The 1,093,534-nt window shown below is 37.6% G+C and overlaps 9 protein-coding genes, 1 long non-coding RNA gene and 17 pseudogenes across 25 annotated transcripts; 15 read left to right on the plus strand and 12 right to left on the minus strand.

Annotated features, from left to right (window-relative positions):
- The first annotated feature begins 25,150 nt into the window (after nt 1-25,150).
- Nucleotides 25,151-34,560, plus strand: CA4 (carbonic anhydrase 4). Of its 2 annotated transcripts, none has more exons than XM_016143365.2 (8): nt 25,151-25,289; nt 29,985-30,035; nt 31,197-31,352; nt 32,047-32,192; nt 32,311-32,409; nt 32,702-32,765; nt 32,928-33,094; nt 34,027-34,560. In XM_016143365.2, the coding sequence occupies exons 1-8, from the start codon at nt 25,232-25,234 to the stop codon at nt 34,231-34,233; spliced, it is 948 nt and encodes a 315-aa protein (XP_015998851.2). In that variant the 5' UTR covers nt 25,151-25,231; the 3' UTR covers nt 34,234-34,560. The 2 variants fall into 2 exon arrangements, with proteins under 2 accessions (XP_015998851.2, XP_015998852.2); XM_016143366.2 differs by having other exon boundaries at nt 25,157-25,289; nt 33,989-34,556.
- A 13,541-nt stretch (nt 34,561-48,101) lies between these two features.
- Nucleotides 48,102-206,111, minus strand: USP32 (ubiquitin specific peptidase 32). Of its 2 annotated transcripts, none has more exons than XM_016143364.2 (34): nt 205,893-206,111; nt 162,720-162,847; nt 143,853-143,958; nt 141,384-141,502; nt 136,084-136,243; nt 116,523-116,654; nt 114,992-115,099; nt 113,379-113,494; nt 112,948-113,010; nt 110,256-110,339; nt 105,517-105,578; nt 93,426-93,528; nt 84,725-84,920; nt 83,138-83,313; nt 82,463-82,603; nt 79,233-79,350; nt 76,230-76,384; nt 74,699-74,780; nt 73,914-73,988; nt 73,366-73,504; nt 73,000-73,105; nt 71,673-71,846; nt 70,838-71,012; nt 70,245-70,396; nt 69,219-69,330; nt 67,772-67,983; nt 64,615-64,799; nt 60,690-60,776; nt 59,661-59,781; nt 55,410-55,601; nt 52,865-53,153; nt 51,337-51,761; nt 50,787-50,879; nt 48,102-50,307 (listed from the first exon to the last, which is right to left on the minus strand). In XM_016143364.2, exons 1-34 carry the CDS (start codon nt 205,948-205,950, stop codon nt 50,134-50,136), a joined length of 4,818 nt encoding a protein of 1,605 aa, XP_015998850.2. In that variant the 5' UTR covers nt 205,951-206,111; the 3' UTR covers nt 48,102-50,133. The 2 variants fall into 2 exon arrangements, with proteins under 2 accessions (XP_015998850.2, XP_015998849.2); XM_016143363.2 differs by having other exon boundaries at nt 79,191-79,350; nt 205,893-206,110.
- LOC118604232 lies at nt 57,612-57,727 on the plus strand (annotated as a pseudogene).
- On the plus strand, nt 119,930-120,048 carry LOC118604154 (annotated as a pseudogene).
- Nucleotides 127,813-136,075, minus strand: LOC107510121 (annotated as a pseudogene).
- Nucleotides 206,112-212,640: 6,529 nt separating the features above from the next.
- On the plus strand, nt 212,641-212,759 carry LOC118604628 (annotated as a pseudogene).
- A 10,134-nt stretch (nt 212,760-222,893) lies between these two features.
- CUNH17orf64 (chromosome unknown C17orf64 homolog) lies at nt 222,894-230,401 on the plus strand. Its single transcript, XM_016143329.2, has 6 exons — nt 222,894-223,085; nt 224,149-224,250; nt 224,532-224,707; nt 225,080-225,179; nt 227,402-227,597; nt 230,159-230,401. Exons 1-6 carry the CDS (start codon nt 223,035-223,037, stop codon nt 230,242-230,244), a joined length of 711 nt encoding a protein of 236 aa, XP_015998815.2. The 5' UTR covers nt 222,894-223,034; the 3' UTR covers nt 230,245-230,401.
- LOC118604817 lies at nt 229,617-229,735 on the minus strand (annotated as a pseudogene).
- A 6,095-nt stretch (nt 230,402-236,496) lies between the features above and the next one.
- On the minus strand, nt 236,497-281,503 carry APPBP2 (amyloid beta precursor protein binding protein 2). Its single transcript, XM_016143367.2, has 13 exons — nt 281,085-281,503; nt 266,928-267,016; nt 265,938-266,089; nt 262,893-263,016; nt 254,037-254,205; nt 251,112-251,201; nt 249,392-249,459; nt 249,208-249,313; nt 248,427-248,551; nt 245,763-245,848; nt 243,947-244,137; nt 242,951-243,116; nt 236,497-241,020 (listed from the first exon to the last, which is right to left on the minus strand). Exons 1-13 carry the CDS (start codon nt 281,220-281,222, stop codon nt 240,767-240,769), a joined length of 1,758 nt encoding a protein of 585 aa, XP_015998853.1. The 5' UTR covers nt 281,223-281,503; the 3' UTR covers nt 236,497-240,766.
- Nucleotides 281,504-284,849: 3,346 nt separating this feature from the next.
- Nucleotides 284,850-284,968, minus strand: LOC118604184 (annotated as a pseudogene).
- A 44,021-nt stretch (nt 284,969-328,989) lies between these two features.
- Nucleotides 328,990-373,751, plus strand: PPM1D (protein phosphatase, Mg2+/Mn2+ dependent 1D). Of its 3 annotated transcripts, none has more exons than XM_016143374.2 (6): nt 328,990-329,687; nt 346,485-346,713; nt 352,665-352,789; nt 363,035-363,225; nt 368,067-368,309; nt 372,014-373,751. In XM_016143374.2, the coding sequence occupies exons 1-6, from the start codon at nt 329,216-329,218 to the stop codon at nt 372,569-372,571; spliced, it is 1,818 nt and encodes a 605-aa protein (XP_015998860.1). In that variant the 5' UTR covers nt 328,990-329,215; the 3' UTR covers nt 372,572-373,751. The 3 variants fall into 3 exon arrangements, with proteins under 3 accessions (XP_015998860.1, XP_015998861.1, XP_015998862.1); XM_016143375.2 differs by having other exon boundaries at nt 329,056-329,687; nt 346,488-346,713; XM_016143376.2 differs by lacking the exon at nt 368,067-368,309 and having other exon boundaries at nt 329,057-329,687.
- Nucleotides 352,180-352,298, minus strand: LOC118604693 (annotated as a pseudogene).
- On the minus strand, nt 354,155-354,276 carry LOC118604164 (annotated as a pseudogene).
- Nucleotides 357,279-357,397, plus strand: LOC118604309 (annotated as a pseudogene).
- A 5,266-nt stretch (nt 373,752-379,017) lies between the features above and the next one.
- Nucleotides 379,018-380,895, minus strand: LOC107510128. Its single transcript, XR_001596733.2, has 2 exons — nt 380,419-380,895; nt 379,018-379,610 (listed from the first exon to the last, which is right to left on the minus strand). It is a non-coding gene; the product is annotated as an uncharacterized LOC107510128 (long non-coding RNA).
- On the plus strand, nt 380,645-888,835 carry BCAS3 (BCAS3 microtubule associated cell migration factor). Of its 10 annotated transcripts, none has more exons than XM_016143369.2 (27): nt 380,645-380,740; nt 382,669-382,756; nt 385,215-385,269; nt 389,211-389,286; nt 402,030-402,136; nt 424,018-424,099; nt 456,752-456,824; nt 488,800-488,907; nt 492,064-492,140; nt 505,826-505,902; nt 510,242-510,325; nt 517,505-517,675; nt 531,856-531,949; nt 551,894-552,027; nt 569,503-569,767; nt 593,227-593,377; nt 601,483-601,527; nt 608,962-609,086; nt 611,069-611,234; nt 613,186-613,286; nt 637,673-637,773; nt 640,151-640,347; nt 645,550-645,647; nt 866,599-866,766; nt 876,423-876,488; nt 884,681-884,771; nt 888,033-888,835. In XM_016143369.2, the coding sequence occupies exons 2-27, from the start codon at nt 382,686-382,688 to the stop codon at nt 888,067-888,069; spliced, it is 2,820 nt and encodes a 939-aa protein (XP_015998855.1). In that variant the 5' UTR covers nt 380,645-380,740; nt 382,669-382,685; the 3' UTR covers nt 888,070-888,835. The 10 variants fall into 10 exon arrangements, with proteins under 10 accessions (XP_015998855.1, XP_036078112.1, XP_015998854.1 ...); XM_016143368.2 differs by lacking the exon at nt 380,645-380,740 and adding an exon at nt 381,014-381,140; XM_036222219.1 differs by lacking the exon at nt 884,681-884,771 and having other exon boundaries at nt 380,721-380,740.
- On the plus strand, nt 429,368-429,486 carry LOC118604147 (annotated as a pseudogene).
- On the plus strand, nt 530,559-530,677 carry LOC118604344 (annotated as a pseudogene).
- On the plus strand, nt 544,774-544,891 carry LOC118604246 (annotated as a pseudogene).
- Nucleotides 628,148-628,266, minus strand: LOC118604695 (annotated as a pseudogene).
- LOC107510127 lies at nt 690,121-719,120 on the plus strand (annotated as a pseudogene).
- On the minus strand, nt 788,926-789,041 carry LOC118604081 (annotated as a pseudogene).
- Nucleotides 888,836-895,817: 6,982 nt separating the features above from the next.
- TBX2 (T-box transcription factor 2) lies at nt 895,818-905,239 on the plus strand. Of its 2 annotated transcripts, XM_016143377.2 has the most exons (7): nt 895,830-896,567; nt 897,658-897,925; nt 898,917-899,063; nt 900,259-900,335; nt 900,436-900,599; nt 901,036-901,670; nt 903,842-905,239. In XM_016143377.2, exons 1-7 carry the CDS (start codon nt 896,173-896,175, stop codon nt 904,292-904,294), a joined length of 2,139 nt encoding a protein of 712 aa, XP_015998863.2. In that variant the 5' UTR covers nt 895,830-896,172; the 3' UTR covers nt 904,295-905,239. The 2 variants fall into 2 exon arrangements, with proteins under 2 accessions (XP_036078113.1, XP_015998863.2); XM_036222220.1 differs by lacking the exon at nt 898,917-899,063 and having other exon boundaries at nt 895,818-896,567.
- Nucleotides 905,240-930,116: 24,877 nt separating this feature from the next.
- LOC107510106 (60S ribosomal protein L10a-like) lies at nt 930,117-930,775 on the plus strand. The gene is given in 2 exon segments (XM_036223347.1): nt 930,117-930,198; nt 930,201-930,775. Coding segments are annotated over 2 exon segments (657 nt in total).
- Nucleotides 930,776-931,744: 969 nt separating this feature from the next.
- Nucleotides 931,745-932,361, minus strand: LOC107510109 (annotated as a pseudogene).
- Nucleotides 932,362-940,944: 8,583 nt separating this feature from the next.
- On the plus strand, nt 940,945-972,699 carry TBX4 (T-box transcription factor 4). 2 transcript variants are annotated; one of them, XM_016143378.2, is made up of 9 exons: nt 940,945-941,121; nt 944,846-945,043; nt 945,862-945,956; nt 954,168-954,287; nt 955,496-955,643; nt 965,473-965,625; nt 966,614-966,702; nt 966,819-967,054; nt 969,901-972,699. In XM_016143378.2, exons 2-9 carry the CDS (start codon nt 944,849-944,851, stop codon nt 970,518-970,520), a joined length of 1,656 nt encoding a protein of 551 aa, XP_015998864.1. In that variant the 5' UTR covers nt 940,945-941,121; nt 944,846-944,848; the 3' UTR covers nt 970,521-972,699. The 2 variants fall into 2 exon arrangements, with proteins under 2 accessions (XP_015998864.1, XP_015998866.1); XM_016143380.2 differs by lacking the exon at nt 940,945-941,121 and having other exon boundaries at nt 943,400-945,043; nt 969,904-972,699.
- Nucleotides 972,700-1,018,325: 45,626 nt separating this feature from the next.
- LOC107510107 lies at nt 1,018,326-1,022,633 on the minus strand (annotated as a pseudogene).
- Between the last annotated feature and the right edge of the window lie 70,901 nt (nt 1,022,634-1,093,534).

Below are 1,093,534 nucleotides of genomic sequence, written 5' to 3' on the forward strand. Positions count from 1 at the left end.
GAACCTAGGACACATGAGACCCATAACGTGGGGTCCTTGTATTAGACCCTCCTTCACAAAAGTTAAGTTCTAAAGTCAGCACCGAAGTCAAAAATTACTTTAAAAAACAATCCTCAAACAGCACATAGCTTGGAGAAACACCTACATTTTTAAGACACAGAAGGAGCCAAGACTGTCTGAGGGCCCAGCTGAGCCTCACCTTCCATTTCAGGCTCGGTCCAGGACACCCGCTCAGGGAACAGAAGGGGGTCTGATATGCCTGCACCTTTGAAATTATTTCTCTTCTCCTTCTCCTTCTCCTTCTCCTTCTCCTTCTCCTTCTCCTTCTCCTTCTCCTTCTCCTTCTCCTTCTCCTTCTCCTTCTCCTTCTCCTTCTCCTTCTCCTTCTCCTTCTCCTTCTCCTTCTCCTTCTCCTTCTCCTTCTCCTTCTCTCTCTCTCTCCCCTTCTCCTTTATTTCACTTTAGTTTCTGAGCCCTCAGGTGAGGGTATCCACACCTCCTCCAGCTAGGAGCAAATAAGCACCACGGAGGACCACAGCCCCACCCTTCCCTAAGTCCCTGCCTTGCTGTGTGGCTTGGGTGATTCGCAGTCCCTCTGTGGGCCTGCAGCCCATCAGAACAGTGTATGAGAGGGAAGAAAGGGTGGCTTCTGGGACCAGCGTCCAGCATCCTGGCAGAGCCAGGTTCTCCCCTGTACTGGCTACTGCAGATTGGCGCCCTGGGCTGGGTCATGTGACACATGCCTCACAGCGCCACTGGTCTTGCCCCATGCAGGAACTTGCCCTCCAGCCCTGCTTTCCAGCCTGGGCCATCCTCGCTGAGGAAAGAAAGACGAAATGCATCCCCTGACATATAATTATGCAGCTGCTTTTACTGCGTGCCCCACACTGAGCAGGTACTGGGGCCATGGGGAGGAGCCAGTGCCCTTCCTGAGGGTGGAGGTGGGGAAACCGAGCCTGGCACAGACCAGTGACCTGCTGAGTGGCCTCTGCACTAAGGGAGTAAGGCCCAGAATTAGGGTCCCTGAACTGGGCAGACCCAGCCCAGGAGTTTCTAGGTCCAGGAGTCTTGGGACACGAAGTGGTCAGAGATAAGTCCTGACAGGCGGGTTGTGACCAGCCCTGAGTGGCCAGACCCAGGAGATGAGGTGTGACATATAGACCAAGTGGCATTTTAATAGACCTGTGTCTCATAACAGCCCCCAGAGAATACTTAGCAGGACCCCTGCTAAGTATTCTCCCTCTCACAGGGGCTTGCCCTCCCAGGGCCATAAGTCCCACAGTATTTAAATGCCTCCCTTTCTTTGTCCAGTCAGTCCCTGGGCTGCACAGACAAGGACACCCTGGCCCCTGAAGGCTCAAGGTCCACCCCAGAACACACACACACCCCACTCTCTGAGAAGTTCTGGCTGAGAGGTGAGGACAGTGGTCTCTGCAGGCTGCTGCAGGACTACCCTGAAGGAGCTGTCCAGCCTGTGAAGCTGAAGCAAAGCGTCCTGGGTCCTGCTGCCAGAGAAAAGCACACTCTCCACTTGGAGCTGCCATTTCCGCCATGGGGATTGTCCAGAAGGACCTAATAATCCACAAGGATGCTTGTCCACCCCAGCAGGTTTAAACTGGAATCACTTCGGATATCTGAGCTTCCCTGAGGCGGCTCAGGGAGGGCCAATGTTTGTCAGTGGCCATGCAGCTCAGGAAAGTGGACAATACTCAATTCCTGTATTCCATCCTGAGACCACTAGACATTCACACACTTTGGGCATCTCCACCGCCCCCTTCCAAGTTGTCCTCTGAGTTGTGTGGGGAGACTGGGGAGTGTCATTCACTTTGCAGGAACTCAGTTCTTCCCACCTCAGTTCTTCTGCTGCCCGAGGGGGCAAAGGTGGTGAGACAATCCCTAGAACCCAGACTTCCTTGGATGCCTATAACTGCTCCCCTGCAGTGCCCAGGCAGGCAGGGGAGGGCAGGTCTCCCCAGTGAAGGGATCTGCAATCTGGAGTCTAGAATCTTGCCCTTGAAGGAGTAAATGACATGGTTGCCCAGAGAGCTGACTATAACCGTGACGGTCATGTTGGGCAGCATGAAGAAGCTGGGTATAGAGCTCCTGGGGCAGAAACTTGTCCAGTAAAGAGGGGCCGGTACGACACCAGAAAGAGCATCCAGGTGGCTGCGCTGGTGCTCAGGACCAATTCCACACTGGACCTACCATGCTCCAGCTCACCGCAGAACTCCACGGGTGACCATCATGGCAGTGCAGGGCCCAGCTGTATCTGCCAATGCAGGGCATCAGCCAAGCCTCTGTTCAGACTGGGAGAGAGATGAGGTACCAGTCAAAGCAAAAGGATGCATAGTGAATCATGTTGCCTGCCGGTGCACCCTGGATGAGAGTCTGCAGATGGGCAATGCTGCTCAGCCTGTTAAAGGGACACACCTATGTGGGACCGGAGTGGGCAGTCCACCATGGGATGATGTCTAAACCCACCTGACCCCAACACATGAACCTCATACTGCAGCCCCCATGGCAATAGATTAATATAATAAAGTGTCACCCTGGGCATCATAGTCACCACAAGAGGCAAAGTGATATTAGTGCACCCATCAGGCAGATGAGAAGACAGAGGAACATGAAACCATGGGACAGTCACTAAAGCTCCAGAGAAAGTCCAAAGACCAACTTCTGGTGTTCAGCTCACTCCAACGACCTCCTTCCTATTTCCTGTTCTCTACTTCATCCATAAAGGATGGTGCTAATAGAGGTCCAACTGTCAGATCCAAACAGTTATGGTTACCATGGTAATTAACAAACAACCACTCCAGGTTCTCACCGACACAATCCTAGGGGAACAGGAGGAGAAGTCTTGTGCCGTTAGGGCTGACACAGCACCCTTGGCTGGGACATCAACAGCATATAAAGAAGAAAGGAAGCTGTTGGGCAGATAGATCCTGGGGAAATGTGGGGGGCCCGACGGAAGTGCAGATGCCTCCCACACATGCTGAGCCCTCAGGTGGGAAGCAAGAGTGCTTTGGCTTCACATTGCAGTTGTCGAGTCACAGCTGTGCCAAGCTGTTGTTGGGGAAGAATGTGAATCCAAACATGTCCAGGAGGCCCGGCAGAATGAAGGAATCTGAGGGGCCACTGTGGGGACCACCAGGGAAGGGTTTCCCCAAAGCCCAGCTTCACATTCATGTGGACTAGAAGAATTCCACAACCTGGATCACCTGGGGTGAGGTTGGGATCATCACGCTGGACAGAACACAGAGCAATAACACCTCCCACACACCCAGGGTGGTCACCATCCCCACTTCTGCCCCCTCTGTGAGCCCAGGACAGACAGAATTGGATGCTAAGGCAGAGAAAAATCTCTCAGAAAGTTAAAGAAAGAAATTATAAAATAGATTTTTTTAAAAGGTAAGAAATTTAGATGATTAACTTCATATTAGAAGTTCTAGGAAGAGAAAAGGGTGGGGAGGAAATTATTACGACTAATTTTTAATCCCCATAATGAAAGTGCATGAGGTGACAGGTCACAGGGATTCATATCACATATCCACACAAAGGACGAAAAACACCACACAAGGAACAGCACTGGCAATCTTAACACTTATGGATAAGGGACGATCGTAAAGCTTTCTGCCAAAAAAGTTGCCACACACTAGGGACTGGGGACTGCTTCAGAACACTGGAAAAATATAGAAGAAGAAAACTTCAAATATTGGAGGGGAAATTATGTATCCATGTAAAATATCGCCCAAATACAAGAAAGAAAGAAAGAAAGAAAGAAAGAAAGAAGGAAGGAAGGAAGGAAGGAAGGAAGGAAGGAAGGAAGGAAGGAAGGAAGGAAGGAAGGAAGGAAGGAAGGACGGACGGACAGAAAGAAAGAAAGAAAGAAAGAAGATATCATTAGATGTTCAAGGTCTCAGAAATTCACCTTCCAGGAAACTGCCAACGTGCTCCACGACGGACACAAGGAAATGAACTAAGACCGAGGAAGTAGTGGAATGCAGACACAGGGAATCTGTCACCGAGAGAGCTGGGAGATCCCTAGACGCAGAGGCAGAGATGTTCATGGGGGACAGTTCATGGCAGTAGCACTAGGCAGCTGCCAGTCAGTCCAAAAAGAAGCAGGAGGCCCGAGAGCTCCAGGATGTCTGTAGCAGAATAGGGGCCAAGGGGACGCAGTGTGACTGCCAGCACGATCCATGGATGTTTTGCAACTCTGGTGATCAGGCTGGAAATGAATTAATAGTAGGTATATAGAAACAGAATAGAGTGTCTAGAAATAGACCTACGGTATGTGGTCAATTGATTTTCAACAAATGTGCATCCCCAAATATGTACTCTAACCAAAACCTTACACCACATAGAAAAATTAATTCAAAATGGATCATAGACCTAAACATAGAGGTAGAACTATAAAATTCTAGAAGAAAACGTGGGAGTGGCAAAGGGTGTGGGAAAGAGTTTTTAAATAAGACATAAAATATATGAAAGATTAACTACAGAAAAAAAAACATTTTACAAAATAGAAATTCAGTCCTATTGCATTACAAGGTTCTGCTATGAACATTTACATGGCCATAATAATGCATATTAACTTAATTAGAAATTATAATAAAATAATATGGAGAGTGTGAGGGGAAGAAAATAAAGGCTCAATCCTCAGGAAATGAACAGATGTCTAAAATTAAAAACTTGATAAGTAACAATAGAAGTATATGATTTAAAGATAGGGACATAAATACTCCAAAAACTGAAGAACAGTTTGAAGTTAGCTGCCTCTGGAAGGCGTGAACTCGGGCGGGACATGTGTGACAAGAATGCTTTTTCCTGTTGTAAGCCTTATGGTACAATTTTTCTTTTCAATCACCTACCTGTATTCTTAGATACAAATAAATTAAGTTTAAAACCACAGCAGACACGGATGGACCTTGAGATAATCATGCTAAGCGAAATAAGCCAAGCAGAAAAAGGTGAAAACCACACGACATCCCTTATGTGTGGCATATAAACCTAAAAGCAACAAGTAAACAGAACAAACAAGCGGAGACTCATGGACATGGACAATAGACTAGTGGTTATCAGAGGGTAGGGGGAGATGGGGGAGGTAGATGGGGTAAAAGGGGTCAAATATGTGGCGACAGAAAGAGATCTAACTATGGGCGGTGAACGCACAGTGTAATGTATGTGTATGTCTTGCTGTTTAATTGTTCACCCGAAACTTACTGGATTTTGTTAACCAATGTAACTATAATAAAAATTTTTAAAAAATAGTCATGGAGACATAAAGTGTAGCAAAAGGAAAAGAGTCGACAACGTTGTAATAAATATGTAAGGAAGAAGAGGGTACTAGACTTAGTGGGGTGATCACAAGCTCTAATCACTAAGCTGTACAACTGAAACTAATATATTATTGTATGCCAACTATAATTGGAAAAAACTCATTGAATTGTACAATATAAATATTAGCAACTAATTGTCGATGATATTTCAATAAAGCTGGGAAAAATAAAGTAAAATAAAAGCAAAAAAAAAGGAAAATTAATTAATAAATTAATTAAAAACAAACAAACAAACCCACAGCAGAGGGCCACTGATAACTAGCTGTGCGGGCGTCAGGCCAAGTCCGGCCCCATCTGGTGAGCAGTCCTGGGAGGTGACCGCACCGCCCAGCTTCCCTGCGTTCTGCGGAAGTCAGGCTTTGTCCAGAAGCTGAGGCCTGGGCCACTTCATTGCCCAGTTCAAAGTAGGTCTCAGAAATACCCTCTCCTCTTAGCGGTGCTCAGCACGCCCTTACCCCTGTCCCCACCACCTTCGCCACTGCCCTCAGTCACAGCACTTCTCACCACCCTGTCCTTGTCTGTTTCCTTAACCGTCTCTTCCGGGGGACTGACAGCCCCCAGAAAGCCTGGAAGGGGCACCGTTCATTGCCCTCCCCGCCCTGCCACCTCCGGTGCCCGACACACACACTGCAAGCTCAACTCTTTTCGCATGGATGTTGGCAGCCGGGGTTCATGGACAAAGAAGGGCTCACGAAAGTCAAAGTGCTAGGCCGTGAGTGAGGGCCTGGCAGGTGGAACCCTCTGACTAGTTTGCCACTCCCCACGTGGCCCATATCTGTTCTTGTATCAGCCGTGACACTGCCGCCCAGAGGGCCCGCGGCCACCTCAGGACCCTCTGCCCTCCTGTGCTGGTATTTATCCCTGTCTCTGACCCTGTGGGAACAGATGAATGGGACGCCGATGAGGGGCAGGCAAGCTACCCCGGTAAACCCTTTCCTACAGGTAACCCAGTTAACTTCTAGGATGCTCTGAACGTGCGCCAGGCCTGGCACCTAGTGCTTTACATGCACCAGCTTTTTAACCTGCTCACAGGCCATTCTATAGAGAGGGCACTAACTGCTTGGTGCTTGGGGCGGGAAGGCCAGGTCTGTCTCCCACGTTATGCCTCGGGCCAAACCCAGGTGGTAACTCACAACCTCAAGTCAGAAACCTGTCCCTCACGGGCAGGGACCCCAGCATCTCCAGGAAAGAGCCCTTGCCTGACTCGGAAGGGGATGGTCAGATCTGTGTGGTCCCCACCACACAAGTCCAACAGGGTGCTGTTGTCCCTGGGGTTCTGGGTACATGGAAGGGTATTCCTGGCTCCCCAAGGCCTGGGAGTGGGAATGGGGAGCAGTGAGAGGAAGGTTTCGAGAAGAGGATATATGTAGACCAGGGAATGTAAGATTTGGATTCAGTTTTGCTTGGACTCGCACTGGACATGAGGAAGAAATATAAGAGAGTGAGGCCCTGCACTCCTGGTGCTAGGAGCTCAGGGAAAGGCCCAAAACGCACACCCCAAACAGAATTGCAGGGTCAGGGGTGTTCAGCAGAAGAGTATCAGCACCAGCCAGCAGGCAGGAGATTGGGAAAGGCTTCTGGGAGGAGGTGAGGTCTGACCTGAGTCTCACAAGATGAGTAGACTTTAACCAAAGAAGGGAAGGACAATCTAAGTGCAGGGAACAGAATGAGAGAAGGCACAGAGGTAGGCTGTGCAAGAGCATCTGGTGAGAGGCAGGAGTACCGAGAGGTGAGACTGGAGAGTAGGTACGTGGGGCCAGAGAGGTAAGCTTCTTTGTTGGGATTACTGATTTTATGGGGAAGGAAAGAGACCCTAGATAATGGACCCCAACCACATCTTTGAGTTACAGGAGAGACAGCTGAGGCCCAGACAGGCAGTGGCTCTCCTCAGTAGTTCTGAAGGGAGGGAACAGGGCTGGAATTTGAACCCTGGACTTCTGCCCCTCTTCCAGTATTCCTTCCACGCCATCCCCATGCCTTCTTCTCAATGGGAACCCTGGCCTCCTCTGAACTCTCTCCTTTGCATCTTCCTACAGGCAGCCCCTGATACCAATACTGGGAAGGGTCTGCAGAGAATCCAGGAGCCCCTCAGTGTCTGTTAAGGTTAATTCCAATACAAAATAAGGCTTAATCAATGGTCTGGACGCCTAGTCTGATCTCTGCAATGAAGAGCACAGACAGGAAAAGATCCCTTCTTGCCAGGCCTGAAAAAGCTGCAGCCCCTCTCCCTCCCCCTTCGCCCTTACCCTTCAAGTGTCCCATGGGCTATTGAGGAAATCCTGGGGGCGGAAGCAGAGTGAGGAATGGGTGGAGGTGGTCACTGAAATATGATGGGGTCTCCTTAGCAGAGCAGGTACGGAACTTTCTGTCTTTAAATATTCTGCAAAGCAACAGACAAAAGAAGCCAAAAAAAAAGCCCTGCAACACAGATGGCTTGTGTTCCCCTACGGCCCAGTGGCCACCACCTCCCAGGGCCCCAGGCACGGGAGCCCAGGCTCACATCAGCAGGAGGCTGGGACCACCGCTTCTGTGAACCTTCCGAGTGTGTTTACTCACATGCCTGTGGGTCCTGCTGAGGTTCCCAGTGTCCACTGAGGAAGAAGAGCAGACCCTGGCGTCCAGAACTGATTTGGTGTTCACAGTTAGACCTCAGTGTTGCTGTGAATTGGTCTGACACTCACAGCCAGCTCATTTTCTTCTACTGTTGGACAGAAACAATTACAGATTATCTACCTCAGATATGATTACTCTGAGATCATGATAAAATGAAACAAAAATGAGGTACTTTATAATTATGTCAAAGCATAGACAAAAACAAGGTCACTATGCTGCCATCCATAAAATAACATACACCCTCTTTGGCTAAAATGAGTGACTGCAATTTTTTAGCAGCTTTATTGAGGTATAATTTATTTACCATACAATCCATCCATTTGAAGTGTACAATTCGATGGCTTTAATTATATTCACACTGTGTAACTGCCACTGTGGCAAACTTATAATAGTTCCATTGCTCCGAAAAGGAAGCCTGCATCCTTAGTCACCTCCAAGTCCTCCCATTTCCCCCACCCTAGGCAACCACTAATCACTAACCACTAACCACTAATCTGTCTCTATAGATTTGCCTCTTCTGTACATTTCATATAAATGGAATCATATAACATGTGGTCCTTTGTAACTGTCTTCTTTCACTTATCATGTTTTCAAGGTTCATACATGTTGCAGCATGTATCAGTAATTCACTCCTGTGATGGCTAATTTTATATGTTAATTCGACTGGGATATATATATATATATATATATACACGCACACACACATATATTCTCCTATTGGTTCTGTGGCAGCCAAGAAACTTGCCCTTCAAAACTTTGACCCCAGTAATTCTAAGAATGAATTAATTCTACTACTATGAAAATAAGTAAATACTAAAAAAGTTATTTAGCATCATGTTCAAAGCAGCATCATTTAAAAAACTACAAAAATTAGAAACAATCCACATATCAAATATCAATATAATGACTAAATCATGGTACAGCCTACATTTGGTGTGTGGTTGTGTGTATATAAAGAAAAAATTCTGAAGGAAAATACACACAAAATACACATATCACGGTAGTGACGTTACACATGATTTTTAATTTTTAATTATCTACAAGTACAAATATATTTTATGTAATGCAAATAGCATTTTCTCCTTTTGACTTAAAAACAAACTGCTGAAAATACAAAAGTAGGAGTTACAAATCCTCAAACAAGGAACTAGAACCCTCATATAATGCCGGTAGGAATGTAAAATGGTACATACACCCTGAAAAGGGTTTGACGGCTTCTTAAAATGTTAAACATACACCTACCATATGATCCAGCCATTCCAGGCCTAGGTATTTGCACCCAGGGCACAATCGTTCATGGCAGCTTTATAGTTAACAGCCCCAAAGTTGAAACAACCCAAAGCTCTATCAGCAGACAAACAATTAAATCAGTTGTGGTACATCAGTCAGCAAAAAAAAAAAAACACCCAGAAAACCAAAAACATGAACTATTGATATACAAAAGATAGACGAGTCTCAAAATGATGATGAATGGAAAAGGCCAAAACAAAAAGGGAAGACATACTATTTGATGACATTTACATAAAACTCCAGAAAATGCACATTAATCAGTGATGACAGAAAGCTTATCATTGGTTCCTTGGAAACTTGGAATGGAAAAGGGACAAGGGGTAATTACAAAGGGCCACGAAGAAGGTTTGTAGGCGATGGATATAGATAGATAGATAGATAGATAGATAGATAGATAGATAGATATAGATATAGATATAGATATATATTCATTGCAGTAATGGTTTTCTGACATATATACATCAAAATTCATCAAATACACTTTAAATATGTGGTTTACTGTGTGTTCAGCTATGCCTGAATAAAACTGCTTTGAAAAAAATCCTCATTTGATATGCGTACCCTCCATAGGTCATTCCTTTTATTAGCATTTTCAATATGGTGGAGTTACATCATGGATAAATTCAACTAAGAATTTGCAAACAAAAAGTAAAACAGAAAGGGAAATCATTTCCAAATGTACAGGCAGTTCACTTTCCATTCCGGGACTTAGCCTGAGGTAGGAGGTGTGATTCTGCTGGGCCCTCAGCCAGTCTCAGCTTCCACTGCCTTTTAAAAGTGTAGCTCTTTCTCCAAGTTGAGGGAAATTTGAGGTGTTTTTTTAAAATAGCTTTTGCTATTTGTGCTGAACGCAGAATTTAACCTTTACGAAGAAGCATAATACAACCCTCATGGGAAAGAAAAATACATGTCAAACTTTTAAGCAAAGCTGGTCTCATGACAGCAACAGTGATCACTCTAATGACATTTTCATTTTTCTCCCTTTTAAATCTCAGTAGGAAAGTATCCCTGCTTAAGTAAGAAATACACCCAGAGGCTGCATGCAGAGGGTGAGTATCTGACCATCTGGCCTGCAGAGACAGGGAGGGCAATGAAGAGAGACTTTGGCATCAGACAGACCTCAGTTGGAACACGTTGCCTCTTCCACTGCTAGCTGGGTGGCTTCAGGCAGGTCACTGAACTTCTCTGAGCCTTGTACTTCTCATGTATAAAATGGAGTGATACCACAATGCAGGGTTATAAGAGTAAAGAAGTGACACTGGTAATACAGGACCAGTGCGGCCACACTGAGTTAAAGGACTCTAGCTGTTTGCAGACAGGTGCTGTAAAAATGTTAAAACAGACTTTCGGTTCCCATCTTGCAGGCTCCCCGTTCCCTGAGCATCTTGCCACTGCCCCCTGATGCACAACTGGCTCCTGGGAGCCAACAACAATCCACCTCTGATCTCTGAGACTGGTCCTGCTTCGTGCCCCCGTGAATATAAGGGGCTTTCAGAGAAACCTAGTGCTCCTGGCCTGCCTCCAGCTGCCCTCAGGCAACCTCAATGGTTACACTGTCCAGAGGGTACAACACAACTGAGCTAAGGTCACATCCATCAGAGCACTGTCCTGCCTACCACAGCTTTGACCCCACTTACCCCATGAAGAAGACAGGCAGCAAAGCCCAGGAGCCCACAGCAGGAGCAGGATGGAACTTGGGACAAGAGCCATCTTAACCCTGCTGAGTAAAGCACGAGCCTATACATCACGGCTTGAGGTTCGGAAATTTATATCTAAATAGCTAGGAATCTTCCTGAGCCCCTCTGCTTCTTTAAACCTACTAAGTGTTCTGGTGTCTCCTCTGAATTTTTAATTAATTTCACTCCCAGAGACGTGAGTATCATTTTTGTTGACAGTTTGTTCTCTCAAATGGCATTGAGTTTCGAGGTTTTTGTTGTTGTTGCTGCTGCTCAGATTTGTTTTCGTTCTTTAAAAATCTTATTAACTCTAATCTATCTTCCTTTCCAGCTGAAGAAATGGTGACCAGGTGAATCAAGGTTGCAAGGCCACCGCGTTTGTATATTATGGGCAACCCAGAAAGAATAGGAATGTGCTCAGGCAGCATGCAGAGTCCTAGAGTGTGGAGAGGTGTTCAGGAACCGGGCGCCCGGGACGTGTTTTCAGGGCCGCTTGCAAACGATTCCTGAACCACTGCTTCAAAGTCGAGACTGAAAGGGCAGTAAAAAGACGAATGAGAAGTTTTAACGAGAGAGTCACTAGAGCAGGAGGGAGGGCGCTAGATTGGAGAGTGACTTAAAAGGCGGACTTGACCAGACCGAAAACCAAGGGCTGTGAGCAGCGAGGAGACCCTCCCGCCTCCCGGCCCCTCTGGCTCTCACCGAGCACCCGCGGGCGGGACAGCGCTTTGGGGCCTTTAAGTACGTCGTGCAGACGACGACGCCGAGGCGGCGCGAGGCCCTCCCGCTCGCGCACCACATTCTCCTACCGCGCTCCCCTGCCGCGGACTTTTTCGCCCCCAACTTCGCAAACCAGAGCCCGTTAGCGCTCAGTAAAGCCTGGCAGGGAGACCAGTCGATTGGCCCTGTTTCGCACTCAAGACCTACGAGTAGATCATCGTGCACTCGATTGGCGGAATGTCCTGGGCGGGAGAGAGGGGCCCCGTGCTAAGTTGAAGGACCTTGCTCTGTGGTTTCCTCTCCAGGCGCTGAGAAATTGAGATTCCTTGGCGTGGAAGGAGGTTGTTCTCAAACCGTTCAGGTCCCAGAGGAGCACTAACCGTGGCCCTACCCCTACCTCACGGTGTGGTTTGGGGTAAGCCATTGAGAATGAAAAGCAGGCTGCGTTATAAACCTAGGTATGGGCGCAGTCTTCGCACCGCGGCCTCACTAATGAAACGATGTGGGTATCAACCCAGCCTCCCATAGGAAGAAGTACTTTTTCCAACACCGCCCGCTGGCATAACCAATAGATTGATCCTGCTCTTCTCAAGACCTCAGAAGTAATGAGTGGTGGCACTCGATCGACAGCCGGCCCAGGACTAGGAGGAGCCTAGGGCTAAGTTTGGGAGTTTGTTTTCTAGCTGTCTCCTGGGTCTCTAGAAGCCTGAGTTTTCAGGGAGTGGAAAGTGATTTTCCCCGATCTGTTCGCATCTTAGAAAAACTCTGGCATTGGCCCTCCCCTACCTCGCAGTGTGACTTGGAACAATCAGCCCCATCTCTGGACCTATAGCTCCACCTGTAAAATAAATCCAGAATTCCCCCGAGATTCTGAGGTTCTCCCCGCCATATAAATTTTATAACACTCCAATACATCCTGCAACTGGATAAACCTGGATTGGTGCCAGTGGCTGGGTCCTGGGACAGTCTTTTAACTGAGACCCTTCTGGGTGGTCCTGAGCCACAGGCCCATAGGAACCCCCCTTTACTCAGTCCAGGCCTCTCACGCTGAATAAAGCAAGACAAGATTTGTTCATTGACAAATATTTGTGGAGCTTCTACTGTGTAATATTGCTGAGGGAGAAGCCAAACTGGTTTCTGATCTGAGGAAGTTCAGAGCCTCAGTGTTGGGAGAAATTGACTGGAGCTGAGATGGGAGACTCACCAAGAGCAGGGAACCTAGGTCAAGGGCCTAAGCTAGGAAGACGCCACACCACTGGGGGTGCTGGGATCGGGACATTTCAGCACCAAGGGGAATACACAAGTTTGACTAGGAAGGGTGTTCCAGGTAGAGAGAATCAAAAATTTGAGAATGAAATAGCCAGGAGGTGGAACCCACAGGGGCTGCCTGTGGAGTGGACATGACAGAGATGATTTAAACAGTTGAAGGAATGACAGGCCTAGAATGTGAGCTCAGGAGTGAGCTCAGGAGATGAGCCGTTGTGTATAGATGGAGTCATTCGTGGTTAATAGGAGCCTAGGGTCTCATCTGGCCCCGGGTGAGGTGGGGAGTTGGGGGAGGACCTTTCCAGGGTTCCCGCACTACCTGAGTTCACCTTCCCAAAGACCAAAACTGACTCCCACCTCAAGTGCTCCGCCACTCCGCTTTTGTCTGCTCGGCCGCCCTCCCCCACAAAGGTTGCACTTTGACGGGAACGCAGCCCCACGACAGACCTCCAGATGTCCTGGGGATGGTGCGGTTGAAGGGAGGCCCTGTCTGAGAAGTAGCTCCGCTCCTGCGCGGCCTATAGTCTGAACCCTGCAAAGGGCCATTTACACGGTTCCTAGAACACATTCCTTAATTTCCCTCGCTGTTACCAGATCAGCGTAGCCAAACTGTTCTGCTCCCTCCCCTGAAATCTCCCTTTCACACCTCCATCTCCCCTCCGAGGTGCCCTTATTTCCTTTTTTAACCTGGGAGGAAGGTGGAAGCTGCAGCCTGGGCCTGCGGGTGCCTGATACCTGTTGCAAGGAGCACGGTAGTCAGCGTCTATCCTGGAATTTCAAGCTAACCTGTTGGTAGCTAAAGGGGCGTGACTAGAACTCTGCCTTCAGCCCCCAGCTCCACGGTGCTGCAAGAAACACCAGCCTCCCCAGGCTATAGCTCAACTACGTCTCCCTCCCTCCCCCACATCCCAGACTTCAAACTCGCGCCCGATCCCCCGAACACGGGCCCCGAGCCCCACCAAGCCTCTGGGGTTTGAGGCCCAACTCGGGAGCTCCGCCCGCCCTGCGCGCTCCTCCGCCTTGCTTCCCAGGTTAAAGCTCGAGGTGGAGGAGTGAGGCTGTCACTGTCCATACCGGGATTCCCCGGCACCTCAGGTGCTGTCCATCTCATAGTGCTGAAGATCAACTCGACCTCCGTCCCCGAAGATTAGTCGTGTCCCTCGCGCCGTCTGCAGCCTCCACTCAGGATCCAAATAGTCCAATAACCTGAATGGATCATCGTCTGACTCAACATTTCAGGCCATCGCTGCTTTGAGCTGAAAGCACTCAAGAGGTCAGAGGTTACCGGGGGTTCAGAGAATGTCCATGACTTGAACAGACCCAGGGGCTGTACTCTGTCCTGGTGCTGGTAGAAACTTATACATTATGGACATAGTCCCTGCCTATTCCAGACCTGTTCTATGAATTGTGTAGGGAGACTGGGAAGGTGTCCCCCATTTTCGAGGTGTCACTCAACCCCCTTGTGGCATCCAAGCTGTGCAGACACTGCTACCTGAGACGTAGGAGAGAAAAATTTCTGGAATTCCTCCCATGCACCTTTAACATGGTGAATATGCCCTCCTGTGGCTCTGGGGGACCCTTAGCTCATAAGGACATCCCCATTCGTGCCTCCCAAAGTTTTAGCAAGAAGTAGGGAGCCAGCCGTTCCCCATGTAGAGTAGAGCAATTCTGGGTCCAGATTTTTGTCCCTGAGGGTGTAGATGAAGAGACTGGCTAATGGATTGAGAGTGATTGTAATGGTGGTAACGCTGGCAAGCACGAAGAAGCCAGATATAGCTTATCGCAGCAGAGGCTAGTTCAGGAAAGAGGCCCATCGAACAGCAGGAAGGCCGCACTTGTGAACTCCACCGAGCCCTGGGAGGGCCTGACACACCTCATCTCCTGCTCTGCCCCTTACAATCTTCCAGGGTCACAGCCCAGGCCCCCTACCTTATCATCAGTCTGGGGCACAGTGTGAGACCCAGAGGGAGCTCAGACAGTAGAGGCAGACGTCTGTAGAGTAGGGCTGGCAAGTGCTGCCCAGTGTGGTCCAGGTGAGCCAAGCCTGCAGCAAGCGCCTAGTTGCCAGTGCCCAGCTCTGCCAAATAAAGGTTCAGGCCCAAGTTGACCCAGATAATAACAGTGCTTGGGCTGGACAGTGGCCCACGGGTGGAGGGTGTGTGTGTGCCCAGCAGTGTCTCATCATGTTTCAAGCATATGAGTATGGAGCATTTCCTACAAGAAAGAACAACCTGAGCTATCCCAGGGCTCCACAAGGAGCTGCTGGTCCATGGGTTGTTCTCCAGGCCGTTATTGCCCAGTTGCTTCTGGGCCAGTCCTGGGAGGGTGGACAGCTAGCCAGAAGATTGCACATCACCCACCTCAACCCCCAAAATAGAAATGCAGAGCCCCTTTTTCAAAATTTGATAAGCATTTCAAGACAGAGACACATTAAACCAAGTGCAGCCCCTCTGAGACTACACAAGTCCCACACCCATGAAGTCATCCCTGCTCCTACCCATTTTATATAGGTCTCATTAAACTTTACACTTCAGGGTTAAGTTTGAGGCTATTTACCGTGGCAGAGCCACCGGCCCCCACCACCATCCTCAATTGCCAGAATAAGGAAGAAGGTAGGGCAGATCGATCTAAACATCCCACAGGACCCTTATCAGAGGCCAAAAGCGAGCTATCTATGCAGCCTTGCTAAATCTCAGCTTCTATCTGCAGCTCTGACACCTCCATCCCTCCGCAGGGCATGGGGGAGCCAGGGCCACGCATGAAGGAACTAGCTAAGGGTGAGGTCTTTAGAGAAATTGATTTCTGACATATTCTCAATTGTTTGTTTCAGTTTCCCCTCCGATATCTAAGAGAGAGTAGTTCAGAGGTTAAATGAGGTTGCACGCAGTACTAGTATTGGGAAGTCTCTGGAAGAGGGTTAAGGTTCTGGGTATCAGGCATGGGGTGAACCTGAAGAGTTGTTTCTAAACTCTCTGAATACTATTTTATTGTCATTAAATGATGCCCTCCTCGCAACTAAAAAAGAAACACTAGGGAAGGACAGACAGGGGTAAGAGCATCCAAACTGTGAGAGGCCAAGTTGTTGGGAAAGCGGGGACAGCAGAGGGCGCCATTGCGCAAACACAAGTACAGGCGCTCATTTTTCTCACACCTTCTCTACCCTGCGAACACATACAGAAACATCTCCTTCATATCCCTCTCCCCCCCGCGCGCACACACACACACATTCTCTATTTTACAGGCACATCAGAGGTCGAAGAGTTAAAACTCCAGGCTCACATTCTCCGGCTGGTTTCTGAGGGTCCCTCACAAATATTTTGCCTTAACCTTTTTCCCACCTCCAAACTGTTTTCATAAATTGATCGTAGCTCTACTCAGTGAGGAACTGGGGAGAGAAACTGGGACCCCCGGTTTCCTTTCTCAGCCTGTGGCCCTGCCCCTCCAGTGGGAAGATGTTCTCTGTAGTGTTATTTACAATGGTAAGTAAGCTGATGACATGACTTGGTGTGAAAGGAAAAGAAAAGAAAAGAAAAGAAAAGAAAAGAAAAGAAAAAGAAAAGAAAAGAAAAGAAAAGAAAAGAAAAGAAAAGAAAAGAGGAAGAGGAAAGGAAAAGAAAGGAAAAGAACATGCCAAAATGGGGTCACTTTTGCCAAGATGTGTCATCAAACCGAAAATTAATAACTAACCTAACTGCAATTTCAGCCTCTCCCAGGAGTGGAATTTTAAACCAAATCAGCCTGGAATTTAATGACCATTCACTTATGAGATAATCTGCATAAGAACCTCAGCCTTAACTTCTGAGTCTCATCCTCTTTCTCCCTATAAAAACCTTCTGTTTTGTGCAACCCCTCAGAGAACCCTTTGAGTTGCTAGATGAGATGCTACCTAATTCATAAATCACTTAATTAAGCCAATTAGATCTTCAAATTTACTCACTTAACATGCCTAATTCAGGCCACAGAATAAGCCTCAATAAATTCAAGAAGACTGAAATCATATCAAGTATCTTTTCCAACCACAATGACATGAAACTAGAAATCAACTATAGGAAGAAATCTCGAAAAAAAAAATACAAATATGTGGAGGCTAAACAACATGCTACTAAACAATCAATTGATCAGAGAGGAAATCAAAATAAATGAAAATAAAAACACAACTTTTCAAACTTTATGGATGCAGCAAAAGCAGTTCAAAGAGGGATGTTCAAAGCTATACAAGGCTATCGCAAGAAACAAGAAAAATTTCAAATAAATAATCTAACTCTACTTGTAAAAGCACTAGAAAAAGAACAAACAAAATCCAAAGTAAACAGAAGGAAGGAAATAGTTAAGATTAGACCAAAAATAAGCTAAACAGAATTTTTTAAAATAGAAAAGTTCAATAAAACTAAAAGCTGGTTCTTTGAAAAGATAAATAAAATGGACAGACCTTTAACCAAATTCAAGAAAGAGAGAGAGAGAGCACCCAAATAAATAAAATTATAAATGAAAGGGAAGTTAGAACAGAAACCACAGAAATACAAAGAATCATTAAAGAATATTGTGAAGAATTATATCACAACAAATTTGACAACTTAAAAGAAATGGATAAATTTTTAGAAATGTATAATCTTTCAAGACTGATCAGGAAGATATAAAAAATCTAAATAGACCAATTACTAGCAATGACATTGATGCAGTAATCAAAAAATTCCCAACAAATTAAAGTCTAGGACCAGATGGCTTCACAGGTGAATTCTACCAAACATTCAAAGAAGAATTAGTACCTATTTTTCTTAAATTAGTTCCAAAAATTAAAGAGGAAGAAACACTTCCAAAGTCATTTTATGAAGCCAGCATTACTCTGATACCAAAACCAGATACAGACTTTACAAAAAGAAAAAGAAAATTACAGGCCAATATCCTTGATAAACATAGATGTAAAAATTCTCAACAAAGTATTAGTAAACTGGATTCAACAACACATTAAAAGATACATGACCAAGTGGGATTCATCCCAGGGATGCAAAGATGGTTGAACATTCATAAATCAATCAATGCAATACATCACATTAAGAGAATGAAGGATAAAAACCATATGACTATCTCAATAGATGGAGAAAAAGCATTTGACAAAATTCAACTTCCTTTCATTATAAAAACTCTCAACAAAGTGGTTATAGAAGGAACATATCTCAACATAACAAAAGCCATATATCACAAACCCCGCAGTTAATATCAAACTCAATGGAGAAAAGCTGAAAGCTTTTCCTCTAAGATAAGGAAGAAGACAAAGATATCCAGTTTCACCACTTTTATTCAACATAGTATTTAACACACACACACACACACACACACACACACACACACACACACACACAGAGTATTAGAAGTCCTAGTTGCAGTAATCAGGTAAGACAAAGAAAAAAAAAGGCATCCAAATTGGAAAGGAATAAGTAAAACTCTCATTATTTGCAAATGACATAATACTATATAGAGAAAACCCTAAAGACTCCACCAAAAAAAAATGTTAGAACTAACAAATGACTTTAGTAAAGTCGAAGGAGAATACTAAATCAATATACAGAAATCTGTTGCATTTCTATACACCAGCAGTGAACAGTCAGAAGAATAAATTAAGAAAACAATCACATTTACAATTGCATTAGAAAGTATAAAATACCTAGGCATAAATTTCACCAAAGAGGTGAAAGACCCAGGCTCTGAAAACTGTAAGACATTGAAGAAAGAAACTGAACAAGATACAAATAATTAGAAGAATGTATCTTGCTCATGGATTAGAAAGATTAATATTGTTAAAATTTCCTTACTACCTGAAGTAATATATAGATTCAGTGTAAACCCTATTAAATACCAATGGCATCTTTCTCAGAATTAGAACAACTAATCCTAAAATGTATATGAAACCACAAAAGGCCCCTAAATAACTGACAAAATTGTGAGAAAGACTAAAATGGGAGGTATCATGTTTCCTGATATCAAACTACACTACAAAGCTACAACAATCAAAAAATTATGGTACTGGCATAAAAACAGATATATAAATCAATGGAATAAAATAGAGAGCCCAGAAATAAATCCTTGCTTATATGGGCAGTTAATCTGTATCAAAGGAGGCAAGAATATACAATGGGGTAAAGACGGTCTCTTCAGAAACTGCTGTTGGCAAAACCGTACAGACATATGCAAAAAAAAAAAAAATGAAATTGGACCACTTCTTATGCCACGGACTAAAATAAACTCAAAATGGATTAAAGATTTAAATTATAAAACTCCTAGAAGAAAACATAGGTAATAAACTCTTTGACATCACTCTTACCGATATCTTTTTAGATCCATCTCCTTGAGCAAGGGAGACAAAAGAAAAAATAAACAAATGGGACTACATCAATCTAAAAAGTCTTTGTACAGCAAAGGAAACCACCAACAAAACAAAAAGACAGCCTACTGAATCAAAGAGGATATTCACAAACAATACATCTGATAAGGGGTTAATATCTACAATATATAAAGTACTCATACAATTGAACACAAACAATCCAATTTAAAAACGGGCAAAGGACCAGAATAAACACTTCTCCCAAGAGGACATACAGACTGTCAACAGACATATGAAAAGATACTCAACGTTACTAATCATCAGATAAATGCAAACTAAAACCACTATAGCACCTCATGTCTGTCAGAAAGGCTATCATCAATAAATCAACAAACAACAAGTGCTGGCCAGGATGTGGAGAAAAAGGAACCCTCACACACTGTTAGTGGGATTGTATACTGGTCTAGCCACTATGCAAAAAAGTATGCCGATTCTTCAAAAAAAAATTGAAAATAGAGCTACTGTACGACCCAGCGATTTAACTTCTGAGTTTTTATCAGAAAAAATCAAAAACACTAATTCAAAAAGATAAATGTATCCCTACGTTCACTGCAGCATTACTAGTAATAGCCAAGATAGAGAAGCAACCTAGATGAATGGATAGAAAAGATGCGATACACACACACACACACACACACACACACACTACATACAATGGAATACTATTCAGCAATTAAAAAAAGATGAAATCTTGCCATTTACGACAACACTGACGAACTTAGAGGGCATTATGCTAAGTAAAATAAGTCAGGCAGAGAGACAAATACCATATAACCTCACTTATAAGCGAAATCCATAAAAACAAAATAAATGAATAAACAAAACAGAAATAGACCCATTGATATAAAGAACAAGCTGATGGTTGCCAAAGGGGAGGGGATGGGGAACAGGAATTTTTTCTTTTTAATACGCAATTCATGAATTGCTTGATAAAGCCAATTAGATCTTCAAATTTACTCAGTTTAATTTTGTTTTATTAACACCAGGGACATTGTAGAACTGCAAAATGACAGTTGCAAAGGCTGTGAGATGACATGGACTCGTGTTTATACTGAAAAGTGAAGGTTAAGAAGCAGGACGCTAAGTTGTTCACTATATCAATGGTGTTTTGCATATAGATAAAGACTGAAGAGGAAGACAGAAAAATTAAACCAGTGGATTAAAGTGGGGTGGGTGATCATTTTCTTTAAAAGTTTTTTTTTTCTTAAAAATATGTCAAATTATAAAATTGTTGTCTTTGGGAGATAAGGTTATTAGTGACTTCGCTCTCCACCTCCCATTTCTTTCCAAATATTCTACATTGAATAGGTTAAACTGGATAATCAGAAAAAGAAGTTACAACACACACACACACACACACACACACACACACACACACACACACAGCCCTGAAAGAGGCAGTTCTCTTCACGCTGCCATAGCATTAATGAAGTAGGGAATAGTCCCTTATTCCCTTTTCCCCCAAGGCTGCCTGTGTGGCCCTTCCTCTTTTTCTCCCCACTTATATCCATCCTCATCACCCTCTTTAGAGGTTCTTCCACTGCAAAATCAGAATTTAAATGAACACACTTGGAAAACCCAAAGAAGCTCTGATCTCAGCCTCCTGCTGGTAAGAGCCTGGCTGAGGCACTGACACAGGAGGGGAGAGCCACGGGGGTTTCCTGAACTCTGCGGGGCAGGAACAGAACATATGCCATTTTCATTGCTGGATTATTTCACCCTTCTTAGTGCTGTCATTATTTCAAAATGTTCAGGCACAGATGTTTCCGCCCCTATCCAGCCTTCAGCTCTCTCTATGTACCCCTCTTTCTGTTCCCCCAAGATTCTCTCTACAGACCCGAGAGATAAGGTAGGTGTGAAGGCGAGGAAAGAGGGACTGCGGCCTCCAAGGATGCTGGCAGGGAAGGAGCTTTCTTATCTCTGCTGGAATGTGGCAGAGATCCAGGTTGGAGACTGGCGGAGCTGAGGCTATTGATTAAACTTTGTTCTGCATGTAAGTTTAATCTCAGTGTCTCTGCAAATTTACTCATCTAATCAGAGGAGGCTCTGCAGAAAGCAAGAGGAGCCTAGGGGTCCCAATGGAAGGGAGGTTCGTGTGTTGTGGGAGATGGATGAGAGGGCATAGAAAAAACACGGCGGGGGTGGAGTGGAGCAGGAGACCAGGGTTCAAATCCCAGCTCTGCTCTCTCCTTGCTGGGCAATTTGGGGGCGTCACCACCCTCTCTGAGCTTCAACTTCCTCTCCTGTAACTCAAAGAACTAGTTAAGGATCCCTGTCCCTTTCCAAGGCCAAGTGACCCTCTCTGAGGCTGTTTTCTAGCCTATAGAATCAGGATCTTGATATCTACCCCTCATCAACAAAAAGATTACTCCAACCTTCTACTCCCAACAAATAAATTAGTCCATCTGGTGCCAAATGGCTCTCCAGTTTCATCTCTCAGCATTCTCACCTCTCATTTGATGCTCCCATCCACCTCACTTCTATGCCTTTTCTCATTCTCTTTTCTCTGCCTGGATTTCTCTCTCCTTTTTGGATTAACATCTACTCGTCTTCTAATATTCAGCTCATCTCCTCCAGGAAGGCTTCCTCAATTCCCCATCCACTGGCTAGGTTAGGTTCACTCTTCTGGGCTCCTGTAATATCATAGGCATGTGCCATTATTGCCCTTAGCAGCTCGTAATCACAGCTGAGGTTTATTGAGCACTTACTTAGTGCCTGGCCCTCTTCCCAGCATCATCTCGTTGAATCCTGACCACACCATGGGAAGGAGGTGCTGTCTTTATACCTATTTTCCTTAGCCCGAGGAAGGTGAAGGTTAAGTTTGGGATTGGGATGTGAACCCAAGGTAGTGTTTTTCCAAAGTCTATTTGCTGCATACTCTGTCTGCTCACCTCACTGTCTGAACACAGGCATAATAATTTTCTGTTTAGGGATATATACTTACTCTCTCTATATAGGCCTTCCTCTGACCTATGAACCCCAGGAGTGCAATGTCTTGCTCCTTTGTGCCGCCACCCTACTCTGCCAGGCAGAGTCACAGGAAGAGCTGAATTCACATCTCACATTTTGGGGCCCATGCGGCTGGGGCTGTCCTCCTTGCCACTCAGCTTTCCTTACCCTTCCCGAGGTCTTGGGAGTCTAGGAAGAGCCTGGATATTCCAAGCCCCCTCGCCCCACCCCGTGGGCCTAGCCCAGTGTCCCTTGCCATCCAATGCCACAACCATACCTGCCTAGGGTCAGATTTAATCCAGGTAAATGGACCTCCACCTAGGGGTCATGGTCACATGTGCTAATGTGCCCAGCCTGGGCCAGCCCTCCTCAGGCTTTAGTTCACTGAATTCTCATGGTAACCTGTGAGGAAGATAGGGGTATGGGTTTCATCTTACAGATGAGGGAAACTGCGGCTGGGCTGACATCACAGAGCAAGTGGGTGCATCTGGAAGTGACCCCAGGGTGGTCTGACCTCCAGGCCTTTCCCCTTTCCTGCTGTTACCCTCTGTTCCCGGCAAGGCCCTGCAAGTGCAGATCCTCCAAGGATAAAAACTGTGATTCATCTTTGCATTTGCAATGGGTCACTGCAACACCCAGGCACCATTGAACTGGTTGTGAAAATCTGGGCTGGGCAAGCACTGTCTCGCAGCAAGCCCAATAACTGTTTATTGGCAGAAGTCAGCAGGGCAAGGATTACTATCCCCACCTAAGAGATGAGGAAGCTGCAATTAAAGAGTAGGAAAGTTGCCTAAGGTCATCATTGAGTCAGAGGAAGAGCAGGGACTTGAATTCAGGACACTCATAGACCTTGTTTAGAGTAAGAGGAAGGAGGCTGTGGCAGGGCTGGGGTTGTGGGACCTGGGCTGGCAGTTTCATGGGCCCCGTAAGTCACAGATTTGTCAGGGCCATCCCTGCTCTAATGAGGGCCTTGTTCCTTCCACTGGAGCTGGGCCTGGTATGGCCTGAACAGTGACAGGTGACTAGTTTATGGCAGTCCAGGCCAGGATCCCGGGCTGGGAGATAAGGCCGGGAGTGAGGGCCTCCTGCCTATCTAACGTTGGAATCAGAGAGGGTAGATGGAGCAGGAGCCACCCTCGCCTCCCACACTGCAAATGTGCAGCTTCTGTGGTGTCTGCGATTAAGAGGAATCAGTGAGAAGGTGTCCATCCTTAACCTCCTTCCCCACCCCATGCCTCAAGGGGAGCCCCCCACACTGGGGCCTGGTTCTTCTTTTCCATCTTGCTGGCCCCCAAACATACTAAGGGGTGTGCAGATGGGCCAAAAGTAGGATTACCTAGGTGGCAGTACCCCCTCCCATGCTTTCTCTCTTTGGGGGACCCAATGCAATGGACTTTGAAGTGGATCGAAAGTCACTGACCTAATAGCACATTAATCCCATCAAAAGTTTCCAAGTCTCCCCCCTGCTGGCCAGGGGGTTGCCCTGGGGACCCTCTGAAATGGACTTCGTGCCCAGGAATAATAGGCTTCCTCCACTCTTTCCCCATCTTTTCCCTGTGCTGAAAGATATATTTTATAACCCTGTGAACATAAATCCACACCCTAGAAAAGTCCCTCCAGTGTGGAATCCCTCCCCTGATTGTCGTAGTTCCAGGCTGATGATTAAAGTTTAAAACAGTACAGACAATAGGGCCCTACGCATGAGTGGATGCCCCGTCCCCTCCTGCCTCTCTGTAGGATCAAAGCTGCTCCTTCAGGCTGTGTGATCCTGGGCCAGGAGGTGGAGGGCGAAGGGGAGTTATCCAGGAGTCTAACCTAGGAGGAAGCCCTTCTGCCTGGGTAGTTCTGGGGAAGGCAATCCCTCTTCAGAGGTCCCTAGCTCTGGTTCAAAGGCCAGTGGGGGCTGAGAGGTTGGCAGCGGATGGGGAAGCAACTAGACGACCAGAAAAGCAGGGCTTCCTGTTGCTTGAGGGGACACAGGCCCACCACCCGGTTCCCAGTCCCTCTTCTCTATCCACATCCCAGCTTCCCAAACTCCCTAAATGCTAGGGCCTCCTTCAAAGAACGTTCCATTCCCTAAACTCATCTGAAAATCCTGACAAATGAGGAAACTAGGGGTCCATTCAGAGCCCTGTCTCTTCTCTTTCCTTCTCGTCTCAGGGGTGGAGTGGGGAGGCTCATCAGGACCCAGCCCCTCTCTTCTGACCCCATAAGTTTTTCTGTCACCGAGCCCCTTTGCAATCCATTTCTCAATTCTGCCCCCTCAACCCTCCCTGCTTTGGCCATCACATAAACACTCACACAGTAATTTAGGAGCATCTTCACTCTGTGTTGGAATGAGGGTCTTTGGTCTGTTTGGAAATTGAGTTTGAAGCAGCCTGGGAGGACAGAAAAATGGTAAGAATCAGCGGTCACTGGCTGAGAAAAGCAAACCCTCTTTCTGGGAAAACAGGATTCAACAAACATCATTCCACACCCTCAATTCCATCACTGACAGCCCTTCTAAAGCTATCTTAACCTTCCATCCCTAACCCAAGCTAACCCCAAAGTCCTGGCGGGCTGCCCCCTCAGCGAGAAGGCTGCACAGCGCCCTCGCCAAAACGAAGTCAGGAATCCTGGGTACCCAATCCTTGCGCGAATCAAGTACCTTGCGATGTTGCTACCCTGTTCCGAAAGCAGAGGCCAGGTGTGGATGGGGAGGAGCCGTTGGTGTGTGTGCGGGGAGGGGGGTGGTCCTCTGAGCGGAGAGGACGCAGAGCCCGCGAGGGGGCCTCGCGCATAGAGCGGGGTGGGGTGGGGAAATGGAGGATTTTAGATCAGGGACAGGACGCGGGAGGGGAGGCTCCGCCAGGGGGAGGAGCCGGTACCCGCGCCCCGCTGTAGGGGCTCCCTCCCGTCGCGGCTCCGCTATAAAACCCGGTCCCGCCTGCTCGCGGCATCCCCGGCGGCCTTCTCTGTGCGCGACCCCCAGCTTGGAAGCGTCTTTGCTCCTGCACAGGATGTGGCTGCTGCCGGCGCTCCTGGCCCTCGCCGCCTCTCGGCCCTTGGCCCGCGCAGGTGAATGCCTGGGCTTCGGCCCCGTGCCCCTCGGGTGGCCATCTAAGTCCCCAGCCCCGCGCCCCGGCTCGGGCTGCGGCGCGCGCGGCCAGTGCGCGCGGGCTGCGCGTCGGTCCCGAGTCGCGTGTGCGCCCTGAGCCGCAAGGCTGCGGGCAGACGGGGCCGAGCGGGCGGGCGCCTGTGCGCACACGAACGGCCTCGTGCGGTGCGGGCGGTGCGTGTGTATGTGTGTGCGCGGCGGCCCGCGGAGAGACCAGCGTGCGAGTCCGTGAGAAGGATGCTTCTCTAACCCACCGCGACACACGCCTCCGTTTCCTGCCCTTTCTGGCGTTTCACGCTGTTTCTGGTCCTTCTCAGTTTGTTCTTGGGTCACAGTCGGTCCCGCCGGAGATCATTGCTGGGTGCCTGACCCCCCCCCCAACCCCCACCCAGAGCGAGGGCAACATATTGAGTGTGGCGGGACCCTGGCATCACTGGTTCCCACCCCGGGTTCCTTATCCCCGGAGGCTGCCAGTAACCTTTACCTCCCTGGCCCCCAGTGCTGTATTGGGATCTTGGCTGGGGGCATCCGGAGACCCGAGGTCCCGGCCGAGCCGGTCTTTCCAGCCAGGGTGATTTTCGTTTAAAGATTAATGGTGAGACCGAGCTCTTAATTATTCGCCTAGGTAGGAGGTGGTAGGAGAGGCGTGTTAATATTTGATAAGGAACCGAAGGTGTTTCCAGCGGCTGGACACAGGGATCCGGGAGGCACCTTCTTTGCGATCCCACCGGGACCATCTCTTTTCTTCGCAAGAAGCCCTCACCTGCCAGTCCCTCGATGGTCTTTGGGGTCCATCTGGCCAAACCTCTTCTCCAACACTAGATGCTCCTCCCTTGGAGTTATGGAGTGTGGGGTGAGGATATCACAACAGCAGAGAAGGAGAGAAAGGTACCGATTGCAGGAGAGACTTAGTTGCCGTTTTGCGAGATGAGAGGCATCTCCCTAGGAGGGATAGAAAGAGAAAAGGCAGGGGAGGGGTTCAGAACAGGCCTCCCCAGGATGTGTCACTTTAGCATGTGAATTATTTTGAGCTGAAGGCAGTAGAGAAACTTTCAACTTTCCCTTAAAGAATTTAAATTGGGAACCTTGCTCATACTAAGAGTAATTACCAGAAATAACTTTTTATGACTTATCTATAGGGCAAACTTCTATTTACTGAACATCTGCTCTTATTGTTTTGTGATTGAACTTCCTCCCTCCGAAGCCCCAGAGTGCCTCACCTCGTCCTGAGTTCAGAATGCCGTATATACCTCGTTTTCCCTTTCTGTCTCTGACCCACTCCTGTACGTGGGGTTCTGACACATACATATCTAATTAAATTTGGTCATTTTCTCTCGTTAGTCTGTTTCATGTCTGTTTGATTATTAATTAGACCAGCCGAAAGAACCTAGAAGGATAGAGGAAAGTTTCTTCCTCCCCCCACAGTAGGATGTGACCATCTACATAAACAGCTGGGCTTAGTAGAAAAAGAAACACTTTGTAATTAATTTGGCTGCTTTGTAGTTGTGTGGCCTTAGGTAAGTCACTCAGCCTCAGTTTTCTCGTTTACAAAGCAGGGATAGTAATTCTAGCTTCAGGTGTTGTTTTAAGGATTCAGATAAAGATAAGTGCTTGGTGTGGTACCTATGTGGAAGGTGGGAGGCACTCCGTGTGTGACGCCCGCGAAGGCTCTGCCAGTGGCCTGTGGCCAGCTCGCCAAGAATTCATCTCAGCTGTCTCTTCGCCCAAGCTGTGCTCCTTTTGAGGCCTGAGGCTTTCTGACTGTGAACTGCCAGAGGACCTGCCTTCCTCCACCCATTTCATCCTTTAGGAAATGTGAGGCTAGAGAGCCACCGGGCTTCACATCTAAGTCCCCAGAGCATCTGCTATCGTGGAGAGAGGAAGAGAGAGGATATCGGGCCCCTTCAAAGTCACAGACTCCTGGCCAAAGTTGCTGAGACTTTGCACAGGACATACTTGGGTTTTGCTGAGCTGGTTTTCAGGATTCCTTCCTCCTTCTGGAGTGGGAGGGTGGGGTGAGCAAGGTCCATAGAGTTTCTTCAATCATCTCTAAAGAAGAGGGCGGTGGTGGGTAAGTCAAGGGTGGGGGGCAGTGGCTGGGTGATTGGCAATCGTTGTTAGGTCTCTCACGCCATCTCTGGTTAGGGCTGGTGGGTTAGTTGGAAACTACAGCTTGGAGCCAAGACCTGTGGGTAGCCCCTCTCCTTCCCACGCCCTCTGAGGTGGCCTGAGACAGCAGGTTATCATCCACAAGAGCAGCCCTCTCATGAACAAATTCAGAAACCCAAGCTGGTTTGTGACCCTGACACCTCAAGCCTGAAAGCCAACTCCCCACGCTCAGCCCACACAAATGGACCTGACCCTTGCCCTTGGCCTTGGCCTCATCAGCATTGTGTTTTCCTGTCTCCTGCCTCCTGAAGAGGATAGTTACAAGAGCATTCAGCCAAACAGGTCATAAGTCTCTACGATTAAAAGAGTGGACCAGAGGTTACAAACCTGTGAGCTGTAGCCAGAGGCAGGAAAAAGCAAATTCCTAAGAAAAGCTCAGCCTGGACCAGATGGACCCCAGGGAGGCCCAGAGAGGGCTCCACTGGAGTGGCAGTACCTTGGGCATCTGGTCCAGAGGAGGGGCCAGTCTGCCCTTGGAGGCCTCATCTATCTTCAGGACCTCTGAGAGGTGAAGACATAGGAGGATTATAAGAAGGAGGTTTTCGCGGGTGCAGATGACCTCCCATCCATCGTCTCCTCAGACACCAGCTCCTTCTGCCTAAGGAAGAGGGTTGGGCTCAGAAAAGTCAGTGAATTCTCTTGCAGAGATTAAGCAAGATGCAGAACTAGGACTAGAAGCCGGGTGAACAGGCTCCATCTTCAGAGTTCCTTCCACCTGCAGAGAGGGGCCTGAATGGGAAGTGGCCACTGCCCCTTGAAGAATTGACCCATTCAGGGGTTACCAGATGCAGCAGCTCCCAGGCGCAGCAAAGCCCTGTCCAGGACAGGGGATGAACTGTCATGGAGAAGACACTTAGGGACTGTCCATCTCTGAAAGAGGCTGTGCCAGCAGGATAGGTGAAGATTTGATCCAGAGCTGGGAAACTTAAAAACCCAAGGTGGCTCTGAGGGTCCCACGGTAAGAACGTGCCCAGTTTTTTTTGTGGGTACACACTCTTCTGGCCTCAAACTCTTCCTCTCACCCGCTACCAAGAACCTGACTTTCTCATGGCTCCCTCCCCATCCTGTCCCCATTCCAGGGACCCAGGGGAGGTGGAGTTGGATGAAGGCAGCCAGGGCAAGGTGGGAGGAGAGGGACGATTTCAGAGACCTCAGCTCAGGCTGAGTAGGAAGCTATGCTTTTCTTAGGAATTTCCTCATCCCTGAATTCTTTCCCACTTGGCTTTGGCCATCTGTGCACTGACAGAAGCCAAAGGGAAGGAGGCAAGGGAAAGGGAAGGGCTTTATCAGGCCCGTTACTAAGTCCCAGGCTACCTGGAATGCTCCTACCATCTCCCATCTAACCTTTCCCACAGCCCGATGAGTTGGGTAGTCTTAGTTCTGTTTTACAGATGATAAAACTGAGGCTTAGAGAGATTAGGTGACCTGTTCTTAAACCCACAGCTCTTAAGTGGCCCAGCCAGAATTCAAATGCTTTGCCCACTGCTGGCGCAATTCCACACCCTCCTTTTTTTTTTTTTTTTTTTTCAATCAATAGACTTTAAGCAGAGCAGGTTTAGGTTTAATGAAAAAATGAGCAGAAAGCACAGAGGGCTCCCATGTGCCCCCTCTGTCCCTGCGCAGGCTTCTGTATTGCTAACGTCTTACATCAGTGTCATATGTTTGTGGCACAGCTTTTTTTCAGAGATGCTGGTTCCACTGCCATGAGGCAAAGCCAGGATTGGAGCCTGAGTCTGTCTGGACGCAAACACCAGGGCCGTAGGGCGGTGGGACAGGGGGAAATGCATGGCTGTTTTCCTTGCTATGGGGCTGTGGAAGTTCAGCCAAAAATGGGTCTTAATAACACAAGAGGGTGTGTTCTGTTCTGGGGAGGGACTAGCCTAATCTGCATCATCCCCCTGATCAACTCTGGGGAGGCAGCCAGGCTCAACCTGGCTCTGTTGAGGGGAGGGGAGGCTGGGCCCTAATCCTCCCCTCCTGTCCCCGGAACCTCCCTTCTAGGTTTGGGGTGGAGGATGCAGGTGGGACAGGGAGGCTGATGAGCAACAAATGGAGAGGGTCGAGGCCAGGCCCCGGGGTGGCCTCAGAGGGGCCCCCTCAAGGGCTGGTGGCCATTCTGCCCTGCCCTCCCCTGCCCACGGAACAGTGCCCTGAGCAGATGACCAGTAGATCAGCCACAGGTCAGGTCAGGGACACCTGCAGCCTTGGCTATTTCTACTGGCTGCTTCTTAAGTCCCCTTTCCCTAGGTCCTCTGTCCCAGACCCCAGGAACACTCCATCCAGATCCAAGGGGGCCGCTGACTCCAGGGAGATTCCCAGCCTCTGACCTGCTGTGTTCACACACACACACACACACACACACACACACGCACATTCAATGTGGCTTGTGTGCACACAGTTCACGTGTGCTCATAGACACACATGCTCACACATACTGACTGACACACACAAGCATAGGCCTCACATCCTTCCTCTCTCTGCTCCAGATTCACATTGGTGCTACGAGATTCAAGCCAGGGTCTTCAACAACTGTCTGGGTAAGTACAGCAGGTCTTGGAGACAGGCCTTTCTGCGCGGTGGGGACCATCCAGGTCGAAACGGAGACCCAAGGAGGGTGGGAAAGATGAGCAGTAATGGTGCCCTCCCAGTCACATATCAGTTCAATACACACACAGACACACACACACAGACACACGCATGCATACACACAGATACACAGACACGCGTACACACAGACACACACATGCACACAGACACATGCATGCACACAGAAACACAGACACACACAGACACACAGACACAAACGCACACAGACACACATGCACACACCCCTGGTGCTCAGGGGACAGGGAATGTAAAGTGACCTGAGCATTCTCTGGCACCTCCCATCACTGTCGCCAAGAGGGTAAGTCCTTTATGAAATAAATCAGCAGCAGCGTCGCGTGGAGAATTTCATTTTGCTTTCTCATACTGAAGTGGAGAGTTAGTTCTGTTCCAGTGCCGGTGGACCTGGGAGGTCATCTTTGGCACTTTTTATTCAAACGTGGACCCATTTCCCTGCGGTCTGCTTTCTTCCTGCCTCTGCTGTGTTTGGTGGCTCGACAGTGCTGACCCCTCCTGGGCCCTGCCCAGCTGAGAGCTGGAGTCACCAGCGTGTGGGGAGCCAGGCTCCTCTATGGGCTACTTCTCCACCTCAGCCTCAGCCTTAGTGTTGAGTCAGGGGGTCTTTCCTAAGCAGCCTTCCGGGGGACTCCGCACTACACCTGCCATGTGCTCTCCTGTTCCCCTTCTGGGATCTTCATTACTCAGGCTGTGAGGTGGCCTGTCACTGCACTTCTCCCTTCACAGCCCAGCATCGTGAGGTTGTCCCCTACCTCAGAGCTCACAGCCCCCAACTGGCCACTCTGTTCCTGCCCTGTCCCCCACATCACTGCCAGATCTGCTGGCTTTGCATGTGAGTGTGTGTGCGTGTGTGTGAATGTGTGAGTGTGTATGTGCGTGCGTGCGTGTGTGTGTGTGTGTGTGCATGCGTGCGTGTGTGTATCTGAGGAGAAAGGCTCCTGCAACGCCGCCGGTCAGCCAACCCCAGACCTTGTCTCACATGAGCTGGGTACATGAGTCTGACCTCTGTGGAACAGAGGAGGCCACACCCTGGTGCCAGGTGCCTCTGACTCAGTCCGCCCTTTCTCCCTGCTCAGTGCCAGACCAGTGGGGTGAAGATTGCCAGAAGGACCGCCAGTCCCCCATCAATATTGTCACCAGCAAGGCAAAGGCGGACCAAAACCTGGGACCCTTCTCCTTCTCTGGCTATGACAAGAAGAAAAAGTGGACTGTTCAAAACAGTGGGCACTCAGGTGGGTCCCGGGAGGGCAGGATGGAGGCCCCGGGCAAGCATGGGCACCCAGTCCAGGGACCCCTGATTTCCCTGGGGACTAGGAGGGCATGCAGGCCTAGGCTCACCTCTGCTGAGGAGAAGCTGGAAAGCACAGCTGGGGGAGGGGAGGGGAAACAGGAAGGGCTTCCTTCAGCAGCATTTTCAATCCTTTCATCAGACCAGTCCGGGGTTGGGGTGGGGGAGGGAAACGTTCTAGGACGAAGGAACAACATGTGCCAAGGCGGAGGCGTGAAACAGCTTGGGGTGTTCAGGAAACTGCACGTGGCTCCGTGTGGATGGAGGACAAAGAGTGAAGCCGGGAGGGGCCGAGCCAGCCCAGGGTCGGCAGAGCTGGGCGCAGGTGCAGGTCACCCAGGGCTGTGGAGTTTGGACATTCCCCTGAGGACGCCAGGGCACTATCCAGGGGGTTACAGCGGGGCAGGGACTGACCAAGATTTCATGTTTAGGGCAGTGGGGGTGGTGCAGAGGGAGATGCAGGCAGGGAGGCCAGCGAGGGGCCAGGGAAAGACCTGAGGCGGTACCGCTGGACCCATCCCCCCCTCCAGGCCCATGAAGGGTGGGAGGCAGGAGGGAAAGGTCTCGCCTAGGTAGAGTGGCTGGGAGAGGCTGGCGGGGGTGGGTATGAGGACTCTGCTCCATCCTGTGCCCTTCAGTGATGGTGTTGCTGGGGGGTGAGGCCACGATTGCTGGAGGAGGACTGGCTTCCCGGTACCGGGCCAAGCAGCTGCACCTGCACTGGTCTGAGGTGCTGGACGCAGGCTCAGAGCACAGCCTTGATGGGGATCGCTTTGCCATGGAGGTGAGTGGCCCCCTGCTGGGTCGGTACCTTGGGTGGGCTCCGGATGTACCTGCCTTAGCCAAGAAGAGTGGTCCAGCCCCCCATAAATACTCTCTCTATCCCTCTCACCCACCACCAGATGCACATAGTACATGAGAAAGAGGAGGGGACGTCAAGGAACGAGAAAGAGGCCCAGTACTCCGAAGACGAGATTGCAGTGCTGGCCTTCCTGGTGGAGGTAGGACCCCCATCCCCCAGGGTCTGAGGGGCTGCTTCTTAAGATCCAGAGATCTGGGATTCCAGCAAGACAGGAGGAGCCTTGGGAGGCCCCAACTTCTGTTGTTTCTCAGGGACTTGTGCACCTCCAGGTGGGGAGCCCAGAGCCTCTCAGGACCTCAGTCTCAGAAACTGCCTGCCCTCCCTCCCTGCCTCCCCCTGCCCCCCGCCCCACCACCGACCAGGAGCACAAACTGGTGGTCACCACCGCCTCTCCACAAGACCCTCTCTATTCCCCTTCCCTCCTGTCTTAGGCTGGATCCAAGAACGAAGGCTTCCAGCCCCTGGTAGAGGCGCTGTCTGATGTCCCCAGACCTGGTGAGTTGGGATGACCACCAGCAGCAGCGGGCTGGGGGGTGAGGGAGGGAGGAGTTCTTTCTACGAAGCGGGGGCTGGGTTCTCAGAGGGAGGTATGAGAGGGGGCATCAGAGCCTCGGAAATCTCTTCCCTCTTCGACTGACAGTATCTTCTACCCACCAGAGATGAACACCACGATGAAAAAGAGCATCAGCCTGTCAGACCTGCTTCCCGAAGAGGACAAACTGGGGCGCTACTTCCGCTACCTGGGCTCACTCACCACACCAGGCTGTGAGGAGGAGGTGGTCTGGACTGTGTTTGAGGAGACTATTCAGCTCCAGAAGGAACAGGTACACAGGGCTCAGCCAAGGGTACAGACTCCCACTACCTAGTTCCCAAGAAATCGTCCCTCTCTGTCCCCCCAGAGGCCCCCTGGGCTGGGGTAGGGGTGGGGCACCCCAGGGAAGTGAGGGCCTGTTGGTTGAATCCACAGACAATTCCTGTAAGAGACAGATAAGGGGAGGCTGTGGCAGAAGCATTAGGCAAGCCTTCCAGGCTGCGTGCTAAAAAGTAGGTGAGAGTCAGCCAGCTGAGGGCAGGGGTCCTGTGTCCTATGGAGAGGCACCGGCATGCGAGGCTGGCCAGGAGCAGCTGCGAGAGGGTCAGTGTAGCCACAGAAAACAGTTCATTCATTCAGTAAATGGTACTCTAGTCCGTATGACACATTAGTCTCCAGGATACAGCAATGAGCCCAAAGGGCCCCAAACCCTGGCCCCATAGTGCTTTGGTCCCAGGACAACGGTTCTCAAAAGGTGGTCCCTGAACCAGTGGCATCACCATCATCTGGAAACTCGCTAGACATTCTCATTCTTGGGCCTCACACCAGGGGCCCAACAAGCCCCCCCAGGTGACATTACTGCCTCCTCGAGTTTGAGGACCATCATTGTTCTATAGGAACAGTGATAACAGTAGCTGTAGTCATATGCCCTCAAAACTGTGAGCTGCGGTTCCCCTCAGCTAAGGGAAGCTAATGAGAACTGAGCCCCCGCCAATGCCCAGTGCTTTATAGCCCTCATTCTTTCCATCTGCGAAGATACCTGAGAGGCGGGGATTCTGAGCCCCTTCACTAATGAGGGTTCAGAGAGGCCAGGTGACTGGCCTGAGGTCACACAGCGGGAGTGCAGCTCTACCTGCCTGCCCTACCCCCCAGTGAGCCCTGTCCCTCCCCACCCCCGCCCCTGCAGATCCTTGCATTCTCTGAGAAGCTGTACTACGACAACAGACAGACACTGAAAATGACAGACAACATCAGGCCCCTGCAGCGACGGGGCCAGCGCCAGGTGTTCAAGTCCCAGGCCCCAGGACAGCTGCTGCCTCTGCCGCTGCCCGCCCTGCTGGCCCCCACGCTCACCTGCCTGGTGGCTGGCTTCCTCCGGTGACGGCTCACGTCTGGACACTTGACCTCTCTCCTCAGCCCTTAGAGGGTTAGGGCCTCCCTTCTTCAGGCTTCTCAGGTTGGACTTCGATGATGATTAAAATATGTATATATTTTTAGAGAAACTTTTCTCTGGTCTGTTTTTAGTTCCTACCACTCCGCCCGCCCTGTTCCCCTCAGCCTACTCCTGTTCTAGGGTAGGAGCCTCAAGGCCTGGAGATTTCTACTGAACAGGGACCACGAGGCACCTGCCCCCACCTTGTGAATTCCTTGTCTACACCCCACTTGGAGAGATGCAGAGGGTACTTCGGAGCTCTAACAGAGCGACAGGAGAGAGGCTGGGTGGAGGCCAGACTATAGCAGAGCCGCCTGAGACCCCGGCCAGCGCTCCCTCCCCTGTAGTAGGGGTAGGTAGTGCAGGTTATGTGTGGGTACAGCTTAGGCGATGTGGGTGACAGAGGGTTCATTTATGTGCTGAAATATTTCTTGAGTGTCTGTATTCTAGACACTGGGGATATAACAGGAATGAGACAGACAAAAATGCCTGCCCTCCTGGAGTTCGCAGTCTAGTGGGAAGACACCATGTGTAAAACAGACACATTGTTCAATATAACAGAAGTGCTATGGAGAATGTAGGACAGTAAGTGCTGTGGGGAAAGCTCAGGCAGGAGGGGAAGGTGGGCAGGGAAGGCCTCAGCCGGGAAGGGCGTGAGGGACTGAGAGCCACCAGCGGGTCTTTGTGCTGTGGAGCAGGAATGCAGGGTGAGGAGCAGGGGGAGCAGTTAGGGGGCCGCTGCAGTGGTCCAGGAACTGATGGGTCAGAAATGGAATGTGAGAGGAAGAAGAGTCCCAGGCGAATCCAAGGGTCTCTGGCCCTTACACTTGGGAGTTGTCAGCCCAGGTCCCTGCCACCCCAACCACCCCCTCCCGCCCCGCGAATGTATCTAATGATTTTTCCTCTGGGACCCGAGGAAGGTGTGAGACTAGGAGAGAGTGGGTAAGAAGCAGAGGGTTGGAAAACCAAGGAAGAAGGCAATAAGGACCCCACTGGTGGGTCCCAAGCCAGGCAAGGCCCAGAGAGTGAGGGGCCTCAGGCTCTCAGAGCTCATCACCCAGGGCAAGGCAGGACTTCGGAGGAGCATGAGCCTTGAGAAGAAGGGAAGGGGACAAGAACAGGTCTTGCTGGGTGAAGAGGAGTCCCCAAGGACCAGGGCTAGGGGTGTGGGGACCACCTCTCTAATCGGCTCCACTGTCGGAGGTGGAGAGCCTCCCCACAGAGACGTGTGAGCTGGGCAGCACACAGGGATCCCATTGTCCAGCGTTAGAAGCCTTGGCTTGCTGCGGTCTCTGGAAGGGAGCTGGCTGGAGAAGGTGACCAGTAAGCCTTCTCCCGCTCCAATACCCTCAGAGTCTCTGACCACCTCCGGCTAAGCCTGGGAAGAGGGGGAAGGGCTTCTCCCTCCCTGTTCCCCTTCGTGACCAGGAATAAGCAGCCCACTCCCTTCACTGGTGACCACACAGCTGTGGGTGGTGGGGAGGGGAGGAGATTGGTATTGCTGTCACCATAGCAACAGCAGGCAGCCTTTGTCAGCAGGGGGTGTGTGGACACCAAACCTGTTCTCTTCGGTTCCCACGCAACCTGCAGGGAATCTAAGATCTAAGTTGCGCCCCTCCACCCCAGGCTCAGTGTTCTCAGAAGTCTGAACTGCTCCTCCCCTTCCCCATCAGCACCCCTACCCCCATGCCAGTCCCTGCCCTTAAGGCAGCATTCAGTAAATAACATGGCAGCAGAACCAGGAAGTTCGTTACAAGAGCCCAAGGGAGCTTGGCCTCTCCAACCCCAGGCAGAAGGCATAGGACCCTCCCCCATCCCCCTCACCCCACCATAATAAACCTGGCCTGTGGGGGCTAGCGTGGGCACAGCTCGTCCAGGGCCTGGGGCCGAGCCTCCTTCCTGCATTCCACCAGCCCTCCCTGCACCCGGAGGCTGGAGGCTGGAGCAGGTGCTGTCAGCACGCAGCTCGTAGCAAGGTCACTCCTGGCCAGTCACCCCAGGAGTGGGCAGCCAACCCCCTGGTTCTGGCCCCTGCACCCTGAGACCGATAGGCATTCCCCATGGCTTGCTGTGTGTGTTCTTGGGAGCCTCCTCTTCTGAGTAAATTCACCGCCTCTATGGCGTCCCACCACCTTCAGCAGACCCCCTCCGAGAAGGCACTGGAAGTTGTGCCCAGCCTGGCCTGTCTCCTGACACAGCTGTCTCTGACATGATAGGGAGCTACCAAGTGGCTCCCTTGTTCAGAAGAGGGGCCAGCTCACCCCTCGGCCCGACTTCCATTCGCCTTGGTGCCCCTTGAGTCAGTGCAATGGACGTGCAACGTGTACACACGCACTTGGCTGCAGCAGGCCAGCCCTGGGAAGGCCGACGGCTGATCGTAGTGGCTCCCACCTGACTGCTCTGAGGTCTCCGGCTCCCAGCACAGACCATCATGTATGTTTCTTGAATGCTCGTTGTGTGCTGGGTGTGGGCCTCACTACAGTCCTGTGAGGGTGATATTATGGATGCTGAGGTACAGAGAGGGGTTAGGAGACCTGCAAGAACCTGGGGTCGTTTCTCTGCACCTCCTTGGAAAGCTTTCTCCTTTGATGGTCATCTGAGGGAGACTGACCTCTGGACCAGGGGCAGGGTGGGGTCTTCAGCACCCTGTCCCACCCTGTCCCTGCTGGCTGCTCCTTGTCCCCGACAGGCCGTCTCTTTGGCCCCCTGTTTAGATTCGGCATCCGGGTGGGAGTCAGGGGCTAAAAATACTCCTCGTGTGTTTAAATGATTCTTGGAAAATAAACTTCCCCATCTTGGCTCTCGGTTTGCACACTTGCTGGCCCTGCTTCCTGTGGCTCTGATCTGACAGTGCAGGGACAGGGGAAGGGTGGGGACAGGGAGTGTATGAGGGTCTATAGAGGCCTAGAGTCATGACGGGGGCGGGGGGTGGTGGTGGTGGTGGTGGTGCGTGCGCTTGCACACATGTACCTGTAAAGGCTGCTGCGTCACGAAACTCCAGCAGGCACCGTTACAGAGACCGTATTGTGACTGGTGCCCCTGTGTGGTGTGATCCTGAGGCTCTGTGCTTATGTGTGGGTTATGGGTGAGCAGAAGCAGGGTGGCCTTGCATGCATGGAGGCTTGGCTTCACTGCCCTGGGCTTCAGTTTCTCTGCCTGAAAAATGAGCTAAGCTTGGCCCTTCCATCTAACTGTGTCTAGCTGTCCCCAGGCTCCTGCTGGTGCCCTTGGGAGGAAGGCCAGGCCTATCTCCACGGGTGGGGCGCTGCTCCTGCACCTTGCATGACACACTTCAGGCCGGTTCTGTTTGTTTATCTGAGTAGGGACAAAGGCATTATCTCCTCTAGAGTCCAAGGACTTGTCCCGGGGCCCAGGCACCTGGGGAGGGGTTTCCTTTGAAGGAGAGCTACAGGACAGACAAAGTCACAAGCCAGTTCCTTCCTCTGAGCTCTAGCCCTAGCTGAAACTGGACATGTGGAAGGCTTAGTCCAAGTTCCCTGACCCAGGCTGCTGCAAAGGCCTGGGACAGGGAGAGGGACAGGGGACAGGGAAGGAATCTGGGTACATTTTGGAAAATATTTGGTCTTTCAGCAATACACACTATTATTTCCTCTGTGCCAGGGACTGAGGATTCAGGGAGAAAAAACCCAGTCTGTGCTCTTCCTCCAAGACTCCCGATCGAAGGGCAGACATGGGGCACAGCGGTACTAGTTAAAAAGAGGGCCCCAGACACACCTGGAGCATGAGCCCCAGAGCCACCCAGACCTGGGTTTGAATCCCCTTCCATGGCCCACTAGCTAGGGATGTACCTTTGGTAATTTACTTCACCTGAGCCTTAGTTCCACATCTGTAAAATGGGGACAGTGATGACATTTACCTCATAGGGTTGTTGTAAAGATGAAACAAGATGCCTGGCGAAGGGGATGTATTCAATAATTGGTGGTGACCATATCCGTCAGCAAGAGCACTGAGGGATGGGTAGGACCTACAGATGGGGAGAAACTGGCCGCTTCCAGGAATGAGAGTAGGGAACACTGGGTAGAGGTTGGAATCCTGAGGAGTAATACACTGGGTTATCTCTGTGGTAAGTAGCAGAGACATGGTGGGGTGGCAGTCCCCCTGTGCGAAGAAGAAACGGCAAGACCCCTCATGGGGCCCACCTCTCCTCAGACATTCTCTCCAGCACCCCACCCCGCCCCCCACACACTGAGTGGTCCACTGAGGCAGGCCTCCCAGCCTGACCTTTGCCCACAGTTGCCTAAGGTCACCCAGAACAATAGGGGGAGTCACGGGGGCCGGCTGAGGCCCAGGCTGCTCTGCCGCTCTCCTGTCCCTGCCTTGTTGGGTGAGGTTCAGGGTTGTTGTCAGTCTGGGGCCCTTCCGCATTCCTGCTGCAGGAATTGTTTGGGCTGGGGACCAGGTTCTCATGTCCCTTTACTCCAGCCCTTCACCTTCCCTAGGAGCTGCAGGTTCACCCACTTGACCTCTAATGTGCTGCTCCACCACTAGCTCTGTCCCCGGCTGTCTGCCAGTAGACCCATTCTGTCTGGATTTGCTGCAGCCTTCTCCTAGCATATGGTCCGCACCCAGTTAGGGTTACGGATAAATTGGACTTTCGGATAAACAATTTTTTTAGTATACATATATCCCCCAAATTGCATGGAACATACTTATACTAAAACATTACTTGTTTATTTGAAATTGAAATTTAACTGGGTGTCCTGTATTTTTGTTTACTATGTCTGGTAACTCTACCCCATCCACCTACCTCAAGGCAGCAGACCGAGAGAGAAAGGCGAACAAAAGAAAGGCCAGGAGGCTGAGACTGTCACCACCATGTCCTCCTCTTGACAATCTTCCTCTCACTCCAGCTTGCCGCCCCGCCTTCCAGGAACAGAGAGTAAACTGGGCAATGGGTTTCCCCCCATAGAATGGGTGATTCCCCTGGCGGAAGGCAGCTGGGCACTCCTCAGAGAGGGTGTGGGAGCAGGCCTTTCTGCCTTTGGATTTCCACCCCAGTTTTCCAACAACCTGGAAGAGGCCGTTGCCAAGGAAATCTCTTATTCCCGCTCCTTGGGCAGGGCCTGACTCCTGCCTTACTAAGCTGAGGGGGCCAGCACTCCTTTCCTGCAGCCCGGCCCCACCCGTCATCCCAGCCACCTCTTGCGGAAAGGGAACCCTCAGACAGCGCCTGGCTGCCACCCCCTAGGTGGAATGAGAAAGCTCCTGGTGCCAGGGTTTTATTTACAGACTAAGATGAGACTTAAGAGGTGTAGGACCCACCCCACCCCCCGCTCAGGGGTGGAGTGCCTGTCCACATCACAGACTGCTGTGCCGGAAGAGCAGGATCCAGATCCCAGCAGGCGGCTGAGTACTCTGTCCAAATTAGACGCTCCTCCCCCAGTTCCTTTCACCGCATGATCTCCATGATGTGTTTTACTACCGTTAAGTTGTCACTGTTTGCACACCTACTCCGTCATGCCTTTGTAAGGTACTTTACACCGGTTAGCTCACACAATCCTGACAGCAACCTTTAGAATCTACGCTCTCAGAGCAACAGCCTCCTCAGGACAGCAGGGGTTTTCATCTGTTTTGTTTGCTGCTTGTGGTGGACACTGTGATGCTGAGCTCAGAGTCCCCTTCAAGGAACGGCTTGTCCCAGCCATGAGTGCTGCCAGAGTACAGACGCCTTCAGCTGGAGGGCCTCTCCGGGGAGAGGAAGCCTTTTCATTCAAGGTCATACTCCTTCCTGAAGAGGCCCCAGCCAATGACCGATCCATGTGGAGGTATAGAGAGCTAGCCTAGTTCGGGGCGACTCCAAAGGACCATCCCAGCTTCAGAGCTCTCTGCAGGGCCAAGTGAGGTTACCAATGGGCCTGCGTGGCATTTCCACTTCTCCCTCTTTCCTGCTTCCTTCCAGTCTTTTCCACAGGTGTTGGTCCTAGAGGCACTCCTTAATAAACATCCCGTGCAGTAGCCTCCGCCAGCTTCCCAGGGGGACGCCAATCTACAGGACTGAGACACATCAGTGCCCAGACAGCAGAGAGCATGTAGCAGGCTCTCAATCAGCACTGGATTGGAAGAACCCTGGGGCAGGCATTGCCCGTTCTGACTCTACACAAATGAGAGTGTAATAATAGCAGCTAATATTTACTCAGGTAAACCTATTTGACAAGCTTAATATCTCAATCCTTAGAACAAGCTTCTGAGATGGGTATCTCCATTCTCAATGAGGAAATAAAATACACGGGACTCATGGCTAGCAAGTAATATAGCAGTAGTAGGATTTGGACCCAGTTTGATGCTCAAGCCCACCTTCTGATCATCAGCATGCTCTGCCATTTTTCTGAAGGAAACGGGCTTAGAGAGGTCAAGGAACTTGCTCCTTCCCAGGTCTACGAATCATGCAGTCTTTGCTGCTTTTCTCAACCTGAGTGCTGCTGGCCTGGAAGTGTTTCTAGGAGTCCACACTTACAGGGGAGTGGGGCTGTGAAAATCTCTAAGCCAGCTGGAGATTCTGGGGACATATGCTGTGCCCTAGACCTGGAATGCTCTGCCTTGTCCTCACTGGCTTTGTGGTTCTTCTCACGAGGTCCACCATCTAAAACCCAGCTTAAAAGTGGCTCCTTTATGAAGGCTTCCTCAATCTCTGCTCCCTTCCCCCTCCTCCTCTAAGACCTTCCAAGGGAAGACTATAGGCTCACCTCTTAAATCATCAAGAATATGGAAGTGTCAGGCAGAGCTGGCTGCTCCCCCAGAGGGGAGCTGGCAGCAAATGTTTGCAGGAAGAATAAAAGGAAAATAAGAATAAAAAGGAAAAAAAGCAAAGCATGGAATTAGCAGGCGACATTCCAGGGCTGGAACTAAATATTTGTCTTGCTCATTGGGCAATCCTGAGAGAAAAGCCTGGTATCCCAAGTTCTATTTATGCTGTCAGTAACTGACACAATCAACCTGGCTTTGTTAGTTTAAACAGCTGTTTCCACATGTGGGGCCTGGGCATACAAGGTGCTTAATCCTTGGCTTCCGCTGTCTCCTAGCATCACGTGTCCTCTTTGGGGACTTGGCTTCCCACTCCTTGGGCCTGGCCACGATCTCCATGAAGCTGCAGGTCAAACTGGGATTTCACTCCGGTTTAAGCTGTGGCTTCATGTCTAGCCATGGGGTTGAGCTGTATCAGGAGGTGCTTGGAGCATAGTAGGGTAGACTTGCCTGGGCTATTGTCTGAGGGGCCTCCCGGGAGACAATTTTCTTAAGGGAAATGGTTGCATGTGACACATTGGGTCCAAGTGAAGCTTCCAAGTCATAGGGGAGGAGGGACTTGGAGTTTGGTGTGGCATCTATTAGTCGGCCTCTGGGATTACATTGGGACAGGAAGGGAAATGGCAGGGACACCTGAAAACAGAGCGATTTCACCCACTTACTTGGCACTGCTCCCAGGGAGCAAGCAGCTCTCCTTTGGAAAACACCCTGGTGGGATACAAGGGACTGGTGAGCAACGCCCACCCAGGCGCCCGGTCTGTGAGGGGATGCCTGCGGAAGGCAGTGGTGGTTTGCATGAGGGGTACCCAGAAAACTGAGTAGTCCACCACCTGGCAGCTGAAAGGACTAATTTAAGACACATTTGAGATACCCTCGGGAGGCTGTCATCGACATGTAGAGGGAGGGTGGGACTTTGTGGGGAGGTAAAAGATCCAATGAAGCCTGTGTCATCACAGTGAGTGACCTTTCATTGAGGCTGAGGCTACTGTGGCCAGACAAGCACAGATGGCACAGAAGCTGATTCATGAGATGCTGCTGTGTAGAATTCGGTGATGGTTCAAGTTCAGGGGCTAAGGTGAGGTTGGCCTGTGTTCCAGATGAGGAACGAGTTTCCTCAAATGAATTATCAATGCAAACAGGTGTAGTGTCATTGCTGCCACCTCCAGGGCATTACCTGGGCAGTGGAGCAGGCCCTTGACTTCAGCTTTTCTTTTAAAATCAGTTAGGGAGTTTAGGTTTCCCTCCAAATGTACCCTGGTTATTTCCCCAGAATCCAAATCGGGCAAGCTTTCTTTCTCCTTTCCTTTTCTCTCTTTCCCTTTCTCTTTTTTTCTTACTCTTTTTTGACACATATCGGTTTTGTACTGAGGCCTAGCATTTCCATTATCATCAAAGAGGAGAGGTGAGAACACCAAAATTGAGTTCATAAGCCCTGGAGAAAAAGACAATGGGCTGCCTCTGTGGGCCTCAGCACAGCCAGGAATGAATGGACGGCAGCTGAGGAGTCTGCCTGCTGTAATGGCCCTGTTGTGGTGGCCGGATGCACACGTGGTATTTGGTTTATAGCCCAGGCTTGTGGGTGCAAACACCTGGGTATAAACGGTCAGGCTCAATTGTTATCCCGCCCTTCCCAGAAAAGGCCAGGAAGGAAAAGGCCTCAGCTTAAGGGAGGAGGCAGGGTGGGTTAAACACCATCAGGTAGCCCAGTCTGGCAGGGGGCCAGCGAGCAGCAGAAGAATCTCACAGCTGCTGTGACTGGTGGTTGCCCTTCCAAGAACAGCTTATCAGTGCTTGTCTTTCTCATCCAGCCTCTGGAACTATCACATCCCTTTTAAAACCTGATAAGATACTATCAGATGCTTCAAAGTGCAATTTGGATCTAGAGGCCTTCACCTGATCCAGAGTCTTTTCTCTCTCCCTAGTCTCACTTCCCCTTCTATATACCCCTGCCTCCCTCTGTCCAGTTCCTAAGGTCCCTGGGCCACCAGAAGTAAAAAGAACAAACCCAGGATGCCAGTCTCCGTCAAGAGTCACAGCATGGCTATTTTGCTCCCAAGAGTTTTTCATCTCCAGGAAGAAGGCAAGGAGGCTGCTCTCAGGACACCCACCTCCTCTCCTTATGTAACAATACTTTGTATTATTTGCCTAAGTTATCAGCGGTAAAAGAGCTTCACCATTCACCTTCTCATTCAGTTGCTCATCATAACACTATAGTCAGGGGCATTATGACTCACTCTCATTCTTTGTCCAAGGCCACTGAGGTTCAGTGACAGACTGTCTTGCCAGGAGTTGCTAAGTTGTGGATTACGACTCCAGTTCACGGAGAAGTGGGGTGGTATAGAAGCAACCAGATTAACCAGGGTTTGAATTTTGGGCAAGAGACTTATCTTACTAAGTCTTAGTTTCTTCACCTATAAAAAAGATGATCATGCTGTAGCGAGCACTACATAATGCATGAAACATGCACAGCAACATTAGATATCCACTCAATGTCCAAGTGCCTCCTTCACTTCTGGCTCCAAGCCACAGTACCTACTATGTGGCTACATGCCGCATAGTAGGTACTGTGGATGAAAAAAGGGAACTATAATTAACCTAACTGAAAGTAACTTCATAGGGTGATCTGATCATAAATTCCTGACTGGTCAGGTTATGGTGGGTAGTCATACCCCAAGCCTATAATTCCTTTAGTAAAAGGTTTATCTTTGCCTTAAGCGAGCCCTGTCTACTGTCTTTGTGTATCTAGGTAAAACACCTTCGAAGTACCTCTTTCTCAGACCCTCTTAAACATAACCACCCTCAAGAAAGCATATAATCTTATTATCTTATAATCCAATCCTTGTCTTGGTTTTTTTCCCACCTTCATGTAATTTTTACATTCCCTCCTTAATTCCAAATATGTAAAAGAAACTGCAAACTGTTATTCTATGAAGATTTTTTCTCTGTCTGTTGGTCTTGCTTCCAGGCATATCTTCTGTCTGGCTCAAATAAACTCATAAAAATTTTCTATAACACACTTATTACCTCCAAAAAGTCTTTCTTAACTACCGACTCCCATGAAACCAGCAGCTCTTGTGAAACAGGTCCCTCTTCTTGCCCAGGTGCATAAACCGTGGAGCTTACTAGAAACGGGTAGTAAACGACATCTGGTTCTTTCTTCTTCTGGTTCAGACATTCTTATTGAATAAAAGACAGTAGTAAAAGAATGTTTGATGTATGAGTGATAAATTGCCTCTGTTTCCCATCCCTCCCAAAGTGAAAGGATGTTTATTTACAGCTCCGGGCAGCAGGGAGCTCTGCAAACAAGGAGTGGCAGTGTTCACTTTCTCCAGCTGGCACAATGAAAGGCCGCAGGACCTGAGTCTGGCTCCCTAGAAATGTCCACTTCCAGGTGCTCCAGGTACTACCTACCTGTGGTCTCTGAAGGGAGGGAGGTTGACTGGCGTTCACCTTCACTGGCTGGCTTTTCCTCCCTGCCCAGAGGTACTGAGAGTAGCGAAATGGCTTCAGAAATGCTTAGCCTGCTGCTGTCGTGATTCCAGCAGACCAAATAAGAATCTCTCCTGTTGCTAGGAACAATTCTCTCGGAGCGCCTTGGCGCTCTGGCAGCAAGACATTATCCGCTTTCTGAAGGCTTAGAGGTCAAAGGTGCCATAGTGGACATTTGATACAGACCCCTCACAGGTTGCTCAAGTGGCACCCTACCCTGCACCCTTATTTCAACCTGAGCACCTCCAACTCCATCTGCTTTAGGTATCCGCGCTTCAGATGAAATGACGTCCCAGTGTTGTTTCAAAACAAAAGCTGAACTAATGCAATCCTTTAATTATTCACGAAGAAATAAGTGACTTGATCAAGGTCATTCAATTCTGCAAGGAGTAGAGCAAACACTGCAGACTAGATTTCTAGTCCACTGCTTTCTGTGGTGTTCATGACTTGCCTTGAATTTGGAGCTACAGCAGACTCTGATGACCATAGGGATGCCCTGATCCATTCTGGGAGACTCCCTGCTTATCCCCAATATGAAAGTTCTATTCTTCCTACCCAAGCCCGGTGAACACTAAGGTTTAGCCATCAGCAGCAGAGGATCCTGCTGTGGAGAATTGAAGAAGCCCACCCTGAGTAGCTCCCAAGAGCCTTGGTCACCTCCGCCAGCCCACTCTCCTTTCTGGGCTCTCCTTTTCTGTTCTCTAGGCCACATTCAGCTATGACTGGCTCTCTCCAGCATGCTTTCTCCCTTTCCAAAGCCCTTCTAGTCTTTCTACCACCGCCTGCCTGATTCCCTTTTTTTCCCCTCCACTTACTTTGATCTTCTCGCAGTACCAACATTAAGCCTATTATGCATTTGTGTTCCTCTTGGGCTTGCGCTAAGATCTGACGTTCATTACCAAGAGAAATTTTTAGCAAAAGTGGATTGTGTATGAAAAAGTGTAAAATTACAGCAAACCAAATTTTGTTTATAATAAAATGGTGTCAAATAGATCAGTGTGTACTTACATAAACCATATAAAAATGTCTGCAAACATACCAAAATAATTGGCAATATAAAACATTTTTATTATAACTGGTCTGACCTTCAAAGCCCTTCACAACATGGTTTCTGCCTGCTTGCTATCTTCTACTCTGCTCCTTGTGCACCTTCAACTCCACTCAAACAGACCCGCACAGGCTCCACAATGTACCACCTCTGCTCCCTTGCCTGTCTAGACTGCTGGCCTGTTCTACATGATTCTGACAAAGAAATCTGACCTTCCTTCATGTGCAGCTCACTTCCCTTTACAATTTGCTTTTCCCTAAGTACTTTGTCAACAGCCTACTAATGTCCTCAGTCAGCACTTCATCAGCGACAATTATGTCTAGGGAGCTTTGGTTAATTACCTCGCTCCTCTTACATGTGTGCATATGCATATCACCTTTTCCTAATTAGACTAGAAATAACGATTCATTCCCTGGAGCAATGGTGTCCATAAATGCAAACTTACTGCCAGAGAATCTCTTCTGAGGACCTTATTAAAATGCAGATTCTTGGACTGCATGGGAAAATGATCTCATAAATCTAAGGGTAGATAGGCACAGAACACAAGTATATGACAATGATAGCTAGGACCCTGGAATCAGTACATTTAGCAAGCTCCTATATGATTTCAGTGATGCTGACGAATTGGCACGTTGCGAGCCAAGCACAAAGCTTTGTATCTATAACATGCTCACACGTTTCTATCTGCATGCCTCTGGACTGGTAATGAACTTTATCATAACAGTATTGTTATATCTATGTTCTCTTTCCCTAAGTGAGGAAGGAATACTATTGAGTACCTAATAGCTGTCAAGTACTGTGGCTATTTACATATATTATCTATTCCTTATAACCTTTTGAAGTAGTATTCTTATTGGGCATCAGAAATCTGACTCTAAGGAACTTGTTTTAGGTCACAGCTGTTGTAACAGCAGAGCTAGAATCTGACCTCTGACTGAATGTATTCAAAGTCTATGACCTTTCTACTTAACAGAGGGTATAAACTGGTGGTTTGTATCTGGCCTGCAGAAAGGTTTTATTTGGACAGTACAATGTTTAACCTTTAAAAAAAAATCAATTGCCAACATTTCTAAATATTTTGTATTAATATCGAAATCTGGCTTCTCTTTAGGGGCAAAAAAAAAAAAAAAAGGAAATACTGGGGCTCACTTTCCTATATGGCAACAATTAAATGCAGCCTTTAGACGCACGTGTGCTCTAGAACTCGCCATAGACCCCGCTGCCGCTCTTTCTCACCCATGGCTGGACCTGCCTCGCTTACGCTCTGTTCCCAACCTAGTCCCTATAGGCCTCTTAGTTTGCAATTCTTGCACTCTTATTATCTTGCTTCCCACTGTTCAGGAAGTTTGGTGACTCTAGAGGCAGCCTCTTTTTTATTCTGTCTCATATGGGTCTCTGATCATAGAGGTTTGTGTAATTTCTGTCTTTGTGATTTCAATACTAAGCAATCTGCTGGTATATCAGCAAAAAAACCTGGGATCTCTGTTCTCTAAGCTACATATTTTGGCTCTGGCCTAGTAAAATTCTATATTCCACCTTTAAAATAGTTGGGGGAAATGTGGCAATTCACCTACTTGCTCCAATTCCATGGTATTTGCCATTAAGGAATCCACAGTGAGCAATGCCACCAAGTGGTAGAGAGATTCCATGTAGAACTGCCACCCTCAGCCAGACAGACTGGGAAACTGAAGACTTCTCTCAATTTACAGGGCCATTCAGAAATGAGAAACAAAATGCTTACCCAACTCCATAAGCTGGTCCTTTTCAAGGCTGCCTTTTAAAAGCCAGAAGAGACAAATTGGCACTTTAGGAGCTCTGCTTCATTTCCAATGACTTTTTGGATCCTTTTTCTGTTTGTTCGTTTCCTTAAACAAACTACAGTTGCTGCTGATTCAATGTTCAGTTCTATACATTTTTAATGTGTACTCCTGTTTTTGGAGAATGTGAGCAAAGAACTATTAAATTCTTTTAGTATCAGTATAGCAAGGAAATAAAAAAACCTCTTTCAAAGCAGGATTGAATCTCATGGGGGTAGGATTTCACAGTCATTGAGCACATACCAAGAAACTAGAACAGGCATTTATATACTTTGTTTACTTAATATAAAAGCCTGAGAGGTAGGTATTCTAATTTTAAAATAAACAAACGAGTAGAGGATGAAGGATCCACATCTCTAAATCTTCGACTCAGGATCATTTCAAGGCATTATACAAATAAAAGGTCTTCCTCCTCTTCACTTCATCTCCTAATCGGCATGAAAAATATTATAAGACCTCCTTTATCAATTCTCAGTTCAAAATCTGTTCTCCATCTTTCTTCCCCATCCCCTTCAATGCCTTCCAAATAATTCCCTAACAGGTATATGTTTAAATCAATTCACCTGGTCAGTTCAGGTATTTTGTTCTACCTTCCACAGTTTCCACTCTCTCAGAGACGAAGCAGCCACTCTATAAGCCAGGTAGGTATTATTCAAGTAGGAAAATTAAAACAGGGTCACGGAGAGAAAGGCTGAAGAATTTGACTTTGTGTGTGTGTGTTTATGTGTATAGAGGAAAAATAGCACATAGATGCATCCACAGTATTTAATTTGTTTGGATAATAGTTACAGATAAACAGGTATACTCCATATACAATTACCGATACTTTTTTATACAGTTCATATTTCAGTACATCAACACTATTTTATTTACACTCTATGTACATTAACATCTTTCTAAAGTCAGTGCATTGTCAACAAGTTTTATACAGTAATTTACAAGGTGAATGTAGTTAATAGTTAATTTAATAAATTTTCTGCTAGTCATGAATTAAAAAAAATAATTACAACCAATATAACAAACACAGATCAAACAACATTAGTAGATTGTGCTACCTGCTTAAATAAAACATCTGTAAGGAAATTATTTAAAATCTTTCACTTTTTCATGGGACTTGTCCAGGTAGGAAGAGATTTTATATACTGAAAATCATGAAACTATAAAGTCTGCATTTTGTCTGACTTCATCACATTATACCATTTAGGCCACTCCTTCCTACTTGCAATTATAGTTTGCTTCTTCAACTTTTCAAATGCTCTGAGAAAAAATGGATAGTAACTGGCCTCGGATATCAGAACATGTTTGCCTAATTACATTGGTGCCTACTATCTATGAGGAAGGAAGGGTAATATAATCTGAATGCTTCCAGGGTCCAGATGAATAAAAAAAGACTGAAAAAAAAGTGAATATTTACTTTGAATATATATTTAAAAAAATACAAGAAAAAAAAGTTGCCTAAAATAAATAATATTTATATTTTTGTTCCAGTCATGAATTATCAGAGGAAAAAATAAAGTGAGCAAAGAAACATAGCTTTTGATGACCACTACTCTGAAATTATAAAAAGAAGACAAATACCAGAATAAAAAAGAAAATAAATGGACTTGCAAGTAAAAGTTTACTCCTAAAACTACCAATTTCATTAAAAATACTTATATACTATCAATGTTTGGGATGTGTTTTGTTTTTAAATTTAATATGCTGGGGGAAAATACCCCAATTCAAGTTAATTTATAGCCCTTACAGCCATCAAATATGAACGAGTTCGAGAAGTTCACATTTGTATGTATTCTCTCCTTTTTTAAAGTGCAAAACAAAGAAACAAAGAAAAAGAACCACCACCAATTGTGGAACACCATCTAGCTCTGATGCCACTTTCCTTCTCAGAAGCTCTTTGTGCAACATGTACATGTGAAGATGGTGCAAATATTGGCAACCACCCTAACCACACTCAGCAGTGGGGGTAGAAGACATTTTTGAGGACACTTGAAGTATCCTCCAAAGTATGATGCCTCCATCTGGAGGGTCATTTTAGCTGGATTTCCCAGTATGCTTTTTTTTTTTTTTTTTCTCTATAGGGTCTCCCAACCAAGGCCCTGGGTAGAAGGCACACAGCTCTTAAGAGAGCCTCCCTTTCAGATTGACCACTATATATGGCTCTGCCACCATGACTGGCTGTGTATTAAATACAAACATAATAAAAACAAAAAGCAAGGACATAGAGTGGGAAAATAGTTTCAAAAATAAATTGAAAAATCTGTGTCCATGCCATAAGAATCCTTTGCACATCATAATGATCTTGCTTTCTCTGTCTCATCAATATAATGGAATAAAACTTCAGGAAAAAGGAGGTAGCATATCATGTCGTCCCCAGACAACACTACAAGTTTTTTGTTTTATTTTGACTCCAAGGAAATCCTTAGTATTTTGTTATGATTACTGGTAAACTCTATACTCACTACGTATTTGTTCATATCTGGACAAGCACAATTTAGTTCTTATTTGGTCCCAGGTGGCTGGTGCCAAACCCTTTTGTTTACAGGCTAATGGTGGGCTCTGCCTGAAAGTTCTCTACCAGAGAGCTTGTGTGAGACACTTCCAAACAAAATTATTACTACTATTATGTTAACTGCTATTTTAATTAGGATTTTTATTTTGTGCTTCAGGGTCACAGCATAAAATAACTACATTTAGCTTGCCTTTCAGTGACGCTTTTGCCAAATGTCAGCTACAGGGAGTCATCTCCCTCACCACCAGCCTGTCTAGCAGCCAGAGTGGTAGCTTCACTGTAACACACAGTACTTTTTGTAATCGGACTCAAAGTCTTCGTCCATGCTGCTTGTGTCTGCCATCTTTTTGCCATCGATCTTTGGCAGAAATTGTGCATAGTCTATCCCCTGCTGCTCATAGAAAAGAATGTAGGCGGAGTCGGTATCAATTTCATCAGGGTGAAGTTCCTAAAGAGGCAAGAAAAGCCTTTAATAAAAAAGCCATCACTCTGCTGGCTCTTAGTCCTTGCCAGGGAAAAGAAGACTAACCCTCTTTAATTACTAAAACTGTCTGCTTCCAATCAGCTTAAAATAAGCCCCATTATTTTCAGTGTTTGCTTTAGGGAAAATATTCTGACCACAGATAAGACAAATGAATGACAAAAAAAAAACAAAAAAACAAAAGCAAAAACAACCCCCCCTCCAATCATTTTCGAACAGCTGAAAAGAACTTTTTCTCATCAACCAGTACTTCCCCCCCTTACTACTCATGTTTTCATTTCCTATTCTGCGTATCACTTTTGTTCCTTTAAAATGAAAGGCATCTATATACTGATTCTAAGAGAAATAATCTATTCCTATTTAGGAGAAAGTCCATTATTTCAATAAATGTCTCCCAGCTCTGTTGACATTTCTGTTTCTTTTATTCAAAGATTAGGGACATTTACCTTACAGCTGCTGTCATTGTAACAGTACCACTTGCTGTTTGGGTTTTTGGCATAAGTGACATAATGGCCCCCGCCCAGAATTCCTGAATGGCACTGTGAGAGAGAAGAAAGTGGAGGTATGTTAGTAGTTAATAGTACTCTGGCCAGGGCACAATACTAGGATCTGATCAGGAAAACACTTATCACTTAGGTGGTTAAGAAGGAATATTTTTTTTGGGGGGGGTTGGGAGGGGTGGGAGGGATATTTTGGAACCATCTAACCTTTTTCCAAAAACAAAACAAAAAAGCAAAATTTGAAATTCAAAAGCTCCAACTCTACATTTTTCCTTAGGAACACACAACTGTCAATAACTTGAACACGTGATTCCAGTTATAATGATTACATGACTATCTCCTGCAATACTCTGTGAGCATCTTGGATTCTATTCAGAAAGCCCAGATATCTATTGCTAATTTTGTCTATCACCAGGCTGGCCCTGAAAAAAATGATGAAAGATTGAAAATGAACGAACAAACCACTGAAAAATGCAGATCAAATATAGCAACTCACCGAAATTGCATATAGATTATAAATAGGCTTAATATGAATATCTTCTCTTTGGTCATCAGTGCTATCTTCTTCACTGTGATTTTCAAGCTGACCATTGCTGTAGCCATTGCCACATGCCTCATGTTCATAAAGAAACCCGTTGGCCAAAGCTACTTCGTGGTCCTGAGGAGTGACTAGCTCAGGTTGGCTGCCCCCCAGCACGTGCCCTCGGCTCAAGGCATCAGCCAGCTCACAAACTTGCCCAGCCCCATTCTCTTTGTTTACATCCAAATTCTCCTTACTACTTGACAGTTTATTTTTGCTGCCGATCTGGGGTAGCCGGAGCCTCCCTTTGCTTCTCCCTAAAGTCCGTGGACTGCTGTTAGGGCTGCTGTTTTTGCTGGAGGGACAGCTGGTTCCATTTTTTCTTGATGAAGAAGGTGAACCTGACAAAGGGAGAAGGAAAGATTCATAAATCCAAATGCCACAAGTTAAACCAGCCACTAAATGCTAACTTTAAAGCCAACCTCACAAATGTACATATAAAGGTAAAGTTGGGGGAGTCCTGACTGGCTACTCTTTAGTTCCTATTATGTAGCCAAGAAGTTACATTCTTATCTTCCTCACTGCAAAGCCCCTAAAGACAGCAATGTCCTGAAAAGGCAAATTGCCATATAAGAACTTAGAAAATAGCAGAAAAGTGATATATATCAGATTTAGTTTAAAGCAGTATTAATAGACTAAGGAGTTGTACAAATATATACTCTTTTCCTTTGTAAAATTAGATAAAAAATATGATCAATTATTAAGCACTTCCTATTGCTAGGCATGGTACTGGAAACCATTATCTCTACCTCTCACAGCAATCCTGTAAGGCCACAGGTCTTAAAAGTTTTTGGTCACAGCTCCCCCCGGCCCAAGCCCACTTCCTTATATATCCTTAAAAATTGTTGCGGACCTCTAGAACTTTTGTTTATATCGGTAATATCTACTAATATTTACTATATTAGAAATTAAAACTGAGGAATCTAAAAAACACAATGCATAAGCACATATTTCACTGGTGATATCATCACGTCATGCTGGTTCTGACTTCACTGTTCAATTGTGAGGGGATAAGAGTGAAAAGGCAAAAACTGTCTTATGAAAATAGTTCTGATCCCCCAGGCCCTCTGAAAGGGTCTCAGGGCCTCTGCAGGGGTTCCTGGACCACACTTTGACAATCTCCACAGTAAGGGAACAGGATGACAACCACCATTCATGTTCGCCATATGTCAGGCACCATGTAAAGTGCTTTACTCCTGATGTAGGAAATTCTCACAGTCTGTGAACTTGGTATTATCTCCATTTTATGAATGAGAAAATAGATTTAGGGAGGCTGTATCTCTTGCTAAAAGTCACATAGCTCAAATCTAGATGGGTCTGATTCCAGATAAGTTCCATCCACCTCACCAAGCTGTTGCTCTAGAATGAAAGACCGAGGAAAACGTGCAGCCTCCCTCGGGGTGGTGTCTGGGCTCCATGAGGTACTCCCCCCGGGCCTCGTTACCTTTAGGGCTACTGATGATATTTGTGCTGAGTGAGGATGGGCTCTTGCTCAGGACCACATCCTCTTCCCCAGCTGAGTTCTGGGCATCCACTTTCTTCACGTCTCCTGCCGGAACCCTGGGCTCAGAGAGCTCGTCCCCCTGGGGTGTGAGTGGTTTCCGCTGGCAGAGAGCTGGGTCTCTTGGTACTAAAAAAGCACTAGGGTCAAAACTTTCACGAGGAAATTTAACAATTTTCTGTGATTTTATCCATCGACCATTTACAAACTGAAATCGTTTGAGGTGAATAATCTGGAGAAGAGAAAGTAAAAAACACTTGGGGGGTTAAAGGGCTCTGAAGATACAAAATTTACATTTAAAAAAACCAAGTCTAATACATGTGAATATTCAAAACTATGTAATAACATTAACATCTTTTTTTCAAAAAATATATTTTATTACATAACATAGTTATCAGTAGGACCACTGCCCATTAGCTATATGGTTAACATGGTAATCTCCCTAATTTCATAGTCCGTGTATATCCAAAAGTATCCAAATTTCTTCGACATCCTAGGAGCCTATTTGCATGTACTCATCAGCTTTCTAGGCTTGTGATGTACCTGTCTCCCATGTCACAGAAGATGCATTCACAAATACTCTCATAGGAGACTATACTAAATGTTTTAAAGAAAAATGGAGTTGTTTTTTTCTTTAATAGATGAAACTTACCTCATCTCTATATCCTTTGGTGGCCACCAGGGGAGTTTCCCTAATGGAGTGGGGGTAGGGTGGGGTCCTAAAGAGCATAAGAATCTCCCTTCCTTTTCAGAAGGATGACTTCCTCTAGTCTTACATAACAGTGTTATTGTGCTCTCTATAGAGGGCACAGATCTTTACTGGTGACTTCTACTTTAAATGCTTAACAATTTACTGTTTATATAAGGAGAATCCCCTTCCTAAGAGGCATGCTGGCATGTGAAGCTAACAGAAGCCCACCAAACTCTCAACATAACATTTACTCATCATTAGTCTTTAAAGAGCTCAAAAACATAGTTTTTATAAATGTCTTTACTCCATGATGTTTTATGTGATTGTTACACGGGTATATGTAATTGTCAAAATATATCAAACTAGATATTTAAAATGTATGCATTTGATTTTATGTTAATTATACTTCAAGTAAAACAAACAAACAAAAAAACCGTCCTCCTCTCACCTACCTGTCTCCAAGCCTGCCCTCTTCTTCCCTTCCCTCAGTTCCCATTGAGTTAGCTAACCAGTGTTATTAATTTCTTGTGTTATCTTCCCTGGGAAGTTGTCCTGATCTAAGAAAAGAAAAACCTACATTCTCAGTTTTAGAGAGTAATAGGAAGAAGACATGAATAAAAACATACAAGGTCTGGTTAAAATATACCAGTGCCTTATAGTTACACTTATTATGATGCTTCCAGTCTTTTAAGGAAAAAGCTTTCCTTCTTTCCTTCCTTCCTCCCTCCTCCGACCCGCCCTTTTACTGTCCAAAGTATTTTTTAATTGTCCATTTATCAAGAGAAACTATTCCTTAGCCCAAATATTCATATTTCACAGTTTAGGAACACAGGTCAATAACAAAATTCCACGGAACTTGACTCAAAGAAATTCTTTCCATTCCGAAATCACTTTACACTCTGAAAGATACCAGCCTTCCTCATTGCCTCAAAATCTTTCATAGAATCATAATTTCTGTAGAAATCTGCATAAACCTCCTTTCTTGGTTCAGCCATAACAAATTTTTGGAAACCTGCAACCCCAGGGAAACAATGATCGCCCCAACAATATGAAATCACAGACATTTGGCCAGAAGGCCACGCTTCTGAGTTTTTGTCAAAGCACTGGAAGGCATGGTAGTTATATTCTCATATGTATGGGAACCCTGCTTACATGAGAGTCAGATTCTACATGCACCAGAGGTTCCAGAAAAAGCCTTCTTAAATGAATAGGAAGATTTGTCATTTCAAACTCTTCTGTCAAGCAACAGGAGAGTCTCCTTATCATGAAGAGAGAAGGAAGAAGTAAATAAAATCTAAAAGAACACCTAGCTCCAGTGCATTTGTGTGCTTGGGTACACACACTAAACTCAGCAGTGTGCCGTGACCATGTGACCAAGCATAGTGGAACTGGAGGCTTCAGGTTCATTTGTTCTTCTATAGTCCACCAAGGGTAAGTCTAAAGTTTCCTCTCTCCCTAGAGCCAAAAGTGCGTTCGCCTTCACTTTCTTCAGAAGTTCAAATTTACCAGGTTGTACCACTTGTGGCACTTCTCATATACCGTGCTGAACTGTAGTTACTGGTCTATATGACTTTTCTCTCTTGTTCTAGGCTGTATGCTCTTTAGAAACAGGAATCAGCACAATATCTGTAGAGCAATTAATCTCTGTGTGCAACATAAAAATCTTTCATAGTAAAAGTATTTTAAGCTCTGCTGCAGGGAGGATTTTATTCTCAAAAATAATGAATCTCCACTTATTCATGACTTCTTTCCCTTATGCCAAACTTTTGCTCTCTCAGAGGAAGGACCGTAACATACCAGGATGGGTGGAAGCCTCCAGAGATCCAGCTTCTTGGTTGCCAAGCAGTGGGTCTTACACTTGGAGCAGTAGTACATCTCATTTTCTCCTAGCTCCTCCTCACTGGTGAAAGCACGGAGACAGCTGTCCAAGTTGATGGGCTCAGCCTGTGCTCGCCGACTCTGTTCCACACTCTCGTGCTCATCTACAACCTGCAAATGGAGGGAAATGCAGAACGGGACAAGGGTGAGTGGGTGGGAGGGAGGGAGTTCAAAATGGTCACCTGGCTAACCACCATCCTCTAGGTGACTCACTCTCATTTTATTCTACATAAAGAAAAAGAAAATATAACCCAAGCTAGAGTCTTAGAGCAAATATAGCACATGTACATTTACTCACGAATATCGCATTAATACCACCTTAGATCAAATTTCTATTTATATGACCATAGCTCTTCTTGAAAAATTTCTGTATCCTTCAAAATGACAAAAACAAACAAAAAATTGCCTATTTATTTTGAAATTTTGAAATCCTACAACAGTTTACAGGTGAGCTGACCCTCAAGCTAGGGCTGTTGTGATTAGGTTATTTATTTTTTAACCAGAAAGATAGGACATTATTAGTACACTGCAGGCTTTACAGAGGCTAGGAGAAATAATGTCACTGGAACACAGATGCCAGATTTGAATTAACTAAGAAAAGTACAGAAAAGCTCACCATGAGAAGATAACACACCAGAGCATTAAACCCCACAGGACACAACTCATTTGCATATTGACACCATATAACATAGAGTTATCAGAATACGATGTGTATCATTATCATTATCTGTCTCCTGCCTCACAGGGGCCCTTTTATCTGAGACTACAATAAAAGAAATAGTAGGCTCAAAAGAGCCTGATTTTGTTGAGAAGGCCCCTAATACCTGCCTAAACCTCTGTGGTCCTATTAACCAGCATGGTAGGCTTTGGAGCAAGAAGATGGTAACCAAAGGAAAGGAGAGAGAGCAAAGGGGGTGGGAGGGGTAGATGTGTAAGGATGTGTGTTGGAGGTGGTGTGGGATCAGAAAGGAGAGAAGGAGGAACCTAGAATGCAACATAAAAGGAAGAATTTTTCCCTCTCTGATTCTTGGCTGTCAATAAAGCAACCAAGAACTAGGGCGAGTGGGGCATAGCTTCAGGACTATAAATGCTACTGTGAGACTTCACACATGGATCTTTTTATCCCAAGGAGCTCAGAATGCCTCCCTTTCTGGTAAAGGTCACACACATGTCCATCACCCCAGCTATTACTCCTCCCTTCCAAAGATGAATTGGTTCTCTTTGCATGAGGTGATTTCCCTCCGGTTTTCCTGGTTTCCCTTTACAAGGAGAACAGTGGGCTGCCTAGATTACAAACTAGGACATTCCATGACACTCAGTTTAAAACAGATTTGCAGGCGACGTTTTCCCTAAATGAGAGGATGGCTGAGTTCCAGGCTGTCAAATGCTTCTACTACTATAAACTATGACGGTTGAGGTTGATCATGCAATTAAAAATTTTAGCACTGTGTCATCATCCGTTTCAAAATAAACTCATTTAAAAAGGGAGAAAACCCTTCCTTTCAGAAAGGGAAAAACTGAATGTTTCAAAACAATTTTTTTTTTAAATTAAAAAAAACTCTTAAATGTTGTATCATGGTTGTTGAAATCAGAAAAGGGAAAGAATTACATCGTATATAGTAGCGTCTCTTTTCTCAGAGCCAGTTAAGCCAGTTGAACATTATCTCTATTTTCTCTAACAAAGGTGCTTTACAGGCAACCACAGATTCAGTATGCTAGTAAAGAATGTTGACTTTTATTGACTATATTTTCTATGAAACTCACAGGCTATAGAGTTATACGAGGACAGAAAGGAAAGCTAATAAGAAAAACATATTTGTGGACTTACAGTAACTTCCCTAAATGACAAAGATTTCCTGTACCTCTTGGAATCCATTCCCAGATCCTCTACTATTATTCGAAAAGTCTAAATTATTTACTGGTACCCTCCTCCTTTTTTTCTAAGTTGCTTAAAAGCTCATCCTTACTACAAAAGATAAGACATGAAATAAAAGCTTTCATACATTATAAGACAATTAGAAAAAAGGAGCTCCGGACATGGTTCCATAGTGTAGCGGTTAGCACGTCTGCTTTACACGCAGAAGGTTCTGGGTTTGTGCTCCAGTGGAGCCACAGTCCATGGTCTACGGCCATGCCACCCTAAACAAGCCCGATGCCTGATCTTGAAAGCTAAGCAGGGTTGGGCCTGGTTAGTACTTGGATGGAAGACCACCTAGGAAGACCAGGTGCTGCAGGCATAAATAATAACAATGAAAAAATAAAAAATAAAAAGGAAGCTCTAAGAAGTTACCTAGTTTAGTTTTCTATTGAGGAATATGAGGTCTAAAAAGGGAAAAAAATAAAACATTCACATAGAAATTTTGGAAAGCAGACAACAATGTAAAAAGGCATGGAACCTTTTATATTCTTAATACAAAGACAAATACTGTCAAAATATTAGCAGATTTTCTTCTGTTCTTTTCCTAAATAGTACTTTTTTATACTGAAGAGTTTTTCAGTATATTCAATTTTATATTTTGCTTTAAAAACACAGCATATCATAAGTATCTTCCCAAATGTCAATAAAAAACATCTGGTAATCATTTTCAATGACTGTATAATATTTTATCCAATGACCATACTACGCTTTATTTAACCATTCCTCTAATATGGGACAAATTAAGTTGTTTCTAATTTTTTACTATTTCCAATTTTACTATTTTACAAAAAATTGCTATGATGAAGTTTTTTTTTTTTTTTTTTTTAGCAAATTACACTGTATTTTCCCTAGGATAAAATCCTTGAAGAGAAATCATGAGAATAAAAAAATATATAAAATATATGGGCAATAATCTCAACTTTGAACCAAGGTATTTCCTTTGTCTACGTGACTCTCCAAACACATGCAGAAACCACATGTAGGAAAAAAAATTATGTGGAAAGAAATGAGTCATGTGGCCCCATATCCTAGCAAGGCAGAATCTCTCAATTGCAACTGAGTTTCCAATGTGTCCTGGGAGCATCACTGAAAGTGGAAGTGGGGTGAGATTTAACAGGTCACACAGGCCTTTCTTTCTATTAGCAGTATGTTCTCCAGAGCTTTTCAGATTGCACACTGGGCTTGTTAAAAAAGGAAAGAGATTTATAGAGCCAAATAATTTTTCGTTTTTTATGTCTTCCCTCTTCAAATGAAGCATGGCTGAGGTCATTGAATTACTTTGCTACAGTGAGCATGCTCTGTTAGATCTACTTCCCTTCAGCTTCCTTTAGACCATGTTCTTTCTTTCGGCAAGTATCCACAAATTACACTCATCCTAGGCTACTGAGAGCTGTCAGGAACCTCAGGGTATGTGGGGTATATTTAGGAATCCAAATAGGGAACTAGGTCTGGAATTGGCAGTTTCCCCACTCCTCAATAGCATTAAAAAAAAAAGTCAATTTTCATTACTAACTTATTTAAAGGGTACACTCTAAGAGCTACATTTATAAATGCAAAAGCCACTGCAACTCTTAATGTGACTAGAAAATTCCTTTGATTCCACTGCTTTTACTTCTCCATCAGATTCTTTTTATCTCTATCCATAAGCTATCTAGTCGATCTACCCTTCAAATGGCATTTGGCAAACATTTTTAGGTATGAAGTTAGTATTCTTTTTGAAGTAACATTTTAAAAATTTAAAAACTGTTCTGGCCAGAGAGTGGTAGTAGAGGAAAGTCAAGTGTGAAGAACAGCCATTGAGATGTACTCTTAGGTGCCAGTCTTGAAACATTCAATCCTTTCCCTAATTTTTCTTTTCACTGTGCCCATTAAAGGTAACAGCTATAGCCCTGGGATGCTTATCAAATGCTGCAGCTTTGATAATAATTAATAAACAGGCAGGGAGATATTTACTGAGATATGTCACGGCCAGAGAATATAACTTCTATAACTTTTTAATTATACCTGGAGTTTTGTTACAAAATTTACTTAGTGTTTTTGAAATTTAATGCCCCAATGAAATTATCTTTAGAATTGAGAAAACTGAAACATTTATGTCACCAAGTCAATTTATTAAATATCACAGAGAATGCCAATGAATGGTTTTCTGATTGTATTTAAATTGTCTAAAACAGTTTAATGGCATAATACAGTCAAAATAGGAAAAATTTACATATAAAAATCACCATGTTATGGTGGCCCTGAGTACTTACCCTTTCCTGTGATGTTTGATAGCGAAGGTGAAGGGCCGTGGGGTCCCAATCCACAGCAATATAGGCATTTCCAATGAAAGCTCTGTCTTCCCCACAATCAATTTTACAACCTCTGCAAAATCTACAGGGAGAAAAAAAATATACTGAGGAAGGAATAAGTACAAAGGAATCCAAATTTTATCAGAAATATTCTCCCTTTCTACTTCTCTACATCCTTCTTGGGCTTCACAATTTGTCATGGGCTTTTAACTTCAGTCTGATAAATGCACAAATATGTATAAATAATTATCAATATTTCAGAGAATCATTGCTTATCAATTCTCAAGTCTCTGGTTTTGCAAAGCACTTACTATCCATTTGTTAGTTTACATAAATATGTGAACTTCATGGCAAAGAAATAACATGGGAATTGGATATTTGAAATAATACATCTCTAAAGAAATTCTAAATTCATTTGTTTAATGATAATTTATTTGGTATAGCAATGCCTATTTCCTTGTTTGTAAAATGGCATGTTAAATAAATATATATAAAAATTTATGGGGTTGGGGAGGGACCATAAAAGAGTCATGGTTGCAATGCCTATTTTAAACTCAGTTTGCTAAGTCTATTATAGTTCTCTGAAGGATGACTTCAGGCATCCATTTCCAAGCTGAAATAGTACTGACCAATAAATCTCCATAATGACTCTTCTAAAAACCAAAACACACTTCCCACAAAGTCCAGTAAGTAGACTATGTTCTCCGGGGCTCAGAATTGCTAAACTGATTTATAATTAAGGATCAGAAGGCACATAATAATATATGCTGATCATAAACTATTAATCTGATGAGACTGTAGAGTTTATAAAACCAAGTATGTCTTAGGAGTAAAACTTAGCTATAGACATCACAAGGAAGAGATGAATGAATAATTCCCAAGTTTATTTCAAACTTCTCATTATTCACTATTATATCCATGGAAAAAGGTATAATAATACCTGGAGCTGTAATTCTACTAAAATTTTTCTTTTGCAGAAGGTCACTTTACCTGTACCATGGGCACCAAGCACAGGAGTTCCCATCTTTCTGCACAACTCGTAGAGTGAATGGATACTGATAACCCATACTGTCATCACTGAAACAGAACATAAATCAAAGAACATAAGAAACATTTCTGATAAGAGGTCTCAACTTTTCATTTTCTTTTGAAGTAACCCTAAGAAAGGGCATTTGTTGTGGCTGTATGCTCATGTTGACAGCCCTACTCTGCTTATTATAACCTATTAGCTGTAGCCCTGTGCCAACAACACTCAGGACTCCCATGCTGTATCCCTGCTCACAGAAGGGTAGACATGCTAGACTGCCAGATGTCTCTAAGAGGGTCCATGTGGTCCACGCAAATTTTACAAGATAAGCTAATTATAAAATCAAACACCAATTATTCTTCAGCCCTAATTCTATCAGAAGATTTAATTCACATTAAACTAAAATAATTAGACCTTTCCATGACAAGAACATTAACACACCACAGAAGGCTGAAAGGGCATAATGGTTTTCAGAGGAACTGACTGTATATTTAGAAGCTTTCTTTAATGAGAATCCCTAATGTGGTACATGCTGGGTACCCCTTTTCCTTACCGTAACCATTCAAAGCCATAAGCTACATAACATTTTTAAAGTAATGTATTTTGGCTGCAGGATAGCCTTGTGAGTTCCCCAACTGAAAAAAAAAAAAATTATGCATCTTTGCCTCAATAAATAATGTTAAGAGGAGTATACTTTATGGCTCATTTGGCAATTGACAGTGGCTACTACATGGCTGCTGAAGGTAATGAAACTAAGGACTCACTCACTATAAGGGCAAAAGGGAGTACCATGTCTGTCACAAGAGTTCCTGTCTTTCCACATAATTTGTTGAGTGAACCATTATTGATAATCCATGTTGTCCAGTATTATGTCCAAATTAGGTCAATGGTAAATAAGGAATCAAAAGAAAGATAAAGGGACAAAACGACCAGGCAGTACTCTAACAGAGAACTGTGCAGCACCTCTGTTCTGAACATTTTCTTTACCTTTTTGCTCTAACGGAAGCCTGGATTTCCTGAGGACTCTGCTTCCCCTACAGCCTCTTAAGTGCCGACTGTTTCTTCTCATACATCCCAGAACCTGGAGGTGAAATGGGTCTCCTCCTTACTCCTCTTTGCCACCTCTAGATTATTTCTCCTTTCTTCTCTTTCTACAAAAATTGTTGTTGTTGTTTTGTATCATGTGCTATTGAATTAGACCACCTGTGACTCACTCTTCGTTATTCACCAACGACTTTAGCACCTTTTTCACTGTTTTTCTCTTCATTACTTCTCCTGTTACTACTCTTGGTGACTTCAACATCAATGTAACTTATCCAACAACACCTAGACCTTCTCTCTTCCAAGAATAATTTCCTCTATCAAATGTGATATGCACCCCACAACAGTTATATCCTAGACCTTGTTATTTGGTAGTGGCTATTACATGGCTGCTGGAGGTAGTGAAATCATGATAAGGACTTTACCACCTCCAAAAATCTCAATTCCAAATATCCTGCATTGCCCAACCATTTCTTATCTTTTTGGATTACTTATTCAAATATCACTATGTTAATAATTCTTTGACCCAACAGAAACCTTCAATCACTCTCTTAAAGTCTCACTTTCTTCCTTACTTCCTGTACTTTAGAATAATCCTCTTTCGTATGGATCCTCAATTCCAGGAATTTGTCCATGTAATATGAATTTTCAAATTTATTGATACAAAGACATACAAATGTAGAGAACTATACAGTGAACCCCCATTTATTCATCACCCAATTACAATAATCATCAACTCTCAGCCACACTTATTTCATTATTACCCTTAATTAGTCCCACTAGAATCTTGTATTTAATTTTTGTGATAAATATACATAAAATTTACCATGTAACCATTTTGAAGTGTACAATTCTGTACTGTTAGTACTTTCACAATGTTGTGCAACCATCACCGCCATTCATTTCCAGAACTTTTTCCCTTTCCCAAACAGAAAATCTTCTCCATTAAGCAATAATAAACCCCTAACCCCCTCCAGACCCTGGTAACCTCTAATTTATTTTCTGTCTATGAATTTGCCTATTCGAGATATTTCATAAAAGTGGAATCATACAATATTTGTCCTTTTGTGTCTGGCTTATTTTCCTTGGTATAATGTTTTCAAGGTTCATCCATGTTGTAGTATGTACTAGAACTTCATTCCTTTTCATGGCTGAATAATACTTCATCATATGTACATACTACATTTTGTTTATTCATTCGTCTGTTGATGGACATTCAGGTTGTTTCCATTTTTTGGCTATTATGAACCACTAGATTCTTTTGAAAGAAATCAGAGGCATTTTATCATTTTCACCCATAAATATTTCAGTGTGTTATTGCTAAAAGAAGCTCTTGTTATCTTTTTAATGTTTGCAGGACCACTTTCTTTTTTACCTACTCCCACCTCCACGCCTTCATCTATACCACTTCACTAAAAGCTTTTGCAAAGGTCACCAAAGATTGCCATTTTATCAAATTCAGAGGTCAATTCTCATTCTTCTTCTTACTCGATTCCTTTGTAGCATCTGAAACTGATCAGTCCTCCCTTCAAACCCTTCCTTCACTTACTCACTCCTAGTTTTCTTCTTACATCACTGACTGCTCCTTCTCAATGTCCTTTGTTGCCTCTTCCTCCTCTTTCCAACCTCTAAATGTTGGAATGCATCAAGAATTAGAAGTTAGGCATCTTTTCTAACTTTTAGTCTCTAAAGGGTATCATCTGGTCTCAGGGTGTTAAAATACTAACTATTTGTTGATGACGCTTACATTTATATTTCCAGCAAAGGACACTTAAGTCTATTTCCTACTTGAAAATATTCCACACATCTTGAATTTAATTTGATTCCTGTTATCTCTTGCCAAAACCTGTTCTTTCTCCAGTCTTTCTCATTTCATTAAATGCTACCACCATTCACAAACAATTGCTCAAGCTGAAAACCTAGCCTGGATGCCTCCTTCCATCATGCTCCATTATCCAATTTCTTAGCAAGCCCTGGGGAAAAAATCCTCATCTAGAAACCCTTTAATCCAATCAGAATTCCACTTCAAATTTAACCATGCCCTATTGTCATTTTGACTAAAGGCAACATTCATCAAATAAACTGCTTACTTATTATTTGAAGTTTTCCTTTAAGATTTACCTTAAGCCTTATCTTAAAAATCAAAAGACCCCATACCATAACATATAACCTATCAGCAAAGAGAACTTTTTTATTCAATTCACAAAGAAGCAGAATTCTCACTTGCACCAAGATACCAAGAAAATGATCTGTAATCCAACTGATACAAATGGGGTAGGTACCACAACCTCAATGATTGTTAGATGTAAATATATTTAAGTAACTCAACAGAGCAGTGGTAGAAGGAATGGAAAGAAAACATAAGATGTTAATTTTCTTTAACTAGATTTATGAAACAATTCCATGTAAATATAACATGGTACAGAAACAATCCAACTGAATCATTTGTTATAGCATGAGACTTTTTCAGAGTTCACATACAGATATGCACACTATTGCTCCTATTCTGAATTTCAGAGGGTTGAGATGATACAATTTTCCTGGTGAATTCATACTCTCCACTTTTGTAATAATAAAAATTAAGGATATTACCTGAAATATTTAAAGCACTGACAGGAGGGATTTTGGCAAGAGATTAGTGAATAAAAGAATGATTAGACATTAGAATGTCTAGGTGATAAAAGGAAGCTATAAAGTCTTTCCTACTCAAAACATCAAACCAATGGCTGAATTATATGCTCTTTGGATGGTTCTTCAAACAGTGATGAACCGGACATGGATTAAGTCCTATACATCACACAGAATTCATGTAAATTCTTCTAAAGTACGCTGATCCCCTGAACTCACCAGTCCTGAGCATGGTTACTAGCTTCCTGAGGTGGAAGTGGGCTGGCTAATCGAGATACTTGAATCCAAACTGCATCATACAGGTCTTTCTTCCGGGTATGCACAGTACATGGAACAATCAGTGGCATTCCAAAGAGGCTAGGGCGATTCTTCTGAGATGATAGGAAGTACAGTTCTGTCCTCATCTATATGTACAAACAAGAGAAGAGAGAGCTAAGAAGACAGGCCTCTGATTCTTCCATTTTGTTCTTCTACAACACCAAATAAGAGGCATTACTACCATTTTCAAATGAGTCACTACTCTCTATTTATAGAACCATCTTTATTGATGAGAGAATTGTTAGTCATTCATTGGAAGGCTGATATTGCCAATTTCAGAGTTGCTATCCATCAAACTTGGATTTTTAGCATTTAATATTTTCAAACTAGTTTTCTCTGATAAACATTTCTTGCACACTAAATCCTACGTAAAAACTAGTAATAGTTTCTAGCTCAAGGCCTTTAAGCGTTAAATCCCTTTCTCTAGAAAGTATGCCAATAAACCAAAACTCCTTCAAAATGCAATTTTAAAGAATAAGCTGTTGATAGCTGCTGTTGTGGAAGCAATGCCCAAACATCCGGAGACTTGTGAAACCACTCATTTAATTTTGTAACAACTTATCCATCTTTCCAAAAAGCAGCTAAGTGACTTAAGCTTTTTAAAAATTTCTTAAACACATGATAAAGGTAAGATAAAATTTAAAATACATGATTTGAGTGTTTTAAGTTTTTTTGTGACATTCCTTAATATAGAGCCTTAATATAGAGCTATTGCACAATTAGCTTGGAAATGGTTGCTTAATAAAATATAAATTCAGTATAATAGGTTGGTGGGAGTTCAGGATTACTCATTTAATTCTTTAAGTTGGTCTTTATTTAGTACTTAGAGAAGCTAAATCAACAACTTATAAATGCATTAAGGGTAGCTAGTTTCTAAGTTAAAAAACTCTTATTTCAGATTCTCAAGCATTTTATTTTGTAGTTATTCAAATAAGTTTAGCTAAATACATGATTTTAAGACCCCATTTCATGTGTTGGTATTGTAAGACCCACAGACATGTGGACAGAGTTTACAACTATATTTTAAAATCTAAAAACTTAAGATTAGTTCTCTCCTCAAACATTTTTTTCCACTCCAGCTCTTAGTAGATGACTTATTTTACTAAATAAGTTTTATTTTATTTATATTTTTATTAAAAAAACTTTTACTAAATTTAAGTAACAATCTCTATCCTCTACTCCAGTGGCTCCCAACCTTTTTGGCACCAGAGACTGGTGGTCCTATGAGAATCTAATGCCTGGTGATATGAGGTGGAGGTGAGGCGGTGATGCTAGTGTTGCAGGAGCGGCTGTAAATACAAATGAAGCTTTGCTCTCTCACCTGCTCATCTATTGCTTACCTCCAGTTGTGTGGCACAGTTCCTAACAGGCCACGGATGGTACTGGTCTGTCGCCTGGGGGGACCCCTGGCTCTACTTTTCTCAGTGTATCTTTCTCTTTCCCTCCTTTCCTCTCTCTCTCCCCCACCCCTTTTTTTTAAATTGACTTGGCCATTAGTTGTGTCCATACACTGTTTTTCTTTTTCTCCCTTAATTCTCTGAATATTCTTGCCTACAGTGCCTTGACCTCTTTTTTTTTTTTTTACCTTGCAGAAGGAAATAAAAGAAAAATAAACTACTTTCAAATTAGTTCAACTATGATATCAAAGTGTTTAAAAGAAGGTGGCAATGAAAATGAAGAAAAAATAAATTCAAGTAGCATTTTGAAAGAAGGAATTAAAGAGCATAGTGATATATTAAATATAGGGTTTTAGAAGAAAAGGGGGAAAAAATCTAAGAATACTTCCAGCCTTTAGCCTTTAGCATGGAAAATGCTGTTGCCTTTCATAGAAATTAGGGGAAAAGGAAGTTGAATTGTGACAGACAGATGGTAAATCAATTTTAGGTATTTCGAAAAGCAGTTGGCTAGATGATAAAGGAAACTAGAAATAGAGGACTGGTTACAAGGTGAAAATGTAAAGGTGAGAATATCACTTTATGGTCCAATAATTACAAAAACCTGTACATAATGCTTTAGCACTTACCATGTACTTTATGTAACATATATATGACTGAAGAGTCGTTTTCTAAGAAAGATTTAAAACATTACACCAGAATTCTTAATATATGATCTGATAATGCTTGTTTGAAAAAAAAAAGACATAAAGAAATGCATGAATCACTCAATTAATTATTCTAGCTGATGGGACCAGTTGAAGCTGTCCTTAAAGACAATTCCAAGTCACAAATGTATCCCCTTAATTCTCTAGGCTGTCCACTCACACAACCCTGCCTAGAACATGGTCCACGGAACACTGTCCACATAGTCAGAAACTTAAATTTAAGTAACAATTAAAAATTTGTAACAATCTTGAGTTACTAATTTAAAAGAGGAGGGATGTACATTTAAAAGAATTAGCACAAAGCAAATAGCTGTGTAATCACCAGTCAGATCAACCAACAGAATATAGCCAGCACTCCAAAAGCCACCCTTTTTGCTTCCTCCCCATCACAAATTCTTCTTCCTCCTAAAAGAAATTGAAAACAGCAAAGAAGGATTCTACCCTAAAGCCTTTGAAGAGAGAACAGCCCTGCTGAGGCCTTCATTTCAGACTTCTGGCTTCTAGGGCTGTGAAAGAATAAATTTCTGTTTTTTAAGCAACCAAATATGTGGTAATTTGTCACAGCAGTCCTAGGAAACCACCTATCTTGCCCAAGAACATTTTTGTTTCTCCTCTCCAAAATAAATGAACAAACAAAACCGTGTACAAAGGCATCCACACTTAACATGGCAGAAAAGATGTGCCTATGTGAACACAGAGGAGACAAACTTTTTAAAGAAAATAGTATTCAGATGTACCAGCTATCCTGTTGCTGCTTAATACATTAGTGAGGAATCAAATTTCATACACATGCTGTCATGTGTGATACTAAATCCTGGCTTTGATCACTTACCACAGCTTACACACTGAAAGCAAACACAATGAAGATGTTGCAAAGACAAAAAAATGGCTATGTTTCACAAATGACACAAATGACACTGGCAAGACCAACAGTAACTTGCTTAACATTAAACTAACCATCTTTCGGTGGACTGCAATGATATAGCCTGTAAAGGGATTGTCAGGAAGAGCTGGCATATGACCATTCACCACTCCATTTGTGAAGTTCTTCTCAGTTCCACATGGCACAACAGTGTTTGGCATTCCATTGGGGATGAATATAGGTCGGGGCAGATCTCCATTGGTGGTTAAGGTTAACATTCCATTTGTAGATGGGGAAGAAGAGAAATCTACAAGTTCAAAAATAAGCACAGTATCATAAGCTTGTGGCATCTCCATCTTTGCTCTTTTCTCAAATATTGTAGGGACCTAGAGCACTGGTAGTGTAGTCTCTTTTTAAAAAGGATAGGGAGAAGTTTTAATGCAAATAATTCTAGTTGATTGGAAGATTTTTATTTCAGATTTTACTTTTATAACTCATACTTAAGACTAAATGACATCAAGAATAACTGCTGGAAACTGTAAGCAGAATTTTTGCAAAAACCTTTATTAGCACATTGTTAAGGTACACAAATAGTCCTACTACTTGTTTTCTTTCTCCTCTCCTCTAAAAATTCATTTCTCTATTCCTCTAAAACTGTTTTGTACAATATAGAAATCTCTAGCTAGATGTTGCTTTCGCTTTTAGAATCATTTTTTGAAATACTACTTTTTAGAGCAGTTTCAGATTCACAGAGGTACAGAGGTTTCTCAAGTACCCCCTGCCCCGCTTACACACATAGCTTCCTCCATTAACAAAAACCTTTACCAGTGATAATTTGTTACAATTAATGAAAGATGTTGCCTTTTTAAATTAAAATGAAAGTAAGTTAAAAATACATTTCCTCAGTCTCACTAGCAACATTTCAAGTACTCAACAGTTCATGTGACTAGTGGATACTACATTGGATGGTAAAGATTATAGAAAATTTCCATCACTGCAGAGAGTTCTATTACCAGTGATGATCTAAACAAAAAAAGCGATATTAAATCCCCACCAACCCACCATCGGTACCATGTATTAAGTGCCAATAAGTTTCTCTCTTTGAAACTGGAGAATGAACCCAGTTATCGATGGTCTAAAAAAGAATTGACAAACCATATTAATGGCCAAAAAGATTCACTGGATGACCATATTAAATCACATGCAATATTCCTTTAAGTTGTATTTATTACTTTGTTTTATTATAGTATACTCCTTTCATACTATCCTTTGCAATATTGGTAGTAAAGAGTAGAAAGAGATCTGAATTCCAGTGATAGATTTAGCTAATAATTATCTAACTTAGTCACTCAGGTTCTCTGAATTTCAGGTTCCTCATCATAAAATGAGCAAGTTGAGCCAAATCATCACCAAGGTTTCCTTCAGCTTTTAAAAAATCTTTTTCTCTAATATCCTTAGCCCAAATAAATATAAAAAAGATGACAACCCTTAGATCAGTATTTGAAGCTGAAATCACAAGAAGGTGCTCTAGTTGGACCTTACCTGTCTGTATTGGACTAGAAGCAGAAACTGGAGAGCCAGGAATGGGAATTTCAAATGCACACAAAAATCCACTCACTGAGAGTCGTACTTTTTGGTTGTCCTGAGGAAAATTCTATAGAAAAAGAGGCAAGGGGAAAAAGAGGAGGGGAAATGTTCCAGATAAAATAAAAAATAAACTCTCTGATATATTTGAAGCAAATATCCTAGATGCTTTCATCGCAAAACAAACAAGATAATTGAGTATTTTTTTCTCAAGTAACTAAAGAATAAAATCTTATTAAACTGAAAGCTTCACTGACAAAAGTTAACCCTTTCTAAAGAAAGTTACTATGTTATATATAATTTGTTTCTTAAGTTTTGTCTTTAACTTCAGGCATCAAAAACACTAAACACTCAGAGAAACCTCACCTTTGCATTGCATACAAAAAAAATCTCAGTGAGGTAGGAGTTTGTTCAGAAACCCCAAAGAAGAATATACATAATACCAATGGTAGAAGCTCAACTTAGGGTAGGCAAAATGTTTATTTAATTACTTGTTTCTCCAGCTGGTATGCAGAAGGGAGTGATCTGTCAATTTGTCTTTACTCTCTAACTTCGAAGTGTGTTGAAAGACCAGGTATATACATTCACAAATAAATACTAAAACCACACATTCATAAATATATAAAATACTTTAACCTAGGAAGAATTCTAGTGATAGTGGTAATACAGAAGAGCTGCTAAGTGTAGCAGCATCAGTCACTGGTGGTGAAGCTATACTGTAGTGATACAGCTAGATCACACCATATAGGTAGCTTTGAGCTTACATAGACCCTTCTTTTAAAAATCCCACCACATTTATTACTCCTTTATTCTGGTAGACAACTCTTTGACGTTCTTGGAATGGAAAATTTAACCATTTTTTTTGTTCAGTTGCTGTTGTGTTTTAGTATCTTCCTTGGTCACTTAACATCACAATTAACTGAGAAAACTGTACTCTTCAAAGGATGGAATCAAGGGTTTCCTAGAAAAAATAGTTAATATTACCTTTATATTGGAACCATGTACTTCTGCAAGAAGGATTTGTTCTGATTTAAGTCCACAGAGATCACTCAGCTGTTTTTTTAAACCTGTGTACTTTTCATCCATATTTAGTCTTAGTCCATAACGTACAGGGGTAGTACCATCCAACTTAATAACTAGTAAAGAGAAAAGATCTTTTATCAATAAAATGCAGATTCCACTGAAAGCTTTACACTACGTGTGTGTATGACTTGGAAAAAACAAACATTCCAGTCTAGAATTTTTATTTTATGTGTAAACACTACAATGAATGATACTTAAGGATAATATTGATTGGAATCATTTTTTTGTGTGTGTTCATCTGGTATAGAGAGGTGTGAGTGGCGTTGCAAGACTTTAAAGAGAGTTTCTGTCATGTTTGAAACAGAAATCAATATTCCACGTCCCAAGTCTTTCAAACCTCAAATCATACCTGAATATAGACTGTTAGATAGCATGCTGTCTATTAACTTTTATGAGAACGCATTATAAATGAATGACCATATTTTAAATTCAGGCTACTTGAGTAAGGCAAAAGACAACTGAGTTACATAATATTCCTATACTTTGTGACCTACCTGTTATTTCTAAGTGCATATAACTGTCCATTGGTAGTGGCAAAGACAAAAAATTGAATGGGTCAAATCGAACGCTTATATGACCACATGTCTTGCACTTGACTTGGGACCGTAGCTGCCCATGAAACAAATCCACAACAATTGATCTATTCCTTCTCAGATGGTTGTCCCAGGCCTACCAAGAAAAAAGATTAGAGAAAAAAAAAATTTTTTTTTTTTAAATTCAGAAGATAACTATTGCTACACAAATTCAAAGAACTGGTTAAATATATTGGATTTAAATGTCAAGAACACAATCCTTAACATTCACTTGAAATATAAAAGCTTTCTGCCTACCAATTTACAATTCGGTATGTAATTTAAAATGTATTGCCTACTGAGATAGTAGAGAAAACCAATTATTCAACAAAATGTGATTCTTTCTGCTCAATCTGTAAAATACTAAATTCATATGAAAAATTCTGTTTTTTTCCCTTTATTCTTAGCATGGTACAAATGATGACTATCATAGTTTTCTGTCCATTAAAAAGCAAATAAAATGTGCCTATTGGTACCTGTACACATTATTTAGCAATTATGGGGACTCTTGAAGTTCTAATGAATAATTATTTTTATATCCTCTCCCAGAAGTTTACAGTGTGAAAAGGTAACATTTTCCTATTTTCATTAAGAATGCTTTGTTTTGGCATTACTACACAAAAATTAAGCAAAAAAAATACAAATTCCTTTATTTTCACAGTAAAATTCTGATCACAGAATTTAAGCTGTGCAACACACATTTGTGGCCAGAACAGTTTATCTAACTGCTTACATTAGAAACTTAAAATTGACAAACCTCTGCAGCTACTTCCCAGTCTGGTCGGCCATCACTGTCCTTCAGTTCTACATACGGCTTCTCATGAACTCGGTTGAGATCTTCATGAAGACCATCCAAGAGAAAAGCCAAAAGTTCTTGGGAGTCTTGTTGCTGGAACCCATTAAACCTGGGAGCATACTTTGCTATGGTCCACTATAATTATAAGAGGAATCAAACTCATTATTTACTACTGAATACAAGTTGGAATGAACATGCTAATTTAATCAGAGGCATTATAAAAGAAAGTAAGTGGTGCAGTATTTAGTCTGTCTCTATTTAAGAAAAAACATTTTGGATAATCATGAAAGCTTGCTAATGTTAATCTCAAATAACAAAAATAAAAATAAAAATAAAAAAAGGAAAAGGAAAGTATTTTGGCCAATACTGTGTCCTAGTTCAGTATATCACATAAACAAACAGTTCTTTAGGTATATAGATGATTTAAGACAGACAAGACAGAAATATTAAAATAGTATTTGCTCACATTAAACGAGTTCCTATTATAATGTTTTCTTTTACAGGTAACTTTTCCTGTCTTTTTGTATCTTAACTTTTACTACTCGAGGCATAAAAGCTTCATATTTAACTGTGACAAATTACTAACTTACTTGTAATCTTGGGCAAGCTATTTAACTGCTCTGAGCCTTAGTCTCTTGAGCCATAAAATGGGGATAACATTGCTTTACAGTATAGGGAAATACGGAAGATTAAATGAGTTAATACATATGAAATAATTAGAATAGTACCTTGTAAGTGGTAAGTAGTCAAAATTTTAGCTATTATAATTATGACTATAATTTTCATCTAAAAAGATGCTACCTTGTTTTTAAATAAAGATGAAAAATAATCCTCACTTCACTAAAATGCACTACATAGGACATTAACATAAAATTTTATCCATCGATTATATTCCTTCTTTCTGATGCTTTAAAAAAATTCTACAAATAGAACTTAGTAACTTAAAAATATGTTGAATACCCTTCATTAGACTCAGAGGTCTATCTTGCAGTTAGAATACTGTTAACAGTAACGGACTAACAGAAAGGTTTACTATATATAGAAGATATTTGATTAGTAAATAAATGGCACATCAAATTTAAATTTTCCCTACCCACTCACTCCATCTATGGCATTATTTTGCATATATTTGAACAAGTAAAAGTATTTGACATCCAGTTTATGCTCAGTGAAGGATCCAAGAACATTAAACTAAAAAGTTAAACATAAAAAAAAAATGTAGAGGAAAAATAATTACTTAAATAACTGCTTAGGATTAAATACTTTCATATTATTTTAACCTGCTTACCCGAAGCTTTAATGGGGCGACATTCTTCTGAGTTCCACTCCAAAGTTCCTGTACTAAATCTCCGTAGCATTTAGCCATATGTCCCTTCATACCAATGGGATTTGTCCTAGAAGTTTGAGAGGAAAATTTATTGCCAAAGATTCTCATAAATCGCAATAACATGGGCACAGAAATGCCTAGCATCTGTTTTCGCACATTAAAATATCTATTTTTTTAAAAAAGAAGTATCCCCTGCCCCTTATTTCATTCTAAATAAGGCAAATAAGACTTTTCTCTCCCATGGTAAAGAAAGGGGAGTTTTAGGTGATATTGGTTTCATGTCAAAGTTATAAAAAGTTAAGAAGCCAATGACACAAGAAAGATTACCTGTTGAGTTCGTAAAGATGTCTCCCTGAGATAAAATACTGTGTCAGTGGCTGTGTGTTACTAACACATTGGATGCTTGAGTTCATGAAGCACGTATTTCCCAGGTTACTCAGACCTGTGGCTCCTTTTTCTGTGGGAACTGGAACAAACAATATGAGAACTGAAGCCTGGCTGTAGTAAGATGTCATAGACCAGTTACTTATATTTGAGATGCATTGTTTTTATAACTCTTTTAATCAGCTAAATGGAGCTAATATTTCCCTATCTCGTCTTGTAATACTAGAGGAGGTTTTTCATGGGATGTCACTGGCAATTATGATAATGCACACTCATCTGTAATCTAGAAGGAGCAATGATTCTCTTTAATTGCTATGAGTTTTTTAGAATTCAAACAATTCTCTTCTAGTGTTATATCTTTAAAAATATATTAATTGTTTAACTGCAAAGTTTGAAAGAAATTTGATGCTTCAGGTAAAAGAAAAATAAGAAGGGAAAATAAAGAATAATTTCAAGATAATCTCTTTAAAAATAATATAATGGACACTTACCTTTGTGTCTGTCTATTTTACTACTGTTTGCTATAAAGGACATTTCCTCAGGCCAGCTCATATCCTTGTTTCGAACTGAAAAGACAGAAGAGTGTTAATATTTTATCCATTGAAATCATATCCATTAAATTGTTTCTGTTAAAAAAAAAAGTTATTTCTAAATCAGGAACTAAAAGAAAAAAAATCAAGTTAGTTTTAGTAATTGACTCTGAAACCATTCTGATTATATTGGAGATTTTATAGTCACTTGGTTAGAATTAATTAGTAAGTTATTCCCTCAATTACCTATCTGAACTAAAGTTACACTCAACCACCTATAAAAGAAATTAAAGCTCTTAAAGTTAATAATTTCATTTTTAAATTGTGACAACTGTGAGAGTAATCTATTCATTTTAATACAAAGGTAGCTAGCGATGCTTCCATGATTCTTGATGGATAAAGACACGCTTTAAGTTTTCAATGGCATGTGCATGCCTTTTACATGTGTGTAAATCTGTGTGAATATACAAGTAAGCTCTGTTGATGAGGGTTTATAACTGAATTCACTTTTCACCTAGCATTTTCACCTTCACACACCATTTCTACACCTTGCCAGCAATATATTTATTTTAAAGCAAACTAAATGGTATGTAAAACTATGTAAGGGTTTAATGGGTTTTCTTTACCATTAAGAATAAAATGATCAAAAATAGTTGGAAAATTATTAAATGGATTATTAGTAAATAACAAAATCTTTAAATTCTTCCCCTAAAAACCTAATACAGATTCATGGTTCCATTCTGTACCTTCAATTACCAGGTGCTGCTCATCCTGGATTTTCAAATATTCCAACCTATGATCCTCATCGTCCAGAAGAGTGAGATAATTCTGTGTAGGGGGGAGGAAACATTTTTGTTAATTTGATTACTAAAATTGAAACAAATATGGAAATAAAAATAAATGACAATTAAAAATGTCCTTGTAACCTGAAACTAACATAATATTGTATGTTAGTTGTATTTTAATAAAAATCTTTAAAAAGTTAGTCACAGCGATGTAAAGTATAGCATAGAGAATATAGTCAATAACATTTTAAGAACTAAATATGGTATCAGATGGGTACTAGGCTTACTGGGGTGATGTATATAAATGCCTAATCACTATGTTGTACACAGGAAACTAAGATATTATGTGTCAATTGTAACTGAAAAATAAATTAAAAGAATATATAAAACGAAGTTAAAAAATATCTGTAGTTTCATAACTCATGTGACAGACATTACACATACTATAGTTGTTCAGAAATACTTAAAATTTGGGTGGTAAAATGAGGGGAAACAATGTATACTTCATAAACGTGTACTTAATGTCTCTAAAACAAAGTTATATAGAATTTTGGAGAGACCAGAAGATTCATCACACATCAAACCAAAAAATTCACTGAGATTTAGATTTTCTGAAGAGCTTACAGAAGAAATTTTATTTAGTACCTAGTATGAAATTCAGTACATGTGCTTATGACCAAGATAGAACTTGATCACTCACTAGAAACTGAAAAGTAAAATCAAATGTCACACAGTAGAATTAGACAGTTTTGTTTATGCTCACCCTGTCTCAAGTGCTCACACAATTAATTCATTTAATTCTTATGACTCCTCTAAGGGAGATATTATTATTCTCCCCAGTTACTCATGAGAAAACTGAGATAGAGAAATTGACTTGTCTTTGGTTATATACCTAACAAGCAGCAGGGCCAGGATTTAATTCCTGGAGTATGGCTCTAGGAGCTATGCTCTTATCTATTTTCCTATACTGCCTCTCAATGGTGACCAAAGTAGGATGTAAAAAAAGAGAAACTAGGGAACAGAGAACTGATTAAAACTACTTATGATCCAATTTTAGAATATAATCTGAAAACACATTGCATATTAAGCAATTAACAGAACTACCTCTGAGGAGAATAGAAGATAGGGGTCAGAGAATGGGAAGAATATTAACTATATACTTTTGTGTTATTTGAATTTTTTAACACGTGTATGTTACATTAAAATAAATCCCAAATAAACTCTATTTAGCTAAAAAAAAAAAAAAAAAAGATATTTGCTGTTACTTTATAACAATAATCTTCCTAAGATGGTTTTGTCCAGGATAATCATCAAGTGGTATTATGGATTTCAGGTGACAAATATTTATATGTATACATACAGTAATTTAAAATTTGAAGTTTTAGCTGAAAGTTTCACTTTCAGCATGATTATTGTAGACAATAACCCAAAACTCATGAGATAGGGATTTCGCACCTTATCCGGTACTCTTCATGACTGAGATGACTCTTACCTCACTGTTGTATAGCCACAGGCGCATATCTTCCTCTTTGATGCGTAGCCTCTGAGATAGATATTCATGAATTTCCTTGATGGTCTGCATTCGACTAAAACAGCCTGTATAGGCTAAGACCCGCTTTAATGGCGCATTCGGAGACGGTACATTTCCTATGACCATAGTAATTACAATAAGCAAAAGACGGATGTCAAAAAAAAAAAAAAATCCCTCAGTAATGCGGACCAAACTATTTTAATGAAATAATGATGAGAAAGGAGAGTTAGAGGCTTAATAATTTTATAAATAAGGAGGTTTAAAATAAAACTTTAAAATGAAGACAGGAGACCCAAGTATCTTAGAGTCAAAAGCCTTCACTTCGAAAGGAAGCAATAAAATCAAATAACTGGCACTACTTGGATCCCAGAAGAGTGGCAGATATAAACAATAGGCATTAGTATCTGGGCAGCCCTCAGCTGGGTCATACACAACAGCAAAAGCAAAAGATAAAGAGACTGGATTTGATAAAGAGACTGGGAAGATAAAATGAGACTGGATCTGAAGTCTACAGATAGGTAATTGGATTCATCTGATCCACTTTCTTAAAATAAACTGTCTTTGAATTAGTAATCCCATCACTCTCAGTCATTAAGTGGCCCAATTACCTGGCACACTGGTACAATTATACAAGGAAATTTTACTTAAAATTCTAAGTAAGCATAGATTCCATATAACCAAAAAGAACTTTAAAGTGAAGCTTTCCAAGAGCAAAAAAATTATCCTATTAAAAAGTAAAAGGGGGTAAAAATCATATGGCATGCATGCCCAGTAAGTTGACAGCAGGCATGACCTTGAATTCCTGAAAGGCTCAAGGTGGAAACAAAGAGAGTGCCAAGAAGAGGAAAGAGTGAAGAGTGAAGGAAGAGTATGTCAAGTCTAACCACATACTTCAATAGAGAAGGGGGATAAAATGACAAGAGAGTATGGAAATCAAAGATAGGTTGTTAAAAACAATCTGCTAAACCCTGGTTAACTATTCAGCCAAAAATCCCAGGCAAAAGGTCTGTCTTAAAATGGTCATCTTTGCCTATGGGAGGTTATAGTTTATTGAGCAACCCAAAACAAAAATAAAGTTAACATATAAATATAATCCATCTAGGTTACAATTATACATTTCAGGTAGTCTTCCACCCATTCCATGGTGACTGAGCTTTTTTCTTCTTATTAAATGCACTTTGAGTCTTCGCCTACTAAATAAGCAGATTAAAGTATGAGCATCATCTGTTTTTTTAGAGCTCCTAAAAAGAATTCACTCATCTAAAATCAGCTGAAAAATCATCTAAGAAACAATGACTTCTACAGCCTGTCAAAAAGGCTATGTTTCAGTCATTATCACTGTGGTAAGGTTTGTATACAAATAGAATAAAAGAGCCTACTAAACAGCTGTAATAAATCGAGTAATAAGAAAGATGAAAACTATGTTATGGCAGAACGAAAACCAACTGTGATCAATTTTAAACATATAGCAAAGCAAATCTTTTATTTTCAGCAAGCAAAGGATAATCCCTAAAGGAAAACAATAAAGCAAATATCTCTAATTATACATCAGAGGATTAGTTATAAGATTACAGCAAGAAAGCATATTTTTATAAACTTTGAAATGATTAATGATTGATTTCATAACTAATTAGTAAGGAATAAAATTTCAAATTAAGAACGAATTTGGAGCATAACAACTACCCAAGTGCTAGGATTCAGAAGCAATTACAAGAGTAGTGTCCAAGTCAATTTCCATTGTTCTAAGCCACATAAGAAATTTATTTGAATTTTAGACAGTTTTTATAGCATGGCTCATTAAGCAGGCAGCCACTTATACATAATTTTGTGCTTTGAATAGCATCAACAAATCTAGTGGAATTTACAGAGCAGCAAAAATCTAGGATCAGCACAAGAGTTGCAAAGAATACTTACTAAAAGTGCAACAAATCCTGCCTCTCATGTTACTTTTCAAAGAGAATTGAAAAAGAGATATGCTATGGGTGCCACAGAAGCAAGGTAAATACTTTTATTCAATGGAAAATTAAATCAAAATGTTTCATAAAGATTTTATTTCTCTGTTCCTTGATTTTGATGTTTTCCTCAAAGACAAAGTTTGGTTAGGCAAAGGCCACTGCTTTCCGAATATAACCTTTAGGGAAGAATAACCCTATTTGATTTCAAAGGAGGGATGGTACTCATAGGGTTGGTTTGAGTTCATAGGTAGTTCTTGTATACTATGTTATATTAATTATAATAACATTCTGAAATGGAAAAACTCAAATAATTTAAAATATTTGCATAGCAAAAAACATGAGCAAATCCTGCCCATCAATAAAATTTAATTTCATAGGGAAATCAAAGGGGACTTTTTTGCATGTAACACATTACAATGGGAACTTATTTGTCATTTTGATAGGTTTGATCTTTTTCAAAGCAAATGCATCACTTTCATTTTAAAAAATATATCTTTTGCTTTGTATTATCTGTCTCTTACGGAGGCTCATAAGACCTAGCATAAAGAACTTATCATGTTTTGTCAAAAAAAAAAACCAAACCCACAAGAGACACCAAAAACCAAATTAAAAAGGTCATATTGCCAATAAAATTACTTCTAAAAATTTGAGTGGGGTTAAAAAGACAAGTCACTGACTGACAGTCTCTAACTTGGGTCAAGCAAACAATTTACAATAGCTTGTCTTCAAAGAAATGAAGTATGTAAAATCTATTTCTATCTATTATCTTTGTATATTTACACACCAGAAAAGGAAATAATCCACAGTGCGCTGCTGAGATTTTGTCTCTATCCCATACAGTCTTGCGCATGACCATAGATCTAAGCCCCACAAGTGATTTACTGGTACAGTGGCACGAGACTTCGAGCAACTTCGTTTTTATTTTTTTAAGGAAATGCATGATATTCTTGCTGCATTCTTAAGTTACCTCTTGGTAAATGCTGAGGAAACATTCTCAGGCTCATCATACCCATATTCACCCAGATGTTAGACTGCTGTGTCCGAGTGGCAGGCTGCTGTCTCAGGAATAGAAGATATCGAGGAAATAATTCTAGTTCTGGGATTTCCGTCTTGCTATTCTTGATCACCTGTTGTTTTAAAAGATATAAAGTGATCGCTCTAAAAGGAGAAATAAAACTTTCCAATTTTATCTAACTTCTGGTTATTTTTAAACTAAAATGTTCAATAGATTCACACTCTATGTTTTAGTTAGATTTAAATTGCATGGGTTTAAATAGTCCTAGGTTTCTGCTCCTAAATTCACTTTCTAAGATTAGAATTCTCAGTATTTTCTCTCCTTTCATTTAAAAGTAGTAACGTCAATGAATACACTTATTTTTAATTTTCCAATAAAAGCAGCAACATCAAAATAATATTTAAAAAACTTAAATATTATCTACATTTAGTGTTTTAAGGGATGACAAGGCTCGAAACCAAACACACACCAAAGTAACTATTAATAAATCATGGTATCCTGTGCACGTGCAATTTTATCCTTAAAGGAGAAAGACCTGACATTCTTTAAAGAATTATACTGTTAAGGTGATTTTAAAAGATCCAAACCTTAGTAAGACAGGCATTGAAAAGAATAGGCAGGTCAATTTGAATTGTCCATCATTGGGGTGATGGACTTTTGGTACTACCCTCATGCCCTCTTTTCACTTTTATGTATTTCATGTATACATATTTTGCTTTTACATATTACACATTCACAAATTCTTCAGGCTGGAGTAACAAGTCAAAAAGTATGGAAGTATTCATGTCATTACAATATTCCCAGAAATGTATTATTCTCACAAAACCTTATCATCAAACATTTAAAAACACCCCATTGGCTTAACACATATAAAGAGTATTAAAATTTTATTTCTTGCATTAGTGAAGATAAAAGTTTCCATATAAATATTTACTATCTATGTTCTACTGTGTAATTGGTCTGTTCATGTTTTTGTCTATGATAAAAACTAAGTTGAATGTACAAAACTGGGATTCGCATTGTTGAAACAGGATTTTACAGTAACTCTTTCCAATTACTTGCTTGCCAGATCAAAGACACAGGAAAATATTACATTATGAAAATATTGCTTTAAGAGTTTTTTTTTTAAGGGCCAAAAGGAAAGTTTATTAGAAAAGAGGCCATATTCCACAGACAGAGCGTGGTCTCCTCTCAGAGGCAGTGAGTGAGAGAGCCTAAGAGAGACGACAGTGAGAGAGACAGAGTAGAGTACAGAGAGAAAGAATGAGAGGGACCAAGAGAAAGACATTGGGAATAAACGCAATGAGAGGGACCAAAAAAGACTGAGAGGGACCTGCTTTAAGAGTTGTAAGAGGAGTACGTTATTAATTTAGTATTCCAAACAGATAGCAGGATTAACACTGGAACTCTTTAAAACATAAATTCTTACAGAATTTTAATATAATAGTCTCAGTAGGTTTTGTTTTATTTCCTTTTGCCCTAGTAACTAATGTCTGGCAACAGAGCATTTTTTAATACCTATAGAGAACAGAAAATAATCCAATACAAACAATGGTACAAACCAAACCTGTAGGATTATTTTTTTAAAGTATTCTGCACATTCTGATATGCTATAGCATGGCAATCAAAAAGCTCCAACTGGGAGCTTTATAGACTCTTATTTAAATGAGAGCAGTAAGAGGTGCTCTCCCTGACACTCTCCTGTAAGGCCACTAGAAGAAAACTGACAACCATAATTACTTATGATTTCAGATTAAATGAGATTTTGGGGAAGATAATATTAGCAACAGTCAACATTTATTGGCCACTTACTATGAATCAGATGCTGTGCTAATCATAAGTATTATTTAATTATCAAAACAACTCTAATGAGCTGGATATTATTATCTCCATTTTACAGATGAGAAAATAAAATTTAGAGATTGCAAAACTGGTAATCTGGATTCAGGCAAGCTTTAAAACATCAAATTCTCTCTCTCTCTCTCTCTCTCTCTCTCTCTCTCTCTCTCTGTGTGTGTGTGTGTGTGTGTGTGTATCCACACACATAACACATAATTATCACAATGTTTCCTCTACAAATATATACTATTAAGAGAAGGAAAGTCCCAGAAATTAAGTGACTACTAACTCAAGGACTTCCCAACTCCTAATAAATAAAGAATATAATATATATGTATACATATCTATGTATGCTCATACTTATATGTATCTAAGAGTCCTAATGCGAAATACAATAGGAACCTGTTGGAGCCAACGATAATTGAATTAAATTATATCAAAATTATTAGGAATATCAAAATTATAGACTAAGGCTTTATACCAGAATTTTACTCTTTTTGGAAGTGATCTAACTTATTTTATCTCATCTATGCAAAACCTTCCTGGTATAAGAAAGTTCTAGCTTGGACATTATATATGCGACAGTGTTTCTTAATATACCAAAAGAATCTTCTTATAAAGTATTTTATTACATCAACAATATAATGAGTATTCAGGATGAGTCCTGCTGTTTACTGTATAAGCACAACAAATGACACGGCATAGTTAACTCACTGAAATTTGGTATTACATACTCTAAGTCCTTTAAATTATTTTAGAGCATTTTACTTATGCTCTCAATACTCATCCTAGTAATGGCAACAAACAGAATTCATTCACTAGGTTTGAATTCCTGTTATCTTATGTTGTGATCTTCCTTATATTCCTCCTTCAAAAAAACTAACCACAAAAATTCACCAAGAGCTACAAGATGAACCTGATCCCTCACTAGATGCCTGTGTGGTTAATGGAATAACAATTTCGGAAGTAAAATATGCACCACTTTCCCTACATTCACTAAAGTTTCTGACACTGTCTCTCAGACTCCTACTCTAGCCTAAGACCTGCATTATCCTAATGTCTGAGTTTATGTGGATGATTTATTTAATAGCCTAGCCTCATAATTTCCTGACTTTATGTAGTCTAGTGACTGTTCCCTCCACTCCATAAAAGCCACTCACTTCCACAGGCACATCATTGTACGGCCGGCATCTAATACAGCACTCAACAAATGTATGAATGAAGGAGAAAGAATGTAAAATTTGTTCAACTGAGCTGAGCAGGTACTGAGTACTCTGCTACCGTAAGTAAGAACTAATCTGTGGGTAGTGAGGTTCATATATCAACATAACAAAAGATCCCATCTATGACTGCTCCCTATATAAGGCACAATTGGCTATACTTACAGGTCTAGGAAGAGCCAGGTTTGCTCCATACCAATGATAAAGTGCTCTCCACACAGGTTCTGGGACCATTTCATAATCTCTTCCATGGATCAACTGTGGGGTTCGTTTCAATCGTCCTCCTTCTAGTGTTAATGATGTAGCCTTAGAAGGATGAAATGTAAATGTTGACTTAAATATTACAGTCTCTTGTATTTTAACAAAATATTGACACAGAAGAACATGTCACTACTCAGTTTTATGTTACTGGATAATAAATTAATTTTCTAAAAGATTTTTATTTTTAACTTTCAAAATAAACTAAGAAAGGGCGCTCAAGGCAAATCATTTGAAAAAAATCATCAGAACATTTGAAATAATAATAATAAGACTGATTTTTACAGATTTCTTTCGGACAACAGAAATTGTTGTTTTGGAAAAAAATTCCATATGCATCTGAAAGTACATCTTCACAGTAGCTGTTCTAAGACAGAGCTACATTTCCAAGGATCACTACACAGCTTCTATGCAAGTACTAAATCATAAAATATTCTTACAGAAATGTACTAAAAAAGATTTCCATCCATAATGGCTTAATTAAATGAACCACTAATGTTTTGCTATGTGCTAAAAATTCTAGAATGAAATTTATTAGCAACCTGAAAGAGAATGATTTTAAGTAGATGTCAAATAACCTACCTTTACTGGTTCTTGAGTTACTAGTGGCTGGTTATCAATAGCCCCTGGTTTCTGAGGATTGAGATGCAACAAAATATTCCCATTGGCTCCTAGCAAACACTGGTTGTTATTGTCAGAAGTGTTATGTTGCCGAGCAAAGCACATATCTGCCCCTGGTGTGGCAGAATACAGAAAGCCTGTAAGGAAAAGGAGGATGGAGTCTCTTTATTTTTAGTTATTATACATAAAGAGGCTTAAAGATATGAACTCAGTGTCCATATACTAGGTTAATGTTATTCTTCTGTTGGCATATCATTACTGTAGATTCCAATAAATCTATAGGAGATAGGAAATATTCCTTTCTGGACAATATCTAACATAGCACTAGGTAGAATAAAAGCTTTAAAAACTGCTACCAAATGAACTTTGGCCAGCCTCCTAGAATATCTGATAATTCATAATAAGACTTTTACATCCTCTGACAGGAAAGGAAGAAGTACGGCTAAGCAGTTGGGCTCTCACATAGTCTCCTACAATTCTCTTCTACCTGCAAAGACATTGCAAACATTCTTGGTAGATAAACCAGAGGGAAGGAGCTAAAACGAGAAGAGTGCTGGGTGGAAGAAAGACACTGTTCCCTAATAAATCTATTTGAAAGGAAGGCATAAATGTTACAATAGAAAAAACACACACACACACAAAATGATTAATGATGACTTAAGAGCTATAAATCTCAATGACATTTTAAGGCATTAACTCACAACTACATATTAATCTCAGGTAAACATTCTAGCCATCTATCACTTTGAACCTACTATCTGTCGCAATGCTCAGCCTATAGATAACACAGGTTATAGAGTGAGCACATATAAAAAAGAATATGTGAGGGTTAAGAAATAATGTTGGTGTTAAAGCCCATTAGAGAGAGTACTCCAAGGACTGCTTAAGTGATCTTTGTAATGTCATATGGGGAAGAAGAATCAGTAAATTCTACAAAGAGCTATCTAGCTCTGTCCAATTTGCCTACTACTTCAACAGCGAAGGAGAAAAGACCTCAAAGAAAAGATAAGAGTAAGATCAAGAGTCCTGCCACTATATCAGCAGAATAATAGGGATCAACTCAATTCAGCTGGGCCACAAAAACACAAGAGTATTTTCCCTATACGTGTAAGTTTTATGTAGGTACTAAGTTTTACATAGGTACCAAGGACTGAAGGGAATTATGGGAAGCATTATGAATTCTTCCTCAATATTAACAAAATAATCTTCAAATTCCAGGCTGATATGTCTGTAGAATCTGATATTAGGGTGCATTTAATCCAATGAAGGTGTGCTTATTGTTAGAGCGTCCTGAAAACAGAAATATTTTTTTTTCAAAAACTGAATCCCCAAATCTAAATTTATTTACAAAATTAATTAACAGCAATATGGAGAGATGTAGCTTAATCAGTAAAAATATTTCAAGAATCTTATAATTGACCATTTCATTCAAAACTTATTTCTTTGAATGGAAGCCTGATGCCCAATATTCTACCAAGCATACTCTTACAATTCACTCCTTTCAGAACTGACCCTAACTAAACCTCAGGGGAAACAAGTCATCCTTACCGCCACCAGAAGTTTCTGAGGCTTCAGAAGCGGTAGAAATGTTGTCTGAAAATTTCTCTTCTGTGGTGTTCACATGATTAAGGCTGCCTCCTCCAATTTTATCTTCACTCTGCTCTACAGAACGTATTGAGGTTCCAAATGAATATTTTCCTCCATTTAGAACAGATGATGGCTCGATTACAACGGGGCTGGCATCCTAAAAAGCATAAAGTTAGAGATTAGGAGGTACAATTTAATAACGTGACAACTTCAATATGAGTCCCCAAATTATCTATTGTTTTTAAGACTCCTGTGGTTGGCTACAACCATTTAAAACATTTTAATGTATAACTAAATTTTAATTTCTTCAAAAAGGAAGAGTGTATATAAATAAAATTGGTAAGGTAGACTTGGAACAGACTGCGAAGGGCTCTGTGCCATTAAAAGTAATTTAGACTTTGTTGTTGGTACATGCTGTTGAGTTGGCCTTGACTCCTGGGGACCCTATGAATGAGTATATCCACAACATTCTGTCCCAATAGCCTTACTCAGCTTCTACAGACTCATGGCTACGGCTTCTTTTATGGAGTCAATCTATATCATATTTGGTCTTCCTTTTTTCCTGCTGCCAGACTTCATTCTGCTAAAAACTGGAAATGATGGACGGCATTTTGTGATATTAAAAAGTTAAATAATATTTATTCTTTTTATTACTAAAGATTACATTTTCACTGTAGAAAATTTTTTAAAAATATGCAGAACTATATGACAAGTACACAGATCCCATTATGAAGCATTAACCATAGCTGACATTTTGATGTGTTTATTTTTTTGTGACTGAAAACACATGTGTATGTGTAAAAAATAAGTAAAATGGAGTATTATTTAGAATTAAGGGCAGGGTTCTAACTTATCAGCTATGTGACCATTCACAATAAGTAATATTCTAAGCCTGTTTCTTCATGGGTAAAATTAGGATAACATTAGAATCTACATCAGAGTTACTATGAAGACTGCATGAGTGTCACATATGAAGTGCCTGGCATTTAGGAAATATGAACTATCATTTTGGCTGTTGTTAAATAGATATAACATTTTAAGCATAGCATATTATTTCTTTTTTCTTTCACTTAGCATTATATTGACAGGATTTTTCTGTGAAAGGATTTTAAACAGTGGAATAGCATAATCCAATTTTTGCTTTAAAAATAAGTCTACTGTACAGAAAGTACAGGAGGCAGAAACTCAAAACTGATATATAAGTTAGAAGACTCCAATAATAATTCAGGTAAGAGATGATGAGGTACTAAACTATAAAGATAGATCCAGAAATAAGGAGATGGAGAGAAGAGCATGGATTTAGGAGATGTAGGAGGTGAAAAAAATTGACAACTAACTGTGTATAAAAGATGGGCAAAGATAATTCCAATGTATTAAGTGAGGTGCTAGCTTAGATGACTAGACAAGAGTTGACACCTTTTTAAAAGAAGGCAAGTGGTTTTGTTAACCAATGTCACCATAATAAAAAAATAAAATAATTAATAAAACAAGGTAAGTGGGTGAATGGAATTGTTTTGGGAATGAGCTTGTTTTGGGAAATTCTGGTTTGAGGTACCTGGAGAGTTGAGTCTAGTGTTCAGGACAGAGAAAGAGGTTGGATATAAAATCTGAGGCTCAAAAGACTTCCTAAAGCATAAGAATATAATAATATCTAGAATAAGGAGAGAACAATATTTACAGAATAGGTAGGGGAGGAATCTGGAAAGGAGACTTATTCTACTGATCACAGAAAGATCAAGAGATTGTGGGGTCCCTGAAGCAGAGACTGCGACCATAGAATCATTTTATATACAGTTTAAAGGTGAAAAAAAAAAACAGATAAGAATTGAAGGGAAGCAGGAAGTATGGTGCTATGAGAATGTGCATCTGTCAGTGTTTTAAAAAGATCAGGGTATTTGTAGCTGAGAGAGGGAAGACAAAGACTAGAGTGACTAACCATTGGAAAAAGATCCCATACGCATCTGATGGGATAGAAAATAATATGGATAAAAGAACTCAAGTGGTATTCAACAAACACTGACATGAATTTCCGTAGATAATACTCATCAATGAATATAGGTCCTGAAGGCACTGCTTATAATAAAGTAATTGAAATGCAAGAAAAACATCACATCAAATTTAAAATGCGAACTCTAGGTAACAGCATAGTAATAGCATAGTGGATGCTTCAGTTTCTTTTAATGCTATTGTAGCTCCCTAATTTTAGCCAAAACAGAGAGATAATGTATCAACATTTTACTAGATGTTTTCTGCTCTTTGATCTGGAAGCCAGGTGAATACTATCAATTTGTAGACCCTTCGGAAGTCATATCTGAAGAAACTCCAGTGCCTTTCATTAAAAAGAGTGGCAAGAAGAATGAGAAAAAAACCCAGGTTTCTTTCTACATACCAATTAATTAGATTAAAAATTTTAAATAGCAAGATAGCTTTATTGTTAAGATTTCAAACAATTCAGAAGCATACAGATTCACATTCATTACTACAGATCCAAATCTTAGCATCTCTGTCAATTACTTTCTCAAAGCATGGGAAAGGTACCAGATTATTTGGCACATTAAATAACCCTAGTTCATAGTGAAAAATCTATTCCCTATTCAATTTTCTTTCAATCCTCTGATTACTTCAAGGAAAGGGTCTCAGGTTGGTATTAATGTGCTAAAAATCTAATACTTGATATGCTAATCAAATCTTCAACAATTTCTCTTCTTAACAGAGAACAGGACTCAATATCAGTCTTCAAAAGGCAACACTATTTAGCTGAAATTTAATAATATATTTTATTTTCATTGAATTTATTTTTATTTTGACCTTCTAGTTCTGGAATGTGGCACTGATTTTCTATTTAAGACAGTGATATACAGTTTCCTTTTAAAATACATTTACTTATGTAAAATGGTAAAATTATTTATATAAACATATTAAGCAAATAACAGTATGGGCATTATATGGCAAAAAATGATGACCATAGTTCATAAAAGACTAAAAACTGGGATCTACATTAAAGATAGATTTGGGACCATCATTATTTTAAAGAAGTCAGAATTGTATGGATAATGGAACAATAAAACCAAACTGACCTATGGCCAAAAGAAGTCGAAATAATTCAGGCCTGAGTAGTTTATATTATTAATCATGCATGGACTTCAGTCTGTGGATTTCATATCAATTTCTTAGAGATAATATTGATCTTCTCACAGCTTTTCTGATATTGAGGCCATACCAACAAAAATGGCTTATTTAAATTAACTCAACCTTTTTCTTCAGTTATGCTTTCTGATTTATTTGGTCTAAAGTAGCATATTGGCATTTCTTTTTCTTTGTTTTTTAAATTTTATTTTAAAGCTCTCTATGTGTGATTCTATGAAGCCAGAATTCATAACCATTGCCCTAGAAAGGATTATAGTCCCGTATTTCTGTTTTCCTAATGTGTTCCAAATGCTGAGAGTATAGTAACTAATTTCTTATTAAATCTATTACTTGCTCTGGAACTTACTTTTTAGAAACAGATCCAGATTTTAATGAACCTTTGGGTCATTTGCTTTTTCCTATTAAGATGGAGTAAGACAGACAGCACAGCCATTTTGAAAGAATAACTTTCTGAAAAATTAAAGTCTTCCAGGTCACTTTGTTATTCTCCAGAAAAATCACTTTATTCTTGATATAAAAGTATTCTTGAACTTAAATGATGTCTGCATAATTATCATATGGATGACAGGTAACTCCTTTTTAAATTTGTATTTACTTCTGTTTCCATTTATATTGTTTATTTATGCACTATAAATTACTTCTTAAAAGTTTTGTAGTAATATATTTTGAGGAAGATTAGGTCTCCTTAATCTCACGTGGAAAAACAATTTTCTTCAAGTTTTCATTTGAATTTGGCATTTAACAAAATTTCAATTGGAAATATCTGGAATTATATTTGAAATGCTTTCATTGATTCGAAAATCTTATATGGAGCCTGCTTCTAAAGAAAATTTACATGAAACCATTCTTACAATACTTGTTATTCTGAACATTTTAGTCCACAGGATGAATCTACAGATAACACTGGCAAGAAAACAGGATGATAAAACTATTATATAGCATTAAACTTATTAGGTAGAGTTTTACAAAAATATAACAATAGAATGATTATAATAGATTATCAGAGGCTGTAATTTTTGTCCCCAGATTGCAGACAGTACCATATGCTTTTAACATGGCTCAGTAAATTACATACCCTTTAGACTTGGAGAATATGGATTTTTCTTCATTTCATTTCCAACGTTCTAAAACAGTGTGATCTGTCCTTTCACGGTCTTCGGTTTTCTTTTCTGTTCTAGGAATCTAATGCTCTCAGTGTCTGCCACTGCCTGAAAATGTCATCTCTACTCAGATTCATTCTTTTTTACCCTTCTCTGCTCTATTTTTCTTGTCATTGCTTCCACTCTTCTTGGCTTTCAGTGAAATTGTCAATCTTTCCAGTAAATTAATCTCATCACTACTTTCCTATTATATATCAAACAAACCAATAATGGTCATATACTGTAGTCAATGGCTCTTTTTCACTGTATTATTTCTAGTTGCTCTGGGAAATTTTTTTGCCCTAAACATCAAAGGTTCTTGTTTTTAATATTTCTTCGTCTGGAAGTATCAGAAACTATCCTAGAAGCCTGTGTTTTCAGGAACACAGGTCTCTAGGTAGGTAAAGTTTTATCCATGGTGAGAAATTTTTTCACTTTATCTGAGTCAATGATTCCTAAAAGGCCTACATGGCACTTTAATATTAAAGATAAATCTATTTTGAGAATTTTATGATTCCTTCTAAGTTGTATGAGTGGTTAATGATATTGCAAAATAAGGGTCAGGTTTCACTTTATTTTCTATCAGTGATGATGCTACTTATTTTATGCCTTATATATGAATATTACAAATATTAATGTTCTTAACTAATAGTTATGACTATTTTATAATTCATTAGTCTACACTGCTGCTTTGGGAAAAATGGAAGGTAGTATGGAGTAATGGAAAAAGGACTAAGGTAGGAATCAAGAGACCCGAACTCTAGAGATTTGGATCAGGTAATAATCTTCTACAACTTAAGGCAATTAAAAAACCTAAAGGGACTTCGGAGGCTTCATTTGTAAATTTAGAGAAGAGAGATGCTTAAAGTGCTTTTAGCTCTAAAGTTACATGATAACAAAATAGTAAAATCTGTACATAAGCAGTAATAGCTGCTCCCTCATAGTTCTCAAACAGGAGGAAAGATACGATGATGACAAAATATTTTACCATTTCTTCCTATTTACATTTTTACAAAAGGAAATTTTACTTAGAAAAACACTTGGCTCATTAGAGAGAACAAATCATCATGAACAGATTGAGCATTCGAGCTCAAGTGAATTACAGCAAATCTGAGATAAACTACTTCTGAGAAACGATTGCTTATTTTTCCTACTCCCTTGGTCTCTTTCCTTGGTCTCTTTCCATTTAGGCATGCCACTACCTGAAAGATAGTCTGCCCTCACAGACAATTAATAATTCACATAAGTGAATATGCCATTTTGTGAAGAGAAAACATTAAAGCTAATTGATGTCCTAGAGTAAGATCGAATTATCTAACACGTTAAAAACGTTTTGTTTGTTTGTTTTTAAAGCAAGGCATTTGTCAAAGTTGTCCTGTATACTGGAAAGGTAAATTTCAATCACTAATTAATTGGTACTTCTGCTCCTGCTGCTGCTATGACTACTGTTATTTCCTCTAACTCTCTATATAAGGTGTTTCTACTTGCTAGGCAGGCTCAGGGCTAAGTGCTTCACATATATTATTAACTCATTTAATCTTTATAACAACACTATTGAAATAGGTATTATTACTAATCCAGTTGTTTGTATGAGGAAACCAAGGTAGAAAAAGGATAAGTAACTTGTTTAAGATCATCCAGCAAGTAGCAAGACTAGGACTTCAACACAGGGAGTGCAAGCTCACTATATTATCCTGTATGATTTCTCATAATATTAGCTAATACTTATTGAGTACTTACTATGTGTTAGACACTGTTCTAAAACATTTAACATGTATCAACTCCTTTAATTGTCTTCTCATAACACCTCTCATTTTATAGATAAGGAAAACTAAGGTCCAGAATGTCACTCTTTTTTCAGGTTATTTGCATTTAAAAGGAAGTTACTGTCCAGACATTAGAAACATGGTGGAGTGAGAGATGTCTCCAGATTTCTCCCCTTGAACATCTAAAACTCAACAAAAAAACAACCAACCTGTACACAAACATGTCTGAGAGAAGGTTCTGCGAATAAGAGCTACCATACCAAAGGTCAGAACCCTGGGAGTTGGGTGGTAGACTGGGAGAAACAAAGAAGCTGCCTCTCGCAGCCAGAGCTCCCTACAGGAGCAGGTAGAGGAGGTGCAGGTGGGTTCCCTGAATAGCCCCTTCCTGAGAGAGCTGTCAGCTCCACAAAGCAGGGGTACCGAGGAACCAGAGCAGAAGCAGAAGAGTGGAGACAACAGTGAAGCAACAGTTCATTATTACCGGCCCTGGTTGCACATCGCCAAGGCTGAGCTGCAGTCTCCATCTCCCAATCCGGAGGGCACCTCCCTCCATATACTCCAAGACCAAATACCACTGAGCCCCAGGGGAATCTGAGCAAATACTACCAAAAATGTCACTAACAATGACAGGGACTGAGATTGAAGGTAGTGAGCGTGATTAAATATTTATAAGGAAAAAAAAGGCATTATTAAAACTTTACGTAAAGCAGGGATCCAAGAGGTTTTGATGCCACCTACTGGAAACTAAAAGAAAAACACCTTAGCAATAAGCCAAAGAGAGACCTTTACATAATAAATCTTTCTAGAAAAAAGCAGAATACATTTCCATTAATGCCCAGGCAGAGAAATAGTCCATTAAACACCATGAATCACCAAGGTGACAAGGCAGCTCAGAAAGAAAGAGAAAATTCTCCAGAAAGTAAGTTTAAAGACATAGAAATATGCAACTTAAATGACAGAAAATTCAGGATAGCACTTCTGAAAAAAAACTCAGTGAGATCCAAAATAATTCCTAGCAACAATTCCAGGAATAAAAAAACAACCAGATCAGCAGAATGAGTTTTTTAGCAAGAAGATTGAAACCCTTAAAGAGAACCAAAGAGAACTTCTGGAAATGAAGAACACACTTTAGAGATGAAGAATGAAATAGCAACCTTGGGAAAAAGAGTCAACCAAATGGAGGAAAGGATCAGTGATATCAAAGACAGAAATCTAACTTTCCCTCTATGCAAACTGGTAACAAACAATATAGAATGCCAGAGTGCGGAGAGGAACATGACACCTAAGTGCAGATTTCCCACTCTACATCTCTCCCTGATCACCCTCCACTAATTCTTTTAAGGTTATGGCAGGCAAAGGCAAACTGGGTTCATGTTTTCAATAGTGCACTTCTGTTTATAAGGGACGTGCTGCAAAGAGTAAGACCTTTATCATGTTCCAACAAAAAGTAATACTTCAAACACAAAACTAGGTTATTCTTTGAGTCTGTAGCCAGTAAGACTTTAATAACCATTCATTCTAAGGCCAAACTAAGAATATATAGACCAAAAGCATTTCAAAACAGACTGTGATGTGTTACCCCAATGTTCTCATTTTCTACTTACAATCACCATTATTATCTACTTACAAGGTCTTTGAAGTCATTTGCCTACTTTTACTCCTTCAGGACACCAGTCTACCTTTTCCAATTAATATATTTTACATACGAAAACAAACTACTAAACTCTAAAAGGGAAAAAGAACCAGGCAGAAGAATGAGGTAAATAAGGTAAGCAGTCTACTAATATTCTGTTAAACAATGACAGAAAAAAATATATAAGAACAGTATGAATAAAATCATTAGAATTTTATTAGTGATCATTTGGCAACTGACAATGAGTCTATATATCAACTGGCTCTCCAGGAATGGAGAAATCTGATTCCTGAAATTATTTTTTTCAGTTTTCTAATTCTGAAAAATATTCCTTCTATGTTTTAAATAAGACTAGAATATTCACTAATGAGAATTTCTTCTTTAACTATTTGGAACAATGGCAGATTATAATTTAGAAATTGAGTTCTGAAGTTAAAATCAACACTTCTTACCAAAGGGTTTTCAACTTTTTTGATGAAAAAGGTGAATAAATGAAAGACAATGTAAATGATGTGGTTGAGAGGCCACTGTATTTAAAGTTAGTCCTTAGGATTTTTTTTTTAAAAGATAAAAATTATTTTATTGCTCTTGAATTTAATTTATTTTACTGGTTAAGTAGTCAGGTTTGATCCCAGAACTTCTAATCTGAGCAAAATACTCAGGTTACCTTAATCTCAGCCTCACGTTCCTCACAAATCAAATGAGTACAATACCACCTTCCTCGCATATATAAGGTGCATATTACATGCACCTCCATGCCCAGTAATATCTTCCACATATAGTTGTTGTAAGGAAGAAATTTATGAGGAACTGTAAGCACAGAGCCTGGTCCATAGCAAGTTTTTTATGGGTAGTCATTTCTTCCCCCTTCAAATCTTTATCAAAGTTGGAGCATTTTATTACTAGTCAGTAGTCACACAAAGTCTGATGGAATTGAAAATCCTATGAAAAATGTAGAAAAAAGGAGTCTTACTCACATATTTGACATAGTCTTTCCACTGCTGCCACCACTGCATGGAGATGATAAACCAATTGTGTCCTGGTTGCAGACCATACCTGCTCTCTCGTTCTAACCACCCTCTGTACATACGAAATTCAAAACATCAAATGATGTGTGAAACAGATGATCACACACGCTCACAAGTTATCATTAGCAATTTTTACAAAGGAAAAACATGAAACAGATATACTCGAGAGACTGCTACAATTTCAATTAGTGAAACATTGATAAGCCAATTTCAGGAGTCATAATACCACTATCAAGCCTCATACTGATGCTTTTAAAAAAGCTTTACTGAGGAATATTTTACATAACATATAATATACCTGGATTAAGTTAAAAACTCAATGATTTTGCATCTATCACCACAATCCAATTTTAGAACATTTCAATTACCACCAAAACATACCCTGTGCCTGTTTTTAGTCAGTCCATGTTACTGCCCTTAGACCCAGCGAACCACTATTTTTTATTGCTTACAAATTTCCTTTTTCTGAACACTTCATATAAATGGAATGACATAACACATGATCTTTTACATTTAGCCTTCTATTTAGCAAAGTGCTTTGAGGTTCATCTATGTTGTAGCAGATATCCTTAGTTGGTGCTTTTTAAATTACTGAATAGCATTCCGAAGGTATATATGTACCACATTTTGTTTATCCATTAATATCTGATCATTTGAAACTGGCAAACTTTTTGCAACATGGCTGCACCATTTAACATTCCCATTAGTAATGTCTGAGGCTTCTGTTTCTACATATTCTTGTTGACATTTATTGTGTGTCTTTTCTATCATAAATGTTTGTGGGTGTAAAATGGTCTCATATTGTGATTTTTAAAACAATGCTTTTATTGAGGAGAAATTCACATAAGGTAGTGGTTGCACATTTTGAATGTAATATGTCCCTGAATTATATGCTTTCAAATGGAATATTTTGTTATGTAAGTCTCTCCAAAACATTTTCATATATCCCAAAGAAACAGTTACACATTAAGCTGTTTTCCCCTATTATTCTCTTCCCCAACATGCTGGCAATCACCAATGTGCTTTCTGAACCTACAGATTTACCTCTTCTGGACATGTCATATAAATGGGATCATACGGTACGTAACCTCTTGTGTCTGGTTTCTTTCACTTGTGAGGTTTCATCCATGTGGTAACATGTATCAGTATGTCATTCTGTTTTATGGCTGAATAACATTCCATAGTATGTATATACCACATTTTATTTATCCATTCATCCACTAATGGCTACTTGGTCTGTTTCAACCTTTTAGCTATTTTAAATAGTGCTGCTATGAACATCTGTGTACAAATATTTGATTTTGTTTTCAGTTGTTTTGAGTATATACCTAGAAATAGAATTGCTGGGTTATATGGTAATTCCATGTTGAGGAACTACCAAATTGTTTTCCACAATGGCTACACCATTTTACATTTCCACCAGCAATGTCTGAGGGTCCCAATTTTTCCACATCTTCACAAAATCTTTTTTCCATTTTTAAAAATTATAAACATCCTGGTAGGTGCAAAGTGGAATTTCACTGTGGTTTTGAGTTGCATTTCCTTAATGACTAATGAACACCTTTTCATGTTTTTGATGGCCATTTATATGTTATCTCTGGAGAAATGTATATTCAAGTCTGTTGCCTGTTTTTAATTGACTTTTTGTTTACAAGTTGTAGGAACTCTTTATATATTCTGGTTACTTGACCCTTAGCAGATCTATGATTTACAAATATTACCTCCCATTCTGTAGGCTGTCTTTTCATTTGACAATGGTCTTTGATGTACAGAAGTTTTTAATTTTGATGAAGTCGAATTCACCTATTTTTTCTTTGGTTACTCATGCTTTTGACATCACATATAAGAATTCATTTCAAAATCCAAATCATTCTTAAAATATTTTTGCTGGATGTAGAATTCTTGGTTATTTTTCTTCTTTAAGAACTTTAATAAAAATACCAGTACACTCACTTCTGAATTCCAAGGTCTCTGATGAGAAAACTATTACTCACATTGAGGATGCACTGTATGAGATGAGTAGCCTCTTTCTAGCTTTCAAAATTCTGTCCTTGGCTTCTGACAATTTTATTATAATATGTCTTGTGAATCTCTTATGAGTTTACCTTCTTGGAGTTCACTGAGCTTTTTGAATGTTTAGATTCATGTCCTTTTACCAAATCTGGGAAGTTTTGGGCCATTATTTCTTCAAATGGTCTGCTGCTTTTTCTCTCTTCTCTCCCTCTGGGATTCCCATCGTGTGTGTTGATATGCTTGCTGCTATTTCACAGGTGTCCTAAGCTCTATTCATTTTCCTCCACTCTATTCTTTCTACTCCTTGGGCTGGACAATTTCAATTAACTTAAGTTTACTGATTCTTTCTTTTACCTTCTCAAATCTGGCGGTGAACCCCTATAGTGAATTTTTCATTTTAGCTATTGTGCTTTTCAGCTCCAGAATCTGTGCCTTGGTTCCTTTTTATATGTTCTATCTCTTTATTCATATTACCTATTTGTTCAGACATCAGTCTCCTGGTTTACTTTACCTCTTTGCTCATGGTTTCTAGGAGCTCTTTGAACATATTTAAGAGATGGTAGATTGAAAATCCTTGTCTACTAAGTTCAATGACTGTTTCCTTGTGACAGTTTCTGTTCATTTCTTTTGTGAATGTGCAATACATTCTTGTTTCTTTGCATGTTTCATAATTTGTTGGAAACTAGAACTTTTAATATTATAATATGGTAACTCTGGAAATCAGATTTCTCTCCCCTCAGGGTTTGCTTTTGTTGCTTGCTGTAGTTTTTTATTTAATGGCTTTCTCAACTCTTTTTTTAAAATCTGTAGTTTTTGTTATGTGTGGTCTCTGAAGTCTCTCTTCATTTGTGTCCAGCTACTGTTTCAAAAGAATTTTTTGAATGGCAGGAGGAAGATGGGAGTGGGAGAGAGAATGAAAGGGGTGAGGGAGAGAGAGAAAAGAGAATAGGAAGCAGAGAGAAGAGGAGGAGGAGAAGAGAAAGAAGGAGAAGGAGGAGAGTGGGGGGCGGGACAGGAATAGAGACTGGATGAGGAGACAAAAATCACTCCTGTCTTTGCGGAAACACTGTCTGTGCCGGGAAACTCTTTAATCTTTAGCCAAGATGTTTACAGTGCTCTTAGCCTTCTTTTCTTGTATATGCTGAGTCTAGAAATTAGATAGAGGTAAAAGCACAGGAGTATTTTCAGGTTTACTGTGAGTGTGCACCTTGCCACGAGTATGCGCAAGGCTTTCTAAATTCTCTAGTAAAAAGTGTGCTTTTGAATGCTCTAATTTTCCAAGGGAACGCTCCATCTTTTCCGTCTAGATTTTTGGCACCCCATTGAATGGCTCAACTATAATCTTTTGCCCCAGGTGCTGCTGTTTACTCATTTGCCTTACAGTATTTTCAAGGACTACCCATCACTTTTCCAGCCTGATAAGTTCTCAGGTATACCAGAAATGAGCCCCTTGCATTGGTTCTTTAGGTAAACACAGACAGGTTAGAACAGATACACAATAGATAAAACATGAATTTTTGTGAATAAGGTTTGCATCATTCCATCTGAAAACAGGGACCAGTTGCCCAAACCAGAAACATGGGCTGCCATCTTCCAGACAGACACCAAACCAGGCAAGGGCAAATATAACTGCCAGAGAGTTTTCCTACTGGTTTTAAGTGGCGCCTTTTTTCATTCAGCATATGCTTGGTTGCTGTAAACCTTTGACTTTTTAAAGATGCCTAACACAGTCTGTTTTGATAGCTTTTCCTTCATTTTTCATTGTTTCCATGGAGAGACACAGAACCTTGAAACTACCCTACTATATCACCTTCACTGAGTCATTCCTCTCACTGTGCCTTTTTTAAATCTCACCCCCCCCCACCACCACCACTTCCACCTCTGACCTACGGATGTTGCCCTCTCCCTATGAGAACTGGATCTCTGAAGGCTGGGAGTCTCCCTCCATGCACGCGCAGCACACACCTGGGGCCTGGCACTCCTTCCTGACTGTGGCTCCACTGGGGTTTGAACCCAGGACCTACTGCGTGTAAAGCAGACTCTATGGAACTAACCTCTTCACTGTGCTTTTAACTTGCCTTCCTCAAAGATGCTGCTGGGCATTTTTTCACGAGCTTATTAACCATTCATTCATATACATTGGGTGGAATGTCTATTCCAGTTTTTTGCATGTTTTATTTTATTTCTTAAGCTGTAATAATCATTTATATAACCTGGAAAGACATCTTTTATCAGATACATGACTTGCAAATATTTTCTTCCAGTCTGTGGTTTTGTCTCATGAACCTCAAAATTTTTTAATTTTGACTATGACCAATCTATCAAAAATTTTTTTATTATGGATTGTGCTTTTGGTGTTGTATCTAAGAAATATTTAGCTAGCCCCAAATCACACAGGTTTTCCACTTTTATGTGTCATAGTTTGAGCTCATTATGTTTAGGTCTATGGGATCCATTTTCAGTACATTTTTGTATATAGCATGAGGTAAGGGCTTAAATTTTTTCACATGTATTTATCCCATTATCCCTGTACCATTTGTTAAGACGACCCTTTCTCCGCTGACTTTTCTTAGCCAATATTTAGAAAACCAGTTGCCCTAAGGGTTTATATAACTGTCAGTCCAGTCTGATTGATCTATATGTCTGTCCTTAATGCAGTATCACACAGTCTTGATTAATGCAGCTTTATAGTAAGTTTTGCATTCAGGAATTTATGTTTTCTAATTATGTTCTTCTTTGAAGTTGTTTAGGCTAGTCTGAGCTCTTTGTATTTCTATATAAAACTTAGGACTATCTTCTCAATTTCTACAAAAAAAGCTGGGATTCTGATTGGGATTATGTTGAATTTATAAGTCTCAATACTTCTTTGGACAAATTTGTTTCTAATGATTTTACTTATTTGGATTCTATTTTGAAAGGAACTACTGTCTTAGTTCTAATTTTACTTCCAAATTATTCAGTGCTAGTAAATAGCACGTCAATTGATTTTTTTATAGTCACAAGCTGCTTAGTGATGGGGATATATTCTGAGAACTGTGTCATTAGGTGATTCTGTCATTATGTGAACATTGTAGAGTGTACTTACACAAACCTAGATGGTACAGCCTACCACACACCTAGGTTATATGATATATAGCCTATTGTGCCTAGGTTACAAGCCTATAAAGCATATCACTGTCCATGACAACACAAGATTAAATCAAGCACAAAAGAAAATGATGTATTCAAGAGACACAGTAAACACAAGAGGTATAAGGCTGCTGCTGGCACAACTCGGCATACTGTTTTATAGTATGTTTTTTTTTTTTTAAATAAGTAGAATACACTCTAAAATAATGGTAAAAAGTATAGTATAAAAAATATAAGCTAATAGTCATTTATTATCAAGCATTATGTACTGTACATTATTATATGTGTTATACATTTATATGACTGGCAGAGCAGTAGGTTTGTATACACTAGCATCACCACAAACATGTGAGTAATGTGTTGTGCTATGACACTACAATGGCTACAATGTCACTAGGTGATAGCTACATTATAATCTTATGGGACCACCTTTGTATACGTAATCTTTATTGATCGAAACATCATTAGGTGGCATTTGATTGTACTGACCTAGTATCCTGCGACCTTGCTGAATTACTAATTCTAATAGTTTTTCTGTAAATGCTTTAGGGTTTTCCATATACAAAAGCACATCTGCAATTAGCGATAGTTTTACTTCTTCCTTTATGATCTGGGTGCCTTTTATTTATCTTGACTGATTTCACTGGCTAGACCCTCTAACGATGCAGTCAGATGTGGTAAGAGGAAGCATCCCTGCCCTTTTCCTAACTTTAAGGGAAAAGTTCCCAATGTCCACAATTAGGTATAATGTCAACTGTATGTTTTTCAAGAAGTTGTTATTAAGTTAAGGAATTTCTGTTCCCCAATGCCTTTTTTGAATGAGCGTGGTCAGGTTCCAATAAAACTTTATTATGCATACTGACTTGAATTTCATATAACTATAAGGTGTTATGAAAGATTAATCCCTTTTTGATGTTTTCGACAATTTAAAAATGTTAAAAAAACTTTTTTTTTTTTTTTTTTTAGCTTAAAAGGCTATATAAAATCAGGTAGTGGGCCTAAGTTAGCCAAAAGGCCACAGTCTGACAACCATGGCCTAGCAAATGGTCTGTCCTTGACAATACTGCAGGTGTACTTCAATATGTACTCTGTTGTTCTCGGGAGCAGTGTTTGATTACTAGGTACATACACATTTACAATTGTTATATCTTCTTAATTGAAACTTTTATCACAATAAAATATCTGTCTGTAGTAACATTTGTGCTAAAAGCCATATTTTCCTAATGTTAGTATAGCTATCCCAGCTCTCTTATGGTAACTATATGCATGGTTATGGTTATATCTTTTTAATTCTTTCACTTTCAATCCAGTTGTGTCTTTAAATCTTGAGTTGAATTAAAAAAATTTGGACTATCTTTAGCTTTTGATTAGAGTGTTTAATCTATTTATATTTAAGGTAATTATTGATATGGATTTATGTCTACCACATTATTTGTTTTCTATTTATATAAGTATTTTTATTTGTTCCTTTATTCCTTCTTTATTGCCTTTATTAAAAAAAATTTAAACAGACGTTTTATACAATTCATGAAGTAATCCCCCCCCCCCCAATTACTCTAGTACCCATCTGGCACTGCACACAACCATTACAATAATATCGACTATATACTCTATGCTATAGTCTAAATTCCCATGATTGTTTTGTAACTACTAATTTGTACTTCTTCATCTCACTTTCTTCTTCTCATTAGACATTTTCTACTATATCATTTAAATTTTTTACAAGGAACTCTATTTTGGGATTATTTTCTTAGTGGTTGCTCTACAGTTACAATATGGATCTTAACATATTCTACTTCAGATTAATACTAACTTATTCCAGAAAAATACAGAAATTTTGCTCAAATACAGCTCTACCTCCTACTCTCTCCTTTGTAGTAGTATTGTCAAACTTACCACATTTTTCTATGTTATAAAAATGTGAAAATGAAAAAGGAAAACTAAATAAAAACGAAGTCAGTAAGCCATGAAGGGAGGGCTCTCATGTGGGTATCACTTACCAACAGCTTGCAGATCCCAGCAGTAAGAAAGAGAATTTCCTTCTGAACTAGCAACAAGCTGCCCACAGCATGTAGCCAATAAAAAACCACCACGACTCTCCCCGATGATCTTTTTAAAACCTAAACACTGACCTTTCCTTTGTCTCTTTGCACTTGCCTATGGTTCAACATAGTTTGCTTGTACTGAACTGAAATTCCTCTGCCATTCTTGAATAAACTCATTTTTGCCAGCTAAAGACCTTGTTATTTCATTTTTAAGGTTGACAAGGAGAACACAGTTTTTAAATTATTGTTTTACAAATTTGTATTTTAAATCAGTAAAAAGAAGAAATGTAAAAAATATATTTATACTGTCCTTTATTATTAACTATGTAATTATGTTTACTGGTGCTCTACATTTCTTTGTGTGGATTCAAATTACTGTCTGGTATCACTTCCTTTCAGTTTGAAGAAGTTCTTTTGGTCTATTTTAACACCTTTATTAGGAACAAATTCTTTCACTGTTTACACAGGAATGTTTTAAACTTACCTTCACATTTGAATAGTTCTACTGAATAAAGAATTCTGGCTTAACAGTTTTTTCCCCTTTCAGCACTCTGAATGCCATCCCACTGCCCACTGACCTCCATTGTTTCTTAAAAAATAGATCAGCTATTACTCATATTGGGGGTACCTGCTATAGGAGGAGTCATTTTCCTCTTTTTGCTTTAAGATCTCTTTTTCTGTAGCTTTGAACAGTTTGACCGTGATATATCTAGATGTGGATCATTGTGTTTAATTACCCTATCGGCAGTTCATTGAGCTTCTTGGATTAATGAGTCCCAACAAATTTTGGAAGTTTCAGTCATTATCGTGCCAAGTATATTTTCTGCTCCTTTCTCTCTTTCCACTCCACTGGAATTTCCGTTATATGTATGTTGGTATACTTGCCTCTTGTTTTCTACATGTCTCTGAAGTTTTGTTCATTTTTATTTATACTTTCTGTTCTTCACATTTGAAAAATCTCTAATGATCTATATTCTATTTAGCTGGCTGTTTCTCTGTCAGCTCAAATCTGTTGCTGAGTACCTGTAGGGAATTTTTATTTCACATATTGTACTTTTCAACTCTAGAATTTCCATTCACTCTCTTTTAAAATGTCTATCTTTGATATCTTGTATTTGAAATGACATTGTCATTATACTTTTAACTCTTTAAACTAAGCTTCATTTAGCTCTTTGAAAACATTCATGATACTGCTTCGAAAGTCTTTGTGTGCTAAGTCTAGCATCTGGGGCTACTTCCGAAACGAAAACTATTATTTTTTTCCCCTGTGTATGCGTTACATTTTAAAATTTTGTTGCATGCCTTATAGTTTTTGTTATTGTAAACTGAACATATTTAATAATATTTCAGCAACTCTGAGTTCTGACGTCTCCGGTGTGTTTTGCCTTGTGACTTGCTAAACTAATTCTGTAGAGTCTGCCTTCCTTGCAGTATAAGGCTGGTCAATTTCTGTTCACTTTGCTTTATTGTTATTTCTTAAAGTTCTTTTTAAGCCTAATTTCCTTGGGGACAGCATAACTTACTGGTTAGCCAATGACTGGTGTGAGGCTGTGCTTAAACATCTTGAGCCAGTACCTTTTCCCTGATGTATCTGTGATGTATTTGTGATTTCCTGATGTATTTGTGAAATACATACAAAGTTCAGCCAGGCTGCAAATGTCCCTTGGCTTTTACTTTTAGCATAAAGGCCTCACCTTTAATCAGCAATGAATAGATAGCTAAGGCATTCTTCAGCTTCTCCTGAGCTTGCACGCAGCCTTATAAACACGAGTAGCCTTCTGGATCATTCGGGACATAGGGAAGCTTATTAATACTTACTATGGTTATCTCATTCTCTGGATCTCTTCATTAAAATTTCGACTGTTCTGTCACTCTGTTGCTTCCCTCAACCAGTATCTTGACCCCAAGTTAGTGGTGTTCCCTGATTTTAGCCACTATGATCTGTACTGTTTCTTACAATTCTCTTAGACAGGCATTCATCCCTGCTCTACCCCAAATCAAGTCAACCTTCTCTGGCTGACCCTGGTGAAATTATCATGTAGACCTGTTGGATGAGAAGGAATGGGAACGGTTCCAAGTAAAATTACTACAGATTACCATTATTCAGACTAAGGTTTAGTTGATTTTCTTGAATAAGCTTCTAAATTTGTTGAATACCTTGCATGAGTTTCCAGAGTCCTGAAATGGTTGGCTGACAATTTTGTCCAGTTTTATATTTTGTCAAGTTGTTTTTTGGGAAGAGGATTTGCTGAAATCTTTACTCAGCTATTCCAAAAATCATGATACTGATTTTTGAATGAAGTACTGATTATTTAAGTTAGAGACAAATACTTCTTTCACTTCATTGCATATATACCAACAACCTGACTATTCTGTAAAAATCATCACAGTCAAAAGAAATTTTAGAAGTGAAAATGGAAGCAAAAGAAAAATTCAACAACCTCAAATTAAATTAACCAATTTGGAATCTCGGATTTAAATTAAAATTTATTGGAAAATAAGGAATACAGAAAGCAGATAATTGTGTTTTTAATGAAAAAAGTCCGAGACTTAATTCTACTACTTCCGTGTAATTCTGGGTTTTGTAAATCTGTTTCATCTCTTATAAAATGAAATGATGACACTAATTTCATACAGTTATTCTGAGGACTATATGAAATAATGCAAGTGAAAGTATTTCTGCAAGGAATGAAGTTTTATAAAAACATAAGGTATATCAACATTTTTAAATAGGGATGCTATGAGCAGCTGCAAAATACCTACAGTTTACATAGTATTCTTAACATCTATGCTAAGTCATACTAACTTCAGAAGATTAGTATAACTTGAATTTAGATTGCAATATTTAAGAAAAAAAGCTGCTGCATCTACATAAAAGCCTTTTAGTATTTCCTTGTAATATCTCATTGGTACATATTGATGTATTTTTAAATTTTATTTTATGATAACTAAAAATTAAGTATAATCAAGAAAACACTGTCAACATCTGAAAACTATAAACAAGAATGAGTCAAGTATGAAAATTAAAAAGATGACAAAGACTAGAGTTTTTATGAAAACATTTTAAAAAATGGATTTTGCTTAACTTTCTTTAATATATAGCCATTTAAAAAGTCCATTTAAAAAAGTTAGAAAATATACTTGCTATTTCAACTAATCTGAATCTCAGTTGGCACTGCCTGTTTAAATGTTGACTATGTAATCCTCTCTTAGATATTCCGAACAACTCTATTTTAGTAAACTCCCTTATCCAGTAGTCCAAAGCCAGAAAGACTACTGAAAAATGTGCACACACTAGTTTTAAGAAATCAGTGACAAACTATATATTGAATTTATTCTAAAAGCAAAGTTTAGTGGTGATTCAGTCCTGTTTCTGAAACTTTCTATCAATTAACATTAATGGAATGGTAACCTTAAAACAATGATAGTCGAGATATTAAAAACTGAATTACAGCTATAAAAATGTGCAGGACTACCAACCCAGGTATTTTACCTCAAGTAGTTCCCTGACCAAAGACATACAGACTTTATTACTAAATTGTCCCAATATATTTAAAGAAAAATAGAGATAAACATAGAGTATGAATAGAATCTATTAGCTAATCATTTAAATTATAAGAAACTTTTATCGATATATAAAAGTATCATTTTATATGATCTATAGTGAAAATGGAAGCAGAAACTATAACAATATTTCAGAATATTCTCATTTTTGTAAAAAATTTACAAATTCTATCATAGGCATACACATATGTGAGTAATGTTAGTATAAAAAGTGTTAACAGTGCAACCATCAGCAAAATGAAAATGCAACCTATGGAATGGGAGAAAATATTGCAAACCATATTAGCTGTACTCCAATGTTCATTGCAGCATTATTCATAATAGCTAATGTATGTAAACAATCTAAGCATCTCTCTCTCTCTCTCTCTCTCTCACACACACACACACACACACACACACACACTGAAATATTATTCAGCTTTAAAAAAAAAAAAGAAAATTTTCTCATTTGCAACAACATGGATGAAGCTGGAGGGCATTATATGAGTGAAATAAACCAGGCAGAGAAAGACAACACCATACAGTATTACAAGTGTGGAATCTTAAAAAAATATATAATAATAATAATTCAGAAACAGAGTAGAAAAGTAGTTGCTGGGAGTTGGGGGGAATAGAAAGAGGTTAGTAAAAGGGTACAAACTTCACTGCAGGATGAGTAAGGTCTGTGGATATAATGTATAACATGGTGACTATAATTAATAACACTTATATAACTGAAATTTGCTAAGAGAGAACTTAAATGTTCTCACCAAAAAAAAAAAAAAGGTAAATATGGTAATGGATTTGTTAATAAACTCAATGGGGAAAATCCTTTCATAATGTATAAATATACTGAATCATTACAATATAAACTTTAAATATCTTACAATTTTAGTTGTCAATAAAAGCTGAAAAATGTCAATAGCAATTACCTGTAAATATAGAGATGATGGGCATTTTTTGCTTCTTTTTGCTTAGGTCAACTTTCTAATCTTTCTACAATAAATGTGAATTGTTTTGTAGTACGGAATAATCCTACCTTTTTATCTTATGTCTTTATAATTTCAAAAATTAAATTTAGTATTTAATGCAATTTTAATGTTAAATAGAATTTGATTTCTAAAGTAATCCAATTCCTTGGTTAAGAAGCTACTTAAAAATATTTCAATATGTAACTATTTTGGAGAAACGGTATCACTGTAATGATTACATTAAAATGAGACATGCTATTGCATAGTAACAATATATTTCAGGTGTTAGAAATTTCATCTATATAATGAAAAATACACAGACTAAAACTATAAACTTACCTTATAATTTGTCCTTCCTCTTCTGGAGTAGCTGGTCTTAACCCCAGAACTATGTGACATACCTAGAGGAAAAGGTGATAAATTAAACTCCACTGTCTGGTGCCAATGACTAAATAGTATAATATTTCACATTCTCTGCAGAGCTTTCAACTGATGAATTATCTAGTGATTCACTTGAGCAAATCTGAACTTTTAAACTTTAGTTGTTATTTTTTTAAAACAAACCATTTCAAGGGGGGCCAACTTCCAAATCTCTATGTGAGATAGGGAAGAGAAAGACAGAGGCAAAAGGGGAGGGAAGGGGGTGGAGGAGAGAAAGATAGGAGAAAAGAGAGAGGGAAGGAGGGAAAGAGGGAGAGAGAGAGGGAGTCAGAGAAAGAGGGAGGGAAGGAGGGAGGAAAAAGAAGAGAACCAACTACTTTTCAGAATGTTTCACTGATACTATATATTTTAATATATCTCATGCAGAGAATACTATTTTCTTTCCTGAAATCCAAAAGCATATCATGGCACTTGAGGACGAAGATGAAGGGGACATGAAGAGGATATGCGACATAAAAGATAAGGGTGGCATTTTAATTTGGACAGCTCTAAGAAAGAAATTATTGTCATTAATGCTTTTTTAGGTTTATTTCCTCTTCAATTTATTTGCCTTCGCTAAATGTTATCACAGAAGATGTGATTTTTTCAATGTTTTGTCATGAAAATTTTCAAATACACAGAAAAGTTGAAAATTCTATACTGAATATGTCAGACCCATTACCTAGATTCTAACATTAACATTTTATTATACTTGCATCTGTCTATCTTCCTCAATTCATCTGTCAATCTATCTTAATTTTTGGATGCATTTCAAAGTAAATTATAGACATTGGTACAGCTCTCTGTAAATACATTGGCATGCCTGCCTAACATTAACTAGAATTAAATATGTTTGTAATTTTGTTTACTTTTTGAGGTAACATTTAAACAACAACAAAATACACAAATTAGTTTTTTGAGATTCATCCATGTATCAATATTTTAATCTATTTTATTGCTGAGTAGTATTCCATTGCTTGAATATGACACCATTTGTTTATCCATTCTTGGGTTATTGATACCTGTATTTTGTAAGCAAATTTTTTAAAAATAGAAACATATACGCTGAAAAGTGAACAAATCTAAGTATACAGTTCAATGACTTTTCACAAAGTAAACACACCAATGAAACTGTCACCCAATCAAGACCTACACTGCTACCTTCCCCAAAGTTACACTTTGGGTTCCTTCTCAGACACTACTGCACCTCCTTTTGTATTCACTAATCTGAATTCTATAACCATGGATTGGCGTTGTCTGCTTTTGCATTTTTTGGTCCAGTGATTTTTCACCCAACATTACATAAGATTCAACCATGTTACTGTTTGTAGCACTAGTATATTAATTTTCATTGCTGTAACATACCACTGTATGTATGTGTCACAATATATTTATTATTTATGTACTTATTTGTTGTTGATAAACATTTGGGTCATTTTTGGGGGGGACTATCATGAATTATGATTATAAGAACTTAATTGTATGCCTTTTGGTGCTCGGATATATAAGTTTCTGTAAGGTAGACACATGGGGTAAACTTACTGGGTCACAGGGTATGTTCAACTTTCATGAATACTGCCAATCTCCCAAGTAGTTGTAACAATTTATATTCTCATTGGCAATGTGTGAGAGTTCAGCTGCTTGTTATCCTCATCAATACTTCACATCACTTAAAAATCAACAAGTCTGGTGGATGTCTAATGGTATTACATGTAGAGTTTTAATATGTATTTCCATGATGACAAAAGAAAAGAGGTTAGCCCTTTTCATAGTATTTATTAGCTGTTTGGATATTCACATTTGTGAATCACCTGTTCAAGGTTTTTGCATATTTTTATATTGAGGTTTTGCCTTTTCCTCACTGATTTTTGATCTCTGCATGCCCTAGATACAAGTCCATGGGATACAGGTACGGCAAATATCTTCTCTCACTGTGTTGCCTTGTGTTTCCACTTTCTTAATGGCATCTCTTAATAAAAAGAATTCTTAATTTTACTTAAGTCCAACCTAAAACTTTTCCTTTATGATTAGTGCCTTCTGTGTCCTGTTTAAGAATACTATGCCATAGCAAAGTCATTAAAATAATCTCCTACATTATTTTCTAGACGCTTTCTTTTTTGCTTTCCAAATTTATTAGATTTATAATCTACCAGGAATTAATTTTCATGTATGGTATGAAAAAGGAATTATGATGCTTTTTTCCCCCCATATGAACACCGACTGACTCAGTACCATTTATTGAAAAGACCACTCCTTCCCATCTGTGATGCAAAGTCTCCTTTCTTATAAATCAAGTAGTCACAAAAGTGTAGATCTGTTTTAGCACTCTCAATACTGTTCTATTAGTCTATTTACCTAACTTTAAGTAGATATCACATTGTCTTAATATCCTGTTTTAAAATAATTGCTAATATCTGATAATCAAAGTCTTCTAACACTGTTCTTTAATATTATTTTGGCATTTTTGGCCCTTTCCACTTCTGCATGTATTTGAATCCGCTTATCAAGTTCCACAAAAACAATGACAACAATAAATTTTTTAGGGTGTGATTGTGAGGGCACCAAATCTATTAAGCAATATAAGCAGAATTGACATTTTTAAAATATTGAGCCTTCATATTCATAAATATGGATCATCACCTTCTGTATTTTTTTTTCTGCTGTAATAAATTACCACAAATTGAGTCGCTTAAAACAACACAAATTAATTATCTTACAGTGGACAAAAGTCAGACACAGGTTCTCACTGGGCTAAAAATCAAGATGTCAGAAGGGCTTTAGTCCTTTTTGGTCAAAGGAAGAATATGCTTCTTCTTGCCTCTTCCAGTTTCTCCAGTTCACTGCATTCCTTTGCTCTTGGCCCCTTCTCTCTTTCTTCAAGGCTAGTAACTTTGCATTTCCCTAACCCTTCTTCTACCTTCCTCTCTCTCTGGCCCCAGCTGGGAAAGGTTCTCCACTATTAAAGACTCATGTGATTACATTGGGCCCATCTAGATAATCCAGGCTAATCAGCCCTCTCAGTATCCTTAACCTGCTACATCTTTAAAGTCTCTATTGCCATATAAGATAATATATTCACAGGTCCTAAGGATTAGGGCATGGATATTGATGGGGGGCACTATTGTGCCTACCACACTTTTTTTTTTCTTTCGCATCCTATCACACTCTTTAACATGATATTTCTTGACAAATGTGCAAGACAGACAATCCTGATTATGTTTAGCATGCCTCCTTTGCAAAATATTGAGCATTAGGATTACAAAAAGGATTGAAAATAGGAATGGTTTTTAAATTCTATTGACGGTTACAAAGTTGCAGTTAAATACTCAAAACACTCAACCAAGTGTAGGATTTTGGCAAATAAAATAGGAGCATAATTCAGGCTTTTATTGCTAACTCTACCAGCTAACTCTACCAATTTTAAGACATAGATAAATAAAACAATGTAGTATAACAGTCTGCTTACTCATATATTAATTGAACATATAGTTTTAAAATCATATTTGAATATGGGATAAAGTGTATTAATTGCATTTTTGACTTATATTTTCAACTTTCAATGGATTTAATGGGACATAAACCCACTAGAAGTCAAGCATTTGTAATTCATTATAAGATAGAGGATATTACATTAAATGAGATAAAAATATCTGATCAATTTTCATATTACCAAGTAAGTCATTTCTATTTATAGTAGTAATTTATATTATTTTGTACATCTTTATATTTTATAAAGCCATCAATCTAAATTCCTGCTGAAAATTATAACTGATAGTGGAAAAACTAATTAACTTAAATAGATATTACAGGCTTATCAGATTGTATATGTTTTAAATATACACTCATTAGTCATAAGCTGTCAGGAAGAGACCAATTTCCATTTACTCCAAAATGGCCATGTCACAGATAAGTTATATTTTTTTCAATGAAAGATCATAATAGATATAAAGATACCAAACCTGTCCAACCTTCACAGGAGTGTCTTTATAAAGAAAGAATAATAAAATAAGGAGAAACTAAAATATCACTATTTAATCAACTTAAATATTTATGAAGAACTATGAAAAATGAGAACCTAACAAATTACTTTCAAAAACTAGAGTAAGAGAACTAATTTAACTAGGAAAATCTGGCAAGTTCTATGACTTAATGTTCACTCCTGGCTGCTTTTCTTCCCAACTCCTCCTTCAATCTTTCTTAGACCTTCTAAAAAAATTTAAAAAAAAAAGAAAGAAAGAAAGAAATAGCTTTGTTGCTAAGATAATCTCCTAACTAAAGAGTGAAAAGTTTACAGTTGCCTATTTATGATCCATCTCTATGTTCACATGCCTAACTCATTAAGAAGGACCTTTAAAAAAGACAATAGAAGAAACATAGCAAATTATGATGGCTTTTGTGACTTCGATTATTCTCTATACCTACATGCTGCTCTGAGTTATAAGATAAATAAACATAATTACCTATATTCTGCTTCCTTATCTCTCACATCATGATTTTGAGAAGCTTTTGTAGGCCCTCACGCTCTGTCTTACCATCTTTCAGGTAGTGTGCAGGATAATGTAGTTCTATTGATAGTATGCAATTACTACCACATAATGAAAAAGATGCAGAATTACTGGTACTACTACCCTCGAACCTGTCATTTACCTTAAACATACCTGGAAAAGGAGATTCAAAAACTCATTGGCAAGAACATTTTTCACACTCCAGATCTGATAGTCTTCTAGAGTAAGATGGCCCATCTGAAAGAGAAATAATATTCAGAAAGATCTCATGTTAAGAATGTCCTCGTTCTTTAAAGCATTTGAATAAAATCTGGTTTACTAAACTGATATTGCTCATTTGTCTGAAAGCAAATCAATAATTTAAAGTAGATGCTATGTGTTCATCTGACAAGTAGGCCATCTAGGATAGGTTTTAAAGTAACAAAACTTAAGCAGTCAAAGGTAATGAGGACAATTTATCATCAACAATCTTCTTGGGAAGTAACTCATAATATCTTCTGCTTCTAGGGTTATCAATGGAAAACCACAAAAGGCCCTATGTGTAGGGAAAATGGAGTATTTATTAATTTTGAAAGTAAAAGACAGACTCTCTAGATTATGCCCTTTCACCCTAACCATTTTTAAAGAACTTCTTAAACATATCTAGCAATATTATCAGACTTCTTATAGGTTTAAAGGAACTTAACACATATCAAATATAAATACCTACATTACATTTCTCCAAAATACAATTTAACATTATGTTTTTTAAGTTGAGTAAAGCAACATTTTCGTGTTGCCAAAGTATACCAAAAATTACATTTATGTATAGAATGCCTATATATTTTTTCTTTTTAGGCAAAAATATAACCAAATATTTCTTCATGTATTCAGTAATTACCTAATATCCCTAGATGAATAATATTTTTAGCTTTTATTATTTAATGATATTGATATATTTTCTTTTTACTATATAATAAACATATCAAATAAAAAAAGATTTTAAAGCACTGTGATTATAATTGGTTGTCATGATATAAATTCTATTTAAGGATGTTAATATCAATCTAAAGGTACGAAATAATGGGTAATATTGGCACAATCTAATCACAAGCGAATATGGTTAATAGGTTTGGTTAACCATTTCGTTATCATGGTCCCATAGAAATGGAGCAGCTAAATTATCTTTTTAATGTTCACAGCAAAGCCAGAAGTAGGAACTCCGTCTTCTATAAAAATAGACAGTAAACATACCTACGTATTTATTTAACACTCGAAAAAGGGTGTTAGAAACTATCTCTACATAAGGCATTTTCTCCCAGAAACTCTTCCAGGTTTCTGTTCTTTTGCATACCAAATAGAAGTAGATACCTCAGTTTTTGGTAAAAGAGAGATGAATGAAGGCAGAGAGATGCCTCAAATGGCAAGCAAAGCTCAAGCTCTGTAATTTGTATTTTTATTTCTATTGAGCATCAGTTAAAATTATGATTCCTTCTAGAGTTGTGACTGAAGAAAAAAAAACTGATGTTACTTTTTTTCCTAAACTTCTATAACGCTACTGTGGTCCATATCCTACCAATCTGCTTCTTGGTACACGTCAATGTTTGAGTGGAAAGGATCAAATTAATTCAAATATGCCTCATAATGTGCGAGTTATTTTCAATCTCATAGAGACACAGAGACATCACAGTAATGCAAGCTACAGGAGTAAACCTATTTAATATTCTTACTAATAAATGTTGTCAAACTAAAAAATTCAAGAATTTATTCTTTGTAAATACATGCTTATTCCTGCTATTACATGCCTTTTACAGCTGCTATTAAAGAACTCAGGAGAGCTCTTTCCGTGCCACAATAATGGTGCACATGAATGTCCTGCCCTGGCTAATGCTCTTAAGCATCGACATTGCCAATGAGAGGCAAATGCCAGGCTGTTATTAGGCTGTGCTCCAAAGTCATTATCTGGTTTCCAACTGTGATAATGAAGCATGGTTACATTGGCAAACCTGAAATCACTGATGATCAGAGCGCTGGGGAAACTGTTATGAACCTCACGGGCAAGTTAAATAAGTGTGGAGTGATCAGCCCTAGATTCAAATCTATGCAACTCAAAGACCTAGAAAAATGACAGAACAACCTGCTCCTGTCCCATTAGTTTGATTTCACTGTACTGACAACCTCAGTGGGCACTGTGGACTATAAAGAACCAAGAAGAAAATATACAGGAGGGAAAATCCTGGGATTTTCTTTCTAAGGATGTAATACTTAATGTGCAAATAAAATGCCTCAATAGAAAAAAGAAAAAGAACTATGGAATAGTTCTTTACCAAAACTATTAAAAAAAAATTTTTTTGGAATATATACACTACCCATATTAAGATAAAAAAATCATTTCCATCATCGCAGATATCCCAGGTAATCCACCTATCTCCAAAATTACTATTCTAATGCGTATCACCATTTATTAGTTTTGCTTCCTGAACTTCATAAAAATGGAATCATACAGTATGTATTCTTTTTTGTGTGGCTTTTTTTGCTCAATATAAGGTTAGCTTTACCATAACTTACTGAAATGGAAGAAATACAAAATGATAAACTATAATAAAAAGGGCTGTGTTGATTTGATTTTTATAAAATGCCTAGCTTATAATAAATGTTTATATATTTAAAACACTTAATGCAGTTGTTTAAAGATGGAATGGGCTATCTTTAGAGAAAACATGGAGGTACTGTAACAACAGATCCAAATAAGTACTTGGTGGGATGAAGTAGAAAAGATTTAAATATGTATATAAGCTATATAATAACCCAAATCAGAGTGTGTGGTATTTTTAGAAAAGGATAAATTAATCCTAGTTAGACTCACCTTTGTGGTGTCATGTGCATTCAATATGCCTTCTACAATGTCAGATAGATCTGTATGTAATTCCTTTAAAAACAGAAATCCAAAGGAGTAATTAGAAAAGAGTAGATATCATTTTTATTACTCAGTGGCCAAAGTATACTATATTTTGTTCAACTATTTTTTAATTACCATAGATTCTTATATCTGCTTTAATAAAATTAAGACAATTTTCCTGTAGTTTCATTCTTATACAATAAGTTCAGTTTACTAAATATTCTAAGGTAAATTCTCTACCTAATTTTGCACCTTCAGCTATGAATATTTTGAGTAACACAATATAGCAACTAGAAGTAATAACAAATCCTTTTCGCTGCCTCTCTTTTTTCAAATTCTCCACTCCATTTTCCTGTTCAAAATTTATATGCAACGAGATGTATAAAATCAGAACTTACTGGGATATCATCGGTGCGGTTGTCCTTCCAAACCTCTAAGAGTGCAACCACCATGTCTCTCAGTTCAACCCTAGAGAGAACTCCATCACGGTCAACATCAAACACCTTGAAGCAAACTAAAACAAAACAAAACAAAACAAAACAAAACAAAAAACTCTTACAGAGAGAAATTCCTTTTATATTCTGAAGAACAATATATTTTACTAGAAGCTTCTCTAGTAAAATTACTCAGTTTCTCAAGCAAGCGTATGTAATTAAAGTCCTCTGAACTTGGAGGACTAACTGCACACACTTCATATATCTCTCTTGCTCTCAAAATCACTACCCAGGTTGGGGAGCCCTATCTTTCATCCAAATCTAGAGTTAAAGTCCTTGCAAACTGAAAAAAATGGTCAAGTCCTATATAATAAATATTATGAAACCTCACAGGGTTTGAGGAATAATTCAAGGCCTTAAAATAATTTCTAATATTTAAAACTCGTCATTGCAGTGTTGATTCTTCTAATGCTGAAAATATTTCACCTACATTAAGAATCAATAACAAGCTGAAATTAAGACAGTCTGCTTCCACTTTGCTTCTCCAATGAAACTAATGCACACTCAATTTTTTTGCCAAAGAACAATTTCAACTCTTCAAGAAAGTGTATATATGACATGCTAAGAATTAGAAATATCAGCACTTTGCTAATTAACTCCAAATAAATTACTCTAGTTTGTTAATTTCCATTAGCTCAACAGCAAAAAAGAATTAAAAAAAATTTTTTAGGCAATAAAGCTTAATTGAGAGGCAAAAATTTCAGCCTCCTTATAAGAACTTTAATGTCAAGAAATAATCTATCATAAATCAAGGTTGAAGTAATGGTATATCATCATGAAAGAAAAAAGAAATCTGAATTTTTAAGATTAAAGAATTATCTACTTCATATATATACTTCCATAATAATTATATTATTAAATCAACTGATAGAATCATAGCACAATATTACTAAAGGTCAAAATACCAAATAACATACCCAAATAGGCAAAATTTATGAGCTGTTTTAGAAAACACACAGAGATAATGACTCTAGTAAATATATTAGAATTAGGCACCAATTAAATGTAAACTTGCATTTTCTCAATTTGGTTAAGATTTAATAATGTAATATCTTCTGCTTATAAATTATGCTATAACATTTTATCTAGACTTAAAAGACTAAGTGTTTAAATAAAATTGTGTTTTGATCATAAATTTTATAGTGGTAATAAAATATTAATGTATACAAGTCACAGAAAATGAGCTATACTTCAAACTTTGCAAGGCACTAACTTTATAGAGACAATCAGAAATATTTTCTAAATGGATAACCTTTTGAAATACATCATGGTTAACGTAGTTCATTTATCACATACTACAAATTCACCAGGAAAATCAACCTCATTATTAATAACAAAGATGTCAAACTACTCCACAGTGAAAATGGTTGAATTCTTAGACTGTCTTCACTAAAACGTCAACTTGAGAAAGTGATGAAAATTTAAGCCTTAATTCACAGATGATTTGTCATGGATAAATGCTAATTTTTTTCCTCAGTATACTTTGCATATTTTATGACAATGTTTAACACACTTACATTTTTGTCTTTCAGCCAGGGGTCCCCTGCAACAGGCTGACAACCCACAGGATATCTCCTTAAAATCTATGTGATTGTCACGATTTTCGTCAAAAGCATTAAACAAACCTGTAAAATAGGAAGACACCATAAACCATAGTCAACAAACTTTATAATGTTGTAATGACATGTTTATGAAAAGAGGCATGATTCTTTCCCATAAATTGGTCAAATTAAAAAAAAAAAAAGCTCATCAGGAGTTCCCACTGTTCCAGGAAGTATTTGTTTTTCTTCTGGAATAATTATAACTAAAACCTAAGATCATAGCAGAAAAAACATTACTCTCAGTTAATGTTTGGTTATGTCTTCCTGTCTTTATCTCATCTCATATCAATTTTAATAGCTAAAAATAAGCATAATATGCAAAAAAAAATTAAAAAATTAAGAAGTACACCAAAATCAGAAATTAAAATTTAAAAAGAATGAGAAGAAAAAGGAAAAAAGAAGAAAAGTTTAACTATATACTCAAAGATATACCACGCTGCTATTAATAAGCTTCTATAAAGCACTTTCACAAAACAAAGAAAAACAACACCCTATATTACAAGAGAAAGAAATTCTGTACTAAAGTTTTATTTATACCGGTTAATCTTTCATAAATGATGATTTTAAAATTCAGAAATAAAAGGGTATAATCCAATCATGTGGTTTTCGAACATTTTGTAAAAAAGGAAATAAATGAAATGATTTATCAAACACAACTACACTGTTTAAGTAGGTAGATGCCCAGAGCTCTACCTGTTCTGGCTGCCCTAACAAGTACATACTACAAATTCTGTGCCCTCAATTTAAAGAGTAGAAAACTATAACTTAGAAGTGGGTTAAGTGATTTGTCAAAAAAAGGAAAAGTTTAAAAAGGTCAGAACAAGAAGCAGAACGCAAGTATTCAGATTCAAATTTTTTTTTGTGATATCACCCACAATTATCTTTGTATTCCTAACAACAAAAAGTCATAGCAAAGTTTAGAACTAGAGGGGATCTCAGAGATGGTCCAGTCCAGGGTTTCTTAATTTTGGTGGGGGAGGGAGGTACCAATAGAGCAGTGGAACTGTCTTATATATATTTAAAAAAAAAAAAAAAAAAAACAGGGGAGGTACTCTGCTGATGAAGAAGTGGGGCTATATGTGAAACTCTGGAGCTCTGCCCATTCAGTGGCCACTGCCTTAATTCCTGCACTGGCTGCTGAGGCACCTCACTGGAGTACAGTTTCATAATCACTGACTTGGTCAAACTTATTTTATATATGAGAATATTCAGGTGCAGAGAGCTAAACTAATTTATTGAAGGTTACATAGGTAGGTTAGGAAGCTCAAAACTACAATCTTTATTCCCATTTTTGTTTTATTCCACTGAACTATGCTATTTGCAAGAAACTTGAAAAACTGTATGTAACATTATGGTCTTTTAGGGTTAAGATGTATTAGTTGGAAGTAAGAGATGGACTCAGATGTGTTTACCAAATAAAATTAGTAGAAAATAGTATGATTCCTACCTTCACTTAGAGATGGACGAATAGGTGGTGAAACCAATGGGCCAAATGTCTCTAAATCAAATCGTCCAGTCCGAGATTGAGCCTTCAACAACCAGTAGCGCTTCTCCAGATCAATGATGTCCGATTCCTCCACTGAGAGTCAAATCAAACAAGGTTAAACAAATTATAAAATCTCAAGTCTTCTCTTCCAGGCAGTTAGTTCATCATAAAAATATAATTTTCAAGGATATATTTTAATTTCCCAATTCAACGCTAAAAATGTTACCTAAAACAAAATTCTAAAACACAAATACATTATATCTAAAATGGTATGAAAATATATTCAAATTAAAAGAGGCTTTAAAATATTTTTGCAATTTCCCATTAAGTAATTGCTTAAATTCAATATGCAGAATAAACAACTGAGATATTTCTTTTTGGCTTTCCACACCACTTTTATTTGTACCTATTTTTGATCACTTTTAATCTCAATCTTGATTCTACATACATATTCTCTCCCAGCTACACTGTATATATCCTAATAGCAGGATCCATGTCTGATTCATCTTGTCGATATGGTAACCACTTACAAATTCAATACTTACTAAATAGATAAAAAGAATATGATAAAAGATGTTATAAGAAACAAAGTCAATAAATGACAGAGTTAAGAATAGAATTTATGATGTGATAGGTAATAGGGGCATCATGAAAACATGAACATCTTTCTTCATTCATCAGAAGATATATTTTTAAAAATCACAGATAAGCTCCAACCAATGGTTAATTACATTTTATGTTTCCCCCACTCCCTTCAAGGTATTAAATTGAGATTTAGAAAGCAAACAAGATAAGTCCTTCCATTGGCCTGGCTTTCTGCCTGTAGTTGCTTTCTCAACCTTGGCAAAGTATGAGGAATTTAAGCAGTGAAGTTTCACTGAGTTCAGAAGAGAAGCTGTAGTTCAGGGAGGTTGAGATAACTGAAAATTTCAGGGCAGAGTTCTTATGCACAGAGAGAGCTCCAGAAATTTACACAGAAGCTTGCTGAGTTTTGGCAAAATACTAAGCTATGTATGCACAGAGTGAAATTCATTGAGGCTGGGCTAGGAGATGCTTAAAGTCTGACCAGCCAGAGTAAAGATACCTTGTTGAAAACTGGAAGTATTCATAGATTCAGAGGGTCACACTTAATAGTAGGGTAAAACCTAACACTAGAGTACAGGCTATTCCAGACTTGTCTCAACAAAGCTTTAAAAAAAAAAAAAAAAAATCCTTGAAAATATCAAGCTGATCTGCAAGTAACTTAAGCCTATCAAAACATTATCATCTGTTTTCTTCCTTGAAGGAAAACAATAGAATCCAATGAACCATACAACATGTGCTATGTCTAGCACTCTCCCCAAAATATATGAAACAGTAGGAAAAAGTAATCTAAAACCAGGATAGAAAAAGCAATAGAAATAACAGATGACAGAATTACCCAACAAGACTTTAAAACATCTATTATAAATATCTCAAGAATTTAAGGAAAACTATGACTATATTAGGAAAGAAATAAAAACTAGCACCAAATGGAACTACTAGAGATAATGGATATAATATTTAAAATTTTTTAAATTTACTGAAGAATTTAGCATCAGATTAAAAAACTACAGAGGAAAAATCAGTGAACTTGATGACCTAGCAACCATTCAATTGGAAGAATAAGAAAAAAGGCCAAAAAATTATTAGAAACTTAGTGACCTCTAAGACAATATCAAACAGTACAACATACATGCTGTTGGGAGTCCCAGAAAGGGTTGGGCAGAAAATATTTGAAACAATAATACTTGAAAATTTTCCAAATTTGATTAAAACTAATCCCACAGATCTAGAAATTCAATGATCCCTTTGCAAGAAAATTCAAAGAAAGTCAAACTCAGGCAAGTCACAATCGAACTGCTAATAAAATACAATAGACAAAGGAAATGAGATAAGCAATGATTTATCTTCAGAAACAAGGAGCCAAAAGACAGTGGGGTGGGGGATTAATGTTGAAAGGAAAAAACAAACACCTATTAATCTTGAATTCTATATTCTATGAAAAACTTCAAAAATAAAGGCAAAAGAAAGATTTCTATGGACAAACGAAAGCTGAATTAATCAGTAGAATTATACCAAAATATTTACTATCTGGCTTTTTAACCTATTTCCATTTAGAAAAAAGTACGGCTTGCTGCTAACATTAATTTAATTTTATATAAATATGCTCTTTGAGGCTGAAGCAAATCTGACTGGTTTTCAATGTAAAATTAAAATATAAAAACTGTTCTTGAAGTTATTTCTAAACAGAACTTGTCTTTAATCCTGATGTAACAGAAATGTATACATAAATCAGATTCATCGAATGAATCCAGCTAATAACTGTTAGAGAATGATGTTAACATCACACGTAGGAATGCAACATTTTCAGCAATCGAGAATTACTATATTTTGCAGACGTAAATATCACTACTAAAACAGAATACTATAAACAGAATGATGTCATTTGTTTCCAACGACTATTGATACTAAAGCGATGTGAAAATAATCATAAAAGCGAGCTATTTCATGGGAAACTTTATGGGTAAGGTTAGGGCTGTAATCCGTTAGTTATCTCTGGGTACTCTGCAGCCACAAGGGCATTCACAGGGCCAATGGGAAATGGGTTAAGGAAAAGTTTGTCAATCCCTATCTTAGACCTTGAAAGTGCATGACTGCAAGACTTCAAGACTATGAAACTTCACTGAATGACAGTACCATAGGACCATAGAGACATACAGCTGTGAGCCTTCAAGATTCTGAGACTTCACAATTGTGAGGCCTTGCAACTCTAGATCAACAGATCTCTTTCCACTTTTTAGCCTGCCCCTCAGCAAAATTTCCTCATGAGAATTACTGAGTGGAAAGGATTATCTTTGCATTTGCAGTTCCTTCATATTCAAATCTGAAACAGTATTCTCAAAAGTTTGGCTAGTTTCTCTTCATCCTAGCAAAGACTGTCCTCAGGCAAGATAATCCTTCTACCTCTGCCAGCCTTACCCCTAATCTCAGCATCTGGCCTCAGATATGAAAACACTTATATCCCTTGATCACCTAGGAAGGGTTTGTCTCTTTAGAGTTGATTTGTTTAATTTTTTTTTTTTTTTGCACTGATACGTTTTCAGCAGCTTTAAAGAAGAGTATGATTGTATGGTTTATGGGATGATTTCATGTTATTACAGTGAGAGTGAAGGTCTTTCATGTCCTTCTACTTTCAAAACTAAGAGAGAACCCTTCAATTATTATTTAATCTGATTCTGAAAATTCTCACCAATTCAATAAGATATAAATATGAAGTATAATGTTAAAAAAGAAACAAAGTTACTATATGCATAAAAGCAGAATGTGTATCAAAAAACTCAAAAATTGTCTACAGCCATGCCACCCTGAACAAGTCCCATCCTGTCTGATTTCAGAAGCTAAGCAGGGTCAGGCCTGGTTAGTACTTGGATGGGAGACCACCTAGGAGGATCAGGTGCTGTAGGCATAAAAAATAGAAAATAAGGGATTGTAAGCTAATAAGGTTCTTGCAACCTGTGAGGTCAACCAAGGGTTGCCTCACCTAAAAAAACAAAAACTGAAAAATTTACAAATTATAATTGAGTTAAAATATCTGTAGGAAAACAAATATTAAAAAATCAATGCTTTTCCTATATAACATTAATAACATGTAAGAAAATATAAAAAAGAAAAAATGTAATAATAGCAATTCCCCATAACAAATATCTAAAAATAAACTTTAAGAAATGAGATTTTTATGAAGAAAACGTTATAATATTAAAGATCTAAATAAATGAAAAGGCATATCATGGCTTTGAGACATACCACAGACTTAAACAGAGTAGTTATAGAAGATCATACTGTGAGGATGACATATAGGCAGAGGTCTAAAGGAAGCAAGAGAGCAAAAATCGCAGAGAAAAAATATTCCAGACAGAGGGAAGAAGGATAGAGGCCTCGAGATGAAAGTATGCCTTGCAAGCTCAAGGAAGAGAAAGGTGATCAGAGTGGCTGAAGTGGAGTTAGTGAAGGGAATAATAATATCAGGAATAGTATGAGATAAAGTCACAGAAAAAATGGGGGTCAGATTATACAGGCCAGTGTAAGGAATAGTTTTAAGTGAAATTGTGAACCATGAGAAATTCTGAAGCATAGGAGTGACATGATTTATCCTACAGAATTAATCTTGACTACTGAGTTGAAATAGCCTGGTAGACAGCAAGAACAGAAGTGAGACCTATTAGGTTTTTAATGCAGGGTTAAAATCATCAATATATGCAACTTAAAAGCATTAGGATTACAATAGATTAACAAATACGAGACAGACAATTCATAAAAAGAGGGGAAAAGTTTTATTTCATTAATAATAAAAAAAAAATTTCAAAGGAAAAATGTTAACAGAATCATGCTATTTCCTTGCTTCAAAATTTTCAATACTTTTCCCCCCAAGATATCTGCATGACTACTGCCACAAATCCTTCAGACCTTTACTCAAATGTCACATTCTCAGACTATCCAAACCGCACTATTGTCATAAGTAGTGACTAACGTAGTCAAGTGGTAAATAAATGAAAACATATATTCCACCAACTTCCATTAAATTTTAAAAAATTATGTTCCTTTTGCTTAACCTTCAAAAGTCCAGGGGCTCCCTGGACTTTAAGCTAATGTTTCTCTATCTTTCCTTCTTATCCCTTATTGTGCCTTGACACTCATTACATCTAAATCCTTTATGAGAGGTTTTACTTAAAGGACCTAGAAATGAAATTATTTGAAAGCACAATGTAAAAATTCAAAAAATCCTGCACTAAAAATATAAAATTTTGTGCACATTATCACACATGAGTAGATGAAAAATCTGAGATTTTCAGAAATACACTGTTTTAATTCGTTTTGAAGTAGAAAAAAAGTTCGTGGAAATATGACTGCACCTGCCATAGCTGAAAACAAAAAAGACTTTGAAATATGTACCCGGGGTCAAGCATACTGATTCTAACCAGTTCTCATTTTACAAAGAATGCTCTCATAGAAAGTTCTTAACCTGGCTATCCCTAGAATGGATCTCTTACTGATACACAAAACCTATGAAGAGGAATTCCAAGAGTGATAATGACGTTATCTACACTTTTGGCATTTAAAAGGAACTAATTACTTATTACTAAAAGTCATTATAAACAACTAAGTGACAGTATTATAACATATTTTAAGAAGTTAAAAAATGAAAATACTAATACTAGATTAATTTTTAAATTTGTATTATTTGTTTTATTATAATTTGTATTATTTGTATTATTTGTATTATTTGTTTTTATTAGACTAGCAATACATTTTGTTGCATGAAAAATATTAAAAATGTAGTTAATCAAAAAAAGGAAAAATAAAAATAAAAAATAATTGTATGTTTTCACATAACTGTATTTGTAGCAGTAGATTTATTTAATTGAATGTCACCTAGATTGTTTGGGAAGATTATTTCCAATACTTTCATTCTACCACTTATACTACTGTATGATTTCTCAGATTACACCAAATCATAATTCATAATTTTAAATAATCAATGAGCTAAATTCACTTTTTAAATTTTATAGAAAAATCATCAAGGGAGATTATGATACAAGAAAAATAAAATTTTTATACAGGAGTATATTTTTTTCTTTTAACCAAATTACTAAATACTACATTCATTACTACATTGTAACCTCCTGATGAATCACTTTGCAAAGGTCCAATTACTCTGGAATTGTAACTAATTTTTAAAATATACAGAACTTCTACATAAGCATGTAGCTTTCATCTTTTTAAATGTAAATATCTACTTCGAATACCCACATAATTTATTTAAAATAAGTACTTTAAAATTTTAGCAAAAGGGAGAATAATCATGAGTCTGATAAATTGAGATAGCATTACTGCCTCCTTTTCCTAAACAAGATGTATGTTCACTCCATTTATGATGTAAAAGAAAGAGAAAACTCTTCTATTCCCCGGAGAAAGAGTTTTCTTAAATCCTAGACTTTCTTTCAAGTGGTAGATCTGCATATAAAAAGTTCTGACCCTGAATCACAAGTAGGAAGACGGGAGCCTTGGCAGAAACAACAGTAGCCACTCTTCATGTACAGTTTTTCTTTCTTCAGTTTCAGTGACCTGAAGTCAACTGTGGTCCAAAAATATTGAATGAAAATATCATAAATAACCAATTCATAAGTTTAAATTGTGCACCATTCTGAGAAAAATGATAAAATCTCACACTATCCTGCTCCATCCCACGCAGACATGAATCATCCCTTTGTCCAGAGAATCCACGTTGTATATGCTACCTGCCTGTGAGTCACTTAGATCTATCTAGGCTATCAGATCAACTGTGGCAGTATGGGCATGGGCATGGGTATGGGCATGGGTATGGGTATCTCAGTGTTGTGTTCAAATTACACTTAATTTATTTAACAATGGCCCCAAAGCACAAAAGTAGTGATGTTGGCAATCTGCATATGCCAAAGAGAAGTTGTAAAGTTCTTTAAGTGAAAAGGTAAAAGTTCTGGAGTTAATAAAATTAAAAAATCATATGCTGAGGTAGCTAAGACCTACAGTAAGAAAAAAATATTCTATACATGCAATTGTGAAGAAGAAACAGAAATCTGTGCTAGTTTTGTTGTCATACCTCAATGCAAAAGTTATTGCCACAATGTATAAGTGCTTGGTTGAAATGGAAAAGATATTATGTGAAAGACGTGAACAGAAAATGTGTTCTAACTGACAACACAGTGTTGTGACAGAAAGCACTGAGCCTATATGAAGACTTCAGCGAGGGATCCCCTGAAATGAGTGACACCAAGTAAGGGATGGTTACACAGATTCAGGAATAGCTTTGGCATTTTATCTCATGTTGTCACAAAAAAAGGATGAGTACACTATAATAACATATTTTGAGAACAAGAGAGAGACTACATTCATATAACTTTTATTACAGTATACTGTTATAATTATTCTATTAGTTGTTACTCTCTTATTGTGCTAGATTTATAAATTAAAACTTTATCATAAGTATGTATAGGAAAAAATGCACACACAAGCACACACACACAGGGTTTGGTGCTATCTACAGTTTTAGGGATTCCCTGGGGGTCTTGTAACATGTCAATTACAGGTAAGGGGGAACTATTGTATGTTATTATTTCTATACTTTTAGGTACTGAGTATATAATGGGTGCTCAGTAAGTATTTCTGATAAATTGGTGTTCACATAACACACTGAGTTAGAACACAGAAAAATCACACCAACTGCCTCACAAATTTTTTACCTTTGAAGACTAAGTTTACTAACCTCCTTAAAAAACACAATTGGTTTGCTGAGGTGGAAATATGGAAAGATAAGTAGAACCTATTTAGAAGAAAAATAACCGATCAGATTGTTTATGGTCACCAGTTAAAAACCATGTTTTACAGCCCCTTTTTAAGTTTATGTGACCTGTTCAGTTTTGGTTACAGACTGCAATTCATTAATCGAATAATGTGCTAAATATAAATTATGATAAAATGCATATATTACTACTACCTAAACATTTTAAATGAATTGGCGGCTGAATTTCTGGGAAGAGGAAAAGGAACTAAAATAAGGGAACTAACCTTATTTTCACTTAAAGAATAAAGAGGTAGTAATTCCAGTAGTTGCTCTATTTTCAGTTCATAAGCCACTACTAAAACCTTATACTTTACTAGCTTAATAGGTGTAATTTTTTTCTGGTTCACAGTAACAGCATACCGTATTCCCAATATTCTAAATAGTTCTTGGCTTGCACTTTGGGCCATCCTAATCAAGTCCCACCTTACCGGAGGCTCCAGCTGCAGAAATTGCTCTTTAATGCCAGAATTGGATTCTCATTTAAAAAAAAAAAAAAAGTCAGGCAGAATATCCAAGTCAGTTGCACAGTTCTTTACCATTTTTAAGGAAGCAACCTTCTGCTCAAAAGCAATGACCTTCTGGGATCTACTTAAAATGGCTGTAAGCCTTACATCATTTACAACCAGATAAGAGGATAAGGAAGGATATGCAGATTTACTAGTGGCTTATAGTCTAAGAATCACCAACGTATTGTTTTCTTATTCAAGGTTTTAACACTGCAAACTAAAATGTGGCCAAGGAATATAATATTTTTAGTTGAGATAATAAATGCTAAAAGAGAAACTATAAATCTGAATTAGCTATGAAAAGAAAAATAATCAAAATTACTTCTATGGCCCTAAAATTACCTAAAAATACTACATTAATTACCTCAGAATCCAGATTCTATAAATAAATAAAATCTTTAACTAAAAGAAATCAGTGAGGTAACAGGCTTATTCACTCTGATGATACATTTTAGGAAAATCCCCAAAACTCTTTTTAGTATGTTTAAAAACATATTTATATTAAAAAAAAATAGGCACACATGTTTTCTTCCAAATAATATAACTACAATTTATGAAAATATAATCAATATTAATGAAAATGAACTCTCAATTAGTTCTTAAAACATACTTCTTAAAAATCATAGTTCTATTACCTATTTCACAATCATCTGATGATCTTGCCTGGATCTAATGAAGTACATTATTGAAAAGGAATAAAAATAACAATCATTTGTAAGTCTCCCAAGGGAAAAAAGGGAAATTGAAAAAGTGAATCGGCAAAATTGCCTGGAGTCTGAAGATGATGGTTCACCACAACCACAACTACCATGTGACCAATTCCTTTGATCTGCAACTACAAGCTACTCATAAATGATTAAGAATAAAATGATCAAGTGTCAATAAATTGTCTTCGAGTTCTAAAATGATAATAAGCATACACTCTGGGGTTCAAACATCCCAACTTCGGCACCTATTAACCATCTGATTTTGAGAATGTTTCTTTTTAAACCTGTTATAATCTTGGTTTTCTCATTTTTAGAATGGAGATGAAATGAACCTGAGAGATGGCACAAGGATTAAATGAGATAATGTACCCAGAGTATAGTGCCTCCTCTAGAAAGTGCTAAATCCGTACACAGTAAATTGGAACCTTTCACAGAGCCCAGTATTTTTTTTTTTTTGAGAAAAATGTACAAGAGTATAGTCAAAGATCATTTAATGTTCAGCAAACATTCAGTAAGAGCATATTTAATATATGTGCCTGACATAATGCTAAAACCTATAGATATGACTGTGAACAAAACAACTATGTTTAGATCCTAGTAGAAGTGAAAATTAGTCATTTTAATATAGGGTGGAAAGTGCAATGAAGGAGCAGACACAAAGTTTTCGGGGTGCACATAAGCAGCTAGGACTTGGAGGTCTTTAAGAGGCATGCGTAAAAAGTCTGTAGGCAAGACAGGCAGTGACAAGGCAAGAAAACAGAAACAAAAAACTGTTGTTTTATGCTATAATTCAAAAATAAGAAAAAGGATATCCTGTTGAAGGATACGTTATACGCTCAAGAAAAGAGACAAAAAAAACAAGAAAGAAGTTTACTCTCCAGTGAGTGACAAAGAGAGTGTTAAAGATTACAAGCAGTTCATCCTAGAACTAGTAGGCAGCCATGTTAGAATGCAGAAATTTCAAAGAGCCTTCAAACTCAAGCAGAAACAGCTGCCAGACAGTGTTAAGCTAGGACTATGCATGTACAATAGTAGGAGATAAACACACTGATCTAAATTTATAAAACAAATTACATTTTGAGTTTATAGTCTGTGTCTTCAAACTCCAACACTATGTGGTGCTAAATAACCACGAACAAATGGATATGGAAAGGGTATAACAAGAAAAAGCCAAATGACTAGGGTTTGGTCTTAGACTATTCTCTCAGAAGTCAAAAGAAAGAAAGAAAAGAAAGAAAAATGTAATAACACCTGTACCAACCTATTTCAAATGTTTAATTATAGAGAACATATTTATGTTCTCTATGCATGTTCTCTGACTCTGAACATCATCAATATGTTCAGCATCATTTTTGTCTGTGCTTCTCCAGACGAATGGTTTTAAAAATTGTCATTAAAAACATTATCTACGACAACATGGATGGACCTAAACGGTATTATATGCTAAGTGAAATAAGTCAGAGAGAGACAAATACCCATAATGTGATCTCACTTATATATGGAGTCTAAAGAACAAAATAAAAAAATAAACAAACAAAAACAGAAACAGACTCATAGATACAGAGAACAAAGTGATGGTTACCAGATAAGAGGGGGGCTAGAGAACTGGGTGAAAAAGGTGAAGGATTTAAGAAGTACAAATTGGTAGTTACAAAATGGTCATGGCGATGTAAAATGCAGCATAGGGAATACAGTCAATAATATTGTAATAACCATTTATAGAGCCAGGTGAGTACTAGATTAATCAAGGGAATCACTTCATAAATTATATAAATGTCTAACCACTACACCATACACCTGAAACTAATATAAAATAATATTAAAGATCAACATAATTTAAAGCATTTAATATATTTACATTTAAAGTGATTACTGATAGGTACATTGTTACTGTCATTTTATTATTCATATTAGTTATTTCTATTTTCTTTTTTACCCCTTCTCTTTTTACAGAAGACCCTTTAACATTTCTGTAATGCTGGCTTGTTGGTGATCAATTCCTTAAGTTTTTTTCTGTCTGGGAAGTTCTTTATCTTACCTTCCATTTTAATCAAAAGCCTTACTGGGTAGAATATCTGTGGTTGTAGATTCTTGTTTTTCATAACTTTGAATATTTCTTGCCAGCCCCTTCTGGCCTGCAAAGTTTCCATTGAAAAGTCAGCAGACATTCTTATGGGAGAGTATTCTTGTAAGTAACCGGCTTCCTTTCTCTTGCTGCTTTTAAGATTCTCTCTTTGTCTTTGACCTTTGGCATTTTAATTATGATGTGTCTTGGTGTAGGTCTGTTTGAATTCCTCTTGTTTGGCACTCTTTGTGCTTCCTAAATTTGTATGTCTAATTGCTTTTCCAGGTTAGGGAAGTTTTCTGTCATTATTTCTTCAAATAGATTCTCAATCCCTTGCTCTCTCTTTTCCTACGATTCAGATATTTTTATGCTTCATGTTGTCCCAGAGGTCTCTTAAACTATGTTCATTTTTTAAAATTCTTTTTCCTTTTTGTTGTTCTGATTGGATGTATTCAGCTACCTTGTCTTCCTATTCACTGATTCGATCTTCTGCTTCATCCAATCTACTGTTGAATCCTTCTTGTGTATTCTTCATTTCAGTTATTATATTCCTCATTTCTGTCTGGTTCTTTTATACAGTTTCTATGTCCTTTTTAATGCTTACTATCTCTCTGTTGAGGTTCTCATTGTGTTTATCCACTCTTCCCATAAGTTCATTGAGCATCCTTATAACTGTTATTCTGAACTCTAGTAGGTTGTTTGCCTCCATTTCATTTAGCTTATTTTCTGGAGTTTTCTCTTGTTGTTTCATTTGTGGCATGTTTCTTTGTTTTCTCATTTTATTAGCCTCTCTTGTGTTCGTTTCTGTGTGTGAAGAATATTTGTTTCATCTCTCAGCCCTGAACTGATGGCCTGATGTGTGGAAGGTGTCCTGTGTGGTCCGGCGCACTCTCCCCGATCCCTAGCTCCAGGAGCTCCGGTTGTGACCTTTGTGTGGGCTGTGTGTAATCTTCTTTAGTCGCCAAGCCTTTATTGTTGTTTGTAGATCAGTGAGTGGGATTAACATTCAGGCTGACTAATTGTGTGAATTGGCTGCACCCTCAGAATAAGAGTTGATTCCACTGAGTGGGATTTGCCCTAGCGGGCTTGTGTACTTGTTGCAATCACCTTTTGTGTGTATCACTACTGGAGCTAGTCAGGAGTTGCTCCATTGTGGTCTGGAGCCTGCCTCAAGATGCACTGGTTTTATGGCCCCTTGGGAGGGGCTCCCCTGTAGGCCAAGGTCAGCTGCTGCTTTTGAACGCTCAGGGCTACCTGGTGAGAACTGCAAAGCGATCTGCTGATGGATGTTGTCTATGTTGGATTGGCTTAGGTGGCTCCTTTATATTATCAGATGTAGGTGTTATGATCAGTTGGACTTCAGGTGATTCTTCACGTTGATTATTTTATAATTTGGCTGCAATTTCAATGTGGTCCTGGGAGGAGACGAACCCTACTTTCACCTAGTTTGTCATCTTCCCTCTCCCTCAAATGTCAACTTAATTTAAAAATAAATTAAACATAAAAACAAAAACACTGTTTATACTCAACCAAAATCTTTTTTTTTTCTTTTTTAGGAAATCAAATCTTAGGTATTTAAATAGCAAATTATGATAGAAAAATATTAAGAGTCTTGATAAAAATCTGGTTAAGATCTAATTAAGCATAAAAATTTGAACTTTGGGTTACAGTTCTAACTCAATTTCTTAAATTTAAATTAAAGGTAAGGTAACAATAGTTTGGAATTTGCAATTATGAAAAATGTACTTGCCATGACATCTAAAGTGTTGTATAAATCAAATCAGTTAATTATTCTATTGAATACAAATAGCTCTCCAGTTTCATCTGAGATTTACATAAAAGAGAACAAAATTTGATGAAATATAGCAGCATGTTCAACTTACTGTGACTTCAAATTTTACTTTATAGTTTGTATGTGAAGAAGTAATTAAAGCCATCTGCATTCTAACGTAGATGTTATTTACAAGTGGAAAACTAATTTTGTTTCCTAGATACCTTGGCTCATTACACAAATTTAAATATAGTCACTGATGCTTTAAAATAAATATTTTCTGTTTACTTATAAATCAGTTAATAATATTCTCTGTTTTTATCACAAGTTTCCACATTCCTAACACATTATTTGAAAAGAATGTAGCAAATATGCTTTGAGTATAAGAGCTTATCGAGAGGCCAACATTGAACCACATGGCCAGAAGCTGAGAATTTATAAATTATAAGTCAGTTATCAGAATGTATGCCTGCCTATGTTGGAATTTCTATAAGAAAGTTAGCAGGAAGGCCCACTTATAAAGTAGCTATTTGCTGAAGCCAGTGGCAATTGAGTTGTCTGTTGCACTAGTTTATTTTGGTTATTTTTATAAATTATAAAATAAAACAATTTAGTAAGAAAAACGCATTCTTCCCACAGATGTGGACGAGTTTTTGTTTTGTTTTGTTTTTTGGAGGTGCTGGTTCTTTATTGGCCAAGGAGACTACTTGAGTGGAATGAAGTGGGAGGAGTGGGTGGCCCCGACATCGAGCCGGCAGTGCTTCACCGGCTTGTAGGTGATGAAGAACTCGCACAGGTAGTGACCGATCATCTCGAGTTTGATCTCCACCTGGCTGAAGGTGTTGCCGTTGTAGACGCCCACCATGCCGTCCACCATCTCGGGCAGGATGATCACGCTCCACAGGGCATCTCTACCACCTCCGGCTTCTCCATGGGCAGTGCCTCCTTCTTGGCCTTGTGCAGACACTTCAGCAGTGAGTGTTGCTTCCTCCGCAGGCCCTAGTTCAGCTGCCGCCATTGCCCGGTGCTGTATAGCTGCATCAGCTGCTCGTAGGCCACATCCCACAGCTGGTCCAGGTCCACGCCACAGTAGGTCAATTTCCAGAAGATCCGCTTCTTCTTCTGTTCCACTTCCGTCATCTTGTCGGTTTTTCAGAAAGGACCACCCGCTCTGCGCCTGAGTTCATTTTTGTACTGATCTACAGCCCACTATTAGAAAACTGCTTGCTCCCCAAACAATTAACCTTTGGAGACAGTGGGTGAAGCTCATTGACATTCATAAGCTAAGTGTTCACTAATAAAAGAGAATGCATATTCACTGTAAAATACCTATTCTATACCAGGCACAGGGCTGAGTCCTTTTTAAAAAAGTATTATTTCATGTATTCCTGGAGCACATACATGCCAACCCAAATATGCCACTTTGGTACAACAATTATTTTGAGTCGAAGGCAACTGAGAAGCAGATACAAGAAAAGCACTCTGCCCTCCCTCTATGTGCCTAATTTGTAAAGGTATCTTCCCTGTCTCTCTACCAGAAAGGACAGAAGTTAATCACCAGAGACAACTCCTGATCCTTATTAACCTAGAGATAGCACCAGAAGAATGGATCTACATAACAAGCTTCATTACTAGCCTTATCTGCCATTAGCTTCTCCACAGTTGCCTTCCAACAATTTGACACTAACAGAAGTTCAAAGCCCTTCTCCTTTGTCCTGTCGCTTCTATACAAAATTATTGTTCTTTGTTAAGATGCTATGTAAGCTCAAGTTCTAACCGTTCCTTTGAGTTACTTATCACTGAATCCTCCCATGCACAATGTATTAAAACTTAGGTTTTTCTCTTATCTGTCTTTTATCAGTGTAATTGAAAGGGTCCCAGCTGATGAATCCAAGATGGGTAGAGGAAAAAATTTTTCCTCTTTTACACTCCTAACAACACACCTATGAGGTAAATTGTGTTATTATCCCCATTTCCCAGAAGAGGAAAAGAAGTTTAGAGGGATTAAATAAATTTCCCACAGATGCATGAATAGTAACTGGCAGGACCAGAGTGTCTAACCCAGAGTCTGAAGAACTCCCAAACATTGAATCTATATTTGTAGTTCATGGTCCCTCTTCATTAGAATTACCTTAAATGTCTGTTAACAGTACAGAGGGCTATGGCTCATTGAATAAAAATCTTTTGTAGAACCAGTAACCTGAATTTTTAATATCCAAGTAATTCTAATGCTTAATAATGGGTGGTAACTACTAATATACCATAGTGGGCTTCTAGTTGATTAACTTTTTATTTTGGGGTATTTCTTTAATAAGAAACAAGGATATGTATGACAAAATTCAACTAAGATGTCAAATTTAATAATTTAAAATTTAAATTTAAAGTTATAAATACCGAGAAAATTAAAAGCATGTTATTTCTTCAGGCTTTTACCACACACTACTACTTATTTCTATAGCCACCAGAGAAATCAATAGGCACATTATAGCAGTAGATAAAATAATTAGTTCAGTATTTAAAGTAAGCTGACCTTCCATGTACCTTAACTTAATGCTAATCAATTTTCTGTATCTCACATCATTGATCTAATCAAAAGTTTTAGAGGATCTTAGAACTAACTTTGCAACCTTTAACAGTTCCTTGAATTTATAAATATCATAATTAATTTTCACCCTAAAACATGGTATGTCTTTATATAAACCTTTATATACTATGAAGTTATTATATCTTATACAAACATGATAATTTATCTTGGTCCTTCTCCTTGGTATGGGTTTATAATCCTAAAACAACATATATTTTGTGCTCACTCCTAGAGAAATCAAATGTTTAAATCAGTGCTTAGAAATAAGACTTTTAGTGGCTGAAAATTTTTCAATATATTTCAGTCTAATAACATGCATTTAGTACATTGTACATAGAAAAATGCAATGATAAAAAAGACACGAGCCTTGTACTCAAGGGACTGACTTGTATCTTTTGGGGAGAAACAAAGCCATTTCCAACAGACTCCAAGGTAAAAGCAAAAGGCATACTAACAGCTTTAACTGAAATGTAAAGTGTACAGGAATGTAAATGGAAACGTAATTAATTCGAACAGAAGAAATACAAAGAAGGCATGACAAAAGAGACAGCATCTGAGTTGGGCTTTGATGATGAATTAGAATTTCAATTGTCAAGAGCTGAAAGATGGAATGCATTCTTAAATGAAAGACTATTAGGAATGATGGTCTATATGGTAGCTATAAAAGTTCATAGTATAGTTATGAAATATTGATCAGTGCTCTGCAGTTGAAGCAGATATGTGAGGAGAAATGGGTATAGAAATTTAAGAACAGGAAACTAGGAGACTTTAGAGCCACAGTGAGTTTAAACTTTGTAGAAAACGAAGAATCCTCAAAGGTTTCTGAGCAGGAAAATGAAAAGCGGTGTTTAAAAAAACGTAGACTAAAAAAAAGTGTTCTTAATTCTTTCCTATCATTAACATGTACACGGATAAAGAAAACTTACAATGATGGCAGCAAGAAAGATGAAAGAAATATGGCTGAGTTAAGATTGATAGGCTCTAATATGAAGCTTGATAAGGAAAAGTCAAAGGTAACCTCAAACTGGATAACTGGAATTCCAAATACTATTAACTAAGACAGAAATGATAGGAGGAAGAACATATTTGCTTCTTTTACATTTAAATAGGCTGAAACAAGGAAAGATGAATTTGGTTTCACATATGAGATTAAGATGTTAGAATATATATACAGGAGGCATTAATTCAAGTGAATATACACTTTGAAGGATACCTCAAGACCAGAAAACTTGATCTAGGTATCACCTACAAAGATATGAAGGATAAGTGAAGCAATGGAAATGGCTGTAATGAAGCAAAGCATGCATGTAATCCAAGAATAATGGAGCTAAAGGCTGATCAATGAGAAATAACTCACATTTCAAAACTAGATAGAAAAGAAGAGCAGTAAAGAAAACTCAAAATAAATTATTAAAAAGTAGGAAACTACAATGCTTCAAAAGCAAAAAGAGAACAGAATTTCAAGAAAACTGATTGGTCAATAGTGCTAAAATGCTGCGGAGATAGTAACAGTAGTATAATGACCCTAAGCAGAAAACATTCAGTTTAGAAATTAGGTCATTACTGCAGGTGAAACAATGCATCTACATTAATGTTTGTTTTAAATAATTCAAGATAAATATTTTTTAACATGGCAAAGGCACTATAATTTTTGGATACTATTAAAAATCCAAAAAGTCTTCCCAATAGATAAAAACTAAATAGAAAAGATCATTTTCAAATAAAAATGTGAGTCAGATAATGGGATATCATCTTGAAAATTATTTTGACTGATTAAATGTAAATATGCCTATAATCTTTAATAAGATACCACTTTCGAAAACAAGCAATGACAGCATTTGTATTTGCAAAGTGTGTCAGTATTTAACTTTAAGGAACTGACAGACTCTTTCCTTGACCAAACTTTAGGCCCACTCCTCTGAGCCTTCTTTTTAACTAGGCTTCCAACTTGGCCCCCATCCTGTCTTTGGCCCACTTAGCCCACTCTTATCATCCCCATAAGCTTGATCAAGTTCATTCCTCATACCCCATCTTTGATAAATAAGTCCTTGGCCTGCCTTTAGCAAGAATCTCCCTACCCCTAATGTCTCCTCCACTGACCCCCTCACCCTGCTCCTTGGCTATAAATCCCCAATTGTCCTTGTTACATTTGGAGTTAAGACCAGTCATTCTCCCCCATAGCATTTGCAGTAGCAATATGCTACTGTAAAAGTTTTGAATGAGCTCTTCCTTACCATTTTAACAAGTGTCGGAATAATTTTTTCTTTAATATAATTCATTAAAGGAAAAAAGTCACCTCTTGGCCAATATTAAGAGGAAAGTAATTCATCATGCAATCACAAATGAAAGCAAAAGTTCAGCAGACTATCCATAACTGACAACTTAAATATTAATGTAAGATAGTTTATAATGAGTATTTTAAAATTCCCTAATTTTTTTATGCATAATATTTTAAAAACACTTTCCTATGAAAAATAAAGAAAAGAACAGTGAAATCTAGTAGAATCAAGTTCATTGCCTATTCATGCCAGAATTTATCATTCTGAACTTCTGGTAACAATGGAATGAAATAGGTGGGAAAGTAGCTGGTGAGTAATTAGTTTCCAAATTATAAGTTATGTAAAGCAATAGATACAAATAGCAATTGACACTCAAGGTCTTCGATTCAGTCAACAAATACTTATTTTTAAGGCTTGGCACAGAGACAGAAGGAAAGAATAATACAGATCTCTATGATTTAAGAGAGATAATATATACGAATAGAATGCTATAAATAATTATAAGGGTAAAAAAGTGGTAATTTCATTCAAGAAGGGTACAAAAAAGGTGTTAAGAGTCCAGAGGAAGGAGAGATGATTTCCCATACATAGGAAGACAAGAAAAGGTTTCATGAAAATACAAGGGCATGTGATTTAAGTTTTTAAAGATGATGAGGATTTCTAGGGAGAAGGGAAAAGCATTCTAGATTTAACAAGTAACATAAACAAAAGCTTGATGTAAATAACTTTTCCGTAACCACAGAAAAAAACAGTAGAAGTTAATACTTAGATCTGTGTGGTGGTGGATTCAAAAGTATCCCTCAAAACTCATGATTACCTGGAACCTCAGAATGTCAACTTATTTGGAAATAGTAGGGTCTATGTGGACATACTGAGTTAAGGAGCTTGAGGTAAAATCATCCTGGATTTAGGGCGGGCCTGAAACCCAATAACTGTTGACCTTTCAAGAAGAGGAGAGGAGACATATACACACAGAAAGAAGGTCATGTGATGATAGAGGCAGAGACTGGAATTATGCTGCCACAAGCCAAGCAAAGCCTGAAGTCACCAGAAGTTAAGCGAGGCAAGGAAGGATTCTTCCCTAGGTCCTTCGGAAGGAACATGGCTCCCTGATTTCAGCTTCCAGAACTGTGAAAGAATAAATTCTATTGTTTCAGTTTATAAATTGTGATCATTTATTACAGTAGCCCTAGGAAACTAATACAGCTTGGTTAAGGACAATTAGAAGGCTATTGTGAAATAATGAAATTGGTTGCTGCCCCTGGTTCCTGCTAATATCTGGCCTTGGACCAAATCTTGTAGTTTCCTGAGTGATAGGAGTTTCTGACACAAAGCTCTTAAGTCCCGTGGAATTTCCTGGGAAATAGGAATCTTTGTTCTAATGCCTGCGGTGACTTTTCGTGGGCTCCTGGATGGGGGCGGATCACCAGAAAGACCAAGCCATAATTAGAAACTTATAACTTTCGGGCCCACACCTCAATCTATGGGAAAGAAGCTGGAAATTGAGTTAATAATTTATCATGCCTACATGATGAAACCTTCATAAAAATCCCCAAAATATGGGGTTCAGCGAGCTTCCTGAGTGAGGAACATATCCACAGGCCAGAAAGGACTGGTACATCCCAGCTCCACAGGACAGAAGCTCCTAGACTTGGGACCCTTCCAGATCTTGCCCTATGTATCTCTTCATCTGTATCCTTTAACATATCCTGTATCATACAATAAATCGGTAAACATATCTGAGTTCTGTGAGCTATTCTAGCAAATTACCGAACCCAAGGAGGGTGTCATAGGAACCTCTAATTTGTAGCTGGTTGGTCAGAAGCACAGGTGACAACTGGGACTTGTGATTGGCATCCAGAATGGGGGGGGGAGAGGAGCAGTCTTGTAAGACTGAGCCTTAAACCAGTGAGGTCTGTGTTAACCCTAGGTAGTATCAGAACTGCACTGAATAGTAGGACACCCAGCTGGTGTCTGTGGAACATTGGAGGATTGCTTGGTGTGGGGAAAAAACCCACACATTTAAAGTATAAAAGTATTCAGAGAATTTTCCTTTTCAGCTAAGCACTCAATGCTCCAGCATTTCATTTTATTTGCACTTTAGAAGAAAAAACTAATAACAATAAATTTCTCTTTTATAGGCATATTCTCATATTACCATGCAATTTGTATTAAAAAGTGAACAGAAAACAGTGAAATGCCATTACTTACAATGTGTGACTCCAGCCAGAGTTTGGTAGAAAGTGGGAGTATCGCTATCATCAGTGAGGGTAACATATACACCTCCAGACAACAGCCAACGAGAGAAGGTAAAAGCGTCTTTGTTTAGAAGAAGCCAATTTCTAAACTTTTCATAGTTTACCTTTTCACCCTAAAATTAAAACAAGAAAATATAGGTTTAGTAAAATTTTAAAGTATCTTACTTGGAATCCACACAACCTGAAATCTACACTTAGTTGACATTTACCCTTAAAGGAAGGATTATCTAAGGACTATTACAGGCTCTGTACTTGGAAATCAGTTGTTTTCAGGAGTAATTGTACTTAGAAGTCCTATTTGCATAAAATCTATGTTAATTGTAAATTATTTCATCAATTCATTAAAACAGTGCATTGGTACTAATAAGCCACATTTTATTTGCTAAGGTATACCCTACAATAAGTAAACTGCATTTCTTTTAATATTTAATAAATCCAGTTTTTCACTTGCGTTATCCTCCTTCTTTAGCACCTCAATCATAATTAGCATATTTTAATTACATATGTGTGGAATTTAAATTTCATTAGCCAATTAAAAACAACTATCCAGGAGCCATCATTCAGAAGGCATCAATGAATTATTCATAAGTCAACTATAATACAAAAAGAGACAAGAAGATTTCTACTTTTCTTTCTTTCCAAGTATTTGCCTTACTAAATCTCTGGAGAAAAACAGTGCCCAGGGTGAGAAAGACCATCACATGACTATGCAAGTCAATCTCTTTGGAAGACAAAAGGGCCTATATTGAGATGTTTCCATGGGAAAAAGGCTGAAGGGAAATACAAGGAAGGATGACAGCTTTAATCCTGACAGAGATACTGAGGAATACAGATAATTTATAACCTAAAAGGGATATGATAGAAATAATTTCTACATTTTTTTTTTTAGTAATATCCTATTAATTACAGCAATATGTTTAGGCTAGAAGTTTCCAAATATATAACAGTTCAATCTGAACATACAGGGCAGCGATGACAGTCCTGTTTTTTTGAATGGAAGAATATGGCATTCAGACTTGTTTTTAGGGACAAGTGAGAAGACTGCCAACATGTGTTAGAGATTAGGGATCATAACCATATTCTTTCTCTACCTCATGTTTAGTCTAGAAAGTGTTAGCAGTATAAATTCCACAAGATGATGTTTATTTTTATACATTAATATCTCTGACATTGGGATAAGCCTTAAAATCAATAGTATCCTTTATCACTGGCAGATATTTTCTTTCTTTATAATATATAAAAATGCATCTTATAATTGATGACATCTTAGATTCAGTGAAATATGATAGTTTTGATGGTTCTGTGAAGCTACAATTTGTTATATAAAATGCACCTTTATCTACCACTAAGGAAAAAAGCTGCCAAAAGGCACTATCGCTACCTTCATATATAGTTAATATTTACTGAGAACTTACAGGACTCTGAGCACCATTCTAAACATTTTCTATTAATTTAATCTCCAAAGCAACCCTCTATAGGCAATACTATTATGATTCCCATTTTACACTAGAGAAAACTGAAGCATCAAAAAGTTATATAATCTATCCAAGGTTTATACACAGTTTCTGTGCCTACGCTATACACCACAATGCCTGACTGACGTAGTGAAATATAAAGTAACCTCTGAAATCCACTTGCCCTTTGGGGTTAGTTACTCTGTATATCTGGTAGCACCAAAGTCTGATCTGTCAAACCTGAATTTTTATGTTTTTCAGTCATGGATCGCTTCTAAAAAGGAAAGCAAAAGGGAAGTATCGTTTTATAAATTGTTATAATAGTGGTCTAGAAAATTTTTCCAATGCTATAAAAGGCAATTAAAAATAAACAGAACCTGAAACCGATACACCTTTCGAAAACAATATAAAACATGAATTTCCCCTTTAAAAATTAACTACGAAAAAAAAACAGCAAGAAAAAAAAATACAACTCCTATGTGGATTTCCTTCATAACTTCATCTGTCAAGGCTAATAAAACCAAGGCAGAAAAGGCTCAGAACCATTCCATGTCACTTAAATCTAGGTGCTAGATCTGTATCTTTTAGCTAAAGTGCTTCTTTTTATGGTTTTAGGGGTTTTTTTTAGGAGTGCTAAAAGGAACACAAAGCATTGTTATAGAAGGTCCAAATAAGCCTATCTTAATATAAGTAAACTGATTAAAACATAGTAACTTGTAAAGCAGGGGTTTGGATACAATCAAACACATTACTCAAAAATTACAGCAGGTAAATATATCAAATAGTTGAATCAGATGAAATTTGCCCATTTACAGTATTGGGTTTTTACCATCCACTAAATATCCAATGATTTAAGCAGCCATCCATATTGATTAGTATTCTAAAACCTTGACCTGATTTCTTTGATCTTTCCTCTTCCAAAGACCTTGTCATTCATACACTACCCTAGCTATTTACTACCACAGTCTTATTATCTTTTTTCACTAACCATTCCCCTACCCATAAATGCAATTTTAAGCATTCCACTTTCCCCACTGCAATTTCCTCTTATGAGCACACTCCTTCTAGTATCCTGACTCCAGTGATTTTTGAACTCCACAGGACCTACACCAATGACCTACCCTCACAGTTGCTGAATCTTCTCAGTGATCAGAAGTCAACTCACTTGAACTTTCAGTTTATCTGACATTGTTAAACACTGCTTCCTCTTAAAACATTTTTCATCACTTGGCTTCCAGGAAACCATTCTCTTTCGATTCTCCTCGCATGTTATTTATTCCTTAGGCTCCTGTTTTCATTCCACTTCATCTTGCCAATCTCTAAACACTGGAATACAGGACTCAGTCTTCCAATTTGTCTTCTATCTAAATTCAGTCCTACATGATCTCATCCTCATCTATAAGTTGACAAATCCTTTCTCCTGAACTCTAACTTATTATGTCAAAAAGCATAGTTGACAACTCTACTTGAATGTCTAATATGGTTCTTAAGTTTAATTAATAATGAAATCCCAAATCTCCCTCTACAGTAGTCTCAGCTAACGGCAACTCATTTACTAAATAAGGCCAAACACCTTAGTCATCTCTTCTTTTTCTGTAACAGCCCATAATCAATACAAGAAAAGATCTTATCAATTCCATCTTCAAAGTAAACGCAGAATCTAGAAAGTTCTTACCACCTCACTGCTACACCATGATCTAAATGACCAGCATCTCTTACCTGGATTATGCAGATACCTCAGTGGAACTCTGTTCAGCCTATCCTCTACATAAAAGCCAAAATTATCATGCTTTGTGTGAAAACAAAAACAAAAACCTCATGTACTCATCTGCTCAAAATCCTGTAATAATTTCAATCAGGGTAAAGGTCAACCTCTGTAACTTCATTTTCTGCTACTTCCTCACTTACTCCATTCCAGCTAAGTTGGCCTCTTTGTTGTTCCTTAGTCATGTCAAGCACATTCCCACTTTGGGGCTTTTGCTATATTTCTCTCAAGGAAAGTGCTTAACCCTGATATCTGGTTTTCTCTCTCACTTCCTTTAAATTCTTTGTTTAAATGTCACTTTATCTGACAAGCCTCTCCTAACTATCATAAACAAAATACTGACACTCAGCCACCTCCTTCTATCACCACCTATCATCCTTATTCTACTTTATTTTTCCCCATAGCGCTAATTATTATCTAATATATGTACCTGCATTTGTGTCTAAATTTTAGAGAACCAGGTAGCTAATCACAGTAAATTCCTATCTATAAAATGGGAATGTCTACATAAACCTTGTTAAAATGAAAAAAAAATATACACATTTTTCCCACAAAATGAGCATAGTATTAATGCATTTGACATCTTTGTGGAAAATCCAACTAATTAGTCCTGAAAAGATTAGATTACCCTTTTTTCTGACCAGCAAATATTTCTTATCAGAGAAAAAAAAATACCACAGCATAGTCTGTCCTGGAAAATTAAAATACTATCACAGCAACTTTCAGTCAATAAGTCAGAACCAAAAATGCATGAGGCCAGTCCTTTTGCACCAAATTCATAGAAATGCCGAGTAAACAGAAATGCTAAATAACAAAATAACCACTACCAAAAACTGCACAGCCAAGCTCAGAAGCAAGAAAGATAAATTTCTGGGTGCTATCAACACCGAGAAAACTCAAAGTCAGAGTAGTGAAAAGCTGAAGCCAAAGAGTCCAAAGAGATATCAGAACCACATACATGCATATAGCTAAAGTACTGACCATCAATGTCTATACAGTTAGGAAGGTAACTAGACTAAACTGAATAAAAACTCCCTGAATAAAACCAAAAGCAGGTGATGGCTCCATAGTGTAATGGTTAGCAAGTATGCTTCACACACAGAAGGTCCTGGGTTCACACTCCAGGTGGAGCCATGCACCATGCCCCGGGTGTGCCAAGCCCAGGGTGCATCCCACAAACAGGTGGGAGGTGATGCCCCACCTTCAGAGATCCATTTCTTAAAGGGAAACAGCAACATCCACAGCTCAAGGGTGGAAATGGGGGAGAGAAGGAGGAATTAAAGAAGAGGGGGAGACCCAAGAGCAGTGAAGGACTGTCATATCTGTGAAACTAAAATGGGTCAAATAGTCATCCATAAGAAATTAAACAGCACTGAGTACTGCAGGGAAGAATCAGAAATTTGTGAAAGAGTTTACCTCTCCTGTCTCTGAGACTTTTCCCATATTAGCAGACCTCCAAAAAGAAAAAAAGAAATTTTCTCTGCTAAAGACACACTGTCTACTGTTTAACTTACATAAACGAAAATGTATTAATTATGAAAATATAAAATGACAAGTTTTTAAAACCTAAAAATTTCACAATGCAAATCAACTAAGTAAAATAAATGATAAAATAGGCCTTAATGGGTCATAGAGGTACCAGAATGGCTCAAGGCAAATAAGTGATATATCTATACGTTCATGATGAAAAGCAATGGCACTACAATGTGAGCAATGCTTGGGTTACTGCAGGATCACTTGTGTGTGCTTATGTATGTGTGTGTTGGTATGAGAGTGTGGGAGTGTTTCCTTATACCATAAGTATAGGCAGTTGCCTTTACAGTAGAACTGGGAACTTTTAGATTCACAAATATAGCAGTAACAACTGTCATGAACCTTTGAGTGCAGCACACAGTTGAAAAATCAACCATTAAATACAAAAACGTCAAGAACATGGTACGCATAAACATCTATTCATCAGGGCTAAACTCATTATACAACTAAGAGTCAATACTCTGTCAACGGGTAGGGTGAAACGTAAATCGTTAAATATACCTCTGAGAAACACTTCCTGAGTGTATCTGGGACTTTACCATCCACCACTTGGAGCATTCTTTCCATTTCTTCCCGTATAACATAGCTCCCAGATTCGCTTGCAAAAAGACTAAAGATGTCTAGGAGAAAGAAAGAATAAATTAATTTTATCATAGAGTACATATATCCTCATGAAAGTAGGGAGGGAAAAGTAACAATTATTGAGTGATTACTAGTGACAAGTACTTTATAAATATATAATTTAATTTATTCCTAAAACAAAGCCCAGCAATACAGATTAGAACAGCAATGTGAGTATCTTTTCGAACACAAACAAATTTGCAAAAATGTTTAGATGTGATATCACAAAGTGTAACAAAAATTGAAAAAAACAGAAATCCTTTACACTGTTAATGAGAATATGAATTATTACAACCACTTTGGAGAACAATTTGCCAAAATTTAGTGAAGGTAAATACGCATGCTAGAGATTCAAGTCCTAGGCAACTCTACTTCTACTCTTGAGAAACTCTCATACATGTGCATGTCCATGAATAACAATGTTCACTGGGGCAGTGTTTTTAACAGCAAAATTTGGGAGGGGGGAGTCTATCAACAAGCAAATAGGCAAACTGAGATATATACACACACACACAATGAAATACTATATAGCAGTCCCAATAAAGGAATTAAGTGTTTCAAGATAAATAAATACCAAAGAAAAAGCAAATTGCACAAATAGTATACCATTTATTAAAGAAATTTAAAATCTACAAACCAGGTGAAAACATGTGTAAGGATATATAAAAATGTCATAAATGTATAAATACCTGTATAAGGAATGAAAGATCACCAAAGCCATGAGAATAATATCTCTGTGAAGGGAAGAACAGGGATGGGACCATGGAAGAATACAAAGAGAGAGCCTCACCTTGGCTGTAATATTTTATTTCTTTAAAAACAAAACAAAAACAAAAACAAGATCTGGGACAAATATATGTTAAGGAATAATAAGGGTTAGTGGAGGTACATATTTTATATATGTTTGAATACTGCTGTTATGGGTTGAACTGCATTCCCCAATAAGATATGTTGAAATCTTAACCTCCAGGTACTTGTGAATATGACCTTATCTGGAAACATAGAAGGAAAGACAAAAGAGACATTCCAACCCTCTGAAGATTCAGCAGGTTCCACTGCCTATTCTTCCACAACTTGTTGCCGATACCCTTAGAGAGAGTATGTATTACTGGAGTGCTCTGACCATCTGTTATGGGTTGAGTTATATCCTCCCAAAAGATGTTCAAGTTCTGACTCCAATACCTGTGAATGTGACATTTGGAATGGGGTATTTGTGGATGCAATCGATTTAAGATGAGGTCATTAGGATGGGCCCTAATCCAATGTGACAGATTATAAGAAGAAAGGAAAGACACAGTCTGAAGAAAGCCATGTGATGAGCTAGGCAACCTCAGCTATAAATCAAGAAACAGCAGGATTTATGACTACCGCCAGAAGTTAGGAAAAAGGAATTCTTCCTTACAGGTTTCAGAGGAGCAAAGCCCTACTAACATCTTAATTTTGAACTTCTAGCCTCCGTAATTGTGAGATAATAAATTTCTGTTGTTTTAAGCCATCCAGTTTATGGTACTTCTGTTATACCACCTCTAAGAAACTAAAAAAATTATATAATAAAAATGAAATTTTAATAATATGTTTGTGTTTATGACCCACTAAAGCTGGTATTTTTAATTAATGGCTGCCTGGAGCCAGAGTATATGTTTGGTGGTAGAAGGATGCTATTGAAAAACTAGGGTCACAGGTAAATTCTAATACATAAAACTGAATTTATGGATATGTTCATTATCTTGATTGTGATAAATGGGTATATAAATGTCTCAAAATGTACACTTTATATATGTGCATTTTATTGAATGTAAATTATACTGCAATAAAACTATAAAAAAGAATATAAAAAATGAATATGTATCCCAGGAAACAGAGATGGATAATGATCAACTATGGTTATCATCTCTTTCACATTCAGGAGATAAATGATGTCCTCTCATTATAACATTTGCCTGGTTATGGGATTTAAAGGTCATGGATAAGGTACCGTCCTCTTTTGGGTTTAGATGATTCATCTAACAAAACTGCCAAACAGTTTTCCCAAGTGGCTGTATTATTTTCTACTCCCAACAACAATGTATGAGGACTGTAAGTTTCCCACATCCTCACCAACCCTAATTATCTTTCTTCCTTATTTTAGCTATCCCAGCTGGTGTGAAGTGGTTTCTCATTGTAATTTTAATTTATGTTTCCCTAATAACTAATTATGTTGAGCATTTTTTCAAGTGCTCATTGGCCACTTGTATATTCTTCTTTGGAGAAATGTCAATTCAAATCCTTTGCCTGACATCGGAATTTTAAGGTGTATCATTCTACAAACAGACGTAGTATTATCATTTTGAGATAATAAAAAATACTTACATTTTGCTTTCTCTTCATCTTTGCCTCTTGTAAGAAGAACAAGTCCAACTATTAAATTATTGAAGTGCAGTCCTTTTGATGTTCCACCAAAAGAACAGTAAATCACCTAGAAGAAAATGATAAAGCCTATCTTAAGTGTTTTAGTTGTTAAGGAATTTGAAGCAGATAACCCCTTTAATAAATCTTATCTTCATCTCTAAACAAGGTGCTGGTGAACGTCAGTGAAATGATGTTAAGTTTCTCCCTGTTCCTCTTTTATACCTTATTGCATGGGCCAAGAATATATTATACCCATTCTAAGGCACATGTATCACTGGCTCACACACTGAATAATTACTCTTTCTCTCTGGAGTCCTTAGCAAAGTCCAGGAAGATAACAGTCCCCCCTTTCAATAGCCCCAAAAATGTGATAAGGATTTTGTGCGATTACAGAACTTTCTTCAATCTCTACATAAACTATACGTAGCATTTTAATTTGAAAGACTGACATTTTCTAACTGAATGTTCAGAAATACAATGGCAATCACATTCTAATATATAAATGTATAAATTAATATGTATATTTTATTATCTATCTCTTCAAACTCCCAACAAAAATGTAAGTGCCATGAGGGATAGGATTTAATCTGATTGCTATATATTCAGCACTCACTATTCCTATTTATGTCAATATTTATATAAATAATAATATTAGGAAAAATAAATTTACAGATAACTATAAGACATCTGTTTACTCCTTAAGTCATTTTAGGTCAAATTTATACAGATATCATTTGATTTTTCTTCAAATGATTTTGAATCTAACATAGCAATCTTAATTAGCAAAATTAATTTTAGACTTGGATTAATCTTATGCTTCAGATTCTCCTCCAATGTTAAGAAAGACCTTTAGTTTTGGAAGAATAAGCAGTCTATGGAACTGGCAAAAGGTCAACTTGATAAACCCTGTGTTTTACCATAATATAGTAAATAATTATTTTCAAATGAATAAAACAATCTTTTTAATCATTGAATAAACCAATTTTTACAGTTTTCTTCTACTTTGACAAAGGGCTCAATTTGAACCTTTCTTGGGAAAAGGCTCTAAAGAAATGCCTATTAGACTTTTTAAAAAAAATCATAACTATTAAATATTTTCTGTATGTTTATATTTTTATTTTTTATAATTAGTTCTTAGAGCAAGTGACATTTTTTAAATACAATTTTAGGTAAATTAACAATAGTACAAAAACACTGAAGTTGTTTACACAAAGGACTGATTCTATAAACTGTTGCCCGAAGTAATAGGGTAATCATAAAACCGTGCTACCCACTGTGTGGTATGACACAGAAATATGAGTAATAATTCTTGTCTTTGAACATCTTACAACTGCCTTGAAAAGTTTCGGAAATACCTGATACAGAAAAGCCACACACGTGGTGCCCAGAGAGCATATACTCTATTGGCACCAGAGTAGAAGGGGAATGTTTTGCCACACAGTGATTAAAAATATGAATCAAATCAAAGAACCTTCAGTGATGCCAAGGGGAAACATCTGCACTATGTGGTAAAAAGGTAATAAAAGGTATGAGTATGTCTTTGCCATCTCTCTTCCCTCTCCTGGTTCCTCCTTGTGCCCACTGCTGAGATTATTCGGTGGACAAAAGTAAACTAAAGAAACAGAGTGAGCAACTGCTATAGGGGTAGGGGACATTATCAGGTCCCTACATCCCAAAAATGTCCCTGATAATGCATCTATCTAAAATCACATTCCCATAACCTGGACCTCCATTCCTCAAGCAGGGTAGTAACATTTTTGGCTATCTTTTGTTCATTCCTTCTTTTCCAGGAATCCAGTTTTGGTCAGAAGTAATAAGGCAATTGAGCATACAGTTCTCTTTCTGCAATATACACACTGGCTACTAGCAGCAATAAATCTGGAGGGACGTGAACAGTGAAACTAGGGAATGGTAGTGAAGTACTGTCATATGCAGATGCTGCCTTAGGGCTACCTTTACAAAGATTGTGGGCTCTAAAATGCTATTTCGAAGAATGGCTACTCTTCTACCCAAGACATTCTTCTCTTACTTGTTCCCTCAGTAACCAAAAATACACATTTAACAAATAGTAGCTTTCTGAGATATCTTATAATCAGGTAAATTTGAGAAACACCACACTAACCCAAAACACATACTCATTCTAGACAACAAAAGGAAAAATAAACAATTGGGCCTACGACAAACTAAAAAGCTTCTGCAAAGCAAAAGAAACCAACAAAACAAAAAGGATACCTATACATATATCCAAAATATATAAAGAACTCACACAACACAATAGCAAAATAAATAATCAATTAAATAAATAATTAATTTTTAGTTTTAAAAAGGTCAGGGGAACTGAATAGACATTTTCCCAAAGACTGGCAAATGATCTACAGGTACATGAAAAGGTACTCAACATTACTAATCCTTAGGGAAATGCAAATCAAAATCACAATGAGATATCACCTCACACCTTTAAAATGGCTATCATTACAAAAGCAAAGAGATACTGCTGTGTGATATATGGGAAAGTTGTTAAGAGTAAAATCTAAGAGTTCTCAACACACAAAAACATATTTTTCTTTTTTCTGTATCTACATGAAATGATGGGTGTTAAGCAAATTTATTGTGGTAACATTTCATAAAATATGTAAGTCAAATCATAATGCTGTACACCTTAATCTTATACAGTACTGTATGGAGAGAAAAGGAAACCCTTGTGCACTGTTGATGGGAATGCAAATTGGTGCAGCCACTATGGAAAATAGTATGGAGGTTCCTCAAAAAATTAAAAATTGAACTACCATATAATCTAGCAATCCCAAAGGAAAACAGGATATTGCAGATATATCTGCACTCCTATATTCACTGCAGCATTATTCCAAATAACCAAGATATGGAAACACCTTATGTGTTCATCAACAGATGAATGGGTAAAGAACACGTGGTACAAATACACAATGAAATATTATTCAGCCACAAGAAAGAGAGAAATCTTTCCATTTGCGGCAATGCAGAGGACCATGAGGGTATTATGCTATGTGAAATTAGCCAAGAAAAGAAAGACAAGTAAAAAAACAGTCTGTTAGATGTTAGAAACAGAGAGTAGAAAAGTTGCCAGGGGCTGGTGGGTGGGGAAAATAGGATAAGGTTCATAAAAGGGTACAAACTTTCAGCTGTAAGATAAATAAGGTCGAGGATATAGTGTAAAATGTAGTGATTACAGTTAATAACACTGCATTATATAATTAAAATTCATTGAAAGAGAACTTAGATGTTCTGAGGCGGTGGAAGAAGGAAGAAAAAGGAATCCCTAAGAGTTAGATACTATAAATTCCAGGGTAACAAAGTGTTTTAGAAACCTAAGGAAACTGCTACGAGGGCAATTTTTTAAATAATAGAGTAAGTATTCTAATTCATACTTATAAGATACATCTTAATAGACAGAGTACATCAAAACCTGGTAACATCTTTCCTTCAGGGAAAGGAAACTAAGTGGCTAGGGGACTAGGTAGAAAGATTTTTCACTGTTCTTTTTTTTTTTTTTTTTTAAACCTTTGAACCATGAGAATGTGTCATCTATTAAAAAATATAAAAAGAGAAAAAAGAAAGGAAAAAAGATATGTATTTCCCAATTGCCTTCACAAGCCATATCATATTGGCAAAGACCTAAGGCGAAAAAATGAAGTCACAGTCACCAGACAAAACAGTTGTCCAATTAACCAAGTAAGACAGTAATATACATTTTACATAAAAGTAAAAAAATCAACATGAAAAATCAATGTATGAGCATGCAATTGCAGGAGAGTTTTCAGTAAAACACAGTGGTTAACAACTGTGGAATCAAACAGACCTAGAGTCATATCTTAGCTCTTGTACTTAGGGGTTGTGTGGCCTTGAATAAATTTTAAAGCTTCAGCTAGAACATTTACACCTCACATGGTGTGGTAAGAATTAAATGAGATAAATTAATTATATAAAATGTTTATCATAGTGCCAGGCCCATGGTAAATAACTTCATAAATGTTAGTTATTATCATCATCGGTGGGAAGCAACATACAACAGTACCCAATATAGATTTGAATACACAGACTTGAATCCTGGATCTGCTCATTAATTTTCCTATTTTGACAAGTAACCTAACTTCAAGCCTCAGTATCTTTTCCTCATTCATAAAATGGTAATAATATCAGTATTTGCATCATGAAAAAATGTCAAATGACTTAAATCACATAATAAAATCATAGAATAAAAATTCCTGAATCAGTAGGAAAACACAATCTTAACCAAGTGTGCAAAGTTAAAATCCCCATTAATAGGATAAACCAGCCACATGTAGTTGTTCAAAGTACCAAATGATGTATTTGCAAAGAAGCTAATAATAAAGTAACTAGCATATATTAATAAACAACAACCAAAGTCCCTCACAGTAATATAGTATCTCTGAAGAAAAGGTTTAGTTTCAAATAAACAAATTGCTTTTATTTGGACCTCCCATAACATCTATAAACTATATAATTATCCACAGGATAATTTCATTGGCCCTTATGGCATGATGCTTTCAAACAACCTAATGAGAAACAGACTGATGATAATTAAAATGGTTCAGGCGGTATCTCTTTGGAGTTCAAGGATATTAAATAAATATTCTATTATCCTTCAAATAAATAGGCTGGTGTGGACTTAATGTGGTTTCCAGAGATTATTTTAAAAAATAATACTGACCCTAATGAGGGAGGAAAAAAAAGACAATGAAAATCAGTAATAGGGACTATTTTTCAATCCGATAAAATGTCACTACATAACTTTCAAAATACCAGTACAATTAAGCTGTTGATCCTTTTTCAGGACTGTACGGACAAACAAAAGAATTTTCAAACACACCTGGATGAGGGACTCAATACTCAGGAACAAAAAAAAAAAAAGAGTGACTCATACCAAACCCAATCAGAATCAGAAATCAAAGATAGTACTAAAAGATTAATGGACAACAGCAAACCATACTGCACACAGGTTCCATACTGTGATTTCTACCAACAGAAGACCTGTAACACCAGAAAATCCAAAGGTTATCCAACCATCAAGCTTTGGTGACTGTCCCACCTGTTCAGTATCTTGACTTGTGATGGTGAATACACAAACCCACAAGAGTTACAATAATGTATAGAATTTAACACACACCAAAATAAAACTGCAGAAAGCAGAAAAATATCAGTGGATAATATTAGTGTCAATATCCTGGTTGTGGTATTATGTATGCATTTCCAAAATGTTACCTTCAGGAGAAACTACCAAAGTATAAAAAAGACCTCTTTGTGTTCTTTCCTAATAACTGCATGTGCATCTGTATATCAATAAAAATTTCAATGAAAAAATTTAGAATGAACAGATCTTCAGAGTATTTGTGTAAATGTACCAAGAAAAGAATTTTTAGGAAAAATTTTATATTAAATGTATTTGAAATAATACATTCTCCCTACAACTAGCTTTAATAGCTAGTTTTTCTCATAAGGGCACAATAACCAAGGGAAATAATTCCACAAAGATAGACACATTTAAAATTTGGACTTATCTGAAAACAAGAAATAACATAACCTTTTCCCAATTAAAAAAAGGAAACAAACTATTCATAAAGCTAAATAAGTAATAAAAATTATACCTCACAGAATAAATATTTATTGTGCATCTATGTGCAAGGCATTGAATGGGGGTAAGGGACACACAGTGAAGAAGAAAAATAAAGAACTTAATCGTTACTTCTTGGCACAACATTTTGTAAAACCTTCATCAAAAAACAGGTATATACATCTTCCCATATATGTGCTTACTCTAAATCTTCCTCATCTCATTAATAAGTGTCTTGGTTTTGAAAGCTTATTTTCTTAGATTTTTAGAAGTCTTTTCAGATGGAGAAAATTTGGATCTAGGAATATTATCAATCCTATTTCTTAAAAGTAAAACTTTCAGTAAGCAAGGTGCTTCTGAGAGCTACCTTGACAGTTAAAAATTGTCTCACCTAGACCAGGAATGAGCAAACTATAGTAAAATACCACTATTAGCTTGACTTTACCTTCCAAACTAAGAGCCAGGCATTCTCAGGGCAAGCTCTTCCCAAATGTATGCCAGTTCATGCTCTTACCTACAACCACTGGTAGTTTACATTTACCTAAACACTGTACTACCCAACTATTAAGTAAATATTATATAACTGTAGAGAATGGGAAAATAAAAACTTAATTCAACTTATATGAGGGTGTGATATATACACTGTCAACATCTGGATTTTATTTTATTAAATCACAAGGGCAACTAGAACACATTATAAAACAAAAGAAGTTATAAATATCTTCAATATCATTAGAACAATATCACCCACACAATAAATTTTCAGAGTAATCACTATTGAAAATCTCAAACTGTAATTATACAAATCTATATCCAGTAGTGAAGGAAGGTTTCTCTAATAAAAATATTTTCAGATAGAGTATTAAGCAATAAACCTGGCATTTTAGAATATTTACTACCACAATTCCACAAACACATGCCACATGCAGCTTCCAAGGATCAGGATCTAGAGATCTGAGGGGCCATTATTCGGCCTATCACGCTCTCCAATCAGAGTAGTTAAGGTCCCAAGAAAGTGAGACAAATGCCATTGTTTTTTCCTTTCTCTGTTGTCCTACAGCTTGGCTCTGGACACAGGCACAATAACAGGAAGTGTGTGGCACAGCACGGTAACTAAAGCACCAGCTTTCTGATAAAGGACTGAAAATGGGAGCTCCAAGAAAAGGAAAAGTATTATGGATATTGAGAGGAAAAAGGAGCTCAGGAAAGTTGCTGGGTTCACCTCCTAACTGTGCCTCTTAACTGCACATACGTGATCTGACCCCTAAACAACATAACAAAGTGTGAGAATTAAAATTTAGGGTAGATCACTGTCCAAGTTCCAGACTGGCCACTAGGTAAGGAACATGTAGGAAAGATTCAAATAACACTGCAGTCTTTGAAAACTTAACTAACACTGGAACCACAATCAAAAGAACACTGGTTGGAACTTGCAGACTGAACTCATCAATATCAATGACCTGATAAAACAAATATATCAATGTCTCCATAGGATTTATAGAGACTCAGAATCTTGTAACAAATTTAAAATGTCTAGACTATAATCTAAAATTATTCAGCATATAAAAAACCAGGTAAGTCTTAATTCATTTATGAAAAGACAATCAACAGGCATCAACACTTACGTAAGATGGATACTGTACATACCAAAGACTTTGAAGGAGCCATTATAAAAATGCCCAAAGAAACGTGGGTAAATACTTTTGAATGGAAAGAAGGAAAGCCTCAGCATAGAAATGGAAGACATAACGAAAAATCAAATGGAAATTTTAGAACTGAAAATTACAATAACAAAACAAAAATACAACTTCCCTAAATTTAATAGTTGAAAATCTAGGAGAATAAGCTCTTTTGTTATGAAAGACAACTCCTTGTGATGGCATATTCTATTAATCATTAATATCTCAGTGTTAATTATTTTGATCAGATGGCTTTCTTCATAACCTTGGTGATACTACGTGAAAGGTACTGGATTTCAAGTTTGTCCTCAACTTTAGTCACTCTTTTCTGATAAAGTGCCTATCGCTAGCACTCAGCAACTATTGAATAAAGCTAATGAACAGAAATAAATAGTACCAAAGCATAAGTCCTTATGAGGTATAAAAAAATTTTTTTCTAAATGTGAGTACTAGGTACAAAACAGGTCCAATGCTGTACAAGATACGCTAAACAGATCTTGAGATTCAATATCCTGTTTCTTTTAAGTGAGTGCGGTAGATACCTCTGTATATCTAAATCATACTTTTAGAATGTTGTTCTTAGAGGGATAAATTTAATAAGTGTTACACTACAAACCAGAAAAATTTATGTTATATGTGACTTAAAATCCAATGGCATTTCACCTTGGTTCTCTAGGATGTCTATCATTAAAACACAGGTAACAAAGGTGGAAAGGATACAGAGAAACTGGAACCTCCACACATTGTTGGTGGTAATGTAAAATGGTGCGGCCATTTTGAAAAACAGTCTGGTAGTTCCTCAAATGGTTAAACACAAAGTTACCATATGACTCAGAAATCCCATCCAAGGCATATATATACCAAAAAATGAAAACATCTGTCTGAAGCATGTTCAAAGAATTATATTTTTAACAACCAAAAAATGGAAATAACCCAAATATCAACCAATGGATGCATGAATAAACAAAATCTGATGTATCCATACAATGGAATGTTAGTCACCAATGAAAAGGAATGGACTGATACATGCTGCAACATAGCATGTTTTCAAAATTCATCTATGTCAAAGGAGCCAGTCACACAGAAGACCATATAGTTTATGATTCCATTTATAAGAAATTCCAGAATAGGTAACTTTTTTTTTTATAGAGATGGAAAGTAGATCAGTACACTATTTAGCTTAGGGCTGGCAGGGGAAGATATGGAAAGAACAGAATGACAAAGGGTACAGTGTTTCTTTTTGGGGTGATGAAATTGATTGTGGTGATGGCTGCACAACTCTGTGAACAAACTAAAAGGCATTAGCTGTATACTTTAAATGGATGAATTAAATAGCATGTATTATATGTCAATAATTAGAAAACCATTAGAAAAAAATACTATTTCATTTAAAACAAAGAGATGGTACACATAACAAATTTTAACATACTTTTCTAAAGACTGTTCCTGCAAGATTTTTTTATTTCTCATTTCCAAATTTTATTTTTGAAAATCAAATGCAAGAAAGAATAAAGGTGGAAAAACAGTTCATAATTAATCTAAATATGAGGTAGAGGTATTATATGCCAGTACTATTTTCTATATAAAAGTCAAAATACTTCTATTGCTTCTTTCACTTGGAAATTAATGAAGAAATCATTCCTCAGAGCTGGTAAGATTGCCACCCATACATAAAATACCCTAAGCAAATTATTTTGCCTGCTACTAATTTCTATGAACAGTACCAGCTATAAACTGACTTTTTAAATAATAAACTATTTAAAAAGCTAAACAATAGTTAGAATCTGTCAAAAATTAAAACACATTTTCAGACATGGTACTAATTTTATTTTTAAAGGACTATCTTAGTTTCTTTCACATGAGGCAAGGGAAAAAAATATTCTTAAGCTTGATTTCTCCTTCCTCTGTGGTTAACTGCTTAGTACAGATGTAATTTTATATCTAGTATAGTCCCATTGTTTTTCTTAATGGTAATTTAACAACATGCAAATGATATGATTAAAATTCACCCTTAATTTACCTCCCATATTTTATCTTGATGTCCCACATTATTTCAAAAGTAAATAAAGAAAACTCATTAATTAAACCTTGCATCAGAACTTTTTAAATTCACAGTTGGGACAATGATGGCCAAAAAGCATAAACGTTCATAGAATAAAAAGGAAAGAAAGAAAGCCTAATATAGATAGACAGACATACGATATATATTCATATATCACAACTAAAATATTTAAGCTAAAAACTCATTTATAAGAAAAACTAACCTTTGTCTCATGAAAAATTATACTAAAAAAGCCATTTGAGGGTATGAGATAATTTAGCCCTATGTATGAAAACTAAGCAAACGAAAAAATAAGGCAATTGTTAAATCCAGGGGAAAAAAACAAGAAACCAAATAGGAAAAAAAACTAAATCATAATACATTATGTTGTAGGGAATATTTGCAGTAGTAATACTGTAAATAACTAATATTGATTTAACCAAAAATATTGATGTAATTGCACTGGGAAGAAGTGCAGAAGAATACATAAGAAAGCAACAAATCTTCTGCAATTGGAAAGCAAAGGATAAAATCTAAAATCAACTAAGAAATAGCAGTGAAGAACAGCATTAGAAGGTAAATGGAGGTATATACCAGAAGCTATTACTATAAAGTAGTTCCCTCTAGAACCCAGATAAGATCGAGGTAGGTGGAGACAAGAACTCTAGTTTTTCACTAGTTCTTTCTGATTCTGCTTTTATTATGCATATATCACAATGATAAAAATAATAATTTAAAAACTTTATTTACGAAACGGAAAGCTGGTTGCTGCTGAGGAAGGACCCTAATTAATGGAGATAAAATGGAGAAGGCTTACTCTTCACTAAAAATACTTCTATAAGTTTTAAAGGTGTACCATGAACACCATTACCTATTTCTTTTAAACCAATTAACAAATAATAGTTCACAGTACTATCAAACATGAAATAGAGGGTAAGTGAAAACAAAAGAGCAGTGTAATTCAATTTAGAAAATATAAATAAAACATTTATTATATTTTTAAAGGCAATTTTAGTAAATATAATTTTCATCTATACAGAAACACTGTCCCATCTATTTGAATAAATTCCTGTCTCTACTTACCCTAGATCATAACACAACTTACATTATACAGCTTGTGGCAGTAACATTCGCTGTTTATACCATATATATTTTTTTCTTTCTTCCTTAGTAATAGAACACCAATTTTTCTAAGCTTTTAATGTGCCTGTTTAAAATTATACTTTCCAGAGTCTCTTACAACTAGGGACAGCCAATGAGATGCAATGGGAAGTCAATGGGTGGACTTTCAGGAAAGGATCTTTGATTAAATAGGCCCTAGGTCCCTAATGACAAAGTGGAGCTGCCATTCAATTCCTGCAATGCCTAACTTTTAAATTCTTTTACACAAAGGAAAAATAAAACTTGTTTAGTCACTGAGGGTTTGGGGGGGAGGGGGGAGTGATATATTTCCCACAGATACATGGGTCAGTCATAAAGTCTGAATTTTAAATCATCTGCCTTGGTAACTTGATTTAGGGTCCATATTTGACAACGTGATTTATTTTTTCATTCTACTGGGATTTAACACTGTGGTTGTCACATGGAATTCTTGGACTCAGTATGAGAAACTCTGTAAGATACCTACCTACCTCTTTGAGGTTCTCCCAGAGAATCACCAAGGGAAAATTTATGCACATGGTTTAGAATAGTCTATAATGTAAGCCCTATCTCCCCTAAACAGACCTACCAAGTTTTATAAAAATAAGTCTGGTTATTCTCACAGGATGTTCTAAAAGATAGAAATTAATTTTATTTATATAGATTACTATCCTGTCAAGTTACTTTATTGTTAAAGAATCAGCTGTTAAATGGAAAATATTAAATTTTCAGAAAGAACTTAAACATGTTAATTGTTCCATATTCTTGGTATACCTTATTTTATTTGCCCTAAAAACCATTCTTTTTAAAACATAAGAATTATCCAGGGCTCCATAAGTCTGTGTTAGATATATATCCCACAGAACTGTTGACTATTACATGCTAGGCATGAGCCCATACGATGAGTCAGAGAGTAAGTTACTAATACTTTTCTTAAATTTAAATTTCTTAAATTTACTTCTCATCCTTAAGTCCAAAAGTAAACAAGTTTTCACTAAACAAAATATCCAAAATACCTCTGTACATTACCTACTTATATCTGACAGACTGTCAAACCAATAAACTAATCCCAGGATTGATTGGACAAATCAGATTACTATGTCTGTTTGCCTTCCTACTACCACCAAACGGATTGCAAATCCTGAGAGTCACAATCTTAACCTCTTTTTTTCGTCTCTGAAGATACCTTGTCTACTAAGTCGTTTCAAATACACAACCACAAGACACATTCAGAACATAAACTACAGTATCACTAGATATCAGTGAGGTAGGTAAATTATTAGTATACCCTCTCAATTAGCTTGGCATTGGTTGAAGATTCAGGTTGTAACTCTCCTACTTAATAGCTTTCTTTAAAGCAAACATTTGTCCCTTTTTGACTGCTTATTTATTTCCGTCCTAGGGCTTGAAAAAATCTGTTAAGGCTTCAGGTTCAACTACTATGTTTCAAGTTAAAATTGCTCTTGCTCTCCTTAGAGTTAGAACCTCTGAATTCTGCCTGTGGCGATCTCCTGGATCATTTTTTTCTTTGTTGTTCCACACCTAATCCATGATCCTAAGACTGGATCCTTGTCCTCACAACTGGCTCCCTTTGTCTGTTCTTATCTTGCTTTACTATCTGTACTTTTCTTGGAAACTAATTATCCTGGATCTTTTATTCTAAATGATCTCATTCTGAAATCTCCATGCTTTAATTTTGATTTTCTAAGTTTAATTTAACCCATAACTACAAATCAGGAGAGAAAAGGCAGAGTTCCAAATTAATCACTGGGAATTCCTTCCTTTCACTGACTGCCCTAACTTCCCCAACCTAAGCTAACCCACATCCTTCTCCCATCTACTTCAGGTGCATCTCAAAGTCAACAAGTAGAACATTACAATTTAAATGCACTTCTAACTCTTCCAATTACAGTCTAGCTGGTTATATACCTAAACTCCTACAATTCGGAAGAAAGGGTTAGAAGTTCTTTAGCTTCAGAACTTAAGTGACGAGGAAAAGATTATTAAGTAAAAAATAAATTTAGAACTAAAAGCTAAATATCCTAACAAAGACTGAAAGAAAAATGATATATTCTATCAATAGTCAATTTTTATACTTCAGGCTTATTTCTCCAGGCAGCGTTAAGTATCCTTCCTAAAAAACCCAAAAAGTAATTCTAATTAAATGTTTTACAAAGTTTTTGAGAAATAACTAAGGTATAACAGACTGTACACATTTAAATGTATAATGGATCAGTTTTGTCATGTTATATCATACTACTGAAATCATCACCACAATCCAGAAAACAAACATTTCTATCACCTCGGAAGTTTCCTCATATCCCATCTGACCTATCCCTTCCTCTTCTTCCTCCTGCACCAATACCAGCACCTCTGTCTTCAAGTAAGCTTCCTTTCTTGACAGATTACTTTGCATTTTCTAGCATTTTATATAATGGATTCATGAGCATATGCTCCATTTTTACTTGGATTCCTTTACTTAGCATAATAATTTCGAGATTCATTCATGTTGTTGCACATATCAAAAGATCTTCTGTTTTATAGAGGAATCATCAAATACAATTTTACAAAGTAGTAAGAGAAAATCCTCGTTGTGAAAAACATATTTATGATGAATAGATCTAACATTTTAAATGTTTCTATTTTAAAAGAAAGATTGTCAAAGAAAGACTGCTCAGTGAAGAAATATGTTATTAGTATCATCGCTTCTGAGGAAAAATAAAAATAAAAACTTCAGTTATCTAACATTAGCAACTAAAAATATAAAGCAGTATTTCTTTAAAACATATTCCTATGCATTAATTTTAAAATATATATTGTTGAGAAAACAATTATCGGTATGGGAGAAAATTAATTAATTAAATTTGAATGCCAAGTTAATTAATATGGGAGAAAATACACTGATAAGTTTTACTGTATGTGTTGTAACTCATTTATTGTATGCTATTATTGGGTGAGTTTATTTCAAAGAACTTTTATTCACAGACATTTTACAACAACTATCTAGTCTAAATAATGGGAATAAACAAAAAACTTACTAAAGAAAAATACTGTAAAAAAAAGAATGGACTATCATAAGGACTTCCTTTTTAGCTGTAATATATAAACATTTTCAATAAATAATTTTCTATCCTATACTAGTTTGTATGAATATAGGAGGATATATTGCTGTTTCTCCACGCCATTTATTTCCAGAGAATATGCCCGTGAAAATCTCAAAATTGACTGAAATATTTCTAAGTAACAAAATTAATCCTAAAAATCACAATATTTTATTATTAAGTGTTATATATTTATATTTGAACCTACAATATATGCAGTTACATTGCTAATGTATTATACATATATGTATTTAAACTGCAATGTATATAGCATATAACGTTTGCCATTACATAACTGTTTTTTAGAGTCCATCTTTTTCTATTTGTTTGTTTGTTTGTTTGTTTATCGTGACTTTTTATATATATATAAAGTCCATCATTTTAATACTAGCATATTTGGGACAACACCTCAAATTCCCAGAAAGGTAATTCAGAATGTTTTTATAACTTAAAGGAAAACTGGGAAAGAAAAATGTACCCTAAAGCTGTGAATATAAATGACTCTGAACATGAATTCTTTCCTCTTCATATTTCAATCAGCTACTCAGAAAAAATAAAGCATCAATTACATTTAGAAGCACATTAAGAAAAGATCCTGATATTTACCACTTAATGACAAAAACATGAAAATAAAGTTCAACTATATTTTACAACTCTTCTCCCTTTTTTATCTAAATACTGAATATAATAACTTATAGTAGTCAAAGATGATAGCCTTAAAATATAATAACTAGCCTATACACGGCAAACATAAAAATAGTTTCATTTCTGTTACAAGTAGAAATTTATTAGATAGGTACTCAATAAAATATAGCTATATTTATTCCACCTATGGGCATGATGAGAGAGGGAAAAAGGATAAGAAAGATGCCTCCGCTCTACATTCACTCAAGTTTAGCAAATGTTAGTTGCTTTCCCTACCATTTAGAATTCCTTTTATATAATTTTGTAACTTCTACAGTCAAACTTAGCTAAATTTTGGCAGAGTTTTTAATATTATCAGTTATAAATTAACTTACAATACCAATTAAGGAACATACTATTGGATTAAAAGTGTCTTATCAAGAATGACTTAATAGGATACCAATTGTTTTTATCATCTACTACACCTGTATATGAGCTCAGTTAATAGACCAAGGATTAAAAATAAGTGATTATGCATAAGTTATTTTCTATAAGAGTATTTTTAGTACCAATATAAGTGAATAACTTCTTTGATATCCAGCATACCACTTAGAACATTCATAATTTATGTAATGTACCTCATGTAATGTTTTATACAAGGAGCTCACTGATCCTTAATGACATGTCAACTCTTCTACTATAAACTGTTTTTCAATAGTTTATGAAGTTTTTAAAAATCACTGTAGGATAAAACTTGAGTTAATAATCATCTAGATGATAATGTACATTTTTTTAAAGTCATATGACATTTTACAAGAGAGTGATATATTCGGTTATTATCTTCATCTAATAGAACACTTGCAATCCTCTTTTGTCCAGTCTTATAAAGAAAAATACTGAAAAACTGAAATTTAAAATATTAGACTGTAAACAAAAAGTGATGCAGTTAAGATAAAGACTAGTGAATATTTAACAGATTCTAGTTACAGAAAAAGATTTTAAACCAGTATCCTATCAGCTATAATGTCAAGATCAGATGTACTGTTAACAAATGAAAACTTAGATTGCTTCTCCCTGGTTGATATACACACATTAGTTATTTTAATACATTACAACAGTCAATGATCAATAGCACCAAGAGCTGACAATCAAAGACTAGAGTTTTCAAGAAAATTGTTACCCAGGGTGCTAGTAAATCCAATACAAAGGGATGTAATCAATAAAACAGATCAACTCACATGAAAATAAAAAGCAAACAAATCATTATTCTATGGTCAAGAGTCCCCATAAACCTACACTATTATCACTAAAAGCATTTATATAATTTCTATTTGTGTTTAATACTGTTCTAGAGTTTATACCAAAAAAGTGTTAACTACAGTGAAACTGAAACTATCATTGTGGATTTTACAATTTAAAATTAAGATCATTCTTCTACAACAATTAATTATTGTATCCAGGGATGACTCTTAGAGATAGTCAAAAAAAAACAGAGATTCTTGAAATAATTTTGGGTTGAATAAAATTTATGAAATAGTCATATAAAAATAATACTGCAGCAAGTTCCACTTCCACCTGAGATATAGAAAGCCTGAAAGAATGCCACTCATAACTAAAAACAAAACAAAAAAACAAAAAAAAAACAAGAAAAAGCCAGATAAACTATATATAATATTACATTTCTTAGGCCCATCAGAAAGCTGAGATCACAGGGCACTAAGTAGTCTAAGATCCCAAGAAAGACAGATTACTCCCAAACACAAGATACACGGCCTGCCTCTCCAATAGCAGAGCATGGGGGGGAAGATGGAGCTGACATGCAAAAGAGTAAAGAAAAAAATCAGCTAAAATTTTAACAAAGTACCACTAATCTATTTTCTATCTCTGTAGACTTGTCTATTGAGGCCATTTCATATAAATAAAATTAAAAATATGCAGTCTTGTATTTGGCTTCTTTGATTTGGCATGTTTTGAAGGTTCAACCATGCACATCTAAAAACTTCATCCCATTTTGTTAACAAATAATATTATGCTGTATGGATACACTATATATTGTTCAGTTGACAGACATTTGACTTACACACTGAAAACTATAAAACATCATTGAAAGACATTAAAAACCAAAATAAACGAAAAAACATTTGTTTCATAAATCAGAAGACTTTAATATTGTTAAAATGGCAATACTCTTTAGATCAATCTACAGATTCAATGCAATCCCTATCTAATCCCAGCTGCTTTTTTTTCCCCCCAGAAACTGACAAACTAATCCTAAAATTCATATGTAAATGCAAGGGACCCAGAACAGACACAACTTGAAAACGGACAAAGCTGGAGAAATGACACTTTCCGATTTAAAACTTACTACGAAGCTAGAGTAATCAAAACAATGTGATACTGACATGAAGACAGACACAGAATTCAATGAAATAGACTAGAGAATCCAGAAATAAAACCTTATGCTATCGTCAACTGATTTGCAACAAGAATGACAAGAAAATTCCATGGGAAAGACTAGCCTTTTCGACAAATGGTCCTAGAACAACTGGAGAACTATCTGTAAAAGAACAAAGTTAGACACCTCATATCATACACAAAAATTAACATGAAATGGATGAGATGTCAATGTAAGAAATAAAACTCTTAGAGGAAAACAGAAAAGTGAATCTTTGTGACTTTGGGTTAGGCAATGATTTCTTAGATACAATACCAAAATCAAAAGTGATAAAGGGAAAAACAGGTAAACTGGACTTCATCCGAATTTAAATCTTGTGTTTCAGAGGGCACCAGGAAGAGACTGAAAAAGACAACCTATGGAATGGGAGAATACATTAGCAAATTATGTATCTGACTTGGATCAAACCAACTAAAAAATGGGCAAGGACCTGAATGCCTATCAGTTTAGAGGTGTAAAGATGTACATATGAAAATCTTTATAAATCATCCAAAGAGATGAGTCAGATATTCTCATGTAACTTTTTCCCAGCACCATAAATTACATTGAGTCTGACAGTTTTGACTTTAAAAAAAAAGAGATAAGGGGGAAAAAAAGCTGAAGTCAGCATATATGGGTATCACCCGATTTTTTAAAGTTCCCTTTATGCCACTTCACTTTTACAAAAGACCTACGTTAGTACCTGTTTTCACTAACTGAAAAAAATACAAAAAGGATTTTCGCATTTATTAAAAAAGGTGAAAGCAAAAACAGCATTCAGTGTTTATTTTACAGTGAATCATCACAGAGATAGTATATACCAGGAGCAGTGACAATAGCACTACCAAGCTCCTTCCCCAGGAACTACACTCAGCATCTCAACATCAAAATGCCATACTTTGAACTGGGTGAGCATCTGTACTTTACCTTGATTTATTTTGTGTATTCACTCTATGCCATTTAGGCTTACAAAAGGTTTCATTAGGAACGCTCTACTTTTTGTAGTGGGAAAAATCTGTATTTGAATTTGGAAGCATCTTGAATTAATTGATATGGACTCAGTTTAAATCCCTTCCTCTAACTGGCAACTTATATTATCTCATGAAATTGCTAGTTATGTCCTAAAATGAAAAATTCTAAATTCCAAATTTTTATGTTATACTATATAAATTTTTTTGGAAGATGTCTTTATTATGGAAAATACACGGAGTGAGTTTTTAAGTAAAGTTAGCTAGCACCGATGATATATTTACCTAGTATAAACTTGCTGGAACCATTGTTCTGTTTTTTTTTTTTTACAACATATTTTATTTCCTCCATCCCCCGCCAAGCTCTATTTATTTATTTATTTTTAAAGATTTTTATTAATTCTCTTATGTAAAATTATGTGCTTTTTTTGGTCATTATTTCAGATTTATGACAGGGTTAGCTTTTTCTCTAATATGACTTACTGGGTTCTCTGTTTGAGTATGAATTAATCCTCCTATTTTCTTATTATCTTTTTTCTTAAAAGCTAGTATAATATATCAAATAACTGTGGTATACACCTGAAACTAATATACTATTGTATGTTAGCTATATTTTAAAATTCCTATAATTTTCACTGTTTTATTAATTTTATTCTCATTTTGCATTTAGAATGACACAATAAATATCTGCATATTCCTATAATATAGTAAACACAGTATTTTTAGAAAGGGAATATTTGTGTCAACTTAGCACATTTTTTCTCTACCTAAAAATTTTAGAATTTAAATAAGCCTTTACAAGTTCCAATTAGCTAGTATTCCATTTATAATATTTAACTTTATACAATTAATTTAATTAGATTTTACTATTTGGAAAGATTTTCTTTAACACAAAATTTATAAAACATAGTCCCAATATAAAAATTATGTCAAAGAGATGAAGTTTATAAAAATAAGGCCAGTCACACAAATGATTTCATGATTATAATCAGTAGCTATTATTAAAGCTCAGAAGTACAAAAGAAGCAGAATTGTATCTCTACCACACTTCCACTTGGCCTCTAAGAACACAGCCACATTGACATCTAAAACAAGACCTATTTACCTACTCAGTAAGAAAACTGATAACTAATAACTGGGAGGAAGATTAAATTCGTTAAAACCAGGAGGCCCCTCAAGAAATCAGGCTGGTGGATAACTATCTCAAAATAAAACCTAGAATGTAAAGATTACCTCCGCAACTTTTGGAGGTACTCCATCCCCAAGCACTTCCCTGATGAAACAGTGCTGGCCCATGTAATATGAGAGTCCACAGGTCCTCTTGAAGGCATCTTTCAGTCGTTTCAGCTCTACATCTGTAACTATAATTCAGAAATAGAAGGCAGGTAAGAAAAGGTCTCTCAAAATCTTTATAATTTTTCAGCCCAGTTTCTAATAAAATTGGCAAATGTTACTTATTTTTCCAGGTAAGCAAAACAAACCTAAAGATATTTAGTCATAATTCTAATGTTTTCAAATCTAGTATAGGAAGCAAATATGAAAAGTCTTGACCCACTATCTTCAATCAGTAGAACATTATATCATGCATGCAAATTTCAGGCGGGGACAAGGAAGAGGCAACAAGTATTTCAAATTAGCAGGTAAGCTAAAGGGCATTAGATTCTGGCATTACTATGTTTCAGCAGCAATGCTCATCTTTCCTTTGAGATAATAATTATATTTGTACTCCTTGAGCACATATCTATCCATGAGGACAGCCCCCAGTTTAACTTAGATTTATAAAGAAAACAAACTGCATATAGATGATTCTAACAACCTAAAATTTTTAGACACATATTATCAAGAAAATTAATGAACCATTACTTTATTTTACACATTGAAGTGTTTTTTTTTCACTGAATAGAACAATCTCTGTATACAAGGACAGAAAAATAAACACTCTAATAGTATGCAGTCAGTACAATGAATACAATGGAGACATAGAAATGATACCTTTAGTCCATGCTGGAATAAAGAAAACTAGACAGAGAGGATGATTACATAAAATTTTAATTAAAGGCTAACCCAAGTAAAAGAAACAAGGGCATGCTAGGCAGAGATAAGTTTGTTTCAAAGTACAGTGATGTACAGAGCATTTGGATAATTATATATTACTAGAAAATAATAAACAAGGCAGGAAGTAGTAAATGATAAACCTAGAGAGGCAGTCATTGACATAGTAACAGAGATTCTGTTCTATCATAATAAGGAAGGGATACAGCCCAATATAATTCAGATACAAACTCTTGGCAGAAAGGAAACAAGACACAGTCAGATATGATTCAGAGGAGATGTTCAGGGTGGTGGATGGCCGCAGACTCAGATACAATTCAGATAGTTCATCCTACCAATATGTAGAGAACTGAAAAAACCTGGAAGCAAAAAGTAGACTCCTACTTTAAGAAGAAAAGGAGCTAAATCTGGGAAATATCTGGAAGGAAAAGTCAGTAGAACTTGGAGCTTGAAAACAGAAGCAATTTAGAATAATACCTAGGATTCTGTCCTGGGAAACTTGAAAGATAGTATTATCATATAGAAAGGAAATGTAAGAAAATGAATGTATGATGAAGAAAAGATGATAAATTCTGGTAAGAATGTACTGAATGTGAGGAAGCTTGGAGAGATCCATTATGTTTATACAATTACACATGTAAAGCTTAGGAAGGGTTTAATGGGAGTCATCAGCATATAGATGGCAATTAAAACCATGACTAAGAAACACAATGAGACAGAGACAAATCTGAAAGAGACCAATTCTTACAGTGAATGCAAAGGAAGAAATAATACTTAAAAGATGACTGATAAGAAATAGTTATAACAGGTAAAACAAGAGTGTGGTCCCCAAAGGATGTGAAAAGGGGACTAGTCTACAGTCTCAAGGCAAAAAAGGACTAGCAAGATAAAGACTGAAGAGTGCCTGGCACATATATATTATCATTCGATAAATGTTTGTGGTAGGGAGGGAAAGTCCATGGGTTCAATAATATGTCCTGCAATGAATGCTTAAATAAGTAGCTGAAGAAAAATGTGAAACTAGATGTTAATTTGTTAAAAACTGGACTCATAATATTAACATTCCCAATATACTAATATATTTTTTCCTTGTTAGAACACAAAAGTGAAAAACAACAAAGTTTATCTCATAAATTACAGTAATGGAGAAGAAATTACTTCAGCTAATGGAATATCTATTTCTTCAAGATGCTTAATTTTCATTAGTGGCTTTACTAACAAATTAGGATGCTCATAGTCTAGTGGAGGAGAAAAGAAAATCAATCACTGGGATATAAAATGACAATCACATACACTGTTGGTTACAGATTATTTAAAAAACTGGTAGTATGTTTAAGAAAATAGCAATCTTATGACTAATGAGTTCATTTATAACAAGAAAATGAACATACAAGCTTTTTAAAGCATTTATAAGAAGCAAACAATGTCCATGAACAGAAGACAAACTGAGTAAGTTATTACATATACTCAGAATATCAGACACCAAAATATTGCCACAATCCATATTTACTGAAAATAAACAGTATTTATTCAAAATAAACAAACTAACAATTGGTTAATCTATAAACAAGAAGTACATAAAAGTATTCATTGTACAAGCGAAACTTTGAAAACTTTAAACATAAAAATTAAGGCAAGATGGAAAAAGAATAGAATCAAGCCTAGTAAAAATTTAAGGTCAGAACATATTAAAGTAGTTTTTGAAAGAAAAAGCTATATCAGAAAAAAAAAAAAGGAAAATTAAATGTTTTTTAATCTCTTCTCTCCCCCTAGACACTTCACTAAAATTACAGAAAGAATAAAAAAGGATATAAATTCACAAGGATAGGAGAAAGGAGAACTGAGAACCTAAGTGACAATCAAATTTTTCTGATGAACAGAAACTAAAGCAAACTAAAGAAAGTTGAAACCTAAGCACTAGCAATCAAGAAATGTGAACAAGAAGCAAACTAATTTACCCTGACCAGAGCACCCAAAAAAGGCTCCGGAAATGACAGTACCAACTACCACAAAAGCAGGAGGGCAGGGGAGAGTGGAGGGAGCATATAAAAGGTGGAACTAAAGAGAGGTTGGCTGAAAGTCTATATGAGTGGTTATTAATACAAAGCAGTCAGGCACCAATCTACCACCTACCACACAGCTACCACTTTCACACCAATCTTCTATATGTAGGTATATATAAAAAGATCCCTGAAAAAACAGACGGAAATGCTCCATACATGGAAAACACCAGATATAGCTAAAAGTTACAGGAGGGATAATAAGGTATGAAAAAGTGTGAAGATTAAGTGAGCATTTGCATCTAGCCGCCCTCCCTTGATATTGAGTAAAAAACACAGGCTGATGGACTGAGCAAAGCTCTGCTGAGGCCCATGGCAGCCTTTTCCTCTGCACGCGAAGCTCAAAAACTAAAGTACCAAAAGTAAAAACAAACAAAAACTGAAATATTTACAGGGACCAGGAGGGTAATATAAATGATATGTGGGCCAGGAAGGGTCTGTGAAACCCTGGCAGAGCACATATCCCTTTTACAGGGTGTAGCTGCTACCTAAGTTTCAGGCATTTGCTGTAATATGGCAACAAGGAAACCAGGAATATGAATTTTTGTGAAATCTTTCTACTTTAAAATGTTGGCAACTAATTTTTTAAAAATGTTAAACATTCAGGCTCAAATGATTAAGGGCACAAAAAAAAATATGTTCAATCTAATACTGTCTCTTACTAGCTGTGAGAATATGAGCAAGTTACTTAATATCTCCATGCTTCCACTTACTCATTCATGTAAAATAACTATACCACCACCTAATTCCTGGCAGTATTATAAGGATTTAATGAGAGAATATAACATAATATAATATAATATATAGTATATTATATATACTATATAGTATAATAATATAATATATATAGTATATTATACATACTATATATATTATATTGTATTATATTGTATTATATTGTATTATATTATATTATATATTATATTGTATTATATTGTATTATATTGTATTATATTATATTATACTATTTATATTATATTATATTATATTATATTATATTATATTATATTATATATGACTTGACAAGACAGGAAGATAATGGATGCTAAATAAATGATAGTCCAGAAACAGGGGATTTCTAACAGTAATAAGGATGTTCCCTGTAATTTTTTACTCTTAACTCTGGAGGAAAGTCGTGTGCAAAAGGACCAGAGAAAGGAATGAAAAGCTCAACAACAAATTTTTCTGTCCCTATCCTCTTTCCTCTGCACTTCTTGACCAATATTACCATCCCAGCAGTACCAGCTGCCACCTAACACTGGAACAAGAGAGAAGGAAAAGGAAGAGAGCAGAAAAGGAAGTAAAGAAATATCAAGAAGGGGAAGGTAATTTCTGTAGCTCTGACAGACGAGGAAAGAATATTATCATTCACTATAAACAATGTACCCAAGTCACTGTATTAGGGTTGAGCATGAGAACTGTCTCACTCAAAGCCAAGTAAGTCACATTACTATAAGTATTCGTAAATACTTTAAAAGGTCGTTAACATTCCATAAAATTATAAACGAAATGAAATCTTCCTTCATAAAACCAATTTCGCTAATGTTACATAAAAGAAGCAACTCATGAGTCATTTGGTCTTAAGAGATCAGAAGTTCAATCTGGTAATTCTGCTGCATCTACGGGCTACAGGTTGGGCTAAATGTGATATTTACTCAAAGCATGGTTACATATATTTGCTATATTTCCTGTATTTATCTATAAACACTGCTAATCATAGTTGAACTAAAGTCACCAAGACTTCAACACATATTTTATGAAAACTACCTTGTAACAGATTAAAGAATGGGGCTTATTCTATTTAACTCAGGTCAAACACAAGACAGGTTTAGTGTTCACTAAATCCAAGACTTCCCTAGTAGATATTTTTTAAATTTGTTTTTAAAACAGAAACAAGAACAGAAAAATACATTTCACAGTTATGTTTGTCTAGCAGTTTCTAATTACACGGTAATCCAAGTATATTCTGAGTGGCCCATACAACTACATGAAATGTCATGAAAACTGAGGAGAGCTATGTATTTTGCCCAATTATACATACATACATACATACATACACACACACACGTATATATGTTTATATACACATACATCTGTGTGTGTGTGTGTGTGGGCGCGTGTGTAACCACTGGCAATTCTGTGTTGGGTGCTATGGGGGATACAAATATGAACGAAAAAGGGGTTATGTAATAAATCTGACAAATTTCAGTGAATGAAAGTAACCTCACAGGGTGATATGATCATAAATTCCTAACTGGGAAAGTCATAGTAGGTAATCAAGCCCCAGGACTATAAAATATTCATCTTTGCCTTAAGCAAGCCCTGCCCATTGTTTTTGTGCATCTAGGTTAACACATTTTGAAATGCCAGACAAATCATCTATTTTCAGACCCCACAGACCCTCATGGGATAACATAATTGTGTTAACTCTCCTGTAATCCAATCAGAGATTTCTCTTTCTCCCACTTTCATGTAATCCAAATGTGTAAAAGGAACTGCAAATGTTAATTCTCCAGAACATGAGATTTTGCTTCCCAGCATGTTGTCAGTTTGGCTCAAACGAACTTTTATAAAAATTCTCTACAGGTCTGGATGTTCTTATGTCAAAACAAAGATAAAGTATAGTCCTAAATTTTAAAAGCTTAAAATGCATCAACATATATTTGGGTGTTCATTACAGGCCAGGCACTGTTATATCTTTTATTCCATTAGTTCTTAACCCTGGAATCACCTGAGGAATATTTAAAGAATGCTGATGCCCAGGCTCTACCCCAAACCAATACATCTGAGTCTCTGGAAGTAGGGCCCAGGGATTCAAATGTTTGTTAAATAAATTAATGTATAATCTGCATAATGATAACAGAGTAGAATGTAATAACTAGCCTATGGGATATAAACAAGTACTATGGGAACGCAAAGAAGAAATTACAGGGGAGGAATATAGGAAAGTTTCATAAAGGGGGGGGCAGTTCTCATGATAGAAAAATAAGAATGAGTATAAGACAGAGAGCCATGAAGAACATGTCAGATATCAGGATGAGAGTAAGTAATAGCTCAGAGGTCAGAAGATGTTAGGAATGCCTGGGGGACAGTCTGAGAGGCTAGAATGCAAGAGAGGAAAATAAAGAAGAGAAACGAAAGGTATATTTAGGGTGATAAATATGCTAATGAGATTTTACTTTTTCAGGAGTTATTCTGGTGAGAGTGTGAAAGTATAAGGTGTAAAATTTTTAAATACAGAATTCAGACCAGGAAGCTACTGGAAAACTAAATCTGATTTAAGAGTTCCATTAACTGCTCAGTGTTCATATAGATGTAACATATTCCACACTGAAAAAGTTTCCATTTTGAAAAAGCAAGCATGGAAAGATATACATCAGCCCTCGTACAAACCCACTATTTAATTTCATTTTCTAATAATAGAGGAGAAGGAATATGGGCAACTGGATCTCAGTTTGAGATTGCCAGCATTATGGAAAAATATTTACCAAACTGCCCACCATCTGCTCCCTGGCCAAAGAAATAAATGTGTCCTAACAGAAAGAACACGATTGAGAAAAGGGAGAAAAATGGAATAAGAAAGTTAATGAAGAAAATTATTAGACTGAGAAATATTAGACAGAGAGGCAAAGGAAAACAACATACATTTCATTGGTATCCCTGATTTAAAAAAAACAAAAGTTGAAATAACAAGACTGTCACTTCTGGTGCAATAACAAGCTTGCCCAGATTCAATAAGAGAAACCATAAATTCCACTTCTCATGGAACATGGGAGAAGTGTAAAAGTCACAATTGTAAAAAACACGTGGGATAAAACTGTCATAACCATCTTTTGAAAATATCATCTTCCATATACACAAATACTAAGTGTTACATTTGTATTGTTTTTGTTTTTCCATAGGCACCTGAAGAATTCTATATCATAATCTCTTTTAAATATTTACACATCTCTGCAAGACAAATTAGAAACCTAAGTACTAAAGGAAATGGTAACAGCAAAAAAGTGCTACCAAAAAAGTTGGCCCTAAAATAGTCAACTATACAACTCTCCTTCAGGAATAATAAACTATTATAGATGATAACCTCTAGCCAAAGAAAGATCTAAACTAAAGATTTAAACTTCCAACCTAACATCTTAGAAAGGGAATGAAATCAACAGGGAGAAGACATAGAACAAAGCCATGTGAACTACTACCCCATTGGGAGAGAGAGAAATACCACCTGTACTACAACTAAAGGAATCATTTCAGAAACTGGGAGTAACCTAGCCTTAAAGAAAAAAAGAGGAGTACAGAGAGAAGAGACTGTGATCATGATCTATTCCTTTGTAAACAACTTTAGTAACTAAGATCTATCAAAAGAATAGTAAAAAAGACAGACAGACAGACAGAGAAAGGAGGGGAGGGGCGAGGAGAGGGGAGAGAAAGGAAAACACTCCAAAGCAAAAGAATAAAAAAACTAGGCTAGTTCTAAATGACTCCTTGATCTAAGAAAGGTCTCTATCTAGAGCCTTTCTTCCTGAAAGTTTAAATGAAAATTTTCTCTTTTCCCATAGTCAACCCGACTTCTATAATGAAATACAACTTAGCAAGGCAATGGACACACTGTCCCTGGGAAAGAAAATATAAAATGAAACAGAGCTAGAGCTATAACTATTTTGTCATAGATTTTTTTTAAAAGAAGAAAGAGAAGCATAATCTGGGGGGAGGGGGGGTACTTATTTATAAAAAAATTCATTTACAAAGCAGAGTTATCAAGACTAATTATTTAACTTTGTTTTAAACAAGAAATATCTTCAAATCAATCAACCAGAGATTTCGGTTAGCCTCTAATTCCATCATTTTAATGTTGTGGTCCTATACCTACATATTTATTATCTGTAGCCCTAGAGGGTTCCTAAATGCATGTGGTCTACAAGCATAACATTTCTCCTAGCTATTTTTAAGTACTTTTAGCTGATTTTTTTCTGACAATCATTAAATACCTATGATGTGTTAGGCACAGTCAAGATGAATAAGCCATAGTTCCTGCATTCTAATACTTTAAAATTTAGTAAGAAAGAGAGGGACATAACCAAAATAACTGTAATACCAGATAGGAAATGTTAAAGTGCAGGTATTAAAATGGAATCCTAAAATAGGGAGCACTTAATTCTGAGTTGATTAAGAAAGTCTTCCAGGTGAACACACAGTTTAAGTATATATATGCCTTACTGTTAAAATGTACAGCTGAAACTTACTGGATTTCATTAACCAATGTCCCCATACAATTTTTTTTTTAATTTTAAGTAAATAAATAAATAAAATAAGAAAGAATTCCTAGAGGTGGCGACCCTTGTATGGGTTCACCTGGCAAAAATGGGTAGAAGGGTATTCCATGCAAAGAAAACACATATAAGAATGAAGTAGCATAGATAATCAGGAAACTGAAAGCAGTTTTATATAAATGGAGTACGGGGTACAAGAAGCAGAGCTGTAGGAAATGAAGTTGAAATGATGACTGACAGATAAACAGAACCCTGGCTTTAGGTGATTATGTTCCCAGCTACAAGACTGTATTTTCCAAACTCCCTTGCAAATAGAAATGACCAACGAAATGTAGTAGAAATTGATAGGGAGAACATCTAAGAAAACTCCTTAAAAGCTTAAGATAGCTGGCAATATCCTTTTGCTTTTGTCTCTTCCCACCTGGAACTCAGAAGCAGTGTCTTCCCCTCCAGCAGCCAGTTTACACTATGAGTGAACCTAGAATTATAAACCAGATACTAAAGATAGTAAGGTTGAAAAGACAGAAAAGGCTTAGATAACCATGAAATAACCATACAAATACAACCTCTGTATATCCTACCTCCAGATTTGTGTGTAAGAAAAATAAACTTCTATATCTTACCTATTTTCTATTTAATATACATCCGAACTTAATCCTGATAGAGGTATTAGGTACAAGTGTACAGAAGGACACGCTACACTATTCTTGAGTTTTAAACAAAGAACTAACAATCAGATTTATGTTTATAATCATGTTAATGCATTATAAAAGATTGGGAAAAGGCCAGATAGGCCTCATAAAGACTGGCTGAGAGGCTGCTGCATTAGTTCAGACAAGAGATAATGGCCTAAACTAAAAAAGGAGGTAAAGTAAGGCAGATTTAAAAAATGCTGAAGTTGAATGAACAGGGTTCAATAGATAATTGGCTATAAAAAAAAAAAAAAAGAAAAAATGATCTACGATTATTTCTAGATGTCTGCTTGGTTCAAAAGTGCAGTCAGTGTCATTGATGAAGATAAACTCTATAGGAGAATTTGATTAACTCTCCTAAACCCCAGGGTGGCTACATTTGGAGTTATGAAGGAATTACTGTTAAATGAAGTTATAAGGGGCTAATAGGATTATGTCCATATATAAAAACACCAAGGAGCTTACATCCCCCATCCTTCCACATACACATTGAAGGTCATGTGAAGACGCAGACAGAAAGTAGCCATCTCTAAACCAAGAAGAGAGTCCTCACCAGAAACCAAACCCTGACAGAAACTTGATCCTGAACTTTTCAGCCTCCAGAACTGGGAGAAAACACATTTCTGTTGTTTAAGCCACCCAGTTTCTGGTATGGCAGCTCAAGCTAATACCAAATTTGATATTGAGAAGTGGGTGCAGCTGTAACAAATACCTAAAAATGTGGACATGGCCTTGGAACTGAGTAACAGTTAAAGATTGGAGGAGTTTTGAGGTGCATGCTAGGAAAGGCCTAGATCACTGTAAAGGGACTGTTAGTAGAAATATGGGCATCAAAGGACAATCTGAGGAGATCTCAGAAATGAGTAACATGTTATTGGAAACTGGAGGAGAGGAGATCCTTGTTAAAAAGTACAGAACTGGGCTGAATTATGTTGCGTTCTATGGAAGACAGAACCTTTGACTAATGAAATTGGATATTTAGCTGAAGAGATTTCTAAGCAAAGTGCCGAAGACTTGTTTTCTCTTTACTGACTGTAGTAAAATGCAAGAGGAAAGAGATATAAATTGAAGAACTATTAAGCAAAAAGGACCTAGAACTTGGACAATCTGAAAATTTTTCAGCCTATCCATACTGTAAAAACTGATAAAGCTTATTCTAAAGAGAATACTAAGGGAGTGTCTGAAAAACCATCTCATAAGGAGATTAGCCATAAATTTAATTAATCACCTCAGCAGAAGCCAGGAATAGACTGTATTACATCTGCAGAAAAACTGCCAGCTAGGACTAAAGGAAACAGAAAAAAAACAAGACAGAATAAAAGTAGGGTGTCAGACTTCTGGGATTCTACAGGATGGGTCAATAGAGTTATCTATCTACAAACAAGCTTTATCCTTTAAGGGAAGAATGACCCCAACGGTGAATCAGAGATGGAAGGGCTACCACTTGCACTAGAGGCCCAGACAGGGCTGGTTTCAAAAGGTGAGGCCTCCTTGGTTTGTAGATAGGGAGTTGGATGCTACCACCCACGTGCCTCAAGAGCCAAGTAATGGCCCAGTTTCTGGGAACATGGCAGCCCCACAGAGCAACAGAGGTGATGCTGCCGCCCCCGTGGGCCTGGAGGTCAGTGCACTGAACCTAATTCTTCAGCCTTAACATCTAATGGAATTTGCCATGCTAAGTTTTAGGCTAACTTGGGACCTGTCACCCTTTCTTCTTTCTGATTTCTCCTTTTCAGAATTAGAATGTGTATCCTCATCTGTCCCAGCATTATAATTTGGAAGCATATTAACTTGACTGGTTTCACAGGTTCACAGCTGGAGAGGAATTTTGCTTCAAGATGAATGTACCTCCTATCTCACCCATCTCTGGATTAAATAGTACTTAAATGAAACTATGGATTTCAGACTTTAGAGTTGATGCTGGAATGAGTTAAGACTTTGGGAGCTGTTCGGATGGAATGAATGTATTTTAGATGCAAAAAGGACATTAAGTTCGGGAGTCAGCATGTTATAGACTGAATATATACATCTCTCAAAATTCATATGTTGAGACCCCAACCCCCAGTGTGGCTGTATTCAGAGTTGAGAAGTAATTAAGGTTAAATGGGGTCATAAGGGTGGGGTCCTGATTAGATAAGACTAGCATCCTTATTATAAGGAGAGATACCAGAGAGCTTAAAAGCTTTCTCTCTTGCTCTCCCTTCAGGCACACGGAGGAAAGGCCACGTGAAGGTGCAGAGTTAAGATGGCTATCTGCAAGCCAGGAAGAGAACCATCACCAAAAATCAAATCCTGCCAGAACACTGATCTTAGACTTTTCAGCTTACAGAACTGTGAGAAAATTAATTTCTTTTTCTAAGCCACCCATCTATGGTATTGTGTCATGGTAGCCTAAGCAAACTAATATAATTTCTATAGTACAAATAATAAAGAGGCTAATTTAGACAGAAAAGTTATTTAAATGGCTTTTGCACAGTCATATAAAGAGATTAAAATTCACTGTTCTTGAAAGGAAAATAAAAGAACAGAATACTCAGGGAATACATTCCAAAACCTCCAGTGGATGTCTGAAACCATGTATAGTTCTAAACCCTATCCATATTGTTTTTTCCTATACATATCTATGATAAAACTTAATTTATAAATTAGGCACAGTAAGGTACTTAACAGTAACTAATAATAAAACAGAACAATTATAAAAATATATCAAATAAAAGCTATGTAAATGTGTACCTCCTGTCAAAAAAATCTTACTGTGACTGCACATACAGCATGGATAAGCTGGACAAAGGTTAACCTTTTTGTACGCCCAGGGCATGAACCCACCATGACCTGCTCAGTTTGGAATTTATGATCAAAATACCCTACGAGGGTACTTGCAGTCAGATTTATTGCAGAGTCCCTTTTTCATCCACTCTGAAACAGCCAAGGCAGTATCTAGAATTTTGCTTAAAAAAAAGTCATAGTTTAAACAGTTTGGTTCCAAAGGCATGAATGAAAATTTAACAACATCTGAATGAGAGGATAACCAGAGAGGTAAACAAACACTGGGAAATATACTTTTCACCGCCAAAGTAAGGTAAGAATTTCCAAAAACAGAAGCAAAGTGCTGAATGTAGCAAATAAATCGCAAATAATATTAATTTATAAATGTGCTAGGTACAGTCGATCTAAAGTGAATTTACCTACCAAAAGCAAAAGTTACTGCAAAGTCACTTCAGGTAGATAATAAAGGGCATCCTAGATGGAACACCTCAGACAAGAGGCACCCTACAACCAGCAAGGTTTTTTTTTTGTCATTACTGACCTTGTCAAGAACATAACTCCACCAGAGTTTCAGAAGGTATGTATTTAGGGCTAAATGGTGGCCTAAGAATTTTTTCCCCTGCTAAAAAGAGGAACCAAAGATGAAGGGTTAAAATCTCACACATACTCCTAATTTTTAATCGAGTGGCACAAAATCAGAAATTCTTAAATTGGCCTAATATTTGTTCTATAAACTAGAATCTTTCATTTTTCTTTAAAGTATGTATAGAAAAAGAGACCAACTGAAAGAAAGAAAAGACTTAAATGAACATTTCATAAGAGGAAACATTAGAAAATGTGTTCAATTTTATTAGTTATCAAGGAAATGCAAATTAAAACCTCGATGAGATACTACCACACAACTATTAAAGTGGCTAAAATTAAAAAGGCAAGAACACCAAATGTTGTCAAGGATATAGAGGAACTGAAACTCTTATTCACTGTTAGTGGGAATGTAAAATGATACATTTGCTTTGGGAAAAGGTTTAGCAGTTTCTTATTAAGTTAAACATATGCCTATTCTATAACCTAGCAATTTCACTCTTGGAAGGGGTTAAAAATAAATATGATCCCAAAAGACTTATATAAAATGTTCACAATAACTTCGCTGATAACAGCCAAAAACTAGAAATGACCCAAATGTCCATGTGCAAGTGAACAAAACTATTATGATACATTAATATTATAGAATACTATTCAGCAACAAAAAGGGAAAAGCTACTGATATACAATAACAAGGATGATGCTCGGATATTATACTGAGCAAAAGAAAGCTAATTTTAGAGTAGATGCTACTGATATGAAAAAATAATAAACCTATCCCAGATATATAGGAACAGTCCTATGATAGTACAAATATCTGCCTACTGACACCTCATCGGGTCCTTACAAATGGACAAAAATTTCCTAAAGATACTCTTATCCCTCTATATGACTAACCATAGTTGATAAACACTCTAAGGCTACATCTGAAAAGGATTTGCTGATCTAGCAGGGAAGGGTATTCTATATATTCAAACATCTGCATTTAGATATTTTTAAATGAATTTTCAATTTTATTGTTATCATGCTACATTTAGTAGTCCCGTAGTATTGTTTCTACTACCTTTTTTTTTATTGCAAATATACAGTATTTTCAGCTAATTGATGACTTAAATTTCTGTAAGCTGGCTCCCTATAAATCCAATCATCATTGTTTCTATAGAGAAATAAATTTTAAATTCCAAATAAAATTTTAAATTCCAAATAGGCTTACTTTCTTAAAAGAAAAAATCTTGTTCCAAGAGCTTGGTTAACCCAATGTTTCTCTAACCCCATTAAATAGTACTAATCCTATCTTTGACAGTGAACAAATCTACTGAAATTACATTTTCAAAAATCTCTTTCAGCATTCACAATATTTTGTTTTGACTCTAAACTGAAACCTAGAAATATAGCACTTTGAAGCCAAAAATAATCAGTCCTCCAAAGTTTCCAAAATATTTACTAGAAAAAGAATAGTAAAATATAACCAGTTAACCAAACATAGAAGGAGAATATAGAAGAAATTGCATGATAGAAACAAAGAAAAATCTACAAGTATGCACAGACAAGAAAATCACAAAAAGTAGGCTAGTGATGATTAAATTATGTTTGGCATGAGATTATAAAAAGAAGTACCACATACATTAATCTAACAGAAGAGAAATTCTCGATGAGATGTGGATATTTAATAAAGGAGAGTCTATAAAAGACAATTTGGCTACTTGAAATATATAAAAATATACAAGAGGCAATCAGAAAAAAAAAATTATAGGTCAATCCTCATAGCTGAAAAATAGTACTAGAAAAGTATAGGTAATGCAAAATACAGAGGAGAATAGCGGGAAAAAAAGGAAAGATTTAATAAAGGTAATGTTACTCTGTAGATCAAGAATATCAAAGACCACTCTGAAAACTGGAGCCCAAGCAAGAATTTTTACATCTAAAATTCGATTTAAAATGAAAGTAATTTTTACAGAAGTTTATTATAGATCGAATTTAGAGAAACTAGATAAGAAAAGGATATTGATGATGAGGATGCTCCCCAAGGCTTTTGATTCTACCTCATGGGGCATCAACAAAAACTAAGAAAATATAGCTTATACTAAGGTTGCAATGCCAGGATCAATGTTACTTGCCAAGACTTAAGAATCCTTGGCTTAAATAAAAAAGATCGAAAATGTTCTAACCCGCAACAGATGAAAATTTTAGATAGAAACCTTAGAACCAAAAGTAGAGATACCCACAAAGGCTTCAGTTATTCCAAACTACTTAACCATTCCCTAGACACATTACACTCACAGCCATCATCTTTGTAGTGTCCTCTGCCTTTTATCCCCAATTACACCAATTGGCCCAACATCCTTCAAAACTTGGCTTAATCTCTCTCTTTATTTCTTAGAAGCCTATTCCTAAAGTTAGGTGTCCCTCCTACAAAATGATATTTCTTATAACCACTTAAGTCTACACATCAAGCTTTCACTGCTTTAACTTTAAAATAACATAACATATACTGTGTATGTTAATTTAATTGTATCTCTCCTATCTCCTTGTTTGAGAATGGTCTTATCTGTATCCTAGTACCTATCAAAGAACCTTAAATATTATGACATTCAATAAATTTTTGGATATTTTTTTAATGATCAAATAAATGTCCTATCTATTCTATCATTCACAGCCTTCCACTTATTTCTGAACCACATTGTCTAGAATATCTGACTCACAGTAAGGGCTCAATAAAAATGCTTTTTTAGTATCCTGCACCTGATGTTTGTCATCACTAAATGTATCTCCTCCTCACACCTTAGCCTATGATTCAATTTGGAATCAGGTGCATCCATTAACCTGCTAAATGAAACCTAGTGTGAAATATGGTCTGGTAATTCTAAAAGTGCTGGAACAGGTATAATTTAGACATTTACCTGCCCAATGGCAGAAAATCAAATAATGACTTTCTGAAGCTCTCTTACCTTTAATTACTGCATCTTTTTCCTTATCACTAAAAACAGATATCCTGTGCTCAAAAATTATGTATTATACATTTATGTAGTACATTTTTGCTTCAATTGAGAAAAAGTGACAAATTTTAGAATCATATGCTATCAATCAAGGCAGATAAAATAAAAACTGTATACAACACAGTCTTATTCCAAAGCTCCTCCAAATTTTTTTTAGTTTTATCATTTACTCTCTGTCAGGCACTATTTGGTGTTTTACAAATATTATTTCATTTAATCCTTGTAACACCCGTACAGAGTAGGTTGTTATTCCCATTTTAGAGATGAGGAAGATGAAGCACAAAAGTCGAGTCACCTTTTAATGAGTGGCAGAGACAGGATTTGCACCCAAAGAGACCATACTCTTAATCTCTACATTATGCTTTAAAAATAAATTTGAATGGTGAGGTTGTGGTAAAGTTAGTGTACTTCACCACTACTGATAGCATGATACAGTGGACCCTTTTGTAAAGTAATATGGCAATATTTAAGAGTCAGAAATGTTCACATTCTTTGATCATGTGGTTCATTCATTCCTGGGAATTTCATTTAAAGAAATAATTTGACTATTATTAAAGATGGTAATGAAGGCTTCATAGGAACAAGCAAATATGTTTGTAATATAATAAATTAAAACTATATGAAACATAGACACAAATAAATTATAAGGTAGTACTTAGGAATAATTTTAATTAGTAATTAATTTATTACACAAGTAATAAGTAAATGCATTCTTCTTTTAAAGTCAAACAGTACACACAGATAAGGCTAAAGACATCACCACTACCAAATCCTAGTCTTCTCTTCCCTCTTCCTTAAAAGATAATCAATGTTTAGTCTCTCTCTTTTCAGATTTTCTTTTATGCTTTTATAAGTAACCATAGAAACTTATAATGCTATCATATATATCATAATGCAACTTAACTCTTATCACATATAAATCGGGCTCATTTCTTTATGTGTTACATAGTATTCCATTACATAACTATATACAGATTATCTAGCTATTCACTTATTGTTGGACATTTAGGCTGTTTCTCCTTTTTTCCTCCATACAACAGTTGCAATGAAAAATCATGTGCATGCCTCCTTGGAGGAAATAAAAAAATGTATATATATAAAGCATATATATGTGTGTGTCTGTGTATGTATACATATACATATATATGTGTGTGTGTATATATATATATAAGCATATCTAGTAAGTCCTACATCATCCACATTTTTTTGGTTTAATAAGTATTGCCAAACTTCCTTCCAAGTGGTTCTACCAATTTACATTTCCACAATTGTGTTTTTCTTAGCCTTTTATTCACTATTGTTTAGTCTCTGTAATTCAAACAAAAATTTCTAAAACAATCTAGCCTGTATAACCCACTTAAGGGTAACTGTTGAAATAATGGAGAAAATAAATCTCCACTTCTCTTGTTATTGAGAGAGTATAAATCTTGCCCTCCACTGTTACATTCTAGTTTATATCCCTGATCACATCATCTGTAATTCAAAGTAGAAAACAGTATGGCAATGTATACAATATTTGGCCTTAGTGCTCAAAGATACAGTGTTGACAGTATTGCTATGTGTGGGTATGTGCCTAAAGGTGGATCTAGTCATCTCTAAACTAAAGGTGGATCTAGTCATCTCTTCTATTATATCCAAAGTTGTTCTTGTCTTTGCCACAACACACATGGTTAGTGCAGGCAATAAAATAGATTATGGCTCCATATCTTCACTTCGCAGACTGCCACTGTCTGTAATCAAAATGAAACAACCTATCTTTGCAGAGCATCAGGTTGGACCATCTGCCACTGCTTCTGTTCCTCACCATCCCTGAGTTTTGTTGTACTGCATAAAAAATTAAAGTAGTCTAAGAGAAAGTTCTACTTCCTCCTTCCTATTAGTTTTTATCAGCAAGCATAAAATGTGAATAAAAAATAATATAGAATAGAACCTGTGTGCTGGACAACAAAACTACTTTGTTAATGACTAAACCAGTAACAACTTATAAACTTAGAGCACAAATGGAAAAATATGCAAGTTGTATCCTTTCTTCTAAGAGTAACAGCTCACATTCTGAAACATGCAGAACATAATTAACCACTTTAAATAATTTCTGAGAAGGTTTTTGAAAACTACCCATAAGCAAAAACATATTTTGTAAATTATATAACTGCCTAGTCCCTATGCTTTAAACCTGAAACTAATATAAAATAATATGGAATGTCAACTCTAATTGAAATATAATAATTAGAAAAAGAAAAAAGAACATAAATCAAAAAAGACACCACTTAGTTTATGGTCACAGGAAATCTGTTGTATACTTAAACAGTGCAAGAGGGTCTTAAACATGTCATGGAAAGAATGCCTTGAAGTGTTCATCAGCTTGTAACAAAATGACTATTTAACATATGTTGATGACAAGTTTTCCAGTTCATTCACTTGCTTCCAGCAGTTTCTCGAATTAGACACAAATTTATCATTCTCCTGGTTCATAAACTTCTGAGCTATTAGTAACATGACACTTAATCAGTTCAAATACATTAAAATATATGTTTCCAAGTATCCTCCTGGGGGTGGAGGGTGTCAGTAAAAAGACATCTAATAGCTCAAATCCCTTTGTAAATCTAACCAAAACGTTGTCATCAGTGCCTTTAACCTTAAACAAAATAAGGTTAATAATAATTGTATCCAACCTAGCATTTTACTTTTTAAATCATGAGATAAGAATAACATATATCTCTGTTGGTTCTTCTGTGTTTGGGAGGAGAAAGAGGGAGAAAGAGATGGAAAGGAAGGAAGGAGTCGGAATAGGAGGGGGAGGGAGGAAGGAAAAAGGAAGGAAGGAAGGAAGGAAGGAAGGAAGGAAGGAAGGAATGAAGGAAGGAAGGAAGGAAGGAAGGAAGGAAGGAAGGAAGGAACCTGGCCCACACCCAAGTACATAAACTTTCAGGTACCCTAAAGGAACTAGTGGTGTTTCTCTTTAACTACCACTCCCAATGATACTTAAACTTCATGAAATTAAAGAGCAGTCTTTTACAACATATCCTGAACCTCTCCTTTCCAGAAACTTTATTATTCACTAATATCTTTACAAAAGAAAGCCCAAAACTCCAATGATATTTATCTTCCATGTAAAAGTCAAATTTTATGTTTTAGGCTTCCATTTGTAAAGAAAGCCACAAATAACAACATAGACTTACAACTGCATCAAATGATTACAGAATTGAAAGTCAGATCATCCACATTCTGCTACTAACTAAACCCATAGTTCAAACTGAAAGTTATTTTCTTGTGTCTTTTAATTAAGAAATCACAAATTTTTCCTACAATGCTGAGAATTCACCTATGTGTCACTAAGATCCTTGCTGCAAGGCACTACAATAAAACCAACAGACAAGAGGACAAATAAATGAAATTTGGAACTGAAACTGTTCTGCTCTCCACACAGAGTGGAAATAGTTGGAATTTTTAAACATCCTTATAAGCAAACTGGTAAAAAAAAAAAAAAAAAAAGCATATACTGTCTCTATCCTCAATGCTGCTGTCATTTGGAAAGAAATACTGTTGAAAATAAACTGACATATTGGCAATCACTACACCTAACAAGTGACAGAAAAAACATTATTTTCAGTACTGTTAATAGGAACAACATATAACATCTGACAAACCTTCATATGTTATTCCTTCTAATATCAAAAGCAATTCTGAAAACAATATATAAATGGATAAGAGTCAGGTGTGAACAATTAGAATTCTTTAAAGAAATTCACACGTTTACAGTCAAATTGAGTTCTTGCTCTGTATTTTCTCGAGTGTTTATCAATACTTTATAATTAGAAGAAGGTGCACACCAAACTGGTAATGACAAATGTTTTCATCTGAAATTTTTAAATTAAAATTATAATAAACCTAAGAGCGTCAAATTTTTGTAGAAAGGATTCATGTACCATAGATAATTTTCACGAGTATTTTAGATATATCGTTCCTTACCAGCTCCCTGATCTCAGATTTTCTAATAGCAATAATATACATTCTTTCTATCCTAAATTCTCAATCACAACTTTCAGACTAGGATTCAACTGTAAAACTATTGGAATAGATGGCAACATACTAAGAGTTTACTCACCCACTTGGTAGACTGACAGACATTAGCATTACCAGTTTATTATTTGAAGAAAAAAGAAACTAAAAGTTATTTCAACAAATGAAAATTGTTTACATAAAGAAAATTTTCATTGTTTTCCAGTTTTCCTTATCAACCAATCTCTATGCAGTTAATCCAGTTTCACTATGAGTTTATTTCTTTAAAAATGACAGTGTTTTAAAGTCAAATTTAACTTTCAGGACAATTAACCTGTAACTAAAGAATTACCTTCCTGTAATCATTCACTTAATATTTCCCCAAGGAATTCTTGTCCTAGTTATACACAAAAATTTTATTACTTTTTTTTTTGTTACACTGCGACTTCATGGTAATGGTTATGAAGTTGTCAGGAAACAAATTACTAAAAAGATTCATTCAGAGAAGGCATTTTTACAAATAAAATTTTATATGTAATTGTATTAAAATATCAAAAATAATGTCACAAAATATAGAAGAGAAAAACTAGAACAAAGCTACCAAAAACAGTTAATCTGGAATCCAAACTTAGGCAAAGGGTAGGCTTCAAAATGACATAAGAAATTAACTCATATTTTTAATAGTTATAGTTCTAGTACTCTGACATTTAAAATAAATGAATATTTCACTGTACTTTTTTAGGAAAAATAATTTAGTTAGATTTGGTAAGAGTCTGCTTACTACTGAGTTAATTTTTATAATTCTAAAAATATTCTAATTTAAGTCTATTTTTGAAAATTGTGGTGCTGCTTTTCCCCCCAGAAACAGAAATACATTGCTATTATCAAAGTGGATAAAAATCTTAAGACTACTTTTTAAAAGAAACCCATGTACCTCAAAGAATCGTATAAACTAACAAGCAGTAAACAAATAAATAAAAAGAAAGCACAAGGGTTGACATTTAGTTTAGTTCACCTAACCAAATTCACCGTTTCATATGCTTCCTGCTACAAGAGAAATACAGTATTTAGAGAATATGAAGGACTTCATGCTGCACTGTAGTACTAAACAGTGTACCACCTGCTGCTTATTTAATGTAAATTTATTTTTTAAAAACTGAAGTTAACAAAGACTAGATTGCTTTTCATTCCAATGTGTAATTTTTTTACTTTATAGAGATCAAAGGGAAGGGGAGTTTTATTGCTTACAGTTATTACAGTTAATAAGTTATCCTGAAATAAAAACCTTAAGTAGTTTCTCTACTAGAGAAAAATCTTTTCACCAAAAGTCCTGGTCCAAAAGAAACAAGGCTGGTAGTTGCAGGGCCATTGTAAAATTAAAAAAAAAAAAAAAAAACTGAAAAGAAAATATATTTAAAAGTCCTAATTAAAAACAAAAACAAAACAAAACAAAGAATTGAACTATTGCACATAGTAAACACATAACTGTCAGCAATTCCTGACACCCATACTAGGTTTTATAAACAACCCTGATGGCAACATTCTGAAGTTTTATTACATAAAAGTAAAAGTGTACAAACACTTCCCAAACAACGAAAGCAGAACAAAATAATTTAAAATAAGGAAGTCAAGATTTCATGATGCAAGTTTCTCTGAGAAAACACGCAAGTTTCTGACGCAAGACTACATGGAAGAATAATCAAAATAGAATTTATGAGGCAAAATAGGCATGATTACACATATTCGACCATTTTTTAACATTTTTTTACAATTTAATTTAATTTTATTTTTTACACCTACAGCACCTTGTCTTCCTAGGTGGTCTCCCATTCAAGTACTAACCAGGCCCGATCATGCTTAGCTTCCAAGATCAGATGAGATGGGGCCTGTTCAGAGTGGCATGGTCATAGACCATATTGAACTTGTTAAAAAGAGGCTAAAAAATAAAAAAATAAAAATAAAATTTTGATCCTAACTTTACCACACTTTAAAATAAGTTTCAGGTAAATAAAAAATAAATAAATATTAAAAATATGAAGTCAGAAATTAGAATCAAGTATTTTTCAGACATATTAAATATATAAAACTTCAGTGGTAATAAAAAAACAGTAGCTGGCAGATTTAACTATATACAGATTTTAAACTCATGCACATTAAAAACAATAGTAAAAAACAGCAATACAATGGTAAGCCAATTGGAGAAAATATCTGTAGCAAAACTGTCAGATGGTTAACAATCACTTATAAATTCTACAAATTAATTTTTAAAATTTTAAGAACTAAAAATGTTGATAAACAAGAACAAAAGTCAAAAAGACAAATGAGGGAATACAACAACCAAAAATGTAGAAAAAGAGTCTACCTTGACAATGAATCCAAAAAATACAAATAAAACAAGCTGCCACTTTAAACTATTCAATTAACAAAGAATTTTCTGCAAATTATTATACTAAATTCTGATAAATGTTTAGTAAAATCAACACTCATATATCACCTTCAGAAAATAATGTGTGTCAAAAGATTGTCATTTCTAGAAACCTATTCTAAGGATATAATCCTAAAATTGGGGGACACTGAAATAAAGGAAGATGTTCACTTCAGCATAATATAGTAAGTGAAAAATTAGAAAAAACTTAGATACCTAGTAATAAGAAATAGTGAATTATGGAGATCAGGGCTATGGAGTATCAAGCAACCAAAAAAATTACAATTACTAAAACATAATAATTTGCCAAAAAAAAAAGAAATGATACACGATATAACAAAAAAGAAGTGTCGATACACTGGATTAAAACACATTTAATTTTATTTCCTTCTTAAAACCCACTAAAACTCAATAAAAGGATTGTTTTCTTTAAAGGCATAAACCCAAAGACAAATCAGAACGAACAATAAAATTAAGAAAATTTTGGAAGCTAGAAAGCAAATGAACACATATTAAAAGGATTTAGTAAATGTAATATAGTGGAATCCTAAAATGCCAACAGGAAAACGTGAGCTTTTTATGTGGCAGAATCTCATAAAGGCTCAGAATTTGTGGGACCAGGGTACTTCCAGAGGGTGTAGGAGGATAGGGGTAAAGAACATAGTTGCACTATCAGCTCAAAGCTATTTAATAAGCAGTGACATTCCAGAGATCCCCAGCCCCATTCCTCATAGCCTGCCTACCAAGCTTTCTCAACCATGGCAAAAGACTATAAGTTTGTCTGGAAGATATGAAACAATTCTCTGGGAATTGGAATATATCCTTGAAGTTAGCTAAGCCATTCTAAAAACAAAGTTATAAGGAGCGGCTCCATGTGTAGTGTTTAGCACATTTGCTTTGCACACAGAAGGTCCTGGGTTCAGAAGGTCCTGGGTTTGTGCCCCAGGTGAAGCCATGGACCCTACCCCGGGTGCCCTACCATCCCGCCCCAGTGCATCAGGAATGCCAGACCCAGGTGCAAGCTGTGAGCCTGTGGGAGGGGACGCCCCATCTTCAGAGATCCAGTTCTTAAGGGGAAACGGCAACATTCATGGGTGAGGGGTGAAAGTGGGGGGCCGGGAGAGAATTAAAGAGGAGGAAAAATAAAAAAATTAAAAAGTGATGAAATAAATATATGCATGGGAATACAGAGACATCTTCCCTCTTCTGTAAGCTTCCAGAGTCTGGAAGCCAGATCTTTACCCTCCAGACAGAAGACCTGAGGACACTTCTCTGAATACAGATACTGACTTGGTAGTGTGGGGGGTGGAGTTCCACAATGAATATGTTCAGCAACAAGCTCCACTAACACAGAACTTTTAATAAGTTTTATGAGCAAAGAAACAAGATTATTAGGCACCTATGAAAAGCCTTTAATACAAAAGAAGCAAAAAACAAACAGGAAAAAAATTTTTGAGGAAATAGTCTATGGGGGAGACTTTTAAAAATGTATTATTAATATCCTCAAAGAGATATGGTAAAGGTATGAGAAGGGTGAAACAAAACAAGATGCTATTAAACAAAATTCATAGGACAAAAAAAAGGGGCTCCTAAGACACAAATGGCCAGCATCCACAAGTAAAGGTGTTCAACATCATTAGTCATCAAAGAAATACAAATGAAAACCATAACGAGATACTACTTCCCACCAAACTGAAAGCTTAAAATTAAAAAGAGTCACAATATCAAGCAAGTGTTGGTGAAGAGGTGGAGCAGCTGAAACTGGTGGATGTGAAAAAAGTTATATAACCACTTTGGGAACTATTTGGTGGCTTCTAAGCAAGCTAAACATATATTTTATGACCTGATCATTCCACTCCACTGTTAGGTATGTAAGATACATGAGAGCATATGTCCAGAAAGACTTGTAGAAAATGTTTATAGCAGTTCTATTCATGATAGCCACAACCTGGAAAGTTAAGTGGCTAACTGAAGAACAGATAAATAATTGTCTTATATTCATATAGACTACTACTCAACAACATCATGAATATCACATCTCTCAGATATCATACTAAGCAAAAAAGCCAGACATAAAAGGACACATACTTTTTGAATCAATTTATATTAAGTACCAGAACAAATAAAGCTAACACATGGTAATAGAAATCATATCAGTGGATACCTCTGGTGGGTGGGGATACTGAGTGAAAATGAAAAGTCTTTCTGCAGAGAAAGAACTACTCTATAACTTGAATTTGGTGATAACATTAAGTGTAAAGCATTTGTCAAAATTCACTGAACTAATACTTAAGATCTATATCTTGACAGAAGGTTACATGCCTTGATAGGTAGGTTACAGGGGTAAATATATTTCTTAAACTCATTAAAGTATATGCTTAAGATTTGTGGTTTTTTATCACATGTAAAATTGTACCAAATGTAAATGTATCCCATGAAAATATTCAATAAAGAAAAAAATTAGGAGGTCTTAAATTTTTAATGAGTAGAAAGGCAAAGATCAATTTTAAAAATGGAAAGAAAGGTTTTTAAAAATCTCCCAAAAAGTGGTAAAAAGGCAAAGACGGAAAAAGGTAAGAAAATAAGAGGATCAGTCCAAGAGGTCCAATATCCAAATACAAGAGTTTCAAAAGAAAAAAAAAAAATCTAAGACAGGAAGTCATCTATGAGATAAAGAAAATTTCCCTGAAGAACATCGGCCTTCAGCTTAAAAGAGCCCATTTTTACTAGCAAATAGGTGTAAACAGAACTATACTAAAGTACATCACTGTGAAGTTTCAGAACACTGTGAAGAAAGATTCATAACCTTCCAGAAAAAGAAACAAATAAATGGCAGTGGATATCTCAACAGCAACACAGGAAGACAAGCTAAAAATAAAGCAATAATTTTTCAAAACTGTGAAGAAAAATGCTTTCTAACTTAGAATTCTAACTCAAACTTTCAGTCAAGTATGAGGAGATTTAAAATATTTTCATACTTACGAGTCTCGAATAATTTACCTCATAAACTTTTTCTCAAAAGTTCCTCAAGGAAATAATCCACCAAAACAAGAGAAAATGCAGAAAGCAGAAGATAAGGGATAGAGGTTACAAAAGATCTAATACAAGAGAATCCCCAAGAAAAGAGTGAAGGGAATTCCCAAGATCACAATTATACACTAGGTTCAGACAGTAACCAGTCCAGTTTGGAGCCTGTCCAAAGGCTACATGAAAACATTAAAAGAAACTGACATCTGAAAATCTTGAGAGGAGACTGGAGCAAATTGACAGTGTTGGATTAATTAGTGATAAATACTTTGAATACTAGACGAACACAAATAAAACCACAATTATTAGCTCTAGGTTAAACAGAAAATTGTACAGAAAAGTAATCATAGCTTACTACATAACTTCAGCTGTGAATCATATGTACATGGTCATATGGTAAACACTGAATATTATCTAAGTGAAATTAGCCACACACACAAAAAAAGCCTACATCTTGTAGCGGTTGAATGAAGTAATAGGGAGAGGGAAGGGGAAGTGGCTAAAGGGGAAGGAGGGGGAAAAAGCTAAATTCTCATGCTCAGAACTGAGAAGTCAACAGATAATGCCTAAAACTGAAAAATAAATACCAAATACCAAAGATCAACTAAAAGAGTATAAAGTGGTCTCTTCTGGGATGGAGAAAATGCCAAGGAAAATTAGATAACTGCCTTTTATTCAATAAATCTTATACAAACTATTTAACACTTTAAACTATATGCATGTATAACACTGATAAAAAGATATCTCAGAAAAAAAAATTGCATGTATGCTATGATTAAAACAATACAAACATTTGCTATTTCTCCAAAGAAGAAATAGATGGCCAATAGACATATAAAAAGATCCTCAAGGTGATTAATTATCAGAGAAATGCAAATTAAAACCACAATGAGATATCATCTCACACCTATTAGAATGGCTATCATCAATAAATCAAAACACAAGTGCTGGTTAGGATGCAGAGAAAAGGGAACCCTCACACCCTGTTGGTGGGACTACAAATTGGTATACCCACTATGAAAAACAGTCTAGAGGTTCCTCGGAAAATTAAAAATGGATCTACCTTTTGACCCAGCGATCACACTTTTGAGATTTATCCAAAAAAAAAAAAAAAAAAAACACGAAACAGTAATTCATAAAGATCTATGCATCCCTATGTTCATGGGAGCACTATTCACAATAACCAAGATATGGAAGCAATCTAAATTCCCATCATCAGACAACTGGATAAAGAAATTATGAATCACATATAACAACGAAATATTACTCAGCCATAAAAAAATGGAATCCTACCATTTGTACCAACATGGATGGACCTGGAGGCTATCATGCTGAGCAAAATAAGTTAGACAGAAAGATAAATACCATATGATTTCACTTATATGTGGAATCTAAGGAACAAAAAGAACAAACTAATCCACAACAGATTCACAAATATAGATGGCAATCTGGTGCCGGCCAGGGGGATTGGGTGCTGGGAGAAAGAGGTAAAGGGTTAAAGAAGTACAAATTAGTAGTTGATAGATAGTTATGGAGATAGGGAGCATGGCACAATAAATGTAGTGAGCAGTAATGTAATGGCTATGTGTAGAGCCAGAGTAATTGGGAGGATCATTTCATAAACTACATAAATGTCTAACCAATGTACTGTATACTTGAAATTAATAATAAAATAAAATGCTAAAAATATATATTTATTTGAAAAAAGACTAAAAACAAATAACTGTGTTAGGTGATGGATCATCAGTGGAATTTTCTCCCTTTTCCAATCTCTCAGTAATGTTATGTTGCTTTATAATTTTTAAACAAATTTTACAAAAGTGCTTTTGGTTTTTATTTGATATTGCCTTTACTTACAATGCTCCCTCCTTCTCTATGGATACTACCCTAATTCTTGCATTGCCATCTAATAACTAATCCTCTTTTAAAATATCTCCTTTCCTTTCATCCCGACTACTCTCTCCTTCATGACCCTGCTCTATCTTATATGGATAATAAGCTCTTTGAGAGTAGTATCATATCCTATTTGTTGGTATCCCTAGCACTAAGCAAAGAGCCTAGAACAGTATGTAGGCATTTAACAAATAAGTGACTAATCATTCAATTATTCTAATAATCATAAGAAATCTAAATGCTTTGTCAAATCAAAGTATAAACCATAAATTTTTAAAAAGAGGAAAGGCAAAAGGAACTAATAAATTATACACAAGAGACTTCTAAAAGGGAAAAATAATTTCTTATTATTAAATTTCATTTTTCTACTTCAACACTTTTAAAATAATCTAGCTATATCTTCTCTATATAACTCAGATTGGAAACATATTATTCAAATCTTTACTAGAAATTTATCTAGATCTCCTTAAGTACAAACTCAAAATGTCTTCAATTCTTCATAAGCAGAGAGTTATCAGACAGTTCTCTAAACTTTGAAGTTAAATAGAATGTCTTATTTTTTTTTCAATTTTATTGATCAATGAAGCCTAGAGCTCTTTATCTGATCATATTCTGTCAACACAAATACTTTTGATGGTGATGCCAACAAACAGCTCCAATTTTTCTGGCGCCCAAGAAACTTTAAAAAGGTATTAAAGGAAGGTATTAAAAGAGCTGTTGAAAGCTTCACAAAACGCAAATGTATTTTCAATAAATAAATGACTACAAAACACACAAAAATCATTTACAGATTAACCTCAAGTCAAAAACATTTTACAATGGGACTTAATCCCATTTGAATACCAAAAGAAATGGAAATCCTTATTACATCTAAATGTGAAAGAAACACTGATCTTTCATAAGGAGGCCTAAGAGATAATGTTTTCTTCATTTTTTTTTTCTACAATAAGAAAAATAGTTTTCAAACTATAATTATAATTTTTCTGAAAACACAGATGTACACTGAGAAAATAAAAAATCACCTTCAACTTCAAAACAAATAACTTGGTTGTTTTGCAATACATACTTCAAATTTGTTTTCCTGTAAGATCACAGGAAAAATGAGATCACAAATTATATTTCATTTTTTCCTCAATGTACGATACTGTAAACAGCTTCCCATGTTACTAAATATTCTTCTACAGTATCAGTTTTAATAGGTATTTGATATTCCTTGTATGTATATAACTATTTTACTAATCTGGTGAACACTTAGGCTGTTCAAGATTTTTCTTAAAACTATAAATGATCTAAAACATCACATATTGTCTATTTTAAAGGCAGTAGAATAACAGAATTTTATATGTGCAAGAAAACAACTTAGGTTATATAGGTAAGCTTCACATCCTTTTCTCTACAAACCACACACATTCCTTCCTTCCTGAGGAGGAATCAAATCCTGACCAAAATATGCATTTCATGAACAATTAAACTAAGGTGAATTCTTTGTAGTATAAAGGCAGTCCTTGCTTTGCATGGTTACCATGTGTATAAATTTCAGTTACTACAGTTTAGTTAAATAACACAAGTCTGTCCAAAACAGTTCAAATTTCGGTCACCACATTATATTAACTATGAAGAATTGCATAAAGCACAAACTTTGCTGCTAGCTCTTAAGTACATAAAATCCCTTTGGAAATAAAAGATGCACACCATGATCAGTGACCAATAAAGTCTGTAATTGGTCACTGAGCATCTGCTATTTAGTTCATATGAAGTGAGCAAAGGTGTAATAGTTGTGTGATAAATGTACATGATATTTTATGAAAATAGATAATCAAGAGAGAACTGGCCCACAAAGATAAAAATGCAGCAAGGAAATGAAAAGTGATAATGCTAAATTCGAAATGAACATAAATGGAGATTTAGAACAAATACCTGACCATAAAAATATTGACATTACTACCTTTCATGAGACACTAGATATGCATTCAGAGGAACTTAAAGGTAAATGAGGAAATGGCTTGTGATTAAAAGGATGAAGGAGTCCCAAAGGAAGCAATACCTGCAAAAAAAGAAGGAAAAAAAAACTTTTAAGGAACTCTCAGAGATACTTTCACAGCACTGAAAGCACTAAAGAGAAAATATTGGAAGCTAATCCAAATTTAGAAAGGAATATAATTCACCAAAGCATGGAATGATGCCCACTCGTATTTCAAGCTATATACCAAGAAGGCAAACTTCAAACTACTTTTGATAGATTTTTTTACAAAGAAATGAAACACTGATGTTTTAAATTACAGTATAGTATTCAGTATTTAAAGGAACATCTATAGTGCACCGTAAATTATATAATACGATGTCAAAATTTGTATTCTATGACCAAATATACACACACACACACACACACACACACACACACACACCCATGAAGTATAAAAATAAAACTTAGTAAATTAACTCTATGGTTAACCCTGTTTTTCTTTTCCCTATTTTAAATGTAGTAGAGCTGAGTATATTCTATGGATTAGGCCAGAGTTATGGTTATCTTTATCCCTTCAACTTTGGTAGAGATAATCTGACAGATAGCTACATAAATGTCTAACATGCTAATCAGAGTTCAGATGTGAATTCTAAGCACAAAATGACAGCAGGAGGAAAGTGAAAGAAGTAAACATTAAATCTGACATGTCGTTTTTAATTTTTTCAACAACTCTTTAATTTCCAAACTGATTTGGAAAGACAAGATAATTTGAATCTTTCAATTTTTGTAATCAGAACTAGTAAATCGGAATATGCATTACATTCTCACTATCACTCAATTATATTTTGATTTTACCAATTATACTTTGATTTTTTATTTTATGAAAAGTAACACCTAAAAGATGAAGAAAATTTAATTACTTCCTTGGAGTACCCTACTATAACTGCACTAAGCTACAATATGTCAATAGTAACATTAATGTTTAATACATTACAGCATTAATTATCTAAGAAACCAACTCAGCAAACATTCAAAATTTGGAAAAAAAATTTCCGTCTTGAGTAAAAGCTTCCTCCAAAACATAAAGTTAAAAAAAAAAAGTCACTGCCAAGAGATAAAAACTTCTGGAAGTAAGAATGATTACATGAATGGCTGACAACCTCTAATAAAAATGCAAGAAGAACACTTCTACAATAAAATTTTGGAATGTAAAGGACTACATCTGAGGGATTACATAGCTAAAAAGAAACCTCTAACAGCCAGTATTAATAACCCCCTCAAATTCGCATATTAATATATACATGCCCATTAAAATATGATAACTTTTGAGAACCAGCCTCCAGGCAGAAAGTTAAAGAAAACCTTTCTTTAAAATGATGCCTACAAAAACAAAAAATTTTAAAACATATGTCATTTTATCTCTAAGTAGCATCTTACCGATCAAATGGTCTCTATTGCAGTAGTACACATAACGCATAAGCCTTAGGCCTCTACCGCAATTAGGTTAACAAAGATTAAATTTTAAAATTCATGAAGACACATAGCATTATCACTCTTAGAGATGAAATGACCTGTTATCATTTGTGTACATGTTTGCGACGATAGAGGCTGACCTTTTTGATGTCTGCTAAATGAATGCTCTGATTTTCTACCCTAAGATCTGATAATAAAGTTGGCTCTCCTATGCTTTTATTACAGGCAGCACTGCTTTTACAGGTATTGTTTGCTTTTAATTTACCCACAGGCTATGTGGATTATTTGGAAAATAATTTCCAAAGGCTTCCCTTTATTTGGGGAAGCCTTTTGGATATAGGAAATAGGATTCTTTCTGCTCTGGTTTTCTACAGCTGTGGGGTTGATCTTTCAGGGTTTTGTGGTTATATCCTCTGCACAATCTAACATTATTTAAAACAAAATAGCTGATACTATCAAAATTAAAAACTTCTGAGCATCAACAAACACTATCAAGAACATGAAAAACGCTCTACAGAAAGGGAGAAAATTTTGCAAATCATATATCTGATAAAGAATTAATATCCAGAATAGATAAAGAACTACAACTCAACAATAAAAAAGAAAACAACCAGTTCAAAAATGGGCAAAGAAGATATACAAATGACATAATACAGGAAAAAATGCCCAACATCACTAGAAATTGGGCAATACAAATCAAAACTACATTGCCACTTCATACCCACCAGGATGATGAAATTAAGAAAGACAGACAATAATAAGTGTTGACAAGGATGTGGAAAAACTGTAACCCTCGTACACTGCTGGTGGGAGTATAAAATAGTGCAACCACTTTGGAAAACAGTTTGGCAGTTCCTCGAACTTTTGTTAAACATGAAGTTATCACATGACCAAGTAATTCCACTCCTAGGTATATACTCAAAAGATTAGAAAGCAGGGACTCAAATAGAGCTTTATACACCAATGTTTATAGCAGCATTATTCACAACAGCAAAAATGTAGAAAACACCAAAATGTTTATCAACAGATAAATGGATAAACAAAATGTGATATAAATATATACTATTCAATCATCAAAAGAAAATTCTGCTATATGCTACAACATGAACCTTGAAAATACAATGGTAAGTGAAAATAAGACCCTAAAGAATAACTGTTGCATGATTCCACCTATGTGAGGTACCTAGAACAGGCAAATTCAGAGAAAGTTGAACAGCAGTTACCAAGAACGGGGGAAGGGGTAGGAATGAGGAGTTATTATTTAATGATTACAGAGTTTTTATTTGAGATGATGAACAAATTCTGGAAATGAGTGTTGGTGATGCCTGCACAACATTATGAATGTACTTAACGCCACTAAATTATACATCTCAAAATGGTTCGAACAATAAATTTCATTATATATAGTTTATCACAATAATTGAAGCCAGAAAAAAAAAACTGTACATACCTGAGTTTGTGAAGATCAAACAAAAATTCACATAAAATAAGTCAGAAGCCCCTTACAATGATCCTAAGACATATAGTTGAAAATACAATACTAATCGTAAGGCTATATTTCTATTACAATAAGAAATCATAATTTAGTGCAATTTTTGCTTTCTTCTCACATATATGAGAAAATATATATATATTTATTTAATATTAGGAAATATATATAGCTTTTAGAAAGGGTTTTACAGAACTCCAAATGTCAAAATAGCTCTGGTATAAAAGTAAAGGAAAACAAAAATTTTTTTAACCATTAGGAGATAATTTTAAAGGACTTAATGTAAAAACTTTGAAAAACTGAAAAATCTACTTGTAGTGTTTTTACTCTCATAGGGAAATGCACAAACATCTATTATTCCAGGTATGGGGACTCAGGATAACAAGATAAACAGAAAAGCCTACCCTTTCAGGCTTAGGTTATTCCTGCCAGAATCACAAGTCATTGGTGAGAGGCAAATGTCCTGGGTGCATTTTCAAATCCTCAAACTGACACAAATACATAAAATGAGTAAGTCTTCTAGATTCCAGTGCAACCTACAATTGTCTATCTTTAGATAAATTCTTCTAATAAATATAGAACTGCCATGCGGTACAGTTCTTAGACCTATAATTGTTACTCTTCTGTCACATTCTTATTCACTTTCAAACTGGAAGTTTGAGATATGAGCCATATTATTTAAACGTTCAGGACACATGGAAATGAAAGTTAAAAGGTATATCTCAAAAGGAAACTAAATAAGAAGTAACTATTGATTTTGAAAAGCAACACATCACAATCACATAAATACACCAACAACTGTAACCATCTGGTTCTCTTCATCATCAAGCGTATGCTGAATACCTACCTATGCTTAAAATAGTAAAAAGTGGTTTTTAAATAAAAGATTCCTCCAGAAAATTGCAATCTAGTGGAGAGATTAAATTAATACACGCAACACATTATATATGTAAAAATATTTAAAATACCAAGAGTCACAGGTATTCAAAGGAAGTAAGTGCTGGATAATCCAGGAATAGTCCAGAGAAGAAAGTAAGATTTAGGCAAATCTTATAAGTCTAGAAAGATGGATACAATCAAATGAGAATGAACTCTTTTCATAATCTAGCTAGCTACATCTTTACTGTCCTGCACACTTAGTAAAATACAAAATTATTAGAACAGATGAAGACAGAGAAAAAGTCATCCTAGGTAAATCAAAGGAATATGAAATGAGAACAAACCAATTAGCCCACATAAATGCTTATTGTAAAGAGGTTAAAAATTTTAAGTAGAAGTATATGTCAAAATATGTAAGTTTTTCAAAATTATGTTATATGAAAAAGTTTCCAAAAATTTCATAGAATTGACATGATTTTCTCGTTTCCTATCCATGTCAGAAAGTACTTGCTATCTATGGGAAATGTATCTCAGAACCTATCAAATCAAGGCTCATCTGCAAAAAGTGGGCACTCAAACTTAATCAAAGATGGTAGTTATAACACAAATTAGAAATCCACTAGTATTTGCATAAGAGTTTGTGTTTCCTTTTTCCTTTGTATTTTCTACTGAGCACTTCATCGACTCAGATAATTTTAATTTAGAGTCAGTCAGGAGGCATTCTTTTTTAACCCAAATTTTAAGTGTTTGTATTCCTGGAACATTTGAATGTTTGCATAATGTCATGAAACTATAATTTATTCTGTAAAAATACAATTTACCAAATTATTTCTATTAGTTTTATTTGGTCAGCTTTCGCCTTTATTCAAGGGGCACTAAGTTTTTCCCAATCATTCAGTCAATATGTTAATAAGCCCTTCCAGGTACCTTCTAGGCCTCACAATTCTTATTCTCAAGGATTTTAGCACTCACATAAAGTAGAGGAGACAGCCAATTAAACTAGCAGCTGTAATGCAGTGGGATAACTACTACAATAGAAGTGTGTTACAGGAGAAGAAAGGGGGAAAGTCGGAGCTATATCAGGGAAGGCTTCTAAGAGGACTTGCTGTCTTGGCCTGGTCTGATGCATGGGGATCCTATGATGCAGACAGTTCAAGGAGAAAGATGCATGTCACTTCGTCAATGAGCATGTACTTCATGCTAGCCACCGTGCCACCTTCTGGAAACAAGACACTGGCCCAAACTTCAAGATATCAGTAATCTTTTCAGGAATTTGCTTCAAAGAGAAAAGGCTTAAAATTTGGTATTAAAAATACACATCTCAATTTTTTAAAAAATGAGTTCACCATGCACACACAAAAGGTAAATATTGTATGATTTTATTTACATGAAATTCAAAAATAGGCAAAACTAATCTATAGCGACAGAAGTCAGAACAGTGGTTACATCTGAGGACAGTATCAACTGAGAGAGGACAAGGGAAAGCCTATGAGGGTGCTGGAAATGTTCTATATCTTGCTTTTGCATGGTGGTTACTTGGGTACATGCCTAAAATTTCATCAAGCTAACAGGAAGATTTGTGCCCTTTACTGTAAGTAATAAAGGAGGGCTTTCCACGATCTAGGGAACAGCATCTGCAAAGGCACAGTGTTTTCGGGCAGGGGCCAAGTCACAGAAACTACCAGTTTGTGCCACACTAAAAAGACTGACTGAAAACCACAGACATAGTAGGTACCTTCCACTGAGGAAAAGTGGAGTACCAAATATGAAGTGGATACACTCCATAAAAGAATCCATAGGCATGAGTCTACAGGAGTTGGGCAGAGCTGCTGAGGATAGGACACTGCGGACAGCACTCATTCAGAGTCGCCATTAGTCGGAGCCAACTCAATGGCATGTAATACACACCTTTCCACTGAGGGACACCAGATTAAAATAACCAGATGTGCACTTCAGTAAGATTATTCTGGTAGAAATATAAAGAATGAATTGGAGAAGATTAATAGTCTAAGAAGCAGATAAAGGCCTTTTCTATGGCAATGACTTTACAGATAAAAAAAAAAAAAAAAAAGGAAGATAACAATAAGGTAGCACCAAGGAGACACTGTGATCAATGATAAGTGAACAGAGGAAAGAAAGGAAGAATCTCAACAGATAACCAGGTTTCTGGCTTGGATTCTTGGATGAATCACAAAGATATGAATATTTAAGCAGATCTATGGAAAAAGAAGTTGCGTTTAGTTTTGGACTCTACTGAAATAAGCATATTTCTTATATTATTTCACTCAAAATGGAACATGTTTCCATGAGACGTTATTTACTGCCAAGTGCTCATTCAGTTGATGTCCTATTTCTTTCATTATTTAAATACATCTGCTTGGCAATCTTGTCAAATTCAATGTGAATCTTTATGGTACCAGTGATGTGACAATATAAAATGCTTCCGCCATTAGATAATTGTTCCTTACTATACCTCTAATCCTATAAAGAATAAGCAAGTTTTTGTTCTTCCATAATCTGCAAGAAGTATTCTCAAGTTAGCATCTCTGGCAAAGAATAACTTCTGATCTACAAAACTCCACACAGTAAAAGATTTCATTTATGGATGCTTGCACAAACCAAAGAATCTCTAAACCAAATTTACTAATCAAACAACTGTTATAAACCCACCACAGCTACTCATCAACAGATTCCAAAACTAACTTTAAAGCAGAGCCCAACATGTTTAATACAATTAATCATTTTTTTAAAAAGCAAAAGATGTATTTAAATATACAGATATAAGTTTAAATATACAGATAAGAGTTTAAAGCCTCAGGGCTTGCATGCATGAGCACAGACACATAACCTTAACCAAGTTTCCTCTAAAAGTACAATCTACTTAGCTTTGATGTGCAATTCACTCATTCAACAAATATGTATTGAGTAGCTAATATATGGCACATACTGTGCAAGTGCTAGGGGATATAGCAGTAAATAAGACAGACACATCCCCACCCTCATGAAGTTTTACAGTCTAGTGGTACATGATCATGAAAACTGCATCCTAGGGCAATGTCTCCCTGCTATTCCAGTCTCAAACTGATCCCTGCAATGAATCTATCTGTCCTGTGGCTTAAATTAAGACCCATATGAACAGAAATCAAGTACAAGGATTATTAAAAAGTAATTTCAGAATAAACGCTTGCTAAAAACATGGAGCCTCTTGGAAACTAAAGAGTAGATAGAAGAGTAGACATAAGAAGTATTTTAAAGAAAGCACCAGCTCAAGAGTGAAGGTCTCAAAACTTTACCTCCCATGCACCTTCTCTCAGGAAGCTACCAGAGAATGAGCTCCACCAAAATGGAAGAGTTAATCAAGAAGGAAACAAAAGATACAGAAAACAGGGAATCCAACATAGGACAGTGAAGGGAATTTCCAGGATAATAGTGAAGGAAGATTGCAGGATTACAGCTAAGCTTTGAGTACAAGGGCAATAGGCACAGATAGAGTAGGCCAGATATGATGAACTGAATTAACATATGATGTATATAAACATATGGAATAGATTTAGTAATTGGTGAGAACTTTTGGGGTTGAATTATAGTAAAAAGAAACATAAGCCAATAAAAGGCAATTACGAAAGGGAATATGTAGGAGCAAATCATATTTATAGTAAAGGAAAAGTAATCCTGGTATATTAAATGGCTTAGCTGTGAACATCATTTATAAAGGCCTAATTATGTAAACATTGAACAATGATCTAACCAAAATTGTAACAGACATATACCAAGATAAGGAATTAGGACAGGAGGAGCACCTGTGTTTAGGAGACTGGTAGCATATAATAATGAGCTAAATCCTCATCTTTAATAATGGGAAGCCAATAAATACTCCTTAAATGGGAAAAAAAAAAGTAGCATATTATCAGCATATTATTTCAACATATAAAGGTAAAGACCAAATAAAGTGCTACAAGTGTTAGCAGAGGGGCAGAAAAAATCTGATGAGGGAGCATAACAATAGGACTACTGTTTTCATAACAAGCTCTGTAGAACCATTTGATTCTAAATTATGTGTATACATCACTGTGATAAAAATTAAAGCTAAAGAACTAAGAAAAGAAGGAGGTAATACGCATTAGCCATAGAATGTAAGAGAAAAAGAATCTTAGGCAAAAAAAAAAAAAGCTAAAAATATTCATAAAATTCAGTTTAAAATCACCCGGATTATTTAGAACTGATGACACAGCACTCTGTACGTTGATGTATATTTTATTCTCAGCCCAAAGTATCTATGTACAACACTTTAAGTTTCCAACTCTAACTCAAATATGGCAGTAGAATACTTGTTATCATGGATCGAAAATATATGAAGATCGTTGTATAAATTAATCATTTCATGAGCAAAATTATTAAGTGTTATATATTACCAAAATGCATTCTCAAGTTTTCATAAACACAACACTTACTGCCATACTAGTATCTCAATGACTACTCAGGAATTTACATTATAGACTTTAAATTAAACTAAGTCGAAATTGCATATTACATTCAAGGCTCTTAAATTTTTATCTATCGTTCAAAACCTTTAGCACAAATTTTTTCAAAGCTGATGAAAGGAAAAGAAATTTTGAGATGGTCATGTTATTTAGGATGCTTAAGTCCTATCAGCAGTCCATTCTTTACTCTCCCAGCCTTAAAAACATTATGCAAGTTCTCCAAATCTTCTAGCCATCTTTTACATATTTGTATATTCACCTACCCATCCAATATTTCCTAAGCACTTAAAATATACCAGGCACTGAACCTATCCTGGCAATCGAGGATTCAGCATTATGGCTGACAATAAACATGGTAATTACATATAATGATAAAGGCTATAAATGAACTCTACAGAATAGTGCAATACACATCATATAAGGCAGCAGTCCCCAAACTTTTTGGATCCAGGGACCAGTGCTCCTAAGAGAATCTAATGCCTGACCTGAGATGGAACTGAAGAGGTAATGCTTGTGCTAGGGAACAGCTGCAAATACAAATGAAGCTTCACTAGCTCACCTGCTGCCTACCTCCCGCTGTGCGATCCGGCTCCTAATAGGCCACAGACCGGTACTGGTCCACAGCTGGGGGTATGGAGACTGCTGATATAAGGTGATAAAAGAAGGCCTCACTGAAGCCATCAGAGTTGGGACTTCAGGCATGAAGAATAGATCAGACGTGTGAAAATTTGTAAATAGCCTTTCTATGCTAAGAGGAAAACAGGCTGAGAGAATTTTATTTTAAGATTACACTGGCTGCTGTGTGAAACTAAGAAATCAATGCACGGTATCTTAGCAAGAGATGGTGGCAGCTGGAACGAGAGTAGTGGCAGTGAATCGAAGAGAAGTTAACAGTCTGGAATGGATGCCAAACAGGACTATGTAACAGACCCAAACTGGAGACAAAAGAATAGGTCAGATGATGAAAGAAATGGAGGAAGCTGGAATAGTTGTGGCATCTACTTTCATGGGACAGACTAGGGGAAGCCTACCTTAATAGAAGGGTCCTTTCATAATGGAATTTTTCTAGACTTTTTTACAAATCATTAGAAAAAGGCAAGAAACCATAGCAAACCTTATAAAGCTTTTTCTGCAAGGGGTAAGATGCTGAGACAATCTAACTTCTTTATAGAAATGAAAGAGAAGCTACAGAACTTCCTCTGTATCACCTCATGTAAGCATAGCTTTGTTCTTAACGTAGTCCAGTATCAAGTACTCCAAGAACATGTAACAGCAAGGTTTCAAAATATCAATTTTCCTGAATCTTGTTCACAAGAGAGTGATAAACTTGGGATTTCCCTAAAATAAAAAACTTGATGTTAATTACTATTAAAACCCTAATAAAGATGGATGTGTAAAGGAAAGGCCTTCATCTTTGGATAGATAGGTCTTCTAGTGGTCCCCAAACTTTTTGGCAACAGGGACCAGTGCTCCTATGAGAATCTAACGCTTGATGATCTGAGGTGGAGCTGAGGTGGTGATGGGGAGCAGCTATGAATATATGTGAAGCTTCGCTCATTGGTGCACTGCTCACCTCCTGCTGTGTGAGTGGGTAGGAGGGTTGGGGACCTCTGTTCTAATAGATCTCTGATTATAACAGTAAATACCAAAAAGCTAATTTTAATCAGACTTTTCTGTCAGTAACTATCCACCTCTGGCCTCCAAGAACACCATTATTAGACAAGAGTAATGACAGAATTTATTGGCAAGCAAAATGAAGTGGAGTGGCTCAATTTAAACACAAATATCATGAGGCCTAAGATCAGAAACATAAACCAGCCTTGAAAAAAGAAGCCATACTTTGGATACAGTATGAAAAGAACTGTCAGTTCCATCTTAAGTCTTCTCAGTACCACTATCAAACCACCAACTCTTAATTAATAAAATCCCTCTACCCCTGCAGCTGTTTAACATTAAAGCTTCTAATCCATACCCTAGCATTAATCTCTAGTGCTCCAAAAACAGATTTTCTACAGTTATGGCAAGAATAACAATCACTACCCTAATTTTTCCTGTGACCTATCATATAACCAAGTGCCAAAAATCTTCTCTTTCTCCTAAGAAAACCCCTAACTATGGGTTGGTCACCACATTCCCCACTCTAGATTACTTACACATCTTTCTGGAAGGCTACTCTAAATGCTGTCACTGTGAAGTCTCACTAACCAAGCACAAAGACAAACAATAAACAAAAAACAGTTGTCCCATTTGTTACATGGGGAGGCTATTAACCATCAAGTGATGTCACCTCATTCTGCTCATCCCCCAATATTAGTATATTTACTAATATACTAATTAGTATATTTATCTCCTCTTTGTCACAAAGGTGAAGAACACCTTTGTAATTACTTAGGGGACTACATATAAGCAGACGAATTTAAAACTTCCCGTTTTCCTCCTTTACATATAATGACAGCTGGCTAGTTATATTTGCAAAAGGTTTGCCTAAAACCTGCAATTCCACACTAATGCTAGAGAGTTCACTGGTATATTTAATAAATTTAGATGAAGGCAAACAGGTACTTTAATAAGAGAATAGTGCATCCCAGAAGATATCAACTGTAAATTCAATTTTCATTTATATAATGATATATTATGCTAAACCAGCTAACATTCACATTGTCAGCGGTATAATACTAACAAAATTTTAATATTAATACTATGAAACTTTGGGAACAAATCTTGGTCAGGGAGTCAATGTTTTAGAACATATTAAGGATGATGGATAAGCAAAATGAAAAGTACTAGACTCTTCAGCTATTACATGCTTAACTATTCTGCTAGCAAACAAAAAAACCTTTAAGTGATTAAGAAAATAAATTCTTTAACACAATTATTGAACACATACTATGAAATGAGTAGTGTGAGCATACTTCCAGGCCCCAAAACATAACCACACATTCTGTATTCCTATAGCACTTTCTTCCATAGCACTGTCTCAGTTAATATACAATATGTTAATCATTTATAAATGACATATATTCCACTTTTGAAAAATATTATATACATTATCAAACATACATAAAATAGAACTTTAAACAGAAATTCTAAAATCTTATTCCCACACCACCATGGAGAGTCTTGCACCCTGAGGTAATAAGACATTTCAGCAGGATCACTGACCCAGGCTATATTCTCCTAGCAAGAGAAGAGGGCTTTAGTCATCTTTGTTGCCTGAGTTACAACCTTTGGTGCCTGAGTTACAGCCTGCTCTCAGTAAGAAACTGCTGAATGAACGAGCAAAAGGATATTCAAAAACGTGAATCCACAATGTAACTTTTTGACATGCTAGCTCATCACCCAGCTACTTAATCCAACATAAATGTCAAATTCTATGTAAAGAAAGGGATTAGAAGAAATTTTACTTGCTGTATTTTATTACCGCAATTTAAAAGCTAAGAACAATTTTAATTCGGCAATTCTTGTTTAAAAAAAAAAAAAAAGGCTTATAATTATCAGTTTCCAGAATGATGAAGAGAGAGAACAGTAGGAAAAAAGAAGAATTAAAGAGCTGGAGACGATTTTTAAAGTTTCTTGGAGTTCTGAAATGCTGTAAAACTGCAATTCATCTTTCATTCAATATTCTTCAATGCTATATTCCAAACTTTTATAATAATTTTCAGGAATTCACAAGTCACAAACTTAGATGCAGACTTAGAGAAGTGAAGAGATGAAGAATATAGCTGCCAGAAGTCTCAGTAACCATTAAGTACAGTAGATATACTTTAGAAAATACAGTCTAATTCAAGCCTTCAAAGGTCTTCAAGATATTCACAAAAAATAGATAAAAGGAAAAAATAAAAGCTACCACTAATATATCTCCATTAAAAAATGTTTAAGGTATACTTTCAGAAAACTATGAATGTTTATATAACTGACATACGATCTAACTAAAATAGTGGGCAAAACCAACCTTCCTAATTTCTAGAGCTTCTGAAATGTAAATAAGTCATTCAACTGCCCTTTCACTCGTCCAATAAGTGTTATCTGTCATTAACATAACACTCCATTTCCAAGGCTCCATTTGCAAGATAAACTCCCTGCAATTCTGTTTGCATGTGGCAATATATACTATACTATTTTTTAATACTACCTAATTATGGTTAGGCATTATTTAGTGCTCAATAATTTTAAATAAAGCCAATAATTTTAAGTATTTTAGTAGTTTTTCAAGCTTCTTTTTTACGTAATTCAATAATTCATATAACACACATTGTGTGTATCTGTCCAATCCACCCTCTTCACCTCCCTCTATTCACCTTATACAATATAAACAAGCAGATAAGACTAATGGATGGAGGTTTTAATACTTATTTAGATTATTCATGTGCCCCCTGGAAAGTTCTGAAACCATTTTTAGCTCTATCAAAAGTTTTATAAATTCTATAACCCTACTAAAAGAAATTCTATATTAGAGTCTGACATTTACTAAATAGTATCATGCTCAAAAGAATTACCCACTAAAAAGAAACTCCTGGTTTACTCTTAGAAATGTTATCAACTTGCTTCTCTCTTTTGCTTTAATTTTCCTCTGCAGCAAAACTGATAAAACACAAATTCAAATAAAGTCAACAAATATCTTACTACTTCTTCAAACATACGTTATAAAATTCAACAGGCAGACACTTCATAACAAATACCTTCAGACGAATCAGTTTAAAATGCACTATTAATTTTATTTATATTTACAAAGGTGCAATCCTAGTTTGATATGAGAGTAAGCAGGCTAGAGGTGGAGAAAAGTTTAATTTTAGAATTCCTAAATGCCAGCTATATCATCCTCAAACTTAAGAAACTAAACACTTGTGAACCCTGAAGCTGTAAATCAGTTTGACTGACGTCCTCTTTCATGCCATGTAAGCCATTGCCTAATTGAGGCCAGACCTGTCAGGCTCAACTGCATCCCGGAAATGACTAGCCTACTAGAGCTGGAAACATATCAAGAATTTGGAATATTTCTCATATTGAGGGGATGAAAAAAGTTCAAGCAAGACTGTCCATAATAACAATCATTATACTGTTCTGCAGGGGGGAAAAAAAAAACATAAAAAGCCTACTTTTGTTATTCTGGTCAGTCCACAATACCTCTAAATTCTGTAACTATTTTCAGGTGATGATGACCCACTGAACTCATCCCTTTTCTTCCTACATATTAACCAGAGTTCACATTCTCCTTGTGAATGCCTTTGAATCTAATTTTTATTTTATATCCTTAGCTGCTAAAACCATCACCTGGCCCATAGCTGGTTATTTGATTGGAAATCGGTTAACACCTAACCTGCTTGTTTTTTTCACTTCTTACCAAAAAAATTCATTAAATGTCGCAAAGAAATACAAGCACACATACACACACTCTCTCAAATCTCAGTCATAAAAAATTAAGCCACATCCCGGCCATACACTGTGCAACAGACACTTCCAGTTAGCGTGTGCTTTGGTGATCACGGACAGCAGTATCAGAGTAAGTGGTAGGGGGTTGGGGCTGTTAATATACTGTGCAGAGCCAATAAGCAGCAGGCTAGGGCTGGCAGCAAGGCCAGTCTCTACAGGGACCTATAACACAATATCAGAATGCTGGATTTGCGAATGCCATTTTATGGGGAGAAAGGGGGTGAGCACTGGGAATCAAGCGCAATAAAAGGCTCTGGCCAACGTCTGAGGAGATGAAACCTAAGACAAAGTCTTGTGGCAACACCAGCTGTCCAGTCTCGTCTCACCTCAAACACAACTTAATTACAGGTCGTTCTTAGCAAATTCAGCCGCTCAAAAGATGAAGGGGGTGTCAGGAGTGGATGGTGACAGCCCCCAAGAGACTGGCAAAGGCCCTCGGAAAAGGCAGAGACTCCACAATTGGAAGGGGCTTCTAGCAAAGAAGGCTTTGCAGCCGCCTCTCCTCTCCCTTCCTTCCAAGGCTGTTAGGTACGAGGTTAGGATGTTGTTGGTTTTTATGAAGGAGTGATGAGAAAATGGCAGTAGAAGATAAGGGGGGTTGGAAAGGCTGGTGCCACCCAAGAAAAGGAGAAAAGGACTTCCCTGACCACATACAGGATAACAACGCCACCATAGAGCACAGGCACTGCCCTGCCAGCGCCAGATACCCCTCTCCCCAGGAAAGCTTCGCCCCCTTCCATACAGTCCCAATGCCCCAACACTGCTCCCACCCGACCCTTCTCCCCCATAGTATTCCCCATTGCTGGCCTCCTTTCCCTTCCGCCTCAGGCGCCCCACGCCCTCAACCTCCCCTCCTCTTTCCCGGTCACCCACCCTCTGGGCAGCCCAACGCTGGCCTCCCAGGCAGCTCGCCCAGACCCCTCCCCCCTCACCTCTCCTCAGCGCCTCCTCGTAGCTGAGGAATCCGATCCGTGACTCCTTGGCGCCCATACTCCCCTCATCCCCTCGGCCGGGGGTCGGAGCCAGATCTCGCCCCCACCCCCACCCCGCCTTCTCCTTGGCGTCCCTGGGTGGCGGTGTCAGCGTCCCCCGGCCCCCACCTCCCCCCACACTAACAAGTGCGGCTTCGGCCCCTGCGGCTCCTCCCGGCCGCCGCCACCGCCTCCATGCCGAATCACGTGACCCACTCCCACCCCGCCCCCTTCCCCTCCCTCCTACTCCGCCTTTCTCTCTCCTCCCCTCCCTTCCCGTCCCTCGTCACGCCCACTTCCCTCCCCCTACCCCCTCCCGCCAGCCACGCCGAGGGTCACCTGACCCAAGGCCGATGACTGTTCCGGGTAATGGCCGCCAGGGGCCACACAGTGCGCCCCGCCCCACGCTAACTGCGCGCAGGGGCGTAAGGGCGGGGCCGGATCTCGTGCGTAACGCATCAGCCACACTTCTTCACCAATCCGAAGCTGCGAGGCCCAGGAGCCTCCGCCTTCCTGGGGGCGGTGACTTCCGGGGCGCTCGAGGTCCTCCCGCCCGCCCACAAGTTCTTAACGCTGGACGGGCGAGGCTGAAGCAGTTGACGGTTGGTCTGGCTTGGTCCTAGTTCCATCCAGGAAAATAAGTGGAATCTTAGGGAACTGGAGTCTGAGGGGTGTGGTTCGTGAGAGAAAGGAGTAGGCAAGCGAGGAACTCCTAAGGTTTAAAGAATTTTTTGACCGGTTGGGAGTTGTGAAAGGAAAGGAGATTTTCAAGGGTTTCCTGTGACGGAAGACTTCTTAAACCTGATGGGGCGATCCCTAAGGAAAGTGAACCTTGTGACAGTTGACTCTAGATTTCTTTTAACAACTACAGGCCCAACTGCTCTTCCTCCCACCTTTGGCGCTGAGCCTACCACATGTACAGATACTTTGGAAATTGCTCTGCAAAAGGCTTAGCTTAATTTTCTCCAAACTGGCTCCTCGCTGGAAATGTGACACAGCACAGTTCTTTGCTTTTTAAAAAATTATTTAATTGCAGTAAAATATACATAATCACTTTTAAATACCTCCTGAGTGGCATCACAGTATTTTTTCTTCTGCGTCTAGCTCATTTAATAACCTAGCCCTCAAAGTTCATCTATGTGTAAGAATTTACCAGATTTGCCATATGATCCAAAAGTCCACTTGAGTATATGCTCAAAAGAACTGAAAGGGACATAAATATTTATACACCCTAGTTTACAGATCGTTATTCACAATAGCCAAAAGGTAGAAGCAACCCAAGTGTAAATCAAAAGACAGGAAAATAAATAAAATGTATATAAATGCAAGGGAGTACTATTTAGTTCCTTGCTTTTGTTTGCTTTCGTTTCTCTTCACCCTGAAAGTCACAGTATAAAGCTTCTAGATAAGGAGACAACTTTGAAAAATAACCGTTTGGATTAGATTAGAGTCAGGTGCTAGGTAAGTAATTAAGTGCCAGCAAAAGGTTTTTAGTTCCTAAAGCCAACAGATTATAATATTCTGAAGGCAATAATACTCTTGTTTCTCTACTCACCTTTCCTGGCAGACCAGATTAACAGCATGACATTAGTCATAGTGCTGCCCTTTCCGGTTCACTGTGAGGCAGTTCATTTTAAGACCTCAGATTAATTTCAGTACTAAAAGGCCATGAATAAGGGGTTGGGGAGGTACTTCAAATCCTTTAATTTCCAGATCAGTAGTTTGGTGTAGACAGAAGTCTCCAGGCCAAACAACTCAGTCATTTTCAGCCTGCAGTTAGATTATAGTAATTAATGGGAAGTGAATCTTAAGGACTCAGCTGTGGGGGGAAAGGCTCTCGAGTTCACTTGCAACATACCTAGGCATTATTACTGTCCTTAATAATCAATAATACTGTCCTTAATAATCAGTACCTAAAGGTGAATTTGTTGTACAAAGCGTAGACCTGGGTGGTTATCTACCTACTTGATTTACAGTGGAACTGGAAGCAAATAGTTTTAGCTCTTTCTAGTACTTACCCTGTGTGAAAGGTGGGACCAGAGTTAGAATTAATATATCTAATAAATTATTACAAAATACTCAGGAAAGAATAGAATATAACGATAATGAAAGATTTAGAGCAGTATTAACACATTGGAACTTTTAAATTTCCTCCTTGGTTTCAGGCCCAGCTTCCCCTAGGGCCATAAAAATTTTCACCCTATCACAGAGTTTACCGTGGATTAAACAGTTCTCAAAATTGCAAGTTGAAATAGCAAGCTAAGAAATACTACATCTCCTTTGTCCGAGTTAAATTAACCGTATTATTGAAAGCAGTGAAGCAGATAGTTATGTCTGACAGGAATTTTAAATGGTAAACCAGGATTAAAACCAACCTTTTGGTTTATATTATACAGTATCAGGCAGTCAAATGTTAAACATCCTCCTATAACTTAGAATTGATACAGTACTTAAATTTGATGATGTAGAAAATCTTAAGTCTACTTGTCATGCTGAAAGGACTTCTAGCAATCATTTAGTTTGTTTAGTTTTATTATATTTCATTTAATCCACCGAAGAGTTGGCCAGCCACTTGACTTTAAGCATTAGATTGCACCTGGGGAACGATTGCTCTAACTATAATTACGTACCTGTGTAAGAGTTGTCCATAAGAAGAAGATTTAAAGTTATGGGAGACTGGTATGTAATTCCTACCTCCAATTGGGCAACCTAAATGACAGCGTTCCTTAGTTTGTACTCCCAGAGAAAAGACATAGAAATAGGACAGAGTCATTTTAGTACTTGCCAAAGCAGCTTAGATCATAGACAAGGAGGACACTACAATAAAGAAAGGGTGCTACAGCACCTGACACATATTACCAGATTGCAATGAAAGTAAGGCCGACAACATGTGAAGTGTGACTATACAATAAGAGAATTGATTTTCCAGCATAATGGACTTGTTACCTTATAGAGACATGATATGAGGATGTGATCATTTGTATTACATTTTTATTCACTCTAAAGCTATTTAAGTTATTTTTAATGAAAATAATACATATTCACTGTAAAAAGTTTTTTTTTCCATCAGCACAAAAGAGTATATAAAGTAAAAGAACACATATTTCTGCCTCACCCAGTCTCATTTCCTAGAGGTATATATCCTTCCAGTTTTCCATGACTACACCTGCTACACTTTCTATGCATATAACATGTACATCTATACTTCCTTTCTTTTTACATACCTTTTTCATAGTCTACATACTGATCTGCAGTTTCTTTTTTCACTCAATAGTATATCTCAGACTACTTTTCACCTCAGCATGTAGATCAACCTTATTCTTTTTAATAGATACATAGTATGCCAATTTGGTGTATTTAATATTTAATTAACCAATCATCTATTGATGAACATTAGATTGTTTCAAGTGTTTCAATATCACGAACATTGTTGCAATAAATATCCTAGTACTCTAGTACATATATCCTTCTTTACATACATGATTGGTCAATTTACATTTGAATCAAGAGTATCTGAGAAAGTTTCCTGTGACTCTTGCTAACATTAATATCAATTTAAGCTGATTTTTGTCATTACCTTTACCTATTACAAATCCTACCAACAAATAAATTGCATCCCTGCTTTTCTAGACATAAAATTCATTTTCATTTTAAATCTGGACAAAATATTTGAAAAATGACTAAAGAGATGTTATTCTCTAATCTTAAATTAAAGATATCTCTCATCTATGGCCATGCTACCCTGATCAATACAATCCCGTCTGATCTAGGAAGCTAAGCAGAGTCGAAACTGGTTAGTACTTGGATGGGGAGACCACGTAGGAAGACCAGGTGGTATAGGTGTAAAAATAAAAAATAAAATAAGAGATTGTAAACTGACAAGGTCCTTGCAATCTGTGAGGTCAATCAAGGGTTGCCTCGCCTAAAAATAAAAACAAAACAAAAAAAGATATTTCTCCCTTCTGTTTTTCATTCTTGAAAATGTGCTTAAATTGGCAGAATTTCAACGGGGCTCATCCTGTAAAGCTTCCGACTTACTAGATACCTAAGTTAAAACTAAGACTGGGAAAATCATTCAGAGTAAAACATTCTCAACTCCTCTTTTTTTATATGAATATTTTATATAAAACATTCAGAATGAGAGCCTTTAACTTAGACCTACTTTAGAAGTTTTTTTCTGTCTTAACCACAATCTATGCTTGGCAAACAAAATTACACTACCCGTTGAACGTATGGGTAAATGTTTACTCTTTGTAATACGCCTATATTGCCCTTCTCCACCCAACTGCAATGAAGTTGTATTTATGTCCCTTTCAAATTAATGGTTTACAAAGGTTACGGAATGGGTCTTATGGACTGTACCACCGGTGGCTGCTTTTCTTGTTAACAGCTTCTTTTTTGTTCTTCTCTAATCTTATTCCTTCTAATGTGGCAACTGCATTGTACTCTCTTCGGCCAGTCTTTTCCAGAAAAATAGAAACTACAAGTTCAAGAATAAGTACAGTAATTGAATTCTAATCAGCAATTAAAACATAAAATAATACAGAATTCAGCTCTGAAAAGATAGGATGTAACTTACTTCAGTTTCTAGGTTCTCAGTAGCTTTGTCAAGTCCCCTAAAGTCCAGTTTATTCTACTGGCTTTATTAGATATTTGAGAAATGCTAACTCTAGCTGTGTACCTTTGACTTTGATTTCTTCATCAAGTAGATGAGAGATTGAAACTCAATCAGGCTTTTACCAGTTCTTAAATTCTATCATCTTATTATCTTTTGAAATGTACATTCTCTTGCCAGCTCAAATCTGTTTTTATTTCTAGTTCAGACTGACTTTTTTTTTCTCACCTGGCTGTTAATACAATGTTTCTATTCTGTTCCCCACTTTTTCCTAAACTAGGAGTCTACCGTTTGTCTAAGTGTCCTCCTTTTCTTGACTCTAGACTTCCTTTTGATCAATAACTATTATTTTGATGGGGGAGGCTATGTATGTGTGGGGAGAAAGATGTATGTGAAATCCGCATACTTTCTGCTCAACTTTACTGTGAACCTAAAAATTCTCTAAAAAAGAAAGTCTAATAATCAAAAATCCTGATACAGAGATGTGTCTGCCTAAATATAGGTATTTAAAAGCTAGTAATTGTAGTATAATTGGAAACAGGATTTACAATGGGAATGAGGATGGGGTAAATCATTAGAGTCTTAGGAATTAGGAGGTGAAGCTAGATATACAGTATGTGATTGTGATTTGAGGTTTATACAAAACTTTGTGTTTGGTGGTACTGATCCAATAACTAACATTTTTAAAAATCCCAACAGTTTCTTCCAAAAGGATTTGAAAGCTATAAACTAGCATTTAGTGAAGTTTTTTTTAGCAATTATGTACAATTACTGGCCCTCTAGGGGGTAGGAGATGGGGGTGAAATTAAATTGGAATTTCTTTGAAAGAGGAAGGAAATTCATATAAAAAAGAGGAATTTGAGAAGTCCCTCACTCATGGCTATTTAACAGCTTCCCTCTGCCCCAACATTTGGTATAAATGTTGCAAATAGTTCATTTTAACATGTATTAAGCATTTTCTATATGTAAGAGACTGTGCTAAACCCTAGAGAATACAAAGATTAATTTTTTTTAAGCTTCTGGGAAGTACTATGATCAACGTAAAAATAGTATGGTATGGGAACTGAAGGTAGAAAGAGGTATTAGTCCAAACTGTAGGAGTTGGGGAGGGAGAGCAGCCTTGGGGGATGGGAGCCATTCACTTACTTCTTCAATAAATTCAAAGTGCCTACCATGTGGCAGGCATTGTCCTAGGCACCGAAGATACAGAATTGAAAAAAGAAAATTCTACTCTTATGAAATTTACATTTGACTGGGAAAAGACACGCAATAAACGAAATCGTAAATCAGTTGGTAACAAGTTTTATGGAGATAAATTGCAGAGAAGAGAGACAGGAATTACTGACATAAAGGTTGCAATTTAAAATAAGGTGATCAGACAGAAGTAAAGAAGTGATATTAAAGACAAAATCTGAAGGAGACGATAAAGCAAAATTTGTGGCTATTCAAGGAAAATTGTCCTAGGCACTGAGGCGAGAGCATCCTGGCAGGTATGAGGACTAGCAAGGAGCAAGTGTGACTGTAACATGAGGGAAGTGGACAGAAGCAGATTCTCCCTGAAGACTTTGGCTCTTACTCTTTGGAAAATGAGATGCCATTGCAAGTTTCTGAAAGGAGAAGAGATCTATCATACATTTTAAGAGGCTTTGACTGCTGTATTGAAAAGGGATCGGAGTGAGAGGAGAAATGAAAGGGTAAGCACAGGGAGACCAGTTAGGAGACTATTGCAGTTATCCAGGCAATGAGGTTGGGTCCTAAGTAATATTTTGAAGGAAGGGCCCACAGGATTTATTGATAGATTGGATTGGGATGTCTGAGAGAATATTCAAGGATGACTCCAAAGTTGGTGGCCTAAGTAAATGGAAGGATAGAACTGCTATTCGGTGAGATGAGGAAAACAATAGGAAGAATAGGTTTGTGGGGCAAGATCAGGAGCTCAGCTTTGAACCTGTTATGTTTGAGATGCCTATTAGACATTCAAGTGGAGATGTTGACTAGAGAGTTAAATATTTGTCTGTAGTTAGAAAATGTCCATGCTGAATATTTAATTGAGGAAGCATTGGGGATTTGTGGTGTTTAAAGTCAGGGGATTGCATCTATGGCCATCTCACCCTGAATGTGCCCGATCTCGTCTGTTCTTGGAAGCTAAGCAGGGTCGGGCCTGGTTAGTACTTGGATGAGAGACCATCTAGGAATATCAGGTGCTATAGACATTTAAAAAAATAAAATAAAGTCAGGGGACTGAATGAGGTCTCCTAGGACATCATTCACTCCCAATGGAATTGGGGCTTCCAACATTAAAAGTTCAGAGACGGGGGACTATCAAGAAGACGGAGAATGTGAAGCCATTGAGGTATGAAAGCAAAGAAGGGGAAAGGGCATGCCAAGAAAAAAGAAAAGTGTAAATAAAGGCACAGAGATATAAAGTAGAACTCAAAAGATAAGAAGTTCTGCCTCATCAGAAATGCCTTTTGTACCAATGAAATCAAAGCTAGCTACTAAAACAACTGAAATATCAAAATCCATTAACTAACAAGGTAATAGTTTTCACCTTTAACTCTTGGTAAGAATTATAAGCATTTGAGAACTGCTCTCAGGTAGGTTTTAAGACTAAGTTGTTTTTTGACAGATTTGTATTTTGCTGTGATCTCTTTGAGCTATCACTGAGCAATACTTAACAAGAGGTTCCGGGGACAATATACACCCTTAAAATTTGATTTTAAAGAATGAATTAGGCTATGGTATGATAATGGTTGAAAGTAGATCTCTATCTATATATGAATAGTGGTATCCTGAATGTCTCTCAGAAGAGATTGTTGAAGCCCATACTTTTATAGACGTTGGTAAATAATACTGACATACAAATGAATTCATGCAAAAATCTAAGGGAGTAGCCAATAGATACAAAGATTGTCACCAGAAAATCCATAGAGAAAGGGTTCAAATTTCCCCCAGTAAGACAAACTCTTAATTAGAAGCTCAGACCATGTACTCGATTCACAGGCAAACTTTACAAAAAAAAAAAAAAAAAAAAAGGTGCTAAATTAACCCAAATCTTTTAATTTCTGTGGCTATGGAACAGCAACAGGTGAATAGAATTAAATTCTAGTTAATAGGTTGCTGTGTGCATTTACTAAGTGCACCTGATCTTGCATTCAATAAACACTAATATGAGGGTTTTCCCCATCCTCAATAATCTATCCCTCATTGACCCTAAATTTACTTTTTCATTCTTCTGAAGTGCTAGAGCACTAAGTGAAATCACATTCTAGAACATAGATCTTTGTCAAGTGAATATACCTGTGGTACTGTATGTGATTCTGGTTATTATTGCTATACAAGAAATTATCCCCTCAAACAAGTAGGGTGAAACAAGGACAACATTTATTTTGCTCATGAGTCTGCAATTTGGGCAAGGTTCAGTGGGGACAACTAACCTCTGTTCCATTTAGTGTGAGCTGCACCAGCTTGAAGGGTAGGGACTGAAGCTCACATGTCTGGCAGTCGGTGAAGGTTGTTGGCTGAGACCTTAGTTAGAACTTTCGGCTTGGAATAACTACACATGTAATATGCTTCTTTTTTCCTCACAACATGTGGCCAGGTTCCAAAGGTTAGGGGAGAGAGAGGGAGGGAGAGAGAGAGTGAGAGAGAGAATTATCATTAAGGCTAGGTCATTAAGACCTAGCCTTAGGTGTGACACAGTGTCACTTCTGCTGCATTCTAATCATCGAAGTAGTCACAAAGTTCTTATCAGGTTCACGGAAGGGAAATAGTCTCCAGAAATACTGCTGTCTGCCTTCTAGTTACAACAATTTATATTCCTCCCATATACAATGTACAAGCATACCTCGGAGATATCGCAGGTTTGGTTCTAGATCACAATAAAACAAGTATCACAATAAAGTAAGTTGTAATCTTTTTGCTCATAGAGGATTTTGCCTTCCATTTGTAAAAACACAACATCTGTGAAGCTCAATAATGCAAAATGTGGTAAAATGAAGTATGTCTGTATATTCACCCCTTTCTCCAAAATCCCCATTATGACATCAGGTTCAAGCTTGTAGTCTAGGACCTCATCATCTAGATCAGGTCCACTCTTTAAAGGCAAACTACAAAATTCAGACACTCAACAATATAACATCCTAGCATCCAATAAGAAATCACCATATAGGCCAAGAAGTAGTAAAAAAAAAAAAAATAAGCAAAAGAAAAAATTGTCAACAGAAACAAACCCAGAAATGACAGAGATGATGGAATTAGCAGACAGGAATGATAAAACAGCTATTATAACTACATTTTGGGTATTTAAAGGAAAATAGAAACATAATAGGGAATGAAATAGAAGATATGAGTCAAATAAAACTTCTAGAGGTGAAAAATGCAATATCTGAAATGAAAAATTCAATGCAACAACTGGCTTCTCCAAGAGAAAGCAATCAGAGGGAAAAAATGGGAGCAAGAAAAAAGGATTTGCCTTTTATGACCATGGGTATTCACTTTCTGTTGCGGTAATAAATTGCCACGAACTTAGTGACTTAAAGAACACAAATTTATTATCGTATGGTTATGTAGGCTAGAAGTCTGACATGACTGTCATATTGTGAGGAGACTCAGGAAGCCTTATGAAGAAGTCTGGGCAGTGAGGAACTGAAGCCTCCTGCCAACAATCAGCACTAAGTTGCCAGGTGTGTGAGTGAGCCACTTAGAAGTGGAATCTCCAACCCCAGTCAAGTGTTCAGATGACTGCAGCCCTGGCCAACATCTTGACTGCAACTTCATAAGAAACATTAAGTCTGAATCACCAAGCTAAGCCACTGCTGGATTCCTGACCCACAGAAATTGCATAAGGTAAGTATTTATTGATTTAAGCCATTAAAAATTTAAAATAATTTGTTTTCCAGCAGTAACTAACTAATGCATTCTAGCAGAGTGGTTGGCACAATGTAAGCATTCAATATGTATTTGGTAAATGAATTCTCTACTTCATTCAAGTAATACAGATAAACACTGTAAATGCAAAGTCTTACTCTCACAAGTGAGATATTGCTTTCCTTGAAACCAGTGGGTATAACTATGCCCTTGAACACCTCACTCTCCATGCCCTTTGTAAGTGTTCCCTCTACCTTCCCTTCCTCTTCTCACTCCCATTCTCTAGCCCATAGCTCATCTTTAACTCATGTGACTCACTTCTCTATCTGGAGATGATTTCAGAGATGCTGCCATTGGCTTGAATGACTGCCTTCCTTGACATTCTCATCTCTTCTCTCTAATCTGTCTTCTCCAGTTCAGTCAAACTAATGTGATTCTTTTCCACTACACAATTCTTTATTTTTTTTAGCATCTCCATAACTTTGCCTATGTTATTCTTTCCACCAAAAAACATTAATCCATCTTTACCAATCTATTAAATTTTGCCTATCAATTATTTGTTTTAGGAAAACATCCCCACCTAACACTTGTCAACCTCTATGCTCTGCTTCTCACAAGCCCTTGGGATTCAACCTGATGCATGGGAACTTTGTACTTATGGAGATATCACCCACTTGATGGATTGTATGCAGCTATGATACTTTGCACTGATTATAAACTTCCAGATGGTACCTGTTTGCTCTTCCTCTTATATTCATTTTCTTTTCTTACATAACTACTCAGGACAGAGTTCTGTGCAGAGTTGCGCTCAATGTCAATATATTTCTGTTGCATAAATGAATCATCCATGGGCAATTCATCCCAAAGGGCAGACCTGGAAAGGAAGTCAGGTTTGCTTCTACCAAAACAGCTTAAGGGAGAATGTCTTTCTTGGGACCAGATTCCTGAATGAATCTCTTTTTTGTGGGCTAGCAGAACCTAAAGGTGTTATTATTTCTTCACTAACAGGGTTAAATAGAGATTCCTTGAAACATACTCTGCCAAGTGGTACAAATAGACCATATGATTATATTCCCTTAAACAGAAAACTTCAGAACATGAGAATATGTGGGTTCCCTGGGTTAGTCCAAAGGCCATACAGTGTAGGTTTAAAATATATATGTATATATTTTATTTGGAAATACATTTAGATTTACAGAAAAGTTGCAAAGATTGTGTAGAGTTCCTGTATGCTCCTTACTCAACTTCCACCATTGTTAACATCTTATATTACCATGTTACATTTGTCAAAGCTAAGAAATTGACATTGGTGTATTATTATTATTATCTAAACTCCAGGCTTTATTCAGATTTCACCAGTTTTTCCATTGATGTTTACTTTCTGTTCCAAGATCCAAGTCAGAGTACCACATTGCATTTAGTTGTCAGGTCTCCGTTGTCCTCCCTAGTCTGACAGTTTCTTGATCAGTCTTTCCTTGTTTTCTATGACCTTGACAATCTTGAGGATTACTGGCCAGATATCATGTGGAATGGCTTCCAATCTGAGTTTGATGTTTTTCTCATGATTAGACTGGGGGCCTGGGCTTTTTGAAAGAATACTGCCCTTCTAATCACACATCTTACCTAGCAGTACATGATACCCACATGGCATCATTGGTAGTACTAATTTTAATCATTAGGTTAATATAGTGTCTACCAGGCTTCCTCACTATAAAGTTACTACCATTCCCTTTTCCTATTCTATTATTTGGATAGCTTCTTTGGGGAGAACTTGCTGCAAATTTGGGGGTGGCATTTTTGTCTTTCCAAAATCCTTTCCAGTTCCAATACTCATTGACTATACAATTCTCTCCTACTCATCTTCTTGAACCCCATTTTAGAAAAGAACACCTTCCAGAAAAAGCCAAGTGGAAATTTCTAGGCCCAGCAATTTAACACAATTGCAAAAGCTTGGGTATCATTAGACTGGTTAGAAACCTGCTCTGAAGTTCTGAGGATGTCATTCTGCAGGTATTTTGATACTCTGACAAGATATTTTTAGAGCACATGAAGCCCAAATTGAAACATTATTACAAAAAAGTAAAATTAAACCAGAGCTCCATTAGATGGAAAACTACAGTAAATATCAGATAGGAACGAAGGAAAAAGTACCAAACACTTCAGAGAACTATTCTGATATGAGGGCAAATGAAGAGATACTCCTGACCAGCATGCAGAAATGTGTCTGTGTCCTGCCAACCCAGAAGGGAAAGGCCTCATGCCCGAAGGCCCTGTCCTGACCCCTTGGCATCAGTGCAGGAGAACTTCCTTCCAACTGGCGAGGGCTGGTTGTAGGCTGCTGATGTAGGCTACTTCAGTTTTACAACACATGGTCAAGGGTCTCACTACTTAGTGCTTCTGCTTAGTCCTGGAATATGGTTAGTTAGGGCTAAAATCCCTTTGCCTTCTTCCTCTATCCTGCTTTCCCCTAGACTAGCCTTGCTTCTGGCATTTCTCACAGTGTCTCTGTTTGAACGCTTCTGTAAGCTCAGATTTATGACCCATCTGAAAAGCCCCTACTGAAAAGGTCCATGCCCTTAGTTTAGACCTCTTCAATCACTGGTTCCTAATTTCTATAGGTATATAGACATCTCTAATTACCTGATGAAGTCTGTGGGTCCTCACATACAATTTTCTAGTTAGACTTTCAAAGGGTTCGTTGACTCTCTCAAGTCCAACAGTGGGTCCCACATACAATTTTCTAGTTAGACTTTCAAAGGGTTCGTTGACTCTCTCAAGTCCAACAGTGGGTCCACATTAAGAATCTCTGCCTTAGATAGTGACTCAGACCCTGGAGGCCTTGGAGAAGGAATGCTTTGGTCTTCTGCTAGGAACTGTCACACACCCTGCAGGTGAGGCACTCTAGCTATGAAAAGAATTTGAATGGTCCTCTTTTTCTTGAAGTCTTGATACAATTGGATAATTGGATAATTCAGAGCAAGGTCAAGAGGCTTCTTTTGGCAATGTTAAGATAACCCTGGATTTCTTATCAAAGGAAGGGATAGAGGAGAGTTCTTTTGGGGAATAAAAAGTCTCTGAGTTATTGTTTAACCCAAAGAGAGAGAGAGAAGGAAAGATTTTTCAAGTCTATGAGAAGAAGTGCTAAAAATGATTTTTCCGTATCCACCAAATTCAAGACATACGACAAAAATTTCATGAGCTCTATCATGTGCACCAAGGATTTGGGGTGAGACATAATGATTAAGAAACAAGTTTGTGGAAAGCAGATAAAAGAATACTCCTACCACCCTTCACTCCTACCTCCACCTGCCTAAAGCACATGTAGGGTTTTTTAAATTAAATATTGGGGAAATGACTCTGTTGAATGAGTTGACTTGCCCTATAGAGTCATTTTTTGCTGATCGATTAAATTTTGAAGAATGTCTCCCAAAGGCAATAGATTTTTTTTGTCTTAGTTTAAGTTGAGTGTTGGGCCATTATTCCTGGCTGCCGTTAGCTCTAATTGTCTCTTCAACCTATTCCCTGTAGTTGATAATAAAACCATATGGGAATAGAATAGGCGTCCAGAGTCTTGGACTTGCTGGAGGCTCTGAAAGCGAAAAAAGGAGTGGAGTGGGGTGAAGAAGCAGACAGAGACAGATTAGCTTTTTGAGTTTCTGACACTTATTTCCCCCTCCTGAATTATAGATATTATTTGGGGCAGAGGAAGGAAAACATACATAATATTTCTCTATCTATTCAATTCCTTATTTCTTTTTTTACTGTGTTTCTTCCAGTTTTGGTCCATATTCATGTCCACTTACCTAAGTTTGACTTATAATGCAATACTCTTTTGTGTTCTGTTTTTAAACTTTGCATTATATAACATTTTTAATGATGTTATTTATTCTTCATGAGTAGCTTTTAAAAACAGGCACAGCTCTCCTTTTTTATCTGACTGTAAATGTAAAGCATATTTGTTATTTTAAAAAATGCAGACAATATGCAAAGAAAGTGAAAAATCACACTTGATATTCTGAAGTGTATCTTTCAAGGCTTTTTTCTATGCATATATAAATACATACATTTAAAAATGGGATCATACGATACACGCTGTTTTAGTTTCTGTTATCCATGTCATTAAATATAAAATAGTAATTAAAATTTTAATTAGTATTATATAGAGAGTAGTATTTTAATACCTGATAGTATTTTAGTAGTGAAGTATTTTTAAAAATTAATTTTAACTTTAATATTTAATAGAGTAGTGTTTTTAAGTATGAGTGTACCACAGTTTATTTACTCTTTCCTGTTGATGACAGGGTTGGAATCCTGAACACAGTTTTTCAAGGACTGTAACATAGAAATAAAGAGAACTATTATGATAGTCAATGTAAGGAAATGGAAGAGAATAACAAAAAAGAAAAAATAAGAGATCTCTACCAGAAGTTTCAAGAAACAGAGGGAAATTCAAATCTAGATTAAGAATGCCAAATGACCAACAAGGAAGTATATTATCTGATGAGGAGAAAATTAAAAGAAGGTGGAAACAGGACACTGAAAATCCATACAGAAGAGACAAAAGAATGACAGATAATTTTGAAGAAGATTCTGTGAGAAAGAATCTGTAATTTCAGAAAGCTAAGTGAAAGCTGCCCTGAAAGTGTTGGAAAGAAATAAATTATCAAGGATAAACGGAATACCAATAGGATTATTTCAAGCCACAGAGACCAAATCTGTCAAAATACTAACAAGAATATATCAACAAATATGGAAAACAAAACAATGACCTTCAGACTGGAAATGTTCAACATGCATCCCAATCTTTAAGAAAGAGGATGCCAAAGAGTGCAGTAATTATAGGACCATTGCTCTAATTTCCAATCCAAAAACATTGATGCTCAAGGTAAAGCAACAAAATCTTCTACCTTATATGAAGCAAGAAATACCAGATGTTCGAACTGAATTCAGAAAAGGAAGAGGCACTTGAGATCAAATTGTAAGCATTTGTTGGATACTGGAGTGCCCCAAAAAATTTCAGAAGAAGGTTAGTCTATATTTTATAGACTACGGTAAATCTTTTACTGCATGGATCATGAAAAGTTATGGGTTACTCTAAAAGAAATAGGTGTGCCTGACCACTCTATTGCCCTGATATGTAACGTGTATTGTAGAAAGGAAGCCACTGTCAAGACAGGATATGGAGTAACAGAATGGTTTCCTATAGGCAAAGGTGTCAGATAAGGGCACATTTTATCTTCCTATTTTTTAATCGGTATGCAGGACATATATTAAAAACTTCAGAGGAAAGAGTGAAAATTGGTAGAAGAAATATCAGTAATCTGGGGTATGCAGATGACACCAATTTATAGGCAGAACATAGCCATGATTTGGAAAGGCTTCTGGTTAAAGTAAAAGAAGAAACTGCCAAAGCAAGACCGCATTTGAAGATCAATAAGACAAAAACCATGAATGCAGAAGAAATATACAACTTTAACATAGACAATGAAGACATTGAAATTGTTGAAGATTTTGTTTACCTCGATTGAGCATCAATCCAAATGGAGAGTGCAGCCAAGAAATCAAGAGAGGGCTGAGACTCTGAAGGGCAGCAATGGAAGAATTAGAAAAGATCATCAAGAACAAAGATGTGTCACTAGAGACCAAGACTAAGATCATTCACACTCTCATATTCCCAATTACTATGTGTGGACATGAAAGGCTGATAGGAAAAATGATTCATTTGGATTATGATGTTGGAAGAGAGCTCTATGGATACCTTGATGAAACAGAAAGATGAACAAGTGGGTCCTAGAGAAAATAAAGAGAAAATTAAGACTAAAATATAGCTGGAGGCAAAAATGACAAAAGTGAAGCTGTCCTTCCTGCACATCATTAGACGGCTGGGTTCTCTGGAAGACGATAATGCTGGGAAAAATAGAAGGCAGCAGGAAAAAGGAAGACCAAATATGAGATGGATAGACTCCATTAAAAAAGCCATAGGCCTGAGTCAACAGGAGTTGAGTAGGGCTGTTGAAGACAGGACATTGTGGACGTCACTCTTTCATAGAGTTGCCAGAAGCCAGAGCCAACTCAACGGCATGAACAGATGTCAATGACACTTCGGTTGTTTCTAAATTGTCTCCACTGTAACAGTCCTGATACATACATCTTCTCTCCTTAAGACTAGTTCATAGAAATAGAATTTGTGTGTTAAATGCACATTTAACAATTTGCATTACTACATATTGTTTACCAATTATCATTCCCAATAAATTATATGAGAGCCCCTTCCCCTCACTCTTGCCAATGTAACCATTCTTCTTAGTAGCTGCAAAATAATCGTAAATTAATGCTCAGAGAACAGACCTTCCAGTTTGGAAACAGCCACATTGTCCCCTAGATATGTCGAGCCACAATGCCCCTGTCATGTGAGGGTACAGCCGCCAGATGGCGAGGGAGAGGCCTTGAAGGACCAACCGGCAAGACCCAAAGCCCCGCTTTGGCTCCGAAGCCCAAGAAGAAAAAAGGCCGAACCGGGTAGAGAAAACGGGACCCCGTACCCAGAGGACACGAAGACGAGAGCCGTGAAATGGAGTTCAGCGTTCCAGGGAAGAGGATGCGGGTTAAGTGAGTTATCGGAGGCCGCAATGGCCTTAGCACCGTGCGAAACCCGCCGTGTGCGCTGATGACAGACGCGATGCGGCGCTGGTGCCGCGTTAGAGGCGAGGTCGCCGGTTGGACCCCGCGCCTCCCAGCGCCTCTGAGGACCTCGGGGACAAGCGGACCTGGGAGACGCCCTGACTCCGTCGGCGACGCTTACTCAGATCCCCAGAGGGAGGCGTCCGTGGAGAAAGTCAGAGCTGTTGGAATCCGACCGAAACGCCGGCACCCCATTCAGTGGCCGAGGACTTAAGGCAAGTTACGTCTCGGCTCCTCTTCTGTGAAATGAGATCACTGCTGGTACCTTATCCCAGAGAAGACAGTCGTGATGGTTAATTTACATGATACGTGATGGACAGTATTTTCGTACACGCCCTTACGCACGCACACACACACACACACACACACACACACACACACACACACACACACACAAACCTAACGCGATTGGCTTGTTAATTTTCCAGAGGCTAGCGGGGATGGAAGAGAAGATCTAGCTCAGTAGAGATTTACTGTGTTCCATTCTCTGAGGGCAGCCTCTGAGAAAGGAATGTTACAAACCCTTGTCCTCATGCTCAGGGATCCCAAGGTGTAACTGAGGAGGCGTGAATGGGACACACACAGGAAAGTTACTTCGAAAGCCTTACCAAGGTTCAAAATTTGACAGTTCTCTTGGGAGAAAGGGTGCCAGCCTCTCCTGGGCAGCTATGAGCTCTGACAAAGTACTGGAGCTTCCCAGCACATCTTGCTTATTTATCTCTGTAGTCCAATTCCCAGTTGAAGATGATGGCTGGTATCTACCCCTAGGAGTGAGGATGGGGGGATGGGCTCTGTGTTGGCAGTTGCCATGGTTTTGCTCCGGGTTCTGGAGCCTACCTGCCCACTCCCTGAGACACTCAGGTCACAGAAGCAATAGGTCAGAAGCCTGAGCATACGTGAGGAGTGCCACTCTAGAGCCCACCAGCACATCTGTTGAGATGGAGGCCTCAAATGGGCAAGAGGGTGAAGGGGACAAGCCACTAGAGAAGGTGAAGCCACTGGAGATGTGGGGGTGGGAGGAAAAGAGAGAAGGGAAATTGGCAAGGTACATGAGTTAGCAAGAGGTGAAACGTACAAAAAAAGGTTAATTCAAACAGATGTTTTTCAAGGACATATATTCTCAGCAAGATGATTGTTGGTTATGGAGAAACAAGGGCTTTCATGTGTGAGTGTGTGTATACATACATTATGGTCTGTATGTGTGGTTGTGTGGTATGTATGGTAGATTTTATAAAGCCGATCAGCCAGAATCTCCTCTCTCTGGGGCCTGGAGGAGCCTGTGTCCCATACCCTTTCCACCTACTTCCCTCCTTTTCCCTGGTTTCTCCCTTCAGTGGTCTGAGTCTGAATCTTCCTTGTTCCCCCTGAAAACAGGAAAGATTAATGCTCACTTTTCTAAAAGGCTTTTGAAAAGTTGGGTGCAAGTCCAGCCATGTCCATCTAATCTTGTGCTTTGACTCCAAGTATTATTTCACCCTTTGTCTTCATTAATTTTCAGCTTTCATGCCTCCCCTCCCCACACTTACCCATCAGAAAAGTCCTTCTCATCATTACCAATACCATCACACATTTTTCTGAGTGCCCATTAGCATGGCATAAATCTAAGGGCTAAGGATACAAAGAGGTGGGCCTGTAACTTAGGCATTCCATAAATATTTGCTGTAGGAGTGAGTAAACGAATCCTTGTTCCTTCCCTCAAGGAGTTACTTAAGTCTCTTGGTGCCTTAGTGTTCTCATCTCTGACCAGGAATAATATCTAAGCTCACAGAATTTGCGGGAGAATAAAATGAGTTTATCAAGTGCCTTGAAAAGTTGGCTAGTATACTATGCTATAATTATTGTAAAAGAAACACATTGGGCATTCTAGGTATTCTAAACAGGGCTTCTCAGAGATAGATTTCTTTGCCCAGGACTCACCCCCCTCAGCACTGGCTCAAGGAAGAGGTCATAGGGAAAAAGTTGGGCTTTGGCTGGCACTTGAGCCGGTGGTTGTCCAGAACTGCCCCTCAGGAGCAGTAGCCCAAACCCCTCAGCTGATCTGCCTCCTCCCAGGTGACAGATGTACCCTGCTTAGAGAGGACCCCCATCACCGTCCCCCCTGGAGACTCACTTGTACGCCATGCAAAGGGCCTGGACCAGGATACCTTCAAAATTGTGAGTAAGGGGCCAGCCCAAAACCCTGTCCCCTGTTCCCCACAGATCAGGAGACCTGAGTCAGAAATTGGCAGGCCTCATACCCAAAGCTCATTGCCCCACTTTTCACACTCTTGGGGGAAAAGTAAGATAAGAGGTTGACTGGAGCCTCTTCACTTAACACATGTAACCCTTTCTGGGCCACAAGGACTGCAGCTGGGCCAACCTGCTGGTTACGTGGGGCTGCCCATCTACCTCTTCTTTTCTCCTATGGCCCCTCACTTTACCTGTTGCCTCCTCAGTGTAAAGAATATCTAAGGCCACTGAAAAAGTTTCTGCGGAAGTTACACCTGCCCAAGGACCTTCCCCAGAAGAAGAGGCTGAAGTACATGAAGCAGAGCCTTGTGGTCCTAGGGGACCACATCAACACCTTTCTGCAGCACTGCTGCCGAACCTGGGAAATCAACCACTGGAAGAAGTAAGGCAGCCTCCTTGCCTTTCCCACTATGCCCACCCTTGTGTCACCCCCTCTAGATTCAGGGTCAAACCTCAGTCAAGATCCCCTAGACCTTTATGTGAAAGAGTCAGGATCCTGGAGTGAGCGTGGTGAAGATGGGGTGGAGAAAAGAGGGATCTCTGGTCACTCAGAGCAGCATTAATTCTCTGCAGCTGTATACACAGTAGACAAAGAACCCTCCTGGCCCTGAGAATGATCTCTCATTGAATAACTATTGTGTGGTGTGGGTCCTCCTTTCCAGGTTGGGGTAGTCAAGGTCTGGGCCACAAGACAAATGCTGGAGGGAGAAGGACTGAGCTCCATGTCCCTCACCCTCGGGTTTCCACCCTGCAGGATGCTCTGGAGATTTGTCTCCCTCTTCTCAGAGTTGGAGGCGAAGGAGCTGCGCAGGCTCTACAAGTACACCAAGAGCAATCAGAACGCCAAGCTCCTGGTGAGGCATGAGGGAAAGCCCCTCCTGGGCCCTGCTGGGGGATGGTTGGTGTGTTCTGGGGTTATGTGGGGAGGCCTGGGACTGATGGGCTCTCTGATACAACCAGTACCCCTCCAGTCCTTTCCACGGCTCAGCGCCTGAGGAAGACCCCACTGCCCTTACCTTTACCCCTGCAGTGGGCACAAAATGGGGCCGAAGAGGGCAGAGACTCAGCTTCGAGTTTTTGCTATGTCTTCAACTGCCACACTCACTTCCTGATGTTAGGCAGGATCAGGGACATGCTCGTGGAGCCATGGGTGGGGGTGGGTGAGGCCAGGCAGAAAGTCACAGCCAGCTTGAAAAAGGCTCTGGGGACAGTTGACAGAGCCTGACCTGGCTTTGTTCAAAACCACTAATTCTTTAACATTTTGGTCTCGGATCACTGCTACCCTCTTAAAAAAATGTCCCCAAAAGCATTTGTTTATGTAGGTTATATCTATTGAGATTTGCCCTATTAGAAATTAAAGCTAAAGAAAAAAAATCAAAATACGTATCCACTAATCCATTTAAAAATAAAAACGAGGAGCCCCTTACATGTTAACATAAGTAATCTTTATGAGAATTAACTTTATTTTCTGAAACAAAATAATTTAATGAGAAGAATGGCATTGTTTTACATTTTTGAACATCTCTTTAGTGTCTGTCTTAATAGAAGAGAGCTGGATTCTCATATCTGCCCCTGTGGTCAGTCTCTTATGACATACTGATTTGGTTGATGTACATGAAGAAAACCCAACCTTATACAGATATATAGTTGGAAAAAGAAGTATTTATTTAGCATTTTCGGATAACTGTGGATATTTTTTTTTTGATGCCACACCAAAAATCAACAAGTAGCAGTTACTTAGTTGCATTGTGAAATACAAAATCTTATCAATGAACTTTTTTAAATAGACTTTTTTTTTTTTTAGCATATTAAGTTTACAGAAAAATTGAAGGGAGAGTACAGAGAGTTCCCATCCACCCCCTCTTATTTCTCCCTATTTATTAGCATCTTACATTAAAGTGGTACATTTGTTATTATCAATGAGCCAATATTGATACATCATTAACTTATAATGTCCTTAGGTTACATTAGGGTGTGCACTTTGAGTTGTACATTTTACTAGTTTTGACAAATGTGTGATGATATGTATTCACCATTATAGTATCATACAGAATAGTTTTTCGCTGCCCTAAACGCCTCCACCCCACCCTGTGCTCCACCTATTCTCCATCCTTCCCGCCAAACTGCTGGCAACCATGGACCTTTTTACTGTCCCTGTAGAATGAATGCCTTTTAGTTGGAATCATACAGTATGTAGCCTTTTCAGATTTGTATTAATGAGATTTTCACATTAGATTACATGAAATTCCAGTGGTTTCTCTTACATTTTTCAGCGGACCCCACTTTTTAGGGATGTCTGTGAAGTCAGTATATCAGGGATCCTCAGGAGTTCACAGAGCACCCTGCTTTGAGAACCACCAATCCAAAATAATAATCATAGGTAACAGTTTCCGGTGTGCTAGGAACTTTATGTTCCCTCCTGTAATCTGCAAAAGTAAGTGGCAATTAGAATTATTGCCCACGGTGTGTATAGGAAGATTCCAAACGCAGGGCGGTAAAGTAACTCAGCCGAGACCGCATAGCGAACGAGAGAGAAGAGCCAGGTTCCAACATGATCTGGCTCAGAGGAAAGCCCTGCTCTTACCATTACCCTCCCACCCCAAGCTGTGCAGCTTTAACCAAATCACCTCCCTCTCTGGGTCTCCATTTCTTCCTCTGAACATGAATGGATAGGTCATTTTGGTGATGCTTCCTCTGAATAGGAGGAACTGCTGTTTTAGTGATTCCTGAATGTCAGCGGCCAGGAAAATTTCAAAAGATATTTTCAGGTTCTCAATTTTAATTTTGTAAAGGACTGTAAAACATTGTTTCATTATAAACACATAAGACACTATCACTCAAAAAAGAGACAGAGGACATATCTCAAAGTAAAGAACAATCCAAGAAGAGACAGTTGGCAGCCTGCACTCAATATCCTCATGATCCTTTCTCTCCTGCTTCTGTGACTCCATCTTTCTAGCTCGGCAGGTGTGAGGTGCAGCCAGACTGCAGCAGTTTCCTGACAAGGGTGGGGCTGGGGCTCTAGAACATGGTCCCCTTTCTCCACACTCTCCTCAACACTATGGCCCCGTTGCAGGTGGCATTCTGCCCCTTGGGCACTCCAGAGAGCTCCTTGCTGGCTGACCAGGAAGACAGTCTGCCCAAGCTCTGCAGCGCCTGGGGGCTGCACGGCAACATCAGCGGCATGAAGGAGAGGCTGTCCAAGATGCAGACCCCAGGCTGCGAGGCCTCCCTGCGGGGGGAGCCTAGATCCGGGGTCCAAGTCAGGCCAGGTGATGCCCGCTAGGAGTTGGGGGAGTGGGGCCTGGAGGAGAGCGCGCGGGCTCCAACCTGGGGCAGCCTTCCACGTGCCTCTTCCCTCCTTCCAACTTCTCCTCATCCCTGCATCCATTTTCCTTCCTCTTCTCCAATTTTTCTTTTCTCTCTTTTTGTCTCTCTCCCAGCAGATATGCTCATTATAGAAAGTTTGAGATGCAAAGATAAGTATAAAACTTAAGAGAGGAAAATCACCCGAGACCCAGAGATCGTGACTATTAATGTTGAATTTCCTTCAGTGTTCTGTGTAATTTCCCCTAGAGGTCTCATGATACATAGTTTTGAATCCCACATTTTTCAGTTAAAATTGACCTGAAGGCACTTTCCCGTATGACCAGAAGCAGAGCAGAGATTGTGTCTAGAGGCCAAGAGTGAGGACTCCAAGGAAATGGACAAGCAGCAGCAGGATGGCCACTCTGTGTTGGGTGGCATATGAGCTGAGGGAGGGATTCATTCCCACGGGGAGGAGAAGTGTAGCCAGATGGCCTGGGAAGGGCCTTTCTCTTCAATAACCGCACTGCCCGGCTCTCTGGGCAGAGGCTATGGGTATAGGGGCAGAAACTCTTCAATGTGAGGGGCCCCAGCCAAGGCTGGAACCTATAAAGGCCTCTCCTGTGCACTGAGGTACAGAGATATATTGCAGCCACATACCCCTCACGTTTCTGGAACTGGCCCCTGGGGCCATGATGAGCTGTTCTTGCTTAGCTACAGGGGAAAAAAGTGAAGGCAAATAGGGTGACCTAGAATCTCAGAGCATGGCCCTAACTTGGACCCAGATGTTCCTTTGAAGGCCCTGCTGGCTGGGCTAATGCAACCAGCAGCCCTCAGGGCCTCATTCAGCAGTCGCAGCTGGACAGAGTGGGAGACACGGGTTAGGCAGATACTGAGACCCAGAATCCTTCCTGGGCTCTGTGAGGGCACCTGGCCAGTGCCTACAGTTTAAATTGAGGAAGTATGCAGAGGTGAGAGGCACTGAGCAGACAGTTTAGGCTTGGATGTGAATGGAAGAACAGGTTGGAGAAATATAGCCAGGGAGGTAACAAGAAAAAGCCTTGGAAGGTGAATTAAGAAGTTTGGTTTTTATGCAATTCTTAAAATAACATTTTATTACTACAAACATAAGCATATCATAGAAAATTAGGTAATATGGAAAAGCAAAAGTAAGAAAATGTAAACATCATATTGTCATCACCACTGCCAGCATTTTTAGATGTATTTTTAGAAGTACGTTATTTTAGGCATATAAATACATGTATTTTAACCAAACTGAGATCAGGCTATGTATAAAATTTTGATTTGAACTTGCTTTCTTTCAGTTAATTATATCAAACTTCCATGTTAATGTTTTCATTTCATTTTATTCTTGGATTAAGTATTCTATATTCACATTTCCCACTTGTCAAAGATATCTTTTGCACTGCTTTCCCAAATCATGCATTTCATCTGATTGTCTCCTAAGTCTCTTTCACCCTAACAAAATCCCCTTTTTAATAATACCCTGACCTATTGAAGAAATCAGGCTATCATTAGGTAGAACGTTCTACTTTCCTCTTTTTCCTTGTTGCTTCCTTTTGGCATCTTTTAAGCTTGTTTCTCTATCTTTAAGTATGAAAAGTCTTCATAAATTCATGTTAAACATTTTTTTTTTCTGGCTGGAACCCCTTAAAGATAACTTTGTGTTTTTCACATTGTGTGTGTCACATGAGAAAACACACAATGTACCCCTGGTGGATTCACCATGAAGAGACTATAATCCCTGAGTTCCATCTGAGTTCCATTAATACCAACGTGGATGGTGTTTCTTTGACACTGTTCATAAGTCAGTTTATTTTTTACTTTTTATTTTTTATTATTTTTTTAGGCGAGGCAACCCTTGGTTGACCTCACAGATTGCAAGGACCTTGTGAGCTTACAATCCCTTTATTTATTTATTTATTTATTTATTTATTTATTTATTTATTTATTTTTATTTATTTCACCTGTAGCACCTGGTCTTCCTAGGTGGTCTCCCATCCAAGTACTAACCAGGCCTGATCCTGCTTAGCTTCCAAAATCAGATGGGATTGGGCTCATTCAGGGTGGCAAGGCTGTAGACACCTCCTAAATCAGTTCTTAAATAAAAAGATGGCAGTGGTGTTTGGAAACAGTCCAGGAGCAAAGTACTGTGAACTGGGGCAAGAAACCTAAGAGAGGGGTGGGGAGGAATCACAGTCTGAAGTCAGATCTCAAGAAACGTGGGTCTAGTCCCCACTGTGCCCCTAAGTTGTCTCAAGCTTTGAGCAGGCCATTTTCTTACTCTGTGCCTGGGGGAGGTCTTGTAAACTGGAGAGATATACTGTCTCTCTCCACACAAGGTATCTGTGAGATAAGAATAATGGACAGGTTGGATGGAAGATAAGATTTTGTCGTCCTTCCTATTGGTCCCTACCACCCTACCCCCTACTCCGAAATGTTACAGACTGAGAGTCTCCTATTATTCGTGATGTCATCAGGACTGTCTCTGACTTCCCTTTTTCAGATCCTCTAAGGAAACTTCCTCAACAACCAAAACTCAAGAGAAAGAGGGTTAAGGAAGCCCCAGAAACTCCAGAGACCTGCCCATAAGAAGACCTGGCTGGGATAGAGGGCCAGCTAGCCCTGGGTCCCAGAGCACTTGTCTGTCTTCAACACCTCTGCACCTGGGGATATGGGGACCCATGAGGAGAAAGAAGAAAACCGTCTTTATCAAAAAGAGACTCTGGTCTTAATTATGCATAAATGGGGTGGGAAATAAACATCCTTAAGACAGCTCTACTTGTCTAATAATCATCTTTCATTCATTTTTTCATTTATTTAAGAAACATTTGCCAGCTACCTTCTGAGTAGCAGGGGCCCCACACAGATGTACAGAGGTGGTTGCTTGTGTCAAGGACCATCACAGTCTAGTAGGGGAGACACATAAGTAGACATTACAATGGGTGAATACAGGTGCCTGGGGAAGGGCTCTGGGGAATAACAAAAGAGCTGATGTTCATTTGTCAGGGGAGAGCATAGAAGGAGTAAGGCAGGCCTGGAGTCAGAATAAGTCTGGCAGTTTGTCTAATTCATCTAGACTTGATCTTGTGGTAAACTTGGAGGTGGTGGAGGGAAAGCAGAGACAAGGGAGATGTCAAGTAGCGGAATGAGCTGCTGTGCCTTGGGTATTGGGGAGATGCTTTGGAGACAGAGAGAGCAGAGGCAGAACAAAGAAGAAACATCAAACAACATTAATAGTCTTAATAGGATGGTGGTTCAAACCGGCATTCAAAAATTGGCAGCCTGCATGCTAAATTCAGACCACTGATGTGTTTTATTTGCCACTTGTGGTTTTCCACTTGTTTAAAACATGTTTAGAAGAATAAATTGCCAATATTAACTCAGTACTTTCACATTAACAACAACAGCAACAACAACAACTTTCATTTTTCAGATCCCTGGCTTTTAAAAACTGCCCGAATGTTAACTGCCTTCCCACATGACAACACCTGGCTGGGGCTGAGACATAGTTGCTTAGGTTTCACTGATATTCCTTCCAGTTCACCACAGTCCCCACCACTCCCTGATGATTACAGACTGGTCTTCTTCACTCAGTTACCACCTGTTTGACCCTTTTAGCCTTTAGTATTTGCTGCCCTTGGGGAATATAAAGTCAATGAAGATGTGCATAACAGGGGTGAATTATATAAAGTAAAATTGAGTTTTTGGTAATAAATGTGGGAGATGAGAAAGGGAGGGAGGGAGAAAAGGAGGGAGAGGAGAAGTGATCATGGCATACTGTTTCTAGATAGAAAGCCCAGGTAGATGGAGATCAACTCCAGGAGAGGAAGCAGATGTAATCATTTTCCAAAAACATAGGAGCATCAAGGCTCTGCCTGAGGCAACAGCATACAGTACTGCAGTGCTGTCCTGGAATGGGTAGGAACAGAATAAATGTGTGTGATCCTTTCTTCTACCCTTCCCTTCCCCAACTTGTATTCAGGAGTGAATCTCATCAAAGATTTAAAAATAAAAAGTGAATATCAATCTAGACTTGAAGAACGAATACAAGGAAGCATTAATAGGGAAAGAAAGGGCAGCCCCAGCTCTCTCTTTGTTCCTTACACCCATTGCCTTCCGTAAGAGGCAAGATGAGACTGCTAAGGCGTGGGCTGGGGGCAGGCTTGCTTGGGTGGCCCCGGACAGTGCTGACGAAACAGGGAGCATTTGTGGGACAAGGGCAAGCAGGCTGGAGGTGTCCCTAATGATTGAGGGCTCTTCAATTTTCTCTGCACCTGAGAGATTTCATTGACAAGAATCCAGGGAAAGCGCAGGCTGTTCTGGGAAGAAAACAAAGCAACTGGTCCCTGTGTGTGAGTCAGCACTGCCACCTAGAGGAATTGTGGGACTTTATTCTTCCGACCAGGGCAGTGTGTGTGCAAAGAGATGGAGGAAACCAGGGAGCAGTGGGGGAGCTTCATATTTGCCTTGGGGGACAATCCAGAGACCTGAAGGCAAAACAAGCAACAGGTGAGGTTTGGTTTTGGAGCCCTATTAACTCCTCAAATTCAGTAAGATCTCAGACTTCCAAAAAGGCAGATCGTACGTTACTCCGCTCAAAACCCTGCAACAGCACTGGATTTTTAGGACAGAAAAATTTTCTGTGTGATATTAGAATAATGGGTACATGTCATTATACATTTGTTCAAACTCAATGTATGTCTGTCTAAGGTGGACTTGGGGACCCCAGAAGCAGGTGGTTGGAGGAGGCTATTTTGAGATGGGGTGCCTTTGCGGAAACCTCCAAATCACAACTTGGCCTATGGCGCCTTATGGGAAAATGTTTCGCTGATAGCCAGACCAGGCAGACCTAAAGCAGGGCCTCTCTCCTAGAGAATGACGGTTACTTTCCCTAAAGCCTTAAATGACCACAGATGTAATGGTTGACCACTGCCTAACGTACTCTCATCCTGGCCTCGGGGTCACTTGGTAGACTTCTCTGGATAATAACACTGCCACAATGCATGTAACTCAGGAGAGATGGCAAAGTGCTTTGCAGCCATCTCTTCAGATCTTGAGGTCATACTTGGGAGGGAGTTTTGTAAATTTAATTAAAAAAAAAAAAAGAAACCTTCAGAAGGAGACTCCTCTCCATCACAAAGAAAACAAAGGTTTAGAGGTTGACACAATTGAATTGAAATCTTGACTTCCCAGGTTTCCCAATTCCACACTCAGTGCTCCTGTGTTTTGACTTTATGATTTTTCTTTTGTATGCATAGATATTTTCTATTTTATGTAGTTAAATGATTAGTCCTTTCTTTTATGGCTACTATATGACTTTGAAAGTTCTTCCTCATTCAAAGGATATTTAAAATTCTTTTAGCAGTAGGATGTCAGTTTTTACATTTAAATCTTTGATTTATCTGAAATTAGCTTTGGTTGAAATTGTATAATAGGAATCCAATGTATTTTTCTTCAGATGGCTAAATGTCCTTGTACATGTGGGAGTGTATTTATAAAATATACCATGTAGAGAAAAATCCATCTTTTCTATATTGATTTGAAATGTTACCTTTATTACATATTAAATTCCTGATTTATTTGGGTCTATTTTCTGAACTTTCTGTTCTGGTCCATTGATCTTATATCCATGTAGGGTTGGGTTTTTATAAAAAAGGAGAAAAAGATAATAAAACAATAGCATAGGAAGAGAAGAAAGTTTCTGAAAGAACCAAATAGAACTTATAGGAGTGAAAAGTAGGTTAGGTTGAGAAAAGAGATCTCATAGTCTCCTCTTGGAACTTTCCCTAAAGTTCGTGTGAACTTCCTTTAACATTTTTTCTTATTCTTTGTTTCCCCACTTTGTGGTATAACTTCTGGTGTAGGCGGGTTGCTTCCTAAAAATCTCAAGTCGCTCTGGGAGTCTGCAGCCAGAGAGTCTCGTATCTATGGCTTTGAGATGATCAGAGGCGAGGATACTGCTGTACTGATCAGCTTGTCCTCCTGAAGTCACAGGTGCTTTCTCATTAATAAGTGGCAGATGTGGAATCCCAGTTTAATTTTAGTACCCTAAACCATATTAGAGATGTCTCTGGAATATGACAATCTATCCATCAGGGAGAAGTTAAAAAATGGATACGGGTGTCCTTAGAGGCAGAGAGATCTGTGAGGGCTTAGGGCAATCTCAGGCTTGAATAAGTCTGTGCATTACCATTCTGTTCTGGGTTGCGTTAGTCAGCTGCGAACTTCCCAGAAATGTATGGTTTTGACAAGCTCTCTTCCAATTTCTTTCTTTTGAGACTCCCCCTTTTTTTATTCTAAGTGGCTTCTTAGAACCAAGCTTCAAAAGGACATGATCTACCTAACTCTCCTCCTCCACAAACCTGACCTAAAATCAAAATGCTTAGCTCAGTCCTGCTTTTTATGAAAACCCCGAGTAACTGCTATGATGCTGGGTGACAACTGAGTCTTACAGGTGCCATCTTGCCAGTGGAATCATCATGCTAGGCATGCTCATTATCATGTATTCAGGGAAACTGGTTTTCAGTCTCCTCTTCCTTCTCCTCCATAATAACCCTCTAGCAAGGGAGGAGGAAGCCAGAAAGGAATTAACATATTCAGTGTCCATAATGATCCTAGTACTGACCCAGGCATTGTGTTCATCTGATCTTCATAATAATCCAACAGACAAGTAGTGTCTTCTTCAATTGACAGATGATGAGCCAAACCCAGAAATGGAGTATCTTGCCGAAGGCCCCAGCGCTGCTTAAAGGCAGTTCCTCTGGACTTATTCTCATATTAAGCACCCTGCCTTCTTAGAATTCTCACCTTCTGATAAAAGCTGCTGTTAGCTAATTCATATTTCTAAAAAGTTAAAGATTCGAGTGATCAAATATATACTGTTAACTTCATTCTAGTCAAAAAGCATCAAAGGTAGTTTTTAAATAACTCGTCTTTTTTTTTTCCTTGTGTAGAGAAATTTGATTACTCTGACACCAACATAACATATGCAGAATATGGACTGGCAGTGGATCACACCCAGCAGCAGGAAAGGAAAATACCCAAACTATGTAAGTAGCAGCAAGAATGAAAAACAAAGTCTGATTCTGTGCTGAGCAGAATTTTAAATGCAAATAAACTTTGACATGTTACGTCAACATTCTAATTCAGAAATAGTCATTCACGGATTTTCCACTTTGTATATCATGTCTAACTAACTGCTTATGCAAGTTGAAAGCCTTTGTCCTCAAATTTTTAAAAAACTGTACTAATTCAATATTTACCATCTTACTTTTAAGTGTACAGTTCAGTAGTGTTAACTATACTCATTGTTATATAACCAGATCTTCAGAAATATTTCATCTTACAAAACTAAAACTCTACTCATTAAGCAACCACTCTCCATTTTCTCCTCGGAGCTCTGACAAACCAGCATTCTACTTTGTTTCTGTAATTTTGACTATTTTATATACACCATGTAAGTGGAATCATACAGCATTTACTTTCCCCCCATTCCCTTTTGTGACTGGCTTACATCACTTAGCATAACGTCCTCAAAGTTCATCCGTATCATATCATGTTAGAACTTTATTCCTTTTTAAGGCTGAATATTTCATTGTATGTATACGTCGCATTTTATTTATCCATTTATCCCTCGATGGACATTTGAGCTCCTTCCACCTTTTGGCTATTATGAACAATGCTATGAACATGGGTGTATGAATACTGGTTCAAGGTCCTGCTTTCAATTCTTTTAGGTATGTACCTAGAAGAGAGATTGCTAGATCACATGGTAATTGTTTTTAATTTTTTGAGAAAACACCTCTTTTCCAAAGCACCAATAATACAGGTAATAGCCATCCTGCTGTTTGCCTTGAATTTTCAAACAATAAAGGTGTATAAAGTGGGTGTGGTTTGCTAATGCACCTAGAATAGTATGTTACAGTCAACTATGTAAATTTGTTAAATAAATGCACAAATCAACAAAGTTTATAAGCTCAAAATGGTCTTAATTTTGTAAGGTATATGATTATATGGTAATGGCCTTAACAAAGCTTTAAATAAAATGTTCCGTTAAGCACCAAGAGAACTCAGGCCTTACAGGAAATTTCCTTTGTCCATTGAGCTTGACAGATGCTTTAATGGAGGGAATGGCATTCCATATAAAAGAGGGAACAGTATGTTCAAAGTCATAGAGAAAAGGAAAAAAACCTTAAATTCAGTTATCATTGAAGGTAGCAGGTTTGAAGAAGCCAGTATTATTTATTCCAAGTGATATTGGGATTTTTTCTAAACGTTGATTAACATTCCTTATAATCTTTTCAAATTTGGTTTTATTTCCTGTAACTGTTTTGAGTGCTTAAGATTCATGCTGTTTCATGGTTGAATTTTTTAAAGGCTGAATTTGACCCCACCATTCATAGGAAATGAAACACAAAGAAGCTTATAACAAATCTCAAATTCTTCCTGTTCAGTGGCAGAGCTGGAACTGCCACCCAAACCCAGGGTTTTCTCCACTATAAAGGCCAGCAGAATTTCATCAGGTCTCATCACCTGTTTTGAGCCTTTGAGTTAGAAGATTGGGGAAAAGAATGAGGTAGTTATTTTTGTAAAGTTTGAAATCTCCCCTGCATTAATGTGTTTTGTCTTTTCCACAGTACTTTCATGGGCACCCTTTCTAAATGCCATTACCATGTGCCTCCTCTGTCATATATCTTACTTTTCTTGAACCAGAGCACTTCTCTTCTAGTTCCAACAGTTTCTCTCACACTGTTCTCTAATGAACACAGTTTGCAATGTTTAAGTAATCCCAAGTCCCAAACAAAAATGATCAAACTAAACTGGAAACATATACACTCTGAATGCAGGAACACTATATTTATTAAGTCAATAATTCATTTTTAGCAATACAAGTACAGAATATATCACAATGTTGGTTACAAACATACTTAGTATGGTTTAATGGTTTACAAATAATGGTGGGCACTACAAGTTTGTGATAAGGATAAGAAAAGGTCATTCTGACACAATGAAGAATTGTCTTAAAAAACCTATCAATAACCTTAGATATTTCTATAGAAATTATTGTGGCACTATTAGTGGGGATTTTCATGTAAAGAATTGTTAGTGACTTGCTTTTGTTTAAGACCTTTTTGAGTCTATTAAACTAATATCCCATTACTTAATAAAGTATAAAAATAGTACTGACCTGGTAATATTTAATAAAATGTAGCATTCATTCACATCATAAAAGTAGAACTAAATTGAAAAGTTTTAGTTACCATGGCAACATATCTTCCCATAAAAGGAATATACAGAAATGAGTAATGTTACACAAATTGTACCTGCAAGTTATTTAGTGATCCAACACTTAACTTGTGCACCACAAACCAAGTTTTCTAGATATCTATATATAGCATATATTTTTAATCTTAAATTTTACTTTTGAAAAAAATGTACACTTCAACAAACTCACTAAGGCCACTCATGCTATCAATACCTAGGATTGAGTAAAGAAGAGTATTATGTAATAAATCCTAAAGCACACTCCTTCAGATCACCAACAGGGTAAAACCAGTTTTCTGCCTAAAACATTCCTGAGATTTGTGGACAATACAACTACTAGTGTTCAAGCTATAGATTAATCCAAATGTCAGATTTTATAAAATGAATTTCCTAGCAAGATCTGAGGTCTTCCAAAGCCAAGAGGTAAAATGTTAATTTTTAAAGTAAAACTAAAACTCTTTTAAAAAAAAGTTTGCACTTGTCTTTTTCCAGTAGTGACTTTGCCATCCAGAAAAAGGAGTTTGGAAGTAGCAGGGCTACACATTCGGGGGGGGGGGGGGGTGTGTGAAAAAATCAACTAGCAGTTAAGTATACCTGCTACTTAGCAAACCGTTCTTTCAAAAGTATGGCCAAATCTTCAATCATGTTTTAGATACGTGTTTATTGTTTAGCATTCCGTTTGCACTAAACGGAGCAGCCAAGTGGCAACTCTTATTATTTATAAGATTGCAGCCTTTGTACTTAATTTTCACCATATTATGAACTCTTCCCAAACAGCCTAGGAACAAAAGTCTTTGTTAAATCTTTTATTTTCACAAGTGAAAGCATTCTGGGATTACTACACAAGAGTTACCACAAAGCAATATTGTTTGTTCTTGAGCAGAGGCAGAGACAGAGCTTTGATGGTAATGAGGGTCCAAATGCTTTGAGCAGTCAGCTTTGGTGATCCATAAACATTATGGTCTAAAAACTCAAATGGCTCCATTAAATTGAATGCAGGAGTGACACACCACCTGTGTGGTACAGATATTATAGAGCTCCCTGATGCACTCAACTGAGTAGCATCCAACTTTAGGAAAAAGAGTGGACAAGAGAGAAGAAATGAAGCCAGGGAGGACGAGACCAAAGACCCTTTATTTAACATTACTTTGCTGAACTTCCAGAAGAATCTTTAAGTTGGTGTAGGCTTCCTTACACACAACCCCACTATATGAGAAAAGTTTGTGGAAGGTATTAGCTACTGTGAGGTAAATTTTCTTCAAGACTTTTTTAAACTCTAGAAATGATGGTGACATTTACCTCTCTAACTTATCCTAAACATCCCTATTAAAAGGATAAATCCTACACTTTAAATTATTAGAGTTTTATTCTTCATTAGAACCAGAAATAATAGCATATTAAGTTATACGGCTAACAGAAATTGGAAATCTCTTTTCTTAACCTAGACTATTTGCATGAAATCAAAGGGCATGGATTTCCAAAAACTACATTATAGGAGTGGTAATAAGGGGAAACTACCAATACTAATTTTTTTTTTTTTTAAGAAAAAACTGGCTGCCAGTTAACATTATCACCCTGTGATCCTAGGCTTCTAAATAACATGTTGCTTTATCACTGAGAGTGAGCTAAGTTCAAACTGAATTAGAGAGGATAAGGCCTTAAGTAATTTGCTTGATTTTATCCTAGGAAATACTACATGTGCGCAAAACCAAAAAATATAGATTAAAAAAAAACTTCATATGGAAACATAAGTTTCAAAATATTTATTGAAAAACAATTTACCATGACAGTCCTATACCACAAACATACCACAGGACTCTAAATAACCAACAAAAGTATACAAAGTCTATCCTGAAAATGTCTTTGGAGGTATTAAATACATAGGCCTTTGAGGATAGAGCTGAGTAACTTAAAAATGTTAGTCCTTGGTCATACAGACTATTTGGTAATTAATAAAGAAGTGCCTCTTGACATTAGATTGCAATTAACTGGGAGGGGAGAGGTGCAGGTGTGCCAATGCACTCTTCAAAACTGAAAATAACTTGATTTCAGGAATAAACTCAGATTCTGAAATCACATAGTTATTATCTTAGGATCTGGACTTGCTTCATCTTTTTTAGGTACCTCCCCTGGTCAATCCCCTCCTGGGGACTTAAAAACACTGGCTCATAACTAACAAGCCTGCAAATAACAGTTTAAAACAAGGTTGTATATAGGAAGTTCAAAATCAAATTTATCTGGAATCTCCAATTAATTTTTCTGTATTCAATATGGTGTTTAGATTTTTTCCCCCTCTCACCCCAACGTGCATGTTGAAAGAAAACCAAAATTTGACACACATCCACTCATCCACTGACTGCTCCAAGCGTTAGCCAGGAGTAACATCTCTAATAGCCAAGTCATGAACCCCTGAAAATAGGGGGAAAACCCTGATTCTTAACTATAGAGGCACTAAACAGGCCACTATAATAAGAACTGAGGTAACAGCAAAAGATCTTTTAGTTTCTTGGATTGCTACATGTCACACTTCTCAAATTTGAATATTACCTCACCGTTAAATAACCCGACTGGCTTAAAAAAAAAAAAATCGAAACCCAATAACAGAAATACAAGTTAGTAAAATAGATATATCATTAGGGAATCTTTCCATATGACTTGAATTTCAAGTAAAATTATCTAGTTGTACTACTATTTATTATAAAAATGAAATATTCTAAGACTTGCTTATTTTGGGGCATTCATTTTTTCCATTAATCCCCATAAACTATAAAGTAACTAAAGTAAAATTCCCATCCGGACAAGAACTATTTCATTACTCTTAGCCAACATACTTGTTAACTGCATTGATTATTAGGGTAACTTTTAAAATGAGGGGGATGGTTGCAGCAGATATTTATAGACTTGCTTATGGCACTGCCATCTGTGTACCTCGACAAAAGAAATGGCCAGATATCCCTAGTTTGATGTTTATTACATGAATATAATTTTTGCATTATCACTTTTTATTATACATCTAAATGAAATTATTCTACTGATAAAAGTATAGGCAGGGGCTAAAATAATAATCTAAAGCCTCTGGTCCAAATAACCCCTTAACCCTTTCTACATTAGGCTGGTCCTTTTTAGATCCTCATGGTCCTGTTAGCAAATGCTATCGGAGTATCTTGCATTGTTGTACCAAAAGAAAAAAAAAATCGAAGAGTTAAAACTGCTGGTCTATCAGCTTTTCTATTACTCACAGATCAACAGTGGTCCAGGACAGATGAATATGACAGTCTTTCCTTTGTAACAGAGCTCTGGAGTGGTTGTATTCACTTCTCTGGGTCAGGTAGCCAAACCTAAGTCAGGATGTCCCTCTTCTATTAGTACTTGTGTTAACTTTTCTATACTGCATATAAAGATTCCCCCATAAAATTTCTTTATAGTACAGTATTGAATACCTTCACAAGGAAGAATTATATGTTAAAAAGTTGTTAAAATCATCCTTACATAATAAGAATGCAACTCTTTTAAACTCTTAAATAGTTTTATTTTGGGGTTCTTTTTTTCTTTCAGGCTTTCTGCAAAATGAATTATTTTTTAAAAAGAAAAAAAAGTTTCCTGTTGTTTGTTCTACTAAGTTGAAAATATGGGCCAGACTACTTATACATGCGGTACATGCTGAATAACTGAATATATGCTTATTCTTACAGACACTCTGCAAGATAGGGATCACCCAAATAGGGTCAATGGACTGGACCAGTGTTTCAATGCAAATTCCAGCCCCAGAAAACAACATGGTTTTGATTTCACAGTATGAATTCCCTGGAATCTGGGAAAAGGTAAATTGGTTAACTGAGGTTATTCCTCAGCAGCTCGGTCCCTCAACATTCTGAGAAATCAGGAAGGACTGCACCACTTCTTCAGTGGACTGGGGGCTGGTATTGACGTCTTCAAGAGCATCGGTCACTGAATACTGTCGATCTCGCAACCGGTTCCAGTTAGACAGAACATTGTGATATTCGAACACTTTCTCGTAATTTCCAATGGAGTTGTAAAGTTTAATGAGACCTCGATAATCATATTCTAGTCCACTATAGCCTTCACCAAAAAGTTTCTTCCCTGAAAGTAAAAAAAAGAAAGCTCAAGTAACAAAATAACAAGCAACTTCTACAAGACAAAAGACAACGCAAGTTCAATTCTTGTTCACTAAAATTATAAAATTTCATAGTTTGAAGGACCGATCTGAAGAGATTTAAAGTAAAAAAGAGTAGCACCTTCAATAACATAAAAATACAAATGCATGAGGTTAATCATTATAACATTTTTTATAATTGCAAAATATTAGAAACAAATAAAAACAGAAGAATGGTTCAAACATGTTACACCCACTCAATGGCATACTATGCATTGTACACACAAGAGGAAGCTCTCAGCTCCCTGTGAACTGACACAGAATGATTTACTGGGTATGCTGTTAAATTAAAAAAAATAATAAAGCAAAGTACAAAAATGTACATATAGTATGCTACCTTTTGTGTAAGAAAGGGAAAATAAAATATTTATGTATCTGAACACTTATGCAAAAAGATACACAGAAAGGATAAACTAGAAACTAATGTGATTAGTTACCCACGAGGGTAAAAGAAATTAGGGAAAATCAGACATCTATGTATGAGCATACCTTTCTACAGTTCTGACTTTAGAACATTAATATTTCACATACTTTAATAAAAGTAAAGATAGGGGAAATGTTATACAAACACAAACAAATGAACCTAACTATCTTTCCAAAGAATAACTACACTGATAAGATGGCAGGGGGAGACAGAAAAGAGAGTAAGAACCCAGGTAAATTTTGAACACAGTATTCTAAGTATATACTTTCAGACTAGAGACAAAAGAAAACTGTAAACAAAAACTGAACTCTGAGCAGTAGGTTTGTTTTTCACAGTACTATGGAGTAACAATTCTAAAACTACTTTATGTGTATTTTATGATCAAGCAAGTCAATATATTATGGGCAATGGGGAATCCATGTATGCATGGATACAAGACTTATGACACAGGTAGCATAGCAGAGGGGGAAAAAATAGTCTTTTGAAAAAACGGTCCCGCGTGAACTACATATATATGTGGGGAAAGAAAAAATCTGAACCCCACCTCACACCATAAACAAAAATCAATTTCAGTAAATCTGACTGGTAAAACAGTTCCCAGAAGATAATCTTCTAAAAGAATATCTTCAGGACTTTGGGGTAGGAAAGGTTTCTTAAACAGGATATAAAAAGTGCTACCATAAAAGATCAATACATTCGAATACATTAAAATTAAGTACTTTGAAAAGCACTATTAAGAAATAAGCAATAAAATGAGAGTTATCTACAATACATATAATTATCTAAAGGCTTGTTATATCTATATTATATAAAGATATAAAACAGGAAAATGACAGACCAATTCAATATAAAATGGGAAAGAATTTTAACAGGCACAACATTAGATGATGCCAACAGTATCTTATTTTATAATATATAAGCCTGAATTGGAAACAATCCAAATGTTCTGAATATCCAGTAACAGTAGAATGGATAATTAATGATATAGTAATCCAATAATATATTACATAGCATTGGAAATTAACAAGCAACAGTGATCTGGAACAAATGTATTTTACAATTCATGTCCATCCAAAGGAACCAGATACATAAAAAAATACATTGTATGTTTCCATTTACATCAGGTTCAAAAACAGGTAAACCTAATCTATGATGTTGAAGTTAGAAGAAGGGAGGGAGACAGTAATTATACAAATAGTTCAAAAAATAACTACTTTTGCCTATACCTGACACTGTCATATTGTTTATACTGGTTTCAACATCAATAAATCACATTTAGCAAAATGTCCTAGATGATTTTTGGGTGGTACTTAGAAATCCTTAATAGCTCTAAACTCATTAGAGTCTTAATAACAATACTTCCCTTATACAACACCTAAGACATTGACATGCTGATCTCTATTCAACTGACAAAGAAAACTTAAAAAACATACCAATTGCTATAGATCGCAAATAAAGTTTCTCAGCATTTTCATACTGATTCATGTCATAATTATATAAAGAAGCCAGATGTCCCACTGAAAGGGCTACTTCATAATCTTCTTGACCAAGAAGTTGCTCTTTAATCTGAATTGCTTTGATGTGCATTTCTTCAGCTTCCTGAAAAATGAAGCCATATTCATCATTAGATTGTACTTTTTCATGTCAATAATTCTTATCTAATGAGCAAGGTTCTTCTAAATGCCAAAAACATTTTATGGATGGCATAAGGTAATCAGATTAGAGAACATACTATATTCTTCCAAAAATTGTCTACGAGAAGCATTACTGGTTTGGGGAAGCTATGCACATAACCAAAATGTTCTATGCCAAAAATGGTAAGAGAAAACTTGTCTGGGTAATAAAAAGTTATTTGAAGAAATTAACATCAAGATATTCTAAAATAAAATTTCTTTCAATTAACATGCTCTAAAATTTAATTGAATCTTGTGAAGAAATTCCATACTACATAGTATGTTAATTTATATGAGTACACTTTTATTTTGTAATTTTGACAATTTCTATTCCAACAAACTTAACTCAGGTCATGGAATATGTAGATTCATTTCCGGGTAAAAATGAAAGTCTTAGGCAGCCATTCTCATCTTTATTGTGACCTTAAAATAGACGTTATTAAGAATTTATAACCCAAAGTTCTAAAAGAAACTAAATTCAGTAATGTTTCTCTCTACAATAACACTTGTAATATCTGATTTTCTTACATGCAAGGTTTTCTGCTAAATGTACTTAACCTAGCTAAGAGCTATGTTTTAAGTCTAACTAAAATAAGCATATTAGCCTTTATGGTTTGATATATTGCTTATTTTTCCATTGTCTGGATTTGTATAATAAATGTATACTTTATTTAAAATTACTGAAGATATATTATTTAAGATTGTACTTTATTACCTAAATTTATTTAGAGAGAAAAATATAGTAAAATATGCTACCTTAAATTTTCTCATTGACTGATAAAGTCTTCCAAGGTTCCCATAATGTTTTGCAGTCTGTACATTAAATTCCCCGAAAGCTTTTTTAGCTAGTTGAAGTGAAGACAGGTGCAAATCATGAGCTTCTTGAAGCAGTCTTTGTTCAGTTTCTTTATTATGACAGTCAATTGCAATCTCCTCTAAAATAAGTGCTGAATAAAAAAAAGCAATGAAATTAGTGTACTTCCAAAACCATCTAGCGAAGCTAATCAGAGCGTATAAAATTAAATTCTATAACTGTTTTTTGTATACATTTATGTGTGGTTATGGTTTAATACGGGTAGAGATGAAAGCATTCTACTTTAAAGAAAAAATACAGTTTGGGGGTTATTCAATTTTACATAGTATAATGAATTCTAAATTTAAGAAAAACAATGGTATAGATCAAATTCTTTTGCAGAATTAATTTATATTTTACTAGACTGTTAAACTTTGCTAATGTGAATGTTTTTTAAAGCAAATAGCAAAATTTTTTAAAGTTATGAAACTGGGTCAAGGAGTACCTAAGCACTGTTGAAAATTTTGAAACCACACTTTTATGAAACATAATCTTTAACCAAATAACAGCTAAAGAACTGGTTTCCTCCCACTCACTTGACCAACCAAATCAGGCAAGATGACAGTTCAATTTAAAAGTCACATTCAACACTTTCAAATTCCATTTAAAGTATTACAGATACATAGTCATTTACCAGGTAATTTTGTTTCTAGGAAAATTATCCATGTGCATAAAAGTAAAAGATTTATTTTGCTGTAGTATTTTTAAAGAACAAAAGGTTAAAAACAGTATTAAAATTCAACAATAAAAGTGAGGTTGAAAACATTAGAGAAAAGGATATATATTTACATGCACTAACACAGAATAATGATTATATTAAGTGAAAAAAAAAAAGATTATAAAACTAAAAAAAAAAAAAATGCATTCATTCATTTCATTTTTGGAAGAAAGAAAAAGCCTTAAAAAACTCACCAAAAATGTTGATTTTGGATTGCTGGGATTTCAGGTGACTTAATTTTTCTCTTTTCTATCTAACTTTTAATTTCTGACATTAATCATTTATTACATGTGTCCTTTAAAAATGCAAACCCCCATTCCAGAATTAAGGTAAAATTTATCCAACATGCATGGAATTACTATGAGGTTCACGATCCAATTATGTTGGCAAATTAAATGCCTTAAATAAAAGGGTCTTGGTGGAGATTAGAAGTTAAAATAAGAAAAGAAGGAGGTTAGGGTAAGAGAAAAAAAAAAAGAAAAAAAGAAGTGGTATTTAGTAAGAGCCTTGCAACATTAAGGGTAATGTAATATGAAAGTGAATTTCAGATTCCTATACTATAGAGCTGAAGGTGTGGAAAACCCATATTCAGTTTGCTATCCATGTTACTGTACAACAATTATTTGTGTTATTCTGCTATCCTCCCCTCAAAATAAATGAATGCATGTAAAGGGAGGAAGGGAGGATAGATATTCTAGCTTATTAACAATGTTATATGAGAGAAGCAAACAACCTTTCATTATGAACAACTGGAAATTCTTAAGTGGAATTGCAGGCAAATATTTTAAATCAGTGAATTGGCTATTTTAGTAATACGTGGATACAGTCTAATCCTAAGCATGACCCCTGAGGAAATAAACGAATACCCCTATTTTATACCATCTATCATAAATTAAAAAAATTTCAGATTAGACAACTATTACAATTGACAGCTAAAGACATCTAAAAAAGAAAAAAACATGTATATAGTTATATATTGGAGACTAGATTACAAAGGGTACCTTTCACCCTCTTTGAAGAAGCCAAAAGAAGATGATCTTCAGGTAGGATGTGGGTAATAATACCAATAGCTCTTTCTGCATGAAACCTGTAATACAGATAGAGATATATTCTGACATTTCTTCCCCCACTCTTCCTTCTCAGGCTTCTTTACTTCTCTCCCTCCCTCCCTCCAACACTGAATCATCACAATTAAACCTTCAGCTCACCATTTGGACAGAAATATGCAATATAAATAGATATATTCTGGTATCTTTACTTAGTTACAAATAACAAACATTTATAAACTGTGAAGTTGTTATTACAGCCTACAAAGCTCAACATGATCCTTTACTGGGATACCTCTCTGACCTCATCTATCAATTTCAGAAACCACCCTGTCTTTCCCCTCCAGTCACAGATAGGCCTAACAGTTTTCTGAACAAGCAAATCATGTTCTTACTTAGGACTCTCATACTTACTTTACTGTCTCTCTGGAATGCTCTTCCCCAGAATATTGACATAGCTCACTCCTCACTGAAAACCATTTCCAGATCAGCCAATACAAAACTTCCTAAATAATCTACCATCACTCTCTTAGCTTACTCTATTCTTCACAGCACACATCCTTACCTGACATGTTTGGTTACTTGTTTATGGCCCATCTAGCCAAAAAGACAGTAAGCCATTTGTCTATTTTATTTGCTAGTTCCTCTCAAACAACTCTGAGCCTTCTATACCCATCTTCCAAGTAATCATTATTTTTTCTCAGGTTTTCTAATTCACTAATTCTCTCTTTACTCACGTCTAATCTATTTAACTTGTCTACTGAGCTTTGATGTCAACTACTATTTTCCAAATTAGCTATTTTATTTTTTATAATAGTTCCTATTAAGATATAACTTATACCATAGTTCACCTATTTATAGTGTACAATTCAATGATTTTTAGTATATTCAGAGTTGCATATCCATTACCACAATCGATTTCAGAATATTTCCATCACCTCAAAAAGAAACTCTGTGCCCACTGGCAGTCACTCTACATTTTCTTCCAACCTCCCAGCCCTAGGCAACCACCTTTACTTTTTGTCTCTATGGATTTGCCTATTCTGAACATTTCATATAAACAGAACCATACAATATGTGGTCTTTTGGCTTCTTTTACTTAGTTTGTTTTCAAAATCTATCCATGTTGTAGCATGTATTGGATGTTTTATTTTTAAATCTGTCTTTTTAAATTTTCCCTACAGAATATTACTGATTCCTTCTTTTATATCAATGTCGGCAAATTTTTTCTGTAAAGGGCCAAACAGTCAATATTTTAGGTTGTCTGGGTCACACACTGTTCTAACTCTGCTGCTGTAGTGTGAAAGCAGCCAGATAAATACATGAGTGAATGGGTATTACAACATTTCAATAAACTTTATTTAACCTACAAGCCATAGTTTGGCAACCCATTTTATATTTTTAATCATTTAAGAATACCTATTTTATAGTATCGACCAAAAAGTTCTGTTACATCACATTCTTAGGGTACTAATCTTGTTCGTTGTATCTCTTGACTCTTACTCATAGAGGAAATGTTTGTTTTTATTTTTAATTGTTTAAATGGCAAGTTCACCTTAGATAAGAGCTAGCTAGATCTATGGGAAATCTGTATGGGTTGGGTTGAGGGTTAATTATTTCCAAGAGTTTTACATTTCCTCCTGAAAGGCATCCCAGTAGAACTAATAATCTCAAAATGCTTTTCAATGTTTTTCTCAATTTGGGAGTCCTTGCACGTATGATGCCTGAACAAAGGAGTGGTATATGTCTGTAGTTACAAATCCCCCGGTGAGGAATTTATGACAGGTTTCCTTGTCATCTCTCTTGCCAGTGGGCAAATTCATTTTTCCTAGTTTACCCTTTCCCTAAGGGTATAGCCTTGCTCTTGGCTTCATGTGAGAATTTCAGTTCGAACTCACAGTTTCCTGTGGGCTAGCCTTGTCTCTTAAACCCAGGAATGTTGTTCAACCAAGGTTACAGAAACTTCTAAGTTTTTCCACCACCCCAGAGCAGCTTTACGAAAGTTTAGATTTTAGTTCATTATTTATGCTTTTGTATTTTAGTCCATTATTGGCCCTTGGGGGATTTCCTCTCTCTTGAAAGTTCAGTTACACAATTAAAAAGACGATTGTTTCAGTATTTCTGTGTTTTGAGCAAGAAGTTTTTAGGTTAAGTCTGCCATTTAGCCAGAGGCTACTAAATTACTCAAATAAAAATTATAGAAGGAAATAGTCAAAGGAAGGCATATTCCATATGAAGATATATAAGACTCAATATTAAACCACATACAATCTAAATGAATGAGCTGTGTAAATTGGTATGATTTTAAGTAACTTCAAAAACATTTTTTGGTGACAAAAAAAGATTTGACTTTGGGTGGTAAACACACAATGCAATACAGGTGATGTATTACAGAACTGTACACTGGAAACCTGTATAATTTTATTAGCCAATGTCACCCCAATAAAATTAAAATAAATGAAAAAGTATAAAAAAAGAGAACATTTTAGGCATTGTTAAAACTCTAGGAAGACAAATTTAATCCCATAAAATACATTAAATACTACTGTATTAGGAAAAACAAAACAACACAAGAGCAACAGCATTTAATCTCTCACTGAAGAGAAATGTGGAACTTACAGTGCATTGTCAAATTTTCCAGAACTATACTGGTGAACATAAGAAGAATAAGCCAAGTCTTCGTGAGCTGTTGCTACATGGATATTTTTGCCACCAAATACTGACTGCCGAATGTCAAGGGCTGCCTAAAAGAGTCATGAAAACAAATGATAATACTGTAAATCCTTAGAAACCACCTCCCACTTAAATTAAGAATCCTAATTTAAGTGTATATGATATATACACAATCCTATCAATCTTGAAGAAAAGTTCTGAGGTATTTAAATCACAAGAGAACCTACAAGTCTCCTAAAAGGCTTGATTTTCTGAAGATTGAGTCCGCCTTAAAAGGTTTAATAACTGATTTATTAGTCTTGGGAATCACATCAGTGTTTTTCTCTATGTCCCTTCTTCAGAAGTGAACTATAAAATCAAGGATAGCTTGTCTACAGTGATGACATAACGCATCATTTACCTGACGATGACTACAATAAGGCTTAAAATAATTGCTATTTACCCTCCTTGCTATTATAAAGGCAGCTATAGTAATTTGTGCTAAATGAAAAATGTAAAAGTACTCAAATGTGAGCCCACACTCAACAACTCTTCTTAGATTATTCTCTTGAATTCTTAAAACATTAACTTTTAAGCTTTCTAGGTATTGTTTAGTAAAATAATGGTGTGTCATTTATGAGGAGGGGCTCAGAAAGCTATTTTTAGAGAGTGGGTTATACACCATAAACAAATACTGACCAGCAAGTCAATTTAGGTTGAAAGAAAAAAAGTGTAACTATTAACATACCTGATAAATTGCAACAGACTGACAGATATTATCTACATTGAGTAAGTAGAACCCATAATCTAGCAGTGTATCAGAATATTTTGGGTGTTTGGATCCAAAATGATCCCTAAAAAAAGACATAAAACTATTAGTATATAAAGTAGAGACACAATTTAAAATGATATATTTAATAACAATCACCTACCGTGCCAAATACACTGCATGTTTAATTAACTGTTCTGCCTTCTTAAATTCACGTTTTACAACGCAAGCCTAAAAATAAAGTAAAAAAATTGTTAAATAGCTCTCAGTGTATTAAAAGCAGTATAGTTTATATAATCAGACTATAATGGTCAAGGGAAAAAAAAAAGCATCTCCAAACATAAACAAAAGGGTAATATTTACAATACTTTCCTTCCAGATATTTGAAAATTCTATTATAAACAGATCCGTATATACCCTGGGAAATTATAAAACTTAAAATTTTGACAGCTATGCCCAATACAAATCTGTTATAACAAAGTTACCTTATAAAGTTGGTATACTTCCATCCTTCCATATTATTAAAATAAAACAGAGGTGGAAGGTACACCAAATTACTTTCTGAGGTACTTATTTTTACCCCAGTTCTAGAGTGTAATTTTGTAATTTTCATCTAAATATATACATGACTAAATAACTATATGTGTGTAAGATAGAAAACATTTTCAGGTACAGACAGAAAACATTTTCAAATACAAGTGACATTTAATATTATACATATTTTACATGTACAGCATAATGGTTAGACATTTATATAACTTGTGAAGTAATCCCCCTGATAAGACTAGGATCCCCCCAACACCATAGTTATTACAATATTATTGACTATACTCCCTATGCTACACTTCACATCCCTTACGACTCTTTTTTAACTGATAATTTGTACTTCTTAATCCCTTCACTTTTCACTCACTCCCAAACCCCCTCCCATCCACCTAACAATTACTTACACATAATTTTGAGTTTTCCTCTTCTGAAAATATTTTGATTTATGACAACAGCCTAAACTCTAAATATCATCAGCACATAGAAATATAACTCTTGCATATATTCATTTGTCTTTCTATTCACTACATATCCAATGTTTTAAAGACATTAATATTCCTCTTCTACCTCTGATAAACTGAATATTTATGCTATTTACTTGCTCTAAAATGACTTAAATAAATTTCACAGAAATTTTAGACTCTTCTCTAATTTTAGAATCTTTCTTCTAACTGAAATTTCCATAAGTAAAACCAACCAAAATAAAATATTCAAAACTGAAAGACCTCTGGGTAGAAAGAATATATTTAAAAAGCACACAATGCTTTTAAAGCCTCAGTGCACCAAAGCAGCAATTTTTAAGTATTACTAAATGGCCTCAAAGAGTTAATGCATTTATTTGCAAAATAAGAAAAACATTCAAGGAAAAATCAGATAAGTATTACCCACTAAGGTCAAGTACAAAAAGCTGTCATGTTGTCAGACGGTGATAGTATAACCAAAAGATTAAATATGAGGCTATCCTTTGGAAGAGTAACCAAAGCCCATACAACTGTGGCATAAGAAATTCAGGTTGTTGTAAAGGTTTAAAAACAAAAACAAATTCAAGACAGAATAGCACCAAAATACTACTCTGATCTTTACTTCAGTGAGTTGAATTATGAAAATGATTTTTTTCACAGGTTTTCTGGAAATAGGAAAATTTGCTAAAGTCTATATGCAAGACAGCTTAGCTTTAGAAACCAGAATTCTAAAACTGAATATATGAACTTAAAAAATAGATCTTGATAGTCCAGGGAGTATGCAACACATAATTTGTTAAATAATAGGTTAACTAAAACAAATTTAAAGCTTGCTAAATCCTATAACTCATTTAATAATTTTAACATTATACTCACCTTAGAAGCTTGTCTTAAAACATCTACCACAACTTTGACTGGTAAGCCTGCTGTGATTTCTTTCATTGCCTCAATGCACCATTTGTATGCCTTGAAAAAAAAAGTATACACACATATATAAGCAATAACTGTGATAAATAAAATTGACAGTATTTAATAAAATAACTGTGATTTTTTTTCCCTGCAAGCTTTCAAGTACTTAAGCAAGAACACACACAAAATATTTACGATTATAATTTTCTCTCCAAGCTTAAGTTTTCCTGAAAATATGTTTGCTACATTTTTCTTTGGATATGACACATATTCAGGAAATCAGAGGCATGTTCTCTCTTGCCAATAAGTCTTTGCACATACTGTTCCCTCTGCCTTAGAATATACATTCCTCCTTCCTCCAATCTCTTAACCCTCCAATCTCTTAACCCACCTAACTTGTCTCTCAGGTTTCAGCCTTAGACTAGGCTTCCTGTGCTTTCCTTCCCCTACCATAATGCTTATTATATCTTAATTGCGTGTTGAGCTGAATGCTTCCTTTGTGCTAAGTATTGTTCTACCCACTTTATGTGAATTAACAAATTTAACCAACAAAACAGCCCTATATGTACTATTATTATGGGAAACTGAGGTACAGAGAGATTAAGTGCCAGGCAATGTGCTAGCATCTAGGCACCTAATGAGTAACAAAACCATAAATTATTGATCTTCCTCTCTTAGTTTGTAGTGGGAGAAAGAAAAAAAAAACACACACACACACAAAATAAATGACTTTGGATAGTAAGAACACTTCGAAGAAACAAAACAATTTTGAGAGATCACAAAGAATGGAGGGAGAATAGAAAATATCAGAAAGGAAACATTTGTTTTTCTCTGCAAAAGAGAAAAACATTTGTTTTTCTCTTTGGGATTTAGGCCCCAAAACCTGGTTTGTTTATAAGAAAGTGAATAGGCTGATTTTGCTCTAGAGTAATAAGGTAAAATCTTTAGAACTGTGGTAGACTGTAACACTTCTTTAAAATATTTACTGCCCTACATTGGGGAAAAATATACTTTCCTCTCATATTAAAAATAAGAGCAGTCAAGTGATTCCCTTCAGCCAATTGAAATATTAATTAAAATATGAGCAAAAGAGAAATGTGCTGTTTCTAGGAGAAAGCTCTATGAACCAGTTGTACTTCCCCCATGATGTTACTGCCTCTGCTCCAAGGCTGGTGATATTTTAGATAGAAACTACTCCACCACATGGGGTTTTGATCGAAGTGAAGACATAATGTTAAGCAGAGTCAAAGAGATCCCCAGGACAGGATGCGGCATGAGCAATAAACTTTCATTGTTCTAAGCCACTGCTATTTTGAGGGTGGTATTATCTCAGAAGAAGCTAGCTTACCCTAACTAACATCAGAATATGGTGATAATTCATCAAACTATATCCTCAAGATTTGTGTACTTTTCTATAGATATGACAAATTTATTTATATTTAAAATAAACTACCAAAATTATCCAAAATACATGTATAGACTTAAACATTCCTCACGAATGTGCTAAAGTTGCAAACATAATGAATAAGGCACAGTATAAAATCCCAATCCAAATGTAGAAAGAAAAGAACTGTCAATTAAATAGTAAATGCCTAATAATGAAAGTGGAAACTGGTAAATAAAAGGTACTTTTGTTCCACTGAATACATTGATGGGTCTAGACATATTAAGATGGGCCTGGAGCTTAGTATGGGAGTAAAAAAAGGTAAAATATGAATCACTCTATGTAACAGAAAACAAGAGTGTAAAGGGTTCCAGAGCGCAGTATGAAAAACAGAGATGAGAAGAAACAATGTAAGAGGAACCAAAGATGGCTGAATGTCTTTGTAGAGCTATAAAAAGATAGTGGAGCACCTGAAGAACTTTCAAGATAGGCATTTCTAATGCTCAAACTGTTGCTGTTTATCTCAATCTCATTTCCAGTAAAGTGGCTATCCCCACAAAGGTCTTCTATGAATGGAATTTTTTTGGTTTTGGTGTACCAAAATCATAGAAAGGGGACAAGTTTTATATCTGGGTTGACAAGCTATGAACAGTCACTACACACAAGGGAAGCAAAACAATCCATCAACACAATTCAGTAAACAAAGGAATTCGGCATAAAAAATAACTGGAAGAACATACATATGGGCACATGAGAAATTGCAGGCATGCTGATAAGGATTTTAGATTTTTACACATGGGTTTGATATCTTCTTATATAAATATTTTAAAAAGGATAAACACTAGAGTTACATAACATCACTTAATTTTTCTAGAATTTTCTAGTTTCGATCTAATTATAATTTTCTTTTAAACACGGAATAGTTTATATTAATGAAGCAAAAATCGAGATAGAAATAATTTAAAATTTTGACAGCTAGCTGAAATAATTGATATTCTTCCATAAATGAAACCACCAAGTAAAATAGTTAAGCATACAAAGATCACTTCTCATCTACGTATTCATTACTACAAAAACATTAATTAAATAGTATAAAGCCAAGAGTGAAGCTGTCTTTCTCATAAGGAAGACGAAGGAGTAAAACAATACAATAAAGTATAAATGAAATCTAGCTTCCCAATGAAATGAATGCCTTCAAGTTATGAGAGTTCACCCAGGGCTACACATCCAATAAAGGTTTATTAAACAGAGCATGCTCATTGAAATAATTTAGGCATTGGTCAAATTAAAAACAAAAACAAAACAAGCCCTAAATCATACACATATGTTTAAAATCCATTGCATAAAATACTTCTTTTGGCTGATTTTAAAAATTTCATTACAAATATATACTGCTTTAAGTAAACCTAATGTGTGAAAATGAGATCTGTTAAGAGAAATATGAGAGTTAATGATTTATCCTGTTTCATACTTATTGGCCACAGTGAAACGCACTTCAAAATGCTCACCTCGTCATAGTGACTTTTTGCAAATAGGAGTGCACATAGTTCTCCATAAAGTGCAGCTTTGTTTGCTTGCTGGCCATGTTTTGCGAGTTTATCCATATATGTCTGAGCTAATTTAAACGTTTCTTCACCCAAATGATATTTGCAGTTTCCATTTCGCACATGAAGCAATCTGCAAAAACACAAATAACATTCCTCTATGTTTGATATTTTCAGCATGGCTGACCTGATAACCTCTTACAGATCATTATGTAGCGCCCAAATGAGTTAAAGTAACTAGATGCAAGAAATGATACCAACATTAGAAAATATCTGTCTGGCCCAAATTAGGATCGACTAATGCACATAAAAAAGTATATGCTCATCCCAGAAAGCTACCCAGGATTAATCTCATCCAACTTTGATTCCTTATCTTCTCTAAATATTTGTTTACTTTGTGCACTCAAGCATGTGCTACACTTCTAGCTACATCTAACACTTAACTCTTTGTGTTCCAAATCCAAAATAGTCTCGATATACAAAATTTGGAAAACGAAGAAAATTACAGTGGAAATACACAGAGTTCTTTACACAAAATAACTGTAAAACTATGCTGACTATCTAATGATATGCAAGAGTAGTAAAATGCTTCAGGTCAGACTGAGGTATAGATAGTAATAGGAGATACACAAGACAGGACAATAGTGTGAAGATTGGACATGTATTTGTTTCTATTATAATGCTGGTTATAACACTATGTCCACATATCATGCCAAAACAATTTTCTGAAAATGCTCAGTGCTGAGAGGGAACAACGTATAAAAATTGTTTTTTTAAAAAGCCAAGTATGGAAAAGTTAGAAAGCATTCTTTAGGAATATTAAAAAACCAGGTACTTAAATTTTATTTTTCTATCTATACCAAAGATATTAACATATCAATAACCCAAGATGAGAAACACTCTTAACAGTCTTCTAATCTCTATGAACTGTCAGGGAAAACAGAAAACTTCAAAAGAACCAGGATTATTCAATAAGATGGCAAATACTACCCAACAGCAGTTTGCATCCTCCCAACACTCACCATACAGTTATGTTTTAAGAAAAGCCTAAAATCTTCAAGCAAAACAATACACCAAGATTAATAAAAAATTCTGAATGATCTTTCATAACACCAAATTCTAACTTAATGCAGAAATAAATGTAATAATTTATCAAGCTACACTTGAATGGTGAGTTATTTTGATTTATATTTTTAAGTAGAAGTATCAAAATAGAAAAAATGTTTTGGTATACAGACTTTTCATGCTAAAATAAGTGTCATCATACAGAATAAGGAGACTGTCGCTTTGTCAAATTGCAGATCTAATGACTAGGTACTTTGCAATGACTACTGTCACAATGGAAATAATACACAGAAAAATAGAACTGAAATCTAGTAAAAGATTACAATAAAAATAAATATAATATGACTGCTAGATGAGAAGAGGTTTGGGGGGCTGGGTAAAAAAGGTGACAGGATTAAGAAGTACAAACTGGTAGTTACAAACCAGTCATGAGAATGTGAAATACAGCACAGGAAATATAGTCAATAATATTACAATAACTATGTATAGTGCCAGGTGGGTACTAGACTAATTGGGGCATCACTTTGTAAATTATATAAATGTCTAACCCCTATGCCGTATACCTGAAATTAGTATCGAAAACCAACTCTAATTGAAATATAAAAATAAGACAGTTTAGAAGATAAACTTTTGAGACTCTCATAGTCAAGTATAGACTGAGTATCTATTATGTGCCTGTCATTTTTTCTAGGGGCAAAGGATGTAGTGGTAAACTAGAGAAAGAGAATCCACGACCACATAAGTTTCATTCTAGTGAGAAAAAGTGGGTTAGAGCAGACAAACACCAATAAATAAGATTTTCATTGAAAGATAAATGCTATGAAGATGACAGAATAGGGCAGTATAATTAAGAGATTCATAAAGGAGATGCTTAGGGTAGACAGGGAAGAATTCTCTTAAGGAGCTAACATTTGAGTTGACACCTAATTCTCTTAAGGAGCTAACATTTGAGTTGACGGAGAGGCAATCATGTGAAGATCTGAGGGGAAACATATTCCCAACAGAAGGACAAATGCAAAGGCCTCGAGAAAGGGAAAAGAATTCTGGTATAATCAAAGAACAGAAATAAGGCTAATGTGTCTGGAGTCTTATGAATAAAGGATTATGTAAAGAGAGATGAGAAAACATAGATAAGGAAGATTTTATAGGGCCCTGCTGGCCACAGTAAAGAGTTCTAGCTGCAACAGTGAGAGATTATTTGACTTATGCTCTGGAACGGTGCTAACAGAACTTCCTGAAATGTTCTATACCTGCTCTGCTTAATGTAATAGCCAATAGTCACAAGTAGCTTCTGAAATCTGAAATGTGCCTAGTGTGTCTGAGGGCCAATTTAAATTTCTTTTAATTTTAATTAACTTAAATTTAAATTATCACACATGGTTGATGGCTACCATATTGGACAGTGCAACTCTAGAAAGACTGTTCTGGCTACACTGTGGAGAATGGATTATAGTAAAGCCAAGAGTGGAAGGCACCCAGGACAGAAGATATTACAACAGTTCAGAGGGGAAAAAAAATCCTTGGGAAAATAAAGGATTAGAATTAGAAATATGGATTCCATAGTATCTAAATGGTTGAATGAGTAAGTAACCCTGGGCATAGGCCATAAATACAGAGAATGAAAAGAACAGTGCTCACCTCTCACTGCTTCAATACTAAGAACTGTATTTCCAACAACTTTCACTGTAGGCACTGCCCCTTAAAAAAAGTTTCTAGGAATTATTTAAAAATTGACAATATGATGGGGGTAGCAAACTAAGTATTTCATGCCAGAAAAGCACAGCTTGGTATTTCCTCCAGTCCCTGCTGGCTGTTTATTGAAACAAAAGGGCAAAACAAACATACATATGGAAACTCTTCAGGGTCTTTGTGTCCATCTGGGCTGACACTGAGCAGGATGCAGGATCCAAGAAACTTTTGGTCCAACTGAGGATCTAATTTTGCTTCAACACTCAGCAGGTTCTCAAAGTTCTCCAAATGTGGCTCTACCATATAAGCATAGTATTTTCTTATTTTTTAAAAACTGATTTTTTAGAGTAGTTTCAGGTTCATAGTAAAACTGAGCAGACAGTACAAAGATTCCCCGTATATCCTCTGTCCTATAGTATTTTATTTTTATAACATAAAATCACTTGGACAATAGTTTTTGTCCAAAGCAATTACTATTTAATTGATCAATTAAACTATTGTTTGAAATGGAAACTATACTAAATTATAATCCACAGCACCTGCACAACTTTACATTACCATTAGCAATGCACAAGGATTCTAATTTCTCCACATTCTTGTTAGCACTTATTTATTTAAATTACAGCCATCCTGGGAGATATGAAGTGGTATTTCATTTGATTTGCATTTCTCTAATGACGAATGAGGCTGAACATCTTTTCATGTATTTATTGGACATTTACATATTTTCTCTAAAAAGAAAGTCCATTCAAGTCTTTTAACCATTTTTAATTGGGTTATTTATTGTTGCTGAGTTGTAGTTCTTGATATATTCTGGAAACTAGACCCTTATCAGAAATATGATTTACAAGTATTGCTCACATGTTGTCTTTTCACTTTCTTGTTAATGTCGTCTGATGTACAAGTTTTTAATTTTGATGAAGTCTATTTCACCTGTGAATAGAGATAGTTTTACTTCTTTCTAATATGGATGCCTTTTATTTCTTTTTCTTGTCTAACTGCCTTGGCTAGAACTTTCAGGACAATGTTGTATAGTAGTATGAAAGAGGGCATCTTTGTCGTCATATCTTAGGGGGAAAGCTTTCAGTCTTTCACCACTGAATATGATGCTAGCTGGGTTTTTCATAAATGCCCTTTACCATATTGAAAAAGTTCCGTTTTAGTCCTAGTTTTCTGAATGTTTCCATCTAGAAAAAGTGTTGAATTTTGTCAAATAATGTCTTTTGTGTCAGTTGAGATGACTTTTTTCCCCCTTTATTCTATTTATGTGATGTATTCATTGATTTTACTATGTTGAATCACCTTTGCATTTCTGGGATAAATCCCACTTAGTCATGGTGTATAATACTTTTATTCAATTTTATTTGTTAGCATTTTGTTGAGAATTTTTGCATTGTATTCATAGACATTATTATATTAGTCTGTACTTTTCTTGTGATGACATTTTTTTCTGCCTTGGTATGAGGTTAATGCTGGCCTCCTAGAAGGAGTTAGGAAATATTCCTTCCTCTGCAATTCTCTGGAAGACTGTGAGAAGGATTGGTGTTACTACGTCTTTAAATGTTTGGTAGAAATCACTAGTGAAGTCTTATGCTTCTTGACTTTTGTTGGAAGGTTTTTCATTATTGTGTCAATCTCTACTAGTTATAAGTTTGTTGAGATTTTCTATTTCTTCTGGGGTCAGTTTAGATAATTTGTGCAGGAATTTATCCATTGCGTCTACATTATCTAATTCGTTGGCATACAATTATTTATCGATTTTCTTATGATTCTATTTCCAGAAGGATGGTAGTAATGTCCTGACTCCTGTTTCTGATTTTAGTTGTTGGCATCTTCTCATTTTTCGTCAGTCTGATGTGGTTTTAATTTTAAGTGGGGGAAGCAAAGCATTGGGACATAGCGGGCACTGTTGGCTCCCTAACCAAGAGCCACTTCCCCACCTAATGCTTGTTGGCAGAACGCTAATTTTGTTCAGGAATTAACCCCTTTTTCATAGGACTCAGGAGTAACTTGTGATTAGTTTAAGCCAACTAATTGCTACACTGTGATTACTGCAGTGTAGTAATCCCACTCTGTTTCTAGGGACTGATTCAGAGGTCACCAAAAGACCTAGCTCTGGCTAATAAGACTCAAGGGCAGGTCAGTTGGGTGGTTTCTGAGAAAGGCTCCCTGTCATTAAAGGGAAGGGAGCCTACCTTCTGCCGGACAGTGTGGAATCTGCATGGAATATTTCAAACTGTGGCAGCATTCTTATAACTACCGGGAAGCTGGCCAAAGACAAAACCCAGCATAGAGGACACAAGAGCGGACAGATGGTCTATTGTCTTTTTCCATTATATAAGTCATTATATATCTATCCCTAGCACTGATAATGTTTGAACATTAATTAATGATAGCCACTCCTGTTATTCCTCCATTCACTACAATGAGATCTTTATAACACTTGTACTACTACACTTTCCCAAATGTCTATTTTAAAAACAGGCTATCAAATGTGCCCAATATAAAGCAACCTGAATATAATAATATGAGCCTCTATTTTCCATCTAAAAAGTTTTTTGGCCAGTTTGAATATATCAAGTTTTAGGAATACATATAACATTTTTAAACATAATATTTAAATCAGCTTGTCATATTATGAACACATATTTAAAATGTAAATCAAATTTTCAAGAATTGCCTTTCCTCCTTTTAATTTATGTAACAATTTTATCCAAGCTATTCACATGCATCTTAAAACATTTATCTTCGTCATCATCATAACTACTTTTTGAGACATCAAACAGTTTTTCAGAGTAAAACATTTTCTCTTGATATTCAGCACTTTTGAGTCCGGAATGATGTCACCAGAAATTTTATTAAAAGGTACCAGCAACCATTTGCAAACATTAGGATTGCTGGGTTGTTTCATTCCTCCTAAGGGAACTGGACATCCATAATCTCCACAACCAAACCACTTATTGCACCATTTCAAATATTTAAAAACCCAATTAATAAAGATAGCTAACATAAGTTTATGATCTCCATAATAATTCTAAATGTGTTAAATTCCATTACTTCCTTAAAAAGAAAATTCTGCCCAGTGTTCTCTATGAGCTTCCTGACACTGGCACTGGCTGAGTTTTCAGGCTAAAATTTCTTTCCTAAATATTACTTTGCTGTTCAAAATAACAGACTTGAAAAAAAATATCATATAACATGAAGGACTCTGTAAAGCAATGCTCTTTATTAAGGGATAATGTTGGGGGGCGGGACCCTTACCTTACATTGACTAGTATGTGGTAACTGAGAATTTTTGTTTTACATTATTTCTAAAATCTCTTTCACCTCTAGTTTGAAAAAAATCCTTAAGCTTTATTAAGAATTCCCAATTTGTTCTTCATTCTTTTTCTATTTCATTTACATGTAACTATATATTATATTTATTGTTTACCATTGTTCCTATACCATCTTCCCTTATCGTGAGATGTTATTGAACTTTTATTTGGTTAGAGAAATTCCTTGAGTATTCCACCCCCCCAATAAAGTACATGGAGGTATATATGGTCTCTGTATATTTGAAAATTCTTTATTTTGCCATGAAAGTTGGTAAAGTAGTATAGTATTTTCTCTCAATAATTGTGATACTGCTATTGTCTTCTGGCTTCTAATTTCTATTTATTTTTGTATTTCAGGAAATTAACTGCCCAGGGCTCAGGGCTCTTTTTCAATTTAGATTCCATTACCTCCCACTCCCAACCTTCCCCCAACCAGCTCCCTCCTCCCCAGTTCAGGGAGTTACTTTTTTCACTTAAAATTCCAAAATACACAAATATAATGGTGGTTATTTCTGGGCAGTAAGGTTATAAATAACATTAATTTTCTTCCTCATAGTTTTCCTTATTTTTAAAATTTGTTTAGCAATAGACACAAGCGTAAGCAGAAAAAACGAAGCTATTAAAAAGAAAATGAGTAAAGGGAAATGGGCAGAGTCTTCAAGAAATACAACAAGGACTGAAAAATGGTCCTGGATTTAACAAGAAGATTCAACGACATTTGCTCTACACTGCTTCCATGCCAGCCACAAATAAGAACTGGCTTTGTGATGTTAAAGAACATATTCTTAACTCTTGCAACCGGCTGAAAGCTCCCTGAGATTAGCCAAAGAATTTCATTATTATCTGTTCTGCAAAATACTTCTTTTTCAATTCAATTAAACACATGGTCAACTAATCCCCCAAATTTTTCTGCCTTAAAAAAAAAGCTAAGTAAAAAAAGACAGCCATGCCACGGGACTGACAGTTACCTGTCCAAGCTGCCCCTCCCCCGCCCGCTTCCTTAATGTAGACCTACGAGTTCATTCTGGGTAGCAAGCAATATGTACAAAAAAAAATGTTTTGCTCCTTTGACCACCTTACATGGGTTGGAGGATGTGCTAAATGGGTCTCAGTTTACCAGTTTCACAGAGAGTTAAACAAAGAGATAAGACTAGGCTTCTGGGAAAGCTATTTTTTCTGACTGAAAAAAAGAAGAAACAGAAAAAGCAGGCTCAGCTGGCATGAACCTTTTGCCCTTCTCCCTGCTTATAACACTTGCAAACATAATGATGTGAGCTACATACTAAAGATGACAAAACAGGAAGGAAAGAACGAACCTTGGTCCTGTGAGAAAACTAAATCTTTTGGTTACACAAAAGCAAAATTTTTATAGTCTTAAAATTAGACAGAAGAAACATTAGTTATTTGGGTGAAATAAATCCTCTGATTCTATGAAAAAAACAAACAACCAAGCACATACAAGAATAAAATGTTTAACTTTTGGGTCAAAAGACTGCTTTAAACAATGAAATCATACAAAATGGCATTTCTGTTCCAAACTAACTAGTTCATATACATAGAAACATTTAACTAAGCCCCTCAAACCCCATATGAGATAGTCTATTCTCCTAATCTTACAAAAATAAAATATAAAAAGGGGAAGAAAGGTAACACAGATTATTTTTTATCAGTACTACGAATTATAGGTCCAAATAACAATTCCTTTATAGTTTCTACACACAAATATTCTTATAATTTATCATACACTTCTAAAATATCTATGGGAAGTTATTATAGGCTTCTAAAATATTGCATATAATTAAGTTTGTACATTACTAAATTAACTTTAGGATTTGAATGTTTTCTAATGGTAAAAAACATGTGTAATGACAACCTCAAAAGACTGAACTCCATTGGTTTAAAAAAAAATTAGAGAACTTTACTCGATTTTAGCTTAAATCAATAATGGCTTTATATAAAATCTATATTCTAGCTCTGCACGGGTTCAGATTTAATTAATTCATCTCTAAGATATCAAGGATATATAATGCTTTATTCAATATTAAAAAATTCAGTAAATTGACCAGACTTTAGTTAACTTAGGGCAAGGAATTTGTTATTTTATTAAACTTTATTTTTATTTCTCTTCAGTTTTATTAAAAAATTATTTTTAAGAAAAGTCAAATCAAATTGGGACATAGAAAAAAAAACCTGTATGAAAATAGCTAAAACTAAATGTTACATGTACAGAAAAAATAAGGACAGTAAAAGCAAGAGTTAATTTTAGATTTGTTTGTCTTTGAGTACATCTGTTTAAAAAATATTTTTAAAGAAAATATAGTTATTTATAAATAAAATATTAATCTTGCTAAGCACAATTCTTGAAATGTAAACACAGTAGGGGCAAAAAAATAATAATGCCCTAGGAAAGAGTGTTATTTCTTTTCCTAGCATCCTGCCTAGCACAATTCTTGATACATATCGAGCATTCAATAAATATTTGTTGAATGAATGAACCAACAAGTTCTATGACAAAACGCAAAAATATATACATGATCTAGTTCATAATACTGAAATCTAAGCTAAACTAACTATAACAAGTTAACTATATTTTGAAAGTGAGAGATGGTAGAGGCCAGACTAGTGAAACTGTGACATAAATATAACCTAGAGGTTTATTCAAATGTTGAAGTACACTAAGAAGAGTTAAAACTATAAAAGGCACAAAGTATCATTATAGTATAAAATTGTAGGATCTGTTCCAACTTACCTCACACAACATTCTACTGCACGAAACCAATGGAGCATCTCATCATGTAGAGTACACAACTGAAGGCAGGACAGAAAAACTTTCTCAGCATCACTGTACCAGCCTGCATCAGAAAGAAAGCCACCTAAAGGACAAAAAAAACCAATAACTTTAGATAATTTAATAAATCACTTGAAAGCGAAAAGGACATGCTTCTAACGAATATTATCTAAAATGAAAAAAACCCTCACAATATTAAAGTCCTGTGTTTAGCCTTCAAAAAATATACTAATTGTAAAATTAAAAAAACAAAACAAACAAAAACTTTCAAACCAGAGGAAGTAAATTAAAGTTGAAACCTTGAATAAGGAGTCAAGAATATTAATCCTCTAAGAATACTCTATGGCCTAAGAGTTGATTTTTTCCAGTTAATTAGCCATATATTCTAATAATCCTAATATTTTCATCTTGCAGGGTAAACATAACTTTAAAATCTCTCCATATCCAATCCTGAAAAAGATAAAGAAATCTGAATAAATAATCTTCTTAGTAAAGTGGTATACCACTGAGGATACACAGATAAATCACTGTCCTCTAACAGTCCTAATGCATCTTTTCCTCAGGAGAGTATCCATCTCTTTAGAGGTTCCTAACCCCTCAAAATTGTTTAATACATTTTTAAGTGCCAAGTCTTAATAGCGTCAATAGTGTCTGAGTCAAGAAAATATATTCTGCTCAGACTAATGTTTTATGTTTAATTAAAACTGTATGTAACCGAATACCATTTTAATTGGAGAAAAGTATGCTTTAAAACATTTTAGAGCCCTCATCAAGTGACCGAATAATATGGTTATTATACATATTCATACAAAACAACCTTTTACTCATTATCCCAATGTACTATGTGTTGTGCTGGTTATTAGGCTATTGTTTCTCAGCTTCAAATCAAACTCTGTTTTGGCTAGGACTCTGCAAACCACATGTCACCTTTGCCAGTTGGCTCCCTGTACTCGCTGCCAAAAGGAGGCATGCATGCTTATGAGAGATAGAGAAAGGAGAGAAGAGATAACTCCTTCCCCTTTGCTTCCAGTTTCTGTCAGCAAAGCCCCTGCTGACAGTAATGCCCCGGGGTAATGCTCTTTACCCTGGCAGTGGAAATTCATTCCAGTAAGCAAATTCCAGTTGCGGTTTTCCAATACTTGCAGAACCAGATTCATAGACCACAGATCAGAGACACCAGCACCCATCAGCCAGGTGCTGCTCCTAGAGATCTAGGTTCTAGACTCATGGGGACCCTTCTCAGAGCTCTGAGGTACCTGTAGCCTAGGAGTAGCCAGCTCTGTGAGGCACTTCCTCAAGCTTCTGAATTTTATTAACTCCGACCCCATCTTTTGGTTCCCCTAGCCCGAGGTGTGCTAGTTGATTCTTACAGGTGCTGTGCCCATAATATTCAGGTATTTCCCCTTTTTTTTCAGTCCTTTAACACCTGTTTTAAAAATACTTACATTAAATTCTACCTCTACAATATGGATGGACCTTGAAAACATTATGCTAAATAAAAGCAGCCAGTCACAAAGATCATATATTTTAGGAGTCCATTTATATGGACTATCCATATAGAGACAGAGAGTAGTCTGATGGTTGCCTAGGGCTAGCGGTGTCAAGAAAGAAATGAAGAATGACTACTAATGCATATGGGTTTCTTTTTGGGGTGATGGCAATATTCTAAAACTTACTGTGGTGATCTTTTCATAACTCTGTGAATATACTAAAAATCTTTGAACTGAATTCTTTATATGGGTGAATTATTTATTTAAAACATGATTTTCTGGTACGAAATGTTTTCACTGCTCTGGTAATTTTAGGATTAAGACTGACAACATAACTGAGTTTGCTAGGACTTGGTTCTATCTCCAAGATATTTCTTCAACCTGGCTCATTTCAATGGCCAGACTGGTTTAAGTGTTTGTGGAGATGACAGAGGTGATAGAGGATCTCAATGAACACTAGCCATTTTGTCTTTTACCTTATTTGATACTAAATTTCTCCCATAGAGATTTACATGACCATCTAGGACTAAAGGGATGTCAACCTTAAAATACATCAAGATCACAAACACACTATTGTTATAGACATTCTTTGGTCACAATTCTGTTGTAATTTAAATTCCATAAGACTAACAAAGGATAAAGGCTGAGGGTTTTTTTCAAAAAACAATGTTCTGAAGTTCCTCCAGCAATCTATGACCAGAAACACATACACACACACGTAGACGTAAAAGCTGGTGAAAATTAAATAAGGCCTGCAGTCTAGTTAACAGTGCCAACCTCCTGGTTTTGATAATAGTGTCTGTGAATCTGCATTCATTTCAAAAAAAAATTTTTTAAGAAAAAAGGTAACTATAACTTTAATAACTGCCTGAAACACATTTATCTAGTTTTGATGAAAACCATATAAAATGTTATAAAAACATTAAACAATATTTTTATATATATAGGATACAAAATTCTCTCAGAATCCTTTTCTGTTTATGTTGTCAGTATTCTCATAACACCCCCATGAGAAAATACAGAATTACCCTCATTTTAGAAATGAAAAAAATGAGAGACCCCAAAGGATTAAGTTCCACATCACATTCGACAGTAAATTGGTAAAAGGACTTGGTGGTAGCATGACATGGCAGAAAGATGTGTGGCTTGAAATCATACAGAAATCATACAGGATTCTAAATTTAGCTCTACTACTAGCTATGTGACTTGAGCAAGTTACTTAACATTTTTGAGTCTGTTTCCTCATTTGTAAAATGCTATTAATACTAACACATCACTGAAACGTGATCAAGATTCAGAAAGATAGGATTTAAATGCCTAGCACAGTGATGCCTAGACAGTGCTTGGCACAAAGTTAATAGTCAATAAATCATACCTAGTTTATCTGATAGTTTTCTCAGTGCCTTCTTATGTAAACTTTGGAAATGTCCTGGAAGAATCCTTTATTGTTGGCAGCTTTAATTTTGAGTAATGTCACAGGACAAAACACTCCTCTATTTTACCATTACTTACTTACCTAAAACAAAGCCAACCTGAATGGCTTTTTCCTTTACTGCAGCATCTGATTCTGCTATATAAGAGCACCGTCTACTGAATGAGTAGGCCAAGACTGAAGCAACTTTCACACCGTGATCCATCAAAGCCTGGAAACAATGATGAAGCAAATGTCTGGAAGAAAAGAAAAAGAATATTTTATTAGTGTAATATATTTTGTCCTTTTAGAAGTGCTAGTTTGCTGTTTTAAAATAATGGTACCATTATTTACCAAGATGGAATAAGACAAAAAGCCTTTTGACTTATCAATTATGAGGCCATAAAAAATCACTATCTATCCTAGTATCTTTACTAGATCACTGAGTGATCCTGTATGTATAAACTGATGGCAACAAAGATAAAACTTTTAACATAAGTTTTAAAAATCAAATTGTCTTATAATTCAACAATAACTCAATTAAAAAATGGGCAATGGATTTGAACAGAGATTTCTCCAAAGAAAATATACAAGTAGCCAACAAGCAAAAGAAATGATGCTCAACATCATTAGTTATTAGGGAAATGCACATCAAAATCACAATGAGATACCACACCACATCCACTAGGGATGGCTACAAACTCAGTGAACTCTTGGGCATGAAATAACATGGCAATACTTATATTAGGGGTTAGCAGTATTTTGTAAAGTTATATCATTTTCCTAGAAATGTGGGTTAGAATAAAGAAATGGCATTTAAAGCAAATTTAGGGGAAAACACTGAAGAGACCAGGAAGTACAATCAAAGGCCAGGCTGCCTACAACTACATGTGGCTCCAGCTCCATGATAATAGCCACAATGGGGAAGATAAATTTGGTCTTGTTTTCTCCAACACAAAAAGCAATGGTGGTACTGATGGCTTCACAACAACGTGAATGTACTTAATGCCACTGAACTATACACTTAAAAATGGTTACGATGGTAAAATTTAGGTTATGTATAGTTTACCACTATTTAAAAAAAAACGAATTTACCTTTTATCCAAAGCTCTCAACACTTTAGCAAAAACTTCCAATTCACAAAATTCACTGCCCAGTTGACATAAGCGTCCCTGTTGGTAAAGCTGGAGAAAAAAAAAGATCATTAGAAATTCTCGATGTTTACCTTAATTATACTTATGAATAATTTGAATAACTTAATATTTGATGAATTTAATGAATACTATTCAAAGTATTCATAGTAATATCAGGAAACATACTTGTGCTAAGAGAAATGTAACATTAACAAATTTTTACAATTCATATAAAGCATTTTAATAGTTGTATATGAAATTAATATTTGTAACAGTATATGGTACGTGGTAAGTACTACAAAGTGTTAATTTATGTATTTGTTAAATAAACATAAAAGTCATATTCAAGAAACTTTCAAAATTAACTTTTTTCCTTAAACAAAACTGGATAGTTAACGTAAAGTTATCAAAATGATAGCACAGATAATGTCCAGAAGTCAGAACTGATCAATATGCCCAACTAAGAGCTCTTAAGATAAAGAATCCAGGATAGCAGTATTTTTAATCATTGCCGACCACTTATTTTGACTTTGTAGAACTTTTAAAATACTTTTATAAATGTTAAATGTTTATCACACATAATACATGTATAATAGTTAAAAGGAGACAAATACTACTGGCCCCTTTTTTCCTACTCGAGCGTCATCAAATGCTTTTGAATTTATATATGCTACATACAGTACCTTAGAAAAGGCAGGAATTTTGTTATATTAATTCACTTTATATTACAGGCACTTAACACTTAGCTCAGTTGATAAGAACAGGGTTTCAGAAAGAGGACAAGATCTAGAGTTCATTTGCCTAATGGGTCAGTTAATTTTGCGCAGGTAAAACATGCTACAAACTCAGTGAACTCTTGGGCATAAGTCACTAGTCACAATGGAGACAAGGCAAATTAGGTATATATATTAATACAAATCAATAATGACTACTGTGAAAAATCCATAAAATCAGGAAGGGAAGGCAGAAATGTTATCTTGACACAATGGTTGGATAGTCATATTAATAAACCTTCTAAGGAAAGGTTTGCTATTTTTAGAGATGATTATGTTTACCATTGTAAAAAAAGAGCTTCTAGGAATGTATACAGTAAAATTTACTACTATTAATCACTGTCACATTTATTTTGACTATCAACCAATAGAGAATAACTTAGGGAAAATAAAGCTCAATTTATGACCAAATTCCTCTTTTGGACTTAACAATGTGTAAATTTCTGATTTGGGACAGAAGAACAAATGCAGTTATCAAAATAAATATATACACATATTCCAAAAACAATATAAGACAAAAAAAATCTTAACTTCCTTTTAAAATAATTCATCATTAGCAAACTGAAGGCTTGGGATTTCTTTTTGAAGTAGAATGAAAACTAGTTTAACTTTTTTGCCTGTACTCACCAAATAAAGACAATTAAACTTTATCTGTTCTACAACTCACAGTATCTCATAATGACTAAAACTGATATCTCCTACTAAATGGGATTTGAAACTAAAAATTTAGGAAAGTAGCTACCCTAGGTACAACTGGAAAAATACTGTAAATGCACCCTATTAAAAAACAGAAAAAAATTTTTTTTCACTCGGCTGTTCAATTTTTCTTGCTAAAAGTGGATTCACATTTAAATTCTGGAGAGAGGATGATGATTTGTTTGAAATCACCTTCAAATAACCAAAAACACAAATTTATACATTTTACGAATGGAATTTTTGGATACTGATCCAGAATAAAAATAGTATCTAATTCTTACAGAGATTTTATATGTACCAGGCACTGTTCTAAGTACTTTTTCTAACTCATTCTTTCTACCAATGATAAAACTGAGGTATATAGTTAAATTACCTGCTCTAAAATCACACAATTAGGAAGTGGCAAACAAAGTAAGAATCTGGCCACAGGCAGTCCGTCCTTACATCTGTGTTCTTAATATCTTACACTACACTGCTTCTTGAAAATTACATATAATGGGAAATTTTTAACATTTTTATAGAAATAATAGAATTAAATATTAATCTCTATATATGCATACATCTTATGGAATAGAGCTTAGAGAAAAGAGACTCTAGGTTCCTTGGTAATGATTCTCATATAAGATTTTTAAAAATTTGTCTAAGTTCGTTATTACAGTATTTAATACTATATTCTGCATCTATTGAATAATGAGGCTATTATAGAACTGTATCAATTACTTTTAGTTATCGGTACCTTAAGGAAAGTAAGGAAAAATAAGTTTATTTTTGGAAATAGGTAAATTACTTCTCAACAGTATGAAAACAGACAATAAAAATACAATTGAAGCAATACTGTATAAGTATGAAGACATAACAATCAGCAGAAAAAAGTACAAAGTTCAAAAGAAGACTTGGGTACATGTAAAAGATTAACATATAATGAAAGAATCACTTTAAAACGGTGAAGAAAAAAGTTAATAAAGTGCATAAAAATAGGGAAACAAAAATGCTTCCTGATAAAATATAACATATAAATTCCACACTTACGGGTTTCAAAAGCTACCTGGTAACATTGCCTTTCTAAGCATTATATCAGGTGAAAATCATGAAGAAATAAGTGATTATGTAAGACTCTAAAATGTCCATAAATATAAAATACTATGAACAAAAAAGAACAAAACTAAAATATTAGTAACGCACTTGTGTAAGAGTTGATGTTTTTAACACACAAAGAGGTTACACTCCTGGTGATGTTTTAAAAGCAAGGGCTTTCAGAGGCTAAAGTAAAGATCCTACAGAAAACTGAAGGCAACTACTGCAAGGGAAATGCAAGATAGCCCCAAATCCAGAGAACTCTTCAGGAGATAAACATGAGGATGAAAGCCTTCCTGAACCCAAAGGATTTTAAACTGGCATCTGCTTTCCAAACCAATTCAAAATTACCACACGCTAAGAGTGAACATGAGTCTTAACATCAAATTAGCATACACATAATCTAGGGTAATTCCCTAAAACAAAAATTCAGAAATGTTTAGCAAAAGTTATTTTAAAAATCATGTCCAAAACTATGGTCTAAGAATAACAGAAGAGACACACATACAAATCTATGAAACTCCTGTAGCTCATTCACGTTCCGGAACTGTTAATCTCTTGTTGAGAGTCATTAAAGAGCAAAAATCTTCAGAAATGAAAAGGGTTGTTATCAAGGAAAAATTCCCATGATACGTAAAACAAGTTTCAGAAAGTTTAAGTAATATAATTCTACTTTTGTTGTTAAATTGTATATCTACCATTACATATGCATAAGTTTTTAAAAAATGTAGAATGATATTCGATAAAATGGTAGACCTGGACTCTATATTACCATTCTTGTGCCCCTGTGATTAACTGTCCACACATTCCTTCTTTAAAACCTATCAATGGCACCAGTGAGGTGAATTGAACATAATCCAAAATTTGGCCTCTAAAAGTCATTTGACTTGAGCCTATCTTTCAAATCTCATCTTTTAACTTTTCTCCTTATTCCCTAACATTCCTGCCACATTAGCTTTCTTTTAGCTCTATGGCACTTGACTTTTGCACACATATGCTGCTTGCTGCCTCTACGTGAAGCTCTAGTATCATGATTCTTCACCTGGTTAATTTATAACTCATCCTAATGGTCTTAACTAATACATCACTTGACTGCCCAATCTAAATTCTGTTCCCTGTTATACTTTCTCATGAGAACAAAAAAAAACGGTGTTCATGGATTTCACAATGAAGGCAGGCAGAGTGTTTTAGAAACACAAAATACCCACTCCAAGGATAAATTTCAGCTGAATTTTGAAGAGGAATGGGAGTAGCTTCTGGCAATATGGCAGATTACACTAACATATGTGAAAACCTTCCTTCCCCTTTCCAAATGCGGGGAAATGCTGGATAAAATAACTTTTGGGTTCATAGTTGAGTTTAAAACCAAGAGCACACACTCCACAGCTGCCAAAAATTAAGAAGACACAAACTTGAAAATGACAGGAAGAAAGGAAAACAATAGTTTTATCTCTCTTAATGGTTTTGGGCTAGAGTGCGAAGATCAGATAGGGAGAAGTCCAGATAGCAGATCCTTGCCTGCCTAAAGCCAGGAGTAAAACAGTCCAGAACATCTCCACAGCCTTAGCACAAAGTCTGCTGTGAAAAACTAAAACCTCCAGCCTAAGACACATGTGAGTATACAGTCCAAATTTATACCACATAGACAATTTACAGACCCCCGACCCCAGAACCTGGCATTAAAACCTGGCCTGAAACTAGTGAAACTAATGAAGTCCCCACAAAGACAAAGGCTAAAAACACCTAAAAGAGATAATGAAAATGTTTTATATTTTAACCACTGAAATCTACACTGCAGGAAACGCTGTAGCATCGACAAAGGATCTAGTTTCCTCAACAAATAAAATGCAAAGATATGAAAACAAATGGAAAGGGAAGCTATGATCAAGAGGGACTTGAGATATATCAACCAACAGCCAAGGTGTAGAACTTATCTGGATCTTAATTCAAACTGTTAAAATATATACATATCTGACAAGTGAAATAATTGAAAATTTAAACAATGGTTGGATATTTAATAACAGTAAGAAATTACTATTAACTTTTCTTAAGTGTTATAACAGTATGGTGGCTAAAAAAATATTTACAGATGACATTATATGTCTAGATTTGCTTCCAAATACCACAGATAAGGCGAATGTTGGTGGGAGAATAAATTTAGTATTGGCCAAGAACTGATAGCTGTTAAAGCTGGGCAATGGACATGTGGAGATCCATTATTCTGTCTACTTTTGTGTTTAATTTTTTCCATTAAAAAAGGTTTTTAAAAAAGAATGTATCATTTATCTCTAAACAAAAATATCATTTACCTTTAAAATACTTCATTTTGTTTAATTAATACACATGTGCTATCTTCACTTATACATTTATTCTCATTCTCAAATCTCAAGTCATCTGAAATGTAGCTTTGAAATAATTCACACTGGACTATAACTTGATATTCCTTTACTTTATTCTTATATTGTATATCATATGTAATGCTCTTTATCTGTTGTTTGATTGCACTGTGATTTCAGGTTATATTTATTGGATCAAGGCAAGTACCGTATCTTAAAGAGTAATGTAAAATAATGCTTAGGTAATTAGAAGACAAATGCTTTCTTCTGAAAGCCAACATTTAAATTTCTTGCTCATTAACATTAAAATTTCTCAGCTGCTCTTACTCACTTGTTCTATGTTACACATTAAAAAACAATACAACTGACCAACGTGATTACTTATATTTTGTAGAGCAAAGTGCTTTGCTTATTAGTAAGCCAAAAGGTTAAGTGAACATTTCCATTTTATTACAGTGCACAAAAAATTGAAAGTTAACACTTAAATGGGAGGATAACCCTATACTAAAGTTTAAATGTTTTGTCCACATACGAAGATAGTAGTAGGTCTACTATCCATTAAACAAATTTAAGAGATTTTTCTCCAACTGTTACAAGGATGAATTTACATCTAGCACCCAGATGATCTAACTCTATCCCTCACTTGATGGGTCAAAGGTATAATTTTCAAGATAGAATAATTGTGATAATGGTGAAAGACACTACCATGACACAAATGGAAAGTGAAAAAAATCTAGTTAAATGTAAGATCTAATCAACAATAACCAGCCATATATAACTCAAAATATATAAGTGACTTCTATATTTGGGTAAGTTTCTCAGCTTCTTAAAGTTTCACTACTAATCTACGGTGAAAATCCATGAGGCAATAGAGTGAGTAGTGTACTTATAAAAAAACACATTCCTTCTCTGTAAAAAAACTCATTCTGTATTCTAGTTAACAAACTTTAAAACATTTGTTTACTCTGAATTCTTAAGAATTACATACATGTTTTTAGAAAAATTAGAACATATAGAAAATAATTTATAAAGAAGAAAAACACTCAATTTTACCATCTAGAGAAAATCGCTGTGAATATAATGGTACATTTCTTTATTTTCAGTCCTCTATCTATTTGCAGTAGTTTCGAGTGTGTTTCATAAACTTTTATCCTCCATTACATAAGTTACAAACTTTTTTTCCCATTACGCATCTTTATTACTTTTTCCAAAATACTTTAGATTTTGTCTACATTGAATATATGTATTTAGAAGGAAATCATCTCTCTAAAACCCTGAATCTTCCAATCTAGGAACAAAATGTTTCTTTTACATTTATTGAAAACTTTTGGATTTCTGTACACCTTTTTGGATCTACTCTGTGGCATGTTTACTGTTATTTTGAGTAAGATATATACTTTCCTATACTGCATATAGAAAAATAATTGAATTTTTAATTACAAATATGTAATTACCCCTTTTACTGGATTATTTTATTGCTATAGTTTTCCAGTTGATTTTGCTAGCTTTTTCTTTATTCTAAGTGCATTGGTTAGCACTTCAAGAATGCTGAATATATTGTATACAGTTTCAGAAATGTCTGAAAGTCTTTACTTAAAAAGATTTAATGATACTGATAAAAGATACATCATAATCTTGATTTTAATCAGAATGCTTTAAGTGTTTTACCACTAAGTATTTTTGTTTAGGTATGTATATTACCTTTTGTTTAGGTATGTTTATAATGTTAATGTGTATCCTTACTATAAGTTTAATGGAAGAAATGTTAGATTTTTATATTATAACCGATAGTTATCCTTTGTCCTATTAATACTGTGAATTTATATGAACAGATTTGCATTTCCTATTTATTTTACCTAGAACTTTTGTCTCACAATACACAAAAGAGGTTTTCTAAAGACTTTCTTTTTGTTGCTATCTTAGGTTTAGGTATCAGTGTTATGTTAAGTATCAGCGTTGACCTTTAAAAAAATGTTTAACTGGAAAGCATTTGTTGGTTTGAAACAAGTTAAATGTCAGTAGCATCAACTGTTCTTTGAATATACCCAAGGAATATCTAAAGTTGGTGGGAGTTTTTGTTTGTACACTGAAGGTGGAGGTGATGGACAAAGGGAGAAGTATAATTTCTCAATTTCTTTCTCTTTTTTTTGGTCTATTAATTTATCTCTTTGGTCATTTGTATTTTCCTAAAAACATAACTTAAGTAATGCACAGAATACAAGCTATTCTACATTTGTATTTTCCTAAAAACATAACTTAAGTAATGCATAGAATACAAGCTATTCTACATTTAAAGGGCTATTTTCTCCCTTACTATTGTATCTATGGTTGATTTTTCTTTCTTATTCCTATTTTTGAGAATGAGCTTTCTCTGTTTCTTCATTTGGTTAGCTAGTGAATTAACTAATTAGCTGAAATTATTTCATTTTCTTTTTAAAAACCACTTGGACTTATTTCCCATTCGTATTGACAAATACTTTAGAATATCAGGTTTTAGGTTATTCCCCTCTTAATACAACTTTGTTTCCTAGATATTCTTAAGAATTCAAGTATACTTTTTTTATATATCAAAATATTATATAATCATAAAAATCCAAAAATTAAAGAGAATATATAAACAAAGTAAAAAATGATCGCAATCCTACCCCTTGAGTAAACACCATTAAAATTTTGTGTTCCTCTACAGTCTTTTTTTTAATGCAAACACAAATGTAGCACATACTCCTCCACTTAAAAAACCAATAAACAGGAGTATGCTATTCATACTGCTTTGTAACAAGCTTTTCACTCTCTCCACCTGATGTACTTTGGCATCTCCATGCCAGAGTACATAGTATATGCATTCTATATAATGAGAGTATATTATTCTACTCCTGAGTTATTAGCATATAGGTTTTCCAATTTTGGGCATCATAAACAACACTGTACTGTAGATTCCTGAATTGAATATTCGGCACACAACAAGAATTCCTGTAGAGAAAAAAAGACTTTAAATGATATTGTGGGTTAAAGGGTATGTTTTGAATCTTTAAACACTGACAATCTAATAAGATGCATGTTATTTTTTAAAACTTTTTATTGAAGTATAACATACATAGAGTGTACACTCATATTTAAAATGTAAAGCTCAAAAAAAATTTCAAAAGGGAACACACAGAGGTAACTAACATCCAAATATTATCAGAACCTCAGACTTCTCCCTTCGTATCCCTACATAGTCACTAACCTCCAGGGGTAACCTCTCCTGACTTCCAACACTTTTTATTAATTTGCCTGTTTTTGTGGAATCATACTCATGGTTTTCAAACTGCCTCAAGGTGCCCTGGGGCACTGCAAGATATTTTAAATTTGAGAAACAATATTTAATACCTGTATTACACCATGCCAACTACTGGATTGCTATATTCCTTTCATTGATGTTTTACCTTTGTGAAGCTACATTTGCAGTGGTTGCTATAAAAAGTAATGTACAAAATCAACATATAACAGAAAATGAAGGTGTTCAATATGATTGCCAGATTTGAGAAGTTATACTGTACCAAATAAATATGCATATCCCACTAGTAAATAACTGGGTAATTGTGGCTATTTAAGAATGAAGTAAAAATACTTTTTTCTTTCATTTTTTGTGCATTATTTTTAAATGGCTCATAAGTTGTTAGGACATAAGTATTATTAAGTTGTTTGTATCTAACTACTTAATAAACAAAACTATTAGTTATTTCTTTTTGTCCTAGGAGTGTCATGAATTAAGTGCTGTGAAGGGAGACAGTTCGGGGGCCTTTGGATTATAATCCTGTGACATTTGTGAAATTCAACCATATTGTTTCAAACAGGTACATTCATTCATTTTCAATGCATAATATTTCACTATGTGACTATTTCACAAAATATTTAATTCTCTTGATGGGCATTTGGACAGTTTCCATTTTTTGATTATTATGAATAGTGTTGCTATGAACATTCTTAAATGTATATATTTTGAAATGGAATTACTAGGTTATAAGGTATGTGTATATTCAGTTTTAGTATATAATGCTACTGGGTTATAGGGTATGTATATGTTCAGTTTTAGTAGATAATCCAAAATGGTTTATCAATTTACATTCCCACTAACAGTGTATAAGTTTTAACTGCAACATATTTTTATCAAGTTTTTCCTTTTTCATTTAGTCATTCTTAGGAATGTACAGTAGGACAACAATTTCCCTAAACACAAAATAAGGTTGAGCTCCTTTCCAAGTTTGACTGGTCCTTTGAATATCCTCTTTTTGGATGACTATTCAAGTTGTTTTCCCATTTAAAAAAAGGGAGGAGGTATTTTTCATTTTCTTATAGTTCTTGAGATGCAAGATGAGTCCTTTGCCAGATATATGCCCTTCAAGTATCTTCTACCACTCTACTTGACTTTTCACTCTTTGAATGGTATCTTTTGATGAACAGATATTCTCGATCATAGTATGGTCAATTTATCAAATTATGATATTTAGCCCATTTTGTATCCTATTTAATAACATCTTTTGCTGAGAGTGAAAACTTTTTTCCTAGAACACTTTTTCATATTTTAGATCAGCAACTCATCTCAAAATGATTACTGTGTACAATGTAAGATAATGTCATGATACTTTTTCCCTATATGGATACCTAATTGCCTAACACCATTTATATCATTTTTCTTTCCCTACTGTACCACTGTGTCACTTTTATCATAAACCAGGTGACAGTATTATGCATCAGTCTGGTTCTGGACTGTCCGTTTTGTTCTACTGACCCCTTCGTCTATCCGTGTGCCAATACCGTATTATCTTAATTCTCACAGCTTGATATTTGGTGGTGTAAGTCCTTCAGAGTTTCTTTCTTCTTCATGATTGCCTTGGCTTGATATTGCATTTTAATTTGCTCAGGTGAGCATCTTTTGATGTTTATTGGTTATTCATATCTTCCTCTTCTATGCGCTGGCTGTTCAGGTCTTCCGGATATGAGTTGGTTTTCCTTCATGTACTCATTAATATTAGATCCTTCTGTACTAGGAAATTCACCCCTTATCTGTCAAATGGTGTCATGCACACAGTTTTTAAAATGTGCTTACAATTTCCCCCCATTTTTTATGTACTGAAAAGTACTGATTTCTTTTTTTCCTTCTGGATTTTGGTTTCATGCTTAGAAAAAACTTCTCCATGCCAAGATGGCATTCCAGTGTTGGTAAGATGAGCAACAGCAGACTTCACCTTTTACTACATTATTTATTTTTATAATGTTTAGGGTTTTAAAAATTTGTAAACTTCCATAAAAATTTCTTTAAAGAAGAAATTTGTCATTTCCACTGCAAGATATTGACCCAATAATTTATTCTAACACTTTCATGATTTCATTTGCCTTATTTAAATCTCTAATTCACCTGGAATTCATTTTAATATGTGGTGTGAAGTAGAGGTCTAACTTTTACCCAACAGCCTGTTGCCCAAGGTATTTTTAGATGTTTCCTCCATTTACTTAAAGGATAGCACTGTCTCATAACTTTATCATATATTAAATTGTTAAATATGCTTTGGTTTCTATCTAGACTGTCTACTATGTTCTATAAATCAATTTTTCTTGTGCCAATGCTATACTATTTCAAAACATGTAGTTTTCTAATATAAGTGACTGTCTTATAATGCACATCTCTTCTAAGCATTGTGCATCTTCAAGACTTCCATGGCTTATTAAGTCTCATAATTAATTCCTATAGAGGAACTTATTTAATCAGTCTCCTATCAGTTTCCTTCATATTTAGTCGGAGAGTCTGACTCAAATTGTGATAAATTCACAGCTTAAAATGAGATGAACTGACATATTTATAACACATTACTGTCTCATCAAGATACAGTGGCAAGTTATTTATGTTCTTTTAAGCCACCCCCCCTAAAGTTTTCATTGTCAATTTATTAATCCTAAGAGTTCTTTATGTGAAAAGATGATTAACTCTTTGGCTGTCAAATATGATTAACTCTAACGCTAATTCAGCCATGAATTTATATAGTATTCAGCATGAGACTTACAATAATAGAAAAATCATTAAGTTTACATCTGAAAACAATAAATACCACACATTACTGAAACACTTCATCCAGCCAAAACTTAACTCTATCACAAATTTTTAATTGGAACAGAACACAAAATAGATCGCTTAGCAGTTAAAATAGAAAAAGATCATACACGTCATTCTTTAAAGAACCCAGCCCTTCCCTTTATTTACTTTCACTTGGTATATACTATATAATTCCTTCTATTCACCTTATCAACTTCTACATCTAAATGGTTGAGTGTCCTTAGATAAAAATAATTTAAATTCAAAGACATTATTTTATAGGGTACTGATTTTTATTGAAGCATCTATACCATCTGCCAATTTTTGAAAACAGATTTTTAGTAAACTTCCTTTCCCACATGTCTGTGGACATTTTCAACTTCAGTTTAACCTTCCTAAATAAAAGCCACCACTCCCACACTTACTAGCAGCACATGATCTTATTCATGACAACCATTCTTCGCAAATTCACCTACGTTGATACTTTATGTTCTTAACTCTATCTGTAAGTAAGGAAGTATTCTTTCCCAACTCCAACTGAAGACTGATACCTTAATGTATGCACAGTGAAGGAAGAGGCAAGACTCATTAATTAATGCTCCTGCTTAGGAACTGCTCCATAAGGTATTTCCCACCTCATTTGTATATTCAACTTCTCACTATTTTGGTTTATGCCATTCAGCCAATAAATATATTCCAATGTATTCCAGTCTTTTTTTTTAATCCCTTCACATTTTACCCTTTGTACATATAAACATCTCTCTCTCTCCCCTTCTCAGGGAGCAGTCGGCATGCCTACTTCTTTACCTCCCCTTCATTCCATACTCACACCTCCTAAAGCTTACTGATTGTACCAACACCTGAAGTTACTGACAAAAATTAACAGTGATAGTGGACTACACAAACCAAGAGGGACGAGGTAATTTTTGGTTCTACAAATATTATAATTTTGTCTATGACTATGCCTATTGATAAAAGTTCAGACTGCTGGAGGGATGAATTTATCCATGGCTCTAAATTGGAGAAAACTGTAAACTGTAAACAGTAAGCCCCTTAAAATTGTCATAAATTGGGCATAGGATGAATATCTTATATTACTATGGTATTAAATGCTTAAAAAGTTTCTTATGTGTTGATACAGTGTATAAAAACAAGAAAAGTTCCTTTTTATATTTAAAGACTGAAGTGGACATTCACTATACTTCTATAAAAGCTAGTTAAAAATTAGTTCTGTAATGTCTTTCATCAAAATAATCTACCATCTTAAGATGTAAAATCTTTCCAAGCAAGAAAGCAAGGACCACAGGAACTAAATACTAGGCATGAGATCTTAACTAAATTTACTTTCTCATCTCACACAGGGTTATACTCCACTTTACAGTTTAACTATGTGGATTAAACAATACAACATGTGTAAAAACAACACCATTCCAGGCACACATTAAATACCTTCTTTTACCTTGGCATTAAGTGCCTTACTCCCAACAGACATACGACTATTAATTAGTAAAAGTATACCAAAAAGAAGCAAAATTAAAACTTTGTAAACTATGTATAACAGAAAATGTGGCAAAAGTACCATCTGCTCATATTCACTAATATATCTTCGAACGAAACGCTTCAAGTAGAATCAAGATACTAGAAGAGATCCAAGCATTTTGAGGGAATTCAACTACTAATGTACTTTGATTAAATTTCCAATGATTTTCTCTAAAAAAGTGTATTGGATTACATATGATTTAATAAAATGGACACAGCACACACACAAAAGTTGCAGTTACCCAGTTTGAGAAAGACAGCTAACTCTATCGTTTCCTGGGAGGAATGAATCTTAAATACAAAAAATTTCCTTAGATACACACAAAAGTCAATGTTTCAAAGGGATTTGGAAAGGTTTCTTCTCTCTATTCCCCCCACCTGCAAATAATAAAATGAATGACCAAAATGAATCTTCTCTAAATATTTAGGGGAGGGGGTATATTTTAATTTTTAGAATTGGTGTAAAGAAGCTGGATTCAGTAGAATGCAAGTCAGCTGCTTTCTGAAAACTATTCTGGAGTGGAGAAAGCAGAAGCAATCTTCCCAGTACCACTGCCATAAAACACCATAAGTATATAAGAAAATATACATTTGTTAAATATCAGTTTACATTGTTACAGCCAATTTACAAATCAAGAGAAAATATTTAAGATCTAAAAAATAAATCCTATTCTAACTCTGGTCAAATTTTGTATGGGTGGCTACTGGAGAATAGGAGTCATCCACGCCAATTCAAGGCAAGAACTGAATAATAAATCCACTGTTCACATTCAAATGTGGGGGGGGGGGGGAGGAAAAGGGAGGGTCCAAGTCCATAAAGTTCTCCTCCCTCTCTAAACACTGCAAAAATTGTCCCCGTCTAAAGACTTACCCTTGAAACTCCTTGTAGAGTGACTTGATTTTTTTGTTCAGATTTTTGAGGGGGAGCGATTTAGGAATGCTGCAAGACTGCAACTTTCAAATACATGAACATAATTTAAATTCTAAAGCACCTTTTCCTTCAAGATTTTTCCCTTTCAACTAGTTTAGCACCACTCCAATATTAAGATCGTCGAGTCAACTCCAAGTATAAATGAAAACCAAAGCTATAAAGACTATGTGAATAAAGCACAGGACCATGTCCAATAATTCAATTCCTTCCCAAATAGGATGAGAAAACAGAAACCAAGGAACACGAAGCAGGAAAGAAATACTTGGGAAGGAGGGCAGCGAGAGTAGGAAGGGGGCGGGGAGGGAGTAAGAGGAGCAAAAAGTCCAGCCGATGCTGACATGATTGGGGAGAGAGGACAGAAAATATTCCAAAGACACACGCTAGAAGGGAAGAACTGAGTCGGACAGGCGCGCAAGAAAGACCACGCAAGGCCTACCCAAGGGGGCCACAGTGTAGAAGGGAACACCAAAACGGGGAAAGACTTAGGAGGTAGAGACACCAATCAGGGTCCAAGAGCTTGAGAGAGGATATGGAGATAGGGTGTTTCTACACTGGCAACCCGGAGATTGCACTGGCCGTCTGGGGAGGCGACCGTGCTACGAGGGGTGAGGGGTTAACCGCGGAGGTTTCGCAGACGTGGAAGGGGGTGCGGTCCCACGGGCTGCGGCAGGAGAGCGGAGAGCAGGCCCACGGTCCGTACCTTGTAGTAAACATCGAACTGGATGTTCTCCGGCAAGGAGCGGATGTCTCGGCGGGAGCGGATGTAGTTGTCCACGACAGCGGAGATGGCGGTGTTGTAGAGAGTCTCTGGGATCCACTCTAGTTCCACGGCCGCCATCTTCCTTCCCTCCTCCTCCGCCTCCTCCTCCGCCTCCTCCTCCCGAAGGCCCCCGCCTCCCTCCGTAGCGAACTCCTCTGCGGCTCCGGAGGATTCGGAGGGGCAGCGGCAGCCACGGGGGCACACGGCAGAAGGGCACGGCCGCCCTGGCGCCTCCGGGGCGAGATGTGGGACAGCGACAGCAGACGCAGGCCCGGGGAAAGAGCAGGATAGGGTGCAAGGGACAGCGGACCAAGGCCTCACATTCCGGGTTTGAGAGAAACCCGGGTTCCGTCCCAGCGCCGATCACCGCAGGGGCGGGACTGCGTGTGCGGCGTCATGACGTCAGTGCACGCCGACGCGCTGGAGGGAAGGAATGCGGCAGGCGGAAAACTTGGGAAGAGAAGTGATCCCTTCCTGAGAGAACGTACTTTCCTAGGGGCAGCAGTTGAGTGGCTTGGTAGACTTTTATACTGGGACGACTCTTTCCTGGATTTTTACCCTCCCGTTTCAAGTTACTCGGGCGCATTAGTCCCTTCAGCAAATCCTGCCTCGGGAGTTCTTAGGCACAGAGCCTTTCGAGGTTCAGGTAAAAGTTTGGATCCTCTTCTCACAAAAATGCAGAATTATGAATATATTGAACATTACGCGTGCAGGGAATTCACGTTACTCTAGAAACCCCTTCTTAGACTCCGGTCCTTAAGCCTAGTTAAGAACCTTCGGTCCAGGAACTAGGGGTCAAGAATGGAAAGGAGACGCGTTTCACTGTATAACCATTCTCACAGTTTGAAATTTATTTTTTACCGTATTTCTTTTTTCAAACAAAATTTACAGAAAAGAAAAGATGCATTGTTTTAGAAAGAATTTGGTAGGAGGGTTAGCCTGATTATGGATTTATAAATAGTGGTGAGAGAAAAAGGAATAAATGGTGGATGTGGAAGGACTTAGTGGTAGGATAGAAATGATTTCAGTTTTCTCTCACAGTTCTAGTCCAGGCCCCAGGGGATTGTTGAATAATTGAGACTACTTGTTTCAGCTCCCTTTCTTCCTCAGCCTGAACATCTACTATTTATATCACTTAATTTTTCACGCCTGTGATTTCAAGAACTTTATGCAGCATCTTTCTGCTCTAGGAATTTAACAGGGAAATTCCTGGCCATAATTGGTGACACTCAATCTCATAGTCACTCTGTAACAATGTAAAACCTAGATAATAATGATGATATTGTTCTGACAATTAACGTTAAAAGAATTGGAAATGGCTCTTCTAGTTCACCCTGGTATTTCAATTTTAGATGTTTAAATAATTTGGAAAAAAGAAACATTTAGGTCTCATCTATACCAGTTCCTACTCTAATCCATGAACCTAAAGGAGCTGTGATTAGACTTAAAGTTGTTGCCAGACTTAGCAAGTAAAAAATATAAATGCCCAGTTACATTTTAATTTCAGATAAATGATAGTTTTTTTTAATAAAAGTATGTTACATGCAATAGTTTTACCCACCCATTCTGAGTCACTCAAGGGCGTCAGTTCCTTCAGCAAATCAGGAGTTCTTAGACATAGACCTTTCGAGGCTGTTTGGACCTCTTCCCACAAAAATGCATAATTATCTATGCAAATATTCATTATTTATCTGAAATTCAAATTTAACTGGGCATATGTATTTTATCCAGCAACCTTTCCTCAAAGGATCCATGAATCCTCTGAATCGAATGCAGATGTGCTAGGAAATTTTGGCTGAATCAAAATCTGGGCTCAGGTCCTGTAAACAGGTTGTGTCAGAGCTGTTGATTGCTGTATGGACCTTAGATGCTGCTGGGCAGAGTTAAACAACCAAAAATGTATATAGAAAGTGAGGTCTCTGTGGATGAAAGGGCCTCTTGATATCATCTTCATTGTTTTGAGATTGAAAGTTATGAAAATATGTGTAATTGACTGAGAGGCCATAATGAAGGGCAAATAGACTACCCTAAAGGACAGGGCCCCCAAGACAATTTAACATGAGGCATGGAAGAATCCAGATCAATGGGCTGGCATCTTTACAGAAGACCAAAAGTGAGCATTGACTCCAGAACTAGAACCCATATGCAGGCTTGGAACCTCTAGAACTGGCTGAACGGAGAAACCAGTGGAAAGTAGGCCATTTTTATTGTGGACTATCCTCAGAGCTGGAACTACCAGCAGAGCTGGGATTTTGAACTCAATAATTATATAAATATTGGCTTTCATATATCGAATGATAGCATAGCATCTGAGATTTTAGTGGTCAGGGCCAGGTAATAAAGAGGCTTAAATGTGATGCCGATGGCCTTTATCTTAGAGATGATAGGGTTCCCCAACTCCTGGGCTGCGGACTGGTACTAGTCTGTGGCCTATTAGGAACTAGGCCACACAGCAGAAGGTGAGTGGTGGGCTAGCAAGCAAAGAAGCTTCATCTGTATTGCTCCCCAGCGCTAGCATCACTGCCTCAGCTCCACCTCAGATCAGCAGGCATTAGATTCTCATAGGAACATTGGTCCCTAGTGCCAAAAAGGTTGGGGACCACTGCCTTAAAGGATTGTAAGCAGGGAAATAAAAGGGTCAGATTTGCGTGTCAGAAGGAAAATAGCAGTCATCTATTACCGGCAGAGCTAGAAGGTCTAGAGTCATACATTGCCAGCTACAAAAGAATACAATAGGAAGATGCCTGCTAAACTGTCATGACCACCTATGCATTTTGGTGGACAGAGGTCCTTTGTACCACAGAGTTACCCCCACAGTCCACCAAATCCCCTTTAGACCTTGACTGCTGATGACCTCAAATTTAGCAGGAGGCCTTGCACCATACAGAGCTACATGAGACAAGAACCTGGTCCAAAAAGAATTCTAAGACTCCTAAGAGGTGATCTACATTGTGACCATTTTAAAACTGTAATTTCTCCCTTCATTGAGGTGCAGGGGTCTAAGTACCTTCCTCTTGAATCTGGTTGGATTGTGTCTGCTTCAACAAATAGAATACAGGAGAAGTGATGCTAGGTCAGAAAAGGCCATGCAGAGTCCACTGTGTTCTCTGGAATACTCACTCTTGGATTCCTGAGCCACCACTTAAAAAGATGAATTGCCCTGAGGCCACCACACTCTGGGAAAGCTGTTTGTAAGCACTCTGGTCAACAGTTCCAGCTGAGTATAGCTTTTGAATCATCTCGGCTCAGTTGTTTCAGTGAAGAAACCTCTAATGATTCCATCTCTAAGGCATCTGAGTCGCCTCAGCCGCTCCAGTGTTCCCAGATGAGGACCTAAGAATCATGGAACTGAGGCAAGCATCCCTGCTCTGCTTTGTCTAAATTCCTGGCCTATGGGAGCATAATACATAAATCTTTGTTTATATCATTAAGGTTGGGGTGATTTATTATGCACAGTAGATCACTGGAACACCCCATTCCAGTCCCCTATAGTTCCCATGAACCCATCACTTAAGATTCCATTTTAAACCTGTTCCCTCTCTGGGCTCCATATTTCTAAGCATATGAATTCATTCATGAAACATATAATTTATAACCTGTTCTGAACAATTTTCTTTGTTATGATGGCTCTGCTATACTAATAAGAGTAAACTGCCTAATCTTAGAGTATCAGGATAGAGACAATGATTTTTTTTTTCTTTTTTACACTTACAGCACCCAGTCTTCCTAGGCAATCTCCCATCCAAGTACTAACCAGGCCTGACCCTCCTTAGCTTCCGAGATCCAATGGGATCGGGCTTGCTCAGGGTGGCATGGCCATAGACAATGATTTTTATCCTAAATTGGAAGTCTTTTGCAGAGCCCTCCAAGTCTAAATCCACATATTCAATACCCATCAACCACAGACCAACAATCACATGGACCTAATATATAGCATCATCAAGGCTCACCTAAGGCACCACACCTTATATAGGAAAAATGACTGGGTCCTGAGTTCTGGGTGAGATGGTGGAGTAGGTAAATGCTGTGCCTCCCTCCTCCCATGACCATATTAAAATTACAACTAAATTATAGAACAGTCAACTTGGAGCTGAAGACTAGCTGAACAGAACTCATAGCTAAGGACATAAAGATAAAGCCACGTCAAGACCGTAATTGGAAAAAAAAAAAAAGATAAAGCAGAGAGATATAAACATACATTAAATAGAAAGCAGAATACATGAAAACAAACAAACAAAAAAGTAAAAAAGACTAGGTCCTGTAACTTGCAACCACCAAAGAGCAGAGCAAGGCTTTGCCAACAAATTCTTATCACTTGGGGAAGCAATCCAGATAGAAAATCCAGCCCAATTCTCATCCCTAAGTACCATTACCCATACTTGCAGAAAACTCAGGAGTTTCCTGAACATGTGCATAGTTACTGCTCCTCTTGTCTTGGCCCCCTTTAAATTCACCCTGCTTGCTACATGTAGCATTCTGTCTTCAAAATTAATCCAGACTGCTACATATAACAATGTTCCCCCTATTCTTGATCTCTGTTGTTTTTGTTACATAATACCCCCATTTGACCCTAGGAAGCACCAGACAAAATACCCTATCATTTGCCATTGCTTATTTTGAAGAAGCCCATTTGGAACCTGCCCTGCAGGCTGCCTATTTACCCTGACAATCAGAAGTGGAGAATCAACATAAAAGGTCTGGTGGTTTTTTATATGTGTTGCTAATGCTTGCCCAATGTATAGCATAAAAGTGTAAGGGTCATTCTGAAAAAATAGGAGGTAATCAATAACAATACAGTGTGAAATACACTTTAATAGAGTTTGCACAATATTTTATGGGAGTACTGAGGAGGAGATAATGAGTTGGTTTTGGATGTAATAATGCTATAACAGTTCCAATATAGGTCAGTTCTCAAAGTATTTTTAGTTGCAGTGAAGTTCATAGGAAAATAACGCTTGAACAGATTTACTTGAACAATTATAAGTGGGTTAATTTCACCTTGACATGACACCTCCAACTTCTGGGAAATTTTCTAATTATCAGAATGTAAAAAATACATGAAAAATTGTGAAATAAAGTTGTGGTTCTTTATTTGTAACAGTGAAAAGTTATGACTTTTTCAATGAGATAAAGAGTAGGAACAAGGTAAACTACATGCAAAGTGATATAGTCATATAGTAATAACTCTTGAGCCATCTGATAGAGATAAAAGTATCCTACGTGGACCCAATCAACCTCCAAATCCCCACCAAACATTTTAGTTAAAACATGCAAATGACACAGATTTTTAACTTAGAAGACAAAGTATATGGCAAGGCCATTTACTGAACTCAACAATACACTGAGGATTTTGGGTCCAGTTTTGGATTTTGAAGGATAATGTGCCTATCAGATACACCGGCAGACTTAGGAAAGATTTTAAAAATTGAAAAAAAACTTGATAATTGGTGATAGTTGAAGATGAGAGTATATCGAAAGAGGAAGAATGTGTAATTTAAGAGAAGAGAAAAAGTTAAGAAATCACATTATAATCTGCCCTGTAACATTCCTGTTAATGGTGTCTTATGTTATAATTTAATTATATTACGTGTGGATCCCTATCTTTGCAAAGCACCTGTAAGCATCTCGTGGACTGGACAATAAATATTGTGCATTTGAGATACCAAGCCTAGTACAGACATAGGGTAAAAATTCAGTAATTAAATTAATAAATTAATAAATTAATAGGCCTTCCTACCTCTTTTTAAGAGGAAAAGCACACAGTTTTGCTGCATCGCAAAATGTTTACCTCCTTTAAACAAATTTTCAAAAACACACCACTTTAAAATATTTTTTTCTTTAAAAAAATTGTGGTAAAATACAGATAACATAAAATTTACTATTTTAACCATTTTTAATGTATAATGCATTGGCAGTAAGTACATTAATGATGTTGTGTAACTCACTGCTGTCCATTTCCAGAACTTTTTCATCATCCAGAACAAAAACTCTGTACCCATTGAACAATACTCCATTTCTCCCCTCTTCCTAGCCCCTGGTAACCTCTAATGAGTTTGCCTATTCTAGTTACTTTGTGTAAGTGGAATTATACAATATTTATCTTTTTGTGTCTAGCTTTTTTCATTTAGCATGTTTTCTTTTTTTTTTTTTTCTGAAAGAAAGGGTGTATTGATTAATTTACTAGCTAGAAAAGGACAAGGTCCCGGAGCATGTAGTCTGAACCACCAGCAGCAGGGTTATTTGGGGATAATAACATGTCCGTTTAACATGTTTTCAATGTTCATCCATCTTGTATCATATATCAGAATTTAATTCCTTTTTAAGCCTGGATAATATTCTGTTGTGTGTATGTACCACATTTGTTTATCCATTCATCTCTTCATGGCCATTTGGGTTGTTTCCACCTTTTGGCAATTGTAAATAATGCTTCTGTGAACATAGATTTACAAACATCTGTTTGAGTGCTTGTTTTCAATTCTTTAGGTATATACCTAGGAGTAGAATTGCTGATCATAAGATAATTCTATATTTAAGTCTCTGAGGAACTGTAAAACTGTTTTCCACAGCAGCTGTACCATTTTATATTCCTACTAATCATACGCAAGGGTTTCAGTTTCTCCACATCTTCACTAACACTTATTCTTCATTTTCTTGATAATATCTTGATGGTATTAAAATATTTTTGTGTTTCACAAAAATTCACATCAGAGTGACGAGGTAGCCCATTAAGAAGAGAAAATAAAATGCATAGTCGAAGACACTAAAGTTATGTTGGAAAAAACGTTTAGACAATACATATCAACAGCCTTAAAAATATGCAAATTACAACTTAATTTATAGATGTTTCTTTGCATGTTCAAATAGACATATGTATAAGGATGTTTATATTTCTTGTTTATGGGGTAAGATAATCAGTTTTAAAATATGAGCAGCAACCCTTCCCCCATGTAGGCAGGCAGCAGATTGAATGGTTCTATGCCCATTTGTTTTAAGTGAGAAGACAAAAAAAAAAAAAAAAGTGGGAAACAAGGAGCCTTTTCTTTGCTTTTGCATTTCAAAGGTCTAGGCCCTGAAAAGAAACAGAAAGAACTTATGCATGGACAATACAATAGATTTGATGAATAGAGCTTCCTCATCCCTTACACCAGCCAGTTTCCCTGGAAAAGAGAAAGGAAGCAGGAAAAAAGCCCAAAGTAGAAAGTATAGGAATGTGATTTTAGGGGAAATGTCTTATACCCTGTTCTCTCGCTACCACTACCGCTCACTCCCACACCCTTGTATGGATCCCAGAGTAGTAATGAAAAAGGATTTGGGGGCATCTGACTACAGAGAATTTACTTTGACATGTAGAGTCCAAAAAGGTGGTAAGAATGAACAGTGGGAACAGCTGTGTGATAGGCACAGGCATATAGGTCTGAGACAATAACATGAGACTTCCCAGCTTGATATGGGGTAGTGGAATGACTCTTTAATTACCTGGGGGTAGCTAGCATCCATGTAGGGCATTGAGCAGCCCAAGAGTTGCTCAAAATAACAGAATCATTTCTATATGCCTAAGGACTTTAGACAGTCTCCTAGAATTGGCTACCAGCAACCTGTCACAGAAACACAATTGCATTGTACCAGAGAGTGCCTTTGAAGGAGGAGAGAGAAATCTGTCTTTCAAAACCCTCTTGAGATCCAAAAGGAGAACGAAATAACAATGATGTGTATGTACCAAATTTTTGGTCTTTGGATGACATGACTCGAGTTTCAGATTCCAGGGATAGAGAGTCTCATTGGCTAGGTTGGGTCACATGTCCACCTTTGGCCAGGGAAGGACAAAGCAATATAATTGATTATTCACCAAAATTATATCAAATAGGAAAGGGGTAGTTTACCTAAGGGGGAAAGAAAGTCAGGTGATCTTACCAAAAAATGAGGTCAAGGATGTCTGGTAAGCAAAACTACAGATGTCTGCCATAGATGAATTAACTAAGTATTTTCTGAGCCAAAGATAACAATACTTCCTAAAAAATAAACTATTTTCTATGGCCATGCCACCCTGAACAAGGCTGATCTCATCTGATCTTGGAAGCTAAGTATGGTCAGGCCTGGTTAGTACTTGCATGGGAAATCACCTAGGAATACCAGGTACTGTGTTAAAAAAAAAAAAAACAACTTAAAAAAAACTTTATTGAGACATAATTTGTGTACAATAAAGTTATACATTTTAAGTGTACAGGTTGATGACTTTTGACAACTGTACACACGTATGAAATCACCACCCTGATGACGTGTACATTTCCATCTCCTCAGACGTCTCCTGGAACCCCTTTGTAGTCAGTCTCCCCAGCTGCCCCACCCCAGGCAGCCACTGATATCATTTCTAGTATTACTGATTAGTTTTGTCTGCTTTAGAATTTCATGTGAATGGAATAATTAACGTTTTTTAATATTGCATTTTATTTCTTATTAGCTTCTTAGCTATACTTTCTGTTATTTTTTTCAGCATTTTCTCTAAGGCTAATAATATGTATTCTTAACTTATCAGTCTATTTAGAGTCAATTTGGTATCTCTTCATACCTCCCACTATCTACTTAACCTTTATCCTTACTTATCTGACACTTCTTGCTTCATAATGAAATAACTTTAGAGCAAATAAGAATTTACAAATAAAGTACCTGCCCTCTGGTACTTTATATCATTGTTGTCATATCTTTTCCTTCTACATTTATTATAAGCTCTTTTTTTTTTCTTATTTGTTTTAAATAGTCATTATCTTTTAAATAAATTATAGGGAAAAGAAAACAGTCTTTTATATTTTCCTGTTTATTTACTACTCCTGATGCTCTTATCTTCCTTCCTGTTGATCTATTTGGAAAGATATAATTATTTTTAGACCAAATTTCCTGCTAAGTATTTTATACTGTACTAATTTATATTTCCACCATTTTCATATATAAAAATCATAGTAAGATGTAAAGTACAGCATAAGAAATATAGTCGATAATATTGTAATAACCATGTATAGTGCCAGGTAGGTACTAGACTAATTGGGGGATCACTTTGTAATTTATATAAATATCTAACCATTATGCTGTATACCTGAAACTAATATAAAATAATATTGAATGTCAATGCTAATTGAAAAATAAAAATACAAAAATAAAATAAATAAATGCAATCCAGTTTTCAAAAAAAAAATCACAGGAAATATAATGGAAGGAACGATTATAAGAGCAATAAAAACATAAACTACTGAATAACAAAGTCAATAAGAAATGTGAAAGACCTATGTGAGAAAATCCTCAAACTAATAAATGAATGTAAAAGAGGCTTTTAATGAAAGAGAGGACATGCTTTGTTCCCAGAGAGAAAGACAGTTTTGTATAGATGTGATTTCTCCTTTATTCTCAACAATTCCATGTCATTTTGTACAGTCAATACAACATATAGCTGGAATTTTTCTTTTAAAAAATATATTAATATATTAATAACTAGTATATCTGATTTTGCTCCAGCCATCATGGTTTACATTTTCTATTTATTATATATTCTTGTTTCCTTTCTTTTCTCTATCCCTGACTTTGGCTAGATAATTTTTTAAAAAAATATGTTGCTTTTGACGTACTGCATCCTATTTTCATTCTTAAAGTGACAAATTTTACCTTTTATGAAATAATAGTTTTTGTTATTTTCTAATTATGAAAGTAATACATACCCATGAAAGGAAATTTGGAATAAATAGAAAATCAAGAAAAATGTTTTACTGTAATCTTATGAAGAGATAGTCACTGTTAATATCTTTAAATTTTTTGTGTCTTTAAAAGAAATTTTTCCATTAATGCACATTTCTTGTACCAATTTCAAATAATACAAAGGCACTACAGTGGACATCTTTTATTTTTGCTTGTCTGATATCTATTCCTTCTTCTTCTGGTAACAATATCTTGATTCGGGGAACTCTTTCTCCACCATTTTCGATCTATATGTTCCAGATGGGACTGACCCTACCCTTCAGTTCCAAACACCAACCACAAGCCTCAGATTTGGCCAGAGTGATAATGATCCAGGCAAGGTTAATGGGAAACAATTCTGGAACTTTGGTTGAAACTCTTCCTCTTCTGTGACTCACATCTAACAAATAGAATATGGTGGAAATGATGCTATGCGACTTCCAAGACATAGCTTCCACTTGACACTCCTTCTTGAATCATTCATTCTGGGAGAAGCCAGCCACCATGTTGTGAGGATACTTAAGCAGGCTTGTGGAAAGGACCCTGAAGAGAAGAACTGAGGTATCAACCATGTGAGGGAGCCATCTTGAAAGGGTATTCTCCAGTCTCGGTTGAGCTGTCGGAGGACTGCAGCTCCATCTGACATCCTGACTGAATCCTCACGAGAGATCTCAAGTCAGCACTTGTTCAGCTCAGCTGCTCCTGACACACAGAAACCTTGAGAGATAATAAATGTTTGTTGTTGTTTTAAGCCACCAAGTTTTAGGGTACTTTGTTATGTGGCAATAGATAACTAAAACAAGATTGGTTTAGGAATCCAGACCTAAGCCAATTAGAACATGGCATTCCCAGGTAAACGTTATTAGTTTAAGAATAGACATGTTCCTAAACTGTCGTTATTAGACCAAAGGGACAGACTTTTTAAAAAAACAGTTGCATGAGCAACTCTTTTCCACTATCCATAAATATGAAAACCTCTATATTATAACTGGCAGCCATTCTGTTATCATAAAGGAAGCTAACTTTAGGATGAATATGATAGTACAGATGGCAAATCAGATAAACCAAATAAATTGGGTCTTTGATGAAATAACCATAAATCTCATTTTTCAGTTATCAGCCAATGCATTTTCTCATCATTTTTGCCATATAAGCTTTCTTTTTGTTAGCATATGTTTTAGCCATGTTGTTTTAGATGTATCTTTAGCTGGTTTTTTTTCTCTTAAGATGACTTTGCCTTTAAATAGGAAAATGTACTATATTTACTTTTATAGTGCTTAATCATATATTCTTATTCTTGCTATTTTGGCTCATGCACTCTATATATTTTGCTGTCTTATTTTTCAGTAATTTTGAAGTCCCACATCAGAGGTTGCAAATTAGTAGTTTATATTCAACCCACAGATGTGGTTGAGGGTTTTTGTTTGTTTTGTTTTGTTTTTTGCCTCATAGGGTGTTTGAGCCAACATTTAGAAATCTGGATATTTTACATAGAAATTCAGATATTTATCTAGCTGCACTTGAAAAATCAGAACATCTGCAATACGGTGGTCCCCCATCTCACGTGGCAACAATTACTACAGTCCTCATTATTTTGTGTTCTTTCTCCAAAGTGGGGAGTGAATCTCAGTTTATATTTATATGTGCTAGTATTGTTTTTTTTTGTTTTGTTTTTATGGTAGAATATACCTCTGTTCCCATGGTACTATCACTTTTATTAAAGACCTGATTTGTGTGCCCTGCTCCCCAAATTCATGTTGAAGTCCTAACCCCCAGTGTGATAGTATTAGGACACGGGGTCTTTGGGAGATAATTAGGTTTAGATGAACTCATGAGGGTAAGGCTCTTAAGATGGAATCAGTTTTCTTGTAAGAGACACCAAAGGGCTTTGCTCTCTCTCTGCCATGTGAGTACACAGCCAGAAAGCAGTCATCTTCAAACCAGGAAGAGAGCTCCCACCAGAACCCAATTATACTGGCTCCCTGATCTCAGACTTCCAACCTCTAGAACTGTGAGAAAATACTTTTCTGTTGTTTAAGCCATCTGGTCTATGTTACTGTGTTATGGCAGCCTGAGTTGACTAACATAGCTGTGTTTCAAGAAAAGTAAGTAAGAATGCCTACTTCTACCTTACTTTTCTGTCCCCTATGGCCATTTGAGTTTGCAATCTCTGTTTAAATCTTTTTTCTCTTTTATTTGTGATTACTAATAAATTGTTAATAATTATAAATAGTATAAACAAACATTTTTTACGATCATCAAGGTACATCATCTATAATTTTGCTCCCCTACAGAAGATACTTTTAGAAAGTATTCTTCCTTGACTTATATTCCACTTCCACTTTTATTGTGATTCAATTCAAGATTATTATAACATTTTTTTGACTTTTATTTTAAGAATCTCTTCTGGAGAATTGCATTAAACTTCAAAATCACTTTATCAACAATTATTTTAACTGGTTCTTTGGTCATCACTGTTTCTTATATATCATGCTTCCCCTTTTTGCAGTTTTTTACTTTGATGCATTTTTTTTCTCATTTTGCTACAATACTTCCTTAAGGAAAAAAAATATTTTTTAGTTGGTTTGCATTCTCTCAGAACTTGTGTCGGTCACTGAGCTGTTCAGTTTCCCCTGAACTAGGCCTCCCACTTAAAGCCTGCAATATTCCGCTGGCAGTCTTTACCCTGGGTGTGATGAGTAGACATGGAACATGCCTATAAGCTAAGACCTTCCCCAGAGCAGGAAAACTAGGAAGGTGGTAGAGGCTTAAGGGATTTCATTGATGTTTGACTGTTGTGCCAATGCTTTTTTTTAAAAAAAATGTTTAATTCTACTTTCTTTCTGTTTGTCGTGATTGCCTAAAATTAGTTACATCTCAGCCAGCTAATCTCATTGTCATGGTAAATCACCACTTCAGTGAGAGCCAGATATAGCAGTGACCCTTTTCATTCAAAAGAGTAAATACTCTTCCATTGTCATTTTTCATCTACTGTTGCATATGAGAAAACAGAAAGTTATGAGTTTCTTTTTATCTTGGGAATATAGAAAAGTAACAAGGATTCACTTGGAATTATCATTGAGTCCATTCTTTCTCAAACCCCACATCCTACCCACCAGGAAATCTTATTGGTTCTACCTTCAAAATATATGTAGACTCTGATCACTTTGTACCATGTCTATTGCTACCATCCTGGTCTAAGCCACTATCATCTCCCAGCTAGATGATTGAGATAGTCTCCTAAAATGGTCTTAACTGCATTCATCCTTGTCACTTCTCTACTCAGAACCCTGCCAAGGTTCCCCATCTCACTCAAGTAAAAAGTCCTTCCAGTGGCCAACAAGACTCAACATGATTTGAAGTTCTACCACCCCTACATCATGTTCCTGACCCAATCTCCTTGTACTTTCTTCCTCGTTCTATTCATGTCCTAATCTGAACCATAAGACATGAGTTTCCAGACAGAAAGGGCCTATCAAATGCCTAGCAAAATGGATGAAAATGGACTTTCACCAAGGTTCATCATGAAATTTCAGAACACCAAGGGCAAAGAATTAATCCTTCCAAGTGGTCACCTTGCTCTTCTGTCCTCTCTATCTGAAGCACTCTTCCCACAGATTACTTCACTATAAACTTTCTCACCTTCTTCAAGTCTTTGGTCAAATTATGCCTTTCAAATGAGGCCTTCCCTGATCACCCAAAATAATTTTGTAATAGTTCTCCTTTCTCTCCTTTATTTTTTCCCATAGAATTTGCCATTTTCTAACATACCATATAAACTAGTAATTATGATATTTATTATTAATTGCCTCTCCTCTTGTTGGAATGTTCCACAAGAGTAGAGATGTTTGTCTGTTTTGTTCACTGGTCTATCTCCAGTGGCTAGAACAATATCCAGGTGCTCAATAAGTATTCGTTGAATTGAATGAATAAGATATATTTAGATGTGGCTCATCTTCAGTAACCTAACATAAAGACAATATCAGCTTATAGCTTTTTCCAAATAGAAATAATCTGTGGGAAATTCTCAATGCACAAGCCCTCTTTTTTATCCCTAATGAGATAATCTTAAACTTTAAAAACTTGTCTATATAGTTGTTTCTCTCCTCCAAACATTTCATCTGACTCAGCTCCTGGAAATTACTTGAAAACTAAGGTGCAAAAGGGATTCCTCTTTAGTTTCCAGAAAGAAGACAAAATTTTTCTTTTTACAATTCTTGAATCATTTCATCAGGAAATTGGAGAGATAGGAAGCATAATGTGTGTGATTTGTTCACCACCTTGGCCAATTCAACATCTGGGTTTTTTATTTTAATTTTTCAATTACAGTTGACATTTAATATTATATTAGTTTCAGGTTTACAGCATAGTGGTTAGACATTTATGTAGCTTACGAAGTGATCTCTACCTGACACCATACATAGTTATTACAGTGTTATTGACGATATTCCTTGTCGTTTCAACATCTGTTTTGCATTATTTTCTTTTTTACTAAATATTTAAAGTATTTCTGACTTCTAGTTAAAAAAGTAGTTTGAACAACTGTGCTTTTTGTCAAAAATGTTCCCTCTTACCAAAACTCCAATATAGCAACAGTAAAGGTATTAAAAAAGAAAGGGAGTGGTATAAACCAGCAAGAATAAAGAAATCAAGGATAGAGACAAACAGCAGCAATATTTTGGCAACTGGAATGTAGATGGATGGGTATTAATTGACCTAAGAGACCTAAGAAATCACAGTCTTAAGCCAGCAATGGAGAAAATAGAGAATCAATCTAATTTATATCAGAGAACTCATAAAAGGCTCAGGAATTGGTGGTACCAGGTACCTCTGAAATTGGGAGAAGGGAGGAGTTAAAAAAGAAAGATTGACTGAAAATCTGATTAGAAAATGTTATGCTCCCAAATGCCCATCTACACACATGCTAACATAAAATGCTACTTCTTCCATCCTGGCAGAAAAAAAATAGAAGCTCATTCTTTAGAAAGGGTAAAACATAGGGTCTTTGGTCTTGGGGATACCAGGTTCAGTTGAGGGTAGAAATGCTATACTAAAAACAAGTATGTTAAGTAAAATACTTCCCCTACCCCCTAGCCTTCTTCCTGCCTGCCTCAGCTCTGAGAATGCTGACGGCCAGGTCTGTACCCTCCGTGCTGGTGAAGAGGCTTCTCTAGAGAGTCTGATTAGCCCAAAAAAAACTAAAGAAAGTGACAGCAAAGGTACCTCAACAAAAAAGCTAAGCTAGATTACTATACAGTAAAGGCCAAAGCGAACAAGTCCCTCCCAGACGCATTGCCTAGAAGCAGCTCAGTTTTAAATATGAGCACTTAGCTATGCATCACCAGACATTAAAGGAAAGCATCTAGTAGAAAACACAGTAACCAAAACAAATAGAAAAATCTACTTGGAGGAAACCTATATGATATGGGAGAAGAAAACGAACAAACTGTTTCTCATAATTTCAGAGATATTTCATCTATAAATCAAGAATAATATGCAATTTTAAAAAGGACTTCAAACTCTAAATTTTAGAGAGCAAAAAGATCTGTTGGACCTTTTGAGCACAGAAGTAAAAATCTCAATAGTAATTTTGGAATTCAAAGTTGAGGAAATCTCCCAGAAAGTTGAAAAAAACTAAAAACTAAAAAATAGAGGGAGTAGAGGAGAAAAAAATAGAGAATCAGGCCAGGAGGAATGACATTTACAAATATTAGGAGGTCAAAAAAAAAAATGAGAGGAAAGTGGAGGGGGAGAAAGAGAGAGAGAGAAAAAAAATAGAGAATAGAGAAAAATAATGGAAAGGGATGAAAAAGAATTCAGACATAATTTAGGATTATTTCCCTGAACCACAGCCCATGAGTTTCCAGACAGAAAGGGCATACAAATGCTTAGCCAAGTGGATGAAAATGGACTTCCACCAGGGTTCATCATTGTGAAATTTCAGAACACCAAAGATGAAGAATAATTCCAGCAGGATTTTAAAAAACAGAATGACCAAACTTCTCAATAGCAATGCTGTTGTGAAAATATTAATGTATGGTCTCAGAAAATTCCTTTGAGGAAAAACTATTTCCAACTTAGAGTCCTCTACTCAGCCAAATTATCAATTAAGTGCAAAAGTAAAGTAAAAATATTTTAAGACATAGAACATCTCAAAAAATTTGCTCTCCATTTACCCTTTCTCAGAAACACCTAGGGAATACGTTGCACCAGAATGAAGGAATAAACAAGGAGGAAAAAATATAACAGAATTGAGGGCCCAACCAAAATAGAGCTAAAGTAAACCCCTAGAATGATGGTAAAGGCAGATACCAACAAGACGGTGGTACAGGCCTAGAGAGGAATGAGGGCTGACTAGAGCCCATCAGAAGGCTTTGGAAGTTATGTCTAAAAGAAGAATAAATTGATAAAATATTATTGCTAGAATACTAATGGTTTTGAATATGTCCAGAGCAGATTTATATAGCTAGAGGAAGTTTGGGTGGTTAATAAATAATTAGAAAGTTAAATAAATGAAAAACCAAATAACCCCACAAGAAAGAAGATGGAAAAAAACGTAAGCATAGTATAATAATAATTTTGATAAGAATAACATTTACATTGATATAAAGTAAATGCTGTATGTTGCTCTATCGAAACAATAATGTCGTATGAGAAGGATAAGGAAATAGTGCATATGTGACATATTAGTGGATGGCAAAAGAGTTCAACCCTCATTTGCCATGAAAGGAAAACTTAATCGATAATGCCTAGATGTGAAAAATAAGTTAGCAATGCATGTTATTTTAGAGACAGGTAAATTCTAAAAGAATCACCTATGATAGTGAAAATTGGTTGCCTCTTGGGAAAATATTTCATTAAAAGGGTAAATAATAACAAAAGCATCAGATATAACATGGTTGTTGGGAAGCTTAGTGTATGGGCTCTGTGAATGACCTTGAGGGAAAATTATTTCCAATCTAAAACAATCTGAGGACAGAAAATGGAAAGGCCTGATGTTTTACTTAACAAAATTTGTAGAACTATTTGACTCTTCAAATTATGTGACTGTATAACTTTGAAAAAAGTAATTACAAAATAGTTTATATAATTCCGTTTGGGTTACTGTATTAAAAATGAGGTCATAAGTACTAAATTAGCTGGTTATTATTCTCGTATATAAATTAAAAGCTCATTTTCTTACTTGATAAAGTACTTTACAAACAAGTTAAAGCATGGAGAAAATGTTTACTACTGAATGGATTCAATGAATTCCTTTGACCCACTTAAAGAACATGCCATTCATGAAGGGGTATCTTAAAAGCCTTTATAACAGCTGTTCTGTAGTTCTCCATTAATTTAGCTTTTTTTTTTTTCTTTTTTTTAACATGCCTGCATTATAAGAAAGAACTCTCAAGCCCAAAAAAAGGAAGCAAATTCTCTTGCCTTCAGGCTCTGTCCCTCCATGTGCTGAAGTAGTTGGAGTTTAGTGGGAGACAAGAAGGATTGGAAAGGTTTGTTTATCCAAAGGAATCTTTTCCACCTGGCTATCAAGATATCAGAAAATTCCTCTTATTAGAGACTCTTTAATGTGTGTACATTAGGGACTCCTGTTAAAATGAAAACAAGTTAACTGGGAGTGAATTTACCAAGTCATTATCACCTTATAAAATTTAGACAACCAGTTTATCTCTTAGCAAAATCCTGATGATAAAAGACACAAACAAGAAGCATTGAAGAGGACAGAAGAAAGAATCGTCTGAGTCAGTGTTGTCCAATAGAAATATAATATGAGTTACATACATTAATTTGAAACTTTCCAGCAACCAAAAAGTGAAAAGAAACATGAAATTATTTTAATATATTTTCTTTAATCCAATATGTCTAAATTATTTCAGCATAGAATCAAAAAAAATTACTTAGGCGATATTTTACATTCTTTTATTTGTATTAAGTCTTTAAAATTCGGTGTATAGAAAGCTAGGCAGGGTTGGGCCTAGTTAGTACTTGGATGGGAGACCACCTAGGAAGACCAGGTGCTGTAGGCATAAAAAATTTTAGAAAAGTAAGGAATTGTAAGCTGACAAGGTCCTTGCAATCTGTGAGGTCAACCAAGGGGGTTGCCTTGCCTATAAACAAACAAACAAACAAATAAATAAAATCTGGTGAATATTTCACACAGCACATCTTAATTTGAACTAGATATGGTTGAAGTATTTAATAGTTATATGTGGCTAGTGGCCATACTCTTGGACAGAGTGTGTCTAAATTAGTGGTTCTCAAAATGTGGTCCCTGGACCAGTATTTCAGCATCACCCTTCAACTTGTTAGAAATAGAAATTCTCAGTACCCACCCCAGAACTACTGAATCAGAAACTATGATGATGGGGCCCAGCAATCTGTGTCCTTTTAAGTCATTTTGATGCATGCTAAATTTGAGAACTACCACTCTAAATCATGGGGGACTTGTGGAAGAATTTTTTCCCCTTTATTCTGTTAAATAGGTAATACATTCAACAGAGTTCAAACCATCTATTCTCCTTTCCAGAAGCAATCAAAATGGTATGTTGGAAGCTCACCTCCAGGATGGCCTCCAGTAACCCCTGCCTTCTGGTATTTATTGCTCTGATATTGCGATATATATTTTAGTCTTTGTATTCAGCACCTGGTCAGAGCTCTTAAAACCTTTGTAATTTTCTAAATGATAAAGGTGCTTGGAGCATCTTTTGTTTAAATGTTTGGTCTTTGACATTGATTCTTGACACAGAGCTCCTAAATTCCATGGAATTTCCTGGGTAATAGGAACATCTTTTGTTCTAATGAGATGATTTTTGTTGTGCTTCTGGATAGCTTCAGGATGGGGGCTGATCACCATAAAGGCCAAGCCATGATTAGAAGCTTGGAACTTTTAGCTCCACACTTGCCCTGAGAAGGGCAGGTGGGCTAGAGATTGAGTTAATAATCAATCGTGCCTACCTAATGAAGCCTCCATAAAAATCCCTAAACTATAGGGTTCAGGAAGCCTCCAGTTTGGGAACACATCCACATGATGGGAGGGTGGCACATTCCAACTCCAAGGGGACAGAAGCTCCTGCAATTGAGACCCTTGCAGACCTTGCCCTACATAGCTCTTCATCTGGCTGTTCATCTGTATCCTTTTATCATATTCTTTATTACATTAAAAAAAAAAAAGGTAAACATAAGTAATTGTTACCCTGAGTTCTGTAAGCTATTCTAGGAAATTATTGAACCTGAGGATGGGGTCATGGGAAGCCCAAGTTATAGCTGGTCAGTCATCAGAGGTACAAATGACAGCCTGGGACTTGTGATTGGCATCTGAAATGGGGGCAGTCTTGTGAGACTGAATCACCACTTTATGGGATCCGATGCTAATTCCAGGTAGCTAGTGTTAGAACTGAATTGAATTGTAGGACACCCAGCTGATGTTGGAGTATTGGTCAGTGTGGGAAGAAAATCTCACATATTTGGTGACCAGAAGTAGAGTGTAAACAAAAACTCTCTTTTATAGTCCCCTCTCACACTGTACCACGATTAGTCTGTGTGACCAGTAGGATATTGCAGTAGTGATGGTTTATCTATTCTAAGTCTAGAATATGTGACATGGATTTTGCCATGCTCTCCCTTAGATCACTCACTGGGAGTCAGGGGGTAGGGCAGCTGCTATGTTGAGAAGATACTCAAGCAACCCTATAGAGAGGTTCATGTGGTGAGGAACTGTGGACGTCAGTCAATAGCCGGCAGGAAAATGAGTCCTCCTGCTGATGGCTACATGAGTGAACCATTTTGGCAGTGGATTTTCCAGCTCCAGTGAGTCTTAGAATGACTGTAGCCCCAACTGACATTGAATTGCAGTCTCATGACACATGCTAAGTCAGAACCACCCACCTAACCCCCTTCTGAATTTTGACCAACAAAAAGTGTAAAATAAGATGTCTTGTTATTTTAAGACACCGAATTTGGGGGGAGTATTCCATGCAATAATAGATAACTAATATACTAACTCTAGAATTTTGAAAGTTACTCGAGGTCTATACAAAGAGTAAAACTGGACCTAATGAGTCTAAACTGCTACACTAAGAATGTTATTCACACTAGTTTTTGTAAAAACAATTCTTAAAGTTTAAAGAATTATAAACATATGTGTCCTTGTCGCATACATACACTCAGTAAAGAATTATATGAAATAAATAGAATAATTCCATTCCTGATTATTCTTCAACTTTCCTTTCTTTTTATGAAATACAGTATATTTTTAGTATATTCTCATACCCCCCCCCCCCCAAAACCACCCAGAGTCTATTTCTCTGGCTTGCAATTAGAGGAACTGTAATAGTATAAAATGAATGTACTATAATGTAACCTGTCTTGTCCTTGAATATTTAAATTACTTCAAATTTTTAATGTTAATAATAATATTACAACAAACACTCCTTACGTCTTTGCATACATATGTGCTATCTTTATGATAAATAGAATATACAGATGTCAAATTATAGTGTACACCTAAAAATTATATAATTGTATTAACCAATGTTATCCCAATAAACTTAATTTGAAAAAAAGATAAAGTCCTAGAAATGAAATTGCTGAGTGGAAGAGTACATGCATTTAAACATTTGATAAATTTCCCTTTAAAAATGTTGTGCTAATGTACACTTCATGAACAGTATTATTGGAGATTTTGCGTGCTCCTTTCCCTATGTCCACTTCAATTCTGATTAATGAACAGCATGCACCTAAAAAAAAATTGGTCCAATGAGAATCCAAGTACAAGTCCATTAATATGGACAAGATCCTAGTATTCCAATGTTGAGCCATAGTTTAGCTTAGGTCTGAATCCAGATCTTATAACCACATACTCAGGGATTCTTGCAGAGAAATCAAAGTCAAAAAATGAAATTCCCTTCCTCTTATAAATTAAAGTCCCAAATTCTAGTCTGGTTTCCAACAGTAGTAGCTAAATCTCACCTCCGCCTCCACTGAAATGATGAAGGCCCTGTGAAGTATAGTACCTCCAAAGTGCAATTAATCCTCCTGGACACAAATGAAGGAGATAGTCTATTTGATTCATGACAAGAAAGGGCATGAGGAGAGATGGTCCTGAAGGATTCTTTTTTGTTGAGGAAGTGTGCTGGGGTCTGTTTCTCAGACTTGTTTTAAAAAAAATAATTGACCGGAGACTAGAAGGGCTCATCTCTGCTTTACTCTTGGTCCGTTGGTCCACTGGATGGAGGGAGAAGTAGAGACCTAATCCCTGGTGCCAGTGATTATATTAAGCTCTATTTCTTGGGGCAAGTAGCTGGAAAGGTGGGCTGTTGGTTTACTGTTACATAGTTATTGATGCCAGGGTAAATTTCTAAAGTATAAATATGTAGTTCTATTCTGATTAAAGACTGCTGGTGATTTATTGTTTTCCAAATCATAAAGTCTGTGTTTCCTAATTTGGCTTTTAAAGCTCTTCATAATCTAATCCAAACCTGAATTTCCGCCTCTTTTATTATTCTCACCCTATCTTCTACTTTACTCACTTCCCTATTTATTGAAATCTGATCTTCAACTAAGCCAAAAATATGGTCCATTGCTTCATCTGGCAATATATGATGACTCATGTTCCTTGTGCTCTTGACACATCTTAAAAAATTAAGAACATCTATTTACCCTAAATTAGTCAGAATATATTCTGCCTGGGTTGTCAGGTGGCTCAAGGTTAAATTTGATGCCTACTTACTGAACTCTTATTACTAACTCTTACTAGCCTAATTATCTTTTCTATTTCTTTGGACCAGATTTCTTCCTTATAGTTGATTTCACTTTTTTAAATTATAAAATCAATGGATTACATATCTGAACCAAGTTAAAAAAAATCAATGGAATATAGAAAAAAGAAAGTATTATAAAAATATTATAAAACTACTTTAAAAACAAGTACTTAAGTGTGTAAACAATACAGCCCTCCATTCTTCCCTCATCCCACTCCCCAGAAGTAGTTATTATTAAGGTTAATAAATATACTTAATACATATATAAGCAACTGAAATGCTCATGAATTGTTGGTGGGAACATAAATTAGCACAATCATTTGGAAAACTATTTGGCAGCATCAACTAAAACAATGTACACATAGAAACACAGTAGTTTTTCTTCTAGATATATGCCTAGCAGAAATGTAGACATGTGAACTAAAAAATATACAAAAGAAACATTCATAGAACATTATTCATAATAACCCCAAACTAGAGACAACTCGATTGTAGAAAGGATAAATAAACATTTATATATTCAATGAAAATACCATATGGCAACAGAAATTAACAAACTATAACAATATTCAATGTAAATATATCTCACAAACAACAATGATGACCAAAGAAGTCAGGCACAAAAGAAAATATATGTATGATTACATTTATATAAAGTTCAAAACAGACAAAACTAATCAATAGTGATAGAAATCAGGAAGTGGTTGCCTCTAGAAAGGATGTGTGACTAGGAGGGTACATGAGGGGGTCACCTGGGCTGTTAATGGGTATAATTGCTTTGTGATAATTTATTGAGCTGAACATTGATGCAGTAAAAAGATCTTGATCTCACTATTTTTAATGACTGCTACAGTCTTCCCTTAGATGAACGTTTACTATTTTATTTAACTATTTCCCTACTATTTGGATATTTATGTTGAACTTATGTTTTTACTCCTATTATAATGCTGCAGTGAACAGCCTTGTACATATATCTTTTTTCCATTTGCATGTTGGAAAAAAAGATAGATGTACAAGGTAGTAACATAAAATACATTTTAGCAGAAGAACCGGTGCTTGAAAAGGAATACACATTGTAAAGATGAATGGGCATTGTCATATAAACCTGCAAAAAAATAAAGGTACCAATTTGCATTTTTCACTAACAAGACATCATTGCTTAATTTCCATAACCTGGAAAATTACAGGATGGTATTGGTCTTTTACATTACTGTCTCTCTAGTAGGTAAAAACTTTTTCTCACTGCTGTATTTATTTGTACTTTTAAATTATTGGTGAAGTTGAAAAACTTTTCATGTTATTAGCATTTGTTTACTATTTTTTATGAGCTACTTATTTGTGATTTTCTCTTTTTTCCCCTCAAGGAAGTGGTTTACTTCTAATAATATGTAGTAAGAATACTAACCCTTTTCAAGTGGTGTGAAATATTTTTTCTGGTTTGTAAATTTGGAGTTTGTGTTCATTAATGGTGATTTTTGGCCTTAGAATGAGTAATTTAAATTTTTATGTGTTCTGTTTCATTTTCTAGTTTCCATTTTCCTTATTTTCTAGTATCTTGTCAGACTTGAAGTCCAGAGGCAAATTTTTCAGAATTTGTCTTGTGCTGACCATTTTGTATCATTTCTTTCTGGAACATTGCGTACCCTTTGGTTCTTCCAGGGAAGGAGATCAAGGTAATATCAGACAAGTCCTGCCCACACATCTGGGCTGGCCTCCCAGACACTGGTCTGGAGCAACTAAGACAAGCAGCGTAGTTCCTCAAGGTCTTTATGAATGCTTCTTTGATACTGGCCTCTGAAGCCTTTGATATGGGTCAAGGCAGAACGTTTACTTTTTATCAACAGCCAAATTATATACTACATGAGAAGTCACACCTCATTTCCTTCTCAATTATATTTTCAAATCTAGTTTATTGGATGACACCACTGAAATAATACTATGCCAACTATTTTTTTAAATCATAACATTTGAAATTTAACTGAATGATTCCTTTCTCTTATATTTTAAGAGAAATGGATACCTCCAAAATTAATCTCCTCTTTCTTACACCCAAAGAAGAATTAAAATCCCCAAATTTCCTCTTTGCCCATTCTTCTTATTCAGGGCTCTAGCTGGGGAGGTCTCATTTAGGTATTAGCTTATTGTCAGGGGTATTTCCTTGACACTGTAGCTCTGTCCATCTTCCACTAGACTGACCTACTATGGTTCTTCCAGCTCCTCTTAGAATGTTCCAACCTAATTTGGTACTTTTCTTGAATTCTAGAAGAACACACAAAAAACTTTCAGCATAATCCCCTTGTTCACAAAACATCATTTCCTAAGCAACAGTGATTTTCCATAATCTAAAGCAATCTAAATCCACAGGCTAGGTGCCAACGTAGTTGGATCTGCATTGTTGGGGCCATTGAGTATAGACAACAAGAAAGGGCTTCCTTGCTTTAGATTTGCTGTGAGTCTTATCAGTTCATTCCGCATACTCAGAGAGTACCACCATGGAATTAAAACTCAATTGGGAAAAAATCCACAATGAGAAATTGGGATACTAAGCTTCCCATGGCCTGAAAAGAAAACTCTAACTTGCATATAAACTTCCACTTTTCAGACAATAGCGTCTGAATTACTTTTATCTCTTTGCAAAAAGGAAAAAGAAACTTATTGAGTATTCCTAAGACCCAGACTAGTGAGCTTTTTTTTTTTTTTTTTTTTTTTCTGTGCATCATCCAACCTCTTTTATAGTGAGCAGTAGCAGCTCACTTCCCACTACAGAAACCAGAGAGACAAATCCCCCGCCACAGTTCCTCCCATCCCCTGCCTTCTTTCCACTTCCCAGCAGGCAGAAAGGCAAAACACAAAATCAAATAAATGCTGCTACTGGGGAATTTGAGTCTTGAGTGAGTGATGAAAAGATGAAATGATGGTCAGTTCATTCAGAAGAGGGGCTTCAGTGGCACTCTCTTTTCAGGGCAGGGACAATAAATACTTCTTGATAAAAGACAAATGCCTCTTGGGCCTGAGTTGTCTTGGCCTCTGTTCATTTTCTGAGCTAGATTCTCTAGTATTGCATTGATTCTGTAATTGTGAGCCAATTACAAGCTATAACAGGGAGGGATACCCCCAGTAAAGGAACCTAAAACAATGACAGATGAATCACTACATCTTCTTTCTGCTTTCTTTTGGTGTTTATCCTTTGTGTTTACAACCTATGCATTTCCATTTCATCTTTAGTCCCTGTATTCCTGGCACCCAAATCCCAAAGAGAATCTTAAGATGTGGCACTTTCTTTTAGGGATATGATTCTACACGCTTATAAAAAACATGTCTCCAAGCAAACTTTATAGTTTTGTATTCCCCACTGTTTCATCTTCACCGCTTCTGTGGCCCTTTGTTGTTTTGTGTACCCCAGTAGCTGTTGCTGCTACTACTTGCAGCTCCACAGTTCCTTGGAGTTGTATTTCCTGGTTCTAGGTGAGGTCCTACCATTGTGTGCATTCCTGGACCAGCTGAAAAATCTCTCCCCAACTTATTCATTGTTCAAAAAGCTAGCACAACTTTTAAAGATAAAATCTTCATGACCTTGCAGTTAACAAAGAGTTCTTAGAGAGTGCACAAAAATATTAACTACAAAAGAATAGGTGATAAATAAGTATTTGCCAAAATTAAAAACTTCAGTTATTTGAAAGACACCATCAAAAAAATGAAAAAGCGAGACACCGACTGGGAGAAAATATTCACCATGCATATAGCTGAAAAAAATTTGATTTACATATATAAATACATATGTATTACTACTCAGTATGAAGACAGGCATCTCAGTTTTTTAAATAGGCAAAAGATTTGGACAGATACTTCTCAAAAAAGTTATACAAGTGGCCAATAAGCACATAAAAAGATGCTCTACATCATTGGTCATCCAGGAGATGAAATTAAATCACGATGAGATACCACCACAATAAGATACCACTGTATACCCATTAGAATGACTGAGGTTAAAAAGATTGATAATACCAAGCGTTGATAAGGATATGGAGTAACTGGAATTCACATATATTGCTGGTCGGAATACAAAATGGTACAGCCACTTTAGAAAAACAGTTTGACTTTTTCTTCTAAAGTTAAACCTGCACTTATCATATAACCTAGCCATTTCTTTCCTAAATATTTACCCAAGACGAATGAAAGTGCATGTCTATATCAAAATATGTACTGAAATATTCTCAGCAGCTTTAATCAAAATAGCCAAACCTGGAAATAACCCACATATCCAAATGAATAAATAAATTGTGGTATACTCGTACAATGGAATACTACTCAGAAATTAAATGCAAACTGATACATTTTCAGCTGGTCCATGCAGCTACATGAGTGAATCTCAGAATTATTATAAAAAAAATTAGAGACACAAAAAGCTACATACTGTATGCTTGACCTTAATAGAACTATAGAAAAGGCAACTATAAGATACAGTGACAGAAAACACATCAGTGGATCCCTAGGGCAGTGGATGGGAGGATTGACTGCATAGGAAAATAAGGGAACTTTTGTAGGATGGTTGTAATAATGGTTACATGAAAGTATACATTTGTTTAAACATAGAAAACTGTGTACTTAATATGAGTATGCTTTATAGTATACACATTATATATCAATAAAGCTGAATTTTAAAAAATGCTAGCACTGAACCACTTATACATTTTCTCTACTTTCAGGTACCATTGAGGTTGAATTGTGTCCCCCCAAAAGATATGCTGAAGTTCTATCCCCTGGTACCTTAGAATGTGGTCTTATTTGGAAACAGGGTCTTTGCAAATATAATCAAGATGAGATCATACTAGATTAGAGTGGGCCCTAATCCATGATTGTTGTCATGATAAGAAGAGGAAATTTGGACAGAGACACACAGGGAGAATACCATGTAATAATGGAGGCAGAGATTGGAATTATGGGACTACAAACCAAGGAATACCAAGGATTGTCAACAATCACCAGAAGCTAGGAAGAAGAAAGGAAGAATTTTCCCCAACAGCCTTCAGAGAGATCGTGGCCCTGTTGACACCTTGATTTTGGACTTCTAGTCTCCAGAACTTTGAGAGAATAAATTTCTGTTGTTTAAGGATACCCAGTTTGTGGCAACTGGCTACAGTAGCTCTAGGAAACTAATACAGGAACTTAGAATTATTTTTATAACATACTCTTCCAACTACTGCTTTGTGGTGAGGTTCTAGAGTGAAATATGATGTCAATGAGCTTGAGGTCTGAAAACTTCCTCTTAACTCAGTACCTTCTTAGGGAACTAGTCTTCCATTGTCAGCCCAGCATCCAACCACCTTTTGTGGTACTGTCATGTGTGTTGCTGTCTGGCTTCTGTTTCAGAGATCTCAATGCCTGTGGTTTTCCCTCAGCTTCATATGCATTCCAAGCTCAGCTTCATATACATCCTAACCATGATGCTATTAGCATGTATATTTGTATGTGAGACGAACTATAGTATTTCAAATGTTAATGTCATTTCCCTACTCTCCAGACCTTTTTTGTTTCTTTCTTTTTTTTTTTTTTTGGCTTTTTCTAGAAGAGATTTTTTTCGCAACCTAGAATTAGTTCAAATTCTCCCAAATGGGGCTAGAGGGAGGCCACATCACTGTGGAATGTCAGGAACAAAAGTCAGTAAAATTTGATTTGTGAGTTCAAAAGCTGGACTTGTATTGTAAAGCCAAAAATATTAAAAAAAAAAAAAAAAAAAAAAAAGATTAAAAATAGCCAGAAGAGAGAAACGGACAGGTAGAGAATGAAGATTTGACAACTTCTTCTCACTTCTATCCCCACCCTCCCAGTCCTACCCTTGGGAGTTTAAACTCCAAAGTGAGAAAGGACCAAGTAGAAACAAATCCACATATACTATATTTTAAAAATGAATTTAGATATAATTGAATTTGACTGTTTGTCTTAAATTGGCAAGATTATTTTCTGCCTCAGGCAGGATGGGAATTATGATTGAATTGTAGAAAATAGTTTTATTTTTACACACCCTGCACTTGGAGGAGACTGAGAGAATGAGCACCTCCTTCACTGTTTACACTACGCACCTCACTCACCTCACCCTAGTATCAGCCCTGTTCTTTATTTGCTGCTTTTGGAGGGTGCATTTCAGCAACTTCCTGAACTTGGGCTTTTTTCTAAGGGAGATCCAGCTACTTCTGAAATTACTACTTGACTCCTCCATTGTTAAATAATTTGGGGTCTCAAACATCTTCCCTGAAACAGTAACAATTGATAGATCGCCTATTTTCCAAGACTGTTATATCTGAATAAAGGTTTTGTTTTTTTTTCCATATGTCTCCTTTATTTATGAGAGCAGTCTTTCTTTCTGATAGGCCCCTCTCCTGAAAACCCCTAGTCTGTCCTCTGCCAATTCCCTACAAAACTGCAATTTGTTTCTCTGTTTAAAATTTCCTGTGGTCACTTTCTTTTTTCCAGAAGCCCTTCTTACATCTCTCCCAATCTAACTCATAAAGCAGAGGATTCCCAGTAAAGATTCTCTTTAAATGACATTTCATAAGCCAAAAGGCCAAAAGTGTCACTCATTTTTCTATCACTTTTTTTCAGTTCCCATGGATTCTTCCATCTGTTGTTGAATGGACATTGTGGATCTCTGAAATCCACAAGTATAAGGGCTTATTTAATTACCAATAAGGATTTCTAATCAGCAAAGAATGGGGAGTAGTGATGATGTATCAGCTAAATTCTTTTGGATTTAAACATAGAAAATGACTGCTACATGATAAAAGGAAAAAAGATAAATTAGATGTTGAAGTAGCTCACAAATCTTGGAAAAAATAGTAGTAACTTTTTTTCCATTTTGACCATTTTTAAGCATACAATTCAGTGGCACTAATTATATTTAAAATATTGTACAGTTAGTTATCACTGCTATTTATTTCTAAAACCTTTATCACCCCAAACAAAAACTCTACACTCATTAAGCAATAGCTGCCCATTCTCCTATCCTCCTGGCCCCTGAAAATCTCTATTCTACTTTCGATTTCTATGAATTTGACAGCTCTAGGTATTTCATATAAGTGGAATCATACAATATTTTCCTTTTGTGTCTGGCTTATTTTACTTAGCATATTGTTTTCAAGGTTCATCCATGTTGTGGTATGTATCAGAACGCTATTGCTTTTTATAGCTAAGTGGAGTATATATATCCTGTACACACACACACACACACACACATACCCCACTTTTTTTTATTCTTTCTGTGGATGAACACTTGGGATATTTCAATATTTGGCTATTATGAATAATACTGCTATGTACGTGGGTATACAAATATCTGTTTGAGTCCTTATTTTCAATACCCAGAAGTGGACTTGCTGGATCATATGGCAATTCTATGTTTAATTTTTTGAGGAACCACAATACTGTTTTCAGTAAATTTAGTAAATTCATTTTTAAGTAACAGGCATTTTTTTACTGATTCCTTATGTGATTAGAAAATATTTCTTAATTGTGATCATATTGAAAAACTTAGAATGGATAAAATAATTTTGCCTTTTTCCATTTCTCCAGAAAAAACCCATTAGGATTTGGCTAGAGATTGCATTGAATTTGTAGGTAACTTTGAGTAGTGTTGACATCTTAGATCGGATGTCTTTCCATTTATTTAGGTCTTTAATTTCATTTAGGCTTGTTTTATAGTTTCTGTATACAAATCTTACACCTCTTTGGTTAAATTTATACCCAAGTATTTTATTCTTGTTGATGCCATTGCAAATGGAATTTTTTTTTCTCAAAGAGCTTACTATTTATTAAGAGGGAATATATACATGCGATCTTTTTTATTGAAGTATAATTGATATATAACATTATATTAGTTTCAAGTGTACAACATAATGACTTGATATTTGTATACATTGCAAAATGATCCCCACAACAAATCTAGTTACCATCTGTCACCATACATAATTACAAAAGATATATTTTTCCTATCATGCAGACTTTTAAGATTTAATCTCTTAATAACTTTCAAATATGCAGTACAATATTATTAGCTATAGTCACCATGCTGTCCATTACATCTCCATGACTTATTTGGAATTGTTTTTTTAATTTCCTTTTCACATCGTATATAGCTAATGGGTGGAAACAACTGATTTCTGTGTGTTCGTTTTGTATCCTGCAATTTTACTACGATCATTTATTAATTCTAACAGTTTTTTTGTGGGTTGTTTAGAGTGTTCTACATATAAGATTATACCATCTGAAAATAGAGAAAGTTTTACTTCTTCCTTTCCAAATTTGGTACCTTTCATTTTTTGTTCTTGTGTAATTGCTCTCCCTAGGCTGGAAGAATAAATACTAGAACAGCCCAGGTACCTCACAGAACTTCCCTTTAGAACATTTTCATAAGGCATCTTCATCCTAAATTATTTCTGTGTATTTCCATCACGACTGCAGTTCCTGGGGAATAGAATCTGCACATGCCATGACCACTGGTGGCCTAACCCCTGTTGGTGAGATCTTAGGAGTAGCTTAGTGTGGTCATATGCCTTCTGTCTAGAGGGCGAGTCTGCTACCTGAAGAAAGTGATGGCAAAATGCCAAGCAGCTAAAGGCAGTAAGTACTTTGGTACGTGAGGATTCCACAGACAAACCACACCTATTTAGTCTGCATAAGGTTTATTCAGTGTCTATTTTCTCGTTGATTTGCTAGAGATAAGTAAAAAAATTCAGTTTCTGTCCATTCAGGGTGGGTGAGTGTTTCTGTGAGGCAATAAGCAAATTTTTTGTTTTGAATCAAAGCATTAGACCTAATGTCCAAAGGAGAAGTGGGGAGCTCAGGTACTCATAACCAAAAAAAACCCTGCCTACTATCCTCTAAAAAATCAGGATCATCAAGTCTATTATGTACTAAGACCTGGAGCTCAGATGTCACTTGAGGATCTATAGCTTACTGTGGACTTGCAACAGAAATCTCTCTTGTATCCTGACAGTATGTAATGTATTTGTTTTCTACTAATAAATGTCCTCAAAGGGCCTGGTTTCTTCAGAAGGGGCACACCCCTTGAAAACTGGATCCCAACTTTATAACTTTGAATCATTCCCCAATTAAGCAGGAGTGAATCTTGCAACACAATTTTGTACTGTCTAGTTTAAAAATGCCCCCTGGTGGACAGAACTGGTATGGTTTACATTATAACAACCTGTCACAACAAAGTCGCTGGGATAAGCATAGAGAATGGAGGGGGTGGGAGGGGGTGGGGGGGATAAGGCGGGGTACAAACCCTCCACTTGGTTCCGCTTACCACACAAACCAACCAAAATGCCCTTTGATGACTCCACCACCTTTTCTCTTTTTTATTTCCCTCCAAATTAATCATGATACTGTTGCAGGAAGCGACATCCGATGGAGGAAATTGGACGCTCAGACAACTTTATTGGAGGGTGGAGAATTTATTAGCCAGTGGAGCACGTGGCACTTAACGGCACCAAAGCATGAGTTCTCTTTGGTTCGATTTCTTACAGTTTATATACCTCTGCAGTGTCCATGCAAGGGGCACGTGATTCCTTTGTCTGAGGTTCTCCATGAACCTCATGACTCAGGATGAGGAAGGGGAGTTTTGGATGGAGGCTGCAAGGGGGAAGAAATTCCCAGACCACTAGTCCTATCTATTTACAGATTATGTGTTTTGTAGGTGTGAGGAGTTTCCAGAAGGCCATTCAGAGATCTATAGGATGTGGTTCATCTATAACCAGCTGAATCAGTCATTTCTGCAAGCCCTTCCCTTTGCATTTTTCAGATGCCTCCTCTCTTCTCTTAATACAATTATTGAGAGGAAAATATTCGTTATTCCAATGCATGTTATTGTGCTGTCCAAGTTCCCATCATTGCCTAGCACTTGAACCTTTACTCCATATACTTTCCCAAATATCTTGCTAGCTATTGAGGCAGCAAGATATTTGGGAAAGTATATGAGTAAAGGTTCAAGTGCTAGGCAATGATGGGAAATTAGTCATTTGTATGTTTACTCTCTAACAGCATAGAATACTCAAGCCCAATAGGAAAATCACTAAACCCTAAATCCCATATGTCATGTGAGAATTCAATAGATGCCTTATTATTTGCACAAAAGTATAAATAAATCATGACTGTTTCTCCCCATCCATAAGAGTAGCAACTAAAAGCTCCGAAAAGGTGAGAAGCATCCCTTGACCTCAGACATGGAACACATATAGACAAGATCCTTGAAATCTCTTGAGAAATGTCAGAGTAAAACTGAAATCCAATTTCTGAATTTAGACAGAAAAATTACCTGAAATTTATACAAGAACTTGAAACTTCATATCATCTGTGACTCCGCTTTTACTGAGTCACATGGCAGCCCATTACAGTTCTTATCTTTCTTCCTTCCTGTTTAACTATCTTAGGTTTAGTGAAAGTATATTTCTCCTTCTCTGACAATCAGGAATTTCATATTTGAATTTCAGCCAGAAGAAGTGACACAAATAAACACCCGCTTCAAGTTACGTTATCAATAATGGTGACCCTTCCTTGTGTCCTTTCCCATAACCATGATCTCACAGGAGTCCCATTTCCCTGCAGGGATTTTTACTGTGTTATTGCTCATTGACCTGTCCATACTCATCTCTATGCTGTGAAGACCTTGAGGCCATTGTTCTCTACTCTTTATATCCTCCTGGACCTGATGCGACTCCTGGCATTAAAAAGGTCCTTAAAATTTTAATTAATATAATTTATTCTATTCAATTATGACCCTTCTTTTTCTAAAAAGGGTTTAAGGTGGCTGGCTATTAAAAACAGATAAAATACAGGGAAAAAATAGTGGTTTCTGGTGAGATAGTTTTAAAAATCAGGAGAGGAGCCTATCGCAGACCTGAGCTCCCACATTATATTTTCATGACCCATCTCTGCTTTCAGATGCAGCTTTGGTGGGTACAGTTCCATGTGAACTCATGTGACAGTTCCATGTGACAGTGCTCATGTGTACATAGAGTGCATATTGCATATTCTGCCCCAGGACATTCTCCAATGCCAAGGAGTCTTCTAGATCCATAGATAAGTGCATCTAGACAAACTCATTCAAAGGGAAATGGGAGTAAATGATGATTCAGCCTCCTGTGGACCATTCTGAGAGCCATTTTGTAGTTACTCAGGAGGCCCTGGCTAACTGAGGCCTCTGCTGCCCATAGCAACATCCTAGATAATAACCCTTATGTGATCTTTTCCTTCTTTTTTTTTTTTTTCGTTATCCTCAGGCCCTCCTATAATCATCTTCCAAATAAACTACCTTCATCTAATTTCTCAGTTTTCAGATGAACCCAATAGTTATCATTAGTATTGAGTTCTCTGAAAAGGGGCTTGGTCTTGGAACCTGGTCTATCTAGGGAAATAGGTCTGCGGACATGTAGGAACAAATCAATTGTTGGGAGTACGAGAGAGCACTGCAGAAAACAGAGACAGGTAAAAGTGGAGAGAAAAGAATGCAGACTTGGACAAGGCATAAGAGGAAGAGGTTTGACAGAATGAGGAGGAGATCCTGGGCCATCCAGAAGGGAGCATTCCTTCTAGGGAGGAGACTAGCTTAAGACCGTGCTGAAGCCATGATGACATACTGCCACCCTTTATAATTCTTTCCCTAATTATTATTCTGATAGCTCTAATGATTCTGTAAGCCCCAGACACATGCAGGAGCATGTAGCAGTGGCTATTGTCTTCCTTCCAGGGATGATATATGACAAATGTGAAAACTGGAAGGAGAGAACACAGTGCATGGTTCAGACATTATCCCCTAGTTCATTCCTATCGTTCCTTAGCTCTCTGTCTCCCTGCTTTGCTTGATATCTCGTTGGCCATAAGGTAGACTTTCACTATAGATTAGGGAAAGGAAAGACTACTGAGCTCTTTATTTTTACCCTGTATATTTGATTCTCAAGTTCGGGAGTTGTGGCTCAGCCTCAGTGCCAGGGTCACTTTAATACCCTCATAGGATCACACTATTGTGTCACTTTTCCCATTTCCTCCTCTAATTTATCCAGAAGAGTAATTCCCCTCTTATACTTCTTGGGAATGGGGTTCTCGATCCTGTCACTCATATCCTAAGCTTACAAAGAAAAATTAAAGTCCATTAGGAACAGGTGGTATCTTTTACTATTGATATCTTTATATCTTCCATCCTTTGCAAAGGGAATCTGTGCAAGAAGGTGTGGCTTCAGACTTATTAAAAAAAAAAAAGCTTCAAGACACCTTAGCTTTCACATTCTGCTTGCCAAGAGCCTTAAAGTCAGTCAGAAATTAGTGACTAGGACCTTCTGCATTCCCATGTCTCTCCTGGTGCCAGCCCGGTGCATTCCTGCAGCCTTTTAGAATACTGGAATACTGGAGCTTTTCAGAGGTAACTATGGTTATCTAGTTTTCAAGGAGGTACTTTTATTAAATTCCCAGCTTGCCTTCTCTTGCTAACTCCAACTGAAAGCACAACCTTAAGCAGCTGCAGTGTTGCCTGCAGATGGCTATTGTCTTGAAAATGTCCTGGGAATAGGGCTTTTTTCCCCCTGCTGTGCTGAAATCTGAGTCAAATCAAATAGCCACAACTCCTTAAGAATAGAGATTTTCCAAGGAGCTGCAAGATCAAACAAAAGATTGACTGTGCTCTGGGGATGTTGCTTTTAACTGAGTTCCACAGAGGTCAGTCCTCTCCATTGGGCCATGAGACTGCTGGCTTTTTGTGGCTTCCATGAAAAATGAGCTTGGGAGAGAGGGTGGGTGGGGGGTGGGAATAGCATCTCATCCACAAGTTAAAATATCACAGATCCCACTTTCTAACCAGTAGTTTCACTTGTATAGATGATTTTCAGTTTGTTCTGTAGCTTAGGTTAATTTCCAGAGTTCTAAAACGGTTGATTTTCATTGTCTTGCTAGTATTTTCATTGTTATTGTGGGAAAGTTAGTTCACTATGGTCCTCACTCTGCCATTCTGTAAGTTGATCTCTAGGCAAGCTCATTCCTAAACATGGTTCTTCTCATGTATCCTGCATCTCTGAAGCAAAGTCTTTAAAGTTTGTCCTGCTTCCATCAAACTCAAGGTCAGACTGTGAGTCTTCATCACAGTATGATTTAAATTTATTCTTATGTGGAATACCCCAGTTATCCTTAAGGTGTTTGGTTCTCTTAAATGAAATTTCCAGAGGTTATTGGGACATATTTCATTGAAAACATTCATTCCGCTAGCCTGCTGTGCAGTAGAAGACTGCTTTCTCATAACGGCACCTTGAACAGAAGATGATAACTTGAATACTGTCAGGTTCTCTGTACAAGTGCCCTGGCTGGAACAAATCCTAATCAGTTCTTATAGTTCTATTTTTTATCCATTCTGACATCCAAGATGTGTTCTTAATCCATTATTGCTACCTGTGGAAATGGGAAAAGCATCATGAGCCATTTTGGATGAGGTGCTAATCCTTTCTCCTTAGCTCTGGATCTTTCACCTGGCATGAGTGGAGCCAGTCCATAAGCCTGTTCTCCAGACTTCTCAGTCCCTGCCCTAACAGTTCACATTGTCTATGTGTCATTCATGACTTTACTGCTGTGCCTTTTTGGCGTCCTAGATGATAGTCTGACAAAAGTGTTCTGTCTTTAATGAGTTTTTATTATCCCACAATAATTGAGTGTGAGTAAAAGAAATATACACTTACTATTCTATCTCCGTGCAACTGACTTAAATAATCAAAGGAGAATTAACACCAATGATGAAATTACACATCAGTGATGAAATGATGCAAGGGAGATGCAGATGTATACCAAATCATAGAAGAATTTCTACTAGATAATGTTCACTTGGGACTTAATGTAAGACTAAAACCCACATATATCATTTCTAAGAGAATAATATTTTATCATGAAAACTAAGAGAAAATCTTGATGGATCCCTGCTAAAACCTACAAATCAGAGAAATAAAATCTAGAAAATGCTGGGTTTGTTTGTTTGTTTGTTTGTTTGTTTTTATGGATTGAGGCCATTACTGCTTGAAATCTCTTTTGATGCTATAGATCAATAGCCCTTGAAGGTAACTGCACAGAGTTTAGGAAAGAAAAGAAAGTCACAACCAGAGAAAAACCCATGAAGAGGTCTTTCCCTGACCATACATCTCATTATAGCAGGTAGCTCATCTCAACACTGGGAGAACTTTACTTATTTTTACAAGCGAATGACCCTATGAGGCAGCTACCCTCAAACTCAACCTATAAAATAACGAGGAAGGAAGCCGTACATCTGTACCTAAAGCAGGAGCCAGGTAAAACAAAATATTGGACACCAAAAACTGTTATATGGAACAGCAATGTGAACCGTGGGAAAAGGTCCACCAAGACAAACTTCTGGGTAAGTATCTTTCCTGTTGACATTTTAAAAAATGATCTCTCTTCATTATTTAAGAATAAATTATTCCCTTCAATCTTCAGCTTTTTCCTTCCATTCTCTCTCTTTCCATTCACAGACAATCTTCTTGAATGACTTGCCTATATGATTATCAGGGTCTCTATCATCGTTTCTTACTCACTCTTCAATCCATATCAGCCTAACTTTGGTCCCTACCACTCTGCTGGAACTTCTTGGGTTAAGGTAACAAGTAATCTTTTTATGGATAAATCCACTGGATGATTTTCAATCATAAACTCATTTGACCTCTTAAGAACATTTGACAGTACTGTCCATGTTTGCCTTCTTAAAATTCTCCTCTTTTGGCTTTTGAACAGGACAATTTTTTCTATCTTCCTCTACCTCTCTGACCCCTCATTATCAGTCTTTCTCTAGTATTTACCCCTCGTATACCCAGCCTGGGTGCTTCAGAGGAGTGGGCCTGCCTGTTCTAAAATAGTTTCCCAGTCTCCCCATTCTTGACATGTTAGGCTAGATAATTCTTTGTTGTAGGTGGGCGTCTTGTGCATGTATGATGTTTAGTAGTACCTCTAACCTCTACCCACTAGATGCCAGTGGCATCCCCCTCCCCTAGTTGTGACAACCAAAAATGTCTCCAAATATTGCCAAATGTCTCCTTAGGGGAAAAATTTCCTATGGTTTAGAACATTTGAACTGAAAATAATCCCACATGACCTAGTGCTGATAAACACTGAGAAGTTTGCTGAAGTATCTAGGAAAGTTCTTCATTTAAGAAAGAGCTATGGAAAGCCATTCTTTTTCTCTCATCACATGGGGGAAGCATGCAATGCTGATTGCTACCGGCAGCTCTCCTATAACTGTGGATGAAGAAAGAGTTGGGTCTCATGACATCACTGAATCACTGGATCAACCTGTCTGAAAGCTTGCCCTTTCTCTGGATTAAGTCTTACATAATACACCTTCCAACCTTGCTCGCTCATCTTGTTACCTCCTGTTGTCTCATTTCCTTGTACCTGATTTTTAAAAATCTCTCAGCCTGTTCCCTTCAGATAGACATTTTATTTGCACTGTTTGGTTTTCTACTTCAGTTTCCCAGCAGATACTATCTTTTATTTTCTTTCTCCATGCGTTGCATGGAGGCTGGCTATCTCACCACCCCCAGCTGAGACAACTCGCAGCTCCCAAGCCTCAGCCTGAAACTTCAGAAAAAACTGTTTACCAGTTGAGGGGCACCTGGAACACAGGAGTAAGAAAAGAGGTCTGGCTGAGCTCCAGAACCTTCTTTCACTATACCTGAGGCTCAATGGTGCCCTCTGTTGATACTAAGTCAGGAAGCTGAACAGCTCTATACTGAAACCAATTTTCTTTGGAGTTTTAAGACCTTCACTTAATCCTGCGGAAGAATTAATTAGAGCTGAGAAATAGAAACAGGAAATCTGAAAGTTATGGGTCCTTGAAATAGAAACAGAAAACCTGAAAATTATGAGTCCTTGAAATCGAAGAGAAATATAGACTTGAGGGGCTTAGATGAATGTTTTGGGGATATATGTTTTTGTCTGATTCCATTCTCTATCCCCAGTGACTGGAACAGTTCTAAACTGTGGTAAGTGTTCAGTAAATATTTGCTGAGTCAACGTGTGCTGATGAGTAAGCAAAGGGCTGGTCTACTAAGAAAGGCATAGTCAGGAACTTTATGCTCTTAGAAAGATAAAGAGAACAATTGCCTTTGTTCTTGATAAATCCCTATTCAAGGTCCCTTTCAGGCTTGTCCTCTGGTTCCATGAGATACTCCTATACAGTATTTGTATAACAAATTCTTTTTTACTTATGTTATCTTAAGGGGTTCGGCATAGATTGCCATAGAGTTTTCATCTGGTCCCATGGCTCATTCGGAAAAAGGTATTCATTTCCCAATCTTCCACAAGTTAGGTGTGGCCATATGAGTAAGATCTGGCTAATAGAATATAGGCAGAATTGTTCTGAGGCACTTCCACAAGACACAGATGCCTTAGACCACACTTGAGATACCTGAGCCTAGCTCAAGGACTGACCTGGGAAGCCTTGGTTCCGAAACAATGAAAAGATTGATAGCCAAACATTTCTAGAATGCCAGGGGTTTTATCTCAGAGACTATCCCTTTTATATATCTGACAAAGTCCTCATAGTGGCAGATTTTATTTCCTGACCCAATCCCCACTATACCAATTAATTTTCAATGTATCTACCTCCATGAATAGCTCATTCCCTTTAACAATTGCCTTCAGTTCAAATCCCAGATTTAGAAAGAGAGGAAACAAACCCTTTATTTAACCTTCAGTAGCCTAGCAAATAGCGAGCTCAGCAGAACTGAGCTGGTTGAGCAGGAAAGGATAAGACATTACTATCAGATAGCAGAACTGGTTTTTGAACAGCTTTAAATAACCATCCCACAGAATGTCCCTCTTGTATTCATGGCCATTCTTCAAACTAGAAAACTCTAGTTGGTTAATGTTCCCCATTCTTTCCCATTTCCCTGTGAATACATAGAACAGCTTGGGGCCAGTTTTTCTGTAGCACTAGTTGTAGAATGTTCAGCTGTGCCTGACCCAAGCTTGCCTCTCTTCAGGATAATGAGAGCTTGGGGGACTCCATGGGACAATGAGAGCTTAGGGGACTTGCCCTGCAATAAGCTTCATGTTGTGTCTGCATCATGTGTCTCTAGTATGCTTCTTACAACCCTATACCTGACAGAATCCTAGAGATTCTTCAAGAATCTTTAAGTCCACTGCCCACCAATCACTGAGATGGATGAACATGCTTATAATTTCAAATGAACACTCAAAAAATGCCCATGTTTCTACTGCAGACATTATGACAGATCCACCTTTATCACCACTATAGAATTCATGTTTAGCAAATTACTATACTCTTCTTGGCAGATTATCTTGTTCCATAGTAATTATGGTTTTTCAATTCTGCTACTTCTCTGCACCCTCAGGATCACTGAAATCTTCTCTAGAATCCCCATTCAGACCCTGGATAAACTACAGACAACCCAAGACAAATGACCTTCAAGATGGGCTATTCCCAGTTCCCTATTGAGGAAGAACAGGAGATTTCCTATTTTTGGCAGTGAAGGTTCTTTAAGTTGGAAGAAAAATCCAAGGCAAACTAGTTTAAGTAGAAAGGGAAACTGAAAAGACTTTGTAGTTTCCAGGGATAGTAATGACTTAATTCAAATGTCAAAGAATGTCACTAGGACCTATCTCTCAGATCTTCTTCCTCTGAGTGTTAGCTCGATTTTAAAGCTGGTTCACTTCCTGGTGGCAAAATGGCTGCATCAGTCCCAGCTTCACATTTGTAGACATGAAGCCCTGAGGCGAATTCTCTTCCAGTAGCTCTGTTATTAGGGAGAAGTTTTTATCTCCTACAAGCCCTAGCAGAGGTCTCTTCATATCTCACTGGCTTCTGATCAGTGAGTTCATTAATAAAACCATCACTAAGGCTATAAAGATGGAATACCTTGATTGGCATAACCCAGTCTGGGCCTTCTCCTAGGGCTGGGTTTGGGACCAGTGCTACACAAGTGATACAGCTTGACAATGAGGAGGGAGTGATTCCCCAGAAGAAAATCATTGTATCATTTTAGCAAAAGAAGGCTGAATGGATACTGGACAGGGAAAAACAAAATGTCCACTGGAGTATCAGAACATAGATTATTTCATTTTAGTTGTATGTAAATAGACAGATTAAGCTATAGTCTCATTATAAAAGTAATCATTTTGTATGAATTCTTTCACTTCACCTCATTTTTCATTAAAGCCCTTCCAAGAATAATTGCACAATAGAAACTCTTTCCACCATTCACCACTTAAATGATTTCTCTAATTGACCAGACACTGATGCCCAAAGCATGCTGAACCTTCGGGGCCAGACTTCAATTCTCTGAAACATCCACACACTGCTGCTCTCACATGTTGAGTCAATGCTGGTTTATAAACTGGTTTGTTTCAGTTCTTGTTTAATTACATATCTAATTAAATGTTGCATAACAACAAAATATGAAGGGAAGAAAAATAAGTTCTCTCTTTGAAAATTAGATTGAATGCTTTAGAAAAACTTAATGAAGGCAAATGATTAAAAAAAATTAAAAAAGACCCGCTGTAAATTAGATATGGGTGCGACTATTGTAAAAGATTGCTGGTGGGTTGGGCAAGTCTTCAAATGAAGAAAGATTCTGTTCTGCATTAAGGGCACTTAGTGTATGTTTTTAAGTTCTTGTTCCACTTTAAAGAAATCAAAACTGAAAGTCATAGATCATGCACTGTTGATGTGGTTTATGGAAAAAGGAAGAATGCTCAACTCCAACAGTGGACTCATATTCAAAGTAAATGTCTGGACCCTACTTCGAAAGAATGGCAAATGAATACATGTTAACGTAAGTTAAAATAAAATGTTTAAGGTGTATATGTATATGTGTGATGGAAGTTATAAATTAAGCAGAGAAATCGATGAGCAGGAGAATTAAAACTGAATTTAGTAATTAGGAGGTAAGAAGTAGATGGTTCAGGAAGATAAAGAGAGCGGAGGCCAGATTATAGGAGAGTAAGATGAAAAAAATAAAACTGCTGAAAAATTTAGTCAACAAGCTTGATAAAAATAAATAATAATGATAAGAGCTAACTTAATAAGTGCTTATTATATCCAGGCATTATCATGCACTATATATATATATATATATATATATATATTTTTTTTACAACAACTTAAGAGGTAGATACTAAGTACCTTGCGCTAAGTTAAACAGCTAGATAGTGTAATGGATTTTTCTGTTAAAGCACATGCTGGGAGAAAATTTCAGGATTTTTCTGATGAAGAGAATATCCTAGGAAAAATATTAAAGGATTAAGTCAAAAGCAGACTTAATAGTTATTAAGCATTCTTGCTACATGGCTGTTATTCATTTAAAAATACAAGCTTTCCCTCTTTAAATAGGCGATTTAATAGTTCACCTTTAAAAGTCAGTTTTGAATTTCAGTCAAGTCCCACAGACTGGAGGGAGGCAGAAAATTAAAAAAAAAAAAAAAATTATGTTATGCTTTACAGCTCAGCACAGAGGAAGCAGTAAGTGTTCTAAAATAATCTTTTCCTACCTTAGCTGAGAAACCAAAAATATCTTGTCAGCACCTAAAAACAAATTCAATGTTTAAATTTTATTAGTTTCTCTCTTAAAAGTGGCCTTTTTTGATTTTATCTCTAATTCTGAAGAGCATACTATTTGGGGCTTACAATCTTACCCAACACAAGCAAAGAAAACAATAAGGCCGAAGAAAACTAAAGCATACAGTAATTATTTAAAAGAAAACAAAAACAAAAAGATTTTTTCCAATTATTTAAACAAATAACTGTTGTTTAACCTTTCAAAAAATGAGAAAAATCAAACTTGTCTTCAAGGAAAAGTAATAAATTCAAGAGTAGGCCAGATCTCTTTAGAAAAATAAAAGACTAAGCTGAGAGTGTAAGTATCTGAAGAGAAAAGGTATAAATATTCTTCCCACATTAACGACTCTGAAACCAGTTATCTGCAGAAAACATGACAGATTGAATTTCCATGGCTAATTAAGAACACATGGAAGTTTGATACCTTTGGGACTCTGGCAGCAGTGATTCTAATTTTGTGTCTCCTACCAATTTACATTTCGAACACAATGAATGTGATAGTGGTAGCCAGATCAGAGTGATTATTTTGTTTGAATACTGAGTTGCAAAATCAACAGGGTCAAAGTTAAAGCAGCATTACAGAATTTAACCTCTTGAGACACATTATCGCAAAGTTCTAAATACACAGGGTGGCTCTAGTAGATGTACGATGGACTGCTACTTAGTAGAAGTTACTGACTTTTTCTAGCTAAAGGAAGAAACAATGGCAAATTAATTAGATTCTTACTTAGCTTCCAAAACTAATTCTTTTAGTGTATGTTTGAAGATTTTGAACTTGATAATTAAAAGCAAAATGTGACTCTTAACAAATCAGCGGATAAGAATAATTAACCCTGAAATAGATCCAAGGATATATAAAAACTTACTATCCAATAATGGGGGTGTTTCTAACAGACGAAAAATGAGTCATTTCACAAAAGACATTGGGAAACATACATATTTGAAAGAAATTCAAATTCGCATCATGGTAGATTAATTCCAGATAAACTTGAATGTAAAAATGCATTTTAATCATAAAAATGTTAGAAGAAAACATGATATTTAGCCCTGTTTAACTGATCTCAGAAATGAAAAAGACATTTAAAGCATAAAACCACTGGAAATATAAGGAAGGAAAGTTCGAGAGATTTTTTAGTATATTCTGTCCTATATTCTAATTTTTAAACAACTCGTTTACTATTATAATAGGCTGCTGCAAAAGTTATAGTATGTAGTAAATTTCTAGCAGTGGAATTTCTAGGTTAAAGGAGATACGTAGTTCAAATTTCAGTTGATACAGGCCGAAATAGAAACATGAAATTATATTCCCACTAAAATGAGACTACTTGTCTCCACACCTTTCCCAGCCCTACATATTATCGAACTTAAAAGGTTTTGCCAGTCTAATAGGTGAAAAAATATTATTGTTTCTTCTTGTATTTTTATATTTTTCCTTTGTGGATTTATTTTTTCGTTACTTTTTTCATTGAGGTATAATTGACTTACAACATTGTATTAGTTCCAAGTGTACAGGTAATGATTTGATATTTGTACATATTGCAAAATGATCACCATAATAGTTAACATACTAGATATAGTTACAGAATATTTTTTCTTGTGATGAGAACTTTTAAGATCTATTCTCTTAGCAACTTCCAAATACACATGCAATACAGTGTTATTAACCATAGTCACCATGCTGTACAATTTATGACTTACTTATTTTAAAACTGGAAATTTGTACCTTTCGACTCTGTTTACCCCTTTGGTCCTCCATCCCCCACCAATCTCTTCTTTGAGCTTGGTTGCTTTCTCCACGCCCCCCCTTTTTTAGATTCCACCTATAAGTAGGATCATCATACAGTATTTGTCTTTTTCTGATTTATTTCACATAGCATAATGCCCTTAAAGTTTACCCATGTTGTCACAAATGGCAAGATTTCTTGTTTTATGACTGAAGTACTATTCCTGTGTATGTTTATGTATCGCATTTTCTTTATTCACTCATCTGTTGATACACTTAGACTGTTACCATATCTTGGTAAATAATGCTGCAATGAACATGGCAGTGCATATATATCTTTTTGAGTTAGTATTTTTGTTTTTTTTCCAGATACACAGAAATGGATTGCTAGATCATATGGCAGTTCTACTTTTATTTTTTAGAAGAATCCTCAGTACCTATATATTTTTAACTTAATGTAGCTCTTTAATCTACTTGCCATTTTATTTTATTTTTAAATTAATTTTTATTATTTGTTTAAATTTTAAAGCTGGTATGAATTAAAGACTTCATCTTTTTTTCCTCCCTCAAGGATAGTAAATTGTCCCAATGAAGAATAGCTAGTGTTTTAACAGTGAATAATCAATCCTTTCCTCAATTATTTGAAATGCCACATCCATCACATACTTGTTCTCATATATACATCGATCTCTTTCTGGACTCTGTTCTATTCTGTTGATCCATTTGACCATTTCTCTGCCACTGCCAACTTTATAAAATATTCTGATATCTGCAGGGCAACTAACCATCTTAATATACTTCTTTTTCAATAACATCTTGGCTATTCTTATTCATTTTCTCTTCCAGATAAATTTTAAAATCTACTTGTCAAATTAAAAAAAATCCAGTTGGAATTTTGATTAAAAATTATAATAAATTTATAATTTGAGACAAATTATGTTTCCAGGAACATGGCAGCATTTTGCACTTATTCAGGGATTAAGTTTTTCCTATGGCAAAGTTTCATAGTTTTCTTCATATCGATTTTATACATTCTTGCTAATGAAATAATTAATCAATTCACTTAACTTTTGTCCTAGGCTCAGGGGATATAGTGTTGAATAAGATAAGTTCCCTGTTCTCATGGAGCCTATATTCTAATTGAGAGAGAGACAGTCAATAGACAAATAAACAGAAAAGATCTGATAGTGAGAAGTCCTTTACAGAATTAAAATAGGGTTGTATGATAGATATTGGGTGGCTACTTTTGACTGGATATGTAATATGTAATATGAAAACTGAGATCTGAATAACAAGAAGAATCTACCCTTGTAAAGCTGCTGGATGTGTGGGGTGGTGCTTAGGGGCTGGGGGGAGGGTGGTGAAGCCCTCTACGTAGAGGCAGCAGCTAATGTAAAAAGCCCTAAGTCTCCTAATAGATTGGCCTGTTCAAGGAACTGAAAGGCCGGTGAGGCAGGAGGGGGTGGAGAATGGGGAAACCATTATGAAATGATGTTAGATAAACATTTAGGAACCAAATAGATTATTTAGGCCTTCATAAAGAGTTTGTATACTATTTTAAATGTGATGGGAAGTCATGGAGTGTATTGAATAGGGGAATGACTTAATCTGATTTATAGATTTGAAAGAGCATGATAGTAGCTAGTAGAAAAGGATTGCAGAGGGTCAACAGTAAAAGAAAAGAGACTTGTGAGAAGGCTTATGTAGTGGTCCAAGTGAGAAGTAATGGTGGCTTGCACTGGGATGTAGTGGTAGAGGTAGTGAGAAGTGGTGGGTTCAGTATTGATTTCGAAGATTTAGTTAAAAGGATTTGATGATGAATTACAAGGATTGGAAATTGGTGGTGGTGGGGGGGGGTGTGGGGTGGAGAGGAGAGTAGAGGAAAGAGGAATAAAACTGTATTTTGGCTTGAATATCATGGTAAATGGTAATGGTGATATATGGGTAAGACTACAGAAGGAAAAAATATGGAGAAGAAATCAAGAGTTTGTTTTGCCCATATTAAGGTGAAATGCCCATTAGACATCTATGTGGAAATGGTATCACTTGTTTGTGCAGTTGCATATAGAGTCTGGGATTCAGGGTCAAGTTTAAGACTAGAGAGATAAATTTGGGAGTCATCCCCAGATAGTTTTTGGAGCTATGGTCTTAGATGTTGTTACCTAGTGAGAGTATGTTGGTAGAGGAAAGAGCCATTGACAAAGCACTGGGTACTCCCAACAATTTAAAGTCTAGCAGGGGAGTAATCAGCAAAGGAAAATGAGAAGGGGTTGTGAGTCCTAGAGGTTAGAAGAAACCCATTATAGTATGATGTCTTAAAATGAAAAGTTTCAGGAAGGGAGTAATGGTTTAACTTGCTACTAAGTTTCAAGACGAAACAATAGTTCTACTTTCTGCTTCGGTTGGGACAGAAGTCAATAAGAACAGGAAAGTTATCATTGGCTTTAGAAACAGATGTCTGGTTTTGTCATAAAAACAGACTTAGTGGCATGATGGGGATGGATGCTCTATTGGATGGGTTAAGGAGAACTTATGAGGTAGGAATTAGAAGTAGAATCAAGATAAAGACAACTCTTGCAAGGTTTTCCTGTGAAGGAGGGCAGAGGAATGGGGTAGTCTATGGAGTTGAAGTAGTTTTTTTTCTTGTTGTTAAAATAGACACCAGAATATCTATCATTGTACACAGATGGAAATGATCCAGTAGAAAAGGAGAAATTGATGAGCTAGGAGCAACAAGAGGATAATTGGTAGAGCAAGACTCCCAAGGAGAGAGGAGAAAGGATCTAGAAGAGGGGTCCCCAACCCTCGGGCGGTGGACTGGTACAGGTCCATGGCCTGTTAGGAACTGGGCTGCACAGCAGAAGATGAGCGGTGGGCCAGCAAGAGAAACTTCATCTGTATTTGCAGCCGCTCCCCAGTGCTAGCATCACCGGCTCAGCTTCACTACAGATCATCAGGTATTAGATTCTCATAGAAGCACAAGTCTGGTGCCAAAAAGCTTAGAGACCACTGATCTAGATCACAAATGAATGAACTGCCATTAATAGTAGCAAGGCCACTTCTCCATGAGAGGATGAGGAACTGAGAAGCTAGGGTGTTGGATAAAAAATGTGGATACAAATTTAGAAAATAAAGTGGCTGAAAACTGACAAGAATAGTGGAAGAAATGAAGACAGTGAGCCATGAATAAATGAAGGGGGAGTTACCAGGAATCAGTAGGCAGTAGCCTCTTGGTGTAGCAGTAGTTGGCATTAACTTTAAAAAGAGCTTGGCTTTCAATGAAGGAAGAAAAATCATTTGGAGGAAACATGAGCAGGTTCAAGGATAAGACTACCTGTGAGAAGAAAAATTATCTCGTCTATGTGAAAAGTTGCAAGGGAGTTAGTTTTGCCAGGTGAGAAACCAATTTTCAGTTGGAACAGGAAGTTGATGGAAACATTTAAAGAAGAGGTGAAAAATAAAGGAAATGGCTGTTAACAGACATTGAAATCTAAAGTGCAGAATGAAATTATTAGGATGGTTGGGATTATGAATCAGATTGCTGGAAGTAGAGGGTAGCATGGAGATGCTAATCTAAGTAATGATGGATGACCTGGAGGCTACAGGGTTGTGATTGAATGAAAAGGATTATAATGAAGGAATTATCTTCCTGTAACCTGTAGAGGAGGGAAGGTGGGTAAATAGTTTAAGAATAATATAGAACTATACAAACTGTTCTCTCTTGCAAGTCTGTGGTATGGAGGCTACTGAATTAAAATTGTATTTCCTTGAGTATTTTTGCATTTATAGTTATAATACATGGCCTATAGATTTCCTTCTAGTGTTTTGTTAGGTTTTGATAACAGGATTATGATATTCAAAACAAACTTGGATTTTTTTCCCAAGTATTTTTACACTCTGGAACTATCTGATCTTGTGTATTTTTTATTTAATTGATCTATTTAGATTTTCTACATTTTGAGCTGATTTTACTCATTTGTATTTTTATTGGCATAAGGATTTTTTCTATTTGTATTTCTTCTATCACTTGTTTGTATGAACATTTTCCCCATTCCCATTTCTGTACTAGTATCATTCCATGTGAAAATCTCAAAGGCTGTACAAGAAAGGGCACACAGGAGAGTTGATGAAGTGGCCAAAAAACTGAAAAAATGAACTTTAAACTGATTCACTAAAGGAACTTTGCTGCTGAGAACATACTAACCCGTCCGCTTATTTTAATTCTGTGTAAATCCGTGCAAATGTTTTACCGTTTAGATTGTAACCTACTGGAAGAAAAGGGGGAACACAAATTGTTAGAGCACTGGAACACTTAGCAGTTTTTCTAGGTTATTTTCAAGTGATAACTTGAAGTGATATTGGCAAAGGAGTAAAATGCTGTGTGCTGGGCTCGTTGGAAAACAATTAGTTAAAATCTAACCTTTTTAGGTCTCCGACATCCCAATTATGCGAAACGAGACAGTGCAGCCGATGGTGGAAACTTCCCGTTTTCTTAACAATGCAAACTGGATTGCCTCCCTCCTCAACTCCCAGTTGGATACACCCCACCCAAATCCAGTTCTAGAATGCCACACTTTTTCTAGCCTGTTCACAAATGACTTTTCGAATTGAGGTTTCCCGCCATTTCAATTCCAGGAATGGAAGGTCTTTCCCCTTAGATTCGTGGGAAGCCGGAGTCAACCCGGCTTTCCCCGCAAGGCAGGCAGCTGAAGGTCAAGGCCAGTAGGCTGCATTACTACTCAGGTCTGAGCAAAGAGGTAACAGACCACGTTGCCTGAATGAGCGTTCAGCTTGCACCGATAACCCGGAGGGCGAAATCCCCGACCGCAAAGGGGAAGCGAACGCGTAGAGCGCGGCCCCCGCGCCCGCGCTGCGGGTAGGGAACGCGGCCGTTGCAGGGAGGAGTGAGGGTTGGGGGCGGAGGGCGGGTTTGCCCCAGCTCCGTTCGGGATTGGTCGGGCTCAGAGAGCCGAGTGACGATAGCCCTGGAGGACGTCTGATTTGTGTGGTGGGCGCGGGCAGGCGGGGGAAACGCATTGCGCAGGCGCAGCTGCTCGGCTCCTCTTGCCCTAGCGCTCCGGCCCAGCTCTCGCGGACAAGTCCCGGCAACGCGCCCCCCCCTCCCTTTGGGACCGCCCCCTCCCCCTTCTCGGCGTCGTCGAAGGTAAACAATAGTTGGCCGGCGAGCGCCGAGTGCGTCTCCCGCCGCCGGATTCGGCGGGCTGTGTGGGACTGGCGGGATCCCGGCCAGCCGGCCATGGCGGGGCTGTACTCACTGGGAGTAAGCGTCTTCTCCGATCAGGGCGGGAGGAAGTACATGGAGGACGTTACTCAAATCGTGGTGGAGCCCGAGCCGACGGCTGAAGAAAAGCCCTTGCCGCGGCGATCGCTGTCTCAGTCATCGCCTCCGCAGCCGTCACCGCCGGCTCTTCCTGGCGGCGGAGTCCCGGGGAAAGGCCCAGCGGTGGCAGCCGGAGAAGCTCGCGACCCTCCCCCGGACGCCGGGGCCTCGCCGGCTCCTGGCCGCTGCTGTCGCCGCCGTTCCTCTGTGGCATTTTTCGCCGTGTGCGACGGGCACGGTGGGCGGGAAGCTGCACAGTTTGCCCGGGATCACTTATGGGGTTTCATCAAGAAGCAGAAGGGATTCACCTCATCCGAGCCGGCGAAGGTTTGCGCTGCCATCCGTAAGGGCTTCCTCGCTTGTCACCTCGCCATGTGGAAGAAATTGGGTAAGTTACCTGGCTTGTTTGGCGCCCGTCTCTTTTTCAAGCAGTTGAGGTTTTGTAGTACCAGCACCGCATGGGCTCCTGGCACCAAGAGCTCTATCAAAGTGTACATTGTTGGAAATCAACACTTCTTGGTCTAATAGCACTTTCCAGGGTGGAGGTCCGGAAAAACATAGTGGCTTTGGGAAAGATAGGATTGTTGCTCCCCTGCAGTCGTTCCTCGCTTTATTTCCACCCTTCCAGGATCAGTGTGAAGCCTCCCTCTTCTTCCGTGGCTTGAGTTTGGTGGCAGCGGGGGGAAAAAGTATTTTAAACATGGCGCCAGATTTTGGCCAAAAGGTGAATTGAAGACATGTTGCTCTTTGGGCCACGCGAAGGAACCGGGAGATAGCAAAAATTAGAGTGTTTCCTTAGACTCTGTTGTAATTTTGCTCTTGAAGGACTTGTTCCTATCGGTTGCCTCCTACCCCTGGTGTCAGTTCTCCAAATTGATCCCAGGTGGCTGGTAGTTGGACTGAACTGTAGGCTAATTTAGGAAGGCTAAAATGTAATCATTTGGTGACTTATAAAGTCTTGGAAGGAATTCAGTTGTTGTGATCATAAAATGTTTTCAGGATCATTATACTTGTACTGCTTATGAAAAGCAAAAAGCGCAGAATGCGTTGTTAGCCCTTAAACTGGCCGCGGCGTTAGGAATGCGTGTTAAATTCGGCCAGGGTTTTTAATAATACAGCACATGTTTTTTGGGGGTAGTTGGCCTTAGTTATTTGCTGTCAGATAGTTCTTAACAGTTCCGAATTAAGAGTACTTGATAGTTGTAACTGCCTGTCAAAGTAGCAAGAGATAAGGGGAATTTACTGATATGTTAAAAGGAAAGAGGCTTCAAAGTCTAAAAATTCGGTGTGGTTGTAGTTTCACCTAAGCTTTAGGAATAGTTTTCTAAAGCAATCTTTCTGTACCGAGCTTATGTTATATAGTTATAGTTGCATATCCGTTTCTGTAAATGAATGACATGAATCTGTTTTAGAGAAAAGGTAATACTTTTGTCATTAAAAAAAAAATCCACTTGTTTATGGTAGCATAATGTTGCTTTATTTTCAGTAGAGAGAATAGTGTAAAGATTGGTCAAATACAGAACATTTTTTAAAGGGTATTGTGGAGTTGTAAGCTGGCTTCTTTCAAAGTCTTTTTTATTTGCCTGGCTTTCTGCCAAGAATTACTTGATTGACTCGTAGAACAACCAGTCCGCCTTTTGGAGGCGTTTCCCATCCAATCCCAGAGGCCCCTATTATGGATTTGTTTTGTTTTTGTGTAGGCGGAGCAGAGCTGGAAGCACTGCAGTATATTCCAGAAATATGCCATTTCGTTGCCTGCAATTGAAGTAGGAGTGGACAGCAAGACAAAATAGAGGAAGATTAGACACAAAGAACTAGAGTCCTGTTTATTTTGCAGTACTCTTGGAGCAATGTGGATTTGCCATATGTTTAAACTAAAAGGATAATGTATAAACCCTGTTACTTGAGCATTTTTTAATGAAGCAGGGACTATGCTTTTAAATGTGAATATGTATTTTTTTTATATATACGTACTTTTTAAATCAAGCTTTCTCTCCTATGAGCATGGTTTAGCGCCTTATATACTAGACAAATGTAAAAGTTTGCTGTGTTCTACAGCCAAACCTGTACTCCATCCTCAAAACTTGAATAGAAAAGAATATGCTGAGTAAATGGAAGTCTTGACACAGGAGATGCAGAGTTTTTTGTTTTTTTTTTTTTAATTATACTTCAGTCCCAAATTCATGGATGGCTTCTCTTTCTATAGAATAAACAAACTATAGTTTATAATCTACAGGGCCAACCCATTCTCAGCCCAACTTTAGACTCCCTGTTCAATTTTATCTGTTACCCACATATCTATCACAAAAGTCTACTCATCTTTTTTCCTAGGGCACATTGAAACATTCCATTTTCTTGAATTCCTCCTCCTCTCTCATTAAAGAAAATTGAAAGATATACTCCTGGGTCCATAAGTCAGTATGTTTTCTTCTTTGAAGAGTTGATTCTTTTGGAATTAAACATCCTTTGTTTATAATTTTGTAGTATTCGTTGGGTTATAGCAGCTGTTCTCAGGAAATGTTTTGCTCTCCGAACCCGTAGTACTTTTAAATTATTAAGGACCACAAAGAACCTTTATGTGGGCTACATCTATCTTATTTACTATTTGAGAAATTAAAACTGAGCAATTAAAAAATTTATTGATCTATTAAAAATAAACTTGTTAATATATTTTTAAATTAAAAATCACTTTTTTCCAAAATAAATATTGAAATAAGTATTCTCACATCTGTTTCTGTGTTATGTCTGTTTGCTGTCTTGTCTTGTTGAATTATATAAAGACAAGGAAGTCTCACACATGTAGCAAGAAAATGAAGAATAGTTTGCCTCCTCAGGTAATTGTGGATATTCTGTACCAAAGTGGTGTCTTCTTAGAATGGAACCTTAAACCTTATGAATGAACCTTTTGTCATTTTATATTAAGATCCATTGGTCTGTCTTGCACTTTGAATGAATATTTTATCCATGTGTGATTTTATGACATGATGCATTGGTCATTGGAAAATAATGGTTCACTGAATTATGTATATCTTCTAAATATTCATGCATTTTATTATACGATTGCAAAACAAAACATTTGTTAATATCACTGATCTCATCAGACAAGTGTTAAAATTAGGAAGCTATCAAGTTCACTATAGTGGATCCACATTTTCCAAAATGTGAGTTTTTAAGCAGCAATTAGAAATTTATTATTGGCAACAGATACTCTCAGTTGTCTCTCTTGAAGTGGAAAGCTCACATGTTGATTTTGAAGAAAATGTATGCCAAATGCCCAAGTCTTATTAACACAGTTTATTAGTCTTTCAGGTGAAAATCATGGTGCATGGAAAATGTGACTAGTTCATTTCATGACTTACACAATCACAAGTACTTTTCCTCTAGACAGCTTGTTGTGCATACTTCCCTTTTTGCCATGTCGAATGTTAAAATACTTGTATTCATAAGTGGAGGTTTAATAACATTAATTTTTATTGTGTCATCAAGAACATTCTTAAGTGGAACTAGTTTGCCTTTTTTTTTTTTTTTTAAATTGTAAGTGGGTGGCTGTGGTGAAGACAATGACTACTAGTTCATTTTGATGCCACTGTCTTTGCTCCTGCACCAGCAGTTTTACTAACCACTGTTTTTGAGTTATCAGTGCAAATGTCAACACAGTGAAAAAGGTAATAAACTCTTAGAATTATTGTGAACATAGTTTCATTCTTGTAAAGTTCACACAGACCATTGTGAGATAGCCTGTATGTTTTATCTGTCATTCAGCTGAACCTTGAGGTCTTTGAGGACAAAGATTGCTTTACAACCCATCTTATTATCTCTTAGGGCTGACCAATTCCTTGCCCAAAGTAGCTGCTAATTTTTAGTTGAAATTTCTATAGGCGTAGCAATTAAATTTTGCTTCCTTAAATTTTTTTTTACATTAAAAAAATTTCCCCTCTTTTTAAAACTGTAAAATAACACTTAAGATTTACCACATTAGCTAATTTTAGGTTTACAATTCAGTGGCAGTAAGCATATTTACAATATTGTGCAGCCATCTCCACTGTCTATTTTCAGAACTTGTTCATCGTCCCAAACAGAAACTGTGCCCATTAAACAATAATTTCCTGTTACTCTCTTCTGCAGCTTCTGGTTACCTCTTTTTTACTTTCTGTTGCTATGAATTTGCCTATTCTAGGTGCTTTGTATAAGTGGAATCATAAAATGCTTATCCTTTTGTGTCTTATTTAACTTAGCGTAATGTCTCTGAGGGTCATCCAAATTGTAGCATGTATCAGAATTTTCTTCCTTTTTAAGGTTAATAGTCTATTGTATGTATAGATCACATTTGCTTTATTCATTCGTCTGTTTATGGACATTTGGGTTGTTTCCACATTTTGGCTTTTGTGAATAATGGGTGTTGTGACCATATGTGTACAAGTATCTGTTTGAGTCTCAGTTTTCAGTTCTTTTGGGTATAAAACCTAGAGGTGGAATTGCTGGATCACATGGTAATTCTATGTTTAACTTTTGAGGGATCGCCAAACATTTCAGAGAAGCTGCGTCATTTTACATTACCCCTAGCAATGCCACAAGGGTTCTAATTTCTCCACGTCCTTTCCAACACTTATTTCCTTTTTTAAAAAATTAGCCATACTGATGAATATGAAAGGCTTTCTTATATTTTTAAGGAATTCTTCCTCTTTCTAAGCCCTTCTTGGTTTAAACTTCTCTAGCATCTTTCCAGTGCTTTTTGTACCCTTTCCAAATTTACGAAGGAAAAATTATCTAGAAACTTTTGAATAGTTTATTTTTGTCTCCAGGCAGAGGGATTTGATAAATTCATCATGGAATGAGAGAGTATATGACTATATCCTTTTTTAAAAGTAATTTTTCTTCATATTTAAAATTTTTTCATTACTTCTTGATCTTAAGTTACAGTATGTGCCTCATTTATGTATAGTCACATATATGGATGTACTATTCTTGTGGTATGCTTGCCTTCTAAGAAATAATGTTTTAAAATTTGTATACTTTTTTAGGTTTATTCATTTGAAATAATGTTCTTATTACCTCTTTAGATAGTTCAAAGAAGATAATGAACAAAGTCCATCTGTTATTCCTATGTATTATAGTTCATTGCTGTATGTTATTAAGAGAGCCAATAGAAAGATGACACATACTATTGAAAGAAATGAAATGTGATCTCTGATGTGATTAAGGAAAATTTACCGCAGTATTTGTAAAGGAAGATGAAATAACAGTTTTGTTTACTTAGTTTGACTTAAGATCAGAGCATTTTACTTTAAAGAATATGACCAAAGGAATTATGAAGAAGCAGATCTTAACCTAAATTGTTGGGTCTGGGTTTGACAGATAGTTTTCATTACCTTTAATTTACAGACAGACATATGCAGAAGGAAAATGGGAGGAGGGATAGAGGGAAAGATGGAGGTAGAATGTGAGATAGAGCTAAATTAAAAAAAAAAACTTAAATTGTGGAATTTTAAACCTGTGTCTTTGTTTTAGTTTGGTATTTTTCAGTTTTTACTATCAAGGACCTTCACCCTCTTACACATTACATGATCTGGAAGAGTTTGCCATATTTATCAAGTACTAAGTTTTTCCATTTTTGTTAATCATTTATTACTTTTGATCAGTATAAGATAATTTTTGCTACGACGTTGTTGCATATATCAATAGTTCATTATTTTTTATTACCAGATCGTATTTCATTGTATAGGTAAACCACAATTTGTTTATCCATTCACCTATTGTTGGACTTTTGGGTTGTCTGAAGTTTTTGGCTATGATGAATAAAGCTGACATAAAGTGTTTATTTATAGTGGAAGTCTACTAATAAATGTAGAAGGAATGATAAAACTAGAAAAATCACATTTGGTAACCATCACAATGATTGATTCAGGTAAGAAACATCAATGAATGGTGAAATAGTGGGTGAAAATTTGAGGAACAGAGTTATATTAGCTTCCTAGAGGTGCTGTAACCAACTAGCATAAATTGGGTGGCTTAAAACAGCAGACATTGAGTGGTTTCTCATGGTTTTGGAGGCCAAAAATCTGAAATCAAGGTGTCACCAAGGCTGGTTCTTTTTTGGAGTTTCAGAGGGAGAATCTGTTCCATGCTGTCTCCTAGCTTCTGGTGGTCGCCAGCAATCCTTGGCATTTCTTGGCTTGTAGAGGCATCACCCATTCTCCACTGTCTTTATATCACTTCCTCTGTCTGTCTTCTTCCCTTCTATTCTCTTTTCAGGACACTTGTCTTTGCATTTAGGTCCCACTCTAATCCAGGATGATCTCTTCTTAAAATTTTAAACCCAATTACATCCATGAAGACCCCTTTGCCCAAATAAGGTCACATTCACAGGTTCTGGGTGGACATGTATTTTTTTGGGGAGGGGGTACCGTTAAACCCGCTATAAGGATATTTACATTGTTTCAGATTATCTTCCTATGAAATATTTATTGATTACATAAGGAAAAAGATCATAGTGGAGAAACATGATGAATATTACCTTAATCAAGTGATCAAAGTGATTATTTTTAATGGGACAAACTGAAATTGTACACTGCCTGCACTGAGATCATATTTAACATTTCTGTGATATTCCTGCCAAAATGTATAATCTGAATTACAAACATGAGGAAACTTGAAACAAACCCAAATTGAGAGACATTCTGAAAATGATTGGCCTAGTATTACTAAAACCCATCAAGGATACACTGAAAAATTATTCCAGATTGAAATAGACTAAATAGGTATAGGTAGATATAATAAAGGATTCTGAATTTTATTCTTTTATTATAAAGCGTATTATTAGGATAATTGAAATTTGAATGAGATTTGCGGATTAGATGGTAATGGTATCCATGTTAATTTCCTGATTTTGACGGTTGTTTCTGCTTATGTAGGAGAACACCTTTGTAGGAATTAGATACTATAATATTTGGGAGTGATGGGATATCTTATCAGCAGTTTACTTTCTGTTGGTTTAAGAAAAAGAAATTCTTTAAATTATTCATGCAAAAAGAAAAAGTAAACCTGAAGAAATTGGTCTCAGAAAGATCAGGAACCTCCGGGAACCTAGGTAGCAGTTTCATTGAGGCCCTGCTGCTGGATGCATACCAGGAAGCCAAGGCCGTATTTATTTATTTCAGTAAAGAGAATAAATCAGAATCAGCAGCTGCATTTGGAATCACCATTTACTTGATTATGATCCACTGTCATTTTCCAAGAGCTATTAGACTTTTGCAATGGTCAAACTATAGAATGGAATATATAGGATAGCACTCCTGCTTTCATGTTTAAATGGTGACATCAGTCTTTGTGATTCTTTAAGAAATGTGGTAATGCTTTTAATTTACTCTTTTGAAGAACAGTATCATTGGCGGAGTGCTCCAAAGTCTTGCACTTGGCCTTTTTTTTTTTTTTTTTTTTTTTTTTACCTTGATAGGCTTCTAGACCTATCAATTAAGAGCTATAAGGGGAAGCTATTAGTTGCTACGATTATTCAGGGACTAGACTAGCTGTTTAGTTTAGGTTTGAGATTTCACTGGGTTTGAGATGGGCTGGATTCAAAGTCCTATTTAGTACTTGACCTCCTTAGCTCTTGACTAATGAACTGTGGCTGTATTCTGTAGCCCCATAAATCTTATACTTGAGCCATTCATTCAATAGTTACTAAATATGGGTATTTCTCATTCTTTGGTGTACAGCTGCATATGAAAATGGCCACATATCACTTAGAAGAAGGTTAATAAATAGTTCTTTAAACTTGTAAGTTTTGTTTTGTTTTGTTTCTTGTTTTGTTTTTGGTTCTTTGAATCAAATACGTTCTTGTGAGCGAACGTTCTGGAAATTTAATTTTTCTTCTGCCTGATTTGTCAGTTAGGTAACCCTGCCAACTTTGCTTTTGGTAATTAACTCCTGATCTCTGCCACCTCAGGGTTCTTCCATCCCTACAGAGATCAGGGAACGCATTTTAGTTGCAGCATCTTATTAGTATTCCTTACCTAGAGGGAAGAGTCAATAAAATGTGTTTAAAAGATTTTGGTGTTTCTCTAATTGCTTCCTTAAGCATTAAAGTTGAAGAGAGAGTCTTCTGAGCCTTTCTTGGTTTGGATAAGTGGGATGCATATGCATATGATAGATTTAATCTAAGATCTCCCCAGGTCCTTGACTTGTTTCCTCTATATTATTGTGTTAGTTTTCTAGCTTGCCTTAATGCAGTGTCAAAAATTGTTTGGCTTAAAGTAAAACAATGGAAATTTGTCTCACAGTTCTAGAAGGCCAGAAATCTAAAATCGGGATGGTGGTAGGGCCATACCCTTTACTGTAAAATCTCTAAGGGGAATCCTTTGTCACCTCTTCTCATTTTTGGTATTTACTGGCAATAACCTGACATTCCTTGACTTGTAGATGTATCACTCCAGTCACATGGCTGTTTTCTCTCATGTGTCTTCATCGCATCTTCCTTTTGTTTATCCCTGTGTACAAATTTACTCTTTTCATAAGAACACCCCATTTCCAAATAAAGTCACATTCTCATTAGCTGGGTGTCAGGATTCCAACATAAATTTTTGAAGGGATAATTCATTCCATAACAATCATATTAATCTTCATTTCTCAGAATCATTGGTATCTTAGGCCAATATTGGGTCTATTTTTGCATTAGCTGACCTAGAACAGTTTTAACCATAGTTATAAGTTAGTATGCTGACTGCAGACTATCTGCTTACTTTTTTCTTTATTGATAAATTCACCCATGAACTGTTTGGTTACCATCTGTAATATGAACAAGAGTCCTGATGCCTTCTGCCCCTTATTGGTTCCATAACTGACTGACATTTTTCTGAGGACCAGTTGCCTGCAACCTACTCTGTGGTATTAGTTCTGCATGACAGTTCTTTGAAAATAACACATACTAACTCAGTCTGATGCAGGACAGGGGTGCATACCCTCCTTCCCCTAGTGGAGACTCAAGCCCTGCATTGAGAGTGGGAGAGTGAGGGTTCTTGACTGTGTGCAGGAAAGAATTCAAGCACATGCCAGAGTTAGAGACAAAATGAGTTTATTGGAGAAGGAATAATGCTCCATGAATGGCTGTTCATAGACAGAATGAGAGGCAGAGCCAAATTAAAGTTTATTAGAGAAGGAATATGCTGTATAGAAGAGCATGTTTTCCTCTCAGAGACAGAAAATGAGAGAAACAGGCCGTGAGTGTTGGAGGAATTCAGTTTATACGTCATTCTTAGTTTTTATGGATTAGTTTAAAGACTTTGTTTACATGTTTTCCTTTGATAGTATGGGTAATGCAACATGAAAGGCATACTAGCAACCTCAGCCTTTGTTCTATAGGTTCCCCATGGTTGGGCTGTAGGGAATGAAGGGTTGGGTTTATTTTGTAAACTGTATGACTTAAAGACTGTTTTCCTTTCATGGTGTGGCTAAATAGTTTGTTAGTAATCCCAGCAGGAATCTTTCTTTATTCTGTAGGCCTCTCTGTGTTCTGGCAGCAGCCCAGTTATAGGCTCTGGTTTAAAAGTAGTCAATTTATGTAGTTCTCATGCCTCTTCCCTGTATTAAGTCTACAGTAAGGAGAGAAAAGAACTTGGAAATTTATTGGAAGGACATTAGGTAGTTCACAGGTCTGAAAATAGACAATCAGGGTATCTCTGGGGCTCTAGGTGACAGGAACTAGTCGAAACTCATTGAAAGGTTTTAGCCTCTGGAGTAAATCAGCTCCAGTATTTTTCTGGCTTATGCTTTTCTAAGACTCAAATATCTGAAAGAGTTTGACTTAGTTTAGGTCATTTCTCTGCCATAGGCCAGGAGATAGCAAGTTTTGCAGTTCCAATAAGCACTGCTTGCAGTAGAGGGAGTCTGTGTGTACTCCATATCAAAATCAGGATGCTAGTACTGGAAAGGAGAAGTGGGTGCTGGACAAGTGTGCAGTATATATAGCACTATAAATAAGGGCTAAAATGAAAGCAACATAGCCTTTTCCTTCATTTGGATTATTTCCTAAGGGAGGAAAATTTCTCAAAGCTGAATTATTTGGTTAAAGAATATATCTTTTTAATGGTTGTTGATATACATTTTTAGATTGCTTTCCTGAAGGTTTTTACAGCACTACTTTGGCATTAGCATTCTGTGAGAACTCTTAGCATAGTGATTCAGTGTATGTTGTATTATCTGGAGTTTGAATCCCAGTTTCTCCACTTGCTACCTGTGTGACCTTGGGTAGAACCTCTGTGCTAGAGCATCCTCATTTCTAAAATAGAGAATGATAGTACCTCCCTCTTGAGAATTAATTGACTCAGTATATATTAATTGGTACATGGTAAGTACACAAATACCCCCAGTTTTAAATTTATCACAGAGAACATGCACATTCTATACTTAAATAGCCTTACTTTAGAAATTTTATATTTTTACGTTATAAAATTTATCAGTCTTTGTTTTAATGGCTCATGCAGTTTCTTGCTTAGAATACTTAAGTCAGTTCATATACTCTCTGATACTGTTTTTTTAAATTGCTCTTAGTTTTAAGTCATTTTTTTAAAAATTACAAGATTCAAGTGTAAAGTAGAAAACAAGGAAGACTAATTAAGGAAGAGAAAGTATAAAGATGTCAGTTCCTTACTATTTAAATTAACTGCAGTTTCAATCAGAAACTTAACAGGGTTTGTTTTTTAATTTTGCAAGTTGTTTATAAAATTCATCTGGAAAAAATTTAAGAGGATATTGAAAAAGAAGAATATTTAAGGAATACTTGAATTCCCAATTATTAAAAAGTACCATAAATAGATTAGTAGGATGAGTCCAGAAATAGATCTGAGGCAAAATGTAGCATATGATAAAAGGTGACATTTCAAATGAATAGGGAAAGCAGTCAATATTTTTAGATCATTGCAGAATATCTCTTTGTACATATTAATGCTTTTGACCTAAAATGTGATTCAAATAATGTTGATATTGTATCTTTGAATATCCTTTTATTTTTAGCTCTTTTTCTCCCTTTTTATTTTGCTTTAGGCGCATTTTGCAGATAGCCGAATTGCATGCTGTAGGTAAATTTTGTTTTTTATCTTAAGCACATCTTTCTAAATGAGCTTAAGAAGCTTCTTTCTGGAAGTTCACCTCATTCACCTTTATTGTGATAATAGTTTTTTTTTTTAGGTTCTTTGCTGCAGAAAACAATTTATTTTAGCCTGTTTAAAACGGTTTTAGCAAAAGCTGTAGTTAACCCACAAAATAATTGAAATGGCTAAAGAAACATGCAGTATACTCTAGGCTAAGCTTTTAGGAATGATGTCTGTAACCAAACTGCAAAACTGGATGGGCTAGGGAGCTGTCTTCTGTGATCTATGCCTGCAAAATTGATGCCTTCTTCCTTTTTTTAAAATCTTAACTTTAAAAAAAATTGGGAAATATAACATGGTGTATTCATTGAAAAGCCCATACAACATAAATGTACAATTTAATGAATAATAATAAAATCAACACCATTTGGTTAAGAAAGAGAACATTGCTTGCACTGCAGAAGGCCCTGTATGTCTTTTCTGATCTTATATTTCCATCTCCCCCAATGGATAACCACAATCCTGACTTTTGTGGTGATAGTTCTGTAGTGATTTACTTATTTTTCCTAGTAGTTTTACCACTTATGTGTAAGTATGATTGTTTGTTTTTATAGAAAATCATGCTAAATATATTTTATATCATGCTTCTAGTTATGTAATCTCTTGTCATGTTGAAAGACATTTGGGTTGTTGCTCATTTTTAGCTCATATGAACAGAACATTCATATGTATTGTGTGTACAAGTACATTAATTTTTGGTGTGTACCTAGGGTTGGGTAGAGAGTAGTCCAAGAGCATATGTCTTTCTGTGTAATAGATATGCCTAGATGTTTTCTGAAGTGATTGTACCAGTTTATACTCCCACCAGTAGTTGATGATAGAACATGTTGCTCTACATTTTTAACCACATGTACTTTTGTCAGACTTTAATTTATGCAATATGATGATTATATAGTAATATCTCATTGTGGTTTTAAACTTGTATTTCCCTGTTGATTGAAGAAGCTGAATACATTTGTATAGCTTTGTTTTTGCTTTTGACTGTTTGGGTTTCATCTTCTGTGAAAGACCTGTTCAATCAAGCCTTTTTCCATTTTTCTGTTGGGTAGTCTGATTGATTTGATTTGTAGGAGCATTTTATATGTTCTGGATACATTTCCTTTGGAGTGCACATGCATGTAAGTGTGTATGTGTTTGTGTGTGTGTATATATATGTATGTATGTGTATGTGTGTGTGTGTGTGTGTGTGTGTGTGTGTGTGTATGTAGGGGAGGAGAGAGGGGGAGAGAGAGAGAGAACGGAAACAAATATATCCTCTTCCATTCTGTGAGTTGTCTTTTCACTCTAGTAATAATGTCTTTTGATGAATAGAAATTCTTAATTTATTTTATTATTATTTTTTAACCCTAACCCTCAGAAATTCTTAATTTTGATGGTGGTACAACTTCACAATTATTTTCTTTAATTGCTAGTCCAGTCTTAATCTTTAGGAAATCCTTCCCAACCTTGAGATCATGAATATATCTTCCTATATATTTTCTGAGCATTTTAGCTTTGCTTTTCATGTTACGTCGTTAATGTTCGTAGAGTTGATATTTTGGGTTTGGCATCAGGGATCCAAAGATATTTTTTTGTTGTCCCGATTTTATTTATTGAATGTCTATCCTTTCTCTACTCTTCATATGTTAAGTTGTCTAAATATGCATGCGTTTGTTTCTGTACTCATTATTCTTTTCTATTGGTCCACTGGTTTACAGCTTTTCTATGAAGGTCTTGGTAGAGATTTGTTAGCATTGTTCCAAGATATACCTTTTGCTTCTATTGTGAATCGTATCACTTTTTTAAGTTGTATTTTGTAATTTTTCTTTACCTCTTTACAAAAATAGAATTGATGTGTTGTATAACAATATTTATATCCAATAACTTTATCAATCCCAATAATCTTTCGATAGATTCTTTTGATTTTTCCATAAATGTTTTCTTGGAGGGCCATTTTCTTTTTGCACATTCCTTGGTGTCTCTCACGCTGTTTGCTTTTCTTAAATAATGGTTGTAACAACAAAAATAACATTTATTGAGCACTTAGTATTGCAGGTGGTTTTACATAATGTATATATGTGTATGTATGTTTATATGAATTTCTCCTTTCATCAGTATTGGCGAAACATTCGTGAAGTTTATTTCATATACTGCAGGCAGCCCTCTGCTATGAGTAACAGGGCCTTCTGTAGGGTGGATTCCATCTGTGGAAATGGATGGGGAGATGTGCTGTAGGGTTCAAGAGATGTTTTTTTCAGTATATATAATATTGAAAAAGGCAAGATATATAGCAGTCTGAATATATTAGTGAAGCCTTGTGGCTATGAAAGTTGTGTGGCACCCTGTTCAGCTTTTTGGACCCATATTTCTTCTCATTTCCTCAACCCCTTTGGGACTCTGATGTTCCTATCAACAGATACACTACTTTCTTTAAGAGGGGTAGTATAGTTGGTAGCATCTTAGGAACTAAAATGTTTCATGTTTTACTGTGCAGAGACTTTAGGTACTGATCTAGCTCCTACCGTTTTAAGTTAACCTATCAAACTTCTACCATCCATTCCTGCCTTCAGCCTTTTCCACTGCCTCTGAGTTAGAGCTTTTCTGGGACTCTGTTAATGGGGAAAACTGATATAATGCTTTCTTTACTGATTATAAGTTTTCCATTCTGAATTTTTCCTCAATGTAATACCATTTGTTTAAACTTTCTAGAATTCCTCAGATTTGTTTATGATCCTTTTTTTTGTTTGATGACTGCTGTGGGCCTTTTCAAATATTTATATTCTGTCCTTTCAGTGGGAGGATCCTGTTCTTTCGAGGGGAGAATATGTCATTGTTTGGAGTTCGTCTGCTATCTTGAACTATAAGTTGTAGTTTAGTATTACAGAGTATTTCAGAATTTTTAAATGAATGAATTTAGTCAACATATGTTTTATAATTAAATATGGGGGGGGGTCTCTGCCACTTAAATATTTGGGTTATTGTGAACAAATTTTTTAACCATTCAAAGTATTGATTTCCTCATCTGCAAAATGAAAATAATGGGAATAATTTTACCTATCCCATGGTTTTGTTTCAAATATTACTTGAGATAATACACGTAAAGCTCTTATCACAGAATCTGGTACACAGTAAATATTCAATAAATGCTGTTTGTTAGGCTTGACTATTCAAAAGCTATTTCAAAAACAAATCACAAAAGGGGGAAAAATGGTGTAGTTGATAGAGGCTCTGTTCATCCCTCTGGCGACCAAATAAAAGTTGTGACAGAAACAAGGAGCAAACAGCAAGGAAAATTGCTTGGGATCTAGATGAACAAGCCATACAAGTAAGGAAAGAACTAAGAAGTCACCCTGCAATGACAGAAGATAGGATAGGGCAAGGACATGATGCTGCCAGTCCCAAGATGCTGAATGGTATCGAAGCTATGGTAAGTGGCAGCGGAAACTGCAGATCCCTCTTAAAGGGGCCGTGTCCACAAGCGGTGATGGACCTACTTGCTCTGAGCACCAGCGCTGGTTCAACTGCACAGGGGACACCAGGGACTTTCAGAGGAACACTTAGTTGTCGGAGTGAGGGCCAAGGCAAGACTCACTCTGTACAAGAAGTGCTAGCAATAACCATTGTTCCTCTGTTGAGCCCTCCCTCATTCCAGTACGCTGGACACAATGCTGCCGTGGTGGAAACATCATCAAACTGGATAACAAAGGTTGCTCTGCCCAGAGGATTCCCTGAAACTTCTCCTCCCCTAACTCACGGCCCTACCCAAGCCACATCCAAATGTATCCTCACTTTAGTAAGGTGCCTCTTGTTGAGCAGCACCTAGACTCACATTGGTGGGAGCTCGGTTTCTGGTGTGGCCTCTTGAGGCGACTATAAGCACAGCATCTCTGGATTGCTTGCTGAATCTTAGCAGGTGGTTCCTGGAGGGGCATAGGCTGTGGCTAAATTTGGCCTGCAGCTGAACCCCTCTCAGTACTGTGCTACTGGACACCTATTACACAAAGCCACACTAATAAGACTGAGAGACTTAAGAGCTTTGCTTAAGTACATAGAAACAAACAATGAAAGGCAGCCAAAATGGGAAGACAAAGAAGCAGAACTATATGAGAGAACGGAACAGAGAATCGGAGTAAAGCAGTCTAACAGATGCAGAGTTCAGAACACTGGTTATAACGATGTTCAGGGAACTTTATGGGAAGTGAACATGAATTCAGTGAGAACTTCAAAAAAGAGATAAAAAAGAAAACGTAAAAGTGGAAATGGAAATTATAAAAGTGAACCAGTCAGAAATGAAGAACACATTATCTGAGATGAGAAGTATATTAAATGGAATAAACAAAGTGAATAAAGAGGAGGATCAAATGACCTATATAGAGGATGAGAAAGCCAAGGACACTCAATCAGAATGGTAAGAAAAAAGAAGCCAAGACTATAATAATCATTTAAAGAGCCTATGGGACACTATTAAAGGTAAAAATATCCACTTCATAGGGGTACTGGAAAAAAAGGATGTTGAAGAGCTATTTGAAGAAATAACGATGGAAAACTTCCCTAACCTGGTGAGGGAAATAGACATAAAACCCCAGGATGCTCAGATAGTCCCAAAAACCAGGGTCCCAAAGAGGCTACACCAAGACACATCATAATTAAAATGCTGAGGGTTAAATACAAAGAGAGAATCTTAAAAGCAGCTAGAGAAAAACAGATAATTACTTATAAAGTAACACTCATAAGACTAGCAGCTGATTTCTCAAAAGAAACTATACAGGACAGAAGGGCTTGGCACAAAATATCCAACGTGATGAAGACCCAGGATCTACAACTAAGAATACTTTATCCAGCAAAGCTATCATTTAGAGTTGAAGGATAGATAAAGAGCTTCCTAGACAAAAATAAGCTAAAGGAATTTATCATCACCAAACCAGTATTACAGGAAATGTTGGAGGGACTTATTTAAGTAGAAAAAAATGTGTTAAAAACAGGAATAAAGAATGGTAATACCTACAGTTCTATCAACAAGTACCTCAAATGGAAAAGAATTAAGTGCTCTAACCAAAAGATAGAGTGGCCGAATGGATAAGAAAAGAAGATCCCTACATATGTTGCTTACAAGAGACTCATTTCAGGTTAAAAGACACAGGCTAAAAGGAAGAGAATGGAAAAAGTTATTGCCTTGATGGACTTAGAGGGTATTGCACTGATTGAAATGGGTTGGATAGAGAAAGACAAATTTCTCATGATTCCCCCTACATGTGGAATCTAAAGAACAAAATCAACAACAAAAACAGTGGAAATAAACTCATAGATACAGAGAATATTTTGAAGGATACTAGATGGGAGAGGGTTTGTGGAGGAGGGGGGAGAAGAGCTCAAAGGGATTAAGAGGTACAAATGGTTAGTTGCAGAATAGACGTAGATATGTAGAGTATAGCATGGGGAAGATGGTTAATAATGTAATAAATATGTAAGGGGGAAGAGGAGTACTATATTTAGTGGGGTGATGAGTTAATGTGGATCTCTGATTACTATGCTGTACAACTAAAACTGGTATATTATTGTATGCCAACTATAATTAAAAAACAACTCAAATTGTACAATGTAAATACAAAGAACTAGTTGTCTATTATATTCCAATAAAGATGGAAAAAAATCATATAGCTTTTTCTGAAAATCTTTTTGAAAAGAGATTCATAAATAGGTACTGGGCTACTGGCTCTACTTATGCTACATAAAAGTATCAAAACTCTTTAACACATCCTTGCCACTAAATGTAGTTAGGGCTAATACTTATGATGAACTAGTAAGTATAGCCATTAATATTTTTCTCCTAGGATTGGTTTGATGGTTGTAATGTAGTTGTATTATTTATAAAATTAATTTATCAATATATTCATGAAGAGATTAACCTAAGTCCTTTAATAGCTTTCAAAATATTTTTCTTAAAAATGTTCCAGTGTTAATTCAAATTTTAACATGTCAGTTCAGCACATGTTGCGATTTTTATTGTGATACTGTATTAGTATTAATACCTGGAAAAATAAAATTTTTATTTCTTATTACAGCAGAATGGCCAAAGACGATGACGGGTCTTCCCAGCACGTCAGGGACAACTGCCAGTGTGGTCATTATACGAGGCATGAAGATGTATGTAGCTCATGTGGGTGACTCAGGGGTGGTTCTTGGAATTCAGGATGACCCGAAAGACGATTTCATCAGAGCTGTGGAAGTAACACAGGACCATAAGCCAGAACTCCCCAAGGAAAGAGAACGAATTGAAGGACTTGGTGGGAGGTAATCATTGTGCTGTTCTGTCTTTCCTCTCTTGGTCTGGTTAGTCCTTTTCTGCTTTAATAAGGAGATGGACCTAATTCTCCTTCTTAATGAAGTGACTTTCTTGGTATCACAGGTTTTTAGTTTGCCTGATAAAGTACCCATGTGCATTTATATTTATCTCATTATATTGAATTGACTATTTCATTTCTGATAATGGCTCCAAAAGGAATAGCATTTTAGTAAGACTCAAGGAACAACACATAGAAGGATTTATTAAAAACCTTTTACATGAATACTGTTCAACATGACCTTTAGATTCTGAACAGAGCAGCCTTTAGAGTTTCAGAGTAGAACAGTTTGAATCTGGCTTTGGGAATAGAATTTTATTAGAATTGATCTTCAGCTTTTTTCTTTGATTTCTAGTCATATGTGCTGTATACCTTTCTTCTTTTCTTTGTGTCAACTTTATTATCTCAATATGTAGAGAGTTTAACTAAAATTGACTTCAGCATACTATTTTTATGATAAAAACTAAAATGTAAGATTGTTCTAAAAAATAAAGGAATGAATAATATGAGAATATTTAAAAATAATCCCAATACTAATTTGTAAAAATGGAATCTGAGACAAGGTAAATAGAATTCACTGTTTTCTAAATAATCATTCTAACTAAAGCCTTACCATGATATTATTACTTTCCTCTCTTTTATTGAATCGGAACTGTCTTTAACAGAAAAATAAGAAACTAGAGAAAAGAATTGATATTCTTAAACTATAAGGAGTTCAAATAAAATCACCAAGGAAAACACTAAAACATTGCCACCCTCACATAGAATAAAGGAGAGAAAGTTTGAAAAACAACAATAAAAGTGCAAAAGTAATAAACATGACAAAATGCTTAACATTATTGAAATGAAACTCTATGTTCTTCTATTGGGTTAGCAAAGATTAAAAACCAGAGAGGTAGTCTGGTTTTACTTTTTTTTGTTGAAATGGATATCCTGGTGGTAAGATTAAAAGTTGCTATGACCTGTATAGAATATAATACATACCAGTAGCTTTAAATGTTTATAGACTCAATAATTTCAAGAACCTAAAGAAGAAATCTGAAATATGGACCAGAATATCTGAAAAGTGTTATTGATTGCAGCAATGTTTAATGACTGTTAAAGGCTGGAAATAACTTGAAAGCCCAACAGCTGGAAGATGGTTAAGTATACTATAATACATGAATTCATAACATTAAATATGTTATAACCATTAAAATGATGTTTATAGATATATTTTTTAAAATCATAGTGTTACGTTTGAAAAGTTTCAAACGTAGGTAGAGTACTATAATGAACCCCCATATAATGGGGAATTTTTATAATAGGAGAATGCCTATTGGTCACAGAATAAGTAGGATATAAAATTATATTTATGGTCAATCTCAACTGTGTAGAGAAATAAGAACAAGATAGAAATACACCAAATGTTAACAATTTTCTGAGTAATGATTTTCTTATACATCTGCACATGCACACACTTTTTTAATGGTAGCTTTTGGCTAAAACTTAGCATAAGATAATTTGCTATAGAAGGTTTCTCAATTTCTGCTGTCCCACAGGGCCACCCAGTTCCTGCCTTGTTCTACTTGCACAGCCTTTCCCACTATCAACATCCTGTGCCAGAGTGGTACATTTGATACAATCTGTGACCCTACATTGACAGATCATTATCATCCAAAGTCTATAGTTTACATTAGGTTTGCTCTTGGTGTTGTACATTGTAGGGTTTTGACAAATGTCTAATGACATGTATTTACTGTTATGTCATCCATCATATAGAATAATTTCACTGTCCTAAATAAAATGCTCTGTGTTCTGCCTATTTATCCCTTTCCACCTTACTCCTGGCAACCACTGGTCTTGTTATTGTTTACATAGTTTTGCCTTTTCCAAAATGTCATTTAGTTGGAAATCATGTAGTATATAGTCTCATACATGATTTTGTGACATAGGCAATGGTCATTTGTAAAATGCTGGTTCGCTGAGTTATACAGATCATCCAAATATTAACATGTTTTATAATATACTGGCATATCAGATCATGTAACCTCTCAAAAACTCTACTGTATATACATAGTCTTATTATGAAAATAATTTTGACCTTGCAGACTCTGGGGGACTCCCAGAGGCTCCTGAACCATGTTTTGTGAGAACCATGTTTCTGTTACTTGTATGGTTTCATCTTTTACGTTTTAATCAGTCTCTGGAATTTTAAAATCCAAGCTATGTAGTAGGGATATAAGTTATTTTCTTCTTTTTCCTCAATGGCCACTAGTAACCACTTGAACAGTTATACATCTTTAATTACTAGGCATAAAATCTTTCACTGAGAAGATGACATTGAGTTTACCTTTTTCAAATACTGTTTTTCTGGTTAAGATAAATATGGAATGTCACCTCTGTTAAAAGGCAATATTGCTCATTGTAGAATGACCCTTGAGTGGAGCTGTATCTGGATAGGGAAGATTTCGAATGGACCATATTATAAATTTCGGTTGGGAAGCACAGACCTTAGCTGCCCTGTGTACATGCAGGTTGATTTGTACAGGGATCAGGAAGCCGGGGCTATTTATTACAAGACACTGATTCCTATGAAACTTACCTGTGGCATGTGATGCTTACTGGTGGTTGGGGGGAACTATAGCAAGGCTCCTAGATTTCTGTAAGGGTCACTGCCGAAGACAATACAATTGAAGCAGCCTGCTGGCATGCTGTGTTTCCTGTCCTGTATCCCTCAAAGTGAAACGAGCCTGGTTTCGTGCTACATATAGTATTTGACCCTACGAGTGTGCTGGTCAGTCTGTATCTGAGACTACTGCTGGTAGTAATGCAAAGTGGGCTTTGTAATTATAAACTGAACTCTTGGATATATTTTTTTTTTCTGGTCTTTTATTTTTTTATACTGTATGTTCATATACCAATACCATACTTTTTTTAATTGAGGCTTTATTATAATTTTTAACATTGGTAGGCCTCATCCCTTCTCATTAATCTTTTAAAAAATATTTTTTCTTGACTATTCTTGCTTTATTTTTCTATATGAAGTTTTAAATTATATATTGATTTTAATAACTTAAATAGAGTTTATGTTTTTTGTCTTATCTCTTAAAATACCATCTGGATAGTTGGACAGATGCTCTTTGCCATTTGGGAGCAGGTGTCTTTCTGCACAAATTGAGCTGTTTTATTATAAGTTATTTCCTCCTGTCCCTCTGTGTCACCCTAGGCAGTTGGCCAGTGCTCTGTTTTTCCAGCCTTCTGTTGCTGCTCAGTCAGCTTTCTGCATATCAGGCTGTTTCTTTGTGTATGCCTCTGTGCTTGCGTATGCCTTTTAATCATACAGGACAACAGCGAGGAGTGCAATAAAAGCAGCATTTTTTTTATAATATGGCTTTGTTTTTCTGATTCTGGATTTAAAACTTTGTTTTAACCAGTGCCTTATTTTTTCTTTTCCCCTCAAAAAAACATAGAAACCATAATGTTTTTTTAATATTAAGTATCAGGAGAGCTCCTAGTAGTTATATTGGAAGCAATTTGAGTAGCTTCTATAATTACTTAAGTATTAAATCTTATTTTTTTTAGGGAGCAGGTTTAAGAAAAGGACAATAGGGCTTAAGGTGTTATGAAGGCAGAATGTTGATGTCTCTTCCTGTAACTCTTATGTGTCATAGTTGCTTCTGAATAGTACTTTTAATCTTTATTCTCTAGTTTGCTTTTTGAGAGTCAGCATTGAAGAAAGCATAATATAGGACTGCCTTTGATATTTTTACTCTTGTTATGACCTAGAACAATGTCGAATTGCGAATTAAAGTGGTTCTTAAAAGGGATAGTAAATGAGCATCTCTCTTGAATTTCTCTTCTATGTTAACATTGACAGCATTTTCTTATAATTCTGTACTCACTTCATTCCTCCACTTGTGCTATCTGGTATAGTCACCACTAGCTACATATGGTTATTTAAATTTAAATATAAATAAACAATTAAAAATTCAATTTCTCATTTGCACTAGCCACATTTACAGTGCTCAGTAGCCACACATGGCTAGTGGCTACTGTATTGGACAACGCAGAGTAAACATTTTCATCATTGCAGGAAGTTTCATGAAATAGCTGCTGAAATATCCTGGCCTGCCTTCATGAGATGAGATTGTTTTCTACTTTAGAAAGAAGATTGAGGCTATTCTTCTCCTCCCATATTCATGGTTTTTTTGTTCCAATGAAGATTGGTCTTTTCTCATTTATAAGGTTTATGCCTTTATTTTGCTTCTCTTAGGATTTTTATTCCATTTGTTATTTCTTCTATTATCATCATTCCTTTGAGTTTGAGGAGAGATATAAAAGCCTTAGCTAGAGGTGAATCAGCTGGCTGTTGCTGAGGTGTACAGCATTTCATAGTGACATTCATTTGGAGGTAGTCACCATTATTTGTCTTGTCTTCAGTTTTCCATATCTTGAAGCCAGTTTAGTTTTAATGTTTATCAAGTTTAGTGGGATAGAGTCATGCTACTCAAATTCAAATAGCAAACTAATAAGAGACTCATGTGTCAGGACATTAGGTTGTCATAGTACTTGTTGATAATGAGAAAAGTAACCGACAAGAAGACCACATATTGTCAGCTGACTTGCTATAGATGAAATAAAATTTCAGATTATAATCAAAGGGTTTCTGGGTACACGTGGGACCTGAGTGAGAACACTTAGCTAGAATATCTTAATGCCATCTATCTTTGAGAGTCTTGGGAATTAACTTCTGTCTTACATGAATGTATCTGTCAGTTGGACCTGTTATCAGGTACACTAATATCATTTCTTGGAAATGCTCTTTTCCCTCTTTTTCCCTAAACTTTTCTAGCCTTCCAGAGGAACATTTTTCTTCTCTCCCTTTTTTTTTTTTAAAAGCAGGCAGATTATGACTAAATTGATTTAAGGTTCAGCTTCCCATTTCATACCAGGCACAGGTTGAGAAACAATTTCTTGTTTTTTGATTATTATTACTTTATTTCCTCCAAGACTTGACCGTATTTCTATGTTTTAGACAACCTAGAATATACTAACTCCTCTGTACTACTGACAGATTTCTGCTGCTCCTTTGCCAAATTTCTAGGACGGTTTTCTTAATCTGTTAACCCTTAAGCTTACATATTTACATTTGTTTCCAAAGTCTAATCTCGCACTTTTAATTACAGAAATACCTAAATACATAGATATTTCTATTGAAGCAGTGCCTATTAATTCCTCAAGTCAAAAATATTAAAACTGAAGTTCTGTTTTGAGTACTGTCAAATTCCTCAAAAACTTTATAATCTTTATCTATATTTATTTATTTATTATGTATTTATTTTAATTTTTTTTGCGAGGCAACCCTTGGTTGACCTCACAGATTGCAAGGACCTTGTCAGTTTACAATCCCTTATCTTTTTGTTTTCCTTTTCTACCCCTATAGCACCAGGTCTTCCTAGGTAGTCTCCCATCCAAGTGCTAACCAGGCCCAACCCTGCTTAGCTTCTGAGATCAGATGGGATCTGGCTTGTTCAGGGTGGCATTGCTGTAGACTACTTTTCAATTTTTTAAATCACTATTTAATCCCTCTCCATTTATAACCTCTTTCTTCTTCCTCCCCTCAATTTTTCCAGTTATAGTGTTTTTTTTTTTTGACATGATATCTACTCATTTTTCTTCCATTACTTCCATTTCATTCTTTCTAGCCTACATCAGTAATTTCCAAATTCTCATCTTAATATACCCTATTTTGTTTTTCCTCTCTGAACAGGAACTTTGGCTTATGCATCTTTGTATCTGAAGCAGATGTCATTATTTTGTGATAATATAATTTGATTTTATCAGTTATTTAACACATTGAGCTATGTTAGTTTTCATATGTTAGTCATTTAGAGTATTTATTTGAATTCTGTTTTTTAGTGTCATGAACAAGTCTGGAGTGAATCGTGTAGTTTGGAAACGACCTCGGCTTACTCATAATGGACCTATTAGAAGGAGCACAGTTATTGACCAGATTCCTTTTCTGGCAGTTGCAAGAGCACTTGGTAAGTACAACTTAAATTTGGTGAAATCATATTGATTTTTCTATAATATATGATGGTAAAATAAAAGAGGAGATTGAGAATTAAACCCTCATTTGGTATATAATGGGTGTGGAAATATGATGGTATTATATCAAGTGCTGTAAAACCTAATCGAGGGGAAGATTGGAGTATGGATTTCCATGCCAGTTGCTCTTTGATCATGAGTCACATTCAATGTTTTGCTTATTCCCATCTATACTTAGGGAAGTATGTGTATGCTTAGGCTTGATGTTACCCTTAAAACTATTTCTAAATGTCCTTCCCTACTTCATCCCTTTATATTTCTATTTCTCTTAAGAGTATCCAGGGAGGGGGAAAATAAAAAAATGTTAAAAAATTATGTATATATAGTATGAAAAAAATAATAAACTGGCATTAAAATACTTAAAAAAAAAAAAAAAGTCTCCAAAGCTTTTTTTTTAAGGTAGCAAAGTATATTGCCCATGACAAAATAAAAATACTTATTTCCTGGCCTTCCTGGTTTTGGAATGAAGGTTATAGCTATAGAAATATCTTACCTTGGATATGCTAGTTAAATTTTCTTCTAAAGAAAATTTATCTTAGAAAACACCAATTTTTTCCTTCTCTTCTTTCCTCTCACAGACACTTGGGTACTGACTTGGTTCCAGGCACTGTGTCAGGCTATGGCGAGATAATACAGATATACCCTGTCTGCCCTCATGGAGCAAGACTAGTTGGGGAGACAGGCAATAAAGAAGTAAGCTTGTAAATGAAATAATTACAGATTAGAAAATATCATGAAAGAAAGAAACAGGGTCCTGTGATAAAGAATAATTTAAAAGGGAAAAAACTAGTTTAGACAGTGAGATAGAAATGCTGCTTTAGGAAGGTCTTTTTTTTTTAGGTGAGATTTGATGGCTGAGAAGGAGCTTATTCTTGTGAAGGGTCTGTTGAGGAATAGTCCAGGCATGGATCCTGAATTGGGAAAGAGCTTGGCATAGTCTAGGAATTATCGAAAGGTTAGAGTTAATGAGGCAGACCTGGGCAACACCATGGCAGATCTTTTCATTCCAATCTAAGGGTAATGGGAAGCATTGAAGGATATTAAGCTAAGGGCTAACATCTGATTTGCATTTTCAAAAGACCATTCTACATACCGCTATCTCTTGTTCATCTTGGGTCATCAAATGCATATATTCCCAATCTATAATCTAGGAGAGGCAATAGGTAATAAGCAAACAAATGAGAATATTATTATTGTTGTTGTTATTATTATTATTATTATTTTAGGCAAGGCAACCCTTGGTTGACCTCACAGATTGCAAGGACGTTGTCAGTTTACAATTTCTTATTTTTCATTTTTTATGCGCACAGCACCTGGTCTTCCTACGTGGTCTCCCATCCAAGTACTAAACACCAGGCCTGACCCTGCTTAGCTTCCAAGATTAGATGGGATCGGGCTTGTTCAGGGTGGCATGGCTATAGACGAGAAAATTATTTTAAAAAGTGTCATGAAGGAATGAAATAACATGATGCGACAGGAGGAATAGTGGATGGCAGTGAAGGGCTACTTTAGAGAGGATGATCAAGGAATATTCTTTAAGAAGGTGTTATTTGAGTAAGACCTGAAGGAGGAGTAGAGGTAAGGAAAATAATAGTCAAAGCAGAGCCACAGCATTTGCAAAGGCCATTAAGCAGTTAAGGATATTTGATTACGGGGAGAGATTAGGAGGTGTACAGCATATACTCTCTTCCTACTGAATAACATTCTGATTTTCTTTTGGGAAATTATATCTCCCCTTCTGTGTGTGATTTTAGTTTAGACATTCCTATTCAGGGTCCCTTTGTAAAACATAAATGTCAGGTATACGACCCTACCTAGATCAGCCAGATTCTCTATTCTGGATTTTGAACTATGAATTTAGTAAGGATGAAGATTAAAAACAGAAAAAACTGGTCAGAATAAATTCATCCTAGTGATATTGACCTCTTTCATCAGTGTCCATTGCTGTGGTTTGGTTTTTCTGCCTACTTGCTTGGAAATGCCCTGTTTCTCTCCAGCTTCTTGTCTGTTGCATGAGCTACTTAATTTTCTTCTTGCCTCTTTGGTCTTTATTAATCTGAGCTAGAAATTGTTGTTTGCAAGCAAAGAGTCCAAATGCAGTAAGGAAAGGGCTTGTTTCTTTAAGGACTGGGAATGAAGCCAGTGTAAGAGAGGAGGTAGAGATAAAGCAGAGGTAGAGATGAAGATACTTAACCGATTAAGAAGGGCCTTGTAGGCTAAGGTAAGGAATTTGGTGAAGACATTACGGGTAGTAGGTAAGAACTAAATCTTATGAGGCTTTCAAGCCCATGGTAAGGAATTTTATTTTAAATATTTTTGGGAAGGGGTTAAAGAATAGAAATATATCATAGTAGTTAAGAGAGAGAGTCTTTGGAACCAAAATTCCTAGGTTCTAATCCCAGTGCTGTTACTTAATGTATAAACTTGGGCAAATTACTTAATATATTGTGACACAGTTTTTAGTTTAAAATAGTGCCTGTCACATAGTAAGTGTTCTATAAATGTTAGCTTTTATTATTGTTATTTATTGAAGTAGAGCAGTAACATTATCCAGTGTGTTTTTAAAGTATCATTTTGGCTACTATAATAACTGAAATTATAGGGTAATAAGATTGGAGGCAAAGATACCATTTAGGGGCCTGTAACAGCATTCAAGTCACTTTATATATTTTATCGATTTTTGTAAAACTAGAAGGCTATCAGAGTTATCCAGGTCTTTTACTCATAGTATTAAGTATATGATTCAATCGATCCTCCAATCAAGGAAAAAGAGGGGAGAAGGTGATAGTCAGCTGCTGTTTACATTTCAGGTAGTTGGTAAATTTGGGGTTGACTATTGCCATTTGTTAACATGAATGATCTTTGTTAGGAGGGCACGAGAAGCAAGTAATGAAGGGATTTTTTTTTTTTTTTTTTTTTTTAATAGGAAACAACTCATTTGACTGTGAGGGCAAGGTCTTACTTCAGGTTCAAAAGTAAGGTCAACCTTCAGTTTAAAAAAGTAGATGCCAAGTTATTTTGTATACATGAAGTATGTGTGCCAAGCATTTCAAGTAGGCTTTGAAAACCTTAAGTGATTGATTGTATAGAGGAAGAGAAGGAACAGATGAAGGACTAGCAGAAGGAGCAGTATTATTAGATACTGCTCTATTTCTTTCCAGTGATTTTGCCAAATTATTAAAATCCCACTGTATTAGAGTTCTGTTGCTCTCTAACAGAATACTCTAAAACTTAGCAGTTTAAAACATTTATTATCTCACATAGTTTCTGTGGTTCAGGAACTTGGGAGTGGCTCATCTAGGTGTTTCTGGCTCAGAGTCTCTCATGTGGTTGCAATCAAGATATCAATTATGGCTGTTGTGATCATATGAAAACTTGAATGAGGTTGGACATTTATTTCTAGGATAGCTTACTCGCACTGCTCTTGGCAGGAGGCCTCAGTTCCTTGCCCTATAGGCCTCTTGGTAAGGCTGCTTGATGTGTCTTCATGAGATGGCAGCTGGCTTATTCAGAATGAGTGATCCAAGGAAGAGTGAGATAATAGCCACAGTGTGTTTTTGTGATCGAGTGTCATAATGACACATCATCACTTCCTCCAGATTTTATTTGTTAGCACTGAGTCACTGAGTTTAGCCTAAACTTAAGTGGAGGGGAATTAAGCTCTACCTCTTAAAAAAAGTATATGAGAATTTGTACACATATTTTAAAACCACACACAGAGTTACTATTTCTTCATGATTGTTCACTCATTCATCAAATATTTATTAAATACCTGTTGTGTGTGAGGTACTGTTTCTAGTTTCTGGGGATTCTGTGATGAACAAAATAATCAAAAATTCCTAGACCTGTGGAACTTATCTCTATTTCTAGTAAAGGGTGGGGACATATGATAAACTAGGTAGGATGTATATTGTGTTGTTATTTTTGACTGAGCAGCTTGAAAGGTAGGCGTTGCCATTAACTGGTATATCAAAGATTGAAACATTGATTTTAAGGGGAGGTCAGGAGTTCAGTTTTGGACAACTTATCTTAGAGGTGCTTATTAGGCATTAAGTGGTGATGTCCATTTAGCTTCTGGTGTGGAACTGACTGTAGGTGAGGTCTTGGCTGGAGATGACAGTTGGGAGCTAGTAGCATAGAGATGGTGTTTAAAGGCTTGTGACTCAGTGAAGTCATCAAGAGATTGAGTATAGATAGAAAAGGGGAACCATCCAGTGACTAAACTCTGAGATACACTCACTGTTAAGAGATGGGGACATGAATGGAGAAAAAAGATAAAACAAGACCGAGAATAATAGCTGCAAGTAAAACACAAGGCAACGCAGAAGAGTATCCTGAAAACTAAGTGAAGAAAGTATTTCAAGACAGTATTTTGTTATACGTCAACTATACCTCAAATTTTTTTTTTTTTTTAAGGTAAGTTTAGTCTACGGCCATGCCACCCTGAACGATCCCAATCCTGTCTGATCTTGGAAGCTAAGTAGGGTCGGGCCTGGTTAGTACTTGGATGGGAGGCCACCTAGGAATAACAGGTGCTGTAGGCATAAAACATAAAATTAAAAAAATAATTAATTAAAATAAAAATAGAAAAAGGCTTATAGAATAAAGATATATATATATATTTTAAAAAGGTAAGTTTAAAATACTGTCGATAGTTCAGGTAAAAGGAAGACTGAGAAGTGACCATTGTGTTTAGCAATGTGGAGGCCATTGGTTACCATGGCAAAGTATCTTTTGGTGGGATAGTTAGACCACAGTCATTATTGGAATTGGTTCAAAAAAGAGCAAGAGAGGAAAATTTGATAGTTTAGGTGCTCTTCCTAGGTGTTTTAGTATAAAGCGAAGGAGAGAAGGAGGAATAATAGCAGTCGATGGGAAAGACCTACTAGAACAGTGAAAACTCCATGTAGAAGATAAAAGGTAGTTGTTTTAGTAATGTCCTACAACATTTTGACATAACTTTGTTAATAAATACATGGAAATAAATGAATTTTGATATAAAGAGATGTGAGAGAGGTGAAATTTAGTAATGAAAAAATAGCTTGTTTTTTCTTGATTTAAATAATTTCTTTAACATTTTTTCCACAAAAATACCTTTCAGATCTGAACATTTTTGCCAAAAAATATTTTATTACATTTTTTCGGTCCTTATTCTGTCACTCAGGGAAAACTTTAAAAAAAAATAATGGTTCTAGTTTTGTTTTTTAAGTTTAACTTGCACAATAATACTTACTGGCCCATGGTAAATTAAATGAAACTATTGAACACCATTATTATTTATGACCATTTTTCTTCTAGTTTTTTTTTGTGAAAGAAAGAAGTGTGCTTATAAAAATTGATACCATTTAGTTGCTGATGACCATAATTACATGAGTCCAGATGTAGCAAAAGTGCCTTCTAGTGGCTACCTGCTGGAATTGCGTTTGAGTCTGAAGACAAAAGGGAAATGGCCATTGAGCAGGCAACCAAAAAGGTCTGCCGCAGGCCTCTCTCATTCCTACTAATTTGATCTCAGGTGAACATGTAGATTACCTGAGCTGGTAGGATATGGGGATCTACATGGCTTTACTATATCATATGTTTCTAAGTCTGGCTATAGATAGGAATCATCTTGTGAGTTTGTTAAAAATTCAAATTCTTGGGCATTTTACTGGCAAATTGAAAGCAACTTGAGCATCAAAACAATAATAGTAGGTTTTCTGCCCTACCCAGAGAGGGGCCCATATGGCATTGATCTTAGTTCCCATGTAACTTAGAGGGAAACTTCCACAATGTCCGGAGCCCTTGAAGTTCTAAAAATGAAAGGAGGATGTCCTCAAATTCCTTGCAGCAGTAACCTACTTAGATGGCACCAACCTTGACTTCCAAATGGAACAGTACATCTACAAAAGGAAGAGTGGTGGCATCTACATTATAAATTTGAAGAGAACCTGGGAGAACCTTCTGCTGGCACCTCGTGCCATTGTTGCCATTGAAAACCCAGCTGATGTCAATGTTATATTATCCAGGAATACTGGCCAGTGAGCTGTGCTGAAATTTGCTCCTGCCACTGGAGCCACTCCTGTTGCTGGGCCAATTCACTCCTGGAACCTTCACTAACTATATCCAGGCAGCTTTATGTGAGCCAAGACTTCCAGTGGTTACTGATCACCAGCCTTTCACAGAGGCATCTTATGTTAACCTGCCTACCATCGTCCTGTGTCACACAGGCTCTCCTCTGCGCTATGTGGACATTGCCATCCCTCGCAGTAACAATGAAGCTCACTCAGTGGGTATGATGTGGTAGATACTGGCATGGGAAGTCTGTGCATGCCTGGTACCATCTCTCGTGAACGCCCGTGGGAAGTCATGCCTGATCTGTGCTTCTACAGAGATCCTGAAAAGACCAAAAAGGAATAGCAGGCTGCTGCTGAAAAGGCTGTGATGAAGGAGGAATTTCAGGGTGAATGGACTGCTCCAACACCTGAGTTCACTGCTGCTCAACCTGAAGTTGTAGACCGGTCTGAAGCCATTCAGGTGCCCTTTCTCTGTGCCTGTTCAGTTTCCTGCTGAAGACTGGAGTGCTCAGTCCACTGGGCTGCAGCCTCCACTGCTCAGTCTATTCAATGGGTAGGAACAACTACTGAGTGGTCTTACGCTTGATGGAAAATAGACCATTTCCAAAAGTTAAAAAAAAAATAACAGTAATAGGTTATAATGTTGAGAGAAAAAAGAATCCATGAGTCCATACTGATACTAAAAGGATTATAAAGAGAGGAAAAAGAAACTCTTCTTTAGAAAAGACAATAAATGTAGTTAGTATTCTAATTCTAATATCAGTTTACAACCATCACAATAACTATTGATTTGTGCAAGATGCTAAAATGTGGCACATTTGGGTGGAGAACAGGATATTTCACAGTCTCAAACTATCAGCATACAGATTACTTATCAATTACAAAAAGAAGGTCACCTTTACAGTGCTGGTAGACAGCACTTTAACCAAATGATTAAGCTTGGTATTTTTCTAATAATGACACATTGTGTCTCATCAAATGGTAAACTGAAGAGGACACAGCTTCAGCAATTTAGTGTTCCGCCCTCCCCCCCCCGCCCGCAAAAGTTTAACCTGAACACAAACTCTTATATCTAGCATGAGAACACGAGGAAACAAGTCTAAATAAAGGTTCATCCACTCTGCAAAACATCTATCCTGTATTCTTCACAATCGTCAATGTCATGAATGACAAAAACAACCTAGAGAATTATTCTGGGTTAAAAAACAATTTAAAAAATGTGACAACTAGATGCAATGAATAGTACTTAAGTGGATCCTGGATATTAAAAAAGCATTGGGACACCTGGGGAAGTTCGAATAGAGATTTTGTATTACACAGCACTAGATCAATATGAAATTTCCTGAATGTGGTTATGTAGAAGAACATTCTTATACATAGGAGATAAATGCTGAAATTTTAATATTTAGAGATGAAGTGTCTTTATGTCTGCAACCTAATCTCAAATGGTTCTGCAACTAAAACCATCTCTATGCACAAATGGCATCATTAAATAGAAAATCCCAGAGAACCTCCAAAAAGCTGCTAGAATTAGTAAGGTCACAAGATCCAAATTCAACATACATAGTCAATCATATTTTTATGTACTAGAAATGAAACAATTCAAAGTTGAAATTGAAAAACAATTTATGACTACCCAAAACAAGAATACGTATGTATAATTGTAATAAAATATGTTGATAATTTGTATAGTGAAAACTAAAACTGATGAAAGAAATCAAGGCCTAAAAAAAATAGAGATACACCATGTTCTTGGATTGTGAGATATATTATTCTTAAGATGACGTTTCTCTCCATACAGATCTATAGGTTCAGTGCAGTTCCAATCAAAACCCAGAGTTTCAGAATTTAAGCTAGATGAAATTCTGGAAATGTATTGAGGTTTAGTGAGAAAGAAAGAGAGATTGGCAAGATACTGAGGACTAATGATTTAAGAGTTGTCAGTTAAAGAGTAATTGTAAGCTCGAAAGGATGATTTTGCCAAAGCAGTGTATATACATACATACATACATATATATATATGTATGTATGTATATATGCTTATATGTATGTAGATATAGATATCTCTAGAAGGATATATAAGAATAATAGTTGTCTCCTGTATGGAGAACTGGGCAGGACAAGGATGAGAAAGGAGATTTTTCACTGTATGCTTTTTGTATCTTTTGGGTTTTGTACCATGTGAATGTATTACTACCTATTCAAGTAAACAACTTATTTTAAAATATTTTCAAATTTATGAAGATACTAATGTTAGCTTATATGTGAGAAACTGTAGTCTTTAAGGTCAAATAATCTGCATTAGATTGAAAGTCGGAAATTCTTTTTTCACCAAGATTTTAGTTTAGATGTAATAAGGATTCTAGTTTATATAAATTTGTGTTCCTCCTTGGAGTGGCAACTTTAATCCCAAATAGTAAGGAGAAACTGCTTTTGAAAGTTTTTATCATCATTTATGAACTCTGTAATTGCTACCATAGTATTTATCTTAACTATTTCCACGTTCATTTTTAAAATTTTGTCAACCAGGGAGCTTTGTTTTACTCATATAGAGGTAAATGTGTCTGAATGAGCTAACCTAGGGTATAACTGCCTTTTCGTGGTAACATGCGTTCTCTTTTGCTGCTCTGAAGGATCAATTGCACCTTTCAGGAGGACGGTTTAGCAGTGAATTTTGCCCTTTTAGAGTAGAATAATGGTTTGAATTATTCTTTCCTTAGACTCTAAGCATGTTTGAATTAGCCAGTATTTCTGATGGGAAGTAATGGAGAAGTTTAAATAAGGAAGGGAAAGGACAAAGAGCTTCATCTTGTTTAGGAAAAAGTCATACCCACTGAAAGGGGGTCACAGCTATTTACTCTCTTCTGCAAAAATCTTTGCTTTCAATTTAGATCTTTCTCCAAAGTACTTTACAACAAATAAAAAAGGAAATTTATGTATTCTCCTTTCTGTCTCCTCCTTCCCCAGTTTTTGGGAGCAAAAGAAAGGTTTATATTGTACTACTTACTTTGACTTATGTATCACAGAAGAGTAGATGGTTTCTGTAAATTGCTTTTTCTTTTTCAATTTTATTGATCTTTTTAATGGCCTGAGTCAACAAAAAGTATTCTGTTGAACTCTTTAAGGTTTATATCTAATAGGTCTAAACGGCAGAATTGTAGGCATTGTTTTATGTGGAGCTAATCAAGGAGGATAACTGTGTAAGAATTTTCTATTTTCTGGCTTACCGAAAGTGTGAACAGTCTTTAAAGGTATAGTAGGTTGTGTTTTGATGTAGGTACTTTCTTGGTCTATTAACACAAGGTTTTCAAATAGTCATTAAGACTCTGCAGAGCAAGTCATCCTGTCTTATCTTCACAGTGATCTTGGCCCTTTGTTCTTCCCTGTACAGTTTAGAATCAGCTTGTCAAATTCTACAAAAATCCTTTTGGGATATTGGTTTTAATTACATTGACTTTATAGGTTATTTTTGGAGGAATTAACATCTTTATAATATTAAGTCTTTCTATCTATGTATACAGTTTATTCCTTTATTCCTCCATTTAGACTTAAGCATTTTGGAATCTGATTGTATAATCTTGTCCATAAAAGATTTAGATACATTTTATTACATTTATTTCTAAGTACCTTACATTTGGTTACTGTAAATGGAATTGTTTAAAATTTTATAGTTTCTATTTCTTGCTATTGTATAAAAAATACAGATGACATATATATTGGGTTTGTATTTAACAACCTTGCTAGGTGTTTCCATTTTGATATTCTTTTTGGTTTCCCATGTAGAAATAAAATTATCTACAAATGATGATGGTTTTATTTTTTTTTCCTTTCCAATTCATATATCTGATTTATTTTTATTATCTTTCTGTGCTGGAAAGGACCCCCATTATAGTATTGGAAGAGAAGTGGTAATAAAAGGCATACTTTGTTCAGGTTAAGGAGTTACCTTTTATCTCTAGTTTTCTAGGAAGTTTTTTTTTTTTTTTTTAGTATCATGAATGGATTTTGAATGTCATCACATACTTTCTGTACCTATTGAACATGCAGATTTTTTCCTTTAATCTGTTGATGCGATACTGCTATGCTTGGAAATAATACTTCTTTCTTTTGCTTCCTTGCCCCTAGGTGATTTGTGGAGCTATGATTTTTTCAGTGGTGAGTTTGTTGTGTCACCTGAACCAGACACAAGTGTCCACACTCTTGATCCCCAGAAGCACAAGTATATTATCTTGGGGAGTGATGGACTTTGGAATATGATTCCACCTCAAGATGCCATCTCAATGTGCCAGGACCAAGAGGAGAAAAAGTACTTGATGGTGAGAAATGACTCAGTAATTTGACATTATTTGGTACTTTTGTTAGGGGCCTCGGATATGAACTAAGGATGTTCATCTTAAGTAAATTTTTGCATTTGCCTAACTCTTGAAGTAAATAAAACAAATTTAGCCGCTCATTAGGGGAATGAGACAGGAAATATATAAATGAAACTAGATAACAAAACATAACCACAGACTTTATTATGAACAGTCCTGACTTACTGGTCTGTGAAACCTCACCAGCCCTTTTAAAATTCACATACCATACAGTTTACCTTTTCATTTTATTTTATTTTTTATTTTATTTTTTAGGCGAGGCAACCCTTGGTTAACCTCACAGATTGCAAGGACCTTGTCAGCTTATAGCCCGTTAATTTTATTTATTTATTTTTTGCGGCTGCAGCACCTGGTCTTCCTAGGTGGTCTCTAAGTACTGACCAGGCCCGACCCTGCTTTTTTAGCTTCCGTGATGAGACGGGATTGGGCTTGTTCAGGGTGGCATGGCCATAGACCAGTTTCCTTTTTTAAAATATATAATTCAGTGGTTCTTAGTTTAGTCTCAAAGCTGTGTAACCATCACCACTATCTAATTTCAGAACATTTTCATCATACCTCCCAAACAAACCATATAATCATTAGCAGTCATTCACTAGCTCCCCATCCCCTGGCAATCACTAATCTTTCTGTCTCTATTTGCCTGTGTCGGATATTTCATATAAATGAGATCATACAATATGTGGTCTTTTGTTTCTGACTTCTTTCACTTGAGCATGTTTTCAAGGTTCATCTTATCTATACTTCTCTCTATACTCCTTTTTACGGCTGAATAATTTTCTCTTAATGGATATACAGCATTTTATTTATCCATTTATTTATCAGTTGATGGATACTTGACTTGTTTCCACTTTTAGCTGTTATGAATGACACTGCTGTGAACATTGATGTATAAGTTTCTGTGTGGACATGTTTTCAGTTCTCTTAGGTGTATATCTAGGAATGAAATTGTTGGGTCACAGGGTAACCAAGTCACTTATCTTGTTTTTAGTCAGTGTCAAACCTAGAAACAACTATCAATGAGAAAATCTTTTTCTTTCCTTCCTGACTTGCTTGAAAATTGATTTTCTCTTTATTCTGAGAAATGACGAAGTAAAGAGAATTAGAAGAGTGCAGCATTGTTGATGGCAAGGAAAGGGAGTTTTTTTGGTTCTTTTTGGAAAGAGAGTTTTGGAGTAGTAGTCAACAGTGTCAAATTCTGCAAAGAACTAGAGGCAGATGGATGAGAACAGTGTTTTGGGTTTTATAGTTAGGATCTTTTATTAGTGACCTTCAAGGATGAAGAGTTTCAGTTGATGTAATAAGGTCTCAAAAGGGATGTTTTAGTCTTAAGAGGAAGATTAACAGTACAGAGAAATAAGGGATATTGATAGAATGAAAGTTTAGAGCACATGGAAATAACTGGAATCAGTGGCTCAAGGGGATAGGCTATCCTTGGAAAGATGATCTTTCTCTAAGATGGGAAAAATGGTAAAGCTATATCTTGAGGTGAAAAGGAGGGAAAATGAAAGAACTTGTATTGCCTCCATTCACTCAGCTAATATTAAGTACTAAGTACAGGTAATACAAAGATAAAGAGAAGATGGTTCTTGCTCAGTATTTATTATATTATTACAAATAGGATATAAAAATAACTGTCAATATCATTTGACTGTCAGTTGTTTAAAGATAAGAGTTGTCTCGATTAATTTTTATAGCTTGGGGTTAGCATGTTGCATTGTTCAGTGACACCAGATGTAAAGAAAGATTAACTGAAATAAATACTTTTTTATCTGTTGGCTTTAGAATTCTTTATGATGATAGAGAAACAAACATTTCAGTGAAATGGGGAGCCCAAAAACCAATCTCTAGTGGATTGAGAGAACCTATTTATAAATGCCAAAGTGTTTTTGGAAGGAGTATTGAAGGAAGCATTCATGTAACAGTATTTAGAACATGTGTTATGAGCACTGAGAAGGAGAAGATAGGAAATTGGAGAAGAATCCATAAAGAAGTTTCATGGATGAGAGTGAAATTTGCATAAGTCTTAAAGGTGGGGTTGAATTTACCTGGTAATAAGAGGAGGAGAGAGAAACTTTCCAGGAAAAAGAATAGGGTATATAAAATCAAAGAGAAAAGACAAATATGACATATTAAAGTTTCATGTAACTTAAAAGGTTTAAAGTAGCTTGATGTAACTGGCAAAAAGGGTTTTGAATGGTTTGTCATAAAGTTAGGTCTTTATAATCAGGAAGTAGTTATTGAAAAGCTGCATTTTAGAAAGCTTACCCATTTGCAGGTTATAATATAAAATAGAGGGTAGCTGATAATGGATGTGAGGATTCTAATTATTTGGAGGTGTAGGAAAACCATCTAGCCCCTTAACAAAATTAAACTGATTCAGAGTTGGCGATAAAAAAGAATGGGTGGCAGTGTTGTATCATGAAGAAGCCCTAAGAAAAGGTGAATTTTGATGAATGGGGTCTTAGTTATAAGGTCTATCTCCACTTCTCTTAACATGTTGATTCTTATTGCCAGCATAACTGATTTGATTTTTAATAATGGATCTTCTAGACTTCCTCTTTGGAAGCTGCTGTTATATTCCAAATAAGACATTTTGCAAGCATGATCTCTGAAGTATGACAGCACTGATAAAAATTATGACAATATATACACACAAGAACAAAAATACATGAGTAGTAGACTTGACAGACACGGGTTTTTGAGGAGGAAGAATATGACACCCAAATTTCTTTCTTTTTTAGAGAATTGCGTTTATTAATGAAGTTTGGGCTATTCATTTAGAATCATCCAAAAGATTAAAATAATTTTGAAAGAAGCTAACAGTATAACAATAGAGACAGATTAATTACTAATCCATAGTGGAAACTATGATCCACAAATTCTTATTTCAAACTGAAGACATGATAAAATAATGGTAGATTAAAAAAATTATACATTAACCAATGACTAGATGGTCAAATGAAATAAAGATCCAGAATATCGTAATAGCCTCAGTAAGAAAATTCAGTATGTTGTTTGTAGGTTTTATCTATCTACCTATCTATGTATGTACGTACGTATGTACGTACTTATGTATTTATGTTTGACACCCGAATTTCTGACAGGTGCCTGGTAGCTATTACCAGGAAGAAACACTTTATTTAGGGGGAGAGGAGAGATAATTAGAGTTCCGATATGGGTATGTTGAATTGGAGGTAGCTGGGGTTCATCTAGATAGATATTTTGTTTGGTTGTTAGAAATAATTGAGAGAGAAGCCTGTACATATTAATTTGAGTGCTAATAGGAGTTAAGTAAAGCTGTGACAATTTATGAGATCACCTAGTGAGCCTTTATGGTGGAAGAAAAGGACATGATGTTAGGTGGCACAAATCAGCAGAAACTGAGCTGAGGGAGGGAAAATTTCAAGTAAGGTAGTGGAAATGACTTATATAGATTTATTTTCTATATGGCTTTTCTGAGAAAGGAAACAGGCACACCGAAAAAGTGAAAGATAAAGGAGTCCTTGAGTGAGTTCTCATTGAGCTGTTTGGAGAGTGATGAAAGATGTCCACTGGAGAATGTGATTTATGAATTAGAAATTAGTGCTGCCTTTCATCAATTGTGAGGTGCATGTTTTTTCACATGAGAAGGGGGAAATGATAGTGTTAAAAAAATCCCAAGTAATAATATCTTGGGAATGTAAGGATGACTTAATGTTAAGGTTTTAAACAAAGCAACTGAGGAGAGTTATTTGCAGTTTGCCATCATCAATGTGTTGGAATATGGTAGCATGCCTAAGATCAGACAACCCCAACAAAAGGTGATTCCCTATTTTTTCAAGGAAAGGATGGGAAAAAAAAGTTCTTTCTCCAATTTGAATATATACATTTCAGGGATATAGATGACAGCCAAATGACTTATAATACATTTTATTTATTTATATATATATATATATAATGCTTATTGTATATATAATACTGTGTAGTAGATTATATAGTACATTATACATTAATATTTTTATATTTAGAGTATGGTAATATATTTTATCACATTACATAAAATAACTAAATTTTTTTTCACTTGAAGTTCACTGTAGGTCATGATACATTTTTACATTTTTTTCCCCAACCATTTCCACTCTTTCTAGAGGTACTTTTAAAAACATGTTGCTCTGTTTTCTAGAGCACATTTTCATTTCTGTTCAACTGAAACTTAGCAATTACTGATTCCATGTGTGGTGCTGAAAGTTTTCTTCCAAGCCACATTTATTACACAACATGAGGTCATTGAAGTTTTTTTTTTTTTAACTCTTTCTATTGGTAGGTATTTTATCTCTCTATACCATAACTACTTATTGTGTTGCTTTTTTCCTCATATGAGTGACATTGACCATTTTTATATTAAAGAGTCATTTATATTTCCTTGTCTCTGAATTTTGTTCATGTCCTTTGACAATTTTTATTTTGGGTCATTGTCTTTAATTTGCAGAAGCTCTTATTTTAAGAGGAAATTGGCCCTTTGCAATGAGTTTTTTTTCCCCATGCTTGATTATCTCATTTGTGAAATTAAAAAATTTTTTTTTATCTATAAAAATGCAGATGAAATTAAACTACAGGCTAAGGCCTTGTATTATTTTTTAAAATTTAGAGTAATATTATTTTAACATAATTTTGGGCTCTGTGGATAATGTTGGAAATTTTGGACATTTAATTAATTTAGGCCATATGAACACCTAATTTTTAATTTGATAAAGGTGTAGTGGTGACATAATTTGAATTGTTACCTTTCTTCTTTTTAAATACAGGGTGAGTATGGACAATCTTGTGCCAAAATGCTTGTGAATCGGGCGTTAGGCCGCTGGAGGCAGCGTATGCTTCGAGCAGATAATACTAGTGCCATAGTAATCTGCATCTCTCCAGGAGTGGACAGTCAGGGAAATTTCACTGATGAAGATGAGCTCTATCTGAACCTGAGTGATAGCCCTTCCTATAACAGTCAAGAAACCTGCATGATGACTACTTCCCCAAGTTCTACACCACCAGTCAAGGTATATAGTTCTATAGTATTTAAGTTGTTTCAATAGATTTTCTTTGGTTAGTGATGCCTAAATACAGTTTTCAGATTCCTTATATAATAAGATTTTAGATTTGAACTAGGTTCAAGAAAGTGATGAATCTTTGTCACGTAATTATCATTGAGCCATCTTCACATTGGTCCGTACTCTTTTGAATCCCAGCTGTGTACAATATCTATTTAAGAGGTGACTAGATGTGGTCCCTGAAGAATATTAATAACATTTGAAACTTACTGATCCCCTTCTAACCCTATGAACATTTTAATCATTTAAAAGTTTGTGAAGCACTTTCATATATTTTTCATTTGAACCTTATAACCCAGAAAGGCAGATATTGCAGATGTTATTCCATTTTATAGATAATAAGATTCAGAGATTAGACAATTGGAATAAGATCATACAGCTTCAAAATCTAACTGGACCTTAGGATATTAAACCTTAGAATTGGTTGTCTCTTAAGGTAGACAAGAAACTTCATTACTATTTCTTGTCTATATTAACACTGAATGAATTTAAGATATGCTGTGAAATAAATGGTACCATATTTTCCTTTTTCTGATTTCACCCCATTTGTTTCCTACTAAAAATTAGTAGTATTAATAACTGCTTTGATATATCTGACCTTCTGAGAATGCTTTCAGAAGACTGATGATTAAAATGGGAAATATGACATGTGCTCAGGCAATTTTTTAAAGGTTTTCAAAGCTACACAGTACAAAGAATTTAATTAATTTTGAGTATTCCAGTCCTGTGTTCAGTATTTTGAAATTTACTGCCCTGTTTTTTTTTTTACTTCACATATATATATGGAAACTTAATTTTTCTTACATGGACTTTTCATTTAGAAATTGGTATATTAATATCTTATATCTTCTTAAAATAATTCCTCATCAAAGTTTTCTTTGAAAACCCTTGAATAATAATGCAAATTAATACCTTTTAAAGTCTCTTCATTCTCTGTTGAGAGTTGTGAAGGAGCTCTTATTCAATTGAGTATTTGCCTATTTCTGAATTTGAATTTATTCATTACTGTAATGTTCCCTAATGTATTCGTATTTGAATAACTGACTTTAAGGCAGACTAGAGAAGGAGGCACTGGGGTGGAGGTAAGGAGAGGGGACAGGATATTTTGATAGGAATAAATATTCTTAATATTGATCTCAAGTAAAAATTATTGCAGTCTGCTGATTGACATTAGTAAGATTGTACATGGATTGCACTTAGAATGTTTTAAAATTATTTCTAAAGTTCTGAGAAATAATGATATAATAGTACTAAAGTAAAGATAAGGAGATTTATGTGTGCAGTAATGTACATGTAGGCATGGTTGTTAAACAATTGGCTTCACACAAATATGGGAAAATAGTTAGAGCACTTCAGAATAATTAGTATTGTTGGCTTTGACCTAACAAGTAAATAAAGGCTAATTAATTCTGCTTAAGAAACTGTGTTTATATCTTAATTGACTTAACTGTGAGTACCCCAATTAGCTCTGATTTATTTCATTGTTATAGCAATCCCATGTTTAGTAACATCTAGATACATATAATGACATTTGGTTAATTTTGGATAGGTTTTAAGACTTACCCACATTTAAACTAGGCATTTGAGACTAGGTTTATCTGTCTATAGATTTGTCAGCTTCTGGTGAATCCTAATGTGAATCATAGTTAGACCTTTGTTTTGGAAAAGACGAAGTAGAAAATAACTGTTTAAAGTGATATTACTATGGCACACATTCTTTTTCTATCCTTTGCTTGGGGCAAGACTAAATTTAGCTGCTTTTTACAGGCCATGAGCTATAGGAACGAGGAATTAGGAAGAGATATCTTTCAGAAAATTAATACAGTTTCAGTTGTTACCTAGGCACAATTCGTAATTAGTTGTTTAATGTTGGATCAATAGATGGAGCAACAGAGTAGTGAAACTTCTAAAGTATGTACTTTTAGGAGATAATCTCTCAATATCACAAATGCTTTATGAACATATAAGAAGGCTTAGCAATACAAGTAATTAATCTGGGATGAATCTAAGAAACCCAAGCAGTTGCCTCTGCTAACAGATACAATATATTCCCACAGAATGCCAATAAAAAGAGAAGGAAAAGGAAAAGCTCAAGGAAAAAGTGGGGGGAAGAAAAGCCAGCGCACCTGTAGTGTCAGAATAATAATCTGTGAAGTTAAAAAGACACAGCACAACAGAAATTACAATAAATTGTGTTAACTCTGAAATCATCCCATTGTTTTTCTTTTATAAAAGAATTCCATCTAATGTCTAACTTTGTTATACAAACTAGAGCATTTTCCTATGAATGGCTTGATAAGTACCTTTTTCTTATTGTGCCTAAATTAGTGGCATGATTATTTGGTAGTATGAAGCCTTTTGTCTACAGAACTTAATCTGCTGCCTGGTCTTGTTGCAAATCCTTTTTATATATATTTTTAATGATACTCTTGGTCACCAATTACTTATGACTAGATGTAGTTTTCTGTGATCAGCCAGAACATGCTTGTGACCAGGGTGGGCACTGTAATCAACCTAATGCAGAGATAAACTCACATATGACTCTTGTTGATATTGTTGAAATCCATATGTAAATATTCTAGAACAGAGACTGTCCTGTTATCCTGTCTCAACACTGATACTTTGAAAGAAGGTAGCTGCCCACCATCTAGTCAGTATTAAAAGAGATAAGAATTGGGCTTTCAATAAACTATGCAGTGTAAACTAACTAAATAAACCAATGATCCCAGAAAGAGTATGTTCTTAGAAAAAAAAAAAAAGCAGCAGTCTATTTGAGGCAGTACCAAATTAGAAACCTAGGGTTTCTTATTTCTAGTCTTCATTGGGTCTAAGGTCAATATATTTTTTTCAATAAAGCGTGTTTGTGTTTATGGTTAGATTGAAATGCTTCAATTTCCCTTTTCTTTTTAATTCTAGGAACATTAAAGGAAACATATTAATATGCTTTTATATAGCACTTTTTGAAAGGTGTTTATTCCTAGAGGATTTTATATCAGAAGAAGACCAGATAATATGACCTATAAAAGGGTTTACTTAGCCTTTTTGGAATATATTTATATTTTAATAACTTATTAAAGTTAAGAAAAAATGATTGAGAGAAATGTTATATAGTTGGAGGAGAGTTACTATTTATGCTTAAACTCTGTCCTTGAGAAACTATTAAGACAATGATTTTATAAATTATTATTATTGTGGAAAATTGAGTTTGTAAGAATGTTCTTATCTGTCTGGAGATGGGAGGATATCCTTCCTGAGTGTGTAGATCTAGAGCACTACAGCTAAAGGAGTGGTGCATATCAGAACCACCTGTGAAGCTTTTTTAAAAAACAGTACTTGAAAGTTTCCATGTGATTTTAATTGATTTCCTTGAGAATTATCCAGCCATATTTAGTGGTTCTCATATATCCTGCTTTTCTCAAATCACAGAACAGTGTCTAGCAAAGCAACAGTCTGTTTCCTTATGGCATAGTTGCTGTAATATTGTACTTCACATTTTCCACACTACTAAATATTCAGAAATTAAATTATAGAAAATAGGAAATTTAAAAAACCCACAAAATTTGTCATTTAGTCTAATGAAACCCCACCTCCCCAATGTTTAAGCCGAATTTTTGGATAAATTATTTCTTACTTGGTTTATCTTCATTTTTCAGTTGCTGGAGGAGGACCCGTGGCCAAGGCTGAACTCTAAGGACCATATACCTGCCCTTGTTCGTAGTAATGCCTTCTCAGAGAATTATTTAGAAGTCCCAGCTGAGATAGCTCGAGGGAATGTCCAAGCTGCAATCATACCTTCAAAAGATCCAGAGCCACTCGAAGAAAATTGCACTAAAGCCCTGACTTTAAGGATACATGATTCTTTGAATAATAGCTTGCCAGTTGGGCTTGTGCCTACCAATTCAACAAACACCATCATGGACCAAAAAAATTTAAAGATTTCAACTCCAGGTCAAATGAAAGCCCAAGAAGTTGAAAGAACCCCTCCAGCAAACTTTAAAAGGACCTTAGAAGAATCCAACTCTGGCCCTCTTATGAAGAGGCATAGACGAAATGGTTTAAGTCGAAGTAGTAGTACTCAGCCGGCAAGCCTCCCCACAACCTCACAGCGAAAGAACTCTGTTAAACTTACCATGCGACGCAGACTTAGGGGCCAGAAGAAGATTGGAAATCCTTTACTTCACCAGCATAGAAAAACTGTTTGTGTTTGCTGAACTATATTTGGAAAATGTTCCCCCCTCCCCAAATTTAGGATATGAGGGCTTTTTGAAGTTGGTGCCGAAGTTGAAATTTTTTTAAAGGGACAAAATAAAAATAGTATAGTTTGACTTTTTAGGATTCAGCAGTTTTATCCTGGCCTTGTACTTCCTTGTATTATAATTGTGAATTTTATAGATGTTAGGGTATAAGTTGCTGTAAAATGTGTGTAAATTTGTATCCTTTACACAAACTCAGTCTCTGATACACAGTAAATGTAACAACAGGGCTAACGGTTAAAAAAAATCAAAAGACTATTAGATTTTAGAAATACTTTTAAGCTTTTAAAAATGCTTAAGAAATTTGTATAGTTACTTGTGATGAAAACTACACAACTTTTTAAATTATTAAGCAAACTGGAAAAGTGACGTATTTTCATAGTGAACTGTGTTCCACTTAATGTTTCTTAGAGACAACTAGTGTCTTTTAAAAATTATTTTTTATTTCTAATTTCATAATTCAGAACTAAATTTTTCATAGAAGCAGAAGTGTTGAGCCATGCTCAAGTAGCTGGGTATTTAGTCTCCTTGTCCTAATTAAAATACTATGCAGTGTCTGATTTCTGTAATAGTTTTCTAAACCATTAATCATCAGATATCCTCACCAAATCTTTGGAGTAGGAGGAGGTATATTTATCTAAAAAGATGCCCTTCTTAATCATCCCAGACATTCAGTGGCATTACTAGGTCTTAAAGTAGTTACTCCCTCCAGTGTTTGCATAAAATCTGTGAAGTTTTTCTTGCTATTTCAATAATGGATGGTGCTGCTAATTCCCAACATTTCTTAAATTATTTTATATATCATACAGTTTTCATTGATTATATGGGTATATGTTCATCTAATAAATCAGTGAACTGTTCATGACATTGCTGGTTTTTTATTGTTGGTTTTAATGATTTAAACTTGTGGCATGATCATGCTTTTATAGTAACAATTTAAAATACATGTAATGTTCATTTTTTCACTCTTGACACTTAATTTAGAATACATTGAAACAGGCGAAATATCTAAGTCTGTTATGGCTTATGAGTGTTTGATGAAATATTATGTAGTAATTGAAAATGAATAAAACTGTGTACTTTGGTAATATAGGCAAAAACTAAAAAGAACTAATACTAAAACGCTAAGAGTATGTCATTTTGGTGTGGTGAATTATTCTATGAGAAATTTTTAAAATTTATTAACTTATTAGAACAAGACTACTCATTGAGAGATCAAAGTGTTGATTCATACATTCAGCATTAATTATGCACCTATAAAACTAGGTACTACACAATTGGAAGCATCTAATTTTTCATAAGAGGATTTATTAAGAATCTGTGGTCTGGGTAAAACGTTAATTGTGGCTAGATTTTAAAGAGGATTTTAGGATACTGAGGAGTTTGTTTTTCAGATCTTTCCAAGATAGAGACATAGCAACTAGCAGACACTTTTGGAATCACTTTCTTGCGAAGAGTTTTTTCATCTTTCAGTCCTGTGATACCATGTTAGTTACACCAAATAGAGATTCAAATCTGAATAAATTAAAGAAAGGAAAATCCATTTAGCTACTTTTCATTTTTTTCTGCCAGTGGTTGTAAAGACAATAGCCCTATACATGCAGTTATAATTTCCTTTTCACTAGAGTAGATTAAGTAATCTCAATTTTTTCAATCACATTTTAATGCAAAAATGCCACAGCATCAATTCTTTCCTAGATCACATTTTTAGTGCAATAGAGGCCAACTGCATACCATACTAATAGTTATCTAATGCTGGAAACATTTTTGTTTTTGAAACATATAACTGTGAATGCTAAAATTAGCTCTTATCTGTATGTGTTCCCGGGGCTATGTTTAGGCCTGTTCTTTAAGAGAGTTGATGATATTACGCAATCACAAATGTTTTAATGTTTCTATTTTTATTTAAATTTTATTTGCTTTACGTAACAGATCAGTCATATAATAAGTGATGGAAAATTCATGATGTATAAATTGGAACATAATGAAAAACCCACCTCAGTCCCCAAGGCAGCCATTTTGAAATCCCCAATTTGTATGTTCCTTCAGTGATAATCTATGTATGGACGTGCAACTATACAGTATCTGTCTCAATATTAGATTTTGAAGATTTCTCCATATCAGTACATGACAGAGGCCCCTCATTCTTGAGTATTTTAGTCTGTGGATATAAGGTATTTAACTTTGCCATTACTTAACTATGTTCACTAAAAGGAAAACACTATTTCTTCCTTTACTCACACAATACTATAATGCCAGATGTGTGGGTTTTCCTACATCAAGCAATTCAGTTTTCTGAAGACACCAACTGGATGTCCTACAATTCAGTCATGACACTACCTGTAGTTATCAGATTTCACAAACTAAGGGCCCAGTCTCACAAGACTGCCCCATTTCAGACACCAATTGCAAGTCACAGATCGTCACACATATGTCTGACCAACTGGTGAAAAATCGGGGTTCCTACAATCCCCTCCACAGGTTTGATAATTTGCTAGAACAGCTCACAGAACTCAGAAAACATTTTTACTGGCTTACTATATAATAAAGGATATAGATGAAAAGATAAATCAAGCGAAGTCCAGAAGGGTCCTCGCTGCAGGAGCTTTTGTCCTCATAAATTTGGGGTGCATCACCCACTTGGCTTGGGAGTGTTTACCAACCTGAAAGTTCTCTGAACTCCATAGCTCAGGGATTTTTACGGAGGCTTCATAATGTAGGCACAAATTATTAACTCAATTTTCAGCCTCTTTTCCCCCAAGGAGGATGGTGGTGTGGCTAAAAGTTGTAGTAGTGGCTTGTTTTTTCTCCTAACCAGTCCCCATCCCAAAGCTATCCAGGAGCCCACCAAGAGTTGTTTCCTAAGAAAAGACTTATCAAGAAATTCCAAGGGATTTAGGAGCTCTGTGTCAGAAACAGGGGTCAATGACCAAAGACAAAAGATGCTTGGAACAAACGCCTTTAATAGCCAAGGAAATTACAAAGGTTTTAGGAGCTGTAGCCAAGAGCCTGAGACAAAGACCAAAATCTGTATTTCTTATAATGTCACTTCCACACACATTCCTTTCAATATTTTGGAAAGCAGCTATGGACACCACTATACCACCAACGCTCTTTTCAATATTTTGTAGAACGATAATTATTGATCTATTTATCTTGTGCTTCAAAGATTAAAACAGATATTATATATTGCTGTATAATAATACCTCAAAATTTAGCAGCTTAAAACAAACACCTCCAGTTTGTGTCAGGAATCGGATTGACTTAGCAAGGTTAGTCTTGTGGTTGTAGTCAAGATATCAATCAGGGCTACAGTCATCTGTAGGCTTCACTAGGGCTGGAGGACCTGCTTCCCACAACAATCACTTCAGTTTCTGGTCATATGTGTCCCACCCTAGGACTTCTCACAAAATGTAGGTTAACTTACACCCAGAGCAAATGATACCAGAAAAAAAAAGGCAGAAACCACAATGTCTTTTGTAACCTAACCTCAAAAGTACCATGTAATCAATTCTGCCGTATTTTATTAGTCACACAGACCATATCTGAAACAATAAAGGAGGCAACTACACAGGGCATGAATATTGGAGGTAGACATCATTATGGGCCATCTTGGAGGCAGTCCATCAAAATCTAGAAAGAATATAGGCTTTTTGGCATTACTTTCATAAACCATATACTAGGTTTGTTTTGGTAATGACAATAAACAGTGCTATTTTCATCATCTTCCAGATTTGAGAAGATCTGGAAGTGAGGTATTTTAATGCAGTGAGGTATTTTAAGTGTATTTTCCCCTAAATATATCATGTCACTAAGAAAAGTTGAAAACTTAAATTTTAATCTTTGAGGTAAAGTATTTTGGCAGTATGAATGGTTGCATTAGGGATTACATATACAAACTTATAGTCTACTCAAGATCAATATTTTACTACTTAAAGTAGAACATAGAACACCACAATATTACCCTATCCTATTTATGTTATAGTTGTTTTATATATTACATCTATATACTTTGAAACCCCTTTGGGCAATGTTACAATTTTTGCTATAATTTAAAATGAAACATTTTAAAGAACTCAAGAGACAGTCTATGATATTCACCTAGAATTTACCATTGCTACTGCTCGTCCTTCCTGATATTCTAAGTTTCCTTCTAGTAGGAAACTTAGCACTTTAGAAAATATCTCGCTTCCTCTGGCCTCTATAGTTTCTGATGAAAAATCTGTACACATTCAAATAGGCACTGCAGTTTTTCTCTGGAAACTTTCAAGATTTTTTGTCTTTAGTTTTCAGCAGTATAGTTATGATGCAGGAACAGGGTGGTGCGGGGGAGGGGGTAGGGGGTGGTGGGGAAAGACCAAGCCCTGCAGAGAGAGGAGTCAAGAGTGTAGAAAGAATTCAACACACGCACCAAAGTTAGAGTCAAAAGGAAAGTTTATTAGAAAAGGGATAACACTCCACAGACAAGAGTGTGGTCTGCTTTCAGAGGCAGAGAGTGAGAAAGACAAACAGTAAAGGCTCTGAGGGGGACCCTGAGTGTTCAGGGAATTGTTTATATGTCATTCTTTAGTTCTCATTTCCTTTGATATGGAGATACAGTGAGGAAGGGGAAGAGCATGTAGCTTGAAAAGGTAAGAATACTATGTAGAGTGAAAGGTCTGCTGGCAGTTCTCAGCCTTTAATCTGTATGTTCCCCATGGTTTTGGCCATAGGGAATGATTCTTGGTTGCTGTTTCCCTTTCATAGGTGTGGGGAATGGGTTGTTAGCAATCACAGCAGAAATCTTCCTTTGTTCTGAAGGTGTCCTGGTCTGGCTGCAGAGCTGATCAGCATATCGCAGTCTCTGAATGTAACTCGATTAATATTTTAATTCTCTTGCCTCCTCCCTACAGTAGTTATGATATGTCTACATATGGATTTCTTTGAGGTTTTCCTGCTTGAGGTTTGCTGAGTATCTTGAATCTGCAGGTTTATATCATTCACCAAACTTAGAAAAATTTCAGCCATTATATCTCAAAATATTTTTCCGGCATCGTTTTTCCTTCCTTTTTAAAAAAAATTGCTTTTCTTTTTCTTAGTATTTTTGTTACATTTTTGAGTTCTAAAATTTCCATAGTTTCTTCTTTATATATTCTCTTTGTTGAGATTTTCTATTTTTCCATTCACGTCAAGAGTGCTCACAATTGCTTGTGGGAGTATTTTTATAATATTGCTTTAAAGCGTTTGTCAGATAATCTGTATCATTTATGTGTTAGTATTTGCTGATTGTTTTTTCCATGTGAATTGAGATTTTCCTGGCTCTTTATATGCCAAGTAATTTTGGATTATATCCTAGACATTTCAATATTACGTTACAACACTCTGGGTCTTGTTTAGCTCTTATGGAGAAATGTTGATATTTTTGTTTTAATAGGCAATCAATCTGTTTAATTCATACTGCATGTTCTAACTCACCTTTTGTGGGCTGTGGTTCTAGTGTCAGTTCATTTCCAAAGACTCTGCCATGGTGCAGTTTGATCTGTCTCTTGAATGCATTACTTAGTGGCTAGTTGGGAACCTGGGCACTGACCTACCTGCCAGTTAAGTTCTCGAAATCTTCGATATGCTGATTAGGATCAGATCCATGCTTAATTTAAGCTAGAGGGTCACTTTCCTGAGTTTTTCCCTCTCTGCAGTCTCCATGGTACTTTCCCTTTCCTTGAGACTCCCCTTTTCAGTTCTCTGGGCAGAAAGTTGGGAATTTGGGAACCATGCATTTCCACCACTGTGCCTGCATTTGGGGCTAAATGGCTTAGCATCTTTGTGTGTTGATTCTCATTTGTAAAATGTAGATAGTAATACTACAATGACTGGCATATATAGCTCAATAAATGTTACATAATATTTTAATTAAATTTTTAGCTACTAAAAATTGTTGCTGCAGATTTTCTTTTCGGATTTTAAAGCAGTTCTTATCCAGGGTTAAATAGGGGAAGGTAATACATGGGGAAGGTAAATTATGCCTTGGGCATCACCCAAAATTGCTGAAACTAATTTTTAGTCTTTGTCAATAGTTTTACTTTGTCCTTCATTATAAATACCAGCTCCAGAGTCAAGATTAATTGCTCGGGTTCTGACATGTAATGTTTCCTGTTAGTAAATAGAGCATTATGGAGAACAAGAAAAAACCAAATAATTCCTTCTGTTAAAGAGCTTACATTTTAGCTAAATAGACAATAGAATTATGCATTAATTAGCTACAGAACTGCTACAAAATTAGCACTAATCTGTTAGATATAAAGGCCAACCATACTTCATGGTTCACCTAGGACAGTCCTACTTTACCTCTTTTTGTGTGTATATATAATTATTAATAGAACCTCATTTCAAGGTTTCCTGGTTGGGGTGATAAATTATGTGGCTACTTTTTTTTTTTTTAACTAAAAGGTTTTCCTTTGACTTGACTGAAAATTAAAATATTATTGTTCACCACAGTTCTAGGTAAAATCAGATTTCACCACTGCTTAAATGATGTGATTATTATCCAAGTGTTTTAGTGGCCAGGGTTAGAGAGGCAATGGTTTGCTTGAGGCTAAAAAAAAATCTTAATCCTACCAAAACACACATTAAAAAGTCAACTAACATTAAAAATTTGATTTGCATATGGATAGTTTCCTGACAATTCCCTAGGGACTTTTGTTTTTGATTTGCAGGACCATAGGAGAGGCAATTTTAGTCATTAGTAATTTATTATAATGGACACTGCAGCAACTGGAAGAACACAGAACTCTGACTCTTACAGTGAAGTCACACTTTCAAGGTGAAAATAAGTTTCTTAGCTGAGATTGCTCAGTTGAAAGAACAGATTGTTAAAAAGTTTCCCCTGGTCCCATTACTTTGAAAAGACTCATGAGATGGCAATATGCACTAAGCACTCATAAGTTACTTCCATTCAAAAACATAATTACCACAAATTTTCTCTCTATTTGAAGGCTCCTGAGAGAATCTCACACCATCTCTGTAAAGACAAAAATGGAGTAATTAGGACTAGTTGGTTAATTAATAATTACTAGTTGATTCGAAGAAATTTTTAACTGGTTCTGAGTATTTTAAATCTATTTATTCTTACAAAAATCCTATAAGGGTCACGATATTCTTTCTACAACTTACAAAGATAGAAACCAAGGCATAGAAATTCACCACCACTAAAAATGTGTAACTTCAGATTATTTCACTAGATTATTTCATTTTATCTGTAAATGTCATCACTCAGTTACTTGAGCCCCAAACAGGGCCATCGTCCTTGATTCGTTTTTTCCTTCTATCCTACATACAACACATGATCAAGTTCTTTCAATGATCTCTTCCAAAATATTCTGAAATTGATGATTTTTCACCTCTACTGCTTCACTTCTAGGTCCAGTTCCAGACCGCATCCCCTACCTGGTCTACTGAAATAACCTCTCTACTTGACCTACTGTTTCCACTCTTATCCCCTCCCTGACAACAATTTATTTTGTTTAATAGATAGAATGATCTTTTAGAAATATAAATATCATGACACTTCCTAGCTAAAAGTCTTCTGAATCCCACCCTAGATAAAAAGTGCAACCCCTTATAATTCTACGCAAGACCATAGTCCATCTGGCCACTGTTTACGTCTCCTAACTAGTTTGCTATCACTTTCTACTTAGCCACTTTGCTTAACCCTTACTGTTCTCATTCTTTCCCTTCTTAGAGGCTTTGTACTTACTGTTTGTTAGATAAATCAATAAATGTTATCATTACTATAATTTTACAAGGCGAGATCTTGATCTCTTCCTCACCGGAGATAGAAACGAGGAAGAAAGAAGTCAGGCGTGGTCCATAAACCTGGGTCAAATCGACAGGATTATCAGTCGCGCCTCTCATTCAATCAACACTCACTTGGCTCCAGGGGTCCCAAGAGCCTAAATCAGTTTAGGCTCCCGGAAGGTAAACACTCCAAAAGGGCGGGGCAGAAGGAGGGTTTGGTGTGGGTGAGTGGACAGCTAAAAGTGATTGGCAGCTGCCATGTCCACGTGCTTTGAGCTTCGAACCAGCTGTCGCGAGATTCGATGTAAACAGACCAGTCCTTGGGTCCTCCGAGTCCCAGCTTGAGACGCTCAGGTGAGGTGCACGGGAGTTTGGGACATGATACTCTTTTGACAAAGATAAGAAGGTGCTGTCTGCAAAGGAAAATATACATGTCCGTAACTCCTCCTCACCTGTCTGCGTTCGCAACCGAACCTGACACCTCGGCTTTACCCGAATTTACATACTGTTTTGTTTTTCCTTGAGCCCCAGCGGATTGGATAATATCAGGAGGCGGGTCCACCTTTTTTCTACTTGCTGGTTGGCGAAACTGACCTCTAGGGGCGGTGCTCGGCCCTAGCCAGTTTGCTTCTGGGATTGGCTAGAAAGGTAGTTCCGCTGAGGCGTGGTAGGAAGTGGTAGCCGTCAATCACGAGGGGAGACTCCAAACAGTGAGCCTTGAGCTGGAGAACAGCGTTTACCGGCGGGGCGGCCGGTGAGGAGGCTGGCGGGGCTGTGGCTTTGGGGAGGCTTGGAGAGGATGAGGGGCAAGCAGCATGAGGGGAGAGGACTTGACTGGCAGGAATTCGACGACGGAGCGCTGTCGAGATTGGAGGGGGAGGGGAGGAAGGGCAAGGGGCCAGAGGGCGGCCGGGGGCAGCGGTGGCTTAGCTTTGGAGGTTAAGTGGGTAGCGCGGTGCTAGTGGCTTTCAGGAGAGTGGGGCCTTAGGGATCGGTCAGGGGTCGTCCTCATGAGACAGGGCCCATATAAGACAGTTCTTGGTGGGTTGTGTTTTGGAAATAAAGGTTGGAATGGAAATGCGAGGGTTGAGGGGCTGGAGGTGAAGATACTCATTGAGGAAGGGGGTACCTGGGCAGGTTGGAGCAAAGGGTGTTTTGGTTGTAGCAGATGGGACTCATCAGTTTGAAAGTTGTCAAATAAGGTGATAGAAAATTTTCTACTTAGAAGTAAGGGTTGTAGGGGCTTTCAAGATTAGTTCCAGGCTGTGGGGTTTTCTGAGTGCCCTGTAAGAAATTTAATATTGCTGTCAATTTTCCTTTAAACTTTAACCAAGCACACTCTATGCTCTGAATACCTCTCCAGTGATTCTGATGCTCACTGGACATTCAGGAATCAGGATTCAGTGATGTGACAGGAAAGGATAAGGGCTTCTAATGTCATAAGTTATTTTATATTTAGACTCTGGTGATTAGGTTACAATAGCAAGGGGTTAACATGATTTTTAAAATTTTGCTAAATTATGACCAGGTAGTCTTTTTAATTTTTTTTTAAAGATATAATTGACGTATAACATATTAGTTTCAGTTGTACAGCATACTGATTTGATATTTGTGCATATTGCAAAAAGTTCAGCACAATAAATCTAGTTAACATCCATTACCACATAATTACAGCAAGCTTTCTTACTTACCTATTACCAAAAGTCTTAGTTGGAAGGTATTACTCTACTGTTTCATTTGGTCTTGAAATATTGTACCATGTGTGTTTTCACTATCACAACGTAAGGTTTCAGTAAATTCTTTAATTTTGGCTCACAAATGTAGCACGTTTGATTTTATAAAGTTATTCTATGCTAGACTTCCCGTCTATGATCTGGTTTTCTTACCATTCTAGCTTATGTTAACAGTAGGTCAAAGGGTCCAGCAAGAGTTAACTAATTTCGTGATTCTGAGGCTTGGTCCAAATTAAAATAATCTAGGTAATTTGAAATGTAAAAAATCTACTTCCTTTCCTGCCTTCACCCCTTTCCAGTGTAATAGGAATTGCTGGGAAATTTTCCTACATTTTAGGCATTTTTGACAAGGACTCTCTAGTGACAACTGTAAACCTCCTTGCCCCCAACAATAATAATCCTGTAATAATATATAATATTATTATTAGTAATAATATATATGTATGTGTGTATATATGTATGTGTGTATATATATATACATGCATACATACATACATATATATATAATTTTATATATATATAATTTTTTTTTTTTTTTTTTGGAAACAGGTTTTACGAATGAAGCTATGGCTACAGATTCCCCCAGAAGACCCAGTCGTTGTACTGGTGGGGTTGTGGTTCGCCCCCAGGCTGTCACGTAAGCAGATTTCAGATAAGCCTAATAGCTGAAGAAAAGATTACTAAGAATATTAACTAAAATTCAGGTTTCCTAAACAGTGCTTACTTTTGTAAGATCTGTTTAGTTTTGGCTTTATAGGATGGTAAATATTGCCAAGGCCTAAATAAAAGGAATAATTGGAGGGTCAAGTTGATGGATTTAGCACATTTACAGAGTATATGAAAAGCACTATACTAAATCCTAAAGAGTAATGTTTTTTCATATTTTAGTTTTAGCAGTTAATGGGTTATTAAATCAATTTAGTGGATTAGGACCATTTAAAAAAAATAAAATAGAATGTAATAGAAAATAAAATTGGGAGTTAGTATTGTTTTGTGTCACACACAGATATAGTCACATGTAAGTATATGTTTACTAGAACGTGATATAAATTGTATCTCTTACTCTAGGTCTTGGTCAGAAAGTTACAAAGTCAATTTCATAAAGTGTACATTTCTTTCTAGGAGCATATCAATCTAATGTGGTTTTAAGAGATATATGCTTGAAATCACTAGAATCAATTAAAAAGTTGTCAGCAAAACAGCATGAGAATTTAGAGGGAGGATTTTAGTGGGAGTGTTTTAGATCTGAAAAGGTTTCATTAAGTTAACATTTATAGTGTACTTTAAAGGCTGAGTAGTATTTGGGCGATTAGAATCAAGATTACATTTTATGCAAAGGGAATAGAGTCAGCAGATGTGGGAAAGGCAAGCTATTTTCATAAATGAAATATAGGGAAGCTGACCTATTTGAAGTAGACTGGGGTGGACAATTATGACCCTTCAATGCCTGGTTAAGAAGGTGAAACTTGTTTTCTGCTTTTCGAAATGTTCATAAGGGAATTATAGCATTTTGGATTATTTCCCAGGGAATTGTAGTATTTCGGATTATTTCCCTTGGGCAGTTTAGCATGTTACATAAAGATCGCCTTCTCAGACTAACAAAAGTATATGTGTAATAAGATATTTCACCACAATACTTCCTTTTTTTCCTCCTTCATTTGCCAGGGCTGTATGTTTTTGCTAATCATGGACCATGGCAATAAGTTTAGCATGTTATTAGCTATGAGCTAGATATTATTTTAGTCTTCATTTATAGGTGAGGAAACCAAAGCAGAGAGAAATAATTGTTCTTGATAACAGTCAAGAAGGGGAACCTGGATCAAACCTAGGCAGTTTGTCTCCAGAGTCTGTACACCTATGCAGTAGTCTATGCCTCACCACATAATATTCAACAATTATTGCCTTTTATTATGCAGTATATAACTTTAGTGGTTTTGAAAAAATATTAAATTCATTCAATTTTAACAATGCTTGAGCACCTACTTCATGCCTAAGTACTGGCTCATAGATTCTGGAGATGTAAATCAAATGTGAGAGATGGATTTCTTTCTGTAATCGAGTTTACATTCTAGTGGGGGAAACAGTAAATAAATAAAGTAGTTAGAGGCTCTGATCAATGTGCATGTGCTGATAGAAAATCATGGGCAATGGGCAATATGAGTTAAGGCTGTCAGGAAAGGCCTCTCCGAGGAAGTAATACTTTTAAGCTGGATATCTGAAAGGGAGAGAATCCAGGCAGAAAGAACACTACTGTAAAGGTCTTGATTTAAAGGAGAGCTTGGTATAATCTAGGTATTGAAGTTGCTTATGGATGAAGCAGAGTAAGTTAGGAGAGTGGCAGAAAAATGAGGTTGAAGGGGTAAGCTGAATCAAAACCAATTTTTTTTTGAGGCTTAATCAGTTTTTGTAGGTATCTAAAGTATATTTTAAAAATAGGATTTAGGAGAACTCGTTATTATTTTTTAAATGTAATTTTCATATCTCCGAATTTAATTCGATATGGTATTTCAAAGACATTTTTATTTTTCTACTTGTTGCTATCCATATACCTCCATTTAAAATATCTTAGGATCCTTATGCATTTTAATATTTTCCTGTGTCTTGTCTATGCCAAAAGTTCTGTGAGGACTTCCTAAATAATTCCTTCTAATGCCTGCATCTGCAGCAAAATACAGGTTCATTTTGCTATGTACAGGTAAGGGACTAGATTCATAATATACAGAGAAGGTTGCTCAATACTGAGTCATCTGCAACAGTTTGTTTTTGCTCTAACTAGGGCATTCTGCTCTGACTCGAGAGGAAAGTTCTGCCTTAGCCAAATCTGTCATCACTCCTTCAAATAGGAGTTAGAAGTTATCTATATCATATTAAGAGAGTATGACTTTTAAGAAGAGATAATGTTTAAAAACCTCATTTGGGTTTAATAACATACAGTGAAACCAGACAGCAGGTTAACAGAATTATCAATTGATGAGAGTTGGTCTTTCCTCCGCCTTTAAAAATATTATAAATTACTTTATTAGGGCTTATAGAAAGAACTTTTCTATGTTTTGTGTTCAGCTGTCATGATAAATATCTATTTCACTCCTTTTCAGGGAGCAGTCCTACATGGAAAGTGTTGTGACTTTTCTACAAGATGTTGTGCCACAGGTAAGTGTCTTTGTGGCTTCAGAAATAGTAGTTTTTACCAGGGAACTTCTGAAATGTTCTGTTTCCTAAATTTGATACTAGTATCATGAACTTTAGATGTTTTAGCATCCTGAACATCAGTGGGGAGGAAATATACTTGTCATTAGATGTGCCTTAAGTTTTGTGCTAACAGTGGCACAGTTGTTATTCCTCAGGACTTGCTCTCCTAAGAGGAATCAAACTGAGATGTTAGTTGAGAGATGGGACTTGAGCCTCTTCTAGTTGGGTTCCGTTCCCCAAATCTTTCTTTTGTCCTAGTTAAATGTTGCCTGTCTGAAGTAAGAAAAACAATATATGTGCTTTGCATTTCATTAACTAGATATTATATTAACTAAATACTGTACTGAGCACAGATCTACATCTCTTTCATATTGAGCAGTAATTCGATGGCCAGGTAGAGTATTCCTTGTTACTCTAACTTATAAGAGAGAGAGCCCCTTACCGTTTACTCTGTATAAATGTGAGGGTGGAGAATGAGAGCAGCCCTCCTGGGATCATCTCTAGTACACCGTTGCCCGGACTTAACATAAGTATCACTTGGCACACTTGTTAAAAATAATAACTTTCAGACCATTCTCCCTTGGAGTTTGACTCAATGTAGTTGGGGCGGCATCAGTAAATTGTGTCTGTAGTAAGAATCTCAGGTAATTCTTGTGAAATCATAGCTTTGGGAAGCACTGTTCAGTGGAACTACTGAAGGGAAAGGTTTCTGTATAATCTCCTCGTGGTGGTATCAGTGTTTCCTGACTGCCAAGGTATCTGTATCTGCACTGTTCAAAAAGGACATCCTTAGATCCAGTGTCCCGGCTTTATGAGAGGGTCCTAGAAAAGTCTAAAATCCAGATTTCAGTTATATCAAACAAGTCGTATTCATCAAATAAGGGAAACTACCAAGGAAGGTTGATGTTACCTTGTTTTATTTAGTCAACTTATATGAAAATAGGCCTTTCTTGAGGAACTTGGTTAATAAAGGATGTCATGTTGCTTGAAACAACCAGAGATAATAGCAACATTATCAGTAAGTGTTATACATATTAGTACATACTAAATACTTAATTGTCAAAGGGATGCATAGCAAAGAAAGCAAGAGAGTTAAGTTCCAGAGGAGAGTTGGAAGTAACATTAGTTGAAGTGCCTGGAAAGATTGGGTATTTGAGGTTCAAGGAAACTGGCTAGCTGGGTATGGTAGGCAACCGAGTTGCTGTGGCTGTAGAGCATCCTGTACTTTGCAAAGAACACCAGGTTTAGGTTTTCTATAAACTGCTTTCTCATAAGCCCTGAGCTCTGGCATGAGGCTAGTTCCAAGGAACAGGCATTTAAAACTTTTTGTAATTTGCTTGTCCTTAGAGTGCCTCTTTATCAAATTTTTACCAAGGCACCTTTCGTGCTAGTGGAAACCCTGCGGAGCAAGCAGTTTTTGTTGCCTGGGGGCGAGGCTGTGGTCAGAGACTTTGAGGGACTGGTTGGAGACTTTGCCAGAGAAACAAGAATACCAGATTAATAGATTGAAAATAGGGACTGCTGAAAGTGATGGGGTAAAAATGCTGGAAGGGAGCAGATTAATTTTATTTTTATGAACATACATTAGAAAGGGGATATTCTAGACAATTGACTGAGGATTTGGGTCAGAGTAGTAACTGTGGAAGTAAGGTAGGCATGGACCTAAGAATTAGCATATTCATTCAAGAAACATGTTATGCAAGTCATTCTAAGTACTGTGGAAATAAAGCAAAAATTCAGGCAGCAGACAATTACTTGAGCAGCGGGGTGGCGGGGTGGCGGGGTAGGAGTGAGGGGGTGGGAGGGCGCAGTGTCAGGCTCAGCATTACGCTGAGGGGAAACCTAGTACTTATCCTTAAGTCTTCATGCTCTAGTGCAGCAGTCTGCCGACTTTTTCTGCAAGGGGCTGGATGAGTTTTACAGTTCACAAGATCTGTGTCTCGGCTACTCAGCACTGCTTTTTATGTAGAGCAAAGGGAAGGATTGTGTTAAAATAAAACTTTATTTATGAACACAGGTGTCACTGGGTGAGTCTATGCCTCACTGAGAATAAAATATCTAAACACGGGCAAAGGATATCTATCATAAGTTGAGAGGCAAAATGACATGATGTCCTATGCTTTCCTGGTGTAAACCTACAGTAAGTCACATATGAAGTAGCATTCAGATGCTTCAGTCAGGTTCACAGAATTTTCTTAAAAATTATTAGTAAAGATAACCATGTTTTCTAAGGAGAGGAAAACAGCGAAAGTATACAAGCCTTGTAATGAAAGTCATTTTATCCTGGGGAAGAAAGAAAAGAAGTTCAGGAATCCCAGTACACTGAAGGGCTTCCTCCAACCTTGTTTTGTTCTGCATATTGCCGAGAAATCAAGGATGGTGGCTTGCAGATATTGTAAAGGAATTGGGAGAATGTTGAATAATGCTGCAAGTGATAAGCAGTCTTTTAATACATTTGCTAAACTGAAGAAAATGTTAAAAAAATGTTATTGCTTTACCAGATTAAAGGAGAACCTAACAAAGAGTGTATCTTAAATGTAATGTGGTATCCTAGATTGGATCCTGGAGCATAGAAAGGACATTAGTGGAAAAAAATTGGTGAAATCTAAATGAATTCGGGGGCTTAATTAATAGTAGCACACCAATTAGTTGTACAGTTTTGACAAACGTACCACAGTAAGATTTGATTAGACAGTTGACATTAGGAGAAACTGGCTGAGGGATGTATGAGAACTCTCTATAATGTTTTTAGTAATCTAAACACATCCCAAAATCAGAAGTTTATTTTTAAAAAAGTTTTCAAGGACAAAAAGAGCAAGACCAAGGAAGAAGAAGATGAGGATGCGATGGTTGAAGATTAAGTTGATTCTAATTCAGATTTTTCTCTTCTCCAAAGGAATTAACTGCCTTATATACATCTTACTTTTTTTTTTTTTTTAAAGACAATTTAAATCATAAAGATTTTTTAAAAATAGTAAACCTACTATTAAAGTAACTGTCTTTTAGTAGTACTTTCTTTGGCTATTAACCTTGTATGGTACAGTAAGGGGTTGTAAATTGGCATGGAAATTTAAAGTAGGCCATGTATATATAATGTATTGTATATGGGATGGTGGTTCTTGTGTGCTTTTTATACAATTTATATTATTTGTTCTGTGAACTGAGTACCACTTTATAATTGAAAACATTGCAGCCCTTTTGTTGACATTCTAAATGCTTGGAAGTGTATACAATCTTGAAAACATTTTAAATAAAAACATTTGCTTTACTGAGAGATGACTCCCTCTGAATATTGATAGTGGGTACCTTTGGCACTTCCTATGACTTCAGGGAACTTTATGTTTATTATGACTCTCGTAGGCTTGTAGGAACTAGCTAATAGGTTGGGTCTAGAAGCCAACAAGAGACTGAAAAAATAATACTTTTTTTCCCCGCCTCCAGTACTAGCCCATGCCCTCTAACTGTGTGGACAAGCACAGAATAATACCATTGAAAATTCTGAAAGAGTGTAATTGCCTGATCATAAATACTTGCGAACTAAATAGATACATGTACTTTTGTTTATTTCTTAAGCCTTTTTATTTGTTGACCAGAATAAGGGATGATTTAATTTTTTGAATACCTTTGAATTATAGTGATGCTTCCTAGTAGACTATGATCATTGTATTTTAGGTTTCTGTAGTTCTTTAACTGGTTAAAAAACTTTTTTTGACCAAGATTATCGGTCTCCTGGATAACTTTCCTTGGGAATAAAAATATTACAAAATATGCTAGTTCCCAAGATGTAGGATTGGTGAAGTTGTAGAGGGATGGGGTTAGCTTTAAGTTACTCTTTGTTTTGAATGTCAGTAATATTAGAGCAGTAAAATATTATTATTCAAACGTTTCTGTTTACCTTGCAGGCTTACAGTGGAACACCTGTAACAGAAGAAAAGGAGAAAATAGTCTGGGTCAGATTTGAAAATGCAGATTTAAATGGTATGGTTTTAACTTTTTGGGGACATAATGAATTAACTGTTTGAGGTTACCTGATTCCGGAAAGAGAACCCTTGAGTCAGATTACTTTCTCTTGGTTTTCAATGTAAATTAATTTAAAAAGTAACATAACCATACTACAGAAACTTCATTAGAACTAATATTGTATTATATAAGTCTGAAAGTAACTGTATTATATAGTGCCTAGCCTTAAATTTTAAGTCCAAGTGAGATAAAATTTTCTTAGAAAAAGAAGTTATTTTTAAATTCAAGTGTGATCAGTAGTATAGGATTTATAACTCCAAAATAATCATTAGTGTTGGGTTATTTATTTATTACTATTATTTCTAAAGTTTTAAAAAATTATTTTTTTATGGTGACATTGGTTAATGAAATCCAATAAGTTTCAGCTGTACATTTTAACAGTAAGGCATATATATATTTACACTGTGTATTCACCTCCCATAGTTAGATTTCTTTCTGTCACCACATATTTGACCCCCTTTACCCCGTCTACCTCCCCCTTCCCCATCCCCTACCCTCTAGTAATCACTCATCTATAGTTCATGTCCATGAGCCTCTGTCCTGTTCCGTTGTTGCTTTTAGGTTTATATCCCACATATAAGTGATATCATGTGGCTTTCAACCTTTTCTGTCTGGCTTATTTTGCTTACTGTGATTATCTCGAGGTCTATCCATGTTGCTGCAAATGGCAGTATTTCATCTCTTTTTATGGTTGAGTAATATTCCATTGTATGTATATATGTACCACAGCTTCTTTAGCCAGTCATCTATTATAGAACACTTTGGTTGCTTCCATGTCCTGGCCACTGTGAATAATGTTGCTATGAACATTGGTGTGCAATACCTTTTTGGATATGGGTTTTCAAATCTTTGGGGTAAATACCCAGTAGAGTGATTGCTGGATCATATGGTAGATCAATTCTTAGTTTTCTGAGGAACCTCCATACTGTTTTCCATAGTGGCTGTACCAGTTGCAGTCCCACCAGCAGTGTATGAGGGTTCCTTTTTCTCCGCATGCTCTCCAACATTTGTTATTACTTGTCTTGTTGATTACAGCTATTGAAACAGGCATGAGATGGTATCTCATTGTGGTTTTGATTTGCATTTCTCTAATAGCTATCGATGTTGAGCATCTTTTCAAATACTTGTTGGCCATTTGCATGTCCTTTAGGGAGAAGTGTCTGTTCAGATCCTCTGCCCATTTTTTGGATTAGATCACTTGTTTTTTTGTTATTATTGAGTCATTTGAGTTCTTTGTATATTTTGGATATTAGGCCCTTATTGGAAGCATTGCTTGCCAATATATTTTCTCATTTGGATGGTTGTCTCTTTACCTTGTTGATGATTTCTTTTGCTCAGCAGAAGCTTTTTAGTTTGATGTAGTCCCATTCATTTATTTTAGCTTTTCCTTCCCTTGCCTTTGAGGTCAAATTCATAAAATCCTCTTTATGTCCAAGGTCCTTGAGTTTAGTTCCTATGTTTTCTTCTATGCATTTCATTGTTTTAGGTCTCATATTCAGGTCCTTAATCCATTTTGAGTTAATTTTGGTGTGTGGTGATAGACAACAGTCTAGTTTCATTCTTTTGCAGATGGCTTTCCACTTTTCCAGCACCATTTATTGAAGAGGCTTTCCTTTCTCCACTGTATGTTTTTGGCTTTTTTTGTAGAAAATTATTTGCCCATCTAAATATGAGTTTACTTCGGGACTCTCAGTTCTGTTCCACTGTTCCATATGTCTCTTTTGCTGCCAATACCATGCTGTTTTAATTACTGTCACTTTGTAGTATGATCTGAAGTTGGGCAGAGTAATGCCTCCAGTCTTGTTCTTTTTTCTCAGGATAGCTTTGGCAGTTCGGGGCCTTTTGTGCTTCCATACAAATCTGATGATTTTTTTGTTCTATTTTAAAAAAAAATGCCGATGGAATTTTGATGGGGATTGCATTAAATTTGTGTAATACTTTAGATAATATGGTCATTTTAACTATGTTGATTCTTCCAATCCAAGAACATGGAAAAATTTTCCATTTAGTTGTATCTTTTTTTGATTTCTTTTAATAAGGTCTTATAGTTTTCATTATGTAGGTCGTTCACATGTTTTGTTAAATTCATTCCTAGGTATTTTATTTTTGTTGCAATTGCAAAAGAATTATTTTTTTCACTTCTTTTTCTGACACTTCATTATTAGAGTATAGAAATGCTACGGATTTTTGAACATCGATTTTGTATCCAGAAACTTTACTGTATTTGCTTATTGTTTCTAGTAGTGTTCTTGTGGAGTCTTTAGGGTTTTCTGTGTAGAGAATCATGTCATCTACAAATAGTGACAGTTGGACTTTGTTGTTTCCTATTTGGGTGTCTTTTATATCTTTCTCTTGCATGATTGCACTCACAAGGACCTCCAATGTTATATTGAATAAGGTGGCGATAGTGGACAGTCTTGTGTTGTTCCTGATCTTAGAGGGAAGGTTTTTAATTTTTCACCATTAAGTATAATATTGGCTGAGTGTTTGTCATATCTGGCCTTTATTATGTTAAGGTACTTTACTTCTATACCATTTTTGTTAAGTGTTTTGATTATAAGTGGATGCTGTATTTTTGAGATTTTTTAAGTCTTTAAAATTATTTTTCTTCTGAACAGAAGTTATGACAACTCAAGGCTTATTTGTTATAAACATCTATTTTATTGCTCTTTCCTGTTCTCTCTTGCAAGAGGGCTGCCCCGTGTCTGTGTCTTTGGCTACTACTTCTGTTTTCTGGCCTGGTTTGGGAGATACTGGCGAGATATTGAACATGATGAAGGGAGAGAGGAAAGAGTATTATTTCCTCTCCTCTCTGTCAGCGGCTGCATTTCCTCTGTGGTTCTGGCTTCCCCTGGGCAGCTCCACTGGTTGGCCAGTTTCTACCATGTGACCTCAGCATCCTGTACTACTCTGTGTCTTCCTAGCCTAGGGTGGTAATGACTTCCTGCTGTTGATAATCCAGCAGGTTGCCTCACAGTTCCATTTTTTTGGATTTTAAGCTATTCTACCACCTGTGTAACCAGTATTCTGCATTAAATTTTCAATCATAAATATACTGAGTTGTTTTAATTTCCTAGTTGCACCTTGACTGATATACTCTTGAGTCTTTGTCTCCTAGACTTTTAAATGTAATCCTGTATTTCCTTTAAAAGCCTACTTACTGGCCAGGATGAGAGATGCCAAGTGTCATTTATGTAAATTGGTTTCTTTCAAATTTTGGATTCTCAGCTGGATTATCCAAATAATGACAAATCGTTGGGCTCTTTTTGGGCAAATAAAACATTCATATGTATGAATGATTATTTATGATATATAATTTGTCCTACTATATTTCTTTTTGAAAGGTTATTATATTTTTAATTTTCTCTTTACTACTCAAATTTTCTTTAACTAGTATATTCTTCTTCCTTTCTTCCTTTCCCTTTTTTATTAATAACTATTTAACTGTTTGTCATATTTTGTTTTCTGTTACCTTTTCCTCTTGAACTCATACTCTTCTTTCCCTCCTGGAACTATGTTTTTGCTTTTTGTATGTCTGAATGTATTAGAGGATTTTCTTGATTTAATACCAAAATGTGGTCAGGGTCTTGAAAGTATTAATGCCAGGTAGTAGTAAAAGCTTGTTGTATAACATATTATAAAATATTACAGAAAACTACAACTAATTTTAGAAGCATAGGTTCATGTCAGCAGAAAAAAGGAAATGATTTTAATATCATAATTAACATTTAAAAAATGTCATTAAAATAATCTTCACTTAGGTATATATATATATTTTTAATTAATAGTGAGTAAGAATTTCTGGACTAATATTCCATAAAGTCTGCTTTATTGAAGTAAAATGCATCTGGAAATGTACATGGATCTTGCTTGAAAATTATTTTAGTACTCAATGTTCTGTTGAACTGATAGTGTTATCTTTAACTTAGTATTCCATATCCCAGTTGATTTATTAAACTTTTAAATTTATACATCTTCCTCTTTTATACTGTAGCATACATGTCCTTTGGTCTCTCCTTTCTATATCATTTTGATATTATAAGAAATTTAGGTTGGGATTTTTATGGATATACTTTTTATTATATCCGGCTCTAGGTGTATGTGTGTACACTTGTGTATGTTTTAAGGCAATAGTAAATACTACCAAGGTATTTTATTACCTTCTATAGCCTTTCTTCAATTTATATCTTTGTGTTCTTTATTCAAGAATGTTCTTACTTAGGTTTTTGTGTAGCAAACTTTCTGAGATATTTACAATTAAAAGAAAATTTGGTTTTGTCTTTCATGATGCTCTAAGGGATATTGATTATTAGGGGGATTTTTCTGATTGCAGCCATACTAGTTTAGCAGCCTGCTTCTTTGTAGAGATTGGAGATTGTATTAGGTATTCAGCCTTCTCTTCGCCAGACTTGGAGTTTTTCTGGCAAAACAGTTGAGAAGTCTATTAGCCATCTATAGATTTAAGTTATTTTATATTGTTAATGAAATTCTATTAGGTATTAATCAACTTAAAAGTTACAGTGTTTGAATTGAACTCTGCTCTGAGAGTTCTGCCTTTCTGCTTGAAATTATAAAGTGCTACCAGTTGGCCCCTTGCCTCCAGGCTAGAGCCCCTTTGATATGGCTTATCGTGGTTGGGGAAGAGTAGGTAACCACTAAGAGAAGATATTTCTAAGAGACCTGGCTTATTGGCATTCTCCAGTTTTGGATCCTCCTAGGTCTCTCCACTCCTAATCAATGTTCTAATTTTGGCTTGGTGTTAGGTAGAGACTACTACATTTGGAGCTCGTTAGAGAATGGGCTAAGGTCCTTTATATCATGATCACTGTTCTGTTTCTCAGCAGTCTGATTTATAGCTAAGCTTGTTTTTTTCTTAAGGTACTATACTTAAAAAGGTATAAGAAGTAGCCAAAGCAGTTTAATATCCTGACAGTTTTCATTTTTCTGAAGATGAGCATATAGCTTGAATCCCAAAACATATCAGGTTATCCTATCCACTTATTTGCTACAGTATAACAATAACTATGCACTCTCTAGTCTGACGGGAAATTCTTAGCACCTCCTAGCTCTTCTTGATTTGGTTAATTTTAATATCAAGTATAGTGCTATCCTTGGGCATCAGTTTTATAGTCAACTGCCTTTTTTTTTTTTCAGTTGCAAATGATTGATTTAAAGGAATCTAAAATTTTTTAAAAATTGTGGTAAAATGCACATAACAATGTCATTTTAATCATTTTTAAGTGTACAGTTAGTTTAGTAGTGTTAAGTACAGTTAATCCTCACTTAACATTGTCAATAGATTCTTGGAACTGTAGGAAAGAGGTGTAACAAAATCAATTTACCATAGGCTAATTGATATAAACAAGAGTTAAGTTCCTATGGTATCTCATCAACATTATAATGAAACGACAGAAGAAAACCGTTATTATTTGAAGACCTACTGTACATTCATTGTTATGCAGCCACTTTCTAGAACCTTTCATCTTGTAAAACTGAAACTCTGTCTCCATTAAACAACTCCACATTCTCTCCTTCCCACTAGCCCTTGGTAACCACCATTTTACTTTATATCTATGAATGTGACTACTCAAGGTACCTCATAAGTGGTATTATATAGTATCTGTCTCTGTCTGACTGGCTTGTTTCACTTAGTATAACATTCTCTATGTTCATCCATGTTTTGGCATGTGTTGGCATTTCTTTTATTTTTAAGGCTGTATAATATTCCATTGTATGTGTATACCAAATTTTGTTTTTCCATTCTTCATTCTATTATGGTTACTTGGGTTGCTTCTACCTTTTGGCTTTGTGAATGATGCTGCTAATCATGGGTGTACAGATATCTCTTCAACTACCTGCTTTCAATTCTTTTTTTTTTCTTGTTCCATTTTTTTTATTAGTCAAATGATACAAATCAACCTTCATTTTGTAAATACCCAAGCACCCAGCTAGTCCTCTCACTCCCAAGGTCATGCCCTCCTTATCCTGTCCCCCACCGTACTGTCTCCCTTCCCCTGCCCTAGCCCAAGAACAGTCCTGAGAGGAGGCTGGGGCAGAGCTGGAGGCTGGAAGGGATAGCACTGGACAGACAGCTAGTTTGGGCTGGAGAAGAAATTGGGAGAAGTAGGTTTTTAGAGATCTATTTTAATACCAAATATCTAGCCCTATCCCCAAGCCCTTTCAAATCATTTCCCATAGCCCTGCTCCTCTTTGCCCTGCCCCCAGTACCAAATGACCCGACTCTTAAACTATTCTGATCCCTCTGGCACCCCTCCACATCCATCCTTGGCCCCAGCGCACCCCCTGAGCCTTCTGTTGGTGAAGAGTCCTAGGCCGCTTGGCCTCATGGAGGTCCCAGGGATGAAGGGCAGAGACCCACCTGGAAGGGCCCTTATGATCCTGAACCTTGCAAAGGTGGACTGGTGCAGGCTGGGGAATAGTGTGGTGATGGTAGAGAAAGGAGTTTAATTTCCAGGCCTGCAGTCTCTAAGGTCCTCTATTCCCAACATCCCCCTAAGAATTCCAGGAGAAGGTTTTTAGCTCTCCAGGACGGGGCTCTCCAGCTTCACGCTCTTGACTGCTGCTCCATTCAGCTCCCAGAAACTTCCAAACTCCAGGTTAGAGTCGTCACAGCTGCCCAGTTTGGCAGTTCTCTCTTCCAGCCCACAGGTGCTCTCGCATTGGCTGACAGACACTGTCCCGTAGTGCCTGGTGTGCTTGGTCCTTTGGTGAGAGCTGTGTTGTCCTACAGCCCACCCAGGAGGAGCTAATGGCTCATGATCTGCCTGGTGGCAGCTGCTGAGACGGGACCCTTTCAGTTCTTTTTGAGTATATACTCATAAGCGGAATTGTTAGCTTTTATGGTAATTCCATTTTTAATTTATTGAGTCACTGCCATACTATATCATAGGGGATTTATTTTTTAACCTACTCAGATAGTTGGTGTCAATGTAAGAATCATGCAAAACTGCAGAGAACTTTTTTAAGAGTTTATTTTAGCTGAACTTATGATAATGTCAGGCAATGAGATCTCTAGTGCTCCAGAGAATAAGAGTTTTGCAGTATCTTTTATGCATTTGAAATTGAGAGAACATAAGGAAGTTTACAGGAAGGTGGGAATAAGCAAGGCAGAGATTAAAGGACATTTAAGGAGAGATCAGCTCTCTTGTAGGTGGTCACCTGTTAGAAGGAGGGATCTGAAAAGAGGCATTTCAAAGAGGCCTTAACTTAGATGCACAGAAACAATGGACAGGGATTGCTTAAGGCAAAGATAAGCCTTTTAGTAAAGAAATTGTATGCCTGGGGTGTGACTATGACCTGCCCAGTTAGGAATTTATGATGGGATCACCATGTGAGGTTATTTTCCAAAGAACTCCTTTGTCTGTCCACAGTGGGAAGGCTACTGGCTTGAACTTTCCAGTCTTCCACTGCTCGTCACTACTTCTCTTTGAATGCTTGCTTCTCTTCTTTGACTTCTAATGAGGTTAGGGCAGTGATTGCTCAAAGCTCTTTGTTCATATCTTCATGATCATACTATGATTAGAGAGGAAAAAGTATTCATCGGGCAACCCAAAATGCTCAGTCTGGATCACCTTCTGGTTGTTAGAATAGTTGCAGTGGCCAAGGATGTAGTACTAGAATTGGCTTAGCTGGTTGTGTGCTTATCTCTGTGCTTGATGTGGGTAAGATCAGTTACTGGTAAAAGGGGAGGCCTAGAATGGGAAATGTGTGAGCTGTACAGAGATAGTAGCTGCTGCAAGGCTCTGTTTTTCTGGTGTGCTTGGGTCCTCATTTCAACTATCTTGTAGACATCTTCAGTTAAATCTCATAAGTGCCTCAAAGACTTAGTCCTTTTCCCATCTAACTATGTCCCCTCACAAGCTATGCTGTAACCCCACTTGCTTTTCAGGTCATGAAAGGCATAGAACTTTTCATGCTTCAGAATCTTTGTACAGGGGATCTTCTGGCTGAAAAGTTCTTTTGCATTAATCCTCATTCATCTATTAGAATCTTCTAAAAATACTGCACAGTTTTTAGACTGGGTATTGGCAATATCTTGCTGCTATTAATATTCATCTGGAATACAGAAGAAGCTGGTTTGGGAGGAAAGATTTAATTTCACTTTTCACGTGGATTTTTTAAGGTGAGCAGAAAACCCAGTATTCCTCCCATTTTTTCTCAATTGCAAATGTTTCTCTGTGGGGGAAGTATACTGACTAGAGGGTCAGGGAGGTTTTGAAGGATATGCGAATCAGGAGAACATTGTAGTTGGCTAAAACCATTAAGGAATGCTTCAGGTCTGTATTGGAAAGGCTGTAAAGTCCATATTTGGGGGTGAAATAAAAAAGAAACCAGTAAAGATGATAAGGAGCAGTTATGGACAGAATAACCAATAATGATGGTATGATTGAGGATATAAAGTCAGAGAATAAGAATTACTTAAAGCCATGACATTTCCGAAGAATAGCAAAATTTTTACAAAATTAAAAATTTCAAACAAGAATAATGGAAGTCTGCTGTACCACCATCCAGAGAAAGAAAAATAGCACAAGTGACTAAACATGATCTAAATTAAGGGAAAGGAAATTTTGTTCATATAATGATCTCAGGGCTTTTATGTGTGGCCTTTGAGCCCTCCTAGAAGCAACAACCTTTGATCAAGGTGGTAGCTGTAGTGGAAACATGACCAGATTGTGTGTGTATCATGAGTCTGAGATTCCCTTTCAGCTGTGAGTAAATTGTACCTAACTCGTTCTTGTCAATGATAAAATGAAATTGGCTCTGGTTCTGCATATAAAACAGGACTGTTGTGTATATCAGATTAGATCATGTATATAAAACTGTAAAAGACCATTTAAATGTTAGATATAGAGTGAATTATACCCTAGGAAAATGTTCATAATTCAAACTTTTGCTAGATGTAGAATCATTTGCCATTAACTTTATGTCAGTGCATTCCTGTAAAAAAAAATCAGCATTAAAAAATTACTGATTATAAGCTATGTTAGAGATTTTGATCTTTATATTTGGGCAACAGGAAGTTGAGGATGAAGTTGAGGCAGAATGTCATTTGTGTTTTAGAAAGCGTTCTGACTATTGTGGAGTTTGGTGGGCATTGGTGGATACAGGAAGCTATCTATGCTTTTGGCATAGATGTATCTGGGACAGGGGTGGTGGTATAAGAAGAGAGCTGTTTAGGGAGACACAGGGATTGGTGATGGATTTATTGTTAGAGGGAAGGAAGAAGGTGGTTCTTGACATTGTTATTCACAACAATAGGGAACCCTGGAAGATCAGGTTTGAGGAGAAAAATCATGATTTCTGAGTGAAATTTGATCCTTTCTTGAGACACCCAAAACCCATGTTGAAGAAGCTACTAGCATACACTAACTGAAACAATGAATGAAGCAAGAAGATCATCTAGGGGATGGTATACTTTGAGAACAGGGAATTCAGGAATTAGCTTTGAAAAATAACTCCAGTGTTTAAAGAAAGAGATGCAGCAGAGGAAATGCTAAAGGAGTGACTAGAGAGACAGGAAGAAATCTAGGAGGTTATGCGTGGAAAACCGAGGAAAATTATTTTAGAGAGAAAATGATGAGCATTGGTTATAGCTGCTGAATAGTCTAGTAAGGTATGCTTAAAAAAAACACATATTGGAATCAACAATGTTAAAAAACAATTCAGCCAAGTAAATTGGAAGATCTAATTTCTTTATTAAGGGATTTATGAATCAGGCAACATCCCATTTAGCAACTAGAATGGAGCTTCAAAGGCTTGTACAAAATGGGAGGTGTTTATAGGAAGAAAGGTGGGGCAAGGGAACTATTGACCAGTGAAAGGATTATTTGTGGGCTGAACTTCTTTTTGTTTGGGTGGGAGAGAGATAGGGAAGTGTTTTTATTATGCAGATTGACTCTTTCTAAGGGTGGGGAGGGGGAGATGGAGAAGGCTCCTGAAACCGGTACCCTTATTGGTGCTTGATCAGAAAATTCCAGACTGATTACGTTTCTGGGGGAGGTCGAAACTGCAGTTAGATCAGGTATTAAATCTAGGTTTGGTATCATGGGTGTTGAGCACTGAGCGATGCCATTTTGGGCCTGTGGTTTTCTCTTTAACAACAATTTGGAGGTTGTTGGTGACTATAGCAAGAGTCACTTGTGAATAGTGCTGGGGGCAGAAAGCATTCTGAAAGGTATTTTGAGTGAATGAGAGTCAAAAAATAGATGACAGGTGTAAAACAACACAATCAAGAAATTTAGCTTCTTAGAGAGGAGAGTGATGACGTCAAAGGGAGAAGGATATTACTTTAATGTATGATTTTTAAAAATCTTTTTTATAGTGCAAATATATCATGGTAAATAACACAAAACAAAAGTATAGATTAATGAATGAATTTTTACAAATCTAACATTGGTGTAACTGTCACCTAAAGATTTTGAATTTCATATAGATAGAATTATTCAGCAAATAGTCTTTTGTGTCTGGCTTACTTTGCTTGTTATGCTTGCGAGATTCATCTACGTTATGGTGTATGGTAGTAGTTTATTCTTTTTCTGTGCTGAATAGCATTCTCTTGTATCAGTATAACACTGGTTGGCCATGCTGTTAGGTGGCTATTTGGATGGATTTCAGCTTTTGGCTCTTTTCACATAATCTTCTCAGATATTCTTGTCCTTGTCTCTTAGTGTATATGTATATGCTCGTGCTGCTAATGAATATATATATACCTACGGTGGAACTACCTGGTCAGAGAGTGTGGTATCTTCAACTTGAGTTTGTTGTCAAACTGTTTTCCAAAGGAGTTGTACTCATTTACATTCCCCGGCAGTGACTAAGCAACCCATTTGCTCAACATCCTCCCAACACTTGGTTTTTTAACTGTGGTTTTATTAGCATTCCCTTGATTACAGATGAGGTCAAGCCACTTTTCATATTTATTGATCATTTGAATATCCTCTTTTCGAAGTGCTTTTTCATGTCTCTTGCCTATTTTTCTAATGCCTTGTCTTCCATATTGATTTTTAATTGCTACTTGTGCAATGGGCATATAGTTGTTGCAAATTTCTTCTCCTGTGCTGTGGCTCACTTTTTTACTCTTCTGGTAAGAATGGCTCAGGATTAACAGAAGTGCTTCATTTTAATGTAAAAAATAAGGTAGTAGAATTTGCCAATTTTTTATGCTAAGAGTTTTTATTTTGTGTCCTGTTAAGAAGTCTTTCCCTATACTGTGATCATGAAATACTTTTTTATATTGTCTTCCAGAGTTTTATTAATTTTATCTGTCGTTAATAACTAAAATTCCCCGGTACTGATTTATTTAAAAAAATTTAAAGCATAGGACATCCTTCATTGTGTTTAAATGCACCTTGAAAATATCCAGTAGCATGGAAGGGATTGAAGATACTGGGAAGGAATGATTTGAAAAAGGCTCCTGAGAAGGTGGGGAAGGATGGGATCCAAAGCATAGATCGAAGGATTTACTTTAGACAGAAGGAAAGACAACTATTTGTTGTGGGATGGAAGGTGAAGAGGCTAGTATGGATGCACTAGGTGTTTGGCAACAGAAAGTTTCTAGTTTTCCTGCCTAGTGTGAGACAGATGATCTACTGAGTGAGGAGAGAGTGAGCGGAGTCAGTTTAAGACAAAGTTTAAGAAAGTCATGGAAGAAATTGTAGAATAAGTTCTAGGAAATAGAATGCATTTGTTGTGCTGTTTTGAAGTTTCAGTTGAGGTTTGTGGAGATAATTTACAGTGGTACCAATTCTGTCTCATTGCGTGATTTTTCTCTGGCACTACCTGGTTGCATAGAATATGCTGGGATAGTGGGTAGTTGGGTTCATCTAGGACTGAGGTTTTGCTAGCGGGTGCCATGCAAAGATCCTATGAAAAGAGATAAGAGAAAGTAGATTATTGAAAGAAGTTACTGAGATGATTGATGAAAATTTTTAAGATGGGAAGAGGGTCTAAGATGAGTCTAAAGGGAGAAGGCAAGGGTGTCAATGGATTGGAGGTCCTAACAAAGTCAAAGAATGAATCAGTGGAAGGAGCTGAGCAAACTTGATGGAAGATAAGATTGTGATCTGAGAACTGGATGTTTGAATTAGTGATTTTTGAGGTGCAATAGTTTTGTTCAATAGGGTTTCTTATAATACCAACTATCTAGCAGATGCTTAATATTCACTGATGTGAATTGGAAAAGTTGATTACACAAATACATATAATTCTTTTGTAGTAGACTATATGCCCAGTGTCTTCAGATATATCAGGATTTAATTCCTATACATAAAGGAATATAATTTTTCTTCCATTGTTGAATTTACAAATATTAGAAATTCTAGATGATTATACTTCATACTTATTTAATTTTGGTAAACTATTTCATTCTAATTTGTTATTTACTGATGGTTTGGTTTCTGATATTAATATTCCCTAGTTCTCTAGTGAGAGTTTGATTTTTAAAACCTTATTTGTGCTGATAATTATAGGTACTCTGTTTAAAAGAAACTACTGTTTTTATGTATTCAGCTTCTTGTCCTTTCTTCTTTTAAATTCTATCTCCTAAATACTTCTGTACTTATTTTGTATTGAGGAACAATTTAAGCAATTGTTACACCAATGGCATTAAAGAAGTATAGTTGTTTTCTTGATTGACATTGTGTCTTTTTAAATTTCTTCTTTGTTACTTAATTCTGATGCAGATACATCAAGAAATCTGGAATTTCATGAAATACACAGCACTGGGAATGAGCCGCCTTTGCTGATTATGATTGGCTATAGTGATGGAATGCAGGTCTGGAGCATTCCTGTAAGTATGAAGATGCTTGGTTCCCTAAAATATAACACTTTACAGCATTCTAGCTGATATGAAATCTGATGATACTTTCAGTAAGTTTTCATCTATTTTTTTCACAAGTAGTTGCTTAAGGATTGCTGTGTGTGTAACACCATACAGGCATGATAACGGGTAAGCAGGAAATCAAAGATGCTGTAAATGATTTGTAAAGTGGGCCAGAAATTGTGGGAATCACTTTACACGCAAGATTTCATTTTTCATCACAGTAATTCTATTACATAGGTATTATTATTATCTCCTCCCCATTTTACACATAACTAAACAGGCTTACAGAAGGCTTCTTTTAAAAATTAGCGATCATTAAAAAAATCAGTGTTTTGAATTAATATTCGTTAAAACGGTCACATGGTACAATATTCAGGAGATATAAAAGGGTAAAAAACTGCCCCCCACACTTGTTCCCCAATTCTCCTACCTTGAGGCAACCAGGATTTTAGTTTATCCTTGTAGCTATGTTCTGTTCAAATAAAAACATATTTAAATATATTTCTCCCACTCTGTTCTTCCCTAACAGATGGAAGCACATTATACAACTTCGTCCCTTTCCGTTTTTTTGTTTATTCATTTTTTGTTTTCTTTTTACTCATAAAGTCAGTATTCTGAGAGCTGCTTCATTGAATTTTATAGCTATATATCACTTATTATTTTGATTTTCTTAATTTATGTAACTTGTTCCCTGTCGTTGAAAAAAGTCTTTTTAAAAAATTAGCAATAGCGATGTGTAATACATGAACCTGAAAAAGGTTGTTTTATGTGTGTGTATATGTAGAGGATAAATCCCAATTTTGATAAATGTTTTAAATTGCCTAATATTGGCCCCAGTTTGCCTCTTAAATCCTACATGTTCCTCTTTGGGATGATCAAAAATAAAATGTCATAAAAGAGGAAGTGTCTTGGTAGGATCACAGCTCAGTGAAGTACAGTGGAGACTTCATACTTTGGCTTGTACTTAATTACATTCTGTTTTTGGCATGACCTAAATAGCGCATCTCTCCAGTATGTGGGGGATGGAGGGAGGGCTTCTATTGTGTGGTTCTTTTGCAGTTGGAGGCTTAGGGCCAATAGAATTATAAAATATTATTTGTTTTTTGATAAGTCACTTCTGATGAACTTTGGCCTTCTATCTAATCATATAATTATGTATCATATTAGGTTTTAGGATTTTGGGTTTCATATTGTTTTTAAATATTGACTTTATTTTGCAGAGAGAAAAGATTCTTACTGGTATGCCATGGAATTAGTTTCCTCTTTCACTTGCCTTTTGTAATGTGTAGTTGATATTTTTCAAGGCCCTGCAATGCTGTTTGTAGTTTAAGTACCATGCCAAAGGTATAGACAAAGAACTTAAAATCTTGTATTGTGTTTTTTTTTTTTTTTCTACCAAGAAAAATATTTCTGGGTTGTTACCAGAGGAAAGAATTTTGTAAATATAACTTTTTCTTATTAATGGAGACTTATATTTTGATGTTTGTTGACATACTTAAAGGCAAAGAGGAAGCTCGAGCTTTAACAAGGAGTTTGAACCTTGTGTGATCAGGGGTGTTGACTGGATTGAGCACATTCCCTTGGTGGTACTCAGGCTACCCACTTGTTTTGTTTATAATTAGAGGTATCACTTTTAATACCTTTCTAAAGGTAAGTTGTCTTTAGCTCTGAGTAATTAGGTCTTCTGAGTCATTTAAATTACTTCTTTAAAGTAGTTCTATGTCCAGATTTTATTTTGAGAGACTAGAATCAGATTTTCTTCATGGAGTTTTCATTGACTAGTTGTTTACTATTGTAGTTGTCTAGCTTCATGAGGGCTGTTTTGAAAATTAGGATGAAGTCTGGGAAAATCAGCTTCTGTTGTACTGATTGAGCTCTTACTGTATTCAAAGATCTTTATAGATACATTATCTCATCTATTGTATACTCTGAGGTAGAAGTTATCCCATTTTATAGGTGGTAAGGTCATACCACTTACAAGAGGTAGACTTGGCATTCAAACCTATGAATAAGAGCCATACTTTATTACATATCAAATGTGATAGTGGAAGATATGCCATGCAGGTAGTTTGGTAGTTTATTATTTTAGTTTTCATCGTAAAAGGTTATGTTATACCTTTAAATATTCATCTTTTATAGACTTCTGTGACTGTTACCTATTACTCTAACTAAACCTTTCTAAAACTTGTTTATCGTTAGGCAGTTACTCAGTAATCATTTAAGTGTTACCATGTGCTAGACAGTGGGGAGCTTATGCTGGTCAACCTAGAAATAATCCTGGCTCTTAGGGATCTTTGCGAGTCATAAATCATATTTGCTTTTGAGTAAGTGTAGGCGGGCAGGTCAATCCCTGTCCAAACCATAGCACAGTTTTGCTTTAATTTTGTGCACAGAGCTCCCTTCTGTTGATTTTATATAACTGTCCCACCTTAATATGTTTATTAAGAAAATAAACATATCGTGGTTAAACATTTTAAAGATTGTATATATATGAAGTACACAAATATGACCGAAGCTTACTTAGGTGATGTCCAGGAATATAGTTAAGTAGAGTTAGCTCTGAAGCAGAACTGTGCAGAAGTAGTTTTTCCACTGCTTAGTCCCCATCACTGTGTATGAGAATGCTGCAGGAAAACACATTTTCTTAGCGTTCTCAAGCTGTCAGGCCCCTTCTTTCAACACACCTGTTGTAAAGTAAGGAAGAATGATGATCATTTGTTATGCTGATATTCTGGCTAAATAGGCCATTTTCCCACCCATGCCTAATAATGTCATTGCCTCTTTTTGGTAATGTAAATATAGGCTCTTTTGCTTAAAATTCTTAATTTTTAAAAGAATCAAAATTATACATGTATATGGACTTAAAAACTAAATAGTTTTATGGAATTCATATGAAAAAACAGCAGTTCTGTACTATTCCTTCTTTATCTCCTTCATTTCTATTAGCTGTTTTTACTTAGTATTTATTTCAGTTATTTTAAAATATCATACGTACATTTTCGATGTTTTTTTCCTCCTAGTCTTACACATAGATTGATTTGGTGCCGTGAATGATGAGGACTTAAAAGGTATTCCTTTATTCAATACAGGACTGGGATAAAATGTGTATTTTGAGCAAAATAGATATTATCTTTGCTTTATTAGAGCTAATAGGAGAGATGGATTTAAACAAATATAAATTAACATATAGCTGAAGTTGTAATATGAAGAAAAGAATAAAATAGTAAGATTAGGAAGTAGCACAGAAGTTAATTAAGGTTTGGCCAGGGTAGGATTGAGACAGCAAACAGTAAAATCAGAGACTCTGAGGTGGAAATGTTCTTTTCTATATAGTTGGACATTGATTTAGATTTCTTAAGGTTTTTCTTCTTAAAGAATATTGAGATAAATATCTTTGTGATCATTTAATTTGGTGAGATCAATAAAAGTAGATATACTAGGGCTCTTGATAGGTTTGCCAAATTGCATTCTTGTTAAGCCATGTCATTTTTACTACCTCATTCGTTTATTAATTCATCCACGCAGCAAAAATTGGGTCACATGCCAGACCCTGTTCAAGGTGCTGGGAAAACAACAATGAACAAAGCAAAATCATTCCTTTTATGGACTTGCCATTCTATGTCGGAGGGTTGGTGAGCAGGGAAGAGAAACAAAAATGTACCGTGCTAGATGGTGATAAGTGTTATCGTGGAATGGTTAATGATGTCGTATTATACAGGGTGGTCTAGGAAATTCTCTCAAAGCAGGAGTGTGGACGAGTGAGCCTTATGGGTATTCCTTGGAGGAACATTCAAAACCACCACTCTGTGGTAGGATTATGTTTACCATATTCAAGAACAGCAAGGAGACAATTTAGCTGGAGCTGCATGGGCAAGGTGAAGAATGCTAAGAGGCAACGTCTGAGAAGTGGTGGTGGGCTAGAGCTTTGTCAGCCATTGTAAGGACATCAGAAATTTTAAGCAATATTGAATCAATTTTACAATGAAAAGACATATACTGACTATCTCAATTGTACCATTAAAGTTTTACTATACTTTACCTCATATCCATCTATTTATCTTATTTGACACATTTCAAAATAAATTACAAATATCGGCATACTTTCCCTTAACTACTTTTGTGTGCATATCATTAACTAGAGTTCAATATATTTTTGTTAAGTAAAATTTATACACATTTAAATACACAGATCTTAATTTGTAAATGTCCTAAGTGTTGACAAGTGCATATACCCAGGTGTAACCCCCAATCCCTGTCAAGATATAGAACATGATTATTTCTCAAGAAATTTCTCATAGGCCTGTTCTCAATTAATTTTCCTCCATCCCATCCAGAAGCAAACACTGTTCTCATTTTTTTCACTATAGATTAGTTTTCCCTGTTTTAGAACTTCCTGCATTAATATATGTTATGAACTTTTTTGTGTGTAAGGCTTCTTTTGCTCAGCATAATATTTATGAGATCGTGTTGTTTATTTCTTTTGATTACTGAATAGCATTCTAACGTATGAATATACCATAATTTATCCCTCTCTTAGTGATGGGTAGCTGGTCTATTTATAGCTTTGGCCTATTATAAATAAAGCTGCTATGAAGATTCTTCTTTAAGTCTTTTTGTAAACATGTATGTTCATTTCTCTTAGGTAAATCACCTACAAGTGGCACCACTGCTTCAAGTAGGGCAGCAGTGCGGTTAGTTTTATAACAAATTTCCAAACCTTTTCCAAGGTAGTTGTACCATTTTATGTTTACCCCAGCAATGTCTGAGTTGCTCCATATCCTCACCAACATGATGTTTCCCATCTTTTTAATTTTGGCCATTCCAGTGAGTGATACCTCATGGTTTTAATTAGCATTTTCCTGATGACTAATAATGTGAGCACTTTTCCATGTATTTGTTAGTCATTTGAAAATCTTTTAGGAATTTTCCGTATACTTTTTTTGCCCATTAGAAAAATTGAGTTGTAGAAGCTATTGGAGGACTTTGAACAGAGGTAGATGGCAATGCCTCCTGTAAAAATAGGAAAGGTCTGATAAGGAGCAGATTTGGGTAGAAAGTGAGTTTGGTTTTAAATTTGTGGACCATGGACTGGTGCTCGTCAGTGACACGTTTGTTACTATATGCAGCAAGGTAAGTACAGAAAATGAGTGTAAGCCTTTAGAAACCTATAGTGATTTGCCAGTTGCACATCATACAAACATGTATTTGTAATTTAACAGAAGTATCTGTTTGTATCAGAATTGAAATTAAAAAAATGAGTAAATTGGGCCTTCATAACATGGTTTGACAAGCACTATCAACAGGGCATACAGTTGGAAGAGGAGTTGTTTATAACAATGAGTATGTTTTAGGCATTGTGCAATCATGTATTATTTCATTTAACACAAATACTATCTCTGATTATTAACATTTATTTTAGTGGTTGTATTCTCTCTGAGGACATGAAATGAGATATAAAAATTTCAGGGAGGAGATTTGAAGTGCAGGGTGAGGAGTTGGAGATACATACATATATCTTTCAGCCGGCATGAACCCATAAAAATCTTTGAGTAACAGAGCTACATTCCCAAATCCATATGTAATAAAGATTGATCTTGCAATGGCAGCAGGATGAATAAGGAATAAGGGGAAGAGAAAAGATTATGAGGCCAGTTAGGAGTCAGTTTCAACATTGTCTAAATGTGAGATATTGAGAGCCTGAACTCTGTTGTTGTGGTGGTTGATAAGACATTGTGAAGAGTCAAAGATGTTTCCAGGTCTTGACCCAGGACTGGAGCTATCTGGTATGTAAGATGGCATCGTTTTAAAAGAAATAAAATTTAATGATTAGACTTAGACTTATGTTAGGTTAAAAATTACATAAATCTCTGAATCATTGTATGCCTTAAAAACAGTAATATTGTATCTCTGCTTTGTACTTTATTTTTGCATTGCTAATTGCTGAGTACAAGTTATAACAAAAAAATTAAGGGAAAAGTTGCACTGTGTAGTATAAGGAGTAAAGTGTTCTCATTTGAAATTTTCCATGGACAAGAAACCCGTGATGGTAATTTTGTAAAAGTCATGATAGTTTTTCATACATTTTTGCTCTTCCTTTAAATGGCTACTTAGTTTTCTCATCCTCTTGTGAAATGCTTACGATCTTAAAAAATCTTTAGTTTATTTATTACAGCACCTAGAAGATGAAAGTTGCGTTGTATGAAACAGTATATTTTTATTTTATTGAGTGTCAACTAGCTCTTTGTTTTTTTCTTAAAAAATTTTTTAAAATTACAGTTGACGTTCAGTATTATTTTATATCAGTTTCAGGTGTGTACAGCATAGTAGTTAGACATTTATATATATATTTACGAAGTAATCCCCTTGATTAGTACCTACCTGACACTGCACATAGTTATTACAATATTATTGACTATATTCCTTATGCTGTACTTTACATCCTCATGACTATTTCGTATCTACTAATTTGTACTTCTTAATCCCTTTACCTGAACCAGTGTATTTTAGGTTCAATAAGTTAACATTTGGAGTGTTTTCTTGCAACTTCGACATCAAAGTGGTACATCAAAGTTGTACCACTAGGTGTCGCTAATACATTAAGCTAAGAGAAGTGCAGCTGTTCCCTGAAAGAAAGTATTTGCCCTAAAGCTTTTAGTGTAGCTTTTACACTAAAAGCTTTAGAGAAAACATGCAAGGGCATATTTGAGGTAAATACCAATTAGTCTTATTATTTATTAAAGTTGGGTGCCAACAGACCTTGCCATGTTAAGATTGCTAGTCAGGAAACAATTTTTACGGGTTTCATTTGGAAACAGTATAAAGTCAGTGATTTGGGTAACGGGCAAGCAGAGAAAGTTTGAATATGAATCTCAGTGAAAAAATTGCCTTTGTTGAGGAGGGAGCCTTATTTTGTTTGGTCCAGTTTCTTATTACCGGAAGTAGAAGTAATGGATAGTTCTTTAGTCATCTGCAATGGGAGAATGTTGGGTGTCATAAAGTGAATAAAAGCAGAAATGAAGAATAATATTGAAATAACTCTGGAACCCACCCTATATTAGTGGAAGAAAATATTTTTTTCCTAGAGTATGTTTCTTAAGGTATCACTTTAGAGAAAGGAGTCTTGCACTTGAAATTTAATCTTAATTTATGTATTAATAATGACATTATGTGACTTGATTTAATACTGGCAATCCGCATTGAGTTTGAAATTTATTCTTGTAAATCAGAATCTTGTTTGAAATATTTTTGCTGTTTTTCTACTCTAGAACAGAAGATATCTTTGGACAGCTTACTTATGGATCTTTGGGAGACAACTAATTTTTTCTTTTGTTATAAATTCTTTAGTTATGAATTTTATTAAATATGTTGAGTGTAGTAAAGTATACAGAATTTAAGCATACAGATGGAATTTTTGTAAATGTACATAACCTTCTATACATCACTGAGATTAAGGTATATCCAGCAACTCAGAAGAATGCCTCATGACATTTCCCTGTCAATACTGTCCTCCTTGTACCTTCGAGTAATCATTCTGATTCCTATCACCAGGGATTAGTTTTTTTTGTTCTTGAACTTCATAAGGAAAATATGGTATCGGTAATACAGTCTATATTCTTTTGTGTCTGGTTTCCTTCTCTTAATAGTATGGCTATGAGATTCTTTTATGTTATTGTGTGTAGCTGTAATTTGTTCTTATTTTTGCCATTTATCATGAATAAAACACAATTAAAAAATCCATTATACAACTGATAGGCATTTTTTGTTGTTTCCATTTTTTGAGTATCATGAATAAAGCTACTTTGAACATTCTTGTATACGTTTCTTGGTGGACATTTGTACCCATTTCTCTTGCCTGTTAGACATAGGAGTAGATTTGTTATCATAATGTAGGTGTGTGTTTAACTCTAGTAGATATGGCTAAACAATTTTCCTAGTATGTACTCCTTCCAGCAATGTATGAAAATTTTGTTTGCTCCACATTCTCAGTTCTTTTGGTATTGTCAGTCTTTTAAATTTTAAGTATTCTGGAGGATATGTGTTGCTATCTCATTGTGGACCTTTAAAAATGCTTTTTATTTTGCAATAATTTTAAATGTCCTGAAAATTATATAACTAGTACAAGGAACTCCTGATACCTATTAACCAGATTTACCAATTGTGGAGATTTTGTCTCATTTGCTTTATCATTCTCTCCATTTTTCTATTTGTGTAGATTTTTTTTCCTGAACCATTTACAAGTTGGAGAAATCATATCCCCCCTTTCTATAAATAACACAGTGTATATTTCCTAAGAATAAGTACATTATCTTATACAACAATAACATTATTTTCAAAACCAGGACATTTAAATTTGATATAATACTATTTTGTAATCCACAGTCCATTTTCTGATTTCATCATTTGTCCTAATAGTCTCCTTTATAGGTATCCTTACAATTTCACTTTCTTTTTTTTTTTTTCTTGCAGAATTGAAGGCCAGGCTGAGTTTTCACTTTCTTAATGTTGTCTTTTGATGAAAGAAATGCATTAAGTGTTTTACTCTATTAATCCTTTTTGTATCTTTGTCTACTGTAAGGCTGTGAAGATATTTTCCTGTGTTTTTTGTTAGATGGTTGTTATTGTCTTAAGGTTAATGATCCATTTGAAATAATTATTTTTTTTATATGATATAAAATAGGGAATTATTAAAAAATTAATAAAGAAATACTTAACTGACTCAGCACCATTTCTGAAAAGACCATTTTTTCCCTGCTTAATTAGGAGAACATCGTGTATGTGAAGGGAATTTTTGCTGTCTTTGTGTTTGCTTTTCTTTTTTTGTCTATTTTTGAATTGATTTAAAATCTTAAATAATTTTAGACTATGGGAAGCTGCAGAATATTATTTAGAGGCCTATGTACCCTTCACTCAGTTTTCCTGAAGGTGACATCTTATAAAAACTATAGCACAATGTCAAAACCAGAAAATAGACATTTACATTGACTTAAAAAAATTTTGTAGTGTGTTTTTCTAATTTTATTTAGATATAATTTACTTACTATGTTTATTTTTAACACCATAAATTAATGATCATAATGTAGGTGTGTGTTTAACTCTAGTAGATATGGCTAAACAATTTTCCTAGTATGTACTCCTTCTAGTATGTATGCCTGTTTTGAACTTTATTTAAATAGATTCATAGAATATGAACCCAGTCAGGTTTTGACCTGCAGACATGATGATTAATCTTGAAGCTGAGTCCCATTTTTTTTTAAAAATTGGCCATTCTTTATGTGTATATTTCTGGTTTAAAATATATTGGTCAGCTTGATGTGAACTATCAGAGGTAATAAAAAAATTAAGAAATGATTGTTTTAAATGGCTAATACTATTTTAAATAGGAAATTAGCTATAATTATATTGTAAGGCATATAAATATGCAAATACATTATAGGATATGTAGTCTTATCTGTGGCCTATATCTACTAAATGCCCACAGCAACTCCCTTAATTGTGACAATGAAAATGTGTCTCGAGACATCGCCAAACATCCCCTGATTGAGAGCCTTCTTGGCTTGAGAACCACTGCTCTAGAGAAAATTCTGGTTGAAACTACTGGCTTAGATGTGTATAATTTGATGGGAAAAGTTGTTGTGCGTTGTTAAGATTATCAAAGACTTACAACGCATACATATGTAAATATATACTATGTATGTATATGTATACACACACACATACTTCAGTAAGAATTGTTTTTAGATGGGACTGAAATGTTATTTTTAAATATTAAAATTAAAGTGTTATTTTTATAAACCTATTCTTTCAATATTTATTCAAGTTTGTTGTTAATATTGTTAAATGAGACAACTGGTTAGTTCTCATTTTTCTGGGAAGAATGAGATTATAGGAAATACTAGTTTTCACGGGACTTTCAGCAGTATTTCTGTTTTCCAAATTTTGCTCATACTCATTTTAATGTTGAAATTTGGGGCATAGGACCAAGGGAATGAAATGGAGAATTTCTGATTTCCTAATTTTTGATTCACTTTGCTTATGAGTTCCAGGACTTTCTAGGAATCTTGAATTTTACATTAGCAGTTGGGAGAATTCTTTGTAAGCCTCCCTAGAACTGTAATCATGTCTTAATGGTCTTTGTATCTCTGGTGCCACTTACACTGTCTGGCAGGTAGTAGGATATATGTATATGCATATGCATGTTTACATATACTTCACATATATGTGTATATGCATATATGTGCAGGTATATATATGTTAAATAAATCTGTTTTAAGATTTCAACCTTTTGTTGAATATCATCATCTACATGTGCTAGAGACTCAATTTCGGAAAGATCCAAACTAAGCTTCATAATCTTTTGCTATTTGCTGTCATTCTATCCCATTTGTAATCTATCTCTTCTTCCTAAAACCTCTGTTTTTATTAATTAATACCACAATTTTTCCAGTCAGCCGCATTGAAACATTAGGGTCTATGGCAGGTGTTAGGAGACACAAATGTAATTTAAGACCTTGAGTAGATTGTATTCTACTTGTGCAAGATGTCACTATATAATTGCAGTCTTGTGTCAGTGCTTTCTAAATGGAAGTGATTTTGCCCCCAAGGAGACATTTAACTAGTTTGCAAACATTTTGTCATGATTGGAAGTCACTTCTTGCAACTAGTTAGTAAAAGACAGAAATGCTGCTAAACATCCTACAACATACAGGAAAAGGTCCCGTGACAAAGACTTGTCGAGTCTAAAAGTCAGTAGTGCTGAGGTTGAGAAACTCTGGCCTATAAAGTTAGTGTAACGATGCTGTTATGAATAGAGTGTTATAGAGCACTGAGAAGTGATAGGATGTCTGGGGGAGTTTTGACACTTATGCTGCCTAGTAAAGTTTCATAATATTAATATAAATAATATCTTTAATTTGAAAAATCAGAATGTAACACACATTTTAGGTAAATTGTTTTTTATTGTTAATTCTGTGCATTTTACTAGTTAGTGGCATTCCCATTTTACAGATGAAAAAATTAAAGCTTATGTTTAACTAGTTCAACTTCTTTGATAGATACCGTTTAAAAAAATAGAATTTAATTTTTAGAGCAGTTTTAGATTCATAGCACAATGGAGCAGAAAGTACAGAGTGTCCATATATCTCCTGCCTCCACAAACACAAAGCCTTCCTATTATTAACATTCCACATCATAGTGGTACGTTTGATATAATTAATGAACCTACACTGACACATTATCACTCAAAGTCCACGATTTACTTCAGGGTTCACTTTTGGTATTTTACTTTCTATGTACTTTGACAAATGAGTAATGACATGTATCCACCATTATAGTATCATAAAGAATAGTCTCACTGCTCTAAATATCCTTTTTGCTCTGCCTAGTCACTGATCTAAAAATCCTTTATATTTCCTTCCCCCAACCCTTGGCAAGCACTGATTTTTTCATTGTCCGTACAATTTTGGCTTTCCAGCATGTCATATAGTTGAAATCATACTGCGTAGCCATTTCAGATTGGCTTTTTTCACTTAGTAATATGCATTTAAGTTTACTCCATGTCTTTTTATGGCTTGATAGCTCATTTCTTTTTAGTGTTGAATAATATTCCATTATTTAGATGTATTAACAGTTTATGATATTTTTAAAAATTAAGATATAACATCACATACACAAATCTCAAGTCTATAGTTTGATGATTTTGTGCGTGCGTATGTATATACACACATAAACACATTTATATACATATGTACACATAGGTGTACAGAAATATAAACACGAGAAAATTTTTCTTACTCAGAGTTACCCAGTTAGTCCTCCTAAATCTAGGTAAGTTAATCACCATTCTGACTACAGATTAGTTTTGTTTCTATTGAGCTTCATGTGACTAGAGGTACACAGTATGTACTCCTTTGTCTTTTTTTTTTTTTTGCTCTATGTATATTTTAGATTTATCCATGTAGTTGCATGTTGCAATAGTTTGCATTTTTATTTTTGTTTTTATTACTATGTTTTATTCTACGAATTGAATAGATTATAGTCTGTTTAGTTATTCTTTCGATGGGCATTTATGTTTTCGGCTTTAGGCTGTGGTGAATACACCTTCTATGAACATAATAGTAGATGTGTGCACTATATTTTTGAGTGTGTACCTAGCAGTAGAATGACTGGGTTGTGGGTTAGGCATGTATTTAACTTTATTGGAAATAGTCTAGAGTTTTCCAGAGCAGTTGTACCATTATACACTTTCATCTGCAATATCTTAGAGTTCTAGTTGCTCCACTTTCTGCTACCATTGGTATTGTCAGTAATTTTTTGTGTCATCTTGTCAGTCTTACAAGTTAGTATATCTATTTTACATAAGAAAAACCTTAGGTTTCCATTTAATATAATCAGCTTTTCCTTGGTTAGAGAGCTATTGCAAAACTATCTTCAGTTTATAGATTGTATCAGGATAGGTTTACAATCTCAATAAAATATGACAGGCTCAGTCTTTTAAAAGTGGAAACAGGCTATAAGCCAAAATTGACTTATCTGTAGCACTGTTTTCTCTCTTTCTCTTTTCAACTGGACACATATTCAGCACAAAATAAAATAACGAGTTAAAGGGAATCCAGTTTGTGTGTCTGAGTGATTATGAAGTGTTTATGACAGCTGCTAGGCTGACACTTTCCATAATGGTGTTACATTGACTTCTGAACACCTTCCAGTCTGCCTCCAGGCGCGTGTGTCTGTGTAGTCTGAGTGGTTTTACATTAACATCTACCCTGAGTAAGATCTTTTGACTACAGAAGTGTTACTTGCAAATGGAAGATACCATTAGGGCTGCTTCAAAGCCCTGGAATGGTATTTGGATTGGTGGTGCTGAAGTAATGGCTGGTGTTTTGAAGTGTAATGTCTAAATCTGTGTTGCATAACTGTAGGACCGTGTGAGTTTAAACTGCTTTTCTTTGATCTTCCTTTCAAAATCAGGCTGAAGGGGAAAGGTTAAAGTTGACTTAAAATACTCCTTTCTGTGTGTGCAAAAGTTTGGAAGTATGAAACTGTGATTACAAGTTCCATTCATTATTTGTGTTCTGCACTTTTCATATTATTCATGAAACTCACTTCCATCTTGCCTCAAGTTTTGTATTTTGAATTTAGTGTCAAGACCAAAATATAGACTCAGTTGCCATCTGCTTTATGTGGTTAGCAAATATCTGTTCTATAAGTTGTTAGTCCTCACAAATATGTGTTTTAAGTGGTTTTTGTGGTTTGCCTTTTTTTTCTTAATGGCATACAAGTAGGTTATAGAGATACTGATGCTCTGACATTAACTGAATCATTTGTGGTGAAGTAGGCAAAAATAAAACAAAAAACTTGTCCCTTTCTTCCTTTTAATTTTAGGAGCTTTCAGGAGAATTACTTTTTACTGTTAGGAATACTTCGACAAACTGTGCTATCTTAAGATTTTGAAATTGTTGGAGCTGAGCTGTAACATGGAAAATAAACCCCCTGGCAGTGACTTCTTAGAGAAAAAAATGCCTGAGTTTAAAAACTGTTTTGAATACAGTGAATTAATAGGAGATTCTGATGCCTCTTTGGTCTGGTCTTTTTGGGAATATTTTTCTTTGTTTCCTTATGTCTAAAATGAAATTATATCACCAAATTGGCTCACAGGGTGACTCTAGAGAGAGACTATTGACTCTTAGTGATTGCTTGGTGTAGTTACAGTAGCCATTCATGTAGCTGGGTGAGGTCCTTTTGTTGCTTAATAACTAAATACCTTAGTATAAGATGATACCTACCACTTTTCTCCCCAGCTCTCTTTATACTTTTACCTTTTCTCCCTAATTAAAAAAATTATTGTTGTGACTTTTTAAGTTAAAAAAAAGTAATGAAAACATCTGTTTCAGGAACTTCATCAGTTCACTTGCGTTGTTGTCTGTATAATTAGTGCATGTGAAACAATTAGCAAAGTGATAACTGTCAACTTGTATATTTAAATAGGCTAAGAGGTTTTTTTTGTTGCTTTAGTAACTGGATTCCTTAGCCTCAGACCTCATTTTCCCCATCTCTCTATATTTTTACCTTTTATTCCTATTTCTTGGAGGGGGGTATCAGGATGGCTTAAAATTTATATATATATATAATATATGTAACATATACATTATATATGTAACACTTTATATCTATCTATCTATCTATCTATCTATCTATCTATCTATCTATCTATCTATCTATAGAGAGAGAGAAAGAGAGAGGGGCAGTTTTAGGTTTGCATAAAAATTGAGTGGAAATTATAGAGAATTCCCATGTATCCCCCATTTTACCCTATTAACATCTTACATTAGTGAGGTAAATGTGTTAAAATTGATGAACAAATTTTGACACATTATTAGCAACTAAAGTCCATAGTTGACATTTTTCTCCTTAATGAAAAATTTTTTATTTGATGATACTTTTAAATTTTAAAATAAATGGAACAATTCTCTTTTTAAGTAACTTTATTTCAATTGGGTGCGTACACATGGTTAGGACATATGAAACAATTACAAAAGATTGGATAACTCTTCATTTGTTTATTTAAATGAACCATTTTTATATCACTGTTGGTAAGAAAACCTGTTGCAGGTAAGACACATAAAGGTTAGAATGGGATATTTGCCAGAGAGGGTGGGGACTACCTTGATCTCTAGCAGAAGTGTGAAGATTAGTGTCATAAAAATTTGCCATACAGATGAGGTTTTGCTTACCATCTTGGTAGTCCTTTCCCCAAGAGCTATATAGCATAGGAAGTTATATATTGGTGGGTTCAAGAATGAGTTGTACCAAAGTGTATTTTATGATCTTGTATTATAACATTTTTAGGTATTAAATATTAATATGCTTTGAGAACAGTGTGACAAAGACAAATTATGCTAAATACCATTAAGATGGAATAAGGAGGCCAATATAGATCTGGTCAGTTAACAGTTCATTCCTTTAACAAGCATCTTCTTGATTTAACTTTTGAGTGCCAACTATGTGTTCTGTACTTTAACTACACAATTTGACACAATTGCCTTGTTAGATAGATGTGTCATCACCCTTATTTTAAAGCCAAACTTAGATTTAGCAAATTTATATAGTTAATAAACACAAGGTCAACTTATAAACTGTTGGAATCATTGATGTTGTTGCTGTGTGATATTTGTAACTGATGATTTGGCGTGTTGCACATACTTAGCATTGTTGCCATAGGCCATTATTTTGGGAAATGATTAAAACTTCCAGAGTCCCACCTACTGGCTACTTTTACTTCCTTAGACTCCGTAGATGGAATTATAGCCATTACTTATCCAGAGAACTCTGACATGAAAAATGTTTTTGACTGAAAGTCAGGATATGCCTGAGATAAATATGAGGAATTCTTTTTCTATTGTCTTTCCTGTCTGGTGGTTTGGTCTTTTCATTCTTATTTCCAGTCTAGAAATGATTTGCTACATATGATGTAGCCATTTTGAAAAATAAGTAAATCAATACCTCTTAAAAATTTCTAAAAGATTAAAGTTTGTCAAAGTATCAAGAAAAAGAAATACTAATCATTTATCCTTTGTGTTTGAAATGCTTGAGTAAAGGGGAAACAGCAATTTTTGTATGTTTCCTATTTTTAGCAGGGACTGAATTGACTTTGAATGTTTGTAAGAATTTTTACAAATCAATATTTTTTCACTCCAGGGGATATCATTTTGATATAACACAACCATTGTACCTTAGTCGGGTGGAAAGAATGCTTATGACTGCATTTGAAGTTAAAATATGAATTCGCTTAGGTACAAAAAGCCCTGCCTTTCTCCAGAGCTGCTAAAATGAATTCTTGAATTTCATTCATATTCTGTACTGTTTGTCATACATACCTCTGGAAATCAAGGGTCTTTTAGGACAAACATCCTTTGCCCCGATGGAGGTCTACTATATTAAAGACTGTTTATATATTTAGTTTGAGGCAGCATTTCTTTTCCAGAGAAGACCAAATTATAGATTTTGTTCATTGTGAATAATACATTTAAATCCATAATATCTTAGAATCTGTATTGAGTAAGAGACTTTAACAGTCATTCATGAAATAATATAAAGTTAATACTGAATTATACATTTTGTTCACTGTGAATAATAAATTTAAATCCATAATATCTTAGAATCTGTATTGCGTAAGAGACTTTAACAGTCATTCATGAAATAATATAAAGTTAATAAGCTTATGAAAAGGTCTTCAAGTGACCCTCTTAGTCATGAAAAAAAATACAAAGTAAAACCACAGCGTGAATCCCACTAAACACCCGCTGGAATGGCTGACACTGTTGGCAAAGATGTAGAGCAGGCAGAATTCTCTTCCGTTGCTGGTGGAAGTGTAAATTTGTATAATCACTATAGAAAACTACTTTGTTAAAACCTATAAAATATGCACACATTTCTAGTACATACTCAAAAGAAATATACTTACAAAACATTAAAATCAAGACACTTGTACAACTCAAAAGAAATATACTTACAAAACATTAAAATCAAGACACTTGTACAACTATAAAATGGACATGTATCATCCGTTGTATTTAACTCATTAAATTAACGAGGTATTTGGCAAGTTGTTATAGCTGGTTCAAAAGAGAATCTGAAAAACAGATATAGTTAGGAATGTTGAAATGAACTTAAAAGATGCAAACCTGGTTAATATCCTGTTGGGACTAAAATGTGCTGCTTGGAATCATCATTTTCCAGAGTGGAATTCAGAGGTATTTCTACCAGACAAAATTCATTTGTATTTCTTTGGACAAGAGTCAATTACATTCTTATTAGTTTTCTATAACTTATAGTATTATAAAATAGCCAAAAGCGAATCAACCCCAAAGAGTCAACTAGATAAGCTTGGTAATCCATTGAAAGAACACACAGTAATCTTTTCCCCATTCAAAAGTTCTCCGCAATTTTTCCTGATATCTTAAGAGCCTAAAATTAGAAAGAACTTGGAAGCCCTTTATCTGTAGATTGTTAGATAAATTGTGATGTTTTCGTACAATGGAAATCTATATAAGAGCAGAGATATAAAGGTACAATCATATTCAGTAGCACAAATGAATTTATAAATATGTAGTGCACAAAAGCCATTCACAAAACAGTACAGTAGTCCCCTCTTAACCGCCGTGTCGCTTTCTGCAGTTTCAGTTAGCTGTGGTCAACTGCAGTCCAAAAATATTAAATTTTAAGTGTTGTGCTGTTCTGAGTAGCATGGTGAAATCTTGCACTGTCCTGTGCCATCCCACCCAGGACATGAATCATCATCCCCTTTGTCTAGTGTATCCATATTGTATATGCTACTTGTATGTTAATTGCTCAGTATCTGGCTGAGTTTTCTGGGGGGGGGGGGTGATGGGAGGGGGGAGGGTGGAGAGAGGAAGACCACATTCACATAATTTGTATTACAGTATATTGTTATAGTTATTGTATTTTATTAGTTATTATTAATCTCTTACTGTGCTTAGTTTATATATTAAACTTCATCATAGGTATGTATTATAGGGGAAAACATGGTGTGTGTGTGTGTGTGTGTGTATTCACTGAGGTTCTTGGAATGTATCCCCTGTAAATAAGGGGGGACTACCGTATATACTATGTGATTCCATTTAAATAAACTTCAAGTAAAACTTTATAAAGTATTAGACGTTCAGGATAGTGGTTATGGTTATTCTTGGTTTGGGTTTGTGACTGGAAAGGGGTGTGGAGGCACTTTCTGAGTATCTATTATGTTCTGTTTCTTGATGTCTGTGCTGGTAACAGAGGTGGATTAACATTGAAAATTTATTAAGCTGTACATATATATATAATTTATGTATTATTTCTATGTCTATTATCTTTCAATAAAGTTTGCTAAAAAGAATCATTTGCGGACCACAATTCACCATTTGACCAATTGTCTAAAAGGGTAGTCGGAAGTGTAAATATGTACTCTTGTCCTAATTCTGTCATTGTAAAATATTATTGTCTTTGGTATTTGATTGAATTTTCTGTTTTGTAGTCAGATGTGTCTGGAAAGTCATCAGGGTTTCAGAAACAAGTTTGTTTCTGAGGGCTAGATGACCTTCATTTGCTTTTAGGATTCTCTAAAAGCACTTACAAAGCTCTCCCACAGCTTTTATAGCCTTTCTCTGTTTGTGTTATTGTCTCGGCTGTTATAATTTCTTTTTGCCTTAGATTGAGTTGTGAGATTCTAAACTTGTGTTTTCCCCCCATCTTTTTTGGTTTGGTATGTAATTTGCATATTTTCACCATGCGAAAGCGATTTTCTATGGTTGGAAAAGATTTTTTTCCTACAGTGTGAACAAATCATTCTTTGTTCTCCTTATTGTGCTTCCAAACTGGTACGTCCGGTTTATGCTCCAAACAACAAAAGTCTGTCATCAGAAATTAAAATGCCAGTAAGAACAAAGGCAGAGACCCATGAGGAGCTGTTGGAGAGGTTTCCTCCTCTCCACAAGTCACTGCAGTTGCCAGGAAGGTGGAACATTGCTTGGTACACTCCTTCCTTGTAGTTCTACCCTCTTATTTATTATTATTGGTGGTTTAGAAGTGAATTTACAGCTCCTGGTAATTCTGTTCAGGATCCCTAAAACCCCCATCTCTGAGATTCTTTGCCATTTTCAATGAACTTCTTTTAAGAAACCTAAAAACCACTTTGAAGGCCTTTAAAAAAAGTTAATCATTTTTGACACTCATTTATTTGAGAGCAAAAGTACCAGTGAACATACTGTATAAAATTATTAAAGACAATTGAAAACGGCAGCTAAAGCAGAGCCTGTAAGCACATATCCATCCTCTCTGTCCTTTCTAAAATGTGCACATCTATCTGTATACACTTTGTCAGCACTGCCTCTGTACCAAATAGTTTTTTTAGTGTAGAATTTGTACATGCAAATTGGAGAGTTCTCTCCTCTGGGAAGTTTGATGTTTGTGACTCAGGATAATTTAGAATTATGGTTGTAATGATCTTGATTTTAGCATATTCACAAATATCTATAAATAGTGACAGAATGTTTCTTCTCCCCTTCCTTCCCTTATAATTAAACAAAGTTTCTATGACTTTAACTTGGAGATAATGATGGATAGGTAATGAATGTGAGGATGCCTTTTATAATCAGTCCTAATGTTTTTTCCTACCTATTGCCGTACATTTAAAGAAGGATTTAGAGTAGAAGCTTAGAATAGAATAGGGCATTTAGGTTTGTTTTGAAAGTCGTTACTCTGAAAAGCATTGTGTGTTCAGATTTCAAAATATTTTTCTATATCAAAGTAACTCTTGTGTATTAACCCAGTGACAAACGTTTATCATATTGTGAGTATGCCAAGATGGGTTTGTTTTATTCTTTATTGTTTAGTATAATTTAGTACAGCAGGTCAGTTAAATGTGATTAAACTTAAAAAAAACTTTAAGGCAGTATTTGATAGAACCAAAAGTTAGGTGCTAGACCTGTGGCATATGGAAATAATAGTACAGAGCAGTAGATTTTATGTTGGACTGCCATAATTTGTTATAGGTATAAACCTTATTTGTTATAGTGAGAAGTGTTTTTCATAACTCGGAATTATAATTTCAATGCCAAGTTCTACAGTATTGTTTTATAATTTTTTAACTTATTTGTTAATAGAAATAGTATATGTATTGAACAATATTATTTATCCATTGCCCAACAGACAATTTATTTTAAAAAACTATCTGACTTTGCAGCTTTGGTGGAGAGAGCCAATAATGCATCTATTATATAATTGCATTACATTAGTGATATACCTTTCAGTGAAAATGTGCTTAAAATCAAAGAAATGGTAATTTTTAGATTTCAGAGAATGTATGATTACTGCTTTGAGTGGGAGGTTGAACCCATGATTTTTTAAGGCTTTTTTTTTTTAATTTAAAATTTTATTCTATGATAATAAAATGTAGACTTAAGAGCTTCAGTGTATAATGGCCATGGTTTTCATTTACAAAATTAATGTTCACAAAGGAATTTGTAGAGGGGAAAATCCTTACAGTTGACCGTACTGAGTTTATAGCCTTTGTATGTTTAATTGGTGATAGGTGGTGCTATTGTTGCATAGTTAGTGCAAAGAGCCTAGCGTTCTTCATACCTTCTGCATCCTAAGTGTTATAGAGGGATTTGCCATTGCAGCCAATAAATAAGTTGTCATAATTTTTATAAGCAAAATGAATATGCTGTCTCTTTAGGCATTACCACAATTTAACATTTATAAGAAATAAAAATATTTATAGTTTACAGCTTTAAATTCTGATAGAAGATGAAGATCTAAAAAAGTAGTTAATCTAAAAGGCAGCTCTACAGATTTATATTGTAATATTGGAAGATTTATAAGGCTTTTATTTTCTAATGTATACACTGTTGATATTTTAAACTGCTTGTTTGGCAGGCCTATTAAATAAAATACCATCAGCATATTTTCTCTGTTGAATGTTTATCATTATTACATCTGTTCTAAGTTCTTGGGTATTTAGAACTAGTTGTATAATGTTTGCCATTTTCCCTATCTTATATTAAATTTTGCATCAAACACTTGATGATTATGAAAATGTATTGTGAACTGTATTACCACTTAAAAAATTCAGGAAAGCTTTTAACTAATTCTAATTTAATCTGTTTATTATTTCGATTAGCAAACTTTCCTCCTGAACCACTAATTTTGAAAACTAATTTTGTTTTCATACTTGACACATATATTAGCATACATACCCTTTCACCTTTGGATTAATAGACTACTATACTCTTTATATCTAAAGAATAAATCTGGAATGACTCAAAATGAATGGACATCCATACAGTTTTGATCTATATGTATAATAAAAATGATGACACTTATAGGTGCTTGCATATTACTTTTTTCTCTTCATAGAGTATTAAAATTACAAATATCTTTGACGTAGTTTAGCACCTTTACCTTTTCAGTCTGTAAATGCAAAAGAATATAGGTTTAGAGGAGGTGGAGTAACTGGGGAGATGTTGGTCAAAGGGTACAAAGTTGTAGTCATATAGTGTGAATAATCTAGAGGTCTAATGTTCAGGCATGATGGTTATGTTGTATTGAATACCAAAAAATGCTAAGCTAGTAGATTTCAGGTGCTATCATCTGATAAAAAGGCATAAAAAGGTAATGCCAAGGAGATGACTGCAGCAATCATTTCATGATGTATGAGTACATCAAATCATTCTATTGTATGCCTTAAATATATATAATTTTTATTAAAATATTTTAAAAATAAAAAATAGATTTATAGAGCTAAAATGATTTACTTAAGGTGGTTTGATAGCTGGTTATTACAGAAGCACTACATACCTAGGTCATTCACATTTCACTTCAGTGTTCTTTGCAATATCTTTTGCTTTTTCTCATTTACAACATATTTGTGAAAGTTACTACAACTTTAAAGATATGCCTTTCAAAATACTAAGAGTATTTATTTTTTTTCTTACATGGAAAACTGAATGCTAATAAAAAAATCATAGTTGCTTTGCTTTGAAATGGAAGGCAGTCATGCAGAAACTGAGCAGACTTATAGTAATTTATCAAAGATAAAAATTATAGACTTCCAGAACAGACCATTTATTTTCTTATCCATACCAAGTGCATGTTGTTATAATTTTCTAAAAATACTTCAGATAATTTAAGATATGAATATGATCAACCATAAATGTGTATGACTGAGTGTGTGTGTGTGTATGTCTATTACATTTCAGACAATAAATTATAACATTTAGGAGATCTTGTTTTCGTTTAATAATGTTCTGACCTGTGTTTTCATTTACTGAAATTTTTTCTGACTTCTCATGCAGATCAGTGGGGAAGCACAAGAGCTCTTTTCTGTTCGACATGGCCCAATTCGAGCTGCTAGAATCTTGCCTGCTCCACAGTTTGGTGAGTGTCACCCTTAAAAAGAAACAAATCATTTGGAAAGTTTCTCTTTTATTGGTCTTGGACTACAGACAGCAAGAATGATAACTAAAGTCTGTTTTTCTCCAAGTGTCCATGCTCCTTCTCTCCTCCCCCCAAGATAAACTCTTAGTTCAGTTGAGATGGAAATAGGTAATCTTAACCAATTCAATATGGCCATTCACTTTCTACTGTGGTTTTGATTTATCTCCATCCTCTTTGATCTTGATTTAGCCTCTGACTTGGCTGGCTCTTTCTCGAAGCCCTCTTCTCTCTTGGTTTTCATGGCATTGCTCTTCCCAGATCTCTTCCTTGCTAACTGTGCCGCTTTTGTTATGTTTCTGGTTTAGCTTTCTTCTGTGGGTATTCCCCAAGTCTCTGTTGTTCTTGTGTCTCTGTCTTCTCAGTTATACGTACTGCCTTGGAAAGCTTGGTTTTCACCATTATCTTGATTGTAGATGAGTCTGTTGTCTGCATTTCTAGCTATGTCGGAATTACAGTTTCTGGCTTTTGACCTTGGGTCACTGCTTTAATAATGAATACTTCTTACTGTTATATTTAAATATCATTTTTTTTATTTTTTAAAAAATTATGTACATTTTAAAATCAAATCTATTTGGATGCTTAAATAACTCTTTAGAAATTTGAGCTTTCTAAAGCTCATATATCCTCATTAACTCATCTGTGTTCACTCAATGTTTTTTGCAAGTGTACCAAAAACAATCATATTACTATTACTTGCACACTTTAAAATCTTTTTAAAAAGAGAATATTAATATATTTTAATTATATTATGTTTTTAAAGTTTCCCCAGAAGTTGGGAAATCTTCTTTATGATATTTCTTTAGGAGTAATTCTCTAAATTGGTGATAATGATGTTTATTAAAACTTAACTTCCCGTGTGAATTATGTACTTACCATGTACATACATAAGTAATGTCAGGGATTAATGTCACTACATTAAATCTGCTTAATTGAAATGAGAAGGGTGGAAGTCATAAGGCTACAGTATCCTGAAGTGGAGATTTCTCTTCTTGTTATTGAACTGTGTGGTATACACATATTTTAGCTTTGTCCCCCTCTGTCTCACTTCTGCAATCTCTCTCTCTCTCTCTCTCTCTCTCTCTGGCTCCATTTTCTGTTGCATTTGTGTTTTGGTGAAATCTATGACAAAGAAGGTTGTGGGGCATTATTTTCTGAAAGGTTTTTGAATTGCCAGTTATTTCTTTGAATGGTTGGAATCAAGAAGAACTTTATTAGTAAAGGACTGCTGCATCTTTGTTTCTTTTGTTTGTAATTCACAGAGGCAGATTTTTCTCTGTTCATTTATGAAGCTCTTGTTTGTGCCAATTATTAACATTCAACTTTTCTCAACTTTTACTTTGAGTAGAAATACTTCATGGAGAATATAAAGCTATACAAGTTAATATAACTAGTAGAATTTGAGTATGTCTAATTTGCTTTGTCTAATTAAAAGAAGTGTCCTCCATCTACTGTAATGTACTTACTTTAAAAAATATTAGATTTAAAATATAATTTCACATAGCTAAAAGTTTTATTAAGATTTATAAAAATTACGTGCATCTCTTTTATTGCATTTCATTACTTTAAGATGCAACTGATCATATAAAATTTGTAACATTTTATATGATCAGTTGCATCTTAAAGTAAAATTTGGAAAAAGTAAGCCATTCCTCTCTTGCCCATTTTGCTTTGTGTGCCCATTTTTATGTAATAAGTCTTTAAGAAGCTTCCTGAAAAAGGATGTGTGATAGGTCTTGTTTGTCTGAAGATATCTTTATTCTTCCTTAATTCTTGATGGATAATTTGGGTAACAAACACTTGTTTGTAAATAATGTTACTTCAAAATTTCGAAGGCATTGGTATAGTATTATGGTTGAAGAGTTTGAAGTCATTTTGATACCTTTTTCTTTGTACATGGCTTGTTTTTCTCTCTGAGAACTAGAAGAATGTTGGCTTTGTTCCCAGTGTTCTGAAACTTTGTTTTCATGGTTTTCATACGTTGTCCTGGGTCCCTTCAATGCTGAAATGTAGAAAGTATATATACTTTTTAGAAAGTTTCTTACTTTTTTTTTTTTGATGGTTTCTTCTAAGTCTTTTTTGTTCTCTTTCTGGTACATGTATTATTTGGCTGTCATACCCCTTATTGTGATTCCTTAGAAAAACTTTCCTGTTCTTCTGGGGAGGTGGTCTCAATGTGGATTACTAATTCTAATATCGAATAATTATTTTCCGCTGTCATGATTTTTTTTGTCATGTTTTTCTTGTCCTCACCTTCTCAAGCCCAACACCTCTCTCCCTCCTTTCTCTCCTTCCTCTCTCCCTACTTCCTTTCCTTCTTTTCCTTCCTTTCCTTCCTTCCTTCCTTCCTTCCTTCCTTCCTTCCTTCCTTCCTTCCTTCCTTCCTTCCTTCCTTCTTTCCTTCCTTCCTTCCTTTCCCTTCTTTCTTTTTTGGTGTAATTTATACATAAATATTGCCAAATAGAATCCAGTGTCATATAAAAAGAATTCTACATTAGGACCAAGAAACAGGTATTCCAAGACTACAAGATTAGATGACATTTGAAAATTAATTAGTGCAATTCACTGTATCAATAGATAAAGGAAAAAAACCCATATGATCATCTCAATAGAGATGGAAAAAACCTTTGACAAAATTTAATAGCCATTTATAATAAAAAATACTTTCAGCAAATTAGGATTAGAAAAAAATATCGTCTGTATGATAAAGATAATTTATAAAAAAAATCTACAGTCAACATCATAATCAGTAGTGAGATATTAAATACTTTCCTGATGAGTTTGGGACGGCTTGTATCACAACTTCTATTTACAATTGAATGCAGGTCCTAGCTATTATAATAAGGCAAGAAAAATAAATAAAAGGTGTAAATATTAGAGAGAAAGAAGTATATTGTCTTTATTAATAGATAACTTGATTGTGTATATAGAAAATACAAAGGAATCTATAAACAATTATAATTAATAAGTGAATTTAGCAGAGCTGCTGCATACCAGGATACTTTGATGTTTTGTGAGGATCCCCTCACTGTGTATTTTTCCAGCATTATTTTTGGCTATCCTTAACCATTGTGCCCTTCTCCCCCTTCCTTGCCTCAACAACACTCCTTTGTGATGGTTGTACTGAACTACTTTTATTTCATCTAATGATCTATCCTCTTTTTCTCAGCTCATTTCATTTGCTTATTTTGTCTTCTAGAATACCCATATCCTTCTAACCCTTCTTATTCCTTATACAATTCAGAAATATCTGCTCCCATAGGACTTACTGTTTATTATTTTTTTTAAATTTTAGTTGCTCATTTGCCTCTTGTTAGACTTGTAGGCTGTTTTGTATCTTTAGTGTCTCACAGAGTACTTGGTACAAGGTGTTAATAAATATTTGTCGATTGTTGCCATGTGGTGTAATCTTTTGAAAACTATGACCTAGAAGAAAAGCAAGTTCCTTTTCTGTGGAAAACTGAGGATTTGTATACCCTCTTATCCCACTGGTCATCATTGGCATTTACTCATATCAACATAGTTTGTGCTTCCCTACTTTTCCATGGTCACTGTCACTAATCAAATAATTGATTACTTTCATAATGAACCTGGAACTACTTTAGAATTTTTTTAGTACAATTTTTTAGAAAGCTATGACCAATGAATTGGTATTATTTTATCAGATAAAAACTGTTATTATCTTTTGAATCTTTCTAGAACTTAATTCCAGGTAAAGTAAATACTTCTTAATTATTTCTCTCAGTAGCTATTGTGGTTTTTAATATTTCAGTACCTCATCTGTGAAATAAAAAATAAAACTATGTATGTTTTAATATATAAGTTAAAAATTTTATAGGGTTATAGACTTTATGCTGATAATGGTTCTTTCCAAGGAGTGGGATCAGAGGAAACTTTCACTTTAATAGTTTTTTAATTTCTTATAATAAATATATAATTCTGACCAGTTAAAATATTCATTATAAGAATGCAAGAATATTGAAATGTAGAAAGTGAAAATTCACATGATCCTAGATAAACCCAGGTTACCTTTTTCCTTTCCTTCTTTTCTTCCTTTTCCCTGGTACCAAGCATGTTTTAACAGCTTAGGGGATATATTTCCACATTTTTTCCCTTAATCTTTCACACTTGCATGTGAATTAAAATATAATTGTAATAGTATGTCCAAGGCCCGATTCAAGTTCTTTACATGCGTTACCTGTATTGACACGTGTGTGTGTGTGTGTGTGTGTGTGTGTGTAGATTTTTTCATAACTTTACGTTGCAAACATTTTCATTTCAAAACATAAATTTTCTTTCAGCATGGCTAAAAATTATGTATCATTCGATTGTATGAACATTTGTTATATTAACTTTAACTTTTTCCCTATGACAGGCTATGTAGTTATATACTTTCATATATATACATTAAAAATGTACAGGAAATTATTTTTTTAGGATAACTTTCAGAAGGGAAATTGCTTGGTCAAAGAATATGTACTGTAAAATTTTGATGCACACTGTAAAATTATCAGAGAGATTATACCAACATTTATACATGAGAATTCCTTTTTTAAAAATTCTGTCCTCTATTGGCTATTGTGAATCTTTTTAGCCTTTGCCCATCTGATGGAGGAAAATCTTCGTTTTTAGATTTTTGGTCTTTGAGTGCTAGGGAGAATTGGAAATCTTCATATTTTCGCCATTTATTCTAATTAATGTCTTGTTTGTACTCTTTCCTTACTAATTTGAGCTTTTTACTAGATTTTTATTAGTGATATATTATTTTGGATATGTGTCCTGTATACGTCATATATTGTTTGCCATTTGTCTTGTTATTTGGTGAAATCTATCACTTTTTGTGATCTATCTTAGTTCCATGCAAATAAATCTTTGCATATTTTACCACGTTTAATTTTAAATTGTGACTCTCCTTGAAAGTTGAATTAAAAAATTCTTTTTTTCCTTTTTTTTTCCTTTTCCTATTAGATTTCTGAATTGTTCCTTGCCAGCCTCTGATTCTCACAGTGTTTGGGGAAATGTTTCTTTTATTATGTTCCTTCGTTTACTGTCATGTGTTTCTTTGGTGTCACAGGAACAGTGCATTATATGTTGTGTCTTGTATAATATGTGGAATATGACTTGTGCCCCCAAAATAAATTTATTTAATACTTTACAAAAGAGGAACTAGAATTCTACTTTTGTGTAAAGTATTGTTAGAAATCATTTGTCATTTACGGCCATGCTACCTTGAACAAGCCCGATCCCGGCTGATCCCAGAAGTTAAGCAGGGTCAGGCCTGGTTAATACTTGGATGGGAGACCACGTAGGAAGACCAAGTGCTGTAGGCGTAAAAAATAAAATAAAAAAATAAGGGATCGTAAGCTGACAAGGTCCTTGCAATCTGAGGTCAACCAAGGGTTGCCTCACCTGAAGAAAAGAAAAAAAAATAATTTGTCAGTGACCAAATGTGTAACACTGTTTTTGAGTTTAATAGACCTATTAACTCTATTAGGAATTGTACTAGGCATGTGTTCATGCTGTTTACTTATTGCTTATGGAGAAGGATGATTATATTGGCCTTGAACCTGAACCAGATTTTTTAGACATGCAGATTCAACCCTATTTGTTATCTTTAGGAGTCCAATGTCCCGCGTACTTGAACTTTTTCCATACAGGAATATTTTAGAATACATTCTTATAAGCTAGGGACTTTATTCTGAGAATAGATGTATTCTTTGGAAATACAGTATCCTCAAGTGTCTATGAGCCAAATTTCTGGTACTCATCCAAAACACTGGGTAGCCAACTTGGCTTATTTCTTCTAGGTTATTTCATTATGAATTACTGCTGGAAAGATAGTATTATTTTTTATTCTGCTATGCAAAGAAGTCACAATTTCACATCTCAAAATACTAAAAGGTTTAAAAGACACCTAAGATCCAACCCAGTTTTTCCTACTGGAATATAAATGCCTGGTGTTTTCTGCAGCTTGTAATATTAAACAGCCCACCCATGCCGTCAAAAATACTAATTGTTGTTGTTTTTTAATGATATGAATGGCTGATTTTTCTAGAAACAAACATGAGCAGAAGAACTTTAGAATTGATAGTTAAACTTTTTCTCATTTATTTTTTATAATTTTTTAAATAAAATTTTTATGTGTCTAATTTCCATTATTTTTCATAAGGTACTACTACCTGTTTCATCCTTTTCAAATGATTTAAATGTAGTTTTTATCATGTTCAAAGAGGAGCAGTTTGATTCATTCAACTGTATGAACTTGGAAATTCTAATTAACTCCTGGTCTTTGCTGTAAATTTTGTTTTCCTATTAAAATGTTAATGACTAAAGTTAAACGAGTAAATCCTATAAACAGACAGACTGATACACATACACACACACATCTCTCTCTCTCTCTCTCTCTCTCTCTCTCTCTCTCTCACACACACACACACGCACACACACACGCACACGGTGTCTGTTCAGCCAAAACACTAGCAACTTTCCCAAAAGTAGGCCAACTGACATTTGCTTACAGTCATCACCAGTATTTTGCAAAGAGGAAACAGGCTTATTGACATTTTAAATGAGATTTAGGGCTTCCCTAATGGTTTCTGCTCTAATTACTTCTTAGTTTGCTTTGTGTATTTTTTAATATAACACCCAGTCTTTATATTGAGGGCTTTACTACTTGGGGTAATTTTGGTTTTTACAGGATTTCACTAAGCCTGTGACTTAGGTAAATGATAACTGGGGAACATAAGTTCTGTTCATCTGAAATTTCTTTAATGTTTTTGGATAGGAGAATAGTATTTCTAGGGGAGAATGTTTTATAAGTGCCGCTTTTTAATTTTTTTTATTTTTTGTGCTGTCATGGTGTTGAATTTGAGAAATTGATCTAAGTATCTGAACCCTGTAATTAGGGACCTTTCCTATGAGGGCTGTAATGAGAGGGTTGTATACTGAAAAGACAAGAGAGGAAGTAAATTTATAAGTCAAGTCAATAATTATGCTCGCTATTTTTCACATGAATTCTAGGTTGATAATATGCATAATCATTATTTACCACTATTCTGCGTGGTGAGTACCATTACCCTATTTTACAGGTGAGGAGACTTAACGCGCAAATCAGTTAAGTGACTGGCATAAAGACACATATTTGATAAGCGGTGGAGCTGGAATTTGAACTTCAAAGCTTGCCACTTAATCACTTAGGCCTCACTGTCTTCCAGTATACGATTTTTCTAATATTACAGGGAAACACTTTTACCAAATCCCGGTGTTTCAAGGCCATGTCTCTGCAGAAACAAAACAGTTGTGTATTCATTGAAATATATAAAAAGTAGCTCTGTTTCTCTATAGTTTCTTCCATTTTTAAGGTCTAAAATATCTGCAGTTGCCCTAGTATTTTCATTGTACTTGGTGTCTTTGGTTATTTAGTCTAAGGGTGAAGAGTAATGAAAATAGTCAATGCGAAGACCAATATATAGGAAAGCTATTATCCTACTTAACTACATTTAAAATTTTAAGCTGTCAGGATAAGGTATGTCATAAAGACAACTGTAGTCTATTCAAATTACATTCACCCTAAATTAAATCAAGCCTTAAAAAGAAATGTTGATTTCCTTTTATAGGACTTGGTATAAACTATTAAAAGTACTTCAAAAGGGTTAGTGACAGATATCTCGAATCAGATAAAAACGAAGGTGTAACATGAAGCAACTAAATTACATGTGAGTCTAATGATTCTGACCCAAATAAACAGGCTTGTAATGGAGATGGTGATTACTATCAGTACAGCTTAAATACTTTTAACTGTGGAACTGTAAAGAAGAATGTAGGTGTCTTAGTGAATTGGATGTGTGGTCTGGGAAATCTGTGTTCATTTATCATAACACACATTCCTAGGTGTGAAAGTGAAGACTCTTTATTTGCTAAGTAATAGTTATTTTAAGTAAATATTTTTTAAAAAATCCAGATTTATTGAGAAATACTTCTTACATACAATGAAACTGATCAATATTAAGTATCCAATTTTACGAGTTTTGTCAGATGGATACAGTTATATAACTACTACCACAATCAAAATATAAAGCCTTTCTATCACTGTAAAAAGGTTTCCTTGTCCACTTCACACTCCCTAAAATGGCTATATACAAAAGAGGTAATAACAAGTATAGGTGAGGACGTGGACTAATTTGAACTCTCGTACATGGTTTATGAGAACATAAGATAGCACAGCGACTGGAAAACAGCTTGGTAGTTCCTTAAAATGTTAAATATGACCATATAATTCATCAATTCCACTCCAAGGTGTGTAACCAACAAAAATGAAAATATATGACTATATAAAAACTTGTACATGAATATTTATAGAAGCATTATTCATGATAGCCAAAAGGTGGAAACAAACCAAATGTCTTATCAACTAATAAACAAAATGTGGTATAACCATACAATGGAATATATTTGGCCATAAAAGGTGAAGTTCCGATGAAAGCTGTTAAATGTTGAACCTCAAAAACATTATGTTAAGTGAAAGAAACCAGCCCTAAAAGGCCCCAAATTGTTGATTCTATTTATATGAAATATCCAGAATAAGCAAATCCATAGAGAAAGAAAGCAGATGGTTGCCTGGGATTGCAAAACTATGTGAAATTGAGGAATGATTGCTAATGAATACAGGATTTCCTTTTTGTGGTGATGAAAATGTTCTAAAATTAATTGTGGTGATGGTTACATAACTATGTAAATATACTAATAAATATTGAATTGTACACATTAATTGTTGAAATGTATTTATGTGAATTATATTTTAATTATGTTGTTGAAAATAAAAGTCGCCCTGTGTCCTTACTTCCCTCCACCTGGGTTACCAGCAACCACTAATATGATTTCAGTATGGTTTCCGCCTTTCTAGAATTTGAAAAGATGGAATATATAACATTTATATGTACTTGGTTTCTTTCATTTTACATAATGCCTTTGAGAATTATCTATGTCGTTGTGTGTTTCAGTTCATTCCTTTTTAAAAAAATTTCTAAGGAGTATTCCATTGTCTGGATATACTATAATTTGTTTTTCCTTAAGTGACCCATGAATGGACATTTGGATTTTTTCCAGGTTTGTCTCTTATGCATAAAGCTGCTGTGAATAGTTGCTTGTGGATACATGTTTTCATTTCTCTTGGGTCAGTATTTAGGAGTGAGATTACTGGGTCATATAATAAGTGTAGGTTTAACTTTGTAAGAAATTGCCAAACTGTTTTCCAAAGTGGATATACTGTTTTGCCTTCTCACTAGCAGTGGTCCAGTTTCCCTAATGACCAGGGATATTGATATTCTTTTCTTTGCTTGTTCACCATTTGATTGTTTTTATAAAATATCTGTTGACATCTGTTGCCCGTTTTTAATAGTGTTGTTTTATTATTGAGTTGTAAGAGTTCTGTATATATTCTGTATGTGTATTTTAGATCAAAGTCTTATTTTAGGTATATGTAAAATATGCACAAAAATTTTCTTCCTTCCTGTGACTTGCCATAGTGAGCTTTTTTATTTTTTAATAGACTTTGCCTTTTAGAGCAGCTTTACGTTCACAGCAAAATTGAGCAGAAGGTATAGAAATTTCCTTTATATGCTTCCATTCCCACACATGCAAATTCTTCCCCATTATCAACATCATCCTATGGAGGGTACATTCAGGCTTTTCAAAAACAAACATTTTTAATTTTCAGAAGTTTTTTTTTTTTAATTTTTGAATTCACTTTTAATTTCCAAGTTCTTGAGTTTTTTTCTTAATAGTTTGTTATTTTTGTTTTTCTTTTTTTTATTCACTTTCAACACATTTTTTACTTTTCCTTGCGATTTCATCCTTGACACATGAGTTATTTAAAAGGATGTCATTTTGTTTTTAAAATTTGAGAAATTTTCCTTTTATCTTTCTGTTATTCTAATATAATCCCACTGTCATCAGAAGACATAGAGTCCAATCCTGTTAAGTGTTTTGAGATTTTATTGCTTGCAATATATGTATCCTTATAGATTATTTTTCTGCATATTCTATCAGTTATAGAGAGTGGGTTTGTGTATTCTTCTTGTAATTTTATCAGTTTTTGCTTTATGTATTTTGCCATTCTGTTATTGGGAGCAAAAACACTTAGGATGGTGAAGTTTTCTTCATGAATTGATTCATTTGTTGTTAATGAAGTCCCTGGTTTATTCCCTGCTCTGTAACCTACTTTTCTGTTATATACGAATGTTTATAGACACTCTTGCTTACTTTTGACTAGTGTTGGCATGATACATCTTTCGTCATCTTTTTACTTTGAACCTTTGATTTTTTTTATTATATAAAGTGCATTTCTTGTAGGAAGCATATAATTGGGTCTTTTTTTTAAATCCAGTATTTTACTCTTTTACTTGTGTCTTTAGATCATTTACATAAATGTGTGTGTTAATGAGAATTGATTTACATCTACCATTTTACCACTTTCTATTTTTCCTGTGTGTTCATCGTTGCCTTTTCCTACTTTTTCTTCCCTTTTTGGACTAGTATTTTTATGATTCCACTTTATCTACTTCATTGTGTCTATTAACTGTGTCTCTTGGTTTTGTTTTCAGGGTTTCTTTAGATTTACAGTATATCTTTAACTCATTACAGCCTCTCTTCATGTGTTATTATACCATTTCACATATTGTATAAAAATCTCAAAACAACAATAGCAAAACTGATTCAAAAATGTTTGAAGGACCTGAGTAGATACTACTCCAAGGAAGATATACAAATGGCCCTAAGCACATGAAAAGATGCTCAGCATCATCATTAGGGAAATACAAGTCAAAACCATGATGAGATTACCACTTTATACTAAAAAATAGCTATTGTTAGAAAAACAAAATAAATATTGGTGAGGATGTGGAAAAATGGAATCTCTGTGCTTTGCTGGTGAGAATATAAAATAGTATAGCTGTTGTCGAGTCTCAAAAATAGTGGGTTAATGAAAATTTTTGGTTGTCATTTATTCGAATACTTTTAAAAATAGAATACACAAACACACATATATACATTTTTTTAAACAGACTATATTTTTTAGAGCAATTTTAGGTTCACAGAAAAATTGAGCAAAAAATGAGTTCTCATATATTTCCTGAAATGAGAATTCCTATTTCTCTACATCCTCACTAGCATTTGATGTTGTCAGTGTTTTAGATTTTAGCTATTCTGCTAGCTGTGTGATGAGATCTCATTGTTTTAATTTGCTTTTCCCTAATATTATGATGTGGAGCATCTTTTTGTATGCTTATATGTCATCTGTGTATCTTTTTGGTGAAGTATCTGTCAGGATTTACCTACGTTGTTTTTGTTTATTTTCTTACAGTTTTAAGTGTTCTTTGAGTCTTTTAGATAAGTCCTCCATCATATATATGAGATATATATATATATATATATATATATATATATACAGATACAGATAAATATTTTTAAGAAATTTTTTTCCCTGTCATGGCTTGTCATAATCTCTTAACAGTCTCTTTTGTAGTGCAAATTCAAATGTTTTTTCATTACCTTCTCATGTATTTTAGCCCACTTGATTCTGTTTTACAACTGATTCTCTCTGTTTCCAATAGTTTCTGTCCCTCCCCCTTCCACTGGTGATTTACCGGATGTTGCTGGCTCCTTTTTTTTTTTTTTTTTTAAAAAGAACTGGATCACTGAAGGCAGGGCGTCTCCTCCCATGCACTTGTGGCTTACCCCTGGGGCCTGGCGCTCTGGAGGGGTATGGTTTGTAGCTCCACCTGGGGCGCGAACCCAAGAACTTCTGCGTGTAAAGCAGACGTGCTAAGCACTACACTATGGAGCCACGTCCCTGTTCATTTTTTTCAGCCTTTTTTATCCTTTGTGTTTCCAATAGTTTCTGTCGCTGCCTCTTCACGTTTCCTAATCTTCTGCAGTATCTAATAAATCATTTATTTATCCAGACACTGCAGTTTCCAGTTTTAGAAATTGTGTTTGTGTGTGCACGTGCAAATGGAAAGATCTCCCGTGTCTTTTTAACACACTCACACTATCTTTTTGAATCAATGGAGTATGCTTTTCGTAGTAGTTTAAGTGTCAATCTGTTTTATTGATTGTTTTGTCTCAGTAATATGGGTCATATTTCTTTGTTTATTTTCATGTTTTGGAATGTTTGTTTGGAAGCCACATGTTGTGAATTTGATGTTGCTCAAGACTGGTAGTTTGTATGCTTTAAATATTTTTGGGCTTTGTTCTGGGATACATTTAAATTACTTGACATTTTGTTCGGTATGCCTGGAACAGTCTTTAGTCTAAGGCAGGAGTGTGCAAACATTCTTAACGGGCTAGACAGGAAATATTTTAGGCTTATGGGCTATGTAGCATCTGTCACAACTATTCATCTCTACCATCATAGTACAAAAGCAGCTATTGGCAATACTTGAATAAATGAATACATTGGGACATCATAGGGCTCACATCAATTTGTTTCCCTTGTCTCAAGGATCACTGTCCTATGTTGCCTGTTGTTCAGTGCCTGGAAACTGCCTTTCCATACATTTTCCAGCAGGAAGGTAAATCTAATCTCCATTACTACATTATGGCTAGATGCAGAAATTCAACATTCACTCTAATTACAAATTTTGAATGTTCCCTTAAGATTGTTCAGAACAGCAAAAGTTTTGCACAAATTTTTGTAAGTAAAGAAATGAAGTGAGATTGAATTTTGTCTGTACAATAGTTTAAAATTTAATGTATCTTTGGAGAGGTTCCATCTTAGATCCTTTAAAAGGTACAAGCATTATAGAAGAATTTTAAGAGGTATTGTAGTTTTAATAGTGCTTTTTTCTCTCTGGTGCTAGATGTAGTAGCAAAAGAAAATGATAAAAACACCAAGGGATTCCTTTATTTCCTTTGATCTCACGAATAGGTAAAGGACGCTTAAACTTTCTCTGCCCTCTTACTATCATCAAGGGACTACTGTGATTCTTGCCTTTCAGAGAATGGCATCTTTTTTTTTTCTTTGCCTGTCTTTCAGTCTCAAAAACAAGAGGATTGGATCTCAATTGTTAATGAAGTACCTTCTTGGCACCAACTTTTTAACCGAGTTTCACTGAAATTTTTCCTACTTGTTGCTGTTACTCTTGTCTTGCAGTTTTTATGTATATATGGGTTTACTTTGGTAATATTTGGAATTTCCATTTTCACTTGTGGAATATAGAATCTGATTTGAGGCCAAGTGAATTTATATAGCTTTATAGTTAATTGCAGCAACGAGACACATGAACTAATCAAAACTCTTAATTTTAAAATGTGAAAAATAAAAATACTGTGTACATGTGCCTGCAAAAGAGTGAGACAGAATTTAGAAGAGTAGTTTCACCTGGTAGTGGGCTGATGACAGGGTTTAGGATGTATGAGTCTATGTAAGTAAGTAGAAATTACTGGTAATGTTTTACTTTTCATCTGGGGTGATGGGTTTATAGGTGTTTATTATGTTATTAAAGTATAAAGAAGAGGTCCTAGCATTCACTGTACCAGAGAAATATACCAAGACTTTTAAATCGTCTAATTCTTGTACTCAACGCCCTGTGTGAAGAGGAGAAAGATGCAGGAGAAACTGAATATGGCAGTTTTCACTGGGTCAGCAATGGAAATCAGAAATAAGACGTAGAAGCTTATAGTGAAGAACTAAAAGGGAATGATGTTTCCGTACATATTTTGTCTCCAGAGGTTTTTAAAAATATATAAAGATGTAATACTTAATTTGTTCATGTTTTATTATTTAATTATCAAATATTAAATCAGTGTTAAATAATTTATGCATTTTTGAAGTGTGTGTGTGTGTGTGTGTGTGGGTGTGTATTTCGGTAACCAGAACAATGATCGTATATATAGAGCTAACTTCCGCTCCTGGTATTTTTCTTTATATTATTGAAAGGGCCGCTGTAGTATGATCTGAAGTGAATCATCTAACATTATACCATGGTTTTATAGTTTTTCAAATGTAAACAATAATCTTCTCCCTACCTCACAGAACTATCATGAGGACAAATGATATAAAATATAATTTTGTTTTGGAAATTTTCACTGATAAAGTGGCTAAAATGAGCAGGTGCGAGAGGGAGCCCCATGGCTTCCACTTCATCACTGGCAGGAGGAAAGAAGTGGCTCCAAAATTCTTGATGTTTTCCCCCATCATGGTGTCATTTTTCCCTTCACACTGCACTCAAAGTGTTGTCATCACTATCTTCAGTCCTTGGGACTATGTTCCTATGTTCTCTATCCTTGTTTGCCTCAATCACCATAAAAAGCCCAAAGGTCATCTCTCATCCTTACGCTCTTCATATAGCAGTCTCTTGTCGAACTTCAAGTATCTCTGTTAATTTCCCTCCTTCCTCCACTATTCACCCAGCTCCTGAAACCTTTGGACTGGGCCCTCTGGAATTCACTGTCTGTCGTCTGCAAGATCCCCAATATCCTCAACCTCTTTTGGAATGTTCTTTTTCTTTCTCCGTGTTGCAGTCTTTCTTAGTTAATACCTTTCAGTTTTTGAAGATTAGATTTTCATCTCGTGGTTTTCTGTAGTGCCTCTACTTTCACAATTCCTAATATGTAATGATGTTGAACATCTTTCATCTGCTTATTTGAAGATCCTCTGTTTTCTTTGGTGATATGTCTATTCAGTTCTTTTGCCAATTACTGTTAAATTTGGAGAGTTCTTTACATATTCTGGATTAAAGTCCTTTGTTGGATGTATGATTTGCAAATACACACATTTTTATCTGGCTTATATTTTATCAATTTAAATAAATGAAGTCCAATTAATTTATTTTATTTAGCAATGATAGGGTTATTTTTCAGGACTATTTTGCCACAAAGTAATAGAGATCCATCTACACAGTGTTAACGTTGGTATTCTGTGTTTTAGTTCTTGTTTCTCATATATTGTTATGGGAAATTGGTGTTTGCTTAGTAGAAAGAACGTTGTATTATTCAGCAAGATTTATTTTCCTGCAGTCTGTAAATCTTTAAAGGAACTGGACAAATCCCTAAAGTTTACTGTATGATCTCTGGGTGGCATAAGAGGTTGTACATCTTTTTGCAAGAGGATATAATTACTTATGGAGAAAGTCCAACCCTAGCATTTGACTAGACAGTAGCATTCTTTTGGCTAGAATTGAGTGTTTTATGCATGTGTGTTTGGTATATGCTGTAAGTCACATATGATTGTATGGGCAGATAAACTGTGGGGTTTGTACATGTTAACACATATTTATTGTAAAATTTCCTTGTGTTCAAAGAAGTTTTTTTCTAGGAATATATTGAATGCACATCTAAATATAATTTTTTTCTAAATATAATTTTTTGCAGTACACATTTGGTTGACACACTCTTAGTGTTTTTAATTGTCTTAATGCTACCTTGGTTCTAACCACATTATTCTACCACTTAGATTTTCTAAATCATGCAAGGACGGTGTGATTCTCTTGATAAGGCCTCGTTATCTATCACCTTTAATCCCAAACTGACTCAATTTAGGATCAAAATTTGATCCAGTCCTACCTTATAAACTTTATTTTCTGTTAGTCAATTGAATAAGCCCTTATCCAGTTAGACCAGACCTACTTTGTCTGGACTTCAATCTTGTATTAGTTCATTTGCATTTTTTTGTCTCCAAGTTTTAATTTTTCTTCTTCATGAACCTCTAATTCCAAAGTGACGTTCTCCATGAAACCTTTCTGACCAAGCAAAGATGATCTATATGAGCTTTTTGGGTGCTTCAAAAGTGAACCCTAATGCTTATCATTTTCTTTTCTTTTTATTTCATGTGTACTATTTTTCTGAGTAGTCCAGAAATTCCTACTGAGGAAGGATGACTTTAATGCTATTTTTGTTTATCTGTTGTGTCTTTTCAAATAGCTTGTAACACTGTATGAGGCTCATAAATGTTAATTAATAATAGCCTGCTATGTTTAGTTTATGGTTAAAGATTTGTGTTATTTCATCTACTTTTTAACATCATTTCTCCCCTGGAATTCCTTCATTTTATTTTAGTTTATTATACTAGTTACCATTGATTAATCACTTGCTATGTGTAAGTTAGGTAGAATCTCTAGTTTACAGATGTGGCAACTGATGGTCAGAATTAAGGTTATAAACCGAATAGTTGCAGAAAAAGTTTGAAGTCCATATGTGTCTCACTTCAAATCCCACGCTCTATTTATTGTATTACTTATATTTAAATCAAATTTTGTGATTAGAAAAACATGTTAGATGATCTTCAGACTTTCTAAATTAATGCTTAATATGTTATGCTCTTAATTATTGAGGCCTTAAGTGCATGCATATGTATTTACATATTTGTGTACATAAATATTGATAATTCCTAAGCATCTTAAGATGTATGGTAATACAACTTTGCTTCTTTAGGTAATAAAATTTTGCTGCTTTTATTCTCATAATAGCCAGATAACAGATTTCTCATCATGAACTTCCTCTTTACCTGGGCATATTTGTTCTAAACTAAATGTACTTCCTTTTCCTTATATGTTTAAATTTTCCATATTAATGTAAATTGTGAGATGTTGGCACATGTATAGTTTGAGACTAATTCTGCTTTTAATGCTTCTTATTTTATTGCATTTTATTTATGTTTTTATCATTTTATTTTTAGTTCTTTAAAGTCACCACATATTTGACCCCTTTTATCTCACTCCCTTTCCATTCTCCCCCCTACCCTCTGGTAACCACTAGTCCATTGTCTAAGTCCATGAGACTCTGTTTGTTTGTCCTGTTCATTTGTTGCTTTTAGGTTTACATCCCACATATAAGGGATATCATGTGGCTTTCAACTTTTTCTTTTTGGATTATTTCTCTTAGCATAATCATCTTGAGGTCCATCCATGTTGTCTCGAATCTCAGTATTTCAACTCTTCTTATGACTGGGTAATATTACATTGTATATATGTCCCACAGCTTCTTTAGCCAGTCATCTATCGTAGGACACTTTGATTGCTTCCATGTCCTGGCCACCATGAATAATGCTGCTATGAAGATCTGTGTGCAAATAAAATATCTTTTCAGATATGAGTTTTCAAGTCTTTGGGGGTAAATACCCAGTAGAGGGATTGCTGAATCATATGGTAGAGTAATTCTTAGTTTTTTGAGGAACCTCATACTGTTTTCCATAGTGGCCATACCAATTTGCAGTCCTATCAGCAGTGTATGAAGGTTTCTTTTTCTCTGCATCCTTTCCGACATTTGTTATTACTTGTCCTGTTAATTATAGCTGTTCTAACAAGTGTAAGATGGTTTCTCATTGTGGTTTTGGTTTGCATTTCCCTAATAACTAGCAATGTCGAGCATCTTTTCATATGTTTGTTGGCCATTTGTATGTCTTCTTGGGAGAAGCGTCTGTTTCATCCTTTGCCTATTTTTTTTGATTGGATCATTTGTTTTTTTGTTATCGAGTCGTATGAGTTCTTTGTAATTTTAGGTATTAGGCCCTTATTGGAGGTGTTGCTTGCCAATATATTTTCCCATTCGGATGGTTGTCTCTTTACCTTGTTGACGATTTCTTTTACTGAGCAGAAACTTTTAGTTTGATGTAGTCCCATTCATTTATTTTAGCTTTTCCTTCCTTTGTCTTTGAGGTCAAATTCATAAAATCCTCTTTAAGTTCAAGGTCCTTGAGTTTAGTTCCTATGTTTTCTTCTATCTATTTTATTGTTTTAGGTCTTATATTTAGGTTCTTAATCCGTTTTGAGTTAATTTTGGTGTGTGGTGATAGACAACAGTCTAGTTTCATTCTTTTGCAGGGAGCCTTCCAGTTTGTCCAGCACCATTTATTGAAGAGGCTTTCCTTTCTGCACTGTATGCTTTTGGCTTTTTTTGTCAAAAATTATTTGCCCATATAAATATGGGCTTATTTCTTGAGTCTTGATTCTGTTCCACTGGTCTGTGTGTCTCTTTTTCTGTCATTACCATGCTGTTTTGATTATTGTCACTTTGTAGTATAATTTGAAGTCGGGCAGAGTGGTGCCTCCAGCCTCGTTCTTTTTTCTCAGGATGGCTTTGGTGATTCAGGGTCTTTTGTGCTGCCATACAAATCTGATTTTTTTGTTCTCTTTAAAAAAATGCTGATGAGATTTTGATGGAGGTTGCATTAAATCTGTATAATGCTTTAGGTAATAAGGTCCTTTTAACTATTTTGATTCTTCGAATCCAAGAACATGGAATATCTTTCCATTTTATTGTACCTTCTTTGATTTCTTTTAATAGTGTCTTATAGTTTTCCTTATATAGGTCCTTCACATGTTTCATTAGATTTATCGCTAGGTATTGTATTCTTTTTGCTGCAGTTGCAAAAGGAATTATTTTTTTCCACTTCTTTTTCTAACACTTCATTATTAGAGTATAGGAATGTATGGATTTTTGAACATCGATTTTGCATCCAGAAAATTTACTGTATTTGCTTGTTGTTTCTAGTAGTGTTCTTATGGAGTCTTTAGGTTTTTTTACATAGAGAATCATGTCATCTGTAAATAGTCACAGTTTAAGTGTTTTATTTTTCTTCCTCTTTAATTCCCCCCCGCCCCCTCTTTCCTCCACTGACCTAAGGATGTTGCCATCTCCCCTTAAGAAATGAATCTCTCAAGGTGGGCTGTCTCCTCTCACGCGCTGGCGGCACGTACCTGGGGCCTGGCACCCTCAGTGCACTCGGGGGGCCCGGCGCACACAGGGCCTGGCACACCTGGGGCATGATCCATGGCTCCACCTGAGGTGCAAACCCAGGACCTTCTGCATGTACAGCAGATGTGCTAACCTCTACGCTATGGAGCCCCACTACTCCCCCCCAGTTTAAGTGTTTGATTATACATGGATGCTATATCGTGTCGAAGGCTTTTACTGCATCTGTTGATGTGATCGTATGTTTTTTATTTATTTATGTGGTGTAGCACATTAAGCGATTTGCGTATGTTGAACCATCTCTGTGCCTCTATGATGAAGCCCACTTGATCGCGGTGTATAATCTTTTTAATATGTTGCTGTATTTGGTTTGCTAGTATCTTATTTAGGATTTTTGCATCTGTATTTATGAGAGATATTGGTCTGTAGTTTCCTTTTTGTGTGTGTTATCTTTACCAGGTTTTGTTATCAAGGAAATATTGGCCTCATAAAATGAGTTCGGAAGTATTGTCTCCTCTGATTTTTTGGAAGAGTTTGAGAGAATAAGTATTAAATCTTATTTGAATATTTGGTAGAATTCATTGGCGAAGCCATCTGGTCCTGGACTTTTACTTTTTGGTAGGTTTTTGATGATTGTTTCAATTTCCATACTGCTGATTAGTCTATTTAGATTTTCCAGTTCTTGATTCAGTCTAGGAAGGCTGAATCTTTCTAAGTACTTGTCCATTTCTTCTAAGTTATTAAATTTGGTGTTATATACTTTTTCATAGTATTCATCTATGATCCTTTGTATTTCTGTGGTGTCTGTTGTAATTTCTCTTTCATCCCTGATTTTGTTTATTTGTGTCCTTTCTCTTTTTTCTTTAGTGCATCTAGCCAGGGTTTGTCAATTTTATTAACCTTCTTACAGAAATAGCTCTTTGTTGCATTTATTTTTTCTATTTGTTTTGTTTTGTTTTGTTTTCAATTTTATTTAATTCTGCCCTAAGTTTGGTGATTTCTTTCCTTCTGCTAACTTTAGGCTTCATGTGTTCTTTTTCTAGTTTTTAAGATGTAGCGTTAGGTTGTTTATTTGGGCATGTTCTTGTTTTTGGAGATAGGCTTGTTGTGAGATGAACTTTCCTCTTATTACCGCTTTTGTCCTGTCCCAAATGTTTTGATATGTTGTACTATCATTATCATTTGTTTCTATATATCTCTTGATCTCTTCTTAGTTTTTCTGACCCAGTTATTCTTCAGTGGCATGTTGTTTGATCTCCGTGTATTTGTGGTTCTTCCTGTTTTCTTTTTACAGTTGATCTCTAGCTTCAAAGCATTATAATCAGAGAATATGATTGGTAAGATTTCAACCCTCTTATATTTGTTGAGGCTGTCTCTGTGTCCCAGTATGTGGTCAATCCTTGAGAATGTTCCATACGCACTAGAGACGAATGTATAAGTAGCTGTTTGGAGATGAAGGACTCTATAAATGTCAATTAATGCTTCTTATTTTATATTATTTGACTTCTCTAGATTTATTTACAGACAGCTGTATTGTTATGATGAGAATTGGGCCAAGTAAAATTTGCTCAAATACAGAGAGGGTAGATGAAATGCAGCTACATGAACATAGAAATGGAGTATAATAGAAAGCATTACTCCCTTGTAGAATTGATGTCAGGAAAGTATGTAAATATCTGGAATAGAATCAGAATTCTATATGGTATAATGTAATCAATGTATGTAGTAAGGCCAAATTCAAATATTCGTTCATCGAAGATCCTATTTAAAAGACTGTAACATTTACAATCTAGGAATGTAGTGGAAGTGAGTGTCCACAAATAAAATTACCAATTTTTTTTTTTTAAATGAATAGTGTTCGTGGGATAATAGTGTTCGTGGGAGTACATTCCTATAAAATTTTGGGAGGAATGCCAATTTTAAAAGCTTATTTTGAGAGTGACTGAGCGAACAATATTTATTAAATTAAATATATCTAGCAATCCCACACATGTCCTCTGACTTAGTTTCTTGTTCAAAAGTCTGCTTCATAGGAACAAAAGCTTCAGTCTATAAGAATATATTTAGAGGAATGTTTATAGCAGAGAGTCTGGATGCACATCAGTAGGAATATTCAAATAAATTTGGTTATAGGCACAGCATGAAATATTATGAAGCTATTAAAAAGACACTAGATGTATATTTGTTGACCTAGAGGGGTGTACATGATGCACTGAGTGAGAACAATGCAATGCAGAATAACGTGTATACAGTGATCCCATTTTGTAAGACAAATATCTGAAAAAATACTGTATTTAACTATATACGTTTGTTTTATTTGAGATGTGAAATATAAAATACACCTGTGAGATGACTGTAAATATGTAAGAATTTCAATATAGTCATGGGCAAGACTTGTGAATAATTGCAAACACTTCTTGACTTTGGTAGGGGATTGTGCATGGTTGTGTATAGGTTTGCAATTCAGCCATTAAAATGAAAGAGAAGTCAGTTATCCCTGGTGCTAATTCTGAGATTATTGTGTTATTCAGGCAAACTTTCTCTAAAAAAGTCAAAGTAAAACTTGTTAAGCCTTTGTGTTGTAGTATTGGCAGTCACTTCTAAAGTTTAACTAATTAACGTTTTGAATTTAGCAGATTATTTTTATTCTAATGCATATATGTATTTCAACTTATTATTTTGAAAAACATCAACCCCCCAGAAAGGTACAAAGAGAAAGATAATAAACTTTTCTTAGACTAATTATTACTATTTTGGTCACATTTTAGATAAAAAAAAAAAAAGCCCATCTTTAGCCTTAACACTCTAATCAACTGTCAGTGCCATGCATACAGTTTCTTCCTTTTGCCACTAAATATCTTACCTGCTTCAAATTTTTAATGCAGGTGTAATTTATAGTAGAGAAATGCAGAGATTTACATGTTACAGTTTGAGTTTTTATAAATGCACACACTCTTGTAACCATACTTCTCTAAAGATAGAGGTCATTTTCATCACCCCAGAAAATTCTCACTTGTCCTTTCCCAGTCAGCTTTATCTCCTCCAGAGGCACCTACTTTTCTGATTTCTTCACTTTATTTATTTTTTAAATTAAATTTATTGAGGTGACATTTGTTAAATTATATTGGTTTCAATATACCAATATAATATGCCATATGTATACTGCATTGTGTTTTCACCACCCAAAGTTAAATTTCCTTCTGTCACCATATACTTTTTTTTGTTGATGATGTGTATTTCAGTTTATCTTTCTTTTCTAATATTGAATAATATTCCATTTTTTGACTATAGTAAATTATTTTTCTTTTGAAGGAATTTGAATTGAATATGGTTTTGAGATATTATGAACAAAACTATTGTGAACATTTTCATATAATTATGTCCTGGAATTTGAGTCACCATTTGAATGTACTGAGGCAGAGAAATCAATAGAATATGTATAATATGAGGCTCTGTTAAGTGCTTTGAAGAAAAATAAATCAGGGAAAAGAGCTAGAACTTGATAGAGGATGAACTTTCTGATTGGGAAATATTTTAGCATGACCTAAAAAAAAAAATATACAAGTGAACTATGTAGATAAGTAGAGCGTAACTGGGTATTTCCAAGCAGAAAACAGAAAATGCAGCATTCCTCAGGCAGGAGTTTGTTTGGCATATTCCAGTATAAGTGAGCAAGGTAGAGAGAGTTAGGTCAAAGAGATACTGGCATCATGGTAGAAAGAGCAAAAGAAGAGTCAAGGATGTGAACAGTATTTTTTTTTTTTAACCAGAGAAGTGATGAATGGATTCACCATACTAGAGTTGTGAGCAATACTAATAACTGCATAAAGTTTATTGAGTTCTTGCACGTTGCAGCACCTTGCTTAGTCCATTGCATTTATTATCTTTTTTAATCCTCACAACAATCCTATGTGAAGTATTGGTACTTATCCTTACTTTACAAATGAGAGAATTAAAGCACTAAGTGATTAAATACATTAGCCTTTATAAATTTCATTTAATTTTTAAGTGGAGAAGTTTATCATAATTTTCTAATGGTACATTTTTTCAGTGAGCACAAGTAACAGAGGGAAGAATTCTGGGCTGTCTTTCAGGCTCACATGTGGCATTTAGTATCACAGCAACCTGGCCAAGTTATTTAGCCTTCTCTGTCAAATGGATGGTTTGTAATTTTGTGCTCTTTAAAGTCTGATGAGTCTAATCTGTGAAATGGCACTGATCATCAAAGTGAAATAGTGTGATGCTACTAAATGTTAAGGAATACTTCACATACTGAATATTTTAACTTATGGAGGAAGATAATAAAACTAGCATTAATGAAAGAATGTTGTCTTCAATATTTTAAACTATTCGAAGTCACTTTGGAGGTTAAAATATATACACATCTTTTGGATATTTGAGGCAAATGGCAAAGATATCTTTGGTGATCGTATTTAGATAAAACTGTTCAAGGCAATAGATTTCTGTCCTGTTTCTCTTTCCTGTGGTTGGTTAATGGTTCCTGAAGCCTGTGTATCTATTTTTCTCCTTATCTCATTTTCTACTTCATCTCTGTCTTCTCTGTCTTAAACAATTCCTCACATATTTCTCTGTTTACGCATGAAACTTATATGAAGATTATCTAGTTCTTAATGGAGATTATTTTATAACACAAAATAGACAATTTTGTAAGAAAAGAGAAATATTTAGTAAGAAATAATCCCAACAGAATCTAACATTACACACAATAAAATTTCTTGACTATAAATTGATAATAGAATAAATTTTCCAGCTAAAATTTAAATATGCAATGTATGACTATAACTTGATGCTTACCTTAAGAGAATCTGTAAGGAAAATTGAACATAGACAAAGTTAATTTAATATTTTCTAAAAGAAAGTTATTTCAGTAAAATAAAAAATGGAATACAATACTTGGAAATGGCCTGATAAAATGCATTAAGTTGTTCGATAGAATCTTTCTGCAAAAGACTGTCTCAGTTAAAATTCATTACTATTAGCATACTTTTGCGTGAAATATTTATGTTTAAGACATCATCCTCAACATCAAAAGAGTAGAGTTGGAATATTTCAATATTGATTGGATTTTATTTGCATCTGGATCTGCTTTTGGATCTTCAGAGAAGTGGTTTCTATTTGATATCTTGAAATCTTTAAGGCTGATTTATGAGCTTAAACTCTTTGGTTTAAATGAGTTTACTATGGTATGTATGGTGGGGCATATTATTTAACATTTTCTGACATGTAAACTGTCTTGAATTTTGTTGAGGGGGAGAGGAGTTGTGACTTGGTCGACAAGCCCATTTTCATTACTTTAATTGTGCGATTTATTAGGATTTTAAGCTTTTTATAAATGTTTTAGTGTTATAGGACAGAATTAAAAGGATTTAGAATAAAAGGAGTTTAACAAAAGGACTTTGCAACAGGATTGCAATAGTTTTTATATTTGATGGATTTGGCTAGCCGCTTTTCATTTCAATCATCATGCTGCATTCTGTTAAATGCTGTAGAACAGGTGTGTGTAACGTCATTCTCTCCATTGTACATGCAAATAAACACAATTTTATATATAAAAAGTTAATCCTCTACAATTTGGAGGATTACATTATGGGAGGGTGCTGACTCCATTAGGCATTGTGGAGAGTACATGCTACTATTTATACTGCATGAAAAATCAGGTTAATAGCTACAGTGTTCATGAGATTGTAGAATTTTTATGCTAACCTTAAAAAATTGTATTTATTCAAACCATCCACAATGAAATTATTTAAAGGAGAGTTAGGTTTTTTTTCTTTCTTTTTTTACTGAAGAACATGCCTCAAATAAATTTGGAGGTTTTGTTATTATTTGCTTATTGTAGACTGGTTCTTTCTACTTGCATGATTTTACTAATGTGTCTGGAGTAGTAGGTGCGTCAGAAGTTAGGTTGTTCTCAAGTTAGGGCTTCATTTTAGTTTAAATTTTTTGCTTGGTTTCCTTCTCTGAACAACATTAAGAATATACATCCATCTTTCTTTCTTTCTCCCTCCCTCTCTCCTTCCCTCCCTTCCTTCCTTTCATTAAATTTATTGAGGTGGCATTGGTTAATAAAATTATATAGGTTTCAAGTGTACAATTCAGTAATACATCATCTGTATATTGCATTGTGTGTTCACCACCCAAAGTCAAATCTCCTTTTGTCACCATATATTTGACCCCCATTACCCTTATCTTTATTAGTGTCAAGTGGCTGAACTTCTGTGGAGCAAAATCGGTCGTACTAATGTATAATCCATTATGTCAGTTGAAACCAATGGAGTTCTTTAAGTTTGAGAAACGCTAAACAATCAAACCATTCTTGCCAGCATTATTTGCATTTTAAGGCCATGATGTTTCATTCATCAGAATATCAAATTTGTATGTTTAATACAGGTACAAGCCGTAAAGACCTTGCAGACACCAAGAAGCAGGAGGAAATAGTTATTGTTAAAGGTGAAGGTGAAATAGGTAGGAGTGAAGAATTAGGCTTGTATAGATGAAGTTTAGTTATAATTAATTTAGAACATAAATATTGTGAGCTTTGGATCAGTTAATTTTTAACTTGTGCTCCGTTTAAGTCATATTGTTAATTGTGAAATCTGATTTATTTGTTTAGCAGGTGTAACAGCACACAATCCATAGTAAATTAATGATTTGTAAAGATGTAATCACTGATTGTTATATAGCTCCTAAGAACTTTAAATTTTTGTAAAGAATGTTATTCATTAACATTAATTATGTTTTTTGTTTTGATCTTCAGTGTATTCTGGTGTTGATAATATAGTCTGTCAAAGGATTGTACAACTCAACTTACTTTGTATAATTATGATATTCACAATTTAAAAATCTTATGTCCTGCCACAGTCTAAATGTGTAACTATTAACTTGTCTTCTGTGTATTAAATCATTATTTTTGGAGGAATCCATTAAACAGATTATTAACATTGCAGTTGCTTTTTACTATCTAGTGAAGAAATTAAGCATTGTTAAAAGAGTGCTATAGTCCCCTGGCTACCTAGCCTAAATATTATCTTCATCCTAAACCCCTAGGAATTATATCTTGAAATTGGTGTTTATTTTTATGTGTTCATGCATTTAGTGCTTAGCGTACATAAATATCTATGTATGTATGTACCTGAACACACACACAACTTATTTCTACCTTTTCTAAAATTTTTAATTGTAGTGAAAATCACGTAACATAAATTTTACTATCTTTACATCTTTACAAAATTTTAAGTGTACAGTTCAGTAGTGTTAAGTACATTCACAGATCTCTAGAACTTTTTCAGCTTAAAAAAACTGAAACTCTGTACTCACTGAACAACAGCTCTCCATTCCTCCTTTCATCCCCACCTCCTGATTCCATTTTACTCTGTTTGACTACTTTAGATGTCTCAACCAAGTGGAATAATGGACTATTTGTCTTTTTTGTTACTCTCTTATTTCACTTAGCATAATGTCCTTAAGATTCATCCATATGACAGGATTTTCTTCTTTTTTAAGGCTGGATAATATTCCATTACATATATATACCATATTTTCATTTTCTCTTTATCCAACAATGGACCTTTAGGTTACTTTTTGACTATTGTGAATAATGCTGAAGTAAACATGAGTGTTTAAAGAGCTTGGTACATCTTTTTAAAGGTAATATTTTAAGAGCAGTTTTAGTTATACAGGAAAATTAAGTGAACTGTACAGAGGGTTTCCATATATCCCACTGTTCCTACATATGCACAACATCTCCCACTATTCACATCCCTCCACATTGGTTCCAATACTTACACATCATTATCACCCAAAGTCCATATTTTATATTGCAGTTTCCTATTGGTGTTGTGCATTCTATGGGTTTTGATAAGTGAACGATGCATATACCCACCAATGTAGTATCATACAAAGTAGTTTCACTGCCTGAAACATCATCTGTGTTCTACCTATCAATCCCTCCTCCCTACCAGGCCCCTGACAACCACTGGTCTTTTTACTTTTTCCACAGTTTTGTGTTTTCCAGAATATCATATAATTGAAGTCATATGGTAGGTAGATTTTTCATATTGGGTTCTTTCACTAAGCAATGAATTTAGGTCTCCCCATGTTATATCATGGCTTGATAGCTCAATTTATTTGTTTTATTTTATTTTTTATTAAATTTATTGAGGTGACATTTGTTAATAAAATTATATAGGTTTCAAATGTACAAATCAATAATACATCATATGTATATTGCATTGTGTGTCCAGTCTTAGACCTGAATAATATTCCATTATCTAGATGTACCACGGTGTATTCATTCACTTACCCAGTGACAGTTCGATTGCTTCCAAGGTTTGGCAACTGTGAACAAGGCTGCTGTAAACATCTGTGTGCAGGTTTTGGTGTGGACAGAGGTTTTCAACTCCTTTGAGTAAATGACAAAAGGCGTGTTTGTGGATCATATGGTAAGAGTGTTTAGTTTTATAAGAAACTGACAAACTCTTCCAATATGCTGTACCATTTTGCATTCTTACTAGTAATGAATGAGAGTTCCCGGTGCTCCAAATTCTTGTCAGCATTTGTTTTTGTCATTGTTTTGGATTTTGGCCATTCTTATAGGTGTGTAGTGGTATCTTATTGTTGTTTCAATTTGAATTTCCTTGATGACATTTGATGTGGAACATCATTTCATATGCTTATTTGCCATCTGTATATCATCTTTGGTTAGATTTCTGTTCAGATCTTTTTCCCATTTTTAAAATCAGGCTGTTCATTTTCTTATTGTTCAGTTTTAAGAGTTTTTTTTTGTGTGTGCGTGTGTGTCATTTGGATAATAACAGTCCTTTATTGAATTTGTCTTTTGCAAATAATTCTCCCAGTCTGTGGCTTGTCTTCTCATTCTTTTGACATATGTATCTTTTTAAAGAGCAAAACCCAAATTACTTATTATAGAAAAACCTTAATAAAGCAGCCCCAGCAAGAAGTTCCCTCTTTATTATATCTTCTTTTCTAAAAATCTTGTTTCTGAAATATTACATTTTAATAGGAAGTTGCAAAAATACTACAGAGAGGTCCTGTATACCCTTCACCCAACTTTTTTTTTCCCCCAATGATTATATCTTATATAAATGTAGTACAATCTAAGACCCAGGAAAGCAACAGTGGTGGAATGTGTGCACATTGTTCCATGCCATTTTATCACGTGTGGGTTGGTATAACCACCACCTCAGTCATGATGTGGATCTATTCCATCACTACAATGATCTTCTTCATGCTGTCTCTTCTTCCATCCCTATATTTGGGAACTGTCTGTCTGTTCTCCATTTCTATAATAATTTTGTCATTTCAAGATTGTTAACTGGAATTACATAGTATGTGAAGTTGGAGATTGGCTTTTTCACATAGAAAATGTTTTTTAGTTGTTCAGTGTATTAACAATTAGTTTCTTTTAAATATTGATATAGGGATATCTGTCATTCATCTGTTGAAAGACATCTGGGATGATTTCACTTTTTGGCTGTTACAAATAAACCGGCTGTAATTATTTGTGTACAACTTTGTGTGGACATAAATTTTACTTTCTCTGGGATATATACCCAGTAGTGTGATTGCTGGGATGTATGGTAAGTGTACTTTTTATTATTATTATTATTATTATTATTATTATTATTAAAGAAATTGACAAACTCTTCTAGAGGGGCTGTACTATTTTACATTTCTAGGAATGTTTCCCTGCAAATTTGCCAGCATTTGCTATTGTTATGGTTTTTTGTTTCAGCTATTCTAATACGTGTGTATGATGTCTCAGCTATTCTAATATGTGTGTAATGACATCGTACTGTGGTATTAATTTACATTTTCTTTATGGCTAGTAATGTTTAAAATCTTTTCATTTGTTTATTTGCCATCCAAATCTTATTTTCAGTGAAATTTCTCTTGTTTTTCCCCAACTTCTTATTGGTTAGGTATTTTTTTAGTGTTAAGTTTTCAGTTTACTTTAGATATTATAGATATGAGCCCTTTGCAGGTACGTGTTTTGCAAGTGTTTTTTCCCAATGCGTAGCTTGTTTTAATTTTAATTAAACCTCATTTGTTAATTTTTTTTTTTTGGTCTTATCAACCATGCTTTTTGGTGTGATGTCTGAGGCTTCTTCAAACCTTAGGACCTGCAGATTTTCTTCTAAAAGTTATGTAGTTTGTACATTTAAATCTATGATCCGTTTTGAATTGATTTTGGATAAAATGTAAAGTTTAGGCCCAGATTTACTTTTTCTTCCTGTGGATATTCAGTTGCTCCAGGATCACTCGTTAAAAAGACCTTCTCTTCCTCCATTGAATCGCTTTTACACCTCTATCAGAAACTAGTTGGCCATGTTTGTGTGGGTCTATTAGTGGGTTCTTTTCTATTTCCTTGATCTATATGTCTTATATCAATTATATATCTACGTTTATTTAGATTGTCTGTCATTTCTTTGATCAACATTTTGCAGTTTTCAATAGATAAGCCCTGTACATATTTTGTTAGATTTATACCAGTGTATTTAATTTTCTTTTGAGCAATTATAATAGTACTGTATTTTAATTTTGGTTTCCATATGTTTATTGCTAGTTTATAGAAATATAATTTATTTTTATACGTTGATCTTGTCTCCTTTGACCTTGCTAAACTAACTCTCTTATTTGCTTTAGGTGGCTTTTTTTTTTTTTTTTTTTTTTTTGGTGGTTGTTGATTCCTTGGGATTTTCTAAGTATCAGTCATGGTATCTACAAATAGGAAGTTTTGTTTCTTCCTTTATTATTTGTATGCTTTTTTCCCCTTGCCTTATTGCTTAGAACTTTTAGTCCTCTGTTAAATGGCAGTGGTGAGAATAGACATTCTTGCCTGGTTCCTGATCTTAAGAACAGTTTGTATAATGCTAGCTGTAAATTTTTGTGCAAGTTATGTAATACCTAGAGCAAGTTATGAATTCCTGGTCCTATAAACAACCTATTTTTTTTCTCTGTGGAGGCTTGTAGAAGCTTCTTATTCCCACTGTCCTGAAATGATATACATTGGGGTGGTCTATTGAATCCATTGTGCTAGACTCTCAAGGGGCTTATAAACTCATATTCCTTTGTTCTGGGAGAATTTTTCAAAATATTTCATGAATGATTTCTCCTATCTTTTTTCTCTGTTGTCTCGTTTTGGAACTCATATCTATCTATTGGACCTTTGATCTATATATATATTGGACCTTCAAGAAGGTTCCTCTAATGTGTATGTGTGTGTGTGTGTGTGTTTGTGTTGTTTTCCTCTTTTTGGACTTTTGCTCCACTGGGAAGTTTTCTCAATTTTACTTTCAGTTGTTTATTTAATATAATCTACCTTATTAAATATAATGCAGTTTTTTTAATTTTTAAGAGCTCTCTTTTATTCTCTAAGGGTCCCTTTTTTATTGCATTCTTATGTTGTTCCATTCCTGAAATATTTTCTCTTATATCTTGGAAATTACAAATGATAGTTTAAAAAATTTTTTTGAGGTTTTTCTTTCTGTATAGAGTTAGCCGTTTTTGCAGATAATTGTTAATCCTTGGTTGTCTGCATATATTTATTTGTAGGTAGCAGACTAAATGGCTGATTGAACGTTCTGTGTATGTTTGTCAACTTTTTACTTTATTATTTGGTGTTTTGGTTGTGCTTTTTTTTGCAGCCTTATGATTGACAGTGTCTTTTAGTCTTTCTTTATGGATTGACTTGTTAAATATTCCAGAGAAGACTTACGAGCTCCTTTATAAGCTCCTAACTTTACAAGGATAAATCTCAGGTGTACCTGGTATTATCAGGCATCAAGCAGTTTGAGTCTCAGGTTTCATTTTTCTCCAGGACTGGCTTGGACTTTTATTAGGGGCTGCTAAGTTAGTCATCACTAATTAATTCCAAAACTTATTGGCTTTATTACATGTTTTTAAACCCTATTTGATTTAGTATATTCTTAATGGAATTTTCAGAAAGGATAAAATGAAGTGCACGTTTTTGGTCTACCAGCTTAATTCAAAAATTGAAATAACCACTTGTCTCTTCTGACATTTGCCTCCTTATTTAAAAACAGAGCAATTAAAATTTTAGGGGGGATTAAGGTGTTCATATGTTTTGAAAACTAAAAAGTATAAAACATTTATACAACAACTTTCTTCCCATTTTTGTTCCCTATTTTCCATTCTTCCTCCCACAATTAGTCAAAATTTTTTATGTGTCCTTACATTATGTGAGTATGTGTATATGAAAATAAGTCTCCTTGTTATACAAAGATGGGATATTATTCTGTATTTTTCTTATTGTATAACTTTTTTTCCCATTTCATCATTTGGGTCTCACTCCATGTGTTCATAGAGCATGTCTTCATTCTTTTATAGCTGTAGGAAATACTATACTACATACTTGGATTTTATTATTCTTTTGCTGTTATATACAATGCTAAAATTAATTATGTAAACAAGTTATTTTCTTCATGGCTGAGTGTATGTATATGTAGGATGAAATCTTAGTGATATTTCTCTATTAAAGGGTATAATGTAAATAATGTAAAAATTATGAATCTAATATAATTTTGAATGATATGGCCAGAGAATTTTACAAAAGTTTTGGAATTTTTGAGAAACTTTTAGATAAAAGTCAATATATGTCAATATAGGTAAAACATTTTAAGTGGAAAATTTCTAACTTATTCTAAAATATTGAAAATAGTGTAATGATCTCTAAGAACCCATCACTCATCATTTTATAGCTAGTCTTGTTTCATTAGGATCTATTTCCCCCCTCCAGAATATTTTGAACCACATCCCAGATATCATACTAGTTTATTGGTTAATTTATTATTTATTTCTAAAGGATAAAGGATGTGAAAAATATAACCATGGTACCATTATCATTTCTATATTAGCAGGTTTCAATATAGTTTTTCAATATGGTTTTAAGTGGTATTTCTCTCATGTGAGATTGAGCATCCTTTTTAGTGGTTCAGAGCCGTTTGCATTTCCTGACTTTATTTTTCTGCTTGTTGCTGCTATTATATTGGTTTCATATCTAGTAATAGTGCTGAATATAATTTATTATTATTATCTTGACTAGGACTTCCAGTATAGGGTTGAATGGGAACAGTTACATTGTGGAGTGACTACTTTTTTTGTTTTCCTTAGAAAAAAGTTTTTTTTATTATATTAGTTTCAGGTATACAGTACAATGGTTAGACATTTACATACTGTATGAAGTGATTTCCCCTCTTCCATTACTCTAGCACTCATCTGGCACTACACATAGCCATTTCAATAATACTGTCTATATTCCCTATGCTGTACCCTACATCCCTGTGACTGTTTTGTAACTATTAATTATTACTGACTTTAATGATAATGCTTTGAAGCATTACCAATGATACTTTTTGTGGGTCTTTTGGAGATAATCACTACCGTGATGAGAAAACTCATTTTTATTGTTTTATTTTTTTGTTCTTATAACTAAGTATGTAATTTAATTGAATGTTTTTTCTGTATCTGCTGAAATGTTAATATGATTAATTATATTGCTAGGTTTTGTAATATAAAATCATTATTGTTGGGGAAATCTAACTTGGTTATAAGATTTTTTTTCTAATACATTACTATTCATTTTACTAATATTTAAAAAATATTTACATTTATGTCATTTGAGAATAACCTAAATAATTTGTAATTTTCCTGTCCTGATCTACTTTTATTTAGTTTTGACATCAAGATTATACTAGTCCCAGATAAGTAGCTGGTGTAGTTTGGGGTGGTTTTTTGATCTTATGGAAATGTGTATAAGATTGAAGCTGATGCAAATTAAAAAAAAAAGATATATTAAGTGCTGGTTTAAAAGTTTTATTTTATATTTTATTTTATGTTCCTTATTAGGTGCTCAGAAGTGTGACAACTTTGCTGAAAAAAGACCCCTGCTTGGGGTTTGTAAGAGCACTGGATCATCTGGGTAAGGAAATTTAAAAAAATTTTTATACCACTATTAAAAATGTATATTGTTATTGCAGAGGGGAAACTTTGATGACCTCTTTTCTTAATGAGCTTTAAATGGCTACCGTCTTTTCAGTTAGTGCATCTCTTCAACTTGAACTCACCTACCTGTAAGGAAAGCTTGGAAATTGTTATGGTTTTGTTAGTAAGGAAGATGATCTAAATGGATATTAGGCTTGGCAACTAACTAGTAGCCACTGACACGTGCTTTTAGCTCATAAGCATGCCCTTTAGATCTTGGGTGTAGTAGAGAAGGGACGAATATGTTAATAGTATAACATGATTAGATCTTGGAATCTTGGTTGTGGCTTTCTAGGGAAATGGTTTTACTACATGTGTTACAAGTGTAAAATCTGGGGTTGAAGTAGGTAAAAATTTACTATGTAGTCAGCACTATGCCAGGTATGGATAAGGATACAAAAGCATGAAAACCCAATTCCTTGTCCCAAAGATTTAAGGAAGTAGCTGGGGAGAAAAAAAGTGTAGTATACAGAAAATAATTATGAGATAATGATGTGTAACAGGAATTCAGAGAAGGTAGAGATCTTTGCTCATGGATTAAGGAGAGAAGGCCTCATGAGGAAGGTGCAGGATATGCTGGACCTAAAGGAATGGGAGTTTCGCAGTACGTGGAGAAGAGTAAGGACTTCCAAAGTAGGTTATAAAGCTATAGCAGAACAGAAACTGGTATAAATACACTTAAGGATGATGGAAGGTTTGTGACTTAGAACTAAGGTCATCTGCAAAACAGGCAAAAACAACCATTTCAGTTCTCTGGAACTCAAGCAAGGGCTTACAACAATCTGAGAAGGGTTTATGTTTGAGAAACTGGTAAACTTTGATTAATATGAGTGGGAATCTTTGGGAGGGGGGAGGTAATTATATATAGTTGGGAGATCATTTACTGAGGGATGAATTTTATGGTGTGTGGATTCTATTAGTCAGGGTTCTCCAAAGAAATAGAATGAGTAGGATGGGTGTGTGTGTGTGTGTGTGTGTGTGTGTGTGTGTGTACGCACGCATGTGTGTTTGTAGAGAGAGTGAAAGTGAGAGAGATATTTTAAGAAATTAACTCACATAATTGTGAAGACTGGCAAACCCAAAATCTGGAGACTGGGAAAGAGTTGCAATTCCAGTCTGGGGATAGAATTCCCTCCCCTTTCAAGAAGGTCTTTTTATTTTTCTTTCTTTTTCTATCGAAGCTTTCAGCTGATTGGATGAGTCCCACTCACATTATGGGATGTAATCTGCTTTACTCTAGTTTTAAATGTTAATCTTATCTAAAAAATACCTTCACAGAAACATCCAGAATAATATTTGTCCAAATCTGGTTATTGTGGCCTAGCCAAGTTGACACATAAAATTCCCTCCACAGGGGCAATGAATATAGACCTGATTAAAATTCCCTATTTGAAAAAAATCTATATTAAGTATTTGTTTTCTTCTTCCCCTTTTTTCCTCCTTTAATTTATGTCATCGTAGGGGAATAATTCTGGCAAGAGACTACTACATGTATGTCTGTATCACTTGCCGGGTTGTTTTAATAATGATTATTGATAAATAAGTGCAAAGAAACTTCTGAATTTAGTTCTTCAGCCATTTCATACAGTATAAGTTTTAGGATAAGGTATCCTGTCGTTACGGTATGTAAGCTCTCCATTCCCTTTATGCTTTCCTTTTTCTCTCATGTTTTATACTTTTTTTTTTTTCTAATGCAAGAGACTGTATCAGTACCCAACTGATTATGTAGCATCTTTGTTAGAATGTTTACATTCTCAAGAAGGACATTTTCATATAGGATAGTGTTCTGTTTCTTACAAGTGTCACATTACAGTTGTTGGTGAATAGAATTTTCTCTCTATTCTGAACAAGCAGTTTTGTATGTATATATTTTACATGTTTTTGTAAGTGTTTGCAGTATGTTAGCAGATGGGAAGGTTGAATACACTAGACACTTTTTAGTAACTCCAAAGTTGAATATAATAACAGAAATCTAGTTATAGGTGAATTCTTTTAGAATCTGTTTCCTAAATCTTGGGATTAAAAAAAAAGATATAACCTGAATTTTTTAATGAGGCGTGTGCTTGTTGACTATAGTAATATAACATCAGGGACTGAAAGGCAAAATGTTCAATGTCTGCTATGTACCAGATTGGTTAAATATTTTCTGTTATGTAACATCATTTAATCTTACAACAAGCCTGTGAAGGAAATTGTATTATCCTCATTTTATACGTGAGGAAACTGAAGTTCAATCACAGTTAGTTGTGGACCCAGCCTTTTACTTCATTTGCCAGTCTTGAGAAAAATCTCTTAATCTGAGGAACCATATGTACTGAACTGGGCTGTTGACATCTTCTTCAAAGCTAATGGAGCACAAAATTTTAGGACCTCCTTCTCCCTTTAGAGAGGTACAAGGCATGTCTTTTGCCATCCATTTGCTTTGCAAATGTTTAATTGAGCACTATTGTTTATATTCTTATATTCACAATTAATATTGCTTATTAAATTATTTTTGGGAAAAGTCAATAACATTTCTTCAATGTATAACTTTTTCATTTTTATAAGTTTATACTGCCTTTTCAAAGAAGAGGGAATTGTTGTGGAAACAATCCCAGTTTTTCCTCATATTTTATCCTTTAAATATAAACACATTACGCCTTAGCCCACAATTTTAGATACTGGCTCTTATCACATTCATGACAGTCATTAAAATACCACTGATTTTGATATTCTGGTAATGTTTTCTTTCATTCTTTTGAGTTTGTGAGAGAGAGAGGGAAAGAGAGAGAGACTATTCCATAATCATTCCAGATAAGCCATTTAAGGTCTTGGAGGGAGATAATGTTTATTGTGCTACTGATCCAGGGATTAAGTCAGTGCCTTGTGTAATAACTTGAGGGAGGAAGGGGAAGTATGGACAGTATACTAAGGGATATGCACTCTCTTAGGAAACTAAAGTTTATTGTATATTGTATACTAAACAGTTCCAGGAATGTAGCTGTTTATGGTTAGGATCTTGTTGGGTATTATGAATAATTGCAAAAGAATAATATTATTCAACAGCTGACTACAGATCTTGAGAATGTTTAATCTAATACCCTATCATCATGTTATACACAATAAGTAGATTGGAGATGTGATGTTTACATAGAATTATAGACTGTTGGAAGTAGAAAGAACCTTGAAGATCATGTAACTTAACTGCCATGTGATACAGATAAAGGAAGTCTTGTCCAGAGATTCCCATTATATATCCCTTTAGTGGTGGGAAAATGTTATGAACTAGAAAATTTCTTTATTTCAATTGGTTAGGAGTCTCTTATATCTTATTAAATACACACACTGTGGCTGTATTTCCAAGACCAGATTTTAATAATCAGAAAAATTACAAATTCAGCAACAAAAGACATAAAATGACTGTTATTATTCTAAATTTATCTTGAGAAAGCAAAATAATTTTAATAGCCAAATAGAGGAGTAAAGACTTAATTTCGAAATTAAGGACTGCTTATTAAATATAATATAGTTAGTTTACAGCATTAATATTTTTCAATTTTGTTACGAAGTACCAAAAAAAGTCATCTTTAGCCCAGGAGAATTCCACGGGTCTGGAGTTTGGTAGCCACTGCCCTAAAGCAGTAGTTATTTATTTAGATGGAGGTTAATCACAGTTTCGCAGTCCTCAAGTGTTACTGAAGAGACTTTATTTCAACTTGCATCTAAAGTAAATACAGGTTATATTAAATAGAACCAGAAGGGAGATTGTTTGGGATAATAGGCATGGGATGTTTCTTTTTGTCATTGAATGCCAAGGAGTCCTTACATATGATACTAAGTATTTTTCAGTTTTGACCAGTTTTCATCCTGTTGTGTTTTTGAGGTCTGATGGAGTCACAGTTCGGGCTGGTATAACTTATGCAAACACAAAAAAGATACGTGTGCCATTCTTCCCGTCTTTGATGCTCTAGTACATGGGCTTTTTTTTTCTGCAATTCCTTGGCCTTCCGTCAAGCACCAAGTCTTTCACTAGCCTATTTTGCTGGTATTTTTCACTCCTGTGTGTTCTGCAGTTCTTCTTGCCCTCTGTGACTCTCTTTACTGCTTTCAAAGAATGGGCTTTTACATCTTTGTTATAGCATTTATGCTGAGAGCTGCTGCATTTACATAGAGGTTTTTAATGAGGTGGATCAGTATACTAGGGTATCTAATATTGTGGATGATTCACAGGCCTTTTGACTTTAGTATCATCTTAGAACCACCAGACACCTCAGAGAATGCTAGAGCATGCCCTGTTTATCTGCTTATGGATGTAATGAACTCTTAAGGAAATAAGATGGCTTTATTATTACTTCTTAACTACTTTTTCTCATGTGGCTCAGGGATGTACTTTATACATCTTGAAATGTTAACACTGCCTTTAATAAACAACAGTCACTAGTATGAATGTTAATTATGGGACATTTACCAAGTTCACTTACTTAAAGCAAATTTTCAGTTTTCCTGTAGGGGTGAGGTAGAGAGCCAGGATATTATACACTCGACTTATACCTATGCAGTTAAAAAACATGCTGGACAAATCTGTAAACTGACACACATATCATGTAAAATTTTAACTTATGTATTTATTTAAACATGTAATGTCTGAACTATTGACACCACTTAGTGGTGTGTTGTAAGATCACATTTATAGATATCGTATATTTCCTTGAGATCCTGAAATAGGTACAAATATCAAGTGGCCTACCAAAATAGTTATATGTTGGGGAGCAAAACCTAAGGAATGTTGGTTCAATATTTTTAAAGAACTACCTTGCTTGCTGTTATATCATGTATGTATTCATGCAAACCTGTGCTGTTAGGGTTCTGGCTGGAAATAGATGACATACTCAAATGGGGTAATTTGAAGAGAATTAAAATAAAGGGAAATATGTGGGAGCTGAGATCCTTCACCATGTCTAAGCAAAAGGAGAGAGCCATTAGCAGAACCTGCAAAGAGAGCCATATCAAGAGGGTTACCTGAAAGGAACTATGACCTTGGGTAGAGGGATTCAGTCTTTTTGCAAAATTCGGATAGTGGGAGCAACCAGGGGCATTCCAACCTTACTCTCATTTCCCCAGATGGCTCCTTTGGGGTGAACCCAGGCAGAAACCAAAGGCTGGGCTATGAAGGTCTAGGGAGCCCACTGATGCAACCCGATTTATATAGGTCTGTCTCCCAAGGCAAGGAGAGGGGGGCAGAGAATTTGGAGTGTATTTGGAGGGGCAGTACACTTGTATTTTGCAAAATTTCACACTAAAACTGAGAGTGTGAAAACACAGGTGGAGGAAATTTATGCAACATTTTAATCAGAGCAATAATCCTGATTAATAATTAGAACATTTAGAAAGAAATGTTCATACTAATAAAATATTACTAGGAAGTATAGAATTTTACCCTCAAAAGATGAAGGTGCCTTGGTGGAATGGAGGAGTTGGATGGAAGAGTTTGGACTTGTTAGGGGGAAAAGAACAAATGGACAAAGACCAGGTAGAAACAAGCTATAAGTACTTTGTAGTCTGAGTACATGATCTGCATTCTATTGAACTAGTGTACTTCATTTCAGATGCTCTTATATTGTAGCACAAAAGATTAAAATGCTGTTAATTTCATTTATACAACTTCCTTGATATACTGACATCACTTCCTATTCAGAATCATAAATTTTAGCAGAAAAGACCGTGTGTGTATGTATGTGCACATGAGCACACGCTTAACACCTTTATTGAGATATCATTGACATACAATAAACTATATATACTTAAAGTGTACAACTTTATATTTGGCATATTTATATACTTATGAAACTGTCACCACAAAAAAGATAATGAACATATTACTTCCCAAAAGATTCCTCATATTCCTTTATAATTCTTCCCTCCCAGCTCCTTTTTCTTGGAAAGTTACTGATCTACTTTCCATCAGTATAGATCAGTTTGCATTTTCTAGAGCTTGATATAAATGGAATCATACAGTGTGCACATTTTCTTTTGTCTGGCTTCTGTTATGCAGCATATTTATTTTGAGATTATTCATGTTACATTTATCAATAGTTTATTCATTTTAATTGCTGACTAGTATATTGCATGGCATTCTACAATTTGATTATCCATTCACCTGTTGGTGGATGTTATGGTTGTTTCTAGGTTTTGGCTTTTACAAAGAATGCTGCTTTGAAGATAATTTTGAAGTTTTTGTATAGACATATACTTTCTTTTCTCTTGGATAAATACCTACAAGTAGAATGACTGAACTACATGGTAGATGTAAGTTTTTCAAAGTGGTTGTTCCATTTTACATTTCTACCAGCATTGTATGAATTTCCAGTTCCTTTTCTTCCTCACCAACACTTGGCTTTATCATTCTTTTTAATTTTAGCCATTCTAATAAATATGTAATGGTTTCTTATATGATTTTAATTTGCACATTCCCAATTCTTTTTATTCTCAATTCTTAATTCAGTTAACTCTACTTTCATATCTTCCTACTATTTGACCATTTTGAGTTTGTGAATTTCTGATTCATAGTGTTAGCTTGTATCTGAAATTGCTTATCTGATTACAGACTTACTTTACATAATGGCTGTTGAAAAGCTGTGCAACTTTACGCCGTTCTTCTTGGTATAATGAAGTTCTTGCACAAAACACTTAATTAGTTATGAATTGAGAGTAAAATTTCTACATATGGTTTCAGGCAAAGATACCATCACCAATTCAATCAGGAAAATAGTTTCTAGGCAGAGAATATTACATCAAATAACTTTGAAATTTGCAGTTGCCAAAATTACAGTAATGTCTTCCAGTGGATCATACTTCCCAGTCACATCTCTCAATGTTCTTGTGCAGTCCCCTACCACTTGAATCTGAGCTTGTTTGTGTGACTTGCTTTAACCAATATATGTTAGCAAACAATAATATATCAGTAAACAAGTTTCCCTTTCCATGTGGACTTTTGTCACAGGCTCGATAAATATTTGCATACTGGAGCTTCCTATGTTAAGCCATCGTTGTCAGCATCGTGTGTGGGCAAAAGTCCACATGGAAAGAGAGGCCTAACCACCCTCCCTTTTCCAACAGAGCCTAACCCTCAGCCAACTCAGTAGTGGAATATGAGCCAAGGAGACTACCCAGTCCACAGAATCATGAGAAATAGAGTGGTTAACATTCTAGGCCAGTATGACTTCTAGTGGTTTGTCGTACAGCGATAGATAAATGAACCATCTTAACTGTTATTTTGTATACCTAGTGAGAAGGATGGTGGGGTAGCACCTTCATGATGCTAGTCTGTTGTTTGTGGGTACCACTTCCATGTGTCTAGCACTTTAGATTTTTGTTTTTCTTTTGATCTAATCAGGATTTCTCTGCAGTACCTTCATTTTAATGAGCTAAGGATTCATGAATTTCCAAAAGGTTGAAAAATTAGGAGAATTGTACAGATACAAGTGAACGAAGCAAAGGAGAAAATCTTTAATAACTAAGCAAAAGATGAGCTGATAAAGAGGTTTCAAATGGACATCGAATAAAAAAGTATATTTCCTTTGGAGGTAGCTTGCTCTACTGAAATGGTTGTTTATATTAAGAATGTGGATCATGTCATGAGAAGCAGTCATGATATTTGAGACACTGAAAATGTATATAATAATTCGATGAAGAATGAAACCAGTGGTGGATTAATATCATCAACTATGTGACAGCAATCAGTCTTCCATCTTGTACTTTTTTTCACACGAAGGTTCCTCTTTTATGACTACATCAGGTGTTTTAAAAAAAAATTTAGTGTTACATTGTCAAGGAAAACATAATTCTCATTAATGTGTCTGAATCTGATATTGATTGTCCACTGAAGGTAGATTTACTTTAGTAGTAAAGTACAATCTATATTTACTTTCAAATTAATGTTCATCTTTTAAACTCATTTTTAGTATTCAGTTAATATATTTTTCTCTATATGTGAAAATATGCATTGGGATAGAACTCATTATAGTTTTTACCATTAAAAGCAGTGGAAATGATTTTCCACTTCATGCCTTTTCATTCAGTGGCAGAATTTTCAGGAACAAATTAAAGTTAGTTACTAAGTGAGGCATGCATGTTTGGGTAATAATATTGTACTATTATATTACAGTTTTCTATTTCGTGGGATTTTGAGGGGATATTTTTATTAAGATAAAACTCTTGTTTTTTTTCCCAGTAGTTTTGTGTGAATGTTGTTATTCCTTTTTTTTGTTCATGATAACCTCAGTATGATTTTTCTGGGGCAAGGTTAAAGGATCAGTATTATAGAGATTAGAGTTGTGGTTGTACCTCGGGGTAATGACTTTAGTACTTCCTCTAGTTTTCTGATAAGATCCTTACAGTCTACTCTTCTTCCTTTCCTTTATCATGAGATTCCCAAGGATGTATCTCCAGTCTGATGCGTTTCCTTAGATTGGCATCTCAGGTCCTGCATATATTCTCATTTCCTGACTTTTAATTCTTTAGTAGCTGAGGTTTTGATCCAATAGATACCAGAGTTTTTCTTTTCTTTCTTTTTTTAAATAACATTTCCCTACTCACTTGCTTCTGGGAGTAAACCCTAGGTGATTTGATCTGTGCTCCGCCACTAGTAGGACCATTGCATATTCTCCTTGTTTTCCCGGTGGGCCAGCTCAGGAGAAGGCTCTGCCAATTTTGAATATGTATGCCCCCCACCCCCACAAACAGTAACTTGAAGTTATTGCTTTTTTTTTTTTTCTCTCTTAGTTATGCTCTCATGTGATTTAAGGATGATTTCATGTGCTTTCTCGTTGATATGTATTGTCTTTCAAAGGTATTTGGAGATTCAGAGTTAGATGAGATGGCCATATACATGTACACAAACACATTTGTAAAAGCATTAATTATATTGTTTTTATCTGCGCCTAGCTTCTTTTTGCCTCTTATTGATATATGATAGTATATTTTTATTTAAGAGTGAATATTAGTGCTACCATATTATGTACATTATCCTATTACATGCATATTCCACTAATATGCATATTTAAAAATATTGATCATGAATTGACAACCTTAAAGCTTAAAATAGGCCATCATGTGCTGCCATCAGCTTTGTAAGATTTTGTGTCTTACAAAATGCTAGTAAGGCAAAGAAGAAAGCACTTGGGAAAGGTTTGTTTCCTATACTGATTCTAAACTTGTTGAGAACAAAACTTAGCCACAAATTTTGTTAAAGTAAGACCATCTTTCCTGACATTGCAGTAGGGTATATGTTTCATTTAGTAGCTTTGCAAAGAGGTATATTTTCAAGAGCTACCTCTTATTCTTGTCAAATGGTTCTGTCTGATTTTAATAGAAGTCCTTGGGGAGCAAACGCCAATTTTGAACCTTTATTCAGAAAGTAAGTATTGAAATTCCATCATAACAATGAGTTTAGAGAATGATATTGCTTTTCTTGGATGTGTTGCATGTGTTACCTTTTCTTTAGAAGCTGTACACCTGAATATTACCTGGCTGGAAATTGTCTTCATCTACTGTTTAACCAGATTAGACTGCTGAGCAATTGAAATGCTAATATTGTGGATATATTTTGTTAAATATATGAAAATTAATTTTATCTGTTTATTGCTACCTTTTAAAAAATGTGGCTACTAGAAAATTTAGTATTACATGTGTAGCTCACATTATCTTTCTGTTGAAGCATGTCGCTTTAACCTTGCAGTGAGTTATAGTAGGCATACATTTGGACTCTTTCTGACTACCTTTTGTGGAAAACCATCACGGTTTCCTGTTACATGTACAGATTTATAGATTCATCTCCCCCGAGCTATTAGCCAGGAAATTTTACAGGAGTTTATAGAAATCTGACATAAGGAAAGATTGCCAGAAGATACTAGTCTATAATGTATAGATCTTCAAAACAAATCTTGACGTTAAGATATTCTGGATGACACTGGGCCTTCAGTGGCAGCTTTTGTAGTATTAATCTAACAGAAACTCTAGTGATATTTATGTTTAATGGATCTGGTTTTTATTTGGGGTTTTATAATTTTCTTTCTGAATGCATTTAACCTAATGTTGGTACTCTGTAATATTCATTGATACTCCTGAATCCATGGATAGATGCGCAGCATAATGGAAGGAACAAAGATGTTAGAGTCACACAGACCTAGATATGAATTATGAGCTGTATAAACTATATTATTCAACAGTTCTCAGGCTCGGTTTCCTTATTTGCAACTACTGTGCTTGTGAGAATTAAATAAGGCAGTGTTTTCAAGTATTTAGTAAAGTGTCAGGCCCATATTAAGTGTACCTCATATTCTTCGGGTCAGAAAGATATGAAGGGTAGCCAGGGAACACTCTTTACCAAAGATTTCTTTTCGTATACATATTAGAACAAATATTTGCATCTATCTATCTATCTATCTATCTATCTATCTATTTATCTATCTATCTATGAAGCAAACTATATATACATTTTTTAAAAGCTTTAATTGTGTGACTATTAGAGAGAAATGTGGCTGTGCCCACTTTACCCAGTGTTTGTGCTACAGGTTTGTCAGGCTTCACGTCCTAGCTCAGTACTGTTTCTACTAGTGTCTCTGATTAATAGGAGCCCTTTACATTCATTGGAATATTGTCAGTTGTTTATATTCTCCAAAAAAGCTCATGTTACATTTATAAATTTATATTTTTATTGTGGTATAATTGAAACACGACAAACAGCACCTAAAGTGTACAGTGTAATACATTTGGACATATGTATACACTTATGAAACCATCACTCCAATCAAGGTAATGAGCATATCCATCACACACAATAGTTTTCTCATGCCCCTTTATAATGCATCCCTGCTACCCCTCCTGGCACTCAGTAGAAGTACATTTCTATGTATTACATCTCTTTGACTATCATTGAGGTCTTTTTTTTTTTTTTTTTTTTTTTGGAAATACTTTGCTGTCGTGTAGTTTAAGGCGACTTTAATATACAGTTAAAAACACAAAGGTGGGGAGTTCCAAATTCAAAGTTATTTTTTCTTCTGCTATACATCTTAAACTAAAGGCCTTTCAAAAGTAAAGCTTTCCTTCAAGAACCAGTACATAAAACTACTAAAGGGCCTGAAGTTTCTTTGTGTAATCATTTCAAAACAATAGTTTTTTCAGTCACCAAAAGGATGCAGTCTTGACATATAAATAGAAAACAGATTGAGTTTTTGGCTGATATTGCTATACCGGTTTAAATGCTGGTTCAGTCAACTTCAGGCTTAGATTACAAGATTTGCAAATTAAAGGAAAACCAAAAGGGAAAGAACATCTGCATAGATTCTGACTTTGTGGAATTCCATACAGGCCTACTTACTCTACTTCTGGTACAATAGGGCATGTACATGGTGCATAGGCCTTGAAAAGAGATCACTGTTGTATTGTGATAATCTTAAAGATGAAATTGGTGATGAAAATGAGGAAATTCATTATGGAGAACCATGACATTTTCCAAATCAAGTATTCCACAATTTTGGGGAAAAATATTTTGTCGATGTAGCTATATGCTATTTAGACAGAATAAAATCTTGCTGAATCTCATTAGTTGTGTGTTAATTGATGATTATTTTGAATCAAAGTATTGAGATTTTTTTTTAACAGCCATTGACAAAACTGCATCAAGTGAAACAATTTTTTTTTAAACTAAACAAATTGTCATTTCCATTTTAGGTAACCCTACATATACGTATGTATATGATGATGTCTAAAGTGATTTTCTGGTATAGTTTTAATATATGTTTTTTTTTTTTTGTACTAAGAAAAAAATATTGGAATTTTATAAAGATTATTTGCTTTAACTAAGACTTAAATATTCTTTATTTAAGTCATCAAAGACACCGATCAGTATAATCGACAGTAAATTGCTACACATCTCAGTGAGGTGTAAGGAATCCTTGCTTGTTAGTGAGTAAATCTTGTCTTGTGTGTATGACTTTAAAGTTTCTGCTATAGATGACCTATGCTGCCATCTCAAAGAGATGCTTTGTTTCAATAGTGTTTTTTTTTTTTCTAAGAGAAACTTTATATTCTTTTAAGAAATATTCGTGGGTACCTACTATATTTCAATTACTCTTAAAGTATCAGAGAATTCAGTAGTAATCCAAGGTAACAGTTTTTAACTGAGAGGAAGAAGGGAGAGGTGATTTTGATCCCCAGGGGACACTTGGAGTGTCTGGGGACATTTTTGGTTGACACAACTGGGAACAGGGTGATGATCGTGGTATCTAGTGGGTAAAGTCAAGGATGCTGCTAAACATCATGTAAAATAAGGATCAGCCCCCAACAACAAAGAATTATCCAGTCTGTAATGTCAAGAGGATTAAGACTGAGAAACTTGAATCTAAGGAGACAAAAATCTATGCACCGATTGAGCTGACATTCTACATGAAGAGAGAAAAAAATAAGTAAAATGTATAATACGGTGACAAATGATATGTGAAAAATCCTAGAGAAGGTGGTTAAATAATGATGGACAGGGCAATGTTATGTGTTGTTGATGGACAGTTATTTGGATAATTTGCTTTTTGGAGCTATAGTGAATAGTGCTGATGTGAACATTCGTGTATATGTACCTCTCTGGTATATATACGTAGGAATGGAATTGCTAGATCATAAATTATGCATTGTTAAGCAGTTTCCTAATGTGGTATACCAATTTACCATCCTACTAGTATTACATAGGGCTTCAGTTGCAGTACTTCTTGTGAAAAGTTAGCATTGATAGTCTTTATTTTAGCCATTCTGATGGATGTGCATTGATATCTTGCATTGTTTTCATTTGGATTTTACTGATAACTAATAAGTTGGAACACTTGTACATATCTTTGTTAGCTATTTCAGTATCCCTTGAAGTGCCTATTCAAGTCTCTTGCCTATTTTTCTTTTGTGTGTGTATGTGTGTTTTTTTATTATTCATTTGTTTGAGTCTTTTTAATGTGAGCCCCCTTTCTGGGCTTTTATGGTTAGTGCTTTTCATATCCTGTTTACCTCAAGGTCATGAAGATGATTCCAGTTTGTATATAGTTTTCAATATAGAAGTCCAAGAATGGCCAAGACAGTTTTGAAGAATAAAGTTAATGGTGTTCTAATACTAGATATCTACTTACGAAGCAACAGTAAATAGGTCACATTGGCAGAAGGTAGGCAAATATTCCCTACACAGAACATAATATATACTGACCATAAATGAAAAGATTTGTATTATTTTAATTTCAATATTATGTAGAAAATTGCTTCATTTGCTGGTATGTCACTTGTATATATGGCAGCCTATTATATAAATGCAGTAAAAAGCTAGGATTTTATTATTCCATTTACCTTTATTTAATGTTAGTTTTTGGAATTATCATATAATTAGAACAAAATAGTAAATGTGCATCATTTTGTATGTTGATCCTACCATGGGTCCTATAAAGTTCCTTAAAAAATTAGGATTTGAAATCTTGGGTTTGCTTTTTTTCCATTTCTGGTCATTTAAAAAATTCTTTGTTCCTTAGTTTCTCTTCCTACTGTTCCAATTATTGAACACCTTTAAATAGAATTTCTTAATGTTTGAGAAATGTAAATCCAGCTATAATGGTACAAAACATGATAATTGTTGCACAAATCCACATCATGAGAGATTAAGAAATAGAACGAATAGGAAATCCTGGGTACTTACTTTCTGGGAAAGGTTACGCTAAGTGAAATGGTAGAAGAAAATTTTATTTTATTTTTTAAAGCTGTAAGATCTTGGGTTTTGGTATTTTGTTCAATATGGTGCAGAGGGCTACAATTTTCTTGTTTATTTCTTTGTGCAAGCCTGTTAGTCATACTTTAGGATGCAGAAAAACAAACACTTGAGAATTTAAAGATACAGGAAAAACTCCTTTTGTACTTATATTTTGCTGAAAAACTTGAAAAAATTACAAACGACTTGAAGTATTATGTTTATAAACAGATTATTTTAAAAATAAGCTTTCTGGACTCAATAGGGTAGTGTGACAACCAATATAATATCCTAGAGGCAAGATTTTATTTTTGTTGTGTTTTTTTTTTAGTTTGTTTTTTGAATGTGTTATGTCTTAGTGTTAACTGATTTTATCCTGTGTTAGAACCAATTGTTATAACAAGTGGTTTTTCTTAGCATTCAAGTTATTTTATTAACATCTTGTTTTCCAAACACAAAGAAAGTTACAACAGTTATTGTGAGATAACTGGCATATTAATTAGGGCCTCCTGGTGTGGATGTGGGTGAATGTGTTTGTGGAGAGAAATGAAGATAGGGACACAACAAAAGACAGTGTTTTGAGTATACCTTTGGAGTTGTTATTTTTATTTTTTTTTAATTTATAAGTGCTTAAATGTGTGGCATATTTAGGTTTTATTACTTATTTAAATGTAGCATATCATATTTCTCTTTGTGGAAACAGTGAAATATAATAAATTTGTATGTCGTAAAGTAACATTTTCTATTTTATTTTAAAGTATTTTCATGTTAGTCTTTTTCATTTCCTTGAACTATTTCAAAGAACACATTCCGAATGCATCTGTGTCAGTTTTGTCCATGCACCTTTCTCAAACAAGGAAATAAAACTGAAGTTTATGATGACTAGAGAGCTTGCTGAAAACAGCTGCACTGCATACTTGTGTGTTTCACTTGTCAAATGAAGCAGCAATATAGGAAAAATGATAACGTACCCCTCTACTCTTAAGGACAAAACTGCTGCTATTGGGGCCGTTTTAAATTATTAAACACTGTAAACACCATAATGTTAATTATAAGAGGAACAGGCTCTACAAAGATAAATGTGTTTTCAATATGATTCTTAGGGAGGGTACAGTAGAAACCAGTGAATAGAGAGGAAATTTATTTCTGGCAGGACTCTAGACATGGAACTGTGGCTGAACTTTTTACCCTAATTACCTCCTGCTAATGCCTGCAGCGGTCTGGAATCAAAGTGGTGCTTCAGGCCCTGGAAATTCTCTGATGTGGCAAACGTTTGTTGTGTGAGGAGGGTTTCTTAAGAAAAAGCAGAATATTGTGACAGGATTTTAAAAAAATTTCTCAGTTACCACCCACCTCACTTGTTGCCTACAAAAATAGAGTAATTGTTTGCATCTGTGTGTGCTTTTTCCCCCCTAAGAAATAACTGTTATAAATCAATGTGACACAGATCCAGTGAACTGAGGCTTGCCGGAGGTAGGCTTTTTTTTTTTTTTTTTTTTTTTTTTGGTTTCTTCATTTTAAAATCTACGTTCCAAATGTAAAGAAGTTATTTTTGATAAGTGAGAAGAAATATTCTGCTCATTTTTTTAAAGGAGAATTTGATTCTTACAGTATGCTTTTCAAAATGAAGCTAACCACTTTCGTAGAGTCAAACTGATAACTATTAAATTGCTTAATCCTGGAAGTTGAAATGGGAATTTCCAGTTTCCATTTTTAGCTCTCCCCTTGACTGGGACTAGAATCTTAGGGATGTTTGCCTTTAAATTTTTGAAACTTTACATCATTCCATATACGTCGAAATTTCTGGCTTGTGCATATTTTTGAAATAAAAAGAATAAGTTTTGTGAAAATCACCTGCTTTTCATTCTTTGCTTTTAGAATCACTGTTTCTTTACTGTATATAGGGTAACTACTTTGACCTTGCATTTTATATATTCCCAGACAATCCAAATTTCAGTTAGTCTGCCCTTGTTTCATGTGAATGTCTGTGCTAACTTCTGTCTCCAGCTCCAGTCCTTTACTAATCTTAAATACTTTTTAGATAATTCTTAAAAAACACTAATTGCACTGTTTTGGAATGCAAATAAATTCATAGTTTCACTTGGGTAGAAATTTATTTTGGCAGTCTTTTATTCAGGTATTATATGGAAATAGCTTTAATTTGTAAAGGCAGTATATGTTATTAGTTTTTTTGATTCTAGGCAATAAAGAGAATTTTTATTCCTCATAATGAAATCTAAAATTTCTTATGAGATTGTGTCAGAAATTCACATCGTGCTGTGGTTAAGCTGTGGTTACAAATTACTCCAACATAACCTTAGCATTTTGCATTTTGAGTAGTTATATTTTTGCATTGCATCTATGACCATTTAGTAGTTTTATTTGTGAGCTGTGACTGAGGGTTATTTCTTTGAATTACCAAGTTTCAAAATTATGTTACAAATAATTTAATTTTGTTCAGTACATGTATTTACAAAAGGTTTTTGATCAGTAAAATGTAATTATACATAAATTTCACTCCTAGGGTATTGTTTCAAAATTATCCACATTGGATGCAATATATGCATTTTATAACTTTTGCTGTGTTATTTGATTTTCCTTGATCCAACCCCCCATGAACCCACCCTTTCCCACCCTTTCGCCATTTCACCTACTTTTACAAGAGCTGCCAAATAAATATTTTTTTCTCACTGCTGTGAAAAGTAATCTTTTATGGCAATAATAGTATTAAAACTGGAAAACTACTTATGTTTTAACTGTATATTTTTATACATTTGGTACTGTTTCAATTTAATTTATACTTCATTATAAAATAATTTTGCAGTTTAAGTCTCATCCGCTTTTTTCCTACACCTGATACCACATGAAAAAGAATGACAGTGATGTGGCTTTATCACACATTATGTAATTAAAAACATTTAGATAAAGTGAATATAAATATTCTTCCCACTTTCCAATGAACATACTCTATAGTATACAAATAATGATATTTTTGTACTTTAATAAATCAAATTAGAGGATTTTAATTCAGAATAATACATATTTTGTTCTCTAAAAAAATAGAAGCAAATGCTCAGATTATCTATTGTCATTTTAAGTATTGAGAAGGAAGTAAAAGAATAGATCTTTACACGTATCCTCTTCTAAAACTTCTCTTGGTACATTTTAGTATTCCTTGATTTTGAGAAGTAGATTTCAAATGTTGTGATGAACTGTAGGTTTTTTTGACATGTATAATAAGTTCGTTTATATTGATTTCATATGTATCGTCAAATTATGAACACTGGTAAAGTTTTAAGGTAACACTGGAATAAAAAACATGTGCTTTTACACAGTATAGAATATTTGGCCTCTGTGCTTAGTTGGCAGAACTTAGTGTAATTAACATCTTTTTGTGAATTGAGCCAAATTTTAGTGTTCTCATTTTAAGTATCCCTTGTTTCTCAGTTAAACTGTGGTTATACATATCTGTTGATATGCAAAATGATTCTGTATATACTTTGAGCACTTATAAATTAGCTTGCTTTTTTTAGGGAAATAAATCCAAGCAAGATTTTAAAAAATTTTAGAGCATTATTACTTCTACCATAAACAATACAAATTTTAAACTATATTCTTTTTCTATTCAGAGTTTCTTTATAAGAGCATAACTGAAAATTAACTGTATATATATATTTTTGGGGGGAGGGGAACTCCATAATGTATTCCTTAATCATTAAGCAAAATTTTAGCTTTTAACTTGTCTTTTTTGTCTCTGTTCTTCTGTATCCCCTTATTAGTGGTTATCCTTATTTTGTAACAAAATGTTTTTTATGCAAAGGAAAAAATATAGGAAGTTCTATAAAAGTTTCTAATAGACTCACTAAATTCATTTATCTTCTAAAATTATAAAACAGTGAACAATTTATTAATATTTCTGCTATTATCAATAAAACTCATTTTCCTTACAGAGGATATTACAAAATGAGTGTTTAGTTTCTTGAATTATTTCAAGAATACAGAATAAAGTTATACTATATTTATGGCTAATTATAATATTTGCTGTGTAAATATAGGGGCAGATACATTTTGCTTTTGATTTATTGGAAAACTGATGCAAATGAAGGCAAGGTTGCAGCTTTGAATCTTTTTTATCGTTATTCTCTTCTGTGTCTAAAAATCACTTTCCTAATCAGTAAATGAATATCAGCAACTTAACATTAAATATTCAATATTTTAAATTATTACTGTTGATAGAAATATTTTTTAATGATATTTTATTGCTGAATATTAAAAAATTGTGCAGTGAAACAAATACCAAAGAAAAGCTTTTCTCTATAAAATTTTATTTGTGTCATAGGATTATCATATGGGTTAAATGAAATAATGTCCATAACAATGGCTGATGTTTATTAGATTCATAAGAAAAATTACACAGCTGCCACAGACATGGGACTTATTAGAAAAGTGAGATTCATAAAAAGTAGAATATCAAACATTTTAATATCTTTATTTCAGAAATGGAATTTTGTCAGGTATCTCTTTTGAATTCTTTTAGTGTTTAATTATTTTTTAAAGGCTAATTTTCTTAGAGCAGTTTTATGTTCACAGCAAAGTTTAGCAGAAGATAAAAGGATTTTCCATATACTCCTTTCCCCCATTATCAACATCCCTCTCAGAGTGGTACATTTGTTATACTTGATGAACCCGCATTGAAATAACATTATAACCTGCAGTTCATAGTTTACATTAGGTTTTACTATTGCCGTTGTATATTCTATGGCTTTGGACAAATGTATAAAAACATATCTATCATTAATGTATCACATGGAGAAGTTAATTGGTAACAAGTAGTTAACATTGATTCTTTTTTTCTTAATTTATTCTTTTAAGAAATAGTACTATATTCAATGTACAACAATAAACATGTTTATTCTTAATGGATTCTTTTAACAAATAGTATTTTGTTCAAAGTACAATAAACAAGATATAGTCTTTACCCTCTAAAAGTTATAGTTTTGAATGAAAGGACTTTATAAGTCTGTGAAATGTACAGATGCCATTAAATGTACTGTTTAGTCCCTTTGTGTGCATTCTTTCATTTTTAATGTTTTAACATCTCCAAATGATTAAAGGAACATGGGAGATATTCTTAGAGGATTACTGGACAGTTCATTTCTTTATTAGAATAAACTCATATGTTTTAAATTTTATTGTCATTGTCCTTGGAAATGTTGGAATTATCGATATGGATCATCAATATTACTTATAAATATCTCACGTGTATATTATTATGAATTGTCATATATTATTTTTAGAGTTATATCCTGGTAATAGCTTTGAAATAAAATTTTTCAATGTGTTAGAGTTTTAGTTATCATAACCTCAATATAATTATGTACTATTTCATGTTAGATTAGGTTATATAGACAAGTAATTAGAATATGTTTCGCTCGTACCTCGTTAGTCTAATTAAAACTAATTGTGGTTTCAAAATGTTTGAATTCTTATTGATATTTGTTGATTTATTTATTTGGGATGGAGGGCAGATACTTGGATTTTTAATTTATGAGAGATATTTGACAGCCTGACCAATTTGCACTTTCCATTATTAGGAAATGAGACTTGATAATTTTTTGAAGACTTGAGATTTTGTTTTGTTTTCAAATGACTGTACCTTAACCTTGTAATCCTTTTATCTAGTGGGAATTTTACCTTTCTTAGGAGATATCAGAAAAATTGAGCAATTTAGATTTAGATGGTGAAACTCATTAGTAGGTATATGTATTTAATAAATGGATATAACAAAAGATGGCAAACTAGCTGTTCCCAACCTTCATAGCTTTGTTTAAGCCCTTTTCTATTCAGCAGATTTCTGTACCTCCTACTTCACTAGACTTTAATCCAATCTCTTTGGAATTGCCTTAAAGTCTTTCTCCCCTGCCTCTAAACTGACCTATGCCTATTTTAGAAAGGAATACTTATTTTTGTGTTATGGATATGATCACCTAACATTTATTTCTGCAGGGGAGATGACTGGCAAACATATGTTTTTTCTTATGTTCAATCTTTAAAAAAAAGACTTCAAATACATGTTTCAAAATATATTAATTTTCAAAATACATGAAGCAGTATTACAACTGAAAGGGAAATAGAGAAATCAACAATTAAAGTTAGAGATTGACATTTCTCTTTTAGTAACCAATGGAACAAGTAGACAGGTTATCAGTCAGGATATAGAAGATATGATTACAATATCAATTTGACTCAACTCATATTTATAGAATACTTTATTCACATACTTTTAAGTTCACGTAGAATATTCACCAAGACTGATCATGTGCAGGGTGATAACGCAAGTCTCAATAATAGAGTTTGTTTTATAACCACAATGCAATTAAATTAGAAATCAACAAACATCTCTCTGGAAATTTTGTACAATGTTTGGAAATTAAATGCTGAGTCAAACAGAAATCATGAGAAAATAGAACAGAATTATAACTGAATGATTAAAAAGCCCAAACATCCAAAAATTTGGGATGTAATGGAAGTAAAGACAGAGATTTATAGCACTAAATACTCATATTTGTAAAGAAGAAAGATCTGAACTTTTACCTTAAGAATTTAAGAAAACAAGAGAAAGTTAACCTAAAATAAGTAAAAGGAAGAAAGTAATAAATTGAAATCAATGAAATAAAATCAATTTAGCCAAAAACTAGTTCTTTGAAAACACAGTAAAAATGATAACCTTTTAGTGCGGCTGATTACAAAAATTACCCATACCAAGAATGAACGAAGGGGCATTACTACAGATCTTATGAACAACTTTTATCTTTGAAATTTATATGAAACAAACAAATAGAAAGCCTAAGTCAGTGAAAAGTTATTGGTAAGTGAAGAACAATTTGTAGAATACTGTTGCCATGTAGCGGTTGACCATTGTAAACAAATATTTCACAATTTTTAATAATTTAATAAACCAATTTCCTCTATGAAAGAACACAAAACAAATTACAAGAACTCAGGGAAGACAGGGTGACATAAAGGAGAGATATGACCAATGGGAAGAAATAGATGGGAAAAACCCTACAAATACATTGCAGAAGAAGAAATTAGAAGGTATAGAAGGAAGACTGGATAGAAAACTGGAAAAAAAAAAAAAGAAAGCTTGAGCAAAATGGGAAGAAAATTAGAACATTTGCATAGTTTTCAAATAAGAAAGGCAAAGAATTATTCAGTAGTGTAAATGCCAAAAATCAGAATGGTTAATTCCAAGATATATCATTGTAGAGTTCCTAAAGTTCAGGAACTCAGGCTTACTTCACCTTCCCCCACAACTGAAGCAAATACTATAAGGCTCGAGAGAAAGACAATGTAAAGAAGCCTAGTTACACTAGAAATAAAAATCTATATATAGATCAGGGGTCAGTGAAGTTTTGTTTGCCTATATGAAATGTTTTAAATTTAGTGGAACATATAGTTTCTGTGGCAACTACTCAACACAGTCATAGAAAATAAAGAAATAAATGGGTGTGGCTGTGTTCCAATGAAACTAGCAATTGGGGGTTGGATTTGGGACATAGTTTGCTGATCTCTACTACACAATAAAATTGTTGAAAAATTTTTCTAATAAAAATTTAAGTGCTGTATTTATGAATGGTTTTTAGTGGATAAAGATTGTGTGGACATAGTGGAAAATAGTATTAGAAATTTGTAAATTATGTATATGTTTATATTATTTACATATGGATATATGAAGTAAACTGCAGACTTTTCCTGTTCCCCGTAACATCTCTTCCATAATTTGCATTTTCATTGCCTTTGTTTTTTATTGTGGTGTATTAAACATTTTAACTTTATATTATATTCTTTTATTAAATACAGCTAGTTATTTTGAAATCTCCTTAAAGGAAGAGTATTTCTAACTCATCTTTGTATTCTATTGCAAATGATAAAAACTCGTTTTAAAAAATCTAATGTAGTATGTCTTTGGCTGCCTCTTATGTAATATATGAGATGAGGATACCTATCAAAGCAAATCTGATTTCAACCCTAGTTTTAACATTACTTTCTGTGTTTATGTGGAGATGTTACTCCTTCCTGCCTGGTTACCTCCCCTTGTAGAAGCTTCACTACTCTCTCAACCTGTGAGAGTGTTGGAGGGTTTAATTACCCAGTGTTTATTTAGAACTTTGCAGAAGAAAAATGTTATTATTAACTAGGCTGATCACAAATTTAGCTTTTAATATGGTTAAGTTTCCATTTTCTTTGCTTTTTCTTTTTAATTACTTAATAAAAAATGCGATGAACTGGCTTTTGTTCTTTAGAAGCTGAATAAGAATACCAATAATGTAATTCTATCAAAAATTTTCCTCTTATATTTAAAGGATTAGATTTAGTAACACATGTTGAAGGTCGTGCAGCTTTTTCTCATTTAAAAATAAGTGTTTCCATGCTTCTTGCAATTTGTGGTAGATTTAAAATGTCTTTGCTATTTTGTGTTTCACTTATACATGCACATTCTTGGAAAATGTCACTTTCTCAAATACTTTGTTCCGCTTTTCCTAATTTTGGTTCAATCTGTTAAATATCATGAATAAAAATAATAAAAGTCTTTGTAAAGGAAAATGGTATTAATGTTTAGAATTTTCAAATCATAAAAGCCATATTTCACGTTGCTTTAACGTGATGCTCATTGTATTGCATTAGAAAAAAATTATTTTGAAAACATTGTCCAGGGTAAGAAATGGCTGTGAGTCTAATAAAATACATGAGGTTGAAGAAAAAAAAACTTAAAAAAAAATTCATTGTAGACACTGAGATTAAAAATTTGAGTATTTTTAATTATAAATTTGAGTTTAGAAGTTTAATTTAATATTGTATTCTTTGTAACTCTTTTTTTCCCCCCATAAAGTACATAGATAGTGTTGCATATATCTAATATCCCATTTTTAGGTGTTGTTTAAATTTCAAAGATAAAGTTTAAGGTTCACCATCATTCCTTCAAACATTATTAAAAAAATTCTGACATACTTAACAAAATACGAAGTCTTCACAAAAGGCCGAAGATACCTAGATTATTCCTAATTCTCTAGATGCTAATAACCTTGTATTTTTTACATACAAAAGGGATTATTCTTCCATGGAAAGGTGCACTTCACTGTACATACCTAAAAATCTTACTTAATTCTTATTCTAAATCATGCTCCTTTTAGTAGTTCGTTTGACTAGGCCTCACTGTACTGTTGACTTTTTCCTTAAGTAGTAATTGTTGGATCTGAAACAGACGGTCAGAATATTTTTCCCATGTTAACAACTTGTACAGTATTATTTGTATATTAAATGAAGTAATGGATTGAGAGTTCTGATGATCATTCAACCAAATGATGTGGTTATGTAATTTGGTCAAACCTTTTGGCTGTGTAACCTCAATTCATTAAGAACAAATTACCGATGTAACTTATAAAAATTAAAATAACATTTCTGATTTAAAGTGCCTAGTGCTCAGTAGTTTTTTAGTTTTATTATTTTGTAAATTGTCTCTGTTGTCTTAATAAAAGTAAGTTAGGATACCAACAATGTTAGCGTGTTACAGAAGAACCTGAGAAATAGAAGCTCATTCAGATTTGTTTCAGAATAGTTGATAATGGTAAAAGCCTTTTAAATTATTTAAAAGTGTATTAGTTTAACATAATTATTCATTTACTGCTTTATGGAAAGAAATTAATAGTAAATAGGAAATTATAACTTTAGTTACAGTGCTGAAATTTAATTTTTAAGTATAGTTAATGAAAGACAGTCTGATGTTATTTTGAAGTATTGCAAAGGCAAAAGGACAGACTTTTATATTTCCATTAAAAAATTCTTCTGGTCTTTGGAATTGCACTGAATCTAAAGAACATTGTGTGCAAATGAGAGAAAAGGTGTGTATTGATTATCTATTTCTGTGTAACAAATTAGGACAGACTTAATGTCTTAAGACAACAGACATTTATTATCTCATAGTTTCTGTGAGTCAGCAGCCAGGTACAGTTTAACTGAGTCCTTACCTTAGGGTCTTACAAGGCTGTTGACAGGGTGTCAGCCTAATTGGGTTTTTATCTGCAAGCTTGACTGGGGGAGGATCCATTCCTAAACTTACTCAGGTTCATTTCTTTGTGGCTCTAGGTTTGAGGGCCTTTGTGTACCACTGGCTATGTGTTGGAGGCCATCGGCAGTTCTTTGCATGGGGGCTTCCTCCACCTGGCTACTTACTTCATCAGGCCAAGGACTCTCTAGTGATGATCTTTAGTGAGGATGGGGACTAGTGAATTGAAGGGGGCACGAGGAGCATTTCTGAGGTACTGGAAATGTATTTTTCTACATGGGTAGATTTACATATCTGTTTATCTACTTTATGAAAATTCACCATGATAATCACCTTAGATGTGTACATTCTTCTTTACGTATGTTTACTTGAGTATTTTTTATTTAAAAATAATTATAAAATGTGAAACAACTGCGAATAACTTAGAATTTTCAACATATGCTTTTCTACTTTGGAAATTAGTCACTGTTCAATACGAGTCATTATCAGAAGTGAGTGGTAGATATATTCTACCACCGTTTAACCACAGATTATTGGATAATAATTTTTTAAAATAGGAGATCTTTTGATTGCAAAGGAATTTCAGTTTTTTGGTAGTGGAAACCATACTGCATTTGGCAAATTCATTAGGAAACTTGTAATCATCAATAAAGTAAGGCTACTGCTTCATAACGTATCATATATAGTGATATGGGCTCCTATTACTCTAGTGTTAACTTCTGGCGCTGAAATACTGCCTGCTTATTTGACAGTAGAAAATAGAAAGAATGCTTAAACAATTTTCCTCAGATTTCTCTTTGGTACACTGACCATAGGTAGTTCCAAGCCCTTTGACTTTATTTCCCAGTGTTTCACATGCTCTGTGGAATTTGATCCTCTCTGACTCCTCCACTTTTGTGTTCTCTTTCTCTTTTTTTACACTTACCGTCATACTGCCGTTATATATCTGTGACCATCATGGCACATTGTGCACTGTTTACAGGTTTATATCTGTCACCAAAAGAAACCAATATTTCCAGGTCTTATCTAATTCTTCCTCTCTAATCTTCACGTGAATCTGCAGGCAGGGCTGCATACCCTTTCATACGATATACTTATCCTTTTTCCTTACTGGTTTTCTTTATTCATATTATTCATCAATACCTATCATTTGGTTTATTTCACTTATTTATATGTTTATATCTGTCTTCATTTAGTAGAGTATGCTCAATGAGAAAAAGAATTAGGCCTGTTTTGTTCAGAGTGTGCCGCACAGAAAACAATGTAAATTTATCAAATGAATAAGTTAATGAAAAATAAAAGGCAGTAATTCTCTCCTGTCGTTCTGACAATAAAACCTAACTTTGACTTTTGTTTTTTATTGTTATTTCCATATTGCTCTACAATTTTATTGTTCAACTATTTTAGGTATGTGATATATGTGGTATTATGATACACCACCATCACAGTAATCCTCTAGCCTATGAATATAGTTTTTCTTTCGATTTTGCTATTTTTTTAAAGCACTATGGTGTATCTCCATATGAATACAGTTTTATACTTTATGCCAGTCTGTAAATTGCATCTGATACCTCCCCTGGTCTAGCTTTTAGGAGGGCCTGGGTAGTAAAGAGCGTAGCCTTTTAAAACTGCCAGCTTATCATGGGATGGTGAATGGGACAGTCTCATTAAGTTGATATGGCTAGCAGGTCCTTTCATTGAGCTGATGGCTAAAAGTATCATGAAATTTCAAAGGAAGAAGCAAGTACTTCAGGCTGGGAGGATATATCATTGTAGTCAATCTGAAAAATTGTTGAGATTTAGGTGTCCAAGATGGATAGAATAGAGCTAGGTCATAGAGGACCGGACCATGAGTAAAAGTCACTAATGGTATATGGGCTAGGGTAGAATTTGTATGAAGAGAATGGAAATTAAATATTAAAAAAAAAATTGAATCAATATCACACACAGCTTTATTTGCTTAGATAAAAGGTTGAATTTTATTTTATGGCAATGGAATATTGTAGATAATTTCTGAAACTGGAGTAAATGGTCAGAGACATTGTTTAGGAAGATTACTATAAGAGGGTTGATTTTTTTTAAGTTTGTAACTTTTGACTGTGATATAATGGAACACATTAAAATTCCTATGCTAATTCTTAATTGTGAGACAGTTTGTTATACCCTATTTCTGAACATCTTGTTTTTTCTTCAGCTGCTCTCATTACCCCTTTATTCAAAAACATTTACTGATGATATACCATATTCTAGGCACTTGCCTAAGGTATGAAAAATAAATATGTCTCCAGTGGCTTAAACAAGATTGCACTCTGTTTGAGACTTGAAAATAAATAATTTTAATAAGGCATTAAAAATATAATATTTAAAAAAATGTCATTGTTCCCATGGTTCCATTTTCTGTTCTCTTTTTTTGGTTGTATATTTCTCACTTCTCCCTTTCTGCTCGTTTATCAGCTTTTTTTTTATCAGTATAGCTGAGCGTATATACACAGATGCTCCCACTGACTGTCTCGTTTAATAGTACAACCATGTTCCTCAGACTGAATAACATGTATCCATCATTATTGTAGCATGCAGAGTATTTTCACTGTCCTAAAAATGCTCTGTGATCTGCCTCTTTATTCCTCACTCCTCCCCTGCCCTTGGCATGTACCGATCTTTTTAATGTCTTTATAGACATGCCTTTTCCAGAATGTCATATGGTTGGAACTTCATTCCCTTTTAAGGTCAAATGATTACATTGTATGTGTATACTACAATTTGCTTATACATTCATTAGTTGAGCGATGTTTCCACTTTGTGGTTATCATTAACTAATGCTGATATGAATGTTTATGTATATGTTTATGTGTGGACATATGTTTTCATTTCTCATGGGTATACACCTACGAGTGGAATTACTGGGCCGTATGGAAATTCTGTGTTTAGCTTTTTGAGGAACCACCAACCTGTCTTCTACAGTGGCTGCACCATTTACATTCCCATCAGCAATGGACCAAGGTTGTACTTTCTCTACATCCTTACTGATACTTGCTCTTTTTCACTTGTTTTATTATGACCAGCATAATTGGTGTGAAGTGTGTCTCATTGTGGTTTTGATTTGTGTTTCACTAATGAATGAGGAGGTTGGGCATCTTTTCATATGCTGGTTTGCCATTTGTATGTATTCTCTGGAGAAATGTCCTTCGCTCATCTTTTAATCGAGTTGTCTTCTTGTTGAATGTAAGAGTTCTCGATATAGTCTAGTTACTAGACACTTATCTGATATTTGATTTGCAGATGTTTTCTCATTTTTAGGATATCTTTCCCCTTTTTCAACAATGACCTTTGACACACAAAATTTTTAAATTTTATTTATTTTTATTTTTATTTTTTATTTTTCAATTAGAGTTGACATTCAGTATTATTTTATATTAGTTTTAGGTGTAAAAATTTTTAATATTGATGTAATCCAGTTTATCTATTTTAGTTGTTATTGTTGCTTGCGCTTTTGGTGTCATATCTACGGATATTGCCAAATCCAAGGTCAGGAAGATTTACACACACACACACACACACACACACACACCCTCTATCTATCTATCTATCTATCTATCTATCTATCTATCTATCTATTTAATGTTTTATTTGTTTTTCCCCCCCTCCCTTCTTCCCTCTCTCCTCTGGTAACCACTAGTCCATTGTCTATGTCCATGAGTCTCTGTTTGACCTGTTCATTTGTTGCTTTTAAGTTTATATCCGACATATAAGTGATATCATGTAATTTCCAACCTTTTCCGTCTGACTTATTTCACTTAGCATGATTATTTCAAGGTCCATTCAAATTGTCGCATATGGCAGTATTTCATCTCTTCTTATTGCTGAGTAATATTCCATTGTATACCCCTATATTTTTTATGAGTTTTATACTTTTAGTTCTTATATTTAGGTCTTTAATCTATTTTGAGTTAATATTTATGTAGGATGTAAGATAGGAGTCCAGCTTCATTCTTTTGTATGTGGACTTAAAGTTTTCCCAGCACCATTTCTTGAAATGTATTGTTCTTTTCTCATTTAATGGACTAGGTACCCTTTTTATCATAGATGTATGGATTTATTTGTGGACTCTGAATTCTATTATATTGGTTTATTTGCATAATGTTATGTCAGTATAACAGTGTTTTGATTAATGTAGCTTTGTTGTAAATTTTGAAATTGAGAAATGTGAGTCCTCCAACTTTGTTCTTTTTCAGTATTGTTTGCCTGTTTGGGGCTCTTTGCAATTCCATTTGCTTTTAGGCTGGCTTCTTACTGCTGTGGAAAAGGCTATTGGAATTTTGATAGAGATTGCATTGAGATTAGAAATGAAATTGGTTAGTTCCTTCCTTCCTTCCTTCCTTCCTTCCTTCCTTCCTTCCTTCCTTCCTTCCTCCCTCCCTCCCTCCCTCCCTCCCTCTTTCCTTCCTTCCTTCCTTCCTTCCTTCCTTCCTTCCTTCCTTCCTTCCTTCCTTCCTTCCTTCTTTCCTTCTTTCTTTCTTTCTTTCTTTCTTTCCTTCCTTCTTTTCTTTCTTTCTTTAAGGACCTGGTTTCTTAATTTCTATTTTGGATTGATAATTGCTGGTTTATACATGTTGATCTCATATCCTACAACTTGCCTGAATTTATCAGTTTTAATACTATTTTGTGGATTCTTTGGGATTTTCTATATAGGATCATGTTGTCTGTGAATAGAGTTAGTTTTACTTTTGCAATATAGAAGCTTTTCATTTCTTTTTCTTACTGAATTGCTTTGGCTAGATCTTTCAGTGCAGTGTTGACTAGCAGTATTGAAAGTGGGCATCCTTGTTTCTGATCTTAGGGAGAAAGCAGTCTTTTGCTATTGAGTGTAATGTTAGCTATGGGTGTTTCATAAGTGCTCTTTATCATATTTGGAAATTTTCTTCTATTACTGGTTTCTCATGTGTTTTTATCATTAAAGAATGTTGACTTTTGGCAAATGTTTTTTCTGTATCAGTTGAGATGATCCTTTTGTTTTTCCCCTTTATTCTGTTAAATGTGGTCTTGATTGTTTAAGAGGTTATTGTTTAAGTCCACTTATTGGTGAATTTCCAATTTTCCTTCTGTTTTTGCTTTATAATTTCATTCCATTTTGGTTAGAGAGATTGTTTTCATTATTTTTAAATGTGTTGAGACTTGTGATTAACATATGGTACATCCTTATAATGTTTTGTGTGTACTTCAGAGGAAAGTGTATTCTGCTTTTCTTGGGTGGAATCTTCTATAATTTGGCTATGTTTAGTTGATTTATAGTGTTGATCATAAGCTGTTTTAATTTTTCTTCCTTCTTTTTTCATTCTGTGTAATTTCAGTTGTCTTATTTTTTGTGGCACTGTTTATATTAGAGGACAAAGTAAAAGCTTGTTTCACATCTGTATATTTTAGTATAACGTGTCCTTCTTGTGATGGGAGATGCATACAGCTGATGTTATGGAGAGCTTTCTCATCAGCCTACCCATGATGAAAATTAAGATTGTCTTGCTGTGTCTCAGGGAAATGGCCAAGGCTTTTAAAAAGAGAAAATAGAGAACAAAAGGATATGTCAGGCGTGTACACAACTGTGTTATTGGCAGATAACGTGACTCCTTTATGAATGTGTGCCCTTCTCAAAACTCTTATTTTAAAGAATTACTTTTTCTATTATGCATTGAATAAGAGGTTCTTTCCACATATAAACAGAAGTTTTAGTTCTATCAAGTCTTGTTCAGTCAACTCTAAACTGAGCCTTGGTAGCATTTGTTTTGTCTATTGAAGGCTTTCTGCAGGAAGAATCTCAGTTGTGACATTGTATGGATGCCAGTGAAATGATCAGAATTCAAGTTTCTAGTGTACCAGTAGTTATAATGAGCTGCTAATTGAAGGTGACAAGCTGTTTTTTCCTTCCCAGCTGGTCTGGCAAAATGTTAGATTTCATTCATTATTAACTCATTGCTTCTCAGCAGAGGACTAGTTTAATTAGTTGGGAACGTTAAAAAAAGAATCTTTGCCTTGTGTCAGTTTTGGAGATTGAAGTTCAGGTTTTACTAGGACCCCCTGCCCTCCCTCGAGTTTTGCCAGTTGTATACAGTTGTGAAGTACCCAACATAATCAAGACACAGCAACATTTCCATCATCCCAAAAGTTTTCTCATGCCATTTTGCATTCTGTAGTTTCCCTCCTTCTCTGGTATGCTTCCTATTATAGTTTTGCTTTTCTAGCTTTTCACTGACAGGGACTCATACAGTATGTAAACTTTTATGTCTGGCCTTTTTTTTTCACTTCGTAATGGTTTTGAGGTTTATTTCTGTTGTTTGTATGGATTATTCATTCTTTTAAATTGCTGAGAAATATTCTGTTGCATCAATATATCATGACGTATTTATCCATTCACTTAGTAATTGATGTTTTACTCTTTTCGTTATTACAGATTTTGGGGGAATTGACATAATGTTTTCTGTAATGGGTATACCAATTTACATTCCCAGCAGTGTACAAGCGTTCCCTTTTCCTTTACATTCTCACCATTTATTTTTTATTTTTCGATAATAGACATTCTAACAGGTGTGAGGTGCTATCTCAGACTACGTTAATTATTGTAGCTTATTAAAAAGTCCCAGACACATGAAGTTCTCCAATCACATGTTGCACATTTTCATAAAGATTTTAAAATTAGCTTGTCATTGTTGAATAGGATGATAAGAGCAGACAGTTTTACTTTGTTCATACTATTTTAGGAGAAGTGTTTATTCTTACATCTGTGGGTTTTTTGTAGATGCCCTTTGTAAGGCTGAAGAAGGTCCATTCAAAAATCTTCCATTTCTGGGATAAACCGCATCTGGTTTTGTAGTGCCAAATTGGATTTGTTTATGTTTTGTTGAGGAATTTTTATGTATATTCAGGAGGCACAGAGATATAAGTGTATCTGTAGTTTCTTGTGAAGTATTTATTTAGTCTTCAGGGGTTAGTAGTCTCATAAAATAATTTGAGAAGTGACTCTTTTTTTACCTTCTGGAAGAGTTTGTGTAGGATATATAACCCTTTTTGTTTAAATGATTGATAGAATTTACAAATTCTGTTTTTATTAAATTTTGCTTGCTCTTCTTTTCCTGATTACTAAAGATTAAAACATTTAGTGTCAAGAACAATCTTAATTGCTATACCTTTATAATATAAATCTTATGTGGAATGTATCTCCATATACATGTTAGAATGAGGTCTCATTCCTGATAGATTTTTAATTAGGGTTGAACTTCATCAATTTAGAATATACTCCCATTTCTGTCTTGTTTTGTTCTTTTATGTGTAAATATATTGAAATCTTGGATCTCTTCCAAGGTATTCAATATAGTAATATATTCAATATATGATATTGTTTTAAAATTTTACTTTGTAATTATAATATTTATAATTATTCTTAATTTATAAAAACACAGGTGCTATCATATCTAGTGACCTTCATAAATTTGTTACTTTTAATGATTTGTCTTTATTGCGGGGTTGTCTCTATATATTTCTACTTACATATTTGTATTATTGGGTTTTATACTTATACAATTAAGTTATCAACAAATAATGACAGCTTTATTTTGTCCTTGGAGTAATTTCTTTTCGTGCCTTTTGAACAGGACCTTCCAAACTACATTGAATAGAAGTGGCCATAATGAGTATTCTTGCCTAGTTCCTGATTTTAGGGTGAAAGCTTTCAGTATTTTACCATTACATGTAATTGTTAGTTATTGTTTGCTAGTTTTAAGCTTGTTAACTTTTATCAGATTAATGGATAGGTTTTTAATTTTAACAGATGCTTTTCAGCATTTACTGAGATAATCTTACAATTTTTCTTTTCTGTAGTACTAATTTAGTGAGTATGTTTCACTGTTTTTTCTTCCTCTAATTTTGCATTCCTGAAATGAGTTGATTAGGATATATTATGATCTCTTTTCATAGTTCAACTCAATTTGCTTATATTAATAAGGGATTTTAAGATAATATTAATAAGAAAATGTAGAGTTTACTGGCCTTCCTATTTTTTTGAAAAAATATTGGTGTTTATGGTTTTTATTTTTGTTTTGTTTTGTTTTTTAGCACTAGCCCACCTTACTGTTGTGTGGATCTATACTCACTTCGTACTGGAGAGATGGTCAAGTCTATTCAGTTTAAAACACCTATCTACGATCTCCATTGCAATAAGCGGTAAGCATTTTTTCACATGTTTATTGTAAAAGGTGTAACATACCTTGTGGGCATGTAGAGCTCTACCAATGTCATTGACTGTCTTTGATTTTTTTTTTTAAAGTTACAAAAGCATCTGAATTCTGACAAATGGACTAGCTCTTAAGATTTCTTAATGTTTTCAGATTTCCAATCTTAATCCATTAATGAACCGTGAATTAAGTTTAGTGACTTGTAACCATTTTAAAAATGAAATGGAAAAGAATAGAAAGTGAGCAAACATACAAAAATTATGAGGAATGATTTTATAATTATCACATCACTTTCAGAAATATATGATGTATGTGCTTCTGTATGTTTACTGGTTTATGAGGTGAAATGTAAGTTTCCTTTTAGCATTAATCAAAATAAACATATTTCTAAACTGCAAAAGAAGGTTTTCCCCCTCATTCCTTAAGACCTTAAAATCGAACTAACACAGGGACTAGATAGATTGCCCTCATTAAAATCTATTTTCTTAAAATCTCTAGGAAAATTTTCAGATCTGGATGGAATGTCCACCTGATGTTTCATAATGAAGAATTAATTTATATAACTACAAAATATTAATAGAGAAAGGGACCTTAAGAATCTTCTAGTGCTTAACATTTTACTTTGAAATTTGAGCAAACCGAAGTCCTAATATGGTAAATATCTTGATCAACATTATGGATGCAAATTATGTGTTCCATCGCATCAAAAGGCAAGCACATGAACGTAAAAAATGAAATACTTTGTGCTGTGTCAATATAAAATAAATTTTATAAATAAAGACGCCAGTTAGATTTTAAAGGGATATTTCAAAATGTGACTCAGAAAGATTGAATGAAATTGGAAGGGTAGATAAACCCGATAGATACAAAACTAAAGAACACATGGGTTTTGATACTAATGATAAAAGTATTTGGAAAACATAAAGTATGTAGGACAAAGAAAAGCTGTTCAGTGATAGTATGCATTTCATAATGAAGACCTAATTATTATGCATATTTATACTTCAAATAAGATTAAACTTAAAATTACAAGAAACGAGAGAAATATTTATATTCTTCTTGGGATAATGTAATTATCCAGTGACATATCAAATTATTCAAAGCCAACATTTATTGATTGGGTGGGTCCAGTAGATAGTATATTTTACCTGGAAAACTGTAATGGTAGCTCTTCTTCAAGTGTTCTTTGTGTTGTCACAAAGTGGATTATGTATTTTTTAGACAAAGAAACTTGAACACATTTGAAAAGGGAGAGAAGTACAAATATGATTTTTGAATCACAATTTATTTGTATTACAAATACATAAATATATCAGAAAACAAAATGTGAAGTTACATTTCTAAAAAAGTATTTCTTACATTATTTAAAATAGCTTCTACAAAGGCTATGCAGAGCAAAATTGTTTTTTTCTCAACTCTGCACTTGTTCCAGGTACTGTGTTTCGGGATGATGCACATCAAAATACAGTTAGGACCTTTCTTACAACAAATGTTTAGTGTTTATTTTTTTAAAATTTTGACCATGAAATAATGAATGTATTTAATAATTTAATATAAATGACTTTGAAAGTTAAGATGGTTTACTTTTCATAGTATACTCATCCTAAGTAATTATTGATTAGGAAACTTGTGAGTAGGAGTAAAAACAGTGATTTATGAATATGAAATGTCATTAGTGAAAAGTAGAAATAAAATTCTAGGATATTTCCTTGATGGTAGTAAAGGTTCATATCGTGCTTTCATTTTTTAAAAAGAAAAACTATATGAAGATATGTTCCAATAAAAAAATCTCTTGATACATTATGTAATTTTTTTGGAATTGACTTTCCAGTGAGAAATGGAATAAGTTCAAATGTGGTGAAGGTTAGAAGAAAAGCAGTCATGTGGATTTTAGGATACTGTTTAGATTTTGTTCTATAAAATGTCAAATCTGATTCACCAGATTTTTCCGTGGTTAATTTTGCATTTGAGTTTATAAATCAGATGTGTGCCATAATTAGTCTTTTGAACTTAACAATATCATAAATTAAAGCTTCCTACTGGAAATAGTTTTGTATGTTGCTGTGCTTTGGAGAAGGACTACTGGATTACATGAAAACTTTTTCATGTCTGATTTGTTTCTTCTGCATTTTTCCCTTATTTGAATTTGTCACCTTACTATGGATTCCCTAAGCCTTTTAACCTGTTTCTGATGTTTGGTTGGTTTCTTACCTTAAGTCCGATAACAGAATCATTTATTGTGTTGTTGGCTGTGTTAAGAATTAATAAAACGTTCGTGTTAAGAATTAATAAAACGTTCATGTTAAATACAACATTCCCCCTAGCCATCATTAATATCTGTTCCTCAGATTTACTTCCCCCAAATTTTGAAAAGTACTATGTATGTTAAATATTGAACAACAATTAAAGTATTTTATTTTTAAAAATAACTTTGAAATTTGGCTATTTTTAATAATGTCCTGCAATGAACAGTATTCTAAAATGCAGTTTATAAAATAACTTCATCTGGGATGTATTTTAGGAATTTTGACTTAAAATTTTTTTTATAATTAAGTAATATTTCTAATTATTTATAAATCTTGGGATCTGGGTGAAATATAGTTTATAACAAGTCTGACTAACTTTTAACGTATTGGGTCAATCAGAAATAACTCCTTTTCACTAAATACTTGTCTGAGTTTTCTTTTTTTTTAATTTTGTGTTGGGAAATTCAGCAATTATTTTAAGTAACAAATTACATAAGTTCATTTTATGTTTAATTCCATGATTTGAGCCGGCAGTGGAAAAACACTTTAAGTAAATAGCCAGCAGTTTATTGATCTCATCCATTCTTAATGAAGATAAATTTGATTTATAATGAGTGAAGATAAAATTTTGTTTGGAAGAAAAAAGTTTTTTGAAATGTAGTTTGTTCCCCTGTCACTGTTCTTCCTCTAATCATGTCTATCTTTATTATTAAGACTTTTGTGGTTATATTTTTACATTTTATGAGGCAGATGTTTCTAGCCTAGATATTATAAGAAATGTGTGATTTAAAAAATTGCATTGATAGATACTTGTTTAAATCTAGATGATTTAACTTAATTTATGATTCAATTTATAGAACTTTATATTTTCTTTTATGTTTTTTTCTCTCAAATTTTAGGATCCTCGTTGTAGTTTTACAGGAGAAAATCGCTGCCTTCGATAGCTGTACTTTCACAAAAAAATTTTTCGTCACAAGTATGTACCAACTTGCATATTTCCTATCATATCCATTTGAGTTTATACTATTTACTTGGTAGAACCTGCAAACATTGTAATCATAATATCAGCTTTTCCTGGTTATTCAATTATTAGGATAGTGTTTCTGTGGGTGTCTTGTTTAGTACTATAATTTTATGGTATGTATTTTCAACTGATAACACATTTTCTTTGTGTTACTAAGCAAGTCTTGTGCCATATTACATCAATTTCTTCTTATACATTCCCTGTTAGTGTCTCTGATTAATTTAGGTTCACGTAGCTATGCTGTACTTTCAAAGAAGTTGTTAAATTAATTACCATAACATACTTGAGGAGATAACTGAATTATCGTACCTGAGAGATTTGAAACTGGGTTGTCAGTTTCTTTCTCTCCCTCCTTCTTTCCCCCACCTCCCACAACTTCTGCTAATGCCCAGAAGTGCAGAAATAAGCATAGGATATGAACACACACACACCCCCCAACCTCCCCTGCCCCCCCCCCCCACACACACGAGGGAGGGAGAGAAAGAGATTTTATTTTTAAGGGGATTAGCTCATGCAGTTGTGGGGCAGACAAGTCTAAGGCTGTAGGACAGGCCAGCAGGATGGAAAGTCCAGCAGGAACTGAGTCTGAAGGAAGTCTGGATTTAGAATTCTTTTTCCAGTACAGTCTAGTAAAACAATAGTTTTCACTCTTTTATGTTTTAACTTCTGCAACTCACCATCGAAGCTGTAGCTGTTTTCCCAGAGAGTCCTGTTTGTATGTGCTGCAGACATAGTTCTGTTGGAACAGATTTCAGTTTTGTCATGACTAGGGAATCCCATTCACATTGCTGCATCTCTGGAATGTCACAACTACTTACATACTTATTCATCAGGTATTTACCTAATATCTGCTGTGATTAAGCACTACATAGTAGACATTCCTTTCTGGTGTTTGTGTTCTTGATTTAATTAATATATTTTATGTGTAATTACATGTATTATGTACTATATGTTATACTATGTATAACATGTAGTGTCATTCATTATAATTCATAGCTTATCATTTTGTAGACTATAAAAAAGAATATGACAACTATCTTTTTGAGTTTGTAATCATTCTCTCAGAGATTTACAAAGATTATAATGGAGATCATGTCCCTTGAAATTTTGATTTTCTCACAAGGACCAATGTACACCATTCCCAAATTTACATTATTTACATTAATATCTCCAGCACCTAAGACATTGGCTGGCACAATGTAGGCTCTCATTAAATAGTTCTTGAATGGATGAGTACATCAACCCATTTATCAGTCAGTTATTTTATGCTGATTAGAAATTTATTAATGCTTTGATAGTTATTAAATGTAGATAACTAGACAGGATCTTCTGTTGTTATATGTTAAATAAATTAAAAGTTTTTTGGAAGCATATAATTGTTAATAACATCTCCAGTCACAAATGTATATACATAATATGGGAAGCTTTGTATTATATATTACATGGCCTGTTTTAGCATTAATTTTTTTCTTATAAAGGTCTTATGTACTAATACAGGCCTTATGTACTAATACATTACATTATATTTTTTTTACTTCTTATTATAATTAAAACAATTAGAGAAACAGAACCCATCTAAGGAACCACATGTAAATCTAACCATTTCTTCCAAGTATGTGGAGTAAATGGTAGGAGGTGGAATCAAAAGAGAGTTTGAACATTTCAGTCTGATGTACCTGCTAGGTTTTCCTGAGCATTTGCCTTTACATCTTACTAATAATCTTCTGTTGTTTATCATTAATCAAAGATATGTGTGCATTGATTTCTGCAAAGTCAGACATCTCTTTTCCAACTCTTATTTAATTTCATTTTTAGAGCCTATATTTCTTGTTAGCCTCTTTCACTTTTAAAAATTAGCTCAGGAATGTAGAGCTATTTTTTTCTTTTTATTCTCCCTCCTTCTGTTCCTTCCTCTTTTAAAGACCCTTCCTTCCTGCCTTTATTATTATTTTTTTAATGGTAAAGAGATCAAAGATGTGAATGTAGGATATGAAATAAAATACTAGATGAAAATATGAAATAATTTATGTGAGACTAGAAGAAAGATTGATTACTTCAACTACACAAAAATAAAATTAACTATAGGGCACAAACTTAAACACAGTCAGGATAAAAGACAAAATTGTAACATAAATGATTATAGGGATAATTAACTTTAAAAACTTCTAAAATTAACAGGAAAAAACCCAACAACCTACTTAAAATGAGGAAAGGATATTAACCAGTCATATACCAAAAAAAGAAATATAAATATTTTTTAAATATGAAAAGATATTTTCCTTAATTAAAAATGGAAATACAATAATATATAAATTTTAATTTGGCAGAGACCAAAGTGTTTGGTGCACTGTGCTTTGAGAAGTTTAGGGGAGCAATTGTCGTTTTATACTCTTGGTGAGAATATAAACTGACATAACCTTTACAGGAGTCAATTTGATGATATCTACCAAAATTTAAATTCTATCTACTCTGTTCTATTAAAGTATTGTTTTTATTTTGTTTATTTCTAATTAAAGCATTTTTGACATACAATGTTATATGAGTTCAGATGTACAACATCATGATTCAACATTTATATACCTTACAAAGTGATGACCATAATAAGTCTAGTAACCATCTGTCACCATTCAAAGTTATTGTGATATTATTGACTCTATTCCCTATGCTGTATATTAAATCCCTCTGACTTATTTTATAACTGTAAGTTTGTACCTTTTATTCCCCTTTACATTTTTCACTCATCCATTCCTTTCCCCTTCCCTCTGGCAACCATTAGTTTGTTCTCTAGATCTATGAATCTGTTTCTGTTTTGTAGGGTCTTTTTTTTTTTTTTTTTGATTCTGTATATAAGTGAAATCATATGGTGTTTGTATTTCTCTGACTTATTTCACTTAGCATCGTACCCTTTAGGTCTATCCATGTTGTCATAAATGCTAAGATTTTATTACTTTTATGACTAATATTGCATTATATACCACATCTTCTTTATCCATTCGTCTATAGATGGACACCTAGGTTGCTTCCGTATCTTGGTTATTGTAAATAATGCTGCAATGAACATAGAGATGCACATATCTTTTTGAATTAGTGTTTTCATTTTTGTTGGATAAATACCCAGAAGTGGAATTGCTGGGTTATATGTTAGTTCTATTTTTAATTTTTGGAGGAAACTCTCTACTGTTTTCCATAGTGGCTGTACCAGTTTACAGTCCCACCAGAAGTACAAAAGGGTTCCCGTTTCTTCACATCCTCACCATTTGTTATTTGTCGAGTTATTTGTTGTTTGGTAATAGCCATTCTGACCAGTGTGAGGTGATATCTCATATCTCATTCTGGTTTCGATTACATTTCCCTGATGATTAGAGGTATTGAGCATCTTTTCTTATGTCTCTTGGCCATCTATATATACTTGGAGAAATGTCTATTCAGGTTCTTTATCCCTGTTTTTTAAATGAAATATTTAATAAACTTATTAAATTACTAATTTCATAGAAATACCCTTTTGTCACCTATGGATGTCTGATCTAATATTCTTAGGAAATCTGCCTTCTATTAGAGAATGGCAGTGATGATTAGCATTTTAATCTGTTTAAATTTATTACATGTCTAGATATCCTTGATTTATTTTACTACAGGCCTCTTTGGTACCCAACACTCTTTCTACTAGTGGGCAGTCTTTCATTTATACCCTTCCCCAATTATTTTGAAGCATATCCCACACATTATATAATTTAACCTATACATATTCTATTATCTATATCTAAATGATATGAACTTACAGAATCATGTTTTCTATATTATCAGATGATCATATAATTTATCATCTAAACTGAGGTCTTTTGGTTTGAGCAAATGCCATGCCCAATTTAAATCTGGTCAACAGGTGCAAACTGGAAATGTCTTGGGCCATAGGGACATGTAGTCATCTTATACATTTCCTACCAACTGAACTCTCAAGGGTTTTGGCATACAAAAACCTTTATCAAAATTCAATGTCCTTGCTAAATCTTTATTTCTACAACTTGTTTTCATGCTGCTTATGCTACGTTTACTTTGAATCATTCATTATTCTCTCTTCCTTGGAGGTGCTTTGTTGCTGTGTTTTCCTTCCTGAAATGGCCTTTTTGCTAGCACCCCACAGTGTCTTTCTAGGCCCAGTGGAGATGCTAGTTCTTATATTACAATATTTTCTGATCGCTTTAGCAAAAAGCAGCCTCCTCTTTTTAAGTTCCCAAAGGTAGCAATTCTCTCTGTCTATTCAACATTAAACCTTCAACGTACTGTGCAAGTCAGGGTGCCCTGATCATGTATACTTAGGAAATGCTGCCTTCTGTTGGAGAATGGCAATGGTGGGTAGCATTTTAATCTGTTTAAAGTTATTTATTACATTACTATATTTCCCAGGTTTGTTTGATTACAGACCTCTTTTGTTAGCTAACACCCTTTTGGAACCCTTTTATAACATGTAATATCTGCCTCTGTTAAGAAACTTACTTTTAATCTTACTGTATGGATTTTCCTTCCTACTTGTTCTATCTTTGCCACTGATAGTAATCTCTTCATGAGCGGTTGTTCAGCTTAATTTGGATTAAAGAAGTAAGTTTCATCATAGAAGGTATAATATACCCATTATGGTCTAGCTAACATAAATATTGCTGATGTTTATTTTTGCTTCTTGTAATAATAAAACTTAATTTGCTGAAGATGAAAACATTTATCACAACTGGTTTCCAAGCATGAGTGGTCCTTTTCCAAGGTGTTTAATTAGTAAAATGGTTGGAAACATAGTGCATCTCTGTCAAAAGTTATCAAATGAAGAGAATAATTATTCATATAAGATCAGTACTGATCTTCAGAGAAAATGATATAGGCCTGAGCTAGAATTTAATAATGAATGTTGGATATTTAAAGGAATGAATATATGTATACATATATTCATGCATATATAAATGAATCTTCTCTTTTATGTATCACATTGGAGTAAATTGAGAAATTTTCTGATGTATAAATTTATTTGAAAATTATATCTTTGTAGCCATCAGCTCTTGAGTATCTCCCCAGTATTTGTAGTATTGTTACCTCTTTTGAGAATAGGAACTTCTGTTTTATAAGCCTTTAACAAACACAAAATATCAATTAAGTATGATAAAAATAAATGGGGAGACTGAGTTGTTATTACACTTTCTTATTGTTCTTTCTTTTTTAGTTAATATCCTTTAAGGACATCTTTGCCACGTCCTAAATGCTTCCTTCTGCATTGCTGCACCCAATGAATAGTTGGAACAACTATTATTAAACAACTATTACTAAAGTATTAGCCTCTCTTGTATTCTGTGACTTGTCCATGATAGGAAAATGAGACCTGGAAGGTCCAACAGTGTTTCTCATATAGCAATCAGGTGCTTTATAAGTGCTGTGCAGCTTATAAGTAAATCCTGGTCAAGTGGGTTGAGGCCGTAGCAGTGAATTTTCAGTAATTCCTGATCCATTAGGATTATTACTTATTCTCTCAGCGTTAAGTATGTAAAATGATTCATGGTTCTGGGATGCCATAAAGTCTATTCGGTATGGATTTCATTAAATCCGAACTATATGTTACCTAAAATGTTGAAAAACAAGGTAGTATAAAGGCATAACTGTTGCTTTTGGGGACGAATGATGAAATTAAGTGTAATAAACAATGTATTAAAACCCAGCGATATCTTTTAAAAATAGATGTTTAGGATAGTTATCAAAAGATAGGATCGTGTATAACCTTGGGGTATTAGGAACAAAAAGTTGAATGAGAGGGGCTTTTGGAATTCTATAATATTCTGTTTTCTGTTTTGTGTGCTGCTTATATATATGCTTATGTTCTCTTTGTTGATTGGGTACTTCCGTATGAATGTTGTATTTAAATACATAATTTACATTTAAAAAGTTTAGAAAGCATCAACACCATCACCAAAAGATAGTGAGTTCTCTTGAAAACTTGAAACTTCAAAACCTTAGAGACCAGATTTATGTGAGTGGTGCTGAGTTGGTAAAATTCATGATATTTGGCAAATATTTGTATGAAGGAATTTAGCTTCTTTGAAATACAGCTTCGCCTAAAATGATTTATGCTAACATTTTGAACAAAATTCGGTATGACCTAATATTTAAAATGAACGAACAAATGGAGTCATTTCTTAACTTGAAAGAAGCTTATTTTTCTCTGCTCTCTGCATTACCCTCTCCCCATTCCTTTATAGAGAGCAAAACCTTTGGCAGGTGGAAGTAGCATGTAGATTATATGTGTTTCTCTGAATTTGGGTTATTCCATGTTTTAAAGCCTGTTTTGCATTGAAAACGGAAAAGATGCAGAATATAGCAATCAGAGGATGGGGAGCTGGTGGGCACACTGAGAAGCATTTGTAGTAGTCCACATGCCTGTGCCACATAGTTGTTTTCCATTGACTGGTTTTTAGTTCTTAAAGAACTCAGACCAAAGCCCACATAGAATGACAAATTCTCCACTTAATGAAAAGTTTGTTTTTATCATGGAAGCATTTAATTTCTAAAATAGTTTGGAAAAATCTTGTGTAATACAATTGTGAGTACCTTAGTTATATGTGAATCGGGACTGTAAAATTAGTAGAGACAGCTGTGTCCATCAGAGAATCCACCAAGGGAATTTGTGCCAAAAGGTAGAAGGATCAGGTAAAGAGAGCTGATAGAGAACTAGAAAGGGAATGCAGCCAATATGATGAGAAAGGAGACACCTTTGTATTTGGCTGTATAGAAAAGGTGGCCTTGAGCAGCTGTCTGATGTGGAAATTCAAAACCCATGTATGATTAAGACAACAAAAGACAAAGACTGATAGATGTCATTAGCAGTCATTTCCACTGTGCTTAAATTGAAAGGTAGATATGAAGTCTCTAGAGACACTAAAGGATTATACAATTAAGTAACTCCTTCTGTTGGCCCATGTTTTTACTTTGAGGAGGAAAATTTATTCTTTGTAACCCCGATATTATTTCTTAGTGTTAGTATGTGTGTTCTTCATTTATGTTAATGATAAATAGGAAATGTAAGGAATGAATTTAAAGGATCTTTAAAATGCAAAATTATTTTTAATTTTGGAAAGAGGAGCTTTTCTTTTTTATAATTAAAAGCAAATTTGCAACATTCGTTAGAAGGGATTGGGAGGTTAATGTGAGATGTAAGCCCAGTTCAAATTAAAAGCAAAATGTATCCCTTTCATTTGGTTTCCCATCTATCTACAATGGACTAGGCCACCATGACGTTTTTACCACCTCGTCAGCTACCCAATACAGAATGGACACGCAATGAATATATGTGCAATGAATTGACTTATGACTTTCTTTTTCTCTGCATATATGCCCCGCCCCTTGAGCCCTATAATGGCAGTACTCTTTATGATATGTTTCATAAACATGAAAAATAAAAAAATAAATCAAAAGTTTTAAGTTTAAAGTTCATGGAACCATAAGAGGGTCATTAATCAGCTGTCAATTGTTCAAATCTCTAAAGTGGTGTTTAATGTTTTTTGTGCTTGTATGTCTTTCGAGATAGCATGATCATAGTCTTTTCTGAATTTCATATGTCATCTGTTGTGGTTTGTTTCTTTCACCGAACATAAACATAGTCATACATCCATGTTGTAGGATCTATTAATTTATTTTGGTCTTTCTCTTTTTTAAAGACTTAATTTTTAAGAGTAGTTTTAGGTTCACAGCAAAAATTAAGCAGAAGGTACAGAGATTTCCTCTATACCTTTATCCCCACACATGCGTGGCCTCAACCCCTATCAACGTTTTTCGCTAGAGTGGTATACTTGTTACAATTGATAATGCATTGATACATCATTTTCATCCAGTGTCCATAGTTTGCGATAGGGTTCACTCTTGATGTATGTTTTATGGGTTTGGATAAATGTATACCCATCATCGTAATATACAGAGTATTTTCATTGTCCTAAAAATCCTCTGTGCCTATTCATCATCTCTGCCCTTTCCATTCCCCCAGCAACCACTGATCTTTTAATTATCTCCATAGTTTAGCATTTTCTGTAATGTTCTAATTAGAATTGTATAGTATGTAGCCTTTTCAGATTGGCTTCTTTCGTTTAGTAATATGCATTCAAGTTTCCGTCTGTCTCTACCTGGCTTAAAGATTTACTGTAAAGCTACAGTAATCAAGACAGTGTAATATTGGCAAAAGAATAGACAGATAGATCAATTGAACAGAAGAGCCCGAAAAAGATCTTTGAAAAGGAACAAAGGCAGTACAATGGAACAAAGGCATTCTCTTCAACAAAAGGTGCTGGAACAAGTAGACATTCACATGCAAAAAACTGAGTCTAGATACAGACCATACACCCTTTGAAAAAATTAACACAAATTGATCACAGACCTAAGGCAATACAGAAAAGTATAAAATTTGTAGATAATAACAGGAGTAAACCTAAATGACCTTGGTATGGCGATGATCAGATATAATACCAAAGGCACAATTCATGAAAGAAATAATTGATAAGGTAGACTTTATTAAAATGAAAAACCTTCTGCTTTATAAAAGACATTGTCGAGAATGATAGACAAGCCACAGACTGAGAGAAAATGTTTGTGAGAGGCACATTTAATAAAGGACTGTAATCCAAAATATATAAAAACTCTTAAAACTCAACCAGAAGAAAATAACCCATTTAAAAAAATGGGCCAAAGACCTTAACAGGCCCCTCACTTATTCAGATGTTAAATAAGCACATGAAAAGATGTTCCAGATGATACGTCATAAGGGAAATTCAGATTCAAACAATAATGAGATACCACTCCATACCTATTAGGCAAACCAAAATCCAGAACACTGACGACACCAAATGCTGGCAAAGATATAGAGCAACAGGAAATCTCATACATTGCTTGTGGGAATGAAGAGTGTACAGCCATTCTGGGAGACAGTTTGGCTGTTTCTTACAAAACGAGTCATACTCTTACTAGGCAAAATCATACTCTGACGATATACCAGTTGCACTACTTGGTATGTACTCAAAGGAGTTGAAAACTTGAGTCTACTTAAAAAATCTACACATGGTGTTTATAGCAGCTTTGTCCACATTGCCGGAGTGTAGAAGCCACCAAGATGTCCTTTGCTGGGTGAGTGGGTAAATAAATACAATGTGGTATATCCAGACAATGGAATACTATTCTGCATCTCTTTTTATTGCAGAATAATATTCCATTATATGTATTATACCACATTTTATCTACCAAGTGATGGATATTTAGTTTCCATTTTGGGGCTATTATGCTTTCTCGAATGAAGGTTTTTATGGGGAAATATATTTTCATTTCTCTTGGGTATAAGTATTTGTGTGGACATGCATTTTTATTTATCTTGCATATGTACCTAAGAGTCAAATTGCTAGATTATATGGTAATTCTACACTATTTGAAAAGCTGCCAGGCAGAGTGATGGCACCGTTTTTACATTACCACCAGCAGTGTATGAGAGTTCTAATTTTTCTATATTCTCAACAATAATTGTTATTGTTTTTTTGATTATAACCATCCTTTTAGTATCTCATGAAGTGGTATCTAATTATAGTTTTGATTTGCACATCCTGATGGGTAATTATGTTGAATATATTTTCATGACTTGCTCACCATCTTATATCTTCTTTGTCAAATTTTATATTGAGTTGTCTTTTCCTAACTGAGCTGCAAAAGTTCTGTTTATATTCTTGATACAATCAGTTATCAGATATACATTTTGCATAATTCCCGTTCTGTGAGTTGTCTTTTCTATTTCTTGGTGGAGTCCTCTGAGGCACAAAAGTTTTAGTTTTGATGAAGTCCAATTTATCTATGTTTCCTTTATCACTTGTTATTTTTGGTGTCCTTTCTAAGAAAGCATTGCCTAATCTCAGGGTATGAAGATATACCACAATATTTTTTTCTAAGAGGGTAACACTTTTAGCTTTTTCATTTAAGTCTTTGATTCATTTCGAGTTAATTTTTACATGCAGTGTGAAGATAGGGCTCAGTGTAATTATTTTGCATCTGAATATCTAGTTGACCCATCATCATTTGTTGAAAAGACAATTCTTTCCCGATCCACTTGTTTTGGGACTCTTTTGAAAGTCAATTGAGCATAAATGCAGACATCTGGTTTTTTTTTTTTCCTCTCCAAAAGATCTGAAATCTTTTAAGTTGTCTTCACCAAGAAAAATAAGGCAAAGTGTTACAGAGAGTAGTTAAATCCTGTGTTTTACAAAACAAATTCAGGTCAACTCCCCATTAAGACCAAGATTTTGGGAGTATGCCATCTAATTTTCCTTAGTCTCATGTGCCTTTGTAATTTAGTAAAGGAAGAATCTTCATTTAGTGTGCTTTTCGTGGTTTTTACCTTTATTTAAATTTGGAAATCGAAGTTTTTAAATATCAAGTTCTCTTTTACTTTGTTCACAAACATCGTAAACATGTTAGAATTAGTCCCAGTATTATGGAGGTTTGGTTTTTTTCCTTGTTTTCAAAGTTTAGCTGCAGGCAACAGTTAATCTTTAAAGGAGTCATGCTTATAAAGTTGGGATAGTGCTGAGTGAGTGATGTTCTGCTGATTCCAGCTGTAAAATGTTTTCAGAGAACAGAAAAACAATTTGCTTGTATTCCAATACACTGTAATTCTTGAGGTCCACTGAGTTTCTAAAAACATTGACTCAAAAAGTAAAATGAAGAATTGTTAACTACATTTTTCCTTAGTATCCTTTTGTTTTAAAGGAGAATATACATATTAGGATCTATTGAGGCAAAATGGTTACTAGTATCGATTGAGAATTAGATTATGTTGATCTTAAAGTTCAGGTGATTAGCTACTTCTTATGTAATGCCACAGTTCACAGGGATTTATTTCTAGTTTTTACTGGTTCTTCTTTCATGACATTTAAAAGGGGGAAATTATCTTTAGACTATATTTATACTCATTTCTCTAGCTCTGAAAATATTCATGGAATGTATGTATATTCATATATAAGTACATTTTTGTATGAATAAGATTAGTTTACTCAATGGGAGTGTACTAATGAAATCTATTATGTAAATACTGCATATTATTTATTAGAGTGTGTTGTCTTGGGGAGTATTTTAGTAGGCCGTCATCCTGTGTATTTGTCTATGATATTCGTCCATTGAGGACAGTTTTCCAGCATCCCAAAATATCCTAAATATATTCCTTCAAACCCTGAAATAAACAAAGTTTTTAAAATGATGTGTAAAGAATTAGAAAGCTCATATCTTTTATTTGATGTATCATGTGGACTTTCTCACAGGGTCATTGTCTTTATAAGTTATCTTCCTTAAAAATGAAAACTCAAAATAGATGGCAGTTGAAGGAAGTGAAATGAAAACTACTGTGTAATGGAGACAGCTTCAGTGTATGCTTCTTTAGTGCTTGTGAACACAGCAGTATTTACATTTCAAAATGATGATCATTGCTACTCAGAAGACTCTCTGAATTTAGGGAATAATGTAATAAACATTTAAGAAAGGTTTCTGTTAATAGCTTTAAAATGAAAGATCTGGCTCTTAGCTGAGCACACTATTTGAATATTTGGAAAATTTTCTTATGTAGATGATTTTTTTGCTAGCGACTTATAAATATGCTCTGATTAATTTTGGTGCATCGTTTAATTTATTCAAATGTCTTAAGCTATTTTGCAGGTAGTGTTCTAGGCAGTGGAGATTGAGTGATGAACAAAAAAGATACAAATCCTTGACCTTACATATCCCTGTAATCAAGTGGGAGGAAGATAGAAAATAAAGAAACAAAAAATAATTATATCACAGAAAATAGAAAATACTCTTATTTTTGACAGTCAATTTCAAAGTAGTTAATTATTTTTTTTTTCTTATCACTAAATATGCTTTTGAATAAACTCATGCCTTGATTATGCTATTCCTTGCAAGATGAATAACATAGACTGGAACTGTCTGCCAGGTAGTGTATTGTCAGCTGTGCCGTTTACAATTCAGAAGTGCTATTTATTTGCTATTATGCACATATGTTTCATGTAATTCAGCTATTTGTTTTTTGCCATGGGAAGAAAAGGTTATTGTTATAAAGTCGTGTCTGTCTCATGATTGAATAAATTTAGATTCCAAATTGAGATCTAAACTTTGAAATAACCTTTGTTTGATCCTCTAGTGTACATTTTTAGAGAAAAACATTTGTGAAAATATTAACCAGATACTTGTGGAATGATAAACCAGGAGTTCTTTAGGTTAGGCTTTTCATGTTCTTTGATTCTGCAGTCTTCTTTGACTAGTACCCTTTTTTTTTTTTTTTTTTTTTTTTGCAGCTAATTTTTTATTGCCTTTATCAGTAACAATAATATTGTTTAAAGTGTATAGAAATAAACAATAAATAAGTATTTTCATATAAATTATTGGAGTCTTTCTAATGTGTTATCAAACTCTTTTAATCATGAACATTCTATTTTATTTATCATTATTATTTTTGTTATCGTGTCATTGGTTAATGAAATCTAGTAAGTTTCAGGTATGCAATTCAACAGTAAGGCACATATATAAATATTACCTTGTGTGTTCACTGCCCATAGTTAGATTTCTTTCTGTCACCACACATTTGACCACTTTTACCTCACCTACTGCCTCCCTCTCACCTCTCCTGCTCTGGTACCTACTAGTCTGTTGTCCATGTCCATGAATCTCTGTTTGTTTGTCCTGTTTGTTTGTTGCTTTTAGGTTTATAGTATCTTTAAAGCAGTTTTGTGAGCAGTGGAACATTATTTCGTTTAGTTGACAGATGAGGGCATTAACCTAAGAGACCTTATTGGCATGACCAGGAGGGGAGATGAGAGCCTCTAGGATGACAGACATCACTTACTTGATTAAATTGTGTGTGTTGGTTAGTAGAGTTCAGGAAGATGGCTCTGGTGTTTCCATGTGAGGATGGTGTTTACTGTCAGAAATATGTGATTTATTCTTGTTGAGAGAAGAAAACTGCAAAATAATTCTTCCTACCAGTTTTTTATTGGCTGGGCTGAAAACAAGAAGAATGAAATCAAATGCCTAATGTAAATACGTAGGAATATGTAAATAGTTCCCCAACATCTTTCCGTGGAGGCACCCTTTGTGGCTTACTTGTCTTTGGCCCCATATTTAAGTACTTGTTTGTTTGTTTTGTCCACCATAGTATTGTCATTTCCTTTTATGTGTATGTCTTCATCTCTTGCCCTTAAATTCTTGAACCAAGTGTATCATTCCTCTTTCCAGACATTGTTGCTTGACTTATAAAGTTGTAGACTTATGAACTTAAATGTTTCCCTTTAGCTTCTCTCTTTTGCTCTACCAATAAACTGTATGAAATACCCAGTTTTTACTAAAAGTGATGACCAGTTCTTTCCAGATTAGTTTCTTTTTGGAACAAAGTGAAAACCAAAAGGGGAATGTAGAGGAGAAAATAAAGAGCTTCATTTAGCTATTAAAATAATGACTAATATTATGGGAATTTTATGTGAAACTTGAAAAAATAGAAAGCATTCGATTGTTTCATTTTTTTGGCATAAAAATATGATGCACTAACAGAAAATCTATTAAGACATTTCTCAATATTGTCATTTGAAAATTTTCAGGCTGCTATCCTTGTCCAGGGCCCAACATGAATCCTATTGCTCTTGGGAGCCGCTGGCTTGCTTATGCAGAAAACAAGGTAAGGCATGGCCCATGTTGGACTCTTGGTAATGGAGCAAGTGTTGAAGAATTTTCCAAAGTGATTACCAACCAGTAATGAACTTTTAACTTGCTAGTTTGTTTTCTTTGGTTTGGTTTTGGTTTTAGTTGGATACCTGGTAATTGTTCCATCTCCCTTCTTGCATAAGAGCAGTATTTGGACTCAACCTTAATTTTCTATGCTTAGTTTTGTGTAAGAAACTTTACTCCATTAACCTTAAAACACAGCATTGATTTTACCACGGTAGTTTCTGTGGACTTCTCTATTGGTAGATTGGAAGCCTGAGGCATAGAGTAATTTAATATACTTTAACTATTTGTCTACAACTAATCTAAACAAGGGTTCAGCCATTTGTCTTAATTAAATCACAGATGCTCACATTTTTTTGACTTTTCTAGTGATTTATCAATTTCATTTATCTATTAAAGTCATCATAGTAAATGAAGATATTATAGTTATATACCAAAAGTTTTATTTATGTCCAAATCAAAGCAAAAAGCAAATTAGAATTTTCAGAAAGAAAAAGCGAAATTCTTTTTATACCATTTAGTGCCTTGCATGTGAATATAGAATGAAATCTAACATATATTAGACCTCAAATTTTATCATTTTTTGTTTTACTTTTGCTTATTTATAAATATTTATTGAAGAGTTTTTGACATAAGTCTAGATATGGTAAGTACAGTAAGTATTTGGTGAAAGCACAGAACAAGTAAATCTCTAGTCTTTGGAATTCTCAAAATCAAGAAACTACTGAAGAGTTATTTTTCTGAATGAATTCCTTGATGCTTTTTCCAAGATTCTGTCTGCTACAGGTGGATGTGTTACATCTTACCGAATGCTAGAATGCCACATTTAGGCTTCATCCTGTTCTTTCTTTTGATTTTCTAGTGTATCTTAAAAAAAAAAGTTATTTTCAAATTTTTGTTTTCAGACAAGACAGGATGCATACAATTCCATGTGGTGGCAATGGTTTCTTCTAATGTTTACATCTATAATACATTTCTTTGAGTGCTGGAGACAACCAAGAAGATGTTAATGATTGTCATTGGCTCTTACAGATGCATCCTCATGTGTGAAAAATTAGCTAGGTAGAATACAGGTGTTTTGCCTTTGTAGAGAGAGATATGTGTCAATAAAATCTGTTATTACACAAAGAGACCAGAAAGTGTAGTGTCATTCACAAGGAGTTTGTTAATCAGATGATTTTTCCATGCCTTGAAAGAAATATTTCCAGATAAATGCCTTTCAGTAGTATTTGCATGAGAACTAGTATTTATTAACAGTTTCTCATTGTTTTAGCTTTTGGTCTGAGTATTGAATGACAAAATTTAATAAAATTTTAGAATAACAATCTCTTTCACTGAAACTACTATTTGACTAAAGTTTTAAGCAAGAGGTCATATATCTTGATTGGGTTTTTTATTCATTGCCTCTTTTAAACTATAGTTTTAACTTGGAAAACTTACAGAAAACTTGCAAGAATAAATTTAATGCAAATAGCACAAAGCACACTCATTTACCCTTTACTCAGAATGACCTCTGAGCCATTTCAAAGTAAGTTACATATATCATATTACCCCTAAATACTTGTTATCAGCCAGTTTAATATTGATAATATACTTTTATCTAATTTACCATCGGTATTCCAGTTTGGTCAATTAATTGCTAGTCATTTGTAGATTTTTTTTTCCTGTAGTGCAAGATCTAGTCTCAGATCAGATATTATATTTTGTTGGAATGCCTCCTTAGACTCTTTTAATATGGAATATTACAGCCTTTCTTCATTTTTTACAACATCAAAAATTTTGAAGACTGCAGCTCCCTATCTTACCCCCTGCTCTCTTTTAAACCCTAACTCTACCCCATACTCTTAAAAAAAAAAAGAATGATTTTAATTTTGAGTTTTTGATGTTTTCTCTTGATTTATTGAAGTTATGTATTTCTCTTCTTCTGTGTCTTTTTGTATCATAAGAATATATCCACACTCATCTCGTACTTGCCCCACCTCAGCCCTGGAATCTGCTCCTCCTGTTTCCTTTTAATGGGCAATGGTATTAGATACTAAGCTTTGCTCAGTAGGTGTGTTCATTGTTACTGGTGTCTTTTTGCCTTTAGACCCTTTCATTGGCCAAAGTTTGGAAACATACACATATTATATACACACACTTACTTCTGTATATACATAAATAGATAGATACACACATATGCATACTTGTGCCCCTGTGTATACACATATGCATATATTATTTTGAAAATGAAGAGTTCTCATTGAACTTTCACAGGATTCTTTCACCCCGCCCCCCCCATCTCCCCCATCCCGTTTTATATTTATATGTCTTTTGTTTTGCACAGGAGACCCTAGCATAAGTGTTTTTTCTTCATTTGTCCAGTCCTATAATACAAATGGTAATTGCAGAATTGCTTATTCATATGACTACAAAAATCAAACCAAATAAAAAGAGTTTAGTATGTGTTTGCAGTTCTCTCCACTCCCATCACTGCCTAACACTGAACGTGTGCAGTCAGATACTGTGTTCATATTTTATTTTGATTGGTTTGTCCTTCTTTGCTCCTTTTCTGCTTTCCTTCATTGCCGTTATGGTTTTCATCTGATATATAATTGTGTGTATTTCTCTATATATTTTATTTATATGTTTATATATATTTTATCATGTTATGTATATTTATATTTTCCTTTCTTTCCTTAAAGATAACATATGTGCTCTTTTGTACATTGCGTTTTTTTACTTACCAATATTTCCTGGAAATCAGTCCATTTTATAGAGTTTTGTACTACAGAAATTCCTGATTAATCTTTAATTTTGATGAACTGAGATATAAATGTAATTTTCTAATGATTCTAAACTTTAAACAAAAATTTCTGGCTTAATTATGTTTCTGTGAAATGCTGACTCAGCATTAGTTTGCGTTGAATTGAAAAGGTGATAGTATTGCTTGTTATCACAAATTTGTCTTTGATTGTTTTAATTACCTGAAGTAGGGAAGAGATGATTTCCAAGATAATGCTGTTACTTGCACATGCGGCAGGAGGCAGCAGAGAGATAATTTTTATATTTCTTGTGAATATGTATTTGTGAATGAATGAATGAGTGAATGAATTAGATTTCTTTATATTAACTAAAACAATTATTTTCAAATTCACTATTTTCCTCTCTGTGAAACCACATTTGCTGATCACCTGTCATTTAGCAAATTTCTCACCACTGACCTTGAGATCTACTTAGCAGCCATTCAGTGGGCAGCTTGACAGCTTCTATTAGACTTTTAAATATATTTTATTAAAATATTATTATTGCTTTGAGTGAGTGTTTTTTAATACAGTGTTTGTGATGCAGAAAATTTTGATTATAAAATAAAGGAATAAAAGGTTTATATGTTAATCTTATCAAATGGCCTATTTTTAAATTGTATAAAGCATCTTTTGCTTTTTTGTTTTGAGAGAGGTAGATTTTTTTTATGAATTCTATAGACATTTAATAATTCATATCAAACCATGAAACTGTTCTAGTACTCTACTATTGTCATTTTATTAAATATTTTTAAATGTAAAAATCTGGCTAATAATTTTTTTAAAACTAAATTTAGGAAATGCAGTAGCAGTGGAGGATTTAATCTAAGTTTATTGCTCAGCACATGAGAGAATCATGCATGACAGACTAGTGATTCACTTTGAAAATTGGCAAGTTAAGTTATTTACATCAGGCATGAATAAAGGCATGTCATTTTCATCCTGATGGTAGATCTAGTAAGCCTCCTGATGTGATAGCTACTATAGATACAGTAGTTGATTTTTTCATAATTTGTGCCACTTTTCCACTGACATGGTTGAAAATGTAAATATGGCAAATTCTTTTGTCTGTTTTTTTTTATGTTTCATTTTATAACGTTTATGTAAGTATTTAGAGGACAGAACTTCCAATTTGCTAACATGTTAAGTATTTAATGTTAGGAAGGCATGTCTCAGTCCTTTGATTATGTTTTTAAAATTTATTTGTGCAAAGGCTGCCAGATCCTAAATCCTACCATTTCAGAGTTTATGAATTCTAAAGACTATTCATCTTGTAATTGAAAATCATATTTGAGCATGAAACTTCCTGAGCGGCACTAGTAGATTATGAAAGGGGGTAAAAGTATCTCAACAGGGCTTTTAGCTGTTTGTATGAAATACATTCATGCAAACATTCCCACCCACCACCATCATGATGCATGGTAAATAAGCTCTATCCTAATAGTCTGTAGAGTTAAACAGTTTAATAGAAATGACTTTTTGGATTTTCTCTCTCTCTTTTTCCAGTTGATTAGATGTTATCGGTCCCGTGGTGGAGCCTGTGGAGACAACATTCAATCTTATACTGCCACAGTCATTAGTGCTGCTAAAGTGAGTATCCAGTAGTCTCTGGGAGTTGTGATTATGTGGAGTGATTACCGAGTTTCTCTCCTGAATTCGGTTGAGATTGTCTCTTCCCTTTTCATTCACAAATGAAAGTAAGAAGTAAGTCAGAGTTATTGTCACTGAGGAGACGTGGTGACTAATTGATTAGATATTTAATTTCTTAAAAGTCATAAATAATGCTTCATTTTCTATTGTAATGTTGTAGGGTTTATATATACTTAATTTTAAATATTTAAGTCTTTTAGCTAGATTAAAGCCTGTAATGTAATTAACACTTTTGAAAGACGCTTTATACGTCTTAGGTACCAACTTCTGGATTGTTTTTGTGTGATTTGCATTATTCTACCTATACTGACATCCCTTTGCATCTTTGAACATTTATGAATCTATTTGACGTAAAAAGAATATTATTCCTTAAAAAAACTTGAGTCAAATCCCTGGCACATTTAAAGATTTTTTTCTGCTACAGTGTTGTCCCCCGTACGTTTGTCACATGGGTTCTTTTTGTGTGTGTGCAAGGGTTGTTAATTTTGATGATGGGTCGTAATCTTCATGCTGATTATAAGGTATTCTTATAATCACTGTCCTTTTGAATTCTGAAGTATACAACAAAACAATTCTAATAATAGGGATGACATAGTGAATCTAAATGACAGCATGTGATAGAAAGCACAACTATTCAGAAAAGAACAACAGTTTAAAAGCAAACCACAGGGAGGGAATCAAAGGTCACACTGTTTTTATGTAAAACAAATACAGAAATACTTCAAGATATATCACAAATGCTTATGTGATGTGCTTTAGAATGTGCTCCTTGGTTTGATGAGAGAAGCATTACATATTTTTCACTCAAAAGGTAAATACTGAATGTCTTTGTGCTTACAGCACTATATATATTTTAGATTTCAGAATCTTGATAAAAATTGCTTACTTCTTTCCATTGTGTATGCAAAAATTATGATTATTTTTTATTTTAATGAAGAGAAATCTGAGAGAGTAATTAGGCAGCATCAGTATTATTCAGTTAGTTTATAAGAGATTCGCAAAACATACTAATGAGATCTACTTCTCAAGAATTAGATTCCATGTAGACTTATCTGCGTCATACACTTGTGTCTTGCTAGTTCACTGTATTATCAGTTCAAGTGATTTTCAGTTATGAAGGACAACTTTTCAGCTTTTCTCTGGTAAAGTTACTTGTTTGTGTGCCTGTGTAAAAGCTGTTTAACTATTTAGCTGAAAATGGAAATGTTGGAATGAGGCTAGACTAAATATGCTTTGAAAAGAACAAGTCCAAAGTTCCTACTTTTCATGCTCCAGTATTGCAAACTATGAGGAATATAGTCATGTCTCCCACATTTGTAAGAAATTGCATTGATGATAGCACCTTAATCCAGTCAATTTCCAATATACCATTGGTCACCTGTGAAATTGGAAATTGGTATTAATTGAAATTCATTGTTAGCTCTGCAATGTATAGAATTATGTTATTAGCTTTTGGATAAAGTGGTTAATATTTAATATTCGTTTAATTGCTATTGCCTGATTTTAATGCTTATTCATATTCTTTGTAAATTTACATAATGAAGGAAAATATAACCATGAACATAAAAGTCACCCATTTCTTGATAGTCTTAACATTTTCAAACCAATCATATATTATACTCTGGTTTTTTAACTTACATAATGAAATATTTTTGAAAACAGTTTATATATTTATATGTCTATCTTTGTACATATAGACTCCTGAATTAGAGAGCATGGAATTTGTTTTAAAATACTGATAAATTATTTTCTTAAAATCCTACCAGAAATAAAATGATGCTTCATTTCATTTGGATGTTTTACATAGGAAAGATTGGAAAGGTGGGATGATTGCCACCCCGCCCCCCTGCTCCCCTAATGGTAATTTCTTATAGTAAGTTATATTACAAACTTTATGTGTAAATTAGCCTTCTGAGGGATAAAGCAGTTACAGTTTTACATGGTAACCACATCAAAATAACTTCTCTAAGTAGTATAATTATAAATATATTCTTTTGTCTTTGATACTGTTAGATTATGGATTATACTCCTATTAGAGTATTCACTTGTGAAAATTTCATCATGATGTACTCTTATAATTCTAGTACTTTGCTGTATGTTGGGGTGTAAAAAAGTTAACCGAGAAAATCTAATCTCACCAAGGTATCTTCAGACCTAGAAACCTTCTCCAGAGAATTTGAACATTTAAGAATAAACAATGGCAAAGATTCTTACATAGAATAAAATCATCACATTATGTCTATTCTTGTTTTATGATATGAGGTCACCTTGATACTGAAACTTGACAAGAGCGTTATGAAGAAGAAAAACTATGGTCCTGTCTTACTCATTAACATCTAAACAAAAAACTAGCAGAAGAAAGAAAACAATATATAGTAAGGATAATGTGTCACAATCCAGTTGGGATAAGTTCACAACATAAGGCTAGTTTATTACTTAAAATCAATGAGTATAGTTTGCCACATTAACAGAATAAAGCAAAGAAAGATTGTTATCTCAATATATGCACAAAAAGTGATAAATTGAACATATGTGCATTGATAAAATCTTTTAGTGATTTTACCAAACTGTTCAAATCCAGTAAACATGGTCATTTTAAAATGTTTCTCACAACTCCAATATCTGGCTCCCTTTTGGGTGTGTTTTTGTTTGTTTCTACCAGTCCTCATTTATGATGTCTTGACTCTTTGTTTGCCGGAATTCATTTCAAAAATCCTTAGAAACAATTTTGAATTTGAGATGATACCAGAATTCTGCACTATCAGTCTTACATTATCTTAGTTTAATTTCAGGGATTGATATTACTTAAATTATTTAAATAAAGCTCTCCTAAATTAAGTAAAGCTCACCTAAATAGCTTTGAGAGCCCGATTACTACAGATTCACTCTTATTTTATTGTATATCCCTTTATGTTCCAACCCAAAGCATGGCGGGATAGTCAGCAGGTTGACAGACACCCTTGAATATGACCACTTAGTTCCACGAATCCATCAGAAGCTCCACTCAGTCTCTTGGCAATGATCATCAGATGCACCTAGGCCTAAATACCCTGCTCACATGTCTGGGTTTTCTTGTTCTCTTGGATTTGTACTTATTAACCTTTCACTAACTTGTTACATATTCAGTACCTTCAGGTGGAGTTTTAAAACAAATTCTCCATAGTTTTCCTTTTTGTTTACATTGGTAGGATTGATCTGGTTTACCTTGACTGTCATTGAAAATAAAAAATAAAATTTTATGTTATTTCTTACCATTTTTATCATTTCTAGTTAACATAATATTTTTGAGATACAACATGGAAATATTTAAAAAGCCATGTAGTATGTACTCTTCAAGAAAATACCAACCTTAAAATAAGTTCACATTAATTTCAGTGTTAAATCACTTTCTTGGAAAGAGTAATTATTAATATTTTTCTCTGATGACAGTTTCTTATGTAGCTTCATAGAGGTTACTTAACCACTTTTTATATAGAAGGATTAATTAAAAAAAATTTTGTCTCACTATACAATTATAGGTATAAATATATTAATTGTTTATGTACTTGGATCTCCTAGAGACAATAATCTTTAACAAATTTTGGGTTATCAAAAAGCACTTAAAATGAATCTTTATGCTTTTTGATTTTTCCCTTTGAATTTCAAAATTTGTCTTTCTATATAAAGAGTAAAATAGGGATGAATTTTCTGTGGTGGTAATGAAGGAAAAATTTAATATTGAAATTGTTCACATTGGATTATTTTGATAACATTTATAAAATCTCGGTCCATATTTTCCAGTTACCCTATAACTGTCCTATTTGATTTTTCCTTTTAATGTATTCTAACCCCAGTGTGGTAAATTGATTTAATAAGAATGCCTCTGTTTTCTCTTGTTATTTGATAACTTCTTAATGACAACTAACAGCTTTTGCGAGGGCAGCAGCATTAGCACTAATGGGTAGGGAGGACAACTGATAGGGCGTGAGAAAGGTTAAAGATGCCTGGTGACCTTTTAGCAAATCTGTCTGTAGTAGGACAGAATAAGTACCATGCTGATTTGAATTTTTGATCATTGTGAATTATTTCAGACATTTATTATAAATTTATGTTCAGTTTTCTTACAGATACTATCTATTTAGTTTTGCGAATACTCAAGATTAGTCAGGTATATGAAAAACTTTTAAATTTAGAAATTTCAGATTGTTAGGACACTTCATCACAATTAATACCTCCATTTGGCCAAAATAGATTTTTTATTCCTAAATTTTGTTTAGCTGCCACCCTTTTCTGTATATACAGAAATCATCAGGTATGCACATATCTTTTATACTAAAATGTAGTGAAAAGGCTAATTACACTCTGAGGTGATTTAGATGTTTAAACGTGGTATGTGAAAGTTATAAAATAACAACATTATATATTGCTCTCAGCCACTAGTGCTGATCGATGTGATACGGAAACAAATTTCCCCTAAAAGCAAAAGTCTTTACTAATGGAGAAAACTTGTAGCACCGTCCCTCTCTCAGCTCCTGCATTAGACCTTATTTTGAAAGTTAGTGAGCTGTGATAGATAGCACCATTTTGTCATTTGCTATACGAAGTGCAGTTTTGGTGACTGTTAAATTTTCTGTTTAGATTTTTGTTCACTAATGAGATGATCCCACTGGTAGTCATTAGTTTTTCTTTTTCTTTTTTTCTTTTTATGAGCAATATCAATAACTTTTCATATAATATGAGCCTTTGAAATGAAATATGCTATTCTGTCCCCCCACCTACCCACTTTTGGAGATTTTCCCTAGTTCTCTTAAATTAACTTTTCCCTTTATCTTGTGGTTTGCTTTGGTACATTACTTCCCACTTTCTGTGTGCTCCAGTTATTTTAGTTTATTCCTATTCATTGGTATAAGAGCATGAAATAATAGACTCAAGGGCAAATGGGGAGGGTATACAAACTAAGACTTGAGACCTGAAAGGCATTCCTTTGATAAAGGGGCAGCTCCGTAATTTAAGTGGGAGCATCTCCATTAGCATTAATGGAGTAAGTACATCAGCTGAGGCATCTCAGAGGTTAATAAGGCATCCTGGCCAGCCTTTGACATCAATACAGTGTGGCGCCTGATTTTGTTGGTCCTTCAGAGGCTTTCTTGACAACACTCTAACAGACTTTGTGCAAGTCATTTCTTGTGAATTATTGAAACAAATGTTTGGCCGCTAATTGAGGAATGCTGCTGTGTTTTATAATCACTGCAGTTTGAGTTTTTAGCACTAAACAAAACGGTTAGGATTGATTTGTGGCTTTTTCCTGGTTTCAGTCAGCTGTAAGTTATATCTTTGCTTGAATTTAGCAAATGGCTTTGCTGGTCATTTATTTAAGTATTTATTAAGATACACTATTATGGTCTTCATTCCTCTTCCCCTCCCTTCCACTATACATCTGTGTTCTGAATTCATGAAGTGTGAGGTCACGAGTAGTAACAAGAATAGATTACAAGGCAATATTGAATAGTGATTCAAATCAGCCTCTGTAGATACAGTCCTAGTTCTGAATTCTAGCTTGTCCATTGGCTAGTCGTTTGAACTGTTGTTTTACTTAAAATTCTATAGCCTCAATTTTTCTCTTCTGTAAACCTGAGGTGTTTGAGGAAATCTATAGAGATCATTTATGTTGAGAGCCTTAACCAAGTGCAAATTCATAGTAAAGGTTGCATTAAACATAGTTATTGTTAAATGTATATATTACTAGTGTTAGTTATGTGGTGTTTTAATGGAAAATTTCTTTGGCAAATATGTTTCATGTTTTTAAATTTCAATCTAATTGTTTTTAAAATCACATTTTCTCATTTTTAAAAGAGTAACTAAAGATTAATTGGAAGTATTTTAATGAAAACTTTTCCTCATAATATGAGAATTAGAAAAAATTTCTGAATGTGTGTTTATGACATCATACGTAACTTTTGATATGTCTATAATTTAGACGACTTATTTTGGCTCTAATGACTAGACCTTTTCTCAGTGTGTATGAATCATATAATTTTATTTTTACTTTAGCTTTCTTCCCTTTCCAACAAGATAAAACTAAACAAAACAATGCTTTACCTTAACATTATTGCTTGTTAATGCATATGAGGATAATGAGAGTCCCATAAAAGAAAAAATACACACTTTTTAAATTTGTGTATAGTTACTTTTATTTGCTTTGAATGAAATGGAACCAAAATGTAATTATATAATATCTTAAGTTGTCTTTAACAGAAGTTATATATTAGGAGCATTACACTGAATTGCTTTCTGTTACCAGAGAGAAAAGAAACTTCCTAGCTAATGTTATATATTTTGTTCATCTAATAATTAGCATGTTGGATGGAGACTATAGTTTTCACATGCCAAATCTTAATATGCAATATTATATAACAGCACATTATAGATTATTTTTGGAAACATAGTCTTTTTTCACATAGGGATTCTATCAGCGTCATAGTCTTTTTAATGCTAAAAAATTGTGGACATGGTTCCATACTATAGTGGTTAGCACATCTGCTTTATACACAGAAGGTCCTGGGTTTGGCCCCAGTGGAGCCATGGTCCATGGTTTTACCGCCATGCCACCCTAAACAAGCCCAATGTCTCATCTCAGTAGCTAAGCAGAGTCAGCCCTGGTTAGTACTTGAATGGGAGACCATCTAGGAAGACCAGGTGCTGTAGGCATTTTAAAAAAATACTAAGAAATAGATTTAAAATTAGATTCCAGAAAAAAATAGAGCATCACTTAGTTTTTACTTTTTACTATGTCATATATTTTTTATATGCATTAAGGAGAGGGGAAAAATAATTTTTCTAAAAATATAATTGTATCCAAATGTGAACCAAAGCTCGTTAATTATTTACCTATGGCTTTATTCTCATCATGCTGACTTTGGGACTCACCAAATGACTTCGATACCATTTGATCAAACGAATACTGATTTTCTATCTAGAATCAGATCATATGAAAAGTTAGACTGAATTTCTTTGATAGTTTACTGTTAAGTAGATGCTTGTAAGAAGAATTTAATGGGTAGGAGGATGAATGAAATGCATGTCGCTATTTAGAATTCAAATATTGATGTAAAGTAATATATTTTACCTTTCATCGTATAGACATTGAAAACTGGCCTGACAATGGTTGGGAAAGTGGTGACTCAACTGACAGGCACCCTACCTTCAGGTGTGACAGAAGATGATGTTGCCATCCATAGTAATTCAAGGCGAAGTCCTTTGGTTCCAGGCATCATCACGGTAATCGACACTGAAACAGTTGGAGAGGGCCAGGTAAGAACTTCTGATGCTTGTAATGTCCATTTTCTGCAGAGGATGGGCTGACTGAGAATATCATTTGGAATCAAGATCAGCTAAAATGTACTTGGCTTTGGAGACTGTTAATTTGAAATTGTAGAAATTGAGGTTATTTCAGGTTAGAATTTATTTCCCAAAAAATGATGAGTAAAATGTTGAGATTTCTCATTTCAAATTTTATATGTATTTATTTCAAATTTTATTACTGGATCATACCCAATAGTAAAATTGAGGTTCTAAGGAATTCTCTTGTTATCTCTTTATTAGGACATGTTTCAAAAATAAATAATTATATATCTCTTTATACTGTTTTGTTCATAATACTGTTTCTTTTTAAAAAATGATTTGTTAGACCCTAAATGAGAAGATAAATTTGTCTTTTAGGTAGAGGCTTGCTTATGGAAGTAATCAACCTGACCCTACATATTTAGGGAAATTAAAAAATTAACTATGATGATTATGAGTGACAATAATTGAATAATATCAAATTTTATTACAGATATTGCCTTATAAATATGAAAAAAATATATAACATCTCAAAGTATATATTAAAATACATATATGATAATAACTAATTATAAAATCCTTTATCTTCAAATAAAACAGATTTTTAAAATCTAGGTTCAGAAACATTCAGAAACAGTGATCATAAACATGGAAAAATACACGATGCTTGGCACTTAAATCTTGTTGGTATGAAGCCAATTAGATTTTGTTTTTTTTTCCCCCTCATGTACTCATTAACATTATTTTCTTTCGTGTTTTAGTCTTGAATTTTAAATACATTTCTGAAAGGAAGATAATAGTTTGTAATCATTGCTATGAAAATTAACTAGTAGAATTAGATAGGAGTAGAGAAACAGAATATTTAATTCTGTTTTAAGAACATAATGATTAGAAACTATGTGAGCCTTTAAAGTATTGCATTTTTTTTTTTTTTTTTTTGAGAAAAATCTGCTGCCAGCATCTAGGGTTCTACCTCTCAGTGAAAGATTACATTTGGCTGCTATTCATGTAATAATCCCTGTAGTAAGATCAAGTGGCATTTCAAAAAAATGTGGAGTCTGTTACAATTAAAAGACAAATATTTTTGAAATTTGGAAATTTGGTTATCGAATTTGGCTATTGTATTTTATTTGAAATCTGAATAATAATAATTCTCCAGCTCTCCCATCTTAACTTTGTGGTTAACCAAATATATTACAGGCTTGTATTCTTGTTTAAAACTTTTTTAATGAAGTGCTAGCAAACTTTTCAGTCAACTGTAATGACTTTTTAAAAAAAGTTTTGTTAATTCGCTCATGTTGACAGACAAATACAGATGTTCTCTTTTTAAACTAGAATTAAATATATAAATCCTTTAGTGCTTTATGAGTGTTAAAGTAAAAAATATTTTCTTTTGTCCTTTGATACTTAATTAATTCACCTCCAAGGCCACCCACACTTACTGTAGTAACAACCTTCCTCAGCATTGTCTAGTCTGTTAAACATCTAGCATTTGTTGACAGACAGGTTTGTGGTCATCTAAAAATGGGAAATGTTCTCTCTTATTATCTTTGATGAAATAGAGATATAACTCATTATTTTAAGTATAAGAACATGTAAAAAAAAATTAAATGAATTATATAAAAAGCATAGCAGTAGGCCTTACGTTTCCAACTGTGCCTCCTACTCTCTCTTGTTCTTTAGTGACTTGTTATAATTTTAAATGGAATTCTCAGATTTGAAATATGGAAATGGACCATACATTGTGGAGTTGCAAAAGTTAATATTTCTGCGATCAATACATTGTTAACACTTGAAACAATAAAGTTGTTTTTTTAGGAAATAAGAATCATAAAAATGTTGGCTTTTAAAAGTTAAAAAAAGTTGAAAAGTGGTGTTCAACCTGAAATTTTATCTCTTTTATTATTTGTTAGGTGCATAATCTCCTTATAACATTCTAAAATTTTAACTTAATTTAAAAATTCTATTATAAGACAAGAAATAAATTGATATTCAATAAGTGGTAAGTTGCTATGTACATTTGGAAAGAATTATAAATATTTTTTAAAGCAACAAGATTTCTTCAGTGTAATAATGTCCTCCTTTCTCTTATTAACATGAATCTGTTTTTTGTCAAGAAGACATTTTAGTCTCTGATAAATAGTTCAGTTGGAGTACAGGGCTGTTTTTAGGTTATGCTGGATTGTATTAAAAAGACTGGAGTGGTTAATGTGATAGATTTATCACTTTTAGCCCTTTCCCACTGATGTTTGACCTTAGCTGTAATGTTTTTTCCTTTTCCGTACACATCTCAGGAGCTAAAGCTGACATTAGGTTTTGCTGTTTAAATCCATTGAGCCTTTAATAAAGACATTTTCATGTTTACAGTGGCAGTATATAAAATTTGTTTCACTCCTTTCTTATGCTAACTTGATTAGTTTCATTTTATGGCAATGGAATTATTGTGTGGTAACTGCATTAAGGATGAATGGATTTGATTGACTTCATGTACATTTTTATCTGTTACTTTCATGTTTTATTTAAAAGCATTTCATGGCCAGGATAAGTTAAGCGATATAATTTGCCTTTATACATTTATGTAATTGAAATTAGCAATGTGGCAACGTCTCTAATCAAAGAAAAACGCTTCAGAATGATGATGTAGACTTGAGCTATCTTGCCCTCAGTACAAGTGTTATTCATAATAATTTAATAGTTCATGAGGTATTTTGTCTATTTTTTTGTTTATGTGATAAAGGCTTATCCATCTTGTATCAATTAAAGTGCTTTGCTTTGTTTTATATAGTCAAGTTTTTACTATATATATTTAGGGATTCAGCCCGTGTAGGTAAGTGGTGAGTAAAAATTACATGTCTTAGGACAATTGTATTGGGATATCTCTGGTATTACCGATTTGATGTTTTAGGCAAAGTGATAGTGCAATGGAGAGAATCCTTCTGTAAGTGTCTGATTGTTATATTTGTGAAGCTCATGAGCTAAAGATTCAAAGAATCCTATGTAGTAGTATGAGGTTTTGCTGAACCATCAACTGTAGTATTCAATATTAATTGTGTTGGAAAGAGAAGTAGAAGTTTATAACATATGAAAAGAAAGAGAATCTTGTAAGATTGGGTTAAAATAGAAAAATAGGCAAAAAACCCCACAAATATTTTACAGAAGAAAGTAAAATATTTACAAATGGTATAAAATCTATACCCATGGTTTTACTATATAGCTGTAGTGCAATATCAAAACCAGAAAATTGGCAATGGCACATTACTGTTACATGACTACACACCTTATTAAGCTCTCACCATTTGTTTTACCTGCATTCATTCATACGTGTACATGGGTATATATTGTTCTATCAAATTCTACCTATGTATAGATTAAGATAATTACCAATTAAGATACACACAGCGCTTTGTAGTCATGCCCATCCCTAAATATACCCACATCCCTTTCTCTTGGCAACCCCTAATCTGTTCTCCATCTCTATAATTTTATGATTTCTAGAATTTTATATAAGTGAAATCATATGGTATATAATATCTTAAGATTGACATTTTACAGTGAATATAATATCCTTGAAGTTCATTTAATTTGTTCGATATGAATCACTCTTATCCCTTGGTTTTATCTCTGTGTGTGGGTGTATTTGTTCAAACATTCACCCATTGAAGGACATTTGAGTCATTTCTAGCATTTTGCTATTCCGAATAAAGCTGCTGTTATGAACCTTAGTGTAAAAGTTTTTATGTGATTCATGTAAAGTTTTATTTGTTTATATTAAATGCCCAAGAGTGTGATTGATGAGTTTTATAAGTGTACGTTTAGTTTTGTTAGAAACTGCTCAACTATTTTCAAGAGGTGCTGTAATGTGTTACATTCCTTTGGTAATGTATGATAGGCTGCAGATATCTCATCAGACTCCATGGAAGATGAAGGAGGTGGTACAACATTTTTAAAATAGTGAAATAAAAGAACTGTTAAACTGAAATTCTGTATCTAATGAAAATATTCAGGAATGAAGGGAAATAAAGATATTCTTATAAAAAGGAAAGCTAAGAAATTTGTCACTGCTCATAAAGAATGGCTAAAGGAAGTTTTCCAAAGAAATTATAAACAAAAAAAGGCTTGGAGCTTCAGAGAGAGAAGAATAGCGGAATGGGTAAAAATAGAAGTATATATATTATTCTTCTCATGAGTTGAGACAAAAATTATAACATCATCTGATGTGTTGATCAACATGTTTTAGAAATACTTAAGAGTTAAATTTTAAAAAGTGAGGAAGTAAATTGAGCTTCATAAAAATTTAAAATTTGTGTGCTATCTTTTGCACCATCCAGAAAGTTTGAAGACAATGCACCAAAGGGGAGAAGATATTTGGAAGTCATATTTTTGATAAGGGACTGTTGTTTAGAATATAGAAAGAACTCCTACAGCTGAATAATAAAAAGATAATTAAACTAATTTTAAAGTGAGCAAAGGATTTGAATAGACTTTTTCTCTGAAAAGATATGCCAATGGCCAATAAACAGAAATGAGAGTTCTCATATACTTCTGGTGGGAATGTAAAATTGTGCAGCTGCTTTGGAAAAGAGGTACCATATGACTCAGCAATTTATCTCAAGTATATACAGAAGAGAAATGAAAAAATATGTCCGCATAAAAATTTGTACATGGATGTCACAGCAGCACTATTCATAACAGCCAAAAAAGTAGGAGCAATACAAGGGTATATCCACCAATCAAATGGATGTATAAATAAAATATGTTATATACATACAGTGTAATATTATTTAGCAATAAAAAGAAATAAAATACTGATTCATGCTACAATATGAATCTTAAAAATATTATGCATAGTAAAAGAAGCTGTCCACAATAGAACATATGTTATATTTTTATATTTATATAAAATGCCCAGAATAGGAAAATCTGTAGAAAGAGAAAATAAATTATCAGTTGCCTACGTCTGGGAGTTTGAAAGCAATGGAGAAATATGGGGAATGACTGTTAATGGTTATGGGATTTATTTTTAGTGATGAAGATGTACTAAATTTGATTGTGGTGATAGTTGCACAGGTCTGTAAATCTACCATATATCTTAAAGCAGACCCTTTCTTGGAGACTGCTCCTATAAGACTTCTTTTCTTTTTGTTGTTTTTTGTTTTCACTTAACATTTTTGAAAGCGAAATGGAATAATAAAAAAAGATTGATGAGAAAAATAATTTACAATGCATATTTCCCCCCAATCATGGTAAAATATGCATAACATAAAATTTTTCATTTAGCAGTTCTTAAGTTTACAATTCATTGGCATTAAGAACGTTCATAGTGTTGTACAACCATCGCTAGGATCCATTTCCAGACCCTCTCATCATCTATACTCATTAAACAATAACTCCCCGTCACCCTGTCCCCACAGTTCCTGGTGCCCACCATTCTAATTCTGCCTCCAATATGATTGCCCATAATTAAAAAGATATACAATACAAATTCTATTTATATGAATACTTTTATCAAAGGCAAAAAGATATTGCCTGGAGTTCAGGGTTGGAGATGTACTGTAAAGTCATCATGAAGAAATTTTTGGGGTGATGGAAGTATTCTAAATCTAGACTGTGGTAATAGTTACACATTACCGTATAAATTTAATATGCATTACCTACTTATATATTTAAAATGGGTGACTTGTATGTATAAATTTACAGATGATTGGGGAATGATTTCAACCTATAGTAAAGAGGTAAGCAAATCCTCTACCCAGAAAATAAGTGCATTACTGGACAGAATTTTAAAAAATAACTACAGGCCTCCCTGGGACATATTGTGGGCTTGATTCCTGAACATTGCAATAAAGCAAGTCACATGAATTTTTTGTTTTCTCAGTGCATACAGAAGTTATCTTTACACTATACTATAGTCTATTAAGTGTGCAATAGCATTATCTCTAAAAAAAAAAAAAAACAACAATGTATATACCTTAATTTAAAAATACTTTATTGCTAAAAAATGCTAACTGTCATCTGAGCCTTCAGGGAATTGTAATCTTTTTGCTAGTGGAGGGTCTTACTTTCAATTGTCCGAAAACAAAACAAAACAAAACAAAACAAAACAAAACAAAACAAAACAAAACAAAAAACAGTGTCTGTGAAGTACAGTAAAACAAAGTGCAATAAAATGAGGTTGCTTGTATTGGGGGACTCTCTAAATTGACCAGAAGCTAAGAATGAAGTGATAAGCATGTAATCTTGAAAAGATGCTGGAACTTCGTTAGCAGTAATAGGAGAGCATAGTCTTCTTGCTGGAGGCTGCTCTTATTCACATCTGCCTAGAGCTTGATACGTGTGATAGTTTTACCAGTGCAGAGTGGGTGTGTAAACAGTCAGTTTTCCTTCTAGAGAGAGAATTTAATTGATTTGGTGTAGAAGGTTCAAACCCAAGCCTGACAATGTTTTCATTAAATGTAGGAAACTTGGTAGGTGATGGAAGAAAAAGGGTAATAATGCAGCTCTAGTAGCTTAAGGTTGCAGTTCAGTTAACAGCCAATTTGAAGGATGGCAAGGAAAAATAATGATGAAATATAAAGAGAGCTTCCGAGAGCTTTGGTACAATATCAAGCATACCAACATATACGTATTTGGAATCTCAGGTGAGAAAGGGACAGAAAAATATTTGAAAAAATAAAATATAAAAATATGTACCATTTTCTTCCCTCAATTTCTTTAAAAGACAGATTATTTTAGGGAGCACTTATGACAGGTTTCTCAGTTGGTAAGACACATGACAATAACAAAGGACTAGGGAGAAATGCTGCCATACAGTAAGTCCTTTAAGGTCATCAGTAGGTTCTGCAACTAAGTGAAATGACATATAGCGAAACCAGTTTTACCATAGGCTAATTGATATAAACAGAGTTCCTATGGCTTCTCATCAATGTTATAACAAAACAGATGTTGGATAAAATGATGTTATTCAAGGATCTACTGTATTGGATCAGGGTGCTATAATTTATGGCGATTAAGTCTGGAATTAACTGTAATCTTAAAATCTATACAGCACCTTATAACCTGTGTAATTACTAAGAAGAAATTACTCCAAAAAATTGAGGAATAAAATGTGACAGTTGTTTAACACAAAAGAACAAGACCAACAGACACCTGAGACATATAAATATAAATAGCAAGATGTCACATCTAAATCCAGTTACATGCATAATTATATTAACTATAAATGGACTCAAGTTGAAAGAGTGATTTTCAGAATTTATGAAGTGCAGCTAATAGTACTGCATTGAGGGAAATATATAGCTTTACATACTTATGGTAGGAAAGAAAAAGGGTCTGAAATTAATAATCTTAGTTTTTCCTTTAAGAGATTAGAAAATGAAGAGCAAGTTATCACCAAAGCAAGATAAACAAAGCAAATAATACAGATATGAGTAGAAATCAACAAAATTGCAAACAGTGAAATAGTGGAGAAAATCCAAAATTGGTTCTTTGAAAAGATCAACAAAATTGATAAATCTGATGGTATAGCACATGAGATTGTTGTCTTAACTTCCTTTTTGTATTGGTCATTGTTAACGTATAGAAACTAAACTGATTTTTGAATGTTGGTTTTGTATCCTGCAATTTTGTTGGATTTATTCTAACAGTTTTTTTGTGTGTGTAGAATCTTTAGGGTTTTCTATAAGGTCTTGTTATCTGTGAACAAAGGCAATTTTACTTCTTTTCCAATTTGTGTGCCTTTCTTTCTTTCTCTTTCTCTTTCTTTTTCTCCCTCCTCCCTCACTTCTCTCTCCTCTTCTCCTTCCCTTCCCTTCCCTTCCCTTCCCTTCCCTTCCCTTCCCTTCCCTTCCTTTTTTTCCCTCTCCTCTCCTTTGTTTCTTCTTTCTGTCCTCCCTCCCTCCTTCTTTCCCTCCTTTCCTCCCTTCCTCCCCTTTCCCCTCTCTTGTTTCCTCTCCTCTCCTCTCCTTTTCTGTTTCTTTTTTCCTTCCTTCCTTTGTTCCTTCCTTTGTTCCTTCCTTTCTTCCTTCCTTCATTCCTTCCCTCCTTCCCTCTTTCCTTCCTTCCTTCCTTCCTTCCTTCCTTCCTTCCTTGCTTTCTTGCTTTTTTTCTGTCTTTATCCTTCCTTCTTTTCTTCCTTTCTTCCTTTCCTCCCTCTCTCCCTACCTTCCTTCTGTCTGTCCATCCATCCATTTTTTTTTTTTTTGTCTAGTTGCTATGGCTAGACTCTGCCATATTGTGCTCAATAGTAGTGTTTAGAGAGTAGGCATCTCATCTTCTTACTGATCTTAGAGGAAAAGCTTTCAGTCTTTCCCTATTGTATGTGATATTAGCTTTGGGCTTTGCATACATGACTTTTCTTATATTGATCTAGTTTCCTTCTGTTCTTACGTTGTTGAATGTTTTTATCATGAAAGTGATTGAATTTTGTCAAATACTTTTTCTTCATTGATTTAGGTCATGTGATTTTTATCCTTCAGTTTGTTACAGTAGTGGCATTGATTGGTTTTTCTATATTGAATCATCTTTACATTACAAGTATATATCTCACTTGTTCATGGGATATGATCCCTTTAATGTGTTGAATTTAGTTTGTTTCTATTTCATATTGAATTTTGGTATCACTATTCATCAGGATATTGATTTGTAGTTTTTCTTTTTGTCTTTCTCTGGTTTTGGTATCAGGGCAATAAGAGCCTTAGAAAATGAGTTGGGGATTATTCCCTTTTTTTTTGATTTATTTGGAAGATTTTTAGGTTTAGTTTTAATTCTTCTTTAAATGTTTGGCGGAATTCTCCTGTGAAGCCATCTGATCCTTGGCTTTTCTTTATTGGGAGGTTTTGATTACTGCTTTAGTATCCTCGGTAGTTATAGGTCCATTCAGATTTCTTTCTTAATGATTTAGACTTGGTAGGTTGTACATTTCTAGGAATTTACTCATTTCTTCTAGATTTGCTAGTTTTTTGGTGCGTAATTATTCATAGAGGTATCTTATAATTCTTGTTATTTCTGTAATCTCAGTTTTAATGGCTCCTCTTTCACTTATAATTTTAGCTATTTGAGTTTCCTTTTCTTGTTGTTACTCTAATTAAGGGTTTGTCAATGTTGTTAATCTTTTAATAAAATGAATTCTTAAGAAAAGACTTAACCAAGAAGGTGAAAGACTTGTACAATAAAAACTTTAAAACATTTCTAAAAGAAGTCAAAGAAGATACAAATAAGTGGAAAGACATCTCCTCCTTGTGGATTTTAATAGTTAATGTTAAAGAGTGGCTTTAGCCCCACCTCGAGGGCTTAAGCTCCCTGTGGTTGGACCCCACCCCAGAGTTTCTGATTCTGCAGGCCCAGAAGTTGTATTTCTAACACTCTCCCAGGCGCTGCTGCTGGTCTAGGAGCCACGCTTTGAGAACCACCATCTTGGGGGATGCTCTCTTCTTCCTCCTACCCTGGATGGTGAAGACCCGCTCCCGGACCTGGACCTCCTTCTACCGCCTCCGCTGCCTTCTCATGACAAGCCCCCTGCCTCAATGGGGGCGCCATTCATTTCGGATTTAGAGCAGCTGTATCTGCGCTCACCCCAGCCCCCACCACAGCCCCTGGTGGAGGTGCCTCAATTCAGGACTCGGCTGCATAGTCTTGGTGCTGCAGAGGAGGAGCTGCTGCCTACCCCAGAAGAGCCTGTTGGCTTCGCTAAGAGAGAGGCATCCACAGACATCTGTGCCTTCTGCTGCAAGACTGTGAGAGTCCCATCGTCCCCCGAGATAGGACTGATGCCTTCATAATTGAGAGCATGCGAAGAAACTTCCATGAAAATTGCTACAGGTGCGAGGACTGTAGGATCCTCCTGTCAGTGAAGCCTGTGGACCAAGGCTGCTACCTCCTGAACAAACATCTCTTCTGCAAGCCAAGCCACATGAAGCGGGGTGCCCCTACGGCGCTACTGAGAGCACCATGGAAGCTGGGGCCCTGAGCCTCCCCCTAGCTTACATCTGGGTCCTTCCCTGACTTGGTTTTCCTTCCTGACCTGCTCTAGCACACTTTCTTCCTGAGCCACAACAGGGACCAGCTCATCATATCTGTCCATAAGGGCTGAGCCACCTCAGCCCTGGCCTCCTCTCCCCTAGGCATCAGAAGTCTTCCATCCCATGAGCTTTATGCCCCAGGTGTGCACTCTCAGGCTCTAGCCCCTCCTGAGTGCTGGCCTTGACCTCATTTCCAGGGGTGAGTTGAAGCAAGTCTCCAGGAGGCACCCTGTTTCCCTAGCAATGACACTGTAGGTGTCCCTATGGGGTGCTGAGATCATCTCTGACTTGCAGGACTGAGCTAATTGAGTAAAACTCCAAGGTCCCTTAAAAAGCGCTTTTATAAAAATGTGGGTTTGAATGATGGGGCACATTCTGTTTTTTGGGGAGAGTCAGTCTTAATAGGAAATGTCTCCTCTTTGTTTATAAATGTACAAAATTGTGTCCTGGTGGTGACACAACCATAGACTCTTTACCTGGGCGACATGGGGTCCAGGCCCAGCTGTCAACCTGAAGAGCAGAGGCAGGAGGAGAGGGTGAGATATGCTGCCACCCAGGTCATCAGCAGCCCTTTCACACTGCCTTCTGGCACTCCTCCTGTATGCAACTGTGAGTCAACAGACATTGATTAAGTGCCCGTTGTTTGCTGGGGAACAGGGTGCAGACCTCTGACTGTTCTTTCTGCAGCCTTGACTGGGGGCCTTGCATACACCCGCCTCACAAGCCCACACACTCCAGGACAGTGCTGGGGGTGTCCCTTCAGCCCCCTGGTTGTCCTCCTAAGTCCCACTCAAGCCCTCTTGCCCAGGCTGCCCTGTGACCACTGCCTCCTCAAGGCTGCACCTAGAAGATTCTTCTTCCCTTTTAAGGAAAACCACTTTTGTTGCTTTGTAATTTCTAGAAGTTTTGTAGGGCATGGACAAATTAAACAAGGTGTCCTTTTCTCCTTGGGGTTGTCTTAATGTACTACCTACTCCTTTGAGGTTGCCCAGCCTTCCCGGACTAAGGGAGCTTCTCTGTAGAAGGGCCTCAGACTAGCTAGAGCACAGCTTCTTGCCCGAAGCTAAGAGCAGTAAGTTCTAAAAGCAGGCATTCATATACCACCTCCACATTTTTTTTTGTCATAACCAAGGACCTCCTATTCTCTTATTTCTGTAATATTTTCTTTAAGCCAGCATACTTTTTAACACTCACTTCCAACTTTATTCTTGTGCTTAGGAATATATCCATGCAGTCACGTGTTGATGTGCTAGTTATATTTTTTCCTATTACACATGAAAATAAATGTATAACTATTAAAAAACAGTTAATGTTGTTAAAATATCCTTACCACGCAAAGTGATACACATACTAAATACAATTCTATCAAAATCCCAATGGCATTTTTTGCAGAAATGTTTTTAAAAACCATCCTAAAATTCTTATGGAATCTTAAGGGACTCTGAAAAGCCAAAACAGCCTTGAAAAATAACATGATTGGAGCTCTCACACTTTCTAATTTCAAATCACACTGGAAAGTAATGGTAATTAAGATGATTTGGTACTGGCATAAAGATAAGCATGTAGCCCAATGAAATAGAATAAAAAGCGCAGAAATAAACCCATGCCTATATACAAAAATGATAAGACTGCCAAAACTACAGAATCGAGAGTTTTTTTGTTTGCTTGTTTGTTTGTTTGTTTGTTTTTAAGCAAATGGCATTGGGAAGACTGGATAACCATATGCAAAAGAAAGTTGGGCTCTTACCTCACACTATATATAAAAGTTAAATGTATTACAGACCTAACTGTAAGACCTAAAACTATTCAACTCCTAGAAGAAAACATGAGAGACAAGCTGTAGGACATTGGATTGGGCAGTGATTTCTTGGCGATAGCACCAAAGAACAGGTAACAAAATAAAAAATAGACAAATGGAGCTATATCAAACATGAAAACTTCTGCATGTCAAAGGCAACTATCAACAGAGTGAAAAGACAACCTATAGAATTGGAGAAAATAATTATAAATCACATATCTGATAGGGAGTTAATGTATAGTACATATAAGGAATTTCTACAACTCAGCAAAAAAAAAAAAAAAATAACCCAATTAACAAATGTACATTGGACTTGAATTGATATAAAGATGGCCAATAATCATATGAAAAGATGTTCAACATTATCAATCATTGGAGAATTGCAAATCAAAACCACAGTGAGATACCACCTTCCACCTGTCAGGATAACCACTATAAAAAGAACATAAAATAGCAAATGTTGTCAAGGATGCAGAGAAGTCGGAACTCTTTATTAACTGTTAGGTGATAATGTAAAATGATGCAGCTATTATGGAAACCAGTATAAAAGTTACTCAAATCCCACTTCTGGATTTATATGCAAAATAATTCAAAGCTGGATCTCAAAGATATATTTATACACCTGTTTATATTGCAGTATTATTCACAGTTGCCAGGAAGTAGAAGCAACCCATTAATAGACAAATAAAGAAAAATGTGAGATAGATACTATGTATAATGTTATACAGCTTTAAAAGTAAAGGACATTTTGTCACAAGTTACAACATGGATGAACTTTGAGGATAATTTGCTATAGGAAACCAGTTACAAAAGGAGAAATACTTTATTTCTACTGATTTGACTAAAGCAGTCAAAGTTCTAGAAACAGAAAGTAGAAATGTGGTTACCAAGGACTGGGGGAAGGAGAAGGAAGAATTATTGTTTAGTGGGTATAGAACTTCAGTATTGCAAGATCAAAAAGGTCTAGAAATCTGTTACACAGCAATGTGAATATACTTAATATCACTGAACTCAACACTTAAAAATGGTGAAGATGGTAGTCTACAGCAATGCCACCTTGAACGTGCCCGATCCTGTCTGATTTCGGAAGCTAAGCAGGGTCAGGCCTGGTTAGTACTTGGATGGGAGACCACCTAGGAAGACCAGGTGCTGTAGGTATTAAACAAAAAATGGTGATGATAATAAAAAAAATCTACTCATTAAAAATTGATAAATCTGTAGCTTGACTTAATTGTGTGTTCTAGCTAGAGCAATAAGGCAAGAAAATTAAAGCATAAAGATAGGAAAGGATGGCAAATCAGACATTTCTATATACTAGATTGTTGTAACAGTTATACTACTGTATAAAATCATTGAATTATAAACATAAAATAGGTGACTTTTATAATATGTAAATTATACCTCTGTAAAGTTTTTCACACTAAAAGAAAAATTAAAATTGCCAGTGTAAGACTACTTCGTGGGTTACTTCAGATTAAATTCTTTATGTTTGATTTTCATAATCAAATATTGGTATGGTAGGTTTTCATACCTTTGAAACTTTACGTATGTAAAACATTTTTTGTTTCTTGAATTAATTACTTGCTTTGTAAAATAAATACATATTTTTTCCCCTAAGAATCATCCAACAGTGCATTCACAATGGGCAAGTTGTATGGAATGTAAATTATATTTTAATATGCTTATCAGAAAATTAAGTGGAATAAATTTGAGATGCAAAACTACCTACCCTAATATACTTCTGATTTTATGATTTGGTAATATTTTCAAAGAATTGATATATCCATGTAAAAACTAGTAGTTAAAGACCAGAGCTTTTGTATTTTAAATAAACATTTTATGGGTAATTTCCCTAAAATATGGCGGTTTGTTTGTGTTTAACCTGTTACATTGTTTTTCCTTGCCCTATTCCAATCATGAGCAAGAATTTTCCAGCCAGCTATAACACAATGAGAACTATATGTTTTTTATGGCTCTACATGGCTGGCTGGCTGGCTATCTATCTATCTATCAATCAATCAATCAATCAGTCATCTTTCTATATATCTATCTGTGTATCTATCTATCATCTATTGTGAACCTACACTTTAAGAAATTATTGTCTCTGTCATCTACAGTCAAGATAACTGTTTTTACAGTTTGTATAATTGATCTTCCAGAGTCATATTATATTTATATTTTTTCCTCATTCCTAAAGCAGTATTCTCGTCTTATATTGACAAGAATAATCTTCCAATATAGTGGAAGCATGTTATTTGGTCAGAGACATTGTGGTGTAGCTGTGTATATCTTCAGGCTCAGGTTAACTTCCATTTGCTTTCTTTTTCTTTGTAAAGGTGCTTGTGAGCGAGGATTCTGACAGTGATGGTATTGTGGCCCACTTCCCTGCTCATGAGAAACCAGTGTGCTGTATGGCTTTTAATACAAGTGGTATGTTCTTTTTTTTCTTTCCATTTATATTGTGGGGTTTTCAATCAATATTTTGGGAAATAGAAAATATGAAATATGGAATCTGGCTTTTCTTATATGTGTCAGTGTATATTAGAAAAGTAAGTAGTCTTTAGTAAGTAGTTACTGAATAAATGAATTTATAATAAAACTTTAGATATTCTTTAAACACTAGTTTTACCTTCAATAATGTGATTGAATAGCAGCAGTAAGTAGGTAGTGCTGTTGAGCTACACTAATTTCTATATTATAATTAAGCCAAGAACTAGAATATTTCAAACTACATACTAATATATATAATTGGAATTTTCTTTGGAATTTCACGTTTCTTTTTAACTTTGTAACATTTTATAACTTAGTTTACTTGTATTTTTTCCTCTTTTTTTTTTTCTGGTTGTTCTTAAAGCATTTAATAAGGACATGTTATAGCAGTTTGGAATGCTCTATTTTCATTTTTGTTTCCACTTTTTTATTATAACAAGTTTCAAACTTAAAAATAGATTAAAAGATAGTATAGCAATGCCCCATATACTACCACCTCGACTAAACAGGTATTTATTAATCTTTTTACTTAATAATTTTGTTACATTGAAGCAGGGAGATTGGTGGTTTTTCTAATTTTGTTGTGTTTTCTGCATTGATTATTTGCTGTTCTTCTATATATATTTATATATAAAAGTTTTTTCTCATCAACCAGGAGTGAACCACAGTTCTTCTGTATGTAAAAGTCATGATAAATGCTTAATTTTTTCCCTGTAATTATCAAGTTTTGTAGTTAGAAACTGACTTAATACTTCCAGTGGTGGTATTCCACTCTAGTGGAGTTATTTTTAAAATATTTCACTTCTAAATAAAAGATAAAATTACTCTTTTGCTTTCAAAGCTGAAATAGTCTTCATAAACTTTCTTTTAGATCTTATTTTTTTGATTGATAAGTTTGAAGAGATTGCTGTTTTTATCTTACTCTGTAGAAATGATCCTGTTAGTTAAAATTGATGGAAAGACCCATCTTTCCTTTCTTTTCAAATAAAGAATGATGGTAAGAGGATAATATAGAGTACTTTGAATAATCTTCCTTCTAATATCTTAATTAGTCTTTTTTGATAAAGAGGAAGATTTTTGCAGTGATCGTTGATCTGTATAATTGATTTAATTAATGAAGACAAAGATTTATTGAAGTGCTCTGAATGTTGTAGGAATTAAGTTAAATTTGAAGGAACTGTCTGGAAGTTACGTCCCTTATAGTACGCTACTTTGAGTAACCAGTGTGATTCATTTTGATAGTCCATCTGTTATGTCAAATCTCCTTTGTATTAGTACATATTTCAAATTACCATAGAGTGCTTCAGACAGTGGAAGTTGTATTTTTTCCTGTCTACAACTTTCCATTATAATAAGAACATATTATATAACTTAAAGAATGTTGTAGTTATCTCTATCATTGTATAGCGATTAATTCTAGAAAACCATAGTTTTTTCCTGTGGTTTCATTATTTCGAGCTATATTTGTCTTTTGATTTCTGTTTGAACTCCACAGTTTGTGTTTTTATGATAAGATTAAAAATGTTTATACCTTTTTTGGCATTCGTACAACACTAGTTGTATGACTATGATAGAATTTATCTTAATCATTTCTTTAAATATTTGTTTTCCTAGCTAACCTCTGTTTCCAGTTTACATTAGGGTTCACTCTTGTACATTCCATGAGTTTTGAAAAATATATAATGACATATATCCATCTTTATAGTACTGTGTATATAGAATAATTTAACTACCCTTAAATTCCCTTTGCTTTGCCTGTTCTGTTCATTCCTTCATCCTTCAACCCCTGTTTCTGTAGCTTTAGGTTTTCAAGAATGTCATATGTTGAGATCTTAATCTTACAGTATGTAGTCATTTCAGATTGGCTTCTTTCACTTACCAACATACACTTAAGGCTCCTCCATCCCTTTTAATGTCTTGATTGCTCATTTCTTTTTTCTTTTTACCCCATGCACCTCTGCCGTGTTCATTTCTTTGAATTGCTGAATAACAAACATCCCATCGTATGGACATGTCATAGTTTATTTGCCGTTTGTATATCTTGTTTGTTGAGGTATCTGTTCAGATCTTTTGTCTATTTTTTAGTTGGTTTGTTCATTTTTTATTGTTGAATTTTAAAATTTCTTTGTATATTTTGGATAATAGTCCTATATCAGATATATGTTTTATAAATATTTTTTCCCAGTCTGTGGCTTGTCTTCTCATTCTCTTGAAAGTGTTTTTGAAGATCAGAAGTATTTAACTTTAATGAAGTTCAGCTTGTCAATTATTTCTTGCATGCATTGTTCCTTTGGTAGGTACGTAACATTTTAATGCATATAAATTGACATTCTTCTCCTGTTATATTCTTAATTCAATCTCACATTGAATTTTGTAATTTCTTGGAGAGAAGATCATTTCGTGAGAACTATTTTATGAGTTTTAGGATCTCTTACATCTCTTCTTGAATCTAAAACAAGGCTTCTTAATCTGGGTCCAAGATCTGAGAGGTCCATGGATAGAATTCAAAGAGTATGTGAACTTAGGGAAAAAATTATGTCTTTATTTTTTCCAATCTCTAATGAAAATTTCCTTCACTTACAAATATGTACAATAAACCACTGAAATATTAGCTGTATACATGAGTTTGTGAGCAATAAAAATAATGGATTTTTCATAAAATTTCTTTTATATATATCATTCTCTAAATTTTGCTTATGGTACAAAATTATGATAGAGCTTGTATTTTAACATAGTATCAAAAACACATAGTCTACTATGTCAGTTGAAAAATCCTAACTATTTTACTTTGTCTTTTAAAAATATTATTCTGAGAAAGAGGTTTTTAGGCTTTACCATATTGTTAAAAAGATTCATGAAACTGAAATGTTTAAGAGCCCATTATCAAAAAGATTAATCCTTGATGATCTCACCTGTTTCAGCTAAACACATTGGAAGATAGTTCTTTCACTTGAGACTCCATTCGCATTCCCTTGGCTTAGTCGTGGCGATTCACTGAACAAGAGACAGTTCGTACTCATGGAGTTTGCTGGTGCAATAGGGAAGGAAAACAGGGAGGGAAAATCTTTTGGAATAAGGACAGCCTGCCAGGAGATGACCCTTAGCTTGGTCTTTAACTACTGGGGAAAGTTCTTCAAAAGGAAGTCAGTGCTGCACTGGAACCTAAAAGATAAGATTAGCTAGGAAATAATGATTCAGTGCCTGGTATATAAATAAATATTAGTTGAATGAAAGAGGCAAGAAAAATATCACATGTTTGACATAGATTGTGAAGTAGAGTCTTCATAGTAGACCAATCGATAGTTTATTATGTAGTAGATATATTTTTCAATATGTCATCATTTCTGCAACATTTTATAAATGTTTTGTACCTGTTTAAATATTTGAATTAAATGGAGGGTTCATAATTCAACAACCACTCAGAAAATTGGTTTACGAAATCTTTTTATAGAAGCTGGTAGGCAGAGATTTAATGCAATTGGTTATAATTCATCTTAGTTATTTACTGTTCAACTCTGAGTATTTTTACTATTCAGTGTACGACTGTTATTGCTTGAGTGTGGCTCAAGCGTGTATATGAAATATTCTCAGTGATTTGAAAGCCTTTTTTTTTTTTTTTTTTTAAAGCTTGTCAGGAGCTGAACAGCTTCTTAGAGAAAGGCTATGGCTGCCAACTATAGCCAACTCCTATTCTTAGGTGAAATTTTATTTGCTTGTCTAGTTTCTGTATTATATTTCTTGTTTTACCCTAATTGTCCCAGATTGTAATATAAACATGTACAAATGAAATGTTTGAGGCAAGAGGCGATATATCCAGTTGTAAATGTGTAGATATCTTAGTGGTTGTTATTTTTCCTTTAATTTATGTTATAGTTTTAAAAAACATTTTTGGGAGACCAAATGATGTATTTTCTATCAATCCTTTTATAAGTACTCCTCTATAAATTTATTTATGTTATAAAATGAGGCAGTTTTCCATTCTCTCGTTGAAGTACTTTTGTTAGCTTCTGAACTTTTATTAACTGGTATTTTGAACAAAGATATGTAATTTAAGTAGGTTGTTGCACAGCATTTAGGTTTTTTTATTTAAATTAACCCTTTCAAAATATAACTTACAGATCCTTCAGTAACATCCTCTAGTTTTTCCTTACATGTATGTATCCATACATATTCCTAAATTTATACCAATAAGTTTCAACTGTTTTGATCTTCTAATAATTCTCTGGTTAAAAGCTTTTTCATGAGGAATGTAATGTTGGGCAATAATAACAGTAGTGCTTATTGGAATACTTTTTTATAAGTTTAAGGAAGTTCATTAAAACAAAAAGCAAAATAAAACATAAAAAAAGTTGTTTTCTTTTAAAAATAAACCTGATCTTTCTCTAACTGCTTTACCTGTATATTTTCACTTACCCAAGAGTATACATAAATTTTTAATCTTTTTTTAAAGTGATATATTTTTAGACAGAATTATTAAAATGTCCTTAAACATGAAAATTCAAGAACAAACCAGACCTGTTGTCCACCTCCTGAGGAATTTTAAAGACAATGTAAAACATACATGATGGAATAACACTGCAGAGTGGATTAAGGAAAGGAGAAAATGTACATTGGGTGGGTGAGTGGTGTGTAGTTTGGTCTTGTATGGGACCTATTCAGAAAAGAAAGGATGCCATTAAATAGAGTTGTGAAACTTTGAGTTCAGCAGCTGTATTCAGTTTGTTTTTCAATTTCTCTTTCCCATTCTTGTTTATTAGCTGTGACTCTGAATCCCAAATTAAAACAAATATTTTAATGGCAACATTTATGATTTGGTTAGAAGTGCTGGAGAGGCCTCCATGCTTAGATCCGGGCAGATTCAATATGGGTGGTGTAAGTTTGTTGCTTTCAATTATTTAGGTACATAGCGAGTAACATTTTCTAGGAAACTTTAAAAAAAAAATTACTACACTTTATTTTTCTGAGCAGTTTTAAGTTCACAGCAAAACTGAGCGGAAAATACATAGAAGTCCCATACAACTCCCACCTCCCCCTCAAACAAAACTTCCCACGGTATCAACATTCCACACCGCAGTAGTAGTTTTATTACAGTAATGAATCTATATTGACACGTCATTGTCAACTGAAGTCACTGGTTTATATTAGGATTCACTCTTCGTGTTTTACATTCTGTGGATTTTGACAAATTAATATTGATATGCATCCAGTTTTGTAGTATCATATAGAATAGTTTCACTGTCCTAAATGTTTTTCATTAAATTTGGGACTTCTCAGTCATTCTTTCTTTTTTTTTTCTTTTTTCTTTCTTTTTTATAGTCCTGTATTAAATTTATTGGGTAGGGACATTGGTTAATAAAATTACATAGATTTCAAGTATACAATTCTATAATATATCATCTGTATATTACATTGTATGTTCACCACCCAAAGTCAAAACTGTTTTTTTTAATTTTTAAAAAATTCTCAATTACATTTGACATTCAATATTAGGTTAGTTTCAGGTGTTAAGCATAGTGCTTAGACATTATATAACTTGCAAAGTGACCCCCTGATAAGTCTAGTACGCACTTGATACCATATATAGTCATTACAATATTAATGATTATATTCCTTATGCTGTACTTCACATCCCTGTGACTATTTTATAACTACCATTTATTCTTCTTAATCCCTTCCCCTTTTTCATCATCTTCCACCTCCTCTGATCTTAGTCACTTTTTCTTTAAATATTATTTCTCCTTTTTTCCCCCTTTTCTTGCCTTTGGGACTCCTGTCACTCATGGATTCATCTCCTTAATGGTATCCCACAGGTTTCAGAGTCTGTTAATTTTTCTTTATCTTTTTTCCCATCAAGTTTAGTGATCTCAATTGATTGCTTCTGCTAGTTTAAATCTGTTTGAGCCCCTCTATTGTATTTTTCATTTCAGTTATTGTACTTTTTAACTCCAGAATTTCTGTTTGTTTCCTTTTTATAATATTATCTTTTTATTAGTATCTTCTAATTGGTGAAACATTGTCCACATACCTTCCTTTAATCCTCTAGACATGTTTTCTCTGCATCCCTCCCAGCATTTGGTATTCTCACCATTTTTTATTTTATATAGGTCCTCTGTAAGATATAGGACTTGGAAATATTTTTTTTCCATGTGAAGAGATTGTCTTTTTTTTCTGTTTTAAAATGTTTTTACTTTCAAATCCAATTAAAAAAATCAGTTGTGTTTTTGTGCTCATGCCTATGAAATAATTGCCAATCTAGGGCCTGAGGATTTTCTGCTATATAATTTTCTAATAGTTTTCTAGTATTACATTTTATATTTAAATCTATAATCTATTTTGGGTTAGTTTTTATATAGGGTATCAGGCTTAGGTCATAGTTTATTTTATTGAATTGATTTTTATTTTTTGCTTATGGATATCCAATTGCTACTTAATCATTTTTTCAAAATACGATCCTTCTTGCATTCGTTCCTTTTGTAGATTTTTCAATAAAGTAACATGCTTCCGTGGGCTATTTCTAGGTGATCCGATGAAAGTGACCTTTTGCCATTTTCTGTCTGGGAATATCTGTATTTTGCCCATAATTTTGAGGAGTGTTTCAACTAGATATGACAGGGTAGTTTGACAGTTTAATTTTTTCTTTCAGCAACCATCAGCTCTCTTTTTTTGTTCACAGCTTTTGACGTTTTTAATATGATCCTCTTGATTGGTTGGGTACATAGTTTTTGAGAGGATAGCATTCTAAATGGTGTCAGCTCAGATGGAGCCATCGGAAGTTTTTCAAAAGTTCGCTGTTTTTCTTCTCACCCTCACTTATCGTGGATTTTTTCCCCTCCTGCTATTATATCTGAGGTGAGAGCAGCTACTTTTATTGAGGGTTTTTAAAACTGAACTTTCAAATTGATTTTTTAAAAGCTTTGATTTTGTTGTTTTGCAGTTTGTTTTTATTGTAGGGCAAGAACAGCTGCTTGTGATTTTACAATTCAATACCAAAGCCTCTTTGCTGGTCATTTGAATATGTGAAGTATTATTTAAGACAATGGGTTTAAATAATAACCTATGTATAATGTATTAGTTAGGTTGGGCTGCCATAACAAAATATTGCAGACTTGGGGGCTTAAACAACAGAAATTTGTTTTCTGATAGTTCTGGAAGCCAGAGGTCCAAGATCAAAGTTACAGCTGATTTGGTTTCTAGTGAGGTCTTTCCTATTGGCTAACAAATGGCCACCTTCTCTGTATGTCCTCCCATAGCCTTTTCTTGGTGCAAGGGAAGAGAGAAAGAGCTAACTCTGTCTTTTCTTATAAGGATACCAGTTCTATTAGAACAGGCTTTATGACCTCATTTACATTTAATTATTCCCATATATACCTCATCTCCAAATATAATCACACTGGGTTTCTGTAGTTTTAATATAGGATTTTGAGGAGCTCCCAAACATTTAACCTATAACAGTACTTTTGAGATTCATTCAGTTGCTCTTAGTTTTAAAAAGAATCTTATTTGATTATAGCCCAATCCTAGGTTATTCTGTTTAGCTATGATTGTTGTATCATACTTACTCTAATATATGTGTTTACTTCCATTTTAAGATGCTCAGATATTTAGTAAGAAATGTTAAATGTTAGTGATACTTCCACCTTTCAACAACTTCCTTATTGCTCTGAGTGTATTGTCCAAAAATATTACAGCCTGGCGCAAGTTTGCTGCTTAAGCCTGACCTACATTTTCCCTCCATATTTAGCTATACTAGATTTTTTTCAGCCCCTTAAACATGTTACATTGTTTTCCCTCTTTCATCTGGGTAACTCTTATTTTTCTCCTGTCTTATCTTAAATATTATTTTGGAAAGACCCAGCTGACCTAAAATATAATGTCGTATCCCCACCTCACCTTGGCACCTAGTTGGCAAGTTACTTAATCGACTTGGATCACTTCCAATACTTCAGTTTCCTCATCAAAAAACAAGGGCGAATAATGATACCTAAAACATAGTAAGACCTCAATAAATATTACCCATTGTTGTTTTCATTATTAACCCCCTCATCTTAGTTTTAAATTTATTTATACCCATCAAGAGTATCTTTTTAACATGTTTTTCCTTAGAGGTGAGCTTTTATTTTGTTCCCCAGTATTTTTAGCCTGGCAAGTTTCACATAGTTGATTGTAAGTATCCATTGAATAATTGCATTAATCATTTGTTTACCCCTCCATCATTAAAATCATGGAGAAACTATAGCAGGACAGAGAAAAGGCATTAATTCAATGTAATTAGTCAATTTGTTGAGTAAAACCAACTTAGTTCTAATTTATGGTTTGAGTAAGAATCCTTTCCCTTCCTTAATTATGCGAGTGATCGTAATGGCAAATTATATTAAAAGCAGACATATATCACATATGAAATTGAGATTGAAATATTTAATAGATATTTATTAAAATATCTTGAGGAAACTATATTCTATTTATGTAACTAAGTACACTAGATTGGCAGATTATTAATTATATTTCCTTTGACATAAAGGAGAATAAGTATATTTTATTAATTAAATTGGAAATTAGAAGCATAAGAAATTCTCAGCTCTGCAGTGAGGCTGGCATTTCTAAAACAGACCTGTTGTCTTTAACTCAGTAAATAATTTATCTGCTTTCCAGAGGCATTATTTCTGCCAGCTGAGTAGCTGAGAGCTGTGAAGTGCAACACATCTACATTTTAAATAATTACCCTTCCTTGGCAGGGAAATTGCTTTTCCATCCATTAATAAGAGGAAAATGAATGTCAGGTCTCTAGTAAAATAGATTAAACATATACCCCTTTGCGCGCTTGACTGTATCTTTAACAGACTTGAAATTTTTCTGGTTATTTAAATGCTGTATATTAAAAGGTGATGGTGGTCTTGGGTTAATCATTAAAAATTTGTAAGTTGGATTTTTTTCTTTTTTACGCACAGAGTTTTGCCCATTGATCACAGCAAGTGGTCAGAACAATACCTTGTGTTGATTTTTGTTAACATCTGTAATGCCTCACAGATTTACAGAATTATGTTGCTTTAGATTTTTCCTCTAACAGCTTCTAGTTTATCACTGCTAGTCACTTATACTGTGTTACTAACTAACAACTCAAAGGCAGCTTGAAGAGTTTATTGCTTTTTCCCTGCCTCAGAAGGGGATGTTTCCATTTTAGGTTTTGTCTTTTTTTTTTTTTTACTATCTTGTTTCATCATCTTGTAAAATAATGTATATGATGTCTTTTACTTATGTAATGAATTACTCCCTGAAGGATTCATTCTTTTTGCTTATTGTTCAATGCGGCACTGGACCTGTATGAGAATCAGAGGGAACCTTGGAGGTTTGACTTACTGTAAAGTAGAGGAGGCACCAACCCGAGGGCCCACAGTACTTGAGAGGCCCACCAAAATATTTAATTCCTTTTAAAAGCAAAAAAGTATATAAACTTTTAAGTTAATGGAATGCTTTAATATACGTTTAAAACCAACACATGTAGTCATAAACTATAATTTTAAATATTTTTTCAAGAAAGAGGGGGCTCATGAAGGCAAAAATGTCCAGGGCCTGTGAACATCCTAATGCAGCCTCAGGTCCTGGATGGCCAGGAGTAAGGCAGAGCCCTGCTTCTAACCCACCACCACTGCCACACTATTCCTAATTAATTGAGCAAAGGCGCTCAATTAATACTGAATGAACTAATGAAAGATGTGAATGGCATACTATATAAAAATGTGAAGTAACATCTATATCTATAACACTATAGCTATATGTAACAGATATAACTACAACAGTATAAATGCAATTTTCAATTTTGAAAAAAGTAAAGAAGGATATCTATGACCAATTACATATATGTAAACTAGTCAAGGTTAAATTAAACTTTTGTCTTTCAGGACAACTTTACTGGTTGTTAAATAGTGAAGAACTTGAATATTTGTTGTACTTTCCCCTCTCTCCTCCTCTAAAATGCTCTGGCCTTCCCCCAGCTTTAGGCTTGTTTTATTGTCCTCATTCAAATTGGTCTATACTCCTGTCATACATTAAATATTTTGAACATTACTCTGAAAACAGTCCAAATATTTCTCAAGGATATTTATATTAACATAATATTACAATTAACATTACATTTATATGACATAATATTACATTCAACACTGTGGATATTTACGATGGGAAGGGATGGGAATCAGTGGAAGAACAGAAGATAAAAAGAAAAATTTAGAAACAGTAGTCCATATTGATGGTATTCAGAATTAATAAATATAATCTAAACAAAGTCTTTAAAGTACCAACAGCATAGAAAAATTGAAATTGTTTAATTAAAAACGACCTAATCTTTTGATTTTCCCTTTGTTCCCTTGATTGTTTCATGGGACATATTTGATTGTCTTTGGTTTCTCCCTTTTTGTTCAAATCATATCTTTATGATGGGCTAAGATTAGCCATTATATTTATCAGTATAGTTAGAGTTTGGTTGTGCAAAGAACGCCTGCCTGCCTAGTGGTAATCTTTATTATATGTTAGCAATTGCTCCTATATATACACTTTTTCTGAAACATAATTAAGGAGTCATGCTTTAAACTGGTTCAGATAGATACTTAATAAACCTAATTCCCAGAGATGCTTGGTAATTTGCTAATATTTGCAAATATACCCAAAATAAAAGTACTAATTGATGAACAATTTTATCTTCCATCTAATCATTTGTTGTATAGTTTCTGATCTCCCCCTCTAGAACCCTAATAGAAATCATATATATGTGTACATATATACATATGTAATATATATATACATATAAATTTCAATTAATTAACTTATTTTTAATTCTTTAATGTCACCACATTTTGACCCCTTTTATCCCATCTACCTCCCCACTCGCCCCATAATTTCATATATACATTATGGAATACATGATTCATGGTGCTTTGACCATCGGTTTGGCCAGCCTACACATCTGAGACACATGGCCCTCTTTCTTGATCCTCACCATGTACGTTCTCTCTGACTGCCTGTGTTTTTAGGTTTTATTTTCCCCCCATCCCACCATAGAGGAAAGATTTTAACCTTCTAACTACTCAGTTTAGCGTCTTTTCCCTTTTTCCATATAAAACTACCAATCTTGTTCTCTCACTCTTGTTTTTGATTTGGTTTTTCTTCATTTTTATTGACCTGTACCTCACATAATATAGATTGTACAAATTTGAAGTATATGGCTTGGTGAATTTTTATGTATATACACACCTGTATAAGCTTCTTCCAGAAAATTTAAAAGTTCTTTTTAACACATTTCTAAAGTATATTGAATGGCATTCCTTTGATTTCTAAATTTCCCAAGTTAACTTCCAAATGATATTTTATAGTCTTTAATGTATTAAATATCTGTTCCGAACAGATCGATCTGCATCATATTCTCTTTATTTCTCCTCCTGTCTTCTGCTGTTCATATTTTACTTTGTTGTCTCTATCTACCAGATTCCTATTACCTTCCATTAAGTATGTATTTTATTATGAACTTTTAGCAATGATTGTCTGATATTAATGTAGTACTAGTTGTGTGTGTGTGTATGTGTGCATAATTTTTCTTGGAAGACAGTAGCATTGTATTGGTACATAATAAGAACACAAGCTAACACTGTAGACTTTTAAATTTAAATTTTTCACAGTCTATGCATTTCAGTTATAATGTTGTTAAATTGAAATCAGGCACATTGTTTCTAAGGCTTTAGGGTTCTAAAATTCTGAAATTATATGATATGCTGTTTTCCTGAATAAAGTTAGGAGTAAAATTAATCTTCTTCTTAAATCATATTTCATTATCTTTTCAATTCTCCTACTTTATCTAAAAATTTTACATTTTTGCCATCCTAGTTCTCCTCAACATTGTAATGTTACAATATAATAGGGTAAGAAAAATCATTCAATTATGATTTTAAAAAAACCTTCATATTTTCATAAACATGTTTTCTTTCTTTTATGCCTTGATATCCATTTAGTGTTTTGTGTTAATATTCACTACCAGTTAACTTTATTAAAAGTGAATGTTTAAACCAAAAATAATCTACACAAGATTATTCTAAAATCATATGGAAATTCAAAGGATCTCAAATGGCCAAATCAGTCTTGAAAAAGATGAGTAAATTTTGAAAATTGAAACTACCTAAATTTCTGACTTACTCTAAATCTGCAATAATCCAGAAAGGATGGCTTTCTGGTAATATAGTCATAGATCGAAGGACTAGAATCCATAAATTGATCAGACTCGTATGGTCATTTGATTTTCTGCCAGTGTCCAGTAATTCAGTAGGAGTAGGATAGTTGTCTCAACAAATGGTGCTTGAACAACTGGGATATCCATTTGGGAAAAAAGTGTTTACTTAAAACCATACATAAAACATGACTATAAATTGTCATAGACTATTTATTTATTGGGATGACATTAGTTAATAAAATGTGTAGGTTTAAGTATACAGTTCTGTAATATATCATCTATAGATTGTAGACTTAATTTAAATGCTAAAAGTATAAACCTTTAAAAAGAAAATGTAAGGATTATATTATTGTGACCCAAGAGGAATAGAGATGGATTTCTTGGGATACCAAAAACACAGACCGTAACATTTTTCTTCATTAAAATTAAAAACCTCTAGGGGAAGAGATTAAGAAAATGACATGGGGATGTGGTTCCATAGTGTAGCAGTTAGCAAGTCTGCTTTACACACAGAAAGTCCTGAGTTCGCACCCTAGCGGAGCCACAGTCCATAGTCTATGGCTATGCCACTCTGAACAATCCCGATGCCATCTGATCTCGGAACTAAGCAGGGTCGGGCCTGGTTAATGCTTGGATAGGAGACCACCTAGGAAGACCAGGTGCTGTCGGCATAAATAATAATAAGTAATAAGAAAAAAGAAAAGAAAACGACATGGGATACCATACATTGGCAAGAAAACCCCCCTACAAATCTACACAAATTAAATGGATAAAAGATTTGAATAATCATGTCACAGAAGAAAATATGCAAATAGACACTTAGCGCATGTAAAGCTGGTCACTATCACTGATCATTAAGAAAATATGGCATATTAAAACCATAAGAAATTACCAAACAATCACTGAAGTGACTAAAATTTCAGAAGATTGACAATAAAAAGTGTTGAAGAGATAATGGAGCTCATATTACAGCAGCTTTGAAAAAACATTTCACAGTTTCTTATAATGTTAAATATACATATCACTCAGCAATTCAGCTTGTAAATATTCACCTAAGAAAACTAAAAAGATATGTCTACACAGAGACTTGTACTTGAATCTTCATAGGTATTTGATTTGCAGTAGCCAAAAACTAGAAACAACTACTGAATGGATATATAAATTGTCATATACCCATATAATGGAACATTGCTCAGTAATATAAATAAGTGAATGGACTACTGTTACTTGCACAGATAGAGTGGTTAAAATACTGTGGGAAGCCATTTACATGGAATTCTAAAGTAGGCAATGTTAATTCACAATGACAGAAAGCCAATCAGTGGTTGCCTTGGGCCATGCGCTGGGGAAGGGATGGACTGCAAATGGACACAGGGAATCTTTTCTTATATTCTCTATCTTGATTATGGTAGTAGTTGTATAGATGTATATACTGGTCAGACTCATCAAACTGTAGACTTAAAATGAGTGCATTTATTGCATATGAATTATACATTAATAGAGGTTAATAGAGCTTTAAAAATATTCTTGCATCTAACAAGAAATCTATTCAACCATTTGGAAAAATAAAAATACAAGAGACGTGTACCACTTTCCTGTGTCTGTTAGATGAATAGACTGTTGAAAATAATATTAGAACATTTCTTATGAAAACCTGTTGGAAATGGCTAACGATGTCTTCAGAACCTTAAAAAAAATCACGATATAAAATAAAAGGAAGAAAACCATTTAATTATTCAATTAAAGAGGTTAGGCTATTTAACTTCAAACTCTTAAAAATGGAGGAGGGTGGAATTAATAAGTTGTAAGTTAGCTAGAAGACAAGTAGTTGATTTTAGGTTTTTCCACATGGAACAAATGAGTGAGAGCCATTTGTTTTGTTCTCATTTACCTTGATTCTGGGGTATGCATCTTTAGGAAGGAATCAAATAAATCATGTCCTTGATTGTTTGGTGCCTTTAGTGTTCAGTGCCTTTAACAGTGTTATTAGGTATAAATTTCAGAGTCTTAACACATTCTGGGCCACAGAAGTAGAAGAATACAGTGGAGAGTTTGATTAGCAGTATCTTTAAGCAGTTTAAGAAATGTGCTAACACTGATGTTGCCTGTAGGGAGGCTATGAGACTATTGCTGTCAGGTATTTATACTCAGTTTAAAGGTTTTATTAATCGACTTTAATACTAGACTATGTTGTTATTGTGGCTTTCTGTAATTTGAAACCTAGAAGGTTTTGGTCAGTACTAGGATTCTCTTTCTGCGCTTCTATGTTTACAAATTTGACTAGCAAGTCAAAAAAATAAATAAATAATTTGTAAATTTCAATCTGTACAAGTATTGATGGGTGATATTACATTTGCAAGGATTAATACCAAAGCATAAAATTATTTTATGAGTGATATAATCTGAATTTCTGTTGAGATTTTTATTTGACCTATCATATCAGTGTTTGTGTGTCTTTTGGAGGAGAGTGTGAATAGCTGGTAATTTGTCTTCCATTTCATATGTGTGCATGTGATAAAGAACCGTGCAATTAGGTAGGTGTTATAAATAGGATATGGCAAAAAAGACATACCTACTCATGTTTCCAAGATTTTATAACATATGCCCAGTGAGGTTTGCTACTCTTTAATTTTGCTTTTTGGGCTAACCAGCTGACGCCCAGTTGAAAAGACTTATGTTCTTATGAGGCCACAAAAGCCTTAATGTTCAGTCTCCAGCTACATCAGATTTTGGAGAACGCCATGTACCATCAGCAGCTTCAGTCTCCACCCTCTAATGCTAACGCTCATCTATCAAACTTGAGGCTGAGAGTGAGGGAGAGGAAGCTTCCAGATAAACATACAGCAGCGCCTAAACAACTAATCACTCTAGGCTTCCGCTTCCAGGCCCTATAATTAGAAGTCCTTCTTTTCCTTGTATTCCCAGATGACGCAAATGCTTTTGTGGCTTGGCACCTCATTTGGGGCGTGGGTTTAGTTTATGGCCAGGCTAGAGTCTGGTTTAGTCTTCTGATGCTGCATAAATAGTTCTCAAGCCACAGTCTACTCTGTACGAGTTTTTCCTTTTATGTATATCTGCTTCTTAAGTTGTTTTCTAGAAAAAAAAAGCTCGTCATTTCTCCTAACAGAATGTGTGCAAAAGAGGAAATTATAAATTAAAAGAAAGCACATGATTGTATAGTACTACAAAAGCTATTTCTTTCTTTCCTCTCTGCTTTTGCAATTTTTAAAATAATTTTAAGTTTTGTCAAAAAAGTAAGCCATTGCTGGATTATAGAAGCCACGTTTGTGTGAAGAAGTGAAAAAAGAAATTTTGAGATAGGATACACAGAGGATAATAAGAATAAATTTTTAATGGGTGATTTCTTTAAACATTTGAATTTGTTTTACATATTAAAAACTAAACAAATATTAATGTCAATTTGAAAAGCTGGGAGCATATTGAAAAGTGTTCATATGTGAACACTCATATGCAACACAATAATAATCTTGATTTGGCTGAGAGAATTTTATTTAGATGCTCATCAATAAAATATCGATATATGATTCTAAAAAAAATGAAGTTTATCTTCAGTAGCTGAGCAATATATTTGTGTTAAATATATATTTATCGTATTTCATGTCAGGATAATAATGTTTCCGTTGGATTGTTTGTCATGTGCACAAAATAGTTTTGTTGTGGGAAGGCAGAATCAAAACATAGTAGTGGATTTGTGATAATTCCAGCTTACTGTAACTCAGCAAAAAATAAGAGGAGTGAAAAAATACTGCCCACAAAAGGACAACAAAGCATTCATGCCCAACCTTAGAAATGTATTGTTTGAATAACACCAACAATATGAAAAGAATATAAAGTATGTCAGTGACTTCATGTACATAGCAAGCAAGGCTCAGAGTGAAAGGTAATGTTATGTAAATGGTTACAGTTTTGAACTAGATCTCAATAAATAACACTTTCTATCATTTCAAATGTATTCTCTTAGAAATAGCATCTAGTATGGTATTTTTAAATCTAATATAGTGAACAGAGCTGTAACTTGTATTAGATAAGTAAAAATTCAAACATATGTTATATTTCCATTTATATGTCTACCTTATCATCCCAAAGATCTTAATATTCATTTTTTAATTACATTCATTGGAGTGACATTGGTTAATAAAATTACATAGGTTTCAAGTGTACAGTTCAATAATATGTCATATGTAAATTGCATTGTGTGTTTACCACCCCAAGTTAGATTTCCTTTCTTCACCATATAGTTAACAAAGAAAATTTTAAGAATTTAAAAATGTAATTCCATTTCCAGCATAGAAGAGTAATCTAATAACCCATTCTTTCCACAGAAAATAAATATAAATTCTGGACAAAATGTAAACAAACAGAAAGTTAGATATGTGTATTATCCCTGGAGCAATCATTAAAAACTTAACGTAAAGAGAGATGTCCAAGAAACCAATATGTAAAATAAAATTGGATATTAAAAAAAATGCGCAGTAAGGAGCAGAGAAGAAAACAAAATCAGATACAATCAGAAAAATAAAAACTAATAAAATAGTAGGTATAAATTTAACCTTACCAATAAATTATACACCGAATGTGAATGAACTGTAAATACCAATTAAAAGTCTGGGATTGACTTTAAAAAATCTCCAAAACTAGACTCAAATTATTATGTAAAACAATATCATTTTAAAGACATTATATTGATTATAAAGTAGAATCAAAAGTATATATCATGTATACACCAATCAAAACAAAGTTGGAGTGGTGATATCAATTTCAGAAAATGCAACCCTCAGAGCAAGGAAAATACCAGAGTTAAAATGGGACTATGATAAAAGAGATAATTCAACAAGAAGTCATAATAATCCTAAATGTATATGAAGCTAAAAAAAGAGGTCTGAAAAAAATATATTTTTAGAGATGTTAACTTCGACTCAGTGATAAAATAAGGAAGCAGGGAATCAATCAGAAATGATATTGAAGATCCAAACAGCACTATTAATTAACTTGAATTAATTGACATTTATAGAACACTCTAGGTATTGAGGTGTACATAGGACAGTTACCAAGATGTGTTATATTCTGAGACATTAAAAAAATTTTAACAAATTTCTTGTCATAATGTAATTAAACTAGGGATCAATATATTAAAGATACCTGGAAAATACCTAAATATTTGGAAACTATACAACATAGCTTTAAATATCCCATGGGTGAAAGAAGTCTTCAGAAAACATTTAGAACTAAATGTAAAAGAAAATGTAGTGTATTAAAGTTTGTGGAATTTACCTAAAGCAGGCTAACAGGGAAATTTATACTAATATATGCTTATTCTGAAAAAGAATAAAATTCCTGAAACCTCTAAACTTCCACCTCAAGAAACTTGAAAACAGAAAGAGCAAGTAAAACTAATGTAAGGAGAATGAAGGAAATAGTAGCAGAAGATAGTAATAGCAGATGAAGGAAGAATGTAGGAGAAATCAGTAAAATTAAAAAGGGACAATTAATGACACCAAAATAGGATTTTTTGAAAAGAGCTAGATAGACTGACCAAGAAAAAAGAAGAGAGACACCAATTTTTGATGTCCCAAATGAAAAAGTTGACATTACTAAAGACCCTACAGATATTTACGGGGACCATTTCCATGAATTACAGAAATTAATTCAACCAAGAAGAAAATTTAAACAAAAAATATGTATATAAATATATAAAATTTAAATTAACATTTAAATTAAAAAGAAATTAAAAATTTAAACATCTTTCCAAAAAAGGCTCCGATAGTTTTACTAACAAATTCTACCAAATGTTTAAGTAATAATGTTTTCCCCAGTCTTTTCTAGAAAATAAAAATATGAGGACTATTTCATAACAGTCGTACCAAAAACAAACACGTTATTAGGAAAGAAATCAACAAAACAGTATTTCTCAAGAATAGTCATGAAAATATTCAACAAGATATCAGCTAATTTAATCTAGCATCATATAAGAAGTGATTTTGACCAAGTGGAGATTATCCAGGAATGCAAGGCTTGTGCAACATTTGATAATTATTCATTATTAAAATTCGCCATATTAATTGACTAAAGAAAAACCATGTAATCATCTCATAGGTGCAGAAAAGCACTGAACAAAATTCAACACTCATTATTGTAAAAATTCTCAACAAATTAGGAGCAGAAAGGAACATCCTTAAGTTGATAAAACGGCATTTAAAAACCCTCAGCTAATATCATAACTTAAAGGTTGAATGCTTTCTCCTAACACTGGGAACAAAGCATAAATATTGCTTCTCTCCACTCATGTTTACCTTCCTCAAGTATAAGTCAGGAAAAAAGAAAGAAAAGGTGTATAGTTTGGTAAGGAAGAAATCAAACTGTCAGATCATATACTACATGAACGTAAAGAAAATTTCATGTAATCCACATAAAAACTCTCATAACTCACAGAATATATCGTCAATATAAAAATGTCAATTATATCTCTGTATACCAGCAAGAAAAAATTAATAATTGAAATAAAAAAGTACTACTTATAATAGATGCAAGATAATATATGTATAATTTGTGTGCTGAATAAGAAGTAAAAGATGTCAAAAAAGTCATCAAGAAATTTGACATGTTCGTAAATCAGAACACTGAATATTGTTAAGATGTCCATTATCCTCAAATTGATATATAGACTTAATGCGCTCCCCCAAAAATTCCAGGAATTTTTTTATAGCTACCAAAAGCTGATACTGTTTGGAAAGGCAAAGGAATTGGAATAGCAAAGTACTGTTGAGAAAGGTCAGAAAAGGAGAACTCACTTTACTCGATTTCAAGATTTCCTGTAAAACTAGAATAGTCAGGAAAGTGTAGTGTTATGGAAAGTATAAACACAGAAATCAGTGAAATAGAATTGTAATTCTAGAAAAAAGACCTAACTCTATTACGGCTAGTTGATCTTTTCTCTTCAAGAAATCTTGCTGGAACAACTAGACATCATTTGCAAAAAAGTTAATTTGTCTGATACCTCATGTTTTGTATAAAAATTAACTCAAAATGGATGATGGACCTAAATGTAAAATATAAAACTGACAAGAAAACAGAAAATTATTGTAACTTTGGATTAGGCAAAGCATTCTTAATTTTGACATCTTGTCAAAATTAAAAACTTTCTCTCTTTTAAAGATACTGTAGGCAGTTTTAGTAACTGTTATGCCAGGATAGAGAGACACTTTAAACTGGTTAATAAAGTAGGACATTAATAGTTGTATTAGTAGGTAAATTGGACTTAAAATTTAGGTTTTGAAAATGGCAAAAAAGTGGAAGAGGGTTCCATGGAGTTGTCATTTTCACATGCTTTGTTATCAAATTTGCTATTTTAAAATGCCTGTGAACTCTCTGTAAATTCAGACATGTAAAACGTTTCTCTACTAGGCATTGGGAACATCATAAAACCTTTACATCTAGTATTCTCACTGTTCTTGTATATCGATGTGGCATTAAGATTTTGTATTCACGTAGGGAAAAGTACTATGTTTTAACTTTTTTATCTTGAGAACTTTCTTATATCTTTGGTGATTTCTTTCCTTTGATAATATTATAAAGCATGATGAGTACTTTATGAAAATATTTTATCCATGTACATAATTGTTTTTATTTTTATCTTTTTTTGGTATATCCTTCAGGAATGCTTCTAGTCACAACAGACACCCTTGGCCATGACTTTCATGTCTTCCAAATTCTGACTCATCCTTGGTCCTCATCACAAAGTGCTGTCCATCATCTGTATACTCTTCACAGGGGAGAAACTGAAGCCAAAGTAAGTTGTGTATGTTTCAGAAGGTGTTTTCTTTGTGTAATATGACATCTAATTTACCTGTTTACTTATATCATACTGGAAGTTAATATTTTGAGAAAATATTGGTCTTTCTGATAAAGTGGGCCAGATAATTAAGAAAAAAATATTTACCCTATTTTGACCCAATAAATACATAAGCAGTGGGTGAACAATTCAATGAATGTTAAGACAGAAGTTCTTTTTATCTTTCTTCTCCTACCCTAATACCATTTCTCGCTCCAGATAAAACCTTGTCATTTATTTGATATCCATCTCTCCAGATCTTTTTCTAGGCATTTTGATTCTATATACATGCATACAGTATATACATGCATAGACATATTCATGTAAACACATGCATATTCATGTATACACAAAATAATTGAATTTTATAGTGTATATAACTGTATGGATATTATTCAGTGGTGCACAGGAACCTATTCACCATGGTTAGTGAGAATCAGTTATGCACATCTGTCCCCAACTCTGGATATAATGACATTACAGTGATAGTGTGAAATTATCCACAGCAGAAGTGTTTACATAATGGAAATCAGCAAACTCTACTCTAGTAATTTTTTTTTTCCCATAGGGAGTCAGTTTTTAGCACTTAGCATCACCGTGCACACATGCATGAGGGTGTGTATGCATGTACACACGCACACACATCCGTATATAATTTACTGCACATTTGTGTTGGGAATCATGCTAAGTGCTTTACGTATATTTGATATTCTTAATATCACTTGGTATATACTGAGATAATACCTTAATAGCCTAAAATCCTAGATATTCTTTATTTTCATAGAGCCTGTGGTTATGCATTTATCAGTATACTACTGTATATGCTTTATTCTGAGAGATAGCTCATTGACCCAACACCATCTATTGACTAAGTCCATCCTTCCCCCAATAGCCTAAAATGCTCTTTGTCATAAACATCCATTAAAAATTTCTATAATAGAATGAAACACCATAAATATGTAGAAAATGATACTTTAAAAAAAAGCGTTGGGTATTACTATAAGTTGCTGTTTTCTAACCATTCTGAAAATTGATAATTAAAGGGAAGTATTTAGCATTAATGAAATAGTTGATGAGGGAATGGATTTTTTTTTACTGAAGAATTCCAGTTTTTAAAAAATTAGATTTTAGATGTATTCTGGTGATAATTTTGCAATATAAATAAATATTGAATCATTATGTTGTATACCGGAAAGCAATATAATGTTGCATGTCAGTTATACTTAAATTGAAAAAAAAAGTTGGAATTTTAAAAATCACTATGTTGCTAACGCTAATGAAACAGTGGACCTAGGCAGTAATCATCTGTGTACGGTTGTAGCTGATGATTCGTAACATTACCAAAGTGGAACATCAATTATCATGTGTTTTGTGATGTGATGAGATAGGATGTATACTATATCATCTATGAAATATTTCTGCCCAACCCTCTAAGTTAAACATGAATCGAATTCAGCCCCTAGATATAATTAGCACTTTAAACAAAATCAGAGATTGATGAGGGACAAGTTAAACAATACCGTGAGAATGCAACTAGCCAATTCTAAAACATGGGAAGTTCTTCATCACAAACGTGACCTGGTTTTTACAACAGATAATTGTAATGTGAAAATAAAAGTGGGATGTGGTGGGGTCTAAAAGTAATTTTTAGAGAACATTATCTAAGTACAAAGTATAGACATTATTTGAATCCTGTTTCATAAAAATCAAGTATAAAATGTCTTTTTCATACAAATGGTGAGATTTGACCCTTTGCTTTAGTAGATGCTGTTAAAAGAATTTAATGTCCTTATTTTCTTGTGATACATACTAAAGTATTTATAGATGTGTAGAATTTGCTTTAAAATAAACTAGGAGTACGAGAGTTGGTTAGGTAACAGAACAAATAAATGAAAAGACAATAGGGGATAGTTATATTGATTGCAAGAATCTTAAGAGACATGAATTAAATGCAATGTGTGAATTTTGGAGCCTGATTTAAACAGAATGTAGAGAGATATTTTTGAGACAGTTGGAGAAAATAGACCTTGATCTGTGTATTATATGATACTAATCAGCTAATTTTGCTGGATTTAGGTCTGCAATTTTTTTTTTTTTAAGTGTATCTGTTAGGCATGTATCTTAAGTCATACTAAAGTAGGTACAGGCGAAAAGTGTGATATCTCTAATCTGCTTTTAAATATTCTGGCAAAACAAATTAACAGATAGATTAAACAATATGTGCGAAGTATTAATTATTGAAGTTGGGTAATATCGTTATTGGTGATTCATTATAGCAGTCTATACTTCATGTATGTTTGGAAATTTCTCTAATAGAAAGCAAAAATGAAACAATACTTTCCACAAATATTATACTATTTTATTTACTTTAGCTTTATGGAATGATTTAATGTTCATTTTCGAAATCTTTCCCAGCTATCCTTGGACATTTTTTCATTAAGATGTATTTTAGAGTAATCCTGTTGAGTTATATAAAGAATCTTCTGGAGTTTTTTATTTGGATTACATTGAAATTACGTTTTAATATGGTTAGAAATCACATATTTACAATATAGAAATTTTACATCTAGGAATTATGTTTTAAAATTAGTTATTGCTGTGGTATGACAGAACTATTGATTGTTTTGTATCAAATTTGTATCTTCCTGCTTTCCTAGACTCTATTGTATAATCAAATAGGTTTTCAGTAATGTTTTCTGGCTTTTTAAAATAGAACGTATTTTCTGAAAATCATGATAATTTTAACTTTTTTCAGTTTTATTTTTCTTCCTTATTACACTGTCTAGGAATTCTAAAACAATGTAATTATATTAGTGATATCTGTAGCCTTTTATTCATTAATAATACCCTCTTTTATTTACTTTCTTGTTTTGCTCTATTTTTAGCATCTGTTTTATGCCAATACCATACTGTTTTGATTACTATAGCTTTGTAATATAGTTTGAAATTAGGAAGTATGATGCCTACCACTTTGTCCTTTCTCAAGATTGCTTTGGCTATTCAGGGTCTTCTTTGTTTCCTTTCAAATTTTAGGATTTTTGTTCTGTTTCTGTGAAAAATGTTAATACAATTTTGATAGGAATTGCATTGAATCTATAGATTGCGCTGGGCAGTTTGAATATTTTAATAATTTTGATTCTTTTGGTCCATGAGAATGAAATAACTTTTATTTGTACATTCTTCACTTTCTTTATCAGTATCTTACAGCTTTCATTACACAGGTCTTTGGTTTAATTTTTCTAGGTATTTTATTCTTTTCAATGCAATTGCAAATGAGATTATTTTCTTGATTTCTCTTTCTAATAGTTCATTATTACTGTATAGAAACAACTGATTTTGGTATGTTTGTTTTTATATTCCACAACTTTACTGAATTTGTTTAGTTTAACATTTTTTGTTGGAGTCTTTAGGGTTTTTTTTTTTTTTTTCCGTGTGTTCTTCAAATAGAGACAGTTTGACTTCTTCCTTTCCATTTTGTATGGCTTTAATTTCTTTGTCTTACCTAATTACTCTGGCTAGGACTTCAGTGCTGTGTTTAATAAAAGAGGCAAGAGTGGGCATCCTTGTCTTTTTCCTGATCTTAGAGGAAAAGCTTTCAGCTTTTCAACATTGAGTATCATATTAGCTATTATCATATATGACCTTTATTTTATTGAGGTATGTTCCCTCTGTACTCACTTGATTAAGAATTTTTATTATGAATGTATGCCAAATTTTTTCATATTATTTTTCTGTATGTATCGAGATGATCATGTGATTTTTATCCTTCATTTTGTTAATATGGTCTGGATCTCAGTCAGCACTTAGCTACTTAGGTTGCTTGGAAGTTGGACCCTTAGGCAGCAACTTTTAAAGTATGAAAATACACCTCTTTCATGGGAAGACGGGTAGATGGGCATTTCAGTCTACTGCCTCTTTGTTATGCCCTGGGTAGATGGTGGGTTAAGAAGTAATTTTAAACTATGGTAAATATTTTATTCCTCGTCAAAATTTATATTACTTCTTTTATATACATGTATCATTTGGTTGAATAGATTTCTATTTTACTCAATGGATAATATCATTCAGTAATTATTTTAATACTCTAAATGTCCCAGATTTGGCTAGTTGAATCCTATTAACTTGACATCTGTGTCCCTTAACATGTCTCCATTATTTTTTGACAGTATCTTTACTTTCTAGCATAACTAGCTTGCTTACTGTCATGTTTAGTTTCCATTCGTTTTTATTTCTTTTGTATGGAAGTTTTCAATTAGATGAGCATTTTATGTAAAGATTTAATATTCCATTATGCTGCTGGGCACATATATACTCTGAGTACTTCTTAACTCTGTTTTTTCAATCCCTATCCTGTCCTCACTAGTCACTGGTATGTACTACTTTATTTATAACCTCAGAGAATTAGAATATTTTAAGCACTTACACCAATTTTGTTTTTACTTAAACTTATTTTTGATGTCTCTTTTGCATTAGCATTAGTTAGTTATCATTTAATTTACCTACATATCCAACCTGGAAAAATTATGCTAAAGCTTCTTTGTATCTGTCATCCTTAGACTAGTTGCCCTGCACATGGATAAATATTTATAGGTATAAATGTTTGATACTGCCAGTGCTATTCCTATTTAACAGGTAGGAAAACCAAATAGAAATTATTAAAAGTATTTTGTTCCATGTCACACCTTGTAATTTAGGAACTTGGGAATTTCTAAACACCAAACATCAAGATCTAAGGAAACTCAATGACCATAACATTAATTTTATAAGCTTCTATCGAAAATTATTTTGAAATGATATATAGAATTTAACACTGATGATAAAATCTATATGGCATATGATCTGTCTATCCATCTTTGAGTACTTCAAAATCATGTCATTCTGGATTCTTCCAAGAATTCTGAGGATACTTTAATCAGGCAAGGAGGAAAATCAACTATGTGGATCTCATTATGTTGAATTAAGTTGTTTTGTGATCTATGACTTGGAATATCCTCTGCATCTGACAGTAATTTTCCTTATAAAGCACATATGTAGTTAGAAAAATATTCCCAGTTTTCAACAGTAAAGTCATATGTTGTAAAATCTTACAATATTTTGTTAATATACTTCTGTAATGTCTTACTCAAGTGGACACAAGCCATTTTGTACTTACCATGGTAATTTTGAAAAATGGTTGACTTAGTTTTGAACTATCTGCATATCAGTATTACTTTTACTTTATCAGAGCAGTCCTGCAAAATGATTAATATGTTTAATTCTCAAGGAGAAAAGAATCTAGCTATTTAATATTATTAATTTATAGTATTTGATGGTCAGTTCAGATAAAAACATATAAATTTACTGTGTGTCCCAAATATTGCCTAGTTATGTTTATACCAAAATTCAAATTTTACTGGACTTTCTATATTTTTATTTGCTGAACATGGCAGCTGTATGCATTACTCTTTGATCCTGATTTTTGTCAGTCTCCCCCCCCAAAAAAAATTAGCTTTACTAAGATTTAATTCTTATAATATAAAATTCATTGTAGCACAGATACATCCATAGATAATATGTAAACAAGTAGGCATGGTTGGCCCACAGTTACAGCAACCCCTCAATTAAAGCAGAGCTTACAGCTTTCCATTTTCTTGCTATGCTGATTGGTCCTTACCTTTGTCCCTCCAGAATTTTTGTTAAGGTTGTACAGCTGTCCTAGGCTAGTGGACGCTGTCACTTTTCATCTTAGCCAATTCATCAATAAATTAGGCATTTAAAGGAAACTGTGCAATAAGGGACTATTGAGCAAGCCATTGGCAGTGAGTGGAGTTAGGTGATAAGTAACTAAAAACAAGATACTGCTAAGATTAGGCTGGAACAGTCTAGAACATAGCATTTTCATTTGACTAGCAAGCCCTGTTGGGCCCTACTACCATGTTTATCATCAGTTTTGAGTGAGTCTGGAAAATCACAAAGCTCCCATGGGTCAGTTGTTCAGTTACAAGAACTTAGTAGCTGCCCTCTAAAAGAGGGAGTGTACTTGGATGCTGGATCAGGCAGGTGGCGGTGTTGTACTGGGATAACACCTCCGAGTACTTCATCAGCTAGTAAGTCTTCACCTAAACTTTTTCCCTGCTGGGGTTCTCTGTTTCTATTGTATAACATGGGAAGGACCTGGAAGCCTAGTAGGTTGGTCATATACTTGTCCCACACTCTACATGGCAGAGGATACTCTGTGACACAAGCAAGTAAGTACTATCATGTAAACCAGTAATACCAATTATACAGTCATCAACATGAGTAACGACAGTAGTATGCCAACATAACTGTGGCTTCTCTTCCCTACTATGAAGTTTGCTAACACCTCATGCTGGGATATTTTTTTTCCTATGAGGACATGGACTAATAAGTTTAATGTGCAAATGCCAGTTATTCAAATGACGACTGCCAGGTTGTCACAATATCCCCTATCTTGGTGTCTAGCTTGCAGATACTTATGAGGACATCCAGGAGTATTGGCCTTTCTTCTCACTTAGCCAAGTGTTGGATCCAGTGTCAGTGCCAGTTATTTCCCGTGGGCAGTGATACAATTACCAGCGTCCAGTGAGTGTACAGGCACAATAGCCCCCTTCTTTCTGGCCCTACTTCTGACGCTGTCACATTTCACCCTTCAGTCCTTGACATTTTTGGCCACCCCTCATCTTCGTCTTCACTTAAATTCAGGCTGCAGCAGGAGCCATCTACATTAGCACTGCTGGCTCTATGTTTGCAAGGCATCACATTCACTTTTTTTAATTCAGATTTTTATTGAAGTAATTGTATTTATGTGTACTTAATAAGAAATAGTAGTGAGAGATTTCATGCACACTTTACCCAAGTTATGCCAATGATAACATTTGCAAAACTAGAGTATATCACAACCAAGATATTAACATTGGTGCAATCTACTGATCTTTTTCAGATTTCACTTATTTGTGTGTGTGTATGTGGTGTGCGTTTAGGTCCATATAGTTTAATCACAACACGTAGTTTTGTGTATCTGCCACCACTATCAAGATACTGTAGTTTTGTTCTGTTGCCCTTTTATAAGTAGACCTAGCTCCCATAGTTTGTTTATGGTTTTGGGCAATTATGAATATGTATGTGAACATAGTTTTTATTAATGGTTTTGGGCAATTATGAATATGTTATGTGAACATAGTTTTTATTTTTCTGTCATAGATGCCTGAGAGTATAGTTGTTGGTTCAAATGGTAATTGCACGCTCCTTATTTTAGCTCATTTTCGCATTTCTGGCACCTAGAAGAGTGTAAAACATGTAAAAGGCTTTCTATAAATATTTATTGAATAAATAAGTGCATGTGAAAAATTGAGAGGTGGAAGGACTAAGCAGATAAGCTAGAGAGTATATGTAGATTATTGGTCTATACCATGTTTCTATTCTAAAGAACTTATTCCCAAGCCAACTTTTATTGCCATTGACCTTGTTGCATTTCCATTTTTAATGAAAATGTATTTATTAATTTTTAAGGAAAAAATTATTCAAGTATTGGGTTGGGACTGTCTCTAGAACTTATATATTAATTCTTATTCAAATAGCTTCTTTTTTTTTTTTTCCCTGTAAGTTTTTATTAAACATAACCTCATCTGATGGCTTGGATCTTGGCTAGTTTTGAAAAATTTTTAAAATTTTTCAATTACCATTGACATACAACATTATATTAATTTCAGGTGTACAACATAGTGATTAGATATTCATATTACTTAAGAAGGGATCACTTCGATAAGTCTAGTACCCATCTGACACCATACGTAGTTATTATAGTATTATTGACTATAGTCCCTATGCTGTACTTTACATCCTCCTGACTGTTTTTATAACTAGCAGTTTGTACATCTTAATCTCTTCTCCTTTTTCGCTTATATCTCCAACCCCTCTCTCATCTGGCAACCATCAATTTCTTCTCTGTATCTATGAGTTTGTTTTGTTTGTTCACTTATTTTGTTTTTTAGATTCTACATGTAAGTGAAATTATATGGTATTTGTCTTTCTTTGACTTATTTCACATAATATCCTCTAGGTCCATCTATGTTGTTGCAAATGGCCAGCTTTCATTCTTCTTTATGGCTGAGTAATATTCTGTTTTACATATGTACTACATCTTTATCCATTTGTCTTGATGGATACTTAGATTGCTTCCATATGTTGGCTATCGTAAATAATGCTGCTATATGGGACATGTATTTATGGCTTTAATTGTCATTCTTACAGGCTTCTGAATGTATAGAACCCTGGGATTTGAGAATTTTTATCCCAAGTTCTCTCTGCTTTTTCTTTTTCTTTTTAAAAGAGACTTAGAAAGGAAATTAGAATTTGAATCATTAGGTATGTATTTGGCCACAGAAACAAAATCACAGTTAACAATGCTTTTAAAACACCAGAGTTTATTTTTCTTATGTTAAAAGAAGGATACTCTGGTTTTGGTATAATTGCTCAACAGTGTTTCTGTGACTGTTTTGCTCTTTCCCTCATAATTGTTTTTAATTGCCACCTCTCTGGGCATCCTTTCTGAATTTAGGCAATAAGATGGGGAGAAAGGGCAGTATCAGTGATGTTAATTCCTTTAATCAGGAAAGCGGATACTTCCTCAGAATTCTGTAGTAGCACCCTTTTGTCTAAGTGATTATAACTGTGTCAACACATGCTATAAGAGAGGCTGGGTAAGCATGTAGGAAGCACCTGTGGTGGTGTCAGGTGAGGGCGTGATGGTTGGAGATGAGTGTTCGGTTTACTGTTCACTACTTGCATCTGTGTAACCGTCACTATAGTCAGGACATAGAGCATTTTCATCATCTCAGGAACTTTACTCCTGCCCCTTTCAGTCTAACCTTCTGCCCTACACCCTAGGCAATCATTGCTATTACGTCATTAAGACTTTATTTTCCATTGCTGTTGACATTCAATATTATTTTAGTTTCAGGAATTGTTTCATTCTTTTAAAAAAGTATCATATCATATAATTTATATAATTTATTATGGATGTAGGGAGCCTGCCATTTCTGGTCACTTTATTGTATTTTCTAGCTCCATATTACAGACTTTAGATCAGTGTCAGAGTCATTATCCAAGTGTTTTAAAACTGCAAATTTCTTGGTCATATCTCTTGCGTCTCCTGATACCTGCTGAATCATAATTCTGAACGTGGGACCAAAGGATTTGCAGTTCTTACAAATAATCTAGGTGCTTCATATCACACCAAAGTTTGAGAATCTCTGCTTTAGATTTTAGGATGTTAAAATAATCCTAAGTTTTTATCACTGTTATTAGTTAATAGGATTTTGAATGAGTTTTTAGTATAAATTTAGAGCCTTATAAGATGATGATTTATGCATCTTTGATGGTTTTATGTAGTAACATTTAATTCTAGTGCTCAAATACTCTTGTTTTATATGCAATTTGAATTCAGCCTGCTTTGTGAATTAGATATACTAATTAGATATGGGTTTTTTTGTTTTAATAAAATTTTGTACATAATTATTCCATGGGAGTATATGTTTGCTGTTATATAATATTGCTGTTTTGGATTATTAAATCAATGAAATATTTAAAAATAGATAATTCAGTATGCCAATTTTTAGAAATAAATTAGAATTACCGCAATATAGCTATAGTATGTTTTAAGGAACCAAGTATATTAGCTTTCTAGGGGACTAATTGTTTTCTGATAACCAAATTTTATATCATTTACAATAAGGAAAAAATGTGAGATGTTATAAGTATGATAGGTAGGTAATACAGGAACCATTTAAAGAACAATAAATTATATAACAATAAAATAATATAAATTTGCAAAACATTTAGGCACTTTGTATGTATTCTTAATTTGAATCTCATTAGTTAAGAATTCTGACATTTAAATTTAAATAGAAAATTTCAAAAGTAGAGCTTTTAAATCTCTAAATTGGTAATAATGTGTCTTAACGAGGATTCTCTGACTAAACTGGGTACTCTTTTCTTGTTTTTTTTTTTTTTCCCCTGTCTTTTTTTATGCCACACCTTTATGCCAAATGAAGGAAAACTTAATAAGTATATCTGGTTATATATTTTACTCAAATTATATTGAAGTCGCTTGTTTAACCCCAACCAAGATATGAAATGAGCCAAGATAGAACCAGATAAAATGCTAGTTTAGGCATCTTAGAGCTGCTTATCTTCCTTTGAGCATAGGATAAAAGACATCTCTAAGGACTAAGGAACAGTTAAATGGAACCATGAACTATAAAAGAAGCTGTAGAACTTCCCTTTCAGCAGTCTAGCTAGTTAGTCCTTTCATTTTTTAAGTAACAGATTTATTGAGACATAATACAGAAATAGAAATTTCACCCTTTTAAAGTGTACAATGTAATAGTGGTTTTTAGTGTATTTACAGAATTGTATATCGAACACTACTGTCTTATTCCAGAACATTTTTATCACCCCAAAAAGAAACCTGGTACCCATTAGCAGCCACTCTCCATTACCTTCCCTCTGGCCCTTGGCAATTGCTAATTTATTTTCTATCTCTGTGGATTTGCTTTTCCTCTACATTTCATGTAAATGGAAACATACAATATGTAGCCTTCTCTGTCTGCCTTCTTTTATTTTGCATGTTTTCAAAGTTCATGTTGTAGCATGTATCAGAACTTTATTCCTTTCAATGACTGAATAATATTTTCTTGTATGGATATACCACAATTTGTCCATTTATTAGTTGGTAGACATTTGGGTTGTTTCCACTTTTGAGCTCTAAGGAATACTGCCGTGAACCTTAGTATACAGGTTTTTGTTTCAGCATGTGTTTTCAGTTCTCTCGGGTATCTGGGCATAAAACTGTTGGTCATATGGTAAATCCATACTTAACTTTTACAGGCATATTCTAAGTGACTGCACCATCTATATTCTCCCCAGAACTGTATGAGGGATCCAATGTCTCTATATTCTCGTCAAAACTTATTATTTTACCTCTCTTTTTGTTTATAGCTATTCTTTTAAGTTCGAAGTGTGGTATCTCATTGGGATTTTTATTTGCATTTCCCTAATGAATAATGACGTTGAGCATCTTTTCATGTACTTATTGGCCAATCGTATGTATTGTCTGGAAACTGTCTACCAGATCCTTTGCTTATTTTTAATTGGATTATTTGTCTTTATGTTGTTGAGTTGAAAGACTTCTTTATATATTCTAGATGCTGGACCTTTATTAGATGTATTATTTGCAAATATTTACTGCCATTCTATGGGTTGTCTTTTTACTTCTTCGATAGTGTACTTTGATGCACAAAAGTTTTTAATTTTGAAGAAGTCTTTTGTTGCCTGTAGGTGGTTTGAATTAAGAGTTAAGAGTCTAATGTAGTAATCTGGTGGAGAGATGACAGTGGTTTACGTTGGTAGCAGTGTAAACAGAGACATTTGGATAGAGAATGGATATATTTTATGTTAATTGTGATAATAATAGTAAACATTTGTTCAGTAATTATTAAGTGCTAGGCACTGTTCTAAGTTCTTTGCATGTTAAATCATTAAACCTAAAACCCCATGAGATTTGCATTATTATTTCTATTTTGCAAATGAAGGTCTGGAAGACACAGTGTTGTTAACTAACTTTTCCATGGCCTTGTTGCTGGTAAGTGGTAAATATATTCACTAGGAAACATCACCTATGGATACAGCCTATAATGACAAGTAAATACTTTATATTTATAGTGTTATTTCAATGTGTTTTGATTATCTTTTATAGCATTAAAGTTTAAAGATTATCTTACATTTCAAATTGGTTACTCATAATGTTATCTGATGTAAAATTATATGTGTTGGAACGTGCATGTGTATATGTATCTATATTTGTATTTATGTGATACATAAAAATACATATATGCACATAAATGTATACATACGTACCTATCCATTTACGCATTGAGAGATGTCTGGAAGAATGTGTTCCAAGTTAATAAGAAATAGTTGTCTCTGGTTGTGAGATGTGTGTGTGTGTGTGTGTGTGTTTAAACTAAAATTATATTATCTAATAATTATGTGTTTAGTTGAATTGAATACAGCTACATCTACTTGAAAGATGTAACAAAATGTCTGCTTACTTTCGAATTTAGAAAAGAACTTTAATCTTACTGGTCTTATCTCATATGGGTTCCTCTAATGCAAAGGCTTTATGTAATTTTCCCTCTCTATGCTATGGAGTGTCTTGTCAACTATTGGAATAATGCTGACCTGAAGGCTAAGCTTACCATTTTTTTGACTTTGACTTTAGATTTTTGAGATCCTTTCTGGTTTGAGGTCTATGATGGCCAACAAATCTGTATTTACCACTTGACAGTAGTGTAAAATGGGTCAGCAGACTTTGGTCCATGAGCTATATATTGTCTTCATTTTTTGACATCTCACAAGCTAAGAGTAGCTTTCATAGATGAGCACTGGAATCTATTTGATGATGTTAATGCTAGCTTAGAGCCCCAAATAATCAAAATATTATCTCCTATTAAAAAGGATTCCATTCTTTTCATTAGTAGACCTATATTACAAAAAAATTATATTCAGTAAAAATTTCGTCAAAATTTGTTTTCTTTCTTGTTATTATAAGTACCTCCTTGGTTTTGCTTCCTTGTCTGCAAAGCCTAAAATTTTACTATCTGGCTCTTTTTAGAAATTTGCTAAACATTGTTCTAAAAGAAACATGCACTTGTCTCCTGTCCACATTCATTCTCTGCTTCGGTTTAACAGCATTTTGAAACGCTAAGTAGAAGCCACACAGCGTATCCCTTGCTGTAGAAATCTACTTGGATGGGGTCAATTCCTGAGTTTAGGGGAGGGGATATTCAGTGTTTTTAAAAAAGTAATTATCTAAATTTGACCTCAAAGGAAGTAAAAGCAAAAATAAATGAATGGGACTACATTAAACTAAAAAGCTGCTGCACAGCAAAAGAAACAGTCAACAAGGTAAAGAAATAACCATCTGAATGGGAAAATATATTTCCAAGCAATGCCTAATATCCCAAATATACAAAGGGCTCATACAGCTCAACAACAAAAAACAAACGATCCAATCAAAAAATGGGCAGAGGACCTGAACAGACATTTCTCCCTAGAGGACATACAAGTGGCCAACATATATATGAAAAGGTGCTCAACATTGCAAGCTGTTAGGGAAATGCGAATCAAAACCACAATGAGATACCATGTCACAATTGTTAGAATAGCTATAATCAACAGGACAAGTAATAACAAGTGTTGGAGAGGATGTGGAGAAAAAGAAACCTTCATACACTGCTGGTGGGACTGCAAATTGGTACAGCCACTATGGAAAACAGTATGGAGGTTCCTCAAAAAACTAAGAATTGATCTACCATATAATCCAGCAATCCCTCTACTGGGTATTTACCCCAAAGACTTGAAAACCCATATCTGAAAAGATATTTGCACACCGATGTTCATAGCAGCATTATTCACTGTGGCCAGGACATGGATAAATGATAAAGAAGCTGTGGTACATACATACAATGGAATATTACTCAGCTATAAGAAGAGGTGAAATACTGCCATTTGCAACAACATGGATGGACCTTAAGATAATCATGCTAAGCAAAAAGTTGAAGATCACATGATATCACTTAAATGTGGGATTTAAACCTAAAAGCAACAAATGAACAGGACAAACAGAGAGACTCATAGACATGGACAGTAGACTAGTGTTTACCAGAAGGTGGTGGGGGGATGGGAGAGGTTGATGGGGCGAAGGGGGTCAAAAATGTGGTGATGGAAAGAAATCTAATTATGGGAGGTGAACACACACTGTAAATATATATATACTTTATATATATATACTTTAATGTTAATGTGTGCAGCTGAAACTTACTGGATTTCGTTAACCAATGTCACCATAAAAAAATAAAAAAATAGAAAGTAATTATCTAAATATGTTTACTTCCTAAATTTGAGAGTAAGTGTTGACATATTGCTTATTTGGTACCTGTTCTTGTTGAATTCCTATTTATAACAATTGCCTGATCTGTACATGATCAGGGTTCTTTGCCATGATATTTAGTACTGTAGCACTAAGTTAGAGATAGAACTCTCATATAGCTGTCCTGTTTTGTTGTGAAAAAAATCTTTACTGGGTATATCATTCCAAAATTGAGCTCTAAAAATTATGCGTGTGGTGTTATGTTTTTAGTACTAGTCTGCCACTATGTATAGCCTTCCTTCTTTTTAATGATGTATGAAAAACCACCCAACTTGTTTGATAATACCAGCAGCTACATCATTTTGCATTTTGTGGGTAGGAGGCTTGTTATCTTCTGTAATGTTATTTAAAGGAATAAACTTTCTCTAGTTTCTTGACAGCTAATATCTTTAGTAACCCTTCTTTGCTCATTTATGTAACCTGATGTGTTTTCAAGGTCATAGAGCAGAATCACTGCTCTAATAGCAGTTTTCTAAGTAAGCATTTAGGTGGAATTTTGTCTTCCTGTGTTGACATTGATTGTTAGCACCACCTCATATCAGAAGTATTCTTAAAATGAAAGAAGGAAACTTTTCATCGACAGATCAGGAAGTGGTCTTGATTATAAGTGTTTTGGAAAAAGATTTTAGATAACACTGTGGATGGAACAAAGTTACTCAATAAGCCTAAAGATGTTTTTCTGTATGTATTTATTTGATTCTGGCTTGTGTTAATGCAATTGATATTATGATATTAAGTGTCTCTCATGCTATGTTTCTTTTCTCATGTCGTTTACACTTTTTTTTTGTCCCGCCCCTTCCCTTCTCTTGCTTTTCTGTAAGTCACTTTATTTGAAAGTTATAGGTAAAGTACAGAGGTAAAAAAATACTTTTGGAATGACTTTTGCTTCATAATTATAGTATCCCCGGGAGTTAAATTTGTCAGTTCTCAGGAGATCCTTTAATTATAATGTTAACGTGTCATTTATCACAGTAATTGAAATGGACACCTGTGGTTGAATTTAGGTTTTTATATGTATTGATAATTTTTGTTTAGCAATAGTCTAGCCATGAAGTATCTTGTCTTGATACATAAGGCTAATTTTTTTTTTTAATTTAAAAAGTTCTAGACTTTTTTTAAAAACTTGTACTTTGATGAATAATGGTAGCCTTTGTGGAATATTTCTGGAATATTAATCAAGATATTAATCTGAATTTAGGCTTATTTGAGGATCTAATATATTGGAAGGTTGGCTTCTCTGACTTTTACTTAGCTCATGTTATAATTATAGCTAATATATTCATATATAAGTATACACACATATACATTTTTTAAATGTTATATCCCACTCATGAACTTCTTATCTTTATTCTACCATACTTTTACATTGTCTGGATTTTTTACGAGCACTGTTTGATTGCTTTATATAATAGAAAATTATTGTAGTTTATCACTTAGTGTAGAAAATATTTAAGTATCTACGCCTTGCCTTCTTTTAGAGGCTAAGCTTAAAAATAGTCAAAACAATATTGAATTTTACTTGGCTTTTTTTAAAGCATAAAAAATAAATGGAGACATTTATATTTCAAGTTGTCACCACTGGATTGATATCAAGATAAAAGCAGTAAATTCAATTTGCTAATTTGAAAATACTGGAACTTCTATATTCAGTGCCTGGTCAGTGTCATACATATTAGTGACTAACTTTCCCTAGATTAGGTGTGTGGCCAGCCACTTGTTTTTTAAATAAAGCTCCTCCCCAACATAACTACACTTATTCATTACATATTTTCTATGGCTACTTCGACATTAGGGCAAAGTTGACTAGTTGCAGCAGCCAACAGAGGCCTTATGACCTGCAGTGTTAGCCAATCACTACAGACATAAGCTTTTGTTTTGTTTTATTTTAGTTATTTTTTAATTGAATAAATGTGACATATAATGTGTAAATTTAAAGTATGCAGTGTTTTACTTTGATACATTTATATATTGTAACATGATTGCCATTGTAGCCATGTTTATTATATTATATAATTGTAATATAATATTATTGTCTATATTCATTATACTGTGCATTTGAACTCTATGGCTTATTTACTACTCGTTACAAGTTTACACCTTTAAACACTATCAATCTTATCACCCAAACCCCACCTTCTCGTAAGCATCACGTAGTACTTGTCTTTGTCTGATTTATCTCAAATAGCATAATGTGCTCAAGGTTCATCTATATATCCTTGCAAATGGCAAGATTATCTTCCTTTCTCAAGGCTGAATTATATTCCATTGCATATATATATACACGCACCACATCTTTTTTTTGTTTGTTTTATCAGTTTATTCATTGATGGGCATTTTGGGTTGTCAGTGTGTTTTGAGACATTTTCTCTTCTGCATCCCACCTCCCTTCAAGGACCTATATCCATGACAATTGAAGGGACTTCTACTGAATTTTCCTTTAGTTACCCTCACCCCACTGCAAATCCACTCCCCTACATTACAGTCTCAGAATCATCCTTACAAATTTGAAATCTTGGCTCCACTATTTCTTAAATATAACCCAAATACCTCCTGCTCCAACTTTTGCTTACTCTTCTGTTGTTTCTACCTTAACTAGTACTTGTCCATTTCCATCTTATGTCTATGCATTTACATCTAAAACGGGATATCTGATACATCTAAATGGGATTCTTTCTCTCCTGTCTTTATAAGTGTATCCTACTTTAAAACTCAATTCCAGAGTCTATACCTTTTCAGATAATGGTTTTTTTGGGGGGTCACTTCTAACTCTCCACCTTCACCAACTCCTTTCCACATCTCATAAGCATAGTTCATATTTTCCTTCCTTTTTGTTACCACTGTATGTTATATGTGGTATACATGTATATTATACAGTAAATATACATATTATATTTACATATTATTATAGATATTATATTTTAACAAATTTCTTATATGTTTTTAACTCCTATTAGGCTGGTAGCCGAAGAACTTATTCACTCCTTTTTTCCTAGTGCTTATTTAGCATGATACCCAGTGAATATTTATTGAGTGAATGATTAAGTTAATCTCCTCAGCTACAATGTGTAATGTGTAATTTTATTTTAACTGTTCTATACTCTTTAAAAGGCAAATTCGTTTAGAGAAACCTCAATCATGTATCTTTTCTTAGAGCTCTACAGGGTAAAGCTACCTCGGCTCCTGCTTTCTGACTTAACACTCTGTGTAGCAAGGGATACAATTTCCTACTCTGAATCTTACCAAATCTTTGGTATGGAGTTTTGCTCACTATTCACCATGAAGCTCATCTGTAGCATGAAATTTTTATTAATAACCTGATTTTAGGTAAATTTGGTAATGAGGCAAGCATTTCTTTTTGTATTTGGTGATATGTGTCTGATACTCTTAGATCAATGCAAATAGTTTCTCAATCATTTCTGTATTTTTCCATATCTCATTTCTAGGTACAAGACATCTGCTTCAGCCATGACTGTCGCTGGGTTGTGGTCAGCACACTCCGGGGGACATCCCACGTTTTCCCAATCAATCCTTATGGTGGCCAACCTTGTGTTCGAACACATATGTCACCACGAGTTGTGAATCGTATGAGCCGCTTCCAGAAAAGTGCTGGGCTGGAAGAGATTGAACAGGAGCTGACATCTAAACAAGGAGGTCGCTGCAGCCCTGTTTCAGGTTTATCAAGCAGCCCTTCTGGATCACCTCTGCACGGTAAACTTAATTTTCTCTCTCTCCCACGAACCCTACAATCCTCCTTCCTTTTACCCTTAATTTTTGAGATCTGGGATAAAATAAATCCATTTTCCTAATCTGTTCATGCAAAGACAAGATCTTAGGCTCATTTGGGGGCATTCTTAATTTATTAAATAATTTAATAAATTGAAGCCAATATAGTAATGGCGATCTTCAAGATGCTGCTTAAACTCCCTGAGTTTTTCAATATATAAAGGATACTTGGTGTCATCTATATGGAATATGAAGTTTGAAACTATTTTCATAAATTTAGAGACTGCGTCTCATATCTATATATCTTATCCAGAAAACTCTGTCTTTAAGCAAAGTCAATACTATATAGTTCATTAAGAAATTTTCGTTGTTGGAGTAGAGTGGTCATCAGTCACCTATATTTTAGAGCAGCATTTGCATTTTATTTGAAAATACATGTCTGTGGGATTTCCACCAATATGTTGCAGGAAAAACAAACAAAATGTATAGCTCAATAATTTATCTTACAGCAAATAGTTGTTTAACTATCACCCCGCCCAGTAAATTAAACATTACCAGAACTTGGCTTTTGTGCTCTTTTTCCATGAACAGTAAACCATGATTCTGACTTTCATGGTAATCATTTTCTTACTTTTTAGAAATAATTTTCTCCTAAGGAAGTATCCTTAAATATCATTTTCCACTTTTATTTAAATGGAATTACAGAGCATGTGTAATTTGGTATATTTAACCTCTTTAAAATTGTGTTTATGAGTTTAATTCATGTTGTTCTACGTAGGTTTATGTCTTTTATTTCCATTGCTCCTACATATTCCATTGTACAATCATACTTATTTATCCTTTCTACTACCATTGATATATATTTGGGTAGTTTCCAGGGTTGGGTTATTATGTATAATGATGCAATGAAAATTTCTGTACTTGCTTCTTGGTGCAAATGTGTACTCATTTCTAAGTGGAAATGCTAGTTTATAATGTATGCAAATCTTAACTGCAGTAGATAATACCAAAGTGGTTGTACCATTTCATTCCCATCGGAAAGACAGAAAACATTTGTTGACACTAGATAACACGTTTTTTAGAGCATTGCATATTCTTCTTGACAGATGACCAATTTAGGTTTTTAAGAATAGGAAGTTTTATATAGAGAGATTATGGTTACTACAGAAAAACAGTCTTTATTTAATTGATCTGAAATTCCTGTAATATAAAATCAACCATTTAAATGTTAACAATTCAGCAACATTTAGTATACTCACAGTATTCTGCAGCCACCATTTCTACCTGGTTCCAAAATGTTTCCTTTACTCTAAAAGAAAACCAGATATTCTTTAAGCAGTTACTCTCCATTTCTCTCTCCCCAAGCTCCTAGCAGCCACCAATCTGCTTTCCATTTCAGTGGATTTACCTGTCCTGGATATTTCATATTACTGCAGTTGTCCAATATATGATCTTTTGTTTCTGGCATCTTTTCTCTAGTGTAATGTTTTTGAGGTATAGCTACATTGTAGTCTGTGTCAATATTTCATTCCTTTTTGTTTATGAATATTATTCCATTGTATGTATATACCACAATTATTTTATCCATTCATCCACTGATAGACATTTGGGTTACTTCCACCTGTTAGCTGTTGTGAATAGTGCTGTTATGAACATGTGTGTACAGGTATTTGTTTGAGTACCACTTTGCAATTCTTTTCGGCTACATACCTGTCTTTATTTGTTTTAGCTTCTGCCTAAACACATATCCTTTTGTAATACCTTATCAATTCTAGATATAGCTTTTCTATAGGAAGTTTTAAGATAGACTGAAAAAACATAGGCAAATGGAATCTTGTGGAGAACCTGTATTTATTCCTTAGGTGATATTTTATGCTTTTGCCCTATTATTTTTATAAGAACAGTTGTTATTCATGTATATTTAACTTGAATAGTGACCCATGACCTTTAAATTTGAGAATATTTTAGAATCAGTTCTAGGTGAAAACAGTTGTTTAAGAAAGTAGAATTTTTAAAAAAGTTTAGAAAGATATGAGATATTCATATTTTTAGACATTTGAAAAAATTTACTTAATTACATTTTTAGATACAAATATTTTGTCATATAATTAGGTGGTAGTATAGGTTCTTAGAGGACCTTTTGCTTTGTATTGAATATTTTTCTTTACTTAAATTTTACCAAATACTTTATGGGGAGAGATTCAGTGTGCATGGGGCAGCTAGGTTGACCAGAGAACCATATGTATTAGTAGAAAAATTAGGAAGGATTTATAGGCCTTACATTATACATCTTCAGAGAGTATTCTTTTGAGCTTCTTTTTTTCTTTCTATTCTTCCTTCCTTATTAAGCATTCTTCATACCATGGCCTGTGCTGGGGTTTGGGCATAATGTGCGTGCGCGTGCGCGCACACACACACACTAAACGTCATCTCTGCCCTGTGTATCTTCTAGTCCAAGGGGAAAGATAGATATTAAAAGACTTCGAACAAATACCTTTCAATGTATTTTTGTTGGAGGGTGCAAAGTGCCAATCAGTTAAGGACTTGTCATTTATAAAAGAACATGTAATTGAAGAGCAACACTTGAATTTTTTTGCTTTCTCTCAGTTTAATTGCTCTCACAGCTCTTTTTATATCGTTGCTTAAAACTACCAGCATACATCTCAGAGAGGATATTATAGACTGACAATAGTGCTGTACTTAACATTTCCTTTTGAAAGCAAGGAATTTCAGACGGCATTTTCCTCCTGATAACACGTATAAAAATTTTATTACGTTGGAATTTCACCCCATTACTCTGTGTAGTTTTTCTCATTTTTAAAGCACCAACATTAGAGCGATGGTCATTTTTCTTCATGTCCTTTTTGTATCTCACATGTCAAAACAAAATGGGCATTGTTGTTGGTTAGTTCTAAAAATGATGTATTTAGAGTTTGTGTGGATAAACAATCTGATGCTGGTCAAAAACAATGTAAACTTTGAGCAGGGAGGGATTCATCTTGAAAATGAATCATGCTTGGTGGTATTACCGTTGTTTGTGCTCTTTTTAGCAAAGTAAAGGAAACTGTTAAATAACAGTTGATATAGGGATATTTCCTTTTTACTCTCTGGAGTCAGTCCAGTGTAGGTTAGGATCATTTTATCTACTTGCCATTTTTTTTTTTAACTTAACAGAGAATGTTTATTTATTTGAAATATATTTTCTCTAAATATCTCTTTCATTTCCGATCTTGTTGCCTGGACCTTAGTCTATGTGAGGGCTCCTTAACTCAAGACCCCTTAACATGGATAGGAAAAAATTTACATCTTTATGTTTACTATCCTCTAATTGAAATTGTTTCCTTTCATTATGAATATAGACAACCCATGACAGTAATATTAGTAGTATTCGTGACATTGTCACCAATAAAAATGCAGATGTTTTCATACCACAGTATATATGAAATATATATATCAAAGTATTTTGAATTACTGAAATATATTTTGAAATAATGTTTATGCTCACCATAGCTTTGAAATTATATATTATATAATAGTATTCTTGATTTTAATATTTATTACATATATTACAATAGAACTTAATTTTTAAATGTACTGCTAACTATATTTCAATATAATTGTTTTTTGTAATTCTATATATTTTATTTCGTATATTTATAAGTATTATTCAGATAAAGAGTCCACAGGCTTTCCCAGACTGTCCAAGCAGTCCATGCACAAAAATGATTAAGAACCCATAATCCTTTCTTACTTCAATTATTTCAAAAGTCTCCAGCCTTTTTTTACCATCACATACATTTTCTTTGTTAACCATAAATACGATCTTCCACTCTTCTGCTTAAAGTCTTTCAATGTCTCACCATACTTTTAGAATGTTAGAGAAGGTCTCGCCTTATTTCTAGCTATGTGTCCTACTACACCTAGATTTCTATGCTCTTCCCTGAATATGCCACATGTGTTTATTTCTTGGCACCTTTCCTGTTTGTATACTTATCTCTACTTGAAATAATTTTTATCCCCTTGAATACCTGCTAAAACCCTACTTAATTATGATCTTGCTAAAACTATCACATCGTCTCTTAAGCCTCTCTTAAATATCTCTTGATGTGTCATCTGTATCAGCCTCAATACTGACACTCTGAATGTACTTTGATTATATTATAATATGTTAGTTGTTTATTGACATGCCTGTCTGTCTCATTAGACTGATTTTCATGAAGACAGGGTCTTTTCTTGTTTATATTTGTATCTTTGCACCTTGCCTACTATTTGATAAAATGTAGACTCTGAAGCTTTAAGTCAAGTTTCCAAATATCTTTAAAAGTGTTTTTAATAAGACAATTTATGGTAACATTGTTGTTCCTTTTAACATCTGCAGCATTCAGTCATTTATTCAGCAACTCTTATTAGTGTTTACTATTCTAGGCACTATTTTTGAGCTCTAAGAAGATAACAGTGAACAAGAAGAAAATGTTCCTTTTCCCATGGAGCTGACTTTCTAATGGAATGATATGAATGATAAACAGGATGGATGGATGGATGGATGGATGGATGGATGGATGGATGGATGGATGGATAGATAGATAGATAGATAGATAGATAGATAGATAGATAGATAGTTTTATATGCTATAGAGAAAAAGGATAGAAGGATAATAGGGAATGCCTGGAGAGGATTGCACTTTGAAATTAGAATGCTTCCTGTAGACCTTACAGAGATCATGTTTGAATAAAGATCTGATGGAAGTATGGGAGAAGGTCATGCAAATATCTGGAGAACATGTTCCAGGCAGAAGGAACAGCTAGTACAAAAATCCCTGAGCTGGGATTGTGCTCAAGTGTTCAAGGAAAGGCAAGGAGGCCAGTGTGGCTGAAGCATAGTTGAAGCTCATAGTAGAAGATGAGATCAGAGAGGAAATGTGGCCAGATCACGTCAGCCTTTGACTTTGACCCAGAGCGAGATGGAGAAGCTGTGGAGAGTTTTGAGAATGAGCGTTTCATGATAAGCTGTGTTTTGGCAGAATCAGAATGGATATCTGTGTTAAGAATGCACAGTCTGTAGATGGACAAAGGTCAAAGCCTAGCGAGACCAGTTAGTAGCGTATTGCAAAAATCCAAGTGAGAGAAGGTAGGGCTTAGACTCAGTTGTTTATAGTGGAGATTCTGAATAGTAATTGGATTCTTGATATATTTTGATGGTAGGGCCACTGGGATTTCTGGTATATTTTATGTCAAGTATGAGAGAAGAGAGGAGTCAGAGTGACTAGTCAGGCTTTTGGCCTGAACAGCTGGAAGGATGGGGTTGCCATCAAATGAAACGAGAAACAGGGTTAAAGCAGGTTTGGGGATAGGGCAGAATCAGGAGTTTTGGACACGTTTTGTGTACTTCTTGTCTTTGACCTCCTAGTGATTTTAAGTCGATAGTTGGTTTTATGAGTCAGAGTTCAGTGGAAAAGACTAGGTTGAGGATAAATATTCAGGAGGCATAGATAAAGCCAAAATCTGGGTGAGGTCGTCTTATAAGGGAGTGAGTATTAAAAAAACACAAGATGAAGTTATCCCAGGACCAAGTCCTGGGGTCCTCCTGCGTGAAGTAGCCAGTGACATAGAAGGAAAACCTTAGGTGAGAAATCCTAGAGGCTAAATGAAGAAATTTTTTTTTTCTGAGAAAAGAGAGTGATTAATGTGTTAAATTCTGCTAATAGCTAATTAAGATAAGGACTGAGAAAAAGAAAGAATATCATCAAAATTAGTAATATAGAATACATGTGACTTTGATGAGCGATTTTGTAGAGTGGTAGGGGACTGACGGGAGTGGATTTTAGTAAGAATGGGGAGAGAGAAATTGAAGACTAGTGGTGACAAGTCTTTTGAGGAGCGCTGGTATAGGGGAACAGAAAAATGGGGAATCGTTAGAGGGGAGAGATTACTTTTGTTTTCTCATGGAGATAGGAAATGAGGATGGTTTCAAGTACTGGTAGCGTGAGGCAGAAAGACAAAGTTCAGAAAATGCCTATTCCTGTACCAGTCAGTACACTTTTGCTGAATGAAGAAACCATTTCTTTCACCATTATTATGCCCCAAGCAAAGTGAATGACTTGCCTTTGCTTTCCACCATCAACACCTTCTTCCTACACCTGAATTGCTTTCTGTTTGTTTCTTCAGGTAAACATTGAACATATCTTTCAAGCTCAGCCCAGCTTATGATGCACTTTCTTCCTCTTAGTATAATGTGTCAAACCTCATGTATTTGTTCCTCTGTATGTCCTCTTTATCTGTACTTATGGCTCACTACTTTCTTCCTATTATTTTTGATGATCTCCATTACCAAGCCAAACTTGTTTGTGGAAGCAGTTGGAGGACCTTGGGTTGGACTTCTTGGGTTAGAATCTAACCTCCATGACTCTGTAATCTTAGACATATTACATAATCTACCTATGCCTTAATTTTCTTTCTGTAATATGGGGAAAATAATATTGCTTACTTTAGAGAGTTACTGTGAAAATCGAAGCACTTCGAGTAGTGTTTGGTACATGTCAAATACTCAGTAAAAAAAAAAAAAAGCTGCTATGATTAGTATCATTATTAATACTGCTTATTATTGAGGAGATATATAGGATTGAGTCATTTTTCATATTTTTGTATTGTGCCTCTTATCCAGAAAACAGAATAAATGAATAATTCCCTGAATAATGAGTGAATGAAATATACTTTGGCCTTATTGTGTACAGGGTTTTATAGCATTTTGGACGCAGTATTGATAAGTCGACATTATTCTGAAATGAAGGGAGACTTTGACACAGAACTGAAAAGTGAAGGTAGTATAGTTTTTTTCTTTTTCTTTTTCAAGAAATATAGTTTGAAAAGTTAATCCACCTATTCTTGAGCCTTTGCATGTTTTATTTTGCAGATTTGTTTTCCAACTTAGGTTCAAGAATATAGCCTGACTCTGTTATAGGGCTTTTAAGGAATTTGTTTTTTCCTGCTATTTCCATTGTGTTAACAGAGAGATTTTGAATTCACTTCTACATTTAGTTCTCCAGAAGTACTCCAGAGTTCCTGGAAGTATCTCCTTTCCCATTAACTTTATTGGTCCTCAGGGGAGGAGTCATCTTTGAGTCACAGCTTTTGGCATTTGAATTCCAGATTCTGCTTCTTCCAAATGGAGGTAGCTGAGACTCAGACTTTCAGAGGGGGCCTTCGATTTCTTGGACTTGAAGCCTCCCTGTTTTAGCAAAGTGCTTTTAAATAACTGGTAGCATCACTTTTCCTTTTAGCATCTGAATGATGCATTCTTTTTACCACTCAGAAACTCTGTTTATAGCCTTTATTTGATGGTTTATTGTAGTTACTTACTTTTGTTGATCAGTAGTTTTCTTGATACAGATCACATCACAGTTGTAAATACAAAGCAACCACACGCTTCAGCCTTATGTAGTTTCACCTACTCAAGACAGTCAGCAATAATGTGATGTTTCTTGACTTCTCTTTCCACATCATTGTTTACTTGTGGATTGAAGTTTCCATTTGTATGTTTTAATTTTTGCCAAGAAAAATCAATCATGTGCACTGTAGCTCTGCTTTAAATTTTATGCCCCATATGACACAGTATATATATAGTATATGCATGTTAAATAGATAAAAATCTTCTGTTAGGCTATCTTAGTTTAGTACCTTGGTTTTTCTTGGTTATATGTACTTTATTGTTTTAGCTCAGGTGTTTTGTTTTTAATTGGTTGATTTCCAGTCTAATAGTTTTCTTAGTGAATTTGTTTTCTTATAAATTCTTTTATCTTTTTAAAAATGTTGCTGTAACATTATGCTACTTTTTACATGTACAATACACCATAAGCATACATATTCAAATATTTTTATGTTACTTCCTAGTTTCTTAGAGCAGATGAGTTCTTTGGAAAAGTGTGTTGAAAGGAGATACCTGAAACAAGGTGCTTTCACTTAAGAAGCACTAATTGAAAAAAACCATCTATTAAAGTAACATAATTTTTAATAGACTTTTATAGAGCAGTTTTAGTTTCACAGCAAAATTGAGAGGATGGTTCAGATAGCATAGTTTTTGAAGAAAATAAAATTACGCATGGAATATCTTTAAAAACTCTTACATTGCTTCTAAATTATAGCTCAAAATTTAGTGCTATAAAAGCTAATTAAATTCTATTTGAATATTTTATCTTTTTGTCTATTTCATTTGGGATATGTCACATTTTTTTCTCTCTGAAAGTTTTCCCTCAAAATAAATGCTAGATAATGTGGATAGCAGTTGAAGCTAACTTGGAGTTTTTTGTTTTACTTTTTACTGCTCATGACATATTTTGTATTTTCTTTGTATTTTTCTATTGGCAAAATCATCGACTCCAGGTTTCAGTAGTTTTGTTTTTAAATGGTTAATGAGAGTAGCCTCTAGAGGGCGATCTTTTCTAAACTTTCCTGTAGCTGTAATTACAGCAACTCTGGCACAAAATCTGCTGTACTGTGGATGTTGATATCTTCTAAGATCTTATAGTAACCCAGCTTCCTTCTTATTATGTCTGCTATGATTTATTCCTCAAAGTCTTCTTAGAGAATTAGGCTTTGGAACTATATTACTATCAATTACTATCTGTTTTTAGTATTCTATCCAGATACCCAGCTCCTATGAATAAATTTAGGTCGTTGCATGGAGGCAAATTTTTTAGTTAATTATTTAATAAAGTGGTGTCTAAATGTTCTGAAAATTCCTTTTTTTGATTCTTTATATGTTGCTATTCAAGGATTTACCTCTGGACTTTATGTGACCAGAGTGATTAAATTCCACTATTGAGACATTATTAGGGCTTATAGTTAATCTCTGCTTCTCTTTTCTGTTAACATTTATTGGAGTTTTATTGTTTTTGTTTACCTATTTAATTTTATCAAAGACAAATAATACCATACATTTCTAATGAAAGATGGCACTCTTCTGCCCCACTCCTGCCCATTCTCAGGTGTCATTCCCCAGATGCTTCTTTCAGTTTTTCATAGGTTCTTCCTTGCTGTTTTCTTTATTTTGTTCCCTTCTGGAAATCACGTTAGTTGGATTATGGATCTCCTACATTAAACCCCTAACTTTCTTTTCTATTTTCTATCACCGTGTCTTTCTGTTTTACTTTATGTGAGTATCCCCAAGTTTATCTTTTAACTTTCTTATTGCATTTTTATTTTGGCAACATGTTTTTAATATCCTTTACTCTGAATGTTTCTTTTATTATCACATTCTCATTTTATAGATGTAATGTAGTTTATCTTTTTTGAGAGATAGTTATAATTTTTGAAGTTCGAATTGCTCCTTGCATTACCTCTATTTCACTGAGTACCTTTTCCAGTTTTTTTGTTGTGATCATTATCTTTCATATTAGTGCAATGGTTCTCAATTGAAATTATAATTTACTAAGATAGCCTTAAAAGGTACTGATAAAACAAAATCTCAGACTCATTAAACAAAAATATAGACCTGAATGTCTAGGAGTCCTTGGCTGATGATTTTATTTTATTTTGAGATTTTATTATTTATTAACTTATTTCATGATTTCATTCTTATTCAGCTCATTAACAAATTTGCACTAAAAAACTGGTTGGAAGCTCTTTGAGCACCAGTAGGTCATACCACCTTGTAGATCTCACTGGTCTATCAGGTGGGATACCCCACCTGGGTACCCCAATCAATATTATTTGTAGATCTTTCAGTTAGAGTAGTCGGTTTTCCCATTAATGGAATCAGTCCTCTGTCGGGAGTGGTATTGGGGTGATGGAGACTTTTTGGCAGTAAACTTAGAAGTTTTCAAGGAGTTGAAGGAGTTACATTATTTTAGTTTAGTGACTAGAATAACAACAAAAGGATTTGGTTTATCTATTTGCATTACTTTTCCAGTGAGGAAGACAAGTAAGAAAGTTCCGATCAGGTTCTGTTGAAGTATTTTTTAAATTCGGTTTTATAAAGATTGGAGAGGGAGAAGAGAGTAGGAATTAGGCTTCTTAGGATACATAATGACCAGTGTCTGAATGACTGACCCAAATAAACAGATTTAGAAATGATCAGATGTGAGAGAGCAGCCATGGGTAGTCTTGAACTTAAAATCTGGCAGGAAGTAAAAATCTGACTGCTGGCTTCTAGTTTGTCAACCACAAAAAGGTAAGGAGAATAGAGTCAGGGCTGTGCTAGGGTTACACATACTGAGAAATAAAAACTATTATAGTTCTTATCATAATAGATTCTTAGCATAAAATGATATTTAGACTTGGAGGAGGATGAGAAAAGGAAAGGGATTTAAGGTTCATTGAAAAAGTTATTAACTTTGGACAATGTGTTTTTGCAGGTGAGAATATGGAAGCCAGAATGAGGCACAAGAATGAAACTATTTCCAAATGGACAGAGTGGAATTAACGTGGGCATTGTTGTTGTTAGCGGCTTCAGAAGAGACAGGCTATTCCATTTTCAGTGTTAAGAACCATTCCTAGTATGGAACACTTAATAAATGTTCGATAATATTTCACTCTTGTCTAATTTTGGAGTGGATTAAAATATGCCCACATTTGATAAAACCATGGATGAGAGAAAAATATAAAGTGACAGTACAGATAAATGAATATGGTTTTCTGGCAGTGATCCATCTGATTAAGGAAAAACTTTTCTGCTAAAGCAGAAGAGTTACAGGGAAGTAGGTGCCCAGGTATGGTCAGGTGCCCAGGTATGGTCTTGGTATCGTTCTTCTTTATGGGTCTCACTCTCAAGGACTTTCTGTCTAAGGAGTTTTTGTACACACAAGTATATTCATGGTTCTGCTTTTGGAAAATCAGTTTAGAAAACAAGGATTATTTATTAATATTCGTATGATGTGCGTTGATTTCTTTCTTTTTTCGGTGACCAATTCTCTTTCACAAATTTTTGATAATTTAGGCCACAAATTGAGTGTGGATTTCTTGTGTTCTTCATGAGCAGAACATGTAAGCGTATTTCGATAGAAAGATATTTAAATGTTTTTAAGCTGGAAATAAAATACATGTGAATATAAAAGGTTTTATCTTCCCTGCTGTCAAAAATGCTGATTTGGCCCTTTTGCACAGCACTCCCATCTTTTTGTGGTTGTTAAAATCTGCTTCTTTCCCATCTGAAGGAAATGCATCTTTGACACTTCTCATGACCTGAGTCATGATGTTGAAATAGAGCCAGAAAATATTCTTAACAGTCATGGGTAAAAAGAAGGAAGGTTTCCATGGGGTGGAGGAGGTTGTAGGGAGAAGAGCATCTTTGCTATTGTTATTTTGGTTTATATCTTTTTGTTTATTAGGAGTGTTGCTTACATTTTACTACTATAGCTGTTATTCAATAGAAAGTACTTTGATTTTAATATCTTTTTCTCTTAAGTATACAATGTTTAATGTATTTGAAAAAGACAATTTCTGCAAACGTTAAATAATTTTGAGTCCTCCAACTAAAAAAAACACCTTAAATCTTGAAATTTATTTAATATTTTAACTTGTTAAATAGTCCAATTTTACTTCTGAACCAACTCTCAGTTCTTCCACATCTTATATGTTTAACAGTGTAAGTAGTAGTTATATTTGTTGAGTGATGCAGGTCAGTTTCTGTATTTTTTTCCCTTGAAAAGTGAAGTGCTTCTGTTTGCTCTGTTGACATGATACAAAATTCATTGTGAGATAAACACAGGCGATCTGGGTGTGTAGGGTATTTTCAAAATAGAATTTTGATGAAGATTTATTTATACTTTGAGCTCATTTAATTCCAATTTTGGTCTAAAATATGCTAGATTGTGTAGTTTTTAATTTTGGGTATTTTTCACTCAGGTTAAACGTCTTCACTTCTGAGTGTTTAGTCCTAAAACTCTATTTGAGCTCTCTTCAGAAGAGTGGGACATCGTGAGGGTACTTAAGTATGTTAGATTCAAGAATAACTTTAGTCTTAAAGTAAAAGGCCCAAGAGCTTTTAGTTTTGTTCTTCTAATTTATATAAAGAGTTTGCTTTGTCTCCTCTAGTGTTAAATATAGTCCATTTACAGTTTTGTTTGATTTTTGACTGTTGAAAGGGTGGCAAACACCAATCCTAATGTTTAAAATGAACTAAAAATTGCTAAAACTTATTATAATGAGCATCAGGTCTAATAAATTTCTTTTATCCCAAGTCATGGAGTGTTCTAGGAGTAATAAGCCAAGGTAATGAACTTCCCACTTATGAGGGAGATTTCATTCATTCATTTTATAAATTTGGGTAGGCTGTGTGATTGAGATTAAATTGTGCCACAAGTATAATGGAGAGGAAATATAACCAAAAGATTTTCCTGCAATATATTTCATTGCCTGTCCCCATACATCTTTTATCTCTGTAACTTTTTGGACATATTTCTTATATTTTCCCCTGATTGTATTCTTGATGTCTTATAAATGTTTCTAATTCTTGATCTCATTTCCCTTTCTAGGCTTATTTTTGCATCCCAAGACTTCTAGTTCCAAGCCCGCTTTAGTATCTTTTTAGAGTACTGTAGCCCCCCTTATTCTACATACAGTTTTAGCAACAGTTAGTTCCTTTGACTGTTAATTTTCATGTATAAACTTTCTAAATTTATTGAGTTTATTTTAGATTTAAGGAAAGAAAAATATCCAAATTTATACCTAATAGCTGTGAGCACATTACAATAATAATTAACTAGTAAAATGTATTCAGGCTAGAAAAGAGAAACAACCTAGAAAATTGTGTATTTAAAAATTTATGTATTTATGTAAGTATATATAAATATTTGAATAAATATATACATTTATAAAGAATTAGTTAATAATTAGTGCAGTTTCAGTTCTCCAGAACATAAAGTTTTAATTCTGCTGACATTTAATAATCACTGGTGCAAAGGTCCATGCAGGCTACTCTGTATGTAGTGGGGAGAAGTGATGACAATATCATTAAAAGTCTTAATCACCATCTTGCCAAAAAAAAAAAAAAAGAAAGAAAGAAAAGAAAAAAAAGATTAGTTTTTTGTTTTCTGGTCAATTTTGTGGGAAATTTATTTTCCTACCTTCCCACCCCTCCCCAAAGTACCTGCAGTACTATCTGTGGTGCCACGAACTGTTCGCATGAAAAAGCAACAAGTGTTTTTGCTGGAAATGCATAAAGCTTAGCCGTATTTTTACTTCACCATCTATCACTCCCAAAAAAAGTTACAGGGAGAAACGAGTCAATGCCCAGTCCGAATTGTCCTTGAACGCTTTCCATCTTGAACTTTGTCACCTAAGCTGTTTGGTTGTTGTGTTAACAGTCTTTTACAAAATATGTATATATTATTCATTTTCTTTTAATTGCATGTTCTACTTCCTTGGCTCCTGTGAACAAGCATTGCTTCCGCCCAGTTTGGTATGTGGGTCAGAAGGCACAGTTTCTCACCAGGGCACTGCTGTTTCCTTTTCCTACTTGAGTAGATTACAGATTATACTGGAATACGCCTGAGAAAAGGTCAAAAAGGAGGGTGAATGTCCTGGAACTGCAGCTGGGAAGCTTGTCATTCTCATCTAGGAAAGGGGAGAAAAACAGACCAAAAAAGAGAGAAAACTAGAGACTCCCATCCCAACCAAAAACATCCCACATTCAGGAAATTCCCATTTGCACAGGATACTTTTTATATTTTCTGAAGGGATTTTATTTGGTTTTGATTAAATTATTATCGAGTGTTTGGCTGAAAAAGCTTTGCTGTTAAATTAGATGGTAAGCAAGAGCTAAGCAATGTTTTTAACTTTTCAGAGCCCAGATTTCCAGTGATTGTTTCAAAACAAGCTACCATCGTGCTCTTTGACAGAGTCAAGAAGTCGGGAGCTTTTCAACTACAGAGTTAACTTCGTTAAACTCATTGGTATATTTTGGATTTTTATCCTTGTCAATTCCATAGCAGGATATTAAAAGCAGACCAGAAGTTTTGGTCTTCTGGGAAAGCAAAATGCACACAGAAAAAAGCCCCATATGAACTTATTACCCGGGTTTTATTTTAGAAAGATAATGTGTAAGGAGTAGATATCATGTAGTGGTCTTAGAAGAGGGAAATTGCTGGAAGGACAATAGCAGTTATTTGGGCATAGGGCTCTTCCTATAGAATTATCTTCTCAGCAGTGCCAGGTTGTCTCGTCAACTTTGGCTTTCAGTGTGCCTCGTTAATCCAATTTCAAAAGGTAAGAGTTCAAAATATTAGCAGACCAAGGATTTAAGAGTGGGAGGCTTAAATCCTAGAACAAGAGTGGATCTTGTGGATGAGTGTGTGGATAGGTGATGAGAACAGAATGTGATACTATTGTAGGAGTCTAATATATGTGAAAGTTTCTATTGTAAACCTTCAGAAAAACAGAGCACCTGAAGTGTATATGATCTGTGTCCATGATAAGGATCAAAGAGTGAGAAGATCATGCAGCCCTCCTGATGACATTGTTCTCCCATTGGGCACGTCAACACTGCTCAGTGTCCTTTTGCTTTTTAACAAATGAATCTTTGCCATTTTTATATTTACCCCTGCGTCCCTAATGACAACAAAGGACAGTGCCCCTTTATCCTCCAAATGTGCCGTTTGGTCTACTTGATTCGATTTTAGTTCTCAGTTTCTTACACCTCATGTTGCTAGAATCTTCCTTTGACCCCCAGTAGCAACAATCTGTAGCTTTCGTCTCTAGAAACCTAAAACGAAAAGTTTTCTCTTTCTTATTGATGTGATACTGTTTTAAGGTACTTTCTGTTCTAAAACTATGATTCCTTGAATGCTTAATGCTATTTTAACGGCTTTTATTCCCTTTGGTTCACAGTATGGGAGGATAGAAAAATTTTGTAAAGGGAGAGATGGGGGAGGAGGCATATAATTATACTTATGTCTTATTTTTCCTCTTTTTGTTTCCATTTAAGAAATGCATATATATATAGAGAGAGATATACTAACATTAATTTTAATATTTAGCATAATCTGAAATGGTCAACAATTTCAGGATCTTGCCGGCTTCAGAAATTTCTTAGAGTTGGCCGTCTGCCACATTCATGTGTTCTCACATCACTGCATTCAGAAGCTGAGAATACCAACCTGGCAGCTTCTGCAGAGAGGGTAAAGATAAAACAGAAAGGAGTCTAGCTTCGCAGCCACATTACCTGGGAGTCGTTGCTGATGTCTTTTCCACAAATGTTCCAGTTTGTCAAAGCCCAGTAAATCTTAGAAAGTTTATTTTTTTTGTAGCATCTGTGTTTTATAATGGGGTCTTTTAATTTGTTTTTACTTTGTCTGCAGGGATTTCTTTTGTCCGGCGTTTTCAGACTCTGTCCTTTTTTTTTTTTTTTTTTTTCCTGTGGAAGTGAGTCTGTTAATGATGACTGGTTTGGGAATATGCCTCTCTGCAAAGCCGACCTGACAGGCTGTTCCTCCAGTGCAGCAACAAAGCCCATTGTTATTTTCTCTCTTTACTTTTATCCTCAACTTAATCCATTTTCCTGAATTTTTGTAGTGTAGAATGTCTGGGAGAACGTACTTTGGGAGAATGCATACATGATAAGATGGCATTTTGGAGTTAGCAAAACTTTGAGTAAACATATACTGTGTCAGCCTCACACACGGACAGTGGTTCTGCATGCTAGTATGGAGGCTGAGAGTTCCTTTTCCCCAGTGTATAAGGTATCTGCAGGTATTCTTCATTCAAAAGGTAGAAGAGTTAAAAAAAAAAAAAAAAGCACATGAGGTTGTTCTCATAATTCATTTTTCAAATATGTAGTCTTGTTCAAGTAAATACAGAAAAGTCAGTGGTTAAACCCCAATGTGAACTGTTCTGGTTTAGTGCTTTGTTGTAACATTAAAAATAATAATAACTGTCAACAAATAACTGAAAAGAAAACAAAGTATCATAGCTTTAAACATCAAGGGATGTTTTATAAGTTCTGATTATTTAAATGATTTTCTCTTCCCACATAGAATTGCTGCTTTAATTTATGGAGAAACCATTTTATTGGAACTTGGAATTTTTTCCCCCCCAGAGGAACTTTGTCTATCTTGGGGGCTGGTAAACCTCTAAAGGATCAAAGCTCTAGTGGGTTTGGATAAAGACTCAAAAGCCTGAAGGCTTATGGAAGTTTATCTATATAGAGTAAGCCCAAAAAACTGGGATGAGAGTCTTAGAAGAGCTTATTTTCTCATGAGATTTTTGGGACTTCCTCTGTTTGGATGTGCCAGAAATACTGTGAGAATATCCATTCTCATGGCATTTGTCACTTACAGGTCTTGTCCCAGCTGGAATTTGAAAGTATAATGGTGTGTGAGATGTTAAATGTATTTTAAAGTTTCATGAAGTCCACTACTAAAACCTCAATTAAAAAACCTCTGTTTTCCATGTACTTGTACAATAAAACAACAAAGAACAGTTAGTGGAGGTTACATTTAGCATTTATGTAGCGACTCTTCGTTGAGCTCAAAAAATGTTTGATTTTACCATTACTGTCCTATGTATGCCAGAGAGGTGTAGCAAAGAAATAGTGCTACTATCTCTTTTTGTCCGATTTGGAGCATAAAAAAGAAGAACAGACTTAATCTACATCTAAGACTTGGAACACTACAAATTTCTTCCTGCTGAACCTCATTAGATTAAGAGGCTGCAGGCTTAATGAAAGATTCTGACTTAGAAATTTAGCCTTGATATAACCATAAGGAAGTGTCTAAAGATCTATTCTTGAAGTTATCAAAGTGTAGGCTCCTTACATAGTCTACATGAGATTAAACAGGATAGTGAAAGCCAGTCCAGCTTCTGAAGGACTTGGAGCCCCCTCCAAAATTAATTTTTTTTTTCTATAGGTCATAGGCCTATATTTTCCTGTACATCCTGGATATGGCAAAAATGATATTTTCTTCATTCAGCAAACATTTATTGAGCTGTCAGTAATTTGTGAGATACTTCTGTTCCTTTGTAGGAGTCTCTAGTTTTTGTGGAGGATAAATGTGGAGGTTTCTTAGATTCTAGCTGCATTTTCAAATAAAATCCATGACACAAGAGCCAGTGAAAAATGATTTGAACAATAGGAAAGCGAAGAAAGGATCATCATATTATTTTTGTGTTTTTGATTTATCGGGTATAAACTTTTTAAAAACTTCGTGTTTTTTAATATCTATTTTTTTACATGTAGTTCATTATGTGTTAGCTAATGAAATATCTTGCTTAAACTAGTTCCCTTATTTTACTAACTCCTGATGTAATTATCCACATATCTATCTCATGTTTTCCTTTATTTTCAATTAGAAAAGTAAAGGTGAAAAGATACAAATGCCTTCCTCTACGCTCAACATTTGTACACCTTATCTCCCTTTTTAAGTTGTCCCTTCAACACAATAAAAATGTGTCCTTCCTTTGTGTTGCTGAGAGGTTTTGCAGACATCTTTGTTAGCATATTTATCTCTTAAGATATATACCTTTTTTTGTTTATATATCTTTCGGTCTCACTATGATATGGACTCTTTAGAAATCCCTGAGAGTTATCCATCTAGGACTAGGACAGGGCTTCACACCAATAGGCTCAAAAAGTATAAAGTGAAAGAATGATTGTTGAATGAAACCTTTGCTTGGTACATTATCACCTTGTCTTTTCAGCCCCAAGTCCTTCAGTCTGTCTTCTATATCCATTACCTTGATCATTTTTAAATCAATATTTCCTTTACTTATCCCTCTCCACTAACTTTTTAACTCTACTAAAACTACCCTACCGAAGATTACCAGAGTCAGCAGCTTTTTCTCTGAGTTTGTATCCTGGACCTTATGGTCGTTGACCATTTTGTTAACACATTTATTCTTTCCCTAAAGCTACTTTTATAAAAAATTGCTTGCTATATCCAGTGAAATACAGTAGTCTCCCCTTACCTGCAGTTTTGCTTTTTGTAGGTTCTCTTACTCTATCAACTGCAGTTTAAAGATATTAAATGGAAAATTCCAGAAATAAACAATTCATAAGTTTTAAATTGCATGTTGTTATGGGTGGGGTGATGAAATACTATACTGTCCCGCTTTGTCCTGCCTTGGATGGGAGTCATCCCTTTGTCCCACGTGTCCATATTGTATGTATAGTACAATAAGATATTTTGAGAGAGAGACTACGTTTACATAATTTTATTACAGTATGGTGTTATAATTGTTCTACTTCATTGTTATTGTTATTCTCTTACTGTGTCTAACTTATAAATTAAATTTTATCACAGGCATGTATGTATAGGAAAAGAAATAATGTATATAGGGTTCAGTACTGTCTGCAGTTTCAAGCATCCACTGGGGGTCTTGGAATGTATCTCCCCTGAATAAGGGACACTGCTGTATAAATCATATACTACTACTCTTCCTATGAACAACCTACTTTCCTCTTTCAAATGGGCTGGATTTCAGAGGCTACTTCATAAACACAGACAGCAAGAATAAAAGCCCATAAATATTTGGGTGCTATTCTGAGGTTGTCCTGTGTCCTGGTGAGCCAGTAGAGAATGAGTCATGGCTAACTAAACCACAGATTTGGAGCTTCTCAGTGAATCACGTCATTTTTCTAGACCACTCATCCTATTTAAAAGTTTAATGATCTCAAAATCTGTACTCTGTCCCTTGCTGAAAAACTTACTCAAGTTTTCTGTGCCTCTACCTCAGCTGAAAGGTTTTATTCTAAATCCAAAATCATTTCTCTTTCTTCTGCTTTCTATTATTATCTTCTTCTCTAGTTCGGGATTCCTTACTATGGCTCACATATGTGGCATCCCTTTACACCCTGTGCTCTTCATGTTATCCTTCAGGCTCAGAATGTTTCCTCTCTCCTACTCTTACTCATATTTTGCTCATCTTTCAAAGCATAGGTCATGTTCCATCTACTCTGTGGTCTCTTCTTAAAATAATTGATCCCATATGTATTTATTTTTAGTACTAGGCAATTAGAACTTAATTATTCCTGTTTCATGAATTTTAGATGGTAAGCTTTGTGACAACAGAAAATGCAATCCTCACAGCATGTAATCTTAGGTTAAGGTACTTAACAATATTTGACTACTAGTTGTGAAATATGTCTGTTATACACAGTCCTTGAATTTCCTTAGCTTGTGACATATTTAATGTTGTGGTCTGATTTTATATCCATATTAATATTATTATAGTTGTCTGATGGCAAATTTTGCAGACATTTACATCTGTATTGGTCTTAAGAGTATCATAATAAATCACTTTGAATGAGTTGACTGTAAGACAGTATTACCATTATTCCTTCACAAGTATCAAATATTGTAATAGGTTTCCATTCTTCCTATTACCTATAAGGTTCTATGTTGTGTGAATGTAGATATTATTCTGTAGTTTATTAAATGGTTTAAAGCACATTATGCACATTCTGAATGCTGTCTTTTATTATCCCTACAATAGGTGTGGGTCATTTCAATTAACTTTACTGTCAATTCTGTTTTGGAAATTGGGACAGTGAGATAAATATTTATTTTATTTGTGTGAATTTCTTGTTTTTCTCCTTACTTTGCTAAAGAGACATAAGCGTTTAACTTGATAATTCCATAGATTTGTGTCCAAGAAAAATGTCATATCTGGTTAAGCCATTATCCTAATTCTGAGGACATGTTCATCTTTAAAAGAAGTCTCTTACCTTTCCACTACCTCCAAAGCTGCTATTAGATACCATGTGATAGTTGTCCCTCTGTACTGAATCCATTTTATGTGAAGAGTGAAATGACTCTCAGGATGCCTTTTAGAAATAAGAGATTAAGACCTTGGGGAGAGATTCTTTTATTTTCCATATAAATTTGTCTCCTTAATTCAAATTAGTAAAAAAAAATTTTTTTATGTGTTTGTTAACTGTCGCTGTTATTTTTAACATATTTATTGGTGACCATATAACTGATGCAGATACTTTTTACAAAAAATCAAAAACAATGATTTGAAAATAATGTTGGGCAAGTCAGATGTTTTCTGTATGGAAGAGTTGCTGGATTATAAGCACTGGACTTATGACATGGAAAATGTGGTAAATTTCTACAGAGTTTCTGTGTAAGTGCATGAAATATAAGAATCACTATAAAAGTACAGTAATCAAGAAAATGTGGTATTGATAAAGGATACAAACATGGATCAATAGAACAGAATCTAGAAATATATCCCCACGTATGATCAATTGATTTTTGACAAAGGTAGAAAGATAATTCAGTGGAAAAAAGATAATCTTTTTAACAAATGGTGTGAAACAAGTATACATCCATTTTCAAAGCAACGAACACAATGATCCCCAACTCATACCTCACTCCATATATATAAATTAACTCACAATAATTCAGTCTACTCTTGTCACTTTTGTTTGATATTGTACTAGAAGTTGTAACCAGGACTATTAGGCAATAAAAGAAACAGAAGGTAACTGGACTGGAAAGGAAGAAGTAAAACTTTTCTTTTAGGATGTCATGATCGTGTATATAGAAAATACTAAGGAATCCAAAAGAAACCATTAGAGCTAAGAAACAAGTTCAGCAAGGTTGTAGAATACAAGATCAAGGTACAAAAATTAGTTATATTTCTCTACACTAGTAATGAACAATCTGAAAAGTGAAGTTGAGAAGACAATCCTATTTACAAGTCTAATCAAAAAGAATAAAATAGGAATAAATTTAACCAAAGAAATGTAAAACTTGTACCCTCAAATCTACAAAAATATTTATTCAAAGAAATTATGGAATAAATAAACAGTCAGACATATTCTTGGCTTGGAAGACTTAATATTGTTTAGATGGCAATTCTTTCTAAACTGATCCATGAAGTCCATGCAATCCCTATCAAAATCCTAGCTGATGTTTTTGTGGATAATGACACAGTGTACATGGAAGCAGCAAGTTTTGTTGGATATCATGACCCATTGAAGAAGGGCAACAATCCACTGACTGTTTTTAGAAAGAAAAGGAATTCAATATGATTTTTCTGTTCTTTTTCTTTAGTCTCTCTGAAAAACCATTATTTACTGTGACAGTATCATTTTCTTCCTTGGAAAAAGGTGACTGAACAGGAGTTAATAAGAGTTTTGAAATTTAAAATACCATCCTTAGTGTATTCTATGTGTTTGGGTAGGGGTTTGTGCATTGGAAACCATCATTTGTTTAGAAACTTAATTCCCAATATGACAGCATTTCAAAAAATTATGGAAATTCAGAAAAACAAGTAAAATAAAGTAAATTAAAATTTTTTTTCAATTACAGTGTATATACAATACGAAATTAGTTTAGGTGTATAACATAGTGATTAGACATTTATGTAACTTATGAAGTGATCACACTGATAATGGATAGACTTTTCTCCAAAGGAAATGTACACATTACCGAAATGCATATGAAAAAAGATGTTTAACAAGAATCATTAGGGAAATGCAAATTTAAACTACAGTGAGATACCACTTCAACCCACTAGGATAGCTAAAATTAAAACGATAGATAATAAGAAGTGTTGAGGATGCGGGGAAGTTGGAGCACTCATTTGTTGGTGCAGCCACATTTTGGCAGTTTTCAAAAAATTAAATATACAAATCTACTCACTAATATTCATAGAAGCACTATTCATGTTAGCCTAAAAGCAGAAACAACCCACATATTTATCAGTTGATGAATGGATAAATGAAGTATCGTATGTCTATACAATGCTATATTATGCAGCTATAAAAAGGAATGAACTACCGACATGGATAAAACTTGCAAACACACTAAGTAAAAGATGCAGTCACAAAAATCCACATTGTTTGATTCCATTTATATGAAATATTCAGAATAGGCAAAAACAGAAGGGAAGTTTTTGGTTGTCAAAGACTGAGGGGTGGGGCAAAGGAAGAGTGACTAATAGTATAGGCTTTTCTCTTTGAGTGAAGAAAATATTCAGAAATTAGATAGTGGTCATGTACATTTAGAACATACTAAACAGCACAGAATCATATACTTTAAAAGGGTGACATTCATGGTATATGAATTATATCTCAGCAAAAATATTAACCCAGTTTTTAAAATGGACAAAAGATTTGAACAGTTAGCCAAAGAAGAAATATGGATCACAAGTATATGAACAAACAAACAAACAAAAGCTAAACTTTATTGGTCATCGGAGAGATCTAAATAAAAGCCAGAGTAACTAAAATAAAAAAGAATAACAATACCAAATTCTGGTGCGTATATGGAAGAACTGAAACTGTCTTACTTTGCTGGTGGAAATGTGAAATTGTTCCGCTACTTTGTCAAACTGTTCAGCATTTTCTCATAACCTTAAATGTAAAATTACTATGTCCATGGAAACATTCATTTACTATGACCCCCAGTTCCATTCCTAGATTATTTATCAAAAAATAAAAATAAAAACAAACATACAAAAACCTGTACACAAATGTTTATAGTGGTTTTATTCATAATAACCAAAAGTTAGAAATCATATATATATATATCTTTTCACTGATGACTGGATAAACAAACTGTAGACTTTCATACAATGAGATCATATTTGGGAATAAAAAGGAAAGAACTGTTGGTACATAAAGAAACATGTAGAATGTGTGAATCTCAGATCTTTATTGGCCAGTGAAAGAAGAGACCCAATATGCTAGATACTTTATGATTTCAGCTATAGGACATTCTGGAAAATGCAAAAACTGTGGAGAGGGAGAAAAGATAAATGAATAAGAAGAGTTTGTCTTACTGGTGAGGCTAGAGTAAATATTCTCTGTGTAGATCAGATTTTATTTCACAGAGGAGTTTGTTTTTCCTGGTTATTAGTGAACCATAATGACTGTTCTTTTAATTTTTAACATTAATGCCCAGCATAAAATGAAGAGAAGTGTATTAATTTCTGTTTTTAAATTTTATGGTGTGAAATGGTAGATATTGGGAGGAAGGTGACGTTTTTGCCTATAACTTTGGTCCGTCTCATCCTGCATCGCTCATGCTACTCTCTGTGGGGACTCATCCTTTTGAGTCATGTTTCTTTTGCTCTCCAAGCCTTCACAGACTGCGATGGTTAGAATAGTCTCCCTACCTGTTCTGAAGCTTGTTTAGGGAAATGCTCCATGCTTCCTCTAGACTAATTTAGATTTTTCCATTTCATTTTCTCTACTTATGTTTCTTTATAACACCATAAAAGTATAATTAAATTTAATACCGATTATTTGTATAACCATTTAACATCCATCCAATTCGGTATTCTCCATTCCTCTACCCCCAAAGACTAAAGTCTCTATTTATAATTAGGTCATCCTCGGCGTTACCAGTAGCCTTTGTTGTTTTTCCATCCATATAATCATGATTCTTTTAGAATCAATTCTACCTTCGATAGCTTTCTTAAATGATTAGTACAGTTAGTGCAAACCCTATCAGAGAAGGCAACTGCCCTTGGTGATGCTTTTTAAAATTTTTCTCTTTGTAGGGAAACTGAACAGCCAAGACTCCTACAATAATTTTGCCAACAACAACCCTGGCAACCCTCGGCTCTCTCCTCTCCCCAGCTTGATGGTATTGATGCCTCTTGCACAAATCAAGCAGCCAATGACTTTGGGGACCATCACCAAACGAACAGGGTAAGGCTTCAAGCTTGGTACTTTTTAAATAGCTGTTTTAGAGGATTGGATATATAAACATCAAATATACTTTTTATTTGTGTGGTTTTGATTATGTCTTCATTTCCAGCCCACATGAGACTTAATGGCAGCAGATTAAGTATAAAGTATGGAACATGAACAAACATACTCACACACAGCCATGTACACACACATTCAGAGCAAAAAACAAAGCAGTGACAAGTTGTGAAAACCAGTATTGGCTAATAGAAACCAGATCCATCTATTCAGTTTTATACTTGCTGCCTTGTGGCTTTGTTTGAAAGTTCAGTTTCATTTTCTTGCTTTCGTGGACCTGATTTGGATTTATAATGACTCCCAAATTTTGACTAACTCAAATACTAAGGAGAGAACTTTAGATGACAACCATATTTCTAATACTTTTGAAAAACCATCTATAATTAAGTATAATTAACATATAAGAATGTCATTAGTGTCAAGAAAATGTGATATTATAGTTTTCAAAAGCTAGAGTCCTAAGTTTGGGGCTCTGATCAAGATTGGTCATTATTATCCTCAAAGACTTTTGATGACTCATTTCATATCTTTGTGCATATTTAGCTATTTAAAAATTTTATATATATGCGCCTTACTGTTAAAATGTATAGCTGAAACTTACTGGATTTCATTAACCAATGTCACTATAAAAAATTAATTTAAAAAACAAATAAAATAAAAATTAGAAAAATTCCTATCTGTTCGGAATATAAAATTATCACTGCTTTGGATTCCTGAAAATAAAGTGCTATGTCTGAGATATCATTAGATATTTAATTGTGTAATAAATCTGAAATGCAATTTTGTGCCAAAAAATACATATGTCTATAGGCAAATTACCTATTTTCATCAATAAGCAACCCTGAGGTTTAACCTAATTTGAAATGAAACAACTGTCTTAAAATTCTATATTCAGCTAGTCAGGAAAAAAGCCCACTTTTGCTTTAGATAGTCCTCAGAGTTTTTTCAACAAAAGGAATACATTAAATTATTTGGCTGCTATATCGATATGTTTTAATATTGTTGTGCTAGATGGTAGAGTGTTTATAGAGGTCAAATTTGTAAGAAGAAATACTCATTCTCAAGGACAAGGCCTTTGAGCTCTAGATTTCACCATTAACACAGAAATTGACCCTCTACCTAGTAGAGTAGTTTTGCATTAAAGTGATCCTGTTGCTAAATGCAGAAATAAAATTGAGTTTGTGGCACAATAAAGGGGAAAAAAAGGAAAAATATAGTAAACCTAAGTCCCAAATCAAAGTAGTTAGGAATTTTTGTCTGTCTGAATCTAATTGAAAGAATACTCAAAACTGTTTCTCTTGCGTTTAATTTTGCTTTTGTTTCTGGTCTGCGGTTGCCGTTTTTAAAATTTCAGAGCTATGCCATTTTCTAATGCACAGAATTAGCTCTCTTTCATGTAAATTTCTCCAAATATATTTCTACGATAGTGACTGAAGTTCTAGGCACGAAATCATATGATAGAATTTAATTCAAAATACTTGTGGGGAGGGGTGGAAAGTGGATTTACTTTTATATATATTTGAAATTTCCCGTTATAAAGAGATAAAATCTCTCTCACTCTCTCTTGCTACTCTCTTCTCTGCCCTTAGATAGGTAGAAACCATTAATTTACCTGGTGACTTCCTATGCTGCCGTGTGTTGTGAACTTGGATTAGTTCTATTTCCTTTACTTTTTAAAAACTTAGTCACAATTCCTAGATTTTGAGAGCATGTACATTAGGCTCCCTTATGCTATAGACAATTGAATAATTATTTATTACTGAATTAAATATCAATTTGAGTTATATGCTTTGAAATGAATATTCATTCAAGATACATGTATCATATTATTTACTATACTTTTTATCTCAATTCTCAAACCTTTTTTTTTTTTTTGCCAAGATTTTAAATTCTTTTTAGGATGTCCTGTATTGAATTGTTTAGGAAGAATAATTAATATTTCTCCCAGAATGAGTACTTGGTTTTAAATTTATAAAATTTTGACATAGATTCAGACTTAAAATACAGTTATAAGACCAGTAAAAGGAATTCTTGTATACCCATAGTAAAATGATATACTTAGGTAAATCAACATTTATCTGTTTCATGTCCTAGATATTTGGCATAAAGGCATAAAATAAGCATTAAAAGTTTTATTCTTCGCCCAGAGATTTCTAAGGAGTGCCTAGAATCCTATGTTTAAATAACCAAATCGAGATGGCAGCCTCAACTCAAACCTTCAGGGGATAAAACATGTACTTACCATATTTCACATCTGCCCTCTTATTTTCGGAAATATATATCCCTGGAAGCCTGCGCAGTGTCAGGGACCATCTGTCTTACTCCAAGACATGCATGAGGCCAGTAGAACTCAAATGGCAGAAGACAGATGTATTTACACCTTCATGTTCTATACCTTGAAGCAGCACTTGGAGGAAATAAGGCCTATTTTGGCAGCAGCTGTTGCTTAACCCTGCTGTAGTGTACGCTGATGAAGGCAAGGAAGTGCTAGAAATCATTTGGTTTAACAATTACCTATTCAAACAGGATCCATTTTCTTCCAGTATAAGACTGAAAGCTTAGGAAGACCTCCATCACATTTTTATCATGAGAATAAATAAGAATAGTTGTCTTCATCTATTAAAAGTGAAAACAGGTGCTAAGACGTTACTCCTTGTTTGGGAGTGTTAAGTTTTATAGTAGGGATTTATTAAACAGCAATTTTATGGATAGGTGTTTGAGTTAATGAATCAAGTAAATGATAAAGGTTTTTTTTTACTGTTTCCAATATAAAAATTTACTAAATTTTTTAACAGTATGCTTAATTTTACGTGCATTAAATCTAAAATTATTAACATATACGCATCATTTTGTGGGAACAAGCAGAGAATAGTAAATTTCAAAGAGGTAAGTAATTTTGTAGGAACAGAAAAGATAGAAATTGGAAATGAAGTTACTTCCTTGCTCTTAAGTAGCTGACTATTTTTAGTGAAGTGAACATGAAATGATTTATTCTCTTTCACAGATTTCCTTTTCCTTGTATGGAGCAGCTTCCTGCTCCTTTCCCCAGCCCTATTTTTATATTTATTAATTTCTTTGTGAGCAATTTGAGTTAGGTATTAGGAACCTTGGGCCCAACCTGTAAAAGTAGGTTAGGTAATATAGTAGAAGAAAATTGGCTTAGGAGTCTGAAGCCCTGCCTTCTCTCATCTTGGTTCTGTCACCTGTTACCAGTGTGTCATAGGTAAGTTTCTTAATCTGAAAAATAAAAGTTCATAGAGATAGTTTATAATTTTTTAGCTGTATGGCATGTGAGTTCCTACCACGTCTTTGACTCCATTACTTAATTTCTAAGCCTGATTCACTGTTGAACCCTGGGCCAGTGCTGACAAGAGCTCCATTTAGAAACTGCAGGTGGTGGTTCTTATGTGGAGATGGCAACATTTAACGGGATTTATTTGATTACCCATGGTTGAAATTTGTGGACTAAATGTGCCATCAGAGCTTGCTAAGGTGAGTAAATGACATTGGCGTATAGTAGGCCTCAAAAAAGGTTTATACCTAATTCCGATTCCATTAGGTCTAACTTGGCTCATCTAGATAGTTTGGCCCAAACCTCAAACCTAACAGGTGAAGTTCTGAGAATTAAATGGGAAACATTTGGAGAAAGACTCACTAGATACAATAATACATGGTAATTATCCACCTCACATTCCTGTCTTGTCTAGGTATTCATGATAGCTAAGCTATAAATATTTAGTTTCAGATGTAAAATAATGGACAGTATATTCTCTTTCATTAGAGTATATGTGGATATGCCTACATGTGCAACATACTTACCATAGTTGAGTTTCTAATTTTTGTGCTAAATCAGTAGAGTACTTAAATCCACACTAGTTTGTTCCATTTTACCATAAATCTGTGGATTTATTTTTTTGGATAAAGCTTGCTATATACTATATTAAAAGTCAGAAATAACTTAATACAAAAATCTGGGAATCTATTTAGGCTACTCTAGGCTCTTTTCTGCTACATCTGGCAGAATTTGAACATTATCAAATGTTTTTCTAATGCAAATCTTGAGTACGTAATTTAAATTTGCATGTTGAATATATCTCATATTAGACAGTTTACCTGCTTTAACTTCAATTTGCTTTGCAAACCAATGATTTGAGGGCCAACAGTGTCATAGGTCTCTTTAGTAAGGAGGGGCAGTTTCAATTAAATTAATGAAAAATGGAAAGTAACAGTGGAAAACGACACGGGGACTAAGTTGCTCATATATGCATGTGAGTCTGTTTTAGTTGCTCCTTAGGAAGCATACAGAATGTAGCAGTCATTAGAGCTTCTAAAATATATCGTTAGAGAAGACAGCTCTACTTTATAATTTTACACATCACGTTGTGCAGGCTTCTACTTTTTCTCTGTTCATTACATTTAATATTTGTGCTCATCGCGATGTCTGTTAGGTTAACAGTGCCTAGGTTCTCATAGGACATGACCAATTGCAAAACAAGACTTTCACAGTATGTTTATAGTTTTTCCTCTTAAACTCCTATAATTCTCTAACTCTGCTGATGTTAAACCTAATTGTATTAATACCTTTTTAGCACCAGAGTCAGGTTATAGAGGATTTCACCATGTTCAAATCAAATCTAGTTTTATTTTTTATCATATTTAAGAAGTCTTCACATTTGCCTTATTTTTAGCTAGTAAGACCAAAGCTTTTGTTGTGCTATGTGGCGTTCAACAAAATAAATCAGAGTTTAAAGACTTACATAGCATTAATGATATAAAACACAATTCCTTCCTGTCTTCTGAGAATCTCCAGAAAAAAAACCTTTGAGAACCAACGGCCAAGTCATTTCACGCTAGACTATAAATAAGTCTATAATAAATATTTCTGGATTTTTAGTCACTTGGCCAGTCCTGATGTTTTTCAGTCAGAATTCAGCTTAAAAAGGACATAGTCATGACAGAGTGAATAGGTTTTATGTGGCAGGATTGTTATATCTGCTGAAACTTAGTAGTTCTTGGAACACGCAGATTCTTAATGTCTGTGATCATTCGAGTCGCATATGTTAATACAATTTTAATTCAACATATATTCCCACTCACATACTTTCTTTCTCTTTCTATCCACCCCCATATAAAACTATGGGTTGTGGAGGGAGAGGGGAAAATCATAGGTGAAGACAGCTGGATCATAGGCTTGTCCTTTGTGACTTTATGTATTCATCCTTTTGCTATTGAGAAAAGACGAAGCAGGCACATTTCAAAGGAACAGCTGACACTACCCATACAAAGTTAGTAATTACATCAGTCACTCTAATTCCTTGGAGTTTGTGGCTCTTCTTTTACATGTATGTGGCAGAGGTCCAGTTTGTAGGAGTGGGTAAGAAGTGGGTGAATGTAGATGGGAGACATGCCAAGAGTACATTCTGAAGCGGGTTCTCATCCTGTTTCGCCAGCGCTCTGATTTCTCCTTGAGCTGTATAGCCAGCAGGTCCTTATTTAATTGAAGAAGTATAACTTTAACCTTCCACAACTGGGTTATGTCGTGAGCAGTGAAAAACTATATTGCCTTTAAACTCGACAGTGCTGCAGTTTAGAACAGGTGTGTTTACTGCAGTGTCCGGATATTTAACAGTGCATTTTGGGATTGTGGGGAGGGACATGGCTATAGAAATTGTGTTCTTGGTTAATGTGCTACTACTGCCCAGAAAGGAAAATCTGGGAGATTTTTTTTAAACCTTTTTTTAAAGTGTTTGGTGAATACATGTTTCATATATGTGTGTGTGTGTATACATGTTTTATATATATATACACACGTTTCATATATATACATATTTCATATACATATTTCATATTTCACACACGCACACATACACACACACAAACCTAAACCTGGAGAAAGGTGTTTACTGACTCTATAGGTGGGGACATCAGCTGGTCTTTTGAAATGTAGAAACTTTAAGCTTTTGTTTCATTTTTGTTTGTTTGGTTTTTGAGAAGCTTTTAAGTCATAAAAGGGCTTAGACGAAACTTTCAAATTCTTTACAATGAATCGGCTGTATTCTGATATTTGGAATGAGATTAGAGACTGTCCGGTATCGATAGAATATACACTAAGAGCATCTGATCACAAGCACTCCTGTCAGAATCACTTAAAGTATTTGATTATTTCAGGTGGTTTTCCACATGAAGAAAACTAAAGGAAGTTGAGTACTGTGTACCAACAATAACCTCCTCACTTGTGAGGTATTTGTGGGCACGTGGAAACGTATTGAACCTTCCATTTGCTGGTCATTTCCGCATGGCATCACTGTGCTATGGAGAGATTGGGATCTTCATGCATGGTCTCAGTTGTTTAAATCGGTATTTGTCAAAGTGCAGGGTGAGCTCTATTAGTTTCTGATGTAATTAGTAAATTGTGTTTTGGAAATAATTAGCAAATCGTGGAATCAGGAAAAGGGGACTGTGACTTTTTTTAATTAGTAAACTAGAATAGAATAAAATGTAGTTTTGCTACTGTTTCTGCAAACACAGCTTTGGCATTTTCCTAGGAGCTTGTTAGAACTATATAGTCTCAGGCCCGACCCAGACCTACCCTGGTAGAATATGCATTAACTTTCATTATCACTAAATCCCAACTTGAATGTTTACAAAACATTGAAATAGAAAGTAGTAACAAATACAAACAAAAAACACATTAAATTGTTCCAATTTATGTTGTTTCAATTTGTATGCATTCACGTACATATCAGCTTGCACCCTAAAATATATTTCTGTGGGTCACAGTCAATAAATGTTTGAAATCCACTGTTTTAAATGTGAATGATGACACCATATCTCTGGGTCTGCTCTTTCCATTAACTGTGTGAAGAGTTCCTTGCTTCGCTTTGGCACCATCTGTGAGGTTTTTTCCTTTTATTCCCCCCTCTAATATCTCAGTTCTGCCAGCTTAGTCTTTCAGTATCTCTTACTCTTCTGTTCCCTTCTTTCTATTTTCTGTGCTTGAGTCCTCAGAATTGTACTTGGTGTTGTGAAAACATAAACCTCAAGTTTCAGTTCGTGGTCAAATATACTGAATTCACTGGGAGATTAATGTTAATTAGCAGGATTTTTTTTTTTTATGTCCTTAGCACCAGAGTTGAAGAAGAAAATATCCAAGTTTTGCCAATGTGTTTTCCTTCTCGATTTGTTACTTCTTCCTTCCAAATGTCAGATGCTACAGAAACGTTTTGTTCTGGATATAAATAAATCAACCAGTTGTCTTTATGTGCAAATATGCATAGCACATATTAAATACTGTGAACTGAGCATTAAGAAGAAATATGTGTAACACTGAAGTCTAACTTTATATCTCTAGTTGTATTTAAAACAGGTACTTGTGGCTTTAGTTGACTGAGTCCAACCTAGCCCAATGCAGGCCAGGTAGAGGAAGCTAATCTGTTGTACCACTATTAAGAGAAATGCCAGTTTCCTGGAATGTGACCCTAAATGAAAATAAATCATACTACTTGTGTTTAGCTTTTGTTCCTTTGGTCAGCAATATGCACTGCAGTTCAACTTACTGGAAATTAGCAGCTTAGAAATATGTGCTTCCTTCCCACCGGTGAACAGCAGAATATGCTTATCAAATTTTTTGTTATCTTCAGCTAGTTTTAAACATTTCATGTTATACAACCACACCTCTGTTGCTACCAATCCCACTCTTTTCTCCATCTGATTATTTCCATTTAACTTGTACTTTGTTTTAAAGGGCCTCAGAGGTGAAATTTATTTTTTATTTTACCTTAGGAACCCTGCAGGGGTGCTCTAGAAAAGGGGGAGAAATAGAATATTTTGAAATCCCTACCCTGTGAAAATTAAGGGACTTGTACTACACATCATTTTTATTGGTTATATCAGACTTGTAGTATCTACTGCAGAATTACAAATGATTACTACTTTTTTCAGTTATTTTATCCATACTCTATTATAACAGTTATGATTTACATGTATTCGTTAATGTTAAATGAGTTTTCCTCTAATTTTTTGTGCATTTTCCCCCCTTTTCCATGAAGGCCTTATCTGTTTGGAGCGGGGTGTTTTTCCATAAAAGCTCCATGGTGAGTCCCAGTTCAGTCCCGCATGCCTAATTCATTTGTTGTACTCTCAGAAAATAACTGTTTTGTACTGTTGTTTTCAGTTGCATGGCCTGATCACAGATAGATGCGCCAAATTGCTGAATAATTTGTAGATGGGACATGAATGTTGATATTTAAGCTTTAAAAGAGCAGTTTTCTTGGTTTTATTTCAGTTCTTGAAAAGTCAAATTAAAAAAAAAAAGCCAGAGATGATTATTATTAAAGAAAAAGAAATTAGAAGAGTTCTCTCATCATGCTAGTGTATAAGACAAAGCTAACATCCAAGTTTAAGGCTTTGAGTGTTATAGTAACAGAAGCTCCCTACATATCATCCTGAACACTGGAAGACGTGATTTATTTTGAAATGTAAATATATTTAAGGTATACTAAAAATACCCTATAAATTTTTATGGCATTTTATTTGGTACCAAAGGAACAAGAGTCACTTCTGTTTTGAATAATTTCAGTGTTTAAGGAGCTACAAGATGAGAAAATTTGTGTTTCACATAAAAACTCCTCTAAATAATTTATTATTTTGAGTTAATAGCACCTATATACTTTAACTTAATTATTCCAGAAAATTCTTATGGGACAATGCATGAAATACAACTTTGTCTTAGACACGATGAACATTGAAAAGAAACAGCATATTTAATACTTTTATGTAATAACGTAAAGCAGAATGTGTTTAGAACCTGATATACTGTGTTTAACATTAATGATTAATAAGAGTCAGGGCTCCAGAATCAGACTGCCTACGTCTTGAATCCCAGTTCATGCACTTCCTACCTATATGATCTTGGGTGAGTTTTCTAAAACCTTTCTGCTTCTTGGTTTCCTTATCTGTTAAATGGAGTTAGTTACCAGTAGCACCTACCTAATAGGTTCATTGTAAGGATTAAATGAACTGACAATATAAACTGCTTAGAACACTGCCTGGCATATTGTAAGAGCTCAATAAATGTTAGCTGCTACTATTACTATTTCCTTTCTTATTTAAGAGATTATCTTAGATTATGTTTTTTGGCTTTTAAGAGTAAGTGAGCCAAAAGGAAGTTTTGGGCAATGTCAGTTTTATAAATTTCAGTCAGAATACTTAAAAGAGTTCTGCATATCATATGTGTAGTTCTCAGTATTGCTACTGAAATTGTCAACACTATGCGGTTCCATCAAAATTAGGACACAGGTTGTAAACCTATTTTAAACAAGTTAAGGGTATAAATGAATAAAAATTTCATGAAAGTCTATTTTTATTCTTTTTGTTAACCATATTTCTTTAAAAAAACAAATAAGATACATGAATCTTACTTAGGAACTTAGTGAGTAGTCTATTTTTAAATGCCAGATTCAACATATGACAAAATTTCTTTGTGGACTAAACTTAGAATTAAATTCCATCTTAGGATAAACGTCTCATTCTAAGTACAAAGAAAAGAGTTTTAGTATGTTAATAAAGATTGAAGTTTTCACATAGAAGTAAAGATGGAGTAACAAATGTTGTATGTTAAATAAGAAAAGTCCATTTCTTCAACAGCTTATGTGCTCCTCAAATTTAAGCAAAAGCACTTGTCAACCCAAAATGATTTGAGGTTGAAACAAGATTAAAAGAGCCAGATTAAAGAAAGGGATATATGAAATATAGTAGACTTTTAAATCATTGCCTGTCTTTTAGAAGACTGCTTTGTGGTTTGTTTGATGCCATCGTTAGCTCACAAGAAACTCGTTTTTAGTCACTTATGCTAGCCTGAAAGATCCTCCTTTAAAATACGTTCCTTTGCTAGTGGTGCATGTTTTTCCCATTAAGATCTTAATGAAACCTCAAATTAAGGCAGCAAAATGAATATAAATTTGACAGCTTCTTCCATGTTGTTTATAAGAACTTCTTTGTTGTAACAGTTTTTGCTATTTTTCCATGATATTTAGCATTCAGCTTGAGAATGTTTTTACTGTTCTGAAATAAAACATTATGTTAAATAAATACATTTATAGTACTTCCACTTGTAGGGTAATATTTATTTTTTGGAAGAATATGAAACTTTTACAGTTCCTCTTAAAATGTTATGTAAATTTTAAACAAAATTTTTATTACTTTCAAGTTGCAACATTTATATTTAACTAAGATTTTCTTTTGATCACAATTTCTAATAATTCTTCATTCTTTGATAAACTGGTTTAATTGTTTAAATTAATGCAGTTTCAGATGAGTCAGTTCAAAATAATGTCTTTCCCTTTGATAACAAAATAAGCTTGTTGGAAAGTTAACTATGCAGGCCATCTTTGACATTTTAGCTACTTTATGCATTCCAGAGATTATGTATCCTTCAGGATATTTGAGTTTGAAAGATTGTATAAAATAAAGTAAAAGAAACACACATACACTTTTTTAATTCAGAAGTTTTAAGAGAAATAACCATCCTGAGTTTTTTAAAATGAACTTTGCTTTCAGTATTACAAATAAGTAACGAGTATCTACTGAGTTCCTACTGTGCCGTAGTATTGTGTTTAAGCTACTGTTGGTTTTGAATTGCTAGTCAAAAGAAAAAATATATACATAACTGTGTGGACAAAAGATAGTCCATTTGAATATATCCCTTACTCATAACCTGTCTTTGTATTATATAAGGTGAATTTTAAAGAAGAATTAAGATTTAAATATCAAAATATATTTAAACTTTTAATTAGCACTCTGAGAGTATTCAATCTTTATATAAATTGTTAATTTAAACTAATCTTATTCTTTTGAGAATGTTAAAAATATTGTAATTTTATTTTTGGAAGGAAAGATTTATATGAAGATGAATCTTATTTGTAAAGTTTACATAAATCTTAAGATCTTTAAGAACAATTCATGATAGAATAATTTTAGATATATTATTAGTATCTATTTAAAATAAAACTTTCGGTTTCCCTCTTAATTCTTATTTTAGAAAAATAAAATCGAAAGTGAGAGAAAACCTCTAAATTCCTTTTAAAAACAATCACAGTGAGTAGTATAAAGAAAATTATGTCTTTAACGCAAAGACGTTGTATCACTTGTAATTCTTACATCGATGTTGCGTCTAGCATTTAAACTGAAAAATTGACTGTAGCCTTATGTTTTAGAAAAGGAAAGAAACGGTGCTTCTATCTCAGTTTAGCTCTTTTCACGCTTATGACCTTCTGAACAAGACACCAGACCTCATTGCTGCTTTTGATGCCATCCATAGATAAATCACTTATATCCTATTGTAAAGCGCATTGTAAAATTATCCAGATGGGCATCATTTTTCTGTAATTTTAAAGCAGATATCATTAGAGTTTTGCTTTTTTTTTTTTTTCTTTTAACTTTGCAGTAGAGTGTGGAGAAAAAAGACAGGCAAGAGAAATGCAATAAGTTAATCTTAGTAGATTACATAATACAGTGAAAGCCAATGGGTAACTTCAATAGTCTTTATAAATAGTCTTAAAGATGTTGTAATGTTAGTGTCCCCAGAACTTCTAGTAGCAGTAAAAATGATTCTTATTCTGTGATTAGGTAGTTAAGTCTCCTAGAAGAAATGACAAAAAGTTAAATTCCATAGTTTTAATTTAGCACCTTATTTGTTAGTCTTTTTGTTTGTTTGTTTCATTGTATGTTTGTTACTTTTGATTATGTTATCTTGTGTCAAGTTTAGTAAGTGTTTTATAATTATTATTTTGCCTGATATAAAAGTTGAATTAATTCCATTTTTCTTTTATGTTTTGCTCAAAAGCTAAGCCAAACATGTCTTTTTATTTTTGAACTTGGGCTCATTTATAATGGGCTCAGGGGAGTGAAGAGCAGGAGTTCTCAGTAGAAAAGAGTCCATCAGCACAATCAGTATGTTTCATTCTCATTTATAACCATAACACAACTGAATTTCTGGACACTCATGTACATTGCAATTATATTTTTTATATCATATTATTAATAAATCAATATATAAATGAGAGAAGGCCTGCAAACATCCAGAGTTAATTATTCTTTTAAACTTGTAAATGTGTTGTGATGGGATTTGTCAAGTCCCTTTCAGAGAATAAAGGAAGATGGTGAGAGGAAGAAAAAAAAAGGGCTAGAACTGCAATGCTTTCCTAAAATGGTTAGGTTACCAATCTATAAGAGAACACGATTTACAAGGCTAGCTCTGTTCACTTTTATTCTTTTCACATATGTATCATTTTTCAGTGTTTTATCTTTGTACCAACAAAAGGTTATTTTGCAATAGAAATATTCTGGGTCATTGTGGAAAAGTTCATTTCTGCTTCTACCCAACATTCCCAGTCTTGATATTTTTAAAAAGATGTAGAACGAAGGGCAGATTGAGTCAAAGTTAAAATTTCTCCCAATTGGGTATATCATGTAGAAAATACTTTATTAATAGTAATCTTTATTTATTTTTTTATTTTTCTGAAAGTCTACACACAGACATATTTTTATGGTCTTTTTTGCTTAAATATCAAAATCATTACAAGTGTAGATTGATGGTATAAACGACTTGATACCCAACACTTAGCACTATGTTGTGTTATTTTCAGGTAGCAGGTTATTTTCAGGGGTGAAAACTCTTTTGATTACTTCTTAAGCACAATTTTTTTCCTAATGTGATTTATTAAGGGCGTTAGAGGAAAGGAAGAAATAATGAAGTCTAAATATAAAATAGATCATTCTTTACGTAATGTTAAGCATACTTTTACCATAAGATACTTATTCTCTGTAGGCGATAATGAGTTTATGTAAAATGATACTGTGTTGATGCTTTTTAGTTTTGTGTTCAGAAGCTGAGTTGTATGTAACATTAAAGAAGTGTTAAGAGATTTTAACTTTTGACATCACCTGATTAAACTGTAAACTAATAAACATACAGAATATGTTTTTATGGCCAAAGAATAAATTGATGTTCTATCATATTTCTTTTCTTCATTGTTAGGTTATAAAGTTAGCTATCTGGCTCACGAGCAACTATTTTTAAGTCTGTTTAGGATGCATAGTTTAGATGCACAGTAGTCTCCTTTAAGAAGTGGCATGCTCACTTCTTTCCTATCTTGTTGCTTATGACATGATTTAAGAAACAAAAACAAATAATTTGCAAAAAGCTTTGAATTTGCCTTTGTGAAGTTTATTTGCACATTGTAGTCCCATTGTTCCCCGATGGTGATTCTAGTAAGAACACTTAGTCACACAATTAGAAACACATTTCAAAAAATTCCAGAATGTTTTTTTTTTCTTCTCTCCTCCGCCCTCTAACCTCCTAAAATCCTAACTGTTAAAAACGACCAGTGGAACTTAAAAGATGCTAGTTCCAGGAACTTAACAGCTCAATGATAGTGGGTCAGTTATGGGGATAAAGGCTTTGGACGAGAGTTTACATTCTAAGGCAGTAGAACAGAGAGCATCATAACCAGAAAAAGCAATTCTGATCCTGGTTCCCCAGATACCAAGGGATGGTGCATGGATGTTCAGGTGTAGGTGGACAGGCGTCTTCTTTTCTGTTGGTAGATTACAGTAGTTGTGGCAAAGGTTATTGCACTTGTGGCAGATGCAAGAAGGAAGATGTGAAACTAGGTAGAACCAGGTTCATTGCCTCACAGAAACTTTTTTAAAAACTATGTCTTTATTCCCTGTCAGTCAGTGGAAGTCTCACTGTGACTAGTGTTGATATTTTTGGCATGGATGTGATCTTCATGAAGAATGATGTGAAGTGTTTAAGAAATGTTAATGAAATAATGTAATAAAAGAAGAGACCTTTTCATATATGGCAATGTGCATTACTGTGGATTTGGTACAAAGGGAGAGGCCAAAAAGTCCAATCACAGTGGCCCCTGTTCCAGACATTTTGCTTTCTCTAGCAGAAGGATGTAAAAACGTAAGGCTCATGAAATAAAATAGTCTCTCATGTATTTCAAATGTCATATGGACCTAGAAACTGAGATTCTCATTTTTTAAAAAATTAGGTGTGCCATATAGAAGAGAGGTAATGTTGTTAGTTAGGTACTTGATATAGGAAGGCACTGCCCTTACAGCTTTATGAGCTTTACCTAATACAGCATTTCTTAAACCTGAGCACGCACCAGAATCTCCTGGAGGGCACCTTAAAAAAAAACACAAATCGTTAGGCTCTACCCCCAGAATTTTCTCATGCAGTAGGTCTGGGGTGTGGCCCGATGAATATTCACATGATAAGTTCCCAGGAGGTACTACTAGCTAGGGACCACACTTTGAGAACAAATGCGATAATCCTTAAAATAACCCTATGAGGTAGGGATTACTTTTTAAATTTTATGTATTAGTAGTTTGAGCCCCGTGACATTAAATAACTTAACCCAAATCGCAAAGCTAGTAAGTGGTAGCATTGGGATTCATATTCAGGTTTCTTCCTGACTCCAAAAACCAATCTGTCTCCATCCAACCATACTTTATTGAAAGATAAAGAGATGAAGAATAGTGAGCAAAAGAAGGTAGAAATAACATCAGTTAACATTGAAGACAGACGAGCAGAGTAGGAACATCAGGGCTCTGTTATTCCTGTGCCCCAAATGGGCTGTGATCTTGACCAGTGTACAGTGAAGCTATTTTCTGGTTTATGAATTAGAAAGAATTACACTACCATTTAAGGTGGTTGGTAGAATTGCTAATGAGCTTTGGGGGGAAGCCTTTAACAAATCAAAAAAAAAAAAAGATATAAAGGATTTGAAAGAAGAGGAAAGATTGATGTTAGAAGTTGATAGTATGAAAGCTGATTTGGGGAAAACAGTGAAAAAAACAAGTGCTTATTAATGATCACTATATGGAATAGCAGCAGTTATTTAATGTGTCCTCAAACATATGGGAGACAATAAAAATAGCCACCTCATTTGCACAAATCTGGTAAGAAAAAATAAACAACAAATCGGAAGATCAGCGAATATAATTACATTGTTATATCTTCTCTCCATACATTGTCTTACTCTACATAGCATTGTGGCTGAGAGCATTTTCAGGGTTTCATTCCGTATCATCTCGTTATTTTCATTTATGTCGTCTTCATTTAACTGTATTGTCAATCCTGCATCTTATATATCAAAATAAAAATGGTGAGCTCTTTTATTATCCTGAGATGTTTGTCCTGGTTCCTTTGTTCCACTTTGAAATCTCCAGGGAAATGTTATCCATCTGAAAAGAAGTCACTTGGATTTCACCAGCACATGCCTCAAAAAGGAGTTAATTTTTATTGGTCTTATCAATTGCTGTTCTGACAGTGCTCTGGAACTTTGAACTTATTTTACTTTTACTGGAGACAGAAGTCTCACACCACCAGTTATTACTTGAGGCAAAATGCATGCTCACATTGGAGGGTGGAGTTTTAAGGAAAATATGTCATTATCTCAAGAATTATGAGTTCATCATGGTTATTTTTTTTTACTATCATTTTATTTTTCAAGCAAAGTTAAACCACCTCCACAAATTTCACCCAGCAAGTCAATGGGAGGAGAATTTTGTGTGGCTGCAATGTTTGGGACATCCAGATCGTGGTTTGCAAATAATGCAGGTCTGAAAAGAGAAAAAGGTACGTATTTTTACCAAGGCTCAAACTTGCCGTTTGCAATTTTTGTTCCTTGAGGAAAATTCATGGTGGTTCTTGAACAATCTCAAACTCAATATTCTCAAAATTAATTTTTCTAGCCCTTAGCATGTCTCCTCAAGCACTCAAGCCTAGTCAAGAAGAAAGGCTATCCTTTATAATGTTAAATAAATTGCCCATTGAGTGATTTTATTTTATTCTTTGGTGACAATCAACAGGTGTTCTCAACTTGGTCAACTCCATGCTATTATATGTAGCTTTTACATTTTTGACAAACTAATTTTACACCTTGGTCTCTGAGATATGGAGAGGAAAACCTTGTTATTCCTAGTTTGGAGATGACAAACTCGAGATTAGTGAGGTTAAATATCTTAGCTAAAAGCACTAGTTAGTGAAGTAAGCGATGGTATCAGAGTTTGATCCCAGGTTTTCTAATGCTAACTCTTGACTTAAAAAAAATCAGCAACAACTCTGCCATGTTATAAACTAAAAGATAAAAACAGGCTCCCTTTCAGAAGTAAGGGTCATCTTTTATGGTAATTATTGCTTCTTTGAATTTTTATATATACATATACATATACATATACATATACATATACATATATATATATATTTTTAACCCCTGTTTTGCTCATCAGGATCAATACCAAAAACGTTTATATAATTACTGTTTAGTATGCAATTACTTACTGTTTCTTTGTAGAAGAGAATGCCTACATTCACAGGCCAAGTATTTAATTTTGAATAAGATTTTCCCATTAAAGTAGGCCACAAACTGAGCTCTTCGCGAGGCACTTCTTTGAAGAGTTCCACAGGCTGTATTGTTCTTGGCAAAATGGCTCTCCTTTACGCTTAATACCGGCAGTCAGACATCAGCCCTTTCCCTTATCTCCTTTCAGTGACCCTTTCCTTGGAAATAGGATCTCAGGCACAGCAGGTTCCTTACCTAAGTGGGAGAGGATACAGTAAAGTATGCAAGCCTTCCATTTTCTTATCCCATCTTTATTTTTTTGTTACCTCCCTAGCTTTAATGATGCTATCGAAATGACTTTTTGTTGCTAGTTAAAACCCTCTGTGAAGCTCGATTTCAAATGCTTCTCCCTTCTGTTCTAATTACCCTTTTAACTTGCTACTCCTTTATTTCCCACTGACTGGTCATTAGCCATTTTCTCAAATCAGCTGTAATTGATTCCTCTGGCATAGAGATAAGGTGACCCACCTAGCATTCATGAGTGATTTTATATGCTCCTAGGTTTACTGTAAAACCCGAGATAGAGGACAAAACCTGTTTTGGTGGTGAGGACATGTGTACTCCTTATAGAGTCATTTGATTAGATCCATATTCAGCACCTGACCTCAAAGTATGACTGGTCTTCATTTACCATGGGGGCCAGTGATTCCCTTGAGAGAAAAGAAGAAGAGGTTTGGGTGAGGAGGATGTGTGTTTTTTTCATTTGTCTGTTTGAATCCAGAAATTTAAAAGAGAAAGTAGATGAGAAGTTAGGCCAATGCAGGCACACAAAGAGCCTCTCATGCGCTTCAGTTGGTGCATACCCGTGTCACTAAAGCGTAGTCCATACAGTGTCCCTTTCAGTCAGTCCTTCCCTTTCCCACCTGATACTATTCATTTTTCATAATGTGGGACAAACTGCATTGCAGACAAATACAAAAGATTGAAACATATTGTTTCACTCTATTAGAATTTGAGTATGTTTATATCATTTTTGAAATACGTTGCTTCACAATCAAAAATATTTTGACAGCATAGAGATTTTCATATTCATTAGCAAATGCTTGGAAGAGTCAGCATTCAAGCAAGGAACAGGCATGATGTAAAAGAATTCCTCCCTTTTTATTTTTTCTCAGCAGCCTCAGGAACAGACTGCAAGGTCATTAACTTGCAAAAATCATGCTGTGCTCCTTTTATGCCATTATCACATATCCATGTTCTGTTTTTCTGTTTGTAGATCAGTCCAAACAAGTTGTGGTTGAATCTCTCTACATTATTAGCTGCTATGGGACCTTAGTGGAGCACATGATGGAGCCACGGCCTCTCAGTACTGCCCCCAAGATTAGCGATGACACTCCACTGGAAATGATGACGTCACCTCGAGCCAGCTGGACTCTGGTTAGGTAGTACCTCTATTCATTTTTTTTTTCTTAACAGCTTTACTGAGGTATAAAATATTAAAAGTGTACCATTTGATAAGGTTTGACATATGTATACCGCTTTGGAAACCATCACTATAATTAATGTTACACATATATCCATTGCCCCCAAATGCTGTCCAGTGCCTCTTTTTAATATCTCCTTCCTGCTCCTCTTTATCCCTACCTCACTCACTGAGCCCCAGGCAACCACTGATCTGCTCTCTGTCACTATAGATTAGTTCGCAATTTTTAGAATTTTGTATAAATGGAATCATGCACTCTTTTTGTCTTGTTACTTTCACCCAGCAAAAGTTTTTTGATTCATCCCTCTTGTTGCATGTATTGATAATTCACTTCTTTTAAATTGAGAGATAATTTGCATAGAATACAATTCACACATTTAAAGTGAATTGTTACTAGGTTGTGCACCCATCACCACAATCAATTTTCATCATCCCCAAAAGAAACCCCGTGCCCATTTGCAGTCACTCTTCATTTTCCTCCAGCCCTTCAGCCCTCGGCAACCACCAGTTTACTTTCTATTTCTATAGATTTGCCTTTTCAGTTCATTTCATATAAACGAAATCATACAAAATATGACCTTTGACATCTGATTTCCTTCACTTGGCATAATGTTTTCAAGCTCCATCTGTGTTGTGGCATGTGTCAGAACTTCATTCCTTTTTATGGCCAAATAATATTCCATGGATATACCACATTTTGTTTATCCCTTCATCAGTTGAGAGACATGTGCACTTTTTAGCTGTCCTGAATTATGCCGTTAAGAACATTTGTGTACAGATTTTTGTATGGTCGTATGTCTCCCGTTGTCTTTGGTATGTGCCTTGGAGAATACCTCCTTTTAAACCCTTCTTGCATCTTTGTGTGACCTCTTCTAGGACTTGGGTTTTTTTTTTAATTCCACATGTAAAGCTTTAGTGCTTCCTCTATTTCCAGTCTCATGCTCACCAAAAATAGAAAGTATACTGAGACAGCTATTAAAAGGAATAGGAACTAATATAAATAGATTGGGAAGTTTCCTTTAAAGTGATTCCCCAAGATATAATGGCTAAGCACTGTAAAAATGTTTATTAAGAATCAGAGTCCTTCTCAAAAGTACATAATTGTTAGACTCTTTATAAGCCAGTATAAAGCTCAAGAAATAAAATCTAGAGTAAAACCTATTCAATGTAGTGTGCAGTAGTCCAGGAGAGACAGAAAAAATTGGTCCTGACGTGTATATGGCAGGAAACAGAGAAAGATGGATGCGAAAATGATCCCTGTCACTAAAATGTCTTTTTTGACATTTTAAAATATTTTTATATTGATTTTCGAAGGCTCCAACATTCTTTACTACTGCTTTACTGCACTGTAATCTGATCAATACCTTATTTATCAAGCTATCTATGAGTAGGTAGATCTAATTAAAATTACTGCATCATCATTATTGAAATAAATGTCTTATTTTGGAACTCAGATGTTACTTAGGTCTGTAATAAGTCAATCATTAACATAACTGTTTCTCTGAACTATTTTTACGTGCTTTATTTTATTTTAAAATACACACATATTCTGAGAGTAGAGGGCTCTAACAATTGTTAGAAATTAGGTCAAATTAGAACTACCTAGTCGTGACATTTGAATTCTGCATTTCCTCTCTTTCCAGTATTTTGAATGTCTTGTCTATCCTGTTGGAGGGTCTTCTGCTTTAGACTAATACTGGGTCTATGTAATTTGTATGACTCACCACCACCTTTTTACTCTTTTTAAGCAGATGGCCCTGTGTTTCAGGTTTCAGCACTCCAACAAGTTCATTTTAATGATTACAAAGATAGTGTGATTTTATATCAATGTCTATAAGTGGTGACAGTGATGGTGATTTACGTCCTATCTATTAAGCTTAAATATTAATATTCTTCTGCTGTTTCCTTAGAACTCCTCAATGGAATGAATTGCAGCCACCATTTAATGCAAACCACCCTCTGCTCCTCGCTGCAGATGCTGTACAGTATTATCAGTTCCTGCTTGCTGGCCGTAAGTAGTTCTCATTGTTTTTTTTCCCTTCCTACAGTATTTTGAGATTTCTTCTTAAAATGCTAACTTTTAATGCAACCATGCATATTACCACTGATCCATTGTTCTTAGGTCATGAACAATCAGACTGAGGCAAATAGGAAATTCACTACAAGTGTAAACCATAAGCTTTAGCATACACTAAGTGTGCCTCTGGCTGTTCACACTCCCGGGCCAATCATGTAAGTTGATTGATAGGGAATATCTGGTGGGCTTAAAAGTACTTTTTAAAAAAAAGACAATAATAGGATAGAATAAACTTTCATATAAAACTTGCTATTTCGGAGTTAAAAAAATAAAACACTTTTTTATTGTGAAAACTCTTATCAGCAGGTTTTTCTTTTCGAGGAATTTTACTTGCAATAATGAAGTAATGATTGCGACGCCATTGGGTTATTTACTTTCGTATCTAAGCTCTCAAATTTGTAGACGTTGATCTGTTTTTTTTTTCTTTTTCTTTTTTTCTTTTTTTAACTTGAGGAGAAGTGTACATTGAGCTAGATACAGCCTTGTTTGTAGGGGAGGCATGGAAAGACAATTTAATATTTAATATCTAGTTTATGGTCGTAGAATTAAAACTTCTTTACAATTATAATTCAATTCTGTAGAATTGACTGGATCCTTAATTTAACCTGATGGCTCTGAGCAGTGCATGTTTTTAAGAAACTTCCTAAAAATCAACATTGACATGTTTTTAATAGAGTTTGTTGTATTGAACTTATTATCTTGCTTGGCTGTATTATACAGCATGAAGTAAAATATTTCTAAAACTATTTTATTTTATGTTTATAATGTGTTATATATTATACTGAAAACAGAGAAAATTTATTGACTTTGCTTTAAAGTTATGCAACTCCATAATTGTAACAAATAGTTGGCAGTCTTGCTCTCTCATATTATTGAACTCAAAGATTCTTCCAGCATGTATTTCCTCAGTGACTTCTATGTGTCAGGCACTTGTGACTTAAACGTGAATGGTATGTTGCTTCTGTCCTGAATGAATTCACTGTTTTAGAAGACAGGCATGTAATGAAAAAGTAAAATAAAACGAGATGGGTGCATCAGTGAAGAATTGGGTTATACATTGGACTATGAGAGCAATGACTTAAGTTGCTAAAGCCTTTACAGAGAGGGATAGTATGTGAGTGGTTTTCTGGTTCAAGAAGTAGAGTGCATGAAAGTCATCAGGTCCTAGGTTACCTAAGCATCTCATGTGAATTGGAAAAAAAACATGACATTTATATAATCTCTAATTAAAATCATGAGAACCTTTCCTCTGCCTCACATCATGAGTGAAAATAACTAGTTATTAAACTGAATATAGTTGACTCTTTCAGAATTAATATTAATTTGTTTGTTTTATTATTTTGATACATCTGTTCAGTAGACCAATAGTAGCAAGTCCTAAATATGTAAGAAAAAGGGGCAAAAAACCAAATGCAACTGTCTCTATTCCTTAATTTTTTTGTTCCAGCAAACTAAGCTGCTGACATTACTTGATTTTTAGCAGCACTGTCCAATTCTTAGAACTATAGAAATCCCCAGGTGCAGGGTTTAAGAACCACCACCGCAGGCAGTAGCAAGCCCTCAGATGTTTTCAGGCATTGGAATGACACCATCAGAATTGCATTTTAGAAAGATCACTCTGGCAGTGTTGTCATAGGAGGTTTAGAGGAGGGAAGGGGAGTGGAGACTCCATGATCCTGGAGCAGGATGAGAGGGCTGTAATTAAGGCTGTATGACAGAGAAGAAAGGACAAGCCTGTGAGATGTCGCAGAGTTGAAATAGGAATGAGAGACAATTTGAAAGAACATAGTTACTGATGATTCTGTGGTTTCTAATTAAAATATGTAATATGATGCATTTCACGTTGAACCTTTTGAGTACCAGATGGGCTAACAATGGGATGACAATAAAAAGGTCTCAGTTCCTGTTCCAAACCATTTCTCCATAACTTGATAAATATAAAATATCGGTAATAATACCTGCTCATGTAAAGGTGTTATTATGGTCAATAAGGTGTGAGGCTAAAGCCCTTTAAAAACTGTGAAACAGTATATACATTTAAATATATTCTGTTCCTTTGTTTCTTGTCTCAGAAGTGAGTATTTTCAAATAGTAGACTTCAGGGACTTATTAATGAAATACCTATTCTGGCTACCTGATTTCGTCCATGTCGTAATCTCTGTTATCCAGGTGACAGACTGTAATTAGGATGCTTTTTCTTCTCTTGTGAAATGGTACTATAGATATAATCTAATAGGTAAAAAACAATACCTAAGAGACAAGTAATTCTGTAATAATGATTATATTCTTTACGTTGAGAGTAGAGATACAGAATTAGTCTGGATTTTGAAGTCACATTTTCTTACATAAAGAAAGACTGCTTGATTGAGAGTCCTGGACATGCCAGTATATTACATGATTGAAGTAATTAAATATGCAAAACATGGACATCTGTATCAGAGGAATAAAAGCCTGAAATACAATTGGTAAAAGCAATCCTGGAGCCAGTTTAGAGACAATACTTTTACCTGTCCATGTGTTGAGCCCTTTATGCAAGTTAGAACCTCATTAAGAAGACTTTTCTATTACTCTCTTGCTCTCTCTCCAATTCCTCTTAGTAAAGCCATTTGAAAAGCTGTGAGCTCTTAAAAACACAAGTGTACCATATTTGATGCCAGTGAGTTTTTTTCGTTTTACGTAACCATTTTTAAAATCCCCTCTTATTTCTAACTTGAAGATTATTGAAATATGTTACTAAAAATATTTTCAAACATTACCATTTGGAGTAAAATGCTAATGCAAACTTCACAAGTGTTTCCAGCATTTTCTTTGGTCCTGTTTGGATCTGTAGATCAAATGAAGCAGACTTGTGCAAACTCCGGAAATTATAATAATAGTAGACAAAGAATGATGTAAATGGAAATGGGAAAGAGACTTTGTGTCAGGGAGAAGAGAGTAGGAGAGCAGGATGTTTAGCAAGGAATCCCCACTCCCCTTCCAGCCCTGTAATCATAATAGATACACTACTAGTTGATAAACAAAGTTCTGCACATGTGGCAAAAGGGTGACTGCTGGGGGACACAGGGGGAAACCTGCCTGAAACACTAAAGGCTTCTTACCTAACTTTAAAGTGAAGTAAGTGAAAGCTCCAAATTTTGCATTCAAAACTGTAGTCATATTTCCTACCTATATTAATTGAACGGAATGATACAAAATTGAGGAATTTTGGTATATTATTGAATCACACTAGAATGCTCCTGGAAGCAGAGAGGACATCTTAGTTATTGGATTGAGCCATAGAAATTGCCATTTTGAATTAAAAAAAAAAAAAAGCCCAATATCAGCAAATTCTTATGGTTGAATAGTTGATTAATTAATATGTGTAAAATGCATGTACAGATGGTAATCTAATCTTGCTGTATAGCACAGTAAAGGTAAAAGTCAAGAACTGAATGTCAAAAGAAGTTTTTCCTCGGTCATAAGAAACCTTGGGAGTAGTTTATAAAAAGGATACAGCAGAGGAGATTAGTGATATATTTTTTTAAATTATGTACTATAATTACCTTTTCTAAAATAAGCATTTTATTTCAGTGTATTCCTTTGCCAAAAACAAAGGTAAACATTAGAAGAGACTAACAGATATCAACCAGCTTTGACAATAACTTTTTTTTTGGTCTGCTTCAGAGCTTCTCAAATTGTAAATTAAAAACAGGGCTTACCGAATTGACTTGGGAAAGTTTTATTTAGGGGAAAAATGTTTCCTCCTTTTCTTTCAGGTAATTGGCAGCAGCAGTATTTTTAAGTTGCTGACATTAACTAGCCTTGTTGGGAGGAGGTCAGACTTTGAACTTTTTTCTGAAATAATCCATGGGTATGTGAGAAGTTCCTCCCTAAGTTTACAGAGTTTTCTTTGTTGAATAGTAACAAAAGAGCATTCAATAGAAATATAGCTTGGATACACAACAGAAAGGTGACTGGGGTCCATAGAGCCTTCCTGTGTTTTATTGGGAAAATAACTGTTTTCCTCTACCTTTAAAGGCATTATAGGAAAGGTGGGGAGAGCTTTTGACACTGGATTGAAAGGAATGCAAAACATTGAAAATGGTTATATACTATGTGCTTCAAACAAATATGTTTCAGTTGGATCTCGTGTGCATGTGTGTGAGACGGGGCGGCGGGGGGGGGGGAGGGATGGAAGGAGAGAGAGAGAGAGAGAGAGAGCGCGAGAGCACGCGCGCGCGAGAGAGAGAATGAATGAATACTGTGGTTTGGTTTCATTTGATTTCTTGAGGTTCTATTTCAATAGTAGCTCCCCACCAAGATTGGATTGGATTGAATAACAGGGATAAGATTTACAGTCCTGCCTGAAACAACAACAGCAACAACAGCAAAAACCAGAATATGTAAAACAATTGTTTTCAAGTCACTGGACACCAGGGAATAAAGGGCACTGATCATTGAGAAATAGGAACCTAATGAGATGATACCTACAACTGCCAGTTTATTGCCTTGAAAGATTTTCTATACTCTGTTGCAGTGATGGGGAATCCAAGTGGAATACAGGGTAGACAGTGCTCAGAGTCCATGAACTAGTATTGTAAAAGAAGCTTTGCAGAACCACAGCCACACCCTTCTATTTATATATTGTCTATGGCTGCTTTAAGATAATAACCACAGAGTTGAGTAATAGTGCAGCAACCATATGACCCACAAAGCCGTAAATATTTACTGTTTGTTATCCTGACCTATTATTAGCTGGACAGGTTATCAGAGAGACTACATCAGCACAGAATGAGAACTCTGAAGATCTGCAGAGGGTCTTCCTCTAGTCTTCAACATAATACTGATGGGTGTGGGAAACTACCCAAAGCCGAGGAAACAACTATCACGGAATCTTAGAGGGCACAGAGCCTGCAGCTCACACAGGGTCAGGAATAGTGACACAAAAGCAGTTATTATAACTGTATTCCATATGTTCAAAGAGTTTGAGATGTGAGAAATAGTAAAAAGACTCAGAAGTTCTAGATATTAAAACCCATTTTGAGATGTGAGAAATAGTAAAAAGACTCAGAAGTTCTAGATATTAAAACCCAGATGTGAAAGCTCTGCTGCATAAGATTGAGGATAAGTTAGAAATTGCAAAAGAAGATAGTGAAATTGAAGTTAGACTAACAGAAATTATCCAAAATGAAACACAAAAAGAAAAAAAAAATTAAAAACAGTTTTACTGAGCTGTGGGGTAGCATATTCTTGAAATCAGAGTCCCTGAATCAGGATGGCTGGTAGGACAGAAGAAATAGCCAAAAAATTTCCAAATCTGAAATAAATTATGAACCCACAGATCCAAGAAGATCAATAAAGCCCAAACACAAGAAACACAAAGAAAACCATACAAAAGCACATTATTAACAAATTGCTCAAAATCATTTAGAAAAGAAAAATCTTAAAAGGTACCAGAGGAAAAAAAAGATGTCGCATACCGGGGACCAATGACACGAATAACAGTAGATTTCTTTAAGTACTAACAGGAAACAACTGCTGCAACTGCCGACATTGAAATCAAAACAAATCTTTTGAAACAAGAGCAAAATAAAATATTTTTTCGTATATACAAAATATTAAAGAATTTTTCAGCAGTAGACATGCTGCATGTGAAGTCTTTTAAACAGAAGAAAAATGACACCAAGTGGAAAGGAATGACGTATACTGAAAATGTTTAGCACATATATGTTTTTGGGGGGGTAATTTTTCAGGTGTCTTGAAATAGAATTTACTGTGAACACAAAAATAATACCAATGTTTTGTGGTCTTTGTATATATTAAAATATATATACACACTCACACCAATGTATTTAACTTTAAAACACGTGTGTATATGTGTATGGTTGTGTGATACACACACACACACACACACACACACAGTGACAATAGTGGCATAAAGGCCAGGACTGTGGGAAATGGGACTCTACTATTGTAAACTTTTTGTAGTATATGTGAGTGGTATAACATCACATGAAGGTAAACTGTGATGTTAAAGATGTGTGTAATACAATCAAAAGCAATCTACACCAAAAAAGGAAATAAAATGGAAAGAAGTAAGCAAGATGATGTAACCCTGAGCATATCAATGTCTTTACATCCTAATAAAAATTCAGATAATGTCAAATTGGATAAAATATAAGCCTTAAGTATATGCTGCTTAGGAGAAACGCACTTTACACCCTGAGTTGCTACATTCATATCTGACTAAAGAGAACACTCCACCCAAGAACAGTAGAAAACATATTCTTTTCAAGTACACAGGGAACACTGATCAATATAGACCATCTCCTGGACCATAAAACAAGTCTCAATAAATTTAAAAGCTTTCAAGTCATACAAAGCATATTCTTTGACCACAAAGGGATTAAATAAGATATGAATAACAGATCTTTGGAAAATCTACAAATATTTAGAGACTAAACAATACACTTTTAAATAATACAGGGTTCACAGAAGAAATCAAAAGGGCGATTAAAAATTATTTTGAACTGAATGAAAATAAAAAGAACACATTCATGTCTCAAAATACTCTTCAGCCAAAAAAAAAAAAAACAATTGATCTATAAATGCATGTAACAGTTAGATGAATCTCATGGACATTATGCTAAGTGAAAAAAAACCAATTTCAAATTTTTCATGTGAAATAATCTTAAAGCACCAAGAGAAAAAAAGATCCTATTTATATAACATTCTCAAAATGACAAAATTATAGAGATTAGTGTCAATCGGGTTTTAGGGACAGAGCAGGAGGGAGGATGTGGAATGTGTGTAAAGGATGATGTAGATCTTTGGGGTGCAGTTGTGTATCTTGATTGTAGCAGAGGTTGCACAGGTTAACCCATGATAAAATGGAATAGAACTATATGCAGACATACACACACACATACAACAAGTGTATGTAGTAAAATAGTATTTGTAAAACTGCTGAAACTGGAATATGGTCTGTGATTGTCTTGATGGCCATTTCCGGGTTTTGAAACTAGGCAAAGGGTATACAAGACTTCTTTGTGCCATTTTGCAACTTCTTAGTAATCTACAATCATTTCAAAATTTAAAAGTTTAGAGAAAAATAGAAAAATTGGTGGATGCTCCTAAATTAGTCTCAAGGGGAAATTTATAGGACTGAATGCCTATGTTACAAAAGAGAAAGTTCTGAAATCAATTACCTCAGCTTCTAGAAACTAGAAAAAGCTCAAGAAATAATAAAGGTCAGAGTGGAAGTCAGTGAAATAGAAAACATAAAAACAATAGAAAAATAGAAATAATATAGAGAAATAGAAAAAATCAATTAAATTATAATGTCTTGTAGTTTTCTTCTGCTTGAGGTTTGTGAGATTCCTGGATTGGTAGATTTATAGTTTTCATCAAATTTAAAAATTTTTTATGCAATTATTTCTTTAAATGTTTTTTCTGTCAGTCCCTTTCTCTCCTTTTGTGACATCAATTATATGTATGTTGACCACTTGATACTTTCCATGCTCACTGATTTTTTGTTCATTTTTTAAAATTAATTTTTTCTCTCTGTGTTTGATTTTGTACAGTTTACATTCCTATATATTTAAGTATATTAAGCCTTATATTCTGCTCTGTCTAATCTGCTATTATTAATTTTATTCAACATTTTCCCTCTTCAGATGTCATATTATTTATCTCTAGTAAGTTCCATTGGGATCTTTTTTCTAGCTTTCATTTCTTTTCTTTTCATATATGTGTTTGAACATATGGAACATTTATTTTATAATAGCCTTTTTTAGAGTCTCTGTATGCGAATTCTTTTCACCCTGATATTTCTTGAGGTTTTTTTTTCTATTGATTGATTTTTCTCCATTGTATGGATTGTGTTTTTGTGCTTCTTTATGTGCCTAATGATTGTTGCAAGGATGCTGGGCATTTTCAATTTCTTGTTGTTGATCAGTGGGTTGTTTCGTATTCCTAAGGTGCACTCAAGTTAATTGGAATAAATTTGATTATTTTTATGCTTATTTTTAAGCTTTGTTATGGAGGGTTTATAACAAACTTTTCCTCTGGCTAATTTAGTTATTTTAGGAGATATGTAAATCTCATCCTTCTTATGTAGCCAGTAGTAGAAGTGTAAAATCATAATTATTTTTTAAGCTCGAAATGCTTAATTAAGTCCGATGTATTATCTTGATCTTACATTATACTAGTCGTACTGACTTTAGTTTTGACTTATTACTCTAACAAATAACAAATAAGAAACGTATATGAGTTTCTATAATACGCTGTGGTAAGTGCTCTGTTAATAGTATTAGTTAATTAATATGGAAATTCAAAGAAGGAAGAAGTTAATTATTAGTGGGGATAATTTCAGTGGGGATGGAGAGAAGTAGCTGAATTTTGGAGAAATGGAAGAGGTTGCATCTATATGATTTGGGACTGTATGTGACTGAGGAAAAGTGAGGAGGAAAGGATGACTGGCTGAGGTAATAGGTTATGATGTTCATTGAAACATTAAGAGAAGTATGTGACCTGGGGTAGGAGAGAGAATTGGTGATGGCTGTGTTGCATCTGTCTTGGTGCATGTAGTGTATATCCTGGTAGTAATGTTTAGCAGGCTCTTGTAAATAACCCCAGAATTTCCATATGTTTATTTACCGATGTGAGCTTCCTTCTGAGATTTTTTTTGGGAGTGGCATAGTATATAATTGGTAATTGATGTAAGCTTTCTATGAAATAATTTTATCCCAGAGAGAATGTAGAGAGATAAGACAAGTTTCCATTATGATACCCTAGACAGCATGGCATCTAAGAAGACTGTATTAATAATTCTAAAAGCTCCAACTGGAACCTTACTTTGAAGTAGTAGTGTTGCTTTGACAAAAATCTTAGTTTTTATTATCCTAACAAGCGCTAAGTCAGTTTCGGTTTCCTTTGCAATAGCTGGGCTGTCTATCGACATACCTGCTTTTTAAAAATTTGACTGCTTTATTAATCTCTTGGGCTTCACTAGCACTTTTATTTTAGTCTTAATACTTAATGAAGTAGAGTGTACCTAAAGCTGATATTAAGATTTGTTGTACATATGAAGTAAGAAAATCAAAGTCAGCAGTATAGTTAAGGTTAGATTCTATAATTCTTGATTCCCAAGTTAATTTTGTGCTGCTGGCTTACCAGCTACAACCATGAGAACAGAAGTCGCAAATATTTTCCCTTGTAATATAAAGTCAAACTTTTGGGGTTAGAATAGAGCCATTTTAGAATATTTTACTATCCTTTTTTATTGGTTTTACAACACAATGGTGATTTATTTGGAACAAACATAGTGATACAAAAAGGAAAAAAATTTCTTGGTATTCTCCGCCATGGTCATTGTCAGTACCCTGGAAAAGCAATTAAATACGCCGCAGTTTTCTGAGCTGCTCTCTTTCGAGTGTCACATTAGATTTAACCTAACATCCTGGATTGCATCGCTGTCGTGGTATGTACCAAGTATGATGGAGGTACTCAACAATATTTCCTTGCATTGTCCATAATAAATATTTGCCCAAGAGTGGGTAGGGTGGAAGGGGAAGAAAGAAATGTTTTTCTCTTGTAGAGGAAGCTTGTAATGTAGGACTTATTTAAAGAGTATTTATAGTCCATTGTTGGCCATTGGGTGTGTCATACTGCTCTATCCAGGTCCAAATATCTGAGGTAGTTAAGAAACCACTTTAGATTGAATTACATTTGATGGTTTCTCTTTTTTATATTTAATTTTATCAAGTGACACATGTCCTTCCAAAGAGAAATGATTTTAGTGAAATGGATGGTATTTTTGTTTAAGAGACTAAAAGCTTGAGACATATTGACCCTGAATTTCGCCATGTATATGTTGTATAACTCAGGGACTATTATGAAATTAAATACTTTTTCTTCTTCAATGAAAAGATGTCAGATAGTTAAATAAAAGTGTGCTGAGCAATCTGCAAGCTTTATAAATGATGGATTGAAAAGTTTGGATTAGATTACCCTTTTTCCCTTCTTCTCTTCCTTTGTGTTTATGGGATGTGTGCTTCTTATTGATACCTAGATCTTTACATAGATCTTCACACCTATGGAATAGTTCATTGGGTTTTTCTGTCATTGCTGATTTCTTGTTGAGATGTTTCAACATCAGAAGTCCTTTCTGTTACAACGTAATGACCTCTGCTCCATTTTGAAGTAAATTTTTTGCATTTCTGTCATTTTCTTTACTATTTGCTAAAATATTACTATAATTTTTTTTGGCAAAAAATTTTTACATATCAAATCACCTTCTTGGCATAATTGCTCTTAAAATTAAAAGGAAACAAAAGCTCAGTTGTTATAATGGGCTGTTTCGTACTCTTAAATATCTTTCTTACTTTAGTTTACCAAATTGTAAGTGATATTAGTACCTTAATGTTCCTTTAGGTTGTTTTATCGCCTGCTTTTTTTCTAGGTTCAATTGAAAGTACACATTCTTTTCCATTGATACTATTAATATTTATTGCCGTCAGTTTGGCAGATAGGACTTTGATTCTGATAGATTAAAGAAAAACAACCTATTGGTCATAAAGCAATAGTCCAGGGGTCCCCAAGCCCGGGGCTATGGGCTGGTACCGGTCCATGGCCTGTTAGGAACCAGTCCACAGAGCAGGAGGTGAGCCGAGGGCCAGCAAGCGAAACTTCATCTGTATTTGCAGCCACTCCCTAGCACTAGCATCAGCGCCTCAGCTCCATCTCAGATCATCAGGCATTAGATTCTCATAGGAGCACCGGTCCTGGGTGCCACAAAGGGACTGCCCTAGTCCATGAGTACCTCTGGTTCTCATACCATTTACCCTATCCGACCTGAGTTTAAGGTTCTTATATAAAGATACTGATATCCCTGAATGTGCGTTTTGTCAGTTGAGTAGTTGGGATGTGGGAAGGAAGGTGTGGGGATATATGCCCCTTACAACAAAAATAAGGAGCTAAAACAGAATGATCTGTGTCTGCTTACCTGTGATAATGTAATGGGTTGATATTGGCAGGAGCTTGTGGTTTGATGTGCCATCACTTCTATCAGTAAGGTTAATTGCTAACAAATCACTAAATGGGAATTTAGGGGGACTGCTCGAGCTGTCTGCTATCTCAGTGGTAACAGAAGTTCTGGCGCCATTTCAGGGTCACTATTTGTGCCTGCCTATCAGAGTTAGAACACAGTTGTTTCTCTCAGTTTCAGCCTTCTCTATAGAATTTCTGTCAATTGTTTGACTCCATTAAGTGTGCAGAGGAAATAAAAGCCTGAATGACCAATCCACCAGGGGCTACGGATAGACCCTTTCTTTGTCCATACTCAGAGCACTGCATTAGGTCTCATTATCCATTTATAATAAGTGACCTCTGCCCTCTAGGTCATTGAAAATTTTTCAGTGTGCTTTTCTGACACATAGGGCACCTTCTCAGCAGACACATGAAACAATGAAACGTCTGGTAGTCTGGAGGACTAACACACATTGCAGGTTTTAAACACACAGCCTTGTGCCAGATCACTCTGGCAATTTTTTTTTTTTTCTTTGCTCTTGCATGGTTCATAAATGGGCTTTGGGGAGCCTGATGCCTGGAAGATGAATATAGTGTTCCCTTTTCTCTTCTTTCTTGCTTTTTCTTCTATGTCAGAAAGATTTTTCACCACATTTTTCAGTTTTGTTTTCTAGAAAGGATTTGCTTTCATCTCTGCATTTGCATTTCCTGATAGAGAAATACTGAAATATTTGAATACAGTGAATGGAGAGAGCCATTACCTTTGGAAAGTATTTGCCAAGTATGTCCAGGGTGGCTCTGGAGGTTATCAGTGACATGTTAAAAACCTGTCTTCTAGTCCTCGGGTCTACCCAAACTGATAGGAATTAAATCTCCAACTGAAAATTTTTGAAAAGGATTCAACCCTTGCTTGGTTACTATAGTCTATTCAGAAATCTCAGCACATCTCGTGATTCCCAATGTGTAAATACACTGGAGAAAACATGGAGATAGCATAGCAAATGAATTGTATTTACAAAGTAAAAAAAATGTCATGTCCAGAGCTCCACACTGTGCAAACTGAAGGCCAGCCTTCCAAGAGTCTTGAGTACCAGGAGCTAACTGTGTGTCCTCCATACGGTACCTGTGTGCAGTGCTGATATGAGTCATTTACCTGAAGTATGTTGTGATGTGAAAAGTAAAAAGATCGAGAGCCACTTCTCTAGCAATTCATATGAAGAAACTTTGAGAATAGGAAGAAATGTTTATAACATGCATACATTTTATTAGTGAACCCCTGTTCCTCTCTTAGAAGCTTACTTATTTTGCATTTAGAGTCACATGTATTGACTTGCTCACTTTATTAAAAATATGTGAGACGTAAGAGATTCAGAGGAACCCAGGTTATTATAATCAATTAGTAGCCACACTGTCCAGTAGAACCCAGATGTCTTTTTTCCAGGGAAATATTTTTCTCATTTAGTGGTGTGCAGTGGCATGTTCTCAGATACTAAGACACAGAGGCGTTATCTCCGAAGAATGAGTCCCAGCACAGATTCTTCTCTTCAAACCAGTTATAGAAAACCATACAGTTGTCAGAACTCTCTCCATGACAGGAATTAATATATTAACTGGATTATAGCACCATTTGACAAATTGCTTACTAAATACATCAAAATTGATTGGACATTCTGTATTTGAATTGACAAATGGCTGCATTAGGAGAAGGAGGGAAATCCATTAATTATAGCTGCTCTTTACCATAGGAAATATAATCATATAAATATGGATTTTTTTAGAAGAAAAATCTCTTTAGTAGTGTTGCTTATATGTGTATCTATACCTCTTTGCTATTAATAGAAGGGTTGCTCTTAGCCACTATCTTTTAAATAATAAAAAAAATAACTTCTACTGTGTTATATGTTTCAAGTTCTCCTGAGTGCATCATAATTTAGTTTTTATTCCAGAAAAGTAGAAAATACTAGGGAACTCTGTAATTCAGCTTTTCTGCTGAGTTTTCAGTAGCACCTCTGCTTACCTGTACTGTACTCACATTCTAATATTATTTAAGGCAAAAGTTTTACTTTCGATGGTGTATAATTTTCTGTTACCACTGAATTTCTCCTTTATAGAAAAAAAATTTTTTCTCATGATCTTTCTTCCTGAAGGTAACCAGCCCAGTGACTGAGGCATAAGGGAGGTGGGTGAATACCATAGATTGTCTCTCTACAGTTTGAAGCTGTTCTCTTTATTGATGTCATATGACAGGAGGCTTTTTGCCGTGTGATTTTCTGGAACTCGGTGGAGAGACAAAAAACACTGAATTGCCTTCATTGCCTGTATACCATCAGTTTCTTGCTTTTTCCACTATGCTTTCTTTGTATTTCGTGACCACATGAAGAGCATCAGAACCACCCTTACATGATGTCAAGTCTGGGTCAGAGCTGGGATTTATAAGGAATATTAATTTTAAGGCTCGTGTTTTTTCCTTCTCTTGGGCACTCTGCTGGACTTCCAAGGGTGTTTTTCAGGTGCCAGTGGTCCTCCCGTGATTTTGTCATATGTATCATATGTATCTGAAACCAAACCAATATTTTCTAAAATGAAATCTTCTGATTACTCAGGAGTATTGTAGAGAATGTGAAGTTGTGTCCCACACAGTCCTTTGTTTCTGTCACTACATATAAAGCTTCCTTGAATGTCTTTAACTTCTTTGTGTTATGACTTTTGGTCAAAGTAATTTTTCTCCATAGCTTTATATGTTATTTCTGATTAGGATACATATAGATTTTTTAAGATGAGAAAATGATTATGTTAAGGAGACATGGGATAAAGAAATCGTGGTAACTTTAAATCAGTGATATAGTTGCTATCTGGGGATAACATCTCTTGCATACTATATATGAAAATTTTAATTTAAAATACTGAAGTTACTAGGTAAAGACATGAATTGAGGCCATTCTTCACATTAAGAACACAGTCTTGGAGTTTGCAGTTCTAAATTCTATGTCTGTTATTTGCTAGGTGGATGACTTTGGGCAAGTAAGCTCTCTACGCTTTCTTTAGTTTACCTGTCTTTAAAATGGGAATTAATAATATTTTTCTTACAGGATTGTTTAGATTAAATGAGATTATTCATCCAAAAAGCTTAATGCGCTATCTTGGATAGAAGAGAAACTCACTAAAGATAGTTGTTGGTTGTAGGTGGCATTGATAGAAACGGTATCCCTGTTATCCTTTGAGGTCTTTCTGGCCTCTCAGGTGCAAATGCTTTATGACTGAGCGGTAACAGGTGGCACAGCTAAAGATACTTGGTGGTCAAGAACGACAGAAAACGTGGAGATAGATCGTATCTCTTTGTTCTTAAGTGGTTATTTGGACAATATGGCTCTATCCTAATGTGTACATTTTCAAAGCTATAGAAAATAGATTTTACTTCATATTTCTAATTTATCGATGTAAATTGATATTTTCTTTTAGATTTATTTGTTTTGATCATCATCATTCTCTTAGTAATTTAAAAAGAGAGATTTTTCTTGGTGTCCTCTGCATTCTGAAAAGCTTCACTCTGGAAGTTCTTTTGATAATTGCCTTAAGACTCTGAAAACTTTAACCTAAAAAGGTAAGATTCTCAACCATAGGACTTCTCAAATGCCAGAACATTTGATTTTCTGAGATTATCATTGGTATTGTTGTTCACTGCTACAGTGAACCTTTTATTTTTTACTTCAAATTCTTCGAGTTTACAGTAAACATATATTCATATAATTGTTTTGGTGTTTTTCAAAAAATATTTTTTTTCATTTTTACACCTACAGCACCTGATATTCCTAGGTAGTCTTCCATCCAAATACTAACCAGACCCGACCCTGCTTAGCTTCCAAGATCAGATGAGATCAGGCACATTCAGGGCGGCATGGCCATAGACTCAGAAAATTTTTAGGAACCAATGAGAGAGAAAAAAAAGAATTGAGGGAGAAGAAGACAGAAAAAGAAAGAAGGCAGGCAAAAAAGGGAAGAAGGAAGATGGACTATTTCAGTTTGTTGTAGAGGGTGGAAACAGCAAACCAGAGGTAAAGGTATTAACGTGGATGATTCTCATACACATAGTGAATGCTCCACGTATCTCACACCCTAGCTAAGGAAAAAATCGAGGTGACTCTCACTCTGCAGACCAAGACATATTTGCTCACTTTTTTTTTTAAAACATTCACACAACAGAACGTCTGTGGAAATGTTCAATCATACACAGAATTTCAGTGAATAGTATAACAAATCTACCTAAATACCCAGCTTCAACAATTAACAACATTCTGCCAGTTTTGTTTCTTCTGTTCCCTTAAAATTAATCTCAATCTCAAAATCTCTCTTCTTTTTCTCTTCCTCCTTCTCTTTCTCTCCCTCTCCCCTCCCCCTCTCTGTCTCCCATATGGCAGATAAAATATTATGAGAAAGCCACCTACTATTGTATCTTTGTACCTATGGATACTTTAGTATTTATCTAATGGTAAGGACTTACAAAAACATAAACATAACTACCATACCATTACATAATACATAGGTGATGCAGTGACAATGACTTGTGACAATAACTCTTTCCTGTAGTTTTACACTGTGGAGCAAAAGAGAGGAGAGCAAGCCTTGCAAAATGTCCTCTTGCATTTAGGAAGAGGCTAATATTGTCTGTCTCATTCTTTCCCCTATCCTCTTGGTTCTATGAATTTTCTGATTTATTTAAAGATAAGGTCTTGAAAATGAGTTTTCTTTATGAAATAAAACACATGATGAATTCTTAATAATTACTTAGAAAGACTTGAAATTATGTTCTTAAGTATAGGTAGAACATTTTGATATCTTCCACATCTAAAAGCTTTTAACTCTCCATGCCAAGAGAATTTTGCCTCTTTTGCTTAGGCAAGAGAAAATGTGTACTTAATTCTCCCTGCTATATTATGATCTGGACTTATCTAGTATATAACTAAATAAGTGAAGCTGCATTAACTCTGTGCAAAAGAAATAATTTTTGCTATTTAAACATTGAGAAACGACTCCCTCCCCTTTATTTTTGTTTGCCAGACTTTATTTTGGAGGCTGGACCGAGTACATTAGACTTTTTGCTGTCCAACTGTGTCATTGTAGATGGGATCAAGAACAAAAAGTTTACAGTAACTGACCTACTTGTACAAATTGGTGCATTGATAACTGAATGCAGTTTAATAATCCAAAACAGTGATTTCTTACCTTCAAAACATCAATTCACAATAGTTTTTACATATCCTCTACTCATTTTAGTCTCTCATAGAAGACGTTGTGTTTTAGCATGTTCTTTAAATTTAGAATGGATAATTGATTATTCCTAAAAGAAATGCATCTAACTTATAAGGTTAGCTGTGAGAGTACAGTTACCTCTATTGAAGGATTATAGCTCATATTTTTACATAGAATCAGCACCAGGAGAGCTTTTAGCTTTTAGTAAATAGTCATTTCCTTCAACAAAAACAGACACTACTATGTATACCTGAGCAGTTAGTTGCTAAAAGCTGGCCCTATATTTGTTATACATGTGTGTAAATACAGAGATAATGATAAATGGATATATATGGAGTGAGTGAGTGATAGTATATATAAGCATTTCAACACTCCTTTTTAAAGAAAATATCAACAAACCTAAGAAAATGTTGGGGAGGCATGTATGATTCAATATGCAGTAAGCTCAACTTTTGTTTATGCATTGGTTTTCATCATTCATTGATATACATTTCATTTCTTTGTTTTTTCTTTGTGGATTGACTGCACTAACCATATCAATTGTAGTGTGCTTATTTCACAACTTTTTATAAATATTAATTTTTAGACAGGTACATGACATACACAATTTAAAAAGAGCCAAAGAATATTTAATGGAAAATAAGTCATCCCTGTCCTCAGCCATCCTCACCCCTCCTGGGAGGCAACTATTGTGACTCTACTAGAGCTTTGATAAGAATAGGTTTGTTCTTATTTAGACTTATATGTCTGGGTACATTATATAACCTGTGGTAAGGCAAAGTTGTTTGTTATCCATAATCTAGAAAGAAGGTATACAGTCATAATATGATGTTTTGAAATAGGAAAGGTGCACTTTTCTAGTTATCCTGCTGTTATTTTAATGTATATATAATGTAGTGTGAATTGAGTTGCCATAATACACATTAAATTGGCATCGTGTACACCTTTCTCTTAATTGAAGGTGTTTTGAAGGGATCATTGCAGTCTGTTCAGTTCTCAGAAGTATATTGAAACAGTTTGAAATTTTTAGTTGAGTAGCTGATCTCGATAGCATGAAACTATTGTGCTTTAGTCTTTCTATTTTGTGATATTTAAGGTTATAATAAGGAACAAAACTAAATTGCGAACCCTTCCAACTATCTCCAGGTATAACTTGTCCAGATGCTAATTGTCAAATGACCGTTACGGCAGCAGGAATAACAAATGAAAGCTCCTTAGTTTATGTCTTTTGTGGGAATATTACATGCTCCTTTGGGGTAGGGAAAAGGAGATGGAGCAGAGCGGGGAGGAGATGTACCCAGTGTTGTCATTTATCCAGTGAAATCTATTATCTCATAGGCAATGAGGATATGTCATTTTTCTAATTATATATTGCCTGTGACTGTTCTTCTGGGAATGTAGAATAAAAGGAAAGTGAAACCAGAGATGTACAATGACTGACTGTTAGAAAACTTTAATAATTAATTAGAGAACATCTATGGTACCTCAGGGTCAGGGTGCAAGGAAGATCATTGATCCATTTAATATATAACGTAGGTAAAGCTTGTTCCCTTTTATGTGTTGTAACACTTCAACTGTTTTTGCACTTGTACAAGAGACGGCTCCTAATAAGCAGAATAGCCAGTAACATATAGTGCTATGGCTTAACTACTCTATATGAAAGCCAGCGAATGCCTTTACATTTAGATTGAAACATTTATAAATCAGAGAGAGAATATCTTTTCTATACTTCAGTAGACATAGAGTCGCTCCTTAATAAGAATAAGAATTCTCTTCATTTCTTAAGGTAGTTAAATGTGTTATTTTTTACCTAAGAGCCTTCTCCCTTTTTCAAAAATTACTTTTTAAAAGACCAGGGTTTAATTTTTGCCAGTTTGATAGTGTGAGAGCATAACTGTTTAAATTCGCAAGTCTCTGACTACTACTATTTACGCATTTTTTAGCTGCTGTATTTCCTCTTTTGTGAATTGCTTGTTCTTTGGGAAATACCTTAGACTATTTTTCTTTTGTATTCTCTTTTGAACCTTTCTTTTTCAAAGGAAAATTTTAGTTTCTATACTAAGAAACTACATTCCCAAGCAGAATTTCTTCCTCAGATCCTGAGTGCTTTCTGATCAGAAACAGAGTGGTAAAAAGCCCTCTCTTATTGTATGGCTGCTATATAAATGCTGTTTTTAATAAGTACCAAAAACATATTGAAGTTTGTCCTTGGATGAGAGTTTATCACTGTTGGCCTTTGGGTGAACTTTGAGCCTGAGCTGTTTCATTCAAGGCAGCATGATGTCATTTAACTCACAAATTTCTCTGTTGCTAGAAAAAGGCAACATGTTCCCCTAAATAACCTAAAGGACCAAATAACGCTGGCACAACATTATTTACCTCTCAGGTCTCCACTAAAGACTTCAGCATGGTAAGAGTTTTATTGTTTATGGAGGATTGGTGGGGATACGTGGAGAGTAGGGGAAAACAAAAGCTGTGTCTGATCCTAAATCTGAAGTATACTTTTTCCACTGCCCACTCAGCTGCCAATATGACCCAAATCACACTCACTCTTCCAAATAAAAATCTTTAGATCCACCTTTGTTCCTTTGTATTAAAAATCTCTCAGTTTTTTTTTTCCAGATCTGTATATTCAGCATATGAACATATTTTAGGGGTTTCAACAGAAGCTAAAACAGAGAGCTCTGTCTCACATAAAAAACTAGATACCATTTGGATCGGCATTTCCCTTCTTATTTGAAAAACAGATTTCCCTGATTTGATAGCATTGAGATTCACTTCAGGGAGTAGAAGAGCTTCTTAACATCTCTGAAAGTTGGGAGTGTGGAGTTTGCTAGCGGCAGAACCTGTAGTTCATTAGCTATGTCCTCTGAAGCTTCCAGAGCTCCAGCTAAGAGAATTTATTGCTGGGAGTTTAAGAAATGTAGGAAAGAATAGAATAAGAACTGAACAGAACCAAATGGATTTTCCCTTCCTTGGTTTCATAAATAAGCACTGCCTTGTGTTCAACATTATGCTTTGTATTAGTTTATGTAAAAAAGGATGGTTGTAACCCATATGCGGCTAGTCTTTTAACTTTGATATGCATTATCGAATCTCTCTCTCTCTCTTTTTTTCATTGCTTGAAAAGCAAATAGTGCTGGGAGCAAATAATAATTATTATTTTTATTCTTTCATCTTAATGGAACACCTAGACCCTATCTATGTATTCTATCGTATATTCCATAGTCAGATCTGTTATTTTTCTGAGTACCTAAACCATGTTGAATACACCAAGAAAAGTAATTACCTGCCCTAATACAAGGTATATTCAGTATACTAATGATAAAAACTTATCTTTTGTCTTCTGCCTGGAAGACTTAGATTTGTTGCAGAGACACTTAGATTACTGAGATCTAGCTACTACATTTTGGGTATTTTTGAAATAATTTGATTCTTTGGAATTGAGGATATACTATTTTTGTTTTGGGGAAAACACCTTGAAATATGTCAACAGGTTAAAATTTCTCTAGGAGTAGTAAGAACTCATCCTTAAAACCTTGGTTCAAATTTATATATCCTAACCTACAAGTATTAATCTACATTCATTCCATTAACCAGTGTTAAAAAGGAGACTTCAGAGTGTCACGTTTGGTATCTGTTAGTTCTATGTTTATAACTCTTTAATTTAGCAGTTATTATTTCAATAGCTTAATAGTTTGTAGCTATAGTTTAACAACATTTAAATCAATACTTTTTAAACTTTTTCTCAATAATGATATATTTTATGTTGGTAATTTGTATAAATTCTCTAACCATTGATCCTTATATTATGGCGCAGAAGACATCTAAAAATACAAAAGCAGAGAACTTGTGCAAACTATTTATGGATTTGAGAAGTTATATTATGAATTAACATTTTCCATTTTGGAAGATTGAGAATTTTGGTATGTGGAATTCAGACTTAGAAGCACTTTCAAAGGACCAGTTAATCATTTTGTTCGTTATTTTACTGTGTTGTTCTTTGACTTGAAAGTTTTTTGTGTTTAGATTAACATGACTAATTTGCAAAGGTCCACACTGAAGCCGATTTGTTTTTGTGTGCCCATAAACACCCACACACACACATGCACATACACACATCCTGACACACACATATACACACACCCCCGCATATCACTTAAGACAGCAAAATACATAGCGATTTTTTTTTTTTTTTTAGCTTTTATTTACTCACAAGAAGCCCGATCTGCTTTCCTGAGGACACAATATAAACAAAGTCTGGCTCACAGTTACCTCATAATGGTCTGCTCATCCTGCCCTTGCTTGTTGATCTATACTTATCAAATGCCTGTGTGTTGAGGCAGTACTTTGAACGTTGCATTCTCTAAAGCAAATTGACAGTGTATCCTTTTCAGTTAGATGGATAGTCTTGTTTTAAATTATTTTTACTAGTAGGGATAAATGTAAGAATCGAACATGGATTTTTTTTTTTTTCAAAATTCCATATTCTTTCCCTGTCCCAAGTTTATTATCTAAGAACAGTTGGGAAATGTAAACACTCTAAATGTTTTTCTTTAGGTAGAAGGTATGCATGTTGCCCCATTGAACTGAGGTTTGCATTATGTGTAACTTTTCCTACAAATAAACTCTCTTAAGTTATTGTTTTTGCCTCCATTCTAACAAATATGGAAAAATTAATCCTAATCAATTATTACCCCCTCCAAAATTCCATGCAAATTTCATAAGACTTACATAGTGCAAAGATATGAGATGGGATAGTTGGGGGAACATTCTGTCATTATTGTAACCGTTGAAATGTCTCAGTTCCCTCCCTACCTATTCATTGGTTATTGGTTCCTATAGGTCTCTGCAGCATTCATCCTTATTTCTATTTCAAAGCCTTTAAGTTCTTTGGACCTTGTTCACATTACTCTTGGACACATAGTAAGTAATATGATTATTGTCTGATCCTCAGGGAGCTTTGGGAGGTTGTCACAGACTTGGCTGTGCAGATATACTACATATATACCTCTTTCTGCTGTTGCACAGTGTGGGATATCTTGCTACTTCCTTGAACTCTGCCCAAGAATAAAGACATGATTTTTCACAGCTGTTCATCAGTAAAATTTCTGGGGTTCTGTCAATTCTTACCCTTCCTTGAGGATCCTTCTCTCTCCTCCCCCTTTCTGTTTATGGTACTCCTGTTCCTATTTAAGAATATCTTTCCTAGTAATTGGTCAGAGATCATGGAAGTTTTGCTCTTAATTATCATAGATGCAATCTTGTTTTCTTTTCCCAGATCAAGATTTTGAATCCTTTTTCCATTGTGACCTAGTATGTCATTGCTTTTCTAAGATAGTGAAGATGAAATCTTCTTTCCGCCTAGATTGGGGAAAATTTTAATTGTAAAGAAATGTGAGAGAGAGGGAAGGATATTGATTACATGTTGAAAAATATCCCACCAGACATGTATTTTTATATTGTGATACTTGCAAATGTTTCAAAGCATTCTTAACTGGAAAACTATTTTTATGTAAATGTAAGGTATGGAAATGCCTCTTACAATCTCTATTTAGAATTTGATTCAAATTTAATGTTTCATAGCTATATATTTGGTATTTTTACCACTTTCTTTGGAAAGCAGGGGATGATTGAGAGGAGGAGGAGGAGGAATATTCTCTTCTTTTTTAACTTTTCACTATGGAAAATTCCAAACATACACAAAATTAGAAAAAAGTAGTATAATGACTCTCCATGTGCCTATCATCCAGCTTCAATAACTCATGGGTAATCTTGTTTCATAAAACTCTTCACCCTATCCCTGCCATTAGATCTTTAAGTTTATCCTATTTGGATGATAGATAAATAAGATTCTAACCATTCTGGTGCCATTACTTAGTCCAGAATCCAAAACCCCATCCATTCATTTAAAACTTATATAATGTTTATTCTGCAACAGGGACCAGCTTAGGCTCAGCATATGTAGAAAGCAACATTAAACTCCTGGAAAAATTCCCAGTAGGTACTAGTTAGTTACACAGTAGTATAATTTCTCAGTTCTCTTTAAAACTTTCCAATATCTTTCCATCACATTACCCTAGCTTTATTTAAAAAAAAAAAAAAAAAAAAAAAAAAAAGCCCTAAACTATCTGCTGCTCTTCCCTTCCTGTCCCCTTTGCCTTACTGACCCATCTTCCACTCTCAACCTGCCTCTCCACAGCCAGCCGCATCAGCCTCCTGATAGTGCTGAAACACTTCCTCCTTGTTCCCACTCCAGAATCTTTGTGCCTGATGTGGTGGTGGTAACACTGTTCCCTCAGACGTCTGCACGATCTGTTCCCTCACCTATTTAAAATCCTCTCTGCCTCAGGTGCTTTCCATAGTTTGTCCTGACTTCTAGATATTTGTCCTTAGTCATCTTCTTGACTAATATTTAGAGGGAGAGGGTAGGATTCTGAGGGATCCTCTTGCTCTGTTCCATATTAGGATTTTAATATCAAGTTTGTTAAAAAGATGATACGGTTTGGGAACAACTCAGCCTTTTGCAAACATAAATTTACTTATCAGTCCTACAAAATACACCAAAATTATTTCCAAGAGCATGCTTAAATGTTAATTAGATAATTATGGTATTCTTTTCTTCGTGATATAATTCAAAAAAAAATCACAAGAAGTTAGGTGTTATGCTTTGGTGATAACTTATGTTTTGTGCCTCTCAGCTATAGAACTATGATTCTGAAGAACTAAGAGGTAAATCTTATACTTTAATACTAATTATCCCCATATGGTGAATAACTGCCTGGCTTATAGGTACCCTTTCTTCTCTGCCAGCGAGTTAACATAAGGTGTTTGTATGTGTCCTTTAAAATCTTGCCCTAGGTTCTGCTTTGTCTACTTCATTTCTATCTGTTCACTAAGATTTAGTTCTTCAGAATACCTCGTCCTGGCATGAGAGCAGTGAGATTAGTGTTCATAGTCACTGCTCTTGCTTAATATGCATTAAGAAATTTAAATATGTTCATGTCCTTTCACTTCATTTTTAGGAATGTAGCCTAAGGAAAATGCACATGTAGAAATATATACACTTATCTCTGGGCGGTGGAAATTATGAAATTATTTTGTTTCTCATTCTTACCACATTTCTTCAGTGCTCATCTACTTTTCTTCTTCCTTTTCCTCCTTCTTTTTCTTTTCTCTCTTTCTTCCCAGTACTTTGTTGCATTATTTCCTTTAGTATTAAGATGATGTATGGAGACAGAGAGTTTATGGGAAATCTCTGTATTTTCTTAATTTTGTTGTGATGCTAAAATTGTTCTTAAAAAGAAAGTCTATTTTATAATAAAAATAAGCAACTAAATAGTATGAGACTTTAAAGAAGAGGCTTAGTTTTTATAGGGATAACATTTGATTCATAGTAGGAACTCAATAAATATTTGTCGAATCATTTTATTGCTTTGACTAAGCACAAGTTCCTCTTTGTATGAGAAGGTAGGCTCTTTGTATTTTAAGCCTATCTCCTACCACATTAGAATCAGGGAAACAATTGAAGTATCTAAGAAAATAAAAAGTTTTTGGATAAGTGAAATGTTTCAGATATTAAAAGTGTTTTTAAATTAAAAAGGCTTTTTTATACCTTTCATTTATATGAAAGATTCTTAAAAATCTTATTTGACATTTGTTTTAAAATTTCCTTCCTGAATTATAGGAACTGCATCATATTAAATGTTGTTATTGTTATTAATTGGAGGTGATTTAAATATCCTAAATGCTAAAGGCTAGGAAGTGTATTGCTCCTTAATGTATTTGTGCTGTGTAGATGTAGTAAGTTGTTTCTTTCTTTTTCAGCAATATATGTCACAACTTAATTCCTGTAGATATTTTTTTAAAGTGTGCTCTTACCCAGAGATCTTTCTTATTGCTAAGAAATTCAGTCTTTCTTGTTTAATTATTTGAATCGCCTTTGTGCATCAAATGTCATGTTTTATCTTGTAAATTATCACAGGATCCAGGATGGTTTTGCCTACATTCACTTTTTTCCACCGCATGGATTGAAGTTATTTAAATATGTTTTCTTTTTCCTGTAGTGGTCCCCCCTGGAAGTCCTGGCCCCATTACTCGGCATGGGTCCTATGACAGTTTAGCTTCTGACCATAGTGGACAGGAAGATGAAGAATGGCTTTCTCAGGTAAAACTCCGAAATGTTTGGCCTATTAGAGTGAAAGAAAACAGAAATCCATTGTCTGTTTCTATTCTTGAACTTTAAACATTATTTTCCTTAGAAGAAAATCGACAGAATCGGGAACTCTTTAGAATTCCTAATAATTGATCAATTGTCTTTCCATATGAAAAATTTCTCATAGATACTGCTGTAGGAATACATACACCCATATTGTATACACACACGTGTGTACATTAGCTTTCACACAGAGGGCATAAAATACGCCTGTCTTTCCAGTAATCCATTTATATTCTTTAGGACCTTGGATTTTAGATAGACGCTTTGGGTTAAAATAAGAATTGACCTTATTAAAACAGTGAAAGCATTCAATAATCTTTGAGATTTGTTTTATGGAGACAACATTTTCTGAAGATTGGGCCCATACTTTTATTAGGAAAGTTCATCTTTCTAATCTGCACAAGTCTTGCTTGTGCCTGACTGGGTGTCTTTTCCTAAGCTAATGTAATGCTACTTCTAGTCATTTCTGAACCAGTCCTGGAGCAGCTTCAACTGATCCTTCTTCCCCTTGCCAGGTGAAGCTGTCTTCGTCTCAAGAGCTTTGAAATAAAAGTTAACTTGGGCAGATTTCAAAATGATGAGATTATAAATGACTTCATTACAAATGCTGTTATGTCTGTTTCAAGTCTGACATCATTTGGTGAAGTTAATGACTGTCTCAGATTACCAATCCAGTGGCTTTTCCTCAGACAGGTGCCTCAGTGGAGGCTGGGTGCAGTTTCATTGCTTTCTCAAGGAGGGTAGCCTGAAGCACTAAAGGGAGTGTGGACACTGGAGAACCAAATTGTTTCTGGGTGACACATTTCATCGCACCTAAAATACTCACAGGAAGCTCCTCAAAGGACGGTCAGTGCTTCAGGTCCTGGCACATGGAAGAACATCCTTTCTTGAGGATACCACAATAAAAAAAAAAAAAAAAAAAAAGCTGGCAAAGAAACCACTGTCCTTCACTTCAACTTTTCAATTAGAAAAAGGGGTAATGTGTGCTGTCAGTGTGAAAGTATATACAATATGTTTGTACTGCACACAACAGGAGAGTGAATAGGAACATCTGGCCATCGCCTCAGTGAAATTGCACAGGCATCTGTTTACCTCTCGGCTCTGTGACACTGATGGTTTTGAGCTTAAAATACCCAGAATGCTGTATCTGTGGCCTAATTTACATTGCTGAATACAACTACTTGAATCAGAAATCACTGTCCTAAATCTGAGCAGTTTTCTTTCTGTGATTAGTGGGAATGTGAATATTGTTCCAAGACCACGATCCTTTTTTTTGCCCATTAGGACTTGCAAACACAGAGCTGCACTCTGTGAACCTTTTCAGTTATGCTTTGTTCAGAATTAATCACCGCAATCAGAGAAATGTGATTAAATATAAAAGAACTCAGGGCAAAAAGAAGGCTCATGGGAAGTCAGTTCCATAAAGTACGTACACAGACGTGAATGTAACAGTTCCAAGACATTGAGAAATAGATTTTTACCAGAGGTTCCCATATTTAGCCACTCATTCACGTTGTTCATATGTAAAATCGTATAATATGTTTGTTTTCAAATTTTACCCAGTGTGTTTTACTCTCTACTTTGTCTTTAAAATGTTCAGTGTAATATTGGCAACATTCCCTCCCCTCTCCATAGAACATAAAATTCATAAAGCATTTTGGACTTACTGTTCGGCTGCCCTTAAAATACCTGTGTCAATGTTCATGGTAGTTGAGAAAACACTGTAAATAAGTAATAGTATTTTGAAGACGTATCTGGTTTGAGAGAAAATATGCAGTATCCTCTTCGTTTGAAAGTGGAAAGAAACTGGGCTTTGGGTGTTTAAAATTATTTCAGATGGTTTCTTTTACTTGAATGGTTCCAGAATAACTTCAAGTTTGTCATGAACTTGATCCTCAGTGAAGGAATTACTTTTAATTTGTGGATTTATAGGCGTAGTATTCAGTGCATGCCCACAGAGTGGTAAGTACTGTCTAGAATGAAGGAAAAACATAGTCCCTAGGGAGCTGACACTAGTTATATGAGGCAGGAAACTGGTCTTTTTATTCTTATGTGATTTTTGTATTGTATGTGTGTGGGTTGTGTGTGTGTATTTACACACACACATGCACACATACACACTTATAATGAATTTTTTGTTTACTTTTGTGAAAACCTGTAGGCTGTGATATTGCCTTTTGATTGTGGATGCCCCGTTCCTCTCCCCACTTGGTTAAGATGGGCTTCTTGGAGAATGCGGGTGTTCAGAGACAGGATGGGGGGGGATCATGAAACTCTCAAAAGGAGATCATAACACATTTAAATCATGGTTCTTAATCTGTTTCAGGTAGAAATTGTAACACACACTGGACCCCACAGGCGTCTCTGGATGGGTCCACAGTTCCAGTTCAAAACCATCCATCCCTCAGGCCAAACCACAGTCATATCATCCAGTTCATCTGTGTTGCAGTCTCATGGTCCAAGTGATACTCCACAGCCCCTTTTGGATTTTGATACAGATGATCTTGATCTCAATAGTCTCAGGTAAGAAATAAGAACTAGGGAGTCATTTGGCTGGATTAATATGTTCATTTGTAATGAGCATCTAAGGTAATATTCACATTTTCGGCACAGTATCGTGTTGCTGAATATATGCACTGTAAGTTGTAAGTCATTATTATCGCTGGGGATCTTATGTGGGATCCTTGCACAAATAAATATTTGTGTTTCAGATTGTATTTCCCTGTATCTAATATTCAATACACTTCTTAAAACCATCTTATGTTGTGGTGCCTTACTCATGTTTCTAACTGCTTAAAGTCTTGTGGTATTCTCCTTCCCTGATCTTTCTGATGTTTCATCTTTCAACTAAACTACATCTTTCCTAATCCTGCATATTAATTCTTTAGGCTTTAAAAAGATTTTGGACGAGAAAGTGTCGATATAAATTTACCTATAGTTTATCATCTATCTATATATACTTTTGTTCATCAAAGATATTCTTCACTTGTAAGAGTCATAATACAAGGTTTACACAGTATGCTTTTATTATTATTATTATTATTTTTTTAAATATAGCTGAGAACTTTTTGACTTTTGCAGTTCAGTTTGCTTAGCAGTTTAATTTGTTAAACCAAGACTGACGCATTTAGGTACAACAGGCAATGAAGGGCTCAGTCTAATGTAATATAATTTCCCTTTCCTTGTCTTCTTTTTATTTTTTTTATTAAACTTATTGGGTTGACATTGGTTAATAAAATTATATAGGTTTCAAGTGTACAATTCAGTAATACATCATATGTATATTGCATTGTGTGTTTACCACCTATATTTAAATTTCCTGCTGTCTTTGTCTTCTCTTTAGAAGAAGTTCTAGAATATCTTTATTTGAATCTAAAATAGCCCTCTGACCTTTTTCTTGCATCTTTTTTTAAAAAATGTGGAAAAATGTATCCTGAACAGATGTTGGAAATATTTTTTTATCTACCTCTTTGTCAACATCGATAAAAAATCTTCATAACAAAGCAGAAGCTGTTGCAGGGGTGGATTAGGCCAACATGTTTCTTCTTTAACAATAATTTCTATAATTGAACATGTCTCCTTTAACACCTTTTTTAGTGTTTTAATTTTTTGCTTAATTTGCTTTGTCTTTTTTATTTCTTTCATACTGTTGCTTCCCCCCCCCCACCTCTCCCCTAGCATATTTTCTTCCCCTTTCTAGAAATTTCCCCAGGATGACACACAATAATGACAAGACAGTGAGTGCTAGACCAATTTTCACAGGTACCAATTGTAAAATATGGTCTAGCTTAGACAGTGAATCCATTTTCAGGAAGTCAAGTTTAGTCAGCCTTCAACTTAGTGATTCAGTGTGTAGTCATTTATATCTATAACACATTTGGTTACTTAGATGTTAATAGGTGGTGACCCATAAGTCTGTATTTATTCTCTTCACTGACCTGCTCACAAGGCACAAATTTTTGTTGTTTGTTTCTGATGATTGTTACCCACTGCCATGATAACACTCTGTCCCTTTTTTTTGAGGAATATCTCTAGCTCCCTATATACAGCTCTTGGTTTCGTGACTGCCTCTGGCTTTCTTAGTTAACTGCAGACATAGTCCTTATCTAAGAGCTATCTAACTTAATTCTTTGAACAATGCTATATGCCTGAAATCCTTCCAGAATTTTCTTCAGGGATTTTCATTTTTTTTTACACTAAACAGCTCTCACTGTTTGTTGTTTAAATGACTTTAAATTCTTTATGTTTGATTAGAATATTGTTATGTTTATTGGACACATATAAACTTTAGAAACCTTCATATTGGGTCACAGATTTATAAATTTCTTTTGATTGCACTTGCAATTTATATAATATTTTTGAGTCCCTAATTTCCTTTTTCTAAATTTATTTATTCAATTAGAGTTGACATTCAGTATTATATTAGTTTCAGGTGTGCAGCATAGTAGTTACACATTTATATAATTTACGAAGTGATCCATCTGATTAGTCTAGTGCCCACCTGGCATTATATACAGTTATTGCAATATTATTGACTATATTCCCTACGCTGTACTTTACATCCCCAAGACTATTTCATACCTACCAATTTGTACTTCTTAATTCTTTCATCTTTTTCACCCATCCCCTGAACCACCATCCCATCCAGCAACCATCAGTTTGTTCTCTGTATCTATGAGTCTATTACTGTTTTGTTTCTTCGTTTATTTTGTTCCGTAGATTTCACATATAAATGAGGTCATATGGTATTTGACTTGTTTCACTTAGCATAATACCTTTCAGGTCTATTGTTTTGTCATAAATGGTAAGGTTTCATTCTTTTTTGTAGTCAAGTAATATAAATATGCCATTGTATATATGTACCATATATTCTTTATCTAATCATTATAATTCGTATTTACAATTTGAGCGTGTAAGCCCTTGATTAAGACCTCAATCCCAATTAGAACACAGTTTTGATGGGAAATTTAGGTTTGTCTTATGTCACTTATAAATGTCCTGTATAGTACCATTTTCAGCCCAGCGCCTGATTAAAAATCCAAATATTTATATTCTCTTCATTCCTGTTGCTGTCACCCTGTCCCAGCTCCTCACCTCTGTTTCTTAAACATTTCTTTAAGCTTATGCACAATGGCAATATGGTTGTTGGCCTGACTTCCTCTTATAAATTGTGAAGGATTAGTTCAGAGGTTTTTTTAGCCGAACTGACCTAGGACCCTGTCCTGTACCCCATAAGATATTACTATGAATTATTTGTTGCTATGATAGTCTGCCACCCTGTATGCTAGTGAAAACAGGGAACAGGCAGGCATGGTGTTGACTCTCATATCCATCAGGGAACCAGGCATGGCTTAACCTCATTGTAGCTCCCTAATGTAAAAAGGTCAATGACCTGAGAAATAGATAATGTAAAATAAGTCTTCATAATGTAATATGAAGTCTAGTTTTGCCCTCCAGATTAGCTTCTGAGACATTGGTTACATTTAATTTTTTCAGCTAGTCCATTGCTACTTCTCTCAACCTCTCGCTTCCCACCCCCTCCTCTTCCTCCCCCCCACCCACACACACATGATTTTTTGTTTTTTGGTAAAAACACTTAAGATCCCTTTTAGCAAATTTCAGTTATATAATACAGTATTCACGACTGTAGTCACCAGCTTATATATTATATTCTCAGTCCTTGTTCACGTTATTTTAATTGCTACATAATTCACATAAACTTCCCTGTATAATTCAGTTGTTTTTAACACATTCAGCGTCCCCACCATCTAATTCCAGAACACTTCCATCACCCCTACCAGTTTGTTTTATTTTTGTCTTTGTCTTTTTTTATGGAAAAATTTTAAGCATAAAAACATATGTAAAGTTAAAGAGAGTAATAGAATAAACCCCCATGTCTCTGTCACCCATCTTTAACAATTTTTGGCCAGTCTTGTTTTCATCTGTAGCCCCATATATACCTCACCTAAAACTGAATTATTCAGAAACTCCAATATAAATTGAATTAATAATTGGAAATTTATTAACTCATATAATCTGTTTAGACCAAGAGAGATTTTACCTTGGCTTACTGACCATATCTAACAGACTAGCTTCTTGTTTCTCTGAAGAACCAGAAAATCATCTTTTGCATAAATTAAAATAAACTGCTTCTCTTTTCTCCGTGGCCCAAATTACCTTAGGCCTGCCCATCCCAGAGCTAAGTGATCTCCGCCATGAGATGATGGGATTTCCATGACTGGTTTAGAAAAATAAGCTGGGGTGAACAAATATTGGGTAGTAATATTGTCCACTATAGCAGTGATCGGTATTTGTATATCAACATTTCCAACTTCTAGCACTAGATCAAATGCATTGTCCTTATGCCTCCCTCTCATTTCTTTCTTTCATTTAAAAAATACACATACATTTACGCTGTACTTTCCATAACTAGTCTTTTCTACCATCTATACTTGACATTTCAGGCTCCCATAGTCTGTCCCACGATGCTTATCAACCTCTTATCTTCCACCAGAGTCCACTATGAACTCTATGCTTCAGCCAAATCATGCTCCTCAAGGCACACTGCACTTGTCATGTTCAGTCAATAATTCAAGGGTTTGCCTGTTCAGTGCTGAAAGTGCACTTCTTGCTCCTCTGCATATAAAACATATCTAATTAGTGTACACAGATGCAATTCCTGTTACAGTTCCACAAAATCTTCTCGATCTGCTGTAGACCATTCATTCATTCCTCCATTTCCTCATTCAGAGCTTTTATTACTTCATTCATGTTCACATGTTAGTTTTCTTTTGCATTCGTCATGAATATTAATGTGCTATATTACATATCCGCACATAGACCCTGTATTTCATCTTTTGTTTCTGCTTGTTGCTAGAATACTGATGCATGATTAATATTCAGCAAATACTTATTGAAAAAACAAATTACCAAAATGCATGCATATGTTGTTATAACAAGGTTTTATTCCTCTATATTCTTTGGGACTTTCAGATCTTTTAGTCCTGCAGATATTTTAATGTGAGTAATATTAATCTAATACAGCTGGAAATAGACTCTTGGCATTTGTAGATTTACTATTTGTAAGCAACTTGAAATTGTATGTAGTAAATTGCAGTTTTGCTGAGACTCTAATTGATTTTTACATGCTAATTGGTAATTTTATGGCAGTAACTCAATTAGGTAGTAGTGATCTTAGCTAAACCCCTGGCAGTCATATCCCAACACAGCTTTGTTATCCTACTCTTGTTGTTATATATAAAGTAACTATCATTGAGGATTTTAAGGGAGTTACTAAAAAATTTGTATCTTGTATTGCTGCCTTTCATGGAAGGCGTTGCTAGCTAAGGCACTATCATGAATTAGAGGATTTTCAAAATTCTTCATGTTTGTTTCTTGCAAATGCCAAAGGTTTCAGTATAAAGTATTTTGTTTCTCATTCTTCTTAATTTATTTCTTTTAAATTAATATCGGCTTTTCAATCCGTTACTTAAAATCAGTTGAATAACATACAAAGAGAAGAAGAGATTGGAGCGTAGAGAATGTTTGCAGTACTTTAGACTTGTGCAAGAATTAGGGACTGCAGTTCCCCTGTTTGTCTTATTTTAGAATGAATGGTTCTTTAATGGATTGAGCTACTCCAGCATTTCTGATTTAAGGTCTGTTGTAGCCAGTGACAGTTTTGATGCCAGTAACATATGTGAATTAAATTAAATTGCATTACAGGATCCAGCCGGTCCGCTCTGACCCAGTCAGCATGCCAGGGTCATCCCGTCCAGTCTCTGATCGAAGGGGACTTTCTACCGTGATTGATGCTGCCTCAGGTAGAAAAACACCTCCAAAATGCTTATTGGGTAGTTTTGTGCCTTTTTAATTTCTTTTCTCGCACAATATAAAAAATTATATATTTTTCTGCCACCTTTTGTTTGTTTAGTTTTGTTTTATTTGTGGATTGTGTGTGTGTTTGTGTATGTGTGTAAACAGTACTGTGCCTACTTTTGTTGCTAAACAATGCCACGCATTTAAATATTGTTCAGGTTGGTGAATGATGCCGTGGAGTTGGCACTTGATTAAGTGTAATGAACACAGTATTGAACGCTACAGCGTTGATGACTGCTTTGCCTTTGATCTCTCAAATGTAGAGAAGCAACCTTGACAGAGAACGTAAATACAATATATGGATTCAATTTTCTCAACCTGTTGAGTATCAAAGTGCCTGATCTGTGGAAATAGAGAGTCCAAATGCTATGGCTTAAATGATTTTATTATTGAAAGCATAAAGTTTAGAAATTCATTAACTTAACTCTAGTCTATCTATCATAGTTATTAACTCCCCATTCTTGGAACCAAGCCATGAATATGTATCATTAGTGCCTCAAAGTAGATCTCTGTTTTTGTAGGTGATAGTTTCTACATTTGTATTGTAAAAACAGTTATCTGCCAGTCCTGCCAAATAATAGAACTGTTTGTAATAATTTTTTTCATCTCTACAGTGATAACGAATATAATGACAGTGATGCTTTATATTATGACACAACTGTGAAGCATCTGAAGATAGTATAGAGCAGGATTTCATATAAAAAAAAAGTTTCTTACAAGTAGAATTATTAAATACTTGGCAGTTGAGTCAGAGAGGATTTTAATCTATAGCAATTTCAAAATCCCTAGAGACTGCTGATTTGATTGAGGCTTAAACTGTGAAAGAAAATGGAAACAAACACAAAACTGATTTGTGAAGGTCACTTTTAAAAGACCAAAGCTTCTGTTTCTGATTCTATCTCTAGATGGATTTTGAAGTTTGAAAGTTAATGGTCTTTGTATATTTTCTTAGCTTTCTTCTTCTTCTTCCTCTTTTTTGTCTGTGGAAGGCATCTTGTGTCTGATTGAGCTGTCCACATCCAGGGCTATGCCTTCATTTTTAATGTAGACTCTTACTTTAGAGGACTCATACTTGTCCCTCTGCTTTAACTTGGCAACACATGGTTGTCCCCTGGAAACAGGCACAGAAATGTGCCAAGTCTCTATTCTTGCTTCCCTGCATTGAATGAGATATTGAGATAGGTGACTTAAACAATAAATCTTCCTGATAGTTTCACTCTGAGAACGCCAACAGATCCTGCTCATCTGGAATTATCATTTACAATTGAGAATCCTGGAAATGTTGCATTTTAACTTAAAGTATTTCATTCAAGATTATAGCCTTTGTTGTTGTTTTTGTTTTAACATTCTTAAACTGCCATGTTATTAATATTTTAGAGTCAAGTGACTAGCTACCAGTCAAGTGAAATGCATGTCACTAAAGCAGTTACCGTATATGTTATTAAAAATTGCCACATTCAATGCCGTAGTCTGCAGTAATACTCCATGTTTATCGTGTAGCACTATCTCAGTTTTAGTACTCTGTAAAGTTGTCTTGCCACAGAGAGGAACATCAGTGAACTATTACAACCATAGTTTTGTTTAACTCTGTTGCAGAAGAGTTTTGAAGTTGGTGTTTGAATAAGGAATTAGATCTTTGCCTTTGACTTGCTTTCGTTTCCATCAGAGACAGATCGTAGGAATTTCTAGGATACTGTCCTGCTCTGAGCCTCTGCCTGAAAGCACCAATCTTTTGAGTAGAGAAAGAACTTCTTGGTGACAAAATTGTTATTTTTCTAGGACTGTTTTTATTCCAAAAAACCATAGTTCCTTCTGAAAGACAGCCAGAACAATGAAATGTGTGTGCTGCTTTCTCTAAATTAGAGCTAAAGAAACCCCATAGATGAAGAACCAGACTTTTAAGAATATTCCTCTGCTTCTCAAATGGTTTGGACCCCTCTTGTTCCATGTATTTTTTTGAGCAAAAAAATGTTTTGTTGGGGAAACTTTGTCTGTTTTATCTGATAGGACCACTGATGTAACAGACTTACTTTTCTATTGATATGTAACATGATGGAGGCTAAATGGTTTGGATTCTTTATGAAAAGAAATTTATGGGAAAATTCTGTTTTTGGATTCTTCTATTAAAAAGAGTCTAATAAATGTTTGTAATTGCTCCTGAACCAGGAAGTGCTTCTTTGATTATGGCCCAGGCATTGGAGTCAGCTGCATGTTATGAATATACTTATTTGGAGTTTCGATTGCTTTTACTTAGAGAGCTGACCAATGTGGCACCTCCTCTGATGAGGCTTCATTGCTTTTGTCTTACCTTCAAGCAATTTATATGACTAAATATAACATCTTTTTATTGTTCCTGTGGCACATTTCATAGTGACAACTCCTGCTCTGTCTTTCTAAACTAGTGGTGATATAATTATTTTTCATGCAATTACTTTTCAAAGCTATAGAATTTAAAAATTTATTGTGGTATGATTAAATCTTTTGACAATTGTAACAGTTTTCAAAGTGAAAATATTTTATTTAAACCTTGGGCGTGCATGTTGTGTTTTGATATCTATGTGTTAATCTGGCAATGTTGTTCTGTTGAAACTAAAAGATCAGTAGAGAGTTGTGCTGCTTTTTCCAAGAAATTTTTTTTTCACAATTTCTTGATCATTTAGTGTATCTGTGCTTCATTCTTTCACATAGAACACATTTCTTAAAATGTGTTTTTTATTTATTGACTTAGGTGATTTAGGTATGGCATAAATTTTATACCTTGAGATACCTATGAACTAGCTTTTTGCATCTCTATATAAATCAGGGTATTTTAGACTCAGAAGATGTGTAGCTGCTTTATCAGTAGGTGTTATTCCCATAACATGTTTCATCTGCTCGTTGGTTATTCAAAAGACATTATCATACTTAAGATTTCGAATTAGGTAATTGAACTTTGTTGACTAAGGAGAAGAACATAATGGAAATATGGACTTTATTGGATTTTTACCCTTACATACAAGCAACCGAGAAAAAAATGGGATTTGAAGGAACTGCACCATTTTTCCTGTGTTCATCTAATTAACATCAATGTCTCTGAATTATAGACAGTATTTCTATCCAAAGCACTGCATGAATTACTTATCTTTTTTTTCCCCTCCATACATTCTTTTTGAATAGGTGTCTAAGAATTTCTTCCCATCATTTGTCCCTTACAACATGTATCCCTCTTTTGATAAAGGTGTAGGACTTCTGAAGACAGCTGTCAGTGTCTTTTCTAACTTTGTTTCCCACATTGGTGACTCATGTTCTTGTTCCAAGACTTGAAGCCTGTGCCTGTTGGATAACTCAATAGCAACTGTAGTTGCTTTTGAGTTACCCCCACAAAGAACCTAGAAAGATCTGGTTTATCCTAAATTTGTTTGTATTGGTTTGTAGTTTGAACTAGAGAAATTGATGTTTACCAAGAAAGAACTCAAAAAACAACTGAGATTTAAAGACAAACTCATGCCTGGCTCATAGGAAGAGCAGACATCTTTGTCAAACTCTACTAAAGTAAACATTTTTTAGAGAAAAGCGTTAGAAGTGGTGGGAGCGACATTTATATACATTCCTAAGGAAGGTAACAGTAGGAGAAAGAAAATTGTGACAGATAAGTAAAATGAGTTTCTATACTTTTAGAGCAGGCTTTGGTACATAATGTATTTAGTGTGTTACAGCAAGCATCTCAATAAATAGCGACAGAGTTGCAGAATTGGTATTCGTTGCTGTTCTTGACTCAAGAGAAATATTATTTTTGCTGTACAAATTTCATCATGGTATCTTAAAGCCATCAGAGACACAAGAGATGCTGGTGGTAAGAGGCAAAGAGATTTGTAAGAAACATCTTTCAGTCTATCATGATGAGGTCACTTCGCTCCATGATTCTAAATCTATAGCTGAGTGACAGAAGCCATGACGTTATAATCATAGTCTTGAACTTTTGCTGAAACAGGTCATGTTTAACTACCTATTCATTCTGCTGCATTTGTAAAAGAATTTAAGATTTCCTATGCAAAAATCGATTTCACCTTTTTGGGCAGGGATGTGTTCAAATTATTGCCTAAAGTAGTTCTCAAATATAAAGGATATAAAGTTCTTTAGAAATATTGAAATATTTCTTTGAATAAATTATGCGGTTTTCATTTAATAGAGTTCCAGATAGTCTTTGTAATTATAAGGTGTCGAAAACTGCAGGCATTCTTGTACCTTGGGTATTCAAAGCCTATGCGGGATCAGTAAGAGGATTATGGATGAGGGTGAAATTAAAAGAAGGCTTAGTCCTGACCTGTGAACAGTCCCTCAGAGGGGGAAAAAGGAGGTCAGTAATTTTATTTTGACACTATTTATACATGAAACAGTTAGTAAATAATCAAACTCATATTAATCTTGGCTTTTTTTTTGTTAGAAATGAGGAAGTTTATTGACTATTTCATCTCTCATCTAATAAACACCTACTGTCTATGTAGAATTAAAAATAAGTTTTAGCCATTAAGAACATAGGGAAAAGACCTGATTTGCCCATCAGAAAAGTGCTGGCCACATCTCTCTCCTGATTTAAATATTCCTCTCATTCTTGTTTCTAATATTTATAGGATGTTAGAAGATGAAATTCAAGTTAACAATGTGGAAAAATTTAGCTCAGCACAATTAAGAAACAAATGATTGCCCCACTTGAAGATGAAGAAACTGTAAACAGAAGTAGAAGAAGCTGTTGGGAAAGTTTTTTCTGATGACACATTGCTTCTTTGAATAAATCTTTGTGTCAACTAAAACCTTGCCTTTGCTTTCTCTATTGCAAGCACCAAGTCCTTGACATGACTTTAAGTCTTTCCTAAGCATTTTGAGGAGGAATTGATGGAATTCTCCCCACTGTTGATACACCACATATTTACATGGGACTTTTTGGGCAAAAGACCCAAGTTTTCTTTTTTGTACCTTTATTACTACATTTTTAGTACAAGGCTGGACTGTTTATGTAGTCTGTTGCCTGAGACTGTGGTGGCAGAGGGACAATATTGGGGGCAGTATTAGCATTTGTTTAAGTCTGAACCGGGAATTCCATTTGTCTTAGTGACATTAGTGTCAAACTGTTAGTGCCACACTATTTTAAATTGTGTCCAAGAGCCTGAGAGGCTTATGCTTATAGGTGTCATCTATAAGCTTAGAAACAAACAAAAGAGCCTCTCTCCATTGAATATGGAAGCCCAGTGAGCAATTAAAAAGCAGCCTGAGACCTCACCCGGGCAACTAGTCAGAACCAGAGCTCACAATATTCCCCTGGATATTGTTGAAAACTGTCAGAGAAAAGCTAAAGCAAATAATCAAAGTGAAAATAATTAGACCCAGGAAAAGCCTTGTTTTGGAAGCCGAGTGTAGTGGAAAGAATAGTGACCAGTATCCTTTGAATCTTTGATTCCAGTCTCAGCTCTGCCTTTAACTACCTGCTTGGCAAACTGCTTCAAAACCCAAGGCTTTCTTCCATAAAATGAGGGAATTGAAGTAGGTTATTTCCAAATTCCCTTCCAACTTGAAAACTTCATAAATTTGTACTTCGGATCACCTTTGAAGAATTTTTTAAACAATGTAATTTACATGTAGCAAAAATATGTGTATCTTAATCATACAGCTTGATGAAGTTTTACACCCGCATAATCACCACTCAGATCAAAATTAGAAAATATCTATCATTCCAGAAAGATCTCTATGCCCTCTTCCAGTCAGTACTACCTTTGACCTAGAGATTACCATCCTGACTTTGATCATTATACATTAGCTTTATCTGTATTAAACTTCATGTAAATGAAATCATTCTCTACCTACTCTTTTTGTGTCGGGCTTTTTTTACTCAACTTAATGTTTTTGAACTTCATCCATGTGTTACATGTGTCGCTATCACTAGTTCTTTTTTTTTTTTTTTTTTTTTTTTTTTTTTAGCATCGTAGTACACTACAAATATAACACAGTTTGTGTGTCCATTATACTGTTGTTTTCAGTTTTGGGCTTATTATGAATAAAGCTGCTTTAAACTTTCCTGTACAAGTCTTTTTTTCTTTTCTTTCTTTCTTTCTTTTTTTTTTTTGACATAATACATTTATCTCTTTTGGACATATACCTAGGACTGGAACAATTGTCTCACAAGGTAGGCACGTATTTAATTTTATAAGGAGCTGTCAAGAAAGAATTCCAAAACTATACTATTTTTCATTCTTAATAGCAATCTATGAGCCATTCTAGTGATTATAAACTATGGTTTTAATTTGCTTTTCTCTGATAAATACTGATATTGAGCACCTTGATATACTTACTGGTCATTCGGATGTCTTCTTTTGTAATGAACTTAAAAGTCTTTTACCATTTTTTATCGGGTCTATTGTCTTTATTGAATTTCAGAGGCATTTAAAGTATTATGGATGTAGGTCTTTGTCATATTTTGCAAATATTTTCTTTCAGTTTATTGCATTTTCACTTACTTATTGGTGTTTTTGACAGCAGAAGTCCAGTTTTTCCATTGTTTTTCCTTTTATGTTTAGCACACAAAAAATGTCCCTTTCTCCCTATCTTGAAGTGATACTTTTCTCTAGTAATTGTATAGTTTTGGCCTTTGCATTTAGGTCTGTGATCCTTTTCAAATGATTTTTTATTATGTATGATATAAAGTAAGGATCAATGCTGAGTTTCTTTCATACAGATAGATATCCAGTTGCTCCAGCACTATTTATCAGAAAGATATGCCTTTCCCCCAGTGAATTTCATTAATGTCTTTAAAAAATATATTTTCCTGGGATTCTCTGTTCTGTTTCATTGATATATGTTTTGTAAGTTTAGTAAGTTTCTATGTCTAACAGTTTACTGTCACTACTTTTGTTTATCATGTGTATCTTGGCTATTCTAGGCTCCTTACATCTCCATGCACACATATAGACAAACAAGTGGTTCTCGGTGTGGTCCACAAACCTCTGGAAGTCCCCAAGGTACTTTCAAGGTCCCTGTGAATGAAAATTATTTTAATAATAATACGAAGCCATTATTTGCCTTTTAAAAAATACTGTGTTCACCTTTAGTACAGATGGTAAAGAAGCAATGGTAGATAAAACTGGTGGCACCTTAGCATAGTAAAAACAGAGGCACCAAACTGTGCTTGTAGCCAATGCTACTCACTCACAGGTTTTTTTTTTTAAAGCTATAATTCTTAAGAATGTCTTTTATACGGTAAAAATCAATAATTTTAATAAATTATAAAATTTTTTAAAAATTGAAATTTAACAAATTACCTTTATTAAATTTTGATGATTGTGTACTTCTTTTAAACATTCTTTGTGTCACCACGGAATTAATGCATAATAGCTTTCCTGAGGAAGTGCACTTGTATGTTCCTTGCGAATTGACCTAGCAACTGTTTTCATGGAATATTATTTTACTTCAAAGAACAACTGACAAATTATGTTTATTCAGACATAGGTATTTGGCTGAAATTTTCTCAAAAATAATCAAAGTAAGCCTGTCCCTTCAAATATTACCAGTGAGAAAATTCTAGTCTTCAATTGAAAACTAGAAATTCGGAAACCTTGTGTTCACATGTATCTATAGGCTCCCAATATTTAAAGATATTTTGATAAGATATGTGGTGATATTAACTAGTGTGATGTTTTTATATTGTGTGATAAAATAAATCAAAATTTGGAAAAGCTGCAGTATTTTCCAAATGACCAATTTTTTGATATTGCAGAACTGTGTATGGGCAATAGACTTGTTCCAAGGGTAAGGTAGAAAAAAAGGATTTTTAATACAACAGAGTACAAAGTTAATTGATATGGCTTTAGATATGACTGCAACAAACTTGTCAGGTGTCATATCAAAGAATATCCCCAGAATCAAAAAAGGCTCAGAATCTGAATATGTTCCATCCTTTTCCAATTATATTGTGTGAGTGAGGCCAACTTGTCTTTACATACTTAAACTAAACAACAAATCACAACAAATTGAATGCATAAGCTGATATGAGAATCTACGTGTTGTCTATTATAAAGTTTGTCCTCCCAAAAGTAAAAATAATCACTCTTCTCATTATGTTTTAGTTTGGAACTTTTAAATAAAAATCTCATTTATTTTAATACATGAAGAGTTTCTTATTGCTGTTTTTTAATGAGCTAATTGATAAATGTTTTCAGTGTTGATAGATAAGAGCACATAAACCAAAGCTCTTGGAGTGCTCAATTTTTAAGAGCACATAGGGGTCTTGATTCAAAAAAATGTTGGAAACCACTGATGTATATGCCCTCACGCACATACACAGATACATTAAATATATATATATATATATATATATATATATATATATATATATAAGTTTAGATGAGATTTGAATGTGATTCCATTGAATCTGTTGATCAAATTTGGGAGAATTGACATCTTATAAATATTGACTCATATAATATGTGAGCCTTTTATAGTTATCCATTTATTTAGACTTCTTTAATTTCTCCTCATATTTGTTAGGTTTCAATGTAGAAGTATTATACATATTTTGTAAAATTTATTTCAATTATTTGCTGTTGTGATGCTAATATAGTGTATTTTATTTCATTTTTCATTTTTTTATAGAATACAGTAATTTTTTTGTTTGTTAAACTAGTATCCAGAAACCTTTCTAAATTCATGTATTAATTCTAGTAGATTTCTTTGAATTTCTACTCTGCAATCATGTTATCTGCAAATAAAGATGGTTTTATTTCTTTCCAATCTTCATACCCTTTCTTTCTTTTTCACCTTCTTATACTTGTTAGACCTCCAATACAGTGTTGAATAGAAATGATGATATTGAACATTCTTGTCTTCTTGATTTCAGAGGGAAGTGTTTAATATTTCATTATTAACTATAATGTTAGATTTACTTTTATTCATTGAAAACCTACATTCATATATTGTATCATTATTATATTGGAATACTTACTTCCTTATATTGAATGAGGAAAAGATGGACAATATCCGTAAAAGAACCAAACTGACATTCTAAAACTGAAAAATATAATATCTTAAATAATTTATTAAATAGGCTTAACAACTGACTGAATGCAGTAGAGGAAAGGATCAGATACTCAAAACAAGTCAAAAATTAGCAAAACTGAAGCAAAGAGAAGAAAATAATAAAATTAAACAGAACTCAGTGTGAGAAGTGTGGGGATAATATTAAACTGTCTAATTTATGTGTGATTGTTATACGTGGATGACAAGAAGGAGAGAATAGGGCAAAAGAAATAAATGAAGGGCTGAGAATTTTCCAAAATTAATTGGAAGATATCAACTCCCAGTTTCAAAGAGCTCAATGTACCCTAAGTAGGATAAAATGAAGAAGACTATAGCTAGACATATCAGAAGAGTCAAGCTGTTAAAATCTAAAAATCATGAAGTAATTTTAGTAAGCCTACTATGTTTCTTTATTTCTTAGGTTCATATTTGGGTTAGGGTTTAGAATTTTAACAAAATTAAGGTTTTTGTTTGTTTGTTTTAGTTTCTTTAGCAGTATGAGATCCCTATCTCCTAATGGTCTATGAGAAATCTTCAGGATGGAGATATATATGTGTGTGTGTGTATCTATATATATATATTTTTAAAGGTGAAAGATATGGGAAACAAGTATTTGTTGATAAACAACTATGTGCCCAACACTGTGCTAGGTGTTTTCACATTGCTCCTCTCGTTTAATCATTTTTAATTAGGATCACCGGTCCATTTCAGAAATACGCAAAGAGCGGGACCCAGAACACCTAGCTCCTGATACTTAGAACTACTTAAAGTGCATTATGGTGACACCTCAGATAAGTCCAAACCTCTTTTTACCCTGCCTGATCAAATATTCATTTCAAAACACTGTATGCTGAAATGAGCCATGTGGGAGTTGATGAGAATCAACTATTCAGGTGGTGAAAATGTGTGAATGCAGCTGGCAGATGAAGTTCCAGTATGATGAATTCCCAGCTTGTCCAAATTGCTTCAGGCAACAACTGACAGGCCTGACTGGTCATTGGCTTTCCATTGCTGGCATTGATAGGACAGAAAATTCTTAGTGTCACAGATACTTAAAAGCCGTCCCTGTTATAGTGGATACAAAGTGCTGGAGGGTCCTTTTTGCATAGAGATGTAATCAATATGGTCTAGAGTTCTTGAACTGAACCTATAATTATCTGGACATTATAAAGGTAACTTGTTACAGAAAATGCTTATATTCAGAACTTTGGGGCTAAGTTGTGAATGGAGAAAGAAAAAATAGAGGCTTTGTCCCTCTTTCCATACTTAACAGTATTTAAAAGGCTATCATTATAATCACAGAACAGGGTATTCTTATAGGATTAGAACATTGCATCTTTAGGATTTGGGGTGTTGAAGTTTAAATCTCACCTCTGATACTATCCTGATACCCCACAAAAGTTGTGACTTCAATGTTATGCACCTTGTGATTGGGATTTTTTGAAATATTAAAATACAGATTTTTTTCATTGATCCAAATACTTGGATTTAAGTGCAGCTTTAAATAATAACACATTAAAGTTTGCTCTTTTCCTAACGCTAAATGTATGCTGAATGAAGAAATTGGATTAGCATATATTAATGGCATCCATGACCCATGGGCAATAATCAGTAGGAGATGACACTGGTAGGAATTCCTAAGCCACTATATGCACCAGAGCATTTAAATATATTGTGATTGAGATTAATTTGCCACCTGAAAATAGTAAAAATGCAGGCAGAAAATGATTTAACAGTAGATGTGGATCCTGATTGCTCTATTATTTGGCTTAAGATACCTCTGGATGGTATTATTACTGGATTACCCTATGAGTAGGATGCCTTGAAAAAGAGAGTAAAAGTAATGCCTTGCACCAAAGGGCTTTTTGAGAACAGAGCTGTCCTTGTACTGCTACATGCCTGCTACTGGTATCTGCCACAGAGCAGATAATCAATATTTGTTACATTATTGATTTATGATAAAAATAAGGCTTTAAATATACCATGATTAAAATTTAATAATGTTGCATCTTTATATCTCTATTACCTTATGTAAACCTGGAAAACATAATCTTGACCGAGAAGCCTTTAATAGGGTTGTTCTGCTTATGATGATTATTTGCTTAGGCCCTTGGTAAACTGTGAGATGAGTTGAAATATTTTGCAGAGCATTTCAAATGATCTTTATGTCGTTTTTTAAAAGCAGTATTATGTTTAGGTAGTATGTTTCTCATCTTTGGTAGCTTTTACATAACCAGATAATAAAAATAAGGAATTGTGATCCTCAACTCAACTGTCTTTTGTCTTATTAGGCAAGCATGTACATTTGTGTTTTATGGTTATCTTTATAAAGTATTAATTGTAGCAAATTTCTGCTTTCTGGGACCTATGGTCAAGCCTGGCAAACTTCCACTGAAGGGTGTGGACTTGATTTTGTCTTCTGATCATACTAAACTAACGTTCGGACATATCACTGTATGTATTTTGGGGGGCTTTCTTTTAAGCTAGCCCATCTTATACATGAGCCCCAGATATTGGCACATAAAGATCTGATCAAAGTTCTATTAAGCCAAAAAGTTTTGTTGAAGCATTGCCACCATTTAGGTAATGCCTTTGCAGTTCGGTGACTTGTACCTCTGCTCTAGGCAGCCCTATGAGACATGGTATCTTGAAACTTAAACCTGTCTTATTTTGGTGTTCTAAGAATATTGGAAAGACTACAGTTATTCTATAAATGCTCAGTATTAAGATTGTAGGAAAAAACAAAAGCTGCACTTGAAACTTTAATTGAACTCCTCAGTTAGTAATCCCGTCTTCGATAATATAATTTCCAAATCAAGTATGTTTGCATTGGAAAGAGAAAAGACTAACCCTTCTCTGTCTCTCTACCTAAAGAGGACACTTAGAGCATCCACAGTAATCCCTTTAACATTCTCCTATCAAGCTGACTTTTCCAATGTCAGAAAATTTTAGCTCTGAGTAAATATCACTAATTTGAGTTTTTATAGCCATGGTAGGGTCCCAAATCCTGAATCAGAGGGCCTAACACGGAGAGACCTTAGTCAAATTTTGGTATGGTGCCTGAAACTTTCCATTTGCCTTGAAACCTGTTCTTAATTTTACTTTTTATTCCAATACACCCCCATTGATTAAATTAATTACTTTACTCTCTGTTCTTAAACTTTTACTGTTGTGTTTATCACCTCATATTAAAGTTAGTTGGGAACCATTTCCCATTCTAGACCGTGAACTCATCTTTGTACTCCGCACAGCACCCTGAATGGTTCTGACACGTAATGGGCACTCAATAAATGTTAATGAATTCAACATTTCAGCATGGAATATTGAAACCAAATTTTTTGCATTTGGCCAGGCACAGTAGTTGCCTCCTAGGAAGGGAACTGAGTGGCTTGGGAACAGAAGTGAGAAGGAGACTTTGTTTTCACTGTAGGCTTTTAGAACACGGGCATGTATTATTCACATGAAACATGAATGAAAATTTCCTTTTGACACCTAACAGATTTTTTCCTAATTTGACAGGTTACCATTGCAGGTTATTATTGCTCGTTTGTTTGTTTATACAAATGTAGAAACTGAGGTTGAGGGATGTTAAATAACTTGTTTATTGTCACATAGTTAGTAGGTGGTCAAGCAAAGATGTGAATCTGTGAAACCTTCATTTTTTCCAGGATGTTGAACAGCACCTTGGCCACAGTAGCCTACCTTAATTTTGTTTCTGTAATAAGCAGGTAAGCAGCAGGGTGTGTATCTGACCTAGGAACTATCCTTATTTATTTTTTATATCATATGCTATCATAAACAGTGTGTCATAGAAGTCACAAAATAGCACCTTGACTCTTTTGAGCAGCACCTCTATTTTAAGGGGCCACTGGCAAAAAACCTCGTTGATGAGGTGTTAATGATCGAAAACTCTTGTTTTCATGGCTCACCTAGGTCATCCTGCAGTTCGCAAAGAGACTCTTACCTTTAAGCAGTAAACATTTATTTTCAGCTAGAAAAGCCACTATTAAATCAAGTAGTGTTTTCCCAAGCTGAAAAAGGCGTTCACTCTTTAGTTCACACTTTGGTGATTGCCCAAGGTCACATTTCTTTTCCATCTACTTGTGGGAAAATGCAAACTAAAGGAATACTAGTGTTTGAAACTCACAATTTAGTTTATACTTGGGGGCTAAGAGAGGGAGGCAAAGTGATTATATTTCTCTTAAAAATATTGTTAATTGCTTTTTCAAAATATGGATTAAAGCACAAAAGAAGCCAAAAATGCCCTGATACTAAATGGACCTGACACCATGATCTTCTGTCATGGCATAACATATGAGTGGGGATTCCCAGTGGACCTTTGCACACTACAATATTTATTACTATAAAGATCTAAGAGTTCTTAGCTGCTTTGAAACTTGTAGGAACTGTTCAAATCCCATTCACTGGACTTGTGTTTTCACATGCTAAAATTATTCTGCCTTTTTTCCTTTTTTTTTTTTATATAGTTTACTCAGAAATACCTCCTCCCCTCAAATTTTGAATAATATTTAGGTTTTCAATAAACTTAGAAAGAAAAGCTAAGATGTGAAAGTGTACCTGAGAGATAAATGTTTTTGCTTAGTTTTTTTTTTGTCCATTAGTGCTCAGAGCCTCTGGGGTCTTTAAGTAGTCCGTTTTAGTCCTCTGTTTTTTCATCTGCAAAATGGTAACCAAATTTTACCTTCTATTTGGTTGCTATGATTAAAATATTAATAAATTAAAGGCTCTGGGGTGATACTTCTGTCAGCTCCTGCTAGTGATGGCAGAATTTTCACTGTAGTTTATTTTAACACTGGTTTCAAGAATGAATACTGTGGTTAATTTTGGTCTATTTTTAACAAATGGTTTTAGAAATAAAAAAAAAAGTTTCTAAAGAACCTCAATGAATAGAGTACCATTAACATTGACAAAAATAGTTACATGCAAATTAGATGATCTTAGCTGACAATTATTTTGAGGTTGTAATCATGAAAATTAATGTCAATTAATATAATTTTGAATTATGTGCTTCTTTATGAAGGAAATATAACTACACTATGTGTTCTGGAAAAGTTATAGAATTAAAAGGAAATAAATTGGATATTTAACATCTCTGCATGTAAGTCTTGTGTTATATGCAGTCTATACGGTTTTTGTGCTACATTTTAAATTTTATATATAATGAATATTAGTGGGTTTTAGTAACATTTCATTTCTTAATGCATTGTACTAAGCATTTCCCATGAATTACCCTGTTTAGTCTTCACAAAAATCCTATGAGGTCAAGGTATTGTTCTAATTACCTTTTTTCAGAATAAGGAGCTATGGCTCAGAGAAATTATGTACACTATAGTACTTCCCACTTTGACAGTGCCATCTGAATTTCTTTGTCATGAACGTTTTTATATAGATCTTTATTAAAAACATTTTTGATAAATGCATTTTTAGAATAGACAGGTGTATAGTAGAAGTACAAAGACTTTGTGGTCAAATGAAGGTTGATTTCTATTTCCGTAGCTGACCAGGTATGTGACTTTGAGTCTCTTTGTCCTTAAAAAAGAGTATAAAAAGCACCTGTCTCCTATGTTGTGAAAATTAATAGATACGACATTTATGTAACTTCTAGCTGCAGTTCAGGTACATAACTAGGACTCGTTAAATGTTAATTCTCTTTTTGTTACTTTATTTCCAAATAATAATAATAGCTTTTACTGTATCCGATAGTTTTTGTTTTGTTCTTTACGTGTGTTATGTTTATTCCTCATGACCACCCTACTGAGAATGGTCATACTATTGTCCTCGTTTATAACTAAAGAAACAGACTTAGAGAAGTGGTAGGTCCCTGCTTGAGGCCAGGCAATCTAACTCTAGATCTTGTATTCTTAACTAATATGCGATTCTCTTTGAGGATGTATTACAATAGATTAGATTCTGATATTTCAGGCAATGATCTAAATCCTAGCAATTATTATCCCACCCCTTTCTTCTCTACCATTCAGTTCTTCCACTTTTTGTTTTTAACAGTTGACGATTCCTGATCCTCAGTTGATTTCTACAATAAGTGTGATATATTGGATGTTCAGAGAACCTGTTGAATCTAAAATCTGTGATTCTGTACTATTTGGAAACATTCATAGTATTCTGAGGCAGCTCTGACAGTCTTTTAAGGAAAAAGTAGTCAGTCATCACTGTGGCTTACTGAGAAATAAGACTTCTATACTGAACTGAAATTTAACCATTTCATGGGGTTTTGGGTGGAGATTACAGAACAGGAATTAACTCCTCAAACTTAACCTCTTTAAAAAAGAACCTCAAAATAGTTCTTTCCAAATGGATTTGACTTTAGTCAGATTTGTTTTTGCATGTAAATATAGCTTGATCAGCCTACAAAAGATGAAGAAATGGAGCCATTTGGTTTGCCACAGGAGCATCATTCTCCTGAGCATGTTAGTCTGGCTGTTTACATTTATTTTTGACTTTGTCTTGATCTATCATTGTCTCCCTCGTAGCTTCTAGCATCCCATTTTGGCAATTCTCTTTTATATCTGTAAGTGAGAGTCTCCCAAGGATGCTGAATATGTCATTATTTTTATAACACTCCTTATATGCACAGAAGATTTTAGCTCGGCTATAAAACTTCCTCTTGGCATAGATTTGGCAGTTTTTAGCCTGCGTGAGACTTTTTTCACTGGGATCATGAAAGTGTTGGGGCGTCACTGTCCTCCACTCTTCCTTCTTCTAATATGACATTAGTGGTTATAGCTCTTGTTGACCCTTCTTTAAACCAAAGCTTTATAGCTTATTAGAGCACACTGTGGATTTTTTTATGATATGTTGGAGAGAAAGAAAAAAAAAATCCTCTAAAGTTACAAATGGTTTCATTTACCCAAATGACTATTTCTCTTGGAAAGTTTTGTCATTTCTTTAAAATTTCCAGGAGTTGGGTGGGCTTCATGTCCCACTCCACCTCCCCACCCACACTCTCGTGTTGGCAGTGATGTTGAGAGCTTTAAGCATAATTCCAGGCTTCCAGGAGACAAATCACTGACCAAGGAATAACCAAGACACACTTTTCTGCTGTTATTTAAAAGAAACTTTTTCAGTGGAAATGGGAGTTAGAACAAAATACTGCAGGCTTGTTTTTGACTATTTCTTTGTAAAACATAGGACAAATGCTTTGGAACATCAATAATTACTATGTCAAGCAACCTTGGAGGATTGAGATCTGTGCTTTTCAAATGTGCACTTAATTTCATACTTCATCATTTATTGGATCAAATCACGATCTCATTTACTTAGGATCTATGTCAATGCCTAGAGCTCCAAATCGGGTATTACATGTCACCGTGTGAGTGATTCTCTGCATTGCCCAATCTGTTCCTGCTTCATTAAAGGATTTTGTTAAGCATCTTCATTTTTTTCCCAAGGTGTCTGAACGCTTTAGTGAAGTGAAAAATATTTGCCCTCTCCATAAAAATAATACTTAAAACTTTTATCTCAGGTTTTGTTTTGCCCTGGGGCAGAGCACTCTTAACGTAAGCCCATCAGATCTTAATTTCTGGTGGGCGCACAGGGAACCACTGTAGAAACCTAAGGATTTCCTGGCCTCAGTAAGCAACATCCTTCAGTAGGGTCCCGGATTATATCATACGTCTAGGCATGGCCAAGAAGAGGAAAAGTTGTGAAATTTTTTTATTATTACAAGCTGTATAACATGTACTTCAGGTAACCTCCATGGGTTTCCTCCGTGGTATTGGCTCAGCTGTGGCTTTTAATGGAGCCATATATGCACCTCCACTCTTTCATCCCTCCCTTTTTTATGAGAATAAAAAGTAAATTGGGTGCTATTTAAATATTCCCTACTTATGTTTATTGAAAACTACTCTGCCGCAGGGCATAGCACTTTGAAAAACGGCTTTGCACCAGCCCAGTTTTCCACCCACGTGGTTTACCCCCAAACATGGACTTTGTTTTCCTCCGATCTTTAATTTCTTTAAACAAAATGATCACAGAAAGACTTAGGAGGAGCCTCGTTTCATTTGTGAGGTTTTTAATAAAAGTTAAGTAGAGTGTGGCTAGAAAACCAGATCTGTGAAAAGCCATGACTGTGCTGACACCAGAGGAAAAACCTACAGAATTCTTATACTTCTTCCTTTCGGTGTTGGAGAGAAAAGGGAAAAAAAAAAAAAAAAAGAGTAAAGTGGGAAGACTTTAGTACTGTTCAGTTTGTTCAGTTAGTTTAGTTCAGTTTGGAAAGGAAAAGGAGAGACAGAAATTGGTCGAATTTATTGTCACTTATTGGTGTTTTATTTAAGTTTGTCCTGCTTATATGTTTATGATCTTCCTAAAACATTTGAAACTACAGAAAAGCATAAAGAATAAAAATTAAAAGCTAATTTTGTTCTACAAATATAATTACTCGTAACTTCTCAATTCCTAATATGATCAGCCGATTTCTTTCAACTCATTAAATATTTTTTAAAACATAGATATTTGAATGGTTATAGTTTCTGAATCATTTATTTGTCTAGTCTTCTGTTAACCTTTTTGGTTTCTAATTTTTTACCATTCTAATTAAGAATAAATAAAATTCATATACATTATGTTTCCCAACATTTAAAGAAGAATTAATACCAATTCTTCTCAAACCCTTCTAAAAAATAGGAGGAGAAGGAACACTTTCTAATTACTTTTACAAGGCCAGCATTACCCTGATACTAAAACCAGACAAGGACACTACAAGGAAGGAAACTTACAGGCCAATATCTCTGATGAACATAGGCGCAAAAATCCTCAGTAAAATATCAACAAACCCAATTCAACAATATATCAAGAGGATCATATACCGTGATCAAGTGGAATTTATTCCAAGGATGCTAGGATGGTTTGACATCAGCAAATTAATCAGTGGGGTACACCATGTTAACAAAATGAAGGATAGATTATGTAATCATAGATGCAAAAAAAAGCTTTTAACAGACTTCGCCATTTATTTATAATAAAAATTCTCAACAAAGTGGGCATAGAGGGACACACCGTAACATAATAAAGGCCATATATGACAAGACCACAGCTAATATCATATCCAGTGGTGAAAAGATGATTTTCCTTCACTATCAGGAACAAGACAAGGATGTCCACTCTCACCACTTTTATTCAACATAGTATCGGAAGTCTTAGCCAGGGCAATTAGTCAAGACAAAGAAATAGAAGACTTTCAAATGAAGAAGGAAGTAAAACTGTCATTATATTCAAATGACATGATATTATATGTAGAAAATCCTAAAGGCGCCGCCAAAACAATGTTAGAACTATCAAATGAATTCAGTAAAGTTGCAGAATATTGCAGAATACAAAGGCAATATACAAAAATCCTTGTGTTTCTATACACTAATAATGAAATCTCAGAAAGATGAATTAAGGAAACAATTCCATTTACAATTTCATTAAAAAGAATGAAATATCTAGGTATAAATTTAACCAGGGGGATGAAAGACCAGTCCACTGAAAACTATAAGACGTTGATGAAAGAATGGGAGAAGACACAAATAAATGGAAATACATTCCACGCTCATGGATTGGAAGATTTAATATTGTTAAAGTATTCCTACTATGCAAAGTAATCTACAGACTCAATACAATCCTATCAAAATTCCAATGGCATTTTTCACTGAAATAGAATAAACAATCCTAAAATTTGTGTGGAACCACAAAAGACCTCAAATAGCCAAAGCAATGTTAAGGAAGAAGAACAAAGCTGGAGGTACTACACTTCCTGATTTCAAACTATATTACAAAGCTATAATCAAAACTATAGTATTAGCATAAAAATAGATAAATAGAATAGAATAGCCCAGAAGTACACCACATGTATACAATCAATTAATTACAACAAATGAACAAAGAATATACAATGAGGAAAGGATAGTCTCTCTAATAAATGGCATTTGGAGCACTGGACCACTATCTTACACCCCACAAAAAATCAAATCAAAATGGATTAAAATCTTGAATGCAAGACCTGAAACCATAACACTCCTAGAAGAATATATAGGCAGAAAGCTGGGATATTTCGGATTTGATACCAAAATAAAGATGACAAAAGCAAAAATAAGCATACTGAAAAGCTTCCCTAAAGCAAAAGAAACCATTAAAAAAATGAAAAAGTAACCTATGAAATGGGAGCAAATGTTTGCAAATTATATATCTGACAAGGAATTAGTGTCCAAAATATATAAAGAACTTGTATAACCCAATAAGAAACAATTCAATGAAAAAATGGGCAGAGGATCTAAAGAGATATTTTCTACAGAAGACATATAAATGGCTAACAGGTACATGAACAGGTGCTCAACCTCACTAATCATTAGGGAAATGCACATTGAAACCACAATGAAACATCACCTTCTACCTGTTAGAATGACTGTTTTCAAAGAGAAAAATAACAAGTGTTGGCAAGGATGTGGAGGAAAGGGAGCCCTTGTACATTGTAAATTGGAATTGTGGAATGTAAATTGTTTCAACCACTGTAGAAAACAGAAGTTTCTGAAAAAATTGAATATGGAACTACCACATAATCCAACAATTCCACGTTTAGATATTTATCTGTAGGAAATAAAAACACGAACTCAAAAAGATATTTGCATCCCCACATTCAGTGCAGCATTATTTACAATAGCCGAGACATGGAAACAACCTAAATGTCCATCAATGGAAGAACGAAGAAAATGTGGTATGTGTATGTAAATGAAATATTCAGTCATGAAAAAGAAAAAAATCCTGCCACTCACAACAACGTGGGTAGATTTTAAGGACATTACACCAAGCAAAATAAGTCAGAGACAAATACTATGTGATCTTATTTATAAGTGGAATCTTTGAAAAAAAAAAAAGAAAGAAAGAACTCATAGATACAGAGAACAGAGGCAGCAGAATGGGAGGTGTGAGAAATGGGTTAAGCTGTTCAAAGGTACAAACTTCCAGTTAATATAAATTCTGAGGATGTAACGTACAGCATGGTGACTATAATTAATAATACTGTATTTGTTGTGTACTTAAAAGTTGCTAAAAAAAATTGCTAAGAGGGTAGATCGTACAAGTTCTCATAAAAATAAAAAATATTTATAACTGCATGGTTATTTCACAATATATACATATATTGAATCAAGTTTTATACCTGAAACTAATGTCATATTTCAATTATACTTCTGTTTTAGAAAATGTAAGAATATATGGTTGAAATAGCAAATTTTCTTATATATGTTACCAGAAAAAGGAATAAGAATAAAGAAGTTTTATTTGGGGGTAAATAATTTTAACTTAATTAATTACTTATGAGATTGAACATTAATAAAATGTTAATGAGCCTTTTAGCATTATCTTTTGGAGTTTTCCTATTTTCATTGATTTGAAGATCTTTTTCTAATGTTTTACTTTCAACCTCTGTATATTATGTTTGAAATGACTTTCTTATAGATAGCATATAGTTGAGTCTTGTTTTTTAATTCTCTGTTTTTCTGTCTGTTATTTGGTATTTGTAGACCATTTGCATTGACTGTACTTACTTACATGTTAGGGGTTAAGTCTGCCATTCAAAAAATGTTTCTATTTATGTTTTTTGTTTCTTTGTTTTCTTTGCCTTTCTATGGGTTCCTGGAACATTCTATAAAATTCTATTTTGATATATTTGTAGTATTTTTTATTATACCACTTTATATAGCTTTATTAGTGGTTGCTCTGGGTGTATTATATTCTACATAACTTACAGTCTACTTGTGTCATCAAACTAGAGCGAAGCCTTTCTTCCTTTTGCCCTTCCTATTTGTAATATAATTATCTTAAAAATTTATAAATATTTAGAACCACATCAGTGATATTTACAATTTTTGCTTCAACTCTTAACATGATTTAGAAAACCCTAGAGGAGAAGGAAAGCCTATTTACTCATATTTTTGTTTACATGTTCTTTATAATGTCCCAAAGTTCCTTCTTTAATTTTCTTTCTGTTAGGAGAACTTCCTTTAGACATTCTTTTAAAATAAGTCTTCTGGCAACAAATTCTCTTTTTGTTTATCTGAGAATGTCTTGATTTTCTCTTCATTCTAAAAGATATTTTCTCTGGGTAAAAGATTCAAGATTGGCAATTTTTTTTCTTTAAATACTGAAAAAAATATTGCATCACTTTCTTCTAGCTTCCATGCTTTTTGAAATGTTTTTCCCCTGTAGCTGAAGTGTCATTTTTCTTAGCCTGTCTTGAAGAATTTTTCTTTGTCAGTTTGCAGAAGTTTCATTATGATATGTCTTTTCATGTGTTTCTTTGGGAGTATCCCATTTGGGGTTCATGCAGCTTCTTTAATGTGTAGATTTATGTCTCCTGAAAGAGTTTTTATCCATTATTTTCTCAAATGCTTTTTCAGCCCTAACCGCTTTTCCTCTCCTTCCAGACCCATTATGACCCCAATATTAGACTTTTAAAAATAATCCTACAGATCTCTGAGATTCTGTTAATTTTTTAAGTCTGTTTTCTCCATGTTGTTTAGATTTGGTCATTTCTATTGTTCTACAGCTTTCTGATTTTCCATTCTCCCTCCATTCTGCTATTTGAACCCATCCACTGAACTTTTAATTTTGTTCATTGTATTTTTGAGTTGCAAAATTTCCATTTGATTCTTTGTTATATCTTCTACTTCTTTTCTAAGAGTTTCTGTTTCTGAGGCATTCTATTTTTTCATTCATTTCTAGAAGGTTTATACTTGTTCTTTGAAACATTTTTATCATGGCATTTTAAAAACCTTTGTCAAATAATTTTAACATCTTTATCATCTTGGTGTTGGCATCTATCGATTGTCTTTTTTTCATCGTTATCTTCCTGGTCCTTGGCATGTCAGATGATTTTCAACTGAAACCTGGGCATTTTTCTAGGATTTAAACCTTTTGTTTTAACTGGTTTCGTTGGACACCAAGATGGCAGGGGAGATGGGATGTTCCTCCTGGCTTCTGCCAGGTGGAAGTAGAAGTCTTGCTTGGCCAGGGTTGCCACCCAAGGTTAGGTTGCTAAAGGGCAGACTTCGGAGTTCCAGCTCCTTATCTGGTCTCCACTGACAGTACAGTAGATGGCCCCATTACTTCTGGATGATTACAAAAGCCCTGGATTTCCCCTAGGCTTCCTCTGACAGCACCTGAGGTGGGAGGAGCAGGGATACCTCTCTACTGCCAGGTTAGGGCGGAAGTCCAAGCTTCTATTTGTTCTGCATTAACATTGTGTATGTGTTTTAGGGTGGTTCTTGATGACAGCTGGCAGGAATTAAGGTCCTCACTCCCCGCTTAGGCTTCTCTAACACTACCGAAGTAGGGCTGTTGGGCATCTTGTTACAGCCTCACAAGGGTAGAAGTCTAGGCTCCACATGGCCTTTGCTGGCCTGGGTGGTGATAGAGCCACAGTTTTTTTGCCTGCTAGAGTGAAGCAGTTAATTTTTTTTTTTTTTTTAAGTTTATGTATTGTGAGGTTACCGCTTTCCTATTCCTTTGCTAGGACTTTCAGGACACAAAGAATAACACAAGGAGCATGAAATCCTTGGGTTTTCTTTTTGCCTCAACTATCTCAGTGTTGGAGTTGAAGAAGCCAGCCACTTGGAAATGCCAGTGGACAAAGACACACGCGCGCGCACGTGCGCGCACGCGCGCGCGCGCACACACACACACACACACACACACACAACCTGAGCAAAAGCCTGATGTCTCTAGCAAAGGAATAGGAAAGGGGCAACTTATGAGACAGAAACTTTTTTCTCCACCTTTCAGAGTCTTATTATGTTCGTTTCATGTAGAATGTCTAGGGTTTTTGTTTGTACTTAGCTGGAGAAATGTACACCTACTCATTTTCCCTTAACTGGTATTAATTTGTGCAACTTACTCAAATCTTTCAGCAAAAATGTATGTGTCTGTCTGTATGTATGTAAAAAAAAATAACATATAAGTGAACAATTTGTCCCTGATTTTTTCCAATATCAGGAGTCAAGAAGCTTTCTCTCTAAAGAACCAGATAGTGAATATTTTAGACTTTGAAAGCCATACTGTAATGATAGATATATTTGAATTTTTCATTTCTTCCTTTTTCTTTACCAATATTTTAGAGCATCGTGTTCAGTATTGCACAAGTTTAAAACCAAGCTAGACATTTTGTGTTTATTAAAGTAAGTTAAAGTTTGCCAACGCTGTTTTTCTTTTTCAAACATGTTGTAAAAAACTGGGTAAGAAAAACATTGAAACAGTGATGGCCGTAGACTGTTCCTTAACTGAGTCTGAGATTGGCTATGTGTGTCCAATCTTGGGCCTTGCTAAATATGGCCACAACTTTGCTTCCTCTCCATCTCTTTTTCTCTAGCTTCTTCATTCTTTCACAAATAAAGTTTGTAGACTAATCTCTTCTGTTAGAGACCTTACCAGTAAACCCGCAGAGATCTCAAACTCAGGCTTCTTTGGATCTGGTCTCTATAGAAAGAGTGAGAGGAAGAGCACCTACCTCAGTAAGCTGGTATTGTCTCTCATGTGGTAGGGTGACTTAAGTTTCTGTCTCTATTTAATTTCTTTGTAATCTTGCAATTGAAGTTTTATTACTTAGGGATTCAGTAAATCTTATAAAATCAAGAATCTATCCCCAAAACTAAAGCATTTAGTTTTTCCAGGTCACGGTATAGGTTCCATTGCACTCTTAGATCTTTTGCAAACTAGTACTAATCTAAGGACTCCAATGAGCTGTGGAATGTTCAATAACATTTACCAAAATTAGGGACTAACTTCTCAGGATTCTGGTGCTACTATTTGAAATATATGTCATTTGTTTTATTTATTTCTAACCTGGCTTTCTTATTTCTATTGACATTCCAAAAAGAAAAAGAAAAAGAAAATCCAAAACAAAAACAGCATATGTGGTCTTTAAATTATCTTTTAAAAGTTGGCAGTGCTTGTGTTTGTCAATTACTTTAATATTCTATATATTTCTAAATGGTTGCTTGGTTGGGTGTCTCTAGATACACTTCACACTAAGTAAGGCTGACAGTTAAGTGATGTGGAAGCCATTATCTCACCTTTGTGCTTGCATGCTATGGCCTCTTGCCTTTCCCTATTTCATAATAAATAGCATTAACATTCAGGAACTTTTTAACACCTATTGAGGACAAGATTTTTCTAATCTATAAGAGGTGATTTTAAAAATGAATGAGTAGAACTAAAGAAATATAACATACAAAAAAGACCTATATATCCATCTTACATTTGAATTTTACAATTGAATATTACAATAAGAGAATCGTCTACTATGACTGAATGTGATTTAACCTTTATTAGAAATTCTGTTGTTGTAATATATAATATTAACTGGTTCAATAAGAATAGATGATAATCTCACTAGATGCTGAAAGGTATTTGTTAACATTCAGCATTTACTTATGAGATTTATTATTCTGAGATGTTGAAGTAGAAAGATAGGTTCTTTACGTAATGAAGAATAGCGATCTTAAACCAAACACCAGCATTATATTTAATGTGGAATACTGTGGGCATTCCACATTAAATCAGGAGAAAGGCAATCATGCCATGACCATTATTATACAGTAACTCTGAAGATTCCAAATAATGCAGTAATATATAAAACATGAAGAAGAGATATAATTACAGAATCATCGTTTGCAGACAGTTTAATTTTTTGATCTAAAAAATTCAAGAGCATCAACTTGTTCTAAAAATTAAAAAAAAAATTTTTTTTAATGCCTACAGACCTGATATTCCTGGTACTATTCCTAGTCGCCCATCCAAGTACTAACCAGGCTTGACACTGCTTAGCTTCTGAGATTAGATGAGATCGGGCACGTTCAGGGTGGCATAGCTGTAGACTAAGAGCATCAACTTTGAAAGAACTGATTATACTGATCAGATACATGGTAAATATGCAAAACATTCATACTATTTCTATAAATTATTAAAACTAATTAGATGATGATCTAATTCTTTAAAAATTTGTACTTGTTATAGTACCAGAAAACACAAAATACTCAGGAATAACCCTAAGAAGAAAAATGGAAAACCAATATAAAGAAAACCATGAAAATATTCAGAGTGAGAGAGATTATTTGAGTAAATTAACAATATATCATATTTCTGAATAAAGAAACTGAATATTATAAAAATTGCAAGTATTTCAAATTTAATTCAATACAATCCCAATCAAAATACCAGTGGATTTTGAGCATTGATTAAATTTCATTTGAAAATATAAACAGGGAAGAATTATTGAGATAATTTTTTAACTTGATAATGAGCAAGCACTTCAAAACTTTGTATTAAGAAAAATTTCTAACTTATAGAAAATTTAAATATATAATGCAGCAAATATTTAAACATTCTCACTAGATTCAACAATTGCTAACATTTGCTAACATTGATATGGCTTCACACAGAATAGATGTTTAATAAAGATGAACCTGAACTCTGTTTTAAAAGTAGTATCACCTGCTGACCCATTATTTCCTTTCTGTTAAAGCATGGCTCCTCAAAAGAATTATCTGTACTTATTATTATCAATTTCTGTGTGTGTGTGTGTGCGTGCGCGTGCACACGCGCGCGCACGCACGCGCACATGCATGCATATGCACACACACACATGTGCTCTCTGACTCCTTATTATAAAAAATTTCATATACATTCAAACATAGAAAGAATAGCATACTGAACACCTAAAAGTCATGTAGCATCAACAGTTAACAACTAATGGCCAAACTAGTTTTATATCTTACCCCACTACCTTGCCAGATTATTTTGAAGCAAACTTCAGACATCAGTCTATTTCATCTATGTATATTTCAATACATATCTCGAAAAAATGACATTTTATAAGCAAAGCATTATGCCTGAAAAAATTAATAATAATTTTTTAATATCAAATTTCTAATCCATATTAAATTCCCTGATTATCTCATTTAAAAAAATCATGTTCCAAAGAAGACCTATACATTGCAATTGGTCGATAAATCTCATAAGACTCTTTTAATATATAGATTTCTATTCTATATCTTTTTGTCACCTCCTTAAATTTTTTTAAGAAACAGCCATTTACCCTGTAGTGTTTACCTTTCCACAGACAGGATTTTGCTGATTATGTGGTATTTTGTTTCTGAAATTTCCCATATTGTTAATTACATCTAGAAGACTGGTTATATCGGATTTTATATTTTGGCAAAAATACTTATTTTTTGTGAATTTATGTTATGGTCACCTGAAAATGGGTTTATACTCTATTTTGAGGATATAAGTTAGATTTCTATTAGATTTACCTCATTAATTATATTTATGTGTCTTCCGATGCCATATATATCTTATCAGGAACTTAGGTGAATTAAAATCTCATATTGCTAGTATTTTTCTCTATTTCTCTTTATATTCTGCAGTTTTGCTGTGTATTGTCAATGTTATGTGACATGTACATAATCATAACTGTTAGGGCTTCATTGTAAAATATAATATACCTAGGTATCCTTTTTAACATTTATAAGTGCCCTTGTTTTCTTGTTTAATGCTTTTTGTCTAATTAAAGTTGTGACCACTGCTTTTCATTTTGCCATTATAAACATAAAAAGATACAAAACTATATAAAGTTTTAGGTAAAAAAAAAATATGGTTATGTATCTACACATATTATATGTTTGTCTATGTATATATATATTTACACATGTGTGTATATATGTATGTATATGTTTTGTGTAAGTGTGTGTGTGTATATGTATATATATATTTTTAAAGAAATTAGAAGGAAACAGACCAAAATGTCAATAGTAGTTAACCTCTGAATGATGGTATTATGGGTAGTTTTAATTTTTGTCTTTAAGGCTTTTTCAAAGGTTTTTACAGTGAGCTTGTGTTACTTTTATGAGGATCAAAAACCTATTATTTTTATAAAAGGAAATTTTAAAGAAAGTATGAGAAAGTTCGATTTACTTAATGTTTTCAGCGTGTGTGTGTGTGTGTGTGTGTGTGTGTGTGTGTGTGTATTTTGCCACAGTCTAAATAATGAACTAGGGACAATATTGAACAGCCTCCCATTTTAATCACAGCTAAAGTTATACATATGACACTTCCAGTGATGTGTTTGAAATGGGAAATTTGGGAAATTTTGATTGCTTGAAATCATTACATGAGCAAGGAAGAACCAGGGCCTTTGATTTGAGGACGAAATGGGACATGGGAGGCTTCCTGAAAATCTGTCTTAACATTCACTCAGGCTCCTCTTGGTTCTAAGCCAAATAACAAACCCTTCAGTTGAATTTTTCTGTCCAGACACTAGCTTAAATGAAGGTATACTTAACTTGGAAATATTTCAGCTTTTGGCTGGAATAGCTGTTGTAGAGCAGCTTCTTTAGATGTGAAGCCATGAGGGAGTTCTCTGAGTACATGCATTTTCACACATCTGCTAATGCAAAGGCCCCAGTGTGAGCATTAGTACTCAGGAATGTTGTGTGGATTTGTGATGATCTCCCCAGGATTTTGGCAGGTCAGGACAAATATTATCTTGCTCCCATATGTTTTTGTAGGATCTTGAAAGGGAAATCATATACATTTCCTTAAACTGACATGCTGAATTTTCCCACATACACCAAATAAAAAAACCCTCTCAGCAAAAATAAATTTGGGAATATGTATATACATATTTAGCATCTGTTGTCAATACAACAATACAAGCTGATGGCTATTGGGAGCCACATACAGTTTGCATTTATTTTCATTTATGTTTAAATGGCTTATTTCAGAAAACCTGGCCCAACGGACAAAAACTATGAAAGGTCCCACATTTTGAGTAAGTTTTTCTTTTGCCCTGCTCTGCATTTTCTTAGGTGCAGTTTACATGGAGCAAAGGTCCTCTTTTTCACTCCTTCCCCATTGATACCAATATTCTCCCACATGGACACCTCTCACGACAGATTTTTGTATCTGATGTATATCTGACATGGTCAATGTAAAAACAACTAGGGAACCCAGTGAAGCTAAGACATTCAAATATAATAATAATGGTAATACATACTGTGTGCAAAGACTACGTCTGTTTTTTTTTATCCCCCTTGAACAAACTCAGTCCTCTTTCATGTAGGGTTTGACAAACAGGCACTCATCAAATGTTGACTAATCCTTTTCCTAAGTTTTGCTCTCCAGTCTTTACTCCCTCTAGAGAATGATATGTAATCTGCCCAGCAGTTTGGCTCTTTTTCTCTGCAAGTATATTATTAAAAGTTGCATAAAGATAGCACCAGTCATGGCTACTTTTAATGCCCTATGTGTCAAGGGTGGCACATTGGTTGATTCTTATTGGCACACAAACTGATATATTTCATTCTGTATCACAAATAGGACCTCTTGTGGGACTGAACCTAATTTTGAGAAGGTAACAATCCCTAATCACCATTTGTTTCTTGTTTTATAAATGAGTTTTGTTGCTGAAGTGGCATGAGCTTAATCACATCAGGCTTCCAGTTCTTTTATCTGCTTTTACCGCAGTTTTTAGGCTATCAAATGTTATTTAAAACCAGTATCTAGGATATATTTCTTTTCTTCCCCTGACATTTGGAGAGAGGTCAAACTTTGACTTCATTTCTTTTATTTTTATTTTGTGTTTGTTTATTTACCACCAATGGTTTCCTGTTGGATTATTTAGCTAGAAAAATGATTTCTACAGAGAAGCAAGACTTGGGATTCTACTCCACGAAAGGAAAACATGAGGAAGCAATATTATCAATTGAATATATTAACAAATAATTGGTCTCAGGGTTTTTTCCTGATGTCTTGATGAACCACCAAAGTCATGTAGCTCTACTTGGTCTGAATTTATCAGTCTGTAAAAGTAGGGATTCTAATTATATGTCTTTCTTACTAAGTTTGTTGACTACCTTCTATTCTAGAACTTATATTATTTTTAAGATCTTGTGATCCATAGAAATATTGGCATTGTTGTATCAGTTCTTAATACATTGCATGTTAGTATTCTGGCATTATTTCTTATGTCCACTGATTTTTTTTTTTTTTTGGTGGGAGGACATAGAAAAGTTTGTTTTGTTTTGCTTTAACTAATTTTCCTTGGTGAGTTATGTAGTTAATTACATAAAAATGTTCTGTTCTAAAATATGATAGATTTTCATTCCTTTGAAAAAATGGTTATAGTCCATGTTTCATATATTACTCAACATTAGAGATCTGCCTGCCAAATGATCCCAGGTGTGGGATTGCAGCAGGTAATTTCCTGAGCTGTATGGTACAGATGATTTTCTGTGTTAGAAGATGCTATCGGCTCACCTGGCCTCTTAGTGACAGAGAAATCCTTTGTTTATTCATTTAGTAGGCAGATTAACCCTAATGAATATTGGCTTCCTGGAAATAGATACAGGTGACAATGGCAAAGTGAGGAGTGGAGTGAAGGAAGACAGATTCCCTTTTCTTTCTTCACTTATAAATAATGGCGGCTTTCTTTGGAGAGTGTTTTAAATTAGAAAGGAATGCAAAATATTTCCATTCAAAAGCTAGATTTAAATAATCAACCTTTAATTTTCAGTTTTGAGTGTTTATATATGTATATACTTCTCAGAAGAACTAATGATTTTCTAATGCTGACAGAGAGCTGAAAGTTTTATGTCTTTCAAATTAGAGTTTAAGTGAAAATATTTAATTAAATACTTCATGCTGGTTTGGACAGAATCAGTCATTTGAACAGAGGAATGCAATCTGAATATGTCCTTGCACTCAGTTAAAATTTTGTGTATTAAAAGGTATATCATTTATCAGCTTTTCCTAGCGCATGAAAGAAAACATGCATTGTACTGTGTTCATTTCCATAGGCTGTTCATGCTGCTTCAGTGGCATGTTTATTTGTTTTCTCAGGAGCAAGGATAAAGGACTAATATAGCCATTAGAAAATTATTTGTAGAGTTATACTGTAAATTGGAAGAAATTTGTAGAATTAAGCTCTTTTAAGTTCTTTGTTATAACTTCTAACAGAATCAAATGATTGCTAAGAATCGTGTATGAATATAATTATGGATTTATGGATTTTTGATGTAATTTCTAACAACATGGTCAAAAGAAATGTTTGTGTTTGCAACTCTTTAGCTTTGCTTCCTGAACGATGGAGTACTTTACATTTTTCTGTGAATGGTTTTGGAGGTACACTATTCCCAAGACATGAATGTATAGACACAGATGTGAAAATCTCTTAACGTTCAACCAAACTTTTCCAGATCGTACAGCTATAATTTATTCTGCGCTTTCCAAAGACTCCCAAATTGTCTCTTTTTTTTTTAACCTAACTTTATCCACTGAAGGAAAAGTTTAAATTCTTTCCCTCTACATGCTAAATGTTGGAAGATAGGCTTTACATGATGCATTTTGTAATTGACTATAAAAACTCTACAGCTTCAAAGGAGAAGTGAAAAAATAGAGTTTACCTTTCTAAGAAGATTTAAAATTTATGATTTCTCACAACTTTAAAGATTTTGCTTGAATTATGTTATGGAGAGTTCTGAATAATGTGAGGTATATATGAATCGAAAGCTGTAATAAATTCTGAATGAATCTTTTGGTTTTTACTTAATATTACTTTATCCTTAAAACTAATGTTTCTATAACCTCTGACCGAACACAGAAGATCCAAAGTACTTCCAAGGCTGAGAATTTTTCCTGGCCTCGTGTGAGTAGTTTAATTCATTCTAATTAAGTGGTACAGTATGGCATAAGATTTGAGTACTTCAGAGAAATATTTGCAAATTCTTAATTTACATATCACCTTGTCAAAATATGAGGCAAGCCTTTACTGAATTGTCGGTAATATTTATTTACAAAGATTGGAAAAAGAAAGCAATGTGCATGTGTCATATTGTCTTCACATGAACCACTGCCTATGTTAACTGGATTCTTTTTTCTTTTAGTGAAAAACCAAAGGACAACAATCATTATACGATTTTGCATTTTAAGTATTTTCATAATCCAACATAAATTGGCCCACCCAAGGATTATGTCTGTCTTATAAAGATGTGTTTACATAGTCATTGGGTGAAAGATTGCAGAAGTTGAACCACTAGTTTTGAAAGTTGAGCCAGACCAGGAAAAATCAGGATACAATTTGGCACTTATGGAGACGAAATGATTTCCTTTTTAGCTGCTGATTTCTACTGGGAAATGTATCCTTGGACTGAAAATTGCATCCGGAAAAATGTTTATGTAGTGTTTTTCAAATGACTGATTATTCTTCTAACCTTTAACATGAACTGTGTCTAATTTTGGTCTCTTTTAACTCTTTCACGGCTAGGGGATTTTTCTTTGTGGGAAAAATATTGCCGACAAACATATCTTTACTACTTTGAACATAGGAATGTCTTACACAGCAATAGGAACATAAAATATGTTGTGATTTCTTCTCGCGTTATTTTTCCAAGCAAGCGGTACAATGCCCTAAGTTATCCACCCCTTGATCACAGGCACTTGATTTTTATATTGTGATACATCTTTAAAGAATAGTTTGTCTTCTTGAGCAGCTACATGTTACCTTTTATGTCACCACCACCTGCACACCTACAGTAGGAGCTTCTTGACATTTTCCAGGTAATATTTGACCCATAAGGTCTTCACAAACATTAGTACCTGCTGTATTTTCTTACTTGGACATTCTGTGACTTTTATGTCTTAATTATTGTTCATCACAGGTTGCAGAGATCTCTTCTCCATGCTGCCTCCACTCGGGGACCAAGGTTACCTAAGGCTTTAACATTGAATAATCTCAGGTGACCGTGGCAGGGGGAAGGGGACACTGGAAGTCTCACTTCTGTTCACAATTCATGAACTGTATTTGGAACTGTGTTGTTTAATGCAATAGCCACTAGTTCCATTTGATTATTTAAAATTTAAACTAATGAAAATTAAATAACACTTATATTTCAGTTTATCAGTCATACTAGTTATATTTTAAGTTTACCATATTGGACAAAAGAAAATATAGAACATTTCCGTTATCTCAGAATGTTCTTTTAGAGACTACGGACTGTAACTTTAAGAGGCTAGGGAATTACAATCCTCTTACGTACCCAGAGGTGAGGAAGAAGCAAATATTCCCGAACGGCAATAATGTCTAGCAACATCAGTAAACTATATTCTTGCAGATATTCCTGAGATTCTCTAAATCCTTTCCTCCCCCTTTTAAAAGTAAAACCAAAGAGGGTGATTAGATAGCTAGCTAGCTAGCTAGACAGGTAGGTAGGTAGATAGGTTTGTGTGTGTGTACACACACACACACACACACACACACACACACAGATTGCTTCTAGCTGCATGAAAAAGAAAACTTAAGAAGCGTACTCTTAAAACTAACATGTTGCCAAGGGGCAGTCCTCATGTTAGATATCCATTTGAAGGAAGAATCTGTATTGCATTTGTGTGGCTCTGGAGAAGATATTCAGGAAAGAAACACCACAATTCCCATTGAGCTCAGAAAATGTGATTAAGAAATTTGAATGTAATTACCCAGAGTTTGGCTTTTCTTTTAAAGAACCCTTTCATTTCAGAGATTCCTTGATACTATAAATCTGACAACTAAATCTAGGTTTTTTTTTTTTTTTTGGAAGATTTCCACCAGGAATAATGTGAGTCAAGGATGAGCACGTAAAAAAGAAGCCCATGAAGCAAGGATAGCCTAAGCAGTATTATGTTTCGTCTTAAATCAGATTTTATCAATGGCTGATATTCAGAGGGTATATGCAGGGCTTCGTTCAAGATTTATATCTCATTCGATTGGTGTATAAGCCTTTTTAAATGAATGGTGGGGCAACAATAAATATGTTTAAGCAAATCATGCTGTACCTATTTCCGAAAACAATAATAATAGATTTGCTCATTTTTTTGTGTTTTCAGAGACAAAGTTCTCTTTACGCATGATCGCTGGATTAGAATTTGACAAGTGATAGACAAACCTTCAGTTCTTTTCTCTCCTAAATCGTTTGACTAGATAAAAAAGAAAGCAAGTATCCCAGCAGAGTTTATAACAGAAACTGTTAACCGTCCCTGTTGGTATTTCTGCACTGTCTTGTCAAACATCTGGAAATCAGCGTGTTTGCAGTCATCTCACGACATGATTTTGCATTTACATCATTGTGCTAGCTGGTAAAAGTTGTTGTTTTTTTTCTTTTTCCTTTTTTTAGGGAAAAAAAAATCAGCAACTTTTGGTCTGTCATAAGGTCAAGTGATGATTAGTGATGCAGTCTCTCCTAAACACATGTTTAGCCCAGAAAAGTTAAATCCGTTTCCAAAAATTTGGTAACCATTAGAGTACTTCCTAAGTCACTTCCGATGTCAAGCCTAAGGTGGAGGGGGGACAGGGCTATATTGAGTTCTCTGCAGTTTTCTACCAAAGGGACTTAATTTGGCAACTGATCCAGCCAAGGAAACACTCACGCAATGGCAGAACTAGACAGGAAGCACGTTTGAAAGCGCTGTTTGGATAGAGGATCATGAGATCAGGCAAAGAGCTGTGAACTTTATATGTAGCCTAGGCCATGTAGCACGAGGCTAGCCACCGAAGGGTAGAAAGTAGGAAAGGAAATTAAAAGAGGAGGGCCATATAACTTACGTGCACCTTTCTTCCTCAAAAGAGGCATGCTAAAAATTATGAGAGTCTTTGAAGTAAAGGAACATAATTAATGAATTTAGTTGTTACTGTTTTTTGTTTTTCGGTGAAACATTCCACCATCGTTATTCACCTTTACGTCTTTAACATGATTGTTAGCATAGACCATGAGAGTTAACCTCATCAATTCTAACCACCTTTTTATATCTCTCAGAAGAGCTGTCTTCCAAGGAAAACACTGCATCGAGCAAGGTTGTACTTTTGGAAGATGGACGTTTTATAATGATAAGTTTTGACAACTTGCTCTGGTCGCCATGTGTCTCCCAGGCCTGCCAGCGGGTGGGTGTTTGTCAGGAATGGGGGTATGCCTGAGAGGGGCCGCTTTGTAGCAGCCAGCTTGGTTTCCAGCTTCCAGGGCTTTGAGCCTCTGTAAAACTCTTTGGAAACAGAGAAGAGGAGCTTTGCTGTCCTTGTGTGTGCCGTCTTAGGAGGCTTTGACTGTCCTGTTCAGGGAGGTGCAGGTCCCAGCTTTGGAGCCTGTGTTTGACACCTCTCCTCCCACAAACTTCTCTGTGTTCTTCTGTGCCCATATTCGGAAACTACAATTTGATCGATTTCTTCCGTGGAGCCACTTTTAAAGGTCTGCAGAAGCCATTTTTCGAGTGTGTGGCAGACTTATTTGTTCCTCACAGCAGATTGTTAAACTATATCTGGCTCAAATGCATTTGAGAGAAAAATAAAATTCATACCTGCATTTAACAATTGCTGCCAACACATTTCTTTAGATCAAGAGTGATTCTTGGTTTGTTGTTTGTAAAGGCGGTGTTGTATTCCATGGCATTATCGCCCGCATTCTGCTTCTGTGGCTTAGACAGCTGGCAGGTCCCAGACAGACCATATGGATGATGCCCTAATAGCATCTGTCCAGTTGTTTTAATCACATACTTGGTAGACAGCTGAAAGACCCACATTCAACTTCACTAAGTTTATATGACTAATTCTAAATTTACTGTAAGAACTTTTTTTAATCTAAAGCTCTTTCAGATGCTTATTAGTACTTAACACTCATTGCATAAGGGTTTCTCTCAATTTTAACTTCTAGAGCTTCTTAAAAACCAACGAATAAAATATCATACCATTTAATTCTGAGTAACTAATCTGTACAGTTTCCTCATTATTATTAATTCTCTTGTATCCAAAAGAACAATCAATACAACCCGTGGAACCCCATTTATCTGAATAACCACGAAACTGATTTTTAATTACCTCTTGCTTAGAGCTCTGCAGCAGTGTCCACATTGGTCCCTCAAGCATTGGTCTCCCTGACCCTGCCACTCCCCCCGGTTTATCCTCAATGACACCGTTAGAATCTTCTTTCTCAGATACTGCTCATATCATGTCGCTTCTGTATTCCGTATTCCGTTAGTGTCATGCAGGACTGTACCCCATTGTACAACATGAAATCTCCATATTTCGATTGAAGATTCAAAATTCTAACCATATTTCTCGTATATTCCTTCTATAAACACCTGCGTTCTAGTCAATATGACCTTTTTAGTTCAGTCAGGTTCCAGGCAGGTCAGATCCTAGCTCTCAAGTCAGTATCAAGAAACATTTCCCCTGAGGTCATGTGAGAGCCTTTCTTCATAAAGTCAGTGACAGACAAGGGTTCTGGTCGAAACAGGAAAAGCAGGCTATTTTATGCAGTTGGGTTCAAGACGTGTTCATCACCGTGATGCTCATTCTTTATAGTTATATTTTATAGGTATATTTTAATAACATTGGAGTGAAGGAAAACTAGTGTTTTGGGATAGATGTGACTCTGCCTCAGAGAGGGTCTTCTCTGTAAGGACAAAGTCCATATCTGTCCGGCCATGGTGAGATGAGATATTATCATGCCATCAGCTTCCACAGACAAACAATAAAATGGCAACGAAGTTGGAACAGCGGTGGGTCTTGGCTCTGAGGCGGGACTGTTGCCTTGACTGCCTTATAGCATCATGTATTTGACTAAGTGTCGCCCATGGTTTCTTTCTGGAATCCATGCCATATACACTCTATCATAGGCAGGTAGATATAAAAAATAGTTTTAGGTTTGTCATTACAAAAGTTAGCATCAATTTGGAAGCCATAGACTCAACTCTCTGCTTGTTAATTTGCACACCAGGTTATGGTCCAATTTTGTATCTCAGGACTGATTTCATATCTTAATTTGCATGTAAGAGTCCTGGAAGTATTTGCCATAATCTAGACCTATCTTCCTGTGAAAGCGAATTTTCTCTGTTTTACCTGAATTTTGTTAGCTCTTCAGCCCATTAATGCTCTTAGAAAAAAATTGTATATAATAATTTAATAATAACTTGAATGTAGGGGGAGTTACAGCGACCCTATAATATATTCAGGAATGAGGTAGATCTCATTTTACAGATGAAGAAATTGAAACTCAGACTGTTATGTGAATTAGTCAAGGTAAACCAGGAAGTGGTGGCCATAGGACTAGAGCCCACATTTCTGACTCATGTCCTATTCTTTACTTTGCTCTCTCTCTCTCTGTCAATGTTATTATTTCAATATTTGACATACGCATGAGGTCGATAGCCGTATAAGGTTCTAGAGTAGAGTCTACTACTAACCAGCTCTACTGACTTGTAGCAAGTCCATTTATGTTTTTCTTAGATTATTTCTAAGATCATTTCCAGTGAAAAAATACAATCTATTTGTAATTTTACAACTCTAATTACATTTAGCAAAGTAACAGTCATATCGTAGACATGAAAGCGTTTTCACCTGGAATTTTTTGTTTTATTTCTTAATGACATCGCTGAAACGAGAGGTGAGAGAGTTTATGACTTTGATTGTTTTAATTATTTTAATTTATGTGCTGTCCCTCTGCCTAGGTCTTCCTAAGATTTTTTTAGGTATCAAAATCATTAAGCTGGGGGTACAAATTACTATTCATTAAGCAAACTCAAAATCTATTTTACATTGTTAAAATGTAGTTATATTCCAAACTCTTCCAATTAAGTGTGAAAAACTTGTGTTTGAGATTTTAAAATAAATCCTACACATTGGAGTTTTATTCCACCTTCACTAACTTATTATTTCTATGTAAAGGTCTTTCTTCCTTGAGGCCTGTGAGCCCCCAGGCCTTTTCAGCAGAGTGGTCTGCACTTCTCTGTTTTTCTTTCCCTGGGAGTGCTGATTAGTGACTTGTGGTGTAGATTCTGATTTATCACAGACCAGAGCTGCCCCTTAGGGGCCGAGCAGAAACACTCATGAAGGAGCCCTGATTAAAAAGAGTGGTAATGAAGACAAATGTTTCAGAGGGAGTCGAGAGAAAACCAGTCCTTGGCTTTCTCCGTAGCTCCTCTGAGCTTTCGAAAAGGAGGTGGTGGTAGCCAAAGGAAATATTTCTCCTCTGTTGTTTATTTCTCATGGCACTGGAAACATTTTTCTTTTCCTCCTGGGTGTTCTAATTCTCACTTGTTAACTGCTTTTCATGCAGGGTTGCAATTAACCCCTGGCAGATTCCTCACCAGGTTGCCCTTATAGCCACTCCATCCCCAAAGAAGTTTTTAATGCTTTGACCTATCACCATTTTTAAATTCTTCAGACTTGACACTTTTGCCTAATTTCTCAGATCATTAAATCACACCCCCGCCCCCAGTGATATTTACTAAATTTGATGTTAGGTGCCTATAATCACTTTCTCATCTTCTTGTTTTTACAAGACAGAATGCCGGTAGAAAAAAATGAATTCCCATTCACTTGGTCATTTTAATCACAACCAGGTCAAAAGTTTCAAATCTAGTGTATGTCCATAACTAAGGACACCATTCCAGAACTACGTGAGTCTAAGTAGGAACTCCGCAAATAACTGTCATTGTTTGATATGGGTCTTGCGACATCTACCAAATCAGAAGTCCCATTATCCATGGCTGTCTGAGTCCTGGTCAAACCTATAACCAAAATTCTGTTTCCTTTCAGAAGATTCCTTGACATTGAAATAATGCTGAGGATATGGATTGTGACAGGCTTACACAATGAGTCTCTGAACTACATTGAACGTTCAAAATACCATGTCTAGAACACATAGAGAGAAAGATAAAGTATTGTGGAAGCTAGGAAGTGTTTGGTGAGTAAGAGCGAAGCACTATGCATGCACCTAGTTAGTGTGCTGCATACTTTGTTCCATGCTGAGTAGGCAAGGTGCGGAGAAGACAAGAAATAGAAGGTAGAGCCCACCTGCTGTCCCCGTCAGTAAAAAGCTCCTTAGCTACATGGATTACCAGGAAAATATCCAAGAATCCAAGCACAGTTTAGAAAATGCCACCACCCCGGATTCATCTGACCTACTGAAATATTTAATATCCAGAGGTGGGTAGTAGTTTCTGATCCAATTACATGGATTCCTTTTGGTGGAGAAAGTCTAGTGTATGTAGAGAACCTTGTCAAGTATCTGAAGTTAGAGGAAAATTTAAATCTAATCCAATCAGATGAACAATGATACAAAGATAGAAGTTATCCTTATGGCCTTTCTGGCATTTTTTGTTTCTGATTTAAAGCAAAACAAAAACAAAGAATCAAGCCATAAAAGCAACAACAAGTTATCAGCTTAATGCTTCTCAGATATAAGGGAGAGTGTGAACTTATCCCATTCTGATAATCATAGATTAAAGATCAACATTCAAGATTAAAGAGTGCTCTTTGAGAGAAGACTTGGGGAAAATCTTTCACACTTAGGTTGTTTCTATTGAGGTTTGGTTCCTCTGAACTCTTCCCTAACTATAAAGGCAAGGTCAAGGTCTGAGTCTAGGCTAAATGATGTCAAGTACAAGAGCTGTAGGAAAGGCCAAAAACTGCTGCAGCTCATCTGGAAACAGATGAAGATTTAGGCTGCTGGACTAATTATCCAGTTTGTAGGATTACTTCAGTAGCATGCTCTAGGGTATTAGAAATCTATGCAAATTTGAGCTATTTCACATTACTTCCCTGTTAACTGGGGAAGAAAGACTCAGTAATTTCCAAGACTGAATCAAACTCCCCCTGATGGACTCTTTCTTCCTGGTCTTAAGTATTGGCATACTGTTCTTTATTTTTCCTGGCTTCAAACAGGCATATTAAGATTTCATGGATATCTGAATCTTTCTTTGAGTATCTGGGAACACATCAGAGAAACCAGACAGAAAAGAGGGAAAAGGAAATAGGCTATTTCCTTAGTCTTTTGAAGCAAATGAATTGGAATGGTGCTTTCTGTGACGTTCATTGGCCCACAACTGCCCGGAATCTCCTCAAACACCACCTTTTGTTCCTTACTGTGTGATCTTCAACAAAGTATTTCACAGACATATTTAGCACTGTTTTCATATATGTATTCCCAGGATCTGTGGGACAGAGTTGGAGGGAATGAAGCATTGGAAGATTATAAAATAATTTGAAATTGAGAGATATACTAATGAAGGAATCAATCACACACATAAAGTGAGAGGTAAAGTTTGCCCGATTTGGGAAATAAATATTTTAAATAGTCTGAGTCAGTCTAGTATGGCCAGCCAGTATAGTTAGGTAGGAGTCAAGTTCAAGACAAACACAGAAACAATTTACATAAATTTCTTCAAAAGATGAACAGAGGACATACTGAGTTCATGATAGGAAGATTAAGATCAGCAGTGATAGTGAACATTTATTGACTTTTGAAAATATATGTTAGGCACTATGCTCAGTACTTTGAGTATTATCTCATTTAATCCCCATGTTATAAATTTGGAAATTGAGGTTTTAGCAGAATTAATTTAGCTGATGGGCTGGTGGAGCCAGGACTCAAAACCAGGCATGTCCAACTCCAGAGCCCTTGCTCTTTATACCAAGCTCTGCTGTCTTTCTCTGTGACCTCAGTTGATCCATTTATATAGTGTGAAAGTCAGGCTGTACAATTTCTAGGTTCTTTCGGTTTTTGAATTGTAGAAAAGTATTACAAAGTTGGGAGGACTTTGCCATGGTGAGACATTTAGAGAGAAACTAAAGTAGTGATGGTAATGACATTTCAAGTTAACGATACCTAACATCGATTAAGCATGTACCATATACCAGGCACTATGTAATTAAGTTATAAACAGATCAATTAATCCTCAAAACGATCCTTTGACATATATTTGGCCCCAAGAAATATTATAATTATTCATAAAGAGTTAGCTACATCAAAGATACAAAAGACAATTATTTAGATTTCAAATGGCTTTAGTTAATTATAAAAGTAATAAAAAATTGGAATCATGAAGCAATGAGTTTTTTAAAGAAATGTTTCTCTAGATTAGTACTCTGTACTTTTCTCTTACACATTTCTTTAAATAAAACATTTTTAAAATTTAGTAAAAGTGATAAAGTTTCCTCACAATTTGAATTCATGTTATCAGACTTCCCTCTTGAAAATTAAATTAAATGTAAATGGTTTCCTGTAGTTTAAAATTTCAAGAATCTGACTTGGGATAGATAATAGCAGGCCAATCTGAGGTAGTGAGGACACTTCACCTAGGTGTGGCATCCTGTTTCATACTTCTCGTATTGACACTACAGGGTGCTTGGTATTCTCTTCATTATAACATGATTATAAATACAGAGTTGGTGCTTTTTGTCACATAGCCCTAATTCGCCTAATTCAAGGACATACTTTGTTAGTACTAGGGAGATAGTTTAAGGATGACTTTGCTACAGTAATCAGATTACATTAGTGTCAAGTGCCCACTAATTATGAAGAAATTCATGTCTGCATTAGGTAAATGTCATTTCACCACAGTAGCCTGAAATGAGCTTTTTATTCCTTTAGCATACCATCTCGTTGTAAGTATTTATTACAAGCAAGCTATTAACAAAAATTTCAACCCAAGTTTGTTCTTTAGCAGGAATAGCTAGAAGATGGTCAGTACTTACAGAGATCTGAAGAGAAAGGCCTTGCTTTGTTTTTTATCTGATCAGCTAACTTGTCACCATGAAGTCCTATGTATTCATTATAGCAGGGCTTGGCAAACTGCTATCACCACCTGTTTATGTACAGCCCATGGGCTAAGAATGGGTTTTCATGGTTTTACATTGTAGGAAAAAAATGAGAAGAATTTTTATTAAACCTTTTTATAATTTTATTAAAATTATATGAAATTCAAATTTGAGTGCCCATAAATAAAGTTTTAATGGACCACACCCACATTCACTTATTTATATATTGTCTGTGGCTGGTTTCTTACTACGATCACTGAGTTGGGTAGTCATAACAGACCGTATGGGCTACTGATACTTCCTCTCTGGCTCACCACCCAGAAAATGTTTGTCAACCACTGATTATAAGCTTAAGTCCAAACTCTTTCCTACCATGGCATATGAAATCTTTATGATCTGGCTTCTGCATACCTCTCTGGTAATCAGCCCAAGCTCTAACCATTCTGAACTACTAGAATTTCTTAGGTTCTGCCATGCTTTGTACATATCTAAGTATTTTCCCATGTTATTCCCTGTACCTGAAATCATTTCTTTCCATCCTGAGAATCTCTGGCAAATTCCTGTTGGTCTTCCTATATTTTGGCTTAGGCATCCCATCTTCTCTGCAACCCTAAAATCCTACGCTCTGTTTCCACCTTGCACTCCTTCACTAGACAGTAAGCTTTTGGAAGACAGATATCGTCTCTTGTGCATCTTTGTGTCCCTAGGATAGGGTTTCTCAATCTAAGCACTATTGGCATTTTGGACTAGATAATTCTTCATTGTTGTTTTGTAGGATATTTGGCAGCATCCCCAGCTTTTACCCATTAAATACTAGTTGCACACGCGCGCGCACACACACACAGAATTATGACAATCAAAAATGTCTTCAAACATTGCCAAATATCCCTAGAGGGCAAAATTGTCCTCATTTGAGAACCGCTGCCCTAGAAACTTGCAGTCAACTAACCCACAGTGGATACTGAGTATTAAAAGACTCGATTCATTTGAATTATACATTTCAAATGGATGTTTTGTATGACGTGTTAATTACATCTCAATAGAGATATTTTTTTAAATGAAAAGACTTGGTTTACTAATAGCTATTATTAGCGGCATTATTATGTAATTTTTTTTTTCTGTCTCCCAGAATAGTTGCCAGTGCAACTGATTGTGTCACAAACTGTCCGTAGTTCATGCCAAGGGTATATTATCTTATTTAATACTGACTGCGGTCCCGGGAAGTGGATCTGATCTTTGCTTCTTTCTTTGTTGATAAATGCAGACACAGAAAAGATTCAGTAACTTGCTCAAAAGCCAAATAACTAGTGAGCATGTGTGAAAGGGATATAGGACTCAGCTCTTTTCTGGTTTCAAAACATGTGTTGACATCAGTTGATCATGTTGTTTCCACAAGCCAGATGTTAGTCACAAGAAGCCTAACTCTCGGTTAGGTGAAAATGCATTTACCTCCCAAAGATAATATGTGTATGTAGTAAAACTGAGCAGTTTCTAAATAATGGGAGCATTAGTTTTGTTCAAAATAGCAAAACACTATTTCTTATCAGTAGAACAGCCCACATGCTCTGTGGACAATGGTGGGTTTTTTTGTTTTGTGGTAATTGTAGTTCTTTTGGTTGATTTGTTTTCTCCGAGTCCATCAAGGGGCCGCTCTTTTTCCTTCTATGTCTTTAGATTCTGAGGTGGCAGGAAATTTATTCTGAAACACCATAAAAATCTAATTTTCAGCCTTTAAAAATTGACAAGTAGCATTATCAGTTCTATTTTCACTTTGCCTTAGAGCAATGGCACTAAGGCAAACATGACCTATAAGGCTGGTAACCTTTAGAATACTACTGTGCAATAGAACTTTCTGCAGTGATGGATCTGTGCTAGATCTGTGCTGTCCAATGTGATAGCCACACGTAGCCACTGGGCGCTGGAAATGTGGCTACCAGAACTGAGGGACTGAATTCTTCATTTTAATTTAATCGAAATTTAAATAGCACAGCTTTAGACGTCTTAACTTTGACAAAATCACAAACCTAAGTTTAACCCCAGAAAATATCTTAGGGGTCAGAGACCCCACTTTCAGATTGAATAAATTTCCAGGGTTGACTACATATGAAAAGTGTAAGAATATTTACTTTCACAGTACAATTTAAAAGGTTACTGTTATACCTCAGCCATGTGACTTGTAGAAGGATGAAATTACTCTGTAGGGGGTAAACTCACATTGCAGTGGTACTTCAACATTTATGAGCACCTTCTAGTAAGCCTTTTTGTATTTTCTCTTGACTCGATTGTTAAGTGATAAATTATCTATTTAGGGGCAATGTTAAGACATTGAGGAACAAAGTGGAAAATGTGGCATATTTGATTGCTGTAGGTGTTTAACAATTCTTGTTAGAGCAAGAGACTTTGCTTTGTTGAAATTCTAGAATTTTTTTACTAGAACATTTGATTTTTGCCTCTCAGTCCAAATGACAAGTACATTTAAGAATTCCGCAGGAAACTAACTAAATTTTTCTTCTCTGGGTATATTACTGAGATTTTCAGGAGATGTAATGTTTCGGAATATTTTTTTCATACCTATTACATTTTTAATTTTAATGATGAGAATAAAAATGATATTAAGTTGATACAGATGCATCAGCAATAAATTCTTAAATAGAAGAAAAATACTTTACACCATCCTAAATAATGGAGACAGAGATGGGTTTTATTATTCTTGGATCTTTAAGAGTTATTGTTAACTTTTTTAATTAATTAATTTTTTTATGGTGACATTGGTTAACGAAACCCAATAAGTTTCAGCTGTATACTTTAAGGCATATATATATTTACACTGTTCACCATCCATAGTTAAATTTCTTTCTGTCACCATATATGTGACCTCCTTTACCCCATCCTCCTCCCTCCTCCCTCCATCCCCAACCCTCTGGTAATTACTAGTCTATATTCCATGTCCATGAGTCTCTGTTTGTCCTGTTCATTTGTTGCTTTTAGGTTTATATCCCACATATAAGTGATATCAAGTGATTTTCAACTTTTTCTGTCTGACTTATTTCGCTTAGCATGGTCATCTAGAGGTCCATCCATGTTGTCGCAAGTGGCAGTATTTCATCTCTTCTTATGGCTGAGTAATATTTCATTGTACATGTGTACCACAGTGTCTTTATCCAGTCATCTGTCGTAGGACACTTCAGTTGCTTCTATGTCCTGGCCACTGTGAATAAGCCGCCATGAACATCAGTGTGCAAATACCTTTTCAGATATGGGTTTTCAAGTCTTTGGGGGTAAATACCCAGTACAGGGATTGCTGGATCATATGGTAGATCAATTCTTAGGTTTTGGGGAAGCCTCTGTACTGTTTTCCACAGTGGCTGTACCAATTTGCAATCCCACCAGCAGTGTATGAGGGTTTCTTGTTCTCTGCATCCTCTCCAACATTTATTACTTGTCCTGTTGATTATAGTTATTCTAACAGGTATGAGATGGTATCTCATTGTGGTTTTGACTTGCATGTCCCTAATAGCCAGTGATATTGAGCATCTTTCAAATATTTGTTAGCCATTTGTATGTACTCTAGGGAGAAGTGTCTGTTCAGGTCCTCTGTCTATTTTTTGATTGGATCGTTTGTTTTGTTGTTGTTGTTATTGAGTTGTATGAGTTCTTTGTATATTTTAGATATTAGGCCGTTACTTGCAAATATATTTTTCCATTCAGATGGCTGTCTCTTTACCTTGTTGATTATTTCTTTTGCTGAGCAAAGCTTTTTATTTTGATATAGTCCCATTCAGTTATTTTAGCTTTTACTTCCCTTGCTGTTAATTTTTTATTTATATTTATTTTGCCCTCGCACTTACTTTTTGTTAATTGCTAGTGATTGAAGTTTTGAAATATAGATGCATTCTTCACTTGATCTTAGCCAAAAGGCTGAGAAGTGGCCTTAAAGATTATACATTATTCTCCTTAGAGTTACAGATATATTCTAAAAATTTGGATGGCTTTATTAAAAAAATAATTTTAAAGGTAATTTTTTCCCCTTTCCCACATTTTGACTTGCTCCTTTTAAGGAAGTATGATGAAGTTATAAAGATATTTGTGATCTGGCCTAAAGAGGTTTGCAAATACTGTTTCCATATTTGTGGTTTTGGTGTTTCCTCTTACATACGTGTCTTCCTTCTTCAGTTTCTTATTTTGTCAAGAGAGAGAACTGGCCTCCCCATTTGATTATTGTGCCTGTATTGTAGGGGCTCAGCAGGGGCTTTGTCTATAGCAGAAACCATAATGTCCAGGAGTTGGTGATCTAATTAAGAAATTGCCTTCAAATGATTTCTGTGTGGACCGCTTATCAAAAAATATAAATGCCATTATTGACAGTTTCCTAGATATCAAATATCTAGATATCAAATGTGACACAGTTCCAGTGAGTAGAAGTCACCATGCTCCATATTCTAAGGGGTATAAAAAAATGAAAAAGGCATGCTGCTCCCTGACCCCCAGAAACTTAGAGTTCAAGTGATAAAAAAGAAAAACTAATACCAAAATACAAGGCAGATCAAGTCCTCTGAGAGTACACAGGAGGGAAAGTTTAGATCTATCTGGGGAGATCTGAGAAAGGTGTGTGTGGGTGGAGGGGGGGGGGGCGCAAAATGCCCTTCAAGCTAGAATTTGAGGAAGAGGTAGAATTTTGATAGGTGAAAATTAAGGAAAGGAATTCCTATTGGCAAAAAACAAAGGCAGCGAGGCATACACATACTGGACTGATCTGAGGACAAACTGGAATCTGCTTTGAATATATAGGAAGGGATATGATATGTAAGGGGAAGCTGTGGAAGACCCAACTATCTAGGGAGATTAGGACCACACTGTAAAAGGAAAGTGCAGGTGGAAAAGTTGGAACTGGGGACAAGGAATGAAAGGTTTTTCAGGTAAGTTGATGAATTTAGGAAGATTATTCTAGCAGCAGGATTGAATAGATGTGGGAAAGACTAAAGACAAGTAAGCCGGTAAGTGGTTATCGCAATCAAACACTTAACTAAGTAATCACACCAAGAGAGATTTGATTTGGAAAGCCACATAAAAGTTGCTAATCTTTTTTTTTTTTTTTTCTGGAGAAATAGCACTTTGGCATTTAGCTGTTTTAGAATAGCCTTTATATAACTTTGGAATGCAAGAGAGAGAAAAGAATACTCTCATTAAAAAGTCAGTGAAAAATTTCTAGTTTGTGATTTTTAAATTAATAAATAAGTATATAATTCTTACATAAAACTTTTATAACAGGTCTCTCCCTGAAGAACGACATTGTGCACATTACAGATTGTAACGTAGTGATTTGATAGTGCATGACTTAAGATACATTTTGTCCTAATCCGCAAGTGTCCTGACAAACGTTAAGTAAGCAAAAAGCATACCTCCCCGTGCCCTTTGCTCATCTGAGTGATTTTTTCAAAAGAATAATACGGAAATAGTGCAGGCATGAAGCCAAGTGACAGACCCATTGCCGCCAGTGCTACTTTTCATTATCAGTGCTATCACTTCTCTTTGCTTTACTCTGGTTCACTTGTACAAATGTACTGGGCTGATTCATTTAGTCAAGGTAGTGAGCGCCCCTTCCCCTCTACCCTGAGTCCTTACACCGGTATGTGATTATTGTATTCTTCAACCAAGGGCCTTTACACTTGCATATGCAACATTTGACTTTTTTCAGGATTGACAGTGTGAACAGGTTGAGTCACCTGTGTTTTAGATTATGAACTTATTGAAAATTCCCATTAAACAATTGTACTGAAATACTCGAGTATTTCAGGAAGTTAGTTGAGGGTACGATTTATAAAAATGGAATATTTTTACCCTCATTTCCTCCTTCATTTTATCCTTTTCACCACATACATACCCCTTCTCATTACTGTTATAACATGTAAGAGTCTCTTGCTTAACTTAAAAAAATTAGCTACCATTTATTATTAAGGCTCTTGGCTAAGCACTCTGTATATATTATTACATTTAATCTTAACAATTCTGTGAGGTAGTTATTTTTATTCCAATTTTAGAGATGAGGAGACAGAAACTCAAGTTAAATAACTTGTCCAAAGACTCAAAGTCAGTAATTAGCAGAGCCAGATTTAAAACCAAATTCGTGTGATTGAAGCTAATGTCTTAATCACTGTCAGCAGGTCCTTGGATAACATCATTTCATTCAAGGTCATTTTATTATAACGCTGAAGAGAAAAATCGATTCCTGGTTGGGGCCACAGTCTATGTATGGAGTTTGCATGTTCTCTCCATATGTGTGGGTTTTCTCCAAGGACTCTGGTTTCTTCCCACATCCCAGAGATGTGCACGTTAGAGGAATTGGCGTGTCCAATTGTCATGGACTCAGAGAGGGGGAGCGAGGGAGAGAGAGTGTTGCATACCCTGTAATAAAGGACGTCCTGTCCAGGGTGGGTTCTCACCTCGTGCCCTGAACTTCTGGGATAGGCTTTGGCCACCCATAACCTTGAACTGGGATAAGCGGGTTATTTTACTTGTTTTTATTAATCTTTCTTAATTGTATGTATAGTTCACATTTATTTCCATGTTTAATATTAGAAGTGTTTGGAGTCTGTCTTTATGTCAATTAACCTATGGTAAAACCGGTTTCATTTTATATCGTTTTGTTTAAAGTCGGTGTACAAGAATCTATCGATGACATGAGTGAGGACATGGTGTACTTCCTTAACCACTGTGCCTTCCTTGGTGCCAGATGATGTGACCCCACTTTTGGTAGTGGAGAAACACTGGTCCAAAGGGGATATTTGCATAGAAGAATCATAGAATTTTAATGATGGAAGGGTATACAAAGGTCATCAGCCCTCATATAAAACAAAAGTCCTGTGTATTTGAGAAGTGTCTTTATTTAACTAGATTCATATAGTGCACTGGGTAATAATAGTACTAGTGACAACATCTTATGGGGGCAGGGAGTTAATTGTAATAAAAAATTGATTTGTAGGTGGAGTAGAAAGAGTCAGTCCGTTTGGAATGTACTTAGAGGAACTCTGCTTTTTCGTGTTCTCTGTCTGATTTGATGACATCTGGGATTTGCTTCAAAATAACGCAAGAGGAGGAACGTGAAGGTGGATGGGGCAGCATTGGCCGTGGTTTGACAGTTGACGGTTGTTGGGTTGTGTGATAGATGTTTTATTATATTTTTCTGTCTATTTTGGTGAATGTTCAAAATTCTCCATAATAAAAAGTTCTTAAAATTTTATTTGAAAGCACTGTTTTCATGATTTTGTAGTGGTTAGATTATATATATGTTTTGTTATCCAAAATTCTCTTGGATGTTTTAGTCAAAGAAGCATATTTTTTTTTTCCTGGCATTCGTTCATGTATAGAATCTCCTTCATTTCTTTTTCTGATTATTTGTTAAAGAAAAAATTCAACGTTTTCACTACTAAAGGTGAAGTTAACTATCAGCTGCCTAGATGGCTGCAGTACTGATATAATTTATCTAATTTCTCTTATGAGTAACTTCTCTTTGACATTATTTTTGAACTCAGGCTTGCTTGCATTGTTCTTGTTAGTGAAAAAAAAAAAATCGCTAGGATGTACTTAGTAATTGGAGTCAGCTGCACTTAAGACTTTTCAGCCAGACTGTTATTTTAGCCTTCACTAGTAGGGTTTTTAACACCAGTTTGACCTTACTTTGAAACATTCTCAAAATACCATACTCTAATATCAATTTATATACTTTCATATTAAGGCAAGATAGAGTCCCTGGGGAAAAAATAATGAAACTCTTACTTCCCACAAATACAGGAATAAAGGTAGATTTTCTGATTTTTTTTTTTAAAGAAAAATAGGGAAAGACTTTGGATAAAGTATTTTGGGGGGGGTGTGGAGGGTGGTTAGGGCATAATGCTTATAAATGCATTCCAAGTATACGAGTGACAGAAAGCTAGGACACCTACAAATTAGGTGGGCTGATTCCCTTGCCTGTGTGCCTTACTGCTGCTTGAGGATACAGCCCGAATCCTCTGTTCATAGCATAGAGTAGATAGATACTCAATGAATTTGTTTCTGAATGCGAAATACTAAGTTCATATAACATTATACCGATTATATGTTAGGCAAGTAAAGCTCAAATTCTATAAATATTTTTTTTTCTGAAAATAAGTTCTATGTTTTTGTTCATTCCAGTAGAAGACAGTTTCCTGACTCCTTTCTCTCTTTTGCTTTTTGCTATTGTCCCTAATTTTTGGCCACTAGTCAACTCCCATCTGGTAGAATGGCAGAGTGAAGTTAGGGCGAGAATCTATCAATGACGTGGACCCACAAATCCATATAAGGCAACTGGACTCCCTCCCACCTCTTCTGAGCCTTCTATGGGTGTGTCTAGATACTACAGACCCAGTGCCTGTGAAGACCTGGAACATTCCAGACAATAGTGCGAACCTGTTTTCTTGAGCTATATATAGGAATTGAGCAAGTGTTTTATAATGAAATATCCCTCCAGGCAACTCTGCATCTTCTGGTGATGCAAAATCCTTAGGTACCCAGTAAGCAGTCCTTTTTAAGTTTAAAATGTTGGCTACTTTATTTCTCTTACCTTTTTTGAAAGGTTCGGCTCAATAATCTCCATAAAATAATAAAATCTGTGAAAGACTAAAATTTTATAATGGTTGATCCTCAATAGCTTAAAAAAAAACCCCTCATTCTCTAACAACGCAGCCTTTCTCTGTGTGTTCTTGAACTTTATGTTCTTGAGCTTTTAAGTTTGCTTTAATTAACCCTTTATTTTCTTGCCTTCCCCAAGTCAACTATTGGAATTGTTTTTGAGTTGCTGAGGAAGCGAAAGGTCAAAGATAATTTCTTAGTAAGTTGATTTACATCAAAGAATTACTTCATATAGATTAACGGAAATAATGATCCTGGTAAGATTTCCAGACCAGGGTCATTACAACGTTTCGAGTAGGTCCTCAGTGACAAATTGCTGTAAACCTGTTTGGCTCACCACCACAAGGTTTAAAACATAAAAATATCAAAGTGTTTAAATTTTTCTTTCTGTTTCCTTATCAGAAATATTCATTTAGACCATAACAACTGTTAGAACAAGATAACAACTCCAGGCCAGCTGTCAAATGTTTACCATTATCAAAACTCTCCCTGGAGGGAGATGCAACTTTGGCTCGCCTCACCGGCAGTAATTTAATTTTTCCTTCATTCTGACTCGGAAATGGCAGCATTTTTCAAAGCTTCCTCCCACTGATGGCTGAAATTTTCCTTGTGAAATGATTTCCACCAGTCTTGAATCTTTCTTGTTTCTGCCGTCTTCACCTTTGCTGATGGTTCTGCAACTCATCACCAGCTATGCAAACTGACAGTTCACATCCTGGGGCAGCAGCGGGGTCTGGCCTGCAGAAAGGAGCAGCCTGACCAAATTTACGCTCACAAGATCTCTTAATTCACAAAAGCATTTGCTCTAGTTCCTGTTCTCTGCTGCAGGGGCTACGGAGAGGGAGTGGGGGTTGGGGCTGGACCATTGGGAGAATGTTCTGAAGAGAAGAGAGGCTCTCTTCACACTCTACTGAGTACACAGACTTTGGAGATGAAAAACAGACGGAGAGAGGCATTTCCAACCATCTTGCTGATCTGTGCGGGAGTTCATTGAACTGTACAGCATAGCACCAGACCCTGTGTCATTGGATGTTACTTTTAAAAATTGTTCTTAAATGTTCAGCACAAATACCTCCCCCCCTTTTTAACTTAAGTTGACAAAGGATATAAAAATTAAAGAGAAATAAAAAGATAAATATTGCAATGCAAACGATCAGAAATTGCTTTCCTCTCTGGAGAGTTCTGTTTAGTATGAAAGTCCTCTTAACGAGAGTGGACAGAGGAAGTTTTAGGTTCGATTTGAACTTCATGTACATGACATATTTCATTTTTTTCTTCCCTCACAAATTTCAGCTCAGGCCACTTGTTTGTGGAAACTGCCAAACCTTCTCTGGCTTCTTCTAAGATACTCCTGGAATTTGAGTTTGCCTTTTAACTTCTCGGTAGAGACATGTTTTTGTCTTTTTCTCTGCAGCCCCTCAACTCCTCCACAGAGGACTCACCCCTCTCTGCACAGTCTGCTCCAGACAGACAGCTGGCACGTTACTGTTCCGTAGCACAAGGTCACTCATGTACTTTGTGTACCAGTTTGGGTCAGTCTGAAAATTGCTTTCAAACACAGATTGTTCAAAATGACTGACTTCTTAGGTGTATTTCTACCCACTCCCTCCCCAGATGTCTAAAACGACCTAATCAAATTGGTAGGTTGATTTTGAGGTTTTGAAAATGGAACTATAATTAAAGTAAAAATGATAGAATCCTGAGCTAGAGAGGCAGATTTGAATTCTAGGCTTTGCTCTTCTGCTGACCATGCCCTTCATTTCTTCCCTTGTAACCCTCACACTCATAGTAAAAGGATGGGATTATGGGTGATAACACAATCAAGTCCCTAATCTGGATTCCACGAATTCAGAATGTATGATTACACCGAACTGAAGTTGATCTTTGAACTGTCTGTAAAGTTTGTTATGAAAACTGGTACTTTAAATATTTCAGAGGAGAACATTCACTTACTGAAGAAAATGAACATGCCTCATACACTCATACAGTTAGTTGTATACAGCATTCCTAATTACAGGTGTTTCTTATGTCAAAGTAATTTTAACAGACTTCTGCCTCTCAACAAGTATTCGTCTTAAATATGACTCACCTGTTGCATTGCTTGTGACTGACCATTTCCCTAGTTGCCTAAATGAGAGGTATTTTTATATTCCCAATGATCCTTTGGAAATACACACTTGAGAAACTTACAACTTGGTTGAGGATAAAAATACCAACACAAGACAGTAGGTATTAAATTCCAGAGGAAGCATCATGAAAAGTAAGTGCTATAGAAATTTAAATCAGTAGAGGTACTTGGAAGGTTTTCAGAACATACATATATATCTTGTTTCTTAAACCTTCCAAATATATATAAACAAACACGTGGACTTTTATTTTTATTATTCCCAGAGCCGGATACAGTCTGTGCTGCATAAAATGTTTCGCTGATGCATATTAAAGCTCCCTCAATTTTGGAGTCAACTGATTTTATTTGGTGTAGTAGTTCTTACGATACCTACCTTTTATTGAGTACTTACTGTGTACCAAACATTATGTGCCAGACACTGTTCCAAGCTCTGTTTTAAACTATTCATGGAGAACCCAGAAACTCAGGGGCTCCGATGGCAAGGTTTGGGCTGTAGGGACTACAGCAAATTACCTGTGCTCCATGCTGAAACTGCAGAAACGAAGGCTTGACTTTGCCAGACCTTCCATTTAGTCAAGAGTGATAGGAAATTCGCATTTCTATGGATATTTTCTGATTTTTAAAACAGTACAGGTCAAATAAAAGTGTGTGACTTTTACATACTCAACCCCATTTTAACATTCCTCTAAAATAGGTATAATTGTTTGTAGTTGCCCACTTTCAACACAGCTGATAAGTAGCAAAAGTGGATTCTTCTACCTCACGTCTGAGTCCAAAAACTACGGTGGTCCTGTGTGGTAGTCTCCTAGACCCATAGGAGTGGTGCTAACGATAGTATTGGCTGTTTGGTCAAAGCCAGGCCCTTAACAAAATCATCACGTCATGCACTACTGTACTGTCGAGTAGCATCTCTATCATTATTTATGGAAAATTCATTATAACATGAAGGTATTGGTGGCTGTAAATATCACAAAAATAAAAGCTCTATTGCCTTTATTATTTCAACCTTGTACTTCTAGAAAAGCTACACAAATACTCTGAGTTGTTCAAGTTTCACAGAGAATGGCAAAAGTATTAGTGGCAATTTTACAAGGCCTGATCTTGCTAGAGAGAGAGGAGAAACCCATAGTTCTCTGGATCTACTAAGTATTTAATCACTTTTGTTAAAATTCTAAATGAACTTTGTGGCCTGAAGGAGTTAATGCACCTTCACAAACCTGCCTTCAGCTGGTAAGATCAGACCCATTGTTATTATTATATACAGCTGTAAAAAGCTGGTTACATAGCATAAATTGCATTGAAACACTTAGGCCACAAGATTACTCAAGAAGAATTGTATTGCTTGTTCAGTCATATATTTTGATCTTTATTGCTAGTAGTTTATTCTCATGAGAGCTAGGGATTAGCCTTGCTTTTAATGTAAAAAGTGTATCTATGAGGGTAAAAATATTAAATGAAAATAGATTTTTAATGGCAACCTTGGTTCTTAGCATTAATTTTACATGCATTTTTCATTCTGAACTTTTAAACAGTTTTGAGAAACATATGAGAGATTTGTGAACGGGGCAAGAGAGGGTCAAATGTATCAAATCCTTGGATTCCAGCAAATGTAGGATTTGTGGAAGAGCAGAGAAGCACACATGTGTTGGGAATGTAAATTAAAATAAAACCTCACTTTGTAGAGACTGAGAAGTGAGTGCACCACGTTATGGCAAATGTCTTCTGAGGCGTTTGTCTTCTCAATAAATTAACCAAATATTAAAATAAACATTAATTTTATCAGTCTGCATTTTTTTTTTCCCTCTCTGGATGAAAGTGTTTCAGGAAAAATCATAAAAGAATCTATGGTAGCTCAGAGAGGTTAAACTCAACAGTTGTTTTCTTTGAAGTCCCTGGCCATGAGGTTAATTGCCAAAACTGCTTGTGGAAAAGGTGGTAACAATTTAACAAGACTGTACAACTGCAGAGACTTAGATGAATATCAGGTGTTTGCAGATGTTTTTTCCTAACAGGAAAGGGGGTGGGGAGGAGAGGAGGAACAGAATGAGAAACAGGGAAGAGAGAGGCCTGAATAAAGTCCCAACTAAACAGCCAATAATTCTTTGTTTGCTTAGCCAATCATCCTGTAATTGGCCAGGAGGTTAATAGGAGTCTATTGATTGGTCAGGAGGAGTGCTTACTGTGGCTATTTTTACAGTATGCTCCCTGACAGAAGGCTGCAATTACTGGAGCTCTCATTCCCACTCTTTAGGGCCATTGCTGCCCTGATTTATGAAACCTGATCAGGTTGCCGTTGGCAATTTATGTTTTAAGTATTGCCTTCTGGGTCTTTGCTGCTTATGGGTCAGTGTGCTATTTCTCATCATTTATTGTGGTCATTTGAATAAGTAAGCTTATTTATGGCTTATTGAAGTAGGAATACATTAAAAATAATAACCACCACCCACATGGACTGAAAAGTGGGAACAATCATATAGATGTGTGATAGAGCCCTACCTTCTCTAGAAATAGAGATTCTGCTATCAGCATAGAGTTTATAATAGATCAAGGAATAAAATAATGTAGTCCTTTCTTCATCTGCCTTCAACAGACATGTTTCTTAACTCTCCTCATTAATTTGCACTTACCGATGTTGATTACACTTGGATTTCTTTTGTGTAACTTCTAATCATCAGATTTGGTCACCGATATTTTAGACTTAAGGAAACTAAGGCCATGTTGAAAATGTCTTTGACTGTTCAGACCACTTCAGTAGCCTGTGACAGGGCTCTTCTGTCTTAACTCATCTTTACCTGGTCCTGACCTTAGCTTTATTAATAAGGTACTTACCTCAGCATTTCATTTCTCAACTTCTTAAACTTGACTATAAATCCTTCCATTACTCAAAATCTTGGTTTTCCACCTTTGCACAAGACCTCTTTTGTAGTTTAGAGTTCCCCGGGTGCCCAGTTGAAGGGGAGTAAATCTCTACTGATAAGGCCTTTGAGCCACAGATTTCTGGGTAGCCACATCTAGACAACTGGATCTCACCTGTACCCTCAACTTGTCACTTAAAGCCATGGTGGCCACACCTTTTACTGCAACTGTTACTACTTCCTCCTGTTTCTCCTACTTTTTTAATTTTACTACTACTGCTGTTTTTTTTTTTTTTTTAAAAAAAGCATGTTAAACACTTTTGCACATCCTCTCATAGCTTCTAAAGAGCTCCATCATTCAGCATCCATATTTTGAATGACTGCTCTATTCCAGGCACTCTTGCGAGTGCCGTGCATACAGCGGTGATGATAGTAGACCACAACCATCCCTGACGACCATGCTCCCGAAAACATGGCGAATGTTCTTAAGACTCACTGAACTTTCTGGAAGAAGCATGAAAAACACCAGTCCCACGATGTGATAGTACAAGAAAGGCTAGGATCTTCCATATACACACAGAAAGTGACATTACGACAAGAAGCAGAGTGGCTGTGGTGGGTAAACTAAGTTGATTTTTGGAAAAAGGCTAAATCTACAAATAAGGTGGTGCTGAGGTTTGAAAGCTCTGAGCCTAACTGCAGATCTCAGAGAATATTGGCTAGTAAGAGATGCAAGCATTTTGAACTGGGAAGAGATAAGAGAAAGGGCCAAGTGATCCAGTTCTAAGCTACCTGTTTCATTTTATTATAAAGAGTGTAAAATTTCAAGGTTTTGTTTTTTAAAAAACCCAACTATCCCGATTTTGCAGATTTCCCGTCATTTTCCTTTTGGAGAAAAAGATACCCTCTAGATTGGTGGGTACATCTCCCTCTGCAAAACAGTGAAAAATATGATTGGCCCACCCGAGGTAAAGGATCTACAAACAGCCTCCAAGAGATTGTTTTTTTGATTGTTTGTTTGTTTTTGTTTTTTTGTAAGGAAACCTCTTACTATTGAACTGATGTTATTTGTGCTGTCTGGACATGGCAAGAGATAATGCCTTTCCTTCTTCTGTTAACATTTTTTTTCCGTCATCCTAATCTAACAATTTTTCTTATTCTCCTGAGCTCCCTGTAGCTCAAAAGAACCTTGATGGTTTTCTCCCCTGTCTCTCTTGCTGTTGCTTCTGCAAATAAGTGTCCTTTATCTGCCCACTTCCCTATTACCTCACTTTAGAAGTACAGTATGACTGCGATTCCATCTTTTATAAGAGTCTTTCAATTATTCTGACTAACTTCTCGTTACCATAATGTCATCATGTAGGAGAGTGTTAACCTGACCTGTCTCAGCGTGCCCATTATGGTTCAAGTAAAGCAAAATGGTAGTAGGTAAATCTCCTAGGAGGGTTGTCGGCCACCAGTTCCACTGGACTTTGAGACTGTCACTCACTCTTGCCTTTCTCCCTGGTTCGTATCTAGGCAAGACTACCCTTTCTCTCTGCTTTCTTGCTGTGTTGTTTCTATTATGAGTATCACAGGGAAAGAGATGAGCATGTGCTTAAAAGATCTAGCCTCACCTTTTCGCCACCCCCCCCCCAGTGTAATGTGGCATTTCTGATTTACCTAATTTGAAATTTATAAGAGAAAGTAGCTTGGTACTTCAAGATAGGCTGACATATTCTTCATCCTTTGCGTTTACCATCACCCAAAAATCTCAGAACTCCAGAGAAAGGTCCTTGAAATGTATTCTCTCCACCATCGTATGCCTTCAGAATCCTTACATTGGTTTCTTGTCTTCTGTTTTTGCTAAACTTCACTGTTTACCTCATTATTAACTTTCGTATCAGAACTCAACAGCATTTATAAGGTTCTTTAGTAACATGATGATGTCGGAATTTTTCCTGTTTGTGGGTAGAATCTGCTACTGTTTTCCAAAAGAATTAACAAACAAACAACAACAACAACAATGTGAACAATCCATGTTCTAAAACTAGCCAGTTCAAAGGTCTCTAGATTTTAGTATCCTTTCACTGTTGATAAAGGAATTGTGAAAAAGGAGAGTAAATAGACAACAATCTATTCTTTAAGAGTAGGGAAGCAAGAGTTGAGTAAGTAAGCACAGTGTTCATTCTTTAGCATTATTTTGTTCCTTTGAAGGACCTCTCGTTTAGATATTTGTCGCACTGCCTTCCTCCAGTTTTGTTTTGTTTTCCTTTGTTTTAAGCCAGCCATTCCCTTTGTTGGATGACCATGTATAAAAAGGGAGGGAGAGAGGAAGTGAGGAAGTGAGGAGGAAGGAAGGAAGGAAGGAAGGAAGGAAGGAAGGAAGGAAGGAAGGAAGGAAGGAAGGAAGGCAGGCTCGTAATAAAGAAGAGATTGTGTACTGAGAGCTGGAGCAAATGCAGTACTGGAGTATTTTTAAAACTTCGTGTGCTGACTCAGCCATGACACATTCACCTTTTTGGGAGAACTCAGGGAGATTTTTTGGGCAAAAGTCCGTGATTTTGTTTTAATAGTTTAAGAACAAAACTGCAACCACTGACTTTCACATTCTTGAGAAACTAAAATATGACTTGGGTTAATCACTAGAATATTATTTAATGTGTTTAATGTAAAAAGGAGTACAATTTATTGTGAATGAAGGTACTGGCACTAAATATAATTTTTATTTGAAGTATTCTTTTGATTGAATACAACTTTTTGTTTTGTTTTGTTTTTGGCTTGTGAAAGACAAATCATTTCGGAAATGTGTTCCTCTCTGCACTTTGCCTTGAAATTGAATATGGCAAAGTGACAAACACTACGGAGAATTTTTAATGAGACATTTCAGGCATCGTGAAGGTTTGTGCATGGTTCACTTGTGTGAGATGACCTAAACAAACTCATTTTACTATACAATAAAAAAGTGTAAGAAGCTTACATAGGATAAAAAGGGTTCTTCATCCTAGAGCGTGTTTTAAAGAAACTTTGACAGTAAAAAATTAATAAACATGCATTTTTGTATGAATTTTGGTTAAAGTTATCAAAAACAAATAGTAATGGGCCTACTAAATTGATATAATTATAGGAAACTTGAATTGGGGCAATAATTTTGTCCTGAGGCGTTGGTGGCATCATAAAGTATTTGTGCTTTATTCTTTGATTTATTGCTTTATCAACAGAGGTGAACATTTGGATTCAGAAATAGAAAATTCACATTTAAATCTTGTTTTTCTCTTTTTAATCAAGCTTAAATTACACGTTAAGAGTGGTGGCCAAGAAACAAACAAACGAAAGAAAAAAAAAAACCTTTACAGAAAAAGTGTAATATTTAACTTGAATCTTAATTGAAATTTGCCACCCAAGGCTTAGTTTTTACATCTGTCTAGGGGCAAACACCTCTGGTATTTGTCAATAAGCAAAAGAAAAATATTGGCTTTCAGATAACAGGCATTTGGTGAGCTGGCGACAGTCGTGCAAGCGAGAATGTTCAAATGACTTCAGCTCTTTCTAGCTTCATTATGTCAGGCTGGCAGATCACATATGGCATTATGGAAATCAGCAAATGAAAACCATATTGATCAGCATTGAGAACAAATGTAAAAAAGGTGGTCTTGAGGAGGAGCCCAGGAGAAGAATGCTTTCCTGGTCAACCTGATAGGCCCTTGTTAAGGCCTTTTAATCATTTATTAACGTAACCCTCCTTCTTCCCTTTCCACTCAGATTACCTCAGCCACAGAGCATCCTGCTCCATTTATCTTTTAATGTTTCCTTTATTTAATTTATTTTTAAGCTCTAAGTTAGACTCTGATTTCAGAATTGAGTTTTACTTTTCATGGGATTGTTTTAAGTGACTTAAATGACTTTTCCCAACAAGCTCACCAGGCATTCGAAGGAAGAAAAGCATTTGCTGAGGTTCACCTATCAGCAAATAATTTACTCGGTATGCACCACAACCAAAAGCAGAGAGACAGAGACAGTCAGCCAGATGCGTTAAAAAAAAAAAAAAAAAAAAAAAAAGCAAAATCTGAGTTGTTCCTAAACTTAATTCTTTGGTTAAGGTTTGGGTCAGTGTTTCAATTTTCAGGTCTTTTTTTCAGGGTTTGGAATTTAGCCTGGTAAAATTACTTCAGGTCTAAAACTGGAATCTCGCTCGGGCACCTTTCTTTTTTCTCTTCATTCTGTGACTTCAGTAGAAAGCTAGAGTTTTCTTTTATCTTGTGACTTTAGAAGGAAAATTAGAGTAATGTTCAGTCTCCCTTCGTGAGATAGAGAAGCGGAAGTCTGTGGTTTGTAGAGGATTCTGTTGTCCTTGAATGTTCTCACCTGAAATGCATCTCGGCTTTTTGTAGGTTTCCTGCCTTTCCTAAATCACACTCAAAACGTAGGTTTGAATGGGCTTGCTTCTCTCCCCGCCTCTTTCCTTCCAACTTTTGCCTCCCCTTACACTGTTATGTCCAGGTTCATTTGGTAAGAAATTTCAAAGCTGTTTTTTCATACGGAACAGTGTCCTTTTGTAGTTGATAAGTAACTTGTGGATGTGATTCTTTGGAATATCAATTACTATATAACAATAATTGTTTCTACTCTGATTAGGGCATAAATCCCTCCAGAAAGAGATTCACACAAATAAAAGAAACCTGAAATATAAGTTAATGCCCTGAAACAGGCATAGAAACCATCTCTATGATAGACTCTCTTGTGAGTTATTTAGCTAATTGACAAAACTGAATATTTGCTATTTTTCTGCATTTGAAAACACCTTTAAAAAAAAAACCTTTTCAACATTTAACAACTGAGGTATCACTTTCCTATAAATTTAACATTGAATTCTGAAATAGATATTCATAAAAAGCAAAAAATGTGGTTAATCTCCGGGTACTGTGGGTGATCAGTATATTGAACTTTCTTTTTGCTCTGGACTCCTTGTCTGTGGCTGTTTGGGCCTGATTATTTTAATCTTTGCTTTCCTGTGTTTCCTTTGCTTTCCCGTGCATATGGAGGGAGTTTTTCTGATTGGTTTGGATATCAAAAGATGTACAATGTGTAGATCTAATTTATCTAACTAGAATCAGGAATTTTATTTTGGTTTCCCTTGGGACTCCAAAGATACATTCAATAATGTATTTGAAAAAAAAAATCCATGTATAAAATCTATTTTGTCTTTTCTTCTTCTTGCATTCTCATTGATTTCTAAGTGCTTTTCCTCATAGACTCACATTTCTACCCCACTTTTCTTTCTGGGCTCTACATCAAACGGTGTAGGAATTACAGCAGGAGTGCTATCTGGGCAAGACTTACTCTCCTTGTTTCTTGCAGAAGAGCAGAACATTAAACAGTGAGTGGACTGTACAGAAACGCTCTCCCTCTCCTGCTCTTTTTTTTCCTCTCTCTCCCTCCTTTTTCCACTCTTCCCTCTCGTCTTCCTCTCTCTTTCTCTCTCTCTCCCCATTCCCAATGGGAGTGTTGTTTATAGAGCATTATAATTTATAACTGAAGAGAGTGGATTTAATTTCAGTGGAGAGGCTCGCCAGCAGGGCGCCAGCCTGCAATCATATGAATCAGCAAGCTGCAAACTCTATTGAATGGAAAGTATTATCGCTGGCCACAAACGGACACTGTTTCTCCTAAACAACTCCCTTGGTGCAGGAAGACCTTGTCTTCATTCATCTCTTTTACATATCTACTTCTGTTTTAATTTTGCCATTTCCTAAAAGTGTTTTCTCTTTAGATTGCAACTTTTCTCTAACTACCTTATTTCCTGACCCAATGTTGCAAACTGCTATTGTGTATATCTGGCTGATTTGATATTTCTTCTTTCTCCATCCTTACCATGTATGACTTTAGTTTTTCCTTCTCTTCTCCTTCCTGCATACAAGTCTTTATATTTATTTATTTTTAATGGGGGCTGTTAAACATGCAAACAAGACTGTGATGAACCATTAGCATTAATATTGTAAAATGCTAGTCAATTTCAATCACCTAAAGTTTTATTTAATCATGGATGTTTTCTTTATGCTCTGATATTTTTTTCTACGTTCATGGAAAGATTTATTCTCTTGTCCTTCATACATCTGGGAGATGATTTTTTGTTCTTTACACAACCCATCAAATCTCTTGTAATGTTATACATGTACCTTTATGCCAAGTTTTTCAGTCATTTTTTTTAGAAAGAGTTCTAGAATATGTGCATGACATTTTGTGGTTGGTATTTGTTTTAATCCAACATCGGCTGCTTTCATGTAGTTAAGATAAATCTCAGAGTCATTTTAAAAACCAAGTTAGACCCACAAGGCTGGTACCTTTTTCACACATATTTTCCTGAATTCATGCAGCTGTTATAAATGTTGGTAATTTTGGTAGTGAATCTTTGACTGAGATTAGACAGATTGCATTAATATTGCATCAAATATCAGGCTATCTTCTCCCAGACTTGAATAATTTCAACACTCATATCTTAACAATGAAATTCAAGTTGCAGGAATAGCCGGTTGACTGATACTGATATTTGCTTAAAGTAGAAAGGGATAGTAGTACATGAAGCAGTAAGGAAGCTCCAGTAAAGGAATTCTGTTTAGACATCCGTGGAAAAGCCAGACTAGGCTGACTGCATTTGTTTACAATAGAGGTCTTATATATTTAAAAAATACTAACCAATATGAAAGTTAACAAATAACCAAAATGCTGAAAGCTCAGAAATTCGATATGAAATTCACATGTTTTATTATCAGAAATGTATTTATTTCTTGTAGATATAAAGGGAAGTTATTTATATATCAGCTTGCATAGTTTCTTGACACAATTTAAGATCAACAAATCAAAATATATGTAACCATAATTTTTCTCATTTAAAGCACAAACTTATGAATCCATATGTATTCATAAATTTTCCCTTTTAAAGCCTGAGAATAGAGTTATAGTCTTCACTGTCTCAGCTTGGAATTTCTTTTGCCTTTGATTACTCAGTAAGAATTACACATAGGAACAGAAAATCAATATGTTTACTTCTGCTTATTTTCAAAATTGAATATTGCTGTGGTTTAATATCGGAGAATGTATACCTAGTGTCAGCCTTGGAGAGGTTTCGTTTGGTTTAGTATTAAATTCCTGGTGGTGGTAGCTGTTGCCTCTAACAACAATTAACTATCAACAGAAGTAAAATTTCTTATCACTGTTTTTATTCCAAGAAGTAGTATGTGAAATGAGGAAGGAGATGGTGAGGTGATTGCAGGTGAATGTATTTCTAAACCCTTTTAGTCCTGACTTACAACCAGTTGATAAGCCTGACTTATGATGTGTGGATTTTATTGAATTAAGATTAGAAAAAGTACAGGCAGCTCTGTAATGAATATCTTTATACAGAAATCTTGTGCATTTTTTAACCTCCTTGAGGAGGACAGAGAACTGTAGTGAAGCGCAAATGTTTGAGCAGGGTTGGAACGACTCAAAAATGGTGAAAAGGCCCTTGGCTTCGTCCGTTTCTTTTCAGAGGCAGGCAGGGGGAGGGCCTTTGTCTTTTCACTTGAGTCCTGTGGGCTTAGTTATTGTGTTTTGTTTGTTGTTTTTTAATTTTTTCATTATTATTTTTTACCTAAAAGATGTCCCCCTTTCTACCTGTAATGTAATGTAAGGCTCATTCTGATCAATTCCTATTTTAAAAAAAATTCTACCGTAGGAACTCTCAAAACCCAAGCTAGAACAGATAAATTCTGTTTGCCTGTATATTATAAGGATTAGTACTCATCGTTGAATTAATTCCTTTGAAAATTTTCTGCAATTGAAGTAGAATAAAAAATGTGGTAGCTATCTATGATTCAAATAAAAATATATATTGAAAATAGAATCTTCTATAAATACATTTGTCCAAAATCCTTATATGCTACTAGATTCAAAAATATAAATGAAGTGCAGGGAAGTACTGTTCACTAAAAAGTTATTTTTAAGGGTCTAAAGCAGGGTTGTTGTTTTTAGTTTAGGTTTGTTTGTTTGTTTGTTTTTTTCACAATTCTTGTACATTAGAGTGACCTGACTTCTTAACGAGTTATCTTGATCAGAAAAACTTTGTAAAAGAATAGAGTTTTAAAATATTACTAGATGACCTTGTAGAAGTCCCTACCCTGGTCGTATAGGGAATATATTGGATTTATATAATTGCTGTTGGCTTCCTTGGCTGTTCATATCTAGAGTTTCCAAGTGTTACTTTAATAGAACATATTCGGGCATCAAGGCCGACAGCTACGTTTCCCCTCCCTGTAACTCTGCTTCTGGACCGTGTGCTTGGCCGACTTAGCAAAGCTTAGAAGTCAGCTGCATCTGTGTGAGCCAACTCTGCTTTGACTGGGAGCGACTGAGTACACCATTTGTTTTCTTTTCTAAATATTACAAAAGTTTTATTTTCCATTGACTAGAGGTTGTTTTTTTTTTTTTTTAAATTGCCGTGGGTTAAATGTTTACCAATTTTTCTAACGTTTATACTTCCAAAATAAAAAAAAAAAAAAGGTCATGGCCTTATTACTGATTGTAGTGGATAACGCTGTGGCCGCTTTAGTTAAAACTGTGACCTTGGTGGGGGATGGGGAAAGGCCCTACCCGTGGCTGCTTTCCTCACTTTTTGGAGCTTTGATGTGTTCCTGCTGATATAAAATGCAGGAGTGTTCAGGGAGAGGCAGCTGGCTGGCAGCGACAGATTAAAATATTTCTGACCCACAAAAGTAACCAAATGCCCATATTTCTTCATTTAACATAATTAATACCTTGTATTTCCACTGACTTTGATAAAGTAGCCTTCTTCCTCCCACCCCATCCCCCTTTTCTCTGTCAACTTTGGGAAGACTGCAAGAGATCTATAGTTAAAATACTCTGCAGATGATGAAGGATAGCATGTCTCAAAAAAGCTAACATCAAAAGTCTCAATTAGGTTGCTGCCTAGCAGGAAGCTTATAACCACATTAAAATTTCATTTTTAGTATACTGTATTTCAGCAGCAAGGGTTGCAATCTAAAAGCAAGATGAAACATTTTGGTTTGGCTGTCAAGTAAATCCACATTTTGTTATAAATGTGTAATTACAGGAAATATATATGAAAAGTGTTAAACATTTCTTATCAAATATTGTTAAAGAGGAATTTGGTACATTTGGAATTTAGAAAAAGCCTGGGATGGATTTTAGTCATGTTACAAGGTCTACTTGTTGCATTTAATTTGAAGCAGTTTTCCTTATTTCATTATCACAGAGCACAGTGTTTTTTAATTTATTCTTTAAATGACAGAGGGTAGTGGCACCAAATATGCCTTTAGGCCTAGGCCGTATTTGATTGATCATGTTATTATATCAGTGCCTTTTTTCTCTCATTTTGCACCTCAGTGTACACATTTCTGCGTGAGAAGACAGACGATGTCTTTATTTTAAACAATCTAATGGTTGAGCAAGCCATCTGGAAAGGCGATGTCAGCTGAGGGCAAGGATGGTTGCTGGCGAGGGTGGTCGTCCGCCACTTCCCCCCAACACACACACCAGTCTCCGCAAATTCAGTTTCCTGGTGCCTGAGTTTCTGTCTGGTTGTTTGAACTCCTTCTCCTTAGCTGATATTTAACTAGTAGCTTGTTCTGTAAAAGTATCAGTACTGCCTTTTCTGGCCTTTGCAAACATGATTGCCGGACAAAGATGAGCAGCACTGATCTGCTATGATGGACAAAATTCAATTATATTACTCTCTCAGAGGGGTAAAAGGCACACATTTAATGCCATAACTAAATTGGATTCCTTCTACTAAGAAATCCGAAATTTGTGTTTAATAGCCAGATAAATGTAGAGCTGATTTACATTTCCAGGCTCATTGTAGATTTGGTTGATAGGATATAAAGTTTGGACTGTACATGGATGGTTTTACTACCCCAAACGATGTGTATATATCCTGGTTCTGCACTATTGTTTTCTTCCATAATTATTGAAGGTCTCATATTGGAAGATATCCTGGGTAAGTAAACAGATAGTGAGCCACCACCGGTCTTAACCGAGTGTATGGAGCAGCCCCATGAAGATTCTGCTTCTCTGTGGGATGGGGGTAGAGAGAATCATTTCACGAGGAAGGGCTTGTGATAGAATTGCTGCTGACAGCCGGGTTTCTTTTTATTCCCCACAAATAGATGTTTCATTTGCCTCCACAGAAAGGGGATTTTCTTATGTTGTATGGCTACAGAGAAAGGATGGATACACACATCATATTTTGTTTGGGGATGCTTTCTGATAGAATTCCTCACTACCTGTTCCCATGCTGCATGCAGTCTGCTTGCTGTACGGCAGCAAGACTAAGATGATCCCAGTAATAAACCTTGTTGGTATGGTTCACTGATTTTTTTGGACTCTGCATTTGTTTTAGCAGACTTCTCTGATAGCTTTTTGCAGTTTTCAGCTTTTTGTTGTTGAAAACAAAAATAATAAGTAAACCAGTTCAAGGATATATTTATCTCTCTGAAATAGATTCCACATCATAGCGCCCTCCTTGGGGAGGAGTTGTCTCTTTAGCCAAGGCTGGAACCTGAGGAACCAGTCCTGATGGAATATGAGAAAGAACAGGGTATTATTTACATTCTTAATGGTCCTGCCTTTTCTCATGATTTGAGGCATTCAAGAGGACCAACACAGTGTTAGAACTTATTCTTTAAATACTTATATGTGTGTGTGTGTGTGTGTATTTCTTGTTCAGATTTTATACATAGTTCTTGAATTTACTCTTACTTTGTGAAAGATCAGGGCCACATTTCACTCACATTTCATTCAACAAATTTGAACACCTGTCGTGCAATATAATAACGAAGACCTATACTGTATTTATCAGAGTAGATGTTGTTCCCGTTATATGAAGCACTGCAGCACACACATGATAAATATTACTGAATTAGACATCAGCTATTCACAACTAACAGGAGATGGGATAGTTTCTTTTCTCCTAACATTTGACCAAGATATTTTAGGTTTGAGGGAATAGCTACAATATGTTAGTCCATTGTAGAACTGCCCGAATTCTTTTCTTTTCAGTTTCGTTCCAGAGTCCTTCCTGGACTATAGGTCAATAAGTGGTAATATTCTATTAGGAGTCAAAGAAGCAAACAAAAATAATGCATAGAAACTGAGAATTTAATTGATGCGACTATTGTGAGGCATGGAAATCAGAGGTTAAGGATGTGACTTTTTATTTTTGGAGACATCAGTTTTGGTAAATTTATAAAGTCCTTAATAGAAGACAATAAAAGTACCATGGAAACGTGTATAGTGATTCTAGAACAGTGGCATGATTCTGAAGTGTCTTCTAAGTCATCAAAGAGATTTCCAGTTATGTTTAATACAGTTTTTGTATCAAGCGTGCTTCATTATTTTCCATTTCCTTATATATTAGTATCAACATATGATAGATATGATACCTCTCCGTGAATAAGAATGTTCTGTTAACCCCATGTTATGTCTCGTTTGGACCACTTTCATGGTCTGTTTCGAGATTGCTGAACCACATAAACCTTACCATGGGCATTCACATTGAAAGGTGGCTGTCCACAGAACTGACTGTGCAAGAAGCGAGTGCCCTGGAGAATGCATGCCGTGACGGTTTCCACCCTTTAGATTCTTACTCCTTTTGATGCCCTTTCCTCTCCTTAGTGTCTTCAGTTATCTGACAGGTTTCAAAGGAAGCCCCGTTAAGGCCCAGACTATTTTAATTAGAGACTTTTCTCCCAAAGGAAGCCCTGGGAGCCAAAGGAATTAGAAAAAAAGCACCAAAGGAATTAGAACAGACTCACCTAAGAACTCAGATGCTCTCCAGAAATAACCCTTACTGACCATCATTATTTAGTTTGGCCACACCTACTTCAGTAGTGTTGTGCATTCTGGAGGCATTTATGTGATTAAAAAGTATTAATTTATAGAGAACTCTTCATTTACATGGACAATTAATCCTTGACAGACTTCAGGCAGTAATTTTCTGTTCTATAGATAAGTAAACTGAGGCTTAGAAATGTTAATTTCACCTTTAGTGACTTAAGTGTTAGAGCTGGGAGTCAAACTGAGGTTCTTAAATCCAAATACTGTCTTTCCACCAGGTGAAGCTTCCTCGTTCTTTGTGATGGTAATGACCATAGCTAACAAACTGAGTCTCTTGATAAATTCTCTCCCATTATTGCTAATTTAGGAGACTGCCCCCACTCAGTTCCTTTTTATTCTTGCAAAACAAAACACTTTCTCCTGGAACTCCTTTTGGCAGGTTATTAACAAGCAAAAGCCTTGGATTCCTTCAAAACATATTTTTGTCGTATAGTAGCTTAAATAACTGATAGCTTCATCAGCCTTCTCTTTCATTTACTTCTAGTTAAAAGGCAGTTTGCAAAAGGGCCTCAACATGCTGGGTTACAGTCCAATGAGCATTTTCTTATTTTGTGAAATACGTAGATAATATTGCATCCTTCCTGTGTTCTTAGCAGTATGGGCGATTAGAAAACTTTGTTCCTTTCTCAATTCAAGGAGCTTTAGTTGAGATAGATGAAGCATAAATGCATTGCAAGTACTTAAAAGATAAAGAAGTACCACAGGGCATTATATGATCAATTGGAAAATTAATGGTACAGATAGTAAATGCTTTGCATTCAGGAAAGGAAAAATTGTAGCATTGATAGAGTCCCTGTCTAGTCCTAGCACCTTAAGAGGAGGTAAAACTCAGCTAAATTAATACAGGCTTAAATTTACACAGCAAGATATTGCCGTGTCTAGAATTCAAATTCAGGTCTTTTCATTGCCAGTCTTTTTCCTGAACTACACTCTCAACCTGACCTGGAATCACTAAGATTTGGAGAGAGAAATGAAATCTCACCTTCAGCATTTCTAAGCGTTTCTGTGTAACATATATTCTCTGGAAGATCTTGATGACTCCGCAACACCAATTCCATATCTGTGTACACCTCTTGCGCGGAGCTGACTTGGCCCTTGAGCCTTTTCTATTTCTCCCTTCTCCTACATTTTGTATTAGCATTTAATCACCACACTAAAAAAAATGGCTTGACTTCACTTTGTGTTAAAAACAAAACAGAATAAAAGGCAATCAAAATTTATTTTGAACAGTGACTGTCAATCATTAATGCCTGCATGGAGATTAGGTCAAAATTTTCTCACCTTATTTAAATGTTTATTTCTAATTTTTCTCCTGCCAATGTCTAGAATTCCAAAGTGTCTTTCCTCAGTAATTTAATTAGGCCACAAGTTTGAGGCTTAATGATGGATCAAAAAATGTATGATATGCTTGGGAGATCAAGACAGCAAATTGATTACTGTTGTAGCAAAGGTTGGCAAATGTGGGAGAGGGAGCAAGTACTGCCCTGTGCTGCGGGATCTGAGTCAGTGATCAAGGTCAACCTAGGTTCATTAACTTCTTCTGAGAGTTTATAGTTATTGTAACTATAGCTTCTCATACCTTATATTCTAATTATAATATAGTATGGTTTGGGAATGACTTTTGTTCACTTCAGTTAATGTCCTAGAATAATATAGGATGTTGAAAGATTTATAGTAGCATAAGTTGATTTCTGGTTATTTTGCCTTGTCTCCTAGTGCCTACAAATGGAAAATCTACCCCCCCCCCAAGATGTATGTGGATACAGAAGTTCCCATCCATGGGCACATTTACTGGGGCGGTGGTGTGTGTTGGTGGGGGAGGGGGAGGTGCTTAACCTAATCATCTAAAAACAGCATGTTTTAAAGAGCAATACATAGGGATTTTCATTGTGCTCTCAGCTAACACACTATTAAAAATTGGACTGTATTTCATGGTAATTTTTAAGCTCTCACAATCAAGAACTTTGTTTTTTCAACAATTCTAATACCCATTTCATTTGTATGTTTAGACAGTACCATACATTGTTTTGACCATAAATTGCTAATAAGTCTACTTTTAGATGACTTTTAAAGTATTTCGCTTGAAGCAAGAGGCTAAATAACTTTAAACGTAACAATTTTTATGAAATCTAGAATGAAGATAACATACGTCTAGTCCTTTGTACAGAAGGCTAACGACTCAGCTTGGAGTTTAGCACACTGATAACCTAACTGTGCTGTGACACAGCGTTCTTTTTTATTTAAGGATTCCTCAGCCTACTTTAGAATCTCTCAAAACCAACCTTTATAAGTAAACACAAAATCAGAAAAGCCAGTATATTTTTTCATTTGTTGTACAGATCTTAAAGACTTTTTTGAGAAGCAGACTGTTGTGTTTGTGATAAGAAAATGAATTGGAGTTTTTTTTTAAGCTGAGGATATTTGTGGATATTGGAAATTTTTTACTAATCTCATTTAAAATAGTTTTGTTTCTTTCACTTTCTGTAAGTTAATTTTGATAAAGGTAGAGTAATTATTCATTTTCTAAGCATTAATTGGGTACTTCATAGAACTTTACAAGACCTTCAATGAATGCAGGTACCAGATTTACTCTTCCACCTGAAACAAATGAACTGGACAATTATATGATACAATGGTTTTCAAGTTACTGAGTATCAGGCAATTAAGGACAGTGATCCCTGAGAGATGGGAAACAAATGAAGTGCGACCTACAATTGTCGTGGCTCTTTGCCAGTAGGTGTTGTAGGAATCCAGGTGGAGCACAGCAGCCTTTCTGAGTGGAATGGATGCAGCTGGTGTTTGGGGAGGCCAAGTTGTCTCGCTTTCATGGATCAGAGTATCATGGAGGAGAGAGCCGCACAGATATCCTGCAGACCTTCACCTGAGTACTGATCAGCACATGAGAAACTTCCCAAGGTCCAGGAAAGCTTCACTCAGAAACATTTGAGAGAACATTCACTGGGGCTCACACAGGTCTAGGGATAGTTTTTCTTCCTACCAGCCAGAGTAGAAAATCTTATAACTTACAAGGAAGTGGAGGGAATACTCGGAAGGTTTTTGCCTCCACAGTGGGGCAACATTTCTCCTAGACTGTACTGCTACAGTCCTGCCTAACAAAGCTTAAAAGACCCAGCACACATCATAATCAAATGGCTTAAAGCCAGTGATAAAGAGAAAAATGTTAAGCTTTTTACATTACACATGAAGGGTTATCATATTCCCTAAAGGTAGATTTTAATAAGTAACATATATGATATAAACCCTAAAGCAACCGCTAATATAACAAAGATTTATATAGCTTTAAAAGCTAACAAATGAGATAAAATGGAATCATAAAAATATGTAACTAATCCAAAAGAAGTCAGGGAGAAGAAAAAGAAAAAAGGAACAACAACAACAAAAAGAACCATACAGACAAATAGAAAATACATAGCAAAATGATAGATTGAAACCCAACTATCTCAAAAATCATATTAACTATAAATGGCTTAAACACCCAATTAAGCGATAGAAATTGTCAGATTGGATAAAAAAGGAACAACCCCACTTAAATATAAGGGTGTGAATAGCATAAAGGTAAAAGGATGGAAATAACATACTATGTTAACCTAATCAAAAGAAAACAGTGGTCATATTAACAAAGTAGACTTCATAAGAAAGAACGTTATTACAGAATAAGGGGTCATTTATAATGTTAAGGGTGTTAATTTTTGAAGAGGACCTATCAATTCTAAATGTTTATACTCCTGATTACAGAGCTTCAAAACATATGAAACAGAAATGAACCACAAGCAGAATTGGGCAAACACAATTGTTGAAGATTCCAACATCCCTTTCTCAATAATTGATAGAAGAATAAAGAATCAAGGATATCGAAGACTTGAATAACACAACTAACTGACTTTAATTGACATTTATATATAATATATATACAAATATATACATAGACCTCCACCATCACCTGCAGAACTATCTTTGTTTCAGGTGCACACAAAATATTTACTATGATAATCCATATTCTGAACCTTAAAGCAACCCTCAATAAATTTAAAAGATTTAAGTCAGACAAAATGTGTTCTCCGACCACAGTGCCATTAAATTAGAAATTGATAACCGCAAGATATTTGGAAAAATTTCCAAATAATTGGAAACTAACTCTTCTAAATACATCATAGATCTAAGAAGAAATCAAAATTAAAATTTTGAACTGAATGGAAAGTAAGATGCAATATATCAAAGTTTGTGGAGTACACCAAAGCAGTACTTAGACGAGTATTTATAGCACTAAATGCCTATTGCTATTGGAAAAGAAGAAAGATCTCAAATCAGTGACCTCAGCTCTCATCTCAACATCTAGAATAAATATCAAAGTGGAAATCAAATAATAGCAGAAAAACAGTAAAGTTTAGTTTCAACACCAAAAGTGTGGTCCATGAAAGAAAAAAAAAAAGGTAAATTGGACTTCAAGATCAAGAACATCTATTGTTATAATGATACATACTATTAATGGATTGTTGCACACTGGGGGAAAATATTAGTGGAAGCCCCAGGAGAAAATACTTTCAAATTATATATTGATAGAGGACTTTTATCCAGGATAAATAAATATGTAAAGACTGGAAACTCAATAAGAAAACAACCAAATAAACAATTGGGCGAGTGATTTGAATAGATATCCCTGAAGAAGTAATACAGACAACAAATAAGCACATGCAAAGATGTTTAACGTCTGTAGCCATTAAAGAGTTGCAACTTAAAACCATTATGAGGTACCACTACATGACATATTTATTAGGTTGTCTAATATTAAACATAATGACCATACCAAGTCTTGTCAAGGACATACAGCACCTGGAGCTCTCATACGCTACTGTTGGAAAGATAAAATCATACAATTTTCCAGTTTCCTAAAACATTAAACACATACCTAGTACATGACCTAGCCATTCCACTCCTAAGTATTTGACTAAGAGGAATGAAAACATGTGTCTGTATAAAGCCTCGTACATTAAAATTCATCTGTGGCTGAATTTGTATTAGCCAAGAACTAGAAAGAACTCAAATGTCCATCAACAAGTAAATGGATAAACAAATTGGTGTTCATCCATAAAATAGAATATAACTCAGCAATAAAAAAGAATGTTTTTTTTGATAAATACAATAATCTGAATGGATCTCAAAATAATTGTGGAAAAGGAGCGAGACCAAGCAAATACTCACTGTATGGTTTTATATATATATAAAATGCTAGAAAATGCTAACAAATCTATGGTAATAGGAAGCCAACGAATGATTTCCTAAATATAGAGATAGGATGAGGGGAGAAATGGGACATGTGAATATCTTTGGCAGTGATGGATATATTCCATTATCTTGATCGTGGTGACGGTTTCCTGGATGCATACATAGGTCAAAACATCAAATTTTACACTTTAAATATGCGCAGTTTATTGTATGTCGATTAAACTGTCAAATTCTCTATGGCATTCTAAATTCTAAATTCTATTCAGCAATGCTCTTTTGAGATTTTTGGTTTAGAATTCCAATTAATTTGATAGGTCATTCACCTGGAAGTTAAACATTGTACCTACCTCATTTCCAAACCCATCACTGTTTAATGAGAAAACCAAATCCAGGGCATTTTGAGTCTTTACTAAACCATTAGAACAGATATATTAACATAAGAACATAAGTAACAGCTACTAAATGTCTTATATTTCTACATCCTATAATAAAGTAAATATTAGACATTTGTATCTTTGAATGTTTACTATTTTACTTTTAGACTCTCAAATACTCAACTCTTGAACATTTTAAAAAATTGCCTTTAAAATTCACGGGTTCTGGCTCTTGATTGTTTGGTGGGGTATACAAACTCAGTCGGTCATCTTATTCCACCAAAGTCCTGCTTGGACATTATATTTCAAAATCTGTATTACAAAGTCTTTTATCCTTTTATTAGTTTAGTACTTTAAGCCTTAGACATAAGAAAGAAGACTATCAGTGAAAATCAATTGAAATGCAGTTAGATAAAGATCTGTTGTACTAGGCAGAAGGCTTAGTTGCAGCACAATATAATCAATTAGGACCCTCCAGCTGCATACAGAGTTTTACCCAGCCAATCACTTTTCACACATTTCCTCCATTAGCTTGACTACAGTTCTTTTTTTTTTAATGTGAATTATGATGAATGAGATTGTTGTTATGAATATAGAGATGGGTCATTACCCTACAGAAACCAGACCGTACTGGCGTTTAGTGATTAGGGCTTTCTACTCCTGCTATCAATAAAGTATAAATTTATCTGTCTCAAATTATAATTGGGAAACTGTAGTCATTGTTATCTAATTCATTCAACAACGTTATAATCGTAAATTGTTTTTGTTCATCTGGATAATTTACGTAACTTTTAGTTGTGAGGGTGAAGGAATATAATTTATCAAATAGCAGAGGGAAATTTTTCATGGCTTAAAAATCAAATAAATATCCCTCAGGAATTAGTACCCCCAAATTTAACAACCTGAGGATAGCCCTTCAAGATGGAAATAATGAGTGAAGCTTGCATTGTCTACATAAAGATGCTAGAGGTTTGCACAGTAATGTGCATTAGCTTGTTACAGAAATCCTGTAGCTGTTAAAGTCTAAAAATTATTGCATTTCCTGGGCTTTGGTTAGGGAATTCAAGAGGGAGAAAAGAGTTGTTGAGTTTGGGTTAATGCACTAAGTGACTGAGATGCATTACTGGTAAATAGGCCAATCAGCCTAACATTAGTACATTTTATCGGGGGTGGTGGGGTGGTGGAAATCAATCTTTAGAACACCTGCATGGGGGTAGATTGATAGAGAAAGTCCTGCTATAAACTATTACAATCTAAATTGTTTTTTTGTTATTGTTGTTCTTAGTTTTTTTGTTTTGTTCTGATTTTAACTTCTTCCCATTTCAGCTTCCTATTGTCATCAAAAATAGCTTTTTAAAAAAAATCTATAATGTGGCGCCTGCAATACTCAACCCTTACAGATGTCAATAGATGGATAGAAAAATCTCATTGTCTGCAGGCATGAGTAATTTTAACGGTATGTGGAGATGCAAGAACTGTTGTTGCTTGGTTGTGGTAGATACCAAAGAAAACTCCAGGAGAGATGCTGTTCTTGAAAATTTAAAGTTAAAGCAAGGCAGCCTTTGAGGTTCATTGATGAAAAGACCTTTGTGTTTTGTGCCATGAGGTGGGACGGTGGGGGGGGGGTTGGGGGGGGGGAGGTGTGCTCAGTACCAGAAGAGTTAATAAACACCAATAGCTGTACTCATCTTGTAGCTTTAGTAAGCTCTAATCTGTAAGCTTGATTACCACCTAACCCTCTATCTCTTGCCTCCCCCTTCCAGCACTGCGGGGGCTTGATGGCGGTATTAGTGGCATTTTGCCCAACACTGGCTTTAGGGAAATCATTCTATGAGAAAGAAAAGCAGAAAGACTGGATCTGTCTGTTGTGTGAGGTCATTAACACAAGAATAACCTTACAAGCTCCAGAAGGCAGGAGGGAATGTCTGTCTTTACTAGAAATTTGCAGGTGAAATGTCACTGTCCTTTTTTGCAGCCCAACTTCCTCCAGCCCTAGTGGCATCTGTCGTTTTGGGAGAACTCACTTTAGACACTTTCAGCAGGATATTCAGTTGTATGTCATGGAGAGCCCTTTGTATTTTCTGGGATATTTCATAAAAATATGTTTACAAGCTGTAGCTATCTGGGATATTTTTGGAGACACACACTTGCACAGACTTGCAATGTAATTAATTCTCAGTATTGAAAAATATTCTAGCGTCTGAGATCAGATTCATTGTCCCCTGTTTAGCTAAACATCATTAAGTCATTAGTACAGGGGACTTGTGAAGGACCGATTAAAAGCTCAAAGAAGCCCTTGTACATTTTTATATTAATCCCAAGAGCTTTATGTTATTCTTTTTTCTCTTTCTAATAAGTAGTCTGAGAAGATATGCATTATTTCATTAAAAAATCTTGGAAGATAAATTAAGACAGAAAATTATTATGGCCACAGATAAGAGATTAAACTATTCAGATGACAAGCTATAATAAATAAATACTGAGCCAACATACTGTTAAATTGAGAGCCACTAGGTAGAAATAATATGGCCTAAAATTTAACCGTGTTTCGTCAGAGGATGTGAGAGAAACAGTGAAAGTTGTCACTTGTTCCAAGCATATCCCAGAGTTGATTGTCAGGTCACCTAAGGAACAGATATGCCTTGTAAGTATGAGAAAACGCCTCAGAGAGACTGTTAATAGCAGGTGAGGGGCCTTGATAGATCAGTGTTGGTAGGTACTTGCTACCTTTATCAGAGAGCATTGGTCCCACGCTGTGTGTCTGCAGTGGAACAAAAAACAGCAGTCCAACCTCACAGGTGGTTTTACCTAACAAAGTAGGCTTTGTTATTTGGGCATAGAATAAAATGACCGGCAAATAAGATGACCATGTAGAGCCCAACGATAGAATATAAACTGCAAGAGGCTGGGCCTTCTGTCATTGAATTCCCAGCAGTTGAAACAGTTCCTGGAAGAAAATGACAATTTGATATAAAATTTTAATTAATTAATTGGCATGACTGGTGAGGAACAAGAGATGATTAGATCGTAGCCTGAGCCCACGCTTATACGGTAAGGCCTGAAACACTGCAGGCCCAGTATTTTGGTCAAATGACAAGTTCTAAGCAGGTCAGAACAAAAGTATGGAGTTACCATGAGATCATTCTGATGGCACCTCAGAGAACTGAGATGCTACTCATTGCTATAGATGTTATCTTTGAACCTTTACTCAACCATTTATAGACCAATACAACAGGAAACAATCTTGTATACTAACACACCTCCAAAACTTAATTATTCTAAATATTCCAATCATATAATGAGCTGAAGTAAATTGTTTCTTTCTCAGTTGCCGAATGATGATTAAGCTGAGAGTTACAGTATGAATGCAGTAAAGATAGTCTTACTATATTGTTGGTCTGAGATACTCGTTGCTTAAGTTACATTACTTGCTCAGTGAGAGGGGACCCATTGTGGTTTTAGACTTCACATTCATAGAGTTGAGAAGATGCCTTGAGATGAATGAAACATGAAATTTGAAAAGAGTTTTGGGCGTAGTTGAGAAGGTGAGGGGAATAAAAGGGTACGAAGAGTGAGGTATAAAGTAGAAGATCGTTAAGATGAAGAGGACTGATGCTCAACCAATTGGCTTCCCCTATAACCTTTAAGAATATTCCTGCTTCCATCCCTAACCCTGGCAGTCATTGATCTGATTTCTGTCTCTATGAATTTGACTTTTCTAGATATTTCATATAAATGGAGTCTTACAATATGTAGTCTTTTAATCTGGCTTGTTAGCATAATATTTTTGAGGTTTATCCATTTTAGAATGTATCTGTACTATTTTCCTTTCAGTTTTAAAGATTTCTCCTTGTGGCCATGGACCCCTTTCATTTTAGCTTTTTTCGACCTTTATCTTGGCTTGAATTTGTGGACTCTGTCCCGAACAACAACTTCCACTGTTACTTTCAGTGTCATTTTTAGAGAGAATAGAGGATGGGTTTTGTTGTTGTTGTTCAGGGTTTTTGGTTGTTGTTTTATTGAACTGACCTTTCTTGTGTGTTCATACTGGTTGTAACTTGTCAAAAGAAATGTTTCCTTAATAGAAAAATCTTCTTTCAAGTTCTTACTCCTTTTCTCAAGTACTAAATGTCATTTTTAAAATTTTTCTGTCTCACTTTTCTATGGAGGAATTCTCTTTCGTTTTAAAATTTAGAAAAGAGAACATTTCTTTAAAATTTGCTATTTCACACATCAATTGCCAAGTTGACATGTCAATTTCACATGTCAGTCGCCAAGTTTATAATGTCTACTACAAGAAAATTCATTGTCAAGGCTCATAAGAACAAAGGCCTAAACCTGGTCTTAAGTGTGGTTTTTAGGCAAATGTGTTTTCAATATGTTGTTCCAAATTAGTAAAGGATTTCTTCTTATCTCTATAGTTCTAAATAAGAATATTATTTTAATTATATTGAAGTAAAATGTATTATTTTAATTCATATGATATTTCAAGGTAGATGTTGTATAGCAGACTTATAAAAATGCCAAACCATATGTTTGTTATTTTTCTACATGAAGTTTGCTGAGATTAATAATAATTAAAAAGCAATTTGCCTGGGAAGTCACAGGTAAAGTTATATAAAAAATTAATTCTAAATTGGATCATAAATCTAAAGAGAGAGATAAAACTGTAAAGCTTTGTAAAGAAAAAAATAGAAAAGCATGTCTCTTTGTTCTTAAATTAAGCACAGATTTTTAGATAGGATTCAAAACCTTGAACCAATAAAAATTATTGATATATTGGACTAAATAAAAATTTTAATGTTTGCTCTTGGAAAACCACTATTAAGAATGAAAAAGCAAGCCACAGATTGGAAGAAAATCTGTGCAGAACATACACAATTGATGCTCTTATTCCTACATTCTCTATTTGTGAATTCACCTACTTACTAAAATTGATTTGTAACCCAAAATTAATACTCACTTGCTGTGCTTTCATGGACAGACGTTGACAGAGCTGCGAAAATTTCGGTCGCACTGACTTTCAGTGAGGCGACGCCCTGCCTTCTTGTTTCAGCTCTCATGTACCATAATCAGGTGTCCTTTTTGTGATCTATTTAGTGCTACTTTTTAATTTTTTTTGCATTTTTGGGCTTTTTCTATTTCAAATGGCCCCCAAGCATAGTGCTGAAGTGCTGTCTAGTGTTCCTAAGTACAAAAAGGATGTGATATGCCTAATGGAAAAAAATAGGTGTCTTTCATAAGCTTAGTTCAGGCATGAGTTGGAACGCTGTTGGCTATGGGTGCAGTGTCAATTAATCAACAATAGGGTGCATACAGAAAAAGGAAGAGGAAATTTGCTGATCAGTGCATGAGGCTGCTTTGGAAAATGTAAGAGGAACATCTATAGTATGTGATAAAGCTATGGGAAAGATGGAAAAGCATCTAAATTTATGGATTTAAGAGATGACAACTGATAAAAATTATAGTGGACAGTATTGTTTTAAGGCTGAAAGCCAAAAACTTTACAGTCACATTACCTAGGGTCAGGACAATGTTATACCCTTCCTGGCTGGGGCTGGCTGGTTTGCACATTTCAAAAGACAATGCAGCATGAAAAATGCTAAATTTGCAATCAAGGCAGATTCTGCAGATCAGGAGGTTGCAAAAGAATTTTAAAAATATCTGCTAAGTGTTAGAAAAAGGACTGCGTGGATGAGCAGGTTTTCAACGCTTTTGAGACTAGTTTTCATGCTGATGAGACACTGGCAAATGAACCACATAATGTAAATGGCATTTTATTTGACGAAAATGTTGTGGCCAAAGGCTCAATGGAACTTCTGTTTTTCCCCTAGGAAATTTCAGTATTTATTAATTCAGTATCCACAGTGACTTTGTAAAACATAAGTATTGCAAATAACAAGAATTGACTATTTGATAAGGAAACCATGCATAAAAATGTAAAGAACTCATAAATCAATAAAGAGAAAAACAACTCAATTAAAACATGGGCATTCGAATCGACATTTCACCAAAGAAAATAAAGTGACAAGTAAGTATATGAACAGATGCTCTGACATTAGTCATTAGGGAAATGATACTATATACTATTAGAATTCCTAAAATTTAAAATTTACTAATAATACCAAGTGTTGATGAGATTGTGGAGAAACCACAGAACCCTTATACATTATTGTTGGACATGCGAAATGCCATAGCCACTTTATAAAATAGTTTGGTAGTGTCTTACAAAGTTAAACATACATCTACCATGTGATTGCACTATTCCACTCATTGTTATTGGCCTAAGAGAAATGAAAACATATGTTTATACAAAGAATTATACTCGAATATTCATTACAGCTTAATTCATAATAGCCAAAAATTTAAAACAAGCCTAATGCTCATTAGTTTGTGACAGGATAAAAAGAAAGTTGTGTTAGATCCCTACTTAGCAATAAAAGGGAAAGAGAATGCCGATGGATAAACGTAGCAACACGGACGAATCGCAAAAGCATTATGCTAAATGAAAAAAGACAGACACTGTGTAATGCATGATCGTTTATAAGAAATTCTAGAAAAAGGAAACCTATAGTGGTAGAATGCAGATCAGTGATTGCCACGGGGCAGGCGTTTGGGGAAAGGAACTGACTTCCAAGGGACAAGAGCAAACTTCGGAGTGATGAAAATGTTCTATATCTTGTTTGTAATGATGATAATAACATACTGTATACATGAACAAAAAAACCTCATCGAACTCATACTTAAAATACGTAAGTTTAATCGAAGGTAAATTAATGCCCTTATAAAGCTAATTAAAACAATAGCAACAAAACTCCTTACCAAAACCTGTAAGGCCCAGCATAATAAAACTTGTGCCTACTCTTTCAACTTAAAAATAAAGTTTTATTGTATTCGAATTTATAGGCCTTTAGCACAACAAAAGAGGTTGAGTTAATCTCCATGTAAGCCAGTAATAATTAAAATTTTTACTTTTTCAAATGGCTAATGGGCTAATGGTTTAAATGCTTATCCATATTCTAACATGTTCTCTTCCATGACCATGCTGTGACCTCTCAAAACAAAAGTTAGGGATCGGAAGTAACTAACTGACAATTACAGTGGTTGATACACTCCAGTTTAAATAGAAGTGTCCTCGGTTAAAATATGGTTCATTCATCGGTCAAACTGTCCTTATTTCCTTTAATTGAATTAAGATGGACAAATGAGAGATGTGTGCAAGACAGAAAAAAAATCCTTTCACAAATCACTGTTATCCTCCCTCTGAGTGTAAAACGAATCAATTAAAAGCATGTCAAAGCATCTTTTACTTTTAACCAGCTTTAAAGCAGAAAACATTTTATAAAAATAAAAATTTGAATGATAAAATAGAAAAACTGGTTATCTTTTACAGTTAAACATAATTTTATCTCTGAGAATTGTGGATTATATTGTTTTAATGCTTTTTTTGCTTACAAATTATAACTGCTAAAAAGCCTTCATTTTTCATTTCATCTTCAAGTTGGAAATACCTAATAATAAAAAAATACAAAGTATGAGGAAATATACAATTCACAATTGGGTATACACAATTTGGTTTCATCTGTACATTTACTTGGGAAGAGTTGTGAGTAGGATAGAAAGTCAGATATTTTAATTTTTCCACCTAATAGTCAGCTACTTTGAAAAATTTAGTGTTTCTGTTCTTTCTATTCTATTAAATTATTAATTTGTAATATATATTATGTACTGATTCATACACATTCTATGAAATAACCTTTTGTATTAAGGTTTATTTTATTAAAATTAGTTACCTGTCCCTGAATCTTACCTCTATTTTCACTGGTATCTACATGCACATTTATACTTCTTAACTCAGAGCCTGCTTCCGGTTTGTAATTTATATCTTTTGATAATATGTTTTTCCTGCTTTCTGAATTTGGTCTTCGATATGCTCATAATTTGTGTTATTTGTTTATTTGAAATTTTTTATTTTTAATATTTTTATTTTTAATAGGTTCAAAATTTAAAACATACAAAAGGGTACATAGTGAAAAAATTTTCTTCTACCCTTGCCCCCAGCCACCCAATTTCTCTTGGAAGGCCAACAATATTATCAGGGTTTTTTTTTTAATCCTTCTAGAAATGTTTTATGCAATAAATATTTGAGTGGGAGAAAAAATTGAAGCAAATCTTATTTATAAATTGACGGGTTCACAGTTTCAAAAATATTAAAGTGCTACCTGTTCTACATGTTGATTTTTAGAGAATTAACTCGCCAACATCAACCAAATCTAAGATATTTAAGTGTTATCAGGAACATCAAGATAGAACCTTCACTAAGAGACTTTAAGAACTTATTCGAAATATTCTGTGTATCGGACTGCTAGAGTTTCCTATGCCTGGACTTTATGTCTCTGTCATGTGTTCTAAGCTAGAATTCTGGGATGTCTGTGAAACTCCTCTCATCATTTGTCTTTTAGCACGGACCATGCCAGTGAAAGAGAGCGTGGACATGAATTATTGAGTAGCACTGATCACCAACACATCTACCCATGTGGTTTTCCTCTTACTTTAAAAAATTTCCTTCTAAAATTCCCAAGAGCTGAGAATAATAATTTCACCCTCCTTCTTCCATAATGAATGAATGAATGAATGAATGAATGAATGAATAATTTAAAACACAAGAGAGGAAACCAAAATCCAAAAGAATATTGGCAAACATGTTTAGGGTTATTTATTGATGGCTTTGCTCATTGGCAGTATAAAGTGTGTGTCACTTGTCATTAGCCGTAACAATTTCAGCACGTTATGTTCTCTTTTTATTTACTCTGGTGGCAACATGTTTCTGAACAGGGCCACTGGCTGTGGGTCAAGAGGTCAGCCTTTGAGGTTAAGAGTAGATGGGGTCATTTGCTATTAACCTAAGATTAGCAGCTAAGTTTTTTCTTCTTTTTTTTCTTTTTTAGCAGATTTCCTCCTATTTGTGTAACATGCCAAATTAATCTTGCTCAATTTTAGAATATCTCTTTTCTAATCTGAGTTTTATTTATTTAAATTTTCATAAAGGTGTTTTTTTTTTCCCCCTATTCAGATCTCTTTCTTCCTAGCCCTTTTTTCTAGTCTGTGAAACAATATGAATTTTTTCTAAGATTTAAAAAATTTCATATCTTTAATATCCATTTTCTGATGTACAAACAAATGCTGTTTTCTATACTTATGAGCTTTTAGGGGATTTTTTTCTCCACATATTTACATATCAAACTAACAAATACACACCAAAATTTTAGGACTTAAGCGATGCATTCTCCCCTGAGACAATCTTTCTCTTGTCATTCTTGCTATTAAACTATGTCCAACTCTTAAACAACTTGTTGTTATTGCTGTTTAATTTTAGGGATCTAAAATTAATTAATTTGTTGTCCTGATATCTGAAACTTTCTTTTTCTCTCTACTCTCCAGCAAAAAAGAATCACCTATTACAATGTGGTTTCATTAGTCATTGTCTAACAAGTGTTCTCTGTGGAATTTTCCTGGGAGAATTTCCACGCCATTCCCAGTTTATATTCTGGTAAAAACCACAAGCCTGATGTAGGATCTAAGTCAATGTTAGGTCTTTTATACCAAAGTCGTTTCTCTTATATCTTGATTCATTTGATTACTGCAAGGAGATATTATCCACCTTAAAAAAAATGTTTTTATTGTTATTAGTGATTTGCTTTCTTTCTATAATCTTAGCAGTAAGTCTTAGGCTGTGAATAAGCATATATGAACACTCTATGGATGTAAGGTACAACAACCAGAGAGAATCCTTAATGAAGACTTCTCAGAGTGCAGTGTTGATGGGTAAAAAGGAGAGGAAAGTAAAGTACATACATAAAAATTTTAAATATATTAAACCTATGGTAAGAGAGAAATAAAAATCAACTGGATTTCTAATAGTAGTGGAGCATGGAGAATTTCAGAAGCAGACTTCAGAGGGTATGGTCTTTGTTGCTAAGTTCCTTTACATGCTCTGAGTTGAGGGAGATAGAGAATATTTAAGGAAAGCTTTCTACAGTTGTGACGCCCAGAATGAGGAGATGTTGATTCGGTAGCAATCCAGGTAGCATAAGCAAAGGTATAGAGACAAGAAAAGCCATGGCGTATTCCAAGGACTCATAAAGAGGTGGACACTGCTGTAATATAAATTCCAAGGCAGAGATCGATAAGAGCTGAATCCAGAACAGTGTGTGTGTTAGCAATGAAATTTGGACTATATCTTGTAACGTATAGTGAAGGATTTTAAGCAGACGGGGAGTAGTAATATAGTCAGGCTTCCATTTTAAATGCAATTTGGTAACTATAGAAAAGGCAGATATGAAGAAAGGTTAAGACTAGAGTCAGAGAGACCACTTATAGTGTTGACCTGATCCAGGGCAGTGGTAAATGGAAATGAAATTAGAGGAATAGAGAAGAGTAGAAAATTGAGAAGTGTTCAGAAGGAAAAATTTTCAGGCATGGTGATTGGATAGCAGGCCTGAAGAAGGGGGAGGAGTTTAATATGAATCCCAGGTTTTTGTTGGTTCTACATGAATGGAAGAGAGAATATAAGAGGAGAAACAGTTTAATGTGAAACTTAATATTTTTAATTTTAGGAATGTTGAAATTGATTTATCTATGAAACAACCGAGGCAGACCACCTTGCCCTGAGTAAAAATTTGGGAGTTATCAGTGTAGATGAAAGAGAAAGTGTATGGAGTGAGAAAAATAGTGAAGCAAGAGCAGCCCCTACAAATCAGCAAAATATCACAGTCCTGCAAAGGATGATTTGTTCAGAAGGAGCTGTCAAAGAATCAACATTAGGACCCCAAAGGTGCAGGGCCACCAGAAGTTGTGGTGGGGCAAGGGTGAGGATTTCAATCAGCAATGCCGTTAAATATAGTACACTGGTCTTGGATGATAAGGATAGAAATATGCATTGCATCTCGCAATTAGCAAGTCATTGGAGGCATTGGCAAGAAAGGTTGGAATACAGCCGTAAAGATGAGAGCCACACAACCACAAATGAGAGAGTGAATGGAAATGAGTAGAAGGTGAGAAAATAGAACATGAGATGTCTCTTCTTCATTGTCATTTTCAAGAGAGAATTTGTTTCTTTTTCAAAAAATTAGCCATATTTATAGTCTGAAAAGAAGAATGCAGAATTGAGGGATGAATTAGAAATAGAAGAGAGGTTGGATTCCTCACAGGGTAAGATCCTAAGCAAGCAGGGAAAGAAGGAAGGAGAGCTCAGATTTCTGTAATAGAACTAGCTCTAGGTGAATGGGGATATATTTGCATTTATAGATAGTTGGTCGAGGGATTAAGTTGGTTGACCTCAAGCTTATACTATCTCCCTTCTCTTGCCTTAAGATTAATTATTCTTCCCACTTCTGCTTAATTTTTACTCTTTATATACATACATAGTCCTATAGAAATAAATTTCAATACCATAACTATAAAGAAGAAGATATAGCTCAACCATTAACATACTTCCAGAGTTAAGATTTTGGTATAACTCTTCACCTCTCTCCTGTGGATATGGGTGTATTTTTAAGTGACTGTGTATTATTCTGTAATTTATTTAACCAGTCTCATGTTAATGAATATCTTGTTTGTTCCTTTGCTTTTGTTTGTTTTGCTATTGTTGGTTTGGTTTTTGCTTTTATAAACAATTCCTTGTACATTTGGTACATTTATGTTATTATTTCCTCAGGATAAATTTCTAGAGATAGAATTACTATTCCGCTGAGTATGTGTTCTATTAAGACTTTTGATGCATATTAGCCAAATCACTTTTCAAACGGATTATTGGGTTTGCACTGCCATATAAGTGTAAGAGAATGATTTCTCTTTACTCTCTTAACTCTCTTTCTCTTAACTCTAGCTGTTTGCCAACCCAATATGCAAAAGTGATGTCTTTAGCTCTAAATTTGCATTTTTTAATGTTAAATATTTTTTATTTGTTCATCACTTAGAATATGTTTTAATTTGAGTGTTTTCACTCATTACTTGCATAATTAAGAATATAAACAAGTAATTACAATTATAATTATAAATTATAGGTAATCTTTTGAGCATAAGAACTTTTCAGCATGGCCTGCATATGTAAGTATCTGTAACATAATGAAAGTAAGTCCCTTTTGGCTTAGAGGAAAACCAAAAGGTGAATAACTTAGAGACCACTAACAAGTTGGTTGGGGGAACTCTTTCAGTTAAGGTAATGTTATAAGCCTTATACCTTGATGAAAAACTGGAAAAATAAAAGGAAAAAAAAACAGAAAAGAAAATTTAGGAGATGTGGCAAAGCTCAAAAATGAGACAAACATCTCCATGGACCAAAATTAGAACAGAAATGCAAGGGGCCAAGAGGTAGAGACTATGGATGTTAGTGTCTGAAAGATGGTTCAAGTGCCTGAGAGTTAGGCTTCTGCAGAATGCTCCATTTGGGGCCAAATTGTATCTTCAAAACGACACTAATTAAAGTTGATGCTGATGCTACCAAGAGCCTATGACCTATTTGAAACTGCATGCCTGGGGAGGTAGGAGGACAAAGACAACCTTAGGGATGGACCTAAGCTATGCACTGACTCATTGTCTGATTTGGATTTTCCCCAGTATTACCAAGGGTTGGATCCCCTAATTGTGCAATATAAAACTAGCTTTTCTATTGGAGTTTTAGGGGTTTCATGGTGGCAACCATTAAACTAGAAGACAGGGAGTGGTGCACTAATAGAGAAAGTGAAAAGAATTCACTGTAACTCTCACTTAAGATGAACTTACAAATGAAACGTCAAAATCCATAAAATAAAATAATACGTTATTACCAAGAAACACGGACAATAAAGTCAGCAAATAAGATATAGATTCTTGCAAATGAAAGGAAAATAATAGAACAGTCTTTTAAAAAAACAACTTTGTATTTCAGAAAATAAAATAATACATTATTACCAAGAAACACAGACAATAAAGTCAGCAAATAAGATATATATTCTTGCAAATGAAAGGAAAATAATAGAACAGTCTTTTAAAAAAAACAACTTTGTATTTCAGATCCTTGAAAGGGTAAAAGAATGGCTTTATGAAACAAATTATAAAACAAAAGTCAGCAAAAATTAAATAAAACAAGAACAAGTGGCTATGGAAAAGAATCACTTCAAAATATTAGCAATAAGATGACATTGAAATTTTAAAACTCAGTAGAATTTTAGGCTATTTTTTGAACAGTCTTTCTCAGAAAGCAGCATAGAGAGATGAAAATGTGAAAGAGTAGTTAAGAAACAAGGAGTTTAGAAACCCTTGGAGAAGATGACTAAGAAGTGATGTTCACATATTAAGAACTAAGCATTTTCCATAATTGAAGAGAGTTAGTCCTCAGATTAAAAGTATAACTTGAGTATTGAGAAGAATATATATATATATATATTCATATCTATGTACTTTATAGTAAAATTAAAGCTCTTGATTTTTCAAAAACTAGCAGAGAGAAAAGACATTACCTACATAGATATGAAAATTAGACAATGGACTTCTATTTGGTTACATTGTGCCAGAATACAATAAAATAATACAGCAAAGAACCAAACAAAAGTAATTCTTAAGTTACTATTCTATACCCAGCTAAAATGATCATTCAATACTTTCAGTAAGAGTTTCCCACTGCCTTCTCTTGCTGAATAAAAAAAGTCCTTTAAAGATGTACTTTATCACATAAATGTGGATGCAGTGGGAAAGAGTGATGTACAAGACATAGAATTATGTTGATAATTAACTTTGAATGTTATACTAATTATATAAAAGTATCTTTCATGTTATAATTTATTTGTATGGAATTAAAACCCCAGACAATGTCGAGGAAAATATGGGATATTTAATGGCAATCAAAGCATATTTAGGACAAATATTGTGATATTTTAGTAACCTAGGGAAACTTATAGCTACATGTAGCATGATAAAAATTAAGGATAAAACATTAATAGAAATACAGTCTATAGCTTCTAAACATATATAGTGAAAAAAGAATTATAGAAAACTATCAGTATCATAGAAGGTACAGAAGAACAGATCATACAAAATAAGATGGTAGAAATAAGCCCCACTATATCAAGAATCGAAATACATATAAAAGACAGAAGATATACTATTGAATATTTTAAAATCTAATTATATTCTGCTTACAAAAAAATATGTCTGGAAATTGTGCCATTAGCTTATACTGATAGTATAAAATTTTCAGTCAGAATCTGCTATAAGCAACAAATGACTTCATTTTCTTCTCCTCATTATTACAAATACATTTGCGTCAGAGAAAGAAAATATTACCTTGTAAGGTCACAGATTTTGTCATTAGTTAATCAGAGTTCGTAGACGCTTCAAAGATCCCATCAGTTAATTCCCCCTGCACTTGAAATTTTCATTGTGCTAAAGCTGATTGAAATTCTGAGCTGCCTTTAAAGCAATTCCAGACCTCAAGCTTCTGAGGATTTTTAGAAGATACTAAGTATGTGACGGTTAAATTCATGGGCTAAATTTTCTTTTGGATTGTTTTTCAAAGCCTGAAAATGCCTGTGTCAGGAAATATTTTCTTTTTCCATCTCCCAGCTTCCCTATTTGTCAACTATTCTATTCTGACTTCTAAGATGGGGTTCACATTTTAATTACAGCCATGTATGGCAGTCTCCATCTGCCATAGCCAGCCAGCCTGCAGGCTTGAAGAAAGAAGGACAGAACCTAATACAGGACTTATTTTTGACGAGCTATCTTGCTACTTTCCCTTTACAATTGGACTCTAAATAATAATCTGTTGCAATGACTGAATGACCCTGTAAACTATCAAATATTATAAATCTTCAGTTTTGGTAGGTGTATCACTTTAAAATTTAGGTCAATTTCCTTTTTAATTACATTTTTTTATTCTTCACCTATGCCATTTGTGCTTACAGATGGAAGGACTTAATACAGTTTATAAAGTTGGAGAAATTCTCTATTTATTCTCTTATTGCTATATAACTGCAGTTGAAATATTGGCCATCCAGTTTAAATTGTTCTTATGAATTATTCCTACCATCCCTGTGTGTCCCCTCCCCTAACTGTTCTCTCCCTAAGACTATTTCTAAACTCCCTAGTTTACTGTGAATACAGTTATCCACAGATTAAACATAGATTTACTCTGATCTGTAATGAGCATAAGAACTGATCTGATTGGATCCCCAGGAATGTTTATTGCTACGCTATAGTAATGATCAAAAGGCCAAAATAATTTTTTCTCTTTTTGTCCTGTTAGGATACACAGATTAAATTTTTTTGTTTATGGATATTAACATCAGAGGCAATGCACATAATTTTAAAACTGAAAATATTGCTTCTTTACACCTCTTATATAACTATAGAGACAATTGCCTCTGCAGATCTACCTAGAGAAATTTTCAGGTTCATGTATGTGCAAGCGAAAAACTCATTTGTTGCTGCTGATAAATTCTCGATCTGACCCCAGCTGAAAACACTGCTTTCTGAATTACTAAAGAGAAGCTATTCTATAACACAGAGAATCTCAGAATTTATTTTTTCAACTGATACTTCCAGCTCTGGATTCTGTGACATTTGCCCAAAGGGAAACACCGGTCCCTTGGATTACACTGTGTGTCCATTGTCTGAACTGTCACAGCAATAACGCGTAAAGCTGTTTGCATAGCGTGCTAACTCTGTCAGGGTCAGTTCCAGTCTGTGGCCGCTAAAAATGAAAACCATGCCCCAACCGGGACAAGAGCAGGGTCAACAGCTGGCAAAGGATATGGCAATCATTTATATAAATATGCTTTCTCAAGCCCACAAAAACAAAAAACCCCAACCTAACAGCTGGGAAGGGTTGGAAGTAGCCCCAAGGCTGGTTAGTCCTCTTCCAGATGGGGAGGTTAGTCTGGGGCTAGCCAGGCTGCTCCACATAGACTTCCGATTAGCATTAGAAATGAAAAGAGGAGAGGAAAGGGAAAAGGAAGAAAGGCTACAAGCATGACTGCTCTGTTTTTCACCTAACTTAATCAAATCAGTGAAGACTTTCCAAGACGGAAGGCTTCCATTTATCGGTATTCACGCTCCGTTTTTTTCTGTTTATAATAGTGTCTAATACACTTCTTAACTGCTTCAACAGAAAGCATATATGCTCTAAACTATAGTTTATATATAATGTCATGGTTATTTGTAGACAGATAGAAGAACCGATCTCGGATTTATGTCCTGTTTACATCTTCCAAACACTTATATAGAACATTCAATGCTAGAGAAGATAATAATTGTGATGTTGGCTCACTCCCAGAACCTTATCCAAGGGATAAGGTTCATTTTTGTAATTTGATTTACTTTATAATACATCGTTATTGCACATCTAATATATCCAACACAATAACGAATACCATTTTCCTGAGTTCATCTTAAGGTTGCATTCCATGAGACAAAGTATTATTTTTAAAACCTGTTGATGCAATGAGAGGCAAAGGTGGAGCGTATATGACTTTCAAACTCTTCCAGAGTGACAGTGAAATAAAAGGCACCACAACGATGACAAAAAATTTGTTCTCATTATTTAGAAATGTGCCGCCTCCTCCTAATAATGGAAAGTTCAGCTGAAGCCAAATTGAATGGCAAGCAGCACTTTACTCCTCTCCAGCCTCATATTTGCTTAAGGGAATGCTTGCATAATGAAAACTTTTTTTTTTTTTTTTTTTTTTTTTTTAGGTGTAGGATGAGCTCATGAGACTGGAATCCTTAAAGAAACATAGATTAGGGTCTTTTGCCAAAATTGAGACATTGTCTTTAAGTATGTAGGGGTATGACACAGAAGTTAAATAATGCATTTTCTTTCTTATAATGATCTGCCTGAAACACATTTTAGCTTTCCTCATAGAATGTCATAACTAGAAGGAACTTTAGTGATCACCTCTGATATCTCTTCCCATCTTAGTAAAGGAAATTACAATGGTACAAGGTGCAGCTAGTGGATGCTGTGGACCCCTAATCAAGTATGCATCTTCCAGCTACATACCTACAGAGAACCCTGTGCTGTGGGGGAATAGCACTAAACCAAACTGGATACAAACTGGATAAAGACCTGCAGGAGACTGAACTTATCAGTGCTACCTGCTGATCCCAGATATACCCAGATTTACTATATAAAATTGTACTTAATTCCAACTTTACTTTGTTCTGTGACCCTATTGTATCACAGCAAGTGTCACTCAAGCATCAACATTTATTAGATATTCTGATGGTTTCTAGATTATGTGTTAGCTGTTTCCAAATGCGGGAAATGCTGATTTTGAAATCATTCACTTATTTAAATGTTTTCTTCTATAATACCTACAACTATTTTATACTAATTTTGGGGGGGTAGGGAGGTGCTTTTTATTACCTTAATTTACATAATAGATCAGTTAGGTTTTGCAGGAGAGTGCAAATATGGCAAGGGTGTTTTTAACAAGTTGTCATTGCTATTCCTATAATCTTCTATTCTGTTACCTGGCTGGGTTTTTTGTTTTTTGTTTTTTGTTTGTTTTTTTTGTTTGTTTGTTTTTGTTTCTGTACACACACTTTTGGTTAATCTATTTGGTTTGAATATATTGTTCAATTTGTCTCAAACATTTTCTTAACATTTATCTACAAACATTAAGTATAAAAGCAAGTCAGAGGCTTAGAGGTATGCTCAGAATTTCAGAACTAGTCGTTTAATTTCCTGACTCTGAAAGTCTAAATGTTTCCTTAGATTGATGCAGATTAGTTTAACATAATTGGAAGTTTGGAAGGTGCATGTTTCTAAAGCTTTTAAGATAATGATACTTAGAAATCACTGATTCTTCCCTTATGACTAATGTCTTTAATATATGTTTACAAGCTCCAAAGACTTTTAATATATTTTACCGTACTCTGATTAGTAATAATATTAACTGAAACAAATATATTTCTCTAATAATTCTTAGTAAAAAAAAAAAAAGTCTTTAGTAGAGACCGTCCTTCCCAAATTTAATCAGAGCAGCTTTGTATCTTATTTTTATTTTTCTTAAAACTTTCTCAACCCACAATATATTATGTTTGGCCAGGGATATACCAGGAAAATATTTCTTCCTTCCATTTCTTCTCTCTCTTTTAGCCATTTGTATACTACGTACAACCACATAATACACATGTTTACATCTGTTCTATTGTATAGAATGTAGATGACATCAGTCAGCTTTACTCTTTTCTCTCTACACTGCCACTACTTTCTTACCAAACATTAGAAAGTAGGCTGCAGCTACTTTCTTACCAAACATAAGAAAAATGGAGGAAACCAGCATGTGGTGTTACATTAATGGCACTTTGGCATTAGACTGACCACAACTTTCCTCTCTTAGTTTGAAGGCAAATAGTACCTATCACACCCAAATTTAAGATGTGATGGACACCATTCTTTAGGTGGTTCAGTGTGGTTATCAAATCATGCGTACTTTTCCTTCTCGTTTATGGCTTGCCTGTGCTTTCTCAAAAGTTTAAGACCAGGATGATAGCTAGGAGAAACAAGTCAAAATAAATATTTTCAAGGTGGACCGATTTGATTTTAAACAATGAATATTAAGAGTAACGAATTACTAATACTATAGCTCCTTTCTCAAACAATGACAGGTCAATTCTTATGGGATCCCTATGATCTAAGTATATTAATGCCAGTAATGTTGTTCTAAGCAATAGATCCTATCTCTATCCTTTTTCAAAAAGCCATGTAAAGTTAGCTGCTTAAAAGTACCTGAAAACATCTTTCTAGACTTCCACCTTACTTTAGGGTCTTAGGGTCATAACCTCTTAACCTTCCAGGTTATAGGTCTCTTGCTTTTTGATCTTTCTTGGTTCCTTAGTTTTTGCCTACTTCCTCCACAACATTCAAGCCTTGTTATGTAAGGAAATTGGAAACACCAATTTTGGATGAGATAAGAGTTACCCTCTCTTCCAGAATAGTGCAAAAAGATGATTTTAAATAGAAACATGCTTGGGAAAATTTTCACAAAACTAACTACAGCATGTCTAAGCCAGTTTGAAGCAGAGCCCCTTCATTTCTTATTCTCTCTTAAAAAACAAAAACAAAAACACAACTTAGAATTTACTGTTGACATAGTGATAAAAGTTTTATTTAGGACACAACTTACTTGAAACTTCAGAGGGAGTCCAAGTGGTTTCAGTGAATAAGAAATGGATTAATACAATTAGTTGGTTAGCTTATTATTTTTGTCCAGCTGGTCAGTATGCTAATTTTGATCATAGCGACAACTAACGTTCATATGGCACTTGACAAAGCATCATCATATTTATCATTTTATAGCCATGTCATCTTAGTGAGAGTGAGATTATCTTCATTTCACAGTAGAGAGACCCCGAGCTTCAGAAAAGGTCTGCTTGCCCAAGGCCAGATAGAAAATAAATAGCAGAGCTGGTATGGAATAGTTGCCTTCTGGATCCTGATCCTTTACAGCCACCCGTTCCTATTGGAGAGGCTTTAGAAGTGGTGCAGATTTCTTTTGATTCTCAGCTAGGGTGGTAGTATGATATCTTCAGCTGTTTGGTTGACTAGCTGGCTCTCTCATTATGTTAATCTCTTTTTGCTATTTTCTTGCTTCCATTTCAGCCCATATTTGGGTTTTATTCCTTTGCCACACCCATAGAGCCAGATATGGTTAGACTAAATTTTTAATTCTCTAAACAAAGAAAGTTCTCTGAGCCTAATAGCCAAGTACTGAAATTCCAAATAGAATTGGAAAATATACTTTTTTGATGGGATACCTCTTCCCACTGACCTCAGCCCAAGAATATCCCTATTAGAAAGAGGGGGGGGGGAACCCCAAAAACCTCACATAGGATTTTAAAGCCAAATTAGAAACTCTGAGCCATTTTCTGCAGGACAGATATTTCTCTTTGATTCTTATTCAGAAAGCCCTATTTACCCATTCACCAGACAGAGCAAAAAAGGACAAAGGATAAAAAATTATAGGTCATTATCCAGTTGTCTTTTAGTCCTATTAAAATTACGAGATCTGTGAATGATAATCAAACTTCCATCCCATATTAATCACCTACTTGTCTGACTCACAATAGCACTGAAATGTGTGTGTGTGTGTGTGTGTGTGTGTGTGTGTGTGTGTGTGTGTTCTGGATTTATTTTTATTTTATCTGACTTGCCAGCTGAACAAGGGGGCAAAGAACGTAATGTGGAAATCATCCATTGCCACCAGAGAAAGGATCCAAGAGGAATTTCTCAAGCTGAGAACATGAGCTGTGAGCAACATGTTTAAATAGCTAACTATCCCAAGTTTGAGTCAAGTCCATTTATTTTGGGGGGGGGGTATCCTTTCTTCTGTGAGGCTTAAGTCCTTTTGACTTAGACTTTAACATATGTGGTGCTAGAGGAAGTGAGACCCAAAGCCTCAAAGGATTTGCCCAAGTTGTGGTTAATGGTGAGAGAGAATGGGTGTGGCTTCCTTTGTGAAGTATGTTTAATGTTCATTCCAAAAAAAGAGTCTCGTCTGTATTCTCCAGTGAAATGTGGAGAGAGGTAGGGGAAAGGAAGCTAACATTTTTGAATACTTTTTATGTATCAGATGCCATTCCAGGTACTTTCAGAAGTATCACATTTAGTTCTGTCAACACTCCTAGTAGATAGTGATTTTTATCCCCATTTTACAGATGATATCTGATGATATCTGAAATGACTTGACCAGTCTAACACAGCTAATAAGGTGGATTTGATCCCAGATCTGGCTCCAAAGTCCCACGCTTTTCTTGAAGCATCACTCAAAGCATTAACCAGAGCTCTTAACAGAGAGTTGACTTTCCTTCTGATTGTCTTTGTTTTTCTGTTCTTAGCTGCCTGGGCTGATTACTCCATCAGTTAGAGTAAGAATGCACTGGGCCCAAAATCTTGTTTGATCTTTGGATAGGCCCAAGTTAATTTTTTACAAAGCAAAGCTGAGAATTATATGGCATCACCACTGGCCTGTCATTAAGACAAAAGTGTGAGAGATGAGCTAATACTGTGTCTGACTCAATGCCAACCGAGAAAAACAACTCAAAAGCACATCTAATGTTGTTTCACATGGTCTGAGTATTCAAAAAGAATAAAAGTAATGCCTCACTGGTAGAAATAAACAGCCTGAATAACTTACACTAAGTCAGTAGCTTTTCAGTACTGAAGCTGACTCATATATCTGTCCTGTTTCCATTTAGGTAATCAAGGTACTGCATTTTCCCCTAAGTAAGTTTATATTTATAGTATCAGCATTGTGACTACGGTGGTCTTAGTCCTCTGTTATGAGTCGAGGCTCATATTAAATTATGTATGATTGCTAGAGAAGTTTGCTAATGCCTGTGCTCTTTAAAAGAAAATTGTTTTTGTACCTCCTAGTTCTAAAAAGGAAGAGTTTTTCTTACAATTTTAAGACTTCTTTCTTTTTCTTTCCTTCTTTCTTTCCTTTTGTTTGTTTGTTTGTTCGTTCGTTTGTTTGTTTTGTAAGCACCTTACTATCTGTCTGTGGTCACTGATGGTTGTAATCAGCGAGTATATGCTTTTGTCTGTTCCACCTTTTTTTAATGCAGTATTTGAAAAATAACCATTTTCATCTATTACTGTATTTCTCCTTTTAAGAACATTTTCAAGCCATTAATAATTGTTCTTTACTCATACCATAGTTTAAGTGCATAGTAACATTTTCTGTGTAGGCAGATTGAGTTTGGTGTAGAGAAAGAATATGTGGTTTTAGAAAATAGTTTTGAAGCATAAAGATTAATGTAGAGAACTAAACATAAATCCAGTCAGGAAGAACCTGGCTGGAGTGGCTGAGAAGAGCTTTCTAGAGTGTGTCTTCTCTGTCTCTTCCTTAGCAGTTCTTCATTACTATTTTTTATTTTATTTTCTTTTTCTCCTTCCTGACTTTTGGGGGACACTGGGGCACAAAAGAGAGAGTTTATGAAGAACTTAACAGTTTCCATATTGTCATCTGTGAAAGATCACAAAAAGAATAATTAACAGATGTGTCATAGAATAGTTAAGGAGAATAGTGATCAAAAGGGCTAGAAAAGATATTTCAAAATCCATGGAAACTTCCAGCGACATATTTTGCCTCCTGTTCATCTTTATAAACTAGCCCCCTGCTGCCCCAGGTTGAGTGTGACTTTTTCTTTCCAGCTGTAACTTTCGGCTGTGTCCTTAGGACCAAAGGCTCAATCAGTATCACTCTGCAGAGAACGTTTTCAGTGTCCCAGTGTCCTCACCTTGGCACTCGTAGAGAATGGTCAGCACTGCCCCGTGGCCCAGAGCTAATTAAACACCCAGCCGTCAGAGCTCTGAAGTGACAGAGGGGAAAGGGCAGAGAGTGGAACCAAGAGATCATTCAAATGGGGTTCAAGCTGTGAACAGTGTCCGGCTCCCTTCTTTCACAGCTGGGGTTTTGGCTGCGTGTCCGTCGGGTTGTTCAGCATGGTGACCTTGGCCGCCTGTGATTTACTAACTGTTTTACAAACATTTCCTCACTCTGGGAGGTTTGATATACTCTTCATCCTCCTCAGCTCACCAGAATCGCTCAGCGTCGGAGCCAAACCTGCCTTTGTTTACAACTTTTCCGGAAATTTTCACAGAGTGGGGGAAAAAACCCCTCCCTCCTCTTTCAGTGTTTTATTTTTAAGTCAACACTTTCCCCAAGTTTATTTGTGCTCAACCAAATTCTCCTACAAGGTATTGCTCTATATTCAAATGGGAATTGCTGCATTTCCATAAATAGAATGAAGGTCATGTGAACGAGTTCAGAAAAATCTAGATATCACATTTTACTGGACCTTTACATTTAGTTCACTATTTTTTGAAAATAATATTCTATGTTTGGATTTGTCTTTTTTTCCCACATTCATATTAGACTGACTATTATGTGAAACACTGAATTTGGGAAACACTGAGTGGAATCTTTTTAAACTAAAATATCCATGTTAAAAATAACAAAATTTGTTGTTGCTTCATCATTGTAACTTTCTTAAAAACAAAGTTCATGGTCCTTACATTAAATATTTCTAGAATATCATTACCTTTGAAAACCGCGCCACAGCTTTTTTCTTTAAATCTAATTCCCATTGTATTGTTAAATCTTTATATTGGCTGAGAATGAAAAAAAATGCCTTGGAACTTATTAAACATCAAGAATAACTTGAAGGAAAATTAAAGAATAATGGAATAAAAAGTTACAAAGTCCAATTGCATCTGAAACCAAAGACTAACTTTTGGTTCACACTAAGAAAATTAAGTAGCAAGTTCCGACAAATATGCAGTGGACTCCCTTTATAAGTTCATTTTCCTAGCCCACTTTTAAAATGGAGACTTTCTTATAGAAAATTGACTTTCTGTAGAACTTCTCTGGGAAATACAAAAAGTATTATTTTTCTCTTTTCTACCTGTCAAAAAAAGGTTGAAACCGAAAGAAAAAAACAAACAGGTATTATTTCTTTCCTCCTTTTCTGTCTTCTAGAGCCAGAACAGACAGAGTATATCTTAAATTGGATACAGCCAGAGACCAGTTTCCTGATAAAATGTGTTTTAGAAAGGAAAAATTGTTTTATTTCAACAAATCCAGCTGGACTTCCTGGTGGGCCTCCCACACTGTCAACATCAATAGCATTTATTTGTTGACCAACAGAAGACCACCAGAATGAGGTATTTCCATTTCTGTATATTTCTAAGTCTACAGGAAAGATAGCTGTTAAGAGAGCTAGTATGAAGGAAATGGCAAACAAACACCATAGGTGATCTTGTGTGACATTCAGGAACTATTGCAGACTTCCAGTGCTCAAGACCATCTCCTCAGCCATAATGTCATTGACCTTGACATGCTCAGAACAAATTGGTCTTTGTGATTGCTACCACATGCTATAGTGCCTTCTAACCCTGCCATTGGTCTAGAGGAAAGGGGGCAGGGGAAAGGGCTACTCGTCAGAGAATACTCTTTTTTTGTGTTCTCTAGGCCCTTGCCCAGCGTGTTTTTCCCACTCTGGTTAGCCTTAAAATGGCTAATTTAAACTTGTCTGATTTTCTTACATTGCCTGGCCTTTAAAATTAATGAATATATAATTTTTCCACCTAAATAAAGTTGCCTATACTTTGTAGGACCTGTGGAGTGTACCTAATTTTCCTCAAGTACTTAATTAGATGAATAGTCTTTGTATCCTTAGAGTGTGAACTGTTTCAGGAGCAGAATTTAAGGCAAACACAATCAGAAAGAAAGCCTTATGCTCAGGTACTTAATAAATGTTGAGCGAATGAATGAATGAAGGAATCAGTGACTCCTGCACAATTCAAGATGTGTAGGGGTAAGCCATAATCTTGGCAAAAGCGTAACACAATGAAATCATCACCTTTGAAAGAGTAACTTAAACTGTACCTTTGATTTTTTTGGCCTAAAATTGACACATTAACTTTTGTGATGTTGTACCCCTTGACGTATACACTGGAGTGTGACTAGGGCGTCCTGGGGCATTCTTTGCGCATCGTGTCCAGTGTTCCACATACTCTGAATCAGAGCTGTCTAGATGATTCTTGAGTAGCGAGAATAACTTTCTTTATTGTTTCTTGATAAATAACATCATATTTTATCTTGGTTTGTATGTCTATAGTGCTAATTCTTTTGTGGCACCATGAATGACTGTAATATTAACTAAAACTACATTTTTGTTTTAGAAAAATGTGGGGAGGTTTTCTGCTATGAATGTACCAGTTTTCACTTTGATTCTGTCCAGTCGTTTTTATTAATTTGAAGAATTCTATGTAGTGCCAAAATAATTTTGTTTTGCAAGAACAGAGGTATCAGGGTAACAACTAACATGTAAGCGACAAAAGGAGTACGTTTTTCAAACATCTCTTTATTTGAAGATGCGGTAATATTCTTAGCACTTTTTCCGCGTTTTCTGCACATAAACTCTTGCAGTATGCCAAAAGTAGCAGAAAGCTTCCCTAAACTTTTATCTGCCACGTGAGGAAAAGAACAGAAATTCAGATTTTCCTACCCCATCCTCATACTGTACCTTCTGCTCTGCAGGCTGTGTTTTTCTCTCACCCGTTTATGTGATAGATATCGTCTTCCTGTCTGCGTATAGCATAGGTAGAGATCTACCTTATTCTTTTTGCTGTCTGCATATTAATAATGATAATATTTCTAGAGACAGATGTTTATTAATTCATTGACTCTTCACCATAACTCGAGGATATAGGTATTGATAGATGAGGAAACTGAATTAAAGGGAAGTTACAAACACATCCAAGGTTACAAAGACAGTAAAAGCCATGGCTGGGTTCACACCAAGATACAGTGGCTCCTCAGCCTTTGCTCCTCATCATCAAGCTCTTTCCAAATAGCATTCCATTGTATGGAGATATTACAATTTATTTAACTGCTTCCCTATGGAGGCAGCTTAAGAATTTTTGCTTTTGCAAACAAAGCTGCAGTGGACATCTTTGTATATATTTCCTTGTGCACTGAGTAGCATCTTGAAAGCATGGCTCTAACTGCCCTCTCCCCCCATCCCTGCCCCAACCAATCCCTATGTAGCCCCAGGACCTGGAAGTGTAGAAAACCTGCTCTGTCATGTGGCTCAAGGAGATTGAGCTGGCAGAGCGTCCATTTTTCAAAGTTTTCTTGGAGTTGTGAGATTTAAACTAAGACTGAAATAATGTGTATATATATATATATTTGTGTCTTGTTTGGTGAGAAGTAGTGGGGACAGATGATGTTTTTGGTTTTGCTAAGATCTTATTAGTAACATGGCTGAAAACAGTGGCTTTGTAAAATTATCCGTAAGATCATTGCATTAAATCATTGTATTGGAATCAGAAAAAGAACATTTTTGTTAGTATTATTAATCTTACTTTCATATAAGAACCTAGATAGGGGGAAGAAAAACACTTAGGTAATATTGGTTGCTTCTTTAGCTTTATCTTTGTATCTTTAAAGTATACAGTATTGATGATAAATGGAGCTGTTTTTAAAGTCCTCTTCCAGCCACATATGCAGAAACTTATAAAGACCGGGACATTTAGGAACTCAAAAACGAGTTCAAAGAACTCCTTTCTGAATCTAGGGTACGAATATCTTGTGTTTACCTATACTTTTATCCCTTACCTATTATAGCTTAATAAATGACTCCCCTAATATTTTAGAAAACAGCCTATAAAAAAAATTGACTTCCATGTACTATTTCAGATCTAAATTTGAGATGGGGAGGTTTCATGGACTCTCAGACTTCCTGGAGGCTGATGGCTTCCTATTCTACTTCCCTGGGCTTGGTATTTAGTTATTGTGTTGTCTGCTTACAATTATTTGACTTTTTTTTCCCCTAAAGCCAAGCCCTCTTTTTCCAGGAACAAGGGAATTTTCTTCTTGATGCTCTTCTAACACCTTGTTAATGCTCTGACCCAGCACGACTTTATATCCATAGTTTCGTTTTTGAACATTGTTAGTGATTGATATTAAAGTACCAAATAAACGTGATGGTTTCGTTAGAGAGCTGAGATAGTAAGTTTCCTGAAAAGTTGTTCTGTCCGGGACATTTCTTGTCCTCAGCTTGAGTTTAACTTGAATCTCATGAGCTCAGCTTATGTTCTAAAAAGGAAGAGGGTGAAACAAAGCCCATGGTCATCCTGAATGCTAACATCAGAGACTCTTCTTTTATAAATCTATTAGATCCGTGCTTCTGTGACGAAAGCAGGTACCCATGTTATTGATGGTCCCCAGAGAGGACCTCAGACACATTTTGTTCCCAAACAGAATTAGAAGGAAAAAGTCTGCTTAGCTGTCTTTTCCTGTTTAAAATACAGCTGCCCCCAAAGCAGAACCGTCATCAGCTCACCAGTGCTCTCTGCAAACTTGTGGTACAAGTCTATGATATAAGTGGTGTGGAGTGGTTTTGTTGCTAAGGGAAAGTGCTAAAAAGGGGGGGGGGGCTGTATCTCTTGTATAGCCCAGATCCTTTGGGTATTTAATGTACAGTTTCAACAAAGGACACTCAGAATTATACCTCTGGTTCAAAATTGCTTAAATGTTGAAACATATGGTCTCATGTTCCATTCGTTAGGAAACAACCAGCTGTTCTCAGCCTGCCAAATCCGAGTAAACATCCACTGTGTGGAAGAGTGAATCTGAAGTGGTTCAGTAAAAACATAAAAGCTGTTTTTGCTGAAGGAGAAGAAGGGCGGAAAAAAAAAAAAAGGGCCACCCCGAAACAACGGCTAGTGAAGAAAAAGAAACCCAGTTCTGATAACGTGTTTTCCCTGGCTTGCTAGTAGGGACGGGAATGGCTCTAGAGATGTTTCAATTGCAAAAGATTTGTAGGCATCCTCATTGTCTTCTGTTGGTGAAAGTCATGTGATTGTCTCAGTTACAGTGATTATTTTAATAAAATGCAATTATCTAAATAATTAATTTATTTGGCTACTCTACTGTGCCCTCCATTCACAGGGGCCAAAATGTCAAAGATCAAGTAGATTGAGAGAATAGGAAAATTCTCATTATAAAGGCAAAGGGAGGAGGGAAAGGATGAAATATTTGGAATTTCAGTGGAGTGGTTTCTATTTATCCGAAATGTCAAGGGCAGTGTAAAATGTATTTTTAAAATGTGTTTCTGTATGGTTTGAGCCCATTCTTGGCGTGGCTGTGGCTCTACAGAGGCCATTGTTCTTTGAAGAGTATGAGGGGGTGTCTTTGTCCAAAGTGACAAAAAGAAGACTTGGAAGACTGGGCTTCCTTTGTTCCTGTGTGGTGCTGTAAAATTTGGTTTGAAATTAGGACCTCAGGGAAGGACCTTCAATAGAGAGCTTTCATTTCCTGCCAGCATTTTAATCACTCTGGGGTTTAAAGTGGATGGCCGGCCAGCATAATGGCCCTATGTTTAATAGAACAGCTCGTATCTTGAAGGCCAGTTAAGGGATCTGTCATCTGCCCGGTATTCGTCTTTTCTGTTTCCTGTCCATTTACGAAGATCGCCCACCCTTTTAGGTGGCTTCCCTGGACCATTCTGTAGGAGAGCTGCTGCTGCCGCTTCTGAAAGAAGCTGAACAGTAGTAACCCAGGTGATTGGGGTCCAGTCTTCTGCCTGGGCAGGAGGGTCTGGAGAATGCTTTAATCAGACATGAAATTCACCAGGTTTGGGAGTTGATTCCACCAGTTGCAGAGAAGTATGAGGAAGATTAAAATTAGTGTGTATTTTATGAGGAATATTGGCACCTCCTGACCTGATACATGGTGATAACATTGCCATGGACGTTACTGTCACCCCATCAAGAAGAGGGGTAATTCACCGCCTGAGAGGTGAAGTCGCCTGGTGGATTTGATCGTATACAACCGTGAAATGTATAGTTTTTGTGGTAGAGTGGCTTTTTAACTCTAAAGGCTTCCTTTGGGACCATTTAGAAATTTACTTTTACAGTTTATTAAGTGAGATTCAGTGAATATTGGAGTCAAGTCTTGAAAGATAGGGCCGGCATTAAGAAGTAAGGGGTCTGACTTTCTTCCCTGATTCATACCTAGTGGCCAGGAGTAACATAATATCAGTGAAAGCCTCAGATTCACTAAATTCTGATTTAGGACCTGTTACAGAAATTATTCTGTGAGCAGATGCTAACTGTAGAATTCTCTTTGTATGGTGGTAATAATAAGGAAGAACTTGACAGAGGCAATTTCAAGGGTAGCTGTTCAATAGGATCATAAAGTAAGTTACAACAATGAATGAGGAGTGAAAGGGAAGGGACTTTTTCAGCCACTAATACACTATCCCACCTTGCAGTCAGGAGTGCTGCGAAAGAAACAGGGAATTCACTTTTCACGGGCATTTTCTTTTTTGCAGGTAGGTGTGGGTTGTCATGAGGAAATGAAGGAATGTGTGAGCTTCATTCAGCAGGACTGAAAGAATTCTCTCTCCAATTTATCTCAGGCCACACTTGACCCACACCCGCAGAAAGGATGGAAGTAAGCAAGAGTCCTTGCTGCCCACAGCTTTCTCTGAGCCAGGGTTCTGGCCCCTGGGTGGAGGAAAGATGGAAAGGCTTTAGGATGGGGCGGGTGAATGAAGTATTCTCATTTCATTAAAGTTCTCCACAAAAAATTGCTGGAACCAGTTCCCCTTTACTTTTCCCCTCTGTAATCAGGAATGATGCTCTGGTTGGTTCATATGATAGCCCAGTTGGCCACCAAGTGGTTGTACTTCTTTACTGACTATTTGCATCCTGGAAAATTTTTCAAACAAGGATTTAAACATCCAAGACACTTTCCTGCCTCTTCGAGAGCCACCCTCCCACTGGGTCCCTTCTGACCTCTTTCATCATGTCTCTAGCTGCAGATTTCTTAGCTGCCCAATTTGAGCCCTTTTGAGTTGGCCTCCCTTGGATGAATAGCTGTTTGAAAGCTGATTTAAAGTGAGTGTTGCTCCATGTAAGAGCCGTTGGCTGAAAGGAATGCAATCCAGAGCAGCAGAGGTGGCCGCATAGGGTAGGCAGGCTCTCCTGAGGTTGGTTTTGCAGATGTGCATTGGTCTAGTAGGAATTATGCATCATTAGACTCAGGATCTTTTCTTTGCATCCAGGTCGTTTCTCCATAAAAAGAAAAAAAAAGAAAAAAAAATGCTTCTGGCATTTCAGCCCAGGAACCATCATTGTACTTATAGCAGTCTATTCCCACACATGAAATGTTATGACTCAAATCACCACTCAACAGCTCCTCTGAAAGTCTAGAGTGTGTTTACTGGGTAAAATTTTTCAGGCATAGATTTGGAGGGAAAGCTGCCCACCAGAACAGTGCCTTAGCATAAAGTTAAGATTGTCAAAGATCTGACTATAATCTGTTTCATTCACTGTTGCAGTTTGCTGTGTGGGTGTATCCACAATGTGGGAACCTCATTTCATTGAAGAATCTGAATATTTTGTAAGGATGTGAAGAGTTGCAAATAACCTTTTCTGTAAGGCTGTGAGGAGGAACAAAGCAGCTAATGTTAGAAAGAACTGGTACACTATTGTTTTCTGTCATTTGTAAAACTCAGTAGGAATATTCCAGACTTGACAAATTTATATCCTCAACTCGTTGCTCTTTAAAGACTAACCATGTCCCATGTACGAAAAGCATACCTGTAAAGAGATCCATTCCATAGGAAGGACATCCTCTTTTGAAGCACAAATAGTTTTAAAATAAGATGATACATGTAATAAACCCCAAAATTCTTTGTCTATAGCAAAGAATTTGTCTATACCTTCAAAGAGCTAAATAGCTAAAATCTGCTATCTAAGCAAAAGGCAAGGCGTGGAATAAAGTTTTAATATACATGTACACACACTTTATTTTTATATATTAGCTGAATATGTGGTAAAATAATATTTATATAAATAAATATATAAACATAGGATCTACATATATGAAATATAAGTACATGTGTATAATCAAATCAGTGGAGTTAGCGAAGATACCTTCATTTTTGCCTTGTTTTAGGCAGTTAGATTACACCAGCTTTAATTGTAACCAAGGCAATTATTAGACCCAAGGCAATTATTAGGCTCCAATTTTTATTTCTTAGGTTCTCTTGGAAATCACACTATAAAATGAAGTGGCCATTGTGGATGTCCCATTTTGGGGCAATAGCATTTTTTTTTTTTTTTTTTTTTAGCATTGTTTCTATTGACTCCGTTGGGAAATTTTGCCTCTATCTATATAACCTTCTGGTCCCTCCTTCCAAAAGCCTTTCCTGAGAGTTTATCCCTTATTTAGTTAATACTTATTTTATTATATTGTGTGCAAATGCTTTTATGTTTTAGAATTGAATCCTAACCAGTTAGTTAACTTCGTCGAGGCAGGACCCATGTCACACTTTCCCTGTATTCCCCAGAACCTAACAAACTGTTCAGCGTGTAAATAGGTGCTAGTTTTCTTTCCTTGTTTAATTGTTATCCATAAATTTTTCCATGTCAGAAAAGTAAAGGCAGGAAGAGAATTTTACTATTTGTTTAGTTTGCAGGAAATCCGAAGCAAAACTAGTACAATAACCACCTTACTTCAAGTTCCTGGAAGAATCCTCTCCTTTTACCACTCCTCTACATTGTAGCTTATCTCTCTTCCTGAACTTTAATTGTCTTATCGGCATTTTTTTTTAAGCAGTGATAAAGAAATTGTCTCTGTTGCTTTCTTGATCAAATTGATTTCATATTCAAAACAGACTCACTATTTCTTTTTATTAAAACTATGATTTGACATTTTAACTTTTTCTAGAGAATTATTTCTTTTACATTTTTCTTTAATTTTTATTCATTTTGGTTGTCTTATTCTCCTAGGAACCTGAATAAAATAGAAACGATTATGTTCGAGCTGTATTTTTCATTGCCATATTATAACTATTATTAGTTCACAAAAAGTACCAAACCCTGCTAAGTCAATTTTTTCCCTGTCAGCCACAACTGTTATCTTTCACTTTTTTGGATAACAAAGATGATTTATTTCGGTTAACTGAACCCTAGCTAACCAGTATAGTCAATGATAACATATCTGTGGCAATGTAACTTCTGTAAACAAAATCCTTCATTTAAATGAATGAGTTTGTTTTCCTGTTATTTCACGAGCACTCTTAGCTTCGTTATTTACAAATCATAAATTTATATTTAGAGTGCGAAGAACAATTTCTCATATGAGTGTACTTGATGAAAAGTGTTTTCCTAGAGTTACTAACATATTTTTTTTCAATTCCTCAAATATCTTAAGGTATTTGTAAAAATATACTTTTTAAAGATGTCATCCTTGGAGGAAAAAATTTAATTTCTCTATTTCTAATGGAATCAGAGGGAGGGATAATATAGAAAATTAAGTCCCCAAAGGGATGGGTAAGGAATTCTGGCAGTCAAATCCCTCCTAATGTAAAAGGCAAGAGAATGATGGCAGCAAGGGATTGCTTGATTTAACAGTGGGCTAGAGACCCTCACAGGATGGCTAGTTTCAAAGCTCATTCCAACTATAGGGATATTTTGATGGAACTACTCCTTAGAATTAACAGGGGCTTTCCTGGAAAATACTGAAAGCTAACTATTCAAACAGATACCTTCTGGCTATGAATGTGCCATACAGATGTATCTAGTAATCACAAGTTTGTTGTTATTTTCATCTCAGAAAACTTACCACGTGCAGATATTTAATGTACAGGCTTACCCTCTGAGAAGAAGAAATACAGTCTTCATGTCTCTTACACTCACTAGATAAAATTTAAGTAAATAATCAGGATCTCTTTTGATAGTTGGAGCAGATAAACAGGAAATATAACTAACCAGGATTAATTTCACATATTGCCTATTATAGTTTTTCTTAATCTACTCCTTGGCTTGATCTAATTATTTTCAGTTCAGGTTGCTAGCTTCTTGAGAGTGGAGGACAAGGATACATTTCATCTATGTCTAGTGCTTTCACTCTTTTGAGAGGAAAACAAATCTCTTTTGAGACCTGTTGGTTAGAGAGAATCTTTGGGAGTCACTCTCATCATAGTGCTGAGCTGATTCTCCTTGCTCTGGATGCGGAATCTGGAGATCTGGGTTTTTACTTGTCTCTGTTACTAATTTCACTTCTCTATTCCAGAGCTTTCTATTTGATGAAGCATCTAAGCTAGATGATTCCTGACCTCCCCTCTAGATTCCCTCTAGTCAGTAATTCTGATAAAACACTTGAGAAATGCAGACATTTGAATGAATTTTTAGACACTTGCATGTAATGCTCTGCCCGCACAGAGTGGGAACCAGTGGTTCTTACTCTGAAATACAGAGGAACATATTTTTATATATTTTTAAAGTTACTTGGGCTCAAATTAAAATTGTTACAATTAAAAGAAATGTAGAAGTTAACATTAACCTCTCCTGATTTCCATCTTTTCACATTTACCTCTTTAGTTTGCTAAGCCCTCAGTTCATGATATCTAGGCTCCACTAGATGTGAACACCAGCAAATCTTGGCATGGTAGTTCTTAACCTTGGCTTCGCATTAGAATTTCTTGGGAACCTTTTAAAAATCCCTATATCCAGGACACACTCAGAGCGGGTGACGTTGGAGTGAAGGCATCCATATTTTTCAAACTTCCCAGACGATTCTGGGGTATAGTCACATTTGAAAACCTCTTAGTTGGATCTCTTTGCATTTCAGAATATAATATATAGATCCACTTTTCTAATATATTCTAAAAAATATGTATAGGTTGGTTCCCCTAGTGGGAGAGCTCTTATATTTCAGAACATTTTACTGAATATTTCACTGACTCTATATATTTCTTTCTATCTTAATCTCTCTGATTTCCCTTCATTTGGAGGGGCAGCGTTGTTCCCATTGCCTACAGTTAAACTCTATACTAGGAGAGAGATTCCTTAGCTCATCACGGGGCGTCCAGAAATTGAGCATGTCCTGAGACACATGGATTTAGGGTGGTGTCAATATGTGTTTATTTACAACAGGAAATGCTACTATTGGGATTGATGTCACTATTTTGTCAGATTTGCCTTAACTCAAGTGTACAAGGTGTAGAAGGAGGAAGCTTTTTCCTTTCAGACTTGGCTTTACCCAAAAAATAAGTTTAAAGTTAAAAAAAAAAATGTTCAGAAAGGAGATACCAAATTAAAACACATTTAGGATTATAGCGTATGTCATCATACCTATGAACTAGGCAATTCAGTAAATATTTGTTGATTTTATATGAAGTGAGATAATTTTCGAATACCCTGTTCCACCAAGACACAGAAAGGTACATTTGTTCACAGTGAGTCTGAGAACCCTCATGAAGGTTTTCCTTTATCTAAATTCCAGGTCCTCAGTCTGCAAACTAGTTTGCCCACCATGTATAGTTTAAACTTAGCAATAGTTTTAAAGTATCCTCTGCCTATTACGAAAGTGAAAAATCTGGATTCCTGAAAAGAATAGATTCTTTTCCCACCTGGATGATTTCCAGTCCTTACAATGGTTTAGAAGCATTTGGAAAGCATATTGTGACCCAGCAATCACTGTGGCTTAGTTTGGTTTGCCCTAGTAATGTAAATTATAGGAAACCTTTCTCGAAAAAAGGATAAACAGGAACTAAGAGCAGAGACGGTTTTTTCCTGTCATGGTTATTTGGAACTAGTGAATGGACAAATAAGTGAAAGGCATGTTACCAAGAACTATGAAACACTCCAAAGTTTTTATTTTTATCCCAAATTCCAGACCTGATATCATTAGGCAGATTCCTCTGACTTGCCAATTTGCTTCAGAAATATTTTTCTTGATCATGTAATGTCTCATACTGCTTTGCCCCAACTCCTCTAAGCCTTCCCATCCTCAAAATACCTTTTAAAAAAATCCTAATGCCAGGCACAAAATAAACGACACAAGAAAAGTATCAGAATTTCCTCCATGGTAGCCTTGGTTTCTGAATTTATTGCTCTTCTAAGAGGCCTTTATGCTTTTAAACGAACACTACTATATTTGACCACTGCTAATTTAGGTGGACTGGTTACTTAACAGCAAATAATTCTTGAGATTATTTGATCTTCTTCAAGTACTTCTTCCTTTAATATCGCTATGCTTACAACCTATGCTATTATGATCTTAATCCACCCGAAACAAGGAGAACTGAGATGGTTAAAGGAAAAATTGCTAACTGTTGGACTGTGAGAAATTAAATCGAGCGCCTCATTCCTCGTTCCTCATGGAGCTGGCTGCACTGACTTTTCTCAGTCTGTGGTTCTCATCTCACTGCTCCATCCCTAGGCTACTGTGAGCCCATTATCACAGTCATTAGGCACATTCTAAAGGTTAAGGAATACTCCTTTTCCTAGCTGAAAGACTGTAGCCCAAATTCTTAGTTTGTGGGATTACCTTATATTCATCTCATCTCTCCTACTAAAGTGGATAATGCCCAGACCCCATTCTGTCTGCCCTATAGCATCTCACCAGCATGCTCTTGGCTTCAGGTAGATTTCATGGAAACGTGTTGCTAGCTGTCCTAGAACCCTGCATGTAAAGTTGCAATGGATAGTTGCATCTATTATCTGCATGGTAATTACTTTGTTAATGCCTCCTTTCTCTAAGGCAACAGTCCCCAACCTTTTTGGCACCGGGGGACGGGTCCTCCTTTGAGAGTCTAATGCCCGATGATCTGAGGAGGAGCTGAGGCAGTGATGCTAGCACTGGGGAGCGGCTGCAAATACAAATGAAGCTTCGCTCACAAGCCCTACCGCTTACATCCTGCTGTGCGGCCCAGTTCTTAACAGGCCACAGACTAGTCCTTGGTCCCGGGAGGTTGGGGACCCCTGCTCTAAGGAGTCAGGGCCTACTTGACACAGTTGTCTGCATGATCACTTTGGTCCAAACAGCCTAGTGTTTGTTGTTAGGCAAACGAGGCAACCATCTGGTGGGCTGAGCATCTCCATTCCATTCTGCTGTTAGTTCTGTGAGGAAATAGCCACTTATTCATTCCTTGTTCATCACGTGACTTTTCAGGTCTTAATTTGCTGTGAGGACGGGGAGATAGCTAGGTTAACTATAGGTCCTATTTGCCCAGGTGCTGTTTTCACTTGCGCCAGTTTAATTATCAGCAGTGCTCATTTCAACCTCAAAAATACCAGTTTGGACATCACCCACTTATCCCTCTGTTAGATATAGAGAACCCAAAAGAAAGAGCTACTAAGTGGCATGACAGAAGGATCTGTGCTTCTCAAACATTAGAATTAACCTACATAATCTATTGTTTGTGACTTGAATCCAAAAACTTATATCTTCTTTCTGTTTGCTGACCACGGAAGGGAAAGAATTAGGATTCTGGTGTCTGTAACTAATATTTTCACAGGAAATCAGAAACAGCAGAGAAGTATGAAATCAAATAGGCTCTGTAGCTTTTTCAATAAAATTTGGCTTTCCTCATGGGGGATAAAGGTGGGTAGAGGTTGGTGGGGTAAGTTCTCTTCCAAACATACACCCTCTGAGAAAGAAGCCTTATACCAAAACATCATGCCTCCACTGGTGCCCAGTAGTGCCCTGGAGAGGAACATTCTAGCAGTTCCTTTCTGGAGACATTTCCTAGAGAGTATCGAGAGTTGAGTAGTGTGCAGGTTCAGGACTTTGGGGCCAGACCTCAACTAAGGTCTTTCTCTCCCCAAGGTGGTCCATTGGTTTGGTGTCTATGCTCCCACATTACTAATGCTGCCACCCCAGGGAGTTCATGAAATTTTGATGTAGAAATTAGGTTGTTGCTTATCTTGTACCTTCTTGCTCATAGTATTGACAGTACCACTGAATTGCTTGAGGCAGATAGCATCTCGGCGATCACTGTGCTATTTCAGCTCTCCGCTGCTGACAACATCAGAAGTGTTTTAACAGGGTTTTAATGGGCAGCCTCTGAAGCTCCTTGGAGGGTTGCAAATAGCTGCCGTGAGAAACCCTCTCTGCTGCTGTGGGCTGACGTGCCCTCTTTTTCTCATCCAGCTGCTGCTTGTTTAGATGGCCGCCTTCCTGGTGACAAGCACTTCTTATTTGGGCTGAGCAGTACTAGGACTTGAATTCCAGAGATGAGATTGTGTAATATAAAAAAGGAAAGGTCTCCTAAGGACATTTTCTTCCCATCCTGTTGGGGGCAGGAAAAACAAGACATGTTGTAGGGGGTAGGGCTAGAGAGAGGGTCTAACCAGGAATAAGTTTGCCATTCCCAGAACCTTTCCCAGAAAATTCCTGGTATGTCGTTAAAAGTAAAGTGTCCTCATGTGGTGGAGTCACAAGCATCTATTTGGAGAATGCCATACCCAGAACCCATGTTTTCTAGCTTTCCCACATTTTAGAGTTTTAGTTAATGGCTGAGAGGCACACAGAAACGGAAAGCACTTTTCCACACGTGAAGGTAGCGTTTGACGATTTCGTGATTACTGGGATTTTCTCTACTATTATGAAATATGTCTCAAGAGTTAAAGCACGGTGAATTCATGCTGCTTCATCTGCTTTGGGTCCATTACTTGATCTTCAGATGCAGCAAAGAGACTGAACTCCCAACTAGTAACTCAAAACCTCAAATCTCAGGATGAAAGGGAATGGATATCCACTCTTCATAGAATTCTCTTTATTAAGACAATGAGGCAGTGAAATGAGGTGGAGGAGGGGGTGGAAATGACATTACACTGACCTCCCAGCTGTGGTGCCAAAGGCAGTTCTTGATATCTGTGCCCATGGTCATCGGGTCGCCCCACAGAGAATGGTGGTAAGAATGGATGGAAAAAAATGGTGGCCAACAGAATAAAGTTTTTTGCATGATGCAGGAACTTAGTCTAATCCTGAGGAAAGTATGTTCGTGTTCCATTCAGAGACATAGTCCATAGAAAAATCCCAGCATTCAGAGGTGTCAATGCAGACATCAGCTACTAGAATGTTTTCTCTCCATCAATTTCCCTCCTTGGGGACATAGGAAAACAGTAGTTTGCCTGGCTCTTTTTAAAGGAGACCTAAGAATACTTCCTTCTAATGCCAGAGAGACTGCCTTCACTTCAGACTCTACCTACTTAGAATTGGTTTTTATCATTATCACCCTCCACAGTTTTTTTCAGGCCTTCCGAGAAAATTCTCCTATCAGACACTTAAAGCCATTTCACAGCCTTCTCTTCCCTAACCAAACTGATAGTACTAGGTTATCATCTGCCCTTCAGAGATTCAAGATTCTTAACTTCTTGTCACCAGCAGAGGCATGACTTTAGCTATTAAGGGATAGATCTGATTATCAAGGTTGGAAGGAAAAAAAAAAGCCACTCTACCTCTGGGACACATTCAGAAACCATTCCCGGGAAGGCCTAAGCCTTTGTTTCTTATACCCAGGCTCCTTACAGTGGCTGCTGCTACTCCACTTTGGGGACTGTTACACCAATTAAGATCATAAGAAAAGGCTTTAGTAGAAGTGCCTGTGTTTGGGGTCTAGTGCAAGGCACCGAATAAAGAAAACTGCAGGAGTTCTACAGAATATAAATGAAAAACCACAAGAATATGGCCTGTGGGAGAAATGTAATGGTAAAGAGTATAAACCCTAGAGTTTTAAGCTAACCACATTACTAACTGCAACAAGTAGATTTACCTCCCTCTGCCTCAGCTTCCTCGTTTATAAAATGAAAGTTCTAATGAGAATTACATCCTACTCATGAGATTGTGGAAGATTAAATAAAATATTGCATTATAGCACAGTGACCAGCACATAGCTGAGTGCTTGGTTAACAGGGGCCAATATTACTATTTCTGTTAAGTATACACATGCCTGGTGCTCAATAAATACATACATATGTTCTCCCCATGTGTTCAGAGTGCCTAATTTTAGGGAATTTGTTAGCAGTCCTACTGACATCAGTACAAGCATAGAGGACATAGAGTGACAGAATAACATCAGTAAACCAAGACAGGAAAGAACAGCGGGGAGCTGTAAATAAATGATAAAAATAAAGACCTCGCATAAACCTTTCAATGTTGATAATCTGTGCTCTCTTTTACAGTCTAAAAACAAGAAACCTCGGCTTGACTAACTACTGTGGTCTCAGGATGGCCCTTCCGTTCCCTGGGCCTCAGTTTTCTCCGTGAAATGGGAGAGTTGGAATAGATGGTCTCTGGGGTATCTATGGTCCAAAATTTTATAAGTCTTGGAAAAGACTTTTCACAATTGCTCAGTTTTACTTTCTCTGAGGTAAATATGTTTTGTGGCTCCGCCTTGGTAGATCTTTCTATGAAATTTCAGACTCCTGCCTTATGTGTCTGTATCTTACTAAAAAGATGACATGGTTAATTTGTTCTGCTTTATGGCCGACTGGGTGAGTTACATCATGTGATGAGTGGGAATTTTTCTTTTCGTGGTTTTTTATCTTTGTTCAGTGACCAGAGGCCTTGGTCAAGGTGGGCCATGGCTGCTCTGCAACTCTAGGTTGATTCCTGTGCCTGTTGGCTTTGGGTTTGGCCTCGAAGTTCCCTGGCACCTCCTTCAGCTATCTTGAGAAAATCATTTGCTGCTCTCCTGCACTTGTGATTTCTTTCATTTTCATGTTTGCTCATTTCTGAAAAATGGGGAATGTAATTCGTTAGCTGTGTAGGAGCTAGCCTCTAGGTTCGTAGTGCAACCCCACACTGGACTTTTCTTGTTTCCCAGTTTGGTTGTTCCCAAATTTAGTAGTTTAATTCTCCAAATTGGAATAACACCAGTGCAGTATCTCCCTTTCTTTAATCATGGCTGCAGGCGGTAATTATAGAATGTATTTCCTACACATTAACTTCACTTTCAATTTGTGACAGGATTCAGAGCTTTTTCTTTTTCTTTTTTTTTATAAATATTCGAATCAACTGAAAACTTAGTAGAGACAGTTAATCAGGTCCTGGAGGGCTTACAAGCTGCCTGACCTAGTAATTCTCTTATCTGCCTTGGGTCCTGTTTCTCTTCATGCTCATGCATTTCTTTTTTTCTATACCACCTGCCGATATCAAGCTAAAAGATATCTTTCACCATGAGTCCATAAAGGGCCACAGAATATTTTTTTCATGATGTAAACTTTTTCAAAATTTAAAACTAACAATTAGGATTAGTTTTAAAGGGGGAATACCTTGATTTCTTAGAACACCATATGGAGCAATTTATATTTGTATCTCTGATGACCTTTGGCGAGGTCCCATGTAATGAAAGACTCAGCTCAAGTATTTTCAAAACAGCCGATTTCCAAAACCCGGGCTCCTTGTGGCGTGTAAAGTTGTTGCTACAACTTGTTGTTAGCCAGGCAGCATAGCTAGAGCTCAGTTATAGCCTGCTGAATATCATCATGTATTAGGATTTGAGCAGAAGGAGGTAGGTGACAGTGAAATGGTCCTTCCTCAGTTCCCTTCAACCTCCTGTAATTTAAGGCAAAACAAAACAAAACATTTGCCTTATATCAGTTTGATAGTCCGTCTTTCCTCCTGTACTTGATTATAAGCCTATTGAAGATGCAAAGCAGTTTTTTAATTTTTATTCTATATCTTTATTATTTACTCATTTGTTGATAAAACGAATTTTTGAGCACCTATTACATGCATCTCTGTACTAGGAAACATAGGTGATCTAAAGATGTGCAAAGTTCTTAGCAGGAAAATAGAGTAAGTACACCTATGACTACAAACTAATACCAGACGTGCATGTGAAGTAGTGAGGACATTCAGAGGAAAGGGAAATCAGTTCCTCTCAAAGTTCAGGAAAGTCTTCTGGGAAGAGGTATCAATGAGCTGAGTTTTGTTATATGGAACTAGGAAAGGAAAGTCACTCCAGGCAGGGAGAACAGTACTTCAGAAAACATGGGGCACTTGGGGAACAGGTGATTCGGTTTGTCTGTAGGACAGAGTATGACAAAGGGAGGAAAGGAGAGTACTTGAGAAGTTAGACTAGAGACGGTAGGGCTTCGTTTCGTATATTTCTGGAGTCACATGGTCATGGGATTTGAATCTTGCTTCTACCCATTTCTTACCTCTGTGATCTTGGGCATATCTGTTCTTACCATCTCTATTCTTCAGGTTCTTATCTATAAAATCTAACAGGCGAAATGAATTTTAATAAAATATTTTATTTAACCTAGTATATCTAAATAGCATTTTAAGACAATATAAAATTATTAATTTGTATCATTATTTTACATTCTTTTTTTCCATATTAAGTCTTCAAAATCTGCTGTATATTTTATACTTACAGCACATCTCAATTCAGACTGGCCGCATCTCAGATGCTCAACAGCTACACATCAGCAGCACAGATTGACATTCGGAGCCCATTCTTCTATTCTGCCTTTGGCTTTATGAGCACAAAGAGAGGAACGTTAGCATTGAACTCAAACGTCATTCCACGCCGCTATCCATAGCTACCACTTACAGCTGTTTCTGACATGTGAGGAGAAGTTAATCCAAATAAATTTCATTCTCAGTCAGCCACAAGAGATTTGTCAGTGATTATATAGAATGAAATCAATCGCTGGTTGCAAGTCCATACTGGTGGACATGTGAGTTTTAGTCTGGGATGTTTTTGGAGAATTAAGACTCGTCGCTCCTTTTATTCTTTCCTGACCAAGATTGCCTTTGTATTCAGGTCTGACAATCTCGGAGGAACACAGATTATGCGCTAAATATAATAGTGACCCTTTTTCACTTAATGAGTGGCTGTCTGATCTCTCAGCACTGATCTAATTCCAGTTGCTTCTGAAGTTTACCATTCACACTCGTGTTGGTTTTAGCCAGTGGCCACTGTGTCAGAGGCCATGAACTTGTACACTTCCTCCCCAAAGATTCACTGTATCAGTGCTCAGTGGGTTAGGATCCTTCTGGATTAGTTTATTTAATTTTGCCACCTTTATATTAATTCATACAATTAAAGTCTTTTTTTTTTTCCTTTCAAATGGGTGGCAAATGGGTGACAAAGAAGAAGGAAGAGGAATGAAACTCCTCAGTTTCCTTGGCATCTTAATTATCTTAGTTTTAAGTTCTATAAGTGTGTCTGTATGGATGTAGTTTTACCAGCTTAAAGCTTCTAATTGAAACCAGATCCTTAAATCTCTTCAGATCCAGGAGCAATAATAAGCCCAGAACATCTTATCCCTACAATCCAGAAACACTTATGTGTGCTTGTACTTGATGCATGTGTAATCGGTTTACTCTCCCAACTTCTTTTTCCACCTAAGACCTTGGCATGATCCAGTATGGTGATGAAGGGGATATTTATTCCTATTTTAAGTGGGTGCAACCAAGAAAGGGAGTATGGGAGCTTAGTTATTACTGATTGCTCAAAGGATCTATTTTCTTTACATATCGTATTATGGTATATATGGGAGACTACCCATACATTTTTAGCCCCTTTATATAGGTTATGGTTAATCTTTCATTATACCAATATTGTGCTGTTAGCCAGGATGGGTAGATTTTGGCTGGAGCAGTTTTTTGCCTAGGAATAGAGGAATTACCTAAATGAATCCTCACGGACTGTTCTAGAGGGGTGTATGTTCCATAGCCTAACCTGGAATGACTAAGTCAGTGGTTTTTAATATTTTGGAGTCACAGACTGCTCTAAAGAGTGAGTGAAATTTATGAGTTCCCTCTAGAAAAAAATGTGCACACAAACAATGCTGCATATCCTTTAGGGGGTTCAGGAGCCCGCTGAAATCCATCCCCAGATCCCAGATGAAGGTAATTCATTTGGCCTCTGTGGGTAGGAGTTAGTCACTAATGCTGTTATAACCTAAACATGTCCCTCATAGCAGAAACTATGATTGAGGACAGAGGAACCACAGGGACTATGGGAGATTTGAGACAGAAAAGGGCTTTAGCTTTGAGGGGAATTCGCATTTGCCTTTGAATTAGGTGAGAAGAGTGAGTAGAGAGTAGAGCCAGTTCTGGATGCTGGGGAGACCTTATGTGCCCTGAGGTCACATGGCTGAGAGAAGGGCGGGAAGCCAAGAAAGAAGAAATCAGGCAAAGGTCCTGTAGTTATGCCAGTCTGTCAGGTTAGAGCACACTGGCCTAAACCCAGGAAAGTCCTTGCTACTCTGAGAGGTTGTCAGAATCAGAAACTTGGGAAACATAACTCTTTACGTTGTTTACAGTTTCTGTAATGATTTTCTTTTGCTCTCTCCATGGTTTTATGTAAAATTTGCACTAAGGTCAATCATAGAAAGGGAGTTTTGCAAATAAATCCTTGAGCTTTTATAAAGGGAAGAACAGCTCCTGCAGTGGTAACCGCACTTTCCTCTTACTCAGGAGTCAACCCCAGGGAAGTAAGTGCAGAGGCTGAGCCACAGGTGTAACTGTAGCCTCTCTCCCACCTGGAGACTCCCTTTTCAGGTTTTCAACCCTGAAGAACTGTGCATCTTATTCTAGTAAAAGTGCTTCTTCCTCTACACTCATTTCTGCATATTCTTGCTTTACCCGCAAAGCCCGGTAGAAATGACAGTAGGACCCTCCTCATTTTGGCAAGTGTGACTCTTGTTTGTGGGGCCAGTCAGCTGGCTCTTAATTGAAACCTTGAGTAGAGATAGGACAATCCTTTATCATTTTGCTTTAAGATTCTTTTAAGGCCCAGGAGTGTTGAGAAATTATCAAGGAGACGGACTGTAGACACGCCGAAATCTTTATCCAGAGAAGCTGCCTTAACAGGAAACCATAATTTATAGTATACTTTAAAAAGATTTGAAAGCACTAAAGTAAGAGGTCCGATAAGTACAGCATTTTCAAAATCATTAAATGTTATCCTAAGGAAGGAAAACTGTCACCTTTTAAGTCACGGACTGATTTTCTGTGTCCAAATACAATAATTTTTCTTTTAGGCAGCCATAGTTTAAGTTGGTAAACCACATTCTTATGCTTCTGAAACTTCTACATTTAAGTAGCTCACATAGCAGAGGAAAGAAGCTTATATGTTTCTTTGTCCCCAGTTCTGTCCCCAGTTCTGGAGCCACCACCTTATCTGCTACCATCTTAAAAATTTTCTTACAGCTAGGGTTTTATCTTAATATTAGTGTTGATAGTATATTCTCTTCCACAATGTATATGCTTGTATTAATATATAAATCATTTATCTGTCAAATTACTTTGATTTTTCCTAAAATTTTCAAGCAAAATAAACTTACTTTGGCCCACCACTACATACACCCAGCAATACTACCATAATGCAAACACTGGTAGAGGTTATTATTTTTTATGGCTCTCTTCTGTTCCCATTTTACAGGTAAGAAAGAGATTTTGTAAAGTTCAGGCACTTTGCTCAAGGTCATAAACTCGTGACGTGACAAAGCTGTTTTTAACCCATGTCTTTCTTGAGTTGCAAATTTATAATACGTGTAATAAAAATATACCACGTGGGTATTAAGGAGTCCTGTTTCCAAAAGAAATAAGAAGGTAGGTTTAAAAATATTCCACAAAGTTAGTGGCTCAGTGTTATTTCTGTCCAACGTGCTTAGTTTCCCAGAGAGCCTGGAAGCAAGCAATTTTGGATAAGCATGCATTCCTTATGTCACTGTAGATACTGGCAGTGTTTCATTACTAGATTCATTTAAAAAAAAAAAAAAAAAGAGAGTGTATGTTGGGGGGAGACTAATTTCCTTCAAAATCGTTGTTTAGGAGGCAGTGGGCTTTTTTGTTTGTTTGTTTGTTTGTTTGTTTTTATGGATAGAGAAACAGTCTCAACTAGGAATCTTCATCTCTTTTAAGACAGTTTGGCAGACCCATGAACAGAACCCATTTCGTGACCCATGTGCTAGTGCTGCCCCCCCAAAATCCTCTTTCTCATGAAGAAAATCTTTAAAAGCCCTAAGTTCTGAGTTTCATCCTGTAGATCCAGGCCCTGTTTTCTTAAAAGGAAACAGGAGCAAAATGATGGGAAACTCACTGCAAGTCCTATCTTATTCTCAGTTGTCCTCTCGCTTCTCTGTTGCTGCTGCGTTATTTTATTGTATCTTCAGCCCTGGTGATTATGTGTAGTGACAGTAATTATTATCATTATTAAAATAACTATTTTCTTTATCATTATTTTAGAGTCATACATCTATTCAGCAGATCATAGCAGCTAGCCTGAGCTACTATTAAAAGATAGAAAATTATTTCGCCTGCATCAGTTTGGCATTTCATGGAATTTGCTTCTATTTGACTGTATTTCCAGATGGAACCATGTGCTTAAGTGTTTGTTTTAGGCCTCCAAGAAGTCATTCCTTTGCAATGATCTGTAGCTAGACCATTCTCCCTTTGGACTAACCTGTGTGACTAATTTGAGTGGGAGTGTGATAAACTTTGTCACCACTTAAGGAGAGGCTAAAAATACTTCTTTTTCTTTTTGTTTGTTTTTCTCCATATTATCTAGCAACACTCTTTGAGGGATAAGGGAAAGGAGGTGGTGAAGATTAGAGCTGATTGGGAAGGTTCTGAATGCCCAAGTTTCATTTCGGAAGCTTCACACCTTTGAGCCCCAGGGAAAAGTTTTGACCCTGAGATTTTACAGACTTTGTTGTAAAATCCGAGCTTCCCAGAACGCTTTGTGGCTAATGGCTTTCGCAGAAGTGATTTTACAACCAAAGATGGCCATCAACCAGGCTTGTTTTAGTTCATTGTCCAGATCTAAAAATGATTATTAATTTGACTTATTGTGCTATTTAAATATTTCTAAGAAGGGTTTTTTTTTTTTAGATTGCAGTCTTGTGATCAGAACAAGTAAAAGGAGGGCTCCGCTAAAAGGTGGAGCAGACAGACATGGCTTGAGGATGAAGGGGATGCCGAACTGAAAGGCTGGAGAGGGATTCTTGTCTTAACCCTGTCCTCCACTCACTGAGGAGCATGGGGCAAGTCACAACCTCCCTGTCCCATGTTTCTTTAATTTGAAAATGAAAAGATTGGACCAGCTCTTTGTTTTTCAAGACCTCCATCTTAAACCCCCCTCTCCAACAGCAGAAACTTTTTGTAGTGAAGTACTATACAAGACCCCGATATATAATAAAACATATATGAGTAAAGATGTTTCGTTAATGGAGGAGGGTACAGAGAAAATCCCTCGCCTCAGTTCTGGCCCCAGAGGCACTTCTATTTTATTTGATCTTTCTTTAAGAACTCTTCCAGCCATGGAATTCTATAATTTTAATTAATGTGAATCCAGCATTATTAAAATCAGTGTTTTTTTTTTTTTATTTAATACCCATATAGGGAGAAAAAAACATTCTTAAATTACAGTATGATTTAAATTCATAGAAGTTGTAATTTATTGATATTAAAGACAAGTATGGGTCTAAACATATGACTCTGAGAGTTGTGGACATTCACAGGAGAAACCGTTTTCCTTTGCCCCAGAAGGTTTGGAGCAAGGATGCAGAGGAGCAGGTAAACCATAAACCTTCAGCCACGAGACTTCACTTCCTAAACATTTCCCACTGAGTACTAGTGTGCAGCTCCGTCTTTTTTCCTCCTCTCCTCTCTCAAATCCTAGATTATTGCATCGTTTGGAATTTTGGCCCTAAAAGGGCGTTTCTTAGTTCCCTCCGTGCCTCTCTCTAACTGGAGCCAGCTCAGAAGTACTCTCATTTCTACCTGTCATCACAGCTAATACCTTGCAGATTCAATACCAAACTGTTGTATAGGATGAAATGCTGAGCCTTCCAGGAAAAAAATTCAGAAAGTGTTCCTTTGCTGTTGTTAATTGCAAAATAAACAGCTCTCCCCCCCAGGGAGGAGAGTTTCCTTCTCCTTTGGTGGGCTTCCCTCTAGCAATGCAGGAGCTGCTGGGGCCCGATTTACACCTCCAATTCCAGACCAGTTTAGAGCTTCCACTTAGATTCTCCGTTTGCACTGTTTCGCCAGCTCACAAATGGATGGCTAATCATTCCAGCCTTTTCTGAGCCATGCTTGCTAGACCTTTCCTAGCCAGCAGTTTTCCCTCTGATTGTTAGAACAGTACCTTTGAGTCAAGACTTTTCCCTCAAAATAATAATAGCAAATACTGTTTAGCATTTTCTATCAGGCAGGCACTGTCCCAAACACTATTAGTGTGTTAACTCATTTGGGCTCTTTAAGAATAGCCAGACAAGGCCCAGGTGACGGGATGGGAGCAAAGGTTTCAGAATCCTTCTTGGCTAGTTATAGCCAAATGACTTGCAGGCAGGCTGTCTGAGCAGATCCCAAATGAGTGCCCTTCAATTAAAATACAATTTTGAGAATTCGATTTTTTTTTTTTTTAACAAACAAATGAGCCACTCGAGTTGCTTATGTATGAAATGATTGTTTGGCAGGTAGAGTTATTATTATTCTATTATGTTAAAAATTATTAACAAGGGCTTAATTTCATTCCAAACAGATTGTGTCAAGGCGACCGGGTGCTGCAAAAGTACAGTGAAATATGAGATTTTTGAGCCTTTAGCAGAGGCTGAGCTAGAGACCCCAGTTAGTCCTACCCCTTTCCAAACAGCCACAGCCATGAAACTTTCTTGACCTTTTTACCTTTAAACTTTGTTTGAACTTGGAAAGAAGACTTTTGAATAATTTTTTTTTTAAGGAAAAAAAAGAAAAAAAGAAGAAGAAAGAAAGACGGGAGAAAAAGGTTGGGGGAGGCTGTGGAGGAGATGTGGAGACTGGGGGAAAAGACTGATTATATGTTAGCGTAACAGTAATACTAGGAAAATAATCCTCCTCTTGTGTATGAGTTTCTGCTACTGGGAGCCACAGGGTAATCAGCTCACATGACATACCCAGAGGCTAATGCTAGCCTGTGCTGTTTTTGAGCATATTCAAACAAAGGCTGATTATCCAAACAAGAATTTGGACTGTAGCAGTCGGACCCGTTAAATTATAGTTAGTAAAACTTGGCGCCTTGTGAGCTTGGAATGTTACAATTGCAGCTGGATCTTCGTTTGTCAGGCAGCCCCACTAAACAATAAAACCAAAGATTTTTATCTCCCCAGGACTCAATTTTAACTCCTTGGATGGCAAACAGGAAAGTACCAACTATTGTAGCTCAGGCTCCTGGCAACTTCTGCCTCTTGTCCTGCCAGAGTTAATGAGGCAGTGGCATTTTCCTGGTGTTCTCTAGGGAAGTGGGAGGGTGAAGGCAAGTTCTCATTTTCTTAGATCTTATATTAGAGAGATAATAATGGTTATTCGTTTATTCCTTTAACCAACATTTATTAAGTGCCACTATGGACAAAGCCCTGTGCTAGATTTATATCCACATGGCTTTAATAGATGGCGTAAAACAGTCAATTGCCCAAAGGTTACAAAATATTTTGAGTAATTTAGTGAAGGGAGAATGCAGAAGATAAAGGCTTTTTGGAGAAGGTATCTTTGAACGAACTTTGAAGGAAGGAGGGCTGGAATCTTTAAAAGTGGCTTTAAAGGTGATTTTATGTAGAAGGAACAGCACAAATAAAGGGCTGGGGGAGTTGGATAGTGAGTGCGAAGGGAAGAAGTAGGTGAGAAGTTTGAAAATGTCGATTGAGACTGAAAGTAGATTGAGAATTCCAGGCCTAAGAGAGTGGCCTTTATTTAGTAAATCAAGAAGCGATTAAGAGTTCTCTTTAGTTTTTACATAGCTATCATTAAAAATAATAAGTTGTCATATATTGAAAGTTTACCATCTGTTGGGACATTGAGTGCTCATAATAATTCTCTGAGAAGACTGAGATTCAGAAAAACCAAGTAACTGGGATTCAGGGAAACCGAGTAACTTTTCCAAGGTCACATAGTCCATAAGTGGCAGAGTCAGGATTCAAACCCAGACTGACTATGGACCCCCAGCTCTTAAACCACTTTTCTGTTCTACTCTGCGCTTTTTCAAGTTGCTGACATTTATGATCATAATGCAGAATGGATTAGGCATATTTTTATACAGAGATGAGAAGTTGAGTCTAATGAATTATCATTATTCTTGAATTGGATGGTTATAGTGAAGAGAATTAGTTTACATGAATGATCTTTATGTTGGAAATCAGTATTCAGTTACAACGATCACCACCCTGAGTTGTTTTAAGCATATGGGTACTAATAAGAAGTTCACGTGAACAACAGTATTTCTTCTTAACCGGCTCCATCGTAATGAGATGATCTGCTGTCCAGGTTCCTTCTGACGGTGATTTTACAGTAGTACAGAGCTAACCTTGTCAGGTCGGGTCTTCTATGCATTTATGACGTTGCCTTTTCTGAGCAGCGCATTTGATACCATTAGTGTCTGGCTCCCTGCTTCCCGGTTTCCACAGGGCATCTTCACCGTATTCTTATCCTCTGCTGACCCTGCCACCCTCTTGTTTTCTTTCCTGTCCTCTTTGATATACTCTGTTATTGTAAGCCAGGCTTGTGGCTTCTGGGAGGGGTGATTGGCAGGGTCAGTCAGACATAAGCACTGAAACGTCTGTCTCAGAGGTGGAAGCCAGATTTCCTCTCAGGGCCCTGAGGCCAACTCCTGTGATAGCTTCGTGGCTAGAAATAGCAAAAATCGAAATGGATATTGCAGATAGTCCAGACAAGCAAATAAAAAATCCAAATGCTTGGATAGTTCAGATTTTTTCATTTATTAGTGGATATTTTAAATAATAGGAACAAAATAGCATATCGTTGTGTCAATTTTCCTGTGAGTGGCATATAGGTTGGGTTTACAGTTCTTAGGGGGAAGATTGGGTGCTGATTTAGTGAGCTTATTTTTGAAAAGCAAAAGCAAGAGTGAATAAAATAGCAAGTTACCTTATTATAGATAGTGGGATTTCATTAGCACCAATATCGTTATTTAGCTTGGGTTCAAACAAATTCTCTGTGTAGTAAATTTGGAGAGTAGATACCAGCTTGAACATCATTACCGGCTAAGACAGTTACGTACCCTTAGAGGAAGGCCCGGGTTTGAAGTACTTGCTGTAGCTGTACATATTTTCATGGGTTTTATGTGTATCCTTTGTTTTGTTTTTTAAATTCAGTTTGCAAGGCCTGCTAGCAGATAGCCCTGAAACCTTTGGGAAAACTGTGGAAATTCTACAGATAAGCTTTCTATAACTTTTGGTGCTTTTGGAAATTAGGATGACCTAATGATGAGCAACTTTTCCTTTCTGATGTTAATTATTTGCATTATTTCAATGGCTCTCAAATTAATATAAAAAGGGAATTTCATTTATTTTGGGTGATTGCGTTTCAATGTGTTAATGTTTCAGGACTAGCAGAGGATAACATGCTACTGTTAAGATCTAGATCATGCTAAAAGTATTAAACCTGGCTTTCGGAGATTAGGTTTTCCCTACTTAAAATTAAGAACTTAAAGATTTTAATCAAGATAATCTAAAAATGTCTTAAGGTGCAACTTATTCTGGAGGTGATACCACTTGGAATAGTAAAGACCAAAAGAGAAATTGTGAGTTAATGTTTACTCTTTTATTACTATTTTAATCAAATGGCTTTACAACTTGACCTTTTAAATGTGAATATATTTTTTTAAAAGAACACTCAGGTATGCGAAGCTATAACTTGGAAATTCACAAGCCTAAGTCTTATACTTGAGTTTTAAATATGTGTATGATAAAAATATTTTGATTGGAGTTTTCTGTGAGGGTAGTTACATTGTCCTTGTGACAGGTGTTTTGGTGTAGGTAAAGCATCTTTTGGATGTTTGGAAACTGTAACCATATCACCTCAAATAATAATAATAATAACAACAACAACAACAACATAATAATAATAATGATAGCAAGAGCTACCATTTATTGAAGGCCTACTCTGTGATAGACACTCTCATAAGCACTTTATATGCATAATTTCTTATCCTCATAACTCTCCCTCCAGGTAAAATAGTGTTTTAACTTCACAGATTAAAGAACTAAGCCTGAAAAGAAGAAACGCTTCGAATCCAGGTTTCTCTGACTCCAAAATCCATATTCTTTCCATCACATTATGATATTAAAAGGAATGAATTGTAGCTGATACTCATTTAAAACTTAGCAGTTTTACCACATATACCCTAAAAAGTTCAAAACAGATCTTATTCAATAGGCCAGATTCATTTACTTATGTCATTGAGCCCTATGACTAAAGGGCTCATTTCTTTTAAATTAATCTCAAACACGCTGAAGTATATCTTAACTAAAACTTCTCCCAAAAGAAGCATTCTTAAAAGGTATGGAGAGTTGTTATTTTTGAAATGATTTTGATGAATTCAGAGGCAAAAATAGGTTAGGCATTTGATTAGATTTCAATATGCCACTCTTCCTTGGGAATTTTCCTTTGTTTGGGCATCAAAGAAATCTTGCCATGAGAAAGCTTCTGCTCCTTCTTCTTCAACTCTCACTCCCCTGCCCCCCAATCTCTCTCCCTTCAAAAGAATCCAACCTGAAATTACAATCCAATTAGACTTTCTTTTGGGGACCCTCAATACAGTAGACACCCTGAATCTGTACATTTGACATTAGAGGTTTGACTTTGAAAGTGACCCTTAAAGTCAGTGAGAAATTTGCTATTATTACTGATTAGTTGGTTGATATATAGGAGCGAGTGACGAAGCAGGTGAGTCGGCCCGTTTGACCACCTGGCGCCTACATCTCCCTTTGGCTCTGCTGTTCTCTTCTTGTTGCCTCAGTCCATGATTTAATAAAAAAAAAAAAAATGCACACAACAACATAGCCACCTCTTCATGCTACTGATGGAAGAGAAGAGAAAATAAATAAGCCCAATAAAATAATAATTCTTAAGTAAAACTAGTTTAAAGATTGTATTTCCCTCCCTGCTAATAGCATTTAACTACATTGGTGCTTAAAAAAAAAATGTTTGTTGAATAAGTACTTAATTTTTCTAAGAAACCTAAGCACCTTTATGATAACGGAATAAGATTCAGGGTGTGTGTGTGTGTGTGTGTGTGTGTGTGTGTGTGTGTGTGTGTGTGTTAAAGGCGAATAGTTTTCCAGTGGTAAATATCCATGACCAGAATGGCTCTTGTTATCTAAGAGGAAGACTCTAAGAACACAAGGAAGACAGTATAAGTATCAAAACTAGACCTAAAAGAGACTCTTAGAAATGACCTCATTAGCTTTTTCACAAATCACTATAGCTCAAAACACATAAATATATTTATAATGACGTTTTAGTAACTTTTACGTATATTTTGAACCAAGTCCAGATTTGGGTACTATTGCTAGGCCTGAATTCTAGCCCTCCTCTCTTTTAATTTGATGCTTTGGACATGATGAGAATTTCCTCACTGGCTAGACTGTGATGTGTAGGCCCTTCCTCCAGTTAGAAGGACATCACTGAATGCAAATTATTGCAAAGAGCTGTGGCAGAGCCAAAAGTTACAATCTCATGAGATGCAAAGAGCCTGGAATTCAGGAAGCCAAAGGGAAAATTCACATTTATATCTTTTCCACCAGTCAACCTGCTTTATGCAGAAGTTTACTTCACTTTTTTTGAGCCACTGTTGACTAGAAGGAATAGTGTTGATCAAAGTTCTCTAAAGATTATGGTGGCTCTCACTGCCTTTATGAACTAACCCCAATTTCTTTCAAACAGATTCTTGAGAACTTCATTTATAATCTCACATAATGAGTACGTACTGTTCCATCATTGGATATATCTGGATTTATATTGTCAATTCTTTAGAAGGTAGTATCTTTAAAAGACAAAGAAGTAGGTTCTCTATAGGTTAAAAAATTAAGGAAAGTCCATGTAGCCTAAGGAAATTACATGAGTTTGGAAAGAGGGTGACTAGAAGTTAGAAAAATTGTAATTCATAAAAGAATAACAATAGGTAAATTCAGAACATTACTTTAGCATTAAAATTGCCTAATTGCCTCACAGACTTCATTTATTCTACATTTTACAAAGTGGGATATATAGGGAAGGAGCAAAGTTTTTTTTAAGACTTAGCTATAATTCCATAGTAGTTTGTGATTTCACTATTCATCTTTCTAAATGCAGTGTAATAGACAGTGTAACAGGCATTATTTAAGCAAATATTATTGATCTCTATAAAATTGTAGAAAAGTTGTTTGTAAAAAGTAGAAAAGTTGTTTCCAGATGATATGATGTTAATTAATTTTTCTCCAGTAGAAAATTTTAGAGGTACAAATCAAAGTTGCACAAGTACTTCTCTGCTGCTATCCAGTGGTTTCAGGTGGTAGGCTTTATTGTAACAACAATATGTTGGGCCATCATAAAAAGCAGTTCCTAAGGAAACACCTAAATTTAGTACTTCTTTTTAATGGCAGTGAACATCTCATTGGAGGAAAACACAAAGAAGAATGTTAGATACCCCTTACTGCTTAGTCCAAAGAGCTGTGGAGTTGATGGGGCAGCTCTTTGGGGAATAGAGACTAAGTCCTTGTGCACTCAGTGTAATGTTAAAGCTGGAAGGCCTCCTCCTTTGACATGTGAACAAAAATGAACCTCTGAGTGTTCAAGTGGTCTATCCATGGTCCCGCAGTGATGGGGAGGCTGATACTTAGAATACCAGCCTTCAAACCCCCCAATTGGCCTGCCTCACATATTGACCATGGATTCCTTTCTGTCCTGGGAGAACACTACACCTGTCCAAGGGAGCACTCTGGAGATAGTTGAGTGAGGAGTAGGTTTAAAATAGATTGAAATTGGCCCTTGGCTCTCTCCTTGTACTTTTTAAAACTATCAGGGGCTCCAGTGATCAGGGGGTAGACTTATGTATTAGGATAGCATATCCAATAACATTTTGGACGTGGCTCACTGGAGCCTCACTGGAGCCTGTGTGCCTGAATTATGCCTGGCATTGCAGGTCATCTCTTTTGGTTGGGAAGAGTATTTTCTTTTCTGTTTTGAAATGCAAGTCATGTTTTCGTTTTAATAGAGTATCAACCATTCAGTCTTGACATGATTTAAAATGAATGTGGCTAGTTTTGCCTTTGAGTGTGTATGTGTAGAATAACCTAATTGACAAGCAATCATGAAGTTCTCTTTGAGTCTGATGTTATCCCATCATTTGGAGACCATTTTGGTTAATTTGTTTTTCCATATAGTTTCTAGTGGGAAAAATGCATTGCTTTGGTATTGAAATTAACTTGATTGAAATATCTTAGACTTTGTCATTTTCCAGTGGCTCAAAAGGTTATTTCCCAAGTGTTTAATTTTTTAAGTACATCATATATTAATTTAACTGCTACTTTCTGACATTCATCATTCTGTGAAAAATTATTACAACTGCATGCATTGGACAGATTTTTATTTACACTCCAGATTCCCATTCAGTGTAGCTACTTAACTTTGAAGATATGCAAATTTGATAAAAATGAGGTTTTTAAAAACTCAAAACATTTATTGATTTTTCTAAATATAATTTTCACATTTTCTTTATAGTATTCTATTATATATCGTTAAGAAGGAAACATTTAAAGACTAATGCAATCTACTGGAACTGTTCAATCAGAAATAATGAGTGGAGAGGTCACTTGTCAAGAATGTATTGTTTGAAATACTTACATTTAAGGGTTTCCAGTCTTTGAGGTATAAAGTTCTGCCATGAAAAATATGGACTGCATTGGGCTTCTGAATTCTGCACAGCATGTCACGATTTTTGCTCCTGGGCTAAAGATAGAAAGTAAAATAAAATGTTCTTTGTCCATTTAGTTATCCTTGACTCCATGAAATTCTCCAAAGTAATTACTGGTGACCACAATACCACCTACCAGCAAGAGCAGCATTGACCCTGTGCCAACTGCCTTATTGCTGACCACAGCTGCTCTTGACTAGAGCAGATGTTTCTCCTTTTGCCTTGCCAGTAAAATTTTATTGAGTAGTTTTGCAAATACAGAGCAGTATACTCTGCCTGATGAGCAGCCGGAGGTCTTGGCCACCTTATACAATAATGTTAGATCTCTTCTCTCTAACATGAGACCCCCACACTCCTAGGTCCCATGCGTCTTACCTCCCAGGACTTGGGACTTGTAAACTACTGTCCTCTGGGGTTTGCTTCCCTACCCACCTATTTACTTTCTCAAAGAAAATAATGTTGGAAGAGCAGCCATACTTGTGGTTGCAACTTGTTGCTTTAAAAGCCTGTCACATTGGAACTTTGCTCCTACCAGTTGTGGGTTTGCAAAAAGGAGTTAGGGTACTCTGTTGGGATGTTTTGTTAGGATGCTTTTCTGAATTTTTCCACATCTCTTTGGTTTGGATGTTGACTTGGAAATCTCTTTTGAATTAGCTTCTTTTGGAGAGTTTTCTGCCTTCCTGAGCACTTCTTGAATCCTTTCCTCATCAAGGCAGCCAAGGGAACTTCTGATCCTACCTCCTTATACCTAGCATGGATGGTACTCTATTTGAGTCTGAAAATTAAAGCACTTTTAAAGGCTTGTTTTTGCTTTTGAGTTGCAATGGATGATTTAATACAATTTCTCTCTGTGTTCCTTGTCCAAACATAAAGGGATAGGTTTTCTAGTTATGGCTGGATACTACTTAAAAAAAAAAAAGAAAAGAAAAGAAATCTACAGGACTACTCCCTTCAATGGTTATAGCCTGTTCCCTAGGACCTTTCAAAGAAAACAACTCATAAAGATAATGGCAGTGAAGGGTCTACGCCCCAGCTGGGCATGAATTCTCCAGAGCCTTGGGCCTAGGGAGGACAGGTAAGATATAAGATCAGAGGGCAAAGGCCACATGGTGAGAATTTGTCTGCTTTGTGCTTCCTCAGCGGGAAGGATATAGCAGTGATCTGTGTCCCTCAGTGGTCATTCCAGGAGTGTGTCATTGTGGGAATTTATCTGGCCAGCTTTGTGGCAGATGACCAATTTTGATAGCCTGATTTTAAGGCTTCTAGCACATATGACACTACTTAGTCCATATTAGGGTACATAGGACAAGGTGAGTGACTACTTTAGATCTGTAGGTCAAGAAGTGTCCAGCGGTATGTTCACTTTCAATATTTTAAACCACTTGGAGTAAAGTAGTAGTATACTCTCATATACTTGTAACATAAAACTTCATTCTTCTTTGATCTTAAAGAGAAGAACTTGTTTAAATTAATGTATATTGTTCCCTACTTCTACTACTATTCCTGCAAAACTTTTATTTTTAAAAGAAGAACATTGAAAACATTATCAGCACTAATAGACTGGGTATTTATTTGGCTCACAACTGGGGCACTTTTTTTTTATGTTCCCAGAGCAGAGCACTCCTTAAACTAGGATGAGAAAAGTTAATTTTAATCCTCCAAAGGCTTATTTGCTAGCACAAAAGGTCATGAAACACACCCGAAAACTCTGTTGCTGAAATCTAAAGGAGAGAGATCTCAGTAGCAGAGATGGTCTCTAGGTCTAGTGTCCCCACATAGAATTGTGTCCCTGGCTGAAGAAACAATATATTTTAGGAGCACCAATTAGTACAAAAGAGCTACCGAATAGAAGACTTTTCCTTAACCAGTCTAAAGGAAAACTCTTTGTTCATGTTGTTTCAGGTATTTCAGAAGAGAATTATTTAAAAGTGGCTATAAAATGGTGCTAGGAGTTATTTTCAAGGATGTTTAAGTAGCTGTTCTCTGCTCAATATTTTCATGATTACCACCCATTAATCTATGATCTGTCAAAAGGAGAAAGACTTGCTGTACCCAGCTTGTAGATCCATGGCATCCAAAAATGTGATGACCCAATTTTATAAAGCTTTGTTTTGAGCTGATTTTTTTTAGGGTGTTAAAATGTCACCTGCCACAAAGATTAAGAATCAGAAACTGATCGAGGCAGGCTTGAAGAGGATCAAAAAACAAGGTACTAAATAACAGCAGCCATGGCAGAACTAGAGGAGGCCATGAGATGGCTTTGCTTTTCTATAGGGAATGTCTTTTCCTTGGGTATATTTGGTGGAAGTTTTGGGAAAGTTCATACCGTAGGCCCAGTAGAGAGCTCTGCCTCATGATTGTATACAGTAAGACCTCAATATTCCTAATTTATTTATCTTCTTCAGTGCGTATTTGGATAAAAGCTTAGTAAAGGGAGGGTACGGAAGGAAACCCAATTTAAAATTCAAGTCTTGATCATTTTAAAGGGAAGAAGTTTATTTATGAGCAGCTGCTCCTTCACACAGTGTGAACCTGATGTATTGTGAAAGTAGGGCCTGCTAAGCCACTGGAAGAATTCTGCCTATATTGTGCAAGTTTTGATGGCAAGAGGACTGAGAGAAAGGCTTGTTTTTCATAAAAAATCACTTTAGAAATTAAGGTTGTAACCGAGCTCCACTCTGTACTGCGTCAAGCCATAATATCCAGTGAGTCATGAAGGCATTAGGGAAACACTGGAGACAGCATGAGAAACATTTGAGATAATGTTTGAGATAAGGAAGATGACTATCTTTAAAAAGAAACCGAAATTAAAGGGCACAGGTTCCCATTTTTGGACGACTAAAGGGAATTCCTTTCAGTGATGCTTCCTTTCCTTACTGATAGAAGTAGGTGGTGAAGAGCCAAGCGGACCTAGGCCTAAGCTAACCTAGGCCATGAGACCTTGGGCAAGTTACTGCCCATCTCGGTTTCAGTATCCTCATTTGAAAATGAAGCACGTCATCTCCATGGGCCCTTCCAGTCCGAGGAGCTATGAATCTGGTTTTTAAATATTATCCTACATTAGATAATCCTGGAAAGGTTTTGTCACTTGTGGATGCTATTGTGGAGCTTCTTATCACCAGGATTACTTAATGCTCAGACCACTCAGGAGACCAATATCCAGTTCTACCATTGCCTCCTAGCCAGTAGTTCAGATTGCCAAACACCCTCATCCCCGGCTCTGCCCCAAGAAACCCTTAGCTCAGAAAGGTCATTTCCTTTCCTGTGATCCTGTGATTCAGTATTATATCACTGACTGCTCTAAGAGCTGAACACTATTTGGCCAACTGGAAAGTGAGATGATGGAGGCCTTAGCCCATGCAGATTCCGTCAGGTGACCTGGCCTCCCAGGGATTTGTCAGCCTGGTGATGAGCTGGAGGAGAGTCCAGTCCCTCAGTCAACTTCAGGCCTGATTCAAATGGATTTGGGATTTCTTGCTGGAATAAAAAAGACTGGATCCTAGTGTCTCCAAGACTCTGCCCTTAAAACCTCTTGGTTGATGACTGATATGTTAGTCTCTTGGGACAGGGCTGTATAGTTGAGAAAAGTAGCAGGAGCATCAGATCTCTGTAGGTCATCTGGCCCCCATAAAAAAGCAATAGCAACTGGGAAAACGCTAGACTGCTAGGTTCCCAGCTATATTGGATTATTAGACAAAGCCACCCACTCCATCTTTGTTTATAGAACTCATTTTCAGGAACAAGTGTTTTATAGTGAGGTGGAGGTTGTTAAGGAGCTATTTGTAATGAAGATCTCAAATATGTGAGCCTTATATCAAGCTTGATCTAAAGGAACTTTGCATGGGTGGCAGTTTAGGAGAAAAAGGGAGAAAAGGATAAGGGAAAAAAACTAATAAAAATAGCTGAGATCACTCAACAGTTATCAAGAAACAGATACTACAGTTTTATAACACTAAGTACTAAAAGTATATGCACTCTTAAAAGGCAATTAAAACGTATGCTCCGAAACTATAAAACATTTTCTTTTCATCTGCAGCATAGAGGGCAGATTACAACACATTAATAACGTTTTGTTTAGAGTTCAGTTTCTGATGGTTTCCAAATGTAGTCTGTGTAGATTAACCAGAAGGAGTCCAGTTCCCTTTTTTAAGAGCGCTTGTAAAGGAAAGCAATGTGGTAAGATTGTTATGAAAAGAGAGTGTATTTAGGAAATAGCACTTAGCAGGGTCTCTCTGAATGGCTGCCAGGTCAGGAAGCTGAAGTGCAAGGCTTGGCCCTTGTTCAGCCCCCCCAGTTCCAGCTCCTTGACCACACAGTACGTCAGGAACATGTCACAAGCCAGCCAGGAAGACTCAGCCCCGCCCATGGGCCAGCTTGGCACGGCTGCTTTCACATAACCCAGGGCTCCAGAGGGGCCGGAGGCAGGCATTCCAGGGCCACGGGAACATGCAATTTTTTAAAATAGAAATGAAGAACTGAAAAAAAAAAAAAAAGCCTGGGAATCAAACAGTTGCTGAGTCCTTATGGAACATGGCCCGTCATGGAGAATGTCAGAGCTAAAAAGTGCCTTAAAGTTTATCTCATCCTCTGCCCTTGTCTTCTAGACAAGGAAACTGACCTGCCTCCAACCGTAGTGGCAGAGCCAGTAGTGGAATCCATATCTCTCAGCTCTCAGCCTGCTAAACCCACTGGCTTGTACCTCAGTGAGCTAAGCCTTCTGTCTTCGGAGCTCTCTCCTGTCCTTAGCATTCTACTGTTCGTACTGTTTGGCAGTCCTGTGGACCCCCGCCCTCTTGGATTTTGGCTAGCCAATGATTTACTGCTATACTATTTGCTCCTCCTACTTACCTAACTGTGTCTGAGCCTCAGTTTTTTCATCAGCAAAATGGAGACAATAGTGTTAAGTCCTCACAGAGTTGTTATGAGGATCGCCTGCATACCTATATGTAACAATTATACTGCCTTAATAAGGGCTCGATAATGTCAGCTGTTATTATCATTAATAATAATAACATTTATTTGGCATTAGTACTGTCACTTGTGTTGTCATTATTATCACTGCTCTTGTTTCTACAGTTGCTACATCTGCAGTCACAGTCGGGCATTTGAGCTTGGGTGGCTGGGATGTCAGCTTTCACACCCAGGATTAAAACAAGATTATGAGTCAGGTATATCTCTGAGCCCTTGCTTCATGCAGTCCTCTACCCAGATTCCAACTGAAGACCGAGAGGTTTAGAAGTATGGTGGTGGTGTTCGGTGAGGGGTGTAAGGGCGGTTGCTTTTCTAACTTCATTATGTAATTTCTATTCAAAGGGACTTTAGAGAAGAGAGTAGTTATATATTAGAGTTGAGTCTCCTCTGTTTACATATGAGAAAACTGAGGCTCAGAAAGATAAAGTGCTTTGCCTTTATCTTGCTACCCTGACTTAACAATTGACTGGAGCTCTTGTCTTATTTAGAGGTAAAAGGAAAACCAGAGGAAAAAGAGCCTTAGGATAATACCCACAGGACCTAAATCTTTTATCCTTTCAACATCAGTCCCCCTTCACCTCTATCTAAAACCCCAGTTTGGACCTTATTCCTTTGTCAGCATAGAGACAACTCTGAGGAAAAATTCAAGAGAGCCAGCCCCTACCTTTGGTATTATTAGAGAACAATCCCCTATAAAAGTTAAAGGGATTTTTTTTTTTTTATTTGAAACCTCGAACAGATTGAACACCGTCGGGCTGCCGTTGTACTGCCTGACCCATTGCAGTGTCCTGTGAGGTCTCACATACTACTAGTAAAAGACGACTGACTTCCAGTCTACTTTAAGAACAGACAAGCACACTTCTTTGTTTAATATAAGTCTCACTGGTTTAGAAAGTAAAATTACTTTCTTAGTTTATGCCTCAACTATCTTTTCCTTGAGCTTTTCTCTCTCCTTTGCCCTGGTGTCAAATTCGTTTCCTGTTTTTCTAAAATGTTTGATCAAGTAGTTGGTAAGATTAGAAAACTTAACTATACTGCTTTAAACAGCAGATAAGTCTAGTATTTGGTCCCTGGAAAGATCTTGCGTACTTACCAACAACAATACTACAACAACATCAACCATTATTTACCTAGAAAAAAGAAATAAATTCATCTTAGTCTTCCGTGAGAACATCTTAGCTTTTCCCTGCAGAGATGTTGAGTATTGCCTGGCTGCAGTGAAACAGCCCTGTTGTGTCATTCCTCCCTCTCTTTCCTGATACCTTCCTCCTTAGGATGGACTCTGGCTTCATTAACCTAGATTTGCTCTGAAGGCTTTAAAGCAGATTTTCAAAGAGCTTTAATTGTAGCAGCAAGAGCACAATGACTTATTGAAGTTTCAGATTTTGCTCTCTTTGGAGCCTACGGGAGATTGGAACAGATTCTTCATCCTCATCTCTGCCCCAGAGTTGGATGAAAATATCAAAGTTTTCCCTTCACTGGTGCTTTGTCAAAAATATCCTTCCCAACCAATCGCATTCGTAGTTTTACAAAGAGCAAAAACCAAAGCTGAAGAGGTAACTACTTATCTCAAGGTCGCCTAGCAAAGTAAGAAGAGAGCTTGGATGAGGGCATCCAAGTTTCTTTCCCTTACAGCCTCCAAAACACCTCCAGAGTACACTTTCTTTAGTTTCCGCATTCCGCTTCCCTCTATTTCTTCTTGGTCGGATAATGTCTGGAAAGCATCATGGGAACCTGACGGTGACTACCAATGGGCGGAGACTGTTGAATATCATCAGGACCTGCAAGTCTTCCCATCCTTCTCTGGAACCACAACTGATGCATCCTCCCCCCTGTGGTATCAGTGTGAGCCCTGAAATCAGAGTAGATGTGGCTTTGTGCTTCTATCGCGGTAGTTGGCTTAAGTGCAGTATATGTATTGACTGAAGCTTTTCTATCAGAATACTCATTCTTTTGAAGACTTTTATAAACACTTTTTTACTTGACTATACTGTGTGTGTAGGGTCTTGGGACTAAAGTTTTCTGCTCATGCGGAGAACCTTATCATAGGTTTCTTTTTCCTGAGCTATTTGTAGTAAAGGTCTGGCAATTTGTTTAGATGTTCAGTACTACCTAATAAAATAATACATGGGTGGGGTTTGACCCCAAGGACGTTTGAGGCCTTGATGGTTTTCTTGCCAAGCTACTCTCTGCAACTTTGTTCCCACACGAGGGATGGGAGATGCCACACTATTCTTTTTCCCTGAAAAGACAGTCTGACCAAACTGGGGGATTATTTTCTGAAACTCCAAGTTTCAGACTTTGATCTTTACTTCTTATAGTTAGTAAATGTTTCCCACCCACTGTGAATCAACCTTTACTAGTAGTCATGGAATAAATGGGCCAGGGGCTCATTGTATAATTGACGCTTCCTTTTTAACATGTAAGTTCTATGTTTCATAGTGCCTTCAAAGTGACCCTGAGCTGGACCAGAGTACATGGGGTCATTGAGCCTTCCATCTTAAAGCCAAGAGGTAGTTTCTTTTCTGTTGAGCTTTTAAAATGTAATACCTTTGTCCATGGAGTGGTACACATCCAAGATTGATGTCCACTTCTTACCTTTAAAACCATTGAGTCTTGGGGCCTGAGAGGGATGAATGAGTAGGATACACAGGTGAAGGAGAGGCAGAGCCACATCAAACATAACGATCTCAAAAGGGACCTAAGGGTTTTAGGATTCTTTGTATCCTGTGGCACAGGAACCCAGAGTAATTTCCTTAGCCTTTACCCCAACCCATGCTGATAGTCTTTGAGCAACCTACAAGTAAGGAAGGGGTGGACCTTGTTACTGTATTACTATATTAAGAATATCTCTGAGCAATTCTTAGAGGTGAACTCAGGTTCTGTTTGAGGTATTTTCTCTACCAAATCAAGAATTTGGGATTTGAAGCTCCCAGTCCAAATGTAGAGTAAGTAAACACTGTTGCCTTTTCTCACAACCATTAAAATTACAACTAAACTACAGAGCAGCCATCATTGAGAATTACCTGAAATCTAGCTAAACAGATGTTCTACAACTGGGAACACACAAGAGAAACCACCTTGAGACTGAAGGGAGAAAAGGCTGAAAGATGTTCAAGTTTCATAAAATTGGTAGAAATCAAAGGAAAGCATAATTGTTGTTATTAACATTGAAATTTTTTTTTCATTTTGTACCTTCAAAATAAAATTCAGTTACGAATCAAAAAAAAAAAAGAATTTTTAAAAAACTTACAATATACTTTATACTTACAAAGCATTTCTATCAATATGATATCCTTTTAGGCCTAAACCTGTGACATAAACGTTGTCATCCCTATTTTATTGATAAGTCTTGGAGAAAGAAACTCATCTAAAATCACATTGCTAATAAAGGGTAGAACTCTGGCATTCAACCCACGTCCTCAGTCATTCCTTCAAAAATACTTTTTGCCAAGTTACCTTCCTTTGAATGGGATACTCCAGTAGCCCAGGAGAGTCTTAATTCCAAAATAGTGAATATTTTGATCACGTCAAAATACTTTTCCCCTCAAAAACTTTACTAATGTATTGCTTCCTTCAAATAATAGAAATCTAAATTATTAATTTCTTGTTTAAGGTAACATAGTATAGTTGGGGGAACATGGAATTTAGGGTAAATCGGATAATTCAAAATATGACTCTGTTGTGCAATAAATATGGGAACTTCACTTCGCCTGTTTCTTTTTCTATGCAGAAGTTGATAGCAGATCACCCCAAAGTCATCTAATGAGTGTAAATGAAATGACACAGCACAACACTTACATTAATAATAACAAACTGAAGTCTCCCTTCCCCTTTTCACTTTGGTTCAAACCGATCTTTTCTAACTTACTGCCTACTTCTTCCTTAGATGAACATTTTGCTAATGCCAAATTTAATTATTTAACACCTGAGTATGCCTTTTACGTTGCCATCATATTTTTGTGCACACCATCCCCTTGCTCTGAAAAGCTTTCCTGTCATCGGCGTCCCTTCATATACTCCCCTTAGCCTCATATAGAATTTTTATTCATATTTCAAGGTTCAGATCAAATATCACTGCTCTTTGTAGCCTTTTCTGATCATTCCCATCAGAAATCTCTTTCTCTAAATGTTTAGGTCTTTAACAATCACTGCCTGCATGTGGCACTTAATCATGTTTTGTCTTATATTGTTTTTATTATGTATCTTGATTGTCTTTTTCCCAGATTTTAAACTCATTGTGGAAAGGAGTTTATGATGTCTTACCTGTAGGTACTGTGTAATATGTAGGATGATGGTATGGTCACCAGAACACAAAGTTTAGAGGCAGGTTTATCTGGATCTGAATCCTGGGTCAGTCACTTCCTTACTAACTGTTAGCCTTAGACAAGTTACTTAACTCTTGCGACCTCTGTAAAATGTTGATAATCATATTTACTTCATGGCATCATTATATGAAATAACATTTAGAGTGCCTGGCACCTTATAGATACTTAATAAATGTAAGATTCTTTCCTTGACCATAATAAAAAATAGATTAAGGAGGATGATGCTCAACCCTTATATTATAATTTTCTAAACAGAGAATTTATTAATAATAATGTTAGTAGACTCATCTAATATAATGGGAACTGTTATGCGCCTCTATAGTTTATCTGGGAAGCCAGGTATTACTCTGTGGAAGAATCACACACAGATCACTAGCTAAATATTGACAACTGGCTATTCCATCCTATTCCAGCATATGGGTTTGTATTTGTAATTCCCCCCAGATAAGATTTTACCATCCCTCTTCATTTTATTAATCCATTCTAAACTGACAGATGTTGTGGTGAGCCTTGAGCTCCTGGGGATTCTTATTTCATTTCTGATTAAAAGATGAGTTTCCTTCTTAAACCCAAGGGTCTAAGGATGCACTGCCCTTCTCTTTTAAACAGTTTATTTGAATGTCAGAAGTAAACTTATTATTCTAAATTGGATACAAAAGATGCTTTCTAGTATCTAAGCCCCTTCTAAAACCTTTCCTTCTACCAAGCAGAAGAGTGGTATATGGGGGCTAGATTAATAATAGTCCCTGGTATTTCATAGTTGCTTAGTGAATAGTAGTATGAGCTTATAGTAGTAAGAGACGAGTAGAAAGCAGAACTCACAGAACGGTGTTGATCTCTCTTCTTCTCAAGGCCACGTAGAGTTTGCAAATACTGAAATTCAGCCAGATAATGACCCAGAGTTGTGGATAGTGTTCTGGTACGGTTTGTGCCTTGTTATTGGACTCCCACTCTGACTTTAATAGCACAGCAATTGTCAGTTTCTCTCCACGAGGGTTGAGAAATCAGGTTGTCTGTTTAATACTGGAGAAGCTGGAGTCGCCTGAGTTGTAGTCCATTCTTAGGTTACTGGCTACTATGTGAACCGCTACACCAGAAAGAAAGTTGGTCAGCATAAAAATTTTAATGAAGCCTTTAAGTTTTCCACCCACGGGAGCTGCTCTCTTGTTGTTGTTTTCCCTTTCATCAGCCTACCTCCAAGAAGAGGCTCATGTTCTTTCCCAGGGCACCAGCCTTAGCGTGGGCAGTTGTCCACTACTGGCCTAGGACAATCACATTGGAGATCTCCCTAGACACCAGACACTTGCTATCACTTCTGCTTTCCTGTTGGCTGATTCTCCTAGTGCTTTTAAGGGGCACCTGAGGTCATCTTTTCCCTTAGGGGGTGTCACCATGTGGCATCTTTACTAAATAGAACTGTGGATTTTCTGTCTATTACTTCGGACTGACAATCCCTGCTCTGTTCATGAATCCTCCCAAACAACCCTCTAAGGTTGGTGTTATTTCACCCATTTTACAAATAAGTATTGGAAAAGTTAAGTAACTTGTCCAAGTTGCTACATGCCAAAGCTAAGACTTAACTTCAAACCTCTGTTTTTCCCACTCTGTTGATAGAAAGCTCAAAATACCCCCTGGAACTCTGAAATCACTGTGGCATTTCACACTAACATTACCAGAAATTCCCAGGACATTAGTGCAGCGATCAGAGTTGAAAGTGTAGAGGCATTAGCTAATTTAAAAACAGTAGATTTCTCCCGTTTTACAAGAAAACCCAGAGAAGCCCAAGTCCATGAGACAAATTGGAATTGAAAAGCTTAAGTAAAAATATTCATTTTAAGGTCATCTGTTTATACTGACACATGGTCTATGGAAAATGAGGGAGCTGGCATCATGTTTCTGAAATATGCAATTTTACAATGGGAATGTGTTATACAACGCCCTGCCACTGTTGTTTTCCTTGGGATTTAGAGTGAGAGACATGAAGGCTGACAATGCTCTTCCTGTTATAGGTCAGAGCTTCAAGGAACTCTGTAATCTTCCCACCAGTTTTACTCTCTCCTGGAACTCACGGGTAAAATTAGATGCTGGCTGGACTTCAGTAGTTGAGTTTGAAAGCTTTCAGAGGCCGAGTCAGACAACTGCAGCAGACCGCTTTCTCACAGTACCACTTTGTGCAGACTAACATAGTTCGGTAAACTGATGAGTGTCTGACAGTTCTGCCATAAAACATCATTAATAACAATGCCCATAGGAACAGGAGAAAAATATCTTCATGGTGTTAATCTCCTTGGAAACAGGATAAGGCTTTATCTTCCTTTTACCAAGATGCTACATTTTCCTCTTGATGTTGCTCCACTAAACTTACACTGTAAAATTAAAAAAAAAAAAAAAAAAAACCCCACATCTCTATGTGAGGATTTAGATATTCTCAAGTCGTAATTCTTTTATTATACACATTCCGACTGACCCTAGGAGGCAAACATGGTGAAAAGGATGTGGGAAGAAATCATTTAGAGAATGAGAGCGCTACCAAACCAGCATCAAACTTTATCTAATTTGACACATTTTGCCTGGAAGTCATAGAAAGAGACTGAGGTGCCCCATCAGAATATAAAGAGCCAGAGACTAAAACCAGACTAAAAAGGGTCAACCCATTAGGGAAGTACCTCCCTGGGGAGCGGGTGCGTGGGGAAAGGAGGGTAGATGGCAGTTATTAAATACCGAAGCAAGAATACATTCAGAGAGGCTGCTACCCAGGAAAATCCTCCTTCCCAGACTTAGCTGGGCAGGGGACAGTTAAGGAAAAGGAGTTCTGCTTATTCTCTGCTGCAGGATGCTACCCCCTGACCCTTTATAAGTCAGCCTTGCTTGATTACTCCTTTTAATTCGAGACTCAAAACAGCTTGTAAAGTTTGTTTTTTTTTTTTTTTTATCATTCCTTTCCAGATTGTGTGGGCCACACTATAGCATGCGCCTTCCCTTTGTCCACATCTGTTTTCCAACCTCATTACTCTTCTGTTATTACATTCATTTAAGAAAAAAAAAGAGAGAGAAGAAGAGCTGTTTGTTTCTTTTCTGCATGTTTTCCCCTGGTTTCAAAAACTAAAATGGTAAATCATGTGATGTTCGATGTGACCATCTCCACAATTCTAGTAGATGAATTGATGGTTTCTTATATAGGAATTGGTTGAACCTAAATGTTTAAATTAAGTACACCCAAGCCAAGGCTCGCAACGCATATAAGGCTGTTCCATTTCTATGTTAGAATATTATATCATACTCTCCAGGGCACATAGTAACGTGGCTTTTTTAAAAATCTTTTTTTGGCTAATGTGACTCCTGAGCAATTTAATTTGAATATAATTATTTAAAGGTAAACGGAAGCTGAGAGACACAGCTTTAGGATTTATGGTGGTTTTACTTAGTGAAGAGAAAACTAAAAGAAATGAGACAAGGATACCAATTAACACCATCTCTATCCAGTATTGTGTGGAAATACTAGCCAATGCAATGCAGTAATAACAGGAGATAAGAGTTACAAGAATTAGAGACATAGCTGACTTTATTCGCACATGATATAATTTGCCACATAGAAAATCTAGGAGGATCAACAAACTATTAGAATTAATAAGGGTTCAACAAGGTTGCTGGATATAGAAATTGATGGTATTCCTATATGCCAGCATAACCAATTACAGAAAAGATCTTGTTTGTAATAACAATTAAGAGCACAAAGAACCCAGGAATAATCCTTAGAAAAGATACACAAAACATATACAGACAATTTATAAAAGTAGACTGAAGAGGTGAAAAAAAACCCTAGATAAATCGATATGTTCATGGATAAGAAAACTCAATATATTAAAGTTGTCAATTATCCTCAAATTAATCAAGAAATTAAATGAAATTCTCATCAGAATCATAATAGGTTTTGAATCAATTAAAGGCCTGGCAGGAAATTCCATAAAAATGTTTAAGGTACTCTTAAACTTCATGTGGAAAGACCAAAGGGTCGAAAACAGCTAAGAATAATTTTGGAGAACAACAGACCTATTATGATTTTCATTGGAATGTCCTTAATTTCTGTCCTACCAGATATAAAAATGTATTTTAAACTGCAATAATTAAGACAATAGTATTGTTACAGAGGCAAATAGTAGAATGGAATCCAGACATATGTGGAAACTTGAAATATGCTCGAGATAGCATTACAAATCAATGCTGTAAGGTAGACTAATCAATAAATTGTGCTGGGACAAATGGTTATCCATACAGGAAAAATTTAGATCTTCATATTAGGATAGCAAAACTTGAAAACTTTGACAAGTGTTGGCAAGTATGTGAAAACTCATACACTGATGGTAGAAGTATAAATTGATGCAACTATTTTGGAAGGTAGTTTTCGATGTTTAATAAAGTTGCATAGATTCTAGAGCCACACTACTTCTTATTTGAAAAATAGAGATGACAACAGAATCCTCATAAGGTTATTGTGTGAATTAAATGAGTTAATATGTATAAACCACTTAAAACAATGTTTGGTACAGAATAAGCACTCAAATAGTGTCAGTTATTATCATTATTATTTCTGGGATCCTGCAGTTCTACCCTTAGATATATAATTCGTAGGAAGTTCTGACTGGTATAAAAGAAAATTCGTATAATAATGTTATTGCAAATAAGCAAAAAAATGGGGGATTTTAGTCATATGTTCATCTTTAGATTTAAAATGAATGAACTAAGCTCATGCAGCAACATAATCATCTTAAAAACATTTTGAAAAAAAAAAACAGATTGCAGAGGAATAAGAATAGTATGATACTGAGATAGAAGGAGAAATGGGACTGGCGTATGATACAGAGAGATTTCAGCTGTATCTGTAATGTTTATATTCTTGAAAACATTTTTAAAAATCTGAACTAAAAAAAGGGCTAAGCAGTAAGTTGTGGTCAGGTTTTAAAAATATGAAAGGGATATTAGAAATAGGATAGAAAGAAACTTTTAAAAACATGAAAATGATATTAGAAATATGATAGAAAGAAAGGCATAATCACAACAGCCCTGGGTTCCATTCCAACTTTTTTAAAAAATTAGCTATGTAACCTCATATAAGTTACTTAACATTAGTTACCTCACTGGGATATTTTGAGGATTAAATGGGATACATTTATTACATAACGTAGTGCCTGCTTCATAATAGATGGTCAGGGATCGTTCTATTCATTCCCTCTTATACAAGGAAGAAAAAAGTCTAATCAACATTTTCCCTGGAAAATATTCCAGATCAAATTTCTGCTTCTGTAGACCTGGTTTCTACAATCTTGTCTCGACTTAAATTCAATGTTGACTTTAAGTAAGCATTGCCAATTCATGCCTAAACTTAGTGAAACAAGCTCACTTGATAAAGAAATGAACTTCAGGATCTCAGTGTGTAAAATCATCATTCTTTTTTCCATCGAGTAGTATATTTCCCAGTGTTTGCTGTGCAATGTGCTGTTTTGGGCTTTGTGTAAGAAGGAACATGTGACCATGGTTCTTACCTCTATCCTAAAAAAAATCTCTGGCTATTCTATTTTTATAATAAGCGCTTATGAACTTATACTTTTCTTGCTAACTGAGCTGGGGAATAGTTATTCTTTAACCCCCATAAAAAATAAATGTCTTTATCTTCTGAAAACCCAGTGTTAACTTTCATGGGATACTAAACTGTTTCCTTTCCTCATCTCTAATGAGTTGCTGTTTGATTATTGTTTTTATAAAGTTATGAAATCCATATGAAAGCTCTGTAGTCAGGGTCAGTTTCTATGTGGGGAAACTGTCTTCACTTTCATTAAAATTATTTCCATTTTAGGCAGACCTCTTTTGATCATTAACAAGCCATTTTGTTTTTTCATATGACTAATTCTGTAACAACCAAGATAGCGAATTGAGGATGTGGTTTGAGATTTCACCTCGTTTTTACTCTAATATTTGGGGAGTCAGATATAATTTTCAGCCTTAAAAAGAGAGCTGTGCGAGAAGTAAAGGAGAGAGATGGCTTTAAACACAAAGAAATAGAGAGCGAGCAAGCGCTAAGCCCATTAGTGGACAAAGAAAGTGACTGCTGTGTGGACTTTTTAAGGAGATCTTTTTTCTTGCGTGCTTCTCACTAGGAAAGTCACTGTGAGCAATGCCATTTAAGGAAAGGTTTAGGAAAGGAGAATTAGTTTCCAGAGGAAAGGATGAGCAGCACCTTGAGCTTGAATGATTTAACACTAAACTAAGACCTGGCATCTGAGAAGGTATATCTAAGGTACAGGGATGAAACAAGAGGCCTAGGAAAATTTTCCTGTCTGGTGTCCCCAGGGTTTACCAAGATGACCTTGCATATAGATACCCTTTCTGAAACTGACATGTTTAGGAAATCTTTGAAAAGATCTAATTGTACAGTACGTGTGACTCCTAGCCCTTTGCACCTTCTGTTGTTGTGGAGTCCATCCCATGCCGTGTTAGAAATTTTCTGTAACCTAAGCCTATTTAGTCTATTTTTTCCCACTTTGTAAACACCCTTTTTCCATAGTTGCAAATGTCTCCACCATTATTTGTTTCAATTTGTAAATTGCAGAAAGGCTAGAATAAACAGTGTCCCCACACACGCACATCATCCATTGCCACAGATTAACTGTGTCTGGCGAGAGATCCGTTCAAATGGGACACTCCATATTTTCTTGATAAAGCCAGAATTCCAAAAGCAAGGTTCTTATCTTCTTGTCTCTCTCTACTAGGATAGGAAAGTTAATTTTTAAATTGCTATGGTGGTTGATAACTTAAAAGATGATAAATAGCGATGTCAAGGCTTTTATTTCTTTAGAAACTTAAACAAGAGAGTGACTGGTCCCTTTGAAATATTCAGGGCCCTCACCCACAACTACAATGGTAAAGACTATGTCTTACTTATCTTTGAATTCGCAACACTTAGCTGTGTTTGGTGAGTGAGTGAATGAGTGAGTGAGTGAGTGAGTGAAGGAATGAATGAATGAACGCCATGTCGCCAAAATGTGTTATCTTTGGTAAGAAGCATGGGATGTTCACAGGCTTGTAGTCTGATTCTGAGCTCAAGGAGGGAGGTGGCAAGGAACTTTTAACATGGAATTTTCCAGAGCATAGTCAGGAAGGGCTATGTAAGAAAGGACTGTTTGACCTGAAACATGAACATAGGGTAAAAGACTCTGCTATCCTTTGTTTTGTTCCCTTCTGTGTCCAGAAGCCTGTCCTATATAGATCTGGGTATGCCCAGAGCTCGCTGAAAACCCAACACCCCCTAACCCCCCTAAAAAACTAGGTCATGTATCTCTTGAATATTTAATATCATGTCCTACATCTGGTGCCTGGAGAGAAACTGTTACTCACTTGTAGATGTCATTCAGGCCACAGCTCTTCTGTCATTCACTGAAGGTTCAGTGTCCCTAGTCATATTTGATCTTGGGGACCGTTAGCCCCTTTACTTGTTCCCCCCCCCCCGCCTGTTTTGCATTTATTTATGCATTCGTGTATTCATTCAGTACTTTTATTAACTAAAGATGCTCTTGACTATTCAGACATGAGAACAAATAAGACATAGACTCTAAGTTCAAGGCATATCCTCGTTCCCGTTGGTAAGATGGAATTATATGGTAAACGATTGTGTCTGTCTGTCTCCCTGCCCCTCTCCTTCTGTAACACCACCGCCACATTTTTAAATTTTTATTTGCTTTCTCCTTATCAGACTCAAATTAATGTTTTGTGCTAAAAAACATAAAATTTACCATCTTAACCATTTTTAACTGTATAGTATAGTAGTATTGGCTTTATGAATATTGTCATGTGAAAGATCTCTAGATTTTTTTTCTTCTTGCAAAACTGAATCTGTATACCCATTGAAAAACTCCCATTTCCCACCCTTCCCCACCCCACCACCCCCCATCCCCTGGTAACCACATTCTACTTTCTGAGTTTGACTATAGATATCTCATGTAAGTGGAATCATGCAATATTTATCTTTTACATTTATTCTTGTATTAATTATTATTATTATTATTATTATTTATGCCTACAGCACCTGGTCTTCCTAGGTGGTCTCTCATCCAAGTACTAACCAGGCCCGACCCTGCTTAGCTTCCGAGATCAGACATCAGGCTTGTTTAGGGTGGCATGGCCATAGACCGCAGACTGTGGCTCCGCTGGGGCACAAACCCAAGACCTTCTGCGTGTAAAGCAGACGTTCTAACCACTACACTGTGGAACCACGTCTTTAAAAATTTTTTTTTAATAGATTTAATTTTTTAGAAAAGTTTTAGGTCCACGCCAAAAAAAAAAAAATTGAGCGGATGCTACAGAGAGTTCCATATACCTCCTGTCCTGACAAATGTTTAACCTCTCCTACTATCGATATCTCGCACCAGAGTGGTACCATTTAGAATAGCATAAACAGTGTAAGTTTTGATCATAGGAGCAGGACCACTGGTATAGAATAAAGGATTCATTATTAGGATTGGACTTCTATGTGACCTGATGTAATCGTGGTAGCCATTGAAGAAGTCTGTTGGCTTTGAGTCTCGTGGTAGGCTCGAATAGGGATCAGGGCTGATGCTGGGAAGAAACCTCACTGTGTAGTGGCAGAGAGGCAAGTGTAACCCATGAGGCAAACTGGAACCTATGTCCGTTTCTCAGTGCTATTAGCCTTGATAAAATGGGTGACCCGCAGCAGGAGCAGGCACTCTCCACTGTAAAGCTGCACATGCAATTGGCCCAAGACTCAGAGAATCTGAAGGAGGCTATCTGGTGAGAGCTGGGGGGACACGTCGGCCTGGTGGGTTGGCCAGCGCATTAGCAACAGTCTGCACAAGCGGCCACTGTGCCATGTGCCCGGTGTTTACCCGTCAGAGTGTAATGTTTGCTGGGGCAGTTCCACCTTCCAAATCTCACATAAATTTTTCTCATACATAGTCAACCCTAATTCATAATTGTACGGGGAAGGAAATTCTGGAAAAAAGGAGTTCCAGTTTAGCTAGATTGATTCAGTGCAAAGTCACCACAATACTAAACTGTTTTTTAAGAGCCTTAGGAACAAAACCTTATAAAAGGCAACTCATTCAGCAAGAATACAGAATATAAGAATAATATAAAAAAAATCTCTTGTATTTCTGCACAATAGTAATGAGCAAACCAAAAATGAAACTAAGAAAATAATTCCATTTACATTAGCATCAAAAAGATTAAAATATTTAGGAATAAATTTAGCATAAAAAGTACAAACCTTATACTCTGTAAAATACAAGATGTTGAAAGAAATTTAAGAAGGCCTAAATAAATGGAAAAACATGTGGATTGGGAGACAATATTGTTAGGATAACAGTACTGACCAAATTGATACACATATTCACTGAAATCCTTATAAAAATCTCAGCCCATTTCTTTGCAGAAATTGACAAGGTGGCCATAAATTCATATGTAAATTCAAAGGATGCAGAATAGCTTCAAGTAATAAGCTTCAATTTTCCCAACTTCAAAATTTATAAAGTCACAGTAATCAAGACGATGTGTTAGCATAAGGATAGACACATAGCTCAATGGAATAGAAGTGAGAGTTCAGAAATAAACCTTCTCATTTATGGTCAATTGATTTTCAGCAAGGATGCCAAGACAATTCTTTGGGGGAAAGAATAGTCTTTTCAAAAAATAATGATGAGGCAGTTTTATATCCACATGCAAAAGAACAATATATACAAAAGCTAACTCAAAGCGGATCGAAGACTTAAATATCAGCTACAGCTATGAACCCCTTAGAAGATAGCACAGGTGTAAATCTTTGCAACCTTGGATTAGGTCAGGGTTTCTTAGCTGTGACAGCAAAAGCACAAAATAAAAAATAGATAAGCTACACGTCATTAAAATTAAAAACTTTTGTGCAGAAGTGAAAAGACAACTGATAGAATGGGAGAAAACTTTTGCAAATCATTTGTCTGATAAGGGACTTATATCTAGATGATATAAATAACTATTACAATTCAATAATAAAATGACAGATAACTCAACTTAAAAATGGGCAAAGGAACTGAGTAGACAGTTCTCCAAAAAAAGAATGTACAAATGACCAATAATCACATGAAAAGTTCCTGAACATTATTAACCATCAGGGAAATACAACTCAAAACCACAATGAACCACCACTCCACACTCACTAGGGTGCCTGTAATCAAAAAGATAGATAATAAGTGTTGATAAAGATGTAAAGAAATTGGAATCCTCACACATTGCCTTTGGAAATGTAAAATAATGTAGCTCCTTTGGCAAACTGTCTGGCAGTTCCTCAGATAAATATAGAGTTATAATATGATCCAGCAATTGTACACCTAGGTATATACCAAGAGAAATTAAAACCTGTCCAAAACTTGCACACTAATGTTCATGGCAGCATTAATCCTAAATAATAATTAACCATTAATAGCCAACAAGTGGAAATAGCTGTCTTATCAATTGATGAATGGATATACCCAAAGTAATTGAAAGCAGGACTCAGACAGATGTTTGTACACCAATGTTCATTGCAGCATTATTCACAATAACTGAAAAGTAGAAACAGCCAATGTCCAACAACAGATTAATGTAAAAACAAAATGTAGTATGTCCATGTAAGGGGATGTTATTCAGCTGTAAAAACTAATGAAGTTCTTATACATGCTACAGCATAGATGAACCTTGAAAATATTTGTGACTGAAAGAAGCAAGTCACTAAGGACCACATATTGTATGGTTTCATTTATACGAAATGTCCAGAATTGGCAAATCTGGAGAGACAGAAAGTAGATTAGTGGTTGCCTAGGGCTGGGGAGAGGGGAAATTTGGGAGGTGATGGCTAAGAGGTACAGGGTTTCTTTTTGGAGTAATTAAAATGTTCTTATATAGATTGTGGGGATGGTTGCACACCCTATGAATATACTAAAAGCCATTGAATTATACCCTTTAAAAAAAATTTTATAGTTTATTTGAGCCAAATTGACAACGTATGCCAGGGAACAAGATGCCAAGTGCTCCTAATTGTACTCTTTAAATGGGTGAAATGTATGGTAGGTGAATTATATCTCAATAAAGCTGTTGCTTTTTCTTTTAAAGGGTAGGGATGGGCAAGCTAGGCCTGACACACTTAGAATAGAAGCTCTTGCTCATTGCTTCTCTCTTCCTCGGTTAGTGATTCCCTTTGAGGGAAGGTTTGTGGACAGGTAGGGAGTTCCATTCCCTTCCTTATCATCTAGGTTCTTCTTGGATGGCAGCTTCTTCCTCACCTGTTGTGGCTAAGAGCTAGGCATTGTTCGTGTCTTGCAAATTTTTCCCTGGGGACTTGCAGAGGATATTTTTAGAAAAATTTTCTGTATAATGTTGATGTGGCCCAATGTTTGTCCATTTGTCCCCATCACTGCCATTGGGATAAGCATATGTTACATTTAATCTTAATCCCTTGGAGGACACAGAGTTGTTCAAGCCATCTTGGTGCAGACCACAAACCATGTTTAAAATAGTGAGCCAAGCCATTGGGCCTCCATGGTGAGGTGGCACTGGTCCCTCTGCTTAAGTAAAAAAAAAGCCAGGCAGGTAACCACAAGCCACATTGGGCTTGGCTGCTCCCTGCTGGCTGGGTGACGGTGACCATGGGAGTTTTGCTAAGCTGCTTTTGGCTCACTCTTTGCCCCTCTCCCAGTCTCTCTCTACATTAACTCTTTATTTAGCTTGGCTTCAATATGTGAGTACTTGGTTTAAGTTGAATGTTCATTCCTAGGGTAATTCTCTCCTCCCTATCAGCCTAACTCAAGAAGTCTCCTATTTCACTAAGAGGTAGAATTGCAAGAGATCTCAGGATTCCTATAGTCCAAACTTCCTACTTAACACTTGAGTACCCTGGATATCTGGAGAAAGGCAGTTATAGTTTGGTAAAATTCAAGGCTATTGTATGCCACTGAATCCAGTGAGTTCTATAGGCAAAGTAAATACTTCATAGCTTTTAATCGACACAGCTTGGGAACAGAGTAGTTACAGATTTATTTTTGCAAGGGAGTGAGGTAGTTGCATGGTAGAAAGAATATCTAATTTAGAATTAGGGGGTTCTAGGTTTGAGTCACATCTCTGCCACTTAAAGATTTTGCCTCAGGGTGGGAAGTAACTTAGGCTTTCTGAGCTTCATTATATAGATCTATATAACAGGAAGGTGTGAAAGTACCTTCCTTGGAATGTGTAAAGATCTGATGATATGATGGATATAAAAAAGCTTCTTGTAACTTGGAATAAAATATTTGTTCACATGAAAGATTGGTACTGTGTGTGCGTGTACATGCCCTGCAAGAAGTGGCCTCTCCAAGTACATTCATATGACAGATAAGTGTTTACATGGGCAGTGCCAGAGCCAAGGGTGCTGCCAGCTCTTCTCGAACATGGCTGCTCCTTTGGCCAGCAAAGACAGAGCCGTACTGGTATATCTGGATCTTTAACAGATCGAAGCCTTTTTCCAGGAAGTATCAAGTCATTGGCCTACTTTATCCCCATGGTATCTCAGCTTTTTAAATAGATATTACATACCATGCAATTAAAAAAGAAAATTGGGCGCAAAATAGTATATAGTGAAAAGTCTCCCACCCCTATCTGCTGGTCTTTCCCCAGAAGTAATCACTATTAGCAGTTTCCTATGTGTTATTCCAAGGATATTTTGTGCACATACAAACATCCTTTTTTCTTTACATCAAAAGGACACCCTACTATGGACACTCTTTTGTGCTTTAGTTGTATCATGCCTTGATATATCTTGAGATTTTTCTTTTTTAGTGTTTGTGGTAGATATTTCCTTATTTTTAGAGACGACATAGTTTTTCATTGCAATGTTTTACCATAAATTACTTAGAACCTCTATTGTTGGACATATAGATGGCTTTCAGTCTTTTGTCATTATAAACAATGCTAAAGTAAATGTCCTTTCATATCTTTGAGCATTCGTGTAATTGTAGCTATGCAGTTAGTTCCTAGAAGTAAAATTCCCAAGTTAAAGGGTATGTACATTTATAATTTTATTTTCCAATGCCAAATTTTCCTTCATAGTTGCTATACTAACTTATACTCCTAGCAACAATATCTGAGAGTGCTTATTTTCTCTATACCTTTTCAACATAATGTGTTAACAGATATTTTGAGTTTTACCTATCAGATTCAAGGTGATATTTCATTGTCGTTTTAATTTGCATTTCTCTTAGACTGAGCATCTTTTCTCATATTTAAATTCCATATATTTTAAATTCTCTGTTTATGATCTTTGCTCATTTTTCTATGGTTATTGGGTTATTAGTCTTACTTATATTGACTTGGAGCTTTCTCCATAATAAGCAAATTAGCATGTTGTCAAATGTATCATAAACATTTTTCCCAGTTTGTCAATATCTTTTAACATGTTTATGATACTTTTTTTGTCATACACTATTTTAAATTTTTACATGTTTAAATTTATCATTAATTTTTAATGATTTCTGGAGTTTGCATCATACTTTATGATAACTTTCCCCTCTTCTCTATTGATTAAAAAGATCTCGTATGTTATGATAAATCTTTTCTTCTCTCTATTATTTCCTTTTAACCAGAAGTTTGCACACATAAAAATGCTCAAGAACTTTTTTTTCCTAATCAAATATTTCAATTTAGACTGCTTCATGTAGTGGAAGAAACACTGAATTTTGATTCCGAAGACTTCATTGACATACCAGTTATCTACTGTGTACCTGCCTCTTGGATTTTTGTCAGTGTCTAAGATCAAACGAAATAATATATGAGAAAGTGCTTTTTAAATTATGAAAGAATTATTTAGGCCAGTTTCTCAGCGAATACATATCTACTTTTCTTGGTATAGCTCAGGGTCAGAGCATTTGACTATGCATACATGCTTTTATTATTTTTCTCCCTAATTGGTCTCAGGTTTGAAATAAAATTTGTCTCTAGGAAAAGCAAACCTCGTAAATGTGAAATTTCCTTTATTGCTTCTTTGGGAGTATCTTACCAGTGTGAAGTCTTTACTGAGCCTCCTGGTTGGGAGCTGAAAAGGGAGCGGGGGTGGGGTGGCGGGTTGGGTCTTTAGTGAGAGGTTCTCGCTAAATGTGCATTCTAGTAATTTCTGAGGGTTCTATAGTTGGGAAAAGTAGGCAGGGCATTTGGTTAATACGCAAGGGCAGAGAAGGCAGTTCATTTGGGTCGTGCTAAAAGAGTTCAAAGCAAAATCTTTTGGGAACTAAAGTTGGTTTACTCTTACACAGATGTGACTTCCTGTGTCAGCAAGGGAAAATTCCCCAGCTTGACCTAGGAAGCCTCCAAGCACATTAAATGCCCAAATTATAGAAAGTTATGTTTGGATTGGTCCTTGTTAATAAAATAGAAGAACTAGATTGAATAACAAAGAGGGAAGCCTCTCAACACAGAGCACTGTAGACCAAACCCTTCTAGAAGGTTCTATATCTCAGTTTGAGAAGAACTGAACACTATTATTTTTGTTTCCATTCTGATTTAATGAGTTCAGATTATATCATCCCTTGATCTACCTAAAAGGCAAATTTTTAAACTTTTTTTTCATTGAGGTAAATTTTTCATACAGTGAACTGCGTAGATCTTAAGTGTATAATTAAATGATTTTTAACAATTAAAAATATATTGGTGATTTTCCCTCTTCAGAATTAAAAATAAAGCAGCCCACGGCACCTTATATCTAAAGATACTATGAGGTCATGGTGTCGTGATGCTAGAGGCTGTGATGAGTATTTCAGTTTGCTTTGCTCCTTTATTGTTGAAAACAGACCTCCAGGATGTTCAGTGATACTTCCTAGTCCTTTCAGAGATTTCCCCATTTTATTTTTTAAATACAAATGTGACCATTTGTGCTGGAAAAGTACCAGTGAATCTAATTAATCTTCGTTTCCTGCGATTGAGCTACCAGACATTTATCGAGCACCACTTCATGCCAGGCATTTTATGCTGTATTTGTTTCATTCTCCCTCTCGGTCCCTCCTTTGGAGGAGATAGGACGAAGCAATCGCCAAGTGAATTTAGAGAGGATGTGTATCAAAATGAACTTAAAGAATCAATTGACTTTTCAGTGGTTAGAACTGGAAAATATAGTTCAAGTAGGACTTGAACTCACTCACCTGCGCAGCTTCAACTGTGCCTTGGGTGGCGTGATCTGAAGTCTTGTTGATCTCTGCTGCTTCTGTGCGCCTAGGAGTTAGTGGTGCAGTCCACAGCTGCATTTCTCTTCTCTGCTCTTGTTTTCTCTCTCCGCCTGACCTTTGGAGGATGCTCTTTCGGCCTCATTCTACCAGCTTTTCCACCTGCCTTCACGTTTACCTGTCCCATAAGGCCGTGCCAATTGTTGTAAACACGGAGAGGAGGAAGTGTCAGGTGAGCCATCGGAGTCTCTGCTGGGAGACCCTTCCCCCATCCCCCTTCTTCCCAATAAAGTGAGGGGGGATTTCCCCGGGCCCTCCAGCGCATAGCACAGTGACCTGAAGCCTCAGAAAGGGCAGCAGAAGCTCTCCCTGTGCCAACTTAGGGCCTAGTACCTATTCATGGAACGGATAGGTGAGTGACATTCTCAAGCTGTTGTCACCAAGGCTGCATCCTGACTCTCTGGTCTGCAGACTCTGGAAGGCTTGTTGCCCTAAATTCCTGTTCTCAGTCTGAACTCAGACTTAAGTTGCTCTCTCCTGACCACCTGCCTGGCTCTTACCTCGGGGCCTCTTCTGCCTTCTCCTGACTCAGACCCCTGTTACCCCTTAAACTGCCTCCACCCCAGTACCTCGGGGACCTCGTGAATCTGAGAAATGAAAAGTATCAGCTAAGAGCCGAATTGAAGTCCTTTGCTTCCTCATCCTTCTAGGTTGTGGTTTATCTTGCTAAGATACAAGAAAGGAAAAGTAGAATAATATGCTATTGAGTGCCTGGTAGAGCAGGTGTGAGAGAGGGAACCCAGTGCTACCTGTGCAGCCCAGAGTGGCCCCCAGTTCTGAATAATATCTTTATTTTCTGCTGATTTCCAGCAGGTGTCAGTTACATTTTCTTGGCCCTAAAGCGAAGAGATCTGCGTGCTTGGTTCAGTTTACCCATGGGCTCTAGACTAGACTAAAGGATTGACTCAGTGAAAATGTTTACTTCTCTAATTAAGCAGAATTAGGGTCTGGACTCAAAACTGTCTTGGGCTGTGCTAGGCGTAATTGAGATGCATGGGCTTTGTGTAAATAATGTACTTCTAATTGGCTTTGATTAAGTGCAAATTAGGATCACACTTCACTCCAGTGTGATTTACATTCCTAAGCCCTTTTACTAACTGAAGTAGTGTGGGTGGCCGATAAGGCTTGTTTATCCAGGATGGGGAGAGACCTAGGAGCTGGGGATCTGCAGTTTTCCAAAGGTAAGGAGCCTGTAGCTGAAACTCCTGGTTCTGACATCTTCTGTCCCGTTTCTGGACCCTACTTTGGGCAAATCAGCTTAGTCCTCTAAATTCTAGAGCTCAACCAATTACTTTCTGATTTTCAAGACGTTAGAAGCTTGTCTTAAAAAAAAAAAAAAGAAATCAAGTCAATATTGAAGTTTGCCTTGTGGAACCTGTGACTTAACACCAGTACCAGCCTTTGGCTGTCAGAATATTGTGGCACCTTTGTTAGTCGTTGACCAGAAATGTTACATCAAAGGAAACAACTGGTGGGAAGTTTTCTCCAAAGAGTTCCCAGTGTGTGGGTGTGAGTCACCAGACTGCTACGAAGTGCTTAACTCCACACACATCTTCCTCCGGGATTGCTTTGCAGTATTCCAAGGGAAGGTCTTTGCAATTGGCCCTTGGTGAGCCTACATGGGGAAGTGACACATTTCTACTTGCTCATAAATTCTATGAACTGCATTTGAAAGCCATCATGCCGAGATGAAGCAGCAGTAGTTGGGTTTATATTGATGGGCTTGTGATGTCTGGCATGTGGAAAGGCCTCTGGTTAGTGTGAGCCTGGTAAATGGGCCACCAGAGGAGGACTGTGACATGGTGTTTATGACCCTTAGGCCATGGACAATTTGACCTAGAAGGGGTTTCTCCAGATTTTCTCACATTAGCATGCTGTTTGGTGCTGGGACCAAAAAAATAACATAACAAAATAGGGATTTTCACACTATCGGAGAGCGCTAACAGTGTGCCAAGATCTATGGGAATGCTCTTAAGAGATGTGATGTGTTAAATACTCACTTTGCAGCCTAGCGAAAGTGTCACCCAGAGCATCATAGAGGGACTCCTTGAGCGTGTCACCTTCAGAGAAGGTTGGACCGTAAATATTTTTGGTATCTAAACTCTGCCCTGGGCCTATTCAAGTGAGAAGGCAGCGTGTTTAGACAAGTTACACTCCAGAAGTCCTGGCTAGAGGGGGAAAGACAGAGAAGGCTTTCTAGGCCTTCTTAAACTGTATTTACTCGTTTATTCATTCAGTAAAGGTGGATGGGCCACCTACTGAGCCAGACACTGGAGATGTGACTAAGAATCAGCCATGAGCTCTACCCCAAAAGAGCTCTACCTAGCTCAGGAACAGATCCTTACAGAGCTAAATTACAACCAAATGTGGTATGTGCTGTGGCAGAAACAAGGAAGCATATGGTGGTGGGCTGTCATGGGGAAAACTGTCTGCCATACTGCCTTGGTTCAGAGCAGCTTGGAGCCAGCTTGAGGGCCACGTGCTGTTCCAGAAAAAGTGTACTTGTTATCCCTTTCATTTGAGTGGGAGCAGCATGGACTTCTGAAGGAAAAAAAAAAAAACAGTAATAACAACAACAACAATAATTAAGAACATTTGTTCAGCGTGCACCGTGTGCCAGGGACCATTCATTCTAAGGGCTTTTGATCATTCTCGCAGTCAGATCTTCACAGCATTACATAGGTGCTGTTATTATTCCTATTTTAAGAGGAGTAAACTGAAGCTTGGAGTTTCAGTAACTTGCCAAAGATAGGAACCAGGACTCAAACTCAGGTCTGACATTTGCCCAGCTCGAGCTCATAACCACCATTATTCTTCATCAAGGTGTAATGGACCATGAGTCAGAAGCTCTGGGCTCTGGTGCTGACTTTCTCACCAACCAGCTGTGAGCTCTTGAGCAAGTTACCCCTCTGCCTCAGTTCCCTCCTCAGCCCCACCGCCAAATGAGGCTTCTTGAATCACAGAAAACACATGGGCTATGGCTAGGGAAAGAGTAAGGTCTCATTGCTGCTTGCTGTTGCTACTGTCTTTTGTGAATTTTGTGACCTTGACTTGCCATCTCCAGCCCCAAAGTAAGTGATATTGATCTTGCCAGTCTTCTTGACCTGTGTACTTGATTCCAGCGAGCCTCTTAAAATAGGGCTCTGTATCTTAGTTTGCTAGAAGAGGCCCAGGCAGCAGGGGCCCAAGGTTATCAAGTACAAAGGCTTTGTCCCAGGGCCATCTCTGCTACAGATTGTCCTAGCTTTAGATCAGCATGTACTTTCCACCTCAGATCCCATCGGGCCTTATTGGCAAAGGCAGTGCTCTGATCTTTTAAAAGGGGCAGTTCGGCCCAAGACCTTGACTCTGGTAAGTTCTCCTTCACTCCTGGTTTGTTAGGAGGAGCGCATCCTTGTCTGGGTGATAGAGACAAGGAACCAAGTCTGACAAGGAACCACAAAATTTGGCCTCTCAGAGGGCCAAGAAGTTCCCCTGACATTTCTTAATGCCAAGATACCTGGAAAGGAGCCACCACCTCACCTGCCAATGCTCTCAAGAGTCAGGGTCCCCAGTCCTGGTGGAAAGTGCTGTACCAGGAACATCCAAATCCTACTCAGGCCCAGATGGCTGCTGGTGTTTTGCAGGTACCTCAGTGTTAAGCCTTGGACCAGAAGATTTTGGTTTTAGAGGATATGGATAGAGGGTGAGGAAATATGCTCGTAGCATTTATCTATTAACCTATAAAACACTTAAAATCACTAGTGTCGGCTTATAGCATCAATCCTTCGGTGCCTCCCATTCCAGTAGGACCAGTTGCCACACAGGCCCAGTTGCCCTTTCTGTGCACACTTCCTCTTGGGAAGGGCCCAATACAAGTGCACCTTGCTTTCCACCCCTTACTTGGTCCACTTATTGGAACAACTTGTTTCAGACCCTTAATGTTGTCCAATCCTTCTAATCATCTTCTGGAACTTTGACCTTGAGTTATATTTCCAAGTACTAAGCATTTCAAAAGAATGAATGCAGCCACCATGACTCAGCTGGTTCACCCAAAGTGAAAGGGGTGAAGTGGGGGTGCTGACCCAGTAAATCCTTTATTCACCCCTGAAAAGGGGCTTCTGACCATTTCAAAACATCTTCAAATATGCCAAATTTGGTTTTTAGCTTCTTTTTTTTTGCTCTTTGCTTAGTTTCCCAGTATCAGACATAGATGTTTACCTCCATGTTCATTACTGCAATATGAAACCACTCTGTCTTCTGAAAGCAAATAAACCGGCTTTAATGGGTGTGCTGTCAGCTAGCAGCTAAAGGGTTAAAAGTTTTAGCAGGCAGACTGGCCAGCAGGAGTTAGTGGTGTGGAGTAAGAGGGACGCCAGGCTGTCTCTAAACTTTTTGGCCCTCCCCAAGTACAGAGATGAAGGAAGAGCCTCTATAAATCACTGGAGATTAGAGACCCTGTTCTTGCCGACTCCGCAGGGTTGCACTGCTTAATGTCAAAGCCTCACGTATTACTTTAACAGCACTCCTTTTCTTTATTAAATCCACTTTGAAATAAAAAAAAAAAAATGATGATCTTTCCAGTAAGGAGGAGAAGGCTAAAAGGATTTAGAAAGTATCTGCTATGTTACATTACAGAGACTAATAACTGTGTAGGGAGTAAGTAACATTTTTGCACCATCTAAGCCATAAAAACGAAAAGATACATAAAGATCTGTTCTTTAAAATCAATTTGTTAGAACATTTATTTTGCCCCGGTTCCTTGTCTTCAGGTTCCTTCAAAGAGTGAGCAGAGAAACTGAGACCAAGAGGTGTGGATGCTAATGATCAAAAAGTCTGGGAAGACACTCTTTAAAAAATTATTCAGAAACTAGGGTATTTACTTGGTGTGTGTGTGTTGGGGGTGGGGGGAGCATGGGAGGGAGTGGGGTAGTGGAAACAGCTCTACTTTTATACTTAAAAGAAAAAATGCAGACTTTGACTGTGTTCCATTGGAGGCCAAGACTGAGCTTATCTCCTTCATCTGACTTTAATGAAGACATATTTTAAGCAGCTGCATCCATGTCAAATGTCATATTTTGGCTCAAAACTTCTACCTTCTGAGTAGGAGGTTTCTCAAAACTAAAAAGTTGGCAATAATTACAAACTAATTGGGGAGCTCTAGGCAAAAGTCTGATTATCACAAAACTTAAGTTAACAACTAATTTATATAGATGAAATAAGAGTGGCCATGAATTGATAATAGTTAAAGCTGGTAATGGGCATATGGGGTTCAATATAACATTTTTTTCTGCTTTAAAAATTTTTTCACAATAGAAAATGAATAAATCAGTTTAAATAAAATGCTTATTAGCACTCAGTAAAAAACATATAGCACTAAAACAATGTGAGCTAAAATGTTAAATCGACTGAAGCATTTTAATTTGTACTTTCAGAGAAATCTTAAGATAAAGAAAAGCAGCACAGAGACTTTGGGTGCCTTTAATTTGTTTACTATCCGTTAGAGCTTGAAGCCTCTCTGTTTTTGTTTTTTGGGTTTTTTTTTTTCATTTATTGTCAAATAACCATTACTTAACAGGACTTATATTAAGAAGGTAGGGTTCTCTCATTAAAAGCCCAGCAAAAAGCCTTGGAAACATATGTGATCAAGGGACTTTCTCGGTTTGCCTATTTTAGCCAAGCACCCACAAGCCAAGTCCATTTTGTTTTCAGGGTTTCATCTGTTTAGACATTTCCTGAACGACTGCTCCATCCCAGGCACGTTGCTAGCTGCCGGTGATGAAAAGCTGAATGACCTGGGTTCCCACTCTTGAGGAGCTTACAATCTTACATGGAAATATAAAAATATGAATTAACTATAAAGTAGACATAAAGCCTTAAACAAAGGCTACTTCTCAGTGTTGCTGTACTTGACAGGGGAAGGGAACTGTGCTTCGTTTCTGTAGCTCCCAGGTCATGGCTTGGAGAAGGACCGTGCTACCCGCGATGAGCAGGGAACCCTGGGAGCCAATTCCTAGATTGGTATGGCAGTGTTGCCATTTGCATACTGAAGTTTGGAAGGGGTTCACACCTTTAAAATATGGTTCATATTTGCCAGGGGGGGAAAAATGGGTTGTTTTGCAGGGCTTCCCCTCCAAAAGCTGACAAGTCACAGCTTTGATTCTGACAAACAGCTTGAAGGTGTCACCTCTGCAGGCTCCTGACACAATGAATTGCGGTTCTTCATTTATGGCAGTTTGTGCTTCGTGTATGCTTTCATGTGTTTAGGACGGTTGCCCAGATTTAAAGTAGCAGCTCTTAAAATAGCTGGAAATGGATGTGGAGTTCAGGTTTGGTTGAAATGGGATCGGCGGTGCTGTGTCTGTGTTTGCGTGTGCACACTTTCAAGCCTTCGTGCATGCTTGTGCCGCGGTAAGTCAATGCTGTAGCAGTTTACACAGGGGGTCCATTGTGACCAGAAAAGAAAAGGCATGTAGGGTGAGGAGGAAGAGGGAGGGAGGATTGCATCTAGTGATCCTGGAACAGTTGCTCAGACCAGCATTTAGTGTTTTATTAGGAGAGAACAACTCTATAAAAGGAACAAGAGGTTCAATCATTACAGAGTGGGGCGACAGGAGGCAGCTGCCAGCATGACTTTGAAAACCCTTTCAGATCCTAAAAGAGTTGCCACATATAACGTGCTGCAGCTGCTGGGATCATTTAGGAGAAATGCCGGACTTGGCACCCACTCACCCCCTCCAGGGGGCAGGATTCTAGGATCACCCCAGTGTGTTCTTTACATGAGTTCCAACCCTACCCCACCCCACCCCCCCACTTTTCTTTTTTGCCACTGAACCTTCTCACAGCAGTTCTTGTATTTCTCTTTTTCTTTTCAGGTAGGTTTGCAGAAAACTAGCCGAAAAGGACAGTTCTCTAGTTTGATGGAAAAGAAGTTGGGCGGGGGTTGTTGGGTGGTGGTCCTGCATGCTTGGGAAATGGGCAGGTGAGGCCAGGTAGGGAGAATTCAGAGGGTCCCCAAATCGCGTGCCCAGTGTTTGTACTTGATGAACGAGTTACCGCATAGCCTTGCAAACTATGACTTACATGATGTCATGTAAGTAACAAAGTATGTGGATTTAATTTTTTTAAATCTGCTTGGGGATGTCTGTTTTTCATCAGTACATACAGAATATTTGCAAACTTGAATTCTCAGCAATTAAAATCTCCAATTAAATCATATAAACTTAAGCAATAACCTGTGATCACATGCATCAAAAAAAATCATGTATAGGGAGTTAATTTTGACAAATGTATTATTTTATCTATGTATATGTGATTTTTCATTAAGATTTCTCAAAGTATAAATGCCAGTTACTGCTAAGATTTGGCAACCAGAAGACTTTCTGTGAACTCACGTTCCCTGAGCAAGCTCAGAGCCCACCAGTATGTTAGCAAACAATATTACCGATATAATATTGAAAGAGACATGGCCTCAATCTCACTGGGGGACAAATGGTGGGAAAATTAGGGGATGGTAGATTGTGGAAGTAGTCACAGTTTCATATTTAGAAGGGATATTAGAAATCCTTCAGGCTGGAAATCTCACTAATAATTTGAGAAAATCCCCTATCCTTTCAACCAAAAGATTCTGATAACTTTTCTTTCTTACCTTCCTTAGCCACCCCAATTAAAAAATTGTTTCCGCTCTTACTGGGAAAGATGCTTATCTGTGAGATATGTTGACATGGAGAAACAAAGGCCCATTAACTTTGGTTCTTGACTATATTTTTTTTTTTGTATTTTGTTCTTTTTTTTGTATGATACATGGATTTTTTTAAGGTTGGTTTTATCTCTTTTATTAAAATTATTGGGGTGACATTGGTTAACAAAATCAAATAGGATTCAAGTGTGCAATTCAGTAATATATATATCGCATTGTGTGTTTACCACCCAAAGTTAAATTTCCTTCTGCCACCAAATATTTGACCTCCCCTTATCCCTATATTATCTACCTCTCCTCCCCTCATCTCTGGTAACCACTAACCCACTGTCCATGTCCTTGAGTCTCTGTTTATCATGTTTTTTTGGTACTTTTAGTTTTATATCCCACATATGAGTGAAATCATGTGGTTTTTAACTCCTTTTTCTGTTTGACTTATTTTGCTTAGCATGATCATCTTAAGATCCATTTATGTTGTCACAAGTGGCAGCATTTCATCTTTTCTTAGGGCTGAGTAATATTCCATGGAATATACATACTACAGCTTCTTGGTCGCTTCGGTTGTGTCCATGCCTTGGCTGCTGTGAACAATGCTGCTAGGAACATCAGGGTGCATATATCTTTGCAGAAAAATGTTTTCTAGTTTTTGGGGGGTAGGGAAGAGGAATTCCTCGGTCATACGGTAATTCTATTCTTAGATTTTGAAGGACCTTCGTACTGTTTTCCATAGTGGCTGCACCAGTTCCCATCCACACCAGTATAAGGGTTCCTTCCCCCCACAACCTCTCCAACATGCGTCCTTACTTGTCCTGTTGATGAGAGCCATTCTAACAGGTGTGAGGTGCTATCTCATTGTGGTTTTGATTTGCATTTCCCTAATAGCTAGTGAAGCTGAGCATCTTTTTAGATGTCTGTTGGCCATTCGTGTGTCTTCTTGGGAGAAGTGTCTGTTCAGGTCCTCTGCCCATTTTTTAATTGGATTGTGTGTGTTTTTATCGTTGAGTTGTATGAGTTCTTTATATATTTTGGAAACTGGGACTTTATCAGAGGCATCGTTTGCAAATATCTTCTCTCATTCAGATGGGTGCCTCTTTGCCATGTTGATGGTTTCTTTTGTTGTGCAGAAGCTTCTTAGTTTGATATAGTCCCATTCATTTATTGACTAATTTTTAAGATGAGAAAAATAAGGCTCAGAGAACTCCTATAGAAGAAAACAGTACAAGGTCTTATCTGTCACAGCCTGAACCAAGCATTTCAAAGGCATCAAGTCACAGCCTTCATGTACTTGCCAGGTGACCAGGGATCAACAGTGGTGGGATATGAAAGGAAAAACAAACATGATGCTATGAGAGCTACATGTGGTGATCGGTGTAAATTCCACGATATGCAGCAAGATTCCAGAGATCTGCTAGAAGTAGCAAGCTCCTTTTGCTGGAAAGTAGGTCATTGTGTCTGTGGTCTAAGTAGTTAAGTAATAGAATGGAACATTCCATTCTTACATCTTCCAGCCACCAAAATAAGTTGTTATTAAAAAAGAAAATAGATCTTCCAGTAATTCACCGAAATGACCAAAGAAAAGGGAAGGGGGAAAGGCACCCGCTATATGTTCTCCAGGCCTTTTAGAAAACAAAGAATTGTTCCTTTGGCCACATACATGCGAATCTACAGGAAAGGTGGTATTGTACACATCGAGAAATGGGCGCTGTTCAAAAAGGAACACCCTACAAATGCTACTACGGCAAAACCGGAGAAGTTTGGAGTTTTTCCCAACATGCGGTTGGCATTGTTGCAAACTGCCAAGTTAAGGGCAGGATTCTTGCCTAGAGAATTGATGTGCATATTGAGCTTATTAAGCACCCTAAGAGCCGAGCTAGCTTCCTGAAATGTATGACAAAAAATGTTCAAAAAAAGAAGGAAACCAAAAAAAAAAGGTACCTGGTTCAACTGAGGTGGGGGGGCGGGGGGAGGAAGGGGAAGGAGAAGGGGAAGGGAAGGGAAAGGAAGGAAAGGAAGGAAGGGAAAGAAGGGAAGGAAAGAAGGGAAGGAAAGAAGGAAGGAAGGAAGGAAGGAAGGAAGGAAGGAAGGAAGGAAGGAAGGAAGGAAGGAAGGAAGGAAGGAAAAAGTATAAAAGTGATGCCCAACTACTATAACTAAACTCATAACTGGGTTACTCATTATGTTTGGAAAGAGATGAGAAATATAATATCTTCAGTTTTTTTTCTGGGCCACAGGTAGCACTATCATGTCCCCCCACGCACAGATCCTTTACCACTTCATTTGAGGGACCCAGAACTTCTAACCAGCCTGGGAAGAATCACCCATCCTGTGTATCTTTAAATGTTTGGTTAAGCCGTACAATGAGCAAGCCAAGTTGTGCTACCTGCAGCATGGTATTTGGGATTCCTTTTGTTATTAAAGTTTTCCACGCTGGTAGTCTGAGTTCAGGAAGCCTGAGGAGGGATAAGAAATAGAGAGCTTTTGCGTGCTGTTCAAACACACTGCTTCAGGTGTTGGTGGGCAAAGTGGCTTTGAAAGGCCTTGAGTCACTGACACTACTGCATTGTAGGCCTACACTGGGTGGCAGAAATGCCTGATCCCATTGGGTACTCTTCTCCAATGCTCCTGTCCCTCTCTTTTTCGGAATTCTCAAGATCATTGTCACGTAAACACAATTAGTTCCATTTTTGTGTGTGTGCCAGATACTACCCAATCTCTGGGGTTAGCCAGGATTTGATGCCTGTGAGCTTGGGGATATGCTCAGTCTTCTCTAAACGTCACAAGACAGTTTCTCTGGCAACTTCTGGTTCATTTCTTCCTCTCGAGGTCTTTTCCCCTAACACAGTTCTCTCTGCAACTATGGGGCTTTCAGTATGGCAGGTCAGTTAAGCTTTTAGGCACCTCAGTAATTCAGAAAACAAGACTGCCTCCAACCAGGAGACCAAAGCCTCTGATGACATCACTACTCAAGGCTGTGGCTGACAGGAGGGTTTTGGTGTCACTTTATGGAGGAGACAAGCTGAGAAGCCCTGCTTCTAAATAGCCCCTGCTGGGTGATGAAGTCTTGATTGGGGAATGTGCTCTCCTGAGACTTATCTCTAAACCTTTGGAGGGCATGCTCCCTAATAAGCTGCCTGAGATGGGCAGTCCAGACAAGGAACTCCCTTTAAGTGAGTCACAACATCTGGAATGATCGTGCTGGATTACGAGGCAGCCTAGCACGCAACCCCTTTCTTCCTTCCTAAAACTGGATTCTCAAGTGAAGTGGTTTACAAGGAGCAGGTGATGGCGGCAAGGAGGTGTCGGTGATGGAGTTTTCTGCCAGAGAGCAGTCTGGCTCCTGGGGGAGGAGGGGAAGAGAGCCTCTATCTCTGAAACCGACAGTCTTTCAGAAGGGTAGCTGTCTCTCAGGCTCTGAGGTAGAGGAGGGAGCTGCTTTTCTGCAAGGTTGCTGACATCAAGAGCCAAGGCAGTAGCTTCTTGGTGAAGGTTCTTTTGTCTGATTTACTTGCTTATGGTGAATCCTGTTTCCGATACCACTCAGTTCAGGACTAGTATTATGGAGATATCTGTTGTTGCCATTTGAAATTTCTGAAGATCACCACAATTTTAAATGTAACAATTGCTCAAATAGCTTCTGCACTGGCCCAAGAGAATCACAATAAGTTTCTCTTTCTTCTCTGAAAAATGAAGTGCCCCTCCCCGCCCCCGCTACTAAGGACACAGAATCTAAATATATATCATCACCATATGAGGCAGAATATATCTGCCTCTACCACTCCCTCATGCCCCTAAGCAGGTAAAATAGCCTTGACGCAGAGGTCAAGTGGGTTGTCTAAGTTCATGATTACTTTAAGTTAGACTTCATGGCAATTTGATAGGACAATTGCTAGTAAAATCAGTAAAGGCAAATAGCATAATCACTATGATTTGATGGTTCCCGGTGGTTCCAAGCAGGCAATTATGTTATTATTCCAAGCTTCGGGTCCTCTGTGAAGAGACTGTTTTTTAGGATTCGTTCTCACTTTTGATAAGGATATTTTGACAAAGGTACCCAGAACAAGGCGCTTCTGCCCACGCCATGATGCTGACATCACCTTCAGCCACGGTTCTCATTCCCCAGCCTACATTTTTTTCCTTTCCCTTTGCAGTTATTACTGTGCTTCTGTAGGAAAGAGGTGTGTTTACCAGAACGTGTTGCTCCCATTTTGTTTGATTTATTTATTAAACACATTTATTAAGCACCAGCCGTGTGCCATGAGAGACTTCCTAGAGAAATGATGGCTTGAACGCAGTCTTGAAGAACAGGTTGGAATTAGCCAGGCAGCAGTGAGGAGGGAACAGCGTGGACAAAGTCCATAGACAGGAGAGGTCAGAGCACAAACAGAGCTTCGTTTAGTTAAAGGAAGGCCAGGATATGGGGCATAAATAGGAGATGAAGTGGGAGAGCCAGAAAGCCGATCATGTGTTTAGATGTCATGGTAGAGCGAGCCTGAGGCTTTGCTCCCGTGGAGTTTTAAGCAAGGCAATATAATCAGATGTGTATTTAGGAAAAATCTCTTTGGCTATAGTATGGATTGAAATGGATTGAAATGGGGCGAGACTGGATCCAGAAAACCATCAGATACTAACGTATTAATCTAAATGATAAGCGACGAATGTCCAAAGTAAGGTAGTAGTAATGAAAATGAGAGGGGGGGTGCAAATGTGAGAGAAGGTTCAGGGCTCTAGGGTTAATTGTACATTGTGTCCAGAATGTAATAAAGAGGGAGGATATTCAGGGTCTGAGTAGAAAGCAGTACCATTCGTAGAGAAAGAAGGCAGGGACCAATGGAGCACAGCAGATATCTTTACTTTGTAACATACTGAGTTTCAAAGCCCAAAGAAACAACCAAGAGAGATAGGGGCCCACATCATATTCCTCGACCGTCTTCTTTCTTGGCTCAGACTATTGCCCTATCCGTGGTGATTTGTTCGTGTTTGAGTATGCAGGAGGGGGAGGGGCGGCATGTGGAAACTCTCAACATCCAAGAGAAGTTAGCATAAACCTTCCTGTTGAGATTATTTCCCAAATTTGACCAGATGTTTAAGCAAATTAACAAATGATTAAAGCGGCAGTCGGCAAAGACCTAGGCCCCTGTAGGGACAGGCCAAGGAGCAAGGCTACAGAGAGCCAAGCCCAGGTGTTCTTGCTAGAATGATCGGTGTGACGTGGGTCCCCAGTGGTTGATGACAGTTATAAAACCAGGAGAGCTGAGTCTGACAAAGAGGATGAAATAAGAAGTCTAGAAAAATTGCAGATGCTTGTGCTCATTCTTAAAATGACTTCTGCTCAGTGGCAAGGCTTTTAAGAATGTTTTACTCTATCCATTGTTAGAAACATATTTCTACTTTTCTCTGTGGCCAGGTGTTTCATCCCTTAAAAAGACGGTTTTTAAATAGTCCAGAGAGAGTAATATCAAACAAGGACCATTGATTACCATTTTGCCAGAGCGTGCATGCTTTATTAGCAGTCTGGAGACTGACTTGACTGCCCACTCCAGCTTCATCAGTAGCTCACTGTGGAGCCATGAGCAACTCACTTATACTCTCTGGACCTTAGTTTTCTCCTCGTGAAATTTAAGGAATGTGTCCCAGCAGGTTTCTAGGGCTACTTCTAGCACTATCATTCTATATCTGTGTCCACTTTTTAATTTGAAAAGGCCACAAGTCTTGCTTAGAATGGCAGATTCTTCTCCCTCACCAAAGACACAGCCTGGACATCAGCAAAATACTTCAGTAAATTGTACTTCCCAGCACACTTTGTGCCTGGTATGTAGCAGGGCTGGAAAATTGCCACAGAGACCCTCACAGCAGCCCTTAACCCATCAGGGGTCATATAGAATGTCAGGTTTAAAACTCAGCTATCCACCCCAACACCCTCTACTACCACCACCAAAAAAAATAAATAAATAAATAAAAGTCAACTTCCTAGCTAGCTTCATCTAGAGGCTCATTCCTTATTGATCTTCAAAAAATAATTAAGTGATCGAGTAATTGAAAGGGAAGGGAAGGGAAGGGAAAAGGAAAGGGAAAAGGAAAAGGAAAAGGAAAAAGAAAGAGAAAAGGAAAAGGATGTTGAGGTCCAGTATGTGGAAACTCTCCCAAGTGTGTTGATCTTTCTGTCCACGCTTCAGCACCGTCATTCTCCAAGTGAGTTCAAATTCTAACTCAATTTCTCTACCCCGAGAATAATGATGAAAAAGGTCAGCGATGGCTACCCTACCACCTTTCCAAACTCCTTCCCAAAGGGAGTCGATCCAGGGCCCCCAAAGGGTATGTGAGGTGGCACTCATGCTCCAGTCTGTCTCAGGCTGCATTTCTCCACTCATCCCTCTTACCCCTTCTGTGAGAACAGAGATTTCAGTGCCTTCAAGTGTGGGCTACCTTCCAGTTAGAAGTCATCACACATCATAATGCAACCTTTACATTGCAAAAGATGTGATTCTGATTAAACTTGGGATAAATATTCGAATAAATTCATTCATGACAACTTCATGGCAATTTCATAGCATTCTTCAGAAGGCTTGCGGTTCTTTACCAAAGAATTTCATTAATACTTCCACGACTTATGTGGGGCAGTCAACATGTATCAAAATGTTTATTTCACACAGAGATATCAGAGATCCAGAGAGGTTTAGTTATTTGCCTATGGTCACACAGCAAGTGAGTGATCAGCGAGGATTAGGACCAATCCAGGTGGTAATGAAACTGAAATGTTTTGGCTCTGATAGAATAGTTCAGCCAAAGGATGTTGGTCCTAAGATGGGGAGTACAGCATAGCCTTCAAGTCCCATTGCTATCCCATGAGAACTGTGTTTTCCACTCTCCTGAATTTTATTATGACAGGTTTAAAAAAAATGATTTAAAATTTATGTGTATGTATGTGCATGAAAATATGTAGCTGCTCACAGATACATATATAGAAGATGAAAGAGAAAAATGGACAACTTATAATTACAGATATTTTTGTTCATCTGGTATCCAGATGATCTCCCTTGATTCTGACAGTTTTGACAAATCAGTTTATTAAAATTGGAAATGTAACCCAGAGCTGTTTAGCACAGTCCTAAGCGGAAGGTGCTTTCTCCTCACATTATATTTTGCTGTTGCGTTATTGGAAGTAAGTAGGGCTTACAGTTAAAGGACAAAACAGCTCGTCTTCTATGAGAAAGATATAACTTGCCACATATATTCCCGCTTAGTTTCACTGTTCTGAGACCCTAAGGATATTGTCATAGAGCTTTGAGCTTCATCAGGCACAGAGATGTCGGGAACCCATGTCCCCACGTCCTCTTCAACCCCTGCGCCCCCCTCATCCCTTCAACCTCCAGTTTCTAAAGAAAAATTCCAAGGAGAAAACTTGCTCCCTAAAATCCCAGAAGGCATTGTTCAGGTGACATTTGAAAAAGGAAGTCATCAGGAAGGCAAATTTCAGTGTGGGGTCTGTAAACCCACTGCACTTAAGTAACAGATTTTACTAGAAACTCTTCAGAAAAATGTATGGTGGCAAAAAGTAATGGCGTGGGAAGACAAGCGAGTCTTGTCATAAACGAAGAGAAGAAAGGTACGAAAAGCAGAACTCCCTTTATGGCGTCACTGAAAATAGAGACGAGAATTCCATCTTTCCATTAACTGCCATAGAAAGCCCAGAGAGGTTTTTATTTCATATCTGATCGGCTTCGATTGACAGTATGTTCTGCCACTCTGATTTTGTTTCTCCCGCTGTCAGCTTCCCCATCGCTTCTAGTCCCTGCCCTGGAGTCATTTGTAAACAAGCACATATATCTATAACGAGACATCTTAATCTTTCTGTCATGGGCTATTGGTAATCTCGTAAAGCCTGATGACCCCTTCTCAGAATATTTCTGCAACGTATAAAATATATAGGACCACAATTATTAAAATATTTTATGCGCCCAAACATTTATGATATAATAATGCATACTTTAACGTAATAAGTAACCAGAGCTGATCACTAGTATAATTTCAGAGTCATAATGTGTGTACACCAGCGTTCAGCAAACTATAGCCCACAGACAGTTTTTGTAAATAAAGTTTTATTGGAACACAGCCATGTTTATTCATTTACACATTGTCTCTGCCTGCTGTCATGCTTCATTCAGCAGCAGAGTGGAATAGTTGGACTGAGATCACATAGCCCTCAAAGGCTAAAATATTTGCCATCTTGCCCTTTAGAGAAAAAGTTTCCCAATCCCTGGTGTAAATTGTAATATGCAATAAAAATGTTGATTTCTGTTGGTGATAGTCACAGATACTGTGGACTACTTACTATTTTTTGCCTGCATTCGTAGTTGACGTAAGTGCTAAATTTTAGTTAGAGGTTAGTGAAAATATAGGTGAAATTTTCTTCCATTCAACTCCACAAACCACCTGAATCTACCCATAGATCCCTGGGGGACCTATGGATCCCAGGTTAGTAACCTCTGAATGGGGTTACAATTTAAAGGAACTCTCACAGATTTGTATATTGCAATGTTATATTTTCATATAAGGGATTTTTAAGTAGTAAATGAAAAATAAACCAGATCATCCTTAGAATTAGGTAAATCAGAGCCACTTGGGGCTCTTATTACCATCCTGCAAAGACCTAACATCTTACTGGGGCAAGATTATTTCTGTCAGCTAATACTAAGAAAAATTTGAGGTTCTCCGTATATTCAGTCATTTCATTACCACTACCCCATCCCACTCTTGCCCAACCAAGAGAAAGAGCTGAAATTTTCTCTTCCTCCACTCCCACATTTCTCCTGTCCCCTCTGGGGTACAACTTGCCTTTTCTCATCTTGTCACACCAAGACATACCCTGGGATCTGACTTGACCATTTATTCTACTATGATGTCTTATTCTCCAGAAACAGCTCTAAGTATTCAGCAATAACTCATGTCCACTTAATGGGAAAATTAGTACCATCTAATAGAATCTTCAACATGCTAACCACACGATTCCTACAATAAAATGCAAATTTTTCTGCCTTCTTTTTTTTAAGTATGGTCATTTTTAGACTCTTGAGGAATAGAATAATCTTTTTATTATGAATTGAGTACTGGAAATAAAGGTGCAGAGTTTTCCTACACTAATTGCAAATAGTCTCTTTACCTAGAGCCGTAGACTGTATCACATGTAATCCTCACCGCAGACTGAGAAAGTCTGTATCATTGTTATTTTCATTTTGCTGGTTAGAAAACTAAGACATAGAGAATTTAAGTTCCATTGGTAAGTGGCAGGATTCCAGAATTCATATAATTTTTTTCAGCATTGAGAGAAAAGACATACTTCATATGACTTCATTTACAGGATCAGGTATGGCCCCTGGCTGTGTTTTCATCTAAGAGAATCCTGTAGTGGTTCAGTCTGTGTAGAGAAAGGCAGTGAAATGGAACAGTTCTGACTATAGGCTCAGAGGATCCAGGATCTAGACTACTTCCTGAGTTTCTCATCTATGCATCAAGGGCTTTGGAGAGAAGACTATCCATAAGTCCCCTTCAGGTGCCATCTAACCACCTAGGCTTTTTAAAGCAAAGGATGGTTGAGGACGCCCAACTTGTGGTCAGCTCCCCAACCTGCCTTACAAGTTGACCATTAAAGGCAAAGGCTTGCCCAGCAGTGGGACCTCTGAGATGGATCGGCAAGCACTGCAGCCATTATCCTATATACTGAATGGCTCTGCTGACACAGCAAAGCTGGGGATACTATTGATTTTTCAAATAATAGTTGAATGTCATCCTAATGAGACAAAATCAAGAGGATTTATGGAGAACCAGAGCTGCGCACTGCTGCAAGAGGCCCAGTGTGTGCTTCCTTCTGAGCTGCCGGAAAATAAATAAATAAAAATGAAATAGTCCCTCATCTATGAGAGTGGGGAAAGAACGTAAACAAGCGCCGATGTGTGGGGACACAGCAGCATCCTGGAACTTCTGAGCTGCCAGAGAAACATCCACTGAGTGAGAAGGAACACATGGGCTTCAGTGAGCAATTAGTGCTTTAAGTTTAATAGTTTGATACTGATCTAGACTCAGCCATTTGTCCTGCTTGGCTTAGAGGACAGAGATTTGAACTGACAGCCATGCCACCTGTTGTTAATCGGACTTTGGTGCTTTCTTCTCCTGCTGTCATTTCTCATTACTGTCCTCGACTTCTTTGTAGGGGAGCCGGGACAGTGGGGAGTGACCAGCCCACAGGAGGAGAGCCTAGGTGCTCACCCTTACGTCCATTGCCAATCTCTGACTCTGTGTGGATTGAGGCAGGGGCAGAATTGGTGTTTTGCATCTTTAGTTCCTGCTCTGTTGAGCACCTATCACACTACGCTGTAGTTTTCTGCTGTTTTGTGACCCCGGCACTAAAGTCTGTCCCTGGCACTTAACGGATATTCCATAGTATTTGCTGGATGTCTGGATGAAGAGTACGCATAATTTTTCTAGCCTGATCCATCATTTCTAGTGGATGCATGTTCCACTCCCAACATTGCCATTGTTGTTATTTTCTGATCAGAGCCGGTAGCACTGCCACCCAGCATGTCAACAAAACTAGAAATATGGGGGCCGTCCTCACCACTGGCTGCTTCTTCACACAAATGAATCAGCAATTTCTGCTGATTTTTTTTCTCTAAAAGTTCTCAAATTTGTCCTTTTTATTCCTGTTATCACTATCTCGTTCGTTGCCTCATTATTGCAATTTTATGGTGTTCCTGTCTTCACTTTGGCTTCCATGTATCTGTTCTGTGACACTGTTGCCCTAGCCTTGTCACTACTCTGTCTTTATAAAGTCTGTCAGAGGCTCCTGGTTTGCCCAGGGCAAAAAAGCCCAAGCTTCTTAACATGATCTACAAAGCCTTTCCTTGGTCTGGCTTCTGCCTACCTCTATAGCCACAGTTCTTTCCACTTCCTGCCTTGAATTTTACGCTTCAGCATTATCAGAATTCTTGTAGTTTCCCACATGAGCTGTACCATTTGATGCCTAGAATGACACTCTCACTTATGCTCTTTCTGTTCTCAGTCATACTATAAAATCAGTACATATGTCACTTCCTCTAGGAGGCCTCATCTATAGGAAGGACGGACAGATGGATGGAGAGAGGAAAGAAGGAAAGGAAGGAAGGAAGGGAAGGAAGGAAGGAAGGAAGTGAGGGAGGGAGGGAGGGAGGGAGGGAGGGAGGGAGAGTTGGGGAAGTAAGTAGGTATGTAGGTAGGTAGGTCACATGTCCGGGCATTCATAAAACTGTACACACCTCAATGTACCTGACACAAGAAGACACTTTCACAGAGTATTGAACTTTTAACATGTCTCTTCCAATTGCCTAATATCCTCAAATTCTCTCCATTTTCATGGCTGATCCTTTTCTAAAATTTTTATTCATATTAGGATAAAAGTAACAGGTAAATGTGACCCTTCTTTCGAGAATTACCACTTTTATAGGCCCTGTTTCCCTAAAGATGGAACACTGATGGCCTTTGTCACTGAATGAGGAAGCGTCTCCAGATGACACTGGTGGATGATGGAGAGTTAGTTGAACTCTGACTCAGCTGCTCAGCTGGTTTAACAGTTTCCTTTCTGCCCAGTGCAGTGTGAGGCATGGAGAATGGGGTGGAGCACCAGCCACAGACCATGAAGTGGGCAGTGAGCCAAACGCAGTGCTGAGCCCCACCCGAGGAAAAGGGCATGGGCTTTTAAAGAGTGACACACCTGGGTTCAAATCCATCATTTGGCACTTTAGTTTGTAAACTTGAGCAAGTTTCTTAAACCCTCTTCCCATCTGTTCGATGTGCATAGTACCTTACACACTGATTTAAATGAGGTGATAGATGTTATATTCTTAGAGGAGTTACTAACTCTCCAGACCTTGGTACTAGTTTGTCTTGGTGGCAGCTGCATGATCTTGGGTACATCCCCCAGCATCTCTGCCTCTGCATTGTAAAGATCCCATGAGGGTAACATATATACGGAACTTTCTGTTGTTGGATGTGCTTTTTATTTCCTCATGGACACTTTACTTACAATTAAAGTACTTTGGCACTGTAGTAGTGCTTTGGGTATGATTGTTTAGTAGCCAAGCTTCAGCCTTAAATATAGCTATTAGATATTAGCAGGCTTTGTTTTGTTTTCACTTAAAATATAATCAGTGGAACATAATCAGTATTACCAAATATTAATTTTTAAGGATAACTCAGGAAGCTCTTTTCTTTCAAATAATTTTTTTTAAATAAACCCCTAGGTCTTCACTGTTATTAATCATTCCTTAATAGAACTTTGGATTTTTTCCCCAGGCTTAAATAGAACGATTATTTCTAACTCTATTATTTCCTGGCGTCAGATCTTTTTGGGAACAGCTTCGGGTCTCTGTGCCAATGTGGCACTGGAGCCTCTAGGCCAGTCTCTCCTGCTTCGCTGATTCTCTCAAAGGTCTGACAACGTTCATCAGAGGGTTATTCCCACTGAGTCCTCGCGGGTTTTCTTTTACTCCTTTCCCCACAAGCCACCGAATACAAAGAATAGGAGTGAAGCTAAGGGCCTACCGTAGTAGCATCAGGTTTGGGCTGACATTTTCTGGCTGTTGGTACCTATCCTATAATCAGAAAGAATACACTGCACTCTACCTTAGCCACCTGATTCCTCCGGGACTATTCCCAGAAGGAAAGTTTTCTGCCAGTTTTTAGTTTGCTTTTTGGGGAACAAAGAACACTACCTGTAATTGTCCCCGTTTTTTCCCCCTACTTTTGCTAGACTTCCTTAAGTATTACTCAAGTTCTTTGAGAGTAATCTCAGAGAAGAATCCAACCCATCTTTTCTTTCTCCTATTGCATTTCCCACAGCTGTAAGTATAATAAATGTCGAATTAACTTTCTTTAGTTTCTAACCAACATGTAAACGGCCCCTTTCAATTTTTTTTCCAGTTTTATTGCGATCTAATTGACATATAACATTGTATACGTTGAAGGTGTACAACATAAGGATTTGATATATGCATGTACTGCAAAATGATTACCACAATAAGATCAGTTAACATCCATCACCTCATATAGTTACAGTTTTTTTCCCTTGTATGAGAACTTTTAAGACCTACTCTCTTAGCAGCTTTCAAATATACAATACAGTATTGTTAACTATAGTCACCATGTTTACATTACTAAGCACCCCCTTTTAAACTTCATCTTCCATGTTTGGGATCTACCTGTGTAGAAGAGCAAGAATTCCAATCTTCCTCAGTGGGATTTTGTCCAAAAAAATTAGTATTCAGAAACAAAGGAAATATATAAATCTCAGAAAAGCCTCTAATTTCGTATCCCAAGTGCTTTGCAGTGAATTACTTTTTCTGTTTTTTAAACAGTGTTCTTAGAAGGGGTTGTGTTCCTAACTGAGGATTTAATGGCCAACTCGTTGGGAAATAATCAAAAGTTTTTAATTCCAACTTTAACTCATTTTACATGACCGATGTACAGGGCATAGCAAAACATCTGATACGTAAAGATATAACACAGTTCTCTGCACAACTCCAAATGAGGTTCCTCTATACTGCTGAAACTTCAAGTTTCCAAACACTAATTAAATTGGTCGGATAACCTATTTCATCCAATTACCGCCTTTTTCATCTATTTAGCTGTGTGTGGGCCTCCTAAAAAGGAGCCTGGGAACTAGGGTCAGAAACTGGACTGGCCAGGTTGTGAGGTTTATGCATCGCGGTGCTGTAAACAGCACCGGGCACAATTGGCCAAGCCCTGTGACCGTGGCTGACTGTGTGGGGACTCCTGGTGTTGTTGTTTATGCCATTTGGTAAATATTTCTACTCAAGCCCTTAGCTAGCTGCTGGCATTTCATTTTACAGTCCATCACGATGATAGTAACCAACCCAGGAAAACATCAACAAGCCGTTAGAAACCATAGTGTTAGAAGATGAATGTGACCCCAGAGACCTCCATTCCATCCACCCCCCCAATCCCGTCACACCCGCCTCCGCACCCCCTTTAGTGTTCAGTGGATTTCTTTAGCCAAAGTGGTTGCCATGGTTCTTGGGTCAAAGGGAGGATATTTGGAGGGATTTTTCTAAACACACACATATAAATGTTGAGAAATAGGACTCTAAAAAGTAGGAGTCATACACAGACCCTAGTCCCTCTCGGTGAGTAAGACAAAAGGCAGCGTGATCTATAAATATGGTTAAGTGAGTTCAAACGATGAGTATGGGGGTGGGGGGGGGTGCTCTGTGACACCAGGCATGCCTTCGACTCCCTCTAAACACAGCCTCATAAGACATTTTCCATTTTTGAACAAGGAAACAACAATTACGTTTTAAGTTGCATTGGTTAAGAACAGAAAAATATAACTTGGCACGAGTTCCCATACTGGCTTTTTAGAACGGGTTGGTCTGTAACACCATACTAAGTCTGTTTTCTATCAGTGATTCCTAGCCAGCTTATTAAACAGATTTATACAATGAAAGAATCTAATAACAGAAACATTCACCTCCTTTATTACTTGGCATTATTTATGGTTTGAGTTTTTTCAGCTACTTTTTTATGCACCGGAATCTGGCAACATTATACTTATAAAGTTTATGTATCAAAGCATAAGTAGGTTGGGGGAGTATTATACGTGTCCCCTCTATCCAGCCATGTGGACTCCTCCAGCAGAGATGCTGAGGACCTGTCTGTCTCATCCTCTGAGTGTTTTCAGCATGGACTCCTATTTCCTTTTGGAGTCCGTGATTCTTAACCCAAACAAGGGCTGATTTTTTTTTCCTCCCCTCCCATAAGGAGTAATGCTCCTTTCAGCCCTGGGTTTAATGACACAAGTAAAAATGAACTTTAGCCTGTGTGAGAATGTTTATAGGGGAATTAGATAATTCTCTACTGATATGCAAACACCTCTCAAATTTTTCAAGATGGAAAAGATACCCAGAATCTTTTTTTTCCTCCCCATTCATTCTATGATAATGAGATGTTATAGAGAGGTAGTGGAAATTTTTTCGATAGAACTGGCATGGGGAGATGAGAACACTTGAATACTAAATTCTATGTCATCATTCCTCCAAATGCCCCTTTTTAGATGACATAGCAAGGAGTCACTTAGAGGGGCTTAAATGAACTTGAAGTGGGTGTCAGATGGGCTGTGGTGTGGCCATTGTGTCCCCCACCCTTCCCTGCCTCACTTACCTTCTGCTTCCTAGTTCATCATAGTATGAGAGAATATTCTGATGCATTTGCTTTTCCTAAAAAAGAGCAGTTTCCATCTCAGGTAGGTGTTGCCTCCTCTACCCAAGTGCATCCTCCCTCCCAAGGAAAAGACATGCGGAAAGGCACTCTGAGCAAAGTATGGTGCTGGAGAGGTGACCTCTCCAAGAGGTACTTTTGGATTGTGAAGCAGCCACTGTGGGGAAGTGGTGGCCTGTCTTTCAGTTTATGGGTTGAGGAGGAAGGAAAAAATGACAAGGGAAACCAGGAGCCTCCCATGAATCTACACACCCTCGTAAGGAGCAGCCCATGAAGTCGAATGGGAATTCGTAAAAGGAAGCCATGAGCACTAGCAAATGAGCACATCGGTGATTGAAAACAAAGGTATAAGATTGAGGGAAAGTTTATGCTCAAAGCAGTTTCCTTATGAAAATTACAGCATTTAGGGGAACCCCCTTGTGTTCCCCTAATAAGGAAGCCATATCCCAGCCATGTGGCAGGAATTAGTCATTGCCGTTCATATGGTTAATAATAATAAGTATAAGAATTCAGAAGTTAATGAACCTAGTTCTCGTTCTCAGTTATCTGTGGGAATTGCCATGGGTTTGCCGAGTGAATGAATCAAAAGAGGTCCTATTTCTTCTTTCTTCCAGATTTTCAGTTTTTCCTCCCTGCTCCGTATATAGGCATGTGAGCTTCCATATCTTCAACCTACTAATCCCTATTATGAAGGGTCTTTTGAATAATTCGGAATAAAACCATCTTAGAACTCTCAGGTCTCCCTCTGGTCTGCATGTGAACTGTATCTCAGAAACCAGGATTTCCCCTGTGCCCAGGTAGTAAGCCATGCTGTGAAACAAAAATTAAAGGTGGGAGAAACATGAAGAGACGAGGCCTCCATGTCCCGCCCCCCAAGAGCTCCCAGTCTTGAGCTGTCTAAACAGATCATTCTAGTGGCAAATACTGGGAGAGAAGAAGGGCTCCCAATTCTGTTGGCCTGTGTGCATGTTTGGGGGAGATGGCTGGGAGGAAGGGAGAATGCAGAAGAAGGAAGGCTGTGTTCCAAATGGCTTCTGAGGGTCTTCCAGATCATCAGTGGCAGTTTAGCTCAGCAGACAAGAACATGGGCTCTGGAGGAGTCCACACTGACTTCAGTTCCCAGCTCTGTCTCTTACTGGCTGTGTGACCTTGAGCAAGTTACTTACCTCTCTATGCCTCAGTTTCTTCATAAAATAGTATCCCTACACTCCAAGGCTGTTGTGAGGATCAATGAGTTAACATTTGCAAAATATTTAAAATACCACCTGCCCACCACACACACAAAAATACTGCTTGACAGTAAATGTTATATAAATATTAGCTGTTATTATCATCTTCATCTATTATGTGCGAATGTGTATAAAAGTGATATATGTATGTTTACCCTTTTTTTCTTATTTGAACTCATACTATACAGAGACCCTAACTTGCTTTCTATATCAGCATATATAGAGATTTATGTTATGACATTAATTTAAAATCAACTACCTTTTGAGAAATTTTGTAACTAACCCCATCAGAGACTGGAGATTCTATGTGGTAGCACAGGAAGATTGGATCTTACCATGGTTAATGGAGTTACATCTTTCAAAGTCCAAATTTGGGATCTCTATTAAGGCTATTTGGTTTGTGAAAAATTTTAAATATTTGTTTGTTAAATCCATATTAGGAAACATTATTTGCTGTTTGGAGAAATCAGTGAGTGCTAATTTCTAGGTTGCTTGAAGAACTTATAGGTAAATTGCAGCTTTTAAATCCCCCCGAAATAAAAGGCAGAGAGAACTTGACATCCTATGTTTAAAAGATACACTTCTAAGTCAAGTGTTAGGGTACATAGGATCCTTCACAACTCAGCCTTGTAAGACTTATACTTCTCCCATTGTGGTTTCTGAGAGTTGTAGTTTCCGAGAGTTTTGTTAAACACAAAACAGGATCTTTCAATGTCTTGCTCCTCAAATGTGGGGCTTGGGTTGTCATTAGCAGGTGCTGGCCCTTGCCAGTGTCCTTCCTGATTCGCCCCCTAGGAACAGTGGATCCAAATCCAGGATCCTACACGTCATTGTTACTTGGTACCTGTGGAGGTACCTATTAGACAGGTCTGTCCAAGGAAATGGAAGGGAGCAAAGAGACAGGTGGTGTTAGCCCGGATGGGCTAGCGAGGCTAGCGGATGCTGGCTCTCCCACAGGCAGATACCCTGTGTAATTCACAACGGGTCCTGAAGAGGCCGGAGTGTTGGCACACCCCAAAATGACACTGACCCTGGCCTTGCTGTCGGGGTAATTGGACTTTCAAGATGAACTCGCCGAACAATCTCACCACTGTGGCGGGCACAAACAGGCTTTTCTTTAGCAGCAGACATCCATGTCTTCTTGCTCCAACTTTTTTTTCTTGAACAAACATATGTATTGTGGTCAGCGCAAGGAAAATCCCACTCGTCATTTTGTTCTGAGTTGTTTCTGTCCTGGAACAATAGTCTAGTGTACCAGGGGCCCTTGAAAATCTGGTTTCCATGCCCGGGTCTACTTTTGTGAATCTCCTTGGAAGACCCTAAGGCCAGGAAGCCATTGGTATTACTGAAGGGCCTCCTACTGCCATCAGTGACATCAGTGGCTTTGTAGCCAGTTGGCTTCCTTTTCTACTGCCGGAGAGTGAGCTTCAGCAACAGCTTGAGGATCAGCACTGAATACACTGGAAAATATCCCTAAATCAAAGAGCTTTCTGAGTGCTCATTTCTTCTCTTTATTACTTAAACGGGTTTAACCAAGGACTTGTGTTCTTTGAGCATCCACATCACTCAGGTAGAAGAAACGTGTCTCCAAGCACTGCAGGCAAGTAAATAAGCACTTTCCAAGTGTCACATGCAATGTGAGGCACTTCACGTCTTTAATCTCATTGGTCTCCTCGAAATCCTGTGAGGTTTTAAATCACTGGCTCTGTGTGTACCTCTTGAGAGACCTACTCTGTGTTAGGCACAAACTACATTGTGATAAACAAATCAGGTTGTCTTTGCGCTCGTGGACGTTGCCACCAACTAGTAGAAGTGTTGTTCCCATCGTAGACCTGCCATTTCCGTAGAAGAGGAAACTGAGGTTCAAGGGATCATTGCTTTCTCAAGGCCATGCAGCTCCGAAGAGCGGAGCCACAATTCAGACGCCGGTCTGCCTCCCAAGACTGTCCTCTTTCCACTCTACCATACTGCCTTCCTACAGGAAGCTTAATCTGTGGTTCCACTTAAAATATGAGGAAACATCTGGAATATTAGTTTTCAACCACATTGCAGACACGGAAAGTGAAGCCTTAAGGAATAGCCCAGTTGGCTCCTCACTGAGAGTGGGTAAGAGTAGAAAAGAATTGCTGATCTCAAGCATTTCGTTACCAGAATAACCCCACAGGAGAGGCCTGGCTGAACTGGGATTTGTGTGGGCCAGACAGTGTAGGGGATTTATTTCCAAAGTCGGAGGACAGCAGTTGGATTCCAGTCCGGCTCCGCATCCTCCCTCGAGTCCCGCTTGCTGAAGAGGTGCAGCGTCTGGATGAGGACTTTCCGGCTGGTGCCGGGCCCCACAGTGCCGAGGCAGTTAACGATTAAACAAGAAGCAGCCTTTGGCTACAAACCTCATGGTTTGGGTTCCAGGGCACAGGATAAAAATACACAACTGGAAAGGCAAGCTCCCAATTAAGTGGAAGAGCTCAAGCAAGAGATGTTTCAACACAGTGTCGCCAGTGACCACACGCGGGCCTGCTGTCTCCTCAGACGGCCTTGCTCTCCCCGCCCCATACTTAGTGTTGGCTCCAGAATCTTGTGGGGGACGTCAGCTGGCAGCACACAGGCTTTTTCTCTTTTCCATTCAAAGAAAAACTTGCTTGCCTTCCGCCCGGCGATTTATCTTATTTGGCGTCTTAGAGGAGTAGAATGTCAGAACTCGAAGGGCTTAGAGAGCATCTTGTCTGGTCCAGCTCCCTGGTTTTTTAAAGCTGTGGAAACCGAGGCCCGGACAGGGGAGTGACTCTTGATCAAAGTCACTTTGTCAACTAGGTTAGTGGCAGGGAGGAGGTTAAAGCTTCGGTCTTCTGATGTCCACATCAGCGTCCCCACCCCCTGTGTGTACTAAGCCAGCACCATTGGCAACCTGCCAGTCACACGCCTTTCTCCCCCCACCCCCCCTCCCCGCCGCCGCCCCCAGACATAAGAGTGCTCAGCCCTCCTCTTCTTTTACAGGGAAGGATACTAAGGCAGGGGGTGTAAGCAATGCCCACAGAACTGACAAGAACAGATGCCAGAAAGGGAACCACAGAATCCCAACTAGCAGGCCTGGGCCTTCACCATCTGACCACATTCCCTCTCTAAGAACATGTTGTGGGAGGACCAAATTTGGCCTCCTCTGAGCTCCAAGCCTGCAACAGCCCTCCTCATGGCTCTGTAGTTCCTGGCTTCCTCTTGCCACTGACTTTCCCCTCTACTGCTGCCTGGGACAACCTTACAACTACAGTGACTTTGAGTCTTGCCAAGACAAGCCCAATAGTTACTTTCAGACTCAAGTTCTTGCCAAGCCTGAAATAGTAATTGCCTGAAGGATTCCAAAAAGCTGGGCTTTATCTGCAGCAGAGACTCAGTAAATCAAAACACAGGTCTTATCTCTCTATTCTCTCCTCTCTGTTGTGTGGTCTCCTAAATGAAAAATGTGACCTAATTGCCCAAAACAGCTGGCCTGATGCTTAATTATTTCAGCTTGCTAACCTGATATTCCGGGCCAATAAATTGTACACAGGGAATGGATAATGCTCTTTACAGATCATACTTGTCCAGGTTTCCTTTGTGAGAAATGTTGATTTCAGCCACCAGAGGGAATTCCAGATTTCAATGCTATTAGCAAGGACTATATTTGTCCGATGTTGGAACTCTTCTGCACCCATCTGAGGAACAGTTTGCTTGCAAAATAAATGTCTTTAATCCTCTCCCAAACATTCCAGTGGCGTGCCCTTCTGCACTCGCGCACATCTCAGCCTGCACTCCTTGTTCTGAGGCGCGGGAGCGCCTGCAGAAACGGCTCACATCTGACCCTCTGCCTCGGTGCCTGTGCTCTCACCTCAGAGTCTCTGGTTAATGACAGAATCAGGCGTCCTGGCCAATGACCTTCAACGATTGTCTGCAACCCTGAGCACTCTCCAACCTCACCCCTCAACTCTCCCTGGATTATGACCGGGCCAAATGGCTTGTAGTTTACTGACCCCTGTCTCATGCCTCTTTGCCTTTGCTCATATTAGTCCCTGTGATGTCTCCTTACTCACTCCCTCACCTCCTCTTCCCTTCTATCTGCCAGATGCTACCTGCTGCTTCTTCAAGCATCACTCCAAGTGGCCAACACTTTTGCACCATCTTCTCCTTCAGCCCTTGGTAGATTCAGAGGTCCCCATTGCTAATACCTTAACTCTGCCTGTATTATCCACCTGTTTCTATATTTCACTGAATTTCTTCAGGACTTTCATCTTTTTCATCTGTGATTCCCTTGTGCTTAGAATAGTGTCTGATATATAGCAGGTGCATAGCAAATATGTGCTGAACGGGAGATGTATTTAAGGGAAAGCCTACAATGTCATTCTTAGAGCAAGGGAAGATATAGTCATAGAGCTGTATATACCTAATGTCTGATAAAAGAAAGAAAGGAAAAGAGGGAGGGATGAAGAGAAGGCAGGAGAAGGAGAAAACAGAAGAGGTAAATTCTTCAGAAAAGAAATCCAGGCTCTGTGATTGGGGTGATCGGCTTCTCTTCTTAGTCAAACACCTGCTAAGGTTTATGTGCAAGACTGGGTGGGCTGTGCTCCATTCCTCAGGGTGACATACCACAATTCCTGCCATTTAGGTTTATTAAATTAACAGTTTCAACTTAAATTATGTTTAGCTGGTTTCCCCTAAGGAACTCCTCACATATCTGATAAATCTGTGCAAGAAGCTAACTTCAGGCTACTGCCAGTCCTTTGTGAAACTGCTACTGTGTGATCCAAATTCCCTGTTCACATCAGACACTGATGGTACCATTAGAGTTCGGGAGACTCATACATAATTCTGAGATGGGTTTAGCATGTATAAAAATTGCTTTCACTGCTTTATTTTCCTAAAAATTGCAGGTTTCCTAAGTGTAGTGTCTTCTCTCTAAATTTAATATATATAATATATAAATTATGTAAATTATATATTATATCCATTATGTTATATTTAGTAGTTTTCCCCCAGATATTTGATCGATTTATGCATTTTGTTGCCAGGCTTTTAAAGAAGCCTTTTCTCCACATCTTCCTGCCACCCTCACAAGGGACAAAGCCGATGGGCCAGCGGGAGAGGGGACTCTTCTCCAGAGCCCACCCAGCGATGTTGTCTATAATAAGATGTCACAAAACAATGTAAAGGCAACACCGCCTAAATAACAGGTTGTATGCGTTTATTCTTAACGTTCATTCATCTACTGACTATTTTTACTATCAGCAAAAAGCCTTTCCCAAGTACCTGTTTATGTGTCGGCCTGTACTGAGAGTTAAGCCCAATGAACTGGACAGTTCTCGATGTTCTGGCTGTGGGCCAGGGAGGTGCTGCTTCCTGCACTGTCGAGTGACGAGGACTCTAGGCAACAGCCCTGTGCGGACATCTGGGCTGGTGGGGTAGTGGCAGCCTTAGGGAGTGCTGGCAGTGGGGTCTCAACTGCATGTTGGGAATCCAGCAAGCCCCTTTTGGGTGGAGCGGGAGAGTGGTGGTTGACAAGGTCCCATTCCCAGACAACTGAAGCTGATCAAGGTCGGAATCAATGCACAGCTTGGACGACTAGTCCTCATGGATAGGACGGAAGCCTAGATATCAAAGCAGACACACACACACAGCATGGAAGCCAGACGATTGGTCTGCCACAGGTGAAGGGTATGATGCTGAATCTTCTCCCCTGCATCCACCTGAGGGAACACTTGGGCAAAGAACCTGGGTGAGGTCTGAGGGTGGGAGGAGCCAGGCGGAACATGCCACATTGCCCTGACTAAGGCCAGACTGCCCTAACCAAGCCGGCTCTGCAGGCCTGGTGTGTCAAACCAAGTGGCGAAGGAGCAGCAAGGACAGCGATTGTGCTGAGGGCATCCCAGGATGCAGGAAGCCGCCAGAGCTCCGTCCTGCCCCACCTCTCCCCTCCTTCCACAATCACCCAGGGGATCAGGCCCCCCTCACTAGAAGGGACTAGAACCTGCTAAAAAAATGTCTAGGATGATTTCCCCGTCAGCTGGAATCAACCCTTTGTTTGTGGCCAAAAGTTAGTAAGGGTTCTTCTACTGGTGAATTCCACCCCCTTTGTTTTTAATCAGGAGTAGAGATTTCAGAATTAACTCACTTTTCTAAATTAGAAACTCCCTTCTCAGGCTCCGGGATACACAGTGTCCAACCTCCATTCCTTGGTGGCATCTGAGCAGCAGCCATCTATCTCCTCTCTTTCCTGTCACTGTAGCAAAATAATAGTCCTTCGTGAAGCCCACCGGGGCACTGCATCTCCCTTTCCTGTTATCATCAGTGGTCACACCCTCCTACCCTCCTCCAAATGGCAAACGTGGCTATTTCCAAGTGTCCCGTGGCATTAACAAGGGAGGGACAGCTTAATAACACATCGAACCACAGACAGACGAAAGGTTATTGCCCATATTTCTCCCCACCCTGCGGTGAGGCAGCAAGCCTTGTGTGGGGTTTCTGAAGACCACTCCTGCTCTGAGGACGTGAGCTATTTCCAGCCAGAATTGTCCACCTGCAACTTTCTGCTAGTGTTAGCAGTTTCATCTCCCATTATTAGAGTCCAGCTGGAGTACCTTTGATGTTGGTCCCATAATGTTAAACGTTAACTATAATTTCTCTTGGCCCTTGCTGGAGAGTGCATTCCTTCTGTTGGTATGATAATAGCCACAGTTATGTTGGCTGTGCTCTCGCTTACCACCTCAGCAATTGCTCTCTCTCCTGAAGTGCAATAGAGAGAGCATTGTACCATTTATTGTGAAACTTGGACCTGGTTCTGCCGGGAGGCCATGTGACCTTGAGCAAGTCCGTTCTGTTACCTCTGATCCTCATTGTCCTGTTCTGTGAGATGATGGGTAAAGACTAGTGGACTTCTCAAGCCCTTCTACCTCTAAGTCTGAGAGTCCAATATTTGAAGAATGCACAGTTATTCTCAAGCCCTGCTTCTGTCTCTGCCTCTGGCCTACTTCTCTCCCCACAGTTCTTCTCTACATGCACATCTTAGTCATTATTCATGATCCAGGAATGCTAGTCATATGAGAACCTAGGGTCATTCTGACCATTAGAACCTGAAATCCTCAGAGAGTTTTTGATTCTAATAAAAAGGCATATAACCCCTATATAAACTCTTATCATATTAAGGAAACTTTAGAACTCAGATCTACAGTCAGGCCTGATAATTTATAATTCTGCTGGGATTAGTATAAGGTATAATTATATCTATTTATTTATTCCACCGTCAGAATGTTGACGCTAGGTTTTTATATTGTCTCTGTCACTAAAGATTATAATTAAATAATATGTCATATGTATTGATCATATTCTTATAAATTTGCTTGATATGCTGTAAAGGCCTTTTGTTATTACAGTATATCATAAGATTAACTTTAAAAGTTTGCCAGGCTATCTAGTCTGTTTAAGAGATTTTTTTTTTTTTTAATAAACCACAAATTTTTGATGGGTTGTCATTTTGACATTGACTAAAGTGATTTCTCTTTCTAGTTCAGATAAAATAGGTATAATTCCATTAAAATGAAAAGTAGTATGTATTTTTGAAGGTAGATTTTAAATGATTTTTTCAGCATGAACTCAATTTTTAGAGAATAGTCTATTTTTCCTATGCATCTATTACAAGAAGTTCTCCAAAAGAAAAAAAGTGTAGCTTTACAATTCTTCTAGCCTTCAGTTCCATTTTTCCAACAAAGAAATAGCAAATAAGCATACATTTATCAATCAGCTCCAATATTTCTAAGAGTACTGGAAATAAGGCCCAGTCCAGCTATGGAGATGAGATGTAATAAGATGGTAAGTAGGCAAGATTGGAATTGAGAGAAGAGAGGTGCTTCCGGATTTGATTATGAGAACAGAGATGGCAGCAAAGGTGTGTGCAGACCTGTCCAAGAGTACAGGAGGCCATGGACTAGGAAATGAGAGAAAGATGTGAAGACACCTGAGATACACAAGATACACCTATATCTCTGATGTTTACCTATCTAGAATCACTCTGTAATGCTTGTTATGCTGTTGTTATGCTAAAGCTGTCCATTATTTTAAATTCAAGGCCGTAGATGTTTGCCGAAAAGAAGAAAAACCCAGACGTTTTCTTTGTGGTGGTCCATGAAAGAAAACTAGCCACTTTTGTACATATACGCTTTGCCTTATAGGCCTAGAGAAGCCAATAGCAAATGAAATTTAAGTCCATGTACTAGGTTTATGATACTTGCACAGAAAGATTTCAGACGTAGTGGATTGAAAAAGGAGTTAATTGAAAAAACAAATTATGCCCTGTAACCGAAGTTTATTGATTTCTTATTATATGCTGAGCAGTCTAGAGCTTTTCATAGTCAGTCTGTCTCTTATAGTCTTGACATCGACAGTACAGCATTTTTCCTGTATTACAGATGAAGAAATTTAGGATGTTACCTGTCCATGGTCTCATAGCTAGTAACCCGTGTCTTTCAAATCATGGGTTTTCCATGCTACCATGCTATTGTCTTTAGATTGATTCTCTCATGTCTACTTCAATAAAACCACTAGAATTTGATGAGATTTTAGGAGATCTAAGATATAAGAGGTAAAATTACTTACAGTGAATTTCTGCTATAATGCATCTAAAGCAGTCGCTGTGTGTGCACAATTTCAAATTCTTATGGCAACTCTGCACAAGTAGATATTTTCAACCTCATTTTTCAGATGTAGAAACTGAGGCCCAAAGAAGTTAAGTAACTTGCTCCAGGTGTATGGCTAGTAATTGGCGGGGCAGAATTTGAACTCAGGTCTGTTTGAACATAAAACCCAGTGTTTTCTTCTGCATCAGGTAGTCTCTTCCTCGACAGCTACACTTCAAACAAAAAAGACTTGGCTTGCTCACTTGTCCCTGGGACCCTCGGCCAGAGAACACTGGCAAAAGAAAATATTTGACTTTAAGCTCTTTTTCCAGCCCAGTTTTCCTTTGCTTTTCTTAAGGCACAAGACATTTACCTGCTTTAGTGACAGAACCCAGAGGGTATAATTAGACTTTTTCTAATATTTGCTTTGGATGTTTCATATGTTTTCTTAATAAGCAAAGAGGATTTCTTCAATTTGCCTGAAACATGTGTAATAAGCTCTTTAGTCATAATAATAATAATATATCACATGTGCATAGTGCTTTAACATTTACAAAGACTGTCATAAACAGTCTTTGTATACGACAGATGATTTTTTAAAGCATGCTGTGATAAAGGCAGGGCTTATTACTATTAGTTCATTTTATAGATTTTTTTAAAGAGGCCCAGAGAATTTAAGGTTTTCTCATATCATATGATTAGTAAGTAGTAAAGCAGAAACTAAAACTTATTTCTTCCGAATCTTTAATCTAGTATCTTTTGGCCTCCTATCCTTTTTCTAATGAGCTTTCCAAACATAACTAAAAATGTGGTATCTCCGATTTCCTTTTTTTTTTTTTTGGCTCATTTGTTTAAAGTAGGCTCTCAGTTTCCTTCTAGCATCCAGTCCTCTGGATAGAAGTAGCATAAAATTAAATGGCCACACTTCCCCAACCCAAGGACAGACCAGAAGATAAAGAAGAAAATCACTGGTTCTATCTGAGTAAGAGATGGACTCACAGCCCTCCTCTCCGCCCTCATCACCCTGTACCCATCCAATCTCCGGCCCATCCTCTTGGAGAGCTCAGGACCATTTTCAAAGGGCTCAGTTGTGGTCCTGAGCCAGGAAGAAATGTATGAGCAAAAGCTGATGACCCCCAAGAAGAGGCCTAGGGTGGTAGGAGATTTGGGCCAGGAAGCCCTCTCTTCCTGGATGAGAGCCATCTGGATAGTCCTGCAGACTGCTTGGCTCCCTGTGCTTTCAGGGAACATTGCTCTCTGCCTAGTGTCTCTTAGGTTGATGTTTGGGCCTTGTCATCAGGAATTCTTCACGCTGAAGTAAGCCTTAAGAAGAAGGACCAGAAAATTGTCCTTGTCAATGCTAGAGACTATGAGAATCAACCTGGCCCATGCTTTGGCTGGGAGATGATTGAAAATAGTGGGAAAAGCCCTGGGGGGGAGGGGCTGGACTTTGGGCCTGGTAGTTTGTATGACCTTGGGCACATTATTTGATCTCTTTGCGCTTCACCTTAGTTGCTCCATCAGTAAAATATAGATAATAACACCGAGCCCCATTTATATTCTCACATTATTATGAGGCAAGAATGAGCTCATGAGTGAAGGCACTTTGCTCATTCTATAATCTGCTCCAATATATGGGGCTCACTCTGAGAGAAGGCGCTAGCCTCTGGAACATTGTGTTTTAGGGGAGCTGCCAGACAGAAAGGTGAGGACTGATGAACTCTCGGTGAGGATGAATGCTGACCGCTGGGGTTACACCCACCCCTCCAAGCCTTCCGCCATGCTCTTAGGAGTGAGGGCGTACCTCAGCCACAATTCAGCTGGCACATTTCTTCAGGCCTGGGGCTTGGCCGAGAACATGGCCTGGCTGTGCCTCCCACAGTTCTTTCCCTTCTCTTCCCTCTCTCCGGCCTCCACTTTATTTCAAACAAGTGAGTTGTGTTGGTTAGTTTGTTAATGAGGTTTTTCCAGCCTCTTGTTTTTTTGTCCATGACCATAAAGAACTCCCAGTTACTTGAAGCTGAAAATAAAATTTGGCCAGAAGTAAACTGACAATGTAATCTCATTATTGGTGTTGATATTTTTAAGTCTCTCTTTAAAAAAAAAAAAAAAAAAAAAAAACGGCTCTGAGAGAAAGAGGGGATTTATCATGGAATGAATATCCATTTGAGTACCCTAGAGTGAGGACTTTACATCTTTTCCTGAAAACAAGGCGCCTTCCTTCTTTTCAGGGAGAGTTGTGGCTATTTTGATGCCTTTTGAAAGCACCACAATTAATTTGATTGAGCTGCTAAGCAGTTGGTTAAAAAAAAAAAAAAAAAAAAGGCAAAAGGATAATGGTCACATGGATTTAACATCACATGGGGAAATTCGCTGTAACCCAGCAGTCTTTTAGACAGCTGATGACCACAGGCCAGATTGTTCATTTCACAAAAGGGAGTCTTTTAAAGATGAGAAGACTTTTGTCTAGAGCCCAAACTTCCCCAGGGGAAGGGTTCATTTATAACCCATTCTCATTGTTTTTTCCTCTTAAGTTTCACTGGTTAAATATGAATATGTGTGGAGCACTCGCCTACAACGTGAAAATAAGAAGTGCAGTGAGAAATTGGCCCACAGGAGTTCTGGCCCTGGGTTCCAGCCTCAGGTCCGACACTCTCCGGAAAGCTATGTAGTCACAGGAGTGGGCTTGACCTGCGTTGGAGTTTTTACTCTACAAACTGAAGCAAAAAATGAATCTGTCCCACCTTAGGGAATTGGTTTGGAAGAGAAAATTAGTTGATAATGTAAAAGTACTTTAAGAAATTTCTTACATGTTCACAAAATTATAAATTTGAAAGTGCACAGGAGAGATGAGTTTGGGGAAAGAATTGGTGACAAGCTCCTGAGTTCCTTTCTCTAAATGGCATCTCAGTCAAAAAGTGGGCCTCTGTTTCCTTAGTAGGCCCCTCTTCCTCCAGAGACCATCCATCACTGTGGGGCAGCATCCCCAGGAAGCAGGCGGCCCGTCTGCTGTGCTCCACTGCTTGTAAGCTATCCAGCAGAAGCAGGCAGCCCTCACTTATCCGTGGGCCCCTGGGTCCCTGTGTGGGTTGGTTGGCTCTTTGTTTCCCCTCTTTCCCAGGTTCCCTTTTCCCTTTTCATTTGTACATTCTTCCTGAAGGAAAATGATAACTCATTGTCAAAGCTTGAATAAGAAACAAGATTAGAACTCTTAGTGTCCAAGCAGTATTTGGGGTCTTTTCATCATGTCCACCCTAACTTTCAGTGAGAATCCCAGTGCTTCCTCAGCGGGGCCTCCTGACTGTGTTCCCAGAGCATTCTGGAAGGCTCTGCTGGGGCCCTTAGCACGCAGGGCATTCTGTGGCTCTCCCTTCCTATCAGCGTGAGGATTCCTCTTTCCTGTATCTCTGTATCCCCAGTGCCTGGCACATACTATACCCTCAATAAATGTTTCCACAAACGAAGGAATGAATGAATTAGGGGTGAAAAGGACCTTGGAATACTTGTACCCAACCTTCTTCATTGTGCACATTGATGAAAGGGAAGCGCACACACAGCTGCTGAATGAATTGATCACGCAGAGGAAGCTAAGACTGGCATCAAATATATGCATTTATGATAAATGTATATATTTATGTATTCATATACTATATTATACATGATATATACAAATGATTTCCGTTCTAGTATGTCCCGACTCTAGCATATCTATATATATCCTGACCCTGAATTGGCTGTGTAAAGAGTAAAATGAACTAGCCCGGAAAGAAAGGCGGCACTGAGCGATCAGGCAGGAACCAGGCATGGAGTCAGCAGCCTGGATTCGAACCCTGCCAGGCACAGGCTGCATGACCTCAGCTAAGTCATTTCCTCTCCCTCCCCTTAGATGTTCTCTAAGGTCTCTCCATGTTTAAAAGTTTGACGTTCTAAGAATTTTATGAGTTTTTAGAAGTTTGAATTTCTTGAGGAGAAAAAAAAACACTAAAAATTAAGTTAGAGAGTTACTACAAAAGAGGATTTTTGTTTAAAAATAAATAAATAAAATCTTATTGTAAAACCCATCGCCACTAGGATCCCATCCCAAGCACTTTGCCGGTGCTTTAGCAAACCCCCTCCTCTCTTCCCACCATCCACTGATTTGCCGTTTGGAGGCTTTTGAGTATTTGGCTCTGTGTCTCCGTGGACCACAGCATGAGCCATGAAGTATGGCACAGTCGTGTTTAGGCAGTGGCAGAATCCCACTTTCTGTACCCAATAAAGACCATGGCAAGGCACTCTTAGCCTGACAAACAGCACCCTGACCATTTCTTGTCTGTGGGGGGCAGACTGTCAACCTGCATGCCGCCCCACACTTACTCGAGCGGCTCTGCCCTGCCCTGCACAGTTCTCATAGAGGCGGGAAGGGTGACCTTCTGCCTCAGGGCACTGGGCACTACCCAGAGGGTGGCGAGCCGTTTCTGGGAAGACCTGCGTTGGCTCTCCCCGAGGGCTTTGCGGAGCAGCAGAGCTGCACACCAGTTCTTTCTTGGTCAGTGGCAGGCACATTTCACACTGAATTCCTCCCCGTGGGGCTGTGTCTAATTGGACAAATTTGAACAGCAGGCAGCATGGCCACTGCAGCAGGGAGCATTGATATATGGCCCAAGCAAGGGACTAAAATCTTAAAGTGACAGGGGTTCTTTTTCAAAAATTGACTGGCTGGATTCCAGGAGTAATAGGCCTGACTCGCAAGAGAGAGATGGGCCAACTCTCTGAAGGAGGTGCTTTTGAAAAGAGTCCCCATTTCTGCTGGTCTCTGTAGCCAGATAAATGATAGAGGGTGGACCATGGTGACTGTCATCTGGGAACCAGCTTGCTGAATGCTTCTCCTACCAAAAAACTCACAATATCTGATTAAATCTGGCTAAAATATCCACCAAGGAATCCTTGACAGAAAAAAATTAAAAATCGTGTTGTCATACATTACTGAGCACCCACCATTCATTAGTTCAACATCCATCATATATCTATCGAATGTTTGGACACAATGGAGCTTGTGAAGTCTATGGTTTCGGGCAGGAAAAAAATATGTTAATCAAATAAAGTTACAAATAAACACAATTACAAATTGTGTAATGTGTTATAAAGGAAAAATTCCATGTAGCATGACAGCATCTGAAAGGGGTATTCGGAGAAGTCTCCCTGAGGAAGTCACATTTCAGCTACTTTCTAAGGGGCGATTTAAGCTGGCAAAGGGGGAAGGGGTGCAGGAGCGAAGGGAATGGCCAAGGTGAAAGAGAGTCTGCTTGGCTGGAGCTCAGTGCCCAAGGGGAAAATAGTATAGGGTGAGGCCGCGGGGCCTTGCTGCTCACGTGAAGGATCCCAGTCTTACTCTAAAAGCAATGGGAAGCATGTTTTCAGCAGAGAGTGATATGTTCATATTTGAGTTTCCAAGAGATCACTCTGGAAGACAGATGTGCAGTAGGAAATGATAGAATGGATGAGGCCAATAAACAGAAGTGGACAAATACAAGTGATATTTAGGCAATACAGTCAGTAAGACTTTGTGATGGAGTCAATATGGGTGAGTGAGAGAGGAGGAGATGTTAAGGATGGTCCCCAGTTTTCTGACTTATTTTACTTTTTTTTACTTTATTCACTGAGAGTTGCCAGTGTTGTGGAGAAGGACGTGTTGTGTTCCCATGGAGATGTCAAGATGTTGACTCTGCATCTGTGAAGTTGGATCTATGGGTCTTTAGCACAGAAGAGGTGTTTGAGCTAGGTGTTTCGTTGGAGAAAGATGGGGAGATAGGGATGGGAGATGATAAAAAAGATGGAATAGACATCTCTCTTCCTTTAGGCATCCAAAATCTATCTGGAGAAGCAATGGGACTACAGAGTGAAAGAGATTAACATAATAAATGTAAATGTTCATGATCTTATAGACGTGTGATGAGACTATCAGGAGTTAGATGACAGCCAAGTGTGTAATAGGTAGAGAAGAGGAAGCAGAGCAGATGAAAGATGAGGCAGAACTGACCAAAAAACTCTTACAGAGCTGATGCTCCATTCATAACAGCTTGGCAGGAAGGCATTGACTTTAAAATTTGTAGTGCTTGCTCGGACACGGTCAGTAGAGTGTAAATTGGTCACCCTTTAAGGAAGGCAGTTATATATTAATAGTTCATTATATATTATATAGTTCATTATGAGTTCATCGTATATTAATAGTTAATTCTTTTCAACCCAGCAATTTATCTTCTAGGAATTTATCTTACGAAAATATAGGTAAAAGTACTAAGGTATAGCGAAAAGCACTGTTGCAATCGCAAAGGGGAAAAAAAAAACAGCAACACAATTGTTGACTGGTAGAGACAGGCGTAGCAGTAAATTTTGGTATGTGCATATCATGGAATAGCACGCAGCTATTGAAAAGAAATTTTTAGGTCTTAAAACAGTCGAAAAACAACGTGCACTATATGATTTTATATGGGAAAAATAGGTATGATCGTAAGTGGTTATTTGGAGAAGTAAACAACAAAACAGACTTCTCACTCTTACAGTCTTATGTAATTAAAATATTTAGCAATCAACATATATTACTTTTCTAATCAGAACTAACAGTAAAGACTTTTTAAAAGAGAACCCGAGCGAGGGGGGAGGAACAGCTACCGGCTGGCTACAGAATACCTCTTCCGGATGATGGTGAGGAGGGGAGGGGCTTACACATGCGTTACTTCTATCCTTTCCTCCCTCTGATGCTTAACCTGTGTGACTCAGCCACACTTACCTGTGGATCCCATAAGACCATGCTCAAATTATAACCCTTCCAGGATGCTGTTCCTGATTATCACATTCGGGGTGTTGGTTTGCTGGAAATTTCATTTCATCAGGCATTGTTAGGCATTGGAGATACACATATGAATAAGATATGGTCCCTGCCCTAAAGAGGCTTACCGTTGAGTGAGAGAAATTGCCAAGTAAACAAAGACTGCCATACAGAAGCCCTGACGTCTCTTCCAAGTTAAAAAGCCTTCAATTCAATGAACAAGGTCTGAAATTTCTGGCTTCTTTTCACCAACTGGGAGGAATGCTCCATGAGCAGTTCCTTACTTCCCTAAGTCTTCACTCCTGAATTGGCTCTGTCCCCCAAATGCAAGGCAGCAAGCTGTTCCCCTCAAGAGAAGGTTTTACAGAGGAGGAAGACACACAAGTCTGTGGCCAACTGGCTAGCTAGATGACCTGATAGTTTCTCAGACCCCAGCCCCTGTGGAAGTCCTCTAGCCTACCTGGTCATCCCTCAGAAACACATGTCAGTGAGCACACAGGGGACCTCTAAAGGGCATGGAGGACTCGGAGAACTATAGCACAGTCCCAGCCCTCTCACTCTGCTGACGGCATGACCAAAGGCAAATTATTTTCTCTCTCTGGGCCTCAGTTTTTTTCATTTGCAAAATTAGCAGATGGTGCTGCATGGTCTCTGCTACTTTTGACATCCTCCAAACAGGGTGAACCAATTCTGTCATCTCCTGTCATCATGGGGCAGATGAAGCCACCTCCCAAAGGCCTGTCTCTTGGTGAGAGGTGCGCACTGTTGTCCTGTCTGTCAGGAGTGCCTAGCACAGAGCCAGGCACATAGAAGGTATTCAACATGTGCTTGTTGTCAACAGTCTATACTATAGGTGCTGAATGTAGTAGAAGCTTATAAGAGTTTGTTTTGCCTTCCAGGAGCTTGCAAACTTTTCTGAAGTGCAGGAGAAATATTCACTAAACAGTAGCAACCCCTAGAACTCTCAGGACAAAAGAGTGGAGGGTTAGAGATTGTAGGGGCCGGGAGTGAGCACTGGGTTCTTTGGCTGGTCAATATCCACAGGTTCCTGCTGATCTTCAGAGAAATTGCCCTTTTATAAGGCGTGTGACAAGCTCCATTGGCTTGTTTCACTTTAGGACATCCTGTTGTTTGACTCAGTTTCTGACAGGTATGAACACCAGGGTTTCTGAACTTTCCTTAGGAGTCGGGAAGGGTTGGAAAGCAGCCAGATATCCCTCTCCTTTGCTGCCCACCTTGGAAGAAAGAAAAAGTCCAAATAAATCTAACCCATATATCCTACTCCTAAGGGTAAGGAAAATTGAAGAGGGATTTTTGTCAAGAAAACCATGAATAAAGGACACATTACAGTGCCGTTTCTCTCATTTCCTTCTGGTGTGGGCTTGTTTGTGTGTACTCAGCACATAGCAGGTGTACAGCTTGTGCTTATTGGCCTCAAGTGACTACCCTTCTGAACCCTCAGCCCATCACCGGAGCTGACAACAGCTTTATCTGCCCATAATTGAGCCCACGATGGGTTTGGGTGGTGTACTTTTTTTGGTTTGTACAAAGCTGGCCTTTTCCATGTATCATCCCGTGCTGGTCTGTCTCTTTTACATGTTGAGCTAATCTCCTCCATATGTGTGTCTGGTTTGGCATGTGCATCCCGACCTCCCATGAGTAGGGTGAGGCCACTTCAGACAAGCGCGGGGAGTTGCCGCCCAGCCCGCTAGGCTCTGGAGCTGGGCCCCTGGCTGGCCCTCTGAAGAAGGCAGTCCTCCTCAGGCCTCTTCTTTCTCTTTCTAGAAAGGCTCTGTGGCGAGGCACCTAGATGGGCTTCTCTTCAGGGATTAGTGGGGCATGAGAATAAGGTGTTCTTTGAACAGTTACTACCTGGTGACCTACCTGGAATAGAGTCTCACCAGGGCAGTGGGCCTGAGGTGTGCCCAGCTATTAGCCAGGTAATGTGTGGCTCTCAGGTGAAGAGTCGTGCAGGCCTTAAACATCTTACTCTGACTACCAGCATCCCCTCTTCCTCTCCCTTCACCATCCCAGAGATCAGCCTCCTTCCCCAGCAGGGTGGTGCCCTTGCTCACTGTGTTTGTGAGATGCAGGTTTATGGTGCAGATGGAAAGGAGGGGAACAACTTGACAGCAGAAAAAGAAATCTCATGTGAAGAGTAAGTTACAGTTTTAAAAGTTCTTTCAAATCCATTACTTTTATTAATCCCCACAACCACTCTGTGAAGTAGGAATTACTCTCCCCAAAGCTCAGGGAAGCCATGTTGTAAGGAAGAGGCAGAGGGAGCCAGGGCTATACCCTGGCGTCCTGGTTCCCGGTTCAGTGCTCTTTCTGAAATTCCACCCTCCCCAAACTTCTACTGCTGCAGCCCAGTGGCTCCTTAAGCCCTTTCACATAGACCCCATCGAGGTGCTTTTTTGGGAGCTCTTCCTATCGTTCCAGTGCCACCTCAAGCCTGTCTCTGGACCCTGGCTGACGGATTGGTTGGGGAGGAAGCCTGCGTGAGCATAGGAATGAAATCCCTGGGAGAGGAGCAAGTGCAGTTACTGCCCCACAAACTTGTTAGCTGCTGCTGCTGTGGTCGTTGCTCTTGGAAAAGCTCCATCTTCAGGGGGTTTGTGCCCCGCCACTGATCTCCACCTGTAATCTTCAGAGGGCACCAGTTCTCATCAGGCAGTAGTTGTCCATGACTTCAAGCTAGGCCCAGAACAAAATGGAGGCATTCTGTGAGACCGATGGGTCTTTGCCCCTTAATCGCCAAAAGCGTACCTTCCTTTCAGCCCACACTCTGCTGTTCCCACCCCTAGTCAGCCCCATGCATGGCAGCCCTTTTTTCCTCCTTGTGCCCCATAGCCCCTTTGTGGCCCATCAAACTTGTGGTGTAGCTTTTTCGAGTTCCTGAATCTTTCTCGTCCTCTGTTTCCCTGATTGGGAAACAGGGTCAGCATGCATTCATCAATTTATTCATCCATTTAGTATTAATCAAACTTGTAAGTTGATGAGCCCCCAAGATTCCGATTCCAGGGCCTTAAGCCCCAGAGATTCAGAAAGGTAATGATTCAGACACAATCTCTGCCCTCCAGATGTTCATAGTCTAGCAAGGAAGACAGATGTGTAAACAGATGATCACAATACAGTAGAAACATCAACAAAGTGCTTCCCAGCTTGTGTCAAAGCTGCCTCATTGAAAGCTGTTGAGGGAAGAAGAACAGGGGGATCATTCCTTAGAAGTCACGGAAAGGCACGTAGGAGACAAGGGTGAGCCGGGTAACCGTGGGCAAGTTATATAACTTCTACGAGCCTCAATTTCCTTATCTATGAAATAGAGTGATAAAGCCTATGTTACAGAGATTTACTGTAAGGATAATACAGGAATTTTTTAAGCATCGAGCCAATGTCTTACATGCAATAGGTCATAAGAGAGCAAAGGAGTCACAAAGAATATAGAATTGTAATTTTTGAAAAGATAAGTGTCACAAGGATAACTTATAATAGTAGCTAGTAGGCATTAGTGCCTAGTAAATGCCTTACCTGTTTATGGGCTTTCTACCTGAGGCTGAGACCTCTACCACAATCTGGGCTTCTTGAGGAGAAATTGGTCTCTGGGTAGAAAGAACATGAACCTGAATGTAGCAGGGGACCTCCGTCACTCAAGAAGAAAGCTGTAACGGCCCCCGCACTGTCATTAACCCAGGGGCACCTCGAACAGGCCACGGAGCCTCTCCTCAGGCACCTCTCTGCCTCCCCCGTAGCCTTGCATTATTTTGACCCATTTCTTTTTCTCATCAAGTCGACATAGGCAGACCTCCCTTAGGAGGCCCCATTTTAGTCAAGTCTTCTTCCATTAAAATCCTCAGGCCTTGTGTGTGCTCTGTGAATTCGGAGCAGCAAATTCCTCCCAGGTGTGGAGGGGGGGGGGCCTTCCCCTCTGCCCTAGCACGCTCAGCCCTGCTTTCCAGAGCTGATTTACAACGTGTCCTTAGTCAAAGCACCTGATTTTTCAAGACTACCTCTTCTTCCCCTCTCACCCAAAACAGATGTCCCTGCCCTACATCCTTAGCATGGTAAAATATAAGCAGATTAGACTGCTATTCTTTGCCAGTTATTCAACAGATATTTCTTTAGCTGCTTTGCTGAACCCCACACTATGAGAAGTGCAAAGATGCAAGATGTGGGGACCATCCAAGCAGCCATGTCCCCCCAAACAGAGTTATTATTGCCAGTTAATTAATGTTGACACATTGAAGGTAGTTTAAGTAAATGATTATTTGCCTCTGGGCCTCAGTTTCCTCATCTGAAAACGGGGGTAGTAATAATACCTCACAGAGCTCTTGTTAAGGATTAAACAGTGTGTCTAGATGAGTATCCCAGCACATGGTGGGCGCTCAGGACATGGTAGTTCTTACTCATTTGCCCTTTCAGCTGTCAGATATTTACTGGGGGCCTCCTGTGGACCAGGCACGGCAGCGGGCCCCAGGGATACCACAGTGGAGAGACCCAGGCAATCAGGAAGCTATTAGCCCAGTCTAGGAGGGAAAACAGACATTAAACAAATCATTGCATAAGTAAATATGTAATTACAAATCTCCTTGCTCTTGCTCTTCAGGGACTAGGGCATATTGAGTCAAGACGGTTTGGGTTGGAGGAGAGAGGAGAGAAATGGCGTATGTCTCCGGGCTAGCCAGGCTGACTGGGTGCAGAAATAAGGGATAGTCCGAGGCCTGCTGGGTCCGACCAAAAGGGCCGGCCCCTTTTCTTCAGTTATTAAGACTCTGAGCAATGACCCCAGGATGCCCCTCTGCCATTGCTCCTTCGGGGCTGCTCCAGGCCCAGAAGCAGCAGGGAGTCGGGGGCCCTGGGAGTCTGCGGTCCTGGAGAGCATTCCTGTTGATTCCTGGCCCAGGGCTACGTCTTCTCCTCAGGACACTGACCATGTCCTCTGAGAAATGTCTTTCTGGCACTGAGAATTCATGGCCCTTCACAGTAACCGGAAGAAAGGGAGGAAAAGCAACTTAGGGCTGGATGTTCTTTTTAGAAGTCCACAGACTCCAATCTGGCCAGCGTCTGGGCTGGAGAGTGGGCACCTGAGAGGGCACACCGCTCGTCCTGGCAACTGCAGTGGCCTACCCGACTCACAGCTGTCTTCAGACCTCGTGCCAGAGGGCCTGCTCCGGACTCCCCGAGAGCCTGCTCCCTGGCTTCCTCTGCGCATTCTGCTTAGATGTAGGGCTTGTCTACTTTCCCGACGCAGCGAGTGCGAGTGTAGCTCCAGAGGCCCTGCCCCAGCGGTGCTGCTCTGGATCAAGGCCTTGCTAAACTCCCGGCTCCCTGGTTTGCAAAGCAAACTTCAGCCTTGTACTATTTACCTTGGCAAGTCCAGGACCAGATTGATGATCTGTAAAGTGGATTTGTTATTTGGCTGTTTGCTTTGGCAGCTCTTGAAAGTGCTTTGCTGATTACAGTCCCAGATGTCATTGCATACATTACCCTGCTCTATAACGGGGCTTTGAACACTTTAATTTGAACTACAAATACTATTAAGCTTTTTGCACCTCTTCTGCCTTTAGTTCTTGGATATTAAATATCAGAACAGACAGCCTGCATTTCCTTGGGCTTCTTTCCCATTACCTTTGTCAGCTTCGTCCCATAAAGAGCTTCAGACTTTCCTCCTGTTCTCTGTGAGTCTTTCTAGAAACCTCACTCACCTGTGCCCACCCCCAGCCCAGCTACCCTGGCAGCAGCCTTGCCAGCTTTTCCCTAACAGGTAATCTCGCTTTCCAGTTTGGAGGTGCGACATCTTCTTTCCAAGTCTGGCTTCCCGAAGCTCCCAGTCTCAAGTACCTTGTACTAATACTCCATTTCATTCACCCACAAGGACTTTCCTCTCTCCATTATTTGTTAGCTTTAATGTTAATGACAGTATAGTTTGGGGAAGCCAGACTCAGGGCATGAAAGTGTTATGTCATTTTGCACGTAGAGGACAAAGGCCTCACAAAAAGCACCCAATGACGCACCAAAAAAACACAGCAGCAGAACCAAAAATAACTTCCTACTTTCTCAGTTCAGAGGCTGACATTGCTGCTCCACCAGAGAGGAGTGGGGAGCAGAGCGATGGCAGTGTCTTTAAATGGGAGCAGTTGCTGGCTTGTATCTCTTTGGGGGTTATTGGTAGAGAGTTCCTGGCTAACCGTGAGGTATATGGCTCCCTGTCCTCCAAGGTAATTACTTCTTCCTGTTGTAAATAAACCATTAGCTGGGTCCTCGCCTCAGGAAGCAATTTAAGGCCCAAGGGAGGTAGCCAAAGAAGTCAGCTGGCAGCCTCCTGGACAGAGGCTCAGCTCTGCCCAGCACCCTCGGCCCCCAGGTCTTCCCCTTGGAGCAGCAAAGTGCTTCTGTCATCTTTCTGCCAAGCTCCTGACAGGCTTCCCTTGGCGTTTGATTTGCCAAACTCTGCATGAACTGCCTCTGTTTTTGTTACTCTCCAAAGAGAAGGACTATTTCTAGTCCACCTAAACTGAATATTGGGTTGTTGGGTTTGTGTGTGTGTGTGTGTGTGTTATTTTTCCCATTTTCTTTTTGCTCTCTCTCCTTAAAGGTAGTTTTTCTGTCCTCTCCCTCTCCTCTGGCCTTACACATCCACAAGGTTCTTAGCCGAAGCCTTTCTGTGTTTCACAGACTAAAAAGCCTCCCTACTGTCAGCACTCGGTGGCACGCTTCCGCGTATTTCTGTTAATCCTTATACCAACCCTGCCAGGAGGACAGTTCTCTCCCCATTTCAAAGCTGAGGAAACCAAGGCTCAGCGAAGGCCTCGTCCAGCGTCACCTGGCTATGGCAGCGCTAGGACTTTAGCAGGCGGATCTGTGTGACGCCAAAGCTCGTGCTCTTTGCTGTGCTGCATCCTCTCACTGCGTATGTTCAACCCCTCCTTTCGTAGGGCGTCTGAGTTCTGACTTAAATGCTACAGGATCCCTTCTACGTTGTAAGCACTGCGAAAGCAGCTTGAGTGTCGTGCTGAATTTTGTGTCCTAGTGACGAGTACTGGACCTGGCTTATTGTAGGTGCCCGATAAATGTTTGTTGGAAGAATAACCATAATTCCGCTCAAGTGGTTCTGATTTTAAGCAACCGTGGCCAGTCTCTGTGTCGGAGGGAATGAGGGGACTGGGAGGGGAAGCTTTCAACTTTGAAATATTTCAGTTGAAGAAGTTAATTCACTTTGTGAGTTTACTTTAGGAGTAGAGATTATTGTAGTATTTTTGGCCACCACTCTCGAATTCTTCTAAACCTTTACTATAATAAGCAAATTGAGCAGATTAAGGACACACTTAACTGCCAAATGGTGTTCTGAGCTGTGTAAAGTTCTGAACTGTGTAAAGGCAGGGTGGCTTTTTGTTTTTTCCTATATAAAAGATTGTGTGGGCTCTGTGAACTTCACTGCTTTTTTTAGCTCTTCCTGTTTTATTGTGTTTGAAGTATCTTTGTGGTGACCTGTTGGGATAGGATTCTTCCATATGGAAGTGTTTCTTTAACTTTTTAATCATTTCTTTTGGGAAGCTGAGGGTTGGGGGTAGCAGATGTTTTTCTGGCATTGTTTGCTGAGTATTGGTAGAGGCTTTTGGAGCTGCTGTGAGTCAGGCTGAACCCAGCCTGTAAGGAGAAGGCCTGTCCCAGGGGTGGGAGGTGACCCGTCCCCATCACCACTGGATCTGGCAAACCAGGCCTGTGTGGGAGTAGATCCTTCTGCCCTCACCCTGATTAATGCCTTTTCCATTTCCCAGGAAGAACACATTTTCCCCTGTGACACTGAGAAAAGTTATTTTTTTCAGTGTCCCAAGGCAGCTCCTTATCAGTCCTCAAATAGGAAGGCTGACCAAAGGAAAAAAAAAAAAAAAGAAAAAGAAAGAAGGAAAAAAAAAGAAAAATATCAGAATAACGTGGCAGTCACGTCCCTTTTTATACTCTATTTCTCAGCAAGCCAAAGTTTGATATCTTAGTTACCAAAAAAAAAAAAAAAAAAAAGTTACAAAAATCCATCTGATTCTCCCATTTTCTCATGTTCTCTTGGACTCTGTTACTCGGTCAGCCTACTCAGGAGGCGGTGTGTGACCTCATGGGAAGGTGGTTCTGTGGAGTTTGCAGAAGCTGATGGTCGGCGGTCATGCTGCATAGCTCTCAGCCTGACACTAATTCTAACAGTGGCAGTTGCCCCTTGCCTTTGGGCTGTTTTACTTCCTCATCCCCAGTGTCCTCTCCTTCATCCGCAGGTCACACCTGGAAAGCCAGTGAAGGAAAGGTTTTGGTTCTTTGAGTGAGAGCCCCAGGCACTGGCACATTGCAGACCTAGGTGGTGAGGATACCATGGGAAGACAGGGACAGAGGGGCCTGAAGGAGCTCAGACTAGGACGTCCCTTGGCATCTGATCCTTTCTCAACTAGACCATGTCTTTGCACGTAAACTTCAGAATCTTAACATTTAGAGGTGGAGATGAGTAAAAGAGGAAAAGAGATTGAGAAGTAGCAGCTGGAGAGGTGGGAGGAAAATAGGTGAGTGTGATTTCCCAGAAACCAAGGGAAGAGAAGAATCAGCTAAGTCAAATGCACACCTGACCTGCGGATAGGTCAGGTCAGATGAAAACTGAGAAACGGCCTTGGGATTTAGTAATGTGAAGGTCACTAACTTTGGATGTAGCGGTGGGGATCCCACCCTCATTGGAGAGGGTTCAGACAGAAAGAGAGGAAGGAAATTGGAGACAGCAAGTTTAAACATCTCTTTCAAGGAGTTTTAAGAGAAGGAGAGAAATGGAATGGTAGCTAGAGGAGGATGTGGGGTCAAGAAGTTCCTTCTTTTTTTTTTTTAATGGAAGAAATACTAGCATAATGCTGACAGGACGGTATGGGGTGTATGCACAGGTGGAGGGATTGGCCTTGGTTGGGGGAAGGGAGAGTACATGTACCCAGAGTCAAGTGGGCGGGTCGATGCAGCAGTGGGACTTCAAATTCCGTTCTCATTGCCTTGGTTTTCTTGGTGAGGTAGTAATAAGTCCTCAGCTGAATGTGAGAATGATGGAAAAGGTATTGAAAGTTTGAGGATAGAGGAGCAAATATGAAGTCATCATCTGGGAGAGTGGGAGAGCAAACGGGCTGATGAAATGTGGCTAGAGGGCAGCGCTAGGAAGGCCCATTCGGAGTTAGTGATGATAAGTTTTAAAGTAGGACTTTTTTACCCCAGCTATAAGTAATTGCGTGGGGACAGGGAGTAGGCAGAGTTGAATCTAACAAGGTTGCTGTCTCACCCGCAAAGGGAAAGAGGGGTGCAGAAGTTGAGGGTTTGGGTGAAGAATCGATTCTATTAATTGACTATGGCAGGAGGAGAGGACACAGGAGAGAAGGACAAACGGACTATAGACCTTGGTGTGGCTGAAGGATTGTTGGAGTGCGGGTGTTAGAAAGATGTGAGGTGGTGCTCGGAGTGGGATTCTGCTGTTGAGATTGTGGCGGGGTTTGCGGTTGGTAGTTATATCACAGGAGTGGCTATGGCAGTGAGGGGCGGAAGCAAAGGAGAAGAACACTAGACGTGAGGGGGTTCAGGAGCTGAGAGGCCAGGCTGTTGGAAAATGTGACTTGTGACGGGATTTGTTTTGAAGAGAGAGATGGTGAATCGGGAGCTAAAATCTTCAAGGAGTAAGAGATGTGATAGGAAGGGAACTGGACAAGGAGAGACAGGGGACAATATAGTCTTATAGGGGACACTAGAGTCAAAGCTGGAGGTCTTTTAAAACAAAGAAGAGAAGTCAACTCCACCCTGGAGTCCAAGGGATGAGAGAGAGAGAGAGAGAGAGCTCACCACAGGAGAGACTGCTGGGCAGGCAGCGACCTCAGAGGAAATCCTGGTATTTCTCAAAATACATCACTGCAGCATTTACAGAGAGAGGAAATATATACACACTTTGTGTTTTATTTGATTCTTTCAACCCCCCCCCCCCTTCAAGTAGCGAAGGCAGATATCTCATGCTCATTTTATCCATGAGGACACTGAAGCTTACAGAGGTGAAATGAAGTATTTGTGCGGTGACATTCAGCTGGTTGGCAGTGGATCTGGGCCTCTGACTCCAAGCCCAGTGCTCTTCCCCTGCATCCTGCTGCCTTCTTCAGGAGGCCAGCAGTCCTTCCACAGAACCCATCAAAGCACATGTGCTCCGCAGTCACAGCTGTTGTTGTCACGCTACCTCCACAGGTGAGATTCCGCAGGTTAGGGGAGGTGGTGACCGTCAGCCCTCCACCTAGATATTAATGGCCGCTCTCTGTGGTATCCGAAACATCTTAAACTTAGCAGCCAGTAATGGGACACAAGTGAACATTCCCTTTCAGGGATGATTTGGGTGACCATTCTTAAATGGAAATAATATTATATTTTTGTTTTAAGGAATATAGGTCTCTGAGAACATGCCTAGGTTGTTCAGGCCTTGATTCTTAAGAATGTTGTTTCATTCCTGATTCCTAGTCACAGGGAGTAGGCAGAGCGGCAGTCTAGGACTCTCCCAATTGCCGAGTCACCCCACCCCTCCTTCCTCCCTGGGCCAACGTCTCATGTAGGCAGGGAGCCCAAACCTCCAGGCGGTCTCGGCTGTCCGCTCACTTAGCCAGACTGTGTTGGCCACCCCTGACTGTGCACGCAGAGGTGGACACCACACTGCAGAGATAGATGGAGTGATGGGCTAGAGGCTTCTATTCGTACATTCCATGAAGATGTTTTCTTTTAAAGGAAAATGAGAATATTCCTTCCGCAGTCACTCCAGAAAGTAACCTCTTTTAGCGACTTCATCCTAGTTTCCCAGATTTCTGGACCACTAGGGTGGATCGGTTTGTGGAGGGCTGGTACCAAATGCCTCCACCAGCCCTCTCGGCCATGGTCCTTCATGAGCACATTGGCCAAGGTGGACACACTGCCCTAGACAAGGGCAGAGATCTCGTTGTGGTTTATAGCAACGGAGAGTGCCTCAGAGTTACCTGGGGAGCTTTATAAGAATACAGATGTCCAAGTCCTAGGCTTATGCCCCAGAAACTCTGATTATAATCTGGGATTGGACTTGCTCCTCCACATATTTGAAAAGCTCCCTAACTGGTTCCAGTGTATAGCCCCAGCTGTGCGGTACTGGGTGAGGAAGTGTATGCAGAGGTTTGTGCCAGACAGCTGGATGGCAAGAAAACCAACGTCCCACTGCCTACATTCCTCTACCAGGTCTGAGTGTGATCAAATATCTCTCTCTGGATGGTTCCCTTCTCAATATTATCCTCCAGGAACTTGTGATTATCCTCAGTCTAAGTCAAAAGCAGCTTAATTCCTCTGAAAACAGTGCCAGTTGGGCATTATGCCTGGAACGAGAGAAGCAAATCTGTGGCAGCGTTCTTTGCTCAGTTCAGCTCTGTAGCTTTCATGGGGCACCCTCTCTGCTTGCTCTGATTCCCCCCTTTATCTCCCTGCCACAAAATCCAGTGTTTTATTTGGTGCCTGGTTGGTGAAATCAGCTTCTTCCAGCAGAATTAGGAGCCTGGCAGGATGCAGGTTTGGGTATAGTTGACCAGATGAAATCTGGTTGGCGTAAAGCTCCTGTAGGGGGTTGAGGGGTTAAGAGAGGTGAGTGTCAATAGTAATAAGATCAGAGAGCAGGAGACTAGGGCCAGGAACCTGGAGAGCGGGCTGAGGGTGCAGGCCAGACCAGTTCCAAAGTCCAGTCTTGCGAGAGTCTCATAAGGAGCTGGAACCCAAGAACCCTCCTTACTTAGAGCAACCTAACTTCACCTGCCTACATCATCCTTTGACATTAAATCCCCTTGGTCTTAAAGGGCCAACCTCCCTCTACTTGCTTCTACTTTATCAGAGACATAGGCCTCTTCATCCAAGACGCTGTGCTAAGAGCCATTGCATCGTGAAACCCACAGCGGTCGACTCTGGGTATTCTTGTCGAGACCGATTTCCTCTTAGGCCCAGCTTCATCTTCACTGGGACTTCCTTCCATCTGTGCACTGATGTTAGTGTTCTGTTCACATCTAAACTCCCTGATTCTCTCTGACCAGTATAGAGACGTTAGAGAAAGTGGGTCCTGAGTTTTGAGGATGCCATAGAGAACAAGGCAGATGGTATATCTGCCCTCAGGGAGCTCCTGTTCTCGAAGAGGAAACAGACAAACCAGCAATACCCGTGAAGTGTACTGTGACAGGCAGGTTCAGGGGCTCTGCTGTGGGAGCACATACCAGGGCCACCTGATCTGATCTAGGGGCAGGTCAGGAAAGGCTTCCCAGAAGTTCTGTTTAAGCTGTCATCAAGGATGAGCAAGCAAAAGATGTGAAAGCCCAGAGGTGAAAGGGAGCACAGTACTTTAGAGGAGCAAAAAGAGGTTTGTTATGCGTAATGCAAGGGACAAGGGAGGGTGTGGGAGAGATGAGCCTGGAGATGCATGTGGGGGCAGGTCACCCAGGAACCTGGCAACCATGGCAAGGAGTTGAGGTGTCACTCTGGCACCGTGTTTGCCACTTCGGACAGGTATTTTCTGACTCCTGGGATGACCCTGAAATAGACACACACGCACACATAAATCTCGCGGTAATGATCACTGCTCTGTCCCTTCTCATTTAGAGGCAGCACAGGGTAATCTGGATTATAACCCATCCGCCTGGGGCAGAGGCTCACTCAGCTGCTATAATCATCTTTTTCTTCCACCTTAGGATGCCACTCGGCCTCACACAGCACCAGCTATCTGATGAAAAGTAGAAGTGACAAGGGCAAAATCAAAAACCTTCTAGAATGTATTCAGTGGGAAACTAAAGGCGGGAAGAGCTGTTCTCTGGATCCCAGCCGACACCCCCACCTCTGCTTTCTCTTATCAGAGGAGACTTCACTCCCACTATGCCTGACTGGCTGGCCGGGCGATTCTTTGGGGGCTGTGTTTTGTGCTTGTCACTCCTACACTGGGTCGCTTTTAAGATGCATAGACTTCTGAATCTTTAAAAGAAAGAACTAAAAAGGAAATCCCAAAGGCAGTTAGTTGGCAGTCATCTACCGAGAATGAGGGAGAGAGTTATGACAGGTTTGGGGAGCTTGAGAAGAGGGGGAAATACAGGAGGGAACAGACCAGGAACAAATGGGGAAAAAAAAAAAAAAAAAGGTTGAGGAGCAGGAAGAGCCTGGCTGATAAATTTGTCATGGTGCCGGTTGACACAAGTGTGTAGTTTTCTCCAGCATAGCACAGCAGCCCAGGAGTAGGAGCAGAGGTTGTAGGTAGTTGGATGGATCATCCTGGATGCACCTGGCAAAGCAGGAGTGGCAGACAGACCAGGAGGAGCAGTTGGTGGAGGTATTATTGACCTATGAACCACAGACACTGGGACAGATGGTAAGTGTCACCAGCAGGGAGCTAGTACAATAGGATGATAGGGAGGACTCCAGGGGCTGGCAAGCTCAATGAGGTTGAAGAGCATCATAAGTAAGAATAGGAAGTGAGAGAGAGAGACAAATAAGTTTTTTTTCTTAAAATGTGGGATTTCTTCCTTAAAATACTGGAAGTGTTCATTGCAATATCCAGGTGATTGAGTTGCTGGAATGAAAGCGAAGGTCTTTGGTATGTGGAGGTCAATGAATTGCAAGGCCATGGGCGTTAGTTTGGTCATGCGTCTGAGCATCACGCTTTCTCAGCATTTGGCGGGAGTTGTTGTAGAGAAGGTGACAGTAGTGTAGTACCACGATCCTCTTTGAAGTCAAAGGATTGACTTACAGTCCAGTCACAAGGATGGGGAGCACTGTTTTAGACAGATTTTATGAGCTCTGGGCTTCCCTCCTGATGGATAAGATAATTCCTTTGGAAGAAGTGATGTAATTCACAAAGAACATTTGTATTCCCTTGGAGAAGAAAGCACTTCCTTTTATTGTCAGATCATTTTAGCATGATTGAAAAATCAGGAAGAAAACTTTTTTCACATGCCTGAAAGGAATACTAGATGAGATGTCTAAAATCCTGGCTCAGGGGTCCTGCCCCATGGCCTAATGTAAAGTCTCTTTACACCTCAGCTTCCTTCTGAAACAGAACTTAACAGGGCTGCCGCGATCCATGGATGGTAGTGCACGTAAGTGTTGACTGTGTGTCAGGCGCTATGTTGAACACATTTATTTAAGCCTAAATATTTTTTTATTATTCCCATTTTATAGTTGTATAAATTGAACCAGGAGAGCTAACTCTTTTGCCCAACGTTATGCAACTTAATAGTGACAGAAAAGGAGCCCTAAAGCCTGAGCCTTTAACCATTTCCTATATGGCCTCTCTTTGGCTCTGTGAATAAAACAATAAGACAAAATGCTCGCAAAGCTAAGTTGAGGAGAAGACATCAAAACCGACTGCATTATCACAATCACGTACATATCGTGTTAGAGGGTGTGCAGGTGCTGTGGGGACACAGCAGAAGGACCATTCCCTGCCCAGGTGACTCCACGGAAGGCTTCTCAGAGGAGCCTGAGCTTGAGTCTGCAACAGAAGGCAGCTTGTCGGGCCGGCTGGCATCTCTTCTCATGTTAGTATGAAATGTGGCAGCTCTTTGTCTTCATGCTGTGTCCTGTTTTGCCCCTTGGTGCCACCGAAAAATGAAACAAAAACAGAACAAACAGAAAACACATACATGTACACACACATCTATTTCCTTTTCCCTAAAATTAATCTTCAAATGTTTGAATACTGGAACACACCTCCATCACTCTTTTCTCCAGGTTAAACAACCTCGGTTTATTTCCTCTCTTTCATTCCTGCTAAGTACCAGGGACTGAAGCATTGTGCTATGCAGTTAGGATGCAGAGATTTAAAAAAAGGAAGAAGCCGAAATAGATGCTTTTCTCCAGAAACTGACAGTCTAGCAAGAAAGGTAGACCAGAAAATACTTTGTTGTTCTTTTTCATGGTCTGTCTCATTTACCAAAATTCCCAGCACCCAACGTAGTGGCTGGGCCCTAACAGATACCCAGTAAGTGTCTGTCATTGCATTGACTGCACCGTGGTGCTATATCAGAGGTAAGCCCAGGAAGTTGTGGTGCCTGAGTCAGACCCAGAAGGAGAGTGGTCATCTTCCCCAGCTGATCTAAGAAGTCTTCAAGAATGGCTAGGACTTAACCGGGGAAAAAGAACATTCTATACAGAGACATAGGGGACAAGGTGCCCGGTGGGGCATGGTGTGCAGAGAATCTGGAAGGCTGACTGGGGTCAGATGATAGACAATCATGCTAAGAAGATTGGGCTTTATCCTGAGGACAGGTGAGTGCAGCGTTCAGAATTGCATTGTAGAACATGTCACTCTGGTGGCACTAAGAAGAATTAAATGAAGGGAAGCTACATTAAGCAGCAGAAAGACCATTTTAAAGACTGTTGGAATAATCTCAATGAGAAGTGACGAGGGCCCAAGCCCAGCGCCTGTGGAGAATAGGGACAGAGGGCTTTGGAAGTAAAATGCACAGGGCTTTCTGATGAGCTGGAGGGGGCGGTGAGGAAAGGGAGGAGTCTGACCGAGGCCACCGAGGGGACAGTGCCGCCATTCACTTTTGGAGAAGTCAGGTGATGAATTTGTTTTGAACGTGCTGAGTTGGAGGTGCCTGTGGAAGTGAAGGTGTTTGGTCTGACACAGACGAATTTGGAGGCCAGGAGAGAACTGAGTTAGAAGAGCAGTGTGGAACGTCAGCAGCACACAGGCAGTAGCCGTAACCACGAGAGTGGATGCGTCCGCTCGCCAGGCAAAGTGTACAGAGAAAGAAGAGAAAACGATTAAGCGGGGAGCCCTGAGAAGCACCAAACTTCGAGGAGCAGAGGGAGCGAAGCTAGGCCTTGGGAGAGACTGGAGTGGTCAGAGAGACAGGAGGAAAGGCAGAGGAAACTAAAGAAGGATGGGAGTAGTCGGCAAGTCCCGATTTAGTCAGCGTCCCTGTAGAGCAGCCTGGTTGACACAGGGACCACATGGTTATATGAAACGTGCCGCGATCATGGGAGAACAGTCATATGCTTTTTCAATCTTGAGAGATTCGTAAGGCTGGATTCGAGGACGTGCTGCTCGAGAGCAGTGATTCCCAAAATGCCTGGGTAAGAATCAGCCACTTTCCAAGAACCAGTATTCCGCATTGGAACATCTTGGAAAGGAGCCTGCTTAAAATACCAGAAGTGCCAAGGACCTGAGGAAAGGGCCTGGGTATCTGTTTGTTTAATAAGCACCCCCAAGTGACTCTTCGCATTAGAGAAATCTGGGAATGATGCTCCAGACCAGAGGTCATTCTACAATAACCTGGCAGCTCTTTCTGACTACTCGAATCTCACCCCACCCTCCCACCCTACACACACACAGATTCCAACCTAAGGTTCTAAAGAATCTCCATAGTTATGAGTCAGCATCACTGGTGGGACCCCTTAGATGTGTGGAGATGGAGATGCTAACCCACTGATAGACAGGCGCGTTTCTGAGCAACTGCCTAAGTATCCGGGAATCGAGTGGAAAATCCTGCATTTAGACAGATAAGTGGTCCAGCACTCCCTTCCTGAAAGACTGGCTCACCCTCACTGCCCTCTGGTGTAGACAGTCTGATTGCCCACTCCATTTTCTGGAATAATGGACCTGAATGTAATCCAGCATTTTTAAAAAAAAAAAAAAAAAACCACCATATCTTAAAAAGCTGACTGTTCAAGAAGTGTAGAAGAAGGCACCCTATGTAGACAAAGAAGATTCGTATTGGTTATTGCCACTGCAGGCACTGGCTCTAGTTGTTTATATGTTTAAGACCTGAAACTGCTCAGTGTCCCCAGCAGTGAAATTCATGAAATATGCTTAATACATCTATTCTCAGGAGCAATTTTGTAAATAAGGCCTTTGTCTCTACCAAAAGTATTTATTAGGCATAGAAGTGATTCAGAGGGCCTATGCCCCTTGTGTGATATTGCAAATCTGTGAAATCCAAACATTATCATTAATGAATACTCAAGATATATAATGTTTCCTTGACGATTGACTTTGGGGCATTATGTTTCTAGGATAGATATATTAATTTTACTTATTTTATTATTTCAGGAAGAAGGTACCTGCTGAGTAGAATGCTCAGGAGTGTACCTCTAAGGAGCATAAAATAAAAGAAACAGCTCCTTTCTGGAGTTCTTTTAGAATGAGAGATTTAAAGATGGTGCTACCTGGAGGTAGGAGAGGGTAGCTGAAAAACACCTTTACAATCTCCCTTTCAGACGCATGATACATACTTCAATATATCAATATATAGTGAAGGTTTATTCTTTCATCCATTCATTCAACAAACATTTATCAGGCACCTATTATGTGGGAGGATGTGTGCTCCAGGCTCTTGGTTCTTAGATATCTTTGGGACATCAGAGCCCTTCAGGGTGGGCCCTGTTTAATCCAGGAGGGCAGCAGTTGATTATCTTGTGCAGTATTAAAGCTTCAATAAAGACATCATTATCGGTGGCTTCATATTCCCAGTTGAGAAACGAGCTATGTGGACATTCCCACTCCTCTGGAAGCCAGACAGCTTGAACATTGTCTTTACGTCTCGAAAGGCCTGGAGGGAAGTGGTGAGAGCACCAGCCTATGGCCACCTGGCTTCTAAGAGTAAAATCAGTACTTTACGTGCAGATTAGTCATTCTAGTCTTGATGGTTCTATCGTGTACATTGTCATTTGAATCTTAGCATAATTTTGAGAATTATAAATAACTAGCAGTAATAAATAGAGATTATTACTCTTTTCCAGTGGAGAAACTGAAGTTCTAGGAAGTGCTGTGACTTGTCTGAGGTCACACGACCACAACATACCAGAGCCAGAACTAGCAGTCAGTTTCCCACTCTTAACCGAGTGTTCTTTCCACCAACAGAGAGCTCAGAGACCTTACAGCCACCTCATCTGTCCAAAGGATCTGCCCCCCTTCTCCATCTCACAATGGTTTAAAAAGATATGAGAAGGTACTACATGAAGAGATTACATCTAGATTCAAAGGGAACAAGCAACTGCTGCTGGTCTTTGAAGGTGGGCAGCGCAGGCGGGGGGCAGAGCGAAGAGGGATGGCTCACCCAGTAAAGGGACTAGCACCCGTTTCAAAACCTGAGAGCAGAAGAGTCACTTCCTACACTAGACGATGATAGAGCTCATCTGTTTTAAAGGGAGGGCCAGAAAGGGTTTATGACTTGCCCAGGAGAGTTTCGGTGCATTTGCAGGTTCATGGAGCTGTTTGGTAGGTATTTCTAACAATTACGGCTTGGTTTTTATTTATTTACTTTTTTTTTTTTTTTAACAGTCTGAGGGATATGTGAAAGCTATTCTAGTAGCTTTTCAATCCTAAAGGCATTGCTAAAACTCAAATGAAGCACAATGAGAAATTAATTCGTCCATTCGGCTGTTTGCCCTAACTGAAGGTTAGATGACAGGTCTGTCTGACACAGTAACATGAGGTCTCCAGTTCCCGACTAGCGGCCCTGGCACCTTGGCTTTGATGCGTGTGCGCTCTCTCTCTCTCTCTCTCTCTCTCTCTCCTTCTTTCTCTCCCCCTCCATCTTCCCTCCATCCCTCCCTCCCCCACCTCTCCTTGAGGATAACTCTAATCTTCCTCTAATCTTAGGTCATTATGTACCCTAGGTCCCAAGATAAAAAAGATAGGTTTCTATGCGCGCGCGCACACACACACACACGCACACTCATTCAAGCGCTGACTCTATAAACCTACTCCTTGCATGAGTGTAGCAGAAACAAAATATATTACTTCCTCCTCATGGGAGGGATTGGCATTTCTTACACAGGGACAGGGTAGAGGAGGCTCTTCTGGCCCTTTTGAACTTCCTTCTCAGCTAGGGAAATGAATAACATCCTGATTGGCCTCAGAGGAGAAGTGGGGGAAAAGGAGGGGGTGTCCTGGCCCCAAGCTCCATCCCCGGCCTAGGAATTGCTTTACCCACAGGCGCCAAACTTGGCACACAATGAGACCAAGGAGTGGAGGGGAAATCATTACCAGATTAACACAGTTACTTGGGCATTTTCCCACTTACTAATGAAGTGGGCGTTTTACAAGGCCTAAGCAGGGTCCCCTCCAAGGCAATCTAGGGTTTCCCAGTCCTCTCCCATAGGCAGCATAAAAGGAGCCAGAGGAGAAAGGGCAGAGAGAACCCAAGCCCTGGCCTGCCCCTGCACAGCTTGCAGACAAGGTCCTGAGGTGCCCCGCACTTGCACTGAGCTCCTGGACTGCTGGCAGGAGGTATGAACTCTGTTCGCTTAATAGAGTGTTAACCCCAGGCCCTAGTACTTGTGTTAACACTTAAAACAAGGCTGCAACTGAGGGGAGAGGCCAGGGGACTGGCAGCTGAGGGCGGTTTGAGGGTTGAATCATGGAGTGGGGAGGGAGGAGGAAAGGCAAGGCAGACAGCAGTTGAATGTCAACAGGATAAAGTCACTGAATGCAATGGACCCAAGACTGATTTGCAAGGCTGAGGTTTATTCTGTTCCTGCTTCTGTCACAGACTGTATCTGCCCCTTCCCTGGGCCTCAGTTTTCTTGTCTTTAAATGAGTAGATGGAACCAGATATACTCTACGTGACCAACAGCTGAAAAATGCTTTGGGGGACAGGACACAGTGGGTGGGGGGGCAGTGCAGCGTCAGCAGCACCTCCGACTTTAATGGGCACACAGGTCCCCCAGGGTCAGAATTACATGCAGATTTCGATCTATTAAGTCTGAGGTGGGGCCTGAGAGGCTTCTAGATTTTGCTGCTGCTGGTCTGTGGCCCACACTTTGAGTCGCAAAGGCACAGAAGGCAGGATCGGGTTCTCCGGGCTAAGCTCTGCCCCTCACTTAACTCCCCGTGCTTATTCCCTCAGCTGTGAAATGGGAACTGGTAATAGTTGCCTTGCCTTCCTCCTCCGGGCATCGGGCATCGCATCGGGAGGATTAAGGGGGAAGCTGCCTGTGAAAGCACCTTGAGTAAGCACTGTGCAGTGTAAAGGATTATCGTTATTGTTCAGATTTCTACGCCTCATTGCTTCCCCCCTGTGTGTTCCTGCAACTTCTCAACTTTTCCCTACATCCTCCCTGGTTACCATGCCCCGGCTGCTGAGTCAGTGTGACCAGCCAAGGCTGGGCAAATACTTTGACATGTCAAGGCAGGAAATGACAGTTCCCAGGCACCCCACTCTTTCAGGTGTAGAACAAGCCCTGAACACACCTTGTGTGATAAGTTCAAGTGATAACGGGCTGACTGCACCCCCCACCCCCACGGGCTGCAAGACCAGGAAATGAGGCTGAAAGTCAGGGAAGTCCCTGTAGGACAAGGGGACTGAGCGAGCTCCAGTCAGGATTTCAGTGAGGCGAATCACCAGTCCACCCGGAGACCCCACTTCTGTGCCTACCTCAGGCGGCCATAGCTTTTCTGTAGTGTGTTAATGTGTTCACTGAGCACCTTCACAGATGGTCCGTCCCACAGCTGCTCTGTCTTCTCATCTATAAAATGGAGTCGACAGCACCTGTCCTGCCTCTGGTGCAAAATCCCACAGTCAAAGTGAAATAATTACGTGAAAATATGCAGTGATTCTGTGAAACTTGAAGTATTATTCTTCGCAAGAGACCTCCTGTTCCAGTGGACTCGACTCACCGCCCCCACGTAAAGAATGTCCCCCACCTTCATGTTTGTGCTCAGACCACCCCACTTCCCCAACGTTGAATGTCCTCCACCCGTCTCAGACCTCCACACCTGTTGGAAACTGTCCCTAACCGCCCCAGCTCCAGTGGGTGTCCCCCATTGTCCAAACAGTGCTGTTTCTCATCTTGCTCTTCTTAGGCCCTGAGGCCAAGTCTTTGCTGAACAGTTTCACTGTAAGCGCCTGGAAAGTAGAGATCTTGTTATATAATATATCCTGTGTCAGAATGGCAGGCCAGGCCCAGATCTTCATCCCAAGACCCCTGCGGCTGAAAATCTGGTTCAGGTTTACCCCTTGGAGTGAGAGCTGATGGGTTTTGATGGCAGAGGTTGGTGGACTGCTGACCACACACGACAAATAGAAGCGCCAGTTGTCCGAGCTGGGAGCACCGTGTTAAAGCCCACATAGTTAGATGACTCCCAAAATAAGAAAACCAAAAATGAGCTCGGTGTCAAACCGGTGAACTCCAGGACCCAGAGGCACCTCAGGACCCTCCCTCAGCCTAGGGTGGGTTCCTTCCTTTCCTTCCCCACTGCTACTGGCCTGGGAACTTAGAGGAGCAAATGGCAGTAGGAGCCACTTTGCCCACCCATCCTTCCTTGGCCTTTGAAACTCCTGAGGCTGGCAGGGGCCCAGGCCTGCTGCGTTGGGCCTCTAGACATCTCAGCCAGCCCAGGAAGATCAGTCTCATCTGAGGAAATGCAGATCCTCAAGGAGGATCAAAAATAACCCAAAAGGACAAGCCATGCATGTCTGTGTATATATTAGGTTTCGCATCTGAAATTCAGTCATGATAAAGCTGATGGTTTTGAAACATCTTCTTTAATTAATGAAAACAGGACTTCTTAGCCCTAGGTTTTAGACTTCAAAGTTCTCCTTAGTTGAGAGCCTCAGATTTGGCTTATTTGTAGAACACTGAAATCTCTTTTAAGACAACCACGGGATTTTAGTTAGGTCACTCCTCCCCCCCACCCCCATCCCACCCCCGCACCTCCCAGCCCAATAGCAAGAACCACTTTAAAATTCTAGAATAGAAAGACTCAGCCAAAAAGCCCCTTACTGGTTTTGTAGCCATATTTTCAGAATCAAAATTCAGCATGTATTTTAGTGAGGAAAGTATAGGCTTTGGAGACAGAAGAACCTGGAATCAGAATCCTCGCTATACCTTTGACATGCCGTCTCAAGCAAAAATTTTACTTCTCTCTGCTCCACTGTCTTGATCTGTAAGATGAGATTATTAGCACCAACTTCATAGACTTGTTGAGCCAATTGCAGTGAGGTGATGCATGTAAGGCGGCTGTGCCTGGCACAAAATAGATGCTCAACAAATGTTAGTCCTCGTGCCTTTCCTGATATCCGATCTGATCACAGAACTAATTATCTGGAATTGAGACTGTCCTAGAAAATCCTGCTTGTGTGCCTCCTTGTCTTGAGAGATACTGTTCCATGAAGTTTTTCCATTCGAGGAGTTGTTAGGTTTCCGAGGGCACAGTGTGTCTCGCAGTGTATCCTGAGTCTTGTCGTGGGAATCCTATAACAGGGTGCTGTGTGTAGATCTTCTCTCCACCCTCAGAAGCAGGCCAGAGCATCCTGAAGGGAATATTTTCATGTACAGGCGAGCTGCCAGATGACTGGACCGTTCCTACTTGGACGAGGAGAAATCTTGGCTGTACCAGCTTTAAAGCAGGGAAGGAAGAGGTCTCCAGGGTCCTGTCTGGGGAGTGCCAGGGTCAGCCTGACTGGGAAAGCTCTCCTGTTTGAGGCACCTCCAGGTCAGGTCTGAGTGTGGAGCCAGTGGAAATTCTACTGGGATCTGCAGTGTGACACTGATCTTTTGGGCTCCCAAGCAAAAGGCATGGGCCCCGCTCAGTGACCTTAGGATGTGTGAGAGGCTCAGACCTTCCTTGGAAGGGTGTCTCCTAAGAAGCTGTGTCCTGTTTTCCAAAAGATAGTTAGGGAAGGGGGTGAAGGGTTGGGGATAGACAGGGCAGGGACAAAGGTAACAGATCAAGGGACTTGATTTAAAATTCAACTTCTTCCAGAACCATTCTTGGGCCCTTTCTGATCTGATATATAAAACTTGTAGAAAGGTGGAATTGTTTGTGACATTTTTCACACACAAGTTGGTGCACATTCCTGATATGAATTAAAAGGAAATATGTCAGCTATACACAGGGATGAGTCAACATTGCGTGCAGCCAGCCAGGGCCACTGTGAGAAGAGTCAAATACAGGCCATGGAGCTGCAGCTCAGCTGCCCCCAGCCGAGTCAGGCGCCGGGCTGGACAGCGGAGGCCACTCAGCAGAGTCAGGCCCTCTGCAGAGATGCTTCTCACGGGCTCACTGTCTGCATCTTAGCATGAGCACTTCTGTTCCCGGGCATTTGTTTCTCTCTCAGATTTTTCTTGGCATTTGTTTATTTTATACTGATTTCAGAAGTTTCAGGAAACATATAGAAAGGAATGAACAGAAGAGTCCCATTTAATCCAACTACTCAGAGGCAACCGTGGTTAATAACATTTCGTTATGAATGATTTTAAATGTTTTTTTATGCTTCCTCTACATTGTTTGGTAATACTAAGTCTATAATTTTGTTTTGCTTTTTTAATTTAAAATTATCTCTTTAAGAATTTCCCCTGTTATAAATATGATTTTTCATGACTACCTAATATTCCACCGTCAGGATGAAATATAACTAACTTAACAAATTCCCTATTATAGTGCTGTGTTAAAGTGGCAGTGAGTTTCTCTGTGTGTGAATGTGTGCTGGCATTTTAGATTATATACTTGGGCTAGATTTCTGGAAGTGGCATTGCTAGGTCAGTAGTTGGGTTATGTTTTTTAAGGTTCTCAATACATAATACCAAATCGCCCTTTAGATAGTTTACACCAGTAATATTCCCATCAGCAGCAGTTTGTCTCGTTTCATCCTTATCTGTGTTGAGTATGATTCTGTTTATTCATGAAAGAATTTAGGGAGCTGAAAGGTCCTATCCCCACCCTCAGACATAGAGAGATCAGGGGATATACGGGACCTAACCTCAGAGCTGAGGGGCCACTTCCCCTGCTCTCCTGTGTCCCCTGCAGGCATGGCATCCTCCGGGAAGTGGGGGATGGGGGACACATACCCACTTAGATGTTGTGACTCCCCATCCAAGGCCCTTGCTGTTTAATGACACAGAACCAGTCAGCTCTAATGATGGAGCCCCCAGACTAGGAGCTGATGGGACCGTTTTCCATCCAGTATTGCTCCTCTAGCTGCTTATCATCTGGCCTACAGGTGTCCCCAGTCACTTTCTAAGCCTTTAGCAGAATCCCACAGCCCCAAGGGAGAGCTGCTCAGAGAGCCCCAGGGCCGTCCTCCATGTTTGAGTGGCCCTAGGCAGCTTTACAGAGCACTCTTTTGTGTACTCTCTGATCAGATGCTCAGGACAGCCCTAGAAGGCAAATATTTGTTTCCCTGGTTTACAGGTATATTGTTTTCCTAGGCCTGCTGTAACAAACTGCCACAAACTTGATGACTTAAAACAATAGAAATTTATTTTCTCATATTTATGGAGGCCAGAACTTCAAAATCAAGTTGTCAGCAGGGTTATGCCCCCTCCAAAGGCTCTAGGGGAGAATCCTTCCTTGCTTCTTCCAGCTTCTGGTGGCTTCTGGCATTCCACAGCTTGTCATAGCTTAAGTCTAATCTCGACCTCTGTCTTCACATGGCCTCCTTCCCTCTCTGCCTATGATCTCCTTCTCTTCTCTTTTTTATAAGGATACTAGTCATTGGATTTAGGACTCACCCTAAAGGTAGAATGCTCTCATCCTGAGATCCTTAATTATATCTGCATAGACCCTATTTCTAAATAAGGTAACATTCTGAGGAGGACACGTTTTTGAGGGAGACACCATGTAACCCACCACTGTAAGCCAGGAAACCAAGGTCCAAAGAGGCTAAATGACTTTTCCAAGGTCACGCATACAGTGAAAATAGCAGGAGATGGCATCGGAACCCAGGTCTTCTGCTTACCGTTTACCTTTAGGTTTATATTTTTATTTTTTTAACTTTTTTAAAAGACTCATGATCTGATTGATTATGTTATCTGGCTCGCAGAAAATAAAACTTGGTACCTTTTACCCTAGGATACATCACACATGACTTCGACATTACCCTGCTAGTGTGTTGTTAATTACATTGAAACTATTAGTCCCAATGTAATGAACCCTTAAATGAGAGTCACTCATTTATTCTCCATGTGGTAAGTGGGGAAATTAAGACCCAGAGAAACCAGAAAAAGTTAATGGGCGAATTCTAATTTTAACCTAGATGTCTTAATTTGTAATCTATATTCTAACCTTTGAAGTATGAGTTGCGAAAGTCGTTGTCAAAAATGACTACTCTATGTTAAATTGCAGAGAAACCCTGGGTGTCTCAGTTACTATTTAACTCTTCTTCCCCGGCTCGGGACCCTTTGATGTGTCCGCCACACATGGCTGTCTGTTCAGGCCTCTGATGAACAAAGAATAATCCCTTCCCACTGGTGGCCCCAAGGGTTGGGGAGAACACCACATCTGGCATGGCAGCATCTCCTGGCTTGCTAACATTAGCTAAGGCATTTCATTCCTGTGCTGGCACCTTTCTGTTCTCTTGTTTCTGAACTGGAGTAGTAGATCCTTTAAAAATGGCCTAGCCCCAAATGGATGAGTAGAGGACAAACGTAGTCCACTGTTTGGTGACCATTCGATAATCTGAGTCCTAAAAGATTACCAGGGTCTGCTTCCCTTTGCTCTGTACCACGTCTCTAGCTGTAGGATCATGGTTATCTTGGGAACCACCCTAAAGAACTGAGGAGAGGCATACGGGATTCTCACGTTCTCTCACCCTCCCACAGCGAACCAATTTCCCGTAGTTGTGACATAGGGAAATATGCCTGTGGCCGCATCCAGAAACCAAGGAAAGCTAATGTCCTCAGCCTGTGCTTATGTGAAGCAACCTGTAGCGTAGAGAGCGCAGCTCCCCACGCTCCCTGCGCCCCCCGCTCCCTGCGCCCCCCGCTCCAGTCTCAAGCTCCAGTCTCAAGCTGACTCGGTGAGCTGGTTTAGAGAGTGGGGAAGGAAGCACCGCAGTGGTTGCTTTCGTCGTGTCTGGGATCGTTTCTTAGTTATCGTGGACATCATTAGTATCATGAGCTCTCGCCCAGGAATGCTTATGCCTTGAAAAACATTGTTTAATGAAAAGTTTTGCTCTTGGTACCTGGCCTCCCTGGTGGCTGGAAATTTGATCAACAGGCTCTCATCAAGTCCAAACCCTGGGCTGAACCTAATTGATGCAAAGCGGAGGCTGTGCCGCAGCCTCCTAAATAGCACAGGTGAGATTAGACACTATCAGCTCAGAGGAACATCTCATTTCCCCCATGCCACCTCCACTGCCTGGGCTTCCTTGCCCTCAACAATGGTATACAAAAGACTGAGCACGTGTTCCTCCAGCCACCCCAGGAGCTGCCAGCTTACCAGCTGTCACAACAGGCCTTTAATAGGTTTGCGAAACCCAATAACCTGACCCATTTCTCCTCTGGGGGGAGTATAACGCAGGATGCCAAGCTAGGAAACGGGATTCGGGAAGCTCACCTATATGAGAGCGGCTCTCTGTGCCATCCAAGACAGATTATTTTGGTTCTTCGCATTCCCAGAATCTCAAATCTAAACTAACTGCGCAGAAGGCAGTAGAGTGATATTGTGACATTGTTTTCTGCTCACTTACAATCTTCTTCCTTCCTCTTATTTAATTTTATCTCCCTTTTCTGCCTATCTCCATCTTAGTCCTTCCAATCCTGGCCCTAAATGTTTTGGCTCTGGGACCCCACCCAATGCATATTGACTTTAAAGTGACAGTCAGATGTTTCAGATGGTTATAATCAGTCAATAAACAAACATGTTTTGAGCAAACACCTTGCGCAAAAAGTCCGGCACTTATTACAGACATGGATTACGGGAGAATCTATGCCCTCAAGGAGCTTCTAAACTAGGTTGGAGAGTGGATCATGAAAATAATATAAGACAGTATAGGTAGAACACCCTGGGACTGATCTGATTCACCTGGGATCCAAGGATGGGTTTCAGAGACATCCGTAAACACCCTGAAATTGCTTACATAATTTTATGTATGCAAACACATATTTTGGGGATAAATAAATTCATAGTTTTCATCAGCTTCACACCAAAAGTTAAATTACCTTTTGTACAATCAGTCTTTATGAAAGCGGGCTCATTGTAACTTGGGTAGTCACTCAAGGTTTCAGGGGAGACTTAAACTGTATCTTAGAAAATGGTATTTAGAAATAGCAGGGTGGAAGGTAGCCCTAAAGGCAGGGATTCCAGGAGGCATCAGGGAAGACTGTTACACTTAGAACCAGTAATCTTAAGCTACCTGACCTCTCTCAGCCTCAGTAAAATGTAAATCCGTAAAATGGTGATAATTGCAGCTTCCCAGAGTTCTATGAAGGACCATGAGCTTTTTTTTTTTTTTTTTTTTTCACTTTGTATTCCCCATACCTTAGTACAGTGTTTGACTCATATCATAGTGGACAGTAATCAATATTTGATGAATGTGAGAGTTAACCCAAATAATAAATGTGAGAGGGCTTTGTAAATAACAGAGCATTGCTTCCACAAAAGATCTTTGTTGCTAAGTACGTATGTTTTGTGCTTTGCAAACAGCCTGCCCTAAGTGTCTTCTCCCCCTTGAAACTGACCCTTTCTCCCATAATGGGACTCAAAGGGCCAGCCCATCTGATGGAGTGTCTCTGGGCTGGCCGGATGAATGATAGCTGTGCCGACAATGCTGACAAGATATGCAGTTCTCTAAGAGCCCAGAGGTGACCTCACCCTCCAAGGGCCTGGCCTCTTAACCCCAGCCCCTGCTGACACTCACACACCTGCAGCCTTGCCCTCACTCTAGCACTGGGAGACTCCATGAGCACCTTTGCTGTCCTTGTCTGCAGTGGCAGGGGTGGAAGGGACGTCAAGGAAGGGGGCATGGCATGGCAAAGCCTCTGAGGGACTCTTTCTAGCATGATAAGCACAGGACCACTGACTGTATCCTCCGACTTCTCAGGATGGTAAAAATGATTGACTGCTCCTTTGCTGAACACTTTTTGTCTCTCCAGCCTCCTACCCACAACTTCCTAGCAGTGCCTGTGCTAAGAGAGAACCTATTAGATCTTCTAGCAATTTTTTTTCCTTCTGTGTTCCATCCAGTAGAAAGAATGATTCATCAGCATTACCATGATCCTCTAAGGAACGTGGGCTGGCTGGAAGTGGGAAAGAATTTTAAAAGGCATGGGTTGAAGGTGACAGGAGTTCTCAGAACACGCTGGGAATTATAGAGGTGATTTCTCCATCTAACAGTTCCCTACTGCAGATGCAGCCAAGGGAAGCAGTCTGTGAGCTGATAGAACGAGTTCCAAGCTAAGAAGTAGGAGCCTGTGTTCCAGATCTTCACTTAGAGACTTTGAGCATGCCACCTAATCTCTCTGAGCTTCAGAAATTGGAGTGGTGCCTCTCAGGATCATTGTGATAATGAAAATTTATGATGATGCTTCAAGTGGTATAAAGCTATACATATCTGTTTTTATTAACATATATGTGAGCACACTTATTATGTGCAGAACACTCACTGTGTGCCAAGTACTTTTACATTTACCAAAGGCAATCCTCACAATCACCCTATAGGATTGTATTGTTTTTCCATAATTGCGGATGAGGGATCAGAGGCTCAGAAAGGCTAAGAACTTGCCCAGAGCCCTATAGTTAATATGTGTTAGAGCCTACATTTACGTCTAGGTCTGTTTCCATTCTCCCTTAAAATTATTACAGACTCCTCTGACCTCCACCATTTGTTATGGACCAGTCCCACCCTCTTACCTGAACCCTTCTTGCTGTAACATCTTGCTAGATTGTGATTGTTTTCTTACTGATTTGGCTTCTGATATTCCCCTTGACCCTGCTATCAGCTTACCTGCCCTTACCTCTAAGCACAGAGTGTACCAGCGCTGGCTGAGCACCACTTTAGAGGCAGACACCCTCTAAAGTGAAGTGAGAAAAAGGGAGGCCATTGCCTCCCCTTCCCCAGGCTCTGGGACATCTCTCTGTCCATAAGAAAGCTGCTGCCTCCGCTCTGTGTGCAGGAAAGAGGAGCGCCCGCGTTTTACTGTTGATCCCCTCTTCTGGAAATCAGTAAGCATAGATTTCCAAGGCAGACTCTTCAGAAAAATAATGATCTTGTCAGCCAAGAGTGGGGCAGCAGGAGAGGGGGACACAGACTCCTGGCAGAAAACTTGCTTGAGCTCTTCCGTCCTTTGAGACGGGTTAAAGAGTTACCAGTTCCAGAGATGGAAACAGGAGATAGAGGGACTCGCCTAACATCACTTAGTGAGTGAGTCAGAATCAAAAACTTGGCTCATGTCATCAGTCCCTGTGTGTCCTGGGGACCGGGCACCTTTGGGTTGTTGCTGGTTGAGTGTTGTCCCAGGGCATGACTCCACCAGAGTTCAGGCCCTTGGTGGGCCGATGCTCAAAGCACCCCGCCCCCACTGTCCAGCACGGCACTCCTGACACCCATATCCTGACCCTGCTTGATGGAGGAAGAAGGTGGTGTAGGGCAGCTCCCCACTTCTGTGTTCTGCCTAAGAAGCTGATCCCCGGCAACCCTCTCCCAAGGTGGGCCTCTTCTTGGGGAGATGCACTTACAGATGCCGCCAATTCTCCCAGCACCAGGAATCCTCTCTACAATTAGGCGAGAGATAAATCAAAGCCAAACTTGGCCGATGACATTCAGGAGCCAGTAGTGACCCTTGCCACACATATAAATCCCAGCAGACTGGCCAAGGGCCTTTGTCTGGTCAGGAGAGCTCAGGATTATCTGGCCCTCTTTGCTGATGTATGGAGTCACCGGCTGTCGGAGTGTTTACTAACGGTTATCGCCTCAATGCTTTGGCCATTATCAGAGGCAGGGCCGCCTGCCGGGGCTGGGGCTCGCACCCTCTCTATTACCACCTGTCATTGGCAGGGAGTGTGCGCTGATGCTGCCCAGTCCTAACTGCCTAGGGAAGATAGTTTCTGACGGCTGATCAAAGAGGAGAAGCAAGGCCTGATAAAGGGTGTGCGTTGCATGTACTTTTAACTTTGGGAAACATTGGCATTTGCATTTTTTCCCCATCTTCCTGGTGCTGGCAGGAACCAAGCCCAATAAATGCCGTGGATCCAGTTACCTAATCGCTGGGGAAATGGGTATGCGCTTAAAGCAACAGAGCATGACTATAATCTCCTTCCAAGAGAGAGTGGATGAAATAAGCTTTCACAGAAGACTTGCTGTATAATAAAGTAGAATAATTTATATTGAGACTTTGAAGTGATCTTGCAAGTAAAATCTAATCTTGGCGTTCAACAGAGCATTATGTATGTTTTGGAACTGGGGAGCAGCTTCAGATTAATGAAAGATCTTTGCTGAAGATGCTGTCACCCAGTTCTATTGCTGGCACCCCCAAAACGATCCCCCCCAGTTGTGCACAGGTCTTTGGACAGCCGGAAGGCTACATACGGTGCAGTAGGATGAGTTCTAGACTGAGGCATCAGAGGTCTGAGTTCTTGAACCACGTCTGCCACAAACTTGCTGTTGGATTTGGGCCATAACTTCTCTGAGGTTCACATGTAAAATGAGGTTTGGTATAGGTTATAGGATTCAATGGTTTAGAAAGCTTTTTTTTTTTTTTTTTAGTTAAAGCTGTTTAACTCCTGTTTTAAATGAATTTTAAGGTGAAGGCCTATTGTACTAAACGGAGAGAAGTAGAGGTGTTTTGGTTGAACCTGGGAAGGCAGTTCCCTGCCCTCGACCTAGTTCCTGAAGCAGTCCTCGAAGACTTGAGAGGAACCCTGTAGCTCCTCAGCGGACAGTTTAAAAACCACTAGCCCAAGATATGGAGGTCATTTCCTGGAGGCGTGTCATTTCCACGAGCTGTTTCATTCCACCCTACACATACGTGTCCCGCAGTGTTCCCTTCGTCATCCATCCTGTGCAAGAGCTGACATGGGCCCTGGGAGGAGACGGGAATTGCTGGTGGGGAGACAGAAGGAGTGGCCTGCCCTCCGACAGTGTGCCTTCAACGTCTGACGTCCCCTGTTGCTGCAGGTACCTTTGACCGGAGCGTGACCCTGCTGGAGGTGTGTGGGAGCTGGCCTGAGGGCTTCGGGCTGCGGCACATGTCTTCCATGGAGCACACCGAGGAGGGCCTGCGGGAGCGGCTTGCCGACGCCATGGCCGAGTCGCCCAGCCGGGACGTTGTGGGATCCGGAACAGGTAAAGGCGGCATCACACCTCTAGCCCGATGCAGTCACGACTGGCACCTGTCGGTGTGGACCTTCTTTGGAGGGAGAGGGTGTATGCGTGTTTTAACCATTTGTTTCTTTAGTTAGCACTCCGATTGCCGTCCATCGTGGAAGCCTCTAGTAATGGGGAACCTATATAAAAGGGAATTCCCAGAGGAACTGACCCCTCCTGTGTGGAATAATGCCTACAAAAATGCTGTGATAAACACAGTTGTGTTGCGTAAATAGCTCCCAAGGGGAAGGGACAACCTTGGAGTCTCTAAGGTTTTCAGCAGCCCTTAGGCACGAGCGCTAAGGCAGCATACCTTCTTCAGTCATGCTTTATAGGCTGGCAAGTGTCATTGGGACCTGCCACCTGGGAGGGAGCAGGCACGAAGCAGGTAGGGCTGTTCTGTGCCCCTCAGACAGCTTTCTCTAATGCTGCCTTTTGCCCTCGCCCGCTTGCGTCTGAGAGGGCCTGGCACCTGGGGTCTGGGGCAGCTTTTCGCCTTCATAGGGCACTCAGAGCACACACGCGCACACACACAGAACATGCACTCAGGAAGGACCTTCCATCTTCCACGCAGTTACAGTACAGCCTGCTCTCCTCTTTCCAAAGCACCCCTTCACTCTAGATATCTATGCTGTTAGTGCCTGGCTTTTATCCCTGAGAAAGACTGTCGCACGAGGCCTCTTCTCAGCTTTCTGAGGTCAGCAGGGAGCTCCGTACTGGGTCAAGGAGATCCTGACTGCAGGCCTTCCCGCTCTTGCTTGCCTTTACTGTGAACTGCTCTACATGCCTATCTGGAAAGAGGACATCAGTGAGGAGAAACTTATAACCCTGGAACAGGAATCAGGACCAGTGAAATTTAGAGAGTCAAAGAATTTGTGGCAGGGCTTGAAATGCCAGACGTTAGCACACAGTCTCACTTCTCTGCAATCCTCCAGGTCTCTTGGATATTTGGGTTGAGCAGTTAAGCTTTTCCCTCTCTTTTTCCCCATCCCATTCAGTCCCTCTGTTCCCGAGAGGCTAGAAGCATATCTATCCCCACAGCACCAGCTTCATGCTTGTCCATAGTGCTCGTGTAATAATTGGCAAATAAACAGAATAGGTGCATGAGAAAGAGAAACAGTTTGGCTAGAGATACAGAAGTGCCTTATCAGGCCTTAGGAGACGGCCATCTCTGAGGCCCAGCCCCCTTCCACGCCCGCTTCTACCCTGGAAGCAAAGGCGATGTGGACCTTGGAAGCTGCAAGCCGTGTCCCACTCCCTCGTGCACACACGTGCCCAGACACATGCACCCGTCGCTCCACCCCCACCATAAAGCTCCCCAGTTTGTGGGTAGTAGGCCGTCATGCCACGCATCCACAGATGAGGGGCAGCTGTTTACTGGGCTCTGACCCCTTTTTTTCTTGGAGGCTGGCCAAAAGGAGGAAAACTTTCCTTTCTGAACCTCGCTTGTAGCATAGCCTTTCCCCTGGATCTCTGGGGATCCTGGCCAGCCCCAGCTCACATAAACCAGGGCCTGGTGTCACTAGACTCACTCCCCAGGAGCTGCCCTTCCAGGAGCCAGAGCAGCTATGGGTCAGCTCTCCTCTGAAGCCTCTTGGAGCGCCTCAGCGTCATCCAGCAAGCAGATCTGAAGGCGCATTCAGAGTTGAGGAACTTCAGCCTGGCACAGACAGTTAGTAACCTGAGCAAAACTGGCAGTGATTCATCTACCAGGCAGCTGAGAGGTTCAGGAGAGACTTTGTGGCCTTAAGCGGGTTGTGAAATTAAAAGAGAGAGAGCAAGAGAGTAAGATCCAGAGTGAGAGCGAGAGCGAGAGAGAGAGAGAGAGAGAGAGAAAGAGAGAGAGAGAGAGAGAGAGAGAGAGAGGAAATTAAAACTGCATAACCCACAGGAGACGCCCTTTTTAAACAGAGGGCTTTCATTTTCCTCCCCCAACTGTCACCGAAAGGGATTTATCTGGTCTTCTTTAACCATATTAAATGTGTATGTGTGTATGTGTATGTGCGTGTATGTATGTATGTATGTATATGTGTGTGTGTGTATATATATATATATATATATATATATATATATATATAAAACTTCGCCTTGATTTTAAAGGCCAATAAGTAAGACAGATATTATGAAAGTCAACCTGTTCCCTTTGCTGTTGTTGAGAATCACTTTTCACATTTTAGAACTCCAGATAAAGTATCAGCAGCCTGGCAGTGCTGCTCAGACGTAACCAGGGAAATACGGTGCAGTGTGGGTGAGGATTTTCAGCAAGTCACCCTTTGCCCATAGCAGCCTCTCAGCCTGTGTCTCTCTCTCTCTCTCTCTCTCTCTCTCTCTCTCTCTCTCTTTCTCTCCCACCCCCTTCCTCCCTCCCTCCGTCCCTCTCTCTCTCCTTCTCTTCTCCTACAACCCTGCTTCCTAGGTGACTCATAGGATAGGGTGACATCAAGTGTTTGCCTCTGTCAGGTACTCTGAGACACCAGAGACGATTGGTTCCTGTAATGCCTTCCAGCAGGCACTTCGTTTAGTATGGCCACTGGGACTCCTGGCTTCTTATCAGGGTATGAATGGAGCACGTTCTCCTGACTCCTGACACTGAAGCCCATTATATAGCATGCCTGCTATTATTCAGATTTAGCTAGTGCTGGGCTGGTAAATGTTTAACACCCAGCTCTCAAAACGGAAGCAGGACAGCCCTGATTTATAGCATTTGGGGATTTCCATGGTATAAAAACTCTTATTATGGCCATTTTCGAGCTATCAATATGATGTCAGTCAGCTAGCAGAATTCCTGAGACTATGAGAGTCAGCTTACTGACTTACTAATTAATCCAGCACGCCAACTGGTAAGCTACACTATAGTGCACATCAGCTCTCCCCAAAAGTCCAGCAGTTGCTGATTACAAATGCAGAATCTCAGACCGCACCTAGTCCTGCATTTTAACAAGAACTTTATGCGCATTAAAGTTTGAAAAGGTCTATTTTAAAACATGGTTAACCTATGAGGCAGGTGTTAGTTCTGGCCTCCATGGCGGCTGCTGACCAGTTAGTCTAATTAGATCACATGTGTGATTTGCAAGTCCAGCTCTAAAATAACTGGCTGTTGCTAATATCGCCACACCCCTGCCCCAGTCCTCTTGCATTGTTCCCATTCAGCAAAACTCCAAATTGAGGTCAATTGAACTCTACTTTTCCACTTAGGTTGCTCAAGGAAAATCACAAATTGTTCAGATGATTGCCTTTACAAATGTACGGTCTCTGCTCTCCGGGGAACCCTGGCAGTCCTGTGATTTTCTAGTGCTGCTTCTAGGCTCAGTTTGCACTCATCTTTTGCAGCAGAAACCAGTGCCCAGAACAGTGTCTGGCACATAATGAATGGGTGTGCAGTAACTACTGAATGAATGAATGAATGAATGAATTCTATATTCAACCTAGATGTTAGCAGATCCGCTTCAGCCCCTGCTCATTGCTGTGGCTTCTGGCCTGTTTTCATTCTTTTAGCGATTCCCCAGATCTCTGACCTTCTAAGAATTTTATTTTATTTTTTTATTTTTTTTTCATATTATTGCTATTTATTTAATATGAGTCAATATGCTATTTATTCAGTGTGGTGCTTACGCTCAGTCCATCATCTTGAAATCGGCCTTTCCCCTTCTTCACAGACGCTATTTCAAACTTCCCATTCTCAAATCTCTTACCCCACCATCTTATTGTCTCTTGCTCTCAGGAAAACAGTGGTTGTGATTTGAGAAATCTCTTGACCTCCTGCACCCAGACAGACCCTAGGTGCCCTTGTGACAACTTCCCCTCTCCTATCGGCTGCCCGCAGCTGCCCAACCACAGCAAATGCTCACCACCTTCCCTCAACACTGTCAGCAAAGTCCCTTTAGCTCAACACAGGCCTGTGATCCAGGCCGCGGGGTTTTGAGGTGCTATCCTGTGGCCCCTGTGACACCACACTCTCCTGGTTTTTTCTTCTGCCTGTGGCTCCTTCTCAATCCCTGTCCTTCGTTTTCCTTCTCTGTCAGCCTCGAGTATATTTCTCAAGGCCCTACCTTGGCCCTCTTTCTTCTCCCTCAGTCAGAACCAGGCAATCTCCTCTGCTACTGTGGCCTCAGAGAGCGTTCATAAACTGATGATTTCCAAATAATCACCAAATAATCTCTGGCATTCTCTGCTAATCTCCAGAACTATCTAGACAGTCACCTACTGACATTTCCACATATCCGAAAACTGAACTCCTCTCCCCACAGCCCTGCCCTTCTCCTGAATTCACCCCACCTCATCGTGTGCAAAGCCCTTCGTGACCAGCCACTGCCCTCTCTCCACACTCCTCTCACTGCTCTGTGCAAGTTCCAGCCAAGCCGAACTCCCCGGAGGGTCTCTACGCACACGTGCTCGCTCTGTCTGCCAGGCCTCTGCACATACTTCTCCTTCTGCCTGGAATGCTGTCTCCCACAGCCCCCTCCCTTTCGCTGTCACCCCCCCCCCAAAAAAAATAACTGGACTAATTCCTGCTTAGCAGACATTCCTTTCAAAATTGCCTTTTCTAGAAAAACAGAATTTTTAAAATAAGCAAAACATTTACTTATTCCAATTGTTTTGTGTCTAGGTAAAGATACAACCTAATATCAAAAAAATTTTAATAAACACCTGGATACATATTAAGTACTTTTTCTCTTTAGACTTTAACTCTTTCCATCACTATTTAGCTAAACCTTGTCTGTCTGCTTTTGCTTTCTGCACATCTGATTGCAATAGCCCCAGGCCAAATTCACAGGTTCTGATCAGCTGTTTAAAGTATTCTTGACACATCTCTGTTGCAGGCAGCCTTCTTTTACTCCCGTTGACTCTTAAGAGCTTACTAAGTCAGCTCTCAAGGTCAAGAGGGACTGTCTCTTCTCCATGACTGTGGCTCCCTGCAGTCCTGAGAATACCATTTCATTCTCATCACAGCACTAAAGGCAGGAAAGAGGCTCCATCTTTTTCTCTCTGCCATCTCTTTAACAGATTTTGTCCTAGCCCAGAGCAGTTACTCTTGGATGTCATGCTGTGGGCTCAATCTTTGCCTCTCACCTCTGTCAGAAATACATTTACCTCCTCAATCAAATACACAAAACTTTCACAAAACAATATTATAGGCAATGCATTCTAGTACTTTCTATTTATTTCCTTTTTTAAAAAATGCAGTCATAACCACTAAATTGATTCCACAACACATTAGTGAATTGTTGTCTAAAGTTTGGAAACCAATGCTCTAGAGTAGTCTGCTAAATCCTCCCAGTTTTCCTATATGTATATTAATTACTCAGCAGGAAAGGCTATAAGATTGTTTTAAACCAAAGCTCTTCCAAAGACTTCTGTCAGAAATTATTTTTTTACTCATTAAAAGGGCTGCAATTATTTCCCTTCTTAACATGAAAAGCACATTTTGATCATTATACACAGTTTTTAAATGGTCCCTGGAAGGTTTCAATAAGTTGGTTAACAAATATCTGTTGATTGCCTATGTTTTGCAAAAGGTGAACTAAATGCACTGTGTGTGTGTGTGTGTGTGTGTGTGTGTGTGTGTGTGTGTGTGTAGGAATTAGCTCTCAATCAATATTAGCTTTCATTCCTGGAGCTGACCAGATTGTACCCTAAAACAAACAACCCGGTGCTTTGGGCTCTCTGTCGTACCTCTAAGGTTAGCTCTTCCAATGGGGCTTGGATCCTGCTTGCCCCACTGCTGAGGGCTGAGAACTCTTTCATGCTATGGCTACATATTTCCAGTAAGAGTTCTAGTACTGGATTATTACCCTCCCATCTTAAGGTACCACATGATCAGGTAACAATTTCTACAGGCATCAGGGCAGTGAATTAGCTCCCTTATCTTGTAGACCTCCCTACTCCCGGGCAGACACTATCATAAGCAACTCCACCACTTAGGTCCTTTCCTCTGCTTTACCTGGTCGGACCCTGGAATTCTCCTCCTCCTACAGTGCCTTTAGAAATGCTTTCAGTGTCTTCTCTCAACAACTTCCTTGGTGGGCCCATGCATTCTGTCCGTGGTTGCAGCAGGGGGCAGGCTCCTGGGGGCACCTCTGATTCCCTCCATACTGGGCTGGACACTGTGAGGAAGAAGTGAGATGTGGTTCCTGCCCTCCGAGATTAAAGCCCTGGAGGAGGCAATAGTGCTGGACTGTGGGTCTCATCCTCTCTGGCTGCCATCCCCAGCTGCCCATTGGGGTCCACCTAACTGAGCTGGACCAGATTGGGCCCCAGCCCATAGGCCGTGCTCCTTCCAGGATGCGAAGACAAAAGTAGGAACTTCCCAGTAACAGACGCCATAATGGCTGAGGACAGGGAGAAAAGAGCAAGCCCCCAGAGGCACAGGAGCACCCAGAGGCAGGGTCCAGTGCCAGAAGGCGGCAGCACGCCTGCTCAGGGTGGAAGGGAGCAGCCGCTGCCTGGGGGGTCGTGGGCGGGGTATTGCTATTTGTGTCTCAGTTCAGTGTCAGATTGTCTGTTCCTAGCTACTCTCCCCTGGTAGGAAAGGCCAAATCTGAGGGCCCTTACAGTTCCCAGCACCCAGCTACTGCCACTGGGAAAAATGATTGCTTTTTTCCTTTTCGGTCGCATTTGGAAGTCCTCATCCAGAAATGGGGAGAAGCCTGTCACCTTAGGCAGGTTCCTGTCCCTTTCTTCTTCAATGGCATGGAAGAGGAAAACCAGTAAATCTAGTAAACGTTTATCTACCATACCTATTAGATCCTGGACACTGTGACGGTGTACTAAGTGCTTTGTACATGTCATCTCATTTACTCCTCTCAACCATATAATAGCCACCTCCTCCCAAATGGCTTCCATGCTTTGGGTCGATGCTAGCCACATAAATGTCTTCTAATTATAACATCACTGCCAGGTAGATGTTCCTGTTTCCAGTTTACAAAGGAGGAAAAATGAAAGATTTGAAGTAAGAGCATAACTAAAAGATGTGGGATTAGAATGAGATATCTAGGAAGAGTTTCTAGGTCTCCAGATCCCATTGGTCTCACTCGGGCAGAAGGGTATGTCAATTATTTCTACCTTCCATTCAGAATGGGAGGGGATCCCCGGAAGAGAAAGGGGCTCTCACTTTTAAGGCCTGCTCTGACTGTTGTCTCATTTCCCTATTCACAAAGTGCCCAGGCCCACACATTACAGCCCAGTCTCCTCGCCATGATATTTCAAGTCTCTTACTGGCCTTCCTCACCTTCCTTTCCAACCTATTCTCCCACTTGTCCTTCCACAACAACCCCTTATTCATATTTCACCACTGCCAGCCACTTCCATGCAAACATACTTACCTGTCAAAATGATCCCCTCATCCTTAGTCCATGCCCTGCTCACCTGACTCTGTTGAAGTGCCTGCTGCCCTCCCCCTCTGCTCAGTCACCTTTTAAGACCAAGCTCAAACCTCAGCTTTTCTGTGAAGCTTTCTCTGACCATGCAGCAATATGCCCTTTCTGTCTCCTCTGAGCTTCTGTACCACCTACTCTCTGGACATTTGGCCCTGGGCAAGTATATGTTGCCTTTTCCATTAACTAGCAATGGCTGATTCCCTACTACATGCCACTGGGGGAAGACTCAGCCCTGGTGGTCCCTCAGCCGCTCCCTCAGCCATACGGCCCATATTGTGTGTCTTACTTAACCCAGTTCCAGTTCTTTGGACCGCGTCTGATTTATCTTTGTTACCTCTAACCACAGCCTTCTCCCTGCCCAGCATCCAGGACGGGGATGAGAGCCAAGCTGAACCCCAGTTAATGTTTGTTGAATGACTCGATGGGGTTTTGTGGCTCCTAAGAGGTAAATGAAAGCCAGCCAGGGAAATGCTAAAAATTACTGTGTTTAAAAGACACACTTAGGCTTTGGCCAGTTCTCAAATTCGATTCTAGGTAGACAGTTTCTCTCTCTCTCTCTCTCTCTCTCTCTCTCTCTCTCTCTCTCTCTCTCTCTCCCTTCCCCGCCCCTTATCCTCTGCACATTTCTCACTTACTCAAAGTCTACTTTGAACTCTTCAACCAAAGCACACTGATTCCCATCAACAAGGAGAAAGTGCCACCGTGACCTCATTGGTGAACCTTCAGAGTTCTCTTTCCAGGTGTTGCCCCAACCTAGAAGCAGGAAATCCTGTGGAAAATATATAGGTTTGGATAAAGGAGTGGGGAAGGGCAGTGAGACCCCCAGACAAGGGTCCTCCTGGGGAGACATTGACACAGGTAAATGGTTAACAAAAGGGAGGATTTCTCTCTGTTCTCCCACCTCTGCCAGAGAATTCACCTTTAACCATTGACCTTTCTTTGAGGTGCGAGATCTGAACAAAGTCGAACACAGTCATGGATGGTTAAATATCCATCGTTCCTTTCTGCCTCTGCCTCTGCCTCTGCCCCCGCCTTCTCAGAAGCCGGTCTGAGTATTCGGACTACCCCCTAGGTTTGATGGCTGACTGGTAGCAGAGGAAAGACACCCATACACACAGAAAATAAAAGTTGGAAATGACCTTCTAACCCTTTAGGAATCCAGAACCTCTGCTTTAAAGTGAAGGAGCATGCTATACCAAGAAGGCCACACCATGCCAATCCAGTTGAATTTAGGAGAAGAAAGCATTTCCGAGCACTCATACCAGAATCGGCTGTCCACTCTCTGACATTTCGTGATTTCTTCCTGCCCATTTCCCTTTCTGCACCCACCCCTGCCCCCAGAGACTTGCAGGCCCACTGCATAAGACATTTTTAAATTTACTGGCAGAATCCCTCAGCACCAGTCTTCACAGACCTCCTCCGATTTCCACCCCCCACACACATATGTTTTATTTAATGTAGCTCAATAGCTTGCGATTCTACCCCTCCATGTACGTAATTGAGTTTGGAGAGAACCAACATCCAGTTGCTTCATCTGTTTAGGATGACTTTTTCCATTCTGGGCCCCCGTGCTCATTTTACTGGCATGTTCCCATCATCTCCAGGCTCCAGTTGCCAAGGACCCGTGTGCCATCCCCACTTTGATGTGTGTGACTGTTGCAGGCTGTAGGGGTGGGTTGGGGGGAGGGGTGGTCTAAGCCTCCCAGGGCCCTCGCCTCCATCCAGGCATGGGCTGAGTCCTTGGAAGGCTTGGGAAATTCTTTGGTTTCATACTTTATTCATCCCCAAGCCACTGAGAGCTGAATATGAGCGTATAGTTCATGCATTTGAGCACGTCTCCATGATCGTTCCCTAAGCACTCCAGCCACACTGCCAAAGCAGCTTTGGACTTCAGGCCTGGTTTCTACATCCTTGGAATCTGAGAAAAGGAAGAAAACCTGAGGGTCTACCTAAAATGTGGGCCCTGCCTCCACATTCTTCCCTGCTCCCAGCCCCGTGCAGCAGCCAGACCTGTGCACACTCAGGAGGCAGGAGTCGAGAAGAGGAATAGAGGGAAGGGTGATACTGGTTTAAGCTAGTGAGAAATAACGTAAAGCCCTAGATGCACTGTGCCTTGGAACAGACCTCGAACACCCCCTGCAAAGCTCTCAGTGGTGCAGCCAGATTTCAGTATCTGCCGCCCTTCATCTCAGCTCTTGCTGCTCTCCCGAGGGTCCACGTTCTGATCCCCTTTAAAGAACTATTTTATTTTCAATGCAGACACAGCTCTTGATGTAGCAGTAAAAACCACCACCCCTGAGAGACACATGACTGTGAAGTGTGTTGGTATGTAACTTCCTGTCTTTGCCCATGTGCAAGGCTTTGTCCCACTGCTCTTTTTGTCTCTTAAGAGGTTGCCTCCCTGCCCCCTGGTGCTCAGGCTTCAGGAGGCATTGGAGTGAGGGCAAGAGGTCAGCTCAGACAGGAGATATCTTCTGGCGAGGGACTGGTTTGGGATGGGGAGCGATCGCCAGTCTTCACCCAACAAGAGTTTCTTTGAGAATCTCACTCCCTGCCCCCCACTTTTAAGATGGAAGTCAAATTTTCGGATTCTGCTGTGCAGAGCAGAGAGGTCACTAGGCTCTAATGCATTTACCATTGACTGCCCCTCTTGTAGTGCGTCTATTAGTGAGTAATTTGATTTGTACCTATTCATTTGCAGTCCCTGCAGGAGCCTGGAGCTGGCCCCTAGTATAATTGGTGCTGTCTCTATTTTTACATCATTAGATTAGCCCCGACTCCTGGCCACTTGTTGTCTGCGCTTGTCTGTCCATTTATACAACCTAATGTAACACAAAATTCATTACTGATCACATTACTTTCAACTCTGAAGCCAGCCTTGTGATAAACATTTGGTTAACCCCTTCCTACCCACAGGAGGGCTGACAGAACAAATGCACTTCCACTCGACAGGCAAATCAATATCTTAATACACCAAAGTGGAATTGCATTTCTAGATTTGTTATTCCTCCTGGAGGAGCAAATGGAAAGGCTCTTCTGAGCTAGCTGAATTGAATAATGAATAGAGCCCCGGCACCAGCAGCCAGTCTGTGAACGGAGCACAAAGGCAAGCCCGGCATCCGCCCAGCTTTTTCATCTGGACAGGCGGCACCGCGGCAATTAATCGAGACCTGTGCTTCTCTCCCCGCCGGAGCGTAGACCGGGACCCTGACAGGGGCAACGGACGCTTGGGCGCCACCGCCACTCTCTTTACGAGGCTTGGCCCAGGGCAACTGGACCAAGAGCCGGGTTCGTTTCTTTAAACCCTTCATCAATGATATGAAGGTACCAGACATGTGGCCCTGGCACTGGGGCCACCAAGAAATTAAGTCCGTGACTAAGCTAAAGTTCACCACTTGGAACCAAATACACAAAATGATTTCTGTTTAGAGCCAGGTCAGTGATGTTGGGATTGGTTGGTGCGCACCAGCTTCTCTGTGCGTGTGCCTGTCCCCGGGGGCCATGCGCGCCGCCCGAACGTGGTCCTGGTTCTGCAGTCAGGGTGTTGGTGAGCAGCGTGGGGGACTCTAGCATGGGAGCTGGCCCAGATTCTTAAAGGGACCTCCACACAGCTCAGCTCAGTCTAGAAAATTATCCCCTAGCCCTACCCTGGTTATCCCCTCCTCAGCCCTTGTTCGTCTCTGGGTAGCATCCACACCCACTATAAGTCATTAATAGGCAGGACAGTTTGTTTCTAAAGGAAAAATACCCTGACTTATTAAGAAACTCTCATAAAGCCTGTACTACAATAATTAGAAAAATAGGCGTAGAGGAAGTAGAATGGAACCCATTACCATGAAAGTCATAAATCCCAAAATAAAAAGAAGCCATAAACGGAAAGATACTCAGTTGGAAATGGAAGCTGAAAAAAGCAGCCTGTCTAGAGGACATTCTGCTTAAATTCGGGAAAGGCCTGAATGGGAGGCTGAAGAGCCACAGGAAGCCTCTTTTCTGTTGAGCAGGACTCCCTCCCCCTCCTCTGGGGACTGCCCCTTGGACCCTGCTTCCCATTTACTGGTTCAGAGTCTCGGCAGGCCAGAAATGGCCAGCAATCCTATGAGACGTGGGGTCCTACAGATTCTCTGAGCGGGCTCAGATGCCACCCTTGGCCTTCTCCATTCCTCCAGCATTTCCGATGCCTCCCTTCCTACGTGCATCAGGGAGGGCGGGGCGGGGCGGAGTGGGGGGCGGGAGGGGGCAGGCTCCCTCCTTGCAGCAGTCTGGGGGGCTGCAAGGTGAGATGTCAGAGGTGCGGTGGGGCTGCCTCACCCTGTCTCTATAGTGGGGAGCCCCATTCCCACAGAAAGACTGTAAAGCCTGACCAGAGCCTCCAGAATTAAAACTCTAAGTGCCTCATATTGTGAGAAACTACAGAGAGGGGATCCCTTGACCGGGTATTACAAGATACCTCACATCTAGGCAGTGCTGGAGGACACCGTGTGTCATGTGTCACCGAGGAGAGCCTGGGTGCAGCAGCTGTCTCCTCCTCAGGCCCGCTCACCTCCCCCCCCCCCCCCGCCCAACCCACAGTGCACTAACTTGCTCAGTCAGGAGCCTGCTGTTTGGGCCTCAGCTGTTAATCCTCTCAGGTGGGTAAGTGGGACAGTGGGGGAGGGAGGCCCCATGTAGCCCACACTGGGCCCCAGCCTCCTCAGCTCTAGCGAACAGATCAGAGCACAGGCCTCTCTGCCATTGCAGAATAGGACGGACTAGTGGCAGGGAGGAGAGTGGGTCAGCGGTGGAATGAGAGACTGTGATTTCTTAACCTTGATGGAAAGGGGGGGAAAGCCACATCTTACCAAACTCTTCCGCTGCCTCATAGAGAATTTAATTACGTTTGGACATTTGAATGAGAACCAGATGTGGCTCTGGCCCGTCGGGCCAGCAGCGTCTCTCCTGTGGTCTGCAGGCCCCTGCGCTGTCTCGCAGCCCTGGAGGGCAGCTCAGGAAGACCCGCCTAGGAGCTGGGTAGGATCTTTTGAGCTTCGAGGCTGGACTTGAGGAAATGGGCAGGGCAGGTCGAGGCCGGCTGCCAGACACCTGGTTCCACGGGAGGCTTTCCAAGCCCTGTCTCTTCATAGCCATGCTGAGTGGGCACGTTCGTGGGGCCTCCTAGCACCCACACTTACCCCACATGCAGACACACACACGAAGAAGTCATGTCACAGTGCCCGGCCAGGCATTCTCAAGCACCAAAGACACAGCGCCGTGCTCCCCAGCGCTTGATGGCATCTGCTGACGCTTCGTCCCCAGTGCGGTGCCAAGGTCCCGGAGCCAGAAAGGGCATTCGGGCCCTTCTGGGTGAGGAGCACGTATCTCGGGGCCTCAGCCCGACAATACACCAGAGAGGACGGCAAAGCCGGTTATCTAACCAGGACCCTGCGTTCTCTACACACGTTCCTGCGTGCTCTGCTTCTCACAGCCCCTTCTCATCCTTTTCCCTGGAGAGCCTCGCACACCAGCGAGGCTGCCAGAGCAGCCCCTCCCCTCCCGCCTGACAGATGATGAAGCAGATGAGAAGTGAAGTGACTTGCCCAGGTCGTTCAGCACATCTGCGGCAGCACGGGGCCTCCAGCGGCTCCCCTCCCCCCACCGCAGTCCTCCTCCTGCTTGCCGTCCACGGGGAGGCTCGGCTCAGGGCTGCCCCTACATCTGGCGGATCTGAAGCATGGCTTCAGCCAGACTTATCAAATACCTCAGAACCGGGGAAACGTGAGCCAGGTCTGCGGAGACTGTGCCGCCCCCGTGTATAATGTGTTGTGACAGGACATACTCTGCCTTGGCCAGGACTTAAAGTTATACTGATAAAGCGGCACTGAGAGGTCACTGCACAGGGGGCGCTGGTCGAGGTGGGCTGGGTGGGTGATCCTACTCTTTTCTCCTTTCGAGCCAGGACTTGGGAGGGCTTGGATAATGTGGTTTTCCTGGTTGTGGAAAGTGGCAGCATTTCTGGTTCGATTTTTTTTTCCCTGCCTGGGACTGGTAATGCATCATGGCTGTTGTAAGAGGGGCCTGGTAAGTGGCTGCAGCCCCTAGCCGGGCCCTCCCACTAATGCCCACCTACGGTCATTGCTTACCAGCTGTTCAAAGGCTGTGCCAGAATCAGGCCAGGCTATGAGTTTCTCTGCCTGGAACACAAATGCTCTGTTCCTGCTCCTACCCCCAACACACACACACACACACACACACACACACACACACACACACGAGCCAGCTCCACTGGAGAGGGATGGAGGATGCTGTAAGAGACGGGGGTGTGGGGGGCAGGGCAGGCCATGTGGTCTTGGCCTCATTCTGTGACATTCTGGACCTCGGTACTTTTAGGGGGATCATGAACAAGAGCTGGGCAAGAAGGAAAGAAAGCACATTTGTGGGGGCCCTGGGGGCCCTGTGGGTTGAAAGAGACTCCAACCAGGAAGGAAGGTGTGTGCCTGCCCAGGGGCCATGGGACTCAGGCCATGGCAGCTCTCAGGAAGACCAGGCAGCGCGTGTGACGAGATCACCAGCAGTAGGTGGGGTCAGCAGGCCCGGGCTCAGACATAGGTGTTAAGCCCAGAGATAACCAGGCCAGAGTTACCCCTGCTTCTCATCTCCCAGATTCCATTAGCCCAAACCAGGATTTCTATTATCTGTCTGTGGAAGACACTTCATCCTCAGCCCTCCGCTTGGAGAAGCCACCCTCCAGCCTTCCACAGACTTGCCCGGGAGGGGAACAGAAACCCCTGCTGGAGGGGAAAGGTGATCCTGGCTCAGTCTCTCCCAGCCCCCATCCCCCAAGGCCTCCCGCTGGACTTGGGGGATCCCTGGTCTCTTGGCATCTAAGCAAACACTGCAGCCTGAGGGGACACTGCCGGGTGGAGCTTGGAGAGGGGTAGGGGGTGCCGCGGAAAGGAAGTATAGGGGAGCCTGGCTGCCTCAGGTGCCTGTGTCTGAGTATGAAGAAAAGCAAGTCCTCCCTACAGGCTGCTTCCTTAACTAACTGCCCTTTTAACCTCCTAAAAAGTGCCCCGGGGCTGAGGCTGGCTCTAGCCTAGTGTGTGGTCTCTCCACAGGGCTGTCAGTGTTTCTGGAAGCATTCTCAGCCAATTCCATCTCTGCCTCCCTAGCGGTAGTTTCCAGGCCCAGGACTGGTGTAAGACAAGCTGTGTCTACCAGAGCCACCTCCTACTTGGCACCTGGGCCATCTCTCCAGGTTCCAGCACCAGGAAGCTGTCAATCTTGCTGAGCCCCTGCATTCCAGCCCCCCACCTCCTTAGCCCTTGTCTCAGTTTGCATAGTTGATCCCAGGCCCTGTTGTCAGGCCCTGTTGTCAGGCCCCTTGCTGACAAAGTTCATTGCTTGGGGCTGACCCCGTTTGGATTCATTTACTGGACCCGCAGCAGTCCTGTGGTCCCCTGGGCTCCTCTCCATGCATCCCATCCAGAGAAGATGCTGAAAAATCCCTAACTTCCTAGTCAGAGGACCCCTCCCCCACCCCTCCTCACTCCCCAGCCAAGAACCCTCACAGCAGAAGGGGATTAGAACTGTTTCTGTTTGCAAACCTCTGAGCCAGGCACTGGGCAAGATGGGGCCATTTGACTGGCTGCTCTGTGCCCTGGGACTGCCCACTCCCCTGGGGTACCACTGAGGCCATCTCAGCCCAGGAGCTTTAACCACGGGACCTGCTCGTGGGAGAGAACTGGGAGGTAGACTCAGGAGGGAAAAATCGATGCACGTCAACAGGGTTGGAAATTTATTTTCCAGCTTGGAAGAGGGTGTTTACAAAGAGGCGAGGAGGGAAATAAAAAAAGCTGTAAACACATATCTGCCATCTTCCTCCATGGGCCATTTCTTGATTAAAAAGAAAGATTCTTTCCGAAGGTCCAGTGTAGGGCAAGCTGGTGGGGCCTGGATGGCAGAGACACCTTCTGAGGAGGGAGATGGAGAGAGACTCTGAGGTCCTAAGGATAATCACAATCACTGATGCAATTGCAACAGTAATAGTAACTCACATTTGCTGACTGGACACTTTAAGCACTTTGTGATGCAATCTACATGCATTATTTAATTTCATTCTTACAACCAAGCTATGAAATAGACCTTGTTATCCTCATGTTCAAGAAACTGAGGCACAGAAATGTTGAGTAACTTGCCTAAAGTCCCACCAGGTGGCAGGGGACTGAAGCTTATGCTCTTATCCACTTCCCTAAACTGCCACCCCAACCTGGGCAGACCCTGTCCCTCTCACTTTCTCGGGCCCTTAAGTGGGCAGACTGTGTGTGCAGGGTAAGACTTGGTCCTGAGGTCTAATCCTACTCCCACCAGGCCACTTGGGTGGTTAGCTTGGGACGGGGTTGTGTGGCTGCAGCCAGGGCACAATAAAAGTGCTCTGCTAATCCCTTTAATGAGCAGCATCGTGAGGCTTTAAGTGCACAGAGCAGGGCTGGCTGGAGCCACTGAGAACACCAGAGGGGCTGGGCAGTAGATGCTGCTCCATTTGAGGTGAGGTGAAGAGCCAGTACTGCCTGGAGGCCGAACCAGGGGTCCCAGGGACCCTCTTCCCAAACACACACACACACGCACGCACGCACACACACAGCACTGCCCTCAGAGACTCCACCAGGTCCCAGAAACAAGCCTCCTTGTGATTCCTGAGAGTTGGGCTCTCCACTATGCCCCCCGCCCCACCAGAAGCCAGAGGGGCTTCGCTCGGGGTTTCTGACTGGCCACCCGCCCCACTGCCGTCCACTGCCTCCTGGAAGAGGCCTGGAGAAGGTCAAGCCCAAAGTGGGACTTCACTTCTGACCCTCCACTGGGGTCCCCACCCACCTGGGCTTACTAAGTCCTGTGTCCTCACCGTTTTGTGTCCTTCCCAAGGAACTGGGGGACCGAGTGACTGATTCATGAAATGAGGCCTCCACTCAGTCCCCAGAAGTCCCTGACTTACAAGTATAGGGTGGCCTCAAGGAAAGAAAGGGTCCATACCCAAGGGAGAGGACAGCCCCAAGGAGAACCTCAAGGGAGAAGCTGACTTGGGGACCAGCACTTCTGCCTCTCCCCCAGGTGGAGCCTTGCCTGGCTCAATAGCACTTACCACAGCCCCAAGAGCCAGTCCCGCTGCTCCTGCCTTCACAAAGGGGCCTCGGTGTCCCACTGTGGGGTGGGGCAGAGAGAGGGAGGGGTGGCAGTGGAAGGAACTATCCCAGAATGGCTTCCTCACCTCTATGGCCCAGCCCAGGAGCAGGGCGACGTGTGTGGACAGCCTCGCTCCTGCCTCCTCACATAGACAGAACGACTCCTCCCTGGGTCGCCCTTGGCACACACACCCAGGTAACCATAGTCGCTCCTCACTAATAAGGTCAGCCACCTCTCTACCCCCTCTGACACCTTTGAATTTTGCTAGGCTCCATGTAAAGTAGGGCAATATGAGGATTAAGCTTTCTTGTTCCTTCATTTATTTCACAAGAGCCAAGGCTCCTCCTTTTTAGTTGCTGCTTATCCATTGTCCCCCTACTCCTGTGGCTTCCCTGCCCTGGCCCATGGCATAGAGGGGCAGCTGTGGGTAGCAGGCCCACTTCCAGTAAGAGCCAGCAGGGAGTGGGCGGACATAGCCAGGAGCTGCCCACATCTCCGTCCTGGGTCTGCACCAACACCTCCTCTCTCTCCGGGACTGCGTAGCCAGGCCGGTGGCTTCCTACTCCTCCTGGGTTCTGCTGTCTGCAAGATGGGGAGACCCACCTCCCGGGTGCACAGATAGTAGAGGATGTGAGATCACAATAAGATGACCTTCCGTCCAAGTCTAGCCACTTATCTGGGAGCTACTCCTTGTCCCCTACCTTGCTTTGAGGCTTGGAAAACAGCCTCTTTCAGAACTAGCTTTCTCCCACCGGCCAGCATCGGCATACTTTCACTAAGTGGGGACGCAGCTGGGGATGCTTTCTTAGTTCCCCAGCTCCCTTTCCTGCGGCCCCAGCAAGTTTCTGATGAACTTTCCCCACAAGTCCACCTCAGTTGCAGGAGAGCTGCCCAAACCTGGGGGTCTTGGGAGTGGGGGAGGAGGGCGGCAGCCAGAAGCTGGGCCACTGAGTCAGAACAACCAGAGTCGTCCCTAGAAACTGCAGCCTGTCTCCGTCTCCTCCCGACCTGCATGGGGCGCCATCCGGCACTGCATGGGCCAGAGGCCCCTTCTCTCTCCTTCCACGTCCGCCCCTCATGCCCCGTGTGCAGCTCCTCCCCTCTGCCCCCACGCTGAAGGGGGTCTCGGCTCTGTCTAAACAGTTCCGTCTCTGAGACCCCCAAGTCTGGTTGGTCCCCAGCCCCCCTACACATGCATGTCACTGTCCTCTACTGCAGAACTCTGCCGCAAGCTTCCCCTCCTCCCGGCGTGACCCCCCACACCTCCTTATTCCCTTTCCACCTGCTTGCAGAGATCACTGTACTTCTCGATCGTTGTCCATATCTTTTCCAAAAAGATTCCTCAATGCTTTTCTTTTCAAAAGGAAAAAAAAAAGGAAAAAAAAAACAATGCCTACAGCCCAGCGTCCGTGAACAAACCAACAGTAACAAAGCATGTGTTCGGGATGGAGGAAGGTAAGGTCACACATTTCCATTTGCCGCTTGCTCCTAGGGCTGGGCGGCCGGGATGACTTGAAGGGGGGAACGTGTGTGCACCCCTCCTCCACTTCCACACACGCTCACTGTTCTATCTCAGTGAGAAGAAAAGGGCTTCGACCGAAGTGGCCAGGACCAGCCAGGCCCTGGTTCTTTTTCTAGTAGTTCATGCTGAAGAAGCCCCCACTTTCCCTTACCACATCATTCAGTCACTCATTCACTCGAGAAATGTTTTTTTGAGCAACAGCTATTTTCCAGGCCCCGTGATTGGCACTAAGGATACAGAGATAAGGCACAGGACAGGCCCTCAAGGGCCTCTCCACCTGGATGGGGACACACACGTGAGCAGACGGTGCACAGCATGTTAGAGGGTCTGCACCAGCAGTCGGTGCTGAGTGCAGAGGGGCCTGGCCAGCTCTGCCGGAGCAACAGGACAGGCTCACAGAGGAAGGGACACTTGTGCTAACAAGCTTTGGAAGATGAGTAGGTGTTCTGGGGGCCAAGGGAGCCTGGGAAGGGCGTTTCAGTCAGAAGGAGTGTTATGAGCACAGGCCCAGAAGCCTAAAGCAGCCTGGAGAGACCTAAAAACAGTACAAGTTCATTACTTTGGTTCCTCAAATTCAACAAAGAGTGACATTAGTGAGGTCGCGTTTGGGGGCAGGTCATAGAAGGCCATTTTATACTGCTGAGGCGTTCAGACCTTATCCTAAAGTCCGTTAGGAGTCGGTGAAGGTTTTTAAGCAGAGAAAAAGCAAGATGGGATTTGTGCTATAGACAGATGACTCTGGCTTTGGTGTGGTGGTGGGTAGGACGGGGCAGGGGTCCTACAGGTCCGGAGATCACTGGGGAGCACTTGAGGTTATCCAGGTGGGACGGGCAGGCCGGACCAGGTAATGGCAGTGGGCATGGAGAGCAGGGAGGAGGCTGAGGGAGAGCTTGATCAGCCTGGGGAGGGGGCAGGCGGACAACGGAGACACCTGCCCACTTCCATCCTACCCAGGCCTAATTGGTGAAGAGAATATATGAGCAAGGCAGCTCAGGTTACACCTGGCCCCCAAGAGCAGCACACTCATCTCGTCCCTGCACTGGCACGTGAGGGGATGAGGTGCATCCACTCAGACTCGTGGGGCAGGGCCACCGAGGCTGCTGAGGGGGTTGCTGTGGGGCAGTGGGGGTGCCGCGCTTGGTCCGGGCTCCGGTGTCCTCTGCTTCCTTGGCAGTGTGGATGTGTCGGCACTTGCATCAAGAACGTTGGGCCTGTCCTGCAGCTCTGGAAAGGCGCCCACCTTCCCCACGCTAGTGGCCTTCCCCGCTCCTTCATCTGGGGCTTTCTTCCTTGGGCGCAATGTCATGTCCTAAGGAAGCCCCTGCTTTTCTTGCTACTGCTGGTGCTCCTCTCTCCTGCCCTACTGGCCCTGCTGCCAGCGCCCCCTAGTGCCAGGACCGCCGTGCATGAGGGCAAGGGCCTCTCTGAAATCAAACCGGGCTGCAGAGATCTCTCACAGGCTCCTCCACTTGCTTGTGGGAAAAAGAGGGAATGGAGGGCATTTTCTTGGAGTCCGAAGCTTCCATATATAAATCCTAGGTTCTAGTCTTTGCTTTCCTGTCCTCTCCTCTCTTGGCCCAAATTTCTGTGACACCGAAGGTTGAGCAAGGAAGAAGAGAGCCCACACAGTAAGCTTGTTTTCTGTCCATATCTAGAAAGCTCTTATAACATCATCGGGCCCAACAGGGAAGCCAGTATGTCCCTTGGAGATCAGGGACCATCATCAGGCCTGCAGCCTGTGTCCACAGCCCCCTCCTTCCATGCCCCCATCTGCTGAAAGATCCTGGTCTTTGGGCGTACCCTTCCAGACATGGCAGGTGCAGCCTGAGAGGCCCTCACGTCTGGGCCCAGGTGCCTGCTCTGAAGGAGAGCAGCACAGGCTCCCCCACCCAGGCAGCCTCCGTGCTTTGGGGTGGCCTGCAGGGAGTAGAAGTCAGTGATTAGTTCCTGGCTGGCTGGTAATGGCCAGCCTAGGAGTCAAGGCCGTGAGCCATCCCCTAACGTAAGCCAGCTGTGTCACATGTATGTGGTGGCAGGGGGCCTGCGAGTGGGTGCAGGCTGAAGATGAAGGTCTCAAGCCAGACCAGATAAGTCGAACATATGAACACACCTTGCTGTTTCAAATGACTTCTGTGAGGTTCTGAGTTCCTGAGGTGGACAGGAAAAACCCTCTCAGTCTAGGGCAGGCATATACCTTCAAGGAGAGGTTGCAGGTCACCACATCTTGGGTTGGGGTGATTCCGAGTCTGCCCAGGGATGTGTGTGCCTGCATCTCGGAGCCCACTCTGAGGGACTGAATGAGGATAGGAACTGGCCACTCTCAAAAAGCCAAGAAGCAATTCCTTTTTCCTTGCATTTAGCATGCAAGGAAATCTACTCCCAACCCACCTACCCCAGTACCTGTCTTGGGTCAAGAGATGGTTGAGCCATTAAGTAAGATGCCCACAGCTGAATGAAGTGGGGCCAGTTGCTGTATCCAAGATGGCAGTATGATTGTGCTGGGCAGAACCAGGGGAGGGATGGAAGACAGCGGCCGGGGGGGCGGGAGCCTCCCTGTGTGCTTCCCAGGTCAACCCTATGCATGTACATTCTGGGGGGCCTCCAAGAGGCTTGAGGGCTAAGAAGGACAAGAGGCACTCTAGGCAATCAGGGACCCTCTCTCCATTGGAGTAGGCATTCCTTCCTCCAGGGAAATAGGACACCTTCCAGAAAGTGCCAAAGAGGAACCTGGGCCTGGCCACCAGGCAGATTGTATGGGTGAGAATGATTGGATGAGCCCAGGTGGAAGGTCCAGGGCAGGCAAAGCAGGGGAGGAGAGGTAGGAACAGATCAGGCAGGGAAGGTGTGGTCCTTCCCGTGTCCTGGCATCTCCCCTCCTGTCCGACCTGTAGATCCAGGACAGGAGCCCCTCATGAAGTTGGGGGAGCATGCTGGCTGTGCATGGGTATGTGAGCAGGTGCAGGCACATGCCCACGGTGAGGGAACAACTGGAGCCTGCCATCCAGGGAGCTTCTCCCTCTTCCGCTGAGCCTGTGACCTGAGCTGCCACCTTTCCCATCTGGGGAGCACATGGGGATCCCCCTGAAGAAGGATGGACCAGATGGGTGCCTCTGGGCAGGCAGCCTGGCCCAGGGTGCCCCGCCCGCCCCCAGACTGTACTGTGACCTGGCCCGGCCCTCTCCTCTGTCTTGCAGAACTACAGCGAGAGGGAAGCATCGAGACTCTGAGTAACAGCTCAGGTTCCACCAGCGGCAGCATCCCAAGAAACTTCGATGGCTACCGATCTCCACTGCCCACCAACGAGAGTCAGCCCCTCAGCCTCTTCCCTACTGGCTTTCCATAGGTACCAGCTACCTGCTTCTGACTGGCCGGCCCACTCACCTGCTGGAGGGAGAGGGAGAAGCCCCGCTCTGGTCCTTTCCTTCAGTCTCTGCTCCTCTTTCACCAACCACTTTCCCCAAGCTTAATGACAACAGCCACCCCACCCTCCCTCGATTGAGAAGAGACCCTTCTCCAAAGCACCTCAATGTACTCTGACCTCTGCCCCCGGTCAGCCAGGCTGTGGCCGAGAGAGACTGCAGAAGCTCCGTCCCTTCTTCCTTTTGCACATGATGTCCTGCATTGGATCCGCTTTTATATTTTCTAACCATACCCACGGGGGGCCTGTGTGGGGAGAGGGTAGATGGCCCGACCAGGCATTTTGACCCTGAGCGGCCAGCCCCAGCCCACTCCTGGCTGTGGCACACACTGCCCAGCTTCCCTTGGTTAACCTCCCTCTGGAATGGGGTGAACTGAGGCCCAGAGTATTAGGGAAGGAGAAAGAAAGGAGAAGACCCCCTTCCTCTTTCCCCTTTGGTTCATGGGAAGGATTTGTCTTTCTTGTCTGTAAGCCCTTTAACCCTGGTCCTGTACTGTTCAGTGAAGGAAACCGTGGTTACCGAGGCCCTGTCAAAAAGTGCACGTCTTGTCTAATAAATCACGCTGCAATTGGTGTCCATCCCTGAGTTGCTGGGCTCAGGGTCCTCGCCAAGCGCCAAACAGTCCTGTGGAGCTAACCATGTGTCCCTGTTCCCAACACTCACCACCCCAACATGTGCAACTGAGAGGGGAGTCAGCAAGGGGGTAGAAAGGAGAAGCAGATGAAGTTAATCCATTCTAACCTTGCCTGTTACCGGAGTCAGTGAGTTCTGGGGACCGACCCTCTGTAGCTGTGTCAGTTAGGGCCAGTCAGGTCTTTGGCATGTGCTGGTGGACTGCTTTGGGAAGGAGAGCCTGATGAAGTCCTCTGGCCATATCTTCAGGGAAGACACCTTATAATTGCCTCCCTTTTTAAGCTCAGAAAGCAGAAAGATGGTCGGGTGAAGGTGGGTCTCATGAAACTCGGTTGGAATCTTGGATGACGAGTTCCTGATTTTGTCCCCTCCACCCGCCCACCCACCATCCTCCCAATTCTGGACCTAAAGCGAAGGGCAGAAAGGAGGCAGGAGCAGGGGTGGGGTAGGGGCATAAGAGAGTATTGAGCAAGAAGGAGAATAATGATAACACAAGTCCCTCCTTCCCCCGAGACCCCAAAGAGGCCTGAGAGAATCCAAGGAAACCCACTGAGCCAGGTATGGTTTGGGGTGACGTTTAATGTAACAGACACGGAAGAGCTGAGTTCACAAACAAGCAGGCCTTCCCGTCCAAGCATCCAGCAGGAGCTGGGGTAGCTCCTGGGGCCCCTGCCCCCATCACACGCATCCCATCCAAGCCTGGCACCTGAGGCGAGATTTAATCTTCAGTTCCCTCCACATGATCAGTTGGCCATGTTAGGAGAAGGGGGACCTGAATCGCACTAGGTTCAGTACGCCGAGTAGATGGCCCTGCATAGGGTGGCTGAAGCCAGTCCCTCCTGCCTGGGAACCTGCAGGGTGAGAAATCACATTGCGGAGCGAAGCATGCCGGAAGGTCAGGAGTCCTGGGTACAGCCAGTGAGGGCTGCCAGACAAGCAGCAGCTTTTCCCCCATTTTGGCTGAATCGGAGATCTTAATGTGCCAGGCACAGCCTCTATTCCCAACTAGAGCAGTGTTTCAGGCACCCTGGGGCTGAGTCCAGAGCTCTAGGAAGGGTGAGCCCTCTGAACCCACCCTAGGGCACGTGGATGGGGCAAAAATGGAGAGCCAGGAGCTCTCTCCAACCATGCAGGGAACCAACCGGCTGGCAGCTTAGAGTCAGGAGTCTTCTCTGGCTCAACCCTTTCCCTCCAGGGAGTGCAAAACAGCTGTGGCCTCCTTCAGTAAGGGAAAGTGGTGGGTGTAGGGCTGGACTTGCAGACTGAGCTTGCAGGACAATCTGGTTATTCATCTGCTCACACAGTGCGGGCAACTCTTTGAGTATGTGGGGGGAGGTGGAGGATAAGAGAGGCCAGATAAGCTGGCCCCGTGGCGGCTGCCACTGGAGCTCAGGTTATCAGAGAGGCCTTGGGCCTGGCCCCTGGCTAATTGGGGTGGTTATGGACCCTGCCACAGCCTGTAATCAGCTGTACATGAGAGTTGGGCCCCAAGGTAGGGGACCTTACAGCCCACTAGCCCTGGAACAGCCAGTCTCCTATGCTCTAGAGATAATACCCAAGGCAATCTCTGTCTCACTCCCAGCAGACCTCCATGATGGCATCACCTAGGAGGCCACAGAACATCCATCTAATTGTGATCTGACCCTGTGACCTTCAGATAGCCATGTGGACTCCATGTTTCTCATAGCACTACATGCTCAACAGACAAATTACTATGGACTTATAATTTGATGAAGGAAAAAACAGCTTCATGGTCTGAGAAGAGGCTGATGGGAGCTGGGGTGATAGCTCAAAGAGGGAGGGCTCTGTCTGAGATTGATTTGAGAAAGGGCCCAGTGGTCCCAAGGCAAATTCTGATGCACAGACACTCTCAAACACTAGTGTCAGCTCCTCTGGAAGCCAGTGGAGACAAGAGCAGGCAGCTGCCAATCTGGGATTGGAAATGGTTTCTCAGTGCTGATTTTTCTGATTTTCACAGATCAGAAAATCTCTATACTAGAAAGCACCTAAGAGAGCTCTGTTTGGTCATCATTTTGCAGAAGAGAAGCCTAAGCCCCAGGGGATGCCAGGGCCTTGCCCAAGGTCACAAAGTCACGAAGTTAATCTGATGCCTATCTGTTCCTTGCTGCCTCACATGCCCTGGCTTGGGTCCCTTAGAGAACCCGATTCTGCACTGAGCTCCCTTTCCTGTGCCCCCCAAGACTCTGAATCCACTCACCCCCATCCCTAACCCTTAGAGCCTTCAGCTCCTAACTCTGACTGACTTTGAAGCTGCTTCCTTGTCCCTGTGTAACTGGGAAGGCAGCCCAGTCCTGTAGACCTAAAGCTGGAAACTCTAGGGGCAAAGGGAGAGAGCATCTTGTATGTCTTGATTTCAAAGCAAGAGCCCAGCCTGACGGTGGGGCTCTGGAGTCTCAGTTTTGCCTTGCTGTATGAACAGAGGTAGCTAATGGGACAGCAACGACATCAGCGCCTTCTAAGGAGTGGATTCGGCCTTGCTCTCTATTAAGGTCCCAGCGTCCCACCCCAGCTCTGCCCAGGGTACTTATCTGGCCGTGGGCTTACCGCACCTTTAGGCTTCAGGGCCCTCGACTGTAAAGCAGGGGGAGGGGAGCATGCACTGCGGATAGGAGCAATGAGGTTGAATCAGGAGAAGAGGAAGCTGCAGGTCGAAAGAGCAAAAGGTTTGTTCGAGATCCAGGGTGATCGGACAAACCAGGTAAATCTTCCTTGGGAAGAGGGCGGGAAGAAGGCGAGCGGACGCGGCGCAGTTGGATACCGATTGCGCTAAGCTGCCCGCGATGTTGCTCCAGGGAACCCCGGCGCCCGCTCACTGCGAAAGCGCCGCAGAAAACGAATCAAGAGCCTGGTGAGCTCGCAGCGCAGGCCAGCCCCGCCCTCTCTCGCAGGTGGGCTTGCCCTAGGGGTCCTTCCCGCGTTTTGCCCCCACTCTCAAGCCACACGGCAGCAATGGCCCGTTCACGCTGCCTTGATCTCAGACACCCACAGCCGTCATCTCACACCTGTGCACGGACACGCTCATGCAGGTTCACAGATGTGCACCTCACTTTTGTTGACCTCCAGGTTCCAACAGGACAGCTCCGACCCGTGGACTTCATCCCCAGAGGAGCGAATAGTCTGGGACTCCCAGGGTTGTGGGAGCCCCCAAATTATGGGGAATTCGCCCAAAATCCGGGAACACGTCCTCGGTTACCAGCTCAGGGGCAGAGTGATGCCCCTTTGAGACCCAGGTCTGTCCTGGGCCAGAGCAGCTAGGGTGGGGCCTCGTTTTCACATCAGTCTGGAAGACTGGAGACTGGGCCACACAGGCCGTGGCTGCCCAGGCACTAACCCGGACCTAACCAGAAGAAGTGGCCGTGTGCCTGTCCTGGTGCAAGGCCGGGGCCACAACGCAACCGGGAAGAGGTCGAGCCTCCCGCTCTACCCGCGCCCCCCGCCCCGTCCCAGCCACTTGGCCCGACCCTGCACCGGGTAATTGGGTCGGGAGGGAGGCGACGGGCGGGCGGCGACTCCAGAAAGACTACGCGCCTGTCAGCCGCAATTTGTCTAAGTGGACGGGACAGGCCGGGCCGCTGCGGGCTGGGGTCATCGAGGCCGCGGCCCCCACCCCAGCTAGACCCAGGACTGCGGGGGAGTCGGGCCCGGCAGCTAAACGGGGCTGGCTGGCGCCAAGGCTCCAGGAGGAGCGAGTCCGGCCGGGAAGCCGGGATGGGAAGCAACTCTCTCCATTTCCCCCACTACCACCAGATGTACACACACGTGCCAAGACCGGACGGATGAGCCCAGTGGCACCCCCCACTACTGGTCACACATATAGGGCCACACACGTCACCCGAGCTTAACCTGGGCACACTCATATACGACTGTGCACTTAATACCAGTCTCGTGGCAGCACCCCGTGACCCAGACGCACACCCCTCTGCCCCACAACCAGACATCCCCAAACCATACACTTAGGCTCACACAGATTCACGCCCAGTCACACAGACCAACAACACCGGCAGGAAACAACCCAGGGAAGTTCCCAGCAGTGGCCCTTGACCCCGCAGAAGGTTATGGAGCCAAGGACGGACGGGCAGCCTAGCCAGGCTCGGTACCGGTACCGAGGCACCACCCGGCCCAGACCGCCCGCGCCGCATTTCCTTATTGCGGGAAGCGCTGAGCGCACTGTGCACGTGCAACGGGATGGAGGCTGGGAGGCCCGCGCCCGCCGGACGCCGGGGCCCAGGAGCGCTTGGGAGAGGGAGGGGCGACTGAGCGCGCGTCCCCCGCCCGTCTGCGGGGCCCGGCCGATGCGAAGTGACAGGGGACGGAGCTTTGTTGTGGAGCCTCGGCCGCCTGGCGCCAGCCGCCCCCGCCCATGCCCTCCTCCTCCAGCCCTGGGCGGCTTGCAAGGCGCCCCCCGGGGCCTCTTAAAGAGACAGGCACACTCAGCCCCAGGGACCCCCTCCCCCAGAGGTGCCTGTTCCCGGGAAGGGGAAGAGGAGTAGATCCAGGTGGGGGAGGGGCCGAGCAGGAGCTGGGCATCGCACGGCGCCGCTCCAGAGCCTCCTGGGCCTTCCCCGCGCGGTTTTCGAAGAGCCAAGGATATTCCTCGCTGGAGAGTATGGCTGGGGATAGATTCAGAATCTTGAGAGTGGCTGTAGTAGGACCTCGGGTTGGTCTCGGGACGGCGGGGCAATCAGTGGGGGCCCGGCCCACCAATCCTGTGGCCGCAGAAGAGCAGGTCCGTGGCCCAATTCCTGTGGCCGGGTGGGTTCGTGGTCCCCAAATGCAGTTGCTACCCTGTCACCACCGGGCTTCTTGGGCAAACAACCCAGGCCAGCATGTATCAAACTTTCTGAGCCTTGAACCTTTGGACCAGCTACGGACCTTCCCCAGGAAAATGTCCAAATTGTACCTACTTAAATGTACACACATTCTTACAAGTATGAAAATACGTATATGCACATGATTTTGCAAATGTATTCACGAATTTCCAGGCCCATACCCCGATTCCTGGCTAAGGAACGCTGCCCTGGCTATTATCTGGTCACCTCACAGGCTGCTCGAATCTATCCACGCACGTCCCTCCCGAGGGGGGCACACCCTGTCTAAGATAGAGCCGGCAGGACTTTGCCTGTGTAAAGCTGCAACGGATCCTACCCCGGCTGCATAGACTGCACAGCCTGGAGTCAACGATTGGTTCTGGACAGAGGAGGCCCTTAAGGAGGAGCGACCCAGCCAAGAGCGTGGTCGTGAAGAGAAACCCTGCGGCGGCGGTGCCCGTGTGAGCGCTGGGTAACCGGAGTTACGAGAGTGCCATTGCCGGGTCGGAAAAATAGAAAAAAGGTCGCGGATCCCAAATCGCTCCGGCCGGTCCGGAACCCGAGCAGCTCCGCGATATGAGGCTTTACACACCAGGTCCTAGTGTGCAGCGACAAGATGCCCCGAGATTGAGTGTGCGCAGCGGATGGGCAGGGTTGCCTGGGTCGCAGTGGATGCGCGCTGTACGCGCCCACCACGGGAGCACAAGGCCCGCGCCCGCGGAACTCACCCACATTTGTGTTGGTTGTGCGGGCAGCAGTGTCACCCAGGTCTAGTTCGTGGTCAGTCTTGTCCTTCGGAACGTGACCGCCAGGAATCAGTCTGGGCGTCGGCGCCGGAGCCAGATTCAAGGCAGGTGTGTGTCCGCTTCGCTCTCTGGGAGCACGCCTTAAGTTGCCGCTCCCGCTGCTCACAGAGGGCCCCACCACACTGGGCGCAACACATACACACACCATGGGGGTGGAGGGCGCGGAATAATTGGGATTGCCAGAGAACGAAGACTGACAGCGAAAACCGACTGGGTTCAATCGGGGGCGGGGGAGTTTCAACCACAGGTGCACACAGACATTCTGACTCCCACACTCGTTACTCGGCACTACTGAACTTGGGGGACTTGAGCTTGCGAGAGTCGGGAACTCTAGGAAAGTGGCGGAGAGCGGAGAGAGGATGCCGGTGTGTAGGATAAGGGAGACTTGTCTCCCGTACCGGATGCAGCGAAAATTCGTCGGGTTTCGGGTAAAGAATTTGGGGGCCGGGATCAGCCCGCGCGGAGCCACCCAGTGCTCAGCCGAAGGTGCACTCCCTTCCTAGCCCCGAGGACTCGCTCTCTTGGCCATCGGAGGGCTCAGGGCCGGGTCGGGAAGCAGACGGAGTCTGGGCTGAGTTTAAGGCTTGCCCGGAACTCCAGGCTCCTCCTGAGTCTTCCTGTGAGGGAAGGCTCAGGCTAGGGGGTCCCCGCGTTTCCCTAGTGCAAGGCCGTGTCCCGCTCCCGCCCACGCCGGCCCCACCAGGGCTCTGCCCCCGCACCACTCACCAGCTCCCGCCACCTGGGTTCCGCTCCGGGACCTCGGCCGCCCGCGCCTCCCGATTCGCCCGCCCACCGGCCTCTCTTTCCAGCACCCGCAGCCTCCCTCCGGAGTGCAGGGGCCCCGGGTGACGCCGCGGCCAAGAGCGGGGTCGGAGGCCAAGCTGGGGCGCGGGCCAGGGCGGCCAGGCTGCCGGGCGCTGGAGAAGGAGGGCGCCCCCTCTCCTCTCGGGGCCGTGTCAATGCTTTGCACTTGGGGCAGGCGTGCGGCTGGGGTTCCTTCCCCAGGGTCCTAGGTCTGGGCGCCCCCCGCCTCAGGCCCTTTCGGCGGGTCGGGTCGGCCCGCCGCGCTATCCGGTCCCCGCGCAGGCAGCCTCAGGCGCGGGCGCGCGGTGGGGGCCGAGGCAGGGGGAGGGGTCTCAGGGCCCGCTGGCCCGTCATTGGTTAATATTTTATTCTGTTGACATGTTTTCTTACTGCTGAGGCTTCCGACACCTTCTCCCGGGCCCCCCCTCCCGGCCGGAGCTTGGCCTGAGCTGTCAAAACCCCGCCCCCGGAGACCCACAATTGGTCCAAAAAGCGTAAAATCAGCAATCAAGGGGGGCCTGGCTCGTTAGCGCAGGGGATCCGAGCAGGGCAGGACATGTGAGATAGTCACAGTTTTCCAGAGATCACGACAAGATCTAACCAGTCGCGCGTGGTCCCCGGCGCCGGAGCGGGCCAGCCCAGCCCAGCCCCGCGCAGAGCCCCCGCCACCCCCGCGCTCAGAGCCCCGTGCCCCTCGCCGTGCGCCGGACGGGGAGCCGGGAGGAGCCGCCGCCGCGCTTGCCACCCGGGTCGCCCTTCCTCCGCGCGCGCCGCCGCCCGGGCCGGGGGTCCGAGCCGCGCGCCCCCGGCCCCGGCCCCCAGGCGCCTGGGCCGGATGTCCCGATGAGAGAGCCGGCGCTGGCGGCCAGCGCCATGGCTTACCATCCGTTCCACGCGCCACGGCCGGCCGACTTCCCCATGTCCGCCTTCCTGGCGGCGGCGCAGCCCTCCTTCTTCCCAGCGCTCGCCCTGCCGCCGGGCGCTCTGGCCAAGCCACTACCCGACCCGGGCCTGGCGGGGGCGGCGGCCGCGGCGGCGGCCGCGGCGGCAGCGGCCGAGGCGGGGCTGCACGTCTCGGCACTCGGCCCGCACCCGCCCGCCGCGCATCTGCGCTCGCTTAAGAGCCTGGAGCCCGAGGACGAAGTGGAGGACGACCCCAAGGTGACGCTGGAGGCCAAGGAACTGTGGGACCAGTTCCACAAGCTGGGCACCGAGATGGTCATCACCAAATCCGGGAGGTAGGGCGGTCGGCTGGCCGGAGGGCGCGCGGGAGGGCGGGCTGGGGGACCCGACAGCACCCACCAGCGCGGAGCTTCCCGCTCGCGGCTCCCAGTTCCGGACCAGCGCCACGCTTAACTCCCACAAACAACCAAATGACTTTTCAAATTCGGCACCTAGCGATTTTTAAAACATCGAAATCTCCCGAATGAGGTAAAACGAAAACATTCTCCTAAAGAATAGTTCCAACCGTTCTGAGTCCCAAAGCTGAGGAGTCCCCTCGGCTCGGCCCTGGCGGGTCTCGGAGGTCTCTGCTGCAACCTAGCCTCGCGGCCTTGCATTCCTGCCTCTCCATCTGGCTTGGTGCTCCGAGGAGATGCAGCGTCTCCCGGACGCTTCTCGGACCCCGGAGCCAAGATTGGGACCCGCACCCCGCTAGACCCTGGTTGGCCCGCTGGTTCACGCCCGCCGCTCCGTCCCAGCAGCGAGCGTGGAGCGGGCCTAGCCTCAGCCTGATCCGGCAGGGAGCCTCGTCTGGGCCTAGGTGCAAGGAGCTCCGGACGAACACACTGTGCCAGGCCCTAAAGCCAGAAGAAAACCACAGCCCCCACTCCTCCACTCTTTGACTCAGCCGCCGAGAAATCCAGGCCTCAGGCTCACCCTCTTCCCCCGAACTTCAGGGTCAGGGTCCTTGTTCAGCGCTATAACCCAGTTCCCCAAACAAACATCCTCTGAATGTATTTCTGGGAGCTTCAGTTTCAAGTGGGTATATCCCCTGAACGAAATTCGGGTAGATTCAAAAGAAGCATGTGTATTTCTAGAGGATCTGGATTTCTTTCCTAGACACAGGCTTTCATCTCATGAGGGCAAAAGATATCTGAGCATAGGGCCAGTGGGAAACCTTATAATAAGAGAGGGTCTAACAGGCAGAAATGGAATATCCCAGGAGGAACAATCACAGGTTAGGTCTCCTGGGCAGTAATAAGGGGGCAGATCAGCAACAGCAGGGAAACACAAGATGTGGAAGCTCCAGGCAGTGTTGTGCGTCTGGGAAGAGAGGTCCTTCGACATAGAGCCGGGTTCCATGGCGTCTTCCCCGCTCCCTTGCAGGCGGATGTTTCCTCCTTTCAAGGTGCGAGTCAGCGGCCTGGACAAGAAGGCGAAATACATCCTGCTGATGGACATTGTGGCCGCCGATGATTGCCGATATAAATTCCATAACTCACGCTGGATGGTGGCCGGCAAGGCTGACCCTGAGATGCCCAAACGTATGTACATCCACCCAGACAGCCCGGCCACGGGAGAACAGTGGATGGCCAAGCCTGTGGCCTTCCATAAGCTGAAGCTGACCAACAACATCTCTGACAAGCACGGCTTCGTGAGTGTGGGACGGGGATTGATATGGGGGTAGGGGAGGGGGTGGGAGACTGGCACCTGGCACTACAGCCTGGGATGGGAGAGTGAAGCAGGAGGATTCCCCAGAGGGGAGTGCTGTCTGAACCCCCAGAGTGGTCCTGCCAAGGTCACTACTCTGTGGCCTATGCTGGCTGGGCCTGGGCCCAGAGAGCTCTGCTCTGCAAGCCTGGGGAATGGTGATGTCGGGGCTGGTAAGTTCAAGGCTGCTCACAATCTCAGCTTGGGTTAGGCCTTTGAGAAGTTCTTCCTAGCGTCTGGTGGGAGACTGGTGTGGCTGGGACTCTATTGTGCAGCCACTGATTTTTAGGTGCGGAGCTTGGAAGACCTACCCACAACTTTAGCTTGTCCTCACCCTTCCTCAAGACCCATGGCCCCATCCCTCTTCCCAAAAGAGGAGATTTAAAAGTTAAATCAGCCCTCCCCTCCACACCCTCTCTGAGACTCCCTTCCCTCCTCCTACAGGCAAATGCCCCACCCGGAGGAGGGAGTTTGGGGGTTCTCTGTATTTCAGCCCTCAGAGCCCCAGCAAATGGGAGGGGGGAGTTCATGGGGCAAAAGGGACTGCCCACTCGGAGGTAGGGTAGTGGGGAAGCCCTTGAAGGTCCCAGTCTTACCTTTGTGGGGTTTAGCAATGAGCAATGAGCCCAGGAAGAGAAGTTAAAAGTGGAGTTGTAGGGTTTTTTATTTTGTTTTGTTTCTGTTTTCAACTGGGGTAAATCGTTTTAAATTGAGAGAGGGTGAAAGAGAGACTGATAAGAAAATTGGGAGAAAAAAATGAAAGAAAAAGAACGTTGGCAAGAAGAATGAGGAAGACAGGAGAAAATAGCAAAGGGTGGGGAATAGGGAAGGCAGAACCATGAGAGAGACAGATGGAAAGAGTTCGGGTCCCCAGAGAGTAGAAACGCCGGGGCCAAAGTCTGGGGGCTGCCGGCTGACCTGCGCCCTCCCCACAGACCATCCTGAACTCTATGCACAAGTACCAACCGCGCTTCCACATCGTGCGAGCCAACGACATCCTGAAGTTGCCGTACAGCACCTTCCGCACCTACGTGTTCCCTGAGACCGACTTCATCGCGGTCACTGCCTACCAGAATGACAAGGTGCGCGCGGGGCGAGTGGCGCGCCCAGCCCCTGCACTGGCAAACTTATACACGTGCAGGTTCCAACCCTCCACTCACACCGGCCAGCAGCCCTCCAGACCCACCCTGCTCCCTCACAGTCCATTCCCTAGCACCAAGTCTTTCATCTGTAAGCGCAGCACCTACCGAAAACCCCCAGGCTCCCTCCCAAGTCCGGGACACGTACACACACGCTCCCGGGGACGCGCAACAGCTGAGCTCTCTTAGGGGTGGGAATGTTTGCTTAGCAATTAGCAGAGAATCCGGGCCCGCGTTGACATTTTTACATTTCATTCGTTTATTTCTTGGCTCAGGGATGGGAATTTAAATGAAGACAGGGCGCCCGAGGCAATGTGCCCAGGCTCTCCCGACGCTAGGAACCCCACGCTAGGACGTCCATGCTTAGGAACCCAGGGCCCAGTTTCCACCCTCCCCGCTGGAGCCAGAGGTCGGGATGGGTGACACAGCGCCCCCAAAGCACCTTACTCTGGGCCAGTCCAACCCTGGACCTCTTGGGAGGTGCTTAGAGACTTTTCCGTTAAGCCAAAGGGCGTTTTCTGCTCGCTGCCTTTCCACACCTTCTCTCTAGAAGGGCAGAGCATCGGTGTGTACCACTCTCCGGTGAATGAGAGTGTCCGAGTGTCCTCCTGACTGTCGTTCTTTCTGTCTTTGTGAACCGATGTGTAAGCGTGGGTGCGCATGCCCCATTTGGGGCATCCTGGATACGTGTGCAGGCGTGTTTATTCGTTTGTTCTGTGGACACTTGTTTTGTCTGTGTGTACTTGCATGTGCACGGGCCCGTGAGTGTGATTTGTCTTTCATGTGTCTCCGGACCTGCTTGCGCTCTGCTGTGTCTGTGCGCGCCTGCTCAGGTGCGGGGTTTGTTTAACTTGGGTGACCGACTGTGTGCATGCTTGGACAGATTTCGATTCTGTGCGCACAGCTTTGGACTTGTGTGTGCAAGCTGAGCGATTCTGCCTCGAATAAAGATTCTGAAGGAGGAAAGACCCTGTCGCTTTCTGCACAGCCCGCTTTTAGGCTCCGAGCGGCCCATCCCAGGCGGGCGGGTACCAAGTAAGCTCTCCTCTGGGCCGGCAGCCGCTGACCTCGGGGTGCCCCAGGCCAGGCTGGAAGACCCGCATCCTGACCTGGCGCCCCCCACCCCCGGTCCCCGCAGATTACGCAGCTGAAGATAGACAACAACCCGTTTGCTAAGGGCTTCCGGGACACCGGGAACGGCAGGCGGGAGAAAAGGTAAGGGGTCCTGGAGACCGCCGCGCGGCGGGTGCCTGAGGGAGCAGGACGTGGGGGGTGGTGCGCTCTCCTCTGACCCAATCCCTCTGCTCATCCCCAGGAAGCAGCTGACGCTGCCTTCTCTGCGTTTGTACGAAGAGCACTGCAAGCCTGAGCGCGACGGCGCCGAGTCGGACGCCTCGTCTTGCGACCCTCCCCCTGCGCGGGAACCGCCAGCCTCCCCCGGGGCAGCGCCTAGTCCCTTGCGCTTGCACCGGACCAGAGGTGGGGGGTCGAGCGGTCGGACCAGGGTTGAGGGAAGGGGGAGGGGAAAGTCTCTTCAAGGCTCTGGCTGGCTCTTTTCTCAGCTTCAGGCTAATCTTAAGGCATGGGGGAAGCGCCAGCAGTTTGTCTGTGATGGGCGGTCCCTGGTAGCCAGAAGACCCGGCGGGACTCAGAGCTAGGTCCTTGGCGCTCTGTGACTCTGTAACAGTAAAGAAAACTCTACAGGGCCCAATTTCTTTCACTGTAAATAAGGGGTCTTGGATGAGGTGACGTGCCACACTGCCCGTTGCCCGACGGGGATCTAGAAGCCTCCGACCTGGCCTTCCCAAGAGCAGGCTGTTCCAGGTCTCCCAGACACGACCCAGACACCAGATGGGCCTTCCCAGTCTCTTTCTTCCCGGGCCCCTGTAACCCCGCGCATTCTCTCTCCCCGCAGGCGATGAGAAGTCGTGCGCCGCGGACAGCGACCCAGAGCCGGAGAGGCTGAGCGAGGAGCGCGCGGGACCAGCGCTAGGCCACAGCCCGGCCCTAGACGGCAGCAGCCCTCCTGGTTTGACCGAATCTGAGCGCGCCCGGGAGCGGCGTAGCCCAGAGAGAGTGAAGGAGCCAGCTGAGAGCGGTGGGGACGGCCCGTTTGGTCTGCGGAACCTAGAGAGGGAGCGCCCCGAAACTCGGCGGAAGGACGAGGGGCGCAAGGAGGTGGGCGAAGGCAAAGAGCCCAGCCTGGCACCGCTGGTGGTGCAGACAGACAGTGCGTCCCCCCTGGGCGCCGGCCACCTGCCAGGACTGGCTTTCTCTGGCCACTTGCACGGGCAGCAGTTCTTCGGGCCGCTGGGGGCCGGCCAGCCACTCTTCCTGCACCCGGGACAGTTCGCCATGGGCCCCGGAGCCTTCTCTGCCATGGGCATGGGTCACCTGCTGGCCTCGGTGGCAGGGGGTGGCAACGGTGGAAGTGGTGGGCCGGGGACCGCCACCGGGCTGGACGCAGGCGGGCTGGGCCACACAGCCAGTGCGGCAACCGCCGCCGCACCCTTCCCGTTCCACCTCTCCCAGCACATGCTGGCATCTCAGGTAAGACCTGTGTTCTGGTGGCAACACAATGGAGGGGGAAGGAGTGATGTGGGTGGCTGAGGTGGGCAAAGGGCTTAAGGGTGCCAGAGGTGCTCAGAGATCTAGTGGGCAAGCATGAACATGCTCTACAACACCTAGGTTCGGGGAGACTAAGACTATAGGTCCAAGGTCTGGCCAGGGTGCTGCTTCTGACTCTTGCGTGACCTTGGGCAAGTCCCTGACCCTCTCTGGGTTTGTTTCCTTCCCTATAACCGCAGCATAGACCAAAACACCCATTAAATTTTTCTTGTTCTGGGGCTGCCCCTGGTTTTTGTGATGTCCACTTTCCTGGCCTCAGGACATATTTCTTGGGAACAAAGACCCTTGGCTCACTGTCCGTCCCTGAACAACCAAGGTGGCTGGACAAAGGGAGTGAGACATTTTGCAATATTTTTCTGGACGATTGACCACTAAAATGACCCACCTCCAGATGCCTCTTTCAAGCACTCCAGGAAGCCCTCTGATTTGATAAAGGACAGAGCTGTTCCTTCTCCCATCTTGGGGCTCCTAACTCCCTCTAGCCCTGCACGTCAGGGAAGAGGGGCTCAGTTCCCCAGGCCTTGGTCGAAATTCTGAGCTCCCAGGGGAGAGTTTATGAAACTGTGGCCAGCAGGAAAATCAGGAGATCCAATAGGGAGAGTAGCCTCTTTGGTTGCTTGGGTGGAATATTCCCTGTGGAAAGATTTGGAATCTCTTTATTCATTTTCTTCCCTCTGAGGTTTCTGGCAAATTGAACCCTTGAGATCTTATCTTAAGGGAAGGAAAATAGGAGTTCAGGTCTAAGACGTCTCCTTTGGTTCAGAAGCAAATATTTTTAAAGTGGGGGAGGGGATTCCGAGATGAGTTTTAAACAGAGCTCAGTGCGGGTGGGGGTGGAATGAGTATTGAAGGCACTAACATCATATATCTGGGGCTCTAAGCTAGAAAGGAATGCTCTGGAAAATGGAATTCAGGACCTGGAGATTGAATCTGCGCCCTTGATTCTGTGTGTACGTGAATGCCTCTTCCCCAGACAAATTCTGGTGATAAGCTTGGGCATCTTAGAGGTCATGGGGAAGACACGGCTTCTAGACATAGCCTGGTCAACAGTTGCAAGGCCAGGGTAAGAGTACTCAGAATTCAGGAGGCATCACTTGGTATACAGCTAGTGGTTAAGTTCCCAAACCAGGGTAACCTGCCCCTGGCCTTCAGGTAGAGCCAAAGCCTGGGCGATCTGACTCCTTCCTCATTTCTCCTGACTTGAGATGCCAGGTCTGAATGCCCAGTAGGGCTTGACCTTCTAGGAAGGATATTTTCTCATTTCTAACTAAGCTACTGCTTTCTTTTTCCCTGCCTGAGCCAGGCCTGAGTATCCCTAGCGTCCCAGCAGAGTCAGCTCCCTGCCCTCCTCCCCTTACCGACATACTCTGGGGAGTGAGCCATTATTTCAAAGGTCAGATAATCCAAAAGTCGGGCCTCATGGACTCAGGCGGTGTTTATCCAGGGTTTCCTGGCTACTGTGCTCTCCACAGGCAAAGACTGCATTCCTACCTCAGCTGCTATTAAGGTGCAGCCAGGAGTTCTTTGTAGAATATTCAGGCCAGTTTATAAATTGATTGGCATCTCTGCCCTTCTCCTGGCCCAGGCAGGAGACCTCTCAGCAGGTGAGCGGGCAGAGGGAGAATTTATAAAGTTCCTTCCCCTGACTGTGCTTCCTTGGCCCTTTGGGGCACCTGCAGATAGAAGGGCTGGGGAGGACAGTGTTCTAAGTGATTAGAACCTCCCAAGATTGCCAAAGCTACCTGCTGGCCACCTGGTTCTACACCTGCCTTGTTTTCTTCTGCTAGGCCTTTGCCCTCGCTAATTCAGCCACCTGGAATGTGCTTCCTCTTACTCCTATTGGCACAGAACTTGATGGTTCCAGGCCTTTGTGTCAATCTGAAGTGATCTCCCCTTCTGACTTGGATGGCCATGGGCATACTGGCTCATGTCTGTCTGTGCTTCTTAGAGTTATAGTTATGTGAGCTCTGGTCTTACATTCCTAAAACAGTGGGGCAAAGATTACCAGCTGTAGCACCACCTCTAGTACCAGCTCACCATCAGGAATACCTCAGGCAGAATGCCTAACCTTTGTCTTATTCTGTTTCTTCCAGGGAATCCCAATGCCCACTTTCGGAGGCCTCTTCCCCTACCCCTACACTTACATGGCAGCCGCTGCGGCAGCTGCCTCCGCTTTGCCAGCCACCAGTGCTGCAGCTGCCGCGGCTGCCGCAGCTGGCTCCCTCTCCCGGAGCCCCTTTCTGGGCAGTGCCCGGCCCCGCCTGCGTTTCAGTCCCTACCAGATCCCAGTCACCATCCCGCCTAGCACTAGCCTCCTCACGACTGGGCTGGTGGCAGAGAGCTCCAAGGCTGCAGGCAGCAATAGCCGGGAGCCCAGTCCGCTGCCTGAGCTGGCTCTCCGAAAAGTGGGGGCCCCACCCCGTGGTGCCCTGTCGCCCAGCGGCTCAGCCAAAGAGGCGGCCAGTGAACTGCAGAGCATCCAGAGACTGGTGAGTGGGCTGGAGAGCCAGCGAGCCCTCTCCCCCGGCAGGGAGTCGCCCAAGTGAGGGGGCTGCCCAGCCGCTCCGCTGCCATGCAGGCCTCCTGGGCTGCCTGCCCCTGCTGCTTGGGACCTGTACAGCACAGAATCGGTATTTATTTAAATAAAGGAGCGAAAACAGGCTGCAGCCGCCGGAATAGAGCCCGATCAGCCAGCGGGGGCCTGGGACACTTCCCTGGGCCTCAAAAGGAATCCGGCTGCAAGGAACAGAGTCACTTCGGGGACGCTGGACTCAGTCCAGATCTGTTCCAGTGTCAAGGTGTCATCCTGGGGCCTCTCTGGGCCCTCCAGCGCTGTAGGGAGGCTTCATCCCCATCCCAGCCATCTGTCTGTGAGCCAGAAGGTGCAGGGGTCAGGGGCGGGAGCTTGGGAGGGACCTTCAGAGCCTCCTTAGCCTCGTGCCTGGACCGCTTGAGAATCTGGGATGAAGGCTGCTGGGGTCAGTGAAGACCGAAGTCAGTGTAGACTTGAGCTGGGTGGGACCTGTTCTTGTAGTCCTCCCACCTCTTCCCCCAAGAGACAGGCGCCCCTCCCACCCCTGGGTCAGCGGAGGGAGTGACACTTCTGCCTTGAGTCCCCAGGGAAAAAAGATATTTATGAAATAAATGGTAATTTGTGTAAATAAGCTTTAAGATTCCCAGAATATGCAAATTGGTATTAATTTATTCAAAAGTGTACATGGCTGTGTACATAATATTTAGAGATTAACTCATAGCATTTAAAATTTTCATTTTACATGAGCATCTATATTGTACAGGGCTGGGGGGGGTGGCCCTTGGCTGCAGAAGGCCCCGACCCCCGGAGGAGCTCCCACCCCGCCAGCCCCTCGGCCCCTCCGCCCGGGCTCTGCTCGCCTGGCCCGCGGGCTCCACCTCAGGTTTTCACTTTTCGCTCCGGAGCGAGACGAAACGACAAAAAAATGAGAGAAAACAATAAAACGCTACAATGCGAAGTGAACGGCGCTGTGCGCTCTGTGGGCCGCGCGGGGCTGGGGTGTAGCAAGCGCGCTAGGAGGGACTGGAGGCGGGACAAAAGGTTGGGCGCCCCCTGTTCGGCTGCAGCTGCACTCTGGGGGCGGCAGCGCAGCAGGAGCAGCAGGCGGAGCTGCGAGGCTGGGCGGCGCCGGTGCGGGCCGCGGGCTGGGCTAGGAGGCGCCGTGCGGCCTCGAGCTCCTAGCGCGGGCTGCGTCCCAGGCCGGGGGCCGGGCTCCCTCTGCTGGCCACTCACCTCTGTCCGCCGTTCCAGCCACTCCTTGGACTCCCGGCTCCCCTTCTGAGACACCCTGGTGGAAACGCATCCCTTTTTAGCGCCTCTAGGTGGGTGATCCAGGCTCCCTCTCTCCCTTCCGAAGGAAGGTTTGGCTGTGGTCCCGTAAAGACCGCAGACCTAGAATCCTTTTCCATCTCTCTGCCCTCTGAGCCTCAAAAAAAAAAAAAAAAAAAAAAAAAATTCCTCCGTGTCAGGGCTCTTACCTAGAGTGTCAAAGTCTAGACTGAAAGTTCTGTGTAACTCATCTAAATATCTCGGGGCGTTAGGGAGTGTAGGTCAATAGGCTATTCCTTTCCTGTCTCCGTTTCCTTCCGTATAAAAATGGGCTCCCCTGCGGATCTCCTTGGGAGTCCCTTTGTATCAGTCTCCTTCGGTCGGTAATTCCCCCAGGCCCACCCCTGCAAGGACAACTGCTTCCCGCCAGCATCATGTGAGCTAGGCAGGAGACATCTTCTCTCCTCCTCGCCAGCCAACAGAAGTCTGCAGCCCCTAATCCTAGCAGTGGGAAGGGGTGGGAGATGAGAGGTCACTCCCCCAACTCACCCCTAGGTCTCTCCATCACTGAGCCCCTCACCTTCTTCCCAGTTTTCTCCTCTTTAAGCCTTCGGGATCTGCGATGTCTTGGTTAAGTAGGCTGTCCACCTTGGGACTTTGGAGGTCAGGAAGCAATGGCCCCCAACTCACCTGAGACACCAGAGATGGTGAGATGGAGCAAGGGTGAAGGTGGCAGTGGAATTGACAATATCTGGGCCTCCAAGCACCCAGGACACCTTTGTGGGCCGACATATTTGCAAGGAAAGAGAATCATGTCCGCCTCTTCCAGGGAGGAAGGTGGCCTCTGGCCATGTTGAATTTGGCGAGGATGTTGGCCAGGGAACGAGTGGGAGGGCAAAGAAGATCGTTCCAGCCCCGGGAGAGTGAGCTCCAGCTTCCCTGAATCTGACTTTCCCGGGAGGAGCAAGGCAGAGAGTCCCTTTCTCAGCTCAAATAGAATTCCCCCTGGGTAGTGCACTTATTCGAGGTCGATTTGGGCTAAAAACGCCTCTCAGATTGGACGAGCAACCGCGTGTTCGCTCGTTTCCAATTTCTCACCGTCAGCACGTCTATGAAGGGAAGTTGGCAAGAGACTGCGGGTTCACAGCAGCCGACGGAGCGGGCTGCTGACACCAGGGGGCAGCACCGACCTGGAGCGACGGAGGGGCCCCAGGCACAGTGGGGACCCCGAGGAGGGTCGCTGCAAAGGCAGGGCAGGGCGGCGTCGTTGCGGCCTCATTCTTGTCGCGTCGCCGCTGCAGTGGAATGATACTTCAAGGCGTCGAGAGGCCCCGGGCCCCAGGGGCAGTTAGGAGAGTCGTCCCCTCTTTCCCCCGCCTCCCGCCGTGCACGTCCCCTCCCAGAGTCGCCATCGAAGCGCTCCGCTGGATTCCAGCTGCGAGCCTGAGTTTGGCTGCGGGAACCGCGCGGCCGGTGGTAGGGCCTTGTCTAAGACAAAAGGCCAGACCACTCCGTGGCCCAATTAAGCCACCAGCTTTCCAGCCCTCATTGTTCCCGGGGTCGCCAATTAGCTCAGGCGCCCCGCTTCCCGCCGCTCCAGTGTCCCAAGGCCTCCTTAACCCTTCAGGGCCTGGCACCAGGGTCCCCAGACGACAAAATCGCCAGTGCCCGCGGACGTATGTGCAGGGCATATTTGGGGGTGATGGGGATTGAGGGGTTGCTGAGGCTTGTTGGTGACCTGGTGTGTCGCCGCAAGACCTTGTGCTTTGGGACTGTGCGATCTGAGGGAATTGTGCGTGTTGGTGTGGGATTGTGACTGTGATTCACAGGGAAGCTTGGAGATTGGGGATTTGGGTGTGGGGGCCCTGTGAGACCCCTAGCGGCAAGACAGCATGGATTTCGAGATCCAGGGGACCTCATTTCCTCTTCGGTTAATCCAAGTGTCCGATCCCTCAAGCCACCCCCCACAGCAACTAACCAAATGCTACCAAAGAGAAAATCTTGAGCATTAGTGGCCTGGCCCTACCAAAGGGTGCATAATTGGAGTCCACCTCCCCCGCGTACAGCGAATGCCTACGCAGCGCATCTTGGAGTTAGAGGGACGCGTTCAGCTTGGTGAAAGCCAGGACATCCACAGGTGAACTCCTCGGTTTTTTGGACGGTTCAAGGGACAGAGTCTGGATGATACCGAGGTTTAAATTCTGAGCCTGCCTTCATATCCCGTTTTGGGAAGACCCCAAATCCAATCCCTCCTTCGCGGTCTTTGACCACAAAGTCAGGAGCAGCCGGGTAACCGGGTAGGCAGGGTCGCGCGAGGGGCCGATCGCTCCATGCTCTAGGGACTGGACAGCAGACGGGAGAACGGTGCGCGCCCGAGTAAAGGGACAAAGGGAAAGGAGCCTGAGCTCTGAGCCCTCTCTGGGCGCTACTACGCGAGCGCCCTCGGGAGTGCAGCCTAGCCACCCCTCACTTACTGTGTTGATGCTTCTGTCTGAACGCGCCTGGGACTCTGGCTTGCCCTTGGAGTTCCTTTCGGGCTCTCTAGAGGTGCAGATCCGCTCGCCCCACACGCACTCACTCCCTAAGCACTGGGTTACAAGGGCCGATGGCTGCCCCTCTTTACCTGGTCCCTCTTTTGGGGACCTTCCATAGCTCCCGGCAGGAGTTAACCTAGAGCTCGCCTTATCCGAGGGCCGTAGCAACTCCCCCAGGTGCTCACTAGATGGCGCTCCAGACCAGGAGCGGGGCGGTGTCGGGACAGCCAGCCCTGGGCGAGAGCAGGAGATGGACAGAGACCCACACAGCGTGATGGGCATGGAGACAAAGCCACAGACAGACGTAGCTCCAGGCTCAGGGACCGCACAGGCAGCCAAGGGACTGAGGCATTCCGCCCAGCCCAAATGGGGCTCTAGATGGGGCTGCAGACTGGTGCGCCCGAGGCTCGGGGTGGGGGCCTTCTTCCCTTCTTGCCGCCCCCTCCCCCCACAACTCCCCTCCCCTGCCGCCGTGCGTTGCCATCTACCGACTAGCCACTTTATGAGTGCCCAGCTGGGCTGGGGTCCTCGCCATTCTCCTCGGGACCAGGAGGTAGCCTGCCTCCAGCCTTCTGGACCTCTGAGATGTGGGACTATGGGCTTGGATCCGCTTTGGCCTGCCGGCCTACTCGACAGTGCCAGGATAGGGGGAAGAAAGATGGTTGAGGCTGCTAGCGTGGCTGTAGGGGAGCTGGGGCTCGTCTGACCAGGAGGTCCACCTAGGCGCCTTCCTCCAGCTCTTCACCACCCCCATGCTGGTCTTACGGGGAGGTGGTGGGGAATGAGGAGGGCACGGGGGTCAGCCTGAGAATTTCTCTCTTGGGTTAAAAGCCAAGGTTCTGGGTCAGGTCTGAATGAGGCCCTGTGGACTGATGTCCAGTTAGATTCGGGGGCAGGGCTTGGAAGCCTGATTCCAGCTTATCCTTAATGTCCCCAGATGAACTGTGGCACTCTTGGACATTGTTGTTATACTCTCCGATCTCCGTTTTTATTAACTGAAGGTACACAGCTAGAAAGCAGCCCAGTCCACACCAGTCCACACCAGCCAGCATCATTTCCACTGCCAATATAGTCATCAACTTGTTGTGTGACCCTACCCAGATGTCTTCCTTGCACTAAGCTTCCAGCTCTTTCCCCTTCAGTGTGTACCACAGGGCAGGATCAAACTTTTGGTAAATTAGTAGTTAATTATCTACATATCCATCTCCTGCAGAAGCAGAAGTCAAGCTCTGGCTCTGGCTGTGTGACCTAGGGCAATGTCACTTTCTTCTCTGGGCCCCAGAATCCTCATCCTGAAAATAAGTGGTTTGGACAAAAAAAAAAAATGAAATTGATCTGTGAGTGACTAGTTGGTCTTGGTCTAGTTCCCAGTGACAACAACCCCTCCCTCCCCCCTGTACTCTCCCCCCACCCCGCCTTAACTTCAGAATAGAGGCAGGACCCATACTTCCATTTAATGTCTGTGGAACCTAAGCCTGGGGATAGGCAGGGTCATCCACAGACTCTTGATGCTGAGATTCTTGGGTTAGGGGTAGGGCTGGTGGCCAGGATGAACTGTGATTAGAACATCACATTCCCTGCCCCCCCCCCCAACGCCAAAAAAAAAAAAAAAAAAAAAGAAAAAAGAAAAAAGAAAGAAAAGAAGAAAGAAAAAGAAAAGAAAATCACATTCCAGTCCTGAGATTTTTAGGGACCTGGCTGGACCAGCTGCCTTCACTCCTTGTGGGATGCGTTTCTCCCTCCACCACCCCAGCAAACTGCAGGAGAGGCAGACTGTTGGAGGGTGACTTTGGCACTCAGCACCACAGCTTGTTGATTCGCTTAACTTCTTCCCAAAGAGAGAAGGGAAAACCAATGAAAGACATTCAGGCCTCCATGTTTAAGGGTGTGCCCCAGACCTGGGGTTCCCAGTGGGCTGATCTCTTACCTGCGTGAAAGGCTCTGTGGTGTTCAAAGCACTTTCACATATGAGCTGTCACTGGACTCTCGCTGGCAGGGTGTTGTTGATTGTGAATGCCTACTTCACAGGCGATGACACTGAGTTTCAGAGAAATGAAGCAAAGTGCTCCAGGCCATCCAGTAAATAAAGGAAGAGCTCTTTCACAATCGCATTGGCCTGGTCCTTGGAAAGGTTAGCTGATGAAGTGATGATGGGTGAGAGTCAGACTTACAGCTGGGAAAGGGCAAAGGGGCCGGGAGGTGTGTCTGTGGGAGAAGCAGCCTGACCCAGCCCAAGTCTGGGAGACCTGGGGAAGATGTCCTTCCTGAGTCTTGTCACCTGGTGGGGCTTGCCAGGGACCTGTGATGGGGAGGAGCTTCTCCTGTGTAAAACAGTGGCAGGGTGTCGATGGGTTACCTGAGATGCCACATGGCAAGTGCTCAGATCAAGCTCAGGCACAGCTCGTGCTTGATCTCCTTATTATTGATGTTCATCCCGAAGAGAACCTGATACCCTCTGGCCTCACGGCACCTTCTGTTCCACCTAATCAGAGAAGCCATGAAACACTCACTGGACACTTAACACTGAGCATACGTTTTTTAATTTAATTCTCAGTACTGGGCAGTGGGTATGATTATTCCCATGTTACAGAGGAGAAAACCAAGGCTTGGACCTTCCCAAGGTCATAGAGTTGCTAAGAAGCAGGTCATGGGTCTCAGCAAGGTCTGGCCGACCTCAGACTGTGCTGTTTCCTGGATCCCTGAGAGTTCCTGCTCTACAGCCCAGGGCTTCCTAATCCCGTGGGGCATTTGGCTCAAGCCCCCTGTAGTGGGCTCTCATGGGACTGGTTCTTATTTAGCAGTGGACCGGCGGGTCAGTTCCTTCACCCTGCCCCAACTCTGGGTCTTACTCTGCTCTCAGAGAGGTTGGCCACCCTTCCAGCTTTGGCCTCCCACTTCTGTCCCGGGGTGCCCATGGAAGTTTTGCTTTTGGTGCTGATATCTCATGTTCTGAGAAACTCTATTTCTGAACAAGTCACCCAGCAGGTCACCCTACCACTCGCACATGGACACCCACACACAGATTCACCCATAGATACACATACACGCACACACATGGGGACTCATGCACAGCACGCTAACACGCACCCACTCAAAGACACACAAATATATACATATATGACCCCCCCACACACAGAGGCACATTCACTTAACAAACACATGTGAACACACACAGACAAGCAAGCACACACACACATACACACAGAGATATGTACATGCAAACACTCAAACACAGATGCACACGAACACACACAGATACGCCTTATATATGCATGCACCTACCACGCAGACACACACATGCAGACACACAGAGACAGGCCCACGCAAAGACACTTGGTGGGGGTGATTTTCCGTGGAGAAATCAGCTCCCCAGCCCCCAGTTTGCCAAGGCCAAGCCCTTTCCCGCCCCACTCATCTGCATTGGCACCTCTCCTCTGGGAGGGGATGTATTTGTTTGAGGTCTCTGTCTCCTAGGAAATCGTTGGCTCCCCTCAAGGTGGGGCTGGTGTCTGGTTTGCTTATTGCTCGGTACCCAGACCTAAAGCTGCTTACCACATGGCAGGAGTGCAAAAAACATTTGGTGAATGAATGAATGAATTGCTTCCTCCAGAAGAGGGGCTCGTACCTGGTCCTTCCATAATGTGCTTACCCAGGCCCCAGACAAGAAACCCATCTCCAAGACCACTTGTAATCAGCCACAGAGAGCCCCTTGAGGGCCAAGGGAGGGCAAATATCTTGCATGAGGATTTGACTCTGCAGGAGAAATGTCCAGGCTGCTAGAGTCTGAATGCTGATGTCCCCGCAAATTTTATGTCAAAACCTAACCCCCAAGGTATGAGAAGGTGGAACCTTTGGGAAGTGCTGAGGTCATGAAGATAGAGCACTCATGAACAGAATTTAGCTGTTGCACAGAAACCCCTTCCCCTTTCCACTACGTGAGCATACAGGGAGACATCATCTGTGACTCAGAAGGAAGAGGGTCCTCACTGGCCCTGCTGGCACCGTAATCTCGGACTTCCAGCCTCCACAGCTATGAGAAATAAATGTCTGTTGTTTGTAAGGTTCCCGGTCTGTGGCATTTTGTGATTGCAGCCCAAATGGAATAATGGCATCACGGCCAGGCCCTCCCAGCCCCCACACTCTGCTCTCCAGTGGTGTGGGGTGAGTTGCTGTTTGCTGTTCTCGCAGGGCTCTGCTGTCCTCTGGCCTCTCAGCCTCTGCTGCCACTGAGCCCTGCCTTGAGCAATGACCTTGTCTCCTCACCCCAACTCCAGGACAAACTTCTCCACCTGGCACCCTCGGGAGCCTCCCAGCACATTTGTCAACAGACCTTTCCTGCCAGCTAGCACCTTCCCAAAACGTGAATGAATTGGGGTCTCTGCCCTGTTTAAAGCCCTCCAAAGCCTTCCTGTGCTCCTGGGGCCCGCCTTCTCCTCCACCCCAGGGCTCCACCTCACTGTCCACCAGCCACCAGCGGAGATGTTCAGGTCAATCGAGCTCACCTTGCCCCAGGGCCCTCTCATGCTCACAGGCTCCTCTCCCTATCTACAGTCTCTTCCTGTCTTCCTTCAAAACTCTGCTCATTGGTCCCTTCTCCAGGAAGTGTCCCCTCAGCCTTCTCCCCTCTGAGTGAGGTACCCGCGCACATCAATTTGCAGTTAGTGTTCAATGGACGTGTGACTTGGACGAATTACTGTGCCCCTCCCCCATCACATCTTCAAAATGGAGATAACAGTTTCTAGCTCATGGGGTTGTCTGAGGATTAAGCGAGATGCTATTTATAACAGTTCCTGGCTCAGTGGATGCTGCTTTCCTGCCCTTCCTGAGCCGGTCGTGCCTGTTTGGAAGAGCTTAGAGGAGCCCCAGGATGGAGCCTGGGGTGCTCTCTGGAGCAGGGCAAATTCTCCCTGGGCAGCAGCCATGGTTGAGCCCACCAGAGCTGGGTGACCTCTCCTGTCCTAGAAGCCAGCACAAGCCAATGGGACCCTGCCACTTGGGGTAACAGGCTCCCAAGTTCCTGAGCCTGGGGAATCTGGCCCAGAGGTAGAGATTTAGGCTGAAGGATGGCCCTCAGGATCTGTGTGCTGGGGTGTCTGCGTCTGAGGACAGAGCCTTCATAGGCGACGGAACTGCTGCACAGAAATCTTGAGGGAAATGAACCCCCGTGCACATGACCACTGATCATTGGGCCTCATTTCTCTTTCGTGGAACCCAGGTCCAGGGAGGGGGCATTTCCTGCTGGATAGTGGGTTGCAGGTGACCTGGATCAGAGCTGTCTGTGAGCTGAGGCGGTGACTCCCTCCTACCACTAGGTGGGGATCTGGACTCGCCTGGCCCAGGATCCTGGGGCTTGGGCTTCCTCCTGGAGCCCCTGCCCCTCCTGCCTCAGGCCTGTTGGAGGTCAGGGGTTCCCAGCCTGCCTGGCTGCTGCCTCTGGGGGATCCAGGGCTGTTTTCTGCACCTCCATTCTAATTTATGGCTAGGTTCTTCTGCCAGGCAATGGCACTAAGAGAAGTAAATAAGAGCTTGGACTTTGTGCAGCCAGAGTTACCAGAGTTTAGATCCCAGCTGCACCTCTAGCTCTGTGGTTTTGACCCCTTGAGCCTCAAGTGTCCTCATCTCTAAACTAGACTCATGTCTACTCATTCTACAAAGGGCAAAAGAATATGTGGCCATCCTGATCGCCATGAAGAGTGCGGGGAATCAGTGTTCTGATCGCTGATACTCAGGTAGAACAAGCTCATCCAGGAGGAGGAGCTGAATGTGGGACAGTCCCCATCTGTCCCATCCAACACTCCCCCTGAGCTCCTTGCTCTTGGGGCTCTGTGGGGTTCCAAGGAAGCATGGCCCAATCCCCTCTCTCAGGTTTCCCACAGACAAACAGGGGTTAGAACAGGTCCACAGGGAGGTTGTTCATCCTTCAAGACAGGGCAAACCCCACATTCCTTCTGCCTAGAATGCCCTTTCGCCTCCTCCTCTGCTGTCTTTCTAAACGCTTCATTATTTTCAAAATCCTTTATTTCATCATGACTTATCTGGCTCTTCCTCCCTCTAATCCTGGGTTCCTGCAGTCCTGGTGTGTACTTCTCTGTTGGCAGCGGCTTGTGGAGCAGAGAGTTTGGACTGGGTTCAGGCTCTGGCACAGAGGAAATGCTTAATGCACATATAAGAACATTGCCTGAAGATAAGGAAAACTTCATAGAGAGGGGACTTGAAAAGATGAGAGGATGTTTCAAATGCCCGGGAGCAGGGTATTGGGGTTTCATGGGGAAGGGGTGTACCGGCTCAGGGAAAGCTGTGAGCTCTGCTCAGGGCAAGCAGCTCTGAGAGCAAGGTAGGCCCGGGAGGGCGTAGGTGTCTGGGAGACATGGGGGTGGGGGAGAAACTGACTCCTCAGAGGGCCTCCTTGGAACTCTAAGTCAAAAACCTGCAGCTTGTCTGGCCACATGGCCTAGAACTAGTCTGGGGGTCATGGCTTCATCCCATGCCATCCTCACCCCCCAACACCCCATCTCCTAAGCTGCCACCTTGAGGGTAATTAATGGAGCCAAACTCTGTGATGGAGCTGGGAGCCCAGGTGGCTCCCTGTGTACCCTACTGGGAGCAGATTTTAATTCTTTCCCTGGTTCGATTTGCCAGGGGGCAGAGCTGAGAGAGCTTGAACTGTGGGGTCAGATACATCCGACTTCCAACTGGCTCTGCTACCTCTCAGCTGGGTCATCATGGGCAAGTGGCTCTGCCTCTCTGAGCAGAGTGGGTTTCCTCACCTGTGAAATGGGAATAAGAGCAGTACCCTGCCTCTCAGGTTGTCGTGAGGTTTAAGGAACCAACGTGTTTTATCACAAACAGATGTGCCCTTTCTCCTCCCTCGAGGGCCCAGGAATAGACTGTTGGATGCATCTCTACCCCCCAGAAGGGCCCCACTCGGTGCCTCTTACAGTGGGTTTCCTTTCCCCCACCACCGTGCCATCTTCATGAGCGCATCTGAGCTGCATCTGGACTTTCCTCACGTTGGGGCTGGGCCCTGCTACCAGCTGAGCCTGTGCCTCAGGCTGGTTTGTGGCATCACTATGGCTCCTCCCATGGCCCCACATGCTGATATCCTAAGTGCCCTGCTTTCAAAACCATTCTCATTTTTCCACCTAGCTGGCGGAACCTGAACTTCCCTCCCTCAGGGACATGTGGGTGACGGCCCATGACTTACTATGTCTCCCCCTCACACACACAGGTGCCATGCTTACAGCTTCCAGGGCATCACATCGGAGGCTCAGAATTCCCCTCCTCCATCACACAAAGGCACTGCCTCTTCCGCCTCCATCAGTCCCTGAGCCAAGGCTGAAAATAATTTCCCCTTATCCCATATTGACAAGCAAGAAAACTGAGGTTCAGAGAGCCCAGCAAAGGTTCCGTATGTGGGAAAAAGTGAAGGACAGGCCCAGGGAAGCAGAGAACCTGGAACTTAGGATTGTTCTAAGTCACCGATCTTTTCCTTGGTTCAGGTGCCCTGTCTTCCCCTGAAGCAGGAGGAATTTGAGTGAGAATTCGCACCTCTTAAGGCATGGGGACTAGGCAGGCCCAAGGGAGCTGCGCTCCCTGGCTCTCACCACTTTGGGAGCCAGGGGTCTCTTCCCAACAGTGAAAAGGCAGAGGCCATGAAGGGGTTAACTATTCTCGCTTTCATGTTACTTCAGCCCGTATGTATTGAGCAACTTCTACACTACTGTGTGCCAGGCATCCTCCTCACTCTCTCAGAAGCACTGGTTTTCCGGTGTGTGTTTTTTTTCTTTCTTTCTATTCAAAAATTGAGATATCATTCACATACCATAAAATGTATCCTTTTAAAATGTACAAGCCAGTGATTTTTAGTATATTCACAAGGTTGCGCAACCTTCACTGCTGTCTAATTCCAGAACATTTTCATCACCCCTAAGAAGAAACCCTGAGCCATTGACACCCACTAAACTAGTTTCTGTCTCTACGGGTTTGCTTATTCTAGACATTACATATAAATGGAGTCATACAATATGTGTTTTCTCATGACTGACTTATATCACTCAGTATATTTTTAAGGCTCATCCATGTCATAGCATGTATCAGTACTTTTATTCCTTTATATTGTTGAATAATTAATATTCAGCACCAATTATATGCACATACCACATTTTGCTTCTCCATTCATCCATTGATGGGCATTTGCATTGTTTCTGCCTCTTGGCTATTATGAATAATGCTGCTATGGGACATTCATGAAGTCTTTCTGTGGACATATGTCCTTATTTCTCTTGGGTCCTAGGAGTGGAATTGCTGGGCCAGACGATAACCCTGTTTAACTTTGTAAGGAACCGCCAAACATTTTTTCTGAAGTAGCTGTACCATTTTACAGTCCAATCGGCAATTCCTTGCCATTTTGTGAGCATACCACGCACACTCCTCCTTGCTCTGCAACTTCTTTCTTGGAGAGGCCTTCCTTGGCCATCCTGTTGTCACCAATTAACGTCTGACACGCTATATATTTTTTGCTTATGTTAGTTGTTGTCTCCCTTCACTAGAATGTGAGCTTTGTTATGTTCATCATTGCATCATTATTCCTAGTACAGCTCATGGCACACAGAGCCTGCTCAAAAAATGTGTGTTGAGTAACACGTGAATGAAGACATGGAGGGAGGGGGCTGTGCAGGGCACACAGAGGTGTCAGGGGGGTGCCCCCAGTGTCCCCGAGCTCCCCTGCCTATGCGTTTCTCTACCTCTCAAATCTGTCATGGGGGCTCAGCCCAGACCATTCACGTTCTCACGATCACCATCCAGGGGTGAAGGGAGACTCACCTCTTCCGTAAACTGGGCATAAGGTGGGAGAAGCAAATCTGTTAGCCAATCGGTCATCACAACAGGCCCACCTATCGGATTGGTCACTTTACAAACAAGGCAACAGTTTAGTGAAAGGGCTTAACAGGCAGTAGTTGGATGGGGCACTTGAACGTGACATTGGTGCCTTGCATCGGCTCTGTCTGTCCCACTACAGGACTCAGTCTGGCTCAGACACTGGATGTCAGAGCTGCTTGACAGGACAAGATTGGTCCTTACCAGACCAGGAATGAGGGACAGACCATCCCAGCTGCACAGCTGACCCTGTGGGTCTTTTATGGCCTTGTCCCAGCCAGCCTCTGGGCACATTAGCCAGGAATCCTTCAGTGGTAAGAGACAGCTCAAGATGAAGAAAGAGAGCAGCTCATTGGGTCATATGGTACTTGGAAATGCAGGGGAGGGGGCAGCTGGCTTCCGAATGCTGGGGGCTCAGGCTCCCAAACGTCCCTGGGCTCCCTTACTCTGCCTTCCCTGTAATTTCTTTCCTTTGTGTGTTGTGTCATTCTCTCCTACCACAAGTGGGCTTCTTCATGGGACAGGGAGTGTGGCCGCAGGCTGCTGCAGGTTACAAAAATCCAGCTTAGTGGCCCAGGAGAAAAAAAAATCTGCCCAGCTGCTCCTCTCAGAACCACCCAGGGAAACACTCTGATTGGCCCAGCTGGGATCACGTGCTCACGTCTCTCATATACTGGGACCAAAAGTCCATTCCCATCCTTCACTGCTCTCTGTAGGGTTCTACTAGACAACCAGGGTTGCTGGTCTCTCTCAAAATGCCAAGTACTTTGCAATATGATTTCTTTTAATCCACACAACTGCCCGGCAGAAAGATATACTGGTCAGGGCTCTTTTGTTTCCTACTGACAGAAACCTAGCTCAAATTAGCTTAAGCCCAAAAGGGAATTTATTGCTCACCTAATTGATAAAAGCATCAGTGGACTTCAGGTCTAGCTAGGCCCAGAGAGAAAAATTAGTCTGGGCTGTCTCTCATTAGCTCCAGCTTTTAACCTGACTCCCCTCTGTATTGGCTGGGCTGTCAGGCACATTCTCCTCAAACAGCAGGAAAGATGCCCAAGGCAGCCGAGGCCCAGATGGCCTTTACAGCCCTCAGTCCCAGGAGAAGAGAGAGGCCTGCTCTTTGTGTGTAAAGCAAACTCCCTGGGGAGACTCTGACCGGTTCCCATGATGGTCATATATCTACTCATTGGACAAGGGAGAGGCAACTATAATTGGTCAGGGCAGGTCACATGCCCACCCTTGCAGCAAGAGGATGGGACAGAACTGTGGGGGTTGGTGCTACCAGAACCAAGAAGGGGTAGACAGATTGCGTATACTCAGCTGCAGTTGGTATAATTTTCCCATTGTACAGATTAAGAAACTGAGGCTTGAAGAGATTAAGCAACTTGGCAGGGCAAGAGATTAAGTAATTTGCCATAGCTAGAGACGCAGCTGGAAGTCAAACCTATGTCTACCAGTTCTTCCCAGAACATTAGCCTGCCTCCTTTTAAACTGATGTTGAAACATTGCTTGAGGAAGTAGAGTCCTGTTCACAGCTGTGTCATTTCCAGCCCCCACGTAGCAGCTAACACAGAGATGCTGCCCTGGGAGACAAGATCTTTTATAAGCCCTGCTCTATGATTTAAAGAGTCTTTGAGGTCATTGACTCTCGTTGCTATACTGACTCAGTAATCCATCATCTGGCCTCTGTTCGAACACTGCCCATGACAGGGAACTTACCACCTCACAAAATAGGCAGCTTGTTCCAGATTTGAACTGGTGTGATAGTTGGAAACATCACCAGTGGTTAGAAACAAGAAAGTCTAGGCTGGCTCCTGATCATTTGTTTGTTTTTATCCATCTGTAAAAAAGCTTTTGCTTAGAAGTGAGGAGGAGAGAGAAAGGTAGAAGGTGGGGCCATCCAAATATTTGGAAGTTATCATGAATCCCTTCTACCCAGTCATTGTGCCAATTTCCTCAACTGCTCTCCACTAATAAGGTTTATTCACTACACATCTTATGCTGTCCCAGGAAAAAGCATCTATGGTCTCAAGAGCCTTCTAGAAAAATGTGGGCCTCAGTAGTTAGAGCACAGAAGAACAGGAAACTCTTTCTTCCTGCACTGGTTTAAAGAGAGCACAACATTACTTGCTTTTTTGGCAGCTACAAAACACTGTTACCTCGAGTTGGTTCTAAGGTCTGCTATTTAGCCAGAATCTCTCACCACTGTGGACAGGTGACATTGTTTTTCATTTTGTTTGTTTGTTTGTTTAATCCAAAGTGATGCATCAACAGTGTTTTTTGCAAAAATGTAAAAATCCATCCTAAAATTCATATAGAATTTTAAGGAATCTTAAATACCTAAACAATCTTGAAAAAGAACAAGACTCAGATGCTTCAATTTCAAAACATACTACAAAACTACAGTAATCAAAACAGTGTGGTACTGGCATTAGGATAAACATATAGACCAATGGAATAAGATTGAGAACACAGAAATAAATGTTCACAGCTATGGTATTTAATTGGTTTTTCATGAAGGTGCCAAGACCATTCAATGAGGAAAGGACAGTCTTTTCAACAAATGGTACTGGGAAAACTGGATATCCACATACAAAAAAAAATGAAGTTAGACTTTTACCTTATACCATCTTAAAAAAACTAACCCCAAATGGAGTGAAGACCTTAATGTAAGAGCTAAAACTATAAAACTCTTAAAAGAAATGACAGGGGAAAATCTCATGACCTTAGATTGTCAACAGTTTCTTTTTTCCCTTGTTAAGTCCAGACTTTATAAATGATAATAGCTTCATCTATCATTGAGTATAACATTTTGAAGTGAAAGAAACAGAGTTTCTGTTTATAGTGTGTGGAGCTCTCTGCAGTCTCCATATGACTTCTTCTTTATATCTTTAGTTATAGAAGTTCCATTCAGCTAGTCTTTAGATGGTTCTCCAGGCTGATTGCTCTAAAATTTAGTTGTAATTTTGTGGTCATGGGAGGATGGGGGCATAACCTTTACCTACTTTGCCATCTTGACTAAAACCCAAAATGGTTTCTTAAACATGGCATCAAAAGCACAAGAGACAAAAGAAAAAAATAGATAAATTCGATTTCACAAAATTAAATACTTTTGTACATCAAAAGACACCATCAATAGAGTGAAAAATCAACCAAATCGTATATCTGATAAGTTTTTAAAACCTAGAATATATAAGGAATCCATACAACTCAACAAGAGAGACAAACAACGCAATTAAAAAATGAACAAAAGACCCTGAATAGACATTTTTAAGCTATATGAATAACCAATAAGCACATGAATATATGTGCAACATCATTAGTCATTAGGGAAATGCAAATCAAAACTACAATTAGATATCACTTTGCACCTATTAGGATGGCTAGCATTCAAAAAAAAAAAAACTGTTGGCAAGGATGTAGACAAATTAGAACTCTTGACATCCTGTTGGAAACCTAAAATGATGCAGCTGCTGTGAAAAACAGTTTGGCAGTTTCTCAAACATCTAAACGTAGAATTACCATACGACCCAGCAATTCCACTCCTAGATATATACCCCTAAGATTTGAAAACAGACACTCAAACAGATACTTGTATACCAATGTTTATTACAGCATCATTCACAGTTGCCAAAAGGTGACGACAATGTAAGTATTCTTCAATAGGTGAATAAATAAACAGTTGCATGTACATATGCTAGAATGCTATTCAGTCACAAAAAATAATGAGATTCTGATACATGCTACAGCATGGATAAAATTTGAAGACATTGTGTGAAGTGAAATAAACTAGATACAAAGGACAAATATTGTATGGTTCCACTTATGTGGAATATCCAGAATAAGCAAATTCATAAGCAGAAAGTAGACTAGAGATTACCAGGGGCTGAGGGGAGGGGAAAATGAGGAGTTATTGCTTAATGTGTAGAAAGTTTCTGTTTAGGGTAATGAAAATGTTTTGGAAATAAATACTGCTGATAGTTGCACAACAATGTGAATATACTTAATGCCACTGAATGGTACATGGCAAATTTTATGTTACATGTATTTTACCCCAATTAAAAAAAAAATGGGTCAGTACTGCTGCACATCCCTCAAATACCTTCAATGCGAACCTTAAAAAGGCTCCTCTTCTTTTGGGTGGAATTGAGCGGTGTGCTGGCTGGATTTCAGGCCCCATTTAGTCACTCAACTTGAAAGATGCACTTGGATAGGGGACAGCCTACACAACCATATATGGTGACCATGTGCTGGATTTTATATTTATGTTTCCAATTGGTCAAAATCAAGTTGGGTCCTCAATATACCCAGTGTATTTGCCATCTTCCACACTATTGATTAAAAAGTCAAGCTGGGCAGAACCCTGTGGCATCTCAGTAGAGATCTCCTGCCAGATTTGTGTTCACCTGTTAGCTAACACTTTTAGGGTCTAGCTGTCTAACTGCCATTGGTCCTACTTACGTCTCTGGAATGACACATTGTCATCCCATGTCCTGCCTCTTTTCTCACGGGTCTTCTCCACATTGTCCTCATGAGACTTCATGAGAATTAGATCAAAGACTTTACCAGAGGCTATTTCATTCTGCACGTCTGGACAACATTTTATAGAAGAAAATGAGGTTACTTTGTCTTTCCTGGATCTTTGATGGGGTAGGATAATGCAGGGCAGTGGTTTTGAAACATGAGCGTGCACCAGAATCACCTGAATTCTACCTAAAGAGTTTCAGATTCAAGAGGTCTAGGTGGGGCCCTAGCACTTACATTTGTAGTAGATCCCCAGGTGACGCTGAGGCCACTGGTCTGGGAACCACATTTTGATAACCACTGATACATTGGGATAAAAGTGAGTGCTCTGAGGTCAGGTAGACCTTAACCTGTTTGAGCCTCAGTTTCTTTGAAATAGAGACAATGATCCTGCCTCACAGGGTAGCTATGAATTAAAAAGATAATGCATAAAAACGCCCAGCTCAGTGCCTAACACATATGTGATCAATAAATATTGAGTCTTGTACTAATATATCTCATAATGAATCTGTGCTGGCTGCTTTTCCAAAGTGCTCATAGACCATTGCTGAAAAATCTATGTACACACTGGAGCAGGGGTTGTTCACCTCAGCTTTTCTTGAACTGATCTGAGTAATGGGCACATTTCGAAATTGAAAGTAGTCTACAGCCATGCTACCCTGAACAAGCTCGATCTTGTCTGATCTCTGAAGCTAAGCAGGGTCGGGCCTGGTTAGTACTTGGATGGGAGTCCACCTAGGAGACCATCTAGGAACGTGCTATAGGCATAAAAAAAAAATTAAAAATAAGGGATTGTAAGCTGACAAGGTCCTTGCAATCTGTGAGGTCAACCAAGGGTTGCCTCGCCTGAAAAATAAAAAAAAAAATAAGAAGAATTAAAAAAAAAATTGAAAGTAGAATGGTTAAAGAACAATGGGAGAAGAGAATAAATCTTTCAAATAGGAGGAAGGAAGACTGGCTGAACTGGAGAGGACCCCTCTGTCTGTTGCTTCCTTTTTGCCTCTTAGCTGGTCATTTGTGGTGCTGTCAGAATTTTACTTTCCACAGCCCATTCCTAGACACCAGTTCCAGAAGATGGGTGCCTAGCCCAGCTCCCAGGCAGGGCAAACCTCTGCTCCAGATGGACAGGGCTTCCAAGGCAGCCCCCAGCGGCAGGTCCCTCACCCTGAGCACCATCATTCCTGCGGCTTCTTGAATGCTAGGCCTCCTGCCCTACTCTTGAAATGCATGTTTTAAAACTGATATGTCGCCTCAACCTCTTTCCCCAGGATTCTGTGTTGGTTTCTTTTTGGTCTTGCCTCAAAAGTGGCTCCAGGCTCAAGGGGTGAATAGGACTCATGGACAGAGCCTGCCAGGCAGCCAATTCACCCAGTACCTCTGCCCTTTTCCCTAGCCCACAGTCCTAGGCTCTGAGAGGTCCCTCCCACCCTTTATCCCTCTCCTCCTCCAACTCCCCCCCCCCCCGCCGCTTCCCCCCCAAGAAAGTCCTATCCAAGTTCTGCGAATGTGACCTTATTTGGGTAAGGCCTTTGCAGATGTAATCAGTTAAGGTGACATCATCCTGGATTTAGGGTAGGCTCTAAAGCTAATGACCACTAAGAGAAAGAACACAAAGACAGACACACAGGGAAGAAGGCCGTGTGAAGACCGAGGCAGAAATTAGAGTGATGCCGCCACAAGCCAAAGAACCCCTAGAGCCACCAGAAGCTGGAAGAAGGAAGGATTCTCCCCTAGAATCTCCAGAGAGACCTTGATTCTAAATTCAGGTCTGCAGAACTATGAGAGAATAAATGTCTACCGTTTAAGCCACCATGTATGTCATAAGTTGTTATGGCAGTCCTGGGAAACAAAGACATTAGTTTTCTCTTATCTAAAGGGAATATGTTCTGAGATCCCCAGTGGATGCCTGAAACCGCGGATAGTACTGAACTCTTTATATAATATGTTTTTCCTATACATGCATACCTGTGACACAGTGTAATTTATAAATAAGGCACAGTAAGAGATGAACGAGAGCTAGTATAGATGTCTTCCACTATCTGAAAGCAGACATTCCTATGAAATCTTTCATAAGCCAAAATGGCATAAAGTGAAGAAGCAATTACCATTAATTTAAAAAACAGAAGTCCTCTTAGGATTTCTTTGTTAGCAAAAATAGGTACAGTACTTATGTAGGTCTTTTGTAAAAGCAAAGTGTTTCATGTGAGACTTTGAAAAGCGGGGGATACCTGTAATAAAATAGAACAAATTATAACAGTATAACTGTAATAAAAGTTATGTGAATCTGGTTTCTCTTCTCCGCTTCCCCCCTCCCCCCCCGCCCCGCCCCCTGCCTTTCTCTTGGACAATCACATCCCGGGTGAGGGTGAAAGGGAGCCCGATGACATTAGATTTCATCATGCTACTCGGAATGGTGAGCTATTTAAAACTCGTGAATTGTTTATTTCTGGAATATTCCATTTAGTACCTTTAGGCCACGATGGACTATGGGTAACTAAAACTACGATTAAGGGGAGACTGCCGTACACCTTTCCTTCTGACTGTCCACAGGCCGGGCCCAAGCGCACTCCCCCTTGGAAGGGTCTGTCCACATTTCTTTATCCCCACAGTGGAAACTCCCATCTCTCAGGGAAATTTACTTCGATGTTAAGTGGGAAAATAAATATGATAATTTAGTTAAAAATCCTTTCCCTCTGAGCCATTAAAAACTTTCCTTCACACACTTGCATTTCAAATGAGCTCTTCTGGTGGAATGTGGTCTGAAAAATTTTGAGGCCTTCTCGACCTCCCTGGCTGGGCTGGCCCGCTCTGTGGAGGGCACTTCTGCCGTGATGCTGACCGCACCTTAAAAGTCTGAGAGCCCAGTCTGTCTGGCTTTCTTAGTGTGTAGTGCAGGCTTGGTACATCATCGTCCTAATAAATGTTCATTGATTTAGTAGATGAGAGAGGGGTTTTTCTGATGCCCCCAATCCTGGCCAGCTCTACCCTAGCCCTAGAAAATTCCATGAGAAATTAAAACATACGTTTACACAAAGACTTGTACACAAATGTTTAAAGAGGTTTTATTTATAATAGCCAAATCTGGAAACAATCTAAATGCCCATCAACAGGTGACTAAATAAACAAATTGTGGAAACATAATGGAATACTACTTGGTAATAAAAAGGATCGATCTACCCACCAATATGGGTGAATCTCAAATTCATTATGCCCAATGAAAGAAACCAGGCTGAAAAGAATACATACTGTACAATTTCATTTACATGTAATTCTAGAGAATGCAATTAACCTATCATGATAGGAAGAAGACCAGAAGTTGCCTGGAGCTGGAGTGAAGAGGAGATTGACTCCAACGGGACAGGAGGGCACTCTTGGGTGTGATGGAAATATTCTGCATCTTGATTGTGGTCATGGTTATACTGATGTATACATCTTTCAAAACTGATTCAATGAATACTTTAAATGAATGCAGTTTATTGTATATAAATTATACCTCAATAAAGTTAATTAAAAATAAAATTCTGTAAAGCTTTGGACCCTAAATACTGCAATCTCTACTTTAATAAAAATAGGATATGCATCTTGCATATCTTTAAATAGGAGAAGTCTATTGAGAATTTATTTAGTGCACAAATATGTATTGAATGCCAACTCACTGTAGGCATCTGGTTGGTACTGGAAGGTCAATACTACAGGAGGCCCAGAGCTCTAACAAAGCTTGCCAAATTCTCAAAGAGAGAGGAGCTAGGATGAAAAGAATACGCCAAGAACAGAGAACGTGAATTTGCCTCCTCAGTGTTTCCAAACTTGCCTGAGGTGCTTATTATAAGTATTGAAAACATCTGGATTCCATCCTCGGAATTGCTAAAGGGCCTAGGAATCTTTATTTTCAAGAAGTACCCCAGGTAAAATTTCATATTAGGTAAATTTAGAGAAAGTACTTAAGTGCATCTCCATTTCAGGCATAGGTAGGAATTGCTGCTGTCCAAGCTAATTAGAGGACTTTAAAGTAGAAGAAAGTGCGAAGGGTCATTCGTCCATATACCTGTCTCTGGCCAATGAGAATCCATCAATTCCTCCCTTCCCTCCACTCCCAGAGCCTCACGCCTCTCTACTAGAAGTTGGGGAACTGTCTAGGAAAACAATAAACAGCTCCCCTTCCCCCAATCCCACCATCTCTCCAAAGGTTAAGATTTTATTAAATGATTCTGCAACTTGGGTCAAACATATAGGTCCTTTGATTAGACAGTGTTTCTACTCTGGCCTAAGAACTCAGTGCTAACCTAGTAAACCTAGTGAACACATTCCCCGTGCTGAGAATGGTGAGTGTGAGGGTAGGTGGGGAGAAATTCTGTCTTCTGTTCATGGTTGCCATGGCCATGAGAACTCTCTATTCTATAGGCAGCCATTTTGGGAAGGTCTGTGTCACAGCCAGAACAGCTGATATTTTGGAAGTGTTCATATTTTCAGTCCCTTATGAAGTAGTTTTACATCCTTTAGATGTCTTTAAGTATTTCTGTCTATCTTTTCAAGGTGTTTTAAATCTACTTTTAAATTTCTAAAATTTTTTGTAGCTAATTATTTCTTCTCTATGTTGTGTATATTAGCAAAAGCGTAGAATAACTGAAATGTCCAACAATAAATTATTTATTGGAATAAAACTAAATACCTAACAATGATTCGTGAGAACAAACTAGATATTCACGCACACACGCACGCATGAAAAGAAAACCATAGTCAATGATTATGTATTAAAAGAAATTAGAAAAGTTTAGTAAGTAGGGAATAATTTATCCAAGCTCCTAAATTCCTAAAAACATATAAATGTATGTCTATGTATGTGTGTATATAATTTTTTTTAGAGGAGGCAAGGTTGTGTAGTGGTCATACTTGCTGCCCAGAAGTTTGAAAGGATCCCTACTTACCAGCAGTGTGACCCTCTTATTCATCTTCTCTCAATTTCAGTTTTTTCATTTGTAAAAAGTGAATAATAATGCTAGTATGCAAAGGGACACAGGAGCCAGCTGAAAGAGTTCCCAATGGCTAAAACTGGAAGAATTTGAGTGACAAAATAAATAATATAGTATTGGATTTTAACCCGAAGTATAAAATAAACATCCATGAGGTTGTACTGATATAAATAAATGTTGAATAAATAAGTAAATCATAAAGAATAGGTAAGGATTGCAAATAATGTATGTAGATACTCCCCCCCGAAGGAAGGGAGCATAACTCCCCACTCCTGAAGTGCGGGCAGTTCGCAATGACTTCCTCCCAACTGCTGCTGTATGGAAAGAAGGGGGAGAAAGAACTAGCTTTATGTGGAAACCTGGCAAGCACTACGTCAGCCAGGTGGTCAAGGTCAACATCGTTAGTGATACATCATCTTGATGATATATACGTTTGATAGGATGTGATGAGAAGGGTGCTTCACCTCTGAGGACTTCCTTCCCCAAACCCAGAACCCCAGCCTAGTCGTGAGAAGAACATGAGACAAAGCCCAAACAAAGGACATTTTATAAAATATCTGACCAGCACGCCTTAAAATTGTCAAGGTCATCAAAAACAAAAGAGAGTCAGAAAAACTGTCACAGCCAAGAGGAGCCTAAGGAGACATGATGACTAAATGTAATGTGATATTCTGGATTGGATCCCGGAGCAGAAAATAAAATTAGGTAAAAACTAAAGAAATCTGAATAAATTATGTACGGACGTTAGTTAATAATATTGTATTAATATTGATCCATTAGTTGTGACAAAATCACCATATTAATGTAAGATGTTAACAATAGGGGGAATACAGTGACCTGTATGGGAAGTCTATGTACTTACTATCTTTGCACCTTTTCTACAAATCTATTCTAAACAAAAAGTCTATTTAAAAAGTGGATATAGTGTCTATGCTATATTGTTGCATTCAGTTAGGGAATTTACGTCAAGCATTTAGCATACTGGCAAATGGTAAATGTTTAAGTTTAGCTATTATCTATCATTATTGTTTTTACTTCTATTTTTCTTATTAAAATAGCAATATATACTCATTGTAGAAAATTTTACAGATGAGCCAGAGAAAACAGAGATGAACATCCACAAATTGGATATCTCTCTGAGACAACTATTGGTCATATCTTGCTGTAGATCTCTGCAGATATAGAATTAATTTTTTTTTTTGTAAAATTTGGATCACACCATACATATAATTTGGCAAGTAGCCATAATTCAAGTAACATTTCTGTTGTTTTAACTTTTTGGTCTTACTAGTAGTCAAGAGCCCAAATAATGGGCCTAATATTAATTAGAAAGAAGAAAGAAAAACTGGACACCAATGCTTAAAAATACACAAAGGGTAGCTACTTGTTCATTAAAACAATTCTCATCTGAAAAGTCAATGACCGACTTTTCTATTATAGATCTGTTTTATTTCATAGTTAAAAAAAAAAGTTTTTTAAAAGCAAGGAAAAAAAAGAAGAAAAGGGAATCTGGCAAAATGTTGATAGTGGTTTATCTCTTGTGTTTTCTTTGCACCCTGCTGCGATGCCAGATTCTCTATAAGAGAGTATTTTACTTAAAGGCAGTGGCAACACCACAGATAACTGAAAAATGGACAATGAGTGTTCGGCTCTAGTGCTTTTCAACCAAGTGTCATTTTGCCTAAATCACTGGGTTTACTGGTTTGCTTTTGAGAAAATCTATTTACTGTGTAGTATTCTAAATGCTTCCCAAAAATTTAATGACCAAATGAAGCGAGTAGTATTTTGCTCATTTTACAGGTGAAGAAACTGAGGCCCAAAGAGGCTAAGTTGCCCAAGGTAATACCCAAGCAGTATGGATATTCAGGGGTCAGGTTCTTACCCACTTCACCATGCTGCCTCCCAGGCCTCTCTAGAACAAATTGCAAGTAGCCAACAGCCTGCCCCATGCTGGTGAGGAGGTGACAATTGCACTAAGCTTCAAGATTCTGGGGCCTGGCACCTGGAAGCCATCAGAATCCAGAAGTCTACAGAGACCACTTCTTAGTTGTCTGAACGTGGGAAAGTCCCTTTATTTCCCCAATCCTCACTTCCCTTATTTGTAAAATGGGTATTCTTTCCTAGTCCTCAGGGCTGTTATGAGCTCAGGTATGTGAAGATGCTTCAGAAACTGTGATGTGTGCATGTAGGCAGGAAACCAAAGGAGGGAAGGAGGAGCCATGTGAACAAAGGCACAGAGGCAGGACTGTAAAGGCCATTGGAGGGAGCCGTGTGCGGGACTCTGGTTCCTGACAAGTGGGACAGGGGCAGAAAGTGGTGCGTTATTAAATCTTGGAGGGCTTTAATGTCAGATTATGAGTTGGATGAGTTTATGTTAGTGACAGTAAGGCAGGAAGGGGAGTCTACGGCCCAAATCCAGGATGGTGGCAGGGTTATCTTCAGCCTCTTAGCTGGCCTCGGTGCTTCAGAGCTGTCTGAGACAGCTCCCTGGGACAGGCTCTCTGGGTGGGTGAGGGCTCCAGCGATGTGCAGGGACTTGCTGGCAAATGTTAGTCAATGTCCATGAGAGGAAAGGATGGTATGGGAAGCAAGAACTATTGCTCCTTCCAGAAACCCAGGGAAACCAGAATGTAAGTCTCTCTCATTTGGTGGCCTCTTCTAATTTATTGTAACCAGTTCATTTGATCTTTCAACAGTCTGGGAAGCAGGTAAACTATTCTCTTCCTCGCACTCAGTCTGCTCTTTTGAACGTCCCCAGTGACTTCTAATTGCTCCCCTCCCCTAATCATGTACTTGCTCCTCCTTGACACTCTTGCCAGTGTTTTACACTGCTGACCTCTCTCTTGCTGTGAAAAAAAATTTTTTTTTTTTCCTGCCAGGACTGTACTCTCTTGGCCAACCCTTTAATAGATTTTTTCTTGGGCTGCTTTGCTGGTTTCCGTTTCTCTTTTTCACACCCTCCAAGATTCTATTCTTGGTCTCCTTTTCTCTTGCCATGAAGTCTCCCTTAGTGTCCTCATCAACTACCAGTAGGAACCCCACCATGCACTGATGTGTTCCAAAACTTCACCCCCTGTATTTCCAGCTTCCGTCTCATCATGAATAAAACTAAACTTATCTCTGCCCATACCCACTGCCTCTTGTCTCACTTAATGCCATCATGACCAGATAGAGTTCTGTTGTCAAAGCGATTGAAATGCACCTGGCTGGCTTAAGCATAGAAAAGATTTATTGGCAGGAAAGAGCAATTCATCAACTTGGAGGACAGTCTAAAGATCCAGACTCAGAAATGATGGAGGCCAGAGTAGCTCTGGTGAGCTAAGCAGTGGGTACAGGGAAATGGCTCTTTAAAGGTGTGAAGACTGAAGAAGGTAATATAAGAATGTTATCTCTCATGTATGGTTTGTTGACTATTAAATAAACTGTATGGGTAAGGAAGCTCAGGCTCAAAGAAGATGATTCAACTCCTATCCCTTCTTTCTTTCTGCCATTATGCTCAAGATTAGAATTATAGAAAGAGAGCATCTAACGTGGTCTTGGTTGGGGGTAGGCAGAGCCCCCTTCACTTACAGTCCCACCAAACTGTACCCGACAGGAATGATTTTTCCCCTTAAAACTAACCTGGAGCTGTCTTTTTAGGTTTTTTTCAGTGTGAGGCACCATGAGCAGCGAAGTCTCTTGCAACCAGCAAAGTCTCTCTCGACTTTATGTCTACAAGACAGTGTGGGACCTTCTGCACGGGAACTAGCACAGCTCTGGAAGTTTTTGGAGATAGTGGAGCTGCAGATCAGCTTGAAGACCTATGACCCTCAGAAGGACAAACACTCCTTAGGCACCGTCGGGCTTAAATCTACTCCCTGCCCAAAGTTCTCTGTATGTGTTCTGGGGGACCAGCAGCACTGTGATAAGGCCAAGGCTGTGGATATCCCCCACAAGGACATCAAGGCACTGAAGAAACTCAACAAGAATAAGAAATTGGCTGAGAAACATGATGCCTTTTTGGCTTCAGAGTCTCTGACCAGGCAGACCCCACAAATCCTGGGCCCAGGACTGAATAAGGCAGGCAGGTACCCGTCTTTGCTGACCCACGATAACATGGTGGCCACAGTCGATGAAGTGAAATTCATGATCAAGTTCCAGATGAAGAAGATGCTGTGTCTGGCAGTGGCTGTTGGCCACACGAAGATGACAGATAATAAGCTTGTGCACAACATCCACTTAGCTGTCAATTTCCTGGTGTCATTGCTCAAAGAGAACTGGCAGAATATCCAGGCTTTATACATCAAGAGCACCATGGGCAAGCCCCAGCACCTGTACTAAGGCACAGCTTAATAAATGATACTGTTACCATTAAAAAAAAATTAAACCGGGGTTTTGAACCTGAAAAGGGTGAATAGAACCTGGAGATGCAAAATCACAAGGGTCTATCATATTTCTGCCTGAGACATTCTTAACTCCTGCCTCTCTCCTACTCCACTTCTAAATATTGTTCTAACAGTTTCTCTGCCTTCCTAATGTCTCCTCGCTTCCACTCTTCACCCCAAAATCTTCCTACCCCACCACAGTCATCTTCTAAAATACAAATCTGAGCAGTTCAGCCCTAGTCGCCACTGAAAACTCTTTATGACTTCCCATTGTCCTTAAATAGTCATTTGGGTCTCAATTTAACTTTTATTATCCTCATCATAATCAGGGTGCATAGACAAGAGCTTTTTATCAGTTAACTATATGAAAAGGTAAATACTGTAATGATCCATGTATTCAAAATGGGCAAAAGCAGAAGACAAGTTTCCTCTGAAGAAAAAAAAATGTCAGTAAAAAACAACAGTACTAATTTTTTTAAATTGCAGTTACTTAGAAACATTGGAAATGTCAACAAAACAGCTGCAACCTTTTTATTTTCAATTAGAGTGGTATTCGGTTAACAGAACAATAATTATTTCATATAAGCTGCACCAGAGACAACTGAAGGTAAAAAAAAAACAAACAAACTACCATCTCCTATATAACGGAATTGTACTGTGCACCAAGAACCCACTTGTTTAAATATCCATGCCAATTTGCAACTCCCATATGGTACCAGGCAAGGTTAGTAGCTATTGGAAATACCACAAGGACAGGGCTATCTAAAGACATATTCAGTAGTGTGTTAACCATACCAAAAAAGAAACTATACAGTGTAAAAACAAATCTTACACAACTTTACATTTCACTTTCTTTCTTTAAGGGGTGTGTACGGGGGTTAAACGTTTTATAAGCAAGAAAAATAAAAACTGTGCTAGAACCAACTCATTCATCATCATCTTCATCTTCCTCCTCCTCATTCTCGTCTTCCTTGTCTTTCTTTTTTTTTTCTTACTTTTTTTCAGCCTTGACAACTCCTCCCGCCCCCCCCCTTTTTTTTGCTGCATCAGCTTTCCTTTAGCTCTGTATATAGCAATATTTTTTGTGTTTTTCCTTCAGCTTAGCAGTTTTCTTTTCATAAGGCTGCTTGTCATCTGCAGTAATGTTATTTCATGTCTGTCCGTTTCTTTGCAAAATTCCCAATTGATAGGCCCAGATGTTCCCCCTTTGATTTCCGAGTGATACTCAGAACAAAACAAGAAGAAGGCCAAAGGAGGCCTCTTGGGTACACTGAGATCCTTGAACATTTTTATTTCCCCTTCAGGAAGGATATGCTTTCATGCTCTTTCATAATGGGCCTTGTTCACTTTTGCCACATCTTAAAATTTTCCTTTCTCTTTAGCAGACATGATTTTTCACCAATCTGAACACTTCTTAGAAAACCCTGAGGAGTTGACTGAGGCATCTGGGTGCTTCTTCTTGTGCTCTTCCCAGCAAATTTTCACAAAGAATGTATATGATGATATCTTGCCTCTCGGCTTCTTAGGATCTCCTTTGCCCATATATAGTTATTTTTCTTCGGTGAGGCTCAGAGTCACCCAGTTCCTGTCTGGCTCTCACTTGCCCTGGTGCTGTCTCTGTGGACCTCGATGTACTGCAGTGGCTGACTTGATAAAGATATTAACGTGTTTTCAAGGCCCTTCCCAAACTTTACCTTTCCCCAAAGCTTTGTTTTCCACCACTGCAGCCCCACCGCTCCTCAAACATGCCTTCTGTGCCTTTGTACATGTTCTTCCCTTCTCTTGGGATCCTCTATCTCTCAGGATCCCATACATATTCATCTTTCAAAGATGGACTCAGATGTCATCTGTCATCTCCTCATAGAACCTTTCTCAACAAGGCATGATAAGTTGGGTATTCTCTCTTTTGTACTCTCATCACATTCAGTATGGACTTAGATTATAGTTCAGAGTACGTTTTATTACTGCATTTATTTACAAGTCTGTCACTACCACTAGACTGGGAGCTCTCCTAAAGTAGGGCCTAAGTTTTCCTCAGCTTCACTCCCCTCCTGCTTAGCACTGTGCCTAGCATCTAGTGTTTGATGGATCTTAAACGAACTATATAGATAAGGAAACTAAAGCCCAAAGAGGTAAAGTCACATACCTAGAACAAGTAATCGACCTTGTGGAAATGGATTTAGAGAGAGAGATGTTATATAAATTAGATTGTGCTTTTAATAGTCTAGGCAGATGCTAAAGGCTGTTTGCACCCCCATCCCCATCCCTCCAAGGCTGATAACCATCTATTTATTCCCTTGCTCTTTGGGAAAATAGGGCTCAAACTCGAATAGTCAGGAGAGACTTAAGTTAAAGATGATTAAGGCCTTCTTGTTCCTGCATTCTTGTAGACAAAAAGGTGAGCTGACTCAGAATGCATGAAATTGCAAGATCGACATTATCAGGGCCAAGTTAGAAGTCCTGTTAGAAGCAGACAAATTGTTGAGCTTGTGCCTGAACAGGCTGCCTCTTGAGGAGGCCCATGAGGAGCAGAGGACCCAGTCAAAGGACTCCAATGTCTCCAATCATGTTCCCGTGGAGCACAAGGATGTTTGGGGGAGGGGAGACAGATGAGGGAGCCCTCGCTAATTAAGTCTCCACCCATGAGTGAATGTGAGGCTAATAAGGCAGCCCCACTCCAGGGCACCTCCACGCCAAGCCAGCCGGTCTGCCTGTTTATTGCCCGTATGGAGATCATTAATGCCTCCTGACACTGGGGTCACTACTGGGGTCAATCCCTGAGCCCGTTCTGCAAAACAAGGGGAAATGAACTTCCCAGCACATGTGGCTCAGGCTTGTTGGGGAGGGGGCCTCCCGTCACCCCACACTTCAGCTGTGGGAGAGAGCAGCCCAGGCTGTTAGATTCCCCAACACAATCCCCGCTGCCCAAACTGGACTGTGGGGGAGTGGTCTTGGGGAAGGGCAAAGGGTAGACCCTTGTGTGGGGCAGGACAACCCCCGCTGAGGCTTTCCCAACAGACAGATGGACACTAATCCCCTGGCGACGGGGCTGGGGTGGTGTCTGGGAGCTGCAGCTGCAGCTCGACAAGGGCCAGGCTCCTGCTGCAGGTGGCGGGAAGGCCCAGGCCAAGGGGCCACGTGAGCTCGAGCAGCGGACTTGGCGCCACCCTTACTCGCTTCCCACTTGGTGATTGGGTCCTATACCCCTCTGGAATCCAAGATGGCAGAAGGGGCAGGGTTCTGGGCCAAAGGAAGCTGCGATTGGTGAAGCTTAAGCCCTTTGAGCTGAAGGACAGCCTCAAGAACCACTCAGGGAGCTCCTGGCGGTGGTGGTGAGCGCTCAGCCACCTTACCTCTCACACTTGAGCAACCAAGGAGGCTTTACGAATCCCCTGTCACAGCTTGGGAAGGGCCAAGGTGTATACAAGGAACTCCCACATGGTCGTGGAGACAGACCCTTACTAGTCTGGGGTCTTTTCCTCTGTTATGACCAGAACTGGAAATCAGCCCCTAGCAGACCAGAAAGAAGTCGAGAAAACCCCCAACTAGCTTGGAGGAAATCAGTAGGATTATAAGGTTAATGCCAGAGCAGGCAGAATGGCAGTTACCAAATAAATGATCCCAGGAGGACATGGCTGAGGTTAAATGAGGCCCAATAAATAAAGGTCTGTGTTCAAAGGAGAAACTTAAGAAAATTCAAAGATGTAGCAGATTCAGGTCTGGGGACTCCTTCCTGTCCTCCCTTTCCAGGGCTCGTTGAATTCTGGAGGAGCCACAGCCTTGGGCCTCCCTCCCAAGACCACACAGACTGGGGTCTGTGCCCTGTTCAGTGCCAGTGTTGGCATAGTTCCTGGACTCAGGGCTTCTTGGATGGCTCCGTCCATCCAGCTTTGGGGTCTGAATGAGGGAATGGAAACTCTTACTGTGGAGATCTTACCAGTTAACAGCCCCAGCATGTATCTGATTTCTTAGAAGCAGAGAAAGGACCAGCCGCAGCAAGAGGAGTTGAAGGTAGATGTTAGAACGTACTTCCCATACATTAGATAGAGCTTATGGATCTTGGAGGTAAGGAACGATAGTGGGTTTTATTTCAGATGAAAGCGCATTTATCTTTATCCTCATTGTGCCTACATTAGTCAAGCATTTGCCTTTTTGGGCCGAGACAGTGTTACCAGCTAAAAAGGGCCATCAGCACTGTCTTTGCACAAAACTTGTGGTACAGTGTGTGTGAAATGCTCTCCATTCCACCACAAATGTGTTCTGGTGAATGAGCAACCCACTCCCATGGGTCCCGCTGACTCTTTCAGTGGCCAGCTTGGTGGGGGTCAGCAGGAGATGGATCATGATGTTTTGGGGACTCTAAAGTGTGTACTATGTCTCTCTGTTAAGACTCTAAAGAAAGAGATGATTAAGCCTTTGGTCTCTGGGTATTTTATTTTATTATTTTTTTGAGTATTTTATTTTTTAAGAAATAAACAATAACAATAGTTAACATCGTGGGCTCTGGAGTCTTACAGGTCCAATGACCTCTTACTCTGAGACCTTGGGCAAGTTCTCTTTACAATAATGATACTAGTTTTACTATGTGTCAGGCAATATTTTACTCTCTTACAACAACCCTGTGGGGGAAGTACTGTTATCCTTGTTTAACATATGCAACCAGTTTAGGTTAAGTGACTGTAGAGCAGTAAATTGAAAAGCATGGGCACTGAAGATCCAGATGAATTGGGTTCAAATTCTGACTTCCGTTCCTGGTTGTATGACCTTGAGCAAAATGCCCAATTTCTTCATCTGCAAACAGGGGATAAGGATAATGCCCACGTGGTAAAGTGGTAAAGTTGAAATGAGAGAATGCACGTAAAACTCTTAGAATCCTGCCAGGCACATTGTTGATGCTCAGTAAATATTAGCTATTATTGTGAGCCCTTGAAGCACTTTTTTATCTGTGTGATATCACTTCATCCTTTCTACCACCCATCCTTTAAAAATAGCCTATTGTTATTCAATTCATTTTGCAGATGAGGAAACAGAGGCTTAAAGCCGATCATGCTCTAAGTCCTGTAATATAGCCTGCTAAAGACCTGAATTAAGTTTTCTACTTTCATATTCCCAGGGTTTTCTGATAGCTCACATTCTCTCTCATTCTTGAATTCTAATTTGCTTCAGTTCCTCATTCCAAAATAATCCCTGAGGAACCAAATTAAAAGCTAGTTTTGGATAACTCATGCTTGGGTTAGGAGGGGAGAAGGAGGAGGAAGGAAAAGGGTGTCGGACAATTAAATAATTTCTCTGACCTAGAAATTGTTTTAACCTATCACAGCCCTCATAAATATACCTTCCTCAGTTAGATAGTAAAATAAGTGTGTCTCAGAGGAAAAAGAAAGGAGTTGCAGTTCAGGAGCAAGTCGTGTAATTGGGAAGAAAGTTTGATCTTTTGCAGAGAATCCACCTACAGATAAAGATTCGGGAACAGAAGGACTAGATTGCTAGGCCTGACTATAGAAAACCCAGATATGAGCGTTCCTTGTCTCTATAATGTCTCAAGTGAAAGTTATAGGAGGGATCCACCTGTGCTAATCACTGCCTCAGCTCTCATTCCTGAGGAGGCTCAGAGCAGTGTTCCTCACCCAGGTCAAGGATCAGGCCAGCCCAGTCCACAGTTCCTTCTAACTGGAAGTTTCCTAATTCTCTTTGTGAGAGAAGCCCTGGGAGGCCAGGGTGAGAGGTCAGGTAAACAGACCTGTATCTGTGGTATGAGGGGAAGCACCTGCAGCAGCAGCTGCCACCTACCCTTCCCGCTTGCTCAGTCCTCCATTTTCCAGAGTGAGCTCAAACTCCTTCCCCCACCCTAGCTGTGCTGAGCTTGAGAATCCCAATGGGATGTGGGCTGAGAAATCTAGAACTAAGGTTTGTGGCTACTGGGTAACAATAAAGCCACAGAAGACATGTAAATTCACTGATTATTCACCCATCCTTTCCTTTTGGGGGCTTAATAAGGATCCCTGGCCTTAGATCATAGCACACACGGAATAACATGGCTGGGACGGGAGTGTGGAGGGGTTTTGAATTTGAACTTGAATTTGGATTTGAATGGGAGGTTATGTGCACATGCATAAGGACACATACAACTATTTGAAAATATATCTTTCATTATGGGGTACCTAAAGACTCAACATTGAGCTGGGACCGTATGTTTCAGGAGTATATTTTGCTGTTAAGTAACAGAAATCCAGACTAATAATGATATAAATAAATAGGGTTTCTTTTTCTCGTGTTATGAGAAGCAGGCTGGCATTGGTATACCTACTCTGTGATGCCATCAGGATCCCAGGGTCTTTTTACTCTTATAGCCTTAGTATATTTGGCCTTCTTCCTTCCTGCCTAGAGGTCTCTAGAAAGTAAGAACTCCAAGGATCACATCCATAGGGGAAAAGATTATTTCTTCCCCTTTATCAAGAAAGCAAAACATTCCCCCAACCTACCTCCCTTCCAGTCTTCCACCTAGGCCTCATTGGCCAACTTGGATCACATGACCATTCCTAGCTACAAAGGAGACTAGGAGAGCAGGGAACAAGATTTCCACGTTTGGCACAGAGCAGTGGCTCTCACCCTTGACCCTATTCTCAGAGATTCTGATGAATTTGGTTTAGAGTGAGGCTTGATGTTGGAATTTATTAAGTGCTCTCAAAACCTAGGTTTTAAAAAAAATTGTACTGGCTTTTTGCTACATAATGGGCAAGCTTAAGTAGTCATCTTCAGCCAAACCCACCCTAGGCTCTGGGTGAGCCACCTTTCTGCATTGACTGGAATTCTCCAGCTTGTCCTGTAGCCCTTGCTCTCTTTGGGACTGATTATTCAGGTGATTAATTAATAAGTTTGCAGGTCATTTATTAGTAAATTGGAAGTTATTAACTACTTAGCCAATCAATTGACTAATGATTACTCAGCTTTTCCTCTGATGGGGATAAAACAGAATTAATTAAGCTACAAATGAGATTATAGCTGTAAAACGACTTTGTAAATGGTAATACACTGTATAGATATAAGAATAAGAGTTTACATGAGCAACTACTTTAAAATTTAGGGCCAGAACAAATTTTGTTCCCCAACCCTTCACCAAAGAAATGTTGTTTCTGTATTTCTGAAATGGAGAACAACCATTTGGTCCTGCTTCTGTTAAGCAAGATTTTGCCCTCGATAATAGCAACTTTGTCAACACTTAGTAATAGCATATATTCTTTCTATTTTTTTCTCGATCTTATTTTCTTTCTACTTGTATTTTTATTAGCTTATTTTGGTGATAAATCACTTCAAAACTTTTTGGGAAAGAGGTGGGATAAAATAAATTTTAAAATTACTTGGGAACTAACCTTTATTAACTATGTACCACATGTCAAGTATTTACATGTATTAACTTAGCCAAACCTCTCAATAAGCTAGTAGATTGTTGTGATTATCCTTACTTTATGTAAGTGTTAAGGGACTTGCCTAAGAGCCAGGTTCCAAACCAAGGTCAATCTGACACTAAACTTGAGGGCTTGCCCTTAAACCAACCCAAGTTGGTGTGATAAATGCTTGTTATGGTCAACTATTTGCTTAGCTAGTTGAGGAGAGTTTTTGTACCTTGAATTCCTCAAACGGTCTTGGAGGGAAAAAATGATCTTGTCTTTTTTCCATAGGCCATTTATCAGCAAAGACTATATTTCAGTAATTGTCAGCTACTCTATTATTTTACATACCACTAAGAAGAAAAAACACTGAACTATGACACACCATTGATTTTAAGATGCATCCCAATATCAAAGATGTCAAAATGTGAAAAATGTGTATCTTAGAATCAATGAAATAAAGTATTCCATTCTAGTAATGGAGAATGTGTGTACATAACCTCCCTTTCTCTTAACTTGTTTGCTGAATGGTTTGCTCTGATGGGGATAAAACAGAATTAATACAGCTACAAATGAGATTATAGCTGTAGAACAACTTACCTGTTCCTTCCATATTTCATTGCTCCATGTCATCATGAACTAATCGATATTGATTTGGACTGTGAGTTCAAAATCCGTGTCTCTGAGTCCGTGAGTCTCCAGAAAGCCTTGCACTTATAGAGAAGATCCACTCTAGTTTCTTTAAAGAGCTACACTAGATGGTCTCATTATGAATGTCCTCCAATGACTGTCAACAAGTTCTTTCCAGAGTATGGCCTAACTCCAGTCTTCCCATAGTACTTGGTGATTCACTACCCTCCCTGTTCACCGTTCTAACACAGTAATTGGTTGGTTAATCTGAATACTATTTATTTACAGGGGATTTCCCTACAGGCTGTTGTAAATGGCATGGGAGGGGGCTTGGGAGCAGAAGCTGAGGCGTGTCATGCAGTTCCCCCTAACACAGGAAATATGACTCCCCAGGCGTCTCCTGAAACGCCAGGGCCTTCGCTTTCTCCACTTTAGGAGGAAGCAGGATGCAGGGAGGATTAAGCTTCTCCACCCCTCTTAGACCCTACTTCCCCTTCCTGGTTTGGGACTCCATGAGACACGTCGTGACGGGAAGATGGGGTAGCAGAATCTGGTACTGCTGGGGGTGATAGGGGTTTTTGAGCAGTGGGCCCATTGCGGAGTTGGGTTACAGTCCCGTCAGCAGCAGCTGGCTTTTCTGAGTTGGTATTTTGCTTCCTCCTCTGAGCACAGGGTGTGGGAGAGGCACTGATGCTGCCTTTCCATTTCCTAGCGTTGGAAAAGGGACAGATCCATCCAGTGAAAGAATTTCCCCTCCTGTTCCCTTCAATCGAATTTTGAAGTCAGAATGTGGAAAGGAACAGAGGCTGACTAGAAAGGTTGGAGACACTAGTAAAGGGAGAACCGCAGCTCATGCTGAGAACCAAGGGGCTGGAAATCCTATCTGACAGAAGACTCGGGGGCTTGGGGATGGGTGGGCAGACCTGTCCTTGCCCCAGCATTCTGGGCATGTGTCAAGCTGCGAGGCTTGGGCATGGGCTGAGGTCCACGTGGGTCTGTCTGTTGTGGAGCTGAAGGGTCCTGTAGGGAGGTACAGACAGAGAAATGGAAGTAAGTGGAGACAGGGAGTTGGGCGTCGGAGGCTGATCAGGGAGGTCTAGGCAGCTGAGGGGGCCTCACTTTCTGAGTCACAGAGGCCAGTCTGCTCCTAGACTGGAGCAGGCATTAGGCTTCCACTTCAGCTCTCTGAGATCTCGGGGAGCTGCTGGCAGTCTTTGCCCTCGCCGCAATTCCCCCAAAAGGCTCTGCCAAGCCTGGCATCTGGGAGCCTGGGCCTCGGCTCGGATTCAGAGGCTGGCGCAGCACCTCCCCGCTGCCTGTGCCGCTCCAGACTTCCTCCCCGTCGGAGCTCAGGGCCTGCTCCCACCCGTGACCTCCGGGGCCGACTCTGAGGCCCTCCAGCCGGGTCCAGCGCCCGCTGCTCGCTGAGCCCCGACGAGCAGGGGCCGGTGCGCAGAGGGGCCCTGCCCAGATAAGGCCGTGCGGGCTGTCGCGACAGTACCCAGAGCCCGATAGCAGCGTGTGCTGGCTGGAGCGTGTAGGTGTGAGAATGTGTGCTGGGCATGGTCGGTAGGCTGAGTGCTGCACCGTGGGAGCGTGGGAGCCTGCGACCCGGAAAGTGGGCAGACGAAGAAATTGCGTTCAGGACTGTGAGCGGGCTCCGAAAGGCTCGTGTGCGGGCAGGGAGCCCGCAGCTGGGGCTTGGTGCACGCCGGTGGTCTGGAAGTGGCCCAGGCCCAGGCCGGATCCGTCGTGGAGCGCCGGGTGTGCGGGCCGCGCCGCAGCTATGGGGTTGCGGTCCTGGATGTCGAGCCTCGGGTGGGAGCCGCGCGGCGCGTCCGGGCCTCTCGCCCGCTCTTCCCGCCCCTCTAATCTAAACCATGCGGGCTCCCAGCCCGGGGCCCAGCACCAGGCCGCGCGGTTGGGGAGCGAGCGGCTCGCTCCAGGCTCGGGGTCCTGGGGCCGCGGAGCCAGGGTACCCTTGAGGCCCCCTCCCCGGGGGGCGGCAGGCGCAGACTGATTGACAGCGGCGACGTCAGAGCGGGGGGGGGGCGTCCCCGCAGGGAGGGAGGGAGGAGGAGGGAGCTGAGGCCCCAAAGTGCAGCCTCTGAGATCAAGGGCCCGCTCCAGAGCTGGGATGTGTCCCGCCCCGAGGGCGCGGCGGGCAGCAGGACCCTGACCCAACGGCCCCGAGTCGGAGCCCCGGCTGTCCCCTGCTCCTCGGACCCGAGCCTGCAGTGGACCTCGGGCCGCAGGCGCCTCCGCATGCGGCAACGCAGTTAGGGTGAGTGTGGGTTCCGGCGGGGAAGGGGATGAGACAGGCGTGCGAGACAGGAGTCACCCGGAGCCCAGGGTTAGGCTGCAGGGTTGAGGGTGATAAGCTGGAAAGGAGAGAGTAATGGGACCGGGGTAAGAACTTCGCGGGCGGCGGAGGCGACAGGAGAGCGGCGCGAAATGCCTCAGATCTGGCTGCAGCCTCGGCCCCACTTCTAGCGGTTGGGGCACGAGGCTTCCTCTCCGAGTGACGGGACGAATTTGGTATAGGGACCCAAGAGCATAGAGACGACTGCGCCAGTGCCAAAGAAACAAGGAGCGGTGGCCTTGAAATTTGTGTTTGCAGAATAATAAGAAAAGCCAATGAAGAGGGCCAGGGTACTTGCAGTGATGTAGAAATGTGTGTGATCGGAACACGGGACTTCGGAGCCTTTGATGTAACAGGATTGTCGAAATTAAAGCAAGAAGAACTATATGTAAATAACGATCGATTATCAAGAATTATCAGGATGTGAGCAAGCAATTACCAAAGAAATAAGGCTAAGCGGCATAACTAATACGGTACTCGGACTTTAAAACAACAATAAAATAATCGTCACTTTTAGAATCAAGTGAAAACTATAACCACAAATGTAAATAGATCAGAGACAAAGTAATTCCGAATATAGGAACAATGCGATAAGAACCATTGTATCAAAATCGATAGCAATAATACACAAAATAGTAATAGCATAACAAATGATAAAAATGTGGGAGAAAGGCAAACAATAAAAAGTACTATTAAGAGAATTAATATTAGAATTGAAAGGATACCACGATATAATTTTTGATACTATATTTATAATAAATATCAACCAAAATCTGAACAGCAATAGTAATACAAATAAAGACAGCAACAAGAATTGCTGGAGTGATATGACAATTTATGACCAAGGTATTAATAGCTCTAACAACATTATAAATAATGGTAGAGTAATAAGAAGTATTCTGCCAATGTGATGAAAAATAACCAGACTATTAAGAGCTAGGCAATATTACAAATTATGACAAAGCAACAAGTAATGATGTGATGAAAAATAACTAGCGAATTAAGATCCATAGCATTACCAATAATGACAAAGTAACAAGATATTGTAACAATGTGAGTAAGAATACCTGGAGTATTACGAACAATCCTAACAGAACAAATAATCGCTAAATAACAGGAAGTATTATAAGGATGTGAAGAAAATTAATGTGAATATTGAAAACGATAATATTACAAGTTATAGCAAATAAGTTATCGAATCTATGACAAAGTACAAAGAGACCCAGGAGCCAGCAACTGAAACATTTTAGAGGTAGAGAGTAAAACTCAAAATAACTCTAGATTAACATGACCTATTGGAACACCAGGTCCTAGAATGATGGAGCACTGACAGAAGAGCAACAACAACATATTTAAAAAGGATGAATTGATAAATCAAACCAGTACTTTTAACCATTTAGTTAAAAATAAAAACTAATATAATTTATGTGATAGGACAAATATTCTTTATGTTATTGAACTGACCAGAATACAATTCTGTGATAATAGAGATAATTAAAATATAACAATTCCCCCAGTGCAGGAAAAAGATCACCAGTAATCTAAAGTGAAAAGAAAAACACTGTTCTCCTTAGAAAACGAGGAGGCTGAAAGCAACCGACGCGGAACCGGCCGGCTCGCGGTGGGTCCACGAGAGGGGCGAGCGCGGGCCGCGGGCTCCGGCTGGGTGCTGGACGCGGCTGTGCGGAGGGGACCGCCGCGAGGGCCGCTCTGGGCCAGCAGGGCGGGAAGAAAAGGAAATTAACGGGGAGCTCCAGCTAGGGCGAGCTGTGGCGATTTCGGGATGTGTCTCCCTGGCCGAAAGAAAAAGAAAAGGCGAACCCCGAGGAGGGGAAAGAGAGCAGGGCGAAGCTTGACTCCATTAGGAGCGGCCGGATTGGCCCAGGCGCCTGCCGGACCGCGCGGCTTCGCGGCTCCAGGTGTGACAAGCGTCCCGAAGAGGACCTAGTGGTCAAAGCAATATTGTGCCAGGCAGCTCCTCCTCCTGGCCCCACGCGGGCCTCCCCACCTGGGAGCCGCCGATCTCGGATGCCCATCCGGGTTGACCCCAGATATAGTCGAAACCAGCGTCTTGGGCCAGAGCTCGTGACTACCCTCACCGCAGTGTCCCATCGCTTGGGGACTCCTGGGTTTCCCAGTCTAGGCCCCGTAATACGCATGTGGCCTAGGGTGGGTTTCTGGCGGTGGCCATGCCAGAGCCAGAACGAGCCTTTTTCCCTGCCGCCTATGGCCTGAGGACCAGCCAGGCTGTCAACCTTATCTTTACGGGCTTTTCCCAGCCCCAGCTGGCCCCGGGTCTCTTTTTATCTCCGCGCTTGCACTTGGCTTATTTACTTTGTGAGGCCCCCGTGAGCCGTGAGCCGTCAGCCGATGTCTAGGCCCTGGGATGAGGAGATCAGTGGACAGGAAAGGCAAGGGGCCTGGGCATTGTGATGCCCAGAGAGATTCAGGGGAGGACAGAAAGAAGGTAGGAGGAGAAAGGGGGGAGATCCGTTTCGAAAGAGGCAGCCAGACATATAGGAAGCTGCACCAGAACGTGCCCAGATCCAGAAGGGAGAAGAGCAGGGAGGTAGAAAGGAGAAGCAGAGATAATGCTGGGTTGCACCCATGATGGAAGCAGGAGGGGCAGATCCAAGCAGGCTGGACTGTTCCCCTGATATCAAAGGACCAGCTTCCAGAAGGGACCAAGCACATGGGCAGGTGGGTGGACAGTCCTGGACACTTGGGGAAGGATTGCTGTGCCCGGGGGCAGGGCGAAACTGTGTGTGTGAAGGAGACCCACCCAACTGACCTGGTCATTAGCTGAGAAGGGTCTGGGTCCTTTGCCCAAGAGCAGAGCTAAAAGTGTGAGTGAGCCAGAGAGTATGAATGTGAGTGCAAAGCTGGGGAAGCCCCTGGCTGACACAGCGACCTTAAGAGAGTGTGGCTGCTTGGGTGACTAGGAGGCTGTGTGAGGGTGCTGTGTCTAGGTGTGAGGAGGCGTTTGTCCGCGTGGGTGACATAGAAGGTGTCTGTGGAAGTGGGAATGCGAGGGAGTGAAAGCCTTTCATTCAGGAAGCCCCTGCCTGACTGCTGTCTGAGAGAGGGGGTGAGGGCAGACACCTGATGGGGGTCTGAGGGACCTGCCCAGCTCTAGGCCCTTTCTGCAGGTGTGGAGCCCCAGAAGCCTGAGTGCTGCCCTCTTGGCCTAGATTTCCTCTCCTGCCTGCCCAGGAAGTGTCCTGGCTGCCCTGGCCCAAGAGTGAGCCTGGACTCCAGTTATTAGGGAACAGCCGAAAAAAGACCGAAAGACCCAGGCTCCAGTGGAGCCCAGCAGGAGGGCGGGACTGGGGGTGCAGCTGGGGCAATGCCTAGAGGGCGGTCCTTCCCCCCCAGACCTACTCATCTCACAGACTCACACCCCAGGGCAGGCAGACTTTGCACCGCGCAGTAGACCCTCCCAGGTCCAGAACCCAGAGGGAGGAGGCGAGGGTCCTGCCCTCTCGCTTATTCTCCCTTTTCCAGCTCAGGAGGGGGCGGGGTGCACGTGCGCGGGGGCTGCCCCCCTCCCCCCGGCCTGAAGCCCCCCGGCTGGGCTCGAGAGGTACTGCAGGGCCTCTGGCCAGTGCGGACCTGGGCATGTGACTGGTGTGTGCTGTGCCCGCAGGAGATGCTGCAGGATAAGGGCCTGTCGGAGAGCGAGGAGGCCTTCCGGGCCCCGGGCCCAGCGCTCGGCGGCGAAGCCAACGCCGCCAACGCCGCCAACGCCCCCGAGCCCGCGCTGGCCACACCAGGCCTCAGCGGAGCTGCGCTCGGCAGCCCCCCGGGCCCCGGCGCCGAGGTCGCCGCTGCCGCCGCGGAGCAGGTAGGGGCGTGCCGGACGTCGGGGTAGAGGTCGGGCTTCTGTCTGCAGGTCCGCCTGTGTCTGTCAGTCTGCCACACTGCCGGCCGAACTCGCTTCTTGGGGGATCTGGCCGCGTCCTGGACCATCTGCTCGTTGGTGCTCCCCCGGGCAGGGCTCGCTCTGCCTTTCGACCCTCCTCCATTTGGATCCCTCCGGGCTACTCTGGGACCGGCGGGGGAGGGGACCCCGGCGGCAGCGGAGCGAGCTCGGGTCAAGTGTCCCGCTCCGACGACCCTGAGCGACCGGGTGCCAAAGCCTGGGACCCGGCGGGAAGAGCGGCCCCAGCCGGCCGGGTGTGTTTGGGAGCCCGGAGGCTGTGGGGACATCACCGAGAGGGTCACGGTGATAACTTGATGATGACAATAAACGGAATCCCTGTGCGGGTCCGCGTGCAGTGTGCGCGGGTGCGCGCGTCCGGCCGAGGCGGTGTGCGCCCTTCCCGGGTACGTGCGTCTGCGCGCCAGGCTGCGGCTGTGTCCGGCCGCCAGGAGTGTTCATGTCTGTGTACGATGGGGTCGTCTACCCTGGCAGGTCAGTTTATGTGTCCTCTGCCGGCCCACCTATAGGTGTGGCTCCGGAGGAGGGGATTTCAGCCACTGAGTACAGTTTTAAAAATTTATCAACGGTACAGAATAATTTCGTGAAACGAAATCTTGAGGCAGGGGCTCCCGGGGCTGGCAGTGTGCTGCATAGGTCTTTGGGTTGCGTTCTCTTTCCTGAGCGCCCCGCGTGAAGCCGCGGGCCAGGCCAACACAAATCCGCCTCCCTCCCGTCCCTAGACCATCGAAAACATCAAGGTGGGCCTGCATGAGAAGGAGCTCTGGAAGAAGTTCCACGAGGCGGGCACGGAGATGATCATCACCAAGGCGGGCAGGTCAGCGTTGGGAGATTTACTTGGGGGATGACAGGTGGGAGCAATGGGGATCACCAGGGGCTCCCTTAGCAGTTCTCTCGGTCTGCAGCCTGGGGGCGGGGGCGACTGGAGTTCCCTCCACCGCTCTGGCCTTAGCCCCACGTCCTGCCACGGCTTGGGCTTCCGAGTAGATTGCCCGAAGCTGAAGTCGGTTGCGGGCTTCTTTGCAAGAGAGAGCCCTGGACAGAAGGGGAGAGGGACAGCACTATGTAAATGACATGCAAATAAGGATCCCGACAGCCCCGGCCCCTGCTCAGGCGCTTTTGGCCCCTTGGGGGAATGCTTCGACCTCCATGGAGACATATAGGGTTTCTCAGGATTGTATTGATTGGGGACCAGGAGATGCCCCTCGAAAGATGGAGAAAGGTGACGAGACCCGGTTTTCCTGTTTCCATAACTTTTGGGGGGCAGCGTGAACCCCACGTCTCTCATCCCACGGGGTGGGGTGTTTATTCCTGTTGCCAGCCCCCTCCTCGGCCAAGGGCCCTGTGTTTGTTGTTCCGGGAGCAGCTCTGGGGTGGCTGCCAGAGAGGGATGATTTATAAAGTGGAAACATCTTTAAAATGCGCTGGTGTCTGTGGGAGAGAACCGGGGAGGAGAGTGTGAGAGGAGGAAGATGCAGCCGCACAACAGGGAGAGACTCTTGCTGGGGCGGTGGTCTGGGGTGGGGCAGCAATGGCAGGAGAGAGGTTATCAGGTGACGGGAGATGGTTGCAGGGAATCTGGAAAGTTCAGGTTCAGAAACCCCCTCACCTACCGCCTTTGCCTCCTCCACATACTCACACTTGATTTGGATACCTTGGGGACAGGTTAGGTGTGAAACTGCCCCTTCGCCTGAACTGTGGGCTCATAACTGATTTTGTGTGTGTGTGAGGAATAAGATGGTGAAACATCAGGGGCCAGGGATCTGGAGTCAGACAGCAGGGGCTTCAATTCCAGCTCAGCTACTTCCAGTGCGCAACCCTCAGGCAAGGTACTTCAGGGTCTCTGCCCCATCCTCATCTCCATCTGTAAAATAATAGGTCCTTCTTCATACAGTTGTATGTAAAGCACTTAGCACAGCTCCTGGTACATGTAAGCACATAATAAATGCTAACTATAACAATGTAATAAATGCTAATAATATTAATCATAGTTAGAGAAATGTCTGGCATCCACTCAGCATTTTTTCTTCTACTTTTTAGAGGACTCTGTCGTACTGCTTAGGGAATGGTGGGCTTTTCAAAGGGAACCAAAAACCGGTGTTTTGCTGTATGCAGTAGAGGGGTGCTGTGGTCCTTCTTGTCTGCTCACTGGCAGGCCTTGCAAGGTTTCCTTTGTTTTGTGGGGGTTGGGGTCTGGGTACTCGTCTGCCCTCAAGCCTAAGTCTGAGAGATGACAAGGCCACTCAGGATCTCTATCAGGAAAGGGAGTAGGGAGACGTCAGGGCCCGAGTCTGCTGCATTTTGAGGATGAGGAAGGAGGATACGTTAGGGAAGCCTGGTAGAGGTTGCCGCATGGAATAGTCACTGAGAACAATGTGGGACCAAGTTTCACAAACCCCGCCTCTTCCTAGCCTAGTGTACTTGGGCAAGGACCTGAACTTCCGGTGGCTTAGTGGTGTTAGGTAAAACAGAGATGGTGACTGTAGGTAGACCTACCTGCCATCCTTTCTTTTTAGGTTACTCAAACCAGGGATCATATGAGCAGTGCATGGTAAATTGTTGAGTGGATATCAGGTGTGAAGGTGGGTGGATGGAAGAAAAGAAGTCAGAGGAAGATCCAGAACGTGCATTTTTACACAGCAGAAATAACCTCGTCCCTTAAAAACAGATGGCCATCCTGTTCTTGTGTTCTTAGTGTTCTTGGGCTTGCTTGGCCTCTGCCATTTTAAACAAAAGACATTTGTGATTCTCCTCAGTGGGGTGTCCTGCCTCTGCTCGGGTCTTTCTCCCTTCCCTCAAACACACACACACACACACACACACACGCACACTTCCAGAGGTGACTGACTTCAGGCAGACATTTGTGTCTGATCCTAGTGGAGTCTGAGAGATGGGCCTCGGGGAATGATGATAATAATTTTTAAATGGCTGTGATTATACTGGCCAGTTGCAGAGTCATCACAGTCTTTCATTTCTCTGGCAGAAGGTTATCCTTATATCAGGTCTAGTCCTTAAGAAAGTCACTGGCCTCATCTCCCCTCCCCCACCATTCGCGCAGACCCCCTTTCCTCCTGCACAGCTGCCCACTGACTTCATAAACCACTTTCACTGCTCTGATCCCTGTGTCCCCCCTCTCCCCTCATTGCCTTCCTCCCATGGGCAGCATGGTTTGTTTGGGTTTGTCACTCTTCAACCTCTTGTCCAGCACCTCTCTTTGTTCTCTTCTTTGTGGTCTCTCTACCAGCACCCTTCCTGGGACACTTCCATTTCTCAGCAGATGGCCTGGACCCTTCTCCTGAACCTTGACTCACAGATTCCTAGACTTCTAGAACTGGAAGAGAACCAAGAGAACATAAACCCAACCCCAACGGAGTGAAAGCACTTGGCTCTTGTAGATAGAAGCAGGGTTAGGAAGCTGCTAGGTCCACAGAAGCCAAGCAGATGATACCCTATCCCCAGAACAAAACCTTAACTTTGAGAAATTCCCTTGATTGCTTATTTAAGGGGCCCCAGTTCAATGATTTAAATGGAGTTGTTGCTCTGCCCTCGAGACCCTGGCTGGTTAGGGGCTGGTCCTAGAGAAGGATGGCCAGAGTGTTCTCAAGCCAGTTTAAGTCTTTGGGTCATAAGCTTCTTGCCTTAAGCCCTTGAAGGTCCGAAGGCAGAAGGAGAGAACAGTCTTCTTCATGGGATAATGACTTTGAATGCTCAGACAACTTGATCTGGTGAATAAAATGCCAACCACGTTGTGAGACATCGATTTCTTAACGTTCAGGAACCCCTGTTGTCAGGTGTACAATGTGGCCAGACCCCTCCAGACCCAGGCTCTGTCCCTCTCAGGCCGCCGAGCCCAGAGGGTTTATGCTGTTGACTGCAGAGAGCAGCCCCCTCTCTCTGCCTCCTCACATCCCTGCCAGGCTTGACGCATGTGAGAAACTGCATTTTCTCCCAAACACAGATAAAAGTGAGCTCCACAAAAATTTAAATATAAACCTCCCCAAAATGAAAATTTCCTAACCGTCTGACTGCTCTACTCCTAGGTCATGGTTGTGCCACCAGATAAATCTCCACTATCAGCCTTCATAGCCTGTTGAGTTCAATGTTGTTTGTGTTAGTGACAGTGAATTTGCGTTTGAAAAATGAACTACTGATGAGAACTCCTGTTGAACCTGTATTGTTTGTTATTCTGAGGCAAGGATTTGGCCCGGCTTAATCCGGGGCTTCAAAGCCAATTGCTCTCGCTCTGTATACAGAGCGTCAGAGCCCAGTGGCGTGGGTGATAAGAGAAGTAAGGGTTGAAGACACTGGGAAAGTGGGTTGGGGAGAGAGTGCTTTGATCTCTTCCTAAAGTATTTTCTGAAAGCAAAAGTCTATCAGAAGGAAATGTCTTAAAAAAAAAAAAAATCTAAGAGAAGCAACTGACCTTCTAAAACAGTATCCATTCCACACACCCTCACTCCTGCCCGCCCCCCCCCTCCAACCTCAGGGAAAATATTTCTTAAAAATGCTTTGAGCGAATTAGGAAACTGTGTGTGTGTGTGTGTGTGTGTGTGTGTGTGTGTGTGTGTGTGTGTGTACAACATGGAAATAAATTATGTAGCTTCGTATTGCTCTCAGAAATCATTTGGCTACAAGAGATTTGGTCACCTAAACTCGGCCTTGGTTGAGGGGCCCTAGCCTCTTCCCAACATATCTAGAATTCTTCCTCAAGACCCCCAGGCACTAGGGATAGAAAGACGGGTGGGGTTTTCTGTGCACCCTCTACCTTTGGCCTGCAGCCTATTCCTTTCAGACTCTGAGCTCCACAGTCTGTGTGTGTGTGTGTGTGTGTGTGTGTGTGTGTGTGTGTGTGGTGTGTGTATGTACATATGTATCCACACGTATATAATTTTTAATGTCAGTTTTATTGAAGTGGAACATTCCTGCATAAGAGTGAACAATTCTTAATTGTACAGCTCAGTAGACTTTCAGAAGTGAACACATCCATGTGACCACCACCACCCAGATTAAGAAACAGAACATTACGGGGGGGGGGGGGGTGGGGGCGCCAGGATCCCTCTGGTGTGCCCTCGCAGTCACTGCCACACCCCACTGGGAACTCCTTTCCAGACTTCTCACCCCTTCAATTTGGTTTTACGCCTACTTTTAAGGGAAAGCATATGTAGCTGCTCTTGGGGTGCCCCCACCCAGGAAGTCAGAGCTGCTGTGGGTTTAGGGTTTGGGGGCCCAGCTAGGCAGAGGGAATCTGATGGGTCCCCTGGGTCCGCTATTCCCTGCCCCCCCTTGCGGGGTTGATGGTGGGGGCGGCGCCAGCAGGTCACCGCCTTGAATTGGCGGCTCTCTAAGCCCAGCTGTAACTTGCATGTCCCCTCTCAGCAGCGAGTTTGCATTTACGGATTTGTTGCCAAAATCAGATTGCCCCAAAAGCCTTGCTCCATGCCCCGCAAGCCTCCTACACCGAGAAACGTCCAAGGAAGCTTATCTTAGCAGTTCATTCTAAAACCATTTCCGAGTATGAACTAGATAATGGCTCCAGCCCCGCACCCTTTCAGAGCCTGTTTCATGATCAGAGGAGAAGCCCCGGGCTTTCATCTCCTCCCGGGCCGGCGGGGCAGGCGGCTTGTTTATTCCCCCTGGCGGAGCCGTTTCCGCGTGCCGGGGAGCGCCCCTTCTGCCTGGGGGTCCAGGAGCCCGAGAGGGGTGGGGGAACTCGGAGAGCGCGCCAGGGGCGCAGAGACCAGGCTCGCCCCGCACGTGGAATGGAGAGGATGCGGAGAGGATGGGGAAGGGGCTGGCAGGGCGCGGGCAGAGGGTGGGGAGGGGGCTGGGGCCGCAGCGAGGCTGGGGCAGAAGAGCCAGGGCTTTACAGCCAGCGCTGGTGGCAGGGCTGAGTGGGGTACAGCCTGCCCAGTCATTACCTTCCTTTCTGGCCCGCCCTCCCCTCCCACTGAGGTGTTCGTTTCCGCCATAGATGCTGGTTTTCAGGTACATTTTCTGTCTTAAATCACAGAAACCATTTATATCTCATGCCATTGCTTCATGTTTTGTCAGAGAGGATCTTTACAGTGAGGGTGAGCCTGGAGGAAGTCCCAGCCCCCAAACCTAGCCTGGCCTCTGGGGCTTGAGTCATGCCAACCTGGCCAACCTTCCCCAGGTCCAGCCTCTGGGCTCCTAGCCACGTCTGGAACCAGCGGCAATGCCCTCAGCTGAATAGGAGCTTATGGAGCTTATGGAGCTCAGCCTTTTCCCCACACTGGGTAGCCCTTCATCCTTCTGCAGCCCCCTGAATGAGGAAATGATTGGGCCTAGGGTCCCCAAAGAATGTGTTCACCAGAAGCAGTCACCACACTGGACCCTGGCAGGGACAAAGATGCGTTTCCATGAAGGCCGTGGAGCTCACTGAGCCCCACAGGCTTAGCCTTTTGCAGACTTCTGAACTCCCCATTCAGACCAAATATCTCAACTTCCCTCCCTGCATCTGAGGGCTGCTGCCTTAGGAAGACGGGATGGATGAGCAGCGAGGCAGAGGCTGAGATACCTTCCAACCCTGCCCCAACTCCAGCAGAACCTCCCTGGAGCTGTTATCAGTCAAGAATCTGGTCGACAGTTAGCTTCTAGGAAAAGCCAAACTCCATGCCTTGGGGGCTGCGCACAGGCTCCTTACAGGCTTTCTAAAAGGCGCTTAGTCAGCGTCAGCCTGGCCTCCTGAGCTGCTGGGGTGAAGTACGTAGTCTGAGGTGGGAGAAGGGGAAGGACAGGGCCCCTTACCTCTTCTCAGCCTGGGTTATGCAGACTGTCGAAGCGGCAGTGAACCCTATTTTTCCAGCCCCCTCTGTGGACACTGGCCCCGGGGAAAACCATGTCTGCCCTCTGCTGTTGCCACCTGAGATAATTACAGGAGAAACAGGTGTGAGTGCAGGGCGCTGGTGCCAAGCACGGCCAGGGCTGCCCCATTTTGTGGCCGTTTCTGTAGCAGTTACAAAATGGTGGCCGGGAAGGGACAGGATTCTTGGCCTTTCCCCAGGGAGGGGGGAGGTGAGGCAGCTGCTGCCTTCCCTCCCTTCCGCTTAGGCCCACCAGGGGAGAGGCTGGGCCAGGAAAGAGGGTGGTGCAGGCTCCAGCTGTGCCCCCAGGCCAGGCAGGGGGGCTGGTAAGAAGGAGGCAGGATTGGGTTCCTGAGCCCTCTCACTTCCCCCATTCCTGGAGAGGGGGTGGGGTAGACATTTGAAAATGCTTTCAATTGACATCTGAGACAAATTCTTCCACACGGTTTATAAGTCCCTAGACTTGCAGCTAGAACTTCCCTCCTCCCTCCAGGCATGCACACATGCACACATGCGCGCTCCACCGTGCTCTCGGTCACATGCGCTTGCGCCTACACATGGTCACACACCTCCCGCATCCCTGGCCCAGTGCGGTGCTCTCAACAGCCAAGGCAGAGGGCGCACAGACTCAGGCTGGGCTGGTCTGGGGCGGAGCCCTCCCCCTCAGTGTCCTGGCCTGGGCTTGCTGTAGGGTCTGACAGCTTGTGGAAGCCTTGATCCCTTCTGGAAGCCCTGCCCTGTTCAGGTAAGCTGGTACCCCTGTTGACAAAATGGGGGACTCTGATCACCAGATTGAGGGGTCTGGGACAGCTGCTCCTGAGGGCCCCTGCACCTTCTTTCAGCTTAGTGCGAGGCAGAGGGCCTCCTGATGGCTTTCCTAGGGTGGGCTGGTTGGGCTCCCTCCCAGCTCAGGGGTTTGGTTCTGGATGCCCTTAGTGTCTTCAGTTAGGTTTGCATTCTGCCCCTCTCAGGACACACCTCTGTGGGAGATCTTCTAGGAATGGGTGGGGGTGTCTGAGAACAATAGTGAGGAAGTTCTTTCTGCCACCTCTGGGGAGGTCCCGTGTCAGATCTGGTGACCAGGGGAGGAGCCGAGCCTCTGCACATATGTGTACATGCTGTTGTATGTGTGTATTTGCTGAGGGGCCTGGGGAAGCCCTTCTCCAGAATGTTCTCTGAGCCTCAGCGTTCTGGACAGTCTCATCATGGGCTGCAGGAACTGGAAAACGTTCTGTCTTTTGGTGAATCCATTTTCATAGAGGAAGGTCACCCTACTGGTTTGTAGAGAAAGGAGCGCAGTAAGGGTCAGCGGCAATAGTCATTAATGGACTCATTTAATCCACACAGCAACCTATGAGAGATAAGTAGTAATATCCACATTTTAGAGGTAAGGAAACCAAGTCACAGAGAGGGCCAACGAGCTGCCCAAGACCTCCCGGCTTGTCAGTGGTGGGGCCAGGCGGTGAACCACAGCAGGATGCTCCTAGAATCCATGTTCTGCTCTACAAGGCTCCTGGATTTACTTCTCCTGGTACCCAGTTAGTGTGGGCAGGCCCTCATGAGGTGTTCACAGGGATAAACACCTCTGCTAAATACACCGAAGGAATCCTAGACCTAGCAACACTCTCCTGTTTTCCTGTGAGTTGGTTTGAGGCCTAAGGGTTTTCACAGAGACAGGACCCAGGAGAGACATCTCACTGATCATTGACAGGGACTTCCAGGTCTTCTGCTCTGGCCCTCTGTAATGGCACCCCAGAACTTTAGATTGGCAAGGCACAGGGAGGGGGGACATTAAGGTGGACAGGAGCGAAATTAAGGCAGACATGATGGTGTCAAAATCCTCTCTCATGATCTCCACCAGGGTCTCTATGCTTTAGCTGCTCACAGGCACTTGGCCTAAATCTTAGGGGGTCATGGGGGAGAGGGAATGAATTTTGAAAACTCTGTAAACCCTCTTTCTAGATATACAGACTCACAGCTGCGGGGGCTCAGAAAGAGCGGCGCGTGTAGCCCTCTCCTCGTGTAGGGTGCGGCTGAGGCCAGAGAGGAAAGTGCCTTTTACAAGGTCCCAGGGCTCTGACCAGAGCCAAGACCTCTTGCTACAGGGGCGGCGCCTCTTAAGTCCTTCTGTCCCCTTGCCCACTCTGTGCCATCTCTTCTGGTGCTCTGTTCATGCCTCCACCTCCCCCCTTGGCCTCCCCCAGGAGGATGTTCCCCAGCTACAAGGTAAAAGTCACAGGCATGAACCCCAAGACCAAGTACATCCTGCTGATCGACATCATCCCTGCGGACGACCACCGCTACAAGTTCTGTGACAACAAATGGTAAGGACCCTGGACGTTCGCATCGCCCGCCTTTCCCCCACTGCTCTTTGTACTCAGCACACCCATCGCCACCTGATGTTAGGTCCAGGGACTCACCAGTTAGTCCAAGCGATTGTCCAGATCTGCAGCTGCGGGAACCGGGGCCTGCAGAGGCTGCAGTGCGGGCAAACATCTGCACGCCTGCTGCAGGCGGGGCTGGGGCTGAACACCAGCTGCAGGGTTAGGGTGTTCGGTGAATCGCAAGGGTCTGTGCTCTCCCCACAGCCACAGACAAACAGAATTGGTGACTGTTCTGTGGGGCGACCGATGAATACCAACCCTGGGTGGATTCAGGCTCTGGCGGTGCTGCACCCAGAAGACTTGGGCGGGTCCATCTACCTCTCTCCTGTTTCTCCACTGGCTCCCTCTTTGTCCGGCTGCAGAGCAGAGCCCTCTCTCTTCCGTTGTGTGCCTGCCATTCGGAGGGAGTGGGCTGGTGCCTGGTGGTTTGGCAAGGGGCAGGGGGAAACAGGAGGGTTGAAGGGCAAAACCAAATTGGATTCGGTAAATAAACACTGGGCTCCTTTTCCTGAGGCCACCTCCTTAGTGCCCTCCCTATCTGCTCCCAGAGCCCAAGACAGCGCTCAAGGAGAAACTGAATGAATCAGCAGCCCGGGAGGTGGGCACCGACGTGGGTGGGCCTCCAGAGACTGGGCCGAGAAGGCAGGATTCGGTGGCCAGGTCCTGCCAAGGGCCGTGTTTCTATTTTTTCTCTCTCTGGGCTGCATTAGCCCTCAGAGCAGGCTCCAGCTGAGAGGACAGCTACCAGTTATTTCTTTGGGGGCATGTATTGTTTTGGGGGCAAGAAATTTGAAAGTCGTCTAGGTCCTCTGAGAAGCTTCCTCTAAATGATATAATTCATAACATTTTTTAGTCGTAAATAAAACACACACAGAGGTGGTGTCTACATCTCTCTGCAACATATTTGTGGTCAACCCCACTCTTCTAAGTCAATAATCACACTTCTCTGTGTTCTCCCATTTTCTTTTACTCTCTCTTCTGTCACTCACCGCCACCCCCCAAAGTCCTAAATTGTCAGTGCAATAGGACCAACAGCAGATTTTTTTCCTTAGGTGAATGGGGATTTGCTCTCGGAGGGGACAGGGAATCTGGGCTTCCCCAGACCCCAGGGTTATCAACTCCTATGGCTCAATCTTCTCTGTCGGCAGGATGGTGGCAGGGAAGGCAGAGCCCGCCATGCCAGGAAGGCTCTATGTCCACCCGGATTCTCCTGCCACTGGGGCCCACTGGATGCGGCAGCTAGTCTCCTTCCAGAAGCTGAAGCTGACAAACAACCACCTGGACCCCTTTGGCCATGTAAGAATGGGACTGCTGTCCTCCGGGCAAGTCCTGGGGCAGTGTTCCTGGTGGATGGGTGGGGTAAGGATATGGAGAATCCGCTCCCGGGATTTCCAGCTCCAGGCTTTGGCACTTGCCAGGTCCCTTGTGGGAAGGAGCCCAGGGTCTGAATCCCTGGCTGTGCTTCAGTTCCCTAGCACCTACTGGCCGGGGAACTTTGGGAAAATTTATTAGCCTTTCGGAGACTCAGTTTCCTTTTCTAGAAAATGGAAGTGACCACAGGTACCTTTCATAGTTTGAGAATTAAACGAGAGCATATTGGTGAAGCACGTAGCACATGGGAGGCTCCACATAGACAGCAACTATGACGACAGTGACGATGATGATGGATCACGTCTCTCCGTTTTGGTTTCCCCAAATTTGGCTTTGCCGGAGCATAAGACAAGTACGCTTTCTTAAAGACTCATGATGAGTTCTGAAGCCTCCCTTTGGCATGTCCACCTGCCTGGTCTGGCAGCCGCCTGCCCTCTGGGAGGACAAGTCTTGCTCCGGCTCCTGTGGCAGCTCCTTCCTGGCCCTGCCTGGGACCTGGCTCTCACAAGAGAGATTCTGAAGCCTCGAGGATGTTGCTACTGACGCCCCATCCAGGCTGCTGAAGCTTATTCTTTCCCCATCTGGCCCTGGCAGGCCTACAAAATGCTTTTTATGTGGAAATCTTTAGCTCAAGTGTGTGGGGCTAACTGAAGTCTAGGGACCCGGCGTTATCTGCCAAGGCACAGGACCTACCGCTCGAGGCTGGCTACCCTGGAAGCGTGGGGTGGGGGTGGGGTGCATGGGGTGCAGTAGAGGCTCCTAGATACAGTTCGGGGGCTGCACACATAGCACTCAGGGCGAGGACGGTGGTGGGGGAAGGAAGGGTGGGGAGAGTGCGGGTATGGGCCTCTTCTATGCCTCAGTTCTGTTTCCGGGGATCTGTGTGTAAATCAGAATTCTATGAATCATAGTCCCTCATGGAAAATATCAACAATGCTTCATTTCTGATTGACTGGTATGTAAGTAACAAGCAGCTCTTAATGCTGATTTTCTCAGAGTCTGTTCAGGTCTCTTCCCAGTCATTGTTGATCTATAAACAAACAGTAACTGGGAGAATGCTAATTAACATAATTAACTTCTGACTTTTCTGTTTGGCAAGCAGCGCAGGTTTTCGCACGCCGGGCCAGCAGATGCTGTGCAGGTGTACACAGTGGCATGTACTTGTGCAGCCCCAACCTGTCATGGGGGCAGAGATAAGCTGCCAAATCAACGGGGAGGGTCAACCAAGCCCCCACGTCCCAGAGCACAGGGCCTTTTAACTGAGGGGAGAGGACCCTCCCAGGGCTTCTTGGGCACTATCCTGGCCAAGACATTTGTTCTCCCTGGCTTTCTCTGCTTTGCCAGGCTGTGGCACCAACTTTGGAAGGTTAGTGAGGGCTTCTGTGGTGTGAGGCGGGAAACCTAGCTGACAGACACATCTCTGCCCGCAACCGCGCGCACACACAGAGCCCGTGGGACAGACCCCTGCGGTGAGCACAGTGGCCAGAAGTACCCAGGAATCAAAGCTCTGGTGAGAATTTGGATGCATAGCTTGCCATCATGGTTCCCAGCTGCAGGGTTGCCTCAGAGGACTCTTGCGTCTCCCTGACCCTCTGCAAAAGGTGGCAGGGGAGGGAGTCAAATGGCTGAAAAGATGGACTTTTTAGGAGTGGGAGAGCAACCTAGCACTGGTAGCCCAACAGGCCAGTAGGTTCTCCCAGCCTGTCTTGCCTCTTTGGTGGCTGTCCTGGGGTCCATACGGGGTTTGCACTAACCCTGCATATATAGTCTTGGGTCTGGGCCGGTGAGGCTGTTTGATGGGCTCATGATTGGGGGTGCCCCTGGCTACACTTGCCATGCCTGGCTGGGGTTCACCTCTCCTTGGCAATAGGGATAGTCCCCATAATAACTCCCCTTTCTCTTCAAAGGGTTGGGATGCAGAGCATCTTCCTTCTCTCCATCCTCACACTTACCCAGCATGTGCAGTTTATTGATTGTAACACCCCCCTGTGGGGCAGCAGGGCCTCAGGGAGATGAGATGATTGTCCCAGGAGCTGGGGAGCCATGCTTAGTCCCATGCCTTCAAATTTCAGTTCCAGCACTCTTGGCTTCTCTACCTGTCTCTGTATCCAGGGTCTGAGCTGTCGCATCTTCAGCTATTTGGAGCATCCCTGGAGAGGGAGTAGCCTTTGGCCATGCAGGTCAGGGGTGTGGAGGATGAGCTGACTTGGCAGACACATCAAGGCAAAGTGGCCCATGTAGACCTTGGCTAACTACTCCTTGGCCTGTGCCCACAGGAGTGGTGAGCTAGCTCTCCATGTCACCCTTCTTGGCTCCTCAGGGCAGGATCCTGGGAAAGTGCCATCTCCTACTGTGAACTTGCCCCAAACAAGCTCTTCCTTCTGCATAACTCACCCTCACATTTTCAATTTTCTCCAAGAGCTTCCAAACCTCAAGTAACTTTCTCAGCTAAATGAACTTTGGACTTTTCCCTTGGATCTCACAGTATCTCGGGGACTTTAGCAGCTGCCTCCCATTTGCAGCCTGCTCCTAGGAGAAGGGTCTAGGGTTCAGGCGAGTGCTTGGGCCCAGTGGCTTGTCCTACATGGCAGGCAGGGGCCCTGGAACAGGGACCCTTCAGACCACATGGCCACATGTCTCAAAAAGACAGGACTGGTTTCTGACTAGAAAACTCTATGCATGTTTTTGCTGTGAGTCCGGGAAAGACCTCTGTTCTTGAGGGGTAGCAGGTTGAGGGTGTGACCCCTGGGTTCTGGGAGTAAGTGCAAGGCCAACAGACAGGCAGGCAGCCGGGGCAGGAAGGGTCAGGGGCTAGCACAGGAGTGAGCGGTCTCCTTCCAGCCCCGATTCCTCTCCACCCCTATGGTTCTGCTGGCTGCGGAGGCTGTGGGAGGCTGGGGGCCCATCGTCCCCTCCTGCTTTCCACCCTCCACCTGCACCCAGCAGGGTCCAGTGCCAGGCAGCCATGCGGTAGAGTGAGGAAATGCTTCAGGAACCTCTGGAGGGCCTCACTGGGGTGGGCCTGCATCCTGCAGCAGGCTGTGGAGATGGCCGGCAAGTAGGTCACACTTTACTTGTGTCGCAGGATTGCTGAGGATAAGGGTCCGTTTATGATTTCTGATGGAGTGAGTCAGAAGGCGGAGTCCCCTCGCCCGTGCACCGCCCCCCACCCCTCCCACCCCCGCCCCAAGCCTCTTCACCTGGTTAGTTGCTCCTGAGCCTTGGGACCCAAGCTCAAATGCCACTTCTCAGGACGACAGACAGTTCAGGGTCCCCATGACAGGCTATCAGAGCTTCATACACCTTTCTGTTCTAGTATTTACCACAGTTACGACTTTTTACTTATTTGTCAAATTTGTTTTGAATAGGAAATACATTCGTATGGTTTAAAGATCAACCAATGAATGAATAAAAATGTCTACAATGAGATGTCACCCTCCATGGGTTCCCCGTCCACCTAGTTTCTTCCAACCCCGGCCACAGGTCACCAATGTTACTAATTCTTTTCAGCATATACAAGCCAAATACAGAATCTCAAATCCCTTCTTTTAGACACAAAGGTAGCATACTCTAAACACTTTTTGCACTTCGCTTTGTCGACCTAGTATGTCATGGCAATCATTCCATTGATATAGAATGTCCACATTCCTTTTTGCATGGCTGCATAGACTTTGATGGCATGATTGTTCCATAAATTATGTAACCAGTCCTTATTTAAGGCATTAGATGTTTTCCCATGTTTTGCTCCTTTGATTAAGCTGGTGCGTGTGGCATTTCATACCTGTGCCAAGAATATCTGCGCAGTGGTCTGCCTGTTCAGAGGGCATTTGGATCTGTCATTTGCGATCTGCCCTCCACTGAAATCACACTGATGTATATTCCCACCATCGCTGTAGCCTCCCCGACACGGTGGGAGAGGAAAGTTCCGGATTTTTGCCAGTCTGATGAGTGACATGTAGATATCAATTTTAGTTTTAGTTTGTATTTCCTTTATTATGAGTGAGGTTTAAGCATCTTTTCTATGTATATATTTCCTCTCTCTGTGAACTGCTGTCCTTAGTCTTTGCCCATTTTTCTCTTAGATTGATCACTTATCAATTCTAGGGGATTTTATAAATTAGGAAGGTTTAGGTCCTATCTGTGGTGAGTCACTCACGTTTTCCTATTTTGTCACTTGTCCTTGGATTTTGCCTGAAGTGGTGTTCCTACGCAGAAAGTTTTGATCGAATGTATTGGTCTTTTCTTTACGGTTTCTGCATTTCAAGTAATTGAAAGCCTTTATCCACTCCTTACTTACAAGGGAATTTTCTTCTGTTTTCTTTTAGTATTTCATGAATTTATTTTTACATTTAAACCATTGATTCTTTTGGAATTTATTCTGGCATTTGATATGAGGTGCGAAGCCAGATTTTTTAGTTTTTACTAGAGAGCTATCCAGTTGTCCCAACACCAATAATTGACTAGTCCTCTTTCCTCCCAGTTTAGGGTGCCTTATTTCTGTGTTCTAAATCCCCAATTGATTTCGCATCTGTTCGTGTGCCAATGCCTTAACCGTTGAGACTTTATAATAGGTTTTAGTGCCTGGCAGGGCTGATCTCCCCCATTGCTCTCCTTTTTCAGTTTTCTTGGCTAGACTTGCCTATTTTTTCATATGAACTTTAGAATAAGCTTGCGGCATTGAGAAATAAACTTATTTTTATATTTTTATTTTAATGAAATTTATCGGGGCAACACTGATTAATAGCATTATGTAAGTTTCAGGCGTACAACCTTATAACGCGACATCTGTATACTGCATTGTGTGCTCACCGCCCAAAGTCCAGTTTCCTTCAGATACAAAGTCCATGTACTTGACCCCTCCTTACCCACTTCGATCTCTGCCACACCCTTTCCCTGTATTTTTATTAGAATCACTATAAATGTTAAATTTGCTTAGGGAGCTTGATAGGCATGCCTTTCTCTTTGTTGATGTCTGCTTTTTGCTCTTCAAAAGTATATCCAAGTTTTCTTCCTCAGGTCCTACGGGTCTCTCGTTCAGTATTTCATCTTCCTTGTTACGATTATAAATGCAGTCTTTCTTCCACTACATTTTTCTACCACTTAGTTTCGCTCCATTTTGGATTACTGTGTGATTCCCCCGACTGGATAGGAAGCTGTGAGGTTTTAAATCAGCATGATGCTCTAGTGCCTGACAGTGTGTCTGGCCAACAGTGGGTGCCGGCAAGGAGTAAGGGAAGGGGCGTGCCTGCTGAAATGGGGGGTGTTTAGACAGAGAAGGCATTTCTTCCACCAGGGTCTGCTGTTCCCCCAAAGCTATGCTGTTAACTTGCCAGTGGTGACTCTCCTTTTTCTCTCCTGTTTGCTGAGCCCTAACATTGTGCCAGGTCCTTGCTGGGGGCTTTGGGAGAAACAGACTCACACAAAACTCCAGATCAGGCCCAGTCCTCGCCAGCCAGGTACAGGTATGAGCTCAGGCTTGGAAATTAGCACCAATTCTGGTTCTGCCCCCCGTCGGCTGTCTGAGGTCCGGCAAATGTCCTCACCTCCCTGAGCCTCAGCCCCTTGTCTGTTAAATGGAGCTAATAATAATGCCTACTTTACAGGGGTATTGTAAAGATTAGTTGTGTGATATTTGTAGAATACGCGACACAGGGCCGGCACGCAGGGTGTGCTCAGAAAACACTGGCTATTATTGCTGTGACTGCGAGAGAAGGTGAGAGAGTTTCCAGGTTTCTGGGTTGCTGCCCTGGAAGTGATTCCCAGCCTCAGAGCAACAGGGTTTGAACTGCATGGGTCAGTTGAAAAAACTCCGTGTATAAGTAGATCTTCACAGTTCGAACTGTGTTGTTCAAGGGTCAACCACAGTCATTGAACTTGTTGAGAGCAGCGTGTACTCTCTCAAAGGCCATCTGGAACCTTCTCAGGATTCTGTCTCCAACCAGCTGTGTGTCCTTGGGCAAGTCACATTCCCACTACAGGCCTTCTGTTCCTCATCTGTAAAATTAGGAGATTGGACTAGAATGATGTCTGAGGTCTGCCTCTCTATGCTCTAATGTTCTGTGTTCCTAACATGGATAAATCTGGGCTTCACTGGCCAAGCATGCTGTGGTGATCTCTTGAGGAGATGGCTGTTTGGCGCTATCACAATTGTTAAAAGAGAACAGGCTTCTGAATCATAGCCAGAATGTAACGAATCCCATTTCTGTAAAACAATGATGATGACGAGACCAGTCATGTAGTGGGGTTTGTTGACGTGGCCGGCCCATTTGGCCCAATATCCTCTGCAACAAATATAAATGTGAGACTCTGGCAAAGTAGTTTAATGTGACGCCTGAGGAACTTCCGAGTAAAGCCAGGTGTGTGAGTCACTGAGTTGGTTTCATATTCTCCCGGGCCGATGGGACTGAGGCTCCAATTTATATATGTGTTGGTCGAATGGGTGGGACTTTCTTCCAGATGAAGGCCTCACTTTACAGACCGGGACCCCAATGACTGGAGAGACAGAGCTTGCTCAAGACTTGAAGCTCAAGCTTCTAGGCCCTTTTTCACTTCTCTGTGGCTGGGACCGCACCCCCCTAGCGGCTCCTACCTGCCCCTGCAGGTTTAGCCATTTCTCTCTTCCCAGGTTTTCCTCTCTGGTTCCCCTCCCTAGAAGGTGTGTTTGACAATTAAGGACTTCATCTGATGGGATGAGTTTGACCCTTATCCCAAGGGAACCATCGAAGGTGGCATTATGACAATGAGACATTTACTGAGCCCTAAATGCTGGCAGGAGTGGTGGTGGTGGGGACGTGGGAGGCCAGGGGAGGAAATGCTGAGGGCCCTGCTCTGTACGGTCATGCAATGCACAGTCTTCCTGGATGAACCATAAGGTTCTAAGCAGGGGAATGACCTGGTGGGATGTGAAGCAGGTAAAACGGAGAGGAAGATGGAGATAGGGGGGAGGCCGTCCCCAAGCCCAGCGAGAGATAGTGGGGTCTGAACCAGTGCTGTGCAGCAGGGATGGAAAGATTTTTGTTTTACGGATGGAGTCACAGGACTTGATCACTGACGGGACCCCGAGGTGGGCGACAGCGAGGAGAAGGGGAGTTGACGATGCCCACGGCTCTAGCTGGACTGTTACAGCCTGCGACTGCCCAGGTGGCAGAGGAACAGGGCGGGTGCTGCCGTTGGTCCTAGGGTGTCCTGAAGGACAGCGCAGCCTCACAGTGCAGAGGCCTGTGGCGCCTGCTTCAGGTTCTGTCTGCCCGTTGTTGTGCCACCCCCCCCCCCACCCTAGGAGAGCCTGAGGGACAAGGGGCGAGTCTTGTATGCCAGGGAGCTGGAGCTCAAGGAAAGATTGTCTATGCACATGTTTAGTCACTATTTTTGACCGGAAAAAATGCCTCAGAGGTTATCTTGTCTCTAGTGAGCAAAGAGAGGCAGGAGAAGAGGGGACAGAGTGTTTGTGGTCACAGCACAGGTCTTTCTACTCCTGTAACCCCACCTCATACTTACTAGATCTTGTTTTGGGGTACAGGAGCCTGAGGGGCTTATAGTTTAACTAGAGGGGCGAGAAGAACTAGGAAGTCACTAGGAAGCAGCACCATAGCCAAGTAGGCAATGCACACACAGGAAGTTCAGAACTGCGAGATCAGAGCAGACCCTAGTAATCTGGGAAGGCTGCCTGGAAGAGTTGGGCCTCGGGATGATAGACCTGGAAAGTGAGAGAGAATGGGAAAGGAAGGTAAAAACAGCAGAGGGAACTGCATGTCCAAAGGAGCACAGGTGGGATTCTGGGGATCCTAGAGGCCTCTAGGCCACCTCCCAGGTATTTAGTTGCTGGGTCTTCTGAGAACTTAGGTCTTTGTTGGCTCCTGAAGCTTGAGGGAACAGTGCAGGGTGACAGAGGAACCTAAAGGGACTGGGAGGTGTTTCCCAAGACCCAGCTCCTTTCCCCAGGGGGCCCTTCCAGGCCTCCTGGAAAGCTTATCCATTGAGCACCTCACTCACCCTACCCCTGGGGCAGGACTTGTGTCCATCGGTCTCGCTCTAAGTTTTTCATCTGGCAGGCACCCACTTGGGCAGTGGGTCCCCAGTTGCAGGACCTGGTTTGTGGTTTGGAAACTCTATACTTGCCCCAAGAGGGCCCCGAGGTTTGTCACTGAGAGCTGAGGGCTAGTGGCCGGTGCCGAAGGCAGAAAAGCTAGTTCTTGCTGAACGGAGCTACCTGGCCAAACCAAGGAGGCAGAGTCCATGGCCAGCGTCTGGTCCACCCACTGCCACAGCTGATCCTGTGCTCTGGGCTGTCCCCGTCCCCAGGTCTGATGAGAGCAGAGCTCTCCCAGACGAAGGCTCCCATCCAGGCTTGCCACAGCAGAGCCTGGCTCCGGCCCTTCCCTTGGCACTCCAGTCACTCAAGGGTTAAATCTTTCACTATGCTTCAGCACCAGGTCTGGTCCCTGGGAACCTGGAAAGGTGAGAGCCAGCAGGGCCAGCCCCAGGAAGGGGCACTTCCAGGTGTGAGAAAGGAGCTCAAAGGGGCCCGGGACCTGAGGGCTAGCTAGCCCAGCCAGGGCAGGAGCCAAAGGGTTAACAAAAGCAGCAGTGCTGATAAAATGCCCCAAATTCCTGGCCTTGCCTCCAGTGGGGAGGGAGTCTGGCAAATGTCAACGATAAAAAATACATTTTAATGGCACACGATGCAGCCGCTACCGAGCCAGCGAGCCAGCGAGCGAGCAAAGCAGGTTTGGGGCAGCAACTACTGTGCGTTACTCCTGGGCTCCAGGCCACGCCTCCGGGCTCTTTCATAAGCTTTGTCTGTCAGGGTGCCCCACCTCCCCAGCCCCAGGCATCCTCAAGGGCCCGTGGGTGCTGGGGCCTCTGGCCTCCTCTCGTGCTATTTTAGGAACTTTGCCATCTCCTACCTTGGTACCTTGAACTCCAGCCCTTGGTGGAGCTTCCCTCCAGGCTGTGAGGCAGCCATCAGGGCAGGGTGCATCGGGCCTCCCAGCGTACCCTCAGCAGGCCCCTGCGAACGTTGAGAAAAGGATAAATAAATGAGTGACTGGATGACAAAGGTCAGAGAGGGCAACATTTTCCTCAGCTTCCCTCCCTCCCTCATTCCACAAACTCCTGGGCTATGAAGCTGCTTTTGTTGCTGACAAATGTGAGAGGAGCGGGCTGAGTGCCCACACCAGGCATTTCTAGGGAAGACAGGTTGCAGGTAAGCGGTGGGGAGGGGGTGAACAGGGGAAGGAGAGGCAGGAGAAGAGAGGGGGCAGCAAGAAGAGTCAACCTGGAGGGGGAATCCTGAGGCAGGTGTTATATATTATGATCCCATTTTACAAACATGAAAACTGAGGCTCAGAGATGTCCAGTGACTTGCCAAAGGTCAGGAACGAGTAAGCAGCACCCTGGACCTTTGCCTACAGCTCAAAATTCCACCTGCCACACTGTGCTGAGTTCACTGGGGGCTTTAACCCATGAAGTTCTCCACCACCACAGTGAAACATTCTGTCGCATCAGGGGGGTCTTGGGGTGAGGGGTTAGTGCTGGAGCAGAGCGAGGCTACGCAGGGACCATGGGGGTGGAGTTTGGGGCCCAAGGGCTGGGCTCTTCACATGGGAACTTCGAAACCTTTCTGCTCAGTCCCTGTAGTCAGACCCTGGAGCCTAGGCTTTCAGAAGCTGACAGCCAGCCCAGGGCCAGCTGAACAAGGCCGAGGACCAGAGGGTGGGGACCAGGAGACTAGAATGAGATCTCTCTCTTCCAGATCATCCTCAACTCCATGCACAAGTACCAGCCACGACTACACATCGTGAAGGCTGATGAGAACAATGCTTTTGGCTCCAAAAACACAGCCTTCTGCACCCATGTGTTCCCAGAGACTTCCTTCATCTCTGTGACCTCCTACCAGAATCACAAGGTACAGCTGCAGTCCCCACGGCCCCCACCATGGACACCACGCGGCATTTCTGCCGACCCTACAGAGCGTCAGGCAGGCAGCGAGGCAGGCCCAGTGCAGGGACCTAAGTCTGTGATGTCCCTCGGAGCAGTGAGACATCACATAATGAGCAGAAAGGAGACCAGACTCCTAATCTCTGGCGGAGAGTCATCATGGTCTCTATTTGAGGGGCTGGACAAAGCTGGCAACTGTAAAACCTGGGAGCGTGGAACTTGCCCTGTGGCTTGAGTGTTAGGCTCTCATGTCTACAGTCTTCTCCCTCATGAAATTCAAAGGTTGGGATCTGGGCCTGCAGAGAGGGGGGGAAGGGATGGGGAGGGGAGCCCTGGGGTACTGTCAGCTGTGTGGGAGCAGGGAGACTGAGCTATCCAGAGGCCCTTCAGAAGCCTGGTCAGAGGGGCCTGGGATGTCCCGGCCACCTCCCACCCAATTAGTCACCGTCCCCAGCCCAACCAAACCGCCTCCAGATCCCTCCATAGGCCGCTCTCCCTGGTCTCTGTCTTTGCCCACGCTACCCTTTTCAGTGTGCTTTTCACACCGTGCACATTGGGACCGATAAGGTGGGCAGGGGTCACTGGGGAAGGGCCATAGGCCATGGCAGATTTTAGACAGAGGGTGACAGAGTCAGATTCACATTTAGAACCGAATGTGGCAGCTGCACTGGACAAGGGTGACACGGGCAGGAAGCTGTTACAGGCACCCAGGGGGGAGCACAGTCAGACCAGGAAACAAAATCGGAGGGTCTGCAGCAAGCAGAAGAGATAAGAGCCAGCAACAAGCCAGACGCGAATGGCTAGGCCGAGGAGGACCCAGCGAGACTCCTGGCTGGCTTGCGACTGGAATGTGCAACTTCCCCAGGCCTTGCCCTGAGTTCTGAATGTGGCTGGGGTCGGCAGGGGGGCCAGTAGCCGACCCGTCCTCTACCCTATTGTGTGTCCTCTCCTGACAGATCACACAGCTGAAAATTGAGAACAACCCTTTTGCCAAGGGATTCCGGGGCAGTGATGACAGTGACCTGCGTGTGGCCCGGCTGCAGAGGTGGGGTTACCGCGGCTGGGGGTGGGGTACTGGGTTCAGGCACGCAGACTTGGTAACCCTCAAAGTATCTTCACTCTTTTCCTGTCTCCTTCTGACTGTCCTCCCCACTGCTCCAGCAAAGAATATCCCGTGATCTCCAAAAGCATCATGAGGCAGAGGCTCGTCTCCACCCAGCTCTCAGCCAAACCTGATGTCAGCCCCCTGCATGGCGCCCACCAAGCCCTCCAGCACTACCAGTATGAGAACGGGGCTCACGTGCAGTTTGCTGCGGCCGAGCCACAGGACCTTCCCCTCAACACCTTCCCAGCCCAGAGGGACTCAAGCCTCTTCTATCACTGCCTGAAAAGACGAGGTAGCTCTCTCCTGGTCTAGAAGCCCTAGAGAGTCAGAGGAGTGAAGCTCTCCTCACAAACACTCCCCACTACACATGTGAGCATGCAAGGGTGCACACCTGTGCACACACGTGCACACACACATCTGGTTACTTGTGTGGCATGGGAGAGCAAGCTGGAAGGGTTAGGGACCACTGCCAGACCCAGCTCAAGGATGTTGGTTCTTGCTTTAATGCAGCCTTTAGAATCCTCACAGATAGCTTGTGGCCTTGGTGTCCCCAGACACTGGTACCCCTCCGCAGCTCCAGGTGTTGCTTTGCAGCCACCGCTTTGAACACCTCCATGGGGTAGGTAGACAACAGAAAATCAGCTGGGCTGTGCCGGTAAGTGTGGAAGGAGGCTGAGGTGTCAGAGTCCAGAGGTTTTGCATTGGGCTATCATTTATCAAAGCAACCTCGATCCTAAAATGGGAATGACCTAGAGTCATGACTACAGGCTCTCCACCTCTTCACACCAGGATCTGCAAAGGCTTGAGAGTGGAAGTGAGAGCTATGTGGATGTAGCCTGGGGGCCCGGATGACAGGCAACAGAACAGTCTGTGCTGGCTTCTCCATGAAGAAGAGGGGCCCTGAGCTGGGAGCCAGAACATCTGGGTTCTGGTACCAGCTCCTGATTTTTTCATCTATAAAATAGGGATGATTAGTATTATTACGCCAGATGACTTCACAGGGTCAATGGCATTCTCTTGGGAATGAGTTTGGGGACTTTTCCTACAATCTAGAATATTCTTGCAGCCCAGCTCCTAGGGACCAGCAAGGCAGAGCTCCGGGTATCCCCTGTACCAGCCCCATTAGAACTAGTGACCTAGACCAGGGGTTGGCAAACTGTGGCCCTTGGACCAAATTTGGCCTGCTGCCTGTTTTTGTTTGGCCTGTGAGCCACACAAAATGTTTTTTACATATTTTAATAGTTGGAAAAAAACCAAAAGAGGATTATTTCATGATATGTGACCATTATATAAAATTCAAATTTTTGTATCCATAAATAAAGTTTTATTAGAACACAGCCATACACATTTATTTACCTATTGTCTATGGCTGATTTCATGTGCCAACAGCAGAGTCGAGTGTAATAAGTCCTTACTTAACATCATCCATAGGTTCCGAGACTTTAAGCATAGTTACATACAATGAAACCAGTGTTACCACAGGCTAATTAACATAAACAAGAATTACATTCCTACAGCATATTTCCGATCACAAAAACATCACCAAACTTCTAAATAAAGACCTGAAATATTTAACATTAAACATTGAAATAAATGTGAGCTATACATACATTTAAGAAAGATTAATAAAACCAGGTAAGATAGTGATCTTCCAACCGGCTTATTCCAGTTCAAGGTCAAGGGTGGCCGGAGCCTGTCCTAACAGCTCGAGGCGCAAGGCGCCCCTCATCGCAGGGCGCACTCACATGCACCCCCACACTCACTGAGACTGGGACGGTTAGACATGCCGGTGCCCCTAATATGCACATCTTTGGGGTGAAGGAGGGAACCTAAGTACCAGAGAAAATCCACGCAGACGTGGGGAGAACATGCAAAGACAGTGGCCCTGGCTGAGAATCACTTTTTTTCCCTCATCAACGTTATAATGAAACATTATTTAAGGACCTTCTTAGTTGCAACAGATACCATCTGGCCCACAAAGCCCAAAATATTTTACAGAAAAAGTTGGCTCACTCCCGACCTAGAGTGACTGGGCCACTGAGTCCCAAGAGCTTAGTGCCCTTGAGAGAAAGGAATTTGGAGAGAAGATGGAGAGGAGGAATGAGTGAGGGATGAACGAGATTGCTGGGCGAGAGGGCCAAGTTCCTCCTCGTCAAGGAAGGTGCTTCCAAATGGGGCAGGGGAAGGGGTGAGCCTTTAAACTTGACCCACTCCTCTAGGCCACCCTGCTCCATATTCACACAGCTCCCAGAATGAACCCCTAGAGGAAACAGAAGGAAGTAGGCCAACATAAGCCATGGGACAAGTGTTCTTAAGTTTGTCGAGTGGGCTGCTGCCCAAGTCCTGGGGCCTGGATCATCCCTGGGTTCCAGGGGGAGGACGCGCCACTCTGGATAGACAAGCCCTCATGGTTGAGGATGTCGAAAGACACACAGACATGGTTTGGGGCAGCTGAGGTTATTTTTTCCCCCAGAATATTGGCTTAGGCTTAAAAGTACAAGTCACCTTTTCTTTATTATCAGCTCCATTTCTTAATTTTATAAACACTGTTTATATTGGAATCTGTGCAATAATAATTTGATGGGACTTCTTTGAACATCTGTAGGGTTTACTTCCTCATCTAAAAGCAACAGGAACGTGCCTGCAAGTAGCTTTGGCTTGCTAAGGCCTTCCCAAGAGCTGAGCATCGAGGCAGAAACATTGTGGCTTTAATTTTCTGGCTAATACAGACAGATGTGGCCTCTGGGCTTAGTTTGGCCTGGCAATTGTCTCCACTTTCCTTGGCTAGGGTGGGCCTCGCCTAAGAATGCCAGCACACATTAAGGCCTCTTACCATTCCCAAGAGGCGGGGTGGCAAAGGATCAAAGCCGTGTGCCTCCTGGCTAAACGCATCACTCAGTGTCCAGTGATGTAGTGTCCCCCGTGGCCTGCGAGCAAGGTCCATAATCTTACCATTTCTTGGCTGCTGCCACCTTATAAAGCTGTAGCAGATTAAAATGGTTTTGGGGAGTGCCATGGCAACCTGGGCCAGGGCGTGCCCTGACTGACAAAGGTAGGCTGTCCTGGCATCTGGGCACGGGTGTTCTGGCCCCGGGGCTGGTGGAATTGGCTCTTCCTGAAGCTGTCTTTGTCTTCCAGCAGACAGTGTCCGCCACCTGGACTTACCCTGCAAGCGACCCTACCTGGAAGCTCCCTCTGCAGTGGGGGAGGATCATTATTTTCGTTCTCCCCCTCCCTATGACCAGCAGATGCTGAGCCCCTCCTACTGCAACGAGGTGACCCCACGAGAAGCCTGTATGTACTCAGGTTCAGGGCCCGAGATTGCCGGGGTGTCTGGGGTGGACGACTTGCCCCCGCCCCCACTGAGCTGTAACATGTGGACATCAGTCTCACCGTACACAAGCTACAGCGTTCAGACAATGGAGACGGTGCCTTACCAGTCCTTCCCCACGCACTTCGCCGCCACCACTATGATGCCTCGGCTGCCTGCTATCTCCGCTCAGAGCTCCCAGCCACCGGGAAACAGCCACTTCAGTGTCTACAACCAGCTCTCGCAGTCTCAGGTCCGAGAGCGGGGGCCCGCCACCCCCTTCCCGAGGGAGCGCGGCCTCCCCACGGTGTGCGAGAGGAAGCCGCCCTCTCCACACCTGAACGCTGCCAATGAGTTTCTCTACTCTCAAAGCTTCTCCTTGTCCAGGGAAGCGTCCTTACAGTATCATCCCGGAATGGGGACTGTGGAGAACTGGACTGACGGGTGACTCCCATGTCTCTTCGACAGCCCCAGGACCGTGTCAATCCAGTGTGAACCTCTATGGGTGGCCTGCATTACCAAGAAACACAGGAAGGTATTTTGAAGGGCGGGGTGTGTGCATGTGTGTGCGCGTGCGTGCATGTGTATTTGGAGAGCCTCTGTCTTCTGACGTACAACTGAGGCCATGACAAGGAAAAAGATTGCAATTATTTAAGAAGTGATTTTGGCCGCAGGACCTGGGTCCGTTACTATCTGACATCTCCTGACATGCCCATGGGTGGGATAGGAGTGGAGAGTTCATGTGAGTTATTTAGAGATTTTTTATAATATAATATGTGATTTACTCAGGGGCCAGGTGGTGAGGTCTCCCCCACAGGGAAAGTGGGGGAAGGTTCTCACTGCTGGAGTGGGAAGGCTCTGTGCACATCTTAGAGTTCCTGGCCTTCTAATTCAAAGGGGAGCCGAGAACCCGGGTTCGGAAACAGGAGGCCCACTCCCTTGGCTTCCGGGGATTCTGTGAGGCTAGCAGAGGGGTGGACTCCGCTAAGCAGAGTGTGCTCTGAGAGGGAGCTGACTGCTCAGTTAGTGGCCTGGAATTTGCTCCCTGGAGCTCTCAGGTCCTAGGGCTGACTTTCAGAGAATCACGTGCTAATTGCCACCTGATGGGTATGGGAAAAAAAAATTTTTTTTCAAGAGGGGGGAAAGTGCAACCAGTAGCATCTCTGTCATCATTCAGGTTTTCTTATGAAGTGCAGAGCCCTTCCCGCTCCGACCCGGACGTATAAGCTCTCATTCTCTCTGTTGTTCAAGACTCAGCCTCTCAGGCACCATCTGCCTCCTATGACTGGCAATTATGAAACACACTGCACCTGGCAATGTCCCCAGGAGGCTACACTGGAGCTGCTGCCAGGCGTCTCCAGAGCCTGTTCTGCTCCCAGAAAGTCCTTGCCTCTGGAGCAAGAAAGCCCAACAGAAATAAAAGTGAGAATTGAGAAAACATTCATTTCTTCCAGTAAACTCAGCCAGTGCGCTCGAGGAGCTAGGATCGTTCTTCCCCAGGGAGGCGGACCCCTCAGTCCTCAGCCCAGCTCTTTGCTGTCCACGGGGCTGGTGTGAACTCTGTAATCAAGTTTGGGGAATCACTAAACTCTTTGCATGCTGAATAGCTATTTATATATTATATAAATAAATAAATGAATAAATAAATAAATATAAATATAAATATATAAATATATATACACATCTCACAAATGCAGGCCACATGTCGAATTCAGCTTTGCTTTTTAACAAATGAATAAGCCTAATAAAATGAAACGTTTGACGGGGTATTTGGAAAGACATCTATTTAAATTTTTATTAGACGTGTTAAAAACTAAGAATGGTTTAGAAAAACATATAAATAAATATATAAATAAATATATAAACACACACATTACAGATTAAACTTTATTAGAAGACACATTAGCTAACAGGGCATATGGAACTTCAAGTGTTTTGTTATATAGCATGGACATTTTATTTTACATATTGGAACATAAAGCCATTTTACAACTGTGAAGTGTGTGGATGCTCTTTACTGCTGACTTGTCGTTTCTTGGCTCGGCAAGGGTCTCTGCCTCCCTTTTGCTTGAATTTTTTTCCCAAGGACCCTCACTGCCTTTGAGCGTTTGTACTGTGGAGCCTTTGAGCTTAGAGGGACGTGACTTAGGTCCCATGGAGTAACTGCACCTTTGATATCATGCTACTCCCCAGGTGACGGGTCCGGATTCCAGGGCCCGTGAAGACTCCAGAAGGGCAGGGTAGGCAGTGCATAAGAATCCGTCACCTTTCAGTAGTCAACACACAATCTGGTGGCTTGGGGGCGGTGGGCTCCCAAGTAGAGACTTCTTGGTGGGCTTCGTGCAGCTGCTTCAGGACAGGAACTGAAGAGCAGGCTCCATTCAGAGACCGGGGCTTTCTGGAGCAGTCAGATGTGTGAGCTCATCAGCCGCCCGCACCCCAGAGAGGAGGGGTCAAGGCCTGACAGCGCCCGCCACCTGCTCACTCCTCTGCCGTAGCCCTGAAGCCTGGATGGGGACACAGGAGATGGAATCCAGTCCAGGTCCACCCTACTAGATGAGAAGAGAAGCTGGTGGCGGAGGTGCTGTTGGGTCTCCCTCCTTACAACCCTTCGCCTCTCCCTCCGCCACCCCAGCATGGCTCTTTTTCCAAACCTGTTCACCCGCCATCTCCACTGCAGGCAGGTGGGCAGCCAGGAAAAGAGAAGGCAACGATAAGGGCTGCCTTTTAAATCTGTGTCCTCATCAAGGTTAAGATGACATTTCCTGCTGGGTAAAAAGTCAGCCTGTGTCCTGTTTCCTCAGAGTCCTTTCCTTGTGGCTCTAGGATTCTTCTCCGGCTAGACCTCCTCCTGCAGAAGGAGGCCAAGCTCCTTCCTCCCTTGGCTGTTGGCTCCCACCTTGAGCTTGTCGATCCCAGAGAAAAACTGAACTGGAATTGGCTCAGAAGATAGGGAATTGGGGGCTCTTCTAACTCATACCTGTTCTGCTCTTTCCTGTCGGGGTGAAGGCTACACTCTGGGATATATACTCCACTCCTTCTAGAACCCCAGGCAAAGGGCTGGAAGCTGGATGTGAGCTTCCGGGCTCTCTCCAGACACAGAGTTGCCTGAGCCCAAGGTAAAGAAAGCCGCTTCTTAAGGGATGTTTTGCCTTAACGCAGCAGCCCCCAGCTTGTTTCCAACTTTCTGGGAAGCACGAGGTCCTTAGTCTTCCCCACCTGGGCATGGCTAGAGCAAGGCCTGCAGTGGGATTTGTGGAACTTTCCTGCCCCTCTGAATCAACAAGCCAATAAAAAGGGGGCATATGGGACACCCTGGAACAAAGGGCACCATTCAGTAGCGCCAACAGGTCGTACATCATCGGGCCAGAAACCTGCCACATGAAAAGTGTCTGCTTCTGCTGTGCCCGGCCTGGGAAAGGAAGAAAACGGCGGGGCGGGGGGCGGGGGGGGTGGGGGCGCCTGGGGAAAGGTGAATGTCCAGCTGAGAGGCTATGGGCAGGCAGCCCCCCGGGCTCTGCTCTCCAGCCCAGGGCCAGGCCACTGGGGGAAGCCAGGCTAGGCTCTCAGGCACAGCCCAGCCACCCAACTGCTCTCCCACAGCAGAAGAGTCTGAAATAACGAAAGGGAGAATGAAAAGAGAAGCTGGGTCAGACTGACAAATTGTTAAAAAACCAAACCAACTTCCAGCCTCGGCTGAGCCTCAGGGGGTCAAGAGGCCTCTGCTGGCCCCACTAATGGAGCCTGCTGGAGGAGTAGCAGCCAGCCTCGCAGTGTCTTATCTTACTACATAAAATTAAAACCCACTTAAAAGGCCGGAGGGCATGTTAACATTCCCCCTGCTGTCTAATTGAAGTAGTTCCCAGTGCAAAGGATTTCACTTGAAAGATGTCTCCCCCCAAGCCCCAGTCCTCCTGCTTGGCGGGCAGGGAAGGGGGTGGGGAGGGAGAGACTGTCCAGGACCAGCACGAGCTCAGGTCTCAGGTCGGATAAGTGAGGGTTGTGTCTGCTGCCCCCACCCAGGGAGCAGGTGGCGACAGCAAAGGTTAGGACGGGCTGGGTTGTTGTGCATTTAAAAAGAAATTTTTACAAATTCATTAGTAGCTATGTCAGCAGAGGCCAGACTCCTGACAAGAAGCCCTGGTAATGATTCAAATATGGTGAGCTCCGCAGCACAACCTGGCAATTCCCCCGGCCAAGAAGCCTTCTACTTCGTCCCCCCAACGAGGCCCTCCTCCCTCCTATGCAAATATATTACAGGTCTCCAAGGCATACGGAATCAATCAGGAACATCCTGTAAAGGTGATGAACTTGCACTGGCCATCCCGAGTAATGGGAACCAGTCAGCCTGAAGCCGGCTAGGACTGAAAGCCAAGGTGACAGCTATTAAGCAATTGTGTGCAGAACAAAATGGCACAGGGGCCGGGTAATCAATTCAATTTCGATGGGCGGCCCAAGCAACTGCAGCGTCTGTCGCTGCTCATTAGAGAGGTCCTGGCTGGAGCCTTCAGTGCGAGCCCATCGCAGATCAGAAACAGGCCTGGGATGAAAAGGGGAAGAACTGTCTCCTGAGAAGCAGGCGATGAAGGACTCTGTTTTATGTGACTGTGTTCTTCCTTCTCTCCTTGAAGAAAGAGTAGAAAAAAAAGCAAGCAGTTTGGAGATTAGATAGTTTTCTTTTCAGCCATTTATCATTATGAAAGAAAGTAGACAGGGCAGGGGCAGAAAAATCTCCAGTGGGATTTCTGCAAAGTCTCACTAAGAAGGACCAGGTTTACACTTTGCAGCTCAAACAGCCCCTGCTTATTACCACGGCCCGATGGGGTCTGCAGAGCGTCCAGAGTCCCTCTTCTCTAACAAGGGCAAACAGGTCCCAGTGCTCTGAGGATCACAGAAATTCTCCTGCAGAAACTCCAAACCACCAAACTGTATCATTTGTGAAAATTAAAGCTTGAGTTGGAATAATGGGGAGAGGAGGCAAACGGGAGAGGAAAAGATGAGAGTTGTACAAAGTCTCTGCAGGTTAGGCCCCAGCCGTGACTCCCCCAGTTCTCTGGGCCCAACGTGGGGCAGGCAGGGCTCTGCTGTGTCTGCCTGAGGTCAGCACCGACACCAGTCTGATGGTGGACCCTGGCAGCCAGCTTGGAAAATCTAGGTTCGTGCCCGGTTCTCTGGTGCAGGGGGTTGGGGGAGGCAATGCAAGGGGCACCCACAGGCTCAGAAGCAGTGAGAACGACCAGCGATTGACTGGGCTGTGGAGGGAATGGGAGAGACTTGTGAGCAGATGGCAAGGGAGGCAGAACCAGGAGAAAGAGGGCCGTCTTGGAGCCCAGGGTGAGGAATAAACAGTCAGGGCGTGAAGGCTCAGGGCTGGGGCAAGGCTGGTGGTGAGGGAGGAAGGGGAACTTAGAAAGATGAGAGCAGTGAGTGCCTGTGATAGGTCATCTTTATGAGAAGAATTACAAATGGATAATTACCCTGAACAAAACTAACCTCACTAATAGCATAGAATGCAAATTAAGTGGATAAATACCACTTTTGTTAAAGAAATGAATAAACGTTTAGGAAAAGGTGTTGGGAGCCTCTCTCAGGCATTACTGATGGGAGCACAGATTGTGAATCTTTCTGGAAAAAGTAGTTTGATAGTGTGGAGAAAGGCTCTAAAATGTTTATATCCTAAGGAAAATAACCAGCAACGTGAACATAACTTAGTGCTCTATAATATTCATTGTGTTATTATTTTTAATAACCCCACATTGGCAGAAAGTAAATTATGGATAAGTAAATTATGATAGACTCATATGCTGGAATATGATGTAGTCATTGAAATTATGTTTACAAAGTGCATTTAATGACATGGAGAATTGATGTAAAACTATGTGAAAAAAGAGGATCGTAATAGAGAGTATGATCTCAAGAATATTTGAAAAGGAAAAAAATATTGGAGTAGCCAAACTATAGATCATGAAATAGCAATCTACAAGAAAATGAAATAATAAATACATATCTCCATGATATATCATGTGAAAAAAGTTTTCTGAATAATATGTATGGTCTCCCATTTATGTAAAAAACAAAACAAGAACTTCTGTGTGTGTGCACATATGTGTGTGTGTGGTGTATGTATGTTTTGTGTGAGTCTCTAGATGTGTGAGCCTATAATGTGTATTTGTGTGTGTGTGAGTATGTGTGTATATGTGTTAGGGATAGAGAAGATTTAGAAGGAATTGTTTCTGATAGTTCCCTCATACATCTCTGTTTCGTTTGACTTCTTTTAATGAGCCTGTATTACTTCCGTAACTAAAAGATTTAATTAGAGAAAAAGGAAAAGAAGCTGGGATTATAAAAGTACCTGAAATAAAAGAAGAAAGAGTAGAAGAAACTACCCAAATGCTATGTCGGCAGCTCTGGGAACTGGTGGCTGCTGCTGGTCAAGTGGACAAGCTGGTCATGACTTCTGGCCCCTCGCCCTACCTGTTTCCTCCTGACCCTCCAGCTCTCCCTCTTAGAACCTCTTCCGCCCAGGCCTTTAACGCTACCATAGATCAAGGCCTGGGGCTTTAGCCTTCTCTTCTCAGCAGCTACTCTCCTGAGGTGATGCCGTGGGCTCCCACGCCTTCCTTCATCAACACACCTCAATGAGCCTCAAGTCCAATTTTGCTTCCCTCTCCTGGGATTGCCTCTGGGACAAATCTGTTTAAGAGATGTCAGGACCTCCAAATTACCCTGTTTAAATCTGAACCCGTCACCCCCTCCAAACCTCCTCTTGCATTCTGTTTTGCTGAATGGCACTACTAACCAACGTCCCATTGCTCAAGTCAGGAACCCGGACTTCAGTGCTGACTCCTTCCCCCACTACCTGCCCACCTCAAACACTCACCAACTTACACAGATTCTACCTCTTAAAAAGCACTTACATCTGCCCGCTTTTTTTCTTTCCCATCAGGTCTGGCAGTGTTTGTCATAGCAGCAAATCCTCGGGTCTGGGCTGCCCGGCCTGCGGTTAGCTGTGGGAGGTTGCAGAGCGTCAGGCTGTAGTGAGCAGTACTCCTGGGCACTGACGCGTCACTCATGGCGTGATGGCTGTTCAGACACGCGGGGCCACGGAACTGCCACGCAGAAGAGCTGAGGCTGCTCAAGGATAGAGTGCTGCCTTCAGTGGCGGCTCTGCTTTCAGAGTGATGTGGCCCGAGTCCTCAGCTCTGGCTGCCGCCAGGGGTGTGGCGAGGAATTAGGGCACTCCTGCGGCCCATCTGCAGGGTCACAGGTCATCCTCCAGGGTGACGAGCTAGCCGAGCACCCTCCTGCCCTGTAGGCCTGTATCCGGAATGTGATGCTCACCCCAAAAGCTCTCTATTGTCTCATCCAGTTGCTTCCTAGGAGAAAACGGGCTGCGGGAATATGAGAGAGCAGGGCTGTTCCCAGCATCTGCCCTCCGTGTCCCTACATCTCTCCTTCAGAGATTTCAAATTCCCCCCTTCCCAAAACCCTTCCACGGGAGGCTGCTCGGCCTATGCCAAGATAAGACTGGCCTTGTCTCTCTCTTAAGAAGAGAAAAATCAAACCAAACCAAAGACGAGAAACCCATAGGGAGCCTTTACGTGGCCCCTATGTAGCATACCTAGGACAAGGTGCATGCGAGGGAAATAACAGTGTTCCTTAATCCTTTATGTCCGCACAGCTCCACCTCTCTCCCTACCAGGTGTGGGAGGGCAGCAGGTGAGCCACTCACCATTCTACCTGCATTGAGTTAAATGAGTTCATCAGTATGCTCTAACCCGAACCTTCTTGAGATTTGGGTCTAAGGAACTGGGAGATTCCTCCAAATATGTTAGTGAACAATTTGTGGCACTAAGATTCACAGGCACCTCCACCAACCATAGCCATCCACCACAACTGGAACATGAACCTGGGTTTTCTGTTGCCCTTCGCCTCACAGAGGGTAGGCCGATCAAAAGAGGAGGGGCTATCATTACATTAGGTCTCATCCTCTCCATGATGCTGGATCAGTTTGTTCCAGACTAGTAGACGTACCTCTAAAACAACTGCTTAAAGTGTTTTGGGGGTGACCCCAAGCCCCCAGATAACGGAGCCAAGGTGTCTTTTCCTTGCCTTTCCAGATCCCAGTCACGTGAGCTTCCTTGGGGCGACCTGGAAGAGTCTTGTTCTGGACTCACTTTTCTTTAACACTAAGAATTCCCAGCTAGGGTGCCTGAAGCAGGGGCTGGGTCTATAAAATGACGTGGTTCCATTAGGAATGATGGAAACTATGTGAGCTGCTTTTAATAGCATCAACTATAGCACAGTCTTCTTTCTCCTTAGACTGCACATGCTAATTGCCTGGCCCACCTGCTCTGTGGCTCAGACTGAAAAGCCAAGGGCTACTTCTTCAGGGCAGTCGAGGAACCTGAATTTATTCCAGATGCATCACTGAAGGCTCAGGCTTTAAGCGCTGGCCTGTCACTCCGGAGACTTGAACGTATTTTTCTAGCCCAAGAAAATGAGCTTTTGGCTTTTTCTTATATCAGTTTGGCGCAGTAAAAAGAGCTTGGGACTGGGTGTGAAGAGATGTGGGTCTGAGTCCCAGTTTGTCACATGCTAGCTGTGCGACTTGCCCTCTTTCTGAGCCTCCTTTTCCTTCTTCCATGCAGGTCGTCATATCCCTCGCAGCACTAACAACGGTCTATGATTCCAGGAATAATGTCTGCCATCATGAGTTTCTTAGTAATAAAGGCACTCTGTCTGAATCCATAGCAGAACTCTCTCCAAAGTAAGGTCATGGAAGGAAACACTAGAACTTCTATTTATTTTAATCTCATCCTTTTCAAAGCTCTAATGTCTGTATCAGTATAGTAACACATATGTGTAATTTTTAAGTAAATTTATAAATAACAAATAATACATTGGAAGTATGTGCTTTAAAGATTTTGCTGAAGGAAGTTGATATTTTAAAATGTATGGAGACTACAGGGTGACTGAGAAGTCACTATGAGGCTCTGGGCTCTACATGACCTCCTAGAGATGGTTCACTAGAGCTCTGGAAAGAGAGGTACAGTGAGGCATTGGAGAGAGAATGGCCTGGAGCTCCGCCACCTATTAAAGGAGCCTCTGTCTCTCCATATGTTAATTAGGGTAATTAAGTGCTACCGACCTTCCAAGGTTACAGAAAAGATTAAGAGAGAGATTACAGATAAAACTGTGCTCAATTCAAGTCGCCCCCCCTCTCCCAGCTTGGGATGCCAGTCCGCACGGCTTTCATTTTTAGATGCTTAAAAGATGTGAGATTTTTTTTTTTTCCTCCTGGAAATTCTTTTTATTGCTTTTTAGCACTTTATTGCTTCTCCTGTCTCACAGTTAAGCCTCCTTTAACAGCTGCCGAAGCCCAGATCTACGTGCAGTTAGGTGTGTACGGCGCCAAGGGGAGGGGGCCAGGAGGGTGAAGCTGCGAAGAATACTGCCTGGTCTTTCCAGCCCTCTGAGCATCTCACACTTCCAGGGGTTTGAGGCTTGTCCAGGACTCAGGACAACATTCAAGGACACTTAGGAAAGGGTATCCCTCCAACAGAGAAGCCGGACACCTTCACCAGTGCCTCCAAGAAGAGAAGGCTTGAGTTTCTCACTCCTTTATCCAAAACCCATTGCCAAACTTAGCGATAGTGGGGATTAAGTGACGGCTGAAACCAAGTCCCAACTCTGCCACTTGCTTTTTGGAGGCTTTGGACAAGTCGCTTGGTCTTTCTTGGCTTCAGCTTCCTCATTTATAAAAAGGGATGAGTAATATCTGTGCTGCCAACCTCCTAGGTGTGGCTCTTGGGCAGAATGGGATGTTCCGCATCTAAATACTTAGTAAGAAATGAAAGGGATTGCAATGATTAAGCTTCCTATTGGTCTAATTAGTACTTGTCCATGCTCATTTTTGCATTTTCATGGAAAGACCACTGCTTTTTATAGACTGAAAAGGGGGAATGGTTGGTTGGCAAGGTATCGAGCAATCTCATCAGCTCTGAGAGGTGAATGATTTAGCATCATCACCTGCCTTATCATTATCCTCGCCCTGCCTGTATCCTCAGCTTTCGAGGAGGCCAATTTCCGGCACACTCAGCAAAGCCTGTGGCTGTGGTCAGGAACAATTGGCCACAGTGCTCCTCTCATGTCGTTGATCCTTTCATTTCCTCCAGCAGACTCCTGCCGGGGACGAAGTTCTGAGTTTTACACTACTTTTTTGAACTAATCACTTACAACGGCCCCAAACACCCGGTCTCTCTCTCACTTTCGCTGTCCAGCTACTGCTCTGGATGGCAAGATTGCTAATTGGGACATGATCCCAACCAAATGGCAAGAAAAATTCAAAAAGCCAGTTCCCTGGACCTTAACTATCCTGCCCACAGCTTTACAGCGCAGGCAGCCATGGAGGAAGCGTGAGTCATACCCAAGAGGTGAGGCTGCTGCTTACTTAGGGGAGGCCTCCGCGATGACATTTTTCACGCTTTTAATAAACCGCTGTATTATTAGAACTCACCAAAGCTGAATTTAATGAAATTTTTAGGCCCTAAGGCCTGAATTTTTCTTTTGTGTTACAAAATGAAACCAACTGGTCCAATTCAAATTAACCCCAGAAAATGCATAAAGTTTGTTTCTTTCATTCTTTTTCCTTTCTCTCTTTCTTTCTCTCTCCTCTTTCCCCCACGCTCTCATTTTCAAATTTTGCTGGTGATTACATTTTATTGGAAGAAAAGGAAATGTACAGGAGGAAGAAGAAATAAAATATAAGAAACATTTTCAGAAAGGCACAAGTTTCTCGACAGATTTTTAAGGAAAGTTACTGGTAAGTGACAAATTCATATGCGAATTTTTAAAAAGAATGAAAAGGTGAAAAATACAAGGTCCTCTCAACTTGTACCAGAGACATAATCTGATTTAAACTTCAATTTCATGAAAACTCCGTCACAGACCTGCTAAGCATCATTTTGTAACTGGCAACTCTGCACAATACTGGCGCCCTCAAACAAACAATCACTCCAGTAATAAGAAGAGGGCAAGTCCTTTATTTATCAAATTTCTGGGGCAGAGCCCTTGGGGGAGGAGGGGCAGTGAAATGTGCGGCTGTGCACCTGGTCTTCGACTATCCAGAAGCTCGGGCGGCAGGAAATAGCTCTGCGGCAGCTTCCGTATTTGCAGGAGCTAGTGAAAAGACATCTCTCCCCAACCCCCACCCCCTCACAGCTATGTTCATAAACAAATGCTCGCTCTAAAACCAGCACCCCAATTTGGAGCATATTTACCCATTAGAGTAGGCCTTCGAATGCCTCCTGTCCTTTATGGAACACAAAGGCGCAAGCGCCCTCCCCCCCCCCCCCCCAGCTCCTAGCTTCGTGGCCACCTTAGGGACTGCGCTCGGCCCTTCCGGGAGGCAGGTCAGTAAATCCCCAGAGCACGGAAACCCCCCACTTGAGCTGCCGGACTGTAAAGTCATCCAAGATGTCGGCAGCGAGGGAAACTATTTCAAACGCACCCCGTTCAGCACAAAGGCGCAGGCGGCAGACAAGGGCTGGGCCGAGCACCCAGGCGCAGAGCTGCCTTTGTCTGAGCCGATCCCTCCAGCTCTGATTCCCGCAGGGAAGTCCCTGCTTGGCATCAAGGCTGGCCTACAGCATAAGATCCTAATTATTTGAATGGTATTTGTTTTCATAGCTCTTTTTTTTTTTTTTTTTAATGTGTCCAGGTCGATGGCATTTTAATGCCTTATTAAACGGGGGGTTTTACAGCAGTCTGTCTGTTCAGTCTCTGGGCCCATGCCTGTACTTTGTGTGCAGGGATTTTATCTTTCCTGCTGGCTGAAAATATTTTCCGAATTCCCTATAAAAGTTTTCGAGATTTCCTAAGACAAATAGAGCTCCACCAGTTCTAAAATGACCTCGATGCAGTCGCAATTACATTCAGACACATGCTCTCTCCTTGTTTGCACAAAGAACTGAACTTCTCTTGTACTCATTAACTGCTGTTATGAGTGCACCAAATTTGCTCCACAAATGTGCTGGTGCATAAAAACACAACTCTACCTGGGGTGGCTCCCTGAATCCCATCTTTTACTGCTCTCTTCCATCCCCTTCCCCTCTTCCCGTGGCTGCGCGGCATCAGTAAAGCCTGTCCTGGACGAGGCGTTTACGTGAGAGCCGAGCCGGCAGCAACGTGCAGCCGAAGGGAACAGCCAGACCTGCCACAGACACATGGCAGTCGTGAAGACCGCAGAGCCGCCGAGAAGAAAATCGGCCGAACCCTTATGTTTACTTGCCTACGTTTAAAACTTTATGAAAATACGTTGCTGAGAAGGAAGCCAAATGTAGAAAGTATTGAAATAAGCCACAAGGTAGTTAACTTAGTGTTATGGAAAAAAAAACCTAGAAAAACATGAGTTCGAATTTCGTTTTCGGCACAATTTCGCATGCGACCTTGGGCAAATAAAATGGGGGAAATTATCTATATCTCAGGGTTAGGGTGAGGGTTGAAATAAAGTAATGTATATAAAACATATAGTGCAATGACTGGCACAAGGGATTATATACAGCTGCTGTTACTATTTCACAAGGGCGCTCAGTACCCAGAGGGGCAAAAGCACACTTACTGTGTGTCCTCAGGCTTTGTTAAGGGTTCTGGAGGTGGGAGTGGGAGGGAGGCCTTAGGGACTGGGTGCCTGCTCTGGGCCAGATCCAGCAGTAACCAATGGAACCAGAATTGAAATCCAGATCTGACTCCAAAGCCTGTGCCGTTTCCACTATCCAGTTTGGAGAAATTAAATCTGGAAAATTATGTAAGCTGCCGGCAACACAACCTAAACTTGAATCGACAAAATGGGGCTTATTTTGCTTCATTGACATTAAAACCCCCTTTAACGCTAACTGCTTAGCTGCTGGAAAGCTCCCACTGAATGTCTGTTTCACTGGGTCATTATTGAGCCTTGCCCTCTTGGTGATGTTTCACGAAAAATGCCACTTTTAGCATTTAAGACAGACAAATCCCCAGGAACTGAACTGGTAGAGATGCCTAGCTCATTCAGAACACCTCCTGCTTATTTCATGGCTGCTGGCATTACGCATATCACAGGCAAAGTTGGTAGGCTGCTTGATTTTTGCAGTTCGAAGAATAGTAACCAGGGGTCATGTTTATGCTTCTATGGTTAAACTAAAATGCTCCACTTCCATAAAATCAGCCAATAGTCTCGATTTTAAGAAGCATATGTTTCACTCCTTGAAATTCTATTTGATTTCTTTTTGAGTCAGTTTAGTCTTTTTTGAAATATTGTCTGTGATCTCTTCTTTTAATATATTTAGTTGTCTTGAGCATATTTTAAAGTAATCTTTAGATGATAATTTTGTTCTCTAGGGTCTGTGTGTGTGTGTGTGTGTGTGTGTGTGTGTGTGTGTGGAGGGGTGTCTAATTCTACCATTTATCGGGCCTACTGATGTTTCACAACAGGTTTTTTCCTTCTATTGTTTTATAATTTTGTAAGAAGTCCTCCTAAGCCAGGCTTTTTCTCCTGTCAGACCCTTAGAACAGTTTTATTTTTGCTTTTGAAGATTACCTTCTATGTTGGCTTTTCAGCGTGGTGGTCTTAGACTATGCAGGAAGTGTAAATTCAGACCCCAAAAGCCAAGGAAGGGCAAAATTTGTCTTGAGTCTGGGGGAGTGGAGTTTTCGAAGGTTTTACCTATTCATTAGTTTCAGTATCAACTTCTCTTTCTTGTTCTGAGATGTCAGATAGAGCTCAATCCCCTTGCTTTGAAGAAGAATAAAGCTGGAGGACTTACTATAAGATAAGAACTATCATAAGCTATAATAATTTAAAGCAGTGTGGTGCTTATGCAAAGATAGACACATAGGACAACAGAACAGAGTCCAGAAAAAGACCCACACATTTATGACACCTGAATTATGAAAAAGGTGGTACTGCAGTGGAAAAGAATGGTGCTTTGTCAGTTGGATATCCATATGGAACAAAATGAAGTTCCCTTGACTCACACCATACACAAAACATAAATTCCATTTGGATTATGATTTCAGTAGGAAATATAAAACAATTGACTGTTCAAAAGAAAAGATAGAACATCTCCATAACCTTGGGAAGAAACCGATAGATTGGTCTATGTTGAATTAAAAACTTACGTTTATCAAAATGCATTGCTAAGACAATGAAAAGCCAAGTACAAAAAAAAGATATTGAAGATATTTTTGTATATATGTGGACTCAAATCCAAAACATTTAAAGAACTCCTACAATCAATAAAAAAGGCAGACCACCCAATTGAAAAATTGGCAAAAGACTTTTACAGGTTCTTTGCAAAAGCAGATATCCAAATTGCCAAGAAACATACAAAAAGATGTTCAATTTCAATAGTGATTGGGAAAAAGCCAATTATGAGCATAACGCAATGCTATTATACTCGATTGGAATGGCTAAAACGAAAAATACAATACCAAGTGTTGCTGGAACTTTCATAAATAGCTGGTGGGATTGTAAATTAGTATAATCACTTTGGAAAATTGTCTGGCAGTAGCTACTAAATTGTTTTTCAGTATCTTACAATTATATTTAGTAGGAACATAGGAATATATCCTATGGCCAGCAATTCCTTTGTTAGGTATATACAGAAAAGGAATGCATGCATATGCTAACAAAAAGGTATATACAGAATGTTAAAAGTAGCACTATTCACTGTAACTCAAAAGTGTCCACCTGCAGTGGAAAGGATAAACAAATTGTATATTTACACTCTGGACTATCATATGACAACTAATGTACTGTGTACTTGAAACTAATAATACAATAAATTTTTAAAAATTACTAAAATTACTAAAAAAAAAGAATGAATTACAACTTTATGCAAAAGAATAGATAGATCTTACAAACATAATGTTAAGAGAAATTTAAAAAGCCAGATTTAAATGAGTGCATATCCTGTGTTTTCATTACACAAAGTCCAAACAGGCAAAGCTAATTCGATGCTATTAGTTGGGATAGAGGTTTCCCTTGGAGAGGTGACTGGCTGGGGCACAGGGAGGCTTCTGGAAGGGCTGGTGTGGGTGCTCGTTACAGGAATGTGTTCGCATTGTTAAAGTCATCAAACTACGACTATGATTTGTGCACTTGTTTGTATGCAGATTACACTTCAAAAAAATGTTAATAAATTAGTTTATTTAAAAAGACAATCGATTTTAAAAAAAAAAGCACCCAAATTTTAATTAAACCAATTAAAGAGAGAAAAACAAAATTCAAGATTAATAAACCAGGATTAATAAGGTACGTTTTCTACTCCTAAATAGTCCCAGGATTAACTTAAATTTACAACTCTGCTTTTAATTCTTCTTACATTTTTTTTTGTGTTTGAGAATTTTTCTCACTTTCTTAAAAGCTCAGCTATATATTTAAGTGAAAGTTACTACATTTTATCCATCTTTTGGGAGGGTTTTGAGTAGGAGCATTTTCAAGTTATCTAAGTCACTGTATTGCCAAAACCAGAAGTCTTCTATGAAAAGGTGCTAAACTTCAATAGCCATCAGGAAGATGCAAATTATAACCACATTACAATACTGCTATACCCCCAGTTATTTGAATTTCTTTAGATACTTTAACTTCTGAGTATCTCTGTTCTAATTGAAGCAGGAGTCTAGGCTCAGTCCACCATGAGGCAATGATTTAGAATAGTTCGAAGTTAACAAATGATTCTTCATACATCACCCTGTATTCATCTTCCTTGTTGTGTAAGGTAAATTTATCTGCCAGCAAGAAGACGAGAAAGAAGAGCTAGGTGAAAACTCGGGTTTGAAAGAGTTTGTTTTCTCTCCCCCTCAGCCTTAGTCTGCTTGAGAATGCTGGTTCTTACGGTTGTTTCAACAGATTCAGTTTTAAAGCGACCTTTTATAAAATGTGATTCGTTGAAACAAGAAATGTAACAGGAACATGGACACTAAACCTTTGAAACTGTTAGTTCTCAGGTTGGGGGAGGTGGTTAAATGAATAATCATGATATAGTGATATTTTTCATTAGTTCACCAAGTTGTTACTTCCTTCCATTAAGACTCTACTGAAAGTTTAGGTCAAATTAAGAAGAATTTGCAAAAACAGAGTGAATCGGCAGTTTCAATCCCCTTTCTCTGAGGTGAGTTCTTTAGCAGGTTTGAGATGAGAAACAGAAGGGAGGACATTTTTCTGTAGTCAGGAAGCTGGTTATTTAACTTGAGCCTCAGAACAAGCTCATGGGCAGTAACAGCAAAAATGTGTGGCATAACCCATAACGTGGGCCATAAGAAAGGAGTTGCCTTAACTTCCTTCCTCTGTGTCTCCAAACTTGGCTCCTTCCTAATTTTTCTATTATGTATAGTGTTTATATTAATACTTTCCATTATATTTTCTAAGTGATTGTTTCTGAAGGAAAAGAGGGGCATTATTACTCTCTTGGTTCTAGTAACTTTTATTTAGTTCTCTTGAATTTTCTAGTTTGACAACCTTATCATTTGCAAATACTGATAATATTTCCACCTTCTCCTCTCCTCCCTCACTCCCGTCCTTCCTTTATATCTTTTTGTTGAATAGAATTTACTTTAACAACAACAATAATAAATGTAGTGATAGTGGACATTCTTGTCTTGACCCTGATTTCTATTGAAATTCTTCCAGTGCTTTATCCTTGTGTTTTTTTAAATTATATATTTGATTACTGCATCCGTTCCCATTTGTTCTATTCTTTTTAGAAGCATCATTTATCCACTGACTTCTACATCTATCATGTTTTCTCTTATTGTTTTTCTCTTTTCATTGGCATTCTGCGTGGCTTCTGTTATAGCTTAACTTGTACCCTATACACAAATAATTTCTCTCTTGAGTACCAATATCTGCATTTCTGTTGCCTCCTAGGTATTGTTACTTGATGTCCTATGGATACCTCAAGCTTTACATGTTCAAATTGAACTCTTTTCCTCACAAAGAAAAAGCTCCTTCTCTTAAGTGTCTTAAGCAGAAGTTGATGATTTACCAATCACCTGGTCACCTAAGATAGAAAACTTGCGGTCGATGTTTTCTCTTCCTTTACTTCCCCTCTCCTTTGTGTGTGTGTGTGTGTGTGTGTATACACACACACACACACACACACACATATATATATATATGCATTTCAGTATATATATATATATATATATATATATATATATATATATACTGAAATGCAGGTGTGTTTGTTAAACAAGGCTAAAAGAGTGAAATAGCAAAATTAGAGGTTCTCATGTGCAAGGCACTATGAATGATATGGAATAAGATATGGCCTTCATGTTTGTAGTGGTGAGAAAAAATGTTATTAAAAAAAAGACCCCTACTTGCAGCCACCTCTACTATAGGGAAGATACAAATTTGATTTTGGGGATAGATAACATTATTGTTTAGGAAAACACTTTGATGGAACTTCTTGGCTGAGAAAAGTACAACGTAGATGTGTTAGACAAAGAGAGAGCTGAGTTTCTCTGTGGAAGAAAATGAAGACTTGGGTTTCTATAATAGGAAGTTATTGTGAACGAGATGGGTTGGGACCACAAGATAGAGATGTCTGGAAACATAAGAAAAGAATAGGGAGGAAACAAGAGCTAAGTTGACTGCAGTAAGTTACAACTGAAGAAAGAAAACTTTCTTTTGTTTTTTTTTTTCCTGGGAAAAATTCTCTGTAATGGAGATGACCTGAAGACCCCTGGACAGTGACGTTCAGTTCTGAGTTGTTTGCTGTGCTATGTTGTTAGCCCTGCTGTGACTTTCATAAATATGGACTATCCATAACGGCCCTGCAGAAATATTGTTGAAGGAAACTAAAGGCGAGGGCACCAAAAAGAAGTGAAGTCTTCTCAGCATCACTCCTCCTTGAGGCCGGTGTGGCTGGGAGCGGCAGCGTGGAGGAAGGACAATTTAAGACTGTAGCCTTGAAACAAAACTCCCTTCCCTCAAGGTTATCAGAAGAAAGAGATCTTCGAAAGGGGGCTGACAGACACTTAGGTTACACTTATAATCTAGAAGAGGAGATAACACAAGTAAAATCATAGCTATGATACAAAGCAGCAGCCGCATAAGATACATGCTGTAAGAGTGTTATATACAAAGAACCACAGAAACATTGAAAATCACCATGTCAAGGGAGGGCTTTGATATGAAGGAAAGTAGAATGAGATAGAAGTATCTGAATGTATACATAATAAAAGCAATGTGCATACCAACAACACATAGATAAATGTGCTATGAGTTACTAAGACCAATGATTTCTGCAAGAGTAAATTAAGAGCACATTTTAAAAAGCAAAACGTAATACTCAACATTTTTCGATTAAATGAATGAATAAAGAATTGTTAAAGTAATTCAGAACGGGAGTGTGGTAACTGAACCAGTACAACTGATCAAGCAGGAGAGATTGTAAAATAAAGGAGTGAAGGGCTTACAAAAATTATCTGAGATCCCAGGTGAGGTGACCAGGTAATTGGTATATTTACTAAAAAGTAAATTTTACTAAAGGAAGAATGAACAGCACAGATGCTAGAGTATCTTATCACTGTACTAAGATCATAAATCCTAATGCTAACAAGGACGAGGGTAATAGATTGAAAGACTGATCAAGGAGAAAGCCCTTAGAAAACTTCCTAAATTATGATAAAGAGCAGAAAAGATGGAATTGGAGACTTTTAACCAAAACAGCACTGCAACTGCTCCTGATTCATCTTGACCAGAGCTGGCTACTCTGAGTAGATTCTAGTAGCTAAGCAATACCTGTGCAGGAGATAATGGAGAGTGAGAAAAAGACAGAGAGTGGGGGGGGAGAGGGGGGGAGCGGGGGGGGGGGAGGGAGAGAGAGAGAGAGAGAGAGAGAGAGAGAAAATTTGAATGAAAATCTAGGTGGCATTTGTGAGTGAAACTTTGTGCTTGACAAAATGGAAATCTGAATGTCCAGTTGTACTTTGTCATAAGTGATCCTTCCTAAGATTCTATGTTTTTAAAAATAATAATGGCTTTTCCTTTGAGAAATATATGAAGCATGATGAGTGAGTTGAGTTGGAATGGTTAAGCACATGGTATTAATATCCCTGAGTATTTAAAGAAAAGAAAAAAATCAGCAGCTCTGGCCAACAATTATTTCTATTCTATAGTCTTTACATAGGCCAAGTGTGCAGATGCAAGTCTGGGGAGAGTGGCAGAGGAAAGATTTTTGGCCAAAGATCACAGAGGGTTGAATATGTTAAATGCTGTGAAGAAACCACCCTTCCTGAGGTACAGGGAGCAAACATTGTTGAGAGCTGTATGTCCTGCAGGTACTTGATACGCATCATAGTGTTGAATCTTACAATGGAGTAAGGCAAGGATCTTCATGAAATAGACAAGAAGACTGGAGGTCTGAGAACTTAACACAGTGAAGAAGGGTTGGAGCTTGGTTTAGATGGCAGATTTGATAGCTCCATCTTTCCACACCACCATGAGGGTAAGGATTCCTTTTCGTAATTTCTTACTGACTTTCAGGAATAAAAAAATCTTTTTGAGACTGATGGTGGTTTGACATGAAGCAGAATTCCCTCAGAACAGGTGAAAGTTATCAACAAAAGCCTGTAGCTTTTGAGGGCCTCTAGAGACAGACTCCTGCTTTGAAAAAAAAAATGTGTAAAATAAACTGAATCAACTCCAGATTCATCCCAACGAATACTGTCCAAGAGGGGGTAGGGGAGCCATTCACTAACGGTGAACTGAATTCCAGCATATTCTTCCTGTGAGAAACAATTATGTAAGAAAAGAACAAAAAGAGTAATGACTCTATTAAAACTTCTGCTTATCAAAAGTCAGCATAAATAAGTAAAAAGACAAGTCAGTAATATATTTGCAACACATCAAGTGACAAAGATATAGAATATATAATTTCTACAAATTCATAAAAGACAAACAATTCCATAGATAACTGGCAAAGACTTAAACATGTGCTTCATAAAAGAACAGCTATGAATAACTGATAAACATGAAAAAATGCTTTCACTTTGTTGGAAATCAGGGAAAAGCAAATTAAAATCACACAAAAAAGATAATATTTCACATTCACTAGGTAGCCAAAACTTAAAATGTCTAATAAAACCAAGAATTAGAAAGAATATGGAGCAACTGGAAAGAATACACATTGTCGGTGATGGTGTGCAGCCATTTGGAAAATAATTTGGCATTATTTGGGGTTGAAGTTATGCAAACTCTATGACCCAGCAGAAATAAATCCCTAGAGAAACTCTTGCCATGTTCCTCAGGGGGCAGGTACAGTAATGTTCAAAGCAGGATTGTTTGCAATAGCGAAACACTGAAATCGAACAAAAATTGATCAAGTAGGCAATGGTTAAATGAATTTTAGTATAGTCAGATGATAGGATGTTATACAACAGTGAAAATGAATTTAGTTATGCATATAAAAACGGGTGAATATTGCTAGCATGGTATCATACATACAGTATGATACCATTTTTATGAAGCTCAAATAAAAAAAACTTGAGCAGTATAATCGAATCACAAAGATGATCCACATGCTAAAAAAAAAAGTCAAGTTGTAATAAACATGACATTCAGTACATTCAGAGTAACCTTCAGGGAAGAGAGAGAAAAAAATTAAAAGGGGAAGAGCACACAGAGGTCTTTGGTGGTATGGATAGTGTTCTTAGCCTGAGTTTTGGGTACATAAGTGTTTATCTTGCTATTCTTCTGCCTAACACATACTTTAGACACATTCCTCTGAATGCATAATTTAAAAATATAAAGAAAGAGATACTATGGGCTTAGAAACGCATTTGCTTTAACAGGAACCTCCCTAATCAGTTAGTACTCATCAAACACTTTGACTTTACCTTAATGACTCCCTTTGGAATGGAATTTGCAGTGGATAAAAGGATTAGACAGCAGAGATAAAATTGTTAACTGTTAGTAGATCTGCAGTTTGCTTTTGACATTTAAAAAGTAAAAGTTAAACTTCGGGTTTGATGGACCCCTAATTGTTCCACAGACATTTCAGAAGTGCCTCCATTAATGAAGAAGATGTTTCTGAAAATCCCTTTGTTGATAGAAACCTTGTTTCCAGAGATAGAAATCACGCTGGCAGCTTGGGTTTGGTCTCAGAGCCGTGGATTCCTCTTCTCACTCCCAAACCCAGGCGCCTTTCTCCCCCAAGATAAGCCTCGACTTCCCAAGTCTCCGAGACTGTTTGGGAACTAGGGCCAACCTCCAGCCTAGGTCCTATGTGGTGGCTGCCCTACTCCTACCCTGCCCTTCCTGCAGCTGGGGCATATGCCTGGGTGACCACCATCGATCCTCTCTCTCCACTGCCAACATCCCGGCACTCAAGAAGACCAGACTCTTCAGACTGCCCTCAGGTCAGGCTGACTGTTACGAGGAGCCGAGGAGGCGAGGAGCCGAGGAGCCGAGGAGCCGAGGAGCCGAGCTGCTTGAGTATTATTGAGCTGAGCATCTGAGTCAAGTTCTTACAATTCTCAGGGACCCCTGCCATACCTGTAGAATTATTAGCTCCTTGTCACTTGTCTGCTTTCTCAAACATTGGGGTTTATAATGTCACTCTTGAGTGCTTTCTCTCGATAATTTATTTTTTAATGTACCCAATAATTTGAACATTTTCACTAGCTTCAGTGGCCAGTGAGAGGTCTTAGGGAAAGAGTAGAATGAGTGGAAATCTTAAAATGAAGAGGCAAGAGGAATTTTCACTAATGACTACTCCAGATACCTTTCTGTCTCCAAGTAACCAGTAAGCTGCTGTCAATAAAGGTCAGTCTATTATGCATCAGGCTGTGATGACATTTATTATCTTTTCTGTTTTTTTACCAAACCTGCGAGGAAAGTATAATTGAGGTTTAAATACCTATTGGTCAAGGTCAAATAATCTGTAAAAACCTGAACCGATTGTTGATTCCGACCCTCTACAAAGCTGCCTCCAGTTGGAAATTCAAATGTCTTTCAAGGTGAGAACAGCTCCAGTCCCTGGTGGTGAGCACACTGAAGGTCACATGACACGTTACTCAGAATATGCAATAACACTGGATTCTACTCACCTCCACTGCCCTGGTTCAGTGTGTAGGAAATCCACATTCTGGTGAAACAATATTACTTTTTCAAAATATATTTTCTGCAAATTCACAGAGGCATGCTGCATTTTAGACCAACTCAACTGCATAGAAACCCATTTTTACCACACAAAGTTTTTTTGGGGGGAGCTGTTTATAGAAGTCCCCAAAATGCCTCAAATCAGAAACATCCCCATTTTTGAGCATACAGCTTAAGAACAGCTAAGAGACTGGATGCCAAATTTCAGTCCAGAGTGAATTTTTATGACTTGAGCCATAAGCCTATGAAATTAGGGGTTTAAAATGGAAATGCTGACACAATCTTTGTACTTTGCAGAACATTGAGTGCTGGTGGGGGGAGTTCTCTCCTCTTGCTGCTGCCGGCCTCTGCTGTGCTAGGAAACTTCCTGTCCAGCTTTCTTGACTCTGGGGCCTCTTGTTCTCTTCTCAGATCTCCCTAAGCCTCTGGTCTAGCTAGGGAAGGCGGCTCAGATATAGGCCCAGCTGGAGATGGTCTGCGTGAGGCCTGAGCTGGCTGCAGCCTCCCCCACTGTGGAAGCCTTACTGATTTTAAAGCTCTCTAGTGTTGCCTTGGACCACTGTCTACCAGGCTCTCCTAGCCTCAGATCTCTCAGGTAGCCTTTCAAGCTATCCTATCTCTAGGGCCAGCCACCACCTTCTGTGAATCCTTCCCATGATGCAGAAGGGCACTACTCCTGAGGTATCCAGGGCTGCCCCCTGATTTTACCAACTTTTGGCTTTTGGCTAGTGCTGAGTTGGCGTCCTCCTGAAAGAAAGCCTCTATCAGAATCTTTTCCCCTTGTGCCAACAAGAGTGACAAGTATTGATGGATCCCTGAAAGTTACCTCGAATCAGCACGGCTTTAAGCTTGTTGACTTTGTCAGGCTGCCTGGATTCAAATCCTTGCAGCACCTACTCATAGGGTTGTTTTGAAGATCAAGTGAGGTAATATACACAGAGTGCTTGGCGTTCAGTAGGTGGGGATTGGGTGAGCGTGGTTCTCTTTCATTCGGCATCAAGAGGCAGGGTCAGGGGCTAAGAGGCTCTAGGAGGACTGCACGTGAGAGAACACAAGGGAGAGAAGGACGGGAATTGATTACTTCAAAATAAAGTTTTATTTACATGGCGCTTTATAGTTTGTGGTTTCATAATTTAATCAGATTATCCCTTTAAGGTAAGTTATCACACTGAGGTTCAGAGAGAGTAAGCGACTTGGCCAAAGTCATGTAGTTTGTAAGTGAAAAGCCAGGGCTTGAACCATGTCCTGATATTAAGTTTGGTGCTTTTTCACTATTCCATGGAGTTTATGAAGCTAGAAGGAATGGCCAGTAGTGATTGTGGAATCCTCATCACTTCACAGGAATTTAATTTTAAAGACTGATTTTATACCTTTAAAAAGACTCACCATCTAAAGAAAAGACATCTCCTTCTTTATCACTAAATACCTTGGGATTTGTACAAACCAGGTTCAAATGAATATATAAGTTTTAAAATAAAATTAAATCAGGTTGTCTAACTTAATTCCTCTTTCTTTTATATTTTCTCCAATTTTAACTTTAGTAATTTTCTTGTCCTTGGAGATTGTGTTATAAAACCCCTGGGTCCATGATCAGAATTTAATTAGGAAACAATAGAGCAAAACAACATAAAAACAAAGAAAGCAGCTAGTAAATTTTTCATAATTCAGTAAAATGTGCTTAGATAGTTGATGTCCACATAGATAGGGGCCTGAAATAATTAAACAACAAAACTCTAGTTCGCTAACAGTCAGAAGAAAAGATGGGGTGTAACACAAAACTATCATTTCTTCTGCACAGTGGAGAAGACTTTTCAGGTTGTTCCAACCTGCAAGCTTTTCTCCTCTAAAAAAGAAAAAAGAAAGACGCAAAAGACAAGGAGAAAACACGAGTGAAAGCAAGACAGAGAGCGAGTGGATGGCGGCGGCAGGCATTTCGCAGGGCGCACACCGAAAAGAAAACGAATCTTCAGACGTAGCAGATGAGGACCAGTTTTGCTAGTGCTATGAAAATACAGTTCGAAAGGACTCTAATTAAAGACTAAATTTTAAGCAGTTGCAGACAGAGAAGCTGAAAATTCTCTGCGACTAGTTAAAAGCTTTGGGACAAGGTAGAACAGCGAGGATTTTAAGGCAGTGTGGGGCACAGAAGATGGGCAGACAGTATACCACCAGGCAATGGAAGAAGAGGGTCCGAACTGGACTGGGACAGAACCATCCCGCTAGTGCTTAATGTCAGAATTGTGCTGTTCATTACTATACTCGTGTTTATAGACTCATGCTTAAATTAACTTTTTGATAAAATATAGTTCATTCTATAACATATATTTAGTCACTACAAAAAGATCTTTTTAAAAGTCTTCAGGAAGTTCAAACAGACAAAAGCCTTTAACTATTGATGATACTTGAACCAGCTGGATTCCAGCTCACGGATATAATTAAGATTTTATGTCAAAATTTGGCAGACAAGACAGACGGCTCAGAACAGTGCCTGAGTAAGAATGGCCGCACTTGCAACTCCATGTACTATACTAATGTTTATATTATTGACTTTTTATGAGACAATCTTATGTAATTGCATGATCACCTTGGTATTTTTTTTCCTTTTTTCTTTTAAGGGTGGAACATTATAGCCATACTTCATCTCTCAGCTTCTCATGGTCTCAGACTTCTATGGTCTCATTGCTACCCCTATTCTAACATATTCCAAAATTTATACGATTAACCATATATCTCGCCTGAGCTAATTAGCAACTGAATCTATCCAGAAATACAGTAAAAAATCAGTAAGAAAGTAAAAATGAGGTAGAAGTAAAGAAAGAATGAAACATTACATATTACTTACTGTATGTCCAAGACTCCATTATATACTTTATATATATTTCTTCATTTAATCATTGTCATTCTATAATACAGGTTCATTTTCTCTGTTTTAGAGATGGTAAATATGAGGTTCAGGGAAATCAGGTAACTTCCCCCAGGTCACACAACTGACAAGTAGAGGAGTTAAGATTCAGATTTACATTTAACTCCCAAGCTCATTTCTTTCCATTGTACCACACTATTTTCTAAAAAAAAAAAAACCTCTCTGAATAACCAAGACTTGTGTTACAAAGTTTGAGCCCAAGGTATGTGATCATGTATATATTCACATATGTAGTCTAAAGCCTTCATTAGAACTTGTTTGCTCTTATTGTACACCTAATTTTAAATTATGGTTGTTCAGTTTCTAAGTCCAGAGTTGATTAGAAAAAGTAACAAATTAAAAGATAGGAGAAGGGTTTTTGTGAGCAGATACAATGATTAAAGTGAGAAGGGGCAAATGACAGCTTGATGGAAGACAGAAAGCCACATTAAAAAAGCAGATATGAGCATAAATATTAATAAAAGCTTTACATTAAGCGATGCTAATACTAAACTGCTATCACTTAAGTAGTATCCACCAAGTGTCAGGCTTTGTGCTAGATGCAATGACTTGTAAAACTCAGAGCGTTTCCCCTTTTATTTTTTCTCAGTGGGGTTCTGGATAAAATTGCATTCATAAAAAGAATTTTGGGGGTGAAAAAATACTTAAGAATCATTGCATTATATCACTTAACTCTCAAATCACTGCTGTTAAGTCTGATTCTACAATTCTCATTTTATAGATGAGAAATCGGAGCTAGAATATTAAGAAATTTGCCCAAGGTCACAGAGCTATTAAGAGCAGGAGCCAGTATTCAAACACGGGTCTGCTGACTTCGGAGCCTGTGTTTTTTTCGCTGTCATGCTGCCTCCGCATTCATCAGCAATGCTCTGAGTCATTAAAAGAAGACTAACTTATAACTGTTTAAAAAGCCAGGGAAATTGCATTGGTTAAACTATGGAAAAGTGTATGCAAATGGCAAGCACCCAGTTTCCTGGAAAACTTAGCTCTCTAGAATGGCCAGGTACATGATAACAGAGGAGCTACTACATAATCAGGATCCTTATACCTTCCCCAACTTTATCTTTACATTAGTGCAATTTTGTAATTTTCATCTCTCTCTTTCTTGTAAGATGATCTTATGTGGTCATGTCAGTGGACATTTTGCAGAAAATCCAATCCAGGAAGGATTTTGTCATATTAGTCATGAGGACTGTATACTTTTCAGTTGGGGTGTGTGTTCTCCTGCAGTCGTGACCATTACTTTATTAAACTACCATTCATTAGTAGAATTTGTACAAATACATAAATATAATTTATGAATTATTACTAATAAAAATATTTTTTGTGTGACTAACAATCTGAGAGCTGCAGATATTTCATGCCATCTTTCTAATGATATTGTTGGAGGGAAAAGAAGTACTTATAAATCATTCCCGAAATCCCCTAAAGGTTGAAACATAAGTAGTAACTACTCATCTTCCAAACCCATTGGATTTACAAGTTTATCCTTAAATAGGTTCATGACTGAGAGTAAGCCTCATTAATCTTAATCATATCAATCTGAGTACCTAGTAAAGTTGGGTCAGAAATGGCTGCTATCAGAGACAGTCAGGGCATACTTCAGACAAGAATGCACTCATTTCTTAGACACACATACCCATGCCAGATAACAGGCAGGGATTTAGGCGAGATTCACTGGAGACACAAATAGTCTCAGTAACGACAATAGCTAGAGAGAAGATCCCAGAGTCAAACACACAGCTAATAAAATCGCCGAGTGGCAGGTCAGACCAGAGTTAACCAGAATCAGCCGGAGCGTTACCGGCTCCATTTAAAACAACAACAACAACAACAACAACAACAACAACAAAAAGAAAAAAATAAAAAGCAGAAACCTGTGTGCAACAAGTGGCCAGTTTGGGGCTCCAAAGAGTAAACTGTGATTGTCCTCAGAGATAGGGCTGGATATCATTAAAGTCAGGAAGAACTCTGCTCTGCCCTCCATTTAGATGTGAGAGATTAACACAAGATGATGAAGAAAAAAAGGAAGGAAAGAGGACCACATAATATAAACAGATTTTTGCATTCATTGGCGGGTCTAAACTCTAAAAGTTTAGATTGACCTCACCAGAGAAGTGAAAAAGAGTCAGCCATCACAGTGTTGTGAACACAACCAGTCGGGTTAGTATTTTTCATTTTTTTTTTTTTTTTTATATCTTGTAAACATACAAACTTGCCAGAAAATTTCAGAATAGATGTTCTCTCCTCCCTCCATCTCTCCAGCCCAAACAGCTTGGTCACTTACTCTACTGACTTTCTCCAAGAGTCTGTAAACTCTTTATGAACAAGGAAATCATGTTTTATTCATCTTTGTTTTCCCTACAAAGCCTACATACAAAACATACAGTAGGCTCTCAATAAACCTTTGTGAATTTTCACCATGCAGTCGTCTTCCCATTGAGAAGGCATTCTCTCTTCTCTCATTATCATTAACTAAACCCTTTACCTCTTGGTCATAATTTTTTAAAAAACTGTGTGAAGAAACACAGGACTTGAAACTGACAATGGAAGCCCTTGCGACATACAGAAAGATCCCAACATGTTGGATGAGAACATTTGTTAGGTGATTTATTTGAGTCTAACCAGTTTCGATCTCGTGAGCTTTCAGATTTGTACATCATTTATTATAATTTTTTAAAATTAAGCTTCTTCTATCCCCCCCCACCACCTTATTCTTTTTTAAACATTTGGAGAAGTTTCATTCGATGCTCCTTTGTTTGGCTGTGTAATAATAGGAAGAAGTGCTCTGGTGATAATGCTTTCTGCCACTAATGCATTTTTTAACAGCTTTGTCGAGACAGAATACACATACTACATAATTCACCTATTTAAAGAGTACAACTCAATGATTTTTAGTATATTCGCAGAGTTGTGCCACCATTACCATATTGAATTTCAGAACATTTCAATCAGCTCAAAATAAACCTTGTATCCTTTAGCAATTGACCTCTTAATTCCCCATTCCCCTAGGCAATCACTAATCACTCCTCTATCTATAGATTTGCCTCTTCTGAGCACTTCATATAAATGCAATCTTATAATGTATTATCTTTTGTGACTGACTTCCTTCACTTAGCATAATGTTTTCAAGCTTCATGATATATGTTGTAGCATATATCAGTACTTTATCCTTTTTATGGCCAAATAATATTCTGTTGTACACGGATACCATTTTTGTTTAATCATTCATCAGTTAATAGACATTTGGGTTGTTTCTACCTTTTGGCTATTATGAAAATATTATTAGAAACATTTGAGTGCAAGTTTTTGTGTGGACATATGTTTTCATTTTTATTTGATATATGCCTAGGAGTAGAATTGTTGGGTCATATGATAACATATGGCTTGAGAAACATCCAGTTTGCCGACATTGCTATACCATTTTACATTCCCACCAGCAGTGTGTGAGGGTTCGATTTATCCGTTATCTCACCAACCCAGCACTTGCTACTATCCAACTTCTTTGATTCTAGCTATCCTAGTTAATATGAAGTGGTATCCCTTTGCGGTTTTGATTTGCATTATCCTGATGACTATATGATGTCGATCATCTTTTCATGTGCTTATCGTCCATTCATACATCTTCTTTGCACAAATGTCTATTCAGACCCTCTGCCCACTTTTTAAATTGGGGTCTTTATCTTTTAATTGTTGAGTTGTACAAGTTCTTTACATATCCTAGACATAAGTCCCTTATCAGAAATATGGTTGCAAGTATATTCGCCTATTCTATTCTGTGGGTTAGCTTTTCATTTTCTTGACAATGTCCTTTGAAGTATAAAATGTTCGTTTTTGATGAAGTCCAACTTATCTATTTTTTCTTTGTAGTTTGTTGTTTTGGTGCCATGTCTGAGAACCTATTGACAAACCTGAGGTCATGAAAACTTACCACTATGCTTTCTTCTAAGAGCTTTACAGTTTTAGCTCTTATATTTAGGTCTTTGATCCTTTTTGAATTAATTTTTTATATGGTATGAGGTAAGGGCCCAACATCATTCTTTTGTATGTGGCTATCATCAGTTGTCCCAGCAACACTTGTTCGAAAGACAATTCTTTTCCTGTTGAATTAATTTGATACCCTTGTCCATAGACATATGAGTTTATTCCTGGACTTTCAATGACATCTAGATATATGTCCTTGATCCTTATGCCAGTATCACACTGTCTGATTACTGTTACTTTGTAGTAAGTTCTGGAATAGGGAAGTGTGAGTTCTTCAACTTTGTTCTACTTTTCCAAGATTGTTTTAGCTCTTTCAGGCTCCAACAAATTTCTATATGAGTTTTAGAATTAGTTTGTTGATTTCCGAAGCCAGCTGAGATTCTGATAGAGATTGTATTGAATCTGTAGACCAATTTGGGGAGTATTGCCATCTTAATTATATGCCTTCTGGCACATAAACAGGAGATATTTTTCATTTATTTAGGTTTTTTTAAATTTCTTTCAAAAATTTTTCTATGGTTTCCAGAGTATAAGTTTTGTACTTCTTTTATTAAACTCATTCCTATGTATTTTACCCTTTTTGGTGGTATCGTAAATGTAATTGTGTTTTTCGAGTGTTATTTTCAAATCGTTCATTGCAAAAATATAGAACTATAATTGAGTTTTGTATATTATTACATACAAATTAAATATATAGTTTATTTTTGTATATTCATCATGTATCTTGAAAATTTGCTAAACTCATTTATTAGTTCTAATAGTTTTTAGTGGACTTTTTAGAATTTTCTACACAGACCATGTCATTAGCAAATAGATTTACTTTTTCTATTCTAATTTAGATGTCTTTTATATCTTTTTCTTACAACTTCCCTGCCCAGAACCACCAGTACAATGTTGAATAGAAGTGGCAAGAGTGGACATTCTTGTCTTGTTTGTGATCTAAAGGAGAAAGCTTTCAATCATTCACCATTAAGCATGGATGTTAGCTGTGGATATTTTGTAGATGCTCATTATGAGGTTGGGGTACATTTCTTTTATTAGTAGTTTGTTGAGTGCTTTATCGTGAAGGCGTGTTGGATTTTGTCTAATGCTTTTTATGTGTCTATTAAGATGGTCATGTTGTATTGTTTTTTACTTTATTAATATGGCATGTTATATTGATTTCCAAATATTAAATCTACCTTGCATTCCTGGAATAAATCCCACTTAGCTATGGTGCATAATTCTTTATATAAGTTGCTGGATTCAGTTTGCTAGTATTTTGTTGAAAATTTTTGTGTTTGTATTCATAAAAGATACTGGTCTATAGTTTTCTTGTGATATCTTTATCCAGCTGTGTGGTATCAGAGTAATACTGGCCTTATACAATGATTTGTGTAGTGTTCCCTACTCTTCTATGTTTTTGGAAGAGTTGGTGAGGAATCGTTATTAATTCTTCTTTATATGTTTGGCATAATTCGCCAGAGAAGACATCTGGTCCTGGATTTTTCTTTACGGGTAGTTTTTTGATTACTAATGCAATCTCATTTGTTATAAATTTATTCAGATTATATTTCTTTTTGAGTCAGTAATATGTGTGTTTCTAGGAATTTGTCCATTCCATTTAGGTTATATAATTTAGTGGCATACAATTCATAATTCATAGTATTTACAACCATTTTTATTTCTGTAAGGCTGATGTAATGTCCTGTCTTTTCTTACAGATTCTAGTAATTTGAGTCTTCTCTATTTTTCTTTTAAATCTAGCTACAAGTTCGTTAATTTTGTTAAACTTTTACAAATGTTTTTGGTTTCATTGATTTTCTCTATTATTTTTTCTACTCTCTATTTTATTATTTTTGCTCTAATCTTTATTATTTCCTTCATTCTGCTCTTTCTTTCCTATGTCATAATATGAAAGATTAGGTTCTTGATTTCAGCTCTTTCTTTTAAAAAATATGGACTTTTAGAGCTATAAATTTCCCTCTTAGTATTGGTTGAGCTGCATCCCATAGTTTTGGTATGTCGTGTCTTCATTTTCTTTCATTTCAAAGTATTTTCTAATTTCCGTTTTGATTTCTTTCGTGACTCATTGGTTCCTTAGAAACGTGTTAATTTCCCACAACTGTGGGAAAATTTCCTTGTGTTATTGATTTCTAATTTCATTTCGTCATGGTAGGAGAACATACTTTGTACTTTTTCTTTCCTTTTAAATGTAATGAAGTTTATTTTATGGCCTACCATATGGTCTGCCCTGGTCCTCTTTTCTTAGCTATAGCTGAAGAGTCCTCAGAGCATGGAGAATCTGAATATGAGAAAAAAGCACTATCCAACTGGGTTTTAAGTCTAGTTTTTCAACTTACCAACAATATGGATTTGGAAAGTCCATTTTTTTCTTTTGAGATTCAGTTTTCCCATTTTTATAAAGAAGACCTACTTAAACTAGAGGGCTAATGAAGCCATAGGATTGATTTTAAATCCTAGCTTGAATAAATACCTCTGAGGCGAGTTTCATTATTTCTAAAATGGGGGCACTAATATCTTAATTTGCTTAAGAATAAAATAACATACATAACTACTGACACATGGTAGTTCCTCAATGGATGAGTTTGCTTATTTGTTTGTTTGTTTGTTTTAAATGATAATTGTTGATTTTTATATGGTCCAGGTGAAAGATCTGGTAGGTGCATCCTGACAGCTGTTTTAGAAGTCAATTTGGAATCACTTGTCTTTCTCAGTGGTTCGGGCCTACCATTACCCGACATGCTGAACTCATCTCACACAAGAAACACTTCTCTGTTTGGCTTTTATCCTCTCAAGCCACTAGTTGATGTTAGGATCTCATGGGTATAATATACTAGAAATGAGACATCGTACAGTAGCATCGATCCAAGCCTCAGTAAGACTTTTTTACACAGTGATGTTTACTATTTTATATTTGATGTCTGTTTTCTTTCCTGGAAATCATGATGTTTCATAATTGTTTGCTTTATATTTACTTAGGTAGAACTTTTTGCCTAGAGAGTGTGAATCAATTTTTCTAAGATATGGAGAAGCTGCCAAAGAAACCTTGAAGTATTGAGAAATACTAGGCCCTAATCCAGCCCCAAACAAACAAACCCCCGCCCCGCCACCACCACCTAACCCTCTCATTTTAACAGCTTTAACAGCCAAATGTGTACAAGCTCTTTGTCTTTAGTCAATTTGGCTGAGAATGAAGACAACAACGTCAATTTTGAAACCCAGCAGAAAGAAGGAGGAAATTCTTGATCAGAACCCTGTACTATGTGTAGATATAAAATCTACCATACAACATATGAAGACAAAAGGAGCTAAACCTGACAATAGAACTTAGAGCGCCAGATTCAGAAATCTTATACATGTGAGGAAAAAAGAAAAGGTCCTTATGATCTGATGCTTGCTGAGATTACCCAGCTACTGATAACGAAAAAATCAACTCAAGATTGAATAGTGATTATAGGTTGTACCCTTTGGGAAAAATACCCGAAAACTCCTAGTGTGGGATACTATGGTAGAGAATGAATAGGGAAGTAGTAGGCATTATTCCAGGCATTTAAAATATGTTTTTCTGAAGAAATCTGGTTCTCAGGTATGCCACAAAATATGAATTTACCACGATCCTAATTTGGGTGGTGAAGAGTAAATAGGAAGAAGCTAAAGAAGTTATCACCACACTCTTTCCAAAGATTAAGTCTGTTAACAATTCCAGTATCTCAATTATTCCAAGTTTTGGTAATACAGGAACACAGTCAAATATAATTTATTTCTGGACAAGAATTTGCCAAGAGCCTACCAGGTGTCCCATCCCACATCCCAAAGAACAGCAAATTCACTAGAGGAATTGGCAGCTATTCCAAACCTCTCCACTGGACCAGGCCTCCAAACGTGCAGCAGCCACAATGCTTTCCTTGGACCGGCCTCTGAACTTTTATTAGCTTTTTGCTGTTTTTCTAGGTTAAACCCATTGGAAATTGGATTTTCTTAAAAAGAAGTCTATTTTGGTTCAGAATACAGAGTATGTGGAATAATCAAGTCAGGTAATCTCTGGGGCTTTGGATTAAGAATTCTCTGTCCATGATGTATCACGTTTAGTTTTTATTTTTGGTGAAAGACTAATCTAAGAAATTCTATAGAACTTTTGGAGAATAGAAACAATGAACCTTGAGGATTCTGGCTTTGTACTTTTTGCTGGTTTTAAGTTGACAGGTGTTTCCAGAAAAACGAGTCATGTTTGTTTAAGGCCGATACTGGAAGCCAATAAAAAGGCTGGACTTTTTGGCTCTTAGATACAGTGTGATTTTGGATTTTTCACTCTGCATTAACCATGCATTCCTTAAAGAGCACTCAGAATTCTGGGAAGGATGTAAAATATCAACACTGAACTAAGATCATAAAATTCTTGGAATCATAGCAAACGTTGTTAAAAATCAAACTGAAGATGTGCAAAACAAAAACAATGCTTCAGATATACTCTCGGCTTTTCAGTTCATCCAAAAAACTCAACTACTATTCCCAGTACAAGGTAATGGCACCTCACTCCCTTTCTACATACTTCTCTAAAGAGCTCAGAGCACTTCCCAGACATGACTTCATTCACTCTCCCAGTAACTAACAGTGCAGGAGAGGAGAGCAAGAGCTATCCTATATCACATATTGAGGAAAATGTGGCTTAGAAAAGAAATTATGTTTGAGTTGCACAGGATACCAAGTAGAGAGTCTGTGTGCCTCTCACATCCCCTGATCTGCAAAGGTGAAGTCCATAGAATGTGAAAGCTGGGAGAAAACTTAGATGCCATGCACTGTAGCGATTTCCAGTGCTTTCGAGTCTATATACAAGTAAAATTTCAAAATAGTTTTACATATTAGCTATTCATTTTTCCCAAAAAAATCCTAATTATCATTTTACTATCGAAGATCTGTATCAGTACAAGAGTAGACATAGGAATTTAGCTTGTATCTTTATTTTACTAATGAGAAAATTAAGACCTAGGAGAGGAAATAGGGCTGCTAGATAAAATACAGGACACCCGGTTGAATTTGAATCCCATGCAATATTTAGGACACAGTTATACTAGTTAATTATTCATTATTTATCTAAAATTCAAATCTAACAGGGTGTTTTGTATTGTTTTTATTTGCTAAACCTGGAAATCCTAAAAGGAAGTGACTTCTTGTTACTTTACTTGAAGTAACTGTTTCTTTTTTTTTTATCATTAAAAAAAGCAAAACAAAACAAAACAGCCTCCCTCAGGAATATGGTGAAGAAAATTGAAATCAGCCAGCACGCCAAGTACTCTTACTCCTTCTGTGGCAAAACCAAGACAAAGAGAAGAGCTGTGGGGATCTGGCACTGTGGTGCCTGGACCTACAACACTTCTTCTGCCTTCAGAGTAAAGTCTGCCATCAGAAGACTGAAGGAATTCGAAGACTGGTAGAAGCTCCACAATTTGAAATACTGCTAGCCTATAATAAATGAGTAACTGTTGCCTACTGACTCCAGTAGTTTTTTTTTTTTTTAAATATTCTGTGCTCTCTTTTAGTACATTACAGTACAATCCATCAAGCATATGAATTCATAGTTCAGATGTCTACCATCTTCAAACTCCACCTCTAATTTTAATTCCATTATTCTAGATTCTGCTATTTTTTTCTTTAGATCCCAAAGTTTCTTCTTCCTCTATACCAGCAGTTATCAAACTTTTGGTCTCAGGATCTTTTATCCTTAAAAGTAATTGAGGACCCCAAAGAGTTCTCATGCATGTGAGTTATATCTATCACTATTTACTGTACTAGAAACTAAAGTTGAGAAAAATTATAGATATATTTATTAATTCATTTAAAAATAATAAGCCCAGTACATGTTAATATGAATAATATGTTTACTTAAAAAAAACCCTATATTTTTCAGAGCAAAAAAAAAAATAACAGGAAGAATGGCAATGATTTACATTCTTGCAAATCTCAGATGTCTGCCTTAACAAGAGACAGGGGATTCTGATATCTGCTTCTGCATATGATTTTTTGTAAAATAATTTGGTTGAAGTATGTGAAGAAAAAGTAGCCTCATACAGACATGTAGTTGAAAAAAGGAGGAATTTTAAGTAGGCTTTGGGGATAATTGTGGTTATTTTTCTTTGATGTACACCGAAAACCAAGAAGTGATAGTCTCCTAAATGTTAGTTGCAAGATAGAATCCGAATCTCATCAATAAACTTTTTGTACTCTGTTACATTAAAGTCCTTGGTCTTCATGCACTATGAATGAATCACATACTCATGAATGATTTTATGCCATTATTTACCGGTAATTTGAAAAATATTGGTTCACTGAGTCATGTAGATCTTCCAAATGTTGGCACATTTCATTATACAATATTTAAAAAAATCACACATTGATATCACTACCGATGTGATTAAAAAAAAAAGTCTTAAAGTTTACCAAAATTCTATTTTTGCTTGGAAGCTTGACTTTTATCATTGGCAACAAATACTATATTAGCTATTGGCTCCCTTTTTTCATCACTGAGTAAATGTCTTCCAAATCTGAGTAAACATAACTTGTCTATCAGTAATATTTTCAAGTAAAAACAAGGGTTTGTGAAAAAAAGCAGCTAGTTCAACTTGCAGCTCAAACAATTGCACAATAATTTCCTTGAGATAGCTGTTGTACTTAGGTATACAACAAAAAGGCTTTATGAACTTTTTGTTGCACAGACCATTAAAGTGATCCTGTACTTAAGAGTTGAGATTTAATGAAAGTAATAGTTTTTACTGCTTCATCAAGGATATTCTCAAGTGAAACTGACTGTATATGTTGTTGTGTTTTCTTTTTACTGTGAGTGTGTGTTGGTGAAGAATGCAGACTACTCTTACAGTTTGGTGATAACAGTTTTATCTATCATTGCTTTCAAACCATCAGGGCAAATGTCAACATAGTGAAAAAATCAAATAATGTCTTAGTATTGTTTTAAAAAATAGTTTTGCCTTATAGACCCTCAGAAGAATGCTGAGAATTTCCAGGGGTCCCTCCAAGTTGAGATCTACTGCTCTATACCACATTTGCACTAATATCCTCATAACCAATTGATATGCTTAACAGGATACTCAAGCCCAAACTCATTAAAAGAGCCAATCCCTTTGTTCCAACTCATCAGGACAGTACATAACCTGCAGAGATGCCTCTGGAAGTCATTTTCTTCCTTAATTATCAAAAGATAGCTATGGCCTACGTAGAGGAAACTAGACTGTGAATAGCTCCCAAACACGTCTTGTTCCTTGGGCCTACATGTTCCTTGGCCCTTTCCTACCTCTACTACATAGTCCTCGAGTCTCAGCTAAGCATTACCTTTACTGGGAAGCATTCACAAATCCCCTAAGACTGTATTTCCACAGCTTTGTGCTTACCACCAATTGGAAGGATTAGGATGGAGGTAGGGAGAGAATAACATTATTACGTGCCTACTATATTTCAGGCATCATGCAGGATATTTAACATTTAATGCTTACGAAAACTTTGTGTCATAATTTTACAGGTGAGGAAACCAAAGTTTAGAGAAGTTGAGTAATGTAGCTAGTAAGAGGAAGAACTGTCTGAATCCACAGCATGTGTTCTTTATACTTGATCATGGCTTGGTTTTCTATTGCTTAGAGAAATTTTATTTTGTTAAAAATTTTCTCATCTCATCATTTATGAAAGGGTTTATTTTTTAATGAAAGGGTTTAAATCAGTAATGTTTTTGATTACTTTTAGCATTAAAATTAAAACAATTAAAATTGCATTAAAAGTTTGTGAATCTAGATTCTTTATGAACAACTGATATTTTATTTGGCAATTTATATAGAGATAATCATAATTTTTTACACGTTTCTGAAAACCAGAGAGGGCAGAAGAAAGGCTGAAATGGAGATAAGGTAGGAGATGATCACAGGCAGGAAAGATAAATTCGACCCATTTGTTGAAATCATAAGATGACTAGAAATTGATATTCGAAGTAAAGTCATACTATTAGAAAAACCAGGCATAACTACACTTTCAAAATCCAAGGGCATAAGTTTGAAGAAAAACAAGATGGAGAAATTTGTACTACTAAAAATCAAGATCTATTATAAAGCTATAGTAATTAAGACACAAAAAGCATAAACTAAAAAAAAGTGATGAATTTGACTATTTTAAATATTAAAACTTCTGTTTATCAAATGACACACTACAGAGAAGATGAAAAGGCAAGACACTGACTAGAAAAAGAGGCATGTAATACACAGAACCATTAAAGGATAAATATTCAGGATATATAAAGAATTTCTACCAATCTGTATGAAAAAAGACAAATAATTCCCCTGTCCCACAAAAGGACATAAGATATAAACTTAGATTTCATAGAAGATGAAATATGAATGGCTAATAAACAAATAAATATTAATCTTCACTAAGTAATCAAGAAAATGAGTGTTACGATGCTAAGTATTGTGAGACAGTGATGCAGAACCTACTGGTGAGAGTGTGATTTGGTTCAACCATTTTGGAGAATAAATTGGCAATAAATAGCAAAAGTGAATGGATATTTAGCTTTGAGATATGCTCTAAAAAATTCTTGCATGTGTGCACAAAAAGGTATGCACATGACTGTCTCTAGCGGCAATGTTCATAGCAAAAAATAATAAACAGACTAAAATGTCCATTGACAGGAAACTCAAAAGTAGATTATGGTATAAACATGCACTGTCATACCACACAGCAGTGAAAATTAATGAGACCTACATGTATCCATGTAGATGAACCTCATACACAAAATGTTGAGAGAAAAAGAATACACATAGTATGATAACTTTTATATAAGGTTTAAAAGTGGATATTTATACTCTATATTGTTTAGGGATATATATATGTGAATTAAAAACATACAGAAACACTTAGAAATGATAAACACCAGATTCCTTCACCTAAGACCCTGGAAGGAGGATGCAACTGGGGAGGGAGGCATATAGAAGGCTTTGATTTTATTGCTAATGTTTCATTTCTTAAGTTAGGCAGTGAGTATAGAGGTGTTTGCTACATTATTTTTTTTTTTTACAAGGTTTTCTATGTCATAATAAAATTTTTAAAATCCCAAGGGCGAATGCCTGAAAAAGTCATTCTTTAGTAATACTAAAGATATAAATATATTCTCTAGGCAGCCAAGAACTTTTTCCTATATTCGGAATATTGGTTTTGAACACTTAATTGCTTTAAAGAATAGTTTTAGGCAAATAACACAAAACCTCATTCTCACTAGTTAAGTTTCACATTATGCGCCTTCTGGATTAAAATAATGCAATGTAGAATCTGGATTATGTTACGTGAGGTCAGGCGAAGAAAAATAATGATACCTGGAAAATAGCATAGGGAAACAGGCCTTGAATGCACAGTTTATTTGTTCACGTTTGTAGCAAGGAGTAAGGGAAACATGAAAATACCTTGGTCATAAATTCTCATGTAAAAGACAAAGAGAAATTCTGGAATATTATGAAACTATAAATTACTTCTGCTGAAAGGGTAGAATTTGCAGTATCCCCTTAACCGAGGTTTCACCTCCCTACTTTTGACAGAATAACTCCTGTTCTTTGGAGAAAAACACATGAAATAAATGTAAAACCCGAGAGGGAAATCATCTAATATGTACACCACCTGCCTAATAAAATGAGAATAAATTTGGCTTTTTGGCTAAGTAGATTTGCTTATGTTTTAACTTCGTTAGAGGCACATGCCATCTAAATTACATATATATTTTTATTTCAAAAACCCAACGTGAAGGGACAAAGAAATAATTTCATAATGTCTAAATGGTTTGCTTTCGAAGCAGACATTATACAATAGAATTCATGTTTATAAAATAAGCCACAATCAGCTCTTAGGTTAACGTGGAACCATGTCTATTTATTAACAATGTTAATGAGATTCTGAAACCTCACAGCTTTTGAGACGCCAGCTCAGTCCTGGGACCTCAAACCTGTAAATGCTGAAGTACAAGATTACACAGACACATACTTTTACTCCAGGGATTGCCAGTAGTTTAGTTACTGAGCTAATGGCTGCAGGTACCAAACAATGACCACTCAAAAGTAAACATCTCTACTCTTTTAAAACTCTCTTCCTCTCAAATCCTAGAAGATGGCAGGCCTCATGAAGAGCTACCTGCAAAACCCTTCCTTTGAAGAAATACACAAGTGAGTCAATCCTCTGTTAAAGGATTTGTTAAAAACAAAGTTCCAGGAAGCCACGTAAAAATGATTTGTGAGGCTGCTTGATGCCTGACATTTAAAAAAAATACCCTTTCTATGCCCCCATTTCGAAAACATGCATCTGCAGGGAACTTGACAGCTATTTAAGACTAAATGCTGGTCTCAGATGGATATTTGAGGCGTCTATTCAATCTGAAGTTTGCTATAACCAAGACCTAAACCATAAAAAGGGTTGGTAATGAAAAATAGAGAACTTTAAAGTCAGATCCGGGTCCCTATCTTGACTCCTCCAGCACCTTTCACTTATGCATGGTTACTGCCAAAGGGAGGCGTGGGAGATGCAATTAGTCCTTCTTCACTAGCCAATGTGACTCACTCCAATGGAACCTTGCGGTACCTTGAAGCTGTTGGTTTTTGCAGTTGTGTTGGTAAAATATGAAGCTAAAATTTCAAGAACCCACTCGGATGGTATTGCTTTGGCTCTGTTCCATTCATTATATTGCAGATAGAAACAAATATATATTTGCTTCTATAGAATATATTTTCCAATATTCTGTATTCTGTGTAGGAGAAAGAGTGCCCAGTGTTTGAATGTCAAAATAGGACCTTTTTTTTTTTTGGTACCAATTAGTCTTTATTTTGATTATTGGGAAGAAAAAAATCATAAAAAAATTAATTCAACAAGAATTTATTATGAATAATAATAGCTATGACTTATGAGGGCTTACAAATTAGCCACTCTGCTTAGCACTTTTCAGACATCGAATTGTGTAATCCTCAGCATTTCAAATATGAATATTATCTCTGTTTTACAAATGAGGCAACTGAGGCACTGAGAGATTAAGTAATCTGATTCAGCTCATAAATTCACTAAATGGCAAATTTGAGATTTGAATCCACATCTAGCCAAACATTAAAACCCTTTTCGCTATATTATAGTGCTTCTTCAGAGTTATTTTGCATGTGAACTACTAAAGATGCTGTGAGATTAAAACCCTTGGATATGTTAAAACACATCTTCCTGAATAGGGTACTGTAGTGGTAGGCACCAAAATCTCCATTCTGTAGTGGGATTAAAGTATGAAGCCGTTAGTTATTTAGTCTAACATTATACTGTAAGGAAGCTCTGTGGTCTCGACTTGACCCTTTGACTTTACAGCTCTTAGAAAGTTATAAAATACTTCTTATATGACTCCTTTTATTCACCCTGTGTTTGATCTGGCAGCAATAGTTTACAATATCTCCTTTGTTTCTAAATAATGTTAAGTAACAGAAGGAAGAAAATTAGTTGTTCTCCCCTGCAAAGTCATAGAACAATACGTTGGCTAAAAGTCAAAAAAAAAAAAAAAAAAAAAAAGAAAAGAAAAAAAGAAAAAATTAAAAGTATGAGCTCTTTTTAGAATTAATTTATTGAAAGAACCATTACAGTATCTATGTCCCTTTCCATCAACTTTCCCATCTGGAATTTATTTTTTAGGCACTCATTGCTTCTCACAGGTTCAACGTTACCCATTTCACACCATTTAACTATTGAAAGCACTTGAAATTCCGGACCCTAGAAGCAGAGCCAGTGTATTTCCCCGTGATGCAGCTAATGTGTCAGACTTGTAAAATAGCTCTTAGTGGCAGGCCTCCATTTAGAGAAAGACGGAAACTAGCTTTAAATACTTAGAGCTTTAATATCTAGTCCATTATACTGAAGCAGGGTCTTGTAAAGAGTCAATTATGGGATACTTCTGATTTGATCCACATGCAAGGGAAATCCGCTTCTTTGCCTTTAAATCCCTATTATAAGTGTCTTGTTTAAATAATTAGTGACACTTTTTCTTTGATCAAATTGATTCATATTGTTATTCTTCTATGCTAATTTAAAACTTAATCCATGTAAAAGTCTATGGTAGATTTTAATCTCTCATGGAGAAAGCTTTCCCAAAGAACGAAGTTTTCTAGAAAACATTTTAATTTTTAAAACATAGTCAATTGATTGAAAATAAATTAATTTTTCTATAAGGGAATTTGTGAGTCAATCATAAGCCAAGATGGTAATGTTATTTTTTTATATGCGATGTATTTCACACACACACAGCATACACGCACACATACACATACACATAATATATAATACATGCTTGATTGCATGTTTAAATAACTAATATTACTAAAGGCGATCAAATATAATCTCACTTTATGGTTTGAGGACTAAAAAGCTTATGTGTATTTGCAACATACTGTTAAAGAATTGATAAGTGTAAATAAAAACAAAATGCCAGACTTATCAAATACATATTTTAAAAAATTACAGTTGGTCAGGACACTAGGAAACTGGTAGTTTCATGCACTACTGGAAGGTATTAAATAATATTTCACTGAAAGGTTTTTGAAAATATTTATCAAAGGCCTAGGAAATATTTATCAAAGGCAACGACACTTCTAAGCAATTTAGGAATCTAGTTTCAGGAAATAATTACAATAAGAATTTTTGTTATAGAGGTATTTCAACTCAGAAATACTAAGGAAAATTTTAAAGAACAACAGAAGATTGATTAAATACATTATATTTTTATTAACCATTGTATCCCAAGTATTTATTGAACAAATGAAGGAATAGATATGTTTTTAAAAGGGATATTGGACACAAATAATTTATGTTAAGGCAGATAGTCACAATATAAAATTTCGTTTTTATTTTAAAAATGCGTATATGTGAATAAAATATTTGTCAGGTTATATATCAAAGTTAATGGTTATTTCTGGTGACAGACTAACTTTTATTTTCTTGTTTTCCATCTCCAAATTTTCTAAATTTCCTATAATAAACATATATTGCTTTTATAATAATGGTGTCATTTCAAACATTTATGTAAATTTTACATGATTTATATGAGAAATATATTCTCACAAAATTTTTAAAAATATATTAATAGATAGCATAAATATTGAAAAGTTTTTTCTTCCTATTTCCTAACTCTAATTATACTCCCTTTCCAAGATGTAACTACTATTAATAGTATGGCATATCCTTCTTGACCATTTTTCTACATATTTTATCATATGTGTGTATATTTTTAAAATTTTTTTATTTTGTTTATAAATGAGATTGCATTTCACAAATCCATAGAACCAAAGTCTACTTAGTCTTCATGAATATTTATATTTCTCTTTTGTTTTTAATGCTTCCATAAACATCCTTATACAGATTTCAACATATATAGGTGCAAGCATTTATCTGGGACAAAAATCAAAAAATTGAAGTGTTAAGTTGATGAGAACTTAAAATCACCTTCCAAACTCCACTAGTTCTCAATGATTCATGTAGGTGCCTACTGCTTACACTCATCAACAGTGGACATTGCTTATCTTTTTAAATTTTAGTTGGATGAACAAAAAGTGGCACCTTATTGTTACTTTTCTTGACTATTAGTGCATTTGAACACCTTTTCAGATGTTAACTGGTCATTTTAATTTTTTCTGTTAATTGCCCTTTTTACTCTTGGTTTATAATTTCTCTAGTTGCTTTGTGGTACTCTTTATATTTTGCATGTTACCTTTATTTATTACATTATGTTGCAATTATTTTCTCCCTGCTATTTTTTTCTTTCCTTTTCAAAAAAAAATTGAGGTATAATTTACATATGTGAGTATATAATTCAATTTTATAAAAGCTCATCTATAACCATGCCACCCTAAACATGTCTATTCTTGTCTGGTCTCCAAAGCTAAGTAGGGTCGAACCTGGTTAATACTTGGATGGGAGACCACCTAGGAATGCCAGGTGCTGTAGGTGTTAAAAATAATTATAAAAGCTTACACTTGTGCCATTTTAAAAAAAATTTATGTGTTTTAAGTTGTACAGAAGTGTTTGTTTACTGTCAATCTATTCTATGGCTTATAGATTTCTCATTACACTTAGGAAGGACTTCAACAGACCTAGTTTAGAATATTCTTTTATGTTTTTTCTGGTACTTATTTTTCATTTTCTAATTTAGCTTTCAAACCTATTTAGAATTTAGTTTGTATTTGATGTGAAATTGTGATAGGATTTTGTTTTATTTTTCTAAATTACCTCAGTGGTATTTTCTCATTCATATGTAATACCATTTTTATCGTAAACTTAGTTTCTTTATATGAATGTGTCTGTTTCTGAGCTCCGTATTTGTTGCTTTAACTGAATTGTCTATTCTGGAACAACTGTCACAATGTTTTAATTATCATAGGTTTATAGTATACTTTCATAACTGGCAATGTATACTCCCTCATTTTTCTGTATCTAATAGTTCTCTTATGGTCTCATTCAGTTCCTCTTCAATAAATAATTACAAATCAGCCTACCAAGTTTCATGAAAAATACTGGAATTTTGACCAGGATTGCATTAAACTTATGGATAACTTGAAAGCTGATATCTTTATAATATTGGGTCTGCCAATACAAGAACATGGTATTTATCTCCATTGATTCATTTTTTTATGACTTTCATTGAAGTTCAGTAGGTTATTTACATGTCATATTTTATTTATTTACATAAATCATACACATTTCTTGTTAGGTTTATTCCTAGGCATTTATCTATTTCATGTAATGCTGGGATATAAGAAATCTACTGAATTTTCTATATCGATCTTTATTTAGCTACTTTGTTAAATTAAATTCTTATTAGTTTTAGAGCTGTTTATTTTTCTAAGCAAACTATCATGTGGTCTGCATGACACTTTTGTCTCTGTTTCCAATATTTATTATTCTCATTTTTTTCCTTTTCATATTGCATTGGCTTTCAGTATAACAGTAATTATGGTGAATATCATACCTTGTTCCAGATGTTGAAGGGAATGCTTACATGTTCGCTGCAGGTTTTTGATAAACTTTATCGAGTTAAGGAAGTTTACTCTTATTCCTAATTTACTAAAATTTGTTGTTTTTTGTGTATTTAATGAGGAATGGTGCTGAGTTATATTAAATGTTCTTTTTTGAGATGGAGATTGTTGAGGTTACCTTCTTTTCTTCTATTAATCTGATAATTTATAGAATATTAAATTATCTGCATTCCTGAGATATCTTAATTGGACATAATGCACTTATCTTTTAATGTATCACTGGATTTGATTTATGAATATATTACTTAAATTTTTGAATCTTACGTTAATGACATTGCCCTTGTCTAGTTTTGGTTTCAACCTAGGAGGCTGTTAGTAAGCTTTAGCTCATTCCTCATATTCCGGAGCATTTTATCTATCAGAAGAAACAGTTTTTTGCCTTAAGGCTTTGTAGAACGGTAAAAAAACTAGGCTTGATGCTTTGTTATAGAACTTCTTCCCACTTCTAAAATTTTTTATTTTTGATGTATTAAATTGTTTATTTTATAGAATAGATTTTGCTAAGTTATACTTTTCTAGAAACGCTTTTATTTCATTTAGATTTTCAAATTTTTGGTATGCAAATACAACTTTAAATCTTTTTCAGTCTGTTTAGTTCTGTTTTTTTTTTCCCCCTGAATTGGCTTTGCCAAAGCTTTGTATATTTTATTGGTCTCAAAATAACCCTCCAATTTTTTGTTTTATTGATTGGATTTACTAATTTGGTCATTCCATTAATCTCTGCTTTCATTTTGATTATTTCCTCCTTTTAGGACTTATTGTATTGGTCCCCCTAGTTCTCTGAGTTGAATGCCTAATTAATTCATTTTTAATCTTTCTTATTTTCCAATAAATGCAGTTAAGGCTCCAAAATTTTTCCCAAATATCACTTTGTCTGCATCCATGAGATGTTTTGCTTTTATTGGCTTCCATTTCTAAATAGTCTGTAATTTGATATAATAACTTTTTTTCTATGCACAGAGATTTGGGGAGGGGGTAGTTATCCTTTAACTGTTAATTCCTAATCAGTATTTTTATTACACTGTAATCAGAGATCAGTGGAATAAAATACTTTTTGTTATTCTGGTATTTGTTAAAATTTCCCTTGTAGTTTAACACATGGCTAAATTCTAACAATCTTCCCTGTTTGCTTGAAAAATGTGTGTATTTTGTCTTTGTTGGGTATAATATTCTATGCATATCATTTAGAACAGGTTTGCTTGATTGTGTAATTTACATTCTCTATATCTTTTTGTGTGTGTGTACTTGATTATCTGATTTCTGAGAGAGAATTGTTAGAATCTCCCATTCAGTGGATTTGTCAATTTCTCCTTGTATTTCCATCAAATTTTACTTAATAGTATATATTTCAAACCTATTATCTTAGTTGATAAAAGTTCAAAATTCTTATTTCTTCTTGGTGCACTGTACTTTTTATCAATATGGAAAATCCTTCTTTGTCTTTTTGGTTGCTTTTCACTTTTTAAACTGAAATTAGTATTTTATCTGAAAATAAAATTGCTGTATCTGCTTTCTTTCTGTTAGCACTTACATGGGATATATTTTTCCATTTCTTTATTTTAAATATTTCTTTATCATTTTATAATACATGTTTCTTATAAATAACAATAGAGCAAAATTTTTGAAAAACCAATTGGATTTTTTTATCTTTTAATTGGAGAATTTAACCTATTTACATTAATTGTGATACTGATATATTTAGACTTAATCCTGCTGGTTTATTATATATTTTCCATTTACTATGATTTCTTACTGTTGCTTTTGTCTTCTTTATTGCCTTTTGAGTTGATTTAGTTCTGTTTTTTCTCTTTGTGTTCTTGGAAACTATTATTTTTTTTAATGGCTACTCTTACATTTTTAACATTGATTTAAAAATTTGATGTTTCTATCATTCTTTTTCTATCAGTCTATATATCCACACACCTATTACCCCCAAGAACATGAGTCTTAGCAAGCACGTAGTCACTTTCCTCTACTTTCCTCTTTCCCCTTCTATTGCTGATGCTGAAATTATCTGGTATTTTACTAACAGATTGTTGTTAATTATTTTTCATTATTCATGAACATCATTAGACTCACTTTAGGTTTTGTTTTTGTGGTTATAACTTGCTTTTTTATTTATAGCTCTTATAGTCCTATGAATTCCTTCGGTGGAAGAAAGAGTTGAGTTGCACTGTTTAGTAACTCTCTAAAGAGAAGGTTGATGAGTGATAAACTTCCAAGTCTTACCATGTCTGAGATTGTCTTAATTTTGCCCCCTGCCCCCCCACCAATAAAATGTGAATTTAGCTGGGAATAAGATTTAGTTTGAACATAATTTCCCCTCATTATATTGAGATATTCTTACATTGTTTTTTTGTTATCCAGCCTTCATAATGAAACATATAATGCCAAGCTGATACCCATTCCTTGGTATATTATTTGTTTTTCCTTTCTTTATCCTTGGTATTCTGATGTAGGCCCTTTCAGTGTTCTTTTTTAAGGATTCTTAAAAATATGTAATCTGATTAATTTTTATTCTTTCGAATGTATGTTTTCTTACATTTTATGATTTGGGAGGAGGAGAAGTAGGCATATAACCAGATCACAACCTTAATTCAATCTCTCTACACATTATTAAGGAAATTTAAAAATAAACTTCGAATTACACCTTTGATGTGATTGAATTTGAGCTCTGGCTATTTTCTCAAAAGATCTTATTTGTCTAACTTTTGATAGATTCTCTTCAGAGTATCTTATAGTAGTTTTCACTTATCGAGCCAGTATTTATTTAGTGCCTAATTTTTGTCTGGCATTATTCTAGGTCCTGAGGATCCAAAGTTGAAAAAAAGTCACAAGAATATAGTCTGACGTAGTTTCTCAATCTTGGTACTATTTGCATTTTTGACTGGATAATTGTTGTGGGAGGCTGTCCCGGGCATTATGGTATGTTTAGCAGCATCTCTGGTTTCTACCTATTAGATGCCAGTAGCACTCCTCCTGCTCTGTGTGACAATCAAAAACATCTCCAAACATTTCCAAATGCCTTCAGATGGACAAAACTGTCCCCTCTTCCCCTAAAGCACTGGTCTAGTAGAAGAAATAACTAATCTAACAAAGGAAGTATGTTATTGGAAGAATATATACAGCATAGAATCGGCACAAAAAGGGTAATAGCTAACCCTATCTGGGGTTCAGGAAAGACTTTAAGAAGCAGAAGATCCTTGGCCTGAGTCTTAAAGGAAGAGTTAGGTGTTCATCAGGCAAACAAGAAAGGCAGAAGGAGGAATAATAATTTAGAGAGAAAGCATGTGAAAACAGAAAAGTGAAATAGTTTGATGCATTTGGAGAACTCTAGTTCAATGTGTGGCTGAAACATAGATTTGAGGGCTGTGGTGAAAGGAGAAGGAAGCAGTAAACCCAAAGAGGTAGTGAGAGACAGGGTTATAAAAGGACTTGCAGGCCATGCTAAGAAAATTTGGGCTTTACTGAGTCACGATGGTAAACCACTGAAAGTATTAAGCAAGAAAATGGCCTTTTAGAAGGGCAATTTTTTAAATAGGCAGGGAATGGTTTAGAAGGAGGTAAGATTGGAAATAGATTAGTTGGAAGTCAGTTACAATAGCCAAGTTAAGGGCCTAACCTAGAGCCATGGTAGAAATGGCACAAGCATTATGTAGGAGGTAGAATTGATAAGATTTAGTGATAGCTTAGCTATGTAAGGAATTGAGAGGAGTCAAGGACAATGTCAGATTTTGGTAAAAAGAGAGGGTAAATGGTGAAATTCTTAGCGAACTGTGATTATAGACAGAAAATTCAAATAAAAACCCCTGGGACGAAAACAAAAAACAAAACCCCCAAACCCACCCTGAGTATCTTATAGATCCATAGTTCTAAACACAATAGACAGTAAGTAAATTGGCAGTTATTAGAAAACCAGAACTGACCTCAAAAAACTTTGAATTATTTTCTAAATATTTTCTTGTGGTCTTTTTATTCCAAAACTTCAAGAGAATACTATATATATATAATTTCAGATAGCCCACTGTTGAGCCAACTCATTTTTTTTTCCACTGGAAAATAAATAATTTTTATTGAGACTCTACCAGCTGTACAATCTGTTCTTGACATTAAGCTCCTTCTTCCTTAGCAATTCAGTCTTTCTTAAGTGGTCCCATGAATGCTTTCTTCTCCTCCACTGTCTGGAAGCAGCCATGGCCAAACTTGGAGGTAGTGTCAATGAACTTAAGGCCAATCTTCTCAAGGGCTTGCTGTTTGGTCCGCACCAGCGAGGACTTGCTGAGAGTGAGCACTTGCCTCTTGGTTTCCATCACACAGCCTTTCAGCGTGATGAAATCATTGGTCACTTCACTGTAATGGACAAAGCCACCCAGAGGTTTGATGCTCTTGTCAGACAGGTCTTAATCAGAGGAGGCGCTAATTTGCCATCCTTGATAAGGTAGCCCTGGCCAGTCTTACAGATCTTGTTGATCTCAGTGTGGTGATGGTAGCCTTTCTACCAAGCCCAGGCCACAGAGAAGGCCAGTGGGGCAGGATGCCACGCCCTAACACAGGCATCCTTGCTCAGCCCTCAGTGTGTCTTGCGAGGCAGCTTCTTGCTCTGCCAGCGGCTGGTGACCCCTTTGTAACCTTTGCCCTTGGTCACTCCAATGACATTGATCATCTCATCCTGTCCAAACACTTGGCTCACAAGGACCTCCTGCTGCAGCCTCTCATGAGCCCAGTCCAGTTTTTCAGCCTCCATTCACCTGGATCTCCATGAGGTGGGCCTTCTTCGGGTGTAGAGGAAGCAGGTGCATCTGGGTGTGGATAATGACACGGATAACCTGGCAGTTCTTCTTCATGCTGTTGAAGTCCTTCTCCAGCTGCTTCTTGCCATCATTATCCTGCCACTTCTTGCAGTATTTGGTGAAGGCCTTCTTCTTAGATTTATGCCAGTTCTTATAGAAGCGCCTTTTGCTCTTAAGTCTGATACGCTCAGCAAAGATGGTCTTGAAGGTACAAAGGCCTCAAGGGGTTTCCACATAGCCCATAATGCTCACAATCACCATGGACGGCAATGGTCACAGCCTCCAAAACTTCCTTCTCATTCTCCTTGGATCCTGGACTATCTGCTTCCCGCACGATGTAGGTCATGCCAGCCTTGTAGCCCAGGAAGGGTGTGAGGTGGACAGGCTTGGAAGGGTCATCCTTGGGGAAGCTCTTCACCTTCCCACCGTGCCGGCTGCCACATTTCCAAGGCGAGAAGCAGAGAACTTCCCAGGAGTAGAGAACTTAACTGTGAGACATCCTACCGCCAGTGCTGCAGGTAGAGCAAGTTAACTCATTTTTGACACATTATTTTGGCTGTTACCCAAGACTGAAATTTTAAGCTAAGATTAGACAATGAGGACTAACATTTTCTCACTTATTAATGACATAACAATAGATAGTTCTACAAGTAACTAATGACTAATTTCTACAAGTAACCATAAATGCCAAATCATTCAAGGGAGGAATAACTTTGCAGCATCTTAGTTGAAGAACTATGGTACTGAGGACCTCTACTGTTGAGAATATGAATGGCTTCAAAGTTAAAATTAAATATTCAGTGAAACATCAGACAGGCATAGATAATCTACAGCCTGCCCAAAGTTCAGGAATTATTTTCAGAGGCACACAGATAGTTGTGTCACTGGACAATACACAGAAATGCTTATAAGGTAGAATCTAGGTCTCCTCCCACCTCCTGGAACACTTCTTCACTTTCGAGTGCTCAGCATCCTTGTGCTATCTTCTGGCCTATGAGTCTGTATTCGACCCAATTTCTACAAACACAGAGGAGGCTCACACCATCTCTAGAACCATATAATCACATTCACAACATGCAACGTGTGCAATTTTTTTTTTTTTACAGTCTTTCTAAGGCTGTTTCGAGGAACATTTACAAAGCAAATTTAATGTTTACGCAATTTAAATCCATTGATGTTAAGAGTTGGAAGTAATATATTGTCTAATTCCTTCTAGTCTATGCTTCGATGCCTTGGAAAGGGGAAAGAGTGTTTCTTCTGTACAACCCGCCCCCCCCCTCCTCTAGAAAGAAGAGTTCCATCTAAAATGATCAATGTTTAGAAATACAAAATTGTTAATAGAAATATTTCCTTTTCCATATAAATTTTCCTTTAGGTAGTCTACCCAGATACCTATATATCGACTAAAAGCACCAGATTCTCCTACAATTTTTTCCCTAACAGAGTCTGAATCCAAAAGATATTTGATTCTGCCAAGCCATTGAGCCTAGGACACACATTTCCCCTCAGATTTCCTTACAGTTATCACAAAAGATTTTTAAACAGTACAATTATTTTTAAAGTGATTGCGCATGCGTGTGTGTGTGTGTGTGAGAGAGAGAGAGAATGAGAGAGAGAGAGAGAGAGAGAGAGAGAGAGAGAGAGAGAGAGAGAGAAAGTTTTTCTCAGATGCCACAAGCTTTAGGACTGGGAAAGATTCCTTTTGTAATTATATTTAATATATGCCTAGGTATGGCCTTTTATATAATGGGCTTTCTTTTTAAGGTCATCTTAGTTAAACTATTTTCATGATATTCATTTGTAGCAATTAAACTGACCCAAGGACCTCTCCAGGTATACTTTGGCTAATAACTATCAGATATACTAGGGCTTGAATTAGGGCTCTGCTATTTATTAGTTTATTGTTCAAGTTACTTAACCTCTCAGACTCTCAGTTTTCTCCTCTGTTAAAAATGGAGGGATGTAATATTTACGTTGCAGGTTTTATGAAGTTTGAATAAGTTAGCATCTATGAAAACATATATGATGAAGACTGGCACAAAATTAATGCTCAATGTATCATTTAAGTTTCCCTTCTCTTCCTTTCTCTTCTCTTTATAAAGAACACAATAGTCACTTCAAAGTGAGAGTTATCTGTGTCTAAAAAATAATAAAAAAAAAGCCTAGGTAGGGCCCTTTATCAACATCATGTTTTCAAGTGAAATGTGAGTCAAAGTTCCTCTCTTTATCAGGTTGTGTTCTTACCACAAGAAAGGCAGTCAAATTAGAGCTGATGCCAATAAAAGGAAGTGGGTATTAGAGGGTTTGGTTGTATGCATAAAGTACCAAAGGCATAATCCATTTTGTATAAGGAATTCAATAGAATCACAGAAGAGTTTAGTCAGCTCCCACAGTCACCTGTGAATATGTGTTTTAGTACAGGGGTTGATGAAGGGAAACTTTCTATGGAAGTTTGAAACAAGAAACTGAACCCCAAACACAGAGGAAGATCATACCATCTAAAGCACCATTTAACCGCATTCACTACATGCGACATGTACATTTAGACACCCTTCTCAAAGGAAGTTCAACAGCTCCTATGACTCACCTTTGAAGATTCAGAATTAGGTCATCCCATCACAAACTTTTTTGTTAAAAAGATATCTCAAATCATATGCAGAGAACCATATACTATAATATAAATTTAAGCTAGTACATAAATGTATTTTTACATTGCCAGGAGATTTTGTTGTTTTCAATGCTTGGGGTGAAGTGTAAAAGCCGATCGCTCCTATTCGATTTGAAAATCAAGTGGGAGCAGCAATCTGGTTGAAGGAACAGTGGGTTAGCAATCAAGAAATCAAGGATCTAAACCTTGCTTATGTCATTGTATATCAGTGGGACATAGGACAAGTTCTCTAAACACAGTGTTTCAGTTTCCTCACCAAAATGCTCTAAATAATTCTGGCTTATACCTCAAAGGGAAAAGACAATAAGCATCAAATACTTTGCAATCTTCCTTAAGACAGTGTTGCATAAATCCCAATCATTACTACCACTAATACGCTAGGATGATAGTACCTGCAGGGACAGAGAGAAAGAGAGAGAGCAAAGAATTAATCACCTCAAATCCTTCAAGTTATGTGTCAAGTCAAGGGCAAGTGAAAGATATATAAACTATAGAACTGGTGTCAGACTGATTTTATATAAGCCGCCAGCACTCACTGTGAACATTTCGCTTCTCAGAAAATGATTCTAAATTCTAAAAAACCTCTTTACTATGAGAAGATACAGTCTTAACTAGCTTCCTCTGCTGAGGCTTTAAATTGTGGCCACAGTGTTGTGATCCCCACTTAAGCTGCAGTCCATGTGCAGGATTGTGCTGTCAACATAACCAGGAGGAAAGATGGCTACACTAATTAAGAAAACCGTTTCCACCTACAATTAGCAAATGTCTTCCTAAATTCAAACTATAACTTTTATCTTAGATTTCACAATCCAACTAACATGGTCATATGCAGATCAAATGTTTAGATTGATAAATGCAAATTGCTTGTGTAAGGAACTCACCCATTGACAGAGCCCAGAATCCAAAGGTGATTAGTCCACTAAAGAGGGAAGATGAGCACCAGACAACCTTGTTTGTCATTTTGCCACTTAATCACATAAATCCCTTAACAAGAAGTTCATCTGCACGGCAGGAAATTAAACACGAACAAAAATAAAACCAGAGCTTCCAAATCAGTTCAGACACCTGTTCTATGAGAGAAAATGCAATAAAATTGTGGGTAGCATTTTTTTTCCTGTAAACATTCTTAAGGTTTTTGACACACATACTTTGGGATGCATTTTCATAAAGGTACTGCTTTTTCTACAATGTAGATAAAAGTTACATTCCAGGTAAAAAGCAGACTAGATTCTAATGGAAAACAAATAGAGTATTTTCTAACTGTGGTTACTAAACCATAAGTAATATATTTCCTATTTCAGAAGGAAGCCCATTTAGAGATTTCTTTTAACTGCATCAAAAACACTAAAAGTGACCTATGTTTCTACATACTCACTTATACTTAATTCTGTTCAAGTTTTTCTCATGATTTTTACATTATTAAAATGAATTCTTGGTAAGACAGACTTTTAAATCCTAGTATATGAGAATATTATTTTAAAATATTTTTATCCAAATGAAAAATATCAATTTAAGGAATATAATTTTTCTTAAAACAGAAACAGAAACAAAAACACAGCCACAGTCTTGTATCATCTTTTGACAACTGTTTTTTTCCTATGTTCCATTTTATAGTTAAAATCTCAGATATAAAAATATGTACAAGTCAGTTAAACATTTGAGAAAATGTTAGTGAAGAAGTAAAGCAGAAAATGTTCTCTTCTGAGAAAAATCTACTATTTACAGGCAGTGGTAATTAAAACTTTTAAATTTAAAAATAATTTTAAATAGAAAATCTTTCATTAGAGTTAACTTTAAGCAGCCTTCAGTTTTCCTTTAACAGTGCAAACGTATAGAAAAACCCTGGAGATGTTCAAATGCATCAGGCACCTATAGAGTAACATCCAAACAGATACAACTCAGAAAAAAAGCAACATGGAGGGTTTTCATGGCTACTGGAAGGAGTCAGCTCAGAGTACCACAACTCTTTTCAAAACATACCAAAATAGGGAATAAAGCATTCAAACACAAAATGAGCAGTCAACAAGAGTTGCAAAGGAGTCTTTTACCTAATTAAAAGCTTAAATTTACAGAACTTCAGAGCATTGCCCTGTTAGCTTAACTTTGCCAAAATAATCAAGCAGAATGAAGCAAAACAAATAGGGGAACAACAAGCCTACCACTCTGGTTTTGATTTGCTGCCCATTACAGTGGAGAGGTTTGGCCCGCTTGAGCAAGGCTGCTTTCAAACATCTTCCAAATGCCCTGTAATGACACCTAATTTTACATTTAACTCTTGGAGGGAAAAGTTGTTTTCCTTGTGATAGCATTTGTTCTATTTGAACATTATCAAACTCTTTGTTCTAATCCAATGGGGGGAAAAACATAATAAGGCTCATCTAGAGGCTTTTCCTAGTTAGGGAGGTGACTGAAAAGATTTAGGTCTTTAGCCTGTCTTTAAATCTTCTAAATGAAAGATGATTTACAATTAAGCTATGAAAATGTGAACACTCAAGTCTGGAAAGTTTCAGTCTGAATTCAGGTATCCTAAATCAATGCAAAAGACTCTGTCTCACAGAACCAAATCTTACAAAAATTAGCCTCTATGCTCAATTCTTGTTGGTAAATTATAAAGGGTTTGCATACTATGTTTAAATTGAGCTAGTTTTAGCTGAGACACTATCAGTATTTCCCCATAATATGCCATGAAAAGAATAATAGGGCTTATATGTAAAGATAAAATGGCATGAAGTGCTAGGAAATTGTCACACAAAGAGCATTTTCCTTAAGAAAAAAATGATTATACTTTTAATATTTGATAAAATTGAAATAGGAAGATAAGTTTTGCTAGGCTCTTCAGAAGACTTCTCCAGGTTTAGTTGCAAATTAAGGTAAATATTTACAAATGGAACCCTCAGAATTGTTTAAATTTTCGACCAGTTTGGAATTATCGAGTTTGGAAGTCTCATGAACATAAACTCCTTGCTTTCCCTTCTCTGTACTCAGTCAACATCTTTTCCTTGTTCGGAGATCTTATTTCTGTTCAACAAGCTATACAAGTAGTAGAAAGACCATGGTTAGAATCCTGGATTTGGAGCCAGGCTATATAACTTTAGGCAAGTTTATTTTCACTGGAGCTCATTTTCCTTGCCTGGAAAACAATGGAATTGGACCAACTATCTCTAAGATTTCATTCCAGTTTAAAATCTGAGTTCTCAGCAAAGGAAGAGTACTGGGCAATGGTGCTCACATATCACATTACCCGGATCTCTCAGCACATCTTGCTATAAAACTACCCAACCAACTGAATGTTGAAAACAAGAACTAAAGGCCAAGAAACCAGATTTGAAAAAAAAAAAATGAGGCTTAATAAATTAGACAGATAAAATCTACAGAGAAAAGTATGTAGAAAAAGTTGTTGCACATGGTGTAGGCATGCATAAGTTCCACTTCAGACAGTAGAAAAAGAGAGAATACAAACCCAGAAAGAAGTGTGGGACAAGAATGAGTTTTACAAAGCTGTGTAGAAGTTACACTGTTCACAAATAAGAGGTAAAATTTCTCAAAAATGAGGGTGATGTACACATACTTTTTGCCCTAGAGATAATATAGGTAGTGGTTAGAACACTGATGTAGAAGACAGATGATATTGTAGTTTGGATTCTGCTGTTTATTAGGAATATGTGACAGAGAAGTCACTTCACCTGTCTAGACGTTTTACTCGTCTGTAAGAAGAAGGGGTGGGGCGTGATCTTTAAAGTCCCTCAGAGATCTTAAGTGTTATAATTTGACATGATTAAACAAAAGCATCCTTCAATAAAGTTAGCTAGGAATCCAAGAAAGGCCTTAAAAGTTAAGATAACAGTATCCATTTTGCTCATTTTAGAAAATTTAATGAAATGTTAACTGTGAAAGTGTTTTAAGCTGCAAAATGCTATGCAAATGATAATGGTAGATATTATTATTTATCAGCATTTTTAAAAAATGAGGAGTTAATATTGATGAAAATTTCAGCAACATCATAGTTAACACATACTTTCTGAGTAAATAAATAGATTCGAAGTAACATGTCCAGCCTCATAATGAGAATACTGATAAACTGGTTTGAAGACAGAAGTGGGGAAATCCCATATCCACATTGTGGAGAATGTGGGCAAATAGGAAGCCTAGCTCAGTAACAAAGCAAGAGAATGAGAATGTTTGAAAGAATTGTTTTTTCCCCCACAGAAGACTCCATCTTGAAGATCTTTTGGTTTCAAAAAACATTTAAGTGTCAGCTCTGCGCAAGACTTTATGTTAACTTCTCGAGCCTGGAGAACAGGTGTTCTAGGATAAATAAGACAGTTCCTGCCCTCCGGCAGCTTACAATTAATTCGGGTGAATAACAAATACATACCAACTATAATATTATGTGACAAGTACTGTAATAGAGTATGACATGTTTAAGAGCTTTTACTTCTATTTTTAAACAGTCATGTACCGCATAAAGACGTTTAGGTCAACAACTGACCAACAACGGTGGTCCCATAAAATTATAATGGAGCCGAAAAATTCCTACCCCCTGGTGACAGTGTAACCATCCTAATGTCATAGCACAACACATTCCTCGCATGTTTGTGGTGATGCTGCTGTAAACACAATACTGCCCTCCAGTCGTATGAAAGCATAGCACATACAATTATACACAGTACTTGAAAATGACAGAAAAGGACTATGCTATGATTTACATATTCACTATACTATACTTTTATCACTTCAGAGTATAGTGTTTCTACTTATATATAAAATTTTATTTTTGCTGCAAAACAGTATACCATGTTATTAGTGGGAATAATTCTGCTTGGGAAGGATGAAGAGAAAAGAATGGAGAATAGTTTCTGTAGGAGATAATATTTGCTATTCTTTGAAAGATAGATAGGATTTCATTAAGCTAAAAGGGTAAGAAAGGCATTCCAGGCAGATGACTGAGAGAGTGTTCCAGAGTGAAAATATGAGTGAGAACCAAAATCCAAGAGACAAAAATTGAGTGACCAAGTATTAGTTAAAGTTTTAATTGTTTGAACCATAAGAGAAGTTATCACCTTCACGATTACAATGCATTTTTTTAAAGGGAAGATTTTTTTTTTTATATAACAGCATTGTTAACTCCAAAAAGTGTCAACATAAATGCATGTTTTTTGCTGGGTATTTTAAAAGGAAATTTAAAAAGAAAAGAAAATGATCCTTTCAGAGCTTAAGTGTAGACTAATGCAGTTTGGGAGACATCATACACTTAAAAAAAAATTTCGTGTTTTAATTTGAACTCTAAATTGTACCAAAAGTTATGTAGTTAAATACATATATTTACGGCTTGGACTCTTAGTCTAACTGAAATCATGTTAAAGAGCTTTCACTTCTATTTTTAAACAACATCAGGCATGGAGCGGAGTTAACTTTTCTCACTCCGGCTCCAGCATGTATCTTTTCCCAGTGCATTCTTTTAGAGATGTGCCGTATATTTTACTTGCTTTTCTGTCACATGTGACTGCTTGCTAATTAGCCAGGTTGAAATATCTTTCCAAACCTATCCTCACCGTGAGTTAATCAACCTAAGTAGTCGCTTTTGAGTGCTGCAATGTAAAGCATACTATCCCTGACACATTCCCAGACCCTACTGGCTTAGGTCCAGAGTTTGGAACTGGAAATTCAATCAGAACCATGCTTTCCTATGGAATTCGACCTTATATTATTTTTAACACATGCAGTCCAACAGAAATAGCCATGAAAAAGAACTTCACATATTAAGCACATAGCAAGCTGTTAGGCAAACGTGCCATATTATGCCAAGTATATCGCTATGAACGACATTATCCTCCAGGTCTCTCATGTAGGAGATTCATTTAGCATCTTCGCTGTTAGAAGATATAAGCCTATCCATCTGAATACAGCTGAGTAACGCTAAAGCAGGTGATTTGGTCTAGGGATCCTTTGGAGAAGACAATTCTAGAGGGGTGGGAAAAAATTCTGTCTTTTTTAAAAGTCCTTTTGCATTCCCCATGTTCCATAAAGGTCAAACTACTTTAATAAAAGGAAATTAAATGTTAAAAACCAGCACTAAAATGAAATTATTCTATTTTCTCACCTAACCCCACCAAATCAGGGTGTTTGGAACTCATATCTCCTTATTTTCACTAAACGGTGGATCCCAATTTGAAATTTTTAGAAAACATCCCTAGCTGTGTCATATGCTGTAATTCTTCAGAAGAGAATATAATGCTGGTATGTCTAATTTAAGACGTAATCAATTAGATAATAATGAACTGGACTCTTTGATTTCCTTTACTGATTATGACATATGTATAAATACATTTAGTATATATGTGATTCTATCTTTAAATACACGCCTATTAGAAAGGCAAGCAGGTTATTTCTAGGTGCCAATCTTGAAAGTCCTTATTTCTATGACAGGTATATTTTGCTTTGTGACATGTAAGAAATGGAAGAAACCCACTTTGTTTAAAGCATTTATAGTTTCAGATCCATACAATGTAAATGGGAAGACTTATGTTACAAAATTCACTTGGAAGGAGCACACAGCAACTACATTTATAATAATTAATACTTGAGAGGCAGCATAGCTCATGGTTAAGTACACTGGCTACAGACTCAGATTGTCGTGCTTGAATTCGAGCTCTACCACCCACTGCTGTACAATCTTTCTTTGCCTTGACTGTCTTATCTTCAGTGGAGATTACAATAGCACCTAGAGTTAAATTACTCAATATGTGTGAATTAGTTTGTACTATGCACAACACATGCTAGTGCTCCAAAAATGGTAGTTATTATTTGCATGACACTATGTGCTTTAAAAGTGTCCTCCTTGGCATCTCACTTGGTCCTCACAATAACCTTGTTCCTGTGATGTGACATACATTCTTAAAAGTATGGATTCTGAAATCAGACTGTTCAGGCTAGAAGTCTAGCTTCCTCCTTTACTAACTATGTAAAACAGTTCAGTTTCTTTTCTAATGCTTTAATTTCCTTATTTGTTAAATAGAGGTGATAATAATAACTACATTATTGTGCACACATGCTAAGTACTTAGAAGAATACGTGAACATAGGTGTTTAATAAATATTATCAATTATTAGCTTTATTTTAACGATGAAAAGCAAACGTTCAAAGAGGCAACTGATTTTCCCAAAGGCAATTAGCTGAGAAGTAATAAAGCTACAAACAAGGAAAAAAAAAAAAAAACACCTTTTGTCAGCTTCTTAAAAAAAAAAAAAAAAAAACCTCTTATAAACTGTTATATGTTTACTCCAGAAAACATACAAATGTATACATTAAGTTTAGTGTTAGGCATCAATGATATAAAAAAGAAGGCCTATCCTCTATACATACATAAATGATTTCAATATAATGTGCTGAATAGAGGTTTGCAAAGATCATTATAGGATCACAGAGACAAGGACTTTTAAGTTCAACCTAGGACCTCAGAAAATGGTGCCTGGATTGGGGGCTTAAAAGATGAGTAAGAATGAGCCAAGTAACTATTCATGGGAAGGGCAATCCAGATAGAGGAAACATAATGAGAAAAAAGCACCAAAGATATGTGTATATGTTACAATAAACAAATCCAGTATTACTAGAGAATAAAATTCTAGATAAAGAGATGCAGAAGAAAAGATTGGGCAGGAGGAGTCAGAGGTCTTACATGCATATTAAAGAACTTGGGCTTTATTCAGTTGGCAATGAAAAATAACTGAAGTTTTAAGCAGGAAGTTGTAGGCAGATTGTTCTGGGTGCAATATGTATGACGGATTTAGAAGGTAAGATTAAAAGAAGGCTGGAGGTCTGGCTAGGTGACAAGATGTGAAGCTGGTTTGAACCAGAGTATTAGTAACAGAGATGGAAAGGTTTGTCCTTAGGCTACATCCACAGAGCATTGACAAAACTTGGAAAAAAGCAAGATGGGTAAAAACATTTTGTAGTGGTGATACCGACAAAACACATTAATATATCACAATATTATATTACCAACTTTATAGTTTTGTTTTGTTTTATTTTAATGACTTTTCTAATAGTTGACAGTTTACCTGGCTTTTTCTTTGGCATCATGTATAGTTTTAATCCTATACATGTTATACTAATATATGTTAACGCCACTTTCCAACTAGACTGTAAGTTCCTTGAGGACAGCAACTTTTTCTTATATTTATCAAACACAGTACCTAGTCCAGTCTTAAATATGTAGTAGGCATACTATAAATACTTGATTAGTGAAACTTAATTATTATATTAATATAGTATGACCTTATAAGGAAAAGTATAATTCTAACTAAAATAAAGCTTAATGTCAGCTACTGACATGGCTAATAACAGAGGTTAGTAAATTTATCTAAATATGAGCAATTCTAAAAGCAAAACAAATATTCTCAGAATGGCCAATAATTATTTTCCAATTTACTTTTATGCAAGTTTTTTTTTTAAAAAAAAAAAACAACAAAAATTAATCATGATATAAAGAAATTTTCAGAAAGAGAAGCTATACCTTTAAGAAAGTTACTGCAACGTTTCTGGGAAAGAAAACCTTTTCAGAGACCTGATCAAAGAATTACTGTGTTCAATTTTAAAAGCAACATGCACACCTGCTGAAATATTAGTTTTCTATGAATGTTTACATGGTCTTAGACTCTTTAGTATTTCCCTTACAACTCTTCTATACGATAGAAGCTGACAAAAGGTTGTTTCTTTGTACCTTTTGAAAGTTCTACTTTTGTCTAGAGGCTGAAACTTCTTTTGCCCCTCTCTTTTGTTCTATTGTACGCATTGGTGGATCTTAACTGAAGTGACTCACCATTGATGCAACTTGTGAAAAGTTCAGCATAACTGGTAATTAAATGAGGGCATTTTGGAAAACATTACAACTTTTGTGTTAATGGGTGTAACCTATGAGATGGGCCTAGTGAATATTCTCTTTTATGTATTATGACTCCACCACATTAAAACCCGATGATAAGTAAACACTAAATACACTTTAAAGTGCAAGGTATTATCAAGCAGAAATCACTGTTCTTTTCTAACACGTTAACAACGACCAAACAATATTACCTATGAGTAAGAGAGTGCTGCTTTCTATATAAATTGTTTAAGATCATTCAAAAATAATTTCAATTTGCCTTGAACTTTTTTTCACTGGAAACAATTATTACTAGGAACTATTATCTCTATGAAAACTAACCATGAATATGAAGTAAAAACAAGCTGAAAAGTTCCTTCACAAACACCTATTTTTCTATAGAGATGGAAATTTGATTATTTTAAAGCATTTTAAAGTGAAAAGAAGTTTCAAATACCTTAGATTAACATTGACATTGACTTCTTTACCTGGTTTTTAAACGTGTTGATCTCCAAGACAAGAAGCTGCGTGCTAATTAACACATTCCATTTCAGTTGAAAAGTTCAAAGAAGTAGCACATTTTGGAAGGTATTACAAAGTTATGGTGACTAATTCTACTGGAGAACTATTAGGTATCTTAGGTTTTAGGTGTTTTTGGTGCATTTGTATTACTTAAAAGCCCATTTTTACCTTAGATGTTTTGAGCTCTTGGTGGGAAGCGTTCCCTGCCTACCTCCACTTCTTTCTTTCTTTTTTTTTTTTTTTTCACGTACAAACTCAATACCCACCATAAAAATAAGCCAGAAAGAAATATTAACAAATGTGCAAGTCATTACTATAAGCACTGAAAATAGAATGTTTCTACAGGTTCAGATTAGCTCATTTATCTCCTCCGTGTTTACCTAACCAACCACACCTATGTTGACATAATGATTCACGGAGAAAAATAAGAACCCATATTTAAGCATAAAATCAACAACAAAAAAATACCACCCAGGAAAATACTATTATTAAGTGAGATCATGAGTTAGCCAGAAAGATGTATAAATGAATTGCCAACCTAATGGCTCAGGTGCCAGAGGACACTAATTGGAGCGAAACCTCTGGTCCATCTTTGACTTCATAGCTGACAATGGGAGCACAAAAAAGAGGCAGAGCGGGAGAAGGGAGAAAAGGATCAAAGACTCGCATCACACTCTAGGCCAGAACAGATGCCTTTCCTGAGGCAAAAGAGAGGCTGCCTTTGTCACACACGCAAGTTATGAAAAGTAGTCAGACAGGTGGGGCATAGGGGTACCTGAAGGACATAAGAAGCCATCAAACACTGAAGTTCACCCTCTGATAAAATTAGTTTCTCAAAGCAAATATGGTCGAAGGTTAAGTAAACAACTGTTGCAAGCTCTCATCTAAAGAGACTAACATACAAGGCCATGTATAGATATTAAATATGGTTATGATCTAGCCATCCTTTCTTTATACGGTTATCTACATGGTTTTATTCTCAAATTATTGAATATTTTTAGTGTACTTGCATTTCTCAATAGTGTTAATTTTTATAAAATGCTTGGATTACATATATGGCTAATGTTGCCTAGAAATTGAAATATAATTAAACAAAAATTCTTGGGTACTTACTGTACCTTTTAACTATGATTTTCTTTGAATGTTGTATGTCTTATAGCTTAAATTCTGTAGCACAAAACTATGTAGCACAAAACTATGTAGCACAAAAATACATAGAATATAATAACACCTGGGAATGGAGTTACTGGGTCATATGGTCATTCTACAACTTTCTGAAGAACTACCAAACTGCTATGCACAGAGGCTGTACCATTTCACATTCACACTAGCAATGCACGAGGGTTCTGATTTTTCCACAGCCTCACCAACGCTTATTATGTTCCATTCTTTATTTAAAAATTGTCACCACCCTACTGGATGTGAAGTGGTGTTTCATTGTGGTTCTGCTTTGCATTTCCCTAAGACAAGTGATGTTGAGCATCTTTTCATGTGCTTGTTGGCCATTGTCTATTGAAGCCCATTTTTAAGTTGGATTGTTTGTCTTTTTGCTGTTGAGTTGTAAGAGTTTTTTTATATATTCCGAATTCTAAATCTTTATCAGATACATGATTTGCAAATATTTTCTCCCATTCTTTATGTTGTCTTTCCATTTTCTTGACCGTGTTCTTTGATATACAAAGTTTTAAACTTTGATGAGGTTTAGTTTATCTATTCTTTCTTTTGTTGCCTGTGTTTTTGGTGTCATAGCTAAGAATCATTGCCAAATCCAAGGTTATAAAGATTAATACCTAAGTTTTCTTCTAAGAGTTTTATATCTTATATTTAGGTCTTTGATCTATTTTGGGTTAATTTCTGTATATGGTTTGAGGTAGGAGCCCAACTTCATTATTTTACAGGTGGTTATCTAGTTGTTCCAGCACCATTTGTTGAAGAGATTATTTTTTTCTCAGTAAATAGTCTTGGTATTCTTATCAAAAATCACTCGACCATGGATGGATGCATGGGTTTACTTCTGGACTCAATTCTGTTCCATTGATTTATATGTCTATCTTTTTTGCCATCATACTTTCTTAAACACATTTTACAGAACAAATTGCAAATGCTTTTATAATGCTTTCATTACTCTTAGTATTACTTATATGGTATTATATAGTAATAGTGCCGCTTCAGGGTGCACTGTAATAAATTCAATGTTTGACTCCACAGCAAATAATCCCAGACTGGTATTTTTAGTTATTTATGTTTTATATGGTTTTTTGTCTTCCACTTCCTGAGAGCTGTCATCTCTTTTGCTGCATTCAAGATGTCTATAATAACTTATAATCTCATTTTCCCTTCTTAATTCATTATTTTTAATGCCTCTCTGAATTCAGATAACTGAGCTTTAGTCACTCAGTTAACATTCTGAGTGTTGACTATTTTTGTTTTTGAGGAACTGCTAATGAATTTCATTCTCTAAGGTGAGTATAGACAGGCCACAATTTAACAGGCATGTATGTACACAGCTTAATTATAAAATAAAATGCTAAGTGTACTAATAAAGGTAAAAATAGTATTGTGAAAGTATAAAGAAAGAAGTATTAATTTAACTCAGGAAGACAGGGGAAGATTTCACAGGGTTGGTGACATTCAAACTATGCTTTGAAAGATGAATTGGATTTTGTCAGACTTTATGAGATAGAAAAAGATGGGAAGTACATTTTAGGGGAAGAGAAAATAGTATATTAAGGAAACAACAAATATTTGAGTGTGGCTAGAGTCATGGTAAAAGGGAGGGAGGACAGAGAGAGGGGAGGAAGGAGGGAGGAAGAGGAAGAGGAAAAGGAAGAGGAGAGGAGAGGAGAAAGACAGATAAACAGATAAACACAGAGCTAAGTGAATAGCCTTGTATACTTTGCTAAGGAGTTTGAACTTTATTATGAAAGCAGTCGAAAGTCAGTAAAGGTTTTTGTTTGGATAAGGGATGTGACTGGTTCCGTTTTAGGAAAATAAGTGGCATGCAGCGTGGTGCTGGTGGCGAGACTGAGGCAGAGTGAATTAGGAAGTTAGTGTATATGAGATGATGAGAAGTAGGCAATGGAAATAGATTTGTGATTTATAAAAGTATAGTAATTTCTTAAGGTGTGTAAGGAAATTATAGTGTACAGACTTTGTGATGTTTAACTTTTGCCTACTATGAAGAAAGAAAATGTCCGGATTCAGGACATGCTACTCCAGGACATGGCCCTTTGGCATACTGAATATTTTAAGTTGAAGGAATTTGAGAAACAGCATGTACAAGGAGAACTTTCTGACATTCCTCTGAAGAAGATCCTAAGACCCTTACATGAGAGGTACCCTTCTTATACTTGAAAGGATATCTCTGAAGGCCGAAAGGAATCTGAAGAAACAGGCTTTACTAAGTTTCCCCTAGTTTACTACACTTAGCTAATGCCATTTTTGTCATATCACATTTTTCCATGACTTTCCACTCATCATCACATCTAACATAAAATCACTCAGATTTAATTGCTTTTTGGGGTCTTCAATTCCTACGTCTCCTATATCGTGTAAAATTTACGTTAAATAAATCTGTGCACTTTTCTCAAGTTAATCTGTCCTTTGTTACAGGGATCCCAGCTGAGATATTGGAATGACAGTGGGAAAGAGATATTTTTTCCTCCCTTACAAAAGCATAAAAAGAGCATAAGCTTTAGAGTCACTAGAGCCCCACTTCTGCCTCTGTCATTTCCTAGCTTGCTATGGGCAAGTTCCTTGATGTTTTTAAGTCCTATTATAAAAGAGATACATTGATATTAATATCACAGAGTTAATGGGACATATTGAAATAACCTGAATGTTATTCAACAAGTGTGAGTTTTCTTATTTTCCTTCCCTTCCTAGGTTCTGAACTATACTTTTGATGGTCGAAGTTGTCATACAAATGGCCTTCGGATTTAGCATTATTATAATTTTTTAAGGTTATAGGTAAGAGTTGATGAGAAAATATCGACCCTGTATTTTCTTTTTGAATTCGACAAAATTATTTTCTAAATTTTACACTTTAGCATTCAAAATAGATTATATTGTTTAATGTACATACCACGTGGTGGTTTATGCTGTCCCCCTGGAATGTCTTTCTTCTATTCCTTCCATTTGGCTAGTCTAGCCTATAAGTCACAACAGAAATACCATTTTCTTTAGGAAAGTTCTCTTCTCCTCTTCCCCATGTAAGTTTTGCCTTCTCTATGTTTCCATATTACCATATACTACAATGTGGTAAATGCGATGATAGAGCACATTATGCTAAACTTAGATATTTGTATGTTGGTTTGCTCCTAAACGCTACAAAAGTGCAAGAACTATATATTATAGACTATGTCAGTGTTTCCTCGGTTCCTATCCTGGGCCTGGTACATAGTAGACATTTAATAAATATTTATTTAATAAAGAAACAAACAAATTTTAAAAATCACCCACTACCCATTCTGAGTGCTTGCAACTTATATACATTTTTCTGTCTTAAATCTCTTGTGTCCTACCTACTAGAATCTGTCTTTCTCTTCAAAGAAGTGGCTGTGATGGCTCTGAAAAAAATGATTTTAGAATTTAAAAACCTACTTTGCAGCCTGGCTCCACTACTATTAGCTATAGTTTTGGGCAAGTCATTAAATCTCTTTGTCCTTGTTTCTTCAGGTGCAAAATAAGAAAAACTATGGATTTGTAACAGGGTTAAATAAAATAGGATATAAAAGAGCCTAACATAGTACCTGTCACATGTGAGTTTTCATGACTTATTAATTAATTATTATTTTCTTTTGTTAAAAATTTAAGTTAGAATATAGCTGGATATGAAAAAGAACTTTTCATGAAAAAATGGGGTCTCTTATGCAAGTAAGTAGATTATTCCAATCATCCAGAGAACTCTGTAAAACTGCCTTTATTTTAGGTTCTAACTGTTATTGCTAGCACCAGAATGAACCTGTTAACAAAAATAAAACAAAGTAAAACACCCCAGCCTCAAAGTCATTGCCAGACATAAATAACTTGAAAGTTATTTAAACGAAGATATATTGCCTCTATAATGGGGTGCTGTCTATAAATCAAGAAGAAAAACAAACAAATAAAAGACCCATTAATGCGAAATGCTGACAAATCTGTGTTTTCAAAGGCCCTACAATTGGTATTTTCAGAAGCTCTAATAAAATACACATTCACGGTGTCTTCCAAACTCCACAACTAAAGGAACATGCTCAAAGCTTTGAGGATAAGTCGGAATGTAGTGAATTTAGAGGTGGATGCTTGCTGAGACAGGAAAAGTTTTCACCCTCAACAAAGAAAATTTGTGGCTGGTTTTTAGTGAATGAACTATAGTCCTCCAGGAACTAGCTTTTAGTGTCTTTCTTATAAATTCACCACGGGAGGCTTTCAAAAGGATGAGTTAGTATGATGCCGCCACCTACAGCCAGGATTTTCCATATGCTTTGATAAAAGAATGAAGAATAATTCCAGGACTGTCCAGTCGGCATACACTTTAAGTAATCTTTTAGGTTGCTCCATTGATTAAGGAGGTACTCATTAATTCCAAAAGAATTTTTGGCTGACGTTTCTCCTGATTAACAAAGGAACACATTCTAGTTACTCTTCAAGAGAAATCTCATCGGAAGATACTCTGAATTCCCACAACACGCATTTCTATCAGATGGTATTACTACAGAAATCTTTTTAAAAGAATGATGCTTGAGTACACTAACGATTATGTGATCTCACATTAGAGTGGAGTTATAAAACAGTCGGACACAGGCAGGCCCAAGGGGGTGCCAATGCCACGATTTCCCAGTATTGCTCCCTAACCACCTTACCTGGGTTTGCTCTTTCCCTCCCATTTTGACTGCAAGCAGAAGGAAGTAAGATGACAGCAGAGGGCATCAGACTTTTTCCTAGAGAACAATGCTGCCTCTCAGTAAGTAGCATCCAACTAGTATATAAATCACATTTATAAAACATAGAACATTTCCAGAAATAGCCAACCAGTTTTACAAAAATGAAAATCATACCCACTACTTCCAGTCTCTACTTTGTTTCCAAGTTAGTTTTTCCTCAACTAAGTAATTTAATTCTGCTGTCCCACATTTTTTTCTGAATTTTTCTTATGTCTTATTATGAGTCATCTTATTTTCCTCAAGCTAAGTTTGCTTCTCAGATATCTTACTTAAAAATGATATTCTCACTTAAAAAAGATAACAAAAAAATCAATGTTCATAATCTAAAATATCCTGAGTTAGCTTATTTACATGCTTATAGTGTTTCAGTGTATTTTAGAATAAGATTTCAGTCAGTTTCCCAAATGTAGATAAGGTATCAGAAAATTTATAGGTCATATCAAAAATATTAGTTTTTTGGTATCTTTCTGAGGGATAAATTATACATAATTACTCGACATTATACAACTACTTTTGGTCATCATAAGCAGCCACATAGCTAGACCACTCTTTCATTTGGAAGATGAGAAAAATAAGACATGTAAGGGTTAAACAACTTATTCAAAGTCATTTAAAATCTATATGAACAGAGAAGAGGATCTTATCATTAAGGTTTGTACCGAGGCCCTAGCAAGAATGTTAGACCACTGTTTTTCATCTCTCCACTGAGAAGTTTATTTTGAATTTCTCATCTGTAAATAGGTATCAATTTCTCAAATTGAACAGTGAGAGAATAATTTATGACAACCCATGCAATTCCTAAGAGATGGACAAGGGGAGAGAAATGAGATGCTATATTGGAAAGTTTATAGTGGAGTGTTAAACAGAAAAGGTTGTATCTAAATTTACAATAGTAGTACTATGTTTTTATACCCTCAGTAGTACAAGTCACCAAAAAGTCATTCAGTGCAGTAGTAAGTTGTTCAACTTGTTTACAAAATAGTTAAGAAAAGATTACTAGCAAGCTTATTGTCAAGGCTTAAGCAGAAAAATCTAGTTAACTCATTCATAATTTTATAAAATGCTAAGGATAAAACATAAATGTCCCAACTATTATTTATCACTTTAAATCATACCTATGCTTTCTCAAATAGAAGTATTTTCTTTTATGGCTTAAAGAGAAAAAATAACTATTATCCCTCTATTACCTTCAGTTATTTTTTTTTCAGCATGATATTTAATTGTTCATTAGGATTCCAAGCCGACAGAGGGAGACAAATTTTTTAAATGACTCTAAATATTTAAAATAAATTAAAAAACATATGAACTATTTCCAGCCTCTTATTGATCTTTCATTATATTGCAAAAGCATCAAACACACACACTTTTATTTTTTCTATATTATGTAAACAAAAGTTTCCAAGTAGAACTTGGTAAATGATAGATTTTAAGTTAAACTGAAAATCTGCCCATGACACAGCCAATTATTTTATTGACTCTCCATAGTTTAAATTCTTACAATGGAACGAGACCTGAGTGAAAAAAAAATCTATAATAATACCAAATCCAATAAACAGAAGCAAGCAATTGGTGTATTGTGTATATACTTTTGTTTTGTTTTTTAAATACAATCTATGGTGAGGGTGGTACAACTCTGTGAATAAACTAAAAACCCTAAATTATACACTTTAAAGGAGTTAATTTTATATGTGATTTATGTCTCAGTAAACCTGTTATTTAAAAAAATCTAACAAAATGTTCTATAAGAAAATCCTGCTAGGAAATAACAGATGATTTCCCCCTTGTTAGTGTCATATTTAAGCATATATACAAAGCAAAATAAGCAAAATAAGTATTCATGGCAGCTCAGAAAGGTGATGCTACCTTTCAGAGTAGAAGATCTTCTGTGCTATAGTTATAAACCCCATGTTCTAAGTGCAGAGATTTGTGTAAAATTCACACTGAAACCAGTGAACAACACACTAGACAGCTTAGGGCATAATTTGGCACATTTGGCCATATACTTATGTTTTTAAAGGATTCTTTGTTATAACTTTCATCTGTTTTTATTTAACTGACAAAAGGATCAAGCAAAAGTTATGCTCTCATCATGATATTTCTTTAAAGTAAATCTGGATAGAAACATGAAAGTTAACCCAGTCTAGCCATATAGATTTGAACTCACTGGAAGTTTTTGGAAATAAATATTACAGGCACTCTCCATTTGGATTTTGAAAGGAGGAGTAGTTGGAAGGGTTACTCCTTTCTGAGGGAAAAAAAAATGGTTTCGATAGTATCAAAGGATCTTAGAGTCAGAAGCACTTTAGAGACAATCTGGTTAAATCCACTGCCCTCCTTGATGAAGAAATAGAGATCCAAAGAGGTTAAGTAATTTGTGCAAGGTCATACAGCAAGTTAGTGAAAGAGTAAAATAGAGAATGAGTCTCTTGATTCCCTAACCAAGCTTTTCATCCTCTCATTCCCTAGACTACTACCATCTGGGGAAAATAAAAGTTTGTTAGGTGTTCCCAGTTAAAAAATATATATGTATATATATGTAGAGTAATTCCAAGCACAAGCAAGAGTTTAAGGAGTATCTTTAAATGGAGTTATTTTTCATTCATTTTTACTTTTTTCCCACTCGACAGTTTTGTGAGGTATTTTGTAATTCATCTCATAATAAAGAAATTTTACATGTAGAGATTAAGTCGGGGGGGGGGGTAAGGAAAGGGTCAAACAGCAATTAATCACATCTCTTTCCAAATTCTACTGTGCCTCATGAAATCCCAAGAGAGTTTAAAAAATCAGCCACTTGAATGAGCCATGAAATGAATACTTTCATACTCTGCTAGAGAGAATGCAAACTGAAACAACCATTCTGGAAAACAATTTCTATCAAAAGCCTTAATAATGTTTTTACACTCTAACCTAATAATTCTATATCTGGGAACCAATTATATAAATATAAACCAAGATCTGGAGATATGTCTTTGCAGAGAAATATTTATCACAGCATTACTTATCATGATAAGAAGTAGTAAACATCAATGTGGCATTATTTAAGAATATCATAGTATATTCATTTGATGATTATAATTGTAACTAATAACAGAAATTTTAGAAGAATTTAACAAAAAAATTTTTAATGTGATATGTTAAGTTTAAAAAGCAAAATATGAAATTTTACATATGGTATATTTTTTTAAAATATAAAAACCTGTGCTTAGAAACATATATTGGTTGCCTTTGGGTAGTAAAAATACAGGTGGTTTTTCTTATATTATCCAATTTTTTAATGAAAAATGTGTTGCTTTAGAAGTAGAAAAATCTTTAATAGATGTTATTATTAACTATAAAACGAGCCAACCAATCAAAAAAAAAAAACAATTCAGAAAATATAATTAGAATCTACCACTGGAATGAAATATTTATAGGCTTTGGGTTCAGATGCCTTTTCACTACATCATATTATCCAATGCCATCATTTCTCATGTTGTTGCCAAGTGCTTTTCTTTACAGAATCACGTACGATTAACATCTAACATAACATATTGTTCATTGAGATTCTAAAGAAGACCGTTCAGTCTAGAGCTTATAAATACTTCATTCCTTTGATTTGCTTGATCAGACTGCACCAATTAAAACCAAACTGCACATGTCTCCCAAACTTAGTTCAGGTGGAGAGCCTCCTTTGGCTGCTTCCTGAGAGGTTTCTTAATTCAAGTCAGTCCCTCTTTTACTGCACATGGTAAAGTCATGTTTTCTCTTTGTACTATGGCAGCATCCAAACTCACACAAAAGCATGAGCCATAATTCCTCATTTCGCAAAATCCCAAGTTAACCAAAGTTGTCACACATAGATCTGGAAGGATAACACTTAAAGGGAAGAATAAGTCTAAAAGGATAATAAAAAGTTTTAAACAAGGAAACAGATTCTAGTGAACTGTTAAGTGAAAATGTTCTTCATTTAAAGAAGGGAATTTGTTCAAGGGGACTTCAAAAATTCCTGAGTCTCACCTTTAAAAAATTCCCCCTGTTGCTTACGTTTTGGAATAATAAGCCCAGATAGAAGAACTTTTATTTCTGTCAGTGTGATTCACGTCCCAACATTTGAAATGAAGAGGATCCTTTCCTGATTTGATCTCAGTAAGACAACTATGAAGGCAAACTGACAACCTGGGTTTCTGCTGTCAGAGATTTGCACATCAATCAATGAGACTCCATATGGCATCTGTTTTCAGTGATCATGTCACTTACCATCAACATCACATTAGATCCTTGCAGGAAAAATGGGTTCTTTCCCCCATATTCACAAGCAGATGATCTCTGATTTCATCCTCAGGCCTCTCATGTTGGGAAGAAAACAGTGCAACAGTGTCTCCTGCTGCCTGTTAGCGTGGAGACACATGTGCATGGCAGGGACTGTTCCTAATGAAAAAGAATGAAGACTTAATCCTTGGCAGTACTTGACTTCATTCTAGTGTGTACTTTCTCTATATTCAATCATACTGTGTTTTGAATTTCGCAATGCTCATTTCAAAGTGTAAGAGTACCATGATCTCCGGTATTAGAACTCTTCTATTATTAAGTAATTTCTCACAATCATTTAATTCTTTACACGTTGACTTCCATACTTGCCGACTCAGCATCTACTCTCACATGGCAAAAGCAATGCAAAATAGCTCATTAAATTTGGAGAACAGTTATATCAGCAGAAGGATCGGAATTTTAGATGCCCGAGAGAAAAGTACTGGTGTCAGGACATATCCTTACTGTTTCACAGGTTTGGCATAAAATTCAGTGGGAAATCATCTTGGATGAGTGCCACTAAAACCCGCACAAATACAAGTTGGCCTTTAGTATTATTTCAGCTCCTTGATGGAGGAAAAATACATGTCTGGGAGCAATCACACTCAAGCATATATCTTCCTCTGATGCAATTTTGTGAATTCAAAGTGATAAAAAGAAGTTGTGACTTTTGACATTACTGAATAAATTCTGAGGTACTGCTCAAATCAATCAGGTTACTTCTACCCCTGAAATAAATCCAGTATGTTTACACGCTTACCATATGTTAAAAGAATGCATTTGGAAATCTCATGATGAGTTAATTTATTTTTTTAAACGGTGGTGGCAGCAAGGAGAGCTCATGCAGAAATCTGCACAGCATTGCCTCAACTCTTCTTTTTCCCTCCAAATTTCCCATCACTTTTCTAATTTTGAAGATCCACTCCTGGGGAATGGCTAGTTTTTATTGTTTCTTGCTTTGTGAAAATTGGCAAGCAGGGTTGCACCCATCTTAGACGCTAAAGTAGCTGCCTTCGAGTGCAAGGGTATTATGTTCCATATGTGTTCAGAGTTAGCTAAGAAAGGGCAATTACCTTCCCTGGTCTCAAAGTAAATACTGAAGAAATTAGAGTGTGAGACAAATTCATGATATATTAATGCCTCCTGTTCCTAAGGAGCAAAATAGCCCTTTACTCTAAGATCAACTATACGTAGATCTGGTTTTCTACCTCTCTGCTCTGATCTAGAGAACTTATTATCCACTTTTGGCACATAATCATGTCCACTTTTGAATATTCCCTGTTTCAGAAGTGCATACCTTCTTTCCAAAATAGGACTAACTTAAGAGTATCTTGAACATGCTGTGGTCCCTCCAACCCTAAGTACACTCCCTGAAATGATCTCTTCTTTCTTTGCCTTAAAAGTCTCAGTGACAAAGCTAACAAACTATAAAGAGTGTTACGGAGTCAATTCGTTAATATTTGTGCAGCACTTCAGAAACATAAGGTAGTAAATATTGTAGTGGGTAGCAACTTAATAAGATAATTAACCAACCATTTCTAACTTGCAACTATGTAAGTATGAACATGTTTTACTTCTGAATATTTTATTCTCCCTTTTATTGGCTTAAGCGTAATACTGAACGCTCTGATGACTCAATTTGAGTAAGAAAAAAGAGAGAGAGGCATTTTTGGTTTGAATAAGAATTACCTTGCTATTTAGCAGCACCATTTTCTCCCAGTATACAGAATGTTTTTACATTTTAACACGCCATTTTTATGCCTTGAGTAGAAAGACCGTTAAAGGTAAACACCTGAGCTAATCTCTAGTTAGGAAAGCATTTGATCACTGGCTTTGCTTTACCTTTGAACAAGGATACTGTTTAAGGAGACAACCAACCCCTCCCAGGATAAAAAGCGACTACTCATTTCTGTTGTACACACAGTTAAACCTTCTATTATGTGTCCTATTAATAATTATATTTGCTTTCATAGTGTGTACTGTCTCCTGATCTCTGAGCTCATACCTATTACAACCCTCTCTAAATAAATAACATTTGAGTTCCAATCCCCAGCAGTGTCCTGCTGGCAGAGACCATTTCCCTCTATTTTTTTTCCTAGCACTCTAAGACCCAACAGTACATAGAGACTCTAAAGCAAAAATTAGAGTGAAATGACAGTTAGGAGCCACTAGACATTCATAAAATGTTTAAACGCATTACCAATTATTTTTTCCTGGCAAGATATGGTGTTTAAACCACAAATCACTCTAAACTTCAACTATATCAACAAGAGGATAATAGAAAATAAATGAAACAATAATTTCAAATCAATAATAGAAAAAAATAGAGAAAATCATTAGAAATCAAGGTTTTTAAAATAAAAAGTTATTAAGTTGCATTTACTTTGCTGAATATTAGGTTTATATAGTATCATTACTTTAAGATTACTCTTAAGAGAGAGTTCATCCTGATTTGTATCCTCAATGCTTAACACAATGCCTGGAACAATGAAGGCACTTAATTAATATCTGACAAATGAGTGTGACAGTGAATGAATGAATGAATGGATAAATAGCCAATGTATTCTAAATACACTGCAGTTTATACATAAGCCTGTACCTTACCACTGATGTTCAGTTTACAGATATATCTGAAACAAAGATCTAGGAGGTAAACATAAAGAATCAGAAATCAGATACCTTTAACTTGGAATTTTGAACTCATTTGAGAGTAAGTATTTGAGAGGGTTCAGTTGAGGAGGTCACTTTGGAAGAGAGGAAAAGGCAGAATCCTAGGCTTTAATAGATTCTTAGGTTAAAGTTGGTGAACTTTATTGGCAGCAATTCTTAACTTTTGTTTTAAATAACTTCTAATATTATTTCACAATCTCATTCAGTCCTACACTAATGCAGATGTTTATAGGTAAAGGATCATGTTATTTCTTTGAAGTATATTTAATTTTTAAAGCCATAACCATGGGAGGAAAAGCACAAGGAAATTGATCTTGCTGAGAGGGAACACATTTGGAGTTCTCATTGGGATCAGGGTCAAGAATACCCCCAGCAGTGTGTTTATTGAGGGCAATACAGAAAGTTTTGGTGTATGTTATCAATTTAGGAACAAGTGTATGTATCTACTTTGGCATCAGGCAATTTGTAAGACCTGGAGGCGGGATTTTAAGTGATGTACTAACAAGGCAAAAATAAGAAAACCATTTAAAAAGCACATCATTAGATTCAGAATAAAACACTGCCCCCAAATAGTTTATACATAAAACATACCACCTTGTGGAATGAAAGATAAATGCTCTACTATGTTCTGCCACTTGTGAATGATGTCATCACTGTGATTACACGAAGGAGAAACTTCTTAGCTCCAGATGGTCACCATTCTCTCCCTCTGGTAGCCCTAGTATTCATAAGTTAGTATAATTTTTGTTCAATTCAATTGTATAAAAACATATTGCCTTTTCTCACTGATATGGGTGGATGAGCACATTGTTTTATCTCATTACTCTCCTCAGTCCTTGCTAATGTGTTTTTCTACATGATTTATTCTTAGTACAGTGATCAAAAGCTTTTCCTAGATAACCAGAATAGACTTTTATAAACCTCTTTTCTGTTCATTTCTAAGTGGGATCAGAGATTTTTTTTAAAGGTTTATTAAATTCTTTTGTGTTCAAGCAAATATACTGCTTTACTTCCTACCTACATGAGAGGTACCTACTAACTAATGTGGAAAGAAAAGAGTGGATAATTCCTGTTTGTTAACATTTTACACACTAAATAACCACCAGAAATCTAACTATTCCAAAGATATAGGATTTAGAAAACATGTGGTTTGATGCCTTCATTTTTAAAATTAGGAAATTGAGACCTAGAAAGGCTAAGCAAAGTTACCCTATCAGTTAATAGCTAAGTTAAGATCAAATCCCTGGTCTTTTATACTTTCTAGTACATTTTCTACTATATGACACAATATTGCTTAGAAGTAGAGTGAATTTTAAATAGGCTTCCCAAACAGCAAAATTAATTGGTTAGCAACTGTGCAACTTATTCAAAAGCTATCAATCTCTTGTGATTTTATATTTCACATCTTAAAAGTAATGCTAAAGTTTCACTATGATGAAAATAAAGCTATTTCATTTCCTAATTGCAGTTTTTTTTAAAAAAAATGCATTTTATTTTGAGGTTTGCTTTGTTGTATGTGTATTTTAAAAACTAGGAAAATGATTTTTCCATTAGCTAGAAAAGTAATATATTTATTCCAAAATGAGAAAACATTGTAGATATTTATTCTATCGCACATACAAATTCTGCCAGATGCTTAGCTGATCCATGTTACGTAAGTTTGATGACAACTATCTTGCAATTTACAATTGAAGGAGCTTTAGTAATTGTGTTAAAACCATGTTCAGTGTGTGTAGCAATGAAGAAGCCTAGATACTAGAGAGGAATCTTTCACTGGAGCTGTTAATAGAATCCAAATTCTAGTTTGTAAAGCAGCCAGCTGCAACCCACTTGCGATATTCTATATGAAGAGGAACAGATGAATTTGATAAAAATGATTTATTTACCAAAGCAGAGACTTGCTATTTAAAATTCACACTAGTTGATTAAAAAAATACATTTTCGCGTTTGGACTATTACTTTGAAATAAGAACAAGCAACCTAAGTAAAAACTCTTCAGCATCTTAAAAACATGCATCGTTGATCACATATATCTTCCTTCTTTTGAAAAGGTTTTTTTAAAAAATGGAATTAGAATACCATTAGTATCGCTTCATTTGTTTTAAAAAATGGGTATAAAATTCAGAAAAGATGTTTCTTCTGTGTTTCATAGCTGGTAAACAAAATGTTCTACATTTTCAGTTAAGTCTTATAATAAAATATGAACTGAAGTACACTAAGCTTCTTTGGAATAAAATGTACATATATGTCAGTGAGGGAAAAGAAGGACTATGTCAAATAATATCTCTTACTAAATTTGACTTGGACTAGCCTATGTCATCATTTTCTTCATTCTTGCTTTTTCCTCCTCCTCCTCATCTTCTTTTTTTTTAGTAGCTGTTGACAATTTAAAGCAGAGATTTGCAAACTCTAAAATTTGACCCTTTTATTGGGTCCTGACCAGAATTTTAAAAAATGAAATAGAAATAACATCGAAGGTTCATTACATGTAATGAGGATAACCACTTTGAGTCTTAAGATAAAACATATTTCCTACTGTGAGTCATGGTTTAAAAAGGCACCAATTTAGAGTAAAACATTGCCAATTTTCTTTAACATTTTGTACCTATTTTTCTTCTTTAGTTTCCTTGTTGGTAACCCTTGACTCTTTTGTCATCAATATCCATATTGTGGAGGTTATTTTCCATGCTTAAACCTTTGCAGAAGGAGGAAATATGTATACTCACAGATAACATATACAGCACGTCCTCAGACAACATCATTTTATTCAATGTAATTTTGTTATAACATTGGTGAAATGCTGTAGCAACTAAACTGTTGTTTATATCAGTTGGCCTATGGTAAAATTGGTTTTGTTATACGTTATCTTGTTTAAAGTCACAGAACCTATCAATGACATTAAGTGAGGATGTATTGTACTAACATATATATTAGTATTCTAATGTATACTAATAATGTATTCTAAGATAAACAAGGAACATATGGCTAAAACTCCCTAGAAATCAACTTATTTTTAGTAAATAACTAACTAGGAGTCAGGACATCTAAATAGTATTGCTGTGATTGTCATGATACCTTGTACAAGTTCTTTTGTACCTTATTTCCCTTTTATATTTGGTGACAATAATTCCTGCTGCTAAATTACTTTTCAGAACCCTTGAAAAATTAGTATTAGCAGACTAATAATACTGTAGGCTTCTTAGAGTAAGAAGTAAGATAAATGCATGGATGGAGAGACCTGCTAGAACAGCAATTTTAAGACCCCTATTAATTTTTTCCATTGAATATTTTCTTTCTAATTGTTCCTTATATCCTTAAAAATATTTCTCTTATGATTTTTTCCCATGTGTTTAATCTTCCCATTACAATCTAGGAGGCTTTTCTTTTTTTGAGAATATACAGCACGACTTAGAGGGTTCAATGATTTTAAGGCCCAAAAAAGAATTCTATGAACAGATGTGACTTAAGAGATGCTTATAATGAACAATTAAGTTGTGATGAAGGATGAAGGACAGATGAAAAGTTAAAATTTATGAGGATCTAGAAACAGACTCTACTGACCTTGAAAAAAACACCATGAAATCAATAAAAAATATAGACAAGAGGAGAAACACAAAGAGGTGGTATTAAAGTGTGCTAGCTTGTAAATAAGTCAAAAAGTTGATTTATAGTTTGGTATATATTTTAATGTATTGCTGATTTTTATGACACAAAGCTTTACTAATTTCTTTCTAATTTACTTTAATTAGGTGTTCCCTTATGGTTGGGTACAAAAGGCTCTTGCATCATAGTCTTTTTGCTAGTATTAAGCTAGAAGACAGAAATAATGTGTTTATGTACCCAAGACAAGTTATGCTTCCCTTCAGGAGCCTCATCAAGGGCATCAAGTTACAAGTGGTAACTGAATTTGGTTCCCTCTACATAATGGCACGATCAAGGTAGAGATATGACAAAATGTTATGACAGTCAATGCACTCTCTAGGAGACTAACAGAGTCTGGCAGCAAGGTCCACAGCCAAAGTGGAGTCAGTGTTTTGATAAGATATAGATATCAGATTTAGTTCCATTAAATATTCCATCAACACACCCTACCCTGACTCCTTTCCTATATAAAACTCAGTATCAGGTGGCAAAAATAAATTCCCTATAGAGGATTGCTGCACTGCCATTCTATGGGTGGCAAAGGTCATGGAGGTCATGGAAAGTTTGTTTCGATAGGGCAGGTCATCAGAGGTAGGAGCTTTTTAGGCAATGCAGTTAGAAGTTAAGCATAATTCTTCAAGGACAGTTGAGAATACAGACAGAAAATGCTCAATACAGTAAAAAGTTGAAACAAAAATACTAAACAGAAAATTCTTGATGCTCATTTTGAAGAAAGTAAAGCTGCCAGAAGACTGTGACACTGGTAAGAAGGTAAGCCACAAAAAAAATTAGAGCGAGACTTAAAATGTGCCACCTCTGTATTTGATGATGGCCTGGGTTTAGTTCATTCCGTACTTGGAGTAAAGTGGAAAGAACTTGGGCTTTAGAATTACGTAGACCATGAGTTCTTTTCCAATTGTTAGATGTATGACAATGGGAAAATTAATTAACCTCTCTTACCTTTGGTTTCTGAAATGAAAAAATAACGCTTGTACATTAAGTGCTTAGCTTAGCATAATTTCTGGCATATACTGGGAGATTTAAATAAGATCTATTGCTGTTCATAGGGAAAATAGAGTTATTTCTGTAGTTCTGGTTTTGCCCATGATTTCTCTTGTAACCAGTAATACATATTTTTGAGATGTCTGACCAGAGGCTGAAGGCACCATCTGTAGCAGTTGGACTCACTCATTAACTTCAGTAAACTGAGCCAACCCAATCTCACAGTAGTTTGTACACTTGAGAGCTATCTTAGTTGGCAAAAGATTATTCTATATTTCAAGACATTTTTGCTGGGGGAGGTATTTAAAGTAGGTAGGCTAAAGTAGCTTTACTTTGTGGTGATATGTGGCCAAATTATGGTGATAACTAATTTGTAAGTTCTTTGCACATTATTAAATGTTCACAATTATGATGATGACAAATGATGTTTACTTAACATTTCTGGGCTCTTTCGACTCGATCATGCTCTCCTAGGAGCTTATATGTATGTAGAGATTGTGTTTAAAGGAAACCAGAATTATTGAACAAACAAACAAAACATTTCTGACTGCATACATCTAAATGAGCAGTGCTCCTTGCAATGGAGTTCCATTGGGAAGCTATACAAACATCCTAACAATCCTGCCATTGTTCAAAACACTCTTGGACCATCTCTTGTAGAATTGCCTTATGACTCAGTTTATGAAACATACAATAAAACCAGACTCATTAATTTATAGTTGCACATAATTTTTCGCCTTTGATAGTATTACCCAGCTTGATTATCCATCTTGGCTCTGAGTAATTTTGCTATTTCCAAAAGAAAATCCAACCTTAAAGGGTGCATATTGGCCACTATCTAGGGTATTTAGGAGACTATGTCACATGTTCTAAAGGAAATTTGAAAAAAGAATTTCAGAATTCCAGATGCTTAAATAACATTTCTCATGGCCAAGAACAACTCTCCTCTGAATAGAAAGTTCTAGTGTATTTTTTAAAAAGACTGTTTCATTCAACAAAGTTATTGAGTGATAACTATAGGCAATTTGTTTATTCATTTATTTACTCGATGAGTATTTATTGAGTACCTACTCTGTAATAAGCATTGGGCTGTGGCTTCAGCAGTGAATAGGACTGACATGACTACTACTTTTACAGAAACTTCATCTAGTCATGAAGGAAAATATTAAACAAGTAATTTCAGTAATGAGATGTATAATAGGAACATTTTTCAGGGAGATCTATGCTAGTCTAGGGATCAGGATTAACTATCCTGAGCAAAATTTACAGCTGAGATTTGAAAGATGAGTAGTAGTCTTCCAGGTAGAAGGAATAGCATGTAAAAGCTTGAGGGCAAGGAAGCATGATTTGCAGGAACTGAAAGAAATTCAGTATGGCTAAAGTTTTGGATGGAATAGCAAAAGAAGACAGCAGAGTCCAGACCATGAAAGACCTAGAAAGCCATATTAAGGAGGTTAGACTAATTCAGTTGTAAATACACCAGAGAATAGATATGCAACTCTGTTTCCAGAACAGTTTGGTGAGAAGAGAGACTGAAAATAGGAAGACTATTTAGTAGGTAATTATAAAAATTACAAGAGAATAATGGTAGTAGAGATGGAGAGAAGTACATGGATTTGAGAAATATTCAAGAGGTAAAAGCGACAGAACTTGAAGATTTATTGGATGTCACAGATAAGGACAGGGAAAAGTCAAAGATGATTATCAGGTTATTGGTTTGGAAATTAGGGATGTGATGATGTCACTCACTGAGTTAGGGACACTAAGGACATTAAGTGAAGGAGAGGTGGTCACTCTGTTTGAGGTGCCATGTTTGAGGTGCCAAAGGGGTATCCAAGTACAGAGGTTAAGTAGGCAGCTGGGTATACAAGAGTGTGTCTCAGGATAAAGATTGGACTTGGAATTACAGATCTGTGAGTCATTAGCAACGGGAATGAATCAGATCATCTAAGATGAGTATACAGAGTGAGAAAAGGAACAAGGCTAGGAAAGACTGAGATACACCAATATTTAAGAGCTGGAAGAAAACAAGATGCCCACAAAGGAAACTGAGGAGTAAGCCACAGAAGTAAAATCAGGAGAGTGAGGTGGCATGAAGACCAAAGAAAGAGAGCATTTAGAAAGAAGATATCAATACCGTCAAATGTTGTCAAGAAGCCAAGTAAGGTTTCAATTGAAAAGTATTAACTGGATTTAGAGAATAAAAATTCTAAATGATCCAGAGTATAGTAGAAACCCTTTTATTTAATGTGTCATGAGTGGAAACTCCTAAAACTCAATAATAAAAAAAAACAAACAACCCAATGCAAAAATTGGCAAAGGACTTGAATAGACATCTTTTCAAAGAAGACATACAAATGGCCATTAAGCACATGAAAAGATGCTCAACATCACTAATCATGAGAAAAATGCAAATCGAAACTATAATGAGATAGTACTTTATGTCCACTTAGGATGGCTACTTTCAAATAAATAGAAAATAACAAGTGTTGATAAGGATGTAGAGAAATTGGAACCCTTGAGCACTGTTGGTGGAAATGTAAAATGGTGCAGCCACTGTGGAAAATAGTTTAACAGTTTCTCAAAAAATTAAAAATAAAATTACCATATGACTTAGCAATCTCACTTCTGGGTATATACCCCCAAAGAATTGAAAGTGGTGTCTCAAAGAGACATTTGTACATACATATTCATAGCAGCATTATTCAATAACTGAAACATGGAAGCAACCCAAATGTCTATTGATAGATGAATGAGTAAGTAAATGTAGTACATACATAGAATGGAATATTATTCAGACTTAAAAAGAAATGAAATTGCGGCATATGACATAACATGGATGAAACTTGAGGACATTATGCTAAATGAATTAGACAAGTCACAAAAAAGATACTGTTTGAGTCTACATAGATTAGTCAAAATTATAGAGACAGAAAGTAGACTGGGGGCTCTTCTCAGCCAGAGACTGAAGGAAAGGAGAAAATGGAGAGTTATTGTTTAATAGGTATTGAATTTCAGTTTTACAAGATGAAAAGTGTTCTGGAAATAAATGGTAGTAATGGTGGTACAAAATTATGCATATATTTGATACCACTAAGCTGTACACTAAAAATGATTAAAATGGTAAATTTTATGTTATGTGTATTTTACCACAATTTTAAAAACTTGGGGAAAAGTATGTATAAAGTGATCTGAGTGCAGAATCCTAGATGCTTATGAGCTTCCTGAATTTTTTCTTGCTCATCCCAATCCAATGAAAAAACTTAAGCAATTTTCCTTGTTTTGAATTTTTCCAAAACATTCTATATAATTTTCATAAAACAATCATTTTTCCTATTTATGTTTCATATAACAATTATGTAATGGTTTATATAATAGTTGTAAATTATACAATTACACTAACAAGTATACCTCACATAAAAGGTTAAAAAACAGCTCTGATTCTTGGTAAGCCTACCACTGTCTGTGAGAACAAAAAATCCACATGTGTACTAGGCAGTAGCGAAGTACCTACATGCATTCGATGTGCTGCGGGCATCAGTCAGTAAGTTTTATAGAAGTAAAGGAGAGTACCGGTTAATTTGTACTATGTCGGTTAAATAGAGGTTAGTTACAAGAGTTTCTTTAGTTCCAAAAGATGGTCAAGAGGAAGTCGAGTAGGAGTTGAAGGAACAGAAAGATTGAATTAGACTACTTTTGCAAGAAGTTTGACTGTGAGGGAGAAGAGAGTGTATTACCTGAAGACATACTATAGTTGGTAGATAGATAAAGTGTTCTGAACTTATCTTACAGCCAACAGGGAACAACTGGAATTTAATTAGTGAGGAAATATCACGATCAGATTTATGTTTTAAAATTTCAGCAGTAATTACTTAATAGTGATATACCTTTGTATATGGGAATAATCCCTTTCATTTGGACACTTCTTTATTCTTTAGACAGAACTTTCAATCACATTATTTCTTCCGATTCTCACAACTTAGCCTATGAGAAATGTAGTATATGTGTTATTATCCTCTTATGTGAATTTTCAAACTGAGGCTCAGTAAGGTTAAATAATTTGCCTCATGTCACTTGGCTAATAAGTGGCAAACTCTGGATAAGAAACCAGGTTTCTCTGACGCCTTGTTTTCTCTTCTTCCTACATCACATTGCCTAACTTGACCTAGGAAAATGAAAAAGTAAGGAAAATGAAAAAGTAAGGAAAATGAAAAAGTAAGGAAAATGAAATGAACCTAAATTCCCACACATTTTCCAGAGAGCCGTAGTTGGATCTAGTGAATTTTCTATTTCTTAAATTCTAGGAGCTGAAAATTGAATGGCATTATCATCTTATGAGAAATTAAATTTTGAACTAAATTTACTATTTGAACTAAAATTATACGACTCGTAGATATATTATGATTTAAACCTAATGACAGCAAATTGGTTCATAGTAGGAATATAGTAATTCTGAATAGACATAAATTTTATGTTTCAAAATGAAACAAAGTTTTTTAATTGCAAGGAACAAGAGAATGTAATTAGTCCCAACTGCCAAATAAGACACTGCCAGGAATTTCAAGAACAGGAAAAAAACTGGAATTATATTTAACATGAATGCCAGGAAAAGAATACTTCTAAGAGGCTCTGAGAATCCATGGGAAATAAGTCCCTTTGGTTCCTTAAATCTCCATGCCCATATCTTTCATCAACAATGAGAGTTTCTTTGATTTTCAAATGCATGGTTTGGTATTCTATTTTCCTTTATTAAAACTCCTGTCATTGCTCTGAAATCTCCTCAGTTTATAAAGTCTGAATTTATGAAAGTCCGAAGGATTTTATTTTCCAATAGTATTGTTTTTCCTTTTAATGTAACCAGTTGGGAAGAATATAAACAAGGGCTGGACAGGGGCCACTGAAGAAATTGTACCCTTTTCTTTATCACTTGCTTGTTGTCTTCTAGATTCTAAGAAAATGCTCAAGTTTATGTCCTGGTACCTTGCTGTGTCTGTAAAGTGACTGCTGATGTGAAGGTTTCTCTTATCCCGAGAATGATTATACTGAAATTCAGAATCTCACCACAAGACAATTTCTCTCAATTCATCACCCTTCCAAGAATATTAGGAATGCATCAAGTTCCCAGAGAGAGCAACAGCTAAGTAATGTAGAAAATGCCACATCAGGTTTCTGTCCATTCCAATTTATATTACTGGTTTTCTGAACTGGCTTTTTAGCTATTATAAGTATGCATTTATATTGTCTCTTCTTGCTAAACTGCTTAAATTTGGAGATTTTAAAACAAAAACAGAAGAGAATATATATATATATATATATATATATTCATTCTCAAAGGAGAATATATATATCAGAATCTGTATGTAGAGATCTATCGATCTATCGAGCATCTGTCATCTATCATCGGTCTATGCATCCATCATCTATCATCTATGTATGTATGTATGCATGTATGTATCTATGTATGTATGTATCTAATCTCTGAAGCCATAAAAGATAAATACATTTCCTTCTCATGCACTCAAAAATTGGAGATAGGTATCAAAACATCATGTGATGCTAGTATCTTATAAAAATTAGTGTTTTTACCTACAAAAGCTTTCTCTCTTTCATTATTCTCACTTGGCTTGAAAGATGCTGTATATAACCAGCCGAAAACTTGAAAGATTCAAGTACTAAACATTTAAGTATTGAGTATATTGAAGTATGCTGGCTTCACCAACCTTTTGGCTCCCATCCACCAGAATTTAAAAATGGAAAACGTACCTAATGAAGGTTTATACATAACTTCTGGGAAATCTCTCTAGATTTAATTTTTTAAATTTAACTATATTATTCATTTCATATAAGTGGTCCCAAAGAGATCTCCATAAGTAGTCAGCTCTAATTTATATACCTCAGGCATTCACAGAACTATACATGGAAGGACTGGCCCTGGTCTTAAAATAACAGCTTGCTTGGTTACAGGCATGATACAGTAGTTAGTTTGAAATTAACCAAAATTAACAGAGCTATATATTCTACCTCCCACTCATTTAGCTATCTGAAAGGTTATTCTAACTGCATCTGGTCACATATATTAGCCAAATTGAATTTAATCCATTATTCAATACCAATTCCTTTAGTAGCATTAGACAAATTGTCTAACCATCTTGTCTTCTCTAAATGTATAAATGGAAATAATGCTCTTGAATTCTGTGATGAAATACTAAACTCCTGCTTTTGTTGCCCCCATCCAAGGGCTTAAGGCTTCTTTCTGTGTTCATGGCTTGGGAAGGTAGCTTTTCTTTCTCTCATACTTCTCCATGTTTTAAATTGTCTATAGCAACACACTCTCAAAACACTTATCTTCTTTGAATGGGAAAAAAATCCTTTACTACTCATTGAGATTTATAAAAAGAAAATTAAGAGTAGATCAACATTATAGTAGATTAAGTAGCTCCATAATCTAGCTTTTTGTAGCACAGGAAATACACCTAATAAAAGATCTTGTTTCCAGGCACCTCTATTCAGCCATATGGTCTACTTCTCCACTCAGTCCCATCTAGAGCAATTCCTGGTCAATTTGAGAATGAGGTAATATTAGTCCAACTTTTGTTTTTTACAGAAAAGAAAATACCTTATGAGTTAGGCTTTTGTGCTTTGACTTATGCTCTTCCTTCTATAGTTATGTATTAAAAACCTACTTATATCCTTAAAAATGAGTTAATATGTATAAAGCACTTAGAACATGGTCCTATATTAACATTTACTCATTAATATACTTTTATTTCAACTCTTTTGTAATGTCTTCCCTATCCTCATCTGGCCACTGCTCCCTGTACAACCCTGTGTTTTTCTGGCTTATTTTCTTATTTAAACTTATATTGAAGTTAATTGCTTATATTTCCCTCTCCTTCACTAGTCAGTAAACTATTTGAATGTAAGAACCATGGGTTTTCTTTGTATTGTCCTCCAACCCAGTGCCTAGCATATTACTTTTCAGGCATTACATCTTTTAAAAGGTGTTCATTGATTTAATTGTAATGATGACCTTCAAAATCAGTGGAAAGTTATCAATCAGTGTAAACTTCCCTCTTAGACCTTCTCTCTTAGATACCAAATTAGTTTCTTTATGCAGACAAGTTGGAATTGCAATAAGATTAAGCATGCAGCATGGGCAAATGGCAGGGACCAGAAAAGGTAATTGCAAAACTACAACGACAACAAAATGCACAAAAATGGGATTAACAATGGGATTAAATTAGACTGGAACTCACTAAAGCAACAAACAGACTGAGACGAGATTAGGGACAAGGATAGATTTAGACAAGTGAATAGGGCAGGCTGAAGCATGGTCCGGACCTCACTTACAGATAGGAAAGAGAAGCTACAATCTTAGGAAAGCATCTGAAATGGCTTCCAAGTGGTTGTTTGAGGATGGGGGTTGGAGTGAGGGAGGAAAAGGTGGGGAAAGGGACTACAAAGAAGCAAAAGATAACTTTTGGAGGTGAGGAATATGTTCACTACCTTCATTGTGTTGATAGCTTCATGGTATAAATACAGATAGCCCCTGACTTAAATTGGTCAACTTAGAATTACTCAGCTTACAGTTGTGCCAAAGCTATACACATTCAGTAGAAAATACGCTTCAAATTTTGAATTTTGATCTTTTCCAAGTACCATACTGTCTTGTGAAGCTGGGTAGCAGCAGCTAGCCACAGCTCCCAGTCAGCCACACAATCACGAGGGTAAACAAGCAATACTTTACAGTGGTTTCATTTTGTTAGAAGATTTTGTCCAACTGTAGTCTAATGTAAGTGTTTTGAGCACATTTAAAGTGGGATAGGCTAAGTTATGATGTTTGTTAGGTTGGGTGTATTAAATGCATTTTTGACTTACAATATTTTCCATGTATGATGGGTTTATCAAGATATAACCCCATTACAAGTCAAAGAGATCAGTATATCAAAATTTGTCAAATTGTATACTTAAAATTGTGTAATTGATTACATGTAAATTATGTCAATTAAAAATGAATAAAAAGGAAATAAATGGGAAAAAAAAAACTATTGAAGCACCGAAAGAAAATAAAGGATATTATGTAGTTTCATAATCTGAATGAGGAAGACCTTTCTAAGCATGTATTAAAACTAGAAACAATAAAAAAGACTAATGAAATTGGCCACATAATTGACCACAAATTGACATATAACAAATTAAGTTAGAGGATAAACTTCTACATGAAGTTTATTTTCACTAAAAGCTTCTTATAAATTAAGAAGAAAGTAAATACATAGGAAAATGGGAAGGAGGATCATGCATTCCCTGGTATTTTACAAATGAATAAATTTAAAATTGTCAGTAAGATGCGCTATAAGACGCGCTACTCCATCATACCTGATTGACAAATATTAGCAACATAGATTATACTTAGAGTAGATGAGGGTGTGGGATACTCTCTACACTGTTGGTGGCACTGAAATTTGTATATCGTTCAGCATAACTCTCTAAGAAAGTATTTGACAATATATATAAAACTTTAAAATATCTAAACATTTAATCCAATAATTTCAATTTTTAGAAATTTATCCAAGGAAATCATTAAACAAATGAAATCTTGTTTATAAAAAGCCCCAAATTGGAAACAATCGAAATGTCCATCACTACAGAGATTTATTAAATAAATGTGGTTTACCTATAGGGAGTTAACTGTGACCAGAATACTATATCATCATTAAAAGTTATCATTAATATTGACATGTATTGACATGGAAAAATACCCTGATATATCAAATGAAAGGAAAAAAAGCAGTTTGCAAAGTACTATGGATAAGTATAAGTAAATTTAAGAAATATTTGGTGAAAAAAATCCTGGAAGGATATATAGCAGGGTATTAACAATGGTTTACTCTAAGTAAGGTTACATACCTATATATAATTTATATATATATAAATTTTCAGTTTTGAGATTTTTGTATTGCTTGATTTTTGCAACAAAAAATATATTTGAAGAGTTAAAAATCAGTAAAAGTTTTCCATTTTAGAAGAAAAATCTGTTCTAATATTATTTAATAAGAATTTTATAAAACAATAAAATCCATTCCTACTTAGGTTTTTAAATATTCTAATTTGTTCATTGAAAGCTTTTAGAAAGTGTTTTTTTCTATTGAATTATCATAAACGATTTTATTGAATTGTGATTTTTAAATATTTATAAGCAAATGGTTCTTAACCAAACAGTTTTGAGCATGAAAATACAAGATGTTGAACTTGTATAACCAGCTCTGAGTAAAATACATCTATCATCACTTTGTGAGATGACCTCCCACTAAACAAACACCTGGGCTAAGAAAATTAATGGATAAACCAATATTGCAAGCCTAGGCCACATTCATATATATTGGATTAGTTTTGATTCACATCATTACTTCTTGTTGAAAAGTATTCCATTTAAATAGTTTAAATATATATTTTTTACAATATATTGCCACATTTAAATATATACTAAAAATACTCTGGATAATATTACACAAAAGCTACAAAACTCTGTAATTATTTTTATAAAGATACTGTATAATAATCATCTATGCTATATATTTGCAGTCGAAAATAAAGCACTATGAGGAAAACCAGTTATTAGAATAATGTGTCTCAAAATGAACTATCTTCAAATTTAAAAAATTCGCATCAGGGAAAGCTGGTGAGATCAATGCATGATTAAAGATAATACTAAGTTATATATTAAATATGAATTGCATCACTCCTCTGCACCAAATTTTATCACTGCTGCTTATGATAATTTAAACAAAAACACCAAAACACATTATAAATCATGCATCCTCGCACACACCTTCTTAAGCAAAAACACCTACCAGGTATACAATCAAATTAAAACTGTAGGAGAGATTTATTAGCTTGTAGATGTTCCTAATTATTTGAAAAATATGTCTTATATTCAATAGTAACATCTTTCAAGAGCATTTCAATCTTAGGAAAGAGGTTCGAATTACCATAAAAGTGATCATAGAGGGTGTTTATTAAATCAAAATTTCAGGGCAAAGCAAAATTTTGGCAGATATTGCATATTATTTTTTATAATATGCACAACAGTGTTCAGCTTTTGTCTCTATCTAGAAAGCTTGCTATGTATAGGAGATACAATAATGTAGAAGGTATACTGGGGCAGGAGCAACACAGAGGGAAAGGGGTAAGATTTATTACCTTCAATTATTTTTGTTAAAAATGCTCCTCAGGGCACAGACACATAATATATTGTACTTTCCATTACTTAGTGCAAATATAAAACATATCTAAAAAACACATTTCATTCTTATAACATATTAAAATAACAAGTAGGATGTCATGACGTTAATTTGACAGATGGACTGTCATTTAGCAATGTTGTACAACATTAGTTAACAGCAAATTAATATCATCATACCCAATTTTTCTTAACATCTAGAAGCTATCGGATTGAAAAATTTTCTTGAGTACCTTTGATTTGCTTACTAATCCAATGAGGCAAAAGACCTAGCTAACAATATGTAAATGTAATCCACATATAATTTAAAAGCGGCTACTTTAAAAAGTTTTTTGAACAAATGGTAGAATCATCTAAAAACTTTGATCTTACCTACTAACCCTCTCCCAACTTTATCCTTCACTAAGGTATTGATTTTTTTTTTGACAAGTTCGCATGTACATTATGAATTGACTCATAAAAATTTTCAACATATTGTACTAGGTTTATTGTAACCACCCTTACTATATATTAAGACCAGTATCTTTTCATCAACACCAGCTGTTAAGCAAACTCAAGTGACATAGTAGATTCATGATTAGTCCATAGAAAAGAAAGCAAAATAGTGACATAAATTTAATTTCATTATACTTTGGCATCTAAAGCCACATTTTATGCCCCACTGACCACAAATGACTTCTCTATTATAAAACAATCTTGATGTATATAATTCTAGAAACAATGGCATTCACCAAGTGAATGTTAATTTTAAAGTCTTCATATCAAATAATGATTTTTTGAAATAATTTTAATAGTATTGGAATAACAAGAGCAAATTATTTCTTGCAAATATATCCCCATTGATAACTTAAGTGTTTCTGTAGGTACTTTCTGCTAATATTTTTTCACTATCTAATGTACGAAGGGGAGGGGCAAAAGAGGAAGAATCTCCAGCCCGATATCAGGGTTTGAGTCAAAACATCAGTTTAACTTTAGCTGGCTCTTAAAGCAAAAACAAGAAGGCTTGCAAAAATATGGCTTTAAACCTTAGCAGGTACATTCTAGAAAAACGTGAAAGAGTGATGTTATAGCCTTAAAATAGACCTGCTTCTCTGTAAAAGGAATTGTGGTAACCATACTTTTTAGCAAGAAGTTATAATTTCCTAATAGAAACAAAGAATTGATTTCAGGAATGATTGTATAAAATTTAAAGAAGGAATCTGCATGGTCTTTGTTTAAAACTTGCAAATTCTACCCCCTTTAAAAGGTTAAATCATTCACTCCAGAACAACGTAACTTATTTCTCTAGTTGTCATTCATATGTTAATTCAGTCACTCCCATTGGATTTTACATTTTTTGAAAGCAGGGACCATGTCTTAAACTTCTCTTTCTTAGTATAGGGTTGAGCACAGAATATGTGTACTCGATAAATACTTGATTGTGAAATTTTAGCAATGTTTAACTGTTTAAAAAATCTACATGTATTTTTTACCCCAAGTCCAATTTTATTAAATAAATTTGTCTTCCTTTTCTGCTTATGACTTATTCTGAGTCTCATTTTTCCTTTATTTTATCTAGCTATCGCTCCTGAACTTTCTTTTACTTTTTCCTCTTGCTCCCAGGGTATATATGTATACATATCCAAGTACACACAGACATATACACAGACACAATACCAAATATATAACATTCTTACAAATATATATATAATATAATTTTATATAATTGATGATTAGAGTTTTATATAATGAGTATACTTTGTTCCTATCCTACTACTTTAAAAGAAATTTAGAAAACTAAATAAAGATGATTTTTTAGGTTATCTTAAATTAATTTATTTTCCCCAACAAAATCACTGGTCCTCTCTTCTAACTTGGTCTTTATTACCCCAAAATATAGTAATAATTTTACTCAAATGTCACATTCACTCCTTAAATATGTAATTTTATTAATTTCTTGAAAACTCCGTTTTGTTGCATTTGCTGATTCCATTGGAAGAAAGTGATGGTTGCTACTGATGAAAGAGGATTTTAAAAAATAATTCTTGACTTCTTATCATGGTAGTGTTAGTAATTTTCTCAACTTTAATGCTCAGTCAGCCATTTCTAGATTATAAATCTTCTTATCTTTTGTGACTTATGATTATTTTAGGATAAAGAAAGTACGTTAAGTATAGTAATTGATACACAGACCTGGGACTTAGTAAGGAAGCTAAATTCAATTCCTATCTTTCAAAAAAATAAAAACAGCATGGTTGCTCAATTCCTATGTCTGTTAGATTAAACTGTCATTCATTATTCATAAGAATATCTATTGTGTCAATTGGAAGTAATATCAATAATAAGATCTGGTAATGTGATATATACTAAAGCAATCATATTATGTTATCATTTAAACATCAAAGTGTTTTACAGAAAATTATATTTTAGTAATTTGAATTATACTATGGATAAGCATATGGAAAGTCGGTATTCAGGTTGGAGTTTCTGGAACGAACAATGTGTGACTGAAGAAATAAATCGATCTTTGTGTTAGCAAATTGTAATGACATGGATATCATAAATATAAGTTGGCTTATGATAAATAATAACCATTTTTAGTAGGTAGAAACTACATACTTCACATACCCTAAATAGAGTTTGGCATTTACTTTGTGAAGTTTAAGTTATCTTAAAATATAAAACTGAAATCAGAACATTATAGTCATGGTTCTTTAAAAAGATCTATAATAACTGGTTACTTACATGATACAGAATCACCTACTTTAAATGTAAATGTAGAATTTAAAACATTGTCAATCTCACAAGAAACTATTCAGAACAGTCTGCCATTAATTTACTGATTACCTCTGCATATGAAATTCCACCAGAATTATCTTTCTAAATATCTTTGTTTTTTATCCCATTGACAAGTATTTGTAATTACGATCATTAATAAAGCAATTATGGTATAATTAAAAACTATATTTGATCTTTGTCTCTGGTACGTGGTACAGAGCTTCAAAACTTTTGGAATCTCCTGAGTGATAGGAGTGTCTTTGTTATGCTAAAGAGGCGACCCTAGATTGGGCCCTAGATACCTTCAGGATAAGGGCTAGTCACCAGAAAGACCAATCACATTATTAAAGGGTTGAAACTTTGGGTCAGCCCAACCTTGGGGGAAAGGAGGTAGACTGGAGGGTTCCATCACAATGTCTTATGATTTAATCAAATACGCCTATGTAATAAAATGCTCTGATACCCAGGCACAGGAGTGTGTCCTGGTTGGTGTATATTTCAACATACTGGTGGCACACCCTCACTCCATCAGGGCAGAAGCTCCTCTTGCCTGTTGACCCTTCCAGACCTTGCTCTAATGTTGTTGCCTCTTTATCTGATTGTTTATTCGTATTCATTATAATAAAATGGCAGTCCTAAGTATAGCACTTCTTCCCTGAGTTCTGTGAGTCATTCTAGTTAATTATCAAACCTGAAGGGGTTGTGAGAAGTCCTTCCACAATTTGTAGTAGGCCAGGCAGAAGCGTGAGTGTTTTGATGACACCCAAAAGGTGCGACTGGCCTCCGTGGTTGGGGGCAGCCTTACCAAGGACTCTGGAGGAGTATGACTCTAACTTCAGGTAATTGGTGTAAGAATCGAAATGTATTGTAGGACGCCCAATTGGTGTCAGAGAATTGGTGTTGGAACACAGCAAAAAACTTTTATTTTAAGAAATGTAAACTTTTGGATTTATGTCCACTCTGTCCCTGCAATATGTAGCCAATTTAAATAGTATTTAAAGAAAATATGTCACAGCTATTACTCTAGTTTCTATTTCTAAATATTTTCATCTTAAATAATACAACAAATACATAACAACAGAAAAACCCAACTGTTACCTAATTATGCATAGGATATGAGAATAAAAGCCATTGTATATATATTTTCAATGGTCTTTATTACAATGATTTTTATAGAGGTCAAAGCTGAAGCCTAATAGACTGAATTAATGAAAAAGAGCTAAAAATGCCCCAAATTCAAAATACTAAAAATTTAAAAATACAAAATATGGTGCAGTTGGAACCTTCTGTTTCATTAATGTCATTGTAAAAGTGTCTTTGTTAACTACACAACATTACTTATATGATTTAAAATAGAATTTACATTAAACCCTAGAAAAAAGTATTCTGCTAATTTTTATTCTACAATAAAAGATGCACTTTCATAATAAGATTAAATTATAAATTAAAAGAGCCCTTGTATACAAAACTATACTAAGAGTTAAAAAATCTTTGTAAACATTGTTGAATGCCAGGTGTTTTGAAGAATTATCAGTTTTAGAGACTGATGAGTAACAGTTGAAGTACCCAGTAAACTTGCCACAAGGGCTAAGTAAAAGTACTGGCCACTATTTTTACCAATATTTAATAGTAAGTTCCTCTAAAACGTTTGCTAAATATTCTTACTAGAAACTGAGGGATAACAAGAGTTACTTATAAAGAAGAAATGCTGAAGATTTGGGGGGAAAATGTATGTTTCCTTATGACACAATGCGTTTCACGCATTTCATAATTAAAATAACTCATCTGGTGGCAAAATCTGAAAAATACATTTTCCAGCACACCTTATCCACTTATCATAGTATAGGAAAATATGTGGATTTCAATTTGGTGATTTAACCTATAGCTTTAAATCTTTAATAAACAAACTTGAAATTCCAAACTTTCATAATGAAAAGGCCATACTGAAATGATGTCAACCCTGAATATGAATCTCTTACCAACATGATGAAAGCCCCACTTGTAGAGCTGCACTTCTGGTCAGCAGCTGCATTCTTGTTTTAATAAAAGGAGAGAGGGTGCCAGCACACCAGTGCGATTCAAGACATGGCTGCTACATAAGCAGTAGGATTAATTGCTTTTCCAGAAAACTGGAGTAAGCTCTCCTTCCACTGTCCCATCAGGATCAGCTTCCATAAAATGACTGTAATAAGATAATGTATTACATACGCCAGTAACTCCTACCAGCAGTATTTGGCTGAACAAAGCCATCCATATTTACATCAATCAATAAAAACTTCATTGCTACATATATTTCAGACGTCATATTTTAGCTGTGTCTTCTAGGTGCAGATAAGGTAAGCTATAAAGAAGCAAAAGTGTATATCCTTACTCCCTAAAGGATCTGTCTACCTTTCCTCTAATATCTTCCTTGACTAATGAGATGAAAAAAAATATATGTATTAGCAATTAAAAAAACAGCTCTGTCAATATGAAGAATATTATTTACATAAATGAGAACTACAGACATTTAAATTGGCACTAAAATGGTCATACTAATCCTAATTAGTATGATTTTATAATTGATTAGATTTGGATAATCATTTGATTATTCCATATATAGCCTTGAGAAGGTACATTTAGGGTGTGATGTATCATGATGATTTCATAGGCTCAAACTGTCCTTTGGAAATAAACATAAAAGAGAAATTATTTCTAAATTTAAGAATAGCACAGGAAACATGACAAAGGTCACACTCCAACCAGAAAAAGAACTCTTTTTTTTCTGGTTCCCCAGTCTGGAGCTTATCCACTAAATCATTTGGAATTCCAAACCGCAACCTAAATGTACCTTCTCATGGCTATATATGGGATAATCAAGTGATCTTTCCAAAACTCATCAATCATTTTGGAAACTACTGAAGAGACTAAAAACCATAGATTTAAGTTCACTTCATAGATACAAAAGTTCTGAGACTGTTTTTGAAATCCCGGTCCATTTATGAAAATGACAGAAGGTACTATATTAGAAACTGAAGGCTTCACTTGGAGTTTTAATTTAGTTTAGTTTTGTTTTAAATAAAAATGATGGGTCTTTCTCTTTAGGAGAGTAAATGGATTATAAATGGATTATTGTTATCTAATGAAATCTAAGCCAAAAACTAAGAAAACCTCTTTCCTCCAATGGATGCTGTTTGTTGAAATTATATAAAGAATAATTTAGGTTTCTGCTTCAAATTTGGGGAGGAAATGAAATTTTATTAACCAATGGCACCACAAAATTTTAATTAACAAAAAAATTAGACTAAAAAATTTAATCTTGCATGCCTTCTTAGTGTGTGTGTGTGTAGCATTGAAAACAGGTAAAAAGCAGAAATCTACTTTTACTCAGATATATTTTATGATAGCTTTAGAAAACATCATGCATATAGAATAACACTGTCAAAGGAAGCTATCAACTGCTTAAGATGTTTTAACAACATCGACTCAGCATTTTCTAAATTCTTAATAAAAGTATTTTTTCATGGTAGTCTTTACTTACTCAGAAAAAATATACAATACTATCATCCTCTATTATGATGTCCCTGATGATTTCCAAATGTTTTTTTGCCATGCAGCAGAAGTATATGATTTCTGATCCAGATGTTTTAAAAAGCAATTCTAAGAAAGAAAATCTGAACCGAACTTGGCACAGATTCTAAAAACCTATAGGATGATGTTTTGGAAACCCCTCAAACAAAAGCTGAAACAGAAATATGCATCCAAAATCATATATCCCTGGCTGGTAGTAATAAATGAAGGATACAGACTTTTTCCATAAGTATGGGTGAACAGAAGTTAATGCTTATAAAATACAGTGTAAGTACCAAAACAGTATTTGAGATTGATGCTCTTTTTTTTAAAAAAGCCAAAACATCCATTTACTTCACAAGAAAGCGTAAATCAAAGAAAGATTATATTTATTCTTTTGAAAGTTATTCAGAAGTTGTGGTGGTTTTCTTAAACAAAAAATTATTTTCATTATAATACACAAAAAAATCATAGTATGATAGTCTATAAACCATAGACTATCATACCATAGTATGATAGTCTATAAACCATAGACTATCATACTGTATAATAGAGATGAGGGCAGTTTGAGTCAATTTCTCCCAGTGAACATGGAATAAATTGGGTACAAAAGCTGAGGCTCTTTTTGGAGTCTGAGAAGAAGGAGAGAGAGAGTAGGACAGAAAAAATATTTGAAGAGATAATGCCTAAGAATTTTCTAAAACTCACAAATGATATTAAGCCACATATTCAAGAAGTGCAAATACCTCAGGAATAATGAATATAAATAAAAGTATGTGAGGAGCATCATAGTAAAAGTGTTGAAAACCAAAAACAAAAAAATCTTAGAAGTAATCTAATGAAAGACAGTACATATGACATTGCAATGAAAACAATGGAAGTAAGAAGACAATAGATTGTTATTCTTTCTTCTCTCTTTTCTCCTCTCCCCTGACCCCCATCTCTCTCTGTTCTTTTATTAGCGTTTATTTCATGTTGAATTTACTCCTGGCCCATGAGTTTTTGTTTCTTCGGCTTCTTTGGAGATAGTTTTTTCTTCTGTGTGATCTCCTTTTCTGGTTTAGGAACAATCTCCTCTTTTTTTAACAAGGATCATCTCAATGAGGCAGGGAGAGCTCATGTAAGGGTTAATCCACCCATAAGCTCTGTAAGTTCTGCACCATATCGTAGGAGCTTTGTTTACCTGGGTGCAATCAATGACCAGAGAACCTACATCTAAACCCTTAAGTTCAGCATTACTCTCTGTATTTTTAAGCATATGCAACAAAAATCCAGCACTTTTGGGGCAGCTGACACTGTATCCAACTCCACTGTTTGGCCTAGGCACACCTACCAACTCTACCATTGCCGCAACAAAATGGCACACATTGCTTCTGTAAAGTGACATCCTTCAGATATTTGGTGGCTTTTCAGATATACATACCCTGATGGCCTGGGCAATTTCATGGGTGTTCTTATAGTGAACATGAAGATTCGAACCTTTTGATTTGTATAATTTTGTGGGTTTTCTGGGTCAAGTGACTAGTGAGCCATTTTCAGAGATCACCTCAGGCCGCTTATGGGAAGAGGATAGATTGTTATTTTCAAAATGGTTACAGAAAATAACTCTAACCTAGAATTCTATACCTGGGGAAAATATCCTTCAAAAAATGAATGTGAAAAGAGAGATTTTTAGACAACAAAAGAGTGAAAGAATTCATCACTAGCAGACAAAAACCAAAACTATTGCATAAAAATATAATTTATTATTGCACCTTGATCTTGTACTGTGAGACCATATTAAATACATTGATTAGCTCTAGTAGGTTTTTTATATTCTTTATGATTTTCTACATAGGTGATCATGTCGTGTGTGAATAAAAAGTTTTACTTATTCCTTTATATGCTTTACTTCCCTCCACCCACCTCATTGCATGGGCTAAGGCCTCCAGTACATTATTAAATAGAAGTTGTTAGAGCATATATCACACTATATGTAGCCTTTTCAGATTAGTTTCTTTTATTTAGTAATATGCATTTAAATTTCCTCCATATCTTTTCATGGCTTAGTAGCTCATCTTTTTTTAGTGCTGAATAATATTTCATTGACTGGATATACTACAGTTTATTTATCCATTCACCTACTGAAAGACTTCCTTCCGTATCTTTCTTCATTATCTCTTGGTTGCTTACAAGCATTGGCAATTATGAATAAAGCTGCTATAAACATTTATGTGCAGGTTTTTGTATTGACGTAAAATTTCAACTCCTTTGAGTAAATATGAAGCAATGCAATTGCTGGATTGTATGATAGCATGTGTTTGGTTTTGTAAGAAACTGCCAAACTGTCTTCCAACATGGCTGTACCATTTTGCACTCTATGAGCAATGAATGAGTTCGCGCTGAGCAACATCCTTGCCAGGATTTGATTTTGTCAGTGTTTCTGATTTTGGATACTCTAATAGGTGTGTGGTGGTATCTCATTGTTGTTTTAATATACATTTCATTGATGACATTGGATGTTGAGCATATTTTAATATGCTTATTTGCAATCTGTATAACTTCTTTGGGGAAGTGTCTGTTAAGGTCTTTGACCCATTTTTTAATTGGGTCATTTGTTTTCTTCTTATTGAGTTTTAAGAGCTCTTTGTACATCTTGGATAACCATCCTTCATCAGATGTGTCTTTTGCAAATATTTTCTCCTGGGCTATGGCTTATCTTCTCATTCTCTTGACATTGTCTTTCATAGAGTAGAATTTTTTAACTTCAATGAAGTCTAGCTTATCAATTATGTCTTTCATGGTGTTATATCTAAAAAGTCATCACCACACACAAGGTCTTCTACATTTTTCTCCTGTGCTATAAGAATTTTATACTGTGGTATTACATTTATGTCTGCAGTCCATTTTGAGTTCATTTTTGTGGAGGGTATAAGATCTGTATCTAGATTCATACATATATTTTTGCATGTGGATGTCCATTTGTTTCAGCATCCTTTGTTGAATCTAACTTTGCTCCCATCAGTCTGCTTTTGCTCATTCATCAAATATCAGTCGACTATATTTATGAGGGCCTATTTCTGGACTCTTCATTCTGTTCCTTCCATCTGTCTATTATTTTATCAGTACCACACTATCTTGTTTACTGTAGCTTTATAGTAAGTCTTAAAGTCGGGTAGTGTCAGTCCTCCAATACCGTCCTTCACCTTCAATATTTTGTGGCTATTCTGGATCTTTTGCCTCTTCTTATAAACCTTAGAATCACTTTTTCATATCCACAAAATAACTTGCTGATATTTTTATTGCGACTGCATTAAATCTATAGATCAAGTTAGGAAGAACATACATCTTGACAATATTGAATCTTCCTAAATGTAAACATGTGATATCTCTCCCTTTATTTAGTTCTCTGATTTCATTCATCAGAGTTCTACAGTTCTACAGTTTTCCATAGATCTTGTACACATTTTGTTTTATTTATACCTAAGTATTTCATTTTTGTGGGTGCTAATGTAAATGGTATTGTTTTAAATTTAATTTCAAAATTCCATTTGTTCATTGATGGTATATAGGAAATGAATTATCTTTTATATATTAACCTCATATCCTACAACCTTGCTATAATCACTTATTAGTTCCAGGAGAGGTTTTTTTGGTTGTTTTTGGATTTTCTACATTGACAATTATGTCATCCGTGAACAGACAGTTTTATTTATTTATTCCTTCCCCAACCTGTCTACCTTTTAGTTCCTTTTCTTATCTTACTGCATTAGTTGGAACTTTCAACACAACATTGAAAAGGAGCGGTGAAGCAATTCCCTCCACAAAAGACCTATTGCCACTGCCTCTGGAGGGGCAATTCCTGGAGAAACTGCTTCAGCCAATCTAGGGTCTTGAATAAACAAAAACCATGCAAATAAATTACCATCTCAAGAAAAAAGAAAGAAAAAGAAAGAAAGAGAGAAAGAAAGAAAGAAAGAAAGAAAGAAAGAAAGAAAGAAAGAAAGAAAGAAAGAAAGAAGAAAGGGAAGGAGAAAGAAAGACGGGAGGGAGGAGGGAGGGAGTGAGGGAGGGATTGCGAGCGAGAGATAGATAAATAAAGAAATTAGAGCAATCCATCCATCCCGAAGACAAAGCACGAAAGCCCTCCCTCCCCCCTCCACTCCACTCCCTCCATCCCTCCCTCCCTCCCTAAGAAAAGAAAGAAAGAAAGAAGGAATGGTGACAGGAGACACCTTTGCTTTTTACGTGATCTTAGTGAAAAAGCTTTGAGTTTAAAAAATGTTCTAAATAAAATTGAGGAAGTTCCCCCCTCTTTCTAGTCTACTGAGAGTTTTTATTATAAGTGGGCAGTGGATTTTTCAAAATGTTTTTTTCTGCATCTATTAAGATATTGTGAATTTTCTTTTTTAGTCTATTAATGGGGTGACTACATAAATTGAGATTTTAAAACTACTTAAAAAAAATTACAGATTCATAAGAAGTTGTGAAGATAGTAAACAGGAGTCCTGTGTATTTGTTTCCCCTATGAATTACATTTACATAATTATAGTATAATATCAAACCGGAAAATTGACATTAGTATAAAGTATGTATATAATTCTATGTCATCTTATCACATGCACAGGTTTGTGTAACCACTACCACAGTCAAGACCCAGAACTATTCCACCACCACAGAGATCTGCCTCATGATACCTCTTTAAAGCCACGTCGACGTCCCTCTCCGCCACCATCGTTAACCTCTGGAGATCACTCATTGTTTTCCATTTTTATCATGTTGTCATTTCAAGAGTATTATATAAATGGAATTACATAGTATGTGATCTTTGGGATTTATTTTTTTTTCACTCAATATATGCCTTTGAGATCTGTCCAAGTTGTGTGTCACTAGTTCATTCCTTTTTTTTGTTGAGTAGTAGTCCATGGTATGAATATACTTAAACATTGTTTAACCATTCACCTATTGTATAACATTTTAGTTCCAGTTTTTGACTATTACAAATAAAGCTGTAATTAACAATCATTATAGGTTTTTGTGTGTACATACATTGTCATTTCTCTGAGCTAAAGGGCCTGGATTGCAATTGTTGGGTTGGTAAGTATATATTTAGTTTATTAAGAAATTGCCAAATATTTGCCAGAGAGGTTGTAACATTTTATATCCTCTCTAGCAATATGTAGTAGAATCAGTTTCTCCTCATTCTTGCCAGTATTTGCAATTGCCACTATTCTTTATTTTAGTCATTTTGATAGGGGTGTAACGATATTTCATCATGGTCTCAATTTTATTTTCCTAATTACTAGTGATTAAGATCATTTCATGTACTTATTTGCTATCTGTATATCCTCTTTGGTGATGTGTTTCTTCATGTCTTTTTCCTATTTTCTAATGGAATTGTTTGATATTTTTCTTTACTGTTGAGTTTTTGTAAGTTCTTTATTTATTTTTAATATCAGTCCTTTGTAATTTTGGTTTTCAAACATTTTCTCCCAATCTGTAGCTTACCTTTTCATCCTCTTAATATGGGCTTTCAAAAGACAAAAGTTTTAAATTTTGATTGAAATAAAGTTTAGAGAAACAATTTATAACATTTCTCTTCGGATCATGCTTTTAGTGTCAAAAACTGTTTCTTTACCTCTGGGTCCAAACTTCTCTTCTGTGTTTTTTTCTTAAAACTTTTATAACTTTATGTTTCACATTTAAACACATGGTCAGTGTTGAGTTAATTTTTGTATAATGTTTGAGGTTTAGGTCAAGGTTTGTGTTTTGTCCTATAAATGTCTAATTGCTCTAGCACCATTTGTTGAAGAGACTACCTTTCCTTCTTTAAACTTCTTTTACATCTTTGTAAAATATCAGTTTACGTGGGTATATTTCTGGATTCTCTGCTTTGTTGCATTGATCTATGTTCCTATTCCTCCAGCAATATCACTCTGTCTAGATCATTGTAGTTATATAACAAGCTTTAAATAGGCTAGAATGACCCCTCCCACTGTATTCTTCTCTGTCAAGATCATTATAGTTAGTACAGCATATTTGCCTTTCCATATAAATTTCACAATAATCTTGTATATATCTACCAAAACTCTTACTGGGATTTTGGGAGGAATCACATTAAATCTGCATGTCAATTTGGGGAGTATTGACATCTTTATTATGAGGAGTCTTCCAATCAATGAACACGATATATCTCACCATTTATTTAGCTCTTGTTTGATTTCTTTAATCATTATTTTTTACTTTTAAATATACAAGTCTTACATATGCTTTGTTAGATTTGTATCTAGGTATTTTGTTCTTAAAGTGATTTTAAAAGGTGTTGTATTTGCCATATAAACTCTATAATCATTTTGTTGATATTTGCAAAATAGTTTGCTGGGATATTGATTTGCATTAAATCCATAAATTAAAAGAGGAAGGAAATGACATCTTAGCAACACTGAGTCATTCCATCCACAAACATAGAATAGCTCTCCATTTATTTAGATAATCTAAGATTTGTTTATCAAAGTTTCGTAGTTTTCTGCCTATAGATTCTATACATATTTTGCTAGATTTACACCTAAGTAATTTTCTTGGTACTACCAAAAATAGTATTTTTAAAAATTTCAAATTCTAATTGTACTTTGCTAATATAAGAAAGCAATTGACTATTGTATATTAACTTTGTGTGTGGTTTTTTATTTTTGTTTTGTTTTGTTTTGTTTGTATATTAACTTGGAATCCTTCCACTTTGTTATACTCACTGAATTAATTCCAGGGGATTTTTTTCAATTCTTGAGATTGTCTACATAGACGATTGTGTAATTAGTTAATAAAGATAGTTTTATTTTTGCCTTTCCAATCTGCATACCTCTTATTTTCTTTTCTTGTCTTATTGTACTAGGATATCCAGTATGAACTTGAATAGGAATGCTAAGAGAAGACATTTTATCTATCTCCCAATCTTAGGGGGAAAAGCACCCAGTTTCTCACCATTACATTTGATATGAGCTGTAGGATGGATATTTGTGGCTATTCTTTGTCATCTTGAGGAACTTTGCTGAGAACTTTTAATCATGAATGTGTATTGAATTTTGTCAAATGCTTTTTATGCATCAATTGTTCTGATCATGTGGTTTTTCTTTAGACTGCTGATGTGGTTGATTACATTGATTATCAGATGTTGACCTAGTCTTGCACACTTGGGCATGGTGTATAGTCTTTTTACATATTGTTGGATTTGACTTTCAAATACTTTATAAAGAATTTTTGCATTATGTACATGAGAGATATAGGTGTATGGTTTTCTTTTTTGTACTGACTTTGGTGTGGGTTTCAGAGTAATACTAACTTTACAAAATGAATTGGGAAGTGTTCCCTCCTATTTCCTAGAAGAGACGTGTAGACTTGATGTTAATTCTTCCTTTAATGTTTGGTAAAATTCTCCAGAAAGTCATTTGTATCAGTAGATTTCTTTTTCTGGAGTTTTAAAATTATAAATTTAATCACCATAATAGTTATAGTACTATTCAAATTATTTATTCCTTATTGGATGAGCTCCTATAATTTTTGCTTTTTAAAGATTAGTCTATTTAACTTATCAATTTTATCTGTAGAGTTGTTTGTAGTATTCTCTTATTTTCTTCTACAGACTCTGTAGTGATATCCCTTTTCCTTATTGACATTGGTAATTTGTGTCTTCTTTTTTCTTTATCTCTTTGTCAGTCATTCTAGAGGTTTGTCAATTTTATTGATTATTTCAAAGAACCTTGTTATTAATTTTTTCTATTGTTTTTCTGTTATCAATTAAATTGATTTCTGCTCTATGTTTACTCTTTATTTCCCTCTACTTGCTTTGAGTTTATTTTGTTATTCTTTTTCTAGTTTCTTGAGGCAGTAGCTTTGATTATTGATTTGAGATTTTCTTCTTTTTTATTGAGATGTAATTGACGCATAACACTATATTAGCTTCAGGTATAGAACATAATGATTCAATATTTGTATATATTGTGAAATGATCACCACAATAAGTCTAGTTAGCATCTATCACCACACATAGTTACAGATCTTTCTTCTTGTAATGAGAACTTTTAAGTTCTTTGTTCTTAGTAAATTTCAAATATATAATACAGTACTATTAACTATAGTTGCTATGATGTACATTACATTCCCATGACTTTATAAATGAAAGTTTGTACATTTTGTCCATTTTCACCTATTTTGCCTACCCCCCAGCACCTGCCTCTGGTAAACATCAATCTGTTCTCTGTATCTATGAGTTCATTTTTAGTTTTAGTTTTTAGATTCCTTGTATAAATGAGATCATACAGTACTGGTCTTTCTTTGTCTGACTTATTCAATTAGCATAATGTCCTCAAGGTCCATCCATGTTGTCACAAATTACAAGATTTTCTTCTTTTTTTATGGCCGAATAATATTCCTGTACACACATATATAGAAGATTTATATATGAATAAAGAAAATTTGCTATATATGTAGGATATATATATGTATATATGAAATATACATATATTTTGGAAACAACTCAGGTTGCTTCCATGTCTTGGGTTTTGTAACTAGTTGCAATAAACATAGGAATATATATCTTTTCAAGTTAATGTTATCATTTCCTTTGGATAAGTATCCAGAAATGGAATTGTTAGATCATATGGTAGTTTAATTTTTAATTTTTTGAGGAACCTTCATATTGTTTCCCATAGTGGTTGCACCATTACTTTTCAACTAACAGTGTATAAGGGTTCCTTTTTCTCTACATGCTCACCAACACATGTTATTTCTTGTCTTTTAGATAATAGCAGTTCTAACAGGCGTGAGGTGATATCATGGCTTTTATTTGCATTTTCTTGATGATTAGTGATGTTAAGCACCATTTCATGTATCTTTTGGTCATCTGTCTGTCTTCTCTGGAAAAATGTCTATTCCAATCACCTGCCCATTTTTTGATCAGACTTTTTGTTGTTTTTGTTATGAGTTGTATGAGTTCTTTATATATTTTAAATATTAATCTATTATCAGATATATGATTTACAAATATTTTCTCCCATTTGGTAGGTTGTCTTTTTATTTCAATGATGGTTTCCTTTCCAGTGCTATAAGTTTCTTAATATATTAGCATATGTTAACAAATAGAGTTTTACGTAGTAAATTATTCAAACTGTTGTTAAATAATTCATTTTTCTGGTAAACTATATAACTAACATTCCTGGGACAAATATATTTGCAAAGGGAAGAGTGGGGAAGGTAGGTAAGGGTAAATGGCATCAAATATATGGTGATGGAAGGACTTTGGGTGGTGAACACAATGCAATATACAGATGATATATTATTGAATTGTACGCTTGAAACCTATATAACTTTACTAACAAATGTCACTCTGATTACTTTTTTAAAAATGCAGAAAATAAATAAATAAAAATTCTAAAAATTTATTTTGTGTCCTTGATATTTAAAAGTTTAGATGGCTGTTATCAAAAAAATAAAATAAAATAAAATAAAATAAAATAAAATAAAATAAAATAAAATAAAATAAAATAAGATAGTAAGTGCTTGCAAAGATGTGGAGAAAAGAGAAACTTTGTATTCTATAGTGAGAACGTAAACTGGTATAGCTATTGTGGAAAGTAGAATGTCAGTTCCTCAAAAAATTAAAAATAGACTTCTGGGTATATATCTAAAGGAAATGAAACCACTTTCTTGAAGAGAGCTGTGCAGTCCCAAGTTTGCTGCAGCATTATTTACAATAGCCAAGATATTAAACAACTTAAGTGCTGTGAATAGATGAATGGATTAAAAAAACGTGGCATATATAGAGTAGGAAATTACTCAACCTTAAAAAATAAGGAACTCCTGCCATTTGCAACACCATAAATGAACCTGGAGGACCTTACACTAAGTTAAATAAGCCAGACCCAAGAGGAAAATACTGTATGATTTCATTTACATATGGAATCTAAAAATGTCTAACTCATTGAACTAGAGAATAGAATGGTGTTTACCAGGAGTTGAGGGAAATGGAGAGGTGCTGGTCAAAGGGTACAAAGTTTCAGTTACAAGATGAATGAGTTCCAGAGGCCTAATGTACAACATAGTGACTATGGTTAATAATAATGTATTGCATGTTCGATATTTGCTGACAGTAGATCTTAATTGCATCACTACATATAAAACAAGGTAACTATATGAGATGATTGACATATTAATTAGGCCAATTATGGTAATCATTTCACAATAAATCAAATATCAAAACATCATGTTGTACATCTTAAATGTATACAATTTTTATTTGTCAAATATACATCAATAAAGCTGGAAAAAAATCCCAGGTGTATTACATATTTAAATGAGAATAAGCAAACATTAAATACAGTAGAGAACTTTTTTTCAAGTGACTATTTTCACTCTTAAATAGAAATAATTTTTATAGCCTATAATAATTACTTTATTTATAAAGCACTTAATAATAACTCATTCCTGATATAGGTTGCAATGTATAAATTTGAGGGAATTCGGTTCTTTGATAAAATATAAAATAATAAATATTTTTCCCTAAAACTCATAGGTCAGAAAACATGAAGGACAGCCATCTAATTCTGTCTATTCAAAACTTTTAAACCAGATTAGAAAGCTAAATCCACCTGAACCCTTAACTGGTGAGGATTGCATTTCTAAGGCTGCAATAATTTCATCTGTAGCCAAATCTCAGTTCCAGGAGCAGAGAGATTACTGAAGACATTCTGAGATCAGTGTGAAGCACATTCTGCTTAAACCAATTATGATGAAATTGTCAGATTGTACATGACAGCCAATTTCATGCATTTCATAGCCACTAAGTTTATTTAATCACAACAGTAATAGAAATTGAACAAAAATGATGTTACCCATATAATTCTTTTAGAAAATCAAAACCTCACAAATAAAATCCTATGGGTCAGCAAATATGATTTTAAGAAAAATATGTTGTAAGAAAAATGTGTATTTATAACTATATTGTTTAAAAATTATACCTTCTGCTTATTTCTATCTCATTGATTCATTTTAAGGGAAAAACTAACATGTAAGTTTAAATAATATATTTAACATTTTTCCCTTTATATCAGTTCATCAATAAAAGTGGATGACAAAATATATCAAGGTAGAAGAGCAATGCTTACAAATTTTTCACATCTATACACTTTTAATTCATTGATTCTGAATGGTGTTCTATAATATACACAGAAAGAAATAGTTTAATAAACATAATTAGTAATTATTTCATGCATCCTTCAACATAAATGCCTATTGAACTAAGAGGAATTCATTTCATATGAGCTTTTTCTAAGGCTGTTTTTTATAGTGTGTTTGCATTATAATAAGTCCATATCTGTTAGAAAACAAATAAAGGACAAATTAATAAGGTCATCATTTTGGTTTAATGATGCTTAATGCAGTTTTAGCAATCTGCTCAAGACAATGGCCACTCAGACATAGCCAATTATGTATTTGTGTGGCAGATGAAATCTTTAATGATGAATCTGATTAACATTCAATAATAAACATACGGCCTGAGAAAATGACCAAGCTACCTCCTGCAAACATCAACTGAGGCTTTGTTCAGATTGAGGTCAGACTGGTATTCCAGAAAGGCATATTAAGATAAAAGTTTATCAAATGTGTTAACATGGATCCCCCTAAAAAAATACAAAATCCCTATTACACAAAGGTCACTTTTTTAACAGCTGGCTCATTTGATCGGTTAGGAAAATAATGGACCAAACTTCTTTAGGAATTGTATGTATTTAATAAGTTTTAAATCAATTTGGTTTGATCTCCAAACACTGAAAATAATAAAATCATGTCATATGAGATTTAGCAGTTCCATTGCTTAAGGTTTTCTACCAATGACCTTTCTGAGTAACTTGAAGGGATTCTGTTTTATTCATATTCGTAAAATGCCTTGGATCCAATTAGGTTCGATAACTGTTTCTTATCTAAATAAGCACTAATTAAGAAAGTATGGAAAAGGTTACATGAGGATATCACAAATTGTACTTTTAAAATGTTTTATTGAGCATACATATAGAAAAGTATACATATTTTCACAAAATGAGCACATCCATTAACCATTAACCAGGTTTAAAAAACTAAACATCAAGAAACAGCACTATAGAAGCCCATCCAGTCACCAGATCCTTTCCTGCCAGCCCACTAACCCAACTTTAAACAATATGCATTAGTTTGGTCTGTTTTTGAACTTGGGTCTGGTTTTTTCTCTCAACTATGTTTATGAGATTCTTCAAAGTTTTTGAGCAGTTATAGTTCATTCATTCTCTTTGTGCGAATATACTACAATATATTTAACATACCCATTCTACTGCTGATGGTAAATTTTGGATTATTTATCCATTCCACTGTGGCTGCCACTTTATAGTTATAATGAATTGTGCTGCTCAAAAAAACTCATACATATATTTTTGTGAACATATGTATGCATTTCTGTGGGGCATATAACCAGGGATATTGCCGGGGCTTAGGCTATACCTGTATTTGATTTTACTAGATACCATGAAACAGTTTTCCAAAATGGTTATACCGGTTCATATTCCTATAAAGAATGTAATGGGTATTCTGGCTGTTCTACACTCTCACCAATCCTTAGCCTTTCCTGTCTTCATTTTAAACATTCTAGTAGGTGTACATTAGTACTGAATTATGGTTTTAATTGTCACTTCCCTGATGACTAATGAGGTTGAGCTTCTGTTCATATTTTTCTAGGCTATTTGAATACCCTCTCTTTGTGAACTGCCTGTTTAACTCATTGATCTACATTTTGTCTTCTAAGCCAAACTGTAATGTCTCCTGGAAGTGGTTTTATTAACTGACGCATAAGTAAAATTTGAGTTTTCACTCTATTTTTAAAATGTGAAAAGAACTGAAATATATCAGTATGTTTAAATTTCTGAGCTTATAGTGAAACTGAAAAACAAATAACCAAAAAACATTACTATTATAGAATGCTAGTAAACCAACTCATTATAATAAAGAAAAATATCAAGTATTTATCCTGACTTTCCTTTTTCAATTGTACCTCAAAGTAAATAAATAACAGACAGGGAGAAGTTCCTTTTCCTAAAAGTACTCTATTTAAAAACTGAATAAGGGATGATAGAATTGGAATATCACTATTTTACAACCCCTAATGAATTAATGGCCCTAAGGGTTGAATATCAATGGATGTTAACATCAAAAGAGAGATACACAGACATACAGACATATACTTTTTGAAGGAAGAATACAATATAACCTATTAAGCAGATTTCAAAAAAATTACTAGGCATACTAAAAGACAAAAACCCCACAAAATTTTGCAGGCTATAAAAGAATGGCACAATATAGTCAAAATGTAGGAGAAATAAGTAATTTCCCAGACAAGCAAAACTTAGAGTTCATTACCACTAGACTGACATTACAAGAAATGTTAAAGAGACTTCTTTAAGCAGAAAAGGCCACAACTAAAAATGAAAAAATAGGAAAGGAAAAAATCTAACTGTAAAAGGCAGACATTTGGTAAAAGCAGTAAATAAATAATTTGCAATTAGGAAATACAAACACATACAAGATATAAAATATAATGACAAAAACATAAAAAGTGAAGGGGGTAAGTATGTTTTTGTCATTATAAAATATAATGACAAAAACATAAAAAGTGAAGGGGGTAAGTAGAAATATATTGCTTTTAAAATGTTTTCAAATGTAAGCAATCATCAACTTTACTAGACTGTTAAAAATATGCATTGTTGCACATGAATCTCTTGGTAACCACAAACCAAAAACCTATAATAGATACACAAAGAAAAAAGAAAAATAAATCTAAACATAACACTAAAAAAAAATCATCAAATCACAAGGGAAGAAAACAAGAGAAAGAGAAAAAAATAGAATTACAGAAACAACCAGAAAACAATGAATAAAATGGCTATTAATACATAACTATCAATGAGAACTTTAAATGTAAATTAATTTATGCTCCAATCAAAAGACATAGGGCCCTTAAATGGATTAAAACAAACAAGCAAACAAACAAACAAAAACAAGTCCCATACATAGACTGACTACCAGAGACTCATTTTAGATCTAAAAATACACATAGACTGAAAGTGAAAAAAATGGAAGATATTTCATGAAAATGGAAATGAAAACAAAGCTGGAGTAGCCATACTTATATCAGACAAGTTAAACTTTAAACCATAGACTGTAACAAGAGAAAAAGAAAGGCATTATATAATAATGAAGGGATCAATCCAAAATAAGGATATTGTACTTGCAAACATCTATGTACCCAACATAGGAGCACCTAAATACATAAGACAAATATTAACAGACATAAAGGGAGAACTTGACAGTATGAAAATGATAGTAGGAAACTTTAACACCCCACATACAACAATGGATAGATCATCCAGACAGAAAATCAACAAGGAAACATTGGCCTTAAACATCAAAGTAAACTAGATGGACTTAATAGATATTTACAGAACATTCTATCCAAAAATAGCAGAATATGCCTCCTTTTCAAGTGCACATGGAATATTTTACAGGATAGATCACATGTTAGTCTATAAGAAATAAATTTATTAATTTAAGACTGAAATCATACCAAGCAATTTTTCCAACCACAATGGTATGAAACTAGAAACCAATTACAAGAAGAAAACTGGGGGGAAAAAACACATGGAGGCTAAATAACGTGATACTAAACAATAAATGGGTAAATGAAGAAATTAGAGTAAATTTTTTTCAAAACCTTGAGAAAAATTAAAATGTAAATACAACATTCCAAAATCTATGGAACACAACAAAAGGAGCTCTTAAAAAAAGTTTATAGATATACAGGTCTACCACAAGAAAAAAGAAACATCTCAAACAAACCACCTAACATTACACCTAAAGGAGCTAGAAAAAGAACAAATAAAACCTAAAGTTAGTAGAAGGAGAGAAATAATAAATATCATATTAGATATAAATTAGAGATTAGAAAACAGTAGAAAAGATCATGAAACTAAGAGCTGGTTCCTTGGAAAAAATTTTTTAAAAAGATAAACCCTTAGCCATATTCACTAAGAAAAAAAGAGGGAGGACTCAAATAAATAAAATCAAAAAAAAAAAAAAAAAAAGAGAAGTAGTTACAACCAACACCACAGGAATAGAAAGAATCAATTAGAGAATAATAGGTTGTCTAATCGAAAAATTGGACAACCTACAAAAATGGATAGATTTCTCAAAACATAAAATTTTCTAAAACTTTATCAAGAAGAACCTGAAAATATGAACAGATCAATTATTAGTAATGAAATTAAATTAGTAATAAAAAAACTCCCAACAAATATAAGTTCTTTACCAGATGAATTCTACATTTAAAGAAGAATTAATACCTATCCTTCTCAAACTAGTTAAAAAATCCAAGAGGAAGATGTATTTTCAAACTCATTCTCTATGAAGTCAGCATTACCCTTATACTCAAACCAGACAAAGACACTATAAAAAAGGAAAATTACACATTAATATTCCTGATGAACATTATGCAAGAATTCTCAACAAAATATAAGCAAACCAAACTCAACTACACATTTAAAGAATCATACGCCATGATCAAGTGGGATTAATACTAGGGATGTGAGGATGGTTTAATATCCATAAATCAATCTACATAATAGATCACATTAACAAAAAAGGACAAAAATCATACGATCATCTCAATAGATGCAAAAAAAGCATTTGAGAAAATTTAACATCCATTTATTATAAAAACTCAACAAAGTGAGTATATAGAAAACATACTTCAATATAATAAAGGCCATATATGACAAATCCATAGATACTCAATGATAAAAACCTGAAAACTTTCCCTCTAGGATCAGGAATAAGACAAGGATGCCCATTCTCACCACTTTTATTCAACATAGTGTTTGAAGTCCTAGCCACAGCAAATCAGACAAGAAAAAGAAATAAAAGGGATCCAAATTAGAGAAGAAGTAAATCTGTAATTGTTTGCAGATGACATGATATTACATATAGAAAACCCTAAAAACTCTACCAGAAAGTTATTAAAATAAATGAATTCAGTAAAGTAGCAGGATACAAAATTAATATTCAGAAATCAGTTGCATTTTTATACATCAATAACAATCTGTCAGAAAGAGAAACCAAGAAAGTAATCCCATTTACATTTGCATAAAAACAATACCTAGGAATAAATTTAACTAAGGAGGCAAAATACTTCTACTCTTAAAACTGTAAGATATTGATGAAAGAAATTGTAGAAACACAAAAGCATAGAAGGATATACCATGCTCATAGATTAGAAGAATTAATATTAAAATGTCCATACTACTTAAAACAATCTACAGATTTAATGCAATTCTTACAAAAATACCAATGGCGATTTTCACAGAATTAGTGCAAATAATTCTCAAATTAATATAGAACCAAAAAAACCCCCCAAATACCTAAAGCAATCCTGAGAAAGAAAAACAAAGTTAGAGGTATCACACTCCCTGATTTCAAACTATACTACAAAGCTAAAGTAATCAAAACAGTATAGTATTAGCACAAAAACAAACATAAATAAATGGAACAAAACAGAAAGCCTCAAAATTAACTCACACTTATTTGGTCAATTAGTCTATGACAAAGGATGCATTAATATAAAATGGGGATAAGAGTCTTTTCAATAAATGCTGCTGAGAAAATTGGATTGATACATGCAGAAATGAAGCTGTAACACTTTCTTACACCATATAAAAAATAAACTCAAAATAATTAAAGGGTTAAATATAAGATCTTAAACCATAAAACTCCTAAAGTAAAACATTGGCAGTAAACTCTTTTACATTGTTCTTAGTGATAATTTTTTTTGGATATGTCTCCATGGTCAAAGGAAACAAAAGCAAAATTAAACAAATAGGACTACATAAAAATAAAAGGTTTAGTACAGCAAAAGAAACCAATGACAAAACCAAAAAGCAATCTAGTGAATAGGAAAAAACATTTGCAAACAATATATCCAATGAAGGGTTAATATTAAAAATATGTAAAGAGCTCATACATTTCAACATTAAAAGAAAACTCCACAAAAAATTTGATTAAAAGATGGCAAGAGGACCTAAACAGACATTTCTCCAAAGAAGACATACAAATTGCCAACAAACACATGAAAAGATGTTCAACATCACTAATCATCAGGGAAATGCAAATCAAAATCACAATCAGATATCACATTACATTTGTCAGAATGGCTATCATCGAAAAGACAAAAAATAACAAATGTTGGCAAAGATGCAGAGAAAGAAACCCTCATACACTATTGGCGAAATTGTAAATTGGTGCAGCTACCATGGAAAACAATATGGAGGCTCCTCAAAAAAATTAAAAATATAATTGACATACAATGCAACAGTGCCACTTCTGGGTATTTATCTAAAGGAAATGAAACCATTAATTCAAAAAGCTGTATTCACCCTATGTTCACTGCAGCATTATTTACAATGATCGAAATATGGAAGTAACCTAGGCATGTGTATATACATACATACATACATACATACATACATACATACATACATACATACATATATATTTTGGCCATTAGAAAGTATGAAATCTGGCCATTTGCTACCACATGAATGGACCTAGAAGGTACTATGCTTATTGAAATAAGTCAGACAGAGAACAAGTACCATATGACTTCACTTCTAATCTAAAAACAAAACAAACAATCAAAATAAAACAGAAACAGACTCATACGAGAACAAACTGACAGCAGAGAGGAGGGCAGCAAGAGAAAGAGCAAAATAGGTGAAGGGGATCGAGAGGTACAAACTTCTAGTTAAAAAATAAGTCACAGGAATGTAGTGGATAGCTTAGGGAATAGTCAATAACATAATAATAACTTTGTATGGTGACAGATGGTTACTACACTTATAGTGATCACTTCGTAACTTATTTAAATGTTGACTATCATATGTTGTACACCTGAACTAATAAGATATTACATATGAACTACACTTTAATTAAACAGTTTGAAGAGCATCAGAAGTTGACTCAGATATGGTAGAGATGTTGAAATTGTACAGGAATCTTAAAATGTACATGATAAATAAGCTATAAGCTCTAATAGAAAAAGTGAATGGTATGTAAGAATAGATGGATAATGTAACCAGAGAAATAAAAATTCTAAGAAAAACAAAATTAAATGCTAGAAATGAAGTACACTGTACAGAAAGAAAGAGTGCTTTGATGGGCTCATCAGTAGACTAGAGACAGCTCAGGAAAGAATCAGTTAGTTTGAAGAAATGTCAATAGAAACTTCCAAAATTAAAAAGCAAAGAGAAAAGAGAATGAAAGCGACAGAACAGAATATATTTTCTGTTCTTAAAATAAATATGCAATTATTTATATATAATTACAATTACAAAAGGGTATAACATGTGTAATGAGAATACACAGAGAAAAGGAGAGAAAGGAACAGAAGAAATACTTGAAATGATGTCTGACAAGTTTCTCAAATTAATGATAAACACCAAACTACAGATTCAGAAAGCTCAGAAACCACCAAGGAAGATAAATCCACAAAATCTATAGCAAGACACACCATATTCAATCTTCAGAAAGTCAAAGACAAAGAAAAAATCCTAAAAGAACGCAGAGGAAGAAAACATTGCCTACAGAGGAGCCCTTGCTCCTCTAATAATTATATTGGGTTTCTCTTCAGGAAACAAGCAACAAGGCAAGAAATAAGAAAGTCGAGTGAAATATTTAAAGTGTTGAAAGAAAAAACAATAACATAGAATTCTGTATCCAGCTAAATTATCCTTCAAAACTGAAGGAGAAATACATTGTCAGACAAACAAAAATTGAGGGAATTTGTTGCCTATAGACAACTTTCATGCTTTGCAAGAAATGTTAAAAGAAATTCTTCAGAAAAAAAGGGAAATTTTTATAGGTTAGTAAAATGGGCTGAACTGTGTCCCCCCAGTAAGTGCATGTTGAAGTCCAAATCCCCACTAGCTTAGAATATGGCTGTATTCAGAAATAGGGCCATGAAAGAGGTTATTAGTGTGGGTCCTATTCTACTGGTATCTTTATGAAAAGAAATTAAGACTCCTTTCTAGTGTACTATTTTAACTCCCTTGTTTCATTTCCCGTATATATTTTTTAGAGTTTTTTCTTGGTGGTTGTTCTGGGGATTACAATTAGCATGTTACAACAATCTAGTTCAGAGAAATATTATCTTAATTTTAATACTAAACACTAACTTTTCTATGATACCTCCATTCCCCCTTCTTTTGTACTATTATTGCCTCAACATTTACATCTCTAATATAAGCTCATCGACAGTTTTATAATTGTTTTATGTAATAGTCATTGAAAAGAGAAAGAATTATAAACATATGTTTCTATAGTCATATATATTTATTCCTGTAGTTTTTTTTTTTTTTTTTAATCATTGCTCTTCGTTTCTTCATGGGGATTGAAGTTACCATACGGTGTCATTTCATTTAGCCATTTTATCAATTTCATTATAAAGTGTCTAAGTGTGTGTGTGTCTTTTTAGTTTATCCTATTTAGATTTAGTTGAACTTCTTGGATCTGTAAATTTTAATCAAATTTTGTATTTTCAACTTATTAGTTTAAATAATTCTGCTCCTTTCTACTTCTTGTCTCCTTCTAGGGCTTCTACTATGCATATGTTGTAATACTTGATGGTGCCCCACAGATTCCGGAGGCTCTGTTAATTTTCTTCATTCTTTTAAATTTTTTTTTTTTGTACAAGATAATCTCTATTGACCCATCTTCAAGTTTGATGATTCTCTCTCATGCTAGTTCAAATATATTATCAAACCCCTACGGTGAAAAATATATATATTTTTAAAAATATAAACATATATCATAAATATAAATATAGAATTTAAAACATAATTACATGTACAATTGACCCTTGAGCAATATGAGGGTTAGGGGCACAGACACTCCCCCCCAAGTCAAAAATACGTCTATAGCTTTTGACTCCTCCAAAAGTTAGGTTATTTCTCAGCATCTGCAGGGGATTGGTTCCAGACCCTCCTGTGGATACCAAAATACACACATGTTCAAGACCCCTATATAAAACAGCATAGATTGATGCTTGCAGTCTGCCCTCCATATCCACAGACTCCCATCCACAGAGCAAAAACAGTATATTGACTGAAAAAAAATCCATGTACCAATGAACCTGTGAAGTTCAAATCTGTGTTGTTCAAGGGTCAACTGTGTATATATATAAAATATTTGATGTAAAGTCCTTGTCTACTGGAGCAGCTCAAGGACATTTTCTTTGGCTGTTTTTTTTTTTTTTTTTTATCATGTGTGTTTTGCATACAACCCTGTTTCTTTTCATGTCTAGTAATATTTTGTTGAAAATCGAATATTTTAGATAATATATTAACTGGTATTTGATCCATTCTTCACTTGAGTTTGTTGTTTTATTGTTGTTGTTTATTTGTTTAGCAATTTCTTGGACTACTTATGTAGGTGCTGTATTCTCTGTCACTGAATTCTCTTCTAGCTTTATTTTTCTTTTAAGTTCTTTGAAATTTTTTTAAATGCCTAGGTTCCTAGGGGTTACTTCTGGGTCACTATAATTTCAATGGTCAGATAATAACTAGTAAGATTTCATGAAATACCTTGACTTACTGTTTCCACCCTCTGCCAAGGGGATTTGTATGAGAAGGTATACCTTAATACTTTAGGCACTTTATAAGACAGACCAAGCTGTCACTTCCTTCTTGTGTAGGACCTCAAAGTTAGGTAGAAGACCTTCCTGAACATGTACATTTCATGAATGAAGACTTTTAAATCCCCAGGAATACATCAATTCTCAAAGGTCTCTCTGGCTTTCTGGTTCTTCAGAATTTCCTGTTAAATTCCTGGCTAGACTCTTATTTGTACCAAATAAAGTAAAAGCCTTAGGTAAGTCTGAGGTTGCTATTATTTCAGTAACTTCTTCGAGACAGTGAGAATTTATTTTCACTCTGATGTAAATCAAATAGCTACTACACTCTGGGAAGAGAGATTTCTTAGGGGGCTACAAGTTGGGGGCTGCAAGTTCAGAGAAAATATTCACTGTGCTGTGGGGATGTTGCTTTATATATTTTTTAATTATGGTAAAATACACATAACATAAAATTTACCATCTTAACAATTTTTAAGTGTAGAGTTTAGTACAGTCATGTGCCACATAACATTTCAGTCAATGATAGACCACATATGTAAGATTATAATGGAGCTGAAAAATTCCTATCACCGTGACATCACAGCCTCCATAATGTCATAATGCAATGCATTACTCGCATGTTTGTGGTGATGCTGGTGTAAACAAACTTCCTGTGCTCTCAGCTATATAAAAGTATGGCACATACAATTATGTATAGTATATAATACTTGATAATAATAATAAACAACTATGTTACTGATTTAGTACAGTATTTACTATACTATACTTTTTATCATTATTTTACAGTGTATTCTTTCTACTTATAAAAAAAAGTTTTGCTATAAAATAGTATGTCATGTTATACTGGCAGCAGCCTTACATATCTTGTGTTTACCTAATATCTTGATTGCACCACTTTTTCTTGTGTTTGATTTAATCTTATATTGTTCTGTTCAGTGCCATTTTGAATAGGTTTGTAGCCTAGGGAACAATAAGCTATACCACATAGTCTAGGTATATAGCAGGCTATATCATCTAGGTTTGTGTAAGTACACTTTACCATGTTCACACAATGATGAAATCGTCTAACGATGCATTTCTCAGAACATGTCATTAAGTGGCACATAACAGTACTGATAAATATATTCACATTATTGTGCAGCGAATCTCCAGAACTTTTTCATTCTGCAAAACTGAAACTTAATACACATTAAATGATAATTTCTTATTTTCTCCCTCCTCCCAGTCCCTGGCAACCACCATTCTACTTTCTGTACTATTGATTTTGACTATTCTAAATAGCTCATATAAGTAGAATCACAAGGCACTTTTCTTTTTGTGACTGGCTTAGTTTACTTAGCATATCATCATCAAGGTAAAGGTCATGTGTCAGAATTTCATTCCACTTGAAGGCTGAATTTTATATATACATACACACATGTACACACACATACACATACATACATACGCACTCACATATATACATACATATACATTTTCCTTATCCATTCATCCACTGATGGGCATTTAGCATCTTAGCTATTGTGAATTATGTCACTATGATTAATGAGTGTACAATTATATCTTAGAGACCCCGCTTTCAATTCTTTTGGTTATATCCAGAAGTGGAATCATTGTTTCATATAGCATTCTATTTTTAGTATTTTGAGGAGCGCTGTTGCTTTTTAACTGATCCCCAGAGTGGTCAATCCTTTCCATTGACTGTAAAATTGCTAGCTTTTAAATGCTACTGTATTTATGAGGGAAGGAAGGGGGATGGGAATATCTCCACATTAAAATGTCACTGACACTGTTGTCTTATTGAAATACAGCAATTTCTCTTGGATAGATGAGTTTTTAGTTCATTCTGTTAGTTTTTTTGCCGGTATTTTCAGTTTCGTGGGAGAATGAGTTTCACTAAAATCTTCATTTTACCGCTCCAGAAATTGATCTCCTAGGTTGTTTTATTTTTAACTTTGCTGTATGCTGTTATGTATGTTTAGCATCCAATAAGGCGAAATCACTTTATTAGTCATTATATTCAAATCAGTTAAACCTATACCTTAATTTGTAAAGAACTGACATCTTTACAATATTTTTCTCATCCTAGAATACAGAATCTACCTATTTAAAGCTTTTATTCTCAAACTTCTCAGCCTCCATGTCTTTTGCATGTGTACAAACTTCCATTAGTAGTAGCTCTCATTATGTAGGAATTCTTAGGAGCAGATGTTGATACTCTTCTCTGTACTTGAAAATCACTGCTTAATATCTTTTAGAAAAGTTTTATAATTTTCTTCATATAGATTCTAAACATTTCCTAAATTTCAATGAACTTTTTCATTTTGTATGAGAAATTGATATTCTAAGTATTCTCTAAATAGCCTAAATCATTCTTAAATACATAAAGGTAAAAGTGAAAATTATCTTGAATATTAGTTAGTTCAGTTATTTCTTTCTTAGGCAGAAGTTATTTTAATTATGGTTCTTATCACATATATATTGTTTTACAAAAAATCAAAAGTTGCATTCTTAAAGAATATATTTATATATTCGTTAAGAAAGATTTAAAGTGATTAGTTTGAAGTTATGGGATTAGTGTGTGTTTAAGATTAAAATAGAAATAAATGAAAAATTTTGCATAATATGTAGAAAATTAACTCATTGGAGAAAATACCCAATAGATTTGAATCAGGCAGTCATTTAAATTACTGAAAAATTTAGATGTTCAAACATAATAAAGTATCATTACTTAATCCTTTCACTAAACATCACTGAAAGTGTGTGAATGGTTTCTCAACAATATTAAAATATCTTTTATTTATTTATTTCCCTCCCTCTTTAATTGCTCCCCCCACCCGCCCACTTCCACCCCTGACCCATGAATGTTGCCATTTCCCCTTAAGAACTGGATCTCTGAAGGTGGGGCGACCCTCCCACACATTTGCGGTGTGCACCCAGGGCCTGGCGCATCTGGGGTATGATTCGTGGCTCCATTTAGGGAGCAAACCCAGGACTTTCTGTGTGCAAAGCGGATGTGCCAACCACTAGATTATGGAGCCATCCCCAAATATCTTTTAAAGAATCTAGAATTTTAAAAAGATAAATTCTAACGATAACAACAACAAAATCTTTGAAGCTTTACTGAAATAGGAGTAGAGAGTGAACTACCCAAAGGAACATTTTAAAATCATGGGAGATGGAAAAGAAAGCAGATTTTTACCAATTTCCTGTTAAACCATTACTCTTGTCTATTTTAGGATGCAACCCAAGATTTTTAGTTCATCCTTCATCATGCTTTAGAGATATTGGTATGGTGGTGACATAATGATTCCAGGGCATGTCTAGTTCTTCCACAGAATTGTGTTTTGGATTGATACAATGTTCTCTTTTTTAAAAATTAAATTTATTGAGGTGACATTGGTTAATAAAGTTATATAGTTTTTAAGTGTATAGTTCAATAAATCATTTGTATATTGCATCATATGTTCATCACCCAAAGTTAATTTTCCTTCTGTCACCATACCTTCAACCCCCTTTACCCTTATCTACTGCCCCCCTCCCTTAATAGTTGCCAAATACGATGTAAGTCCTTGCTATAATATTTTGGGTTTCTTTCTTTCTTTCTTTCTTTCTTTCTTTCTTTCTTTCTTTCTTTCTTTCTTTCTTTCTTTCTTTCTTTCTTTCTTTCTTTCCTCATATTTTCTTGTCATTGAATTACTCTTTTAACACTGTTTTCACTAAAATAAAGACTTCAAGCTATAGACATGTAGGTTCATCATCAAGCCATGCATATAGAACATGAAAACATTCCTGCTACCTTTATTACTGAAGTAAGAGTGTTACACTACTTACAACTTAGAAAACATTTTTATGGAGTAATGTGATTTCTATTAATGTAGTTGTTTAAGAAACAGTAGTATGCAAACTAATTTTGTATAAATAGTAACTAGCAATAAAAGAGAAATGGGTTATAGTCATAAATGAGAGAAGAAAACAACAAAAAATTTACAGAAAGTAAAAAAACTAATATTCAATGAATGTTTTTGAAGATGAAAGAAAAAGAGGATATGTTAAAAACTATAAATCATAGAAAATAGTTTGTTTACTCTGTGTGGTAATAAAAATATAAAAAATATATCTTCCACAAGCTGTTAAGTTACATATGATGTATCTGCATTAAAAATATTAACATCTTTAGGACACATCTCATTTTCATTAATAAGATTGGCAATAATAACTATAAAAACCAACTTCATAAAACCAGAAACAGCAGAACTAATTTGCACAGTACATTTGAATGAACAGTCATTTTCCGATCTTAAATTCCCAAATTCAATATTTAAAAAGAATCATTGTATTAAAACAAGTAAAAATATACTAAATTTTGGTGTGTTACTCTCAGGTAAGATCAAACAAGAGAATAAAAAGTAAGTTCTTCAGTAATACACATGATGCTTACAGTTAATAATGCTTATATTCAAGATCAATGATGTAATTTCATAATTAATATGAGTGTGATATGAATAGATATGATATGGGCACAATTATAAAAGAGAAAGTTATATCTGAAAGCTAATTCCTAGTGGTTATTCTTACCCTTGTCTAAATTTTTTATCAGGCAAGACAATGGAACAAAATCTTGTTACAAAATTTTTATTACATTTACAATTGGGAAGAGTAAATTTAAAAAAATAAAATATATAACCCTGCCAGAACCTTTCAGTGTTCCCATACTGCCAATTTTACCTTCCTTGGAAGAAAGACAAGCTCTTTTTTTTTTCCCCACAGAGAAGTATTCATTGTAAGGCATAATTCACCAGCCCACAAAGGAATAGTACTTAACTATGCTCTTCCTGTGAGCATTCAGTTAACTGTTTGCTTATAAATGGCATTTCCTCTGAATGTGTATTGAAACTCACCTTATAAAATCCACGGCAATAGAGCATTTCTTGTTGCTAAGGGACTATGATACTATTTCATGATGTTAAAACAGGAATATTATAGTTTAAATTGTTCATGTGCCTAGCCATCACAGACAATTTAAATACTAAAAGAGATAAATGGTCTAACTTCTAATTACATTATTTAATGTTAGGGTAATGGATGATCCTGTACTTTTTTAAAAACTAAAGACTTTTAAAGTAATATCAATAATAATAAGAAAGCATTATTATCAATACAATTATTGTTTCAGGAGCTCTTGCACCATGCCAAGCACTATTCTATGTGGTTTTAAGGACTTAACTCATTTAATCCTTATAACAACCCTACTGGTTAGATATTATTACTTTCTCAGTTTTGCACGAAAAGAAATTAAAGCAGAGAAGTTAAGTAACTTGCTCCAGGTTATGGAGCTATTAAAGAGGCAGAAGTAGAATTTGATATCCAACTGGTCTCATTGCAGATTTACATTTTTGGCTGCCACATTATATTACACTAAAAAAAAAAAATTAAAAAAATCTTACTACATTTAGTTATCTGGGATTTGATGTTTTAAAATGATGTTATTCATAATTCTTTAAGAACTCACCTAGTCTTATTCGTAGAACATATTTACTGAAAGTACTTCCATTTTCTGATGGAATTATATTTATAACCAAATTATTTACATTATTATTATAACTTTGAATCTGCTTGGTTTAGGGATATGCACTAGCAGTTTATATTGAGTAGAAATCCGATCCTTATTTTACAAGGCTAATCTTTGAGTCATGTCTTTGTCTCCAATGTATATTTAATCCTGATTAGGCTTAAATGAGTAGATTTGAAAACACACAAAGAGGTAAGACAGAAGTATTTTAACAATGTGAGTTTTTAAAGTGAAATTTCACTGCAATACGTAAGCATAATGTGTATAATTTTTCTATACTTTTAGTTTTGGCTTTGATATTATGGTTTAATGACAAATTAACTAAAGCACTATATCTAGGAATAGTTCATCTTTAATAGTATATCATGCTTTATATTTTTTATTATTAAGAAAATAGGCCTTATTAATAAATTTATCTGCAACATAGCAATACTTCATATATCTTCATCATAATGTAAGAATAGTTATGCACAAGCAAGCTCCAAATTAAATTTCAAAAACAAACATATATAAACTTACCCTGATTCAGCAATATTTCTAGGGTCACTTACTTCAGCACCGATTAAAGAACATGGGAAAAGATATTGGTTGATACAATTTCTACACTGTAAGTAGTTGGTTAAAGAACATTCTTTCATATTCCAGATGGCATTTAAAGATAAACCTGTCTCCATGCCTACAAAAAAAAATTTAAAAAGGCTTTTCATAAACCCTAAACCACCAGATTTAACATCTCAGTTTCACTTATAAAGGTCTAACAGAAAGTAGAATGAATGTTAAGACTGGATAATGTTTTTGAAATCATTAATGTATTTAACTTCTATAATCTTTAGTCTAACACAGTACAGAAAATAAATTAAAAAAAAAGAGTAATAGGGATTTGCTAATACCTATTATGTAAATTCATTATTTTATTCTCATAGCAACTCTATGATGTAAGTATCCTTGTACTCATTTTATGAATGAGGGACTAGCTTCAGGAAGCATAAAGTTGGAAAACAATAGGCTGTGATTTAAAATGTCCAAATCCAAAACTCATGTTCTAGTCCCTTAGGCTTAGCTTAGCACCTTCCTAAGAACCACAATTGTTTTCAGGAAAAAAAATGTAATTCTTTGTTGTCAAATAACACTATGTATAAAGAAAAACACAATAACAAATCTCTGTATTCTACAATAAGAAAATCTGTCTACGTTAGTTCTGAAATGGTACCTTTCAAAAATTTAATGTTTTAAAACAGAAATTTGATTATCATACAGATGAGAAAATCTTCTTTTCCACAATTAGATATAGCAAAGTAATTTTGCTCAAGCTTTCACATTGTAATATATGTGCAGGAGTAGCATTTCTTTTACAATACATTCATAACAATAATAGGTATCACTGTTATATGTCTGGTTTCAGGACAAAGTTTCTCCATATTCTTTAGCTGAACGATTCACCAAACAAATCTCAAATATGCAAGGACAATCTTCTTTGTGTTTGACTGCCTTTTGTGTAAAGTGAATAAAACTCCAAGTTTTCGTGAAGAAAATGAGTTTCAGGTGTTGAATAAGCACTCACTAACTTCTGTAGGAATTAATGGACTACACAATAGAGGTGTTCAGTTATGGCAGAGAGGAGACAATAAACCAAGAGAAAACCTCTCTTATACACTGCACTCACCCTCCTCCCTGCCAATCTCTTTTGGGACTGAATTACATTTGTGCCTGGAACTCACTGTCAAAAGAGGAATGGAAACTCAGAATGAAGAGATGTTGGATGATATAGTCCAGAAAAAAAAAAAAAAATGAACAACATAGTTTTTTTTTGCAAGCTCAAGCATATGCAGTTGTAATGGGAAGAATTTGTGTAATGACTATGAATCTAAGCAAAGTTGTAGTTCTCAGAAAAACTTCTTACAATTTTCCATATTGCACTAAGCCAAAAAGTTTTAACAACCACATATTCGTTTTTTGATAAATGAGTACATTCCCACAAGAAAGAATTTCCAATTTCAGAAAAAATATTGAAATTGGTCAAAGCTGCAAAGTACTAAAGGGAATGTTATTAGAACCATATGATCCGACCATATGTTTCTGTAGACATTTGTAACCAAAGTAAACAT

Source organism: Rousettus aegyptiacus, unplaced genomic scaffold (genome assembly GCF_014176215.1).
Source record: "Rousettus aegyptiacus isolate mRouAeg1 unplaced genomic scaffold, mRouAeg1.p scaffold_m13_p_6, whole genome shotgun sequence".
Lineage (NCBI taxonomy): Eukaryota > Metazoa > Chordata > Mammalia > Chiroptera > Pteropodidae > Rousettus > Rousettus aegyptiacus.

Coding starts and splice junctions, on each gene's coding strand:
- CA4 (XM_016143365.2), top strand. CDS start 25,232: ATGTGGCTGCTGCCGGCGCTCCTGGCCCTCGCCGCCTCTCGGCCCTTG. Junction 25,290..29,984: donor TCGGCCCTTGGCCCGCGCAG/GTGAATGCCTGG, acceptor TCTCTGCTCCAG/ATTCACATTGGTGCTACGAG. Junction 31,353..32,046: donor TCAAAACAGTGGGCACTCAG/GTGGGTCCCGGG, acceptor TGTGCCCTTCAG/TGATGGTGTTGCTGGGGGGT.
- TBX4 (XM_016143378.2), top strand. CDS start 944,849: ATGCTGCAGGATAAGGGCCTGTCGGAGAGCGAGGAGGCCTTCCGGGCC. Junction 954,288..955,495: donor AAGTTCTGTGACAACAAATG/GTAAGGACCCTG, acceptor CTCTGTCGGCAG/GATGGTGGCAGGGAAGGCAG. Junction 955,644..965,472: donor ACCTGGACCCCTTTGGCCAT/GTAAGAATGGGA, acceptor TCTCTCTTCCAG/ATCATCCTCAACTCCATGCA.
- USP32 (XM_016143363.2), bottom strand. CDS start 205,950: ATGGGCGCCAAGGAGTCACGGATCGGATTCCTCAGCTACGAGGAGGCG. Junction 82,604..83,137: donor TAACTCAAGAACCAGTAAAG/GTAGGTTATTTG, acceptor CATCCTTCTAAG/GCTACATCATTAACACTAGA. Junction 67,984..69,218: donor TTCTAGTCCAATACAGACAG/GTAAGGTCCAAC, acceptor TTGAACTTGTAG/ATTTCTCTTCTTCCCCATCT.
- APPBP2 (XM_016143367.2), bottom strand. CDS start 281,222: ATGGCGGCCGTGGAACTAGAGTGGATCCCAGAGACTCTCTACAACACC. Junction 254,206..262,892: donor GCAGTAGAATGTTGTGTGAG/GTAAGTTGGAAC, acceptor GTGTTTTTGCAG/ATTGCTTCATGTGCGAAATG. Junction 244,138..245,762: donor TTCTTCAAAGAGGGTGAAAG/GTACCCTTTGTA, acceptor TTTTTTATTCAG/CACTTATTTTAGAGGAGATT.
- PPM1D (XM_016143374.2), top strand. CDS start 329,216: ATGGCGGGGCTGTACTCACTGGGAGTAAGCGTCTTCTCCGATCAGGGC. Junction 352,790..363,034: donor GGCAGTTGCAAGAGCACTTG/GTAAGTACAACT, acceptor CCTTGCCCCTAG/GTGATTTGTGGAGCTATGAT. Junction 368,310..372,013: donor GTTCTACACCACCAGTCAAG/GTATATAGTTCT, acceptor TTCATTTTTCAG/TTGCTGGAGGAGGACCCGTG.
- BCAS3 (XM_036222219.1), top strand. CDS start 382,686: ATGGCTACAGATTCCCCCAGAAGACCCAGTCGTTGTACTGGTGGGGTT. Junction 488,908..492,063: donor GATCTCCATTGCAATAAGCG/GTAAGCATTTTT, acceptor CTCAAATTTTAG/GATCCTCGTTGTAGTTTTAC. Junction 645,648..866,598: donor CGTGATTGATGCTGCCTCAG/GTAGAAAAACAC, acceptor CTGTTGCTGCAG/GTACCTTTGACCGGAGCGTG.
- TBX2 (XM_016143377.2), top strand. CDS start 896,173: ATGAGAGAGCCGGCGCTGGCGGCCAGCGCCATGGCTTACCATCCGTTC. Junction 897,926..898,916: donor TCTCTGACAAGCACGGCTTC/GTGAGTGTGGGA, acceptor CCCTCCCCACAG/ACCATCCTGAACTCTATGCA. Junction 899,064..900,258: donor CTGCCTACCAGAATGACAAG/GTGCGCGCGGGG, acceptor CGGTCCCCGCAG/ATTACGCAGCTGAAGATAGA.
- CUNH17orf64 (XM_016143329.2), top strand. CDS start 223,035: ATGGAGGCCTCAAATGGGCAAGAGGGTGAAGGGGACAAGCCACTAGAG. Junction 224,708..225,079: donor GAAATCAACCACTGGAAGAA/GTAAGGCAGCCT, acceptor TCCACCCTGCAG/GATGCTCTGGAGATTTGTCT. Junction 225,180..227,401: donor ATCAGAACGCCAAGCTCCTG/GTGAGGCATGAG, acceptor GCCCCGTTGCAG/GTGGCATTCTGCCCCTTGGG.